This window comes from Hippopotamus amphibius, chromosome 14, assembly GCF_030028045.1.
Source record: "Hippopotamus amphibius kiboko isolate mHipAmp2 chromosome 14, mHipAmp2.hap2, whole genome shotgun sequence".
In the NCBI taxonomy this organism is placed as follows: domain Eukaryota; kingdom Metazoa; phylum Chordata; class Mammalia; order Artiodactyla; family Hippopotamidae; genus Hippopotamus; species Hippopotamus amphibius.
Genome location: NC_080199.1, coordinates 56,903,525 through 58,056,957, shown reverse-complemented (window position 1 = coordinate 58,056,957; position 1,153,433 = coordinate 56,903,525). Strand labels below are relative to the sequence as shown.

The window sequence follows — 1,153,433 nt, the reverse complement described above, 5'->3', positions numbered from 1 at the left end:
TGCTTGTTGAAACCCTGCTCATTTTTCAAGACAGTCCAGTTATCCCTTCTCCTTGAAGCCTCCACCTGCTCTGGAAACACCAGAGCAGGTAGAGGCTTCATCTGTCTTTGACAGCATTAATCAGACAACTTATTTCATGATCTCATTCAATTTCATTTTCACCACAGCCTTTAGAAGGGAGATTTGGCCAAATAGATGCTAAGAAAACCTTATGATGTGGAAATGATACAGCTGCATGTCCTCTGACTTTGTTGAGCACACAGCCCTGCCCAGGATGTATACATCTTGCTACTGAACAAGTGCTAGAAAATGGTGCCTCATAGGCTCTGGGGGCATAGTTAGAACATGATCAGGCCAAAGTCTTTTCCTCTCTTAATTTTTCTCTGGAGGAGAAGTGAGCTGGGCTGCAGAGCCTCAGGCTTCCCAGCCTGTGTTCCCACAGTGATGGGTTACGGGTATATGGAGAGAGATTCCTTTCACTCCTCAGGGTGGCTGGGCCAGGCTCTGAACCACCCAAACCCCTGGGCTAGTGGTCTGGCTGTTTGCCCAGTGTGCCTCACAGACATGAAAGATGGTCCTGTTATAAACAAAGTTGGGGGGCACTGATCTTAGTCAGGTTAGGGCAAAACCACAAACATGTGGGCGCACGCACACTGCAGTGGGAAAGGGCTCTGTTTGGATTTGGCATCCTATCTGTGGGCACAACAGGAAAAGCAGGAACGTGGAGTCGGAAGCTACATCCCAAACCCATCCCTTACATCTGTGTGACTTTGAACAAATCATCTGAACTTGCTGGACTTCTGTTTCCTCCCGGATTTTTTCCTTCAGGGATTTTTTTTTTTTAAACTTGGCTTCATTTGGGGTTAGGGGAAGCCTCGATTTGAGGTTTCTAGCACCTTGCCGCACTTCAGTCAGGGCAGCTCCCTTTGGTCTGCTTTCTATGCTGGGGGAGCAGAGAGACCTCCCTGGGAGAAAGAATTACGCCACTATAAGCATCTGAGCGTCATTGGACTAGGTGTTGTCCACATGCCCTTTCAATACTCACATCCTTGAAGTCTATGGAAACCTGTTTCCATCCCTCTATTGAAAGTAAGTAAATTAACACACTTTAGGCTACAAGTTTTTCATTCTTAAAATAGATTGTTTTACTGGTTAGTCACTTTTTATCATTTGGTTTTCTGAGAAAATAGAGCCTCTGGGTGAGGTAAAACCTTTAATGACTTGGGTGTTAAACCCACCAAGTTGAAGGCAAAACTATGACTCCTTTTGGAAGAGGAATGTGAACATCTTTTCAGGGCATCAAATGCCATAGATTTCATCTTCAGGTGGCTTTATTCTCCCTCTCTCAATTCGATATTGTAGGATTGTGAGCTCATTTTAGAAAAACACAACCTGCTGGTCTTATGCAGTTCATTTATTAATTCAACAAAGAATTGCTTATGGTAACCCATACCACTGTTTGCCCCCAAACAGTCCAGGTTAGACTTTTTGTGCATTAGGTGACCTCTAATAATTATTTTAAACGCTCCCTTTCATTTTGCATATTGAGTGCCTTCTCTGTGCCAGCAATCTGCCCCTTCTGGGCTGGGTTGGTATAGATTCACAAATGACTCTCCTCATTCAAAAAAGAGAACTGAGTCCAAACAACCTTCTGAAATCTCTGTTTCTGAACCTGGTGAGTTGTCAATAAAGGATGGTGGAGCCTGAATGAATTACAGGATTCAGAATCAAGCCCTCTAGCTAAGCTCTGATTCCTTCTCAGATACGATTTTAATTTAATTTTTAGACAATTTTAAATTCACACTTTCTCCTCTATGATTTTGTGGCTTATAACGGTTTGGTTTTCCACATCAGAATTTTTGTCATTGGCGTGGACATTCACCCAGATCTTGACCACAACTTGCCTGCTGAGTCAGAAACCAGTCCTTGAGGTGAGAATTCACTTGCTGAATGAAAATACCTTTTAGGTGCAAGGCATCTCCTTCGCCATTCACAAGCATGATTTACTCACTTGTTTCCACACACTGGATTCTGTCTCCATCCACAGAGCCGGAAAAAGGGGTCTTGATTATATAAAGGCATTATAAGCTAAATCTGTCCCTACAAGGCCTCCTCCCTTGCCATGGGAAGATCTCCCAGATACTCTCTGTGCTGTATAAATACACATTTTCATCACCTGGCACACCTCCTCCATTTATAGCCTGCGAATTCCCTTCTCTTATTCTGACCTAGTAACGCCTCTTGCTTCGCTTAAAAGCATGATTGGGTTTCTGGGATCTTCTCTCTATTAATGCTACCTCATGCCATAGCATGGTAAGGTCCTATTGAAACATAAGCTTGTCCAAAGCCTTCATTGACCCCCACTGTGGAAGTAAGCTCTCCTTCCTCTTAGCTCCTGACGTTTCTTCATAACCTTTCTTCTTGCATGTATCACTTTTTTAAGTGATGAGGTTTCTTCAAATCCCCAGCAGGCTTGGGACTATGTGAGATGATTGAGGCATTTGCCTCAGATGCAAAATTTAAGGGGACCCCCCACCAAAACCCAGTCACAATAAATAACATCATAACGTGACAATTTAAAAAATAAAAATTAGTGCAAAAATTTGACCAAAGTATCAGATTTTTCAATGAAGACTGAATCAGTATTTTTCCTTTTATTTTCTCTTTTTTTTCTTTCAGATTTTGCCTTTTGCCTCAGGCTTCTGCATGGCCCAGCACTGTTAATGATTCTGTCTTTTGGGGAAATTTTAATATGTCATTCATCATAGATTTTTGCATTAGTTTAGATTTTTTTAAAAATCAAATCTTTTTATGTTATTTATCTTGATTCTCGAGTTTTTTGGCATCACTAAATATTGTGCTTCAAGCCAGTGCCTCACTTGCCTTTCCCTGGGTCCTGGCTCTGATCACCATAACAACTAGCACAGACCTTTGCCCATTGATAGGTACTCAGTATTTCATGAATGAATGAATGAATGAATACTAGCATAGGTATTTTAGGTGCTTTTTTCTTTTTCTTTTTTTCTAAAGGTAAAAATGACACTCTACCCATAATCCAGCATCTACCATGACATTTAGACAGACAGTGACACAGGTATGTTGTCGTGGTCTCAAGTGGCTGTGTGTTGTGCCAGTCAGCATTGCTCCTACCAATTAATATAATTGATCCTGGGCCTCTTTCACTGTCACAGAGCATCCCCTTCCAGTCTTGCTTTATTTCACAAACAAACAATTCTCAAGAAGCTAAATAGCTTCAGAGGTACAGAATCATCCTTCACCTTCTTCTAGTAAATTGTTAACCACTAACAACAAAATAACCTCTTTGGAGGTCCAGAATACTGGGGGCAAGGGTTCTGTTGATGGGTTTCTGCAGGAGCCTCAGTGATTCCATGGAGAGGAAGAAGGCAAAGGGCTGGAAGACCAAACACGATGGAATGGGGTCTGCCCCTCAAAGTACTACACAACTTGAAGGAAAGTAAAATGTTGTTTCATTACAACAGCACAGACACGTAGGAGAGGTTCCCATTTCTCAGGAGAAAAAGACACAGATCATGTAGGTGTTGAGTGTGAGTCTCACACATGCTCTGAAGTTGATTCCTCAGTGTATTCATCAACATCTCTCTCCTCTCACAGAATCATCTCTAGAAAGTTGAGCCTGTGATAACAAAATTATTTCTCTGCCCTGGTAGATGGCCCATGATAATAATGTTTTTGACTTAGTTACAGGAATTCTGTTCAGCAAACAGTGCTGTTAAAGTGTTTTTTCTGGGTTCTGTCCACGTAGTAGTCACTGTCCTGAAGTGGGGAAAATAGATTTTATTCTGTAATAGTTATTATGATTTACACTTTTTGTCATGTCATCAAATGATCATTAGCCTCTATCTATCCTCACTCCTTCTGACCTTAAGTATTCCAACTGTAAAAAAGTTAACTAAATGAACCCTAAAAAAGTGTTTCTTAGCAACTACCTCTTTGTTTTGCTGACAGTCTTCAAATCACTTATTTTTCCATTTTGTTCTTTGTAAAGTGACTGAAACTTTACTTCTAGTATACCTCTGGAAATATGGGGATCTAAGACCCAGGAATGTGCTCATTTTAACAAATTATCTGACAGGGAGAATGTTTAGACACTTCCTGAAATATTAAAGAGCCTCACTAACACGTTAGCTTAAGATTCCATTTTTCATGAGGGCCTACTGTGTGCTAGTCACCACGCTAGGTGGCTTTCCCATGTTAGTTCATTGCACCCTTTGAAGAGTCTGGCAGGAGAACAAGTATTGTCAGGCTTATGTCAAAGCAATAAAAAACAAGACTCCAAGAGGTTGTAATGTGCTCAGGGTCACAAGACTAGTAAGGAGCAAGGCTGAGGCTTGGTCAGGTCTCTTGCTTGTCATAGTGCCTGCAACTGCCTGGTTTATCATCACAGGAGGACATTTGCACTTCTTCTGCTTCAAGAGATGCCGAGGATATGTTTATCCAACCCAGTTTGTCATGTGGTTAGTTTCCAAGGTGAAATGAAATCAATCCTAAGAGGTTTCAGACATTACTTTAACCTATATGAAGAGACAAGCACTGTCTAACCATGTCTCTAGACCCTGTATATGCTTTTCCTGGAATTTCATATTTTTTTCAGGGAAACTTCCCCCTTTTCAAAAAGGTCACCCTAACTTCCAAAAAGGTTTACAAGAAATAGGTTTTAGATCACCTTGGAAGAATTGGTAAGGTGATTGTGTATAAGAAAGAGAACAATTTGATTCTATGAAATGGAAAATGCGTCAGAGTTTATATGCCTTATATTTGGAGGGCATAGCTGTGTGTGTGCTGGGGGTGGGGAGAGAGGTTGTGTAACAGAAATTGAATGATGCTGAAAAAAACATCGCTCAGGACCATATTTTTGATGAACAAATAATCAAGTGTTCATAGCTACAACTCTAATGGATAAAATGACTCAAAAACAGTACAGGGAAGTAAGAAGAGCACAGCACAGTGGTTAAGCCTATATAGACTCTTAAAGTCAGTTGCGTGAGTTTATATCCCAGTTTGCTACTTACTGATTGTGTAAAATTTGATAGATCACTTAAAAACAAACAAGCAAGCCCTGTGTGTTCAGCATTATCATCTATACAATGGACATAGTAAGTACACATAAGGATGTTGTAAAAATGAAATGAGAAAGTGCCTATAATGTACCTAACCCTTCATAAAAATGTGCTATTATCAAAAGGAGGATATATCTAGCATTTTTTGACCTCCTTGTAGTGGAATAATCTATTTCTCAGGTTGACAAAATTGGAAAGAGTTAATCACAACAGATATTGTCACCAGGCTTAGTTGTAGAGCAAGTGATTTTATTAGTGGATGTAAATATGACTCCAATAACAAGGCCTGCAAAGCTTGGGGAAGAGGACACCTAACCAATAAATAGAAATAATCACAAGGTTGTTGGCAGCTGAGCCCCCGGAGCATCTACATTCCTTTAATAATTAGTAGGCAAATAACCCTGCTCAGTGGCAGTGGATCTGCACTAACCATACAAGTGGCGCCAGCAAAACTAGAAAAAACTAGCAGATGCCTCTTGCAGGAAATTTAATTAAAGTGGAAAGGCCTGTAATAATGTTCCCATTGTGCTCTTGACTTAAATTGGAGAGGCAAAGCATTGTGCAGATTCTCCAGACCAGGAAGCTGGCACTGTGGGCCTCCTTGGATCCTGCCAAGAGGACTCGAGGCTATGTCGATTGATAGTCACTTCCCCGAAGTCCCACAGCACCTTCAGATCATCACAATTCTGGGTCACAAAATGGGTGGGAAGCCACAGAGTTCCAGGTCCTTTAGATAAAGTTAGAGCTTACAACATCTGTAATGATACACCTTTATATCTCCTCATGGCCTCAGTTCCTTAGTCATTGAGAATACAATAAACTCCTCAGAAATAATTCATGGAGGTGAGAAATGAAGCCACATCCTCTTATGTGCTGAGCTGTTAGCAATTGCTCCATCTCTTAAAAGAAGGATGAAACATCTATTGCATATGCTCAGCCTGTGATATTTTCTAGCCAACATGGGAGACTCTAAGTTCTGAAAGGTAGTGGGCAGGCAGTTCCACAGGGAGACAGTATAACAGGTGCCTGCCCTGGGATAGCAGTGTCTGGTTTCAAATATGGTCTCAGTGTACTAGCTCTATGGCACTGGGCGAATGACTTAATTCCCTGTGCTTCTCAGTTTCCTCATCCACAAAAATGGGAGCAATGATAGCGCCTAACCTCATAGCATTGTTGTGCCTGGCACACTGTAGGTACTAAAGGATTGTCAGCTATTATGCCCAGTCTTCTCAGTAATTAACAATGGTCTCACCTCCTGATAGTCTAGCGAAGAATTCTTTGAAGACAATTACAATGACCAATTAAGTGCATATTTCATAAATGTAAAATATCTAGCATCATTTTGGATCTATACCCAGAAGTGGAATTGCTGGATCTATGCACACTTTTTGAGGAACCTACACACTGTTTTCCATAGTGGCGGCACCATTTTACATTCCCACCTAAAGTGCACAAGGGTCCCAGTTTCTCCGCATCCTTGACAACACTTGTCTTTTTTTTTTTTTTAAAAAAATAGCTATTCTAACTGGTATGAGGTGAGAGATAGATAGATCATTGTAATTGGATTTGAGGGGTTTTTTTTTTTTTTTTTGTATATCAATTACATTTCAACAAAGTTGTTGAAAAAAAAAATCTAACATTGTACCTTACATGTTGTAGGGATCTCACACTATCTAGGTAACTATTGGCTCTCTGATTGTTATGTAGAATGATAACGTGTTGCTTCTTCTCTGAATGATATTCTGCTCCTTTGGCATTTCCACTGCTTTGACCTTTCCCAGGGGACCTGTTGAGGGGATAACAAAGGTCTGCCTTTGGCAAGTCTTTACAGGATTCATTAGAAATGCATACATCCACTAGATGCTAAGAACAGAGAGGGAGGAGGCGCAGACAAGAGTGTGGATGGGGTCCCTCCTTCATGGAACTTAAATTCTGGTTAGACAGGTGGTAACAACAAAGCCTGAGAAGTATTAGGGTTGGAGACTCAGAGTGTGAGAGAGTTATGGGTCAGGAACTCATAGGAGAAAGGAAAGGTTTCCCTAAGGAAATGAAATTTAAGCTGAAAAGTGAAGGATTCTAGGTATTATCTGCACTTGAGAACGTGCTCCAGGCAGGTGAAAGACTGTAGTTCCAAGATCTGGAAGGAAAAGAGCTGGAAGCGAGAAGAGATGGAAAGGTGGGATGGTGGCCAGATTGAGGTAGGCCTGGAGGCCATGTCAAAGGATGAGGCTTGATCCTGAGAACGATGGGGAAATCGCTGGAGGGTTTCAAGTAGGGAAGGGAAATGATCCTATCTGAGATTAGGAAGCATCATTCTGACTGCTCTGTGAGGCGAGAGGGAATGTGGGATCCTGGTAAGAGGCATTAATGCACCATCTCTTGATGATTCTGGCCCACGCTTTGGTGGTTTGGAGGTAAAGAAATGGGTAGATTTGAGAGATATTTAAATAGTAGGCTTAAAACCAAAGCTAGCCCTGCACTGCCACCCAGATAGGGATAGGACAGGTAGAAACCTTAACCTCCAGCCTGTCCTTCTGCTAAGAACACCCAGAACATATTTAGTCTGGAGAAAGATGGAAAACTTGTATCCAGAGTGGAGCTTGGGGGTTGTCTACCCGTATCAACTGTCTGTGCTAATCTACTTGACCCATTGCTTCAGCTAATGCAGGGCTGCTTGCCTGCCTTTCACCCTAATTGTGCTTATTATCCAGGGCCCATAGACGCCAGGAATAACTCAACACCAGTCCCTCTAGCTAAACAATCAGCAAACAAAGATAAGTTTAAAGAGTATCAAGCCCAACTTTATGACTCCCACATAGGCACCAAGGGCATTGTCTCAACAGCCTAAGCCACCAGACAGGATGGCCCAGAGCTGCTTGTTAGTTGACCTGCTGGGACCAACTGTGACTCATCTGTTTACTGAAGAGCAAAGGTAACTTGGGATTTAAAAGTAGACAGCTGCCTGCTATCCACACCTGGAAATGAGGGCACTGGGCCCTTCAAATGGAAGTGTTTGCATTGGCACAGACCCAGGCTGGATGAAGCGTGCTGGGTGAGAAGTCAGCCATGAGGGAACGCATGCACATATTCTAAAGAACGGGGTCTTCACAGCCGACTGGCTGTTTCAAGTCACTTTCATTGTCTCACTGAGCAGCTTAGAGGCTAGTGATAATCACTTGTAAGTGTTCTGTTATTTACAATTTCAATATAACCAGACTTCTTTTCTTGGCAGAAGTAAGATTAAGGGCAGGAATAATAAAAGAGTAATAATAGTGCTGTTGGTATCATTTATTAATTATTATTATATTCGGAAGGTGCTATGTCATTCAGGTTACATGCATCACCTCTGCTCCAATGATCACAACCTGGGTGCCCATGTCAGTCACCTGGGGAGCTTTAAAATACTGATGCCTGGGCCCACCCTCCAAAGATTCTGATTTCATTGATTTGTGGGAAGCCCAGGCGTTGGCATTTTAAGGCTTCACAGAGAATTCTAATGTGCAGCCAGGATTGAGAACCACAGCTTTAATGATCATGACAGCGTGCAATGTGGGGATATTTAGCTTCATTTGATAGATGAGGGGAAAAAAAAAGAGAGCCAGAGAGAAAAAGTAACTTGCCTAAGTGCAAGGTCAGGCACCTCAACCTTGAGTCTGTCTGGCCACCTGCCCTCCCTTGCAATTTCTTCCCATACTGTTTAGTGACTCCTTAGGACACAAGGAGAGCACACAGAACGAGAAGGAAGCCCAGGGTGACAGCACTGCACAGGAACTCTGCATAGGAGGCTCTGCCTTGCCCTGATCCAGCTGTGCAGCCCATAGGTGAAGATCCATAAAGGAGAGAGCCAAATGGGCACATAAGCCGCCTTCATGGTGGCAGCAGCTCCTGGCCTCTGTCCAAGCCCTGGGGATGGCACACAGGAGACACTTGGCAGAAAGTTGAGCAGGGCACAGCCGGCAGGCAGCCCCGCACACACGCATTTACCCTTTGCCTCATCCTATTGCTGCAGGGAGAGGAGCTTCCTTCCCCGGCTTTGCCTTCTCACCCTGTGCTGCGTTAGTCGGGCTGGCAGGTTCCCTCTACCTCCTACCTGGGCTTCTGAAACATGGACACTAAGTCAAGGAGGTCACACTGATTGAGACCCTACAGAGTGAAAAGGGGGCATCCTCTCTTCTTGTTTCCCATCCATGAGCACCCTTTTCCATAACTGCCTGAAATAAATATAATCAAGTAGGATTCCGAAGCCGCACTCTTATTCTTCCCTGCTGGGAAGACAAGGACTAAATATTTGAAGAATAAGAGAAGGTAGAAGAGGCTGTATCTGGTGCTAATTGAACATATCTCAAACATGGACCATCATGTTTCTAAAAAAAAAAAAGCATGAAGCATGGACACATTCAGATCCTTTGTGTCCTCCCACTTGGGAGTGGCTGGGAAAGAATCACACTCTGAGGGATGAAGAAATGAGAAGAGAATTTTCTGGAATCTGGGGTGGGAGGTGTTCGACCTTGTCTGTAATTCACGTCTGACTCCTACTCTTATACTCCATACAAGGCCTCAGACTAGCCACCTTCATTCATGTATTTACTCACGTAAACAGTCATTAAGGGTTTAAAGCTCTGGGGATTCTTAGGGGAATAAGACCTGACCTTAAGTAACTCACAGTTCAATTGGGAAGAAGTCACATAAAGAGCAAGCGTGATGACAGGGGAAGCACCGGTGTGATGGGAACACAGGGAGAGGCCCTGGGCCCAGCTGGGAGTGGGGAGGGTGGGGGCCTGGAGGGGCAAGCCCTTACTTGGGACTTCCTGAGTGCCTAGCAGGATGAGCCTGTGGAGAGCGGGGAGATGGTGTTCTTAGTGAAGCGGACAGCTTCAACAGAGGGGCAAAGATTCCATCCTCTGCCTCAGTAAAGGATGTTCTTCGTTGAATAGCTGCACTGACTTAGCAGAAACTTCCCTCTCTAGGTTTCAGAGATTTGAACTTCCTTCTCTCTGTTCAAGCCAAAGAGCTGAGTCCAAGGTGAAGCTGAATTCCTCACTCAGATTTTTTTTTAATAACAGAAACACACAGTTCTGAAGGCCTGCCAGCCACACTAAAGAGCTTTTCCCAAGAACGCATGGACCAGGTAGAGGCAGCTTTGCAGAGGAAGGAGTGTTCGGTTTTGGACCAAAAAACATGACTCAGGTGAGGTTAACAATACACAAAACACAGGCACTGCATGAAGGAGTCATTTTTCCCCTCTGTAAGCATTCTGTTTCTTAATATAAAATGTCATATCAGGGCATAACAAGGGCAGACAGATAGATCCTTGGAGGGAAGAGTTCCTGCATTTCAGTCCTGGCTCTACCAAGTAGGATCATGGATGACCTCCTGCAGGTCTCTGAGCTTCACTGTTTTTATGTACAAAATAGGGCTGAGAGTGTCCCCAATCCACTCTGGTGGGGAGAATTAGGTAACATGGCAGCAGAAGAGGACTCGGGCTTGGCACAGAAGGGGTCCCAGATCAATGGTAGCAGTGCTTCCTGCACTCCTGATGTGACCCTCCTATTTTCCAGTCCCCTAATCATACAGCCCCCTTTCAAGTCTCTAAGCTCAGTCACCCAAACCTTTGCTCTCAGAAATTTCTGCCTTTTTCCAAAGGTGGATGATTCACTTTGTGATCCCTTTCTGTCCCTTGAAACATGGCAGTGTATTCCTCCTTAAGCTCTTCGGCTGGATATTCATGGACGCACCTCTGTTCAATCAGTTCACCAAGGGCAGGGCGGCAAGGGCTGGGCTGTGGTTCCAGGATGAAGGGTGAAGCGTGAAGGTCTCCCAGCTCCATTTCTATCTTCCCCTCCTCTGAGAGAGTCACACCAGGTCGCTTTATTTCTCCATTGTCATGACTTTCATTTTACCCATTTTGGAACACTCACTAAATTAAGAAGCCTTGCTTCTGCCTGCGCTGAGTCTGTCTACTTTATAAGACAATTCACAGTGGTTGTAAGAGTTATGCTCTTTGCTTCCTCAGTGAAATAGCATCAGGTTTGATTATATTTTATTATTTATAATTAATTATATTATACTTTATTATATTATGGATCACTCTTTGATGTGGGTGGCAGAAGAGGTTTGCTAATTCATTCCCTTACAATATTTTAAAAATGAGCTCTCAAGTCCATGTTATTACCTTCTTCTACTTTTAAATAGATTTTAAATGCTCATCAAGTGAAAAAACTATAGTTAAACACCTATAATCTGTCATATAATGGTGAAAGGGGAAAAATCCAAAACAAGAGGCCATAAGAATATTTTAGAAAACAGTGCTTGAACACACATCATTCCTTTCTCCTCCCACTGTTGCCACTGGATGTAAGGCCTTGTCAGCTCATACCAGGATTGTTGCAAGAACTTCATATTTGTAACGCAGCCTCGAGCCTCTTTCCCCTGCAGTCTGTGCTGCCCAAGCACCTCAGTCATTATGTTACAGGCCAGCTAGTTTCCTAATAGCTCCCAGTGATTGCAGGATAAATTCCATCCTCCTCAACTGGACGTTCAAGGTGCTTTACTCTCAGGCTCCTCCTGACTTTCCAGGGACCCCACTGCTGCCAAATGGGTCTGCACATTGTCCTATGGTAGTCCTGGAGTAGCTTTACTTCCTGTCTAGAGTTATGGAACCCTCTGCATCCCCCTCTCAGAAATCCTTCCCCTCCTCCTTGATGTGTGTATGGATCTTACCCGTGTCCTCTCAGCTGGAAGTACAGGCTCCACTGAGATATGCATGTGGTCCTCTATTTTGGTGAGCAATCACTCTGTGCTCCGTTTCCCTTTGCCCTTTGGAGGTTAATACAATATCCCTGGGCAAAATGGTGTCCCTGGGCCCCACTTTCCCTTTGATTTTTCCCTGGTCACTCCACTATCCTTTAGCGTCTCTGCTCTGGCTATTTCACAGTCCTCCTTCTTCACAAACCCAGAAAGAATGTAATATCCCTGAGACATTACTCTTTGCTACAATCTATGTCCAAGCACATTTTTATATAGTTTTATACTTTTGTCTCTCCCCATGTGCACCTGTCCTCCAAACATACCCTGAGCAGGTAAGGAGAGAGAGGGAGAGGGATTACTGATGTTTACTGCATGTCGGGCATGAATACATTTGGATACATTTAAATTTACTTACAAACTTATATGTAGGTATTTTGATTCACACTTTCCAAAAAGGGAACTGAAGCTCAGGAGGGGTTAATGACTTTCTCAAGGATAGTTTGATGCCAGATACAGTGCCAAAGAGAAAAAAAGTACTTGTGGGATGGAGCTTGTGAAGACAGGCTTCCCAAACGTGGTGGAGCAGAGCCAGACCTTGGTGGGGTGGACAGCATCTCAAAGATTCCAGACTCACCCTGACTGTGTGATCATTTACGGCTTTTAGAGATTATACCTGATTTCCTTTAAGAGGGCAATATTAAAGTTAATTGCCTGGTTTTGAGCACGCAAACACTGAAATGCACTGGAAGGGCCAAAGTTCAGGGGTAAGTGAACTTTACTGCAGCATGTTGAGAACAGAATAAATGCTGACAAAGGCAGAGTTTTTTTATTTTAACTGCAGGTAAAAAGAGGACTTTTAACACAAGATGGCTGAAATTGGGCAAACACCCAATCCCAGATAGTTTCTATACAGCAGGGTAAAAATAAATGAGTTGATGTGGGTTCATGGATAACAAACGTACTGCTGTGTGTGTGTGTGTGTGTGTGTGTGTGTGTGTGTGTGTGTGTGTGTAGGCAGTGGTAGGTAGGAACTCTGTACTTTCTGCTCTGTAATTTTGCTTGGAACCTAAAACGACTCTAAAAAGTAAAGCCTATTTAATAAAATAAAATTACTTTCAAATTTTTTAAATGAATGAGCCCAGATCCCAAAGCTGTCCTCTGAGGTATGAAGGGAGGGGAGGATGTGCCCTCGTTTTGATGTGCTGAAGCACAGACACGTGCTCAGGCTCGTGTGAGTTTCATGGTCTTTTATTTTAGCAGTTTACTCCCTAGTGAAATGCTTATGAGCATTGAAGGCCTCAGAATTAAGACATGGAATATGAAAAAGGAGAAAGGGAACAGTGAAGAGAAGGAAGTAAAGTGATGCTTTAATAGCCTGCATATTGAAAAGTAAAAACCTGGCTGCATATATAGGTTTCAAAAGCATAATGATTAAGTGTCCAAGAAGAGGAGTTTCACAGAACATTTAATATATGGTAACCTTGGGAAGCTGCTCACTTCTTTAATTTTCTTTTATCTCTTCTCTGAATCAGGCAAAACAATACCTGCTTTATATGGTTATGGTGAGGATGGCATAGTGTACTTAAAATTCTTAGCCCAAAAACCTGCATTCATTCATTGAAAATAGTTGTTGAGTGCCTAATATAAGCTAGATACCAAGGTGATCAAAACAGATGTGATTTCTCCTGGCTCATTTGTTTACAATCTAGTGGGGGAGACAGATGTCAAACAAGGAAACAAAAATAATTAATTACAAATTGTGGAGAATTAACTCAGAGTGATGTGAGAAAATAATAGGGTCTCTGAGTAAATGATCAATAAGTAGTAAAGATAGACATTACTTTGTAATTAGGACAGATTAATTTTTTAATAAATTCATTTATTTATTTTTATTGGCTGTGTTGGGTCTTTGTTGCTGTGTGTGGGCGGAAAGCAGGGGCTACTCTTTGTTGCAGTGCACAGCCTTCTCATTGCGGTGGCTTCTCTTGTTGCAGAGCATAGGCTCTAGGTGCGTGGGCTTCAGTAGTTGCGGAGCATGATCTCATTAGTTGTGGCTCTCAGGCTTTAGAGTGCAGGCTCAGTAGTTGTGGCTCGCAGGCTTAGTTGCTCCCCAGCATGTGGGATCTTCCCTGACCAGGGATGGAACCTGTGTCCCCTGCGTTGGCAGGCAGATTCTTAACCACTGTGCTACCAGGGAAGCCCCCAAATTTACTAATTTTAAATTTATTTCTATTTTGTTATTTATAAAATATATTTTAATAATAAAATAAAATATAGATACAGAGACTACATAAAACAAAGGTATAGTTTTTTGGTTTTGATTTTTATAAATTTTTTAAATTTATGGCTGTGTTGGGTCTTTGTTGCTGAATGCAGGGTTTCTCTAGTTGTGGTGAGCGAGGGGCTACTCCTCCTTGCGGTGCGTGGGCTTCTCATTGTGGTGGCTTCTCTTGTTGTGGAGCACAGGCTCCAGGCACGTGGGGTTCAGTAGTTGTGGCACTTGGGCTCAGTAGTTGTGGCTCTCAGGCTCTAGAGCACAGGCTCAGTAGTTGTGGTGCACAGGCTTAGTTGCTCCTCGGCATATGGGATCTTCCCAGAGCAGTGCTTGAACCCATGTCCCCTGCATTGGCAGGCAGATTCTCAACCACTGTGCCACCAGGGAAGTCCCAACAAAGGTATAGTTTTATAAATTATTTTAAGGCTAATACCTTTGCAACCACCTTAAAGAAATGAAACTTTGCTAGCCACTCAAAAACCTCCCCTTTTGTGCTGTCCCAAACACAATGTACTGCCTTCCCTGAGAGCAACCCTAATCCTTTTATCATGCTTTTATTGTCATCTCTTTCTTGTGTTTATAATTTTATTATCCAAATATGCCTCTCTAGACATTCAAATCTATTCTGGCCCACTAAGAAAAATGTTTAATGTGGCACATGTCTCTTTTTATCTAATGGAGCTCCTCCATTCCTTTCTTCTATGGGGACTTTGTCTGTTGAAGATCCTGGGCTTTTTGACCTATAGAATTTCCCAAAGCCTGGATTTTATTAGTCTCATAATTATGGTACCGTTCAATAAGTCCCTCTCTTCTCTATTTTTCTTAAAAATTTTTAGCTGGATCCAGAAACTTGAACATTATATTTCCTGGAAGAATTTGTCACCTATACCTGCGGGGAAGGAAATATGCAAGGGATGTCTTTAGGCAGAGAAAGAGTGATGCTAAGTGAGAGTTAAAAAATTACAGGATAGAGTAAATAGTAAGGAAAATATATGTGTATATACATATGTATATATGTAAACCTAAGTAATATTGAATTTATAAGACTATGAATAGTGTCATATGGGGTTTTAAATATATAGAGAATTAAAATACATGACAATGATAGCATGAAAGTCAGAAAGAAGATACCAGATAAAGTCAAAGTGTTCAAAGTTCTTTCCATTGCACAGAAACTGACTTTAAAAATACTACTTTATATTATAGTTTAATAAATCCAGGATTCATGTTGAATCTCTAATAGCCTCTGAAAGAATGCCAAAAGATTACATAATTGCCAATATGTGAAAACATGGAGTATTAAAACCTACTTGACTGACCCAAAAGAAGCTAAGGAGAAAAGAATAAGGAAGATAGAATAAATGGGATAAACTGGAAAAAAAATAGTAAGACGGTAAACTAAACCCGAGTGTTTAAGCAGTTATGTTAAATGTAAACAATTGTTAAAATTAAATTGTCAGACTGTATTGAAAATATGAAGACCCATTAGTACAATGCTTGTAAGAGAAGCAGCTTAAATACAAGGATGCAGAAAGAATAAAACTAAAAGAATGAAGAAAGATACACCACACAAATCATAACCACAAGGAAGCTGGCATAGTTATGTTAGTATCAAAGTAAATTCTAAGACAAAAAGGGACCCTGTAAAAATGATAAAGGTCAATCAACTATGATTTAGATTTGTGGTATTTAATAATGTAGCTTCAGAATATGTGAAGAAAAGTGATAGAATTGAAGGAGAAATAGGCAAATCCACAGTCACAGTAGAAGCTTTTAAACATATTTCTTACGGAAACTGATAGAACAAAAAATGCAATAGTGAGGAAAATCAGACATGGTCTCTGCCTATATTGAACTTGCATTAGAGTAAAGGAGATGGATAATAATCAAATAAGCACATGAATGAATATAAAATTGCTAATTAGCTTAGTACTCTGAAGGGAAGGAAGACAGTTTTATGACGATGAAGATGACTTGGGCTGAGGGAATCAAGAAAGGCTTTTCTGAGAAAGTGAAACTTGATCTCAGATCTGAAAGACCTCAGATCTGAAAGACAATAAGTTTAATTAAAATAGTGGGAGTGGAAACATAGAGCAAAGAGCATTAGACCTTGGGCTTCATGGCATCTGCAAAGATCCTGCAGTAGGAGGAAACATATGAGTTTGAGGAACTGGAAGGAGGTCAGAGTGACCAAAGCACAGTGTATGAAGGAAAATAGCTCAGACCCAGCTGGAGAGGAGGGCAAAGCCAGAACATTGATCCTTAACACAACCCACAACTTTGTGGGTTGTGTTAAGGATCTTGGGATTTACCCAGAGAGCAACAGGAAGGCAATCAAGAGTGTTAAAACAGGGTGTGGAGAAAAGGGAACCCTCCTGTACTGTTGGTGGGAATGGAAACTAGTGCAGCCACTATGAAAAACAGTATGGAGGTTCCTTAAAAAACTAAAAATAGAGCTACTGTATCATCCAGCATTCCACTCCTGGGCATATATCTGGAAAAGGTGAAAACTAATTCACAGAGATACATGCACCCCAATGTTCAAAGCAGCACTATTTACAATAGCCAAGACATGGATGCAACCTAAGTATCCATCAACAGATGAATGAATAAAGAAGATGTGGTATGTATATAATGGAATATTAGTCATAAAAAAGAATGAAATAATGCCATTTGCAGCAACATGGATGGACCTAGAGATTATTATACTAAGTGAAATAAGTCAGATAGAGAAAGACAAATATCATAGATATCATTTGTATATGGAATATAAAAAATCATACAAATGAACTTATTTAAAAAACAGAAATGGACTCACAGACATAGGAATAAAACTTATGGTTACCAAAGGGGAAAGGCAGGGGGAGGGATAAATTAGGAGTTTGAGATCAAAGATACACACTATTATATATAAAATAGATAAACAACAAGGACCTACTGTATAGCACAGGGAATTCAATATCTTGTAATAACCTATAATGGAAAAGAATCTGAAAAAGCATATATTATGTATATATATATATATATATATATATATAAACAATCACTTTTTTGTGCACCTGAAATATCATAAATCAACTATACTTCAATAAAAAACAAAGAGTGTTAAAGCAGGTTTATATTGTTATGGGATTTATGTGTAGAAAAAATTATTGTAGCTGTGGCATGAGAATGGATTGTAGAAAGTAGAGTCAGAGGAGACTAAACAATCCAGCAGTTTTTACCAGAAGAAGGATCGTGGTAGAGACAGTGGAGACAGAGAGGAGTCAGATTCAAGGGATGTTGAAGATCATGTTAAAATCAGCAGGACTTGGGGAAGGATTTTACATGGTGACTGAGGGCAAGAGAGACATCAAGGATGTCTTTTCAGGTTCTTGCTTGTGCAAATGGGTCTGACAGTGATGTCATTCTCTGAGACAAGAAACACGGAAAGAAGGCCAGGTTTTGGAGGGGAGATTATAAATTCAGTTTTGGACATATTGAGACAGGATTTTTTCTGTAAGAGATTGTTCTATAGAATGTCTTTTCAAGATCCTTATTTGATTATCCTTTGTGATGTTTGGTTTGTCTATTTTTCTTACCTCCTCCAGTCTAATACTTCAAAAGTACAATCATAAGCTCAGACTGTGGCCATTTATCATGGCAGTGCATCTAAATATTGATGCTTGCCTAATTTGAACCTTTCCAGGGAGTAAAGCAAACAAGAGAGAAGATGGAAAATTTGTGGAGATTCCCCAGGATTGTTTGCAGGGTGTCAGACACTGACCCCAGTTAGAGTCCAAATGTGTCAGGGAACTTTCCTGGCTCTGGCTATCAAAGGCCACCTAATGTGGCAGGATTGCTTTTCTTGAAGATGCTGTACAAGGATGAGCAAGCCAAGTTTAGAAGAACTGGCTCTCAATACACAGGGCCATCTCAGAGAAATACTAATGAGCTTTCCCTTCATTGAAAATTAAATCTGTCAAGGATATGAATCAGGTGTCATGTGAAAGAGACGCCAATCAGCTCTTTCAAAGCAATTTCAGGTTAGAGCTCTGGGATGGGAGATGCCATTTCCCTTGCTCCAGGGTGGTTGAGATCCTAATGGCAAGTTGTCTTGAAATCCTTTCCATGAGAAAGCACACAGTGAATATGACAGCCTGTGCAAAGTCAGTTCACATCCAGAGAACGGGAATATGTAGTCATGACTCTCTGTCTCTCTCTCTCTCTCCCTCTCTCTCATTGACCAGTAACCTTATGAGGATGTATTGGGCCTTTTTTCAACACATTTTTTTTCTTTCTTCTGCCTGCATATATCCTTTAGTTCTGTTGGGACTTAACTTAAAAGAAGAAATTGGATTTCTGTCTATTGATATCTGATAACAAATTTGGTTATGGTATCTGATTGGAGTGAGGTTTGTAGACTTTATGAAGATTAAATGATGTGTTGTTCTTTAAGACGGCTTAAATTTTAAGATTTTGCCCCAAATCATTATTATAGCGTTTGCCTACAGTTTCAAACTTACTTGGAATAGAATCTTGAGTTTTGTAACTATATGAAGAAGGAGGAGACAGATGATTTATAGCTGTTTCACAAGCTATGAACATAATTCAATTGTCAAAGGAGGAAATGTGGCAGATGTTCAGGAACTTGTTCTTTTATGTGATTTTCTGTATTTCTGATTTGTTTGAAGATTATCATCTTAGGAATTTATAAAATAAAAGGCAGTATATATGTAGCCTAGAACTGGGTCAGAGAGCCATGACTTTGCTTAATACCAGTGCTGCGTAACAAAGAACACCACAGAATTTTGAAGTGGGGAGGATCAGGTCATCCAGAGCTCTCTGGAGGGCTGTGATTCGGGATCCTGGTTTTAATCCTCCCCACCTCTCATTACCCATAGGGAAACAAAGTCCCAGAGGGGAAGTGACCTGGTAAAAGTCACATGATTTATATCTCAGAATTCATCCTCTTATGAATTTTATTCAAAGAAAGGAACCAACAGCTTGAGTTAGTCTTTATTCTAATGGAATGATTTGAAATATTACGAAGAGGCAGTCTCAAGTGATTACACTGGGAAGATCTAACCGACATGTAGTCCCTTTCCATGGGTTCTGAGCTTTGGATGTGCTTAGGCCATTTTATTTCCATTTTGGATTCCTTCAGACCCTGTAATTAGGAGGAAGCCACCAGGTTCTTGTGGCTGAGCAAATTGAGGGAAGTGAGAGGAGGGAAGCATCTCAGCTTATGTCTGAATTTGCCTGTTGCTTTGGACCCCGTCTGCATACAGAATATGAAGCTCTTGAGCTGATAAGCAAGGATCTTGAACTAGAATGTTTTGCTTTCACATTCTCAAGCTTTGTGTTTGTTTCCTGTCCTCTAAGAGAGCACTTGCTTACTCCCCATGTGGCCCCTATCACATATTGAGAAATCTGGGCCAGGTCTACCTTTTAATAATTTATCATGTTGCTCGTTCTTGAATTTGATGGATGAAACAAATGACCCATAGTTTGTGATTAATGGAACCCCATCTCCACTCCAACCCTGACTCATTAACCAATGATTTCTACTTGTGCCTGTCATATTAACAAATATGCCAGAGGCCTTAATTAAATCTGGAGCTAAGCTGGTGATCTTAGTTGAAATACTCTAATTCATCCTGAACAATCATTTGATAGCAAAGCCTCGGTTTTCCTATCTGTAAGATGAATTTAATGTTGGTGACACTGGTGTTAAAGTAAAATAATTTTAAGAAAATTGTTGAAGGTTGTGACATATTGACCTAGTGTATTATCATTTTATAATGGAGAGTTTTACCTACCAAAGAGAAGAGCTATCAGTTGCTCATGGCATTGCTGGTAATTTATTATTAATGATTTCTAAATATTCCAGCACCGCAGGAAGCTTCAAGCATCATTACTGCATTACGTTTTGCTTTCATGTTAATGGACAGCTATTTTTCACTGTCACTTTCATAAGTAGCAAGAGAACACAGATGAACAAATTTTACAAATAGGGACAGTTGAAGATATATCTCAGGCTTTGTCACTTGTTAATAATTGAATGATCAAATTCACCTTTACCAGAACCAAGAATTTCCTGGGCACAGACAATAACCTATATACCTCCTTACCAGTGCCCTTATTACCTCACATCCACTCAGAAGCAAAGGTCAGTAAAAGACTGCATTTTGTTAGTGCTTTCATGCTTAAAGAGTTAAGAAATCCACATCATCAATTTTTTGCTTTTTCATAATTGAGAAAAGTCATGACATAATTTCAGGCAGTGGAAAAGCTTCTATTCAATTTTTCTTTATGGATTAGAAGAAGGAAGCCCTTTTTGATGTCACCAAAGAGATCTTCTCCTTCTAGAAGGCTTTTTAAAATATTATGTCCCACGGAGGGTTCTCTGGTTTGCAGACATCTTGTAGAGGTAAGGACTCTCTGCTTGCCACAATCTGCAATAATCTAAGTCAAACCCAGTTAGCACACTGTAGGAGCAAAACCATGCTAACCCCTGATATTACAAATGGAAGCAGTTCCTTTCTGTCTAAATTACAAGTCACTACTCTACATGTCGAGCTTGTAATCTGTCTCTTTTCAAAATGTTTGTGCCCTGGGGATGGCTATATCTGAAGGTGCTAACAGTCAGTAGGGACAAGGACATCAGGGCTCTGTTCTGTCTCCTTTTCCATGCCTGCCCTTTGATTAGTTGGTGCTGTGAGAACAAATTTACAAGTTGAAGGGCACATTTTCAAAGGGATGAAGAATGCCAAGACAATAGCTGTCTGCAAATGTGGTGCAACTGACAGATGTAAAAGGTGGAGAAAGGAGATATTTAGCATGTTTACACTCATTATTAATAGCTTACAGCTAAGCAATTACATATTTTGTTTTGATATCTACTGACCTCATTCAGTTTTCCTTTATGCGGTCCAAGCATGTGCAATAAATACTTTCTCATCCAGTTACAGATGGCAGTGTATTTTTCCCCAGTCAGCAGGGTCCTTGGTTGTGTGGTAACAGTCAGCAGAAACAAGGACATCAGGGGTCTTGTTCTTCTCTCCTCTTGTTTTCCATGCCTGCTCTTTGTTGTTTGGCTTTAGGTAATTTGATGCCAAGTAAGGGCTCTAGATGCATCATATTTTCCATCCACTAACCAATGCTAATCCAAAGAAGAATGGGGCATAGACAAGGAAAGTCTCTTTCCTTCCCTTACAAAACAAGTTAGTGTTTATTCTTGGAATCTGTTTTAGACAAATTAAAGGGCAAAGAGACTGTACTATCCATTAAACATCATGACAAACTGGCTGTAAAACCTCACAAATTGTTCAGAGCCAGTAAATGGATATTGTGATATGTCTTATCTGTATTATGGGCTAGTGAAGTATTTCCTAAAAGGCATTTCACAGAAGAGAAGCCCTTGGAGGTGCTTCAGAGAAGGGATTCTGGAGTTCAGTAAGATTGGGAAGTGTTTCATACAGGAATTCCCTCTTTGACATTGACAATGCACAATAGGATTTTACAGTTCTGACAACTCATTCTGTTAAAAAACAAAACAAACAAAACTATTATACTCTGTATAAACCAGAACTTTTAAAATTCATTTGATCAATCACAGAGCACATTTTAAAACTCAGTTTTTGGAATATCTGAAAACTGTAAGTGAAGCAAGTCATCTATAAATTATAGTTTGAGAGCAGATCAGTACTTTTATTTAAAAGATATAGTTTCCAGCTCAAGGTCTGCAACTGATTTGTAATAAATCACAAATCACCATCATATCCTGCTATACCCCGTCAATAATTTTTAAGTGAAAATTTATTAAGTTCTTGTGATGTCAGGCACTGTACTAAGTGCTTTATATGTCTTATTTAATTTATCCCTTTAAACTTGTATTTATTTTCAAATAAACCCAAGTAGTGCAAGACTACATTCTCACTACAAAAAGTCCAAAAAATACAAAGAAAATTCTTTAATTTTAGTATGTAGATATCTAAATGTTTTCTGTGCATTTACATTAAAAATGGGTCCTTGCAAAGCATGTGCATTTCTTATTATTTAAGTAAAACAAAATTATATTATGCATACTGTTGAGCAACTAGCTTTTTTCATTTAGAAGTATATGTTAGAGATATTTCTATGTCAACATATATGTATCTACCACATTACTTTTAATGGCTTCATGACAGTTATAGTGTATATGTACCACCAATTTTTTAGTGGTAGATATTCAGCTTATTTTAGAATTTTTCATCAATGTAAACAATTATTTTTATTTCTGTTTCTAGTAGTATGGCAGATAGATAACTTTGAAACAACTAGAATGCTGGAGCAAACGTAGAGTGTATCAACTGGTACATGAAGAAAGAATCCTCAGAGAGCAAAAGCAAGGAAAAGGAGAGACCCTGTGGAACAAGAGATTGATAAGGTAGTTTTTCCTTCTGAGGTTTTCTCTTGAACCCAGGAAAATGTGAGCTACTGCTTGGTGAGATGCAGGAGCTACTGCTTGATGAGATGCAGGAGCCAGGAAGTAAAACATAACATCCATACAGCAAGCTGAAGTCAATAGAAAACACCCAGCATAAAGCTGGCATCCAAAGGACTATACCTTCAGTGTAACAGTAAACAAGAAGTAAAACCACTATCCGGATTGGAAAATAAATAAATTTACCTGGCTCAGTCTGGGTGCTGGGTAGAGGATGAGAGTGATCTCTCCTGAGAATTCAAAACAATAAGCCTGACTTCATGTGGGTTTGCAATCTATTTCATGTGATGTCTTTGTGTTTCAGAAAACATCAAATAATGAATATAAAATGGACCCAGGTTGGTGGTGCCTTTAGGAATATTATGTAAGTAAAACAAATCTAAATCTTTTTAGAGGGATTTCAACTCAGGCCTCAAAGAATTCCCACTGATAATGTGATAAGAAAAATGTCACCCTACAGTCAAAATTCACAAAACACATAGGGAACCAAGACATCATGAATGAAAACCATCAAAAAAAAAAAAAAAAACAGGAGAGTCAGACTTAGAAAGGCTTCATGTATTGAAATTATCAGACACTAAAGATAAACTATATTTAATGTTTTGAGAAATAAAGGAAAAGCTTGAGGATATAAACAAGAATAATAAATTTAAAAAGAAGAACCAAATATATTTGTAAAAGAATCACTAGAGAATTTCTAGAATTCTAGAAGTAACAGATATACAAACTGAAAGTAATAGGGCAATGTAAACAGCAAATAAGACAGACACAGCTAAAGAGAGGATTAGTCAATTAGAAGATATAGCTAAAGAAGTTATACAGAATACAGTCCAGAGAGATCAAAAGATAGAAAATATGAAAGAGATGTTAAAGACATGATAATGGGAACAAGGCAATATTTAAAGAGATAATGGTTGAGAATTTTCCCTAATTGTTGAAAGACTAATGCTCCTTTTCAAGAATGTCAATGAGTCCACAAGTATGATAAGCAAGAGAAATTTATACCTAAACATATCACAGTAAAACAAAACAAAACACACACAAAAGAGATTTTTAAGAAACAGTCAGCAGGACTTCCTAGGTGGTGCAGTGGTTAAGAATCTGCCTGCCAATGCAGGGGACATGGGTTCGATCCCTACTCCAGGAAGGTCCCACATGCCTTGAAGCAACTAAGCCTGTGCACCACTACTATTGAGCCTGTGCTCTAGAGCCCATGAGCCACAACTATTGAGCCCATGTGCTGCAACTACTGAAGCCCACATGCCTAGAGCCCGTGCTGCACAACAAGAGAAGCCACTGCAATGAGGAACCCATGCACCACAATGAAGAGTAGCCGCCACTTGCCACAACTAGAGAAAGCCCACACACAGCAACGAAGACCCAAAGCAGCCAATAAATAAATAAATAAAATTTTAAAAAGTCAGCAAGAATACACTACAGAGAAAAAGTAATTATCATCGTGGCTAACTTCTCAAAATGACAATGACAACAATAATTTCATGCTGAGGGACTATAAATGACAATTTAGAATGTTATACTAAGAAAACTTTTCAAGATTGAGGTAAAGATATTTTTTGTCCTTTTGATTAGCCATCCTTACAATGTGCTATTTGCCTTGTCATAGAATGGTTGCTTCACCTCTGAGGATTGCCTCTGCATTCTGGGTAGGAGAAAGGGAAATAACAAGGGCAAAAGTCCATGCCAGCTGAGTCTATTCCTCTTTTCCTGGAAGTCCCATGCATACATTCACCTACATCTCATTGGCCAAAACTCTATCACATTGTTCATGTATCTGCAAGGTAGCCTGATTTTTTTTTTATTTTTTTTTGGCTGCGTTGGGTCTTTGTTGCTGCTCCAGGCTTTCTCTAGTTGTGGCAAGCAGGGGCTACTCTTTGTTGTGATGCAGGGGCTTCTCAGTGTATTGGCTTCTCTTGTGGAGCACAGGCTCTAGGCATGCAGGCTTCAGTAGTTTCAGCACACGGACTCAGTAGTTGTGGCACATGGGCTTAGTTGCTCCACAGCATGCAGGCTTTTCCTGGAACAGGGATTGAACCCATGTCACCTGCATTGGCAGGTGGATTCTAAATCACTGCGTCACCAGGGAAGTACTGGTGGCGTGGATAGTAAAGAAGCCACTAATTAATAACGTCTATCACAATCAAGAATGAAACATGGTTTCTGTCCTCAAAGAATTCATAGTCTGGTGAGAAAGATGGACCTATAAAAAAGGTAAATGTGGAATTCCAGACACTGATTTCTCTGGTTCTTTCTATAAATTAAATGGAGAGGCTTTACTACTATCATTTTGGGCCTTTATTTATTCATCATTGCATCAGCAAACCAACCAACTGACTTTAATAAACATCCTCTTGTGCTAGGAAGTGTACTAAGTCAAGGGTACAGAGAAATATCAAATGTGGTTCCCACTCTGTAAAGGCTTATGAACTAATGGAAGATGTCAGGCAAAAAAAAATGCACTAGTGCAAGAAATTATTACAATATAAATAGGGGCAAAGGAATAAAAGAGGGTATTATAGGTTGAATTGTGTACCCCAAAAATGAATTTTGGTGAAGTCTTAACCCCAAGCACTTCAAAATGTGACCTGATTTGGAGATAGGGTCCTTACAGAGGTGTCAAATTAAAGTGAGGTCATTAGGGTGGTCCCTAATCCAATATGACTGTTATCTTTATATACAGAAGAAATCTGGACACAGGCATGCACAGAGGGAGGCAGTGTGAAGAGAAGAGAGAAAGATAACCATTCGCAAACCAAGGAAGGAGGTCTAGGACAGATCCATCCTTTATAACTATCAGAGGGAGCCAACACTGCAAACACCTTGATGTTGGACTTTTAGCCTACAGAACTGTGAGACCAACAATTTATGTTTAAACTACCCCCTCTGTGGTACTTTGTCATGGCAGCCCTAGCAAACTGATACAGAGGGAGTGGTAAATTCTCTTTGAGTCATGGGGAGCAAAGATGTTTTATAAAAGCCTTCATGGATTATATGAAAGGTTGAGTTGTAGGCTGAGTTGACATTCACTAGGCAGAGTTAGAGAAGGAGAAGCAATAGGAATTCCTATCCAAAAGGCTGTTATGAGTAGAGATGCAGATGTTTGGTGAAGCGTGGCATAACTGAGAAAGCATTATAAGCAGGAACATAGGTTTTGAGGCAAGACAGTATGAGAGAGAAGATCGGAGTAGCAGGATGCTCAGATTAAGAAGGACCTTTGATTTCACAAAAAAAGCACATCTCTTTGAAAAATAAATGTGAAGTAGAGAAATCTTTTGTAGCTAGTTTTCTATTGGATTGAGTCTGTTTCTGATTTCTTTGGTGTCATTTAAATGAGCCTTCTTCATCAGATAAAACTGATGCTCAGATGAAATTGGCCCCTTCTACTCTCCAGTGCATTCTGTACAGTACCCAGTACACGTGCAGGCATATTGTGTTGAACAAATAGTTACTGATGGGAATAGGGAGCTGTATACTCAGTATGCAGTGAAGCAATATGGCTTGACACACTTTTACGAAGTCAAGATCTTAGTTCTTCTAATACAAATGTAATCTTTTGATTCCTTTAAGACTGTTTAAGAGCATTGGCTCAAAGATATGAAATCACTTAATGTAGAAGATTATATTGTCTGAGGATATGTTGATATATAACTGCTACAATTATGTCTCTTCAAATAATTGTGATAGTCTTGTACCTTTCTAATTTGAAATTTCTGTTCTGATTACATGTTTCATTACTCAGCATAATTAAGTCAAGTACATGCAGGAAATATTGGAGGAGCAGCAAATATAGGTCTTTTATGTTCAGAACCAGAGAATAGAAAACGCTAGTGGATTTTAAAATAGAAACTTTTTCAATTAAACCCACTCCCTCCTACCCAAGAAAATCCATCTAAATCAAATTTGATGACAGTACTTCCTAACTGTAATAAATGACTGTAAATAAGCAATCTAATTTTCAGTGCTTGCAACATGAAATGTAATTAACCTAGCACAACTTTCATTATAATATTTCTCACATCTTTAATCAAGGTTATCAAAATGGCCATTGTTTATAGAGACAGCAGCTGTTCATTGCTGACTTTTGTTACTCCTGAATTCTAAACCAATAGTCCATCTTCTATAGAGAAGTTGAATTTAAAAAGCAACTAAATAAAACAATATATTACAAATACTAATTGCTAAAATACAGAATGTAGAAAATATTATACACGAGAGAAGCCTAAATAGCATAGCAACTGGATTCCATTTGAGAACTCTGTTATCATTCATTGTGAGGCTTGGATACATTCTTCATTACCAGAGTACTTCTGTTTTTCCATAAAGAGATGAAAAATAGATGTCCACTCATCCAAATGAAGCGCTTTAGAATTAAAGAAATAACATTCCAGTAGTCCTTGCTTAATTGCACACTAAAAAATCACAGCAAAATGATCATTTTTGCTTGAAAAGACTGGAGCAATTTACAAGTAGTGTTAGAAGATGATGCTCAGAGCTTAAGAGAAAGATAGAATTAACACCAACTTTGTATATGCAGAGATATATTTTTTTAAATTTATTTCTGGAAAAGGAGAGACAGCCAAGTAAATAAAAGTTCTTTAGAAGAATGCGGATGTTAATTGAATATAAAAATTGCTATCACTGAATATGAGCACTCTTGCTGCTTTGGGGACTGAGTTGAAAGAATTGTTCATACCAAGAACTTCATGCTAATTCTCACATCAGAGTAGAAGCAGTAACAGATTTACAAATAGAAAGACAATGACAGCTACAGCTTTTTTAATGCAAATGTAAGGAGACATTTACAGATTTGATTTTCATTTATTAATTGAAGTTCTGTTTGGCATAAAATAACTGTAGGCCACCCTGCATTATACACACCTTTCTTATTATCTCATTTAAGAAATGACCTGGACAATCTGGATGATCAGAAGGGAGGAGGGACAGTCTTAGGATCCGACTAGCAGCAATGATTCCCTGGGTCTCCAGAGCAGTACTGGGTGTTCCTCCAAATGTTTGCATTGCCCTTCCCTGATATCAGTCCATTTTTCCTACAAATCGGAAGGTACTGCACTTTTTTTTTTTTTTTTTTAATATGCTCAAAAATCCACCAACACTCTTAGTCTGAAAGATTTTTAGCAAATTAGTCTCCAATTTTTATACTGGTGCAGATAAAATTTTATTTATCTGTGTTCTTCAGTTTACTAAATTCCATCTAAATCACTGACTGTGAATCATATTTCAAACTCACAGCTTACCCAGCCTGGTAATTTCAGCAACATTTACCAATACAACATATGTGTATTTCACATTCCACCCATATCAATATAGGTGCAAATAAGACAAATTGCCTAAAAATGCTGCTAGTAATATCCACTTAAGTAAGGGAATATGGATAAATGATTGACAAGATGAATTCATATTAAGCAGTTTTTTTCCTTATTGATTAAATAGGAGGAGTGTGCTTTCTGTGGCAAAAACCATTGTTTAAGAGAGATTAAATCAACCGCTCTAGGGAAGGAGAACTGAATTATCATTTATTGAGTTTCTATCCATGATAGATAATTAATATTTGTTATCTCACTTAAGTCTGGAAGTGTTAGTAAATACCTGACCCAAGGAAAACAAAGATTGCCAAATAGCAGTCTGAAATAAAGCCGAATCTTTTGCTTAGTTCCAGTTTAGTGGGTCTCCTTGGGTTAAAATGAAAAGGGCTAGATCAGTGTCATCTAATAGAAAAACAATGCAAGCCACATAGATAATGTTAAATTTCTAGTAGCTACATTAAAAAAGTGAAAATGAAATGAGTAAAATTAATGTAATACATTTTATTTAACTCAGTATATCTAAAATATCACTATTTCAATGTGTAATCAATATAAAAATCATTAATGAGATATTTGCCCCTTTTTTGGTACAAAGTCTTCAAGTTCAACTATTCATCTTATACTTAGAACCATCTCAGTCTGAACTAGCCCATTTCAAGTGCTCAGGAGTCATCTATGTCCAGTGGCCACCACATCAAACAGCACAGAGCTCTAGAACAAACTAAATAAGAGAAAGAAGTTCAGTTCTCTGGATGGCTTATGAGGCAAATTGTAAATACTTCTCTGGAATTAGTTGTCTTCAGTTTTTGAGACACCAAAGCTGGGAAGCCTGGATTCAAACAGTCTGAAATGAGTTGTCCAAGATTCCAGCCAGCCAAAGTCAATCAGTGGATGCGCTTGGTTGAACACTGTTGAAACTTGGCAGAATTTCTTTTTGCCATCCAAACAAGTTTGCAGTCTGCCACAGATGTGACCAGGACTTTTTTTTTTATTGCTTCATCAGCCACATTGATCTTTAGTTAGGATGACAGTAGGTAGAACTGATTATTCAAACAGGGATACTTTTTAAAAACATTTTATTGAAATATAGTTGATTTACAATGTTGTGCTAATTTCTGCTGAAAAGCAAAGTAACTCCGTTATATATACAATAAAACCTTGGATTGTGAGGAACTCATTCTGCGAGTGTTCTGCAAGACGAGCAAACATTTCTAATAAATTTTAACTTGATAAATGAGCGACGTCTTGCAATACAAGTAGTACCTGACTCCGAACATCACATGATCACAACTTAGCCAATGGAGCTGACCACTGACTAACTGATGGATCTCTATCGCGAGCGATAGCAAGAGGTTATGGAGGAGATCTCGTTTGCAGAGGAGGAGGAGAAAAAGGCAGAGGAATCCCTCCCTTCAAATGAGATTAGGGAGATGTGTAAAATGTGGGAAACAGTGCAAAATTTTGTAGAAAAGCACCACCTGAGTAAGGCTGTAGTAGTGCGAGCCATGAATCTGTTTAATGACAATGTAATGTCACATTTCCATGAAATCCTCAAAAGGAGGCAAAAGCAAGTGTCATTGGATAGGTTCCATATTAAAGTTGCATGAAAAGAAAAAGATTCTATTGAACCAATAGATAGCAGTGATTCCGTTAGTGATAGTGAAAGTTGTCCTACACAGTAACCCTCCTCTCTGTGTCCCTCACACCAGCCACGAAGGTTTTAAAAGGTAAGTGCAGGTCAATTTGTTTATTTTTTTATATTTTGTATTTTCTTTATTATTTTGTATTATATTACTGTATTGTAATCATTTTTATATGAATATTTTTGGGTTGTGGAATGAATCATCTGAGTTTCCATTATTTCTTATGGGGAAATTCGCTTTGATATACAAGTGCTTTGGATTACAAGCATGTTTCCAAAAGGAATTATGCTTGCAAACCAAGGTTTTACTGTATACACTCTTTTTCATATTCTTTTCCATTATGGTTTATCGCAGGATATTGAATGCAGTTCTCTGTGCTATACAGTAGGGCCTTGTTGTTTATCCATCCTATATATAATAGTTTGCATCTACTAATTCCAAACTCCCAGTACTTCCCTCTCCTACTCTCCCTCTCCCTTGGCAACCACAAGTCTGTTCTTTATGTCTGTGAGACTGTTTCTGACAAGCAGGGGTACTTTTGGGAGAGAAAGGAAGTACTCCTAATAATTACCCTGGGACAACAGGCATACTATGAAACTATCCCTGCTGGCATATCAGGATACGTGGGTACTCTACCTTTAGTCAGAGTTCCCAAAAGAATGGGAGTTACTGCCTGTAGGCACATGTATCTCCAGAATATATGTAACTCAGTGAAGAGGAACCAGTTCCACAGGAGCCCTGCACACAAAGCCCTAAACTCCTCCTATAGAATTTAGGTCTCATCCCAAGAGCCAGCATCATAAAGAGTCTTTTACTATGATGTCTAATAACATTACTTTGATGCAATTTGCAAGCTTCCTGTTTTGCAATTTTCCATTCTGGGTCACGCTTAAATTGGGGGTTTAATGAGAAATGGCTGTTGTCAGCTAAATGGAGTTTCTTGTTGGTAAAGTCTCCCAAGAAAACTAGAGGACCAGTAAACAAAGCTGTGCATATGGGTGGCCAGGAGATGTCTTTTTTGGGGGGAGGGGGGAGGGCCATTCTCTTTTAAAATTTCTTTTTCCCTATATAAAAAAAAAGTAGAACAATCAGCAGTGACAGCTGTGGGAAATGTTTCATAGGAAGTAACAGATGGCTCAAAGCCACCTTCATTTCTGAGTGAGAGGGAGAGTGCCTGTAGGCCTGGAAAATTGAAGGTTTGGAAACTAATTTTGTTTGACTCTTTAATCCATTTCAAACACAGGCTCCAAAATGGGAGATTAAAGGATTTCACTTTTGCTGCTTAGGACATTCACTTTAGAAAGGTGACAGACTCAAAAGTAGAATGACTTCAGAAGGAACAATAGGAGATTGAACAGGGGGAACTTAGCTTTATTAGCCCCAGGGTAATTGAATATAATTCTCAAATTAGGATTTTGCTGTTATTGTTTTTGTTGTTTATGTTAAGACTGGAGTATTTTACCAAACTGGAAGACATTGGGTCACCACACAAGCTTATATTTTATGTAGAAACGATAGGTCAGGTTATTCAGAGAAAAAAGTCATAAAGTAAGATTTGAAGGTTGGCTAATACGAGCATTCTAGCAAAGGTAATGCAAAGCAGAAAGGACTCAAACCCATTCATTCATTCATCCAGTATTTATTGAGCGAGCACCTACTATGTGGCATACAGTGTTCTGTCTCAGGTTCTGGGATCAGCTATGAACAAGGTGTACAGTGTAATGTATATTACAACAGCAAGAAGTTGACAACAAAGAAATAAACAAATAGATAATTTCAGAGAAATATGAGCACATGAAGAAATTTTAAAAGGGGGAAAGAACAAGTCGGATGGAGTGGGGCTGCTTTAAATAATGTGGTCAGGGAAGACTTCTCTGAGGAGGTGGTATTTAACCTAAAACATTGAGTGATAAGAAGGAGCCTTCCAGGTGGCAGGAATAGTGTGTACAATGATAGCTTAGCCCTATTATGTGCCAGGCCTTATTCCAGGAAAATGGTGTGAGCAAATTAGGCAAAATTCTTGCCCTCATAGAGCTTATATTTTAGTTGGGGTGGAAAAATAAATATGAGCTAAATAGAAAAACTTAGCTGGGAGGTGCTCGGTAGAAAAATAATCAGGGAAGATCATGGCTCAGGGAAGGTTCCACTTGCCACCTTCTCAGGGAAGGTCACGTTTGAACAGGGACATGTAGGAGGCAGTGGAGTGAGCCATGCAAATTTACAAGAGAAGACAAGTTTTCTAGACAGAGGGACCAGCCAGTGCAAAGACCTCAAGCAGAAAAAATGTATAGCTTATTTGAGTAACAACAAGGAAGCCAATGTGGCTACAGTTTACCCAAGAAAAGAATAAGAGTAATTTATACATAATACTTAATATTAGAAGATGATGGGTGCCTGACCAATACTGTAAGACTTCACGATTTCATCTATTAGTGTGTTGTTTAATCTTCAGTTCTTTAGGGGAACTTCCAGGTATCTTTCTGTTATTGGTTTCTGCTTTACTTCATTGTGGGCAGCGAACAGACTTTGTATGACAAACTATTTTACAAATAATGAGATTTGTTTTATGGCACTCAGTGTGGTCTTAGTGATTGTCCTGTGTACACTCGAAAAGAATATGTTTTCTGTTGTTGGGTGAAAGTTCTACAGATGTCAGTTATATCACTTGGATGATAGTGTTGCTCAATCTTGTATATTTTTAAAGATTTTCTGTCTAGTTTTTTTCTACCAATTAGGGAGAGAAATGAGTCAAAATCTCCAGCTCATATAATTGTGGGTATGTTTATTTCTCTTTTGACTTCTATCAGCTATTTCTTCTTCCTGAAAAATTATTTTAAATATTTATTATTGTGTAGTTCTGTTGATACTTAATGCTCTAAGACTTTGTATGAAAACATACAAGAGGAAATAAAGATTTCCCCTTCATTTTTGAAGAATATTTTCACTCAATATAGAATTTTAGGTTGAGAGTTATTTTATGTTATTTCAGCTTTTTATAGATGTGACCCCATTGTCTTTTGACTTCTGTTATTTCTGTTGAGAAGCAATCAATTTATAATTGTTACTTTGAAAGTGATGAGTCTTTTTCTTCCAGTTGCTTTTAAATTGCTTTTGTTTTTGTTTTTATTTTATAGCAGTTTGACTACATTGTGTCTAGAGTTGGGTTTTGGGGTTTTTGTTGTTGTTGTTGTATTTAATCTTTTTTTTTTTTTGGTTCTCAGAGCTTCTTGAATATGGATTGACATGTTCTATCAGGTTTTGGAAATGATCAGTCATTATCTTTTCTAATATTGTTCCTGTCCTATTTCTCTCTCCTCTATTTCTGTACATCCAATCACAAATATTAGGTCTTTTTTTTTTCTATTTCATATACTCTACAGTCTTTCTGTATTTTTTTATCCTCATTTCTCTCTATGGTTCAATCTGAATTTTTATTCACTTACTCATCTTCTAGTTTCTCTCTTCTGCTCTATCTCATTTTATGTTAAACTCATTTATTGAGTTATTAATCTAAAATACTGTATTTTTCAATTCAACACTTTCTATTGGATTCTTTATTCAAAAGATCCCAGTGTCCTTTTTCCAGCTCTTCATCAATTTTCTCAGAAATACTGACTACAGTTAATTTTAATTTTTTTCCGATGACTCCAATAACGGGGTTGCCTGTGGATCCATTTCTATTATTTTCTTTCTATCTCTTGATTTTCAGTCATTTGGTCCTGTCTTCAGGCACGCCAGTAATTTTCAATTGAGTAATGGGTATTGTCTATGAAAAATTGTAGAGACTTTGGTGACATTATCTACTTTCATAAAAGATTTGTTTTTCTTTTGGCAGGCAGTTAGAGTAGGACCATGTAACCTTGATTCAATGGGGAGCTGAGAGAAATCAGGTTGAATTTCTATTTTTGTAAGGGCTTGTCTATTTCCAGTTTGCCTTTACTCTTAGCATGTAGTTAGTTATTTATGGGTCTCAACTCAAAGAATAGAATGTTGACCATTGCCTCTCATCCTTGCTTGAGACTTAAACTCCAGTTTGTGTCTTCCCAGTACCATGATATCAACAAAAGTTTGTTAGAGATTTTAACTTCTTATGTGTGTCATTGTGTTTGTATTCTAATCTTTTCACCCTGCACAGCTTATCAGTGGTAAAGTGTCTCAAAGGGAAAAGCAAGAGTGTCAGCCTGTCTCACTGTATCTTCTTTCTTCCCAGAATATTTGTCCCCTCACTCCTTTCCCCCTTGATTATTCTCTAATGACTTCAAATTGCTACATTTCAGTATTTGTCCAACTTTCATTGATGTTATCAGAGAGGGAGTGGATTTTATACATAAGGTACTCTGTGATTCTTAAAAATGTAGATGAATTGAACTTTTAAATTTCTTTTACATCTAAACCTCATTTTGATGAAAAAATTATTGAAATATCAAAGAAGTGTTATATTTCTTCTGCCAAGTAAAATAACAGCCTGAAGTTAGGACACCGATTACTTGACAACCACATTTTTAATAGATGACTACACTGTAGTCATGCTGGAAACCAAGTGATAGGAGGAAAGAAATAAACCATGAGATCATACTACCAGCAAGATGTTAATTGAAACCAAAGGGAAAGGTACTGGAAAACAAGTTCTGCAATGTCACTGTGGGTGTGTGTAAGAGGAAGAGAACCATTAATAGCTCACTTATTTTTAGAAAGTAAGTGGGCTATTATTTCATTCTAAAAATATGATCATTTATCTAATAGCACTATGATCTTTCAGAGTAACTTGGTAAAAGGATATGTGATTGAGAGGCAGGTGATATTAATAATTTTCTGCTGAAATTTTGAAAATAAGGTGGCAAAATTGAGTAGCCCCTTTTCCTCAGCTATTGAAAAGTCATGGGTGCAACAGTTATACAAGAGACAGCACAATATGGTAGTGTTGGTGGAAAAGTGCTATTCTGTGCATAAGCTGTAATGAGTGGTTATGTGAAATGGGTGAATAAGGGAAAAAAAGAGCAAACACAATCGCTAGACTCTTTTTTTTTTCTTTTTTCTTTTTTTTAAATTTATTTATTTATTTATTGGCTGCGTTGGGTCTTCGTTGCTGCGCACAGGCTTTTCTCTAGTTGCGGTGAGCGGGGACTACTCTTTGTTTCTGTGCGTGGGCTTCTCATTGTGGAGGCTTCCCTTGTTGTGGAGCACAGGCTCTAGGCTCTTGGGCTTCAGTAGTTGTGGTGCATGGGCTGAGTTGCTCTGTGGCATGTGGGATCTTCCTGGAGCAGGGATTGAACCCGTGTCCCCTGCATTGGCAGGTGGATTCTTAACCACTGTGCCACCAGGGAAGTCCCCAAACTTATTCTTTTTTTTTTTTAACTTTTTATTTGTTTATTTTTTACAATAAACTGCATATATTTAGAGTGTACAATTTGGTATCCCAGTCTCCCAATTCGTTCCCCCCCAACCCTCCCCACTTTCCCCTTTGGTGTCCATATGTTTGTTCTCTACATCTGTGTCTCTATTTCTGCCTTGCAGACCGGTTGATTTGTACCATTTTTCTATAGTCCACATATATGTGTTAATATACAATATTTTTTTTCTCTTTCTGACTCACTTCACTCTGTATGACAGTCTCTAGGTCCATCCATGTCTCTACAAATGTCCCAGTTTCATTGCTTTTTACAGCTGAGTAATATTCCCTTGTATGTGTGTACCACATCTTTTTTATCCATTCATCTGTTAATGGACATTTAGTTTGCTTCCATGTCCTGGCTGTTGTAAATAGTGCTGCAGTGAACATTGGAGTGCATGTGTCTTTTTGAATTATGGTTTTCTCTGGGTATATGCCCGGTAGTGGGATTGCTGGGTCATATGGTAACTCTATTTTTAGTTTTGCAAGGAACCTCCATACTGTTTTCCATAGTGGCTGTATCAATTTACATTCCCACCAGCAATGCAAGAGCATTCCTTTTTCTCCACACCCTCTCCAGCATTTACTCTTTGTAGATTTTCTGATGATGCCCATTCTGACTGGTGTGAGGTGATACCTCATTGTCATTTTGATTGCATTTCTCTAATAATTAGTGATGTTGAGCAGCTTTCCATGTGCCTCTTGGCCATCCGTATGTCTTCTTTGGAGAAATGCCTATTTAGGTCTTCTGCCCATTTTTGATTGGGTTGTTTATTTTTTTGATATTGAGCTGGATAAACTGTTTATATATTTTGGAGATTAATCCTTTGTCTCTTGATTCATTTGCAAATATTTTTTCCCATTCTGAGGGTTGTCTTTTCATCTTGCTTATAGTTTGCTTTGCTGTGCAGAAGCTTTGAAGTTTCATTAGGTCCCCTTATTTATTTTTGTTTTTATTTCCATTATTCTAGGGGGTGGATTAAAAAAGATCTTGCTGTTACTTACGTCGAAGAGTGTTCTTCCTATGTTTTCCTCCAGGAGTTTTATAGTGTCTGGCCTTCCATTTAGGTCTTTTATCCATTTTGAGTTTATTTTTGTGTATGGTGTTAGGAAGTGTTCTAATTTCATTCTTTTCCATGTAGCTGTCCAGTTTTCCCAGCACCACTTATTGAAGAGGCTGCCTTTTCTCCATTGTATATCCTTGGCTCCTTTATCATAGATCAGTTGACCATAGTTTATCTCTGGGCTTTCTATCCTGTTCCATTGATCTATATTTCTGTTTTTGTGCCAGTACCATACTGTCTTGATCACTGTAGCCTTGTAGTATAGCCTGAAGTCAGGAAGCCTGATTCCCCCAACTCCATCTTTCCTTCTCAAGTTTGCTTTGGCTATTCGGGGTCTTTTGCGTTTCCATACAAATCGTAAAATTTCTTGTTCTAGTTCTGTGAAAAATGCCATTGGTAATTTGATGGGGATTGCATTGAATCTGTAAATTGCTTTCAGTAGTATAGTCATTTTCACAGTGTTGATTCTTCCAATCCAGGAACATGGTATGTCCCTCCATCTGTTTGTGTCTTCTTTGATTTCTTTCATTAGTGTCTTATAGTTTTCTGAGTACAGGTCTTTTACCTCCTTAGTTAGGTTTATTCCTAGGTATTTGATTCTTTTTGTTGCAATGGTGAATGGGATTGTTTCCTTAATTTCTCTTTCTGAACTTTCATTGTTGGTGTATAGAAATGCAAGAGATTTCTGTGTGTTAATTTTGTATCCTGCAACTTTACCAAATTCATTGATTCGCTCAAGTAGTTTTCTGGTGGCATCTTTAGGATTTTCTATGTATAGTATCTTGTCATCTGCAAATAGTGACAGTTTTACTTCTTCTTTTCCAATTTGGATTCCTTTCATTTCTTTTTCTTCTCTGATTGCTGTGGCAAGGACTTCCAAAACTATGTTGAATAGTAGTGGCGAGAGTGGACATCCTTGTCTTGTTCCTGATCTTAGAGGGAATGCTTCCAGTTTTTCACCATTGAGAATGATGTTTGCTGTGGGTTTGTCATATATGGCCTTTATTGTTTGAGGTAGGTTCCCTCTATGCCCACCTTCTGGAGAGTTATCATAAATGGGTTTTGAATTGTGTCAAAAGCTTTTCCTGCATCTATTGAGATGATCATATGGTTTTTATCCTTCAATTTGTTAATATGGTGTATCACATTGATTGATTTGCGTATATTGAAGAATCCTTGCATTCCAGGGATAAACTCCACTTGATCATGGTGTATGATCCTTTTAATGTGTTGTTGGATTCTGTTGGCTAGTATTTTGTTGAGGATTTTTACATCTAAATTCATCAGTGATATTGGTGTGTAATTTTCTTTTTTTGTAGTATCTTTGTCTGATTTTGGTATCAGGGTGATGGTGGCCTCATAAAATGAGTTTGGGAGTGTTCCTTCCTCTGCAATGTTTTGGAAGAGTTTGAGAAGGATGGGTGTTAGCTCTTCTCTAAACGTTTGATAAAATTCACCTGTGAAGCCATCTGGTCCTGGACTTTTGTTTGTTGGGAGATTTTTAATCACAGTTTCAATTTCATTATTCGTGATTGGTCTGTTCATATTTTCTATTTCTTCCTGATTCAGTCTTGGAAGGTTATACTTTTCTAAGAATCTGTCCATTTCATCCAGGTTGTCCATTTTATTGTCATATAGTTGCTTGTAGTAATCTCTTATGGTGCTTTTTATTTCTGTGGTGTCCATTGTAACTTCTCCTGTTTCATTGCTAATTTTATTGATTTGAGTCCTCTCCCTCTTTTTCTTGATGAGTCTTGCTAGAGCTTTATCAATTTTATTTATCTTCTCAAAAAACCAGCTTTTAGTTTTATTGATTTTTGCTATTGTTTTCTTTGTCTCTATTTCATTTATTTCTGCTCTGAACTTTATGATTTCTCTCTATCTACTAACTTGGGGTTTTGTTTGCTCTTCTTTCTCTAGTTTCTTTAGGTGTAAGGTTAGATTATTTATTTGGGATTTTTCTTGTTTCTTGAGGTAGGATTGTATCACTATAAACTTCCCTCTTAGATCTTCCTTTGCTGCATCCCATAGATTTTGGATCATTGTGTTTTCATTGCCATTTGTCTCTAGGTATTTTTTGATTTCCTCTTTAATTTCTTCAGTGATCTGTTGGTTATTTAGTAGCGTATTGTTTAGCCTCCATGTGTTTGTGTTTTTTAGTTTTTTTCCTGTAATTGATTTCTAGTCTCATAGCATTGTGTTCAGAAAAGATGCTTGATACAATTTCAATTTTCTTGAATTTATCAAGGCTTGATTTATGACCCAGAATGTGATCTATCCTGGAGAATGTCCCATGTGCACTTGAGAAGGATGTGTAATCTGCTGTTTTTGGATGTAATGTCCTATAGATATCTATTAAATCAAGCTGGTTTATTGCGTCATTTAAAGCTTGTGTTTCCTTATTAATTTTCTGTCTGGATGATCTGTCCATTGGTGTAAGTGGGGTGTTAAAGTCCCCCACTATGATTGTGTTACTGTCGATTTCCTCTTTCATAGTTGTTAGCATTTGCCTTATGTATCAAGGTGCTCCTATATTGGGTGCATATATATTTATAATTGTTATCTCTTCTTCTTGGATTGATCCCTCAATCTTTATGTAGTGTCCTTTCTTGTCTCTTGTAACATTTTTTATTTTAAAGTCTATTTTATCTGAAATGAGTATTGCTACTCCAGCTTTCTTTTGATTTCCATTTGCATGGAATATCTTTTTCCATCCCCTCACTTTCACTCTGTATGTGTCCCTAGGTCTGAAGTGGGTCTCTTCAAGACAGCATATATATGGGTCTTGTTTTTGTATCCATTCAGCCAGTCTATGTCTTTTGGTTGGTGCTTTTAGTCCATTTACATTCAAGGTGATTATCGATATGTATGTTCCTATTACCATTTTCTTAATTGTTTTGGGTTTGTTTTTGTAGGTCCTTTTCTTCTCCTATGTTTCCTGCCTAGAGAAGTTCCTTTAGCATTTGTTGTAGGGCTGGTTTGGTGGTGCTGAATTCTCTTAGCTGTTGCTTGTCTGTAAAGCTTTTGATTTCTCCGTCGAATCTGAATGAGATCCTTGCCGGGTAGAGTATTCTTGGTTGTAGGTTCTTCTCGGTCATCACTTTAAATATATCGTGCCACTCCCTCTGGCTTGCAGAGTTTCTGCTGAGAAATCAGCTGTTAACCTGATGGGAGTTCCCTTGTATGTTATTTGTCATTTTTCCCTTGTTGCTTTTAATAACTTTTCTCTGTCTTTTTTGTCAATTTGACTACTGTATGTCTTGGCATGTTTCTCCTTGGATTTATCCTGCCTGGGACTCTCTGCGCTTCCTGGACTTGGGTAGCTATTTCCTTTCCCATGTTAGGGAAGTTTTCAACTATAATCTCTTCCAGTATTTTCTCAGGTCCTTTCTCTCTCTCTTCTCCTTCTGGGACCCCTATAATGCAAATGTTGGTGCGTTTAACATTGCCCCAGAGGTCTCTTAGGCTGTCTTCAGTTCTTTTCATTCTTTTTTCTTTATTCTTTTCCGCGTCAGTGATTATCACCATTCTGTCTTCCAGGTCACTTATTCATCCTTCTGCCTCAGTTAATCTGCTATTGGTTCCTTCCAGTGTATTTTTTATTTCAGTTATTATGTTGCATATCTCTGTTTGTTTGTTCTATAATTCTTCTAGGTCTTTGGTAAACTTTTCTTGCAACTTTTCAGTCTTTGCATCCAGTCTTTTTTCAAAGTCCTGGATCATCTTCACCATCATTATTCTGAATTCTTTTTCCGGAAGAGTGCCTATCTCCTCTTCATTTAGTTCTTTTTCTGGTGATTTATCTTGTCCCTTCATCTGGTACAAAGTCTTTTGCCTTTTCATTTTCTCTGTCTTTCTGTGCCTGTGATTTTCAGTTCCACAAGATGAAATAGTGCTGATACTGCTTGATTCTGCTGTCTGCCCTATTGTGGAGGAAGCTGTCTAGGAGGCTCGTGGGCGCTTCCTGATGGGAGGGACTGATGGTGGGTTGGGCTGGGTGGGTGGAGCTCAGTAAAACTTTAATCTGATTTGGTGGGTGGAGCTCAGTGACACTTTAATCTGCTTGTCTGCCAATGGGTGGGGCTGTGTTCCCACCCTGGTGGTCGTTTGGCCTGAGGCGACCCAGCCCTGGAGCTTACAGGCTCTTTGGTGGATCTAATGGTGGACTCTGGAAGGGCTCACGCCAATGAGCACTTCTCAGAACCCCTGCTGCCAGTGCCCCTGTCTCCTCAGTATGCCACAGCTGCCCCCCACCTCTGCAGGCAACCCTCCAACACCAGCAGGTAGGTGTGGTTCAGTCTCCTGTGGGGTCACTGCTCCTTCCCCCTGGGTCCTGGTGAGCACTTTTTTGTGTGCCCTGCAAGAGTGGAGTTTCCGTTTCCCCCAGTCCTGTGGAGGTCCTGCAATCAAATCCCACTGGCTTTCAAAGTCTGATTCTCTGGGGATTCCTTCTCCCGTTGCTGGACCGCCAGGTTAGGAAGCCTGATGTGGGGCTCAGAACCCTCAGGACTTCTGCAGTATAACTGTTCTCCAGCTTGTGAGTCACCCACCCAGCATTTATGGGATTTGATTTTAATGTGATTGCGCCCCTCCTACCATCTCATTGCAGCTTCTCCTTTGTCTCTGGATGTTGGGTGGGTTTTTTTGGTGAGTTCCAGTGTCTTTCTGTTGATGGTTGTTCAGCAGTTAGTTGTAATTTCGGTGCTCTTGCAAGAGGGAGTGAGCGCATGTCCTCCTACTCTGCCATCTTCAATCACTAGACTCTTTACTTGGGTTATCGACCTACAGCAAAGCACTAACTTGCCCTCCCACAACAAAGATACTAAACCACTAGAGAGTGATGCTATAATTCACCAAGCAGATGATACCAGAGTGTCTGGAAGAAACGAAGGAAGAGTGGAGGAGTGAGAAGGAGTCTTGGAGTCATTGTAACTAGGGTTCAAATTTCCAGGTTCTGTCACTTCTTAACCATGTGGTCTTAGTCATGCTGCCTGAGTCTCTGCTTCTTCATTTGTAAAATGAGGATAATAATGCCTAGCTTGCAATGCTGTTGCACAGATTAGAAATTTCCTAGCAAAATTATAGACATAAATAGGGTCTCAATAAATAATTGATATTCTTGTTATCTCTTTCTCAAACCTCCAGGATAATAATGTGTATGTAGTTACTTATTGTCATGTAATCATTTACGTGGAAGACAATTTGCTTAGAGATTCTTTCAGAATGAACTTTTAATTTTTATATTAGAAGAGTCGTGTGAAATCAGCAAAGGGGGAGAAAATGTTTTCATTATAAGAATTCATAATAATCATCCCAAAAGCTATTAGTAATTTCTTATGGGGAAATGAAACAAACATTATAAGGCTGAGAAGAAAGGAAATCAAATGGAATGTTGCCTTTGTAATTATGATTTGTATTCCATTTATCATTTGAATGCAATGAGACTTCAGCGTAGGCTTAGTTCTTTGTCATCATGATTAGAAACACAAAATTAATTTGTGGCACAATGACCTGGACACAGACCAGCCTACTCTTTCTGGTATCACAACTTTAACAATTATTCATAAACAAGAACCTCTACTGTATTGACCTTACCACTACTGTCCATCACCTCATATCCTCAACGTACCTTACTGTGTTTAGAATCCACAATCCGTAATTAGAATCTCCCTGTCTCCCACTTGATGTTTTTGTCCCTTCCATTTTGAAGGCCTGGCAAAATACCAGCCTTCTCACCCTCACCCCATTTCTCTTTATAGAAAAACCCAAGTTTTCTATGCTGATTCTCCCCACTCCCTCTCCACCCATTCTCTCTCTCTCTCTTTTTTTTTTAAGAACTTTTATTGAGATACAGTTGACATACAATAAACTGCATATATTTAAAGTGTACAATTTGATATTTTTTTCTTATTAGTAATGTATATACGGCAATCCCAATCTCCCAATTCATTCCCACCCAACCCCCTCCGCCCCCACTTTCCCCATTTGGTGTCCATATGTTTGTTCTCTACATCTGTGTCTCTATTTCTGCCTTGCAAACCGGTTGATTTGTACCATTTTTCTATAGTCCACATGTATGTGTTAATATACAATATTTGCTTTTCTCTTTCTGACTCACTTCACTCTGTATGACAGTCTCTAGGTCCACCCATGTCTCTACAAATGTCCCAGTTGTGTTCCTTTTTACAGCTGAGTAATATTCCATTGTATATATGTACCACATCTTTTTTATCCATTCATCTGTTGATGGACATTTAGTTTGCTTCCATGTCCTGGCTGTTGTAAATAGTGCTGCAGTGAACATTGGGGTGCATGTATCTTTTTGAATTATGGTTTTCTCTGGGTATATGCCCAGGATTGGGATTGCTGGGTCATATGGTAACTCTATTTTTAGTTTTGCAAGGAACCTCCATACTGATCTCCATAGTGCCTGTATCAATTTACATCCCCACCAACAGTGCAAGAGGGTTCCCTTTTCTCCACACCGTCTCCAGCATTTACTATTTGTAAGTTTTCTGATGATGCCCATTCTAACCAGTGTGAGGTGATACCTCATTGTCGTTTTGATTGCATTTCTCTAATAATTAGTGATGTTGAGCAGCTTTTCATGTGACCCATTCTCTCTTAAACCCACCCAATCAGGCTACTGTACTCACCACTCCTCTTAAATTGTTTTTATCAAGGAACCAAATCTAGTACGTACTCAATTCCACATCATCTTCTTACTCAGCAGAATTTGATGCAAGTGATATTCTCCTGCTTTTGGGGAAAAAAATCCAAAAACCTTCTTTAATTGGCTACAGAGACACATAATTGCTTAGTTTGTCTCAGAAACATCACTCCTCAGTCTCCTCTGATAGGGCCTTTCCTTTTCTTGACTTATGAATATTGGAATGCACAGGGGCAAGTCATCAGACTCCTCTTTATTCATAGTCCGTCCCTATGATCTCATCCAGACTCTGGCTTTACGTGACATCTATATATTTCATCAAGTCTAAAATATCCAGGTTCTAATCCCTAGAGTCTATAAATGTTACCTTATATGGCAAAAAAGTCTTTGCAAATGTGGTTAAGTTTAGAATTCAGATGGGCCCTAAATGTAATCACAAATGTCCCTATAAGATGGAGGCAAGGGAGATCTAACTGTAGACATGGAAGGTAATGTGATGACTGAAGCAAGATGCTATGCAGCCAAAGATGGAGGAAGGGGCTACAAGCCAAGAATTGCAGCTCCAAGAATGGAAAAGGCAAGGAAATGAGTTCTCCTGGAGTCTCTGAAGGAATGTGGCTTTGATTTCAACCCTGTGAGACCATTTGGACTTCTGGCCTCCACAACTGTAAGAGTATAAATTTGTGATGTTTTAAGCCAGAATGTTTGTGGCAGCTTATTACAGTAGTCATAGGAAACGGATACAGATAACACTTTTTTCTTTACATTTTAACATCTTTGATATCAGATGCATTTAACAATCATGGCATCTTAGAATTGCTGTCAGCCACATGGAAGTTGTGACCTAGTTGAAATAGTTCAGTAGTGTAAGTACATTCACATTGTTGTGCAGCTAATCTCCAGAATCCTTGTCATCCTGCAAAACTGAAACTGTATGTCTATTAAATAACCACTCCCCATTGCCACCACCTCCCGGCCTTGGGCAACCACCCTTCTGCTTTGTGTCTATGAATCTGACTAATCTGGGTACCTCATATAAGTGGAATCATAGTTTTCATCTTTTTGTGATTGGCTTATTTCACCTAGCCAATGATGATGATTATATCATCAGGTTTTATCCATGTCGTAGCATGTACTAGAATTTCCTTCCTTTTAAAAACTGAATAATGTTCCATTGTATATACACCACACTTTGTATATAATGTATATACCACTTTTTGTTTATCCATTCGTCTGTCTATGGACACTTGGGTTGCTTCTCCCATGGCTTTTCGTCATGCATGGAGTAAAATCTGGAGTCCTTATATGGCTTGCAAGGTCCTGTATGATCTGACCTGTAGCCATCACTTTGGCCTCTTTGCCTATGAAGCTCCTACTCACCACTCCCCAGCCACACAGGCTTCCACCACAGTGGTGGGGCTATCTCCTCTCTCTCCGGGACTCCTCTCTAAGTGGTCCCCATGGCTCCTCCCTCACTTCCTCAAGCAGGGCTGCCCTCACATGTCGCTTCTGAGAGACTACTTCCCTGACCACCACATCTAACACAGCAGTGCTTCCAGCTCCCCTGCCTGTGCATTATGCTGATTCATTTTCCTCTATAGCATTTACTGCCTGACATTATTTGTGTTTTTATCAGTTTATTACCTGTCTCCCAACCAGAATAAAACTCCAAGAAGACAGGGATTTTATCTCACTGAATGTTGAGTCCTGAGTGCTTAAAATAGGAAATAGCATGTAATAGAAATTCAATAAATATCCTGGAATATTGAATAAAGTAAAAGAGATCATACTCAGCAATTAACTTTTGGAGTATCTTAACTTTTTTTTAATTAAAAGACCATTTCTTAGAGGAGTTTTAGATTTACAGAAAAATTGCATGGAAAGTATAGAGTTCCCATATATTCCCTTTCCTCCCTCCAGTTTCCCCTGTTATTTACCCTTTGCATTGATGTGGTACATTTGTTACAATTGACGAACCAATATTAACACATTATTATTAACTGAAGTCTGTACATTAAGGTTCAATTTTTGCATTGTACATTTTTATGAATTTTGCAAATATGCAGTGTCATGTGTCTACTGTTAGAATATCATACCTAATAGTTTCACTGCCCTAAAAATTCCCTGTGCTGCACCTATTCATCCTTCTCTCCTTCTTCCCAACCCCTGGCAACCACTGGAGTGTTTTAATTTAACTTGACTAGGTGACTAGACTCTTCCTAGGATAGACATAAGAAAGCCCACACTTGAGTTTTCCAATGCTCCTGACACACTGCCTTCATGTTTAATGTTCTTGCTTTTCAAAGCTATTAAGGAACTGGAGCACATTTTTGGGTTAAAAAAAGAAAAAAAAAACAACAACACGTCACCTAATAATGTTCCTTCTTGTACTCCTTTCAGAGTGATTGCTTGGTTCCTAATTATCACCCAGCTGTGATCTCTGAGGCTGCTACCTGAAAGTTGTGATTAACATGGGGGCTCGTTGGGAAATAGTTTCTCACATAGATTCATTTCCTCTTTCTAGGATTCTCCCCACTCCCACTTTTTTCCCTCTTCTTGTCTTCATTTTCTAACAGGTCCGAGTTATTGAAATTCCTGAATCTGTTTTTATGTAATGCCACTTTAATTAAGATATGGCCACAAGCACATTGATTTTTCTCATCAGTCATGGGGGATAGGCTGTGCTTGAAAGTTCCCAGATGGCAGATGCTCTAATATTGGGGGGGGGGTAGGGAATACAGAGTGCTACTAAAGGGCTGGGGGTCTTTCTGTGGGAATGGGGACAGAGCGACTGCTAGATGAATGACTTCTTTCCTGGTAAGGAGACAATCTGTATCCCGTATGCTCCCTGACTGCCTGTGCAGGTGGCTGAAATGGGTCAAGGGGAAGTAAAGCTGTGGTCTCAGCTTGGCTCCTGGGGAATTCCTCCCTCCTTTACTCCTATGACCACTGGCATTGGATCATTTATTTCCTTAGCCTTCAATTCTGTACCCTTAGAGAAACTCACCAAAGTCACAGCTCTTGCTAAATGCAGAGAAGTCTTAGCACTAGGGAAGAAAATATATTCGAGAGGAAATTATTTATGTTTGTTGTATAAATCAAGTTCTTAAGAATGGTTTGTTTACCAATTTCTTGTCATTTCCCAAGCACACAATTCTTTCCTTCACAGATGTTTTCCAAGGGCTCATCCTGATGTCAGTGTTACCTTTTCTTTCTTTCTCTCTCCCTCCTTTCCCTCTGTGATGTCTTCTCTGTGGCCCCTGGGGTGTCAGTCACTCCTTATTCAATCTTCCCATAGTTTTTCATACATAATTTTAATATAACACTTTTTTACTCCTTTACTAAGTGACAAGTTCTTTCTTAAAGGCAAGAAGTTCATGCAGAGTACCATAATTCACGGTTAGGTGCTCAAGAAACTATGGATTGAAAGCCTGAACTTAGATCTTTTAAATGCATTGTAGCAGGAGTCCTGGGTGGAATGTGAGCCGTTGACCCCACTGCCAACATGTCTGGAGGATGGGTGGAACCAGCCCACTACAAGCTGTGTTTGTGAAGACTGAGACTCTCTGGGGAAAGAATTAGTACTACAGGACTCATTCCTGGAAAGACTAATTTCTCCTGCTTCCAGGCCTCTACACATGTTCTGCACATGTTTTGCCTAAAACTCTTTCTCCACCTATTTCATTTATATTTCAGAGCTGAGTTTATACATCACTTCTCTAGGAAACTTTCCCTCAAGCCACCCAGATTGTCAGCTCCTCTTGTTCTTCCCTCCCTAAGTCCCCTGATTTCACATTAGTACCTACATCATATTGGTTACTTGTTCAATGTCTGTCCTACTTGCTTGTAAATTTCATAAGGCCAAGACCACCTCTGTTTTGTTTATGGCTTTACCCCTAGAATCCAGCGCAATTCCAATGTACAGTAGAGATTCAAAAATATTGTTAAATAAACAGATGAGTGTATGTAAATGCCTCAGTGCCCCTCTTCAGTAACTCATAAGCACATCAACCTGAATATGTTGCAACCTTTTGGTGCCCCTCAAAGCCTGTTTTTTGTCTTTCTCATCTTAGCAAATGTATCAGCATCCATCCAGTTGCTCAAGCCAGAACCTTGGTAGTTGATCTTGATTCTTCTCCTTACCATACCTCTGTGTTGACTCTATCCACTAATTTTTCCTATTCCAAAATACATCTTTCATTTACATGTAACCATCTCCAGTGTCACTGTCCTTCAAGCCACCATCATCTCTTACTCAGTTGACTGCAATTCGCCTCCTGACTACTCTCCTTTACTAGCACCCTTGTTCCCCTCTAATTGCTAATTAGACTCTGACTGCTAATTTCCCACATAGAGTCAAGATGCTCTCTGCAAAATCTAAAGAAACTTATCCCATTGTTCTGTTCTTTAGTGACTGCCCCAGTACAACCCACAAACCCAGACATAGCTTGGCTGCTCCTTACTGCTCCAGTCCCACCTCCTGCCACTCTGCCTCTCTGTCACTGTCTCTGTCTCTCTTCTAGCCACACTCACTCCAGATTTATCTTAGGACTTCAAATATATGATGCTCCTTTACTCCTTATGGCCTTTGCTGTTCCCTTTGCCTGGAAAAATCTTCACCCAGATCCTTAAAGGGTTGTTCTCTTCTCCCCCTTTGGCTCTCAATCTAAATGTCATTTCCTGACTGAGGCCACCTCCTGACAATTCCATGAACTCTCATCCCTTATTACAACACCTTGACTGTTTCCTTCTCAGCACTTCATGTAGATAATTGTCCATCTGTTAACTTGTTCACTTATTCAGTCTATACATGGGAATCTAAGCTCCATGATGCTTTTTTTGTACATAACTGTGCACCATGAGCCTGCTTTAGTGCTCAGTAAATAATAGATGTTCAATAAACATTTGTGGACTGAAAGAGTAGACAATGACTGAACAAAGCTCAAGGACAATAGGGTGGAGGCGGAGTGGCTTTGAGGACAGTACAGGGTCTGTCACAACTAACTGCAGTGGCCCAGATATTGGTTCCCTTTACCTTGGTCCCCACCACCCTCAGTGTGGACATTTGGAGCAATCGGCCTCTGGTGGGCGTTGAAGCCAAGCTCTCCCCTCAGGCACAGCAGAGGCAGATGCAGCACCATGGAAGTCTGGACATACTGGGGTCCCATGAGGGCCGAGAAGGGTAATTGTTTGAACCCTTGGGTGGTGCCCTATGGGAAGAATTGGGGCCTTACTAAGACCCTCATGGGAAGAATTTGAGGGGGCTGAAGTTTCTACAGAGTGTGGGAGGGTGGAGTTAGGAAAATGCCATTTTGTGAGAGTTGTAGCCACGGATACGTGGGTTTGGATTGCCTAAGCCTATTAAGCCTTGTCTCTCAATTGGTAACTTATGTGGGATTTGATTTTTATCTTCAAGACATTTAGAGTAGGCAGTATTTTTTTTTTTTTTTGCTCTTTATTGGAATATAATTGCTTTACACTGTTGTGCCAGTTTCTGCTGTACAACAAAGTGAATCAGCTGTATTTATACATATATCCCCATATCCCCTCCCTCCCTAGAGTAGGCAATATTAATAATCACTTAACATCAATAGTGATGGAAGATGGACTCAGAGAATTAAAGAAAACCTCAGTCCCACTGGTGGTAGTGGTTATAATTTTATGAAGTCACTTTGGAAGTACATTAAAAAGCAGACACAAAAGATCTTTGAGCCATGTTCCAGCTGTTGTAGAAACCCTTCAGGTATTTATGTCAATGAGTACATTAACAGTCTTAATAGGTCACAGGTGGCTGCATTTTATTTTTTTTAAGCATCCTTAAAAGGCGATCCAGTTTAAGTATGCATTTGGGCCAAATTCTCATCCTTTATGGCTCTATGGGGACATGAATTCATTATAGTGAAAAGGCATAAAGTTCTTTAAAAGGAAAAATTGTCTACCAGTTACTGAGCTGGCCTAAAATGTTAGAAACTCCATATCCTCTTTCTACTCAGTTCATTCTCAAATTATTTCCTTCAGTGGGGGCTCTGGTTTTCCTCAGGGCTAATGTATCTTCTCGTCATCCCCAACATGAGTTCTGGGTGAGGAAAATGAGATCGCAGGAAACCAACATGGATTAGTCTTGCCCAGTATCTAGCCTCTTCAGGCTTCTCCTCCCTCCATAGCTGAGGCTGCTTAAGCTCAGTTTCAGGCTCAACCCTCCAAGGCTTAAACAGCAGCGAGAAGTTCCAGAACACACCCTGAGTCTCTGCACAAAGTCATATGTGTCCCCAGTCCAGCTCTGCCCTTGTACACAGGCCTTTCTGTCTTAGCCCCAAGAGCTAGTCTCCACCTCAGGTGCCAGTTCTGAGAATCTGGCTTCTCTCTTGTCCCTGGTGTCTGAGTCCCTGCATTGGAAACCTGATGCTCTCTATTTTTAAGTTTTTTCTTCTTTTAAAATTTTTTTATTATGGTAAAATATATGTAACATATAATCTACCATTTTAGCCATTTTTAAATGCACAGTATTTTCACATTGTACATTCAACAGTATTTTCACATTGTACATGGTACATTGTCATGCAACCATCACCACAATCTATCTCCAGAACTTCTTCATCATCCCAAACTGAAACTCTGTCCCCATGAAACACTAACTCCCCATCCCCCCTCTCCACAACCCCGGGCAACCCATGTTCTGCTTGCTGGCCATTGTCTCCTGTACGAGCCTTGCCTTGCTCTTGCCTGCCCACCTCTTTGTTCCCAAGCCACAAGGACAGGTCAGGTACTAGAATCTTGTTTTTGAAACTTGACATAAGAGGTGAAGCCCTGCTACTTGCCAGCACATTTCTTATATTCTCTGCCTGCCTGGACTTCTGAGTATCCCTTCCTACCTCAGTCTTCATGGCCTTCCTCTGCCTGTTTCTCATAATTTTCCTGCTCCTTTAATTTGAGCTCTTACTTCACAAGACAGTCTTCCTACTTCCAATGCTTCTCCCCCATACCTGTGGCTTATTTTCATATCCTCTGAGACAGCGTTCTCTCCACTAGACTATACTTCTTCTCAGCACCTGTAACTGGACCCTTCTCCCTGCTCCCTCATTATAAGTCTTTGTCCCTCCAAGGTTGCTCTTCCCTCAGCCTCTGGAGGCAAGAGAACATTGCCATTCAGTGCCTGGTCACATGGAGACAAAGCCACTGGCTCTGCAACCTTTGGAAATATAAAGCTTTTAATCTCCCTATGTAGACTCAAATTCAGAATTATAAGCCAAACGCAATGAGAATTGACAAAGCACTGCACGGGTAAAATATCACTCTGGCAACACAAATGAGATGAGTTTTAAGGGTCTGGAGTGAACCAATATGAAATCTGATTTGATATATAGATTTAAAAGACTGATTTCAAAAGCCATCAATTCTGTTTCCCGAGGCCCTCCACACCATCATGTGATATGTGAATCTCTTCGATAGTAACCCCAATAAGGATAGGAACTGAACACATCTCATGGTGTCCTGTACCTGAGCAGGTGAGATTGTTAAAACCCAAGGTCCCTTCCTAAGGAAAAGCTTGCTCTTCTAATGTACAGTATTATTTTTCTCTTCTATTAAAGACTGATTCGGCTAAAGAATTCATTTCTATACCATCTTAATAGAAAGTATTTTTAGAGGTCAGTGAAATATTACTGTGAAATTGAAGATAATGACCCAATTCCTCATCTCCTTCAATAGAGGTGACACCTATTAAGATTTATCTCCCTGAGAAGAGAGATGAGGTAGAATTAGATATTCATAATAACTCTGTGAATTCTCAAGTACTTCATTTTTCAGTGCGCTTTTAAAAATAGTACAGAGAACCTATTTAAAGTAGCATTGGGGTCGTCTCTAGCAGTCTAATGTTCTTTGTCATGTGTCAGTCTTGGTCAGGACCAAGGAAAAACAAGGACAGGGACCAGGGTCTCAGCATCAGGCAAGTGAGTGAGGAATTTAAAGCTGAATTTTCCGCTGTAAGATGAATAAGGTCTAAGGATCTAATGCAAAAGATGGTGAAATACTTGATAACACTATCCTGTGTAGTTGACATTTGCTAAAAGAGTACAACTTAAATGTTATCACCAAAAAAGAAGAGAGATAAAAATTTAAAAAGAAAGCTGAATTATGGTGTGGAAGCAGGCTCAGGTAATATACAAGAGTGACAGCTTACCAGCTAAGCAGGAATGAGAGACCTAAAGGTCTGATCAGATTCATACAAGAGGCAGAGACAGTGAAAGCATTTGGGAGACAGGTTGAAAGAAGAAATTAAATGACTGGAATTGAGACTTAGTGCTGGACAGAAGAATTTTGAGGTTTGTTTGTACGCGTGCCCACTTAGAAGGCCAAAGTCCACCTGTGGTGTTCTCATTCAACAGATGACACCTTGTTCTAGATGCCTTGTATTTTCTAACATGTGCCAAAGAACAGGACAAAGGCTTTCTCAAAACAAATTTAGTTGTAGAAAGAGTATTAGGTGTTAATTTGCAAGACCTGGGTTTAAATTCCAGTTCTGCTATTTTTTAGGTGTAAATTTGGTGCAAATTACTTACCCTCCCTGAACCTGTTTCTTTTCTAAGTAATAACAAAACCCACTTCACAGAGTCCTTTCGGGCATCAGATGAGTTAAGGGGGCTTTGAGAATTGGACAGCATTCTACAGTTATTAAAGCTAGAGTTTCCTAAAAGAAATATCTTACAGGCTCTACAAAGAAAAATCCAGCCATTTGTTCCATAGGAGATGTCAGCTGCATACAGAAAACAAAGCTGAGAGAGTTTGTCTTTCCCTGTTCAGTTCTGTTCAAGGGTTCCATGTCATGTTTTTTCAGCTGTTAGTAATGGAAATTTCTGCCAAATATGCAATAATGATAATTTTAACTCTGAACCTCTCCTGGCTGCCACTTTAGCACTAAGCCAGCGCAGAGCCAAATGGAACACATTTTTCTGGAACTTATCTGTGTGATATCAGTTCATTTTATCTCCGACTTTTTTGTATAGGTCTTACTCGATCTGTCTTGTAATATCACAGAAAAAAGAATAATTTTCTTTTTTGGAAAGTAAACTTTATTTTTTAGAACAATTTTAGATTTCCCAAAATTTGTGAAGATGCTTCAGAGTTCCCATATACCCCACACCTCCTTCCCTCTGTTAACATCTTATATTAGTATGATATGTTTGCTGCAATTAATGAGCCAATGTTGAAACATTATTATTAACTAAAGTCCGTAATTTAATTAGTTTTCTTAGTTTTTACCTAATTTCCTTTTTCTGTTACAGAATCTCATCTGGGACACCACATTACATTTAGTCGTCATGTCTCCTTAAGGTTCTTCTTAGCTGTGACAGTTTTTTAGACCTTGCTTGTTTTAGGTGACTTGACAGTTTTGCGGAGTATTTGTCAGGTATTCTGTAGAATGACGCTTAGTTGTTATTGGTCTGATTTTTCTCCAGTGGTTAAACTAGGATTGTGTGTTTTGAAGAGGAAGACCACAGAGGTAAAGTACCGTTTTTCATCACATTGTATTAAGGGTGCATACTATAAACATGACATCACTGTTGTCGTTAACTTTGTTCCCCTGGCTGCGGTCATATTTATCAGGTTTCTGCAGTGCAGAGTTATTTTTTATTCTCTCTTTTCATACCGTACTCTTCTGAAGGAAGGCATTGTTTGAGGGTAGAGTATCTACATAAATTATTTGAAATTCTTCTGCATGGGAGGTATTTACCTTCTACCCCATTCATTTATCTGTTCAATTCTTTATATCAATATGTACTCATGGACATTTATTTCACACTCAGAATTATACTCCAATAGTACTTTATTTGATTTTTTTCCCAAATTGTTCCAGCTTTGGACGTTGGGAGCTCTTTTGGTTGGCTCCTGTATCCCTTGGTAATATCTTCCTTATTATGGGGATTTGTTTGTTTTGCTTTCACTTTTGTTTTTTGGACACTTCCTTACTTTCTGTACTGTAAGGTGCTCCAGCATCATCTTGTCTATTTCCTGACCCACCCTTAGAATCAGCCATTTTTCCAAGGAGTCTTAGTTCCTTTTACTGGGAATGGTATTAGAAACCAAGATCTGGATGCAAGGTGTGCCTATTGCTACTGGGGTGTTGGTGCTTCTGGGTCCCCTCAGCTGACAGAGCAAAGAAATCTATGTGTGTATACTAACTTATGTATTTTGTAATATAACTATCTGTATCTACATTAAACTAAACATAAGTTCATACTGATGTCTCCAAACCTAACCCATTATCACATGGTTCTTTTTTTTTTTTTTTTTTGGCGCACGGGCTTAGTTGTTCCGTGGCATGTGGGATCTTCCTGGAGCAGGGATCGAACCCATGTCCTCTGCATTGGCAGGCAGATTCTCAACCACTGCCCCACCTAGGAAGCCCCTACACATGGTTCATTTTGACCTCCTTCCCTTGCTTATCTGTAAACTTCCACTCTAACAGTGAGAAATCTGGCTCATTTGACATCCATTTAACTGATTGTTCAATCCCAATACACATGTATAGTAGTTTTAGAATCATTAATCCATATCCCTATTGGAAGCAACTTTACCAATCAGAGTACAGGGCTTACGTGCAAGTTCCTTTTCCTTTAAGTCTTACAGACTCCACTCATTTCCTAAATTACTTAGGTCAGCACCTTTTCTCCCTACCTCCCTTAGTGAGATTGTTTCCTACACTGTAATACAGTTAGAGTCTCCTGTCATAGTTTACGTTCCTCCTCGGTATCCCCTGACATCTTCAATGATTTCTTAAAAGTTTACATAAACTAAGTTTCACTCTTTGTGCTTTAAAGTTCAGTGGGTTTGGACAAAATGCATAGTGCTGTGTATCCATACTTTCAGTATCATACAGAATATTTTCACCACTTTAAAATAACCTTTGTGCTTCACATATTCAATACTCCCCCCACCACACCCTTGAACCCTTGGTGACCACTTATCTTACTATCATTATAATATTGACTCTATGTTACTGTCTGACTCTATATCTTACTATCATTATAAAATTGACTCTTCCAGAATGTTATATACATAATTGGAATCATACAGTACATAGCTCTTTCAGACTGGCTCCCTTTACATAGCAGTATGCAGTTAAGATGCATCCATTTCTTTTTGTGTCTTGATAACACATCTCTTATTCTGGCTGAATAATATTTCATCATATGACTGTACTGTAGTTTGTTTATCAATTTACCTCTTAAAGAATATCTTGGTTGTTTCCAGTTTTAGTGATTATGAAAAAAAGATGCTGTAAACATTCAGAAACAATCCAGTATTAGCACACTTCCATCAATGGAAAAATTCCCTTGAACTATTTTCAGTTAATTCCTGCTCTCTCCCTAGCCCCAGGCAATTTTGCCTTTTTTAGAAATTATTTAAAAGATAACCATTAGAGTCTAATGCATTTGGCTTCTTTCATTTAGCATTACGTCTGAGGTTCATTGTGTTGCTGCACATATCAGTAATCCATTCCTTTTAGTTGCTGTGTAATATTTCATTATAAGGATTTACTACATTTTATTTATACATCCATCATTTGATGGACATTGCCATTTTGGGGCTATTATGAGTAATTCTACTGTGACCATTCACATACAAGTTTTTGTATAGATATATGTTCTCATTTTTCTTGGGTGGATATCTAGGAGTAGACTTGCTGGTCTGTTTGATAAGTTTATGTTTAACTTTGAAAAAAAAGTATTTCCCAATGTGGTTGTATCATTTTACTCCTGCCAGCAGTGTATGAGGGTTCCACTTCTTCCACATCCTCACCAACACTTAGAATTTTCAGTCTTTTTTAATTAAGCTACTCTAGTGAGTGTGTAGTGATTTCTTGTAGTTTTAATTTGCATTCCTTGATGACTAGTGGCATTGAGCATATTTTCATGTGTTTATTAGTCATTTGTATATCTTCTTTGGAGAAATGTCTATTCAAGTCATTTCTCGTTTTTAATTTGGTTGTTTGTCTTATTATTGAATTGTAAAAGTTATTTATGTATATAAAATTATTTTATCAGATGTTTTCCAAATATTTTCTCCCAGCCTGTCTTATCTTTTCATTTTCTTAGTAGTATCTTGTAAAGACCAAAATCTATGCTTTTGATGAAGTCCAATTTATCAAGTTTTTAATAGATGTGCTTCTGATACCATATCTAACCTAAAATCACAAAAATTTTTCTCCTGTGTTCTGTTCGAGATATCCTAGAGTTTCAGCTTTTACATTCAAGTCTGTGATCAATTTAAAGTTAATTTCTTTTTTTTTCCCCAGTAGATATCCAATTTTTTCAGCTCCATTTGTTGAAAAGACTGTTTTTCCCCACTGAATTACCCTGGCACATTTGTTGAAAATAAATTGACCATATATATGTGGGCTTATTTCTGGACTATTCTGCACCATTGATCTTTATGTCTATCATTATGCCAACATCACACTGTCCTGCTTACTATTACTTTATGTTGAGCTTTGAAATCAGGTAGTTTAAGTCCTTCAACTTGGTAGCTCTTTTTAAAAATTGTTTTGACTATTCTATGTCCTTTGCACTTACATATACTTCCTAGGATCGACTAATTCAATCTAATAAAAAAGAGCCAGCTGGAATTCAGTAGGGATCATTTTGAATCTCTAGATCAATTTGTAGAAAATAGACATCTTAATATCAAGTTTTACAATCCATGAACATGATATATTTCTTAGGTATTTAGTTCTTCTTTAATTTCTTTCAGCAACATATTGTAATTTTCAACGTAGAGGTCTTACCTTTTTAAAGAAATATAAATTATTCCTAAGTATTTTGTTCTTTTTGATATTATTGTGAATGGAATTCTTTTATTAATTACATTTTTACGTTGTTTGTTGCTAGTATATAGGAATACATTGCTGTCTGTGTATTCATCTTCCTGTCACCTTGCTAAACTCTTATTAGTTCTAACAGTCTTTTTCTTAGATTCCTTAGGATATTTTACACACAAGATCATTTCATCTGTGAATAAAACATTTTACATCTTCCTTTCTAATCTATATGCCTTTAGGTTTTTTTCCTTGCTTTGCTTCACTGGATAGAGCATTCAATGTACAATGAATTTCCCCAGTCTAAGGGAGAGAAAATTTAGTCTTTCACCACTAAGAATGGTATCAACTGTAGGTTTTTGTTTTGTTTAGCTTTTTTTTTTAAATGTGGAACGTTTTTAAAGTATTTATTGAATTTGTTACAATGTTGCTTCTGTTTTTTGTTTTGGTTATTTGACTGCAAGGCATGTGGGATCTTAGCTCCCCGACCAGGAATTGAACCTGCACCTGCTGCATTGGAAGGCAAACTCTTAACCACTGGACCTCCAGGGAAGTCCCAACTGTAGGTTTTTTTATAGATACTCTTTATTAAATTAAGGAAGTTCTCTTTTCCTCCTTGTTTGTTGGGAGCTTTTAACACAAATGGGTGTTGTATTTTTTTCCAATTCCTTTTCTACATTTATTGAGGTGTTTATATGGTTTTTGCCCTTTATCCTCTTAATATTGTGTATTACATTGATTGATTTTTGAACTTCAAACTACTCTTGCACATCCCAGCTTTTCATCATTTATAATCCTTTTTTTACATTGATGAATTTGATCTGCTGATGTTTTGTTAATTTTTGTTATTATTCCATAGTTATTATTGGTGAGTGTTATTATTTCATAATTTTCTTTATTCTCTTTTCTTATGATAACTGTCTTTCTTTGACATCAAGGTAATACTGGCCTCATTAAATAAGTGGAAAAGTATTCCCTCCTCTATTTTCTGAGTGTGTGTAAAATTGGTATTATTTCTTCCTTAAAAGAAATGACTTCACAGATTTTACCAGTAAAGTCATTTGGGCTTCAGCTTTTCTATGTGGAAAGAATTTTAATTCTAATTCAGTTTCTTTACTTGATGTAGATCTATTCAGATTTATTGTTTCTCTTATAGTCAGTTTAAGTAATTTGTGTCTTTCCAGGAATTTGTCCATTTCATTTAAATTGCCTTATTTGTTAGAACAAAGTTATTAATAATATTTCCTTATAACTATTTTAAGTTCTTCATGGTTTGTGTTAATGTCTCTCTTTTGTTCCTGATTTTGGTAACTTATATCTATTTCCATCTTTCCTTAATCAGACTAAGTAAAGGTTTATCAATTTTGTTGATGCTTTCAAAGAACCAAAATTTAGTGTAGTTGAAATTCTGTATTGTTTTTCTGCTTTCTAATTTACTGATTTCCATTCAGATCTTTATTAGTTCCTTTTACTCCCTTTGGGTTTGGTTTGCTTTGCTTTTCCAGCTTCTTATGATAGAAACTTAGATTAGTGACTTCAGATCTTTCTTTTTAATACTGTATAAGTATTTATCACTATAATTTCCTCTAAGCACTATTTTAGCTGTCTCAAATTTTGATATGATTTGTTCTCATTTTTAATTAGTTCACAATATTTTCTAATTTCTTCTGTGATTTCTTTTTTGATCCATGAGTTGTGCTCTTCAGAATTGTGCTCTTTAATTTCCAAACATTTGTGTTCCCAGATTTCTTTTTGTGATTGGTTTTTAATTGTTTCATTGTAGTCAGAGAATCACCTTGTATAATTTTAATGCTGTTAAATTTATTACTATTTATTTTATGAAATTGTCATAATATCTATGCTAGGAAGTTTTCTGTATGTACTTGAAAAGAATGTGCATTCTGCTGTTGGTGGTGGAGTGCATTATACATGTCAACTAGGCCAATTTGGTTCATATTGTTTAAATCTTCCATACTGATCTTTCTAGTTGTGTCAATTACTGAGGGAGGAGTATTTAAATTACCAACAAAAACTGTTGACTTGTGTATTGCTGCTATCATTTTGTCAGTTTTTGCTCCATGAATTTTGGAGCAAGCTCTATTGTGAGGAGCATATACATTTATAATTGTTATATCTTCCTGTTATATGTTCCTGCTTTCCTTTTATCATTACTAAATGCCTCTCTTTTTCCCTAAGAATATCCTTGGTCTTAAAGTCTGTTTTGTCTGATATTAGTGCAGCCACTCCAGCTTTCTTTTGGTTACTCTTTGCATAGTATTATCTCTCTAAAGGGTGTCCCTTGTAGCATAAACCTACTATAATTCACTTTTTATTTTCTCCATTGTTAGGTATTGGTGTTAAGCCTTGTTTTATTCCAAGCACTTAACTATTTCCTTAGAATAAGAAATTCATTTAGTTACCATTCCTCAAAAAAGAAATGTTTCAAGTTTTTTTCCATAGTCATATGGACATTGTTTTTATGCTTGGGAAATTACAAATTAACGAAAATAACAATTATTTTTAATGGAATTATACTATATGCTTTATACTTATCTTATAATTTAACATAATTCTCAAAACAATTTAGTGATGTAGGTATTTTTATTATTTTTCAGCCAAATAACCTAAGGATCATAGAGATTAAATAACTGGTTCAAGCATACGAAACAAGCATTAAATGAAGGACCCAGAATTTGGATCCAGTCCAGTTAGACTCCATATGATACTATAGAATTTTCTTCAATCCCTTCTCTCTCTTTTCTTCCCTCCATGCTCTCCTCACTCACATAATTCTTCCTCCTCCTAACATTCCCCATGCCCTTTTCAGATACTTAGTGGTTCATAGCAAGCTATCTGTCTTTTGTCAGAGCCCAGAGACTATGATAAACTCATTCACAATTATCAGTAATAATTGTGAGCTGCCTTATATAAAGATATGGCCAAGAGAACTTTATCTTTAATTTTATTGGTGGGTGATCCATAGAGAAACACATGTGAGGACTGAGGAGAGGGGAGTCATTTTTGTTATTGCTGTTAACCTTGTGTGTGTGTGTGTGCGCGCGCGTGTGTGTGTGTGCGTGTGTGTCTGTGTAGTGGCCTATGTATTCTCAACTAGGGCTTTTTTGTTGTTGTTTTTAAATTTATATTGGCTGTGTTGGGGCTTCATTGTGGTGTGCCAGCTTCTCATTGCGGTGGCTTCTCTTGTTGTGGAGCATGGGCTCTAGGCGCACGGACTTCAGTATTTGGAGCACATGGGCTCATTAGTTGCAGCACACGGGGTCTAGAGCACAGGCTCGGTATTTCTGGCTCACGTGCTTTGTTGCTCCGTGGCATGTGGGATCCTCCTGGACCAGGGATTGAACCCATGTCCCCTGCATTGGCAGGTGAATTCTTAACCACTGCACCACCAAGGAAGTCCCTCAACTAGGTCTTTTGAAAGTATCCAATCCCGTGTGTCTAGCTGAGGAGCAATATCCCTTTGGAATATAAATTAACATATCACTTCACAAAACTTTCTAGGAGGATAATCAAAACCGATGTTGAAATTACAGAAAGAACTGGCAAATAGATTGATGATTGTAAAAATCTTTGTTGTGACTAACTGTAGAATAATATGGGGAAGGCAAAGAGAAATTTAGTCTGAATGAGAATTATTGTGGAGCTATAGATATAGCCTTTCTATTCTATGCCAAAACAGCCATTACCTCTTCTGCATAAAATATATCACTCAGCAATGATCCACATCAATGAATACAGATTTTATGGTATCACTAAAGAGTTCAAAAGATATTTACCTTTTTGTATTCTGTGCTAATAAAAAGAAACACAAGGAAAAGACTGAACTTTAAATTTAGCAGATTAGAAGTGCTTGAGAAATTTTATAAATGTTATAAATAGTTTTAGATGTATACAGTGTTATTCCATTTTAATACGTTCCCAGGGCCACCATCTTTTTTTTTTTTTTTTTACCCTTCAAATGATTTAATGATGATCTTGTAGAAATTTTCTTTACTCCTGAAAAGAAGATAGTCTGTCACGGAAACAGTAGCAAATGTAGAAATTGTGGGCAATTACAATTTCCCAAACTAGTTAGAATTCTCAAGTTCTGTCCTCATATTTTGTAGTAGTGGGAGCGCTAGGGCAAAGGGCAGGATGAAGGGAGTGTTCATACCAAGAAGAACATCTAGAAAAGAGTTCTATACATTTCAAATCTCTGTATTTCACTGGGTTTGTGCTTTATGGCGAAAGACAAAGAGTAAGATATAGAATCAGAGAGGAGACCACTAGTGGGAAGGTGAGAACTTTCCTGGGATTCTTATGTAGGATATAATATGTACCTTTATATATCTGTGCACATGTTTTTTAACTGAAAAAGTCTCAGAGTGTTGAAAGTCTTGAAAGTTGGACTTAGGTAACCAACAGTAATGCCTATTCTTCTCCACGCAATACCAAAGAAATCCTATTTACCTTGGGACCAGGAAAGGGTTTTTTTCTCTTTTCCCACCTGCCCCCACCCCCACACCCTGTATGCACATGGCTCTTTGGTTGCTGGACATTCCAAGGGGTTCACCTGGACAGAAGTATGGCCAGGGCAGGTTGGGGCAGAGACAGGGCTGGTGTTGACCGTATAACAGTTGCCTTTCTCTCTTTCCCACCCTAGGACCATGTTTCTAGCATATAAAGATGTGTTGGCTTTTACTCTGATTTCCCAAACCCAACTGGGAAAATTTGAATATAAATGTCTCCCCCCTTTTTCCAGGTGTCTAGAGAATTATCTGAGGGAGTCAGAGGTAAAATTGACCTTCCCAGGGATACTAGGCTCGCAATTCCTTACTTAATTCTCTCTAGAATAATAAAATATTCGATAGAAGATCTTATAGACCAGCATCTTATTTTTGCCAATGAGGAAACTGGATGTCAGATCACACAGGGGGTCCCCACTCATCTGGGACTTAAATTTGCTTCTCTGGCCTCTCAGGCTAACGTTCTGCTCAGTCTGCTATGCCACCTTCCTGATGGATGCTAGCAGAAGAACATTCTGATGAAAAGGACCTAAAGTTTTTACAATAGCTGCTTAAATTATTTTCTTTAGCATCACACAGTAGTATGAGTTAGATTTTGTACATAAATTTATTACTTATTATCAGTGGACAGGTATCTCATTTTAGACATAAGAAAACTGAGAAACTGGGTTGCAGCAACTCCCACAGAGTCTGAAAAATACACCCAAGACGGCTCTTCATAGGGCAAGTGCTGAACACAGGCTTCCAACAACGGAGGAGTGTGACTCAAGCAAGAGGAATGGCTGCCCATTCATAAGAAGCCCAAGGGCACGGCATCCCTTCGACAGGCCAACGGCCCCAAATGAACCGGGATCTGGACTGCCAGAGGCATCCATAGGCGATGGTACTAAGACTGCCTGACACTAACACCACACTTAGATCACTCAGTCATATCCAAAAGCACTTATTAAACATCCGTGTGAGGCTCCCTGCAGGGACTTCTCTTTGTGTCTCTGGGGTTCACACTTCCCTGCTTCTCTTCTGTGGCTCTTCACCCCTGTCCAAAAAACTCCCCAACGCACATGCATCTCACAGCTGGTGTTATCCTTGTTACAGCCAGAGCAGGATCTCTTTTTGGTTCCTTCTAAGATGTTATTCAAAGTCCAGGGCAGAACTTTGGGCGTGGATCTAGCCTTTATTCCATTGTAGAATCTACGCATTCCCCCTGCTTTCACAGGATTCTGTCTGAGAAGTACCCTAGCCAGTAGTCAGAGCTTATAGGGATGAAATTTCAGCATCTGTTTTCTTCTTTCAGAATGCAGAGTGAACATTTAGAAGGGTTTTTAGGAAAGCAATTTACAGCCAGTAATTGGAAGTGCTGAAGTGTTTTTGCAAGACCAGTGTCTCAGATTACAGGTTTATGATTTGCCTAAAAATAAATCATTTATTTTAGGCTTAGACTTGAGAAAGAAGAAAAATAAAATCTTAGAATGATTTTCTTCAAGTTTCCCATGGCATTCTTTACGTCAGGAAGGGAGAAGGGAGAAGGCAAGATGGAATTTCTAGAAAGAAGGGGAATCCAACACTATTTTCCCTCAGATCCTTTATGAGATTACATTTTCCTAGCCATATACACTATTTCCATCTTATGACTCACTCAGACAATTTACTCTGCTTAAAATTACATTAATTTCTTCTTGTAATGCTTAGGTCAACTATATATATTATGTGTGTCGTTGGAAATTCCACCTCACACATTCAGCCCATAGTATGGATATTGTATTTGTGTCCCCGTTGCCATGGTGACTAGAAAAGGTTAAAGCCAAAGTCTCAGAAAACAGAGTGGTGGTGCAATGAAATATCATAAATATGTGTGTGCTTCTTAAAATATTCTTCTCAAATATAGATAAAAAATCTTTGATCCACTCTCTTAAAAATTAATTTTCCATTTCTAGCATGCAGGTTATTATCTGAAAAGAATATTCTTAAAACAGTCTCTTACAATTCACTCCCTTTCTCTCTCAGCTATAATCTAATGGCCTTTTATCTCAAAAGACAGACGATGTAAATCACGAGAAATGCTCTGGGTTTTTGGTGTGGATGAGAAATGGCAATGAGAATGAAGGGGAATGGAGTTGTTTTCTGACTGAAACACACTGTCTTTTTCAAATCTCCCCCTTTAAATCCATTTATACAGGAATAATAAAATACTTTCCCAGTTTGTTTAAGAACTTGGTAAATAAACTTGGGCAACACTTGACAGTGCCAAGATGTTAAACATTTACTGGCTGTAAGAATGCAGTCTTCTTTTTGTTGGCTGATGGCCCTTGGGTCCCTGACTGACCTTTTTATTTCCTCATACATTTTAACTATCCAGTGAGATGGATTTTAAGGGTTTAGCCTCAAAAGTAACACTAAATAGAGTAGAAGATGTAATTCCTGAAAGGCCTGGAGCCATTGCAGCACTGGGTAAAAGAGCATTTCTCATAGCCACGTGTCTTTTCTCTTATATTTCCAAATGCAAAGGGACAATGAGTGAAAAACACCCATTAAGCCATTTCCCCATCCCCATTGCCCGTTTCATCAGGATACCAGAAGGAGGGTTAATATATCCCTCGGTCTGTAATCCCTGGCTTAATTTGTAATCTCCAGCCTAAACTCTAAGATTTACCTAAGTTCTCCACAACTCTTTCTTTATTTCAAGGTATTTCCATGTAGGACATATAATAAAAATAAAATCATAGCGACATATTTCACAGTCTATTTCCTACCTTTGATACCACCTCATATTTAATATCTAAGAATCAAAATTATCTCAAACTCAATAACCTGGCCCTTCTTCTGCCATCTGGTGGAGAAATAGGGAAGCTATGAAATTAAGTAATATACAGTGAGTTTCTTCACTGAATCCGTAAGTTCATCAGTCAGCAAGTGTTTATGGGGCCATTATTATTATGCATTATTCTTATTCAAATAGTACTCATCAAGGGGGGTACTTGGTACCGTTAAGCTCAGTCCTTGGCCCAGGAAGGGCTATGAAATATTACACAATTAAAATCTTCCCCACAGCTTAGTATTTTCCAGCAATCAATTCAACACATAGGACAAGGCAGAGACTCTTTAAGATGCTGAGGTTACCACTGAGCTCATTTTAATAGTAATTTACTTTGTAATGATATTCTGATCCTAAGGTGCTCATGCTTTTCTGAGCATTTTCTGAAGAGGAAAAAAAAAGAGAGAGAGAGAGGGAGAAAGGGGAGAAGGCAGGGAGTAGTGCAGGTGGAGAAAACCTCTTATGCCTTATGAAGCAAAAAATAAAGTTTGGCAACATTTTTCAGTAAGCCATTTAAGAGTGCCTGAAAGAGAAAAAAAATGAGAAAAAATAACATCTCTGTGAACTGTCTGCATTTTTATCCATTCCTAATTTACAGGCTGTGGAGAGTAGAGATGTGCTACTAGAGATGCGATAGTAATCATACTAACTGACACAGATTTGTAGGAAATGACAGCCTCCTCAAATTAGCCTGAACAAAATGATGCTACAAGCCTGTTGAATTGGCCCATGTATAGCCAAGTCTGAATTCTTTTCCTCCTGCCAGAACCTGCAGAGAAGAGGCAGCCATAGATCATGTAGGAGATATCGTGGTTGTTATTAAATGTCCTGTACATTTCAAGGAAATGTGGCTCTTTATGCCATGGGTTCTGGAGGAAGCCAGTCAAGACAGAAGGATCATTTAGCTTTATGTTGAAGGGGCTATTGGCTTAGTCTGTTACTATATGCTCTTTGGTTTTAAAGGACATTGAAATCTAAGCGAGGTCCTTCATAGTGTTCCAAGTCATTACTATAGCATTGAGGAAAAACTAGTGCTGATGTAACCTATGTTGGTTGCATCAGCACTACTCAACTCAAATGGCCCTAGTAGGGGATGTGAAGCACAGTAATCTCCGACTCCTGCTTCCTGCCTCCTCCATTCAGCATCCTCTTGGACCAAACCTAGGATAAGCAATCTGCCAGAAATTATCCTCATGCTTAAACAGAGGATAGAGCCACCACCTTGAACATCCCTAAGTATAACCATCAGTGGATATATTTTGATTATATATGGATATGTGATGCTTTTCTAAACAAAATGAGAAGTTATCTAGCCCAAAAACAGACTTTAAAAATATACCCTCTGGGGTTTTGGTAGCTGCTTCTCTCCTCTAACTTCCCCCCATGCACCCCGATCTGCTGCAGCAACCTGAAAGGTTGATGTACGAGTAGTTTCACAATTGACTCCTAGACATTCTGTCTCCCACCACAGTGTCTACAACAGGGCTCATGGGACATTCTGCCCACAAAGGGAGCCTCTGAAACCTGTAGAAGAGGAACTGGCAATCACCAGGAGCCAGTATAGGTTTCTTAATATCAAGTTAAATCAGTCTAAACTCCTCTTTCATTGGAATTGTTTTATAGTGTAAGTGCAGTGTGTCTTGATGACAGCAAAATATCCTGAAATCTTCCTTATGACAAAGATGGAGGAGAAAAATGAGCTGAATCCAAATACATTTGGATTAATACACATTGAGAGCTAGATACCAAAAGAAGGATGTTTCTGGAAGAAAGCTAAAATATTCTGTCCATTTTTACATTTTAATGAAAACTTGAAAAATATAGAAAGTATGTCTTTCAAGTGTGTCCAATAAACATTTAACTGAATATGTTCTAGATACCAGGCCATGTACCAGGATTTGGGGAGACGGGTGATGCAGAAAGCCTGACCTCCGGGAGACTAAAGTCAGACTCATTGATTATGCTGTTGATAGAAAGCTGGGAGAACTAAAGATTGGATGACATACATCATCACAAGCAAAACCTGTGCAGACATTCATAGGGCTAAATTTATCAGGGTTATATGTGAAATTCTGAACTAAGGATCAAAAAATATAATAACCTAGCAATGCCATTACAGAATGGGAAGACAGGGCTTAGCAACTGCTTCATGAAAAAGACTTAATGGTTTGAGATGATGGATATAAGGTGACAATGTGATGTAGCTCCCCCAAACGCCAATACAATGTTGGGACATATCATATAGATATAAAGATCCAGAAAAAACTGGCAACTACCCCCTTCCATTCTGTGATGGTTCTACTGATATTAGAGTATCCTGCACTGGCTACTGCATGTTAGTTGGACCATAGACCAACGAGAGATCCACTGAGATGGTGATGGGCTAGAAACTAGAAACTACTTACCAGCAAATGTTTACTGAGTGCCTACTTTGTTTCAGTCACTGATTTTGGTGCTAGGGACAAATGGTGGAGAAAACACCCTGTTCACACAGAGGTGACTGTTTTAATGACAACAGAAGATAAACAAATAGTTGATAATAACTTTACATATTGATAAGTACTACTTTGAAAAGCACCCAAATCATGTCCCATGAAGCACATTGGAAGGGAACTAGAGACACGACGTTTAGATTGGAAAGGGGAAAATGAAAGATATATGCAAATACCTTCTTAAAATGTAGAAGGGATTTTCTGTAAGAGAGAGACTAAATATATTCTGTAGGAATCTGATGAATGAACCAGGGCCAGTGAGACATGAAGACAGAATCAATTCAATGTAAAATTAAACTACTATAAATCTGGTCACTCCAAAGGAGATAGAGCCTCCATCAGAAGAAGAAATGCTCTTCACCAATCCACTTGCCAAAGCAGACACTTCACAGCCCCTGGTTGTGCAGGAGTTGGAGGCTCATGGCTGGTGGATCCAACCTTTGTGTTTCCCCAGTACTTTGTAGGTGCCTCTGTTAGCACTTTTCACTCAGCCCACATTTCCAGTCCCCGAGTAGCTTCATTAATGTCACTGAAACCATTCTCTCTAGTCTCAACTCAAGGTCTCACCATTTTTACCTGGTATCTTATTCAGGAGACGTTCAGTTGCAAGTGACAAAAGGCTAGCTCAAGCTTGCTCAAGCCAAAAGAAATCTTTTGGTATATGTAAATGGAAAGTCCGTTGGTATACAGGTTTCAACACAGCCAGATCTAGGTCCTAGATTCTAGGGGACTCAAACAATATCAGTAAAGCTCTGTTTCCCTATCTTTCAGTGTATTTTCCTCTAATTGGCTTAATGATCAAAGGGTCCTCTCTATATAGCAGGAGAGGTGGCTTCTGGAAACCAAAGGCTATATCCTTTCATCTGGAAGGAAGGAAGGGAGGAAGAAAGGAAGGAATTGGAGAAGGAAGAAAGAAAAGAAGGGAGGGAGGAAAAGACAGAAAGACAGAAAAAGAAAGAAAGAAAAAGAGAGAAAGAAAAGAAAGAAAGAGGAAGGAGGGAAGGAAGGAAGGAAGGAAAGAAGGAAGGAAGGAAGGAAGGAAGAATCCTACTTCCAGGAGTCCACATGTGAAGTTTCATGAGAGAAGTCTGATTGGTGCTGCTTGGATTATGTGCGCACCCCTGGACCAATCACAGTGAATCAGGGCTAGGGTACTCTAATGGCTGGATTTGGGCCTTATGTCTACTCCTTTGAGGTGGGGCCAGGGGTTGATAACAGGACAATTCTTTTTCAAAAAGAAGTTGCTAGACAGACGAAAACAAAACAAAACAAAATTGTTAAATGTCTTCTATAGTCATGCTATTTCAATAACTTCCTAATTGCCCCATGTTTTCTCCAGTTCATGCTTTTCTTTGTTAGAAGAACAATCTTCCTAAATAGCAATTATAAATCTCTGCCTTTCCTCCTTGAAACCGTTAAGTAGCTCCTATTTGCCTGCAAAATAAAGCCAAAACTCATTAAAATCTGGTCCCTACCTACCTATGTTTTATTTCTCCCCCAGACTGCTCTCAAGGCCATAGCTCTAGCCATTCTGAATTGCTTGCAATTCCCCAAATATTCAAGCTCATTCCATGCCTTCACTCTTTACTCACATTGTCCCTCTATCACCCTCCCCTAATCCCACTGATTTCTCTTTGAGAGGTAGGCCAAGTGTCACCTCCTCTCCAAGCCTGTCCTGCTCTCCCCCAGGGAGGATTTATCCACGTGGGCCTTGCGTATGCCTCTGTCTCTTTAGCTTGCACATTTGCTTGCATGACACATCCCACTTGAAAACCTGTGGGCTCCTTAGAGCAAACGTGTTGAACCTTATTCATTCTCGAGTTCCTGGTAATTGCCTGGCAGATAATGGTACCTAATAAACACTTTTAAGACAGAACAAAAGAGGGGAAGGAAAAAGGGAATTTAAAAAGAGAAGGAGAAGAACAGATTCCTCAGGGCCTGCTTTTTTCCTCCCAGATAATAAATTAATTTTGAAAATTGTACTCTGGGTAAAACATCCTGACTTTTTTGTCTAAATTGAGTAAAGAATCACAGTGAGAATTTCAGGCTCAGTCATGGCAGAAGGTAGTTGCAGGGAACATGGGAGGAGGGGACAAAAGGTCTTCTTGTCCTTTTTGGATGTGGACAAGGGTGGACCAGCCACTCATCCCACCCGTGCAAAGGGTGAGCCCAGCACAGGTGGAGAAGCATCATCTTCAGTGATGCACAGGGGCTGCCCCGTTTCTGGCTTACTTCTGATTGGGCAGTCATGTGGAGAAATGAAAGTGAATGGAGAATTAAAAGATGACCTAATTCTCTGCTGAAAGCATTTCCAATCCTAAGTCTGAGTGTATTTTAATTATACCTGGACACAGGAGCCCTCATCCAAATGTAACTGAAGTCCCAAGTGGACTGTCACTGTGGCTGTAAAGATTTGTCTAAGCTTGTGGTCATCTCAAGGGCCTGACATCACATTGATCATTAAGCAACAGTGCAGTGGCGCAGCTGCACGTTACCATGGCAACCTACACTGGGCTCGCCTGCAGAGCTTGGTAACAAGAGCATTTTATTATGGGTCATTAAGGGCAAAAGGCTTCATTTACATTATTTCCTGTAAAATCCTGTTATTTCAGGTGTTATACTCCATCTTCATCTATGTGGCTCTTATAGAAGAAATCATAAATGTGGGTTACTAGGTAGAGAAACAGTAACAAGCTTCAGGTAAACTGTAAACCACAATGTTTTGTAGATGAGAAAAGCATTTTGCTGTAAGGATGTGGGGTAAAGAGGCATCCAGTGTTCTCTGAAAGCAGAGGATTCTTATTTTGAAAAGAGAAAGGTTTTTCTTTTTAATGTCTGTTCCCTCTGACCTGAGTCATGCTTTAGACTGTCATTGATACCGATTCTTGGATCCTGTAATCTACTAAACAAGTACCGACAAATCTGGCTCTGCTGTTTTTTTCTTTAAGTTTTATCGCATTGTGGTAAGAACACTTAATGGAGATCTACCCTCTTAACAAATGTTTAAGCGTATAATACAGCATGTTGACTACAGGTACAGGTTCTTTAGAACTTATTCCTCTTATGTAACTGAAACTTTAAGCCCAGTGTTGAATAACTCCCCATTTCCTCCTCCCTCCACCCCTGGTAACCACCATTCATTCCTCTCTTTGATTCTATGAATTTGACTACTTTAGATACATTTTATAAGTGGAATCATGCAGTATTTGTCTTTCTGTGATTTGGCCTCTTTCTTATCTTCATCAGCTGCTGAGTCTCAGTGTCTTATAGCCCAGACTAACCTTTCTCTCCCAGCTGCACCAAATCTAGGAAATGGTAACTCCTATCAGCACTTAAGAACTTAAAGCTCTAGAAATCAATAAGCCCCTCTTTTGTGTATCTGTGTTTGGGAGTAGGTAATTATGTGTTCAACCCTAGCCAGAGTCATTCCAATAGGCCAGGCCCCTGGCCCCATCACAGGCTGACCTGGAGCTGATGGACAGTGATTGCCTCTGGGCTGTGACAGCACTAAGTCTACTTGGGGAATGGAGTTTAGAAGGTCATTCATTCACTCACAGCTCCATCTGTTGCCTATAATTAAGGATATCAATTCTACAAGGCAGAACCACAAATGCCACAGAATATGCTTACTTCCAAATCCCTGTGACCTAATGAGAGTCCATTTAGGCTTTTCTGAATGCTCATAAGTCCTCTCATGACCAAGGAGACTCTGGGGTCTTGCACCCCAGGATGACAGCTGACAACTAGAGATAAACAGCAAAGGGTCTAATCCTTACAATTTCCAAGTTAATTTAGTACAGCCAGGAACATGTGAAATGCTTCCCTGTTCAGAAAACCACTTGCTTAAATAAGTGGAACAATGGGCATGTCATTGAATTAGTGCACGATTTCACTGGCATTTTCCACTATCCTCCAAGGACGGCAGTAATTGACTTCAGATGACCCAGGCAGAGCAGGGGCCAGCGAGTGGGTGATTGTCAATGCTTTGCTTTCTAAAGAAGATGGTACAGAATTGCTGGATCATATTAAAAACAAAAAGTTAAAGAACTGTTCACCAGAACTCTTAGAGCTAGAAAAGGTAGGGTTTTTTTTTTTTTTTTGTGGCAAATTCCAATCTTTTAATTCTAGAATTAAAGTATCTCTATTATAAACAGTGCAGTTTCTTCTATTAGAGTTGAGTGACAAAAGGCAGAAGCCTGGTGAATTAAGACAATCTGTTGAACGTTCTGGGGTGTATTTCCTGATGTGACAGAGGGACCAGAGAGGCGAGTTGGGTGCAGACTTCCTGTTGAGGTGTGAACCAACACACAGAAACTCCAGCATGCTTTCAAGCCCAGAAAATACTACTTGAGGGTCATGACAAAGAGATTATATTACAAGTTGCTTTTCTTGCCCCAGAAAAGGGGTTCAATCTAGATTAAATTTGGAAAATTAGGCTATACTGCAGATATACAATACCAGGTATGTAAACACATTCTACATGTGGAACAGAGGTGAATATGAGTTTTAACTGGTATTTTTATACCAGCGGTTACTTACTTTTAAAAGGGTCACATCTATTTTGACACATCAAACACCCCTTTAAAAACATTTCAATTCAGAAAATGCCCTATTTGAGGAGGTGAATTTTCCCATTCCCTAAATCAATAAGCATGCAACTAATTAGAGTTAAAAGGGGCAAAGCTCTGAGGACAGGGGTTTCACAGGAAACTCCCAACAGCCAGATTAAAAGGTTGGATTTAATCACAAATTATTGTCCCAAATCTGCTTCTTCAGCTCTGGTATATTTACAGTAAACTCTCCTAAAAGTTTTACAAATGAAGAGCTGTTTCTCTTAAAGGTAATGGTGTTTATACATAAAATTAATCCTTTGTAACCTACATTTTCAATGTTCTTTATCTAGAATACATGGGATAATTACTGTATAGACTACCGACATAAAATATCTGTTCAAATATTATAAATAGAATATATGCAAATCAGATTTGATGCAAATATATTAGACAAATATTTACAAAGATAAAAGAGAGCAAGAATTTTAAATAAAACTCAATTTCATAAAATGGAAAGGTTTTTAAAATGTGGTGGTGATGTTTACCTCTAAATGTCCTTTTCCATTATGTATTCCTGGCTTGTCAATAGTAATAGAATTATAGCGACATGCTTTACCAAAAATAACAATGGATTAATATTTTAATAGTTTGAGCAAAATCAATTAATTTGATTAACTTGTCCATTATATCCTAAACTATTAAAAAGTAAAATAATCCTGCTCTGAATTAAAGGACTAAACTGTCCGTGGACATTTCTCAAAGAAGATTCCTAACTTTTACGTTCATTCCCTTATGACTACTTCTGAAGAAAATCATTATGACTCTTTTTTAGGTCTGTCTCTCCTTAGTTCTTGAAGAAGTAATCACCTTATCCGGCTTTGAAAAGCTGTCATTCTTGTTGTTTGGCACTAGACCTACAAAAAAGCAAAAAATGCTGTTGAAAAGGAAAGGTTTAGTTATTTTAGTGTTTTGGCATAGACAAAACAGTTTGCATGATCTTTTATTTTTTTTTAAGGACATAACCATTTATGAATATAAATTTAACACTCGAACCCTGTTTGACATTTCTTTTTGCACTAACTGCTTACTTCAGAACTCCTGATTCTACACCTCCTCCTAATATATATGTCTATATTATATGTGACTTGAGGATGAGACCTTGCATTCTTTGATTGGGTGAAATGGTCAAAGTGTCCACTTATGACATCCTTATAGGCGAATTGGGAGTCAGCAATAGTCGGCTTAAAGAAACCATTTAAGTCATGGCTATCTCCAGTGTTGATTAACAAAGAGATCTATAATTAGAATTTCAAGAGCTGTCTTTTCAGAGTAACACTTTATTTATTTATTTATTTATTTATTTATTTATTTATTTATTGGCTGTGTTGGGTCTTTGTTGCTGTGCGCGGGCTTTCTTTAGTTGCGGTAAGCGGGGGCTACTCTTCGTTGTGGTGCGCAGGCTCCTCATTGCCGTGGCTTCTCTTGTTGCAGAGCATGGGCTCTAGGTGTGTGGGCTTCAGGAGTTGCAGCACACAGCCTCAATAGTTGTGGCTCGTGGGTTCTAAAGCACAGGCTCAATAGTTGTGGTGCACGGGCTTAGCTGCTCTGCAGCATGTGGGCTCTTCCTGGAGCAGGGATCGAACCGGGTCCCCTGCATTGGCAGGCAGATTCTCAACCACTGCTCCACCTAGGAAGCCCCAGAGTAACATTTTGTATCATTTATACAGAACCTAAGTCTCAAGAGTTTTAAGGACCTCACAGACATCATGTTATGATTTTCTGCAGCATCTTGATAGCATAATGGGAGGTTGACATCCTGGCTCTGGAGCACAGGTGGCGATGCTAAGCCATTGTAGTAAGTGTTGTATTTATATTTTTAATGCACTGTCATATTCTTTTTTATTTCAGTTTTAAGGACTTCAGCTGCATAAGCCTCAGGTGGTCATACTCATTATCATTAGTCCACACGATTAGTATCCATCTGTGGAAAGTCCTTGATTTGTTTTATTACTTTCCCCTTCTTCTCTCATCTCCAATCCCATTCCCCTCCTTGCTCTACTGGAAAAGTATGTAAAAGTATGAGCTGTCCTTCAAGGTCCATTATATGGAAGCCCATGTATTTATGACCCAACATTTTGCCCCTGGAAGTATACCCCAGAGAAAATCTTGTACCTTCACAAGGAACAGTGCACCTGTCTGTTGATCACAGAGTTGTTTGGGAGAAGCAAAGAGATGCAAGCCACCTGTGTTCATTACTAAATGAGCAGATAAATAAAATATATCTTATAGACATAGCAGTACATTATGTAACAGTCAGAACCAATGAAGTAGATTCTCACATAGAACATGAAAAATGAATGAAACAGAGTGAGATTAGAGCACAAATGTCACTTATGTAAACTTTTAAAACCATACAGTTAAATAATGCTAATTATTTCTCAGATACATGTTTATCTCATTTTTCAATGGAAAAATTGATGTAGTTTTTTAAGAATGAGAGGAAGAAGGAAAAGGAAATCATACAGGGGTAAGAGGGGGAAAGAAATTCAACAAAGGGTCTATGGATCTAATTTATTAACTGTGTACGGACACAATGCTAAGCTCATTAGACTAATTATCTTAGTCAAAATTGGAAAGAAGATACCGTTATTTCTGTGAGGCTCAGAAAGGCTAATTGTCTCAACCAATGGTTCACTGCAAGAGAGTGGTAGATTCAATTTACAAATGAAGGAAACCGAGCCCAAAAGTCACCAGACAGTTATAAAATCACTCATATCTGAGAGCTGTGCTTTTGGTGAAATCAACATTGTTTATTAGGAATTTTCCCATAGTCAGTGTTCTCTGTTACAATTCTACACTCAGCTTTCAACTGTTGTTTTTGTTTCCCAGATTTCAAGAAGTGGATATCCAAAGTAAAATAAACAGTTATACAGACACTGATAGATACATTCTGCTTCCCACAGATAATACACTTGCCTCTGATTTATGCTTTGGTGTTTCATTGATTTCGTTAGCATGACTTGATATGTAAGAAACTAATAAGCCTAGATGCACTGTTAAAATTTATTTTCTTTGTATGAAAGGTTAGGAAAGTGATTCCATAATGTGGTGGTTCATCTGCTATCATCACTTTACCTGGAGGCCTGACTTGACCTACATATATTTTCTCTTTCAATTCCATAGGCTGTTTTCAGTAGATTATTAAGCTTTTGAGAGTATTTGTTCTGTTTCTTCATGATTTAAACTATTCTATAGTTGATCTTTAAAATATTGAATAAAAATGTTTCTTTAAAAAATGTTTCTTACCAGAATAATTAATTAAATGTCCTTCCTGGAAGTTTTATATGATGCTTCCAGGTTGCTAGAGATTAAATTTAACAATGATGAAATCTCTTCAAAAGTTTCAGAAATTCAGGCCACACACTTATCATTGAGTTGACCCTTTATTTTCTCTATAATTCTTAGTGAAAATGGTCTTTGAGAGCTCTAGCAAAGGTGACACAAAAACTGCTTCTGATCAATGAAAGAACAAGGGAAAAGATTAGCAGGGTTACGCCACTGGCATCACTGTATAATATAATGCTTTAGATTTTCACTTTTCTATTAGGTATGTTCAGTATACTATGCAAAGAAAGAAGTAGAAAATTCAACTTGGAAGCCACAATGAAAAGTACTGTCTATTGATAATCTCATATGAACCCTCAAAAGTTAGAAAAAAAAAAGGAAATTTAGGGGATGAGATAGAAGGGGAAATGAAATTTGTCTTAGATGAACTTTGAGATTCATGGCTCCAAAAATGAAAAAAGAATTGAATAGTCATGATAGAGGACATATTTAATACTTTCTATCCCTTGGAAATTTACTAGTACCCATTGTAATAATCCTTATGTTTCCAGTAAGAAGAATCTAATTAAAGAATTCCACATGGACTTCGTTTCTTTATGTAGCGCAATGATTCTTTATGTTTTGGGGGTTATGAACCTCTTTTTTCATCTACTTTGATGAAAGTTATGGACTATCTTTTTTCAAAATGCATGTGCATGCACCATTTTGCATAAAATTCCAAGCATTCATAAGTCTAAAACCCAAGAACTTAGACTAAAAAGGTCAAATTGATAGGATATGTAGCAAATCAATCTAAATTCCCCATATAATTCTTTTTATAAAGTTTTCTTGACACCATTTGTGCAGGTATTCACACATTATATAGAATGAAAACCAATCATCCTACTTCAAAGTCCAATCTTGACATAATTAGATTTTGTTTATTTTACTGGAGCTGCCATTGAATTCTGCAAATTAAAGACATCATAATGACACTTCTAGGAACTAGTGCCAAAGATTGCAAAAAAGTGTTTGGTTACTAAGGAGAAGGCTGGCGATGCCTTGTGCTTGTGGAAGGGAGGCGATATTAATCAGGGGCTATCTCAAACTAATAGATGAGGACTGAGAGTTATCATTTCTCAAAGCTTATAGCTTTCTGAAAAATAAATCTAGAAGAGTGCATCAGTGGTATAGTTGGCACTCAACTTAAATATTCTCGTCTAACCCCCATGTCAGGTATATCATTAAGGTTTAATGCAATCATGTCCTTAGAGCAAACAGAAATGTTATTTCCCAGCTGCACTTAATCAAATTGAGAAAGTCTGTTAAGCAGTGAGATTAGTTTCTTGTGTCTCGGGGTGCTCTAGAGAGAAGCATTTATCCACTGGAAAAGCTGTAGACCCCAAAGCCGTACCTACTGTTCACCTGAATGCTCATCTCTGTTCCAAACCAGAGGTGCAACAGCGACATTCGATTCTGTTCAATTAGCTCAGACATGACTAATGAAGAATGTCATTTTGTATATTCAGATTTTTTTAGTCGCTACTGTGTGATATTATTTATAGCAACATGACAAATTTAAGGTAAAAGATAATGAGAGGCAGGAAGGTGTTGTAAGGAAGCCTGAAATATGAAATCAGGAAGACTGGGTTTGATCCCTGGCTCTGCCCCTTAGTAGCTATGTCAACTTGTACAGTCTCTCTGGGCTTCAGTTTCTTCCCATGTAAAGTGAGCATATGATGCTTATCTGTTAGGGATTTGCTGGGTTTTCACATTAGTCATCATAGTGAGGTACGTTTTTCTCTACGTTCTGAATACACTTTAAATATAATTTTTATAATCATTAAAGTAATTGTATACAGTTTAAAAAATCAAATATTACTACAGGACTCAAAACAACACTAATGAAAAAAAGCAGCAGTTTCTTTCCAGATTCCCACTTCCCAAGGGCAACTACTATTAACTCTTTTTAATTGTTTATGTCCTTTTTTATAATATGCTTATATCTCTTTCTGGATGTTTTCTCACACTTAGATATCATATATTGAATTCTTAAATTGAAAGATTAGAATTTACTTCTCCTGTCCCACCCGCCAGACACACACTTTCCCCTCATTCATCCTCCCAATGTAGTTTACCACAATTTGTGATTTCATAAGGATTCAGTGTTTATATTATTATGGCAATAAACTTCTTCAGAGCTGAGCCATGTAGTTTACTATGATTGAATTCCTTTCTTAGGTAATTCCCCCATACCACCGCTTGTTATTTTATGTTTCATATTTGTTCTATTTTCTTTTCATTAATTCCTTTGCCAAGTCTCCACCTGAACTACAAAGAGTCTCTCAACATGATCAAATGCATCAGGTAATATCAGTTTCAATTTATTCTTCCCACAACTTTCTTGCAGTCCCTTGCCTTCCTATTCCAATCTTTACTGTTTCTAGGACTCTTAAGGATTTACCCTTAGCAGCAGACTGGGAATTCCCTTTGCTTCTCTTCTGCAATAGAGCCTGTGTTTCCTGAATCCCTCTTCCTTCCTTCTTTCTCCCCTCCCTCCTTTCCTTCCTTCCTTCCTTCCTCCCTTCCTTCCTCCCTTCCTTCCTTCCTTCTTTTTCTTAATTGACACAGACACATTATTTTGTTGCTTCCTAAGAAACTGTGTGTGGCAAGTCAATTTTTGAGACTGACTACATCTGAAAATAATTATCTGGTTGGGTACAGATATCTAGGTCAGAAATTAGTTTCTTGGAGAACAGAATGCATTGTTCTATTGTCTTCTAGCTTTTAGTGTTTTCCTTGAGAAGACTGATGCCACTTTAATTCCTAATCTATATTTTGTGACCTGTTTTTTCCTCTTGGAAACTTATAATACGTTTTATTGTTCATGGATGTTGTAAAATTTCAGGATTATCATGAGCTTTGTTGTATCTTTCATTTTGTTATGCTGCTGTGCACTTGAAGGGCCCTTTTGTCCAAATTCTTATGTCCTGCAGGGAAATTTTCTAGCAGTATTTCTTTTTTTATAAATTTATTTATTTATTTATTTTATTGGCTGTGTTAGGTCTTTGTTGCTGCACACGGGCTTTCTCCAGTTGTGGCGAGCGGGGGCTACTCTTCGTTGTGGTGCGTAGGCTTCTCACTGCAGTGGCCTTTCTTGTTGCAGAGCACAGGCTCTAGGTGCGTGGGCTTCAGTAGTTGCGGCACATGGGCTTGGTAGTTGTGGCTCATGGGCTCTAGAGCACAGGCTCAATAGTTGTGGCGCACGGGCTTAGTTGCTCCACGGCATGTGGTATCTTCCTGGGGCAGGGCTTGAACCTGTGTCCCCTGCATTGGCAGGCGGATTCTTACCCACTGCCCCACCTAGGAAGTCCTCTAGCAGTATTTCTATAATAACTTCCTCCCCTCTATTTTCCATGCCCTTTTCTGAGAACATTTTGAACAGTCCTCCTATTTTCTGTCTGATCCTGCACTTACCCCTTGGAGAAATTTGGTGTCACCAAGTCATAATTCCTGGAAAGGAAAGGCACAGCCGTGCTCACTTCACAAGGTTTCCTCATAGTTGGCAGTCGGACACTGTCAGCCATAGCCCTGAGCTCTCAGCCAGGTTATAAGAATCCAGCTACTGCTCATCTCTTACATAAACAAGTAGAACAGGGATTCCCAGTCAACACTCTTTTCTTCTTTCTTTCTACTCTCCTTCTTCCTTCTCTGTCTCTTTTCCTCATTTGTCCTCCTCATTCCTTTCCTCTGTGACCACTTGATTCTCCTCTTCTTTCATCTCCTTCCCTTTTCCCCTTAAACTTCATCATCTATCTGTATCTGTACCCTACTGACCACAGCTCCCATTCAGTTCTATGTCCTCTCACCAGTTCTCTCCATAGGCTCACTTGTCATATCAGGTACAGATACAGAGCTAGCATTCTGAAACTGGATGGGTTCCATTTGCAGATAAACATCAGGCCCAGAGAGGTTGGGCTGATTTCTGAGTGGCAGCACCAGCACCCCAATCCAGATCTGCTAACTCTGATTCATCATACCTCCCATTACACAAGAGAGGCCTCAAGGCCAAGAACACAAACCCTTGGGCATCATGCCTAAAAAGTTTGCAGTGGAAATTCCCTTGAAAAAGTAGTTAAACATTGTGTTTAAGTTATTAGAAAGTAGTCTCTGGGCATTCCAAAGACAAAACAAAATGAATGAGAAAAGGGTTGCTAGTAATTGCCAACATTCACTGAACACTATGTGCCATTCATTTTGCGTGTGTTACCTTATCTAAACCATATACTAACTTTATGTAATAGATACTTTCACAAGCCTTGATTTTGAGATGATGAAATGTATGGAAATTAATTTCTTTACTCATAGAGACTTAGGAGGGACTCTTTCACAAGTCTGACTGGTTTTCAAGGCCATGCTGTTAACTAATCGCCTGTGATGCTTCCTGACAAATATTAAGGCATTAACGTAGCCTGCTAGACAAGCTCTGTAGTTCAGGAGCCTGCATACTTTTAAAACAGTCTTCAAGATGTTCATATGCTCTGCCTGTTTAGCAATACCTACTTCTCCCACCTCTTTGCAAATCTCTAGATTTAGAGAAGGATGGCGTCTCTCCAGTCCTCTGCACATCCTTGCCCTGAGCCCTCCCACTCTCACAGAAAAAGGTAAATATAGCAAAAGTAGAGTTTTCCAGATTGTTACCAGTCTGGCTCACTTCTTTTCAGATAAACACATTTGACGAAGTGATGTTTGAAGAGCTACTCTAACAATTATATCCAGCAAGCTTCTTAGGGTTTATTTAAATTGAGATGATTTCCATCAATCCAAGTTCCTGGTCTGTTCTCCAGGCTCTTGTGACTGCTGTTGTGAGCTGTAAATCTAGTTTGGCTAATGGAGGATAATAAGCAAAGTGTCCTTGCTTTCTCTCCAATATAATTCCCTTAGAGACCATAGTACAAAATCTTGATTCTGCCTATAGACACCATGTGACAAGTTTGTCAGAATTTTGGTTGACATTGTATATGAAGGTGGGTGGAACTTTAAATATAACTGAATTTTTTTTTTTATCTTTCTTTCAAGTGACTTCAACCCCCGATGCATTTTCAAGTTGGAAAAAAATTACCAGATATATGGCTATCTATGAGAGCTGTGTTTTGGCAAGCACGATTTAAAATTCATTAGCTTTTTCATTAGCTTTTTTTTTTTGGCTAGAAATTTTTTAAAATCTATTTCTATCATCTGTTAAACTGATGTACTTCTTCTTTGACTGCCATACAAGCTTTTTTGCCTTATTTTCAATATCTTCAGGGCATTTTTCTACTGCTTTAAAGTATAATGAACCATATCTCAGATGGTAAAATATGTTCTTCACAGCTATTTAAGTCTATTACCTGTTTCATAAGAAGCACAGAGAACGAATGTTCTGCTGTAATCTCCACAGTAAGGAATACAAGTTCATATTCATGTGGCTTCCAAGGTCTTTCTGAGCCAGTTTGGAATCCAGGACAAACAGTGGTTTGTTGCTCTCAGCACTGTCACTACCGGGAGACTCTGTATGGTGGATTTGGGCAGAGAATGAGGGTCAGTAGGTCCCTGATTCTACTATGTTGAATAGTGTCTCTCTCCAAAAAATCTCATGTTCAGCCTGGAAGCTCAGAATATGACCTTATCTGGAATCACGTCTTTGCAGATATAATTAGTTAAGACCAAGTCTTAGTGGGTAAGAGTGGGCACTAAATCCAATGACTTTTGTCCTTATGATAGGAAAGACAGAGACAAAGGGTAGATGCAGGGATTGGAGTGATGTACCTACAAGTTAAGGATTACCAGAAACCACCAGAAACTAGGAAGAGGTAAAGAAGGCTCTTCTTCAGCAACTTCAGAGGAAGCATGTCCCTGTCAATACCTTGATTTTGAACTTCTAGCCTGCAGAACTTTGAGATAATACATTTCTGTTATTTTAAGCCACCCAGATTTGGGTCATTTATTACAGCAGTCCTAGGAATGAATACACTGAAGAACTTGTGAATGACGTTACTGAAGAGGAGTGAACACAGTTAAGACTGTTCAGTTACTCAGGACTCCTGGGTGTAGGATTTTAAACAACTGCACTGTGGGCAGTGGGTAAGAAGAATGCCTGGGGAACTAGTGCACAGTGACCAGAGATGGAATGATCTCATGTCAACCAAGAAGCACATGCTAAGACAACTAGGGGATCCAAGCTCAATGTGAGCCTTGGAATGCAGGGCTAGAGCTGCAAATTGAAGATTAGACTTCAGGAGAAAACTGGGAAGGAAGAATCTCGAGAACCTGCTTAACTTCCCAGCTCTGCCAATGTTCACTGCTTTGGGAAATCCAAGCCCAGGACTGGAGCCCAGTCTTTGCTTTGGGGAACATCATTTCACACTGGGAAACACATGGGCTTGGGCATCAATAAGACACATGTTCATATCTTGGTCCCGTGACCTTCTGGTTGCTTGGCTATAGTATTTTAACAAAATGCAATGAGCCATGGTGTCCTCATTTAAAATAGGAAGAAAAAAAATACCTACTTTATAAAGTGATTATAAGGCTCAACTGAGATGTCATATGCATAGCAACTGGTATACAGTAGGTGCTCATCAAAAGGTAGTTAGTTTGGTCCATTCCATTCCTGGCATCCAGGGAGTTAAACAGTAATTGTTCTCTTCCTCTTTTTCTCACTTGTATCCCTGAGAAATTAGGCAGGATATTATTTCCAAAGAAATGAAGAGGCTGTGTTTGGTCATTTATGTTTATACAGTAGTGAAATTAATACACTATTTCCCTATTTGATGGTCAAGCACAAATTTTTTAAACCTACCACCTTTGATTAACACGTCCATTACATCACGTATTTAACATTCTTTTTATTTTGATGAGAACGTTAAAATTCTACTCTCTTATGAATTTCAATGATATAATAGTGTTATCAACTATAGTCACTGTTTTACATGAGATAAGTTATTAAAGGATAAATAATTTTTAATGATCATGTTTAATACTTATTTATAAGAGGCCTTCCAGAAGGCATGGATTTAACTCAGAAGCAGACTTCAAAGCCTGCTATGGTGAGAAGTTAAATTCCTTGGGCTGCTTTGAGCTCCTTTTCTAGAATTTAAGTGCTGGCCAGTGAGGCCAGAAATTATAAATGGCTGCTCTTACACACAGCTTGGATTGGTCCAAAACAGATATGGAACAAAGATGTTCTGCAGTAGGACAGAAAAGGTAACAGTTGAAACTTTTTTCTAGTTCTGCAAAATCATAAATTTTTTCTAAGCTAGTATCTTTTCACATAGACTTTTCTGGGCCCAAATTCTCAAGGCTTTTAGAAAGTAATGATTTTCATCTACGGCCATACCACTCTGAACGCGCCCAATCTCATCTGATCTCAGAAGCTAAGCAGGGTCAGGCCTGGTTAGTATTTGGATGGGAGAAAGTAATGATTTTCTAGTCTGGATTCAAACCCAGACTTAACGCCTTGAGTATCTGCCAGGCCCAACCACACAGTACCTCTCAGTGTCTCTACTGCATGAATCTCCTCCATTCCCTCTCTCAAAAACAATGAAACTAGCCTGAAACCTTGTTTCTGAATTTGTGTTTGTTTGTTTAGTGTTTTGTTTTTCCCAGAGAAAGTTATGTTTGTATCCTACAATAATTAAATCATGAAGGAACAATTGAGAATGTTTGCTTTGCTGAACTGGATAAAATGACAATATTAAATAACTTGTAATAACCTATAATGGAAAAGAGTATGAAAAAGAATATCTATCTATCTATCTATCTGTCCGTCTATCAGACAGAAAGACCTACACTAGCATAATAGAATAGTTACACGCTTTCAACTGAGACAGAAGGTAGTACACTCTAGCAGCCACTTTGGCTTTTGCCGATTCTTAGGTTTAGCAAGAAAAGAACTTGACCTTTAGGATTTTGCAGTGGGATGAAGGAGAAAAGTGTGCCAGAATTGAGGATGCCTTGGCTGATTTCATCCCTGGTCAAACAGGGCATGGTTAGGGAAAATTAGGATCTGTGGCAAATCTAATAAAGATATGTACTTATGTCATATTTGTATGCAAAAATCAAGGCAGTCGATGAAAAACGATCAAGTCATATCTCCTTCGTCGTTTGCTAACAGTCCCACAATTCCCACTGGAATAGTGATGACAACTAGAGTTTAAGTGACCTTCCGTTCATTCCTATCATCAGTTACACTCATCATTATGATGTTATGTGGCTGTTCTTTCATCCCTCCCCACCCTGTAGCAAAAGCTGTAGCCCTTTGCTGAGAAAACTCTGTTAGCAGCTGAGGGGTTTGTTGGAAAAATTTCAATACTGGATAAAATGGATTGTTGCCCAGTCCTGTGTCCTAGACATTCAAATATTTGAAGTCATATATAGTGACCAGGTATTATGAAAATTCCCCTGGTTTGCTTTGCAAAAGTAACCAGAGCCTTACCAGGAACTGACTTGTGTGGTTGTTGAAGGAACTAAAATGGCATTAATTTGGGAGCCTCCTGGGTGTTTCCCTCCAGAGATATTATCTGGCCCCACCCACATACTTCCTGCCCTAGACCCAGTCCTGGATACTGACTGTGTGATATTTTGCAAAGGAAAAGGAACTGTTCGACCAGAACCTGTGTTTTAGTTTGCATAACTCCACTCTCCTACCAACTTTTCCTCAAAGCTTTAACCGCATGCAGCTTCCTTACTGAGCTGAACTATTGGGCTGGTTATACTCTCTTGTCTTCTTTCTCATTCTTCATTCCTTGAGATCTGAGCTCAGTGATGAAATGACAGAGAGCTTGGGGAACATTAATAATGGGAACTGTCAGCTATGAAAATATTGACTCGTGTATCTTAACTTGAAATAGGCTTAATACATTGCTTCTCTCTATTCTTCTCTGGGAAATGTCTTAGTCTGGCATAGGTCACATGTTACAGACCAGACTTTCTCAAACATTAGCATGCTGCATGTCTCAAAATCGCCTGGAGAACTTATTTAAACCCAGACCGCTGGGCCCATCCCTAGAGTTTCTGACCCAATAGGTCTGGGTTGGGACGCAAGGATTTGATTTCTAACAGATTTCCAGGCATAGCTGCTGGTCCAAGGACCCCACTTTGAGGATTCCAGTTGTAGTTAAAGGGCCAAATACCTCTGAGGTGGAGCTAGAGTGACTAACTCATCCTGGTTTGCCTGGGACTTTCCCGGTTTCTATGCTAAAAATCCCACTTCCCGGGGACTCCTTCAATTCAGAGCAAACCAGACCAGTCGGTCACCCTAGATGAGGCCAAAAGTATTTCTAGTTTGAATTAAAATGTTGTAGTTCTTACTATTTCCAAAAACCATTTTTAAGAATGCTGAATTATGGCTTTGTATTTAGGAGATCAAAGGGATTTTAAAATCACTGGATCTAAGATACTCCACCTATAGTATCCATATTTCTAAAAATATGGATGGTCTCAGAGTCTTCTATAATAACAGTAATAAGCTCTCTCTGAGGGCCTAAAGCTCTGGGGGCACTGTGTTAGCACTTGGCATATATTATATCTAATTCCAATAGCAGTACAGCTTACTAGAAATTATAGCTGATACAGATGGGAAACTAAGATCTCAGAGGTTACAGGTGACACAGGTGGTTACTATGCAGCTGGGGGTTGAGTCCATATCTCTCTGGCTCTAAAGCTTGTATTTTTTTCCCATATGATGATCTGAGTGAGTGTTTGTTGTTCCTAGGGTTTAGCATTTGCCATCACTTAATAAGTATAGATGTTACGGGACCTGATTACTTGTGCACTAAATCTGAAGTTATTAAGCACCATGTAAACACTGGTGTCTCCTACAGGGACAGAAGGTCTGCAGAAAGCTTTTCTTAATTAGAAAAAACTAGCAGAAACAGGAGAACAGCTAATTAGGATTTTTTAAACTAAAAAAAGTTATCAAAAGCAATTTCATTTTCAGATTCAGCTATTTTATATATATATATATATATGTCACAATATATTACAGAATAAAACTTAAAGGAATACACTTAAATACGTGATCTCTTTATCAATCTGTTTGTCACATTTCAATGACTGTCAGCCACTGCAAAAAGGCCAAGTCTTTCTTTTCGCCTCCCGGGGCACCTTTGATTCATCACACGAACCCACAGATCATACTTGGGTCCCAGACCCTTATCCCGTCTGTGGGGTCTCCAGTAGCTGGGGATGCAATTCCCTCCACTGTTGCTCCTCCTGCCCCGCCTCCTAGAAACCTGCTGAGGTTTCATTTTTTCACCTGTTGAGGCTCAGGAATAACATTTCCTTTTTTGAAGAAGAGCTATTGATATTTACCATCTCTTGGGAAGCTTCAAACTGTTTTTCTTCCCATTCTGTGATCTGTCTTTTCAAGGCCAGACCATGTGGGCAGAAAAAAGAAACCTGGTCAAAATATGTCTCTTTTCTCTTGGTCTTCTCACCCTTGATAGCTTCCTTACAATCAGGAAAAAGTCCTCTTTGACTCACTAAACTCATTTGATGAACTCTCTCCCCGCTCCTCCTTTAACAACGCTGTACAGTTTAAGTGTAGAACCAGTTCTTTACTTAACCTGTCAAATTTGTGACTGAAAAAGAGCACTCTACATGTTTTCATTACTTTAAATATATTTGGGTTCATCAGAACGTTTCAGAGGACACCCTTACACAGAGTGTTCTCTGTTCTTAGCATCCTCTCTGGTTTATATGAATATTATGGCCCATGCGTGGTATGAAACACTTCCCAGTTATTGGTTTTTTTCCTTTTTTCTTTCCTGATTTCCATTAAAGAGAATTACTTAAGTTGTTTAGTTTCGTTTCTAACATGAGAAAATAAAAGTTAACGAAGGCAAAACCTCGCCAAGATTCCTAAAACTCGCACCTAGTACTTCCAATCAGTGTCAGAGAACACCTCCAGTCTCCCACACCCAGGAGGTTTGCTCACCTGAGGAGTGCCCAGAGACACCTGCTCATAGTAGAAAATCTAGACAAGGATGAAGGACCAGCCCTGACCCCAGAGCAGAGTCTGTGGGATGTTGCTGATCATTCACGTCATCACCTCTAGCGCATGGCCTCTCAGCTCTAAGCCTGGATCTTCACCTACCTTGCTTCTGTGTCTTGGTCTTAAATATGATCTGTGTCTCTGGGCTTGGCCTGGTCAGTCTTTGCTGATAGTTCAAGATGTGAACCAGTTACCACATAACTTTTATTTTACCCCAAATGTTGGATAAAAGAAGAAGATGAAACTGTGCATGCAGTCATGCCCAAACATGAGGTACATGTTGGTGAAACATTTAAAGAATGAGATAGTGGCTGGGTGGGACTTCCCTGTTGGCGCAGTGTTTAAGAATCCACCTGCCAATGTAGAGGACACAGGTTCAATCCCTGGTCCAGGAAGATCCCACATGTGGCGGAGCAACTAAGCCCATGTGCCACAACTACTGAGCCTGCACTCTAGAGCCCAAGTGCCACAACTACAGAGCCCATGTGCCACAACTACTGAAGCCCGCATGCCTAGAGCCTATGCTTCTCAACAAGAGAAGCCACTGCAATGAGAAGCCCCTGCACATCGAAAAGAAGGTTAGCCCCCACTCACCACAACTAGAGAAAGTCCATGCGCAGCAACGAAGACCCAGTGCAGCCAAAAATAAATAAATAAATACATAAATAAATTTATTAAATTTGATCCAGGCTCAGCAAATAGCAACCACATTCTCCTTCCCCAGGCCGACATTTGAAAGTCAAATATCAAGAACCAGACACCAAGCAAAGAGACAACATTTGTTTCATTTTTTTTCATAATCAAATGAGAAGGATTATTAACAGAAAACAGATTAAGCATAAACACCTGACATCATAAGAGATTTTTCTTTAACACATGTCAGGAACAAAGTAAAAATGTCCTAATAACATCTAGCATTTCAAATTAAGATAATTGTGGAAACTGTAAGAAACCAACAACAAAAAGATTTTTGATGGTTTTTTCTTTTCATGCAAAATGCCTTTTGCTCATAAGATCAAACTGCCCCTTTTGGGCAGTGGTAGGGGATAGTATTTTAAACTCCATACTGAACCAGATAAAAGTCACTGGAGGTTTCTTCCTCTTCAGGGAGTAGACCAGCAGAGCCCCTGCCAGGCCTTGGCCTGCCCTGGGTCATTTCCTGCCCACAGAGCAAGCCCCTTGGAGGAAGGGACCCGGGACTACTTTGACATCTTTGTTTCAGAGCAACCAGGGTGCAGTCTTGCATTTGAGTTTCTGGTTGGCAAGTTCCAAGGAATATGATGTTTTAGCCAATAATCCATTTCAATATTGTCCCAAAGGGTTGTAATAATAGACACAAGTCAGTCAATCAGGTTTGCACCAAGAACAAGTTCTCCTCCCTGTGCCCCCCCACCCCACCCCCCCACCAAAAAAAAAAAGTTCTCTCTCCTTTCTGAACCAGAGCTCTTTCCAGGAAGCAAGCGATTGCTACTGAGAAATCATTCATTCCTAACCTGTGAGCAGCATGCAGAAACAGGATTTCAATTAAGATGCCAGTCTGGCGATGTTTGTTCAATGATTAACATATTACATTTTCTGGATTGAATAGCTGAAGGTTACCCAGAAGGATATGAAAGGAGAGTTTGAACCAGAAACACCGATTAGAGAGTTAAATTAATTGATCATTTCATCTTCTAAACTATATTGGGAAAGCTAGGATTATTTAATCTGGCCTGTGGTAAAGTCTGTATTTTACTGTCTGAGAAGAAATGCTTTGCTAAACAAATTAACAGTGTAATAAAATTATCTAGTGCATTTTAACCTACCAAAAAGAATAGGGTATAACTATTTTCTTTTGTGTGCTTTATTTCTATAAAATTTGAATGAGTGAAGGAAAATACAGTATTTTGTTTAATAGTGAAGGCTTTATTTATTTACTTATTTTTTTTTTTGAATAGATTCATATAACTTTCTTGCTTGACAGCAAGAGGATGAAAGTGTTTAGAAAGACAAACAGTACATTTAGGAAGACTCAAAAGACTGCCAGAAGTTTTTTTTTTTTTTTTTTTTTTTTTTTTCTTGGCGCACGGGCTTAGTTACTCCGTGGCATGTGGGATCTTCCTGGAGCAGGGCTTGAACCCGTGTCTCCTGCATTGGGAGGCGGATTCTTAACCACTGCGCCACCTAGGAAGCCCTGCCAGTAGTTTTTGTTTCAACATTTTACTTCTCAGTCTAGCTTTTCTATTTCCATATTTGAACATTAATTTTTGTTATATTCAATCAGCATTGATAGAATTATATTATGATTGTAGGTAATTTGATGAAAAAAAACTCACATCTAATACGACTAGAAATGACTTCAAGTCATACTGTGTCCTTGAATCAGCAGTGCTATATCAGACTACGTCTTCTCTGTTTTAAAGACTTTCCTCTTTTTACAGTCCAAGTGATACAATTTTCTTATTGGGAATCAAAAGCCAAAACAGAATTTTTTCCTAGGTTAAGCAGCAGGGCACTTGATATAGATACCCAAGATATGAGACAAGAGCCAGGTTGTGTAGACCAGGAACCTAGCAGCAGGTAGGAGCCATGCAGCTCAATGACCTGACACCAGGAACCCACTGTATTTGGAAGAAGCCACGCAGTTGGTCTCCATTCCTAAGACAAGGGTAAGGGCTTTCTTGTATGTGATCTAGCCAAGAAAATACATGGAACAGATATTGGTTGAGCATAGCACAATCATATAATTTACTGTCCAAATTGGCACACTTTTGAGAGTGAAAGATGCTATTAATAATTATGCCAAGACAAAAGGTGTAAACTAAGTCTATTCCAGGCAAAATAGGACTTACAGCCACCCAGTTAGAAATCACATGGAACTATACAGTTTTCAGAGCCTAAAAACTTAGAGCAGAGGGAATCAGCCACCAATACTTTCATTTTGCAGGTAGAGCAGCAAAGGTGTAGAGCTGTGAAAAGGACTCTCTCAAAGCCTGACAGCAGTTACTGGCAGAATTAGGACTAGAATAGAACTTCCTGTTCCCAGCTCAGTGTTTTCCTAGTGAATCACTTATTTTTATAGTGTTTTATTCTCTTCAAGGCATGGTCACAACCTCTGGTAGACCCAAGTCTCCCCAGGCCATCCCCCTCAGGAATATAAACTAAGGTCATAGCAAAAACAACAAACAGTATTTTCCTGGTTCTTTCTACCTGTGATTTTAGAAATTCCAGTTCTACTTTAAATTCCCATTAAACAATATCTGGGAGTTTCCTCAGGCCAACTTATGTTTGTTCACAAATAAAATCCTCCCTGCATTGTGGAGAATCCACCATTTCCCTGTGTCCACCTTCACGCCAGAATAGCACCAGCATCACAAGCTGGAGGTCCAGAGTCAGAACTGGCTTCTACTTCCTTGCCGGTATTATAGCTTTAAACACAATATTTAACCTCTCTAGGCCTGAAATTCATTTAGGCCTAAATTTTTGTAAAATGTGACCTTTGTAGAATTACTTTCTGGAGCTATGACTACTAAGTGAGATAATGTACAGTCAATTCTCACTATTCATGGTAGTTATGGTCTGTAGAGTCACCACAAACACTGAATTAGCAAATACTGAACCATCGCTAGGCGAGGAAATACAGAGTTAGGTTCCTGAGAGCCTCTGGTCACATTTTTGTCAACTGATCAATACATAATCTTGTCTTATGTGTGTTTCTGTTTAAAGACAACTTATTTAACATATAGTGTTGATTCATTAATGTCAAACTCATGGCCAGTAGCATTGTAATTCATGCTGAAACAAGACTTATCTAATGTATACTTTTTTCTCTAAAACAGATCACAGCCTTCTTTCTTGTGCTTAGCAATACTAGAAGGTACTTTAGCATTACACTTGGGGACCATTTCAAACAGTGAAATCACCAGCAAAAAGCACAAAAATGCAAAAAACATGGCACTGCATAGACTACAAAAAGGACACTTGTTTACAGTATGAAAGTTGAAACAAGAAGAGCGTGTCACCCTGGCTGACCTCAGTGGGGACACACATGCGTGTCAGGGGGCTCAAATTTTTCTCTGTTCTGCCCTTGTCCCTGAATGACCACAAAAACTCTGTGAGTATTGATTTTGGAGTCATGAATACATTCTAGCAAGTAGGCAAATATGGAATTCACAAAGAGCTTAGCACAGCACATGACATGGACATCCCCCCCCCCCCCCCCCCCCCCGCCCCAGTAAATGTTAACCATTGTTGTTCTGGTGTGATCATGGTTAAGACAAGCCCCTGCCAAGGCCTAAGACACAGGGAGGTCACCCCCCAACAATTGCTGGAGACCCTAATGCTACCTACTGCTGATGTCAAACAAAGGAAATATTTTCTAGCTCATCTATCAAGCCTTATATCCCAGATTGAAAGTGCTGTGAATTTTTCCCAAGTGGCTCCAATATCCACCAGGTAATGGACTCCTAGTGAGCCCACCTTCCAGGTTCTCTAGGATCAAACACTAGTGAATCCTGAGGTGAACGTCACGTGGCTCTGGCTCAGACACGCTTTCCCCCTCCGGGGCCCCACTTGTCTGCACTGCATTTGACCCTCACAAGGTGCTGATGTGTTACGTATGCAGAAGCATGGCACAGCAGAATGAGTTAATGACCCAATATCAAACAAATTCCACGCACTCTTGAAAGCCTCCCAGTTTTTCGTACAAAAGTTACCCTCAGATTTTCCTTTCCCCTCTTCCGTTTATTTATTTTTTGTTTTGTTTCTCAAGTTCCACCTTCAGCTCTCTCTGTGGCCTTGCCTATTCTCCTATTCTTGGAGCCTGTTCTTGAAATGGATTTAGCTCCTCCTTTGGCTGCCCTCAGGGTTTTCTCTTTCTCTCTCCTCATTGACTCCTTGATTTCTGGCTTATTCACTGTCTCAAATTCCAAGTACTCCCTCCTCCAGCAGCTCCTCTTCCTGCGGATCTTTCTATAATTGAGCTTGTTGTTCTCCTCTGGCTGTCTTCACTTCTGAGAATGGCCTCCTCCCTGTGCCCTTTCCTCCCCGTGGCCCTTGGACGGGGCTGTTTTCTCTGGGGCAGGCCCAGACTGTCGCCTTTCCTCAGCAGGGGGTGTCTTTGCCCCTCTGCCTTTTCCTGTGCTTTTTGTGGAGCCCTAGCTCATTCTTAGTTTCCCACTTCCCCTTTCTCTCTTATCTCCGCCTGAAATCCATCACCCTTGACTCACGTGATTTGTAGGTTTGGATTTTGCAGAAAATTGGATTGTCTTAAAATAGGTGGTACTTAAACAGTCTGTGTACCTCCTTTGTAGAACAGCTCAGTGTCACATGGATTTGGAGACACTGTGGGTCACAGCCCACCCTCTAAATTGCAGTTCCACGCAGGCCAGCCCTTTGTGATTGCCAACCCAGTGTGTGCCTTTGATTTGTCTTCCAAAACCAGCAGCATGAAGAGCTGATCCAGTTACATACAGTTCTGGAGTTTTAAATATTACATCCAAACACTGATTTGCTCTACGAGTTAGCACTCTGACCTTGCTGCCTCCACTTCCTCTACCCTGTCCCCAATTCCACCTCCCCAGCCCCCAATTACTGTCCCCAGACAACTCTCACTAGACCTGCCAAAGACTTCCTAAACGTCAGTCCGTTGACCTTGCCCGTTCTCCTGTGCCTGCCTCCTTGTCTTCTCAGCTCTGTCCAACACTGCTCATTCTTTCCTTCAGCAAATAATCTTCCGGTGTTTCTCTATACCAAGCACTGTGGTAGGCACTCAGGAAAGGTGCCCTCGTGAAGTTTATATTTGATTAGACTGTGGGGGCAGAGATCAAACAACATAAATAACCAGTTATTATTACGTAGACAAATGAGTAAGTAAACAATCCAGTATATTAAATAGTCCTAGGGAAAACAGAAGAGAGAGAGCAGGCAGACATCACCGAGAAGGTGACGATCAAGCTGAGACTTGAAGGAGGTGAGAGGCAGCCATGCAGATATCTGAGGGAGGGTGCTGCCGGCAGAGACTGTGACCAGTGCTAAGACCCTAAGGCAGGGCCTGTCTGCATGTTCAAAGAGTAGCAAGAAAGCCAGTGCACAGGAGAGGAGAGAGTTAAGGGGAGGGTTGTAAAAGACAAGTCAAAGAGCTGTTAGACCGCAGCCCATCTTGGACCTTGTGAGCCCTGCTGTTCACATTCCCATTTGGCCTCCATAAATGCTTTGTGCTGGGACTCTCTTTAGTTTCTCCCTTTGCTTCCTCCATCAGGAACCTCATCCTCAGCTGATCCCCTCAGAGCTGGGTTCTCCCCATGCTCTTTGGTCTTCCTCCTCTGCTCCCTCACCATCTCTCCCTTTTCAATTACATCTACTTCCTTGGCTTCTGCAATATGACTAAATACCAAAACTTTCTCCAGGTTTATACCTGCTTCTAAGGTGCTGTTTCTAACTCAGTGTCTTACCCACGTCTCACACTTCGTGTGTAATATGTAATATACCAGCTTTCTCTCAAGGCAGGCATTTCTGGGTTCTTTACTATTTCCGTTGATGAAAACTCTATTTCCTTGGCCATTCGTGTCTGAAATTTCATAATTACCAACATCCTCCTTATCTAATCAGTGTCAAAGTGCTGTTAAATCAATCTCCAAAAATGAAAACCTCACATAAGGATCATACTTTTTTCTAAGACAAACATAATTTTAACTAGAGATTGCCAGGTCACTTTTAGACCTTTATAATACTGTTGTATTGATGACTAGAACTCTGAATACCATCAGTATTTTTGTAATGAGTCTAATAAATCAGGAATTGATTTTGTTTTATACTAGAGTCATTCAAAAGTTAATAATAAAGTGCAGTTCCAAGGGGTCAACTGGACAAGGTAGCCATGGTTTTGTAAAAACTGGCAGAATAATAGGAGCTAGGCTGCAGGCTCTTCTTTTGGTGCCAGAACACTCAGATCCTGCCCTTGCCGGGGTCTTCCCTCACGTGTGTTTATCATCCTTGGCTGCTTTGCAGCTTCTGCCTGGCACTCTAATTCAGTTGTTTATCACAGATCCACTTAGAAAAGAATTCAAAGAATGAGTGATATTCCTGGAAGTAACCTGTCCATCCTCCAACCTGTTGAAAGATTGCTCGGCTTACAAGCCTGCATAACTCAGCACTAGTTTCCACTGGCACCATTCAGATTTTACAAGAGAATCCCATTGTTCACCACAAGCCTTCCTTGAGTTACAGGGTACAGGCTGCCATGTTTCCTTTTCCTCAGGCATTGTTATTTTCCATGGCACTTCTTCTGCAATAACAAGATGAGGGGTTAGCCCCTGCCTGCCTGTCTCTCCCTTTCTCTCCCTCCTTCCGTTTCTCCCTTCCGTCTCTCTGCTGAGAAGCCATTACCCAGCCTGCCTTTAGAGAGATGCAGAAAGACCCAGTAGAAGCACAGCTGCTCTCTCTTGACCAGTGAGTGTCATTTCTGCCTCTTAGGAGACAGACCTTTCCAGAGCACATAACACATTCTCCATTCCTGTTTGCACAACTGCCCACTTTTCTTCCTTTGGGGAAGGAGCCATGTTTCCTGCATGTGGCACAAGCTCTGGCTCTGTTGGCAATGATCCAAAACCATCGCTGGAACAAGATGGCATCAGCGGCGGGGTCTTCACGTGGGTCCTGGTAAGGAAAGATGGGAGGGTGGCCCCAGCCCCATCAGACGACTTTCAGAGACTAGCCACACAGCAGACATGCCTGAGGGGTTTCTAGGTCTTAACATTGGGATTTAGGAATCTCATGACAGTTCTGATGGAGAAAGGAAAGGGGCGAGGGTGAGAGGAGAGAAGAGAGCAGGGTTTGGGCAGAAATAAGGCTGGAGGGGTTTTCCCTCTCCTCATGGGGCCACCGTATATATGGGCTTTCACAGCTCACAGGCCTGTCTAGCCTCAGTCTAACAATGAGACCGGGAACTGACGGTGTTACTGACGTTTCTAGCACGTTCTTAAAACACTTAGACCATGGTACTTTTTGCACGTCTGTGTGAAGAGTCCAGGGTATTTGAACTGGGGTCTATAGGTTGGAAACTCTTAGTGAGATTTTGTTAGGGACTCAGAATTTGAAGTTTACCGCCTCCCACTGGCTGTGTCTGCCTCACAGCCACTCTAAGTGCTCCTCCCGCACCCATGTCTGAGGACTAAGAAGCCGCTGTAAAGCTGCTTTGAATTCCTGGCTCGGGGAATTGTCTTGAAGCCTTGTGATCTAAACTCTGACCTCATCACCTGTGAGTTCCACTCATCTTCTACTCTAGCCTCTATCAAAGTGTGACAGCCCCTTCCTGTGCTGTCCTGTTTGGAACTGGTAATAGGGTTCTGAACGTATACTACTGGTCTACAATCCCTGTAGAAAACTGACTCACATAATTTTCTCTAGACTCCATTCTCTGTTCTCATGAGTAGGAGGTGGTCAAGACACCAATGACCAGGCAGGGAGTGTGGACACATTACATATTCCCTAAATATAATGGAATCTGGTAATTGGCTACATGGTGGGAAAATGTCCAAGGGGAGAAGCTTATACACAAAACAGAAATTCATCTGTATTCAAGAAGCATGCATTTCATAGTGGCCAAAACCTGGAGAATGGGCAGCTTAGACATCCTTCGTTGGCCTGACATATAGTGAGTGATACTGATTGAAATTTAGAAAGGCACATTGGCCAATCATTGGCCAATACTCACAAATTTGATGAAAAAATAATTCATGTCCAATGAACAACAAATGTATGTTTTATTGTAGACTTTAAAAACTATCTAGTCAGTTTGGTCAACACTTTTAAAGTCATTTTGTGTATGGCCATATTCTGGAAAGATAAATTTGGTTCTCCAGTTATCATCTCTGCCAAAGAGTATCTTGGGTTGTTTAGCTTGCATCATTCATCATTGACTAGTTAGCTTTTTAATTGTTCTCATCTTATGAAGAAGGAGAATGATGGGAAGAGCACAGAGGGAGAAGTTTCTGGAAATGGTGTAAAACTTTGACATCACTTCCTGAACCGTCCTCTTGTTCTTGGTGACCTGGTCTGGAGAGTCAAGTGCAGCCGTATGCTTAGGAGGCCAGCAGTGCCAAGTGCCCTCAGCCTTGGAGGTGGACATGTGGGTGCACCCAGCTCCCACAGAGCTGAGTCTGAGCTCACTGCCCAGGTGGTTGCAATAAAACCTTCCTTTCACGTAAAAAAGAAACATTTTAGAACAGCCCTCCTATGTACAGTACTATCCCGGGCAAAGGTAGGAAATCAAGTCTGAATCACCCATTTAAATCCAAAGTACTATTTTTAGTTGACAGTGCCAGCTGTTATTTGACACTCTGTCCTGAAGTCTGCACCTCTTGGCCAGAGTTCCAGTCATTTGCTGATCGTTAATGGAGTGGGTGAGACATGACTTATTAACGAGTTTCGGTTTGAGGCTGTGAATTGGAGGCATAATGGTCTTGCCTCTTCTCTGCTGAATGATCAAAGTTCAGCTTCTTAAGCTGTGACCAAGCACGGCTTCCACTCACATCTTTCTCATCTCCACCCTTCCTAAAATAGGCAGGGTTTTATCAAAGAGCCTTCTTGTTTGATGCCACTATATGATTATAATTTGGAGAAGGTAGCATTTTGAAATCCAAGACTTTTTTAAAAGGGCTTTTGTTAAAAAAAAATGTAAAGCTGGATTTCCCCTAGTGGTGTGTTTATATTCACGGATCACCCAGGCTTTCATGGCCCAGACTTCTGATGTATTCCCAGAAATGTGGCAAAATCTTCTGAGGGGAAGCCTCTGGAAAGCTCTCCTTTTTTTAGCATCTCAAGTGTCCTCAGGCTATTAAGCAAGATCCTAGAACCTGGGGACCAGGGAAGGACCAGAAAGGTGGCAAGGATGCGAAGTTCTCACAGCAGGGGTCAGGATTCAGGACCCCCTGGGGTGCAAGGCAGGAGGTGGGTCTTTCAGCCTCTCTCCCTGGGGGGAGTTTACTGTCCCAAGCTGGCGGCCCTTTATGAGTCCACCATGCCTGTTTGTTTACTTGGTGGATTAGCTTTCCTCCCGTTGGTTCTCATGTTTCTAGATCCCAGAATAATGAGCCTGCTGACTGCCAGGAAGTGTTTTTCACCCCAGCCTGACCAGTCAGGGCAGTAACCACAGTCTAGGAACCAGGAAGATCCAACTGCAAGTCTGAAGCCATTTATCTTAATAAATTTCACAATAAGTAGAAAATGTGGTGGCTAGTTCTCCATTATTTAGTCAATTCAAAATATGGACAAAAACAATCAAATCCAGCTTTTACCGAAATATGTCAGATGATTAGTTCAGCTTTTCCATTTTATCATGTTGTTCAAATGGGTCTCACCAAATGCAAATGCCTGTGATCTCTCAGTGCTCCATTATCATCAAACATGTGAGAGACCAGGAAAGTAATTTGGCAATATATATGTCAAAACCCATACAAACATGCATATCTTTGTGTAAGTGATTGCATTTCTTTAAATTTTTTTTTGAAATTGATCCTCAGGGAATAAGCAACTACTATACATAAAAATTTAGATAACTGAACAATAATCTTGAAACACAGCAAATGTTCAACAAGAGATTTATGCTAAGTAATGGCTAATCAATGTTACAGTATATTATGCAGCCATTTAAAAGTTATATCTATAAGAATAGTAATGGCATGGAAAATATGCCACATCAGAAGAGGAAAAGAAAGGGTGTGGAGAGAGATATAGGACAGAGGCAGAGGGTTGGGAGAAGGGGTGAGATGAGAGGATGAGAAACTGGAGGAGAAACAAATGTGAACTCAGTACTTTCAATATGTGGGACGGGAGGGCAGGGCTGAGCTGCGGGCAACCACCTGGATGTTGGGATGAGCACGTATAGACTCTTCTGAGGACGTGCACAGTCGCTCAGCTGATTGCTGTGGGTAAGCCATCCTAGAGAATTTTGGGGTCGTGAGAATCAGGTGGGCAGCATCACGAGCAGATGGAACCCACATGCCCTCTGCTCAGACCAGGGAAACTTCTCTCTTTACCAGCTGCCGTACAGGGCAGGCTTAACATGCTTGGCCACACTCCTCTTTGATTAAAAAACAGTACTAATGAAGGTTGCCTCATCCTGATGCTTTCTTATAACTACAGCACTCTGCCTCTTCTTCCCTTCCCAGGCACACTTCTTAGAGGAAGAGAATCAAAATGTCAACTTCCTTGTGGTCCATTCCCTCCTCGGCCCATTGAAGTCAGGCCTTGATGCCCACTTCATCACTGAGACCACGGTGGCAAAGGTCACCACATAGCTTCCTAATTGCCAAATCCAATAGACACCTTTGTGTTCTCATCTGCTTGGACTCAGCACAACACTTAACCATCCCTTATTGAAATTTGCTCTAAAACTCTCCAAAGGCACCACTCTGATCTGATTCTCCTTCTTTCACTCTTACCATTCCCTCTTTGTCTCTTTTACTGGCACCTCCCACGAGGCCTGGCCATTCCCACTGACCTGATAAACAATGTCTCCTTATCTTTCAGGACTTGGCCCCAAGTTCAATACCACTGTGACATCTTTGTTCACTCACTCAGGTTACCTACCTACCTCCCCACAGATGGATTTACATGGAGGTTAATGAAACTCAAGCATAGAAGCACTTCATTTGCAAAGGCCCTGGGCCTCATGCATTCATGAGGTCATAGATCTTTGTAAAATTTGCAGATATGATCTATTTTAACCATAATGAGTTAAGTCCACTGACTCTTTCCTGCTCTGACTGCCCCCACCCCACTTTACATATGTCTCCTCATGTTGGGTAGCTTGGAAAGGCTGAGGGCATTTGGGGGATCCAGTCTGGAGACAGTTGAGCTAGAGAGACATTTATTTAGATTTAATCAGGTGTATTTATGTGGTTCATAAACACTTCCATGTATAGTTAAGTGGCACTAGCTGTCCCGGCATAGGAATGGCTTCCAGGAATACTCTTCCTGCTCACAGGGCTGATTCACCCTGTAACGTGACACTCAGGAGCCAGGAGGCCAGAGGCTGCACCGTAAAAAGAACAGCCTGCCATGCTGGGCACAGACCATGAGGGCAGTTAAGTGAAATAAGATGTACCAAACCGTCTTCCAGTCTTTCAATATCTAAAATTGTTAAGTGAGTGGTTCAGTCTTTAATCACACCTAGTCAAAAAGATCAATAATAAAAAAGCAAATTTCACTGAACTAAGTTACAGGAAAGACTGAATTACATTTCGGTCTTTCTACGAAAAATAATCGTAAAAAAATCATTGTCATATGAAGAGGCGATCAAAGAGTATATGGTCAAAAAGTACAGGGAAAAAAGTAATAGAAGGACTTAGTTAATAAAAATACTGTATTTTTTTCCCACATGAATTTTATGATATTTGTGCTATTTGTCTGATTTTTAAAATTTAAATTTGTTGGAATTTTTTCCCACTCTAAATAAATGAAATTTCTCAAGTTGGTATTTTTTTTTTTTCTTAGAGAGAGCCCCTCAAATCACAAAAACTTTAGGCTTTACAAGCCTGGCTGCCCCCTGGCCTCCCCTGCAGACCTAGGTAGCAGCCCCAGGTCTTCATCTGGGAGCTCCATTGTTTACACCAGATACAAATACTTAGTGCAGACTTAATATATGTTTGTTGAAAAACATATCATCCAAAAATCTTAGGTTGCTACACTCAGGGGTTGAGAACTAAGGGTGTCAGAGCAATCCTAGAAAACCAACCCCAATTTAGGTGGGCCACTTTCAACTCTTAGGCTCCTCTGCTCATATAGTGCTTCTAAATACCATGTCTCATTTCATCTTTACAATGTCTCCACTCCTGACAAGTGGGAGGCAAAATAAAGGAGAAAGATGCAGGAATTCCTCTAGGTTACTTAGAGTATAGATGCAGCAAAATGAAGAAGAAATTAAAGAAGAATAATGAAAAGTATCTGCCTAGGACCCCTTGAAACACTGAGCTCCCCAAATTCCCTTTTCTGCAGAGACTACCCAGGTGTTAAGAACGTATAGTCAGGGTTCAAAACTCATCTTCAGACCTCAATCCCTGTACTTTGTTACTCTACTCTGTCTTGGAGGCCTTGCTGTTTCAGGTGATGAACTCTACCCGAGGCCTAAATTATAGGTATTCAGCCAGTTGCTAAGTCTGCAGGACACACGCCCAAGTTTGGCTTTTTCCATTTTCAAAATGCTTCTTGCCCCTGTTCTGGAGATACTGTTCTTTTTCTGTGGGACATCAGATACACTCTCCTTAGTTTGAGTCTAATGTTAATCCTTTTCTGTATCATTGGTACCAACTTGCTCCATCTTCTGGGTTTTATGATTGGAACCTTATGAACTAACCTCACTCCTGCCCTCCACCCCAGTTCAAGTTCTTTCTTTCTTTGATGACTAGTCTTTTCCCCTCTAGATTTTCATAACCATAGAGATACAGCCCTTTTCTTTCAGCTTTTATAGGTGTTCATCTGGCATCTTCATCATTGGGCCCTTAACCTCAGCATCCCCTCTCTCTACAGATGTTACAAGCAAATTTCCTGGAAATAATTGACATTTGTCTGATAAATAGCTCCTGTGGTTTAATCCAGTTTATCCCACATCTTCTAATCCTGTCAGTCAAAATTTTAATAGGTATAGAACTGCATCCCAATCCCACATCTACAGGTCACCCATCCAATCTACATCTCCTCGCTGAAAGAGAAAGTCGGGGGATTGGGGAGAGCACGGGGGTGGGGGAGAGAAAGAAAACAGTAGCTCAGGATTCATAGATAAAGGGGATGGCCTGGATAATCCAGTTTAGGAAGTCAGTAAAAAACTCAAGACAATCAGGAAAAAAAAAAAAAGAGAAGGATGTGGAGTGACTAGCCATGAAGAAGATGGAACTCTCACTCCATGTTCTAGACAAAATATAAAAGAAGACTTGGAAAACAAAGTTGTGAGTGTCTTCTAGAGAAAACATAAAAATAAATGTAAAACCTTAAAGCATAGGACAGATATTTGAAACAAGAAACAAAATAAGTAAAATGTGGCAGAGAAATGGCCTTCTCTGCTCAACTAAACTGAAGATGCAACTTCTGGGCCTTATGGGTCCACACTGAACACAGAGAAAAAGAAAACCCAGTCACCAAGACAGCAGGTGTTGTAGGCAGATTATATTCTTGGCTTGTAAAAAAAAAAAAAATAATGAACTGCGTAGCTCTTCTTTATGTGTTGCATTTTGAAATCTGATGTTTAAAAGAATAACAGCAGTTTAAAATAGGACTGCATTAGCATAAGAAATGTATAATGTTAAATAGAGACAATAAATTTATTTACATGAGAATTCTTTGGAGTTAGATTGAAAGCATTTTCAAGTTTGAAGATACAGAGACAATATATTTCAAAGGTAATAAGAATATTTGCTTCTTGTTTTGTTTTTGAATAAACTTGGTATGACTCCAAGAACCAGTTGCTCATAATTATAGGTTTTTCAGAATTATTAATTAAAAGCCAATTAACAATCATCTCAACCTGGATTTCCTTCCAGTTCCCTTGACAAATTGGCTGTGGGTGTTTCTTGAAAGGGAAATATAACAAAGTTGTGTCCTACCTGACATTATTGTACCATCACACAAGGAAGCAAACAGGTTTTTTCTGCTAATGTTGGCATAAATTTGTGCTCAAAGAATAGAACATCCCAGGGAGTGTCAACCCATGAGAAAAGGGCAAGTAGGAAATAAAAATCTGCATCACCTGATCTTGGCCAAATTTGGTAGAATGGCATTTTGCAAATACTGAGAGTGCTTCCCTGCGCTTACACATCAGAAAACTTTTCCTCCTCAATGTCCAGAATAATATGTACATCTTTGACAAAGGAAAAGTTCCTTTTAGGAAAAGGAGAGTCTCCAGGATTTTACCCCTCCCAAGTCATGTAAATCTTGGAGTGACAATATCAACATTGTTCTTCGTCCCCCTTTCTGCCTCCCACTAGGATCATGGTACTTCCAGGGACTGGATGCTATATACTAACCAAGCACATTGACTAGCACTACTTTCTGTCGTTTCATGAGGAAGCCCTTCAGCAGTCATCTTAGCTGTAGAGAAACGGCAAGAAGAGTAAAATTAACAGGTACATTTCTTTCTGTTATATCCTAGGTCATGCTGGGTGCCCAAAGAGTGTTTCCCGAATCCATTGTACGGCCTTGCATGGTAAATGAATATGCACATACCAGGGAGACATGTTAAACTTTTCTGGTTATTACAAAGAAATCTACCCCCTCCATCCCCCCGCCACCCCACCGTGTACTCCCTACTTGGCATATTTCCCTGACAGGGGAACATAGATTGTGTGATCTCTGAAGTCTTTTCTCAGGAGGAGATCCAATCTTTCAAAAAGGGTTGTGTTTCCTGGAGATGCACTGAATAGCGTCACTGTTTTCTCAGGAAGCTGTTTATGTGTTCACTTTGTGTTTAACCAGCCACACCCCCAAATAACTCAAGCAAAGAGGTGCTGTAAAGAGTTCACGTTTGAATTGTTTTGGACAATTTTCTGGCAAGAATTGAAATGTTCCAAGTTATGGGCTATTTCTCACACAAGAAGAGTAGTCATCACTTGGCTGACAAGTCTGTCAGCAAGCTCACCTCTCACTTCTCTAGCTGCAGGGAAGGGTAGTATAGCCAAGAGCCAAATTCCAGCTGAGTACAGTGACCAGGGCCACCTTGACATACGAGTGTTAGTTAGTACAGGTTCCGAGGGGAATTTGTGCATCTTAGCAATTGTTTCATTGAAGTATTGGAGCCAGCTTTCTTGAATCAAAGGGAGATGTCTAATATTCTAAGAAGTTGAATTAGTTTTGATAGTCTTAAAAAATTGATATTGTAACAATTCAGTGTATCAGTGAAACTTCAGTTATATGGGCAAAAGCTGAGATTGAGATCACTCTGATATTTATAAACATTGCCATAAATATGTCCCCTCCATGATTCTGGGCTTTAACTGCTTGACTGTAGAATTCAGAGGTAAAGACACTATGCTAGTTTTCATACACTGACCTTAAAAACACTGGTTTTTCATTTCCTCTCTCTTGGGATGTTCACATTTGAGAACCAACCACCATACTATTAGGAAGTTGAAGCAGCACACGTTCCCAGTCAAGCTACCCCAGCTGGCCCCCAATTGAGCAAACAAGTTGTCCCTGCTGAGCCCCGACAGACTGCAGATTCATGATCAAAACAAATTGTTGTTGTTTTAAGTGAGTGAATTTTAGAGTGGATTATTAAGCAGCAGTATATAACTGATACCATCAACTTGCCACAGGCTATAGGTGGCAATCCAAGGATTAAAAGTAATTTCTCCCTAATTCAATATCAATTTCAAAATCTAAGAAAGCAGATTTAGTTTAAGAGATTGGGTATTTTGTAGCAAACATAAATTTGATGTTGGTGTTTTACGACAAGCTGTGTTAAATCAATATTCTCCACGTTTAAAATTGAAAACAGTAACATTAACAACAAAAGCATAGCACTGTTGGCTGAGTCAAATGATGATATTATTCCTAACACGGGACTCTTATCATTGTTACCTTTGACATTTTTGCCTTCAATTTTGTGTCACTCTGTGATGGACTATTTTAATGTTTTGACTTTTCTAGAACATTAGATTACATGGAGAGGATTGTGATTATATAACCATAAAGATGTTCAACATGGGGCAGAATACATCAGCACAAAACCTTATGGAATTTAAAATAAATGAAACACTAGAGGACCAGATGAATTTACTACAACTCATCTCAAGTACTTACAATAAAGATATATTCACTTATTTATCCATTCACTAGACAAACACGTAATGAGCTTTAACCATGTAGCAAACATCTGCTAGTGGCTAGACATAAAGATGAATGAGAAGGCATAGTGAATAACAATGAACACCAGTGACTCTCTTCTGAAAACCTTGTTCCTTTTTCAACATATTTGGGTTCAAACACCTCCCACTCTCATCTGTAAAACTAGGGCTTATGGATCGCAAAACCAAATTAAGGTCTGTCAACTTAGTTAAAAGAGTTAAGCTCTTTGCTTTGAGTCATGCAGACAAATCAACAGCACGGGTGGCTGTGTTCCACACATCACTCTGGCCACTGGATTGGTTTAGGGGTGAGCATTGCCAGTTAGAGCAGAGCTAATAATGTGGGTTCTGCGGTGAAGCAACGGAAGCCCTTTCTTTTTTTTTTTTTTTTATTATTATTTTATTTTATTTTTTTTGGGGGGTACACCAGGTTCAATCAACTGTTTTTATACACATATCCCCATATTCCCTCCCTTCCTTGACGCCCCCCCCTCGATTCCCCCCCACCCTCCCTGCCCCAGTCCTCTAAGGCATCTTCCATCCTCGAGTTGGACTCCCTTTGTTATACAACAACTTCCCACTGACTATTTTACAGTTGGTAGTATATATACGTCTGTACTACTCTCCCGCTTCTTCTCAGTTTCCCCTTCACCCCCCACCCCCTCCCATACCTCGAGTTCTCCAGTCCATTCTCTGTATCTGCTTCCCTGTTCTTGTCACTGAGTTCATCAGTACCATTTTTAGATTCCGTATATGTGAGTTAGCATACAATATTTGTCTTTCTCTTTCTGACTTACTTCACTCTGTATGACAGATTGTAGTTCTATCCACCTCATTACATATAGCTCCATCTCATCCCTTTTTATAGCTGAGTAATATTCCATTGTATATATATGCCACATCTTCTGTATCCATTCATTTGTTGATGGGCATTTAGGTTGCTTCCATGTCCTGGCTATTGTAAAGAGTGCTGCAATAAACATTATGGTACACGTTTCTTTTGGGATTATGGTTTTCTTTGGGTATATGCCCAGGAGTGGGATTACTGGATCATATGGTAGTTCTATTTGTAGTTTTTTAAGGAACCTCCAAATTGTTTTCCATAGTGGCTGTACCAACTTACAGTCCCACCAACAGTGCAGAAGAGTTCCCTTTTCTCCACACCCTCTCCAACATTTGTTGTTTCCAGACTTTGTGATGATGGCCATTCTGATTGGTGTGAGGTGATACCTCATTGTGGCTTTGACTTGCATTTCTCTGATGATGAGTGATGTTGAGCATCTTTTCATGTGTTTGTTGGCCATCTGTATGTCTTCTTTGGTGAAATGTCTATTTAGGTCTTCTGCCCATTTGTGGATTGGGTTATTTGCTTTTTTGGTATGAAGCTGCATGAGCTGCTTGTATATTTTGGAGGTTAATCCTTTGTCCGTTGTTTCATAGGCAATTATTTTTTCCCATTCTGAGGGTTGCCTTTTAGTCTTGTTTATGGTTTCTTTTGCTGTGCAAAAGCTTTTAAGTTTCATGAGGTCCCATTCGTTTATTCTTGATTTTATTTCCATGATTCTAGGAGGTGGGTCAAAAAGGATGTTGCTTTGATGGATGTCAAAGAGTGTTCTGCCTATGTTTTCCTCTAGGAGTTTGATAGTGTCTGGCCTTACATGTAGGTCTTTAATCCATTTGGAGTTTATTTTTGTGTATGGTGTTAGGAAGTGTTCTAATTTCATTCTTTTACATGTTGCTGTCCAATTTTCCCAGCACCACTTATTGAAGAGGCTGTCTTTTTTCCATTGTATACTCGTGCCTCCTTTGTCAAAGATAAGGTGCCCATATGTGTTTGGGCTTACTTCTGAGTTCTCTATTCTGTTCCATTGATCTTCCTTTCTATTTTTGTGCCAGTACCATACTGTCTTGATCACTATGGCCTTGTAGTATAGTTTGAAGTCAGGAAGCCTGATTCCACCAACTCCATTTTTCCTTCTCAAGATTGCTTTGGCTATTCGGGGTCTTTTGCGTTTCCATACAAATCGTAAGATTTCTTGCTCTAGTTCTGTGAAAAATGCCATTGGTAATCTGATCGGGATTGCATTGAATCTGTAAATTGCTTTGGGTAGTACAGTCATTTTCACGATGTTGATTCTTCCAATCCAGGAACATGGTATATCCCTCCATCTGTTTATGTCATCTTTGATTTCTTTCATCAATGTCTTAAAGTTTTCTGCATACAGATCTTTTGCCTCCTTAGGCAGGTTTATTCCTAGGTATTTTATTCTTTTGGTTGCAATGGTGAATGGGAGAGTTTCCTTAATTTCTCTTTCTGCTCTTCCGTTGTTAGTGTATAGGAATGCAAGAGATTTCTGTGCATTAATTTTGTATCCTGCTACTTTACTAAACTCATCAATGAGTGCTAGCAGTTTTCTGGTAGAGTCTTTAGGGTTTTCTATATATAGTATCATGTCATCTGCAAAGAGTGATAATTTTACTTCTTCTTTTCCAATTTGGATTCCTTTAATTTCTTTTTCTTCTCTGATTGCTGTGGCTAACACTTCCAAAACTATGTTGAATAACAGTGGTGAGAGTGGACACCCTTGTCTTGTTCCTGTTCTTAGAGGGAATTCTTCCAGTTTTTCTCCATTGAGAACAATGTTGGCTTTTGGTTTGTCATATATGGCTTTTATGATGTTGAGGTAATTTCCTTCTATGCCCATTTTCTGGAGAGCTTTTATCATAAATGGATGTTGAACTTTGTCAAAAGCTTTTTCTGCATCTATTGAAATGATCATATGGTTTTTATCTTTCAATTTGTTGATATGATGTATCACGTTGATTGATTTGCGTATATTGAAGAATCCTTGCATCCCAGGGATAAACCCCACTTGATCGTGGTGTATGATTTTTTTAATGTGCTGTTGCAGTCTGTTAGCTAGTATTTTGTTGAGGATTTTTGCATCTATATTCATCAGTGATATTGGTCTGTAGTTTTCTTTTTTTGTGACATCTTTGCCTGGTTTTGGTATCAGGGTGATGGTAGCCTCATAGAATGAGTTTGGGAGTGCTCCGCCTTCTGCAATATTTTGGAAGAGTTTGAGAAGGATAGGTGTTAACTCTTCTCGGAATGTTTGATAGAATTCGCCTGTGAATCCATCTGGTCCTGGGCTTTTGTGTGTTGGGAGATTTTTAATCACTGCCTCAATTTCTGTACTTGTGATTGGTCTGTTCATGGTTTCTATTTCTTCCTGGTTCAGTCTTGGAAGATTGTATTTTTCTAAGAATGTATCCATTTCTTCCAGGTTATCCAATTGATTGGCATATAGTTGCTTGTAGTAGTCTCTCATGATCTTTTGTATTTCTGAGGTGTCCGTTGTGACTTCTCCTTTTTCATTTCTAATTCTGTTGATTTGCATCTTCTCTCTTTTTTTCTTGATGAGTCTGGCTAATGGTTTATCAATTTTGTTAATCTTCTCAAAGAACCAGCTTTTAGTTTTATTTATTTTTCTTATGGTTTCTTTCCTTTCTTTTTCATTTATTTCTGCTCTGATCTTTACGATTTCTTTCCTTCTGCTCACTTGGGGGTTTCTTTGTTCTTCTTTCTCTAGTTGTTTGAGGTGTAAGGTTAGGTTGTTTATTCGATCATTTTCTTGTTTCTTAAGGTAGGACTGTATTGCTATAAACGTCCCTCTTAGAACTGCTTTTGCTGCGTCCCATAGGTTTTGGGTTGTTGTGTTTTCGTTGTCATTTGTTTCTAGATACTTTTTGATTTCCTCTTTGATTTCTGTAGTGATTCCTTGGTTGTTTAATAGTGAATTGTTTAGCCTCCATGTGTTTGTATTTTTTGCAGTTTTTGTCCTGTAATTGATATCTAGTCTCATGGCGTTGTGGTCTGAGAAGATGCTTGATATGATTTCAATTTTCTTGAATTTGCTGAGGTTTGATTTGTGACCCAAGATGTGATCTATCCTGGAAAATGTTCCGTGTGCACTTGAGAAGAAAGTGTAGTCTGTCGTTTTTGGATGGAATGTCCTATAAATATCAATTAAGTCGAGATGGTCTAATGTGTCATTTAAAGCTTGTGTGTCTTTATTTATTTTCTGTTTGGATGATCTGTCCATTGATGTAAGTGGGGTGTTCAAGTCTCCCACTATAATTGTGTTACTGTCGATGTCCCCTTTTATAGCTGTTAGCATTTGCCTTATGTATTGAGGTGCTCCTATATTGGGGGCATAGATATTTACCATTGTGATATGTTCTTCTTGGATGGATCCCTTGATCATTATGTAGTGCCCTTCCTTGTCTCTTTTAATAGTCTTTACTTTCAAGTCTAATTTGTCTGATATGAGTATTGCTACTCCAGCTTTCTTTTGACTTCCATTTGCATGGAATATCTTTTTCCATCCCTTCACTTTCAGTCTATATGTATCCCTTGGTCTGAAGTGGGTTTCTTGTAGGCAGCGTATAGAAGGGTCTTGTTTTTGTATCCATTCAGCCAGTCTGTGTCTTTTGGTTGGAGCATTTAATCCATTTACATTTAAAGTGATTATTGACATGTGTGTTCCAATGACCATTTTCTGAATTGTTTTGGGTTTGTATTTGTAGGTGTTTTCCTTTTCTTGTGTTTCCTACTTAGAGAAGTTCCTTTAGCACTTGTTGTAAGGCTGGTTTGGTGGTGCTGAATTCTCTTAACTTTTGCTTGTCTGGAAAGCTTTTGATTTCTCCCTCAAATCTGAATGAGATTCTTGCTGGGTAAAGTATTCTTGGCTGTAGGTTTCTCTTTCAGGACTTTCAGTATATCCTGCCATTCCCTTCTGGCCTGCAGAGTTTCTGTAGAAAGGTCAGCTGTTATCCTGATGGGTTTTCCCTTATATGTTGTTTGTTGCTTTTCTCTTGCTGCTTTTAATATTTTTTCTTTGTGTTGAATTGTCGTTAGTTTGATTAATATGTGTCTTGGTGTATTTCTCCTTGGGTTTATTCTGTATGGGACTCTCTGTGCTTCTTGGACTTGGTTCATTATTTCCTTTCCCATGTTGGGGAAGTTTTCCACTAGAACCTCTTCAAATATTTTCACAGACCCTTTCTTGTTTTCTTCTTCTTCTGGGATGCCTATAATTCGAATGTTGGTACGTTTAAGGTTATCACTGAGGTCTCTGAGGCTGTCTTCTAGTCTTTTTATTTTTTTATCTTTTTCCTGCTCTGTGGCGTTTATTTCTTCCATTCTATCTTCCAACTCACTTATTCGTTCTTCTGCCTCAGTCATTCTGCTGGTTAGAGCATCTAGAGTATTTTTAATTTCAGTTATTTTGTTATCCATTGCTGTTTGTTTTTCTGAGTTCTTATGAACTGTTTCTTGTACTTTCTCTAATTTGTTATCGAGATTTTGTATCATTTTTACTATCATTACTCTAAATTCTTTTTCAGGCATTTTTCCTATTTCCTCCTCATTTATTTGGTCTTGTGGGTTTTTTTCCTGCTCCTTTGCCTGCATGGTGTTTCTTTGTTTCCTCATGGTTGTCCAAGCTTTTGGGGTTGCTTGTCCTGGTGATAGAGGTGTTTATAGAAGACTGTCCAAGCCTCAGACTAATGTCCAAGTATTGGATTAGACGAATATTCAGTCTAGGAAGCACATACATGTATAAGACACACAATTATTGAATCCGTTAGGACATAAGGCTCTAGAAAGACCTGACAGAACCCCAGTGTGCTATCAGATATTCAGAGAGAAACCCAGCAGAAATTGACAACTGAAACAGAACAAATCAGAGACAAAAGCAAAAGCAAACAAACAACAAATAACACCCTACACATACAAACATCAATCCAGGGAGATTTTGTAAGCTAGGATCAAATATAGAAATGAGCTGGAGTACCACCAGAGAGAATGGAGATTCTCAGAATGTAATTAGACAACTGTACTAAGAACTAAGATAAAGACAAAAGCCTAATATTAATACCAAGGCAGTGCATCATCTGGAGAATAGAGCAAGGAGTCTGAGCAGACCGATAGTGTTGCTTATAAGTATGTTAAGATAAAATACACTTAAAATAAGCCCTTTCTTGACCCTAGACGTAAATGGGAAAACATATGTTACAGTTTGCTGAGGTATTAATCACAATGTTGGGAGAATAAGCCAGAGGAATCTGCATTTTTGACAAGCTCACCCAGAAAGTTTACAAATGACAATACCAGACAGAGAGCAAGAACCTATACTCATGTCAGATACAGTCCAGATTCTGGAGAAAATACAGGTGTTTGGGTCAAGAAGCATGATAATTTTCAGTGAAGAAAGAAGATGGCAGCAGAAAGTGCATGGCTTGAAGACATTGAGGAATAACCTGGGGCTTATAAAGGAAAAATATTCTCTCTTCCAGGCACTGAGTTTCAGGTGGAGGCTCAGGAGAACTAGTAGGGGCTGCAGAGTCAAATGGAGACCACCATGGGCATAGCAGGACCTGCCCAACGTGGACTTGTTAAACGCTAATTGGAAAAGAAGGAAAGAAGGGTGGGTAAGACATGGTGCCTGTCCTCCATAATCGACCAACTTCTAACCCTGTGAGAGAAGCAGCCAGTGTCTGACCACAGTCTTAGGGGAGCACCAGGAAGATACCACCTGCCCTGCTGCAAGGAATCAGGAAGGGCTCTGAGAACACGGCGTCAGAACCCAATTCTAAAGAACGAATAGACTTTTGTTTTGGGGTTATTTGTGCTGTTTGTTTTATTTTGTCTTCATATTTTACCACGTTCCAAAAAGGATTTAAAGCAATTTTGAATTGGGATGTTCCCAGCTGAGAAGTGCTTTGAGGGCAGAGAAAACAGAAGGAAGTAAAGGCACAAAATAATGATAAATGAACACAACCAGAGCAGGGAAGAGAAAGGAGTGGAGTGGGGCGATCAGACCAGTGGGTTGCAATGGGACCAACAGAAGGTGATTCCACTCATCCGGGTGAACTGTGATGAGGCCCTGGACCAAGACAGGACCAGTGGACTTGGAGAAAGGGGACCTACGTGGAGATACTTTAAAAAGCAAAATCTGCAACACTGACCACAAATGGAATGTAGTGGGTTAAAGAAAAAGGGAATAGTTGAGAGTAACACTGAAGTTTCTGGTTTAGCGCAGGCTGAGACATAAGGGATGAGTGTCAGGCAAAGAGACGTCTGTGCAGGGATGAACTGGGCAGTTCAGACCCAGTCTGTTAGGAATTTTTAAAATATAGATTATGGGCAAAATAGGTGAAAGGGATCAAATGTACAAACTTCCAGTTACAAAATAAGTAAGTCAGGGGAATGCAACACATAGCATGGTGACTATAGTTAATAATACTGCATTGCGTGCGTATTTGAAAGTTACTGAGAGAGTAGGTCTTAAAAGTTTTCATCACAAGAAAAATATCATAACTATATATGGTGATGGATATTAACTAGGCTTGTGCAATGTATACAAATATCAAATCATTATATTGTATACCTATTATACATTATGGTGTACACTAATATAAATTATATGTCAGTTCTATTCAGTAAAATTTTTAAGGAAGAATTTCAGAAAAGCATTGTTTTAAATATATTAGGATAGGTCAAATTATTAAAGTGTTTTGATATCAAAAAATCAAGAAAAAATTTGCTTCAAAGAAATAGCAGCAACAAATAGGTGATCTACAAAAATCCACCATGATTCCCTCACTCAGGGAAAGTAATTTCGACAAAATGATGTGAAAGCAAGATATTCTGCTAGAGATATTTAATATATTGGGTGCTACTTTTAGCTGTAATGGCAAATAAAGGGGAAGAGATGATCCTACTATCATTAAAAATATTGGTTATTTATTTGTAATAAACACCAGTTATGTACAAACAGAGTAAGGCATAGTGCTAAGAGAACTGAGAGAATCCTGAAGATAAACCAAGGATAAAAATAGAGAAGATCAATGATAGATGATAGATAGATGATAGATAGATAGATGATAGATAGATGATTGATAGATAGATAGATAGATAGATAGATAGATAGATAGATAGATGATAGGTTATATAAGAGAAGCAGCTCTAGGGGAGCTACCCAGTCAGAGCTGGGAGCTTAAGTTCCAATCTCAGGGAGGGAGCAGAACAAGAAGAATACAGATTGGAGCATAAGGGCTTCAAAAACAAGTTGAAAATAGGATAGGAGCTCAATTTGTAACACCCTTAAGAGCTAAGGATTGATTACACAGATATATCATTTGCTCCTATGCTTCCTTGAGTTTTGATGTTGCAGTTGTTTTGTTGTATTGTATTTGTTGTTGCCTAGCAGAAAACGCTTTGGCAAAGGATAGGGTTACCAGTAGGCTACAGGACAGCAGTACCAGCCTTGCAGTCTCGTTCCAGAATCGGGCAAGGGAAGGGGAGAAGCCAGTGGGAGATAATGACCAGTGTAGCTGGTTACTAGAGGCCACAAGTCAGCCGAGGGGCCAGGAACTGATCCAACCTGCAAGACACCTAGAGCTTTACCCAGTGAAAGGACTGTTAATCTAGGCCTCTGCAGATCCCACAGGTTAAGCCCCTGTCCCAAAATGAGGCACAAAAACAAACTGTGAGCACGCCTTGGCTTTAACACGGAGCACAGAAACTGCTTTAGAGAAAAGCAGCAGCGTTTTGTACAAGAAACTTGGCAAGCCCGTAGCGTCGACAGTGCGCTGAGAGTCAGTTGATGTTTGACCTCCCGGAGACTCAGCCTCTGAGTTTCCAGCCTCTCTGAACCTTGATCATGAGCGTATCTCACTAAAGCCTCTAATAATGGAAACCTTTTCTCTGCTGTGTTCCCCAGCTGTCACTTGAACTTACTGGTAAAATTTCGGCAGACAATAGTGAGACTGTCCAGTCAAACAGTAACTCTTTTAGTGATTCCAGCGAGGTCTCTGGATTTACTTGGATGTCAAGAGTCCAGCGTTGGTGGAGAGGACACAGAGGAGGCACAGCAATGACTGGGGCAAGACATGTCATCAGAAAGAGATTCTCCTTTCTGGAAGGAAAGGGGCATCTATGGGCGAGTGCCTTCCTGCTAAAGACAAAATTAAGTCACACATTAAATCTGTAAGATTTTATTACTGCGCTACCTTTGTCGATCATACATCCAAAAATGTGAAACCTAGAACAGGGTCCTAAAGGCATAAGAAAGAAGAAGAAATGCAGAAATGTAGAAAATAGCAGAATAATGGGAAATTATGAGGATGAGAAACATTCCACAGGAAAAGGACACAAGACGGGTTTTCTGTGTTCACAGAGCACTGACCCCAGATGACAGCGGCAACCCTGGAAATTGCCAAATTGGGAAGAGTTGGGTGATGCCAAGGTCAAGTGGGTTTGATTCTTTCCCTCACCATCTCTGTCAATCCCAAGCTTTCACCTGTAGTTAGTGAGACAGGCAGTGGAGATACTTAAAATATTTAATAAATAAGACGGCAAGGTGTCACCAACCGGAATGGATGTGGGCCAGAGAGTTGGTGCAGATACTGGAGCCCTCCTGCCTGGCTGGATCCTGGGAAGATCCAAGAATTGGGCCCAGGGAGCCAGAGCATCATAACAGCTACTTAACAACCACGACAAAACTACTTCATTAGTTTACAAATCGGTACACACACTATATGAACCAGTTGAATATCTGCCCTTTTCGGAGCCCTGATCTTGTTTTTGTCCAAATCAAGATCAGATGTCCTGACATAGCACCCTAATCTCATAGAGCCCCGGATTTGGTTGTCTGTTTACTTATCTACCTCCTCACTGTTGTAAAACCTTGAAAAGGGGCTTTTTTCTCTGTGTTTTTGGTATACAGTACTTTACCTCTATTTCAGGTGGGAGTGCTGGAATCATGGAATAAGTAGAATCTGAGAGGGGCTTGTGCAGAATAAAATTCTGGCATGCAGAGAGGGGAGAACTGGTTTTGCAAGCTGTGGAAATGCAGTAAAAGAAGGCAGGGAGGTGAGAAGTAAAGGCTGTTGCAAGAAGAGGGAATACTGAAGCCTGACTGCATGAAGTAGCAGGGACCAAGTCTGAAAACGTATTCAGAGACCAGGCTGTCAAGTGACATCAATGATCAGCTAAGGGAACTGAAGTCTATCTTGTAGACAAGGGAGAAAAGTGGAAAATTTTTGAGCAGAGGCAAATGGTGACTGCAGGTGTATGACATATTAAGTGGGAAAGAGTCTAAGCATCAGGGCCAGTTACAGGGTTGTTTCAGCAGTCAAGGCAGGAGGCAGTGTCATAACTTGACCTTGGCAGGTAATGACAGTGGGAATGGAGAGGACAGTTTGGATGTGAAAGACATTACAGAGTATAATGAACAGCCCTTGATAAATGATCTGAAGCACAAATAATGGGGGATCAGGATTAAAGATGATGGCAAAGCTTGATTCCAGGGAGAATGCTGTTGCCCTTAACAGCATGAGTAACTCAGAGAAGCCCCAGGTTGAGATCCGATTGGGAGGAGAAAAGAAGGACTGCAATAAGGACATTGGAATCTGTTGGACTAGATGGAAAACCAAGGGGAGAGTTGCAAAAAACCGTCATAAACATGGAATCAGAGCTTAGGAGAGACCTCAGGGATGGAGTTAGGGAACTAGCCTAGGCAGGCTTAAATTTTACTGAGCATAAAAAGACAAAGCTTAGTAGCTGCTCCTGATATTTCCAGAGGTGGATTGGGGCTCTCACTTCCTCTTTTCCTGAGGCTCATTGGTCCTCCGTGTCTCTCAGAGGAAGGTGAAGGATGACTGTGGCTCCAGAGCCATCTAGCTGAGCTGCCATCGTGCAAAGCCGATGTCCAAGAGGCCAGGCAAGAGAGGAGGCAGCCTTTGACCAGAGCTTTTCTCAACCTCCAAAGAATTATATTTATAAAAGCCTTTTAACAGTATATTTAAAAATCAGTGGAAATGGAGAGAATATTGCATAGAACAAAAATTTATTCACAAATAAAATACATTAACCATGCTAGGAAATGCTAGATTGTTCAGAGAAGTTTTAGTCTGGCCCAAGATGCCCAATATCGCTAAGAAATTGGGTTTTTTTTCTCTCTCTCTTAGTATGCAAGACAATATGTATTCATCCCAAACTGACATTGTTATTATTATTGATAATAATAGCACAGATCTCAGCTCATCAGGTAGCACGTTCTTGTGTTCTGCTCTTATTGGGTTTACTTGTTAGGGAGTTTGTTTATCTTTGCTGAGTGTTGTTAATGTACTATTTTCTCTTTCCAAAAAGGATTTTTAATTTTTTAATTTTTTAAAACTAAACTATTGTAGGCTACTTCTGGACCAAATATTTTGAAAAACTTAGAGTTCCTGATGAGGAAACTCTGGAGTTCATACACAGCTAGAAAGTAGCTTTAGGCTCCCTCTGTTTCTGTAAAACCTGCTTGCTGCACTAGAGTGAGGACAAAATACTCTAACAATCAACTGGAACCTAAAAGATGATCAGATAAGTATGGAATGTTCTGTTCCTGCCCCTGCTCTCCTTTGTTTGAAAATCCTTTGCATGTAACCCCTAGCAACTGCCGAGCTCTGTAATCACCTGTAACCTGTGGAAACTGAGCAGCCAGTCAATTAATGCCAACTGTAGCCAATCAGTTAATGCCAGCTGTAGCTATGTGTCTTAACCTATATAAGGAGAGAATTCACCGGGAACAGGGTCCAGAATTTTGGAGCGTTAGCTCGCCTGGTTCTGCCGGCTCAATAAACCTGAGTTCTCCAACCCTCCGAGTGTGGTGCTTGGTTTCTCCTGGGATCAATTTCTGCAACATTCCAACAGCCTGATTCCCACATAACAGTGACCTTAATGTCTTAGCTTGTGTAAGAGCACACTCCCACAATTTAACCATTTCATTTTGCCAAAACAGTTATACCACATTCAGTTGACAATTTCCTTCTCTCCCAAATTTACTTATATTTCAAATAAAAAAGTAAATTAAGAGAAAGTAACCAAGTGTTTACATTCTGGAGTCGGACTTCCTCTGTTTGAATCCTGGGGCCTTATAGTGATTTCTTGCAGCTGCTGTAATACATTACCACAAACTGGGTGGCTTAAGACAACAGAAATATCCTTTCTCACAGTCCTGGACACTTCAGTTTCCTAAATCTAGCTGTCAGCAGGGCCATGCTCCCTCTGAAGGCTTTAGGGAAGAATCTTTCCTTGTCTCTTCCTAGTTTCTGGTGGCCCCAGACATTTCCAGCCTCGTGGCAGCATTTCTCCAATCCATGCCTCCGTCCTCGCATGGTCATTTTCCCTCTGTGTCTGTGTGTCCATCTGTTTCTTATAAGGACTCTCACATTACATGTAGGGCCCATCCTAACCCAGGATTACTTCATCTCAAGATTGTCCATTTAATTACATCTATGAAGACCCTTTTTCAAATAACATCACTTGCACAAGTACCAGGGGATAGGACTTGGATGTATCTTTTCGAGGGACAAAATTCAACCCACTATAGATCCCCATTACTTGCTGTGTGATCTTGAGCAACTTGCTTTACTTCTCTGTGCCTTTGTTTCCTCACCTGTGAAATGGAGAGGGTAATAGTACCCAATAATTATATAAACAAATAATATATGCAAACCACTTAGCACAATGCTTAAAACATACATATTGGCTATTATTATTTGTTTGGCATAATGCAAGAAACAAACAGAAAAAACAGAAGACAAGATCAAGTTATGACACTGCTCTTTACCATGCACTATACTATATTTCTGTAGTATGTATTTTATCTCACTTCAGCCTCACCTAGTCTTTGTAAAATAGAGAGAGATTTTAAGTATCATATTATTACAACTGAATAAGTGGAGGCACTGTGTGGTTATAACTACGTTGAACCCGTTGAATATCTGCCCTTTTTGGAGCCCTGATCTTGTTTTCATCCAAACATCAGCTGTCCTTACACAGTACCCTCATTTCATAGAGCCCCAGATTAACAGTTGCAGTAGGTAATAGCAATGCTGGAACTTTAACACTTGCAGTTGGAAGCCAGCAGTCTTTCCACCTCAGCAATGTAGATAGGCAAGTTATGTATATTTCTATAACAAATCATCCTTCCATACACAACATTTTATCTAGACATAAAAAAGGAATTGTGATAAAGATTTTAATTTGAAAAATACCTATGACATTCAATATGGGAGAAGGCAAAAAAGATGAATTAGAAAAGGAGAAGAAAATATATTTATAAAGTGATAAAAAAGGTGGTCTTTATTTAGAATGTCCTTTTCTTTCAAGTTTCGTATTTAATACATTGGTATGTTTGGTCTGAAATAGGTTATCAAGGAGGCAGCCTCTTCAGGCAAATCACATCAAATCTGCTCCTCTAGCCCCTGGGATCACAGGGTTGGAACCACTAGCAGATATCCACGAGGAAGCTGTCCCTTACTCCACCCACTTTTTAACCTCTCTCGGTGGCAGTTAGCAGAGGTTCTAGCCCCAACATCTAACACTTCAGGGAACATGGGGGCAGAAATAGGTGACACAGGCAATTAAAGAGCAGGAGGAAGAAACCATGTATTTAATCCTTCGCCAACCGTGGTGAGAACAAATCCACTCTATTTTGTTCAAAAGAGATTCCTTGATGGGGAAAAAAATTAGATATATTGAAAGGAACGCACATGAAGGAGGGATTCTGGTATTCTTGTCATCTGGATCCCTCAGCCTCTTGTGCTTAACCTCTCTGTGAGTTCTAGCTAGAAGGCAGAACGTTGCTTCATAGACTAGAAAGAACAGAAGTAAAAGAGTAAAGAGGGGGTGAGGTAATGAGGTGGGGACACATTCTTATCAATTTTATTCTTGAAATATGGAGTGTGAATAATTATATAAAGAGATGAAATATGAGTAAAGATGGGTATTATGACCTCCTTTGGAAAGTGGACTCATACTGTTTAAAGTCATTTTAATAATCTTGTGGTTTATTCTACAATGTATTTTCCAAATTGCTCTAAAGCCTCAAGGCACACATACAATGGGATCATTCAGCAAAGCTCTTTAAACAATTGATAATAGTAAGAAAATGGAAACTGCCTGCATCTAATCCTAACTCACATTAAGGTAATTTTTTGCCCTTTTATGGCATTTGCCTTGAAGTGACTGACCTCTGGGTAAAGGATTCATTAAATCCCACAACTGGAATGAGGGGCAAAATTCCAGACAAGTACAATTAAATCCTGTTATAAAGCAGCTTTTTTGTTCACAGATTGGGTTACACCTGGGTCAGATTATGCCCTTGGTGTACATGAGAATGTAAAATGCATCTTTCACGCTATAACCTGAACGCTTATAACACAAGGTTATCTTTTGTCCAGGAGGATGATTAAATGGCTGACTCAAGAACGTTTTGTTTTTGTTTTCTTCCTTTATCTTATGCTGCCTCTCAGCTCCTAGCCCCCAGATGATGTCCATCTAATCCTGCATTTAAAGCATTACCGCATTTGACACAAAGATACAATAATTAATTTCCCAAACTTAGCTGCTTCTCATTTTTCCAATCTGTCTTCAGTGAAGGAACTGAACAAAATGTATCCCATGTGCTGTAGAAAAAGCTATTGCAGCTAAGCATTAGGAGACGGCTGTTTCTTCCTACCTTCGGTACTGGGCTTTATTTAGTTATGTTATATTTCTGGAAACTATTTTTTTAAAGATGTAATTCCCCTCTAATTGGAACTTGCAGTCTGCAGGGCATATGTCTTCCAGGAGCTGGACTGAGTGCCCCAGGCAGGAAACAACCAAATATCCATCAGATGGTAAATGCTGGTGCATTGAGTTCTTGCTGTTCTCTATTATATTTGAACACGAACCTTTCAGTGGAACATAATCCATTGGGATAACTCTATTTTTCAGCCACCCTCAGGGCTTCGTGTCTCATTTCCTCTCTGCCAAGTTCAGTCTGACCCCCCATTTCGTTGATCATTTAGACCCCACTAACATCACCTGCTGTGTGCAGAACATGCGTCTCAGGATCAGAGGCAAAATCAAAGACCTTCCTTGTCCACCTGGGACAAAGTTTAACTTAAATGCAAAGACATAACTGTGCAAATAATAAACAGAAATCACAGATATAGCTTATCATGGCTTCAAACCAGCGCTGGCTGAGCAAACCAAAGTGAAGAATTTAGAGAGAGGTTTTCTGAACAGTCTTCCAGGAGGTCGGAAGCTTGAGGACATGTTAAAACATAAAGGCATGAAGAGACTGGCTCAGTGAAAAGTGGGTATGGTAGGAGCAGGGGAGAATCTTCAGAATGACAGAAGCCCAATGAGGTGAGCTGCTGTGGGCACACAAAACTTTGCTAGGCTGGAAAAGAGAAAAATCCAAAATAGATAGGCTCTTCCCACAGCCTCTCTTCAGAGTTGATAAGCAGATATCTCCTTAAAAGACTAACTGCTTTTGTGTTGTGCTGTCTTTAACGTAGTGTATTATGGATTCTAGATGCCTGTTTGGACTCAAATGATAAAAATGATAGATCATATTTCCACATTGCTAATCTCTAAAGAACAATGAGTTGCTAATCATCACTTGGCTTATCTATCTTTTACAGAAACCACAGAAGCAACTTGGTGTCCACGGAAGTTTGTAAGTAAGCAAGAAGCTACTACAGAGATGATTCTTGAAGGTCCCTACCTTCAACAAGAACATAGCAGGTCAGGAAAGAGCCACATCACAGTGTCCCAAGGTTAGGCATTAGAAGAATCCTGCTTGCAATTACAAAACTTGAATTCATGCTTCTGGGCATGAAACCTCCCTTCAGCCCTGGCACAGCTCACTCTACAGCCAGGGCACAAATCCACTTCTCAGACTGAGTCCGAAGAATTCTCCAGTCAAGGCACAGTGAAAACCCTTTTCTCTCATTTGCTATTTAAAGATGTCTCTTCCATAAACCACATCACCAAATCCTGAGTGGAACTGAGAATTTCTTCTCCTTTGACCACTGCCTTCTTCCCCTCTAATGCTCCTGTTAAGGATGTCCAGGCTAGCAGAGCAGAGAGCCCAGGATCCCAAGGAGCCTCCTTTCTCAGGGTTCTGGTCCACTGACCTTACCTCAAAACCACATCGTTATCAGGGGCCCTCGGAGCTCAGGGCTCCGCCTGAAGGCTTTGCCCCATTCTTGTTCTCTAGGGCATAAAACAAACGCCTGCTGGCTTTCATCTCTGTCAGAGAATGTTCTCTTGGCGCCTCTTCACTCAGACTAAAAGCAGGAGAGCAGAGGCACCACAAACAAGTGAACTTGCTTTTTCATCCACTTTCTCACTGACTCCACAGTTTAGTCCTTACTCTGCACAGGACAGGATGCTAGGTCTTACTGGGAGTGGGGAGTGAAGGCAGAGGTCTCCAGGAGGGCTGGGAGGCTGGTCGCAGATGTGGAGACCAGGCAACTCCTCTGCTGCTTGCCCTGATCTGGGAGTTCTTTGGTTCAAGCATGTGTAGAAAACCAGAGGGCCCAGCATTCTCAGGGGCCAAAACCAAAGGATTAAGGGACTGAGTTGGAGGGGGAGTTTAAAGAATTCAGTTATAAGCCACTTAGTATATCACGTTCCAAACAGTTGCCCTCCTCTCCTGACTTCAGACACAACTTACTTGTGATGATGGTCTCTGAGCAGACCACCGTAAGCCAGGTCCTCCCTAGGCAGGCCTGCTGCCCCCAAACACACCTGTGCAGATACATTTCTTACCCAGACATTACTGGAAACTGTTGAATCAATGGATAAATATTAAATAAGTGGATAAATAAATACTAAATAAATGTTAAATAAATGGATAAAATATCCCCATTGGTCCTTTTTTAGACACTGTGAAATAAGCAAAAAGGAGAAATCAGAAAGTAAAAAAGCAGAGAGAATTGTGTTCATTTGTTCTTGCTCTTTTTTTCTTTTTTCCGAAAAGAGGTAGGATGCACTGCTCTCTCTATTTTCTTAGAAAAGAAGTCAAAACTGAGTGGATGAGTGACTTGCCTTCTAAGAATGATGCCAAGCCAGGTGAGAACTCACATCACCTCTAAAATATTGATTTGTGAGAATTCCTCATCATCACCTTGAGAAAGACTCTCTTTCCTTCAAAGCCCCCAGAGTAAGATAAGCTTTAGTTCTGGTTTCTGCAGAGCATCTGGTCCCAAGTACAAATGGCCATCGGAGTTTGGAGACCAGAGGGCAAAAGAAATTTTAAGGGTTCCCTTAAGGGACACCAAACTTACCTGTGTGCAAAAGAAAAACCATCAAATACCCCCCCACACACACACACATACCCGCACACACCCACATACCCACACACACAGATGCTCAGTATTGGCAATGTTAGCACCTTTTTTGAGGAGACAGAAATGGCTGAATCTAACAATTCATCTTTAGGGGAAAACAGATGGTTATGTAATACGCTTTGTGTGTCAGAAGAATTCCTAGAAAGAAAAAATTAATACTCAATTGGCAGTGCAAATTAATTGTTGCCACTTACTGCCTTTTTTTCCCCTTTGCACAGAAGGTAATTAAGATGACACCAGGACAAACTGCCTTGACTGTTGAAAGCAGTCAGACCTAACAAGTCATCAGTTTCTTCCCATGTAAACCAGCGCTCTCTCACCCCTGCCATCTTCCTTCACTTCCTCCAGCTGCCTTTCCTTCTAGGTGATGCTGAGCTATTTGTTGAGTCAGCCTGGTGTGTCTTTCATTTGAAGGCAGGTTGGCAGGGTTGATAGACTTTTGAGATTCACTCCCATCCATCAGCCTGACAAGCTTCACCAGGCTAGACTTTGGTACCTGTAGCAGCACTTCCCCAGGGCCTTGGCACACCAGCCAGGCTACTATCAGAGAAAAGAACAGACAGCAATCTGCCAGCCATTGCCCTGCACCCTTACACCCACTTACCAGAGTCCTTAGGGAATGCTCCAGGCCTCCCCTTGTAATCTGGAGGGTGCTAACCTCAGCTTGGTTCACGTCTGCAGGTGTACATGCACACACATGAAGACACATGCATACGTGTGCTCACAAGGGAGGCTTAGAAAAAAAATCCATTTTACCTATCTCCCTTGCTTTTTTATTTCTTCAGCAGAAATAAAAGATGATTGGTCTCTTTAGATGGAAGTCCCTATGCCACTAGGCACACCTTTTCTCTTTCAATCAACAGCACAGAAGTGAAGTCTACTCTTTGGGCTCAGACTTTCTGCACAAGCTGAAAAGATGGCAATCACATAAAAGTGATCAGGAGAGATGTTTGGAGAAAAAATACTTTTTTCTAGCTAAATCTCAGTGAATAGGAAGAAACACTGCAAATGTGGGTTGGCATGACAACTCTCATCTGCTAGACCATGCAAAACTGCCTCCCGAGCCCACCCTCTACCCCTGGGTTTCAGATTTGCCTTCCCACAAAAATCTTCCAGTCCACCTCTTTGGAAGATGGAAGAATACTGTTAAGGTGCAATTTAAATCTCAGTGATTTGCTGAAAGGATTGATATTTGCTAAACTTGTTTTTGTGGAGGAGGACTTCAAACTTATTTTAACTCCAGATCCATCCAAGCTAGAAAGCAGACTACTCTCCAGCGTTAATTGCCAGGAGAAAAACATTTGCCATTTATTGAAGAGAACACTGCAAGAAAATGTCTTCTGTATGATCGGGATGTTAACCAATAGAAGCAAAGTCCACCACTAGACCCCCAGGTGCCTGGTTATTTTTAAGTGCAAAAATTCCTGGTGCTTTTCTTTATGAAGGTAAACACATCCACTACAGAATGTAGTTACTGAATTCAGTGGTCCCTTGATGGTAGCAATCACCAGGTGTTTCTTCTGTGTTCAGTGTTCCTCGATGCCATTTCTGATTCCAAAAGTGTGTGCCTGGAGCCCCAGACAGTTATATTTTTAACAAGCTTATATTTTCAGGAGTATTTTCAGCTACCATGAATAGAGCTGCTGTAAAGAACATTATTGTACAATCTTTTGGTGGACAAATGTTTTTATGTCTGTTAGGTATGTATGCATAGGAATAGAATTGCTTTGTCATGGATAGGTATACATAACACTACAGGAAACTGCCGAAGGGTCCTCCAAATTAGTTATCCTCCCACCAGCGGGGTATAAGAGTTCCAGTGGTTTTGCCTCCTTGCCAATATTTGATGTCATACTTTTAATTTTAGTCATTCTGGTGGGTATGAAATTTGCATCTCATTGTGGTTTTAATATGCGTTTCTCTGATGAAAATTGATGCTGAGCACAACCCAACCTTCCTTGCCACTGCCTTTTTGATTTTGTCAATATTTGAGCTACAGGAAGGTTTGCAGGTATTTTTGGTTCACCTTTTAGATTCAACTCAGTCAAGGTCCTGGAATTCAGTTACCATAAGAACATATGTTTTCTGTTATTTTTTCTCTACTTACCATCCTTCTTCTTCATTATTGCCTTCTCAGCAAAATTTGGTTTGGAGAAAGAGTTATTGAGCCAGTTCTGTTTATCAAGGCTTCCTTGTGTCCACTGCTCTTTATTTGCCCCATGGGAAAGTACAATTTAAATTTTGTATGGATTTTTCTTTTTGTTACCATGGGAGCACAGGGCTTTCACATACCTGTGGATCCTAGCTGGAAGCAAAAGTCTTTTTCTTTTACCTTTATCTAGTTTTTTAATTAATTAACAACAATTAAAAATTAGGAAAATCCAAAGACATATGCAGATTTCCAGCTTCTATTGAAAGTAGGTTCTTTTGAACCCACTAGACCTGAAGTCCCACATGCAGTGATTAGTCACAGCCAAGCAGAAACTTCTCCTTTACTCAAGGTGGGAACCCCCAACTTCCACCCAGTTCTCTCCACTCCTGTCATCCAGTCCAAGTCACGTAACCTGTGATTCCACTCTTTTGGATATTCATCACCAGATCTTTCCTTTGGGACTGAAGGAGGGTCCTGCAGCAGGGTTTTTAACCAAATTCTGATTCATTTGAAACCAAGGACTATAAATATTAGGTAAAAAACATCTTGAGTGACTGGTAATCTTTTCTGGTTCAAGTCTCTGATCAAATTTGGCAGATAATTTATCTCCCAGACAAAAAATCAGGAATTACATCAAGTAGGTATCTTTTGATTTAGGATAGAATGTCGCTGCTCTGGAAAGATATAGAATCTCAGAGACTAGAGAAACTACCTTAAACTTCCATGCTCTGAGCTGTTATCTCTGAAGTATTGTCTGATGATGGACAAGTGACAATTAAACTGGACGTTATCTTTGAACTTTCTTTCAACACAACATCAGTATGTCTCTCAGAACCTTCTCAAACTTAATTTACAAGTCATCATTATAGGAACTTCTTGCCATAAAATTCCCACTCCTAGGACTTTTAGTTAGTATCAATTTTGAGCAAGACGTCCCAGCTCAATTCTTATATGTATATTCTTTTCATCTTCTGAACTTGGGATACTCCCAAACTCTGCCCAGATTTAGACCATTTAAATGAAGTCAAGCAGGATGAATTCTCAAAAAAATTCCTTTTATCCAAAATAGAAGTTAGCTTTGTATTGGAAGGTCACCAGCAGAGTTATCAGGAAAACAGAATTTGAAAATTGTAGTTAGGACTTAAATGATATGCTTTAACTAGCACCAAAATTCATTCCTATAACTAAACTGTTATTTTGCATGACTGTTCTGCAGCCAATCAAGAGCTTCTTGGGGACCGTGATGACATCTTATTCATCATATGACCTCAGCACCAAGCCCACTGCCAGGCATATAGTAGAGTTTCAATAAATACATTATAAGAAGTAATCTTTTCTGCATTGTGCTGGATGCAAGTTCAGAAAAAAGCTAAGGAGCTTAAAAGCTCATACTATTGCTGGTTTCTGAAAATCATGGGTTAAAAGATTTCAAAACCATATGTGTGTTGTAATGAACCTAGAATGTCCTAGAATATATTAAGATTTCAATCCTAGTGAGGGTTGGTGAACTCTGCAAAGAGAACCTTCTTATCCTTTGTTAACTATGAATCCCCAGCTCTCCAGGAACTAGCCCACCTTTAGTAAAACTCAGGGTTCACTCAGTGGGCATTCACTGGTCCGCCGTACTCTCTGGACAAGAACAGCAGGAAAGGTAATGCTGAGCTGATGGGTCCATTAGGCCTTAGGAATCCCAAGCCCTGAGAGATGACTATCTAGGCAGCTCAGTGGTAGCAGAAGCTGTGGGAAATGAGCAAATGGACAAAATTAGTGTGGGTGTTCAAGCAGTATCCAGTTTAACTTTCTTGGTGACATTTTACAACATGCATTTTTTGCTTGATTTAGAGCCATGTCCAATTCACAATAGCCCATTGTTGAAGCAGCGTCTCTGCTTCCTATTCCTAAATTTTAAATCCCTTGGAAAAATCTGCACATTCTATACCCATGTTACCCACAGACCTTTTCACTGGAAAGCCTGATATTTCTTAAGTAATGCCTGAGATAACAAATTGGCTCAAAGTGATTCCTCTTACCTATTTTTATGTAATGTTGATCTTGATTTAACCATAAATTTTTTTAAATGGGAGAAAAGATAACTAGAGAAACCTAATTGTTAAAATTCTCACATGAAATCAGATTATAAGTGGATAGAAGACTGGGCTTTAAGGCTGCCTCAGTTGTAGCAACTTTCAAAGAGTAAGATTGAACTTAATAATACTGTCACTGTAGGATTGACACTAAAAAATGAGATTTCCTACCAGCCTTAAATTTTTTAAATAAATATTTTATTAAAGTTGAATGTCTGTAAAGAAAAGTCATAAATTATAGTTCTCTTGCTTAAGGAATTATCACAAAAAGAGCTCAACCATCTAAGAGCCACCTTGATAAAGAAATCAAATGTTATCAGCATCCAGAGCCCTCCTCATGGCTCGCTCAATCACGATCCTTTTGGTCTTCCCCAATCATAACCTCTGTCCTTACTTCTAACACCACAAGTTATTAGGTTGGCCAAAAAGTTCATTTTCCGTAACATCTTACGGAAAAACACAAAGGAACTTTTTTGCCAACCCAATACTTTGCCTTTGAACATTATAAAAATGAAATTATGCCTTATCTGTTTTTTTATGTCTATAAGCCATATATTGGTCTATAATTTGGTGATAATCAAAATTCTGTTTTATTAACATTGAAGACCAAAGTATTGGGCCTTTGTTTCTGTACCTTTGTGTCACTCAGGATTATTCAGGGTGGAAAAAAATGACTGCATTTTGAGTGGAGAGATATTTAATATAGAAAGTTACAAAGAATTGGAAGAGTTCAGAGACCAAAGGTCAAGAGTCCACCCTAGGAGACATGGAGATGCAGTGATGGCAGGGAAGCCACTGCCAATGACCTCAGCTACCTATCTAAAGGATCCGCCCCTCTCCCCTGCCCGCAGCCTAGGGAAACCATCAGTGATGATCTTAGCTCCCTACCCATGGCTGTCACAAGAGAAAAACACCTTCTCTTCTTCTCCTTCCTAATCTCACCTAAATTCCTATCATTGGCAGATTTAATCCAGAATTGTACTGGAAAGAAATTCAGGAAAGTGACATTGTAGATTTCCCTCCTGTGATGCAGGAGAGAATACAGAAAGGAGCAATGACGATGTTGAGCTAAAAGCATCATTTAGCAGAAGCTTAGTTCTAAATTAACTGATGGAAGAGGATCAGCCTGTCTACATTTCTCACCTGCTAGTGACTCCATCTGCAGATCCATTTCTAACACAAATCCTATAGCGCCCTCCTTAGGGATGTTTGAAAGTCTGCTTCTATTTTACTTTTATCAAGCCCTCTTCTCTTTAATTTGCAGATTGCACGGGCAACTTTTCTTCAAAAGTTGCCAGGCCAGTGTGTACTAATCTGAGGGTCTCCAGAATTAAAGCAGGTTGTAATTCATCATACTGAATGAGATCACTTCCCATTGACCATGTCTCTGGGATAGTGAGACCATCTCTTGGGGGCAGACATAGTTGAAAATAATTACTATTTATTATCCTCTGCTAACAGAAATGATTCTCTCCCCTTACCTAGGTTTCCAACGTTAGAGGTTGTCCTGTCCTCACAGAGGAATTATCAGCGAGGTAGGAGTTTTGTTTGCTTTTCTGGGCTTTTAAGTTTCCTGAAAAATCTAAGCTCCAGAAGGTGCCAGTAACTAGGCAACACAAGACATGCTCCAATTACAAGGTCCTCAATCCATTTGCTATTCTAGCTCAAAATAAAGATACCAAAGGCAGAACTGCAGAAACTAGATTTGAATCTTTATTACTACAAGCTGACAACAGAGCTGTGCCCCCGCCCCACACCCCACACCACTTCTTATTGCTGGTCAGAAATTCTGAGATAAGTGCTTTTAAACAGAACAACAAATCTCACCTACGAATAAGATCATATCTATTTCTTTGTTTTTCCTACAGAAAAAAGAACGTGGAAGGAGATAGCTTTTGTCTGCTGACTCTTTATTTTAACCCAGACACTTTCTCCATTTGTAATTTAGTCTCACTTGTGTTTTCAGAAGTATTGCCAATTCGGTTGGGTTTCTTGGGCAGCGCTAATAGACAAGGTTAAACACAGCTGCTCTGGTGACTGAAACCCTTAAGAGTTCAGGCAAGACCCGAGCTGGTAAAATAAACTCAGAGAGGGCTGTCTGGACCCACTTTTCTAGAGACAAAATGAACATAAATTAAGCATAGAATCAACAAGCCTTCTAGGCCAAGGTCAGAGGCAACCTGGGGACGAAAATTGACAGAGGAAGATACTGTCTACAGTACATTTGCTACAAGACAGCACAGAATCAAACGTTCTGGCTTTGAATCATCAGGATATCACAAGGAAACATGGTCCAGATTGGCAATGACCCTGTCAGCACTTTTTTGTAATAAATGTTTCTTTTACTGGGAGTTTGGCTATCAGGTTGAAGAAGATAAAAAGAACACTGAGATGCAAGGTCAAACCACAGTGTTTATAATTCTTCAATTTGCTAAACACACACAGTCCTAACTGTGTAGATGAAGGGGGCAATTGTTTTCCCAAGTGGTACCTCAATCTCTAGTGATATACAAAGTACTTTTATACACATCATCTCTTCACCGTGGTGTGCACCCTGGTTACACAGATGAGTTGAACTGAAAATAGTTTCATTCGCCACTTTTCAGTATCTCCCTTTACCTTCTGGGCAGCATTAATCTCCGTGTGTCCTAACAGACATCATTGTCATTTGGCTTTTCCAGGCACAGGACACCTCTAGAGAGTCCACCAGACTAGAACTACTCAGTTCTAACATCTTAGATGAGAGTCCCTCAGTCTTCCTGGGTTTCAGCTTCTTCAGATGTATGCTCTAGATATATTGTCCAAATTGTGGTAATCCTCACCAAAAAAAATAGGATGATAAGAATGAGTTTGGGTGGCTATGGGACTTTTATACTCGGTGATGATATAGATTAGTGTGACTTTTTGTTGGTGTTATGTAATAAAATTTAAAACGTAAAATGTTATATCTAATAAATAGTCTATTCCAGTGAGATGGTCACATAAGTATGTAAAGATGCACAAAGATGTTCATCACCATTAGAAACAACCTAAAAATCCACCAACATGGGCCCGCTTATAAAGATGTGGTGTATTCCCATCAGAGAATCCACTAAGGAGAATCATGGAGATTTATATTTGACTTGAGAAGAAGCGCCATGACATATTTTTGAGAGAAAAGGAATTACAAAGCAGCATAGTTGATACAATCCCATTTGTATGTAAATCAAATAAATCCCATATCCTGCTGAGATCCGGTCTCAGCACACCGTGACCTTCACAGAAACAGCCCAGCTACCAAAAGGCTTTACTAAGCAATTTCAGTCCTTGCTCTCAACTTTCCGAAAACATTAAAGAACATACAGCTGCTAACTCACAGCACCATATCTTAAAATATCTTCTGCAGCCCACCTTTTTCATCCTCTTCTCTTTCACACTGTAACATTATAGCTGCTTCCTGAGGCCTCTCTTTCCCCAACAGCTTTTCCAGGCTCATCCACAAACTTGCTCGCAAATTGATCAACCCCTTCTCTTCCTGTCCCTCTTCCCTCTTCCTTTGGTAGTAATTACCATCATCTGAATAATAAGGTAGGGAGAGATGAAAATGGGAAGTGAACAAAATTTCCGTCCCAGGGAGTAGGAAGAAAATATTTACTGACTGTGTAAATACTACAAAGTCTCAACCTGGTTGCAAATGCAAAATTATTATTTTTTTATACAAAATAGATTTTATTATACTTATGCAATTTTATATAATTTTATTAAGCTTTATATAACGTATAGGAGCATCGAGATAAGTACATATAATTTATAAGTACATAGGTACATTGGTGGTATGTGTTAAAATATTGGAGACTATTTCATTGGCTACTTTCTGTCTTTTGTCCTTTCTCTTTACTGCCTCCCCTACTCTGTTTTTATTGTGTTGTACATCACTTAAACCACTCGCCTGTCAATATATTCAGTTGCCCTGTCCCACTGCCTTCCATTGTATCTGGGTTCCTGAGTCAGATGCAAAATTATTACACGAGTAGCTACTGTATATATACTTAGAAATGTCTGCAAGGGTGTTGACAAAAGTCTTAACAATAGTGATCGCAGTTGGGATTTCCTATAAAGTTTGCTTTTAACTTTATACCTCTCCTTCTATCTCCTTGAATTATTCACGATAAACGTGTTTTGTTTATAATCAGAAATGAGGAATAAACTCATATCAACATGTAAAAAAGGGATTGTAATAATGCTCTCAGGGAATAATGGATGTGAAAAAATAGATACACCATTTAAGTACAAAGTATATGTACTTGAACTGTTTCTCCCTGTTTTTCAACATTAATGAACTTTATTATTTTGGAATTATTTTAATTACTCCTACATGTTAGGGTTGGTCAGTTTCTTAGCAGTTGAACATTTTCATATATTGCTTAATTTATTATTTTACTACCAACCAATCCTGCTTACTTTGTGAGTCCACTGCATTGTGACTTGTTTAGCATCTAATGACTTAAACACTTCAAGTTGACTGTGATCCTTTTTGTCCATTTGCCCTGGAAGCCATCATCCTTCAGGATCTGGTTGGTGAAGAGGAAGTTAGTATGTGCATGTTTGTATCCATTTCAATCTCCCCACACTTAGACAGCCTTGTGTCTTTCAAAATATATAGCATTTATTTATTTGTATGATTTGTAAGCCAGACATATTTCCCTGAAATTTCAAGATAGCTACCTGTGCAGTTCCCAAAATTCTGACTCATGAGCCTTCTCTTAGCTAGGGGAATTCTGAAAGGAAATCTGCAGCATATCACCGGTGGGGCCTGGTTTCACACCTGCTAATAACCAGGCGACTGGCACTCCTGGTTCCTGAGAAAGGAGCTTATTAGTCAGACTCTCCATCCAGAAATGCTAACTAGCCATAGCCCTTGCTTATGGCTGGAAATTCCATCCTGGGATTCCAGACAGCAGAATGCGTTGCCTGACACCTGTATTTACCTGTCAAAGTTCCTTCAGCGTGATTGTTAAATAACTCAATCCATTCCAGTCATAGACAGCTTAAAGCAGGTCTCTTTGCGAGAAGAGAAATAACTGCTCATTAGAATCCTGAAGGACCTTGAAAAACTGAAAAACTCATTGGAAGTGGGCTTTAGTAGGCTGGCAAGAGATGATTTCTAATGCCCTGTCCAGTTGTCCCTGCTTCATATCCAGTCTTACTGACCCTCAAAGTGTTCATTCCTGTAGCAGGGGCGAGGCAGGTAGACAGTTCTTATCGAGAGACGGTTATGGCCATTCTGACCAGTGTGAGATGTTGCCTGACTGTGGCTTTGACTTGCATTTCTCTAATGATTAGTGATGTTGAGCATCTTTTCATGTGTTTGTTAGCCATCTGCATGTCTTCTTTGGAGAAATGTCTATTTAGGTCTTCTTCCCATTTTTGGATTGGGTTATTTGCTTTTTTGATATTGAGCTGCATGAGCTGCTTGTATATTTTGGAGATTAATCCTTTGTCAGTTGCTTCATTGGGAAATATTTTCTCGAAGCTGCTGCACAGCACAGGGAGATCAATTCAATGACGGGTGATGATTTAGAGGGGTGGAATAGGGAGGATGGGAAGGAGATGCAGGAGGGAAGGGAGGTGGAGATATATGTATGAATACAGCTGATTCACTTTGTTGTACAGCAAAAACTGGCACAATAGCGTAAAGCAATTATACTCCAATAAAGAGCTTAAAAAAAAGAGAGAGAGAGACAGTTAGCATGAGATCCTAAGCTGGAGACCCTGAACGAAGTCATTAGCACGAGACCATTAGCACAAGACTCTGAACACAGTGTCTAGAGGTCCTGCTCCACCACTGGTCAGCTTCCAGTGGTCCTTGCAGCACAGAGTGTGGTGAGAGGTGAATCGTGGCCTTCTCTCCAGGGCCCTCCAGGCCGTCTGGTGGCTTCGGGTGGGCAGGTGAGCTAGGGAGCCCCAGGACAGACTGAGGGCTGTGTCCTGCAGGGCCCCCGAGCCCTTGCCACACAGCCGGGCCCAGGCCTTGAAGCAGCAGCAAACCTCCCCCCCATCCCCACCTCCGCAAACTTATGGTGGTAGTCTCAGCGGGTCGCAGTTCACGGAGGCCTCATGGAGTATATGGACGCTGCCATTAAGGTAACAGCTTCAACCAGCTGCTGTCTTTCTGTTCAAGTTTCAAATATTGGTACAGCTTAGATCAGTTGTCTATCCCTAGGAGGTGGCCAGAGGTCAGGGTTAAGTTGCAAGGGCATTGCACAGCATTCCTTCAGGTCCACCTCTGTGGTTGGGCTATTGTGAAAGAAGGGCAATTGTGGTGCACTGGAAATTAACCTGATTGGTATTTGCTGCAACATGTATTTCTATTGATCCTATACAAATCATTCTCTCCAGTTTAAATGAAAAGCCTAAGGGCAGGCTGGGTTCTGGGCAACTGGCTCCCTCAGTGATGTCGGCTGGGCAGGGCCTGGGAACCTGGCCCTGAGGGCGCCGTTGGCTGAGATCTGACTCCTTGCCTGTCCTGGGCACTGGCAAGAGGACCCAGACTGGGTGCTGGACGAATACTCCTGGGTAGGGTAACCAGCCTGCGAAGGGACCACCTCCTCTTGGCCAGGGCCTGGACCTCGGAGGGCGAGAGTTGAGCCTTGGGACCTTGCCCTTTCTTGTCAGAACAGAGAATAACATCTGTTTTGGTGGAGGCTTACAGGAACATCGTGACCTGACCATGACCTGACCTCAAGAACAAAGGATCTAACATCAAGAAGTTTGCAACAACTCATCACACCCCTCCTTCAGCTTTCAATAAACAGGCTTTGCTGAAAGCTTTTGGGAAGTTTAGGGTTTTTAAGGCATGAGCCACCCGTCTTCTTGCATGATCCTGCAATAAAACTTTCTCTGCTCCAAACTCTGACATTTTGGTATTGTTTGGCCTTACTGTGCGTGGAGCACAAGGACTTGCGTTCTATAACCTTCCCTCCTTGAAGGCCTCTTTTCCTCTTTACATTGCCTAAGCTGCTGAGTTCTTCCAACTCCGCTTTGTTGACTGAGCCAGAAATCTCTTAGAAAGATAAGAAAAACAAATGGACTTTGCAGATTATAAATAGGGCTTCCTGCTAACCAAGCTCACATCCCCTGAGGCTTCAATGTGTATTTAAATATCAAATTTACAGCAGGAATATAGGGCCTGGAGTTTGAGAGATGAGTCAGAGTGTATTTTAAGAGGTATTGGATACATGTTAAGATTATACTTTTCTTTGGAGCCAGGAAACAAAGTGTGTCAGCTGTGCCATGAGAAGTTATAATTTCAAGATCCTGTCTTGATGCCCAAGTGAGAATCTCATACAAGTTTCTAGAAGAGGGGCTTTTCAGGCATTAGTCAATCTTAGCCCAAAGTATTTTTAATATGATTCTTTGACTTTGGGCTTCACTCTTTGTCAGAAATCTTATTTTGTTGTTGTAGTTGTTTTTAATATTTATTTATTTATTTATTTGGCTGCATTTGGGTCTTCATCACTGCATGTGGGGCTTTCTCTGGTTGCAGTGAGTGGGGCTACTCTTCGTTGTGGTGCACAGGCTTCTTGTTGCAGTGGCTTCTCTTGTTGCGGAGCACGGGCTCTAGGCATGTGAGCTTCAGTAGTTGTGGTGCACAGGCTTAGCTGCCCTGTGGCATGTGGGACCTTCCCTGACCAGGGATTGAACCCTTGACCCCTGCATTGGCAGGTGGATTCTTAACCACTGCGCCACCAGAGAAGTCCTTTATCAGAAATCTTGAAGACAAAATAAAAACAGCCAACAAAAAAATCATATCCATCTCTTTGGGAGCTTGAAATATATTTTTCCAAGTAGAACTTCAATTTACCATATTCTCATTCATCTGATCCAGATTTGCAAACCAGTGTGATATTCTAATTTTCCACTTAAAATAAACCGTGAAAACTAGTATGCGGGAAGAGGTCCCTTGGAGAATTAAATAGTGCCATTGATAATCAAAATAAAGAAGGATGGGGAATCACAGAGACAAAATTTAACCCAACCGAGTTAAAATCAATGAAGATGTATTTGGGGGTTTTTTTGTTTATTTAAATTAAGAATATTGACACACTATCCTTGAAAATTAGCAGTACATTCATTCAACTTTTTCTATGGAAGATTTCAGACATGGGGAATCGGTAAAACTAATGACTAGCAAGAAAAAGAATGATGTGTTTTAAAACAAAGCACAAACCATCAAAAACCAAAGGCTGAAGCAGGAAAGAACTTGGCACAGGAAGAGGACCCAAGTAACAGATGATGACCAGGCTCCATAACCTTGACCATAACACTTCCAACCAAGGCCTGCTTCACGAGGATGCCACCAGGGCAGTCACAGAGCCCCATGCTCACAACGGTCTCATGCTTGGGTTTAACGCCATTATCTTGTAATTCTGAATTTTATCTTTGACTCATGTTTTTAAAATGAAGTCTAAAAAAAAAAAAAAAAAAAAAAAAAATGAAGTCTAGCGAGCCAGTGGAGCATGTACTGATGGCTTGGAGGCTTGGCCCACAGGAAGGCCCACCTCAACTCCCCTTCGTCAGACAGGCTCTCAACCCTCAAACAGGCTCTCAACCACCCATCCCCCCCATTCCCTGGTGCCTCAGGACATGCCCAGCCTCCCCTTCCTGCCCCTTCCCACCTGAAGAAGTGAAGTAGAGCTAATGTGCTCCACACCATCTTGGGACAGGACGTGCACTCCAGGGTGGCATCCTGGGCTGGCAGTACCACAGTGCATTAGGCAGGTGACTCTGTGGGGGGTGAGCCTCTAACCCGCCCCTGATCCAGGTATTATGTACATTGGGGTGCAGAGGTCACAATCCCATGGGGGTCACTTATAGGAAGGGGAGATTGACTTCCCTAGTTGGGCATACATGGTGGCTGGACATTGATATTAATTAGTGACTTTTATATGACTCTGTTTTACTTTTTCTTCACTTAATTATCTCTTTACAAGAGTTAATATTTTTAGTTGGTTAATCATTTGCCTTTGAGTAGTTCTCTGCCCAGGGTCTCATGTCTTGCTCTAGACCAAGAATCAGAAAGCGCCCAAGGAGAAAAGCTGACTCTGAAGTCAGTTCACCTCCCTGCTCTTCCCTTTTCTTAGGTCCTTAGGTCCTGACTGCTTTGGCAAGGCCACAACAAGACTTTTTTTTAAATGGGTCTTTGTTTTCCAGCAGGAACATCGGTATTCCGTCATAGCTGGAAATTGATGGCATAGTTTGGTGTCACAAACTAGATAGCTGTTCCTATAAACAGAAAGTACAAATGAACATCAGCCATTCCAGAATCCTATCATTTTGAGCTCAGAGATTCTAAATTTTAATTAGCTTGTATTAAATAGTATTTTACATTAGTTCTTTAAATTAGACTATGTCTTTGAGGTGTTTTGTTTTTTTTAATGGACACTTTAGGTGATGTGTATTACTTAATAGCAACATTTTCCAGTGAAAATTGTGTGGACATATATTAACCCATAATGCTTCTAGGTCTGAATTGTCTGTGTGTTCAAGTTAAACAACTAACTACTTTCTGGGGAAGATCTTGGCCCTGCCTAAGGGTACATCCTCTACCGAACCCCTGTGTAAATTGGGGCTGGCACCAGGGCAGTCACATGCCCTTATTTTTCATAAAATCTCTTAAGGAGATGTCAAACCTGCCCTTCTCTCAGTTTATTCTTAAAATATATGTAGGGCACTTCCCTTTGTCAGTAACCTGGAGATTAGGTAAATAGACAATATACTGTGAAGTTCTTTGTGGAAATTTTTTTAATAAAGTCTTAGTTTTAAGAAATGTCATTCATGGAAGATTACCATAAGTCTATAGGAATCCACTTCTTCCTCTTGAATCTAAAAGAGCTTAGGAAGAAAAAGATTACTTAAGATTTCATTGCTTTGGTCCTTTGTATGCTAGCTATGCTTTGGCCTTGTGCCTCTTTGACATGCATACAGGGAGGTAAGAAGAAGAAGTCATTCTACACTTGCCATTTTATTTACTGCAGAAATTATTGTTGAGGATGTTGATCTCCATGGGAAAGCACAGGAGGTGTTTCTCTCAGTTCTCAATATCAGGTAGAGGTGTGCATCACTGCAAACAGGGATTTGTTTTCATTTTTAGACACTCTAAAGATTGTAATCAATTATGTTTCATTTTGTTTGGCAGCTAGGAAGCTCAGAGCCCAATCTGGAAACTCTTCAGGCAATGTGTTTCAGGGATTAATCTTGTCTCCCGTTTTATTTTCCTTCGATTATCCTCTAGCATTATAGATATGTTTTCAGGTAGAATCTTAATTTCTGGAATGAAACAAAGGATAAAAAATCATGAATAAATGACTTTAAGATATGGATGGACTGTCCTTGTGTCTCCAATGTTTTTATCTTTTGGATCTACCCTCCGAGCCTGGGCAAAGGAGGCAGCTGCATCTCTCTACCCTCCTAGTCTCTAAAGCAGCAGTTCACTGGGAACTTCCCCACTGGCAGTGCCAGGAAAAAGAGGTGAGAGCAACGTTGAAGAAGCCCATCAACAAGATCAATCAGTAACTCATAATGATTGACTGGTTAGAGATCTGTTTTAAATGTTTGTGACAGTCCCTTCCAGCTCTAAAATTTTATTTTATTCTATAATTCTATGAGCAGTCATTAAACTTAGAGGTTAATTCTATTGATAGTTTTGTAAGATTTTGACACTCCGGTGACCATTCTCTGTGTTTCTTGAAGCCCTTATCTTAAGAGTTCCTGCAGCTCAGATTCGTCCAGAAGGTACTGTCCTGGAAGACAGAATCTGAATGAAGACTCCCTGTCCCTGTTCCCATGCCTCCACAGCACAAGAAAAATGAGGTTAGCAGCATGCTTGCATCAGGCATCCTGGCCCCTACAGAGGTGATTCTTAAAGTGGGTGGCAGAGGAGGAGGACATTAAACTTGAGAATCCTAAAGAATTACGATTATACTGAAAAAACTGTCATTAACTTCAGAATCATTTGCTTCCTCTAAAAGTTTTCTATGAATCTTTACTTGAGGCAAGGTATGAATAAGTGAAAATAACTGTCCCCTTTTATACACGTCTTACATTCCATATGATAAAATGTATATGGAGGTTGGTATGAGGACATACTAGCAATATCACAGAACAATCACGATGCTAAAGTACTGACGATAACTTCCAAAAGGAGCTTAGGGTCTGATAGAAGGAAAAGGAGAGGAAGAGAGAAGAGTAATGTCACCATGGTGCTGTAGTTGAAGAACAAAGAAGACACAGTAATGCCTCAAAGAGGATAGACTTAGAGGGCATTGTGCTAAGTGAAAAAAGCCAGAGACAGAGAAAGACAAATACTGTATGGCATCACTTATATGTGGAATCTAAAAAACTATGACAAACGAGTGAATATAACAAAAAGAAGTAGACTCACAGATATAGAGAACAAACTAGTGATTACCAGTGGGGAGAGGGGAGGGGGAGGGGCAGTATGGGGTAGGAGGCACAAACTATTGTGTGTAAAATAAACTACAAGGATGTATTGTGCAGCATGAGGGAATACAGCCAATATTTTATAATAATTATAAGTGGAGTATAACCTTTAAAAATTGTGAATCACTATATTGTATACCTGTAACTTATATAATATTGTACATCAACTATACCCCAATTAAGGAAAAAAAAACCTCAAAAGGAAGAAAAAAAGAAGACAGTGATCCACCTTGGGGGACTTAGAGAAAGGTCAGAGAATTCACCTTGGTGGTGAAGGATAAGTGGTAGTTTGCCAGGCAGAGAGGATGAGGGGGCAGTACGTGCAAATATGGAGCAGAAAAATCAGATTGGAGAACTTCCCAGTTCTTCGTTTTTCATAAAAACTAAAAAGAGACAAAGGAAAAAAGGAAGAAAGGGAGGAAGGAAGGGGGAGGGAGGGAGGACTCAAAAACAGCCCTATAACTTGCTACTGATCTGGAGTTTTAGTGTGGACTTGAACTCCAAAAGAAAACCAGAAGCTACATTTAAAAGATGGGAAACCATAATTTATAGATTTTGGGAGAAGCTGAGTGGTAAAACCTCACCTTTATAGAGTATAGTTACAAAATGCTTAGAACCCTCCAGAATCTCTCTGAGCTCCTCAGGATAAAATCTAAACTCCTTTGGTGAAATGCATATCTGTTCTTTTTCTGATGATCTAGCATCTTATCCCCCTTCCTACCTCCTTGGGAAATTGTCACTCCCCGTTGGTGGAGTAATGCCTAAGAATGGAATTGTTACTATAGTTTCTGCCTCTCATCTCTTGGTATTTCAGAGGTCACTTGATTTCTGACCAGGGCCAAGCCCTTGTTCTCAATCCTATGATCACATCTGTGAGAATGAACAATATTCTTTTAATATCCTGTTATGTCCAGATAAGCCCAGGCAATGGCTTTCAACCAAGAATACCATTTTGACCAAGTATACCCATTTCCAATTGCTGCTATAACAAATTATCCCAAACTTGGGGGCTTAAAGAATACAGATTTATTATCTTTACATTTCTGTATGTGAGAAGTCTGACAGGGGTCTCAGTAGGCTAAAATCAAGATGTCAGTTGGGCTATGTTGCTTTCTGGATTCTTCCTAGGAGATTTTATTTCTTTGCCTTTTCCATCATCTTGAGGCTGTCTGCATTCCTTGGTTCATGGTCCCTTACCTCTGTTTCCAAAGCCAGCAATGGTGGATTGCATCCTTCTCAAGACTACCACCTGTCTGGTTCTCTATAGTTTTAATAAAAGCTCTGCTCTTTGTAAAGGACTCATGTGATTAGATTGGATGCACCTGGAAAATCCAAGCAACTCAAAGTCTTTAACCCTAATACATCTGTAAAGTCTTTTCTGCCACCTAAGGTGACATAATACAGATTCCTAGGGTTAGAGCTAGGACATCTTTGAAGGCTAGTGGTTTGCCTGCTGCACAGGTGATCAAAGTTTACATCACCATGGTGGGATGGGTCAACATCATATTGTCTCCTATGTGGTGCTCTGAGAAGAGCATAGATAGCATCATTTCTGGGCGTATTGCTGTCAGGAATGCATGGGCATTCTTGTGTGAGAATTAGGAATCATTGCACAGACCCAGGTTGAAGGACATTATACGGAATGAATATAGAATTAAATACAGATACAGAATTTAAAATGTCAAGGCCATGGAAGAGAGGGGAAGAATAAGGAACTGCTTCAGATAAAAGAAAGTTAAAGAGATAAAACAACTAAATGCAACACATGATTCTGGATTGGGTCCTAAATGAGAAAGGGAAAGAGACATTTTGGGGACAGTTGAGGAAATGTGAGTGGCATCTGTGGATTGTGGATGGGAGAGTAGCATTATCAGTTGTATCAGCACTGATTGGAAAATTTGTATGGTGAAAGGTAGGAAAGTGTCCTTGTTTGGGGATAGGATGTGGAAAAATATACACTGAAGGATCCAGATATGATAGAGCATCATGTTTGCAACTTTCCCTCATATGATTCAGAAAAAAAAACTAATGATGATGGGTATATCTACATCTATATTTACATCTATATCTATATCTACATCTAATCTACACTTATATCTACATCTATATCTATACTTATATCTACATCTTTATCTATGTCTACATCTATATCTATGTCTACATCTGTATGTATATCTATATCTACATCTACATTTATATCTACATCTATATCTATACCTATATCTATGTCTACATCTACATCTATATCTACATCTACATTTATATCTATATCTATGCCTATATCTACATCTACATCTATATATCCACATCTATATCTATATCTACATCTACATCTATATCTATATATCTACATCTATATCTACATCTACATCTATATCTATATCTACATCTACATCTATGTCTACATCTATATCTATATATCTACATCTATATCTACATCTATATCTATATCTACATCTGTATCTACATCTACATCTATATCTACATCTATATCTATATATCTACATCTACATCTACATCTATATCTCTATATCTGCATCTACATCTATATCTACATCTATATCTATGTCTACATCTGTATCTATATCTATAAAGATAGAAAATGAAGGAGTAAATGTGGTAAAATGCTAATAATAAAGGTGAATCTGGATGGAGGGATATGGTGTTCTTTAAGTTTGAAATTATTTCAAGATAAGTTATTTTTTTTAACATAGTATTTATTTTTATTGAAATGCAAAACTGTCCATGATTTATTTATGTAGATTATCCACATATTTGTCTGTTAGGGGTAAATGTTTTCCCCCAGCAGATTGGAAAGATAGGGGAGAGGTTAAGAGGGACTTTGCTCTCTTATAAATTTTATAAATACTCTGTAAACAAGTATTTTACTCATTGTAGGAAAATCCAGCTTTTGGAGATTAAGATACCATTTAATTATAGAAGGCAAAGAGGTCAATCCTTCTCTGAAATGGCTTACCTAAAAAACAGTTAACAGAAAAATACAATGCCAATCTTTATGTTATTCATTTTATTTTCTTGATGTTTAGATATCTCTTTGGCTTGAGTGTTCTCCTGTTTTCTGAGAGTTTAGGTCAGTCACTAATTTAATTAAGAGAACTAGTTCCATCAACATTCACATACACAAACTGTCTCGTGCAGTAGATGCCTATGGGGCTTTTTACTTAGTACCTTTCTATCTACCATTGGAGACCTCTAAAGAAAATTGTGTTTCTTCAACTCTTCTCAAAGAGCTGTCCCCTCCTGTCCACCTCCATGGATTCTGTAGAGTGCTTTCTGTTAGCCCAGTGCTACCCTCCTCTGACACAGTTATTCACAGGGGTAAGACCCTAATTCTAGCAGAGCCAACAAGCTCTTTCTTCAGGAGTTTTTGACCTGGGACTGAGAGCATCCCATTCACTCTCAATCTCTGTCTAAGTGCCTGAAGTTCTGAGGGCTTTCAGCAGCTATCTTTTCTGTCAGGTAGATAAAACTCTTAAAAGAAAGAATGTGAGGAGTCAGGGTTTTCAAGATCCTAATCCATTTGTTTCAGAAGCCCAGCCATCTTTCTGACCTTGGTTTCCAGGAGACATGCTTCTGTGCTTACAATAAATACCCTTTTTCATTATGGTAATTCAAGTTGGATTTCTGTCACCTGCTATCAAAGGAGTTCTATGCAATATGTGTGGAGAAGCACAGCATCTGTGAAACCAGCACTCTGTTCTGATCTCATGGCAGTTTGAGTCACGTTTCTCAGACAAGGAGACACTTGCCTTGTGACACCAAGTGTGCCACCTTCAAGCCACTCCAAGAGTGCTTTGTGTGACAGAGAATGACTCTAGAGCTGGGTTCTTATCCACCATCAAGAAACGTATTTTTCTTCCACTTTTGAAGGAAAGAATATTTACATATGTAATTTCCTACAGAGATTCCCATCGTCTTAGACACCCGACTGATATGTAGGCTTTCAGAGTCAACACTGCTAAAGTTGCACAGAGATAAATATTTGGGGAGGGGGGCGGATTTTAGAAGGATAAGAAGGAAGAAAAAGTGAAATCTGAAATGCTCAAGTTCTGATTCTCCCTCCCTCTTCTTACCTTCTCTTCAAAATTCCTTTGGGGAGGAGGGAAGGAAGCCTCTAAACTTTTGTTTTTCTGACTTCCACTCTGCTCCTGCCCCATCAAGCCTAAAACCATCAGTTTTCTTTCTTTCTTGGTTTTTCCTTCACAAGGAACTTTTCCACACTTAAAATAGTCAGAGGGTAAAACAACCTCCTTACCCATCTTCTCACTTCGACTCTTGTTCCCTCTCATCCATTCTCCGCATAGCAACCAAAAGGCTATTTTTAAGACATAAAATCAGAGCACTAAATCCCCTGTGTGAAACACTCCATGTGTTTCTCACCATACTTAGACTAAAAACCAAATTTCTGACCATGACCTCCAAACTCTGTCTGATCTGTGCCCTGTATATCTTCTTAGCCCCAAGTCCCATCACTCTTTCCCTCACTGACTGTCTTGTAGCCACCCTGGTTTCCTCTAAGCCTCTTGAAAGTGGTCCAAAAAGTGCTCTTCTAAACCACGCAATCTGTGATTACAAGGAAACAGCCTACAAACTCCAAATCTTCTAGAAGCTCACAGAAGGGCTGATGTGCCAGTCAATAAGGAAGGTTCTACCCTGGGAGACACAGACCCTTATGATATCAAACCAACATCTGTTATTCTACTGTCACTATATGAGAAAACCAAGCAGGCAACTGCCTAATTTCCCCCCTGCTCTGAGTGCCATGAGACACTCCCATCACCACTCAAGTGAGACTGCAAATCTAGAACCAGGTTCCTGACAGTAAACAGAGTGTCATGACTAATAACAACTTTGATTTAGACAAAATGAGGTTTGAAACCTGGCTTTACCACTTAGAGGCTGAGTGCTTTGGACAAGTCACTTAATCTTACTGAACCTCAATTTTCTGCATTGTAATGGGATCATTGTTTGACTTTGTGAAAATTAAATTAGGAAAAGCATATAGAGCCCTTTTTCATAGTAAGCACTCAAACACTGCTAACTCCTGAATGGTAAGTAAACAGAACCTTAGTACTGGCTTTTATTTTATTTTTATTTTATTTGCGCTTTTACAAACTTCATAGGTGCAGGAATGAAAGATTGATTAATTAGGGAAAGAGCCAACAAAGCAGTCAACTTCTTGTTGATTGTGTTTTGTGTTAAACCTTGCCTGAAGCCTTTGCAGTACCTGGTACAGTCCTGGGTACACCGTGGAGCGATGCTTCTCAAACGAGGCCTGTAAGCCCCCCGTATCAGGAGCACTTGTCATGAGGCACATTCTTGAGATCCACGCAAAACCTCTCATCCAGAATCCTTGGGGTTAAACAAGTTTCCTAGATAATTATTCCAGTAAACATAAGTTGACAGCATGGAACTGGTGCTCAAACCAAAACAGACTGATTTATTGAGCAATAGAATCTATGACTGTAATCCCAGATGCAAACACTCTCCATTTAGCTTTGCATCTTTCAAAAAATCTTTCTCCAAACGTAAGCAAAATATTAGATTTTTTAAAAAAAGAAGTGCAGTGAACAATAGGTCAAGAGTTCCTGGGATATTTATTTCAAAGCCCTAGAGACCTCCTCTTTGACATTCCTAAGGCCCTTGACAGGCCTGTAAATCGAATGTTATATAACCACACGCTCATAGAAACCCATTCTCCCAGAGATCTGCCTCCCACAATGCAGGTTCTATCAGGAGGAGACTTGTAGCTCATATATAATATTGACAGAGCACCTTCATTTGGCACTTTATCACTCTTTGCACCCTATATGTGTGTTATAAAGAATTGGACTCAATTTTGATGTCTGCTGACAACTTTCTAGCCACATCATTCGCCGCCTTCTGCCTGACATCTGGACCAGCTGCTAAGAAGCCTGGGTGCTCCCTCCTTTGGTACCAGCATGAAATTCAGGTCACACAAGCCTCAGCACACGTGAGAGGATACTCACTCCATCCCTATACTCTAACCACTGTAAAAAGCCATGCCAGTCACCCCTTCCTGCTCTCCCAAGCCTTTGGACCTGCTTGGAGTTTGTCCTGCTCTCCCTTAAAACCTTCATTATGTGAGTAACAAAGCTTCTCAGGCTCTCTTAGCGTGTGTGTGGCATTATCAGTCTAGACCCCTGAACTAAATTTGGGGTGGTAGCAGGTCTGTCCCATTTCCACGGAGAGACCCAAACAATCTGGAAAATGGCAGTACCTGCTTAGCCATCTCGGGGTCTGAAGTTTCTCTGTCCAGTCTGCACACAGCTGAAAGAGTCACCTCTGCTACATGCTGCTCTGATTTTGTCACTTCTCCATTTAAGGTTAAAATTAACATCTTTCAGTAATTTCCCTACAAAATCAATGTCTAAAAACTTAGCCTGGCATCTAAGGCCCATAATTTTAACACATTTTCTTTCTAGGCCTGTCTCCTCTACCATTTTCAGAAACTCTGTTCTTTAGTCAAGTAGCTGAACTATTGATTCCCAAAGGAATTTTAAAGTCTGACTTGTATTCACGATTGGCCTTGTATGTGCTTTTCCATTGTTGTCTTGAAGTATTAGTTATATCTTACGATGTTATTTAAACTTTCAGTTCTTAATGATATTCTTCTATTAGATTTTAAGAAGACAGGAAGCTTCTTTGTTTCTCCTATAGGACTTAAGGCAAAGCTTGACCCATCGTATGTGCTTACTAAATATTTATTCTTCTGATTTGATTTTTTAGAGCAATAAACCTACTCTAGGATTTCTCAAAGGTGAACAATTAAAACAAAGGATAATTTTTGATGTAGAGTTTTCAGCCGTATTTTATGTTTTAATTTCACATGACTTTATGGATTGAGTTTGGGAATATATCCTTCAATCTAAAAATGAAATGGATATGCCTCTTAGTCTGTTGTGATAAACAAATTTGAACTTTTCTCACAATTGTAACTTTTCAAGGATAAAATTTCCTTAGACTGAACTACTAAATCAATTGGTTTGTTTCCGATTGTACTGATTTTTACAGAAATTTTTCTAATCATTCACTTTTAGTACAGATTTTAATCATTCAATTAGCACTAGTAGGTGCCTTATTGCTAAAAAGGGCAACGTGGTAATTTTTTCCCATTGGATTGGTGTTCACACAGGCATACACAACAGGGATTTGTGGCTCCTTCAAAAAAGCATCCTTCCTAGGCAGATAGTAACTCAAAGAGAAGGACCTGGGGCATCGTGGTTCTCTCAGTAACAATAGTCATTACTCCAGTAAAGCTTCTATCACAAATACACAGGCTATGCTGTGACAACTGATGCAAGTCTGACTATTTGTGGGAAGGCCAAGAAACATAGGTGTTTTTCCCCTTAAACTTGGTTAGATGCAAAGAAAACGATGGCCAGCACAAAGCTTCTGTAATCCAGAAGCTACCTGAACAATATTTATACCAACGCCTTTCTCAAAAACCTAATACTATCAGAAACCAGATTCTATTCTCATTTATCAGGCAGTTTGCTCAATAAAAACAGATGAGTCAGTAGCTCTGCACACATTAACCATCTGGGAATTGGGAGCTTCAGATTAGAAAAGACTTTAGTAAGTTATGCTTTGGGTCACATACTTGGGCTCCCTTGAATGTTTTTGAGAACCATATTAAAGCTTGGACTGCCTATTTCTACTGTGAGTTTGTAAAGTGATACGGCTTTGGGATTGGATCACATGTGTCCCAGCTTTCTAAGTATTACATCAGATCCAGACTCTAATTCCTACAGCACTTTGTCAGTTTTTCTGCTACAACATCAGGTGCCATTCACTAAAAAGCTCACAGTTCATGTATAACACGCAAGGTACTCTTGGTGTCTAGGCTCTTCTCCACCCAACTCAGCACACTTCCTGCGTCTCCTTCCTCTACTTCATCTTTTTTTCTTTTAAAAACAATTTTATTGAGATATAATTGACATACAATAAAATGTATGTATTTAAAGTGTGCAATTTGATTTTTTTTCTTTTTAGTCATCTATTTTATACATATTAATGTTTGAAATAATTCAGAAAGAAAAACAAATATCGTATATTAATACATATATGCAGAATATAGAAAAATGGTACAGATCAAACGGTTTGCAAGGCAGAAATAGAGACACCAATGTAGGGAACAAACATGTGGACACCCGGGGGGAAGTGGGGGAGGGTTGGGGTGGGATTGACTGAGAGATTGGGATTGCCATATATACGTTGCCTCTACTTATTCTTAATTCCCTTTGTTCCTTTTTTCTCACTATCAACTCCTGCATACAGCCTCACGTGTCTGAAATAATTTCCATTCAGCTACTCTCAACATTCCTCACCATTAAATGCTCCGTGTAATAAATAGTCTGAAAAATCTCAAAATTTCTGAAGTCTTTTAAGAAGAGTTTTATATCTATCCTATTACTTTGCTGAGCTCAAACATACTTTCCCACATTTTCCTCCTATCTTGTACTTTTTCTGGCTGTGTAATATTATAACAGCATCTAAATCTGGCAGTGGCAAACTATCAGCTATTCTTTTTATAAATTGATTGATTGATATTGGGTCTACCTTGCTGCATTCGGGCTTTCTCTAGTTGCAGCGAGCGGGGGCTACTCTTTGTTGCGGTGCGTGGGCTTCTCATTGTGGTGGCTTCTCCTGTTGTGGAGCACAGGCTGTAGGTGCACAGGCTTCAGTAGTTGTGGCACATCAGCTCAATAGTTGTGGCTCGCAGGCTCTAGAGCACAGGCTCAGTAATTGTGGTGCACGGGCTTAGTTGCTCCTTGGCATGTGGGATCTTCCCAAACCAGGGCTTAAACCTGTGTCCCCTACATTGGCAGGTGGATTCTTAACCACTGTGGAAGTCCAAATTATCAACTATTGATGCTAAATAAATCTTCATTCATAGTGATGGAGGCTAATAAAGTAGTTATCCAAGATCAGCTTTGGAAGTCACTATTATGGTATGTGAGGAACATCTCACTGAACTCCCTCAATTGCCAAGATATATTTCATTCTTTAAAAAAAAATGTAGCCTAGTTTTCCAGCTTCACAGAGCAAAATGGAAAAAAGGAAACGCTATCACAAATTAATGTCAGGTTTCTTAACAAACGTGTATTTTTTCGAATATCCAGAATCACCACCTATGAGTGGTTGTAACTCAGTGGACATTTACCTGTAAAATGTGGACGTAATTCCATGAAGACAAAAAAGCATAAGTAGAATGTATTTAAAATATGCTCACATACTTGAGGATTTCTGGCAAATAAAATCTGAATGTTCCATTGAAATCTCAAATTAAGTTTCTAGTCTTTGCATCAAATGAGTAAAATAGTCATTCCTAAAAAAACCCACATGTTGATAATTCTATTATTTCTTTTGTTCTTTTCCTATAATAATCAAGCCAACAAATCCAGAACAGCAGTTTTATATTATAATGTTGCAACCTTTTTGTGGGGGGTTTGCTCCTAAATATGACCAGAAAAGTCAGTCCCAAAATGTTTCCTTGGCAGTGACCCATTTCTTGGTGCCCATTTCATTCTATAATATTCCCCAAGAGACATACTGAGTATGGGGATGTTTACTTACTAATCTGCTATTAGAACAACAATGAAAAAAGTAGCAATTCTTAATTGTTTCAGAGACATTCAGAGCTGATTTTAAACTCTTACATATTGACTAACCAGCTTTCAATTAAAATGTAGATTGAACACAAATGTTTACTGTTTTCCCTCCAGCAGCCTCACTAGGGAGGCAGTAAAGGCAATAAAACATATAAATTCCACAAGTATAAAAAGAACAGAAAAAAAATGACAATAAAAGTTTGAAGACTGAAAGTCTTATGGATGAATAGTTAACTAATGTAGGAAACTAGCGAAAGCCTGGAAGTGGTTTGAGGTGGGGAAGCCTCAAGGTAACTCCAGAAATAAGCAGGTGCACGCGCCAAAACCACCAAAAGCCTCAGTAGTTGGGGTATCAATTAGCTCTGAAAGTGGGGTGTTCAGGTGAGGCTGAAAGCCAGAAGCTTAGTTGAAAATCTGTATGAGAAACAATTAACCTCATAGATAGCCCCTCCTCAGCCTGCTCAGCTAAATGACCACCTCTTCCCCAACATAAAAGGAAACAAAAAGTTTGCTCACTGGCTAGCTCTTCTTGCTAGAGAACTCTACTGAAAACAGGGGAAACAGACCAAATGTGAAATTTCTGAGAGGTGAGTCCTCCTCACCCCCACCTCAGCCCTTTCTCTCACTCAGTCCCAGAACACTGCAAGAACCCATAACCCTCAGACATGAAATTTGAAGATTCATCTCTAGGGAGACTGACCCAGCCAAAAGACCTGCAGATCTTGACATTTGGGGTTCCCCTAAGAAAACACTCAGCCATGTTATCTTACAGGGAAGCCCACTACTCAGCAAGGACCCTCTATTCATTCAGAACTTATAAGCAACCTTTTCATTACCTTAATAATAAACACACAGCCAGTAACAACACTAAATCTGAGAAAGACCTACAATACGAAAGACACAGACCAAAACAAAACAAACAAACAGAAAAAAAGAGACTCAGAGAAAAGAGAGGCATTGAATGAAATAGAGGAAAACTTCAAACAAAAAAAAGTAATCCTCACAAAAATAAAATAGGTAATAAGGGGAGTATCTTAAAAAGCAACATTTATTAAACAAAAACAAATTCTTGGGAATGTGGAAAAAACAGCAAAAATGAACATTTTAATAGAACGGATGGAAGATAAAGTTTAGTAAGTCAAATACACGGTGTGACATATCTGTTCAAGAGGTAGAAAATAAGAAGAAAGATAATAAAATTAGAGAACCAAGATGGAGGTCCAACATGCTTTTAATGGAATGTTCAGGAAAAGAGGAAAAAAACAAAACAGAGGGGGAGAAATTATTAAAGAAATAATTTGAAAATGTGTCAGAACTAAAAAAAATTAGCTTCCAAATGGAAAGAGCCACAAATGCCCACCCAGCACAATACTTGAGCAAAGACCCACATCAATTCCTGTAGTCAGGAAATTTTAGGAGCTGAAGGACAAATAGGAAATCCTAAAACCTTCCAGAGAGTGAAAAACATACAAAGATTAGGAATCAAACTAACACTGATTACATCATGTTGCTACAACTGCTGCAAAATAACATAAAGTGAAACATCAGAATCTAGAAGATAATGGGGCAATGCCTTCAAAATCCCAAGGGAAATGCTTTTCATTCCAACAACCTATCAAATGATTGATTAATTACCAAACAAGATTTATTCTTGATGTTTTGAGAACAGCAATTTCTCAAAAAATGTATCTCCTATGAACTCTTTCCTAGGAAGCATACAAGATGTGCTCCATCAAAACAATGAGGAAAGCAAGAGAGCAGAAGACACAGGATCTAGGAAACAATGGATCCAACATAGGAGAGAGGCAGAGGACATCCCCAAAGTGGTAATGATGGAAAACTCCTTGGCAACATTGGTGTGGCAGGCTTAGAGATCAGCCAGTCCAGGACAGAAAGGGGATAGAGGATTACAAGAGAGATGTCTTCAAAAAAAAAAAAAAAAAAGAAGTGATCGTTACCTGTTGTAATTGAATATGTTTAAAGAGATTTGTATTTCTGGTAGAGTTCAAGAATGAATTAATTGTAGTAAACCGGATATAGAACCAAACAAATAAAGAAATGGAGCTCATACAAAACTCAATATCAAAAAAACAACCCAATCAAAAAACGGGCCCAAGACCTAAACATTTCTCCGATGAAGACACACAGATGGCCAATGTGAAAAGATGCTTGACATCGCTAATCATTAGAGAAATGCAAATCAAAACTACAACGAGGTGTCATGTCACATCAGCCAGAATGGCTACTATCAAAAAGTCTACAAATAGTAAATTCTGGAGAAGGTATGGAGAAAAGGGAACCCTCCTACACTGTTGGTGGTAATGTAAATTCATGCAGCCTCTGTGGAGAATAGTATACAGTTTCCTTCAAAAACTAAAAATAGAGCTACCATATGACCCAGCAATTCCACTGGCAGGCATATATCCAGAAAAGATGAAAATTCTAATTTGAAAAGATACATGCACCCCAATGTTGATAGCAGCACTCTATCTTAATAAGAAAATCAGACTGATTATCTTCGAAAACAGAGGTATTGACTGGAAAGGAGCACAAAGCTCTTTTTATTTAAATATTTTATTTTATTTATTTTATTTTATTTTGGCTGCATTGGGTCTTTGTTGCTATGTGCAGGCTTTCTCTAATTTCTGCAAGTGGGAGCTAGTCTTCATTGTGGTGCAAGGGCTTCTCATTGTGCTGGCTTGTTTTGTTGCAGAGCTCAGGCTCTATGTGCATAGGCTCTAGGCACACGGACTCAGTAGTTGTGGCGCATGGGCTTAGTTGCTCCACGGCATGTGGGATCTTCCCAGAGCAAGGATAGAACACATGTCACCTGCGTTGGCAAGCAGATTTTTAACCACTATGCCACCAGGGAAGTCCAAAGAAGCTGTTTGAAATATTGGAACTATTCTGTGTCTTGATATGGCTTCTGGGTCATGGGTATGTTCACAGATTAAAATTCAACAAACTACATGCCTAAGATTCATGCACTTTAATATCTGTGTAATACCTATTTTATATACATATAATATAGGCCACTGTAGCAATATTACTCCTCAACAGAAAAGAAAAGTTTGTTTGGAAGAGATCCTCTCCCCTCCTCTAAGCTCCTTCGGCTCACTCACTTTGAGTCTCCATAGCACCACTACCACTGATTTCCAGCACCACCCCCGCCCCCATGTGCCCTGTTTACACTTGGAGTCCAAGCTGAAAGCTGGTTCCCAATGTTCGGCCCCATGATTCTTCCAGCCGCAGCACGTTATACATTCTCTTCCCCCAACCACCCAGAATTTAGAGTTTAACCATCTCAAGCTTAATCATCTCATAAATATATACTGTTCCAGACATCCTGGGCTTTCATCAGCCCTAAGTAAAATGCCTGCCTTGGGGAAAGTGCATAGACTATTTTTACGATTCCATGCTGTCATTTTATCCCACATTCTAAGCTTGCTGAAGTCCTTCTCCCCACCCCATGCCCCAAAAAAAGAACAAAGGAAGAAAAGAAGGAAAAAGATTAAGAAGAGATGGCTCTGTAAATTTCTAATCTCTTTTTTTGTCCCCTGCTGGAACAAATTTCATTTTAGCTTATTATAATTCTCATATTTTTTCTGCCCCTTTCTTTCTTTTACACTATTCTTATTCCTTCTTTTCTTTCTACCTATATCTGTTATAGTTTCATAAGACATATGAAGAACGGAATAGTTCTGCAATGATTTTTTTAATTGAATGTATTTGGCACATAAGATTGTATAAACTTAAGATGTACAGCATATTCTTTGATACACTTTTATAGTGTGGTATGATTGACACTGTAGTGATATTTATCACATTACATAATTATGATACAATATTATTGTCTAGATTTAGAATGATTTTTTAAATTAATGTACTTTTTAGAGCAATTTTAAAATTAGAAAGTACAGAGAGTTCCTATATACTCTCTTTTTAAGACACCCCACCTTCTGCTCACAGTTTCCCCATTATTAACATCTTGCATTTGTGTGGTACAATGGATGGACCAATATTGACTCATTGTCATTAACTAAAGTCCATAGTTTACATCAGGGTTCATTCTTTGTGTTGTACAGTTCTGTGGTTTTGAGAAATGCATAGTCATGTATCCACCATTATAGTATCATACAGAATAGTTTCCTTGCCCTGAAAATGCCCTATGTGCCAACAGTTCATTTCCCTCCCCACCCCACTAACTCCACTGAACCCCTGGCAACCTCTGATATTTCTATTCTGTCCGTAGTTGTTTTCCAGAATGTCCTATAGTGAGAATCATTATAATATGTAGCTTTTCCAACTGGCTTCTTTCATGTGCAGTATGCACTGTTTCTTCCATGTCTTTTTCACTAACTCATTTCTTTTTTTTTTTAATTATTTATTTATTTTATTGGCCATGTTGGGTCTTTTTTTGCTGTGCACGGGCTTTCTTTAGTTGTGGTGAGTGGGGGCTACTCTTCATTGTGGTGTGCGGGCTCCTCATTGTCGTAGCTTCTCTTGTGGAGCACAGGCTCTAGGCACATGGGCTTCAGTACTTGCAGCACATGGGCTCAGTAGTTGTGGCATATGGGCTTAGTTGCTCCACGGCATGTGGGATCTCCCTGGAGCAGGGAGCGAACCCATGTCCCCTGCATTGGCAGGCAGATTCTTAACCACTGCGCCACCTAGGAAGCCTGCTCATTTCTTTTTATCGCTAGGTAATTTTCAGTTGTCTGAGTGTACCACGATTTGTTTATCCATTCACCTATTGAATTACCTCTTGGTTTTTTTTGTTTTTTTTTCCAATTTTGGCAGTTTTGAATAAAGCAGCTATGAAAAATGCGTGTGCAGTGTTTTATGTAGACATAAGTTTGGGCTCATTTGGGAGCATGATTGCTGGATCATATGGTAAGATTATGTTTAGCTTTGTCACAGGATAGTTTTTTAAACATTCTAAAAATAAAGAAATGAGGCATTTCTTCAGAATAGGACATGGGAAATAGCCTTCTTTCCATCGCTACTCTAGTCCTGCTCAGTACTAGGTCTCATAATACTTAACACCTTAACCTTTCATCCTCTACATTTCTTCTCTTAAGGAGCCTCTGTATAACATATCAGAATCATATAGATCTGGGTGATGAGGGAGAGAACCAAAATGCCTCAGACCAAATTTCCTAGGTAGGATCCTTTTTTCTGGGGTTAATGAGCTTTGAAAGGAGATAGGTCAACTTTGTTCCAAGATCTGCTGCTTATCAGCTCCTCGTGGCAGCTACTTAACCTCCCATAGCCTCAATTTCTCATCCTTAAAACGGTGATAGTAATAGCCTAGTGGCATTGGAGAAAGGATCTGATGAGATGGCATATGCAAAGCTCATAGGACAGAGCCAGGGACATGGGAGACACACAGCAAAAGTTTATTTTTCCCCTTTGATTAAGACTATTTGAATGTCATACTACATTTTTTCCTCCCATTTCACTGAGGCAATACAAATGATTAGCTTACCTCCACTCATGAGACCAGGAAATCTCTGCTAAAACTTTCAAGTGAATTCTTAAAAAACTCTTGAAAAGCCTTCTAAGAATGAGTGACATTCTGTGGAAGTTATTAGCATGGAAATTGACCTTGGCAGCTCTCCTGATGGTGTTATTCCTTAATGCTCTTTAGTGTATTACCCTCCCTGGAGTATCTGCATTTTAAGTGAGGATTCCAGAAAATAATACGAAGGAATGAGGGCCCGACTAAATTGTAATCAATCCTGTGGTTCACTCCCTTTAACCTGCCCTAGGAAATACCAGTCTTTCTGCAACACAGCCTAAAGGGTCCACAGAATTCAACTTAGACTCTTCAAACAACCATGGGATGTGAGACCATCCATCCTACCAGGATTACAAGGTTCACATGAAGGGAACGCCACAGTCTTGAGACTGATCAGAGCCTTGTGAAAATGAGACTGCTGTATTTTTTTGGATGTGAGTATAAAAATTATTTTTTGTGGAAATATATTTATCTTTAGGCGTGTAGCTACCACAAGGAATATCCAGCCAAAGTTAAGTGATTTCACAACGATCAAAAGTGCTGAGATTTGATGATCATTTTTAGGATGTGTCAGACTTCGTAGAGTTGGCTCAGTGCTTTAGTATCAGAATAAATTATATCTCCCTTTTGTCTCTCTGGATAATTACCAGTGGATTAGCAGCTGTTTAAATGCACCTGTTATGAGCATCTGCCTGTCATATATCCCAATATTCTTTCCCCAAGACAATTTACCCTCCCAATTTTGGGGGTTATATTTGCATCAGGGAGCCAGTGTTTCCCTTCCTCAAAAGAGGGCAGGATCCATGTCTTATTTGTCCTTGTACTTTGTGTACATGGTGCTGAATACCTATTGACAAACACCATGGTCTTATTGTAAGAACATTAAATTAAAGGAAATTAAAGATGCCAATTCTCTCTTTTCAATGTGATTACCAACCCAATGGTTAATAATTTCCACCTTACAATTTACATATTCCCCAAATCACAGATAGCATTATAGCACAGAATTTCTTCCATAAAGTTTAGTCAAGTATCATTAAAAACTTTTAATTGACCCCTTAAGACCTTTATAATTCTATAAATAGAGGCGTAGACTCATTTATAAAGTGAATAGTATGAATTCTGTCTGGAAAATATATTGAAACAGTTTGCAAATTGCCTTTCCTTATTTCCTCATGGGGCACATGGGAAAAGCATTCACATCATGAATCCAAGCCACCACCAATGTGGCATTCCCACTCCATAATTTATCCCCAATTCCTATTTTTCTATATAAGCATCATCTATTTCTTAGATTTCTTAGCTTTCTCTTCACTTTCATGCCAAGACTCTTCAGTGGTTGGTTTGCATTGTTTGGTTTTTCTCTGTTTGTGCCTTTGTTTAACAGGGGCATTTTCCATAAAATGCAGAGATTTTCTTGCTTCACAAAAGGTGTCTGGATGGCACGATAAGCTAAGAATCATAAAGTCAGGCTGAGAGGAGGATGCTTGACCTTAGATAGACCTCACCCCAGGGACATAATTCACTCCTGCCAATGACTCTCTCCTCAGTGTATGGGACTCAACTGTGTAGTTCAGCAAAGTTCAAATGACTACATTCTGTGGACCACTGGAGTTACTTAGCTGTAGTCAAAACCACACATCTTAATTCTTTGAATGCCAATGGTCTTACAATGATTCTTTAAAATTCTAATATAATTTGTGAATAGACAGCCTTTTGGAGACAGAGTGGGAGGGAGACGAAATTAGTGAGCCCTGTTGTGAGTCAGGAGCTGGGTTGCTTGCTTTTTGCACTAAGACATGACATCATTTAATTCTCTCAGTAACTTTATGAAGTAGGTATATTGTTCCTCCTATTTTAAAAGAAATGAAAGCTCTGAGAAAATGTAAACTTCCCCAATATTAGACAGCTAATAATTGGCTAGGAAATAATTCAAAACTGGATCTGTCTGACTGGAACCTTAGTGCTCAAAATGTCCTCTGACCATAGCATCAGTATCACCTAGGAGGTAGCTGAAAATGCAAAATCTCTGAGAAACTTCAAAGAGTTTATAAAAAAATTATAGATTGAGATCTGCAAAATCTCATAACTGCCTAGGAAAGACGGGAAAACTAAGAAACAGAAGCACAGAAGGGTGTAAAAGATTGACAAAGTTGAATCCACTACTTAATTAGGTAATCTAAACTTCGAATCTGTTCTCTTCTCTGGGAACTTTGTACCCCATCCTCAGCTTGCCTTAGATTTGCTCTTTCAAACATTCTCCTCTGCTGGTCTTTCAAATCCCAGTTAGTGATGTGGCCCCAGCTGCTCAGGCCTAACCTGGGGTCATCTTTAATTATTCTTTTTTCATTGTCCTGCAGGTAACCCATCACAACTTTTTTTAGATACACTTCCAAAATAAATAGCAAAAATCAACCACACTCCACCATCACCACCCTCGTCCAAAACACCCCATTTCTTTCCTGGGTGGCCTTTTAACTCACCATTCTTCCTGATTCTACTTTCAATGTCTGCAAGTCATTCACTACACAGAAGTCAAAATAATATTTTAAATTGTTAATTATTCCTTATTGTATTTAGAATAAAGTTCAAACTCCAAGATTTGGCAGCTTTTTCTACCAGCCTGTTTTTCATTTGTCACACTTAACACTGGCTTTCCTTTTTTTTTTTTGGAACATATCCAACTCATTCTCCCCTCAGGGTCTTTGTACTTCCCTCTGTCTGGAAGGCTATTCCCCCAGATCTTTCTGTACCCCTTCTCATCATTCACATATTGGTTCAACTGTCATCTCCTTGAAGGAGTCCTACCTGACCATCTTAACTAGGACAGCTCCTCCTGATATCTGATATTTGTTCTATTACCCTGTTTCACTTTTTTCATAGCACTGCTGCAAGGGGGGTTCCCCAGAAACCAGAGACTGAGGAGTGGTTTGCATGTAGGAAGTTTATTAGAGGTTCTCTTGATCAACACCTGAGGAAGGGAAGGAAAATAAGAGGAGTGGACGAAGGGAGAGGTTAGGCTACAAGTACCGTCTCAACAAAAACCTCAGCAAACCCCACAGTTGAGTTCTGAAGCTGCAAGATATAGAGATATACCACTTCAGCAAGAGGTAACAAGTTTGCCATCCCCAGGTCAACCAGTTCCTGGATGCCAGTGGCTCTCTTCAGTTGAGACAATTCCCAAAGAAAGTTGACAGCTAAAGCTATCCATGTGCAGCACTCCCAGCAGCTCAGGGAGTAAGTTTTTTTGGTACTGAATGAGGATCTAGGTAGCACTTCCATGGAGTTCATGAGTCCACCTTTTGAATCCACTGCTCTGTATACATTCTGGAGGCAGCTTTGTTAAGATGGTGGTGTATTCTTCCTCAGGTAAAACTTCCTGAGGTTTAGTGGCATGAAATACAGCCTCAGCTGAGTAGCCAGTCCTGGGATCACAAGCGAAACATTGTCTCCTCCTCCACCATCCATTCTATATTCTCCTCAACCTCACCTAACACCTCCATGGGTCTGGGTGTCTTACCTGGTGACATGAACCCGGCCAGAGGAGTCTGAGCTGCTAGTCATCAAGTCCTTCTCTGACTAAGGTTTCTGAACGTGCTTATTACTGTCAAAATTGGGCAAAGTAGTACCAAGAGGCACCTAAAAAAATCACTTGGTTGCCAAATATATTCTTCCCTGCCTCCACTGTATGACAGTCTCCCAATCTCCTCCTGTTGGTTCCCAAGGCACAAGGAACTCAAAGTGCCAAGCTGTCAGTCATAGTTTAATAGAACTCTAGCTGTGTCCTCTGGTGGAAGGACCAGAGGGTACCAGGACCATTAAATCCACAGAACCCAGAGAGGCAAGGAGAGGAAGAGGAATTCTCCAGGAAGGTAACTGGAAGTGATGGTAAGCAGGTCCATTCCTGCCTCCAGCCCTAACTCCTGGCACTATGTATTCTACCTACTGAGGATGCCACACCGTATAATATTCATTGATATCAAATACACACTGCACCCCAGATGATGACCTCCACCTCCTTACAAGGTATAATCTCAAAGCTGCTGCTTCAGCTATGCCTTGGATGTACCATTCCAGTGCTCTGCCGAGCCACAGTCTCTGATGGCGCAGTATGTGATAGGACCAGTGCATCTCACAGTCACGTACCCACTCCCCCATTTGGGTGTGTCTGTGTGGCATACACCTGGGGGAGCTAGCGGCTCCCAGCATCCCTGCAGTGAAGACTAAGAGCACATCCCCTGTATCTGGAGCCATGATAGTTTTAACACCAAGAAGACTCACCTTTGTGAGGGGAGGGCTGCGACTATGTCGTTGTCAGAACACATTTTGCAGTCAGTTCTTCCTTCAGCCTGGGGCAAAGTTGTAAGAGTGAACCAGCAACCCTTTTAGGGCTACCACAAGCTCCAGACTATGATGGAGAAGCAAAAACAAAAACAAAAAAATTCAGATTTTGATGACTGGAATTTCTAGATCAGTGTAGACCTCTAGGTCTACAGTTCCAGCTACCACAGGCTTATCCTATTAAAGTTTGTGGAAGGTTTTTGGCCTCCATTGATATTTATTCTGTTTTACTCCAATCTCAAATTACATTTTAAAGAAAACAAAAGGAAAATTGTATCTTTAAACTCATTTATTAATTATGTGCATTTGCCAACTGGATGAAAAACTAGATGCCAACTTCTTGCCAAAAGGCAAGTGGAACTGAGGTTAAGTTTTGTATTTACTTACCTAAAGAAAAACCAAATATAGTTAATATTTTACATCTATCTATCTATATATCTGTGTACATTTATACATATTGATGCATAAAGACATATCAGCTGATTTCCAGATAGTGAACCCTGCACTTTCCATAACAAATATACCCTTCAAAAGCATAATTTTTTACTCAATGGCTAGGACCAGTCTATCCAAAAAACACTTTTAATAATGATACGAGATATGTGGAAAATACAAGGAAGAAAAATCTATAAAAACCACTAATGCCAAAATCAAACTGAAAATGCAAGCCATGCCAAGGTCATCCAAAGGGCATGCTACGTGTACACAAGCAGCCAATGTTGTCCAGTCAGGCTCTGCAAAGCGGCTCTCAGCTCAGTTGCAAGGGCCAGTATAGGATTTTCTCATCCACCCTGTTCTTTCTTCTTTGGTTTCTGCATGAACCTAAATAAATACATTCTTTATCTGGAGGGGTGTGTCTACCTTCTGGGGTGGGTCTGGTTATTGGCTTCAGAGAAGAACCGGAATATTGAAATTGGCCATGGAAATCGTGGTTTACAATGCTTTTGAGCCACAGTCTTGTTTGCACAGGGAGAGGAGCTGGCTGCAGGGAGGAGGTAGCTTCTTCCTCTGCTGCTGAATTTCAATGAGCAGAATCGATCAGCAAAGTCAGGACACGGAAAGCCCTGACAGGCTCTGGCCTCCTCTGGGATGAGGCCGGTCTGGGGACTTGAACCTGGTCTGGGGACCTGAGCCTGACACAGAACTTGTTACATCTAATATTAAAGACACACAAGCAACAGCACATCCCCAGGAGGCTCTTTGTCTGAAGAGTCAAAGTCATGGCTGTGTGGACTTCTCTTTCCTGCCCCGTTGTCTGAGACTACACAAATAAAAGGCATCTTCTTTTGAGGAGAGTTATGGAAACAATGCATAACAGTTGCTCCTTAAACATCTTACTAACATAATTAGCAAACAAATGCCATAGGTTATACATTGAGTGAGTGAACTTAGAATTTCATTTCATCCTTAGACTTCCCTTTCTTAAACCTTGAGAGCCAGAATAAATCAGCTCCACATTTTGGAGGATGAACAGGAGAGTCTTAACTTGAATACAGTCACCAGGCGAGCAGGATTTAAGGGTGCAAGGCAGACCCCAGTGTGTTTCTGGTTTTATCCAGTTGTGCTTTGATGCGAAAACAACAGCAGTAACTCCTTCATTATTACTCCTCGTAGGGTGTCTGTGATTCCTCTCAACTTATTTCACTGGCAAAAAGCATGTTTTTTATCTGATTTGCATCACTGAGCCAACTGAGGAAAGGGGGAACACAAAACGGGTCCCTGGGTCCCCATTCCTCGTGAATTATTGAAGCACGTTGTCAGCAGCTATAAACCCTGGGGATGGATGACAGCCTCAGAAGCAGAGAGAAGACAGCCCAATCTGTGGAGCCCAGTGATAAAAAAGAAAGAAGGAAAATCACTCTGAATGGAAAATTGAAGAAACTCCTATTTATAGTTAGAATACGGATTTGAGGGAGCTGTTCACAACCAACCCAAATAAAAATTAACCAATAAGTCTTTTTGGATAAAGGGTTACACTATTTCTCTGGTACTTGTTCTTCCCTTAACATCTTACTTGGTTGGGATCAGTCAACTAAAGTGATTTAAACGATAAGTTTCAGAGGAAAAGCTTGTGGGCATTTCATATAGATACCGCTTGAAAAAAATTAGTATATAAAATAAACCAAGCCTGTTCATCACCAGAAGGAACTAAAATGAAGAATACTGAATGTTTTCATGGGGTTCATGTGAGTCTTATTCTCCCTGTTGTCAGTTCTAATTCATTATCTATTCACTCAGCAAACATTTGCTGGGGTCTCTCAGTAAGTTTCTCTCTGTTCTTTTTGAAGCAAATACTCTTGGGAAAGTATTTAGAACTTCCTGGCCAGCAAAAGGATGAGAGAAAAATGTCTTTACTAACCAACATTTTTCTGTTACATTGATTTAGGAGTTTATTTTCATCCATCCTACATTATTAAATGCCAGGGAGAAGCTAAATATTAATCATATATTTTGTTTCAAGAAACACCATGGGGAGATAGCGAAAAAAGATGGCAGAGGAGTAGGATGTGGAGATCACTTTTCTCCCCACAAATACATCAAGAATACATCTACTTGTGGAAAAGCTCCTAGGAGATACCTTCCGAATGCTGACACGAGACCTCGGACTTCGGAAGGGCAAGAAAATTCCCATGTAACTGGGTAGCGCAAAAGAAAAAAGGGAAAAAAAGAGATAAAAGAATCCCAAGGGGAGGTGCCCCTCTGGGAGGGAGCTGTGAAGGGGTGGAAAGCTTCCACACACTGGGAAGCCCCTCGCTGGCGGGATGGACAGGGGGAGCTTTGGAGCCCCCAGCGGAGAAAACAACAACAGGTGTGTGGAGGGCAGAGAGGAAAGATTCCCGCACCTAGGATTCAGGCAGCACCCCCCAGCCAGAGATGCTGGTCTGCTCACGCACAGTGGCGGGTGGGGGCTGGGAGCCGAGGCTTGGGCTTTGGAGAAGAGACACCAGGGAGAGAATTGGCGCTGGCTGCCAGAAAACAGCCTGTGGGGAAAGTGTGCTACAGCTAGCTGGGAGGGAGTTTGGGGGAAAGCCTGGGCCTGGTGTAGAGGCAGGTGACCTTTGTTTTGGGATGCTCAAGAGGAGCTTCCTTCTCTGCCAACTCACAGACTGCAGAGCAGCACCTGTGCGAGCGCAACCCGTGGCTGCTAAATTAAAACACAGAGACTGTCACCACCACTGCACCGGCCGCTGCACCCACCACCATTGCTGCCAAGGGTTCTGTGTGTAGGGCAGGTCATTGGCTGCATCCTCCCAGCAGCAGGTGCAGCCCGCCAGTGTCGGGGGTCCTGTGTTCGGGACCAGCTTCCCTGGGAGAGCACACGGCACACCTCAGGCTCACGCCAACCTCTGCTGCTGCAAGCACACCCACAAATTTTCAATTAGAGTGCCATATCCCTCCCTCCCCCCAACCTGAATTTGCAAGTGAGCCCCAATCACCCTCTTTCGCCCCCTCTTGCCTGGACGGGGAATCAACTCCTGAGAGCAGCCCACAGGCAAAGAAGGGACCAAAACCAAAACTGATTCCTGAGGACTGCAGGACTAAAGAAGAGAATGGGAAACAGCCACAGGAGGAGCAGATTTAATACCCACAATAGGCTGGATAGACTCTGCATCTGTGGATCACCTGAATAGACAAGTGTTTCTACACTAGGGGCTGTAGACTTAGGAGGCAACTGTGGACTGTGGGGGCAAATACACGCAGGAATACTACCAGATTACACTCTGAGCTCTTCACAGTCCTCCCCACAGCAGGTGCAGAGACCTACCTAGAAGTATTGGAGGACTTCCTGTGCAAGCGTGCATGCCTCCTGTGTGATTTTGACTGTTTAGAGTTGCTTTTACCACCTGTCTTGGGGATTTGTCTGTCCTTTCCCTTTCTTCCTTCTTTTTTTTTTCTTTTCTCTCTTTCTACCTCCTTTTTCTCCATGCTGTGCAGCTTCAAGGGGGTTGGTGCCCCAGCGGGTGTCAGACCTGGACCTCTGAGGCAGCAGAGCTGAGTCCAGGATGTCGGACCACCAGAGAACTCCCAACCCCATGGAATATTAATCAGTAAGTGCTCTCCCAGAGGTCTCATTCTCAACACTAAGATCCAAATCCAGCCAAAGGCCAGCAAGCTCCAGTGCCAAAAAGGAACAAACCCCACCCATTAGCAGACAGACAGCCTACAGGCATACTAAGCCCACAGACACACCCAAACACACCAACAGATGTGGCCCTGCACATCAGAAGGATAAGATCCAGCTCCACACACAAGAACACAGGCACCAGTCCCCCCACCAAGAAGCCTACACAACCCACTGGAACAACCTCCCCACTGGGGACAGACAACAGAGTTAAGGAGAACTATGACCTGCAGCCTAAAGAAAGAAGACCCCAAACACAGTAAGGTAAACAAAATGAGAAAACAGAGAAAGATGCAGCTGATGAAGGAACAAGGTAAAACCCCACAAGACCAGGCAAATGAAGACGAGATAGCCAGTCTACCTGAAAAAAAGGATTCAGAATAATGATAGTGAAGATGATCCAAGATTTCAGAAATAGTATTGAGGCACAGATGGAGCAAATGAAAGAAATGTTTAACAAGGAGCTGGAAGAACTAAAGAGCAAACAAACAGTGATGAACAACATAATAAATGAACTCAAAAATACTCTAGAAGGAATGCAGAGCAGAATAACTGAGACAGAAGAATGGATAAGTTACCTGGAAGACAGAATGGTGGAAATAACTCACACAGAGCAGAATAAAGAAAAAAGAATGAAAAGAATTGAGGACAGTCTCAGAGACCTCTGGGACAACATTAAACATATCAACATTTGAATTACAGAGGTCCCAGAAGAAGAAGAGAAAAAGAAAGGGTCTGAGAAAATGTTTGAGGAGATTATAGTGGAAAACTTCCCGAAAATAGGAAAGGAAATAGTAAATCAAGTCCAAGAAGCATGGAGAGTCCCACACAGAATAAACTCAAGGAGAAACACACTGAGGCACATATTAATCAGACTAACGAAATTTAAATACAAAGAAAAGATATTAAAAGCAGTAAGAGAAAAGCAACAAATAACATATAAGGGAAAACCCATAAGGATAACAGCTGATCTTTCTGCAGAAACTCTGCATGCCAGAAGGGAGTGGCAGGATATAATTAAAATCTTGAAAGAGAAAAACCTACAGCCAAGAATACTCTACCTAGCAAGAATCCCATTCAGATTTGACAGAGAAATCAGAAACTTACAGACAAGCAAAATTTAAGAGAATTCAGCACCACCAAACCAGCCTTACAACAATTGCTAAAGGAACTTCTCTAGGCAGGAAACACAAGAGAAGGAAAAGACCTACAAAAACAAACACAAAACAAGTAAGAAAATGATAATAGGAACATACATGTCAATAATCACCTTAAATGTAAATGGATTAAATGCTCCAACCAAAAGACACAGACTGGCTGAATGGACACAAAAACAAGACCCTTATATATGCTGTCTACAAGAAACCCACTTCAGACCTAGGGACACATACAGACTGAATGTAAAGGGATGGAAAAAGATATTCCATGCAAATGGAAGTCAAAAGAAAGCCAGAGTAGCAATACTCATATCAGACAAATTAGACTTTAAAGTAAAGACTATTACAAGAGACAAGAAGGACACTACATAATGATCAAGGGATCAATCCAAGAAGAAGATGTAACAATTGTAAATATCTATGTACCCAACATAAGTGCACTTCAATACATAAGGCAAATGCTAACAGCCATAAAAGGGGAACTCGACAGTAACACAATAATAGTAGGAGACTTTAACACCCCATTTACACCAAGGGCCAGATCATCCAAACAGAAAATAAATAAGGAAACCCAAGCTTTAAATGACACATTAGACTATCTCAACTTAACTGATATTTATAGGACTTTCCATCCAAAAACTACACAATACACTTTATTCTCAAGTGCACATGGAACATTCTCCAGGATAGATCTCATCTTGGGGCACAAATCAAGCCTCAGTATGTTCAAGAAAGTTGAAATTGTATCAAGCATTTTCTCTGACCACAACACCATGAGACTAGATATCAATTACAGGAGAAAAACTGTAAAAAACACAAACACATGGAGGCTAAACAATATGCTATTAAACAACCAAGAAATCACTGAAGAACTCAAAGAGGAAATCAAAAAATACCTAGAAACAAATGACAATGAAAACACGACAACCCAAAACCTATGGGATACAGCAAAACCAGTTCTAAGAGGGAAGTTTATAGCAGAAAAATCTCAAATAAACAACCTAGCCTTACACATAAAATAACTAGAGGAAGAAGAACAAAAACCCAAAGTGAGTAGAAGGAAAGAAATCATAAAGATCAGATCAGAAATAAAAAGAAAGGAAGGAAACAATAGCAAAGATCAATGAAACTAAAAGCTGGTTCTTTGAGAAGATAAACAAAATTGATAAACCATTAGCCAGACTCATCAGGAAAAAAAGGGAGAAGATGCAAATCAACAGAATTAGAAATGAAAAAGGAGAAGTTACAACCGACACTGCAGAAATACAAAAGATCATGAGAGACTACTACAAGCAACTACATGCCAATAAGTTGGATAACCTGGAAGAAATGGATGAATTCTTAGAAAAGTACAGTCTTCCAAGACTGAACCAGGAAGAAATAGAAAATACGAACAGACCAATCATAAGTAAGGAAATTGAGACTGTGATTTAAAATCTCCCAACAAACAAAAGTCCAGGGCCAAATGGCTTCACAGGCAAATTCTATCAAACATTTAGAGAGGAGCTAACACCTATCTTTCTCAAACTCTTCCCAAATATAGCATAAGGAGAAACACTCCCAAACTCATTCTACGAGGCCACCATCACCCTGAAACCAAAACCAGACAAAGATGTCACAAAAAAAGAGCATTACAGGCCAATATCACTGATGAACATAGATGCAAAAATCCTCAATAAAACAGTAACAAACAGAATCCAACAGCACATTAAAAAGATCATACGCCATGATCAAGTGGGGTTTATCCCTGGGATGCAAGGATTCTTCAATATATGCAAATCAATTAATGTGATACATCATATTAACAAATTGAAGGATAAAAATCATATGATAATCTCAATAGATACAGAAAAAGCTTTTGACAAAAAGCAACATCCATTTATGATAAAAACTCTCCAGAAAGTGGGAATAGAAGGAAGTTACCTCAACATAATAAAAGCCATATATGACAAACCAAAAGCCAACATCATTCTAAATGGTGAAAAACTGAAAGAATTCCCTCTAAGAACAGCAACAAGACAAGGGTGCCCACTCTCACCACTATTATTCCACATAGTTTTGGAAGTTTTAGCCACAGCAATCAGAGAAGAAAATGAAATAAAAGGAATCCAAATTGGAAAAGAAATAAAATTGTTGCTCTTTGCAGTTGACATGATATTATACATAGAAAACCCTAAAGTAGCTACCAGAAAACTGCTAGCAGTAATCGATGAATTTAGTAAAGTAGCAGGATACAAAATTAATGCACAGAAATCTCTTGCATTCTTATACATTAACAACAAAAGAGCAGAAAGAGAAATTAAAGAAACACTCCCATTTACCATTGCAACAAAAGGAATAAAATACCTAGGAATAAACCTGCCTAAAGAGGCAAAAGACCTGAATGCAGAAAACTATAAGACACTGATGAAAGAAATCAAAGATGATACAAACAGGTGGAGGGACATACCATGTTCTTAGATTGGAAGAATCAACATTGTGAAAATGACTATCCTACCCAAAGCAATTTACAGACTCAATGCAATCCCTATCAAATTACCAATGGCATTTTTCACAGAAGTAGAAAAAGAAATTTTACAATTTGTATGGAAACGCAAAAGACCCCAAATAGCCAAAGCAGTCCTGAGAAGGAAAGACAGAGTTGGTGGAATCAGGCTCCCTGACTTCAAACTATACTACAAGGCCATAGTGATCAAGACAGTGTGGTACTGGCACAAAAACAGAAATATAGATCAATGGAACAGAATAGAGAGCCCAGAGATAAATCCATGCACATATGGGCACCTTATCTTTGACAAAGGAGGCACGAGTATACAATGGAAAAAAGACAGCCTCTTCAATAAGTGGTGCTGGGAAAATTGCACAGCAACATGTAAAAGAATGAAATTAGAACACTTCTAACACCATACACAAAAATAAACTCAAAGTGGATTAAAGACCTAAATGTGAGGCCAGACACTATAAAACTCTAGAGGAAAACATAGGTAGAACACTCTATAACATACATCAAAGCAAGATCCTTTATGATCCACCTCCTAGAGTAATGGAAATAATATCAAGAATAAACAAATGGGACCTAATGAAACTTTAAAGCTTTTACACAGCAAAAGAAACCATAAACAAGACAAGAAGACAACACACAGAATGGGAGAAAATATTTGCCAATGAAGCAACTAACAAAGGATCAATCTCCAAAATAAACAAGCAGCTCATGCAGCTCAATACCAAAAAAGCAAATAACCCAATCCAAAAATGGGTGGAAGACCTAAACAGACATTTCTCCAAAGAAGACATGCAGATGGCCAACAAACACATGAGAAGATGCTCAACATCACTAATCATTAGAGAAATGCAAGTCAAAGCCACAATGAGATATCACCTCACACTGGTCAGAATGGTCATCATCAAAAAATCTAGAAAATAAATGTTGGAGAGGGTGTGGAGAAAAGGGAACTCTCCTGCACTGTTGGTGGGAATGTAAATTGGTACAGCCACTATGGAAAACAGTATGAAGGTTCCTTAAAAAACTAAAAATAGAACTGCCATATGACCCAGCAATCCCACTCCTGGGCATACACCCTGGGAAAACCATAATCCAAAAAGAAACATGTACCACAATGTTCATTGCAGCACTATTTACAATAGTGAGGATATGGAAGCAACCTAAATTCCCATCAACAGAGGAATGGATAAAGAAGATGTGGCACATATATACAATGGAATATTACTCAGCCATAAAAAGAAATGAAATTGAAATATTTGTAGTGAGGTGGATGGACCTAGAGTCTGTCATACAGAGCAAAGTAAGCCATAAAGAGAAAAACAAATACCATATGCTAACTCATATATATGGAATCTAAAAAAGTGGTACTGATGAGCTCAGTGACAGGGCAAGAATAAAGATGCAGATGTAGAGAATGGACTTGAGGACATGAGGTGGGGGGGGGTGAAGGGGAAGCTGGGATGAAGTGAGTGAGTAGCACTGAGATATATACACTACCAAATGTAAAATAGATAGCTAGTGGGAAGCCTCTGCATAAAACAGAGAGATCAACTCGATGATGGGTGAGGACTTAGAGGGGTGGGATAGGGAGGGAGGGAGGGCATCACGGGAGGGAGGGGATATGGGGATATATGTATAAATACAGCTGATTCACTTTGGTGTACAGCAAAAACTAGCACAACAGTATAAAGCAATTACATTCCAATAAAGAGCTTTTTAAAAAAAAAAAGAAACACCATGGGCTCCCTAGACTCTGATTCAGAATGGCTCATGGCCCAATGTCAAAGGGAAACAGAGGCCATCAGGTGTCAGGGCCAGTGCTGCCCGGCCTTGGGTAGGGAAGTGCCTTCCCCTCTCTGAGCCTCAGCCACCTGCATTTGTATGACCCTAAGAGTGAATGCCTCCTTAAGTTTGGCACCCTAGGCGCCTTGCTCTCCCAGCCTAGTCCAAGCCCTGCCTCCATGATACCACTTCGGTGAACTTTATGACTCCAGAGCATCTTGGGTATAAAGATCTTGTCTCTACTCTGTCTCCTCATAGCAGAAGGCTAGTAAAAATTTAGACGGCTCACCCTGACTCCAAAGTTAATCACACCCCCAAGCTCAGCCATGGTGGCTGCTTTCCAAAGTTGCTGCCCACATCGGGAGTAAGGAAGCGCTGTTGTATCAAGGGAGCCCACAAGGGCATTTTCTGAATGCTGACACTGGACATTCCTGCTCAGTGTTGATTGCTTCTTTGGTTCCTGTTTTGTGCTTTGGCTCTGAGCTCTGCTAACTGTGACTTTTGGCTCTGGTTCCTTTTGGGCTTCTGCCCCCTGGCCTCCACGTTGTCTCAACAGCAGACCTTCCAGCTCTGACTATCAGCTGTTGTCCTTGATCTGGCCTGTTGCATTCGTTCCCTTTAGGTCTCCTGCTCTCTTTTCTCCACAGTCCTGGGCTGAGGTCCTAAGGCCATTTCAAAATCCCAGGTCTGGGCACTGACAGTGTGTCCTGGAAAGGCGAGAGGAGACCAGAAACATTTGTCTTCTGCTATTCTTTCCCTTCATTGAAATCAGACTAAAAAAATATATTCTGCTCTTGACTGCATAGGTATGTTATAAAGATTAACGTCCGTGAAGTCTTGTGGATTAATGTAAAAAGCAGTCGTGTAGAAGATTGCTAGGCTTTTGCCTTAACAACATCTTCTAGTTAGGAAGAAACCTATAACACAAGCTGTCATTATAAAGTTAGGAGGCTGTTTTCTTTTTACCAAATGCACCAAAGTCTATACTTCTAGGTACCTCTTATCCCCTTCAAATTAGCCATTGTGGGAAACTGTCAACTTATTTCACGTATTTCAGCAATTTATGCCCACTCAAAAAATTGTTTGGAATGAACTTTTGGTATCTCCTTTACGGATGGAGGAATATTTTTTCAAATCTCCTTAGTGGTAAAAACTCTTTATTCTATCCGGATTGTACTGAATTTACAACCACCAAATCTGGAGGGAAAATCAGCTATGATTCTGGGAAATATTGGAGAAAGGGAGAGAGAGACAGAGACAGAGAGAAGGTGGATGTGTGTCTGCATGCATGTGGGGGGTGCAGTGATTGTGTGTAGGAAAGTCAGAGAGAGAGAATATCCTCGGTATTTCAATTTGTTGATAGTGACTTTATCTCCCACTGAACAAAGAATGCAAATCTAACAGGCCATACATGCTACAACTTCCAGCCCTGTCAGGAAAATTTCTCAGCTTCAGTCTTGAATAGAAGCATCATTTTTTTTTGAACAGATGATGCTGTCAGCTGGAAGACAGAAAGTCCCACAGGGCCCATCACGGGAATGTCTCTATCCAGGATTCACATAGCTTTGTCATCATATCTGATCTCTGCTGCCGCAGATGACCAGCCAACAGGGCTGGATGTGCAGGCTTATGAGTGCTGTCATTTGAATTTTTGAGGAAAATGTTACTTTGCAAGCTGGTCAGCTCTCCTTTCCCCACTGCTGCTAACCTCTATGTCCAGTATTCCTTCCCTCAGGCCTCTCTCTGCCTTTATAAAGATCAGCAATTATTTTCAGCTTCAAGCAAGATGCTGCCCCACAGGGCCCTCCAGAGGCAATAAGTCTGGGAGAAGGTGGATGATACACAGATCAATGGCTACCTGGCAGATGCTGTGGGATACTTTGCTGTCAGCATGAAAGGACTGAGGAGCATAGGTTTGATAGCCATAGAAAAACCTGTAAGAAAAAAAGAGGAATCAAAACCTCTCCTCCTCCTCTTGAGAAATCTAGTTGTTTCTTTCTTTCTCTTTGGTAGCTAATTCCATTTCTAGATGCCTATGAAAAAGACAGAAACATTCTTGCTTTGTGAATTCTGGTATTTCCTAACTCATACTGTGTGTGATCGGGCCAGCATTAACAATGGACTGAACTCCCTGTGTTTGCAATATTTGCTAGATCCCCAGGGTGGTCCACCTGTCAGATTGTACTGAGGACCCCTTGAGGCTAAGTCAGGACATAGGTGCTCAGCCCATGTCACTGCTCTTGACTCTCAGCTGTACTGTTCATCTCCTCACCCTGTAATTGGCTTACCTCCCTTCTGAACTCTCCAGTACTGCCAACTTGCCACATTTCAGGAACTAAAATGCCAGAGTATCCTGAGGTTCTATGTTCATGGTTTTTTTGTTTTGTTTTGTTGTTTTGTTGTTTTTTTCCTATTTTTATCCCTCTGGTGGATTACAACAGCATTTTAAAATGGATTAGCTGAATCTGTTTCATCCTGTCGCCTAAATTCAATGCAGCTTAACCATCGTTTATGGAATCCTCACTAAGGACGGATATAAAAGCTACAGAGGGTACATAATAAGTTGACATCATTCACATATTGGGTTGATATTCAAGCACAAAAAGGAACGTAACACAAGGTGGAGTAAGATAGGTGTCTTAGGATACATTGAACTTTGTTCCTTGACCATTGTACTCTTAGGTGTTGGTGATTAGGAATGGGATACTGATGAGGAAAAAGGTGAAAGACAGAAATCGGGAAGCTGCTCTGTCACACACTTCTGCAAAGAGTAAGTTTAAACCTGAATTCTGAGAGGGGCCTGTGCTCCTTTGGCTACGCTGGAACCTTCTATGGTAGTATGGGTGCTTCCCTGGTGGCGCAGTGGTTAAGAATCCTCCTGCCAATGCAGGAGCTACGGCTTTGAGCCCTGGTCCAGGAAGAGCCCACATGCCACTGAGCAACTAAGCCCGTGTGCCACAACTACTGAGCCTGCGCTCTAGAGCCCGTGAGCCACAACTATTGAGCCCACGTGCTGCAACTACTGAAGCCCGCATGCCTAGACCCCGTGCTCTGCAACAAGAGAAGCCACCGCAATAAGAATCCCGCACACCACAATGAGGAGTAGACCCCGCTCTCTGCAACTACAGAAAGCCCACGCACAGCAACGAAGACCCAATGCAGCCAATATATAAAAAATAATAAATAAATAAATAAAATAGTACTATGTAGGTCCATCTGTTTTCAGGTTGTAAGTATGAAGAAGCTGTTATTTATTTTTTTTAAAGACTTTATCTTTTAGAGCAGCTTTAGGTTTACAACAAAACTGAAAGGAAGGTACAGAGATTTCCCCTATGTTCCCTGCCCCCACACATGCATAGCCTCCCTTAGTATCAGCATCACTCACCAGAATGGTACTTTTTTACCAAGAATGAACCTACATTGACACATCATAATCAGCCACAGTCCATAATTTACCTTAGGTTTCACTCTTGGTGTTATACCTTCTATGGATTTGGACAAATGTATAAGGACATATATCCATCACTATAATATTACACGGAGTATTTTCACTGCCTTAAAAAAATACTATGCTCTGTCTATTCATTCCTCCCAACTGCTTATCTTTTTATGGTCTACATAGTTTTACTGTTTCCATAATGTCATGTAGTTGGAATCATACAGTATGTTGCCTTTTCATATTGGCTTCTTTCACTTAGTAATATGCATTTAAGTTTCCTCCATATCTTTCATGGCTTAATAGCTCATTTCTTTGTAGAACTGGATAATATTCAATTGTCTGGATGTACCACAATTTATTTACCCATTCACCTACTAAAGGAACTCTTGGTTGCTTCCACGTTTTAGAAATTATACATAAAGCTACTATAAACATCTGTGTGGAGGTTTTTTTATCTGGACCTATGTTTTCAACTCACTTGGGTAAATACCAAAGAACTCAATTGCTGGACTGTATGTTTACTGGAGATGTATGTTTATTTTTGTAAGAAACTGCCAACTGTTTTCCAAAGTGGTTGTACCATTTCGTATTCCCACCAGCAACATATAAAAATTCCTGTTGCTTCAAATCCTTGCCAGCATGTCTTGTTGTCAGCGTTCCAGATTTTGGTCATTCGATTGGATGCATAGTGGTATCTCATTGTTCTTTCAAGAGAAGCTATTATTTTTATTTTTATTTGTTTTTAGAAAATAATGGTGTAATCTAAAAGTTCAAAGAGACCTCAGGCCATCTGATCAAACCCTCCAGAAAAGGCTGAATTCCTTCCTTCAACAGAAGCATTACTCAATCAGGAAAGACAGTTCAGCATTTCTCTAAACAGACCCAGAAGTGATTTGTTCACTACTTTCTGACCCAGTAGCCTGTTCTTTCTTCAGAAAACTTTGTTCATTTTTCTTACATCAAGAGAAAATCTGCTCTGCTGCAATCTCCCCCAGATGGACATATAAACCCTTCATTATGAAAGACCTCAGATGTGGAAACAGGTATCATGATCCACCACCCCTCTGTTGCCCACCTCACCTCTTCACATCATGCACTTCTGCAGCTCAACATCACCAGTTCCCTCAGTAGATATCCCTTCAATTGTTTTATTTTGTTAGAATGTAAAGGTAATCAATGACTATACTAGAAAATATATTAAAGCATAGAGTAACAACTCTAGAAGCATGTGGTCTAGTTACAAAGATGAATGTGTGATATAGACACTATAAGAGCACAAAAGAGGGACGTTGAACGAAACTGGATGACAATGACACTGAGCTGACTGATGATGAATGAGTTGAAGGATAAGAGGCAGATCCGGAGAAGATATTCTAAGATTCAGAGAAGATATTCTAGAAAAGATCTTATGACGTTCAGAGCTTGCACCACAGCCCAGAGGTAGGAAAGTGCATGATATTTAGATGACGGTAGTTCTATTTGGTAAATGCTTTGTATGAAGGACTGGTAAAAGATGAAAGTAGAGAGGTATGTGGAAATCAGATCGTGAAGGGCCTTACATGTAAGCAAAAAAAGAAAATGTTATTTTTGTCCTAAGTTATAGGAATGCATGCCATTAATGTGTTTAAGAAAGGGAGCATTTTTGTTGCTGAAAGTTCACTTTGCTGGCAGGTGCAAAAAGAATTGAAAGGAGCAAACTAGGATCAAGAAGAGATCAGTTAGGCTATTTCAGAGAGAGAAGTGATGAAAACCAGAGTGGCAGCAGTGTTGGAATGAAAGAGAGAAAAAGAAAATATATTTCAGGGATTGAATCACTATGATTGGTAATTGATTGAAATTTAGTGGTGAACTATTCAACATAGTACTGAAAGTCTTAGAGCAACTGGGCAACCAAAAAAAGCATCTAAATAAGAAAGGGAAAAGTAAAATGATCACTGTTCATAGATAACATATTCCTATACACAGCAAATCCTAAAGATTTCAGCAAAAAAATATCTTGGAAGTAATAATGAATTCAGTAAGGTTGCAGGATAGAAAATCAACATACAAAAACCAGTTGCATTTCTACATACTAGCAATGAACTATCCAAAAAGGAAATTAAGAAAACAATCCCATTTGCAGTAGCATGAAAAAACATAAAATACTTGAAATAAACTGAACCAAGTAGCTGGAAAAACTTGTACACTGAAAGCTGTAATGCACTGAAGAAAGAAATTAAAGAAGAAATTCAAAAAAGTAAATGGGAAACATCTCATGTTTAAGGATTGGAAGACTTAATATTAAGATATTCATACTACCCAAAGCAATCTACAGGGGTCAATACCACTCCCATCAAAATCCCAATGGCATTTTTTTATAGGAAAAAAAAATCCAAAAATTCACATGAAATCACAGAAGACCTTGAATAGCCAAAGTTATTTTGATCCTGAGATCCTGAGAAAGAGAATAAAGCTGGAGACATCCTAATTTCAAAATATATTATAAAGCTACAATAATTAAAATAGTATGATACTAGAAGAGAAAGACCATCTGAATAATGAGTAGAAAAAAGTACAGAAAGGGAAAGGCACAGAATAGGTGTTGGTCCAAAGGAACGAAAAATCTAACCATCATAAAATAATCAAATTATATCTAAAGATGTCCAAGTAAATTAGGAACCTTCACCATAAGAACAATAAGGCTTTCTTTATGAGGCTTCCCTCATGTGGAAAGAAAAGCACTAGCATATAACTCAATTCCCCAAAATAAAGGGAAGAAAGAGATTTTTAAAGAACAGGTCATAATAAAGGATGTAATAATGGAAAGAAATCAGATAGTCTGCCTTAAAACAAAAAGGGTAAACAAGTAATTCAATCTGTATGGAAGAGGAAAATGGCAGAATTTTTAAAGAAGAAAGGATCTCATTTCCAAAAGATGTGAGTGCAAGTTACATAAGTTTTCTGTAGGACTTAATGTTTTTACAACCATAATCTGCAAGTCATGGGAATAATTAAGAATATAATTATTTAACTGGACAATTGACTATTGAAGCAGTTTGGTTTTACCAAAAGGAAAGAAAAAAACAGAAATGATCTTGGAAACTTCTACCATTTCAACATTTTTTATAATGAGCCAAACAAATTACCTTCTAGACAGAAGAAACTGTGTGAAATACAGATGGAGAAAAATCAAGTTGGTGTCATGGAAATGCTTGAATTGATCAATTCCAGCCCTTACAAGCAGGCTGAGGAAAATTTCAAACATAGTAATGAGGAAATGTCCACTATTGGCAGAGAGAGAGCCTGGGTGTTCCCATCTCAAATTGTTCTAACTCTTTAATTTACCCTTTTCCAAATAATTTATTCCATGATGAGAGAATGTTTACCTTCTGATCCAAAGCAAGAGGGCCAATACATTTTATAATCCACTTTTCTTTTTAAAAATAAGACAAAAAAGAAAAATAATAAAAAGAAAATGTATCGATTTCTAATAGACCCTAATAGGTAGATAGTAATAATGAATAGGTCCTAAATAGATCTAATTCCTTATACTAGGGGCCTATTCACATAGGTTCATAGACAAAACATTCTAAAACCTCACCTTTCTGTCATGTAAACAAATGTCCTCTCCAGAGATAAAAACACCTGAGATCCTGTTTCTATATCAAATACACATATGGGAACAGCTCCTAAAACTCTCTAAGGATATTTGCCCACTGTAAATGAGATATTCTCTGAGTATCTAGACCCACAGTTGAGTGATTTTTTTTCTTGTCATTATTTTCCAGATTCCAACAGAGGCCTATTGAAAGTGTTTTCTAGCAGATTCAACAGTGAAGACTACCTGAAGATGAGGCCCGATTCAGCTCCAATGCTCCATCACCAAGGTGGGAAAGCAACATCTAGTGTTTTGCCAGGGCCTCTATTGGTATAACATACTCTCAATACTGAGACAGACTTTCAATACTGAGCTTCCATGGAAGGGCTTCTTCTAGTGCTGACAAGCTTAGGAATAGAGAAAGGAGGGAAAACTGAAGTAACAAAACATTGGCATTCAGTATTACACTAACTGGAACTGAAATAAACCAAAATCCAGAGCTCAAATAGCCAATATGAAACTCACTATAAGAAATGAGCAAAACACAAATATCCCCCAGTGTAAAATGATGGCACAGAAACATTGTTCTAATTCACCAGGCTTTCTAATCCTTTCTAGTTTTCACCATTATCCCAGTTCTTGCCTGAGCATTAGATGTGCTCATTAAATTTCTCTCTGATAGGCTACAGAAAATTAAGCCTTAGTGGTTAGGTTTATTTTTGTGTCTTTAACATTCCTCAGAAGTTTTGTTTCAAAAACTAAAACTCTATTAACACAGGCTAGTAGTCACTAGAATCCTGTCCTATCTTGGACTCTTCCAATAACTTATTACTTTATCCAAATGAAGTGCATATTTTTCATTTCCGGCTCGAGTTTAGTTTCTCTTTCTTTATATGGGAACGATAGTATAGTACCTATAATTTGCCTTAACAGAGGTATGGTAAATGTCCTGCAAACATTAGCTCACAGATATTTTTCTGAACAAATGTGAAGAGCCATTTCATACCGGAACTGTTATGATACACTTAATAAATATTGATATAGAGCATTATAGTAATAGCTTCATAGTGGCTAACAGAGCTGAAAGTTGTAATTATACACACACTCCAGCCCTCAGGATACCTTATTACTGTCCGCAATCCTTTTTACTTCTCAGGAATGGAGGACCTAATGGTCCATTCAGTTTTGCCTTTATCATTAAAATAGTTTGTATTAACAATTCAATCCACTAAAAGGCTATGGTCTGTGACTCAGATGTTTTAAAAACTGACCAAAGGATGCTCCAGTGGCCATCTCAGATTTCTACTAGCCCAGGATAGGTATGCAAACCTAACTTACTACTTAATATTATAAAGGTTAGTTTCATGGGCAATCTAAGTCAATAGGTAAAAAGAATAGAATTATAAAGCAGGACAAAGCATATGTAATCCATTTTACATCCATTATCTTGGGGCCCAATTTCCAAGATGTTGGCTTTTTGCTTCCTAAGGATACAAGGATTCTAGCATCCAGTGAGGTACTGGACTGCATCACCTCTGCACTCATTTTCTGAGGAAGGCTGTATGGAATGACATGAAGGATTTAGGTTTTAACTCCCTATCCCCATGTTGGATTTCAGTTTTGTCTGTTGTATAATACTGAACAAATTATGTAATCCTGAGTCTTGGTTTCCAATGTATGAAGTGGGAACAATAACACCAAGCTTGGAGAGTTGTAAATGCTTTCTTTTGTGGCATTCATTCCATGACATTTTGATTTGTTCACAGTTCTGTCCTGGAGCTTCTTGACGGCAGGGACTGTGTCTTATCCATCTCTAAATCTTGAACGCCCAACAAATACCCAACAAATGAAACACACTCAATAAATGAACTATGACCTCTCAGTAACATTTGTCACAATAATAATAATGACTTTCCATTCAGCAGCAATGCCTCTTTCTTTCTCTTTTTTTTTTAATTTTTTGAGAAAGCTCCACACTGTTTTCCACAGTGCCTGCACCAATTTACAATCTCACCAACAGGACACCAGAGTTCCCGTTTTTCCACATCCTCACCAACACCTGTTTTATCTTATCTTTTTGATAATAGCCATTTTGACAGTGTGAGGTGATAGCTCATTGAGGTTTTGGTTTGTAGTTCCCTGATGATTAGCGATGTTGATTAGTGATGTCATTTTCGATTCCCTTTCCCTGTTTCTTGTTGTTTTTTTTTTTTTTACAGCAGTTACTCTTTAGCAGTGACTTTATATTATACATCTATTAATTTACTTGTTTATTGGTGTCCCTCCTGACTCAAATTCCCTCCATGAGGACGTAAATTTGATCTTGTTCCCTGCTGCATCTCCAGGACCCAGGAAAGGGTCTGGTATGGTATATATTAGGCACTCAATAAATATTAGGTACTCAATAAATATTTGTTGACTGAATAATTAATGTCCAAATTCACTCTTTTGCATTATGCAACACCCATTTATTTTATGTAACAGTACCAGGCAAGCAACAGCTTTAGATCTCAGGGTGGGATTACACAGGCTGCCTGCATTACTTACCACCCAGCATGCCGGGATGGAGGAGGTTGAGCTGAGGGGCACCAAGAAAAGAGGACTGGAGAATGGCAGCAATTCTAAATTGTATCCAAAGCAGAGAATGTCAAACCCAGTGCAGTCCACCGCAGTTATTGGTGTTAGGGTGAAGGAAACAACAGGATGGGAGAGTCTTAGTGTAAGGGCACAGCTTCCTATTATCAGGAGAAGGGTAGAGACCACAGGACTCCAAATAGCAAACAAGGTTTTCTGGGGGAAACTGTCAGATGTACTGAAACAGAAGAAAATTTGCAAACCTCACAAGAGATCTATCACCTTAATGCCTATTTCTTTGATTTCAGTGCAGGATCATGGCTGCCTGCTGGTTTGATTGATGCTTAATCCAGTATCAGATATGGGAATGGGCTGGGACAGGTATTGCGGGGATCGTGCAAAGATAAATAAAATCTCTGCTTTCAAAGTGGCTGGAGGCTCCCGGGAGATGATAAGACACAGCTAATAGAAGTAAGAGTGTTACATAACATGTATGTGCTCATTGGAGCCATGGAGTCATAGCAAATTACATCTGTAAAGGAGGCTATTTCTGGTTTGTGTTTAAATATAGAACTAGTCTCTTGGGTACAAGAACAAGAACAATTTACTACCCACAAATCTCTTCATCTGTAATAATGTAGGCTTTAAATAGAATTCGTCTCTCTGTATCCCTGCAGCTCTAAATTGCTATCATTCTTAATTCACACGCATGTAACCCTATATACATACAGATAGATAGATAGATAGATAGATAATAAAACCTCATTAATTGGACTTTGCTAATTTGAGATTTATGATCAACCATCAGAGTGAGGCTAGTTGAATTTTAATTTTGCTCTATCAGTAATATTAGTAGCTTGTCCAACAGTGTAAACAAATTATAAAAGGAATGTTCACCAACTTTAAAGAACAGCCTGTTTTCAAAGTGTTCAGAACTTCTATTTGAACGTAAATAGCTGAAGTGGAGTCAGACACTTGGACTAATGTTTTGATACACTTCTTACAGATCCCTGAGCTAGGGCCCCTTGGAGGGAAGGGGGTTGACACACACGGTCCCTGACCTTCACCTCACCTCAGAGCAACAGAAGTCAGAGCTCAACATGACTAAAAGGAGAAGCCAGAGGAATCATCTCAGAATGGTAACCTCGCCGCTTATCCCTAAAGCTTCTACTGTGTTTCTTGCTCTGGTGGTAAAAAGTGCTTGAGAAAAGTGTGTAACAGAAAAGATGTATTTTTTTCTGTTAATAGGTTATTACGTAAAATTCATTCATTTACAAAGATTTATTAGATGCCTACATACAGAAGGCACAATTATATATCCTCCTTACATTATAGATTTTTTCAGTACTATATGTTTATCTATTCACAGCTCTTGAAAACATGCTAGAAGAATATCTCACTATTGTACAGTTAACTCTAATGGGAATTCCAATAACATTGCCTCAAAAGACTGCACGTATACCTCGCAGGAAAATGGGAATCTTACCCAAAATAGAAACTAAGGTGACTAGGGAATCCTAAAACTTAGCAAAAGCTTTTAGGACTAAGATCAGGAAAGCTAAAATTCAGAATGAGATGCAAATGGGAAAAAATCAGCAAGGGAATGAAAAAACAAACCCTGAAAACCACACAACTAGAAATTTTCATTACATCTCAGAAAAATGATCACAAAGTGAATCCTGAAGCGGTGAGGGATATAGGAAGGCAGCAGTAGGAGTCACACCACCTAGCAGCCTCTCTCTGTGGCTGAGTCAAAAGACTGATCGAGATGGGCCACGGGCCTCCATCTCCCTTGGACACGTCGAGGTCATTTCCTAAGGCTGCTCTCCTCACTCAACGTCTGACTTTCAGATACTGTTCATTCTTCAGAGGTTTACTGCAGTTCCAGTTTCTCCTCAATACAGCCCTCTCTGCCCAAAATGACAGCCACTTTCTGCATGCCCCAGGAACCCTTACAACACTTCCATTTACCACTAAACACTTCTTCACTAGGTGTTGAGTTCTTCTTCCGGATTAGGCTACAGAGTCCTACCTAGCAGGACTCAGACCTTACACCTTCTAATAATTTATGAACTTACTTATGAGAAAAGTCTTACAAGAGAAAAAAAATTAAATCATATTAAATTTATATATTTAATGACGCGTTTATTAGAAAGAATAATACTGTAGGAAGTGAAACTGTCTTGGAAAGTTTGGGACGTATGGTGCATAACACCCATTGCACTTAACTCCTAACATATTTTTGACTGATTGATATTGATTGATCGATGAATGGTAGCAGGAGATTTTTCTTTACAGAGACTTTTCTAACCTGTGTTTTAATAATATATGAAGTTGATTAGTGCAAATAATCAGATCATATGCCCCAAGGTAGACTCAAGACATTCATTACCACCACCCCCGAAAAACTGCTCAGTCTCCTGTATCCTCCATCCTACTTTCTGACATCACCACTCACCCAGTCACCTAAATCAGGAAACCGGTGGTTACCCAGCCCTCCCTTACTCTCATATGGTCATTTTCCCACTGGTTACCTTGTATCTGGTCTCACCTCTCTCCAATCCATGCGGATAATCTTTCTAAAATGTAAATCTGTTTGTATCATCCCCCTTTGTAAATATTATAATGACACCTAATGTCTAAAGCATAAAGTCCTAACTTCTTTGCATGTCATTCAAAGGTCCCCATCATCTGGTCCCTGCCTTTCTTTTTCATACCAGCTTTGAATATTTGCCTACATACACCATACCTTCTACCTATATTAAAATTGTTGCACTTTGAAATGCCATGCTATTTCATCTCACTATGTAAAATCATCTTTAACTCTTTATCCATTTACACTGTTTGAGTTAACTTCAGTCCTAACCCAGGGACTAATGTCTTTCTCGACCATCTCTACAAGGCTGATACTTTTGTCACCGCTGTGCCTGGTAAATGCTTTCAATATATTTGTTCATATACCCATTTTACCAAGTAGATATTCTCTACTCTCAGAAGGGTTGGGAGGGACATAGCAGTATGAGGAGAGAGCATATAGTTTGGGACTTCATACATTACCATCACCATAATGACTACTCAAATGTTTGCTGAACACGGGTGAGTCAGTGATGAAAGAGTTTAAAGGAGGAGTTTCAGTGAAAGAGAACAGCAGGAGCAAAGGCTCAGAAGCAGCAGTGAACTTACAGTAGGCTGAGACCAGACCAGGGTGTTTTTTCCCTGACACTGCTAAATTGGAGGTTTTTATGAAAGGGTTATAGGTGAGGGAAGGAGCCAGTTTGAATAAGCAGTGACTCAATAAACATGAAATGAAACAGAAAAATAACTCAAAGATTTCTGCCTGGGAGGCTGGAAGATGGGCAGCACCGTCACAGAACATGATAAACCTGGATTACACGTTCAGACCAGTTCTCACCATCTGAATTTGAAAAAATGTCCAAGAAGAAAAACTGAATGGTTGCCTACAAATTACTTTCAAATGTCCTTGCCAATCTGAGGGTTTACGCCACCTGGTGGCAGTTTACCCAATTTTGGATTCTATTCTTTAAAGTGGTATAAACGCTCCAAATTTCTAAGTACCTGCAAATCCTAGCAGAGTGCCAGGTATGAAGCAGTTACTCAGGTGTTTTTTGCTGAACAAATGAATGAGTTAAATGTATAAATAAATTATTAAATGAGGCAAAGCTCTGTGGTGAAAAGAACTCTGATCTGTAGGTCAAGAGAGTAGGAATCCAGTTCCATACTATTAACTGTGGGGTGACCTAACAAAGTCACCAGATCTCTGTGTCTCAGTGCCGGTGTATGTAGAATCTCTACGTAGGGCCAGAAGAGAAGCTACATATCAATACTGAAAATACAAAAAGATTCACTGGAGATGACTGAATTTTGTTTTGTTTTGTTTTTAATTGAAGTATAGTTGATTTACAATATATTAGTTTCAATTGTACAACACAGTGATTCAAAATTTTTCTAGATTATACTCCATTTAAAGTTACTATAAAATACTGACTACATTCCCTGTGTTGTACAATATATCCTGTAGCTTATTTATTTTATTTTATTTTATTTTTATTATTTTTTGGGGGGGTACACCAGGTTCAATCATCTGTTTTTATACACATATCCCCGTATTCCCTCCCTTCCTTGACTCCCCCCGCCTCGAGTCCCCCCCACCCTCCCTGCCCCAGTCCTCTAAGGCATCTTCCGTCCTCGAGTTGGACTCCCTTTGTTATACAACAACTTCCCACTGACTATTTTACAGTTGGTAGTATATATATATGTCTGTGCTACTCTCTCGCTTCGTCTCAGTTTCCCCTTCACCCCCCGCCCCCTCCCATACCTCGAGTTCTCCAGTCCATTCTCTGTATCTGCTTCCTTGTTCTTGTCACTGAGTTCATCAGTACCATTTTTAGATTCCGTATATGTGAGTTAGCATACAATATTTGTCCTTCTCTTTCTGACTTACTTCACTCTGTATGACAGATTGTAGTTCTATCCACCTCATTACATATAGCTCCATCTCATCCCTTTTTATAGCTGAGTAATAGTCCATTGTATATATATGCCACATCTTCTGTATCCATTCATTTGTTGATGGGCATTTCGGTTGCTTCCATGTCCTGGCTATTGTAAATAGTGCTGCAATAAACATTATAGTACAAGTTTCTTTTGGGATTATGGTTTTCTTTGGGTATATGCCCGCTTATTTATTTTATACGTAGTAGTTTGTACCTCTTAATCCTCACCCATATCTTGCCCCTCCCCTCTTACCTCTCCCCACCAGTAACCGCTAGTGTGTTCTCTTTACCTGAGTCTGTTTCTGTTTTGTTATAGTCATTTGTTCACTTCATTTTTTAGATTCCACATATCAGTGATATCATGTGATAGTTGTCTTTTGCTGTCTTAGTATGATAATCTCTAAGTCCACATATGTTGCTGCAAATGGCATTATTTCATTCTTTTTATGGCTGAATAATATTCCATTGTACATATGTACCACATCTCCTTTATCCATTCATCTGTTGATGGACACTTTGGTTGCTTCCATATCTTGGCTACTGTGAATAGTGCAGCTATGGACAGTGGGGTGCATGTATCTTTTCAAATTAGGGTTTTTGTTTCCTTTGGATATAAATTAATTATTGAATAAATAATAAAGGAAGGAGAGTAGGCAAATCTGTGCAGAAAGGTTTCAAGTAATTTATGTGGATACTCTGCCTCCACAGAGGTGCAACATAACTCCTTACTCAGTAAGTGTAGCTGTGCACGCACCACCAGAGTAAAGCACGGAAAGGAGGAATAAAGGAGTGACTTTATTATGGAGAAAGCTGACAAACACCACCTCAGCAAGGTGATCCACGGTGCTAAGTCATGTTGATAGTACTTACCCTTGATATGACGTCACCTCTGTGGTCTTCTTCCCCCAAATCCATAATCCAAGTGTGTTCAATAGAAAAACATTAGAGAAATCCCAGATGAGGGGCATTCTGCAAAATACCTGACCAGTACTCCTCAAAGCTGTCGCGGTCATGAAAAATAAGGAAAGCCTGAGAAACTATCACACCCAAGAGGAGCCTAAGGAGATGACAAATGTAATGTGCTGTCCTGGATGGGATCCTGGAACAGAAAAAGGACATGAAAACAAAGGAAATGTAAATAAGGTATGAACTTTAGTTAATAATAATGTATCAATATTGGTTCATTAACTGCAACAAATGTACCAAACTAATGTAAGATGTTAGTAACAGGTAAAAGTTGATGTGGGGTACAGGGGGTTTTCACAGTTCTCCGCAAATCTAAAAACTATGCTAAAATAAAGATTTAAGGGAAAAAAAGCAGGAGCCAAACCTCCCATCACACTCAGCACCCTGTGGAGATTCAAGGAAATGTCAAAATATTATTAAGTACCTTTTGGAAAATTAGATAGCAGAAGGATATGTGAAAGAAAAAGGAGGTTTTCAATCTAGGAAAGAGAAAGATAAAATATGGTTTAGGCACAGTTACAGTCAGATATAATTTTTTCTTTTGAAAAAAGTATGGTTCATTAAAATATATAGAAAAATACAGAAAAAATAGAAAATATATTAAAAAATACAGAAAAGCAGAAAAGGGAAACAAAAGCTTTGATGATCTCACCATTGAATGCAACTACTATTACTATTTTATTTTCAATTTTTAAAAATTTATATAAAGTTTTGTGGGTTTTCTCATGTCGTAATCACACTTGATATAAAATTTAATTTCTTGGAAGTTTTCCCCTCTCTTAAACTGAAGATGAATCTTATATAGAGCTAGTTAATTAGCCTCATTTTGCATTTTGGACAATTAAAAGTGAAAGGGAACTGCATGACTTCCCAAGACTAAATGAATCTCCTGAATCTGCCCTCCTTATCTAGGCTATAGTACAGAATCAGAGGGGATGTGTACTGTTAATATAAGAGCTTAATGATGTGTCTCTTGATTTCACTGTGAAGGAGATGTGATATTTGAGACAAAATGGAAAAGAGGAAAATTCATTGTCAGGCAAGAGCCACAGAAATGAGAGGTAGGGAACTAAGAGTGTTGGGGTTGGGAAATAGTTTAGGGGAATATAGAAAGGGCATGTGTGTGTTTAAGGAGTGAGGTATAATTATAAAATTGCATCAATTGAGAAGAGCATGAGGGATCATCTATTTTGCAAATGTGTGGCCTGTGAACATACTGGGAGAAGAATGTGGTTGAGAGTAAATGGTAGGAAGTATTAACATTACTAAAATCTCTGTAGGTAGGAACTTGAATTCAGGCAGTATTGTTTCTTAAGATATGATACAATGACAATTTTCCAAATAAAAGTCCGATGTCTTAAGTTAAATTGAGGGAAATAGAAACAGTACACATTCTTGAGTACATATTGCCACCCAGTGGGTGAATGTGTAGGATGCACAAATAGTATCCAAAGGAAAAGACAAAGAAATATGTGAGAGGCTATCACTATGATGTTAGTGTTAAAACTTTATGTTCAGTGATATCATATGTGATCCAAACGTGAATCACACCACTCATTCAGAAAACCAGATTAGATTTTAATACACATTTTTCAAAGTATTCTAAGTACTAAGAGAGGCTTTCGGCAATAAAAGAAGAATGAGTGTGCTTACCACCACATTAGATACACTAAAGTTTTGGTAATGCTAATAAAACTTATGTTCATGAATTTCCAATAAGACAAGTCAGAGATACTTGACTTATCATAGAGCAGAAAGAGGGCTGTCAAAGCAGAGATCTGAGATTCAAGTCTTGACTCCCCAGGGTGCTAAGAGCTTTGATGTGAAGTTAGGGATGAATTACATTTTTGGCATAATGATTTTGAGTTTCCCTTCATCTGAAAGCTAATAAAGATTTATGAGATTAGGGATATGCAGAGACAATGGGTGGAAGTTGGGTCATTTAAATATGTATTGAGGCTACGTTAATATAGGGATTTCCTAGTGGTTCAACTTGGAGGGCATAACAACATTCTCTTGGGGTAACTCAATAAGAAACTTCTGCCATTCTACAGACAAGTCTAAACTTATATACTGTGTTTCCTAAAAAGAAAAGTAAAATGTATGCAATTGCAATGACACTGAAAGTCTAAGGAAAACTAGTCTGGGGCTTCAGTTTTTGCTATGTTTATGCAGTACCCTAACATAGAGGTTTATCCATCCAGTTTTGAACACCACTCAATAGGGAACCCACTAACTAATGTGCTTCTCCTTTGTTGGGTCTGGGATTTACTGACCTAATCCTACTTATGAGCTAATAAATTAGGTCTATCACTGTTTCACCAACGTTGGAAGAAGATGTTAGATGCCTGAGTCAGAGACAAAAGATTTCATTATCCATTAGTTAACAGATGGGATAAACATCATATTTGAGTTAGTTTCCCTTACCCTCCAAGTCCCATGCGGAGACCAAAGAGGGACACAGGTATATTCTATGCACACGGTAGGTTTTTGTCCTAGGTTAAGAACACTGAGCTTGGGAAATTCACTACTTTTATAAGTGGTAAGCAAGTCTGCCTTTTCTCCAAGGTGGGATCTTAACTTATCCCTCAAGGTTGCTTGCTGCAAACACAACCCTGATAAATGGCCTGGAAATAAAAGAGCACACAGGGCCTCGCTTGGGGTACCAAAAGCCCACGGCAGATTGCCTTTCTCAACATTCTTACTAATCCAAAATCAGCCTTCCTGTAATTTCCACTAATTTGTTCTTGTTTTTGTTTTTTTTCTATCCCTTCAGCATTTTGTACTTCAAATATCTGTAGTGTGTTGTTTAAATTCCATTGAGACTTCTTTTCTCCAAGCAAATCATTTCTAGTCCCTTTGACCATTTCTCCCATGATCTGGCTTTGGGTCTCCTCACCAAAGTGTCTTCTTATTGTCTCCTGTTTTGTGAATTGTAGACCTCATCTACATACACTGTGTTGTTCTCTGTGTTAATATAATGGCATATGTCTCATACTCTTCATTTAAACAAGAATCCAAGAGTCAGAGATTTTGGCTTTCTCCTCTCCACTCCCCAAACCATGCATGTAGAAGAATGAGTTGGCAATGTTCATCTTCTGCTTTAATAAAGAAAGCTGAAATGTGTACACAGTTTTTCAAAACAGAAATGTTACTTTAAATATTACTAGCAGGGCAAGAAGTTTAAATTTTTTTAAAATTATGGCTAAATTTCAAACATTCAGGAAAGTAGAAAAATAGTACAAGGAACCCCCAGACAACCATCACTCAGGTTTAACAATTATCAAGATCCTGCCACATTTGCATCATATCCTTTATTAGTATCATTATTATTGAAACATTTGGCAGCGACTGGCATGTAACACATCAGTTTACTCCTACATGGTTCAATATGGATCCACATAGATATTTTTTACAGAACTGCAACAGCATTAACCTCTAGAAAAACTAACAATTCCTGGCATCATTTAATACTTAGAACATATTCAAATTTTTCCTAATTGTCTCAAAAATATGTTTTATAGTTTATTTCTACTCATTGGAATCCAAACTAGGTCCATTCAACTCATTGCATAGGATTCTTAGGTCTAATAAATCTATTTTAATCTAGAATAGTCACCCTCCTATCTTTCTTTGTTTGAAAATGGTATAGCCACTTTTTTATTTTTAAATTTATTGAAGTATAGTTGACATATTGGTTTCGGCTCTATCTCCCACCCTTTTTAAAATTCTTGACCAGTTTCAAAAAGTAGATCACTTTTTCAGCGCCCCAAATTTGTTATATCCTATATCTTCCCTCCCCCATATTTCTTATACATTGATAATTAACTCTAGAGCTTAATTAGACCCAGACTAAAACATGTGCTGAAGGAAAATGAAGGAATAGGGAAGCATTGATATGATGTAAACTATCATCAATGTGTGATACAAAAATAAGTCAAATTTATTTTGACTCAATTGTCACCAGGAACAAATCTATTCTACAAATATTTCTCACAAAATGAGAGTACCCTTTTTGTTGTTGTTGTTAGAAACAAATGTGGTATTTTGAGGTATTGAATCTGTTAGAAATTTTAATTGTTTAATAAGATCCAGTAACTGGACACCCCAGCCTTCTGAGAATTAAACAAGCTTGCTCCAGATACAGAAAGGACATAGTTCACCTCAGGCAGTTGGCACAGACACAGGGGGTGTGATGTAAGCATTTCTTTCTCTACAAAGAAAATGCATCTATGTAGAGTATGAAAAGTTTGTCTCCACACAAATGACATGTGATCATCGTTGAGTCCTAACCAAATGCATTTAATTCAGAAAAAAGCAGTACTGGCAGATTTCTTCTTCCTTCATTAAGCAATGACCTAGCATGGAACAATGCGTTACTTACAGCAACTACCTCATCTTTGAAATCACAAGTAAAGTTTAAAAACACTGCCTACAATGGAAATGGACATGCTCTAGACCTGAGTTCCCATAAACACATACAGTAAGCAAAGGGACCATGCTTCCATTCTTTACTGCACGATTCACAAAATTTTTCTAGAGAGCAATCTATGATTTCACTGCATCCAGTGTATTCTGTGTGAATTTACATTAGCTGGGGAAAGGCGGCTGTCATACATGGCACATACATATCTCTCGTTTACCATTTAGCACACACACACATCCGTGTCTACACATACAAATGCACGGATAACTGACTGGACTTCCACAGGTCGGTGGCGTTCTCTAAGAGCTCACATAAAAAGTAGGATGGATACATTGGAGGTATAACTTTAGGACAACTGAGTGAAAACAAATATCAAATCCCACGTTGAGATATAAAATAATGCAATTCACGTCACTGTCCTCTTATTTACACTTTCTGAATCCATGGGTATTATTTATGTTTTTGTCATGTGACACAGAATAAGCTTTTTTGAATTCCCACCCTCACCACCACCACCACCACCACCACCACCACCACCAAATCTACTTAGAGAAAAGCAGTTACTGGAGATTCTGTAGAAGTGAGATCCAGGTAGGTGAGGATTTCTAAATGTTTTTATCTACTTGAACTATAATAATTTGCATCTAAAGTAAGAGCCATACATGTATTTTGTACAAATAAATACAGAGATTAAGATTGGTTCAACTTTATACCAAGAAACACAGCAGAGCTACTTGTAGAAATACTACCTCCTAGTGGAAAGACCATTTTTTCCTTTGCTTTATAAAGCAATGGAATATAGCATATTTAGTCACTATGCTACTCTTCACAATTTAAAATTATAATTAAATTTTAGTTTGATAATTAGTACCTCTAAAAAATCATGTCATGAACTCTGATTTACAAACTTATCGTCTTGGTAAAATGACAACTTATATTTTCTATGTGTAGTTAGTAGTAGTGCTTAGATTGAAAACAGAACAAACTTTATTAAAAATTATCATTGTAGTTACATCCTGAAGGTCCCAGAAACCTATATACAAATGCTTAAAAGTGAGAGAGATCTTGTAGAGGCAATGTGACTATTTAACAACCAACGTTCTGTTTTTGAGTTATTGAATCAATACTTTTCACTCAGTAAAACAGCAAGGAGACAACTTTTCATTATATGCTTTGACATAATAGATAATCAAACAATTTTTACTTGGTTTTGGAGTATTTTGGTACATAAAGTAAAACATGGCTGCCTAATATTCTGCATTCAACAAAATAGTATACAGTGAAGAATTGGAAAATTATCCATCTTTCTCAATGGAATTTTTCCTTAATCTTATTGTTATCATGAAACAAAAGAGTATTCTGCATAAGATTGAAATTGCTGTCATATGATTTGTATTTAATGCCTTCCCTGAATTGGAAGAAATGAAGTATTTTATATAAATTTCACACTGAGCTATAAGTTGCATAAAAGAAACAAACAAGGTATCAAGTTGTGACCAATTTACAACATATATCACAGTATTGAAACTGTTGGTTTATTGACTGTCATCTGTCACTGGATATTAAACATCCTGAGTGCTACAACTGTATTTTTTAACCTACACTAGCACCTCAACAAAATTTTGACTGAGTATATGAATAGGTGCTATTAACAAAAAGTTGTAAAAAATTAATTTAGATAGCTTTGATTAACTGTAAAATCTGAAATGAGATTTGGAGTCACAAGATAAAGTCAAATCTTACTTTATAACAAATTAGGTAATTTTAGCCCCTACCTCAATGAGGTTCAGTTTTCTCATCTGTATAAAAGGAATAGCACTTAACCTATGTATTTGAGAGTACCTGTAAAGGTAAAATGAGGTAATGGATATGAAAGTCCTTTCTAAGTACCAAACAAATGTAATCTTCTGTGTATTCAGGTAAGAAATACATGTATGAAATAAGAAATCTTTTTAAGATACAATGTGACAATTCACATTAAAAATATGTACCATATATATCATTTTTCCCAAGTTAAAAACAGCTTAACTCCTCTCTTCAGCCTATATACTTAAAACTACTCATCCAAAAAAATATATATATCTGTACACACACACACACACACACACACACACACACACACACACACACACACGAGTCAAAAATTATCCGCACTCTGGCTGTAGAATAACTTTTAGAAAAGACAAATACATAATTTTTCAACATAATCTCTTTGTTTTTCAATACACTTTGTCCATCTGTCAACAAGCTTTCGTATTCCCTCATTAAAAAGTGTTTTAGACTGAGTTGCAGGCCACGAATGCAATGCTGTCTTCACTTCATCAGAAGTGAATCTTCGTCTTCATAGGGCTGCTTTCAGGGGACCAAGCAGGTGAAAGTCCAATGGAGCAAGATCAGGACTACAGGGAGGATGCTTTACACCTCAAAACAAAGTTTTTGCAGAGTGTCGACAGTGTGGGCAGAAGTGTGTGGACGTGCACACCCTCAGACCACAAAAAACGAATCACTGCACGCTGCTCTTCTTTTGTGCAAATCACAAGTGGGGCATCCATTTTTGCTCACACCACAGTTACAAATGAACTGATGTAATATGTTCACAACTGCAGAGCAGTGACTGGGGAGACAGCAGCCTTAAACGGAAAGCACTGATAAGACAATGTGGCCAGCAGAGGTTTTAATATAACCAGAGTGCAGATAATTTTTGACTCACCCTCGTATATACCCCTTCCTTCAAAACACAGCCCCTGGTGCTTTATTTTCTTTAATAATTACTAGCAAAGAAGGGTCGACACTGATACATCCTCTTCCTCAAAGCACTGAAATCCAACTCCACCACCATGGCCTGTGGAACAGCTTCAATATGGTTAATCTGTTGGTTTCTTCTCATTTTATTTTCTCTCTAAAGACTTCTTTTTGAGTACCTCTCATATCTATGCTGGCTTCTTTCTCCAAAACAACTATACTCTATTTTTTTATTCTTCTAGGATTAATCTTTTTTTACTGGTTCAGCTTCTGGCTTTTCAAGTCTAAGTGTTATGTGAGGTTTCATCCTTGGACCTCCTTTTTTCTCACTGTTTCTGCGAAGATGATCCAGCCTATTCAAGTAGACTCAGGTACCGTCTGGGCATAGCCAACTCCCAAATCTCTGTCTTTTTCACAGCTCCCTCCTAGGTTCCCAGCTTCTCTAGCTGTGGACCACTTATTTCCATCTGGATACACTTCAGTCTGTGTGTCAACTCATTACCCCTCCCCCTTGTCCCAAACCTCCTCCCCATATTTGCTGCCACTCTAGGTAGTCAGCCAAGCTGAGACCGGGGAGTCATCAGGGACTCCTCCACTCTTCCTCACCTCTCACCTGCATGATCTAGCAACAGGATCTGGAGAGTCCATCTCTGAAATGTCTCGCTAACTCATCTACTCTCTTCATTTTAATTTCCACTGCATTCAGATTTCATTCTTTTTTTTAAATTATTTATTTATTTATTATTTTATTGGCTGTGTTGGTTCTTTTTTGCTGTGCATGGGCTTTCTTTAGTTGTGGTGAGTGGGGGCTACTCTTCGTTGTGGTGTGCAGGCTCCTCACTGCCATGGCTGCTCTTGTTGCGAAGCTCGGGCTCTAGGCGCGTGGGCTTCAGTAATTGCAGCACATGGGCTCAATAGTTGTGGCTCACAGGCTCTAAAGCGCAGGCTCAATAGTTGTGGCACACGAGCTTAGTTGCTCCACAGCATGTGGGATCTTCCTGGAGCAGGGATCGAACCCGTGTGCCCTGCATCGGCAGGTGAATTCTCAACCACTGCGCCACCTAGGAAGCCCTCATTATTTCTTTTTAAAAGTATTTTGATTGCCTCTTAACTAATCTCTCTCCTTTAGTCTCTCACAGATTAAATCCATCCTTTTAAATATAATGCCAAGGACATAAAAACACTCCCTACTTTCTGTGCCTACTCTTTGCCTGGAAAATGAACTCCAAACTCTTTGACATGGCATTCAAGACCCTAACTAGTATGTTTCTAACCTGTTTTTTCCAGTAACTCCTGCCCATACCCTTCTCTTTCTAGAACATGTTATACACTTTCAGTTTCACGTCCTAGTTTACGATATTCCCTCTATCTGTTATGTTTGTTCTTTATTTGTCAAAAGACTAGACATCTTTCAGGCCCATGTGATAAGTCATTTTCTCTGTAATACCTTCTCTTTTCTGCCTTCCACATAGAATTAATCCTCCCTTCTCCTGTACTCTTCTGCTATTAAAATTAAATTTAAGTCGTAGAAGTGTTTATCTCTTCCACTGCCTTAGATTCAAAGGGAAAAAGTGTTACTCATCTTGATTTCACCTATGATACTCACAATGCCTGACAAATAGAGGCTACCCAGTAAATGCTAAACTGCATAGACCTATTCCTCATTTATGTAACAAATACAGAGGACAAACTTTAAGAATAATCCTTATCTGTATAACATATAAATTATATCATATGGATTTTGTGTCAGCTATTGTTAGAATCAATGAAGATCATCTGGCTTTGGATAATAATGAAAATATATACAAAAGATGAATTATGCATTATAGTCCTTTTGGTATTAAGTACATCAAACAGCTACATTTCTTTCTTAGAGTTGGTTTGGTAGGAAGCAGGAAATACTTAGGCAAAAATCCAGTCAAGTAGCTGTAAAAATACACAGAAATCAAATATGAAGAGGCCATTAGTAGTGCTATTAAAATATCAAAGTAAAACCACTAAATCTATCAAAGTCTTTTGTATATTACAGAGTTAAAGACATTGTCAAGACTGAAAACAATATTAATTCAGTTAAAAGTAACCTTAAGGAAAATCAGATATATGCTAAAGGGTCAGTGCCAAATCACTATCACAAAATATTTTTTGTACAACTAAAAAAAAAATCCATCCCTAAGAAATACTAATTTAATGAAATTACACTCAATCTTGCTCTATGATTGTAGCTCAAGTGTGAGCAAAATATACCCTGTGGACCAAATCTGGCCCCTCACCTGTTTTTTTGTAAATAAGGTTTAATTGAAGCACAGGTATTCTCATTCATTTCTGCTCCTATCTGCTTCTGCTCTACAAAAGCAGAGTTGAATAGCGGAGACAGACACTATATGTTGCACAAAGCCTAAAATATGTACTATTTGGCCCTTTAAAGAAAATAGACCAACTCCTGCTATAGATAATCAGTTGGAAATTTGGTTGTAAAACCAGGCTGGTCTATGTATGTATTATTATTATAGAACTTAGAATTTTTATGCAAATATTTCTTCTCAAAAGTCAAGAGAATTCTTAAAAAGATATAAAGATGATAGAAAATATACAGATATCAAGTACATAGGAGAGTAATGGCATACATACAGGATTTTTTAATGAAAAAATTATTCTATTTTTATACTTTTATATATACTTATACTCTTCATTGACTAGGAAAAGAAGTGGCTGCTCTTTATATTAGAGTATGTCACAAAATTAACTGTTCTACTACTATTGCTTCACTAAAAAGCAAAGAATTAATTCTCCCTACAGGAATAAAGGAGTAAAGTTAAATATAACTATATTTAAAAATGAAGGGAGGGAAAGGTAGAAAGAGGGACGAGAAGAGAGGGAGAGCAGGGAGAGAGAAGCTACTATACCTCATTCTCTAACTGATATGAAGCCAATCTGTGTACCAAAGTTAAGGCCATCTCGGACATGGGAGAAAAACTTGTCAGGATGACAGGATGTACAGAGGCTGAGATCTTGGTTCTGGTCCTGAATATTCTGTGGTAGAATTCCTCCCCGTTCTAGAAGAATCCTTAGGATAAAGATTTTTCAAAAGAAAGAGCTTATTTTACCAACAGCCAAAGCAATATGGAAAAAGTATGGATATTGGTGTAAAAGAATTCTGGGAAAGATCTGCTTAGAATAATGCAAATTGTTATTCAGTTACAGAACAAGGACAAATCAGGAAATGGTAGATTTCACCACCATTTACCATTTAATTTCATATGTGAACTGTATAACCTCCATAGTATCCTGCACATGATCTGGGTACAGGATATTATGAGCAAAATCAAGTACTTATTTAAGAAGAAACTTCTACGGTTACCAGGGTATTTGCAGACAAGATCCACTTGCTTCAGACAGAGCATGCTTTGTAGTCACCTGGCTCTCCCATCTCCTTTCCTTCTATTAACCAGATTGTTCACAGAAAACTTGCTTCCCCATAAACACTTTATGGTATGAAATATGACTATAAATTAATGACACATTTCATGGGTCACATTTAAGAATCAATTTCAATCCTTTCTACTTATGTACTAAATGAGGCAGAATCTGGGTAAAGTTTTGCTGACTGGAATAGAAACACGATTCAAATCAGACATCAATTTTCCTATGTAGAAATGGCAAATAATTTTTAATATCTATTAATAGCAAAACTTCATAAATTCAAAAATGCAAAGGACCATAAAAAACTTGAAAGTAACTATGTGCTTATATTATCTAGTATTTTTGCTGAAAAATATATTCCTCTAGTTAATTAGAGAATGAGAATAATTTTAAAATATCAGCTTCCTGATAGTTTATTATATTTAGGAGTATTTAGCTGAGGAATGGCTGTGAAGTGCCATTCTTTTCTATAAAAAGTACCAAGTTTTCTATATGAAGTTTAAGTAAATCTCTTAAAACTAAATGCCAACTGTTTCTTCTTTCACTCCTCAGTCAATAAGAGATACCAGATCAGAAGACTGCTGTTATTCAAATTTAAATAAGATTTCATGTTTAAAATGAGTTTTTGTGTAAGTGTGTATGTCAGCTACTTAACTATCTGCCACCTGAATTTTTCTTGGAGTTACTGTTTCCTAAAATTATCTTCATTTTAGAAGCAATAATCAAATTTGCAGTTCTGGACTGAAATCAAACATACCTGGTGGCTTTACGGATGTCAACACAGGGACTTGGTGAGTCAAATAGCCGTACACATCCAGGATCAAGATTATGAAATGCCTTTGCTGATTCCCTTGGAAGAGTAAAACAGCAAGGTCCTACTGAAGGCCCCAGTACAACAATAATGTCTTCCAAACTACAACCATATTCTGCTATCATTGCATTCACTGTAGCCATAGCAACACCTAACAAAGTACCTCTCCAACCTGGCAAATAGGAAGAAAAAGAGAGAAGCAAAGTTAAAACATAACAAATTTCATCTTAATTTATGTCTAAGTTAAAAATGAGCAGAGTCAGTTTATGTATTTTTCAAAGTCCAGAAATAGTAAATGAATCACAAAATTAAGCCAAATAATCAACTAATTAAAATACTGGTTTTTAAATGAGGTATATTATACAAAGCACCTAATACAGAAGAGACATTTAATGGAAGGTCCCTTCCACTTTCTTTTTAAAATGTTTTATACTTTCCACTGAGATTGTATCTTTCTAGTCTTTTCTCTCTCCTTCACTTTTTTTGCACGCTTTTAAAAATCGTGGGAAAAAACACACAACACAAAATTTACCATTTTAACTGCTTACAAGTGGACACTTTAGTAGTGTTAAGTCTATTCACATTATTGTGCCACCAATCTCCAGAATTTTTTTCATTTTGCAAACTAAAACTCTATACCACCCATTAAACAAGAACTTGCCCTCTCCACCTTCCCCAGTCTCTGGCAACCACCAGTCTTCTTTTTGTTCCTATAAATCTGACTACTCTAGGTACCTCCTACAAGTGGAATCATATAGTGTTTGTTTTTTCGGGACTGGCTTATTTCACTTAGCATAATATCCTCATGATGTATTCAATGTTGTAGCATGGGTCAGGGTTTCCTTGCTTTTTAAGGCTGAATAATATTCCATTGTATGAATTTTGCTTATCCATTCAATCACAGATGGACACTTGGGTTGCTTTCACCTCTTAGCTATTGTGAATAATTCTGCTATGAGCATAGGTGTGCAAATATCCTGTCAACAACCTGCTTTCAATTCTTTTGGATATATATATTCAGAAGTGTAATTGCTGAGTAATATGATAATTCTATTTAAACATTTTTGAGGAAGTATCACACTGGTTTCCATAGCAGCTGCACCATTTTATACTCCCACTGATAGTGCATCATGGTTTCCATTTCTCTTCACCAACACTTTTTTTTTTAATATTAGCCATCCTAATGGGTATGAGGTGATACCTTGTGGTTTTAATTTGCTTTTCCCAAATTATTAGCCATGTTGGGCATCTTTTCACATGCTTGTTGGCTATTTGCATATCGTCTTTTGAGAAAGATCTATTGACGTCCTTGACCCAGTTTTCAATCAAGTTGGTTTTTGTTGTTGTTGTTGAATTGTAGGTTTTCTTTATATATCCTGAATGTTAACTCCTTATTAGATATATGAATTGCAAATATTTATTCTCAATCTGTTGGGTTGACTTTTCACTTTGTTTACTGTGTCCTTTGATGTACAGAAGTTTTTACTTTTTGATAAAACCCAATTTATCTATTTTGACCTCTGCTGCTTGTGCTTTTGGTATCATATCTAAGAAACCATTGCTTAATCCAAGATCACAAAGATTTACACTTATACTTTCTTCTATGAGTTTTAGAGTTTTAGCTCTTACATTTAGATCTTTGATCCATTTTGAGTTAATTTTTATATATGACATAAGATAAGGATCCAACATTATTCTTTTGCATATGACTATCCAGTTTTCCCAGTACCATTTGTTAAAGAAACTATTTTCCCCATTGTATAGTCTAGGTACCTTGTGAAAAATCAATTGACCACATATGCAAGGGTTTATTTCTGGGATGTCTATTCTGTTCAATTGCTCTATATGTCTGTCTTTATGCCAGTACAATACATACTGTTTTCGTTACTACAACTTAATAACAAGTTTTGAAATCAAGAAGTGTGAGACATCTAACTTTGTTCCTTTCCAAGACTATTTCACTTATCTTTGATATTTCTAAATTTAATGTTTAAAAACCCAGGAAGTAACAAATAATATTCTGATTTTATATCCAGGAACTAACAGTCAAATTTTAAATAACTTTTGACAATGTCAAATAGTAAACCTGACTTCTAGTCATTCTTTTCCATTACTTTAGCTAGATCAAAAGAAAAATACACCACTTCCTTATTTATCTATAGCCTAAAATGCAAAGTTGTCATAGATTTACAAGCAGAAGAAAATCCAAAAGATCATTCCTCATTTTATATAGACTCATAACCACTAGATAGTCTAAACAGTATTTTTTTAAAAAAAACTTCAGAAAACAGAATTCCATAACCTTAACACAAAACAGCACCTAAAAATTCTTTGTTCTTATCTTTAGAGAATAAAGCCACTAGACTATAGCATATTAAACTAAATGCAGTTTTCCAAACAAATCTTGCTTTTTCTTACCTCCAGACCTTTACACATGCTGTTGCATTTTCATAAACACCTTCTGCAACACGTCTAACCTTCCAATTCCCTATTCCCTAGACTTCAAGGGTTCTCTACTGGAGGCAGTACAACTTCCTGGGAGTGTTTTGAAAAGCATGGAGGCTTTTTGTTTGTTTGTTTGTTATTATAACAACTCCAAGTGCTATTGGCATTAAGAATTTCAAAAGCCAAGCAAACTTAGTCTGCAATGTAAAACTATCTTGCCCCAAATGCTAACAGTACCCCTGCAGAGAAACACTGGCACCTAGCCAAACGCTACAAACTCCCCAGGAATCAGCCCAGGTACTGCTTTCTTTGGGAATTATACTCTGATTCATATAATTTGACTTAGGTACTCATTTTATCTGCTCCTTTCCCAAGAGTCTGCTAGCTCTCCCCTATCTTTACACTTATCACCATGGGTAGTAATTAACTATTTGTAATGTCCATCAGAAAGAAATTATAACTTTTCCTGTACCAAAAAATTGGTAAAATCCTAGATGCTTAATTAAGTACACTTACCAGAGTGAGCAACCCCACATGCTTTTTTGACAGGATCTGCAAAAACTATTGGTATACAGTCAGCACCAAGAGCTGCTATTGTGACTCCTCTTTGATTTGTGGTGATTCCATCATAAGATTCAGGCTCCTTCCTTCCCATAATCCAGACATCACTGGCATGATCAGTCTGATAACAGAGGTGTGAGATAAAAATGTTTTGAAAATAGAATTTCTCATACCATAAGCTTTTCTGAAGGTATGCACTTTGTACAAAATTATATAACCAGTTCAAGGTTACTAGCATTCATTAAATATATCAGGTCCATATGTATATGATACAATAAGTTTACTTATTCAACTTTATGATATAATAATGTCTGCATATGTTACTCAAAGGAAAGCAGACTTCAACATTTAAAAAAATTCAAAATAGTCTGTCCATCATAAACACCTCCCATTAGAGACGGGTAAATCTCTAATTGCAGTACTTTCCACAAAGTACTAATTTACTGAAAGAAATCAAATTTCCAAATCAATGATATTTTTACTTTTCCTGGAGTCAAGTAAAGCTAGAATTCTTTAAAAAACAAGTATCTCATCAGTTGTACCCTAGTTCCTCCTAGCGTTAAAAAAATAATGGCTTTTCTCTCCCACCATTCAGCAACCTTCCTTCTAAATCAAAAAGGGCAGTGGTACTATACTCTGAGAATTAACTGTACTTTTAGGTGTGAGGAGCTCCAGGTGATATATATATATATCATCACAGAATTGATCTTTAGGCTATGGTATACAGCTCTAAGAAAAATAATCACAAACATCATCCTACATTTTAGATAAAACACTAGATGCAAAAGTTAAATAGCTTATTTAAAGTCCATGTAGTGAGAAAGTAGCATTGACATATATATACTACCAAAAGTAAAACAGATAGCTAGTGGGAAGCTGCTGCATAACACAGGGATATCAACTCCATGACTGGTGATGACCTAGAGGGGTGGGATAGGGAGGGTGGGAGGGAGGCTCAAGAGGGAGAGGATATAGGGATATACGTGTAAATACAACTGATTCACATTGTTGTACAGCAGAAACTGGCACAACAGTGTAAAGCAATTATACTCCAATAAAGATCTGAAAAAAAAAAGGAAACTGTTCAAGAATGAATAAACAAACTATAGAGGCTGGAAGAATATTTGCAAATCAAATATCTGATAAAGGACTTCTGTTCAGGCTATATAAATAACACCCAAAACTCAATAACAAAATAAAAATAAATTTTTAAAATGGGCAAAAGATTTAAATGGAAACTTCGCCAAAGATATACAAACAAACAAAAAAAGCCACGTACACACACACACACACAAATACAACACACACGCACGAAGATATCCAAATATATGCAAGGAAAAACATGAAAAGATGCTCAACATGTTTAGTTGTTAGGAAAAGGCAAAATGAAAAAGCAATGACGGACTTCCTAGGTGCCGCAGTGGTTAAGAATCCACCTGCCAATGCAGGGGACAGGGGTTCAATCCCTACTCCAGGGAGATCCCACATGCCACAAAGCAACTAAGCCCCTGTGCCACAACTACTGAGCCAATGAGTCACAACTATTGAGCCCATGTGCTGCAACTACTGAAGCCCGCACGCCTAGAGCCCATGCTCTGCAACAAGAGAAGCCACCGCAATGAGGAGCCTGCGCATGGCAACAAAGGGTAGGCCCCGCTCGCCGCAACTAGAGAAAGCCCGTGTGCAGCAACGAAGACCCAACACAGCCAATAAATAAATAAATAAAGTAAATAAATTTATATATGAAAAAAGCAATGAGATGCCACTACAAACTGTTATAACGGCTAAAACTAAACATCTGGACTATACTAAGTGCTGGGGCTCGCTTACACTGGTATAACTGCTTTGGAAAACTAGTTTGACAGTTTCTTAAAAAGTTACACATACGCTTACCATAAGACCTAAGCATTCTACTTCTAAATATTTACCCAAGAGAAGTGAAAGCCTATGACCCTACAAAGACTTGTAACAAAATATTTATAGTGGCTTTATTAACAATAGCCCCAAACTGGAAATAACCCATATGTCCATCAATAGGTGAATGGATACATATTTGTGCTATAGCCATAAAGTGGGATACTACTCATCAATAAAAAGACAACAAACTATTGAAACATGCTATAACATGAATGAAATCAAAATAATTATGCTGAATGAAAGAAGCTAGACAAAGAGTATGTGCTATATGATTCCATTTATATAAAATCCTAGAAAATGTCACCAAACTACAGTGACATAAAGCAGATCACTGGTTGCTTGTGGAGGGGTGTGGAAGGGTATGGGGGTATGGAAGATTACAAAAGGCATGAGGAAAGTTTTGGGGTTGATGAATATATTCATTATATTGATTGTAGTAGTGGTTTTATTGGTGTAGAAATACACGTGTAAATTTGTCAAACTGGACAAATTAAATATGTTTATTCTACATCAGTTATGCATCAACAAAAGTGTTAAATTTTAAGAAAAGAAAAAAGAAAAAAAGTAAAGTCCATGTAGTCATTTAGTAGAGTCAAGAATATACTTCAGATCTTCCAGAATAGGAAACAGAATTGTACCTTTATTCGGTAAAATTTCTTCGCATTGAATCCTGCAGCATTCCCCAACCTACGCAGATTTTCTTGAACAACAACCTTGGGATCTCTCCTTTTGGAGCTACTGAAGAGATTGAATGAGCTAAGAGTTGGTATATAAGATATCCCACCTGTTCTTGTAGTAAATCCATGTATGAAATTATCTGTTGAAGATAAATAGTGAAGATTAAAAACATGCTAGGGAAAAGACTATAAAGCATTACAAACCCAGTCTCTCATTAAGACATTCCCTAATCACCTCACCCTGCATTAGTTTATCTGCCTTCTAATTTCTACAGCTCTTCATACCTCCATCTGTTCTTAGGACATAATGCTTTGAGTTTGTTTTACCGTCTCTGTGGGATTATTGCTCTTCAAAGGCTATCTTTTGTCCCACTAGTCTTTGTTATCCCAGTAGCATATAGCTCACAGTAAATATCCTTTTACTAAGAAGACTGACTATTTTAAATTTCACTCTTCTGTGAAGGCACCAATGAATTAAGGTTTCAGAATTTCTAAGTAGGAAATGCTTAGGGTCATAAATCTCATTTAAAAGGAAGGCTGGGGGATTTGTCTTAAAGCTGAATTTGCATAAAGCGAATTTATTTATTTAGAGTGGCTTTGAAGGGACTATCCCTTGACACCTCTGACACTACAAGGCCATGCATGACACTCCCGTGTTGTAACCCATGCTAATGCGCACATAAGCTCACAACAGTCTACAAAAGAAAGAAGGAAAAAGAGGTGAACAACCTGTAAAGAAAGACTGGTTTTTCACATCCAGTAAAAACAACATATAGTGTTTAACATACCTGGGATCAAAGGAGATGTGATAATGGTTAATTCTCCTTTCAGTCCTGGCAAACTTCTCAAATATGTTTCTATCTCATTCTGGACTGCTTCTAGTTCTTGAGCTGTGATTATGTTTATTTCAGTAGGCTGTTTCAAAACACCTCCCCTCAAAGTCATCTGTAAATCTTCAAATTCAAAATTGTAAACATCAGTGAAGAGTTGATCAATAAAAGCCTGTATCAATGTCTTCCGGTGCACAGGCACAATTACCTTAATGCTGCTTAAATTTTTTTCATCAATTTTTTGTTTAATGGTATACAATGAGGCAGCCATGCTGGGATTGCTGACAGTCTCAAATTCTCTCAAGAGAGCTGATAACCCATTGCTTGTTTCTAATTCACAATTATCATGGTCACAGCTGATGTTACTGCAACACATTATGCAAAGGAATTTGGCCTTGGCACCATGGTGGTATCGGACAGCATTCAATGTCTTTAGTAATGTCTGATGACAGTTTTTCTGAGAGTTCAATTTCAAACCAAAGAGATCAATCAACACTGCTTCTGCCATCCTTCAATATTGTACAAAGTTCTTCAAAGAAGGTTTTTGTGCTCCTCCAAATCACCTGTAAAGAAAACTTAGCATAAGTAAGAATGCAAAATTATATCAGTCTCTTTATAGTTACAACAGAAATTTGTGGATGGGTAAAAAGAATTGCATTGACTTAAAACTGTAACCAAAGTAGTGAATCTGGACTCCTCCCAGAAAAGCTAGTCCGCTATTTGTCATAAGAGACCCATGACAATGAAAGCAAAGCCATCTCTTAATTCATTTTGTGAAAGTACTTTACATCTTTCCAGCAGAACAACAGTTTTTGTTTTGTTTTTAGATATTAAGTTTTAAGCAGGGAATTAGTGGCTGACTTAGACAAAGTCCTGTTTTTTAATTACAGGGTGTCAACTTATTGATATATCACTAATCCTGATATGACTGGTTAATTTACATCCCTTCATATGAAATACCACAAGTTCAACAGGTTAAATGAAGCTGCGCTTAAAAAATTAAAAAATCTTAATTGCGTTTTTCCTTCAGAAAAATTGCATTTTGTTGTTGTTGTTTTTCAGAAACAGACTCACAGATATAGATAACAAGCTAGTGGTTACCAGTGGGGAGAGGGAAGAAGGAAGAGGCAAGATAGGGGTAGGGGATTAAGAGGTACAAACTACACTGTATAAAATAAATAAGCTACGAGGGTCTATTGTACAGCACAGAGGATATAGCCAATATTTGATAATAACTTTAAATGGCATATAATCTGTAAAAATATTGACTATATTGTACACCTGAAACGAATATTGTAAATCCACTATATTTCAATTTTTTAAAATGCGTTTTTAAGGAGATACAAGCAGAGGTGACTCCAGGATTCACACAGGACTCAGGTATGGCAATTATCACACAAGCAACTGCAATTTGGAACAGGTGTGCATCCCACCTGCTCTCCTCCTCACTCCCCCCACACAGATTTTCTCGCCCCAGCCCCTGCCCTCCCCCACCCCAGGCTGCCGGTCTCTCTTTGGTGACCCCTTCGGTGACCCCCTTTGCCCCAGATGGGTTTCTCCTGCCGCCACTCTTAACCGCCTCCCTCTGGGCCGCGAAACGCCAGACGACGCCTCTGCCACCGCCCGGTCGGCGCTCGGCTCCGTGGGGCACCGATCCTCACCCGCCTGACACCTGCCCGGGCTCCTCCCGCCCCTTCGGGATTTTCCGACGGTCGGACGCACCCCGAGGCCGTTCTCCGTCCTCGCCCGTCGCGCGTCGCCTTCGGCTGCACACTCGGTCGGCGGCGGCGAGCTCTGCGGCAGTCCTCAGCCCGAACGAGACCGGGAGGCCGCGAGCGTGTGCCCAGGAGTCCTAAGACGGGTCCCCGCCGCTGTGAGGGCGGCGCCCGCCCCGCCTCACCCGCCGGACCGCGGACGCGCGGAGCCCCCGCCCGGCACCCACCCGACGGCTGCAGAGGCCGAGCCGGGCCGGGCGGCGGAGTGCGGGGCGGCGGGAGCGAGCCGGGGAGCGACCCGAGGGTCGGACGCGCCCGAGCGCGGGGGACCGTCAGCAGTTCCGGGTCAGGCGGCCGCCAGCCCGCACCCGCCGCCCGGCGCCAGGAGGAGGAACGGGAACCGGAGCAGCGGACCGACCGAGTGGCCGAAGCCAGGCGGGTCCGCGGGCGGGGGGCGGGGCGGGGGGCGGGACGTAGGAGGCGGGGGCTGGCTTGCCGCTGGGGAGCCGGGCGGGCCTCCCGGCGGGGCGCGCGGCGAAGCGGCCTCTAGGTCGGTGGCCGCCTCGCCTCCAGGGGCGCGTGAAGCACTTTCCCAGTCGCGCCTCGACGAGTCGCCCGCCCAGCAGCGCCGTCGGGACTCTTGGTTTCATCCCCAGAGCCCAGGCCCGAGAACCTCACTACGTCAGCACTCGGCACCCTGACCCATCCACGTTCAAGTAATGTGCCTCCTGAGGCAGACTTTTTTTTTTTTTTAAACTGTTTTGCTTTGTTTGCTTCCTTCTAGAAGCAAGTTGGCTGAACCCTCTTTTGTCTTTTTGCTGATCCTGCCTGACTTGCTGACTACCCTTTACAGCTCCTTCACGTGGGTGGATAAACGGATGTCCCGTGTGCCCTTTTAAAAATATGGGCCACGAGTAGAAAATTAGAAGGCAGTGATCCTTAGGGTTGTGATAAAGATGTAAATGAGCATCTTTTTTCTGCCCTCAAAGAGCATAACATTCATTTATTTAAAAATAGTGAATAGCTCCTGCGTATATGGAAGGCAGATGCTAGGGCCAAGGGAAAATATCTCCATCCTTCAAGGAGGGGCAGAAAGGGTGCTTCCTGTGGAGCTGGTTGTCATGGAAGGAGGGGTCTCTTTTTTCTGACAGTTGCTCAGGTGATAAGTGCTGAAGAACCTGTCCCTGAAAGAAAGAATGTCAGCTATCTGAGAGTGTAAAAGAGCACTTGGAGGTGGGCGAGTGCTGCTATTCTGTGGGGTCACGAACCCAGAATAGGAATCCACTGTTCAGTATCTGGCAGATGTTTCTGTCAAAAATTGCATTTTCATCATTTTTGCTGGACATTTATTAAGAGCACTGAGTGGTATGTGGTGCACCTGATCCACTCTGCCCTCAGCTTGTTTTATGTTAAATATTACTGTAAGCAAAACAGAGGTCTTTAGTTACAAAGCTCGGTTAAAACAGTTATCTCGGTTTTTGTAGACAGTAGTGGGAATACATTTTCTGTCATGCAACAGTAACAGTAAAAAGTTTAAAAAGAAATATCTCAAAATAGGGAAGAGAAAGTTTGTCTTTATATTGTATTTACATACCATTTCCCTTTACCATCTGGGCTTGGACTAAGGCTTCATCTCCTAACACTCTTACCTCATCCCCATTCCCCCCACTCCAGTGGCGCTCAATCCTGGCTGCACATCAGAACTACAAACAGAACTTTAAAAAACATAAATCCAGGGACCTGCCCCCCACCGCCACCTCTAGATATACATCTGAATCAGACACTGAGGGAGTCAAGTCTCAGCCTGTTTGCTGTGCTTTTTGTTTTGTTTTCATCGCTACAGATGATTCAAATGCATAATTAGATTTGAAAAACAACTTCCCTATTCCCAAGCCACGCAAGCTAAAGACTGTTTCTTGGAACACCATATGATTTCATCCTTTACATAAGCTATTCCTTCTACTTAGAACACTCTTCTCTTTATGTGCTTTTTTTTTTTAACTGTTAAATGTTTAAGACCCTTGAAGCTCAAGCATAACCTTCCTTGAATCCCCATCCCCTCACCAAGCAGAATTAACTGTTTATTTTAGCATTTTGTTTGTACAGGATAAGCTCTCTTATAGATGCAATCTGGACCCATAACCAAGCAATACATTGAAAAAATTAATTAAACATTAAATTGTACACATAAAGACGAACATGATAGTATATGTTATATCTAATTAAAACTCTTTCAGAGGTCAGTTAAACCAGAAAGTCATGAAAAAGTATACCATAATACCTTAAACATTTTTTAAATCTGAAACAACTATATGTTTGTTTGCCAATCTGTTGAGAAAGTCCAAGGCCTTTTCTTTGCACATGGCCTGTCGATTAGAGCTCTGCATCATATCTCTTCCATAAAGTACACCTCTCAACCATCAGCTAAGCTTTCCTAAGATTTTGTTGCTTTAAGAGGAAAATAATCTAGAGGCAATTGTGAAGCTATCTGAGTGCAGATTTCTTCTTTATTATCTTTTATAGTTATCTTACACATTCAAACAACTCACCTTAGTTGGGTCTTTCCAAAATATTAAACATAGCTTTTAAAGAAACAACAAAATTTATTTCCACACTATTTCACTGGTTTGCATACTATTTACTTAAATTATGAAAGCACAGTGACAAGTCCAACTGACATAAACAGGTTTGAACATGAACACAAGTGACATTGTCAGGAGTACAATTCCACCAGTAGGAGTGGAAATGGGCAGACTCACTGGAGAGTAGCTTTCTAAGCCTTCAGCATTCAACATGCGCATTCAGTGTGATGTGGAAATTAGCAGCTTATAATTTAAAAGGAAACAGAATGAGTTGATTTGTTAGAGGTTAAGTGTAGGTAGACTAAGAGAATACCTACTGTACCTCTACATTTTCATTATTTGACTTTTCATCTATTTCCCCCATAGAGACTTAGAGCATTTGGTGGGCAGAGAGAATGCCTGCCAAATGGTTAAGAGGAACCATTGGGAAAATCCCCAGACATTCTTACATCACCATGTAAATCCCTGTCATGAGAACAATTAGAATTTTTAAAAACTGGCAAGAGCTGCCTTTAAGCCATTTATACCACGGTTTGTGAGTCCTTCCAGAAAAGGACATGTAACATGCAGATTTCCTTGTTAAAAGCTTAGTTTCATAAGGTTTCCATAACAAATGACCACAAACTGGATGGCCTAAAACAACAAAAATGTGTCCTTCTGCAGTTATGGAGGCAGAAGTCAAATCAAGGTGTGTCAGGACCATGCTCCCTTCAAAGCTTTTTTTGCCTCTTCCAGCTTCTGGTGGCTCTAGGTGTTCCTTGCTTGGAGGCTGCATGACTTGGGTTTCTACGCCTCCATCCTCACAGAGTCTACTTACCTGTGTGTCTGAGTCTCAGATCTCCCTCTACCTTTCTCATATATGGACACCTGAGTGCAAATAAAGAAAAGGCCAATCACATGAGAGTAAGCAAAGGTTATTTATTTAGAGCTTGCTAGAGCAAGGGAGTCAGCCACATTACTTGTGTTTTGGCAGAGACTCAAAGGCAGGCAGAGGGGTGGGAAAGCTTATAGTGGAAAAAAGGGAAATCTTCAGGTATAACCCTGATTGCAGGCTGTTGGTCTGGGGAAGCTATAGGTGGGCTCGCTAGTAGTAGGACATCCTGTGTGATTGGTTAGGGTTGCATATTTGGCTTTCTCTGGTTGGTCCCAAGTCAGAAGTAGAGACAAAAATTAGGGAAGCTGTCAGTTATTAATCAAGCACCAACCATTTGGGGGCCAGCTGTTACAGGGGTTAATGTTTGGTTCCTGAATTATTAGAAATAGTGGTCTGACTTCCTCACAAGTCTGACTTATAGATAGCAAGCTAGCTGGGTAGTGTAGACAATGGTGGTTTCCTGGGTGGGTTTCTGCAGGTTGTGAGTCAGAGTTGTTTTTATATGTGGTCTAGTCACTGTTTGTTTGCATGTCAGTCTCTCACCTGTCACTGAATTTAGGGCCCACCTTAAATCCAGGATGATCTCATCTTGAGGTCTTTAACTTTACATCTGCAAACATTATTTTTCCAAATAAGCTCATGTTCACAGGTTCTGGAGATGAGGACACAGGCATATATCTGGGGGACCACTTTTCAATCTGCTACAAGCTCCTCTTGGTTTAGAAATCATATTTACTTGTTTATAGAGGAAAAAAAGACTTTTCCCCTTACTGTCCTGAATGAGACAAGCAGGGAGGCTATGATTGGATTTCACCAAAGGCCTATAATTTCTTTTTCAAACAGTTGCCTGGGCATCCCTTAAAACTTAGATTTGAGCTGCAGAACAATCCTTCTATGTCTACACCCCAAAACGAGATATTTTCGTAGTCCAGTACTATCTGTACATTCAGAGAAGTTCCACCTTTGGCTTAAAGCTATCAATGGGTAATATACGAATGTTCTGTGAATTGTCTTTGAAAAGAAGTTAAGGAACAGTACCAATCCTCTGATTTCTTTCTGTTTACAGCATCCTGAAACTGTAATCTCATTGCCTAGCCAGAGAAGAGAAAAATCCCTAGTTTCAGCAGATTCTAAGACTCTGGTATATAATAGGTATGCAATACTTTTTTTTTTTTAAATGAAGTCTTGTGCTCTTTTTTTTTTTTTTTTTTTTTATTTTATTTATTGGCTGCGTTGGGTCTTCATTGCTACACACGGGCTTTCTCTAGTTGATGCAAGCGGGGGCTACTCTTCATTGTGGTGCACGGGCTCCACGTTATAGTGGCTTCTCTTGTTGCAGAGCACAGGCTCTAGGCGTGTGGGCTTCAATTCTTGTGGCACACGGGCTCAATAGTTGTGGCTCATGGGCTCTAGAGCACAGGCTCAATAGTTGTGGCACGTGGGCTTAGTTGCTCCGTGGTGTGTGGAATCTTCCCAGAGCAGGGCTCAAACCCGTGTCCCCTGCAATGGCAGGCAGATTCTTAACCACTGTGCCACCTAGGAAGTCCTGCAGTATATTTTTAATAATTCAATTAATTTATTCTTTTTGGATGACTCTGATGATGTAACTTCTCTTGAAAACATATGGTTGAAAAGACTTACATCTTTTTTACCTGAAGTATGTATTGTTGAGTCTTACTTATTTGTGCAGTTTGTTACATTTTTCCCATGATGCCTCTTTATTATTGGAATTGAACCATCCAGAACTGATTCCATTAGCCTTATGGCAAATATAGACCATAGTTTTAAATTCTCGATTCCAGGAAAATTTTTATCTCTTCTTTCCCCAGGTCAGTTTTGTAGCTTCCCCAGTTGAAATCAGCTTCAGATACTCCCCCTCCCACTTGGAAAACAAAAACAAAAGCAATTCCACACTTATGTGAAAGTTAACTACATAATTTTCCTTTCCTTGTTTTCTAATAAAATGTAGTTCTAAAGCTAGGTAGGAGGAACATTATAAATTTAACTACCTAAACTACTTGGCAGGTCCACATAGGTTTTTCCATTCAGAATGAAAAACGGTGCTTATGTGACATGGGTACACATGGACAGTTCCTTCCTCTTAATTCTTTTAAGTCAGAAGCTCTCAAAACCCTAGGGGAGTTTGACAGCCTTGCTTTATTTTGCTCATTAACTTGGAGGGAGGTACCAGATGATGAGTTGCCAAAAGCTCGAACCATGGCCTTTTAAAAATCTCCTCCCAAGGGCCACTTACAGGCACTTGCCTCTTGAATTCAAATGGGAAGGTACACAAAATCATGCTTATCACAGTACTTTAGTACATATTAAATACCTAATAAATGTTAATTTGGATCCTAATTGCTTCAAATTTCATCCTTCCTGCTTGGATGTATGACCTTTGACAACTTCCCTAATCTCTCCAAGTGTTAGTTTCCTCATTTACAAAATACAGGTAAAAATCATGTCTAGCGAAAGTACTTACAGGTAATTAATAAATGTTGGCTATAGTTAACACAGGACATGGTGGTTTGTAGTATTTCCTTTGCATTGTTTTCTGTAAAGCTACTTTCTTAATGGAAAGTGTTTTCCCTAAGTTTTTCTATATGTAATATTTGGATATTTACTATCAAATACTGTCGGTATTATGAGGTTTTTGTTTTTTTAATATGTCACTTAATTCATATTTATATTTCCCACAATGCTTTGTATATATGTACCCACATATGTGGTTTGAATGAAAGAATAATTGATACTGTCTAGTCTCTGAATTCTTTTTATTGATTTATGCAGTTTTAATGAATTATCAGTAGATGGCAGTAGTTTGTTTTCATTTTTATTTTTTACCCATTCTACAATAGAGAGCCAGAAAAGATGAAAACTTTCTCAATTTTAAATCAGATATCCTTTCATGAATAGCTGGTTTAAATAAATATCACCCAAAAGTTCTTCAATTTATGCTGCTTCAGGAATAGATACCAAGAAGTACCAGTTACTTTATATATTTTACTGTATAAAGAAGTAAAAAAGTACTTCTTACCAAGTAACAGTTACTTTATTTTTTACTGTATAAATCTAATTTTCTGAATTTTTTTTTTTGTTTTTTTTTTTCATCAAATAGTTTAGAAAATACAAAAATGAGTAAGACATTGTATTTGCCTTCCTGGCGCTTATAGTCTAATGGGAAATATAGTATAAAATAAAGTAAATAATAGGAATAGAAATTGTTGAGTGGCAGGAATTTGCTAAATGCTTTACACTCATTATTTTACTTCATCCTCTCAATAATCTAATGAGGAAGGTACTATTATTGATAAGGAATCTGAGGCTCAAGTTGGAAAGATAAGTGGCACAACCTAGATTCAAGGTTAGCCCTATCTTACCCTAGAACCTAGACTGTTATCTATCATGGTATAATAGAAATATAGAAACAATTGTACTAAAGAGAGAGAGAGAGAGATCACATCTACCCAGAAAGATCAAGAAAGACTTCTTAAAGAAGATGCAGCTAAGGTGGAGTTGAAAAATTGATTGCTATTTGATGTGATCAGAACAGTGTTTCATGAGCATTATTCTGTCAGTGGCACAGGGTGAATTGGAGTGGAGATAGAATACAGTTAGACATCTGTTATGTCAGGCACTGTCCCAGGTCTCTTCCCTCATGGAAGAGACCTGGAACATTAGTAAAAGGAAAATAAAAAAGAAACAAATGTATGTCAGTGGTGATGAATGCTGTTTAGAAAAATGAAAAAATGAGGCAGGGTAAGGAAATTGAGGATGAAAATCATGTTTTAGAGAGGTTATCAGAGACGGCTTCTCTGCTAAGATAGTATTTAGAAGAGGTAAGGAGAGGTTGGATTCCAGTATAATTTACATGTGGAACCAATGAGTTTTGCCAGAAGAATTGCATGCAACATGTAAAAGAAAGAAAAGCCAAGATTCTGATTTGTCTAGGGTAAATTGGGTAAAACAATTGGGGCAGCAGTCCTGGGCCACATACTTGGGGAGTATCTTAAATGATTTCCCAAAGGGTCTATGAAACATCAACAGTGAGCTCTCATTTATGATTATATTGGGCAAGGCTGATTATATTGGGCAAGGCTGATTAAATTGCCTTGGGCTCTACACCCTTCTAGATACCTCCCTGCTAATGTTCTAGAGTTTTGAATCTGAATAAGAAAAATGAACTTCTAATTTACTGGGATGGAGAAGACCACGAAGGAGCTGGTTTAGGGGTAGTGATGGAGTGGATAGAGACATAAGGAGTTCAGTTTGGAACATAGTGAGTTAAATGGCTGTAAGAAATTCAAGTGGCGATATCAGGTAGGAAATTGTGTATGAGTCTGGAGCTCAAGAGGGATGTCAGGTTAGAGATATAAATTTGGGAGTTGTGAGCCTATAAGGGGAGTTTAATGCCATGGAAGGGGATGGCATTACCTGAAGAGTGAGTATAGAGAAAAGAAGAGGTCTGAGGACTGAGTGCTAGGGCACTCTAACATAAATGAGAAAGGTGAGGAGGAGCCAGCAAAGGAAACCAAAAAGTATGATGTTTCAAAGAGGAGGGCATGATCAAATGTGTCCAATGACATGGATAGGTTAAGGAAGATGAGGCCCGAACTTGCCATTGAAGTGACAATGTGGATGTCATAGATACTTTGATAAGAACTTTAAAGATGGAGTTGTAAATGATTAATTCTGGTGAGTTCAAGAGGAATAAGAGGAGAGGAAGTGGACAGCAAGCATCTTGGCTATAAAGGAGAGCAAAGAAATAGATCAATAAGATTAGAGTGTCAAGCAAAGGTGGTTATAGTTGTTGATGATTATATGATAGACTGTCCAGGATAATATGTCTGACCAAGTAAAGGAGGAAACTCTATTGATGGGGTGTTTGAAGGAGTAATATCCTTGAGTAGGAGAAGAAGGGGTACAAAAGTAGAGGACTGGCCTTAGGTCAGAGTGAGCACACTGAATTCATTGCGAGAAAAGAATGAACTAGTATATGGGAATAGGTCCAGGAAGACTGGTAGATGGGGTGATTTACCACCCTCTCTGATATTTTCCTACTATCTCAGTTAAATAAGAAGATGGGTTATCAACTGAAAGAAGAGGGGGGAAGAGATGTGGGAGGTTTGAAGACAGAAAGGAGTGCAATAATCATCCATGAAACTCGATGAATCCTAAGAGCCCAGCATCAAGAGCCCACTTGACATAAGCGGTCTTGAATTTCAAGTGAGGCCATAGCACAGGTATAACATTTTTCTTGAGGCATATCAGCTACTACTGTGTAAGCAAAAGCAACCAGTTAGAATTTTTCCAGGCAAGTAGTACAGGGAGAGAGTTGTACAAAAAAAGTGAGTTTGAATGCAAAGGAATCTAAGCTGGGTAAGTGAAGTGAGTACATGAGAGGCTAAGGGATCATGAAAAGGTAAAAGAGTCAATGTGGCTTAATAGCTCTTACAGTCAAAATACTAGGAGGGATGAGCTGGAAAATAAGAGTCGGAATCTGAGATTATGGATGAGGTGTAGTGATATTCTGTGGGTGGTCGGGGAGGATGGATAAGAGAAAACATCAAAGAACTGAGAAGTCAGGGTATTAAAAGTACCACCTGTGTGGATGCTGAAATTCCAAAGAAATATTTTAAAAAGTAGTAATAGAGACACAGTAACCCAGATACTATAACCTAGGAATGAAGGGTAGGGATTTAGAAGTCAATTGGTAATAATAAGGAAGGGTAAAGCTTATATAGGCTGATGGCATGAACTTCAGAGAAACTAGGTGGTTTAAGGGAGAAGAGGGGATAATACTTTGGCAGTGCTAACAGGAAATAGGAAAAATGCTTCAGCTCCACACTTAGTGGCTTGAGGATGAGGAAGCAGTATCTTTGGAGGACTTCACTTAGAGCCAAAGGTTAAGGGAAAGTTTGCTGAAGAAGTTGAAGATAGAGACAATTTTACTGAAGATGGACCAAGAGTTACAGGGTTCACCGTGGAAAAATATAAAGGAATTGGGGAGTGGGTAACATCAAATTAGGGGACTTGCTCAGCCTAGGAAGTATGAGTCTTCATGATGAGGAATGACCTGGGAGTCTCAGGCTTCTCCAGTAAACTGAGGTTAGCAGGGACATAGGATACAATGGGAATAGTGCCCACAGTGGCTTAGGCAGACTGTGGCTCTGACATTGTGGTTTGGGAGAGAGAGAAACAGGGGGACTCACCAGGAAGGTAACTTACCTGGAAAGAACTTACCAGGAGCATGAAGAATTCAGAGTCTCCTCTTCAGTCAAGCCAACGGTGATGCTGAGGCCACTGGAGGGCTGTAGGGGCTGTAGGAGCTGCAGCAGCTCCATCAATGCACTTTATGGAAGTGGTTCCCAAAGAAGAAATGTGGGTATTGGTGGGAATGCAAAGGAGAGGGTTTAACAATGCAGGTATACAAAAGTAGTTGGATTCCAGAGTGCTGTGTAAAGATATAACTCTTTGAAAAATTATAATCTTGTTAGTCTAGCAAACAGGTTAAGAACATGAATCTTGGAGCCAAACTACCTGAATTCAAATCAAATCTTTGATACTAATAGCTATCTGACTTTGGCGTTGGGTAAATTTCTTGGTCTCTTTGTGTTCATTTCTCTGTAAAACAAAAATTATAATAATAGTGTTAACCTCATAGGGTTAAATGAGTTAATATTTATAAAGTGAATATTTGTAAAGTTCTTACACATGGCACAGAATCTGAACTATATAATGTTCATTTTGTTGGTTTTTTAAAATCTAAAGCACTTAAAACAGTGTCTGGGACAAAATAAGCACTATTCAGTTGTTTACCTTTATAATCAATTGAGAGAACTAACTGAAAGTATAAATGTGGAGGGCCGCAGACTAAACGTCAAGAAAATTTTCTGTATAAGGATACAGAGATACTTAGTACCCAAAAGGTACACTTAACGATCCCTGGCATTCAATTAGAACTATTAGATGTGCAAAGAAGCAAAGTAATAATAATAATAATAAAAAGACCCATAATAAATGTGGAGGGCATGCATTGTCAGGATAGATAGAATTAAGTCTGTAACTGTGAAACCCATACAAAAGAGCTAGAGAGAAAATCAGGTTTGGATTCATTAGCATTGATCTGGGGTAGAAAGGACATAGAGTAATGGCATGAACAGAGTGAATGGGCTGAGTGTCAGGGAAGGCATCATGAAGGAGGCAGGTTAGAAGTGAGATTTGAAGGAGGGAAATAACGCGAGTAAACAGGAAAGAATCATAGATTCTTAGAGGTGATTATGACACTCTGCTGAGTGTTTCTCTCAGGATTTCCTAGGCTTGATAAGATATTTCTGGAGAGATTTGAGTTTCCTGACTTAGGAAGCAATTTAACTTTGTTCTTTTTTGTTTGTTTATATATCAGATTGCAGTTTTTTTAAATTTTGTTTCTGGAAAATACTTGTAACTAGTATATAAGTGCTTTGTATTTAACAGTTCTTTAGGAAAGATACTTAGTGATTTTGCAGATTTCCTTGTGGAAGCTTCCTTATACATGCCTTACTGTTATGGTAATATTTTACTTTTCTTGGCTTGCAAAGTTTATCATGACTTTAATATGATTTGGAAGGATTCCCAAGTTCTATAAAAAATCAACTAAGATTTTTTCAAAAGGGTGTCATCTAAAAATAAAAATCCATATGTTCAAATGTTAAGCAGGAACATTGCATTCCTTTTATTAATAATGCAAAATTGTATGATTTCTTTTGTATAGGAATGACCCGGCAAAATCAGATATGCTTTTTCCAAAAACTGGTAATGCTTTTAACTCTGCCAATTCAACATTCATTTGTTGCATTGGTACAGGAAAGAATCCTTTCTCTCCATATTTCAGGGGAGAAAAATATCTACCCCTTCATCTCATCAGTTTCTTCTACATATAGAAGAGATTGAATGGTGATTTTAAACTTGCTTAAGGCTTACCCTGGCCAGAAGAGCACTGCACAGGAGTGCCATATGCCCTGCATCCTGTACCCATGATAGAAGTTGCTAATCCATCTTGCACTATTTTTCACAGATTCTGGTTATAGTTTTAGAATCCATTTCATAATAGTACTAGAGTTACTAGCTACTAAGCCAGAATAATTAGTTACTCACTATCTGTCAGTTACTGTGCTAAGCATGTTACATACATTAATTATCACAGCCGCCCCATGAGGTTTTACAGATGAGGACACTGATGATGAAAGGAATGAAGCAACTTCTCAGTGTTGTAACAGCTGAAAAGCAGGACAACCAAAGTCAGTTCTACTTTCTTCTCCAAATCTCTCAATTGTATTTTAATTCTTGGAACTGATGACAAATGTTATTGTCATCCTTGTGAGATGTTTGACAGTTAATTTATTATCAGGATCACTAATCCATGACCGGGGAGGGGGGGAGCGGGGGGGGGGGCGAGGAAAGTGAAAAATTATCAACACTGATTATTTTGTAGGATTAAAGAAGGTGAACTAAAAGGGGGAAAAGAGACTCAAGAATGTCAGGCAACAAAGAAAGGAAGAGTCAAGGAGTTCCTGAAGAAGGTAATGAAGATTGCTTCAGAAATATATAACTAAAAGATGAGCAGTAACAAAAAAGTATTATGATAGAATAATTGTGTTAGAATTAGTAGCAAATTAGAATAGAGGGAAGCAGTTAAATTTCACCAGGTGGAAACTTATAGCATGTTTAGAAAAGGTATAACACCCTGAAAATGCAGGCCTATAATGAAAATTCATCAGCTGTAATTGAGAAATAGTTGTTATGGTAGCACTGTAATTATAGTATATGTACAAAGAGTCTGGATAAAAAATTTTAGGACAATCAAAATATCTATACTGTTCCATAAAGGAACAGGTATAATATTGTAGTAGGTGACTTGAATTGTCTATTATTATGGACTTTGAAATTGGTTTTGTTTATAGTCAGAAAGGAAGAGTACCAACCCTAAATTTAGTTTATTTATGAGAAAACATCACAATGTTCATGACCTTGAGTGAAGAAATATGTTTCTTAGAATGTTTGCATTTAGATTTTTATTATGTACTTATTCTTTTGTCTAGCTCTGGCTAAACAAGACACATCTTCATTAACCGATGCTGTAGAGGAAGTTGCAAAGCAACAACAATCACAAACATCAGAAATAGAAAAAAACAAAAAAGTTCTGTTCCATTTGCAGGTAACCTATTTCACACAGTCTTTTAAATGAGTCTTTATGTTCTTCAAAACTATACTAAATTAGTAACAGGGAAGTTATTAAGATAACTTAACTCTGAGGAGGCAATTTAAAATTTCTATTTTTCTTGTTTACACCTTCTAAATTATTCTGGTATCCCTAAGTAAAGTCTACATGAGTATTCCAGTTTCATGGAACATTTTACACACCCAATGTACAAAGATTCAACAATGTCATTGTGACTGTAAATAAGCATATAAAACACAATATGAAACACAGAGAATTATTTTAAATTTACTCTATTTGATAGTTTTTCCTAAATACTGAATTGAAGGAAGGTTAAGTTTTTAACCAGTGTTCTTAAAGCCATGGCTTATGAATTACTGGTTGCCAGCGAACATTTCAAGTAGATAAGGAACATTTCTGTGTTCCTTAAATTTCAAAATACGTTCATAATTCCACCACAGGAATCTGGAAGCCATACTTGTTTATGTAGTTAGCATAATTAGGCATAACTATTCTCTGTTAATATAGCTGAAGAAGCAAAAATGAAAACAGTGTCTTTACTTTTTAAAGGCTTTTTAAATTAAATATATCATAGAAATGAAAAGAATATGCTCTAGAGCTGAACTGCCTAGTTTGAAAGATGAGATTTGCTATTTCCAGTCCCAGGGTTTAATCTCTCCATACTTCTGTTTTCTCATATGTAAAATGCAGATAATGATAGGGATAGGACCTGCCTATAAGGTTTTCATGATGATTAAATGAAATAATACTTGTAAACATTCTGTAAGATATCCTTGCTGGGGCCCTGGTGGGCAGTATAGGACCAGCTGTTGATAATGGCTTTAGGTATTAATGCATCAACAGAGATATGATGATAATAATTATACTTTTGTGGTAATATAGATTTCTTATAAATATTTGCATTGCATTAGTCACTTTTAGAAAAGAATACATGTTGGCAATAGGATATGATACAAAGGTAATAATGTCTTAGATTTCTATAAAGAAATGTCCTATAAAACTTGTCAATCTTCAAAGAGTCTTACAGATGTTATTTCACTTATATTGAGGGCCTGATTTCTATTAAGCATTTTACTGAACATTGTCCTCATTCTTAAGCTACTCATCATCTATTGAAGAGGGAGACAACTAAGTAAACAAATAATTACATGCAGGAAAGTGGTGTCAACAGTAGAGGCATAAACATAGATTTAACACTGAAAAAGAGGTGATCAGTTGAGTTTTAAAGAATATCTGGGAATAATTGGGTATCTGGGATAGGTTTGAGCGTTAGGGGGTGAGGAGGATGATATTCTAGACAAAAAGAACCTGAGAAAATTCACAGAAGCCTGAAATAGAATTGGTACATTCATAGATCTATAGGTAGTTTGGTAGTGGAATAACATAGAGTATATTTTGAGAAGCAACAAGAGATGTAAAGCATGATAAGAAACTTGAACTTTATTCCAGTGGTGATGGGAGGGTTTTGATGGACTTCAAGCAAAAGAGCGAATGATTAAATTTATGTTTTAGAAACAGAATTCCACTTGCATGAAAGATACTTGTTATAATCCAACATCAATTTAAGATAAAAACTTCCAGCAAATTTGGAATAGAAAAGAACTCCAGCCAACTAAAAAAAGGGCATCTGCATAATTCCTACAACCAACATCACACCTCATAGGGAAAGACTGAATATTTCTCTTCTAAGATCAGGCATAAGGCAAGCATGTGTCTTCTTATCACTTAACTTCATTCTATGGTACTGATCATTCGAGCCACTCTTTGCAAGGAGAAGAAATAAGAGGCATCCAGTTTGGAAAGGAAGGAGTAAAACTGTTTTTATTCACAGATATTCACTGTTTTTATTGATAGCATGTTGAAAAATCCTAAGGAATCTATTATTTTAAAAAGCTATTAGGAATAATAAGGGAGTTTAAAATGGTTGCACAATAAGATTAATTATAAAAATCTGTTTTATTTAAATGTATTGAAAGAAACAATCAGAAATTAAAATTTAAAAAGCATTATCACTGGACTTCCCTGGTGGTGCAGTAGTTAAGAGTCTGCCTGCTAATGCAGGGGACATGGGTTCGAGTCCTCGTCCAGGAAGATCCCACATGCTGCAGAGCAACTAAGCCTGTGTGCCACAACTCCTGAGCCTGCACTCTAGAGCCAACAAGCCACAACTACTGAAGCCCATGTGCCTAGAGCCCATGCTCCACAACAAAAGAAGCCACCGCAATGAGAAGCCCGTGCACCTCAACGAAGAGTATCCCCCGCTCTCTGCAACTAGAGGAAGCCCACACACAGCAAGGAAGACCCAATGCAGCCATAAATAAATAAATTTGTAGTCTAGTATACAATCCAATAAAGTTTAAAAATAAATAAATAGCATTATCACTTACAGTAACATCAAAACTATAAAATACTTAGGGGATGGATGGACCTAGAGTCTGTCATACAGAGTGAAGTAAGCCAGAAAGAGAAAAACAAATACCATATACTAATGCATATGTATGGAATCTAAAAAAAAAAAGGTACTGATGAACCCAGTGTCAGGGCAAGAATAAAGATGCAGATGCAGAAGAAAAAAAAGAAAAAAGAAAAGAAAAGAAAGAAAAAAATACTTAGGGGTCAATTTGACAGAAGTTTTGTATTACAATGTTTGTATTTCTCCAAAATTCATATATTGAAGCATTAATCAGCAATGTGATTGTATTTAGAGATGAGGTCTTTGGGAGGTAATTAGGCTTAGATGAGGTCATGAGGGTGGGATCCTGGTAGTAGGATTAGTACTCTTATAAGAAGACACACCAGAGAGCTTGCTCTCTGCCATGTGAGGACACAGTGAGAAGGTGGCCCTCTGCAAGCCAGGAAGAGTTCTCACCAGAACCTGACTATGCTGACACCCTTTCTAGCCTACAGAACTGTGAGAAATAAATTTTGTTGTTTTAGCCACTAAGTCTATGGTATTTTGTTTTGGCAGCACTAGCAGACTAACACAATATGTAAGACATGTATACTGAAAACTGTGAAACTGCTGAGAAAAATTAAAGCCAAAATAGAGAGGCCATTTTCATGAATCATAAGATTCAGTTTTGTTAACATGTCAGTTCTTTTTCTTTTAGCTATTGTTTAAAAGCAGCTCCAATCAAAATCCCAACAGGCATTTTTTAGAGAAATTGACAGGCTGATTCTAAAAGTCCTATGCAAAGAACCCATAGTAGCCAAAACAACTTTGAAGAACAATGTTGGAAGTTCTAGTATTACCTGTTTTGTTTGTTTGGTTTGGGGGTTTTTTTTGGCGGCACTGCACAGCTTGCAAGCCAGGTACTATTTTAACTACAGGGAAGATGGTGGTAAAGAAGTTAGACAAGGTTATTCTACCCACGGAGTTTACTCTCTAGTTAAGATAGGCAAGCAATAAAGACATAAAGTAATTCCATTTATTGAGGTGTTACAAAGGAAATACAATAGAATAATGTGTAGAGAATAACAGGTGGAGGAAGGTGGGTAGTTAATTTATATTTTGATTCAGGGAAGACTGTCCTGAGGAGTAATAGTAAAGCTGAATTGTGAAAGACAAAGACCCCAACAGGTAATAGCTAGGAGTAGAGAATTCTAAGGTGTGGGGAACAATTACAAATGACCTTAGGAGAGAAGGAACTAGGTGTATTTCATAAACAAGAGGAAGCTGGAAGCAGAGAGAGTAGTACATGAGAGGGATGGGAAAGTGGATAGGGACTAGAGCATGGATAGCCTTGAAAGCCATATTACAGAATTTGAATTTCATTATTAGTGCAATAGAAAACCACTGGAGGATCTTGAGCAGAATCTTAGCATGATATGATTTATGTTTTTAAAAGATTCTTCTGCCTAAAAAATGGAGTCTAGTTGGGGGAGAGGAGGAAGTATGGAAGCAGGGAGACCAGTTAGAAGCTGGACCATGCTACAAAGACTGGTCAAGTGAGTTGGGATTTTATTTTGAAGCCCCAACCATCAAGATTTGCTGGTAAATTGGTTGTGGGGGGTAAGGTAAAGGGGAGAATCAAGAATGACTTATAGGTTTTTAAGTATCCAAGTGGAAAGTGGTACAGTTTATTGAAATCACGAAGGCTGGAAGAGGAGCATGTTGGGTGTACAAATTAAAAGCTCTTTCCTGAACATATATAGTTGAGATGTCTATTAGATATCCAAATAAAAATGTCAATTGGGCATTTTAAATATCAGAGCTGGAGATAAAGATTAAAGTTCATCAGCATGTTGTATTTTTCAGTGTACTTCCCTCTCTTGTCTCTGCCAAGAAAAGGATAAGCTGGGTCTGCCTTTTTAGTGAAGTGCTTCCCTTCCAAAATTAGAAATTCATTTAAGGGGGATGACCATACTAAATAGAAGAAAAAGGAAAAAGGCCTACAGTTGTATTGGTGGGAGGATCTACAGAATTTGATGAATAGTTAAATATAAAGAGAAGGGAGGAATTAAATATGGCTCCCAAAGGAATACCATTAAGTAAGTTTGGGAATATAGGGGTGTGGTGATTTGTGTTTTTCATCCCAAATCTTCATCCTTGTGTATATCCACAAGGATATGTATGTACACGTATATCCATTTATCATTATAATACCCTCCTATAATGGGTGGACATACTTTCTACTCCTCCACTGAGAGTTTGATCATGTGACCATCTGGGATGTTAGCAGATGTTGTTTGAACAGAAGTTTGAAAAAATTGTTACATCATTTGGCTTCCATTCTTCTACATCTGCTATCATCATGGGACGTGCCCGGCCTGGCCCATGGGAGGATGAAATACATGGGAAACATAGCCAAGACATCCCAGTTGGCCCAGTTGAAGCCAACCAAAATCATCTTACAGCCAGCCAACCTCCAGCCATTTGAGCAAATCCAGAGTCAACAGAACCACCTAGCCAAGCCCAGTTGCTCCTCATCACATGGGCAATAACACTTATTGTATGTTACCGAGGTTTTGTGGTTCTGACAATAGGTGACTGATACAAGGGAGAACAGAACAGAATGGGATGGGAGAGGGGAGGATTAGTCTGATTTTTTTTTTTTTTTTTTGAGTTTTTTTTTTTTTTTTAAGCTGTATTCGAATGTAATTGCTTTACACTGTTGTGGCAGTTTTTGCTGTACAACAAAGTGAATCAGCTGTATTTATACATACATCTTCATATCCCCTCCCTCCCATGACTCCTTCCCACCTTCATGATGAATTTGAGAGGGCCAGTGGCAGCTGGGTGTAGGACTTAATAGCCACTTACACTCTGAATCATCAGCGTATGTGGATCTCAATATCTAAGTATGGATAAGATTACCTTAGGAGTATGTATAGAATGAGGGGAGGAAATTATGATGACTGTACCCTGAGGAAAACCTATATTTGAAGGAACCATCAGGGTTGAGAAGGAATGCCCAGAGATATCTGAGGAGAAGCAGGGAAGAGTGCTGGTAGGTTTTAAAAAGGATGTGCTAGTCAGAAATGCCAAATGCCCCAGAGAGGCAAAGCTGAATGTACCTTTATACTCCTCTTACAAGTGAGGACAGTGAGGCTTGAATAGGGTAATTAAGTTTGCTATGTATGACCACCCCAACTAGTAAACAGCAGTAAGGGCACTAGAACGTAGATCTTTTGTTTTTTTTAACTCTGGGTTTTATCACTTTTATCATATAGTTTTTCTTTAGTTTGTACTTCTGATGCCCACAAATATATTATTAAAATGATTATAAAATATCTTTTACATATAAAATGTTGACAAATGATAAAATTGTAATATTTAGAATTAGGCGAACATTAAAAAATAAGAAATATATAACCCTGGGCTCCCTCTGATTATGAAATAATTTTGTTACTTTATTACGTCTCCTTCTGTTATGCATCGATTTTTCTATATCTGATAAATATATATTTTTCGTGTTAAGTGATTTTGTTACCCACACTATAGATCCAAACAATGACTTTTCTTTCATTTTGAATATCATGAATTGATAGTAATAATGTTGACATATCTTACAGAATGAACTTCATGAGCTTGAAACACAAATAGCATCTATCTCTGCAGAAACTAAAGAAACAGAAAGGCAAATGTATCAGCAAGATGCTGCCATACAGAATACCAGGCTCCAGTGCGGAGTCCTGGAAAATCAAATCCGATCCTTACATACAGAAAATGTGAAGCTGAAATTTGACATAGAAGCAGCCCAGGAAGATTTTGAGGAACGGATGATAAGATATAATGAATACTATGCAAGAATACAAGCACATAAAGATAGTCTGAGAGAGGTGGAGAGCAAATGGTCATCCATGAGTGAGCTCAGTGAGAAGCGAGACCTTGTTAAAAAACTAAAGGCAGCCAAAGAGGAACTTATGCAGGATCTCCAAAATCCAGAAGGAAACCTGATGAGACAAGTACAGGTTTGAAATATCACTTATTAAAATGTTCTCTATTATTCCATTTTTTGAAGATATACTTATTAAGTGATAAATTTATCATTAACTTAGAAAAATACCTATGGGTTCTCTAACTGGATTCACAACTTTTAAAAACTTGTGTAAGTGCATGAGTTATGTAACAACTATGCCAAATGTACAAATGTATAAAGGAAACACCCCCAAATCCCTTGTGGATTAATAAAAATATATAGTCAATCACAGTGAGCAGTTAATCCAGTTGTTACAGAAAGTGTGACTCCCAAAGATGTTGAAACCCAAGCTTCCAGGCTAATTGGATCCAGACCAATTAAAATCAATTCATTGTGCTTAATGCTGTTACGCAAACAATATGAATTAATAATTGCACCCTAAGCATCTTTCTCTTAATATTCTTTGAAGATATTGGGAGATAAAAACTTAGAATATCTATTATTTCTTGCTAAAGAATTAAAATTATCCTTTATACTACTGCTGGGCAATTGCCCCTATAACTACCACTTTCTTTTAAGTCTTATTTTCATTTGGTTTTTACTTTTATATTTTCAAATCTAAGGTTTGCTTGTTTGAATAACCATTCTTTGTTCCTCGTACCTATGGAAGTCATATTCTAACCCTATATATCAAAATTAACATGATGGCTAGTTTTCTTAAATTACAGAAACGCTGAAAATCTTGCATTTATAGTGACCATTCATTGTTTGACGTGTATATTTTCAATTTTATAAACATACAGGAAGACATTACAGAGCTAAAGGATAAAATTCTAACTGTAAAAGAATCCATCATTGAAAAAGCTTGTTTTCTTGAGGAAGAAAAAAAGACACACGAAAAATTAAGAAAAGAAATAGAGGTAAGTCCTAATTATCAGAATTTCAATGTTTTATAGGATCATTTTTTAAACTTTTATTATTGTTATAATTTCTATAGTTTACTCTCATTCTCCAAACAGCTAGAGAACAAAAAAGATCTACAAAAAGCAGTTGATAAGTCCAAACCATTAATGGATAAGTGTAGGTAACTCCTTCATTCAAAAGTATTCAAATATATTAATATATTAAAAAAAAAAAGCAAGTACTCACTCCTATTTGCATCTGGCCTAGAATTCTTCCAGGTCTCATTCCACCAAATTTGTACCCAATTAATGGCTAGAAAGCAGAGGCTAATACTGTATGTGGCCTTTTTGGATTGACTTCTTTCACAATATGCATTTAAAATCCTTCCATGTGTTTTCATGTCTTGATGGTGAGCTGACAATTCCATTGTCTGGATGTACCACTGTTTACCCATTCACCTGCTAGAGGACATCTTGCTTGCTTCTGGGTTTAGGCCATTATGAATAAAGTTGCTATAAACCTAAAACTAAAAAAGAAACCAGGAGCTATCCAATCAAAAAGATGACCACTCCTAGGCAGAAATTAAAGATTCTTCAAAGTAGAGAAAAGAATATCATCTGACATTTAAAAAAAAAAGATAGAGAAAAGGCAGTGGAAGTTTTGGTATTTATTCTAAACCTGTCTGACTTCCTATTTTTAATTTTCAAAAGTCCAATTAAAAACAAACAAATTGAGGACTTCCTAGGTGGCTCAGTGGTTAAGCATCCATCTGCCAATGCAGGGGACATGGGTTCAAGCCCTGCTCTGGGAAGAGTCCACACGCCACAGAGCAACTAAGCCCACGTGCCACAACTATTGAGCCTGTGCTCTAGAGCCCATGAGCCACAACTATTGAGCCCGTGTGCCGCAACTATTGAAGCCCATGCGCCTAGAGCCCGTGCTCCACAACAAGAGAAGCCACTACAATGAGGAGCCCGTGCACCACAATGAAGAGTATCCCCCACTTACAGCAACTAGAGAAAGCCCGTGTGCAGCAACGAAGACCCAACACAGCCAATAAATAAATAAAATAAATTTATTTTTAAAAAAACCAAATTGATATGTAAAATTAAAAATGAGACTAAATTTGAGATGCCACTGGTAGACATCTATAGTCATTATTGTTTAGGTGAGTGGAGAACAAAAATGGAAAAGTGCATGTTGTTAAGGCCAAATAAATAATTTTCACCCTTAAAAATTACTTCAGAAAATAAAAAGATGCATATTTTCAACTTGCTTATGACTAATTTGACACAATAAAAAAATCTGAGGAATTTGAAGACAAAAACCCTCATCTTTACAAAACATTCTCTTTAAGAAACACCATGTTGTTTTAAAATATTTTACTAGCAATCTAAATAAATGGATTTTTTTACCCTTCTAAATATCAAGATTTATTATAAAATTATAATAGTAAGACAGTATATAAGTGACATAGGAATAGAAAAAATGATTAATGAAACAGAAATAAAGAATCCAGAACTAATCCATCATAAATGGTGCAAACAAAAGAAGTTAGCCACATGAAAAAATAAAGACAATTTGGAAATAAAATTAGATTCCTGCCTCTTAACACATACATGCAGATACTTCCACGAGGATTGAAGACAATATAGGAGACAAACTTAACCATTTGCATTACAGAGGTATTTATTTTAAAAGACACACAGACATATATGCAAACTGCATGATTAAATGTTAATTTTGACTATATCATAAATTTCTAGATTGTTGAGATGCAGCAAAGCAGTAAAGAAGACAAGACTCATTTTGGGAGAGGGTATTTGTAACATACATAAGTGACTAAAAGATGAGAAAATTTCAAACAAGCCATAGAACATTGGTAAAATGATATGAAAAGTCTTATCTTTTAAAACATGAATATCAAACAAACAAACAAACAATGGAAATGATGACCAACCTTGTTAACAATAAGGTATTAATAATTCAAACCACAGTAAGGCCCCAAATTTAGCCTGTCAGTTATCAATATTACAATTTGTAAGATGTGGACCACCTGAATTCTAAAATTCTATTGGTATGAATATAAGTTGGTAAAAACATTTTAGAAAGCAACTTAAGATTCTTAGTAATTTTTACTAAGGTATAATTGTCATAACAGTAAGTATACTATTTGTAAGGGTTTAGCTTGATTAATTTTGACAATTTATAAATACACCTGTGTTACCATGACCTCAATCAAGATATAAAACTTTTGCATCGTGCCCAGAAAGTTCTCTTGTCCCTTTTCCTCAGGCTACCACTATTTGATTTTAAAAATAGCTTTATTGGGATGTAATTCACATACCATACAATTCACCCATTTAAACTGCATAATTTGATGGTTTTTAGTATAAATACAGGTAATTTGTAACCATTATCATAGTCTATTTTAGAAATTTTCATCACCTCCAAAGAAACCCCATACCCTTTAGCTATGCCCTCTCCATTTGTCTGTTGTGCTTACCCATATTTTTGCTTCACCATATTCTTTCTTCCTGACGTTCTAAGATTTCCTCTTTTATTTCCTTTCTCTTTAGAAAACTTCTAAATTCATTCTTTTAGAAGAGGTGTGCTGGTGGCAATCTTTGTTTTTTGTTTTTTTGTTTTTTCATCTGAGAATGTCTTCCTTTCCCTTTCGCCTCTGAGAGATATTTTGCTGGATATAGAATTCTGGGTTGACAGTTCTTTTCAGTTGAAAAATGCTGTGCCTCTTCTTTCTGGTCTGTGATTTCTGATGGGAAATCCACTGTCATTTGAATTGTTTTTCCCTCTATAAATAAGGCATTTATTTCTTGCTGCTTTCAAGCTTTTCTATCTTTAGTTTTCAGAAGTTTTATTGTTATATATTTTGGAATTAGTTTCTTTGAATTTATCATATTTGGAAAATTCTCAGCTTTTTGATTCTGTAGGTTTATGTCTTTTGCCAAATTTGGGATATTTTCAGCTCTGATTTATTTGAATACTTTTGCAGCTCTGCCCTCTTTGTCCTATCCTTTCAGGACTCTGATGGCACAAAGATAGGTCTTTTTTTTTATATATATAGTCCCAGAAGCCCCTGAGGCTCTCTTCATTTTTTTTTTTTTTTTTTCAGTTGGTTGTTGCCCTGTTGTTCAGGTTGAGTAATCCTTAGTGTTCTATCTTCCATTTACTGGTTTTTTTCCTTTATCCCCTCCACTCTGCTATTGAACCACCCCATTAAATTTTTTATTTCAGTTACTGTGTCTTTTCCATTTGGTTCTTTGTATTTTTTATTCCTTTGTGAGACTTTATATTTTCATTTGTTTCAGGCACATTCATAATTACTCATTGAAGCGTTTTTATGATGATCAGCTTTAAAATGCCTGTCAGATAATTCTAACGTCTGCATTTTCTTGATGTTGACACATGTTGATTGTTACTTCTTACTCAGTCTGAGATCTTCCTGGTTCTTGCTTTGATGACTAATTTTCTCTTGAAATCTGGACATGTTGGGTATTATGTTTTAAGACTCTGGATCATTGTTACTTCCAGGTGGTAGTGGAAGTTCAGAGTCTCCATGGACACTCTTGGAAGGAAGAAGGGCTTCTTGTTATCGCTAGTCAGATGTGGGAGTTCTGGCTGCCCACTAGGCTTCTGTTGATTAGCCCCTGGCTGGGAGGGGCAGGAGCACCTCATTACTGCTCCCATGTAGTTGTGGCCTTGCCACTACTGAGTGGTGCTAAAAGTCTAAGACTCTCCACTAGGCCTCCTCTGACATACCCTCAGTGAGGAGGGGAGGGATGCTTTGCTATTACTAGATGAGAGTAGAAGTCCAGCCTCCCCAAATGGCTCCACTCACACCAGAGGATGTGGTTTGTTACTTTCCAGAGAGAATGAAAAGTCTGGCTCCCCAATCAACCTTCTCTGACACCACCCCAGCAGGAGGACTGGGACATCTTGTCATAGCCCAGCAATGGCAAAAGTTTAGGCTTTCCACTCAGTCTTTGCTGGTGTGGGTGGTGGTTGGGCCATAGTTTTTTCTGTGGTGTTTGACTTTAGTAGAGTAGTTACTACCTAAAAGTTTTCAGTCTTGCATAGGCTGACTTTTTCTTGGTCCTTTGGCTAGAGAGCAGGCTTTTCTTGGAGGTTTTGTTTTGTTTTGTTTTGTTTTGTTTTGTTTTGTTTTGTTTTGTTTGTCTGCACCTATTGGCATTTCCAGCTTGCTGTCTTCCGCATATCCAGTCTGGGATATATGAGGTAAATAAAAACCCTGGGAACTCATCACCAAGTCGTTCCTTGAATCCTAAGATCTCCAGCCAGTCTGCCTTCTTCTCTCCACCTTTCAGAAGTTTCTTATGTTAACATTATATACAGTGTCCAGGGTTTTTAGTTGTACTTAGCATGAGGAATAGGTATATGAAATGTATTTATTTTGACAGACGCCGGAATGCACATAGATATTTTTGGTGGTAAAGGCTGATGTAAAGTGGCTACTAATGTTAGATTTAGATGGAATGTCACTGAGCTTGAGACTTCAGTTTTTAATGTTTTCATCATTATACTTCTTATTCTGAAATTTAATAGACTCTTTTTAAGCTTTCATAATAGGGTTACTAAAGATTCTTTTAGGCTTTTTAATTTTAGTTTTATTAACTCTAATGCATTAAAAAGTAGTCTTCAATTCCATCATAATTTTATGGTTGAAAATATAAAAATCTAAGAAATTAGATATTATCTATAATAAACTATAAAACTGAAGGACAAATACCACAGCCACAGCATTGTCTTGATAACAATGCATTTTTTTCCGACAGTTTCTCTTATTGCTTGATGAGCATTTATTGACACAAGTAACTTCTTTCTCAAAACAACCAGTTTTTTTAAGAGGATAAATTCAAATACCGGAATTTTTATTACTTATTTCTTTTTTGAGTCTTTTTTTTTTTTCCTATTCCTTCTGGACGTCTTTAGCCATGGCCTTGGTGCAGTTCATGGTCATCTTTTGCCTGGATTATAGCATTCTTTTGTTCTAGTATTTTGCACTTTGGATGTTTAATCTAGATATAAAGTATTTTGCACTTTGCATGTTTAATCTAGATATTAATGTTGCTTTTTACATTTTTTGATTAAGAAAAAAATGAAAATGGTTTTTGAATTTCACATTTTTTTTAAATCAAATAAATGTTTTTGGTACTTTCAGGCCATGTCTGAATGAAAGAAGTATTTTCAAATACTTAACCCCAAATGCCTTTTTTCCCTGTCTATTGTCTGTATATATATTTTAGAAGAAAGGAAAGAAAGAGAGGAAAATAAAGATGTTATAAGCCATTGACAGAAAAAATTGGGGCAGCAAAATACAAAGCATACGAACACAAAGCTTCAAATACTAAGCATTAAGCAACAATAGGTAATTTTTAGTTCAACATTTAAAAACGTTATTTGCCAAATCCAAGAGCTTTCAAGGAAGGGAAACTAGAGCAGTTTAGAAGTTTTTAGCAAATGATGAGTGCTGCAAGTAGCATTTTGTGATAACGTGTATTGTGTAAAGTATTTTAAGATTTGACGGTTACTCTTGCCTAAATTTTGTTCAATTTGAGCTCCAAATTTAAAGGACAGGGAAAAACCTAGAGTGCTTTCAGAGCTACTAGGAATCAGGAGCAAAATACCTTTAACTTGTTACCATACAACATGCAGCTTACACAATTAACTACTCCATTCATTTATTGAGGTGAGCCACAGAAATGATTACACAACTAGAAAGCCAGTTCTACATGAAAAACCCAAAGAAGCAAACTAAAGCCAGGATAAGAATGATTCAGATAGCTGGATAACATGATAACAAATTATTCTATCTTACAAAAAGTACAAGAAGAAATGTTCAGTATTATTAAATCTATTGGTGTTTATTGAGTGCCTGATATTTTTCAAGCACCTTATATAAGCTATCCCATTTAAATTCTCATAGTAACATATTTTACAGAATTTCAGAAGATTTGAATAACTTGTACAATTTCATATAGCTAGTGATAAGGGACAGAATAGAATATGAGTCTATGTCTTTTGGACTCTACTCCCAATCATTTTTTTTTTTTGGGGGGGGGGTACACCAGGTTCAATCATCTGTTTTTATACACATATCCCCGTATTCCCTCCCTTCCTTGATTCCCCCCACCTCGAGTCCCCCCCACCCTCCCTGCCCCAGTCCTCTAAGGCATCTTCCATCCTCGAGTTGGGCTCCCTTTGTTATACAAGTTCCCACTGACTATTTTACAGTTGGTAGTATATATATGTCTGTGCTACTCTCTCGCTTCATCTCATTTTCCCCTTCACCCCCTGCCCCCTCCCATACCTCGAGTTCTCCAGTCCATTCTCTGTATCTGCATCCTTGTTCTTGTCACTGAGTTCATCAGTACCATTTTTAGATTCCGTATATGTGAGTTAGCATACAATATTTCTCCTTCTCTTTCTGACTTACTTCACTCTGTATGACAGATTGTAGTTCTATCCACCTCATTACATATAGCTCCATCTCATCCCTTTTTATAGCTGAGTAATATTCCATTGTATATATATGCCACATCTTCTTTATCCATTCATTTGTTGATGGGCATTTCGGTTGCTTCCATGTCCTGGCTATTGTAAAGAGTGCTGCAATAAACATTATGGTACAAGTTTCTTTTGGGATTATGGTTTTCTTTGGGTAGATGCCCAGGAGTGGGATGACTGGATCATATGGTAGTTCTATTTGTAGTTTTTAAGGAACCTCCAAATTGTTTTCCATAGTGGCTGTACCAACTTACAGTCCCACCAACAGTGCAGGAGAGTTCCCTTTTCTCCACACCCTCTCCAACATTTGTGGTTTCCAGATTTTGTGATGATGGCTATTCTGACTGGTGTGAGGTGATACCTCATTGTGGCTTTGACTTGCATTTCTCTGATGATGAGTGATGTTGAGCATCTTTTCATGTGTGTGTTGGCCATCTGTATGTCTTCTTTGGAGAAATGTCTATTTAGGTCTTCTGCCCATTTGTGGATTGGGTTATTTGCTTTTTTGGTATTAAGCTTCATGAGCTGCTTGTATATTTTGGAGGTTAATCCTTTGTCCGTTGTTTCATAGGCAATTGTTTTTGCCCATTCTGAGGGTTGCCTTTTAGTCTTGTTTATGGTTTCTTTCACTGTGCAAAAGCTTTTAAGTTTCATGAGGTCCCATTTGTTTATTCTTGATTTTATGTCCATGATTCTAGGAGGTGGGTCACAAAGGATCTTGCTTTGATGGATGTCATAGAGTGTTCTGCCTATGTTTTCCTCTAGGAGTTTTATAGTGTGTGGCCTTACCTTTAGGTCTTTAATCCATGTGGAGTTTCTTTTTGTGTATGGTGTTAGGAAGTGTTCTAATTTCATTCTTTTACATGTTGCTGTCCAATTGTACCAGCACCACTTATTAAAGAGGCTGTCTTTTTTCCATTGTATACTCGTGCCTCCTTTGTCAAAGATAAGGTGCCCATATGTGTTTGGGCTTACTTCTGAGTTCTCTATTCTATTCCATTGATCTTCCTTTCTGTTTTTGTGCCAGTACCATACTGTCTTGATCACTATGGCCTTGTAGTATAGTTTGAAGTCAGGGAGCCTGATTCCACCAACTCCATTTTTCCTTCTCAAGATTGCTTTGGCTATTCGGGGTCTTTTGTGTTTCCATACAAATCGTAAGATTTCTTGCTCTAGTTCTGTGAAAAATGCCATTGGTAATTTGATAGGGATTGCATTGAATCTGTAAATTGCTTTGGGTAGTACAAACATTTTCACGATGTTGATTCTTCCAATCCAGGAACATGGTATGTCCCTCCATCTGTTTGTGTCGTCTTTGATTTCTTTCATCAATGTCTTAAAGTTTTCTGCATACAGATCTTTTGCCTCCTTAGGCAGGTTTATTCCTAGGTATTTGATTCTTTTGGTTGCAATGGTGAATGGGAGAGTTTCCTTAATTTCTCTTTCTGCTCTTCCGTTGTTAGTGTATAGGAATGCAAGAGATTTCTGTGCATTAATTTTGGATCCTGCTATTTTACTAAACTCATCAATTAGTGCTAGCAGTTTTCTGGTAGAGTCTTTAGGGTTTTCTCTATATAATATCATGTCATCTGCAAAGAGTGACAATTTTACTTCTTCTTTTCCAATTTGGATTCCTTTGATTTCTTTTTCTTCTCTGATTGCTGTGGCTAAACCTTCCAAAACTATGTGGAATAATAGTGGTGAGAGTGGACACCCTTGTCTTGTTCCTGTTCTTAGAGGGAATTCTTCCAGTTTTTCCCCATTGAGAACGATGTTGGCTTTTGGTTTTTCGTATATGGCTTTTATTATGTTGAGGTAATTTCCTTCTATGCCCATTTTCTGGAGAGCTTTTATCATAAATGGATGTTGAACTTTGTCAAAAGCTTTTTCTGCATCTATTGAAATGATCATATGGTTTTTATCCTTCAGTTTGTTGATATGATGTATCACGTTGATTGATTTGTGTATATTGAAGAATCCTTGCATCCCAGGGATAAACCCCACTTGATCATGGTGTATGATATTTTTAATGTGCTGTTGCAGTCTGTTAGCTAGTATTTTGTTGAGGATTTTTGCATCTATATTCATCAGTGATATTGGTCTGTAGTTTTCTTTTTTTGTGACATCTTTGCCTGGTTCTGGTATCAGGGTGATGGTAGCCTCGTAGAATGAGTTTGGGGGTGTTCCGCCTTCTGCAATATTTTGGAAGAGTTTGAGAAGGATAGGTGTAAGCTCTTCTCGCAATGTTTGATAGAATTTGCCCGTGAACCCATCTGGTCCTGGGCTTTTGTGTGTTGGGAGATTTTTAATCACTGCCTCAATTTCCGTACTTGTGATTGGTCTGTTCATGGTTTCTATTTCTTCCTGGTTCAGTCTTGGAAGATTGTATTTTTCTAAGAATGTATCCATTTCTTCCAGGTTATCCAATTGATTGGCATATAGTTGCTTGTAGTGGTCTCTCATGATGTTTTGTATTCTGAGGTGTCCGTTGTTACTTCTCCTTTTTCATTTCTAATTCTGTTGATTTGCATCTTCTCCCTTTTTTTCTTGATGAGTGTGGCTAATGGTTTATCAATTTTGTTAATCTTCTCAAAGAACCAGCTTTTAGTTTTATTAATTTTTGCTATGGTTTCCTTCCTTTCTTTTTCATTTATTTCTGCTCTGATCTTTATGATTTCTTTCCTTCTGCTCCCTTTGGGGTTTCTTTGTTCTTCTTTCTCTAGTTGTTTGAGGTGTAAGGTTAGGTTGTTTATTCGATGATTTTCTTGTTTCTTAAGGTAGGACTGTATTGCTATAAACTTCCCTCTTAGAACTGCTTTTGCTGCGTCCCATAGGTTTTGGGTTGTTGTGTTTTCGTTGTCATTTGTTTCTAGATATTTTTGGATTTCCTCTTTGATTTCTTTATTGATTCCTTGGTTGTTTAGGAGTGAATTGTTTAGCCTCCATGTGTTTGTATTTTTTGCAGTTTTTTTCCTGTAATTGATATCTAGTCTCATGGCGTTGTGGTCTGAGAAGATGCTTGATATGATTTCAATTTTCTTGAATTTGCCAAGGTTTGATTTGTGACCCAAGATGTGATCTATCCTGGAAAATGTTCCGTGTGCACTTGAGAAGAAAGTGTAGTCTGTCGTTTTTGGATGGAATGTCCTATAAATATCAATTAAGTTGAGATGGTCTAATGTGTCATTTAAAGCTTGTGTGTCTTTATTTATTTTCTGTTTGGATGATCTGTCCATTGATGTAAGTGGGGTGTTCAAGTCTCCCACTATAATTGTGTTACTGTCGATGTCCCCTTTTATAGCTGTTAGCATTTGCCTTATGTATTGAGGTGCTCCTATATTGGGGGCATAGATATTTACCATTGTGATATGTTCTTCTTGAATGGATCCCTTGATCATTAGGTAGTGTTCTTCCTTGTCTCTTTTAATAGTCTTTACTTTCAAGTCTAATTTGTCTGATATGAGTATTGCTACTCCAGCTTTCTTTTGACTTCCATTTGCATGGAATATCTTTTTCCATCCCCTTACTTTCAGTCTATATGTATCCCTTGGTCTGAAGTGGGTTTCTTGTAGGCAGCATATAGAAAGGTCTTGTTTTTGTATCCATTCAGCCAGTCTGTGTCTTTTGGTTGGAGCATTTAATCCATTGACATTTAAAGTGATTATTGACATGTGTGTTCCAATGACCATTTTCTGAATTGTTTTGGGTTTGTATTTGTAGGTGTTTTCCTTTTGTTGTGTGTCCTACTTAGAGAAGTTCCTTTAGCACTTGTTGTAAGGCTGGTTTGGTGGTGCTGAATTCTCTTCACTTTTGCTTGTCTGGAAAGCTTTTGATTTCTCCCTCAAATCTGAATGAGATTCTTGCTGGGTAGAGTATTCTTGGCTGTAGGTTTCTCTCTTTCAGGACTTTCAGTATATCCTGCCATTCCCTTCTGGCCTGCAGAGTTTGTGTAGAAAGGTCAGCTGTTATCCTGATGGGTTTTCCCTTATATGTTGTTTGTTGCTTTTCTCTTGCTGCTTTTAATATTTTTTCTTTGTGTTGAATTGTCGTTAGTTTGATTAATATGTGCCTTGGTGTATTTCTCCTTGGGTTTATTCTGTATGGGACTCTCTGTGCTTCTTGGACTTGGTTAATTATTTCCTTTCCCATGTTGGGGAAGTTTTCCACTATAACCTCTTCAAATATTTTCTCAGACCCTTTCTTGTTTTCTTCTTCTTCTGGGATGCCTATAATTCGAATGTTGGTATGCTTAATGTTATCCCTGAGGTCTCTGAGACTGTCTTCTATTCTTTTTATTCTTTTTTCTTTTTCCTGCTCTGTGGCGTTTATTTCCCTGATTCTATCTTCCAACTCACTTATTCGTTCTTCTGCCTCAGTCATTCTGCTGGTTAGAGCATCTAGAGTATTTTTAATTTCAGTTATTTTGTTATCCATTGCTGTTTGTTTTTCTGAGTTCTTATGAACTGTTTCTTGTACTTTCTCTATTTTGTTATTGAGATTTTGTATCATTTTGACTATCATTACTCTAAATTCTTTTTCAGGCCTTTTTCCTATTTCCTCCTCATTTATTTGGTCTTGTGGGGTTTTTTCCTGCTCCTTTGCCTGCATGGTGTTTCTTTGTTTCCTCATGGTTGTCCAGACTTTTTGGGGTTGCTTGTCCTGGCAATAGAGGTGTTTATAGAAGACTGTCCAAGCCTCAGACTAATGTCCAAGTATTGGATTAAATGAATATTAAGTCTAGGAAACACATACATGTATAAGACACACAATTACTGAATCCGTTAGGACATAAGGCTCTAGAAAGACCTGACAGAAGCCCAGTGTGCTATCAGATATTCAAAGAGAAACTCAGCAGAAATTGACAACTGAAACAGAACAAATCAGAGACAAAAGCAAAAGCAAACAAACAAATAACACCTTACACATAAAAACATTAATCCAGGGAGATTTTGTAAGCTAGGATCAAATATAGAAAAGAGCCAGAGTACTACCAGAGAGAACGGAGATTCTCAGAATGTAATTAGACAACTGTACTAAGAACTAAGATAAAGACAAAAGCCTAATATTAAATACCAAGGCAGTGCATCATCTGGAGAATAGAGCAAAGAGTCTGAGCAGACCGATAGTGTTGCTTATAAGTATGTTAAGATAAAATAAACTTAAAATGTCTGGAAGAAAGGGGAACAGAAGAGCGTAATGTGGTTGGAAATATGCAAATAAAAAGAAAGGAATAGAAATGTATAAAAGATAGGGGTGAAAGGAAAGTATGAGAGATATTTTGTCCGTACTACCAAAAACTTAGCTAGATATAGAAGTATGTAAAAAGGCAGAAAAAAAAAAAGGAATAAAAAATATCATTAAAAAATTATGTTATAAAACTTGTAGATCCCTTAGGGCTAAGATCATATTTAATAAAGAAAAAAAAAAGAGAGAGAGAGCGAGAAAAAGAAAAAAAAAAATCCAGAACTGATCCCAGAATGGACCAGTTCAATATGTATTGATACTACTATTTCTGTTTCCTTAGCGTCTCAGCTGTAAGTGTCCTTCTCCTTGCCTTGGGTTTTTTTGCATTATTCTGTGACCAGCAGAGGTTCCTTTATTGTTCGTCTGTAAGCGTCGGTGTGTGGGGAGGGAGAGGGTACAATAGTGACTCCTTCTCCTGGGAGTGAGTGAGCAGTGGCGCACTGTTGTTTCAGTCGGGCTTGGAGGTGCCTGTTGCAGAGGGACGCTGGTGGCTCAGGCGTAAACAGAAAGTCTTAGAGTTGGGCCTCTCTCGGGTTTATTTTTTGTTGTTGCTGTTTTTTTTTTTTTTCTCTCGGCAGCCTCCCTGCCGCTGGCGTAGCAAGGGGTTTTAATCTAGCACCCCGAGTGCCTGAGGGTGCTTGTTATCCCTCAGCGCCTTAGGTGGCCCACGGGCGTCTCTCCACTGCCTGTTACAGAGGCGCCAAAAGAGAGAGAGAGGCTACGCACCTGGCTCCTCCCCCCGCCCGTGAGCCTGCAGCCTCCAGCCGCCATCATGGCCGGGCAGCTCTCAGGGACGGGCACTCCTCTCCGCGGACCTCCTCCCTCCTGTCCTCTCGGTCCGTCACCCTACCAGCAACAATGTTTCTCACCCTGAACCAGCTCTCCGGTTCCCACGCTCCCGCTCCTGGACCCTCCGTTCAGCCGCGGATCGATGTCTCAGTCCGGGAACGCTGAGCTGCGCTGCGGACCCTCCGTATGTTTCTCACTCCCTCCCGTCTGCCACAGCTCCGCCGCTTCACCCTCTTTGAGCCCTCGTAGATGCCTCCCTACCGGCTATGTCGGGCTCCCCGCAGCCCTTTCTGGTGTCCGAGGCCGTCTGCTGGTGTTCAGCTGGTTCTCTGTGGGAATGACTGCGTCCTTCCGTGCATTCCCAATGCATCTGTGGAGAGGGATGCACGCCACGTCTCTCTACTTCGCCGCCATCTTTTCTATTTTTGCTCCCAATCTTTTTAAACAATGATTTTCACTTCTAGGGAAATATATTCTCCTTGAAAAAGATTAAAGTTTTAGAGGGAAGTCCAAAGTTCCTTTGACCACTGCCTCTTATTACGTTGCTCTCTCTCTTATCACACTCACCTCTTCCTAATGGCAACCACTGTTTGGTATATTTCTTTCAAGTCTCACATATGTGTGTGCACTTGAGTAAGCATGAGTTTGTGTGTATATATGTAGATATACACATGCACACGCACACACACACGACACACGTCTATGCATAGGGGAAGATTACATAAATTACCATACATATAATTTTGCAACTACTTACTAAATAACATATCTCATAGTTTTGGGTTTTTTTTTTTTTCATATTAGTGCCTATGGGCCTACCTTAGTCTTCTTAACTGCTGCAAAATATCTCACAGTATGACTGTACCTTAATTTATATAAACATGCCACAACTGATAGACATTAAGTTATTTCCAGTCTTTCACCATTAAAGGTAATATTGTAGTGAAGATAGTATACACACCCTTAGTACCAAGAAGTAGAATTACTGGGTCATAAGATAAGTTCTGTGAACTGACTAATATTTAATATATTCTCTTAATAATTATCACCACTAATAATAATAATAATAATAACTTACATTTGAAATCATTTTATACTGTTTTAGGGATTCTTACCCCCTCATCATGAGGTCGATTGAGTAAATATTAAGTTTGGCCTTATTAGGAACCCCAAACTTCTATATTATCTCCCTTCAAATCCTTGGCTTTAACTTGAACTGCACTTCCTTTGGAAGGGGTAAAGTTTCAAGGTTCACAGTGGGGGAAAACAGCTACAGTGCTGAAGGACTGACCTGAGATTTTAGCATCTGCCCACTGCCTACTACTGCCACACTTTAGGAGTGAAGACCATACTCAGAACTAAGAACTAACACAAAACTAGACTAAAGACAAGGCCCAGATCTAAGAACAAAACTGAAATGGACACTCTCTAGCAAAAGTATAAAATAAGGTCTCACAAGTTCAAGGTGATCCATCAGTAACTTAACTGACTGTTAGAACAAAATTCAACACTTTTCGGAAGAAAAAATAACATAATCCAGAGTTTACAGTATATGTACAATGTTCAGTTAATAAAATGCATTCTTACACATGTAAAGAAATAGAGAAGTATTGCCAATAATTAAGAAAGCAATTAATCAAGAAAAAGTCACAGTTGACTCAGCAGTTGTTCAACAAGAAGTGAAAATTATGATTAAATATGTTAAATATTCTACAGAAAAAGACAGATACACAGTAATGGGTAAAGAGAGGGACTATTAATCATATAAAAGAATCAAATGGAAATGTTACAACTGAAAAAAAAGTTGAAAAAAATTTATTGGGTGTAATTAATAGCAGGTTAGACATACCAGAAGGCAAGATATTTCTTAAACTTGAAGACAAATCAGTAGAAGTGATCAAAGTAAGCACATAGATAAAAATAAAAAAATTGAAGAAAATGTACAGAGCCTCAGTGACCTGTGAGACCACGTTAAGCCGTGTGATATGTGAGTAATTAGCATTCCAAGAGGTAAGGAAAGAGAGAGAAAAGGGAACAGAAAAATATCAATAAATACTGGCCAACAATTTTCCAAACTTGACTTAAAAAATAACCCATAGATTCAAGAAATTTAGCAAACCCAAAGTAGGATAAATACAGAGAAAACCATATCTAAGGAAATTATAGTCAAGCTACTGAAAACCAAATACAAAGAAAAAAATCTTAAAAGCAGCCAGAAAAAAAAAAAGTCACATTAAATACACAAGAACAGTGATAAGAATGGTTATTGATTTTTTAATAGACTTTATTTTTTAAAGCAGTTTTAGGTTCACAGCAAAATTGAGCAGAAGTTACAGAGTGTTCCCACATACTCCCTGCCCCCTGGCAGCCTCCCACCCAGGCTGTACATTTGTAACAACTGATACACCTATGTTTATACATCATCACCCAGAGTTCATAGTTTATGTTAGGGTTTACTCTTGGTGTTGTACCTTCTATGAATTTTGAGAGATGTATAATGACATGCATCCAACATTATAATGTCACACAGAAGAGTTTCACTGTCCTGAAAATCCTCTGTGCTCTACGTATTCACCCCTCCCTCCCCCAGCCTCTGTCAACCACAGATCTTTTTACCCTCTCCATGGTTTTGCCTTTTCCAGAATATCATATAGTTAGAATCATACAGTTTGTGGCCTTTTCAGATTGGCTTCTTTCACTTAGTAATATGCATTTAAGTTTCCTTATGTCATTTCATGGCTTGATAGCAGATTTTTTGTTTTATTCATTTGCCTTTTTAGTGCTAAATAGTATCCTGTTGTCTGGATATACAGCAGTTTGTTCTTTTCACCTACTGAAAGACATCTTGGTTACTTCCATGTTTTGGCAATTATGAATAAAGCTGCTATAAGCATCAGTATATTTGTGTTGACATCAGTTTTTAACTCCTTTGAGTAAATACCAAAGAGTGTGATTGCTGGATCAGGTGGCAGAGTATGTTTAGTTTTGTAAGAAACCGCCAAACTGTCTTCCAAAGTGGCTGTACCATTTTACATTCCCACCAGCAATGAATGTGAGAGTTCCTGTTGCTCCACATCCTCACCAGCATTTGGTGTTGTCAGTGTTCCCGATTTTGGTCATTCTGATATGTGTGTAATAGTATCTTGTTTTAATTCTCATTTTCCTGATGACATTTCATGTGGAGCATCTTTTCAGATGCTTATTTGCCATCTATTGATCTTCTTTGGGGTGATATCTGTTCAGGTTTCTGGCCTATTTTTTAATCTGGTTATTTGTTTTCTTATTGTTGCATTTTAAGAGTTTGTTGTATTTTTGAAAAATAATTCTCTATCAGATGTATCTTTTGCAAATATTTCCCCACAGTCTGTGGCTTGTCTTATTTTCTTGATAGTGTGTTTTACAGAGAAGAAGGTTTAATTTTAATTAGGTCCAGCTTATCAGTTATTTCTTTCATGGATTATGCCTTCAGTGTTGTATGTAAAAAGACATCACCAAACCCAAGGTCACCTAGGCTTTCTCCTGTGTTATCTTCAGGAGTTCTGTAGTTTTGCATTCTATATTTAGGTCTGTGATCCACTCTGAGTGCAGACAGGAAAAAATAAATGAAAAGGGCAAAAGAGACTAATAGAACACAAACACTGAAATGTTAGACTTAAATCCAAACATATCAGTGGTTACATCAAATGTAAATGGACTAAACACTCCAATTAAAAGGTAAAAATTATCAGCTTGGATTGAAAAAGCAATTTGCAAGCATAACTTTTTCACAAGAGATGCACTTTGAATATAAAGACACAGACAGGTTAAAAGATGGGAAAAGATAAACTATGAAGACATCGATCTTAAGAAAGCTGGTCGTGGCTATATTAATATCAAGTAGGTTTTAAGATATGGACTACCATCAAAGTTGAAGAGGGCCAGTCAGCTCATCAGAAGTAAATAATAATACTAAATGTGTATTTACCTAATCATAAAGCTTCAAAATACATAAGCAAAAACTGTGACAAAATTAAAAAGAAAAAGATACAAATCTATGATCATATTGGAGAGCTTAACAACTTTTTTGAATAATTGATAGGACAATATGGAAAATGAGTAAGCAAGCATATAGAAAATTTGAACTTATCTACCAACTAAACCTAATTACCATTTATAAAATACTCCACCTAACAACTATTGATTATACTTTATTTTCTTTTTTTTTCATTTTATTTATTATTTTTTGGGGGGGCACACCAAGTTCAATCATCTGTTTTTATACACTATACTTTATTTTCAAATGCACATGGAACATTCACCAAGATAGACAGTATACTACATGATAAATTTCAAAGAATTTGATATTCTTTGATCACAGCAGAATTCAATTAGAAATCAGTAACAATAAGAAAGCTAGAAAATACATAAGCATTTTGAAATTGAGCATCACAATTATAAATAATCCATGAGTTAAAGAGGAAATCACAAGAATTATTAGAATATATTTGAAATTGAATGATAATGAAAACAGAGAATATAAAAATTGTGGGGTATAGCTAAAGCAGTATTTAGAGGAAATTTTACAGCTTTAAATGTGTATATTAGAAGAGAAAAAGGTTTAAAAGCAATTATCTAAGCTTCCATCTCAAGAGACTAGAAAAATAAGAATAAATTCAGCCAATAGCAAATAGGAAGAAATGACATAATAAATAGTAGAAATCAATGAAATAGAAAATGGAAAAACAGAAAAATCAACAAAGCCAAAAGTTGAAAAGACTAAAAAAATTGATAAACCATAACAATACTAATCGAAAAAAGAAGGATAGTGGGGACACTGCTTTAGGTCCTATAGACTTAAAAGGATGATAAAGGCCTATTATAAACAACTTTATGTCAATAAATTTGATAACATGGATGAAATGGACAAGTTCCTAGAAAAGTACACATACCATCAGTAACACAGGAAGAAATTACTTTTATGTTTAGGCCTATGATCCATTTAAATTAGACTATATGCATGGTATGAAGTAGGAATCAATGAAGTTGAACTCATAATTAAAACCCTCCCCATAAGGAAAGCTTCAGGCTGACATGGCTCCACTGGTAAATTCTATCACACGTTTAAGGAAGGGATAATACCCAGCCTATACAGATTCTTTCAGAGGAGGGAACTCTTCCCAGCTTATTTTAGGAGGCCAGCATAACCCTGACAAAAAAACAAACAAACAGGAACATTACCAGAAAAGTAATTACAGACCAATGTTCCTCATGAACTTAGATGCAAAATATTTTCAAATTGACTTTGGCTGTATATATAAAAAGGTTAATACCTCATGACCAAGCAAAGTTTATCTCAGGAAAGCAGAGTTGGTTTAACTTTCAAAACACAAACAATGTAAAGATGTGAAGGAGCTAGTCATGTAGATCTGAGGAATAGCTCTCCAGGCAAAGGAAAAAACAAGTGCAAAGGTCTTCTGACAAGAACATACTTGGACTCAGATTCTAGAAGTGAATTGTGTCTAGAGTGAGGGGAATGAAGAGGCCACTGTTTTTGCCACTGTTTTCTGGGCACCACCCCTGCTTCATTATTAGTCTTATTTCTGCCTTGAATGTAACAATAACTAAGACTAGTAACCCATCCATTTCCTAGAGGCAAAAAAAGTTATATTTCTCTCCAGAACCACTACATCCTTAGCTGTGTAATATTCAAGTTTGAGTATTGACACATACCAAAGTCAGAATTATACTGATAAAGGCTGAACAATTGGCCGGCCTTCAAGAAGGCTCACAATGTGACCTTCACCTTTACAAAATCACTTCCTGGCCAAAACCACCTTTTAGCCTTTGTGGGCTTAGAAACTTAATCTTGTAAGTATCCCAGGGTTGGGTAGACATAGAGAAGGGCTAGTAGAGTTCATAAGGAACCGATGTATAAAACTCAAATGGCAGTTTATTAATTTATAATAACAAACAAAAGGAAATAAGAAAACATATCAGTCATCAGTGTTTCTTCTCCTTGTAAAGAAACCACTTGAGCATGGAAATCAAGTCAGTCGTTTGAGTTTGAGTGTTCTTGACCTCTGGCTCTGAACACTCAATGAGTCAATCTCCCTAACAGTGTTATTCTTATCAGATAATCACTGTATAGAACTACCAGCACATGCCTCCTTCACTAGCCTATTTTTGTGCTACGTTCTTCACATAATTCCTACTGATGATATACTCTTTCTTTAGTCTTAATACCTCTTGTGATATCTAGCTGAGGCTGGTGATCTCGAGTCCCACTGAGGAGACTTTGCACATCTCTACTCTGATCCGTGGTGTATTAGTTTCACAGCTTCACAGCTGAAGAATAATTTTAGAAACAGGCTAATATGATTTATGGATTAGCCAAAATTTTGTTCTAGTTATTTTATTTCTATTAATATATTCTATGAACATGAATATAAGCATATTCAGTGACTATATTCTCCTTATGAATGTATTCTATTGGGTATATCAATGGATATATTTATTACGTATTAATATATATTATATACAGTGATTTATGTTACATATGTGCATATAAGTTTATATATATCCCTTTGAATATATTTGATATATTAAAAATCTTCCTTTGAATATAGTTTCATTTTCTAATATGATAATATTTCTGTTTACTAATTTACTTATAATTCTTTTAAAGTCACTTTCTGTTTTGCCAACATATTGGGAGCCCTAGTTCACCAATTTGAATGACCTATCTGAGTTTGCAGAATTAACAAAACTGAAAACTGAAAAAGATGTATAAAGTTTATAGCAATTTATGTGAAGTGTTAGTTGACAAGTTTTCACTTTGTTTTTATATCAGTATTTTGGAATGCTTAGAGTGTCTCTGTCCCGGTTCCCCTGATGCTCTGCAGAACTGTGTTTCCATATAATTGACTTCTTTGGTAATCCTGTATGTTTTATTTTATGCATTTAAAAACATTCTAAGTCCATAGTCCTCACTATACTATCAAAATGAGCCATGGCATAATAAAGGTAAAGAACCTCTGAGCTAAGGGAGAAGCTGGGAAAGAGAGAGGGGAAACTCTGCTGAGGGTCACCGTAAGAAGGGTCCCAGTAAAAAGGAAAGCAGAGTTATAGAGAGAAGGGGAGACAGGTCGGGAATAGAGTCTTAATGTCCCAGAAACCCAGAGTCTTGTCTCCCTACATCCATCTTAAGCTATAAACTTGTTTTGGCAAATTGGTTATTTTGATAAATTTGGTGAATTGGTGTCTTGACACATTGATTCTCCTTTGTACTGACCTAGAATCACTTTCCTGACTGCCTAGAGCTCTCTCTTAAATAGATATGAGGATGAAGAGGTAACTTTCCCAGCCTCACTATTCTGTTATTCAGTCAGTTCATTTTAAAGTGGGCGTTTTACTGCAATACCACTGTCACACTCACTGGAAATACCACTTCACACCCACTAAGAGTGCTATGATTATGATCAAAAAGGCAGATAATATCAAGTACTTTCAGTGTGTGAAGAATTGGAACCCTCCCACATGGTGGTGAGAATGTAAATTAGTGCAACCAGAGTAGAAAACAACACGCAGTTCCTCAAAAAATTAAAAATAGAATTACTATATGATCCAGCAGTTCTACTTCTGGATATATACCCCAAAGAATTGAAAGCAGAGTCTTAAAGATACACTTATATATCCATATTCATAGCAGTATTCGTCACAATAGCCAAAAATAGGAACAACTCAAGTGCCCATGGACGGATGAATGGATAAACAAACTGTGCTGTGTACATACAATGAAATATTATTCAGCCTTAACCCATGCACTTTCCGCTGTGCTTCATTGCCTTCCACTGTAGCCTTGTCTGGCTCAGCATAAATACTGACCTACTTAATGGCAGGAAGATGGCCTACTTGATCTCCTGGATCTTTTAGATCAATGGGTCTGTGTTTCAATGAACCACAGGATACAGAAAATGAAACCATTTCTCTTAACCAGAAACTGCTTTGATAAGTAGAAGACCCTCCATCGCAGATGCTTCCCTTGGGTTCAAATCCCCAAAACCATCACATGCTAACTGTGAAACCTTGAGTGCATTACTTAAACTCTTTGATCTTCAGTTTATACAAAATGGGGATAATGATATTTACATCATAAGGTGTTATGAGAATTTAATCACACGTAAAAAGCTCTCATCACAGTATCTAGCATGTAATAATGTTGAATAGTTATAATTGCTGTTTATTTTTATTATCATTATTATTTACAGTGAGTAATTTTTAATCAAGTACTTTCCTTTTTAGAGTAGTCATAACATCCTTTATGGCTGTGTACTATTTTTCTTTCTCAAGCCCCGTTGACATGTGCTCTTCTTTTAATAGGTACAACATAAGAGATACAGTGCAATTCTTAAGCGTTTGCACTGTCAGGTGAACAAGCTTCAGTCAAATAGAAGACAATGGCAGTGGAACATTCAACAGCTGGAAAAAACTGCAGCTGAACTGAGAAAATGCATTGGAACAAAAGTTTAATGTGGCCATAGGGTAATGTAGAACACAGGCTATGCCACAAAAATTATGGGACAGAAAGGTGAGAAAATCCTTTGGGTCCTAACAACTGGCATCCACTATTGGAGGGCTCTCTAATGACAGATATGTTTTCTTTTTTTTGAATCAGCCATCTGTTTGTTGAAGTGCCTTCCAACCCGATAATTGATAGCAATAGACAACAGGAAGGCTCACAGAAGAATAGTGAAAGACTCTTTATGAATATTTTGAGTATATAAGATATACTGTACTCATGAATGCCTGTTTATAAATATGTCGCCTCCACTATCATATGAAGCAAAACTTTAGAAGAAAAGAAGCACTTGAATTTACGACTTAAATTGTTAAGATACTTTAAATGGTTGTCTGTTTCAGACAACCTGATTTTTACACCGGGTTTCAAAGCAGTCCATAAATACTGACATTTATAATAATGTTGTTATGTGTTCAAGGCTTCATATATTTACTTGGTTTCCCCTTTTATACAGAGGTAACAATCATTTTTTTTGCTGTTGGATAACATATTTTTAGAGAGTTGCAGTGTACACGGTTTTTGTTCACTTTTCTGTCTGTACTTTCTTTCTTACTATTCTATAACTGTATTGAAGTTATAACATCATGTAAGGCAAACATACCAGCTCCTAAAAGAAAAATGTTAACCAATGTAGACTAATGTATTTTTTCTCATTGAAAGTTATATACTATGTCCACAGCAACAAATCAAAATTTAACTCCTTGCGGCTCCATTGAGTCAAATTTTTAGAAAATAAACAAAATATTAATTACTGAAGATATGGTTTTTGAATATTTGCTTTTAGGATGTAATGAATTCAAAGCAATAACATCAAAAAGGTATCTCAGGTCCATCTTCTCCTCACCTTTCTATGTGCCAAAGATTCAGTAAGAGTATAGCTGATATAAAACCTGATATTAATAATCTTGTTATGCCTAATATTAGTAGTCCTGTTAGGAATTTGCATGGCTTGTTATGGCTGACACTTCAAGTGGCTTATTCTGTAACACAATAAGCTTTGGTCCATGACTCAGAACTAGGCTGTTTTTATTCTTGCTACTTCTTTTTTAGAATTAGGGTTAGGGTTAGAGTTAATAGGTCACAGACATAAATGCAAAATGCAAAAATTATAAAACTGCTAGAAGATAACATAGGAGAAAGCCTAGATGACCATTTGTATGGTGATGTGTTTTTTAATTACAACACTGAAAGCACAATCCATGAAAGAAATAATTGATAAGCTAGACCTCATTAAAATTAAAAATGTCTACTCTGTAATAGACACTGTCAAGAGAATGATCAGACAAGCCACAGACTGAGAGAAAATATTTGCAGAAGGCAAACCTGATAAAGAACTGTTATTCACAATATAAAATAAACGTTAAAACTCAACTATAAGAAAACAAATAACCAGATTAAAAAATGGGCCAAAGATCTTAACAGACACCTCACCAAAGAAGATATATAGATGGCAAAAAAGCATATGAAACTATGCTCCACATGACATGTCATCAGGGAAATGAGAATTAAAACAGTGAGATACGACTACAAACCTATTAGAATGGCCAAAACCTAGAGCACTGACAACACCAAATGCTGATAACAATGTGGAGCAACAGAAACCCTCTCATTCAGTGCTGCTGGGAATGCAAAATGGTACAGCCATTTTAGAAGATAGTTTGATAGTTTCTTACAAAACTAAACGTACTCGTAACATATGGTCCTGCAGTCACACTCCTTGGTATTTACCCAAAGGAGTAGAAAACTGATGTCCACACGAAAACACAGATGATTATAACACTTTTTACATAATTGTCAGAACTTGGAAGCAACCAAGATGACCTTTGGCGAATGGGTAAACTGTGGTACATTCAGACAATGGAATATTATTTAGTGCTAAAAAAAGAAATGTTATCAAGCCATGAAAGGATATAAGGAAACTTCAATGTATATTACTAAGTGCAAGAAGCCAATCTGAAAAGGTTATGTAAGCCCAATTATATGACATTCTGGAAAAGGAAAAACTGTGGAGACAGTAAAAATATTAGTGGTTGCCAGGGTCGCTGGGGGCAGGGGGTTGGAGGAGAAATGAATAGGCAGAGCACAGAGGACTTTTTAAGGAAAATGTTTTGTATGATACCATGGTGATGGATATATGTCATTATATAATACATTTTTCCAAATGCATAGAATGTACAATACCAAGGGTGACTCCCAAGGTAAACTATATACTTTGGGTGATTATGATGTGTCAGTGTAGGTTCATCCTTGGTTTAAAAAAAAAGTACCATTCTTCTGAGATGTTAATAAACGGGGAGGCCACGCGTGTGTGGAGACAGGGAGTATGAGACAGAAAGTACCTCTGTAACTTTCTCTCAATTTCGTTATAAACCTACAATGGCTTTAAAAATATTTTTTTTTTAAAAAGCACTCAAATACATAGATAACAGTACATGAAAGTCAGTATTAGTAAAATATTTTGGCTAAGAAAAGTAAAATTCTGCTTATAAAAATTGCTTTGGAACCTTGTAAAGTTCACATAGGTGATTGTAATTAATACCCAAAGTTCCTATATCATCTTGCATTAAACATGGAATCCCTTGTTCTTCCATAAAAATCATTAAGGCCTATATTAATACTGTGGAAATTTAGGACTATTTTTTGGTGGGGGGGATCGGTAGATTAAGAGGAACTTGTGGTTTTTCAACTAAAAACTATTTGATTTATTAGTTGCTCATATTTTCAATATTATAAATATTTTATTTTTCACTAACTAAGCTAATGATTAGTAAAGCTAATGATTAGAAGCTAAAAGTTATGTGCCTGTCTTAAATAACCTATGCTGTATTTGTTTACTTGAATTTATAATGTATTTCTAAAGGAAGGGTTTACTGTTTGGTTCTCTCTTTTCACTTTTCTGATAAATTTGGCAGTGTAAGTAGTGGGTCTTCTATATCACATTAGCCACCATATAGCACTTTCTCCTGAATGTTACTGAACTATGACCGAAACCAGGAAAAATAAATTGAAACAGATACTAAATAGCAGAATAGATTTATTCAATACATATCTAAGAATGGCATGCTCCAAATTGCTTTTTTTCTTCTGTACTGTTCTATTTAAATGATGGTTGTGAGGTATAGATCTTTAGAAAAATAAAAATAGCATATGATTTAGTAATGACAGAGTTGCTATTTACATAACCCAGTAAACACAGACATGACGTAATGAAACTTCAGTCTCTTAATTAATGAGATGATGTATTCCAAAAGCAAAACCAGAGTTCATGTGATAAATAGTTTTAAAAGGCTTCTTACCCAAAAAGCTTTCTGGCATAACAATCATCTCAGAATTGGAATAAAACATTTAAATTACAGATATTTGCCAGGATTGCTCAGTCACATAGCACAAGGTAATTTAGAGGCAATGATAATACAATGCCAGTCTAAGATACATTTTCAAATTTCTTTTTGGTCCAAAACGTTTAAGACGTATCGTCCACCTCATCTACAATGTATTACTTATTACTCCCCATGACATTATTTTACATAGAATAGAAATCTGTAATCCCAAGCTTGTATTAGAGAAGCTTCTTCAAGGTAATTTCAAGACTATTTCTCCTTGATTCCATAGTGCTTCTTTCTGTATGTGATATGGGAAAAATGTAACAATCCTATAACCAGTTGTTTTGTTTTCAGGGACTAGCGTTAACTAATTCATGCGGTTAGCCATCCAGATGTCAGCACATATACTCGGCTGAAAATATATCACAGTTTTCTCCTCATCCGCCTCTTCCACAGAGACTGTGTACAGCCATTGTCAAGTGTCTGCCATTCCTTAGAGGAAGAGCACTTTGAGGACACCTCCACCCATTGGATGTAATATTGATTTGGCTGGGAAGTTAGATAATGTTGATATTGTTTTAATTTCTGGTTCATACAAATTTGTATGAAGCACTCAATTCTCAGAAGAATCCATTCTTTTTCTAATCTGACACTAATTTAGATTATTCATCTTCTAAGCCTTTCAATCTCAATTAATATGTCAATGTAATTTACTCAGGCACAGTTTCCTAATAATTAGTCTAATTCTCTCATTTTTCTTTCATTTCTTTCCATCAAAAAATACCACTTCCTCTTTCAGAGCTTTCCTTTTCTCAGTCCCTGCACAGCCCCAGTTGTATCATCTTCAGGCTCCAATTCTCATTTTTGTTGTAACTCCAAAGTTTAATTCCCTTGCCTAAATTTAGATCCCAAACATTGAAAACAATCTCTTCATTTATAACTGTCTTATGCAAGAGACTCCATCTTTACTTTGAAATGCATCACAGAGATGAACTTTCTCAGAAACACTGACACAGTGCTCTGCCTAGATCCTCTCAGACTTTTTTTTTAACACTTTTTGAGCACCCCTCTCCCAAATGAGCCATGCTTTTACCTCCACTAGCGTTCACCTAACACTGTCTGTGGGAGTTCTGCTACCCTCAGAAGGACTTTACCCAATATTACAGCCTTGTTTGGCTGCTTTCTTCTTTCCAGTCTTGCTTCCCTCACCAATTTCTCCTGGGAGAACTTCACTAATAAATCACTTGCTCAGGGTCTGCTTCTGAGAATCCCAAACTAAGTCACATTGCAAAAATAATTACATCTTGAAATCTCTATTTTCAAGAGATGACTATTACTCCACTCCTGTTTCTCATTCTAGATCAATTCTGCTTCCAGCAGCAGCAGCAACAGGAAAGAAAAAAGAAAAAAAAAAAAAAAAGAAATCTAACACCTTTGAAATCTAATCATTAACCCATTTAGTATAATTTTGATATTTTTATTTGCTCTAAGTTAAAGTGGCAAGCCAAAGGCACAAACTTTATTCCATGTATTTAGTACAACAATAAAAGTACAGTATGAGCCTTCAGGTATAATAAATCAATCCTACTTTGTATTAATCTTTTTTTTGATATTAGTGTTCTTAGGAACTACCATGTTACTACATACTATAAATTTATTAAATAAATCTTGATTCTGAATTTAACAATTTTTTATTGAAAATTTTTTCAACTGCATTGAGGTCATGTGATTTTAGACAGGTTTATTAAAAGACTTATGCAACCAGACAAAAGGGTGATGTTTAGGGAAAACATTTTGGTTGCTCTCATTCCAACTAAATGACAGAGGCATGGACAGGACTAAATCATATGTGCCCATCCCCAGATCCTGTAGCCTCATGTAATCATCTGGATCCTTTCAAACCATCCTTTCCCATCTTTTCCATTTTTAAAAATTAGCATTTCTCTCTTTTAATCATTCATTATTCCACCTACAGCTCAAAACACCAGAATAACAGTCTGTTGCAGATCAAGAGTAATTAGTGCAGAATATTACAAAGAAATGCGGATCTAGAAGACAGAACATTGTAAAAAATCAGTCATAGCATGTCATCATAGTTTCAGAAAAATTACAGTCACTTTAAAAGTATTGCTAAGGGTATTTTATAATATCTTTGTGATTTTTTTACTTTAACAACATGGAAAAATAGAAAATTAGTAATAATTATAAAAAACAATTATTAGTGCTGTGAAAATGGTTTTAACCCAGGCTAAAGTTATTGACTTCTTGCTCTTGATCTCTAAACACTTGTAAACATTAGTGTTACCTGTCCTCAAAACTTCAAACTGATGTATAAATAACTTAAAACCCTGCAAAACATCATACGCTTATGGAAGTATGGCCCAGCAATAGGAACAAAATTTGAATATCGGCTTTCGTTTTGTAACATAATCTAAAAAAGAAGCCAACTGGTATGCGTTAGAGCCCAACAACATGATGGCAGAGAAACAAGTTTCATGTTCTACCTTCTTGGTTAGGTAACTGCAAAAATAAATATGTCATGGTTCTTTCCATTCAGGAGATCAATTTAGTTGGCAAGAGAGACCTGTATATAATAGGTTCAAATACAGCATAAAACATCCTGTAATAGAAGCATAAACCAAGCCCTGTGGAAACACAAAATAAGGTGCAGGTAATTTCAGATGAGGGTGGGAGAGTTTACAAAAAGAGGTGACATTTGAGGTGGCCTGCGAACCAGTTATTAACTTCTCATGATGGTTTTCACTCATCAGACTCTGAAAGCTTCTATTTTATTCCCTTTTGCATTTCCATCAGCAAGCAAATACCTGGCATGCATAATAGATGCTGTGGTGTATGTTGAATGAATTAATGAATAAGATAATCAACCATTACTCTTGTTATCAATATCTCCCAACATCCCTAGCTTCAGTCTCCCCTACCTCTAATCTTATTATTAATACTATTGCTTGAGTTATCTTCTTTGAGTAAAAATTGAGCATGAAATGCCTCTTCTGGAAAAAAAGGAAAGAAAAAAGAAAAACTTACCAAAGACACAAAATCCATTTCAGGACTAAACAGTAAACACTTAAAAATCTGTCCCAACCTGCCTTTTCACCAACTTGTGCACTTTTTTCCTGTTCTATTTAACAATAAACCGTTTATGCCAGCCAGAATAAAATTCTGTCTTCTATAGGCATGTATGTTCATACATTATTCCTCTTGCCTCAAGTTCTCTCTGCTACATTCAGGAGTCAACTCTAACACAGCCTCAGAACCAAGTTCAATGGTTATAGCTACTATAAAGGTGAACTACATTTAAAATGCCTTCCTTTCTCTGCAATGCTGTAGCTTAGAAGTACTAAGAAATCTATATCATGATTTCTGAATCAAACTGAATATTGGCTTACAATTTAGAGAACTTATGTAGAGTTCCTTTTTTAAAATAGGTTAAAATAACTAAGCTTTTAAATATTGGGCTTAATTATGGATGGTCTGGCATGGGATCATTTGATTGACATAGGATGACACCAAATAACAGATAATTCGTTTATTATTTATAAAAGAACATGAAAATTACTTCCAAATTTTCCTTTTATGATTTAAACCAAAATATGTGAATATTTTTAAAGACCAAAACTTTTCTTTAAATGCTTTTCTAGAAAATGAAATGAAACTTTTAGGTAACTCTAGTGAAAGTAAACATGTTTAACAAGCCACACGAAATATGCTTTTGTGTTCTTCGATTATACGTAGTTTGAACCATGCTTTTAAAGAGTTTTATGTATTGAAAAATTATGTAAAATGTTCCACCTTTTAAAGAAGAAAGCTGTCAAAGCTTCATGAAGATACAACTAAACAGGGACGACTGTATGGAAATAGAAAGAAAATCTTTATTAAAAAGTGAAACCATAACATTTCTATGAATAGTATATTGTACATTAATCATAAATGTAATGCTTATTCAGGATAATTTGGGGCAATTTCACTTTGTTTTTATTGTTTCTATATGAGTTATGCATAATTATGGGGTTTAACTATAATTCTAATATAATTTTTCTCAATGACACACTTTATATCTTCCCTAATTACATCTGTAGCAAAATCATTTTCAGGAAACCAGCTTTCTATGTCTATTATATTTTTTACACCGCTAAAAATAGCCTCTCTTTTAATCATTTTCAAATATTCTTTACTTTTTTCCCCTAGAATGGCAATATTCCATTAGCTCATGGCACAGGGGTTTTGAGTGCTTTTTGGGGTTTTGAGTGCTTTTCCGAGTTTTGGCATCAGAAGTATTCTTAACCATGCTTATTAGGCCTTCGAGAGTGCTCATTTTCTTGTAGAAAGGGAGTTTTGAGCTTTCATTAGGATGTTTCCCAGATGCTTTAATTTCAGATATAGTTTAGTATAACTATGGCTGCTTTAACCAAGGCCATTTGAGAAAAAGCACTGAGTAGCTGATAAATAAATGACCATGCTAATATAGTTTAACATCCCATATGCCAAAGAGAAAATGTGTAGTCTATAATATTAACTATTGTAATTGCTAATACATCACAATCTAGGCAAATAAGTTCAAAGACTACCAAAGTCCTTGAAACTGTAAGCATTCTTTGAATCTGAATAAAAATTACAGCACTATTTAATACGATGGGCCCTAGAGTGGAGTGAATTAAAAAAATGAAAAGCCTTATTAAAAATAATGAGAAAAAAGAGCTTATTAATATGCATATTACCGAGAGTATAAATTTGTTGAATGAATTTAAGAGGAAAAGTAGATTGCAAAACATTAGGCACAATATATTCTAATTATATATATTTTAAAAAGACTATGAACTCTGTTTCAAAGAGCCGTAAATATATAGCCCATGTCCAGCCCAAGAACTGTTTTCTCTAAGCTAAATATTCCCAGTTCTACAACAACTCATGTGACTTTAGTTTGTATCCCTCCACGATCCTTGTCGCATCCCTCTGGATGTACTCTGCCGTGATGTTGTCCTGTGAAAGATGCAGAACAGAGAATGACACTTAAGGTATAGTCTGATCAGATGCTCATAGAAGAGGCCTATTTCATTCCATATTTGGGACTCAGTTTTTTATTAATGCAACCTAAGTTTACAAAGGTTTTTATGGTAGCCATATCATGTTGATCACTCACACTGAACTCACTCCCCAAACCTGAGAGATTATGTTGGCATACCAGCAAAGCACAAGCGTTCCAATTTCTCAACATCTTCACCAACATTTATTTTATTTTTATAGTAACCATCCTTACGGATATAAAGTGACATCTCACTTTGGTTTTGAGCCATGTTTCCCTAATGGTTAGTGATGTAGAGCATCACTTCATGTGCTTCATGGCCAATTGTATATCTTCGTTGGAGAAATGTCTACTCAGGTCCTTTGTCCATTTTTCAATTGGGTTGTTTTTATTTTTGTTGTTGTTGAGTTGTAGAAGTTCTTTATATTATAGCTATTAATCCTTTATCAGATATGTTATTTACAAATATTTTTCCCACTCCATGGGTTTCCTTTTCTCTCTGTTGAGTGTGTCCTTTGATATGCAGAATACTTTAATTTTGACTAGATCCAATTTATTTATTTTTTCTTTTTGACTGTGCTTTTGGTGTCATATCCAAAAAATTCCTGCCAAATCCAATGTCATGAAGCTTTTCCTCTATTTTTTTTTTGAAGAGTTTTATTGTTTAGGTTCTTAGATTTAGCTCTTTAGTCCATTTTGATTTAATTTTGTGTATAATATAAGGTAAGAGTCTAACTTCATTCCTTTCCACGTAGATATCCAGTTTTCTAGCACTATTTGTTGAAAAGACTGTCCTCTCCCTGTTGGATGGTCTCGGCACCCTTGTCAAAAATATTTGACCATATATGGGAGCGTTTATTTCTGGGCTCTGTATTCTATTTCGTTGGTCAATATGTCTATCTCAATGCCAGAATAATCTTTTGTTTGTGGTACAAGTAGCAAATATTGATTCCAGTTTGTCATTTATCTTTTTCCTTTGTTTATAGTACTTTTTTGCCATCAAAAGTTGTTTTCTTTTTATGTAGTTAAATTTATCAATGCTTTTCTTTATTGCTTCTGTATTTTGTATCACAGGAAAGTTTACCCTGTTACCTAACTTAGAAAGGCACATGCCCATATTTTCTTCTAGTACATAAATAACACTATAAGATATTCAGAGAAAAAGAAAGATTGACCCCTTTCAGCAAATACATGATAATAAACTAAATTGAGAAAAGACCATACAAAGACTGCTGGTCAAGTTAGAATGTAATCTTTTATTTAATAGTAATGATGACAATTATGATGATGGTGGTAGCAGCTATCTAATGACTTCATGTTCTGTGCAAGACACTGTAGGAGGTCTTTGCATGCAGTAAGTATAGGGAAAGAAGAAAAGCACAGTTAAGAGCTTTAACTTTAGAGTTACATAAACTTGAGTTCTAATACCTGTTTCACTCGATTCATTCCAAACTATCACTCATTGGTGGTGTGATTTTGGGCAAGTTTCTGACATTTATTAAGTGTCCATTTTAAAATCTGTACAATGGGAATAATCATATGGTTTATTATACTTCATGGAGTGGTAGATTAAATAAGATAATTCATATAAAGTCCTTAGTGATTAGAATTAAATATTCAGTACATACTAACCACTGTTAATACAAGTAGTATTAATTATTTCATAACATTCTCAATTTATGAATGATATTACTGAAGCAGTGGAAAGTTAAAGTCATATAGCTACTATGTGTCAGAATTTGGACTCAAACCTAATCTCTAATCTGATTTTACTCCAAAGCTCCTACTCCTGTACTACATCAGTAGGAAGTCATTTTAACATGAATGTTGATTTTACAAAAGCCTAGAGTAGAGAGACCCGGTTAGTAAGAGAACTCTCTTCTGACTGTAAACAATGGTAATCATATAAGAAATAGTGTACAGAACTGCAGTGCATGATTCCATGATCTTTGCCTCTTTTTCCACAGTCAAATGGGAAGTGATCAGAATTCTACAACTGAGAAGTGAGAGAAGATGAGGACCAGGAAGGTGTCACTGGATTGAGTAGTTTAGATCTTGTGGTTGATTTTTGAACCAGAAACCAGTGTGTAGGATTAAGGAGTGAGTGTATTCCAGCAGAGTGTGTTCCAGCTGGCATGGTAGCTAAGATTAGACAGGCTTTCTGGAGCAGAACAGGAGTTAGGAGGAACCCTAGCAAGGAAGCAGAGGGTGGATAGAGTAGAACATTTATTCCCCATGACTCATATTTCCATAAAGGGAAGGGAATGTCCAATCTACTCTCCAGGAATGGAAAATTATGGTAGGAATGTTTTCAGCTAATCTCTGAACTTCTACTTATCTCAGTAGATGAGTGACTTACCTTTTGTTGATTTGGAAGAAGGCTTAGCCCTGGACTCTTTTTCTTGTAAGCCAGACTGCAAATCAAGTGCAGAGAGGGCGCATTCTGGGCTGCTGTTATAGGAGAAAATTCAATTTAATAACACTATTTGGTCAAACATCTAAAGAGACATGTACCAATCAGCTTTATCAATAATCAGGTTAATGTTTTGATATCTATCTGTCCAAATGTGAAGGGAGAAGAAAGGAGTGCAATGGGAGTTAGCAATAGGCAGAAATTGAACCCAGTAGGTGGTTAGCTTCAGTAAGTTCTAGTAGCAGTGACATAGGCAGAATCTAGTTCCAGGTGGGAGCACTTGACCCAAAGATTCAAAACTGAATCTAAGGGGTGATAGTTGCTTCCTGGTAACTAGTTTTACCCTAAAACCTAAGCACAAGCTTACCCCTTAGGACTGGAATTTATGGCTTTAGGTATGAGGACTGGTGGGATGCAGTACATCCAACCAAAAAAATGGGTAAATTGAGATAACATATACTGATGGCACTTTTGAGAAATGAGATGGTAAATGAAAGTTAAAAATGCAGGGTAACTTGTAGGGTAGCTAGAAGGTTTAACAGAAGGGTTTCCTAGGGCCTGGGAAATCTGACCATGCTCTCAGGGCTCTTGAAAAGGGCAGCACTGAAGACACAAGAGAGTGGGAACTAATTCATGGAGTGCATCCTGGAAGCCCGGGAGGGGACAGACTTCAGTGCAGAGAGGAAGGGAGCAGCCTTGAGAAGAAAGAGCACTCCTGAGTCAGGATGGAAAAAATAGCGACTAAATAAAGGAAAAGGACAATTTAAAGAAAATGAGAAATCAAAGGAATTCTTGATTAGATAGAGGGTAAGAAAAACAGCTGAGGGTGACAGTGTGGTGTTAGTAGTGTAGTGTTAGTCATTGGAGGAAAATGAAAATGATGTGAACCGCCATAAAGCTATGAAAAAAAGAGATTGAAGAGGGAGGGGAGGGGATGTGGGGATATATGTATAAATACAGCTGATTCACTTTGTTGTACAGCAGAAACAGGCACAACAGTGTAAAGCAATTATACTCCAGTAAGGAGCTGAAAAAAAAAAAGAAAAGAAAAAAAAAAGGAATTGGTTTTAATGATCTAAATGACACCAATTAGAGTAAATGCACAGTTAGTATAAATCCATGGTGAACCTACTAAGTTCAGCTTTGCAGTGTTTATTCAGCACTGTTCTGTGGTCTAGGATTGGGAGGCACAGCAAAAGATGGGATGGAAATTGGATTAAATAAATTCAGTACATCAAACACTTTTAAACTTTTCTTTCTTAAAAAAAAAATTTTTTTTTACCATAGCATCATATTTTGTGTCTGTTCCCTCTATTTGGTGGTATAGTGGTAAATAGAGAAGTTGTAAAAATGAGTGTTGAACTCAAAACATACATGGGAAGTAGTTTGTGTGGCTTGTTGGTTTATTTTAAAACTAAATTCAGCATCTCAGGTTACAAGTGAAGTGCTAATATTTATGGAAACCTAAATGCCCATGCTAGACACTTGCTAGGGCACCACACAGATATGTAACTTGACTTAATTAAGTATTCCAAGGTTCTGGATTGTTTATTAACAGTTGTACATCTATTAACTTCATCTCTCTGCAACATAATATAAAGTGCAACATATAGTCCTTTTCTCTTTTATCTTATACCCAGTTGTGCCTCCGGTAAGACATAAAACAGATGAATCAGTTCAGCAACACTGAAAGAGTAATTATAATGAAGTACCAACATATTTGACAAATTTTCAGAGGAATGAACAATATGAGCTATCTTTGGGATGATGGACAAGATTTAGATGAAAAGGAAAGGAAAAAAATGGATATTTCAAACTATAGCTATTGTGAACTGGAATGCCCACAGCACGCAGGTCTAATTACCATGGGGAAAGAATAAAAGAGGACGTTTGAATCAGATATACTGAGATTGAGGCCAGGTGGGGTTGCGAGGGCTGTTTCATGAAGGGAGGGAAGGGAACCACATCTCTGAGTGTCTACGTCATTGGTTGATCTGCTGGATCTAACTCTTCTAGTTTGTTTTGTCTATGAAGTCATAACTATGGTATGCTTCTCCATATAGTGTTCTATGAATATTATTATTTATAATCATTCCATCATAATGATTTTCAAAGCATGAAGTCTACACATATCAGTGTTCTCTGTAATCATTAAGTCAGTCCCTCTTCCGCAAGCAATCCACAACTAACCAACCCATTAGTCTAAGATATACTGGAAACTAACAATTTTGGAGCATGCCACAAGGTCTTTAAGTAACCCATACTTTTTTCTTTTTAAAGGCTTAAAATATACTAAATAAACATGAAGAGGTAGCAATTTAAATTTTTAAATTTTTCTCTTGAAGCCAAAAACTAAGTCCAGATGTTTTTATTGGTTATAGCTCAAGAAGCAGCTAATGGGTTGATGCCATTTTATCCTGCCTCTGAAAAGTAAAATTTTTATATATCACTTTATATGTGGAACCTAAAAAAATAATACAAATGAACTTATTTACAAAACAGAAAAAGACTTACAGACAAAGAAAACAAACTTATGGTCACCAAAGGGGAAATAGGCAGGGAAGGGAAACATTTGGAGTATGGGATTAACAATTATACACTACTATATATAAAATAGAGAAACAGCAAGGACTTACTGTACAGCACAGGGAGCTATATTCAATATCTTGTAAGAACCTATAATGGAAAAGAATCAGAAAAAATACATATTTATGTATAACTGAATCCCTTTGCTGTATACCTGAATCTAACACGATATTGTAAGTCAAATACACTTTGATTAAAAAGAAGAAAGTAATTTTTAACAACTGCTTGAACAAAACCTTATAGAATGTATCCTATAACCCCCAAACTTACAGCAGATCAGCTATAATGCCAGGCTGACTCTTAATCAGAATGCCCCAGACACTTGCATGAATTATAAGGGATCTCAGGAGTCAACTTAGTTATAGAGTTAATAGCTGAGCAGGTAAGGCAGATGTTAAATTATTACGAGGTTATTTATTGAATTGTAGAGATGGTAAGTGCTCTGAAGAGGTAATACAAGGAACTCCTGAGCGAATGACCTAATCTGGGGCTGGGGATCTCAAGAAAGACTTTGTCTAGCTAAGGAATGCTACACATGTAGCAAATTTATCACTCCATGGAGATTCTAGAATGTAAGAGAACAAGCAAATTATCATCAGTAAGTACCTCTTTTGCACTTGCTATGTCTCTTATATTCTCATAAGCATTTTGTAAACATTAATTCTATCCTTATAACTTCCCTATGAGGTGGATGCTAATAGGACCGTCATTCCCATTTTGCATATGGAGAAATTGAGACACAGAGCGACGAAGTAAGTTGTACATGGTCCCATAGTGACATCATGGCTTAGCTGGGATTTGGACCCAGGTGGTCTCAATCACCACACTGTGCTGCTTCTCTTACGCAGCCCACATATAGAAGAGGGGAAGAAGCAAGCGCACCAAGCTATAAAATATACTGAGATTAGCTTAAGAACATTTGTCTTCTGCATCCAGTAGCAAGCCTACTACAGAACGGCTTCAAACACTGGCTGTGACTCTGGAGGAAGGAGGACATGGACGCATCAGAGGGCTGCCAGCCTGGAGGGACAAAGAATGTGGAAAGAGACAGTGAGCATGGATTCAGTGCAACACACTCAGGAAACGTGTATCCTTTCTACCACTTGGCAACATCTCTGAGAGATCCCATAGCATTTCTGGTCGTTTTCAAAGCATATCTACAGTCTCATCTTTAGGTAAGCATAAATGTAACTCTTAGTTTCCTGCTTACAGTAAGACTTCTCTTCTCTCAGTTGAGGTCTGACTCCTGCCTTTGAGGACCAGGATTAGGAAGTGCAGCCTGCTTCTACTGCTGTCTTCTTCTAAACTCCAACTCCCAATATCACGACCTCCTCTCCCCACCCCAAGGTGAAGGAGGAGGGCTGAGAGCGAAGAGCAAAGGCCTATTTACTTAGCTTTGCTGTTTGTTCGTATTCTGTCAAATGTACACTCTCTCTCTTTCTCTCCCAAGTTTTATGTGCAGATAATTTAAATCTCTCCTAATTAGGGAACTCTAGTCTGCATGGTTGTCTAGTAGGATACCTTTCAAATGACCTCTTACTGTCCCCTGCAGCACCCACCCTCCAATGGTGCACCCACCTTCTGCTGGGGCCCTTTCACTTCAACAGGTAGCCTCCTGAGCTGGCTCACACCTGTCTCCTCTTTGGTGTCCACTTGTTGTGATGTGCAAAATCCCTGAACAATGACACATCTAGGGGGTGGGGGTGGGGGTGGGGGGAGGAGGTTTCCAAAAGAATCAGAAGTTAAAATTTCCTCCAAGAGGAGTGGTGGGAAGTCCGGAGTCAGAAAATTGAGGTGAGGTTTTGAAAGTAAATGGATGTGTTTTTGCACCGTTATGTTTGTGGTTTGAGAGTCATATCTACTAAAACAGTAAGTCTCCTCTAGAATGTGGTCCCTGCAATTGTGTAACACATGGCCTTAATCATCTATTAATGTAGACCAGTTTTTTGCCCATTGCAATAAATTTTCTTGGACTTTCTTAGTATGGTTAAAGAGGAGGAGACGTCAACGGCCGTCATCTTATGGGGGCTGAAGGAATGATTTACTCTGTAATCAATTTGTAACCATGTAAATCAAGGTATCCAATGAGACATGACTTCTGGTTTCTCATTCAAGATTTAAAAACATTCTTCTTTAATAGAACAATGTAAAGAAAGAGATTCCTTTCTCTTCTCGCCTCCCCTTCACCCTCCCTCTTTCTTCTTTTGTCAGTTGATCAATAGGAGCTCAAAATCCACAAGTCACTGCTAATTGCTAATTGTCACAAAGTTGACTTCTGTTCACCATCTACTTTCTAGATTTTAGCTTGTCCTTGTTGTGGCAGCAGGGGGCCGTCATGTTTTGACAATTTGCTATTCTATTGATCTTCTCTGTTCATTTCCAAGATAGTTAGTGAAAATATCTATTACCTGGGCATTTATCCAATATCAATAACCATCCTAAAAGGACAAAATTTCATACTTAAAAATATGTGATGCTACTGTGTCACTGGATTCCACTTTATCTCTAAAGAGCTATTAGATGCTGCTGGGTCAACTTTGACATGCTTAGTTAATGCGACAAATAGAACAAAGAAAATAAACCTACTTAATGGGTCTACAGTTAAAAAAGGAGGCAGCATGGTTGGGGGTCTCTCAAGAATCACACACCTATGTATGCTGCTTGTCGCTCTGGCTTTCTGACTTGTCAAATCTTTTGATTTTTCAATTACACATCTCTGAATCCTTAAAAGGGTAACGAAAACTAAACCTAGAAAATCTGTTAAAATTCTTAAAAGAGAAAAAGCAAGGAAGGTGGAACAGAAACAAAAATGGCTGATTTCAGCTCACAGAACAGAATATTTTTGGAATGATGACATGGTTTCATAACAATTTCAAATCAATAGTTCATGTTACTCTTCTAAGGCTCATCCCTCAATTGGTGCTGAGTTCTTTTATAATTGTCCTCAGAGTTCCCTATACACCCATAAATGCCTATTCAGCAAAATTGGCAGATTAAAAACTCTCATTCTTTAAATGTGTTCAAAAACACATTTTATAAACTAATTATATATTTCAGATCAGCTAATTTTGGCTGATAAAATAAATGTTAGACATGCAGATTTTATGCCATCATCATCTCCATTGATTACTGACAGAATTAGCAGGAATCCAATAGTGTGGAATACAATTAAATAAAACAGTTTCAAATGGATGGAGGAGGGCATTTTGTCCTAATGTGAATCGTTTTATTTTAGTGAAACCTATTATATGCGTGTACTTATTAGCCATTCGCATGTCCCCTAGACACTGATGTGCCATGCAAAACTAGTGATGGGCTGAGAAGTATCCCATGCTGTTGTACCCAAAGGTAATTAACATCTAAATCCTGGAAACAGTGCATTGAGTGGGCAGGAAACCGGGTTAGATATGATAGCTGGCAACATCATCTACTGCGCAGCACATTTGAGTGGGAGTCGATTTTCTAAATCCATTCAAGGCCATCCTCTCCTGAAAGCAAATTACATCTCTCAACTCAGTTTCTCCAGCATTAAAGGTTGGGAGAAATGCTTGGGAAGAGTGAACACTGGTGAGGAATCCAAAGATCTTGTTTTACAACAACTTTCCATTTCATACCAATTTATAATTTGTATATTAACTCGGTGGTTCTTAAACACAGTCAGGGAATCCCTAGCCTTAAAACCTTTAAAATATCTGTGGGTTTTAGTTACCTCCATAAGGTGATGGAAGTAAGGTAGAGTATAACACTCCAAATACAAATATATTGTATTTATATAATTATAATTGGATTTATAAGTCCATATCACTGTCTGCCTACTTTTTGTAAATGTCAATATTTTCATATATTAATTTTTAATAGTTACATCTGAAGTCTGGAATGTTGACTTAAATTTGAGGAGAAAGGCAAAATACAAATGTCTTAACTGAGCACAAGAAAAGCCAAGTGTTCTCAATTCTCATGTTAAAATCACCTGAGAGATTCTTAAAAATACTGAATCCTTGGATCCACTCCAAACCGATTAAATCAGACTTGCTTAAGAGGCTTGGGCATCAGCATTTTACAAAGTTATTCAAATGTTTCTGATATATAGCTGAAGTTGAGACCTACCGGAAAAGGTCAACCAACAACCAGTAAGAAGAGGTGTCTTCTAGCTGTGGAGGAGTCTGGGGAGTAGGGCAAAAACTGTCCTTAGAGCATAATGAAATTGCCCCAGGAGCAGTTCTGCATGAAGAGAGAAGCTGGAGAGCCAATTAGAGCTTGATGGAATGAAGCAGGTAGGCTTCTAAGATAACCACGTGAAGAAGGACTTGATCTGGGAAGAGGCTGAATCGAAATTTCACGACAGTGATGTTCAGAGGGTCTTAATCTCAGACATAATCCTACTCTGTTGGCTGTAATCGCCAATCTGCAAAATATTCAACAAATCCTGCATTAAAGGAGATTTTTAGCACTCAGAAATTGCTATTCGTGTCTTAGCCCTGAGGACATGTCAAAAAGAAAAAGTTGCTTTAAATGAGCCACTATTTATTGGGCACTAGCTCTGTGTGAGATACTATGGAAGATATAAATAAATAAATGGTCTCTGCCTCTTATGAATATATTTCCAATGAGTTGGAAAGAACTGTAGCACCAATCTCATGTTCTATATTATTGCAAATGTTCACTTTCAAATCATCTTTCTTCACGCCTTGCTTCTTCAACACAACTTACGAACGAACTGTTTAAAAACAGTCAGTGACTGGTTGTCATGGAGTGGGTCAGATTGTAAGTGCTATAGTTTCAGACGAGAGGAGATCACTGTGGACAGGGTTGACCTAGGAGAAGGCTTCATGGGGGCTTAGACCCGAGCTGGGTTTGAGGCTGCATTGGCTGTAGTTACATGACAGGAGGGTGTTGTTGGTCTTGGGGATGCGTTTCCCTGGTGTCACTGTTGTCCTCTGGCGGAGTCAGAGACAGGTCTGGTTTGCTGATGGTCAGGCGGCCTCACTGCACCAGCATCTCTAGGAGAGGTGACACCGCACACGAGCCAACTTCCACGAAAGGCTGGGTAACCAAACTCCTGTCTACACTGCCACGCCATTCACATGCTCTGTGAACCACACACCTGCATCACCATCACACCTGGGAGACTTTACCAGGCCAAAGCAATTGGCATTGTATCTAAAGAAGGAGCACCAAATCTGAGAATATAGTTGGCAAAAGAATAAATGAATTATTTATTATGTTACAGTATATGACAAAATAATATTTTGTGTCTCTAGACTTTATAGGCCACCTGGTGGGCACTTCAGTTCATTAAAATCTAATGTTCTGGGAGAGGTTAGTTGCCATTAACAAGACTGATCCGGAATGGGATAAAAATGGAAGGAATTCCAGTGTGGGTAGTAAAGAGAGAGGAGTGGCCCATAGGGAGAGGCAGGGTGCCAAGAGGAAGGAGGGGCACTCAAAAGACAGTGGGAGACCGCCAACACATGGTCTGTTTGCTCCATAATTTTCCTGAAGACTGTCTTTGTCAGGATAGTCCTGGAGTTTCCCCAGAGCTGCAGCTGACCAAGCCTGGCTGTACGTTGACGTGGCCTGGGGACCTACCTAGTGAATCAGAATCACTGAGATGGGACCCAGGAATGTACAATTTTTAAAAATGTATTTAAAGTAAATCAGTGTTGTGGAAACCTTTATTCTTTTCTGGGGAGCGGGGGGCAGTATGCCTTCAGCATTCTTTTTTATTGAAGTATAGGTGATTTACAATATTTCAGGTGTACAGCCAAGTGATTCAGCTGTACATATATACATTTCAGATTCTTTTCCACTATGTTATTACAAGTTATTGGATATAGTTGCCTGTGCTCTACACTAGGTCTTTGCTGTTTATTTTATATAGAAAGTATGTTAATTCCCAAATCCCAATTTATCCCTCCCCCTTTTCCCCTTTAGTAACCATAAGTTTGTTTTCTCTGTATGCGCGTCTATTTCTGTTTTGTAAATAAGTTCATTTGTCTCTTTTTTTTAGACTCCACACATAAGTGATATCATATAATATTTGTCTTTTTCTGACTTACTTCACTTAGTATGATAATCTCTAGGTCCCTCCATGTTGCTGCAAATGGCATTATTTCATTCTCCTTTATGGCTGAGTAATGTACAACTTTTAAAAGGCCACAGGTAGTGCTGATGTACAGGCACACGGTGTCTAGAACAGACCTTGCAGGAAAGGCCTGGGATGGACCGATGGAGGCCTACCCACCTGCAGTGTGACCTTAGGCACCACAGAGGCTACAGAGTAAAGAATCCCAAGGTGCTGGAGAGTGGTTATCAAACCCCAGCATGCATAAGAATAGCCTGTCAAATGAAGATGTCTGGGTGCCAGACCAGAGGGTTATAATTACGCACTCTGCTTATGACTCAGGCCAGGGACCTGAGTCTTTTACAAGCTCCCCAGATGATTCTGATGCAGGGGGTTCGAGGGCCTCAATTTGAGAAACACTGTGCTGGGTGTTGCCAGACGTGTATCGAGAACCACCTGCACACTGACCGGTGGAGAAGCCAGGTGACCCAGGCACCCTGAGTCCTCCTCGGAAGAGTTGGGGGCAACACATCCACCCATTTCTTTTCCACCACGTGTGCGGCATATAATGAGCATTGCACACACCACGTAGGCCCTGGCCTCCTTCCTAGGAAAGTGTTTCCTTTTTCTTCCTCTTCTTTGTAGAGAAGGAAATATGTTAGCCTCTGAGGTGGATCAGACTGAGGCTGGAGAGGTGTCAGCTGAGCAGAGGAGAAGGGTTATTTCACAAAACTGTGGAGGTTTCTTTCAATTTTTACTTGAAGATATTTCCATGCAGGGTAGTTTAAAGTTCTTTCTAGAAAGATTTTTTTTTTTTTTTTTACTATCAAGATAGATTTCTATGAAGGCAATTATTTTGTTTTATTGAGTATTTCTTTTAATACCAATAGTAAAGTGACAGAATGTACTGATAAAGAAACAGACAACCACTTTAAAATACGAGCATCTTGAAATCTTCATGACAGGTAACAGATGTTTTTCTTATTTCATGTGCTTTCTTATTTATATTGTGTATCTGTATTAAATATATACAACTATTCTGATTGCAAAATGTTTAACAAAGAGAAAATGAAAGCCCAGTAGATGGCACTGTTCGCTACTCTTTACAAGTTAGTACAGCAAGGAAACATTCCCTTCACCCACAAATTTATTTGTTTTTACAATAATATAAATCCAACCTCCATTTTATGAAAGCGTTTCTTACAAGAAGCCCAATCATTATGTCCTCTTCTGGACCCACACTGAGTAACTCTTGTCACAATTTATTAAATAGAAAAGTACTTAAGGATTATTAATCTTGTTTGAGTGTAGAATGCATTTAACTTGCTCCTTTTCCTTCAGTGCTGCTGAGACAGCTGTATTTCTCCTCCTCCACCCACCCCCATACACTCTACAGATGCTCTCCCTTCAAAAAAGATGTAGGTTAAAAATCAATTTCAGGCCAGAACTGCACTTGCCTTTAAATGAAATTATGTTTGTATTGGGATTATACCTAGCTATTCTCTAACATCATTTTTTCCCCAAATGCTATAATATCAATACATTTATGAACAAACCCTTCATTGTGTCTTTTGACATGAGAAAGAACTAATGTGTGATCCACGTGGGTAGGTCACTGAGATCAGAAGGGGCACTGGTGTGAACTCTGGGTTTCCAGTCCCAGCTCTAATCATAGGACCCTGGGTCCAGTATTTAACTTGTCTGAGCATCATTTTTACCACGTGTATAATTGTGATAATAACGCCTCTGCCATAGGGATATTATGAAAATGAAACTAGATAGTATAAGCATCCAGTACAGTGCATGACCCATAACAGGTACTTGAGCAGTGGTATCTGTTGTTTATGGTGTTATTTCAAACAGTCTCCTACAATCAGTCATGCCTGATGCAAGACTTTCTAAAAACTTCAGAAAAATAAATTCCATGATCTCCATCAGCAATATATTTAGTCTTAACCCTCCCCCAACCTATGGGATGCTAATTTACTGTGTTTTCTTATCATTAGCATCAAACCTATATTTTTAAGCTTCTTGGGCTTTAGAGGCACATGGAGGCAATTCAGCAAGCATCATTTACTGTTGAAGGAAAGAGCAGTTGTACCCTGTAATCTCCTACTCAGCTGCCAATACTAATTTAATACAGAGAGGTGAACACATGGCTGAAACGTTTAGTACAGTATCTATTTTTCCCATCTCAGTTTAAGATTATGAAAATTATATATTGTCTACAAAAGCTAGTATTTCTAGTTAGTGATAGTTTCCCAACATCAGAGCACTAAATACATCAAAGTGCCAAGGTATTCTACTACGAATTAAAATTTGATGTCTTCTTGGCATTCAATTCGATAAAAATTCAGAAGCCAAGCAGAGAAAGATTAACAAAATGATCTGCAATATTCAGAAGGAAGAAAAATACCAACTAGTAAAGAGAAGAGGTGGGGGGAATCACCCTAAAACGACTTGAATTTTCTAGATTTATCCATGTGTATTTGCTCCACTTGGTTGTCAGTTTTAATTGGTCTGCAACATGCTGGGGTTCTAATGTATTCAGAATTTCAACTGTTATTTCTGCCATCTATTATAGTCTCCCCAAGTGCAGTCTATTCTTGGTGAGTAATAACAGTTCTTTCTTTATAGAAATAAATAGCTTATTAAATCTACTGTTATTTAGTTTTTATATCTGGTGACACAACTGTTTAGAAGTGCAGAAAATGGGAAACTGTCTCCTTTACAAGTCATATTTACTAAGAGCAAGGTTGATTCCTTAAGGTTGATCCAATGCTAATTAAGATTTTTTAAAGGTTAAAGCCAAGGCAGGTATATACCAAAATGTCAGAATTTCACTACTGATACCCATGTCTTTCCAATGCAATTGTTTTTTGGATACCAAGACTATTTTAAAAAGGAAAGAATTCTACTCTGCTTGTGTGCATGTTTGCGTGCTGTATCTGCATAAAACGTGATCGTTCTAAAATTTGAGAGGCCACATGATATACTGAAAAGAGCATAGGCCCTGGAGAAAAACAGATCTGGATTCCTAGATAGATACTAGCATTTATTTGTTTTCTTACCTTGGGAACTTATTTAACCTTTCTGAAACAGAGCTTTGTCATCTATAAAAAATGAAGATAATAATATATGCCCTATAGGAAGTGATTGGTGTATTTTATCACAGCGCCTGATATATAGGAAAAGCTCAATACTTGCTTAAAAAATAATTCAGAACAAAGGTGGGCCCTTAAACAACTTTATATATGAAAATCTGGATTTATATCTACAAAAAATTAGTTGATAATTATTTTTAAACATAATTTTAAGAGAAATAAAAATAGAATCACTTTTTTTTTTTTTTTTTCCTTTTGGCACACGGGCTTAGTTGCTCCGCGGCATGTGGGATCTTCCTGGAGCTGGGATCGAACCCGTGACCTCTGCGTTGGCAGGCGGATTCTTAACCACTGCGCCACCTAGGAAGCCCTAGAATCACTTTTAAAAGCATCTATTAGTACATTTAAAGTTTAACAAGAATAACACTGTACAAAACTTTAAGTACAGTGAAATAAACTGTAGAATTAACAGAACACAAAAAGGAAGACATTATGTTGTTTCTAAGCCATTCATCTGTTGACTCCTATTAATGAAAGTTAACTTCCCTACTGGAGTAACACCTAACAAGTATTTGTCTATGTTTTACTTTAAATAAGACTGGTTGGTATTTAGATGTTTAGGTTTGTTAATTTAGCTAGCATCATTATGTATGTGTGTAGATATAATTTTGTGGTGTTCATAGATGTTAGTTAACATATACCTGATCAGGATATGGAAATTAAAGCTTGAGCAAAATAAACATAAAGAAGATGTAAGGGTCATGGGGTAGGGAGTTGGGACCCACTTTCTTCTGCCCTTTGCTCTGCATGTCTCTCAGATCTCTCCTTTAATATGAAAAGTTGGAAAAGTACTGAAAATCTCAGATGGTTTTATTGAAGGGATAATAAAATTGAATTACATGTTGATATTGAATGCACTCATGAATCCAGGGTTGTATATTTTACAGTTTCTCAAAATGTTATTAGATCTTTTTATCATACATCTTCATTTTAAATAAGATTTTCTTCCAAGAGAAATAGTTTGATGGATGTTTTGTTTATCAGTTTATTAGAAGCTGAAAAACTGAACTGAGGACACAAAGTTAGCTGAATTTACCAGCATGCTGTGTGGCTGAGAAAGGGTAGGTGGTCTCTTGGTTCATAATCAGAATTGATTATGATTCGGAGAAATAGGAGAGTAAGCTCAACCACGGACTTCCTTGACGAACCATTTTGAAAAGATAATTAGCCACAATGCTTCTAAAAGACTAAAATGCATCTGCAAAATGAAAGGCTGTGGAGGATGTCGATTTTGTCCCTAAACTACTGCACATTCAAACGTGCATGGCCATTTGATTCCGGCGCCATCAAGGATTGAAGATCAGTCTAGCAACTAACATGTGAGCAAGCAGCACCTTCAGCTCAACCTAGTCTAGGTGAGAGGATTACTCACTGTTTCTGGCCACATCTAAGAAAAGCAGCCACTGAGAAATGCACAGCCATTCTCATAGCCTCCCCTTCCATACTCTCTACAGTTCCCAACTCCCTTATTGCACAATCCAGCTTGCGTGCCCAACCCTTTTCAAAGTTCAGCATAAGCACACCAAGGTCTCAGAACTCTCATATGTCATCAGCACAGAGGACCTTGATAGCAGACTTTCGATCCCATGTCACGTGTGTCCTGGTGTGAGCGCCTGACTTCTGGACAACACAGAAGATTCTGGCAGTAAACACATCACGCTTTCTTAATGAAATGTAAAGTTAAACTTTGAAGGGCTCTTCTATTGTAGTTTGCAGGTTATAGTTGATTCTATTAGAGAAATGGCTATGTGCCTGAGCTACTGAACAGGGATAGCAACTTGTTGGGAAAATGACATGATTGGAAAGTAGGATTGAAAGTTGGTATCACAAGTTTCACTACATGAAACAGAAATTTAGCAATATATAATGGTTTTTCGTGGCTTGAGCAGCAGCCTACCTGGCGGGGTGTCAGGCCTTGCCATGAATTCAATAATTATTTCTTCAGTCCTGCTCATAGGATATCCATAATACTAATTAATTCATTAAACAACTATTTACTAAACACGTGCTGTGGGCCCCAGTCAGAGTTAAGTGCCCAGATTCATAGGAAAGAAGGTAGATGTGCTTCCTGAGGTGTTCACAGACCAGTTCCGGTTATGACTATGAAGTTCCTGCGGCATCAGTTAAGAAGAGCATTCATGGGCAGGGATTCTGAAGGCGTGGGTTCCTCTCTACCTGTGTGGCTGACTTGCCCAAGGGATCCTAGAGAGGGCATTTAAGCTTTTAGTCTCACCGTCTGCTTTCGTACAAGGAGGCCAACGGTGAAACTGCCCTATAGAGCTTCCTCGTAGTGTTGGTATGATGGACAAACCAGATAATCGATGTGAGAGTGCTTTGAAAATTGTAAAGTACCCATTTTATTTTCACCTTGCAATAGACAGAAATAATAATTTCTACCTATTCACCTCACATGCATGCTGTTGCTTCTTGGCATTTATTGAACAACAATGCTCGCTCCCTGATTTACAAAACAGAATTAGACAGAGTTCCTGCCCTGTGATTTTAAACTAGGCAGACATGCATGATAAAACGATGAGAAAATATTCAACATGGACAATATCGTGTGATGATCACTAATGTGTTTATAGAAGGCTTATGAATTTCTTAGATGGAAAGTGTTATGGGCATTTTTATAGTCCTCAGGATAGTTGCTTCTTGTGAAATAATGTAAAATAAAACAATGTAAAATAAAAAGAAAGCTACAGGAGGATTGAAAAGAAAAGAAGTTGAGTAAAAAGAAGGGAATAAGTCAGACAGAGAAAGACAAATGTATGATATCACTTATATGTGGAATCTAAAAATATGATACAAATGAACTTCTTTACAAAACAGAAGTAGACTCACAGAGATTAAAAAGACAAATTTATGGTTACCAACTGGGAAAGAGGAGGAGGAGGGATAAATTAAGAGTTTGGGATTAGCAGATAACACACTATAATATATAACATAGATAAACCAGAAGGACCTACTGTATAGCACAGGGAACTATTTTCAATATTTTGTAATAACCTAAATTGGAAAAGAATTTGAAAAAGAATGTATATATATGAGTATGAGTCAAAAATTATCCACACTCTGGCTGTAGAATTTACAGGAGTTTTAATATAACCAGAGTGCAAATAATTTTTGACTCACCCTCATGTATGTATGTATGTGTAACTGAATCACTTTGATGTATACCTGAAACTTTGTAAATCAACTATGCTTCAATACAAAAAGAAGGGAATAAATAGCATGGGGCAATTGAGTCCAACAAGATGTCCTGAACACTTACTATATGCTTTATACTCCACTGAGTCCTTGAAGGGGGAAACATTGATGTTGGCATTAGATGAACAGTAAGCAGGTTCTATTGTGCTCTAGAAACTATGCCAAGTAAGTAATTCAACTCATGGTTGACTGTGCTCCTATAGTTAGCTTTGAAATTATTAATATTTTTAAGTAGTAACAATTGTAGTAATACCCCCAGATATTTTAGCATCTATACGATGCCTTAGATTTTACAAAAGTTTTATGTGAACAATCTAATCTAATCTTCACAATAATTTTGTGAGATGGACATCACCATTATCTCTAATTTACAGATGAAAAAGTTGGGCAGGAGTTGGTAAAATAACTTACTGAAAGTAAGACAGTAAGTGGGAGACCCGTGTCTTGAACCCAGGTTTTCTGACTCTAAGATGTGTCTTCCATGTTCACGTCACATAAATAAGTCAACAGTCTAAAATAAAGCACTGTGAAGCCTGAATTTGGAAACATTGTGCCCTCACTCTCATCTTATTCCATGTGTAGAATTTACAAGTCAATTCCATTGGTTTCCAGAGTTATTGGTAGAATTTCATGAAATGGTTGTTCAGGGCAAACACTGCCTTCTTAAGGAATGTCACCGTGAAGATTTAATTGTGGATTGTGCTTCTGTGTAGGTGCAGGATATATTCCTTTCATAACATTGTTAGAATGCTCAAAAAGAAGAAAGAAAAAAAAAAGAGCCCTGATGTGAAATTCACTAACAAGTTTAAAACATTTATTTTATTTTCATTAGTTACAGGTAATCATGTGTAACATGAAATCTAAAAAGAGAGTTAAAATAGCTTTAAAGAACTATAAGCCAAAGCCAAATACAAAGTCATAATTGACATTTCTTTTTTAAGAATGAAAGAAGATTCTAGTTAGCTGTCTAATTAATGAGAAGGCTGTATGAGTAAAACACATACACAATCACATAGTTATGCATGATTGTTAGCAAAACTTTAATGATTTCCTGGAAGTTCTAATAGTCTTCTAGTCCAAGAACAGATTACTACATGGCCTCTTTGCCAAAGTTGGGGTAAAAGATGACAACTCTACAATAACTCTTGGGGTAGTGCCTTAGTTGAGGCTCATATGACAGAATACCACAGATTGGGTAGCTTAAACATTTATGTCTCACAGTTCGGAAGGCTGGGAAGTCCAAGATCAAGGTGTTGGCAGATCTAGGGTCTGGTGAAGACTCTCTTCCTGGCTTGCAGATTGCCATCTTCTTGTCTTATCCTCACATGGCAGAGAGCAAGCTCTCATGTCTCTTCTTGTAAGGCCTGTAGGGGCGCTAATCCCACTCATGAGGGCTCCACCCTCTTGACCTAATTACCTGCCAAAGACCCCACTGCCTAATACCAATACCATCACACTGGGGATTAGTCTTCCACATATGAATTTTGGGTGGGGCACAAACATCCAGCCCATAACAGGTAGCTTTGATCTCTCTTTTCTCTCTCTCCCTCTCTCTCTCACACACACACACAGACACACGCACAGACACACACAAACACAATAAGAACAAGATCTTTAACAAAAGATCTTTTACCACAATAAGAACAAAATCTTGTTTCTTCTCTCCTAGACTATTGTCTCCATTCCAGAAATCTGAAATGAAGATTGACTCACTAAAACAGCTGCTAAAGGCCAATTTCCATATCTTTTCATTTTTCCTTCTTCAATTGTCAAGGAATAAAACTATCAAAATATAGCCTCCTCCTCTGAATTTTCTATTCAGCGAAGAGTAAATTATAGTATCAGAGAATCACCTGACTAGAAGGGTACTTGATTGATTACCAATGTCTGCCATTAGGAAATACTATGTATAAATACTTTTATTTAGACCTATTTATAAAGAGCTTCAGAAAGGACAAACCCATCATCTTTCTTAACTCAGTTTGGATGCAATCACTTTCTTTGTCTGGAAACTCTTGTTTATACTTTGATTAAATCCCTTATACATCACAGATTAGGAAATATAAAATATACAGACTGGATCTTTGCATTTGAAAACTTGACCTTGGACTGTCTTAAATATGGAAAAGTGCTTGAGTTCACTTACTTCCAAAAACTTGTGATTGTTATGATATGAAAATTACTGAATGTTTCAGGCTGGGTCACACAGGATGTAACCTTTAATGAAGTCTTCATGGTCTGAGGCTTGGTCGCCAGTTTTGCAGTTTCAAAACATTGGTGAGTGGTCTGGTCCTGAGCAAATGATTTGTGGTAGCTTAAATCACAAGAAACTGGTTTACAAGGGTGAATATGTGGATGACATGGAGGGGTGGGGAGTTAACATGAAGGAGGGAAGGCAGATGTGTGCTTTTTCTGCTGGGCACATTTTTTTTTTAAGATATTAATACTTTATGTATTCAGAACATAGCCTAGACATGGGAAATAAGTAAAAAGAGACTACTTGTAATGAAAAATAGGTGTCCCCAAGTCTATGCAATGGAGTTCTGTTTTAAGCAGAGAAGAATCTACAATCAGTCACACTGAAGAAACAAGAAGAGATGGCTGACACCTTGAAGAAATACAGAGAAAGTATTTGCTCTCTATCTTACTATTAAATATTATATTTAATCTAGTGATTTTAATTTGTGAAGATTAAAGGATATACAACATACTATATTTTAGCAGAACTGCCACAAAATAATTAAATTTAAAAATATTTTGGTACTTATTTTAATATTTCTTAATTATTCTGGTCAAATGTGGCCAAATATTTAAATATTCTGGTCAAATATTTGGCCAAATATAGTCAAATATGGCCAAATATGGTCAAATATGAATTGAAATAAAGGCTGACATTTGAGAGTGGGATCAAAAGAAGTAAAAATGGAGCACATCCATCTCATTGAGCTTCAACCAAACCAAGAACCACATATGAGGGGCATTCCGTGGCGGCTCAACTCTCATGGACTTGGTTCTGGAGCAGTGGCATCGTCCTGTCTTCCAGTTTCAGACTTTCTCTTTCTTCTCTCACCTCGCCTTTCAGATTCAACGCTATAAACTCGGTACCTCTTCCTTCCCAAGGCTATTTCTTAGTCCAAGGTGGACCTCTAGACATAAACTTGCAGCATCTATGACCTAAAGAATCAAGATAAATGATCCTGTACAACAAAAGCACACCTTTCTAGTTGCTGAAATTCTCTGATTGGCTAAACATGTTGGGTCTCGTCTTTGAAGAATGCTAGAGACATGCTATCAATTCTCTAAAACTTTTTAATGCATATTTCTATGCCATGTATACAATTTCCAAGATTATAGCTTATTTCATATGTTGCATTTTATTATCTCATTATTTTCTTATATGAGTTGCACATACAAGGTGGTATCTTATTTACTTAAAACTTTCATAATTCACAATGTAGGGTGTCACAATGTATCTTCAGAGAACTCCTGTAGATAATCAATTTCACTTTGTTTTTTTTTCCCTTCCTTCCTACTGTCAGTTCTTTAGCTTTCATTTTAAGAGTGATGCCAGAGGTTCTCGTCTCTTGGATTTGCAGAATGGGATAGGCTGGGTTGGGATTGTTTTACTTTGGAAACTTGTGCTCTATACAACTAACAAATCGACAAAATTACAAACATTGTTATGTTTCATTATTAATGATAGTTTCCTGGGTAAGCATGCTCAGGTGCAAAAGTAGGAGATTCTTTTGGAATTATAGTCAGCATTCGCGTCTTGGAGGACAGTTTATAGACTCTTAAAACAGAATAAAACATACTTCCCAAATTTTGCCTGCAGCAATTGACACAAAAAATGTGAACTCAAATAATTCACCTCCAGGCCAATCTTTTGTATTAACAGTAGATGGTCACTCCAGTGAACTTACTTATTGAAATCAAGAATCTTTCCTGCTCCATCAGGGAATTCAGTACCAGATCCAAGGTCAGAGCTAGACCTCATCTTAGGGGTGGAGGTTAAGTAATGCAAAGCACCCACAGAATGGCTAGAGGCCAAGGAACAGGGCTTGTGACTCCAGAACACGTCAGCTCAAGGTGAGATTAAGTTTTTAAAGGGTCATTAAAAGTACTCATGTTAGAAGTGGTGAAAGTGGGGAAATGAAAAGGGAAGGTTTCAAGGATGACTTGGTAAAATCCTGTTTAAAGGACTTGCTAAGCAAAGAATCTATCCTGAAAAGAAAGAGTATGAAAGGAAAAAAAACAAGACAAAGCATTCTGAAACTTTTTGTGAAAGAGTTTAACTGTTTTTGCTAAAATGCTAGTATGTGTTTAAGTGGCTGATGTGTTGACTTGGATGACATTTTAAATTTACTTATTTATTGGCTGAGTTGGGTCTTTGTTGCTGCACACGGGCTTTCTCTAGTTGTGAGTGGGGGCTACTCTTTTTTTTTAATTTTTTTAATTTTTTTTGGGGTACACCAAGTTCAATCAACTGTTTTTATACACATATCCCCGTATTCTCTCCCTTCCTTGACTCCCCCCCCAAGTCCCCCCCACCCTTCCCACCCCAGTCCTCTAAGGCATCTTCCATCCTTGAGTTGGACTCCCTTTGTTATACAACAACTTTGAGTGGGGGCTACTCTTCATCGCAGTGTGCTGGCTTCTCATTGTGCTGGCTTCTCGTGTTGTGGAGCACAGGCTCTAGGCGTGCAGGCTTCAGCAGTTGTGGCACATGGGCTCAATAGTTGTGGCTCACGGGCTCTAGAGCACAGGCTCAGAAGTTGTGGCACATGGGCTTAGTTGCTCCGCGGCATGTGGGATCTTCCTGGAGCAGGGCTCAAACCCGTGTCCCTTGCATCGGCAGGCAGATTCTTAACCACTGAGCCACCAGAGAAGTCCTTGAATGACATTTTAAAAGAATAAACTGATGTAAAGAAAATGTCTGGAAGGGTATACACCAAAGTAGGGATGTTGGTTGGCCCCTGAGAGGTGATGTTACAGTGTTTTTTATTTCTTTATACATTTTCTTCTTTATACCTTTGTGTATTGCCTGTTTTCCCCCAGTGAGTACACACACTGCTTTCACAATTAAGGGGAGTAAGCAGTGAATTATTTTTGTTTTATAAAATAAATCTAAAGAATCTAAAAAAATGGTACTGATGAACCCAGTGACAGGGCAAGAATAAAGATGCAGATGAGGGGGGGTGGGGCGGCGGGCGAAGGAGAAGCCGGACTAAGCGAGAGAGGACTAAGCGAGAGAGTAGCATTGACATATATACACTAACAAATGTAAAATAGCTAGTGGGAAGCTGTTGCATAACACAGGGAAATCAACTCGATGACCAGTGAGTGATGACTTAGAGGGCTGGGATAGGGAAGGTGGAAGGGAGGGGATATAGGGATATATGTATAAATACAGCTGATTCACTTTGTTGTACAGCAGAAACTGGCACAACAGTGTAAAGCAACTATATTCCAATAAAGAGCTTAAAAAATAAATTTTACAGTTGGTCTTAATCTGTAAAATATATATTCCTGTACCTACATTAGCAGCTCAGAGCACCATTGGGTAAGCAGGATCTGTGTGACAGGAAAAACAGAGACTAATTAAAAACAAATGAACACAAAAGCTTGGGTTTTGCAACAGCAGCAGAATTTACAGAATTACAGCACCTCTAGAATTATGGAACCCACAATTTCCTGCTTGTGTCTGCTTCTGCCAACTTCTGGTTGTCTGTGGTTTTCTTAAAATATCCTTGGAAGGGACTCCAAGAAATCATCAAATCAGTTCAATGTTCTTTAAGTCATAGTCTAACAGAGGCTCCAGCATTTCTACAGGAGCTGCCCATTCGTGTACGTGTTCCAATTTTCTGCCACACACTTGATTTAGATCCAAGATTGTGCAGAGTTACTTAGCTGCTACAACGTGAGGAACCCTTTCTCACATTGTAATGTTTTTAACCAATGAGGTAGTTATTACTGCCCACATTACACAGGAGGGTCAACTGAAGCTCAGAAAGTGAGTTGCCCAAGGTCTCACAGCAACTTGTTAGCCAGGCTGGGACTGAACTCAGATCTTACAATTTGGTGCCCAGTGCCATTTTTATATGACACTAAGACTGCCTCTGGAGAAGAAAAAGATGTGACTGGTAGTCCTGGTATCCCCACATGAAGCCTCTGGGGCCCTTGGAGAGACAGGTTATGTAAGTGGTCAGTACGTGGATGGTTGAGCTTCCCACAGTTCTAATTATGTGACTGGCTTTACCCTGTAAGTGGGAAGGGAGTTCATGGTAACACTGCCTTTAACTGAAAACTTCTTGTTTCCTTGGATTATTGCTTTTCCTCTTTATAAGTCTGTCATGAATTGAGTGAAGGAACTGTAGTTTCCAAAGTTCTATTAACCAAAAATAAATAATGTCAATAAGTGAAAAGAACAGAGGGCAAAAATTAAGAAATTTTAAGGAGGGTAATAATAAAATATGATACTAAAATTATCCAAGAATAGACTGAAGGGTCTTTGTAGATACAGAAATTTCAAAATACATGGGTGGCCCTGCTAATGTGTGAATCAGTTGAAATATAAACTCTATAAAACTGATCAGCATCTTCTAATCAACTCCACCCTGCCCAGGGATTTCCAGTGATATGCAGTCCACAGCTGCCATTGCCAATACAGTTGAGTTTTTTCCTTGTCAGTAGTTTTCTTTTTATCCCCAGTCTAAAATTCAGAATTCAGCAACAGACTAACTTTTTACCTTATACATTATGTGATAATTTATTAGTACTAGGGAATATGAATATGAAAATATGCATATATACCTTGGCCACTAACCAGTTTTCAATGGAATGGTTTATTTACTTAACAAATGGTTCATTAAGTCACATTGGTAATTCAAGTTGAGGTGTGTTGTACCTGGTCAAGTGATAAGTTATGCTTATGTTCACTTTTTTGTTCCCAAGAATAATGATAGCTGGACTGTAGGCTCCTTAAAGGCAGAGATAGACTGCATTTTATACTTTATTAGTAACAATCATGGCATCAGGAATAGTACTAATTATGAGGTAGGTACTCAATAAATGCTTATGGGGTTTACTGACTTGCTTATGCATCTTCTTGGTATTGGCAATCAAATAATTTATGAGATCAAAAACAGAAGTAAGGATAGTAGTGTATCTACCTATTCATTTCTCTTTAGCCATAAATGTCAATGTGCAAAGGATCTATGTTAGATGGGTTCTTAACCTGAGCTTCAGAAGTTGTTCCCTTAACTCCCTGAAATTTTATTCTTTTTTTTTTTAATGTTCATATGTTCACTATCCTGAGGAGAAGATCTAGAGCTTTCTTCAGCTTCTGGGAACTCCATCACTCCATAAACTATTAAGAACCAGTGGTGTTTAATATTTTCACCTGCATCCCGAACATCAGCACTGATAACTCTGGAAGCCCGTCTACATTGGCTTGGAATACACTATAATGTTTATTCTCTGATTTTTGACTTTCCTAATCATGACTGATCTCCAGCTAGAATTAAACTGCCCTAAGTAATATCTGGAATAAAACCATGTATAAGAGCATGAAGACAAACAGGATAACTTGAAACTTCTTGTTCCCATGCTATACTCTGTACTGAGCTGGCATTTGGTTCCAGGTGCAGGTCAAGGTGTTTTTTATCATTTAAAACTCAAATGCACTAAGTGATCGGCGACCTAATTATGGGGAAATTACCTGTCTCCTTATGCGTGCTCACAACCACTAAACTCAAGAGCATTTCGGCTAACGGTCCTGCCTTCTCACTTGAAAGAATTTGGGGCAATCTGCTCCCAGAATGAGGAGTGGATTTTGGAATTCATGGTACATCTCACAGCCTAAATTTACCAGTCTTCAGAGGTAGAAAGCTTTTGTTATTTCTTTAGATGGATCGAATAGATTAGTTAGTTGTGGTCAAATCAGTTTAAAGTGTTTCTCTACACACCCCACCCTTTCCCAGTCCTGTATTTTTAAGGAAGTTAATGTTTGACTAGTTTATGGCAGTGCTGCAAATTGAAAAAAAGCACTTGTGTTAAGGAGCATTCCCTTTTTAGGAAGAAAAACTGAACCTTTATAATTATGCTATTAATTCTCAGTTCAACTAATAATACATGAAAATGGATTTCTCAGTAGAACATTTTACTGTTATTTAGTGTTTAGCTAGTATGAAAAGCTACGGCTTATAGCATTTTAATCCTAGCTGTTCCTCTAAACTTTTAAGTGGGTCAGAAACACTTTATCTCTTGTGTTGTTAGTCTTTCTATTGTTTATCTTTTAAATTAACATACATTAAGATTGCTCCAAGCCTGCATTCTTATTTTTAAATGTTGGCTTCTTGTAAATGTATTTGTTTTTACAAAGACAAGTCTGCCCCCTTTGGTGCTCATGCAGAAGTTATGGCTTTGTTCCATTCTTCCATCCTACCAAGAAAGCAAGCACTTGGGAAGCTGCTGAATGGAAACCCTAAAGGCAACTTTTTAAGCAAAACAAAACTTTAAAATTATTTTGGAAGACTTTGACTCATAGCCATTTTACAGGTTGGCTGTCAAGAGTTCATTTTGGCTATGAGAGTTTTTCTGCTCCTCCTGCAAGTTCTAGAGCTTCCTTTCAAGTGAAAATTTCAAATATCTAAGCTTTCAACTTAACAAAAAAGCACATGAATTCCATATCACAACAAATGGCTTTTAAGAAGATTGTAAATTGAGTGACAGAAGAGAAGTCACTTAAAGGGACTCCCACTAGAGAACACACGGCAGCACCCAAATAAATCCATTTTAATTTTCACTTTATTTCAGTTCTGTTTCAAAGCTGTGGTATCATGAGTGGAGAGAGAAGCAGCTCATAGAAGAGCCTGAGTTCAAAGGAACTGAAATTTAGCATGGAATGTAAAATTGAGGACTTTTGCTTCTAAAAGAATGGTTGTAGAAATACCCAGGTTGACAGATGTGGGCTGGGTGCTACAGCAGAATTAGTAGTCTGGGGTGACCCTGCATGTACTGATTGGCAAGTAGCCACGAAGTAATGCTCTTTACAAGAGAAAAGCTTGTACCTGACAAGCTATTAGAAACGTGCATTTCTCTTAAAACTCTTTTCCTGTCCTTCTGCTCTAGAAGAGACATTATAAACTGCTAATGAAATCTGACTTTTCTGTTGAGAGACTGGATTCCCCCAGGACTGAAATGAAGCACCCTTTAGCCCTCTCACATCCAGGGGCCCCACTGGGTTCCCTGCAGAGGGATCTCTGGCAGCACCTTGATGAGACTGCACAATGGGTCAGTATTCTCTGCTGTCATTCTTCGCACTGGGGCTCTGGCTGCTAGAGGGGAAAACAGTCACACGCAGGGAAATGGCATAAGTTAAAATTAAGCAAGCCTGGTGGGGTGGTAATGACTTTCCCAGAATCCAAGTCTTTGCCTTCAGGATATGTGAAGCTAGAAAACAATGTCATTCATTCAACATTTATAGAGAACACACAAAGTACAGGGTACTGGGCTCAGTACTGGAGGGCGTGCAAAAGTATGCAAAACACAACCCAGCCCGGAGGAGTCTTGCCAGGAAGGGTATTTCAAGTATCAACCAGACCTTATGACCCTTTAAGACATTCTTGAGTGAATAAAAATACATTCATAATTTAAAATAAGCACGGAAAAGAATACCGCTAGGACGGTAAGTCTTAGGAGAAAGGGCATGTAAATGTGCTGGAAAATTTTATTTCTATGGTATACAACGTAGCTTGAATGAATGAGAGAGCAGAGGTTTAAAGGGCCAAGAGTGGCGCCAGGCTGGCCCGTTCTTAGAGAAGCCAGACCTCAAAGAACCACTACGCCGACGCCTGCACAGTTAGCTGAATCCGAACAAAGAGGAAGCCGGCACTTCTACCTGGGAAGTGGACGACTGGAGGAAAAGTGGCCTCCGAGGAGGAAAAAAGGCAACATTCCGCCCGGAGTGGAAGCCCCCACAACCCTCGACCGTGCCTGCGGACCGTGCCTGCGGACCGCACCCTTGACCGAGCTCCCCCTCGCTCCCCCGCCCGGCTTCCTCTACCCAGTGGAGGCGGCGGGCCGCCCTCGGCCGGGTTCCGCCGCCTGCTCCACGCCTGCAGCCCTTGCACGCGCCGGCCCCAGCCGGTCAGCGGCCACGTGCGCCCGGGTTCCCCGCTCGGCCCCTCAGCCGGCCCGGCGCCTCCAAGGTTTTAGTGGCAACGCTGGGGGCTGGATCCCTGTCCCCCGCGCCCGGCCGGGAAGTCCGGACAGCGGCGGCGGTGGCCGGAGCGAGCGGCTCGGCCCCTCCCTGGGGGGGGCGGGTAGCGCGACCGTGGGCTGCGGGCGCCGCCTCTGCTGCATCGCTGGCTGCGCGTTCCGCCCGGCTCAGCCCCGCTCGGATCCGGAGCCCGCGCGCGCCGCGCTGCCTTCCCCTCCTCCCCCGCCGCCGCCCCGCGGGCAGCTCCCGCGGGCGAGACGCGCGTTCGATCCTCCTTTCCCCCCGTTTACGGATTTCCGAGGGCGAAGAATTTTGCCTCGGTCCCTACGAGCATCTCTCGGCCTCTCTCCCTCCCCCTCCCCTCGCGACTCCGCTCCCCGTGGGCGCGCGCGCGCACACGCTCACACACACACTCACACTCGCCGGCGCGCGTGCGCACGGCCGCGCGCCTCGAGCCGCGGAGTCTCCAGCGCCGCTCAGCAGACCCCGCTCTCTCCGGCGCCGCTACTCACACAGGCTTCCAGCCGCCACCGAGCGTCCTCTGTCTGCGGCAGCGGCGGCCGAGGCGGCGGTGGGAAAGGCAGCTGCAGCCCGGCCCGGTCTCAGAGCCCCGTGCCCTGGACGGAGTCCGGGGAGAAGCGGGGAAGGAGGACGCGGAGGCGAGGAGGAGCCGCGCCGCGCCCGGCTCCGCGCGGCGGGCTGCCTCCGCGAGCGGTACCGCGGCCCCAGGTGAGCAGCTCCGGGGCCCGCAGCATCCCTGGGGCGTCCCGGCTCGGAGCGGGGCTTCCGCGGGCCCGCCCCCACCGCGGCACCAGGACAGAGGCTCGGAGGGGAGTGGGTTCGGGGGGAGGGGAACGGAGCTAGAGGTGAGGCCGGTAGGGAGGGGTGCAGGGGAGCGTGGGGGCTTCGGCGCACGCCCCGCGCCCTTACCTTCCCCACGCCAGCTCCAGCTGGGTCACTTTTACGAGCCCGTGGGTGCCTGGCGCCCCAGACAGCTGTTTTCAGCTCTTCTGGCAGCCGCCGGCCAGTGCTGGCTCCGAGCTCCGCGCCCGCCGCCCACCTCCCGTGCACCTTGGACAGCGCACCCCGCTGCCCGCCGCCCCCTGCACCGCACCCGGGTCCAGGTCCTGCTCCCGCAGCAGCCCCCCCCCCCACCCCCCGCGCTGCTCTCCTCTTTCCAGGTTGTCACCCTGCAGCCCTGCATCCCTTCTCCTCCCAGCCTCGGCGGACTCCGCTGGGTGCGCGCTGGAAACTTTCCTCCGCGCCTTATCTGCGCGAGGTACTATTGTTGTTATTTGTGACTGTCCCCTTACTGGGGGAACTCAGACGCCGTGGACGAGTCTTCCTCGGCGGGATCACGTCTTGCCCGGCCCAGCCCGAGCCAGAGGCGCTGGGCAGCTGGATTTGGCGCCGAGCCCACGCCTCGGGAGCTGGCCGCTTGCCGCCTCCCCGCCTCTCCGGACTCCACACGTGCGCGCCTCCCACGGACGCCGCCCCTCCCCGACCACCCCATGTCCTCCCCCTGCACGGCCACGGCCACCCCATAGGTTGGACACCCGGGGCTTGCGGGTCCTGATTGGCTGAAGGCGTAACCCCGCCTCCTTTCCGGAGGGGGTGGTTCTGGAGTGTGGTCGCTGTCCTCCCGCGGCGCGCACATGGGGAAAGTGGGGTCGACGGGTCGGGAAACCCGCCGTGTTGGATCCCCGCGTCCCATTGTCTGTCGCTACACGCCCACCGGCCTTCCTCCAGATACACTGCTGCTTTGCTCCTTTTCTGTCTTTTTCTCAACATTTCGATGCTATGACACTTAAAAAAAGCTAGCTTGTAACCTTACTTTTATTAATATTGTATTTGTTCAGAGATTTTTAAGGCAGATGTAGAAGTCAGAGGGAAACAAGTGCTTACGGGGAGGGTCGTGGCCAGCTGGGCTGCAGATTTGAGGCCGTAGTTTGGAGACAGTAATGGGCGCCTAAGGGATACGAAGAAGGTGGGAAGGAAATTGTTTCTTGGTGAGGGCCAGACACAGGTGAGCAAGCTTGGGCAGCTGAGGGAGTAAGTGGGTCGTGTGTGGGGTGAGATGTGAAGGAGGAACCCGGCTGGGCGCTCCCGGGAGCGTTCTGCTGAAGGTGGCTCTGTCGGGAAAAGTGGTGATTTTTGACTAGTATTCAGTTCATTAGTTAACACACTTTGTTTCTGCTTTGCTAACGTTGCCCTTTTGATAGGAGATTTTATAGTAATAATGTCAGTCCACGTAATGGGTTTTGCTTCTTTCAGTTTCTTGCAATGTATAGATTTACAAGTGGTAATGAATTTGAAAAAGTGAATTTCATGGTGCTCTTTGAGAGGGATGCACTAAATAGTTAAAGTGCTTTGGAAATATTGTGAAGGAAGACGGATGAGCATTGCATAAAATCCAAAGACTGTTCTGGCGTTATTTAGGGTCTTTGCAGAAATATATGTGTGTGCATCAGTGATACTGATTTCTCTTCATTTCAAAGCATGATTGCCTGTGGCACTTTCAAGCTTTAATTCCTTCAGGCTGTTTTGATGTTGTGTCTGTACATCTAAGAATATTGTAATTCTTATCTTTAGACGCCTTGTCAATGGAAAACAAACAGCAACTGATGCAAGCTAATGTTGACAGCTTTATATTGAGTACACTGTGCCTTATTTTATTTGTAAGCTAGTGAAATATGCAAGAGTAACATAGCATGACTGTTATTCCCTAGGGACCAATATCAAAACAAAGTGGGGAATCACATGAGGCTATTCCAGGGAGAACAATTCAATTATTTTTAAAAATGAAGGTATGTTAAGAGTCTTGGGTGTAAAGAAAAACAGAATTTTTCCATTTGAATTGTATCTTTGTACACAGTGGTAGCAGATGATACGAAGTAAAACAACATATTAAATATGTTCTGTGATTCCAAAGTAGATAGTAAAGGCTTTCCATTTATTATTTTTATACAAGTAGAATTGCTTTTCTGACTGGAGAACTTTGTGTTCAAGGGACAGAATTTGATACATCTGGCAAATTGGAAATGATTGCTATTGTTGAGAAAATAATTCTATGTTTTCATGTCACTAGGTTATGCTTTGATTTGCTCTCAAGGATTTAGTTTCTAGTTATTGGCCTATCAAATTTAGGTGGGTTTGGAGGTAGGTAGGACAAGCATGTATATAGTCACACACATGTATATGCAAAATATATGTATGTATGTCAGCACACAGCTATATATTTATACACATAATTATGGGGTACATTCAGTGTGTTTATTTATATATACATGTTATTGTCACCCTTAGAATTTTTTCTCATTTCTTCTTGTCCAAAAGGTGGCCCTGTTTTAAACCATAGAAAGCATTATCACCAGTAGAATTGGCCAATAGATCACGGAAACAGACAATAGTATTTTGTTGCTTGGCAACCACCTACTGTGAATGAAAAACAAAGCAGTGACAGCTGCTTCCACATCCTGATACTCATACTGTAGCTCGAGCATTGCAACCCTACAAATGACACAGATCTCCCAAGTTTCATTTGAGGAAGGTGAAGCTGTTTCTGTTGGGGGATGTTTTTAAAAAGAACACTTGAAAATTTTATTATAATAAGAATTATATTGTTATTGTGGGATGAAATGAAGCATCTAATTTCAATTGCCCTCTTAAGCCTGGTATAAACTGAAAAGTGCAAGACTGAGAGGATTGTTTAGACCCTTCTCATTTTCCCCTTAATAACCCTTAAACACCGCAAGCACATTTTCTGCTGTTGTCAGATGCTCTTAGGATTTTACAAAAACTTGAGTTCTCTATGATACCTAAATAGGTGACTGGATTTTACTGCCAGGAGGCAGTCAGACACTGATGCTCTGGCCTAGCTCTTTAGTTTTAGGGGACACTGAGGCACAGTGAGATGTTGTGACTTGAGCCTGGTGACAGAGCCCTCTCTAGGATGTCTTGCTTTGGGAGACACTTGAAAAATTTTCCCTCTTTTCCTCCCCCAAATCACTCTTTCTTTGTTCTTTATTTACATAGAATTTGTAACCATGATTTTTATCCTGATAAAGATACTTAGAAAATATAGTAGTATTTGGGAGCCAAAATTCAGTGTTGACACCAGGCTGCTTTATGGTTTTAGGTGCATTGTGTACTGTATGTTCAGCCTTCAATCTCGGAAAGTCCTATGACTCCTACCTCTTTCCTCAAACTGGGGAAGCCCAGTCCCTTGCTTTGGCAATTGTTTACATCTTTGGACAATATTTAATGCTCTGTTATTCTCTATATGAGTTTTAAATGGGGGTGAGATTGAGGATTGTGTTAGTCAGCTTGTATACCTGCAAGAGTTTAACCATTACAGCTAATTAATCACTTGTGGTCTGTCTGCAATGTGATACACCGTACTGTTGGCTTAGTGATCTGGGCTCAAAAAAAAAAAAAAAAGACACCAAGCAAACAAACAAAAAAAACCATACAAATAAACTTATTTACAAAACAGAAACAGATTCATAGACTTAGAAAATGAATTTATGGTTACCAGGGGTGAGGGGTCGGTGGAGGTGGGGATAGATTGGGAGCTTGGGGTTAACATGTACACACTACTATATTTGAAACAGATAACCAAGAAGGACCTGCTGTATTGCACAGGGAACACTGCTCAATATTTTGTAACAACCTAAATGGGAAAAGAATTTGAAAAAGAATAGACATATGTATATGTATAACTGAATCACTTTGCTGTACACCTGAAACTAACACAACATTGTTAATCAGCTATGCTCCAATATAAAATAAAAATTAAAAAAAAATAGAATACATGGGACAGACTGTGTAGCAGCATAATCTTCATTTCAGTCTTTTATCAAAGCGGTCTTCCCAGAGGTATTACCTGAAGCCTGCTCCTGGAGGACAAGTCGTCTGAGAGATGCAATAGCGCAGATTTTCTGAACTTTGAAATGATAGTGAATGAGCATTGGATGATGAACTTGGATCACATGTGCATAATTAAAGCTTTTTTGTAAACTTAGGCAGCGTATTGCATGTGTGATACACTCTGAGGTTTCTCATGCTATTTTAAAGAATCTGTATTCTGTTATTTATTATTTATGACAGGCAGGCATTTAACTTTAATACAGCTTAACTGGTAGAAAAACTTGGATTGGACTGAGTTGGTGAAGCAATGTAGTGACAGTGTTAAGTGCCTCTGAAGAGCCATTTTCACCAGAAAAGCAGGCGCTTTAGCAGATTTGGTTGGGGGGGGGGTGTAAATTGATTTACAGCATGTTTAACCTAGCATTAGAAGTCTGCTATGAACTTGCTTTAGCTAGGAGGATTTCCAAGCAGAATCATAATTTGGCAGATTTCAAGTGAACTTCACTGATTTGTAAAAATCATTTCTCACAGTCTGGTTGTAGTTTGTTCAGGACAAGTACTTGCTTTGGATCCTCTAGGATTAATCTGAATTTTAAGGTTATTATCATTAAAAAAAAAATTCAGAACCGTTTCTCTTTGCGGGACGTGGTGTTAAATAGTCTGTAGTTCATACATTTAATTTATTCCACAGGAATCTTGAAATTTAATTAACTTCCCTCTCCTATCTTCATGTTCAAGAGAATGTGTGCATGTGCATGTGTTTGCATTATTTTCCTCTTTGTGGGTTTCATCCCAGTAATAGAACACCAAAGGGTCTGATGTGTATTTTTTTTTCATACAGTAAAAAGAAGCTTTAAACAAGAGATATTTACGTTTTCCATTCTCTGTGTCAGCTGCTGCTATTATAACCTGTAAACTCTCACCTACACAAATACGATGATTGCTAAAAACAAGCAAATAAATATTTATCTAGGCAGCATCCCATTTGCTGCGCTCCAGGCTGGCCAAGAAAGTGTATTTTCTCATTCTTGGACACACACATACTTCCACACACACCCACATACGCATTGAGTTTAAGGTCCTGTAGATTCTCTTTTTAAATTTTTTTTTTATTTTATTTTAAGAGTGGACAGAAATTTGGAGACCTGTGTATAACAGATTTTAAGTAAAGCTGATATATTCAGATTTTCAGAAAGGTAGCAGCAGAGGAAGAATTAAATGAATTATTCCCTCTCGAAAAATTTCAGATATAAGCTGAGAACATAACCCGTGACCCTTACAACAGTGCCGGGTACCCACAACAGAGCCTGGCACGTGGTAGACACTCCGTGGCTGTTTTGCGGGGTCTGCCCCTGCCACCTCCTTTATGTGATGTTGCAAATATCTCAGTCTGTATCTGCATGAATAGCAAAAGTTGGGGAAATGGAGGAGAAATGACTGTACTTTTCTAAGTGTTTCTGGCCCTGATTAAAAAAAAATGTCAAAACAACTAACTTAGTGATATTTTGGAACATACTTCTTGTCGGTATAGAAAGTTATACCAGGGGTATTGATTTTTCACAAACACAGCCACCCTAAGTACAGAAGAGCTCTTTAATAACCCACAGCAGCAAAACAAAGGCTATGGCATCTGGTCCGAAGGAATACTTTATTTAGTCTGCTTGCCCCAGTGTAATTATCCAGACTGGAGTGTGGCCAGGACATTGTGGTTGACATCCCAGGCAGGGGGAGGAAAGTCACCAATGAGGTCTTTAGTGACTCCGAGCATCCAGGTCTGTGCTGTGGTCTTGTTTGCAAGAGAGCACCTTCAGTAGCTTGAAAACCGCAGAAACTGCTGTGCATTTAAGGGATGGAGCCCAGAGTTACCATCAAGTTCCCAGGTACCAGATTTGTGGTCATTGGAAGAAGTCATGATCCCGAGAGGTCAGTGCCATTGAAATAAGACTTTCTTGTTCATCCTGCTCCATCTTTGTGAAGTAGGTGGGGGATGATGGTGTCTCTGGGGACAACCCTGGCAGAATCACCAGGTAGGGTAAAGCCGGACAGGCTTCCAGTTCCTCATAAAGCATCCTTCACCTTTCCACCATGACCTCCGTTGTCTGTCTCCTTCATAGGGTTTAATTCACAGTTTTGTAGCAGCAAGTCTCTGTTAAGGTATATGATGATCAAAGGTTATAGAGCTTTTCAGGAGGGATTCCTGGGCGCCTTGCATATATTAAGTGCTCAATAGATATTTCGTTTTACTGCTATTTTGAGAGCTAGGGAAGACAGTTTTGTCTAGGGAACCTATGTAAGTAATACCATACTATTTCCTTTTAGGATGATTCTTTAACAAATATTTATTGAGCACTTACCGTATGATGGGTATAGTATTTGGGGGATCACAGAGATTCTTAAGGCACAGTTCCTCTCGTGGGAGAGAACATGCTGCCTGCAGGGGAGACATGCAGGAAGTGCACAAATTCAGTGGGATGTGTAAGTGACTTGCAGGGGGCACTGGCAGGAGGCAGACAATGGAGGAACTAGTAGGACCCACCGAAGATTTTGACCTTTATGATAGGGGGCAGTGTTTCACAATCTGCCTGTTCAAAGGCATCCCACGAAGTGCTTGCCACAGTACTGATTCCTGGGTCCCAGCCCCCCTGATTCAGAATCTTCAGGGACACTGCCAGGTCGGGTAGACACATTCACATGCCTGGATGCTCGCCGCTCCCATGCACGTCAGCAGAATTCTTCTGCAAGCACCTTCTCCACCTGAGTGCTCTCTCTCTCACATGTGGGGCAGCTGAAGGGCAGGGAAGTTACATGGCCCCAGGAGTGGACCTCAACCGGTGATTGAAGAGAGCTGGGTGGCAATACCCTAGCATCCTGGCCCATTGGGTGCAGAGACTGATGCGTGTCCTGCACTGTGACCCGAGATCCCCTAGTGAGACTGATGATGTTGTCCAGGGTGGCCGTCTGCTGGATAATCTGGGCTTTGTTGGCTGCCTTCCTTTCCTATACTCGTCATTCCTAGGATCCAGATGAATAGCTTGCATTTAAATTCTGTCTTGGACTTCTCTGACAGTCCAGTGGTTAAGACTCGGCGCTCCCACTGTGGGGGCGGATGGGGGGTGGTAGGAACGGGTTCCATCCCTAGTCAGGAAAGTTCCGCATGCCACGAGGTGCGGCCAAAAAAAAAAAAAAAAAAAAGGAAATAAATTCTGTCTCACGGTCTGTTTCTGGAGAAACCCAACAAACATAAGATACTGAAGAATCTGCTTCGTTTATTTATTCTCAAAATAATGCCTTCAATGGTTTTCCTAATTAGGCAAATTTGGGCGCTCCAGCTTCAGATGATAGAGTGCTGCTGAAGAATTAAGATGAGGGCACTGTTACTCTTCCTTTGCAGCTAAGAAGGGTCATGCCGGCAGGCGTGTGGGAAATGGATCGATAGAGGAAGAGTTGGGCGCACGGAGACCAGCTAGGAGGTGGTGCTGCCCAGATGAACAACGGAGATAGTGGCTGTGGGGCTGGAGATGGGGAAAGGATGCAAGATGGAGTTGGATGGAAAGCTGGAGAAGTCAGCATGAAGTCAGAGAGATGTGTGCTCTCTTAACTCACCCCAAGATCGAGACATCAGTCCTCTACCTGAGCTCAGCCTGCTCTGTCTCTCCGGTTCGATACCCCCTAAAGGGCTGAGACGCCTCTGCCTTGCCTGTAATCTTGGTCAGGCTCTCTAGAGTTAAGTGGTACAATTCTGGGCATAAATAAAAGGAGACAGAAAGATAAATTGAAGCGTATAAATAATTCACCACCAGATCATTAAAGGAAGAAAGTTATATTTTACCGGCAGGATTTGTGGAGTGGTGGAGAAGGAGAGTTGGAGAGACGTCTGTGGCGCGGGTCCATTTTGTGATGAATAGTGATTTTTCTCCCTCATGCTCTTGGCTAAGAAGGGATTTTCATCCAGCATCAGTTTCTGGAAGACCTAGCATGCACTTTTATCTGTTGTTTTCCCTGCTTCTCCTGTAGCCTGTATTTTAGCTAAGTGGATGAGTGGTAGCTGGGGGTGGGCTGGCTCTTTCCTCTTGGTCTGTCAAAGTGCCAGGCTTTTTTTCTGCAGTTTCTCCCTCCGGATCTTAGGCCACCAGCTCCCAAAGGAGATCAAAGGGCTCCGAGGGTGGGAGAAGGGAAGCATACGTCCAGAAAGAGAGCGGTTTTGAAATGAATTCTTAATCATGAAATGAGCAGGTTAAGGCTTGTTAGCTGATCTGAAATAAGATCAGGCAGGCTTCTAATTGTCCCGTGCATGAATACTAATGTCCCGGCTCCATCTGCAGTCAGAAAGGCAAAGGCTGAATAATCAAACAAGAGCAACCTGACACCATCATATTTCTGCAAAAGTAGCACTGAGCCAGTGACAAAGAGAAGACGGAATTCTGAGAAGTTGTGGAGGAGGCCAGCACAGAGCTCAAGGGGCCTTGTTTCACAGGGAGATCAGAGTCCTGACAGCAGAGATACCGTGTGTGTGAGTGTAGAGCCATGAGATACTATGGGTGAGACACAGTGGAAAGGAAGAGGCCTTATTCATTTAGAAGAGGAGACACGTATTTGTGATATTTTGTAAGTAAATTTTTTATTTGGAGATTATTACAGATTCACGTGTGGTTGTCAGAAATAACACTGTCAGAGCCTGTGTACCCTTTCCCCATCCCGCCCCCCCCCCCCCCCCCCCCCCCAGTAACATCTTGCAAACCTATAGGGTAGCATCGCAACCAGCACAGGGATGGCTGCAGTCCGCTAGTCTCGGTCAGATTTCCCCAGTTTCACTTGTACTCATTTGTGGGTGTGTGCGCCCAGGCACGCGTGCATATATCTTCTCCTACTACTTGTATTTTTAAATTTTTTTCAAAGAGCCTTTTCTTCCCCCTAGGATTTTTGGGGGAAAAAAGTGCGCTTGTTAAGACTAGTCCTGGATTAATTGTAACTGAAGAAAGGGTATTACGATAGAATAAATCCCCCAGCCCTTGCAACTTGGGCACTGTGCAGAATAGATCAGGGCGACTTGCACGCAGCAGGAAGGTCAATAGGCCAGTCCGGCAGGTCTAGCTTCCACTTAATTTATTCCTGTGTGCATTATGGCAGTAAGCAAACCTTTAAAATTACGTCTGTTGGGAAAGAAGCTTGCTTCTTACAGCGCACTCTAACTCCTGGTCCTCACCCCAGCCTTCCTGGCCTCGCCCCTTCCCCTCCTTGTCTTGGGGGCTCACCCCTGCAGGCTGCTCTCCCAGGTTTCGGAGTCCGCTGGCTCGCTGTGTTCAGCCCATGGGAGGCAAATGGGAGACAGCAGGGAGAAGGGCAAAGCCAGGAAGGGTGTTTTTTTTTTCTTTCCTCCAGCTTCGTGCGGCATCCCTGGCAGAGGGAATCCCTCCCCGGTAGCAACGCTCATGCTTGGCAGACCTTCTCTGGTTGTAGCCGCTCACAAGTGACCCTGGCCCGTGGCCTCCAGCAGCACCACCTCCTCCTGTTGTCTATTGTCAGCCCAGGGGAGGCGGCAGCTTCCTGTCTCACTGATCTCTGGATTATCTCAGTCTCCTGTGTAGGCTCTGCTCCCCCATCACCTGAGTCACCAATTCGCTCTCGTAAATTTCCTCCATGAAAAATACTTGAAGAGATTCCTCTTTTCCTAGTTAGGCAGTCCTCAGGTCCTGAAAGCATGGGAATGGTATAAATCTGATGAGCTTTTCCTTGTTCTGACATTCTGGCTTCTTCCACCGCAAAAATCTGGCCAGCTCCCGTCCTGGCAGAAGGTACCTGCATTTATAATGTCACCCCTCCCACCAGGAGTCTCCATCCTTTTACTGACGATTCATCCCTTCCTAGGCTCTGGTTTCCCAAGCACTGATTTCCCTTTGTCAAATATATTTGGCATTTTGGCAACATCTCCTGTGTCCTTGTCAGTCTGTCCTTGAGCCCCTCTTTTACTAACCATCCCTACCTCATTTTCTGCCAGTGGTTCTTAACGGACCTCATCTCCGCGTGTAATATCCTTATGCCCGGATTAACCTGTTGGTCTCATGACTCACTCCTGAATGTACTTCGGTTTACAGGTTGTGCCTCTGCTACATAAAGGTTTGGTTTTGCTGGCAATTCACTTTCCTGCACAAGGATGCTTTCTAAGTGTACTGTCAGGCTCCTCCAGTTCATCTCCTATAGAAGTGTACGTGGTTCTGTAAGAAAACCATCGGTAAGAGTATTACTGAGGATGCTTTGGGAAGAAGGAACTAGGACTCAAGTAGCATCTTCAAGTATAAAACAGATTGAGAAGCCGTGCCAGAGGAAGACAAGCTGGCGGCCAGCTGGCATGGTGGCCTCAGGAACCACCTTAAGGATTCTGCTCAGGCTCCTCCCCCTGTTGGAGAGCAGCCTTGTTGGTTGCTTCCATATTGGTCCCATCGTTGGCTGCATTGGGCAGCTTTGTCCCTTATCTAGGGGGTCCTCAGACGAGCACAGAGAGCTGGGAGTCAGAGCAAGGAGAAAGCTTTCGAGCTATCTCCAAGAGGTCCAAGAGGTCACACAGACAACCCAGTTGTAGGTGCCCCATCCTCAGATGCCAGGAGCAGTACCTTTAGGCGTTGCAGCACACGTGGGGTTACTCTAAACTCACCACCAGGTCTAAAGACTGGGGCTTGGGACAGTCCAAAGCCTTGGCTTTAAGTATTGATAAATAGCCTCTGGCACAGGTAGTAGAGGTGCTCAGATCCTGACGTTTTCCTGGCCTTGCCGGGGGAGCAGGGCTGGAGAATGTTCTGTGGGCTGGTGCACAGTTTTGCACAGATGGATCTCCTTGGAGCTGGGCCACTTGCTGTCTTGTGCTCTGCACAGTGATCCCAGGTGGGGAGAGCTGGGCGGGAGGGCTGTGGATTAGGCGGCTCTGGGTGAACTGACAGTAGAAAAGAAACCAGCTTATTTTCAATGGGCGTACGTGTCGAAGGAAGTAATTAAAACACACTTCAGGCTCTTGGGCAAATCAGGGTTCTAGTTAATACAAATGCAAGATTGGGAAGAATAAATCACTTGCACACCTATAATCACTAAAGAACAGTTTGTTTAGTAACAAAATACCGATTATGCCGCCTCTTATGTGAGTTTCTCCTTTATTTCCCTTTAAAAAAATTCCCTCAGAACAGACTAGGTTGAAGGTCCTTTCTTCCTGGGTTGGACTCTATGCCCAAGACAGTGTTGCCCACCAAGGGCAGCCCATGGTTTCTCTTGACATCCATCTGAAGCCTGGGCTTTTACCCGTTTCAGTTGCATCTTTCTGCAAAGATGCAGCCTCTCTTTCTTTCCTTATTACTCAGAGAGTTGCAGTGGCACAAGGAGAGAGTTTTTAAATGGCATTTTCTTGAGCATCAGGGACTTGATTCTGTCCAGAAACACAAAGCAGGTGCTGTAGAAGGCAGCGAGTTTGCTCTCTGTGCCTGGTGGGTGTTATCTATTCTGTTTGTTTGTTTTTTTTAAATAAATATAAGAATTTATTTATTTATTTATTGGCCAAGTTGGGTTTTCATTGCTGTGCGTGGGTTTTCCCTAGTTGCAGAGAGCAGGGGCTACTTTTGTTGCGGTGCATGGGCTTCTCATTGCAGGGGCTTCTTTTGTTGCGGAGCACGGGCTCTAGGCATGGGAACTTCAGTAGTTGCAGCTCACAGGCTCAGTAGTTGTGGCTTGTGGGCTTTAGAGCGCAAACTCAGTAGTTGTGGTGCATGGGCTTAGTTGCTCCACGGCATGTGGGATCTTCCTGGACCAGGGCTTGAACCCGTGTCCCCTGCATCGGCAGGCAGATTCTTAACCACTGGGCCATCAGGGAAGTCCCTATACTGTGTTGAGTTGGCTCTAAGTAGTTGCTGACTTTTCTCATCTAGTTGTTAATCATGTTACCATATATGTTTTAAATCTCCCATCATATTGTGACCTAGCTCGATACTCATTTTGTGGTAGAGATTTAATGTTTTTGGAGGGAAGCATGCTACAAGAATCATTGTGCCAAACGAGTAGGTATTTATGGTTGCCAGTTTCCCACTAGGTGCTGGGAAGGCAGTAGTGAACAAAAATCGCTGGTCCTGTCCTCCCGGGAGTCCATAGTTTACTGGAAAGAATATCAAGTAAAACAAAAATCATTATGTAATTGGAGCTCATGATAAGTTCTTGGAAAAGACCCGGTTTCTCTGATAGGATACCAGGAGGGTGGTCAGGGAAGGCCTGTATAGGAGAGTAATTTATAAATTAAGACCTGAAGCTTGATGGGGGTTTCCCTGGGGTGGGGGGGTGGTCAGGGTCCCAGATGTGAGAAAGAGTCACTGAGAGATAGCTATTGTGGCTGGAGTGCAGAGAGTGAGGGTGACAGGGGCTGCTGAGATGTAGGTTAGGGCCTGAAGATGCCAGACCTACCAGGCCAGTCTGGGGACTTTGGATTTTAGCCTAAGTGCAGTGGGGCACCATTGAAAAGTTTTTGTTTTGTTTTTCTTTTTCCCTTTTCTTTAAATTGGGGTGAAATTTATATAACAAAGGATGAACCATTTAAAAGTGAATAATTCAGTGGCATTTAGTATATTCGCAGTGCCCTTGCCGCCTGTGTCTACTCTAAAACACTCTCATCACCTGGAATGCAAACCCCTACCCTCTAAGCAGTTACTGAAAGATTTTCGGGGGAGTCATGTGGTGTGATTTATAGTGTGTAAGATCTTTCTGGCAAGTTTCTGGAGAAAAGGATTGGAGAGGGCAAGAATGGAAGCAAGACAATCAACTTGGAAACTAGGGTCCACTCCAGGGAGAGGTGGTGGTGATGGCTTCCTAGACAAGGGGCAAGAGTAGTGACTGTAGATGTGGTGTAGAATGGAATGAACAATCCAAGGAGAGACATATAATCAGGTCTGATGGTCTGTAAGTGACTTGGTCAGCTTGTAATAACCTACATCACTGTTTCCCAAAGGCTGATCCATACCCTTTTCAGATCTATGTAGGATGCTTGTTAAAAGTGCAGCTTCTTAAGCCCACCTCTAGAGCCTATGCAGAAGGACTGAAGAGTGTCCCCAAGGGATTCTTATTGGAACTGAGGTTTGAGAACCACTCGCCGTGTTCTTTCTCATTCTGATGCCCTTTCAGATTGAAGTCTGCCAACAGTCCATCCAAGTGGGATGAATCAGAATGAGACACTGAACAGACAAACGGATAACCTAGGGCACGCTTGTGATTTTGAGTGGGAGGGATGCTTTCCGGAGGTGTATCTTTAACTTGATCCCAAAGGCAAATATAGACAATTTTGTGGGTGGTGTTTATTTTTGATTCTTTCCCTTTGTGAAGCATTGCGACTCTCCCAGAATTAAATGGTGACTGTGAATGATGGCATTATCATGAAATACAATGTGGGTACAGTATAGTAACTTATTGTAAAAGAAACAACTGCAGGAAATTAACTTGTAAAACAAATCATCCTAGTATTTTTGGAGTTACCTTATATCTACAAGATTGCTACTACTTCAGAGAGATGTTTACTCCAATTAACTGATTTTAGAGCCAGAGTTTTTGAGACTTTATAGTCAGAAAATCCTACAAGCTGTAGTAAAAATCACCAATAAACAGACCAAGATTTTTGTCTTTGACTTCTGTTTTCCATTTGCCTTTGGTACATTTTTTTCTAACCCAGTGCTTCATCTTAGAGATGTCACTTCCAGCCAAGTCTAAGCCACTCAGATGCTTCTATCCTAATGGTGTTTGGATCTTTCAAATAATCCTCTTCCTCCCAACAATTTATGTAATATGTTTGGTTAAATTATACTTTTAGAACTGAAAAAGCTCAGGGAGAACATCTACATTTCTAGTTTGCTTGAAGAGATGACCTTTGGAGAGCTTAAAGTGACTGTAATAGTCTTCCGCTGCTGAGGAGTGGGGTTAGGTTTGCGGGGGAGGGTGGTCATCCCCAGGAGAAGAGGGTGTGCATGTCCAGCAGCAGGCAAGGGTTAAACCCTCTGCATGTCACCGTGACAGCATCCCACACCAGCCACCCCATGTACTTTTTCTGCTCACTGGCACCTGCTTTTTCTGGAAGCAGCTGTGTGTATTACCCTCTCTCTGGATCTCCTGCCCTCCCCGCGCCGCCCCACCCACCCCCCCCGCCCCGCCTTTCCCTTTTTAGAAAATGAAATGCTCAGCTTCTTTAGGAAGATATTTCATGTTGATTCATATTATTCCCACTCTTCTAGAAAGACACTTCGGCACCTCTGGCTGTGTTTCTTTTTCAGCATGTGCAAATGCAGATCTTAAAGTGGTTTCATTGCTTCATCATGAAATTTTATAATGAAATAATATTTTGAGTGCCTGACTACCATCTTCGGGTTTTTTTCTTAGAACACTTCAGGTTGGAGAAGGATATAAGGCAAAGCTGTCCACTTATTTTACACTAAAGGTAACCAGAATCAGTAAATAGCCAGCTTTTTTTTAAAGCTTGATTTTTCTGTGCCCTCCAAAATATGTATTGTTATATACAAGAGCAAACACTATAGGAGAATACAAAAAGGGAAGTAAAATTCTTCGGGAATACTAGAGCTAACCATTGTTGACATGTTAGTAAAATTCTTCCGGGCCTCTCTGTCTCTCTCTATATATATTACGTATACATACACACGTACATACACACACAAGATACAGATACAATTCTTAATACGTGGGATTTTGCTGTACATGTTATTCTATCATCTGCTGTGTTCTAATGACATGTGCTGGGCATCTTTCCATGTCAACAAATACGTCTTATCTTTTTAATGACCGAATAGTTGTATTGGATGCTTTTCATTGTAAGTAATGCAAATCGCAGGGCAAACTAGCTTAAATGATAGGAACATACTGAGAAATCCAGTGGGTAGGGGCTTCGGGCATGATTTAATTGGGATTTAGGATTTCTTTCTTTATAGTTTTCTCTTCCTGCTCTTTTTCATGGTGGCAAAACAGCTGAGATTCCAGGGGCCCATTCATTATCCAGAGGAAGAGAGCTTCTCTTAATCATCACACAAACAAATGATCAAAAAACAATCCTGGCTTCCTTCTACTTGGACCATCTTAAGTAAAGTGGCCAGGGCAACGTTCCAGTTGCTTCAGATTTGGGTGGAAGTTCATGCTGATCCCATCCAAACTCCCTGCATAGGAAACTCAGAGTTCTGCTAGAAAAGAAGGGAAACAGTTGTGGAGGCGGCAGCTCATAGTGTCTGTTAGAATTTACTCTAGGCTCACGGATAGACATTTGAGTGGTTTCCAGCTTTTCAATCTAGAAATCATTGCTGGGCTAAGCATGCTCATATGTATAGCATTTTACACTTGTGCAATAATCTCATCTGGGTACATTCTTATTAGAAGAATTGCTGGATCAAAAGGTATGCCCATTTTACAGTTAATAGCCATAAGGCATCTAAGCTATAAAACCACCAAAACCACCCTTTTTCCAGTTATATGTTGAAAATCTCTCAATTGCCTGTTGGGAGCTTTTTTTTTTTTTCTTCTGAATCTTTAAGTGGAGACTTCAGACTTACAGCAGAATTTCAGATGTCACAATTTCTCTGAGCAAGACAAATTTGACGTGACAGAATCTAAGGTTAACTGAAGCTTCTGTGGTGTGAAATGTTTCACCAGGAAGGCAAAGAGAAAAGGATGGAGAGGAATGCACTCTACCAGCTGCAAGTCTAGTGCTTTGTGGGCGATAGCTCAGGGATAGGCTGTTTGGGTGCCCCTGCGTGGCTGCCTGCATCTTGCCATCGGCGTGTGCTGTGCATTCACTCTGTTCCTGTGTATCTCCCATCTCAGGGTGATACGAAGACAGGCCAGACATGATTGGAAGTGTTGGAAGAGGATGCCTATTGAAGCATTTACCGTGCACTTTCAACTGTAGTACGTACAGTTGAATTTCTTTTTTTTCCTTGCAGTTGAATTTAGTAGAAAAAAGCTAACTTGGAAATCAGTGATCTCTGGGATGCTCTGGGACCTTGTGTACCTTGGTCATCCTTAGGAGGAAGTAGTGGGAAAGCTCATGGGAAGACACACTTTCAGGGACCCAATGGCAGAGAGATGCTATTGGCTGGGATCACCTTTCTTAGTGTGAATGAGAATGGTGTGTGAATGGAAACCCAGCATCTTTTAAGTATTTTCAGGCACAGTTGCAGATGCCATCTTGTTTAATCCTCATGGGAACCTTCTCGTATGCCAATAACAAGAGGAAACCAAGGCTCAAAGAGATTGAGTAACTGGTCCACTGTCACAGCTGGTAAGTGGAAGAGGTAGGAATTTTGAACCCTGTCCTCCACTGCAGTGTGTTCTGGTCTCCCCCTTCTCTCCTCAGTAGAAATGATGAATAGCAACATGCTTTGTTTTTTCTGATGATGCGAAAGAAGGAATATAATGTCTAGTATTAAACTATGGCATCGAAGAGATTCCCCTGAGAACTGTAAAGGATAAAAGAGACCGAACGTGTGAATGGCTCACATGAGGTGTGTGACCCAGAAAACAAGGGAGTTGTGTCAACAATGACAAAGAGGACCGGCTTCCCTGTGGGAAATGACCGGGAGTTTCATGAGCGTGAGACACGTACAAAGGGGCCAGATGGGGAAAAGTAGAAAAGATAAAGTATGAAATATGTGAGCACGTTCCAAAGCTATGCATATGCTAAAGAAATGTAAATTATTATTGTTGAATTAGAAATATTTATCACAGAGGCATATTTCCATGACAGCATTTTATCGCCAAGTGGAGAAGTGGCAGGGTTTTGGAGATGTGTGAACTTGGCTGCTGCGTCATTGATTTGGGTTCAGAACGCTGGAAGGATATGGCTCGATGAAGTCAAACAATATCCTCATCAAGAAGAAGGAAAAGGGCAACTTATAAATGAAGCACAGCCGTATCAGGGTGCAAATACATTTATACGAGAAGAGAGAACGTTAGGGCATGTAGCATGCTTCGTGGAGGAAAGTCATGACTTAAACTCACAGGAATGGAATTACGTAAGACAGGATCGGTTCTTCTGAGGTTTAGAATAGGGAAGAGTTCTTTTGATTATGGGTCAAAAGGAGGGCTCCAGTCTCTGAGTCTCTGCCCACTGCCCCCCACCCACTGCGGAATGCCATGTGGAGCTGGGGGGGGGGCACCGGCAGGTTGAGTGGCCCCAGTGAGTCTCCTCTTGCATCTGGGAACCAGCGCATTGCTGCCCTGGGGCCCCTGCCCGCTGCCGAGCAGGGCCCGTGTCTGCGGTGTCTGCCAGCGGACAGCTGATTCAGAGCCATGAAGGGGTGGCACAGGGCTTTGGCAAGTGCCCAGCTGTACATAGCAGACCCCGCTCATCATTAGTGCTTTGGTGGGAGCTGAGTGCATCCTTTCCCACCGATGCTCTAATGAAGCCATTGTAGGATATCTGCTAGAGTAGCTCCTTCGTCACCTTTCCTGGGAATTGACTCCATTGCCCAGTTGCACTGATCATTAAAAACTTCCTCAAGCGTGCGGCTCAAACTTTTCTCTCCTTGGCTCCAGGCAGTTGTGGCCTGCCCTATTTGGCAGTCGCTGGGAATAGCTGTGAGCACGAGTGATGTTATTGGCCAAGGAGTTAAGCAGAAGCTGAATAAAGTTTGGCTCCCTGCATCCTTCAGGGCAGAGCTCCTCGTCCCAGGGTGAAAAACAGCAGAAACGGCCACTGAAAGTGTCATTGAGCTGCGCACCGTGAATGGCCTTCAACTCCCAACTGGGGCCTCTGTGCCTCAGTGTAGAAGATGCTGCTGTAGACTTCCAGTGCTCCAAATCTGTGCTCCTGTCTCTGTAGTCTCCAAATCTTAGCGTGAAATATTTAGTACCCTAGGAAAGCTAAATTAATGGTGAGTCAAAGTAATTAAGGCAAAGTAAATAATCTCCAAGGTTCTCATTCCCCGTGAAACTAATTTCATATCTTATCCTTCATGTGTTAAAAATAGTTCTCTGCTAATTCAAGATGCCCGTGCTCTGTGTTGGTGAAGTGCACTTCAGTTCTATTGAAAGGATGCAGATTAGAGAGTTATTTTCAATTGGGCAATTTTTTTTTTTTTTAAGAGAGACATTTATTTTGGCATCAGGAGAGCGTGAATCTCTTTGGGTGAGCAGAGCAGTGGATACAGCTGTAGCCGGGCAGCTGATGGGCCAACTCGCTTCTGATCACTTGCAGCTGGGACAGGCTTTTCATGCTTTTAGTGAGGACTCTCCGTTCCCAGCCTTCTCGCCAATGATGAGATTCGTTTAAGTCTTTTGCAGGATTTTGACTGGCCAGAGCATGACCTTGAATATATCTACATGTTTAGAAACTACATCTGTTTAGGTCTTCTGAGTGAGGGGAACACTGGGATGTGAACATCATTTTAGAGTTTTTGGTCACCTTAAAATAATCATGACATATAAATAAGGAAACAGTTGTGAGCATAGGGGTTTATAGGCATCAGTGTACCTAAGGGGTCCTTCTACAGCTGAGCTACAGCAGTGCCAGTGCCCCATTGTCCCAGGCCTGGAGGGGACATGGTGCTTTGGCTTGAGTGAGGAGAGAATACTATCCTTCCTCAAGCTAACGGAACCGCTTTAGGATTTCTTACTGTTACAGCAGTGGTTTTGATCAAGTTAGAGAATTCTTTCTGTTTCTGTGACAAGAGAGTATTTTGGTTAGGAAGAACAGAGGTATTTGGAGAGAAATGTTTAGCAGACAGTCTTCAGTTACCTGCAGCTGAAGTGTGAGAGCGCCATCCTGCTGTTGGTCCCTTTCAAGATCCCTCCGTTCCGTTTGGCTCTTCAAAGAGCTGCCTCAGCCCCTCCGTATATTGTGGACCTGTGCTTCCAGAGAGATGCGGTTTTGCGTTTGAGGTGACAGCATGGTGCGTGGAATCGGCAGTATTCAGACATCACGCATCCATGCAGAAACCTGTGGCCAATTAATGGAAGGAGAAGCACATGTAAAGTGACTGTAATGATTCTCTGACTTCTAGATATTCAGTTTTAGTGTCAGGAGAACATGATTTTGGACAGTGACGTGTCCCCTTTTGCTCAAATTTTAATTTCTCTCTCTGAGAAAAGAATACTGAAATTGAGTTTCGTGTGGGCACGCGGTGGGTATGGGGAATGATAACTTCTTTTACCTGTGTGTGAAGATACCATACTATATGCGTACATCGTGGTGTTTGTTTGAATATCACCCATCTTCATCATTACTACGTACGTTTGAACAGCAGCTGACAACGTGCAAAGCACCATCTCATCTTTTGATCATCATGACTTCTGAATGAACTGGGTAACGATTATTATCCTTGTTTTCAAGGTGATGAAACCTGAAATTTGGTGAAGTCAGTTCATTATACCTTCATTGATTAATTATTTCACAAACTTTTATTGAATGTTCCCTCATGTAATAACTGTTCTGAATGTACAGAGGGGAGAGGATCCCTGTCCCCGAGGAGTACAGAGGCTACGAGAGGGGATGGACAGGTAGAGATGACTAACCTGTGTCATAGTTATCTATGATGATGGAGATAATGTTGGAGTTGCCTACAGCAAGGTGCCATTCATTGTGGCAAGGGAATGGAGGTACCATTCACAGAGATGAGAACTGAGCTAGACTCCAAAGAGGTTCTCCAGGTGGAGAAGGTCATTCAAAGCTGAGATGAGGAGGCACAGAAGAACCTAGTATGTCCAGGGAGCATGGTGTGAAGTGGCCGCGGCATTGGGGACACGTGGCAAGTACAAGTACAGGAAGATGAGGCTTGGAGAGGTCGCAGATAGCTTGTCAGTGACAGAGGCAGGTAGGTGCAAGGCTTTCTGCTTCCTAGTCTGACATTTCTCCTTTACGCTAGGTTCTTTTTTGCCTATTTAGGTTTTCTTTTCTTTTTTTTTCCTTTTCTAAATGTATCATTAATACCCTCTACACAAGCCATGTTAAAGAAGATGACAAGTGGGGATTTCACCTGACAAGGTTATCTCGTGTAGCTAGAGATGCAGCTTGCCTTTTGGTCGATGTATGAACCTGTGTTTGTTCCTCTCTGTGAGCTGAGGTGGAGTGACTGGGGGCTGAGGCCCAGATGTTCTTGGTTAAATGTTCTGACAGGTGAAGCAAACGCCACTTCGTCAACCAAACAGGCACCCTTTTTCTGCCTGACCCCAGCCCTAGTTTAGAGGTTTCCCGGGTTACGTATATTTGGCACTTGGAAATCTAAAAGCTTTTAGTAATTATTCTGAAGGGGATTTTTTTCAAGCGGTCTCTCCCGTTGAAATGACTTTTTGTTCACAGAGCTGAGTGCTAGAAATAATTGAAACTGACTTGAAGAAGGGGAGGGTAAAGTGGAGGGAAGGCATATTAGCTACTGGCTGAGATTATTGCTTGAAAGCAGGCGGTTTTGTTAGATTCCGTACACTGTATGTGGTGTGAAGAACAAACCTTTCCATTTTTTTTTTCTGAGAACCATGATGCTATCTCAGTAATTGAAAATAATCTTCTAAAGTTGCTCTTTAACTAGATTTACACAATCCCCTTTCAGATCAGCTGTTATCTGCCCTTACATTTCACAGTTAATGTTGCTGTCTGCACAGCCCCTGCTAACAAGAAGATCAAGTGTAACTCTTTTCATGATTTGAAATAAAGTGTTTCTATTGTAATTATCCTGGTTCCTGGTTGTGTGGTTACAAGTGGGCTCATTTCTCAGCTGGGTTTGTGAGGATGTTTCCTTGTGGAATGTAAGGCCTCCTGTTCCAGCAGTGTTTTCTTTCACAAACATCTCAAGGATTTCTCTCTCTTTTTCACTTTTTTATTTTTAACGTTTAAAAACATTTTCATAGATATTTCAGTGGTGGGCCGGGATTAGGGAGAGGCAGGTTTGGGGCATTTTTTCCTTCTGTGACACTTAAGAGGCACTGTATCCACTGTTTATGTTTTCACTGACCTCATTTTGGCAAAATTAGCAAAAACTGTATGCCTCTTAAACCTCAGTAGGCAGGTTTTAAATTGGTGTTTCGTGATATTGGTGAGAGAGTAAACATTAACATGTGATGCCAGGGAAAGTTGTGAATGCTGTGGAGTCTCCTTTGAAATTCTTCAGGATACATTCTCATGTGTTGAGGACACAGATTCTCTACAGGTCTTCTGTATCCATGCTGATGCATGGAATACTGTCTTTCCAGACTGTGCTCACATTTTATTTGTAAGTTGCTATGTTATCCCGCTTGCATAATTGATCTACAAAAGCCTTTTGCTTATTCCAGACTAGCAAAAATGTCAATAACAGGTTCTTTTTTTTTTTAAGCTCTTTATTGAAGTATAATTGCTTTACACCGTTGTGCCAGTTTCTGCTGTACACCAGTGAATCAGCTGTATTTATACATATATCCCCATATCCCCTCCCTCCCACGACTCCTTTCAGCCTTCTCTACCTCACCCCTCTAAGTCATCACCAATCCAATAACATTCTTTAAATCCAAATTGCTAATCGCTTGCTTCCTCAAGAAGATGTCAATCAACAGCCATGGAAAGGTAAAAGGACGTTAGGTCCTGTGTACATTGGAGTATCAAATCCATCTGAGACTTGTACCGAGGAGATTCTCGGCAGTTAATATTTGTCATTAGTATTTTGGGAAGTGAATGAAGGATGGGGCTAGGGATGGAAGACACTAACTGAAGCAACTAGTTGCTTTTAAGAATTTTTTTAAAAAATAGATTTGTGATTTTTTAATAAATTATTTAATCATTTATTTATTTATTGGCTGCATTGGGTCTTCATTGCTGAGTGTAGGCTTTATCTAGTTGTGGTGAGCAGGGGCTACTCTTGGTTGCAGTACGCAGGCTTCTCATTGTGGTGGCTTCTGTTGCGGAGCATGGCCTCTAGGTGCTCGGGCTTCAGTAGTTGTGGCACACAGGCTCAACAGTTGTGGCTCACGGGCTTAGTTGCTCCGCGGCATGTGGGATCTTCCCAGAGCAGGGATCAAACCCATGTCCCCTGCATTGGCAGGCAGATTCTCAACCACTGCGCCACCAGGGAAGTCCCAAGACTTCTTTTAAATACCGTCCACAGGGCTCCACTTCACAGTGTCAGTTGCAATGGTTACATTGAGGCACCTACTCTTCCGTTTAACAACAGATGGTCCCTTCAACATTTTAGGCCAAATTTCCCTTCGGTGCAAAAGAAGAGGGTTGGATAGGACGACCCTCTAAGAGTCTCAACTGCTTTGAATGGATGAATTCTATTAAATCTGAAGAATATTCAGTGCACCCATATACCAGTAATAGAGTGGATTTACGAGCCATCGTTTAGCTACATGGGCTGCCATTTTAGGCTCTCCGCTGTATCGATTCCCTCCATTAGTAGGAATAATTGAGAATTGACTGAATCATTTAGACACCCTCTTAATTACATTAACTAAAATATAAATAGTCCATAAATATTTCAGGCTTCATATACTGTGACACTTTTTTTTTTTTTTGCTTAAAATAGCTTCTGACTTTAGGTAGAATAAGTATTGTTTTGCATCATGAATTATAAGAGTGTAAATATCGTGCCTAATCTCCACAGTTGGCTACCCACCGTGCCTTTTCTTTGGACTGTAGCATTCCAAGTGAATGCTTGTCCCGGTTTATTAATTTCCTTCTGGTGAAAATGGATACCACGGGCTTACTCTGAGGCAAGAGATCCAGCTTCTACCTCTCTTTCTGTATTGTGTTTTGTCTGGTTCAGTACTTAACTAGTAGCACTACCACTTAAAGGACATACAGGAACAACTGCAGGGAGTTAAATTCAGATTTTATCCCCTGGTTAACTAAGCAACTGAGGAATTGATAAATCTGAGAGTTACAAGAAAGCTAACTTCTCACCCCCAATTATCTCAGAGAACTGAGACGGCTTTCCTGAAGAATAAATAATCGCTCCCAACCTGTACACCTTTTCTTCTTTCTTCTCAATGGTGAACTGTCCGAGAGCCCCGGACTAAAGGGAAAATTGGAGGGAGGTATGCATGGAAGAAATGGAAATGGCTACATCTGTAGCTCACATTTATCTTAGAGCTCCAAACAGAGAGCGCACTGTGGAAGGAGAGACGTAATTGGTAACAAAGTTTAAATTGCCCCAGAGCTGCTTTAATTTATGAGCTTCTCCCTTAATGGAGATGTTGCCAGATGAATTCTGCATACGTTTGCCAGCACTGAGCTGTCCCACCAGACTGATCTCAGCAGTCCTGGCCACCTCACATACACCCAGGCACTTTAAACATTATTCTCCTACCTGTGCTAGTACGTCCAGTTTTATTTGACATCTGTTGTAGAAAAAGTAAAGAAGGAGGATGTGCAGTAATTAGATTTGCAGGAGGAGGCAGCATGACCTAAAGAAGGACCCAGACGCATGCTTTTATTTTTGTTTTCATTTCCCTTCCTGTTCTGCTGCTGACTGCTTGGAATGCTGTTTCAAACTCCTCTTCTGTAAAAGTGTGTAGTATTTTACTCATTGAGGCTGGGAAGTGACACAGATTTGGCTAAAGCAGTGAGAACATTCTGAACACTTAAAATATCATATAATAAGAATCCTGGGAGATTCAGCAGACACAAACGAGGAGAAAGAAAAGGCACCACAGTCCCTCTAGTTGAATAGCGAGTAGAGGCGGGTCCCAACAGTGAAGTTTATCCGAAAACAATCCAATCGAGTGCAGTAGAGTGAGAAGACATCCAAAGATAGTGGGCGGAGAATTGATATTTGTAACTTTCTAATGCAAAGTCTTTTCTGTGCAAGTGTGTAGGTAGTTCTATATGCTGTCAGAGAATGGGGTGACTTTCTTCACTCTATGAAAAGTACTTTGAGAGTTGTTGCATTCATCTCAGTGATTTCAAAGTGAGAAGTCCATCTGAATGTGTAGAAAGATGAGAGTATTTTCCTGTAAGTTTTAGGTACTTTCCATAAGGTTTTGTATGAAATAAGGGTGGTTTTCTTCACACTGAAAACATCTATTAAAAGATTTTTACGGATCTTAGTTCCGAGGAACTTACTTTTTCTTACCTCTGTTTCTCTGTATCCAAGAGGAAAATCTTGTGGGCAGTTCTGCTCTGGAAGGCTTGGGAAGCATTGTTTCCTGGAAAGAAAACGAGGACTGGGAGGCAGGAAGACCCCCAGGCCTCTTTCTGTGACTTTGGGCAACTCACTTAGAATCTTGGTGGTCACAGCTTCCCTCTCAAAGTATTAATAATTATACTTGCTGTTTTTCTGTATCTCAGGAATTTGGGGAAAATAAACCATAATACAAATGTTTGCACTTTCCATAGGGAGAAATGCTGTATAATGCCAATTGCATAATGTGCACTGGCAGGCTGGTGATGTTTCTTTCTTTCTTTTTTTCTGCTTGAATGCTCTGGAAGTAAAGTCACGAAAGCACAGTACCCTTCGGCCCCCTGAAAAAAATTTTCACAAATCCCATGCATTTAAATTTTGTTTTAGGCAAAAGGTCTTTTCACTGTATTTATTTTATTTACTTTTTAAAATCTTTGGCTGCACTGCATGGCATGTGGGATCTTAGTTCCCCGACCAGGGGTCGAACCCGAGCCCCCTTCAGTGGAAGCTAGGAGTCTTAACCACTGGACCACCAGGGAAGTCCCTTTTTATACTTTACATTTAAATAGGGTGCCTGCTGTTTGGGTTCCTTTGGAAAATTTAATTTTTGATCTAGCTTAGCAAATACAGGAGGAGAAAACATAACTGAAGAAAGCAGGTTAGGAGGGAGGAGATGGCGGGGGCAGGTAGTAGGGACCCGTGCCTGCGGAGTCAGTGGGCCCTGAAGCAGACAGACTGCATCCCTGAGCTCAGGTTGTATGATGTGGGGCAAACCAGCTGATGCCCTTTGGGTTACAGGGAAAGGCAGGGGAGGGCACCGACAGACAGCTGGCTACAGCAGGCTGCCAGAGTTCTGGTCCTCCTCCTGCCTGGGCAGAGTTCAAAGTGAATAAGTGGTACTGACATTCCCAGTGATCGCCAGGGGCTGTTGAAAGAGATTGAATCCCAATCACCTGTCCATTTTAGTGATGCAGAGCAGTGTGCAACTTGTTGCATTTTAGAAGGATTTAGTTTTTCGCAATTTTAAATAAAATTCTAGCACAGGGTGATACTTTCCGCTTTCTAGAAAATACACTTAGCCAAGCCGGAATACTCTTTGATCATGGCAGGTAAATGAAGTGTTTATTTTCATTATCTAAATGGCAAAAAAAAAAAAAAAAAATCAAGCTGTTTTCATATTGTATGGAGGAGATCAACTTACTTTTGGTGATAACCTTTCAGATGAGTAGATGCTTCTACATCCAGTGAGGTCTTCCCAAAGCCCCTCTGGAATCCCCGTAATTGTACATTTTGTGATCAATAAGCAACTGTGTTACTCTCCTGAAAGAATATAAGTCTCATGAAGGCAGAGATCACGTCACTCTTGCTCATAGTTGTAGCTGCAATATCTGCTGTGGTACCTAACACAGAAGAGATGCTCAGTAATTTTCTGTTGAATGAATGAACAGATGGATGGATGCACTTAAATATAGTGCAGCTTGATGAGCTTGTACCTTGGCTGGATTCAGATGCCATCAAAGAAGTAAGTATCTTAAAATGCCGCCTCTGTCTACACACTGAAGAGACATCACTCTTTGTCATTCCAAGGTGATATAAAATGGAGACCATTAATCCTTATTTTCAATGTGCTTATCCTGATGACTGTGATATGCAGCTTGAAATGTCTGTACTGAGCTCTGATTTAGAGTTTTACAATTACATTTAACTCAAAGATAGTGGCCTATCCATCATCTCCCTCTCCATTACTTTTTTTTTTTTTTTAAGTGAGGTATTTCCTTATTAGGTATTGTGGAGCATAGCATGAGGGGTTGCAAAATTAAATGGGGATAAGTTTAATTTAACTCTTGGGTTGTATGTTTAATTACATATCTTTAGGTGTATCATAGAGTGATCAGTTTCCAGCCCAGGTTTTCATTTGCTTATCTTTCTGACACATGTTTGCTTTGTCCTGTTCTACAGCTTTTTCTAAAATAGAGCCATCTTTCTTGGTTTCCTGGTCCTTAGGCAAATAAGGTCTCCTTTCCCTTGCTTTAGGTCTGTTTTCTGGTAAGCAACTTGGCCATGTGACTTGCTGCTGTCTACCATGCTGTCATGCCCTCCCCCTCTGAAATCTGGTTGGACTTTAAACAAACAAAAATGTTTATTTATATGTGACTATGTTTATTTGTTACCATTTACATTTATTGTTACTGTTGCTATTAATATTATCAATAATAACATTTATTGACTACTAACTGTCCTCTAAGAGCATCTAATTTAACCATCTAATTAAGCCCTGTTAGCTAGGTACTGTTCTATCCCTGTTTCACAGATAAGGAACCCAGGTCTTATAAGTCAACTCAGTAAACTTGCCCAAAGGCATTCAAGTAGTTAGTTTTATTTATGTATTTATTTTTATAAAAAAAATTTTTTTGGCTGCATTGGGTCTTCATTGCTGTGCTCGGGCTTTCTCTAGTTGTGGCAAACGGGCTACTCTTCATTGAGATGTGTTGGCTTCTCATTGCAATGGCTTCTCTTGTTGCAGAGCACAGGTGCTAGGTATGCACGGGCTCAGTAGTTGTGATACATGGGCTTAGTTGCTCCGTGGCACATGGGATCTTCCCGGATCAGGGATCAAACCTGTGTTTCCTGCACTGGCAGGCAGATTCTTAACCACTGCAGCACCAGGGAAGTCCCAAGTAGTTAGTTTTATTTTATTATTATTTTTTCTTTAAGACTGTTATTGAGATACAGTTGACATACAATAAACTGCATATATTTAAAGTGTACAATTTGAAATTTTTTTCTTATTAGTAATGTATATATGGCAATCCCAATCTCCCAATTCATTCCCCCCAACTCCCCCTCCCCCCGCTATCCCCCCTTGGCACTTGGTGTCCATACGTTTGTTCTCTACATCTGTGTCTCTATTTCTGCCTTGCAAACCAGTTGATTTGTGCCATTTTTCTATATTCCACATATATGTGTTAATATACATTTGTTTTTCTCTTTCTGACTTACTTCATTCTGTATGACAGTCTCTAGGTCCATCCTTGTCTCTACAAGTGTCCCAATTTTGTTCCTTTTTACAGCTGAGTAATATTCCATTGTATATATATGTACCACATCTTCTTTATCCATTCATCTGTTGATGGGCATTTAGGTTGCTTCCACGTCCTGGCTATTGTAAATAGTGCTGCAATGAACATTGGGGCGTGTGCGTCTTTTTGAATTATGGTGTTCTCTGGGTATATGCCCAGTAGTGGGATTGCTGGGTCACATGGTAACTCTATTTTTAGTTTTGCAAGGAACCTCCATACTGTTCTCCATAGTGGCTATATCAATTTACATTCCCACCAAGAGTGCAAGAGCATTCCCTTTTCTCCACACCCTCTCCAGCATTTACTGTTTGTAGGTTTTCTGATGATGCCCATTCTAACTGGTGTGAGATGATACCTCATTGTAGTTTTGATTTGCATTTCTCTAATAACCAAGTAGTTAGTTTTAAACTAAACATTTTATTTTGAGATAATTATAGATTTGTATTGTTATAAGAAATAATATACTTTGTATATTTTACTTAGTTGACTCAAATGATAACATCCTGCAAAACTATGATACAGTATCATAACCAGGGTACTGACAGTGATACAGTCAAGACATAGACTATGTCCACCACCACAAGGGTCCTCCAGGCTGCCCCTTTTTTATTCTTACACCCATCTCCTCCCTCCTTGCTCCTCCCCATAGTGTGCCCCCAGCAACCACTAATCTGTTTTCCAAATTCTGTAATTTTGTTGTTTCCCAAGCAAACATATAAATATAAATATAGTACGTCGGCTTTGCAGATTGGCTTTTTCTCACTCAGTGTAATTCCCCAGAGACTCATCTAAGCTGTGGTGTGCACCAGTAGTTTGTTCCCTTTTCTTGCTGAGGAGTCGTCCAGTTTTTTAACGATTTTTTTCTGTTGAAGAACTTCCCGATTGTTTCTAGTTTTTGACTACCGTGCATAAAGTTTCTGTGGACATTTGTGTATAGTCCTTCTGTTTGAACATATCTCAGTCTTCACTTCTCTGGGGCAGATGCAGTTGCAAGCGGGCAGTTGGTGGGCAGTTTGATGTTTAGTTGTATAAGAAACTGCCAAACCATTTTTCACAGTGGCTGGTCTCATTTTCACCAGCAGCGTACACGCGGGCCAGTTTCTCTGCATCCTCACCAGCACTTGGTGTTATTCTTATTTTTTATTTAGCCAGCGTGGTGGGTATTTAGTGGTGCCTCATGATGGTTTTAATTCGCATTCCCCTAATTCTTTGGCGAGATGTTCTGCACTTGGGCGCCCACGGCAGCAGGGCTCAGGGCTGGCCGGCCCCGAGTCTGGTGGTTGGCTGACTGTCAGCTGGAGCGATGAGGATGGTGCAGCCACGTGGCCTCTTGTCTCCCTTCATGCAACAGGCCAGCTTGGCCACCGGGCAGGGTTCTGAGAGAGTGGAATTTCACAAGGCCTTTTGAGACTTAATCTTGGAACTGGCACACCTTCACTTCCCCTGTACCCTGTTAACTCAAAGCAACTCACAAGGCCAGCCCTGATTCAAGGAGTGGGGACATAGACGATCTACCTCTTGAAAGGAGAAATTGCAAAGTCAGTGTCCAAGAGTATAGCTACAGGGAGAAACAGAGAACTGGGGCCTGTTAGCAATTAATATACCACACCAGGTATCTTGTGTGATTATCTTCCACCCGTTTTTCCCTTCATAATACATGTTAACCTTGGAAATAGTGTACTTAGTGAAAATATATTTGACTGGGAGTTGTAGAGTCAGTTTGTGTGTGTGTGCTGTGTGTGTATGTTAAGAAATTGGATTAAGGATGTCTAGAGGCTTAATGTTATCCAGCTTATTTACAAACATTTACCTTTAACACATGCAGCATTGGCTTCTGCCTAAATCGCAATGGGACACTTATAATTAGAGAAGATTATATTTTCATCTTTTTTTGCAGTGTGTTACATAGGCTAATTTCCACCCATCCAGTTTCAACTCAGCTGCTTCTGGGACGGTCCCTAAATTCATCCAGCAAATCCTTATTAAGTGCCATGCACTGGGGATAAAAAAGAGGAGTAAGATGCCTGCCCAGTGAGAGAAGTGGGTGTACAGAGTAATGCCAGGTGGTGGGTTGTACCTCCCACCTCATGCACATATCTTTCTCTGGACCTCTTGCACGTATTAAATTTTTTTCTTTCACACCAGGAATGACATGACCTTATCTTTCTCCCACTTTCTCACCCCCTGTGTGGTCATATGTAACCTATAGGCTGCTTAGAGCTCTGTGGACAGGGTGTCTCATGCCACCTGGCCGAGTGACAGCGTTCCAGGTATGGTTTTCTAATTAGTAAGGGATTTCTCCATTTGCTAGTTAATTCTGCTCATTTTAGTAATAAACCACAGGCGGCTGGAGGGAATGCAGGTCTCACACCATAATTATTTTATGGCTTTTGTCGAAGGTCTAACGCTTTCTGTAACATTTTACTTCTTTTGCTAAAATAGCACCAAAAAATAATCAGCGTATGTTCCTGACATTTTTACCTACTTGACAACTTAGAAAACCCCTGTGGGTAACTTTCTAATTTCATTTTTGTTGAAAATGTTATAACAGGGGAGAAAAGTCTGGGAGAATACGTACCAGATGTTAGGAGTAGTGATCTCTGGCTGGCAAGTTTAGTGATGATTTGTTTTCTTATCTTGGCTTTGCTGTGTTTTCTAATGTTTTACTGTAAAATGTATTGTGATTGTAAAAAATTTTTTTAATGTGGAAGAAATTTATGGCCCACAGGAAATGTTTTATAACCAGAGAGACAGAGTGAGAGGCATTCAACTTCCCAGGTATGCAAGGCCCTGATTAAGGCAGTGACAGAGGCCTCCTGAATGACTGTTATGTCAACATAGAGCAACAGGAAGCAGGTTTGGGGAGTTTGGACCAGATTGCATTGTTTGAATTCTGCATGTTTTTCCCCTGGCATCTCCATTTCACCCTGCCCTTCATACAGTGTGTCATTCATACTCAGAAATGATGCTTCTGACAGTGATGGTCATCTGGAGATGTGGATCTAGCTGAAAATGCTCGCATTCTACCCCAGATCCTTTCAATTAGGAGGACACTTTGAGGTTTTCCGTGCAGTGTGAAATAGAGAAGTGGTTTTGTGTTCTGGGGTTTGTAACAATGGTAGCCTTTCTTTTATGTCCCGAGCAGATAGAGTTCTGGGGCTGTGAAGGATGGAGGGACACGTGACCTCAGAGTTTTCTATGGTGGGGAATCAGTGCAGCAAACAGGATCGGCTGCGCTGAGAAGCACGCATCCTGTTTGTGGTGGTGGGGTAAACAAGAACGTTAAGATTGTTGACTCAGATTCAGTTATACAGGCAGTCAGCGTGACTTCCTATGTAAAATTCAGAGTCAGGAACCCAAGACTAATCATTCAGAGTACAAGTAGATACACAGAGGACACACTCCAGTTTAAGTCCCGGTTCTGAACTGTAAGGGCTAGATTCCTATTAAGGAAACCTGGTCATAAAAGGATGAGGAAGCAGAAACCATCCTAAAGGAATCAAGGCCAAAAGGAAGGTGAAGCATTACTGTTACAGGCTCCCTGGAGTTTCTCTTCTGTGCTGAGGGAGTATACTCTTTCCCATTGCAGAAACTGTTTTAGGAAGGACGATATGCATTAAATCTTAGAATTTTTCTCCAAACCACTTGGCTAATGAACTCAGGGACTCATTCGAACCATCTAGGCCAAAGATACAGAAACAGGAATGTTGAAGAAATATCTTTATTTCCTCTTTTTCCCCTAGCAAATGTATCCCCACAGCATACATTTTCCTATATGTCATCGTGATCAATTTCCTTTGTCTCCTGAGTCATTGAGATGGTAACTTAATTCCTAATTCCAGCGACCTCTGACAAGGTTCCAGGATACAATATCAATCTGTAAAAATAAGTTGTTTTGTGATGTACTAACAATGAACAATCAGAAATTGAAGTTAAAAATGCCATTTGTAATAGCATCAAAGATAGAAATACTTCAGATTAAATCTGGCAAAAGATGTGCAAAACGTCTACACTGCAAAACCATAAAATATTACTGAGAAAAACTAAAGAAGACCTAAATAAATGGAGAGAGATATTTTGTACATGGTCAGGAGTCTCAATATTGTTATGATGTCAGGTTTCCCCCAGCTGATCTATAGATTCAATGCAACCCCAATCAAAATGCTAGCAGCTTTTGAAATTGCAAAGATGAATCTAAGAAGTCACATAGATATGCAAAGATCCTAGACTAGCTAGCCAAAACAACTTTGGAAGAGAACTAAGTTGAAAGACTAAAACTACCTGATTTCATGACTTATAAAGCTCAGTAGTCAAGAGTGTGGTGCTAGTGTCACAGCAGACAGACAGATTTACTGGAACAGCAGAGAGAGTCAGAAATAGATCCACACATATATATACCCTTGGTTTTAGACAAAGGTGCAAAGGCAGTTCAATGGAGCTAGGATTGTTTCTTTAGCAAATGAGTCTGGAACAATTGGATATCCATAGCAAAAAAAATGAACATTGAACCATGCTAAGGCATGTATATGCTAAGGCATAGCGTATATGAAAACGAACACAAAATAAATTACAGAATATAAGGAGAACCTAAAACTTTAAATCCTGTAGAGGAAAAAAAAGGAAAAAAATCTTTGTGACATTGGGCTGGACAAAGATTTCTTAGACGATACAAAAACCACAGTCCATAAAAGAACAAATCGATAAATTAGACTTCATCTAAAACATTTAAAATTTCTGCTCTTGCAAAGATACCGTTAAGAAAATGTAAAGATAGACCGCAGATTGGGAGAAAATATTTCCAAATACATATGGTAATGGATTTGCATCCAGAATCTATGTTATTCTCAAAACTTAATAATAAGAAACCAGCAACCCACCAAAATAATGGGTGTATGATATGAGCAGATATTTCACCAAAAAAGAAATACGAACACATGAAAAGATGCTCAACATCATGAATCATTAAGGAAATGCAAATTAAAACTCCTATGAAATAACGCAATAGACATATTAGAATGGTTATAATTAAAACAACTAACCGTATCGAATGTCGATGAGGTTATGGAGGAAATGAACTTTCATACTTTGTTAGTGGCAATGTCCAATGGCACAGCCACTTTGGAAAATAGTTTGGCAGTTTCTTAAAAAAAAAATGAAACATCTTCTGCATGATTCATCCATTCCCACTTCTAAATATTTACCCAAGAGGAAAAAATAAAAACATGTGTCTGTTCATAGACTTACATGCGAATGCTCATAGTAGTAGACTTGTAATAGCCCAAAAGTTGAAACAATTCAAATGTTCATCAACGGGTGAAAGGGCAGACTCATCGTCCCGCAGCATAGCTCAATCCGTGCTGAGACTACTTAGGAATAAAAGGTAATGAACTATTGATTCTTGCAACAGCGTGGATGAATCTCCAAGTCATTACGCTGAGAGAAAGAAACAGGTCCCCATCCCACCCCCAGCAAAAGAATGCATACTGTATAGTTCCATATATTTAAAACGGTTAAAAATGCTAACGAATTTATAGTGTCTGAAAGCAAATCGTTGTTGCCTGGGGACAGGGAAAGGCAGGGAGGGAGGCGACAGGGAGAGATGGCAGAAGGGCATGAAAAGCTTTCGGAGCTAGTGGACTGTGTTCCTTGTCTTGATTGTGGTGACTGCTTCGCAGGTATAGCTGTATGTTAAAATGTATGAAACTGTACACTTAAAATGTGCATTGCATTGAATTTGAATTATTCCTCCATAAAGCCATTAAGAAACAGTGTAGTGAAGGGCTGCGGCAGGCAGGAGTGGTATAGGGTGTGTCGTGGGCACAGAGAAAGGAGTGGTTAGTCTTTCCTGGGAGGTGATCTTCCCTGAGCTGGAAAAGGTGAACACGCATTTGTCAGAACTGCTGCAAAGACAAAACACTCCAAGCCTCAAGGAGGCTCAGTGAGGGCTGAGAGGTGTGAAGGAGCATGGCAAAACGTTTGAGGACTCACAGAGAGGTTTGACATCCTGGCAGCCATGGAAGGAAAGGCACCTCAAGAAGTAGGAAGGGGCCAGACCATAGGGTCCTTGAGGATCATACTGAAGTGTTAGGATTTTTGCTCATACGCACAAGGGAGCCGCTGAAGGTGTTTAATCTGGGCAGTAACAGGCTGTATTTGTTTTAAGGAAGATTATTTTCACCCTAGAATGAATGCTTAACTCTGATAATTAAGGATATGTAGGACTTTAGTTAAATAAGAAGAGAATTTTCCACTGATAAAGGTTTTATATGATCACTTCCTGTGAAAGTATATTATTTTGAATGCCACACCCACTCTCGCCCCCCCCAAATGTGATCACATGGAAAATTTGGCACCAAATGTCAACTGTGCAGACGCGTACACGCGGATGTCCATTCCTGGCTTTCTCTCCTGTCTTCCCTTTACCCCACCTGTTGACAGAGAGGGCACTTTTGCCAATCTCGTTCCAAGGCTCTTTTGTCAAAAGGTTCCAGATCAATGATCTTGCCTTAATCTAAGTTGTGAAACTGCTCCACTGCAGAATCACATCAGCCTGGAGTTGAGAACCAAGCTCAGCAGGCTGGAGATTTGGAAGGCATCTCAGTGTGGTGGAGCTCCAGTGGTCCAAGCACTAAAGCCAGGTCTACCTCTCCCTGGGTGCTTTGCAAAGCCCCCGCGGTGTTGAAAGTCAGCATCACAAGGACACCGTGAATCCCCCAGCTGGAATGTTTTGCTTTGGCCACCATTAAGGGATGCTAGAAATAATAATACTGGCACGAGTCAAGCGCCCAAGGGAAAAGCCCTCTACTTACCAGCCTGCCTTGATTCCACTGCAAAGATTTCTACTACCTGATAATCTTCAGCCACTAAGCCCAGAGTCCGCCAAACTTTGCATTCCTAGCACAAAAAGCTTCTTGTTTTCCTTCCTCCTAGGAAGGGACCTTTAGCTGTATGTGTTGGAAAACTAAATCTCCATGGAATACCTCTGTGTGCGTCCGGGGAAAACCTAAAGATTTATTGCTTCTGACTTTTAAAACTAGTGACTTAGCAATCTTTTTTTTTTTTTTTTTTTGACTTAGCTATGTCTTAATTGTTATTTTTAGAAAAGCAGATCTGGCACTTGCATTTTTGTTGAGTGCTGGCAATAGTGATGAGCATTGATTCTATAGTATATTAGAATTATTGGGGTTTGTATCATCATTTGATTTTAGTATTCATTGTCTTGCTGGGAGGGTTAATATTATATTCAGGAAAGAACCCTGTATCCTTAAAGCTCAGAGGTAAAAAATCAATGAAATGAAGTGACGGTGAGAATAATTTCACTTGTTTCATAATTTTGCTGTGGTGATTGATTGTTGAGTTACTGGTTACTCAGCTGCCTTGCAAGATGGGAAGAAGTGAATGGGTTTGTTATTATTCATGATTATTGTTTTTACTGTTACTCTTAGCTCAGAAAATAACATCACTCACATTCTCGGAGATCAGTGGTTTGTGTAGGTTTTAAATTAAGCCAAACCCTACTAATTGCCGGGTGAGGAGCAAGGCCAGTCCCCTGCCGGGAAACAGGTGTGTCTTTGCTCCCGTGATGCTGACGTGGCCCTTGCTGTTGTCACCGAGCCCAGAATTTCCACGGCTCCTTTCTCCAAGGTGAGCTCCAGCCTGGGCCACAGAGGCCCTTCTCTGCACCTGTTTAAAGGTACAAAACCAAAGCTGTGTTTGTCCCTCTCTGACACACATCTCTGGCCATGAAAGGAGCATTTCTTCCAAAATTGAAAGAATCTTTCTTGTGTAAGCCTTGACTTGGTTACAAAGCCACGGGATGTGGGGTCTTTCTCATCCCTCCTAGGGAATCATTGTAGCTGAATTTCCTCCCTCCCTGGTTCTTACTAGCATTCGAATAGATTCATGTAAAGAGTTTCGTTTGAATGGGACTGACTCCGCTTCATTTGTGAGAAATCGTCACTGAAATTCAGATGAGAGGAAGAAGAGCGCTGTGTGACCCAGTGAGGAACTATTGTATAATAACTATTGATGATGGTGTTGATGATAACAGCTGACGATTACCTAGTGTTTACTGTTTGCCTGGCACTTCCTAGTGTGCTTCACAGAAGGCTATGACTTGAGCCTTCTAACAATCCCATGAGGTAGATATGATTGTTTTCCCTGTGTTACAGATCTAGAAACTCAATCTCAGAAAAACTGAGGAACTTACTCAGACTTACACAGCTTGTAAGTGGTGGAGGAAAATTCAGTCCCAGGCAGTCTGTCTTTAGAGGGTGGGTGCTGAGGCAGTGTATTTTATTGCTTCTTGATTGTATAATCTTTTAAAGAAACCGAGTTAAAGACTCAATATAAGTTATGATTCAAATGCCATTAATGACTAAAACAAAGCAGGGACAGTGCTACCATGTATTGGGTACTTACTATGTCAGGTACTGTGCTGAGTCCTTTGCATGTATTATTTAGTGTTTTGCATGCATTATTTAATCCTCTTAATAATGCTTTGAGGCAGGTATTATCATTCACATTTTATAGATGAGAAAAAAATGAGGCTTAGAGAGGTTTACTGGCTTGCCCAAGGCCAGACAGTAAATTTGAGATAGGATTCAAAGCCAAGTTCTTGATTCAGATGCTTGTGTTTTTAACCCAATGGGAAAAAGGTTATAAAAAGAACTCAAATTGGACTGTCTCATGCTTGGGCTGCTCTATTATGTAAGTCATGTTATTAATTTTGAACTTTTTGGTCAATATAAGCAACTCGCACATCTCAAAATAATTGCAAATTCTTAGATGTTTTCAGCCTTCATATTTAAAAGTGTTTCAAGCCTGCATAATGCTTTCAATTGTTGAACAGTATAATCTAGAGCAGGGTTTCTTAACCTTTTTTAGTGTCAGGGACATCTTTGGTAGTCTGGCAGAGTTTACGTGCTGCTTCTCAGAGCAAAGTATGTGAATGCATGAGATAAAATACGTAGGACGATAAGGAACCAATTATATTAATTACAGTTATGAAAGTATTAAATCAAATTTGCTTTGTAGTAATACATGTGCTCCTTCATTAACACATCATATTAGATCTGGCAGTGGGTATAGTAACCACTGTAGTTTCAAACTGGTTATAAACATACATGATAGTTTGAAATACCTCTGTCAATTACAATGAGATATGAAAATATCGATGGCTTCCGCTGGTGACAAATGTACAAGTACTGCTAATGCTACCATGATTTGTTGCCTAAATTCATAATTGGAGCAAATGCTACATTTCAGTTAGATATCGGTAAAACTAAAGACGTAACTTTTTTTCCCATCTGAGTGTAAGTACCTCCACGAATTCCATCCATGGGTCCCTTTGATATCCAAGGACCTAGGTTAACAAACTCTAGCCCAGAGGGCTTACTCTTAATGCCCTTCAAGTAAAAGGTATCCCATTTGACGTGCTATGCACGTCTGGATGCTCAGAACCGTTTTACCTCCATGTTGCCAAGGGATCTGGGATCCCCTTCACCACCACTACATAGAGGTTGGCACCAGAAGGTTCTCCCCGGGCCTGAGGAAGGCTTGGAAATGCTTTCTTCTCTGCAGGGCTTTATAGTGTTAGTTGGTTATTTGCCTGCTCATGAAGCCTGAAGTCTCATCCCTCACTGTCTTAGATCTTATAGTTCTAAGGAGACAAGGCAGAAAGCGCAGAAATACACTTCCAACGTTGAGGACGTGTCACAGATGCCCAGGAAGAACAGTAACAGCAGTAGAAGACTTTGATGGTAAAAGGAAGTTACTTGACCTTACTTACCGCAGTAGGATGGAATTCACTAGAATTTTACCCTTTCCCACACCTTTGTTTTGTGCACAGTAATAGTACGTATAGCACCGAACCACACTGGTTCACTTGTTTATTCGGAAACATTTGAGTGTTGTCCTATGTCCAAGGCCCTGAGTTATCATTTGCCTGTCATTTGAATCTCACAATTCTTCGAGGTTGTACCCATTTTTCAGACTAGGGACCCGGGGCACATAGTGGTTTAGATGTGCCTGTGAGTGGTAGAGCCAATCATTTTGCTCTGTATACTGAGGGCTACCGTTCACGCTTGTCAGCAGTCCTAGCCTGCAGAACTGGACGGAAGGGCTCAGTAACTCAACAAATTAGCTGTTCCAAATCCCAGGAACATCTGGGACACGGTGACACAGACTAAGGGGATATATAGGAGCAGTGATTTTCAACTGAAATTTGCTGAGCTTGTTAAGGGCAGACAAGCAGCATTTTGAAGTTCTGATTGCTTTTTGGAAGCAAGAAAGTAGATTTCAGGTTAATGGGTTTTGGAGCCAGCTTACTTTGTGCCTGACTGGCTTTTGGTAAATTGGCCATATGTTATGAGTCCCCTCATAAATTCTGCTTACTTGCCTCTTGTTTTTCATTTGTTCTGTTTTAGTCACTGTTACTCATCCATTCTCGACCTTGTTTTCCCATGTTTCTGCCCCTCCCCCGCTTCTGCCCTTCAGAAATTCCCTGTCACTTTTCCTCAGGACTCTGTGGATGGACAGTGGTCCTTTGTACCCTGTGAAACACCTTCTCCTTTGGTTCAGATGGTTTTCTCATTCCTCCTACCCTTCAACTCAGGGTGATTGGTTAGTTACTGCCCAGGCTAGAGCTCAGCGTGACCACTGCTTTTCATTCCTTTGGTTGCACTGCCTGTCTACACTCTGCGCCGCCCTAGTCCCATCCAGCCTCTGCTCTACAAAGCTCATCTTAGATTTTACCACTTATGACCCTAGGATACACTTCTAAAGTTTGTTCACATATGCTCGTTGCTTTACAAACTGTGGATTCAGTTTTCACTCTTTTAAAAAGTTTTTCCAGTCACACATGTAATATAGATTTGTATTATACAAAATTCAAGCATTACAGAAATACATTAATGTAGGAAATGAAAACATCCAATTCCATAATTTCACCTCCAAACTCTTTCTTTCCTGTGTATATAGCAGCATATACTAATGTAGTTGTTTGTTTTCATAAAACTATTATTATACCATGTGTGTTTTTCTGCATCTCCCTTTTAAAAATTTTACTTGGCCATATCTCATAGACATAGCTTCATGTTAGTACAAAGAGACATACTTCACTTTTTAAAGTGGTAGAGGAAGTCATTTTCTGTATATACCAGAATTTATTTGATCTGTCTCTTGTAGATGGATATTTGAATTGTTTCCCATTTTTTAAACTATCACGGAGCTGCAGTGCATATTTACATATCCTCTAATTGCCTATAAAAATATGGTGTCCGTGTACACGTCTTTACCGTAAGATTAAAGGAAATTTTAAAAGAAAACTGATATGTGCTTAATCCTAACCACTCTCATCCGGTGGTTTTGAGTTTCCTACATTCCCTTCCAGAGTTCAGCCTTTTGTATACCTGATTTTAACCATCATCGTTCTATGGCTTGCTTTTTTCATTTAACATTATTTTGTAAACACTCTTCCCATGTTGATACATTTTCTTGGTGGCTCTAATGGAAAGGCCATTTTCCCTGATATTGACATTCTGATTGATGTGTTTGTCTTCTCCTCCTCTCACTTTTCTGTTACTTGTCTCACAGTGCTCTGCCACTCTGAGCTTTCTATTGCAGTTATCTCTCCTCTTGCGTGTCCTTCGGGAAGCAGCTGCTTCTTCCTCCACCCTTGCAAAACCTTCTGACCAGAGGCCGCTGCAGCCTTGCCACCTCCTTTGTGGGACTCAAGCCCCAGCAAACTCTTAGTGCTCAAGAAATACATGGTCATCTCCTCCGCCAGGGAATGCCTTCCCAGTTATCTCCCTAAGAATTTCGTCTACATGGAAGTGCCTCTGCAAACACTGCCCTCTGGAGAAACGTGTTCCCTGTTGGTAATCCGTGAATGCTAAGATGCACCGTAGATGTAATTTGTATTCATAGCCATTTATGCAGTGCATTATTTAGGCAGTTCAGCACCAAGGAGAGTGACTGTTTGCTTTAGCTTGGGTTCAAGGTCAGTGGAGGATTTACTGTGTTTAGGCCTCTGTAGTGTTGTTGGCAAGATGTAACTTTTCCATAATAGATGAAAAGCCAAACCCTGTATAAACACACTTTAATAATGGTGAAAGCGCTGGCAGAGCTGTACACCGAGGAAATATTAAAGTTCACACTCCTGTAGCTTAGACTTAATTGAAGCAAATAGTCTTCATGTTTACATTTGGGTTGTTTGTTTTAATGTCAGTCTTGGAGTGGTTCATCAGATGCCTTCCATTCCTCTCCGCATAACTGCTTAACAGCCTACTCTAGGATTCCATTTGGTCTTTGTCTTGTCTCCAGGCCTGCGGACAGATTTACATTTTCCTTTCTGTGCCTTGGAAATCCTTGACATGGTACCCTGGCCTCCTTTCCTCTGAATATCTCTAGTGCCGAGAGGCACTGCTTCCTCATTAGCTGTTGCTTCACTGACAAAAAAATGACTTGAGGGGCTTATTAGGGTCTTAGACTGAGACTCTTTTTGTCTGTTTGTATAGCAGGTTCTCAGAACTAGTTCAGGGTTGCCCAGAGCTGGTTTTCAGAGAAGCCTCCAAGCCTCCTGCTTTCTCTTGAAAGGAACACTAGCTCTTCCTTGTGCCCTGTGGACTCAGTAGATTTTCACTGAAACGGAAATCTGGTCTAGGCTAGAAGAAAGTGGAAAGCTGCTAAATCCAGAAGAAAAATCACCTTTTTTTTTTTTTTAAATGAAGAAGGAGACAGCTTAAATGTTTCTGTTCCCTCCCTGCATGTTATAGTCCTTATCCTGCTTGCCCTGCCTCTCTTGAGGCCAGGGGAGGAAGATTAAGTCTCTTTAAGGAACACTAGAGGTGCAATACTTTTTTCCAGTGCAGCGATATGAGCTATTTGAGTTGTGCCTTGACCATCTTCTCAAGGGTTTTCATGGAACTTGAAGATTTATGCCTGAGAACCCCCTGGGCTGGACCTATTAGAAAGTCTGCTACAAGGGCTGCTTGAACGAGCTTCTGAGTTAATAGGTAATGAGGCTCTCTTGTTTTCCAATGAATCCCTTCTGGAGGAGTATGATTTGAAGGATGCCTAAAATTCCATCCAGCCCGTGATATCTTCTCCAGTGACCTGTGGAGAGAGTTGTGGTTCTCACAGTTAATTTCTTAGAGGTTAGTCATCGTGTTTCTAAGAAGGACTAATGTTCAGATAAATCCCCAAAGAGGGATTATGGCGGTAGCCTTCTGAATCGTCCCTCTGCTCTCATCCCCATCCCCCTACCATCTACTTATCTATTTTTTTTTCCCTGGCTGTGTCGGGTCTTAGTTGCGGCCGTGGGATCTTCACTGTGGCATGCAGGATCTTTTGTTATAGTGTGTGGGCTCTTCCTTGTGGCGCTCGGGCTGCTCTCTAGTTGTGGTGCATGGGCTCCGGAGTGCGTGGGCTCAGTAGTAGCGATGCACGTCTCTTTAATTGTGGCTTGCAGGCTCAGTAGTTGCGGCGTGAGTGGTTAGTTGCCGCGTGGCATGTGGGATCTTAGTTCCCCAACCAGGGATTGAACCGACGTCACCTGCATTGGAAGGCGGATTCTTAACCACCGGACCACCAGGGAAGTCCCCCCTACCATCTGTTTTTAATACAGTATCCCAGGTGATCATGTCACTCTTCTTCAAATCAAAATTGCAGTCTGTGTGACATCACAACCAAAAATACTGGAATTAATTACTCTCTTCCTCTCACACCCACATCCAGTCTCTAAGCAGGTCTCATCAGTTCAATTTTCAAGGCATGTCCAGAATTTGACCACTTCTCAACATTTCCATTGTCACCCTCCTGGTTGAGCCACCATCATCTCTCACCTGGTTTATGAAACCAGCCTCTTAACTCATCTCTGTGCTTCTACCCTTACCCATTTAAGGGCAGTAGACAAATCCTGTTAGACAAGTCATTAAAATGTAATTTAGCTTGACAAGGGAGCCAGTAACTCAGTGGAGAAAGAATAGTCTTTTCAAAAGAAATGCTGAAACAACTTGATTTCTACGTGCAAAAGGAGAAAGTTAGACCCCCTTCTCTCACAACATATACAAAAATTAATTCAAAATGGATTAAAGACCTAAATATAAGAGCTAAAATGATAAAACTCTGAGAAGGAAACAGTTATAAAACTTCATGATCTTGCATTAAGCAACAGTTTCTGATATATGACACCAAAACTACAAGAGAACAAAAGAAGAAAATAATTTTGACTTCATCAAAATTAAAAACTTTCATGTTTTACAGCAAGTCATAAAAAAGTGAAACGACAGCCCACAAAACAGTAGAAAATATTTGCAAACCATATATCTGATAAGGGACTTGTATCTAGGATATATAGTGAACTTTTACAACACAGTAATAAAAACACATACCCTATTAAAAAATGACCAGAGGATTTGAATAGACATTTCTCCAAAGAAGATGTACACACGATCAGTAAGAACAAAAAGATGCTCAATATTATTAGCCATCTGTGAAATGCATCTGATATCCACCAATACATCTGCAGTACCTAGAAGAGTGCTGATGTCTAGTTGGTGCTCAGTGGATATTTGTTGAATGAATGAATAAGTATAAGATTGTGAACAGTTGATATCACTCTGATTAGATGCTTGGAACCTATGAAACAGTAGCAGACAGAAGAAAGGGGAGAAAGGATAGATTTTAAAAAATGTGCCTTTCCAGATTGGTCAGAGTTGGGGAGACTGTCCATAAAGAGACAACCCCATTAAGCCATAATGGTAGAGGGTGAGGGTGTTGCGTGCTAGTTAGAAGGTTCAGAGAGGAGATGGCATGGAAGAACTCCCAGAGCAGGAAATGGCAGGGTTAAAGGCAGTGCCTCTTCTTTTGCAGCTTTAATTAGGGTGGAATATTGGGCCTTCTTAAGAATTAAGTTACTGATTTAGCAAATCTATTGATAGTATGAATAAATGAGATGGTTTCTGAGTTTTTGAGGCAAAAATAATTCATCTGTGCTTAGGATGCTAGTTATGGTCAGGTATCATGCAAAGGAACTGAGCAAACATAACCCAAGAGGAATCAGTTGCCATCTTGGTATGCCGCTTAGACGTTCTCTCTTTATTATTTTTTTAAACATCTCTAATGATATGCAATTAGAGGATTATTATTTGGAAGGCACTTCCCTTGGAAAAGTAGCGAGTGAAAGCATTGTTTCTATTTAAATGTGGATGAGAGATGAGCCATTTAAATAGAGCAGGCTGATATTATCTTTACCAAGTAATCTTTTTAATTGATAACTTAAGAACTAATTCCATTGTAATTCTATATATGGCAGTAGAGAAAGGCAGTTAACCATAGATTAAGTGTTTTTGGTGTAAGATGTTTTTTCTGTTTCACTTAGTGTCACAGAGCTTTTCCTTAAATTACTGGATTGTTTGACTATATACTTGTCTGTATAACTACATTTTCTTATGTTGAAAAACTGATTAAAGACCCTTATATTTAAAAAACTGTGGCCTAGTTTATAAAAGTATTTTCCTCTAGGTTGTATCATACACTGTGTGCTCTTTGAGCCTGGGTAAAAGGGCTTTTGAAAGTATTCATATTGTAAAATAAATAATATGGCAGTTCCAATGCTTTATAATAATATTTGGAAAACACCATCTTGTTAATAATATTTTCCTACACATTTTCATTTAAAATACTGAAGATTTTCAAGGAAACTAATTACAGTTATGAATTTAGACTTAATTTAAGAATTCTCCAAAAAAACATAGACAGAAAAATGGCTTAAAATCATAACCCCTGTTCTCCTATCAGATTTGGTGCAAGGGAGGCTGGTCCCCTGTGTAGGATGTGGAATAGCATCAGAATTAGATGTCACATTGTTAGTTCTGTTTGCCGTGTAAGGGCTCATTGTGTGTTCAGTGTGATTGGCAAATTAGCTATACAGGAATTTTAAATAATAAAAGTCAAGGTATACTCATGATATTCACAAACTGTGACTTGCTTGATGACATTTATATTTGTGGATACAAGACCTTAAATCAGGTGGTCCTTTCTGGAAGGTCAAGCCTCGTCCCCTTCCTTGTTGAATATGTTATCCTGCTTTGCCCTCATGGTATGTAAATACATTAACTATGCATTCGGGTGATGTATATAACTTGTGCAATTGGGTGGTGTCCTTGCCAGTGAGATCAGTGCTGGGGAAGAGCGCCCATCTATCCGGAATAGCTCAGTAAAGGTGTAAACCAGATGAAAGCATTCCATGCTCAGGAACAGGGAGGCACAGAAGAAAGTAGAACCTGTCAGCCTATCCAGGCCTTCACCGCCATTGCTGAGAAATGCAGAGATTTCCCAGAGATCCAGACCAATGTTTGCTTGAGGAAATCGGCAGCAGTCACTAGACCAGTGCCCAGGCTGTCTGGTAGTTACTGTAAACACGCCAAGATATGTAGGCCCTCTGTTAATCTTAATGACCACTCAGGCCAGAAAGTGGAAGATCTACCCACTGTCATCTAGGACTGGGAAAACCTAAAGGTCAATGGTATGTAGCAGTACAGATTTAAACTACTTTTTCAAATTTGACCCATGATTCTGGGGATGTCTTTTAGAGGTTATACTTGATTTTTTCCCTCTTATTTCTGTTTTTTTATATATTTGATTTTATTATACACATCATTGCCTTGATAGTGGAAAGTACAAGATGCAATGGGAAAAATATTTGATAGTCAATATCACATTAAAAAAAAAAAAGGATGTCTAACTCTGCCTTCCACTAGAATTCTTCTACGGCAGAGTGACATTAGACCTGACTTACATTAAGACTGGAACTTCTGGTTCACTTGATTCATTCAAGTTTAAGTTGGCTGTATGTAAGGCTACATAAAGTGGGACTGGGGAGGAGAAATGAAGGAGGAGTTTGGGTGGGCAAGGCTGACAAGCCAGTGTTTCATCTCTTTCCCGCCATGAACCTACTGTCTTTGCTGCCACTCATGTCTTCAATAAGGGCTGAGCTCCACTTCCTCCACTTCTGCCCAAGGCCCTGGAACCTGCCTTTCCTTATAGCCTCATGGCTGGTTCTGTAGAGTGTCCCACCCAGACAGTCCCTTTCACTTTTATTTTTAACCAGTACAAAGTATCTGGGTGAGGATGAGTCTTTCTCTAGGGAAAGAGGGTCATGCTGTAGATTAGAGACAAAATACTCAGAACTAACTTAAATGTGATAAAGTAATTCACCAGGCAAGACATATCACTTCACAGTTTGTTCACAACTATTAGCACAGGCTCTTAACCTTGTGGCAATTTTACCAGAAAGTTTGCTCACCCAACAGGCTCTGTGTAATTTGAATACAACCACACTGAAAGGGAACACTTGCTTGCCGTTCCCAGGGCCAAATGAAGGGCACATCAGGAATATTTCTACAAATTGGAAAAAAAAAAAAAGAGAAAGAGACATTTTCATCCAAATGAGTTGTTCTGTCTTATGTAATTCTGACTTTGGAAAAAACAAATTCTTACTGACACCACCTCTGAAACATAACCCGTTGACTAGTGGGAATAAACAAAGCACAGTGCTTCATTTGCTGAACATTTTTGATAATTTTCTTGCCATAACTGGAGAAAAAAAAAATATTTACAATAAAGCTCTTCAGGTTTTCTGGCCTCCATTAATAATTAAAAGATCAATAAACGCACTGTAGCAGAAGTTTCTACACAAGTATAAATGTGTACGATGGAATCAATAAGGTACATTAAACGATGTTCCCTGCAACCAAGCTGCCTGAGAGCGTGCAAAGTGGGTTTAAAAAAAAATCAATAAAAGGAGGAAAATGGAAGGAGTTAGTCCTGAAAATGGGTTTTGATCATTCTTCTCTATCGTTCACTTTACTTTCTGTGATGCTGCAGTTTTACGGGAAGTCTGAGGAAGCAAGGATTCTTCCCATCATTGCCTGTGCTGTGGTCAGTATAAATGGAAAAAAGACCTGTGTTGTTTTAAGCCTTAACCTTGAATGACCTTCCGGTATGATGAGATCTATGTGTGTTAACTGTCCTTAGGTTGTGCATTATTTTTCTCTGTGGCCTTTTATCATTCACATTTCATTTTTCTCCACATTTGCCTTTTTCTTTCCTACTTCCTGATTCTACAAGTTCTTTGTGTGTTTGAAAACGAGTGGTAATAAATTTTATTGCTTGTTTCAGTTTGGTAAATACTGTAATGTGTTTTCTTGATTACATTATTGTTTTGTTTTTATATGTAGCAGAGAGGAATTTTTTTTATGTCTATTCAGAAAAGCCAAGTTGTAATTGTGATCTTTAAAGGCCCAATTACTAGATTGTTACCTTAAATGTCATGCTTTCTGATATGTTTAAACACTGAGGGTTTGATTAATGTTTTATAGCGTAGGAATTATGTCCCCCATTTTCCCAAACCCATTTTCCACTTTAAAATATTCGGACTTTTTGTTTGGTTGTTTTTGTGCTGGCCTAAAATCGGCTTTAGCTGGGGTGTCTAAAAACACGTTATAAACAGACACCATCACCCCCCTCTTTGGAGGTTGAGAAGCAGACAGACAGCAGTCTTGTAGAAAGCCTGCCTAGGTCAGGGTTGGCAGTGGTGTCCTAAAGATGTATTTCGAGCACGGTTTTTCTCATCTGTAAAATTATGGTATGCGACCTCTAAAAATATAACTGGCTTTAACAGTAAGTTCTCTGCTTCTGTGTCTCCAGAGCTGTCCCCTGTCCTGGGAAATATATCCCACATAGCTTTGTTCCAAACAGAGCCAACTGGAGACTTGTTTACATTTATTACTGTCTCTTCAGCAGGGATGCTCCGTTTTCCCAGTTGCTCGTGGTACATGCTGTGGTCTCCTCAGATAATCCAGAGGTGTCATCCTCTCTGCACCCACACCCATGGATGTTACAACGTCAAGTTACTGAAGCTTCTTTAGATCCAGGTGTTCTGCAAAGCAGATGACAGGTCAGACGTTGATTGCTGGTACTTCTGGATCTGCCTCATTGCCTTCTCCAGGCTAAGTCCCTTAGGGAAAGGAAGGCAGGGTGACCTCAGCAGTTTCCAAAGTTACTTTCAGGTTTGAAGGTGGCAGATTGCAGCAACACTTTATTTCTCTTTTGGTTACAGATAAGAATTTCTGATGTCGGGGCTCTTATCCATTGGCATAAGTTACGGAGGGGGCGTTCTCTGGGCTCGACCTAGCCCCCCCCCCCCACCCGATCAGGGTTAATTTTCATGAAGTCCTGCTGGAAGGTAAAAGAGTGGAAGAGATGCCTCTTGTATTCGTTTCCAAGGGCTGTCATAATAAAGCACCACAAACAGGGTAGCTTAAATCAACACCAATTCATTGTCTCACAGTTCTGGAGGCTAGAGGTCTGAAAGTAAGGTATTGGCAAGGCCGTGTTCCGCCTGACACCTCTAAGGGGGCGTCCTTCCTTGCCTCTTCCTGATTTCTGGTGTTTTGCTGGCAATGGTAGAAGGCAGCAAATATTTTCACCCCAAAATAACCCTAAAGCTTTTTGCCACATCTAAGATGCAGAGAGCCTCTTGGTGAGGGGTTGAGCCTGCAGATCAGCAATTTGAACAATGTATTTGGAAAACAAGTCTCTGGTACAAAGAAAGATGAAAAAAGCTTTTAAAGGACAGTGCTTTTGGTGTATTGAAAAACTAGGTCTCTGTTTTACTTGGGAGCATTCAGACAAAGTCCAAGGATAAACCGCCACGTTGGATGTGGCTTACGGTAATGCCTTTTGATGCTCCTGACATGTTTGTAAAGCCTAAGATTCGTTTGTGCGTAGAGGTTATTATCTTCCAGTTCTTTGTGTGGGAAATAACTGAGTGGATGGTGTTCTTCAAAAACAGTTACTGGACTTTTCACATAGCAGTTACTATCTGGTCTTTTCTCTTGCTACAGAAGGTATTTTATGTGCCATTTATATAAAATACAATGTTATAATACATACACACACATATATTTGTTACTGTTCCCCTATAAGAATAGCATAAGATTGCTTAGGGTATATGAAATCCCTACATTTTTGTTCTCCATCCTCCCATGAGACATACACTTCTTGTGGGGAATGGGGTCTCATCCTCTCGGTCTGGAGATGTATTCTGGAGAGAGGTTTACCCTCCACTACCAGGTATGGAGGGAAGGTTGCAGGAAGGGACTGGTTAACAGTGAGGTGTATCTTGTGACTGCCCTGTCTCTCAGGTGTGGGCTGTCTTTTTTTTTTTTTTAATTTTTATTTTTTATTTTTTTGGGGGTACACCAGGTTCAATCATCTGTTTTTATACACATATCCCCGTATTCCCTCCCTTCCTTGACTCCCCCCCCTCGAGTCCCCCCCACCCTCCCTGCCCCTGTCCTCTAAGGCATCTTCCATCCTCGAGTTGGACTCCCTTTGTTATACAACAACTTCCCACTGACTATTTTACAGTTGGTAGTATATATATGTCTGTGCTACTCTCTCGCTTCGTCTCAGTTTCCCCTTCACCCCCCGCCCCCTCCCATACCTCGAGTTCTCCAGTCCATTCTCTGTATCTGCATCCTTGTTCTTGAGTTCATCAGTACCATTTTTAGATTCCGTATATTTGAGTTAGCATACAATATTTGTCCTTCTCTTTCTGACTTACTTCACTCTGTATGACAGATTGTAGTTCTATCCACCTCATTACATATAGCTCCATCTCATCCCTTTTTATAGCTGAGTAATATTCCATTGTGTATATATGCCACATCTTCTGTATCCATTCATTTGTTGATGGGCATTTAGGTTGCTTCCATGTCCTGGCTATTGTAAAGAGTGCTGCAATAAACATTATGGTACATGTTTCTTTTGGGATTATGGTTTTCTTTGGGTATATGCCCAGTAGTGGGATTACTGGATCATATGGTAGTTCTATTTGTAGTTTTTTAAGGAACCTCCTAATTGTTTTCCATAGTGGCTGTACCAACTTACAGTCCCACCAACAGTGCAGGAGAGTTCCCTTTTCTCCACACCCTCTCCAACATTTGTGGTTTCCAGACTTTGTGATGATGGCCATTCTGACTGGTGTGAGGTGATACCTCATTGTGGCTTTGACTTGCATTTCTCTGATGATGAGTGATGTTGAGCATCTTTTCATGTGTGTGTTGGCCATCTGTATGTCTTCTCTGGAGAAATGTCTATTTAGGTCTTCTGCCCATTTGTGGATTGGGTTATTTGCTTTTTGTGGTCTGTCTTTTATGCTGTGCATGCACCCCTGTGCAATTAGCTGTAATTTGTGTCAGTGATGTGAGCTGTCACCCTGTGCGGGCTGGCCTCTGCCACATCCGGAGCAGTCTGATGGGCAGGTGGGAGAACTCGCTTTGTCTTGCTTTCCTGGGGTGGACCTAAAGGCCAGAGAGAACCTGGTGAATGCTGAGGGCCAGTAAACCAAAAACATTAACAGACGGTGCCTCCTGAACCGTGCTCCACCCTCTGAACTTTTGGAATCTGCCAACTTAATTCTTGTGGGGATTTTCACTTAAGAAAATCATGGAGCAAGATTTAAGAGGAATATATCTTATTCTTTCACCTAATGGCACACTGTCTTTTTTTTTTCAAGGGTACTGTTTTTGGTATTGGTTTTTCAGTACTGAGCAGTCGGAAGCTAATTCACGTAAGAATTTTTTTTTTTTTGAATAGTAGGGAGCTGATTGGGCCTTGATGCTTATTTGACATGTGTGTTTCCATGACTTGGTGGAAGGTAGAATTAATTTTATGAGAATGGAAGTGTAGTCTAGAAGCTTCGATTGGTTATACATCAATTTCAAATCGTCTTTGGTTAAAAGGATTTGAGGGTGTATCCTTCAAAATAACAACTTTGGTGTATCTCTTAATCCCATATCCCTCTCTTGCCCCTCCCTGCTTCCCTCTCCCCATGGGTAACCACTAGTTTGTTTTCTATGTCTATGTGCCTGTTTGTTCTATTTTGTCATACACATTTGTTTTATATTTTAGATTCTGTATACAAGTGATGACGGAGTATTTGTCTTTCTCTGACTTACTTCCCTAAGCATAATACTCTCTAGGTCCATCCATATTGTTGCAAATGGCAAAATTTCACTCTTCTGTATGGCTGAGTAATATCCCATGTGCATATATTCCACATCTTCTTCATCCATTCATCTGTTCGTGGACACTTAGGTTGCTTCCATCTCTTGGCTGTTGTAAATAGCACTGCTGTGGACATTGGGGTGCATGTATGGACTAGATAAGCAACAAGCGTATACTTTGTAGCACAAGGAACTATAGACCTTATTTTGTGTTAACTTAAATAGAATATAATCGATCTATGAAAATATTGAATCGCTATGTTGTACACCTGAAGCTCATATATTATAAATCAACTATACTTCAATTACAAGAAAGAATAAGTGTGGTCGGAGATAAATCTCGGTTCAGTGTATTTTCTGTCACTGGATGCTGAGCCATAAGGAGTGGGGGACGACAAAGAGAGAACACTGAGTCATTCGGTGGGAGTGGGTCCCTGGAATTCAGCTCATTTGTCCTGTATCTCTCGGCAGGTCTGCCACTGGGTGTGTGAGGCTGGACAAGAATCAGCCGTGCAAACATGCTGTTTTTAAGGGTTAGCTGAGTAGGGGCAGGAACAAGGGATGTCAGACTGGGCTTGGTGACGTTGTAAGTCTCTGAAATTATATTCGCATTACCGATGACTCCTTTAAGGTTAGGAGTGAGTTCTGATGCCGTTAATATTGATTTTAATTTTCTGTCCCTTTTCCTCCTCTGCTTGGGATAAACTGTTAATTAACTCTAACCTGTGAAACTTGCGTGACTCGTATTGCTTGTATAATTTAGATTACAAGCCCATGGGGCAAGCTCCTTTCTTTTCTCTGCAATACCAGAGACCCTGATGGCAGAAATGTTTATTATTTTTATGTGTTATAATAATCATGATGTTCTGCTAAAATACTATACTGATTGCATTTGCTCCGAAGTGATAGCTTTAGTCCTTTTTAACTTGAAAATATTTTATTTTGCTTTAAGCTGGTTAGACAGTGATTTCATCAGGAAGACTAAGCTAGGCACTAAGTTGAAATGTAGTTTGAATGCATTTTGGAATTTTGTTGGTTATTCTGAGCCAGAAGCAGTTACACCTTCAATATAAAGTGTGTTTTAATCATTTTAAATCTCCTCTTACTCCAAAATGGCTAAGTGGATTTTTTTTTCCTCAAATTATTCCCAAAGAAAGAAAAAAATAGGACTGAGACCAAGCTTAAATAAATTTGGCTGAGGAAGGGAGTTACGATTGAGTGAAAACAGGTGGCACTAATATTCTGCTTAGAAATATCTTCAACAGGAACTTTAAAAAAATTATAAGCTCTGTCATTGGCTGTCGAAGGCTCCATCCATAGAGAGTGACAGAGAACTGAGGTGCACATCAGAGTACTTCCGTCCAGGAAACACTCGGTGTGAAATATCTCAACAGAGAGAACCTCGTTAATTAAAACTGGCCTGGACAGGCCAGCCAAGTTAGTGAAGTTTAAATTGGAGTAATCGCCAGTGTATGGCACATTGATGTGATTACCCATGGCCATTACCTAGAACTTGGCAGGGGTTCTGGGAAGTGGGGAGGAACTCAGAGACAAGGTGGGATTAGTGGGTCTGTGCTTGTCAGAGCTGCTTACTCATTTTTTTCACTCGGTAGACATTTATTGGGTACCACTTATGCAGTTGGCACTGTGCTAGGAACTGGGCATCCAGAGGTGAGTAAGACATTGCTTCTGCCCTCAGCATTGAGACGCACCATCAAGGAAGAGTGAGGAAGCTGTGTGAGAGAGCAGTGGCAGGTTACAGGGTATCACAGAAGTACTGAAAATGGATAGCTAGACAAGCTCAAACCAGGGAAAGCTTCCTGGAGGAGAGGGCGCCTGACCTGAATCCTGTAGAATAAAGGTGAGGATGTGGGAACAGCATGAACAAAAGCAACGGAGGTCAGAAATAACCCAGGCACAGCAGGAAGCCATGAGCAGTTCAGGACCAGTCGGAGTACAGGGCTGTGATGGTGAGGCTGGGCGCTGGACAGAGGCTACGTGGGAGCCTATGTTAGGGACTTAGGGCTGTAGGTGATACAGTGCTGCTGCAGGTTTTTTTTTTTTTTTTCAATTTTTTTATTTGGACCACTTTTAAAGTCTTTATTGAATTTATCACATTGTTGCCTTTGTTTTTTTTGGCCCCGAGGCACGTGGGATCCCAGCTCCCCAACCGGGGATCGAACACACACCCCTCTGCACTGGAAGTCTCAACCACTGGACCACCAGGGAAGTCCCTGCTGAAGACTTTTGAGCATAGATGTAATGGAGTCAGTTTTGTGTTTTACAAGGATCTCTGGGGAATGGTTTCTTGACTAGAGGATGGGTTTGAGGGTGGAACAAGACCAGGGGCATGCAGACCAGTTGAGGGGAGACTTTTTGAGTTATCCAGGCTAAAAGGGAGAATTGGTATCTCGTTGGTAAAAGCAGCCAACCTTGGAGTTTAATTGGGTGTAAGTTCTGAGGGCAATGGAGGAATATAGAATGAATCCCAGATTTCTTGTTTGGGCAGCTAGAGGACTGCTGGTGCTAACAGCTGAAACTGGGGGCAAAAGTGAAGGATCAGGTTTATGGATCAATATGAGGACTTGCCTAATTTGATGCACCGTGGGATAGAAAACAGTTTCTCTGCTGCAAGGCCAGCCCTGGAAAGTCCACCTTCCCTCTTTTTCTCTCCTTCCTTTCTTCTCTTCGCTGCTTTACTGCAGAAGTGTTTAAGGCAGCTAACTACAGTTATGAGTTTGGGAGTCATTAGCCCATAGGTGGTGGGTAAAATTGTGAGAGTAGAAGAGATTCCTCACCCCCATGGTAGCGAGGTAGAGGGGACCCCAAATTTAGGGTAGGGGAGCTCTTCCAGAGATCTCCCAGGAGAGGGGATCCTACCCAGAAATGAGGGGGGTCTCTCAGAGTAGAAGCAGAGGGGATTCCATTGTTTCCAGTGTGAATCATATCTACATGAGACAGCTGTCTTCTCCGTAAATAATGCAAGGGAGGATGTTTACCTAGGCCTAGCTGAGTTATCCCCAAAGTCACATTTTACTATAATCAAAAGTGGTGTTTTAATCTGAGTTAAATACTGATTTAGAGTTTCTACTCTATCTTAGCCTATATAATTAGATCTGGAGTATTGAGTAAATACAATTTTAGGGAGTGTTGGATATTTGAAATATGGGATTTTCTGTTCTATCTTCTGCCATGTTTTCACTCAGTGAGTTCAGGCAAAGTAGATACCTATTTGGGGGCCCCAGTTTTCTCATGTATAGGACAAGAGGACTGGACTAAGTGGTTATTATGATTATTACTCTTGATGGAATGAATAAAGCTGAGAGAGAGGCTTAGGTTTGAGTTGGAAAGTAACTGGGCTCGCAGGAGCTAGTTAGAAGCTTAACTGGCCAAAGAAAGGGCAGCAACTTTCTCTCCACCCTCCTCTCCCGGGCACTCATGTTCTTATTGATGCTCCACATGCCTCCATCTGCTGTTTAAAAATAACTTAAATAAAATATTTTATAAATATACGTGATTGGATTGTAAATACGTGGTCCATTTTTTCCCCCCTCCAACTTGAGTTTTACAAAACAGTGATTAGTGACATGTAACCCCAAGGAGTTAGTGGTCAGCTAGGTCTTGGGAAATACGACTCACCATAACTCTCTCTTAGGAATTCCCACTGCACCTCACATTCTGCAAGAAGTTCTGCTGTGAACAAATGTGTTTTTTTTTTTAAACCCAGCATTCATTTTCTCAAATGAATGCATTAAATTCTTATTTTACTCAGACTCCGTTGCCATCCCAGAGAGCCCTTGATCTCAGTGCATTTTATGAGAAATGATGATGTATTTGCCCAAGCTGTCCAGATGTTCGCTGAAGGGATGGAGTATGAAATGCCAGAGACATGAGCTCTGTGCTAGACTCAGATGGAGGTCACCACCCTGTGAATTCTTGCAATCTAAGGAGGCCTGGAAAATAGACATGGAAAGAAATGAACAAAATGATTTTACCCCTTTAAACTGACAAGGGATGCTATTTTGTTCAGACTGTCTTTAATTCCACATTAAGCAATACCATTGAACTAAAACTTAGGAATTTGAGGTTTCCACTCTTTTCTTTTATTCTGAGGACCATCCTAGGAAAAGAATGTGCTCTGACTTGTGAAAATCCAGCCTGCCTTGATTCATAGGTCGCTTGCCCTATCCCCACTTTGTTTTTGTCTCTTCATCCCTCTTCAGGGAATAAGAAAAAGAAAGATGAAAAGAAAAGAAAAAAAAAAAAACAAAGGAAAATAAAAGGAGGGGAAATTGGATTTATAAAAGCCCGAGGGGTATGAAATTCCCGCAGCTGGTGCCACTGCCTTGAGTACTTTAGACTGTTGGACATTTCCCATAATAGAAAGTAGGCTAAGTGGGGGCTTTTGTTTTATTTATTTTTTATTTTTTTATTTTTTTCTTCAGATCTTTATTGGAGTATAATTGCTTTGCACTGCTGTGCCAGTTTCTGCTGTACAACAAAGTGAATCGTCTGTATTTATACATATATCCCCATATCCCCTCCCGCCCGCGACTCCCTCCCAGCCTCCCTATCCCACCCCTCTAGGTCATCACTAAGCATCGAGTTGATCTCCCTGTGCTAGGCAGCAGCTTCCCATTAAATTTAGAATGATTTTTTGGTGTGGTTTGGTATTGACTGATATTAGTGTTTATACCAGATGTGCTATTAATAATATGGTTATTTTGGATCTACAACTAACCTTGAAATTTGATTTCTTTAAAATGCAAGGATTAATAAGCAAATGCCTCATAATAAGGGTAAAGATTTTAGCGTAAAAAACCCCCTCAAAGTTGAGAATAGTTTTCAGATGGCTTCATGCATTTGATTAAATGTGGGGCCGGCGGGGAGGGTGGGGTGGGAAGGAGAGTAGAGGGGGGCTGTCTAATCCTGGCTTTCCCTTGGCCGTCCAACGGAAGGTTTAATTCAGAGCACGTGCTTCTCCATGCTTGCACGTGGCCTCTGCTCCTTCCCTTCTTCCTTCACAGCAGCCACCTGCGGACTCTACCACCATCTTTTGCCATCCCCGTTCTCCTCGTGGTGAGCCCCTGGCCTCAGGGAACCCCATGCCTAAAACAGACTTTCCAGAACCACTTTGTAATGATGGCCTCCTTAGGTTGTCTGCCAGGCAAGCGGAAAAGAAAGTGGATTGAATTCATTTTACTCCATGTGTACATTGTCTACCGAGAGTGAGGGACAGCACAATTCTGGTTATCCTCGCAAAGCGGAACCTCAACTGAGGGTGTGTGTGTGTTGTGGGGAACGATTGCTGGATCTGCAGGTGGGTGTTGCTCTTTTATTTCCATCCAGTTGAACACGTGTAGTGAGGAGCTAGCCACAGAATGATCATGAAAAAGGATGTAACTTGAGTTCATTAAAATGATTTGGGGGACATCGGCTTTTACTCTGGAGTCTGAGATGGCAAGAAGGGTTCCAGGAAAAAGCTGGGGTCTCAGTGCCAACACTTGCATGGGGGCAAGAAGAGATGGAGACAGACATTCAGGGTGTTCCTTGGTGCAAGACTGTGACCTTGAGGCCAAGGTTCAAATGCTTTTGTCTAAAAGAAGCAATATGTTTTCTTTAGTCTCTTTAGGGCTCAATTCTGATCAAAGGAGAATTTCTACTTCCTCCTTTAAGCCTGTGATTGGTTAAAGCATGTGTATATTTTGGGAGTGATTCAGGTGTTCCCTAGTAGTTCATTTTTTAAATCTCATGCAGATGATAGGATGGTCACTGAATGACTAAAGTTGAAACATGAAATTGCATAACAAAAGTCAGAGTTTAAAAGCTTAAAATTTTCTGTCCTCTCATGTGTGCTCTTCTGTGGGTTTGCATTTTTTCAATTGCGTGACCATCCTTTGTTTCATTCCTTTGTTGTGTAAATATGTGGTTTGCTTTGAGAAATAATATTGTCCTCATGCCCTCCGTGGATCATGTCTGGTTACCAAAAAAGTTAGAAGCATCAAAACTATCTTTAAGTGGCTCCTAGCTGGTCAGAAGAAGAAGGTAACTATAGAAATAACAACAATGACCAGCAGTGACTGCTCCTGCAGAAATTTCTTCCGGGTGGAGGATAAACTTGACCCAGGAGACAAAAAATATGCTCTTGTTTGTAAAATTATTGCTGTCCGATTCCTGGCCTCGTCTCAGGGAGAGGAGCATGACTGAGGCTGATAACGTGTTAGCTATTTTGACGCTTCTGATTGGGACACCTCATGGCAAGAGAATAACATCACTAGTTGGGGATCCTGCACGTTCTTTATTATTTATTATATGTTTCCGATATACAGTATTATAATTTGACACCTGTATATACTACAAAGTGATCACCTTCACAGGTATAGTTACCATCCATCACCATACAGTTGACCCCCTTCACCCATTTGTCCATGTCCCAACCTCTTCCCCTCTGGTAACCAATAATCTGATCTCTGTACCTATGAGTTTGTTTTTGTTTTCTTTTGTTTCTTAATTTTTTTAGATTCCACACATGCGGGAAATCATGTGTCCTTGTCTGTCTGACATTTCACATAGCATAATACCTTCGTCCGTGTTGGCGCAAATGGCAGGGTTTCACTCTTTCTGTGGCTAATATTCCATTGCATACTTATCTGTCTCAATATTCTTTATCCATTTACCTACTGATGGATGCTTAGATTGTTTGCATTTCTTGGCTATTGTAAATAATGCCGCAGTGAACATAGGGGTGCAGGTATCTTCCTGAATTAGTGATTTCATATTCTTTGGGTAAATAACTTGGTCACGTGGTAGTTCTCGTCTTAATTTTTTTGATGACCCTCCATACTGTTTTCCATAGTGGCTGTACCAATATACAGTCCCACCAGCAGTGTATGATGGGTCCTTTTTCTCCACATCGTCTTTAACATCTGTTATTTCTTGTCTTCTTGATAATAGCCACTTTAACAGGTATGCTCTCAATGTGGTTTTGATTTGCAGTTCCCTAATAATTAGTGATGTGGAACATCTTTTCAGGTGCGCGTTGGCCATATATATGTCATTTCTTTGGAAAAATGTTTATTCAGATCCCCTGCCCATTTTTAATGGAGTTTTTATTTTTTAATTGTTGAGTTGTATGAGTTCTTGATATATTTTGGATATTAATCCCATATTGGATATATGATTTGAAAATATCGTCTCCCATTTCACCGTTGCCTTTTCATTTTGATGATGTTTTCCTTCACTGTGCAGAAGCTTTTCCAGTTTGATATAGTACCATTTGTTTATTTTTGTTTTTGTTTCCCTCGCCTTCAGAGTTAGATCCACAAAAACATCACTAAGACTGATGTCAGTGAGGTTACCACCTGTGTTTTCTTCTGAAACCACAGGGTTTCAGGCCTTACACTGAAGTCTTTAATCCATTTTGAGTTAATTTTTGTGCATGCCATATGAGCGTGGTCTGGATTCACTTTTTTGCATGTGGCTGTCCAGTTTTCCCAGCACCATTTATTGAAGAAACTATTCATTCACCATTATATGTTCTTTGCTCCTTTATCATAAATTATTTGTCCATATATGTGTGGGTTTATTTCTGGGCTCTCAATTCTGTTCCATTGATCTGTGTGTCTGTTTTTTGTGCTAGTACTATAGTATTTTCATTACCATAGTTTTGTACTATAGTTTGAAATCAGGGAATGTGATTTCAAATGAGCTTTGTTCTTCTTTCTCAACGTTGTTTTGGCTATTTGGGGCCTTTTGCATTTCCATACAAATTTTAGAATTATATATTTTAGTTTTGTGAAATATGCCGTTGAGCTTTTGATCGGGATTGCACTGAATCTGTAGATTGCTTTGGGTAGTAGGGACATTTTAACAATATTAATTCTTTCACTCCATGAACATGGAATATCTTTCCATTTATTTGTGTCTTCTTCAGTTTCTGTCATCAGTGTCTTACGGTTTTCAGTGCACAGGTCTTTCACTTCCTTGGTTAAATTTATTCCTAGGTATTTTACTCTTTTTGATTTTACTGTAAACGGGATTGTTTTCTTAATTTCTCTTTCTGCTAGTTTGTTACTGGTGTACAGAAACATCACAGATTACTGTATATTGATTTTGTATCCTGTTACTTTACTGAATTTATTTATTAGTTCTAACAGTTTTTGGTGGAAACTTTAGGATTTTATGTATATAGTATCAGGTCAACTGCAAATAGTGACAGTTTTACTTCTTCCTTTTCAATTTGGATGCCTTTTATTTATTTTTTCTTGTCTAATTGTTGTGGCTAGGAATTCCAGTACTCTGTTGAATAAAAGTGGTGAGAATGGGCATCCTTGTCTTCTTCCTAATTTTAGAGGAAAAGCTTTCAGGATAATGATGGTTCATAAAATGTTTGAAAGGTTTCCTCCCTCTTCAATTTGTTGAAGAGTTTGAAAATGATCGGTATTAAATCTTCCTTGAATGTTTTATAGAACTCACCAGTGAATCCATCTGATCCTGGGCATTTGTTTGTTAGGAGATTTTTAATTACTGTCTTAATCTCCTTGCTTTATTTGGTCTATTCAGATTTCCTATTTCTTCCTGATTCGTTCTTGGAAGATTGTATGTTTCTAGAATTTTAAACATTTCTTATAGGTTGTCTAATTTGTTGTTGTATAATTGTTTGTAGTAGTCTCTTATGATCCTTTGTATTTCTGTGTTATTTGTTAAAAATTTTTTCTTTCATTTTTGATTTGAGTCCTTTCATTTTTTTTTTTCTTGGTTAGTCTAGCTAAAGTTTTGTTAATTTAGTTTCTTTTCAAAGAAACAGCTCTTAGTTTCATTGATCTTTTCTGTTGTTTTTTAGTCTCTATTTTATTTACTTCCTCTCTGATATTTATTATTTCCTTTCTTTTTACTAATTTTGTGCTGCATTTGTTCTTCTGTTTCTAGATTTTTTTTTTTTTTTAGGTATGAAGTTAGATTGTTTTGGGGAGATTTTTTTGTTTGCTTGTTTGTTTCTTGAGGTAGGCCTGTATTGCTATGAACTTCTCTCTTAGAAATGCTTTTGCTGCATTCTATAATTTTTGGTATGTTGTATTTCTGTTTTCATTTCTCGTTCGGTATTTTTAAAATTTCTCTTTGATTTCTTAAATGACTCACTGGTTGTTCAGCAGCATGTTGTTTTTGTGCTGTTTCCTTTTATTTCTTGTGGATGATTTTTAGTTTCATACCTTTGTAGTTGGAGAAGATGATATTGTTTCAATTTTCTTGAATTTATTGAGACTCATTTTGTGACCCAGCTCGTGACCTATTGAGGAGAATGTTTCAAGTGCACTTGAAAAGAATGTCTGTTCTATTGCTTTTCGATGGAATGTTCTCTATATATCTATTAAGTCTATCCAATCTAGTGTGTCATTTAAGGCCACTGTTTCCTTATTGATTTTCCGTCTGCATGATCTATTCATTGATGTAAGTGGGATGTTGAAGTCCCTTACTATTATTGTATTGCTTTCAATTTCTCCCTTTAAGTTCATTAATATTTGGTTTATATGTCTTGGTGCTACTATATTGGGTGCATATACATTTATAAATGTTATATCTTCTTGCTGGATCGATCTCTTTATCATTATGTAATACTGTTCTTTGTCTTCTATACAGTCTTTGCTTTAAAGTTTATTTTCTCTGTTCTGAATATAGCTACTGGAGCTGTCTTTTCATTTCCATTTGCATGCAATGTCTTTTTTTAAATGCCTTCACTTTCAGTCTGTGTATGACCTTTCTTCCAAAGTGAATCTCTTTTAAGCAGATATATAAGGGTCTTCATTATTTTTTTTTGTATACATTCAGCCACTGCATGTCTTTTGATTGGTGAACTTAGTCCATTTACATTTAAATTAATTATTGATAGGTGTGTACTTATTGCCAGTGTGTTGTTTTCTGGGCATTTTTGTAGCTCTTTTTTTCTTTTCTTTCTCTCCTCCCTTGTTTTCTGGTGGTTTTATTCAGTGTCATTTTAGATTCCTTTCTCATTTTCTTTTGTGATTTACTATAAGTTTTCTCCTTGTGGTTAGTGTGAGGTTCAAATATCATCTTATGTAAATAGTAGGCTGTGTTAAGTTGGTAGCAACTTAAATTTGAACACATTAAAAAGCTTTATCTTTACCACTGCTATCAGCAGAAACTTTATGGGCCAGAAGGCAGTGGCATGACACATTCAAAGGGCTAAAAGAAAAAAAAAAAACACCAAAAACTTCCAACTAAGAACTCTCCACCCAGCAAAGAGTATTACTCAGAATAGAGAAGAGATAAAGAGTTTCTCAAGTAAGCAAAAGGTAGAGGAGTTCATCACCACTAAACTTTCCCTACAAGAAATGTTAAAGGGACTTCTTTAAGCTGAAAAATGGCACTAATTAATAATAATAAAGCATACAAAAGTAAAAATCTCTCTGGAAAAGGAAAATATATAACAAAGGTAGTGGATCAATCACTTATAAAGCAATCCTGAAGATTAAAAGACAAAAGTAGCAAAAGTAACTAAAATTACAACAGTTAGTTAAAGTATGCGTGTATCATCAAAAGTATAAAACTGGGGGGGGGGGAGGGAATAAAAAGGTACCTTTATGATCCCTCCTGACTGTGGATCACCATGGCTGGTGTGTGATTTTTTTTCCCTTGGTGAGACCGTATCTCTTCCTCTACTCCCCATCTCAATGCTGTCTTTTTACCCTTGAGTATGTTTTCATCCAGTTTTCAGGTCCTTTTTCATGGGAATTATTCCATATGTAGTTGTAGATTTGTTGTGTCCATTGGAGGAGGTAAGTTCAGGATCTTCCTATACCACCATTTTCTCTATTGTCTTTAGACTAGTGATGATTATAAATGCCCAGTTAACCAGATCCTCATCCCTAACATTCAAGCATTTTAAGGAGTCAAGGTGCCTTATAGTCATCCTGTCAGGCTCAGAGTGATTGGCTGATGGTAGCTTATTCAGTGGGAAAGGAGCTCCTATTTGGCTTCCTCATAAAAGCAAAATTAAAGAAGAAAATGTGTTCATCACTCCTCCTAAATACCAGTCAGGAAAATCATAGTTTATCCTTTCCTGCCAAGGTCAAATGCTTTAGAATTATAACTTAATAATCAAGGAAGTTGGGACATACATGCATGTAATAATGTTTGAATTCCTGATATGCAAGAAAATGTTACTTTAGCTTTGTCTTGCCAAACAGCAGAGCATTCAGTGCTTGCAGTCATGTTTTGTTTTTCCCCTTCTCTCAGTGGGCCTGTGTTCCCATGATGAGAATAATAGAGTTAGATAATTTTTCCTTTGTTGTTATCTCATATATGCAGCATTCATGCAAGATGAAGCAGGGTAACTGAATAATATAATAGTGTATTTCTTGCATAGATTTAAATAGAAGCTGGGTGTGTGAGAGAGATGGGGAGGGGGAAGGAAAGGAACATTGGGATGAAGAGAAAGAGAAAGTGTATTCTTTTGAGGAAGGATAAATTAGATAAATATGAACTGGAAACAATCCAGAATCTTTAAGTTCATTTTAGTTTTTAGTTGAATTTCCTCCAAAGTCTACTACCAGGGTTATAGTACAAAGGCAAACATGACTGGTTTTTGTTTAAACTTTACATATGCATTTGGTGTTTATTGAGTTTCTACTATTGTGCTAGTCAGAGAGACACAAAAGTGAATAAAATTGTCCTTGTGCCCAGGTTCAGACAAGTAAATTATTTCATCCATGTGGTGCACTCGTGCTGCCAAGGAGAGAGGGAAGCATGGGTGCTATGGGAATTCCCCCTCCTGTCCTTTCTACCCATGGGTTGGAGGTTTTGATAAAACAGAGCTGTCAAAAGGAGGACAGAAGGAGAAACAAGGTATCAGACATATCAGAGGAGTACACAGAAGATAGACCAGGCATGTTGGAACTCAGCATTCTAGGTCCTGAGGAGGATAGATATGGCATTCCTATTTGTACAGAAGCATTTGGTACCTTTCATGCATGAAAAGTCCTTTGTACACATTTGATTTATTTAATTGAAAGGAACTGGTAGAGAGGCAAAGTAAGCACATCCATTTGGACAGTAGCAAAAAGAACATGAAAAATGGACCCCTAGAATCTTTTCCTGGTGTTCACAGCATTGTTTAAAAGACCTAATGTGATGTCATGTATGATTTATGCTGTGTAGGTATTTTTCTATTGTGTTTGAAGCAGATAGGTATTAAAGTGTAATATATTATGTAGTTTCACATATAAAAACAGTCTAGTGATGTGAAGAGATAAGGCGTTGTACTGCTGATTAGATAGCACAGAAGAACCATTTTCAGTGGCAAAGCTTATATTTGGACATTTTTATCCTAATGAAACATTCAGGAATCTAATTTCCTTTTTTCCTACTTGTAGCTTGAGGGTTTGATCCAATTCTTCTTTCTTTCATTTATATATTTTTCTTTTTTTTCTTTTTTGTCTTTTTATCTTTTCTTCCAGGCATTTGTGTAGATTCTAAAAGTGCTACCACCAATTTGATGGAGAGCAACACCCGGACAGAAAGAGTCTTGGATCCCATTTCTAGCTAAGATATCAACTCACTTCTGAATCTGAGTGTTTTCAGTGACTCTCCTGTTGTGGGCTTTCCCTTTTGCAAAAATGTGCTAAAAATGCATTTGTGCTCACGAGTGCATTGTTGCCTACTTGAAATGAATATAAGAAGATTAAGAGTTTGAAGTGCTTTTAGGAATAGCAGATAGAGTTGGCTGTTTTCGAATTCTGAATTTTCAGTTGAAATTTGTGGTGACATCATTTCAAAAGAATCCTAACAGGTAGAATACAGTACACTTACATGGCTCCTGAGTAACTCTTCGAAAATGGAAGCATTTAAGTGAGGATCCCAGCTTTGCTTTCACAGATGTTGGTTTCAATCAAGTCCTGGGCTTACGTGGTAGCAAATGCACAAGGGAGAGTGAATTGTGTCCCATGAAGAGGTGATTTCATACCTGCTAGACTTCCATGTACCCAAATATCCAAATACAGCTTTCCTAGGGTAATTTTCAAGATGTGTACCTATTAAAAGCTGCAACACCTGTATTAAAATGGGAAAAAACTGCCATCTGGAAGGCCTAGGCTCTCACTCGTTCTACAAGGTGGAGCCTGAGGGCAATGTTTTGGGATTTTCTGCACAGTGATGTAGCTCCAGAACCTCAACTCTTTCTTTGGATGGAGGAACAATTTTGGGCAGGCTGGAAAGTCAGTAACCATGTGGGTGCTCTAGGAAAGATGTCTTTTGACTCCTTGATTTTTTTTTTAAGCTCTTTATAGGAGTATAATTGCTTTACACTGTTGTGCCAGTTTCTGCTGTACACCACAGTGAGTCAGCTGTATTTATACATATATCCCCATATCCCCTCCCTCCCACCTTCCCTATCCCACCCCTCTAAGTCATCACCTGTCATCGAGTTGATCTCCCTATGTTATGCAGCAGCTTCCCACTAGCTATCCATTTTTCATTTGGTGATGTATATATGTCAAGGCTAGTCTCTCGCTTTGTCCCAGCTTCCCCTTTGCCCCCCACCCCCCACCCTGTGTCCTCCAGTCTGTTCTCTACATGGCTCCTTGATTTTTTAAAGCTCTGCTTGATAGTGATGTAATTCTCCTTGATGGTTTACTGCATCTTTTAGGTTCTCTCATGTTGATTCAGAATGATATTGTCATGTTTGTGTGAAATGGAGGGTACTATCTTGGGAGTCTTTCACATTCAGACCTGGGATTTGTAATTATTCTTATTTCATTTAGCATTTGGGCACATGTTGTCCAATATTTCTGAATCTCAGAGTTTGAAGAGAGTTCAGTGGAAGGTGCTGTCTTCATAACATACTAGCTTTGTGGCCATGAGTAAATCAAACTTCCTTCTTCATGCTCAGAGCAAGAGTAAGAGTAACAAGACATTGCCCACCCCATGGATTTGTTGTGATTTCATAAGATAATATAAGTAAAGTGGCTCTCATAGTGTCTGGCATTTAGGATGCACCAGGAAACCATATCTACCACAATCGTTGTTATTTTATGCCCTAATCTTTATCTGATGATAGATGTTTCTTTAAACTTTGTCAAGTTCTCCTCTGCTCTCTCAAGAGACAGAGAATCTCCTGTATCCCAGGCAAGCCCATGTTTGCCTCTTCAGAAATTCTTCTTCATGTTGCTTTTCTGCCTTGTTAGAAGTTTCTTCCCATTGGTTTCTACATGTCACTCTCAACCCTTCCGTTTTCTCTGAGACAGACATTCAGTGGTTAGAAGTCAGTGGTTGTGGTCCTCCGAGGTTTTTTTTTTTTTTTTTAGCACTGTATCACCCTTATTTTGCAAAAGAGAAAACTGACACTCAGCAAAGGTTAATTAACTTCCCTTTGGTTATGCAGGGAATACGTTGCCAAAATAATTTGAACCCAGTACTTTTTGGTGGGTTCTTCTCCACATCCCTTTTCAAATGTGGCCCCTGGAACTGAGCTTATTACCCCAGGTGTGGTCTGTTGAGCACGGAGTAGGGAGACAGATTACTGTTTTCCCAGCTTGGGACCCTATGATCTTTTGTTCTTTATTGTAGCCACCACATTCTAGATCTAACAGGTGTTTACCGAATGAACTCAGAGTAAGGGCTGAGATGCTGCAACACGTAGCCACGGATAAAGCAGGGTCCCTGCCTTCTGGGAACTTAAGTCTTAGGGGCAAGGGTGGCTGTGGGGTCCAGTGCAGTTGAAAATGTGGGGCCCCTTGTTTAAAAACAGGGGAAAGGAGGCCATTAAAGATGTAAAATGTAAAGTTTTTTCCTCTCTTTTGTGGTTTCCTATGTTTTTTTTTTTAACTTGCTATTTAATGTCATTCTAAGTAAGGAATGATGGCAAATTTAAATTATTAGCATGAACTTTACTGTTCATTTTTGATATTATGCAATGCAGGTTTTAAATGTTAATATGAAAGCACTAAATTTGTATGTGGAATCACTGAAATTACACAATTCGTATGTGTCCCGTTCTTACCCAAACAATGGAAACACTGCACAAAACTACCTCAGTTGCTATGTCACTTCTTATGTGCATATTCTAGTGAACACTCTCTACTTTGCTTTCTGATAAATAATGAAGAACTGAAAGGAAAACCGTGGGTTACCCTCTCTTTCCTTTCCTTTCTATGCCATTATTTTCAGCATAAACGGTTGGCGAACATTTAGAACCAGTGCCTTCTTTCTGCAGTCAAATCAAGTTCTGGTTCAAATAAAAAGCACAGCCTTTTGGGGTGTTCAGTGCCTCCACTTACTACTCAGTGAAACATGTAACACACTTACCTTGTGCCTTGAGTCTTGCCACACTCCCACACAGTGTGGGTTCCCCGGAATTCTGTCCTCATGGGGCATCAGGAAAGCTCTCTGCAATGAGGTGGAGAAGCACTGTGGACATACGTGCTGTGTGTATTCCTCCGCTCACACTCCATTCACTTACAAAACACAGGTTCAAAGACAAAATGATGAAGTTTTTCAAGATGTTGACAGAGGGCATCAAACCAAGTGAGGGCGTGAGAGTGGGGCTCCGTGTGCCTTCCCAGGTCACACACCCATGATGCCAGCCGTGCCTGCTGGAGAAACAGGTAAGGCGAATGCAAGGCAGATGGGAGCTGATCTATAATTGGGACGGCCCTATGGGCTTGGACACGTGGCAAGAAAGTTTCAAGGAGGAGGTAGTATGGAGTAGCCATGGAGGGAGGGGGTTGATAAAGAGAGGCATTGACTGCAGTTTGAGATGCTGTGGTGCATATTTGAAAGTTGCTAAGAGAGTAGGTCTTTGCTTTTTTTCCTTCATGTCTTTATTGGAGTATAATTTCTTTACAATGTTGTGCCAGTTTTCTCTGTGCAACAAAGTGAACCAGCTGTATTTATACAGGTCTCCCCCTATCCCCTCCCTCTTGAGCCTCCCTCCCACCTTCCCTGTCCCACCCCTCTAGGTCATCACCAAGCATAGCACAGGGAGTTGATCTCCCCACGAGCCATCTGTGTTACATTTGGTAGTGTATTATGTACTCTCTCACTTTATCCCAGCTTCCCCCTCCCCCCCCATGTCCTCAAGTTCATTCTCTATATCTGTGTCTTTATTTTTGCCCTGCCACTGGGTTCAGCAGTACTGTTTTGTTTTGTTTTAGATTCCATATATATGCGTTAGCATACGGTATTTGTTTTTCCCTTTCTGATTTACTTCACTCTGTATGACAGACTCTAGGTCCATCCACCTCACTACAAACAACTCAGTTTCATTCTTTTTTAGCATAGAGCTTAAACATTCTCATCACAAAGAAAAAAGTGTAGCTATGTGTGATGATATGTTAACTAAACTTACTGTAATCATTCACCATAGATACATGTATTGTACACCTGAAACCAATATAATGTTACATGTCAATTATGTCTCAGTTTTAAAAAGAGAGAGGCACTGAAAGGGTTTCTACGTGAGGGAAAACGAGTGCCAGAGCCTGGAGGATGGGAGTACAGAACTCATCAGGTGCAGGAGCAGCGGTGGCCCAGGGTGGCCTGAGCAGAGACAACGTGGTGGGATTATAGAACGTTTACTCTGTGTGGCACGAGAGTGAATGAATAAGATCCTTGCTTCCTTATTCCCATTTATATTGCATAGGGTCTATAAATCTGCAAACATCGTCCTGAGAGAAACATCAGATTTATATATGTGATTTTTCAATAATAATGTAAGTAATTTATATTAACTGTAGACAATTTCCCCCCAAAATGAAACACTATTAATTCTCTGTCTTGCTTTTAAAATGATTACAGTTAGAGATATAAATCTTGCCTTTTTTTCCCAAATATATCTGCTTGAAGAAAGGATTAGATGATCAGGCTATAACTTCTTTTCTTTATATGTGAAAATTGCAGTGAATTTAAAATTGTCACCCTTATCATGTCCCAGAGATAGCATATGAGTTCTGGTATCTTCTCCGGCAGTCTGTGGCAGGAGGTCAGAACTGGGCAAGAGACTCATTCATCTGGACAGGGCTAGGGGTGAGGAGGTGACGTGGTCCATTAAATCCATGGTCAAAGGGAATAGCAAACCCTTTTAGGATTCTGGCTAGTCTCTCGGAGTTCTGGCTGTCCCATTGCATGCTCTGAGGTTGTCCATACTTGGTGAGCTGCATTTGGGTCCCCTGGTGGTTGCTGCTTTGGATTCCTTATGTTGAGATGAGGTCTTAAATCAGGTGTCTTGCCTATGAATGCCTTAGGACTGGGTGCATTTCTAGTTTCCGCTCCTTTCACCTGTGATCTTCTCCTTACCTCACAGCTTCCCAGCCACTGGTTGTTTCCATGGATGTGGGGAGGATTCAGGTGGAGCCTGAATGCTTAGTCACCGCACGAACGGCTCCAGCTCCCAACAGAGAGGCAGCCTAGAGCAGACAGAGCCATAGAAACCGATGCTCACACCTAACCCTGAACATGTGACTGCAGGTGCATGTGTGTGCGTGTGTACGTGAATGAGTGTATGCGCCCATGTGCACCTGAGGGCAGGTGTGGTGTGCTGCGACTCAGTGGGCAAGTATAAGAACACAGTTCTCACTGCTGAGAGGCAGTGTAAGAGGCTTAGGAATCTTGGTGAAAGCTGGTATCTGGATGGGTGCTGCAGACCTTCATGGAGGGTGGCCAGCAGGAACTTAAATGCTACTTCTACACAAGCTTGGAATTAGACTCCAAGACTTCAGAGAGAGGTGGAGAAGGGTTGCGGTGGGAAACAGAAATCAGGGGCTAACAACAGTTTTTTCTTATGCATGAAATATTTCTCCAGTAGTCCATTGTATTCATTACAGCTGGTCCTAACATAGTTTTAAGGTTTCTCCAAAAAGGACTTGTGCATTCTGAAAACAATTCAGAGATAATTTGTTTTATTGTGGATGTTATTTTATATTTTTTACTTGGTTATTACTTTTGTAGAGCTATGTTGTGGAATTTTGTGAGCTGATTTTCAATGTAACCACCTTGCTCACATTTCTTACTCTATTTTTAATTTATTTATGTATTGATTCTTACCTTGGTTTGGCTTATTTTACTTTTTTATGTTGATGGCCATATTTTCTATTTATCTACTGATTGTGTTAAATTTTTTCTAAGTTGATTGTCACACTTTCTGCTAAACAGTTTTTTCTCTCCTCCATCAATCTTTATGCCTCTGATTTCTTTTTCTTGTCTCACCGTGTTGGCCTGAAGTATTGATTGCAGGTACCGTTATGTGTCTAAAGTTTTTCAGATATGGTGGTAGCTGTAGATTTTGGTATATAATCATTCTCTGGTTGAGAAGTTACCCTTATTCTTAATAGTCTGAGAATTTTTAGCATGAATCATTGTTAAACTTTTTCAAATGTTGTTTCTGCATTTATTGAGATAGTCATGTGATTTTTATCATTTCATCCGTTAATGTGGTTGATGACTTTAATAGATTTTCTCATGTCAAACGATTCCTGAATTATCAAGATATTTATTTTCCAGACAGAAGATATGTCTGGATATCAGGGTGAACTTTATCTGATCTTCCTCCTCCTCCTCCATTGTTATTTTAATACTTTGTTGGATTTGATTGGCTAATATTTGCTTTAGGATATTTGCATCTATGTTGATTAGTGGAATTTTCTTGCATTGCCCTTATTAGGTTTGATAATTAAGATATCTGTGTTCTCATCCAATATATTAGACAGCTTTTCCTCTTTTCCTATATACTTTAACAACTTAGTGTATGACATAGGGATTTTCTATTCTTTGAAAGTAGAGCTCACTGGCAAAATGATCTGAGCCTGATCTTTTTTGTTGTGGAAGAGATTTTTAAAATTATTGTTATTACAAGATCTGTTTTTTAACGCTTATTGTTGAATGAAGGTTTTCTACTTCATCTCAATTTTGTTATTTAATATTTTCAAGAATGTTTAATGGTTATTCTTTTCACGTTTAAAATTTTCTGTTTATAGTTGTATCTGTGTTTTTATTCTTTTTAACTAATTAATGTTTATTTATTGAGGTATACTTGACATATAACATTATATTAGTTTCAGGTATACAACATAATGATTTGATATTTGTACATAATGTGAAATGATCACCACAATTAGTCTGACATTTGTCACCACACATAGTTACAAAATATTTTCCTTGTAATGAGAATTTTAAGATCTACTCTCATAGCAAATTTCAACATAATAAAAGTATATTATATAATATTACTATAGATAATAGTATTATTATTTATAGTAACCATGCTGTATGTTACGTCCCTATGGCTTATTTATTTTATAACTTTCCAGTTCCAAGTTTGTACCTTTTGACTCCCTTCACACACTTGGCCCATGCCCACCCCTGGTTTTTTTTCTTGTGGTGTATTATTTATTTGCCAGACATAGGTCCTTTTTGTTGTTTTTTAGCTTCCCTTTTGTTATCAATTTCTGATTTTATTATGTATTATGCTCATAGGACACTTTCTATATGATGTTGATCCTTTGGCATTTATTGTTTCTTGTGGCCTATTACATCATCAGTTTGTTGTTTTTTTTTAACCAAGAAGTTTATTTAAACAACAAGACACTTGACTTGAAGGGAAAACTATCTAGGATTCTTTTCTTTTAGAGTAATTTATCCCTACTTAAAGACAGATTGCCCTACATGTAACAGCTACGTACAAAAAAGTTATAAAATTGTCCTTGGTTTTACAATGATAAATGAAAAACATTAAAATTCTCCATTCGAACAAGGTATGCAAGAATTTTTATGTTGTTCTTTTTTTGTTAAAGGAGAGCAAAATAACTTACTGGAATATAAAGATAAGAGCTGATGAGCATGCCACTAATGGAGAAAAGGTGGTATTTTCACAGAACCATTATTTTTCCCCATTCCATCTCCATTTGATGTTGATCAAAATACCATTGGCCATTTAGTTTTAAAAAAAATGCAATATGCTTGTGCACATACACCAGTTACTTTATGTACAATAAAGGAATGGGGAAGGGGAAAATGAAAGAATAGAGAAATTATACTGCAGTAGTCAGGATGTGATGGAACCAAATTGCGGTTTTCTAATTGAGAATGTCTTCTTGGTCTGGAGGAACAGAATTCTGGAGTAAAGTAGCACGTTCCCTTTTTAGTAGACACCTCCTGTCTGCTGCTGGAACACATCAATTGTATCTTCATCCTCCATTTCCAACTGTGCAGGTGTGTCTGTTTCATTGATTGGCTGGCCGTCAAATCGGAGTCTAATCTGCCTCATTGACAAACCCTGTTGTTCACAATAGGCTTTTGTTAGTTTACTAAGTGGTGTATGCCTCTTAATCTTAAACTGCACCACAGAACCGTCCTGCGCCGCCACCTTCAAATTAATATGATCGTTGTTCTCAGTCTTGACTCCTTCCTTGGGCTTTTCGTTGGCCATGGCGAGCGCCGGAGTCTCCTCAGCTGCCGCTTCACAAAAGAGGTACCAGATCTGCACAGAACGAGCACACAAGCAGCACCAGGAGCGACAGAAGAAGGAGGTGGCAGTGGTGAAGGAGGGAGAGAGCACATCATCAGTTTTTAGGAGTGCTCTAACACACATTTCTCTGCTTCTCTGTAGAGTCTTATCTAAAGCTACTTGTCTCAGTTTTTTCACTGTTATTATATTCTATTGTTTTGCTTCCTTATTGTCTGTGTCATCCATCAGTTTCCAAGAGTGTGAGTTAATATCGTAATTACAATTTTAGATATATCCACTTTTCTCCATATTTTATATATTTTGAGGCAAAATTGGAGGGTGCATTTATGTACATGATGGATTCATATTCTCCACCTACTCTTCCATTTACTAACATGTAATTTTTTTGTCCCTTATGATTTTTCCTTGAATTCTACTTTTTGTCAGATATTAAGAATGCTATGCTAGCTTTCTTTGGGTTCATTTATATTTGATATAAATATATTTTTTTATCCTTTTGTTTCTATAATTTTACATCCCCTTTAAAAATGTGATTTTAGAAACAAGATATTGCTTGCATTTTAGAATCATTTAGGGAGTATTTGTCTTTTGGGTGGAGAGAGTATAACTGACACATATAAATTGCAGTGATTGTAAGTGTATGGTTTGATGAAGCTACTAAATGCATATACCTATATAACTACAACTCCAATCAAAGTATGGAAATTTTGATCACCCAGATTGAGCCCTCTTGCCTTTTTCTAGTCACTTTCCACACCCTGCTCTGAAGCACAGATACAATCACTTTTCTGATGTTTATCAATATATCTTGGTTTGACCTGTTGTAGAAATTTATATACATGAAATTGTGCATTATGTACTCATGTCTGGCGTCTTTAGCATAGCATGATATTTTAAAGATTTATGCAGATTGCTGCCAGTGTCAGCAGTTTGTTTCTTTTATTGCTGTGCCTAATTTTGTCGTATGAATATACCACACTTTGTTTATCCATAAAGCGATTGATGGAGTTTTTAGTTGTTTTGATTAATTGGCTACTATAAATACAGCCGCTATAAACACTTATGTACAATGAGTGTGTAAATACCTGGGAATGGAATTGTTGAATCATGGGATAGGTATATGAAAAACCTACAAATGGTTTTCTAAAGCAGTCATATCATTTTATATTCCCATCAGTGATGTGAATAGGTGCTCCATATTCTCATCTTCTTTAGTTACCATTGTGGTAGGTAGGTATCATTGTGGTTTTAATTTGCATTTCCTAGATAACTAATGACGTCTAATTGATCATCTTTACATGTGCTAATTGACCATTTGTATCTTCCTGTGTGAAGGTTCTATTTAATTCTTTGGTGTATTTTTTATTTTGTTGTCTTTTTCTTTATTATGAAATTATAGAATAAACAATATTTTGGATACAAGTCCTTTGTCAGGTATGTGTATTCTGAATATTTTCTTCCTATTTATGGCTTGTCTTTTCATTTTCTAAACAATGTCTTTTGAAGAGCAGAAGTTTTCATTTTGGTGAGTAATACCAGTTTTTTTTTTGTTTGTTTGCTTGTTTTTGCCTAACCCTTAGTGGGTTTGTTTGCAGAAAGATCTTTGCCATCCTAAAGACGTAAAGGTATTTTGCTATGTTTTCGTCTAGCTGCCTTGCAGTCTTAGTTTTTATGTTTAGGACTATGAACCATCTTTGATTACTTTCTCTGTATATTTTGAGGCTCATTTTTCCCTTACAGATTTATCACTGTTTCAGCATCATTTGTTTAAAAGATTATACTTTCTCCACTAAATTACTTTTCTGCCTTTTTTGTAAATTAGTTGGTTACGTATGTCCACACAAATTTCTCAGTTCTTTGTTCTCTTCCCTTGATTTACTTATCTGTCTTATATCAATGCTTCATTTTCTTGATTGCTGTAACATTTTTGTAAAATTTAAAATCAGGTTTTGTAAATCCTTCAACTTTGTTCTTCTTTTTAAAGATTGTTTTGGTGATATGTCATTGTGGTTTTGATTTACATTTCCCTGATGATTACTGATGTTGAGCAACTTTTGATGTACTATGTAAATTTTATGACTTTAAAGAAACATTTCTGCCGTTGGAATTTTGAAAGGAGTTGCACTGAATCTATAGAATATTTTGTATAGTGTGGATATTTTAATATTATTTCTTCCATTTCATGGACATGGAAATATCTTTCCATTTATTTGTGCCTTCTTCAATTTCTTGAATCAATGTCTTGTACTTTTCAGTGTACATATCTTTCATCTCCTTGGTAAAATTTATTCCTGAGTATTTTATTTGTTTTGTAAATGAGGTTGTTTTCTTAATTCGTCTTTCTGGTATTTTGTTGTTAGTGTATAGAAATGCGATTGATTTTTATATATTGATTTTGTATCCTGCAAATTTGCTGAATTTGTTTTTTAGTTTTGTGGTAGAGTCTTTAGTTTTTTAATATCTAGTATCATATCAGCTGCAAATAGAGACATTTTTACTTCTTCCTTTCCAATTTGAATGCCTTTTATTTCTTTTTCTCTCCTAATTGCTCTCTCTAGGACTTTCAGTAACATTTTGAATAGAAGTGGTGAGAGTGGGCATGCTTTTCTTGCACTGGATCTCAGAGGAAAAGCATGACACTTTTCACTGTTGACTGCTATTAGCTTTGGGTTCATTGTATATGGCCTTTATACTGAGATATGTGCCCTTTATACCCAGTTTGTTGAAAGTTTTTATCATGAGAGGATGTTGAATTTTGTTAAATATTTTTTCTGCATCTACTGAGATGATCATATGATTTTTATCCTTCATTTTGTTAATGTGGTGTATCACATTGATTGTTTTGCAGATATTGAACCATCATAGCATCCCTGATCAAGTGGAATGAATCCCATTTGATCATTCTGTATATAACCTCTTTAATGTACTGTTGAGTTTGCTAATATATTGTTGAGGATTTTTGCATCTGTGTTCTTCAAGAATTATCGGCCTTTAATTTTCTTTTCTTGTAGTGTCCTCCTCTGGTTTTGGTATCAGGGTAATTCTGGCCTTGTAAGATCAGTTTGGAAGCGTTTCTTCCTCTTCTATTTTTTGGAAGGGTTTGAGGATTGATATTAATTCTTCTTTAAATGTTTGGTAGAATTCTTGGTGAAGTTATTTGGTCCTGGACTTTTGTTTTTTGGAAGGTTCTGATTACTGTTTCAGTCTCCTTGCTGGTAGGCCATCTATTTTGATTTTCTGTTTCTTCATGATTCAGTCTTGGTAGGTTGTATGTTTTTAGGAATTAATCCATTTTTTTCTAGGTTGTCCAATTTGTTGGCATATAATTTTACATAGTGGTCTCTTATAATCGTTTGTGTGGTATTGGTTGTAACATCTCTTTCATTTCTGATTTCATGTATTTGAGTCATTTCTCTCTCTCTCTCTCTTTTTTTTTTTTTTAGTGAGTCTAGCTAAAGCTTTGTTCATTTTGTTTATTTTTTCCAAAAACCAGCTTTTAGTTTCATTGATCTTTTCTATTGATTTTTTTAGCCTCTATTTCATTTATTTCCTCTCTGATCTTTGTTATGTCCTTTCTTTTATTAACTGTGGGCTTTGTTTGTTCTTTTTCTCGTTTCTTGAGGTGGAAAATTACATTGTTTATTTGAGATTTCTCTTTCTCTTGATAAAGGTATTTATTGTTATAAACTTCCTGCATAGACCTACTTTTGCTACATCCCATAAATTTTGGTATATTGTTTCCATTTTTATTTGTCTGAAGATATTTTTTCATTTCCCTTTTGATTTTATCTTTGACTCATTGATTGTTCAGTAGCATTTTGTTTAATCTTCACATATTTGTGAATGTTCTGTTCTTCTCTTATAACTGATTTCTAGTGTTATACCATAGTGGTTGGAAAAGATGCTTGATATATATGAACCTTATTAAATTTACTAGAACTCATTTTTTATTAATGTTAAATGCCATTTTTTAAATTGAAGTATAGTTGATTTACAAAGTTAGTTTCAGGTCTACAGCATAGCAATTCAGTTATACACATATAACTGAATATATATATGTGTGTGTGTGTGTGTGTGTGTGTGTGTGTCCATCTGATCTAAAGTGTTGAGGTGCCAGACTTGTGCACCAGCTCCTTCCAAGGAGATGCAAGTGACTTAGAGCTGGCTAGAGGAGAAGGCAAAGGAGGTATCTGCCAGATTCCCTGGTTTCCAGGGAGGGTAGGCAGTCCCTTTGTTATTTTTTAAAAGTGATTCTTTCTCTAGCTTCTTAACTTGGCAGCATAGGTCATTGGTTTTAAATCATTATTTTTTAATACAAGTTTTTTAAAGTGACCAATTTCCCTTTAAGCACTCTTTAGTTTATTTCATAAACTTTTATATGATGTGTTCTGATTGTTATTTATTTCTAAATATTTTCCATTTTCTCTTATGATGTATTCATTGGACTCAAATATTTTAAGGGGATATCTAGACCTTAATTATTGATTTTTAATTTAAATGATGCCTTATGGACAGATAACGTTCTGTATGATATTCAATATATAAAAAATTACTGAGAATTGTTTTATGTTATAATATATGCTGTCCTATTGAATATTCTTCAAAGTATTTGACAAGAATGTGTATTATGTGAATTGTACATTGTTGAGTTTTATATTTTATGTATACTTTATTTGGTTGATAGTGTTGTTCAAATCTCATATATACAGGTTATTTTTTCTCTTTTTAGTGCTTCCAGAGAGATATTATAAATCATGAACAATGTGTGAATTTTTCCATTTCCCACCTTATTTCTGCCATTTTTTTGCTTCATGTTTATTAAAATTCTTAGGTGTATACATGTTTGGATTGTTATTTTTTATTAATGAAGTGGCCCTCTAAGTAATACCCCTTTTTTGTGAAATAATTTATTTTCTCTAGTAATATCCACTGGCTTGAAGTATACTTTGTTTGATATTTACATAGCCACACCAGCTTTCTTATGTGTCATATCATTTGAATTATAGTTTTCCCATTTTTTCAACCTGTGTCTTTACTTCTAAAGTGCATCATTTTTATAGAACATGTAATTGTTTACTTCCTTCTCTAGTTTAACAATCTATGCTTTGTAGTCTGATGACTTTATATATATTTAATGTAATTATTGATATTTGTGCAATCTTACTATTTGGTTTCTATTTTTCCCCTCTATTTTGGGGGGATTTTTGGCTACTCCTTTGTCTTTTTTGTTAATTGAGTATTTTGAGTATCCCATTTTATATCCTCTATTATAGTCTTTTATCTGTATCTATTATATTCTTTTTAATGGTTATTCTAGAGAGTAAAATATTCAGCTTTATCTCATTGCAGGCTACCTTCAAGTCATGTTATAAAACTGCATGTAAAATGGAAGAACCTTACAACAGTACACTTTTATTTTCATTCCTCCCTGCCTTCATGCTATTGATAGCTCATATTTTTTCTAACATATGTTAGAAAATCCATAATACATTAATATTGCTTTTGCATTAGTGAACTGACTTTTAAAAAATCGAAGAAAATATGTAGTATTTTATATTTACCCATATATTACTTGTCTTCTTTTCATTCTTTCCTATAGATCTTAATATTCGATATCCAGTATCTCAAATGATCTCAGTATTATTCCTGTTCACCCAAAAAAGCCTTCTTTGGTCTTTTTTATTAGGCAGATCTTTTGCTATAATGACTTTTGCTTATCTGACAATATCTTTATTTTGCCTTAATTTTCCAAATGGAAGATATTGAAAGCTGGGTTTTTTTTTTTTTTTTTTTGACCACATAAAGAATTTTAGTTTTGTTTTTGTTTTTTTCCAGTACTTTGAAGACATCATTCCATTGTCTCCTGGCCTTCATTATTTCTAACAATAACTCTGTTGTCATTCTTATTCTCTCTCTCTCTCTCTCTCTCTCTCTCTCTCTCTCTCTCCAGTCTGATCCCACCATTTTTAATTTCATTTGCTTTTTGGCAGTGTGACTATGATTTTCCAAGGTGTAGTTTTCTTTTTATTTATCCTGGGTTTGTCATTGTTGTTTTTGATAAAATTTGTAAAATCTTCAGTCAATATTTTTTCAGATAGTTTTCCTGTTCCTATCTATTTCTTCTCTCCTCTTAGATTTCCAATTGTATTAGACTACCTTGTAACATCCTTCAGTTTATTAACTCTGTAATGATAGTAAATTTGTTTGTTTATTTCTGATTTTTATGCTTTAGTTTGAATGATTTCTGTTGACCTCGCTTCAAGTTTACTGATTCTTTCGTGTGGCCAATATGCTGTTTATTGCATTTGCTAAAATTTTCAATTTCAGATACTGCATTTTTCAGTTTAGGATTTCCATGTGTTCTATTTTTACAGTTTCTGTATGTTTCCTGAAACTCCCTAGCTAGTCATCCTTTAGACTGAAATTCTCATATAGATTTGGTAACATCTTTACCATAATTATTTTAAAGTTTTTGTTTGCTAATTCCATCATCAGAGTTGTTTCTGTTGCCTGAATTTTCTCTTGATTATGTGTCACATTTCCTTATTTTCATATCTAGTGAATTTTTATTGCATACTGATATTGTGGATGATAATTTTCAGGCACTCTGGATTGTGTTATTTTCTTCTGAATATATTGGTGTTGTGTTGTAGCAGCTGGTTGTGTTATGTGGCAATCACATTAAACTTATGGAAGCTTGGTAAAAGACTTTGTTAGTGCAGGCATATTTTGGTTTTGCCTTTAGTCCTAGGACAAATAGTCTTTCAACACAGTCTTTCTTCTGTTATAGCCCATGTGTAGCATCACTGGAAAGTTGTTTCCAGTGATGATCAAATGGTTTCCCAAGTCCCTCCTAAGTTGGCAGGACTCAAATTGCAAATTTTATTTCCTCTGAGATAAACAGCTGATGAAATATCTCTTAGTTCTTTCAGCCTTCCATTGGTTGGTTTCCCTTGTGCTCTTTGGAGTCTTGCTCCATGCATGCACAATTATGTAATCAGCCAAGGATTTATATGAAGACTGTAGGTTTTGAGTTTCCCTACCTCCACCCCAACAATGGCCAGTTTTTACAGTGCTCTGGCAGCCTCAGAGACTGTCCTCTGATTCCTCAAATCAACAAGACTGTGGATTTCTGCTTGAATTCCAGCTACACTGTCCCAGGGGAAAAGATGTATAAAAGTAGATCTTAGTGTGGTTTCTTTCTTTCAAAGGTTGGCTCTCCTTTTTGTTTGGTTTAGGCTCAGTGCCTTCAAAGAGTTGGTTTTATATTTTGTGTAGAGTTTGTGCTTATTTTCAGCAGGAAGGTTAGTCTGATGAAAGCTACTCAACCATTGTTAGAAGTCAGAATTCTTCTGCAGGTCTTCATTGGTGAGTTTAAGCCATTTATAATGACTTTATGTACTGTTACCTGAGGACCCATTTCTGCCGTCTTATTCACATTTTATATTTATGTTTTTTTCTTTTTGTTTTTGCCTTTTTTTTTCTAATTTTCTTTGAATATATCAAATTTTCTTTTTTTTGTTTAAAAGCTATTCATTCAGTTTTTATTCTTTAGGTGATTCTCCCTAACTTATTGAGATACTTCCTTCTTTTTGTTTTTCTCTATCAACATCTTAATTTTTTTTAAATCACTGTATTATTTTTTTTATAAATTTATTTATTTATCGATTGGGTGCTTTGAGTCTTCGTTGCTTCATACAGGCTTTCTCTAGTTGTGGCGAGCAGGGGCTACTCTTCATTGTGGTGCGCGGGCTCCTCACTGCAGTGGCCTCTCCTGTTGCAGAGCATGGGCTCCAGGCACATGGGCTTTAGTATTTGTGGCTCATGGGCCCAATAGTTGTGGCTCATGGGCTCTAGAGCATAGGCTCAATAGTTGTGGCGCATGGGCTTAGTTGCTCTGTGGCATGTGGGATCCTCCCAGAGCAGGGATAGAACCCATGTCCCCTGCATTGGCAGGCAGACTCTTAACCACTGTACCACCTAGGAAGTCCCTATCAACATCTTAATTTAATTGTTACCCATAATCTTTCCTACTAAGAAAAGTACAAGAGTGTATCTATCTTTGGTATCATTCCTTATCCCTGACATTTTGGTATTTTAGACTTTTAGCTCTTTGTTATCAAGGATATTTTCTTCAAAGAATATATAAAAACTGAATCACTTTGCTGTACCCCCAGAAACCAACACAACATTGTAAATCAACTATACTTCAATGAAAAAAACAAAGTATATCTTATTCAGATTTTTTTTCCTGTATAAGAGATACAACACACTGTTCTAGTTTACCATTTTGCCATCAATTGCATGTGATTTTTCTTAAATAAAATATACTCTGTTAGATACAGGGTTGTTTTTTAAAATGCAAAACTGAGAAGCTAATAAAGAGACAGCTTCTTAAAGAAGACTGATATAGAATTGATAAATACGGCATATATATATATATATTTAGGCTCTTTATTGGAATATAATTGCTTTACACTTTTGTACCAGCTTTTGAGGTACACCAAAGTGAATCAGCTGTATTTATACATATATCCCCATATCCCCTCCCTCCCACAACTCCCTCCCAACCTCCCTGTCCTGGCCCTCTAAGACATCACCCATCATCGAGTTCATCTCCCTGTGTTATACAGCAACTTCCCACTAGCTCTCTATTTTACAGTTGGTAGTGTATATAAGTCTGTGCTACTCTGTCACTTCGTCCCAGCTTCCCCTTCGCCCCTCCGACCCCCCAGCCCCGTGTCCTCCAGTCCATTCTCTGCATCTGCATCCTTATTCTTGCCCTGTCACTGGGTTAATCAGTACCATTAGCGTATTTTTTATAGTTAGCAATTTCTTTTTGAACAAATATTAAGGGAAAAGAAAACAGACATTGTTTTCATTGAAAGTTTACATTAAGTCCTAGGAACTCCTAGCGTATTGTCTGTTGGTTATACATTTTGCTTTGAATGTCTCAGCTCCTGAGTAAAAGTCCACTATCAAGAAACAGTGTTGAGGTAGTCTATGGAATTAAGTTAGGAATAGGCTCATCACTGGGCCTTTTGACAGTAGAAGGAGGACGGATGTGTAACATTCCCAGAGAAGCCTAAAAGAGGGAGCTGAGAACACCATCTGAAGCTGCCCAGATTCATAGTCTTGACAAGTGGCCTCTGTTCAGGGAGACAGCCACATTTCTGGTTACCCATAAATGAAGGGGGTGGGCAAAAAGACAGTGAATGGGACAAGAGAAGAAAGCTAAATTGTTGGGTGGAATAGTTATTCCATATTCTTTGTGCTTCTATGAAGGAGAGGAAATTTGTATACGGTGCCTGAGGAAGGAAGCATATAGAAAGAACACTTCCCATTTCACTATGTTTCCTCCCTCCGGCATCTTGAGTGTTTGAACTTTCTCGAGAGGTGAGTTGAGGAGTAGGAACTTAGCATGCCCCGGACTCTGCGATCTGTCTACCGGTAGTTTTCTAGCTCATGCCAGTGGGTAAGTTTAATCCTGCGGTAGAATGTTAGCCAATGCTTTTGGCAACAGATGTAAAGCCATGTTCTCCAATCCACCTGAACAGTAAACCACTGATATCTCTGTCCCTATACGACTGCTTCATTTGCTTTCCTACTTTGTTTGGAACATGAGAGGAGTATTTTTTATCAATCCAGTAAAATCCACCATTACGTTTTTGAACTCAGCCAATTTGTATGATGGTTAAAATGAGAGCAATATTTCAGAGCACTAAAACAGGTGCAAGCAAGCTATTAATACACACAACAACTTGGGTGGATCTAAAGGGCATTATTCTGAGTTTAAAGAAGAAGCCAATCTCAAGAGGTTTCATAATATGTGATTCCATATATATATATATATATATATATATATATATATATATATAAAATACTCTTGAAATGACAGAATTATAGAGATGAAATATATTTTAGTGGTAACCAAGGACAGGGGTGGGATGGGATGGGGGGAAAAGCCTAAGAGAGTTCCTTGGTGAGGGAGGATAGAATTCTGTTTCTTGTTTGGAATGGTGGTTACTTAAATCTATATAGGGGATAAAAGTTGTGTAGAAGTATGTGTACATGCACACACACAAATGAGTGCATGTAAAAGCTGGTAAAATCTGAATAAAGCCTGTAGTCTTTGTAGGTGTATCATACCAGTGTAGTTTCCTGGTTTTGTTGTGATGTTATAGATACGTAAGGTATTACAATTTGGTGGAAGCTGGGCTAAAGGTACACAGAACTCTATAATATTTTCGTAATTTTCTGTGAGTCGATAACTATTTCTATGTTTTAATGTATTTTTTAATTAATTAATTTTATTTATTATTTTTTAAATTTATTGGCTGCATTGGGTCTTTGTTGCTGCACACAGACTTTCTGTAGTTGTGGAGAGCGGGGGCTACTTTTCATTGCAGTGCCCGGGCTTCTCATTGCGGCTTCTCTTTTTGTGGAGCATGGGCTCCAGCTTGTGGGCTTCAGTAGTTGTGGCACATGGGCTCAGTAGTTGTGACTCGAGGGCTCTAGAGTGCAGGCTCAGTAATTGTGGCGCACGGGCTTAGTTGCTCTGCAGCATATGGGATCTTCCCAGACCAGGGCTCGAACCCGTGTCCCCTGCATTGGCAGGCAGATTCTTAACCACTGCACCACCAGGGAAGCTCCCAATAACTATCTCAAAGTAAAAAGTTAAAAAAAAGTTGTGTAAACATTGTTATTTAATCTTAGCAACTTCTTCCCTAAAAGATAACAAGCTACAGGCTAGAGCTTATAAAGCTGGGGATGCTATTAGAAGCTTTGCAGTCATACATTTTGTCCCAGTTAAAGTCATGGCACAAAAATTTTTGAAAACCCCCCAAAATATCGTAGTAAATAATGAAATTTTAAAGGTCATTTATCTCTTCCTGAAAATTTTTTTTTTTTTTTAAGTTGAAAGGAGATTTTATTTCTGCCCTTACTGGATGAGAGTGTTGACTGCCTTGCTTCCTGATTTAAAATCCAAGACGTATGAAACTCAAACTCATTTGTGAATGTACAAATACATTTTCATTTACCATTGGCTCTAATAAAACTCAAGATGCTTTTAAAAAACAAATGATTGTTTTGGGGGAGAGAAATGCAGACTTGGGAACAATGAATGCTTCTGGTAATCATTATTCACTGCACAGGTATTAACCAGTGTTCACTCTTTAGCAGTAATATATACTTCAAGCCCCTAAATATTCAACACATGAACTAATTTTTCTTCATTATTGAAATCTCTGTATGCAAACCTAGTCGTATTTGAAAGCTAATCTCCCTATGTGCTAGAGTAATGACAGCAAAGTAAATAATCTCCAGTGTTCTTATTCCCTATAGAAATGGTTTAATATCTTTCAAAACTGGTTTCCAGCTCATTCAAAAAGCCTGAGAAAAGGTCTTTAGTATTCAGAAAAGGAGGAACTTTAAGACAGCTCTGGAGCATATCTCCTTTCTAGCAATTGCTGTTGGGCCAGAGCACTCTATCCATCCAACAATGAAAACAAACCTCTTCGCTGCTTTTCGCTAACCGTGGGTTCCTCTGTTGAGCCCCAGGTCAGAACCCCGAACCAGAAGCCCCTGTGTGTGTACACGTGAAGTGGCCTGTTTGGCTCGTCGATCATTTCATAGGTGACATCAAGTCATTCTAAACGGCGGGCCCGGCACGACAGTAGGGGCCACCGAGCTTTTCCATGGAAAGCCTGAGCCGCCATGCTGGTTTCATATCCACTGGGTTTTTGTTTATCCTTTACAAGCTCTGTGGTGTTGGTCCCAGTGACTGTAGAGCTTTCGGAATGAGTCGTGCAATTGCTTCCCAAGCTGTAAGGCAGTAATGAAATGGGATGAGTTCTTTGCTTCTAGATCTGCAGTGTTGGATATCAGGCCTCAAAGTGCCAAAGCGATTCTGGCTTTTTAAAACTGTGAAATTGTTCTTCACAGGCCTCTCTACTAGTGGATGGGCTTGGAAGCTCTGAATTTTTTTTTTTTTCCCTAAAAGGTTAAAACTGTGAGGAGAGCTTCTCAGCATATATGACTCATGTTCCTTCTACAGCAGGATCACTGGGAGACATTTTGTTTTGAATAAATATATCTTTCGTGAAGTGTGCAAAAGACGTGACATGTGCTGCTTGCAGTTTTCAGCCTGTTATAATTTTATGAAAAGTGCAGCGGTGTTGATTGAAATTTTCTATTTTTGATCTCGGTGTTAAGATGATTTTTGTTTTACTTTTTGCCTCAATAAAAGACCGGGGAAAAAAATAGCGATTCATTTTTGTGAGTTTTTACTTGTATTAAAATTGTCATCTTTTAAATTTCCAAAAGATCTCCTTTATAATTTAATTGTTTAAATCTTAATTCATAATCCATCTATTTTATAACCACTGAATTTTACATTTTATTATTTAGGCCGTGACTTGGCATTCTGTAGCATTTCTGCTATTTTTCTGGCTACTCGAGGAATGAAAGCTTTTGGAGGTCCATATTTCCGATTTATATTATTGATCTTTTCTTTCGCTTTTAAGACAGTTTCTAGATCAAGATCGGATGTGTTCACCGAAAGGTATTTATCCAGGAGTAGCCACTCTTACATATTGGCTGCCAAAAACCAAAAAGAGAGCTTTAAAAAATGGGCAGACATAGCATTATTTGTGGGAGTGCATCACTGTTGGATACAGTGAAGTGAACATCTTGGCGAAGATCAGGGGGGGTCCAAAGGGTTCCCTGGTGACCCGCTTATTTCTTCTGCGTCCTCTCCTCCTCCAGTTACCCTGACCTGCTTCTCACTTGCGTCACCGTGACTCTCACTGATGTGCACGGTGTCGTTTGAATGTTTTCTCTGCCTTATGTTTTTTCTCCCTCTTCCTTCTTTGTCCCAGCAAATGTGGATGTTTGATACAGCTCTATTCCTTCCTTCCTCAACCCTGATTCTGGAGTAACTGTGAGCATCTAAAGGTTCAGCTTCACTGGGTGTCTGGGCTTTTCCTGAGCAAGGCAGAAAGCGCGATAGAAGCTTCATTTACAGGAGCACGTGGGGCCCCGATCCGTCTTGCCCCTCCCCGCACCAGGCTGGGTGATGAGAGCCAGGAGATAGGGAGAGTCTGGGTACCTGCATCCGCACCAGGCGGCCTCCCTCCGCACAGCCCGCTGTGTCTCTGCAGTCTGCGTGAAGCACAGCCCTTGTGGAGCCCATCCCTAGGAGTGGAATGTGGCTGTTTTGCTCAGCTCTGGCTTGTCCTGGGAGGCTGGACTCTGCCCTTCAGCTCCTCAGTCAGTGCAGGAGATCCGCTTGGAAATGGCGGACCTCTCTGAGGGGGAATTCCTGCTGCTGTGCCTGACCTACCGGATTAAACCTCCCCAAAGTCCGCACGGGCCTGGTTCAGCCTGAGTTTTGCCGTGTCCTCCGGAACATCGTGGTTGAAGAGCTGGCCGCCTTCCTCAAGGCTCGGTCCTAAAGTTGGGTCTGTGTCCCACATCCTGGCCCTGCCTAGTCCTGGTCTCCTTGGCTTCCCCAGGGGACTGACTTTCCTGTTTGGGTATAAGTGGAAACAGGCCATTTTTCCTCTCCCTCTCACTCACTCTCAGGGCTTCAGCAGTGACCTCCATGAGGAAATGTTGCCTAAGCTCCAGTTCTGTATTTTCACCTGCCCGGTGGACCCCACCTGCGTCTGTTCCCCTGGGCTTTAAACTCTGTATGTTGATGTGTCTGGAAGGGAGCTCACTCATTGCTTCCCTCTCATGCCAGGTCTTCTTCTAACCTTTGCCGTTACTTCTGCTAGTGGTGTTCGTGCCCAAAACCTGGCGGTCATCCTCTATTCCACCTTATACCTCGCTTCGCACATTCCGTCAGTTGCCAGAATGTCAGTTCTTCCTTGTTTCTTTCCTGTTTTCCTAATCCCTCATTCTCATTCCTTCGCTTGGTACCTTTGCTTATATGATTCCTTCTGTCTGATATGCAGTTCCTCCTCATAAATTCAGTTATCCTTTAAGAGCTAGTAAAGATGCTTTCTGCTCCAAAATAATCTTCCCTGACGTGCCCAGCAGGAATTATTCTCTCATATGTTAGTTTCTTTAAAACCGTGTTTTGTCATAATTTACGTGTCTGTTGTCCCGGTTATATTATAAGCCCTGGAAGTAAAGATGTGAGAGTGCTTATATTTGTGTGGTGTATTGTTATAAATCTAGAGCCTAGAAATTTAAACCCTATCAGAACCCACTCAGAACTTCCAAAATTGGTTCTTGCACTCCAGGCGCCATCGCCGCCCGGCCACAGATGCCCTGTCTGTGTGCTCCACACCGCACCACTTTATGTGGCCCCCACACACATGTCAACCACCTTGTTGTGTTTTCTCTACCTATAGTGGCTAAAAATTACCCATTCTGTAGAAAATACCTTTACAATCACTCCAGTTATTTCCCAGCTGAGCAGAGAAAGCAGACACAGAAGGAGCCCAAAGTGGTCAAAAGCAAAGAGGATGGTATAACCACTTTGGAGAACAGTTTGGCATCTCCTCAAAAGGTTAGACGTAGAGGGGCCATATGACCCAGGAAGTCTTCTCGTAGGTGTATACCCAGGAAAACTGGCTGTGCATTAGGTCCACAGGAATACCTGTACGCGAATGTTCGTGACTGCCTTCTTCACGTTAGCTAAACGTGTCCGTCATCTGATGAGTGGATAGGTGAAATGCCGTATATCCAGGTAGTGAAATTTGGTTCAGCTATAAAAGGAATGAAACACTGACACATGCTGCAACACGGATGAACCTTGAAGACATACGGGCAAATCCATGGAAACGGAAAGTAGATCAGCGGTTGCCTAGGGCTGTGATGGGGGATGGGGGGTGACTGCTAACGGGTGTGGGGTTTCCTTTTGGGGATGATGCACATGTTCTGGGATTACATAGTGGTAATGTTGTCCCACTCTGAATATACTCAAAACCACTGAATTATACACTTTAAAATGGTGAATTTTACGATAGCTGATGCACTTCATTGTACAGCAGAAACTAACACAACATTGTAAAGCAGCTATACTCCAAGTAGAAAAAAGATTAGAGAATTTAACGGTGAAAGGAGAAAGGATTGGAATGTTTCATTGAACCAAGGTGGGCCTTCTGACTGTGGGGAGGCTGGTTAAAGCACTTTTACGAATGAGGAAATCAAGGCTCAGAGAGGTTACGTAACCCTGTGTAGGTTCCTGCCGTATGTAGTTGGGATGGAGTAAGGGACCATTCTTCAAAACACGTGCTTATTCCACTAATTATGTTTCCTTCTCAGAAGAGCTTACACCTCCTATCAGGTGTATCTTGTGAACACATCCCTCTGTGAGGCCTGATGACTGAGTTTGAAGTCAGGACGCCCTCAGGATAAAGCCCCACTGACTGTGTGCCTTCCCACGCCTGGACTGATGGGGGCTGTGGACTGTGTTATCAGTGCCCTTGCTTCTCTCACTCTGTTCCTCAGGTATTCCATCCTCACCAGAAACAGAGAGGTTGTTGGCCATCCCCCTAAGAGGAGAATGATTGAGGCTTACGCTTAGCGGTGGCGTTTTTTTCATGACTGAAATGTACCATATGGGAGACAAAATGCACCAAACAATTAAGGAGAGGGTTTTACTCCTATTGTTACAAGGGAGAGAATGTTCATTAATGAGGACTGTCTCAAAGAAGAGGGAGAAAAACTGGGTTTCATAAAACAAGGGAGTCATTGAATTAGGGTGGTAGTGGGTCTTATCTCAGAATTAGAGAAGGAAGGGTGGTCCTTGCAGTTGGCCACTGCTTCAACCCCATCTCCTGGAACATCACTGATTGAAATGATGGATGCTTCCACTGGGGTTATAAAGATGGGAGCAGTCTTGAAGTGTCACTCAAGAGAATATATTTTACCCTTTGGACACAATCGAAATGAGACCTACTTACCTTCTGGTGGTCAGTTTTAAAGAAAACTAAAAAGACTTAAGGAGGGTCAAAGAAAGGGAAGGACTGACTTGTGTGAACCAAGTTCAGTAGGTAGATGAGTGTCCTGGGAAACTGACCACTGAGCCAGAGCCATTGCCAGCTGGGGAAGCATAAACACAGCAGGAGAGGAACTCAGAGTAGTAAAGTGATGGGATGGTTTTTCATAAGGGCTGATGGAGTTATTTTTGAACAAAGAAGTGGTTAAAAAATATCCCAAGTTTGAGGTTGTTAAGACTGATTTTGTTCCAGCCCAGACTAGCTCAATAACAAATTAGTCTTTCTTAGTGGTTTTTTTTTTTTTCCCTAAGCCTAATTTCCATGATTTTACCATATGGAAACTCTGACATTTATAAAGAACTTGCTCCATTGAGCAAGCTTGATGCATTTTTCAAATGTTTCTTGACATGAACAGCTCTATTTCTCAATTAGCAAAGGGAATAAAGTTGATTATGCATATCCATGAGGTGACACTTTATATCTGATTAGCCAGCTCGAAGGTAAACATTCAAAGGTCACCATAAATAACTTTTATTTCTTTTGTCTTCAGAAAGACCCCTCACGAAGTCCTAGCTTTCCCCTACTCTCTGCGGTTGAAACGCCCTATTTTAAAATGATAGACTTAAAATTATATTGGGTAATAAAATATGTAAAATTCAAAGCTTAGTTAGTTGACATTTTGTTTGGTGTTCTTCTAATGATATTCTGATACCCATCTGTTTTTGTGATAACTATTAGCTAATTGTAGAAAAAGAAAAAGAAAAAAAAAAAAAAGGAACATATGTGTAGACTTATAACATGTCCTGGTATCCTATTCATGGAATTAATCCTACAGCTGAAACGTCTTCCAACTTTTCTTTTTTCTGACTAAAACTAGGCAAACTGTCAGAGCAAGGGAGGGAGGAAGTTAGCTCTACTTCCTCTGTTATGAAAATGAATAGTTCAACCTTGTTTTATGCTCACTGGAATCAGAATATCTGCTGACGGCCTTGTGTATGAGAGAGATTCAGAGAAGTAAATTTCTGGTGTGAATTATTCAGGCAGTAGTTCAGGTGGTCCTGTGGTATTGTGTCCATTGGGTTTGGCAAACCTGTAGAAGATGAACTTTATGAGTGACCCCTGTTCATGGCTGGTATAATTTAGTTAAAACGGCAGCTCTTTTAGACTTAATAACCCTACTCTCTCAATCTATTCACATGAACACTGTTTTTGTCTTCGTTCTCCATTTTATTCATTCTTTTTAAACAGTGGAAATAGTTATATTGTTGGTAATTTTTTTTAATGATAAAAGTATACATGCCCTTGGTAAAAAAAAATCAGATAATATGAAAAGGTATGAAGAAGAAGGAAAGAAGGTATGAAGAAGGAATTCATATTCCCACCGCTCAGAGATAATGGTTATTTACATTTTGGTAAATATCCTTCCAAGTGTTTTTTTTTTTTTTTTTTTTTTCTGTGTGTATGAACAAACATATTTTAAATAGGTGGATGTTATACATTATTTTTAACTCAATTTAAAAAAATTGCAACATATCAAGCATAGCTTTCTGTGTAAGTAAATATGCTTAATCTTGGATTTTGATGTGTATTTTGGGTGTATGATGGGACAGTATAAAGAGCTACTCTGTTTTATTAAGTGATTCCCTGTTGATGGATGTGTAAGTTCTTCTGTAGGATAAATTCTGGGGAAAATTCTGGGTCAGAATTTTTGAGACTCACTGTTAAACTACTTTCCAGAACTCTCTTATCAGCAGTTTTTAACTGTGCCACTTTCCCACACCCTCAATAACCCAGAGTATTTTTTTCATCTTTGCCTTCCTGGTGTGCAAAATATCAATGAAAGCTTGGATTTCTTTGACGTAGGAATTTGACAACTTTACGTAAATTTAGAAGCAATTCATGTACTTGTTTATGTCATTTGTTTTGCTTTTTCTAATAGGAGGATTGTCTTTTTGTATTGGTTCACAAGAGTTCTTTATATACTAGGGAGATTAACTCTCTGCTATATGTCAATTTACTCAAAATAAATTAGGTACCAGGCAATATACCAACTGGGCATTTTTTTAAAATTTGTTGGTTGTCTTTTCACTTGGATTTATAGTACTTTTCTCCAATTAAAAAGCTACTTATTTATTTACTTAGTTAAATGTATCGATCTTTATAGTTTCTGATTTTTAACATCATGCTTGGAAAAACCTTTCCTTTGGACTATAGAAATCATCTTGTAAATTTTCTTCTAGTTCTTCTTTGATCTTTTTTTAGACATTTAAATATTTAATCTATCTGGAATTAATTTGGGGGGAAGATACTTGCTGAGTATCCAAAATTACCATTTATACATTATCCGAGCACCATTATTTGAGAGTCCGTAGCTTTCACACTTTCATCATACACAAAATTCCTGTGGGTTTGGATCTAATTCTGTTTCCTCTGTTCTATTCCATATATCACCATGCTGCTAACTCAGAGATATAAAAATGTATCATTGAATAGCAGTATTAGCTTTCACTTGCAGAGTTGGATAGAGAGTATTTGGAGAGCAATGAGAAGGCGTCCTAAGGCTGCCAAAATGTGGTCCCTGGGTGAACCATAAACACATACTAGAAGGAGCCAAGTGAGGGTCAGGATGGGGAATGAAGAATGCATTCTAGGCAGAAACTTTAGTGTGAGTAGTCCCAGAGGTCGGGATTGGAGGGAAGGGGTGTGTGTGTGTGTGTGTGTGTGTGTGAGAGAGAGAGAGAGAGAGAGAGAAATAGGAGGTGGATGTCATGAGAAATGAGGTTGTAGCCATGGTCTGGTGTCTAATGTTTGGTGTTCTCACTGCAATGGAAGAAATTTAGGTTTATTTTCAGATGGTGTGTATCATTAAAGTGTTTTAAGTGGAGGCCAGATACTGCCTGATTTGTGTGTTAGATTTTGTCTGCTTTTCATGGGTAGGATGCATTCTCGAGAAATTAGCCCGTAGGCAAGGAGATCACTAGATATTTCGGTAGTGACAACGACCTGAACTAAGGCGGGTGGTGCAGGGATCGAAGGGGGGCTGATGGGAGGCGGTCTGGTGATGACTCACGCGGGATGATGGATGATGCAGGTGGGAGAGTGGAGGGTGGTCCAGGGTTCCCAGCATGGATGAATGGCCTCCAGTTTCTAAACTTGGCAGAGGCAAAACCATCTTGTGAAGAGGAAGAAATGGCAGAGTTGACTTAGCGGCTTTAGGAGAATGACAGAGATGAGGGGAGAATCTGACCAAAGAAAATCGATGGGCTTTCCATCCCAGCTGCTGTTCGAAGCATCAGATGGAGTGTTCAGGTTTTGAATTTCACATCCACATAATCTTTTTGAACAAATGGCTGTGACATTTGTATACATCATGTTGGTGAACTCCTGCCCTTCTCCACAACTTCCTCCCTGCAGCAGCTGCAAGAGTCTAGAATTTAAAAACAAACAAACAAAAAAAACCCCTACGTATTTAACCTAGCCAGTGGGAAACACGTTGCAGTTTCTCAGTTTCATACATTATCTGCGTCAGCAACTACATTTCTAGATGTGCTTTGCAGATGATATTGGAAGCTAGCTGACTTTGAATAATGATGACCCTATAAAAGTGGCAATAAGAAAAGACTTGTTGGAGCTGACAGAACATCTCATTACAGAAGCCAGGGCAGAAGGACTGCTTGCAAAGTTTTTCTTGACTTGTGCACACCGGCTGGTCTCTCTCACATCAAAGGAAGAATTAATTTTGCTAATTGGGAGGCTATTTCCAGTAGTTAGATTCACCCCTGATATGAGTTACAGTGTGAAGAGCAGTGAAGGAAGAATAAAATGCATATGATTTGTGCCTCTGAACTGCCACCTGCGTGTCATTAAGTAAGGAAATATGGGTAACATTGTCACCATCCGCAATTTATATTTATTGAACCCCACGGTGTTCGAGGTCAGGCTTATAAATAGTCACTTGGTCGGGTTGAGTACACTAATAATTTATGCTGGGCAAGTAGAAGAGGTTACTAATTTTGCTTTCTTTACCATCTGTGTACCTCCTGGGCAGATCATTGTTTTAAAAATCTGCTTGTCTTTTTTTTTTAAACTTATCTATAAGCAAGGCTGGCGGTTTTTCTGCCGAAAAGAGTGTTCCAGATACAAAACCCTCAGAAGCCCCTTTCGTACCCCAAAGACTTTACATTCTAAAGAGAGTGAAGAGGGAAGGTTGGTGGACACAGCTCTGCAAGATCTCAGATCCTTCTTTTCCCAGCTAAGGTCTCCTGGGCGCAGAAGGGCTGAGGGTGGGGCATAGGTGTTCTGGCCTGGATTTTCGTGTTTAAGCTACAGGCTCTGTTCTCTTTGGTAATAATAAAACAGTGCTTTAAATGTCATCAGGGTGGAATCCAACTTATTTTCCTTGGTCTTTTCGTTGGGAGCCGGGAACAGACATGGGTCAGGTGGGAGGCGGAAGGGCCTTGAACAAAGCAGAGAGTATGGAAAATTGCTAAAAAATGGAAGTGAGAAAGAAATGCATTGTGGTAGTGAACCCTGGGAGTGCTGAGTGGGTGTGTGTACATATTATATTAATATGTTCACATGCGTATAAGACCACAAAAAATGTTTAATGCAGAAAAACACATTTTACCTGTATAGCTTGATTTATGGACACAAAAGTGAATGGAAAAAAAAATATTGCACTATGTAGCCCTAAAGCAGTCCATCTGAATGGTAATGAAAACATTGATGGATTTTTTTTTTGGAGGAGCCGAGTTTGCCATTTTTGGGGCTCCTTTTTCATCTAAATATCAGAGCTACCAAATACATGTCCGCCTGTCAGAGGTGGGCTTGATGCTTGAAGACTCAGTTTGTGCGTGTTCTACATATGTTGATTAAATATCTCACACACTCTCCCGGTTTTATTTTCCTCATGTCTTTCCTCCTCTTTGCTGGGTCTGCCTCCTCCTCCAGTGGTCTCCTCGTGTTGGATCTCACTCTTCACAGTTGCCCGAGTCTCTTTTATTCACCCTCATGCCTTCTGGCCTCTGTAGGTATTTTGACTCTGGTGGTCCATCCTGGTGGCTTTCCCCCAAAATCCACGCTACCCTCGATCCTACCGTTGATCCTAGACACACAACTCCACTCGCTGTTCCTCAGCCTTTCCCCATGGCAGTCACGTGGCCATGAGGGTGACATTTCTTCAGTGGGATGTGGACAAACCTGCTGCCTTTTTCTGACCTAGCCCACAAAAGCCTCCTGCAAGTGCCCCTCTCTCAGCTGTCCTCCTTGTGGCCCTCATGGGTGCTGCTGTTGGACAGGCTCCTGGAATGGTTATTCCCCCAGCCCCATCGGAGTTTCTGGCATCACCATCTGAGAAACTTCATATTACTAAAGCCACAGAATTTTGGTGGTCTGTTTATAACATTTAGTCTCCCCTATCCCAGACAACTCCCAAATCTCTGTATCTCTACCTAGAACTTGGGCAGTGTCTTTCAGGTCTATCTTGAACTCACGTTGTCTAAAAACTGACCACACCGCCCTCTCTCTGACTCTGCTCCTTCTCTAGGGACTTTTTCTCTGTAAATAGTAGGCCGGCCACCCAGGAGCCCACACCCCAAACTTGGAAGCCATTTTTGATGCTCTTAGCGCTGTATACCTCACTTAGTCTGGAGGTCTGCAGACGTCAGCCCTGGGCTAAGTTTGGCCCGCTGGCTTGCTTTTTGTAAAGAAGATTTTACTGAAACACTCATCTCCTTTGGTGTTGTCTATGTCTACATTCTCACCCAAACAGCAGGGCTGAGTAGCTATGACAGAAATTGTATGGTTGGAAAAAAAAAAAGAAGAAATTGTATGGTGGGTAAAGCCTAAATTTTTCGTGTCTGGTACTTTAAGGAACCTCATGCAGTCCCCTGACCTAGGGTTGTCGCACTCTGTTAATTCTGTCTTCTTAGTATTCTCTTGAACTCATCCACTTCTTTCCATCTCCATCATGGCCATTACCACCTTCATCTGGACTACTGAAACAGCATCCTAAGCGGTTTCTGTGTATCTGGTCTCACAGCTTTATAATCCATTCTCCATATGGCAGCCAAAGTAATCATGCTAAGAGGAAAATGTTGAAGATCTATTTATTGCTACACTTAGCCTACTCTAATGATACAACTCCCAAATCTATATGTCTTTCTCTACAACCCCAGTCTCCCTCCTGAAACTCAGATCCAAATGTCACCACCTTGGTTAAAATCCTTCAGTGGCCTCTGTTGCCCTGAGAATATATAACTGAGGCCCGAGCTCGCCTCCTGACATAAACCCAAGCCATTCTTTTTTTCTTTTTTCTTTTTTGCTGCACCATGCGGCATTCAGGATCTTAGTTCCCTGACCAGGGATTGAACCCGCGCCCCCTACAGTGGAAGCGTGGAGTCTTAATCACTGGACTGCCAGGGAAGCCTCCCCTCCCCCGCAGCCAGCCTTTAAGAGCTTTGCGTACATCACGTTCTCCATTGTCTCTGAGTCTTCCCCTCCTCTTTCCCACGTTCTTCTTTCACCTGGATAAGTCTTACTTATCTCTCAGGTCAAAACTTGAGAGGACTTTGTCTAGGAAGCCCTTCCTGATCTCCAGATTAAGCTTGATCTCCTTCCCCTGTGTTCATATAACACACTGTGTTTCCTCTGTCATAGGTACTACACTTTACTCACCTTGTCGTTCCTCTCTCGTTCTACCACTGACTGTAAATTCTACAAGAGGAGGGGCCATGTCTTCATTGAGTCTTGTTGAAACTCCAGCACGCATCATACTTGGAACGCGGCTGGCAGGTTACGGGCAGCGCTGTGAGGTGATACCAAGTCACGTTTCCTGCCCTTTTCTCCCTCCAGGCATTTATAGTCAGATGGAGAATGTGCCTTTTTTTAGAGTAAGGATTCTAACTGAGTTAAGTCCAAAGAAAATAAATAATTATGGGAGCAACTTATGAGATAGGTGGGCTCGGTGGGTATAAAGTGGGAGAGGTGAATTCTACAGAGACAGGAGTAGAGGAAAATGCAAGGTCCATGCACATATAAGCACACATGAAACATTCATTAAGTGCCCAAACATCCTAGCCATCTAACACTGCAGATGGACATGACCTATCCCTCCCCAGCCCCGCTAAGTGTGACCGTGTCAGCCATCTTCAGTCATAAACAATAGAGGAAAGAGAACATTTCTTGTTGCCCTAGTGAGCCCGAGCCCTGGAGCAAGTTGTTATTGACTAGTCATTACCTTCAATCTGACATTGGTTTGTTTAATAATATTTGTTAAGCATGATACCAGCTGCATGGGATGCAAATATTCAGGGGATAAAAGAGCTATTGCCTAAATGGGAAGGCAGACACCTAAAATACTGGGTTGGCCACAAAGTTCATTCAGGTCTCGAACGAACTTTGTGGCCAGCCCAATATATGGCCGGACCATGCAGTAAGCACGGCGATTTAGCAATTGGTCCGAAGTGGTAAGGGAGCCCAGAGGAGGAAGCAAGCTGTCTTCTCCCTGTTTCTGGCAAGAGGAAGATGGAGCTGTGCGGACACGTTTTTATGGTGGGAGTGAAGGAGGCAGCTAAAGTTCCCCTCTCTTGTGGTTTGGTTTCGCCTGAGTAGCTTCTCACTGCTGCCCTGCCCACTTTTCCGTGGGACTCGGAGAGACAGCCTGCTGTTTTCCACGTGAATTTGCCTGGCAGATCGAATAATTCATGCATCCTGCAGGACCGGCAGGAGTAGCATTTCTTTGACATTTTTGGTTGAGTCATAGGAGACAAGACAGACACTGTTCCCATGATGTCACCACCCCTCCCCAGAGTCCCCGGGGAGGAGAGACAGTAGGAAAACTCAGTTCCTGGGCGTCGACCTCTTGAAATAGCCGCATGGGGACAGATGACACTTGAATAAGAGCGACACCATGGGAGTGAGGTTTGTGTCTACACGGGAAACTATGTTTAACAGACAACTCACTTGGCTAAGAACGACCCCTAGTCTTTGTGGGCAAACATTCACACGGTCTGACTTGAGAATCTCCTCTTGCCTCATTAAGCCAGAAAACAAATGAACTGACAACATGGGGGAGAAATTCTATGTTTTCCTCGGGCTGTTTCTTTTCATTCTTCTCAGCTTTTTTTTTTTTTTCTTTCTAATAATTCTTGTTTTTCTTGCTCACCCCTTTCCTTCATCCTCCAAAATTTCTTGGAAATAAGCTAATTCTCATTTAAAAAATCTCCTTGGCCACTGACAGTGTAAGTCATTGATAGCATGAATTCAAATCCCATCAAACTGGGGAGACTTGGATGATTTGCTTAATGAAGCTTGCTAAGCCTCAGTTTCTTCATCTTAAAAATGAGGATATTAATGCTACCATCTACCTCAAAAGATGTATATGAGGATTCAGCGAGGTAACATAAATAAAATCCTGGCATATCCTAAGAGCTCCTTAAGGTTATCTTTTGTTATGCGGTCCTAAACTCTAAGCCTTGCCTATCGTTTCTTCTCTGTTTAGAATGTCAAGACTCTTTCCTTTGGTATTTTAACCATGACAGTGGCAAGAGCCTGCTGAAGGGTTATCTATCCTAAGATCTCATCCATGACATTTGACTCCTTGGTTGGTTTACATTGGCCAAGACTGCCGTTATTTTAGGAGATTTCTCATTGTTTAAAACCGTGTGGTTGTTTATCCGTTATATATATACCAGTTTGCATCTGCTAACCCCAAACTCCCAATCCATCCCTTCCTACCCTCCTCCCCCTTGGCAGCCACCCGTCTATTCTCTGTGTTCCTGATTCTATTTCTGTTTCATAGATAGGTTCATCTGTGTCATATTTTAGGTTCCTCATGTGACTGATATCATATGGTATTTGTCTCTCTGACTTACTTCACTTCGTATGATAACCTCTGGTTGCATCCATGTTGCTGCAAATGGCATTATCTTGTTCAAGGTCCTGCTGGATCGCACAGGGAACTATAATCAATATCCTGTGATAACCTGTAATGGAAAAGAATATGAAAAAGTATGTACATATATATATAACTGAGTCACTTTGCTGTATAGCAGCTATTAATACAACATTGTAATTCAACTATACTCAAATAAAAACTAAATTAAAAAAGAAGTGTGGTTGTTTTTGCCCTGGGTCTTCTCAAAGCCCATGGCAAGCTTCTTCAGTTCCTGAGGCGGGCACATCTGCTAAGTCATGGGTCTGGGCTCAGCGGGCCAAGGTGCTCTCATTTCCTAGGATGACCGGAGACAACACTAGCTGGACTCAGCCTGAAGCTCACAGTCATCTAAAAGTCCAGAAAGATGCAAATAGCAGGAGAATACAGAATTCTATCCTTTACTAGCCTTTTTCCTCCACCACCAGCACCTTAAAGAAAAGAAAAAATATGTTACCATTTAATACTTGTCTTTTGGAATTTCCTTTGAATTGAGGCCTGACATAGTTCAAGTCTGAGTTGGCAAGTGCACTGACTCATGTCTTCATTATGGAGGCCCTTAGCAGGTCACCGCTCGGGGGTCGGAGTACCTGCTTTAGGCTACCAGCAAGGTGCCCCCGTGACTCTCCGCGGAGCCCTCGCAGTTGTGCTTACTGTGCTCCCCAGAGAACGGCGAGCTCAGCGCCTCTCCATTAGCTGTGAGTCCTGCAGAGAAGCTTCATTAGATCAGAAAGCTCCTCCTCTCTGCTGCCTTCCGGGCAGCCACCCACCCAGGGGAATGGAAGAAGACTATGCAAGAGGCAGATTGCAATTCCTGGGAAGTGAAACTTTTTGCAGAAAATGCTGATTGACTGGATATGGATGTATGGAAATAGGAAGAGACCCAGTGTGGGCAAGTGTCATCCAAGTGAACTTGAAGCTTGAGACGGGATCTTTGGCACGAAGTTGTATGTAAAGCAAACACCATAGAGAGTGACCTTGGGGATCTTGGGAAAGTGACGATCTGGGGAAAGAGCAGCGTGATTTGCAAAATGCGGCCGGAAAGAAAGTGAATGCTGAAGGAACAATGGTTTCTGAAAAGGATCATCACTAAAGAGACATTCTAAACACTATTTCTTTGAAAGCCATCACAAAGCTCAAATATTTATATCAATACTATTTAGCTATGACCATGGAACTTTTTGGTTTGGCTGACAGAATATACGTACTCCCATATTGTAACTATCTAGAGAAGATGTTGTTCCACAAAGTCCACGAAAAGACATGTCACTGACTGTGATTGGCAGGAGCTACTGTGCATAGCGGAGCGTTGGCTTGATTAAGCTCTTAATCCTTTTGTGTTACCAGAGAGGTCATATCATTCAGCGTGGTGAATGCAGACATGGGAATTCAGTTGTTTCTGAGGATGCTCTGCAGGCCGATGGTCCTCAGAGGCGTTCCAGGGCCTCAAAAACAGAGATATTGGTATCCTCCAGGGATTACCGTCGCTGGTGTAGGTTAGGAGTGTTATCAGGGGATTCATGTTCTCATCTTAAAAGGACCTTTGATGGCCCTTCGTGGCCTCTCAGAGGGTCATTAGAACATATGAGACTTTAAGTAAATGTGTTAGGAGACATCCCGGGACCTCAGACGTCTGCTCGTTTTCTTCCTTGATTTTATTTATTTATTTTTATTGGAGTACAGTTGCTTTACAATGTTGTGTTAGTTTCTGCTCTACAACGAAGTGAATCAGCTGTATGTGTATATTTATCCCGTCCCTCTTGGACCTCCCTCCCATCCCAGCACCCCCATCCCGCTCATCTAGGTCATCACAGAGCACTGAGCTGAGTTCCCTTTGCTATACAGCAGGTTCCCACTACCTATCTAGTTTACACATGGTAGTGTGTTTATGTCAAACCTCATCTCCCAGTTCATCTCCCCCTCCTCCTCACCCCCTGCCCCGTGTCCATGCATCTATTCTCTATGTCTTCCTTAATTTTAGATACGCTCTTCCTTCCTTTGACAGTTTAACTCCGGTGTCCTATCAAGTATAGCTGGGTAAAGTCCTCCCTGACCACTTGGGAACTCAACAGCTGACATACTTGTCTCTGCCACATAGTCAAGAATCTGACATTCGTTATATTTCATTCTTTCCACTCAGTAAAATATCATTGTTCAAAGAGCTTTAAGGGGCAATAAGACAATTACATACATGGCTGAAATACAAAATAGAAAAGGACGTGGGAACTGAAGTAAAGGAGATGTTATTTCCGGTTAGGACATCAGAACAACCTCATGGAATAGGCTGTATTTAAGGTAGAACTTGATAAAGATCAGGTACTGACAGGTGAGTTGCTTCTTGCATAGACATCTACATCTTCATCTTCACATGTTTCACATTCAAGCACATAGTATAACCAAAGCATGTCCTTTCCCAGGAGCCCTGGAATATTTTTCAAGAGGGCATGTTTCCTTTTACCTCTTTGTTCACTCCTTGGACCCAGTTACTTTGAGGCCATATTAAAGGTAGGGTGAAGGAGTAAGTGAGGGTCTGAGGGGTAGAGTCTGGTGTCTTTTACAAAATCATCTTTGGAGACGAACCTGTGCCCACTTCATCGTGGAGTGAAGAGAAACCATCTCAGAAACCCAACTGAAGTTGTTTATGTATGAGCTTTACCGTCTCTTTGCCTGGTTCTGTTGCCTTTGACATGTCTGCTGTGCATCTAATTAAGAAAGATCATACCTGACTCACAGGTAGCCATCGAAGTACTGGGGCGAGCTCTGGAGAGGTGCAGAAGGCAGTGGACACCAGGTCCCCGATGCCCACCACCAGCCAAGACCCAGACCTGCTTCTGCACCTGAGGAGACACTGGCTGTTCTTCCTGAAGCTGCTCCTCTTCCCCATCCCAGCTTCTCCTGTCATCACTTATCAGAGGGCTGCCGGGGAGCTTGTATGGGGGTGGGGGGCGGATCTAAAAATTCCTCTTGCCTTATAGGACTGTGCCCACCGTGGCTTTGCTAGACAGTTGCAGGAAGCTCATAGTATTACCCAGCCAGGCACTGGGGAAGAACTTCTCTGCAATTATCTGCCACTGACCTTGGCCTAATTTATCATATTTTGGCTGATCTTCCAAAGATGAGGGACGAGGTACCTATTAGGTTTGATGTGCTGCATTCTTCCTCTGAAGCAGTTTGTTTTCCTTGCCTAGTGGTTCTGTTCTGTTATATTAAAAACTGGAGGTTTATTTTATAAATGTGACAGCTAGTCATTATATGGGTATTATTTCACTGGCCCCAAGAAGAGCATGTAAAATGTCATTCCAAGTCCCAGTTGTTTTTTTTTGTTTTTTTTTTCTGACTTCATTTTTTTTTTTTTCTTTTCACAGAATTTTGAAACTGCCTTAAATCTAATTGGATCCCCCAGGATCTCAGCTCCTGTTACATTTGGGGTGCTTTTTTTTCTGAGAGGCCTCTGTAGAGGCTGCACTGCAGCTGCAAGTTGGCAGGCAGGGTAGGACACAGCGACTTTTTTTTCTCTTCCTCAGAAACTTTCCTTTTTTGGCCCAACTCTTTCCGAACTTCAGTGTTTGATTTCTGCAGTTGTTTTTGCAATGTCGAGTTCTGCTTTTCCTATTACTGAATTTCGTATGAATGAGAAAGGCAGCTACTCCTACCACCCCCATGGATGGCCAGCCTGTATCTCCTGTGACAGAAAAATAAAGAGAATAAGAAAAACAAAACACAGAGGAGAAGGAGTAGAGTATAACCCATGGAAATAACCCTTACCAAGCACAGTTCTAATAAATAGGCTTTATGCAGGTCTGGTCTACTAAAAGTAGACACCTCTTTAGGCAACAGAGCAGAGTTATTTTTAGTGGCCCAGATTCAGATGTTCCTACAGTCTAAGCAATGTGAGAAGACGGCCGAAGTCTCTCCCTTACTCACAGGGAGGGCACGGCTTTGAAACTCCACAGAGTGAAGCAAATGAGAGAGAAGAAGCCACCGTCATAGCAGGGGAAGCGGAAGAGTCTCAGCAAACCAGGGGCTTCTTCTTGCTTCCAAACGTTTATTTTAGCCAGACACTTACACTTAAGGATCTGAGCTAGAACCACAATAGGAAAACATCACGTTTATTTGTAAAGATACTATTAAATGGTTCTAAAGGACTCTGGTTTGGGAGCAGCAAGTCTTCCACTGTGGAACTGAAAGCTAGAAGTAAGGAAAGTGAAGCCTTTAGGAGACTATTGACCTGGTTTGGGCAAAGCATAGTGAAGGCACTTAGAGAAGCTGGATGCTAAACCCCTTGAGTGCAGCAGTTAGGCTGCCTTTTGCTGTGGAATTAGAAATAGCATAGGAGACAATAGCGAAAATCTCGTTCTTACTTCAGAAGATACGTGACTTGAAGTCTTAGCTTGTAATATTTGACATCTCCTTCTCTTAAACACAGGCCAGAAGAGTGACAACAGAATGGTCTCAAACTGCATTTTGATTAAGTGCCTCTTTGGGGGTTGTGTGTGTGTGTGTGTGTGTATGGCCCAACTAAATATCTGTTTAATTGAAATCTGATTGTTCTGTTATTGGTGAGGCAGGACCTGCCCAAGCATAGAAAAACCTAATTACAGGCTTAGCAGGCAATGAAGTTAATAATAAGACATGTTTACTGAATTAAAAACAGTAAGCTTCTTGTTAATTCATTTAAGAATATTTCTCAAGATTTTCTTCCCAAGATAAAGACTTATATATCTGCCAAATGGGAGAAGAGCCAGCCAGACACCATGTGGGTAAATGTCCTCGTTTTATTGTCCTGAGGGAGACAGCACAGACCAGGGGCACCGGGAGTCCAGTGTCAGTGTTGCCTGTGCCATTCCCAGCTGTCCAGCCCTGGGTAAACGGCTTGTTCTCGTTGGCCCTCAGTGTTTCTCATGTATGAAATAAGGGGACTGGATTAGGTGACTTCTAATATTCGATAAAACAAAGGTATAAACAGTGGAAAGAAAAGCACAGAGTGGTGAGGAAAAGGTAAATGTGGCAGCTCAGGGCTTGAGGAAGAATTTTCTGGGCAGAGAAGGAAACAAGCTAGGGCAGGGCTGCAACAAAGATTCTCTCCATCTTAGTTCAACTCCTGTCTACCTGACGATTTTAGGTAACTCAGGAATGCTCCTCCTGCCTTCCCTGTCTTACTTTCTCTCCTTTTCTCTTTGTCCCATATTTCTTTCCTGTTTTCTTTCTTTCTTTTTTTAATAAATTTATTTATTTATTATTTATTTTTGGCTGTGTTGGGTCTTTGTTGCTGTGCATGGGCTTTCTCCAATTGTGGAGAGCGGGGGCTACTCTTGATTATGATGTGTGGGCTTCTCATTGCAGTGGCTTCTCTTGTTGTGGAGCACGGGCTCTAGGCACATGGGCTTCAGTAGTTGTGGCATGAGGGCTCACTAGTTGTGGCACGAGGGCTCACTAGTTGTGGCACACGGGCTGAGTTTCTCCGCGGCATGAGGGATCTTTCCGAACCAGGGCTTGAACCCGAGTCCCCTGCATTGGCAGGCGGATTCTTAACCACGGCTCCATCAGGGAAGCTCCATGTCCTATATTCCTTTATGTCTTTCTCTACACCCCTGTCTTCCACCATCTTTACATCTCCCTGAGGAATAGATGTGGTTAGGATTTGTCAGGAAGACACAAGCAAAATGAAAAACAGTCTTCCAGTTTGTTTGTTTGTTCCTTTTATTTCCTAGGATCTATTGTAGCTTTAATTTTGCTACATAAAAACAATGAAAAATTTAAACTCACAGGTTGTATGTTCATAAAAAGTACAATCACAGTACAGGTGCCAGGAACCGCTGTGAATGCGGTGGGAGTAATAACTTCGTTAATCCCTGCAAGAGCACAAATGAGGTAGGTCCTGGTTTTAGCACCGCTATGCAGATGAAGACGCTGGATCAGAGAGGTTGAGTAACTTGCCCACGGTTTCCAGCTAATTATGGCAAAGTTGGCTTCTGCTCCCAGGCGGTTGTTTTCCAGTGCTGCTGCTTTTATCCCCTTGGCCTTGTTACCTCTCCTCCGCGGCAGAGATGATATGTTTTATTCATTTTTTTCGCATCCCCTCGAGAGTTTGGTATAGCGCTTGAGGAAAGTACACTTTGAATTCGCGTAGGATGGAATTAAAGGCACACCATCCTACCTGGGAGAGGAAGCTGTCCAAGGCGGCCACTGCCTCCAGGGCAGAAGCTGTGCCCATAACTGCCCTCCCAGCTGTGCAGAGATTTGTGTTGACAGATCTTTGACTTGCTGTTTGAAAGTAGCTACTTCCTGTCCCTGTGAACTCTTTTAATTTACAAGTTTCAGTGTTAAGAAAGTTAGACTAGTTTAAAGGAGTCGAATTATATTTCTTTGCAAACAGTGAAACTGTAGTATCATTTAAACAAATGCAGCTGATAAGTTAATATGTGAACCAAAAATAGCTTGGGAACAGAGAGTCAATGAAAGCACTAGATTTAGTTGTCAGAAAAAAAAATTTCCTTTAAGGTTTTATTTGCCTCAATGCAGTGGACTTCTTTGGAGATATACTAGTTTTTCACTTATGAACATTTGACACAGGGAAAAAAATGGATCAATATGTTTACATTCCAAGGTCAGCCTTTCTACCATTATGTATGATGTTAGGGGTGAGAGAAAGAAATAAGAGAGCTCATTCTTTTTATATTTGTTGCCATGGTACAAGGATAATATCTTCTCGTGAGGACATCTGTATTAGAGGGTGAAGGATAAGTTGTTTATTCATCATGTCCTCTAAGATGTCTTACCTGGTGGTCAGATTTCCAGCAGTTATATCATCTGGAACATACATAGGTGCCCAGAAGTATAGGATCATGGAAGATTAATGTTGGAAGGGATCAGAGATGCTTTAACCCAACTGCCTTATTTTGCAGGTGAAAAAGTACAGCCTCAAACAAGTAAAGGGCCTAGTCATGGATTAGAATAAAGTCTTCAGATAGGAAATGGTAATTACAAAGGTTGCATACTATTTACTCTATTAATTCACTTTATGAGTATTCGTTGAGTACCTTCTAGGTGGAAGACATTAAGGGTGGAGCAGTCCTCCTTGGGCCAGGAAAGATACGGGGCCTCCTTGAAGCTCTTAGCAAACACATGTCACGAAGCCACAGATGAGAAATATCTGAGAATGAGTCCTGGTAAACTCTTTGAAGATGATGAGGACTTTGTCTTGTTAATTCCCCAGCATTTCATGCCTTCCAGGGGATGAAGCCCCTACCACAGGGAGAAATGAAAACTACGCCCCCAGTGTCAAAATCTGGGAATATTTAGTGTGAGCAAATCTACTGACTTAAAAAGCCTACAAGAAATTATAACTTCTTATTCCAGTGCTAAAACTTACATTCATCTTGACAACCCCAAGTCAAGAAGAAGTTAAAATTCTCTCAACCTGTTCTTTTGGCAAAGTGGTGAGATGTACGTCACATTTTAGAAAGCTTTCAAATATAAAGAGTATCGATGGGCTTCACGTCTCTGGGACATTGACTCATTCAGTCCTCAAAACATTTAGTCATCGAAATCTGTTGAACACCTGCTATGCATAACAGCTTATCTCTAGACCAAGAGTAAATGTTTGATGTTAGTGGAGGGGAGATTGACCATCATTGTAAATAAATTTGATGTTTGGCCATTAACTTTACAGCAGGGTTTTGTGTACTGAAGCACCATTGTAAAGGTTGGGATAAAAGAGGTCACACTAAATGCAGGAGAGAGGGGGGAAGTCAATAAGCTACAGCAGCTCCTGCAACCCAGGCAATGTGCCAAGTCCTTGACTCCATTTGATCCCCATACCAGTCCTGTGTGGCACTCGGTGGTCCGCATTTGCCGATGAGGAAGCTCAGAATCAAGCAGTGAGTTAATTTGCTGGTGATGACATCGTTGTCAGCAGGATTTGGGTCTGTGTCTGTGTGGGTTGGTCCATTGTCCTTGAAGCCAGTGGCATTTCCCTCTAAAGTTGGCATGGAGTGTAGCTTGATGGACACATGCATTCGTTCATTTATGTATCCATCCATCCATTCAGCAAATATTTGGAGACCAGCTTTGTGCAGGACTGCTTAAGGAGATGCAGACATGAATTAATAGTAATTTGAGCTACAGGATAGTATAATAAGTAATAAAAGTACTTGACAAAACTATACGACTGAGATGGGTTTCTATTTTAGCCTATAGACCCAGTACTATTACTTTAAAATTATACCCCTTTATTTGGGGGAATTATTGTTTTGAACTTTATTTTATTTATTTATTTATTTGGCTGTGATGGGTCTTCATTGCTGAGCATGGGCTTTCTCTAGTTGTGGCTAGCAGGGGCTACTCTTCCTTGCGGTGTGTGGGCTTCTCAGTGCAGTGGCTTCTCTTGTTGCAGAGCACAGGTTCTAGGCGCGCGAGCGTGGGCTTCAGTAGTTGCAGCACACGGGCTCAGTAGTTGTGGCTCGTGGGCCCTAGAGCGTAGGCTCAGTAGTTGTGACACACAGGCTTAGTTGCTCTGCAGCATGTGGGATCTTCCCAGGCCAGAGATAGAACCCGTGTCCCCTGCACTGGCAGGTGGATTCTTAACCACTACACCACCAGGGAAGCGCAATTGTTTTGAATTTTAGAAAACATTGATTAGCCATGAGCACAGAATTAAGTCATTTGTAGTTAGCAAATTAATTTTTTACTTGCACATTGGGGCCACGTTGGTGATGTAGGCCTCATGACTAAACAAAGGCAAGCTTTCTTTTTTTCCGCCTTTATGTTAGTAGCTTCCTCATCCGGTACCCTGTGTGATACTGGAAGCACATTTATCGTAGCGCCTCCCAGATTCCAAGTAAGTGGGGTATCACGTGATGAAGGTTTATTGCCTCATCAGCTCTGAATTAGTGAAGCCTAGATTGGCGAAATTTACAGCACATGGAGTTAGAGAACAAGAAATATACTAACAGCATGTTCTAGAAAGCACAGAATCTCAAGTCACAAGATCTGGGTTTGAGTGAAAGCTCTTTTACTTGGGTGGCATTGTGCAGAATTTTTAAATCTCTTTGAGGATTTATTGATTTAATAGTGCTTATGTCACATAGCGTTGTGGGAGTTAAATGACACAGTAGATGTGAAAAATGCTTCGCAGAGGAAGCCGTAGTGTGTCATTGTGTAAAGGTAGGATCATCTCTCTAATAATCGGCAGGCCAGGGTCTCAGGTATCTCGTGGGGATAAAAGAGCATTTGACATTGCGCCCGAGCTGTGAAGGAAAGACAAGAAGTAGAGCTGTGCAGAGGGATTGTTCTGACTATAAAGGGAGAAGAGTGCAAGCATTCGCTTCGTTTTTGCCTACTCTGTTCCTAGCCGTTTCTAGTGACAGGTACCGCTGGCACCCTGCAGCCTCCCGCTTCCAGCCTCTGGAATTGCCTCTAAGGTGTCTCATAGTGGTGTTGAGAGCCCACTGCTTCGAATGCCCCCCTGGTTTCTTTTAACCCACTGCTGGCTCTTGGTCCTGTGTCCTTCTGTGCCCGCCTGCTCTCCAGGCCTCCCACCATCAGCCCATCTTGCTCGCTGACTTGGGCGCTTCCTAGGAGCGGACTCTCTGAATCGAGTCCCCCGTGAAGTGTCCCCAGTTTGCCTTCATTCTTGTCATCTGTCTCTCCTGACTCTCTTTGCAAATCTCAACCATTACACTACCTGAAAAGCAAGAACACTTTACTGATACAAAAGACAGAGTTAGGAAAATGATGTGTCCAAGCAGGACAAAGGGCTCCAGAGGGCAGGATGGACAGGGGGATAGGCCTGGCAGAGAATCTTGATGTGAATGGAACCGTGGTGGGAGCCAGCGGGCAGTTTCAGAGAGTGAGCTGCCTGAGCATCTCTCTAACAGCAGGGCAGGTGTCCACCCTCCTTTGTGTGTACAGAGAGCAGATCAGTCCCATGTCCCTGTGTGAAAGCATTTGGTAAGAAAGTCAACGTTGTGGGAGGAGTGATTCCCATCTTTATGTGTGGTTTTAACCCTGACAAGTGATTTTCTGAATCTCCAACTTGGAGGACAGAGTGCCACGGACCAAGCATCTCAAACTCCTTTCTCCCAAACCTCCTCCTTTGAGTGCTCTCAGTCCAGTTACGGTGGGTACCACTCATCGTGGCCTTGTTGTCCATTAGCGGGGCTGTGCCTGCCGTGTAGGGGTCCTTTGGAAACACATTATTAGACAGAAGCATCAGAGAGGAAGTCTGCAAATCAACAAGAAAACAAACAACCCACATTCAGTAGAAGCAGGGAGTGTATGACACAGCGAGAAACACAGAGGCAGACACCCCCTCACTGTTTCCCTTTCAGACTTCAAAACGTCGAGGTGGGAGACCTCGCAGCTTCTGAGGGAGAGCCTGGTAGGTGGAAAAGCAGAGACAGTTTTCTTTGCTGTGTGGCATTCGGAATTTTAGTTCCCCAACCAGGGATTGAACCCATGCCCCCTGCAGTGGAAGTGCAGAGTCTTAACCACTGGACCACCAGGGAAGTCCCCAAGGACAGGCTACTTTGAAGCCACGTAGAGGTGACATGCAGACGAGACGGTGCACCCAGCCCTCCCGGGCCTGCCCCCCACCCCGCCCCCATCTTCTATAAATATGACCGGAACGATTTTAGTGGTGATTTCATCTCGTTGGATTTTCTTCCTTTACGTAATATTGCAGAAACCCGTCAGCTCTTTGGTTTTCCCTTCTCCTAAAATGTGTTCAGTGCTTTGGGTGTTCTTCGGGAAACCCAAGGCACAGCGGAGGAGGTCCTGGGGAGGCGTAGGAAGAGGCGGTGTTAGGCCAGCGTCTTCCCTTTCTGAGGAAGCTCCATCTGTGTAGCCCTGTGGAGGTTTCGGAAGGGCTTGTGCCTGAGAGGCCGTGTTGTTCATAATTAAAACGTCTGTTTAAAAATCGGTGTCACATTGCACTTGAATATTTGATTTGCTCGCTGTGAGGTTTGCTTTCATGGTATTGATTTTTTAGATTTGTCAGCCACATTTTATGAGTTATTTCAGTAGCATCCAGACAGGATGAGGTAAAGGAAAGGAGGCCGCGGCTCCCCCTCCCTTCCCTCCTCCGGGGTGTGTGTCCCCACACGGAGAGCGGGGCGCCCGGCTGCCCTGCACACTCCAGGTGATTTACAGAGGGTGTGATGTGTGGTGTGAACTCCTGCAAGGAAGCCTGGTTCCTCGTGTCAGCCCTGCTGTGTGACCTCTGGCAAGACTCTTCACCTCATTTGCCCTCAGCTTCCTTGCACGTTAATGGAAACAACAACAGTAACACAACTCTTTCCCTTTGTTCCTTGAAAGATTATTGAAATGATTTCAGATTTGCTTTGAATTGCAAAACCCACCTATTAAACATGACACCTATTTGCATATATCCATATATGTGCGTGTGTATATCACACACACAGACACACACACACACACACCTGCTCTTCACATTAAGGCAGAGGTGAAGCAAGTCGACCTTCCCTGGGTGGACCTGGACCCCCTACTGCTTCCTTAGGGCTCCACGTGGTGCCTTGTGTGGTCTTCATAGGTAGTTTCCCAAGGGTCTTCCCCATCTCAGTGAATGGTCTCTCCTCCCATTCAGAAATTATCTTTGATTTCCCTTTCTGTCTCACCTCCCATTTCTGATCTATCCATCACTAGTCCTGCCAGCTCTTTGTTCAAAGCATATTTCAAATCCACCCACTTCTGTTGTTACCGCCTTCGACCACCATCATCAGCCTCTGTTGATTCGTCTCTGTAATCCATCTCCCACATGGTAGCCAGAGTGACTTTTCAGAAATGTAAAGTGCATTATGACAAACCCTGCTTCAGACTAGCCAGTGGCTCCTGGTGCCTCTAGAATGAAATTCAAACTTCTAACCATGGTCTCTTTGGCTTCCTTCGTGTCCTTCCCCTCCCTGCCTGGTTCCCTGTGCTCTAGTGAACCTTGACTCCTTTCCATTCTTCAACACCTCACACTTTCTTACCTTTAGGATTTTAAAAAATAGGCTTTATTTTTTTAGAGCAGTTTTAGCGTCATAAAAATTGAGGCGAAAGTACAGAGAGTTCTCCTAGATCTCCTGCTCCCATGCACAGTCTCTCCCACGGATGGACGCTCCTCACCAGAGGATGTATTTGTTACCCCTAATGGTCCTCCGGTGATGCACCACTATCACCCAAGGTCCATAGTTAACCTTAGGGTTCGCTCTTGGTGTTGTACATTCTATGGCTTTTGACAAATGGATGATGATACGTTATATAGTATCATACAGAAACTTCACTGCCCTAATAATCCTCTGAGCTCTTATTCTCCTCTCCCTCTTCTCATCCCTGGCAACCACTGATCTTTTTAACTGTCTCCATAGTTTTGCCTTTCCTAGAACAACATACCCTTGGAATCATACAGTGCGTAGCCTTTTCAGAAGAGCTTCTTTCACTTAGTGATATGCCATTGAGATTCTGCCATGTCTTTCTATGAGCTTAAGGATGTTGCTGTAGCTTTCTGCTCTGTGCTTGCTTTTCCTGTCCACCCTATATAACTAGCCCCTCTTATCACATTATCTTTTTATAGGTTCTTTCTAGCACTTGTTACCCTCTGACATTTTCTCGTATTGTTTTCTACCTGTCTTCCCCACTAGACCTCAAGCTCTGTGGGAGTGGAGGTCTTGTCTGCCTCACTCCTGGCTGCACTGCAGTGTCTAGAACAATTCTTAGTGCATAGTAGGTGCTCAGTAAATGTTGGGAGAGTTGAGTGCATCAGTGGCCTTGAATATATGAATCCCCTCTAGCTTTACTCTTCTCTCCTAGTTGGTCTTCAAGGTGACAAACTCTTTCATTCACGCTGCTCCGGGTTTTGTTTGGAGGAAGAGGCAGACCTTCACGTTAAGTCACTGAGTCTGAGCATTATTTCTTGTTCACCTTTGGCTTCTGAAGCTCTCTTGACTGTCTGCTGAATTTAATGGGCCTCCAGGCAAACAGTGGTTGGGAGCCTTGGAGGGAATCAGTCACATTGCAAGAGAGAACAGAGGCAGTAGAAAGTGATTAAGGGAAAGCAGCAGAAAAGTATGATTTACCATTTATGGAGTCACACATTGTACTCCGAGTTGTGTATAACATGAAAAGCGAATTAGGAGACAAGTCAGGTATAAAATGAGTGAGCACACACAAGCCCACAAATACTGCAGAAAGGAAGGTATTTCTCCAGATGCCTCCTCTCATTTACGAGACTGTAGCCTTATCAAAATGTATGGGCTCGTTCGGGAGAGACGTCACGCAGCAAGTGTTTGTGGCCCAGTCAGGCCCCAGGGGGCACAGAGAGACCCGCAATTTCATGACTGCTTCTTAAAGAAACTTTCTCCAAGGCTAACAGACTTACTAGGGAGGCCAAACCAAGTGCAGCTGAGTTTAATGTTCTCATTAAAATGTTAGAGGCTTTATTCATGAGTGACTGAAGCTGTAATTGCTTTATCCTCGTAAACGATGGAAATACGTGGCCATCTCTTACAGCAGTGTTCACCCAGACCCCTCTCTCAGGAAGGTCTGTTTAATGGAGGGCTTGGCTGGATCTAGGGGCTGAGAAGGGGATTATTTGGATTATATCTTTCAGGGATGCAGTAGAAGTGATGGGAGGGGATCCCCTTTCCTTGATCTGTTTTCATGCTGTAGCTCTTGTTATGTATGCACTATTTGTCTGCTTCACTGTGGGTTTTAACTTGGAAATCATATTGAATCAGGAGGGAAAGGGGCAGGACACAACCTTTAAAAGAATCCCATAGCCATAGTACATGACAAAGACTTGGTTAGAACCAACTGGGTCCAAGATGGCGGAAGATTCAACTTCCAGTAGACCTTGAGCCTCATTATGTGCTCATTGTAATACATTAGCATATGCTAAACAACACATCCACCAGCACCATGACAGTTCTGAGGGCAACCATAAACGGTCAAAAAGTGGGCGGTGGCCTAGTTCATGGAAATCCCTGCCCCTTCCCCAAAATAGTTGGAATAATCCTCCCACTCATTAGCCTATGAAATTACCCAGCCCATAAAAACGAACCATGGCATATTTCGGGCCTTTCGCCTTCTGAGATGGTCCACACTCTGTCCATGGAGTGTGTTTCTCTCTAAATAAATCCACTTCTTATCTATCACTTCATCTCCAAATTCTTTCACAGTGAAGCAAGAACCTCAAATTCACTGGGAACAATATGAGAGAGGAACACTGAAATTCACATGTACACAAATGTTGTACAAGGAAGTGGGTTTTTCTCCTCCCACAAGCAGTAGCTTATTGAGGTAAGATTAGAAGAAATCCAGAAGTGTTGAGGTGCTGGTAAACTGAACAAGGGGTTGATCTGGAAAAGGAATCCTGTGACTCACAGCGGGAGATGGCGCTAAGAATTGGCTTTGGGGGGGGATGTGTCACAAATTGCCACCCCTCCCCCCCCCGCACCCCCCAGCTTGCCATCCTTAAACACAGCTGTAGAGCTTTAGGGAGTGAATGCAGATGCAAATGCAACTATTTTTTCTTCCTCAAAATACTTATAATGTAGTGTAAGTAAGACTGAAATCGCAGAGCTGTCTGTGCTTCATATATAGCTAGGAAACTATATTGCCAGAAACATCAAAATGAAATTTAGGGGAGAAGGGGTCAAGTCATGCTGTCTTTTCCTCATTTCCTATTCTTTTTCCATTGATGGGTCATTGAGGTACTTTACTCTGGGTCAGATTTAAGTTAAAATACTTATGTCCTAGAGTTGTCAAAGTTTTTCTCCTCAAGAGGTCAAATCCTTCATTTCAGATGTGAATCCAGGGCCTCTGTTAAAACTGTTTCAAGTCGGAGAGGGCAATGGAATTGAAAGTTAACATAGGAGGCTCTTTCCACATGATAACTGGATGGGTGTCTGAAGAGGGCTTTTCTGGAGGGGTGACCATCTCAGCCCAGGGATTTTAATGGTATTAATGTTAAAAAGAACCACTCATGGTTTTCAAACCTGGAGAAATTACATGTCGATTTGAGGAACACTGCTGATTATAGGTAATGAAATACGTTTTTAAGAGATTCAGAGATAACAAATGACACTGCCGGCTAGGCCAGCTCTGCTCTACCTCTTAGTTAGCTGATGCGGAGTGACTTGCATCCCTGCTTTGGGGAACTGCTAACCTGGTCCCTGAATGCTGACATGAATGCAGAGAGGCGGGACCTCTGGGGGTTCTATTTAGGTCTAGCTCCACCCATCGTGTCTCCTCTTCCCCTTTTCCAAGATGGGATTACAATCCCTTTCCTGGTCTGCAGGGCGAATCCATTCTGGAGGCTTCTCGGCCTGCTTAGGAAACCTTGGTGAGCTATGATCAGGTCCTTATTTCCTAGTATGACTCAGAAACTGTTGAAGAAGTATAACGGTATGACGAGAGCATCAGTAATTATAGGGTACGGACAGAGTATCGTGGAACACACGGAGGGACTGACTAGTTTATCCCAGGCTACCGTGGTTTTTTTGTTTTTTGTTTTTTTGGGGGGGGAGAGCTTTTGTCTATTCTCTAGAGTTTTTCTGTTTGCTCATTTGCTGTTACAATACTGGTTGTCACATCCCGTATCCCTGCCCAATCAGCCCCGTATCCCTGCCCAATCAGCCCCTCTTCCCTTTCTGCTTCTTGGAGGCAAGTTACATCCACAACCCTATGTCGACCTTATGATTAGATGTCAATGCCATAAGCCGAGGGGAAATTCTCAAAGTGATCCGTATGCCATAGTGTTTCCCCCCAGCTGCTTAATTCTGTCGTGTCTTCGGCTAATAGTGATTGTTCAGTTGATTCGTTGATTAATTAACTCATTCACTCGTCAGATATTTGGGGAGCATATACTATATGCCGGGGGCACATACTACATCTAGATGCTGGGAGAAGAGGGTAAGCAAAGCAGATTTGTCTGCAGAGTTTTGCTGATTGCTCACAGGGGTGAAAATAAGAGTGAAATACCTAAAGAAAACCAAATTGCTCTTCTGTGATTCAAAGAAAATGGGTGAGATTGCCATATCACAGCCTACTCTATAGAGTACTCCGTAAGTACATTTCATGCAGGAAGCGGTGGTACCAGACATTTTCTGTGTTACAATAATCTTCGTATATTTATTAAGCTGTAACTTGTAAGGCTTCCTGATGGGGCGTTAAATGAGCCTTTTTGTGTGCTGCACCCTGTCTTTGTCAGGAAGCACTCTGGTAACTCCCACTGGTAACGAGGCACATTTCAGTCATTCCAGGAGGTTTTGGTGGATCAGCACAGACAGGGGTAAGAACATGGAGGAAAGGGATGGCTTCATGGTGGGTTGAAAGGTGTGTCCTTAGGAAAAACTGGAGATGGAATGAAACCCTTTTGCCTAGTATATTTTCCATTTCTGCACCCTTTGAGCACAGCAGCTGAATAGTCTAGCATTATTCTACATTATAAAAACTGGTAAGAAAATGCTAGCTTTTTACATTTTTAAAGTTTTTTTTTTCTTTTTTCCCTTCTCAACTGTTGACCTGGCAGCAGGTTGGGAGAAATCTGTGAACGCCAAGTGTGACGACCGGATGGCAGAGGAGCCCAGCAATTTTCCTATCATTTCCAAGCTCTGGGCCTGGGAGGTCTGGCTACACCCTGGTAACAGAGATTTGACTCTGGGAAAGGAGAGAGTGTAGAAGAGGGGAAAGTGGTACGGGGATGTGAGTAAAGGAAAGGGGGGAAAGTAGAAAGATGCTCTGTTATCTTCACTTCTCTCCCTCGTCTCCTCCTTCTCATAACAGGAGGGAGTGAAAAGCCGGTGGATTGAAAAGGAGAAGAGAGTTGAATTAGAGATGGGAGGGCACTTGGAGGTGGTAAAGGAGAAGGAGAATGAGTCAGAGGAAGTCAGGGGGAAGGAGACAGGAGAAGGACTATTTAAATGCGGGGAGAGGAGACAGACACAGAGAGGGACGTGCACGCTGTGGTCTCACCAAGAGCTTTCCATTGCTCCCAGCAGTGCATCAGCCAGATAGCCAGTGTCCCTCCCCAAAGACAGTTTCCTGACTTTTGTATTAACTTTAATGCCATTCTCTTTATGGTGCCTGTATCTCTGGTTGCAGTCGCATTGACACTCTGTGTGATCAGAGAGCAGATGCGGAGACCTAGTTCTGTTGTCCCTGCCCCCTTGCAGTGTTCAGCAGACTTCTGAGTCAGTGCCGTTTGCATTTGATGTCTGCCATTCCTCCTTGTGTACAGGTAGGAGAATTGAAAGGGAAAAACTGTTCCTAAGGGCTGCCGCATTTAGAGCTCATGCATACAAATATTCAAAGCAGTTGGGAAAAACAACTCTATACAGTCACAATCCAATATTTTTGCTAAGCAAAGGTAGTTGACTCCTTCATTGCTGGTCTGGGTACTTGCCCTAATCCAGCACCACAATCACTGCACTTATAGGTGGGTTGCTTCATTTTATTTATATATATATATGTGTGTGTGTGTGTGTGTGTGTGTGTGTGTGTGTATTTTTTTTTCTTTTCTAATTTATTGACTGCGTTGGGTTTTCATTGCTGTGCACAGGCTTTCTCTAGTTGAGGTGAGCAGGGGCTACTCTTTGCTGCGGTGCATGGGCTTCTCATTGTGGTGGCTTCTCTTGTTGCAGCACGCAGGCTTCAGTAATTGTGGTTTGTGGGCTCTAGAGCACAGTCTTAGTAGTTGTGGCGCACGGGCTTACTTGCTCCGTGGCATGTGGGATCTTCCCAGACCAGGGACTGAACCCCTGTCCCCTGCATTGGCAGGAGCATTCTCAATCATTGAGCCACCGGGGAAGTCCCAAGGTGGGCTGCTTCTTGAAACATCTTTCCTCTTTTTTTTTCAGAGCTCCGCCTAGGAAGGCTTCACAGTGTTCCCGGGTCAGGTGGTTTCTGAGTGTGCCCCAGTGCCCTCCTCTGCACCCTGGCTTCTGGTGCCAACAGTTCCCTGCTAGAGCTCCCATTCCTGTTGTAATTTCTGTCCTTTTGCTGCACTTTGGGCTCTTTACCCAATGTTGGTTATTACGGAGCATCTAAATAGATGTTCACTAACTGCTTATGGAATGAATGAATGGCTATGGTGCTGGTCTTGTGAGTGTAAAACAGAAGTCTTCTAGAATCAACTCTGCTTTTAGGTATCAGTGTACAATTAGCCCACGTGTTCTGCAAGAGAAAAGTCGGTTTAGCCAGCAGTAAGGGACTTCTGGGGACTTTGTTCAGCTGTGGTAAAGGGATTGTGATTCCATTAACTTCCGGACACCAGAGGACGGTCTTGAAGTTTCAGGCAACCTATTTCTTGTGATTCTAGTTATTGCAGGTCAGATGCATAAGGTGCTTCAAAGCCACGTTTCTCAGACAGTTATGTGCACAGGAATCACCTGAGGATCCTGTGAAAATGCAGATTCTGTTTCAGGAGATTTTAGCATTTCAGGCTCCCTGGTAATGCTGATCTTGCGGGTCCATAGACCTGACTCAAGTAACGAGATTTTAAACTTTCTAGTAGGTAAGGTTGGGATTTATTCTATGAAAATATCTAGATGCATTTTTGTAGTCTGAGGAACAACAGACTTCCCAAGGGAAGACAGAAGTATCTCACTCTTATTTCAACTCGGAAATTTGCAGGAAGTCTTTCCCGCATGTAAAAAGAGTAACCCTATACTGATCAGCTCCCAAAATGGCTTTCAAGTGATACTCTAGGTTGTACTGCCCTTAATGAATATACAGCTTTATTTATGTAGGTTTTTCAAGATTTGGGAGGCCCTGGCCCTGGCCCTGGTGTAGCTACTTTAGCAACAGGGACAACTTTTTTTTTTTAAGCTCTTTATTGGACTATAATTGCCTTACACAGTTGTGCCAGTTTTTGCTGTACAACAAAGTGAATCAGCTGTATTTATACATATATCCCCATATCCCCTCCCTCCCGTGACTCCTTCCCACCTTCCCTATCCCAGCCAAGTCATCACCCATCATGGAGTTGATCTCCCTGTGTTATGCAGCAGCTTCCCACTAGCCATCTATTTTACATTTGGTAGTGAACAGGGACGACTTTTAAAGCAGAAATATTCTTTGGCAGATCGGCAGTTCAGGGGCTGTGTTTATGATGAGACCTTCACGTTTATTGATCGTGACCGTGCAGAGACCTTCTCCAAGGACAGTCAATTAAAATGGCTGGAAATAGGAAAGGGCAACATTCAGCTCGAACTTTGCAAGTGAAACCTCGCATCTGCTTACATGTGTTCCAACAGCTCTCTGAGTTCGCTGTTGGAAGTTTTCTCTAACAAGGTGGCCTTTATTTTACAGGTCCTTTGCACCCAGCATGACAGCATCTTTATAACCCGTGGAGGAGAGAGCGCTCACCATGCTCAGGTAAAGGGATGGTGGGTACCGCAAGTGATGAGCATGGCCGCTGGCAGGTTGCTTGACACTGTATGAGAAGTGGTGCAGCTTAATTATACAGGTGACATCGTTCTTTTGTGTGTGTTTTACTCACTTGTAATTGGTTGCAGGGGGCCGGTCATGGGTGGTCTGAGTGAATTAACGTGCATTTGGGAAGCATCTGTAAAGTACCTACAACAGGGCCTCTGTAGACAACCAGTAAGGAAACAGGGCTGGTCACCTGAAATCTGTGTCTAACTTGTGCAGAGTTAACATAGAGTTATTGCTGTTGTTCATCTTTGTTACCTTATCAGAAGGCTTTTATCTTTTCAACATTGATGTAAATAGGTGAATACCAAAGACTCTTCTAATTAAAGTCTTATCTCTGTCCCCTTATCTGAAGTTGCCCTTCTAAAGATTCTCTGCATTTTCCTTTTAAATAAATGTATGTCCCACAACTTTGATTTGCCCAAATAGGTCACCAAGATTAATTTTCCATTAACCTTTATGGCTTCTTTCTTTCTAATCATCTTTTCAGAGGATTAAACAGTCGCCATCCGGTCAGCCTCTGTATAGGATATAAACCATCTTTTTCTTTGATTGTCTTTATGGAATGGACGTAGATGGTGGTGATCTCTGGTCCCTTGACTGAACCTGCCCCATTAACTGAGTCAAACCATCTGTAGATAGATGCCCTCCTCCACAGGAGTCCTGTTGACCACAGGAGTTTTGCAAGGCAGTATTGCCATTGGCCTCGCTTCTTTCGTGACCCAGTCTGTATTAGTTTTCTCTGGCAGCTGTAACAAAGTAACACAAACTGGGTGGCTCAGACAACGACGCTTATCATCTCACAGTTCTGGAGGCTAGAAATCCAAAATCAAGATGTCAGCAGGCTTGAGAGCCGTGAGGGAGAAAGTGGTCCATGCCTTTCTCCTAGCTTCTGGTAGCCTCAGGTGTTCCTTGGCCTATGAATGGCCATCTTCTTCCTGTGTCTTCACATTGTCTATCTCTATGTTCATATCTCCCCCCTTTTAAAGACACCTATCACATTGGATTAGAGACTCCTTTAATGACTTTATCGTAATTTGACCATCTGCATAGATTCTAAATGAGGCCACATTTAATGAAGACTTCCACATCTTTTTGGAGCCCATAATTCAACCCATAACACTATCTAAAGGAAGGGGACTTCGTTCCTCTTGGTTTGCCCTAAAGAAACTAGTGCAAAGCTTGTTGCTTAATGTTAGTTGAATGGGTGAATGGCAAAGACCATAATGACCATGGTCAAATTCATTTGGCAAAAGCAAAGTGCAGCGACCAGAAGTGGGCAGGTCTTCTGCTCCCTTATCCTCAGCAAACTCTAACTTTCAGGATAGTCCAAGTTCAACAACATCATAAAAGGGATTCGAGCTTTCCTTTAAAAGTAAGAGCAAGTAGACGTTTTATAAAATGTAGCCCTCCATGTGAGGCAGGCCCGCTTTGTCTATCGCAGGCTGAACCGCCAATTTACATACTGCCTCTATCAGGACATCAAGATATCTTTCCAGCTAATTCAATACCATTTAAATCATACTTAGCTGGGCTATTCTTTCTTTCCAGCTGTATCACTTTGCACTTATTAAATTTAACGTTCTGTTCCAGAGCTCTCATCTCTAAATGCTATCCTGAAACAGATCTGCTCCCGTTGTGTCTTCTCTCTTCTCTGTGCTTCCTCGGCTTGAAATTATTAGCAATGGTGTTTTGCGTGCTTAGATTTGAGTATTGATAACATATGAGGGTGCCAGTCTCAAGATAGCACTTAAATGATCCATTCCTCAGAGATGTTTATTTAGAAAAGCTCTTATTACACGTAAGGGTAGAGCTTTCTGGACATGTCTACTGTGACTTCCAGGAAAGGATTACCTTTCTGTCCCAAAAGCAAGCCCCCTGATGAGAGAGGTCCAAGGCCAGTGGGGACTTGGTCCTGGGAATGAAGCAGGCATTTTTAGGGACCCTCTGAATTGATTTCAGCCCCTGAGTTATGCTGCAGGTGGTCGGGCCAACATCTAGATACAGACTGCGTGGCTTCCGCCCCAGCCTCCCCAAGGCTGCACAGTGGGCGGACTCGGCTAATTGACTTCCAGGCTTCCCAACCCCACAGAAGCTTTCCTGTTCCTGGGGGTGGGGCTGTAGGCTGTCCCATGGAGAAGCGGTAGTGTTGGCCTAGACAGCACTGGATTTATAAAATGATGACGGGCAGTAGAAAATGAAAATAAAAATTCATTTTAACATTTTTTTCATGGCGACATTAGTCCTGAGGAAATTGGTAAATCACAGGACAGATGTTTATGGGGTATGTGATGCCTGCAGGCACGGTTCCAGCAAAGGCCATCGTATACGGTTGTATAACTTCATCCTGGTGCCTTCACTGCTTACTTGTGTTTTCCATTTTATTGAAATGCTGAATACCCTCTATTACAAGCGCTTACCACCCTTCTATAACTTACCATATGAACCCCCTCATTTGGTGTGTGAGAATGTCTGCAGGCCTAAATTAAAAGCAAGACGGTTTGTTTGGGTCACACAATGACCATATCAGAGTGATGGTGGAATAGCTCTTTGACGATGATGTATTGAGTTCAGTGATCAATTGCATCTTGGTTATTAAACTGTCCTTAAAGAGCTTGATTAGTATCCTGAGGTATGCACTGCTACAGTGATAACATTCTAATAAATCTTATTTTAATAACTAGGTTATTTTGTGTGTACCTAACACTTCTCTACCGTTAAAGAGAAATAAACCAGAAATAAAACCTCAGGTGCCTTGAAAACTAAAAACTAATTTATTCTTGCTAAGTCTTTTCCCCTCTTCCATTCTGCACTTTCCAATTTCACTCATCTGAGGTTTCTGAAAATTCAGATATACGTGTTTCGTGGAATTGATAATAATATGCGTATTCATTGTGAAACTCTGATTTTTAAAAAAAGGGAAAATGAGTTTTATGTGTTTTTAGTTAGTAATTAACACGGTAGTTGTTTTTTAAGACCTCTGAAATTTTAGAGTGCATTTATGATACGTGGGAAATATTTTAATTAGAGAAATTATACTTCGAGTCAAGATTCTATCAGACTGTCTCAGAAAATGTTTGCACGTGGGTAAGTTAAGATATGAATCTTCGTGTTTGTTCTCTTTGAGTTCTTTTTCTGCCTCTGTCTCCTGATGGTTCCTTTTTTGCTTCTTTTAAATCTATAAGTTTATACTCAGCGCTTTTAAGCTGGTAATATAAAAGTCGTGACGCAGGGCAGAGGGCTCTTGGCAGAGACGTCAGCTTGGCGTGCGCCTCCATGTCTTGCCGCACCGACGTGTAGCTCTCACTAAGCTCTGTCCAGTTTTCTGGAATTCTTTCATGTTTCTACTTTCCTTTTCCCTTTTCATCTGTGACCATCCGTTTCCATCCCCCTTTTCTTCTGTTGGTTCATATGACCATTCAGTTTGTTCATTCGTTCATCCATCCATTCATTCATCCATTCGAGTGTTGTCCTTCTCACGTGTGCCAAAAATGGGGATAACGGCAAGGACATTACACGTGAAGTGGGAGGTGACCCTGTGGAAACTGGTGCGATGCTGGCGTTCTGTGCCATGTGCTCCTCACACACAGGGAAAAGAGCAACGGAGCTGGCTTGAGGGAGTCAGGAAATGCTGTACGGAGAAGGCGGCATTTGAGTGGAGGTTGGAAGGAGGAAGAACATTGCCAGGTGGACCAGTGTGGTGGAAAGAACATTCTAAAGGAGACAGGGCGGGCCGCTTAGCGGGGAGGTGTGGGGGGACAGGGTGTGTCGTGTCCTGCTTGCTCCTTGCGTGATGCTGCGGGAGCACGAGGCGGGCGGGAAGGTGGGGACGGCTGGGGCTCTGTGGGAGGCAGGCTCGGATCGCAAAAGTCCCCTCACATACTGCTGAGCCTCCCTTCCATCTCAGGTCTGCACACGGCAGTTGCCTCTGGTTCATCCTGCACGTTGCGAGGAGGCTGCCTGTGTTAACTGGCTCATTCCCTGCTAGACTCCTCCCCGCCTCCCTGTTTCTAAAAGGAAGTCAGGCCTTCCTAAGCCAGCTCTTGAAGAGCTCAGCCCTCTCGCTCTCTTTTATGTACTCTGTAGGTCATCCGTCCCGGCCACCTTCGCTTGCTTTGCTTCTCACACACAGTTTCTTCCTTTCCCCCTCCAGCCTCCATCTTCAGAACCCACCCTCCCCATCCTTCAGGACCTCACTCAAATGCATCCCTTTCATGAAACTCTTCTCCACTCTTGAGTAATTTACCCCTTCTTCACTGCAAGGGAACCTTCAACGGACTCTTCACATCACAGTTGTCACGTGCCTCTCTTAGCTCACCAGTGAGTTCTGCCACACTTTGCAGAGGGGCTGGCAGGTGCTGAGGGGAAGGGCTACATTCCTATTACATGTCCTGTTTGTGCTCAAAGTGCACCTTCTTGCATACAGTAGATGCTGCATTGACATTTGTGAAGAGAATGGAGGGAAAACAGAGTTCCTTTAATTTGTGAGGCTGCTACAGAGGTGGAACGAAGGGATTGATTACCTGTCATATGGAAGAGGCAGTAGTTAATGGAAGGTCCACATGACACGCTTGCAGGACAGAATGATTGTTGGCGAAGGGAGAAGAATTACAGTAAACAAAACGCCGAGATGTGGACAGGAAAGAGGTGCACTTGAAAACTAGTTAAACCGCCCCAAGGCTGAGACGTGGGAAAAAGAAACTTAGAAAACCATTAAACCATATGTGCCTGGTCTTGACAGTGAGTGACAAATGACGTAACAGGTAAAAGCACCTATATTGCATTAAGAAGCTCTGCATCTTTCTAGGAGATGGCCTCTGGAAGACTTGATTCAATTTAAGACTTCTCCGTTGCAGATCTGGAGACAATCACAAAATGCAGAAATATATTTATGAAAGTCTGTTGCCACTGAGCTCAAAAGACCGTAATCCTATTACGTGTGATTTTGAAAAGGGTAAACATGAATAACTGAAAGGGGAGATCGATTAAAGGAGTAATATGAACAGGAATAATGGAATTAAAGTAATTGAGGCAATATTGGGCCTAATGGACCTTGTTCTCTTAATGCCTCTCTTCTGCTCTTCGTATTGAGTTGGCCCAAAAGTCAATTGGACTCTGTGCACCTAGAGAGAAGAACATAATGGAAGAATTAGTATTGCTGTCTATAAAAAAATCAATCTGTTGGTCTTCCAGAAGAACATCAATCAGTCTGTGAAATCAATTAGCTGGAATTTTTTACATTTGGCTTCTAAGGTAAAGAGACAAAGTGATGAGCCTGTTTACCTATCACATAGTAGATATTCAGGAAGCGTTTCTTGAATTAAAAGCCAAAGGGGACCATGGATTTAGTTGAAACAGAACTTCAGAGTGAGTCCTTTCATGGGTACTAATTCAGTTCCATGTCTTTTCCTTGACGGACGGTGTCTGTCGTACTGTAAGTAGGTGACTCAATTTCATTGATCTCTGCAATGAGTTCTCTCCCACATCTACTGCTGGACAGCCCAGGCCAGCCTCGCCATGACCTTGGATTTCTGCATCACTTAGGGTCTGACCTGTGGCTTGTGACTAGGTTTTTGGCCCCGTAAAGCACTGGCAGATGACCATTACAATTATTATTATTTTTTGAGAAATATCCCTTTGATGGCATGACTGCCTCTTCAGAAAACTTCAGTGTCTTCCCTTTGTCTCCCAAGTTACAGGCTGATAGTGCTTTAGAGCCCCTCCCCACCCTGTGGTTCTGAAGAGCGTCTGCACTTAGACGTCTCCCACGGCCGCGTCCACACTCAGCTCCCACCGGCCCCTACCTGGGCCTGTTGGGGGAGGCAGATGGACCTCTTCACGGCGTCATCCTGTTTTCAAACAGACACGATACTCTCCTTGGGATTCTTCTTCTCCTATCTGTAACCATCCAATTAGAGTCCGTCTGCCCAAGGCATGCGTGAAAGTCCTTAAAACCCTGCGTTATCAAGAACCATGTTGTGAAGACATTTATTTCAGTGAGATAAATGGTGTTAGGAACTGGAGGGTTGCAGGCACACAGTAACAAAGTTGTTCTACCAGCAGTGATCTCAGTGATAATGGTGCTTTCAATGGCTATACTAGTGTAACTTCAAAACCTGAACATCACTGAAAAGTATAACATTCACTGTAACTCTTTTCACAAGTTTGTAGGGAATGAAACTGGTATTTTTTAAAGTGATTTCAACATCTTACTGGCCTGCTCTGGTGAAAAACTGAGAGTAAAGGCTTAGAGCAGCTGTATTGTAAGTAGAAGAGTTTTTTTTTTCCCTTCTGCCAGCAGCCTTTGTCTGTATTAAATAAATCTTACTTCTTAATGAGTTGATCACTTTGTGTCTAATACAAATTATGCAGACGGTGCAGAAGAAATGTCTGTAATGTTTATTCTTTAAAACCGAGTTTAAGTCCATTTTTCTCCATTGAGTTCATCTCTTACCATCCACTCTTCTGTCTTGGGGTTTCTTCCCCTCCAGATACCCTTTTTTAGGTTAATATCCATTCAAGGACCTCTCTAATGTTTGACCTTTTTGACAATTTTTAGAGGCTGTTCTGAAATAAGGATATGTTTTTATTTCCCACAGTGCCCAATGCACTGTTAGACAGTGTGACATACTGGTTTACAAAAAACATACAACTATTAAATTCAGTTTCACCAAAATCCTCAAGTTGCTGTTTTTCCTGCTTTCTATTCCACGTGCACATTGGGCCTTGTCTGAATGTTAATTTTTTTTTTAATTAAATAATCCCCATTTCAATGTCAGTGTGAAAGGATGAAGGGTGACTAATAGGTTTCAGGTTAAAGATGATACATGTTTTAGTTCCTGGCACTTCCTGAAACACCATTTAAGGGATTTTTAAAAAAACAATTTATACATCTATAAGGACAAATAAATGGGGCAACAGCCATAGATAGCATTTTGGAATCTGGAAAACAGGTGGATGAGTGGTAGCTTACTGAGCAGAGGACAAAGGAATAAGTAGCCTAATTTATACTGACGAACTCTGCAAAAGCTCAGGAATTTGCGGCAACAAGAATCCCTTGGAAATGAGAGTGAAGATAGGACTAAACTTGAGAGTATTGGTTGAAAGTTCAGATCTGCGCCCCAAACTTTACATAAGCAGGTAACTGCCCCCTTCCACTCCAACATAGGAATGGACTTTTTTTTTTTTTCTTTTTTCTGTACAGATGATAAAATAGAGATTTCTGGATTGGAATCTATCAGGAAAAGTTAAAAGGGGTATTACATAGTCTTGAAATCAGGGAGATAGCATTGATTTACCAAATCCTTGAGGACCATAGCTACCTTCTTCTCTCTGCCCTGCTAGCCTGAGGGCAGCCAGGATGATACCCTATCTGCCAGAGAGACTCCAGGAGATTTCCCTGGGATTCTGACCTAAAAATAAAACTCGAGGATGCTAACATCAGGGATTCCCCAAAGAAGGGGCCTAACTAGAACAATTCTAAAATAAATCCCAAATCAACTCCCTCCCACCCCCACACAACCTTCCTATTGAATTTCTAGGGCCTCACCCTTAATTATCTGCAGAGAGCCAAGGATCATCAGATATTTAAGAAAAGTTTCTGTTATGAGAGACAGACACTAAAACATGCAAACAGAAAAAAAGCAACTTGGAGGAACCAGAACCTTTGCAGGAAGAAGGACTCTTAAGAAAAGAAATCATTTGTATCTTCAGATAAGGTATGATATTTCAGCTGTGAAACAGAAGAGAATTTATAAGGGTTGGGAGATAAAGTTAAGGAAATTTCCCAGAATGTGAAGGAAAAAGAGAAAGAATAGAAAATAACATAGAAAAAATAAGAAATTTATAGGATTGGTCCATGAGGTCCAACGTCCAAAGATAGTAGCATCAACTTGAGAGAATATAGAAAACAGAGGGCAGAAAACCATCAAAGGAATAATTCAACAAAATTTCCCTCAACCAAAGATAGGAGTTTTCTGATTAAAAGAGCATACCAATACATCGTCATGAAACTTGACAACCCTATGATGTGCTGCAATAAATGACAGGGAAACCAGTGAGACCCTAGATCCCAGAGACGGGACCAACATAAGAGCCAGCTGTGCAGAGGGACAAGTGATCTACTGATCTCAACAGGAGTAGATAGAGGGCTTCAGGAGAGACCTCTTGAAGATGAGGAGAGTGATAAAACACCTGATCTATTTGTTCTTTTAAAATGAATTTATTTTTTTTATTTATTGGCTGCATTGGGTCTTTGTTGCTGTGTGCAGGCTTTCTGCAGAGAAGTGGGGGCTACTCTTCATTGCATTGCACGGGCTTCTCATTGAGGTGGCTTCTCTTGTTGCAGAGCATGGGCTCCAGGCGTGCGGGCTTCAGTAGTTGCAGCGCATCGGCTCAATAGTTGTGGCTCACGGGCTCTAGAGCCCAGGCTCGGTGGCTGTGGCACACGGGCTTAGTTGTTCTGTGGCATGTGGGATCTTCCCAGATAAGGGCTCGAACCCACGTCCCCTGCATTGGCAGGCGAATTCTTAACCACTGTGCCACCAGGAAAGCCCACCTGATCTACTTGTGCTGAGAGGAGATTTACAAATCTGGGGGAGCTTTTGGGGATAACCTCATGATAATTGTATAAGGAAACCAATCAAAGTGAAATGTAGCAATGATTTGTTACATTGAAATGAAACATTTCAATGAAATGTAACATGAAAGAGAGAAAGGAATTCAGGAAAGGAAATGTCATCATAGAATATCACATGACTCAGATACTAATTGTGTCACTATAGCTGTAATGATATAAAATGGGTATTTAATATAACCAAAATTGTGCTAGAATTCTGAAGATAGGAACATGGGACAGATACATGTGGATGAAAACTAGCTAACTAACCAACTCTCATCTTCCTCATTGGAAGGCCAATAGAAAACACCTAAAATTGAAAAACCAAGAAATAGTAATACAAGCATGTTATTAAAATCAGTTCTCAATTTCGCCTCCCTGTGGCACACATAGGAGCCGATACTTAACAACACAGTAAGCTGGGGACATCCATTTGGGGACTGTTGTATGGATAAGAAACTTCCAAATAAAATCTTGTCAAATTTTCTAACAAGAAACCTGAATTTGCTTTCATGAACATAACTTCTTTTCATATTGGTAGGTGCCTGAAATAGCTAAATAGAATTCTTGATCAAGATGTCAGTGATTCTCCTCTCGGAATTCATAGTAGTCACTGTCAGATACTGTACAAGCAGCGATTAAGAAATATTCAAGCTGTTTCACCACTATTCCAAATTTTACAACCGTTAAAATTATATCTAAAAAAACTCAACAGCTTCAGTCATTTTCTTTGTTCTATAAATGCACTACTCTGATACTGTGCATTGAATTTCTTTTTCTATGAAGTAATTAAAAATGATGACAGGGCCCTGATTTGTAAAATGCATGTTCATTGCCAGAGCAGTCACCCCATAGGTAGCTTGCATGCCAATGAAAGGGCACAGTAGCCCCCAACAGAAAGAAGTTTCTGAAACCCATAAAGAGAGCATTTAGGGAGCTGATACCAGGAGCTTTGCCCACCAGGTCCCCCTCCCTGACTTACTAGAGCCCCACTTGCAGCCAGCTGTACCTTGCACATCTGGAACGCAAATGCCTTCCGCAGCTCCATGGGCCACTTCTCCAGAAGGGCAGTGTGCCTTCTGCAGCAGCCTGTTAACATGGTTGTCTGTGGACATGCTTCATGCTTCTCTGCAGAGCAGTGAGGGCTGTGCCTTTGGACTCTGGGGAAGCTGATGGCCAGCTGTGACCTGGCCAGCTGCATCTGGCCCCACCTGATTCTCTGAGGCTGAGGGGTGTCAGGAGCTCACAGCAAACCTGGAGCCAAGTCACAGCGCAGCAGTGTGCCGAGACCTACCGTTTGGGAGGCACTGATGTCTCGATGTGGAAGCAGAGTCCTGAATAATGACTGAGAGAGTTGCAAGCAGTTAGTTAACCTGTGGGCCTAGTGCTACTTAACAGTGAGACTGTGTTATGATCAAATTGGTAGAAATACAAACTGATTCTTAAGGAATCTCTCTCACGTGGTCATATTAGGTCTTCCAAAGCTTTTACCTCATCCAGGGATTGGAAAGAGCTGCTTCGAACTCCGTTTCCATGAGACGAGACAATAAAATATACATAATTGTGGAATATGGCCTACTTCTTAAATTCATAGGCACTTCAGTCTGTGAATATCCACATGCTGTATTTTACCATTTTGTCTCAAGTATTAAGGGAAAGAACAATACATCTGAAGATAGTGAACTTCATTTACTAAAAGGAAGAGGAGAAGCTGAAATTAACGGGGAATAGAGCTTGTGTTTTGAACCTCCAGCTGTTTATTTTCTTGCGGTCCCTTTAACATGGTCCTAGGGAAGTTGGTAATAATGTTTTAGGAGAAGAGTTAGGAAATGGATAGTCCCTCTTTCACTAAATTAGCTGGAAAAGAAGAAAGGCACTTAAGAGTACAGAGCGGTGACCGCTCGCTCTCCTTCTGCAGAGGGGAAGGAGAGAGCGGTCCATTTGGCGCCCTCCATGTTCAAGGCTGAAATTGGAAACAATGGTGCTTTAATTCACCGCTGAGTTAATGGGCCTGCTGATTTGTTCTCATTTTTCAGGCCTCTAAAATGTCCTTAAAACCCTCTCAAGGGTTTTAAACTTTTAGCCTGAGGTCTCTGTGCTTCATTTTTCCTTTTGTTCCTCAGACACTCTCATTGCCTCTCCCTGTTTCATCTTCTGAGGGGTTCAGAATAATGAACAGTATGTATTGAATAGGTTGGATGGAGCTTGTGACATGTCTTGATGACGTTAAGCCACTCAAAATCCTAGGAAGTAGTCCCAGCTTGCATTAGCAGTAGATGAATGCAGGTGAACTTCAGAGTCTTAATTTTAAAGAATATACATTTTTACCAGTGATGATTGAGAACCATTGGCATTCTTTCTGCCCGCGTTACTGATTACAATCGCAAATACTTGTAAAAAGTGCTAGAATGACTTCTCACTGTTCCATAAGGAGCAGAGTATTGTTTTACCCATTTAATGGCTATTAAATATTTAAAAAACAATTTTCCAAAAATACATCCATAACTGTATGTAACATGGCATAAATCACAATGGGAACTGTATTCTGATATGCATGCCTAGTAATACGTGTGTAGATCAGCTTCTGTGTCTAAGAAAATTTGCCGAGAGGAAAGGTTACATTTGGGAGAGGTTTCTCATTTGCGACTTTGTTAGGAGCATGGAACAAATAAGGGTGCTTTCAGATGAAATCAAGCGAGTTATTACTCAGGTCGTTACTGACTTTTTGCCCCAGGATTTCCTGGATGTGAGCCGTACGTGAGTGCCAACCTCAGGATCTGAATCAGGAATGGTGGAAAACCATAGTGAGTTAGTTACTTGGGATGTGGGATCCAGGAATCCCATCAGCTCTTGAATTTTCCCAGTGAGAAAATGAGCAGGGGGTTATTTTTTAATGTTAAGTGAATTCTGTTCCCAGTAGAGATTCAAAGGAGAGCCGGCACATATTAGGGGAGGAGTCATGAGAGAGATGGGTTAGCCCCACCATCTGGAGAGCAGAGAAAGAGCGGGGGACAGGGGTGGGGCCTGGGAGCAGGGCGTGGCTAGGAAGGAGGCGCGTGGGGGTGGGTGGGGGGAAAGCCGAGGATCAGCTGGTGGACCTGAGACCGGGCGCAGAAATTTAATTTCAGAAGAAACATTTGAAAACTTGGCAACAAGTGACGTGATCAAAATGACATGGGGGAGGTGATTTTTGCGGTGGATTATACAATAACTCAGAAGAAGAGGAAGAAGGCAGGTACGTGGTGAGAAGAACTGCAGTCAGGAAGGGGGAAAGAGAAGAGACTGGTCTTGATGACAGGACTGGTCGAGAAGACAGAAGATGAGGAGAGTTTACGGAGAGAACTATCCCTACCGGTCCGGGAAAAAAAAAAAAAAAGGAAAAAAAAAGAAAGGGTATCCCAAAGATAATAGAGCAGATGTCCAAATCCCTTGGGAATAGGTCCGTTTTGTTTGTTTGTTTGTTTTGTTTTGTTTTGTTCCCTCCCATCCTACAAGTCATGGAACTGTGGAAATGGAGCAGTTTGCAAAAGATAGAAACTTGTTGTGGCTCGGTTCTCCTCTGGACGTGCGACGACGCTTTCCCTCATTCCTCCCGCTCCCAGGGGGTCCCCCAGCCTGCAGTGAGAAGCGTTAGCGGTTGCAGAAGGAAGCACAGGCCCGGGCTGGGCTGTGCACACACAGTAACTGGATCCAGGTGTGGGGCTGAGCATTCCCTGTCACAGAGAGGAGAGGGGAAGAGCCTAGGCCGGAGATCCGCACAGTAAGCCGCTTTGTGAGGCCAAGGGCGGAGAGGAGAGGAGGAGCGGTCCGAGTGGCATTCAACCCGTGAAATTGTTTGATCTGAACTTGACACGGGTATTTGCTTCATTAGAGCTGACGGTATCAGTTGCGCTTTTAGGCCATAAGTGAGGGGACGGTTCTGTCCCCCAAGACTTAGTATCCACAGAGAATTCACCATATAAATGCCGCAAGGGGAGCCCCCAAACCAGCAATACTGAGCAGATGTTCAACCACCAAAAATATATATTTTTTGACGTGGACCATTTTTTTTAGTCTTTATTGAATTTGTTACAATATTGCTTCTGTTTTAGAGTTTTGGCCTGGAGGTGTATGAGATCTTAGCTCCTTGACCAGGGATGCAACCTGCAACCCCTGCATTAGAAGGGAAAGTCTTCACCACTGGACCACCAGGGAAGTCCCTACCAAAAAGACTTTCATGAGCCTCTTTTACAAATATAGCTCGCCATTATTCTTCTTAGAGTCAGCTTCTTAGAGTGAAAAGTTTTTTTTTTAAGAACTTTTATTGAGATACAGTTAACAGACAATAAACTGCATATATTTAGAGTGTACAATTTGGTATCCCACTCTCTCAGTTCATTTCCCTCCAACCCTCCCTGCTTTCCCCACTTGGTGTCCATATGTTTGTTCTCTACATCTGTATCTCTATTTCTGCCTTGCAAACGGGTTGATTTGTACCATTTTTCTATAGTCCGCATATATGTGTTAATATACGATATTTGTTTTTCTCTTTCTGACTGAAAAGTCTTTAAGTATCAGGAAGGAAATGTTCAAGGAAGTCCTGCCCTCCGTAGTGGTGGAGCTATTTGGACAAAATGAGTGAAAGTGGTCAAAAGGTACAGACTTCCAGTTATAAAATAAATAAGTCGTGGAGCTGTAATGTAGAGCATGGTAACTCTAGTTAATCACAGTGTATTGTACATTTGAAAATTGCTGAGAGTAGATCTTAAAAGTTGTCATCCCAAGGAAAAAAGTTTATAGCTATCTGTAATGCTGGATGTCAACCACACTTTTATGGTGATCATTATGCAATATATACATATACTGAATCATTATTTGTACACCTGAAACTAATATAATGTTATAGGTCTCCTAATATAAAAATTTTAAGAAGAGAATACATTAATTTTTACATTGTAATCAAAACCAAGCAGCACTTACCCAACCATCAGGATGGATAGCAATAATACTGGACACTTTGTTCTAAATGGGAAATCCTTTTGAATCTTGTATCAGTTATAGTTTTCCAGAGAAACAGAATCAATATATATGCACACATATATGCTGGTGTGTATGTATATATAATATATTTATTTTGTGTGTGTATGTATATATAGTATATATATTTTAAGTAATTGGTTCACACACTGTGGGTGCTGGCAAGTCTGAAACTCATAGGGGTGGCCAAGCAGGCAGGAGTCAATGTCACAGCCTTGAATCTGGAATCTATAGGGCCAGTTAACAGGCTGGAAACTTAGGCAGGATTTGTGTTGCAGTTTTCAGGCAGAATTGTTTTTTCTCCTGGAAATTCAGTTTTTGCTCTTAAAGGCTTCAACTGGTTATATGAAGCCCATTCAGAATATCCAGGGTAATCTCCTTCACTGAAAGTTAACTGAGGGATACTGTGAGTTACATCTACAGCAACATCTAGACTAGTGTGGGACCAAGTATCTGGGCACCAAAGCCTACCAAGTTGACATGGAAAATTTTACCATCACATATCTCTGATGTTTACTTTAGTGGAAGAGCAGAGTTAGCTGTGTTTTGTCCCGTTTCCTCAATGTTGAAATCTTTACAGTGACGAAAGATTCTCTTAGTGATACAGAAGTGGCAGTTTTAGTGGTACCTTTTTTTCTGTCAAATTATTTAAAAAAAAAAACAAACAAAACAGCTTTGAAAAGCTGGGCAGCATCAGCACCTTCCTTCTGTCACACATGATGCCAGTCTTGTCTGCTCTGCCTGGTGAGTGTGTGGCGTGGCAGGGGTGATACAAGTTACAGGCTTCCTAAACTCTGCACCCCTCCCCTGACTGTGCAGCCGTCACATGGGATGTGGGGAGTTAATATTTTCCTGGAAGGATTTTAACGTTAGAATTTACTGTCTTTTGCACATATAAATTTGAAGCTTGAACGTTATGCTCTTCTGGTTATTTGCATTTAATATGCATGCAAATTCACAGTGTATACTATGTACCGAGCACTTAATTTATAAATCGGTACTTTCCCTGGTTGTTAGCAGTTTTGGCCGCTTTAAAAATTAATGCTTTGAGGAAATATATGATTTCAGATTTATATGTAGTATCTTTAGTTCCCAGAGGGAAATATGGAGTACATCCTCTGCTGGAAAGGTAGATCTCTGCTGTAACGCTCTCCGTGTTTAGAGAAGTTACACATGATGCTAAAGGTGAGAATGCTTTTATTTATCTTCCCTGTGAATGGGTTCAGATTAGTTGTCACAGATGTTTGTTTCCATTAACAATGCTGAAAAATATCTGTTTCTGAAGCATGATTGCAACCTACAGCATCCTGATACAATCGGGGGCGAGTCATTTCAGGTGATAAACACACCTCAGGCAACAAGAACAGCATATTATAGGCTTAAGTGGAAGAAGATCAGGTCTGCGTGGCCTAACCCAGAGCAGGACTCTGAGGCCTCTCCGGCTGCCATTTAGGCTGGTTGTCTTGGCAACCAAAACACAGCCATCAGTCCTTTCCTGGGCTGGGAACTCCACTCCGCCCTGACTCCACCACGACCTTTCCTCCTCCCCCTTCCAATCTGTCTCTGGTTCTGCCCCGGCAGCTTCCAGGCAGCTTCAGATTTCCCTCCTCACACGTCTCCAGGGCCCCACCTGTGTCTGTTCTTTCCTCTCTGGGTGATTGAAACGTCATCTTGGCCTCCTGGCTTCTCAGCTGTGTACCTCTTCCATCAGCCCAAACAAGGCCTCCAAACCTTCCTTCCCACTGTTGAAGAAAGTCCTCTTTCAGTTTAGACCTCCGGCATTCAGCATCCTCTGCGGGGAACAGGCCTCCATGCACAGCTTCAGCAGTCGATGCTGGTGTACTAGTTAGAAGAAATTTTTTTACCCTTCTTCTTTCTGCTCATCTTCATGGCTATTAGTCGTCCTCCTCCTACAACTTACCAACACTGTGGACGGCTTTACCCTCTCCATCTCTAAGTTTTCTCCATCCCTCTCAAAATCAGCCCTGCTTAAGTGATAACCAACAAAGGCTCTCCACCACCACCACCACCAGCATCATCAACACCATAAGTATTATCACCAGCTTCTGTGTCAGCTTAGTGTTAGTAGCTGCAGAAAATGGACTAAATGCACGTGGCCTGTGGGCACTGATGCACAGCTCAAGTGAGGGCCTCTGTGTGTTGCTGTGCAGCCTGGCAAGGACAGGAGCCGGGGCAAGAACCCGTTTTGGCTCCGCTCACCCACACGGTGTCCTTGGGCACAGCTGGATCTGCTGGGGTAGGAGGTGACTTCCACCCCCCATTCATCCCCCGACAAAGGCACTTTCAGCAACCAAACTGTTGAGACACAGAGCTGAAGGGGCCCCACTTTCTAGCTCCTTTGTGGGTGGAGGCAGCATCACTTCCTGATTTGCAGCTGGGCGCCCTCTACACTTGGGGAGGCCTTGACTTATGGCATTTAAGTGAAAATCAAGAAGAATAGAAGCAAAGTGTTCTATTAAGAGAGGAAGACATCCAAAGGAAGATCAAATCTACCCCCTCTCCTTTAGAAACCGTGACTGGTGGGAAATCTTACTTTTGCTTTTGGGGTATGCAACAGTGTTTGATAAATGTGATGTAAGTACCAGGTGAAAATGATTTTGTGGTAATAATGACATCCGAGTGAAATATTCTGCAGTGGTTTCTCTTCCCCTTCCTTCCTCTCCCCCTCTTTGTTCCCTGTTTCTTCTTCCCCTCTTTCTCCTCCCCTCCCCCCTCCCCCTCCTCTTCTGTTTTGATAGTAAGCATAACAGCTTATCCATGTCTAAACTATTTGGGGTGGCTCCGTGATGCACTTTTTACCAGGCTGGATTGTATCATAGGTAACTCCAGCCACCCAGGTCCCACCCGTGTGCTGTGGGCAGAGCAGCCTTCTAACTGTCATAGAATGTTCAGGGGCATGGGAGCCGCATGCTTGATTTACATAGCGCTCAGGAGCCCTGCGTGTGAGAACGTGAGCCTGGCTCACTCCTGGAGCTCAGACTCGGACGGATCTCATCCCAGGGCTTAGGATTCCCCAAAAGAGGCTGGATTGAGAGAACGCCACGTGGGAAGAAATCTGCCGGTGGGACCAGACTGAGCGACAGCAAGGCAACAGAGCTTCTAGGTACCTCTCCTGACTTAACTAGCTTCCCCTCAACTCCCCGTACCAATAACAGACACCTCCTCGCACAGACACACACAAACAAGTATGGTCTGGCATGCACGAGACTGTGGCATAAGGCATGGGTTGGCAAACTCCGGCCCTGGGGACAGATCCAGCCTGTGACCTGTTTTTGTAAGGACGAAAGGCTAAGAATTGTTTTTATGGTTTTAAAGCGTTGTAAAAACCAAGAATTGGGAGATTGGGATTGCCATATATACATTACTACTAAGAAAAAGAATATCAAATTGTACACTTTAAATATATGCAGTTTATTGTATGTCAATTTTATCTCAATAAAAGTCTTTAAAAAAAAAAAAGCAAAGAAGAACGTGTTACAGAGACACATTACTTAAGCCTTTGAAGCCTAAAATATTATCTGGCGCTTAACAGGTAAAGTTTGCCAATCCCTGCAAAGAACTGGTCTCAATGCCTAACGACTTCTTCCTTGTGGTCCTTTTTTGAAAGAGCAAAGCCTGAGAGTGGAAGTGGTTTCCCCAGTGGCTGGGCCTGGATGTTGGTGTTCCAGAGGAAGTTATTTGTCCAGAGAATGTAGTTGGTGGTGTTGATCGTGACTTGTGGATGGATGGCAGAGGGATGAAAGTCACTGGAGCTGAGGAAAAGCAGTGGAGGGGAACGCTCTCAGGTGTGGGAATGGCCACACCCACCAGCACCAGGGCATCCCAGAGGGAGTCCTGGAGGAGACCCAGGCTTTTGCCTTAAACACAACCTATTTGTAGCACCATCAGCGAGGAGACTGGGGGACTTTGGGCTTACACTTACATGTAGTTCACGAAGTACATCCCATTTTGTAATTATGAGACCCTCTGAAACAGGTGAAAGGGCGCTTCTTTCGATTTCAATCTATAGAGAAGAAAGGACTGATGCTTGGTCAGAGGTGTGTCCTGTTCAAGGTCTTATAGTTGTTATATGGTGGGGTTGGAGATCAGACTCAGATATTCTGGCTCTAAAACCTGAGTCCCATCCCCAGAGTCAGTGAATTATCACTATGAAGTGTTAACTCCGTACCCCAGCTCCCCAGCACAAAAGCCTTCCCACTCAACATTAAGTCTGTATGTAAGTTTATTAACATATAAGACAACAGAAATGGGTCCAATAGCTCTAGAACTGGAATCACTTTGTGTATTTCAGCTTTGTCACCTTCTCCCGTGGGAAGGTATACATGGGAGAAACTCTTAGCGGGTACACAAGGAGGTTTACCATGTATACATTGTTTATGTATGTCTTCATACATTACGTATGATTTCATTGTTTATGTCTGGGAATGCTGGGCTGAGAGACAATACTTGGACATTCTAGCTTGACCTTCATAAAGAACCTATGAAAGGAGCAACTGTGAGAAATACTAATGACACTGTGATAACACTAATCACAGCTGGAGCTGTTTTCACTATTTTACCGTAGATGTCAGAGCAAGATGCTATTTAACAGGTGAATCGAGTGGCTTGTTCTGCGTATGTATGTTTTGGATGGGCAAAGACCATCATTCCTACGTGATGAGACAGGAGAGAGAATGTTACACATTTACTCACCATCTACAGACATTGATATTTTCCTCCTAATTAAGTGTGCAGGGGAGCCAGCTGGGTCTGCGTCGGCTCTGGCCCGCCATCTGGGTCTGAACCTGAGCAATGGATTTGGTCCTGGGGCCCGTGTCACTGATACAGGCAGCAGCCAGCCACAGAGAAATCCATCACAGTGAAAGCAATCTAGCCATCCCGGGAATCTAACAGCATCCATATTCAGATAAGGAGAGTTCGGAGTGATCTCCCAGAGAGTGATATCAGGGACTCTGGGGGTAATGCTGCCTTACACTGCTCATAAAGAATGTTTAAAAGTAAAGCCTTAAAAGTCATGCTTGTGAAGAGTGAGGACAGGAAAATGAGCGAAGCAATTCACATGGTGCACTTTTGTTGGGAGCAGGAAGTTGTGTCAATTTCTCAGAGTGGCTATTTCATCTTTTACCCTCTCGGTGAGGGTGCCTCCGTCAGCCATGGGTTAGCCAGCTCGGGAGCTGACTTGCATCTTTGCCTTGCTGACTCCCTGTACCTTTCTGATTTCAGCTCAAATGTCATTTCTTAGAGAGCCTTCCTCCCACCCAGTCTGGGGTTTCCTTCCCCCCACCGTTGCCCCGGTGTTCTCTATCTCATCATTTCGTTTTATTTTCTTCACAGCACCTATTACTGTTTGAAATTGTTTCATTTCTTTATTGGCCTGTTTACTGTCTCTCTGACTTCTGGGACATAAACTCCATGGAACAGAAGCCAGTCATGCCTCTTTGGTTTACTGGTGTTTTCCATACCACATAGAACAGTGCCTGGCTTATGGCAGGTGCTTGATAAATTTATTGTGTGCCTCTATGAATGAATAAATGGGTGAGGAAGTATGTGCTTTTCTGCTGCTTAATCCCACAGTATATAGTGCCCGGATACTGGCTTGTGGTCTTTCCCTAGTAGGAGAATCCAGAGGGACTCTGTTAGTTTTCTGTTGTTGCAGTAACAAGTTACCACCAACTTAGTGACTTAATACAGATCTCTTATCTTGAAGTTCTAGAGATTAGAAGTCCAGCACAGGTCTCACTGTGTTAACATCAGAGTGTTAGCAGGGCTGCGTTCCTCTCTGGAGGCTCCAGGGGAAATCCATTTTCTTGCCTTTTTCAGCTTCTAGAGGCAACTCATTCCTTGGTTTGTAGCTGCTTTCAGTCTTTAAAGCTAGCAGGGAGGAGCTGAATCTTTCTCAGGTGGCCATCTCTCTGATTCACGACACCTGGGGAAGCGTCTCTGCTTTTAAGGACTCATGTGATTAGATTGAGTTTACTTGGATAATCTAAGAAAAGCTCTTGATGTCCTTGTTACTCATGTCTGTAAAGTCCTTTTTGCCAGGTAAGGTAACATAGTCACAGGTTCCGGGAAAAGGACATGGACATCTTGGATGTGTGTGTGGGGGGAGGGGGTCATTATTCTGCCTCCCATGTGAATTTACATGGGCCAGGCTAGATTGCTCTTTTGTAGGGTTGGGTGTGGAGACCCTGGAGAAATTCACCTGAATTCGGGCCCAGGACTGATGGTGAGAAACTGGGGTGCTAACCAAAACGGGATCAGTATGTCCAGCGGGAACTCAGAACAGCTGCACTAGTGATGGCAGTGGTGACAGATAACATTTATTGAGTATAGGCCTGTTTGGAGTAATGTATGTAATTCATGCAATCTTTACAGCAGTCCTGTAATAGAGGTACTGTTATTATCCCCATTCTACAGATAATGAAACTAAGGCACAGAGAGGTTAAATAAGTCACCTAAGATCATACAACTCATAAGTAATTGAGCCAGGGTTAAAAACCCCATGTCATCTGGCTCTAGACGCCCCCGCTCCCTAACCACGGTACTTCCCTGCCTCTCATGGGGCCACTTTTTTAAGGAGCGAAGGAGCGGGGCGGAGTGGGGGCTGGGGGGGAAGAGCCCGTTTCTGTGCAGGTGTGTGTGGGGGATGGTTAATTGGACCTCCGGGTTTCCGCCTCAGGAACGTGGGCCAGAGCCCACTGTGCGCAGGCGCAGCCTCTGCCCCGGGAGGCGTGGAAGATGCTGTTGCGGCGAGGAGGATGCAGAACCACGCGGCCCACCCGCCTTCCCTGTGAGGGACTGGTGGGAGAGCCGCGGGCCAAGCACCTGGTGGAACCATCTGCTGGCCTGCTGGGTTTCGTGGCGTACGGAGGGTGGAACGGTTGCAGAAGAAAGAGTCGGAAGCCCCGCGCTGACGTGTCCGCTTCATCAGTTACCAGTTCTGGGTTTGGGTGAAGCCACTTGGATTCGCCGAGCCTCTGCGAAGAGAGCCGACAAATTGTCTGCATCTCCAGGTGGGAGAAGGATCAAATGGTTATTGAGACGGGCTCTGTAAATGGTTATTATTGTCCACGCGGCTGAGCGATAGGGTGGAGGAAAGGAAGCAAGTTGGGGGCACCTCAGCGCCTCAGAAACTGGTCTGGCTTGTGTCATCCTGGGGGTAGCCTGGACAGCGGGAGCAAGACGGGAGATTTTCTTCCCATGAGACTGATTGATGGCAGGGATTTACAGGTCAGCCTGGGAAAGCATGTAATCAATCAGGGCGTAAGAAGGATATCTTGTTTGGGGCGTCCAGATGCAGGGTCACGACGGCGTTAATAACCCGACGGTGGACAAGCCTCCTCCACTTGCTCCCCTCCCCCCTCATTTTAGTAGCTATAAGGTGGCCACGTCTTGTAGGAAGGTGGTTTTCTTCAGTGGATTTGTTGTAATTGTGTGAGCTCTAGTGATGGCTGTGCGTTTCAGGCTTCAGAGGGAGGTGCAAAAACTTACCTTGGAGTTAGTGCGCCTCCGCAGATACTGCATCAATCACACATAACTGTCGAGAGCAGTGAAGCCGCTGAGCGTTTACCCTGCCAGTGAGCTAATAAGTGAGCCTGCCCCAGCTCCACACGTGTTGGAAAAAGACACGAAACTCCTGGGTCAGGCACAAAGGATTCCATTCCTCCTGGCACAGCCTGCAGTGCGAGCTTCCTGTTTGTGTCAGTTTCCCTTGACCCCCCCCCAACTGCCAGGGGGGCAACACCGAGGAACCCCAGGTGGGTGGTTCACACCCGGTGGGCCTGTGTCACAGCTGAGGAAGGCGGAGTTCAGGAAGCCACCAGTCTTAGAAGGGTCTGCTGACAAATGTACCCAGGCTTTATTATCCTGGTCAGGTAACCAATCTGTTCTCTGTCCTGGGGGGAGACACTGTCTTCATCCTTCCAGGCTGTTTGCTTTACAGACGTCTTTGTAAAGATAGTCTGGGATAAAAGCCGTCACAAGACATGTAGTAAAGCTTCCCAGTGGAAACTAATGCATGATTAGCTAAATTCCTAATAATGACCTTTCAAAGGTGTTTGTCTTTAAATATACGCAACTGTGCCAGTGAGTTGATGTAAGCTGAATTCTCTTTACGAAAAAATCCATTTCTAATGCTCTTCATTTAGTGAGTTCTACTCAATATTTTTGAATGGTGATTCAGCCAAACTTGTTGCTTAAATACTCAATTACCATGGAGTTCAGAACTTATAATAAATTGGTAATTGAAGGATATTTTAATTAAAAGTGGTTTACTGGGAGTGTGCAGGGGGCGTGTGGTTGATTGATCAGCTTTGGTTACAGGAGAAACAAAAGAAAGAATTTAACACTCTGACAGTGGATGACACTGATAGAAACTTACCTAAAGATTTTTGCTCAGAACAATACATACTTGTCTTTGATTTCCACGATAAACTTGCTAGGCAAATTCTATTGGGAAAATTATTGTTTGAGGTACAAGTTTCTTTACATTTGATTTTTCACATCATTCCCCAAATATGCTAAATCTTTACTGAAGTGATCGTGGTTTAAAATTGTAGACCTATCATTTCCTGCTCAGTATGTAGCCAGTGATAAATTGAACCCCAAAGTCTTGGATAATCCATGAGATAAATGAACTTGGAATATTTTTTTAGGTTTAAATTTGATATAGGGACACACACGGTGCTGTAAATGTCAGGAAGTTCAAGGACTCACATTCTCCCTGGGGGTTGGCAAGGGCTGTGAACGTTGCTCAATCTAGATTGAATGCAGCTGGATCTGGGTTGAACTTCAGATCTGCTAGCTCCTAATTCTGTAATTTGCCTAAAATATCTGAGCCACAATCTCCTCATATAACAATTGTAGATAATGACTGCTGCATTATAGGGTAGTTGTGGAGCCTAAATGGAGTAAGTTTTTCAAAGCTGATACATTCTTTTAATAATGTCAAGGGAATATTGAAGTCGGTTCAGGACCATTATAAAGTTTTTTTGATTACTTTCAGCTTGGGTGAAGCTTTAAATTCTTAGTTAAATTCCTTCCCTAAAGCACTCGTTTATTGTCTATTATTTTTCTAGTTATCTAGATGCATTGGGGAATTAAAATCATCCTTTAAAAATCATCTCATGGATATCAAAAGCTCATAAATTGTGAGATGCTAATAGGGAAGTCAAGATCTGCTCCAACTTATTATTGCAGGAGTGCACAGAGCTGTCTCGGGAAAAGCAAGGGTTGGCTTAACTTCCCAGCATAAGATGCCCTGCAGATTTCAAAATATGTCACTCACTATCAAATTAATTATTTACCAGCCACACACATACTAATCAGAGTTGAAAGTATAAAGACCACAGGGAAGAATGGACAGTTCCCTTTCTATTACCAATGCTGGTATTAAGAAATAACAGCAGCTCACATATGTGGTGCCCTCAGTTTTATGGGAAATCAGGAACTGAATATTTTAAAAGTAATTATAATTAATTAAGATGACTAAAAGAGCAATGACAGTTCGGAATTCTATTTTTAACAATTTAATCAATCTCTCCAATGAAAAGTGGGAAAGAGATTTTCAGATTTGACAAACAACATGAAAGCTTTGCAATGGGAATGGAATGAGAAATCACAGTGCACAGCTGTGAAGTTCTAGACTTTTTAAAATAAGCAGCTACCGCATTCTGCATATGAAGGCATCCATGACTGAAGAGGTGGAGGGGGAGAGGGAAGCTGTGTTTCAGCAGATGGGCTGATGGAAGATAAATGGCAAGGTGCGTGCCTTCTCCTGATGAATAGGTCTCTATTTGCCGCTACCACATAGAAAACAGCACTGTATGATGAGACCAGCTTTTATTCCAAATGTGTGTGCATATGTATGTGTATATTTTTATATGTGTCTTCAGATGGTATATAAAATGTTAAGGACTTTACTTAGTAGAGATTGGGTTAAATATTTACTTCCAGCTAAGTATTACCATATGCCAACTTTTTAAATAGTAACAATTTCAAAGGGAGAAAACAGAGGAACAATTTGGAAAATATCAAAGCTCATCTATATTTGTTGTTAATGGAGGTAACTGGATAATGCTGACATTATTTCTCATTTAATCCAACTTGTATTACATGGGCACCTCCTGTGGGCAGGGTGCTGCCCTGGGTCTGTAGTGACTAACCTGGCCATGGTCGTCAGCAAATCTCAGCTCGTTCACAACCAGAGAGCACACAGTGGGGAATGCAGACACTACGGCCCAGGCCATGGCATCATGCGATGTAAGAGATGAAGTTTCTTGAATCTAACCCTTGCCCTTAAGAACCTTATAATACAGTAGGGAAACTTGCATATTGGTGAGACAGAACACACATTTGAATCAGTTTGCTTGTGTCAGCAATTTTCCTTTATAAGTAAGAAAATGATTTGAGTTAATTTTTACAAGTATTTTTTTCCCTACCTAATTGTAATTGTTTTCCTTTGAAAGCGTGAAATGAGTCTCTTCCTTTTCATTTTCTACTTGTACTTTTCTTTACCTTGGACTGTATATGATCATGGAGATCTGTATCTCACACCCAGTACAAACATAGTTGTAGCATAAATGATGCAGTAGAAAATCAGCTCAAGTGGAGGAAGTTCAAACTCTGCTCTGTTAAACAGAAGAGTGGATATTCCAATAAATAGAGTTGTTGAGGCTGCAGCAAGTCAGCTGCACAAAGCTGCAGGGTCAGCATTTTTCAGATAGTATCATGGATGAGCAGTTAATTAAGTAAAGACATCCAATCCCAGCAGACTTAGGGGAAATGAGGTCTATACTTTCTTCTCCTTGGACATTGGAGCAAATCAGTGTTGATGCTATTGTAGTCATCTCTTGGGTGCTTCTGCCCTAAGTTCTGCTTCTGTTACTATGAAAATCATTTTGTTGAAATGACTTTAGTGTCAGTGACACCCATGGGATAAATTTAAATGCTTTTCTAAAAATATCATTTTTCCCCAGTAATTCCTTCAATTCATGATTAATTAAAGTATGAAGTGATAGAAACTTTCTTGTTAAACTCTTCCTATTCTTCACCTTATTGATTTACTTTTTTTTCACCACAAATGGCCCATTCCATATGGGTAATATTTCTCTCAGCTTCTAGCTCCCAGCTTCCTTTCCTGATATTGATTAAATCTTGGGATAGTCAAAGCAAACACACCTATAGAGACAGATAAAATTCTGTGTGTGTGTGTATGTGTCTGTGTGTGTATGGGTGTTGTTATCCCTTTTTAAAGAACTGTGGAATAGTGGCAGGAGCTTTTGAAATTGGAGGTTGAATTGTGTGGTGATTATTAGCATATGTAAATTTGGACAAGTTATTAAGTAATTCTCTAAGCTTTTTTGTTAATTCATTTGTAAAATTAGGATAATAGTATCTAATGCTCTTGTGTATTAGAAGTTGGAAGGCACTTGGAATAGTGCCTAGTATGTAGTAAGTGCTCAATAGTAAATGTTATCATTGTGGCCATGATCACCCTGGTCATCTTTATCTTGATTAGAATATATTTTAGGATTTTGTCAAGTGGAAAGCTTCATTTTAATTTGAGATATCTTAAGAGGCCCAGGAGACTTCTTTTAAACTTTTTTCTATTACTAATAATGTCTCTGGTTTCAATTGAATTGATTTAAATCACACAGTGGTCACAGGGACTCGAGGGTCTTGAGGGCAAGAGCATATTTTATTCTGATGTATATCCCCTTCTGGGTAGAGCTTTATTCAGAGCAGGTGCTCTGCAAATTTGAACAGAGCTCTGGGGTCTGGATTTAGTTTCTCACTTGCGTGGGGTTACTAGGTTCAGTTTTTGGGCCCAGGATTTCTATGGTCCTAAAACTAGCATTGGAGGCAAAGAGACCGGAGATTTGAGTTCTGGCTCTGCTGAGTTCTGCTCCAGGGTGTGTGGGGGTCCCTGGTCAGACATCCCTCCAAATCTATAGTCTTTAAATATTTGTTCAGCATTTATTGAATGGAGGCATGGGGAGAATGATTTTCTGTAATGAAAATATAATGTATTAATAGCTTCACTGATTTTATTTACTTTGGTCAAGGCAGGATCAATGGTCTGGGGGTAAACTTAGTGAAAGTTTTTCTATTTCAGTTTGTCTTGATTTTACTGTGGACTGTGTGTATGTGTGTGTGTGTGTGTGTGCGCGCGCACTCTAAATCGAACAATTGGAATGCATATTAAGAGATTTACATGTTAGGTGATAAATCTCTCAGTTGCTTCAGTCAAAGAGCACCAGCCATGCTTATTTGATTTAAGAATTTTAGTGGGCAGTAACTGTGGGTTACTCCAACAAGATAGATGAATGATTCTGGGCAGGCTTTCTTTGTGTGGGTGGGTGAGTGGGCCAGGAATGGGACAGGCTTTTTCCTACCTGAGAGTGCCGTTTTTATGTTTTGCTAGTTACATAAAGGATTGCATGATGAAATTGGATTTGACTGGTGCATTTTACCCCATTAATGTTTTAGCACCCTAAAGAAATTGGCTCCTAAGGAATTGGCCTATTGCCCTGAGGCTGATTTGCTTCTGGTTTTGCCATTTACCAGCTGCATGGTTTGAGGCAAGTTATTTTAACCTCTCTGAGCCTTGATACCATTATCCTTAGAGTAAGACAGGAAGAAGGGAAGAAAAGGGGTCACACCACCCAGGTTTTTTCTCTTTGTTGGTTGGATGTATGTTTCCTAGAACTGCCACTTGTCTGCTTTCTTCCTGTTGGCCAGAAGTGAACCACATGACCACTGCTTGCTGAAAAGGGTGCTAGAGAAGTATGGATTTCACTGTTCTGTTCTTTTTGGTGGCTCCTGGTGCCACCTTTTCCCTCTCTTTCAAGCAAAAAGGTGATTGCTTGTGGGTATTAGGCTGCTTCCAGGGATTTCTGTATGTGAGAAGTACTGTTATATTAAGCATGTAGCAGAACCTATAGTAAGTCCTAGGTGTGTGGAAAATAATGTATTTTCTCACCTCTGTTACACTGTGGATTGCTAGATGCATTAATAGTGTTTTAGGAGAAAATAAAGAGTAAGCCCAAATTTAATATGGCTATTATTATAGGTTGTATCTCATTTTCAAAAATGTTAAAATGCAAAAAAAATGCATATCCTGAAATTGAGGAGCTATGAGAGTAGCTATGATGGACCTGAAAATTTAATTTTTTTCCTTAGAGAGATATTTTAAAGTAGGGCATAAACATATTACATGATTTCACCTACTCAGAGGTAAAACAGATGTTCCTTTTAGAGGATATATGCTTGGAATGTAATAATTGTGGGGCAATATTTTAAGATTAATTTTGCAAAGCTGCCAAAATATATATTTTTATGTAATAAAACCAAGACTAACAGTAGAGAAAGGCTTTCATTTATTTAATACAAGCAGCATTGAAAATTTCTAAATAAATCACTTATAGATGCAAAGGGTATTTTTAAAGGCATAAAAATAAAACAAAAAACATAAAAACCATGCTGGGTCAGACTCCTGATCTACCAGAGGATGTGTTATGGAAGGGTACTGTTGTCAACTCCAAAGGTTAAATGCTTGCCCCTAACTCAGACTGTCCTAATCAATGCTGTTTGTTTTTATCAGTTCAATTAATGAGTCTAATCGGGTACTGGTGATCTAAGACTGATGTCAGGTATCTTCAGTGCAAATCTCCTTAAGAAAATATTGGGTTCTTAACATTTTTATATAATAGCAAGTTTTTTTTTTTCTCATTAACTAATTTTACTTAATTTCTCAAACTTTTTCTCTTAATGCAAGAGTTTGTGTCACATTTTTTTGTGGTGTATGTGTTAATGTTCATGCCAACCCCATGCTGTCTTCTTAAAGAGGTGTTAATACTCCTAAAACAAAAGAAAACTGAAACTAAAAATCCAGATTTGTGGAGGGTTGTGTTCTGAGCTGGAAACTTCAGTGAATTAATTACATACTGTGTAATGTAATTTTAATAAAACAGCACAGTGCTGTCAGCAGTGGTTGTAAAATCCAATATTCAGTTATATTATATGTGAAATACACAGCATCCTTTATTAGTTTGTTTCTTCACAGTCTAAATTTGTGCCAGTCTGTACACACATACTCGCACTCATATATACACCCACACATACACACATATAAACACACTCGTACAGACGTGTAAACACACACGTAAGCACATGTAGTTTCCACATATATAAAATATGTAAAATACATATTTTTATATAAAAGTATATTTTAGCAGATTACGAAACAACCTTAGAGAAGAAAATATGTAGCCATAAATAAATAAAGACACAGCTAAGTAATCCTGCTGGGAGATGTATGATTCAAAAAAAATAGCCATTTGGTTCTATTATCACTTCCTATGCACTGCACAGATATAAACTCTGGTCTCGTTGGCAAAGAAGTCTATTAGGTTAGAAACCAGTTCCTTAAATTACAATCTTTGCCAAAGTGCAGTGCATTTAAAGAAAGTTTCTCTGAATTAGAGGGTCAAATATTACAGTTTTCTGAAAAAGACCCTGGACGCTTATGATGATAGGGTGAGTTAATTCTGTTTCCCTGGGTGAGGTCTCACTGTGAGGACACAATGCACCACTTTGGCTGAGATGCAATTTCCAATAAATATGGAAATTATGGCTTCCAGTGCTGGGGCCCAGTATGAAGTCTCACAGGAAATAACTTGAAACTATGTGATAGGTTTGAAATTAATTCCCGCTCCCCTCCCTGAAGTAACCAACCTCTGTTTACACGTTTTACATTATTTCCTGGCCATGGAAGAAAGTTGAGGAAATGCAGTCCTATTTTGTAGAATGAGACCGCAGTGATAAAATTCTCCTTGTCCGTACATGGTCGTCGGGGGATGAGCTGGATAAAGCAGGCTCTGATTTTGTGAGTTGGACAAAGTGGCCTGGGCTTTCGTAAGTTAAAGAGTTGAGCTTTGACCCCTTTTCCTGCTCCTGCTCTTTCTTTGGCTTTTTCTATTGATGCTCAGCAGAGAATGTGATTGGGATGTTTCCCTCTGCCAGATGAGGAGAGTTTTGTAATGATGGGTTTCAAACTGAACCCGCCTTCTCAACCTTGTGAAATCCTGGTAGGATAAAGGCGGAACGTGCCTGCCATTTTCAGACTTATTTGTTGAGGAACAGTTAGAGACCCATCATGCTACTTGCGTCCCCTTGCCAATCTACCGACATGGGATTGTGGTGAAGGAAAGCGCAGCGTTTATTGTAAGGCAGCAGATGAGGAGTGCAGGGGAGTTAGTGATCAAAATGCCCCCAAGCTCCTTGGTGGGTTTCAGGAAAGCATTTTTAAAGGCAGAGTGAGAGAGGAGAGTCACACGGCAGGGTGTGTGATGAGCTCGTGCACAGTTCTCTGATTGGTTGTTGGTGAGATAACAGGACAGTATCACAGGGATTAATATTATCACTTCTCAAGCTGCAGTAGGTCTGGGGGCTGTGTGCTCCTGGCCCTCAAGTAGTTAAAGTCTTCTATTTGGTGGGGCTTTTAGCATCTGTAAAACAACTCAGGAAATGTGCATCAGATGCAGTTGTCTAGGTACTTCAGAGATTCGGGGGGTGTGGGGGTGTCCCCAAAAGGCCCCACAGGGTCCTGCTCCTTTACAGTTATTCAGTAAATGTTGGGGGACGCTGTTATTAAGAGTGGGGAGAGACAGGGAGGTGAGTGTTTTGAAAATGTGTTGATACCACAGAGATGCTTAGCATTTGTGAGTGGATTCTTAAAGGACTTGAATTCACATGTGGCAACTGCCCACTGAGATCAGAAAAACCTCATCTGTACATGCTCTGAACTTGCCTCCTGCTGCATGAGTATCTGAGAGTAGGGAGGGTTCAGGGTAGGCCTGGCCTCGGCTGGCTGTCCCTGGGCTGTGGTGCTCCAAGGGTCAAGGGCCTGTGCTCATAACCTTTTCCTCCTTCCGGGACCGGTTTTTCTGAGGAGCCTCCTTTACTTTCTGTATTACCTGTGGTAGGTTGTCTGTTCTCTTTCAAATGTGCTTCAGCGGTTGAAAAAGACATGAGATTAACCCTGCTTTGTTCATTTCTAACCAAAGAAAAAGGAATTGTGTAAAGATTTAGTAGAATAATGGAAACAAATACTTGTGTGCAATATTTTGAGCTCTTGGAAAGTTGGTTTCAAATAAATGTAATCCTCATACAAGGATTGTGGGAGGATGGGAATTCTGTGAAAGATGAGGCGCTGTGAGCTGAGTCCCCTGGGCTTTACGTCGCTGTGCTTCCAAGTGGCACCATTTGAAAGCTAATGCTGTTCTCCATAAAGGTAAAGGTTTTTCCCCTCCACCCCCTTTCTTTCCCATTTTCCCCCTCTGGTGCCAAGACCACAGTGAGATGCTGGCTGAGTCAGGCCTGGGAGGTCCCCATATAGCTGTCCAGGCCCCTATGGGCCTGGGAGAGACTCTGGATAAGATTCAGGTCTTCCCTTGTGTTTGGAGTAGGACTGATCTGGGGGTGGCCTTCCCTGGAGAACTGGGGGTATTACCAAACTCAGGTCTGGCTGCTCGCCATTCAGAAATCAGTACTCGAGCGAGAGGTAAATGTTGGTAGAAAGGGAAGTTGCTTTCAATCAGAATGCCAGCCATCTGGGGAGATGGTGGACTCAGTGTCTCCCCAAAACCACCTCCAAAGATTCTGCTCAACCATGAAAGTTTTTAAAGGGAAAAAGGGAATCTCAGGTAATCTCAGTTAATCATTGAGATCAGGGGGTCAGAGTCATTGCCATCCCCCACTGTGTGCAGGCTTGCGTGTAGGCTTGTGGACTTCTTGGGATCTTTCTTTAGATGCCACCTTGTTCACACAGTTTGTTAGCGAGATTACTGAAGGGAAAGCTAGGGAACAGATCTGGTCATCTGTTAATTACTTAGTCTTCATTTCTACTTCTTTGATCTATGGAAAGAACCAACAGATTAGGCAAGATATTGTGTGATCAAAAGATTTGGAAGGTGTGCTAGGGCCAGAAATGAGTAGAGCATGGTGGTGCCTGGTTCAAGGTTAGTGACAAGACAAAAGGGGCTTCCTGCAGAGAGCTCTTTCCTGCCAAAAGCTGCTTATAGGGGCCACCTGTATGAGGAACCTTGGGTCTTGCTGGGAAATCTTCCTGATTGGATTGGGCTGGGCACACCCATATCCCTTATGCCCCCACTTCCTGTGTGTGTCTAAGGCCAGCCCTTCTCCTTCCTGCCTCCTCATGAAACCCGACTCTGTTCAGCCGCCCAGCCTCGTTGCAGCTCCGCCCAGCCCGCAGAGGGCATCCAGAACTGATGGCCCCCAGCTGCTGAGGGGCAAAGCCAGTCCTGATAACCAGCCCTTGATCCAGGGAAGACGGAGCTGGGCACATAGGGGTGAGGGAGACAGAGCTCAGCTGGGCTGAACATCATTTATTTCATTATCCGTCTTACAAGGTGTTGGTTGGCTCGTTACCATGTCTGCTTTTGAGAGGATTTGGGTGAAGGAAGCTGGACTGTTCTGAACGTCTACTTTGGTGTGTGATTGCCCCCTTTAGATTTGTTGAATAAGTAGGGATGCCACAATATAGGATCCTTTTTACTAAGATTATATTTGTAATAAGAGCCTCATAACAAAAATTCATGGCCTTCAAGAGTTTCCGGACGTGGCCATAGAGACTGTCGGGATGAGAAAACCAAGGCCCTGGAAGCTTAGGTGATGATGCTGAAAGCTAAGCAGCAAGTTACACTGGAGCCTGGGCAGCCTGAGTGATGGTCTTCCTGCTTTTCCAGAGTCAACACCCCATGAAACAGTTGCTGACTACTGACTTCAACTGCAGAATTTCACCTTTGAGGAGGTTCCATCATTTGAAGTTGGATGTGATGTTATGCTACTCCTCCTAATAGGAGACCCTTTTGTTGTGTTTTCTGTGTGTCACGATCACTTGCACGGCCCTGGGCTTGGTTCTCAGTGCTCCTGACGCCTGGTCAGCCCATTTGATGTTAACCTTTCTTGATGCTTCTTGGTAACAGCAAACCTTCTGTGCCTTAACTTCCCAAACCTCGGGTGGCTTGAATGTGGTCCAGGTCAGAACTCTCTTCTTCAGTCATTTGGTCTGTCAGGTAGGATTGAGGCCCAACTGACTCCACTGACTGCAGCAGTGGCTGTGCTGGGGAGAAGTTCAGCCCAGTGGCGGGGCTCTGCTGCTTCCCCGTTGACAGATAAATGTCTGTGGACCATTGCAGGATGGCTTCTAAGGACCTCTGGGCCTCTTTCTGCATTTGTCCCTGGGTCCTGGGACACCCTAGTTTTCTTTGGCCTTGAAGAGAGGTCAGAGTGAGCTTTGTCCACTCTGTACACACGCACTTGCTCCAACAGCAAGTCTAGGACAATGTCTGGCCCCTCCCCTGCTGCCTTATCTCACTATGAGTAGCTGAGAAGATCCAATAGCATCTTGATATACATCATATTTTTCTGATATTGGATAATTTTAAACATATTCTCACCTCTCACATGTGAAAGTTATAGAAGGTATAAGGATTGAACACATGGGGGTAGCCAAAAAGTTTGTTCGGGTTTTTCCATAGATTTTACAGGAAAACCCAAGCAAACTTTTTGGCCAATCCAAGATTTCCATGTTTAAAGTAAAGAGTGGCAGACGTCCTTCTAGCACATGTACCTCTGTCAAAAGACCGAAAAATATCGTATATTTACTCTTTTTATATTATATTTTTTGAAAGGATCCCCCCCCCCCGCCACTGTCACACACACAGAATATCACTGGAAGCTGAGTTGTTAATTCGATTGCGACTAGGTTTTTAAGAGTGGGCATTTGTTCAAACAAACAAATCCTTATCAGTGGAGACGATCACTGTGATAAATTGCCTTAGCTTTCCTGCTTACCTGCTATTTCCTGGTGGCACAAAATCCCAGTTTTAAGTCTGAAAAAAATTAGGCTGAAGATCTTTTCCAGCAGAGCTTCCATTTCCCACTGATAATTTACAGAGTTTTTTCTGGTACCCCTTCTGGGGCTCTATCCTCTTTCATCACTTCACAGGTATTAATCTCCTGTTTATCCGCCACTGTCTGTCTGTATTTCCACTCAGATTTTGGTCTCTCTCTATTATAATGCTGCTTTTCATTCCTTTCTCCCCTTGGTCCTGCTCTTCAGAGCAGCTGTCGTAGAAACATTCCCTGTTCTCTGCACACATGCACAATACATGGGTATTTGGTCCTTGGGAGAATTAGCGCCCTGGAGAGCCGCCATGCTTGATTAGTACGTGGCAGGTACACTACTGCGGTGTAGAAAAGTGCTAAAGGTTGTGTTTGTTCACGTACACCTTTTGTGTTTATGGCCTCTTTTGTCCTTTAGCAGTGTAGTAGTATGTTTTGGACTTGACTCTTAATTTTATAGTGTCATCTGGCTGATAGGCCCTAACACAGCCTCTCCCAACTTTCCACTTGAGTATCAGTGGTGGCAAAGAAAAAGATAACGACGTAACACCAGTGGAAAATAAGACTGATGGCCTTTTGCAGGATTCCTGGAGGAATTTCTCCTGATTACGAGGCTGACAGAGTTGTTGGCCAGCATTAGATTTCTGTACCGGAAGAAAGCCTGAGCAGCTCTCTCCTGTGGATCAGGTGCTTTTTGACATATTCAAAATACTGTAGCAGATGAGAGTTCCCTGGTGGCATAGTGATTAGGATTCTGGGCTTTCACTGCTGGGGCCCGGATTCAGTCCCTGGTTGGGGAACTTAGATGCCACAAGCCATGTGGCGCAGGCCAAAAAAAAAACTGTATCAGAGCTTCTCCTGTGCACCAGATTTTTAGGTATCTTCATAGACTAAAATTCCCAGTAGTTTACTGAATAGTGGGTGGTGCAGAGGGGGAAGAACAAAATCCATCCCAAGTGGTAAAGTCCTTTCCCCGTGTAACACACTATCAGACTGTGTAAGTGGAGGCAGAAAAAGCTCATTGCTTGCATGGATTGTAGCTTTTCTGTTACTCTTTGTTTGCTGGGGTTTGGGGGTAGAGAAATATGCAATGAGGAAAAAAGAAATCTCACCCCTCCCCAGTCACTTAGGATTGTCTGGATTGAATGCTAACTAAACTCCAAAAATACCCAGGCTAACTTACATCATAGGGTAGAACCCAGAAGGGGATTCAGAAACTATCACCCAAGAGTCATTGCCAGCCAGGTGCTCACACGTATTATCTATTGGCCAACTCCAAGTATGAATAACTCTCTCCCAGTTAGAGAGTAAATAAACACATAGAAACCCAAAATGATAGTCCAGGGAAAGATAATGTTAATAGTGACTAGGGGTCTCTTTTAAATTTTTAAATGTAAAACATATAAGTTGTATATGAACACAATATTACAGTAGATAAATAAGACAATGTACAAATACTTAGATTAATGGTTATAGTTTTTCTTTTTGCCCTCTAATTTCACTTACCTCCCCAGAATTAAATGTAATTACCCTTTTAGTATCTGCCCTTCTATTTTTTTACACATACACATACTACCTCCCCATACATACATGAAGAGAGATATTTTAATGCTATATAAATGGCATTATGTTGGACATACTGTTCTCAAAGTTATTTTTTAATAATACATTATTGTCCTTTTTATCTGTGGGGGAGACCCTAACCCAAGGCCCTCACTGGATGTCTGAAACCTCAGATAGTACTGAACCCTATATATACGGTTTTCTCCTATACTTACGTATCTATGATAAAGTTTACTTTATGAATTAGGCACAGTAAGAGACTAAAAATAATAATCAAAAAGAACATTTATAACAATATACTGTAATAAAAGTTGTGTGAATATTTGTCTATCTCAAATATCTTTTTTTTTAAATATTCTTTTCCATTATGGTTTATCACAGGATATTGAATATAGTTCTCTGTGCTCTTGTTTTTTATCCATTCTAAAAGCTTACATCTGCTAACTCCAGCCTCCCACTCCATCCCTCCCCAACCTCCTCCCCCTTGGCAGCCACCAGTCTGTTCTTTGTCTGTGATTCTGTTTGTTTCATAGATAGGTTCATTTGTGTTGTGTTTTAGATTCCACATATAAGTGATATCATATGGTATTTGTCTTTCTCTTTCTGACTTACTTCGCTTAGCATGATAATCTCTAGTTGCATCTGTGTTGCTGCCAAATGGCATTATTTTGTTCTTTTTTATGGCTGAGTAGTGTTCCATTGTATATATGTAGCACATCTTCTCTATCCATTCATCTGTCAATGGACATTTAGGTTGTTTCCATGTTTTGGCTATTGTGTTAGTGCTGCTGTGAATGTAGGGGTGCATGTATCTTTTTGAATTATGGTTTTGTCTGGATATGTGCTCAGGAGTAGGATTCCTGGATCATATGGTAGTTCTATTTTTAGTTTTCTGAGGACCCTCTGTAGTGTTTTCCACAGGGGCTGTACCAACCACATTCCCACCTACAGTGTGGGAGGGTTCCCTTTTTTCCTCACTCTATTCAGATTTTGTTATTTATAGGCTTTTTAATGATGGCCATTCTGACCAGTATGAGGTGGTACCTCACTGCAGTTTTGATTTCTCAAAATATCTTATTGTACACATTTAATGCCTTTTCCATCTTAACTAAGCACTTATCATGCACTGTGGCTGTGGCTTTTGCAGTTGAGGTGCAACAGCAAAACTAGCATGAATTTCTTTTTTCCTCCTTCACAATTTCACAGAAGATTTGTTCTTTACATAGATCTTAGAAACCTTGGCACATGATTTTTGTTTTCTTTCCTTATTTCTTTCCTTTTCACTTAAAGAAAGCACTTTATGGCTTCTTCTTGGCACATGCAAATTGCCAGAATCACTGCTCTTGTGCTTTGGGGCCGTAAGGAAAATAAGGATGGTGACTTGAACATGAGCACTGTGGCACTGCAAAAGTAGATCTGATAACTGAGATGGCTACTAAGTGACTAACTGGTGGGATATTCTGGGCAAAGGGATGATTCACATACTGGGTGGGACTGATCAGGATGGTGTGAGATTTCCTCATGCTGCTTAGAATGGTGTGCAATTTAAATCTTAGGAATTGCTTATTTCTGGAATTTCCCATTTAATATTTTCAGACTGTATTGACTGTGGGTAGCTGAAATTTCAGAATGCAAAACCGCAGATAAAGGGGGACTACTGTATCTTAGAGATTTTGTTCCATATTATTACATACAGATCTACTTCATTCTACTTAATAGCTGTACAATATTCCACTGTATGGACACTGTATAGTTTATCATTCCCCTGAGGTGGATTTTTATGTGGTATCCAATATGGGTTTATTACAAACAGTGATATAACAACCCACCTTGTATCTTTATGTACATGTGTAAAAATGTCTGTGGGACAGAGTCCTGGAAAGGGAATTGTTGGATCGAATGGTACACACATTTTACATTTTGAAAGATATGACAAACTTCCTCTAAAATAACTACGGATTTTCTTTGTCATCAGTGGTCTGTGAAAGTGCTAATTTCCCACATACTTATACCAACACCAAACATTATCAAACTTAAAAATTTTTGTCTACTTTTAGATGGCAGATGACTTACAGTGCTATGATTAGTAGTGAAATTAAATGCCTTTTCACATGTTTACCAGTGCAAACATCTTTAATAATCATAAAATTTAAATCGTATGTTTAAAATCTAAGAGAATTTTTATTTTGAAACTTGAGTTATTGACTGTGAAGTTCATTTGGAAGAATAAATGGGTGAGCTACTTAAAATTTTGAGGAAAGTAAAAGGTAAATGGTAGTGGAGGAAAGAATACTTGCCTTAAAGATATTCAATATGCCCCCAGTAAATAGTCTAAGAATCATCAGATAACAATGGTACAATTACAAGGGCTTTAAAAGATCTAGTAGATGAAATAATTTAGCGTATGATAAAGATGGTATCAAAATCAATGAATAATCAAATGATTTCTCAAAAATGATATTAAAATCATAATAAAACTAAATTAAAATCATGAAATAGTAAAATCATAATAAAACTAGAAGAAAATATAGCTTAATATATATGTGATTTTGGACTTGGGAAGGTATACTACGGATACAAAAGAAAAAATGCTCAAGTAAAAGTCATATTTTAATGTATTAAATTTAAACATTTCTGAATTGTAAAAAATAAACACCATGTACAGAATCAAATGGCTCTGAAAACTGGGGAAAATATTTGCAACAAATATGACAGACATAAGGTTAATATCATCAATGCTTAAAGGAATTTCCCAAATTCATAAGAAAAACCCTAACACCTCAATAGAAGAATGAGCAAAGAGCATGAATAAATAAAAGGTAAATTCCCCCCTGCTTACGCTGCTTAGGAAGAGCAAACAGCTGATGGAAATTGGGTGTTTCAGAGTAAGTTGACAAATGAGTTCTTTTGTGTAAAGATACTGCTGTTTGTCTTGACGGCAATGGAAAACATTCTTGTTTTAAAGAATGTAATATTAGGAAGTATTGTACATTTTTACAATTAAATAACTTACAAGATCTATTAAGGAAAAGAAAATAGCTTAAAAGTACTTTATTGAGAGTAATGTGTAGTCAGAGATACAATACAATCACATAGTGTTATGGAACTAGTTACCTAAATGTTGGCAATAGATAGATAGACAGACTTACATATAGATATTGTGTTCCAGATTTTGTTTTAAAGATACTATTTCCTTACAGCATGGCATCTCTTTTATTTGTCCTGAAATAAATTAGCAGGTAAGGCTTCCTGCGAAAAGTATCTCACACTGTTCTGCTGACTCACACTCTCATCTTGGCCCTTACTACTCTACGGGTGAAAAGAGGCAGGATACAGAGCAGAGGACGCACACATGTGACTTAGTTTCCCTGGTTCCCAGCAGCTCTTCTAAGGAGCAGAGGAAACAACTAGATCTTGGTGCAAGCTGGGGGAGCCTCATACTTGCCTGGCCACACTACTGCACAGGAAATAAGTACTTTAAAGAGAACCCCAACAGTGTGTTGCTAGAAGGATGCAGAATTTGCGAACTCTTTTCAGTGCCATGGCCAAGAGTGAACAGGGCCCTGACCCACAGCAGTGTTTCCTACTCTAGGAGGGAGCCTTGTGCTACTAGTAGCTGCAGTCCAGTAATCCAAATTCTAGTAGTCTGCGCTAAGAAAAAAAAAATAAATCAAAGATTTATGTTAAAGGATATGCATGGCGGTATTATTAAAAACAGCAAAAATGTAAAAATGTGTCCTCAAATAGAAGAATGTTTAAATAAATTATGGCACCGTCATAAGGTAGAATATTATTATAGCCATTAAAGACTCATGTTTTTAAAGATCATTTAACCAAATGGGAAAACACATTATTAAGTTAAGTGAATAAAGTAGGGTTTCAAATGGTATTTATAGTATAAGCCCATTTTATAAAAAGAAGAAAAAAATAAGTGCATAGGAAGAAACTAGAGTGGACTCTTCCAAAGAAAATGTAAAAGTAGTTTATAGCTAGATGGTATTATGTAGAGTTATATTTTCATACATTTATTTTTCCCCAAAGTATTCTGCTGTGAGCAGATGATATCAGAAGTTTGTACACACACCCCCACACCCCTTTATATACTACATTGAGGTCCAGAAGGAGTTAATCCTTTTCTGTGTATGTGTTTCTTGTAGAGAAAAGGAGCTTCAGCTTTTGAATTAAACAAAATAAGCAAAACCTGTTTTAGGGACTATGTATTAATGGCAGTAAGCTTTAACTGAGGGAGGGTGTTTTAATAATACTCCTGTTGTAAATGATATTTTATTGCTGCCCCATTCTTCAAATATTCTGTTCCTAGTATTACTGAAATAGCACTTAAGTACTATGAGGCAAAAAAGTCTGGAAAATACAGGTGCAATATAATCAAGTGCAAGGGCTAAACAAGTGAAAATGGATACTCATCCAACAAAATCCCACACTTATGTGTCAGTGGTGCCCAGTAGGGAAGCTGGACTTCTACTTGCACTTGGCAATAATGAGGTGGTATCATTCCTATCCCTGTCAGTTCAGTATCAGGAAAAGCCTATTAAAATAGAAGGTTTAAATAAGATCCAGTGTCTCAGAATATAATACAAAAATGTTCAGGTTTTAATTGAAAATCACTCTTCAGACCAAGAACCGGGAATATCTCAGGTTGTGTGAAAAAGGGTAATCAATTCATACCAACATTGAGATGACAATCAGAATTATGTAACAAGGATTTTAAAGCAGTCATGATAAAAATGTTTCAGTAAGCAACTACAAACACTGTTGAAATAAATTAAAACACTAGAAAGGCTCAGCAAAGAAGTAGAAAGTCTCGGCAAGGAAATGTAAAATATAAAGAAGAACCAAGTAGAAATTTTAGAACTGAAAATATACAAACCAAAATAAAAATCTCAGTGGATGTACTGAGCAGCAGAATGGAGGGGATAGAGGAAAGAAGCAGTGAACTGAAAGACAGAATGAGAAAAATTAACCCAATGTGAACAACAGAGGGGAAATAGAATGGGAAAAAAGTCTCAATGAATAGAGCATCAGGGTCCTGTGAGATTATAGTAAAAAATCTGATATTCATGGCATTGAAGTACCTAAAAGGAAAGGTAAAAAAGATATAGTGGCTGAAAGCTTCCTAAATTTGGCAAGAGACATAAACCTACAGATTCAAGAAGCTGAACAGATCCCCAAAAGAATAAACACAGACCCACACCATGACACCTTATAGTTAAATTTCAAAACTATTTGCACGGATACTTCTTGAAAGCAGCAAGAGAAAATAACCCCTTACCTACAGGAGCAAAATAATTAAAAGGGCAGATTTCTCATTAGAAACAATGGAAGCCAGAAGGAAGTGGCACAATATTTTTCAGATGCTGACAGAAAAGAACTGTCAACTCATAGTCCTAAACCCAGTGAAAATACCCTTCAGGAATGAAGGGGAAATCAAGACATTCTCAGAATAAGAAAAACTAAGAGAATTAGACCCCAGCCGACCTGTTCTGAATAAGTGGCTTGAGGAATTTCTCCACATGGAAAGGAAACAATAAAAAAAAAAGGGGGGATTCAGGGCACTCAGAAAAGAAGAAATAACATGGTAAGCAAAAATATAGGCAAATATATTAGATTTTCTTCTCTTGGCATTTTTTAAATTATATTCGGTAGTTGAAGTGAAAATTATAACACTGTCTTATATAGCTTCTAAATTAATGTAGAGGAAATATTACAGTTATATTTTAAATAGGGAAGGTAAAGAGAATAAAAGTAGGTAAGTTTTCTGTATTGCACTAGAACTGGTAAAATGATGTGACCAATAGACTGTGGTAAGTTAGGTATATATGTAGTACCTAGAGAAACCATTGAAAAATTATACAGAGAGATACATTCAAAAACTCTACAGATAAATCAGAATGGAATTCTACAATGTTCATCTCACTTACTTGAAGCACAAGAACAAAATAGAGAAAGAAAAACCCAGAACAAACAGAAAATTAAAAATAAGATGGCAGACTTAAGCCCTAACATATCAATAACTACATTAATGCAGATAATCTAAAAATATCAAGTAAAAGACAAATTGTCAGGATGGATTAAAAAACAAAAGCCAACTATATGCCGTCTACAGGGAACTCACTTCAAATGTAGCAGTAGAGGCACATAGAAAGTTAAAGGACAGAAAAATACATATCATGTCAACATTAATCAAAGGCATGCAAGGTTGTAGTAACATCAGATGAAAGTAGACAAAATCACCAGAGAAAGGAGCTTAACTGTATATAATGATGAAAGGCTCAATCTACCATGAAGATATAGCTATCCTAAATGTGAATGCAGCAAACAACAGATCTACAAAGTATGTGGGAAAAAAAATTAGAATGTGGCAAGAAATATGCAAATCCAATTAGAGGTGGAGATTTCAACATCCCTTTCTCAAAAATTGACAGGATAACTACACGGAAAATCGGCAAGGCTATAGAAGAACTCATAACATCATTAACCAATAAATCAACAGGATCTAACTGACTATTTTTATTTATTGGCTGCATTGGGTCTTCGTTGCTGCATGCGGGCTTTCTGTAGTTGCAGAGAGCAGGGGCTACTCTTGGTGGCAGTGCACAGGCTTCTCATTGCAGTTGCTTCTCTTGTTCTGGAGCATGGATTCTAGGTGTGTGGGCTTCAAGAGTTGTGGTATGTAGGCTCAGTAGTTGTGGCTCACAGGCTCAGTAGTTGTGGCTCATGGGCTTAGTTGCTCTGTGGGATATGGGATCTTCCTGGACCAGGGCTTGAACCTGCATCCTCTACATTGGCAGGTGGATTCTTAACCACTGTGCCACTAGGGAAGCACTAATTGACATTTAGAAACTACCCCACGCAACAGCAAAATACACATTCTTTTCAAGTGCCCATGTTACGGATACCAGAAAGACCTGGGTCATAAACTTAACAAATTTAAAGCAACTGAAACCATAAAGAGTGTGTTCTTTGATACCAATAAAATTAAACTAGAAATAAATAACAGAAAGATAACAGGATCATCTCTTAACACTTTGAAACTAAGCAGCATGCTTCTAAATAACCTTCAAAGAGGAAGTATCAAAGGAAGATAAAAAATACATTGAACTAAATGAAAGTGAAGATACAACATAAAATTTGTGGGCAGGCAGCTAAAGGAGTTTTGAGAGGGAAATTAATAGGACTAAATTCATATAAAAATAAGGCAAGTCTTAAATTAATAATCTAAGTTCCCACCTCAAGAGGCTGGGAAAAGAACAGCAAACTAAACCCAAGGCAAGTAAAAGAAAAGAAATCATAAAGATAAAAGTAAAAATCAGTGAAATTGAGAACAGAAAAACAGTAGATGTACAACAGAAACTAACAATACTGTAAAGCAATTATACTCCAATAAAGATGAGAAAAAAGAAAAAAAAAAACAGTAGAGAAAAATCAATAGAACAAGGAACTGGTTCTTTGAAAAAATTGACAAGTCCTTAGCAAGACTGACACAAAAAAGAGAAGATACAAATAACTGGTATCAGGAATGAAACAACAGATATCACTACAGACCCTGCAGGAAATAAAGGTGATACTATGAACAGTTTTACCTACATGAAGTTGGCAACTTAGATGGAATAGACCAATTCCTTGAAAAACACAAACTACTACAACTCACCCAGTATAGTGTAATTTGAATAGCCCTGTAACTATTAACAAAGTGGTATTCATAGTTTTAAAACTCCCCCAGAAGAAATCTCTATGCCCAGTTGATTTTTTTCTGGAGAGTTCTGTTGCACATTTAAAGAATAATTAATATCAAATCTGCAGTCTATTCCAGAAAATAGAAGAGAACTCTTCTCAATTCATTGTGGGATGCTAGCATTGCCCTGATACCAAAGCCAGGCAAAAATAATACAAAATAGAAAACTATATTACAACATTTCTCATATAGAGATGCAAAAATCCTTAACAAAATAGTAATAGAATTCAGCAATATATGAAACAATTATAAGCCATGACCTAGTAGGATTTATTCCATGGAAAAACACCTGGTTCAATATTTGAAAATTATTCCATGTAATCCACTATGTTAATAAGTTAGAGAAAACACATGACCATTTCAATTGATGCAGAAAAGCATTTGACAAAAGTCAACACCTATTCAAAAAAAATCTCATTAAAAAAATAGGGGTGGAGAGATTTCTCCAACTTGATATGTGACAATCTACAAAAAAACATACACGAAACTAGTTAAAGATGAAAGGCTGAATGCTTTTGCCTTAAGATTGGGAGCAAGGCAAGGATATCTACCCTTACCATTCTTATTCAACAGAGTAAAGCAAGGAACAAAAAGCACATGAATTGGGAAGGAAGAAATAAAACTGCCATTATTTGTAGGCAATGTGATCATATATATAGAAAATCTTGAAAAATCTATGTTAAAACAAAACAAAACAAAACATGAGAACTAATAAGTGAGTTCAGGAAGATCACAGGATACAACTAAACATACAGTCAATTGTATTTCTGTATACTAACAATGAAATTCAAAAATATTGACATTGACACAGAAATTCAAAAATACAATACTGCTTACAGTTGCTCGAAAAAAGAGAAGTATTTAGGTGTAAACCTAACAAAACATGTACAAGACTTGTATATTAAAAGCTACACAATACTGATGAAAGAAATAAAAGATTTAAACAAATGGAAAGGCATACCATGTTCATGGAGTGAAAGATGTCAGTTCTCCTCAAGCTGATATATATATAGGTTTGTTAGCAATTCCTATCAAAATCACAGGAAGATTTTTGTGGATATTGACAAGATTATTCTAAATTTTGTATAGAAAGGCAAAAGAACTAGAATAGTCTAAACAATTTTGAAAGAATCAGCCTGGGAGGATTCAATCTACCCAATTCCATGGCTTATTATATAGACACTATAATCAAGACTGTGGTTTTGTGGAGGGATAGATGCATAGATCAATGGAGGAGAATAGAGACCCCAGTCAAAGACCCATACAGATGTGCGCAGTTGACTTTTGACAGAGGTGCAAATGCAATTCAGTGGAGATAGGATACCTTTTTTGACACACAGTGCTGGAGCAGTAAGACATAGGTGAAAAATGAACCTCAATCTTAGTTTCACACCTTATACAAAAATTAACTCAAAATAGATCATGGAGTTAAGTACAAAACTGTTACCAAAAATAGGATGAAATCTTTGGATCTAGGCGTAGACAAAGAGTTCTTAAACTTGATGCCAAAAGTATGATCTGCAAAAGAAAGAAGAAATAAATCAGAATTCATTAATATTAAATTGTTTTGCTATGCCAAAGACTCTGCTGGGAAGATAAAAATATGAGCTACAGACTGGGAGAAGGTATTTGCAAACCACTAATTTGAGAAAGAACTAGTACCCTTGAATATATAAAGAACTCTCAAAAATCAACTCTAAAAAGCAATCTAAGTAGAAAATGGGGAAAAGACTGGAAGAATTTCACCAAAGGGTATTTGTAGGTAGCCAGTAAGCATGTGAAAACTTGTTGGATATCATTAGTCATCATGGAAATGCATATTAAAATCACAATGCCAAATCACTATATACCTATCACAGTGGCTAAATTAAAACTAGTGACAGCATCAAATGCTGGCAAGGATGCAGAGAAACTAGAACACTGATAGATTGCTGGTAGGAATGTAAAATTGTACAGCCGCCTTGGAAAACAGTTTGGCAATTTCTTAAACTAAGTAGGCAACTAGTGTAAACTTTTATCATTGCTCAGAAATATTTAAGTATTTAAAATTTTAAAAAATTTACAAAAATTTAAAAATTAAATATTTTTTCACCAAGAAACATTTATTATAAAATGTAAGGCTTAATATTTCTTTGTGAAGATAGTGATAGATGATGGGAAATGACATTGTATTGCATTTATGGAACAAAGTGCTGGACTGTAGTGAAAGGCACAGATCATAATGTTGCTGATTTATTTTGAGAGTCGAAAAAGTATTGGTGGGACTTCCCCAGTGGTGCAGTAGTCACTCCTGCCAATGCAGGGGACTCAGGTTCAAGCCCTGGTCCAGGAAGATCCCACGTGCCAGTGTGCCACAACTGCTGAGCCCATGTGCCACAACTACTAAAGGCTGTGCACCTAGAGCCCATGCTCCGCAAAGAGAAGCCACTGCGATGAGAAGCCTGCACACCACAATGAAGAGTAGCCCCCACTTGCCACAACTAGAGAAAGCCTGCATGCAGCAACAGACCCCAAGCAGCCAATAAATAAATAAAATAAATGAATAAATTAAAAAAAAAAAGAAAAAGGTTTAAAAAGAAAAGTCTTGATGAGAAAAATATTGAGGAGAATTTATAATAATTAAATGCTTATCAGGTTAATTTTTTATACAAATTTCCTTGGAGGAAAAAGTATTAATTTTCAGATCACCTTACAGGAATTCTTGGGTAAAAACTTTCTGGGAGTCATAAAGTCTGCTTTCTTTTTACTCTTTTGGGAAGAACCCATAATTCTATCCCTATTCCTTTAGAAAAAAAAAAAAATCTGCCCTTTTATAACTGATGACAGATGGGGCATCAACAAAGATGTTATTTTTATTCATTTAGAACTATTTGTCAATGATAATTCAGTTCTCTTCCAGATTTTTCTCAATCATCAAATATAATGCTCTCAAACTAGTGACATACAAGAATATGAGTGTAATCTAGACAGGATATATCTGTGTCTTATTTCCAGGATGTTGTGCTACTGTTAACTGGGCCGGTCACTGTGAGATCTACTTGGTCTGCCCTTCCCTAGCTGTAATACACACCATCTTATTCACAGTGAGCCTGCCTGGGATATTAATGTGCTCTCTCTATGACTGCTTCATGGAGGTTGGCTTCCAGAGTAGTTGGAATGATTTTTCTTTGGCTTCCTTGCTTACTGTCACCCCCTTTCCTTGCTTACGGTCTCCCCACAAAACAAATTACCAAGAATTCTCCAGTAATATAGTATTAACGTTCAAATGTGAAGATTACTGTTAACAGTGATTGATTGGATATGAATGACTGAAAAAAAATGTGGCGTTTGCAAAAAAGGAAAAGAAAGTGTCTTCCCTGGAGGTGATTACTGGCGTCTTGGGGAGCATTTAGGGAATCTGAGTTTGTGAGGCCAGTGCATTAGCAGGCTGGAAACAATGTGGCATCGCTACCACTGATGAAGAAGAACAAGGTACCATGCCAGGGGCAAGCCCAGGCTCCTGGGCAAGGCTCCCAACTGCTGAGAGGCTGACTTTATTTTGTAAACTCTACAAGTAATTTGTTAAGTCACATCCTATGATTGCTGGCGCTATTGTGCAGAGCGGCTTCACAAAAGAAGCATTGCTAGAATGCATTAGAAATGATGATTTAAGATGAACTGGCTCTGTTGAAATAACCTAAATTACATGCTACAGCACTGTTTTTCCCAAGTGGCTAAAATCACCGACTTAAGATATTTAAAATGTCAGAAACGTATATCCTTAATAAGATCGGAGAGGCAGCCATACTTCAGGGAGCATCATAGGTCTTCAACATCATCTAACTAGACCTTTGAGACTACATGGGTCGTGCCTTGATTTCTCTTATTATGAATTAATCCAAAATGACTGATGCATTCTGACGTCTGAACGGGGCTGCGCCAGATGTGTGGCTGAGTCATGTTTGCAAGTTCCTTGCTTTAGATCCTGCAACGTCATTTAGGATTAAACATTTAGACTGGAGGATTCGTCTTCCAAGTATTGTAATCCTAATGCCTAACACATGGATCCAGGGATACATGTGTGTGTCTGAGTGCACAGATCTGAATTAAGGAAAGGCAGCTTCTTCTGGCACCAGCGTATACTAATAGAGTATCATTGGTGTAAACGGGAAACGTTGCATGTATTAACTCAGGTTTCCACACGTAACACTTAGGCAATTGGCAAGACAAAATTTATTCTAGTCCCCTCATAGGGGTGGGAGCAAGATAACAATAAGAATTGTTGGCATTGCTGAATTGTCTCTTGAATATTTTCATAACAATAATTCTTGACATTGCTGAACTATATTGAATATTTTGGGCAATGTTACAGCAAGCCTCACCACCATTGCAATCACCTGAATTTGGCAATTAACAGACAGCTGAAATTCTTATACTGAGTAGTATTTTATATAGGTCTGTTTATTGGAAATGAGTGATTTATTTATTTTTAAAATTTATTTTCTTTTATTGAGATATAATTGACATATAACATTATATTAATTTCAGGTGTACAACATAATGATTTGATATATGTATATATTGTGAAATGGTCACCACAATAAGTCTAGTTAACATCCGTCACCACACACAGTTAGAAATTTTCTTTCTTGTGATGAAAACTTTTAAGATGTATTTTCTTAGCAGCTTTCAAATCTATATTACAGTGTTATTAACTGATGTCACCATGCTGTACATTTATTTTTAATATCTAAATTTAAAAGTTGTTAGTGAGCTTTCCAAGATTTTGCTTGGTTTGGTAGATCATAAAAGAAGACTGAACTGAAAAAAGGACCAGGGAAAAGTGGAAAATGTTTTGACAACATGAACAAAAACAAAATAACTTTGCAATCCACTTTGTAACTCTATATGTGTAGGTTACTGCTGCCCTCAAGAGTGTGAATAACTAATTTTAGCCAATAATGAGACCAAAAAATTGTGAAAAAAGATGTTAAAGCAAGAGAAAGTGATATGTTCATTCAGTGCATGAAGTATCTCTGTTAACTAACCATGAAGAGATGTACACTTTTCTTAATAGGAAATAAGTTTTCCCCAATTCCACTTAATAAATGTTTATTAACTTTAGAAATAGCAGTTTGAATGGGTATCAAGTCTTTAGCCTTTCTGGGGCACCTGCATGATTTGCTCTCAGTCTGGCAGACTGTGTGTGTGTGTGTGTGTGTGTTTGTGTGTGTGTGAGTGACAGAGAGGGAGGAGAGGAGAGGCAGGTGAGCAAGTACAGACATACACAGTTGAGTACACAGCACAAGAAAAGTACTCACGTGCATGGAATAAGATGGGTCTGAGTTTGGAAAAGCTAGAGTCCATTTATCACCTGCAAAATATCACAAAAAATGTTGCATAAATGCCAAGAGTGCTTTTATGTCTGGACTGTGTGTTGATGACAGGGGCAGATGGTTGATACAGGCTAAGAATGGACACTTCGCAACTCCCAGCGTTTGGAACCCTGCCATGTGAATTTGAAACGGGTCAAAGTGAAACGCTGGGCTTTTCATATACTCATGAGAGGTGCAAAATTCCAAAACTGGGGGCATCATGAGAAGTCAGGCTCTGAGAAAACAACCCTATTAGTAAAGCTAAGTTTACAACAGATACTGTCATTTATCTGGCTGTTGTCTGGATGAAGAGAAAGGAGATGGGAAAAATTCTTACGTAAATGAAGCCCCAAAGAGTGTAGTGGAGTCATGTTCTTCTTACGTTTGTAACAATGTTAATATTTGTGTTGATGTACCTCACCTTAATTCTTATGCCATAATAATGTAATAGTTATCACTTTTCAATGCAGTTATAATATGTGTGCTCCCTTTACTGAGAGCCTGCAAGGAGATTAAAATAAAAGGATTCCATGACATGCTTTATGTTACAAATAAGACAAGAACTTTTTTTTTTCAGTGAAGTTATATGGAGAGAAATAATCAGATGCTGCATGCACCACACTTCATAATTGCTTTGCCTTTTAGCTGCCAACCTTAGACTTTCATCTCAGCTGTAGGTTTGTCATCATTAGGTGGGAGGAAGTAGCGTCAGAATGGCGGGGATGCTGCTTCTAGAAAGCTCGAGTTGTGTATCCACCGTGACACAACTCAGACCCAGAAGTATTCGTTACAGCCAAAACATAAACTATTTATAAAAATATAAATGAAGCCAAAGTGACGATTGTATTAAAATAGAACCGCTGGGTGGAGAAAATTTATGAAAATCATAAGGAGCTTTTAAGCTATCAAGCTATACCGTTACGAACGAGTTACGGCAAGCATTATGAGCGTCTTGTGCCGGGGTGAGAGGAACGAAGAAAACTTTATTCACAGATACACACAAATAAAAAGGCGTGGATGGTGATGTGTGGGTTTGCCGACCACAAAGAGGAGCGGTATCTGTGTCCACCTGATCCTGGGAGAGACGCAGAGACTGGGAAAAGCGTGACATCGAAGACTGGCCTTTCTCCGGCGCCTGCCCTGTGACTGCCCTCTGCTAGGCATCTTAGGCGCAGTGTGATTCCAGGCCAGCAAAGAGAGTGCAGAGTCGCAGAGGATGGAAGAGGCGGTGCCCGCGGCGTGGAAATTCAAGCGACAAGAGGTGCGTGGGTGACACTGACGTCAAAGGCCCAGCGGTAAGAAGTGACCTTCAGGGCAGCTCTGGGGACGCGACAGGGTGCTCAGCAGAAGGCTCAGCCCTCCCTTTGCCTCAGGGGAGACTGAAGGTAGTTCTGTGCGCGTTCAAAGCACATTTGTCACGCGGCAAGTCTTTAGTTCATATATGGGATGAGAAGAATGAGAAGAAGACCAGAAAGCAAAGGGACATTTGTATCTGTCTTTCTGTCCATCCATTCATCCATCTAGCCAGTTCAAGCAGGCAGATGGCAAGTCCCTGGTTAACTTAAATACAGCTGTGTCCGTTGTTGTTACCAGGACAGCAACGAATATTCAAAATGATGCCCTAAGTCACCGAGGAAAAGAGGTATAATATTATTCTTAAGAAGGTAGGCACATGTAAAAATCTATTCTAGAAAGATTTCCATCTTTTCATTAGATCGATGATTCCTCGAGGGAAGAAATCATATCTTATTCATCTTTATATCTCTTGATGCCTAGCACAATGTTCTTTGCATAGGAGATAAAAATATTTGTGACACTGAACAGAATAGAAATAATTTAAGTTGTTGGGAAAAAAATTATGTTTAAAAGCCAGTACTTTTATTATCAGGAGACTCAACCTGAAATGATACATTGCCCTCCCCATACTCCTACTGATTCGCAGCCCTCAAAATAAGATGATGTTTTCATGTATTGAGTTAAGGATTCAGTTACTGAAGTGTCTTTAGTAACACAGAGGATGTGTTTCTAAGACATTTTTCAGGAACATTGTAAACAGAGGAAGATATTGTACAAGTGGTGTCACATGAAGGGATTATTTCCTGCCATCCTGCATCGTGGCACCAGGCAGAGGTACCCTACTCTTGCCTTTTCCTGGATGATTCTGAGCTCAGTGACTTGAGTGCCACTGGCCATAAGCCTTAAGAAGTATCCTAAGCTCAAGGTGGGATTTAGCCAGATAAGACTCAGGGATCAAGACTGTAGAGCTTCCAAAGATGTCTCTACCTGAGGCTCGGCTAGGGCATCCTCCCGTCTACCCAGGCCCGGCACATCCCCGAAGAGACTAAATTCTGTTCCAGTAGAATCTGCATCGTGTGGTAGAGAGAGCGGTAGGTCCTTGAGTCTGTGGTCTGGGATTTTAGTGACCATATTTGCCCTAACTGGTAAGCTGTAACCTCCTTGGGGTTCGGTTTTGATAATGATAACGTGGGGACTGTCCTATCTGCCCTGCAGAATTACTGGTAGATCATGTGAAATAATGTGTCTGATGCACTGGGGGGATCGAGAGCACTGGACACACATCAGGTCAGTGTTCCTTTGTGGCCAGACCAACCTTTTTGTTAACTTTGCTGCCAAGGATGTCTTAACTTACCGGCACTGATAATAGTTGAAAATAAGGAATATTATAAATGAGTTATTCGAGGTATATCGGTAAGGAAACATAGAAAGTGTTATTTATGAAGAATGAACCTCTTTGCACACTAAGTACAGACTATGTACTCTTGGCCCAATTAATCCAATACTTTGAGTCTGTTATCTTCATCAGAGACTCTCTCAGCTTCCCAACAGTTCTGGCCGCCTCCACGGATTTCAGCAAGCTCACTAACACTCAACGATTTTCACTAAAATCTAGTTAAGATCCTATTAACGCTTTTCAGTGGGTCAGCACTGTTCTCTCTCTGATGGAAACATGCCACTTACCACAGAGCCTTCCTTAGAGTAAGTGGAGTGATACTATTTCACTCTACAGGTCTTGTCAGCTTGGCGTTGCCCTCAGAACTTGTCTTAAACTACTCTGAATTAAAAAAAAAAAAAAGTGTTTCTACATTCTAAATAGTATATTCTAAAGGAGCCCAAACCTTTTCCTGCAGTTTTTTACATAGCACACCATGTCACCTGTAGTTGAATATCTGTTTTTGCAAGTTACAATAAAAGTGAAAACCAGCTGTGTCATGCCTTTTGCAATTTACTGTTTCAGTTATACATATATATACATTTTTTATATTCTTTTCCATTATGGTTTATCATAGGATATTGAATATAGTTCTCTGTGCTCTACAGTAGGACCTTGTTGTTTCTCCATTATATATATAGCAGCTTACATCCCACTCCATTCCTTCCCCCAGCCCCCTCAGCAACCACACGTCTATTCTCTATGTCCGTGATTCTGTTTCTGTGTCATAGGTAGGTTCACTTGTGTCATGTTTCAGATTCCACATATAAGTGATATCATATATTTCTCTCTCTCTGTCTGACTTACTTCACTTAGTATGATAATCTCTAAGTCCATCCATGTTGCTTCAGATGGCATTATTTCATTCTTTTTTATGGCTGAATAATATCCCATTGTATATATATATACCACATCTTCTTTATTCATTCATCCATTGTTGGACGTTTAGGTTGTTTCCATGTCTTGGCTGTTATGAATAGTGCTGGTATGAACATGGAGGTGCATGTATCTTTTTGAATTATGGTTTTGTCTGGATAGATGCCCAGGATCATGAGGTAATTCTATTTTTAGTTTTTCGAGGAACCTCCGTGCTGTTTTCCATAGAGCCTGCACCAACTTACGTTCCCATCAACAGTGTAGGAAGGTTCCCTTTTTGAGGAAACCCCTTTATGAGCAGGTGAAAGGAGCTCGGGAAAGGGCCAGGCTTTCTGAACCATGGAATGTGTTTATATCAGTTCTGAAAATGGAGTTTTGGAGTTTGGGTGTTCTCTCAATCTACTTGAGTATAGGAGATATGACAAAATATTAATTCATTCAACAAATATATACCTCCTGCAATGTGCCAAGCACTATAGGTCTTGTGGAGAAAGCATTGATCAAAGCAGACAAAACTCTACCTTCATGAAGCATATTTTCTTGTGGGGGAGGTTGATATATTTTTAGGAGAGTGCTATGCTAGTAATTTGGCTCTCAGGGAGAAAAGAGGCCTAATTTTTAGCATTTGCCAACCATGGCTAATTTCAGGCTACTGGCATGAAGGGGAGTTGGGGAGAGATGTGTATAACCAGCAATCTGGATTTTTTGAGGAAACTCCATAGTGTTTTCCACAGTGGCCGCACCAATTTACATTCCCACCAACGATGCACAAGGGTTCCCTTTTCTCCACATCCTCACCAAGAGGCATTATTTGTTGTCTTTTTGCAGTACCCATTTTTATAGGTATGGGGTGATACCTCTTTGTGGTTTTTTTGTTTTTTTTTTTAAATAAATTTATTTTATTTTTATTTATTAGCTGTGTTAGGTCTTTGTTACTGTGCATGGGCTTTCTCTAGTCGCGGCGAGAGGGGGCTGCTCTTCATTGTGGTGTGCAGGCTTCTCAGTGCAGTGGCTTCTCTTATCGCAGGGCACCGGCTCTAGGCATGGGGGCTCAGTAGTTGTTGCTCATGGGCTCGAGAGCACAGGCTCAGTAGTTGTGGTGCATGGCCTTAGTGGCTCCACGGCATGTGGGATCTTCCCGGACCAGGGATTGAACCCGTGTCCCCTGCATTGGCAGGCGGATTCTCAACCACTGCGCCACCAGGGAAGTCCCTCATTGTGGTTTTGATGAGCACTTCCCTGATGTTTAGTGATGCGCAGCATCCTTTCACTTTGTTGGCCATCTGTGGGTCTTTGGAAAAATGTCTGTTCAGGTCCTCTGTTCATTTTTTAATCCAGTTGCTTGTGGTTGTTATTGTTTTTTTTTCATGCTGAACTGAGTGAGTTCTTTGCACATTTTGGATAGTAATCCCTTGTTAGATGTATGATTTGCAAACATCTTCTCCCATTCAGTAGGCTACTTTTCCATTTTGTTCACTGTGCAAAAGCTTTTTGTTTGATGTAGTCCCATTTGATTATTTTTGCTTTTGTTTCCTTGCCTAAGAAGATATACCACCAAAAATATTGCTAAGACCAATGTGAAAAAAGCATACTGCGTATGCTTCCTTCTAGAAGTTTTATGGTTTCAGGTCTTACATTTAAGTCTTCAATCCATTTTTAGTCTCTTTTTGTGCATAGAGAGAGAGAAGTGGCCTTATGTAGGAGCCGTCCTTTGGGCCCAGCAGCACGCTCCCCTCTGGTCACCAGAGCTGTATGCTCTAGGGGTGCTTTCTTTATGGGCTCTGTGGGCCATTCTCTTGTGGCAGGGCCGGCTGCTTTGGATGTGCTGGCATGCCTGGGGAACTCCTGGTGCGGTTGAGTACCAGGCCCTGCCTCACGCGGGGGCTGCCGGCCTGCTGGTGGACGGGGCCAGGTCCCAGCTTGGCTGGCTGTGTAGCCCTGAGTGTGCCTGGTGCCAGCCCACTGGTGGGCAGGTAAGTCCCTGGCACTGATAGGCTAGAGGGAGGACTCCAGCATGGTGCTCACCATTGCCAGTGTCCTCGTGGTTAAACGAGCTCCTAAAAGTGACCGCTGCCAGCGTCTTTATTCCCAGTGGAGTCCCAGTGGCGTCCTGCTTCTCCAGGAGGCTCTCCAAGGTGAGCAGGTGGGTCCCAACCAGCCTCTTTTCAAATCACTGCCTCTGTGCTGGACTCGGAGTGTGTGAGATTTGTGTGTCCCCTTAGGAGTGGAGTCTCTGTTTCCTGTAGCCCTCCGCCTCTCTCAAACGCAAACCCTGCTGGCCTTCAGAGCCCGATATTCTGGGGGCTTGTGCTTCTAGTGTAGGACCACCAGGCTGGTGAGCCCAGTGTGGGGCTTGGACCACTCGATCCTTGGGGAGAACCTTTGCAGTGGTGATTATCTACCCATCTGTAGTTTACCTACCTGGAGGTGTGGATTCTGACTACACCAATACTCCACCCCTCTTACCTGTCTCCTTGTAGTTCCTTCTTTACATCTTCAGTTGTGGAAAATACTTTCTGCTAGTCTTCGGGTCTTCCTCATAGATAGTTTCTCCGTAAATAGTTATGATGTTGATGTGTCCATGGGAGGAGGTGAGTGTGGGGCTTCCTACTCCGCCATCCTGGACGCGTAAACCGGACTTCTGCTTCTGTTTCTGCCTCCGTCCCTCACTAGCTCTTTGCTTCCCTTTGCCCGTGCACAGGTAGCTCCATGGAAGTAGAGACATGCGGTAATGCTTCCTACCATTATATTCTTGGTGTCTAGCACACAGTAGGCACTCAGTACATGTTTGTGGCGTGAATGTTGTTATACCTTTTGCCATAGTTTATGTAGCTGTGAGATCTAAATAACAATACCAACTTTTCAGGTGGTTTTGAAGAAAAAATATAAAATGATGTGTACAAAGTGCATTGCACATCCAATATACAGAAAACATGAATACATGGAAGCTGTAATTATATTTTTTCATATTCTGTGTCATTTTGAATCTTGGTAAAATTTCGCACATCCAGAAGGGAGGCTTCTTCATGGGAAAAATAATGGTGGCTAATAGTCACCATTTTCATTAAGACTTTGTTACTAAGTGCCATCTCCTGAGTAACTCAGAAATAGAGGACTCTCGTGTCTAAAAGCCATAAAGTCCAAAAAGTTAAAGTAACTGAGTCACTGCAACTAGAAAGAATCTGTCCTTCCCATCGTAATAAACTATTACTATGTTTCCCTTGCTTAGGACTTCCTACACGTAAATATTATTCACTGTGATGATTGTTTTAAAATGGTACGTGCTCTGGGCCTTTGGAATAAAAATAAAAGGCCTGCAGTGGTGTTAAAAGTAGATGAGCAGAGACCGAACTGTTTGAGAGATGTACACTCAGTTGTCATGGTAGCCAAAAGCTCCCAAATAGATCCTTTCCTCCTGCCCAGATGTTTAATGTCTGTAATAACATGCCCTAGATGGTGACAGAGCCAGATGTGAATGTATAATACCATTTTTTTTTTTGTCCTTGACAGTTTAGAAAATCTTTTTAAAGCTCCGTGATGAATTTAGCTGGGAGTAAGCAAGTGAGAATTTGGTAGAACATCTGTGTTTCTGAAGTTTGTATTTTTAAGCTGTATATGAATTCTCAGTTGCCTTTTTTGATGAATGTATTAATTGCACACATTTTGAAGAGAAATTCATAAAACCAACTAATAAGAGCATATCTGGGAATTGAGGCTACAGAATGTAAAACTGTTGATATGAATCTTTTATTTTCTCATGTTATGACCTAAGTACCAATTCAGGCTAATGACTATTAAAGAAAAGAACACATTAATTTGTAAGTCGCTCCTAAAGTTGATTGTATGAAGAAAAGACCTTTACCTTGATTTAGCTTTTCAGTAGGTGAAATTGTATATACATGTAAGTGTATTTGATTTTCACAAGAGTTTTTATTTTTATTCTATACAAGAAAGCTATTGCTAACCAATATTTTCCTGTGAAAATACCTCTGATGTAGGTTAAAAGTGTAACCTTAACTTGTCACTGACTCTATGACCAATGAAAGAATGTTAACTGAGGGTCATAATACATGTTCAATGAACAGTTAACTCTTCTTGAGAAAAAAATTTTAATGTTCAGTTAATTTATATGAAGACTAATGGACATAAAAGTCTAACATAAAAGAAAGCATTTATTGCAGGTATGTGTTTTCTGGTGACTGAAGGGTGGAGGAAAACAAGGGAAAGTACGATTTTTTTGTAAGGAGATCAGAGTCAGATAATCAAGGATAAAGAAGAGCATGGGAGAAACTGACAAAGAAAAAAATGTACCTAACTCCTTCAACTTGGCATTACTCCTAGGCCTTTACCTCATTTGGGTCCTCATCCCCCATCTCTCTCAGTAGCCACATAAAATCCTGCCCACTCTGCCCCATGCTGACCCAGGTATGCCACGCTCCCCTTTCTGAGACACCCTTTCTTTCCGCAGCTGTGCGACCAGCTCTAGACAGGCAGGGTGTCTCTGAGTCACCGGAGCGCCGTGCCCGCTGCCTTCCTGCTGTCCGCCCACCTCTCTTCACCTCTGACCGTCTTCCTACGGCTCTTCTGGGGCGACTGTCTCCAAGGGAAGTGCGTCTCAGGTAAGTCTTTTTCATCTCCCCTGTGGATCTGTGCAGATTTCAACCTGATGATCTCTTTAAGCAGAAGATGTCCTTTTAGGGCAATGCAGTTTAATAGAGCTTTCTGTAGTGGCAGAAATGTCCTACATCTGTGCTATCCAGTATGGTAGCCGGTAGCCACTCGGGGGCCACTTCGATTTAAATTAATTAAAATGAAGTGCAATTAAATATTCATCTCCTTAGTCACCCTACCCACATTTGAGGTGCTCCATTGTCACGTGCTGTTAGTGGCGACTGAATTGGATGGTGCAGCTTTAGAGGAATCCCAGGGCTGGTGGGAATGGGCCAGTTCTGGTACCTCATCATGCTCAGATGGGTGGAGAGAAGCCCCAGGGAATCGTGGTCTCAGAGGAAAGCCACGGTGGATGCAAAGGTCCAGCAACTGTCTGTTAGCCAGGCTCCCTGCAGCAGGCTTTCTTGAATGGACACTGGAGCGGGGCACCTCCATGGCGTCCATGTGCGCCAGCTCCCAGTGCACAGGGGCGTAGCCTCAGGTGTGGAATTTGGAGTTAGGCCTGGGTTTGCTGGAATGGTTAGCTAAGGGAACATAGGAAGTTATGTAAATTCACTCAAGCTTTGTTTCTTCATTTGTAAAATCGAGATAATAATACCTGCTTGCCAGGGTTGTGGTGAAAATTCAGTGAGTTAGTGAACAGAAGGCAGCACAGTGCCTGGGTAATCCTAATCACCTACTGTATCAGCCAGAAATTAGATACTGCGGGTCCCGTGTCTGCCTCAGCGTCCTCATCCTACAACTTAAACAAAATAGTCATTAGCCTTTTGAACTGAAGTACTAAACAAACAAGGGGATAATTCAGGAATTGTTTCTACCTTGCCTGTAATTTTCAAGCATATTGTTTTATACAGATGTAAGTCTCCTCGTATGAAGATGCTGTTCTGAGGAATAGTGTGGGTGTGTGGGTGTATGTGTGTGTACAGACTAATCTTTATTCACACTGTTACATCAGGCAGGCACTAGTAACAGTGCGTGTGGAAAGATGTCCTTGACCTCTGTTTGTAGACCCAAGTCAGACGCTGTTTTCATCGCAGACATTCACACTTGCTCACGATTGAAATCATCTATGCCAAGGGTTGTACTAGCTTCCTGGATACTGCATTCCAGGTTGCAAAGGGAGGAGAAATATTTTAAGGGGCAGACTATCTGCACATCTTGGGAATTTCTTCTGCCTTCTTTCCTTGGAATTCCACATACTTTCACCTACCCGAGAGCAAATGGGGTTGGTGTTGATGGGGCTCCGTAAGAGGGAATCTACTGGCTGACCTTGTAGAGATCCCACTAGAACTTGAAGATATGAGGATCAGATTGTGGTCCAAAAATCCAGATGGATTCAACTGCCTGAACTTCTAGTTTCAGTGCGCCTCAACTTTTGTGCAAAACAGATCATATATTTTGACAAGAGGAGAAGGAGGAAGAGTTCAGATAACTAATATTTACTGAGCATCCTCACTCTAAATTGAGTTTTAAGTAGTCAGCATCTTCCCCTGGAGGAAGGCTGCTGAATTGTTTGAAAAGGTGTGGCTGTGTGTGCTGGGGTGGGGGGTGGGGGGGCAGGAATAGAATTAAGAATCCACATGGGTCCCCGAGGGTGGGGCTGCCCCCACCCTCCCTCTCTGATTCCTGCTAAGCAGGGAGCACTCTCGGTAGCACCTTCCAATTTACTTCACCTTCCAGATGAGCTTTGAAGGTTTTGAAGGGCTGTTTTGTTGTTTTGTTTTTCGTTTTTTTTTTTTTTTTTTTTTTTATTTTAGGGACTCTATCCCCTCCCTTGAAATCTTGGCTGTCTTGTGATTGCTTCAACTAATAGAGTACATCTGCTAAAAGGAAAGACCTTTTCTTTTTTAATTTATTTTAAGGGTTTCATTTTAAGGGTTTCACTACGGGCAGAGTAACCAAGAGAAGGAAACTGGTGAATTTGCAGCTGCCTCAGAGACCTGGAGGGGCCCTCCTATAGCAGTCTCCCAGACTCTTTCTCGGCTCGCCCGATCCCCAAACAGTTTTATTTCTGATCTGTCAGTAGGTAAAGCTACAGAATTGTTTCTTTATTTTGGTCCCTTTCCCTGGAAGGGACCTGAAGATGCATTCTGGGCAGAAGAGTAGAGTCCCTTTGTTGTCTGAAAAACAGTCCATCCACACAACCAGCAGGAAGGTATATAGATGAGGAAGTCACAACAGGAAGCAATCTTTCCCAGCCCCTAGCCTGCTGCTCTCCTCTAAAACAATTTTTAGAGAAAATTTTAAACCGAATATACTGGCAGTTCATGGATTTATTTGGCATTTATTCTGTTAACATATGAAACAGTAGTCAGATATTGTTACTGAGTAGTTATTATGAGAGGTACTAATAGTTTTGAGAACTTCAGTGATGTAGAGTATCAGGTAGAACTTTAAGAATTTCTGACATTGTTTTTGTATAGGTACCCGGCAAAGGAATAATGATTAGCAGCTTGTACTTGAGATTGATTTTCAGAGGGCTGAAGAATTGTTGACTTTATCAGGTCCAAATTGCACTGTAGGAGAGTTTATGATAAACGTTAGCAGTTTTAGGACCTTTGCTCTGCAGACAAGGATAGTAATCTGGCAAATATCAGTGTACCTTAAGTTGCTTAGTTGAATCATGTAGGCCGTCTTTAGCAAAAGTGTACTTCTTTTCCTTTTCCTTCCTTTTTCTCCCTCACTCCCTTCCTTTCTTCCATAATATATTTCATAAAGATTGCATTTTCAGCATAGAAAAATATATACTAATAACTTTTGCATACTGGTGTAAAAAGTTAAAAATCCAACCAAACTAATTTCAAGGAATTAACTTAAATCACATACTAATAGATATATTGATGTTCTGTTATTTGCAAGAGTACGTCAAGAGTAAATCTCGTAGCCTAGCCCGTAATGTTTTTTTTCCCTAGGATTTTGTTTTTCATTCTATGTGTGTGTTTTAATTAAACAGCAATAGTATTTTTAATCACCTATGAATAAAACCACACGAATGGTCCTAGAAGTTACTTAATCACACATTTTTACCTGTCTCAGACACTCAAGATTTTAAATTACTGCAGATATCCTAAGTTATGTTTATAAGGACTGAATGTTTCAGGGAACATTGATCCGCTGACATACAGCCACAGAAGTCTTAAATGTAGAAGTCACTTACATTTAAATAGGTATCTAATGACAAGACGTTGTACTGGTACATTTCCTTGGATTCCTTGCACATTTCATATCTAGTCCAAAAGATGTTCAAATGATTTTTTTCCTCCACTAAGATGAATGATTAAAAACTTGCCGGCCATGTACTGTGAAAAATACGTACAGAACATTGTGATAAGTAGGAGTAATAAGTGTAGAAGAGGCTCCAGGAAGCTTTTTGAAGTGGTCTTCAGGTTGCCCCCGTCACCTCCAGTGAGGAACTCTGTGGTGGTGGTGCGGGGACTGGTGGGTGTTACCGGGAGAAGGTGACACCTAGCAGATGTGGGGGTTATTGGGAGGACTTCAAAGCCAAAGCTGGTTGTTTAACTTCAGAATTTCCTTGGGAAGTGTCACCTCAAGTTAGCCCAAACCTTGATTATCCTTTGGCAGGATTTGTGGGTGGAACCTATAAGATGTGCCTTTAAGTCTGAGAAAAGACGCAGGTGGGAGGGAATCAAAGACATACCTGGCCGAGTCCCCAGTTTTGCCTGGGGTTTGCCACTCACTCCCTTCCGCAGTGCTTTTTTTAGAATTTTAATGAAATATTTTATGCATATAATGAAAAATACGTAACGTGTTTACATTATAAGGACTAGTAAAACAGCAGCTGTGTGTGTCACAGCTGAAGAAACAGAACCTTAGAAATAAATCAGATGTCTCCTGACTCCCCCGCTCCAGTTTTATCCTTTCCCCTATCTCCCAGCAAACCACTTCCTCCTGTTATTGTGCTCTGTCTTATGGTTTTGCTAGACATGTATGCATCTATAGACTATATATTGTTTTATATGTTTTTGAAGTTTATATAGATACTCTATTTTGCTTTTTTCTTAACTCAGCATTATTTTCCTGAGATTTATTGTGTAGGTTAGTGTAGCTACATGTCATTAATTTTCATTGCTGTGAAATATTCTATCATATGACTATTCCAAAAGTTTTTTTTTAATGATTGTTTTTTTGATGTGGACCATTTTTTTTTTTTAACCTTTATTGGATTTGTTACAATATTGCTTCTGGTTGTTGTTGTTGTTGTTGTTTTTAATGTTTTGGTTTTATGGCCGCAAGGCATGTGGGATCTTAGCTCCCTGACCAGGGATTGAACCTGCACCCCCTGCATTGGAAGGTGAAGTCTTAACCACTGGACCACCAGGGAAGTCCCCCAAAAGTTTTTTGGTTTTTTTTTTTCCCCAAAATGTTTTTAGTGACCTGTTGATGGACATGATTTGAGTTGTTTATGGTCAGATTGATTTTTTGGTTTACTTGTTTTTCTTTGTTTGGGTTTTTTTTTTTGCTATTACAAACAATGCTATCAAGACCTTTGACCTTTCTCAGGTTTCTGATGCATAGGTGCGTGTATTTTTCTGGAGAATGTATTTAATAATCATTGAAATGATTAGTCAATGGATGTGTGCATCTTTAAATATGATGCTAAATTATTTTCTAAAGTGGTTAGACATTTAATTTTCTACCAGTTCTCAATGCTCTGAGTTCTTGTCAACATTTGGAAACTACAGGTTTTTAAATTTATCCCAAGTCTTGAGTGTCAAATGGTATCTCATAGTTTAAATTTCTCTGGATATTTGAGTATCCATTCATAACTTTATTGGGCATTCATGCTTCCTTTCCTTTAAAATATCTGTTTCTGAGATTTGCCCATTTCTGTTAGGCTGTCTTTATCTTTTTATTTATAAGCCTTCTCATATAGTCTGTATAGCATCCTTTGGGGGTGTCACTTTCACCCCATTTGTGGATTAGCTCTTCAGTTTCTTTATGGTGTCTTTTGATAAAGAAAACTGTAATTGCAATACACTTCTCATTTTCTGTTGTCTGTGTCTCACATCTCCTCTTTCACATTTTCCATTTTCTTTGTCACTGTATGCTATAATATAAATGACTTTATATTCCTTAAAGTCTGTCTTCTGGTTCACTGAGTTTTTCCACCCCAGATGTGTTCTAATTTGTGGTGTAACCTAGCATTGAGTTTTAATTTCAAATATTTTCTTTTTTATTTTCCCAAATATCTATTTTATTATCTTTTGAGTCCAAGTGAATGTTTTTGATAGTCTTATTTTTTTTTTGCTTATTGTTTTTTATTTCTTTAGCTATTTGGAACATAACTGTTTTATATTCTGCATCAGATAATGCTAATATTTGAGGTCATGGAGGTTTTAAATCTTTGGCTTGCTCATGCTTTCTATCTATGGTGACTTGGTTCCTCACCTTCACTTTGTAACATTTGATTATGAACTCATCTTTGATTGAATTTAATCTGTGGGAATTGCGAGGAGCCTATGGTAAGAGACATAGACTTAATTATGTCCTCCCCCCAATTGATATGTTGAAACCTTAACTCCCAATGTGACCATGTCTGGAGATAGGATCTTTAGGAGGTAATTAAGGTTAAGTTAGGTTATAAGGGTGGGGCCCTAATCTGATAGAACTGTGACCTTATAAAAAGAGGAAGAAGGAGAACTCTCTCTCTCTTCCCATCATGTGAGGTTACAATGAGAAGGTTACCCTCTGCAAGCTAGAAAGGGAGTTCTCACCAGAACCTAACCCTGCTGACACCTTGTTCTCAGGTTTCCAGCTTCTAGATCTATGAGAATGTAAATTTCTGTTGTTGAAGCCACCTAGTCTGGTATTTTGATATGGAGGCTTGAGATGACTAGGACATTAAGGATGCTGTTTTTTTTTTTTTCTAGAGCAGATTTACCTATGCTTCAGCTGGGCATCAGGGAGTACTGCCAACTTTTATTTAATTATTTGGCCTGGGGTTTTCTGACAGCCCAAGTGTAAATTTGAAGAGTACACTCAAGTGAGATCTAGTCTCCTGTTGTAGATTCTAAGGGGGAGATATGTTATTATCTTCATTATTGACAATTTTTTTAAATCCTGGGAGTGGCAGGGACAGATAGGCTTCTATCTATTTCCTCCGTAGAGGCAGTAGTGTTCACTTTCACTGAGGGTGAGGTTCCTTCCAGTACAAGTTGAATTTATGAACCTCAGGGTTAACAGCCCTCTCTCTCTATCCCATTGATATCCAAGGCTGTGGCTACCTGGTTTCAAGTCCTTTTTCCTCAGGAAAGCCTCAGTTTCAGGCTTTTCTTACCATTGTGATTTTAGTTTGTGGATTCTATCTTTTGTTTGTTTCCTTCGTTTTCTGGAGAGCTCAGCAATGTGTTGATATGTAAGTTAGTTATAATTTATCCAACATTCAGGTGTTTTGTGACCAGAGAGCTTTCTATTCATAACTTTATTGGGCATTCATGCTTCTTCTTTATCTGTTTCTGACATTTGCCCCTTTCTCTGTTGGGCTCTCTTTATCTTTTTATTTATGAGCCTTCTCATATATTCTGTATAACATCCTTTGGGGGTTTCACTTTCACCCCATTTGTGGATTAGCTCCTCAGTTTCTTTATGGCATCTTCTGATAAAGAAAACTGTAATTGTAATACCCTTCTCGTCATTTTCTATTGTCTGTGTCTCACATCTACTCTTTCATATTTTCCATTCTCATTGTCACTTTATGCTGTACTTTGGCTTATATTCCTTAAAGTCTGTCTGGTGGACGATTTAGTCCACCAGTGGTTGAACATACAAGTCTGGCCCAGTGCTTGTTGTCTTTGAAATACCACTTCTCCATCATCCGATGTCAGACAAGTGCATTGTAGTTGAGACATCAAGACTTTAGTATTGGAAACACCCATATTTAAATATCATCAGAGGAAAATATAGGCAGAACACTCTATGACATACATCAAAGCAAGATCCTTTTTGACCCACCTCCTTGAATAATGGAAATAAAATCAAGAATAAACAAATGGGACCTAATGAAACTTAAAAGCTTTTTGCACAGCGAAAGAAACCATAAACAAGACAAGAAGGCAACCCTCAGAATGGAAGAAAATACTTGCCCACGAAGCAACAGACAAAGCATTAATCTCCAAAATATACAAGCAACTCATGCAGCTTAATACCAAAAAAGCAAATAACCCAGTCCACAAATGGGCGGAAGACCTAAATAGACATTTCTCCAAAGAAGACATACAGATGGCCAACAAACACGTGAAAAGATGCTCAGTGTCACTCATCATCAGAGAAATGCAAGTCAAAACCACAATGAGGTATAACCTCACACTGGTCAGAATGGCCATCATCACAAAATCTAGAGACAACAAATGTTGGAGAGGGTGTGGAGAAAAGGGAACTCTCCTGCACTGTTGGTGGGAATGTAAGTTGGTACAGCCACTATGGAAAACAGTTTGGAGGTTCCTTAAAAAACTAAAAATAGAACTACCTTATGATCCAGTAATCCCAGTACTGGGCATATACCCAGAGAAAACCATAAACCCGAAAGAGACCTGTACCATAATGTTTATTGCAGCACTCTTTACAATAGCCAGGACATGGAAGCAACCTAAATGTGCATCAACAAATGAACGGATAAAGAAGATGTGGCATATATATACAATGGAATATTACTCAGCTATAAAAAGGGATGAGATGGAGCTATATGTAATGAGGTGGATAGACCTAGAGTCTGTCATACAGAGTGAAGTAAGTCAGAAAGAGAAAGACAAATATTGTATGCTAACTCATATATACGGAATCTCAAAAAAAAAAAATGGTACTGATGAACTCAGTGACAAGACAAGAATAAGGATGCAGATACAGAGAATGGACTGGAGGACACAAGGTTGGGGGGTGGGTGAAAGGGAAGCTGGGATGAAGTGAGAGAGTAGCATAGACATATATATATACACCACTAACTGTAAAATAGCCCGTGGGAAGTTGCTGTATAACAAAGGGAGATCAACTGGATGATGGATGATGCCTTAGAGGGACAGGATGGGGAGGGTGAGGGGGAGTCGAGGGAGGGAGGGAATATGGGGATATGTGTATAAATACAGCTGATTGACCTTGGTGTACCTCAAAAACTGGTACAAGAGGGTAAAGCAATTATATTCCAATGAAAAATAAATAAATAAATCTCCTCAGTTCTTTTTAAAATTTGTGGTAGGATCTGGGACTGGGATGGAATGGAGGGTTAGAGTGAGCAAGACCCTGCATCCTCACCTCTGTATCACTGGAGGAGCCTGGCTTTTATCATTTTTTTATTGAGATTCTGAGTAGAATTTTCGGTGTAAGAACGAAATCTGGAAACCTATGCCGTCAGTCTCACACACTGATAAGGAAATTGGAGCTCGGAAGCCACGTCTCTAGAGAGTATGGGAAGTGGAGCTCAAAGAAGACTTTCAGCTTTACGTTTCAGCCTCACTTTCCTTACATCAGAGTACCAGACCCTATTCCCAGATCGTACTGGTTCGTATTGCAGCTTTATATTTTGATCTAATTCTTCATACTTCTAATGGTTGCGTGGATTTCTCAACCTTATTCACAGCAGAGGAAGGAAGACAAGCTATAAGCATTAGTTTGATGACCGATTATTATAACTGAATAAGAGAACTAGAGATCTAGAGGGGTAGTGTGACTTTTTTGATCTGTTAGTGGGCAAATGAGCTAAGACTGTGGTCCAGATTGTCCCACTCCAAATCTACTCACTCGCCCATCTTGTTTTAATGACATAATATGAAATTTATCTCTATAGTATGTCAAGATATTTTTCTAATATGTATGTTTCAGTTCTATCAGGTCAGTGTGATAATGTGAAATTAATTTAATTTAGTTGGATTTATAGAAACATACTTCATCTGGATTGAGTCCCCCCCCCCCCCCAGGAGCAAATGAGAAATGAATTTGTTTATCTTATTCCATTTCACTTCAGAAAAATAATTTAGACCTTAGTTTCCATTGCTTTATCAGAAAGGAAGATTAACTAGAAAAGAGTCCTCTGCTGTCAACTCTTTCTCATTGTAGACTTAAACAGAAAAAATGCACAGAGGTTAACGAAATCAGAGGATAGCTCCTAAGACTATTTCCACCTGGTCTGTCTAAATCATTACTTCTGGTGTTTATGGCTTCTAAAATGAAGTCATATCAACTGATAGTTAAAGAATAAGTGTATTTATTTTTACTTGGAGTTGCATTGTTACCCTCACAAATTATATAGTGTGTATTTAAAAGTGAAGAAAACTGCTGGAGAACTTTGTGAGGCTCTGATTTGAGTCTAATGGTTGCAGTCATTTAGCGGAACATCAAATCAAGATGAATTGTACCGTCAGTGCATCAGACAATTCCTTGCAAAAGTGTGTGTGTGTGTTTTTTATCAAAGAAAAAAATACTGGTAAATTATCCTAGCCATCATGCAGAATGGAATCGACATAGAAGCATTCTGCAGGTAAAAAAGTCACTCTCACCCTGTCGTTCAGGGATATGAGTCAGCAATATAGGACTGTTATCAAAAAGGCAAGCATGATCTGAGTTGTATTAACCAGAATATAACACGCAAGCATCATGAAATAATTCACTCACTGTGTTAAACATTGATAAAGCCCATATTAGAGTCTAATTTTCATTTCCATATTTTAAACACAATATTAGGAAATTGGATATGGGCCAGAGAAAAGGAATGGAAATTATTCAAAAGTACAGAAACTTATCTATGCTGCAAACTGAAAGAAAGTGGAATTCTTTATAACCAAGAAAGGAAAGTGAAGAGCTGGTGTAAGAATAGCTTTGAGTGGGTCTCATCTGGAGCAGAACTGAGACTGACAGAGGTCTCTCAAGTCTCACCTTAAATCTGTCTTTTAAGGTGAAGTTCTTAGCACTAGAAAAAGTGGCCCTGATGCCCGGGTTGGTTGTTCTTGTACCGCTTCTCAAATCTAGCACCCGCTCACTGAGATTACAGGGGTATGAGGGCAAGGTGTATCACGGGGTTAATTCTCAGAGTAATTCCAAAGTCAAATATGAGCCCAAACTAGCAGAAAGGTAGGACAGGCCAGAGGTCGTGAGAAGGGAAGGCTTGTGCCTCCTATTTGGTCGGAGTGAGGGCTAAGCTAGGCACTGAGAAAGAGATGGAGAGAGGTCCCAGCCTTCAAGGAGGTCACTGTCAAAAGCTTGCCAGCACAGTTGGTTCAGTATTGAAAGATATGTAGGAGTTTGCCACTTAGAAAAGTAGTGAGGGAACGTCAGACAGAGAGTGATGAAGTATCAGGTATGAATGGAATGCTGTGTGGAGCACCAAGTTTAGACAGAGGGCAGATATTCGAATTGGATGGTTAAGTGGGTGGGTGTCTATGTAAAGACTCCATTTTCAGGTAAAGAAATGTATTGTCATTTTGTTGCCTGTAGTGAGGCATTTGGCTTGAGACTTGATCAGATTTGTGCCTTGCAGAGATCCTCTGGGGACAGTTTGAAGACTGACCTTGCCTAGGTTGGGGAGGGAGTGACTTAAGTAGATTCAGGGAGACTGGTAAAGACTCCTAGGATGCAGATGTGTCTCAGGGAGTACCCGTGAAGATAAGAACAGATGGTTGGGAGGAAACATGGAGAATTTACGAGGCGGAGTCAGCAGTTCTTGGCAAGTCATGTGGCAGGGTGGTAATCAAGAGTGACTGGTGGGGGCTTCCTAGGTGGTGCAGTGGTTGAGAATCCGCCTGCTCATGCAGGGGACATGGGTTCGATCCCTGCTCCAGGAAGATCCCACATGCCGTGGGGCAGCTAAGCCAGTGCGCCACAACCATTGAGCCTGTGCTTTAGAGCTCGTGAGCCACAACTATTGAGTCCATGTGCTGCAACTACTGAAGCCCATGCGCCTAGAGCCTGTGCTCCACAGCAAGAGAAGCCACGGCAATGAGGCGCCCGCGCACCACAACGAAGAGTAGCCCCCACTCACCGCAACTAAAAAGAAAGCCCGTGTGCAGCAAAAAAGACCCAACACAGCCAATAAAATAAATAAATTAATTAATTATAAAAAAGATACTTTAAGAGTGACTGATGAATCTAAGGATGCTTCAAGGTGGTACCATAGACTAAGAAGAGAATTGGTGATCTCAGTAGCCTATGGCCACTGTAACAAATTACCACGAAGTTAGTGGTTTGGAACAGCACAGAATTGTTATCTTACAGTTTTGGAGATCAGAAGGCTGAAAGGGGTTTCACTGGGCCAAAATCAAGGTGTCAGCGTGGCTGCATTCCCTCTAGACACTTAAGGCAGGAATCCTTCCTTGCTTCTTCCAGCTCCTAGAGGCTGTTTGCATTCTTCACTTCATGGCCCCCTTCTGTCTTCAAAAACAGCCGTGGCTAGTCAGGTATTTCCCACATTGAATCAAACACTGACTCTTCTGCCTCGCTTTTATCAGCAACTTTGGGACTATATTGAGCCCAACCAGATAATCTCAAGGTTTTTCATCAAATCACGTCTACAAAATTCCTTTTGCCATTAAGGTAACATAATCAGATATCCTGGGGATTAGGACATGGACATCTTTGGGGGGACCATCATTTAGTCTCGGTTGGGATGGAGGAAGTGAGTTCAGTTGACGCATGTGCAGTTGGTAACAGACCAGGGATAGTTGGGTACGGGATTCTTATCTGGAGATAGAGATTCTGATGATATAAGACTTTGATTTTAGTTTTGGGTAGAAACCGTGAATAGTATAATTGTAAGCTCTGAAATGGCAGAGTATGTGGTAGGAGATGAGAGGAGGGCTGAGTACGGAAGCCTGGGGACCACTGAAGTATAAAGGCAGGTGGAGAAGGAGAGGTCTGCAAACATGAAGGAGCGAGAGAAGCGGGATGAAAACCAAGAGAGGGCATCTCACATGTCTCAGAAGGGCACATTCTAAAGGAGGGATGGATCAGTGTGAGGGGCGGGGGGGAAAGGTTAGTACTCCATTTCCCTACTAGGAAAGTGCTAGGCATGTCAACTTTTTTTGTTATATGTGGTTTTAAAAGAACCTGTAACTCCTGTATTCAGAATGAACCAGAAATTTATCATTTCATTAGATTTCATTGCTTTTGAAATAGCACCTGATAACAAGTTAACAGGCTCATGTTGAAAGTCCAGTTCTCAAAAAGTGTATCGGTAATGGTTGGAATATGGCCTTTTGGTACCGCTCTAACCTAGTGACAGTTTCTCACATTATACCCCGTTGTCTCTGCTCTGTTTAATATTCTGTCCTTGGCAAACCTTCCAGTGCAGTTGTGATAGGACTGTTGACCCCGCTGCGCATAACAAATTACACATACATTTTGAAACTTGACATTATGACTGTCTCGCAAGCTTACACATTTCCAGCGAAATTTTAGAACACAGGTTAATATCTGGGCTTTGTGAAAATGAAAATGTGAAGAAGATGCCTATGTGTAGCGGGGTGTGCGTGTGTGAAGTACCTGCTTCCCAACCAACAAGCTAATGAAACCAACAGTTCCATCCTGACTCCTTTACTCATCCCCACGGCGCACCCCCCACCCCCACCCTGCGCGCCTTGAATTGATGGTTCTAGCAGCTTTCTGGCTTCTGCAATAGCTGTTGCTGTCAGCTTACTGGCTGGCTGAAGGTAATTAGAGTTCCTCCGTCAGGAGTTTGAGCCCATTTCATGCTGCCCTGATTCGGGCTGTGGAATGAGAGTGGGGCTGGCGTGGCTAATGCCCTGCTGACTTTCAGATTCTAACTTTGTTCTGTGCACACACAATAGCATTTTAAGGAAAACAATTTCTCACAAGTCTTCAGCTTGCTCTCCACATTTATATTCTGGATTTTTATGTGTCTGTGCACCAAAACATGCAAGTAGGGAAGGATTGGTGCTTGGGGTGATTGGCGTACAAAGGCACCTAAGACATGGCCCTTACCCTTGAAAAAGTTTCAAGTCTAATAGGAGAAGTAGTGCCTTACAGGTACAAGTACTTGTAATTCAGGTGCTATGAGAGAGAGGGAGGGAGGGAGGGAGGAAAAAGGGTGGGGGGAGAGAGAGAGCGCACGTTTCAGTGATTCAGCAAGAAAGAGGTTTCTGATTGTGGGGAGTATCAAGAAGCTTTTCTTATGAGTTAATATTTAAATGTGGTTTTGCTGGGTGGATAGAATATTTTGAACTGGGAGCTAGTTGGGACCCATGATATTTGATACAGAATTAGCTGAGGTCAGGAGATAGGAAATAGCATTAAGTACGTGGAAGGCTGAATGACACAGCGTGGCTGTCAGTGGAGTGGTGGGATTAACGTGGAAAGGAAAACTCATTCTCTAAAAGACATTGAGTGTCCTGGTGAGGAATTTGATGTTGACAGATTTCTTCCTAAGTTTTTGATTCTTTACATTCTAGAAATAAGTTCCATCTGGCCATGCATATTATTTTATTTGCTACCGGATTCTGTTTGTCAATATTTAGTTTTGGATTTCAGCATGGCTATTCCTAAGTGAGTTTGCACTATAATTTTCTATTTCGTATGGTCTGTCAGATTTTGGTATCAGTGTTACTATTGCTTCGTAAAAAGAACTTGGAAATCACCCTGGTCTTTTTTCCTTTACTCTCTGGAAGAGTTTAAATGATATTAGAATTATCTGTTATTTTAAAGTTCTGGCAAATTGTACTGTGAAACCATCTAGGCCTTGTGAGTGTGTGCGCGCACGCATGCGTGCAGCTTTGGGGGTAACCATTGCCTTCCTTTATTTGCATGGTAATTGGTCTGAATATATCTTTTTTTCACTGGAGGCAGTTTGGCATACCATATGTTCTATAAAATTCTCTTTCATCCAGGTTTTGAAATTTATTTGTATAGAGTTGAGCAAAGAAATGTGTAGTGATTTTTTTTAGAAGTATCTTCCATATTGGTGTTATTTACCTCTTACTGTTTCTTATTTTGTATAATTGTATCATCCTCCTTCCTCATCCCCCTTCCTCATCCGCCTTGATCTGGTTAGCTAAAAATTTAAGCACTAACTTCTTGGTTTACTTATTAATCCTCTACTCTTTTTTCTTCTAATTAATTTATACTTATGTGTAGTCCTTTTTCTGCTTGCTATAGTTTTTGTTTCTTTTAACATCCTAATTTGAATGCTTAATTTATTTTTTATTTGTTCTTGTTTATTAATAAACTGTTCAAGTCTGTGGGTTTTCCTTTGAGCACTACTTTAACTAACCCAAGGGTTTTTTTTTTTTTTTTTTCATATAGTTGTTTTCTAGATGTTATTTTTTTGACCCCGAAATTATGAGAGGGTTAAAATTTTTGGAAGATACGGTATACTTTTTCTAGTTTCGTTAGTAAATCACAGATTTATTGCGTCATGATAAAAGAATGTTTTCTACATGTTCCTATTTGGTGAAATTTATTGATGTTTTATTTGTGGCATAATACATTGTCAAATTTTGTGCCTATTTGACAGGTACTGGAAAAGAAGACACTTTCTTTGTTTTCAGAGTGTGGATATGATCTGTACTATTTAGCTTTGCTATTTAAATCATGATTTTCTGATATTCTAAATTATTACCTATTTTATTTGTACACTTGATGTATCACAAATGGAAAGAGATAAATAATTTTCTACTCCTAATCTGTTTCTATATTTTCTCCTTGTGTCCTGGTTGACATTTTGGGTAGGGACGATTCTTCATTGTGAATGTCTGCCCCACATGTTGCAGGATGTTTACGTTCTATACAGTTTAGGCTGGTAGACTCCTCTGATTTATTTTGACAACCAAAAATACCCCCTAGGTTAGTAGAGACAGTATCATTTGTATCTTAGAAGCACTTGTGGTTGGAAAATATGTTTTTAAATCTTTCTTTCCTCTCGTTCATAAGATAGTTCTATGTCTTCTAAGAAAATTTAAGATTTTTTTAAGAAATTATTTTAAATTATGTTTGAAACAGATTTTTTTCCTCCCTGGGAATCTGATGAAATCAACTAAATAAAGATGACAGGAGGAGCCAGTAGGAATCAGAGATTGCTAAATTGCTTGAATCAGACCCTGTCCATTCCAATATTTTGCTCTTGTTATGGTGCAAGAGACTATAAGAAAGGTCTACCAAATAAACTAACTCTTCCAATAGCCTTAAAATAAATCTATATATCATATTTCAGCAGAGTCCTAACTTTTATTACCATCTGCTGCAATTAATCTCCCAAAGGGCAAGCTGTATAAAATTGACAAGTTCTTGAATGTAAATATGTCACGCTAAATAACATACATACATGAAATTTTAAAACTTCTTTAGTTCTAAAATAAATTCCTAAAGACTCAAGCAAATTTCAGGATATATAGCACAAAAAACATCAGGATTCCACTGAAAGAGGGCAGAACCTTATCTATAAAAGTAAACGCTGAAGTTCTTGGGACGAAAGATGAGCTTACTAAAAATTGTATGCAAACAGTGTGGAAAGAATATAACAATTTCAAAGTAGCTTTTGGTTAGCTCATCAGAATTTGAAAGAATCCCCCCAAATGTGTGGATAGGATTTGAAACAGCTTAGCTGAAGCTAACACACATTGACATCAAAGTCTTTTGTAGGGTGGTTGAAAATGACTTTCACTGCTATAGAAAGGAGAATAAGTGGGTATTTTTAGATATTCACCTGAGCATACGGAACTGTTCTTAGTGCAGCTATTCTGGTCAACGCTCGAAAATACCTCACAGAGAAGCTGGTCCAAATCTACCACTGGCGAGAATTAAGTTACAGTATGTCTGCAAGTGCACATAACATTACTTGCTGGTACTAAAAGAGTTTATTATTCACAGAAACAAAAACAAAGCTGAAGGTCAGCTGACTCAGCACACACAGATTGCTGATTGGTAGTGAACATCATATGATAAAAATCCACTTAATGTAAAAATGAAGGCAGAATGCCATTTAATGGTCTTTGCTGGTGTTGCAGGTGATGTTGGATTTTCTGTTTCTCAAGGAAGTGAGTGTCCCAGGTTATGTCTTGATACCACAGATTTAGAAGAAGCCCACTGACTCATTCTTTCACTCTGAACCTAGATTTAGATCTTTCAGGTCTCACCTTCTTTGAAAAAGATCCACTACCAGCTGCTTGCACCTAGGTGGGTCCCCTGTACACACAGCCCTTACTGCCCAGTCCTGCCCTGTCTGGTGGTGGTCTTGGTGGCCGTCTCAAAGAACTCCTTGAAACTACTTTTCCCTACTCTATCTAGGGCCTCTTTGGGAGGGGTTAGCTTGTTCCCAGTTTCCTGTCCCTCTCTCTGCAGTAAGATATGGCCTTCTTTAAATATGAATATATTTAAATTCTTCATTTCCCATTAAGAATTAATGTTTTCTTGTGGTCTTTTTGTTTGTTTGGTTTTTTTTTGGGGGGGGGGGTCTTTTGTTTGTTTTTTGGGGTCATTTGCAGATCTCAGTGTCTTTTCAATTTCTTCCCTTGAAACACGATTTAGTTTGCTTTATCGTGAGCCTTCTAAGCAAATCTACCTTTCTGTGTCTCCAAGAACATCTGTGCCCCAGTCCCCATGTTCATCCACCCCTCATTCCTTGTCGTCTCATGAGGAGGTCAGGAATATAGACACCAATGGTCAGAAGTCAACAGGAAGTTCTCCATGCACAGAAAAGACATCGACTTCCTTGTGGAAATAGTGCAGATGCACCTGCTGGGTACTGTAGGCTAAATGCTGCTTGTGCATTTGGGAACTGTGCTGTACCCTTCTTAGCTTCAGTTTACTGTGTTAGTCATGACCATAGGATCTTAAGGTTGCAGGATAGGAAGGGGGATGTTAAAAGTTATCTTATGTAAATGGCTTCCTGCTGTATAAATCCTCTCTCCAATATCTCCCTCAAATGGATAATTAAATCTCTGTTTGAACACCTCTGGGTACAGAAAACTCACTCCTAAAACCATCTAAGGATTAAGAATTCCACGTTTTGTTAAGCCACCATTCTTATTTCTGTGACTTCAGCCCGTTATGGAGTCCTACTTATTGAGTGCTTAATGGGTCCCAGGCACCATTCTAGACACTTTTAGTTGTCAAGCAACCCTATGACATACCTTGATTTTACTGATGAGGAAACCCAAGCCATAGAAAGGTTAAGTAGCTTACCCAAGGTCACACACTAGAAGAAAAAAAATAAGGAACTAGAATTCCTCTCTAGGCAATCAGGTTTCTGGTCCCATGCTCTTAATTAATCATACAATATTCAATAAATGGAACATGACCTGTAGACTAGATATAAAATGAATGTCTTCCCGTTATAAAGTTTGATAAATCCTTGGGGGGAGGAGATGGCATGTGGAATTAAGTTAGGTAATAATATTTGAATTTCTTGTTCATGCATTCATTCATTAAGCAAAGGTACCTTCTAAGAATTGGCACTCTTATAGATGCTACGGATGAAGCAGTGAATGAGAAGTACCAGCCATGCTCAAATCAAGCTGGCATCCTAGAAAGAGGAAGGCAGAAGCAGACAGATAGTGAACAGGAAAGTATCAGATAATGATGTGAGGGAAATAAATCAAGGTAACTTTGTTATAACTATCGAGTCATTCTACTTTTGATAGGAAGGCCGTTCTGAGGAAGTAACATTTGAATTGAGAACACATATTTGATTTGTCGTTCATTATTATTAAGAATTAGAAATACAGGTTTTCATTATGTGTCAAAATGTTTGGAAACAAAATAAAATCCTCCTTGATCAAAATATATTTTCCCCAGACTTACCTCTTCCCCTTTATTTAGAATACAGTTGAGTTTGAGTCAGCTCTTAGTTAACTTTTATTGATATTCCCAGGTTGTATTTAAATCTTTAGCAACCAAAAGAGAAGCCAAATGGTCTCATCTGTCTTGCTATCTGTCATGTGATTTTGATGACCTCTTGGTGTTCTTCCCAAGTTGTGTTTAGGTCTGTACATCTTGCTTGTATCAGAAGCCAGATGGCTTCAAATGGCTGTCCTATGTATGCCAGATAAACTCTGCACAAAACTAGTTTTGTTTTGCTTTTTCCTCCTTTCTCTCTACTTATAGATTACATGCACATTTTATTGGATTGCCCATAGACTCAATCAAGCCTCTGGTTCCTATTTCCCTTTCTCTATAGTTTCCCATTTTACACAGCTCTTTACTCCAAGGGTTCTGTGATTGTGGGTAATTACAGTAGCTGTGACTTTAAGGATTAAGGCTTTCGTATATAAGGACTGTGAATTAGGATAGAGACATGGAAGCAGACAGAGATTGATAGAGAATGCCAAGAGCTTGAAAAGCCACTTAGGGTTGCTATAAATGTTTGAGTTTTCTGCCTGGAATACTCCTTCTTCCACAGTTTGCATGGTTTAAAAAGAAAAAATACTCATCTTAGAAGATTTAGCAAAAACAGCCGCCATTATCTTTTCAAGCTTTTCCTGACACTCATTTATTTTCCCCAGGCCCATCCTCCACCTGGCCATGGCTCCCTCCTAAGCAGCGGTGTACTGGTTACGGCTATCTGGCATAAGGCCTCTACTGCTTTCTGACATGTACATACTTATGTATGTACAACTCTGAGCTACACTGAGATCCTTGAAGTCAGGGACCAGGGACCATGTCATGTTCCTGTTTTATTTTATTTTTTTTATTGAAATGAAATTCACATAACAACAACAACAAAAATTTTAACGTGAACAATTCCATGGCATTTAGTACATTCACAAAGTTATGCAACCACCATTGTTCTCTAGTTCCAAAACATTTTCATCATCCCAAAAGGAAACCCCATACCCGTCAAGCAGTTGCTGGCCATCCCTCTCCCCCCCCTCAGCCCCTGGCAACCACTTCTTGTTTCTGTTTGTATCCTTAAGCAGTACCTGGCTCAGAGTGAGTGCTTAATCACTGTTTATCACAGTAATGAATGGGTTACAAATTTCTGAAAGGAGAGGAACTGTCTCTTATCTAAATTGCCTCATTCATTCCCTGCTATTTTGGACTAACCAGCATGAGCCAGGCAGTCTGCTGGGGACAGGGTAGGGAGCTGTGAATGAAACAGACAGTCCCTGCCCTCGTGGAGCTTATAATGGAACCCGATGCTGCCCAGCAGAAATATTTTGTGACCCATACGTGTAAACCTTCTAGCAGCCACGTGTTAGTTTTCTGTTACTGCTATAACAATGACCACCAACCGAGTGGCTTGAAACAACCCACATTTATTCTCTTACAGTACTGAAGGTCAGAAGACTGAGTTCTCACTGCAGTAAAATCAAGGTGTCAGCTGGGCTGCCTTCCTTCTGGAGGAATTCATGTAAAGCCTTCCAAAAACTATCGATAAGTGTTTCACATGAAAGCGCATCTCAGTTTGAGCTAGCCACCTTTCAGGTCTCAATAGCCACATGTGACTAGTGTCTACCATATTTGACAGCCCGGATCTAGGGGGGATAGAGAGACACGGAAAAATAAGTACAAGTGTGATTTGTATGGAGAAAAAGCACAGAGTCCTGTGGGGTCGCACTGCAGGAACCCGAACCCCACGGGTGTGGGAAGATTTCCTGGAGAAAGCAGAAATCTGAATGACAGATTGGGTCTTAAAAGCAGAAGGAAAGATGAGATACTCCCCTTCTCTCCCAGTTTAAAACCCTCAGATAGCTTCTGTTGTCCTGTGGCAAGAGTTCCGGTTAAGGATTTGGGGCCAATCTAAGTGGGGAGATGGTGGGACTAGATATGCGTTTCTAAGACAGGCAGTTGCTCTGACTGCTTTTTAAAATCCCGTTTTCTTCATTCTCAACATTTCTCCCTGAGTTGTCTTTTTCATTGAAGAAAATATTTTTTGGTCTATTATCTACTATCCCAAGTTTCTCATTAGACTACAAGGTCAATACATTTCAACAGAATATAGGTTACTTCATATTTTTTCTTTTTAGTCTTTGGGAACTTACATATTACAGCATGTTTCTAGGATGTGCTTCCCAGGAATTAGCCCTCAGATACAGTCAAGGTGTACATCCTCATCCCTTGTAACTAGTGGAAGGTCATGCCCCCTGTGTTGGTTGATCTTACAAAGGAGAACCTGGTGTAAAATTCCAGATGTGCAGGCAGACACTTTATTGGGTGAAGAGAACTTCAGCTGACACTTTGCTAAATGACTGAGGGATCTGTGTGTTACTCTTCTGGTGACAGTCCTAGTCTTGCTGTTTTGAGCCAGTGGGATAAATGGTCAGTTGTTAATAACCACAGTATAAAAGCATCCTATGACACGAGCTTCTCGAGAAGAGTTAAGGATTGATGGGTGAGCAGGAAGGCAGAGGCACTTCTTAGGAGCAGTTTAATAAAACTGATTTTAGCTGCCTGGAGGATGTGGCCTTAAGGCTGCCTACTGGAATCTTCTGTGTCACTTGCCTCTGTCCAGAGAGTAGCTGATGTATTTTCCAGTCATCAGAGGCAGGGCATGGAGGGCAATGAAAGCAGCAGTGGTGGAGTTTTCCTGAGATTGACCTGGTTTGTTTTATGAAAACAGTCTAAGCCTGGCAGACTTCCCTCTAACTCTCACCGGATAAGCAGGTAGTGCTTTCTTCTTTGCCCAAGGAAGCCTCAGAGATTGAAAGTGTCAGACGGAATCAAACTTCCTCATAGTTCTCATTAAAACACCAAATGAGAAGACCATACGCAGTCCTCTGCCCCCTTTCAGGAGGTCTTTATACTGATGCATTTTCAGTAAAGTATTAAAGGGCCTAGTGATTCTCACCATACTTGACGCTTACACCTTTCTTTCAGAATGGAAAATACTCTTTAGCTGCAGGTGCTTAAAACAAAATTTAAAAATCAGTTTTAGGTGAACTTTAGCCTAAACTTTGCAAGGCAGTGAACTCCTGTGAAGAATCTGGGTCTTCCCTGTGCCCACCCTCCAAGAATCCTGTTTTCCCTGTTGCTACTCCTCCTTGCCCGCTTTGCCAGCCTCTCGACTGGTTAAAAGAGCTTCTCTTGAGCCTTCCTGGTGCTGTTTGTCTTCTGTATCGCATAACCCTATGTACTTTCTTAGTCTTGTCTCTGTTTTCAGACCCCACTTGGCAGAAGCTTCCACAAGGGAAGGAAAAAGAACATCCGGCTTTCATTAGCCCATTTCCCTCTCTATCCCATCTCAGTCTGATGCACAGTTCCTAGAGCACCAAGCAGGTGCAGGCCCAGTGCAGTTCGGTGTCTCTCGTCCTTGATGTCAGTCATCGTGGAGGAATCTCGAGTGTCCAGGTGTTCCATACCCTGTGTCTCTGCAGCAAATCAGTGTAAATATCCATGTAGTGATTCTGGAGCGGGGAGTCCCCTACGATGATAAAGTATGTTTGTCGGAAGCCTGTAGTTCCTCCTGACTGAGAATTCAAGCATGACAGGCGTCGAGACAGCACAGATGCCCTGGCTGGGATTAAAGTGGAAAACGAAAGTGTTTTGATCAGCAGTGGAAGAGCCAGCATGCTGCATGTCCTCCCATGTCTGAGAGTGAATTACAAAGACGGGAAACTTGGGGAGCAGTCGGCACGGCACACGCATCAAACCATTTCCATTCATGTCTTCCAAGCATGGATTTTAACCCGCAACATTAATTTTAGTAGGAATTAATGGATTATACATTGGAGGTCAAGGTAACAGAGTGGGTACATGCCGCCAAGGGCTGAAGCTGAAAGGACTTTTTCCTTTGCAGAATCTGCTGACCACACTGCACTTTTACTAATTGCCTGGGAGTGGCTGTTCTGTGATGCACTTTCCTGATTGGCATCTTTATAACCTTCTAAGACCCCTACCTATCTGGAAAGTCCTTCCCAGGCCCTTGTTTTCTCCTATCAGATGGACACACATATCATATTACATTTCAAATAGCACTTAGTCTACCGTATGCTGTATGCAGCACTAGTCTCCAAGATTTGCAGTCCATGTTGTAATTTTGAGGGAGAAAATTGGTTAAATGACAGGAGAAATATGGCAGTTCACGCACAAAATTCTTTCTCAGTTTCATTCTCTGTTCTAGTCATCTGTATCCCTGTCACTAACCTCATTAGGTCAAGGGCTTCAAGGCATTTTGTACAGAATTGGCATATGTTTTTGGTGACAGTGGTGCACCTTTTAGCATCTGGACAGTGATTTTCTCTCCTGTTTGGGGAGAACAATAGTTTCTGGATATCTCTAATTTTTAAATTGAAAAGTTAACATGGCACGGTTGCACTTTGCCCGAGGGAAGCCTTTCAAGCAGGATACTGAAGTTTGTCTCAGTTTTCCCATCAGTCACGGAACCCCTCAAACTATCACCAGCAGCTGTTAAAGACCAGGCAATTGAGTTAACCTCTGTGGCAAGACTGATTTTGGGGGATGCTGTTTGTTCATTTGTCTTCAGGTTATTTCAGGCATCTGAGGCAAATAATATACCACAGGTCTGATCCTCTACGGAAGGTTCTCTTATTAGAAAAATAATGGAAAAAAATGAGTCCGGTTCATGTTGAATACGGACCGTGGCTGAAACATCTGTAGCCCTCCGTGGATGTCTGGGTAACATACTTGCTGGGCTGTGCTGCTAGCTCACATCTGGAGTAGCTCATCAGCACCGCACAGATGCTGGTGTGAAATAGGTCATTGTAGCAGGAGAGCATGAGAACACACACATTTCTCTATCCTTGCAGTGACAGCCATTGCATTTGACTCATGCTAATTAGGAAGATGTCACGCCCTCTCTGAACTATGAATCCATGCATGATAGCGGACCTCGGCAGCACCTAGGGATAAAAATCAGACTAGCTCCAGAGGATTCCTACACCACCATCTCCACAGTGCAGACAAATAACTCTCTCCATATTAAGGAGTGGCGTTGGAGGAAGGGCAGGCATAAGAGCGCGCTGGGTTCAAATGCAGACATTTCTGAGTGCCTTCGTGGGTGCAGACACCCAGACGGATGCCAATTCATGGGGGTACATCGGTCTTGTGAAAGGAGAAGTCCCTGAGATAAGAAAAATGAGCAGCACGAGGACATGAAGCAGTGACATTCAATGAGTCCTTGTCACCGGCCGGCATTAGCATGCAAGCCTGCTGTTAGTTTTCCATGCTTTATGCGATTTCCTTGACCAGGCAGGGAGCCTTTGGAGCACGAGAAGCAGTTAATATCACACAAGTTATTGTTTTCTTTCTGGTATGCCTTATATATATATATTTTTAGGGCCAATGAGATCCTTCTCTGTCCCCCCGTGCCTCTAAAATTTTAAAGAGAATCAAAGAATGCAAAATTTGTATCTGTCCCGGAGGTAATGGAGTGACTCAGTGATATCCATGAAGGGATGATTTTAAATTTCATGTCTTATGCAAGAGGTGATTTTTATGTGAAAACTGTAAGAACTGGCCTCGGGGATAACCAGATAATTATCCCTCGAACAGCAGGGATAGATTCCAGGGGGATTACAGCCGAAAGCCAGGGTGGATCAGCTTTGCCCTCGTGAATTGTGGTTGCCACGATGGAGCACATAGCAACTGATTTCACTGCATGGAACACATTCGCTTCTACCTCTGGAGGGTGCCCGCTGGAGACCTGCATCTCAAAAGGCAGGTGAGCAGAGATTTCCTGTGTAAGAATTCAGGACAAGGCTGAGTGAGATTTCTGTTTATAGCGGCGGCAAAAAAAAATTGCTTTCTTCCCTCTGTTCCCAGAGGTGCTCACTGGTGAATCAGATGAAACCCATTAGTCCTTAAGCCACGAGTGCCATGAACCCCCAGAATCATCATTGTTCCCACTGCGCTCACAGCCTGGAAACCCTCCTCACCTAAGCCCCTGGCATGTGGAATCTTGGAACTGAAAAGGTCTCAGAGCTTCCAAGGGACGAGAGAGCAAAATAATATTCTGCTGTCTTCAGCTCAGTTAAAAGTCTCTGTTTTGTTCTTTGAGCCAAACAGTTCTTCACAATTTCTTTTAAGCATTTTGTGGGTGTTTGTGTTTTCCCTGGGAAAATTTAGATACAAAGGCACAAAGTTTTGTAATCTAGTGGGGGAAGAGTCTTATATCAGCATAGAATTCTAGCCGATGGAATTGTGAGGAATTTTTTTCCAGGTTGATTGTTTTGTTTCTTTTGTTTGTGTCTTTTTCTCTATGTCTACAGGCATGTATATACATTTTTGTTTATATACAGCAATCTTCATTCTTTTGATCCCTTCCTCTCTTGGAGAATGCTCTTGATAAGGTACCTCTGATCTTTTAATCTGTCTTCATCCTAGGAGACTTTTCTATTGTACTACAAGGCTGACTGCCTGCTTCTACTTGAAATCCTCACTTCGTTTTGCTCCCGAGATGTCTCTGACTCCTGGTTCCTCCTACTTCTCTCTTATGCACTTGTACACAATAACAAACAAATGTTTAGAGATGGATGAAAAGAACTTTAGATATTATCCCCTTCCACCCCTTCAAATCTCAGATGAGGAATTGGAGGCCTTATATTTCTGTCTCTCTTATAATCTTGAACGGTAGTTTTAAAGTGGTAAATATTAAGCTTGGATTCTCACCTTGAATTCCGATCGAGTTGAGATGCAAACACAGGAGTCAGGCAAATAGACCACATACCATAAGCTTTGTTTGTCACTGTGACTGAATTGGAGAATGTGGTTTATATCTGTGACCACACGGGCTTCTTAATACAGCCCCTTCCATGTAAACTGGCCCTTCAGTTACAGGCAGAGCTAGACAGGCCCAGTCTTCCCCAGCTGTGGCAGGCTGTTGAAAACAAAACAAATAGGAAGTCCTGTTCCTCCTGTGATTTTAAAGGAGGAAGGTGGTGAGCTGGACTTTTCCCAAACGTAAACATCAGGTACATTACTCCTTTTCAAGAAGTAAATGGGAAGGCAGGGACTGTATCTTCTTGTGAAGTTGATGTTCCCTTCACCTCTATGGAAACGTGAGGAGTAGAGGGTGGGGATAAACATTCATCACCAATAGGAATCGTGGAACCATTTCCCCAGGGACATCTTGCCCCAAATATAAAGTGAAACCTTGCAGTGGGAAGAGGAGAATCCTTCCTGCTTTGTGCATTTGCTAATTTCTTCTCACCTTGCCTCTCTCTGGTTTAGTGAGTGGATGCAAAAGTAAAGGCATATCTAAGGGCGTACAGCTGTTTACTGTCTGTGACCTATTTTTTTTAAAGCTTTTCTGACAAGGTGACCTCAGCCATATTGCACGAAATGATTATTTTAATAAATATGTATTGATGACCTGACATGTGCTGTAAGCCCTGGAGATTTGACAGACCCGCACCCGTAATGCACAGCGTGAAATCAGTAGGTTGCCCTTTTCTACCGTCCCCAGCCTCACGTTGCTTCCCAGTGCAGACCTCTGGGCCGCCACGATGGGCAGATCAACATTGGCTTCTGAAATGAAGTCTGCTTGGTTTCCTCAGTCTAATGTCATCAATAGAATGAGCTTTATCAGTTTAATGATTGTGGTGATGAAAATAATAATTATGGACCCAAAGCAACAAACTTGTGTAGGAGCTTGAATTTTGCAGACCCAGAAAAACCCAGTTCTGGAGTGTTCAGGCCTGCTCCGGGTGAAGGAGTGGCCAAGGCTGGAACTGATGGCCACGTCCGGATGCGCTGTCTTCAGAGCCTGGTTCTTTCTTATTTGTGCTGCCCTCTCTTCTCTCAACTTGTGATCTGACTCGATCTTGACCCCATCTCCGAACCTCAGGTGGAGTGGGCTGACCTGACAATGTGCATCTGTCCGGCAGGAGGCTGTCACGTTGACGTGGGTGTGGTGAAAGTGTGATTTTCCTCTTTCTTAGGGAAAGAGTCTCTGGCCAGAGGAGTCTCTGACTTCCTTGCAAAGGCACCATGACATGTTTGTTGAGGATAGCTCTTCTTTGTCAAAAGCTGACATTTTAGTTCCGATTTTGGGTCTTCTTAACGTACGTCATTCTGCATGGACAGCTGGCTATTCTAGAAGGTTTCGTGCATATCAGGGAAGGGGAAATGGTTTCTGGATTATTCTTTTGAGGCAAAGCATTTTTCTGACACCTTTGATCAAAATAGTGTGGCTATAGGTATATACTATCCGATTTGACTCGTTTGTGAATATTAGTGCCAGTTGTCAAAGAATGGAAAAAAAGGGTGTTATTCCATCACAAAGCAAAATCCATCCGCTAGGGATTTTTCATATTTTGTTTTGAAAGTACAGCTGATCATCATTTTTATAGCAGGGGAGCATTTTCTGTGGTGTTGAGAGACCCAAAGTAAACCTTTTCAAACATCAGAAAACTTTAACACCCAAATAGGCTATAGTCTCATTAGAGAGCAGACTGGCGAGAATTCACAAAATGAAGTATCCTGTAAATGTTTATTGTGAATTTATTATAAACAAGACAGCAAGGAAAGGCATGTATGTAATTCAATACATATCAAGCTCTGGGTTTCTAGCTTGTTAAATTCAAAGATTTTGAAGTTGCATAACCATAGCCTGACTCACATTATCATGATTTATGAATCTACTTCATAAATTCTGTTTCTCTTCCTTGCGGCTCTGATTGTGGCAAGGAAGCACAGGAGACGTGTAGATGAAGTACTGATCCTTTCTGTACAAGGTACTTATCTCTCTGAGCCTCAGTTTCTCTCCTCTAAATTAAGGGTATTTTGATCCTCATTCTACTTTTTATAAATATATGAAGATTAATTAATTATTTATTGGGCCATATCTAGATGGGTTAAAATTAACTTTGTGAATTATATTTATCACTTCAGGCAATTTTAACCTTTTCTTGTTAAAACTAAGTACCTCTTGGCAAGCAGTTTATTTACTGGATACAATTTTGTGCCTTTTAAAGCATATTAGACATTTAAAACTATTATAGAATGGTTAGATGTAAGTGATAGAACTTAGTGATTGGACTGAAGATCACATGATTTTTAAAACAATAATAGAGGTTACAATATTATAAATTAATACTGATGTGGAGAAAAAGCCCTTGATGCTGATTTTATATTAAAATGTGTTACTTTGCTGACTCTTCAGAGTTAGTGTAAGTAGGGAATGTGCCCTGATATTGACTTCCTGTTAAGGATCTGGTTATTACATGGTTTTTGTTCCAAGTTTCCAGGCCACTGATTACACTATCTTTTTAAGATAGTTTTTTAGGTATATCTTTTTTGTTTCATCTTTTCTGGTCCATTTTAAAAAGTTCTTGGAAAAACCAATCAGGAGTTGACATGGAGGTACTTTGCTCAGATTATGAATAAACACATTCATTTCGTGGATGCAATAACTTTTTCCATTAGCTGTTTCTCCCTCTAGGAGATCAGATGGTTCTTATTTTAAATGACCTGGGCCTGGTTCCTGAAAAAATAATTATGGACAGGAATTTAGTGATGATTGGCACAATAAAACAACTCCAGTAATAATGGCATGCCCTTACACTGTACAGTATTTCATAATTTGTAAAACATTTTCACACACATAAATATTTAAACTCATTTAGAATGTAAGTATAGTTTAGTACATTATTAAATTTTCAAAGATCTATACCTTGTCTCCTGAGAGTGGAAACAATGTCTTTTAATTATTCTCCTATCAGATGATACCAGTCCAAACAATACTAAGTTCTTCGAGTTCTTAGCTTCTAGTTGTAGCTCTTTGTTTTTCAGAAATAATACTGTATTCCCCATATAACCAAAGTTCCTTCTGTATTGCTGCACATAAAAAGACTTGAACAAAAAAATCACATTCGAACGGAAGATAGATATGCTATTGCCATTGAGAATAACAATTTGTATATTCCAAATCCAGGAATAAAATACATTTATTCACTTTGGGTGTTCATCTTCTTTAGAAATACTGGTAGAATAGAATTCATATGATACAATAAGTATGCAATTCTCTGACCCATGCATTGATGGTTTGCCCTAAAATGACTATACCTGAAATGTTCAAAATGCCTAACTTTGTGGACAAGTTAATTGAGCTTTACTCCTTGTGACTGTGGAATAAGCATCCTTTTTAAGAAAGCAGTATGACCTCTGAGAGAAATTTGGTCTTATTATTTTAAGAATAAAGAAATCTAGTGTCAAGTATAAACTGGCCTATTAATCAATGCTAATAAATGACAAAGGGGAAAAAAATGTAAACCTTAACATCTCCAGAACATTCCACATTTGTATAAGAAAGTTTGGTTTCATTAGTAAACACATTTAGTTGAAACTCGGCTTAGAAAAACAGGCACTTCTTAAATTTCCTATTCTTAATTATCATCAGTCACAAGTTATTTTGATACTATAATATGCACGGTGATTATAAAGATTAAGCATTTAAAAAAGAGGCCAACAAATAAAGTAGAAAAATCTCTTTAAAAATTATCATACTAGGTGAGATTCATTTCCATCCATCAGCAGTTTTGTTTTGCTTTTCAGAGTCATCCTGAGGGACATCTACTCGGATGGCATTTTGGGGGTTATGTTGTTTTTACATAAGTCTTAGTGATATGTCAGCAATTGCCTTCATTCTCCTGGTCTTGGTTTGCACTTAGGGCATCCTTGGAATTTCTGCTGTTCCCAATTGATTTTGTCCCAAGTGCTAATTTGGAAACTCACAGGCAAAATAAGGGGGAAAAGGCATCTATCTTGCCCTCAACTAAGTCAGACTGAAATTCTGCCGTGCCCCCCCCCCCCCCCGCCCAAGAGTATGTCTTTGTGGGTACCGGAGTTGTGAGCACCTAGTTACCCTTCACTCACCCAAGCCTTTCCCTTTCCTCCCATCAGGCTTTTGGGATCCCAAGATCCTCTCCTGGATCCCTGAGGGAGACCCGCAGGCTGTGGGCACTTCTGAGGTCCTGACCTCACGCGTTCTGTGTCGGCAGCTAAGGAGCTGCTAAAGCCCTGGCAGGCGCTGCCAACAAAAACCGCAGCAGAAGAGGAGAGACACGTGGGCTTGATGTCCAAAGCTGAAACTCGAAGTCACTTTTTGTTTAGGAAGCATCGTCTCTGGCACTTTCCCCTTCACTGGGCTTCAGCCTCCTTGGCCTGTTTGTGCCGGCAACACACCAAGCCTTTCCCAGCCTCTGCGGCTTTGCTCTGATCATTCTCTGTGCCGGGTACTTCCTGCTGCTGACCTTCCGTTTCCTCGTTCAGATGTCATCTTGTGTCACTTCCTCAGAATGGCCTTCCACCCCATGACAGCACTCGCTTTTACCTTCTCCATGGCGCTTTTTGTTGTCTGATGGAGCCTCCTTCATCCATTGGTTTATTTTTATGCTCTGTGCCCCTCGCTCCTCCCTGCCCCCATTCTGAACAACCAGCCCTGTGGGCGTGGACACCTCGTATCTCTCTGTCCATTCTGTCTCTTAGAGCTGCACACTGGTGGTAGGCGGTCATCAAATGTCGAGTGAACGCATGTATGAATCAATGAATGAGCCAGATGGTGGTCTTCCAACTCTGCCTTAGCAGCATTTATCAGCAGCAGCTGCAGGGACCAGCCAGGGAAGTTTCCATCCCATAGGGCAGGGTTTCTCTTTTCAAACATTTGCCCTAGAGATAAACTTTGGGAATGCAGCTTCCCTTTCTTCTGTTAGGGATTAACTCTCCTTCTGAGATAACAGCTGATCCAGTTTATTTCTTGAGAGCAAAGAGTAAGTAAACATTTTCTTATTTAAACAAACAGAGTTGAGCTGTCTGAGAGGTTAACTCCTTGACAATCTACATTTTTAAAGTTGTCTCCTCCTTCTAGCTCAATGCCCCTTTTGTTGCGCTCACACTAGCTGACTCATGGTCCCTGAGGTGGTGGTTTTTTTAAGGCTCTTCCCCACCTTTGGAATGCACACACTTGTTACTGCGCGTCTTAGGCCTTCTTCTCAAGTCCTGTTTGTTCCTTTATTTAAAAAAAGACTATTTATTTATTTATTTTTGGGAGCTACTCCTCCTTGCGATGTGCAGGCTTCTCAATGCCGTGGCTTCTCTTGTGGAGCATGGGCTCTAGGCACGTGGGCTTCAGTAGTTGTGGCATGTGGGCTCAGTAGCTGTGTTGCTTGGACTTAATTGTTCCGCGGCTTGTGGGATCTTCCCGGGCCAGGGATCAAACCTGTGTCCCCTGCATTGGCAGCCGGATTCCTAACCCCTGCGCCACCAGGGCAGTCCCCTGCTTGTTCCTTGCTGCACTTCCTAACTGATCATTTGGGGCTCCCCTTTCTGTGGTCACATAGTACTTGAGTAAGGCTTGTTGGATTTTATCACAGCCTAATTTATATTGCTCTCTGGTCTCATTATTATTAACGGACCATGTTTATTTAAAACTTGCCACGTGCCAGGCTCTGCTGTATGTAATAACTCCTTTTACTGTATAGGAGTCCTGTGATGTAACCGCTCTTATTATTCTGACACAGCGTACTTGTCTGTGTCTTATAGATAAAGATTCTGAGCCTTGGAGGTTAACTGGCTCTCGGTAATACAACGAACAAGTCGGGGGTCAGGAGTTGTCCCTTGTGACCAGCTCGCCACCGGCACAAGTACAGGCGAGCTCGTTGTCAGCTGGACTCCTGCCCTGTCATTCTGTGCATACCAGTGGCAAGTCCAGTCAGTGCCCTACAACAGAGCACACCCTCAGTAATACATGTCAGTGATGAGGGTGCAAAGCCCCAGAATATAAGATCTGGGCTGATCACTGTGAAAATGGAAAAGGAATCCTAGGAAGTTGCTGAATTTACTTTATCAAATGAATTCTTTTCTTTTCTCCCCAACTCTTCCCAAAATTGTTGGTAAGGAAGGAGGGGAAGAAATAAAAGAGTAAAGAAATGCTGTTTACTGCCTTTTTGAGTCACCTCTAGATAAGAGGAGCGGGTACTTTTGGATCAGAATCCCATCTGAGGATAAGGCAAGAGGCTGCCAGGTGAAGGTGACCCCACTGTAGGGTCCTCTGTGACTCTGTGAAACTCAGGGGGGTTTCCATCAATTAGTTCTGGTGACCTTGCTACCTCAGATAAGCTTAACACTAGAATAAAGCAGGTCGCACCATGCAGTTCACACCATGCATACAGTATAGCTGCCAACATATTGTTTAAAACATCTAATTTTCTAGAAGATTGCCTCCTACTCAAAAAAAAAAAAGGCAAAACAAAACAAACAAAAAAAACCTAATGTCAACAGACAAATGAAAAATTAAGAAAAGTATTTGTAATACATATGACAGATGATGGGCCAATTTCCTTGCTAAACAAAGGGCTCGTATGTTTGCATCAATAAACAGTAACAACCCAGTAAAAGAGATAAGTAAAGAATATGAATGACTAGTTCAAAGAAAAATACAGTAATCAAGAAACATTGCCTCATTAATGATGAAAGAAAAAAGTTAAATTAAGAGGGTATTTTTTACTTGTCAATTAAAAACAGTTTAAACGGATAATATTATCTAGTGATGGTGAAAAGTTTTCACAGTGTTGGAAGGAGTACAGGTTGGGAAGGTGTTATTTGGAGAAGTTTTGGTCCAGCTGTGCAAGATATGCAGCTGTAACTGCAGGAAAGCATATCACATCTTCTTTTGTAACAGTTGAAACTTGAAAGTAACCTGAAAGTATATGAATAGGAATATAGGAGTTCATAATGACCTGTTCGATAAGATACAAAGTAGCTGTTAAAAAGAGCATGTCAGTCTGACAATGACAGGGACCACTGCTGCAGGAATTTTGTATATAGTTGAGCACATCTGAATTAAATAGCAAAGGTTTCTATATAGTTTAAGTAGGTACCCGCAAATATGCTCATGTATAAATGTGCAGATATATATGCTTTTATATGCATGGGCTGCACACGAAACCGTTCACGGTTATCATCTCTACAAAATGGGACTCTGGTCATAGGGAAGCCTTTATTTCTTGATTAGTCTTTTGAACTAGTTGAAACTTGTATTTTAAGCATATGTTAGCTTTGAAGAAAAACCCTAGAGTATATTTAAAACACTTTATTAAAGGAGAATATATGTCAGCATTTTAAAAAAGTTAACCTACCCCAAAGAACTAGATATTTTTCCTTGTGGTCCCCGCCCCTGTTAGAAATTAAGGTTTTCTTTGTTATACACTGTAAAAGCCATACATTTTGCTAACCTTCCTGGCTCTCACCCCACCACTGTTCTGGATGGTTCTTTTCCTGCTGTGTTACCTTTGGCTACTGACTTGAAGGAGGAAATTCCACATACTCTCTGCAGTTATGATTCTTATTCTCCTGTTCACATTTTTGGATGTTTATGATTTGTGATAATTTATTATGCCTCAAGAACCATAGAGGAAGGGCTTCCCTGGTGGCACAGTGCTTAAGAATCCGCCTGCCAATGCAAGGGACACAGGTTGGATCCCTGGTCCAGGAAGATCCCACATGCTGTGGAGCAACTAAACCTGTGCCCCACAACTACAAAGCCTGTGCTCTGGAGCCTGCAAGCCAGAACTATTGAGCCCATGTCCTGCAACTACTGAAGCCCGAGTGCCTAGAGCCTGAGTTCCGCAAGAAGAGAAGCCACAGCAGTGAGAAGCCCGTGTACCGCAACGCTCACCACAACGGGAGAAAGCCCAGTGCAGCAACAAAGACCCAACGCAACCCAAAATAAGTAAATAAATAAATAAATTAATTAATTAATTTTAAAAAAGAACTGTAGAGGAAGCATATTTAAATAAGTATTCCTTTTCAGAAGCTGTTCGAGCTGCCTGAGAGACCGTGAGATCTGGAATCCGCAGTGGGTTTGGGGTCCACAGATTTAAAATCCCCCTGAATCTGTATTTTCTCCCATGTTGTACACAAAGTAAGCCTGTGCACAGAATACTGCATTCCGGTGCAGTTTATAAACAGCCAAAGGACAAAACTGGTTTTTATTAAAGGAGAGAATCGAGCACTGAAAAGGAGGGGAAAAAAACCCCTAAACTATAAAAATACCAAGTAAAGGTGCATGTGTTTGGAGGAGGTGTTTTTGTGGCCTGTGACCCTTGCACATTTGAAGAATCAGCAGACCAGAGGGTGGGTCTCACTGTAAGCGCCGCCCCCCTGCTCCTCTTGACAGGCACTGAATTCCACTGAGTCTCGCCAGTTCACCAGATGTGCGTGAGTTTGCCAGATCTAGCTGAGCGAGTGGTGCAGTGAACTGAGGATGTGTCCCTAGTAACATTTCTGCTCTCTTTGTGGCACCTTTTTTTGTAATGGAAGCCAAATGGCTCAGAGAAGAGGGGCACAGTCTGGGAGGCTGACAACAAGAGAGGTTTCCTCAGGTTGCTTTTGCCCTCTTTAAGGGAACAAAGTGTGATTAGAGGATAGCAGTAGATGATGAAGTGGCAGAAAGTAAATGCTCTTTAATCAGAAATGCCCTTTAATCTCTCGGTCCCGCAGACTGTATTGGCCAGCTGGTAAAGGGAAGTTCTGCTTTGTGAGAAAAGACAGATCCAACAGTTTTCTTATAAAAATCTACTTCTCTTTGATCTGTGTGTCTGTTGTTGATTTCCCACCTATAATTCACCAGAGTGATCAGTTTTACCCTTCAGCTGAAAGAGTGAAAAACGAAAAAAAGGGAATGAAAAATAATGAAATGAATTGTCCAATCTGTTTCACGTTGGAACGTGGAAGTGTCTCCTTGTCACAGAAGCCAAAATAAGTAAATGAAAGCCTGTCGGAGCAACGAAGGCAAATCAGTGACTAACTCACTGGGATCAGCGGTAGAAACGCTGGACTTGCCCTGATGCCAGCGCAAACCCAGACCCATCCTGGAAACATCCTGGCTCCCTCAGTGTGGTACTGGAACCTTAGTCTGGCCAGATCACCCATCCAGCCTTGCTCAGCCTCAAGGAAGTGAACAGCAGGCTAACTGTTCTCAAGTCCACTGCCACTTGAGCAAGGACACCCAGAGGAACAGTTCACACTGGAGATGGGGCAGAATTCTCCCAACCAGTCAAGCCCTGGCATTGACACAACAGCTGATGGACTTTCTGCTGAAAAAGTGAAGTCAGGAAGTTGCTTATGCAGAGCAGAAAGGGTAGCTTCCAGCTCAGAGCCTGTTCTTCCCGGAGGGACCCAAAGCAGCAGATGCTGCCTTATTGACAACCCAACAAGGTGTTGGTTTCCCAGTCCTCAGGATGGACCACGGATGCTACCTTCCTAGTAGCATTGGCCCCCGGGTACAGCAGTCGCAGGCAGGACCCCTGCAGGTCTTCTCTTTGTTGTGATTGCCCGCAGTGGGATACGGGGTCTAGATTTGCTGGAACTTTATAAGGTGGGGGTGTGGGTGATGGTGGAAGAATATCAGTTCTAGCAAGTCATCTAGGCCCCATCAAGTGTGACCTCCTAACCAACAGTCTCCCTCTATCTTATTTCTCACCATTTCTGGGTTTTTGTTTTGTTTTGTTATTTTACTTACAGCCACAAAGTGAATCTTTTGCTTTCAGCCCAACTCCTTAATAACTGATCCTTGCCAGTGACAGGTGAGATTGGAGGAGGGTGCTGTTTCTAGCAATGAGTGAAGCTCGGGAACCTGTATGACACCAGCTTACGTTCAGGACCAGATCAGTCAAAGCCACTGTGCTTCTCATCTCTGCCACCCTCATCCCTCCTGGCATGGAAGCCGTCCAGACAGGGGTCCTCTCTCATACACTCATTTCTGTTCCCATCAGCGAGTTTCCTCTGTAAGAACCATCTACCAAGTGCCCCTTCCCTGCAGTTGTGGCTCGCTCCCAGGTCTTCTGAAACTTCAGACTTCTTTATACAACTCTGGCCGTATATGAAACGTGCCTCTTCTGTAGAAAGGATATCCTTCCTTTTCAATTCCTGTAGCCCAAATGCTCCTGGACTTGGAGACGGTAGGGGTATCTCCCGACTCTTCATTTCTTCTCCCGTCTTAGGTTAAAAATGTTCTCACCTTGAGTTCCAGGCAATGCTGCCACTGCCCTTCCTGGTCATTTGGGTGGGCTTTGCTACCCTTACTCGCTCTAATCTGCCCTTATAAACCTTCTCCTGCTTCACCATGGATTGTGTGCTCTCCCTGTCTTGTCCTTGCTTTTCCTGCAGGTTGGAATATGTGTTTTCTTTTTCACCTACTCAGATCCTGTCTCAGTCAGCTCTGTTGCCTTTTCCCCTGGTCCTTTCCTTGAAAACTCCCACCAGAAGAGATTTCTGCTTTAAATTTAACTGTAGCCTCTCTTTGGCACATAAGGAGACACAGTGATTGTGACCGTTGACTGTCATTTTGTGTTATAATTTAAATCTTCTAATGCTGTGTAACTTCTCGATGTTGTGTGCCTTCCGTATCTATTTAGAGTGTGAAACTCTTTGAGGATAGAACCTTCTGGGAACTTTCTTTGATATAATTCTCATCAAACCTATGTCTGATATTTAAGTGTCTGATAAATGTTGGTGGAATGAAAGAAAGGATTGATCAATCATGAATAATGTCTTAGGACATTAGGGAGCCTGGCCTTCTTTTGTTGCTGGTTTGCCAGCTGTGGCTTTTTCTAAACAAATTTCCTGATGTGAACTCTTAGTTCTCCTTTTTAACTTGCTATGAGATTTGAGAGAGCTACAGTAAAGTCATTTGAGCTTGTAAGAAAAAAAGATGTTTTTAATTAAACATTATAAGTACAGAGTAAAAGTTGTAGTGCAATCAAAGCAGTGTCTGTGTTCACCATCATCTCCATAAATAAGGAGATATAGTGTCCTTAAGGGAAAGCCTAATGTTTCCCGTATTGATCACTATAAATGTTTCTTTTGTCTTTTTTTTTTTGTCTTTATTGGAGTATAATTGCTTCACAGTATTGTGCTAGTTTCTGCTGTACAGCAAAGTGAGCCAGCCACATGTACACACATATTCCCATATCTCCTCCCTCCCGAGCCCCTCTCCCAACTGCCCCATCCCACTCCTCCAGGTCCTCACAAAGCATCAAGCTGACCTCCCCATGCTCTGCAGCAGCTTCCCACCAGCCATCCACTTCACACCCGGCAGTGTGTATATGTCAGCGCTACTCTCTCACTACGTCCCAGCTCCCCCCCCCCAGCCCCCGCCGGTGTCCTCAAGTCCGTTCTCTATGTGTCTGCATCTCTATTCCTGTCCTGCCACTAGGTTCAAGAAAAATAATTCGTTCTGTGGTTAAAACAGTTGGACAGCTAAGCGGAGTAAGTATTTTTTAATTGCCTGCTTGTTTTCTTGGAAGCATCAAAGGGAATGGGGAAGGTTAAAAGTTAAGAAAAAAGATGCCATTATTTATGCTTCGTGATATAGTTAGAGCTGACCATGGGACACTTTTTGCTATGCTTTGAATGTCGATTGGCATCAAAATACTTTTCATTTTAAGAAACCATTTCCAAATGAGAGTACTTTAAGTAAGGGGAGATTTGGGAAGATTGAAAACTCGCAAGTGTGGGAGGAGGTGGGTTTTAACTGCTGAGCCTTCCTCCACTTTGATTCCTCTGCTCTGTGCTGTCTCTATCAAGCAGTGTGTCACCCCAAGCTGCAGTGGAGCAGATTCATACGTATTCACCCGTTGCGAATTATAAATGTGCAGCCTGGAGAGTAGCAGCGTTCTTTGTCTTTCTGCTTTTCTTCCTGCACTAATGATTTAAAAACTCCTAACACACTCAGAATCCAGAGGCTGGTTTTGTAACTTGTCATTTCCTCTGTACACCAATTAAGCCTTTGTAATATACATGGAATTTTATTTTCCAGTTTGGAAGCTTCCATGTAGGTAGACTGAGGTTTTCTCCATCCTGTGTCGGCACGTTCATACAATGATTTATTAAGGTACTGGGAGAAATATTGATCCTGCTAATAGCTTCTGCCTTGCCACATAATGTTTTACATTTTCCTCAGTTGAAAGACCATATTCCGTTTCTCATCACCTGATTGACCATAAAGGCTTTGGTCTTTCCTCTGCAATTATCTCACTTACCAAAGCAGTGGGTAAAAGTCAAGTATTTATAGACTAATTAGTGAAGTCAACATGTCTAAATACAGTGCTTCAAATAATACGAAGAAGTACTGTCCAGTACTGTGAAAGTAGTGAAGTAGGCACAAAGCAAAGAAGCAAGGGGTGAGAACACCAGTGGTTGAGGACACATATATTGCTGATGGCAGTTGTCCTTTGTATGATTATCAAGATGCAGCTAAGGTGATGTGATAACAGCACTTTTCCCTCCTAGCTTCTCTCCTTGATCCTAACTTCTTTTTACTTTTGAAAGATTTGGGATATTAATGGGTTCCAAGTTTAACGTAGATTTATTTTTTAGAGTTTAGTATCTCAAGATTCCCATGGACAGCAATATATCATTCAACACTTGAGCTCTTGGGTATAAAAGCATGTTAAAAATACAAGTATTGTTTTGTTATAGATAAAGCTGCTTTGTACTTTCAAAATGTCTTCGAAGTCTTAATTATTGCCAAGGTATGATTGGCCCAATTTTGAAAATTAAAAAAAATTGCTAGAAGGTAAACAAATGGGACTTTAGCACACTTAAAAAGCTTCTGCGTGGTGAAGGAAACCGTCATCACAATGAAAAGGCAACCTGCTGAATGGGTGAAGATATTTGAAAATCATATATCCAGTAAGAGGTTTATATCCAAAATATATAAAGAACCCATACAACTCAACAACAGCAAAATAAAAACCTGATTTTTAAAAATAGGCAGAGGACCTGAATAGACATTTTTCTGAAGAAGACACACAGATGGCCAACAGGTGCTTGAAAAGATGTTGAACATCACTAAATACTAAGGAAATGCAAATTACAACCACCATGAGATACCGTTTCACACCTGTTAGAATGGCTGTTATGAAAAAGACAAGAAATAACAAATGTTGGAGAAGATGTGGAGAATAAGGAACACTTATACCCTGTTGGTGGGACTGTAAATTGGTGCAGCCACTATGGAAAAAGGTATGGAGATTCTCCCCAAAATTAAAAATTATGGGTCCTCCATAGGTCCAGTTATTCCACTTCTGTGTATTGATACGAAGAACACAAAAACACTAATTCAAAAACATGTGTGCACCTCTGTGTTCATTGCAACATTGCTCCCAATAGCCAAGATGTAGAAACAACCTAAGTTTTGCATTGATGGATGAATGGATGAAGAAGATGTGCTGTGTGCATATATATATATATATATGCGATGTGTGCATATATATATATATATATATATATATATATATATATGCGATGGAGTACTACTTAGCCATAAAAAGAATGAAATCCTGCCTTGAGACAACATGGGTGGATTCTGAAGGTGTCATACTATGTGAAGTGTCAGGTGGCAAAAAACAAATACCGTAAGATTTCACCCATATGTGTAATCTAAAAAACCAACACAAATTAACAAAATAAAACAAAAACAAACTCATGGATACAGAGAACAGATTAGTGGTTACCAGAGGGGAAGGCAGTTGGGCAGTGAGTGAAATGGGTAAAGAAGGGGGTGGTCAGCTGTATAGTAATGGACGGTAACTAGACTTGTGGTGGTGATCACTTTGCAGCACATACAGATGTTGAATTATAATGCTGTACTCTGCAAACTTAGAAAAGAAAAATTTTGCTGGTGTAACAAAGTGTATTGAGCTGGAAGACCAGGTTTGGTTTTTGGTTTTATAACCAGTCACTGTGTGCCCTTTTAGTGGTCACATTAGTCCTTTGGGTACCAATTTCAACATTTTGGAATGAGAGATTTTTAAAAAAACCTATAAAAATCAAAGGAGATAATGAATGTTCAATTACTTTATAAATTATGATAGCGCTATAAATATGTAACTTCCCCCTTTGCCCCCCAACTTTATTGAGATATTATTGACATATATGTAAGTTTCAGGTATACAATGTGATGATTTGATACACATACATATGGTGAAATGATTACCACAATATGATTAGTTGACATCTCTGTCCCCTCACATAATTACCATTTATTTTGGTGGTGATAATATTTAAGATTGACTCTCTTAACAACTTTCATTTTATATATATGTATAAAATACAGTAGTGCTAACCATGCTGTACATTAACTCCCCAGAACTTATTTGTCTTATAGCTAGAAGTGTGTACCCTTTGACCTGGCATTGCCTCATTTTCCCCACACCTCAGCTCCTGGTAACCACCATTCTGCTTTCTATTTCTGTGATTTTGACTTTTTTAGATTCCACATATAAGTGAGAACATACAGTATTTATTTTTTTCTGTCTGACTTATTTCCCTTACCATTCCCTTAAGGTCCTTCCATGTTGTCACAAAAGTTAGGATTTCCTTCTTTTTATGTGGCTGAGTAATATTCCACTATGTATATATACCAAATTACTTTGTTCATTCACTCAGTGATGGGACACTTAGGTTGTTTCCACCTCTTGGTTATTGTGAATAAAGCTGCAATGAACATGGAGATGCAGATATCTCTTTGAGACAGAGATTTAATTTCCCTTGGATATATACCCAGAAATGGGATTGATGGGTCCTATGGTGGTTCTATTTTTAACTTTTTGAGGGACTTCCATACTGTTTTGCACAGTGGCTGTACCAATTTACATTCCCGTCAAGAGTGCACCAGGATTCCTTTTCCTCTGTATCGTTGTCAACACTTGTTGTTTCTTGTTGTCTTGTTAATTGCAGATCTAACAAGTGTGAGGTGATAGCTCGTGGTTTTGGTTTGCATTGCCCTAATGGTTAGTGATGTTGAGCATCTTCTCATGTCCTATTGGCCATTTAGTTGCCTTCTTTGGAAAAATATCTATTCAAGTCATTTTTTATTTTAATCAGATTGTTTGGGTCTTTTGCTGTTGAGTTATATGAGTTAGTTACATATTTTGGATATTAACCCCTTATCAGATATTTGGTTTGTAAATACTTTCTCCCATTCTGTAGATTGCCTTTTTATTTTGCTGATTTTCTTTTGCTGTGCAGAAGCTTTTTAGTTTGATGTAATCCCATTTGTTTATTTTCATTTTTATTGCTTGTGCTTTTGGTATCATAGCCAAAAATCATTGCCAAGACCAGTGTCAAGGAGTTTTTTCTCTGTATTTTTCATCTAGCAGTTTTATAGTTTTGGGTATTACATTTAAGTCTTTAATTCATGAGAATTAATTTTTGTGAGTGTTGTAAGACAGGGGTCCAATTTTATTCTTTTACATGTGAATATCCACGTTTCCCAGCACCATTTGTTGAAGAGACTGTCCTTTCTTCATTGTATGGTCTAAATATGTTGTTGAAAATTATTTAACTGTGTATACAAGGGTTTATTTTGGGGGCTCTCTATGCTGTTCCATTGGTCTGTATGTCTCTTTGTGCCAGTACCATACTGCTTTGATTTCTGTAGCTTTGTAACAAGTTTTGAATTCAGAAAGTATGAGATTTTTTACTTTGTGCTTTTTCAAGATTGTTTAGACTATTCAGAGTTCCCTATAAATTTTACAATGGATTTTAAAATTTGTTTTGGTAGGGATTGCATTAAATCTGTGATTCACTTTTGGTTGTGTTGGCATCTTTATAATATTAAGTCTTCCAATCCATGAATTTGGGATTTCTTCCCATTTATTTGTATCTTCTTCAATTTCTTTCATCAATATCTTGTAATGTATATGCAGTTTATTGTCTGTTAACTCTATTTCAATAAAAGTTCTTGAAAAAAAAATCTTGTAATGTTCAATATGCAGATCTTTCACCCCCTTTGTTAAATGTATTCCTAAGTATTTTATTATTTTGGATTCTATCGTAATATCTATGGCATTCTTTATTTCTTTTTCAGATATAATGTTTTTCAGGTATTTCTTTTTTTAGTATATAGAAACACAACTGAATTTTATATGTTGATTTTGTAGCTTTAATTTTACTTAATTAATTTATTAATTATAACACTCTTTTGGCATGTCATTTAATTATATACGGGCCAGTGAAGGGTTCCTTTTGAGATAAATGTAGGCAAAAATAGGATTGCAATCCAAACTACTATTAAGTCAGTAATGTTGCTTCCTATTTTGTCTGTCGTTCCTTCTGATGTGTAGATACATCTTTGTGTACACCTGCCTTTTTGTATCTTGTATACATTTTGAAAGGGATGGAAAATTGCTTTAGAATCTCCAAAGGAGATTGTGGAATCTCTTTGGAAATAACAAGGAATGTCTCCTGTATTTGTTATATTATTACAAGGACCCACCTGTAGTTATTTATATTTTTTTCAAGTAACATTAGTGTACTTGGAAAGATAACTTTGTGCTTTCTCACAGTATTCTAGGCTTAGAATGGAAACAGTAGCAGCAACAAACCAATACTTCACTGCATCTACCTTAAGTAACCATCCGCCATGTGCCTGATTTATGTTGTGCTTTTTGTTTCTTCATCAGTCTGCACTTCCTTTAATCCCTCTACTTGTCATTATCCAGGGGAACTAACAATTTGTAAAACCAGAAACCAAAGCAAAATTGAATCATACAAATGATATCAAAAAGGAAGGAAGCAGATATATTTTAGTTAGCCAGTTCTGAGGAATGGTATTTGACCCCAATGAAGTATGAGCTTTCTCTGCAGACTCTTGTCATCAGAGCAGCCAAGGGTCAAGCCCAGTCTGTTGTACAGGGCAGTTTTTTGTTGTTGTTGTTTTTGGTTTTCCTTTTCTTGTTTGTTTGTTTTGTTTTGGAACATTAAAATACTTCTGGCATGGCGGTAGTCTTACTTTTACCACTGACTTTTGTCATGACTTCTTCAGAGACCACTCAGTGTAGGTTCTCCAGTTCAGTACATAGGTACTGTAACTGCAGCTTTGTAACTAAGCCAAACAGTAATACTCATGTTCTATGCTGCTACCATCTTTCCTTTTTATCTTTTGGTGTCCCCTCTTACCTTTAGGTGCCCACTGTGTCCTTGGGATGCCTCTGACTGCCGAAAGTTCCAATTGTGTTTCAGGACCTCTCAACTCCCACCCCCAACCTTCCACCTGTCCCCCTACAAAATAGCCCAGGCTCCAAAATAACTTTTTCCTCTCAGCTTCATTACAAACTTCCATTTTTTTCCCTTTAACTCTGGCTGACTGAATTAGGAAAAAGTAATATGATTAAACTAATTCATAATAATGTCTCTGTAACCAGTGAAAACCCCTCCCTTAATTCTATGGGTGTGTTTCCATTTTAAAGGCAATACTTTGTTCATTCATTAGTTCAATAGATAACTGAGTGCCTAGTCTGATTGTCATGTGTGAAGACAGATAAAGGACCATGAAGTCAGGTAGGTCCTTCCGGGTGGGTTGCTCCTGGACCTTAAATTATGACATAGCTTAAACCCTTATGTCACGCTTGTCTCGGTTCTACTGTTCATCCCAGGAGTGCACAGTCCTGCCTCTGCCTACCCTGTAAGCAGCAGTGATCTCAGAGCAAGTGGGAGGAGGAAGAATGGGAGGAGGAAGTCCAGTTTCAGAGATGAGAGGAAGCAAGCTGGGACGTGGAGATGCAGCGGAAACAAAGGGAGGAGGAAGTATAGCCAAGGGAGTTGAATTATTTAACCATCAAAGTCTGTTCTAACCCTAAAATTCTATGTAAATGAGAAAGAGAAAGGGAGGAAATAAGAATGAAAAGGGAAGGAGGAAGGTTCTGGGAGTACAGTAAAAGCTGCTGTTTTTAACTAAGAGCCTCAGGTTAATAAATATATTATGATGCGCTGTTTGCCTCCTAGAGCAGAGGTGAGCCCTCTTCTGTGGCTTCTAGGAATTTCAAAAATCAATTGGCACGTGGCCTCCCTGCCATGAGCCTTCTGTGACATCAGAGAACATCTCCCACAGGGAGGCGGAGCCTGTCCATAAATACTTCAGCATTTTCTTTTTAAGCATATTCTTCCCTAAGCCAGAATCCTCAAAGGGGGTTGGTAAAAGATCAAAAATCTCTCAGAGGATGAGGGTTAAAGGTCCCTCCTCCTTCCTGGTAGAGGTCAGAGAGATGACTCAGGCACAGAGGAATCAGGCAGAGATCAGGGCTGGCTAAGAACAAAGTCCAAACTCCTCATAAAGTGAATGTTTGCTAAACTGAAGCAGCGAGGTGGAGGGGAGTTAAGGGTTTGTGAAGAGAATTTAAACACACTAAGCTCACTGTATACGTGTTAAGTCAAAACAGTCTCATCTTGTCTGGGTTGGTGCCCACGTGCAGTTGCACTGGGGCCCATCCTCTCCTGCCTTGGCCGGGTGTAGCCAGGAAAGGAAGCCCCCAGGAGACTAGAACAGCTCTGCAGGCAGTTGTGCTGTTGTGATGTTAGATGCGATTTCAGTGGTGTTAGGATAGCAAATGTTCTTTTGCTTTGCACTCGGACATAATCGGTGATGGTTGCCGCGTGTTAAACCAATGACTATTAAATTTGGCCAAATTATAAGGTACCTTTTAAGATAAAAACATGTTTTTGGTATATGGAAATGCTTTGTTGCTTTAAAAGGTCAACAGCTTCCTGGAGCAGAAATGTGCCAGGTAATTTTTTTTTAGAAGATAAGCAATCCCCCAAACCTGATTTAATTGCCCCATTTTGAGGCCTCGTCTCAAATGTCAGCGCATTCTGTGTTAGGTGTGTCATGCTTGGAGGAAGAGCTGAGAAAGAACGTCTGGAGGGGATAGCATCTGCAGTTTTGATTTTATTTTTAAAAAACCAAGTGAATGTACCCACTAAGTGCATATGCCAGTTTGATATTAATATTCATTATTCTAGATGCAGCTGCTTGCCCCAAGAGGTTTGGGTGTGGGAGTGATCAGAGTGTTTCCACCTGTTTGCCCCAATATCAGAGTCTCTGCCTTTGCTTAAGATAGTGTAATGCAGGGCTAGAATCTAGTAACAGGAATATTAAGCAAATCCTAAAGTGGGACCAAATGTAAAATAGCTAGTGGGAAGCTGCTGCATAACACAGGGAGATAAACTCGATGATGGGTGATGACTTAGAGGGCTGGGATAGGGAGAGTGCGAGGGAGTCTTGGGAGGGAGGGGATATGGGGATATATGTATAAATACAGCTGATTCACCTTGGTGTACAGCAAAAACTGTCGCAACGGTGTAAAGCAATTATATTCCAATAAAGAGCTTTAAAAAAAAATAAAGCAAATTAAAAAAGGAAAAAAGAAACCCCCCCCCAAAAAAAAACCAAGTGAAATTAAATTTAGGATTGTGTGTCTTTTTTGAGAGTTACCAGAAGTTCCTCGCCAAAAAAGTCTCTCGGGTGATTAGAGTATTTGAACGACGTTGCTGGGATAAGACACGAATACGCTAGGGATTTACTCTCCAAATATACGCTGTTTATGGTCTCAACTTTTCAACAATTAAGAGACACATTTTGTGATATGAAACCCTTGCTTTAATAGCATAAAAAAGTGATTTAAATTTCTGTTGTAGTATCTCAAAGGATTCATCAGAGATTAACTCTCTTTTTAACATAATACAAATTGCCACTCTTGCTGTGTACAAATATCCTGAAGATAGTTCTTAGAATCTTTGGAAGGAGGAGGGGAATTGGGGGTTTTGAGCACATTATAGTGGAAAAATAACTTAACCTCTCTAAGGCTTCATCTCATGTATAAACCAAGCCAGTAATATTTATCTGTCTTTCAGAGTTTCGGTGGTGGTTGATTCTCTGAGTAGTGGAATTGCATCTTATATCAAGAAAGGATAGATGTACCTTATCTGCAGTCAGGTACAAAAGAGAAAGATGTGTAGGTAAAACTACGCTTGAAATGTCCCTAAATTTCCCATAAAGAACAGCAAACGTGGTTCTCTGCCTGCTTGCACCATCTCTTGGGACGTCCTGCACAGCCCATTTTTCCCTCCAGCATGAGACCGGGTAGTTGATGGTGAGATCTGAAGGAAGACCCCATGTTGCGTGAAAACTTGCACATGGTGGGACACCCGCCACATGTGTGTAGGATACCCAAGCCCAGATCTTCCCCAGCTGGTATTGGTTTCTCTTCCCCTTGCTCCGAGGACCTTGGTATCAGTCTTTCCTGAACCAGCAGGACCTGAACGTGCGATTCAGTACAGCTTTAAGGCCTTGATTGTAAGAGCCCCACTGGAAGTAGACAGTCCTGAACTGAGAACCGGGTTACTGTGAGATGGTCCTCATTTTCATCTGACGCTGAGGAAGAGACAGATGGGAGTGAGGCTCGGAGCATATGCACATTTGCAAGATGCAGAGCAGTATCTTCTAGAACCCACTTAGGCTGTTAGTATTTTAAGTATAGTAAATTTAAGCAGTGTTTAAAATGACGTTATCTGAAAAGGCATATATTGCGGTTCCACAGGCTATTTTTACATGAAACATCTTTGATCGTAGTGAAACACAAAACTTCTATTTTTGTGATGTCAACAATATAAACCGAAAATATAAACGGAGCTAGAGATGAATTAAAGGTATTTTACTAGGTTGTGGGTTGAATAGAGGGCCTAGCACTTGCTAATGAATTATCTTAAGATACTTATCGGTTAATGTTTTGCTATGCTTGTCTGAGTTGGGCTTTAGAGACTAGGTAAAAATGCATTTCTCAGTGACCAAATGTTCAAATTTCCATTTACAAGATAGAGGCATTAAAGATGAAGGGTTTTCTGGAGACTGTTTCATTGCTATTTCTGAATGAATTCAGTGTGACTAGTTTTACGGTGGACACATTGATACACCATGAGACAGAAGAACTCTCTTTGTCAACAGCAGTCTAATTCCGTAAATATTTCGTATTTTGTGCCCAGGAAGGTCCTAGGTGGTGACGATGGAAAGCCTTTGGGGAGTTTGTTATATTTAAGATGAACACATAAGCAGAGAGTTTCAGAAAGTGTAGTCAATTTGGCAGCAGAGGGAGTCACACGAGTCAGGGGGAGAACCGGAAAGAGGCCCAAAGCCAGTGGGTGAGAGTCTGGGGAGAGCCTTTCTTTCTTTTTTTTTTTTTTTAATTAATCACTTTAAACTGAACACTTGAGTGGAATTTGGGAGGGTTTTTGCTGGAGGGAGTATATGGAGTCAGTTTGGATAGGATTTTGATGAAAGAGGAGGAAACAGATGAATGGAGGCGTAGATGTAGTAAATACCTGTTGGTCTTGCACGGCAACGTGCATTCCTTTCCTGGTAACAACACCTCAAGTTTTCCTTTGGGAACCAGGTCTCTTCTTAACCTATGGAATTCAAGTGGTGCTGACATCATCCCACTCAGAGTATTACTCCCTCACCCTGCTTGCAAACCACAGAGATGGCAAGTGAAACGAACCAGGTTAATGAGACCAATCTTAAAATATTTCTTGAACTCATGGAAGAAACTTGTTTTGTTTTAAGCTTAGGTTGTTATATGATACAGGACTTATGGTAATTATTTGGTCTCTATTAATGATAACTTGCTTAAAAACAAAGCCATTGTAGAGGGTAGCAGAATTAGGGAGAAAGCTTCTGATAATATAATTTAAGCACCTAGATCTAGCCATACCTGAATCTGTTATCCCTTGGACTTTTCCGTTAAGTGTGCCAACAAATTCTCCTTTTTACTTCAGCTACTTTGAATTGGGTTTCTGTCATTTGAAACTCCAACAGTTCTAATAAATTATTTTGGGCTTTTGTGTGTGTGTGTGTGTGTGTGTGTGTGTGTGTGTTTCTTTAAGAAATTTCGTTACTTTTGACTTGAAACTGTGGTAGTTTCCGAATATTTCCTCTGAAAGTGAAGCTTATTTCCTCTTTTCACATGTACCGATCATTTATCAGAAATTTAAGCTTAGTTCTAAACATCTTATTTCAGAACAGCATTTTATATCAGTTATACACAAAAGAAAAGACTTTCACCAAATTTTAGACATAGAAAGGCATTAATTTTATTTAAATTTTTATTTTGTTTTGTTTTTCCATATTCTCTAGCCACCCTCTCAGTGGGGAGGACTTTGGTTTCTAGACATGGATGCCCCTGGCAGTGGGGAAGTTCAACCTGACCCATTTTCGGGTCTACACCTGCCTTACTTGACAGCATTTGGGGTCTCAGACCCCTCTGTCTTCTGGAGTTTGCAGTGGTATCACAGCACCAGAGATTCCCACTTTACCGAAGTGCTTCTGAAGAGGTGTCCCTTATTTAGTCTCACTGCAGTTTTTCAAGCCCTCTGAAGATATGCAGATTATTTAGGCAAAACATGTTTTTTTTGGTCATATCTGATCATCCGTTGTTAACTCAATCCAGTCATTCCAAATGGTAACTTTTCCTGCACTGTTTGCTCACCAATATTTCAAAATGAAAGCATTCCCTTGGGACCTACAAGACTAAAATAAACCCAGATAGCACCTCTGTCTGTCTCATCTAGTGATTATTTAGCAAGTGCGCTTTCAGAGCTTTCTCTTTGATGTCTTTATCAGTTACCTTTCAATCAGAGATAACTTTCATCTTCACACATCATCAATGAATTTTTTAAAAGTTTGTTCCCCTTATACACATATCTTGTCATTCATCTGGGGGTACAAATTAAGTTAATGTGTTCTTCTCTAGGTTCTCTGGCTCTTTGAAACCACTGCTTTTCCATACTTTTGTCTCTGGTTTGTTTTCATTTAAGGAAACCAAAGCAGGTACAGACTTAAGAACATTAACATGACAAAAGTAGTTGATAATATTAGGAAACTCTTTCCTCACGCAAATAAAATTCACACTTTGCTAAGGAGCCTCGGTCCCTAGTTGGTCTTTGGACCTAGGGTGGGGTCTTGGAGAATTTAACTGTGATCCAGTTCAGAGGCAAGAGGACGGGCCAGGTCTGTCTCTCCTATGATTTAATGGTTGGCTGAGCCAGCTTAAAAAACAATGAGCCGGCATGCCTTCTTGAAACAATAATCCTCAGTTGGTCCAAAGGGAGATGCTGACATCTCATTTGGGAAGAAAAGCCGTTTAGTCCAGCCTGCACTGTCTGTGTCCGAGATACTTCACAGAAGGCACTCACTTCCAAGGAATTCAGTCTGACATCGAGACTTGGCAAGTGAAACCCAGGGATGTTGTGAGAAGGATAATTAGATTAATTTGTACTCTTCTATTTTCTGGTTCCTGTTTCTTGCTGTTCAAGCCATCCTGAAGTACTTAGGAATGGTGAGACTGTGGCAAAAGATCTTTTTTCAATGATAGGTTTATTTAGATGTAAACAATTTGTCATCAAAATTCAGTCTTGATTGAATATTTTTCACAAATAATGAAAAAGCAGAAATTGGGGGCACAGGGCACATATCTCTGTGCTGTTGAAATGTGCAGTCTTGGGAGTCATGGATCCTTAGAAGGCAGTGAGCTGGAGGAGACGTGCAGTGAGGAGGCAAAGGGTATTTGTTTATTTTTGCCATGTTTAATAGATTTTATTTTTTAGAGCAGGTTTAGGTGCACAGGAAAACTGAGCAGATGATACAGTTTTCCCATGTACTCTCTGACCTCATGCATATACAGCCTCCTCCACTAACAACATCCCCATGAGAGTGGTACATTTATTACAGTTGATGAACCTGCATTGACACATCATTATAATCCACATTCTGCGGGTTACGTTAGGGTTCACTCTTGGTGTTGTGCATTCGGTGGTTTTCAGCAAGTATATAATGACATACGTCTATTATATATGTATAAGCATCATGGTATCATACACTGTAGTTTCGCTGTCCTAAAACTCCTCTGTGCTCCACCTGTTCATCCCTCCCTCCCCCAGAACCCATGGCAACCTTTGATCTCTCTATTGTTTCTTTGGTTCCTTGCTTTTGCCTTTTCCAGATTGTCATAGAGTTGGCTTCTTTCACTTAGTATTATGCATTTAAGTTTTCTCCGTGTCTTTTCATGGCTTGATAGCTTATTTCTTTTTATCACTGAATAATAGTCCACTGTCTGGATAATCCACAGTTTATTTATCCGTTTACTAATTGAAGGATACCTTGGTTGTTTCCAAGTTTTGGCAGTCAAGAATGCAGCAGCTCTAAACATCCATGAGCAGATTTTTGTGCCGACATAGGTTTCAACTCCTTTGAGTAAATACCAAAGAGCACAACATCTGGATTGTATGATAAAAGTATGTTTAGTTTTATAGGAAGCTGCCAAACTGCCTTCTAAGTGGCTGTACCATTTTCCATTCTCACCAGCAACGGATGAGTTCCTGTTACTCTACATCCTGGCCAGCACATTCTAATAGTAGTATCTCACCCTTGTTTTAATTTGCATTTCCTGATGACAAATGATGTGGAGTATTTTTTCATATGCTTATTTGCCATCTATATATTATTCAGCATAGTTTTGGAAGTTTTAGCTGCAGCAGAGAAGAAAAAGAAATAAAAGGAATCCAAATTGGAAAAGAAGAAGTAAAACTGTCACTGTTTGCAGATGACATGATACTATATATAGAAAGCCCTAAAGCTGCTACCAGAAAACTGCTAGAGTTAATCAAAGGGTATTTATTTTGATTTAGGTCCCTTGCAGTGGTTTCCCTTTGCTGTGAGAGTGACATGGGAATTCCTTCCCACCGTCCACAAGCCCCTGTGGGGTGGCCCTCCCGCCTCTCTGACCTCTCCTTATACCACTTGCCCGTTGGTTAGCAGACTCCGGGTGTACAGGTCAAGCTTCCTCTCTACTCTTGCCACAAGGCATCTGCATCTGCTACTTTTGCTGTTCTTGACCAGAACCAGAGCTTGGTGGCTTCTTTTGATGCTTCAGCCTTCAGTTTGAATGTCAGCCCCTCCGAGAGGACCTTCTCTAAACCCGCCTAAAAATACCTCCGCTCCATAGCCAGTCACTCTATCCAGCGACCACGTTTTACCTCCTTCATAGCCCTTATCACTGTGTGAAACTGTTTTTTTAGCCCATCTATTTCCTGTTACCACCAGAATTCATGGACTAGCATGATTATTTATGCTTTTTGTGTACAGTAACTCTCATGAACTTTCTTTTGTGTTTCCTTTTTAAAATACTTTAGCGAAGTACCATACTGTGGTCACATTTTCTTTCTTAAAGTTTTGATTGTTTGTTGTGCCTGGAGCACATTTTTTGGCCACATTTTTCCATTTACTTACTTTTTCTTGACTTGCAGGCTAAGTTCCAACCCCTCAGTAAAATGCCACTTAATAAAATTGTGTGCACAGTTGAAAAAAAAAAAAAAAAGACTCCATGTTCCCTGAGGATGGGGACCTTATTCACCACTGTCTTACCAGCACTTAAATATCATCTGGCACAATGTAGGGGCTCGATTTACTATGAACATCTCACTTTTCTAGACCCAGGGAAATGCTGATCCACTCTTATATATGAATCAAACTTAAGCAAATAATTCAGTTACCCCTTGCCATTACCAGGAAGGCTTCAACCAGTTGACATAGCACCCCTCCCTCCTCCCACCCCACACCTGTCAGAGGTCCCTGTGGCTCAGACCAGGTGGCCTGTTTGATTGGATGAAAGAGGAGAGAGAACAGTGGATGCAGACAGTCGGACATGTCGTCATTTGCTTGGAGGAGACACCTTCCTCTGAAACATCCTCTGACACAAACAGCAGCCACCTCTCTGCCCCCAGGGAACATGCACACTGTTACACAGCATGGATGTCAACTTTTGAAAATCTACAAGTCCCCGAAAGTTTCTTGCCCTTTTTCCTCGCGTGTCCATTACATTTGCTCTATGAAATGTGTAACCCTGGTGCCTGGCAGAAAAGCAGGGAGAGAAGCAGGAAAGCTCAGCATTCCCCATCGACCTTTTGTAGAGACCTGGGGCCAGGCCTCTGGCTGACACCGTTCATCGGGTTCTGGTCTGTCCTTCCCCACCCTCACGTTTCCTCCTCCCCTGGGGCCTCTTATTTGTGTGTGTAAGAGAGGACACAGAAAGAGACCCGACAAAAAGATTATTTTTGTGAAGCAATTTAAAGGCAGAATAGAAAGCAAATGCCACCCTTGGGCCAGTCAGCTTGAAAGGCTAGATGTGTAAGAATTGTATTTATATTGTCACTTTGAAGATGGCAGGATGAGAAAGCTCAGTGCCTTCATACACCTAGGGGTCCTTTAGAGGTGACTGTCTGTTTACTGAGACACAGGTGGCCTGTTTTATTTAGAGGTGCAGACTTTTTGCGTTAGTGATACCGGGAATTCTTCTGAGATGGCAGAGAAACATCATCAAACCTCAGGCTCCCCTCCACCTTCAGGCACAGCTCTGTGGTCACAAGAGTGTGGAGCTGCCAGAAAGGTGGTATGGACAGGTGCTCAGAGATGCCCTGTCACCTCAAGCATCTCGGGGTTGGGAGGATAGAGCAGCAGATGCAGATTTAGGGGTGTGAGGTGTTTGTGCAGAGATGGGAGCAGAAGGAAGTTTGCAAAAGAAAATAAGGACTGGCCTCTATTCAGTACGGTTTGTCATAGGCTTGTTTCCGAGCAAAACAACTGTTCTCTTTTTATCAGCCTGTTCTTTGCTTTTGAAGATAAGCAAAAATACCACTCTCTCCTCAGTCCAAGTGGGCGGCTCCTCCTGACCCCCAGGTGCTTTCAATTATTGGCTTCTTCCCAGAGCAGAGAGACGAGCTGACTTCCTGTCAGGGAAGATGTGGATTACCTGTTGGACTTGACTTTGGTTCCCTTTGTAGTTGGACCATTTGAGAGATGGGTGTTTCCTGTTGAGATTATACTCCTAGTCCAAAAACAAAAAACAAAAAACAAAAAAAACCAGTGAGCTACTATGGGCATGAAGATTGGCCCTTGTAATTGTTTTGGCAATGGGAATACTCTCTTATCAGGAAAACACAACAGCACCTTTTTAAAATTCAATTCTGTCAGCTTATATCAAGCATCTACTGGGTGTCAGGCCCTGTGTAGCACTCGGGATGAAAAGAGATGAAAAGTGCTCATCGTGAGGGGAGAAAACAAGATGCCTGCTTATACAGGAGAAGGATGAAAAGCAGTTGTGTGCTTGGGTTCTTGTGTTATTATAATTCAAAATAGTCGTTTATCAAATGCCTAATTTGTCAGGCACTTTGCTCGAGTCATCTCCACTCCTTGCAACAATCTGGCTAAGAAGATAGTATTAACTTTAATTTTACAGCCAAAGAAACTAAGGCTCAGAGAGGATGAATAACTTCCCAAGTTTATACAGCACGGAAGTGATTCTGATTCACTGTGTACTTTTTTTTTTTTTCAGTTGGACAATAATTTAGATAGGAATGTATTTTCAAATAAAGCCAGCTCATATGCCAGTTTTAAGACCCTCTAACAAAAGAGATACCCAAAGGAGAGAGAGAGGATCTTCCTAATCTTTAAAAGCCCAGTGATCTGGTGTGGCTAAAGGATTTGAGGACTACTTAAAGAGAACCAACATGTGACACAGAAATGAGACAACGAAGGGATAATTTCTGAAACGTCGGAAGCAAGATTTTCTTCTCTGTTCCATGACTGGAAACAGGGATAAAGCGAAGCTCAGTGTTTTATTTTGAAGGTAAAGCCCAAGTAAAAAACGAGCAACAAATCTTTAGCATACGGTCCTCTCCTGTTAGAAGCAGGGGGCAGGGAACCTTAACTGCTGTAGCTCAGTGACTCACTTTGTATGACAAACCACAGAGTTAAGAGCATTCTATGTGACAAACCAATAGTACACATGTACATATTCTCACAACACACTTTCACGTATGTATGTGAAACAAACACTTCATGAAACATTACCTCTGTTACATATGATATACTCTGATACCTTCTATTCTAGCTTATAAAACAAACTCCGGTCCCGAGCCACACACTGATGGCTCCCAACACGATATTTGAAAAACAAGGCTCTATCTAATCCATCAGTTTTTTCCCCTCCTCTCTTTATTCCTTAACCCCAGGGGAAACATCTCTACTGCAAACAGTAGAGGCACTAACACCCTTCGTCTTCCTTCACCCCCTTCCTCGTTCCACAGTCCCATGTACAACACATGTGCCTCCTGCCCCCCGACCTTCCACACATACCTGTGCTTTAAATTCCAGGGACCTGTGGCGTCTGTACCACTTCGTGCTTGCAGGTGAGGGATGTGAATTGTGTGTTATTGGTGCTCTGCAGATTATGATTGTTGAGGGTCCCCCCTGGCTGTAAATGAAGTTTCCCTAACGTTCAGAAAATATTCTTTCTTTTGGATGATTTTTGACCTAACTTTTATAAGTGGAGAGAAAAAAAGGAAAGAAAATCTTGGTACTCGACAGTCTTATAATTCCACTAGGAACTTTTCCTTTTATTTTTGAGAGAGAGGTCAAAACTTGAAAACCTGAATGAAAGGCAGGCCGAAGTAAATGTTTTGAGGGTGATCATTTCAATTACAGACATGATGGTTTTTATAATAGAAATGCTTCTTTTGAAAGCAGCGGTAGTGAAGTTTTGTGTTAGGGAAAAACAAATTGTCATTCCGTGGAATTGTCTACTTCAATTTTGTTTTCTTGTGAAAAGTGCAATAGAACAAAAGTTTTGGGTTTTAATTTTTTTTAGAGTCAGCATTAACCTGGTCTGAACCACTGAGGGTTTCTGACCAAACCTTATAATGTCTTTTGTGAGAAGAAGAATGTTGGATAGTGTGTGGTGCACTGTTCAGTTTTCTTTGAAATCATTTTTAGCACAAAAACTGCAAAGGAAAAACATTAAAGAGAGATTGGAGTTTGGTTGTAGAACCATGAGAGGTTTTCATAAGCTTGCAATTTGGAAAAATTATTAAATAATGAAAATGAGAGAATGATAATATAATAATCAGTAGGTTTGATAAATGGTCTATAATTATTAGACTTCATTGTAGGTAAAAGTTCATTATATACACTTCCCATCGGTGTGTTGCTTGAGCCAGAATCATGACACCTTCGTTAACACCACCCTGTCCCTCACTTCCCACGTGAGCCATTATTTACAATGTTGTGTTAGTTTCAGGAGTTTAGCAAAGTTATATGTATAACATCAGGATGTAGAAAGGTTGAAAGTGAAAAGATAGGAAAAAATATAAAATGCAAATACCAATGTTGTCTCTCCATCCCCTCAAAAAAAGGCAAAGGTAGCTATATTAATACTAAGATGATTTTTAAAGCAGAAAGCATTACCAGAGGTACAGAGGATATTTTACAATGGTGAAAGTTTTAATCCACCTGGAAGTTATAATAACCCTCAAATTTTAGCCACTTAATAATGAGCTAATTAAAGCAAAAAGTGATGGAATTAAGAGAAGAAAATTTTAAAGAAATAACAGATAGTAAGAGATTGTGATATATCTCTATCAGTAATAGAACAGACAAAACGTAAGCATTTAGAAGTTTTGAACACAAACTTTACTTATGGACACATAAAGAACACCGAACACACAACAAATCCAGAAAACCATTTTTGTCTGACATACACAGAACATACACAAAACTTGACCAGATCAAAAGTCATCTCAAAAGATGGCGGTGAAGTAGAGGGACGTGGAATGCATCCCTCTCCACAGATGCATTGGGAATGCACCAAAAGACGCAATAATTCCCACAGAGAACCAACTGAACACCAGCAGACGGCCTCGGACACCAGAAAGGACCGCAAGGATCCTGACATAGCCGGTAGGGAGGCATCTACCGCGGCTCAAAGAGGGTGAAGCGGCGGAGCTGTGGCAGACGGGAGGGAGTGAGAAACACACGGAGGGTCTGCACCGCAGCTCAGCGTTCCGGACCGAGTCGTCAATTCACAGCTGAACAGAGGGTCCGGGAGCGGGAGCGTGGGAACCAGAGAGCTGGTTCAGGGTGAGAAACATTGTTGCCAGTAAGGTGACGGTCGGAGAGGACAGGAGGGAAGAGGTCCGCAGCGAGGAGTGCCCGCCCCTGAGAGCTGCCCGGCCATGATGGCGGCTGGAGGCTGCAGGCTCATGGGCGGGTGGGAGGAGCCGCGGGCATAGCCTCTCTCTCTCTTTCGGCGCCTCTGCAACAAGCAGTGGAGAGACGCCCTGTGGGCCATCTAAGGTGCTCAGGGATAACAAGCACCCTCAGGTGCTCGGGCGGGGCTAGATTAAAACCCCTTGGAATGCTGGCAGCAGGGAGGCTGCCGAGAAAAAAAAACAAACAAAAAACCCCGAGAGAGGCCCAACTCTGAGACATTCTGTTTACACCTGAGCCACTGGCATCCCTCTGCAACAGGCACCTCCAAGCCCAACTGAAACAACAGTGCACCACTGCTCACTCACTCCCAGGAGAAGGAGCCACTATTGTACCCTCTCCCTCCCCACACACCGACACTTACAGAACAACAATAAAGGAAGCTCTGCTTGTCACAGAATAATACAAAAGCCCAAGGCGAGTAGAAGGACACTTACAGCTGAGACTCTAAGGAAACAGAAATATTAGTATCAATCCAATTGAACTGGTCCATTCTGGGATCAGTTCTGGATCTTTTTTTTTTTCCTTTATTAATTATGATCTTAGTCCTAAGAGATCTACAAGTTTTATAACATAATTTTTTTAATGCTATTTTTTATTCTATTTTTATTTTTTTACCTTTTTATATACTTCTATTTGTAGCTAAGTTTTTGGTAGTACGGACAATATATCTCTCATACTTTCCTTTCATCCCTATCTTTTATACATTTCTATTCCTTTTTATTGGCATATTTCCAATCACACTATGCTCTTTTGTTCCCCTTTCTTCCATCCATTTTTAGTTTATTTTATCTTAACATACTTATAAGCAACACTATCGATCTGCTCAGACTCCTTGCTCTATCCTCCAGATGATGCACCGCCTTGGTATTTAATACTAGGTTTTTATCTTTATCTTAGTTCTTAGTACAGTTGTCTAATTTCATTCTGAGAATCTCCATTCTGTCTAGTGGTACTCCAGCTCTTTTCTATATTTGATTCTAGCTTACAAAATCTCCCTGGATTAGTGTTTGTATGTGTAAGGTGTTATTTGTTTGCTTTTGCTTTTGTCTCTGATTTGTTCTGTTTCAGTTGTCAATTTCTGTTGGGTTTCTCTTTGAATATCTGATAGCACACTGGGGTGCTGTCAGGTCTTTCTAGAGCCTTATGTCCTAATGGATTCAGTAATTGTGTGTCTTATACATGTATGTGTTTCCTAGACTTAATATTCGTTTAATCCAATACTTGGACGTTAGTCTGAGGCCTGGACAGTCTTCTATAAACACCTCTATCACCAGGACAAGCAACCCCAAAAGTTTGGACAACCAAAGAAACACCATGCACGCAAAGGAGCAGGAAAAAAACCCACAAGACCAAATAAATGAGGAGGAAAGGAAAAATGTCTGAAAAAGAATTCAGAGTAATGATAGTAAAAATGATACAAAATCTCGATAACAAAATAGAGAAAGTACAAGAAACAGTTCATAAGAACTCAGAAAAACAAACAGCAATGGATAACAAAATAACTGAAATCAAAAATACTGTAGATGCTATAACCAGCAGAATGACTGAGGCAGAAGAATGAATAAGTGAGTTGGAAGATAGAATGGGGGAAATAAATGCCACAGAGCAGGAAAAAGAAAAAAGAATAAAAAGAATAGAAGACAGTCTCAGAGACCTCAGTGATAACATTAAATGTACCAACATTTGAATTATAGGCATCCCAGAAGAAGAAGAAAACAAGAAAGGGTCTGAGAAAATATTTGAAGAGGTTCTAGTGGAAAACTTCCCCAACATGGGAAAGGAAATAATGAACCAAGTCCAGGAAGCACAGAGAGTCCCATACAGAATAAACCCAAGGAGAAATACACCAAGGCACATATTAATCAAACTAACGACAATTCAACACAAAGAAAAAATATTAAAAGCAGCAAGAGAAAAGCAACAAATAACATATAAGAGAAAACCCATAAGGATAACAGCTGACCTTTCCACAGAAACTCTGCAGGCCAGAAGGGAATGGCAGGATATCCTGAAAGTCCTGAAAGAGAGAAACCTACAGCCAAGAATACTCTACCCAGCAAGAATCTCATTCAGATTTGAGGGAGAAATCAAAAGCTTTCCAGACAAGCAAAAGTGAAGAGAATTCAGCACCACCAAACCAGCCTTACAACAAGTGCTAAAGGAACTTCTCTAAGTAGGAAACACAAGAAAAGGAAAACACCTACAAATACAAACCCAAAACAATTAAGGAAATGGTAATTGGAACACACATGTCAATAATCACTTTAAATGTCAATGGATTAAATGCTCCAACCAAAAGACACAGACTGGCTGAATGGATACAAAAACAAGACCCTTCTATATGCTGCCTACAAGAAACCCACTTCAGACCAAGGGATACATATAGACTGAAAGTCAAGGGATGGAAAAAGATATTCCATGCAAATGGAAGTCAAAAGAAAGCTGGAGTAGCAATACTCGTATCAGACAAATTAGACTTGAAAGTAAAGACTATTAAAAGAGACAAGGAAGGACACTACATAATGATCAAGGGATCCATTCAAGAAGAACATATCACAATGGTAAATATCTATGCCCCCAACATAGGAGCACCTCAATACATAAGGCAAATGCTAACAGCTATAAAAGGGGACATCGACAGTAACACAATAATAGTGGGAGACTTGAACACCCCACTTACATCAATGGACAGATCATCCAAACAGAAAATAAATAAAGACACACAAGCTTTAAATGACACATTAGACCATCTCGACTTAATTGATATTTATAGGACATTCCATCCAAAAACAACAGATTACACTTTCTTCTCAAGTGCACATGGAACATTTTCCAGGATAGATCACATCTTGGCTCACAAATCAAACCTCAGCAAATTCAAGAAAATTGAAATCATATCAAGCATCTTCTCAGACCACAATGCCATGAGACTAGATATCAATTACAGGAAAAAAACTGCAAAAAATTCAAACACATGGAGGCTAAACAATTCACTGTTAAAAGTCATCTCTAAGTATTTGCAAGGATAAAAATCTTATGAAATATTAAAAATTGATCACTATTCATTTAAGCTACATCAGTGACAATAATCTTGAAAGCAACACTAAGATTGAGTGTTTTCATATTTAGAAATTAAGAATTATCCTTCTACATAAATAATGAAATGGGTCAAAGAGGAAATAACAATGGAAATTAGAAAATATTTTTACCTGAATGATAATGAAATTTATAAATTTATAAAATGCAACTAAAGCCATCTTTGAGGGAAATTTATAGCCTTAAATGCATGTGTTAGAATAAAGACTGAAAATTAATTAACTGATTATCCATCTGAAAAAGAAAGGAAACATAAACTGAAAGAAAGTAGCAGGAAGAAAGAAAATAAAGAGAAGAGCAGAAAATAATGAATATTTTAAAACAAATATATAGCAGAGACCATCATCAAAGCCATTTTGTCCTTTGAAAAGTCTGTTAGAAATGGCAAGGTCAAACAAGGAAAAAGAGAATATAATAGGAATGAAAAAAAAGAGGATATCAGTATAGTTCCTTGCAGACATTGAAGAATATTCTTAGCAACTTTAATAAGTGTAAAATTTCTAAAGAAAATATTAGTTAACTCATTTAACATATACAAAAGTTACCTCATGAGCAAATTAAGTTTAACATGTAGCACAAGATTGATTTAATATAACTTTCCACACTAATTTTATGAAAGAGAAAAATTATGTGATTATTTCATTATATGTCAAGAAAATATTGATTGAGATTCAACATGAGTTCATGATAGTAACTTTTAGTATACCAGGAAGAAAAGGAAGTTTTCTTAATCTGAAAAGGGTATCCACCCCAAAATCTACAGTATAGTTTACATATATGCCCCTCAAATCTGTAATTAGAGCCTGTGTCCCGTCAGAGGTCATTCTGACTGCATTCAGACCTTTGCTGTGCCATTCAACATCTAATTGCTCTTCTTCTCTATGATTTCATCAAAATTGATGAAATAAAAGAAAAACAAAGGGAATACGTTTTGTTTATGTTTTGTACCATATAGAATCTCTGTAAAGATGTTGAGATTAGATTAAATATCATGATTTTAACTTAGACATTGCCTGAGAGAATACCCATATTGAGAGGAATGCAGAATTGGAAGGCAGGGCCAGGTCCCGAACACAGGTCAAGGGCAAGACCTAGGACAAGCTAGTGAGAGAAAACAGCTAGTGCTGAGAAGATGCGCAGCTGTCCTAGGTCCATGGAGGCTGTGTCCAGAGACCAAGAAATTTAAGTTCACTGAGAGGCAGGGCGGTTGTGTGCTTGGAGGACAGGGGTTAATTAAATAGTACCCTGTAGAATGACTTCTGCTTCCAGGTAGCCGTGAGAACTTGACCTGGTAGGTGTCTACTGTGGCCAGAAGGACCCTGCCCTGGGGCAAGAGATTTGGCACGTGCTGGGGTGCCCCCAGATAATCCTTAGGCTCCAGGTGCATGAGACAGTAGTTCTTCTACTCCTTGGTTTCAATCAGTAATAAGCCAGAAAAATTTTTATGTCTGTGGTTTGTCATCATGAGAAGATAGAAGAAATGTTGATTTTCAGCAGTTTCCTCCCCCTGGTTCAATACTTTTGGATATTGTGTCTCACTTCACGGGGTCTTTTATAATTTAACTTGAGAGCTTATTAATTTCCAGTGAAATATTTTGATACAGTTGTCCTAATTCACAGAAACAATGCTGAGAACGACACAGAAAATAAAGTAGCTATTATCGCAGTCATCATTATTACTTCTGCACATTTCCTGTATTTCCCAAGCCTCTTCATCCTGGCAATAGAAACAAATCACAGTAACAGTTTCAAAACAGCAGTTCTTTGGCTCCAGCTAGCTCTCAAAGATTCCTCCCAAGTAGCTCGGAAGTCTCCGGAGAATGTCTCACGTGTATTCTGCGGGCACATCCTCTTGATTACTGCTAATTACCAGCAAGTTTATTCCCCACCCGCCCTGGGGAGGGTTTCCAGTGGCTCTGACTCCACATGTGATCCCTATGTCATTGGTGACTGGGAGTTCTTGTGATTTCTACCGATGCCCATTTGAGGGTGACGGAGCCTCGCATCCAGGGTACTTAGCTGCAGTCCAGGAGTGAGTGTCATCTCCCATCATTTCATAAATGCTGCTGGGTAAATGCTGCTAGTATCTTGCATTTCTGGTGCCCCAGTGAGATTTCAGATAAACTGCTCTTCTTTGTTGGCACTACATGTATTGTAATTTCTCTAGCGAGGACTCCTGTGTACCTGCCAGAAGAGTCCCTCCATATTTGGAGAGGAGACACTTTGTTGTTCTCAGCATCAGTTCTTTTTACTTGTATCTTTGTCCCTTGTCTTAGGAGAAAGTTGTTTCTTTGTCAGTCCTTTTCCTTCTATTCCTATCCCAGGAAGCTCCTTGGTTCCTCCTGTGTCTACATGGACTGGTCCAAAGAGCATCCACCTCTCAGTTGTCCACACATCAGGTACACCTGACTCTGGGGGCACATAGCGCTTCAGCTCAGATTTGGGACATAAATAAGTACATGCCTAGGACTCGCCCAACAAAAGGGGGAACGGCTTAGTGCTCTTCACAATTAAATCTTAAAAATACTACTTCCTGAACATATAAGATTGTGAGCAACCAGAATAATAGACAAATGTTATGGAAGGTGATGATATACTTTGAAGGAGGAAGCCTGTCATGAAGGCATTTCTCTGCCTACTTTATCATTCTGGTCTGGAATGTGTATTTTTCTTGAAGAGGGTTTATAGAGTTGAGAACCCATGGATTTTTTTTTTTAAGTGAAACTCTTTGTTTTTTAATAGTCCAGAAACTAATTATCTTGTATCCTCTTATGGTTTGAAGCCTTTCAGCAAAATAGGGGATTTCTGTATTAATATGCAAGTAAATCAGCAATAAATTTCTCCAAAGCAAATACTATAAATTCTCCTATGCTAGAGGACCAAATTTCTGAAATGCAAGGCTAGTTACCTGCCTCATTAAGAAACATAAGTGCAAACAAATTTTATGAAAAAATCATGGAAAGTAATTGGCTAGAGAGTGATTACAGAGGTTAATCTGAGTACTAATTGGCTTGTTTAGGACTTACCACCAAACCAGTTTCACCAATCATTTCTAGTGTAAGTAAACGATGCAGAATTATGGCAATTAAAACACGATTCATTTTTCCACCGTGTTTCTACATTAACCAAAAAATAATCATTTGGACATAATCCAAATCCACAAAAAATATGCACCATCTAAATGGAGCTTTTACCTTTCAAGCAATTTTTCCTGCTGCTGAATGTGTAGAATGATGCAAGACAGAACTTCATTTCTGAACTGTAGGGCTTAAGGGATATTCTCATAAGGCATATGTCTTCCTTCCAGTGCCTATTTATTTATGCTACAGGTCATTATTCTAGTGAATGTGACACTGAAGTCATTCATACAGTTACAAATTATAACGTGCGTGTGCAAATTATAACTTTCTTCCACAGAGCATGGAGCAGAGCTGTATCAGAAGGTATAGGAAGGATAAGTAAAAGTCACTTGGTACAATAAAGAAAATAAATTCTGAAGAATTTTGAACTGGGGGAATGTTTTCCTTGAAAGATGCTTATTTCTGCTAAATTAAGAGTTTCTAGCTGATACATGCCAAAAAGGCCAAGGGGAGGGGGTAAACGGATGGTACATGACGACCACTACAAGCTCCTCCTGGGCTGGACCTTTGACCCCTGAATTTTGAACATGGTGACGTGGTCAGCCCTCCTCCTTTTTGAGACCCACGGGAAGTCATGCCACTTGCATGTTGTTTTCTCTTTGTTGTGAGAGTAAATCCTCACCACAAAATGCCTGAGGTTGCAAACCAAAGAAAGCAGGACTGTGATGGGAGGGAGAGGTCGCAGGGAAGCAGAGCATGGGAAAACTCGGTTAGGACAAGCATAGCACCCTGTGATGCTGAAGAAGGAAGAGACGTGTCTCACTGAGTGGTCGAGGGGTGCATGAGTGTGCACCTTGCTTTGGGGCAATTCTCTAGGATTTCAGAACTTTAGGATATGTCTTCTGATTGCATTTTTGCTCACTGGGTATGTCTGTGAGCTTCTTGCTGAGAAGTTGCAAGTCTTTCTTCATTAGTGTATTTTCAGGTCCAAACACGAAGCCAGGCCCTTGGCAGTTATTAAGTATTTGGTGGTGATTCTGCTGATGGGGGTGATGATGGTGCTAGCAGCAGCGGCTAACGTTTACTCACTGAGCATTTTATATGTGTTATTTAATGTAGTCTTCATGACAGCTGTCTTGAAGGTGTTATTGTTTTGGTTTTTCGTTTGTTTTCATGGCTGAGGCACAGATTTTCAGCCTGTTGCCCAAGGTCCCACAGCTAGTAAGTGTTAGAGCTGGGAATCAGAGCTCTCTGATAATGAAAATGGTACAGAAATGCAAATAGTTGAAGGAACTGTTGAGTGATGCCAGCCGTGTTTCCATTTAGATCCACGGACCTAGAAACCGTGTATCTTGCATTAGACTGGGGCAGGGTTTCTTAACCATTGGCATTTTTTACCAGGAGATACTTTGCCGTGGGTGCTGTGCTGTGCATTGTAGGATGTTTAACAGCATTTCTACCTTCTACCCACTAGATGACAGTGGCACACGTTCCCCTACTCCCGCTCTCCCAGTTGTGACAACCGGAAGTGTCTCTAGAGGGCAAAATTGTTGCCAGTTGAGAAGTACCGGAGTAAGAAGGCCACCTGAGGCCTCTAATTCAGAAGCACGGATTCCTACTGTGGTCACCTGGGAATTGCTGTATCTTCCAGAAGCCAACAGCATCACTCTCCACAACCCCTAAAAGAGCACGCTTAGGTGCATTTCCTTTCCTCTGTGACGGCGGTACTGTCTTCACCCTCTAGGAGTTAGGGGATGCGATAGGAAACAGTATTTAGTTTTTTGGTTTTTTCCCATGTTTTCTCCTTCTGTTGTAGGAGAGAAAGAGGGCAAAAACATCGTCCCTGGAAAATGACAAGAAGCTGCCCAAAAAAATCGCTTTCTTATCCTAGGAGAGGAAAAGGGTAGACATTTAGGAGTAGGGCCGTGGGTGAAGGGTATGTAGAGGCAGGAAGAGTTTAATTCGTTGGTTGCAGCAGCAGTGGGCCTAGTCTTGAGAACACAAGACCAGGCCAAATGCAAGTATCCCAGGCCCAGAGGAAGTTGGGCAGAGGACCCAAATGGATTGTTTCGTACCCCACTCTTAGGTTTCTTGAGAATCTCTGTTCATTGAGGACCCGAAGTCTATATGTAGTTGACTCGTAAGATGGAAAGGGTGAGTTGGACGGAAGGGTGTGGTTAGATTTTAAAAAGGAACAGCCAGTATACATTTTGGAGAGAAAATTCAGCTTTGACATTTGAAAATCATTGATAAAGAGTCCTGTACTCATTCTGCACTACATTCTGCACTACAGTAAGGATCTGTTCACAGTTTTCGAACCTCACGTGGCTGTACCGTCCTTTAGTTCTACTCTCCTTAGCCTTCTGGTACGGATACCAAGACTACTTTAAATAGGTACTCAACTGCCTCTATAACAGTGAAAATTCCTAAGTACTGTGGAATACATTTTAGGGAGTATAGTCATGTTTAAAATTACTTAGGTAAGCCCCCCAGAGACCATTTGAGATTAATGGGGCTAACTCTGTATGTATTTAACTCATTAAAAGTAATATTAACGTATGAGAGAATGGCATTTTATGGAATTTTTATGTTTTAGGACTCTGAGCAGCCATTTTTAAAATTCTAGGTTAATAAAAAAAATCAATTAGCGTGGGTAATCCTGATTTAAGAAAATCCAGATTTGTAAAATAGATAAACTGGGCCATGAGTTCTTAGTACTATAAATATATTCTTAACCTTGTTAAAAAAATGATTTAAATCATCCTTCTAATTCATTAAGGGCTATTCAGGTCTCCAGTATTCGACCGAGAGGCCGTGAAGGTGGGAAGGGAGTGAGTGACAAAACTAGTGGGTTCAGGGCTCAATCTGATTGAGTATGGATCAGAAATTTAAAAAAAGCTATCAGAAATGTAAAGATCGCAGTGTAAGGTGAGTTCAAAGAAGATATCGTTTGGCTTACTGAAGTAAATTTGTATTTCACCTTCTTTGGACATAATTTCTGTGGAAATCCTAGAGAAATTAGAAAAACAAAATTGAGAAGAGTGAAAAGCTAAGCAGGAGAGCGCATGTGGTTGTGTCTAAACAGCGCAGGGAAGTGTAGCCTTTGGGTTTTGTCTTCAATCCGCCCCATCCCTGAGGGAAGGACAAGATTGCCAGGAGCTGTAGCTCCCTCTCCAGGCACTTTAGGATTAAATAGTAGTTCCTTCAAGAGCTGTATGTTCTGGTGTTAAATACTTTAAGGCCCTCCCATTAAAAAGACCACTATGCTTTTGATAGAAGTCCTTTACCAAGCAGTTTGGTCCTAAGGCTTCTTTACATCCTTAAAAATGACTGAGGATGCCAAAGAACTTCTGTTCCTGAGATTTATATCTATCAATATTTACTGTATTTGAAATTAAACAGAAAAAAAAAATATCTGTATTGATACATTTAAAAATAACATTAACTATATTACCTGTTAACATAGATCACACATTTTTTGGAAAATGTATTTTTCAAAACCAACAATAGTGGTGAAAACAGTAGGTGTTCTTTTCAATTTTCGCAAATCTCTTTGTAGCTTACTGACTGGCTCAATAGACGACCTCTGGATTCTTGTACCTACTTCACTGTTCAATCTGTTAATGATTTGTTTCAGTTGAAGAGTATAAAGAAAATCCGGTCCCACAGGTATATGGGAGGAGTATTTCAATAGCATTTTCAAATAATTCTGGATATTGTTCTTTGATACTGTACCACACTCAAAAACTGCTTTGACTTTCTTTTAAGGCTACGGCAGTTTTACCGCCCCCCCACCCCCACCCCCATGGCCTTTGCCCCGTCAGTGCAAAGGTCAACATGGTGAAAAAGGCAAGTAACATTTTAGTATTATTATGAAAATAGATTGACTTCCCAGATCCAAAGAAAGAATGTCAGGGAACACTTAGGAGTCTGCAGTCTGTACTTTGAGAACTGCTGTTATGAAAAAACATTTTTAAACTTGGGAAAAAGACCATAGCGTGTTAGTGATAAAGGGACACAAAAATTGTCCTGTTTCTTTTTTTCTTTTTTAATATTAATTTATTTATTTTTGGATGTGTTGGGTCCTAGTTGCAATATGCAGGATCTTCGTTGAGATACGCGGGATCTTTTGTTGCAGCGTGTCGACTTCTCTCTAGTTGTGGCTCTTGGGCTCCAGAGTGCGTGAACTCTGTAGTTTCCGGCACGCTGCCTCTCTTGTTGAGGTGTGCGGGCTCAGTAGTTGTGACGGTTGGTTCCCCGACCAGGGATCGAACCTGCGTCCCCTGCATTGCAAGGCAGGTTCTTCACCACTGGACCACCAGGGAAGTCCTCTATCCCATCTCTTAAATAAAAATATTTCTAGTAAGGAGAAAAACTGGAAAGTGTTGAACAATGGTAATAGCTCAGGATAGAAGAATTAGGGGTCATTTTATTTTTTTGTTTTTTTATAGAATTTCCTACAGAAAATATTTTGTAAGAACAGTTATTGATTCAGTCTTTAACATGATAGAAATTAAATATTTTGAAATTTTAAGCAAAATACAAAACCTCTTATAGTCCCATTACCCAATAAGGTTGTTTTAACTTCTTTTAAAAATTTTTTATTGTGGTGTGAGAACACGTAGCATGAGATCTACCCTCTTAACTTTTTAAGTGTACAATACAGTGTTGTTACCTGTAGGCAATATTGTACAACAGATCACTAGAACTTGTTTTTACTTCCTGTTCATTTTAGTTATTAATTCATTTGTATATGTATTTTGAATAGAGTAGTAGAAAATTCATTTTTCTACTTATTACTATATATGACCAAGAGCTTTCATCCTAATTATATATAAAATATTAGCATTCTTATTACTGATACAAATTTTGGTTCCTATGGAGATGAACTGGCTAATCTAAATGTTACCCAATGATATTAGTTAATGCACTTTCTTCCTAACAGGAAGTACAGTGATTTTTCATTAACCGAGTTTAAAGAAATGCAGTCGTTGCATTAACACTCTAATAATTTTAGATCCTAAATTATGCTAATTTGATTTTAATGATTTAGCAAATTCCTGTTTGTTCTTAAAGATTTAAAAATAGCCAGTGGTGCTTTAGTTTAGGCAGTTTTGTTTAATGTTATTGTCGCCGTAACTACACTCTTTTAACTTTTAATCACTCTCAACCTGGTTGAGTCCACACACCACTTAGGGCTAATGAGGAAAGATAACGAGTTTCAAATGCTGATGATGTATTATGTCTGCATAGGAGAGATTTCTGCTGGTTGGGACTGAGCTGCAGCCATTTCCCAAGCCATGTAATTTTCATTTCTTAGCCTCGCTTGTATGATGAGCTTTAGCTGAGGGCATTTCCACACAGGTAGGCTCTGCAGGGTCACTCCCAGGTGGCTTCCTATCAGAAGTGGTAAGTAAGAAATAATTGAATGGTGGCACCTTTCCTTTGTGCAGCTTTGATTCTTTTGGAGAAATTGTACTCTTTCTGCCTATCACAAAGTAAATCCCCCAAACATCTTGTCTACTCTGATTATATACTTCAGTTCTTAACAATATCTGTGTCAAGTTTGTTACCTCCATTGAAGCAGATGATTTATGAAAACTGATAGGTATTGTTTGAAATACGATGAACATAGGATGCTTTGTTTAGTTATTTCCTGTCTGCTCCAAGATAGCCTTCACTCACATGCCACATGAAACGTTAGATGGATATTAAAATGTAACATATACCCAGGAGAGTTGTGGTAGCTTCAGTGGTTGATTCAGAGGGATCTTGAGTCAGAGGCATTCTTGGCATCTAAACTCAGACCAGTCCAGGTTGGACAGCTTAGTGTGACAGCTGCGTTAATTGTTTGTTTGTTGTTTTAATAGCTGTGCAAACAACTGTTAGACTGTTGACTTTTTAAATTGAGTGGGTGCCGGAGATACTCTGCCTGGGATCAAGCCTGGCTCTACTTCTAGTGGTAGTATTGGGTATTACTAGTAATTACTAGTGATAATAATTACTAGTAGTAATTAGCCACTTTCTGCCGATGTCTTTTTCTGTAAAATGAGAATAACAGGGTTTCTATGAGGATTAAATGAGCTAATACATGTAAAATACTTAAAACCAAGAAGTTTTCAACATACATTAACTAATATTATTGTTGGTAGCACTATAATTCTCTGTTTAGGTAAGCACATAGTAGTGTTATGGATTTCCCCCCAATTTCTGCATTAAGCAACCTAATGCAGTTTGGGAATCAAGTTTTGCATACTCTAACCTCATTAAAGACTATTTCAAGTGTAGGAGAACATGATATTGCTTAAACTTAAAAATTAAAAATGGAAATAGTAGAGTCAGAGAACCAGAAAGAGATACTGGCAAACATGTAAGTTCCCATATTTAAAAAAAAAAAAATTCAATGGAGTGGTTGAATAATAGAATGAAAATGCTGAATGCCAGAATGGTGACTTGGGAAGTTAAGGCACTCCTCTGCAAGTACAAAGCAATGAGACAGAAAATGAAAGCGTGAGAGAAATGTTGAGGGCATGGAAAATCAATCCAGGAGGTCAAACATTTATTGACTAGGAGTTCTAGAAGGGAGCAGAGAAAATAGATAAGAAAATAATCAAAGAAATCATCAGAGAAACAGCAGAAGATAATTTCTCTAAGTTGAAGATAGATTTGTGTCTTGAGATTAAATGGTTTGGCCAATTTCCAGCAAAATGAAAGGAAAACAGCCTATACCTAGGTTCATCATGATGAAATTTCAGAACTCCTAGGATAGGGTAAAGAAAAAATTCTGTTCACGTGGATGAAAAAGAAAACTACCTTAAAAACAAAGAAAACAAGCATTATATGAGCAGACTTCTTTTGGCCACCCTGGATTCTGCAATATAGTGAAGTTTAAAATTTTTAAATTGTCATGGAAAATTATTTTAAACCCAGACATCTCAAACATGAAGTTACAATAAAGATATTTTTAGAGATGCAATACCTATGAAAAATAACATCTAGATCTACCACGACAAAATGAAAAGCAAATGAGTGACAGAATTAAAAAATGAACAATAAAACATCCAAACTCATAACAGTGATAGAATTTTATGTTGAAATAACAAGAACATTTTATCCAATAGATTGATAATATTCAATGGTGGTGAATATAGGGAATAGGTAGTCTCTTATATGTCCTTTAGGTGAAATTATAATAATTTAGTGCAGTCATTTTGGAAGATAGTATAGCAGCATATATTACTATTTAAAATCTGCGTTCCATTTGATCCAGCAATTCTAGGTGTCTATAGTAAGTCTATACATAGTCCTGTGTATAGAGAGAGTATATATTAGGGGGTATGATGTGCGAGGGGGAGATCTGGAGGGTTAAGCAAAGAACATCATCTCACTGGTCTCCTGTGCCAGTTACGTGACTGAAGTAATTAAGTGCCCAAGAATTCAGAAGGATGGCGGGGGGGGGGGGGGGGGTCTGGCAGAGGCTACGTCAGCCCAAAGGAGATCTACTTTCATAGGAAACAAACTCATACGATCAGCCGAGAAAAGGTAGAGCTGAATCTTCTCCAAATTCATGTGAATCAAAACATTCCGTTTTGAGCTGAAACCAAGCTTAGAAAGTTCCAACCCCAAAGGAAACCCTTTGGGAAAATTATGACAGAGTGAAAATTGGATTATAATGGAAGCCTATCTACTCTATAATTTTATGGTTTTCCAAACAGTATATCATCTCACTTTACATTGTGTTTACTTAATTAGATGTTTGAAATATGGAAAACAATATTTAGAAGAAAGAAGAAACATGGACTTAATGAGACTCAAACAGCGTAAACAGAAAAGATATATTCAGGTGTCTTGATATTTTAATCATATGGGTAATAATTCTGGTGTAAAAAGGTAGCTGCCTCGCTTACTACTCTCCGTCACTCAGATTCTCTATCACATACATCAAATCCATTTTTATCTTCTTGCAGGATGCATCAGGCTAAATTCAGTGAGAAAGGATGAAACCCCCCAAAATATATTGTTTCTGGTTTTCTTCGCACCTTCGGCTGAAACTAGCTTAATAAACTCTACTTGTATAAAAGGATTGAGAAATTGGGGTCCCAAAATCAATATAAAGAAATACCAAGTCAGTTCTCCTTTCCTTAAGTTGCACACAGCAGAATTTTTAGGGGAGAGAAAGTCCATAAGTGGCGTTTATGGGGAGAAATATAGAATTGAGTGTAGTATAGTGTAGTGGTTGTGAAGTGACAACTGTCCCTGGGGTTGTGACATCATGGCTGTGGAGCACACGGCACATAGCCTGGCACATAATACCCCACAAATCCTCACTAATATATTTGAATTATTAATTTACTTAACTTTTATTGACTGTCTGGTCTGTGTCAGGTACTGTGCAAGGGACTCGTGGGTGGGTCTTTGGGAATGGAAGAGACCCAAGGTTGAGGGAGGTTATGTCTTGCCCTGCTATTTACATCAAAGCAAGTTCCAAGTTAAGAAGAATATAAAGTAAACTATGCTGTAACTGAATGATTTTCTGCTTCAGGACTTTGAACTGGTACCCCTGAACTATATAGTGCCTTTCAGTTAGTGAGTACAAGGTCAGGAGAAATTGTTTATGAACATACATTTATGTTAGGCTTTAAAAGAATTTTAAATACAAACCGTTCTCCTAACCACTGCTTTTCTTTTCTTCTCCTTGGGCTTCTAGTTCAAAGAACATTAAAATCTTAATTTTTTTTTTTTTACCAATATTTTAGAAAACTACGCCTTTCCGTTATTACAGAGCATGAAAAGCTCGTTTAGAAACTTTTGTGCTCTTTAAATTTTTTCATCCTGTTTTTTCAAGGCCAGAATAAAGAATGAAAATAATGGGTAAGAAAGAAAGGCTTTTAAGTGCAAGATGTAGAGGTTTTAATTAAAGGATGATGAAAAAGTGACTAGTCCTCCAAATCTTTAATAAAGCTAGTTAATTCTCCACTAATGCTGTGGGAATTCTGCTCTAGTGGGTGTTGCTCCTCACCAGGCAACATTATATGCTTTTAATTAACAGTTGTACTTCCATTTGTTGGCCTCTATTGAAAGAAAAGTGATACCAAATAGTATCCTACATTGTTTCATTATCATCTTCAAAAAACTTGAGGCATCAAGCGCACGTAGAGCATTGTTTGCTAAGAACTGCACTGGTCAGACTAACAGACCTCTCTCTCTTCTCTAGTACCCCATCCAAAATAAATTACAGACAAGTTTAGAGGACACCAGTCAATCCAAGGAATTCAAAATATTTATTATTCAGCAACCCACTGAATGAGAGAAGATATTTGCAAATCATATATCTGATAAGGGACTGATATCCAGAATATATAAAGAACTCCTACAACTCAACAATAACAACAACAGAAAACAACCAACCTAATTTAAAAAATGGGGAAAGGACTTGAATAGACTTTTCTCCAAAGAAGACGTACAAATGGCCAACACGTTTAAAAGCTGCTCAACATTACTTATCATTAGAGAAATGCAAATCAAAACCACAATGAGGTATCTCCTCGCACTCTTTAGAACGGCGACTATTGAAAAAAACAGAACAAAACAGAAAATACCAAGTGTTGGTACGGATGTAGAGAAGTGGAATACTTGTACACTGCTGATCGGAAGAAGAGGAATGAGTTAAAAAAAAAGAAAACAGCTTTAGGGTGGATCTTCTCATTGATTGTGTTTGTGGTGTGTCACAGCAGCCATGTGAACCCCTTGTTCAGAAGGAGAATCTGGTGATTGACTGGCTACATTTTTCTGTGCTAATTATAGTCGAGCCAATGGCATTGGTTGATGATTGATGCTTAATGGTTAGATTTACCGTCTCTAGGGCCAGCATGACCCCTCAGAGTTTGGGTAGTTCTGTCATCTTCCAGCATAGGGGACCTCGGAGACTGCCTGGAGGGTGGAGGGTGTCTGAGAGAGGGGGCTCAAGGGGACAGGGTCCCCAGTCGCTTCTACCAGAGCAGCTTTTCCTCTGTCGAAAGTTTTTTTTTTTTTTCCTTGAAAGATTCTGCTTGAAAACAGCTTAACTGCGAAGAGGGGGTTAAAAAAGTCACCGATCCTGTTCACAGTCTCTGTCAGATGAGAAAATAGCAACTGTGAGAATAAGTGATGTCCTCTTTGTTCTGGTCCTTCTTGCTCTTGTCCTCCTTTTCATGTTCTCCTTTTTAGTTGTCTCCTGGTTAGTGCAGATTTTCAGAGGAATTCCATCCTTTTCAGCTGACCACTGGCCTCTGCAGGGATTGTGCATATATGGTACACCACCATTGACAAAATAAGAACCCAGGTTTCCCGCCTTCTAACCCACATCTCTTAGAACTAGACCTCATTTTCTGAGGGCCTCATCCAGGGTGGGGCTAAGGAACATGGGTGTTTAACATGCACCTCATTTGGTGCTTTTGCGAAGGAAGAACCCCTGCAGTTTGTGGATCAGAAATTATTATTTATTGAACTTTATGGATAAAATGCAGAGAACAAAACGATTCACTCAAGGATTCCCTGCTACTGCGATGTGGTCGAGACCCCAAATTCTGTGTTTTTCCCACAACACCGTTGCTTCCCAAATGCAGGTCTACAGAACAGTGCCTATCCATGTTTGGTCTTTTTTTTGTTTTTGTTTTTTTCCTGTGATCCATAGTGAAATGAGAAAAATGTAGGACAGTATTGTGTTTTATCAAGAATCTCCATTTATTCTGAGATTCTTTAATACTAAATGTAATAAAATATCCCTTCTTTGCTTAATGGCATGATGGTAATTGTATATAGTAGTTTTTCTTAATGGCATGAAATCCACGAATCTGGATACGAAAGCAATAAAAGCCCAGTGGCTCCACCTGAAAAGAAAGCACGAGGCAGAGAGTGGAACTCTGCCCTCCAGGCCTCCCCGTGCCCCACTCCTGGGTGCCTGGTGGGTTCCACAGAGCGCCATTTGAGAACCCCTGAGGTGGTGGAAAGTGCAGCAGACGAGGAGTTGGGAGACCTTGATTCTAGTCTTATCTCCATCATTAATTACCTCTGTGACTTCAGCAAATCAATTCATTTCTCTACCTCTGTATCATCGTCGAGGATTCTGTGTGCTTAGGGATAAATTTCTATATTTTGAAATAAGGGAATTATTAAAATGGATTAGGGGTTATTTTCCTTCATTATGAGTAATTCATCAACTCTACCACATTTGTATGAAACAACTAATACAATCTTTTATTAAGCCCAGTACACAGAAAGCTCATTAAGGTAACACTGGCTTATGCAGAGTGGTATTTAATTCAAAGCAATTGCTATTCCCTGGTAATCTAGATCTCTGTGGTTTAGTAGTAAAATATTGAATTATCTGAATCTCGTTAATACAAGACTCATTTTTTTCAATTGCCCTATTTTTAAATAGAGTTCTTCCTCCTAATTCAAGAACTTTGATGTATATGCCAGTGAGCATCAGCCTCTGACTTCTCAGAAGGTGGCCCCACCTTGATGACCACAATCCCTCACAAATGCTCTGGTCCACCAATCAATCATCACATACTTAGGTTTGGATTCTATTCCTGACTCTGTACTAATCAGTCTCCATGGTATCTTATAAATACTTAAATGCCACATCCGCGTTAAAATTCATATTTCATTTGGGGCAACTCTCTTGCCTTGTAGCACTAATTTTTTCGAGTTTTCGACAAGCACGTAATGAGCTTGCTGTATCTGCCAAACTCAGCTAGGCCTTGAGGACAGAGTCCCAGACCTCAGGGAGATCCTAGTCCAGTAGAGGAGCTAGTCTTACAAAGAAACTATTAAAATACAGTAGAAATACAGTATTGGACAGTTTATATTTTCAGGCTTCACACTCAAACTTCTTTTCATGTTTGTCCAAAGCAATGGCCTTTTAGGGCAGAGTGTCTTTGGGGGTGGGCTGGGACTTTAGGGCAGAGAGGTCCTAGATGCACTGACCCCCCTTGATAAAGTGCAAGAGGGTGTCGAGGGCTTCTCTCCTCTTCTGTCCTTCCTTTTTAGGAGGAAGGACGTGAGAGTGGCCTTGTAGGGCTCAGGGACAAAGAACTACTTTGGTACCAAAGGACTTGACTTATTTGCAAGATATAGAGGGTATAGGGGAGACTGTGCAGTATTCCTCGTGGAGGTGAGGGTCGTCACTGGTCTCATGGGAAAGAGAACTTGGACACAGTCCCTCCTGCCTGGGCGAGAGTACCAGACCAGGATTGGTTGTTAAGCAAACTGGGCTGAGCCTCTGGCATCAGTCTTTGGGTGAGCCTACCTGCTTCTTTCAACAAGGTGTATAGTATCCTGTACAATATGCGTCCTCACATCGGGTTCTATGCAAACATGTCTTCTAAGGGTGGCCATCTCATTGTTCTAAAATTGATGCTAAGTGTTTCATTATTCAGTTGGTCATGTCAGTAAAACACTGGAGTTTATCATGTAAACCATGATGAAAGGATTTGTGCCTTTCATCACACGCCTATAAAATACAGAATTTAATTGTTCTCTTATAGAGAAAAAAAACTATTTCTAGACACAAGAGGTCAGTGTACCTCATGCAAAGGGTCTGGACACAAGTCAGATTCTGTTGACTTTTTTACACAGCTCCAAATGTGAGGCTGGGCCAGAACACACTCTTCTTTTGTTTGGAAAATAGAGATAAGCTCTCAGGCATCCCCGTGTTTAGGGAAAACTGTTTCTGGTAAAGTATATACACAAAGTTTGTATCATACAGAGTTCTGGCAAATTCCTAGAAGTTAGTGCATAAGAGTTTTCCCCATTCTGTCTTTTTTTAAATGTAAATTTATTTTATTTTTTATTTATTATTGGGTTTTCGTTGCTGTGTGCAGGCTTTCTCTAGTTGTGGCGAGCGGGGGCTGCTCTTCATTGTGTGGGCTTCTCATTGCAGTGGCTTCTCTTGTTGCGGAGCATGGGCTCTAGGCGCATGAGCTTCAGTAGTTGTGGCACGTGGACTTAATAGTTGCGGCTCACGGACTCTAGAGCACAGGCTCAGTGGTTGTGGTGCACGGACTTAATTGCTCCGCAGCGTGTGGGATCTTCCCGGCCCAGGGATTGAACCCGTGCCCCTGCATTGGCAGGCGGATTCTTAACCTCTGTTTTTTCCTTGGTTCATTCTTCTCCCCTCCCTCCTTCCCTTTAGCTAAGTTAGAGGGAATCATATTGTTTGCATATAGATTAAAACATGGCCCTGCTAGTTCATTCCTTTCTGTTTTTACCTGAAGTGGGGGTAATAGGAGTGAGGGGCTGGGAGGGCCCTTGGGCTCCTGGGAAACCACGTTCCTCCTTTCTCTGTACTCTTAGGGTAATTGTTATAGATTGTGTACATGTTGCATTTGAGTGTATGTTGCAATGTTTGTTGTTTATCAGTCTTCCCCTGCAGTACTGTGGTTCCTTAAGGACAGGAGTCATATATAAGTCCATCTCCCACACTGACCCGTGAACTAGTGTTTGTGTAATTGGGGATGAGTGAGTGGTGAGACAGAGGGAATGAGTGGGGTCTTCTGATGGAGACCCACCTTCTCTCATTTGCCAGCCCAGGGTGATTTCAGATAGCCACATCATCTAGATAGTTAGTTATGTCTTCTTACAGTGAGATATTTGACATCAAATTCTTTTTTAAAAAACACAGCATCTGATAGGCATGATTATAGCCTATGGCTAATTACTCCTTTTTGATTCACTGGACTCCGCGTGTCTGTGCAAACATCTCTTCTGCTCCACCCCATTCAGTTTAGCCCCATTTGGCCTCTCCTGTCCCTACCCAGTTGTCACAGGTGTTCGCATCACCGTTCACCCTGCTCAGTGGTAGGACCAAAGAATGAAGCAGCCTCTTGACCCACTGCACCCCTTTCTTGTGTGTGCTTCTATGTCAGTCACTACACGTAGCATGTTCTCTTGTGCGTGAGCACGCAAGAGTTTTTGGACTTAAGTCAGGGTTCAAGTCCCATCTCTACCCCTTATTAGCTTCATGACCTTGGACACATTACTCCTGTAAACTCACTTCCATCATCTATTAAAATGAAGATAATTAAACCTATCTCACAGGGTTGTGGACGTTAAATAAGGTAACCAGTAAGTGTTGGTTTTCCCTCCCTTTCTCTCCCCTGGTTTGATTATATGTGAAAGAAAGAGAATGACTGTGCATTTTTCTGCGGTGCAATTAGCAAGCACAGGCTTGATATTTCAACTCTGAAGTAATACCGTACTTTTCGGAAAGTATGGACGACTTCCTGTTGAGCTTATAGAGTTGATGCTAGATCCTCTGCAGATAATGAAGAGGAGAAAAAGTGTAGTTTTCGACGTTGGAGAAAAAGTCACTTTAGCCTCGTTTTGATTAAAGTTTATGGCACTCTGCTAGTATCTTACAATGTGCCTATGAAAAGGCGGATAGTAGTCTAGAATTCTCATGCGAGATCTTTAAAACTGAACTTGTAAAGAATGGGGCTCTTGGCTTTATGGAGTTAAACGCAGTTAGAGGTAAACTTTGCAGATGCACGAAGCCCAACCACCTTTTACCGATGTGCCCTTCACCTCTTAATGTGGCCCATTTTCATTGCACATCTTCTGAGGTGTTTGCTAAAGCCGTTGGCCATTAGGTGCTCCTCTGTGGTGATTTTAGCAACCCTGCTTTTGCCAGGTCACTTTTTTCTTTTTCCTTTTTTTTTTTAATCCAGTACAAATATGCAACACTGAAATGTTTTCAGCAGCTTAAATTATTTATTAGCTGTCTTAGTTTAGTAAATTTTTTTTTTTTTTAAATCCTGATGTCTAACGAGGAAGAGAGAGTTCATGCAAGGATTGCTTTTAAAGAGTGACAGTCACTGCAGGTGGTGGTTGGGGCCCGGGGAGCCTGCTGCCATGATTATGTGGTTCTCGACCCAGAGCTCGCCTCCTTCTTGGTTTTCCATTGAGGTCTCTTCCTGCCCACTGCCAGGGTTGTTGCAGAGCATCCTGGGACCTGGGCCTCATTACTTCCTTGACCCTTAAGTGCTTACACTTTGCTTCTATCACTGTGCTACCTGCTCTTCAAACACTCTCTACTCCATCTGGCTGATGGCTGTTGCAGCAAAGTCCTCCAGTCCCACATCTGTGTAGCTCTTTTGATGGTGGTTTTCTTAGTGGATATATACCTTGTCTCCCCATCTAGATAAAAAGCCTTGTGAGAAAAGAAGATGATGTCTTATCATTTTTCGGACCCCACCCAGCTAGCCTACTTTCTTGCATGTAGCAGGAGATGTCAGTATTTATTAGTAATTATCTTAGTCTCATTGGGCTGCCGTAACAAAAATACCATACACTGAGTGGCTTATAAATAATAGAAATTTATTTCCTAAGGTTCTGAAGGCTGTGAAGGTCAAGATCAAAGTGCCAGCGGATTCTGTTCCCAGTGAGGGCCCATTTCCTGATGTTTTTGCACTGTAACCTCACAGGGCAGAAGACGCAATGGCTCTTTCTCAAGCCTCTATTATGAGGACACTAATCTTACCCATGAGGGCTTTACCTTCAAGACCTAATCACTCCCCAAAGGCCCTTACCTTTTAATACCATTGCGTTGGACATTCGGTTTCAATGTATGAATTTGGAGGAAGACGAACGTTCAGACCATGGCAGTGACATTAGAGAGCTTTTAAGAATTTAAATATAGTTCTGAAATTAAAAGAAAAAAAAAAACTTGCCTTTTACTTTAGAGAACTTATTAGTAAGATAATGAGAACATCAAGATACCTATGTCTGTAGGGTGACTATGATCCTTAAGGGAATGTAAGGAACGACAGGGGCAATACCACGGGAGTACGTCCCAGCAAAGGTTGCTGGGGAAGGTGCTCTAGGACTTGCTTCTGAGCTCCTATGGGAGAGTTAGCAAAAGGATGGACATTGCTCAGGGTCATTGTGATGAAACCTGATCACCAAGCCAGCCGAGCAGTTCATCAGTAGGCACTGTCACATTTCTAAGCTGGAGTTCGTTTAATTATTCAATTACTTAATGAACATTTTAAAAAGCATTTACTGTGGGCTAAGTGCTCTGCTGGGTTCTGGGAATACTAAAATGAATGAAGCCCAGGCTCATTCAGGAAGCTCCTGGCCCAGTGGGGAGGCAGAGACATTCGTGGACACTTAAAAAGTGGTGTAAACGTTCACGGATGGAGATGTTATATGTAGCAGTGGGGGGTTAGCAGGGACACGGAACCCACTGCAAGTCTGGATCCATTTCCAAGTCAAGAATGGGGAGCAGAGACAAGGGCACTGGGTGTGAATGTGGGACTGCCAAGAGGGTGGGTTATGGCACAAGTCAGAGAAGAACACACGGGGTAAAGAGTTCCGAGCAGTTTGTGTTTGGTTTTGTCTCCTCTTGCTGACCAACTCCCTTGCCTCCCACGGCCTGCTCCTGGGATCTCTTCTGTGGTCTAGGGTGTCCTGATCTTCACTCTCCCAGGCCCAGTTTGGCTGCCAGCCAAGTGCTCAGTATAGGCTTTCTGCTGGGTGCCCTGGGCAAGCTGAGATGAACTCATCACAGTCTCAGAACTAGTTAGAGGGAGATCCTGGAGGGCGTGGGGAAAGGCATTTCAGGTGCTGGGAACAGTTTGAGCTGAAACACAGAGACGGGACATGGGAAGAAATGGTCAAAGTGGTGGCCAAGTAGGCCTTAGAGGTAGGTTGATGTTTTGTTCTTAGGCCAGAGAATCTGTTCCTTACTAGTAGGCAGATAAGTTTTTTGTTTGTTTGTTTGTTTTTGTTTTTATTTTGCTTTGCTTTCCCAAACCAGCGTGTGCTTAATGCAGTGCTGCAGGCTATGGGTCAGAGGTGGTGCATGCGGGGTGGTGAGATGAAGGGAAACACACACGTGTTCCCTCAATGTAATGTACTTGAACTGAACCTGTTCCAATTTGATATGAATTCATATGCATCTCAGTTGCTCTGACAATACCTCTCGAGGAACCTTTTGCACAAAGATTCCTAACCAAAAGGCACGACGTGGTTATTTGCATACTTGGTACTAGCACCCAGGCTTTTCTTGTTCTCCACCCATGCTCTCTTTAGGCCCCCAAGTCTTTCATATACTATGAAAAGGAAGTAAGATTTGGCAAGAATTTCTGACTTGTATAGGAGAGAGTTTTGTCATGGGTTGTCTAGGATTACTGATTTCAATCTTGAATTTAATGAAAGAATGTTAAAATGAACGGATATTCTACTTGGTTATGTTTTCTATAATTTACTTTTAAATTCTTCCATGTAGACACAGGGGCAGGGTGTGTGTGTGTGTGTGTGTGTGTGTGTTGTATGTGAGTTAATCTACATCTCAGTGACGGAAAACTGATCTCTGAAGTTCCTAATTGAGAATATTCAGTTCAGGGTGTTTTGGCTAGTATTTGAAAGATTCATGAGATGGTTATGATAAATATATCAGTGATCTTTGTATCTGATCAACAAGGAGGGTTTAGAATTTCTCCCCCAGCAGTGAAATGAAAGGGGTTCAAGATTTGTGGATGAACAAGATGTCAGAATCTAGTGAACCAAATAAGGGAAAGCCAGTCACCTTTTGAACATGACCATAGGTTTATAGTTCAGCGCTTTCTTATAATGAAGACTTTCCTTAACAAACTAAAAGAGTTAGCTGTATGTTAACATGCTAGTCAATGTATTTAAATATCATGATATCCACCTGCACTGAACTTTTGATTCAAAATGATGTTGGAACACCAAAAAGAAGAGAGAGAGGGATTTCTCCTGGAACTGACTACCTGCTTCCTTGTTAGTAGAAGTTGGCATACGTGGCAGAGTTTGGTAGCCAGGTTGTGGGAGAGGAGATATATAATCTCACCTGTCAAAGGAAACCTGATGTCCATGAATGATCAAACTGGCTCGGATCAGTTCTCACAACTTACCTCCTGAGAGTTAACTGAAAGCAGGAGGCGGGGCATTTAAAGGGGAGGAAACCTTATTGATATGCTTGATGAGGAATGCACTCTTTAGACTGGTTGTGTTTGGGGGCTGCTCTCTTTGATCAGCCATCAGGGTTCCCTGACTTGTCTCATAGGCTCCGTTTCAAAGGAAAATACTAGTGCATTCTTCGACCATGGGGCAGAGCAGAGATAATTGGCCCACACTTGAGCCCATCAAGCCTACAACCAAAGCAGAGGGCACTAACTCCTGAACTTTTGTTCAAAGATGTGCACTGGGCTTTATTTCATACAGTAATGGGATTCACAGAACTATATGTTTCATATGAAACTTGTAAGGACTTGATGACTTCAGGGCATTTCCCTTAAATTACCAGGCCAAAAGCTTCATAAATATGGTTTCCACCATAAAATATAATTGCAGGGTACAGTGTATAGCCTGTTTTATCTGAAACACATTGTTTATTCGTGTGGCAATCTGAGCTCTCCATCACTGGATTAGCATAATGGCTTTAGCCTGTTTTCATCTTAAGGTATTGTTTAGAAGGAAGAATTAATACGGTCTGTTTCTACTAATCACAAATTGCATTTTGTATTTCTTTGATATAGTTTCTTTGATGTGAGGGAAAAGACTAAATCTCTAAAAGGAAGAAAAATGTCAGTGAGTCTGTTTAGCATGTGTGCAATCTCAAGAATATAGTAAGCCGTGCAAGATGGAGAAGCTAATATTCTGTATCTGGGGCTGCTTTGCTTGTTTGAGGAATTTAATTACAACTCGGGTGGCTTTCTAGGCATGTAAGCTATTCTTACCCCAAGACCGTAGGATGTTTTGCAGCTATCCTGTTTGATATACTAGGCTGCCGAGAGACAAGTTAGATAAAACACCAGCTAGACTCTTCTAGAAGCAGGAGCCAAGGAACCAGTCCCTCCCCATTATTCTCTATGTTCTTCTTGTGCGAAAGAATTTTGTTTTCCCCAAGATGGCTTCAGTGGTCATTGCCCAGCAGGGAAACTTGATCCTTCGGTAGCCAGCAGAGCAGAGATCTCTCAAAATTTCTTGCTTCTGCCAGCTGGAGAGGAATGGACCGAATTCACAAGCCAAGCTTCACTTCCCCCATCTGCTTACACAGTTATAGCACCGAAGCCAGCGTGCGCTAATGTGTACAGGCACGTCCCTGAAAACCGGCATTTAATGCACATTTTCATAGGTCCATAGAAGATTTCCCGCTGACTTAAATGATAATTTCAGAGATATTTTATCGGAAACTTGGATCGATCTCCACTTGGCAGTGGCTTTAACTTTCTGTTCTCCAGGCTTGTGGTCCAGAAATTAATGATATGTAAGTGAGCACAGGGGGTTAGAAACCTTTGGTAAATTCTATCATTGGATATAAAGTGAATAACCATTCCTTACTTTGCATACAGCCGCTCATCTATGCCACAAGCAGCTCTGGAGCAGTCAGCTGGGGCAGAAAATAAATAAGGCTTGATGTCCGCCCCAAGGGGGTTCAGAGTGTTGGGTGGAAGATGGGAGTAGATCTGTGGGTGTAGCTCAGTGCAGTCAGCGCTGTGAGGCCAATGTGCGTCGGGCCCTGGAAGGGAAACAGAGGGGACTCTCATTTGTCCTGGACATCCAGGGATGGTGTCCAGGTTTTGTCGGATGAGAAGGCATTAGCCATGTGAAGAGGGGGTGGGGGCGTACCAGTCATGCTGGCGGAGGGAACCGAACACATGGAAGCACAGGGGCATGGAGCAGGGCGACATCCTAGAGCGACCCTAAGCTGATTCATCAAGCTCCAATCAAGGTGGCTGTGAGCAGTGCTCCCCCAGCGCTGTCAGGGCAATTGCAAATCTTGGTTTGAAACTACAGGTCTAGCCTAGTGCAATGGTTGACAGATGGACTTGAGCCAGACAGCCTGGGCTTATGTCTTGAGTGTAATTTGAGGCCAGTGCCTTTAGCTTCTCTGTGCATACGTTTCCTCATCTATAACATGGGTATTATAATAATATTACCTACCACATGAGGTTGTGGTGAGAATTTAATCACATAACAAGCATCTAGCATGTAGTAAGTACTATATAAGTATTTGTTAAATAGAATATGTGAGACTGGGAGGGTCAGGCAGTGACTTGTTCATAAAAGACACTCAAACAATGGAGAGAAAAAAATCCCAGAAATGTTCCTAATGACAAGCTGAGGAACCCTCCAAAGTTTAGAGATGGAAGAAAAGACTTAGAGCAACAGTACGCTCACTGTGAGTAAGAATTACCCAGGGAGCTTCTTAAAATGCAGACTCTTGGCCCCACCCTCCAGAGAATCTAATTCCTAGCTCTTGGCTGGGATCCAGAAATACATATTTAAAAAAATCACCCACAGTGATCAGTGATTTTCATGCAGACGGTCCCAGAATCTTACTGAGACATTGTCTAAGCTTTTGCCCTTTTGGAGCAAGTGACTTGTAGGGACTCAGAAGACCTGTGTTCTGGTCCCAGGTTTGCTACTTCCTGGTTGTGTGACCTTGGACACATCAGTTAATGCTGTGAACATCCGTGCATTTGTCTGTGAAAACTGCCATGGCTCTGCTGTGAAGATGAAACGAGACATGAAAGGCACCAATGAACTGACCATTGTGAAGTGGTCTCCTTACTGGAAGTGAGGGGGCCTCAGCCCACAGTTGGGCAGGCAGGAAGCCTCAGCCCTGATGACAAGGTTCTTGTAGGATTGGGGAGGGGGAGGGTGGTGGAGGTTGGACCTCTGGCCGTGTTTTTCCATGAAATCCACCTGTCTTTCCTGTGGTATCTCAATTGGTTATCTGGCTAATATTCCAGTGCTCAGCAGGCATAGATAAACGGAGTTATTACTTTGTTTTTTTTCACTTTCTTTTTTTCTTAAATTTTTCTTAATATTATTGGAGTATAGTTAATGTATGATGTTGCGTTAGTTTCAGGTGCACAGCACAGTGATTCAGTTGTACATATACATACATTCATTCTTTTTCAGAATCTTTTCTCATATAGATTATCACAGAATATTGAGGAGAGTTCCCTGTGCTATACAGTAGGTCCTTGTTGGTTGTCTGTCTTACATATAGTAGCATGTGTATGTTAATCCCAAGTCAAACAGTCCCATTATTAGACAGCTCTGGTTATAAGAAAGTTCTGCAGGTTAAGCCAAAGTAGGCCTACCATTTGATATGCTAGATTTCAGCATATCATTTTAGAGAACTGACTGTGTAAGGGTTAATTACAACAGGCTGCTTGAGTTGCATGGGGCCAGAACCCAGAACTTGGGTGGGGAGAGTACAGAGGAGGGCTGGCTGACAGATACAGTTCACTGTTCCCTCCCAGCTGTTGAAGTTAACACGCCCTCTCAACCGACGTGTTTGGCTAAAGCCACAAGTTCACATGCCAAAGTGAAGAGAGAAGAGAGAATTTAGAAAAAACTGAAGGATAAGAGATATTTTTTAATTTACTAAGATAAAAACATATTTTGGTATTAGATATAAACGTGTTCTTGAAATGTTGCTTCTGGTTTAGAAATTTAGCAGCTACCCATAGGGACTTACAGTGATGCAACAAACTATTTAGAACTAAAAAAACAAACAAAAAAACAAAACAACAACAACAAAAAACTCAATTGGAAATTTAAGACATATAAAACTGGTCTGAATTTTATTTTATTCCACTTTAATTTTAATAGAATGCGAGAAGAAAAAGAGCTGAAATCCAAAATTACCTCTTTGTCTCTAGAGGTGAATATGAAAATTGCTCTACTTAACGCAAAGAATAAAAGCTAATTATTACTGCTCCTCTCCCTGCCTGCTGAGAGAAATAGATGCACATACAAATGTGTACATAAATGTGTCTGTATGTAAACAAGCATTGCATTAATATATGCATGTCATGGTTGATGTATTCTAGGAAAACAATTATTTATATAAGAAATTAATGCAAACTGTAGTGTTGAGATCTTTTTTTTCCTTGAAAACTATTGTTTTGCAAACTGTGTGATCAACAGCTAAGGGAGAACTTGGAGTTGAACTTGTTGAAGTTTACTTTGAAGGAGTGCTAGTGATTTTTCTCCTTTTTTAGTAATTGATTTTAAATGTATTCATTACTTTTGTGTTATTTTTTCTCATTATAATAAGTCTCATAAAGGAAATGTAAATCACAGTTGGAGATGTGGTCATCTTGACCTGTCATTTAAAAGCTCCCCCAAATTTTCTGGGGGAGTAGATGGATAGTTGCTTGTGTTTAGTTATAGACAGTCATTGGATTGCAAGGTGAGGTTTGTGTTAAGAATAATGGAATAATACTTATAGTGTTTACTGTTACTTGAGGTTGTATCTTTAGAGTTACCCTGTCCAGTGTTGATTAAAACAATAAAAAATCAGAGAAGGGCAAAGATGAATCTTAGAAAAATAGGAATAGTCCCAACCTGTGTCCATCTCTCTAGTCTTATTTCTTGCCACTTCTCTCCTTATTCTCTACACACCAGCCCTTCCTTCTTTGAGGGTTTGTTGTTTTTTTTTTAATGCTTCACACCTTCCATTGTATTGTTCCCTCTGGCCCTTAAGTCCCTTCGTTTTTTCCTGACCTAATGCTACTTATGAATTCTTTTTTCTTTTTTTAATTTTATTTATTTATTTATTTATTTTTGGCTGTGTTGGGTCTTTGTTGCTGTGCACGGGCTTTCTCTAGTTGCGGTGAGTGGGGCTACTCTTCACTGTGGTGCGCGGGCTTCTCATTGCAGCAGCTTCTCTTGTTGTGGAGCACAGGCTATAGGTGCGTGGGCTTCAGTAGTTGTGGCACATGGTGACGCATGCACTCAATAGTTGTGGCTTGCGGGCTCTAGAGCACAGGCTCAGTGGCTGTGGTGCACGGGCTTAGTTGCTCCGCAGCATGTGGGATCTTCCTGGACCAGGGCTGGAACCCGTGTCCCCTGCATTGGCAGGCGGATTCATAACCACTGCGCCACCTGGGAAGTCCCATGACCTAGTACTACTTATTCTTAAGGCCTCAGAATAAATGCTATTTCTTTAGGAATCCTTTATGACCTTTCTCTGTATGTCCTACCTAGCATGCTCTTCTTTCTTTATCCTAGGACTTAGCACAAATTGTAATTATTATTCCTTTCACTGTGGGTCTTCCCAGCTATAGTGTAAATTCCATAATGGCAGGAACTCTGTCTTATTCATCGTTGCATCTCTGGCAACCAGCAAAATGCTTGACACATCTTAGATACTTGACTAATATTGTTAGAGAAAATGGACCGTTGGGTGGATGACTAGATGGATGGATGGATGAGTGGATAGATGAATAGAAGAATGCAGTGCTCACAAAAAGGGTAGATTCTGACCTCATGAGTCAGGATCTTACTAATAGCAGTTTGAGCCAGGAAATTTGTATTTCTTAGATTCGTAGGTGCTTGGGTTGATTGATTGATTGGACCACCATGCAGAAATGCAAGTGAGAGGCAGCGAGGAAACTATGAACATCAAAATATGAAAGCCGATAACATCACAGTATTTCCTTGGCCAAAACTGGGAGGGGAAGCACATTAGTTTTGAAAGCTCTCTAAAAACTTAACATTTAACTTTTTCTTGTAAATGGTTTTCCTTATTATATAGTATGTTAGACATCTCTAGAACAGTGCTGGCAAGTCTTTCAGTCAATTTATATGATCATTGGCAAAGTCTTTCAAAATATTTCGGTAAACTTTCGAGCTGCATGCCATTCAGCTCTTTGCATGACATTTCCATGTCAGTATGTTGCTTTTTCTGTTGCATTTTGTTCACTCATCACTTGCGTGCTTCTTGCCAGCTTTTGTTCTCAGGATGGAATAGGTTTGAATTTGGGAGTGCAAATGTGCAAAATGGTACAAGTGCCTCAAAGAGTGTAATTGCAAGTGTATAATACCATCAGAAGGAAAGCAAATTAGAATTAGCTTTCTTGGCTATTTCATTCTGGAAGGATTTTTGTGTAACTGTTTGCAGTGGTTTAAATCTGAATAGCCATCTTTGGACCTCCTAGTAATAGAAAAGTTCAATCTGATCTTATAAAAATATAAATAAATAAATAATCTCTCTCTTATTCACTCACTCACACACACACACACACACAGATAGACACACAGACACACACACTTCTGAGCTTTACACTAGGATATTGGCATGGGCACCCTTGGGAGGGAAATTTCTGGGGATCTCTTAGAATGAACCAGCAAGATTATTATACTTTGAAGCAGTAGCTGCTGGTGACAGCTTTTTTCCCCTACAAGGGGATGAAATGATGCAGACTAGTGGTCTGACATTTCCCAAAGCACTATAAATGAATAAATAAGAATCAGTGAAATGGCATCTTGCTTTATGCTTTATTTTGGAAATTTTAGAATTTATTTGGCAAACTACTTTTTTTTCCCCCCAGGAGAACCCCTTGACCTAATTTTAGTACATTCTAACTGAAAGGTCTTGCTCACAGCACAGACTGTGGTTCAGAAGTGGTGTGTTGTTTTGTTTGGGATTTTTCCTTTTAGGTCACTGGAAAAATTCAGGTCAATCTGATATGTTTGTGTTGAAGTAAACTGACATCTGGATATTTCAATACTAATGGAGCGAAGTGTCAATATAAATATAACTGCACAAACTCCATCCTGTGTGCAATAATCATAAACTAAGCTCTTCTGAATGAAATTGCTGTCAAAAAATGTGTCAGCTTACCAACACTGAGAACATTCCTAAAGTAAATCTCAATAAAAATTAAAATAGTTTTGTGTTTGGAGAAGCTTGTCACATCCACATCATTTGAAAAGGGCTCCATGAAAGAGAAGACGCATTCGGCAGCATGCTTAGACAACCATGCACAGGGTAGACAGAGACCCTGAAGCTGCCTCCGTGATTAAATGCCTCAGCTAATGCCCATGTCTCATCCAAAACATATAAGTTACGAAGCTGTAGTTCCATTGCGCTCTTCAAGGAGCTAAATATGTAGAGAAATAGGGCATCAGGCTGAATATTCAGAATTCAAGAATATAAACTCTATCCTTAAACTTGTCTGGCACTGGTAAAAAATTAAAAAAAAAAATCACAGTATAGACATGACTGAATTTCCTTAAATTTTTTCTGCTTCCCTGTAGTATTGGGATGGCCAAAAAGTTCGTTCGGATTTTCGTACGCTGTCATGGAAAAAGCTGAAGAAGCTTTTTGGCCAACCCAATAAGAATAGTAGCATCAGTACTACCAACACTTCATGCATTTTGTGTGCTATGCCCTTTTTCAGTGAGTTGCGTATAGAATTTAATTCTCACAACAGAGAGTTAGGCGCTGTTATCTCCCAATTGACAGATGAGCCAACAAAGTATAAAGAGGTGAAACAACTTGCTCAAGGTCATCCAGCCAGTAAGTCAGTCGCAGAGGTGGAATTTGAACCCAGGCAGCCTGGTTCCAGAGTTGATACTCCAAACAACTGCATGGTTCTGTCTTTCACCTCTGTAGGTGCATCTGTTTACATGGCCGGGTGTTAGAATTCAAAGTGCAGGGAACGGCTTTGTCAGGAGCCCCTTCGGAGCTCTCCCCAGCCCCAGGGGATTCAATCATGCAGAAGAGCAACAGCCCTCACTGGCATCTTAGAGCGTCTGAGAATTCCCAGAGCACTTTCACCTCAACTTGCTCCTTTGCTCTGTAAATACAATAAAGTTAGAAGGTTGTTACTCATGTACAAAGTTTACAACATACCTATTATATGTGAGACTCTCTTCCAGAAGATGGGATTCAGTAGTGAGACCTGGAACTCGCTCTCACAGAGCTTATCTACTTAAAAGGAGTGCGTAGTAATTATAATGTTAGGAACAACCTTTGCTTCATGTGAATGCTTCAGAAAGGCAGTGCAGGCAGGTGGGACAGCGGCACCTTGTTCTTTGCTGATTCTAGAAGGCTTGTGAAATTCACACGCCATGATCTCAAGGCTCTTTAAGCTCTGATTTCATTCATAGGAAGGGGATTTTATAACAGTTATAGATTATTTACTTTTTTGGTTGCTATTCCATTGCAAAAACATTTTGGTGACTTCCCTCTTCTAGATGTGTGTGTGTATGTGTCCGTATACACACACACACACACACACACACACACACACACACACACACAGATCAACTCTTCCCATAAAGACTTCCAAACACACACACACAACACACACACACACACACACACACAGATCAGCTCTTCCCATAAAGACTTCCAAAAGAGATCTGAAGTTGCTACTCGTCAACCTTTCCGAGCCCTAATTTTTGCTAAAAAGGAATATACATGTAGTAGGCTTCTCCAACTCTGAGAACATATGTCTGGAAACTTAGCAGCAGCTGGAAAATTCTCATTCAGAAAGGGGGGAAAAAGCCTGCAGATTTTTTTTTCTTTAGGAAAAGCAAGCCAGCATTCATTTTTAAAGCTCCTACAAGATGGGAAGTATTTAAAGTCTGCTGTTGAATTTCAGATGTTTGCCTCTATCAAATGACATTGGAAAAACTCTTTATTTGAAATGTTTAAACATGGAGCAAAGGAAATTTGAAGATGAATGAGAATACCATCCACAGACTCTACAATTTTTCTTATTTTGACATTTGTCTCCTTTTAAGGTTTTCCACTTTATTTTTACTTTCTCCAAATCCATATCACAGAGTAGTTTATTATATCCAGAAAATTCAAATTCATGCCACATCAGGTACATCCCAAATTTCAAGTGACATAAATTCTGTAGTGTCCTACTATGCCTAAAGTCTTTTGAGCTTTATCATGTTTGATAGTGGAGGTATCGTCACCTAGAAATGAAAGTTGGGGATGTAGTTCACAGACCCTGATTCTGATGGACAGTTTGTCATCTCACTAATTGGAAATCACAGAGGGAATAAATGATGGACTCAGGGTATTTCAGGATGGCTTCAGTTTAAGGAGTCTTTCATAGGTGTATTAGAGACCAAGGCGCCCCTTTTTTTCTGATATGTGTCGGGTACCATCATGGAGAGTCATGAAAGATAGGCATTTACCCACCTCATATGTTTTTCGTAAATATTTTAACCAGTTTTTAATTTCATCAACACCTAATGTCCCTAAAGTAGGCCTTTTTTGTCACGTGTTCTAAAATATTTGTGTAGTATGGCCTGCCATAGGATAGGAGTTATAAGACATTTCTATTTGAGACTTTAAAATGTACTGTTTTAATTTCTAAAATACCAACAAGACCTTATTTAAATGCTAAGGGCTACACTATGAAGCATAGTCTAGTGGGATGATTTCCAGATAGACTTTTTAAAATGTTAATAAATATTTAACATTGAAAATGTTTAATGTTTCAAAAATATTTATTTTTATCAATAAAATACACACACACACACCCCTTTAAAAATTGAAAAATATAATAGGCTTATAATGAAAACCTATAGCCCTGGACCTCACCCCCAGCACAGAGAAAAGCTTGTAATTCTTTTGCATGTTTCTGTGTTTATACTTTTGCTGTTACAGCTCTAAATATATTTGTAACAGTGGCTGTATCAAGTGTGTATTTGTGTATGTGTATAATCACCATTTGTTGATTTGTCAAATTTAGATATTGATATATTCACTTACTATTATGATAGATAAGGATCTAGCTTATTTGTACTACTACTGTTAATATATTTATCCCTGTATTTCTATCTTATTAACTATAGGCAGTGTCTGATTTCTTACTTTATAAGATGAGATTATTACCCTTTCTGTAATTTCTCCCTTTAATGTTTTTTAGTTTCTCACTTGTGCTTTTAATTTTACACTATTAAGGTTGATATCATTTATATTCTATTTTTAATCATATTAAGACTTTAGTGTTTTGTCAATAGATTGACTCTAAAGGTTAAAAATCTCAACAAAAAGTTATTATGAGTATGTAAGCATTATTATTCACTGCTGATTGAAGTAGTATACTGGGATTACATTGTCTTATTTTTTTGTAGCCTTTTGTTTTTCCTAGAGTTTCTAATTGTTTTTATTTTTCCTTCCATTATCTATCTTTACGGCATCCTTAAGTACTTTCGGCTTCTTTGCAGTACCCCCTTTTCCTAGGTACTTCCGGCTGTCCCCAAGCTGGAGCAACTGTTACCTAAGCATCATGTCTTGCATTAATCTTCCTTGGATCCACGTCTTCATCTTTCTCACTTTAATCTCATGCAGTGCTAAAGCATACCTACCTCAGGGATCTTCCTTAAAAGAGTATGTAAGAGGTAAATATTCTGAATTTCTGCTTGTCTGAAAATGATTGTCTTGGCTAGATGGAGTATTATAGGTTAATAATAATTTTCCTTAGGCACTTGGAAGACATTGCCCTATTTTTTTTTAGCATCTAGTAATGCTAATAAGAAATCTGATTCTTGCCTCTTTGTAAGTTACTTTTTTTGCACCCTCAATTTTTAGAAACTGATTTTTAGGATCTCTTACTAAAACATTTCTGATTGTGGTTCTTTTCTTGATGGGCCCTTTTGGTGGGCTTCTTGATGGGCCCTTTCTTTTTTTTTTTTTTTTTTTTTTATAAATTTATTTGTTTATTATTGGCTGTGTTGATTCTTCATTGCTGCACAACGGTGAGTGGGGGCTCCTCGTTGTGGTGGCTTCTCCCATTGCAGAGCATGGGCTCTAGACATGTGGGCTTCAGTAGTTGTGGCACACGGGCTCAGTAGTTGTTGCTCACAGGCCTTAGAGTGCAGAGTGCAGGCTCAATAGTTGTGGAGCATGGGCTCAGTTGCTCCGAGGCATATGGTGTCTTCCTGGGGGAGGGATTGAACCCATGTCCTCTGCATTAGCAGGCAGACTCCCAACCACTGTGCCACCTAGGAAGTCCCGGCCCTTTCATTTTGAAGACTTGTGACCTTTAGTTGTGGGAATTTCTTTTCAATTATTTCTTTGGTTATTCCCTTTCCTCTGTTTTTCTTCTTTAGAATTCTTTTTAGATTTCATAGTAGTTGGGCCTTCTGGTTGGCTTCTATACATTTTTTTTTTTCTCTTGGGCTCTTTATTTCTCTCTCAGTTTTTTTGCCTAACTTTTGGGGAGACTTATTCAAAACCATTTTCTTATATTGATTTTTTTTTAAAATTTTAACTAGTATACTTCAACTTTTCTAATACCCCTTCTTATTCTGAGTGTTCCTTTTTACAACAGAATCCTGTTCTTATTTTTTAGTATTTTTAAAGTTCTGTTCCTCAAATTATTGAAGTTTTCCCAAGGATCATTTTTGTTTGGTTGGTTTTTGCTTACTGTAGACATATTTCTTTATCTTTCCAACTTTCTACAGATGTCTGTCAGTAGTTGTTGTCCGCGTATATTTAAGAATGAAAATTTGACTGGAAATTCTGTACCATCAGAGATTATATCCCATTTTCCTGCTTTTTCTAGGGTGTTTGTTGGAAATTTGGTTGTTTCCCTGCAGGATTCTCCAAGTTTCTGTACTGCCTTGATCATCTTCCCTTCTTACATGCATTCAGGTTATAACTTTATCAGCTTTCTGCTCACCTCCATCATCTAGAATTTTGCTGGAATGTTTCATTCATTCCGATTTTCTTTGGTTTTGTAGATTTGTGACTGCTTGGCTTCTTGATTTTAATATTAATGGGGACGAGGGAAAGCATGGGATAAACTGATGTGATCAGTTTGCCATCTTGAGCTGGAAATATGTAGAAGCAGTATAGATCTCTTATTTTTTTTTACAGTTGATTGAGAAGTTAAAATGCGAAATAATTGGTACTGACTCACTAAAGGATAGCTATAAGTTTCTTTTGTTTCCTAAGAGAATATTATTTCTGTGACTTTCAAAGAGGGAGTGGTTATAGAATTGACCTTTATTATTTCCTCCTCTTATGGTACCCTGTGTCTTCTGGGAAATAGTTGTTATAGCTATTACTAATAGCCATAATGTTAGTAATAAATTACGTTTCCAATAAATTGCTGTTGTTTACCCCATTTCATAAAATTTGTATATGTGTAATTATAAATACAAACTACTCTAGACTAGTTTCAGAAAAAGTAGTATAAGTTCAATTTTTTTTTTTTTTTTTTTTGGGCACACAGGCTTAGTTGCTCCGCGGCATGTGGGATCTTCCTAGAGCAGGGATCGAACCCGTGACCTCTGCATTGGCAGGCGGATTCTTAACCACTGTGCCACCTAGGAAGCCCCTTCAATTATTAATATAAACACAAGGAGCTCAGACTTCCAGTGAATCTAAACATAAATGTGTGGAATGACATAATGGACTTTTTAAAATTAAAAAAGCCTTTCCTTTTGAAATAATTTTAAATTTACCAAAGAGTTACAAAAACAATACAAAGTGTCCCCTCTGTACACTTCAACCAGCTTCCCCTAAAGGTACCTAACTATAGTACATCTATCAAAACTAATAAATTAACATTGGCAAAGTACAGTTAACTATACTCCATAGTTTATCCAGACTTTACTAGATTTTCAAATCTGTCCATTTTCTGTTCTGTGATCCAATCTAGGTTTCCATAGGGTTCCTATCCCCTTAGTTTCCTCCAATCCATGGCAGTTTCAGTTTTTCCTTGTCTTTCATGACCTTGACAGTTTTGAAGAGTACTAGTCAGATATTTTGTAGAATATTCCTCAGTTTTTTTTCTCATGTTTTGTTATGGTTAAATGAAGATTTTGGATTTTAGGGTAGAATACCACAGAGGTGAAGTACGCTTCTCATCATGTAATAGGTATATGATATTAACAGGATGTTTACTGGTAATGTGAACCTTGATCACTTGATTAAGGTGGTATCTACTAGGTTTCTTTACAGTTACCATTTTCTCTTTCCATATTATATCCATTTCAAGCAAATCACTAAGTCTAGCACACAGTCAAGGGGAGAGAATTGTTACCTCTCCCGGATAGGAGAGTATCAAAGCATTTTGGATATATGGTAAAACTACCACAGTGATTAATAAGTATTTTAGGGGGACTACCTTGAGGTTATTTAACTGTTCCTCCTTAAAGCTTTGCCAGCTAATTTTAGTATTCATCACTAGATCTTACCTGTAGCAGTTCCTACTGGGTGTTCTAATTATTTTCTGTTTCATTTATTCCCTCTACATTTTCTACCTAGAATTCTGTAAGGATTCTCTTCTCTCCTATTTATTTACTTATTCAGTCATTTATTTATATGATTATGAACTCATGCTATTTATTTTTTTCTTTGGGTTATATGGTCTGATACTATAATTATTTGTTTTTTTTTCTCAAATTGTTCCAGTTTGGGCCATTGGAAGCTCTATCTGGTGGGCTCCTATGCCTTTTGACATGCCCAATATTAGTTTCTTATTACTATCATTATTTTTAATACTCCATGCTTCCTGGCACTATATAAAGTGCTGCAAACTCATCCACAGTAGATGCTTAAACTAACCCACAGAGTGGACAAATCAATAATGTCATAAATATTTATTTAATGTTAAATGAATATGCTAGTTGCTATGGGGAACAATGAAGTTTAAGGTATAATTTCTGCCCTCAAGAATTCTATAATCTATTTTCAGAGGTAAAATAAACTAATGAATGATAATGGAAAATACAATGCAGGACAAGATTAAATTAGTAAGGACTGGAGAAGCTCACAGAAGAAGGAAAAAAATAACATTAATCTGAATATATCAAGAAAGGAAACCCAGAGAGATGGTTCTAGTTTAATCAAGTGAAGTGGAAAGGAAAAAAATAAGTATAGGAATTGTTATTATAGGTTGTGAGTGTAGTAAGAGACAAAATCATCCTAGATGAATTTGACAAAATTTCTTGTTTAGTAAGACAAAGATCAACTAAAACTGAAACAAGAAGAAACAAAAAATAATAATAGCTCTATATTTGTTAAATTAATTGAATTTAGCACTCCCACAACAACCAAAAAAAAAAAAAACCCTCCAGATCCAGATGGTATTACTAGTGAATTCCTTCAAATATTTGAGAAACAATATTAATCTTAAGTAAATACAGACAGTAGAGTAGAACACTTCCTAAGTCATTTTTGAGGTCTGTATTACTTTAATACCAAGTTCTGATAAGGACACTATTAAAAATATACACATTGATATCTGTCATGACCACGAACACAAAAATATTTAACCCATAATTAGGAATAGAATGCAGTGATATATGAAAAGAATGGTAGTTGCAGGATACAAAATTAATAATGCAGAAATCTGTTACTTTTCTGTATACCAATGATGAAGTATTAGAAAGTAAAAAGTCAACCCTGTTTAAATTTGTACCAAAAAGAATAAAATACCTAGAAATAAACTTAACCAAGGAGGTAAAAGACCTATACTGTATACACTGTAAAAATATGATGAAGGAAATTGAAGATGCTACAAAGAAATGGAAAACATATTCCATCCTCTTGGATTGGAAGAATTAATATTGTTAAAATGGCCATACTACCCAAAGCAATCTACAGATTTACTGCAATACCTATCAAATTACCCATGACAATTTTCACAGAACTACAACAAATAATTCTAAAATATATGTAGAACCACAAAAGACCCTGAATTGCCAAAGCAATCTTGAGATAAAAAAAAAGAACAAAACTGGAGGTAACACCCTCCCAGACTTCAGACTATACTACAGAGCTACAGCAATCAGAAAAGCATGACACTGGCACAAAAACAGACACATAGATCAATGAAACAGAATAGAGAGCCCAGAAATAAACCCATGCACCTATGGACAATTAACCTACAATGAAGGAGGCAAGAATATACAATGGAGAAAAGACAGTCTCTTCAATAAGTGGTGCTGAGAAAGCTGGACAGCTACATGTGAAAGAATGAGATATTTCCTCATACCCTATACAAAAATAAACTCTAAATGGATTAAAGACTAAATGTATTAAAAACCTAAATATAAGACCTGAAACCGTAAGTCTCCTAGAAGAGAGCATAGGCAGAACACTCTTTGACATAAATTGTAGCAATATGCTTTTGAATCTGTCTCCTAAGGCAAAAGAAATAAAAGCAAAAATAAATGAATGGCACCTAATTAAACTTAGAAGTTTTTTCACAGCAAAGGAAACCATCAACAAAACAAAAAGACAACCTATGGAATGGGAGAAAATATTTGCAAATGATTTGACAGGAGGCTAATATCCAAAACATATAAATAGCACAGATAACTCAATATCTAAAAAAACCAGCCTTTTTGAAAATTGAGCAGAAGACCTGAATAGACATTTTTCCAGAGAAGGCATACAGTTGGCTAATAGGCACATGACACGATGCTCAGCATCACTAGTTATTAGAGAAATGCAAGTCAAAACAACGAGATGTTACCTCACACCTGTCAGACTAGCTATCATCAAAAAGTCTACAAATAACAAATGTTGGTGAGGATGTGGAGAAAAGGGAATCCTCATACACTGCTGGTGGGAATGTAAATTGGTGCAGCCACTATGAAAAACAGTATGGAGCTTCCTTTAAAAAACTGAGAATAGAGCTACCATATTGATCCAACTGTTCCACTCCTGAGTATATATCTGAAAATTATGAAAACTACAATTTGAAAAGATGCGTGTGCCACAGTGTTCATAGCAGTACTATCTACAATAGCCAAGACATGGACGCAGCCCAAGTGCCCATCAGCAGACAGCTGGATTAAGGGGTGTGTGTGTGTGTGTGTGCACGCACGCGTGTGTGTGTATAATGGAATATTATTCAGCCATAAAAAAGAATGAAATTTTGCCATTTGCAGCAATGTGGATGGCCCTAGATAATATTATACTTAGTGAAATAAGTCAGACAGAGAAAGACAAATACCATATGATATCACTTATGAATGGAATTCAAAAAATTAAACTGACAAATGTGTATAGCAGAACAGAAACAGATTCACAGATACAGAAAACAAATTAGTGGTTACCATGGGGGAGAGGGAATGAGGGAGGGACAAGATAGAGGTATGGGATTAAGAGATACAAACCACTGTGTATAAAATAGATAAGCATCACAGATGTACAACACAGGGAATTATAGCTATCATCTTGTAATAACTTTTAATATAGTATAATTTGTAAAAATAGTGAATCGCTATGCTGTGCACCTGCAACTAATATAATATTGTAAATCAACTATACTTGAATAAGAAAAGTTGAAGCAATAGCTTTCCTCCTAACTCAGGAAGAAGGCATACATGTCTGCTCTCACTAATTCTATTTAACATTGAACTCGAGGTACTAGCCAATGAAATAGGATTAGCTACTAAAAGAAGTTTTAGAGTTAACAGATTGGAAAGGAAGAAGTAATTAAACTGTCTGTGTTTGCAAATGGCATGATTGCATATCTAGAAGATTCTAAGGAATCTACAGAGATCTATTTGAACTTAGCAAAAATCTGTTGAATTCATCAAGGCCTCAGGATACAAGGTCAATATAAAATATCAATTCTATCTCTATACACGAAGAAACAATTGAAAAAATGTAGGAGAATGTCTTAGATGCAAGCTATTTCTTAGAATACCAAAAGCACTAACCCTTTAGAGAAAAAAATTAATAAATTGAACTTTACCAAAATGAAGAGCTCCTGTTCATGAACAGACATTGTTAATACAGAAATTACAGACTGGGAAAATAATTCACAATACATATATATGACAAAAGAATGGCATCCAGAATATATAAAGAACCTTTCCAATATATAAAGAAGACAGAAGACACCCCTCCCCCAGTGGGCAAATTGCTTGAACAGAACCTTCACAAAAGAAGATATCAGAATGTCCAATAAATATTTGAAGATGTAATAATGACATCATTGGTCACGAGGGAAATGCAGGTTTAAGTACCACTTCACAGGAGATTGGCTGCAAATAAAAGCAGTGATGACACTGCGTATTGGTAAGCGCTTGGCAATATGGGAACTCTCATGCAGTGCTGGTGGGGGTGTAAAATAGTACAGCCATTTTTGGAAAACTGATGGTTCCTTAGAACTTAAACATGTACCCACCCTATGCCCCAGCAATCTCACACCTAGTTATTTACTTGAGAGAACTAAAAGCATATCTTTACAACAAGGCTTATATCAGAATGTTTGTAATAACTTTATTTATAATGGCTGAAAACTGGATCATCCCAAATGTCTGTCAACAGGAGGATGGACACTAAGTTATGCTGTTTTCATACAATGGAATTATACTCGTTTACACAACTATTATTTATACAATAATGCTCATAAATTAACTAAATAGCTTTAACGAGAATAAATCATAATCCCTGTGTTGTGCAAAGGAAGCCAGACAAGAAGGAACATGTAATGTATGATTCTGTATATAGGAAGTTCAAGTATAGGCAAAGCCACCAATGGTGATAGAAACCAGAACTCCCCTTTTGGAAGGGCTTGACTGGAAAGGAACTTTCTGGAGTGATGAAAGTGCTCTTTGACTAGTGTGTTGGTTACATTTGACAAAGCTCACTGAAATGTACGCTTAAAATCTGTGGATTTTACTCTATGTCAATAACATCCCAGTTGAAAAAAAATTGAAGACATAGTCTTTGATATTCTGTACTGATCTTTGGGGAAAGATTTATCAAACCTTGAGTTTGCAATATTCGTAATCATAGGAAGGAGTGTGACTTTTCTAAATCTTAAAGCAGCATTGATTATCACTTTCCACTTCCCTGGGCATACAGACACACACCACCTTCCCCCCTTGAATTTCCACATTCTGTCAGTGTACTTGTAAATTTCACCAAACCCAGGCTTAAAATATGCTTATAATCTTTGACTGTTTCTTCTCTTTTATTATGAATTCCAACTAATTGATGGAATTTCCTCTATTCTCTGCTTTTTTCTTCCATCTAGGCCTTCCTTTATAGTTTCATGACTCTCTCTTTAATTCATTCTGTTAGCAATAGTTCTCTCCTTTTTTTCCCTTATTCTGAGTACTAAGGCCACATTTATCTTCAAAAACACACAGTCAAAACCCATCTGATACAGAAACTCTTCCAGTAGCTCTAAGCTGGTCAACAAAATTCCCAGTTTGTTATTCTGGAATTCACACTCTAGTCTGATTCTCCAGCTCCATGAAATCTCCACTTCTGTCTCCCAGTGTGTGTCAGTGTGCCTCATCTCTACTTCTTTGCTGCCTAGTAAGGTGATATATGTGTCATCTTAAAATTTTCACATTGGTTTGTACCTCTTTTGAAGGTACCTGTACTTGTGGACAGTAAGAATGTTAGTTGGGGAACTATTCCATTGTTTTTCGTTTTGTTTAGTATTTGTTTTTGTTTTTGTTTATTTTTTGGTTATAGGAAGACACTGCTGCTAAAACTTTATCACTTACTTGTTTATTTAACAAATGTGTATTGGGCACCTGCCATATACCAGGCACACTATTGGGAGCTGTAGGTTTGGTTGCAAGCGCGGTGGACATGGTGCCTGCCCTGACAGTGCTTGAAGGCCCTAATTAGAGGGGATTTTTAAAAGTAATTATAATTCAGTATGGTTAGTGCTGTGGAGGGGAGGTGTCTCATGTTAGTTACGTATTGTTGCTTCAGAAATTACCCTGAAACTTAGCAGATTCTGCAGAGAAACAACCAACAGGGTGTTTGTGTGTGTAGTGTGTGTATATATATACACACTACACACATAAATATATATATAAACACACACACACAAATATATAGAGATATACAGATATATATCTCTTTTTAAGATTTTTTTTTTATGTGGACCATTTTTAAAGTCTTTATTGAATCTGTTACAATTTTGCTTCTGTTTTATGTTTTTTGGTCGCAAAGCATGTGGGATCTTAGCTCCCTGACCAGGGATCGAACTCTCACCTCCTGCACTGGAAGGCAAAGTCCTATCCATTGGACCACCAGGGAAGGTCCCAGATACATATCTTTACCTATCTATTTACAGAGAGCTTTATTTCAAGGAATTAGCTCATGTGATTATGGAGGCTGGGAAGTCCCAAAATCTGCAGGGCAGACTGGAGGTCCAGGGAAGAGTTATGTTTCAGCTCAAGTCCAAAGGCAGTCTGCAGGCATAATACCTCTTTCTTGGGAGACCTCAGCTTGTTTTCTTTTAAGGCCCTCATCTAATTGGTTGAGACCCGCCAGTATTATACAAGATAACCTGGTTCACTCAGTGTCTGCTGATTTAAATGTTAATTTCATCTAAAAATACTTTCAGAGCAACATCCAAACTGGTGTGTGACCAAATATCTGGGTACCATGGCCTAGCCAAATTGACACATAATATTAACCATGACAGTCAGGAGTCTGGCCATGGCTTGTGGCAGGGGGTGGGGGTCCTCCAGCTCATGGTCTCTCACAGGGCCTCAATCAGGGTGTCGGCCAGACTCACAGTTGTCCCAACTGGGTCAGGATCTGCAATTCCCACTGCTCAACTGGAGCAGGATCCATTTCCAAGTTCACTCAGTGATCGTTGGCAGGGTTCAGTTCCCGACAAGTGGATGGATGGAGGGCCTCCATCCCTTGCCAAATGGGCCTCTCCACAGAGCACTTCACAACATGGCAGCTGGTGTCATTAGGTCAGAGGGCAAGAGAGAGGTCACTTCCCATCCCTTTTGCCATACTCTGGTCATCAGAAGACACGAGGTCTAGCTCACACTCAAGGTGGGAAAGGAGAGGGGGTTACACAAGGGTATGAATACTAGGACAGTCAATCAAGGGTATCAATGGAAGATCCTTTCTAGTTTGAAATGTTTTAACTCTATGGCGAGAAACTAGAGAAGGGATGGAATCTTATTGTGGCCTAGGAATAATTAAAAGGTGAGGCTTCCATGTGCTATACTAGGTGGGTTCATACACCTAGAGGAGGAGGAGACACAGCAATAGTTCTTAACAAATGACGTGCATCTGGATCACCTGCGGAGCATTTAAAACAATGCATATGGTGAGGACTTTACTTTGGTGATTCCAGTTCATTGACCTGGGTAATTATGTTGCATCTCTAGTTGAGATTCACTATAAAATATTGAGCAGACTGTTTTTAATTGATCCAAGGGTTTGTGTGAGAAATAGTCTGTTTTAATGGTAGAGAGGATGGTGGAAACAGTTATTCCTAATGAGGATGTAGACCTGATCCTTAAGAAAATAGGGAGCCACTGTAAGTTCTTGAGTAGTAGATGAATATAATTACATTTTAAAAAATATTTATGCATTCATTCTTTCATTTTTATTCACATATTTATTTATCACCACCGTAGACCAGTCAAAGAAGATGCCAGATATTTTGACTGTTTGTAGGATGAGCTACAAGAAGGAACACCAGCAAAAAGCATATGATAGCACATGAAATGTGATGTCATAAGTTGGATAAATGGGAAGAGAAGTGGATAGAATTTCATAGTTCAGTGGGAGGGGTGAAGAAGGGCTAGAAGGGAATGATGACACCACATCTTTTGCAAGTTCACTGTCTTTAAGCAGACCTCCCAGGGCTGGGAAGCAGAGAGGGTGTGGGAAAATTCAAGTCATCCTGTGCTTTTAGCTCTGCTCTTCAGTACAATATCTTATGGGTCTGACAAGGACATAGTAGCATGGCTCAGTAAGCCCTTGAAAAAGGGATTTATTCAGAGGCACTATGTTTTAAATCCATAAATGATGAGATTCCTGCCAAGCTTCTTTTGAATTAAAGTCCAGAATATGGGGGAAATAGAAGTGCTCATTAATGCGATAAGACAGCATTTCTACACGAATGATACAAAATCAAATACAGTCTTTGTTTTCATTGCTTCTAGAGAATCAAAGCCAGAATCCTTTTGTGGCTCTGTGTTTATAACAATATAGTGCATCTTTTTATCATACTTTCCAGAATAAAAGGGTGTATAGTGTCTCTGCACAGTGACAGGCATGTTTCCTTGAACAATACTCTGTAAAGGTCAGGGTAGAGATTTGTGTCACAAGCCCTGTGACTTAAAATTGAGGCTGAGTTTTAAAATGGTGTGTCCAGAGGTTGCCAAGGTCCATTAAAAGCCCTGGTGTCGTTTCGGATTACAATTTGAATAGAACAGGACCCAGTGGGATATTGTATCCTTCTTGGTAGCAATACATAGATTTTCTTCTTTGTATTGTCCCCTGGCTGTATTGTTATGGTAGATATCTACTTTCACACCAAATCCTGGAAAATAATGTCTAATTTCATGGACTTTTTTTTTTCCCTAAAGTAGCTCATTTTCTAGCTTTTCAATTATCATTAGAGGATTTCTGTGAAAGCATAATTATTTGTGTGTGTTTAGTTGTGGTTGGTCTTGAACACTACCTTGCTCACTGAAGACTTCTTGATTCCCCTCATCCCCAAGAAAGAGAATCTGCAGCCCTTTCAAAGTTTCGGAGCACTTTTTCCCTCACTGACATCATCCTGCTCTGTTATGTAACGGCACTACTACCCCTTCCTGGCAATTGATGAGTTCTTACTATGTACCTCTTGTTGTGCCAAGCACTTTATATAGATTATCTTAATGATCACAGAGACCTATGTGGGAAGTATATCATTTCTGCATTTTGAAGATGAGGAAGCCAAGGTTAAAGAGTTTAAAAACCTTGCCCAAGATCATACAGCTCGTAAGTGATGAAGCAAGAACACCCCCAGGCAGTCTGGTCCAGATCCCATTCTTTCAAACACGTATTAGTGCCACCTTCTTATAATTTTTGATGTCCAAGTTGCATCCTCTTCCAAGGCACTAAGATGCTTGAGGGAAAGACTATCTTGCTTTGTTTAGTATTCCTGGAATTTTCTGATATATTGACTGACTCAGAAGTATGCACTGTGATATTTGTCTTTCTCTGTCTGGCTTAGGGAAAGATAACTATCATATGATATCTCTTATGTGGAATCTAAAAAAAGGATACAAATGAACTTGTTTACAAAACAGAAATAGACTCACAGACATGGAAAACAAATTTATGGTTACCAAAGAGGAAAAGGGAGAGGGGTAAATTAGGAGTTCGGGATTAAAATATATACACTACTACATATAAAATAGATAACCAACAAGGACCTACTGTGTAGCACAGGGAACTATACTCAGTGTCTTGTAATAACCAATAATGGAAGAGAATCTAAAAAAAAGAATATATATATTTATATACATATGTATGTATAATTGAATCATGTCGCTGTACATCTGAAACGAACACAACATTGTAAATCAACTGTATTTCAATAAAAATTAAAAAAATAAAAGTAGTATGCAATAAATAGTGGTTGAGTGAATGTTTGGAAATTGCCATCAAGATTTTATGGGAAATGGGATCTACACATTTAGGCATACCACCTGAAACTTTGTTTTTAAGTGGTGTGAGGAAATCAGAATGCTAGTATGTGAGATTTTAAGAAGAGTTTCTATTTATTTTGTATTCCCATCAGTTAGGTTAGATTCTATGGTGCAGATACTTTCATTCCCTGTTCTTTGTCAAGCTCTTCTTCCTTCTTTTATGCAAAGATAAACTGACTCTGTTTGGCTCTGTTCTCTTTTCTTTTTTTCCCCATGTAATAATCCTAGGCTCCCGTTCTGCAGAGCCCTGAAAACGCTATCAATCATTCTTCCTTGTTTCTTTATTCATGCCTTAAGCTTTTGTTGCCTAAAATAAAATAAAAAATTTAAAAAGTTACATGTGACCTTCCCATTTCATCCTTCTCTAGCCTTTCCGAGGAGCTTCCCCAATGCAGTGTGGATATGAGCTAGAAGTTCCAAGGCTCATAGAGAAGGCTGTGGCGTTAAAAGCTGGCACTTTGAGGGGAATTTTGAAGTGATTGATTGGTGGACAGCGACCCCGAAACACACCATAAGAGTGGGCACTGGGACAGCTGGTGGAGGGTAAGCTGTTGGCATGGGAATGACCCAAAACGTGTAGATATTTAACTAAAAAGAAGAACAGAAATCTAAATGGAGCCCTGCCGAGACTGGTCGGTCACCCCTTTAGCTGTTAAGATAGACATAGCTACGAGGAAATGCAGTCCTTTCACTCAGAGATACCCACAGAAGATGCAGCCTTCATTCCTGATTGTATCAGGGATGCAGTTCCCCTTAGGGAAAGGCAATGTTCTCGTTCACAGGGACGATGAAGGAACTGTGGGTCACGTGGAGGGACCAGAGGAAGATATGATGTTTGCGTTGCTGTCTCTTTGATGTCACACAGCAAACCTGTCTCACAACACAAGGGGACCCCCTGGGTTCCCGAAGAGCTTTCTTTGCACAAGGAAGAAGAAGGGAGACGAAGTGCACTGCTTAAAGTTGATGTCTGTATTTCTATGGGGCCTGACTCAATAAGATAATGTCTGATATAAAACTAAAGCGAATTAGGAGAGGAATTTTCTTGATCAGTTTAGTAGTATATGAGTTAATTTGGTATATTGCAACATTGCCTGTTCTCTTGTCAATAATATTTCTGTTTGTGAAGTATTTTTATTTTATTGGAGCATAGTTGATTTACAATGATCTGTTAGTTTCTGGCATACAGCAAAGCAATTCAGTTATATATATATTTTCTCAGATTCTTTTCCATTATAGGTTATTACAAGATGTTGAATATAGTTCCCTGTGCTATATAGTAGGTCTTTGTTGTTTACCTATTTTATATATAGTAGTGTGTATCTGTTGATCCCATACTCCTAATTTATCCCTCCCACCTTTCCCCTTTGGTAACCATAAGTTTGTTTTCTATGTCTCTGAGTCTGTTTCTGTTTTGTAAATAAGTTCTTTTGTATTATTTTGTTTTACATTCCATGTATAAGTGATATCACATGATATTAGTCTCTCTGACTTACTTCACTTAGTGTGATCATCTCTGGGTCAACCCTTGTTGCTGCAAATGGCATTATTTCTTCTTCTGTATGACTAATATCCCGAAGTATATATGTGTCCCATCTTTTTATCCATTCATCCGTACATGGACATTTAGGTTGCTTCCATATCCTGGCTGTTGTAACTAGTGCTGCTGTGAACGTTGGGGTGCATGTATCTTTTTGAATTAGAGTTCCCTTATTTTCTGGATATATGCCCAGGAATGGAATTTCTGGGTCATATGGTAACTCTATTTGTAGTTTTTTAAGGAAGCTCCTTACTATTCTCCACAGTGGCCACACCAAATGAAATATTTTTCCAAATCACACAGGCCACAGAGTATTTAAGGGGAAGAGTCAGTCCTGAGGCCTTTTGGGCTTTGATGCCCTGGCTTGTAAACCTGACCTCAGGAATCTGTACCTTAATTTTCTTGTCTGGAAAATGGTGCCAGTGCCCTCCAATTGCAGGGCCGTCATTCAGATTAAAGAGCCTGTGCCCAGGGCCTCGCAGCTGGTGGGTTCCCAGTGGGCGGTAGTGTTCCTGCCTTCATGTTCATACCCTCAGCACTGCCCTTCAACCCTTATCTGGTTAAATAAGGGGAAAAGCAGAATTCGCTTAGTTATAAAATACTGCTGGCCTTTAGAAGTTTCTAAACACAGTGCTGAAAGGTTACCATCCACTCTGCCATTTATGAGTAAGAAGATCTGGGGGTACAAAATTAATAGCAGTTAAAACTGTTATCTTAATAATAGCAGTAGGTGCTACTGCAGCACTCTGACCACAGCGGCTGGTACTAGCAGTCATGGTACTTTGGACATGTCCTAATGATATGCTTTTTTCTCCTTCCAGAAGCATCTGGCATGTCAAAGCTACACTGTCTTCCACGGGACTTCCTTTGTGAACAGCTTCCGTTTAAAAGAGTTTTGTGAATACCTTGTTTCAATCAAGTCCCCAAAGAACACGTTTGTCTTCTGATCTGCTGGAGGTCTTAAGGTTTGTGTTGATTTTTCCGTTTATCTCACTGAAGTTATTATTAATTTTGAGGGATATTTTTAAAATGGGTAATAGTCAACTCTGTTGCAGTAAGAACCGTGGGAGTAGATGACGCACAGATTGTAATCCTTTGATTTCACTGGGAGATATATATAAATGGAAAGAAATTTCATATGCTACTTCTCATACTTATGATTATATACTCTGTGGGATGTTACAAGGGTATTAGAAATAAAATATCCCCTATGTTGGCTTAAAACAGATTTTATTTCTGTGTTCATATATCCTAACTGAATAGATTCCATAAATTTAAATTGAGTGTTTACATATATCAGATCTGCTAAGTACTTTCAATTAGCTAAGACCTTGTGGATAAATTATATTTTGAAACGTTGAAAATCAAAACTGCTTTTGTCAGTATCAACTAGTGTTATCATTATGATATTTTTCAAATTATAAAAAATCTCAGGAGCCAGAATGCTTTCATTTATCTCTACTAAGGGATACTCACCTTATGATTTATTAAGATGGAACAGGCTGGTGGTGGTGGTGGTTGTTTAATGTGTGTGCGTTAACAGCTCGAAAAATCACTAACAATATTGTTGCTTTACTTAAGGACAAAGCTTGCTAGCAAAGCAAGCATTTTATTTTGGAAATGCGTGTTCTGCTTTTGGAATGGTACCAAGTAAACCACTTTTATTCCAAAGGTACTTTCTGACAAAGACCTACCTAAAGGCTGAAATTAACCCACACATCTTTCATAGATGGGGAAATGAACAAGAGGGCAGATAAAGTTTAGTACATTGAGTGGACAAAAACTAAATGAAGAGCAAGGGAGAAGGAACAGGGTACTTTCCATAGAATGATACGTCTTTTTCCACAGGCGTTTATTTCATTTGGTTGGACTTTTATTCTGTCCACAGTGACAAATGTTTTCTCTCCTAATAGCCCTCTACTGTGTGTTTTTTTTTTTTTATTTCTTTTATTTCTACTGAGAAATCAGAGTAGATTTCACTGCAGTGCTGGGCTAGATTCCAGTTTTCCCACTGCACCCTTCATCGCTGGGCCTCATGGTCGATTCACTTTGAAGAGTGAGGTGTGCAGTACATATTGGGGGAGAGGACACATGGGAAGTGGTGTCTCCATCTTTAACTCTCCAGTCTGTCAGCTTGGTAGGATGTTATGATGTGCAAAGACGTAACAAGTGTATCCATAGAAAAAAGCAGTGCTGGAGAGGACTTGAGAAGTTACCTAAATGTTCTTCCCTAGTCTGCAAGCATGATCCCACTTGAACTGTCTGAAACCAGTGAGAAGCTGTTTGTTTTCAGACCTTCATACCTAGGTATCTGCTTTCCTTTTGAATCCTATTATAGACTCTCCTTTCTTAGAAACCTTATTGTCTAGAAAGCCGAAGTAATTCCTGACCTCCTCGCATGGCAGTTTATTTCTTCTGTTATGGAGACAGAGAATGTATTCGTCAGAGTCCCCCTGTATCGTCATAGACTTAAGTCCCAAGTCGTCATTTTCAGGAGAGAGAGACCCATTTTCTGAACCTGTCCTATGAAATTGTATGATCCACAAATTTATTGATCCCCACAGTTTTGTTGAGTCTCTTAAATTCTCTACATTCCACTTAGGTTTGAGGATACAGACTGGTTGCAGGAGCATTAAAAATCATCTAAAGATGTTTCTCAGTGGCGCCACTATTGATATTTTGAGGGGGTTACTTCTTTATGATGCAAGATCAGCCCATGGATTTTTTTAAAATTAATTAATTAATTTTATTTTATTTTTTTGGCTGTGCTGGGTCTTCGTTGCTGCGCATGGCTTTTCTCTAGTTGTGGAGAGTGGGGGCTGCTCTTCATTGCCGTGCACCAGTTTCTCATTGCAGTGGCTTCTCTTGTTGCAGAGCCCGGGCTCTAGGCGTGTGGGCTTCAGTAGCTGCAGTGTGTGGGCTCAGTAGCTGTGGCGCATGGGCTTAGTTGCTCCGTGGCATGTGGGATCTTCCCGGCCCAGGGATGGAACCCACGTCCCCTGCATTGGCAGGCAGATTATTAACCACTGCGCCACCAGGGAAGCCCCAGCCCATGGATTGTATCAATAGAAAGGTTAGTAGCCCTGCCTTCAAGGAACTAAAGACCAGCAGCAAACACCCCCCAATCCCCAGCTGATGTGATAACCAGATTCAAACCTCCTTTGCACATGCCTGCAAAGGAGGACCAGGACTGCCCAGATCACAGAGTCCCCAGTGAGAGCCGAGTGTGCTGAAATGGGCAGAGTTGAGCAAATGGTGGGGCTGGGCCTGGACCCCAGTTTGTAACTCTGAGTGCCATTCTCTTCCCACCCTATCATCCTTCTATCGCGGGCTTACATGGGCTTTTCAGCTGTCTAGAAACACACCAGTGTGCACATATGGATGCTCTTTTGAGAACCAGAATTTCTGGTTTGGTGTTTAGGGGAGATCACTGTTGTTTGATGTGGGAATACGGATATGAGGAAGATAACATCAGAACTCAGCGCAGGAAAATAGGAGAGCGTGGACAGCTCTGGGGACTTACAGAAAAGACAGGGCTCAGACCCCAGAGGAAATAGTGGGGCTGCTGTCGCAAAAGTATCATCAGCTCGGTCACTGAGAGAGGAAGGGGTAGAGCATCTGAAATCCGAGGGAAGACTGAAGAAGGTAAGTAGCAAAGGAGTATTTTTTCACTTGCTTTGCACCATGCACCCCTGTTTCAGCTCTGCTCCGTGTCACAGGCTTCCTCAGTAACTCAGGGATCAGTTTGTGGGGAGCTCAAAGGGCCCTTCACTGCAGCTGCAGCTCTCTCCCCCATCAGCCCTGATATCCCTTGCCTCACCCACCCTCCATCCACATTTCTGTCTTGTCCCTCACTTATCTTTTGGCAGCTTCCCACCACCCTTCATTCTTCATGGATCCAGAGAACGAGGAAATGATGCCTTTTATTTCTCTGGCTTCTTCCAAAATCTCAAGTAAGGCTATACATTAAGAGGAAAGAACATAGAAACAATGAGCTTCAGAAAATTTCCCCCACAAATGCTTTGTTGAAGAGTCTGATCTCTTGAGACATTTATTGTAATAAAGGCACAACCTTTCCATAGAAAAATAAATCCTCATTCACTACTATTTTCTTTGGATTTAACCTAAGGAATCATTGAATTCTCTAGTACAAAGGTTACTTAATAACAAAATGCGGAGAATTCATGACTTAAAGATACAATTAGAAGTAGGAGTACCTTGGTGGTTACAGTAGGTTAGATTTACTCTCTGCCTTAGCTTGCATGAAATACACACAGCAAGTACAGAGTTGCACATGGGAACTGGACTAAAGGACTCTTTTTCTTTGCTTTCTACTAAAATGAAGAATCCTACATGATAAGATTTATCATGTATAAAAAGACCATGTTTATGGAGACAGAAATAACAACATCAAAAGGCTTCCCTTACCTTGTGTTGTTTAATTATTTAAAGCTTTATAACTGAGTTCCTGAGCCCGATTTTTCAAACATGGTGATTTTCCTGTCCTCTCTTCTTTGGTGCACAGGACACCAAGTTATATTTGACTTCTCAGAGTTTCTCATTTCCTGAAGTGCCCTACTAGCTTTATAAACATGGAAGAATAAATATTAGCTTTATGAGACCGTGTTCCTCTACTAGTTGAAAAATAGCATATAATAAAAAACACAAGGATGTAATATTGAAAATTATAGGTCAATATGCTCTCTTATTGTGGGTATATATCTAATCTTCATGCACGGAGACTACATTTTCAGAAAAATGTGTGCTGTATAATAACACTTGTGTCTCTCATATGTTTTCATGCCTCATGTTTAACAATATATCTCAAGTCATTCTTGCCTCACTAGTGAAATGTTTCAGACTTATTTACCAATATGATTAAAAACAAACAAATGAAACCCTCTCACTCTTGCTATTAATTCTAAAAATTACATATGATCCAAAGTTAAAGTGTTGTGGCTTCCTTTGTTGCTAGAGTTCCCCACCACCCAGTGAGCTCCTTAGAATTACATTGGAGAATGTCTGATGGCAATTTTGAATCAAAAGGAAGTTTCATGAGGGGTTTAAAAATAAAAAGTCACTTGTGGTCTTGCAGTTAATCAATACTTTAAGTGTCAATTGTTATTTCAAAATCCAGACTCTAATTACATATTTTTAGCAGCAATGAAAATATAGCAGCCGTTGACTGTGCCCCTAAAACTTCACAGTCACACGCCATAAGGAAGAGAAAGAGTAACCTACATGGATAGTGTATGAGTTGAAACGCTCTTTTCAAGGTAGAGGATTCAATATAAATAATTATGTTCAGATACTTCATTTCCTTCTAGAAATGACCATCCATTTGCCAAAAGTGCCAGTGATTTACCATATCAAGGACAGTTTCTTCTTCAACATTAACTCTCCATTGTTCTTCTTGGTAAAGATGGAAAATAATCAGCCTGTATATTCTGGGCTCAAAAGTAAGAAAATTGGACTTATTGGAATAGCTCCTTCTAATTGCCTAAATTTCTACAGCATTCTTCTTTTAAACAATAAAATTTTTAAATATATTAAATTTTATTATGAAGTAGTTTAAACCTACAGAAAATAATAAAGCCTGCGTATCTACTGCCTTATTTTATTATTTTCATTTTTAATGACATTTATTGTTTTCTTCCTAATTTTACAAGCAATACATGTTCATTACAGACTCATAGAAATACATAAAAACATAAAGGAAAAATTAGAAATCAGCCATAATACCCCTCTGCCAGATAACTTTCATTACATTAACATTTTTATGCATTTCCTCCCAGTGTTTACAAATTCTTAAAAACTGAGGTATGACTGACCTACATCACTATGTTAGTTCCAGGTACACAATATAATGATTCAATATTTCTATACATTAGAGAATGATCGCTATGATATGTCTAGTTATCATCTGTCACCATACAGAGGTATCACAATATAACTAATTATATACCCCATGCTTTACATGTCATCCCTGTGATTCTTTTTTTTTTTTTTTTTTTTTTTTCGGAACTGGAAGTTTGTGCCTTTTAATCTCCCCCAACTATTGCACTCATCCCCCAGCCCCCCTCCTCTCTGGTAACCACCTCTTTGTTCTCTGTATCTATGAGTCTGTTCTTTTATGTTCGTTCATTTGTTTTGGTTTTTTAGGTTTCACACATAGGTGAAACCATACAGCATTTGTCTTTCTCTGACTTATTTCACTTAGTATAATGCCCTGTAGGTCCATCCATGTTGTCACAAATGGCAGGACTTCATCCTTTTTTATGACTGAGTTATATACCACATGTTTGTCCATTTACCTATTGATGGACACGTAGGTTGCTTCCATATCTTGCCTGTTGCAAATAGTGCTGCATTGAACATAGGAGTACATATACCTTCAAATCACTGTTTTTGTTTTTGTCAGAATAATACTCAGAGGTGGAATTGCTGGTTAGTATGGTAGTTCTATTTTTTAATTTTTTGATGAACCTCCATACTATTTTCCATAGTGGCTGTAGCAATTTACATTCTCACCAGTAGTTGACTAGGGTTCCTTTTTCTCCATGTCCTCACCAACACTTGTTATTTGTTGTCTTTTTACTAATAACCATTCTAACAGGTGTGACGTGATATCTGATTGTGATTTTAATTTGCCTTTCCCTGATGACTAGTAACGTTCAGCATTTTTTCATGTGTCCATTGCCACCTGTATGTCTTCCTTGAAAAAAATGTTCAGGTCCTCTGCCTATTTTTCAGTCAGTTGTTTCATTTTTTGATGTTGAGTTGTATGAGTTTTATATATTTGGGATATTAACCCCTTACCAGATATGTCATTTGCAAATATCTTCTCCCATTCAGTAGCTAGCCTTTTTGTTTTGTTGGTAATTTCCTTCACTGTGCAAAAGCTTTCTGGCTCGATGCAGCCCCATTTTTTAACTTTTGCTTTTGTTTCTCTTGCCTAAGGAGACATATCCAGAAAGTTATTGCCAAGGCCAATTTCAAAGAGTATACTGCCTGTGTTTTCTTCCAGGAGTTTTATGGTGTCAGGTCATTTAAGTTTTTAATACATTTTGAGTTTATTTTCATATGTGGTGTGAGAAGGTAGTCCAGTTTGATTCTTTTGCCTGTAGGTGTCCAATTTTCTCAACACCGTTTATTGAAGAGGCTGTCTTATCCCCGCTGTGTATTGTTGCCCCCTTTTTCATTGACTAATTGTCCATATAAGTGTATATCCATTCCTGGGCTCTCTATTCTGTTCCATTTATCTATGTGTATGTTTTTTGTGCCAGTACCATACTGTTTTGATGACTGTACCTTTGTAATATAGCTTAAAATCAGGGAGCCTGATACCTCCAGCTTTATTGTATGTTTGCTTTTACCAATGAGATTTTTGCTTTTACAGTTTTCCTATTTCTAATTGTACTCTTTTCTTTTTTTCTTAAAAAAATGCCCTTTATCTTCTCTTGTAAAGCTGGTTTAGTGGTCCTGGACTCCTTTAGCTTTTGCCTGTCTGTAAAACTCTTTATCTCTCTGTTAAATCTGAATTATAGCCTTGTTGAGTAAAGTATTATTAATTGTGGGTTTTTCCCTTCATCACTTTGAATATATTGTGCCACTCTCTTCTGACCTGAAGAATTTCTGCTGAAATGTCAGCTGATAGCCTTTGCAAATTCCCTTATATGTAACTAGTTGCTTTTATCTTACTGCTTTTAATAGTCTCTCTTTATCTTTAATTTTTGCCATTTTAATTCTAATATATCTTGGTGTGGGCCTCTTTGGGTTTATCTTGTTTGGTATTCTCTGAGCCTCCTGGACTTAACTATCTGTTTCCTTTCCCAGGTTAGGGAAGTTTTCAGATATTATGTCTTCAAATAACTTCTCTATCCCTTTCTTTCTCTCTTCTCTTTTTGGGACCCCTACAATGAGAATGTTACTACATTTGATGTTGTCCCAGAGGTCTCTTAACATATCTTCATTTTTTAAAAATCCTTTTCTCTTTTTCTGTTCAACTTAAGTGATCTCCACTACTCTGTCTTCCAGTTCACAGATCTTTTCCTCTGTGTCATGTAATCTACTGTCTGTTCCTTCTTTATTTCAGTCATTGAATTCTTCAGCTCTGTTTGTCTCTTCTTTATATTTTCTAAGTCTTTGTTAAACTTTTCACTATGTTCATCCATTCTTCTCCCAAGTTCATCAGCATCTTGAACTCTTTATTAGATAGATTGCTTATCTCCACTTCACTTAGCCCTTCTGAGACTTTACCGTATCCCTTCATTTTGAAAATATTCCTCTGTTGCTTTATTTTGCCTGATTATTTGCTTTTATTTCTATATATTAGGTAGGTCAGTTACATTTCCCAATCTTGGAAATTTGGCCTTATGTAGGAGACATCCAAGGGTCCAAGCTGCACATTCCCTTCTGTTTACCGTAGCTATATGTATTCCTCCCCCTTTGTGGGCTGCACGGGCCCTTCTTGTGGGGTGGGGCTGATTGCTGTGGGTGCACTGATATATCTGGTCCCCAGCCTGGTTAGTTGCCAGGCCCTGCCTAGTACAGAGGCTGCTAGTCACTGGTGGGGAGTAAGGGGCTGTGTCCCAGTTAGCTGCCTGTATGACCCAGGAAGGTCCTGGACCTGGTGCTACCCTGGTTGTGGGTGGGGCTGCGTCCCTGCAAGGCTGGCTGCTTGGCCTGGGGCATCCCAGGAATAATGCTGAAAAGTTGGCGAGTAGGGCCAGGTCCAGGCACTAATAAACTAAAGGGAGGACTCCAAAATGGTGCCTGCCAGCACTAGTGTTCTCATGGTAGAATAAGCTCCTAAAAATGGCTACCACCAGTGTCTTTGTCACCGGGGTAAGTCACAGTTGCCTCTTGCCTCTCTGGGAGGCTCTCCAAGATCAGCAAGTGTGTCTGACTCAGACTCCTTTCAGATTATTGCTTCTGGGCTGGGTCTCTGTGTCTGTGAGATTTTGCCTGTGCCCTTTAAGGGCAGAATCTCTGTTTCCTATAACCTTCTGGTTTTCCTGAACTCAAGCTCTGCTGGCCTTCAAAGCCAGAAATACTGTGGGCTCATCTTCCTGATGCAGGACCCCCAGGTTTCAGAGCCCAATTTGGAGCTCAGACTCCTTGCTCCTTGGGGGAAATCTTTGCAATTGTGATTATTCTCCTATTTATGGGCCACCTACCTGGAGATGTGGGTCTGGCCAAACAGCATCTCTGCCCCTCCTACTGATTTTGTTGAGGTTCCTTCTTTATATCCTCAGTTGTAGAAGATCTTTTCTGCTCATCTTCAGATCATTCTCATTGAGAGTTGCTCTGTAAATAGTTGTAATTTTAGTTTTCTCTGGGAGGAGGTGAGCTAACCATCTTGGCCACCATCTTCACTGCCATATTTTAAAACGTTAATACTACCAAAGTTGCTTTGGATATCTAGCTTTTAAAGTGAAAAAAAAAAATACCATTCTTTCTATTTACCCATTGCCATAGATAATATAACATATAATAAGATTTAGTATTTCATTCCTATTATATTTCCATATCTAACTATGTCTGTGTCTATATATATGGAATATTATTTTTAAGTCTACATAGATGAGATCTGACTTTATACCTTTCAACTTGTTTTCCTCAACAATTTTTTTAGCATTATCTGTTAATATGTGGACATTTGACTCATTTGTAGTAGTTAATTGTTGTATGTATCTACCGTCTCATGATGGACCATTCACCAGATTTGGGTTTTTTTTTTTTTTTTTTTTTTTCTGAACGACCACCTTCCTACACCCATCTCATCATTCACAGTAGACATGCAGACATGTAGATATGGGTTTCATGTTTGGTAGTGCAGCACCCTCCCTGCCATTGAATAGGCACTTGAGAAATAGTTATTTTTTAACTATGGTAGAAAACCTTTTATTTCCTTCTTGTCAACAAAGTTTTCTATTTTGTTTTGTTGTTACTGCTCGATATCTCTGTCCTTTTCTACTGATTTTTCTATGAGCAGTTTCTAATGTGGCTTTATTAATTCCATCTAAATCAAGTATAATTATGTCTAAACAGTGAGAAAAGACAAAAGGAATAGAGCAAAGACAAACAACAGAATGAAGAAGGAAGAAGGGATTACTTCTGATCTCTAGCCTCTGAGATTCAATTGGTGTTACTGAGAGATACTTTTTAAAGTACTTTTGCACTGTTTCTTTTTTTCCATCATCTCAGAGGTCAGCTAGTTTTGGAAACCTTTCTCTTTCACTTAACCAATCAAATATTTCCTTTTGTCTCTTAGTTTCATAATAACATTAGAAAAATGTGCGTTATTTTTTAAACATTAGGTATAATCTTTCAAGATGTCTCAAGTTAAGTGTTTTTTTTAGATTCTGGTGCTGCAAAAAATGGGAGCTGTCAAAAATCCTCAAATAGATATATATATATTTGAACTTTTTAGTAGATTTTATGGTTGTTTTGTGTTTTGCCTAGCATATGCTAAATAAATATTTGGTGAATGGTTAAATAAATAAAGTAATAAATATTTTCAGAGGTTACATGGTCATTTGACTTAGAGGTATTTTAGTGTTATTAGTAATCATCTTTCATGTACTAAAACACTTAACCTCAACATTTAGAAATTCTGTGATTGAAAACTAAAGGTATAAAAACAAATGAAGGATCAGAGTTAACTGAGAACACCGATTCCCAAAAGTTATTAAAATTAAAGTCTCTATTTAAGGTTACCAGATTATTTAGGGGTCTAAAATAATTGTCTACTTCCTTAAAATTTTAAGAGCTATATATCTTAGTGTTTAGACTATTCTCAAATTCTCTTGTTTCGTTATTCTAAGTTAAAGATTTTTTAGTCCGTTATATTTTTTTAAGCTCTTTATTGGAATATAATTGCTTTACATTCTTGTACCAGCTTTTGAGGTATGCCAAAGTGAATCAGCTGTATTTATACATATATCCCCATATCCCCTCCCTCCCGCGACTCCCTCCCGCTTTCCCTGCTCTGGCCCTCTAAGGCATCACCCATCATCGAGCTGATCTCCCTTTGTTATACAGCAACTTCCCACTAGCTCTCTTATTTACAGTTGGTAGTGTATATATGCCTATGCTACTCTCTCACTTCGTCCCAGATTCCCCTTCGCCCCCTGCCCTCCCAACCTCGTGTCCTCCAGTCCATTCTCTGCATCTGCATCCTTATTCTTGCCCTGTCACTGGGTTCATCAGTATCTTTTTTTTTTTTTTTAAGATTCCGTATATATGAGTTAGCATACAGTATTTGTTTTTCTCTTTCTGGCTTACTTCACTCTGTGTGACAGACTCTGGGTCTATCCACCTCATTACATATAGCTCCATTTCATTCCTTTTTATGTCTGAGTAATATTCCATTGTATATATATGCCACATCTTCTTTATCCATTCATCTGTGGATGGGCATTTAGGTTGCTTCCATGTCCTGGCTATTGTAAATAGTGCTGCAGTGAACATTATGATACATGTTTCTCTTTGGATTATGGTTTTCTCTGGGTATATGCCCAGTACTGGGATTACTGGATTACGTGGTAGTTCTGTTTTTAGTTTTTTAAGGAACCTCCAAACTGTTTTCCATAGTGGCTGTACTAACTTACATTCCCACCAACAGTGCAGGAGAGTTCCCTTTTCTCCACACCCTCTCCAACATTTATTGTTTCTAGATTTGTTGATGATGGCCATTTTGACCTGAGTGAGGTGATACCTCATTGTGGCTTTGACTTGCATTTCTATGATAATTAGTGATGTTGAGCATCTTTTCATGTGTTTGTTGGCCTTCTGTATGTCTTCTTTGGAGAAATGTCTATTTAGGTCTTCTGCCCATTTGTGGATTGGGTTATGTGCTTTTTTGGTATTAAGCTGCATGAGCTGCTTGTATATTTTGGAGATTAATTCTTTGTCCATTGCTTCGAAGGCAAGTATTTTCTCCCATTCTGGGGGTTGTCTTCTAGTCTTGTTTATGGTTTCTTTCACTGTGCAAAAGCTTTTCAGTTCCATTAGGTCCTATTTGTTTATTCTTGATTTTATTTCCATTATTCAAGGAGATGGGTCAAAAGGATCTTGCTTTGATGTATGTCATAAAGTGTTCTGCCTATATTTTCCTCTAGGATTTTTATCGTGTCTGGCCTTCCATGTAGGTCTTTAATCCATTTTGAGTTTATTTTTGTGTATGGTGTTAGGAAGTGTTCTAATTTCATTCTTTTACATGTTGCTGTCCAATTTTCCCAGCACCACTTATTGAAGAGGCTTTTTTCCACTGTATATTCATGCCTCCTTTGTCAAAGATAAGGTGCCCATATGTGCTTGGGTTTACCTCTGAGTTCTCTATTCTGTTCCATTGGTCTATATTTCTCTTTTTGTGCCAGTACTGTAGTGTCTTGATCACTGTGGCCTTGTAGTATAGCCTGAAGTCAGGAAGCCTGATTCCACCAACTCCATCTTTCCTTCTCAAGATTGCTTTGGCTATTCAGGGTCTTTTGCATTTCCATACAGATCATAAGATTTCTTGTTCTAGTTCTGTGAAAAATGCCATTGGTAATTTGATGGGGATTGCATTGAATCTGTAAATTGCTTTGGGTGGCACAGTCATTTTCACAATGTTGATTCTTCCAGTCCAAGAGCACGGTATGTCTCTCCATCTGTTTGTGTCATCTTTGATTTCTTTCATTAGTGTCTTATAGTTTTCTGCATACAGGTCTTTTGCCTCCTTAGGCAGGTCTATTCCTAGGTATTGTGTTATTTCTGTTGCAGTGGTGAATGGGAGAGTTTCCTTAATTTCTCTTTCTGATTTTTCATTGTTAGTATATAGGTGTGCAAGAGATTTCTGCACATTAATTTGTATCCTGCTACTTTACTAAATTCATCAATTAGTGCTAGCAGTTTTCTGGTAGTCTTTAGGGTTTTCTATGTATAATATCATGTCTTCTGCAAAGAGTGACAGTTTTACTTCTTCTTTTCCAATTTGGATTCCTTTGATTTCTTTTTCTTCTCTGATTGCTGTGGCTAAAACTTCCAAAACTATGTGGAATAATATGGTGAAAGTGGACACCCTTGTCTTGTTCCTGTTCTTAGAGGGAATTCTTTCAGTTGTTCACCATTTAGAGCAATGTTGGCTTTTGGTTTCTCATATATGGCTTTTATTATGTTGAGGTAATTTCCTTCTCTGCCCATTTTCTGGAAAGTTTTTATCATAAATGGATGTTGAATTTTGTCAAAAGCTTTTCTGCATCTATTGAGATCATCGTATGGTTTTTAATCCTTCAATTTGTTAATATGATGTATCACATTGATTGATTTGTGTATATTGAAGAATCCATAAACCCCACTTGATCATGGTGTATGATCTTTTTAATGTGCTGTTGGATTCTGTTAGCTAGTATTTTGTTGAGGATTTTTGCATCTATATTCATCAGGGATACTGGCCTGTAATTTTCTTTTTGTGTGACATCTTTGCCTGGTTTTGGTATCAGGGTGATGGTGGCCTTGTAGAATGAGATTGGGAGTGTTCCTCCTTCTGCTATATTTTGAAAGAGTTTGAGAAGGATAGGTGTTAGCTCTTCTCTAAATGTTTGATAGAATTCGCCTGTGAAGCCATTTGGCCCTGGGCTTTGTTTTATGGGAGGTTTTTAACCACAGTCTCAATTTCCATACTTGTGATTGGGCTGTTCATATTTTTTGTTTCTTCCTGGTTCAGTCTTGGAAGATTGTATTTTTCTAAGAATTCATCCATTTCTTCCAGGTTATCCAATTTACTGGCGTATAGTTGCTTGTAGTAGTCTCTCATGATCTTTTGTATTTCTGTGGTGTCAGTTGTTACTTCTCCTTTTTCATTTCTAATTCTGTTGATTTGCATCTTCTCCCTTTTTTTCCTGATGACTCTGGCTAGTGGCTTATCAATTTTGTTTATCTTCTCAAAGAACCAGCTTTTAGTTTCATTTGCTATTGTTTCCTTCCTTTCTTTGTCACTTATTTCTGATCTGATCTTTATGATTTCTTTCCTTCTGCTCATTTGGGGTTTTTTTGTTCTTTTTCTCTAATTGTTTTAGGCGTAAGGTTAGGTTGTTTATTTGATACTTTTCTTGTTTCTTAAAGTAGGACTGTATTGCTATAAACTTCCCTCTTAGAACTGCTTTTGTTGCGTCCCATAGGTTTTGGGTTGTTGTGTTTTCATTGTCATTTGTTTCTAGATATTTTTTGATATCCTCTTTGATTTCTTCAGTGATTTCTTGGTTGTTTAATAGCGTGTTGTTTAGCCTCCATGTGTTTGTGTTTTTTGCAGTTTTTTTCCTGTAATTGATATCTAGTCTCATGGCGTTGTGGTCTGAGAAGATGCTTGATATGATTTCAGTTTTCTTGAATTTACCAAGGCTTGATTTGTGACACAAGGTGAGATCTATCCTGGAAAATGTTCCTTGTGCACTTGAGAAGAAAGTATATTCTGTCGTTTTTGGATGGCATGTCCTATAAATATCAATTAAATCGAGATGGTCTAATGTGTCATTTAAAGCTTGTGTGTCCTTATTTATTTTCTGTTTGGATGATCTGCCCATTGATGTAAGTTGGGTCTCCTACTATTATTGTGTTACTGTTGATTTCCCCTTTTATGGCTGTTAGCATTTGCCTTATGTATTGAGGTGCTCCTATGTTGGGTGCATAAACATTTACAATTGTTATATGTTCTTCTTGGATTGATCCCTTGATCATTATGGAGTGTCCTTCCTTGTCTCTTGTAATAGTCTTTACTTTAAAGTCTAATTTGTCTGATATGATCATTGCTCCTCCAGCTTTCTTTTGACTTCCATCTGCATGGAATATCTTTTTCCATTCCCATACTTTCAGTCTATATGTGTCTCTTGGTCTGAAGTGGGTTTCTTGTAGGCAGCGTATAGAAGGGTCTTGTTTTTGTACCCATTCAACCAGTCTGTGTCTTTTGGTTGGAGCATTTAATGCATTTACATTTAAGGTGATTATTGACATGTGTGTTCCTATTAACCATTTTCTTAATTGTTTTGGGTTTGTTTTTGTAGCTCTTTCCCTTCTCTTGTGTTTCTTACTTAGAAAAGTTCCTTTAGCACTTGTTGTAAGGCTGGTTTGGTGGTGCTGAATTCTCTTAACTTTTGCTTGTCTGGAAAGCATTTGATTTCTCTGTCCAATCTGAATGAGATTCTTGCTGGGTAGAGTATTCTTGGTTGTAGGTTTTTCTCTTTCAGGAATTTCAATATATCCTGCCACTCCCTTCTGGCCTGCAGAGTTTCTGCAGAAGATCAGTTGTTGTCCTTATGGGTTTTCCCTTATATGTTATATTTTGCTTTTCTCTTGCTGCTTTGAATATTTTTTCTTTGTGTTTAATTGTCATTAGTTTGATTAAAATGTGCCTTGGTGTATTTCTCCTTGGGTTTATTCTGTATGGGACTCTCTGTGCTTCTTGGACTTGATTATTTCCTTTCCCATGTTGGGGAAGTTTTCCACTATAACCTCTTGAAATATTTTCTCAGACCCTTTCTTTTTTTCTTCTTCTTCTGGGATGGCTGTGATTCAAATGTTGGTGCACTTAATGTTGCCACCAAGTTCTCTGAGACTGTCTTACATTTTTTTTTATTCTTTTTTTCTCTTTCCTGCTCTGTGGCAGTTATTTCCCCCATTCTGTCTTCCAACTCACTTATTCGTTCTTCTGCCTCAGTTATTCTGCTGTTTTTACCATCTAGAGTATTTTTAATTTCAGTTATTTTGTTGTCCATTACTGTTTGTTTGCTCTTTAGTTCTTCTGAGTCCTTATTTAATTGTTTCTTGTATTTTCTGCTTTTTGTTATCAAGATTTTGGATCATCTTTACTATCATTACTCTGAATTCTTTTTCAGGCAGTTTTCCTATTTCCTCTTCATTTATTTGGTCTTGTGGGTTTTTTTCCTGCTCCTTTGCCTGCATGGTGTTTCTTTTTTTCTCATTTTGTCTAATTTATAGGATTTGTTGTCTCCTTTCTCTATGCTGCCTAGTAGTAACTCCTCTTGTTTCTGCCCTCTGCCATCTGTGGTGGGGTTTGTCCAGTGTCTTGATTAGGCTTCTTGGTGGGGGGTTCTGGTGTCTGCTTTCCGGTGTGTGGCTCTGTGTCTTCTCTCTCTGATGAGCAGGGCCTTGTCAGGTGGTGTGTTTTAGGGTATCTGTGAGGTTAATATGGCTTTAGGTAGCCTGTGTGCCCATGGGTGGGTTTGTGTTCCTGTCTTGTTTGTAGTTTGGTGTGAGGTGTCCAGCACTGGCAGTTGCAGACAATCGGACGAAGCCGAGTCTTAGACTCTGATACAGGGCTCTGTGAGAGTTCTCTGTAGTTAATCTTCCCTGTGTCTGAGGACTCCCTAGTAGTCTAGCATCCTGGATTCAGTGCTCCCTCCCCAGAGCCTCCTACTTGACTTCTGATGGAGTAGTCCAGACTTCAGAGGTTGCTTGTCCTAGCAATAAAGAGGTTTAAATAAGACTGTCCAAACCCCAGACTAATGGCAGAGTGTTGAGTCAAACAAATACTAAGTCAGGGAAACACATGCATGTATAAGACACACAAATATTGAATCCAATAGAACATAAGGCACTAGAAAGACCCGAGTGAAGAACCCCAGTATGCCATCAGACAATCAAAGAGAAAACCAGCAGAAATTCAAAACCAAACAAAAAACAAAAAACAAACAAAAACCACACAAACACAAATCTGGGGATATTTTGAAAGCTAGGATGAAATATAATAAAGAGCAAGAGTACCACCAGACAGACTGAAGATTCTCAGAATGAAATCAGACAATTATACTTAGAACTAAGATAAAGACAACACCTAATAATAAAAACCAAAGCAGTGTGTCATCTGGAGAATAAAGCAAGGAAACAGAGCAGATCGATAATATTGCTTATAAGTATATTAAGATAAACTAAAAAAGGATAGAATACAGGGCAACAGAAGAGCGTAGTGTGACTGGAAATATGAAAAAAAAAAGAAAAGAGAGAAAAAAGTAGAAATATATAAAAGAGAAGGAAAGAGGGTAGAAGAGATAAAGTTAGCACTACAAAAAAGTTAGAAATAGAAATATGTAAAAAGTGTAAAAATGAAAATAGAGGAAAAAATAGAAGAAAAGAATAAAACAATATGTTATAATACGTGTAGGTCCCTTAGGACTAATATCATAATTAATTAAACACACACACACCCCCCCCCACACACACACACAGAAACACATATCCAGGGAAATTTCAAAACCGAGGATCAAATATAATAAAGAGCAAGAGTACAGACAGACTGAAGATCCCCCCCCCCAAAAATTAAACAATTATAATCAGAACTAAGATAAAAACCAAACCTAATAATAAAAGCCAAAGCAGTGTGTCATCTGGAGAATAAAGCAAGGAAACAGAGCCGAGTGATAATGTTGATTATAAGTATATTAAGATAAAAGAAACTGAAAAATGTTAGAAGACAGGGCAACAGATGAGCATAATATGACTGGAAATATGAAATGAAAAAGAAAGAAATAGAAATGTATGAAAGCTAGAGATGAAAAGAAGGTAGCAGAGATATAGTCAGCACTACAAAAAACTTAGCTACAAAAAGAAATATATAAAAAGGCTAAAAATAAAAATAGAATATAAAATAGAATAAAAAATATCTTATAAAACATGTAGATCCCTTAGGACTAAGATTGTAATTAATTAAAAAATTTAAAAAAACTAGAACTGACCCCCGAATGGACCAGATCAGTATAATTAATAATATTTCTGTTTCCTTGGGGTCTCAGTTGTAAGTGTCCTTCTACCCGCCTTGGGTTTTTTGTATTACTCTGTGACCAGCAGAGCTTCCTTTATTGTTCATTAGTAAGCAGCCATGTGTGGGGAGAGAGAGGGTACAACAGTGGCCCCTTCCCCTGGGGGTGAGTGAGCAGTGGTGCCCTGCCTGGGTCCTAGTGGCTTGGGTGACTCAGGCCGAGAGAGTGACTACTACTGTGGCTCCTCCCCCCTGCTACGACTCCACCTGGTGGCCCTGCCTGGGTCTCAGCAGCTCAGTCAGCTGTGGTGGTGCCTGTTGCAGAGGGACGCTGTTGGCTCAGTTGTAAACAGAGTGTCTCCAGAGCTGGGCCACTCTGTGGACTTTTGGCTCTTGGCTTCAGGCATTCTAGGCCTTTGTTATCCCTGAGTGCATTAGCCAGGCCAACAGGGGTCCTTCCTTTGTCCGTCACAGGCGCGGAGAGAGAAGCTACACCCGTGGCTCCTCCCCCTGCTTGTGAGTCAGCAGCATCGAGCCACCACCACGGCTGTCCAGCTTTCCGCGGTAGGCACTCTCTGCTGCAGATTTCTTCCCTCCTGTCCCCTCAGTCTGTCTCCCCACTGAACCAGTCTCACCCTGAACCAGTTCTCCGGTTCCCATGTTCCAGCTCCCAGACCCCCTGTTCATCTGTGAACCGATGTCTCTTTCCGGACATGCTGAGCCGTGGTGCGGACCCTCTGTGTGTTTCTCCCTCTTTCCCGTCTGCCACAGCTCAGCTGCTTCACCCTCTTTGAACAGTCCCAAATGCCTCCCTTCTGATGCAGGGAAACTCCCCATTGGAGAAGGGGTTTCCCCGTCAGATAAGTGGTTTCCCCAAATTTGGCAATCTCCCCTCTGTTTCAGATTCCCCTGTCCCAGGGTGTGGAACCTGTCCCTTTCCTTTCTTCTCCTCCTCTTTGTCATTTTCTTTTTTTTTCCCTCTGTCCTACCCAGTTATGTCGGGATCTTTGCAGTCCTTTCTGGTGTCCGAGGTCGTTTGCTGGTGTTCAAATGGTTTTCTGTGGGAATTATTGTATCTTTTTGGTGTATTCCTGATGCATCTGTGGAGAGGGATGCATTCCACATCCTTCTACTTCGGCACCATCTTTCGTTAATCCAGTCCATTATATTTTGTATGTGACTGTGGGCTGAGTCAGTTGACACTACTGAAAAAAATGAAACTTTGAAAAATTGAAGAGTAAAAGCAATTATTTCTAGAACTGACAGAGCCTTTCCTGGGTTCAATTCTTGTTGTTTTTAATTATTTATTCCTTTCAAGATACTGGAAATTATTAGACTGTAAATGATCTTAGCACTTGCCAAATGTAATTTTCTGTATTAAAAGATTAGTAAGTATTGAGAATTTCTTTTGGTTTCCCTTGCAAGCAATACTCTGGTCTTTTCTGAAAGTCAAGTTTCTAGGGTTTTTCCCCACCCTTAATCTTTATTTTTGTTATATTTGATGGAGTCCTAAGCTAAGATTTGCACCAAGTTTAGTTTTCAGCAGACTTTTGTAACTGAGGGTAAATCTTCAGAAAATAGGATTTTAGCCAGAAATTCTTGCACACGTTGCCTATAGCTACTCTGCTGAGCATTGCCATCCTACTTGCACCTTCCTATATGTCTGAAATCAGCAGGGAGATGCTTTTCAATCTTAGCTCACACATGTTTTTAAGTAGACTTTGTTCTGGTAGTACTCATATCCCCAATATGAGATTACAGTGCTATTTTCTAATGGTAAGCGTATGGTATTTATCAGTATCCGTCATAATGATAGATCTGCAGATGGCCTTGGGATCTCATTTGGCATATTTGTTAGTAAGTGTGCTGGAATTCCCACAAATTGCACACTCTTCATTTCTGGTGGATTTCACTTTAGAAAATCAAATCACTGCTCTGTCCATCTGTCTATCTCTAAGTTGTGGCTTCGGGACTCAGCTCAGACAATCACCAGGTCTGTAGCCTTCCTTGCCTTCCTCTCCTTTCCTTTGCATTTGGGGTGGAGCCCCTGGGTTCTGATACCATCCAAGAAGGTGAAGCTGCAGCAGAGAATGAGGACATGTGTCCAATCATAGGCCTACTATCATCCTTCTGCATTTTTTTCCCTTTTCTTTGATATCAGGATCCACAGAACTTAAAAAAATAGAAAGAAAAAAATAACTAGGCCACCAATGCTTGGTCAAAATAATATTGGTCATGATTTTGGATTATAAGCTTTTCAAATGTAATTTGAAAGTATCTGTTAAAATTTGAAACATAATGGAAAAGAATAGAAAAAAAAAGTGTAGTTTTTAATTCATATTAGAGGATCAGCAAATTCATACTGAGTAAATTGAAACTTAAATTTGGATTCCTTAATATAGAAACAGCTATTCAAAATTTAAAGATAAGCAATGCATTATTCCCAAAAGCATTGAAGACAAAGTTAGGTTAACAGGTCTAGGCAGAAAACAAAGCTAATAAGTGTTAGGAACTTAGGGAAATTGTAAATTTCAAGTGTGCTCTTAATACCTGAAGCATAGACATAAGTAATTAAGGACAAAGAATCTCAAGGATGCTTGCGAAAGAGACAAAATTAATATAGGGAAGCTTCGCTAATTTGGGTGAACTAGAGAGAGCTCACTTGTTAGAATTATGTGATGTTTCAAGGCAGTTATACACTCTCAGGTAACTACAGTAGCATCAGCTTGTGGCTAATAAAAATCCCAATAACAAAAATGACAAAAACCCTCTCTGTCTTGCTTTATGAATCCCTAATTTCTCCCTCATAATTTTCCTCTAAGGTGATCAACACTGGGAGGGATTCCAAAAGTTTGACCTTTGATTATCCTAAGCAACTTCTATTGATTTAGAAAACAGTGGATTCACCTGAAGTTAGTAGGGAACTTTATTTGAATATAGGTCTCCTAATATACTTCTGTAACAAATTCATTACTATTTAAATTGAAAGGATGTTTTAAGATCACAGGTGTATTGATGCTGAAACCCAGAAAGATGATTTCCAAGCGACTGAGTATTTTCATTGACATAGAACATTTTATTTCCTCTTAACAGTATGGTTTCACTCAAGGGGAAGAAGAATAAGACATTAAAGTGCAGGGCAGCTGACTCACAGCTTGTGTCTCCACTGAAGAAAGAGGTCATAGAGTCCAGACATCCCCAGCCCAGGAGAGATAAGTGGGAGGAGAAAATAAGGGCCAGGAGAGGTGATTGCCAACTGGCTTTCTCTACCCTATTATCTCAGAATTTGGCATGCAGTCAGGGTTTCTTTAATTTTATCTTTTGCTTCTATTGATAGCACGGGGTTGGTGTGTTGTGCACTGGAGGGAGGAGAGAGAGTTCCTTTTAAAATAGACACAAGGGAATGATGTCTTTTTATGAGAAAGACATTTTTCTGAATTCTTTCCTGAAAATATGGACAGCATTTGAATAAATATTATAAGCAAAAGTTTTCCAGATAAAATGTCTAAGACCATTCCCATTCATTTGAAAATTTTCACACACACAAAGGACTTCTATTTATTGAACAATGCCATCACTGTTAGAAATCCCATGCTAAATTTTAACAGAGAATGTATAATCCCAAAATAAAGACAAGTCAAGGGAACGGAATGTATTTTTCCTTTAATTTAAAAGAATTTGTTGTTGTTATTTTAAAATTCTGGGGTAAAATCCATCAGTCACAGTTGCTTAGAATTATCTCCAAGTATGTATATTTGAAAACCCAAAGGACAGCAGTCGCAATAGAATAAGACAATTTTCAAGATTCTAGAGCTCAGTTTTCTTCTCAGAAACATCACTAAATTGAAAATAAAAGATATCACATTAAGAAATTCCACTTGCATTTGAAATATCTCTAAAAATGATAATACTTACAAGCACTACAGGAAATATAATTTATAAAAATGTGTTTCTACTTATGTATTTCTCGGCAAAGTAAGACATAGCCCACATAACACATTCTGCTACCTCTTTTCCTGTCTGTGAATTCCTGTCATTTGCGAAAGTATGTGGCTGCTTAATCTATCGATTGAAAATGCTAATTGTATTTTTAAAACGAATATTGAAAGAGGAGGTGGCAGGTGTAAATAGTGCTAACCTGTCATTATACTGCACTTAGAACTTTTTTTTTTTCCCCTAAAATTACCTCACCCAGCTTCATTTTGCTTCGGTCCTGAAGGGCATGCATAGAACTCTGCCCGTAGTAGGCTGTGATTTAAATGTTTGCTAAAGAAATAAATAAGAAAATTAATGAAAGGTGGCCTACAAAGGTGAATTTCCAAAAACCCCATAATTTCAGTGGGCTGAATACCAGATGGTAAGGGTATTGGAGGCATAGCGTTACATGTTCTCATTTTACATTTCCTCTCCAAAGCCCCACTCTATTTATTGCTGTGGCATCTGGCAGGCTTTCTTTTCTGGGCCCAGCATGCTCCACACCGTGTGTTAGCATTTTCCTGGAATGAAAGTCAAGGAAATACCATTTCTAAAAATATGCTTTTTGGGTTTTCAAAAATACAATATTTCCTTTTTACTAGCTCATTTGCTTAGGGGTCCTGATAAATGACAATCACCCACCAAAGAAAAAAACACAGCACTGTGAATCTGATTTTATCTATGCAACAAACATAACAATTGCCTTAACAAAGTGTGCAAACAGTATTTTCTGTTCCTGAGACATTTTGTTTTTGTGGGTTTAGGTCCACAGGCACTCCATGCTCACTAAAAATAGTAGCTCAAATATTTACTTGGCGCTTATTTGTATCAAGAACTGTTCTTTACGTATATTAGCAAGTACAGTCCTTTAAGGATCCTGTATAGAAGGTGGTATTTATTAATTTCGTTTTACAAATAAGGAAATTTAGATGTAGGCTATTTTAAAAAGATGCCAAGTTCAAATGGCTGGTAACTTATGAGATAGGATTGCTTTCTTTTTTTTTTTTTCTTTTAATGTTTTCCTTACTTTATTATGTATTGTGAAAGACTCAGTGTTTAAAGACTTTTTTTTCTTTTGCAAGATTTTATTATGGAAATGTTTAACCATACAGAAAAGTTAAAAGAAATTTACACTGAACCCTCATACGCTTACCTCTACACATCCCTCTGTTCACCCATGAATGCATCGTATTTTGGGGAACATTTCTAAGTAAGTAGTAGACATCTCTACAGTTCTGCCAAATACTTTGGTATACATGCCATTACTAGAATTCAAAGTTTATGATTTTTTATATGATTCTTATTTTATAAGTAAAATTGTTAGGTAAAATTTACATATTTACATGAAATGCGCAAATCTTAAGTGTACATTTCTGTGAGTTCCAGCAAATATGTACACCTGTGCTACCCAAGTGTGTATCACCCCCAGAAGTTCCCTCATACACCTTCCCAGCACATCCCCACCCCCCCACTCCCACATCCAGAGTAAATCAATTCTAGTTCTAGAGCTCCGTATAAATAGACTCATATATTGCATACTCTTTTGTGTCGGGTTTCTTTTACATGACATATTTTTGAGATTAATCTATTCTTGAGTCCATCAGTAATTCATTTCTGTCTCTCGCTGAGTGACTTTAGATTGCATGAATATACAACAGTTTGTTAATCCGTTCTTCTATGAATGGACACCTGCGTTCTTTTCAGGCTCCGACTATTTTGAATGAAGTTGCCGTGAACATTCTTGAACAAGTCTTTTGTGAACATATGGTTTCATTTCTGTTAGGTCAGTATCTAAGAGTGGAATTTTAGTCATACATAGGTGTATATTCAGTTTTAGAAGAAATTACCAGATCTTTGTCCAAAGTAGTTGCACCATTTTATTTCCGCATCAACAATATATGATAGTTTTAGTTGCTACACATCCTCAGCAGCATTTGGTCTTGTCAGTCTCTTTAATTTCAGCCATTCTGGTAAGCTAGAGATGGGTTTGTAGTGATATTTCATTGTGATCTAATATGTGTTTTTCTTGATGCCTTATATGTTGACATCTTCTTCACGTGTTTACTGGCCATTCATATATCTTCCTTTGTAAAGTGTCCATTAATTATTCACCCATCGTTATATTGAGTTGTTTGTATGTATTTTTATTTTTGAGGTATGAGATATAGATAAGTCTCCAGTATTTATTTTATTAGATGTATACATTGCAACTATTTCCTTCCGATTCCAATCTATGGCTTGCCTATTCATTCTCTTAATGATGTTTTTTGTTGAGCAGAAGTTTTAATTTAGGGGGTGTAATTTATTGGGGCTTCTTTCTTTCATAGATACTGGTTTTTGTATCCTAAGATAACTTTATGTTCAAGTCAAAAAAATTCAGTATTTTCTTTGAAAAGTTTTATAGTTTTAGCTTTTATGTTTGATTTATGAGCCTTACTGAATTAACTTTTGTATATTATGTGAGGTCAGGGTAGAGTTTATTCTTTTCCATATAGAATATTTAATTCTTCCAACACTTTTATTTTTGAAAAGCTTTTCCTTTCCTTATCGGAGTACCTTGGTGCTAGTCTCAAAAATTAAATGACCACGTGAGTGTGCACCTGTTTCTGAGCTCTCTATTCTGTTCCATTGATTTTGTTGCTCCCTGTGCTGGCACTACATTGTATTGATTACCGTAGCTTTATGGTAAGTCTTCAGGTCGGATGTGTAAGTCCTCCATCTTTGTTCTTTTATAAAATTGGCTTAGATATTCTATTTCTTCTGAATATTTATGTAGAGTTCAGAATTAGCTTGACAGTTTCTAAAAAATAATCAGTTGACTCAGATTACAGTTGAGGATATGTTAAATCTAAGGCTCAGTTTGGAGAATTGACGTCAATATTGAACCTTTCAAGCCATAAATGTACATTGTCTCTTCATTAATATTTCTCAGCAGTATTTTATAGTTTTTAGTGTATAATTCATGCATGCCTCTTGGTTCATTTATTATGAAGAATTTTATGTATTTTTAATAATTTAGGTGTAATTTAAATGTTTAATCTTCCAATTCTTTCCTGCTAATATATAAAACTACAATTGTACCATTATCCTGATACTAAAATCAAACAAATGTACAGACCAATATTCATTATGAATGTAGACTCAAAAATCTTCCAAAAATTCTAGCAAATCAAATACTACAACATGCAGAGAGGATTATATACCATGACCAAGGGAGATTTACCTCAGGAATGCAAGGTTATTTCAAAAATTAATCAATGTAAGACTTCATCTTCATGGAATAAAAGACAAAAACCATATGGTCATCTCAATAGATGCAGGAAGAGCATGTGAAAAAATACCTTTTGTTAAAAACGCTCAACAAACTAGGAATATAAAGAAACTTTCTCAACCTGATAAAGTGCTGTCTATGAAAAAACCCCCAGCTAACATCATACTTATTGGTGAAAGACTGAAATTTTCCCACCTGAGATTGAAAAAAAACAAGGATGTCTGCTCTTGCCACTTTTATTCAGTAATTTACTGAAGATTCTAACCAAGGCAGGCAAGAAAAATAAATAAAGGGCATCTGGATTGAAAAGGGACGAATAAAACAAACTCCATTTACAGATGACACAGTCTTATATATAGAAAATTCTAAGGAATTCACAAAAAAACTGTAGAGCTAATAAATGAATTCAGCAAGTTTGCAGGATAGAAGATCAATCTATAAAAACCAGTTATATATCTATATGCCAGCAATGAGCAATCTAAAAATGAAATTAAGGAAACAATTTCACTTAAAATAGCATCCAAAATAATAAAATACTTAGGAATACATTTAATAAAAGAAGTGCAAGACACATACACTACCAGGGTGAGTCAAAAATTATCCACACTCTGGTTATATTAAAACTTCTGTAAATTCTACAGCCAAAGTGTGGATAATTTTTGACTCACCCTCGTACAAAGCATGTTGAAAGAAATTAAAGATGACCTAAATAAATGGAGAGATACCACATGTTCATGTATTCAGCATGTTATTTCTCAGTATTATTGTTGTATAGGCTGTTGTCCCTGATCTTCTGTTTCTTATTTGTCCCATATTCCTGCCCTTTCTTTTTGGTCCCAAGATTTTCCATCTTCCTTTTTGGGCTTAAGACCCTGAAATTCACTTTTGCAGCTCAGACAACTCTCTTGAAATCCAGAACCACATTTCAGGAGGTCTTGGAAGCATGTCCACATGGATATTCCATTTTAAGTGCCCAGACTCAATTATTTTCTTCCCAAATCCTCTCTTCCCAGTGCATTTTCTAACAGATGAAAAGACTGTTTATTCCATTACTTAATCCACATTTATCTTCAGCTTCTCTCTCTCACTTTGCGCATCCAATCACTTAAGTTCTATGCATGAATCTTCTAAAATATCTCTCAAATTGATTCTTCTATATTTCCTTAGCTGCTGTTTCATCTCAGGCCCTTAGTATCCTCTGTGGAGTACACAGCATCCTTTCTAACATTTTAACCTTCCCCTCAAGTCTCAGCCCCCTTCAACCCATTCCTCACCCAGTCTCAGAATAGTGTTTCTAAAAATACAAATATAATTATGTCACTTTTCTGCGTTAAATAATTTAATGGTCTTCTCTTACAACGTTTGTTTTCAAGCTTTTTATTATTTTAAAGTAATAGAATTTTGTTTTCAAAAGAAGGTTCAAGTACTGGAGTCAAACAGATAAGTAAATGGATAGTGAGAGCCAGGTTTCTCTGTCAGAGTATTTGCACATAAGCAAGGAGGGAAAGCCAGAATGAACCATTTAGTACTGGGTTATAGTTGGACATGTTAGTATGCCCTCATGTTTTATGTAATATATATACAGATGGACGGATACAGAAACAATTATAGCCATGTATATATACATCTATGTACCTGGGCTTGAATATACACATACATTCCTAATTCACTCCTAACATCTCCTAACTCTGGGAGCAGTGATACCCCAGTAGCGTGTAGCACACCCATGCCCAGATACTAGTTTCTAAATATCATCCTCCATTAAAAGGAACTAGGGACCTTTGGAGAAATGGTTCTAGGGCCGGGGCAATAAAAAAATACAACGTAAGACTGAATTCTCTTACTTGCCCTAAAACAACAAAGTGCTCAAAGAACAAAAAGATGGGGGCATGTCAAAGAAATATAGGCACCAACCTAAAACAGTTGCCAATAGCAAAAGCTGGAACAGTTTGAGCAGCAAAATAGATAATATGGTGTTTATTGTCTTATAATCTAAGATGCAAAATAAATATACATGAGTTCATCCAATAAATGATTAAACAAATGAATAATTAGAGTAGAAGGGACAAATCTTCCTCGTAGAAGAATTCCAAATAATGTGTGTAGATATAGCCCCCTCTGGGAAGTGAAGCTGACTCTTATCCTTCATTGTGGGCTGGAGTGACTGGCTTCCAAATAAGAGAGCGTGTGAAGAGGGAAAATAGTAACTTTACAGTGGGGAGACCCAGTATACATGACCTTTACCAAGTGATGAGGGTTAACATTGCAAGTGCCAAGTCTTGTTGATGATAAATGCCCCCTGATGTCATGTGATGGAAAGTGTACCGCACCTCTGTGGTATTCTTCCCAAAACCCGTAACCCTAGTCCAGTCATGAGGAAAACATCAGACAAACCCAGAGTGAGTGTAAAATACCTGGCTACTGTTTCTCAAGCCTGTCAAGGTCATGAGTAACAAGGAAAAACTGAGAAACTGTCACACATCAAAAGAGACTAAAGAGACATGGTGACGCAATGCAGTGTGGTGTCTTGGATTGGATTCTGGAACAGAGAAAGTACCCAAGTGGAAATACTGGTGAAATACAAACGTAGTCTGGAGTTTAGTTGATAGCAAGGTAGCAATGTTGGTTTCTCGGTTGTGACATGTGTGCTGTGGTAACATAAAGAGGTTAATATTAGGGGAAACTGGGTGAGGTGTTTGTGGGAACTCTCTGTATCATCTTTGCAACTTTCATAAATCTAAAATTTTCCAAGTTCAAAAGTTATTTAAAAAATTTAGAAGGCCCAATAGAAGACAGACGTTGGCAAAGCTACTGTGGTTAGAGCAGAGTTTCCGGGCCCGGAGTCCTGACTGGGTCTACCGCCCTCCCTTTCCAGACCTGAGGGTTCCCCAGCATGTGTTTTGCAAACTACTGCCCCATGGAATGAAATCCCAGGTCCTGGACATGTCTCCTGGAGCCCTGCACACTCTCACCCTTGTCTAGAGTCACCTTCATCATCTGTTGGCTTTCTTGCCTCCTGTATTCCTTTCCTTTGTGTACTCTGAAGGCGATTTCTTTTCCTCACCCAGACCATGACCTTCTCGCTGATTTTGTACATGCTCCTCTCTCAGCTCGGAAGACTTTTCTCAAGCTTGTTTAGCCACAAAAACTTCATTTTGTGCCCTCTTGATATGGTCCTAGAATGCAGCTCAAGAGTCTTCTCCTCTGAAGACTAAGGGAAAGGGAGGTGCTTTGAAAAGATTTCAACAGTAACATGTAGAAATTGGATGTGTGCATGCAGTTTTCCTCCAGTAGTTGACAAACTCCTTAAGGAGATGTCATTCATCTCTCTCTCTGCCAGATATCAAGATGTGCCTAGCACATAGTAGGTATTTAGTAAGTGTCAAATAGATGAATGGATGAATGAATGAATGTTTATTAAAACAAAGTTATTTCTGAAGTGTTTGTATTTATTCGAATCTAGTTGTTATAAAGCTACACATTCAGCATTTTCATAAGCAAGTTGATCCAAGTTTGCCAGCTTAAAGAAAAATGTTGGGTTTTCAAGAGTGAATAACAGTCTTTTTTAAAAAACTTTTATTGTATAGTTGCTTTACAATGTTGTGTTAGTTTCTACTGTATGGCAAAGTGAATCTACTATATGTATACATATATCTCCTCTTTTTTGGATTTCCTTCCCATTTAGGTCACCAGAGAGCCATTTAGGTGGCCCATTTAGGTCACTACATTGAGTAGAGTTCCCTGTGCTGTACAGTAGGCTCTCATTAGTTATCTATTTTATATATAGTATCAATAGTGTATATATGTCAATCGCAATCTCCCAATTCATCCCTTCCCCTCCTTTACCCCTCCATATCCATACATTTGTTCTCTACGTCTGTCTCTATTTCTGCTTTGTAAATAAGATCATCTACAAAATATTGAGGGTGATTAGGTTTTATGGCTTTAAATAACAACAACAAAAATCGACATGGTGCTTGCTTTGCAGTAAACGAAGCAGGTGCTGTAATGTGCCTTTTCAGGCTGCGGGTGTTGGAAGGAGTTGTCCGTAAAGCTGGCTGCATACATTTGTCTTCATTAGTCATTCCAAGGTGATGCTTTCTGATGCAGGTGGCCCAGCTCTTCTCAGGCACTTTAATTTGCCAATTACTACACCCATGGCTAAGAACAGTTAGTGATTAGTTTCACATTTTGCTCACTGGGCAGCTTAATGTTCTTGTCACCTTACATTGAGTTTTAAATGTGCAAAGCGCAAAGAGTGTCAAATGTTTTTCTCAGACTTGGGGGTTGGGTGGTGGCGGGGGGGGAGTCATACCTGGTAACTTGAATTTCTTCTGGATACAGAAATCGAAGGGCCTGATTGCTTAGTAAAAGAACAAGATAAGATGGCAAAAGTACATCCAGGAAGGTAACATGTGTGTATGTGTGTACCTTACTTTTCTTGATACATCTTTTCATTCCTTAGATGTCTCCTTTTCTTTCCTTTTATAGAAGCATCACTTGCTAGTTTATGGAATCTGAGTGCTAGGGTGATGGCTTCGATTACTACCATTTAAGGAAACAGAGCATGGTAGGATGTTATTTACAAAATAGCACTCAACCTTAATAATTTCCTTCTTTGAATATTCTCAGGCAGCACAGGTTACCCAAAACACAGGATGAGGTACGTCGTTTTTGACATAATGAATATTCCGTACCTTATATTTTGGACAATTTTGCTGCAGCTTGACTCACTAATATCTTCTTTTAAAAATTGCAGTAGAAATGTAGAAGAGTCCCCTTTGGAAAGAAACAAACCACACTGGCAGTTTCATTTGCTGTTCTTTTGCTTAATTGCCTGGGAGTGAAGTTGACTCATTTATGGAGACTTAACCCAGTAGCATTATTAGCAGAAAAGATTATTTAACATTATAAGAAGGCATGGGAAAATGTCAGGCACACTGCATCCCAAACATAAACTTTATTTGCTATCCTCTCAAAGAATTTGTTTGCGTATAATGTTGTTCACACCACTGATAACAGAAAATGTATTTAATAACTACTCAGAATTAATACGCTGTAGTATGCATGGCTGCCTAATTTAATTTATCTCTGATTAAGCCTATTATGTTTGAGATCACTTTACAGAAGAGATTTTTTTTTTTTGCCAGCTGTAAGCTGATTTGAATTGTAATATAAGTTAATAATGTGTGAAATAACCAGTGGTGCCTACTTCTAAATGTTCTTTTTGCCAACTGACTTCCTGAGATGATGCGTACCCAGATCGTTGGTTGGCATTTAGTTACTGTCTTGCATGAAGACCAGATTTTGGAATTAATGTGAAAATTAGCTCTTTCAGGGGGCAAGGACAAATGGCAAGGTGGTGCTCGCATTCTGAAATCCGGAGAGAAGGCCACTGCATTGTAAAAGTAATTGAAAATCAGTGATTGATAATCACATAACATGACATAAAAGACAGCACGTCGCTTTTGCACGATTTTTTGTCCTAAACATATTCCTTCAACATTAAATAATCATTCGATGGGATAGAGTAGGAACCTCAAGTGTTTGGAAAAGATCTAGGCAGCTTTTGCCTTGCTGCCTGGGTAATTAGTTCTCCTAGATGGGCCCAGCATGCATGAGGGAAGGGACTATCGCTGCTGTTCTGTGGCTCGTTCTCCTGAGTTATACACCAAGCTTGGCTTTATGCCTTAGCGGAACCAGCTGTTTCATCTGCCAGGTTAGTTCTTGTCAACGTCAGGAGTGGTTATCACTAAAAGAAAAGCAGTTGGGCTCATTATATCCCCGTGCTCAGCAGTTGGCCTCCTGTGGTTTGATTGTTTGTATATATATTTAAATTTGGTAATCCAATTGCTTCTTAGCCACTGTCTGCTTGGAAGTCCTTTTCTGGCCTTCTGATTAGAATCCTACCCAATCCTCAGAGGCCTTTACGTCCTACCTGCCCTGTGCAGATTTCCCAACCATCTCAGGCGGTGACTGTTTCCTTTTTGAGCTCCTCTTGAGGTCATTTGCTTGATCATTTAGTCACCTTTCCTGTGTTCTACAGTGAGCAGAGACCTTGAGTTTGAAATCTCTGTGGCCCCCCAGTGCCCACCTAACACAGTTTCTTGTGCAAAAAATTATGGCAACAGATGGTGGTGATTGATAATTGTGACAAGGGAGAAACATACCATGACCCCTAGGTGGATACATTTAAAGTCCGTTTGTGGGTTCTCATTTGTTTTAAATGTGAAATGGAAACTTGCATGCAATATTTTGCAAGTCAGAGATAATAAAGCAGATGTCTCCTTGCTTTGAATGACTCTTGCTAGGCCTATAGTTTGAACCTCAGAATGGATGCAAAGCAGTGTTTCTTAGACCTAAGTAACATTAGAATAAGCACGGGAATTTTAGACATACATGCCGATGACTGGGACTTACCTTCAGATCAGTTAAATCAGGGAATAGTATCATTTAAAAAAAAAAAAAAAAAAGCTAACCAGATGATTTTAGTAAGAAGCCAGAATTGAGAAGCACTGGTGTAAGGGAAAGTTTAAGGTTATTAAATGCGTTCATCCATCTGGCGTTCGGTGGCTTTCTATAGCTGGTTAGCAGTGAAAGAAGAGTGCTTGGCAACTTTCTGATGCAGACGTCCATTGCTGCTTCCAGTCCTTCTCTCAAGCTACCAGCCAAAGTGACCCGCAGTCTCTGTCTGTCAGGGGCTGTGCTAGTTTTAGCACAGAAAGGCCTACACGGTGGGCAACCCCTCAGTTGGTCACCCACTACTGACACACTCATCCTTTGGATTCTGCAGAACTGTTTTCTGATAAACTTCCTCTTGAGAAGAAGGAGAAGTATTTGGGGGGTGGGAGTAGAGCATTTAATGAAAATATAGAAATAATTAAAAACACTTTCAAACCTTCGCAGCCTTGAGGGTCAGGAGACATATCAAGAGAGAAAGGAAACACAGTGCAACAGGTTCTTGTAGAATTCCTGCCATTAAGGTGAAATGGGGGCTTCATTGCATGTAATTAATTAAAGAACATCAAAATATTCATTCACTTTTATCTCCACTATGTAGATAAATTAAGAATGGTTTTGTTATATAAGAAGGCATTAAGTGGAAATCCCAAATTTGTAAATATAATGAACTAAATATTAAGTTACTTGAGGCTAGTTATTATTTTTTTTTATAAATTTATTTATTTACTTATTTAATTGGCTGTGTTGGGTCTTCGTTGTTGCACACGGGCTTTCTCTAGTTGTGGTGAGCAGGGGCTACTCTTCGTTGTGGTGCGCAGGCTTCTCATTGCGGTGGCCCTTCTTGTTGCAGAGCACGGGCTCTAGGCACGTGGGCTTCAGTAGTTGTGGCACATGGGCTCAATAGTTGTGACTCATGGGCTCTAGAGCACAGGCTCAATAGTTGTGGCGCATGGGCTTAGTTGCTTTGCGGCATGTGGTGTCTTCCTGGGGCAGGGCTCGAACCCATGTCTGCTGCATTGGCAGGCGGATTCTTACCCACTGCGCCACCTCGGGAGTCCAAAGCTAGTTATTTTTAAAAGTAAGAAAACAAAGACTTTGGGAGTTTGGGATTGCCATGTACACATTACTAATAAGAAAAAAAAATCAAATTGTACACTTTATGCAGTTCATTGTATATCAATGATATCTCAATAGAAGTTCTTAGAGAGAGAGAGAGGAAGAAAGAAAAGAAAACAAAGACTTATTGAAGGCTACATGGAAAGTTACTGACAGAGATTCTGGCTGCTAGATCTTTCTCTGGTAGGTGGTTGGCCTCTTTCCTACTACATCCTTTCATTCCCAGCAAACACTTTGCACAGTCTTTTCCTTTCAGATAAAAGTAAATGTTCGTAGATGGAAAGAAAAAGTGAACACATTTTATTATTAGAAATAATTTAACTGTTGAATTTCTAACTGTAGCATGAAAACATATTCATCTTGAATACCCATTTGAGTTTTATTCTGGTATCCCGGGACAGTCCTGCAGCCTAAGGATTAATTTATCCCACAGTTATTTTCCATTCCAGTCACGTTGATTACCCAGCAGCCAGTCTGATCACTACATGGTTGATTCATTTCATTCACTGATTGCCAAAATTGCCAGATGTGTCCCAGTAATATGTCTATCCTTGTAACCAAATCAGATCCACTGAACTTGGCAGCAGTTCAGTGGATGCTCTGGTGATGAGCGGCTCAAGACCCTGACGGTACCTTATAGATGAAATGTTAAACTATACTTAGAAATATCTTTTTTCACTGGAATTGCGATAGCTTTTTCTCCCACTCTAAAAGTTATATGCTGCTATCGGAGAAAGCATCAATAAATGAAACTTCCCACACATCACATTTACCCTTTTCTCCTTAACCAAACATTTAGGTGAAGTAGTAGAACTCAGAGAAACATACTGTGGAATGAGAAACTGCAGATCAGCTCATCCTTCTTTTCCAAAATATGCTAATATGTTGTACCTGAAAAGAAAAGTAGGGAAGATGTGTAGGCAGCTAAGTTAGTAATATGCCAGGAAAAACAAAATCAAACTGCTGCCTTAAATAGAGAAGGGGGCAAGCATAAAGAGTCATATTCCAAAATTATCCAACCACAGAACTCTTTATTCTGAACATCTGGAGGGACTTCATCCAACCTCCTAATTTTATAGTTAAATAAACGGCAAAAAGGTTAGGGAACTGATCCAAAGTCAAATATTTTGTTTAATTTTTTTTCCAGGCCTCCTCCCCACACGCTCACTTTCACATTGCTTCTCCTAATTGCCTGTAAGAACTTTCCCCTTGCTTTTCTGTGGCTGACAAGTTGCTTCTCGTTAACCAGCATACCAGTGATCTGATGCCTGAAAACAGAAGTGAAAACTCTTCACTTAGGAAAGATGTATTTGTAGAGTTTAGGTGTCAGTATCTTCTCATGAACTGAATTTAATAGCTTTTATTTGTTGGGTGCCTACAATATGTCAGGTTCTTTATATACATTTTAGGATTTCATCCGTATTCCATCCAACCTGCAGAATAGATAACAGTGTGTCCATTTTCCTCATGGGGAGAACAGCTCCCTGAGGGTCATACATTCAGTAAGTGGAAGTGTTGGCGCTCAAAACAAGGTCAGTCTGACTACAAAGTGTTTCATCTCATCAAGCTCAAAGGTGTGATTACAGCTACGCTAGAAGCATTCTTCTTGACAACATGGGTAACTTTTTTTTTTTCCTCAAGAACTTTTATTGAGAAACAATTGACATACAATAAACTGCATATATCCAAAGCGTACAATTTGATATTTTTTTCTTATTAGTAATGTATGTATGGCAATCCCAATCTCCCAAATCATCCCACCCCAACTCCCCCCTCCCCACTTTCCCCACTTGGTGTCCATATGTTTGTTCTCTACATCTGTGTCTCTATTTCTGCCTTGCAAACTGTTTGATTTGTACTATTTTTCTATATTCTGCATATATGTGTTAATATACAATATTTGTTTTCTCTTTCTGACTCACTTCACTCTGTATGACAGTCTCTAGGTCCATCCAACAGCATGGGTAACTTTAAAAAAATTTATTGGCTCAGAATTGAGTATGTCCCAGAATAGAGAGAATCACATAATTTTAGGCAGACAAATTTGTAGGAAAGGTACTTAGGAAAATAAAAATATATTCAAGTAATATATTAAAAGGGTAACCAGCAAGCTGACTTAACTTTCCTTTGGGGATGAGGTGAGGAATACATACATATATACATTTATATATACGTGTGTGAGTGTGTGTGTCTTTAGGCAATAAAAGTGTGAGTACATAATTGTATAGTGATCTGTGTATGTAATTGTGAGAATTTCTTATGTGGATAGATTCTTGCTGGATAATGGTGATTTTTTTTATATGAATTTTGGGTGCAAGTTGTTGGATAAATAACTGGAGTTTCACAGCTAACATTCAATGGTAGAAATTATACAACTCTACTGTATAGCACAGGGAACCCTAGTCAGTGCTTTGTGGTGACCTAAATGGGAAGGAAATCAAAAAAAAGAGAGGATATATGTATATGTAAAGCTGATTCACTTTGCTGTACAGCAGAAACTAACACAATGTTGTAAAGCAATTAGATGCCAATAAAAAAAGTTTAAAAATTAAAAAAAAAAAGAAATTATGCAACTGGCTTCCAAATGAATGATCATTGTTTGTTATCTTAAAGTCAGATTATTTACTGCAGTCTCTTTTCTTGTTTAATAAACTTACATAGCTTTTATTAAAATAGTTATTTGAGCCAATCCTCTTATTATTCTGTTTTTTAAATCGTTTTCTTGATGTCTGTTTCTTTTCTTTTTTTCCTACCTCCCTCCCTTCCCTCCCTCCCTGTGTATTTAAAAATTGAAGTGGCATCTACCTCAAACTGACTATTGGTCCAAATTTCTAGAGCCAAGATAATAATGAGATACTATAAAGATGAATTTATAGAGGAGTTCAACTCGCTTTGCCTGGTACTCCCTAGAAAAATCGCAGAGCATTAAAATGGTTTTGGCAATATCCTAACTGAAAGTAGTTGTTAGGTAGTTAGTAGTTGATTTAGGGTAACACCTAAAGTTCTCTGGATAAACTAACTAGATTAGAGTGAAGTACATAATTAGTACATAAGTACAAAGTAAAATTTATAAGACTGGGAACTTGTGGTTCTGTCAGATTGAAGGCATGCATTTATGTCTTCTTATTCCAAAAATCTCCTTAAAATTTCAGCAAAGAATCAAAACAAACCCCTCCCCCCAAAAAAAAAAACAAACAAAACGATTGAGAGTGAGAGAGAGCAGAGGAGGAAGTGGTACTAAACAAGAGATGTCAGCAGACTTTGGGAAGACGGCCCAGTGATGGAGGGGGAGTGGCTGAGGGGTTACTGAGAGAAGCCTGCAGATTCATTCTGTGGGACCCTGGGGAGACTTAGGAAGGGTGGGAGAGTGAGCCCGGAAAAGGGGGGACTAGTTCACAGTAATTACAGAGTAATTAGTAGTACTTAGTGGACAGAGTGCATAGGATATTCCTGTCCCACCCTCACACTGCCACTGCCAAGTCTCCATCCCTGCTGGAGGCTTGAGGCACAGTCTTGGGCTACACTGAATCAGAGATGCTCTAGACTCAGGGAAATGAGGCCCAGGATAGAGAGGTGAAACCAAGGGAATTAAGTGAAACTCCATAGGGTGAACAGGTAAGACCCTCCTGGACTGTTCTACAACATAGCTCCCAGAGCACCTGTAGCCAGGACAGGCTCTTTATTTTTTTTAATTTAATTTTTATTTTATATTGGAGTATAGTTGTTTAACAATGTTGTGTTAGTTTCAGGTGTACAGCAAAGCGATTCAGTTATACATGTACACATATCTATTCTTTTTCTGATTCTTTTGGGACAGGTTCTTTAGACAGGAGTTTAAAGGATTCTTATCTAAAGAAACTGAATGACTCAAAGAAATAACCTGACTGGCATTTGGAGTCCCTATGGAATGGCTAGATTCCTACCCAGTGACCTCATGGGACGCCTGCCAGGTGAGAAGCACTGCCTGACAGGGTTTCTAATCAGCTGTGTAGGAACTCACTGTACCTAAGTATACATAAATTCTATACTTTCTTTATATATAAGTATCAAATATGTATGTGACTGTCTTAAATATAAATGAATAGTGAGAGATTCACCAGATAGTAATGTTTGAGTGTGGCTCCCCACAGAAAATAGAGGATAAAATATTGAGATCAAAACAGAGAGAGAAATGGGTTGAGGGGCTTGGAAAAAATATAGATCATTCTAGAAGGAAAAGAAGAGCTTTTGGGGGAAAGCAGGGGTGGGGGTAGGGTGGGATGAATTGGGAGATTGGGAATGCCATATATATATATATTACTAATAAGAAAAAAAATCAAATTGTATACTTTAAATATATGCAGTTTATTGTATGTCAATTATATCTCAATAAAAGTTCATAAAAAATAAAAGAAGAGCTTTGAAAACCCTTAATATCTTCAGAAAGATAGGAAACAATATTATATCCATGAAGTAAAAGGTAAATTCTATAAAAAAGGAACTATCAGAATATAAAAAAGAGATTTTAGAAATTAAACTCATAGTTAAAAAGAATTATTCAGAGGTGTAGAAGGTAAAGTCAAGCAAGCTTTCTAGAAAGTAGGTTAACAGGCAAAGATGGATAGTGGGTGGGAGAGGAAGGTAAGAAATGTATTGGCTCAGTCCACGAGGCTCAGCGTTTTACTACAGATGTTCCAAAAAGAGAAAATAGAAAAAAATGGTGGGGGGACACGTATCAAAGAATACAAGAAAAATTTCCAAACCAGAACAACAGGAATTTCCAATTTTAAAGGGAAGAGAAAGTGCCCAGAACAATGGATAAGAAAAGATCTTCATTAAGTTTCTTTACTGTGAGATTTCAGAACACCAGGGACTAAAAAGAAGCTTCCTAAACCTTCCAGAGAAATAAAATAGGTCACAGATAAAAGATCAGGAGAACCAGTGGCCTCCGACTTCTCAACTACAACACTGCGTGCTAGAAGACAGTGAAACTCAGCGTTCAAAATTGTGAGGGGAACGAATCTGTACTTAGAATTAAATGGCAAGCTTAATTAGCAAGCCAGCGTGAGAGTAGAATTAAGACGTTTTTCAGACACCCAAGGAAGGTCTCAACAAATTTACCTCCCATGTACCTTTTCTTAGGAAGCTACTAGAGAATGAGCTCCACAAAGATGAGGATGTAAAGCAAGAAAGAGGAAACCATGGGATCCAGGAAGCGGGGGACCCAACACAGGCGAGAGGCACAGGGATTTCGCAAGATGGTGTTAAAAAGAAGCCCCAGGACAACAGGTGGGCAGCTGGCCTGGGAAACCGCTAGACCGGATGGACTCAACGGGAGGCTTGTGGAGGGAAAAACACATCTGAGAGATTCGTTGGTTGAGTCGCTCACACCAAAAATTGCTTTAATAGGGCTTTTATAGTTCCTTTGAAAAGTTCAGGAGTGATGAGTAGTAAATACACACGAGAAGGAAGAAAAAGACAACACCAGGAAAAAATGCTGAACGAGCTAGGAAGTGTGTTCTTATACTGCATGGCTCGGTGGTAAGCAGTATTACATGGTCATAACAAGGTAAACGTAGGATATTGATGTAACCCCAAATTGCAGTTACAGTTGGAAAGATGGGAGGAGGAACACTTGTTGGGAGGTGGTGATGGTGTAAGAGTGTCAAGTTTTCCTCATTTTGCAGAGTAGTAAGACATTAGGTAATCTCTAAAAATGATCATTTAAGAAATATCAGTGTACATCTGTCACATATCAGAATTGAAAGGTAAAAGGGGTGTCCTTTCCCATGACGGCATTCAGCCCCCTTGAGGGGGAGATACACTGTTTAGTCTTCCTGCCCTGGGCCAGCCCGTAGATTAACCAAACCGAGAGCAAGTGCTTAGGGCAGAAGTCCTCCCTGCATAGGAGGCTGCTCGCTCTGGCAAATCATTATCTTTCATAATAAAAGCAAACCACACAAAGAAGTGGTTTCTGAGGAGGGGGCAGGGGTGGTGGAGGAAGGTGGGATGGGGGGTGGCTGGTTTTGATTATAGGCCTCTTAGGGAGTTCTTGCCTTTTTAAGCGATAGGCATATATTACTTTGATAAGTGTTAAATTGGTTTTTAAAATTACTGGAATCAGAAATAGAAGTTATAAAACCAAACTGCACAGTACCCTTCCCTCCCCACAAAGCAAAACACAGAAAAAGAGGAAGAGGTTGAGAGGTTGATGGTGCTTTGCTTGGTATCTTCGACGGCTCATTTGTTTATTTCACATCTAATTGCAAGGAGGGGTCCCCAGAAGCCGCTGCCAGTCTCGCTCCAACCAACATCTCATGTCATCTGCAGCCACCTCCCACATTCTGTGCGTGAACTCCACTGGGCCACTTCGTGTTCCCTTTATAATACCTTTATTTTCCCCTACCCGGGCCTTTGCTTATAGTGTAGTTATATTCACCTTCCATTCATACATGTTCCACACACACACACACACACACACATCCCTTCCCAAAGTCCCCTGGTTCCACCTGCATCCCTACCTGTTTACGTCTCAGCCAAGATCCCTCTCTGGATCCTAGCATCCTCCCCTTTCCTTTAATTCCTGCTACATTGTCCTTGGCACCACTGACTGACCACACGCCACTTTTAACCACTGTCGTTTTTTCCCTTGTCCAGTCTTAAGAGCTAGCAGGTGACAAGGACAGGAACCATATTGCACAGATACTTACTCCTCCTACAGAGCCTGGCAGAGTGCTGACATAATCCAGGTACTGCCTCAGATGGTAATTAAATGAATAAATGAATCTTTCATTAAATGTGAAATCTGTTCAGTCATATGGCCCAATGCAAAACATCTGCATCCGTGTACATAAATATTATTGGAAGGTAAGGAGTGTTTGTTCCTTATTGTTTTAAGGAAGCTTATGTGCCTCCTCCTAAAAGAGGAAGATTGTACTCAGAGCCCAGAGGGTTAACCGCTCCCTAAAATTTTGGCGTGTGCTTCCTTTGTGGGGAATGTGGAAAACTTGTCACCTGGAGGGTTTGTATTTGACTTTGCAGGGGTTACAGGGTAGCCTGACGTTAAGGAAAATATTGCAAGTAGGATGTCACCTTGGCCTCAGGGTAGAGAAGCTCCTAGACACCCCCCTGCACCTGGTGGACGTAGCCCACCCTGAGATATGGCAGAAAAACGGAAGCCGCTAATGTGAAGCAGGCATTCAGTAAATACTGATAGCGTGGTCACCTGGCCGCGTGGCACGCTAGGGCTCCCAGCCACAGCTTCACACCGCATTGCTCTGTCTACTTAGGCTTTATACAACACTCCCCAAATCTGCTTATAACCACTCAGATGATCACCTAACAAATTAAATAACAAGGTTACTCTAAAACATTCCGTTTGTGGCGATAACAGAATTCCCATCACTAGTGTGGCATATGCACACAGTGGAGTACCATGGAGCCATTAACAAGAAGGGGGTCGATCTTTAAGTTCTGATATGGCAAGGACTTTAACATATATTGCTGCCGGAAAAACTAAATGTGGAACAGGATGACCTCCTTCACATCTCTATTCAAACCCCGTCTTTTCCATGAGACCTTCCTTAACCACTGCGTTTATAATTGCAGACATCCCCCGCCGGCGTTTTCTTCATTCCTGTTTATCCTTATTTGGCATAATGTTTAGTTCCCTCGTTTGTTTATGATTTAGCACCCCTACTGGAATGTGAGGTGCGTGAGGGATATTACATGTTTTATTTACCGCTTTTCCCCCGGAACAATGAATGGTTGGATGAATGAACTTGTATGAAAAAGTCTATTATCTGCACAGAAGGTTACTATTTGCCTGGAATTTCTAGAAGGCTACCCAGACCTAACAGTAGTTCTCTCTGCGCAATAGCAATGGAGGCACAGGGGAGGAAGGCAGACCTTTATTGTTTATATCCTCCCATGGATGTGCGTCACTTTTTTAAAACAGAGAGACTAGTGTAAGAGGGAATCCCACTGAAAGCGTTTCTCGAATAGCCGGAATAAAATGTAACTCAGCACCATTTCGTTAGTTATGTATTTATTTAGTCAGTACCATTTGTTTCTGGTCCTGAGATAATGAGCATCGTTCAGAATTTCTCCTCTGTTTAGAATTCAAGTTGTAAGTGGTCCATGATTCAAGTTCACACTTTATATTTTATGAAGCCTTTACCAGCAGAAACATTTGCTTTTCCATCAGAGTGGAACCATCTGTACATAAGTTGTGGTGGGGGAAAAAATGGGTTTCTAGGTCAGATACGTTTTTATCTTCTGCCTTTCAACTAAGTGACCCGGGCAGGTCACTTAACTACCTTGACTCTCAGTTCCCTTCCCTATAGCACTGGGATAATTTTTCCTAAGAGTAAAGCACATCGTCCAAGCAAAACAAGATGAAGTTTGTGTATTCAGGGCCTAAGAGTATCTGGTTCAAAGTAGGGTTCAGTAAGTGTCAGGTTCTTCCCTCTTCCCTGCAGAAGGTGACCAAGAGATATTCTTGTCCTTAACTACTCAAAGCATTGTCCCAACATCAGCAAGGACTTTATTAGAAATGCAAAATCTCAGGACTTCCCTGGTGATCCAGTGGTTAAGGCTCCGTGCTTCTGCTGCAGAGGCTGTGGGTTTGGTCCCTGGTCGGGGAAATTACCCATGCTGCGGGGTGTGGCCAAAAAAAAAAAAAAATGTAAAATCTCAAGCCTACCTGATCTAATGAATCAGAATCTGTAGTTTAACAAAATACCCAGGTGATTCCTATGCACATTAAAGTTTGAGAAGCTCTGTTTTTATGCTTCTTACAGCAGTGTTTCAGACAGGCTTGTATTAATCTTGTTTTTTATCTTCTGTATTTTATGAGATGTATTTTGACATCTTAGAGTTTTGAAGATGCCAGGGAGGCACTGCCTTTCCAAGGGTTAGCTAATTTCTAGAGAGAGCAGACAGCGTGCCTGGGAGTACACCTTTGATTTGCAAGCGAACCAATCCCGAGGCCATGCCATACGTGCCGCTTTTTATCAGGCCTCTGCAGTCCACATCTCTATCCCTCTGCCCTCAATCACACCAGGGCCAGATACTGGACAATTAGGAATCATGCCTATGCCTCAGAACCTCCGGAAATTATGTAAACTATCGAATCCTAAACCTTCTTACCCGGCAGAAACCACAAGAAAGCCTTTTGCCCATATGTTTTCCTTGTTTCCTCTGCTCCTGAGCAACCCTGGTACCCCCCCATGTGGCCCTGCGTGGCCTGATGTGGCATTGCGTGCCTCTTCCTCTTGGGAACTATATGTAACAAACTATCTTTTCAATGGCAAGCATCTCCTCATCTATTGGCCATACCATAGCTGAATTAAACCACAACCCTGGATGCATTTCAAAACAAGGCTGCCCTTTTCAACGTTTTTTCCCGGGTTAAATGCCACCTGCCAGTCCCTCCCATTCACCTTGCCGACTTTCACTTGGAGAAGTGTGAGGGTACTCAGCAAAGCCAGATGTTCTGGTGGGGCATGACTAACAGGCTGAAACATAGGAGGATGCTTAAGCCACCTCATCAGACTGAACTTACTTTTATTTATTAATTTATTTTTTAAATTTCTAAAAAATGTTTCAATTTTTTTAATTTTTTAAAATTAAAAAAATTAATTTTAATTTTTTAATTTTGTGTATTTATTTTAATTAATTATTTAATTTATTTATTGGCTGCATTGGGTCTTTGTTGCTGCACATGGGCTTTCTTTAGTTGCAGTAAGCGGGAGCTTCTCTTTGTTGTGGTGTATGGGCCTCTCATAATTGTAGCACGTGGGCTCAATAGTTGTGGCTCATGGGCTCTAGAGCACAAGCTCAGAAGTTGTGGCACATGGGCTCAGTTGCTCCACGGCACGTGGGATCTTCCCAGCCCAGTGGTTGAACCTGTGTCCCCTGTATTGGCAGGCGGATTCTATTTTTATTTTTTAAGAACTTTTATTGAGATGCAGTTAACAGACAATAAACTGCATATATTTAGAGTGTACAATATGGTATTTTTTTTTCTTATTAGTAATGTATATATGGCAATCTCAATCTCCCAGTTCATTCCCCCTCAACCCTCCCCGCTTACGCCATTTGGTGTTCATGTTTGTTCTCTACATCTGTGTCTCTATTTCTGCCTTGCAAACCGGTTGATTTGTGCCATTTTTCTGTATTCTGCATTTATATGTTAGTATATGATATTTGTTTTTCTCTTTGACTCACTTCACTCTGTATGACAGTCTCTAGGTCTATCCATGTCTCTACAAATGTCCCAGTTTCATTGCTTTTTACACCTGAGTAATATTCCATTTTTTTTATCCATTCATCTGTTGATGGACATTTAGGTCATTTCCATGTCCTGACTATTGTAAATAGTGCTGCAATGAACATTGGGGTGCATGTGTCTTTTTGAATTATGATGTTCTCTGGGTATATGCCTAGTAGTGGGATTGTTGGGTCATATGGTAACTCTATTTTTAGTTTTGCAAGGAACCTCCATACTGTTCTCCATAGTGGCTGTATTAATTTACATTCCCACCAAGAGTGCAAGAGCGTTCCCTTTTCTCCACACCCTCTCCAGCATTTACTGTTTGTAGATTTTCTGATGATGCCCATTCTAACCGGTGTGAGGTGTTACCTCATTGCAGTTTTGGTTTGCATTTCTCTAATAATTAGTGATGTTGAGCAGCTTTTCATGTGCCTCTTGGCCATCCATGTGTCTTCTTTGGAGAAATGCCTGTTTAGGTCTTCTGGCAGGCAGATTCTTAACCACTGCACCACCAGGGAAGCCCCATCCTGAACTTACTTTCAAATAAAGATGATCAAGGATAGCCAGGAACAAGGTTGTAAATCTTCGTAATGTAGTCTGACTGCACTGAATGCCAATAATGCTCCTTAAGCACAAGCTTTGTACACTCCAGAAACTATTACAAATGATTAAGACCTCCAAGATAATGGAACCATTTGAATTGAAACACACAAACTTACTTACTGTATTCTGAGATGTCAAGGAAACGAATGAAAACCTGCCATCCACATCCATTCATTTCTTCCCTGTGGCTTCTTAATATGGTGTATATGTTTTAGGTAGAAATAACTCCTACCAGGGAGCAGCTATCATGTCATCAGGCAGCTTCCTTTCCCAATTTGCGTTTACCTCTCGTCTCTTCTGTTTTGAAAAGAATCTTGATATATGGAAATCAGCTAACTGAAGCTGAAGCTAATAAAAGCAAATATTAAAAGAAGATAAAAGGGACTTTTCTCCTTATGACTCAAAGAAAAAAAAATACGATGAGTATTTCAGAAATATTCCACATGTGTTAGATAAGATAATGGGAACAGAAGATAATTTCATAGTAACTTTTCCTTTGTAAAAATTTTTACTACAGTTTTATTAAGGAATTAGGATTTGATTAGCAACTTTTAATTAAAATCATTAGACAAGGCAATTTTCTATTATTTTATGACTGTCAGTTTTGCTTCCATAAAAAAATACCCCCCCACACACAATGATGACTTATGTGAGGTGATGGCTATGCTATTAACTTTATTGTGGTAATCATTTCACAGTATATGTGTGTTGATGAAAAAATTGTCAATCCAAGAAAAAAGTGTAAATTTTATTCAAGCCAACCTGAGGATCATAACCCAAGAGACAGTCTCTCAGAGAGCTCTGAGAACTGTTCTGAAGAGGTAAAGGGGGACGTTGAGTACATGTGTGATTTTGGAGAAGGGGGTGACATGCAGTTAAGCACACATCTTGGTAGAGAGTTACTGCTATTTATAAGGAACAGATATAGCTGATGGTTTTAGTGCTTTTCTAAGTATGGGAAGATGCAGGAAACTGAGCTCATACAGTTGTCTCCTGAAAATATCTAGCTGGCTAAGGGTCAGTCCTGCCAGTTTTCCTAGAGCACAAAGTCTGCATGCTGATCTTTGCCCCGAATTCCTTTCAGAGTGTATTGAAGGTCAGCAACTCCGGTGGTTAATGACGTGAATCTTGGAGAACTGGGTGGTGAACAGCATTCTTTATTTTACAGCCCCTTCCTTTTCAGTCTTAATTTCAACCAAGGTTTTGGAGGCATACCATGACCAATTTGTCCCACTGTGCTAGGAACGCTCGTTCCCAGATCAGGCAAGGATTTCATTGATAGGCCACTCAGTGTGCTATTACTGGACTAGGCCCTGTTAACAGTAGCCCAGAGCCCAATTTTACAGCTAGGGGAACCGAAACTCTGACACGGTCTAGGAGATGGTTCCCTCTCATTGTTTCTTCCCACATCTAGAGTTGCACTGTTACCATCATGGATCTTACAGAACTCTGTCTTTGCTCAATTGTTTCAAATCACGTAGTCATCATTATTTTTTATCGGAGGCTCCATCACGCATTTGGTAATGCAAGAAACAATAATCTCATAAAATAGGCAGAATACAAGTAACAGAATGCAAGTAATACAAGAATACAAGTAATATAGCTGGAGACATTAATACGGTCATCAGTATTTAAGCCAAGAACTTCCATTAGGTGGGGCCAGTGTTTCCTGTGTCTTTTGACCATTCTGTTCTGCACCAGTCGCTGTCTTTAAGGGAAATGATATATTGACTTTGTATGTGAAGTTCACCAGAGACATCTGTACGTACAAGGCAAATGGTGGGTCATCGTGACCACTTACAGGATTGAGAAAGGAAAGTTATCTTCCAGGGAGTTACATGGCTGGCGCCAGACGAAGAGAAATTGATCTTTATGGTTGAGCCGGCCTTTCTGCCATTGGGGAGGTCTGGTTAATGCATGAAGCGGATGCACACTGCACACTAGAGGGGAGGGAAGAGGCCCAAACGGGCAGAGAGAAAATTTCTTTTTAAATTTTTCTTGGTTTGCCTTCAAATATGAATTTTTATTTCATCATATGCATATGCAAATCATGTTTAGACGCATGTTGTACAGTTTTATTTGTCAATTATACTTTGATAAAGCTGGGCTGGGACAGAACTCAGTTGTCTTGACCATAAAAAGAAACTTTGGCTGCAGATGGCAGGATTTTTCTTTCCATACCTGGCCCTATTGAATTCAACATCACTGCCCTAGCAGTGTCTAAAACTTGACTTCTGGTGTGCCCTGCACGAATGACAGCATCCCCTGAAACCACAGGCTCGTTGCTCAGTAGGTATTTTGTTTGATTACTCCTTGACCCTTTTCCAAGAAACCTAATTTGCCCAAGGGAGTCTCACACAGGAAAAGAGTGTTTGCATCTGCTTAGGGAAATGTGCCCGAAATAATGACTTATTTAGAACAAGTAACAGAACGGAATGGAGTAGATTGATAAGCCAGTTTGAGCAGGCAGAGAGCAACCCAGGCCTCATAACTCTTATAAAAGGAGCCCTGCAGCAAAGCACTTTGCCCAGACCGTCTGCCAAGACCCATCTCCATTCAAGGAACGTTGTATCTGTAAACTCCGGGCAAAATTCTTACTCCTACAAACGCCTCGAGGCACACGATCTCATCTTAAGTTTCACTCATACTGCGGAGATGGTGCGGATTTCTCGGTTCAGCCCTGCAGACCCCAGGGTAGACATTGCTCTCCAAGGTACGTTACCCATTTTCAACTTCCTTGAACCCTCCAGATGCCTGCAGAGCGCTGGGCGGTGGTAGTGCTGTGCCTGGAAGTGAAGGCACTTTCTTGGTGGCCAGGAGAGGTGGCGGGTGTGCGGGTGCCTGGCTTCCCTGAGGGGAGAGCTGGTCTCAGCTTCTCTCACTTACTGAACTTAAAATGAACCAGGCAGTCGGAAGTAGGGAGCTGACATCTCATCTAGTGGAGTGAGGGATGAATTGAGGCAAAGGAAAAAGAAGAAAAGAAAACTTTGCCCCTGCATGGCTCTCTTGTGCGGCTCCATTTCCCACTTCTGTTGCTTCGTCTTTTTCTCTCTTCACTTGTCTGCCAAGAAAATATAGTTGATTTGTTTATAACCACAGCCTCAAGTTGGCAGCTCTGAAATGTCAGAGGTGACAACAAAAAGCTTCTTAAAATAAATTTTGAAGACCTGCAGCTAGATTAATTTCTTTCCATCTTAATCTTTCTCTGCTATTAAATACAAAAAAAATAAAAAAAATTAAAAAATACCCAAAAAACAGCTCAACCATTGACCATATTTCAGTCAACAAGTTTAAGCTTAAATCAAGTTCTGTATGCAGAGTGGTAATGAGCGTTTCCCTTTTTTAAAAAATGTAGATCTTTCTTTGCGCAATTAGCAACTTATTAAATGACCTTTCCTTCAAAGTCTGCAAGCACTTGCTTGTTTCCACTAATAAGAGAACATGTTTTACAAGGTTCACGTTGATTAATTGACAAATGCTGATAAAATCAAAGCAGGGCTAAAATGCAGTGCACCAGCTGCAGTATAAATTACTTTTGTTCAATAATGTTTCAAGTGCCTGTGCATTTATGGTTCACCTTTCAATAAATATTGTCCACATGTATCTCTGAAGATGACTGTCAGGAACCCCAGCTAGGACTAAACATTTCCATATCTGTATATGCCTTTCTGCTCCATTAAAAGCATTGATTGCTGTCAGCATTTTAAAGATGGATGCTTTATGTTTTATGTGAAATGAGCAATAACACATTTTAATATATTTTTAAAATCGTGTACCCTTGACTGACCTAAGTATAGTGTTCCGTACATTTATGGAGAGCTTAAACCATAAAGATAAATAAATAAGTGCTCTGAACTACTAGCCTTGTTCCATTTACTGAAAGCATGGCATTCTTAGCTCATTGCCATCCAGCTGTTTTGGCATCTCCGTGGGACTCCATTGGAGCCCCTATAGCTTATAGCTGGCTGTTCCACACTCAGATGTGTCTCAGACATCGAAGGTGCTTGGCCAAACCCAGATTCCCGTTTTTGCTAATGAGTAAGTAGCTGTCCAGAAGAATCTCCTGCGTTCTGGGGCAAACCTGAAGGCGCCAAGGATCCCAGCAGGAGGGGAATGTACGTGCGGTCACAGACTGTCTGCAGAGTTTCCACTCCCATCCTATTGTAGTCCATACTCATCGGATAGACTCAGAGATTCTGATGCCTCACGAAGACCCTAGCATGCCGATTCAGGGTTCCGACCAATCTGATAGTTCTGTTTGAGTCATCTTCAGAAGTCCTACCTCATCCAAAGTCCTGGGAAATTAGATATCCTCCAAAAGTGCCTTTGACATATTTTTCTCAACAAAGGCATTTTAACTCAGCAAATACTTGTCAGTTCTCCTAGATGCCAGGTGCTGCAGCGGGCCCTGGAGATTCAGATACAAACCCAGACTCTCCATCCTGCGGGAGCTTACAGTATCCAACCAGAACTCTCAACATTTGCAATGTGTTATTCGAAAGTTGTCTTTACATAGTTTGCCAAAAATTGTTGGGTCCCTAAAGTGTGCCCGGCACTGTTCTAGGTATTCCAGATGTTTTCTTTCTCTAGTAATTATCAGAGACCACCATGTTCTGGTGGCCCCCTAAGGCAGAGTTTTCTGTGGGAGCTACTTCAGTTGCTGTTTCCCGGGTAAACAGTAGAGTGCCACAGCTGCCAGGCGTGGATTGAGGTCAGTGGAACTGAGCCGAGACCATCACTCTGAAATCAAAGGATGCGCCACGCTCAGGACGGGGGTGAAGATCCTGGAGCAGGAATGTGGGGCTGAGGGATGAGGGAGTGAAAAACAATTTGGACCACTTAGAATCAAGCTGATTTTGCAGTGTAGAGGCACATTAAACTGGCAAGCCAGGGCTGAGGGCTGGGCAGAAGTCACATCGGGCATGTAAATGGTACAAGTCCAAGTAACTGACCAGAGGTAAGGACAGAAGGCAGACTAGCGGAGGCAGCCACTTAGCAGAGATCAGAGCCGGTGAGTTGTTGGAGCCGGCAGCCCGGCCAGCATGTGAGCATTCCAGAAGCTCAGCCGCTGCTGCGGGGATGGGTCCAGGCATCACGAGGATGAGGCTTAAGGATATAAACAGGGAGAAAACCTCTTCCACTGAACGTGGTCACAGGAAGTAAAATGTGCTCCTAGTCACCTGGGTCACAGGCTGAGAGCTGGCCGGTCATCGTGACAGAAAATTTCTGAGTTTGGGCTCATTACGTTCTCTCAGCCCAGACATCATTAAGACAGTGTCTGGGACGCAGCAGACACTGTTCTGCCAAACTGACCTGCGTCCTGAGAGGGAGGCAGGTTTAAAATGAAGCAGTCTGTACGTGGCAACATAAAAATTAAATTAAATTACCCTGGCACTTAATGGAAACAAACAAACAAACAAAAAAAACCACAGGAGAGTCAAACACATGAGTAGGAAGACCATTTGTCTAAACGATACAGGCCTTGCCCCTATATTGATGTTCTTTCCTCCCTTGGTTTCTTTCCTGTGGGGTGCAGGACAGAGCCACACGGAACCTGGGAAGTTGGAAGGGTGTGTGATGAGCTGTGAGCTGGTTAGAGATGTTTTCCTTGTGGGAGCATCTAGAAAGAAAGAAATGAAGAGGAAAGGGCGTAGGATTGAAGCCCTGCAGAACTCCCAGGTTTAAGCCCGCGAGATGCCAAGACTGGGTGACTTGTTCACAACTCACCCAGAATCTCGTTTGATCTTCCCTCTGGGAGGTACTGCCTGCCCGTCTCCATCCCCCAGAGGCTCTTTTATGTTGATGGTGATAGCTGCCAGTTAGAAGAGTAGAGAATATTGTCCTGTGCGACCTTAATAAAAAGTCCTGTCATGCTAGTGTTGTACATCACACATGGAAGCTGTAAAACACAGTCTTTTAAAAAATGTCCCACGTCAGCAACTTGGGCAGGTGGGATGTGACAAAGACCCCCCCCCCCCCCCCCGGGCAGCAGTTATGCCCACTGCCATTCTAACCTCTGAAGCCACGAAGGACCACAGAGCCATTCCTCACTCTGCATCCCCAAACCAATATTCCCTGTTTTGACACTAGATGGGGCATTGCTATTATTACAGTGGCTCTAAAATGTGAACATATAAAACCCAGAAGGATGAAAACATTTCTTTGGAACATCATATTGTGCTACCGAATCAGAGAACACTGGGAGAGGACAGCTAATGTAAAGTGTGTAATTCAAACCTTGGCTTTTCCTTTCCACCTGAGAAAACCGTGGCCAGCCCAAGTTCACACAGTGGGTCAGCAGTAGACCCAGAGGCGGAAGCCAGAACCCAAGCCTAGCGAGCCCCAGGCAGCCTGCACCCCCCCTCCAGGGGAGGACAGGTGACACGTGGCTCTAGGGAGCCACGCACACTCAGCTCTCTGAAGCTGCCTTCCTTTACATGGGGAATAATAAGAGAGTTAAGTCTCCAAGACACATCTTCCTGAATACACTCTTCTTACAACTTGGCTCTGCTTGTTGGTGGCTCAGAGAAAAGTAAACAGTGAACACAATCCAGACACTTGGTTTATATTTTTAACCTCTCTCGCACACCTACGCTTCCACACACATGCACACCCCTTTGAAAAAAATACCAATATGAATGAATTAGGTTTGTTTATTTATTTATGGCTGTGTTGGCTCTTAGTTATGGCACTCAAGATCTTCCTTGAGGCATGTGGGATCTCTGGTTGTGGCTCTCAGGCTTCTCTCTAGTTGTGGTGTGCGGATTTTCTCTTCTCTAGTTGTGGCTCACAGGCTCTCTAATTGAGGTGTGCGAGCTCAGTAGTTGCAGTGTGCAGGCTTAGTTGCACTGCTGCATGCGGGATCTTAGTTCCCTGACTAGGGATCGAACTCACGTCCCCTGCATTGCAAGGCAGGTTCTTTACCGCTGGACCACCAGGGAAGTCCCTCCGTTAGGTTTTTAACTCCAGTTTCATTGGCTTCTAAGCACCGAGAAAACCCATCAAAGTCGTGTCCTCTTCTTGGTCTCAGCCTCTCAGCGTTAGAGCCTAATGCTTCCTCCGTCCAGGTCTATGCAGGGGACCTTGCTTCCCCCACTTCCTTGTCTGTAGCAGAATAGGGACACAGTACAAAACATAAAGTCTGCAGCCCAGCCTTCATCTCCATTCAAGAGACCAATGTGATTAAATGACTGGGAGAAAATGATGGGTTTCTCCTCGCTCTCTCCCCTTCTGACTAATTGGACCCAGCACAAAGCAACATTCTTACACACCCTGCAGTTGACAGTTCTTGGCAGACTTTTTTCTTAGCAGACCGTCTTAAAGAGATCAATTTAACTTGTATTTTAAACAGGCTGAAAAGGCATGATTATTGCAGTATGCTTTTCCTAATCTCAGTGGTAGCACTTTTCACTTGCAAACCTACAGTGCTAATTCCAACTATTATTTCAGTTACGGAGTCATCCTCACTTTCTGTGTGTCTACCAAGGCACTTTAAGTCCTTTCCTTCTTGTTACATGGACTTCCTAAAGGTCTAGGGTGCTTGTGAGAAGGGCAGGCCAGTAAGAAAGAAACCATTTAGTTTGTGATTTTTATTTCATGTTAGACTTTGCAAACTTGAATCTTTCTGAAGGAAAACACTTTTAAAAGTCTGATTATAAACACTTGGTATGGATGGGCTGATCTGTTTTTCCCTGGCTTGGAATGCTCTCCCCTGCCTGGCCTAATCTTCATCCTTTAAGACCCAGCTCAAATGTCATCTCCTCTGCTGCACATCTACCCTCTCTACTCACATGTTCCCTTCCAGAATCCTTGCTCTTTGTTCTGTGCTGCCTGCCGTAGCATTTGATTCATACCATGAGAATATAATCCCAGCACATTACAACCAGTTATGTATGTGTCTGTCCTGCCAGCCCAGTCACAGGCTCCTTGGAGGCAGGAGCAGCAGACGGAGCCTGACTCGTCTTGCATCACCTGCTCAGAGCACAGCAGATGAGGTACACTGGGAGTTCTATGCATATTTATGGGGTCGACTCAAATTATGTTAGCACCAGCTCTTTTAATATAAGGGTTCTGAGGTTTTGGAAAGTGTGTCAAGTAAAGGTATAATTTTAAAACCATGGTCTTCTGAAATTTTCTGAAGAAAGTGTTTTATATTCTTATTTTTAAGGGGAAGGTGTTACATAAAACTCAGCATATATTGCCATGTGTCTGGGGATACTGGTCATGTGTTTGCTCCCCGCATCTTAACAGGATAGAAGTTTTTGTCACAAATTCACTTTGCCGTATGCAAAAGACATATACTAGAAAAGCTGTGTGTAAATCTGATGCCCATAAATCAAATTAGGTATTAAAATGCACTAAGGGAGCAGTTTAAAGAAAAATACTTTTCCATGTGAAAGAGGATATCTTCCAAGTAAAATGGATCGTTTCTGAACTTATCAGAGAATGTGCCTGTTGTAGAGAAGTATTTTTTCCTAGAGTGATAAAGGCTCTCCTATATTCAAAATTCACCTGGCATAAATTTCATGATTTTCCATAGTCTATTTAAAACACTTGGCTTTTCCTAAGATTTTTAATTTATACAACAGATATTCTTGGCTTACTAAAAGTGAATGACTCTTCTCACTGTCATAAAATTGGTACATATTATGTATTATTTCTGGTTCAGTTAATAAAAAAATTACTTGCGTGGGCATTTTAATGATTTTAACACAAATCTTACTGGAAGGAGTCAGTATATTATACTCTTGGTTTGATGTGAAGGCTTATGCAGCCCCGGAGTGTGGAAAAGGGCACCAGGCACTGCTCTCCGTGAAATACTTACCATCCAAAGAACCAGACATGCTGTGCTTGGAACCAAAGTTTTATATATGAGTTTTATTTCATTGTTTCCATTTTCCTTTTTTCTAGATTTGCCAAAAGGGAATTGAAGAGAGGGGCGGAGGAGTGTGAGTTCAGGGTTATTACTGTTAGAGTTTATGGCGAATGACTTAGTCATTGTCCCTTCGCCCTCAGAATGTAGGACCACCGCCAGCTCGTCTCCCATCCCCCAGTGGTGGGCACAGCGGAAGTGTTTTAATAATGCATTCACCGAGTTCGAAAAACAATATTCTTGGCTCTGGAACTATGCGTTTAACACATACTCAGCAAATGCCACGTGGCAAACCTAGTTCCTTTAGTCTGAGGTTCGGCCACACATCAATAAAACATGCGCGTGTTGGCCTTTTTCAGTAAACAAGAGGAGAAGTGTTGAATACCTTTAAAATTAAAACGCCCCAGCTTTTAAAACGTGCTCTCATTTTCATGGACAGCTGAGGCCTGCCTATGCTAATACCCAGCTGATCTTAGGTCTGTGGAGAGCTCGGGAATCAGTCACACTCAGTTCATCTTTGCTTGTTTTAGCTCCACGTGTGGAAGTGCTGGACCTGCTCTGTTCAATTCTCCCTACATTTAGGCGTTTAATTTCCCAGGAGATCACTCTCTTGTCTGGGCATTTGTCTCATAAGCATCACATTTGGACCAACGTATATGCCTCCACCCAATTTTAATTAAGTAGTAAAACTGATCTTTATTTATTAGAATTTCATTTCAAACATAGCTATCCCCTTTCCTACTGCCATTTAAAAAAAGAAATATTTTTATTGGCTGTGTCTTTTCTCCTAAGAAATATCTAAGGAGAAACCCCCACCTCATTGGGAGAGCTCATCCAACTTTTATTGCTGATCCTTAAGATGAGAACACGCAGAGCCACGTGGCCGCCTGGAGGTTGCATTTACCCAAAGGTGACCATCACTAGCAGACTCGCAGTACTGCCTTGGGGCAGGCAGATTCTGGGTCGGACGGGCCTCCAGGTGCAAGAGCGGCATCTGACATATTCCACTGGATTAAAAATTAAAATCTGTTGAGAAGCAAGCTGCTGACTTCTAGCCTGGAGCTCCTAGCAGTAATCCCAGGTTAATGGATGTGCTTCCTTCCTCCTCGCTTCAATTTCCCCCCTCTCTCTTTTTGTTTTATTTTTCTCGTCTGCCTGCTTTCCTGTTTGGACAGTGGAAACAACCATCCTAATTTTAATAATCTGAGCTGAGATGCTGATTTAGAAAGATGTACAGCCTTTGTAAGCAATGGCATAGATTTAGCTTAGCATAAAGTAATTTTCAATCAGTTAACTGAAGTCTAGTTAATAGAGAATCCTTTTTTGATTATAGCTGTTTGGAGAAAATTGCAAATAATATAAAAACAGGCTTGCGTCATGGAATTGAGCTAATATCCAGAATGTGATATGGAATTATTCCAATTTCTTAAAACTACATTTATGCATCCAGTACTGTGTATTGACTACTGATCTTCAGAATGATGATCTGAATACGTCAGAGAGATAAAAAATGAATAAGGCAGTTCTGTATTCTTTCTTTGTCTTTCATGATGGTGATGTTTTTGAAGAGTACTGGTTAGATGTCTTTGATTTGGGTTTGTCTGAAGTTCTCCCACCAGTAAATTGAGGTTATACCGTTTTGGCAAGGATACCGCAGAGGTGATACACCCTTCTCAGTGTATCATATCAAAGCGCACATGATGTCAATATATCTTATCACTGGTCTTAACGACTTTTTTTTTTATAAATTTATTTATTTTATTTATTTATTGGCTGCGTTGGGTCTTTGTTGCTGCACACGGGCTTTCTCTAGTTGCTGCAAGTGGGGGCTACTCTTCATTGTGGTGCGCAGTCTCCTCATTGTAGTGGTTTCTCTTGTTGTGGAGCACAGGCTCTAGGCACATGGGCTTCAATAGTTGTGGCACATGGGCTCAGTAGTTGCGGCTCATGGGCTCTAGAGCACAGGCTCAATAGTTGTGGCACATGGGCTTAGTTGCTCCATGGCATGTGGAATCTTCCCAGGGCAGGGCTCAAACCCGTGTCCCCTGCATTGGCAGGCGGATTCCTCACCACTGCGCCACCTAGGAAGTCCGTTAACAACTTTTTGATAACAGCAGTTGAAACAATATTATTTTCTACCTGCCAAACCAAATTATATCAATTAGAACATAGTATTCTTCTATCATTCCAATGATTGAAGTTTACATTTAGCATTTTAATAAAAATATAGTTTTATAAACATAATATATACTTTCACCCGAGTTAACATGATACGTCAACGAATTTTTTATTGTAATTAACATTTATGACAGTATTCCAGTTTCAGGCATACATCTAAGGTTACTCTGATTTTCTGTTTCCTGATCTGTAAAGTTGTTGTGAAAATCAGGTGAGATTTTAAATGGACAGTAGGTGCCTGGCAAATTTTAGGAAAAGTCGAATTCTGGTTTTGATTGTGTGTAAAAAAAAAAAAACTACCTCTCAGGGTAGTAAAATGTTTAAAAACGTCATGAGTTAGTTAAATATCGTAGTAACTGCTGTCAGCAGATGTTTACCTGTTCAAACACGTAGAAGCACAGTGGTCACAAATGGTACATAGACTTTTAACATTTTTGGCTCTGGAAGTTAGCCTGTTTCTACTTCTTTAATTGCTCTGCTAATGTGAACTTCAGGTTTTTTTTCCCATTGTTTCGTACCTAGTTGTTAGACTTGATAATTAACACATAAATGATATGAAGGCCCCAGGTTCATCAGACTTTGAGAGTACGACTTTTGAGATCTAGACAAGGATCAGGACCAGGGCTTAAATCATATTTCTCAGGTTAAACACCTGTCCCTATTTCACCCTTTTATTTAGTCCCTATTTTAAAATTTGACTTACTTGACATAAGGTGCTATCGTATAGAACATCAAAGTTTTTGGAACCAAAGTGTTTTCTCGAGGAAGAAAAGCTAAAAATATCTTGTCTGCAGCTGTATGTGATTTTAATACTTCTGAAACCATTTCCTGGGTCTATAGCACCCTCCTGGACAGATCTGTAGGCATATTGAAAGTGATGCAATGTGGCCTAAACATTTTCATGAGAAAAATCTGGCTCGTTGCTCATTTATTCACTGAGCACCTGTGTTTTGCTAGGTAGGTGCTGAATACACAGTGGTGAGCAAAAGAAACAGAATGCCTGCCTGTATGGAACTTTAGTCTAGTAGAAGAGACAGGCATCGAGAGAAAAGCAAATGGAGAAAAATATGTATTCACAAATATACAAACTGTTATGAAGTTAAAGAACAGGTTGCCATTGGGTTGGGGTGGGATGAATTGGGAGATTGGGATTGCCATATATACATTACTAATAAGAAAAAAAATATCAAATTGTGCACTTTAAAATATATGCAGTTTATTTTAAGAAAAAAAAAAAAGAGGATGGTCATTAATCATGGAAAAGATATAAGGAAAGATTTTGCAAGTCAGGCCAACAATCACTTAGCCGGTGTGCTGTCTTCAAGGGTCGAAGTCAAGGATCCTGTAACAGCACGTCCATGAACCCTTGAAATTGGAAAATTTGAAAGGGCATCTTGTAGACTTGCCAGCCAACACTGTACTGCTGCGTATGGAAGGTCAACCAGCTGCTACTTCAAAAACTGCAGGAAGCCTTCTCTCCCTTCCTTTCTCCTTTTAAATAATCTCTTATTTATCGACTGTATGCTCCAGGGACTGTCAAATTATGATGTGCATCAGAATCTCTTTTGGAGCTGTTTTTTAAAAAATGCCCAGACCTCACATCAGATCCACTGAGGGTTTAAAAATCTGAGGGTGGAAACCAGCAGACGCATTTGTAAAAACCTCCTCAAGTGACCCTGGTGTCCGTCAAAATCAGAACCATGGTACGTGAGGCACAGAGGCCAGTTCTGTGGCTGCTGAGAGAAGCACAGACGTGCCTTTGTATGTTATATAAGTTCAGTAATGGAAGCATTCGACTGTTCTATAGAAAGCTCACATTTTCCTCCTTCCAAACTAAAAACTTAACACTTCACCTGTTCCTGTGCCTTGGAAATCCACTACTTTTATCCACCAATCCCCGGAGCCAGAAACCTAGGAATAGTTTTTGAAGATGACCTTCTTACACCATCACTTATATATTCCAACTGCTCCTCAAGTCCTATCATTCTATCTCCAGAAGTATCTCAAATCTATTTCCTCTCTCCATCTCCACTGCCACCGCCCCATCTTGCCTGTTCTTTAGGAATTACTTCGGAATTACCCTCTCTAAGCTTCTCTCCCTGTGAGCTGACCCTTACTGCACTCTGAGAGGATTTGATCTTGTTACTCCCAATTTAAAACACTCTGTTTGGTCCCTATTGCCTGTGAAGATCAAAAACCCTAGCTTGGCCCCAAGCTATATTTTCAGTGTCATTCTCTAGCATTTCACCCATAAGCTCCAGGCAAACAAAAACACTCGTTTCCATACCATGCCATGCACTTTTCAGCTAAGTGTCTTTGCTCATAGTAGTGTCAATGTCTGAAACACTTTTTATTCCAATTTTGACCTTCACTCATCCTTCAAGAAACTCTAAAATCACTTCCACTGGCGGAGTTGATTGGTTCTTCCTCTCTGTTCTTTATATTAACTTGTGTTTCAATTACTGTACCCCTTTGTCTACGTCATAGCTATATACTGACATATCTATCTGGGCCAGCCCTCTTTGGAGTGAGTTTTTGTTTGCCTAGAATGCAAAATGGTGCTACATACAGTAGGAGTTAACTAAATCTTCACTGAGTGGGAAGAAGAACAAATGCACCTGAAGCTGGTCTGCTGTATCCCCTCGCATTGGTCCTTATTCCATTTTTTTTTTTTTGGTTGATTATTTAGCTAATCTAGCCCATCTTATATGTCTGTTTTCCTTCTAATATATGAAGATTACTCTCATCCTTTGTCTTTTTCCCCTAGTCACAGAGCTAGTAAGTTCTCATTTTAAAGCTGGCACCAACTCCTTGGGATTCCAGTAGTCATTATGGGCAGTTTCAAAGTTGCACTAAGTTCTCAAAGTCAAATGACCCAATCCCAAATAAACTTGCTACAAACTCAGATTTGCAAGAAAGTAAAGTTGGTAGCATTTAACCTAGTATCATATTACATTGGTTTCAGGATTGAGCTACTGATCTCATAAATTCAAATGCGTTTTAGCAGTCCTGCGTTTTTACTCCCCTCCGTTACAGCCCATTACAAGCTACTGTTTTCTGTACAGTGTTGATCTCTCCATCAAATCTGAATGACAGCCTTGCCAGGCACAGTGTTTTTGGTTGTAGGTTTTCCCCTTTCATTGCTTGAAGTACATGGTGCCCCTCCCTTCTGGCCTGTAGCATTTCTGCTGAAAAGTCGGGTGGCAGCCTTATGGGTGTTCCCTTGTATGTAACTTGTTGCTTTTCTTTTGATGCTTTTAATAGTATCTCTTTATCTTTAATTTTTGCCATTTGAATTACAACATGTCTTGGTGTGGTCCTCTTTGGGTTGATCCTGTTTGAGCCTCTGAGCTTCCTGGACCGGGATGTCTGTTTCCTTTCCCTGGTCAGATATTATGTCTCCAGATACATTCTCTGCTCCTTTCTCTCTCTCATCTCCTTCTGGAACCCCTATAATATGAATATTAGTTTACTGAATGTTATCCCAAAGGCCTCTTAAACTGTCCTCGTTTATTGTTATTCCTTTTTTCTGTTGAGAGTCGGCGATCTCTACTCCTCTCTCTCCCGGCGCACTGACCCATCCCTCTGTCTCTCCTGATCTGCTGCTGATTCCTGCTCGTGTGTTCTTTGTTTCAGTTACTGCACTCTTCACCTCTGTTTGGTTCTTCTTAATCTTTTCTAACTCTGTTGAAAGCGTCTCACTTCTCACTCTGTCCGTGCCATCTGCCCCTGGGTTCTTTGAACATCTTTGCCATCCTTACCTTGAACTCTTTGTGGGATAGTTTGCTTGTCTCCACTTCTTAGTTCTTCTGGGGTTTTCTCTTGTTCCTTTGTTTGGAACATAGTCCTCTGTCACCCCGTTTTGCCTCATTTACTGGTTTTATCTCTGTGTGTCTGATAGGGTTGGTAATACTTCCCAGCCTTGGAGAAGTGGCCTCTTGTAGGAGAGGTCCGACGTGTCCTGCCAGTGCAGTTCCCACTGGTCACCAGAGCTATCTGTATCTCTAGGGGTGCCCCTTATGTGAGCTTCATGGGCCCTTGGACTGCCGTGGGCCATCTGGCAGGCTGGCTGCCAGTCCTGTTGGTTGCCAGGCCCTGCCTTGTGTGGAGGCTGCTAGCCTGCTGGCGGGCAGAGCCAGGTTTTGGGCTGGGTAGTTCTGGGACCAAGGGTCGCAGATCTAGTATCCGCCTGCTGGTGGGTGGGCTCAGTTTCTGACACCGCTGGAGTCTGGGGTGTCCCAACGTTGGTGTCGGCCTGCTGGTGAGTGGGGCTGGATCCCGGGATGCCTGGATGAGGGGTCCAAGGTGTCTCAGAAGTGGTGTCCGCCTGCTGGTGGGCGGGGCTGGGGCCCAGGGGTCTTGGGGCTGGTGCCTGATCCCTGGGGGTCGAGGCTGGTCCCTGGGCTATGGCTGGCCCGCTGGTAGGTGGAGCTGGGTCTTGGGGTCTTTGGCTGCAGGGCCCTGGTGTTTCTGGAGCTAATGTCCTGGTGGGTAGTGCCAGGTCCTGAGCGCTCTGGCGGATAGAGCCAGGTTCTGGGGGGAGCTGAGGGCTCAGGGGCTCTGTAGGGAGCCTGCTGCTGGTGGGTGGAGCGGTGTCCCTTCCCAGTTGCTACTTGGCCTGAGACATCTGCATATTGGTGCCTACGGGCTGTTGGGTGGGGGCAGGGCCGGACCCTGAGGCTAATAAGCTAGAAGGAGGGTTTCACAATGGTACTTGCCAGAACCAGTGTCCTCCTGGTGTATCGCGCTCCCCAAAACGGCTACCACCCGTGTCTGTATCCCCAGGATGAGTTCCAGTTGCTTTCTGCCTCTCCGGGAGGCTTTCCAAGATCAGCAGGTGGGTCTGATGCAGGCTCCTATCAAATTGCCTCTTCTGCCCTGGGACCTGCAGCTTGGGAGATTTTGTGTGCACTTCTCTACTAAGCATGGAGTGTCTGTTTCCCACAGTCCTTTGGCTCTCCCAAAAGTTAAGCCCTGCGAGCCTTCAAAGCCAGACATTCTGGGCTCTTGTCTTCCCAGTGCAGGACCCCTGGGCTAGGGAACCCAGTGTAGGGCTCAGACCCCCTGCTCCTTGGGGAGAACCTCTGCAGTTTGTGGGTCACCCACTGGGGGATATGGATCTTGCCCGAGCTGCATCCCTGCTCCCCATGTCTGTCTTGTGGTTCCTTCCTCATACCCTTAGTTGTAGAAGATCTTTTCTGCTAGTCGTCTGGCCTTTCTCAGCAGTAATTGCTCTGTAAATAGTTGTAATTTTGGTGTTCTCGTGAGCGGAGGTGAGCGCAGGGTCTTCCTACTCTGCCGTCTTGGCCCCTCTCCTCCCAGGACTGAGTCTCACCCTTGCTTCTTGTTTTGAGAACATCCGATGCTCGCCCAGTGCCTCCCTCTCCCCACTCCCACCACCACCGCAGGCTGGCATTCCATGCTTGCATTGTTTCTTACACCTTCCCAATGTATAGATTATTTTGCTTGCGGGGGAAACGCGCAAAAGGGGACTTGAACAATTCTGTAGTCTTTGTTGCTTATTGCTAATGACCTTCCCCAGAATAGTTCACGTCTTCCTTGGCCCTCCTCTTCAGATACTTTAAAACATATTCTGTGTACTGCCTGTGGTAGTTTTTCAAAATGGTCAGTCCCGGTCCGTCTGGGTTTAGGCCTCTCCAGTGTCCTCCTAAGGATTCTTCTGACACTTTTGTGATTGTCTGTACTTTGTGTCGTTGTTTCCATTTACTTCTCATGGTTGTAGAATCAGCATTCATCAGAGTTCTTGTAAAGACAGGGTGAATTTTATAGCAGCATCCCCTTTTCTTTCACTAGGATTATGACTGTATAGTTATGTGATCAAAACCTTATTTTTCAGAATCTCTTTTAAATTAGAGCTGATATCTCTGCATTCATATTATACGTATCTTTTTGCTGGTGTTTTAAAATGTTTTTCCTAAGTAAATGGTGTGGATCTGATTAGATTTCATGTTCTCTATCCTCACTATTATGCACTCCAGGCTCGTATGGTAACTTTCTTGTAAGAGTCCAGTCATCTTCATGTTGTTATTGACTTTTTTTTTTTTTTTTTCCTGCAGCTAGTCAATACTGAGGCTATTATATAGTTCTTCCCTGTCCTCAAAGTTTGGGAACAGACTCCTGCCACTCCCAACCTAGTTTAATTAAACCGTTATAGATCTTCTCTCCATGACTTTATTTAAAACTCTCTCAAAATCCATAATATTATGTGTATTTTTTCTGGTCTCTTGGTTAACGAATTCTGAGATTACTTTCTATGCTGTAAAAAATGTGTGCATTATTTTCTTTCTACTAAAATGATTTCTTTTACGCTTTTGAGCAGTAAAACCCTAGTTTTAGTATTGTATGAGTTGGTGAGTAAATGCATGTTTATATTGTCAAGACTTCCCTAATCTTTTCAGTCTTTTATTAAAAAAAAAAAATCTCACTTTAGGTTTCTAGTTGGTGAACTAGCATCGTTATATAGGAAAATGTTTCCCTTAGGAAGCATGCATTTAAATCCCTTGACATTTTCCTCAAAGCAACATTTTAGAGAATAAAAACTAGCCTGTCATTGTATAGATACGGAGACCAGTGTAATCTCAATGACTTCACTTCAGTGGAGAGTAGTGAAGAGAGCGGCAGCTCTGTCCTTTCAGTGGCCTCTTCCACTCTGATTTCACACATCAGGGTTTATCATTCCTTTCCTGAGCCGCCTGTCCACTTTCCCTCTCTCTCTTCCTATTGAGGTATTTTTTAATCCTTCAGGACTCAGCCCATATTTTTCTTCTCTGTGGTGCTTCCCTGACACCCCAGAAGAAAATAACATCTCTTCGGTCTCCTCACAACTCATTTCTACAATAAGTTTTTTTTTCTTTAATATTACCAGTTGCAACATCTAGTAACTGACCTCCTAGGTACTATAGAGATACATCATTCTGTGCTATGCATGGCTGTAAAGACTGGTTAGTAGGCAGAAATTTTTTTTTCTTAAACATTGGATTTAATATAAAAGCTAAGTTGCAAGAGCTTTCAAAATGCCAATTGCACATAATATTTTATACACATTTAAAAGAGCAATGAAATATATAAATATACATGTTTAAAAGAGAAATGAAATATGTGTTTAAAAGAGAAATGAAATGAATAATGTGCAAGTGACATTAGTTCATGTTTTAAAGCATGTGAGTCATAACGAGTCCCACACATTTCAAAAGACCCAGGCATCATTTTTTTAAAATTTTTTATTGGCGTAGAGTCAATTTACAATGTTTTGTTAGTTTCAGGTGTAGAGCATAGTGAATCAGTTATGCATGTACATATATCCACTCTTTTTTAGATTCTTTTCCCATATAGGTCATTACAGAGTATTGAGTAGAGCTCCCTGTGCTATACAGCAGGTCCTTGTTAGTTATCTGTTTTATATAGAGTACTGTGTATATGGCCATCGCAATATCCAAATTTATCCCTTCCCTGCTTTCCCCCCTGATAACCGTAAGTTTGTTCTCTACATCTGTGACTCTATTTCTGTTTTGTAAGTAGGTTGGTTCATTTGTACCCATTTTTTACATTCCACATATAAGCGATCTCGCGTGATATTTGTCTTTGTCTGACTCACCTCACTCAGTATGACAGTCTCTGGGTCCATTCATGTTGCTGCACATGCAGGCATCATTTTTTAAAGGACAGTATGTAAACCCTGATGCTGGTTGCAGTGCTTAGTAGCTGGGCAGAGACGTCAGGTGCCAGGAGGATGTCATAGGAGGAGCTGGCTTCCCTCAGTCTCTCTTCTCCCACCTGCTCGTGGCCCTGTCTGTTGGGACTGGGAAGCAGAGGGGATTGTGCGTATCGTGCCGCTAAATAGAGTGAGTCCAGATGGTCAACCCACGTTCTGTCCAACAGACCACACTGCCTCTTAACGCTTCTTGGCAGTTTCTAACAAGCAATGCTACTAAGAGTCCTGAGTTGCAAATTGCTCCAGGTCCCAGGCTTCCTGGCCAGCGCAGCATGGCCCGTCAGTTTCTAGCTTTAGAATAATGAGAGGGAAAACAAATGACGTTTCCTGGTGAAATATCATCATCATGAGCGATCAGAGAAATCCTGCTTATAGGTCTGTTTACTTCACACAAGGTACCGTGCTAAGAGACTGATCATTCAAATTGCCCTCTGCCTTTACACGCCTGGGAAACTAGTTGGAGAGAAAACAGAGACAGACACAAAGAAAATAACCACATACACACAAAAAAACAGGCATGTTAAACAGCCAGAGGGGCGTATGGAATGCTGGTTGTCAAAATGTATTTGTTCCGCAGTTTGATGGTGGATACCAGCTGAACAGTTTTTGCCGTGTCTGTGTCATCAGAACATTTATTTATTTATTTGTTTATACACGACTCAAAAAAGTATCTTTTTAAGCCTCTTCCTAAGTAAAAATAGCTGCAAAGTCATATGGTTGTCTTCTAATAAATTTTTTTCCTGATACGTGTTAGGTCGAACTATATGAAGCTGCCAATGTTTGGCCATTTTTCATTTTTATTTTTTATTTTTACTTCTTAGGCCACACTGGGCAGCGTGTGGCATCTTCGTCCCCTGATCAGGGATCAAACCCACTCCTCCTGCATTGGGAGTGTGGGGTCTTAACCAGTGGACCAGCAGAGAAGTCCGTATTTGGCCATCTTTTAAATCCACAAAAACATCCATTTCACGTAGCTCGAAGTAAACATAACTATTAAAAATTAAAATGATGGTTTCGTGACTCACATTAAATCCCCGGATATAATACCGGAGGGACACAACACCCCGGAGGAACTCCGGAGCTGGAGGGAACAAGCAGTCGTAAAGAGTCAATCTTGTAAGGTTTCTCAGAGGAGGGGGGCCAGGATGTGAAGCTGGAAGGAAGGATGCACAGACGAGAGAGGGAAGAGCAGGTCTCGCGGGGGAGCAGCTGTCCGTGAGGATGGGTAGGGGGCTGCGTGCGCCACCCGTGGGACGGGAGAGCCGATGGACCAGAGAGAGCTCTGGACTCCTCTGATGTAAATTCTTAATCCTTGCATTTATTTGGAAAGCATGTTTTCACATCACATGAGCACAGTTTTATGACCCTTCTGAAGTTTCCTGAAGATTACTGTGCTATGATGACTAATACCTTAAGCAGGGTCAGGTCGTGTTTCTGTTAGGGAGCATGCAGTTGTCTGCAGGGTGACCACCGTTGGAAAGAGCCGTGTAACGCAAGTACAGGAGGCGTGAATTTGCACGCAGACAGCTGCCTGGGGTGGGAGGCTCCGTGGCTGTCTCCCCCTTAGAGAGTCAAGCTTCCCAGCCCGTCAAATCCCAGAAAGGGCTCTCCTGCCAAAGACAGCAGGTGATGGGGTTGAGATTCCCTCCAGTTCATTCCAGAAGCTTCCCCCGGACATTCCTGTGGACGTCTTTCTATCTTTCTGGCCCTTCCCTACTGTGCTGAAAACTCCAGCCTCAGGCTCTCCTCCTAACCAGGTGCAAGTAGTGGGTGACACCCAGCACATTCCCTGGCGCTTACTGTGCGGGTGAATCAGAGGTCAGTTTCCCAGCAGCAGTTTCCACGGCTTCCGTGCCTGCAGGCCCAGGCTTAGCCCTGCCCGAGGTGTGTTCCAGCAGAGACCATCGAGGCATCCGAGCAGTGGGCTGTGGAACAACATGAACTACATTTTCTTGGAATGAAAAGAGAACAACTGTGTTCTCATGTGTTGGAAAAACTCACTGAGTGCTTCAGCTCTAGAAATGTGTCCTCATTACTTTTCGAGCTCGCTGTAATTTAAGGAAGTATGAGTAGGACTGATTATTTCCTTATATTTAGAGAGAATAAATTTGTATATGTTTTATTGACAGTTTATTGGCATTTGGTGTCCAGTGGTAATTATTTGTGTCTGTGACAGAAAGCACCAGGCAGGGCTGCTCCTTTGCGTTGATGGTCTCTAGATCAAAAAAAAAAAAAAAACCAAAAAACTTGAAGGTCAAATGATGCTAACAATAATAACCACAAAAACAATCAACCCATAAATTAATCTCAGCGCCAAGATGAGGGTCACATAACCCACAAATCTTTAAAACGGTGCAGTTATTTATTGTGAGTCCAAGGACACCATGACTCCTGGTGATGGTTATATATCACATTCCTTGAAGATACAGTGAACTTCACTTGTCTGAGCCATTCAACAAATTTGTCGGTGTGCATTTTAAAATGTAGATTTTAGTGTTATTCAGGCATGGTGACGCCAAGAGATCAGGAGAAGAATGCCACGGAAAAGATAGTGTGTCACTCACGGTTCCTAAGAGGAGAGAGCGTGCTGGGGGGTGGAGAGGGCCACGGGGGGAGGCACCAGGGTCGGTCAGGATACAGCAGGAGCAAGGGAGGGAAGCGGGCAAGAGGCTTCATGATCGTTTCTGAGAGAAAGAACGGGTGACGCAGGGTAAGCACGTTTAGGACTGGCTAGTTTGAATCATTTCAGCAGGCTCTGAGGTACAGGGTGCCTGGCCCTTGGGTGATTAGGGCAGGGGGATAGTGGAATCCATTGAAGGTATGAGCTCTGGATTGGTTAGCTTGCATTTGAAGATTATGCTCCTGTTGTTTGCTGTCTTTAGAAACTGACCAGCCCTGGGAAGGGCAGTCCCTCCAGTGTCAGGAAGGACCCAGATGCTAAAGCATCTGATGGAAATAGAAAAAATTAAAAAAACAAACATAGTTAATGCAGTATGTATATATATGTACATACACATGCACACCCACACACATACAGAGACATGCACACTCATTCTGTTTATTCAGTGCATTGCTGTGGGGGGAAGGGAGGATGCGTGTCTACCGTGTACCAGAAGCTGTTGTGGTTGATGGCGATTTAGCAGGAAAAATATAAACAATTTTTAAAAGTCAGCCTGCCCTTATGGAATACCAGCTTATCAAAGATATAGTTATGTAATATAACCTCAAATACTGAGAAATCCTATGGAGAAAAATACGGCTGGTGGAAGGACAGAAGGGAACTGAAGTTGCTATTTTTGGCAGGTCAGGGACGGCCTCTCTGCAGAGGGTGATATTTCAGCAGAGAAGGGACTAAGGAGACGAGAACAGGGTGGGTGTCCAGGCATCTGGAGGAACCACAGGTGCTGAATCACTGAGGGGATCCTCCTTGGCAGACACAGGGAACAGTAACAAGGCCCATGTCCTGGGAGAAGAGGGGAGCTCTACGAAATGAGGTGACAGAGGTGACCAGAAGCAGAATCTGAAGGACCTTGGAGGCCATCCATGGGCCATGGGAAGCTGTGTATGCCTCTGTGATTCTAGAAACTCAAGCCATAGAAGACAAGGGTTAAGCTTTGGTCTCAAAATGCAAATTAAATCCCTGTGGCCTCACTATTTTTTATCTTTTATTTTCCTAAATTTTTTCAATATTTATTTGGGATGGCTTCATTTGCAAATGGGAGAGCTTAATGTCTTTCTCCCCAAAGTTCTGCCTTTGGAAATTTTTTTTAACAGTTAAAAACAAACAAAAACAAACTTCCCCTTATAATGCAGAAGGACAGCTTTACGTCAGGAGTGTTGGAAAATGACTGTACTGCTGAGCTCCTTGGCATGTATGTGGCATTTAAATAAAATGAAACACAATTTGAAAACTGCCACACTTCTGAAAATCTAGAAGAAGAAAAACTGGGAACAATGAACAATTTGCTTTTATTTCCTGTTAAATCTTGATTTTTTTTTTTTGCACTTGGTATCGTTTATCGTATATAAAGTAAAGTCCACTCACACTCCACTTACCATAAGCGCACCCACAAAGAAAACCTCATTTCAAATCTAATTGTGGGTATTGTTCCTTTGCTAAAAATTCACAGGGTTTATAAACGTCTCACGTAAGTACTGGAGTCTCCGTTATTTCTCTAGCTCTTTTCCCACTGCCAATTCTGATCAGAATTTTAAAACACCCCTATCTATGAACGTGTTCTCCAAAGAGCAAAACGGGTGGGAGGTAAAAATTATAAGCATAGCTCGAAAGACCTTCTGACCAAACATGCTGCAGTTTCCTGATGTAGTTTCAGTAAAATGTAGGTAAATGGACAGGGGCAGACCATTGTCTGTTAACCTCGACATCCTGTTACTCATATTAAGTTCTTTCTCTCAGTAATCTTTAAAGGTGGTATTAACTCACAGCTGGTCAGTTGTTTGCTTGTTTTGTTTTCGGTAAGTGGAGGAGACGGAAGAGGAGGCTGTTGGCTTAGCTTCTTCTCTAAAGCCCGTCCACCCACATTAGTGAGACCTAAGTCATGTACCACTTCTTAGTTTATTATTAATGTGCATGTCGTTTGTTGCAGTGGACAAGACAAGCGATGCTGTACAGTTCAGTTTACTTGTTAGTCTCCATGTGTGATCCCTACTGCTTATACTTTATATGCTTTCATTGATTTGGGTCGAGAATATGCACATACAAGAAAACTGGTGGCTGGGAACTCCCTGGAGTCCAGTGGTTAGGGCTTGACTCTTTCAGTGCCATGGGCCTGGGTTCGATCCATAGTCTGAGAGCTAAGATCCCACAAGCCCCTCGGTGCAGCCAAAAAAAAAAAAAAGAAAGAAAGAAAGACAACCAGCGGAGAGTATAAAATAAGACTGTGTAACTGCACCTAGCAGTACTGTAATCACATGGCATGGAGGAAAAACACTTTTCTGGATTTCATGTATAAATTTACAACCATTGTATTACACTTAATAATTTCGGAAGTCAGGTCACCTTTTCTCCTCATATAAGCTTATTTTTGCAGTTTAACTCTGCAAGAAGCTTGCAAACTCAGAAACAATTTGAGCTCAATACAACTCTGATTGGAAGGATCCAACTATAACCTCTATTTTATTTTGCATCACATGCCAGGATTAACTCACATCTTCTCTTTAATTTGCTGCCCTGCCCAAAATGGCCTTCTCATCTCCCTGGTTCCCGAGTGTGTGATCCAATGGCAGGTAACATAGCCAAAGATCCCTGCCGCTGTTGGCCATCCTTCTGCATTTCGTTTGATGGATTACGTCGTCAAGGTGAGACTACGAGCCTTTCCCGTGTTTGATCTCCTGGACCACAGGAGTTTACAGGCCAAAACAGTGATGCTACTGCCAAACCCTGCCACTCACAGCCTCAAACCACCTAGCTTATTATTCTGGTGTCGTGTGAACCAACAGTGAATCAAGCCAAAATACTGATAGGAAAAAAAACAGAACGGAAAGCAAACAAGCAAACGAAACCTAGAGAGGCCAGAATATGTACTTTTCAGGGGGGAATAGTTGATGTAAAGATGCACTCATGAAATTGTCCTGGATGCAGGTTTAGCTGTTTTATAATCAAAAGAATTCCTCTGCGAGAACCTGTCTAAAGGGATCTGGATTTTAACTCTCAAGATGCCTCACAGTGTGGTCAGTAATGCTTCATTTCTTTCAGTTCCTCCAAAAGGCATCATGCCTTAGCCCCTCAGATAACTGGTGAGATGAGGAGTGAAGGCAGAAAGTGGAGAAGCTCAGGGAACTGGCCCAGAGGGACTCGTGATGGGAGCTCTCCTGTGACGTACAGATTGTGCTGCCAAACTGCTATGTACATTTTTACAGGAGAGACGGAAAGGGAGTCCCCAGATCAGCTCTCAGGGTTTAAGGTTATCTTCACTGGAAACAAAAGTAACTGCCACGATGGTAATGATCCTGACAAGCACGCAGTGGGACTTGGGTTCAAGTGTACATCACACGGTGACACCGACCCTCGTGCTTCCAGCACCTCCAGTTGCCCATCCCTTGGAATAGAAGTTGGGATTTCTGGTTCCCTCAGCTCCCGGCTCTATCCAGCTCTGCTGTATCGCCACTTCATGGTAGAAGGCAGAGAGGAGACTTGAATTCCAGGCCGGTGGAATGAGATAGCTTGTAAATTAAGAGAAGTAGGAGGGGAAGGAGTGCTGGCACAAGAGGGTGAGAAAAAGGAAAAGAGGAGTAGTAACTGGATTCTACCTCCCAGCCATCCCACTCAAACAGCCCTGACCAGCCTTTGCATCGCGCCAGCCTTCTCTCTCACTATCGTGTTTCATGAGCTGGTGCAAGTGTGGTGGGGGTGTTGGTGAACTGGAGATTACAATAGAAGCTGTTTACACAGGGATAACAGTTCTGGGCAAGCCGCGATGATACTTACGCCAAGCTCTCGCTCAAACCACAGATTTATCCTTGCTCTATGTGTTTGGACAAGGTTCAGCCCAGTGTGGGGCTAAGGCATCTCTGAGGCTTTCTGATAAAACCTAACCCATTCAAAACCTCAGACTGCAGGTCAACCCTAAGTAGACATCTTATGCATTTGTTCCCCACCTCTGTTTCTCTAGATGCACAGTGAATATTCTCATTGAGAAAAATGTGCTTCTCCATAAAGCGTGGGTCTTGAGATGTTTTCCAGCAGTGATTTCTGCGGATTTGCTCAGATTCTTGCCCTTGCCTACTTTTATAACTGATGTAGAGGTGTCGAGATGGCTGACAGGGGCCTGGGGTGAGGGCTGCAAAGACACAGCAAGGCTTCCAGGTCCTGACGACTGTGGGAACCTCGGATCCTGGCTGTGCCTCACCGCAGCAGGCTGTCTCCTGGCACGATGAGATGCTGGCATTTTCCTTCCCAGCAGCTCTGGCTTCACATTTGCTTACTGCTCCAGAAGCTCCTGGTTTCAGCCTCCTTGTCTTTGTCTTTTCCCGGGAGAGGGTAGAAGGATGGGAGGAAAGGGGAGAATCTTAGTGATTTCCTTTCTTTCCCTCAAGACTAACAATGCATTAACAGTAGTTACATCCAGAATCTAGTTGTTGCTGCTGTTTTCCTATGATCGGCAGACTCTGAAGAGTATTTAGTTTGCCACACTGCAGCAAGCTCAAGTTTGCTCGTGCTTTTTTTTTTTTTTTCCAATTGAACTATAGTGGACTTACAATATTATGTTATTTTCAGGTATGTAACTTAGTGACTCAATATTTTTGTACAGTATACTCCGTGTAAAGTTATTATAAACCATTAGCTCTATTCCCTGTGCTGTACATCACATCCTTGTATCTTATTTATTTTATACCTAGTAGTTTATACCTCTTAATCCCCTTCCCTCTCCCCACTGGTAACCACTAGTTTGTTCTCTGCCTCTGTGAGCCTGTTTCTGTTTTGTTGTATTCGTTCATCTGCTAGTGCTTGTTAATTTGCAAGCTCCTTGAAGATGGAGTCTGTCTTGCTCACTGTATTCCTGCTCTCAGTGACCTGCATACAGTAAGCATTTAATAAAGATCTACTGAGTGAATGCATCCCTGGGGGATGAAACTTCACCCCAGATGCCTCTGTCTTCAGAGACGGTCACACCAAGAGGGACCATCTAGTCTGGCTCTTTGTTGGAGGAAAGTTCCCCAAATCTGTAACAGCAGAGGTCCAGGCTGAGACAAACCGAACAAACCCTGGGCTCTGCCGGTCACTTGCTTTGTGACCCCAGGTAAATGAGCCGGTCTTAATTTTCTGAAATGTAGCTTTTCTTTTTTTTTACAAAAAAGTGCTAATAACATCTGTCTCATAGGCTGTTGTGAGTTTTCATGAAATCAAAGATGTGGGACTGTTACATAGTAAGCGGTTTTCCCACCGGGTGCCTGGGAGGGAGGGCTGAGGGAGTGACATTCTCCTTTCACTTCATAGACTTCAGCTTTTTTTATTTTTTTAACTCATTGCAAGCATTAGTGTTAGTAAAAATGCCTTTAAAATAAACATGACCTTATAAGAATATTAGTTTCCATCTTCCTGACCTAGAGTGATGTTTATTCTCAGATTGAAAGGAACTATGTCACTGCATTTCCATGCAAATTTCACTACTCAAAGAAAAGGCAGTTGAATTAGCTGGTAGATAGGAAGGGTAGCAAGAGTTCAGGGAGTGTGTCTGAATGAAGATGGTGTCTCCGATTAAAGTAAGGGTTTAGAATTCAGAGATTTTACTGCGGGAAGTCTGGAAATAGTGCCGCATTTCGTTTTCATGTTGATTGTGTCTCACGATTATGTCTTCCTTACTTTTTAGCTCATTAATAATTAATAAAACTCTTTGCATTGTAGAGATTGTGTCAGGTTGATATGCCGGATGGGTACATGAACGCATCTGCCGCATCGTGCAAGTAATAAGATCATTTTCCTGGTTGCATGAATGGGCCGAGGCAGGGTGAATATTTGGAGCTGAGAGCCACGCGGTTCTCACGCACCGTCCCCTCATCCCCTGCAAGGCTTACCCACCACTAGCTGCTGCTTATTCTCTTAGTCATCATTTTCCAATAAACATTATCTCACAATGAACCGTAAAACTTAGACATGCACAAGAATAAGAGCATCAGAGTTCTTGAAGAGCAGACGATCTTTTTTCATTAAGACTGGAAAGGGGAAAACGTGATAATGCTAGTGGGAATTCTTTGAAAATATTTGTTTAGGTTGGGTTGCAGCCATCTAGCTGTGAAAATAATAAACCGTGGTAGCAACAGTAATATACTGTAATTCCCACAAAGCACATTCAGCATAATTTCTTTTTTTATAAATAATAAAACCATAAATAAATATGATTACTCTCAGCTAACATGAAATTACATTCAGCACGGGAGCCAGATGTTTTTCGCTCATATCTGTCTTCTTTAGGGTCCGTTTTTGCTTGCTCCCCTCCCTCACCCTGGGTAATATATAAGTAATCTGTGGATAAATAACTGGGGGTGGCATTTGATCTTGAACTAACTTTGGTGAATTTGAGGGGAGACGGAGCTTTATCTCACACACAGTAGGCAGGAAGGGGCCAGATGATGCCTCAAAACGGCCACTTAAAACTTCGTCGGCTTCAGGCACCCACAGCTTTCTTTTGGAGTCCTCAGCACACACCCCATGTCATATCAAACATACGAAATGCACTCATGTGACATTCAATATGATTTTGTCTATATGACTTTTGGACATGGTTTTTTTTTTTTTTTTTTTTTTTCCGGCCGTGCTGCGCAGCTTGTGAGATCATAGTTCCCCAACCAGGGATCGAACCTGCACCCCCTGCCGCGGAAGAGTGGATTCTTAACCACTGGACCGCCAGCGAAATCTCGGACAGGGTTTTTATAATTCTGCTTTTGAATTTATTTGCCTACAAGTTACTCATTTCATTTACAACCAGCTCTGATTTCTCCATAACCGTGCAGGCTCAGGGATTTTTTGGCGATGTGAGACAGCCCCACTTTCAAATGATTTTTTAAACTATAATGATGTCTATATGAATATTAAATTGCTAATTAGAGAAGTTGTCATAATACACAATGCATAGGTATTTCATTAAAGAACAATTTGCTTTTGATTTGCACATTTCACTGCAGGTTGACACACACCATTTTCAGCTCTCCGACCTTATCGTAGACCCCGGTGCCTTTAGTGCCTCATTGATAACAGAGCCGTCGTTTAAAAAATAGGGTACTTTCCCAGAGCCGGATGGGTTCTTCGTCTGGAAGTTAGGAGTAGAGAAAGAGGTTCCATTTGAGGAGCTTAGTCCTCCAAAGGTACGGAAGGAAGGATTTCTATAAGACATGCTTAAGAGGCAAATAGCATCTCCTGTGGACACTGCGTGTCAGGGAGTATGCGTGTTCATGGGAGAAGGTGGGGTGGAGGGCTGCACATTTACACCTTTGTATGGAAATTTACAACAGAGACAGAGACGAGGAGAGAGCTGGGGGGGTGGCTAGAAAAGGGAGGGAAGGGAAGGAAAGGTGTTATGGTCATAGCAACAACGTTTTACACTGACCTTCGACTTTGTCTTCCGTGCTAGAACCTTCCCCTCACCCTTTATCCCACCCCCTCTTTTCGATGCTTGCCAGACACAGCCCATAGCAAGGAGGGTTTGAGCCACTGCCCCAGGACGCTCTCTGCCAGCCTAGAGCTGCCCGGTTGGATATCTCGCTGCACAGGCGTGTGCATTGTGCCCCAGCAGCCCTGCCCGCAGCGAGCCCAACCCCACGTCACCATCTCTGACTCCGTCTCAGGGAACCCGAGGCCCCCACACTGCTGCCCGCTGGTTGCAGCGCGTCAGCAAGGGCTGTGCGTGCTCATTTAGGGAAGAGAAAGCAAGGTCTCCAGGCCCCGGCTCACACAGTGGAGGTGAGGTGTCCTGCTCCGCGGGCCACCACTGCTGCAGGGCTCATGCTTTATTCATCGTGTTGCAATAGCATCATTAAGAGCACATTAGCTTAAAGAGTAACGAACATGGTCTTGGTGCCCCTCCGGGGGGAAATATTAAACAGGATGAGCAACCCGCTCAGGCCGGTCACGGTCTGATCCAGGTTTTATTGCAGGTAGATTTCCATAGATTAAAGGGCTCTAATCGGGGCCTTTTGGAAAACAGAGAACTCACTTACTAGAGTCTGCAGGGTCGGTTTTTCACCCACCACAATTAAAATGTTCCACTTTGTAACTTAATGTGTTTTCCATAGTCAGGTCAAGGTGTAAAGGGAGTGTGTAATGAAAAAAACAATGAGTACAAAACAGCACAAATTATGGAGTTATATATCCTCTGCTTTCCCTCACATGAGAAGATAGCAGTGTTTACAGAAATCACTTTCTGTGCACATGTGTGGCTGGTGTGGCTGAAAAGACCAGCATGTGACCGATATGCGTTCTACACTACGCAGTAATTAGAAAATCTTCTTTGTCTTGCTGTCCATGGTGTATAGAGGTTACCTCTCTTGGTGGCTGTGTCTTTGAAGCCAGAAATCCACCTGAAGTCTGTTTTGGAGGCGTTACCCGCCCTTTCTCAAAAGGACTGTTCCTCGGGTGTCTCTGTCAGCAGCCCATACTTTTACCATTTCAACTGAAGCTTTTATGTAGTTCCAGCCTTCTGCTAATGTTGTCTGTTCTGTAGAACTTTTTCAATGGGAAGGGAAGAGAACAGAGAAGGTGCCAATAGAAAAAGCTTGTCAGTTGAGGGGAAGCAAAAACTGATAAGTCCTAGGGTTGGGGGGGAATGAATTGGGAGATTGGGATACCAAATTGTACATTCTAAATATATGCAGTTTATTGTATGTTAACTATATGTCAATAAAAGTTCTAAAAAATACCTGATATGTCCTTATTTATTTTTATAAACTTGTCTGTGACTTACTTATATGGCAGTTACACCTCAACATCCCCATTCAGGGACTCAAAGAGTTACTTTCCCAAGGCCGCACATCACTGTAGAAGTAGGATTGAAGGAGGGAGCTCAGATATCTTATTTTCCAGATAAGAGCTCCACTGAAGGGAGATTTTTTTTTTTTAACTGTTAAGGCTATTTTGAAACAGTTGCCTGTCAGAAACGTTTTGGAGACTTTTGTATCTGGGAGAAGTTAGAAGTGATGAACTCTTGGGTTGGAATCTTGATGTTCTGTGGACTTGGGTGTGTTTGTCCTGATTGATAGATATCCATTAATGAGAGGAATTAGTTGACCCACGTCATGTTTCATACACAGTCTTCCAGTATAACATTGCCCTTCTCAGCAAACCTGAAATATTCTAAGTACGGAAGCTTTTGAAATTACATATTTTTATCTTAGTAGCTTCCAGTCCTGTTTTTTTCTCTTTTCTGTTTTGAATGGAAAGAGAAGTACTTTATCCCTATGGTCTCAAGCTTTCTCTTTTATTATTTTGTTCAATTTAGAAATATTAAGTGTAATTTCTTTAAGAGCAAAGAATTCCTGAAAACAAAGTAATTTTTACCTCTGTCATTTCTCTACACGTATATATGTAATGCCGAATAGTATTTTTCTTTGTGTCAAAAGATAATTGGCTTCATTTGCTATCCTGCCACGCTGGTTGAGTTATCTCCTTGGCAAAGTTGGTTATTTTGTTTGATTGCATCATTACAGAGGGAGACCTTCTGTTTCTCTCATACTCATTCTCTCTCTTTCTTTCTCTCAACACTGAGTTCTTCGAAGATAGATATGTCATGGGTGAAACTTTATCATCCATTCAGTAACCATCTCCTCCCTAAGCTGGAAGGACAATGATTTGTAGTTTAAAATTGGCTACTAGACAAAGTAGAAAAATGGAGGATGTAATCACAGACCCTTAATGGCATTTTGTGTTTGAGAAATGGCCAGACCTGCTTTTTATCCTTTGCGGTGCATACCAAATTGAAATTTTTCCTTTCTTGCCCTGATTTCACTTCTTTAGCACAGTACATATATGCCTTTGTTACACTCACACACTGCTTAATGGATCTAGAGATGCCATTATTTATAGATTTCAGCTCCTCCGAAGAGCAGCTGGGAAGAAGTCTCACAAAAGGAGAGCGTCACTGTAACCCGCTTATGACCCTACACTGGTTACCAGGGAGGTGTGGGGTCTTAGATCTCGGAGAATGACTTGTTAAGCACACCAAGCGCTTACCTGGAAAAATCTAACATTTTTAAAACCTGTCTTTCTTTGATACTTTAAATTTTGTCTGTGTTCTAGTTTCCAACAGTAATTTTCCCTTTTGTGTTCTTTAGCTTTCGAGCCTCCAACCTTTGAGATTAGACCCTGGAGCTGAGTTTTGTCTTTTTGTTCTCTTATTACTTCCTTCTTTCCCTTTCTTATTTTCCTTTTTACTTTCTTTCTTTTCTTCTATGCCTGAATTTATTTGAAAAACGTGTGTGTATAAAATTTTACATGTGTAATTTATGTGGTGATTTAACTATATTTTATAAATTTATAAATATATTATAATTTTATGTGTACTGAGCACCTGCCGTATTCTATGCTTGCTCCCTGCAGGGATTCAGAAATGGCCAGTTTCCGTGATCATTCTAAATGTGTTGTTTATTAGGGACATAGACATAAACAACTAATTAGAATATGAAGCTACAAGTGCTGGTGTAGAGAAAGGTGCAGAGCACTGTGGGAACCCAGAAGAGGGAATGCACACCTCCTTTGTCTCCTTGCCTTAAAGGACAAACTAAAAGCTACTCAGAACAGGAATAGCATTTTTCTCCTCAGGTGCACTGTGCTGTGAGGTGTGTCACATCATGACCCCTTTGAAGAGAGTTCAGTGATTTTATAAACATATGAGTAAGATAGTAAAGAAGGTCATCAGTCAATTATTAAAGAAGACCTTTCGATTTCATGGCTTTGATAGAAAGTACTATAGGATCCACCCCTGCCTGAATCGGTCTTAGCCCAGTTCCATCCTTTATCCAGTTCCATCCTTTGCCCGTACTGTTTCTGAGAGGTGACTTTTCTCTCCATTACCGGGTAGGATCTTTCTAGCATCATTTGATATAACATTCCTACCTTACAATTCTCTCATCAGAAATTCCCCCACAAAATCTAATTCCTCATAAACTCTAATATAGTTTAAATCTCTTCTTCAAACCTTAATCCTTTCATTTCACATCAGTCAGGAGACATTGATCATTAATAAACAATATACTGTGTATTTAGCAGATGTGAAAACTTCATCATGCGTTATCCTGTAGTACCTTAGGTAGTCTCTGTGATCAGCTGCCTCCTTATCATCCTCTTCAAGTTCTCTCCTCTAAAGGCTACCCACCATCCAAAAATTACTCCCATCTAAGAAGTGAGAAGCAACATATAGACTTTACTGACATTTTTGTAGGCTGGGAAGGGGAAAGGTTTACATTGTATATTTCCCAGTGGACCACCTCAAATTCTGCTTTAGTCATGTCTCTTCTGTGAAGTCCCCCTTTCTCATGAGTGGCCACCAAAGATCCCTTCTTTCTTTCCCCTCAGAGCAGTTAGGCTTGGTATCCTTTTTTGCCACATTTGCAGAGCAATTGTGCTCTGCCTCAAAACTTGCAGATTCTACCCATCTCCTAGATCTGTGTAAGAGGACCCATTCTCCTCAGAAGCCTGTTTAGTAATCCTCTACCATAATTTAAGCAAGTCTTTGTGATCCTTTTGTGTTTGAAGAGATAATAATGAGAATTTTATAAAACTGATGAAAGACATTAGGTTCTTCTGGTTGTTCCTCAGTGGGAGAATTAGTCTGAGTTACTTAGTTTACCATTATAGGAGGCAGAAATGTCTCCCTTATTCCTAAACAGTTGCTTAAAAAGCATGGACTTAAAACATAAGTAATGTCTATTTAACATTATTCTGTATTGTTTTAAACTATGAGCATTTCTGAGAAAAACAAATACCGTATGCTAACGCATATATATCGAATCTGAAAGAATAGTGCTGATGAACCCACTGGCAGGGCGGGAATGAGAATGTGGATGCAGAGAACAGACTTGAGGACACCGGAGGGGGAGTGAAGGAGAAGCTGGGACGAAGTTAGAGAGTAGCATTGACATATATACACCAAATGTAAAATAGCTAGTGGGCTATACCTATAAATACAGCTGATTCACTTTGTTGTATGGTAGAAACTGGCACAACTGTGTAAAGCAATTATACTCTAATAAAGAGCTTTAAAATAAAGAAATGATTCACAAACCTTAAAATATATATATATATATATATATATATATATATATACACAAAAAGCTATGAGCATTTCTGTAACCTCAAGAGAGCATCCTACTGATTACATGGAGATCAAAGTGAGATATTTTTTTAGTGATAGAAGCAGAAAGCAGAACTTTGGATGGGAATGTGTCTTTCTTTTTACTAGACTATAAACTATGATAATGCTAGTGAATACTTCCTATAAAGTAAGAAAGTTTCATATGTCATATGAAATAAGTTTCCTTTGGAATCAACTCTCAACCAGACATGAATAAATCTGATTTTCTCACTATAATTATTCTTCTGTTGAAGTAGGCATGAACCTAAGGACTTAAGTCAAACAAAATCTTTCTTTTAAATTAACAAAAGAAAAACTTTCAGGACTTAACTCACCTCCACCCCCTTTTAATAGGAATCTGTGTTTTGTGGAGAGTTACAGGTGGACTTTGTTACCCAGGGTGTGTGTGTCCGTGTGTCCTTGGGACCTTGGACAGGTAGAAAGAGTTGTGTTATTTAGAGCAGGAAAAGCCTGTGTCATTTTTTAGGTCAAAGAGTGTTTTCTTAGGCTTGGTGAGTTTTAAAAACTATTTGCCGCGTTGATACAGCTCAGTGAAATTCTACGCATAAATAGATGTCATTGAACAGTTATGAAGTTGGATCTGAGGTTTTGTACTTGAATGTGCCTTAACAAAGAACAGGTTAGAGTTCAGTTGAATCCTGGGCAAAACGACTATTATCCTTGGCGTTTTGTACATCTGAGTGTTTGGGGATGATCTTACTTCACTAAAAGCTGTAAATAGAAACTGCCAATTTCACAATTGATCATGAATCTCTTGCCAACTTTTGTGGTTGCATAGTGGGAAAAAAAACCCAGAGAGAAACATTTATACATCTTTTAAATTACCTTATATTATTTTATAAAGGAACGGTGGAAAAGGAAGAAATATTCTGGTACAATTTAAATGTGACATAGAAAACTAGGGCAATACTTACTTTTAGAAATATCAAGTGTTACTCACTGTTTTAAAATTAATTACATAATTATCCAGTGGAACACAAAGATCCCAGGGTACCTTAATGAAAACACCACACTTCCAAATAAAATAATAATAATTAGCACCTACTATATTCCAAGTGCTTTATTACCTACAATTTTTAACTCCTCACATCTCTGTGTGTAAATCAACATCATTAAGAATATTAATCTTTTCTATAGTTTAGAAATCAGAAAACTAAGGCGGGGATGTTGATTGGAATGATAAATTAGGCATTATGGCCTTGAATCATTTGAAGAGGCAGGTACTCAATAGGAACAATAGATGTTAGTGGAGTATAGAAATCACTCTTGCAGCTATTCATAAATTACCAGGTAGTAATTAATTTAAAATATCACCTTGCTCCCAAGCCAAGTGATCGAATCAATTTAAAATTTTTAAAGAATTGCAAGGCATCCTTGAGACTACTGGAAATGCCCAAAACATGATGGAACTTCCCTTAGAGTCACAGTTCTAGGTACATAGCAGCCACATGAAGTTGTATGTGATTCAAATCATTGGATTGGGAGATGGAAGAGATGTCATACATAGAATGTCACAATCTCTTTAGGGGATAAATTCACGTTTACAAGCCACCGCTTGCCAAGGAAGCAATACTTTTTTTTGATGAAACAGTAGCAGTTTTGTTACTGTTCTCAATGAAACAGTATCAGTTTGTTAAGATGGGGATGAAAAGTGTGGGTAGAAGCTGTGGGCCACCAGGACACTTGATGCCCCTTTGTAAGACCTCAATCATAAAGTGAAAACTAACAGGAGACCAGACAGTTATAAAGCCAAGGAAAGCTAACACCACCCCTAAAACACTGGAGCAAAAAAGGCAAAATGAAACATGGCTGGTCGAGCACAAGTCATAAAGCCTACAAAGTAAAGGGATGTTCTGTGATATAGTATTCCAGAACTGCAGACTCACCGGACAGAAAGAAGTTGTGATTAATGCCCATTTGGGGAGAACTTGAGCTGGAAAAAAAGTCAGCCAACTAAACTTCACTGGGGAGATAAGTAAGACAAATAGTGACCTTGCAGTGATCTGAACCGCCTCTACTACGGGGCCATTTGAGCAAAAGAATGAACACATTCTAGCCTGGCTTTGCTTTGGTGTTCTGAAATGGCTAGAGGTGGAGAGAGGAAAATGCTTGGAGATTTCACCATAGAAATGTTGCTGGTGTGTGGATAGCTAAAGAGCAGGCATTCTGGTTAGCTATGTATTGATCATATTGAGCTTATTTTGTATGGTGAGAATCTCTTTGTCTGATGGCATCGTTGCCTAAGATAAGTGATGCATAGAATATATAAACACATTCTGAGTTCATTCGGGTGGTAGAGTCTGACTGCGAGGTATAAAACATTTGTCCTGAGTACAATTTGCTCCCAAAGTTGGAATCATTCACTACTTCTTGATGGTGTTTCATCTTCCTGATAGACTGTTGGGAATAATTTTTCACCATCTCTCATGCCCCTATGGCTGAGGGCTAGGGATTTGTGGAGACCACAGGAACAATTTGCTCAATATCCACCTATTCTTGAGATATTGAAACCTGAGCTTCCATTTGAATTAAACTTATACCAGCCTGGCAGTAAGGTTTTGTTTTTTTGGTTTTTTGTTTGTTTGTTTTTCCCGAGAGTACAGTGTTCGAAAGGATCACTGATTCTTGCACCTAAGAATCAAAGAAATAAAAGAGCATACCACAAAAGGGCCAAACTTCAGGCTGGATACACTGACAAACAGACTGTAACACTAATTCTAAAATATATATTAACAGAAACACAGTTTAGAAAAATTTCTAAATTTGTACCTAAACAATAATAAATACTTTGAATTCAGCTATTCTGGCAATCTACTTAAAATTCAAACTTCTCAGATCACCCACCAGGTGATATGTTTCATCTTCTAGTCTTGAACTGATGAAAGTGCATTTAAAATATGTATGTAGGAATGCTTTGTTTTTGCTTTTTTAAGGATGGAGAGAAAGCATAGCATTTTATAAATAGTACAATATAGAGGGGCCCTTTGTTACTTTAAGTAATGTTTTGTTGTCTTTTTAGAAAGGTAGTTTGAAAAGTGTTATAAAAATACATTTATACATAAGCTGTGCAGTTCTCAGGACAATTCAGACCAAACAAATTGCAGCCAGTTAAATTTATCTTGTCATAGAACTGAAAAACACAAATGCTTTTCCTCTGCTGCCCCAGCCCCCTCTGCATCTTCTCTGACGGCGGGCAGCACGCTGTTCTTTCCTTTTGCCTTTCCTGACGATTGTAATTTGGGCACACTCTTTACCCATCTCACGGTGAGTAGCTTCTTGCTTTTTTTCTCTCTCCCTCTTCCCACTTTTTTCTCCCTCTCTGAATACATTTCACAGCTGATCGTCTTCAAAAATAACATCAATTAATTTTTTAACTTTAAAAAAATCACATTTTGCCCCAAGCCTGCCCTCTCCATTGATGTGTCGTGTGTGGAGGAGGCTGTGCAGTGTCTGATAAGCCCCATTTGTGAAGGCTCTTCAGTAGGAGGCCAGGCACTAACTGCTCCGCAGAGGGGCTGTTTATTCAGCCCGCCCCGCTCCAGGTGGCTGACAGTTGACCCACGCATCTCCCGGGCTCCGAAACTGAGACCCAAGAAGGATGCAGCTTTGTTTCCATGCCTGCCACTGACAAGTTGTTTCTTTGTTGTTTGTTTTGAATGGACAACAGTTTTTCCCCTGAAGGCTCTCCCCAGTTAACAATTACACTTTCTCACCACACCGCTCTTCCTTTTTTGCAGAATCCGATGATCCCCGTGGCGACCTGACACTCAGCCATCAAAGTGCTCCTGCCCCTCAGGATGCTCGTGATTCAGTAGTAGATGCAGGTGGCATTGAAAGCATCACCCAGTGTCCCCAGCAGCTTCCTCAGATGATGGCTGCAGGTAAACGTCAGTGGCCAGCGGAGGACACAAACGAGGCATTTTGCATCTTAGTGGAAAGCCTCCCCAGCCATGAAAATATGCGTTGAACCAGAAGCATGGTCTCCTCCAAGAAGCCAGGCTGTGGAACTGTTGACCATCAAAGAGCATTAAGTCAAATTTGACATGTTTTGCTGACTTCTTTTTTTTAGCTTTGTGCTATTTGTTTTCAATATTATTTATTTGTTTATTTTGGTTTGATGAAAGCTCGTGCTTGTAAGAAATATTTTGGAAGTCACTTTCGGCAGACACCTACATTTCCTTAATGTAAGGATGTAAATTGTAAAGGACAGAATATGTTACAAGGTAACCCTTAATAAATTCAGTCAGGACCAGTTTGACTGCGTGACAACTCATTTTAGAGATTTTATTGGATGGTTAGAGGGTTGTGCAATTACACTCGGAAACAGATGAATTTATTTATTCTAAGCCAATTGACTTGTCTTACTCAGAGAGTCCTCTGGCTTTGCCTCTCCACCGGGGAACTTAACTAATGTTTCACCTGGAGAAGGAGGCGATTCTTCAATTTTTTCCAGGGGTACTTCCCTTAATGGCATTAAGTGTCCTCCCAGAATGTATTCGGAAACTCTTTTATGTTTACGTCTGGAGAAAGCATGGCTGTAGATTACAGTGCTATATTTTTTGTGGTTTGGGAATGTGCTTAAATGAAGCCTCACGTCTCTAGAAATACGATTTCTTTTCAAACAGACACCCTTGCCTGTGGACTCTTAAGTCAGAGTTTGTTTTTCCTCCCCCCACAGCAGCCGATGGTTTGGGAAGTATCACGATAGACACGACTCAGCTGAACATGTCGGTGACGGACCCCACCGCCTGGGCCACCGCCATGAATAACTTGGGCATGGTTCCCGTGGGGTTGCCTGGTCAGCAGCTCGTGTCAGGTAAGCTTTCTCTGGGGTTGGAAGATGCCTGCAGCCATGCCAGTGCGTGTGGGTGACAGGTACCTCGTCATCTCTCCACGTGCGTGTGTTGATCCTGGTCTGGGATTTATGACTGGGGCATCTGGCAGGCTGTGTGCTTGGGATTCTTGTCCTCGTCAACCTCGCTCTGCTGCCTAATAGCCGTTCTCAGAAAAAGCCACACTCAATATCTCTCACCGGTGGCATTGCAACGTCAATTTTGTATTCTAAACAGGTAAATAGGAGAGCTAATATTTGCTTTCCAGTTTGCACAACTCTCCCATAGACATTATGCCGTTCGATTCCACAGTCTTTTCTTTGAGACAGCTGTACACTTACGGTGGTTGTGGCTCTTGTTCATCTTCCCATGTTAAGAGCAGGGAAAGAGGGGAGCAGAGTTTGGGTGACTTTTCCAGCACTGAAGTGGCAGAACTTAGAAACCCAACTCAAATGACACTGCCTTCCCCGTTTTCTTTCTGTCACGCTTGGGAATCGTAATAACAGTAGTGCATTCGATAGAGAAAATGTTCGGAGATGTCACAAAGTAGACGGTCATTTGAAGGAGTTCATCATTTAACACATGTTTATTGCAGATTTTCCATGTGCCCTGAAACAAGTGCTTTGGGAAATGGAACAAATACATACATATATAAGTGTCCTTGAGGGTTCAGGGAGCAGGTCTGGAAAACACAGTGACAAAAAGCAGCAAAAAAAAAAAAAATATGTTGAATCAGGTGTTAAGTGGTGGTTCAGTAATTTCCAGAGGGATTGATGCCTGGGTTCTTGAGGGAAGATGTTATTAGAGAGGTGGGGTTTGAGCTCTCTGGAAAGATACATAGGACTTCAGTATTCACTTTACCTAACTCATTTGTTCATTCATCACAAATTTTTTGAGACAGCAGTCAACAAAATAGGTGTGGTTCCTGCCCTCCCAGAATTTGCAGTGGAGAAGCAACAGTTATTATACTGTGGTCATTGTTACATGTCAAAAGAACAATTCACTTTTGCCCATCAGGTTAGATGAGGGTGGATGGTATGCATTAAGTAGAAACCAACTGCCTTTGGAGAGTTACCAAGTTTCACCCTACAGACCTGTGTACTTTGAGCAAGCTGACCAAACATTTGGTTTTTTGTTGTTGTTGTTTGTTTTTGTTTTTTTGTCATTAAGGGCCATACATGTAAAAGTCTAAACTAGCTGTAATAAATTATATATAATGTGTGTGCACGTGTATGCAAACATATATGTACACACACATAGACATACATACATGTATAAATATATATGTGGTTTCTTGTTTAATGCAACAAAAAACACAAGAAGGGAGGACAGGAGACAGGAAAGAGAGAGACAGAAAAAGGAAAGTCAAATATTGAGTGAAAAGCGTTATACTTAGGATATTTATAAAATTCTCCAAAATGTTATAAAATTCATACAGTTGAAGATTAGTTGGCTATGATATGTGTGTGTATGTACATAAAATGACATTTTCTGTGGTTTGAACATGTGTTTATCCGGATCCCTTTTCCCTAAGGCTCATCTAGATAGATACTTCCTTCTAATAAATTGAGAGCAAAGATATATATGTTTCTGCCCAAGTTTTCTCAGCTGCCTAATTGAAATATTCATAGAGCAGAAATTACTTTACTCTTGCCTCCACCTCCCACTCCTCTCAGAAGATGTTGTGTGACTTCCAGAGGAAGCCACAACTTCAATAATTCATTATTTTTTCTTATGATTTTGAGTCTTCTGACATTTTAACCATGACCAATTTATGATTTTCCCAGCAACTTACCATGAAAAGAATTACAGCCCTACTTGTTATAGAAGATTTACCGTATCTGTCCTGAATTACATTCTCTATCTCCTGTATTAGCCAAACTGCTTAAACTGTGTCTGAGCCTTTTGGGGTCTTCCTGAGCGTCCTCTATCACTCCCCTCGACCGCCAGCTCAACTGCACTCTGCTTTGTTCTCAGGGCTGTCAGCGGACTGACCTCTCTTTACTGACACTCTCTCAGGGTTGAGTTCTGTTTTCTTTGGTTAGTGCTTATGTATTTTCTTCCAGTCTTTTTTCTGTGCAAATATTTGAATCCTATTAAATATAAAATTTTCTATTGTGTATTTTTATTAGCACCTTGTCCTACATTATTTTTCCTTTCTATAGTTTTATATTAAAGTTTTAGAATAATCCATTGAATAAATCTTCCCCAGTTTTCCTGTATTTACATTTAAGCTGTTTCCATTTTTTTACTCTTACTAGCCAGGTTTCTTTGGAGCACTTCCTCTCTTCAAGTATGTAAAAGCATTTTACTTTGTCTGTAAAATAATGATTGTATCCTTTTCACGGGACAGTTGTGAGATTGTAATACAGTAACTTACATACAATAACTGCATAGTAGCTACACATAGTCAGCTTCATTAAACATTAACTGTTATTCCTTCCTTTCTTCCTTTTGATGTTTTTCAACAAATAATACTACAGTGAACCCTTTTTATGCATGGAGCTTTGCAGCAATTAGAATTATTTCCCTTGGATGGACTACTACATATAGAATTAGTCGGTCAAAAGGAAGATTTTAAACTTTTTTGTTAAATACTGGGTAATTAATTTCCATAATATAAACACATATTTAAACATTTACTGACTTGATATGCAAAGATGGCATCCTGTTATTTTACTTTAAATTATTTTATAACTACTCTGTTTAAATTGTGTCATTTTCCTCCATTTATTTTCTACTCATATTTCCTCTTTTGTAAATATATTACTTTCATACTGTATCCATTTATCACATAGGGTTCTGGGTGATTTTTTTTATTGGTTTGTATTTGGTCATGACTTTTAAGCATTTTAATCTTGGAGTTCACGTTTTCTAAAAATATTTATCCAGTTCATCTTTTTGCCTCTTTAGTATTGTTCCTTTAAAAAAAAAAAAAAAAAAAAAGTTTAACCTTTCCTTTGTGAGTCCTTCATGGGTGTTCCATTTCTCACTACAGAAAGCTTTTGCCCACTCCCTGTTGTTGATATATAGTCCTAATTTTCCACGCCTCCATGGATGTACTTCCTTCTTTTATCAGAAATTCAGTTCTTATGTATCTTTCAATCTATTGCTGAAGTATCTGTTCTGTGCTCCTGATCTCTTTTTATCCTGGCACCACAGTTGCAATTCTCATGGCTTTAGAATATATTTATATAAAGTATTTTTTGACTCTACCCGGTGTGTGCTACTATTTGCTTCTTTTTCCCATAGTCATAGAGCCAGGGACTATTGATCCTCGCCCAGTTTTCATGCTGGCCTCTGTTTAAGGCAACCTTTAATGTCTCAGAAGGGACTTAAAGATAATTTAGTGTATCCTTCCTTCCAAGAAATCTCCTCTAAAATGTCTCTGACAGGATTACGGAGAGGCTGGATTTTATGAGCACTTGGCTTTCTCCCAAAGGTTCTGATATTTCTAAATGACCAACTCCTCTTCCCATGTTTGTTAAAATTAAATTGTTGATGCCAAATCCCTTTCCTTCCTGCTTTTTTCCTATTTATTGAGAGATTAAAATTATCAGCAAAGCATGGCATACATTTTTCACATGCTGGATGTTATCGACAGGGCTCCCCAGAGAATGAGATACAGTTATTGCTGCCACATCACACCATTCTGATGGGTCATTACAGCCTCCACGATTACACCTCTTTCATCTTCCTCCCCTTTTGTCATCCCCCACATGTTCCCCACCACAATCCCACTCCCACTTTCCTGAACTCCCGCCTTTACCGTGAAGTGCTACTTGAGATCATCACATTGAATTTGCTTCTTTTACCCAAGATACACCATTCTACTTGTATACTCCAGCCCTAAATCCCATACTCAAAGTCTTCCTTTATCTATGAGAGAATATTTCCCTCCATGTGGTATTGTATGTTTATGTTATTCCTCGTACTTTTAGATGTATGGAATTGAAAATGTGTTGTTGTTGTTGTTGATTTGTTTTTATTATCAGTGCTTTGCTCATTGGTATAAATCCAGGTTTTCTAAACTGGCCTGTTGGGATATCAGTGTCCCATGGTCGTCAGGTAGGGTGGGTGTCATGTAAGTATTTACGTGGCCTAACAACCGTGGCAGATGCTGGGTTTGACATAAGTAGGTTGCTTTCTTTGTGAGTTTCTTCAGAATTTTTACTCTGCTAGTGTGCAATGTGCAGTGTAAAAGAGTGGTGTCTCGTGTATAGGATTCCCCAAACATAATTTAGCGTTTTAAAAAATATCCATTAGTATCTCATGAGACGTTAGAATATAGCCACCCAAACCAGATTTTTCCCGTCTGCTGTGGAGATCCCTTTCCAGGACCATCCATCTTTCTTTGCTGTGTATGATATCTTCCTTGTGATCTAGTTTACAAATTTTTTTGTTTGTGTTTTCACTGAACAGTGTCACTCCCCACTCTCAAGTTTCAAAATAATCCTCACGGGTTTGGTGTTGCCTGAAAGCTTCTTCCCAGTTTCCTACGATACACGTTGTCTCCTTCCAGGAGCACTCCCCTACCCCCACCTCTTGTGTCATCAGCTGAAACCGAGAATATCAAATCTCGAGCTTTGACACCATCTGTGTGACCAGCTGCTCCCTTCCTATATACTCTGGCTCCTTCTCCAAAGTCATCATGAACTGGAAGGCTTGGAAAGCAGCAGCTGAGTTCCCAGGTGCTCAGTTGCAGGCCCAGGCCTGCCTGGGAATGGGTAATATTTCCTGGATGTTCTCTGGCCATGAGATTATAGCTTGCTTTGTTCTAAACTTTTTGAAATTTTCTCTCCTAATGTCAGCAATCTCTCCTTAGCTGTTATTGACTTTAAGTGGACCTGTATCTTTTACCCTAAGTTTCTTAGTGTGCCATTTGTTGTATTTGAAATACTTGTTTGGAAAACGCATCACAGCAACCTGTTAGCTGTGGAAGTGCTGTTTATAAGATAGCGTCACATGCCTTATCACGGCTTAACCTGGAGCCAATAAAAGACCTCTTCCCTCTCACAAGTATCTGAGTTGCTCCTTGGTTCCTACCTCGTGGTTTCTTCTAAAGCTGTGAGTTTGCTCTCTGCGCCTCTGTTCCCTGCCACTCAGGAAAGAGCTGAGCTTTACAACTCATGGGGACAGGCCTCTCTCTGTCCTCTTCCTCTCTCCCACTCACGGATGCCCCCACTCATTTTAATTCTGCTGTGCTTCCTTAGAATATTTTTTCTCTGGTTTCCTTGTTGGGTTGTTTAATCCTCCCAGGAACACCTTTATCCTCTTCAGTATGCCCAGATATGAAGAGGCATTTGTTAAATCCTTTCATCTCCTGAAGCATCACTCTTTTAACTGGGATTTATCGAGTCAGACGTGGTGAATACTGGGAATACAAGACATAGACCTCACTCTCCTATATCAGAGCCTAGTGGGAGAATAGAAAAGGGGGAATAAGCAAGTACAAATCAACACGATAAGTGGTTCTGCCACTAGCAGATAAAGGGTGCTATAGGATGTCACTGAAGAGCGGGAAGCAGGAGAGTCATACGATTAGAGCTGTAGTTTTGACCTGTTTGTTTGGTTTGGGTTTTTTGTTTTTGTTTTGTTTTGTTGTTTATGTGTTTATAATTTTAGTGGAGTATAGTGGATTTACAATATTGTTAGTTTCAGGTATACAGGGAAGTGCATCAGTTATACACATATCTACTCCTTTTTAGATTCTTTTCCCATATAGGTCATCACAGAGCATTGAGTAGACTTCCCTGTGCTATACACTAGGTCTGTATTAGTTGCCTGTTTTATATATGGTAGTGTGTACATGTCAATCCTAATCTCCCAGTGTATGCCTCCCTTAGAGATTGTCACACTGAGTGAAGTACGTCAGACAGAGAAAGACAAATATCATATGGTATCACTTACATGTGGAATCTAGAGCTGTAGTTTCATAGAGCACGTTTGTTAGGTCCTGCAGGGAATTGATGGGTTATGGGGAAAGGTTGGTGGTAAACAGATCAGATGCGAGGCTGTAGCAGTTGCTCAGATAAGAGAAAATAATGGCAATAATAATCATGGTGGTGGAGATAGAAATGAAGTGACCCATGAGACATTTAATTATAGAAAAAAAAAACCAGGAATTGGTGACTGAGTCCGTGTGGAATGTTGGGGGAGTGAAGTATCAACCGTGGTTCCTAGGTTTCTAGCTTTAGAAATTGTGTAAATGGTGGGGTCATTGACCAAGTTGGGGAAGGCTGGAAGGGGAAAAGGGCGAGGGAAGATGGCGAGTTTCTCTTTGGATGTGTTGACTATGAAGAAGCTGTTGGAGGAAACACGTGGTGATGAGTCACATGTAAGGGTCTAGAGCTCATGAAAGGAGCGGGTTTGGAGATGGAGCTTTGGCAGTCACAGCACATGGACAGCCACGGACGCCTGTCTCCCCTAGTCACGCTTTTGCTGTGAAACTAGAAATAGGGCCTCAGCTGCTCACACAAGTCTCAGCCTAACCTCTAATGGCATCTCCAAATAGCTGCTTCATCTGTGCCCTCTCTTTTGACCTACTAGGTTTCTGTCCGTTGGTGGACTCCGAGGTTTGAAATAAGAGAAGTAGAAAGTCAGAGACTTTAAAATGTAACCTAGGGATCTATACCTGAGGCCATCTCATCAGTTCACAGAGACATTCAGGTGGACTGTCTGATAGTAAACCATCCCCCATACTTGTTTTTTGTTTTTTAAATATATAAATTTATTTATTTATTTAGCTGCGTTGGGTCTTCGTTGCTGAACTTGGGTTTTCTCTAGTTGAGGCGAGTGGGGGCTGCTTTTCGTCGCGGTGCATGGGCTTCTCAGTGCAGTAGCTTCTCTTGCTGCAGAGCACAGTCTCTAGACATGTGAACTTCAGTACTTGCAGCACACAGACTCAATAGTTGTGGCTCGTGGGCTTAGTCGCTCCGCGGCATGTGGGATCTTCCCAGACCATGGATCGAACCCGTGTCCCCTGCACTGGCAGGCAGATTCTTAACCAGTGCGCCACCAGGGAGGCACCCCCATACTTGTTTTTAAGAGGAAAATTATACTCAAACGAGCAAACTTCCATTCTTTAGCCTCTTCAGATGTTGATGGTGACACTGTGTCTCAGGCCCGATTAAGGGATACAGATAGCCTGGCGCTTAGTATTTGGACTCTCGAAAAGATGATGCTCATCCTCTTTTGTTTTCATTTTCCATCTAGTTGAAAGATTTCTCATTATCAAGTGTCAGAAAAAAAATAGGCCCTCGACTTATGTTTCACAATTTATGTACCTGATTTCAGGTCTCCTTGACAGTTCTGTTACACTTTCCACGGTTATTTACCCTTTTCTCCCTAGGACAGCAGGACAGTACATTGGTGTATTCATTCATTCACCACAACATCACTGCAGGTTCATAATGTACAGCATATTTTACAAGACACTAGAGAAACCGCAGTTTACACGGCAGACAGGTGATGCTCCTACAGAGATACACGTTTCTAAAGAAGCAGATGTTTTCCAAATAGCTGTGCAGGTGATTATATAATTACAATTGTGGGCTGTTACAAATGAGGGTTGGGAGCCTGACTTAGCTCGGAGAGATTGAAGGGTGTTCAGAAAAGGTTCCCCTGAAGACGTAATATTCGGCCTAAGACCCCAAGGAGAAATTAACATTATCCTGGTAGCAAGAGGGAAGAACAGGAAGAAAGGGCAAATTTGGGAAGACGAGAAAATTCTAAAAGCAGAGAATGCCCTGTGGAAAGGCCTGAGGTGATTAAGAACTTGGCTCCTTCAGGGAAATGAAAGGTAGGTGTGTGTATGGGCAACAGGCAGCACTTGGCATGGGGTGGGTTGGCAGGTTGGTACTTAACATGTGTCTGGAGAGGTTGGCAGGCCAGATCCGGCCTCCCAAAGCAAGGAGTACAGATTTTATTTGAAGTGCAAGCTATGGAAGGATTTTAAGCAGGGAAGCAACCTCTGACTCATGTTTAAAAGAGAGAAAAAAAAAATCACACATAGGGAATTGATTGAAGAGTGGCAAGAGGCATCTGGCCCCACATTTAGAGGCTTCTGGAAATCCCGAAAGAGATTAATGCTAGACTAGAGTACCGAGCACCTACTGTGTGTCAGGCGTTGCCGTAAGTGCTGGGAGTGCACATGCCCTCCTGGAGCTTTCATCCTAGTGCTTTGTTCACGATGTGTGTGTCTACAATGTTTCTAGAGGTAAGAGAATTTGTAGAAAATTGTTTCCAAAAACTGTTCGCTTCTGCCTGTATTGTGTGCTGTATAAGGTAGTTGAAGTCACTTCAAACAAATCAAGGCTTGTCCTCCAATAACTCTCCAAAAGTAACAACAGCCCCTATCCTTGTTGGCTAGAGCTGTTATAAAATGAAAGTCCTTTTCAAATGCTTGCATAACGTCATATAGCTATTTGAAATATAGTCATTTTTCTTCTCTTCCTTGGAATGAAATGCATAAATACTACCTGCTTTGTAAACTTACTTCTTTGTAGATTGGCTTCTTTTGAATTATCAACATGTGATTTTTTTCTTCCTGTGGATGGCATAACAATTTTGTTTTTATTTGGTCTTTATTTGGCCTGTCTTTATTTGGTCTGTCGTACCCTGGTATATGTACTCTTCAACTAGCCTTTTGAACTATGCAAGTCACTTTCTTACCCTCTAGGCTAAAACTAGAGAAAATACACTCAAAGAATTGCAGGTATATTTACATATGTATAGATATAGTAAATATGCACATATTGCATGGAAATGTACAATGTGTACACATGCATATACATCACGAACACACTCATTCCCTAGTTTTCTTGGTTTCCTTTTCTTCCACTGGGATAGGGAAGCTTTGATATCTTTGAGGGCAACATGAGCCGAAGGGAGATATTTGCATTTCATAATGGAAAATTGTATCCTGGCCCCATAGTAGACATTCTGATGCAGCTGGGAACAGAAAGAAAAAGCAAACAGTTATATTCCAGTATTAAAATCAATATGTGTGTTTTCTGTCCTCTGTGCACACATGCATATTACTGTACATTGGCGTTTTGTTTTGAATGAATGTCAAAGCCTTTTATTTGTAAATATGGAATAATTGCAGTGACTTCTGTATCTCGTTTCCTTTTATATCCTTTTATTTTGCAGCCTTATTTTCTGTGTTACATATTGTGTTTTTGAGTTGTAGATATATATCACATTATGCCTTTATATAATTAGGTCATCGTTTGTCTAGCAGACTGTGCTGGACTGTACACTTATACAAGCAAGAACCATATCGAATTCATCTTTGTGTTTCCTCTGTCATCAAACAGAGCTGGGTGCTCAATATATAGTTGATTGAATATGTGATTTGATTTCTTTATATAATTAATTATATAAAATATATTAATTTTGGAAAAGTCACTTTTATACTGGATCCTTGGACTATTCTAATGTATAGCTTTTATGTCATTAATCATGGTTAGATATGAAGAGTAGCCACTACCATCAGCCTCCTAATTTGATGTCTGTGAGATTGCTTCCTTTTTCTTCCTTTTATCTTCCCATCTCTTCTTACTTTCATTTACCTTCTTATACAGGTGGAATACATTTATAACAGCTATTTTAGTGTACTTATCTACTAATTCTGTTATCTGCAATGTTTCTAAGTGTCTTTCTATGGATTTTTCTCCTTGTGATGGGTCATATTTTTCTATTTCTTTGCATGGCTACTAATTCTTTGTTAGATGCCAAACATTGTGAATTTTACATTGTTACGTACTGGATTTTTTTTCTTCTTTGTATTCCTTCAAATATTTTTGAGGTTTGTTCTGAGATGCAGTTAAGTTCCTTAAAATAGTTTAATTCATTCAAAGGCTTGCTTTCAAGTTTGGGTAATTGGGTCTGGAACAGCCTTTGGCCTGGAGATAATTTTATCCCACTGCTGAGGGCAGACCATGCTTGGAACTCTACCCCAGTACATTGCAGGGTTTCCCCTCTCTGGCTGTTGGAAATTTCATCTGCTCCCAGAGCAGCTTTTCACCTGCTCCTTTCCCATGATCTTTGCCTTGGTCCTTCCCTCACACGCCTGATCGATACTCAGCCAAAGGCTTGAGGGGAGTCCGCCGAAGACCTCGAGAGCGCTCTCTGTCTCTGATCAGCCCCTTCCTCTCCTGTGCCTGGCCTGATAATCTCCAGCTGCCTCGGCCTCCTCGGACGCTGAACTCAGGTACACCTCCGGCTCTGTTTGCGTTTCTCTTCCCTGAGTTAAATCCTTAAAACTTTCTAGACAGCAGACTGGGACAATCATAGGTTTCACGTCATCTGTCTCCCTTCTCTCAGTAATCACCGTCCTGTACTGCCCATCGTCCAGTGCCTGAACACGGTCATTTCATGTATTTTGTCTCACTTTTTAGTTGCTTGAGGAGGGGGGTTTAGTTCTATCCCAGTTGCCTCCTCATGGCAGGAAGCAGAAGTTTTCAAAGTCTTTTGAAAACAAAATCTGTGCGTACGTGCATGCACGTGTGTTCCCTAGGGCCATAGTCAGTAGAAAGCTGAGGCTATGACGTGAATGGCTTCGCTAGGAATACTGAAAATAATAGCAATAAATCTACCAGTTATTGAGCACCTCATATATACCAGATACTCTAAACACCTTGCTTCATTTAATCCTCCGCCAGCCGAATATTATTAACCCCATTCTATAGATAGGGGAACTGAGCTTGGGTGATGTTAATTGACTTACGTAAGGTGACCCAGGTAGAAGGAGGCGGTGCTGGAATTGAAATCCAGGTCTGGCTGCCTAAACCGTTTCCACTCTGTTAGGAATTGGGGGGAAATGATTAAAACCTCTTACATTTTTGTCTCAGGCCAGCCCTATCTTTACACTTTTACTTTTAAAAATAAACACCTTGGTAGAACTGTATCTTGGGGGTGGGGAGGGAGTGATGGTTGTAGAGATTTTTTGTATTGCGTTGAAATTTACAAGATTTCAATTATTTAATTTTTATGCATATCATTTATTATGCTTGAAATCGGGAGATTTCCGTTAAACCTTACAAGTTTACGACTTGGGTCCAGTGATCTAAAATCTGTACTACAGTCTAACCAGGATTAACTTAGTAACATAAAGTTGACGGCCGTGAATAAGACCGCAGTGGTCATGCCCTCTGGTTAATGTCACTGATCAAAAATGATGATGAATACAAGGAGAGTATATACATTTCAGTCTACAAATAAGAAAGCTCTCCCAAAGGAAAAAAAGAACTGAAGTTTTCAGTGATGAACACAGATGAGATGGACTTGGGTCCGCTTAAATATTCACCCTTTGGAAGGCACCGAATCCAGAGCAGGTGGGCTTGTGGACTTGGTAACACGGGTAGAGGGAGTTCTTGGCTGAAGGATTCTGTTAATACTTTCTTGGAAGAGTAGGAGGCAGGGTCATCTGGTGAGGTCAAGTGGGGTGATGAGGACACGTTTGAGAAGGGAGAGCCCTTGAAGGCAGTCGCTGGAGAAGCGAGAGGCAGCTGGCTGTGGAAACTTAGGAAGGTTGATGAACACTCACTGTGCATCCAGTGTGATGTCCCCCGGCAGTGCTGCATGCTCCCAGTGGGCAGGCACAGAGAAGGAGGGTGGGCTTTATCCAGGGTGGGTTTCCGCAGGTGGCTGGAATAAAAGGACATGAGCACAAAGTGGATATGATGAGCATTGCAAGAGAGTCGTTATGGGGCCAGACCACGCAGCCTACAAGACTGGGGGCAGAGCAGTAAAAAGGGGAGGACTGGTGTCGGGAGAACATGGAGGGGTCGCTGGGCGGAAAAAGCTGATGAGGGCAAGCAGGAGGTTGGCAGGGTTGGAAGATGTGAAGGAGGAAGGGGAGTTAGCCGATAACAGCAATAAATGGGGACCCTTCCTGTGGTCTTCGCAAAGAAATATCGTTTTTGTTAGAAATTGACAAACTCTGCAAAAGGCAGATGGTGGCTTTAGAGCCCACGGTCCTGGGTTTGAATCCAGGCCCTTTTCCTTAGCTGTATAACCTTGGGCAACATATTTCACTTCTCTGAGTCCATCTTTCTGCAGAGGGGACATAATAATATCCACATGACAGAACTGTTGCAGTGCCCACCCGTAAAGTGGGTGCATAGTGTAGGGATCCAGAGTGTTAGTTTCCTTTACCCTCATTGGAGGGCAGTTCGGGACGGGGAGGGGGTGGGGGGAGAGCCGTCTGGGACCACTCCCTACTTTAAGGGAATGAGAAAAGGAAGACGTGGCCCCTCTGAACAGGGATTCCCTTGTTCTGACTTTTCCCCGTTCTAGGAGCAGAGACAGCCCTTCTCCACAAGCCACGTGGAGGCACCCACGTGCACCAGAGCACACCCAGCACTTGTAACTCCATGACAATATGACTCAAAGTAATTTCCACAAGTCACTGTGTCAACACTCCCTGGACTGTAGATTCCAGGGCCTGTTTCACACCTTCTGGGAGACGAGGCCCTGGAAATGACAACTGAAAACTTGAGAACACAACACCTTGAAGTACGTCAGGGCCTGGGCTGGTGGGGAAACGAAAAAATACGCCGTCAGGCCTGGGAATGGGTAGGGACACTTGTCTGATGCTACATTTCTGTGGTCTTAACTGTAACATAATTTTACAACTGACGTTTTGGGTAAACGTACCTGAGCCATAAAGTACCTGAAAAGGGGCTGCCAGTGCAAATCTGAAAATCATGTTTTGCGTATCTGCTGTGCTCAAGCCCTGTGTATGAGCTCACCTACCCAGGTTTTATCTTGGAAAAGATAAAGGTCTTGGGCATCAAGATACACGTCCTTGAACTGTAATAAACAACATTTTCCTCCTCATCAGGGACATGTACTTGCTCTCATAGAAGGCATAGCTCTGACCTTGAAGCTTTACTTCTGCAAGTTTATGCCTGTGCACAAAGAGACACTTTATCCCTAAGAGGAAGGAGAAATACTATAGTTTTCAAGTTCACTAAGGCTTTACGACCACAAGCGCATCTTTAAAGAAATATTCCTCACTTCACTGGCTGGAACTCTTGTGACCTCCATCCGTTAATGCTTCCTAGCCATTTATTCCATCTCAGCAGGAAAAATAGGCCTCCCACCCTCATGCGAGGCAACTCGTCTCCGCGGGGGACCCTCGCTCAGCGTGAATCACTGCTGACGAGGTTCTAACCAGAGACATTTTCCTGAGCTGGGCAATCACTCAAAAATGCTCATTTTCTGTTTTCAAAACTTCGTGGCCTCTCTCTTGGAAACCTTGTTATTTGAGAACATCTTTTCGAATGTGTTCATCCCCAGCTGTGAGGAAATACTGCCTCGTCATGGGCAGGAAAAAAGCAATTTAAGGAAATAATAGAGGAAGACGATGATGTCATACGTGTCTGGGTTTCTGTGTCATCCTCTCTGGGGCTTGGCCGGGAAAGGGGCAGGCCCGAGGCTCTGCAGCGGCCAGAGGAGGCCCTGACTGACCAGGGAAGACTGGGAAGGCAGAAAGGTGCCGTAAAATCCAGGCAGCATCATGTAGAGAAGCAGAGCACCCAGGGCCCCAGAGGCTGGGTGTGAGCCCCGCTGTGCGCTGTCACACGGGAGCTAACGGACCACAGGCCAGTTGCACAGATTCCGAGGGCCCCGTGATGCCCACCTGTCCAAGGAGGGTGTCCAGGTTCCCTTAAAGCTCTGAAATTCTAGATTTAGGAAAATCCTCAAAATCCAGAACATAAGCCCTTACTACTCAATGACTAGCATCCAAGGAATATCTGGAGGAAATGAAGCAGGGTGGTAACTTTTAACAAGAACCACAGGAAGGGTATCTCTATAATTAAGGTAATCTTTCTGGCGGCGATGGTGGGTTTTGTTTGTTTGTTTGTTTGTGTATTTGTTCTCCAATGGAGCCAGAGAGCCCCTGCAGAGTTCATCGCACACACAGCCTCGGAAGCGATGTGGGAGAATCATTGTAAGGAGCTTTAATCTTTCTAGGCTTTGAAGAAACAACTTGCAAGAGAGGGAAGGCACGTCCTTTGGCTGAGCCGTGGCACCTACTGAAAAACCAGTAACCCAGAGCAGAGGTGACAGAGTCATGTAGATCAGGGGTCCCCAACCCCCGGGCTGTGGACTGGTACCATTCCGTGTCCTGTTACCAACTGGGTTGCACAGCAGAGGTGAGCGGCAGGCGAGCAAGTAAAGCTTCATCTGCCGCTCCCCACCGCTCACATTACTGCCTGAACCATCACCCCGCCAACCACGGTCCGTGGGAAAATTGTCTTCCACGAAACCCGTCCCTGGTGCCAAAGAGGTTGGGGCCCACTGGTGTAGACGCTAGAAATCAGAGGGTATCGGTTCAGGCGATGTCAGCAAGAGCATGAGCAGGGCCTTCTGTAGCTCAGCTTTTCCTGTCAACGGAGGGTAGTAGGGTACAGGCCATCTAAAATCCTAAGTAAGCGACCTTGCTTGTTCATATTTGTAATTGCTTTTCGTCATGGCTATATCGGGTTTATGAATTGTCAGTTCTTTTTTTCTTTTTTAATAAATTTATTTATTTATTTATTATTTTATTGGCTGTGTTGGGTCTTTTCTGCTGTGCACGGGCTTTCTTTTTAGTTGCGGTGAGTGGGGGCTACTCTTCATTGTGGTGCGCGGGCTCCCCGTTGCCGTGGCTTCTCTTGTTGCGGAGCTCGGGCTCTAGGCGCGTGGGCTTCAGTAGTTGCAGCACGTGGGCTCAATAGTTGTGGCTCATGGGCTCTAAAGCACAGGCTCAATAGTTGTGGTGCATGGGCTTAGTTGCTCTGTGGCATGTGGGATCTTCCTGGAGCAGGGATTGAACCCGTGTCCCCTGCATCAACAGGCGGATTCTCAACCACTGCGCCACCTAGGAAGCTCTATGAGCTGTCAGTTCTTTAAAGAAAATCAGGAACTTTGTAAACACATGAGTAGGAAGGAACCCAAAGTATCTGTTTTCGTTTTCCCACCCACCTCCCTTTGCAAAGCCCTTGCTATTCCCGAGCCCAGGCGCAAACTGAGGAAAAGAGCCAACGCATCGTTCGTGCAGCCCTTTGCACGGTCCACGTGTGACAGGCTCCTTCTGTGAGTGAATAAACCAGAGGTTCTGTTTTCAATGGCCCCCTGCTGGGCCCCGTGCTTAGGAAGGAAAAGGAAATAAGGCCAGGCCTGTTCCAGTCATGTTCTCGAGAACCTGAAAACGAGACTTGAGGCAAACAATAACTGAAATGAGTCTTTATTAAGAATTACCAAGAATCATTCATAGAGATCATTAAGAACTTACTGTAACAAAGTATTCATTGTACGGGAAGAGGCGAGCGCCAGCCCACTAGAAATAATAAGATTGGGGCGTTAGAAAGGACTTTAGATAGTAATATTTTATATTGGTGTTTGGGGTTTAATTTCTCAGACAGATTTCAGATATATTTCATTTAAACCTTAGCGATCCACTCCACAGTGGCAGATGTGTCTTATACTGTTCCCGTGCAGACGTTACTAACCCATCAGGATCCTCTTTCCTACTGAAGTAGGTTGTCCTTTTATATCTCAACACGGCACTCCAGGCAGCCAGCACCTGTACAAATGTGAAGAAAACTTCCTGCTGACCCTGATCTGGTCCAGCCCTTGCATTTCATGGATGAGGAGATAAGGTCTGGATAGGGTCTACCTAAGTTGTACAGGATAATGTATCTTGACTGTTTTCTCCATCTTTGTTCGGGGAGGTAGGACCACCCAGGCACTCTTGCCTGTTCCCTTGCACGCCTGGTGAGGAGCATGGCAGGCCTGGGAGCGCCATTGTACTTCCCACTGAATGAAACTGACCGGTTATAAAGCCACAGCTAAACTCTAACCCTGGCTGCTTAAGCACAAGACTTTATCAAACGGGAGACTACGGTTTTCATTCATTCACTCTAAGAGTTTTGTGTACGCTGAAATAAAGGGAAAGCCTGTTGATATTTCCCAAGGCAACTGAGATAGGGCTAAAATTAATGAACCATGTCCACTTCTCCACATTTATAGTCAGTCTCCTTAACTCTTCCTTGTTCAATGTTGCATTCTGGTTACTTTCTTTTCCCCGGGAGACCATGCTTACTCATTCATCCTTTCCTCATGCTGCTATCTCTGTATATATCCATCTGTCCACCCACCCACCCACCCCTCCTTCCTTCCATCCAGTCTGTATCTTCTGCTTAATGCTAAACCTTTTAAGGGGAAGAACTATGTTTTAGTCATCGTTGTGCCCCCACACCTTCCAGCACGTTCAGTGAATGTTTGTAAAAGGAAGCTTTTGCCTTTGATTTCTTGCCCCTTTACTCACTCTGTTTTTATTAGAATGGCACAAACCATTCGCCTCCGCCCTGCTTTTTCTCCTATTTGAAAAGAAGAAATTACAATGTACCTTCCTGAAAGGCCTGTGATTATCTTTCATCAGGTGGTAGGCCTGAGTACTCACAGCAGACAGCTCTGAGACGGTGCAGGTTTCTCCTCGCTGCTTACTTGTACTGCCAGCCAACTGCCTGTCCAAGGGGTGAAGCGCCCTTGTGTTTTGGCTCACAAAGAATTTCCTCCCAGCGGCGATTCAGAAACATACAGGGCTTCCTACTTTTCCCCTTATTATTTGCGATTCACCTTTTTTATAGGAATTATTTATAATTAAAGCAAATATGAGACACATCCGCAGAGCTGTGCCTGCTTTTGCCTCAGACTCCTTGGTACCAGCTGACAGTGGTCCAGAGAGGGGATCCCCGCCCCCGCCAGCAGCAGCCTCACCCCTCACACCTTTCATTGGCTGTTTCCGCTGAGAACAGAGAGGAGCACTCAGAGAAGGGATTTCTTTAAAAGGCTTCTTGGGAGAGTCGTGCCTTTTCATGCTTTGACTGAAAAAAATTTTTGTAAAGAAACTAGTAGCCTTTAAGGAAAAACAGATTATAATTTTTAATGTGTATGTAAAAAGAAAGCCAAAATATGCAGACAGTGTTGAAACTAAAATGTTATTCTGAAGGCAATGGATTTCTGAATTAATATTGCCCCCTCCCAGTTTTAGGGATTTTGTACTATTTCTGATGTTTTAGCTTGACAATATCCTTCCATCTACTCTCCCTCCTTGCCTCCCTTCTTTCCTTCCTTCTATCCCTCCTTCCCTCCTTTCCTTCTTTACTTGTTGTCCGCCTTTCGCTGTGAAGAATTAAAGCTGTTTCTGCCCTCATGGAGCTATTGTCTGATAGTGGAGACAGATAGCAGGTAAACAAATTAATAAATACATCGTTACAAATCATAATAATCACTAGGAAGGAGGTCATAGGATGCTGCGATGGTAGAGCACAAAGGAGGGAGTGTACAGAGATCTTCCTGGAATCAGATCAAAATTTAGGCTGAGATCCTGGAGGATAAGGGGTCTGCTCTGGAAAGTGTGGAATGAAGCGTGTATGAGGGACCCTCAGGGCAGAAGGAGCTCGACTTGCTTGAAGAACTACCCTAGGGCCAGTTTAGGGCCTGCGACGGAGACTGCTTCGAGAAGAGTTATAGAGGTGGTTAGAGGCCCAGGGCATCCTGAGAAAGGGTCTCGACTTAATTGTAGGGTTAACCGAAGGTTATTTACTAATACATTCATTCATTCATTCAATCATTCATTCACTTACTCAACCGAGAAGAGACTCCATGATTGAATTTAAATGTTAAAGAAGAATGGGTTTCGGTGCTCAGGTCGGGATGGAAGCGAGAGGATCAGTAAACAGAACTCGTGAGCCCCGATAAGAGGATAAGCGTGAGTGTGGCTTCCCCTGGGGGATGGGAGTGAAGTCGGAGAGATGAGGACAGACCTGCGACACAGTTTTGAGGTAGGGGCCTCAGGACTTTGTGCTTAGATGAGAGGGGAGTGAGAGAAAACGGGAAGCAAGATGGATCCCAAGTTTCTAGCTTGAGAAACGGGGGAAGTGGTGGTGGCGTTTCACGAGACAAGAAGTACAAGAGGAACAAATATAGGGGATTATTGTGCATTCAGATCTGTACCTCTTAGGCTCGAGCTCTCGTGAGAAAATCTAAGGGATGTGAAGTAGGCAAAGGGAGATATGGGTCTGGAGTAGGGGGTGTGGGGCAGATACATACACACAGAGATGGCTGTGCCCATCAGCACGTAGAACATACATGGCACCGCGGATGTCCGGGAAACGCTGCGAAGAGAATAGAAGGAGGGGAGCGGGGAGAAGCAGGCTTGGGAAACCTCCAGCATTTAAAGTTTAGAAGGAAGGGACAAGTCAGTCAAGGGGGTTGAGAAGGAACAGTCACAAGATTAGTAGGAAACAGACATGTATGACCTTCTGGGGACCGAGCCCGAAGCAGCCATAGAGCAGCTGCAGGATTCACTTCTTCTGAGAGGTCAAGCAGAGAGACTGCCGTGGAGAGGTCATCGGTAACTTTAACAAGGGGCATTTCCACTTGTAGGAATAGAAGCCGGGTTGGTGGGTTAAAGATTGAAGAGAAGAATCAAGGGAGATGGACCCAGTGAAAAGCCAAGAAGAGCTACACAAAGAAAAGAGATTTTTAATAGTAATAGTACCCTGATGATATTGATGGAGTCACTGCTTTTCATTTTTTGCTTCATATTTAAATTTGGACCAACTCTTAAATCCCCTTCCAAAAAGAACCAAAACCAAACAAACAAAAACAAAACAAAACAGAAAAAAAAAGGGGAGGGAGGAAAGAAGAGGGAGAATAATGACAAATGAAAAGCAGAAACACTGTCTGGTCAGCTCCTGGAAGATGTTTGTCGAGAAAGAGGGCAGTTAAATTTAAAGGTAACTTGAGGGAGATGTGGGATCAAGAGAAAATTAAGACGACCTCAGATGTAATAGTACACTTTTGGAAATGGTCACTTAGATAGAAAGAAGTAATATTTTGATGATGGCCATTCTGACCAGTGTGAGGTGATATCTCATTGTAGTTTTGATTTACATTTCTCTAATAATTAGTGACATCAAGCATCTTTTCATGTGTCTGTTGGCCATCTGTATGTCTTCTTTGGAGAAATGTCTATTTAGTCTTCCACGCATTTTTTTTTATTGGAATGTTTGTTTTTTGGTATTGAGCTGTCTGAGCTGTTCGTATATTTTGAAGATTAATCCTTTGGCAGTTGCTTCCTTTGCAAATATTTTCTCCCATTGTGAGGATTGTCTTTTCGTCTTGTTTATGGTTTCCTTTGCTGTGCAAAAGCTTTTAAGTTTAATTAGGTCCCATTTGTTTATTTTTGTTTTTATTTTCATTACTCTAGGAGATGGGCAAAAAAGATATTGCTGCGATTTATGTCAAAGAGTGATCTGTCTATGTTTTCCTCTAAGAGTTTTATAGTGTCTGATCTTACATTTAGGTCTTTAATACATTTTGAGCTTATTTTTGTGTATGGTGTTAGGGTGTGTTCTAATTTCATTCTTTTACATGTAGCTGTCCAGTTTTCCCAACACCACTTATTCGAGAGACTGTCTTTTCTCCGTTGTATATTCTTGCCTCCTTTGTCATAGATTAGGTGACCATAGGTGTGTGGGTTTATTTCTGGGTTTTTTATCCTGTTGCACTGATCTATATTTCTGTTTTTGTGCCTATACCGACTGAAGTTTTGCAGACATTTTCCTTGATAAATAACAGAGCAATGATGACGTGTGTCCACTGAAGTTACTACCAGACATGGCCAGGCCATCTGGTGCGACACCATTGCTCTCTTTCAAGTAATCTCTTCTTCTAAAGAGTGAGTGTACATGTCTAAAGCTCATTTATATGCTTTGGTTTCATATCTTTGTGCTGTAACTCATTCTAAATATTTACTTTGGTTAATTAATTGATTATTGTGAAAGCCATTGTAGTGCACATGGCTTTTAGAAATGAGAATTATTACTTCTCATGCTGTGAAATATTAAGGCCTCACCTCCCTGTTGGAATGCATTCTCCAAGTATCTGCAACACTTGGAATAATAAATCTCTCACAATCCTCACCTCCATTTAAGCATTCACACTGCATCTTATATTTGCATATAAGTTTTTTTGTCTGTTCTTTCACACATGCTAGGTCAGAGGACCAACAAATCATTTCCCTTTCTCTCCCCACCCCACCATCTCTCCCTCTCCCCCCACCTCTTTCCTCCCTGCCAACAAGACACCCCCACCCATATAGTGGGAGCAGTATTATCCATTATTCCACAGAAAATATGGATTTACCCCCCAGACCCTAGTGGTTTGCTGCCGTGAAATGGAGTTTGTGCCTAAAGAAAGAGATATTTTACATAAACAAGACGACTGTATTTAGCCTTATGAAATTCCCACTATTTGCATTACGGAACACTAGGAACACTAGTAAAGGATTTGACTTTTACTTGCTAGGCATATGAATTTAGGGCTAGTAAGGGTAAATCTCTGTGACCTTCATGTTCCTTGTTAGAAAATGGGCCTATCAGTATCTATCATGACATCTTTCAGGGACCAGATGTAGTGTGTATCCTATAATTTTGAAAAGGAAATTAGGAGATTCCTTGGAATCAGTAAAGTCCTTTACACACTTTAAGTATTTTAACTATCCAAGTTCTAGAAACTTAGATAGTTGAAATACTAAGTTTCTAGAACTGACTCAGAGGAATGAATATTTTAAATTGTGATTTTGCCAGATTATCCCCTACAAAAGTTTCACCCATTTTTACACTGACACCAATAGTGGATATTTAAAAGCATTTTAACCTTTACTTTCTCCCTGGGTGAAAAAGATGTCACACATCGATTTGCATTACTTTGTCTACTCTGTTGGTAGTCTTTGAGCTGTATCCAGCTTTCAAATAGTGTAAGTAACTCTGCAGTTAGTATCTTGGACTTTTTATTTCCCATTTGGAATATTTCTTTAAGGCCAGTTTCCAGGTCAGCAGATGATATGGTCATTTCAGTTACTCTGGAGACATCACAAAATTACTTTGGAAAGGGCTTTACAATTTATACCCTTATCAGAGTTGCCCGAATGTTTTCTTTTTAGCATCCTTGCTCACTCCAGGTGTTATTGAAATGATTTCCACTAATTTAGTAAGCAAAAATTCTGCCACCTTTGTATTGCCCAAGAGCCATAATTTAAAGGGCTTCCTAATGGTCCCACAGCCAGATGGAAGCCTTCAGTGACACCAGAGGTTTGTTTTCTGTTCTTTCACCTGCTAGTTAATAATTAGGCAATATTTCCAGGCTTGCAGTTGGATCAGATTGAACTGCTCTTGCTGAGCTGTTAATGATTCAGAAACACCTTCCCCTACCTCTCCACCCACCTAAATTGTACCAGCTTCTCTGAGGGCACCTCCAGTCCCACTCCATTCAAATAGCCTCCCCTGGTAGCTCTGGCCAACTTCGGTGATGCCCTTCTGTGACCACACCAAGGCCATGATTGCTCTTACCGTGTGGTTTGACCCTGGGCTGTGGTCAGTTTGTTGTCCTTATTTGCTCTGCTGATGGGATTTTGTAAAATGGATACCCTCCACCTGCCAGGGGATGCTCACACCAGGGCTTTTCTCTTTAGTAGGTTTTCCTCTCTGCGAACAGAGGCACTGCCTAGCACAGTGCTAGACACACATGGGTGCGTAATATACCTGGGTCGGTGGTACTGAACTGAATCCCTTGTCAGACAGATTTTACTCCCAAGAGTGATGGAGTGCAAGAAATGCAGCCCTCTCCACGCTCAGGTCATTTCCAAAATTCTGGACAAGCAAAGCATTTTTATTACTATACTTCATTTTCCAACATTATTATTTTCATACCGTTCTTGTTTTCATGTTCTGATTTGCCTGTTAGGTACCTTCCGCTCATGATCTTTTCTCACTTAGTCTTCTGGCTTTCTCCAGTAAACAAGATTAGGTTCTCCTCAAACAAAATAACTGAAGCATTCTCACACGTGGGTTGAATTTCTTCTCTATTTAGATCATGTCTCTTAAGTGACACGTATCCACTTAATCCTGGCAGCCTTCAGTGTTATTATTGACTTCATCTCTAATGTTAGCGCTTTCCAACTCTGCTGTTTTCAGAATATACCTGTTTGTGTCATTTGTGTGTCTTTTACTAGTCATCTCAGGTTTCACTGACATACTGAGCTTTTCCTGCTAGGGAGTTAGCCACCCACCTGTGGCTAACTCTGCTTCCCCAGCTTCAAGCACTTCTAAACCATCATCATTCAATTTTACCTCCTCTGCCATGATTTCTAAGCCACTGATTCTCTAGAGTGAATCTTTGGCAAATGCCCCAAAGCACCTGTATGTAGGTGTGTGTGTCAGTGTGTATGCATGTTTATACATATGTATATATGTTTATAAACGTGTGTGTTTATACAGTCACATATACATACCTGTGTATATGTACATGTATGTGTGTGTATATATCCTCTAGCAATTAGAATAGAATTAAAACTATAGAAGTTTTCAAATCTTTTTTTTTTTTAATGTTCCTAGGCTATCCCTTTGCTAGCGGTTCATTTGCTTATAGAAATGAGTGGAGCTACTTTTGTAATTGAGGATATAATACACAATGGACTTCTGGTTTAAAAAAAAAAGCAATAAACACCAAAAAAAAACAGTGCCCACATATGTGTCTAGATTTCTTTGGAAATTACTCAAAAATGTAAGGTATGTCAGATCTTTCTTTTCAACGTTAAAACACTTTTAAATGATCACTGAAGTAGAAAATCATAAACGATAGTGATTATCCAATTGAATAGTAGGGATGAGGAGGCTCGTGGGAGCACTTTTCAAAGACCATGATCTGTCCCCCCGGCTGCTGACCTCACATCTCTTCACTGTACCCACTGCCCACCAGGCTCCATTGTAGTTCTGGAACGTGCTCAGCTTGTTCTTGCCCTCAGGCCTTTGCTCCATCCATTCCCTCTGTCTAGAGTCTCCTCCCCTACAACTTCCTACTTCCCACAGCCTGCCTCCTTGTTATTAGGAGCACAAGTCCAAAGTCACGTTTCCAGAGAGACCTTCCTTCACCAGCCAGGTGGCTTCCTCCCTCCCCTCCACCTCCAGGTAACTGTTACGTCCCTACGCCCAGCACTTATCACTCCCTGAAAGTAGCTTCTTTCTTTCTTTTTTTAAAATTAATTTATTTATTTATGTATTTATTGGCTGCGTTGGGTCTTCGTTGCTGCACACAGGCTTTCTCTAGTTGTGGCAAGCAGGGGCTACTCTTCATTGTGGTGCATGGGCTTCTCATTTTGGTGGCTTCTCTTGTTGTGGAGCACAGACTCTAGGTACATGGGCTTCAGTAGTTGGGGCACACAGGCTCTAGAGCGCAGGCTCAGTAGTTGTGGTGCACAGGGATCTTCCTGGACCAGGGATCGAACCCATGTCCACTGAATTGGCAGGCGGATTCTTAACCACTGTGCCACCTAGGAAGTCCCAGTAGTTTCTTTCTTTACAGTTTATGTTCTGTCAGTTCCTTACCAGGAGGTAGGGTTCAGGAGAGGAGGGGCAAGTCTGTCCTTCAAAGGCACTTATTAGTATTTGCTGGGAGAAAAAAATTAGCTTTAGAGGACTCAAAAACTTCCATACGATTTTCTTCTCTCATTTCTAAATCCATTATGGTTTATTTTTTAACCTTCCAATTTTTAAAAATGTGTTTCACAAGCTTTTTCTATAGTTAATGTTGTAAGGTCAGGTTTTGATATTTGAAGTCTGATTGCTGGTAGGAATTTGAAAGCCCACAGTCAAAGGCTACTACAAAGAATAAGCTAAAATGTGTTAAAATCAGTTCTAAACGTTTTAAAAGAGCACCCTGAAGTTTTACTTACTAAAGTATTAATTAGAATTTCAAAGTTCATTTCCCAAAAGGAATCACCGTGTTCTTGTACCACTTAAATTATAATGCCAAAAAGTAACTTTATTTCTAATTTTTTAATTAGGAAAAATTTTTATCACTTTCAGTCACAGAAAGCTAAAAATTTTATATCCAAGTAAACAATGGGTGGTAAAAATGGTTTATTAGTATTACTGTTTGGTGAACATTAGTTTTACTACTTTTCTGCCAGTTGTAGATATACTGAATGGGAAGCAGCTATTAAGTGCATCATTTATTTGGAAAAAAATGATATATTAATATAGCATTGTAATTTATGTTCTCTTCATTCCTTTATCATAGAAGAGTCTGTCCATGTTGAACTGGACCCCTAGTTCTAAACATTATTTTATGTGAAGTTAAATTTTCCTATAGGCCTACTCATCCGATCTTAAATAATCCTCTTGGGAAAACAACACCAACACAGTTATAAAGAAACTGTGTAGGTTATCAGCGCGTCTCAGCAATGACATGCTCAATGGCATGAAGGGATGTATGACATGAATCCTGTCTCGTCCACTTCCCATCAAAGATAGAGATGTTTTTTGAAAGGAACTTAGAACATACAGAGAAAAATTTTATAGCATAGTTTTATTATAAAATTTTGTTTATGCTTTTTCTACAAAAGCATAAACAAATGTATTTGATACTAAAAATATGGTGTCATTTCAAATATATAATAGTTTATCACTGTTTCTTACCAGGGAGGAAAAAGACATAATTTTCTCCTGTTGGTAAATATTCTTTGGATGCATAGTAATTGACTTAGCCACATGTAATGTTGGCCTGTTCCTCAAATCCTTGCTAAAACTGCCACTGTTGTCATTTAAATCTTTGCTAATGAGTGAAAGGAATCTTGCTTTTATTTGAACCTTTTCAAATCTTTTTCTCCCAGTTTTATTAAGATACAACTGACAGTCAGCATTATATAAGTTTAAGGTGTACAGCACAATGATTAAACTTATATATATATATCATGAAATGATTACCACAATAAGTATAGTTAATATCCATCATCTCATATAGAAGAAAAAAAAGAGAATTTTTTTTTCTTATCTTGAGAACTCTTAGGATTTACTCTCTTAGCAGTTTTCCTGTATAACACACAGCAGTGTTAACTATAATTAGCATGTTGTTCATTACTTACTCATCTTATAACTGGAAATTTGTACCTTTGACCACTTTCATCCAATTCCACCTCTCCCCACCCCTCACCTGTGGCATCCACAAATCTAATCTCTTTTTTTTGAGTTTGACCTTTTCAAAATCTTGACTATATGTGTCTATTTCTTCTCTTGTGAATTCCCTGTTTGTTTTCTATTGAAACCTTTTCCTCTGTTTCTTTCTATAAAAGGGGTTTTGCCCTTTATATTTATACATATATAATTTATATATATGTGGCAAATATTTTTAGTAGTTACAACTTGAATTTAATGTAGGCTACTAGGTTTTAATAGAACTGTTAACTTTATATAAAAGTTAATCATTGTTAGTTTTCTTGAGACTCTAGAGTATTCTGATAGCTGCGAGCTTATTGAATAGTATAAGATCAAATTTTCTCCTGCTTATAATTAATTACTTTTTAATTTTAATTTTTTAATTTAATGTATATTTGGAAATACTCCAAATATACATTAAAATGCACTCATTGAAGCATCAGTCAGAGAATCCTTCCCTCCCATTGGGCAACAGAAAGCCTTACTCTAGATCTTGATGCATCGGGTCCTTCCAACCCCTGTGATACCTTGACGCTACCGGGCCACGCATTTCTTTGCTCTGTGCTTTCTCCGTAATATCCTTCCATGAGGAAGTAAACACTGAATAGCCTGATGTGAATTATGGTACCAGGTAGAGAGCTAGGAAAAAGCAGAAAAAAAATTAATTACCATTTCAAGTATGTTCTCCTGCCATGCAGAGATGGTTCGGCAATAATGATATTATCTCCATGTTCAAGTGTGACAAGGAAAGTACATTTCACCCAGCAGTACTTGAGAGTGTTCTTCTTTTAACGATTTCAAAACTGTACACTGTTTGAAACTCTGCCTCCTGAAAGATTTGTTTTCCTCTTGAACAGCTTTGCTCAGAACACAGCACCACTTTGCAGGTTGAAAAACCACTTGGCATAGTGGCAAAACCATGGGCTAAGAGCCAGACTGTGCCAGGCTCTGTGCAGAAATGCTCTTACCAGCTATGCAAGCTGAAGCAAAGTATTTAGCTTCTCTAGACCTGAGTTTCCTTGTCTGGAAAATGGGAGTTCTCTCATCTGCTTCTTGGAGTTGTGGTGGGAATTAAAAATATAGTGTATGTGATGCTTTTGTAGTATATGCAAAGGTACTCAGTAATTGGTGGTATTGGTATAATTATCGTTCGATAGACTGGTTTTGTATGATTCTCTTTCCTGGAAGATTTTGCCGCATCATTAGAGGAAATACTTCCATGTCTTATACCTACTGTGCTTGTCAGAGGAGGCAGCTTAGAGATGCGTCCGTCATCCATTCTCCACAGCTGCGGTTGTGTCAGCAAAGCTGTGTTAATAGGAATAATTACTTACATTTACTGTGTATGCGCTAGGCATTTTGCCAAGCACCTTATAGCTATTATCTCATCTAATCCTCATCGAATGAAATAGGTGCTAATAGTACCTCATTTTTACAATTAAGTCCCCCCAAGGCACAGAGGGGCTAAGAGCCTGTTCTGAGTCACGCTGCCAGTGTGTGGCACAGCCAGAAAATGAACAGGAGCGATCCGCCCCTCCCCACCCCCGACCCCTCTGTGCCCATCAGTCTCCTGCATTTTGCCGTGCTGCCTCCCTGGAGTGGCAGCGTTCCTGTTCTGAGGCATTTAACTCAGAAAGGTGCTGAAGGGAGAGAAGGAGGATGCTCAGAGTTGAGTGTCATTAACCTGCAGGGTGGTGTCCAGAAAGGGCAAAGCCACTGCCAAACAAACTCCATGCGTTCTGCTAACAACAAACTGGCTTTGTATTTCTTTCAGTGAAGAGTCTCCACGGTGCCGGGAGGATTCCTGTCGATGGTAATGGTGTCATTTCTCCTTTTCCCCAGAACCCTTTTCTGTAATTGCAGCCCTATAAACAGCAGCAGCAGGAGACCACAAGGGAGGCCTTTGTTGATAGTACCGTAGGGTCTGTTGCCTCTGAGTAAATAAATAGACCTTATTTATTAAGCATGTAGAATTTATTTAAAATACTAATTCTGAGGGAAGCCGTGGAAGGATGTATGGATTTCCCATGGATTATAAACTGAAAAGAACCATATTGCAGTATTAGCAAGGTCTAAACTAGCTTTGCCTTAATATTCGTTTTAGCACCCAGGATAATGATGTCACCCTCCTCAGTTCTATTTTAAATTCTGAAATACAAACAGCTGAAGCTTTGCTTGCCTTGAATCATTATTACAGTGAGGTTGAGCCATCTGTGTGTTTCTCATTCTGCTCGTGGCTCCAAGGAGAAGTCTTGAAATGTAACAAGTTGGGAGAAGAATTCCCGTGGAGGAAATTCAGATAACAGTGACATCTAAACACCCTGCAAGTGGTTATGTTACTTGGGAGACTTTTCTACCCTTGGATGGAGTAGAGAGAGAGAAGTAATCTCACCCTACCAAATCATCTATAATTTTCAAAACCGCTTGAGGTCTGAAACCATGTTTCATGCCAAATTTTGCTGAGTTCATCTATAATCCCCAGTATGTATCTGGTTGACTTCTGAGATTGTAGAATTGGCATAATAGTGGGCTTTTTGTTTAAATTTTACTTCATATAGCTGTGAAGTATTGATATAGTCAACATACAATAAACTATACATGTTTAAATTGTATAACTTAGTAAGCTTTGGCAACGTGAACACATTTGTGAAATCAACAATCAAAATAAGGGACGTTTGTCACACCAAGAAGCTTCCTTGTTCCTTTTGTAAAGGCTCCCTCCTACCTATTCAAACTGCCTCCCCCCATACCCCCATATCCAGGCAACCATGGATCTTCTATTTGTCTCTGTACATTATTTTGCATTTTCCAGAATTTTATATAAATGGTATCATGCAGAATGTACTCAATTTTTGGCTTCTTTCTCTCAGTATAATCATCCTGAAAATCACCTGTGTTGTCATATACATTGATGGATGAATAGAAGTAGGAAGAGTGAATATCCTTGCCTTGTTCCTGATCTTATAAAGAAAATACAATTAAGTATGAGGATGCCTGTAGGTTTTAAGTATATCACCTTGATTTGGTCGAGGAAATTTTCTTCAAATTTCAGTTCGCTAGGAGAATGGATGTTGGATTTTTTCAGATGTTTCTTCTGCATCTGTAGAGATGATCATGATTTGGGGTTTTGTTGTGGTTTTATTTTTTTCAGTCTGTGACTTTGGTAAATGACATTGATTTTTTTTTAATGTGAAACCGATCTTGCATTCCTAGAATAAACCCTACTTGGTCATGATGTATTATCCTTTGTATCAGCAGTCCCCAACCTTTTTGGCACCAGGGACCAGTTTCGTGGAGGAGAGTTTTTCCACAGACTGAGCCGGGAGGGTAGGGTGGGTGGGAAGATGGTTCATGCTGTAATGCGAGCAATGGAGAGCAGCAGATGAAGCTTTGCTCACTCGCTGGCCACTCACCTCTTGCTGGGTAGCCAGGTTCCTAACAGCATGTGGACCGCACCAGCCAGCAGCCCGGGGGTTGGGGACCCCTGCTTTCTATGGATCAAATTAGATTCAATTTCCTAAAATTTTTTATCAAAGTTCACAACAGATATTATTGGTAACTTTCTTCTAATGCCTTTCTCTGGTTTTGGTATCAGTGCAATGTTGGCATCATAAAATGAAGTGGGAGGTGTTGCCTCCTCTTCAATTTTCTGCAAGAATTACTGTTACGTTTTCTTTGATATTTAATTTATACTTGGGTAGAATTCTCTAGTGAAGTCATCTGGAATTGAAATTTCCTTGTAAGAATGATTTTAACTATGAATTCAATTCCTTTAATAGATACAGGGCTATATATTTTTCCTTTAGTGAGCTTCAGTAATGTATGTCTTTCAAGGAATTTCTTCCAGCCAAGCTGACAAATTTATTGACATAAATTTGCTTACAGTATTAATTTATACTTATTAGGATCTGTAGTTATGTTACCTTTCTCATGTCTAATATTAGTAATTTGTATCTTCTGTCTATTTCTTCCCAATCCTGGCTGGAAGTTTATCAATTTCATTGATCTTCACAAAGAATTAGCATTTGGTTTCATTGATTTTCTTGATAGTTTTAATGTTTTATATTTTATTCTTGTTTTTATCTTTATTATTTCCTTTTCCTGTTTATATTAGGCTTAATTTGCTCATCTTTTTTTCTAGATTTTTAAAGTGGAAGCCAGGTTCATTGATTTGAGACTCCTTTTAAATTAGGCATTTAGTACCATAAATTTCCCTCCAAGACTGCTTTAGCTGCATCCCATGAATTTTGGTTTGTTGTATTTATTTTCATTTAGTTTAAAATACTTTTTTAATTTCTCTTTTGATTTCTTCTTTGACCCTACAGGTTTCAGAGATGCATTAATTTGTTTCCAAATATTTGATGATTGGCCATGTGTCTTTCTGTCATTAATTTCTAATGTAATTCCATTGTGGTCTGAGAATATACTTTGTATGATTTGTACCTTTGTGATTTTATTAAGATTTACTTTATGCCCCAAATATGGTCTGTTTTGGTAAATGCACCATGTACACTTGTGTTTTCAGCTATTGTTAAGAGAAGTGTTCCATAAATGTTAATTAGGTCAGTTTAATCCATAGTGTTATTTTAGCTTTCTGTATTCTTATGGATTTGTTGCCTACTTGTTCTAGCAGTTATTAAGAGAGACTTTTTGAATTTTCTGACTGATGTTATGGATTTTTCTACCTCGTCTTTCCATTCTATCAATTTTTTTAAATTAATTAATTAATTTATTTATTTATTTTATTGGCTGTGTTGGGTCTTTTTTGCTTTGTGCGGGCTCTCTTTTTAGTTGCGGTGAGTGGGGGCTACTCTTCGTTGTGGTGTGCAGGCTTCTCATTGCCGTGGCTTCTCTTGTTGCGGAGCATGGGCTCTAGGTGCGTGGGCTTCAGTAGTTGCAGCAGATGGGCTCAATAATTGTGGCTCACAGGCTCTAAAGCGCAGGCTCAATAGTTGTGGCGCATGGGCTTAGTTGCTCCACGGCGTGGGGGATCTTCCTGGACCAGGGATCGAACCTGTGTCCCCTGCATCGGCAGGCGGATTCTTAACCGCTGCGCCACCTAGGGAGCCCCATTCTATCAATTTTTATTTACTTCACGTGTTTTGAGTCCTCTTATTTGGTGCAAAAATGTTTGGGATTATTATGTTCTCTTTATTATTTGTCTCCTTTATTATTACGAAATGATCTTTTTATCTCTGGTAATATTTTTTTGTTCTGATATCTGCTTTGTCTGATATAGTCCCCCTCTCCAACTTTCTTTTTACTAGTATTAGCATGATATATAATTTAAATACTTTTAACCTATTTATGACTTCAAATTTAACGTGAGTTTCTTGTAGGCAGCATATAGTTGGGTCTTGCTTTTTTAATCCAATCTAACAATTTCCGCCTTTTAATTAGGGTATTTAGACTGCTTACCTTTAATGTGATTATTGGTACAGTTGGGTTAAAATAAATCTTGCTAATTGGTTTTGTCTATTCTGTTCTTTATTCCATCCTTTCTATTTTTTTGTCTTTTCAGCTGAGTACCTTTTATGATTCCAGTTTTCTCTCTCATTGGCTTACCACTGCATATATAGTATAAGAACCATAAATAGTATAATTTTATTTCCCTCTCTTGTTTTATGTGCTATTTGCTGTTATACATTTTACTTCTGCATTTATTATGAACCCAAATACATTGCTAGTATTTTTGGTTTTCCATTCAATTATCTTTTAAAGAAATACAAAAGTCTCTTTTACAGTGAAACACATATTTACCATTTCCCGTGTTCTTCATTCCTTTGTGTAGAATAAGACTAAGATTTACATTTCATATCATTTTTGCTGCCCAAAGGACTTTATTTAATATTCTTATAGTGTAGATCTGCTGTGTTGGATTCTTTCAGTTTATTATGTTTAAAAATGTCAATATGTTGCTTTCATTTGTGAAAGACACTTTTATTGGGTACGGAGTTCTAGACTGACAAAATTTTTTTCCCAGTTCTTTAAAGGTATCTTTAAAGGCTTTTGGCTTGCATTGTTTTCAACAAGAAATCTGCTGTCATTGTCATCTTTGTTCCTCTGTACATAATGTACCTATTTTTCTCTGGATGCTTTTAATAATTTGTCTTTATCTGTGGTTTCATTTTAAATAACTTAATTATGATATGTCTTGGTATATGTTTCTTCATGTTTTTTTGTGCCATATTTTTTTTTAAGAACTTTTATTGAGATACAGTTAACAGACAATAAACAGCATATATTTAGAGTGTGCAATTTGGTATCCTAATTTGCCAATTCATTCCCCCCCAACCCTCCCCTCTTTCCCCACTTGGTGTCCATATGTTTGTTCTTTACATCTGTGTCTCTATTTCTGCCTTGCATTTCCTCTTTCATAGTTGTTAGCATTTGCCTTATGTATTGGGGTGCTCCTGTATTGGGTGCATATATATTTATAGTTGTTATCTCTTCTTCTTGGACTGATCCCTCAATCTTTATGTAGTGTCCTTTCTTGTCTCTTGTAATGTTTTTTATTTTAAAGTCTGTTTTATCTGATATGAGTATCGCTACTCCAGCTTTCTTTTGATTTTCATTTGCATGGAATATCTTTTTCCATCCCCTCACTTTCCGTCTGTATGTGTCCCTAGGTCTGAAGTGGGTCTCTTGTAGACAGCATATATATGGGTCTTGTTTTTGTACCCATTCAGCCAGTCTGTGTCTTTTGGTTGGTGCATTTAGTCCATTTACCTTCAAGGTAATTATCAATATGTGTATTCCTATTACCATTTTCTTAATTGTTTTGTTTATGTTTTTTGTACATCCTTTTCTTCCCGTATGTTTCCTGCTTAGAGAAGTTCCTTTAGCATTTGCTGTAGGGCTGGTTTGGCGGTGCTGAATTCTCTTAGCTGTTGCTTGTCTGTAAAGCTTTGGTATCTCCATCGAATATGAATGAGATCCTTGCTGGGTAGAGTATTCTTGGTTGTAGGTTCTTTCCTTTCATCACTTGAAATATGTCACCCTTCTGGCTTGCAGAGTTTCTGCTGAGAAATCAGCTGTTAACCTTATGGGAGTTCCCTTGTATGTTATTTGTCGTTTTTCCCTTGTTGCTTTTAATAACATTTCTCTGTCTTTCATTTTTGTCAATTTGACTTCTATATGTCTTGGCGTATTTCTCCTTGGGTTTATCCTGCCTGGGACTCTGCACTTCCTGGACTTGGGTAGCTATTTCCTTTCCCATGTTAGGGAAGTTTTCAACTATAATCTCTTCCAATGTTTTCTTGGGTCCTTTCTCTCTCTCTTCTTCTGGGACCCCTATGATGCGAATGTTGATGCGTTTAACGTTGTCCCAGAGGTCTCTTAGGCTGTCTTCAGTTCTTCTCATTCTTTTTTCTTTATTCTTTTCCATATCAGTGTTTATCACCATTCTGTCATCCAGGTGACTTATTCGCCCTTCTGCCTCAGTTAATCTGCTATTGGTTCCTTCTAGTGTATTTTTCATTTCAGTCATTGTGTTGCATATCTCTGTTTGTTTGCTCTTTAATTCTTCTAGGTCTTTGGTAAACTTTTCGATCTTTGCATCCAGTCTTTTTTCAAAGTCCTGGATCATCTTCACCATCATTATTCTGAATTCTTTTTCTGGAAAGGTGCCTATCTCCTCTTCATTTAGTTGTTTTTCTGGGGTTTTATCCTGTGCCTTCATCTGGTACAAAGTCCTCTGCTTTTTCATTTTCTGTATCTTTCTGTGACTGTGGTTTTCAGTTCCACAAGACGAAATACTGCGGATACTGCTTGATACTGCTGTCTGCCCTCTTGTGGAGGAAGCTCTGTGCCATATATTCTTGAGCTTCTTGGATCTGTGAGTTTATAATTTTTATCAAATTTCAGTAGTCTTCAGCCATTATTTCCTCAAATATTCTTCTGGCTGCACCTCTTTCCTTCAGAGAATGTAATTACTAGTATATTGGGCTACTTGTATTTGTCCCACAGCCTTTTTAATGTTCTGTTTATTTTTTCTTATTTTCCCCCATGTTTCATTTTTGGACAGTTCCTATTGCTGTTTATATTGTCTGCAAATTCACTGTTTTTTAATTTAATGTTTAATCTGTTGTTAACTTTATGCACTGTTTTCATCTCCTACACTGTAGTTCTCATCTGTAGAAGTTCAATTGGATTTATTTTTAAGTTCAATTTGTATTTTTAAATAATTTTATTTATTTATTTATTTATTTATTTATTTATTTATTTTTATTGGCTGCATTGGGTCTTCGTTACTGAGCATAGGCCTTCTGTAGTTGAGGAGAGCAGGGGCTACTCTTCATTGCTATGCTTGGGCTTCTTATTACAGTGGCTTCTCTTGTTGCGGAGCACTGGCTATAGGTACGTGGCCTTCAGTAGTTGTGGTGCGTGGGCTCAGTACTTGTGGCCTGGGGGCTCTAGAGTGCAGGCTCAGTAGTTGTGGGACACGAGCTTCTTTGCTTCACATCATGTGCAGTCTTCCTGGACCAGGGCTCGAAGCCATATCCCCTGCATTGGCAGGCAGATTCTTAACCACTGCACCACCAGGGAAGCCCTCAACTTGTATTTTTTAACCTTCTGTGCCAGTTTAACATGTTCAACCTTTGTTCCACCTTCTTAAACATATGGAGCAGTTATAACTATTTTAACATCCTCATTTGTCATCTGTCATTTATGTTATTGTTTCTATTGATTTATTTTTCTCTTTCTTATAGGTCACATTTTCTTGCTTTGAATGCCTGTGTATTTTTTTTTCCATTGCTGTAACTACTTACCACAAACTTAGTGGCTTAAAATAACAAAATTTGTTATCTTACAGTTCTGTAGGTCAGAAGGTCTCATTAGGCTAAATCAGGATGTCATCAAATCTGTATTCCTCTCTGAAGGCTCCAGGGGAGAATCTGTTTCCCTGACTCTTCCAACTTCTCAATGTTGCCTGCATACCTTGGCTCGTGGCCCCCTTCCGTCTTCAAAGCCTGCAGTGGTGGGTTGGGTCCTTCTCACATTAAATCATTCTTTCTCCTCTGCCTCCCTCTTCCCTTTTGAAAGGGCCCTTATGATTATACTGGGTCCCCTGGAATAATCCAGGGTAATCTCTCTATCTTAAGGTCAGCTGATTTGCAACCTTAATGTCACCTGCAGCCTTAATTCCCCTTTGCCATGTAAAATAACATATTCACAGGTTTGGGTTCGCCTATCACATGTTGTAATTTTCCACTGGTTGCCAAGCATGGTGAATTTCACCTTGTTAGGTACTGGATATTTTTGTGTTCCTCTAAATATCCTTGAGGTTTTTCTCTAGGAGACATTTAAGTTAATTGGAAATAGTTTGAACCTTTCAAGTCTTGCTTTGAAGCTTTGTCAATCCAGGGCTGATTTTGCCCTACCGCTGAGCCTGTATCATTCAGCCTATTTTACCCAATACCGCATGAGTGGTGAGGCTTTACTCCAGCTGACGCGGGCACAAACTTTCCCCAGCCTTTGCAATCTCTATGGATTGTTTCTACCAATCCTTTTCAGTGGTCTCTTCTCAGCCTTGAGTAGTTTCCTCACTTGCATTTATCATCAGTTCTCAGCTGAAGGCTCGAGGAGGGTCCTCTTTAAGTCTCCAAGCTGTGTGTGTGTGTGTGTGTGTGTGTGTGTGTGTGTGTGTGTGTGTGTGTGTGTGTGTGTGTGTGTGTGTGTGTGTGTGTGTGTGTGTGTGTGTAGATTCTCTTTAAATCTCTGAGCACTGTGTGTATGTGAGTATACAGGTGTGTGGGGGTCCTCTTTTAATCTCTGAGCTGTGTGTGTGTGTGTGTGTGTGTGTGTGTGTGTGTGTGTGTGTGTGTACATGCACATGTGTGTGCGCTTCTCTTCTCTCCAGTACTCTGCCCTGCAAGCTCATATCGGTTTGGCCTCCCCAAACTACCAACTATATCTTCATCTAGCAGGAAACTGCTAGGCTCCTCCAGGGCTCCTCTTCCCTGTGCTAAATCTCCTGGAAGTACGCTGGAGGGGTCATATGGCTCACCTTATTTGTTTCCCTTCCCTTAGGAATCATTGTCTTATACTACATGGTGTCCATTATCTGAAAACCATGTTTCATATATTTTATCTGGCTTTTTTTTTTTTTAATCTGGCTTTTTGGTTGTATCAGGTGGGAGAGCATTTCCAGTCTCTGTGACTCTCTTCTTGCCAGCAGCAGAAGTTAAACATTTGCCACATATTTCATTTTGATAAGGGTAACAATGATACCCAAATATTTAACAACTGATAGGGCTTGGGCACTGACCAAACAGAACAGATGCTGGCCTGAAACGGTGATATGGCCACCCTGGTGTTTACCAGCTAAAGGTCAGTCCTGTGTAGTGATGCAACCCCATAATCCATCCAGTTCAGGGGCTTGTCATTGACAGTCCCAGGGAGACAGAAGGAGCTTTGCAATAAGACTGACCTGGGTTTGCATTCCGACTTGGCCATTGCTAAGGGACCACTTGACTTAAATTTTTTTCCATTCCTTAATTTTCCTTTGTACTGCTGTCATGAAGATGAAGTGGAATAAAGTTTCTGAAGGTGCCTAGCCTCTTGCCTGGCCCCTAGAATACTCAGTTAAAAAAGAGTACCCTTCCAGACTAGGAAAAAATAATTGCCTATGAAACAATGGACAAAGGATTAACCTCCAAAATATATAAGCAGCTCTTGCAGCTTAATACCAAAAAAGCAAATAACCCAATCCACAAATGGGCAGAAGACCTAAATAGACATTTCTCCAAAGAAGACATACAGATGGCCAACACACACATGAAAAGATGCTCAACATCACTAATCATCAGAGAAATGCAAGTCAAAGCCACAATGAGGTATCACCTCACACCAATCAGAATGGCCATCATCACAAAGTCTGGAAACCACAAATGTTGGAGAGGGTGTGGAGAAAAGGGAACTCTCCTGCACTGTTGGTGGGACTGTAAGTTGGTACAGCCACTATGGAAAACAATTTGGAGGTTCCTTCAAAAACTACAAATAGAACTACCATATGATCCAGTCATCCCACTCCTGGGCATCTACCCAAAGAAAACCATAATCCCAAAAGAAACTTGTACCATAATGTTTATTGCAGCACTCTTTACAATAGCCAGGACATGGAAGCAACGTAAATGCCCATCAACAAATGAATGGATACAGAAGATGTGGCATATATATATACAATGGAATATTACTCAGCTATACAAAGGGATGAGATGGAGCTATATGTCATGAGGTGGATAGAACTACAATCTGTCATACAGAGTGAAGTTAGTCAGAAAGAGAAGGACAAATATTGTATGCTAACTCACATATACGGAATCTAAAAATGGTACTGATGAACTCAGTGACAAGAACAAGGATGCAGATACAGAGAATGGACTGGAGAACTCGAGGTATGGGAGGGGGCGGGGGGTGAAGGGGAAACTGAGATGAAGCGAGAGAGTAGCACAGACATATATATACTACCAACTGTAAAATAGTCAGTGGGAAGTTGTTGTATAACAAAGGGAGCCCAACTCGAGGATGGAAGATGCCTTAGAGGACTGGGGCGGGGAGGGTGGGGGGGACTCGAGGGGGGGTGAGTCAAGGAAGGGAGGGAATATGGGGATATGTGTATAAAAACAGATGATTGAACCTGGTGTACCCCCCAAAAATAAAAAATAAAAAAAAGATAATAATTATAAAAAAAAAAAAGAGTACCCTTCCAGACTCTAACTAAGCCTTCCTCTGTGCTCCACATGGGTTCCTCAAGGCCACCCACATCTAAGAGGGCAATTCACCCAAGAGGAAGAAGGCGCTATATCCAGGAGCTGTTTAGGGGGAGAAGGATCCAAAAGAATCAGAACTGTGAGATGTCGCGAGGGAGGGGATAGCTGGGTAGTGATCTTCCTAGCTCAGAAAACCTTCCGATCAGGCTGGTGTAAAATCAGTCCAAGGGGGAGCGGATGTCCACGGCCCCAGGAGAGGCCAGCGCCGGGAGGGCCAGCCCCAGCCAGGCGCAGGAGGGTAGCGCAAGGGGAGAGGTACCCGAGTTCCGTTCGAAGAACATGGGGGAGTCCGACCTGCATCCTCCCGACACACCCCTCAATGCTTCTTGAAGTCATAACAGTGCACGGCCATGCTGGCACAGTCCCTTGACAAGTGGTGGCAAAGGGGGGCGGTGTAAGGGACACGTTGTGGGACTAGGTCTCTCTGACACGATCCTCAGGGATTAGGATTTCCCTCTCACGCATGTGGCTTCTCTTCCTCGTCCACGGTGAATGTGTCATTCGTGTAATGCCGCATGTACCGTCAGCCCTCTCGTTTCAGTTTGAGATGCTTTTCAACAAATTAAGGCACGTGGCATTTGTCGCTTTTATTTTCCCTGAAAGTTTCTGCCCCTCTGGAACTGTGAAGCCCAAACGCTGTCTTCAGCCATTCTGTGTCCCCAGCACCCAACACAAGCTTTGAGCAAAGTGCTTGGTGATGATGATATTTAATGAGCGTGTCACAGAGTTCTCTCTGTTCAAGACATCAAGTAAGGGGACCGAGCATAAAAGGCCCCAGGGTCAACCCTCATGATATACATTTGATACATCCTCCCAGTTTACTCTCTTTGATTTTAGCTGAACTTGGCTCTGTTTGTGCAACAAACTATGCTGAAATTATTCACTTCCCTCACATCTCTGTCCCATCACTCTGTGACGGAAGGAAGAAAAATACTTAGGATAAAGGTTTCAAATCCTTTTGACTGACTTGCCAAGTGTAGTAGGAAAAAAAAAAAAAAAAGTGATGATCTGTTTTGGTTACAGTCAAAAGAAAAAAACCACAATTGAATAAGAGTATGAATGCCCAAGCTAGCATTTATACTCTGGCTTTTTTGGCAAATGGAAATTCCCCATCCAGGTTCAACCAGCAGCTGTAGATTAGCTGGGCCTTGGACTCAGTCCCTGACAGATCTGTTCTTTGTAACCTCAGTCCTCCACGCTGTGGATGCTTCTGATGTAAACGCAGCCTGAAGGAGACCTGCTGATCCAGAATACCCCCAGCACTAAGAAGAGGAGAAAGATATATAATAATATAGATAAAGGAAGGTAAACAAAACACCTGACAGTTCTCTGCCTGCAAAAAGTCATTTGATGCATGCAGTAAAAATGACCACTGTTGAAAGCGTGGCTCCAGCCCCAAGGGCGGCCGCCATCTCTGACTCGGGAACGTATTTACAGAGCTCTGTGCTTGGGCTTGGGGACACAGTGGCTCGACGAGTCAGATACTTTCGGTGAGGAAGACTACTTGTCACTCAGCGCGTGGACGGGCTCTTTTCCGGAGGATGGCGCAGGTGCTGTGCAGCCCTCCCGAATTTTGCTGCCACTTCCTCATGCAGCTGTGCCCACGTGTCTGCGTCACAGTGTACTGAACACCTCAGGGCTTGGGGTCCCTGCTTACCTCTGTGTCCCCAGCCAGCAGCACGTTGCTTAGCAACCTTGTGGACACTGAGTGAGCACGTATCTCAGCGGGACCTACAGCAGTAGGCCACTCAGCTCCTCAGTGTCTCCAGCTATAAAACTTAGTGGAGGGACTTCCGTGGCGGTCCAGTGGTTAAGACTTTGCCTTCCAATGCAGGGAGCGCCGGTTCGATCCCTGGTTGGGGAGCTAAGATGCCTCGGGGCCAAAACACCTAAATAAATAAATAAGAGAAGCAACATTGTAACAGACTCAATAAAGACTTTTAAAATAGTCCCTATCAAAAAATCTTTAAAAAAAAGAAAACAACTTAGTGGATGACCCTCACGTGGAGAATGGCATGGCTGTGCTGTGACCATGGGTTATGGTGAGAAGAAAGAGGATACACACCCCACACACACACACACATACACATGCACACACACACACATCCATGCTTCCTCCCTCTCCTTCCCCTCCTCCCTCCTGTCACGCTCCTGTGCGCTCTTGAAAGCACAGTGATATATGGAATAATGTACTGAATTCTCTTTCTGCACAAGATAAGCACTTAACACCATTGTGGAGCCCCAGAGGCCTTTGAAATGGAAAACCCTAACTATAATTTACATTTGTACATTGATTTCTGGTTTGTAAATTGCTGGCACATACACGCCCCTCATAACCGCTGGCATCCAGAGTAACAGTGGGAAGTAGGCCGGGCCGGTCGTAGCCTCACATCTCCGGTGAGGAACCTGAGGTGGACGTGGGTCTGACCCCTAAATGTGGGCACCCCAGATCTTGCCCTGGGCCCTGGGCCTCCCTGGAGACCACAGGCAAGTAGACCCTCGCTGATAGACCACAGTCTGCCTCTTTTCCAGTGCCACTGCTGCTGTGGACCAATGACTTCAGTCTCCCGAACCTCAGCTTCCTCTTTCATGTTTACAGGGGGAAGGATCTTGGAGAGATGTAATGAGGACTAGCTTATTAAATGATGGAAAAGGGACTTTGAAGATATAGGGCTGCTCAAAGGCTTAGTAACAATTCAAAACAAGATACCTCTGGGAATGAGCATGAGAGGTGGACCCCCAAATGAATAACAAAAACATTCTTTGGATTTACAGCTGGACAGAAAACAATTTCAAATGAAAACCTGGCAGCTAATCTCTGCTTTTAACCTTGACCTCTCCAGGAAAAAAATATTTGGGGTGTACTTTTCACACGGGAAATGAGTTCTCTGAGTTTTTCATACTGAGGGATTGACACCCTGGAGGGAGACTCAACCAAAACAAATGGTTAAGAAATGTTCCTCAGGGGCTTCCTAGGTGGCGCAGTGGTTGAGAATCCGCCTGCCAATGCAGGGAACACGGGTTCAATCCCTGCTCCAGGAAGATCCCACATGCCGCGGAGCAACTAAGCCCGTGAGCCACAATTAAAAAAAAAAAAAAAGAAATGTTCCTCAAAGTATACCACGCTCAGCCCAAAAGGCCGAATTAGTTTTAAATGGCAATTTCTTAGTGAAATTATTCCACCTTAGTTTACGTCTCTGAAAAAAAATCAGCCGCTAGGATTACTCAGGATATCACCCGCAGGCTGTCGGAGAGTATGGTTTGGTATTGGTGTTTTCTAAATGAAAATGCACATCAACATGTAAGTAATTAAATCTGGCCAGAGCATCAGATATAACAAAGTATTTTTAAAGCCTGGTGCTGCTCATTTTTAATTTATTTAAAAGATGTGTGTGTGCGTGCATGTGTGTGTGTAAAGAAGCTTAATAACATAGACATGTTCATTTAAGTTAATAAAATAGGATTACAAAAGGAAAGTCTAAGTTTAGGGGGAAAGCAGATATGCCAGATATATGAATAGCACAATGGTGTATTTGGATATAACACCTAATATTCCTGGCAGAAAAAGCAGAGCAGAAACAGCACTGAACTCTGTAATTCTCCTTTCCAGACACAGAAAAACATCTTGGGTCCTTGGGGGTAGAGAGGAGTTTTGTTCTTGTTACTAAACTCTCAGAGAAATTTCTCCTATGGGGAAATTATACAGCACTGCCTCCTCAGTAGTTTACCTAGAAGACCCTCCTGATTTCCAGCTAAAGAATTACTTCTTGAAATTAGAACAGATAATAAAACATTAACTTAGAAAGCAGTGGAGGACTGAGATATGCCTTTTTTTTTTTTTTAAAGGAAGGACGCTCAGGTAATATTGTATCATGTATACAGTGTAACACACATACACACATACACACACGCATAGTCTACACACTCAAATATACAAAATACTCATCATTAAAGTGATTAGCTAATATGCGTCTAACACTTCCTGTGTACCTGGCACTCTTTTAAGCCCTCTATGTATTTTAATTTATTTAAGCCTCACAACCACCCTATCAAGGTAAGTATTATTTTTACTCCTCTTTCTGCAAATTAAGAATGGAGGTAAAGGGACGTCCCTGGTGGCCCAGTGGTTAAGACTTTGCCTTCCCATGCAGGGGGTGTGGGTTCCATCCTTGGTCGGGGAGCTAAGATCCCACATGCCTCGTGGCCAAGAAAACCAAAACATAAAAACAGAAGCAATATTGTAACAAATTCAATACAGACTTTAAAAACAGTCCACGTCAAAAATAATAATAATAAAATTTAAATTAAAAAAAAAAAGGAATGGAGGTAGAGAGGCTAGTTAGCCTGACAGGAGGACAAGCCCACCCTTGAATTTAGGACTCAGACCATCCCTCCATCTGTCTGCTGCTGCCTTTCCCTCTGATTTCTCTTTTCTTTCCGTCTTCAACTCTATTTTCCCGCTTATTTCCTCATTCCTCCCCAGAATCTACATTTCCTTTATTTTCTCCATCTTTATTTTTCCCTTAATTGATCATAATATGAAATCAAAGATAGTGTCCGTTGAACATGGCTTATGCTTCCTATGTAAATTTTTAGTAGTAGATGAGGTAAAATTTTATTTCTGCCTCTTTTGTAAGCTTGCTTTGGTTAAGTAGCTCTTTACTTATGCCACCATTAAATTGTAGCATTCCCCTGAGGCAAGAAAGTAAGTTGTAATAAAAAAAAGTGCCCATTCCTGTCCTGAATTTTCCAAATGCTCCCAAGCCAATTGACTTTGTATGGATTTAAATGATAGCGTATTACCCTCCTGCCTCTCCATCCCATACCTCTAGGATCAGGTCTGTGTTTTGCAGCCGTGAGCTGGCAGGAGGGTGAGTTCGATGCTACACTGACAGGCACTGAGATCAGTCATGTCAGTGTTTTCTGTGGCCTTGAGCACCCCCTCTCTCCTCTGCCTCTCAGAGACATTAGCAGTCACATGTAACAAGCACATCATTTTCCAGTGATATTAAGAGGAATGGCTAGCAGAAAACCCTCATCGCTCTCATTGTTCAGTTAATAAGTTAAATAGAAAGAACGCCAGATGTCATTTGCTCTGGAATCTTACATGAATTTATGCAGTGACACTGCAGGCTGAACAACCAAGCATTGCATCATCTTATCCCTTTAGTATGAACTCTGTCAATTCTGCAAACTTTGCAATTTCTTTCATTCATTTAACAAATATTTCTTCAGGGTGACACCAGGTGCCAGGGACTGTGTTGGATCTGGAAGTTAAGGTGATGCTCACACAGTAGAGACATTAAATTAATATTAGATTAGTCTATGATTTAAATACAACACACGATTTGAAGTTCCCTTTAAGAACATGAAGTGTTTACTTTTAAAATCAGCTCTATTTTCTCTCCAAGTCCACAGCTCTGTGCTGATCTTATTTAAAGAGACCAACTCTGTGTTCCTTCAACCCCTTCAAACAGTAAGTTTAAATTGAAACCTATATAAATTGTTTAAAATAATATGATGTGAATGTTTTCTTTGAAGCTAAACATTGAATACATTTTCCTTTGTTCTTGTCTAAATATATGAGATGTTACCTATCCCCCAGCTGCCTTTGTAAACTGAAACCAAGATTGATAAATAAAATCAAAAGGTTAGGCCCTATATATTGCTTTGGAAAGAGGCAGGTTTCAAAGGAAAGATCCCTATAAAGACGTTCACAGGCTGTGAAATACCACTTCTGCTGTCATGACCACTGACTACACCAGGCTTTATATCAATATGACGCCAGGCTATTACCCTGACTTCAGAGAAGAGGAACAGCTCTACAGAACGAAGAGGCACTGAATGCCAGAAAGAAATGTGTTGACATAAATTCTCTAGTCTTTCAGCATATACTTGGAGTGTCCCCACTCCTTGGAAAGATAGGCAGATAAATGGATAAATAGATGGGTAAAAATTAAAGAGTGCTTCTTACATGCTCGACTGAATATTCAAAAATATTTCTCAAGATTCAATAGTGTTTTGCCTCTGCTTTCTGCTTCTGTGCCACGAGCCTGTCAGTGAGGACAAAGCAGAGAACACCAAGAGCCTATTCGGTCCTTTTTTTCCCTATCATTATGTAACAGCCCTGCTGTACGAAGTCACATAACATCGTACAGGGAGAAAATTAATCATCGGCTAATGAGATAGGGATGTGAATAGAAGTTTGAAAGAAGTAATTTAGAGGCCCCAATTAGGGCCTGTTCTCGTGGGTCTCCCGTGAACATCGCTGGCTGGTCCCAGGTCCAGGGGTATGAGAAGGGGATGGGGGGAGAGTGGGGGGTGGGGGTGGAGGGAAGAGTAGGAGAAGAGGGAAGAAGATACAGGAGCTTCTGGGCACACCAAGAGGCTTTTCCATGCAGTACTCCAGATGAGAACTGGTGAGACTCTAAATAGCAATGGGGAGGAAAAAGATGGTGTAGAAAATCTTTCAAGGGTAGGTCTGTCTGAAAGGCCCACCCTAGATGTGTGTTCCTACGGACGTTTCAAACTAGGAACTGAGAGGAAGGGCAAGTACCATTAAAAGAAACAGGGGGGACTTCCCTGGTGGTCCAGTGGTAAAGAATCCATCCTGCAGTGCAGAGGGTGCGGGCTGGATCCTTGGTCAGGGAACTAAGATGCCACAAGCCGCAGGGCAACTAAGCCCACATACTGCAACTACTGAGCCCACATGCCTCAACTAGAGAGCCCACATGCCATAAACTACAGAGCCCACGTGCCCTGGAGCCCATGCGCCACAACTAGAGAAGAGAAAACGTGCACACCACAACTAGAGAGATGCCCACATGCCACAACGAAGACCCCACGTGCCACAACAAAGACCTGATGCAGCCAAAAATTTTAAAAATAAATTAATGAAATATTTTTTTAAAAGTCAGAGAAACAAAGAAAGAAATAGGGAAACCCTGAAGTTAATTCATCTGCTTAAGAGTGTCTAATGAGACTGGAGCAGGAGGGATGCCATGGACACCATAAACAGTTTGCCACGGAGAACGTTCAGAAAAGACATAGAAACAAGTGAGAGGGTGCGGGAGACCACAGGGCAGGGAAAAGAACCCAGCACGCGCTTCCAACACAAGGAAATAGGGGTAACCCCACCTGCTATGAGACTCGGCAGTGGCCCTCAAAGCTGGAAATCAATAACAAAGCATCCAGAAGAAATAAATATTGGGGGAAGGCGTTTAAATGGATTTTTCTAAGGGGATCCTCTCCCCTTCTGTGGCTGAGTGTGACCTGCAAGGAAAAATTTGCTGAGGGATTGGAACGGGCAGGAACTTACAGAGAGACTTGTCCTGTCGTCATACAAGACATCAAAGGCCGCGGGAGGGAACATTCGAGATAGGAGGAGAACCGAAAAAGATTGGGAAGAATTCGGTGCAGGATGCAAAATCTTCTATTTCATTTCACAGTGCTAGCTGCAGAGCTGCACAACGGCATCCTGCAGAGACAAGACATGTGCGTTCTAGTTGAATGAGGTCGTTCAATGCATGTCAACGCCATGATGGGACTGGAGCAAGGCCCGCGTCATGAGAGGATGTGAAGCTGTCGGCACAGGGCTGACCCCGAGCAAGTGTTTGAAAGTGACCACCGTCTCTCAGTCACGATGTACCAAGTCAGCAAAAAATAGAGTTCAGAATTCAGAAGGGGAGCGAGCACTGTTGATCAGAGCAGTTGGCGTCTGTGTGGCCTGTTTCTGGGGGTAACCCCAGATCTCAGAAAAGGAGGGTTTTGAGGACCATCGCATGTGGATGGACTATGGGAAGCAGGGTGGCTGAGAGAAGACACAGGTATTCTCATGAGCTTCTTTCATGGATTTGACCAGTAAAGGTGGGAGAGAGAATTAGGGCTGGTGCAGCCCAGGAGTGTGGACTGAGGACCACAGATTTAACTACAGGATGTCAGGTCCTGAGTCAACATAGGAGGGGCCCGTGTCTCATTGTGAAAACCTTAGAAAACGGAATGGGCCACCCTGGGAGGTAGCGAATGTGCTGTCACTAGATGCGTCCCAAGGAAGGCAGGACGGAGAGGCGTTGAACACTGCAAATGCTTGGTGAGGAAGCAGTAGGACCCTTGAATGCAATTCCAGCTTTACTCCTAACCAGCTGTGTTGCTTTGGGCAAGTCACTTAACCTCTCTGGGCCGCGGTTTTCTCAATTCCAAATCAGGAAGGTATTACTAGGAAATGCCCACATCTCCTTCAGCTTTGAAATGTCACGATCTTTGGTAACACCCAGTGTCTTTTGCTTCCTTGTCTAAGTCAACCCCTCCCCACCTGGCTGGCATCACCACGGTTTTGACGCCTCGGTTATGAAACCCATTGTGTCCGAAGATTGTGTTTCAGCAGCCCCAGGGGACACAGAGCAGCTTCCTTTGAGTGTGACAGCTCAGGCCTCTGTACAGACACTGCTCCAGCAGTGAATTCAAATCACCCGGCCCCCAGCGTAAACGAATTTCCCAGAACTTTTTATGGGATTTTACCTCCCGCTCCCTCAAAAACATATCTGGTTCCCACGTGCAGGTTGCTAAAAAGACCTGACAGACCCCTCTCTAGCCATCCGTTCTTCTCTGCACCCGTTTTGGTCAGAAATTTTAAAAGCCCTCTTCACTTGGTGTCATGTCACGTTTTCAGACATGGGCGGACGTCTCCTCACTCAAGTCAACCGTACTTGAAATAGCTGCTGATGGCTGCATTCCTCCAACTGCCAGCGTCACGTCCCCGTGGAAGGAGACAGAGGGCTTTATTGGTGGAATGAGGTCTTTGTTTATAAGGTGTGCCCAGCAGGGCTCCAGGAGCTCGCTTTGGATATACATCTTGGGTTTAAATGGAAAACATAACTCTGGGATCTCTTTGGAAAGATTACAAGAACATTTTCAATTCTGCTTTCTTAAAAGATTCTGCTTGTAGGCATTCACTTACCATATAAAGCACATTATTATGGTAACTTATAATCTGTGTGGTTGATTTGTTCTTGACAAACATGTGGCAGTCTTCAAGGTTTGCTTTCTCACAGAGGGAAAACCTAAGAGCAGTTTTGCCTCCAGGGGGCTGGTTTTGAACATTTCTTCTAAGAGAATATTTAGAACTGTCTTTGTGTTTATGATCCCAATAAGGATATTGTGGAAACACCTTCTTTATGCGCCCATTGTATACCTAGAAGCCATCCTTTTTAAGAGCCTGGTCAGCTGTCACACCCTCCGGGGTTCCTTCTGTGAAAATACCTCCCCATATTAGTTTCCTAGGGCTGTCATAACAAAGTACCAGTGGAAAGGCTTAAAGCAGAAACATCTCCTCTCACAGTTCTGGAGGCGAGAAGTCCGGAATCAAGGTGTTGGCAGGGCTGTCCTCTCCCTGAAGGATCTAGGGGAGAATCTGTTTCACACCTCTCTCCTAGCTGCTGGTTTTTGTCAGCAGTCCTGGGTGTTCCTTGGCTTGCAGCCATATCACCCCAGGCACTACCTCTGTCCTCTCTGTGTGTCTGCGCCTGTTCTCTTCTTATAAGGACACCAGTCCTTATGAGATAGGGCCCACTCTGAGTATGACCTTATCTTAACTTGATTACATCTTTGAAGACCCTGTTTCTAAATAAAGTCACATTCCCAGGCACCAGGGGAGTTAGGACTTCAACATATCTGTTCAGGGGACATAATTTAAACCATGACACCCCCTGTCCCCAGACTTATTTCCTTCTCTGTGTTTCCATAGCACATCTTATTTAAATGTTCCACAACTGTCGTCACACTGTATTGTCATTTTCTGTTGCGTTGTTTCTGCCACTAGGCTGCTGCTTTCAGCAAGTACCTAGCAAGACATCCAGCCCTAGTAGGCCCTCAACTGTTTGTCAAATGAAATACATCATCATGATGATCTTTTCTGTGTATACAATGTTGATAACAAACTTATATAAGGTTACATTAAATAGATGTAAAAATACATATTAATGTTGTATGTAACTGTTACCATTTGTTGCATACTTACCATGTGTTGGACAGTTAGGTTAAACACTTTGGGTTTTTATTTAATCCACCCAAGAATATTACAATTTAAATATGATTATCCCCATTTTACAGATATTATAAATGAGGCTTAACAAGGTTAATTAACTTTCCTAAGGTCATACAGCCAGCGTGGGAGACCCAGAGTCCTGACCACAGGATGTCTGCTTGCAGATCTGGGCCCTTGCCCATCAGTATGTGGCTTTCTTGCAGAGTGTCCTCTCCGATGCTCCCATTACATGGACGTAGCGTGTCAAGTGTTCATGTTCACCTTTACCTGATGAAGACACTGAAGCCCAGAGAGGTTAAGAAACCGTCCAGCCTATGGTCACCCGCCTATGCCCACGTCCTTTTACTTCAAGATCAGCGTTTTAGAAACTACTTTTCTTTGTTGATCATGAAATGATTTTTAAGAATATTAAAGAAAAGGAGGACACGGAATGGAAAAAGCATTACCTTAATAGGGCATGAACTTTACTGATTTTATAGAAGAGCAGGGCTTGTCAATTGCAATGGGAAACCATTGTGAAAAAGTCTCTCCATCCTAAACTTCCAGGAAACGAATGTCCTCGAGTATCACATGGTTTCTCTGTTGAGTGACGACAAATCACATTTTGAGTCACTAATTCTGGAGAAGGGAGAGGAGCTACTGCAAGTCTGTCGGAACCCCACCATCCTGTGTCTGCCTATGCAAGTCCTGGGTCCTGGACCCCGACATGCCTGGCATTCTCTGGACTTGAGGTCCTATCTGGACCTCAGGTAGGAGGAAGGGGACCCCAGAGCCCTGCTCCTGGGACTCAGCACCCAGCTGGGTTGACCTGGTCATGCTCTTCCCTGCGCTCCAGGACGGATAACCAGGCTGTCTGCCTCCTCCTACAAACCCCAGGCCTTGCTTCTGGTGTCTGGAGCCTGTCTTACTTTCTGGCCTGATTCCCAATTTAGGTAATCTGCTAGATTGCCTAGTTTTTCTTGACCTGTGACCCCATAATGTTGTTTCCAAACCCCAGTTCCCCCTGGACTGAGTCAGAACCATGGACCAGGGTGGCTCAGGCCCTGTAACCTGCGAACAGAGTCTCCTGGCAAAACTGGCTGGCCCAGCCTCATGTTTTGTCTGCTGCGAATGATCTCTACCCATCACCAGACCTAGAATGCTACCAGTTGGCCTGATTCCCGCCTCTTTCCTCTTATTATTCTCTTGGAACACTGTGTCCTGCCTTCCAGGCCACATTTATTCTTGGCACTGACAGCTTACCTCTGTGCCCTCAGCTGCAGTCCAGCCCACGCCTAAGCTGGTTCTATCCAGCCTTGACCAGAGACAGGCCTCTATTGCCTTTCTTTCAAATGGGACCTATTTCTTAACTGTGAGACTCCCTACAGAGGCATTGCCTGGAAAGGGCAGAAAGGGGTCAAGCCACTGCTAGGGGCAGCAGACGAGATGGAGCAGGAGGGATGGAGGGGGCACAGCACAGGGGCTCTGGCCTGGTGGGGGGGACACCTGACCTTCAGTGGCTTCCATCCAGTGATGACACACTAGCTTGAATGGCGAGATCCCTTCCGATCTGACTCCCACAACCCCTCAGTACATCCTGGCCACACGGTCATGGGCTCACCGTGCTGTCGCCTTGAATGATTATTCGGAATTCTCCTGGCCTATCAGGCTGCCCTCTGGCTGATCCCTTCCTGGCCGACTCTTTTAGTCCTTTGAGCCTCCGTCCACATTTCTCAGCCCTTCTGCTGAGTTTGGCCCTCATCCTTTATGCGCTCTTCAAACCCTGTGATTTCCCCAAGTGATGAAGGTGTTACTCTTTCCTCTGTAACTCGAGATCCTGGCAATAGCAGGTGCCCAGCAAATGTCAAGTGAATGAATGGATGAATGAATGAATTCAACTGCCATCCCTCTAAAGCCCTGGACACAAAGTCCCAGGCTGCCCTCTGAAAAACGCTCATCTAATTGATAAAACACTGGACTGCGAATCAGTCCACAGGATTTCTGCTTCTATTTTTGTCTTGTCCAGTTGGGAAAAGACAACTGAAACATTTGCTGAGCTTCAGCCTCGCTGCCCTGTGCATGCAGCCGGCCACACAGAGAGGAACTGGACAGGGCCGCAGTCTCGGCAATAAGTAACGCTTCCTCTTGTTTAAGTACAGTTTCTAGAAGAACGTTCTACTGTATGCTTAATTGGACTCTTTCTAGCTGCATTGTCTGCCTCCTCCCTCTTTTCCCTGAGTGGAATTGGAGCCCACCGTCTCTCAAGTTCACGGGGGCAGCTTTTCTAAGCAGGACAAGGAATGGACTCAGAATGTACATTCTCTCCTCACCTTTGTCTTGCTGTGCACTCGTTTCAGACTTTCAGAAATTGTGCATTTGCTTTAACGCGTTAGCCCATAATAGGCTCCTGTGCTGTTTGGGAAAACAATTTTCATCTGTTCATATATTGTTAAAAAGTAATGGGTTCATACTTTTTCTTAAAAAGTCTAATCCTTCCCACTTCTTCCTCTCAAATACTGAATCTCAGATCTTTTGAGGTCCAACATAATTTATGTGTTAATTCCTTGCTAAGCTCTTTTCAAGCTACTGCACTCACCATGCAGATTTCATTAAACCCACAGTCTCTCTGTAGTAATGTCTCAGAAAAAGCAAAATAACTCTTGCTGTGTATTCAAATATTTGCTCAAGAGTAATATCTTTTGTCCCCATTTCTGAAGATTTATTTATTTATTTGGCCTTTGGAAATAAAACAGAAGTCTGCTACAACTAAAAGAGAACACAAGAGCCGAGCCTCTCGTCTCATTTTGGGAAACATCTGGTTATTATAATATAATTCACGGAGCTCTCATTTCAGGGTTCGCAGTCCTGAGTGATTTCAGCCTTAAATCACCCTGTGTTGGCAAACAATAGTAAAGGCCTGGCCAGGAAAGAAACAGGCAGATCTCATGTATGGAATGAAATTAAGTAAAGACATCAGCATGGCAATATCCCCATTGTCAATATTTCTGTTTCTGATATATTCCCCTTAGAAGCCAATGTGGTATTTCAGTGATGACACTGGAAGCCATTCTATTCTGGAACTTCTCCGTTAGAATTGGCATCCAGATCAGAAGGCTACATCTTGATGTGTTTTGAAGAGTGGAGTACATTTGTGGTAGTGATATGTATTAGGTGAATGATCAAATTGGGTCATTCTAGGTGCAAAACTTTGAAGAGATTAAAAAAGACATGTTTGAATCCGGAGCCAGAGTCCAGGTCCCAAGTTCTGACTCTGCCATGTGTTTGCTTTGTGATGTTGGAAATTTCACTTTACTGCTTTAAGCCTCGATTACTTTAGCTGTGAAATGGGAATAAGACCTGTGAAACTCAAGGAAGATTTTGAACAAATAAGCAAAGTATCAGTCCTGCCTCTGTCACTTCCAAACTTTTATGTCATTGGTACCTCACTTTGCTCTGATCAATTATCAGTGCAGAATCCTGGTGTCTAGGAGGCTGGTGCTCCAGGAAATGATCCACTCAAAAGCCCCATGTGAGAGACGAAGAAACTGAGAACCATAATTATAGAAGAAGCACCTCGAATGTCAGGGTGACTGCTTTGAAAGAGAATGCTTATTTGGCATTTACATTGAGGGTTTCTTTAAAAAGCCAAAAAACAAGCCCCAAACCCCACCTCATTTTCCTGAAGTAAGGCTGGTGTGAGGTCGAATTAAATGGATTTCCTCCTAAATGGGACAGCAGTCCTCTTGGGGTTTTAAATCAGGATCACCCTGCCTATTCTGTTCAACCCAGAAGAGTGGAAATCCCCACAGTAGCTGAGGAAAGCTATAATAAACTTCCTCCTAGAAAGGAAAAGTCAATGCTGATCCTTCTGCGTCCCCTGGAGTGTCTTAGTAAACAAAGCATGTAGTTGTCATTTCACCTGCCTCTGGGCTTATCTGACCTTTCAGCACAGGTAAGCAAAGAGTGAGGTCACGCAGGGGCCTAAGGCAGGGCTGGACGTGAGAACCACAAAGGAGCGGGGGCGGGAGGGCAGAATGGGAATGATCTAGAATAATGGGGAGAAAAGGAAAATAAGAGAAGGAAACTTCACCCTTGAGGACTATAGTGGAGGGTCACCATGGCTACTGCTACGGGCATCACTGCTGCTGTTTGTTTACCTAGGAAGAGTACCACACCACCAGCGAGAGTATCTGTTATTCTGAAAACAGAAAAATTCTCAACAGAGGGATCTGCAACTACTCTAAAAACTCAGTACTTCTTAACAGTCCCTACTCTTAGAAAGAGTAATTAAAAAAAAAATTAAACTAATTAAAAAAAACCCTATATATCACCTTTGAAATGACTTACTTTACTATCACACACACACAAAAGAAAAATTTAGTGTTTATATCGGAAAACCCATCCTTTTTGTGCCCTTCTATTTTTTATGCAGAGCATAAAGCTGTATTTTTTATGCAACAAATAAAGATTTCAGAAGGGCAGTCAATTATTTGCTGACTAAATTATAGGCAGAAAGTGTGATTATCTAATAGAACTCAAAAATGTGTATAGCTAATTTTATGCCCTCATGTATCTAACCCAGCCTTAGTAATTATTATCACTCTCTGTTTTTTATTTCCTGGGGGGAATAGGTTAGATTGGACCTGAATGCATCATTACACAGCATGCACGTATAAATTGAACTTTCTTAAATCTAGGTCACTTGGGTCAGAAGGCTCTTCTGAGAAACCCAGGTTGACAGTTGGATTCCCTGGGCACTTCAGTGTTAAATGATATTCTTCCCACATCCTGGGTCCTAAGGCAGTCACATCTACATCAAAGTTAAGAAACAGAAAATTGCATTCACAGTAACAGCAAAACTTCATGGTGCATGGTTTTCCACGTTACTATGCTGTGTTCTGTTCTGCCATGCTAATATTTTAAATGATGAAACTCCCTTTCCATGTAGCATTAAGTTCATCTTTTATCTTCTCTTTACCTTTCTGGAATAGCTTTCTATATTGCTATGTTGATACCAGGAGAAATTCCTGAAAAATAGGAAGCATAAAGTCCAATCATCTTTTTGCGGGAAGACAGCAAAAGTAACAAGAACCGATTTAAGATCCTTCAGCTGAAATGATGTCTTGTGTACTTTACAGACTCAATCTGTGTACCAGGCTTTGATCCGGGTCTCAACATGATGACTGGCATCACCCCTATTAACCCAATGATACCAGGCCTGGGGCTGGTACCACCCCCACCGCCAACGGAAGTGGCTGTCGTCAAAGAAATAATCCACTGCAAAAGTTGTACTCTTTTCCCTCAGAATCCAAGTAAGTGATATCTGTGAGATGATTTTGATTATCAATTTAATTTCTTTCCTTTTTAATGTATTATTGCATTCATTTTCGGATGCGACTCAAAGTTCTCCCACATAGGTACACAGAAGGGGGATCATTCTACAGGAGTCCTTTGTCTCTAGAAGAGAACAAATATATGGGTCCCTGTGACTCTCTGGGAGCTACACTGCCATCACCAGGGGAGCGTGTGTGATTGGGGATGTATAGCCAGCATTAAGAATCTTTTTGCGCGCAATGAAGTCTAGCATTTGCTGCAGATCAGAGTGTGAAATATGTGAACACGTCCATCCATCTTCCCAAATGTGGGAGAGAAACTCCGAAATGCGTTTCGCGAGATGGAAAATGGAATTAATTTGGCAGTTAGCAGTTTGGTGGTGGAGAGGGTGGGGGCCGGGGGGGGGGGAAGGTTGCCTCTCAGAGTTCCTGGACCAGATTGCATTCGCTTGAAGGAAACATACATTTGATGAAATAAATAGCTCAGTCTTTTTTTTTTTAATTTAGCCTCTGATACTAAGTTTATGGGCTTAAATAGCTGGGATTTTTTTTTAATTCCTATTCATCAGTGTTGCCTTTTTAAAGTGGACTTTTCAGAAGATTGCTTTAGTAATCTACATATAAACTAGGTAAAATGTTATGACAGTGTACATTTTATCTTTTTATACAGCCTCCCTCAGATTTAGTCTTTTGCTCATTTAAATGTGAATAATAAAAAAAAAAAAAGGGGGGGGGTGTTTCAGGCCCGGTGTTTCCCAGCCAAGTAAGTACGGTGCCGGCTTTCAGGCTCCGCCCATGTTGTGCCTCGCCGCTCCATTATTCTGCAACAAGACAAAGCAGATAACGAGCCTGGGTTTTTCATCATGTTGTCATTTCATCATGCTTTGTACTTAGTGAAGTCTTTTTTTTTTTTTTCCGGTTTTCTGGGCCTCTGTATTATGAAGGAGAAATGAAATTATGCTAACATTTGCTTTATCTCTGTCCACGGATGAGCCTGGCCACTCTCTGTAGAAATGAACACAGAACGTAAAGAAAGGTGGGGAGGAGGAGGAGACAGGCACTGAAAACCAGCACAGCCCGCCATCTGTGTCAGTCACTCTAAAAATTCATCATTACTCAGAGTGGAGAAAGTTAGTCTGCGAGTTTGACTTTCTCCAGGTGAACCAGAAAGGGGAAAAAAAAAAGAGCGAAAATAAATACAAGGCAAAACCCTGTGTTTTGTTGTGATTCTCAGATCTTCCACCTCCCTCCACAAGAGAACGACCTCCTGGGTGTAAGACCGTGTTTGTTGGAGGGTTACCAGAAAACGCCACTGAGGAAGTCATCCAAGAAGTCTTTGAGCAGTGCGGTGACATCACAGCGATTCGGAAAAGCAAGAAGAATTTTTGTCACATTCGCTTTGCCGAGGAGTTCATGGTTGATAAAGCCATTTACCTTTCTGGTACTTTGCATTACATGAGGGGTTTTCTCAGCGCTTTGTGATGTTAATATGAGCATATTCCCTTTTTCCTTAACGCACAATAAAAGTCCTCACAGCTTGGGGCTGGAAAGGGAAGAATTCTGCCCTTTCCTTCAGCTGCCAGAAGCTCCCTGTTAAGTCTGTGAACGCACCTCCCTGCGGTAGACGTGGCGTCCCACCATCCAGACTTTAGGAATTCCATTGAGGTTCTAATTAATGTTCTCAAGTGCTTATTAGATGAGAAGCAATATTATGAATACTGAGGGCCATTGTTATTATTGGATGTAATTCTCGGGGGGAATAAAGGCCTCTCTCAGCATAATTTCAGTTTTTCAGAAGTGGTTCGCTTTCTAGACACCAGGGCACCAGATCAAGGTGAGTGCCTTGCAGAAAGTGGTCCTCGGGCCTGCAGGGGAGGCCCAGTCTCACTGCCCACTTGTTAGTGCATTTAGCCTGGCTAAGCCCGCCCCACCCTCCCTGCTTCTCTGGTGCCATTTACGAGGGAGATTTCTTACAGATGTTGAAATTAGGCCTAACGCCGCCTTTCACCCTGTGGGTGTTGGAGCACGTGTATGGAGTGTGTCAGCAAGGCCTTTGCCAAATCTAAGAATCGCGGAGCTGGTATTGATACATGGCTTTAGAAGGACGTCTTTTTAGATTTAACCCACTGCCATTCCCTCTCTGTCTCCATCTGCATATTTCAGTCTGTCACTCTGTACGTCACTTCCCTCTTCTGGAGGCAAAGCTAGTGGGACAAAGTGAGAAAAGTATAGGGGAAAAAAAAATCTGAACATTACTACCAGGTTTGGTTAACTCTGCAGTCAGCCCCTATTGCCGTGAAATTGTCTTGCAAACCCTAGAAGCCTTGGAGTTATTCCAGTACTGCAGAGACTTTCCTGAGCTAGATAGTGACCTGGAGAACATTAAAACCCTTATTCCAATAAAACCTGACAAAGTAGAAAAGAAAACCTGAAAGTATTCCAAAATGGAGATGGAAGACAAAACGCAGAATAAAAATATTTTACAACACACATATTTCTCACCACCTCTTGAGCTACAGCATCAGAGTAATCTGTTAGACAACTGGGGATTCTGTTAAGTGCATGACATTGGGGTTCACATGCCTCGGGCAAGACAACCTCTCTCTCAGCCTCTGTTTTCTCATCTGCAAAATCGAGACAGGAACAGTGCTCCCTCATCGGATCGTTAGGAGGAATAAGTCAGAATAATGGATATTAAGCACCTGGCAGGGCACCTGCAACATGGGAACCATTCAGTAAGTGGCTGTTTCTAACACAGATAGCCTGATGATGATAAAGAGGAACTGATTCTTGTTTCTCAGGAGCCCTGCTTTGGGAGTCTGGGTTCTAATCACAGCTCTACCAATACAACTATGACTTCACCTCCCCCTGATGAAATGCAAGGGCTAGAGTAAATCAAAGGTGCTTTTCCACACCGACATAACACAGTGTTTAGCGCCAGTCAGAAACCTCATAGTACATTGCCAAAGATGAACAGTTCCAAATTTAGGCACATGAACGTTTCACATGTATGCCTTGATGCTGTATATTTTCAAGCCCTGACCCAGGCCCCTGCCTGACCGCCCCTTGGCATCAGAAGGAACCCACAGCAAAGGCCTCACCTCCGGCCTCCCTGACAGGGTGCACAGGGGTCTCCCAGCTCTGCCTGGGCTCCCCTGGCTAGGTTGCAGCATGGTCCTGGGGAGATCTGAAAGGCTGATTGGGAGGGGCAGGAAGGAAGGTAGGCTGCCCCTCCTACGCGAGAGTTCCTGCAGGCTGGAGCCCAGCTGGATGGCCTGTCTAATTTTAGGACCACAGTCGCATTTGAAGGCCAAGCTAATTTTAGACTCAGCCTCATCACGGGCTCTTTTAAGGGCTTAATGATGGCGTTTTGGTGAAAGAGAGAGGGTGCTTTTTGGAGCCAGAAATGTCTGAAAAGTGATGTTCTCAACACGAGCAGGGGAGAGTTGCTTGGCCAGTTTGGACAGCTGGCCAGTCTTAGGCCATTCTGCCTGCTCAGCTGTTACATATATATCACCATGGCCTGCTGATTTGCGAAGTTTCCACAGCCCACAAGCAAGATATGTACTCTGCTTTAGCATTAATTCTGCTCTTCTGTGATCAGATGTTTGCATCTTTGATAGATATTGTTATGTCTTCCCATTTTTAGCTAATACTATTTAAATCTGGGAGTGAGAGGGTCATAACAGGAGTCAGATGTGAGATCTATTTCACATTTGTAATTTTTCAAAGGTGTGAAGTACCCTACTGGGGAGAAGCCAGCCTCTGCTGGGATTTTCAGCTGAGTTTCAACCCCAAGTGCTAAAATAATCCACTGAAATCTACCACAAGATCTTGAGCATCAGTGCAGCACAGCCTAGCATTTCACAGTGGTGTCTCATTTGCAAAGTCCCTGCACAGCAAAAGTGCTTATTTTGCTCTGTCTTCTGGCAGCCCCTGACAGCTGGGATCCTGCTGGGACCTGAATTTATGTTTTTAAAAATCTTGAATACCCCAAACTGAAGAGCAACCTCAAAGCCAAGCCTGCTTCATTTGAAGTTGGTCTAGTTTCAGTTCTGTTTGTGTTGATTTCTCAGATCAAGTTTCTGCTTATAATCTTTATAAGTTGTGTAGCTCACAGCAAATTCCCTGAAGACTTCGAGGCCCATTTTTTGGTCTAGCTCTGGGCTCTCGCACAGGCTCCTGTGGCCTTCAAAGATTGCCTGGACAATTTGTGCAGCGCTGCATGCCAGATGAGGTACTGGAAGGCTGTAAGGAAGGCCGTGGTGAGGCCTCTTGATTGAAGGTAAAATATTCTCCTGCGTGCCCCAGAGGATAAGTGGAAATAAAACAGCATTGCAAAATTGCCTGGGTAATTGTGGCTTTTGCAGCTGCCGAGAGAGAGAGAGAGAGAGAGAGAGAGAGAGAGAGAGAGAGAATAGAGCAGCAGCATTTTCTAGGGGAATGAAGCAATAGCTTGTGAGAGGGGTCACGGAATTTACTTTGTAGATCTTTTTAAATATCATAGCTATACCCTCTATTTACTCACTCTCCACCTCTTTCTAAAAAGAAAGTAAGAGAGCTTATGCAACACAGTTACAGTAAATTGGAAAATATCGAATTGAGGCCATAAAAAGTGGAGGGGGAAGAAAGCTACATGCCCAATTGGTTCTTGAGCTTCCTGGAAGCCAGAGGGAAGAAAGAGTGAGGATAAGTGCCCTGGTTCTTGAGATCATCCTCTTGGAACTGGCTTGGAGACACCTCTGAGCGGTGCATTTATCCCCGAATCTGTAATAGGCGTACCTTGGCCAGGCTTCTGAATTGCTGGGAAGAAGGATAACAGCTTCCCACCTCTTATGGGAAGGACGTCCTTTGTAAGGGAAAAAGAAATCAGTGAGAGCTCCCCTGGCGCCTTGAGAGCCGAGACCCAACTGTGACAGTCAGGCATGACAGTGTTGTGACAGTGCGATGTGACCAGACTTCCCACTGGTTTCAGGTTACCGGATGCGCTTAGGGTCTAGCACGGACAAGAAGGATTCAGGCCGCCTGCATGTGGACTTCGCCCAGGCCCGGGACGACTTCTACGAGTGGGAGTGCAAGCAGAGGATGCGCGCCCGCGAGGAACGGCACCGGCGCAAGCTGGAGGAGGACCGGCTGCGGCCGCCCTCGCCGCCGCCCATCATGCACTACTCCGAACACGAGGCCGCGCTGCTGGCCGAGAAGCTGAAAGGTAGGCGCCGCGTGCGTTCGCTTCCTCTACCTTCCCGCCAGCCATCGCCCACCACCAGGGAAACACGGTGGTCACAGGCCCCGAGGCCCCGGGTGTCTCTCTCCCTTCGCATGCTGATTGCATGCGACCGCAGTCCCCTGGGCTTCCGCAGGCTGCCTGTACAGAGCCCTGTCCTCACTGAGCGCTCTCCCCTACGTTCTCCCGGAACGTGTGTGTACATCATTCAACAAAACTCCTGCGAAGGGGGGTGGAAGAGCCCTCCGCCCTAACCCCGAAGCAAGCTGCCATCTTCCCACCCCCGCGGAGCGAACCAGTGTCTCCTCCTGTGGGCTGGCAGGTCCCAGGGCTCCCCCAGGTCTGCAGTTTGCACCTCCGCTGGGCTCTTAACAAAGTCTGCCCAAAGGCCCATCAGAAACCGTGCTGGGGCCCGTGCAGGACAAAAGAGAAATGTAGAATAGGGTCCCTATCTTTAGAGATGGAGTGGAAGGGACCCTCCTAACATCTGTGGGAGAATTAGGACTAGACGTAAGCATGTTTCATTTCTTTAAATGTTTTCTGTGCTCCTCTCCCGGAGTTTGAGGCCATGGGAGATAAAGACAGACAGATGGAAGCCTTAGTACCTGCCACAGGGAACGAAAGATGATTGGGGAGAGGCCAGATTTTGAAGTTAGGATGACATGTGAGTTCTGTTCCATTATTGATCAAAGTTGTTTGACCTCAGCAACATGGGTGCACTTTACACGCAGGTGATGGTCAGACCCTCCTCCGCCTATTGGGCGTGTCAGGTTTTGATGAGAAAACATAGGTCGTGGTCGCTGGCCACACGCAGGTGTCTACAAGTAAGTGATGAACTGTAACACAAAGCCAACGCTTGATTGTCAAGCAACATAGGAGCAACATGCTTTGGGAATTCAGACGAGTGTGAGTGGTGTGGATGAAAGTGCCAAGACAGTCTTCACAGAAGAGGCAGAACTTGAACCTTGCAGGATAAACAAGACCCTCTTCCCCAGGAGAAGAAAGGGCCTAAAGACATTCTTGTCAGAAGCCGGAGCTCAAGGAGCAAAGACACAGGGAAGCGGAGAGGAGCTGGGCACAGGAGGAGAAAGGCAAGCCGCCTACTCTGGGGAGCGTGAGAGTCACTTGGAAGTTTACAAGAGCAAAGGTGAAGATGGGAAAGCCGTCTGAGGCCAGGTGGTGAAGCCCCAAGGGCTGCCGCTGGATTAGGGTTTTATTCCATAAACAGTGGAGAAGTCATTAAAGGTTCTTAGGAGAGGAGAGATGTGATTGATCCTTAGAGTGTTTTAGAACATAGCTGGCAGTGTTTAAAGTGGATTGGATATTTTCACTAAAGGAAACATGAAAAGCTGTCCAAAACCTGTTTTAGGAAAATAGGAGGTTGACATTTTATTTCTTTAAAAAAGCATTAAAAAAAAAAAAAAAAGAACTTCTGTTTCTAGCCTTCCTCTCCTGCTCCAGCCTTGGGAACCCGTAATCAGATGGCACTGCCACTGAAACTACTGACTTAAAAAAAAAAACACAAAACAAAAAACCAACAACGCACATTGTAAGAGATGTGAGTTGAGTTCGTTTGGTGTCTTACTGAGGGCTATAGCTCAGGAGACAGCCCCTTAGAGGGCTCTGGGGAGGTTTTCTGAAGAGGTAGGGGTGGAAGTCAGTATATGTGATCTTGGTGAAAGGGGGTACCTGCAGTCAAGCACCCATCTCAGCAGAAGGTGGTTGCTGGTCACGAGGAACAGGTATCTTAGTTAATGGTTTTAGTAATTTTCTAACTATGGGGAGATGTAGGAGTTTGGCTTCATAAAATTTCCTCCTGAAAATATATACCTGTGTGGAAGCCTGTTCTGCCAGTTTTTCCAGAGCACAGAGCGCCACATTCCTGGTCTCTGCCATGAATTCCTTTCAGGGTGTGTTGATGGTCAGCGACTGCAGTGGCTGATGACCTAATCCTTGTAGAACCTTCTTTAGTTGACGTAGTCACGGAGCACCTTTTACTGATGCCCTTGGTTCCTGCTCTGCTGCTCCAAGAAGGCGTGTCTTATCAGCATAGGCTGTGGCTGTCCCTTTAATAAAAGGCATATAAAATGCAAATGCAGACATTGTCTCACTTTTCCATTCAGACTAGAATCCATAAGGAGTGGGCAGAATGAGACAGAACAACATTCTCAAGCAGGAATGTTGATTTTGGAGCAAATAATTTTTTTCTTTAACATCCAGTACCTCGTTGTAGTATCAGCTAATTAGCCACACGGGGTAAACTGTGTTCGATCGTGTCGACACTTGGAAGTGAAAAACTAGCACCTTGGCGCTGTGACCCGGTGGAGGAGTTTCAGGAAAGTTTGGCATCTCCCTTATGTTCTTTTTAAGAAACCGGCATGGAAGTGTCTGTGTGTGCAAGAAGTCCACAGCATTGCCTTTTCTGTCAGAGGATAGCAGATCGGGATGTCAATTTGGTAAAGTCATTTGCAAACCTTGCCATTTCAAAACTATATGTTTATATAGTTGAGTGTAATTTGCAGAATTTAGAAGCTGCACCTTTGCCAAGTACTGTGTGATCCCTTGAGGAGAGAACAGATTGGAAATTTTAATAGATGGCAGTTACAGTAGAATGAACTAGCTGGGGCGACATCTTAGGCAACAGTCAGGTAATACCAAGCTTGACAATTTCAACCCAAGCACAGAGTTCGGGATATAAACAGCATTTAATTGCTTACGAAATTGTCTGCCTCCGAGAGGAAACCCACTCCATGCTCCTTATAACGCTGCAAAGCCAGGCAGGAGGAGCCAAGGAAACGATTTCCCTGAAGATGATTTCCTTGATGTGGGGATATAAAACGCCGTCAAGACCTCAGGTAAAAAAGCCTGGATCAGAAAGGAAATGGAAATGCAATCTGAAAACACCTAATTGGATTTGATTTTTTTTTCCTCCCCTGAGAAATCTTGCTATCTCAGGTTTATTACACACATTTTTTCCCCCATTTTACATCATACTTGTTTATCCTTACAATTTTCTTATGGAAAATCAGCTTTATCCAGCAAAATCTGTACTAGCCAAGTCGTTATCGTGACCCACAAGGCTCTACATAGTCTGCCCAGTGTTAAAACTATGCATGTAGTAGATGTTCAGTAAGTTAATTCCTGTTCCTCTTCCTTAGCTGTTGGGAGCTATGAGTGTGCTGCATTGCTGGCCAGCCGTGGTACCAGGCGTGATGGGAAGCGTAGGGAAGTGTGATGTGACCTCAGCCATCATTCCATTCACTCCGCGAGTATTCGCTGAGATCTTTGCCCTGTCCCTGACCCTGTGATGCCAGGGAAACAGCACACAAAGCCCCTGCCTCACAGAGCGTAGGTTTAGTTTCGGTTTCTTGAATGATAGAAGTAATTACAAAGCAGTTCCCACTGTTATGGGATGAGAAAGGGGCCACCTTCTGGGACCAGGTAGCCCTGGCCCAGGGCCCCCCACCCCGGCCTTCCGAAGTCAGAGGAAACACTGAGTTGTAACGGTGTAGTGTCTAAGGCACTGAGCACCCAGCGTCTGTTATGGTTAATACAAAATCTAAAAAAGAAAATTAGCGGGCACCCTGCTGATTAAATAGACATTGTTCTGAGACAATTCAACTTAATGAAGACTGACTGGGAAGTAACTGCTCACAGATCCAAAGTTTATAGCACTGGCTTTGAGAAAGTGAGGAGCTCAGTACCACCATAATTACACTTTATTGGAAACAGTAGCACCAGGCCGATGAGATAATGAATTTCTGTGTGTCTAACACAGACCATCCACCCCTGGAGGAACCCCATGTTTGGACTGTGGAAGGAAGAGATTCATTAGACAGTGGGGAAAGATGATCTCCGGACTCACTGGGGATTCCTCCTGGCAAGAGCATTTAGAAGTTTTTGTGTACTTTTTCCCCCTTTGGAAAGCTTCACGTTATCTGTCGTTATGTGATGGGAGGAAAGGTTTCTGTCTGTATCAGGTGAAGTTTTGACAAAGCTTTGTGAGCAGTGTCCTTGGGATTCCCTGATGTATCATCCAGGATACAGTCTTCCTGGGACCAGCATTCGTAATTTCCAAGGACTCGTCTCTGATGTGCATACAGAATGGCCCCGAGTCAGCCTGCCAGGGCGAACGAGCGTAGAAGGGGTTGCCAGCATCTTGCTGAGATGGTTGTCAATATTTATGGTTCTAAGAAAGTAAAAAATCAATAATTCTGTGAGCCAAGTGGAAGTTCCATTAGCTAAAAGCCAGGCTTCCTTCTCAGGGCAAAGGAAATACGAAGCCCAGGAGCCTGTCTGAGAACCACTTCCTTGGGCGTTACTGACCTTCACAGAGGCAAGGCAGGCCATTTCATCTGGAAACATTTTGCCTGATCCAAAAGCAGGAATAATCAGTGCATGTTCATGTTGTCCCCGCTGAATTTTCTCACTTTCACAGGTATTAAATTGTTGGAGAGATTGTGTGCCTGTGTCTGTGAGTGAGCTCGTAGGTATGTCGAGGGTGGAGGGGGAAGTATTAACCATTTGTGTAGCCTTTCATGCTATCTGTGAGTCGAAGGATAGGTAAGGTACCACCCCTTTGGGTGGTTAATTGAGCAGCCAGAGAATGGAGATTTGTTTAGGGATGTCTAAGTTTTAGGGATACATAGTGAAATTCTGGGAATGTTGTAATAGCAATCCCGGAATTTCCATTCTGCAGGGAATATGTCAATATGTGACTGTACGCTGTAAGTTATTTCCACCTATCATAGAAGGCAGAAATCAGGGACAACTGTATAGATACATCACTCATTTTGTGTGTGTGTGTGTGTGTGTGTGTGTATGTCCATCCCCATTTCTTTGGAAAGAAAAATATTGTAGAATGTCTTCCTTTTTTCCTCATTCTCGAGACATTCTGTTCAAACAGGTGATCTGCCTTCCTGTCTTTCCTTTCTAGACCCACCAGAAATCAGGCTGCTCCAGCCTACCTCAGTTTCCATATTCGGGGCTCGTGGCCTGGATCTTGTCCCAAGTATTGTTTTGAAATTCAGGGCCAGATCTCCCTCTGCACACAAAGGGGGAGAAGAAACTACTTACCAATCTGATTCCTTTTTCCCTTCATCATCTGCACATCAGTTTGATGGAAGTTCACCAAGTGCCTGCCTGCCGGGTCCTGGGCCCTGGGGTTTCAGATATGACCATGGCATGCGCCCTGCCTTTGAGGAGCTTGCAATTCGGTGGTTGCTAAGGGTACTCTGACAGCGGAATCATACTTTCTTACGAAGATACAAGTATGTGCCAGTGATTTTATTCAACTCATTAATTCATGAGAGAATGAGTAAGATGTTAAAACCGGTTCAAAAGAGAATGTGCTTTGTAAAGACTTAAATTTTCTTCTGGACAGAAATTCATCTACATTGTTATGGAGAGGAATTATTTTCACTGTTATCAGTTTTCTACAATTTATGTTCTATCCCTAAAGGGTTGTAAAATAGTTTAGTCAAAGACTCACACCCCTATAAAATCACATAATCCCAGAGGGAAGATGGAGAGGGTCCTCTAGCCCAGCATTCCAGCGAAAGGATCTGCAGTCACTTCTGTGCCCATTTCCAAGACTTTGACTTTTTTTTCACCTTTTTTTCTGGGATGAGGATGACTGATGTTTAAGCAGCTGTTCCTTAACGGAGGGTAGCGGTCTGGGGACAGGGATGCACAGTGCTTGTGAGAATCGCATCAAAGCCTTTCAATATTCTCCACTCTTTCAGGTGCTGCTTTGCATTTCAGGCTTTCATTATCTTTTTTTTTTTAATTTATTTATTTTATTTATTTATTGACTGTGTTGGGTCTTCATTGCTGCACACGGGCTTTCTCTAGTTGCTGCAAGCAGGGGCTACTCTTCGTTGGCAGGGGCTACTCTTCGTTGTGGTGCACGGGCTCCTCATTGTAGTGGCTTCTCTCATTGTGGAGCATGGGCCCTAGGCGCGTGAGCTTCAATAGTTGCAGCACATGGGCTCAATAGTTGTGGCTCACGGGCTCTAGAGCACAGGCTCAATAGTTGTGGTGCACGGGCTTAGTTGCTCTATGGCATGTGGAATCTTCCCAGGGCAGGGCTCGAACCCGTGTCCTCTGCATTGGCAGACGGATTCTTTACCACTGCGCCACCTAGGAAGTCCAGGCTTTCATTATCTTTTAACTTAGATGAGTTCTAAGCAGTTTCCCAGTTTTACTGAGTGACTTCTTCTAGTGCTTCTCCAATGTCAGTGTGCACATTGAAACACCTGGACAAGCAGGCAGATTCTGAGTCAGGAGGCCTGAGTAAGGGTGAGGCTGCATTTTCAAAAAGCCCCCAAGGGAGGCTCACGCTTGTGGTCTTTGAATAGCAAAGGTGTATCCTATATGCAATTTTGAAGATGCGTACTGTGTGTCCGTGCTCAGTAAACATGGAAAAGGGTAGGGAGGGAGGTTGACACATTCTGAAATAACCACAAATGAAATGAGACGCGTGTGGTTTCAGGTAGTGACACCTAAGTGTGATCATTATATTATTCAGTCCTCACAAAGCTAAATACAAAGATTATTACCTCCCCAAAATTAAAAAAAAAAAAGAAAAAAAAACTTTCAAAAAGATTTTTAAGTGATTGGATAAGCTGGTGAGCTAACTGTGGAAGGCTCTGCTTCTGTGTAATTATCTGGCATCTCTCTTAACTTTCACTGCTAATGGTAATAACCTCGGAGGCCTAAAGGATAAAAAGAGCAGCCAGTTTAAGTGCTATAAGAACATTTATCTCTGGTAGACAATGTGAAAATACTCTTCAACGTGAAATTAGAGTGTTTATTATCAGGTGGTATTTCCCAGCGTTTGACCATTGGATTTGCGGTAACTTTGCAGGACTGACGCATTGCAAATCTATTAGAAATAGAGTGTCCTGAGAGAAATTACAAAGGGAAAAACTCAGAGGAGGCATAAGATTGAAATATGTTTTGGAACTTTTTCTCACGTCGGCCCCTCAGAACTGGAGACAGATACATGAACCAATAATTACCGTATGGAGTGACTAATGTTTTAATAGCAGGATATGTAGGGAATTGTGGAAGCATAGCAAAGGGATACCTAATTCGTGTTAGGGTTAGAGAAAAGCTTCCTTCAAGAAAGGCACTTACAATGAATTTTTTTTTTTTTTGGTGCATTATATCCTTGTAACTTATTTATTTTATATTTTTTAACATACAGTAAACTGCATATATTTAAAGTGTACAATTTGATATTTTTTTTATTAGTAATGCGTATGTGACGATCCCAATCTCCCAATTCATCCTCCCCCAGCCCCCCTCCGCCCGCCCTTCCCCTCCTGGTGTCCATGTGTTTGTTCTCTACATCTGTGTCTCTGTTTCTGCCTTGCAAACTGCTTGATCTGTACCATTTTTCTGTATTCCGCATATATGCATTAATATACAATATTTGTTTTACTCTTTCTGACTTACTTCACCCTGTATGACAGTCTCTGGGTCCATCCACGTCTCTACAAATGTCCCAATTTCGTTCCTTTTTACGGCTAATATTCCATTGTACATATGTACCACATCTTCTTTATCCATTCATCTGTTGATGGACATTTAGGTTGCTTCCATGACCTGGCTGTTGTAAATAGTGCTGCAGTGAACATTGGGGTGCATGTGTCTTTCTGAATTATGGTTTTCTCTGGGTATGTGCCCAATAGTGGGATTGCTGGGTCATATGGTAGCTCTATTTTTAGTGTTTCTGTAAACGGTTCTCCATAGTGGCTGTATCAGTTTACATTCCCACCAACAGTGCAAGAGGGAAGCATGACAGTTAGCTGCGTGGACCAGGAGCTCCGGGGCCCCTAGGGTTGAGCACACACCACATGCAAAGGTAGGGAGGCAAGGCCACGGTGCTTAACAAAGAGGAGATGAGAAAGGAATGACAAATGGATTGAAGGGGAAAATGCAAATCAAGGGAGGCCATGGAGCAAACAACTGCAGTGACCCAGGTGTGACATTGTGAGGACCCTGATTGGAAAACACTGGGCAGTTTTTAATGAGCAAACGTTCCGTAGTCACTCCCTAATATGCCAGTTTTCCCAGTTCTTAGTGTGGAGAAGACACGTCTGCGCACTCTAGTTTCTAAAGGGCACCCATGTTCAGAGGTAAACCCAAGCATGTTCACAGAAAGTCTTTGGAATGTTTATAAGTGCGTCTTTGATATGATTTTTATGAGCAGTGTTAGTTTCTTTCCACGTGAATAGCTTTAATAGTGCTGCAGTCTAAATCCTGTTTAAATTGGTTTATATTGTTTTCTTTTTTCTCAGTGATCTTTCCCCGAATACAGAATTGAATTTTCATTTGGATATTGAAAACGACCACTTCCAACACCCTCCTGTAGCCATTCCGAGGGAGCTGCTGACTTAGTTTGAATTAAGATAAAGTCTTGTCTTAACATGGCAACGCATATCGACTAGACTTAACCAATCGCATGTTAACTAATATTTTCAGTTAATTTGAGTGTCAGTTTATCAGTCATCCATTAGCCTGCCTCAGAAGGTTCAGAAATGAGGATGACATCAGGAGTTTTCAAAACTATATACTAAGCCATATATATGTATATATAATATATGTACATATAATGGGTATTTGTTTTTGTTTTATTTTATTCATATATATTGAGAAAATGGAATTCCGCCTACTACTACTTGTTACAATATTAGAACGTCTCTTGCCTACTTACTTTTTCAGTTGTGTATTTTCAATTGCTTAATCCTAACATGGCTGTCTCTTTCTGAAAACTGTCAATTAACTCTAATCTGCTGGTGAACTTATGCTTTAGGTCTAGGAGTGAAGAACAGTAAAATTTGGCTTTTAAATCATTTAAGCAGACATCCATTTTTAAAATTCAAGTGTATTCTTCCTGACAGTAAATTAGGGTATTTATGAACTGTGTAATCACAAGCAAGAGAAGAAAACACTGTGCCCGTACGCGGGTGAAAGAAAGATGGGAACCCATTGCTCCCTCCCTCTCTCTCTCTCCTTGGGAGCCCCATAACAAAAACGTCCAGGATTTTTCTTTGCGTTATATAGAGATGAAAGTAACAGCAAAGGGGAAAGATGGTCCATGAAGTCAGAGTTCTCTTTTCTGTTGTTGGTATTTTTTAAGAGGAAAACAAAAAGGTTTCTTATGAGCGTTAGGTTGATTTCTGCTGTCTTTTCGGAGGCCCATTCTCCTAACATATATCTGCAGGGAGAGAGGCAGAGAGTGGGAGGGTGGCGGAATTTATTCTGACTGTAAGGGTCGCCATGGGGCTCCCACAAGCATAATGGTAAAGTATGGGCCTCTCCACAGGCTGAACGCAGTGTTAAGTTGTGTGATGGATTCTATCTTATACAAGCCGCTCCGGTCCATGAAATGAGATGAGAACCCCGTGCAGCTGGAGTTCACTGAGGGTTGAACTCAGACTGAAATTCCAGAGTTAACAAAACGGCGCAAGCCAGCTGTGACACCGAGCAAGTGCGCGCGCGCTCGCCGCCGGGCTGAAATCGGCAAGGAAACTTGAGTCCGTGCAGGCTGCCCTGTGGGCCTTCCCCAGGCCCCTTATCTCCTCGGATCGAAGCGTGAGGGCAGAGGGGGCAGGTCTGCACAAGAATGCAGCTTTCATCCCCAAGCCCAGACTGGCACTGCCCGGGCAGGAGAGGGCCCGGCATGGCGGCGCATCAACAGCGGGATTTCCACCCTGGAGAAGGCAGAGCCCGCCCCACGGGCGCTGGGTCAGGCGATGCCGCCTTCACTTAGTGCTCCTACCTCCTGGGCAAGCAGCAGCCCCGTCAGGGAAGGTGTGCCCTCACCTGGGAGGGGGCGCCTGGGAGAAAAGGTCGTGATGGTGTTTCCGCAGCACTCTGCAGAATGCACCAAGCGTTCCACACACGCAGGCCCTGTATGGTGTGTAAAATACTCCCAACGGTGGTTGATTATAAAACAGCTGGTGAGTAAAATAAAATAAAATAAAATTCCTTTACTAAATACGAATCCCCCTCTATCCGGTCGTCTGGAGTACGTACATATACATGTATGTGTGAGTGTGGATGTATGTGTACATGTATAATATATAGTATGTGTATTATATATACACACATACATATGTAAACAATATATAATAATATATAAACAATAGAATAAAGAGAATATATACATACACACAGTGCATAAGGATGTCTCTCATGTTCCTCTAATGGAGAGAGCGTGGTAGTCATTCAGTATTTGTCAGATAAAAGAGTAAGCATCTGAATCTTTTAGTCTAATTTTGCTCTTGTGTTTTTAAGAACTTTTATTGAGATATAATTGACATACAATGAACTCTATATATTTAAAGTGTACAATTTGATATTTCTTTTGCTATTAGTAATGTATATGTGGCAATCCTAGTCTCCGAATTCATTCCACCCCATTCCCCCTGCTTTTGCTCCTTATTTTTAGAACTCAGACTCTACTCAGTTTACTTGGAAAATGTAGGATATTTTTGGTTTTTTATTTTTAAAAAAATTTTTATTGAAGTATAGTTAATTTACAATGTTTTAGTTTCTAGGATATTTTTCTTAAATCATATTTTTTCAGGGGTAAAAAAATACTCATGAAAGGCTTTTTCCTCAAGTTTGTCTGGAAAATATGCAATAAGCCTTCAGCAGTAGAATCAATGAAAGTTGTAATAACTGACATAGAACTTCCACTCCCAGTTAGCTTAATCACCTTCAAACTTGCTTTTTCTCCACCTCCAAGCTGTACAACACAGATCTGTCCCAATAACTATTTGCAAACGGGCGAGTATATTTGTTCTCTTTGAAATAAACTTTATCACTTATTTACAGGTGGAACCTCACGTCCCCCACCCCACCTACACCCACACACCCCTCACACCTAGTTCAAATGGGTTTCCAGTAGCCTTCCAAGGCAAACACAGACCACCCCGGGAACAGGTCCTCTTTTGCTGAAGACAAGGAAATATTCTAGTTTTCAGCCTGATCAAATATGTTATTTTAAACCTAAAGTGAAATTAGTTTTGAACTGCAGTAGAGCAAGAATTGACCTATTCCTGCTACCACCTTGGGAACAATATCTTACATCACAACCACTTTTAAAAGTAATTTAATCTGTCATCCACATCTTGACAATGTCAGCAGATTCTAAGTCAGAAAACTAGTATCACTGTATGCTATTTCTGATGAAAGAATAAAGAAATGAACTGGAGGCCGAATAGGTGAATAACAGTTTTTCAAGCCAGTCTTGAGAGAGAGAAATCTGGGTTTGGTAGAAGAATGTGGCTGTACCGTACTTCAAAGGATGCCCAGAACAGATCTTTTAAAGTGAGCTCATTGAGCTGGTGGTGAGAGGGTGAACCACCCTTTGTTTCTTGGGTGGCTCTGCAGTGCCGTGGAGTTAGATGAGGGAAGAGAAGCTAAGTGATGGTGGAGCCGTTAGTTGCAGGCAAGCTCATGGGTCAAGTTCTGAAAACATAGTCCTTAGAATGGACCCTGCTGTGCCTTTGGAGAGGAACCAAAGTGGAAACCAAAGTCTTGCCTTGGCGTGATTTGGACGTGGTGGTTTTCCATTTCCAGATGATAGCAAGTTTTCAGAGGCCATCACAGTGCTCTTGTCCTGGATTGAGCGAGGGGAAGTGAACCGGCGGTCCGCAAACCAGTTCTATTCCATGGTGCAGTCAGCCAACAGCCACGTCCGCCGGCTGATGAACGAGAAAGCCACCCACGAGCAGGAGATGGAGGAGGCCAAGGAGAATTTCAAAAATGCCTTAACCGGGATCCTCACTCAATGTAAGTAAGATTTTGGGGGCCACCTCTTTTGTCGTGATGTTGCCTTGTGTACTCATTTTTTTTTTCATTTGGGGGTAAGTAGTCCCATGATTTCCCATCTTACTCCATATCAAGTGGCAAAACCTCATAACCGATTTCATGTTCTGTGGCAACTTGGAGGAACACGGACCCCGCCCTGAGAGCTTACTTCTCAAGGTGAGCAACGTTTCTGTAGCTTTTCCGCAGAATACCCAGCCCGACCCCCAAGGTGGGCAGACAGATGCTTCCGTGCCTGCTGGATGCACCACAGTTCACAGCACCCCTGCAGGGCGGTCACCCTCACCCAGGCGCTGTGCACACACACCCGCTCATCCTCCCCGTGCCGACAATAGAAGCAACCCCTAAACACGTTGTCGCACGTTGTCCTTGGGCTCTGTTTAGGAAGAAGGTCAGAAAAACTCCTCCTCAGGATCCTTTATTTGAGGTGAGCCTTGACTTTCAACACGGACAACTCAGGAGTGGAGATTTTCCTGCAGTTTTATTTTTTTTCCTTTTCTCATTTGGAAAGCAAATTGCCTTAACCACTTAATACCAGTGATTTTTCACGTCTAGATCCTAAATTGATGAAAGGGTGTAAACAGGGCTTTCTCATAGAACAATAGTCAGGGTAATTACCCAGGGCTCTATTCAAAAAAAGGACATATATTTTTTTATGGGCACTCTGTGTCTGTAGTTAATGTCACAGTGGCATCGTGTATCACAGCTGCTGATGTGCCCTTGCTTGGGAAAAGCCACGGAATGGCACTGTAACAGTGCCTTGCTGCGTCCCACACCAGGTGCGGGACCCCACATGGGACGGCGACACGTGCAATTTACATACTCATTCTGAGAATAAGTATTATTTCCAATGACATAATGTGCCAAAACACCCATCACCTCTTCCATCAGTGTAAACCCCAGCCATGATGTATCCATTAAGATGGGAAGTGAGAAGGGCATGAAAAACCAGAATCTGAACTGTAAATGTGTTTTATATGAGTCTGTTGTCAAAAGACCGTTTTTGCCACAGCGTAAAATGTCACATGGGAAACTCCCAAACATAAACTCTGATAAGTGACCAAATATCCAGTAAGAGACCAACCTAGGACCCCTGTCTTTGTAGGGGGAAAAAAAAGGGAAAAACAGAACTGCTATATCTCACAGAGACCATTGTCAGACCACCTTACCTAGATTCTCCGGTGGTGAGCAAAGACCTTCTACCTGACTGTGTATGCCCAGCAGTTCTGAAGTTGGGGTTACTAGGGCTAGGTTCAAGTACACTAACACCCGGACCACCTTTTACAGGAGAGAAGCAGAGAATGGATTGGGGAGGTGGGGAGGGTGGATTAATAGCAGAGAGAATGGAGAGAGGGAAAGGTCACACCATCCTAATAATACACGTCCTGCAAAGAAGCCAACTGCCTGATCAGTGATTACCTTCTGCTCACCCGCATCAATTTTAAATAAATCCTCATTCCTATGCAGTTTACAGCCCCACCAGGCAGGGAAGACTCAATCTTTGACTCTCACAAGGAAGCTAGGAAGGCAGCCACATGTTAGAATATGGGAAGGATTTCATTTTTTTTCTGGCAATACCTATTGAAAGAAGCACCTGTTAAAAACAAGCCCCCAATCATGTGGCTGAAAGAAGGGGGCGTGTCTAACATTATACAGGTAGAAGCTGGCCTTGGTGTGAAACCACGGAGAGACAGACAAAGAAGTCTAGCATGTGCAGATACAGACATCAGCGTTTTACTCTTGAATTGGATAATGGGGTTGAGATCTGCAGCATTGATGGGATTCCTGATGCTGGATCTGGGGGCTGAGCATCTGGCCACAGGCAGCTGTGAGGACCACAGGCTTCTTCCTGTGGAGCCTGTATCCATATGTACCACGTCACATGTGAAGAAGCAGACAGGAATGAGTATAGGTGACCCTTGAACAATGCATGGGGATTAGGGGCTTGGATCCTCTGCAGAATGAAAAATCCACATATAACTTTGCAGTCAGCCCTCCCTGTCCGCAGCTCCCTATCCACAGATTCAACCAAGCACAGATGATGCAGTATTGTATTCTATATAAGTGGACCTGGGCAGCTCAAACCTGCACTGTTCAAGGGCCCACTGTACTCTGTGCAGGCAGACTGGTTCACTTGCTCCCTGAAAAAGAAGAGAATGAAGGGCCGGTGCAGGGCCAGGAAATTTGGAGGAAGATTCCCATCTCGTGGAAACCACAAGAATGGCTATCGCTGTCGTAGATAACACTTAGGCACCTCACCCATAAAATAATTTTTGCTTTTAATCTTCAAACCTTTTCCTCTTTGGGTTTTTCCTTCCCATTTTAATAAATTCTCAGACCAAAATCCTGTAAGTAATTTTCACACCCACCATTCCCCACCACCAAAGCCCACATCTAAGCCAGCAGGAAATCCCATTGTTTCAACATTCAAATGGACCCATTTTTATTCATTTTTCAATGCCACCATTCAAGTGGAAGCTACCTGAATGACGATAAGAGCCTGGTACGTCAGTTAAATATGGTGTCCACCTGTGAGTAATAGAAAACCCCACCAAACTCTGTCTTAACAATTGCAGCATTTCCTTTTTATACACAGTGAAATCCAGATTTGTTGGCACTGGTTTCTAGGTTTAAGGCTGTCAGGACTGGGGTTTCTGTGATACTCTCAATATTAGCCTTCTTAGAGAGTTGTCTAAGAGGGCTGCTGTTGCTCCTGCCATCACATCTTTTTTTACAGGCTGGAATCACATAAGAAAAAAGAGAGGAAGAAAGAAAAAGGAAGGAGTTGCACCTTTAGATCAGGAAAGCAAACCTTGCCCAAAGACCCCCAACAGACTTCTATTTATGTCTTGTTGTACAGAATTATTACCTGTGGCCATGCCAAGCTACAAGGAAAATGGGGAATATATTTTTTTGACTGGGCCCATTGCTCTCCAGAATAAAACCGGAGTTCTCTGAGTAAGGAAGGAGGGGAGAACGGCTACAGAGAGACATTTTGCAGTTTCTGCCACGCGTAATTCCTCCCTTTCCACCTTTACTCCAGCCCAATCTGTTTTTCACACTTTGTTTGACACAATTCAGAACACAGCTTCCCCACTTAAATCCCTTGAGTAGATTCCCATCGCACTTAAAATAACATTTGTCCTCCAGAGCCGCAAGCTCTCCGGGCTCGCCTCTTCAAGGTCAGCTCTCCCTCAGCTCACGAGGCATCATCTCCATTGGCCTTTCTCCTGCCAAGCCCATCAAAGCTACCTCCCATCTCTGAGCCTTTGCACATCTGTTCCCTCTGTCTGATGTGCTCTTCCCTGCACCCTGCGTGCTTGCATCCTTCTCATCCTCTAGGTCTTGGCTGTAAGGCCACCCTTTCAGAGGGGCCTTCCGGATCCACCCTCTCCTAGCAGGCTCACCATTCCTGCATCTCATCAGGTCCTCAGGGCACTTATCCAAATGGGTATGATTTAATGAATTCTCTTATTTTGATTATCATAATAAGCATCACAAAGGAAAGGACATGTCTCTCTTAGTCATCAATAGGTATCAAGTGCCTGGAATGTGGAAATATGCAACAAGTATTTGGTGGATGAGTGAGTGAATGAATGAGTACATTGGAAGGAAGGCAGGAAGTGAGGCTGAAACAGTGAGCTCAGAAGTTTCCAGGAATCTCATAGAACAGTGTGGCATTGGTGTTAGCGCTGTCTGTGGATAACAGAGTTTCGTCTTGAACGTGTAATCAAGCAAATTGGAGAAAGAGCTCACCAGCTATGCTTCTGTTGGAAAATGCTGTATTTTACCAGACGCTTGGTAGCAGGCTAGAGGATGTTAGGAGAGTTGGAGTGGAAGAATAAACACAACAGTTCATGCTGACATCTTCCCCGTTGTCTCTGTCTGACCTGCACCTGCCCCATCTCCCTATTAGTATTTGAGAATTTCCCCCTTAACCCTGTAATTTGATTCTGGAAAGTATTTCAGCAGCCAGCAGATATCAACAGGGATTGTGAAAACCCCAGCTGAACTTGACAGAGCTGTCCAAGGGGTACACGCCCCAGCCACGGACGGCCTGAGGGACCTTCGTGTGAATCCTCAATAGCCAGGATCAATAGCCAGGGCCCTTCAGGATGACTTAATACTTTAAATGTGAGCCTTAGCTGGAATTAAGCCTATGAGGTGAAACAGGAACATTGCATAGCTCACTGAGCAATCTCAGACTCTCCCATTCGTTTCTATGTGCTTTTACAAAGATGACAAGTCCCCAGATGCAAAGGGGAACCAAATTCTAACATGAAATTCATCGTGAAAATATTAGCAGTAACCTGACTAGCCTGGTAGGTGTGTGTACATTTCCTCATCCTTTGAATTTTGAAATAGATCTCATTTCATGTCTGGTGGAGTTATGTTTGTCTCCACATTTTCTGCTCCCCCAGCTGGCTTCAGGGTGAGTTTGGTGTCTGTATGTGGAGCTGCCTCTAAAATAATAGCTGCTGAAGTCCACAGCGATCAACATACTTGCCATATTTTCTAAAAGCAGAACCAGTAATACCCCTATTTATCGGCTTTAATATTCCTGGCAAACACCGCAGGAATCACATTTGGCTTTCTCCTGTAGAATTAGGATTGTAATTGAGCATCTGCTTTAGATTAGGATTGTAAAGCACGAAGATTCGGGAGTGGCATCTCAGCTTTCTTCCTCCAAAGGGGCTGGAAATCTCCTGGTGGTTTGGCAGTTGCTGCCTCCCACCTAAAATCTCCCCTCAATGTCCCTGCCATTCTCCCAGCGTTCCATGGCGGCCTCTCCATTAGAAAGCCGAGTTTCAGGGAGTTGTTCATAGGTAGTTTGGAAGCAGGTCTATTGTTGAACTAGTTTATTACAGCAAGTGGGGCTGGCCTGGTGTCCTGAAGGGAGGGCCCACTGGACAACTTCCAGGAAAATTCAGGTACATTGCAAAGCTCCAAGCGCAGGAAACGTGTGGGTCCCTATATAGATTTTGTTGGAAATAGCCAACTGGTTGAATGGGAGAAGGAAGATTCTGTTGAAGGTTAGTCCATTAAGCTGGATTGAATGCACATATCTCCTTGTCTTGCCTGTCACATTTGTCCTTGCTTTCATACTTGAACAAATAGCATTTGCTCAAATGGAAAAAAATCAAGATATAATAATATAAAGGTGGTGATTTATTTCAAGGTCTACATCAAAGGCCAGCAGTCACCTTCCCGCTTTGTTGGTGTTCAGTTCTGCCAGCATTTGCTTAGGTTCTAACCTTCTTCATATCTCTGGCCTTCACCCCAGGATGGGCTATAGAAATATAATCAAATAGGCATTGCTTCCATCTGAGCCTTGGCTTAAGGTGTCAGAGGGCAGCAGCTAAACCCAACCAAGAGTTTGGGGAGTACAGCATCCATCCACTTCTACTTTGAATCATTTTTCACCTCTGACCACAGAGGTGCAGTTTTCAAAGATGTTAGACCAGGGCATCCTTTATCCTGGCGGGGCACCTGGGGCTTTCCCTTCCTTTCCAGCCCAGCTGGATAGATCTCATTCACTAGATATAATAAAAGGGGAAAAAACGTTAAATACGGGTCAATCATCTCATTCTTATGTCATTTCATTCTCACATCATCTGTATCTCATCGGTATGTCATCTCTCAACCTATCCATGGGGAAGAAACTCCCCCCAAGTTTCCCAACGGAGAGACTTCCAGGTTTTGATCTTCTTTGCTTTTTAAACATTTATACCTCAGAGGAACTCCCCACAGGCCTGCCCACATTCAGGTTTTCAGTTATGAGCAAAGCTTGTCATTTCAAAGCTCAGAGAGGAGCTGTTTATAAAGTTGAGGAAGCATATTCCATGGCACTCGATTATTAATATGCATGCCAAGATGATCAATTGTGCATGCCTTGTTACAACACACACACGTCTGATGAAAATTTAAATACTCCGCGATCGTCCCACTCCAGTACTTTCCTAGCACGCTTCCTGGTGAGAGACGAGGGAGGGAAGGGAGCAAAGCGGCAAAACGGGAAGCAGACGGTGATAGGGAGGGCTTAGCAATATTAATTTAAGATTATGTGCCAAAAATATTAATGATCAGGATGGACGAGTTGAAATTGTCGCATGTCAGAGCTGGAGGGGACCTCAGACATTCATTGGCCCAAACCCCCTCATTTCATAGGGAAGGAAACTGAGGTTCTGAGAGCAGACCTGATAGGTCTCGGCCATGTAGCAGTTTACGGGCAGATTAGAACCCAAGACTCTTGGCTCCCTGGACAGTTCGCTTTCTTTGTGTGCATGTGTGTTTATGAAAAATGAAAATGGTCAGAGGAGGAGACGTGTAAAGTTGTAGCTTACAGGTGTAGGTGAAGAAGTGGGCTGGCATCACCCTGAATAGAAAAGCCGCTACCTGGTCAGAAAATTAATAACGCTTTACCTCTAGCATGACCCTCTTTCCCACCTCCTTACTCATACTTCCTCCCTACCCCTCGTCTGAAGTATTTCTCCTGCTCCCCAGGCCAGAACTAAAGCACCTATCACACCTCCTCCATGAACCTTTACTGTTTATGTATGACCCCCTCCCCTTCTCCTGCCTTCTGTGACACTTGTTAATACTCTCTGCTCGAGCATTTGATTATTTTCTAAGCATCGGGTTTTGGGGGTTTGGTTTTTTCCCTGTAGCAAGATTTTAGGCTAAATGGAGACAGAGACCATTTGCTGTTTTCTTTTCCCACCTCACTGCACCACTTTCAGGCATGATTCTTGTAAGCCCCTCAGTACAAATATTGGTTGTTGATCAGATATCATAGGTGAAAATAAAGATTGGAAATTGGGCTGCAGCCTAATAACTGCATAACACATGTTAAATGTTGGGTTTGGTGGTAAACCGTGATCTCAGCTGACTTTACTATACCATTATCCTTAAAAGTAAAATACATAGAATATACTTTGGTTGAGAATTTCGCAGAAGTGTTATTACAGCACTATTATTAATGTTATTTTGACCTGGAGATTGGGAAGGTTAGAACTACCAGGCAGATTTGCTTTGTACATTTATGGTAGGAAATGCATCCACCTCATCTTAGATCTCAAAAAGAGCCAACAGTGGAGAGACGTTTGACCAGGCACCAAGAGATCCTGTCTTGATCCCAGCTTGACCATACATTAGCCAGGTGACTTTAGGAAATGCCTTCAAGCTCCTTAGGTCTTAGCTTGCTCACCTCTACAGTGAAAGAGTTTGACCGGACAATCCCCTAGGGTCTCTTTCCACTCTGCAAATTGATCTGTCCTTATCGTATCAACAATTTCAACCCTTGAACATCTCTGAATGTCTGCAAACAAGCACCTGCCAGGACCCAGCCAGGATGTCAGTGGCTCCAGAACTGATCATAGAACAGAGGGTCAGATGGCCCTCCCCGTGCCCATCCCGACTCTACCTGGCTGTGGAGGTTGCCTCTCAAGGCAGCACTGTGAGTTTTAAGCCACTTCTGCCCCCTGAGAATGTGTGTGGCCCCCTGCTGTGCTGCAGATGGGCCTAAGTTCATGTCAAAAAGGCTGCATCTTGCATCTCCTCTGCCATGTGCTCATCTGTTTTCTTGACTCAAATCATAAAAGCCTCAGGCGTTTGAATGAATGATGAAACTCATCCACAGTATTTATTGGGTCCCCGTTAAGTGCCAGGTAGAGCATCGAGTGCTGGTGTGAAATGTGAGGGGTGTCTGATCTCCTTGTGAACCTCGACCTCCCTTTCAGACAGATTGGCGTCCTTGTCCACATTTCTCCTGCCTAAAAAGCTCTTTCTGAAATCATTTCCTTCTTAGGAACTTCTCAGTTAAATGCTTTGCTTTTTAATTTCCGCCAGGGGAAATTTGGCTCCCGTGTCCCTGCTGTCGAAAAAGAATTTTATGAAGTGTTAAAATGTTTTCCCATGGCTGTGGTCGTCAGCACTATCGTGCATCCATGGGGGAAAAAATTCCCCGTAACTGCCTTAGCGACACGGCAGCTTTTCTGTTTCTCCTCAAAATTATACAGGTGTCTGTATTTGCCAGTGTTTTAAGTCCTGCAAACATAATTTTCATTTTAAAAAAAAAAACCTTTTTGCTCTCAGGGAAAAAATGTCCAGAGAAAATGTCCTTTATAAAAACTTCCACATCAAGGATGTGCACAGAATTTTCTCTTTCACAGAACAGCAAAGCTGATAGCAGAAGATGCTGGAAGCCTGCCAGACAGAGTTGAGCCTTTTCTGGTATCACCTATACATATATATATGTGTGTGTGTGAAGACTGAGCCAAGTAGTACATTATGATATTAACATTTAAAAAAAAAATTAACAATAGCAAAATAGAGAGAAGGTACATCTTACACTCTAGAACAGTAAGCAGTTGTGGAAGGCTAGGTTTCAAGAATTAATGTATAAATGTTGAGTGAAACAGAAGTTCAGGAAATATGTCACTCTTGGGAGCTAAAGATAAAAACCTTGCTACCTTGATCTGAGCTCAGTTGTCGGGACTGGGAAGGAAGCCACTGCCCAGTGTGAGGGGGAGGGGAAGGAGGCTCCTATGAAGAAACAGTCTTGGAATGAATCACATGTAAAAAAAAAATTTTTTTTTTTTTTTCACAAAAACCTTTTAAAACCAGGATACTTTCAAATTAGATCTAAGGAAAAGTGAAGTGTCAGGAAATTTCCTTGTAGGCAGAGATGATGTGCTCTTGACTCTTTGTGCAACTGAAAAAGAAGCACAGATTAGCATTTATGCTCAAACAAAAGAACACTGTCCAGGGAGACTCATGACAAGAGTAGCCACAGACAACATGAGAGGATGTTTAGTTAAGGAGACAAACGGCTTAAGTGTGCAGACCTCTGATCTAGCAGGTAGTTGTGTGACCCGCAAAGCCAAAAATATGTAGTGTCTGTTCCTTCGCACAAAGTTCACAGACCCCTGTGCAGCAGGATGGCAGAGGTAGGAAGAATATTCAGGATTGACTGGTCCACCCCTATTGATGTTGGGATTCAAACAGGTGGAGGTTTCACAGGCCACGCAGCTGCTCCGTGGTGGAGCCGCGGCCTCGGCAACACAGGCTGCCTGCCCCTCGCTGTGCACCCACGTGCACCCCAACTCTGTGCGACTCCTAGACCCCTAAAAGCTCCCCCTGGGCCCCACCTCAAGATTCCCCTGCTGAAGCTTTTATTCAACAACAGCGATGAGCAAAAGTAGGACAGAATGGATTTTAGATTAAAGCGTGTGCGGAGGGCACTGAGGGCGAGAGGAGTCAGTTGCAGTCTGTAGACGGGTGAGCAGTCAGACCCTAGGATTCTTCCTCGCTGTCTTTCAGTACACTTTTGGAGACGGTTCATTGCAGCTTCTTGCCCCGTCACAGCTGCAAGTATTTGGCTCCTTTGCAATAGAAAATTCTGCTCACCTTAAAGTTTTGGGCCAGCAGTTGTTAAAGCCTTTCCTGCCTCCCTTGGCGCTCTCTGCAGCCTCCCTTCAGGCAGTTCTCATACTGGGATTCACGGGGGCTGCGAGGACCACAGCATCTCTGGATCTCTTTGTCCTCAGTGCCTAGTATCCGTACAAGGTCTAGCACGTTATATTCCCCAGTGTTCATAAGACTTTGGCCCGTAGTACAAATCCACATACAAGTGGGTATAAATGTGTGATTTGAAGTTACACATATGCTATTTCCATTCCTAACTTCACCACTTGCTAAGTAGATGACTGGTAATGATACCTCTCTGTGAATCTCAGATTCTCAGTGAAATGGGCATAATAATAGCACCTGCCTCAGAGGATTGTTGGGAAATTTAAATGAGATAATGTTTTAAATCAGAGGTTCTCAGACTCAGACTTCATTTTGTGTTGGAATGACCTGGAGGCCTGGGAAAAACAGAGTCTGCTGGATTGGTGGTTGCCAGAGGCAGAGAGTGGGGGTGCAGGAAAGGGGTGAAAGTGGTCAAAAGGCACAGACTTCTAATTACAAAATAAATAATTCCTGGGGATGAAATGTATAGCACGACGGCTGTAGTTAGCAATACTGTATTGTCTATTTGAAAGTTGCTAAGACAGTAAATTTTTAAAATTTTCATCACAGGAAAAAAAAATTGTAAGCATGTGAAGTGATAGATGTTAACTAACCTTGTAATCATTTAACAATATATACATATAGCAAATTGTTACATTGTATACTTTAAATTTACACAGTGGCGTATGTCAATTATATCTCAATAAAACTGGGGAAAATGTTTTTAGAAAAAGAATCTGCTGGACCCCACCCCTAGAGTTTCTATTCAGTAAGTCTAGGGGCTTCTTGCATTTTAATAAGTTCCCAAGTGATGCCCAAGGTGGTGGTTGGTCCATGATCCACATTTTGAAAACCGTTTTAAATCATCAAGCATAGTGCCTGGCCCAGTAAGTCTAAGTAATTAGAAATAGCTGACTACTGTTACCTGATTTTTCCAGCACCACTCATGGAGTTGATAGTGACCTGGAGGAAAGCAGGGTCACCATTTCGAGGGTCACAAAGGAGAAGAGATACTGGAAAACCACGTCTCTTCCCTTCCTGTTGGATGATCGCTCTTCATGACAAGCCAGTTACTGATAAGAGGGCTGTTCTGATGAGTCTGTGGACTTCTTTCTGTGATTCAGAATGGGAACTGCAAATGTAGATTGCTGGTTCAGAAAATTGGTCATCATGTAATTCAGGCCTTTTCTCGATTAGGAATGGCAAAAGTTAGACATTTGATTACCACCTGTTGACAGGGCATGGGAAAACAATCTGAAAAACACTTTGTGGGCATAAAATTGGAGTGCAACTTGGCAATAGCTCTCAAAAATAAAAAATTCAACTACTCTTTTATCTATTTCTTCCTGCTAAGAATTTCTTATATAGATATTTAGATAAGAATGTGTCAGAAGATATGTCTAAGGATGTTCCCGGCAGCCTTATTGATAATACACGTAAGACTAGATTTCTAAGATACACTAAGTAAAAAAGAGCAAGATACAGTGCAGTGTATATATCAATAACATTAGCACTTTATGTAAGTAAAAATAGGTTACACGTAGTGTACGGTATACATAACTTTTTCTTTGGATGGATATGCACTGTTAACAGTGGTTACCTTTAAAGAGAAACACTGGTTGGGAGGTAGTCAGGATGGGAAAATAGACTTCTACTTATCATTTTATTCACTTTTTCTTACATACATATATTACTTTTATTTAGTCAGTAGGAATAACCTAGGCAGGGTGATTTATTAGATTTTTAAAAGCCTAATAAATGCTATATGTTTTGTAAGGAGCCATTAAAATTATAATAGCCTCCTGGATTTTTGTTCCGTTACCTTCCAGAATATTTGAATAGATGCGTTAATAAGGGTATCTACAGTTCCCTGAAGTGTATGGGGATTTATACAATACAAAGCTTAAAAAGGCATTGTCTGCCTAGTATCTTAAAAAGTCATCGTCTGCCTAATATCTTACATTTATTTTAATAATGTCACCGTTTTCTGCTTGCTTCAACTTTGCCAAAAGCACCCTGTTTCTTTTTATTATTATTATTTGATCAGCATGTTTTTCTTTCTATCCGCACCCCATTCCCCAAAAGAACCAGATTTCTGGCTTCATCCAGCCAGGAAGTTCAGAACCAACCACGGTGCCTGCCAGCGGTGTTTCGGCCTCAGGTTTAACAGGGCTGTAATGGAGTCACAGGGTTCCACAGCATGGCTCTTTTCACTCATCTCAAGACAAAAACCCCAGAACGCCCTTTTTCCTCCTTGACTTGAAATTCCAGCCCATGCCTCCTTAATGTATGGGTTTGACCAAGTTAATTCTATTTTCTGGGCTTCCCGCCAGACTGACTGACTCCTGAGCTTAGGACCCAGAACCCGAGTGAGGGCTCAGACATCACTCTAGCAGCTTGCCCTGTCGTGTTCAGCAGTAACTGCTCCTCCCTCTGGCTTTGTCTCACCCCTCTGGGCATCCTGAGAGCCCAAATCCCTTAGTCCGTTCTCTGCTGTAATTCTTCAGTCCAGCGCCAAGGCTCACCAATCCCACCCTAGCTTTTGGTATTTAAAAACAACGCTAACAAGCTCGGGTGGGGAAACTCAGCTCTTTCATTCATTACATGCCTTTGAAAATCTCTTAGGAGCTATTCACAGAGGAATTGGGAAAATGTTATCCCTTAAAGGAAAATAAAATTTCCCCTGAACCCCGCAGAGTTGAGGCTCCATCAGGAGCCTAGATAACATTAAAAAACAAACCTTCAGCTTGGAAGATTTGTTTGAGGTGCTCTACTTAGGCAGGCCTGCTGCCTAGAAGGACTTAATCTGTTTCTCCAGATATTTGGGAGCTCTTTCATGGCTGCTTAGCTGAAACAAAAGATGCAGGAGGTGTGGGGACCTGGAGGAAGAGGTCTGTGTGTGTGCTTTGGAGAAACCTGACCTTTCTCTTTCCCTGCTTCCACTGCAGCCCAGAAGTCTGAGCTTTTGTGCTCGGGGTCCGGCTCCTTCCCAGGGTGCTTGTTTGAGTGTGGTCTGTTTCTGGGTATTTACCCAGAACGTCCTGTTCTGAGCTTGTCTTTTCTGAAAAGACTGAAGACAAGTGCTTCTCAAGATAATTTATAAAGTTCTCTCTCATGGAAGAAGTCTGTTCTGAAGTCAGCAGATGTCCAAACATTTTGAAGTGGGAGGGGGGAGAAAAAGATTGTTAAATTACTTAGCTTTAGGTTTTGTTTTTGTGTTTTTTTTTTTTTTTTGAAATTCTGAAGTATTTATACACACGTGTGCATGTTATGTGTGAATGAATAATCACTCATAGGGTGTTCAGTTAATTTAACACAGAGGCCTTTAGAGGAGGCCCTAAGGCTGCGATGCCCTAAGTAAGCAAACCAAAACCTAAGCCTGTAAATGCCTCAAGGTTAAGAAATGGAAACCTAAGGACAATGAATCACAAATCACCACATAGGCTCTGAGCAGCAGCCAACCAATAACCTCCTTGCTTTGCTCCTGCCTTTTCCCTATAAGTTTCTCCCCAACCCCTGTCCGTGGGGCACTCCTAACCACTTCCAGTTTGGTGTTACGGGATCCATTTTGGCTGAAATAAACTTCCAAAAATTTTTTTTAAATTATTTATTGGCTGCATTGGATCTTCGTTGATGCACATGGGCTTTCTCTAGTTGTGGCGAGCGGGGCCTACTCTTCATTGTGGTGCACGGGCTCCTCATTGTGGTGGCTTTTCGGTGGCTTCTCTTGTGGAGCACAGGCTCTAGGTGTGAGGGCTTCAGTTGTTGCAGCACACGGGCTCAATAGTTGTGGCGCACGGGCTGAGTTTCTCCGCGGCATGTGGGATCTTCCTGGAGCAGGGATCGAACCCGTGTCACCTGCATTGGCAGGTGGATTCTTAAACACTGCACCACCTAGGAGGTCCCCCAAATTTTTAATATATACAGTTTCTCTTTTAACAAGAGGTTTGTCTCTGCAAAGAGTGATTAGCAATTTCCTCAAAGCTCTATGTATCCTCCCCTAATGTTCATTTATACCTACTGAATATATACTAGGGACTCTACTGTGACACCTAAGAAAGACATTCAAGCATACTTTTGAAAAATCAGTCACTTTACATTTTTTCATTTTTCTCAAATAACCTAATTTGGGCAAACTTAAAACATAGAATGGGGGCGGGGGAATTTGCAAGGTGTGAAGGGTAAATATTAATTCTCTTTTTTTTTAAGCTCTTTATTGGAATATAATTGCTTTACGCTGTTGTGCCAGTTTCTGCTGTACAACAGAGTGAATCAGCTGTATTTATACATATATCCCCATATCCCCTCAATCTTGTAACTCCTCACCCTCCCTCTCTTACCGAGCACTTTTTCCTTTGAAAATACTTCCAAAATGCTGACGTATTCTAATTCCTATGGGCTCTTGTGGGGCCCTGAAGCCACCACTCTATAGACCCCTGGGTGGTAAAGGGCCCAGTGGGAGTTGATATGAACTTGTCGAGCTCACAGCTCAAGTTCTGCACGCTACCTTTCTGAACAAAAGCAAGTGCCATCTTGTTTACTACTTCTGTCTTCTCTGAGCATTTAAGTCGAATGTTACAGACTCCGCTTAGTAAATACTTTTAGTTTTACTGTGTATAGAATAAGCAGGATGAGTTATACTGGAGAAATAGCAAGTGGTAGTCGAATTCATGGATTTGCTCTGTGATGTTTCCTGCAACAAAGACAACGAAGAGTGTGGTCTTTCCCTGAGACCTCAATCCTAGCGATCATCCTGATTTATGGTTTTAAAAATATGCTGTCTTTGAATCAGTCATTAGGGCATACTCTTTGAGGTAGTTTTCTCCTAATGATGATGAATTCCTGCGGATCCTAGCACTCTTCTGAGCCCTTTTGTGTGCCCAAGAACTTTCATTTGCAAGACAGATGGCTGCTTCAGGGGCCGTCCGTCTGCACAGAAATGAGAGAAGGCAACTGGACCACAGAAATCCTGTGCAAGTATTTTTTAAACCGAAGCTGAGCCACATGGTTTTTTGTGTTGCTGTTGTTGTTTTCCACTTTATGTTTTTATTTTTATTTTTTAAGAACTTATATTGAGATATAATTGACATACAATGAACTGCATATATTCAGTGTACAATTTGATTTTTTTTTCTTATTAGGAATGTATCTATGGCAATCCCAATCTCCCAATTCATCCCACACTGTTCCCCCCACCACCACCCCTTAGTTACACGGTTTTTGTTTTTTGGTTTTGAGGTTTTTTTGGCTTGTTAATATGTTGGGGGAAAGTACAAAACATAATAAGGAAAGAAGTATAAAAATAATCATATTTAGTTTTGCTTTTAATTAACTATGCTATTGAAAAGAGGACAGATACATGAAATTGAGAATGGCCCAGAAAATTCAAGATAAATCTCTGAATTCTGCCTTCTTTCTGAACCTCCAGTATGTATGTTGGCTTCATCTGGATTACCTTGAAGCATCTCAAACTCAGCCTGTCCAGAAGGAAACTCCTGATCTTCTTTCTCAGACCTCTGCCTGTGCTCTTGGTCTCTGATGTACTTCTCAAGTTGGAGTCATCCTGGCCTCTCTTCTCTTCAGCCTCACAGCACGTCAGCCACCGTGTCCTATCCACTCCTTGCCCCTCCCTCCATTCCAGGGCTCTGCCTTAATTCAAGCCTTCATCATCTCTCCCAAACAGATCCTACCCGGATGTGCCTCCTCTAACCTCCAATACAAAGTCACAGTCTGGCTTGGCATACAGGGTCCTTCCTGATTCATGCCCACCCAGCTTTAGCCCTAGCCTCCCCAGCTACTTTCACAATTCCATGCCTGGCTTTGAACCGGCCGCCGCTGCCTGCTCTACTGGGCAAGCACTGATTCATCATTTAAGACTTAGCAAATGTTGCCTTTGAGGGTGTTCCCTGTACCTGCTGAGTTAGTTATTGGGTTGCATAGCTGTCATCCACACCCTTTGTGTAGGATAGTTACCTGTCTTTCTTACTCCCTAGAGACTGTGATCTCATCAAGGGCATGGCCTTTGTCTTAATCACGTATTTCTAGCAATCCGTCAAATGCCTGGTGACTAGGAGGATCTCAGGTGTTCGCTCTGTGAGTGAATGAACGAATGGAACTTATACCCTGGGATATGGTAATAACATGTTCTAAATAACGGAGGCACTTAGCCTCAAACAGGGAATATCTGCAAGCGTACCTGGCTTGAGTAGATGTTAGGGGATCTGTTTTTTACCCTTGAACCTGTGCAGAGTCTTTCTTCTACGTACCTTCCCTTCTGTACTCCTCCGTGTGCATTACAGGTCTCTCTTACCTTCCTCCCACTCCACACACACGTGCATTACCACGTAATTTTCTCTTTCGTGTATGCCCTTTATTAACAGCTTTCCCTGACTGATGGCAGAATTTTGACTTTCGCCACCCAAAAACTCAGCCTCGACCCTTCCCATCCTTTCTCCGCAGGACACCACCGTTCTTACTCTCCTAAATGATGCTGATCCGAGAGCTCTGCTGTTAAAAGCAGTGGGACCCATCGCTCTTTAACAATCGCAGGATCACCACCCCTGCCAGATAATCTCATCACCGTGGCATTTTGGGCCGACTACTCTGTGTTGCTATGCAGCAGGCAGCTTGAAGCCCCCGATGAGCCCAGCCTTCCTGCAGACAAAGCAACAGGAAGCCCGGGCAGTGGGGCTGAACCAGTTCTCCTCCACCAGCCACACAGCACCTGAGCAGAGCCCGGGGGGCTGGTGGTCAGGGGGAGAGTCGGCACCAGGAGCAGCCTCCGCAGGACTAGTCAGGCAGTGTTCCTTCCTCCAGGTGAGGCAGAAGAGGGGAACTGCGTGCACTCAAGGGTAGTGCCAGCTTAGCTGATGGTAAAGCATCCTGTGAAAAGTGAGTGCCGTGAGTTCATCAGGTGACACGATGATCCGGTTTGGTAACGAAGGAGGTGTGGACTTGGGATTCTCTTAGAAAAGAGTCAACATAAAAGCCCCTGTGAAAGTCGCCCGCAGATTGAGACCTATTTGCTTATTAGCATTAGAAGGTATGTACCCCGCAGTAAGGGAAGGGAATCTGCTTTCTTCCTCTCCTCTGTCACACGCTTGTTTGTTTTGTGGACTGATTTTTGAAATTGGAGCACCAGGTGTTGCTCTTCTGTGGGGATTATTCTATTACTCTTTGACCGTCTTTGGACACCTGGAAGATTTGGAAGAGCTTTGATGTCCTTTTTTATAATAGAGCCTTGGGAAATCACTTAAGAAAGATTTATGTTAAGTAGAATGTTAGCATCCCTAAGAAGCTCATTTTAACTGTGCCTTCCTCCCTAAACATTTAGAAGTTCAGCTTTAATCATGTGGTGCATTCAGTGCTGTAATTTCCCTAATCCTGTGCTTACCAGGTCAATAACTGCTTAAGCAAGACTGAGTCTGCAGTCTGTTGGCCCCACCTCTCACATCCACTGCTAAGAGCCCAGCCCTTCCCCCCACCCCGTAGAGCTTTGTTCACCACCCTTCAGCATTGATCATGGACATAACACCTGCCCTGGAAGCCACAGAAATGCTACGTTAAGTCAAAGTGATCCAGTTAGAACTCCAAGGGGGGCGGGAAGCCAGAGGGAGGGGAGCCTCCTGAAAGTGAAAATGGAGTAACAGAGAATGGCATGTGGCCCCGATGAACTGCAGAGGGCGCCACATGGTGTTGAAATGATATCTGCATGCCTTGATGCTGGTTGGGTGCGCCTTGGTCTGTCTTGAAGTGGCGGCAGTGGCTCCTGTTTTCTGCCAGAGGGCTGGAGGGCCGGCTGCAGTGGGTGCAACAGGGGGGAGAAAGGGGGACCACAGAGTAAAAATGGCCTTGAGAGTGAGGGGAGATATGACACAGCTACTCATTGCCCCAGCCTGGAACTTGGACACGGTAATGTCTTCAGAGGGTCCTGCAGTGGGGTCCTTGAGATGGAGACCAAAAGAGAACGAGATATATGTTTGGCTCTTCCTCATTCAGCCACTCCACTCTGGCTTCACTTCTAAGGCCCCAACCCAGGCGTTGCTTGATCTATATATCTATATCTGTGTGCCAACACCAGTGCCTGTATATCTATAGATCTAGGTATATAGATATACCAAGTCATGTTTTTAGACGAGAGCTAAAGAATGCTTGGAAGCAGATGTCCGTGAGCTTTTCCCAGTCATATTTAGAATTTGTTTTAACCTAAAGTTATGAAGACAGACTTGAAGGGAGACCTCCCCAACCTTGCTAAAATGTAAGTACAAAAAGGCACAAATTGGATGGATATTGATGATGTTGTTTCCACTATGACATCATCCATAGACTCCTAGTGTCTTTGCTTTGCTTCCCTATAGTGATCACAACATAAATTACTTGTCTTGTTTGACTTCCTTGTTCACCAAAGTTGAGCAGATTGTGGCCGTTTTCAACGCTTCTACCAGACAAAAAGCTTGGGACCATTTCTCGAAAGCTCAGCGCAAGAACATAGACATTTGGCGAAAGCACTCTGAGGTTGGTGATTTTATTATTACTTTTTAACCACCATCACACAGCTGGATTGGCAGGGAATCGTGTGGCCGCAGCCATGATGGTTTTTGTTACAGTGGGCAGTCATCTTGCGCTTGTCCTAATTGTCAGCTCCAGATCCAGCTCAGATTTGTTCCTTGTCCAGAAAAGCAACTGACTCAATGCTTAGAGGACAGAGTGCTTTTCTCCCCTGCAGAGGGAGAAAAGCACCTCTCCCTTTCATAGTAAAGAGCTCAGAAATAAACCAAGACACTTTGCCGAATCATTTTGTAAAAACAAAGTGTAACATAAAATAGAAAACTGGTTTTTTAAATTAAATACTGAGTTTTTTTCAGTGTTCTGCAACACAATGGTGACAGTTTGCTCTTTGACTAGAAATGGCAAGTATGCCTTTCATCCACGTCTTCTCATCCTAAGTAACATCTTCGTCCCCTGTGCTAGCCAGTAGGTCCTATCAGACCTCTCCCCAGAGCCAGTTTCCTCAGAGAAGTGAATGTCCGGGCTAGGCCATCCATCCTTCTGCATCAGTGCATGTGGGAAGTGTGAGTATCCACCCCAAGGCAAGAGTTCAGAACTTGACCTTCCCTGACACCTAGAAGGACCAGAATGTGTCATTAGTCATTGGTCGTCCAGCTGTTATTTTTAACTCCACAGTGTAGTGTACGCTTTGAACCTGTAATTTAAAAGTAAGTATACTGTCTTTGTTTGCTTCTTTTTTTTTTTTTAATGAGAGAATGTTTTCATTTGGCTGACTCTCTGTCTCTAGCATGTTAATATTAAAGTTCTCTAAAACTCCCCTCTTTCCAAATCCCAAACTTATAGAAGGTAAGGTTTACTTATTTAATGATTTTGGCTCACACTTGTAAAATAAGTGTTTTATGTAGAGTTTAAGGAACCACGAAGCACTGCGGTATCAATCATCTGGGTAGCATTTTAAGTGCCCATTAACGAATGCTAAATTACAGTTGAATACCAGTGGCACTAGATGTAGCATTCGCATGCATACCAAATGAATCCTTTATCATCACTGTTATTATGGTGAATACTGAATGACTACCCAATAACGGGACACTTAAAACGCTAGTGCAATCTATTATTAAGAAACATTTTTTATTTTGTTCACAAATATGGAGAAGGTGGTTGGTGACTGATGCAGTTCTGTTCCTCTGCCCAGGATGGTGAATAAGGAGGAGGTGGGATTTCTCTTTAATTTTTCGTGGGCCAGAAAACCGAAGGGTGCTTACCTGATGCTCTCCCAAACACTGACTCATGCCCCACATCAAGGTTGCTTTTCATGAGAAAAGGGTCCAGAAAAATCAGTGATGAAATATACGAATCGAGGGTTCGGAGACACGGATTGGACTCCATAAAGTATGATTCACATTTGGGAGTGATCCGCCTATGAATGGTTTATTTTTTTGGCTTCACGTAAAACCAGACGTGATTAAAAGAAATGTTAAGAGCAAGGCAGGTAGCGTGATGCTGAATAAACCCAGGCATGAAAAGGCTGTCGTGAGTCTGGGAGTGCCAGCAACTGTCTGTTATTGATCTAAATCACACTTCCTGCCACGTCTGATCCCATTCCCCCAGCCTCGCCTCCCCCTCCCCTGGTGCAGGGCAGTCCTCTCCCTTGCTGAGCAGGACACGTGAAGGCTTCCAGCTTTGTCACAAGGAAGCCTGCTTGTTTTGCTCCCTATTGGGAGTCTGTAGAAACGGATGCAGTCCAGAAAGATGCTCCTGTAAAGGGTCTCTGTGTCTCCCTGCCACTCCCACCACCACCTCTTTTGATATAGTAGGAAATAGAATTCTAAATTACCTTTGATTTTCTCTCCTACATGTCGCCTAATTGATTAAATACCAGTTGGCAATTTAACATTGTGGATGATTTCTCAGTTGCATATAAGCTTGATAATTAGCTTGATTTTTCCACGTTCCCGTGAATAGCATCTATTAATTATCTGCAACACCTTTACAGTTTTATTAGAGTGTACTAGTGATGTACTGCTGAACCAGAGGCACCCTGTGGAAACACCCTCAGCTTTTTTTTTTCCTTCCAATTTTTTTCTTCCCGCCACCCTTCCCCACGAGAACAGCTACTGTATGACAGTTCGTCATTAGTTGTAGGAACTAAACAACAGGGCTTTTCAGCCTCATTTATTCTTTCCACTTGAAGTTCCTTTGTTTCAAATATTTTCAGGCCACCTCCTCGGGAATTGGGCTCTTTGTCAGTAGAAAGATTAGTTGTCCACAACTTAGAAACTTCCCCACTAATCACATGTGACATCCACCTCCAAGACTCGATAGTGTTATTTAAGGTGGAAGTGGCACCTGTTTCTACTGGGTGGTGTGTTCAATGAAGGGGACACTGCCTGTCATCCTGGTGCCTCTCAGGACTGCCCTGTGATGGGTGGCCCTGTCCCAGGGACCTTGCCTTCTGCCTCCCCTTTTCCCTGTCTTTGGTGACCTCCCTGTCTTTGTCTCCACAGTTGTGGTTCTCAGGGTTCAGAGCTGACCATGCAAATGTGGTTAGCAATACAGAATCCCCTTCCCATCGTGCTACAGTTAAAATCTGTGTGCTAAGGAGAGAAAAAAATGGAGAGAACCTATAACAGAATGATACAGACACATCCATCCATCAAAGGAGCACTTTAAATTGTCCTTTAGTCATGCCATTAATACATTAGGTGTTGTGAATTAGTTTTATTGTTATTCATAGATTTATTTATTATAAAATGAAATTATTTTAACTGTTTGACTTTGTTTAGACTTTAATTTAAACGGGAAGAAAAACAGCAATGCAGCCCTTCCTTTGTTTTTTGTTTGTTTGGTTGGTATTTTTTGCTCGTTTTTTTTTTTAAGGACAGAACATATAGGAGGACAGAATGGATAAGGATTTGCAAATATATAATTTACAGCTTAACCCAAAATAATAATATAATTATTTAACGTAAGCAATTACAGTGTCCTGATTTTCAAGCACAGTAGTAAACAATTTATAGTGTAATTCTTTTTTTTTTATGGTGCGTTTCCACATATAGTCTTGCATTCAAACAGCCTTGTATTACTACTACCCCATTTATGTGTGAGTAGACAAAGGCTCAAGAAATTAAATGCCTTGATTGCAGTCACTTTTCTAGGAAATGGAGAAAGATATGACCCTTAGATCTTAAAGGGATGCTAAAACAACCACTACAACATGAACAATAAACCCCACATGATAATGTAAAACACCAATAAAGAAGGCATCTGTTTTTAGTTTGAATTTCACCAGCATCATTTGAATTTCACCATTTGGATATCTGAAGTGTGTGTGCGTGTGTGTGTGTGCGTGTGTGCGTGTAACACCACCCATGGGCACATACACATGTGCAGGAAGACTGTTTTGCATGAATAGTAATAATGGTCAACATTTTCGACTTAGTGGACCAAGTCTCTCACATGATGCTAAGTATGTCACACGCGTGAACTTTTCTTATCCTCAAAACTGTTCTTGTCACGCTATCTCAGTGAGTGAATTGATGAAGAAGCATCCCTAAAGTGACACAGTGGGTCAGTGGTCGACCAGGCCTTTCAAAGAATTCTCTTGCTCACGTTCCTAATCATTAGCTGTGAGTGCCTCCTACGTTCCCATCCTGGCAATTGGCATTTCCGCGGGAGCCTCACAAAGCCCTACCAGGTGGATGTTATGGTCCCCCTTTTTACAAACAAGGAAATTAAGAGATTACATAACTTGCTGAAGAGCCCTTGACTCATCATTGGGGAGCAGGAACTTCTCCCAGGTCTGATTCCCAATCCCTTGATCTGTCCATACCCTGGACCCCGCAGAACTTCACTCTAGATTAGGTGGGGCAGTGTTTGGGAGGTGAAGACTTTCCTATGTCAGTCATAATACATGGAGAGACCGTGGGGAAAGGTGTGTCCTGTGTCCCTGACTCTGATGCCCACGGGTCCTCTGCTTCCAGGAGCTCCGGAACGCTCAGAGTGAGCAGCTTATGGGCATCCGCCGGGAAGAAGAGATGGAAATGTCGGATGATGAGAACTGTGACAGCCCTACTAAAAAAATGAGAGTCGATGAATCAGGTAACGTGGGTAACTGTCGCATCCCTGTGAGGTACCATAATGATCTTCCTCATCTTAGATGGGGCAGACAGATGGAGAAATGGCCACATAATTCACTTTTATTGGAGTCAAACTAAACTTTCATCTTTGAGTGACTCTGCCTTTTTTTAATAGAACTTGACATTCCTTCTTGGGAACGTAATGATTGAAATTGTTCCAGTTGTTTCTCTGTACGTGGGTCTGGGGCTGTTTCACTTATTTTCGGGGATATTTGCCTGTTCCCATAAAAATCTTTTTCCAGAGTGTGGCAGCCACCGCTGATACTGAAATACAGATAAAGTTTGGTTTCAGTCAGTGTACTTCATACATGCGAAATGTTCAATCCCTAAAGAAGCTTTCTGCCTCTGAAGCAATGTGCTGGAGAATTAGACTTTTTTTTCCAATAAATTTTAGTTCCTAACCTGTAATCAAAGGGATGGCCCCATTTGGTACCAAGAAAGGAGCATCAATCCTTGAGTTATAAAAAGGAGGGAAGCTTAGAGAGAACCTTCCTTTATATGCTCTGCCTAATCTGAGATGCTGATTTAAAACTCTCTTCCCAAATTGCATGTAATTCCCTTGATGTCGTAAAAGCAAGCAAGTGAAAATGCTCACTCAAACGTTGGAGGCACCCAAGGGAGACTCCTTGTCTGAGGGGAAGAGTGTTTCCTAAAGGGCCTGGGAACAACCACAGTCGCCACCTTTGCCAAACAGGGAATAAAACACTCACCTCTAGACCTTTTAACAGAAAGATTCAAGGGACCAGGAATGCAGGATCTTTGCTAATTTGTTAGTAGAAGCGAAAATCAAGATTCCAAAATGGCCAGGTCATCAAGATTGCAACGCTGTCAGGTTGATTCCGTGTCTTGGCTATTGTGAATAGTGCTGCTGTGAACATAGAAATGCATGTATCTTTTCGAATTAGTTTTGTCCAGATACATGCCTAGGAGTGGGATTGCTGGATCATATGGTAATTCCATTTTTAGTTTTCTAAGGAACCTGCATACTATTTTCCATAGTGGCTGCACCAACTTACATTCCCACCAACAGTGTAGGAGGGTTCCCTTTTCTCCACATCCTCTTCTTACAAATACTACGTTTGTATTTGTAACAAATACAAATAGCATTTGTTATTTGTAGAGTCTTTAATGATGGCCATTCTGACTGGTGTGAGGTGGTACCTCATTGTAGTTTTGATTTGCATTTCTCTAAATAATTAGTGATATTGAGCATCTTTTCATGTGTCTGTTGGCCATCTGTATTTTTTCTTTGGAGAAATGTCTATTAAGGTCTTCTGCCCATTTTTTGATAGGGTTTTTGTTTTTTCATTGTTGAGTTGTATAAGCTGTTTGTATATTTTGGAGATTAAGCCCTTGTCAGTCACATTGTTTGCAAATATTTTCTCCCATTCCATAGGTTGTCTTTTTGCTTTTTTTTATGGTTTCCTTTGCTATGCAAATGCTTGTTAGTTTGATTAGGTCCCACTTGTTTATTTTTGTTTTTATTTCTGTTGCTTTAGGAGACTGAGCTAAGAAAACATTGCTACGATTTATGTCAGAGAATGTTTTGCCAGTGATCTCTTCCAGGAGTTTTATGGTGTCATGTCTTATGTTTAAGTCTTTAAGCCATTTTGAGTTTATATTTGTATATGGTATGAGGGTGTGTTCTAACTTCCCTGATTTACATGCAGCTGTCCAACTTTCCAAGCACCACTTGCTGAAGAGACTTTTTCTCATTTTATATTCTTGCCTCCTTTGTCAAAGATTAATTGACAGTAGGTGTGTGGGTTTATTTCTGGACTCTGTATTCTGTTCCATTGATCCATACATCTGTTTCTATACTGATATCACACTATTTTAATTACTGTAGTTTTGTAGTATTGTCTGAAGTTTGGGAGAGTTATGACTCCTGGAAACAAATGTTCATTGGCAGATGAATGGATAAAGAAGATGTGGTATATGTGTACAGTGGAATACTACTCAGCCATAAAAAAGAACAAAATAATACCACTTGCAGCAACGTGGTTGTAACTAAAGATTATTGTATTAGGTGAAGTAAGTCAGAAAGAGATATCATATGGTATTTGTCTTTCAAATTTGTCTTTCAAATACCATATGATATCACTTATATGTGGAATCTAAAATATGGCACAAATGAACCTATCTACAAAACAGAAATAGACTCACAGAGGTAGAGATCAGATCTGTGGTTGCCAAGGAGGAGGAGGGGAGGGAGAGAGATGGGCTGGGAGGTTGGGGTTGGTGGAAGCAAACTATTACATTTAGAATGGCTAAACAACAAGATCCTACTGTAGAGTATGGGAACCATATCCTATCTCCTAGGATAAACCATAATGGAAAAGAATATATGTATAAAATAATGTTTGTATATGTATAACTGAGTCACTTTGCTGTACAGCAGAGATTGGCACAGCATTGTAAATCAACTGTACTTCAATTTAAAAAAATTAAAAAAAAAAAAAAAAACCGGTTGGAAGGCTGTGTTTCTCCAGGGCTTTACAAGAGAATGCCAGAAGCATAAGATGATCGCAAGAAAAAGCTCCTGCATCCAGACATATAAACAGAGGCGAGTTTCCTTTCCATAGAACAGTGGTTCTTAAAAGCATGGTCCCCAGTCCAGCAACATTAGCATCACCTAGGAACTTATTTGAAATGTAAATTCTCAGGTCCTACTCAAGACCTACTGAATCAGAGACTGTAGAGGATGGGGGGGGCGGGATGTAAGGTCCAGAATCTGCGATTTAAAGCCCTCCGGGGAATCCTGACACAGGCTGAAGTTTGAGAACCACTGCCTTAGAAAATTTCCCTTTCATCCTCCAATTCCATTCATTTAAATCTTTTAGAAGCTTAGCATAAAAGCTGGCACTACGCCACTATCTTTGGAAGCCATATATCCTTTGTCTGAAAAATGAACTGAGCATTTATGTATCAGTGTATGTCTCTTAGTAAACTGATATCAGATTTCTCAGGACTGCTCAATTATTGGGTTCGAATTTGTTTATTTGAGGAAACCGCCTTCCAGGCAGCATTTCTATTCCACAAACCTTCATATATCAAGAGAAGAGAGTGTGTTTGGGTGTGATTTTTCTGAAATTCAGTGAGCTCTTCAAATAAATAAATAAATAATTTATTTTCTCAAAAAAAAAAGCTTTCATCATTTTCGAAGTTTCTAGATGAGGGGCAAGTTTACACAAAACCTGGATCCTTAACATCCTTATAAGGTAGGTGTAGAAGAAAAGAATAGAATTCTGATTTGAAACTGTGGATTTTTTCCCCTTATTTTGGAGGGGGGAGTGACATTTCTTTTTAAACAACCTGTCAATTTCTCAAGCAAGAAATATGTATAATTTCATAGCCTGCTTGGGATAGGACTCGAGAAAATAATAGGCCACAGAAGAGATCTTACAGACTGTGGCAGCAAGCGTGTGCCTGCGGGGTTGGCCCTGATCTCTGCTCTGGAAGAATCCACAGAGATACCGAGGACCTCTCATCTCAGTGGGGACCACAAGGTCCTCCCTGGAACTTTGACCGAAGAGCCCTCTTCCCAGACCTCTGTGGTTTTTTGCCCCCTAGGCATCCGATAAGAGCTTGAAGTAGGCCCTGAACTTGCTGAACTTTCTCCAGGCTCTGTTCCGTGGTCAGCAGAATTCATGAACACAACATGGTGCGTGTTCCACACTAAGCACCGAGGGCAGAGATGAAAGAGCCAGAGTTCAAATGCCAGGCCCCAAGGAGTTCAAAGTCTTTTTTTGTGCTTTTCAAAATGAGATGGACCAGAGAAGATGGCGTGTGGCTTATGAGGAAAGCGCAAGACTGATGAGAGGGAAGGGAAAGCAACTGACCTTTCTTGTTCCACAGAGCCCTCAGGATCCCGCCCAAAGGCAGGTGGTGGTGGTTCTTTCAGCCGTGTGTATTCGGGGGGCACAGCCTGACAGCAAGTATCCCATCTGGTCTTTTGACCAAACCTCAGACAAGATCGCGTGACCTGCTGAAAGGGGTGACGGAGGCCCCGCAGCCTGAGGGAAACAGGCCTTTCAGCAGCCTCTCCTTAGGTGATAGGCCACTCGTTTTTTTAGGTACAAATTTGCACGTGTTAGCCTGGTCACCTCTGAACAGGCCTCTGAAAACAGCTCTACTGCACTGACAGAGGAATTGCCGGACCCAAAATAGAAGTAAACTTCTCCATCCTTTAAGGAATCCCTGCCGCTTCCTTTTCTGCCAAAACAGTAAGATTTTGCCTCGGACCTTTAGGGCAGCAGTTGAGCCAGGAACTCTTGGAAATCCCAGGGGATGATACCCTCCCTCATGGGAGTCTCCTGCCTGCCCTGCCCTCCATCTCCCTCCTAGAACAAAAACAAACCTGCGCGGGTTTTATTGTATTTCTGAGGGGCAGATGGAGAGAATTGACTTTGGTTTTCAGAAAAGGCACAGTTTATTGTGTGAGGACTTGTATGATACCTTGGGTTCAGTTTTTGTTTTTTAATCACAGATTTTCAGGGCATCTCTACTTTTCTGATTATGAAGAGTACCTCATTTTGCTTGTGCTGTTTACCACGTATAGTAATTTACAGTGTGTCTTTGGGGTAGAGTTCCCCCAGACCAGCTGTCACTTCCATGTCACTCTAGGTGGGCCGGTCACTGCTGCTCAGCAGGTGACTCTTAAAGGGGAAAAGGAGTTTGCCGGAGCCAAACGAAGATGCCAAGAAACATGAAAGTGAGTTTTGTTAATACATTTGAAAGTCAAGACAGATTTATCAAAGCGTTCATTCAAGAAAATTGGCGTCCTGCTCCAAAGCCTGTAAAGATAATTTTTGATAAAAGTTCAAATGCGTTGTTGTGTAGTCTGCCTCCTGCTGAAATCAAGCCAGACTTTAAAAGCTAAACCTATTCTTCCTTCATCTCTCTCTCTCTCTGTTTCTCTCTCATTCTTTCTCTCTCTCCCCCACTTCTCATCTCCCTCTCTCCTTCCTCCCTCCCTCCCTCCCTCCCTGCAGGTTGGCAGTGGGGGAGGGGCAGGAGTGCGCAGAAAGGAAGGGAGGAAAGAGGAAGTCTGTCCTAGAGTGTCAGGCTTCCCTTGGCCAAACCCGATTAGTGTCAGTATTGTGAAAGTTCAGTGAGTCCATGCGTGTAAAGCCCTTCCAACCGTACTTACGGTGTTGAGCCTATAACAGGTAACTCACTGACTGTTAACTCTGCTTCTCATCTAACTCATCCTCCAACACCTGGTCCTGGGCCCTTCGCCAAGTAAGTGCTCAGTGAAAGTTTGTTGACTTCAGCTGCATCATCTCCTTCTCCTGGTCTCTGTTTTTGATGGCTCTGTCCCGTAAGTTGATTGGAAGATGGTAGCCCTAAGAACACTTGCTCTGGTTAAATTGAAATGGCAGGCTTTGAGAAGCATGTTCAAACAAGGATGGTTCATTTGTCCACGATGTTCAGAACGTTTGCACACCCAGAATTGAGTTCCATCTACTGAAGAGACTATGGACCAGAGAATTGAAACTCAGTATTCAAGACGCTGTGGGCCCAGCAGGTATGGAGAGAGTTTAGACACAGCCTACCTTGTCCTCCAGGGTGTGAGATGCTTTTCGAAGAGAAAAACATTTTAAGTTGGTAGAGAGGCAGTGCTCGATGCCAAATACGTTTTAAGCCATTAATTTAAATTCAGTATAAAGCAAAATGAACATCACTATCCAGTATATGTACCTCACCCAGTACTTGGTGAGTATACATTTTACATCGAACATAGATTTTAGGAAAGTGAAACTAAAACAGCCCTTGCCTACTAGACAACCCTTAAACCATCCCATACACACAAATGCTCTTGGGTCGTAAATACACCTTATATAAACTCCAATCTCTTTATAGGAACAGATACTCTTTTAATATGAAAAAATGTTTTCTGGGTCGTCCGTTTTCCGTGGAAATTCACCACAAAATAGGTACAGACATTTTTTAAATTCCAGTAAGAAGTCAAAGCTTTTCCAGCTCTTTCAGCCAACTGAGTCAAATTAGGGACTCATAATTAAGTTCACTTGAAATCCGCAGTGAACTATTGAGCCTGTCTAAACAGTTTCATATATACCTGGAAGTCTTAGGTTAAAACAATTAATAATAATAACAAAGCTCCCTCTGGCTAACCCCTAATCTCTGTGAACACCAGGAGTGCCTTCATTTCTCTGATTCAGTTTATTGCCTGTACAGGAGTGCTTTTGAAAGACGGAAGGATGCCCGACAGACATTACAGTTAGGCACACGTCCACAGAGATGGTCGCTGCAGCCTCCAGCACCAGCCTGGGCACAGAAGGGAAGGGCTATTGGGTTCCAGACCAGGGTCCTGCAGCCGACTGACGGGGGCATATCCCTCACAGCTGGTAGAGGCATCCTTTTAGGAAACAGTGTGATCTCCGCAGGCTTACTCTGCAGTCGCTCGGAAGCAGGCAGAGGGACAAGGGCCTTCAGACATGGAAAGTGAGATGGCTCCGTCTCACGTGCCTGGCAGACCCCGAAAGGCAGGAGCACCAGTGTTGAGAAGGATAGGCTGTTTGGAGAGCTCCTGGTTTCACACGTGACGACAGCCTGAAGGAGAAGTAGAACAGTGATGTGTGTCCATCCGTCACCACCGAGTTAAAGACAGGCGTTTTATTTCCAACCGCAGCAGAGTGTCTCCTGGGAACCCAGGGACCCGACAAGGAGATGTGATTAGTTAAAACGTATACGGCTGAAAGATGGTGGGATCAGTCTTCCGAGGTGGGCTGAGTCGCCTGCTTCATTCCTAATCTCTTGAAGTAGAGCTTCATTTGCAAGGAGACAAGGCTTATTTCTCTGTTTCTTCCCTTTATTTATGTATTTTTTTAAATCTTGCTAATCTTGCCAAAGGAAATCAGTGTTTGTTTGGGGTAGATTTTTCAGTTCCCTGATTTCATGTGCAGTTACAGTTCCCATTTCATGATGGATATATTTCTGAACGGTGTAGAAATCATTTCTTTACCTTTTAAATGTGAGAGGCAGATGCCCTTAAGCCGACCCCGTGGAGTAGGATTCCTTTGTCAAGGCAGCACTCCTGTCCAACCAGACCGTGCTTGTCTGTTGTGTACATTCACATTTGGAGCTTAAACTGTCTTTAAGCCAAGCCCCCTTATAATCTTATTTTTCTGTAGCCCGCCACAATGCTGTATTCCCGACATCGCTCTCATATATGCACAAATTTTCCATAATCGTGTGTTTCGTGTCAAATCGATTTGTGTTGCTGAAATTGTGTTGTGTCTCGGGGACCACAGATTTTTCCCTAATGCTCCAGCCACTCAGCTGTGTGGCGCCTCCAGAAAACCCAGGCGAGCCCTGGCTGAGGGTCTCCATCAGTCCATGCCTGGTCAGTACTAGCTTGCAGCCAGCTGGGTTCTCTGAACAGTTTCCCATGTGATAGCCCAGCACATGCTCTCAGCTGCCTTGCAGAGTGGACTCTGGCTCTATCAAGCCCTGGCTTCTTGCCTGGTGACAGGAGCCCCCGGAGCGTGGTGAAGGGCTCTTGGGCTAATGGACAGAAAAGTGAGGCACGTACCAAGCAATGTTCAGAAAGTGAGAAGTGCAGGGACCTTGACCCGGGAGGAGTGCAGGCAGATGGCCAGTGGGCAGCACAGGTCACGGCACAGCCATGCTTGCACAGCCCGTGGCACCCTGAAGCCTTTCAACCACCAAGAGCACCGTGATCTAGATTACAGTTTATTATGTTTTCTGGGCCTTTCATTCTGATAAGGTTTGATGCAGGATCATTATGTAGGGGAGTAGGTTTAATCCTGTTTTCTTAGCAGACTCTAAGGACACTGAGAGAATATTTATGTAATAAGATGCAAAGTTGCTATGGAAAATACTATAGCAACCTAACATCTTCCCAGAGCCAGGCAGCCACTTGTAACAGCAATCTAAATTTACATTTATTTTAGTGTCATTTTATCGACACTCTTAGTATCTCATTCTGACAGGATGTTAAAATATGTTTTCAGCTTGCATTTGAGCAAAATTAACAGAGTGTTGTTGGAATTTAAGTGGGGTTTGCACAACTTCTGGAAAAAAGCAGAATATTTTCGAGGGAGTTTAGATGACAGAATCTGGGTAAGTTTGTAACTTTTTTTCTTTTTATTTCCTTAATATACAAAAGAATTCCTTAGTGGCATTTATTCCTGATTTTTCCCTCTTAGTTTATAAGTAATGAGTCAGAATTTCTGATTATGAAATGAGGATTATCCTTTTCAACACTGATGTAATTTTTTAAGTGCTCACCTATGATTCTAGTTGGTGCTTATAGAAAACACTTTATTTAGTAGATCAGCTCATTGCCTTTCAGCAGCATGTAACATTTTAAAAATGAAATCTATTTTTCATATAAAAAAGTACCTATTCATTTTGGAAAATCTACTAATTAAGAATAATACAAGATAAAACTGTGTTACTTATAACACTACAAAAGACTCTTTAGTTCCTAATTCTCTTTCTCCTTCACAGCCTATGTAAGCATTTTCGTATATATTTTTCAAAAATATATACATGATCTTTCAGTCAGACTTTTTTGCGTAACAAGTGAGGTTTTTTAAGGCGTTTTTTATATGTTAATGAAATAGAGCAAATGCATGTGTGTCCTTTCTGGATCATGGGCTCCTTCCCGTGAGCCTTTAGGACTTGAAGCTGTAATCTTTGAGGTGGTCAGAGTGGATACCTGAGGTTATTAAAGCCTTAAAATTGGGCCAGCTCTCCCCAAAGCATCTTTTAGGTCCCTTAAACGTGAGCATAGCAGAGAACTATAGATATGTAGCTGGTTGGTAGTGGAAAGATAGTATCTATTGATTTTCTTCTCAACCTCTCCATCTGAAATCTTAAAGTGTGACTGTAACACTGTTAAAGTGGGACATTGGCCGAAAGAATCGCTACCCGAGCATATTAAAACATATGCTGCTACCAGCTTCTTAGCCCTGATGTAATGTCTATAAGCACCATTGTCCTAATTCTCCACGTTGTTCATCAAGACACAGCGGGTGACATAAAGTTATTATACCTTGATTTCTAACACTGTTGTCCATAAGCTTCATTAATCAAAGACCTCAAGGTCTACTGTAGGAATACAGAAAGTGAGGACAGACATCTGATAGAATTCCAGTGAGCCACACACAGTTAAATGCCACATCACTGATAGAAAAAGTAATTGACGGAAGTAGCAGTAATTATTTCTCCCGTCTTAGAAATTCCACCTGTAGTTTATGGTACTTAGAAGCCCTAGACATTGATGTTTATAGCAATTTAAAAATTATAGCGAGTGCTCCCGTGTCTAAATGGCTTAGAGACTCTTCTCTTTTACTGGGATGCATGTCCTTGATACCAAATACAGACTAAGTGCTCAGCAGTCCTTCTCCCCAGTTCCAGGACACAGTGTGGGAAACCTTCTGGGAAGGGGCTAGAGAGGCGAGGTTTTATTTGAGACTCCCCATTACTAGCAGAGAAGTGGGGAGAAACAGTTTCTGGAGGAGAAGCTGCAAAACAAAGCTGATTCATAGTACTGTTTCAGGCAGGGTGTCACAGGTTCTGTAATGAGCCCACCGTAACTTCTAGAGCTGCTGTGTCTCGGAGACCCCGGTGTTCCACTTGGGGCATGTGGGTCATTGCTGCTTGATGTAGTTACCCAAATTTTCAGTTATCAGAATTTCTCTAGAAACACTTAAGTATCTAACGCTAGGGTATTGGTTCATTACTCATATATCCGTAAGCAGCCTTGAAAAAAAACCATGTTTTAGTAGACTATATGATGTCATGAGAGAAGTTTCTCTATTTATTGCTAAGTGATTAAAAAAAGCAGTTACAAGTCAATGTACACATCATTCCAGTTGCGTGTTGTGTATGTGTTGTATTCGCAGTTCATGTGTCAGGGGGAAATCTGCAAGGAGGTAGGTCAAAATACTTAGAGTGATTATTTCTAGACGGTGCGATTACGGATGATCTTTTTTGTTCTTGGTGCATCTCAAAAATTTCTACAACACGTACATGTATTATTTAAATAATAAAACTACAGTAAATGTTAATGTAAAAATTACCCAGGAGAATCTGTGGTAAAATTCATACTGATTGAGGAATTCTACCTGGACGTTTCCAATCACTTGGGAAAGTCAAAAGTAGTAACAAAGTGCCAGCATCAGATGACAGAAGTTCCTTGACTTGCCCCCTTTTGTGCTTCAAATTAGGGAATTATCACATCTAATTTTCCATAATATTTTACCTTCCTAGACTGTATCATCTTGCAGTTTCTTATTCCAAATACGATCATATTTGCACAACTATTAAATTAAAGATCCAAGAAATAATTCCAGTTCAATTCCAGGCAGGCATGTTGATTGAGTTCTTACCCACGTGGAGGTTGGAACCATGAATCTCTTCAGATGTAAAAGAGACCCTTAGAAATCATCTCTCGTATAACTGCCTCCTCTCTTCACAAGTAGAAATACACAGTCGCACATTGAGAAGTTGTGTTACTTGCCCGAGATAATAAGTGGAAGGTCTAGAACTCAGTCCTAGTTTCCTCCCTTCCAGGCTAATGGTCTTTCTATGGCACCACTAAATGTTATGGGGAGGAAAGTTCTAGAATATCCCTCAAATGCCTTAAGTGGCATCATAAGAGTCAGTAAAGTCAACCAAGGATTTGGAATGCCTGCTGTGTGCAAGGCACCGTGATGCCACTTGGAGGCAAAGGTAGACGGGAGACGTTTATTACCGTAAAATGTTAATCCAGACCAGGCTGATGGGTTTTTGATTAGTCTTCCCATTATTTTCTGGGACCTGACTAGAAAGAGATTGGCTTCAGCACAGGCAGTGCATCCAGCAAACTTTTTTCCAACCCGTTCCAGCAGAAATGCCAATATTCAGGAAATTGGCACAGTCCCTTTTCTAGTTGAATGATATTTGTTTCCTTAAAAACAACCTGTTCTGTGGCTTTGGGCAAGAAGAAGAAATGCTTTGAAGAGGTGAAGAACATCAGGAAGGAATTGTACCATGTCATGCATTTCTTTGGTAAACGGGACACATGGTCACAGCCCAAGTCTTCCGTTCCCTGACTCTCCACAGACGTAAAGAGAAAAATAAAACTGCTTCTCCAAACACAAGCACAGATGTGATGATTGATCCAGAATGATCTGAGGTACAATATTAGTTCTTTGATTTCCCATCTCATCCCATGTTTCCTCTGCATCCCCAGGGCCTGAGAGAGCCTGCCTGAAAATCATTCATTGACTCTCCATCTAATTTCAAGACTTATTGAAGTGCTCTCCCTCCTTCCTTGTTCCTGAGGCTTTTCTTTATGAGATCTATCCCTCAATCAATCTTAAAAATAAAAGTCTGAGGGAGCACATTTACAATATTATCAATCTAATTCAGATGCACAGACTTGGGGAAGTTTTGATCAGGAAGAGATATTAGAAGTAATATATCCTCTCCTTTCTTACCCCATGTTCAAAATTAATGACAAAAATGTGGTTTTTATTCCCAACAATAAGGAGCTGGAATGCCAAATAAATTCGGCAAGTTTGTATTGGGCATTTTTTGTAATTACAAATTTTCAGGCAAAACTTAAGTGATAAAACTTACTTGGCCAATCTCTTGGCAGTAGGATAAGAGATTTAATTCCTCTTCTAGTGATTTACCAGTCAGTTGTTTAAGAAATGTCTCCACCTACATACTAGACTTTTCTTACATAATTTGTATAATCTGAACACCATCTAATGGAGGTTAACTAAATTGTCTGAAGTCTCATAACTGGTATATGGCTTTAAAGCCCCTTCTCTCTCACACCCACCCCTCTGCCTCCCTCCTGTGCATAATCTGTGTATACGCAACTCTCTGAGGTTGCAAGAGCAGATGCACGGGATGCAGGACAGCCTAACCAGCATCCTCCCAGGACCACTGCTCCTCAGACACCCCAGATAGTCCCCAAACCACCATGTGTGTCCTGTCCTTCCTCCTCTTGTTACCCTTTAGAGCAGGGAGAAGGACACGTTCTATCAGGTCATTGAAAGATGGGGGACTTGCCAAGGTGAAGGATGGAGGTAAAAGGGGAAACAACAAAGAAATAAGGAAGGTAACATTTGAAACCTTGTTTCCCTGGAACTAAGTTGAAATGATTGCAGATGGAAAATATAGCTTTTTTTTTTCTTTTTTTTTTTTTTCTGTAATGGAAGGTTGTAGGTCCTTGGGCTTTTGAAATAGAAATCATTTCTAGACTCCGTATATGTGAGTTAGCATACAATATTTGTCCTTCTCTTTCTGACTTACTTCACTATGTATGACAGATTGTAGTTCTATCCACCTCATTACATACAGCTCCATCTCATCCCTTTTTACAGCTGAGTAATATTCCATTGTATATATATGCCACATCTTCTGTATCCATTCATTTGTTAATGGGCATTTAGGCTGCTTCCATGTCCTGGCTATTGTAAAGAGTGCTGCAATAAACATGATGGTACAAGTTTCTTTTGGGATTATGGTTTTCTTTGGGTATATGCCCAGGAGTGGGATGACTGGATCATATGGTAGTTCTATTTGTAGTTTTTTAAGGAACCTCCAAATTGTTTTCCATAGAGGCTGTACCAACTTACAGTCCCACCAACAGTGCAGGAGAGTTCCCTTTTCTCCACACCCTCTCCAACATTTGTTGTTTCCAGACTTTGTGATGAACTTAAATTGGACCTTTTTTGCCCCTTCTATATAACATTTAGTCTCCTAAGAAATATTGTAATGTATGCCAGGTCATCAGCACCATGTTAACAAAGCACTTGATGTAAAACCATCCATGACGCCTTCTCTCCCACGTTCAATAGAAAGCTAGTAGCAAGAGAGCTGCTTTCTCAGAGCAGTTCTTTTCACCTTTCAGAAACAAAATATTTCATGTTAATTCCCGCTTAATTGGAGGGAAGTCATTCCTTTAAAATCATGGAATAGGAGTTCCATCCTGGACCTCTTTAATTCAACCAAGGTCACCTCCTAAACTTGCCCAAATAGCACTATTTCTCAATTAGAAAAAAAGAGTAGAGCCATTTTAAAGCATTTAGCATCTGATTAATAGCACGGAACTGGGGCTTCAGCACTTGCAGGGGGATTCCAAGGAGTCACCAGGAAGGATAAACCATTGCCACCTGAGAAATCAGATTCATCAGAAACCAAAAGCAAATCATTTTAATGAGCAAAACAAAAACTGCCTTTTGTGGGGATGTGAGAAAGATGACCGACCGTACTCAATAGGTGGCGGGTTTTAATATCCGAACAACTCTCTCCCAGGGAAAAGTTGTTATCATTTAGCCACCCAGACAGTTTACAAGATGCATGCACTTTTCCCTGCCCAAGGACTCCAAGACGATGAATGCTGAGTTTGTCGAAGCAGGCTTTGGTCGCAGTCAGGCTCTAGGGTGGAGACCAAGTAACGAGATGAGGTGTCCAGTTGACGAATGTGAGCTGGAGGCACCTGAATGGAGGAGACATCAAGAGTTCTGAGAGTAAGTTTTTGAGAGACTTTCTTCCACGTTTCCTTCCCATTTTCTGGGCCTGACTGAGGAATACCAAGCTCACCGTGAGGCTCTTTTGAAGAAAGGGTCACCTGGGTAGTCAAACCATTAGAAAAGCTCTGAGAACGTGCCCTGCACCGGTGAACATTGGTGTCCCTAGAAGAGAGATTCTAGAGTCACCAAATAAAATGCAGAAATAACTTTGAACCAGACGCGGTCAGAGGCCCCTTGAGGGATCTTCGTTTTGTTTCCGGCGTGGCTTGGCAACTGATGTGCCTTCTCTAAGCCTCAGCTTTCTTAGCAGTAACATAAGGCTCATCCTAAGAGGGTTTCCTCGAGGTCGTAAGAAATAACCAGTTAAGGGTTTCTGTGGCATTTCGCAAATGGTACCACATTTTGCAATGTGGAGAACAGATACCGCTGAACAGTAACGAAGGTAAAATGAGCTGTTCCCAGCCCTGGCTGCACGCGGGAAAGACCTGGGAAGCTTTACACAAACACCAGTGCCTGGGGATTAACGTCCAGGCATCTGTGTTATTAAAATGCCCCTCAGGTGAGTCTGATCCACAAAGGATTGGAAACCACTGGCATGTGACATGAGGACTGATGGCTGTCAATTCTAGGTGAGAAGAAGATGAAAAAAAAAACAGGTAGAGGTAAGGTAACAACATATGAGAACAGGAAGAAAATTACAATGAAGTAGAAGATAAAAACATTTAGTGGAGAGGAAGTGACTGACATGCATAATGATAAAGGACCAAAGAAAGAAGAAATGAAAGGGAAGTCGCTGACTCTTTTCAATATGGCATGCATGACACAGGTAGAGAATTCCCCCTCATCATATCTCTGCAGGGGGCATCCAAGTATCCTTTGGTGAATCGGAAAAAAGACTCCTTAGGAGAAAAGGAAAAATGAAAGTAGCCCAGTGCAGAAAGATGTGATCAGAGCCACGGGCAGAGTCCCTGCTTCTCTCTGATGCTGGGAGAATAGCCAGGGACTGTTTTCTCATCCATCAGTGGTGAGAGAGGGAAGCCGTGGGTGTTCGCCAAAGAGAAAAGCCTCGGAGGGCCTAGCAACTGGTCTGCGGAGAGTGTGCATACAGGAAGGGGCTCCTCTTCTCCACTGAGAGGCTGGTCCGAGGGCCCTCGGTCAAGGGCGATTCCCCCAGAGCACGGAGGTGCAGCCCGACCACTCCTGGGTGCAGGCCACACACCTGCCGCAGCCGAGCTTTCTCCAGAAATATGGCTTCAAAGAAAAGTAATACGCAGCCACATCTAGTAGATCAGAAAAATGTGTTCTGGAGACACTGCCTGGAGGATTTATGAAAGCATTCAGTCACAGTATCATCACAGCAGAGGCAGTAAGCAGCATTCCAAGAAGAGCGGGGAGATAGATGGATGAAGTGTGAGAAGGCAAGGCAGATGAGAGAGAACCCTGGAAGGGCTTGTTGGACGGTAAAAGCTGGAGAGGAGAAGGTCCTTTCAATAACAGAGAAGCCGTTAGAGAAGGCTGAGAGAAAGCAGGTGTCAAAAAATAGTGAAAGAAATACAAGCCTGGAAGAAAGTTATGAAGAAACAGGCATCTGGTCGCTAAAGGCTAGTGAAGTAGTTCTAAAACTTCGACATTAGAGTCACCCTAGAAACTCGCCAGAGTGCACAACCTCTGGCCCCATTTCCGAAACTCAGACTCAGAGGGTCTGGGATGGGTCCAGGAATTCTCATGTATGAGATACCAAGGTGGGACAGATCCGCTGTGTGTGGACCAAACCTGGAGGACTGCTGGCCAGGAGATACCAGTTAGTCTTTTGTACTGGTATCATCCTACCTTGGTTATGTGTCTGGAGCGGATGGGACACTTCCATCCCAATGCCCCGCATACACACACGGGCTTAACTAAACTGCTCTCAGCATCCGTGACGGTGACGAGGCTGGTGGGGAGGGGAATTCACCGCCCACCACTTCCCACCGGACTTGGTTCCCACTCCATCGACTGCAGAGTTAGAGTCTATACCCGGCACGAAACCCGAGGGAAGAGAAACGCTTTCTGTTCAACTCATCTGTATTATCCCAAGTGTTTGGTATTTTAAAATAAAAGCTTTGTGGGAAAGGTCGCCCTTCCTTGTGATGGGCATGCCTAGGACTGAGAACACACTTCAGGTGCAGGCGGACCTCCACTGCACATTTCAGAGAGCGATGTGTTTTATGTGGTCGAAACCAGCCGTGAGAGAGAGAGAGAGAGAGAGACAGAGAGACAGAGAGTGAGTGAGTGTGTGTGTGTGTGTGTGTGTGTGTGTGTGTGTGTGTGTGTTTGTAGGGGGTTAGAAGGAGTAGAAAAACATCGCTCCTTGAGGGGAAGGTTTCTTGAAGAAAATTGGAAGTGACCGTTTGTTAAAAGGAAAAGAAATCTGCTTGTTGGGAGGAGAGAGAGGTGTCAGCCCTGGCGTTAGGGCTAGAGGAGGAAGCTAAAGGAGTGATGCCTTCAGGGGAAGGGCTGCTTCTTAAAGCTGGTCTCTCTGGATGAGACCAACCACCCGGGACGGTGGAGCATGGTGCCCTGGGGAAGTGTGCTGTCTGTGGGGGGAGCATGGCCAGGGAGGGGGCACTGTTCCTAAAGACCTGTGTCATTCTGTGGTGATCTTGGGCTAAGTCTGATGGCCCTAAAAAAGAAACCTTAAAGCCTTCAGAGAGTTGGAAAAAAGGCAGCCCTGTGTCTTGGAAATTGAAATAGGGATTGAAAGTGGAAAAGAAAACTGAAGTCTAAACAAACAAACCAAAAAAAGAGTTGGGGGGAAGTGCCCTTCTCGATGTGCCCACTGCCGGGACCTGAGACCTGGGGCCCTTAGCAACACAGCCTCCTCTCCTCCCTGCACCCATCTTGCCCTGTCACCAGGGCACTCCTTCTGGAGTCAGCAGGGTCCTTTGTGAAAGTGGTCCTCACAGTGGGACAGCCCCACTCCCACTTCTTGCAGCTTTTCACAGTGTGAGCCTGACTTCAAGGCCAAGTACCACCCCACCTTCTTCAGAAAGGAGCTCCCCGCAACCCCAGCCTTCCTTTCCCAGCCTCTCCCTTGGTCCGACCGCCACAGCACATGGAGGGGAGAGCAGGTCCCATACCTGTATCATTTCCCCCATCGCTGGATGTGGAGCCCCCTGAGGTCAGGTGGCTGTGCTCGCCTAGAGCAGGCTCTGGGCTGAGGTTTGCAGGACTCACTGCAGCTGTGCTTCCCTGAGGACTCTCAGGGCATCCCTCACCCATCAGAGCATCCTTCAGCATTTTAAATGGCAGATTCACCCTGCTGATAGAAGAAGCGAGCATGCCTCTTTCCTTCATTTACTTCCCTCCCAGGACAATGGGAGAGTTGGGGGAGGTATCAGATATAATAACATCAATGGAAAGTGATAAGGCGTGAGGTGAATTCTCAGCAGCACCAGTGGCCCAGGGGCACTGCACAGTCATGGTCACCAGCACAGACCGCTTCCTTAGAAGGAGCTCTGCGGACGGGGCAACAGGGGATTTTCCCTTCGAGTCATCTGCTGCCAGTTGTGCCTGCAGACTCGCACTTAAGCCATTATAATAACAGGATCCAGCTTACCTGCACTCTCCAAATTACCCTTATTCCACTGGCCTCACACAAAGATGGAAATAGACACTGCTTTGTGCTTCTGGTGAGCACTCCCTAATCATAGCTAATGCGCAGATGTAATACACGCTGCAAATAGAAAATGTTATGTCAATGCTAGTTCGTAATAATAATCATCTTGCAAAACTGTAGCAGAAGGAATTTCCGCTGGCAATTGGAGGAAGATTGCTGCTTCAGTGGCAATACTGAGAAACAGATCGATTGTAGTTTGTCGGGACCATGAGAGGCTGTCTAGCAGGAGGCTTGCCACACGGCAGACGTCTCTGATGCTCTTCAGTTCTGTGCCTGGACGCTGGGAGGTGTGATGCAGCCCTAGGGTCATCTGATCCTTGTCCTGAGCCTTCCTGAGCCCGTTCAGACCCTGAGGAACCTGTGAGAAGAAGGGTTTTCACTGCCTTTACTCCAACTGAAGACACAGGACACTTAGAAAAGCAGAACGTTGGTGAGTTCAGATGGGTGGGGTGGGCACTGGAACCCTGGTCCTTTGGGAGTCCCAGGACCAGGCTGAGTCCTTGGACACAGCTCTCTTCATGGAGCCTTGTTTAAAGAAATTTTATTGAAATATAGTTGATTTACAATGTTGTGTTAGTTTCAGGTGTACAGTAAAGTAATTCAGCTATACAGATATATTATCTTTTTTAGATTCTTTTCCATTATAGGTTATTAGAAGATATTGAGTATAGTTCCCTGTGCTATATAGTAGGTCCTTGTTGGGTATCTATTTTATATATAGTACTGTGTATATGTTAATCCAAAACTCCAAATGTATCCCTCCCCCTTCACCCTTTGGTAGTCATAAGTTTTCTATGTCTGTGAGCCTATTTCTGTTTTGTAAATAAGTTCACTTGTATCATATATTTGTCTTTGTTTGACTTACTTCACTTAGTACAATAATCTCTAGGTCCATCCATGTTGCTGCAAATGGCAATATTTCATTCTTTTTTATGGCTTATTAACATTCCATTGTGTATATATACCACATCTTCTTTATCCATTCATCTGTTGATGGACACTTATGTTGCTTCCATGTCTTGGCTATTGTGAGTAGTGCTGCTGTAAACATTGGGGTGCATGTGTCTTTTCGAATTAGAGTTTTCTCCAAAAGAAGAACAGAGCTGAAGGAATCAGGCTTCCTCACTTCAGACTATACTACAAAGCTACAGTCATCAAAACAGTATGGACGGCACAAAAACAGACATATAGATCAATGGAACAGGATAGAAGGCCAAAAATAAACCCACATGTTTGTGGTCAATTCATGGAGCCTTATTAACAGTCTGAGGCCCAGGAGCTCAGAGGCTGGTGGCCTTGGTCAACCATTTCAGAGGAGAGGGACACAGCACAGAAGGCAGGAGCCCTGAGTGGATCAAGTCAGGTCTCAAGACTGCAGAAGCTGGAAGCAATCTAAATGTCCATCAACAGACAAATGGATAAAGAAGATGTGGTACATACATACGATGGAATATTACTCAGCCATAAAAAGGAACAAAATTGGGTCATTTGTAGAGATGTGGATGGACCTAGAAACTGTCATACAGAGTGAAGTAAGTCAGAAAGAGAAAAACAGAATATCATATGTTAATACATATATGTGGAATCTAAAAAAATGGTACAGATGAACCAGTTTGCAAGGCAGACACAGACACAGATGTAGAGAACAAACGTATGGACGCCAAGGGGGTGAAGCGGGAGCGTGGGATGAACTGGGAGATTGGGATTGACATATATACATTAATATGTATAAAAAAAAAAAGGAAAAAAGAAAAGACTTCAGAAGCCTGAGTTCAACTTCCGCATGGCTCATTTCCCAAACTCCTCCTGCAGAAGTTCTGTGTGTGTTCCTTTTAAGATGGGCTTATCCCCTCTGCCTCCATAGTGGAACCCCTCTCCTGCAGAACAGTCCCCAAATGGAGCCAGCAAGGGAATGTTTGCCTCTGTTAGGAACAGATCAGGCCCCACGGCAGGGTCCCTGGTTTCCTTCTCTCTCAAGTTGCAGCACTTACCCACTTGGGGCCATCCCGGGGGCATTACGTCGGGGAGTGTAGGTTCTGGAGCCCCCCTTGCTGAGGGTAAACCCTGCACCTCCATCCACCTGCGCAACCTCCACATCTCTCAAACTCAGTCCCATCACCTGGAAAATAAAAATACTAGTCATATTTACTGTATCATGTTTTTGTGAGGGCGAAAGCAGATTGTGCAGATAACAGACTTAGCACATTGCCTGGCACAGGAAGTCTTTAGCTGTAACTATCACTATTACTGTTAATATTACTACTGCTATTCCTGCTGCTATTGCTACTGTTTAGGGAGAACTTAGTAGTGACTGTACCTTTTGCCCAGATCTCCCCTTCCCTCCATGAGGAGGTGGCCGGGCCGTGGGGACAGGGCTGGAGCAGGACTGCCTTCACAGGTGCAGAGCAAGGGGCTGGGGTTCATTTGGAAGGTCCAGGAATGAAACCAGAATGCCAAGCTGAGCCTGTGGTGCCCTCAGAAGTACGTGGCCCAACAACCCAACTGTAGCCCCAGTTCAGAAGCCAAGGGATAGAAGGAGCCTTGTTCTGAGCCGCTGCTCTCCCAGTGTGGTCTTGGCCCCAGCAGCGTCAGCACCACCTGGAATTTGGAGGAATGCAGATTCTCAGGCTGCATCCCACACATACCACATTAGAAACTCTGGGGAGAGGGCCCAGAAATATGTGTTTAACACACCCACCAGGAGTTTCTGATTCAAGCCAACAGTTGGGAAACTCTGGGTTAGAGTAATGCCACCTGTTTTACAGATAAGTCGCAAGTCTTCAAGTGGCTTTACCAAAAGAAAAAAAATTTATTTCTTGGACACAGTAGAGTCCAAAGCAGATATTCTTGGTCTGTGGGCACCTTTCCTCCACGTGGTGATTCAGAGACCCAGGCCCATTCCGGCAGCAGGAAGAGAATGAAGGATTGAGCAGAAGGCACACCTCACACCCGCTCCTGCTCCATCGCTGAGAACTAGTCAGATGGCAGCCCCTGGGCCAGTCACCTCTCAGGAAGAAGCTTCACTAAGCAGAGAAAAGCATGACATGGTGTGCCGTCTGTGCCACAGCAGAGCAGCTGGACGCCCCAGGCACCCTGCAGGAGGAGGAGCAGAATGCAGGGAGGCAGATGGAACCTGGGGACGGTCCCTAAGTGTCCGGGCCATGGGGGCTGGAAGACCAACTGATGTGGTGGCCATACCTTCCAGGCCTCAGACCCATCCAGTCATCGTGGGTTCTGAACCTATAAGCACAGGTACCTATCTGGGCAGCAGCAGATGAAAACCTTGAGAAAGACATTCTTTGCACACAGGGAGGAAATGCACAACTCGGTGACATCCTCCCAGCATTCCAGGAGGACATCTGGCAAAGTGGAGAGGGGGACATGCAACACAGAGCCCCCCAATGACACAAAGACAATTCTCGAGAAATCCAGATATTGTTAGAAGCAATATGTTAAAGTGTTTGATTATTTAGTTACATCTTGCCTGAGCATGAAAAAGGTATTAACATACTGTCAGCTTACTGGGACATAACCCAAAAGAACTTACATATTTTCATATAGTGCTAATTATTTTTCGGAGGCTGGCTCAAGCTGCTAAGAGAGAGATTTCAAGGCTTTCACCAGATTATTTACTTAAAGAAGTTAAGCATGCCATTATCTGTTCCCATGGAAACACAGTAAGTAATAGAGGAGACAGAGGAGAAGGTCATTCTGACCATAATTAACATGAAGACTAATGGTTTATATAGGATCTAGTCAAGGGTGCAGCGAGGTGCTGTAACGTCTTTAAGCCTCTTCTTTAGCAGTGCAACTTAATCTTTGGATCAACTTTCATACACGTTGATAATTTCAGTAGCCTAGTGCTAATTTTTGCAACAGAATTTAATCTTGTTGAGCAGAGTTCGTCTAGCGTCGTTATTTCGGTTTTGATCCAATCAGAACATCCCTGTAACAGAATTTTCCTAAGGTCCTGAGCAAGTATAAATCGATGCCTACACTGGCCTTGTCCTTATGCAGGCCACCGTTCTCCCCACGTGGCTTCACTCTAAACAGCTGGTGGGTCAGTGAACGAACGATAATCCAGAGGCAGCCCTGGCTTCGACAGTGCCTGTAAAATCACCAAAGGAAAATTCAGTTCTGTTCAGAATGGTTTACATTTAAAGTGTCTCACTGTATTCTTTTTTTAAATTTTATTGAAGATTGGTAATCCACGTTAGTTGAGCATTGTTTTTGTTGTGACACAGTGCACTCTGCAGGGATTCCTACAAAAAGGTGCATACTGTCGTTTATTGTTTATTCATTCATTCGTTCGTCCATTCATTCGTTCATTGGCTGGGTTGGGTCTTTGTTGCTGCACGCAGGCTTTCTCTAGTTGTGGTGAGCAGGGGCTACTCTTCACTGAGGCGCGTGGGCTTCTCATTGCAGTGGCTTCTCTTGTTGCAGCACATGGGCTCAATAGTTGTGGTGCTCAGGCTCAATAGTTGTGGCTCTCGGGCCCTACAACGCAGACTCAGTAGTTGTGGCGCATGGGCTTAGTTGCTCCGTGACATGTGGGATCTTTCCGGACCAGGGCTCGAACCCTTGTCCCCTGCATTGGCAGGTGGATTCTTAACCACTGAGCCACCAGGGAAGTCCTGTCGTTTATTTTTTAATCCTTCTCCTTATTTGAATAGCGGATTGGTTGTTCAGTCTCTCAGGGCTACATTTTATCATGGAAGCTTAATTGTACATTTTTCAAAACTGCGTAATTTAATACCATGTCCTAGAAAGAACAAAAGAGAGAAAGAGAAATGAAAGCATGGGCCTTTCCAGTTTCTGAATTTCTAATACACTGAGAAATGATGTTAAGCTAGAAATTATTAGAATTTTGTTGCCTTGAGAGCTCTGGTCCAAGAAACATAATCTAGCCTCTTCCAGAAGCCTCATCTGAGGGGCGGATCCATGCAGCATGGTACTGAATGATGTTTACAGACAGGTGGCCAGAAGTTAAGTGGAGTCAATATATAATTTCTCACCCTTTAGAAGATAACCACTTTGCTGCCACATGAGTAACCAACATTTTTTTTTTTGCAAATATCAAGCTTGAAATCATTTAATAAGGAATCTAAATCAGTTATATGCCCCAATTATAAAAACGTTGATGGGATTGGTTATGGTATTGATTTTAGGGGGATGGGAGTGGATAGAGTTACAGCTGCTGGGCTTTTTTTTTTAATCTTTTTTGTATGATGAGATCACATTCCTATTCCAGAAATGCAAACAACATTGTATCCTACTTGGCAAGAACAGTGGTCAACTGTCAGTAGTGCCATTCCACAAGCTTATAAGAGAAGCCCTAAAATAATGGATGGTGTACTTCCCTATATGTATTTATGTGCAAGCAATTTATTTAAATAATGTTGCTGGCACATGCTTTATAGCTGCTTGCATTTTGCTACCCAGATTTCAGCATATCTTGCAGACTATGCAATTCATTTGGAAAATGTAATTTCCATCCCTGCATACTAATCGATTTCTTCACAAACACCTGCTATCAGTTATGATAATAAAAATGCCACTCTGAATTGAGAAAGGGCCAAATAGAGCTTCCTAAGGAAATGACTTAAGTGTCTTTGAATGCTACTAAATGTAGTAATGTACCTCTGTAGTGCCAACAGTTTTCCCACCATTTGCATTTTCTGTAATTTTGCCCTATGACAACATCCCTCTCTTAAATGATGCCTCATAACCGTTTCCTTAGGGGTTGGTAAACTGAGTGGTCAGGAGTCAGCAATTCAGGGTGTGGACGAGATCTGAAGCTGGGCTGCACGATGTTTAAAAAGCACTAGCTCGTACTCCCCTAGGTCATTTCCAGTTTTATGAGTCAGTCCCTGAGAACTGTAAAATTGGCAGTTCCTGGGTTTTGCACACACATATACACCAAATAAAACTGCCTTTGTTCATCCTCTTCAGCCTCCAGTTCATTCCACGCACCATTGCCAAACCAATCTGCCTAAATCACCAATTTCGTCACGTCCTTCCTCTGCCCGGGCACCTTCAGTGGTTCTCAATTGGCTGCCCCATTGACCCCAACTCTCCAGCCTGACTTCTGAGCCTCCATCCTCTCTCATCACCCGGCATGGCTCACCTTCTTCTCAATGCTTCCAGACAGACTCTTGCCTTTTGGTCAAGCTTCTCTGCTTCCTGCCTCAAATAGTCTATCTTCAGTTCTCATCTCTGGGCTTTGCTTCTACTCTTGCTCCTGACTGAGATGTCCTTCCCCAGTTCTGAGTGCTCTTTTATTATTCCAGTCTGCCTTTTCCTTTCTCTTCTCTGAATTCCTGTAGGACGGATTCCCTTGCCATAAATCTTGACACTAGGTTAGGTGCTCATTTATTTATCCAGCCGTTTATTGAGTGCCTACTATATGCCAGGCATCAGGCTCGTCTCTCTTCCTTGGAGTGTGTTCCTTTCAAAAGTGTCGATTTCTATTATATCTCAAGCTCCTTGAGAGAAGAGAAATATTCTCTCTCCTTGTTTTGCCGTCCAAGATACCCAGACAGGCTCAGGCACAGAGTACATATGCAGTAAATGCTCATCGACTAATTGATCCCTGATGGTTTGAGGTAGGGAATTTTCTGGTTAATTGCATGTTCTATTTGATTAGTATTTCAGTGTGTACTATACCTAATCATTTTGCAAAGTAGAATACCATAAAACACTCAACTGTAAAACTACTGTTAACGTAATTTGATGGTTGATATTTGAGACAAGAACTCACTGGGGTTTCAGAGCACCTCCGTACAGATCTGTCACCACTGCATGGTAATGTGCAGGTGGAACACCTGAGAGGCTGACCTTGATCTGGCTCTGGGCTTGGGATTGGGGCTGGGATGGGGTGTGGAAATGATCCTTGACTGAGAACCTGCTGGGCAGAGGCTCCACACCACACCCTTACAAACCGGAAGTTACTTCTTTAAAGAAGGTTCTGATAACAGGCTTTTAAAATATCTTCACTTTTCTCTTGCTTACACAGTAAAGAATGGATTTTCTGAAGCAGGGTAGAAAGTATGGGAAACTGGTGAGCAAGCAGAGGGGGAGACTTGGGGGTTCTTTTCTAGCAGCCTGGTAAGAACTAAACCTATGTGGCTGGCAGAATAGCCCAGAGACCAGGGGCAGAGATTCTGGAGCCCAGTCCGGGTTTGAAGGCTGTTGATGCTACTCTCTTTGTAGGATCGGACAAGTTCTCTAACTCCCCTGAGCCTCATTCCCCTCGTCTGTATTGAGAGGTGGGTAAGAGGCTTGGTGGGGGAGATGAAGTGAGTTAGTTCATGGTCCAGCGTCTGATATGTGGTGAGCGCTTAGAAAGCTACTGTGATCATTGGGGAGACCACCAAGCAGTAAGCTGGAGACTAGGGAAGGGATTCCCCATCCTCAATTTTGTTTTGAATCGTTCACTCTTTTTTTTTTTATTCCATTTCCGTTGTTTTGGGAGCCTTGAGATGTATAATACCCTGAATTAACTGTCTAGGTTTCTCAGTCAGATGCGAATGAGCTCTGAATCTGCACATAGAGAATTTCAGGTTTCTGGAAGGAGTATTAAGGTGGAATCTGTTGGTGAAATGGATGGAATCAGGTTACCATTCTGATAGGAGTTAGGGAGAACCACTCGTGCGGTCTATCCCAGCCGTAGAGCAGGAAGAAACGGTGTGTGAATCGATCCCTGCATCCGCTGGGCTCCTGGGGGACTGTTGATGTTTTGAAAGAAAGTGACCCTTCAGGGAGCTAAGCCATTCTGCTGAAAGGGAAAGGGACAGCCATGAGGTAGCTACAACGGTTGCCTGGAATTCTGCTTGCTCTCCTTAACCTGCAAACACAGGCCAGTTTCTGAGAGGGAGCCTAGGATCAGGGAAGAGGTCAAGAGACAAGAACTCGGAAGGAATTAATCCTGCGCCCACATTCATACATAAGACAGGACAAATAGAATAGCTCAGAATTCCCAAGGAAGTGACGCTCACCAGCTGCAGAACAAAGTGCCCCAGGGTAGAACTGGCGTTTGGTACACACGTTAAGAATCTGGTTTAGAGACTCCCTTTTGCACTGAAGGCCCTCCATCGAAGCGAGACGGTCTCTCACTTGAACTCGTTCTGTTTGCTCCGCAGCCCTGGCCGCCCAGGCCTACGCACTTAAAGAAGAGAATGACAGCCTCCGGTGGCAGCTGGATGCCTACAGGAACGAAGTGGAGCTGCTGAAGCAAGAGAAAGAGCAGCTGTTTCGAACAGAAGAAAACCTGACCAAGGACCAGCAGGTGCAGTTCCTGCAGCAGACCATGCAAGGCATGCAACAGGTACCTGCGCCTGCATCGCTGTCTCTGTTCTCAAGAAAAAGGGATGGCCATATTCAGTGGAAGTGGGATGGTGGCCATTTGCTGGGAAGGGTGGAAGGAGGAAAAAAGGGTGGCAGAAATGCTGAGTGGCCAGGTCAGGAAAGTGCCGATGACTGTGTGTGGAAGCGGAGCGTCTGGGGAGAAGCCACGGTAAAGAAATAGGTTGAAGGACTACACCCTCGAGGTGGAAGATAAAGGGAGAGAATCTGGGAGATTGAAAGCTCCATAATGTGAAATCTAGCCTCATGGCAAATGGTCAGAAAATCCTTGCCGATGGTGACACCAGTGTTCTGTAGTCTTAGAACTTCTCAACTTAAAAGCAGGCAGGCTGATTTTTACAAAAGTGTGGCGTTTGTTTTCAAGATTGATGAATATGTAAACTGTATTATTTCTGTTTCTCCTGGATGATACTTAGGATGTAGACCGGTTCTATGAACACTCTGTATATTTCAGATGTGTTAGTTGATGGGATGAATGAAGCACTGGAATCTGGGACAATGGGCAACTTCAGAAACAGGCCAGCGTCTCTGCGTTTGTTAAAGACCAGCGGGCTTCACCCTGGTACACTCAAGTGGACGCTGAGTCTTTCCAGCTGGTGTAAGGGAGAGATGGAAGCTGGGGACTCTGGAGGAAGGGGCGGGAACACGGATGTGGAAAGTGAGGGCATGAGGGGCGGGGAAAAACCGGGCACTGGCCACAGAGGGTGGAATCAAAGAGTCATAGCTGGATTTATATCTGAAAACATCAATTGATACGTGATACACTTAAGGCGTTTGAGCCTTTGAGTTATCTTTGAATAACATAGCCTAAATTATCATCACACATGGGTATCTGTATTACTCCTCTGAATATATAAATCTAACCATTATTCTCTGGAAAAAAAAAGGTTATTTTCTTTAAACAAGGTAAGTATAAGCAGAATGATGGGAAATTATATAGTGAGTAGGATATTTTTTCAAGTTCACCCATCCATATTGACTGCTCTCTAAGACCAGGAGCCTGAATTGCCTACAAAAGTGTCTTAATGATTAGAGGTAACTGCTGCCGAAACCTCTGCCAAGCAGGGAAAAAGTAATTGAGAGGAAGGGATGTACAAAAGCGCGATCGGGATATAAACAAGTTAATGACCAAGTCACAGAAATTCTGTCTTAAACGTCTCCTGCCATTTAAAAGCAATTTTGGCGTCTTGGCTTTGAGTCCTGACTCGCTGATGTTCACAGTGTGTGTTAGACAAATCAGCGAGATTCAGAGGTCAAAGCAAGCCAGGAAAATGTCATTACAGGCAGGGCTCAGGCCCCCCGCACTTGGAAATCAGTGTAACAGCTGCTGCATGGAGCTCCCGGGGTCGTCCATCTGTCCCCACACTGGGAGCGAGTGGCACCCTTGCCAGGAGGAGCGTCTGGCCATTTCTTGAGGACCGTGATGCCAGACCTAGCCCAGCCCGCAAACTACTATCTCGCACCTCATGCAATGGGCCCTCTTTTCCTCCAGGAGCGATGATCCTGGATGCTTGAAAAGTTGATAAAAACCTTTAAGGTGGTTGAAGATTCAAATCTGAAAAAAATCAGGAGGCGAAGCTGAGCTAGCCCATCAGGAAGAAGCATGCAGGGGTGCCAGCACCCCACCCTGGTCCACACTGGAGAATCCCCGTTGAGCTCCAGCCCCTTAAAGGAGCAGTTCCATTCTTTCAGCTTCTCAGACATTTGCAGAATCTCCTTGTCCGTAGGAAATGGACTTTACTGTGTTTGTTTTGTTTGGGGTGAAATTTTGTTTGGGGGTTTCTTTAGGTTTGTTCTGGTTTGATTTAAACCGCAGAAAGTTATTATCTCACAGTTCTGGACCTAGAAGTACAAGATCAGGGTACAGACAGGGTTGGTTCCTCTGTGGGCTGCGAGGGCAGGTCTGCTCCGGTCTCTCCCCTGGCTTCCACTGGTTTGCTGGCAAGCTTTGTCCTTCCTCGGCTTCTAGACGCATCACCCTGCTTTCTGCCTTCATCTTCACACCGCCTTCTCCCTGCACATGTGCCTGTGTCCCAATTTCCCCTTTATGTAAAGTCACAATTTGTATAGGATTAAGGGGCCCACACTATTCCAATACGACCTCCTCTTAACTAATGACATCTGTCGTGACTCTGTTTCCAGAGAAGCTCACATTCTGAAGTACAGACTTAAGAACATCACCATATCAATTTGGGGGGGGCGGACACAATTCAATCAACAACAGATGCAGCAGAGATAATCAGAATATATTTGTTGAATGGAGGAATGAATGGACAGAGGCACAGAGGCAAGAACTAGCCTGGTGCCTCCGGGGAGCTCTGGGTTGTTTGGTATTCTTGGATCAGAAAGAGCAGGGCAGGGTGTGGGGAGAGCTGCTGCCCCAGGGATCCGTGTAGCACCTCCTCAGCACGTGGAAAGCACTAGGTGAACGGCAGCAGTTATGATTTTCATTTTCACTACTCATTTGGTGGGTGCGTGGCGATCACTGTGGCAACACACCTTTAATATAGTTTTTAAATATACATGCTTTTTAGAGTCATCCTTCTACCTTACCCGCTTCAGATGAGTTCCCACAACTTGCCAATGTGCGCCCCACTGCAAAGAATTCTCCTGGCTTTACATCTGCCCGCTGTCCACTTTATAAATCAGAAAATCATCCTCTCCTGCAGAAGTCGACAGAGGAGGGAGTTGGTCTCCCACGTGGCATTGTTTTAGCAGTCCATCCAGGGGAAATCATTTCTGTAACCAACAAAAGAATATAAAGTCTTAACAGGCGTAGGACCAGCGTACAATTTTTAGAGTTGCCTCCAAGTTTAGCCAAAAAAGTTTCTGACCTTTCTTCTTTTCATCCCTGACGGATATCTTCACTGATTTCGCATGGTTTCTCATGAGTTCGTGGAGGAAACGTTATGGGCAGAGTCCCAAAAAATGAAAAAGCCTTGGGTGACTTTGGTTGTTTCTTAGTCTCCCCCTGCCTTGCATGTGAGTCACAGTTTAATATTAGAGGTTTCAGGCGAAAGGAAATAATAGCTCGTATCCATGGTAACACGGTAGCCTTTACCTGATCTGAAGCTGGTGACGAAGTTAGCCTGTCTCTGCCACGGGGAGAGTGAGGCCGTGGACTTCCGTTTGTATCTTTAGGTGTCCGAGGAAAGCATACCCATATTTGAAATTCTTATTTATCTTCAGATTACCACACTGAAGTGTTTTCTTAGGTTTATCGAGGTAAAATTTACACACGGTAAAAATACTCTTTTGAGGGTTCTGTGAGTTTTGACAAATTCATACGTGGATGTAATCATCACTACCACAATCAATATATAAAACAATCCCATCAGCCTCCCCCCCAAATTTTCTTGCACCCCTTTTTAGTCTACCCCACTCCCAGCAACCACTGATGTGTTTTCTACCCTCACGGTTCTGCCTTTTCAGGAAGGTCCTATAGGTGGAGTTGTACTTTATACAGCCTCTTGAGTCAAGCTTCTGTCTCTTAGCATCACTTGGGATTATGCTGAGAATTTGGGATTCACCCAAATTGCTGCATGTGCCTGTTGTTCATTCTGTTTATGCTGAATGGTATTCCATTGTAAAGCAGAGCCATACTTTGTTTATCTCGTCACCAGTTAATGGACATTTAGGTGGTTTCCTGTTTGAGGCCAATATGAGTAAATCTGCTATAAACATTCACTTACAGGCTTTTTGGACATAATTTTTCATCTCACTTGGGTAAATACCCAGGAGTAGGATTGCTGGGTCCTATGGTAAGTGTGCTTGACTTTTTAAGAAACTGCGAAACTATTTTCCAAAGTGTCTGTCCCGTTGTGCATTCCTGAGGGTTTACATGAAAATCCCAGTTTTTCTGTGTCCTTATCAACCAGCACTCGGAATGGCCAGTTGCTTTTGCTGTATTGTCTTTTTTTAGCCACTATAATAAGCGTATAGTAGTGTCTCATTATGGTTTTAACCACACCAAAATTTAAACAGGATTTGTGTTTTTGTTCACGAGGATAAGTCAGTATGTCATATTTCTAAATAACCAACTGAAAAATCAGAATTTTTTTGAAGCCGTGTGTAAATCATGCTGATAGGACTGGTAAACATTTAGATAACAACAGGAGACCATGATGAGCTGCTGGTCATAAAACCGTGAGTGACTAATGAGGAGTATGTCAGAAGGCTCCCTCTTACACACTTTCAGCTGATGCTCTTTCATGCTGTTAGCAAGTGTCATCTGAAGACCAGCTGTCTTAGGCCAGTAAACCATTGACCCACGGAGCACTGTCTAGCACTCTTGGCTCGACTAGTAAAGACCCGAGCTAGTCAGCTGTCTTGGCAGCTTTCAGCATGGGAGACCAGGGAAGATAATTGGGGGGGAAGAGGACTATTATGATCAACACCATTTTATAAATCAACAGACAGGTGTTTTTTCCCCTCACACTCAAAGAGGAGCAGACGTGGGATTCTCTGCGTATATGTATTACAAAACGTGATCTAGACTAATTTTATAGAAGAGGACAGCGAAATACAATCCTGTTACTTTCCTAAAGTACAAAGTAAACCCAGCTAGTTTTGCCAGACATTGGTCAAGGATTGGTCTTTGGGATATACGTTAAGAAATAAATGAAGGTGTGTTGAAATGAGAACATCAGTGAGTGCATCTGATCACTTAAGGAAAGTTAAGCATGGCTTCTGAAATCTTCTTTAAACTATTCAGTTGCTTAGTAAGTACTTTTTTAGAGGTAGTGAAAAGTTTGTGTTCAATTCCCCTCCTGAATTCATGTGTAATTAAGTCTGATGTGTACGTGTCAAAGTCAGGATCTTCATTATGGCAGCAGGAGTCACATCGAGCGTTGCGATAATGAGGGCTGTGGTGGGGATGCTGGCTGCAGTGCGGATGCTGGCTGCGGTGGGGATGCTGGCTGCGGTGGGGATGCTGGCTGCGGTGGGGATGCTGGCTGCGGTGCGGATGCTGGCTGCGGTGCGGATGCTGGCTGCGGTGGGGATGCTGGCTGCGGTGGGGATGCTGGCTGCGGTGGGGATGCTGGCTGCGGTGCGGATGGTGGCTGCGGGAGGAGTGCTGGCTGCGGGGGGGATGCTGGCTGCGGTGGGGTTGGTGTCTCTGGTGGGGATGGTGACTGTCGAGGTGATGCTGGCTGTGGTGGGGATGCTGACTGTGGCAGGGATGGTGGCTGTGGTCTGGATGGTGACTGTCATGGGGATGCTGGCTGTGGCAGGGATGGTGGTGGTTTTGATCATTAGAAAATTTTAGGGAAATACAAGTAAAGTGAACTTACCCAAGTCAAGGTTTAGATAATTTTTTTTTAATTTCTGAAAAAAAGCACATCCCTTAAAAATTGTGAAAAACCTAGAAAGGCCAGCAGCCCCATGGTTCCCAGTGGCCTTCACGGGCGGTGCTACAAAGAACTTGGACAAGGTTCTGCAGGCAGAGAACACAGACAGATGCAACAGGGGTCTCTTGATAACGGTTCACTTTTGATTTCTGTTTTTATTTTCTTTCTGAAATGCCCAGCAGTCAGGTAAGGGACCCACGAGGCTGAGGCTCGGTGCCCGTTATCCTTTTTCTCATATTATCTGTTTAAACGTTTTCTTTTACTCTTTCCATTGAAGTTTTTATTTGATAACCAGGTTATTTTATTTCCAAATGTTATTTCTGTTCTTTGTTTATTATCTTTTCACGCAGTCTTATTTTTTTGGTTGCAGTATCGTCTCAAATCTTTTTGAGAATACTAATTAGAATTTTTGTAATTCTTTTTGTCCCTGAATCATTTCTGTTTGTTCCAGGACTGGTTGTTTGGTTTCTGTGTCTCCATCTGTCTCTTTCATGCTCAGGCTCCTTCTTGTGTGAGGCGATGCTTGGTAGCCTGTTTGTATCTGGGATGAAGGGCTGGGGTCACTTTTCGAGGCCTCCGTGCGGCTTGCTGATGGCTGAGTCCGGGTCTCCTCCACGACTGAGTCTTTCTCCTTCCCAGGGCTTCACTGACGGGCAGGCTTCACTTTGAGGCGATTTGGAAATTCCACAAACGCCAGAATCTGTCCTACACTAAGAACTCCGTGGAATTTCCTTCCCATTTGCTTTGCTCTTTCAGGTTTATCCACTGGCAGACATTTTAATTGTCTGTGGAGGAAGGAAAAAGCAAAAGCAAACACACATGGACTGGGTCTGACATTTTGAACAAGAACCTGCTTCAGGGGCTTTTAGCTCAGTGCAGCCGTCGAAGGACTCCTTGGTTAGCATGGTGCCTGGCGAGGGGGTGGGGGAAGAATATTACATGTTATTCCGGCTTTCCAGGAACAAGGGAAGGGAAGAACAGTGAGCACATTTTCTGAATGTCTAAGAGGCAGGAACATAGGAACTTAAGGCAGCATATTTTGAAATAAACTATAGATGCTTCAGGTTGAGGAGGCGGATTCGCAAATTAGAGGAGTGCAGGGGAGGAGAAAAGATAGACACATCGTCTGAAAAAGGTGACGGGAAGAGGATGCAGTGCGTAATAACAGTAGAGAAGTTGGATTTTTAAGTTGGTTCTTTAAAAATATGACACGCTAGGGGCTTCCTAGGTGGCGCAGTGGTTGAGAATCTGCCTGCCAATGCAGGGGACACGGGTTCCATCCCTGCTCCAGGAAGATCCCACATGCCGCGGAGCAACTAAGCCTGTGTGCCACAACTGTTGAGCCTGCGCTTTAGAGCCCGTGAGCCACAACTATGGAGCCCATGTGCCGCAACTACTGAAGCCCATGCGCCTGGAGCCCGTGCTCCGCAACAAGAGAAGCCACGGCAATGAGGAGCCTGCGCACCACAACAGAGCAGCCCCCACTCACCGCAACTAAAGAAAGCCCGCGCACAGCAATAAAAGACCCAACACGGCCAATAAAATCAATAAATTAATCAATTAAAAAATAATAATATGACACACTAAATGAAAATACAAGTACTGCTTAACTGGGTGACTTTTTCCCCAGCCTGTATCGGTTTTTGCCCTTAAAGAGAGGGGAGGCAGGAAACTGAGGAAAACGGATAGTGTGGAGGAGGGCAAGCGTAGGCTTCAGTGGACCTGCAGAGAGTAGAAGATTAGAAGCTGTTGGAGATGGAGGGAGGAGAAGGACGTGCGGGGACAATGGAAGAGGCAGTGGAAGGACGGCTCTTCCTCTAGGGCTAAACGCGTAGTGACACAAACATGAACGTTTAAGAAGAAGAAGAGGAGAAATTCCTCTAAAAGAAAGAACTCCACATCTTTATAGTAACTTTTAAGAGCTTTTGTGAAATATTTAGATCAGTGAACCCGATGCAGGATGTGGAAAACTAAAGATTGATTAGCGTGGAATGTACGTTGTAGTGTATTGTGAGTATCTCCCTCCTAAGTAGGGTTCATGAACCTCAAAATTGCTCAGTTGAAAAGCAGAAGTAGCACATTCATGATGATCTAGTTGTTTACTCATTCAGGGAAAAGTACGTAAGAGCCTTAACATAATATCTTTACTGTAAGCAAATATTATACATCAGTGCAGAAAATAATTCAGCATCACTGGACAGGGCAAGAAAATCTCATTATTACCGTGTAGAGAAAGGATCACTCTTTTAGACTTTGATGTGCAAGTAGTAAAACCTTTAGGCTTAAAAAGTTCAAAAAATATATGTATGTGTAAAGACATACTCACACACACGTCTGAAATTTTTAGAAGCCGTGGCTGCAGAAACATAATACAGGTTTATTTTATTCTATTTCAGCTACCCAGATGTTTCTTTCTTTCTGAATAGAAAACAACTCACATTTCCCACATGTCGCTAGAATCGGAACAATCATGAAGACATGTGCATCTCTCCGATGTGGCTTTACATAGGTTCCTGGGCAGGACATCTAGGTTCACAACAGCTGCTGGATTCAGGGTCTACCATGGTTGTCCTTCATTTTCACCTGAGTACCCCAGAGTTTGTTATTTCACCTTCCAGCGTGTTCCTTAACGGGTACCTTGGGATGGTGCATTGTCATGGCAGCCCATGCGATGGTCATGATAATGCTTATTTATAGTTCAGTGCCCCTTCCCTGCAGCTGCTAAACATCAGTTGTCCTGCTGGCAGCGTGTGCATTTTCTAACATTCGCGCATCACACTCCCTGACATTTCTCAAGAATGTCTGTACCCACTGCAGTGTGAGACTCTTGAAGGGATGGTTGGGGACACTTGGAACCAGAAATAGCAACGAGTGCTTCAGTTCTTGGCTCAGGGCTTCACATCACAAAGCCCGACCTGTTTGAAATGATCGCACCTGACGTTTGTTTAAGGGGTTGGGAGTTACTAAGGCACATTCCCATTTGACTCCAGACGAGACCCAAAGGACTAAAGGTGAAACTCGTGGAGAGGAAACTGCCCTGAGTCCTTAGCGGTTTCAGACAAGGGGGGACCTTGGGGCATCGTGCCGTTTTCACGGGACAGAGAACTTCAGATAAGGGAGGAGACACGCTGCTTTCGTGGACGTGAGGGTGCCGAGCTTCTGCACAAGAAGATGAAAACACCGAACCAGTAGGAGGAAGAGGGCTTCCAGCTTGGCTGTTTTCTGCACAACTTTGCACACATCAGCCTATCTGAACCTGGTTCTTCATCTGGAGAATGGGCCCTGCCAGCCTCAGTGAGGATTTGTGGCCATAAAATGAGGTCATGTATGTGAACGCATTTGGAAAAGCTGTTCTACAAATGCAAATTCTGATCACTGCCTTCCTGGGGCAAACATGCGGACAGGTAGAGGTTTAAGAGAAGACTCAGGACTCGCAGAGTGAGTCTGGGCAAATCCAGATCTGAGGTTCCTGATCCTGGCGTGGCCTGCACTGTGGCTCCCACGTCCCTTACAGCCAGAGGACCCTCTCCCCACAGTTGACTCAGAAACTTCATCACTCCACTCCACACTCACATCTCAGGAGCATGTACGCATCATGGTTTCTCAGGGGAGAACTTGAGACCCGGAGATGGCTAGTGACTTACCCAGGGTCAAGTGGCAGAGTCAGAATTCCAGCCCAGGCCTGCCTGCCCACGGTCCCTGCGTTCTCCCTGTCACCCCGTGACTCCCCACAGTGGACCCTGGAGAGAAGTGGGGCTGCAGAGCCACCGTGACCAGGGGCGCAGGACACGGGGACGCTCTACCCTCCCGGTGCTCCTTCCTTGCTAGAAAAATTTTTGGCAGAAACCCATTGCCTGTTTCCTGACTCTGTGTCACAGCCGTTAATTTGGTTTTTACATCAGCAGAGTGAGAGCGCACAAGAGGAAAAGAACACACATGCGGATTTTATTTATTAAATTTGAACTGTGAAAATAAATCTCTTCACGTCCGGGAAGAGAAAGAGAAGCCCTAATAAAGTTTAACTTGGGGAGGCTCCATCTCCCCATTAGTTCTCCTGCTCTGCCAGTAATTAATTTGATCATCAAATGCATCCTCATTAGTAATCATCTCTTCTAAAAACAGTGAGACTAGCAGACGAATTGATGTGGGAGCCAGGGGTAGAAGTAATGGCATTGCCTTGCAGACCATTAAAATCCATTGGCTTCTACCTTTTGCCGCTTTCCCCGATATCTGCAGTGGGAAATATGGACTCTTGGTAGAGTTGCAGCCATTCCCAGGATAAAGGAATTTGGCTTTTCACCACACTGTCAGCCATAGTGGGTGGATGACCTTTGAATGACCCTCCCTGCCACCACCTCTTTTAGAAATTGCCTCCTGACTTATAGGCCATATACCAGGCCAAGAGTACCGGATTTATAGTGAAATGGATCTTTTCTTAAATGCAGTAAATCGAAATGGGCTTTGGCCGCAGACACACACTATGTGACCACAGTCGTGTCTCCCTCCAGGCATGGAAGCTAAAATGAATCCTCGTGTTCTGGCCTTGACTCCGTTTCTTTATAGGCTCCCAATGCAAAGAAGCAGCCTCATCCACGCCAAAGCCCTGAGCCCGGACGCACACACGGCTGCCTGTGTATAGCAGGTGTCACACTCCCAGCCAGACTGATGTAATTATCCATCTCTCCAATTGGGCTGCGTTGGGAGGGAATCGTGCTCCGGGGCTTTCTCCATGCAGCTGGTTAGGAGAGAACACAGGAGGCTCAGGAAGAGCAGCCAATTTCCTTCTCATCAGAAAGGAAGGCTGTGAAGAGAAAACAGGGAGAAGTGTGGTGGGGGTGAAAGACTACAACATGGAAACAAAGAAGAAAGGAGAAGAATGACTCAGAGGGAAAAAAAAAAAAGTCCTCTGTTTGAATAAGAGAGGAAGAGAGACATAGGTGGGAGCTGCCGTTTTTCTGGGTCTAGGTTTGTCATTTTAATTTTTGTTTTATTTTCCTTCTTACAAAAGAGTATATACTCAATGCAGAAAGCCTGGAAACCCAAAAGAAGCGAATGAAAGGAAACACATCATTCAGAATGTGTTTCCTTTTATACGTTATATCTGAGTATACCCAGATATAACTGTGGTTAACATTTACACATATTCTTTCAGTCTCCTTCTCTCTGTGCACATAAACATGTGGTGTGATCATTTTTAAATATCAACCAATGGGCTAGCCAGACATAGTCAGTTAACGTTTCTGGACTTGTAACCAGAGAGTGGAATTGGGAATTCAGTACCAAGATGTTAGATGGTTAGTTAAGGACTATGTTTTCTCCTCTGTTTCACAAAGCACCCTGAATAGTCATCAAGGGAAACTTAAACAAATTCAGTGCGCAATCTGGTCCTCACTTTATAGACCACCCACTTCACTCAGTTGATCACTGAAAAGACCCTGCCTCATGAAGTTCTTAACTTGATGTGACTTCCTCAGTTGGGTAATTACCTCTCCAGTTTTAGTGTTTTCTGTTTCATCTCTGTATGTCTCTGGATCTGTCTCTCTCTCTGTCTCTCTCACACACACACACACACACACACACACACACACACACACACACACACACACACACAGAGACACAAAGTAAATGGCCCCAACAGCTTTGTTTTCTGGAATCACTGGGCAAGATAGAAAAGGAGAAAATATATTTGAACTCTGGTTTCAGGTTTCCAAGGAAGGGGCATTACAGATGGTGCTTATAAATGAAAGATTCGCAAAACGACACTTCACACCTTTATTATCGCTTTTTTCTTCTTTCGTTTGTTTTGTAATTTATTGTGATTACATTTGTAGTTTATTCTGCTGTCCCCCCATGCACTCACATTCCATTTTTTATGTCCTCTACCACCCACCACTTTATTTGAAGGCGAGTATCACTCAGGTATTCTGCTCAGAAGGCTTTCCTTGGCAAGCACCAGGACTCTCATTCACGGTATTAGAGATATATGTTTTCACCCACGATTTACATTTTATCCTAAGTCATTTCCTGAACCAGTGCATTACACATTTTTCAGTCCTTTAAATACAGAGCGGTACTCTGCAATTCTGTCCTTCACTGATTCTCTATGCATCTTGACTTCTTTTCACCTGGGTTTATATTTCTTCCCTAGAGGTTTGTATTTCTTATCTTCAGTGCTACTCACAATTTATTTTAGGGAGATCTTGGTAATGACCTAACTGTAAAGTCCATAAAAAAGCTGTTGTGCTGAGTGTCTCTTTATAATTTTTCCCAGGTAATCCTCCTATTTATCATTTAGGGAGAAGAAGAAAAGGGGCGTTTGTGATGTAGTTTCACCAGTCTATATCCCATAACATGAGCTCAGATAGATTTCCGAGAGTCGCCAGATAACTTACGGAGCGCTCCGAGGTCTGACCGTTCCCTCATAGGTCCTTGGGTCTTAGTTGATTAGTCTGTTCTTTTCAGTCTGCTTTTCTGCCTAGCTGGAGATTGATGTGCTTGATTTTAAGTCCACGATTTGCTTGTCATTTCTGCTGGTCCACCCACAGTATAAAAAGCAAGGTAAAATGTGATGATAATGGGAATTATGCTTTACATATAAAATTTGGACTGGAGATGGGTTCAGTTTCACCACTATTTTTACCTCAAGAGGAACAGCAAAACACAGACTGCTGAAGCTAGGAGGGGATTTGATGAGACCCTAATCCAGCCCACTTATTTCCTAATTTTTTTAAATTAATTTATTTATTTATTGGCTGCATTGGATCTTCATTGCTGCACCTGGGCTTTCTCTGGTTGCAGTGAGTGGGGGCTGCTCTTCATTGCAGTGTGCAGGCTTCTCAGTGCAGTGGCTTCTCTTGTTGCAGAACACGGGCTCTAGGTGTGCAGGCTGCAGTTGTTGCAGCGCGTGGGCTCAGGAGCTGTGGCGCACAGGCTTAGTTGCTCCGAGGCATGTGGGATCTTCCCGGACCAAGGGTTAAACCGTGTCCCCTGCATTGGCAGGTGGATTCTTAACCACTGCGCCACCAGGGAAGTCCCTTATTTCCTAATTTTAATCAAAGAGAGTTTAAGTCACTAAGCTAAGTAAGTCCCATCGCCCCCAACCCCCAGTCTCACCTCCTGCTGCTCATGGCTCCTGATTCCTGGTCCTTTGCTCCCTACTTGGCCTCCTCGTGCTTGCATTCTGAGACTCTTTTCCTTTTACATTCATTTATATCGACCTCCTAACCCCCTGAAAAATGAGGTGAGACACAGGGGTTATGATTTCCCCCCCCAGCATGTTAAGTAACTGTTAGTTTCTTTTGTCTTCTGATATTGGAGTAGAGACTAATTCTGGCACCTAAGGCCAATCTTTTATGGCTAATTTAGTCATTTATAGCCAACAACTCTCTGAATAAATGGACAAAGAAAAGAACAAATTGTTGAGTCGCCACATGTTTTATTCTCAGCTGTTGAAAACTGTAAACCAGCTTCTCTCATTCTCCATCTCTTCTGCTTTCCTTGCTCATGCCCAGATACATAATAATCTCATCTCATTGACTGAATAGAACCAACTTTCTGACAAGTCTTTGTTGAAGTGTAAGGATTGATCAGCCCTTCTGTCTTTAGGGGTCATGAATGCTCTCTGCTGGTATTACATGCTAAGGAGCTTATTAGTCACTGATGTCATCTGGTGTGGCCCCGGGGCTCTGAAAGAATGACTACAACTTTGGGAAATAAGCTGTCCTGTTTTCACTTATTCTGAGCGTGCGTATGTGTGGTCACAGATGTTTCTGTTCAGAAAAATATTTTCTACTATCCAGATGTTTTAAGAGCCTTGCATCCTAGGAGCTGACATCTGTATCATGCTTATCAAGGAACCATGGCTTAAAAAGAGTAGTAAGAAGATTCCAAAGCAGGCAGTATAGTGCTTAGAATTTCTTCCTAATTGTTTTTCCTAATCTCTTGAAAGTGAGTTTACGCCACATGTTGAGACTTAAAAGACATTGGCAACATGCCAAGCCCACTCTTTAGTGAGAGACCTTAGAAGATGTCAGGGAGTGAGGACATTTTTCTAAGCAGCTCTGCCGTTCCCTTCCTCTTACTGTTCCTGCCGATGTTGGCAGTTGATGAAGCATTTCCATAGCACTCAGCTCCTGTACTCTTCATCGGCAGGTCCTATACAGAAAAGTGTACTTTTCAAATATTTCTCAAACATTTACAAAAATTAATCCAATACTAGACCTTAAGGCAAATCTCAACAAATTTCAAAGGGGTGCTATCATATTTTCTGACCACAATAAAATTGTTAGGAATCAGTGTCACAGACGATAACTAAAACAACTTCTATATACTTAGAAATTTTAAAACACACATCTGAATCCACAGGTCTAAAAAGAAATCAGAATTGTAATTTTAAAACACTTAGAAGTAACTGATAATTAAAATACAACCTATCAAAACTTGTGGGATGCAGCTAAAACAGAACCTCGAGGAAAACTTTTAAACTTTTAAATGTCTATTTTAGGAAAAAAGAAAACTGGAAACAGGAGTAAGCATCCAATTCTATTTAAAAAAGAATAAACACAAAGAAAGATAAATAAAGATAAGGATAAAAATTACTAAAATAGCAAAGACTCATACACTAGAAATGAGCAACAAAGCCAAATGTTACTTATTTGAAAAGACTAATAGAATGGAAATATTTGGCAACACCAATCATAAAGAGAATAACCTAATAAACAATATTTTAAAAGAAAATGAGTTATAACTATAGATGTGACAGATTAAAGAGCTATGGAAAAATCAGGAATAGTTCTATGATAAATTTTTAAACTCGGGTGATATAAACAAATTCCTAAAGGGAAAAAAAAAACCTTATCAAAATTAAATCAGGAAAAAATTGAAAGCCTTGATGATCTCATTAAAAAAAAAAAAAAACAGAGTAGCTTAAAATCAATCTTGCATCAAAGCAACAGATCCAAAATGGATTTACTGGAAAGTTCTACCAAACATTCAAGGAAGATTATGCCAATCTTTTACAAAATTATTCAGAGAATAGAAAAGGAGGAAACACCTCCTAACTAACTCATAAGGCTAGTATATCTTGTACACTTGATACCAAAACAGGACAAAGGCAGTAAAAAAGGGGGATGGGGATTACAGGTCATTCTCATTTATGAACATCCCTTTTAAAAAGCTAATTTAATCTGGTATTTTATAAACGACCATATTGGATTTATTCCAGGAATGCAAGGTTGGTTCAACATTATGAAAGTCTATTAATATAATATAAACCCATTAACAAGTTAAACCAGAATAATGCAATCTTTTTAATAGCTACTGAATATCCATTCATAATACAAAACTACAGGAAAAAAATGAAGATTGTAACAACTTGGAATAAAAGAAAACTTTCATATCTTGTTAAAGATTATCCACAGTGAACTCAGTGGCAAAACAAGTGATTTTTTTTTTAACCTTCCCAAGTAATCCTCACATAATCCTTCTTAATCCTGATATAATCATTTGGACTAGAAAGTAACTGCTTTATGTCACTTGGCTTGTATCATGATTTACATTTTCAAATTGTCTTCTGGAAGCAAAAATCACTGCTATGCAAAGTCTATTGGCAGACCCTAAAAATGTAGTTTCTCTATTCTTTCCTTTTGAAAAAATTAAAAGTCATCAACACTAATCTTGGTGTTGATTTCCCTGTTTCTAGAATGCACACCTAACTAGCTATATATCATACACAATGACCTTTTCTGTGCCATCATTGTTAGAAGCTGACCTGTCAGCTGACTTCAGCAAAACCTGTGATTGAAATTTTCACTAAAAGGACATGGGTAGACTTCCCACACGTAATGTTAAATTGCATGCAGTCACTGATCTCAAGTTGAGGGATTGCTAAGGCTAGAGGAACGTATCATCACAGGGTAGATTGATACTGATATTAAGTGTGGAGCTATGGCTTTAATTTCTCTTAATTTTTATACCTTGGGAGGCTTTTTTGCTGTTATCATTCATGGCCATGCTGGCACCATTTATTGGAAAGGGTCTGAGTGATTCAGCTCACTTCTTTAATGCTTCCTATGTTTAATGTTTCGGAAGCAGAGAAGATTGGTTTAAAAGGGTAATTCTCTGTCTGCATCCTTGAGATCTGTGCAGAATGGGTGGTGCTGTATTTTATTTTACCCGATAGATCTCAGCCCCAGATATTGAGAACGTGTGGCACATTTCACAGTGGCAGTCTCTGTTGAGATTTTCTGTTGCAGCTGCTGCTACTGTTGTTGGAGTTTTGCTTGTTTCTTTTCCTTCAAGACAGTGTAGTTCAAAGACTGGGCAAAACTGAGACAGTCCAGAGGCTAAGTAACTGCCACCGAGACCCCCTGCAAGTAATTAAAGCCCCTCAGGGAGACTGTTCTCATCTGGTGAAGCCTTCACCTGTCTCCCTAGGGCCTGGCCCTGGAGCAGAGAACAGATGAAACCTGGAGACCTCCAGGAGGTTCTGGTTACTCTGAGACACCTAATGTGGGGTTCCAGAACAGCCCCTGTGTATTAAAATTACGTGGAAACTTCGAGAACGCACAGACATCTCTGCCTCACACTTTTTCTGTGACAGATGAATGTGCCCATTGTTTGCAAACCTTGTTGCAAAGCCACCTAAAGATTCAAAGTGCTCAGTTCAGGGACAGTTCTCCTCTCCTCACCCTGATGTCTGAATCTCCCAACCATAACAATGTTAACTTGTGTTAACAAAGGAAAATTGGAATATTGTTATCATTGGATTAGCTTCGCTAAAGTTCTACCATTAATGGAGAGTTGACTAACACAGGTGATGACCCACGTCCATCCTTAGTCAGTCTTCTGTGGCTGTTGTGCAGATAGAACTTTCAGCTGTATTTTCTCTCTTCATTTATGTGCAGCAAATCTTAGATCATTACAACTTTCTCATCAATTAAGATTCGACTAAAAGCTCTCAAAACCACAACTCACATTCTTACTCCGTAACCATTAAGTCAAAAGCTGCTTTCCTAAAACTGTAGCCAAGGTGGTCAGTGACGGTGGTAGTGTCTGTTGTTGATGCTAGAACGAGCACAGTTTGCTCTCCATGGGCTGAACTGAACGAGGCCCAGATCACTTTGCATAAGCCACCTCCGAAGGTGGCCACAAGATTTTGGTCACAAGTCACCCATAAAGGGTTTTCTAGCTCTAAGCTCTGATCATGACGGGGTTATAAACCCTGTGGAGAAAGAACAAATCTCTGTTGGCCTTTGGGGCACAATGCAAGACCCAGCTGTGCAATTAGGTTCCTATTTGAAGTAAATGGGCCAACCTGGCTGGAAAGCATGTTAATATTTTAAATTTCTACATGAACAGCTGTACATGTGCCCAGAGGCTGGGGTGATGACCACCTTATGTAATTGCCCAAAAAAAGTGATAAGAATAAATAAACCCCAGCAAATTGGATTACCATTTGCAGTGGAATTGCCAGCAGAGGCAACAGAGAGAATATCACTGATATATATTCCTAGGCTGGCAAGGCATTTGACACCTTCTCTAGGGAATTGCATGAATGGTGTTAATTCAACTTGGCTGGCCCTGCGTTTTGAAAATTGGCTGAAGGAGGGCAACCAGCATGGCTAGCGTGGGGCTGAACAACAGAGCTTCCTCTCTGAATATTAATCCCCAGGAGTGCCCACTCATGTAAGTTAAAGGTACTTGATCTTAGTCTCTCCACTTTTGCAAAGAGGACAGTGACAGCGCTTTCATTTAACTTGGTACCCTTTGCCGTGTAAGGAGCCTCCCATATTAATGGATGTTGTTTTGTCTCGTAATATCCCACTCATGAGTCTTGTCTCTTTGTTTAACATGCGAGGAAAGGGAAAAACAGGGAGTTGAAACCACCCTGCAAATTACACTATTAAAAAAAAATCATCTGAAGACGAGAAAATAGGTTTTCGAGTCTTCTAAACCACTTTTGCATCTTCTTTTCCTGCGTTCAGGAAGCAAGACATTAATTGAGGTGTTGCTTTGCAAATGATAAATCATCCCTCATGAGACAGTTGTGAGGGAAAGAGGAGACCAGAGCAGTAAAGTGGCTTGTTCAAGGTCACACAGCAAGTCAGCAATAGAGCTAACCAAGTTAACTGGAGGTTTTTTGTTTTTCTGTTTTTTTGCCTTTTCTCCAACCCTCGGCTGTATTTCTTTTCATTACAATGTTGCCTTATCGGGGTATAGTGTATCATGATAAGTGACTCCAGTGGATTATACAGATGCCAAAAGGTATCTTGTCTTTCACACAAGCCCTCCCAGGAGGATATCCAAATGAAGGAAATGGTCTCTAAAACCATGTCTGGTGACACAGATCCCCCTCCCAAGGTCGCGATCCCCTCTCCTGCCCAGACACTGGGCTGCCTGACAGGGGTGTGCCTAGTGTAACCTGACACTCAGAGAGGATCCTTTTCTAAACATCCTCCTCCTCTCGGTGACAGAATTATTTTCAGTAATAATCATAAAATGAAACAAGTAATAATAATGGCCAAGAAAGAAATGCAGACAGTGAAATTTTTCTTACATTGAATTGTACATAGAATTATACCTGTAAAAAATTTTTTTAAATAAAATAGTACAATGTAAGGGAGAAAAATCACAACTATCTATTAAATCGTTTTTTTAACCCACCTAACAGTTTGAACTTTGATCTTTTGATTACAGTTAATATATTACAGTATGTAAATCATTGTCCAGGAAATACATGAATCTTAACAAATCCAAATGCAAAAGGTACAATTTAGGCAACTATTAATAGTACCACTGATGTAACATTTTCTTGGTTTGTCCTTTAGTTGTAAGGCAAACAGTTAACAATTTTGAAAGAATTTCATTATTATGAAAAGAAATACAGCTGAGGATTGGAGAAAAGGCAAAAAAAAAATACGCCCCAGTTAACATGGTTAGCTCTTATAAAATATTAAAATTCGGTAAAACTTTTTAACATAAGAACTACAGTTTGCACTCAACAAAAAAATAATACAACTCATAATACTCACCATTTCACTGTTTCAAATTTTAGACATAAAAATTCTTTAAGAGGTCCTGTGGAATGAAGTAGTTCCGTTCTAGTCCTCAGTCTTCGCAGTAACTGTGCTATCACTGTTTATTTCGAATCTACTGTAGAAATGTAGGAATTCATGTAGGGCTGCAGGGGTTGGAGACACTGTGTCTGAGATGAGCTCAAAATCCAAAAACTGGGCATAGCTGAGTCCTGTGTGAGCAAATGGGAATGGGGGAGGGGTTGGCTGCGAGCAGACCGTGATACTGACATTTTCCAAATTCGTTTATACATAGCGTGTGTTTATTAAAGGGTAAGAAATGAAACCATGCTCATTTGAAGCTTACACACGTATCCTGACTCTAAACAGTAACGGCAGCAATTGGTTAGGCTTTGCATCAACAAAGGATTTTTATGTCAGGGCGGAGTATTTTATCACTGATTTGTTAGAATTGCTGATGCGCACTGATAATCAATGGATGGACCTTTGGTTAGTTTGATTATTGTTGTGTGCAGTTGCACCTGTTCATCTCCTGCACTGAGGATAACAGCTCCCAGAGCCCCACCCTTGGGACCCTCCCACTGCCTGCAGATTTCGGACCCCAAATCCGCATCTCAGTCGTCACCTGTGTTTCCCAATTCTCGGTCACTTTTGAAGTCTTCCGTTTATTGCTTCCGCTTCCCTTTGGAAATTTTGCACGACGGCTCACAGAATTCAGCGATTTTCCCCTTTCCCTGCAACACGGGAGATCCCAGTGTTAGGGGCCAGGTTCCTCAGGGAACCTGGAAATATTCCAGCTCCAAAGCCTTGCTCTCTGGGGTTGTAGGCTTCCCCTCTGGAGAATCCATGGCCCTCGCCCTCCCTTCACCCACGCCCCGCGAGATCTTACTCCAGCGTATGCCTGCTGTGTGTGTCCTTGGTCAGGCCCTTGCTCATCTGTTCAGAGAAGGGAAGCTCTAATCAGAGCACACCATCCTTGGTGGGGGGCAGGGTGCCTCCTGTCTCAGGGACCCCCGTGAGGATCCACACCCTTGAAAACACTTCTGCCTTCTCCCCAGCCTCCCAGACCTGTCCCAGGCTCCCAGGGTATAAACCCACGGTTCCTGGTCTTGACCTCTCGGAGGACCAGCCCAGTCAGACCTGCACGTGGGCTGTTTAGCTCTGACCGAAAGCAGGATCTCAACAGCAGGGTCAGGGAACAGGGCCAGGCTCTAGGCATCTCTCGGTTGTAAATGAAAGCTGATCCCATCACGAGCAAGAGATTGCCTCTCTGCCTAGCAATGAGAATGGCATTTAAAATTCAATATCAGAAAAGATATTGACGAGATTAAGGGCCTGAAGGAATTGATTTATGAGGAAAGACCCAAGGAATTAAATATGTATAGCCTGGTGTAATAGGATATTAGGCTCTGAGCACAATTTCATTTCTATGATCCGGTGTTCCTGTTATCAGTCATCCGAATGGTAGGGTTCTCTCCGAGAGATGTTTCTCCCCCAGGGGTCACCGAGCAGGAGGCAGAGAGGGAGGCACCAGAATGCATAAAGCCAGCCACAGGCTTGGTCACCCTCGGACCTTGATGTAAATTGAGGTGCAGTTTCATCTACAGGTAGAAGCAGGTGACATTTTAAACTAGAATAAATTTTGAGTATCTCACCATCTCATGTAATGAAAAAATTCAAACTAGTTCAATTCCATCTTTTTTTGCCCCCAAGGAGAAAAGTGAATGTTGTAGGTACCAGGTGGTAAATGACTGTCGGTCCCAAGCCGAGTTTCTCTCCTTTGTTAGGAATACTGTTAAGATGTGGTTGCCTTCAGGCAAAGCATTGCTTTTAGGTTGTGATAATATGCACGTGATTTTTTACATCTCAAACTTTTCCCAACAATTGGGGATTGGCTCAAGATTCAGTGTTAGATGTGAGGTAGGCACAGGTAGACTCCAGCAGCAGGACCTAGGGCTGCCCTTCCTAAGTGGTTCTGAAGTCAGTGAGAAGCAAAGCGGGGCTGAGGGGTAGAAGGTCTGGAGAGCCCTGGCGAGAAAAGCCGCAGAAGCAGCGAGCTGTGTTTGGGTAGCAGAATCTCACCAAGGGGGAAGGGATGAATAGGTGTATCCCCTCACCTTGTTGCAGGACAAAGTAACAAGGATCCGGCAGAGCTGGCCACAGGTGGGGTTCAGATCGCAGGCTGAAATACAAGGAGAAATCAGGTTGGAGACAGGGTGTGCAGATGTGGTGACACAAGGCCTGCAGATGTGCTGATGTTGGATGCTCCCAGATGTTGCCACACAGACTAGATGTGAAAACAACTGGATTGGTCTGTCCAAACACAGTCACACCCACCCTGGCCTTGGGTGGAAGACTCTCTTTGGAAGTTAGTGGACCTCGTTTCCTTAGGCGATATCTTACTGGCCTTTAGAGGGTTATCCCACTTAAGTAGGGCATCGAATTTATAGCAAAGTTATGGAGATGGAATGACATTTATTAAAACGGAATCAAAAGAGCAAAAACACATTAAATTGGTGACAGTCTATGGGCTCAAATATGTCCAGACTTTAAGCATTAGTATTCAGTGGCTCATTTCTTTTTTTTTTTTTAAAGCTCTTTATTGGAATATAATTGCTTTACACTCTTGTACCAGTTTTTGAGGTACACCAAAGTCAATCAGCTGTATTTATACACATATCCCCATATCCCCTCCCTCCCGCGACTCCCCCCCACCCTCCCCATCCTGGCCCTCTAAGGCATCATCCATCATCGAGTTGATCTCCCTTTGTTATACAGCAACTTCCCACTGGCTATCTATTTTACAGTTGGTAGTGTATATATATGTCTATGCTACTCTCTCAGTGGCTCATTTCTAATAAGTAGAAGTTCTGATTCAGAATGGATCCCCTGATCCCATGTTCTCCTAACACCTAAACTGATCTCCCAAAATCTCCTAGGGAAACTACACTGGTTGTAGCCATTATTATAATATTTTGCGCCACCCTAAATTCATTTTCATGCATAGACTAGCATCCACGTGACCCAGCATCTTGAGGACAGGCTACTTAGCATCTGTCCTCCATACTGTCTAGCCCAGCACTGTGTACTTAGGAGATAAGTGACGACTGAAAGAATGGATGAATGAATGATTGCTTGATTGATTGATGATTGAATATTACTGGATTGTTTTAAAAGAACTGAACATAGAGCCAGTCACTGGGGAAATCCCAAAATGAGGGGAAGAGGGAAAGAGAAAAAATGTGTGTGTGTGTGTAGATGTCTGTCACTGTCAGTATATATTATATCTACCTAGTGGCACGAGTTCAAGTGACCTGCAACCACCGTAAATTTAGACAGAGTACTCCTCCACCACCATGGAAGACACAAAATCAGTGTTCTGTTTAGGGATCCTCTCAATTTCACACCAACTACCACCTCCATCCCCCACCACCATCCCCCAGCAGCTCACCCTTCCTGCCAGAGATCCCTGAGGCATCACAACTCTGAGTGTCAGCTTGTCACGAGCCGTTGCTGGTGTACTTCATACAGAGAATTTGTACCACAGTCTGTGACTTTCATGGAATCTAACCTTATCTGATCTGCTAGCTATATAAAGACTTCACCTTAGTGACAAAATTATAAAATTTAAGGGAAAAGGACAACGAAAGGGTTACAGTTTTTAAAGGAAGGTGAAATCCACCACAGCGCTCACAGAAGGATACACAAAGGCATGTCTCCAACAGCCTCACTCGTACGTGGAAGTGGTGAACACCTAGGTAGAAGTCTTTGCTAGGAGGGTTTTAAGTCTGGCACGTCCTGATTTCCATTTTAAATTGATGGTTCAGTGTGGTTGCCAGAGTAGAAACCACAGTTTGAAGCAGGAAAAATGAGTTGTGGAAGTGGTAGGTCCCTCCCCGACACTGTGGCCTCAGGTACGTGACTTAACCTCTGGGGGCCCATGATTCGCCCATCTGTAAAAATAGAAATGTGACCTCACTTATTCTGGGGCTCCAAATAACATTGGTAATGCTCTTTGATTCTGTCAGAGAGAAAGACCCATTACGCACTGAAGTCTACATCCCCAAAGAGCATTACAAATGATCCTATTAAATCAGTGGCCTGGAAATATCAAGATGTGTCAGGTACAGCATTTATTTACCTGTTATTGTCCGCCAGAGTGTTTGCACTTGATTGGCATATGGATAATTGTCTAATTGGAACACAGTCAGTTGTAACCACCAAAAATGTAATAGTGCATCTGTTTAATGCCACACTCTCCAGTGTTAAATTAAAATTATGCTGCAGTCAGCCAGTCTGATCGAGAGGCTCTTCTGATTAAGTCCTAGCTGCCTGTGAACTTCTGTAATTGAGGCACTTTGGTACTTAAAAATCCAAACTGGAAAGAATATTATACAGTCTCATAAATTTCAAGTGAAAAAAGACCAGAAAGTCTGCCTTAAATTATCTAGTTGCAGACTGTCTCGTTGTTTTTATAGGACATCTATTCAAATGAAGAATCGTGGTTTTGAATCGCCACTGTTTTGAATACACAGATATTAGATTCGTGAGTTTATCTTTTGTAAACAAAAGAAACAACTCATTTGAAAGAATGAAGAAAATAGTCTAGGGCCGTTGATTTTGTTTTTCCTCTAGTGGTGGTTTTGGTTTATGTGTTTGCTTTTTGGTGGAACATGGGGAAGAAATTACATAATTATAAATTCACTGATTGGATTTCCTTAGACTTTTAAGAAATATTCCCCTATAGATTAAGGACAGTATCTGGAACTTCCAGAGTAATGAATCAAAATGTCTTAAGTGGAACTGCTATTTTCCTCTGAAGGTTTCATATACTCAAATGTCTAGAACAATAAATTGCCCAGTTTTTTCTTTTTTCTCTTTTTTGCTAGATCATGGCTTAATCTCATAGAATTGAAGAAACCAGAGCAAGCGTTCATTCACCTCTTTACTCATTCATTCATTCAGCACCTACTGTGTGTTAGAGGTAACCCATCTATTGCCCCTAGCATCAGTGGGTGTGGTCTAGTTGGGGAGATATCTGTGAAATGTAATATATCACATAAAAGTGCTTGTGGAAGTGAGAACAACTAACTTTGCTTGGGTGACCGGAGGGGGTCTTTACTGAGGAAGAACCCAAGATCACTGTTTATAGTTGTGCAGGTTTTGCCCCGGACAAGGGCACCAGGCCAAATGGGTGAATGGGAATGAAACCAAGCCCCCACCCCACTGCCCACCCATGTGCCTTAGTGAGGAGTCCTGTCTGCGTAGAGGATGGGGCTCTTTTCTATTGGATACAGTCATCATATGGGTTGATGGTAGCCTGAAAACATTCTTTAAGTTGGCTTAAAAAATGAATAGGAATCTGCCAGGAAGAATTCTGGGTAGTGAGCTTTTCACAGAGTCAGGAAAGGACCTGGCATGTCGGGGTAAGGATGACACAGCCAGTGTTTTGGCTTTTATCCAGTAGAGGTTAGGGATCAGTGGTATCTTTTAAGCATAAGAGCACTTTGATGCTTAGGTGGCCAATTTTCTCAGGATTGTAGGGTGAATGACAGGAGGAAAAAGCAGATCCAGAGGCGAGAGATGCTCGTCCTTAACCGTGACAGTGAAGATGGACGGAGAGAAGGCAGAGGAATGGGCAGAGAGGTCCTGAGGGTGATGCAAGGGCGGGGGTGGGCCTCCAGGTTTGAACTCTGAGGAATACAGTTAGGTGTGTGGGGGAGGGGCGATGACAAGCACGGTTTGAAACACTAGGTGAGGGTCAGGTGGGGCAGTAGGAGGGACAGAGGCTGTGAGGTCAGCTCTGAAAAGCAGGAGCACAGGAGCCATGCAGTTGAAGCTGTGGGTGTGAACAGAGTTGCCTGAAGAGAGAGGATGTGCTGAGGAAAACAGAACCTGGCATCCTAGTTGGCAATTAGACGAGTGTCAGTGACTTTAGTAAGAACAATCTGAGTAGGGTACTCTGGATGGAAGTTTACATTGTAGCAGGATTAAATAAGCATTTAAAGAGACGGTGGTTTTCATCCCCAGTTGCACATTAAAATTATCTGTGGAAGCTTTTTTTTTTTTTAATATTGTTGCCTGGGTCTGTCCCCTAGATATTCTGAGTTAATTGGTCTTCTGTGGGGCCCAGGAATAAGCATTTTTGAAAGGTTCTCCACATTTAAGACACACTACTCTTGATTATTCCTTTAAGAAGTGTCAGTAGGCATATATACACCAATATATATAAAATAGATAACAGATGAGCTCCTGCTGTATAGCACAGGGAGCTCTACTTTGCTGTACAGCAGAAACGAACACAACATCGTAAAACAACTCTACCCCAATAAAAAATAAAGATATTACAAAATAAAATGTTAATTTTTATCTTCAAACATCTGTGTTCCAAACTTATGGTTACCAAGGCGGGAGGAAGAGGATGGGATGAATTGGGAGATTGGGACTGACATATCTATACTACTTTGTATAAAATAGATAACTCATGAGAACCTACTATATATAGCACAGGGAACTCTACTCAATGCCCTCTGGTGACCTAAATGGGAAGGAAATCTAAAAAGAAGTGGATATGTGTATACATATGACTGATTCGCTTTGCTGTACAGCAGGAAATTAACACAACATTGTAATGCAACTATACTCCAATAAAAATTAATTAAAAAAAAAAAGTGTCAATAAGGACTTCCAACAGCTAAGACTCCACGCTCCCAGTGCAGGCAGCCCAGGTTTGATCCCTGGTGAGGGAACTAGATCCCGCAAGCCACAACTAAGATCACGCACACGGCAACAAAGATCCAGCATGCCACGACTAAGACCCGGCACAGCCAAATAAATATTTTTTTAAAAAGGAGTGTCAATAAACCTCAATAGCTGGCAAACACACGGGATGCATAAAGTCACAGGGGGTCAGAGAAGTATGAGGTTTTTAAAAGATGAAGGATCTGGATATTATTAGACGGACAAATGTTAGAAAGTTGGATAACGCAACGTGTTGGTGTGGGTGTGGGGACAGTAACTCCTACAGCAGTGGTGGGCGGGCGGGTGGCCTGGTGCAGCCATCCTGTGGAGCAGCTTGGGCAGTGAACTCCTCGGGCAGGCCCTGTGACCGGCAGCTCCACTGCTGGGTACGCACCAGGGCGAGTCTGCCACAGGTCCGTAGGGACACGCAGCACCATCTCCCACTGCAGCCTTGTACAGAGGGAGGAGAATTGGAGATAATCTGAGTGGCCTTCACTGGGAGAGTGGAGTAGGTATTAACCGGGTGGACATACCCCATAAAATAGTGTGCAGCCACCAGAAGCAATAGTTAGAGATATGTACAGTACTGATGAACCCAGTGACAGGGCAAGAATAAAGATGCAGATGTCGAGAATGGACTTGAGGACACGGGGTGGGGCAGGGGGTGGTGCTCGGGGGAAGCTAGGACGAAGTGAGAGAGTAGCATTGACATAGATACACTACCACATGTAAAATAGATAGTTAGTGGGAAGTTGCTGCATAACACAGGGAGATCAACTCGATGATGGGTGATGACTTAGAAGGCTGAGATAGGGAGGGTGGGAGGGAGTCGGGAGGGAGGGGATATGGGGATATGTGTATAAATACAGCTGATTCACTTTGGTGTACCTCAAAAACTGGCACAACAGTATAAAGCAATTATATTCCAATAAAGAGCTTAAAAAAGGGCTATATACATATCAGCATGGGTGGATCTTAAAATCATAGTGCTTCGTGAAAACATAGTAAACAAGAAGTATGACACTATCACATACAAATGCGTACTCACAAAACAACAGTATATATTTTGGGAAAACACATTCAAACAAAAAAGAAACCATTGAAAGTGGTTGTCTACATATGAGAAGAGAAGGAAGTGAAGATGATTCCTTGGCGTCACACTTTTTTTTTAAATTTAAAAGTGTGATTCCAAGGAAGAACGAGATCAGATGGAAGCTTAAATGGAAAGTGAGGTCAGGGGAAGGGGTGTGTGTGTGTGTGTGTGTGTGTGTGTGTGTGTGTGTGTGTGTACACGTGCATGCATATTTTAATAGAATGAAGCAGTGTTGTAAATGTGTAGATGAAATGGCAGACTCAATGGAGTTCTCACCTTCCCTCTGATTTATTCAGTGTTGGTAATAACAGCTGAGAGTTGTATCCAAGGAGTTTTCCTTTCTTTGTCTTTTCCCCAACCTTAATTAAGTTCATGTGTTTTTTTTCTTGTTACTAAAGCAGTGTCCACTCCTTACAGACATACCAGAAAATTACAAACAAAACTAACATCCATAAGCCCACTTACCCAGAGACAGTATCCAGATTCTTTCCTATGAATATTTTGCAAAATTCAGTGAAACCTTTTCATAACCTGAACTTTCCATGTGGAGAACGACGTATTATGAGTTTATTCTATGTCCGGAAACACTTGTACAACTTCATTTTAATGGCAGCATGGTGTTCCATTGTACAGATGCACCATCGCTACGGTAGCCAGTCCCCCGCTGCTGGTCATCAGTTGTTTCTAAATTTTACTGCTTTGAGTGCTGCAGTCCGTGAAGATAAGCTACCTACATTTGAAGGCAATTTCCTGTCCTTCATTCCGCTCATTTTTAAAGGAGGTTTAAGGATTGGCTTTGAAATTGTCTAATGACATAAAAATCCACTCAGCATCATGGAAGTCAGAGCACCAGATCCCCTTGGAACTGTTCTGGGGCTCGTCGTGAATGAGAATAAAGAAACAGGGTCATTCCCCCGTTTGGAAATGGTCATTTTTGTTACTTGTCACAGTGCCAAAGTACAGCATGGCCCCCTGGTTTCTGCACTGTAATCAGTGGGTGTACAATGAAATCACATAGAGTGTGAAGGGAGACCATGTGGCATGTGGGTATTGCCTCGTATGTGAGTATGATACAGGCAGGTGGTGAAATAATGGGCACTGAGTGTTTTGAAAACTGCAAGGAAATCATTGTTTATATTGGTGGACCAAAGCAGGTTCTTAAATCTGTATCCAGCGCCAGGCGAGGGAACAGGACAAGCAAGCCCAAGGGTCAAGGCACAGTGTGTTTATCTGAGTACTTCCTCCACCACAACATCCCTCAAAACTAGCGGTTTTGCAGGTTAATCCTTCCAGGTGGCAGCTTTAAGCACAGCCAGCCAGTGCCAGTGTTTATTCCGGCCTTGATAGTTCAGAACTGGCCAGGCAGCTCTGCAGCCAGCTTGTCAAGCCCTGGAAGCCACAGCCTTGGTGTGGAGACAGCAACCCACAGCTGTCTGACATTTTCATATCGTTAGTGCAGCCCTTGTTATGTGCGGGAGCAGAAGAAAGGCACTTCTGTCTTTGCAAACTAGCCCTGTGTTGTCAAGAAGCTCTGAATAGACATAGCTGATTCCAGGGCCTGTTTTGAAGCTCTTGAATGTGTTCTCCAGTCTGTGTATAGATGAGCAGATAACCATGTTCCAAATAATCAGTTCTGGGCAGTCCCATCCTCCTGGCAGGCCAGGTAAGCCTCCACATGAGTTCCAGTTGATAGGGCAAGGAATGTTCAAGGCTTACAGCAGTCCCTTCAGGGGCCCTGCTTCAAAATAGCAGTGCAGGGCGTAGCTGAGTGTTTTGACAGCTTATATCAGCAGTTTTCTCGGCTGATATATTGATTGCCGTTTGGACTTCAGTCCTGCTGATCTAATAAAACATCACCGTCATAACAGAGAAAGTAAAAGGCTCTTTTGTGGTCCCAGCCACCTGCTGAAGCAGCTTCACAGAGCTGCTGAAAGCTAGCTTTAGGGTCCTATGTAAAATGATGTAACCTCGGACAAGTTGACTAATTATTTTAAGTGGTTTTATGATTTAATTTCTTCAGCTATCCGTGTCTTGGTTTTTTACCACTATGCTACATAGTTTTACAAATATGCATCTGTTCAAAGGACTAGAAAGGTGCCTTCACAAACACTGAGACAAGCATTGTGCATCAGTATCACAAACAGATACTGCAGCATTAACTGCACACACGTTGCACTAAATGGGGGGTGAAAGGCGCACGTGAAAAAGTCAGCTAAAGTCTGGTTAAGCTTTAAGACAGGTACAGATCTTTTCCTCGTGTTTTGGAATGGACGTTTTGAATATCTTACAATATTCCATTGGCCTTCAATCCTACTTATCCTAAATATCCTTTAATTTCACAGCAATTGCTGACCATCCAGGAGGAGCTAAACAACAAAAAGTCAGAATTGGAGCAAGCAAAGGAAGAGCAGTCACACACACAGGCCCTACTCAAAGTCCTCCAGGAACAAGTAAGTGGATGCAACAGGTCTAACTCGTGAATCAGTTCAAACACTGACATGCGCCTCCCTGGTGTTTGACACACATGCAAACACTGCCGAAGTTAATCTGTTGTGTGATCAGGCTGGACCCTCCCAACCTCCTAGCAGCTTTGCTTCATGAAATTTATAATCTCTTTTCCGGCATCTCTGTTCTCACTCTGGTACCTCTTTAGGCCACCCAAGCCTTCCGGCAATGTGTGAAAGTTTCTTCCAGAAAACAAATGAATTTTGAAAACATTTTAAAAACATTGGCAATGCAGATAAATTTCCAAAGCAAGCAGCTAGTTTCCTCTTAAGTCTAATTGTGAGGAAAATGAGTTTAGCGTAGCCCACAGTCCTCCTGCAGACATCTGAATAAGAAGGACTGATTCATAGCGTCATTAAAACAAAACAAAACAAAACAAAACAACTCTCTCCCCTGTGCATCAGGGCACTTATCTAACCAGGGTGAGCAACAAACCTTTCATATGAAGTTTGTAAATCTGATCGTTTCATCCTGGCTTTCTTTGATACTAAAGTGTGGCCTGACATTGATAAGTGGATTTGAAAGTATTGTCTTACAGCAGGGTAAGATGGATCGCTCGGCAGCTGAGTGAAATCTACGCCCAGTATCTACATGAGGGAAGCCGGGAAAGCTCTTGAAATGCTTTCCTGTTTCTGGCCTTCGCACACTGCCCACGACATAATGAATGGCAAATGGAAGGGTGAAGAAATCACATAGAGTAACCCCAACCCTTTGGGGGTAATCAAATTTCGGTTGCTTTAAAATTTTCACTCACAGTGGTACATGAGGAGGTCCTTAATACAACAGAAATAATTTCAAAAGTGATAGTTTCAAAAACTATGAAATTGGGAAAGTGCAACCCTAGTGAGCGGTGACTCAGTCACTGTGCAAGTGATTTTTACTTTTTAGTGGTTTGGAGTCAAGAAAATACACTTTCGGTTGCTTTCCCCTAAAAGTGTACGTGATTTGTGAGGGAAGAGTGAAGAATGTTGGATAGTTTATAAGCTTTTAGAGCTTTGGAGGAAAAAGCTTTCTCAAACTAATTATCTTCATATGATTAAGATAGATTCAGTACCTTAGACTGAGGCTGACTGTATGATTTCGGACAAGTTATATTGAACTAAAAAATACCGATGTCCAAATTCACAGCGACCTACAGTCTAAGAGACCTGCAGTCACTGTTCTTTTTTCCTTTACATTATTAAAAGGCTTTCAACAAACCGGAGCTGATTTGGTCCAGATTTGCTCCTGACCAAACAGACATTGCTCTGAGCTTTGTTGTTTTATGCTTTCTCTCTGCCTCCTTGATTTCTGGGATGAGGAGGGGTGAGTTCCTCTTTCTCGACATGACTCAGATCCTTTATTTTGATTTGAAGTCCAAACTCCAGTCATAAAAATAGATGCTAAGTTTTGCAGAATGCATTGCTGTGTCCTTGCCATGGCGTGCTTTTCTAAAGAGTAACACGCACACACAGGCTTTGTGAAGCATCGCACTTCACTCTCCAAAAAAAAAAAAAGTGGCGGGGGTGGGGGGTAACGTGAAGAAGATTCAGAACAATTAAAAGACATACGGCTGGAGAGGAAACATTTTAAAATCTGCTGTACTACTGGGATGGCGCTCTTTCAAGCAGAGGCACTGAGAATACAGATGTCTAAGAGGACCCACAGCAGCCAAGTGCATGTGGATGCTATTGTCACCACCAGGCTGTTTTCCCAAGAGCCCCTCGCCTGGTGTCCCTGTCATCCTTGTAGATGAAAGCAGGCAGTGTACACGTTCCTTCCATCTCCCTGCAGCCCCCGCCCCTCGCCCTGCACGCACATACGTTTAAAGACATACCTCTGCCTCTGTGAGCAGTGCCTTACAAGGCTTTCTTTGGACTTGTGTAGAGTAGCTATACGTGTAAACACCTTTTCAGTGCCGCACAGGGAGAGCTAAACAAAGGACCTCACCCCCTGGAGATTTGATTGGGCCTAGAGTCTTCCTGTTATATAGACACACAGACACACAAGAAAAGATGTACCCTTCTCTGAAGATGGAGTTTTGCACTTTACAGTGACTGCTACTTGATGGAAATCCTGAAAAGAAGGAACAGGTCATGAGGGCTGACCCTTATCGTCCACAGCCCCCAGCCCAGGGAAGGCAGGCGTATTCCCTAAGCCCTCTGCGTGCTAAGCTGCAGCTTCACCAGGTCCTGCCAGGCCCCACTGGCTCCTGCCTTTCATTTCCTTCTCAATGATGGCTTCCAATACCTGGAGCCTGTTCCCAAGCCCAGGTATCCTCAGACAAGATGTTCAGCCCCTCCATCTGGAGGCGAGCAGCAGCCCCGGCGAGAACAGGGAGCAAGCCAGTGAGGGCAGAGCAGTGGCCGGCCTGTAGCTTCAGCTGGCAGGAGAGGGGGGGCCCATGTGGATCCCACGGAAGAAGAGAACAGGCAGAGCAGGGGTGAGATCTCACACACACACACACACACACACACACACACACACACACACACACACAAATAAATGGGAGAAGGAGGGCGACAGGCGTGTTTGTGCCGGGAAACATGTGAAGGTAGGACAGGCTTCAACCACAGAGTCCATTACTTCCACTGAAAAATAACAAAGCCTTCTTCTGAACCAACCCCGCTCTTAACTCCCGGAAGCACGAGTTACAGTGTGGGATGAGCCCAGGGTTGATGAAGAAAAGACGAGGAAGACCTACAATAAGAAAACCTTAAGACAGGAAAACAGAGAGGGATTTTTAAGTCCCTTTGTGCCCTCTGATAAGAGATGGTACTCCCATCACTGAGGTGCACTTCTTCTTCTCCTGTATATCACACGTTTCCCACGCTCCCTTGTCTTTGTTGTGTGTAGAAACATCAGTGGTGTATCCTCAGAGAACACTGGACAGAATGTGTCTTTCTCAAGCAGGATGATGCGGAAGTGAGCCTTAATCTGGTCCACAATCAGCTGCCCCACACTCAGCTCCTTCATGTCGCCATTGCTTTGACAGAGCCCCTCGCTTGGCATGGAGAGCCTGTGGCTTTACTTGCTGAGAGTTTGAGATTGCCTGACAAAAACCAAAACAGCTTTCATTTTAACACGTACAAGGAGCCCGAAAGAACCAACATTTGAATCAAACACGTTGGCTGTGCATTTATTTTCTTTCAAACTTGAAGCTTTTATATCGTACCATGAATACTTTATTTTAGGCATTAAAAAAAAGAGGATGCAGAAGATGCTGCTTCCTGAGCATAATAAGCCGGGAAGAAACACCAGCAAACAGCTGCACGTCCTGCTCCCCTTTGCCCTTGTTCTCTGTCTTCATGCGTCTGCTTCGAGTCAGGCTCGGGTAAAATGCCAATTAAAGGTTTCCGGAAATCTCCCGATAACTGATTACTCCTAAGACTTCTGAGAGAGAGGAGAGAGGCGTTTTCAGATGTTCACTGTTAAAAATCTAATTTGTGAAATAGCTTTTCTTCTAATGCCTCGGTGACCAAGGAGATGAGTTCCCAATTCTTCCTTCCCAAAAAAGAATCAGATCATCTTCTTTTAGGCCCCCAGAAACCATGTCAGTCATTCAAATAGGTTCTCAAGGAGGACATGTACAGCAGCACTACGGTGTGTTAAAACAAGCGGGAATACATCATTCTCGAATAATCGTTAGTGTAACATCATTTAGCTGGTGGCAACTTGCAAACCCTGCAGGCTTTAAATTAATAGCAATACAACGAGGAAATGAAATCATTTATTATTCTTAAGAACCAATTTTATACATTTTATGCCCATGGAACTGCTTTCTAATCTTATTATTTAAAAATAATGACCAAGGCCCATTTATTTCTTGCCAGCCATCAAGTTTCATAAAATATTGGTCTCAAACTGGTCTCAGTAAGAGTTGTTAGAATTAGGTGCTCCTTCTGTTTTTTTCTTGTTGGAAGTTTTATAAAGTGCACCCTCAGATAAATCAGGGTTAGCAGGATGATATACACTTAATATGCTTGCTTATTCATTTGGGATTTTTGTGTTGTTTTTTTCCTTAAAATCTGCAGTTGAAGGGTACCAAGGAGTTGGTCGAGACCAATGGCCACAGCCACGAGGACACAAATGTAGGTACCACAGACCTGGTGTTTGCTCTTCTTGCTTGGTGTTGGCTGAACATGCCCACGAGAATGTGGCACATTTTAGCACAAAGGAAGCCAGAAGCCCTGCCTCTCAGTGGCTTATTAAAATTACTAATGTGTGGTTTGGCAATAAAATATGGTAGGTACTGTTGGCTTTGTTTACCAAATGTCAACATAGAAGTACTTGAGCTAATCTCTATCATAAAAATTCTCATCTCAATGAATCTATTTGAGCCCTTTTTATTTTCAAAGCTGTAAACCAATGAGATGTTGAGAGGGCAAATGGAATGCGACCCAGCAGGGTAGTAAGTTATATATTGCAGGTGAATTTAGTTAAGTTTGCCTGGCAGTGAAGATGATAGTGAAACGGCTGCTGGGCTGAAGAGGTTTCAAAGCAAACCCCTTCTCCCAGAAAAGCCCTTGAACGTGCACCCCTCTCTGTTTCTCACCCAGATCAGTAGCGTGGTGCGTCCATCCTCTTGAGACAGTCTAGCTGTACAAGATCCCACTTGGCAGTCGGCGTCCTCTCCCGGTGTTCCTTAACTGCCCAGTATTAGTCAAGTAGTCTCTTTGCCTTGGAAGTTCCCTAGTCTCAGGTGAAACAGTGCGCCATGTAGATCATTGTCTCTCCATATGTTTCATGGTTTTGTTCTTGCCTTTTTTAAAATCTCTTTGATATCAGTGAGTCTCTGACTAGCCTCATCACAGAAAGTGCTTACTAAGCAGTTCTTTTCACGTAACACAGAATCAGACATGGTAATGAATGCCTGATTAAGCTAGAGCTAGGAGAAATTATACATTTCATGTTCACGCTTGTTTTAATTACATGCAGCAGAGAGCCTGACATTCAGAGTACCAAAAAATCCCTCTTAATAACTACTGTGCCTACCAGATACTTAACATATGATGCTTATTGAGAACCTACTGTGTACATGGGGCCCTGCTGAGTGCGGGAGGAGGGTGGTTACAAAGCAATGTAAGGCTTGCTGTCTGCCCTCAAAGAACTTATAACAAAAGGTTGATGTACTAAAGGGACACATGGGCAATATACAAGGCAATATACAAGATGTGGTACGTGTACAGGAGGGTGAGGCAGGTATGATGTGATGTATTTTGAAATCCAGACTTTGCTGCATATTAGCTGTGTCAGCTTGACAGGTTACTGAACCCTTCTGGGCTCCATCTCCCTCATTTGCGCAACGGACTGTGAAACCTTCCTCAAAAGCTTATCATGATGTAATGAGCTAAGGCACGTGGAAACCTTAAGGTGTGGTTTTGGCTTCTCCGTGCTGGATACTCAAGAACGGCTTCTGGATGTGTGGGATTTGGGTTTGGCTTTGAGGAACGGATAGGACTGAGAAAGCAGAAAGTTAGGGAAGGAAGCCATTCACCCAGAGCTCCCCATAGGCAACAGTGTGACCTAAGGAGTGTTTGTCTTCCTGCTCCAGTGTTTCATTATCCCATCCTTACCCGAAAACCCCTTTTCAGGGTCCTGTCTTCCAGGGACATGCTGCTGCCACGTTTTGCAACTTTCATATGCACCCCGCTCCGAGTCAGTCCCTCTGCGCCTTCCAAGGAAGCTGCTGTCTAATCCAATAAGCCAGGGGAAGTGGCAGTGTGCCTCAATTTCCTGATCCGTAAAATGGGGGTGAAATTACCTCCCTTTCCTTTCTTAAGGTTTACTGTGGGAAGCAAGGGAGATCACTGATGTGGAAGCACTTTGTAATTGTGAGGTTCGAACTGTGTAGGCTGTTAGGATTACAAACTCATCTGCTGCTTGAATTAAATTAGATGCTGCGTGGAAAGATAGGCCTGACACAATATCTAGTCTGTAGGCTCTTTCTTGAGAAATGTCAAAAGGTGTATATTATTAAGTGGAAGAAGTGAAAAGAGGTCAGTTTTAAGGTCTATTGTCTTCTCTAGAGGAACATTTTTAACGTTTAAAAATACCTCTCTAGAATCCATGATGTGTGCTTTGTAATTAACCCCCAAAAAGGGCCATTGAGAGGTGGGGTTCAGTCAGGCCAAGTAGGAGGAGCAGCACCTTGCCAGGAGGAGGGGTGGGGGAGAGGTTTGTGGACGGATGGAGCCTGGTAGCACTTGCCTGTCTTCCTCCCTCACTGAGCACAGGACTAGGCGAGCTTTTGTAACCCTAAAAATTGCCTGTTTTTTCAAGGGTTTCCCAGTGAGTGGATTGTTCACTTGTCCCCCTCATGTCTGTCTGTCATGCTGTCTCCTTTGGGCAGTTTCCCAGCACGTCCACGAGGCTGCATCAAAGAAAACAAACAAAAATCAGTTAAAATTGGCCACACATTCAGAGCACTAGTGACATATTTTCAGTTATTTTTAAATGTCTGAAATGAAGTCTACATGTCATCTGAAGCTTTCCCCAGCCCTGTGGTGGTAAAAGGAGAGGAGGCTTTCAAGCCAGACGGAGAGGGTTTGAATCTGTTTTGATCATTGAGTACCCACGTGACCAGAGCCGGTGATGTGACCTTTTTGAACTTCACCTTCCTCATCCGGAAGTGTACTAAGCGAAACCCCACATGTAAACACCTGGCCCAGAGCAGGTCCTCAGTAAGTTTCAATTCCCTCTTCATCCATCAGTATCAGCAGTGTTTAATACACTAGGCAGTACTTCGGCAGGATGAATTTCAACGCAGATCATGAAGTTTAAAGCTTCTGGTCTGAGGTTATTGACTGAGACATATAGTTTTTTTTTTCCATGACTATTCACAGGCAGGGACAGGAATTTTGTACATTATCATTTATTAATAATAATTATAGAGTGGACTGGCGCTGGCTTAGCTGGGTATTCTTGTGAGAATTAACAGTTGCTTTCTCGAAACAGTATATTATATTAATACAATGAAAAGGAAAAGATTTGTATGAAACTGGAAAATTACGGAAAAGAATACAGAGGTAGAGAAAAATAAGTTAATATCTCATGACGCAGAGATAGTCACACTATCCGTATTTTATTTTAGTTCTTCCCAGTCATGTGCATGTTTATGACCAGAGGAGAAAAACATTATAAATAAACAAATAAATATGATCATGGTGTCTTCCATTTTGTACCTTTTTGATTTCTCATTATACCATGAGTATTTTTCTTGTCAGCAAATGCTCCTCAAAGACATGGTTCTTAATGGCTGGATAATGTAGATATGAACTAATTGAACCGCATGCCTATGTGTTAGGCATTTAACTTCCCATTTTTTAATATTATAAATAATGCCGTAATTAAACCGTCCATAAATCTTCATCTGTATCGCTCAAGTCTGTCTCTGGGGGATTCTGTATATTAATCGCTGTGTCACGAAGTCGGGCAGGGAGGTTCAGCGTTGACAGAAGTGTTGGGCATTCAGAACATCAGTGTGGTGGATGCACACGGATGGTATCCATTAGTCGTCCTGAAGGGATCCACTCTTGTAATTTAATAACTCTTTTCTTAAAAAGTGAATTTATTTATTTGTTTATTTTTATTTATTTATTGGCTGCGTTGGGTCTTCGTTGCTCCACACGGGCTTTCTGTAGTTGCGGCGAGCAGGGGCTACTCTTTATTGTGGTGCACGGGCTTCTCATTGTGGTGGCTTCTCTTGTTGCGGAGCACAGGCTGTAGGTGCGTGGGCTTCAGTGGTTGCGGCACATGGGCTCATTAGTTGTGGCTCACGGGCTCTAGAGCACAGGCTCCATAGTTGTGGCACACAGGCTTAACTGCTCCACAGCCTGTGGGATCTTCCTGGAGCAGGGCTCGAACCCGTGTCCCCTGCATTGGCAGGTGGATTCTTAACCACTGCGCCACCTAGGAAGCCCCTAATAACTCTTTTGTCTGTTTTTCTCAAGAGCCAAGCTTATGGGACACTAGCTGCACCTAGATTCAGTCTGTCACTAATACTTTTCTATTGTTTTTACATTCTATTGAGCAGCGACAGTATCTGACTAACACCTTGTTCGATATTTTTGAGGTCCCCAAACAGAGGCATCCTTACAGAGCCCACCCTTGTCCCCACACACAAGACCTTCTGTGAGCTCATGCCCATGAGAAGAGGTTTCTGAAGGCTAATCTAAAAGGGTTAGAGCCAGAAACTGAGATCAATTGCAAAGGCCTTTCCTCCAAGAGGACTGCACTTACGACCTGAAATAGGTTTTTCCTTATATTTGGAACTGGATGTATTTAAGTATATACCCTAGTTTAAAACTAGCCTTTAGCACAGATCCTTTAGAGATTTCGGTTATTCCAGAACCAATTTTCTTCCCTAAAAAGCAAAGCTCTGATTTTTTTCTTTTGGTCTCTGTCACCGAGCTCTCTTTTAATTCCTAGGATTGCTGAATAACTAACCTGGGCCCTGGGCCCTTATGTATAATAGATATCAAAATCTTAAATTAAAAAAAAAACAACTTAAAATTGAATTTAAAATTAAATTATTATTATTAATTTAATTAATTTATTGAATGTAATTAATTTAATATCTGTCCTCATCTTGCATCTCTTTTGATGACCTTCCTCCAAGATACCTCCCAGAGGTACCCACCTACGATCGATCCTTACGTGTGTATATTTGGTGAGAAAGTGGACGGGAAGGGAGGATGCGAGAAATGTGGGAAGGAGTAGGAGGAATCGAAGTGGCTACTTAAGCCGGCAACATATAGAACAATTTGCTCTAAAAGTTTTCCATGAATTTTTTCTCCTCCCCATTTCTGCTACAGGAAAGCGGCTACCCATCCCCCACCCCATCCTCTATTTGCATAATTCAGGCTCATACACTGGGCTTAGAGAAATCCTTTGCCATCTGTAAAGAGGCTGAATTTGTGGGGCCAAAGGTTACCACTGTCAAGTGGAACACCTCTCCCACCCAACAATAAAACAAAAACACGAAAGAGAAAAGGTTTTTCAGTTTTTCACATTGCCTCTGTAAGAAAGTAGATCCTCGAGTTGTCTTTACATTTGTCAGAGTAAAGACGTTAGGAGCCTATGGAAGAGATACTGGGGGAGGAACAGTCTTGAAGTTTAGTACGCCACAGCAGAAAGCTAGCGTTAACCAAGTGTTCTAATGATGTAGCACATGACGGAAGCCCTGCTGCCACCGAGTCCTTGGCCCAGTTTCAGGATGTGCTTACATCCTTCAGTTACAGAAACACGAGAGAGAATATATGAGTGGCCAAAAAGTTCGCTCGGGGTTTTCCATAAGATGATACAGAAAACCCTGAACGAACTTTCTGGCCAGCCCAATACACACTAATGTATTCAACAAGACGAGAGAAAAAGAAAAACCCCACAGGAAATTGGCACCATAGACTCAGAGGGCAAAGACAACTCAGGCTCTATCGTTTCCTCCCGTAACAACTTCTTGCCTGCTCTCGGAGGCCTGGATCTTGAGCTGGAGAGGAGTAGACGAGACAGTAAGGAACACCTCAGCGTAAGGGTTTGCCCCTCCGGCACTCCATCCCACAGACTCTATGGGAGGGAACTGGAGTGCCGGCCCAGGGAGCAGGTGCCTGGCGGATACCTGGGTGAGACTGCAGGCAGCACGGTCCTTCCAGCCTCTCAGTGGCTTTCTTCTCACCATCCCGCTGCCTGGGGCTGTACAAAGCCCCCCAGTTTGTGTTCCAACACAGCCTTCCATGCCTTTTTTTTTTTATTTTATTTCATTGGAGTATGGTTGATTTACAATGCTGCGTTAGTTTCAGGCGAACAGCAAAGTGATTCAGTTATACATACACATATGTTCATTCCTTTTTAGATTCTTTTCTCACATAGGTTATCAGAGAATATTGGGTTGAGTTCCCTGTACTATGCAGTAGGTCCTTGTTGGTTATCTGTCTTTCTTTTTTAATAAATATATTTATTTATTTGTTCATTGGCCACGTTGGATCTTCATTGCTGTGCTCGGGCTTTCTCTAGTTGCGGAGAGTGGGGGCTACTCTTCGTTGCAGTGCTCAGGCTTCTCACTGAGGTGGCTTCTCTTGCTGTGGAGCGTGGGCTCTAGCTGTGCGGGCTTCATTAGTTGTGGCTCGCAGGCTCTTGAGCGCAGGCTCAGTAGTTGTGGCGCATGTTCCGCGGCATGTGGGATCTTCCCGGCCCAGGGATCGAACCCATGTCCCCTGCATTGGCAGGCAGATTCTTAACCACTGTGCCACCAGGGAAGCCCCTTTGTTATATATCTTATATATAGTAGTGTGTGTATGTTCGTCCCAAGCTCCTGATTTACCCCTCCCTGCCACGTTTCCCCTTTGGTAACCATACATTTGTTTTCAACATCTGTAAGTCTGTTTCCATTTTGTAAATAAGTTCATTTGTATCATTTTAAAAAAATTAGATTCTACATATGAATGATATCAGATTATATTTGTCTTTCTCTGTCTGACTGGCTTCACCTTCCATCCCTTTCTGACTCAGTAAATCAACAAATATTCATTGAAGGAGGCAGCAGCGTGTAGAGGTTAAGAACAGATCTGGGCTCCAAGTAGCCTGGCGTTCGTCCTGGTTCCACCATTTACCGTCTGGGGGACCCTGGGCCATTCATTGCGCCCCCCCGCACCACCACGTGGTTCACTTCTAAAACGAAGGTAGTGATCGCAGCTACCTCCTAGGGCTATTGTGAGCGTTGCTTAGCCGTGCTGACGTGGCCGGGAAGTGCTGGCTGTTACCATTGCCCCATCCTTCCACATGCCAGGTGCTGCGCTGGGTCCTAGGGGTCCACTGGTGACGAACATAGATGAGCTTCCAGCCCCGCGTGGAGCTGACCCAGTCGTGGTGCCCCGCTCTCACCAAAACACGGTCGTCCTCTGTCTCATTCCATCAGGGCTCGCTCTCCACCTCCGCGTCCATATCACAGTGTGAATAAGGAATGGGCTTGAGGTAGCTGGTCTGCGTGTTTCCATAAACTCTCTGGAGACGAGCTTTATTGGAAGGATTGGGTCCTGGGGGAGGAGAATCTGGTGGGCGTGGGGTACCACGCATAGGTACATAGGGGGCTTTGAAACCCCTGAGCACCTCAACCGGAAAACCAGTAGTCACTTTGTCTTCCTTTAGGGAGAGATGGATCCACGTCTGTAGCTGCCTGAGATCACCCTTGCTCTGTAGGTGTCTTAAATCAAGAAGCTGGACTTTTCATGGAGTCCTGTTTCCTTTATCCTGTAACATATGGCCCCATTCACGTATTAAATGCTCACACCCAGAATCTGGCCTTGCGTTCCAGTCGCAGCCTCTGTAACATTGCTTTTCTCCTGCTGGTGCTTCCTCTCCCACCTGTACCCCCTCTCCACCCCCGCCACCCTCCTGCCCCCACACAGCTGCCTTCTTCCAGACAGTGTATCACTGTTGTTCTTTTGCTGTGAATTAGCTATATGCTCCGCCATTTGCTGTGAAATCCAGAATTCCATCTGAAAAAACCCACACACATCCCAACCCAGCGCCCTTAGAAAGGATGGATGGTTGGAGGAGACCATGTTCGTACACTCTCTTCCCAGCACGCGCTCCAAGGAAGGATTAGAGTGGGAACTGCTGTCAAAATAGGACAAGGCTGGCTTCAGAGTCAGTGTTTTTGTTTCCAGTAAACACTCGAGAAGTTTCCTTACCACGAGCCTCACTGACAATGGACCATGGGTTTCCATAGCTGGAGCTGGGCCTATAGTTGGTTGTTTTGTCGGGACAGAATCTGGTAGGACCTGCTTGGCCATTAGAGGATTTGGAGCATGTAACAGGATTAGCATGTGTTTAATAAAGCTGACACGTTGGTTCTGGAGAAGTGAAACGAGCTTCTTCCCCCAGGTCAGGTTAGGCAAAAAGAGCCAAAGGAGACATAACTTTCAGCACTGAACGAAATGGCCTGACACAGACATGGATACCTATGTAGCTAAACCCAAGATCTGAAGCCAAAGTCTTCTATTTTGGAGACGAATATACTTCCCCCAAAAGGTTAATGATAATCCTGTATGATGCAGAAGCAAATGCAACTGTTTAGAATGGAAGACTGGTAACTTTTATAGATCCAATATGCATATACACACAAATGTTCTCATCTTAAAAGAACCATTTTCTTTCTGTGGAAAATTTGAAAAATATAAAGAAAACAAACATCTGCAATCTTACCACTAAGAAATTAGTGTTTACACGTCTTTGTATGTCCTCCAGCTTTGTCTGTGTGTACCTATATACATTTTTACCAAGTTTACAGCATATCATATGGGCAGTTTTACAGCCTGCATTTTTTTTCATTATAAATCATGAACATTTCCCCATGTTATTAGATGTTTTCTTATTATATGACTTTTAATGACTACCTCATACGTCATGCCACAGATGTGCTGTAATTTATGTAATCTGTCCCTGCTGTGGGACTTTAAACTATTATTTGTCTTTGTTGTCCTGGATAGTGTGCAGTGAATACTCTTTAACAGTGTATTAGTTAATCCATCTGCCCTTTAAGCACTTTTGAAATGGGGAAGCTTTTCCACTTGATTGGGATTTAGGGCTAGAGGGAGATCCACTGATTCTTTACAAAGATTAAAGCTCAGCCCCTACATGGTAAGTGATGAGATAAACAACCAATAATAATGTCTGGATGTTACCACACAGAGAGGATGCTGAGTTCTTCAACAGGGGAGGAAAACAGCTCCCAAGAATGTCTGTATTCTGAAGAGAAAGGCAAATTGTATGGCCTTCATGAAGGATTTAGAAGAACGATACTGAGACGTGTTATTGGGGGTTTTGTGCTGTGAACTAGAGGTCCGTCTCCCAGGTGGTCTAGAGATGGCAGAACCTGTTCCCTGTGTGGATCCCCGAGCAAGGCCACCCCTACCCAAATGAGGCTCGTCCTCGCTCTCAAGAGAATACATGCGACCGAGGGGAATGTTCAAGTAAAAGGACGAAATGAGTTCTAAGCCCAAACAGAAAATTAACTCTTTATTTCTAATATGGCCAAGAAGATACCTGGAAACTCCAAACCGTCAACAGGAGATGCACACGGAAATATACAGACATGACTTGAGTGCAGACAATATCATTTTAAAGTGTACTAAACCTAGAGAGCTCAGTGACAGGATCCCGGCCTCCCAGGAGATACATCTTAGCACTGCCTGATGTGCTGCTCCAAACGGAACGGAAAGAAAGTTAAGGAGCATTTGTAAAAAAGAGCCAGGAACCCAAAAGGTGGACAGAAACACTTCATTCTGATGCCTCTGGAAGACAGTAGGGGAGAGTGGGGCACCTCCTTCTCTCACGCAGCTTCAGTTCCTGTTGACATATCACCAGGATTAGTGACCTGAGAACAGCAGGGAACAGGGATTCACCAGGAGATGAGCTTTCTCTCTTGTTAGTTCTGTATGTTTCTCAGGGGCCAAAGGCCTCCTAGACATTTGTTGTTGTTTTTAGAATACTAAATGTTCTGCAGTGATTTCCACACTCCTAATTTCTGCTATCCACAGAGACCAGGGAAGGGACAAGTGTGAAATGTGCCGGCCAGGGCTGGGGCCAGCGTTGCTTGGAGCCCACCGTCTGTGACACTGCTCTTGTTCAAGGATTCCCTGCTCAGCGCTCAGCACTCCCCAGGTCTCGGGAGGGTTCCTTAACCCTGTGCAGGCGGTCATTCTCTCTCCACACACACACCACTCATCTCCAGACCTCACCCATCACAGCGCCACCACATAAGTCACTAGACTGTGGCATTTCTTTGAGGAAATGTGTAGGAAGATGACAAAGAGGAAACGGAGGGGGAAAGGGAAAAAGAAGAGAAAAGGGGGAGGGGCGGAAAAGACTGCGATGGGAAGAGTTTTTCTGTTTCATCACTTTCTGCTGCCCGCCAGCACCCGTAAGTCCACCCTGGCAGGCGGAAGAGCAATGGCAGTCGCCATCACACCCGTCCCTGCCAACTCCAGCAGCGAAACCGGCTTCACCAAAGGTGTGTTTGTAGTTGCACAAATAATATATGCCCACGTAATGAAAACCACCACCCAAAGCCCCCAACTAAGTTTATCCTGGAATTCAGAGCAAAAAACTCAGATATTAATCTGCAGATGCAACACTGGTACCACTTTCTGGGAGTAACTACAAAGCTCAGACTTGGAAATACTGCTTGGAAATTTCAGACTACCCACGAGCAAGTGCAGGGTGTTCCCCTCCTTCAGCCTCACAAGTCTTTCTTGCTCTGACGGAGGCGCCCCTCTCCATTCCCCCCTCCTTGCCTGAAGCCTGATAGGTGGGAATCGGCCCCAGCTGTGAGTTCACTGCCAAGCACAACGTCCCCCTGCCTCCCTCCCTCCTTGCCTGCCGACCCCGCCCGGGGGGCGCCCAGCCACGCTGCTCCGCTAGGCACTGGACATCCTGTTTGCAGTGCCTGAAACTGGTCATCGTAACCCCACCTCCAAGAAGGTTGCAGACCTCCCACTTGTGGCTTTAAACCTAACTTAGGATCTCACAAAATTTCAGAACTTCCTCAAGCCACACGTCAGCATGAACCCCCTCCACGTCTTCCTAATTCAGGCAGGATAAACATTGAGTTGGGGAGGAAAGCTCCTGCCGGATGGAAGAAGCCTTCACATTTTACGTTCTTTCTACAAAGACTCACCAGCCTTGGAACACTTAATAGGTTTTGTGGTGGTGGTGGTTTTAAGATTTCTGTTCTTCCCCGCTGCCAAGAAAATCCTCTAAGCCTCAGCCTTCCCAGCCCTGAAACTGCCCTTGTAGGAGAGATTTGCGGCCGTGATGGTCAGCGTCACTGTCATTTTTACTGTGATGTCAGCTTCCCCGTGAGATTTCAGGGTGCCTTTCTTTGTCTGGACAGTTTCCAGACTGTTTGTTGTGTGCTGATGAGCTACTTATGTTTATGAGACTTTCAGAATCTAATTTGCACAATTTCTTTCCATGCCAGCTCTGAGAAAGATGACTTGAAACTAGGAGAAAGGTCTACAAGAGCGACCTATGGAAACGCCCCAAACCTGTGTGGGTGTAGTTCCCTGCTCCCCTCACCACACGTACACACACACTGATACACACGTACACAAATATAACATCTCACCGCTGTAAGCTTAGGTATCATTCCTGGGCATTTTACACAACAATACTCGAGTTGGTCCCCTTGGTAAGAACAGAATACCTGTTGGGCTGCTATTGGGAAGAACTGTTGACCTGGTATCCTGAATAAATGACTTGAGTCAACAGGTCGGATCTGGCTCGGTGCACCAATCATGAAAAACTCTAAATAACTGGTTGTGTTTTTAAATTGATAATTCAGTTCTCCATCTATCATGTCATGCTTTTTGCCTGCAATGCAAATTCTACTGTGTTTAAGCCCAGCTCAATTCCCACTTCTTGGGGCCTTATCCTAAGATCAGTCCAAACCATTCACCATCTTCTTTATATTCCCCCAGTGTTTACTGTTATCCCAGACACTCTGAACAACCCAGTTATGACAGGCCTGACGCCTCAACTCAGGTGCAGGTGCCTTCAAGGCAGGTAATATGTAGGTATGCGCTGCAGAACCTAACAGAGGGATGAGCCTATGTAGGTAGGCACATTTGTAATACATTTGTAACACTTATTGCCTGATGATTCAGTGGATGCAGAAATCCAGCCACCTCAGACAGCTCTGTGAATCTCTTTGGCCTGATTAGGTGAGAAATACAAACACTTCCTTCTCTATATTATCTGCAGGTGATCTTGAAGATTAAGCACATTTCACTGCAGTTCAGGTTGTGTACAGAAGTCTTGCCAACTGTGAAAGTTAGAACTGAGATAGTAGGGATCACTTGCCCAACTTTCTTATTTTACAGATTTAATTTGGTGCAAGTTCTCTTGCCTAATGGTTATGCATCTGTGAGTCTTACATTCTCCAAGGCAAGAATTCTCAATCTTGTAGTAAGCAACAGAATCAAAAGGAGAGCTTCTTAAAGCACAGATTGCTAAATTCCCCCTTAGAGTTTGAGACTGGGAAAGTTTGAGCTGGGGCCTGAGAATGTGCACTTCTAATAAACTCCCAGTGCCATCAGTCTGTGGACCACACTACTGCCTACCACCTACCATCCACTCCAGTCCGGATTAGGTGCTGCTAGTGGCTTCCTCAGCCCCCAAGGCCAACCCTTGTCATAGTTATAGCACACTGTATCTTAATATATTTTACACGCCTATCCATCCTCTGGACTCTTAGGTCCTTTGAAAGCAGAAACCATTATTATTCATCTTTGAGTTTTGTTATCTAGACCAAAACCCACCATATAGTAGATGCTCAGTACATATTTGGTGGATGAGAGATTAGTGGAGGTTTGATAAGTTCTAATCGAATTATACTGAACTGAGATGTCCAGAGACTTTAGTCTAAATGTTGAACTTTGCTGCAATTCAACCCCAAAAGGAAAATATACAGTTAGTAATTGCCAGACTCTGGTTTATAAGATATCATAGCCATTTGGAGACTACACAAAAGATAGGTGGACTCACAACCAGCCACTCCTGTGTCTGCCCAAGTCCACATGGTGGGCAGTGCAGTGCCATAGACAGAGTGCTGTGTGTTGGGAGCACACATGATCACAGCCTGGTCACCGTCCTCAAGGAGCACATGGCCTGTTGTGGAGACAGCAGATACTAAAAAGGGAAATCTCTGAACACTGGCTTCAGTGTTGTCAGCAAGGAAAGGACTTGGGCTGGGATTAGGGGCTTGCACAAAGTCCAGAAGTTGTGACTCCCTGAGAAGTAATTTGGACAGAGGCAGTATAGAGTCTGGCTAGCTGGGGCCCAGTGTTACAGCCACTACTTTCTAGGTATGTGAGCTTAGGAGACTACTTAGCTTGTTTGTACCTCGATTTTATCATCTGTAAGGTGGGGATAATAGCAGGACCACCATCTGGCATCTTCCAAGCACTCAGCAAGGGCTATTAGTATTATCATCATTGCCGTCATTCATATTTTAATTCAGAAGACCCCAAATTCCTCATCCATCATGCACGATGCATCAGCAGTCCAGACCACTTAGTTCCTGGACTATTTCTCATAGATGGCATAGGCAAGAAGGCAGTGAGAAGAGAGAATTGGATTTTGGTGCATTGGGAAGGGGACGCTATTTAATGTTTACCAAGATCTCACAGTATGGCCGGCAAACCTTGGGAAGTTTGATTTTACTTTAATAATAATTAAATGTCTCTCTTTCCCATTTATCAGATTGCATCCCATCTATTCTCATGACCTAATTTACCTCTATAAAGGGCCAAAAAAACCCTCTGAATTTTAATATTATCATTAGTAACATAAACTCAGCAGGTGAAAATTATGATAGTGCATTCTTTGTAGCGGAGAAAAATAAGAAATGTCATACTGAGAAATGGACTGGGAAAATAACATGCCAAGAGCACCATAATACAATTAATCTTTACCAGCAATAGAGTCCGTATCATACAAGATGAATCAAACTGACGGATTCTGGATGCACATACATATATTTAAAAGTATTTCGCTTTAGTTTCTTCTGTTTGCTGCTCCATTTTTACTGGTTAAGGAGATTTTTCATGTCAGTATGGTTTCAGGCTATGAAGGGTATGGACTTGCATAGATATAGTAGCATGGGTTACAATTTTTAATGTGTTGAAGAGAAACACACAACTGTTTTCGAGAACAAGTATATTCTTTTTCATTTGGCAACGTCTATAGCGGCATACAGTAAAACTAAAATAAAATACCTGCGCTTTAAATAACTAATGGAGTTAAAGGAACGCAAAAGAATTGTTTTCTCATTTTTACATCGGTTTTATTTAACATGGCTGTCACAAAACTCCGCCAAAAGAAAGTCATCTAATCACCCACTTGAGACCACAGTTGAAGCCTGGTGTGAACTATGATAGCCATAATTAAGTTATGATCCAAGAAGCAGTATGCTCTTAGTATTTAATGGAAAACACTACAAAATTGAAGTTACTCTGTCCTATCAGGGTTCTCTTATTAAAAGTACAATGGGATAATCCTATTTTTTTCAAATAAGAGTTAAACAGCTATATACACATACACACACAACTACATATATACACATTTGTGTGTATATATGTATTATATATTATAATATTATATATATGTGTATGTATGTGGGAGGAGGGTTATATATAAAATATGAAAGGTAACTATCTGAAGGTTAATAGTGTTCATAGCTGAGTAGTAGAAGTCCAGTTAATTTTTATATTTTAATCTATGTTTTGTAAATTTTCTACATTATAAATATATCTATATTTATAAATATAGATATTTGTAATGAGAAAACCAAGAAACATTATTAAGGATTAAAGTGAACTAGAGCATTGTCTTAAATTTTAAAAAGGAAAAGAAAGGAAAGGGAAAAGGTTATAGTTTATATTATGGTCTCCAAGAAAAAGTTAATATTTAAATTAAAAATATGTTGAAAGCACTCATAAGAGATACACACTCAAAATTAACTTTTTACTGCATCTAAGTCTAGAATAGTAAAGAAATTATTTTCCTTTAAAATGATGCTAGAGCAAACACATTCAGGGACCAAAAGGACGTAAAATACACAGAGTAACTGCATTGTTTCTTTCCCTCTCCATTATATGTCATCCTGCTAGACTTCTGGTGACTCACTCCCAGCCAAGGGTACTGACCAGATCCTATGACTGCCAGTCAATTTCACCTACGCAGTTTATCCTCCCTATGTAATAACAGATTCATTTGATTTAATTCAACATATATTGCCAGGAGTCTACTATTTATTCTTTCAAAAAATATTGGTTGCAGATTTACTGTGTGCAGGGGACTATGCGAGCGACTGAGGACACTGTCCCTGTATAGAGAAATGACTATGGGTAGAATAGTCACATGAAGTCAAAGCAGAGACACTCTGAGGGTGGCAGGGACAACAGGTGTACAGTGTCACCTGCGGGAGATGGGAGAGAGGGCAGATGGGCTGGAGAGCCCCTCCCAGCCCAGATGCTGTCCTGAGCTCATGACCCATATTTCCAGCTCACATCCAGTATTTCTGAAATACTGGGGCCAATACTTGCCATTCTTTGTAACCTCCGATTCTAATACCATTATTCTGCAAGTGGTCCAGACGTTGCTTAAACGTTTTTAACTCTCCTCTTTCCTCTGCTTCACACAGAATCTGTCCATTCTTCCTTTAGGATGGCTTCTGTATCCCCTGCTTTCCTCTCTTTTCCCGTCACCTCAGTGGTCCTGCTTTATTATCACATACTTGGGGTGTAGCTAGGGCTCCCCCATAGTCCCCCTGCCTGAATCTCGTCACCTGCTCGCGGCCCCCACTTGGTCTTTGGAGCACACCCTGCCCTCGGCTTCCCCCTGCACACATCTTCCAGACCAGGAGAGCATACGCACAGCATCTTCTCCTTCACTGGCCCCAGCGTTCTGCCTTTGAAACCCATCCCTGTTGCACGGACCACGGTTACAAGTCACACTTGTCCAAAGGACAAGGTGTCACCACCGAACAGCAGCAGAGAGAGCCAGGCCCATCCCTGCTAACACTGCTCCTGGGCCAGGCGCCTGCTGCCTTTCTGCCCCTCTCTCCTTTGCATTCACGACTGCACCCGAGCCACCGTTCACCAGCCGGCCTGGAGCCCCTGCTGGCTCCCCAACGGGCCGGGACTGCTGGCAGCCCTCAGAAGGGGATGGGGTTCCAGTGCTCAACAGGCATTTTTGAGTTGACAGGGACTGTGATAGGTGCCAGGAGGACAGTCAAGAGAGGCAGCCCAGCACGGTGGATAAAAGCCTGGAGTGAGACAGCATCAGTTCAAATCCCGAGTCGGCTTCTTGCAGTTGTGTGACCTCAGGCGAGTCCTTCGCCTCTCCATTCCTTCTTTTCCTCATCTGTAAAATGAGATTGTAGTAGTACTGACCTCCTAGGCCTGTTAGGAGGATTGAATGAGTTCATATTTGTAATGTTCTTCTAATGCTACCTGCACGGAGTAAGCACTGTGTGTGTTTATTAAATAAATATAACTAAGGATGATTTCGAAAGAAAGCCACTGCGAGAAATGCTTTCTCTCTGATAACTAAACCACACTGAGTTTTCACGTTCTTAAAGCATCCCTTTTATGACCTATAACCAGGTCTCACCAACTTTAATCTTTGCGGTTGGAAATCTTAGAAAACCTTGGAGCTGTTTTAGGGCACAATGCGTGCCCCCTGGTTCTGAGTCCAGCAACTGAAGCCCAGTGAGGTGGCATACCCCAGCATGTAAAAGGTGCCAGTGTTGTGATGAATCTCTGCATCTTGGCTGAGGGCAGGAGCCCCGCATGTCTGCTCTCAAATGGTCTCTCTGAGGCTGAAGCCTGTTGGGCCTCTGAGGCTCCCGTCTGCAGACCCTGGACATCAAAGGCTTCTGAGCAAAGGGGCAGGTGGGTGGGGGCCCGTGACCCTCAGGACTGGAGGTACCAAGCTTCAGCAGCTAGTAAGATTCATGAGGCCTCGGGACTTCTAAGCCACAGAAAATTCCTGAGATCCTGTTCACTCTTGGGGATCGATGCATTCGTACATTCCCTTGAACCGTAAGAAATTTTGAAGTTTACTCAGTTACTCATTCTCTTCAATCCTTTTCTCATCCATTTGCTTTTCAACTGTTTTTTTTTTTCCTCCCTCCTCTTCTTCTTTCCTTTCTAATTCTTACTGGCATTGAAATCCAGGATAAGTGTATATTGCCGGTACCAAGTTGGCTGCCTTACTCTGAAGGGAAGCTCCAAGTCAAGAAAAAGGGCACAGAGCAGAGATGAACTATTGGAGCAAGAAGACACTATAGAGCTCACCTGCTTCAAATCCCTCTTTTTACAAAGAGAAATAATGAAACAAGGGTACACAGTGAGCGTGTGGCAATTAGAACCAGTCTTCTGTGTCCAAATCCATCACCTTTTTCACTATTCCAGGCGGCTGTTTATGGGTCATCCCTTCATTTATCAGCCACTTGGCACCTGCTGCGTGACAGTCACTGGCTCATAAAGGAAAGTGTGAGACGCATCCCCATTCCCCTTCCTCCCCTCTCCACGGTTCTAATCTTATGAGGAATAACTGAAGGTTAGTGGAGACTGGCCCATCACCTGATGGGTTGCCTTGGGTACTCTGAAAAAAATTTAGTAAAGGATACTAAAGTAGGTGATTGGCATCTTGACAGGAGTCTGTGGGGCCCCTGATTTCATGGAGTGTGATGCTTAAGATTGAGGCCCAGGAGCAAAGATGGAACAAGGGAGGCAGAGAAGGAGCGAGAGCCTGATGGCGTGGTACTGGCGGTGTGGGAGGTGACGTGGTGAATCCTCACCATGCAGGTCTTGGCAACTGTCCCACTCACCTGGCACTAGTAGCTATAGGAGGGCCACAGGGTAGTGGTCTCCTTATTTCATATGTATGTGGAGGGAGGGGATGTCTTTAGGTATGGTATTCAGTGAAGTAGTCAGCTACTGGCTCTGTTTACATATAGCTATTCAAAATGGCATCTACATGTCATAGGCTTCTTTTTATTTCTTTTTTATCTTTATTTATGTATTTATTTATTGGTTGCATTGGGTCTTCATTGCTGCACACAGGCTTTCTCTAGTTGCAGCGAGCGGGGGCTACTCTTCATTGTGGTGCACGGGCTCCTCATCGAGGTGGCTTCTCTTGTTGCAGAGCACCAGCTCTAGGCACGCAGGCTTCAGCAGTTGTGGCACCTGGGCTCAATAGTTGTGGGTCACAGGCTCTAGAGCACAGGCTGAGTAGTTGTGGCACACGGGCTTATTTGCTCCACAGCATGTGGGATCTTCCCGGCGCAGGGATTGAACGCATGTCCCCTGCATTGGCAGGTGGATTCTTAGCCACTGCGCCACCGAGGAAGTCCCTTTTTTTTTTTTTAATTATAAGCAGTATAAGAACAGTGCCACGCAACATTTAGAAAACAGAAAATATGTACAATTTGAATCCCACCACAGTTTATCACTTCTGCGTACATGTTTTTGTGTAATTGTAGTCAAGGTCTCATACAGAATTCTCACCTAGATTCAGTGCCCCCAGTATGTCGTGTGCACCTCTTCTGTGCCTACTCAGGCCTGAGAATAATAAACATAAACAATGATCATAATTATAGTGATGCCACGATATTCCTAGAAGGTTGTAGTTTTCAAAAGCACCATGTCTCATATGACTTTGGTCTTCACAGCACCGTGGGGGGATAGGCGTAGGTCATTATCCATGGTTTATGTAAAAGCAAGTTCAGAGATACCGTGCCTAAAGTTATCCAGTTCATAGATAGTGGTGACAGCATTAGAACACAGGTCCCACTCAGCCACACTGCCCCCTTGCTCAGATATGGTGACTGCCCTAAAGGAGTTGGCAGTTTTGTTGAAGAAACAAACACAGGTGACTCACTTTATTCCAAATGTATACATGGCCAACTGCCACCTAAGTGACATAGGAAATGTGCTGAGATAAGAAAAGTTACAAATAGCCTGGAATAAATGCCACTAAGACCTGTGCTGTGGCTAAAACTATATATAAGAGGTGGTGAAGAAAAGGAGGAGAGGGTTTCTAAGAACGTATCTGGACAGAACATCTAAAGGATACAGGCAAAAAATAAACAAACAAACAAACAAATAAAGGACATAGGCTGTATTGGTAAGGTTGAACCTGAAATGCCAGGTTGAATCTGGGTTATCAGAAAGCACCTGTGTTTTGAATCAGAGCGTGGCAAGATGAAAGTGGCATTTTAGAAACCTGGGCTGCTAATATCATGTAAAGTCGACTGCAAGAGGAGGAAGCCAGAGGCAGAGACAAGGAGGAGGTTCTTGCCGTGGTGTAAGTCAGAAACAAGAGAACGGATAGTAGAGCCCTGGTAGTGGAAATGGGGAAAGCACGTGAGAGACATTTCACAGATACTTGATAGAATTCAAATCTAGAGAGGTCTTAGGCGATAGGAGAGAACGAATCAAAGGCCTGCAAGTGGAAGAATGATGGTGCTACTAACAGAAACAGAAAAGTCAGAAGAAAATGCAGTCTGAGGTGAACTAGACTTTAGACACAGAATTAGAGAATTTTAGAAGAACCACCACATCAGGAAGGACTTGGATGTACACATTTTTAAAAATAAGGACATTCCTTGAAATGAAGCTTCAAATAGATGGTCCTGTATTATAAAACAGAAGCAAGTGGTAACGGACTGGGAATTCTAGACATCTGCTCCTTGACCCTTCCATGTCACCTCTGCACAACTGATGGGATTCCATGGAGCATTATTCAGAGATGATGGACCCTACCCAGCACCCTCATTTGTAGACAACTGATCTGAGGCTTGAAGATGTTGCATAACTTGCCCAAGGTCAACTACTTGTTAGTGGAAGAGCCAAAGCTAAAACTCGAGCATGGAGTATGTCTCCTACCACCTCCTGACCACCTTTCATTTTGAATTTGAAATGGGAAGTGATAAATTCAAGCAAGCAAGCCCCTCGGTCAGTTCATGATAAGGAACAGAAGTTACAAAGTTTAGTGTGATGATAGTTGAACCTGTGAGAATGAAAGAAGTCTGATCAAAGGAAACAGAGAAGAAAAAAGTGGCTGAGCTTTGGCAAAAGTACCACAGTTAGCGTATAAGAGGCGAAAGTAACCTTCTTATTCATGTGTACCGGGCCAGCAGAGGGAATCAAAAATCAATACAGATGAAATGAAAATTAGGAGGAAAAAAACCAGGACTTCTTATGTAACAGAAGCAAATGAGGCAGATGGTTTAAGAAGGGCAGAGTCAGTGATGTCAAATATCACATGGTACGAAGACTGAGAAAACAGTCACTGAAAACCTTTCAAAGGATAGCTTCATGGCATGATTAATGAGAACGCTGAGATTTCAGGTGCTGAGGCAGTAGATACAGTGGGTACACACCACGTATGCAAGAAGCTTTGCAGTAGGAAGAAAACAGCACTAAAGTTAAGGAGGTCTCAGGCATAATGAAGTGAAAGGAATAACAAGTGGATTTTATAAGGCTGAAGAAACCGTATTCTTGGTTCTTAGAGGCTTGGGAAGGCGGAGGGGAACAAAAACGAAACAACAGCAGGAAAGCACAATTCTAGCTCAGTAAATTATTTAAAAGAGCTTCTGTAAATGGATAAATGACTGACCATTTCGTAAAGTAATTGACAAGGGCTCTTGGTGGGGGGGGGATTTCTGCCATAAGTAGCTAACCTTTAAGAAGTCTAAAAAAAAGCTCTATGATATCTTGTTTCAGTTATTGAAAACCTCTTCTTCCAGCCCTTTAATGATTCCTTCTAAGTGTCACAGAAATTAGAGTTAAAAGGTAGAGGGAGAAAAGATTTATTAGATAATCTTGTTCTTTCCCCTGCCAAGTGCAGAATTGTTACTTAGTGTGCACTTTCTAGTCTGGAGTGCTTTTTACTCTGTCAAGTGAATGGTGTTCTTGCCACTTCCCTTGGAATACTGTCATAATCCTATTGATCTCACTGTGAGGAAACTCTTGATCCCCATCCTCATGTCGCCTTCCTAGTGTATACTTTGCACACCGTTAACAATTTGTCCTTAATAACCTCCTTCACTTCCTAACCCCATCTGCAATGATTCACATCCAGTTTGCAATCTCTAAGCGTCTGCAACATCTTCACCAGTAGGCACGTAATTCTTCAGGGCATATTACATCTGTCAGGGTAAAGGATTTGTATGTGATAAAAGATAGAGTCTACTAATTTTATGTTTCTAATGATGAAAGGTTTCTTCTGTATTCCAGAGATCTGGGGTAGGAATGAGTCATAAGAACAGTGACGTTTTTAAGAAAGGGGCAACGTCTTTCTAACTTAAGGATCCGCCATCCCAGCAAAAGGTATCCCCCAATTACTAAACAGATAAGTTGGAACGTTCTGGGTAGAGAATATGAAACTCTTAAGGTAGGACCAAGACTTGAAGCATGGGCTTTATAAAATTAGGGATGGAGCACAAACTAGTCACATCCTCTGACATCCTTGAAAGCATGCTCCCTCGTGGTCAGTTTGTCCCTTTTGTGATGCATTGTTCTCAGAGGAGGTTTTGGCAGATCCATTCGCAGTTCTGTCCTGTGCCACCAGAAAGTGGTCCTGGCTTCACAGATTTATCTTCATGGATCTTACAGCCTGATCATCCCCGCACAGAGGGGCCCAGGTGGAAGCCTGAACATGCAGTGGATTATGTCACAGGAGAGGAAGAGTGAGCTTGGGGGAACCGTCTCTTTTATATCAAGCAGTAAGCAAGCCTTTTCTTCATCCCAGAAGGTTGCTTGCTGCAGACACTAACCTGAGAAATGGGCCACAAAAGAGCTGCCAGGACCTTGCTTCTAAGTTCAAACACCTGTGGATCCTACTTCCTCTCACATATCTTGACAATATGTCATAGAAACCCTAAGTTCGACATTTCCAAAATTGGACAAATTATCTTCGCCCACACTTGTTTCTTTCTCTGTTTTCCTTTTCACTGGGGCACTTAGTCATTCTCAACATTTTCCTCATGCACCAGGTCATCAGATTTTTTTTAGTTCTACCTCTCAAATATCTCTCATGTTTTGCCCTCTGCACACCACTGACTAGGTTTTTACCCTCATCATGAAAAGGTCAAAAACAAATAGATGGTTGCAGCAGGCTCCAACCTGGCATCCCTGCCTCCACTTCCATTTGCCTCCAAACCAATATCCTAAAATGCAGAATTGTTCATGTAACTTCTCTGCTGAACACTCTTCATTCATTAAGCCTTCCAGGTAAAATGCAAGTTCCTTACCGCCATCCAGCTACTTCTCCAGCTTCATCTACCAACATTTCCTATAAGTTTCGTACAGACCTTTTATAAGAATTGCTTGCCAGCTCCTGGGTATGCATGCGCTTCTTGCCACTTTTGGACTCCGTATCCTTAGCGTTTCTTGGCATGTGGTAGGCATGTAATATATGTATGCAGCATAAATATTTATTGAGTGGCTGAAAGTAAAAATAGGTTAACTTAAATGCAGCAAGGGTTTGACTTGGGGAATTATTTAGTTCCACCTTCTCTCTGTGTACTCCCTTTAACCAGTTATAATGATGGAGCTCTTCTGACAAACATTGGATGATAATTTAGCTAAATGAAAACACGAAAAGAGGGTGCAGATATTGCTTATAGCTACTTTGTACTTTGAAGGCAACCCCAAACTCGCCACCTACTAATAATTCTCCTGTTAAACAACTCTACTACAAATACAGACAAATCAAATTAACTTTACTTTTCTAAGGAACCAGTGAGTCATAAGTCATTACAGTACTCCCCCCACCGCCGCCCCGTCTTTTTTGTTATAGTGGAGAAGGGTAAAAGCACAGCACATTAAGTGGCTATCTCAAACTACCGTCCTGTCTCCTGACACTTAAAACACAGCCATATTAACTTTAAGCCATGTCTCTGGCAAAATGTATAACAAAAGCCTTCACCCATCTCATTAATTCTGTGACTTTGTCAGCAAGAGTCTGAACTTTTTTTAAAAAATTGTTTTATTAAAATATAGTTGATTTATAACACTGTGTTAATTTTTGCCATACACCAAAGTGCTTCAGTTGTATTTGTGTCTATATATATACGTGCATGTGTGTGTGTGTGTGTATAGACACACACACATTCTTTTTCATATTCTTTCCCATTATGGTTTATCACAGGACATTGAGTATAGTTCCCTGTGCTCTACAGTAGGACCTGGTTGTCTACGTCTCCTATATATAATAGTTTGCATCTGCTAATCCCAAACTCCCAGTCCATCCCTCCCCCCCATACCCCTTGGCAACCACAAGTCGGTCGTCTATGTCTGTGAGTCAGTTTCGTAGATAAGTTCATTTGTGTCATATTTTAGATTCCATATATAAGTGATTTCATATGGTACTCGTTGTTTTCTTTCTGAAGAGTCTGAGCTTTTATATCATGCCCAAGGCAGGCTTAGGCTCTAGGACTCTTAGTCAGTAGTAACTCTTCCACGTGGTCACAAGTTGGTCTACTTCACTAAATGATGTTCAAGACCCAAGTCTCTCGTTGACACGCTTGGGCACACCTTTGACTATAATGGAAATGAGAGCTCCCCCTCTGCAGGTTCTTGAGGCCAACTTATTACAATATGCAACTGGAACTGGAACCTGCCTGAGCACCTTAAGTCCTGTACCATTTCCCAAAGAGTTCTTCTTCTCCCTCCTGGGGGAGTCAGAAAAGCAGCAACATCTCCACCCTGGACAGAACTCACAGTGGTACCCAAAGGCTGAAGCATCTGCCAAGCCTTGGGTCTCTGTTCAGCCAGGCCTGCTGGACTACTGTCGGAACCTGTATCCACTGCACGGTCACTGATGGGGACCACACAGGAACACACCATCTGTGATTGGCAGAGCACAGGCTGCAGTATTCAGTGTCAAGAAATATTTCCACAGACTCGTAGTTTTCCATCCTCACTTATCGAACCCTAACACATCACCAAAGCAGCAGTCAATGGTGAGGCATATCTGCCTCCTTGTAGACCTGTTGATTCAGTGCCTCTGTTGGAACCTGCTCAGCGTCCCCTTTCTTTGTGACTCCAGCTTTGGACACGGGGACAGGTGCCTTACAGCACTCTTGACTGGGCTTAGTCTGGTCTGCGCTTGCCACTTCTTGCTGGCTCCTGAGGTGCTGCCTGCCCTCTGTGGTCCATTTTCCTGAGTAAACCTGGATCCTCAACTGTGTGATGGCCTCAGGACACCACTCAGTGTTGGCAGTTAACGTGCCCCTGTTGTCTGCTAAACTCTCCTCAGGACGTTCATTTGGCCCCTGTTATCATCCAGGCTGCTAACAGATCACCTCTTCTTGCAGAGACTCTTTCCACTCAGCCCTGAGCTTCATTATTTATGTTTTTCTTAAATAATATAATGATCATCCTAGTTAATGTTTTTCCATCCTATTTCCTCTTATACCTCTTCTGGCCCCTAAAACACACCCATGTGTTATCTCCAAACAGAAGGAATTCCCTGTGACTTCTCTTTATAAAATGTTCTCATCCCATCTACATAAACCTTTGGGTTTGTTGTTTTCAAGTTCTGGATTGTGTTTCTACTGGGACTGGTTCCCAAGATCCCTTTTTGGAAGTGTAAGAGCATCGTTCATCTCTAATGACCTTTTATGTCTGTCTGGCTCGACTTGCCTTGGACCATTCTTAATTTGAATGCCTTCAGGTAAATTTTTACATGCTCAACATGCCCCCAATAACTTCCTATAGTCTTTCATCTGGCCAACTTTATATTAATTTACATAGACTAGCTAAATATCTATCCTGTAACCAGTTCCAGTCCTGGGAACACCTGCCGAACCATCTAAGCTGTCCTTCATCCCTCCGTACCTATCCTTTGTCCTTCTGACAGAGTCCTTATCGTCTAATGGAAACAGTATCCTTAACTCGTTGTCCAGTGTGCTAGTCCTTCTTTGAGACCTGTCTTAAGTGAGAAATTTCCCTCCAATGAGACTCCACTTCCCTAATGAGTTTACCATCCCATATGTGCAGTTCTCTGATCATTCAATTTGATTTCCCATTAAATCATTCTCCACTTTGAGTCCTAATATCAAGTCTGGGAGAATATGAGTTAAATCTTTTTCTCTGTTTTTAAATTAAAAATACCATAGAAAGAACTAAAAATAGTCCAGCCTCAATGTTTTCACATACTGGCTTGTTGTACAATTCTTCATTTTTAGTTTCCAAAGAAAAGAATTTCCCAACCTTTGCTTTATCTACCTTTTGCAGTTGTGTAGAAGAACATATACTTACTCAACGTAAAAACTCCTAACAACAATTCTATCTCACCTTCCCAATAGGCCCTGTTTCCCCACACACTCACACAAATTATTTGCATAGTATTATAAATTAGTCTGTGTATACTTTTCAGGAAAATTTTTCATATTTGAAATAAAAACTTGTTAAAGTAGCTATGCTCAAACAGTTTTTGCTAACAGAGTTTTATCAAAACGTGGACAGAAGTGTAAGATAATTTGCACAAAATATGCTGCTTTTGCAAAGAGTGACTTAGTTTGCTGGGAATGGTAGCTAGGAGTTTAAATTTTAGAATTACTTTTCTACTCTTGGGCAAATAGATCAATTACTTATAAAAGTTGATCTTCAGTTATAAATGGAAATGATGACCTCTTTTATAGTGTTTAAAAGACCTGGTGGCTTTTGTTGGAATGCACAGCATCTACATAAACACCTATATGTTTTTGTTTTTTAACTTCATAGGAAATTAATGTGTTGACAGTCGCATTGGTCAACCAAGACCGAGAGAACAATATTGAGAAAAGAAGCCAAGGCTTAAAATCAGAGAAAGAAGCTCTGCTAATCGGTAAGGAAATTCTGTTTTCCTCATGTGTTCCCTCATAGGTAATAATTCATTTAAATGATATTTAAGTAATTCACCTCCAGCTTGTTAATGATTTAAAAGCTTTGCCTTCTGGTCAGAGGTAGGATTAACTTCATCAAGATTATATTACACACATTTCAAACTAGGGGCATACAAGCCCATGGGGACTTTGCTCTTCTATAACTACGTATATTATTTGGTTATCCAATATAAAAATGAGTACAAGGAAAACAGATTAACTTTCATCTCACGTTACAAATCTGAATTTCAAAATGTGCACACAACTGGAGGCCAGGTTGCGTTCAGTCCAAAAGTTCCACACCAAGCCAGACCCCAGGCTCAGGAGCGGCCACGTCTTGAGGTCGGTCCCAAAGGCAAACCTTCAGTGCTGATGATACAGGGGCATCTAGATTACAGTGCTAGGCTAGTCTAGGACAGTCTAACCAGGTTTCCCTGCCCAAGTTTGGATCCATTTATCCAAGATAAATAAAACGAGCTGGCCACTAGGGAAGGGGAAAGAAGAAGAAAGAAAGCTGCTGTTCACCTAAAACATGTTCAGTCATAAATTACATCTGGATTGGCTTTTTCTTTGTCGGGACCAGAGAAAGCTCTAAATATCCTTTTTTGAATTTATTTTTTAATTGAAATACAGTTGATTTACAATGTTGTGTTAATTTCTGCTACACAGCAGTGACTCAATTATACATATACATACTTTCTTTTTCATCTTCTTTTCCATCATGGTGGTTTATCACAGGATACTGAATATAGTTCCCTGTGCTCTGCAGTAGGACCCTGTTGTTCATCCATTCTGTATATACCAGTTTGCATCTGCTAATCCCAAACTCCCAATCCATCCCTCCCCGACTTGACAGTCATCAGCAGGATCCAGTTGTAGTACTTAGTCTCACAAGGAAGTGTTCTTGATGGGGCTGTGGTGGTACCATGCCTGGGACCCCACCTTAGAAGCCTGTGTATTTCAGGCTGCTCCAGAGCCCTCAAATCCAGAGAAGGAGAAGCCACCAGTTTCACTCCCTGATGCACAGCATTGATTCAAGCTGCACCTTGGCACTGACCCCAGCGTGAGGTTCCAAGTTTAGCCTGGCTCCTGCATGGCATGGTTAAGAGTGAGGAACAAGGCTGTGGTACCTGTGAGATAGATTGTTCCTCTGTAGTTTGTTCTCTGGCAGAAGCACCGCCTGGTTGCATTTTCTAAATACGGCAAACACTCCCCTCAAAATGACAGGTGCATCAGGTCCTGTAGAAGCTGGCACAGGAGGAATTAAATTCAAAAGACAGTCCAGACTTCATCCATCTTATATAGATTTTTCAACTTCAGGGTTATTGAATATGACATCAACTTAGAGATACTCCAAGGAAAACCAATTATTTTTTTTCTCTGTGATGATATACAGCTGTAATAACAGGCCGTGCACAAGTTTCATGAGATGCTGATGTGCTAGCAGTTCCAGGAACCCAAAATGAACCCACATGTAGTTCGCAACTGGATTTTTCTTCTATTAGAAAATGTGTCGAACTCTGACAACTGTTTCTCTTTCACTTAGTGTGACAAAGTTGTGATTTCCCCCATGATGCTTTTAGGGTATGAACAGAGCACGTAATTAGTGATCAGCAGTAAAGTCTCCCTCTTTAAGTCTGAATAATACAGTCCACTTGTCAGTAAAAAAAAAAGAAAGATGGGAATGGGTCTCCATTTTCTTTATTTCCTTCCTCTCACTATAGATTGCGTCTTCTTTTATGTTCTACTTGGAGAACACAGTTCATTTACAATATCTGGTAAATAGTTACTGTATATATAGATAGATGAATAGATAGATAACATATATATACACACACAGCATGTTATATATATAAATTTCTATATATAAATTTATTTTACAGTATGTATATATAAATTACTATAGTGTGTATATATATGCACACATATACACACACACGTATACATACATACACACACACACACAGGTCTTCCTCAATTTATGAGAGGGTTACATGCCAATAAACTCATTATAAGTTGAAAATATCTAAGTCGAAAATGCATTTAACACACCTAACCCACCAAACATCATAGCTTAGCCCAGCCTATCTTAAACATGCTCAGAATACTTACATTTAGCTAATAGGCAACATGGAACACAAAGTCGATTTTATAATCAGGTGTTGACTATCTCATGTAATTTATTGACTACTGAACTGAGAGTGACACACAGACGGTGCCGTGGGTCCAGAATGGCTGTGAGCGTGTCGCCTGTTCGCCCTGCTGGCCGCGTGGCCGGCTGGGAGCTGTGGCTCGGTGCCACTGGCCAGCCTCACGAGAGGGTGTCATACTGCATTTCACTAGCCGGGGCAAAGAGCAAAAGCCAAAATTAGGATTATGGTTTCTACCAAATGCGTCTCTCTCGTGCACCATCGTGAAGTCAAAAAATCATTAAGTTGAACATGGTAAGTTGGGGACCATCTGTATACACACACACCACACACATATTTTTTTCAGTCAGCCGCCTGAGAAGTCTTGAAGCTTTACACACTGTAGGGTCATGGGAGTAAGTATGAGTTACATTTATAACATGTCAGCTCTGCTGAGGCCTCTAACGTTAGAAACATAACTTAACAATCGGTAAAATCAAGTGTGTTTGGAAGAAGGAAAATAAGTCTGGATCTTCATTAAAAATTAGGTACAACCAACTCGACATTTTTCAGGCCTTTTCCCTCACGTTTGGTCTTCTAAACTGGTCTCTCATATTCGCATGTGAAGTTCAGGGGTGAACAAAAGAAAAACAGCATGTGACACTCAGTTAAAATCAATACATGAGACTGTTTAGGTAGAAGGGAGGCTGGAGGTTTAAGGTGTGATCAAATTGAGGATTTTCCCTTCATGTCTCCGTTACCTCTCCACCTCAATGTTTTATTTTCCTCTGTTTAATGGAAATGTGGTTACAGATGTGACTTCCTGCCCAAACCCTACCCCAAAATTCCTAGGTACTTATACCGTTTTGTAGTCAGAGAGAAAGTAATCACCCAAGAGAATGCCAGGGTGGAGCAGCGTTTCCGGGACTGGCAGAATGGATCTGGCGAGAGGGTGCAGCTACTCCCGCCATTCAATGTGCCTCTCTGCTGACTGAGTTTGGCCATTCGTATTTTGTAGAAACCTGAATGTTGGGACCATAAAGACCTCTCCGGCAGCTTCTGCAATCCAGATAAAGACTGTGATGGAGACAGAATGACAGAATATGGGTCTAAAACTGCTCTGGACCAGGCTAGAGAGAGAGAGGAGTTTCTGGTGCTGGGGCTACTCTTTTCTGAAGGAGACTTGCGGGCAGAAGGATTCTGGGAGTCCCCTGGACTTCTGATACATCTGGAGGGGTCAGGAATACTTTGTAATTTCCCTGAAATCTTCCCTTGGAATACTTAAACCTGTATATAGCATACAGTAGGTCTGCTCTAAGTCACTCTAAAAGGCTAGGAGCATGGCAGAAATCTTCCTTGTGTTGGAAATGCTTATTGGCACATCTAGGTGTCTACGGTATATATGCTATATGTGAGTATATTCAGGTAACACCCACTTGGGACACACAAATGTTATATAAAAAATGCACAGTGGCACAAATCTGGATTGCCTAGAAGAGAAGAGGGGAGTGAGAGAGAAGCTATTCAAATGGATTTCATCTACAGAAAACATGAACCTGAGGCTAGAACTTCCTAAATAAAGAGAAGTCCTAGTTATGTGTGACATTAATTTATCTGGGTGAAAGAGTGTATTCCTTCCAGACATTCTCATGACCATTTCATAAAATTGGTGTCTTTAAGGCATATAAATTATGTATATATTACAGAAGATCAGTGGGATTTCATCAGTAACACTTCTTGGAGATTTGCAGATTGCGCTCCTGAGTCTCTTGGGAGTTCCACCGTTCTGCCAAACTTTCTGCTTGACAATTAATGGGCATCAAGTGCTATGCTCCAACTCAACTAAAGAAGCCAGGCCCTTAGGAAGCACTTTATTATTTTGATTGCTGCATTATTTATTTTGCAATCAATCCTTGTGAAGACAAGTTGGCATATAATTGAACCTAGAAGAATTACATTTTTATGGGAGTTCTGGAGGGAACATTTTATATCTCAAAACTATATGGTAACCACACATTAGGTCAGCTTAACATTGCACAGTGTCTATGCCAGAACTCCTAGTTCATTTCACATGTGCCCTACATATTGGATTTGGCACGCACTGAACTTGTGTAGGAGACAATGGGTCAGTACTTTTGGGTTTAGGGCCAAAGCTTTGGAGCTGTGTTTGGCTGGAAACCACTGGCTAGAGTCATGAAGGAGAATGTATTGAAATTTTTTTTGTTGATAGGCAGATAGCTCTGAGGAGATGTGAACAGTAACTCTGGGTCTGTATCACTCCATATTCTGTTGCTTTTTATTTTTTTTTTATAAATTTATTTATTTATTGGCTGCATCGGGTCTTCATTGCTGTATGCAGGCTTTCTCTAGTTGTGGCGAGCAGGGGCTACTCTTTGTTGCGGTGCACAGGTTTCTCATTGTGGTGGCTTCTCTTGTTGTGGAGCACAGGCTCTAGGCCAGCAGGCTTCAGTAGTTGTGGCATGCAGGCTCAATAATTGTGGCCCATGGGCTTAGTTGCTCCTCGGCAGGTGGGATCTTCCTGGACCAGGAATTGAACCTGTGTCCTCTGCATTGGCAGGTGGATTCTTAACCACTGTGCCACCAGGGAAGTGCCTGCTTTTTAATTAATTCCAACAGATTTCCAATCCCTGAAGCCCTGATTGGCACCCTGTCAATGCTGGTCAGCATTGTAAATCTCATCCAAATACAGTCAAAACCTTCTCAAACAACTCTGTTTATACAGTTGCTGTCCAAAGCTTCCCCAGATCCCTGAGACCCATCCTCACATTCTTAATGATCGGGCAAGCTTCTTTACGTATCACTGTGACTCCTCTGCAGATCAGGACATACATATTATGGGTAACCAGGAGGACTGTTCACATCAAGCCCCGCCCCTCCTGCCACCACCACCACCACCATGTCCATCACTGTCACCATTTCACCCATTGGCTCACAGCCAGTCTCTATCTGAACTGGAATGTTCCCCCTTATACATGGGTATTAGGAAGCAGATGAAGGAAATGTAGAGAAAAATGCTTAAAGAAGGTTGAGTGGTGACTTTTTGGTGTTTTCGGTGAATAGAGTTGAGGTATATTTAGGCTGCACCTGAGAAAAGTAATCTGGGGAGTGTGTTCTTGTCTGAAAGCTACTGACCATAAAGAATGAGTCATTGACCTAAATCTTGTTTCCAAGACACAAACGTCCATGTCAATAAATCAACAAACATTTGTCAAGAGCCTACTCTAAAATTTAGCAGCCTGCATTGTGGAAAAGAATCATCTGGGCAGCCTGTTTAAAAGGCAGAATCCTCGTCCTCACACAGAGAGATTCTGTTTATTGTAAAACTAACATCCGAGGTGGTACTGAAGCAGGCACCTCTGGGACTATGTTTGGGGAACTACTGGCCTGACATGTACCAAGATGTGTCTTAGCTGATAGTGGTGATAAGGTGATCTCTTCCCTCAAGAAGTTTATAGACTAGTGAAAAAGAAAGTAGTTAATGATAATGAAACTAAAATCAGAAACACAGAGAAGGAGCTACTTCTGCTGCAGATGCCTTGTGGGAAGAGAGGACAGCTGAGGGAGTCCTAAAGGATGGATAGAGTTTCCTCTGGATGGGTGGGGAGTTGTTTAGGCCATTTCAGATACAAGAAATAATTTACTGAAAGGCCCAAATACAGTCTCGGAGTTTAGTTAAAATAAGACAGAAAGAGAGATTTAAAAAAAAAAAAAAAAAACTAACTGTACAAGATAAAGTATTGTAATCACCAAATGAGTAGAAAAAAACTGCTTTTGGAAAATTAAAGGTTTTTAGAATCCCAAGGCACTGAGAAACATCAGACCAAACCACAAGTGTTCCATCAGTCTTCTGCCACCCACTCCCCGCCTTGCCTCTCTCCACTTCTCACAGATGCTTTGTCACTCTGCAGCCGCCCACAGACAGCTGTCCCCTGGTGGCTTAGTGGGAGACCCAGATTTCACATAAGCCCTCCCTGCTGGCTCTCCAGACTTCTGGTCAGGCCTCTGGTGGTTTCCAGCAAGATATGACTGTGTCTAGAGAGACAGCTATTCCTCTGCAGAGCTAAGGTTCCTGGAGACAGATCCAAAAGAATACTGCTACAATTTATGTCAAAGAGTGTTCTGCAAATGTTTTCACCTAGGAGTTTTATAGTATCCAGTCTTACATTTAGTCCTGAATCCACTTTGAGTTTACTTTTGTGTATAGTGTTGGAGAATGTTCTAATTTCATTCTTTTACATGTAGGTGTCCAGTTTTCCCAGCATCACTTGTTAAGAGAGACTGTCTTTTCTCCATTGTATATTCTTGCCTGTTTTGTCATAGATTAATTGGCCATAAGCGTGTGGGTTTATTTCTGGGCTTTCTGTCCTATTCCATTGATGATATATGTCTTTTTTTGTGCCAGTATCAATACAATTTAAAAAGTAAGAGTCCATAAGAGAAAAAGAAATCTGTATATTATGTTGAGGTATGTTCCCTCTGCGCCCACTTTCTGGAGAGTTTTTACCATAAATGGATGTTGAATTTTTTTATATCTGCATCTATTGAGCTGATCATATGGTTTTTATCCTTCAATTTTTTGATGTGGCGTATCACATTGATTTGCGGATATTGAAAAATCCTTGCATCCCTGGGATAAATCCCACCTGATCATAGTGTATGATCCTTTTAATGTGTTGCTGGAGTCAGTTTGCTAGTATTTTGTTGAGGATTTTTGCATCTGTGTTCATCAGTGATATTGGCCTGTATTTTTCTTTTTTTGTTATATCTTCGTCTGGCTTTGGTATCAGGGTGATAGTGACTTCATAAAATGAGTTTGGAAGTGTTCCTTTCTCTGCAGTTTTTTGGAATAGTTTCAGAAGGATAGGTGTTAACTCTTCTCTAAATGTTTTGTAGAATTCGCCTGCGAAGCCTTCTGGTCCTGGACTTTTGTTTGTTGGGAGTTTTTAATGACTGATTCAGTTTTAGTACTGGTAGTTGGTCTGTTTGTATCTCCTGTTTTTTCCTGGTTCAGTCTGGGGAAGTTATACCTTTCTAAGAATGTCTGTTTCTTCTAGGTTGTCCATTTTATTGGTGTATAGATGCTCGTAGTAGTCACTTATGATCCTTCATATCTCTGTGGTGTGGGTTGTAACTTCTTTTTCATTTCTGATTTTACTGACTTGCATCCTCTCTTTTTTTCTTGGCGAGTCTGGCTAAAGGTTTATCAATTTTATTTATCTTTGCAAAGAACCAGCTTTTAGTTTCATTGATATTTTCTATTTTTTTTTAGTCTCTATTTCATTTATTTCTGCTTTGATCTTTATGATTTCTTTCCTTCTCCTGTGGGTTTTGTTTGTTCTTCTTGCTCTAGTTGCTTTAGGTGTAAGTTTAGGTTGTTTATTTGTGATTTTTCCTATTTCCTGAAGTAAGCTTGTCTCACTGTAAACTTCCCTCTTAGAACTGCTTTTGCTGCATCCCATAGGTTTTGGATCATCATGTTTTGATTTTCATTTGTCTCTAGGTATTTTACGATTTCCTCTTTGATTTCTTCAGTGATCCATCGGTTGTTGCAAACAATTCTAATTGGTTTCCCAGTTTCCTTTTTATCTATTCACCATACAGCAGCTTGAATGAAAATTTGAAAACATTATTCAGTTCATAACACGCCCCTGCTTAGAAACCTTCTGTTGGTTTCCTGCTATATTTAGAGCTTAATCCAACCCCCTTAAACTGGGGCCCTACATGATCTGGCTCCCCACCCAGTGCTAAATTCATGCTGTCCCACTGTCCAGCCAAGTTTGTTCCTGCCACCTCATTTCCACCTCAGGTCCTTTGCACTCACTGGTGCTTGTACCTGAGTCATCTTCCCCCAGGCACTATGTGGTTGACTCCTCCTCATCTGACACCCAGGCAAATTCACCTTCACTTGACCTCCTATGTAAAGCAGCCCTCCACCAAGCTTGAGGTTACTCCCCATTCTATCCTATTACTTGTTTTGTTTGCTGCAATATGCCCACCACTCTCTGAAAATATCTCCTTTATTTTTAATCTTTGTGTTTATCCTCTGTGTTGCTTACCTAGAATATAAGTTCTCCAAAAGCAGGAACCTTGTCTGTCTGTGCAATGCTCTGTCCCTAGGACCTTGGCACCTAATTGCTGCTAAGGAAATGAATCGGTAAAAACCTAGCACTATTTGGTTAATTTAAATGTTGCTCCCTTGGTCTTGGTGAGGTGTAAAAATCAGAATAAACTAGATGATTTTGATGGGAAAAGCTCAAAATGCCTTTATGTGCTTGTTTAAATGGGCCTTCTTAAAGAGGGATTTGCCCCAGGTTGTCTAGAGCTGGTTTGTATATCTTTCTAAAGTAATTTTTCAGGCCCTGAGCAGTGCAGAAAACTCAAGAGTACTGATAGCCTCCTCTATTCCTTCTTTATTTTCTTCAATTAGCTACTTACAGTTGTATTTTCCACTGTTGGGAAACCCATTCTTAAATATGGTAACCTCGCCTCTCCATGGAACAAGCCAAGACCAATTGTTGAGTCCATCCCTTTGGAGAGCCACCAGTTGAGCAGTGGCTAAGTTCTCCACCCCCAGTTCCTAGTGTTCCTTTTACCAAGCCGTTATGGTCTTGCAGAGAAGACAGAATTTCCATTTCTGAGTTTGTAGCATTTTTCACTGGATTTTGAGTTACAGCTATCTTTTTTTTCCCCATTCTCAGGAAATATCCTTTAAAGGAGCTATAAGAGGCTTTAGTTGATTATTTAGGAAACTTCCGCAAAATGAATCTGATCCAGAACAAGGGCCTAGAAATGACATTTTCTCAGATGGCATGACTGATGCTTCTATGACGGGCAGAAGCAAGGGGAGGAGGAGGAAGGAGGGGGGTGAAGTACTTGGGAGATGATGACTAATGTTTCCCATTTCTACTGTGTCTCCGGAGATACTGAAGAACTTGGTTGCCATCCATAGGAAAAGTCTGGAAAACCTTCATTTAACTACCTACTTTGCCCCACATGTATCTACTGGCAACTGCTAAACTCTTTATAAAGAAAAGCTAATGGCTTGTTAATATCAGCTACCACTGAGATGGTTCTAAATACTCTTCAGGGGAAAACACTCATGTCTGGATTAGGGTTTCTAATCTGATTTTAGAAAGATATATAGAAATCACGTGAACATTCTCCCCTTCGTTTTATGAGCAAAATAGTTTCAATAAAAAGTTTCCACACCCAGAATATCCAAGTTACTCTGTCCTGAATCCATAACAGGATGAATTAAGGGCAGAAATCACTGATGAATAATTCCTCAAAGTTAGCTGGTTTTTGAAAGAGTATGACATCATTGGTTAGTACTGGTAGCAATTTTGAAGGTTGTTATTTATCCTCATTTATCAATAATAGAACAGTAGAAATTTTAAGGAAGTATACTGGCTATTCTCAGTTCTAGAGGACAAATTCATTCAACATACATTTATTGTAAATGTATACTATATGCCTGCCACTGAACCAGAACACACACGTGCTGTCTAAGGGCAGAGTCCCTTGGGGGTGCAGACCCAAGATCAGGGCTGAAGGACAGTAGACAGGGATGCTATCATCACAGAGGCAAGAAAAGTAGCCACTCCAGGTCCTCCCATTCCTGGTGTCCCTAAATTCCCTGCTTCAGAACTTCATCTCCTTAGGCCGGGAGCTGTCAGCCACTCCCCCCCAGCCCCCAGCCCCATCCTCCTCTGAACCATTCTGTTCATTCTACTGGAGGCACTTAACTGCATGTCACACTCCCAAGGGCATTTATGGGAGAGGCCACCCGTTACCCAGATGTGGATGATTCTTTGTTCTGTAGGGATATTGACATGAAAACTGTTGTTTTTCTCTATTTGCTGGGGCTCTTGGGATACTTGTAAGACTGCTCAAGCCCATCTACCTTCTGAGATGCCCCCTTGTCCCATGGGAAACTCACGCACTCCTGTCACCTGAAGACTGCAGCGCCATACCACTCCCCACCTCAGCCCCACCACCTCCCCTGTGCCCGGCTCAGCGCAAAGCCACATCAGTCAGTCTGTTGCCTAAGCGGATGTCCAACCAAGGAAAGGACTGTGCTTCCCCGCCTTGCAGGGCCGCTCCAGTCTCTACAAGCTGCTCCCTTTCGATGCCTTCTCCCCTCCCTGGGAGCATCCCATGTGAGAAGAAAAAAGCTTCGTACTAGGAACACCCTCGCCTTCTCACAAGGCCAGCACAGACTACTCCTTCTCCCTTCCCTGTCCTCCTCCTTTCTTCCTTATAGGGGGCAGGGGTCTGCCTACTGCTTCTTTGAGGCTCTCTGTGGACAGCAGTGGACATAGTACTACTTGTCCTCAGCCTGGGACAGCAGGGAAAACCCCAGTCACCATCCTGAAATAGAAGCAATTCCCCCTGGGAATTCCCGGCGATCCAGTGGTTAGGACTCAGTGATTTCAATCCCGAGGGCCTGGGTTCAATTCCTCGTCGGGGAACTAAGATCCCACAAGCCACGTGGTGTGGTGCGGCCAAAAAAAAGAGGAAGAAGAAGAATCAACTACCCGCAAGAATTCTGCCCCCCCCCCCACTTAACGAATGCAAATGAAAGCGTTATTTTTTTAAATACTTCTAATTTATTTTCTAAGTAAATCATTCATGAACTTCTGTACTGTAACTCTTATTGGTAACAGAATTACTTACAGTGCCACCTCACCGGATTTGAGAATTTCAGACACGGGGAAGTAGTCTCCAGGTCTATACAGTTAAAACATAAATTAACAAAGTGGTAGGAGGGGGATAAAACAATCCCACTTAAGTATATTAAAAATGGCTATTTGCCACTTAAGGAGATTAAAACTACCATTGTCACCTCCTATCATCGCCATTATTTCATAAGAGAAGGACATTTTAACAAAAAAGAACCATCTCAGAATAAAACAATATATTTCAAGGAAAAGGTCAGTCTCTGAAAACTGAGGTTTTAGCTTTATGGAGAAATGTTTCTACGTTCCTCATTTCACTGTCCACCAAGAAAACCCACATAAAAGCAGTGTTCTGAGGACAGGTGTTGAGAGTACTTGCGTAGACACTTTGGTTCTCTGTTCTTAACCTAAGGATGAATTGGGAAATTTCTTTAAAAACTGACACTCATCCAGAGCATCCCAAGTGCCACATGGGGGATCGGGGGCCGTGAGACCCTGTCCCAGGTCAATCCAAGGCCACCCTGCAATTCGTAGGATGACATAGTGCGGAACGACGTGCTCAGCCGGTGCTTGCCCTGACTGCATCTCGTGCAAGCGTGGGTCTTCCCTTTGACCTTTGGCTTTGAAGCCCCAAAGCATCACAATAAGCAGAACTTGAGGCTTATCCTCAAAGATGATTTATCTCAAAGCCTTTTTCAAAGAGAAGCCAAAACTGTCAGTCTGAACACAGTTTCTTAACAAATAGGAGCATACAGCCTGTGGAGTCGACGTCCTCATTTTCACCATTTTGATTTTGGGTATAAGAGCAGGGAGAGTAGGAGGGTAATGCTTTTACTTCAGCCCCAACACCAACATTCAGCCTTTCATTTGTCAGTACCATGTTGACAGTTGAATTTCACGATGAAAAAGCCCTCTGATTTATAATCAGAGTCCAGCCAAACCATCCATTCCCGGGCCTTTTAAAACCATCTTGTAAATTACGAGCAGCAAGAAAGAGAGAGCGGGCTGGCTCCCTTTAAACAACAGCAACAGCCAGGGGGGAGAGAGCAGAGGATTTGTGCTGCCTTCAGTGGCAGTGAGGGGAAATAGGCACTAAATACTGTCCGTAACTAGCAGCTGTAATTATCGGGGGAATCCGAGGCAGTGTGATCTCCGACACAGCGGTAGGAGCCATTTTCATATTGCAAAGTCCACCGAGGGAAAGAAAAGGGGTCGTTTTATCCTTCCAATAACTGCAATTTTATATTGGTAAATCAAGCATAAAATTGGTGGTTGAAATGCTTCCAGGAGTCTTTGTTTAGAAATACCTTTATTCATATATGTGTTTTTTCAGAGTCTCACTTTTCTAACTACCATCATTCCAGGAGACAGTGTTCTGTTGGCCATGTTACCATCACTGTCTTCAAAACGTGCCGTCATGGAACGCTTGCCGAGCGCTGTTAGAAATGGCAAGACCACGACTCAGCCTCACACAGCTGTCTTTGGGGTCAGACGACATTATTCGCCTGAGACTTTTATTTGCCTCTCAGTAATGTCCAATGTTTGTCTTTTTAATTCAGGCATCATATCAACGTTCCTTCACGTCCACCCTTTCGGAGCCAACATAGAATATCTCTGGTCGTACATGCAGCAGCTGGACTCCAAGGTAAATGCTTTTTCTCCACTTGCATTGCTAAATTGTAGCACGTTGGTTGCTGGCTGCAGGTCGAAGCTGCACGACCTGTGTTGGGATCTAATAGCATATGGAGGTATAGCCGAACTTCTCCTTCACAAGAACTCAGTTTCTGGCCGAGAGTTGTCTTCTTTTCACTTGCTTGTGTCTTTGTAGAAAGGAAAGCGATTATCGAAAATGACAGTGACTTTCAGCAGATGCCAAATTACTCTGAAAAGCATATGAGGGATTTAAAAGTGCAGGTTGGCCTGAAAATTCCCACAGCAAGGGAGAAATCAGGGCAGGGTGGCTGATGGGGCATTAGCTCAGACCATAGTCTCACAGGATTCTGTGTTAAGGGCTCCACACATTAGAGGAAAAATCACCTCAAATAACATAAAGATCTGATATGACTCTCAAGAAAACTGTACTAGTGGTGGGTTTTCAGCATCACGTGGTTTTTTTCTCTAGTTGTGGCAAGCAGGGGCTACTCTTCACTGCGCTGCGCAGACTTCTCAGTGCAGTGGCTTCTCCTGTTGTGGAGCATAGGCTCTAGGCTCATGGGCTTCAGTAGTTGCAGCCTGTGGGCTTAGTAGTTGTGGCACACAGGCTTAGTGGCTCCGTGGCATGTGGGATCTTCCTGGCCCAGGGATTGAACCTGTATCCCCCTGCATTGGCAGAAGGATTCTTAACTGCTGAGCCACCAGGGAAGTCCCACTTCTCATTTCTCTGAGGCTAGTTTCTCTCCTCTGCAGATCAGCTACCCTCCTATCCCATCGGGGTGTTTGTGCGCCAAAAGAGAAGGGACAAAAAGAGCTCCATTTATGTATCAAATTCCAGTGAACAGTGAGAGGGGCCTCTGTGGAAATAAAGTGATGACATTAACCAGTACTGCCTTGGGGCGCCCTGGAAGGGGACAGATGCTAGGCCTGTCACTGGGCAGTTTGCTAAGTGTCCCGCTGAGAAGGAAAATGGGAATAAGAAGCTCTTCCAGAGAGCACAGCAAAGCGCATGGGATGTGCAGGACCAGGCCCGCAGCCCGCAGCTCTCTGACCTGAACACACACACACGAGTCATTCCACATCTCCAGTGGCCAGTATCAATTACACCGCTACACTGTCATCTACTTTTGATTCAGATGATCTTACCAATTCATGATCCTTCAACTTGACCTTTCTAATGGGTCTCATACGTCACCTTTGAGAGAAATCATCTGGAACAAAAAGTATTTTTCAGTCATAGAGATCCATGCCCTCTTACTCTCCCGCAGCTGCTGACAGGGTGGTGCGTACAGAGTGGGATGGAAGGAGGAGACCGGAAGAGTCTTGATGTGCAGAATCGCGTCATGGCCTCCCCTCACTTGGATGGGGGGCTGGGGGGGGGGGTAATAGAAAACACTCATGTGAACTCAGATGAAATGAGGAGGAGGAGCAATACGATGTTATTTTGTTGAAAGAAAGCTCTGAAGGGCTTCTCTGGTTTTTTTTTTTTTTTCCTTCTCCAATATCATTCTGCGTAGTATCACCACTACCTTTGCCTGGAGGATTAAATGAAATACCACTTGCACCAATGTACTTGGCACGGAATAAGCCCTCAAGAAATGATTCCTGTTCTTGCTGTTATCCTTCCCTTGTATTGCTGACATTTCTTTCCTTCCCTTTCTGGAAATCCCCAGTGGGAAGCCTTTGTGGAGAAGCAGTGGTTGTTTCAGGACGAGCTGAAGTGGCCAAGGAATCCACTTGTCATTCATCTAAGAATTGCAGGGCTCCTATCTCCTCTGGCCCCATCAGTGCAGGTTATCTGTGCATCTGTGAAATGTACATGCACGTGTGTGTTGCATACATGTGTGAGCATGTACATCTAGGTGTAATTATTTGATGGGTAGGAGCCCTTGTTCTATTCTTACCCTCAGGACAGTGTCCATCATTCACTTGCTCAGGTGAGGTCTGTGTGGTCTGTCTCACTAAGGGGAGAATTCACACACTTGGTCTCTGCCTTTTTGGAAGGGATTCGGTCAAGGGGAATTCCATTTCATCTCAGACTGATACCTTTACTTTAGAAGATAGTAAAGAAGGTATTTCCCTCACGGAGGAAATACACAGGGTTTCCCCCAGACAGCCCTCCATCTCCTAGACAAAATGCTCAGTGGAGCTGTCAAATTCTTTCCTCACGCCTGAGATTTTAAAAAAAAAAAGTATCAAAAAGTGTTCCAGCTAAAACTCCTGGGTGCCAGGGATTGGACCTGATATTCTTTCTATCCCAGTAAGGCTAAGAGCATATTTAGACTTTTTAATCCAGAGAGCAAATTATTGCGATATACTGGAATTCCGTATCCTCAGGACGTTAAGCAGAAAACAAAATAATGAGAGGTTTGCTCTGTAAGTATTCACCAGGGCCTTGTCCCCGCATTGGCTGCCCGAAGGCCTGTGATCCTGGCGCTGCCGCCGGCCCCCAGTGCTGAGGGTCTCCTGCACGGCAGCCCGGGGCACCCGCTCCGGGTAATCAGAACGCACCCAGTGTCACAGCCGCTCCCCCCCCGCCCCCCGAGTTTCTGTTAACGTTACATTAAGGGAGGGGATTCAGCCTGGCCTTCGCAACACAGGAGGTTTGCTGACCCTGGTGAGAGGGCTTTTTGAAAATTCCACTTCGCACAACACAGTTTCCTTGAGATCAGACGGCATCACCATTACCACGATTCCTGTACGATGATGTTCAGATGCTGCTTTCCCCTGTACTGATGGGAACAAAAAAGAAGCAGGCTCAGTCCAGCCTGTAACAGCTGTTTCTCTTAGGATCTCCCCAAAGGCCACAGATGCGTATATGAATAATCAGAAATGGAAGGAAAGACAGGAATTAATTTAAATTAGGCTGGGCATGTAAACGGCACATGGGTCCCTAAGCTGTGTATCCCCAAATAGGCCATTTTCTAGTTAAATACGATTACTGCTTTTGATAATGATGTTTGCATATTTCCTTGTCTTCTCTGCCTCTTCTAAACCACCCACTCTCATTCACTCAGCTCTTTGTAGCGGAAATATATGACCAAGTCACAAAGATGCATTCAGAGCAAGACAGGGCCAGGGTGGTGGGGGAAGTTGGCTTCCCGAAGCTTTGCTGAGTCAAAACTCATGCCCTGGGCACGGGCAGGGAAGCTCTTCCAAGCAGGCAACACTGTCTTGAAGATGGTTTCTGATCAACACCTAGAATCTCTCACATCGGCCCAGAGCCCTTTCAAGCTCACTCGCTGATCCTGAGCAGCAAGGAAGTCACATTTGAGCATCAGTGGATGAATATTTCCTGTCCTATAGTCAAAAGGAGGGAGTCCTCTGCTCTTCCCCCAATTTATATATTGTCTAACAGATTAAGACCCAGTTTTCCAAGTGTGTCTGACCCCTCCCCCCCACCCACATACCGACAGCCTCTTCCCAACACCCTCGAAGTGGAAGATTTGATTCTGAAACCATCCTCGACGTAAGGTGGCCACAGATGCTGGAGTTTTTTAGAAAGAGCTGCCATTTTTGGCATGACACCATGTTTGGTACCAGGCTTGGGTGCTCGTGACGTGTGTAGCTTTCCCACCAGAGGGGCAAACCATTTGCGTTTGTGTACTAGAAGCATACCTCTGAAACGAAATATCTTGTCAGTTCCAGGGAGATTCAAATTGGCCTTGACTGGAGAGCAGTCTTTCCCAGATGATAGCTGGGCAGTAGGGCTGGAGGAATTGTTCCAACGAGTGTTTGTAAGACAGCCCACCTGAATAATCTTTAATAGTCTGTATATTCTGGTGTTCTCCTAAATGGCCACCTGTCACAGTTATGTTAATGAGTGCATGAGATTTCTGTTGCGTAGACAGGCTATCATGAATGTGTTTTCTAGACATCACAGCACCTCTGGGAAGCATTGGCATAGGAAGCTTTGGAGGTAATGAGACTTCCATTTGGCTGCATGAAAATTAGAAAGGAAGTGGCTCGTTCGCAGCAAGAGAAATTGACAAGGTGACCAGGGACCCGATGACTGCCCAGCTAAGTTGCTGCTTTTCACAAACCCAGTGCTGTCTAGGGACTAGGCAGAATGGGGCGTGGCCAGGGCACAAAAGAAATCTAAGAAAGGACCCTGCTCTCAAAAAGCTTGTAGTCTAAATGACGGAATGGTATATTTACGAACTAACTTGAGAATCACCCTGTGAACTAACACAGTGCTAAACCTGGCAGGCAGATATTGAGTGAAATAGGAGCTGGCGAAGGGCGAAGTACGTGAGGGTCAGGACTGCCAGGGGGTGCCCTTGAGTCCGTGCTCATTCTCCTGGTTTCCCTGGGGCACTTCAGCTGTCCTTGCCGCGTTTCTCCTCTTTCTCCCCTTCCTTTCTTCTGTCATCTTCCACCCAGATCCTTCCTTTTCTCCTTCTAAGTCTTTCCTTCTATTTATCGTCTTCTTTCCTGTTCTTGTCCTCGTACCTCCTTGCCTTCCTCCCTGCTCCTCTTCCTTGCAGTCCTTTCCTTCTCTTTTCCCAGGTCCTCACTTCTGTTTACCTTCTTTCCTTTTTCCTCTTGTACTTCCTCCTCTGTGTCCTTCCCCGTCCGCACCCACATTCTGTCTCTCTCTGCAGATGTTTATTGCAAGGTGTCTGTGTGCTGGTGCCGTGCTCTGCCTGGGGCTGTGAAGGGCGAACAAGATCTAAATGTGCGCAAAGGCTAACCGTCACTTTACCCCGTGGAAGGATATCTGGTTTTGCAGTTGGCGTCTCTGACTCTCCAAGCTTGACAAAACCTATGTCAGTCTTTTCAGTCCCCCAGACAGGAACCCCTGTCCACTGGCCTCCCTTGCCTGACTGACATGGGACATAGAGCCAACCATCGCCACAATAAAATTGACTTATGCCTGCCTGTGTCAATGTATACACATGCTTAGTGGCCTGGCAAGGAGGCGATGGGCTTGAGCGAGAGTCAGCAAATCAGAAAATAAATCAAGTTACAAATTACCTCTGTGGTATTACCACCACACAAGCCCCTTGGTTACACGGAGCCTTTGTTCCTTCTCATCTTTTCTTTTTAATTAGAGCAAATCAATCCTTTCCAAAAAAATAAACGGTAGGAAAAATTTTTTTTATTTATTTTTATTTTTTATTCTTTGGCTGCTTTGGGTCTTCATTGCTGCACACTGGCGTTCTCTAGTTGCTGCAAGCGAGAGCTACTCTTCATTGCAGTGTGCGGCTTTCTCATTGTGGTGGCTTCTCCTATTGTGGAGCATGGGCTCTAGGTGCACAGGCTTCAGTAGTTGTGGCTCGTGGGCTCAGTAGTTGTGGCTCCCAGGCTCTAGAGCACAGGCTCAGCTAGTTGCAGCACACAGGCTCAGCTGCTCCGCGGCATGTGGGATCTTCCCAGCCCAGGGATCGAACCTGTGTCCCGTGCATTGGCAGGCGGATTCTTAACCACTGTGCCACCAGGGAAGCCAAGCAAATTTTAAACCAAATAGGAGTGGAGGGATCCACTGACAACATCAAAGACCAAAAAGACACAGAGCACTGGTTTCTTAGAATAAAGGTCAGCTGGGTAAGAGGGTAATAAAAGCATCATGTTTATGACAGTCCTTCCTAGTTTCTAGAGCACCAACACATGGTATGTGGGAAAATGAGATTTCATAGTCACGGCACGTTTCTGACCTGTATCGTAATGCCGCATGGGATTCTCTTAACCACGTGTATCTGATTCGCCTCATAGTATTCTTGTGACAGAGTGAATGCAGTGCTGCAAAAGCAGGGCTGGATTCAGCATCGGAAACCCTGTACCGAGTTCTGGCCCCTCCACTCAACAGCTGGGCCAGCAACAGCTCTTCCCTGGACCCCGGTGTTCCATATAGGACAAACAGGAGCTTAGAGAGAATCCCTGACCTTAGAAGGGACCTAGGGAAGGGAATCTTGCACACCTGCACACCTGGTGGGGAAATGGGTACCTCTCACTCTGCACTCAGCCAGTGAGCGCCAAGTGCTTTGTTTATGTGATGACTCCATGACACTTTCAGTTCCCAAGACCAAGAAATGATTGGGAGGAAGGGAAAGGATATTGTGAAGGCAGAATCCACAAGAGCCGACACATTTTTATACGGAAGAGAAGAAAACAGAATTAAACAGACATTTGTAAAGTAAAAATCCTTTGGCCATAGGGTAAAACAGAAGGACAAATTGAATTTTCTTTTGAATTTGTCTTGAAGAGCCCAAAATGTCATATGTCATACAGGTTATTTTGTCAGGGTAGGGAAAAGGTTTAGAAACCATCAAACTAACATGAAAGTAGTTTCTCCTTGATTTTTCTTCTCGCGTGAGATATAAACATCTTGAAGGAAATGCTCTAGAATTTAGCTGAGCGCCTTATTAAATGCATTTTTTTTTTGCATCAGACTCCTTTCATTGGTTCCCCAGTAGAGTTGTCCCTTGGGATTGGTTCTAGGAACCCGTAATTACCAAAATCCACAGATGCTCAATCAAGTCCTTTATATAAAATGACTTGGTATTTGCATATAGCCTATACATCCTCCCTATACTGTAAACCATCTCTAGATTATTTACAGTAATATCTCATTGTGGTTTTGTTGGCATTTCCCTGATGATTATGATATTAAGCACCTTTTCATGCACCTATTGGCATCTGTATGTCTACTGTGGAAAATGTCTATTCAGTTCCTCTGCCCATTTTGGGGTTGGCTTATTTGGATTTCTGCTACTGAGTTTATGTGTTCTTTATATACTATGAATATTAACCCTCTATCAGACATATGATTTGCAAATATTTTCTCACATTTGGTAGGTTGCCTTTTCATTTTGTGGATGGTTTGCTGTGCAGAAGCTTTTTACTTTTATTTTTTTTAAATGGATATTGTAGATAGGATTTCATTTGAGGTGCCTGTTCCGTACGTGTGACACAACCCTGTCCACATTATTTATATCTTCATGGCAGAATCAGGCTGTTGCCTTGCACTACCAATGGCAACTGAGAGTTGACTACTTCTGAGGACACCAATTTTCATTATTCTAATTTCTGGCTAATTGGTCATTCAAACTAAGTAATCATGAGAATTTCAAATCCTAGTTTCACTACTTCTTAGCTGTGGGACCTTGGACCACTTACTTAACATCTCTGTACCTTATTTTCACTGTCTCTAAAATGGGATTTTTTTATGGGCTATAATGTGTGTTAAATGACATAATATAGGAAAAGCATTCACAGCACCACCTGGCACATAGTAAGTACTACTAAGTGTTGGCTGCCATTTGTGCTTAAAAATGCACAAAAGACCTATCACATTCTCTCAGTTGGAGATCTTTGCCACAACCTAGTGGACAGATGACTTTTAAATGGCTTGCCCAAAGATCGGTGCTAATATATAGTAGGGCCAGCACTCAAATCCACGTCTGTAGAGCATCTGATGAGCTTCTTTCCAATTCCCTTGTCTTGCAAATGAGAAAATGCCCAAAGTGACTTAGGCAAGATAGTGAAGCTGGTTAATGTTCATTTCATGACTGGAATCTGATCTTCTGCCTCTACATTTCTTTCTTCCAGCAAGTGAAAGGTTTATTTGCTTATTTAATGAACTTTCTGATGAGATAATACACTTAAAGCAGGTACTCTGTGCCTGGCCCACAGTGGGGACTCAGGGAGGTGGCGGCTACCTATTTCCTACTGTTTGCCTTTTTCTGCTTCCTTTGTGGTTGACGTCTAGGCTCAGGTCAAAAGGCACTGTGGAAAACAAGATGTTGCTACTTTGCAGTACAGGCGAGCCAAGATTCCTCGAGATGTGCTTGCTGTTTTGGTGAACAGTTGGGGGAGGGCATGCCCAAACATTAGCATGTGAATGTGTACGGGCTGGTTGAGTTGGGAACTTTTAGTCTTTTTGCTGTTGATGTTGATGTCACTCTAAAATAGTGTTCATCACAGAGGAGCTCTGCCCTCCCGCTCAGGGACATCCCCCACATGGTCCCCACCCATGAGCAGAGAGGCATTGACCAAGTGGATTATTTGTAATTCCCACTCCACAATCCCCACCCCGTTTGGGTGCTGGTATCAGTGTCTAAGAACAAGGCCAGGGATCTGCACCCCAGCTCCACACTCACTGCCTGGGTTACCTAATCACTCTGGACCTCCGTTTCCTCATTTGTAAAATATTCCCTCTCTTATAAGAGCGTGGTGAGAATTAAAGAAAGTGTGTTCAGAAGAGTTTGGCAAGGAAAAGTCTCTCAGTGATTGTGAGTTGTTACACTTTTTAAATCAGCTGCAGGGCCGCTGGGTGGGACGGCCTGACCTAACTCCAGCTGGCCTCCTACAAAGCCATTATCTTTATATCAGATCTTTATTTTCCTCTCAAGAATTCAGTTTTTTCCCCCTTCCTAATGAACCGTAAGAGGCTTCTTCCCTACTTTAAAAAAAAAAAAAAGGTGATAGTTGTGCTGGAAACAAGTGTGTGGTGAGATGGCTGTTCTTTCCATCTGTCAGCTTCTCTATGGCCTCTGCATGATTGGAAAAGGACTGCTCATCCCAGGGGTATCACCTGAATTTGAGTGGGGACTGGAACGTACCTACAAAGTAGAGGACTTGTACTGTCCGCCAAAAGAAAAAAGGGAACTTGTTAAGAGGATACCTTGACCTCACAAAACTTAAGGAAAACTGCCCTTTGGACCAACTGAAAACTGGGTTTGACCCCACAGTTCTCCATACTTGTTTTCTTTGGCTTATGAGCACAAAACGGTTTGATGTTAGCATGTAGTATTCGATCAGCATCGCTTAAGACAAATATATAGAGAAATTGTACTTGTGCCAGACCCTGTGTTAAATTTTACATACAATCCTCACAATTGCACTGAGAGAGATGTTTTTATTTCTGTTATACATGTGAAGAAACTGAGAATTACAGCTATTAAATGACCTGCCCAAGGTCATACAGCTTGCTAGAGGCCTAGCCCAGATGCAGATTCATGCATGGCTGATTTAAGTCCTAATTCTAAACCCAAATATTAACAATAATCTGGGCTACACCCCACACTGGCTGAATGAGAGACTCCAGAGAAGAGGCTAGGGAATGTGTTTTTAACAAGTGCCCCAGGTGACTCATGCTTAGAAAGAACACACGACACCCCTGGTTCTTCACCCGCAGCTTCTGACAATGATGGGGAACACTTAGAGCAAACCAATGCTGTAGCCAGCCCACCTGCAGTGAACTCTGCCCCAGTTCTCTCTCCGATATAACACTTGACCCTCTGTAGCTCACTCAGTTTTCTCAGCTGTAACATGGAGATAGATCATAATATCTGCCTCAAATATCTTCCAGGAGTGGTGTGAGAAGGAACTTAGGATGCTGGTGAAGGTGCTTTGGACAGTGCTCACTGAAGGAAAACATAATGAATTCTTCAAATTCATTATGAATCTTTTGTGGGTTGACATGGGAATCAAATAATACTGTTAACATGACTTTACAGAAAAATACATTCAGATTTCAAAATAATTCACCTAAAAATTTTAAAATACAATTAATTTTAACTTTCAGGACTGCCTCTATTTAACCAAAGTTTTGTTTCATAGGCCTAGGAATATTGACTATATTATGTAAAATCTTTTCAACGTGAATATTAAATGAACAGTTAATTTGACGTCCTGGTTTATTTAATCTCCCTTAATTGTTTTTTTTTAATTGAACTATAGTTGATTTACAATGTTGTATTAGTTTCTGGTATCCAGCAAAGTGATTCAGTTATACACACACACACATATATATATATATATTCTTTTTCATATTCTTTTCCACCATGGTTTATTACAGGATATTGAATACCGTTCCCTGTGCAATACAGTAGGACCATGTTGTTTATTTTGTTTTTGTTTTTTTTTAAGCTCTTTATTGGAGTATAATTGCTTTACACTGTTGTGCCAGTTTCTGCTGTACAACAAAGTGAATCAGCTGTATTTATACATATATCCCCATATCCCCTCACTCCCACAACTCCTTCCAACCCTCCCTATCCCACCCAAGTCATCACAAATCATCGAGTTGATTTCCCTGTGCTATGCAGCAACTTCCCCCTAGCTATCTATTTTACATTTGGTAGTGTATATATGTCAATGGTACTCTCTCACTTCGTCCCAGCTTCCCCTTCGCCCCCCACCCTGTGTCCTCAAGTCTGTTCCTTACATCTGCATCTTTATTCTTGCCCTGTCACTGGGTTCACCTGTACCATTTTTTTATATTCCACATATATGAGTTAGCATACAGTATTTGTTTTTCTCTTTCTGGCTTACTTCACTCTTGTATGACAGACTCTAGGTCCATCCACCTCACTACAAATAACTCAATTTCATTCCTTTTTAGGGCTGAGTAATATTCCATTGTATACATGTGCCACATCTTCTTTATCCATTCAACTGTTGATGGGCATTTAGGTTGCTTCCATGTCCTGGCTATTGTAAATAGTGCTGCAGTGAACATTGTGGTACATGTTTCTTTTGGGATTATGGTTTTCTCAGGGTATATGCCCAGTAGTGGGATTGCTGGGTCATGTGGTAGTTCTATTTTTAGTTTTTTAAGGAACCTCCATACTGTTTTCCATAGTGGCTATACCAATTTACATTCCCACCAACAGTACAGGAGGGTTCCCTTTTCTCCACACCCTCTCCAGCATTTATTGTTTCTAGATGTTTTGATGATGGCCATTCTGACTGCTGTGAGGTGATACCTCATTGTGGCTTTGACTTACATTTCTCTAATGATTAGTGATGTTGGGCATCTTCTCATGTGTTTGTTGGCCATCTGTATGTCTTCTTTGGAGAAATGTCTATTTAGGTCTTCTGCCCATTTTTGGATTGGGTTATTTGCTATCTACTTTATATATAGTAGTTTCTATCTGCTAATCCCAAACTCCTAATTTATCCCTCCCCCAGCCCCTTTCCCCTTTGCTTTCCATGTCTGTGAGTCTGTTTCTGTTTTGTAAATAGGTTCATTTTTGTCACATTTTATATTTGACACATAAATTATAAATAGTAGCCATCTCTCTCTGGCTGTGATGATCTCTAGGTCCATCTATGTTGCTGTAAATGGCATTATTTCATTCTTTTTAATGGCTGAATAGTATTTTGTTGTATACTACATTTTCTTTATTCATTCATCTGTCAATAGACAGTTAGGTTGCATCCATGTCTTGGCTATTGTAAATGGTGCTGCTCTGAATTATGTTTCTACGCATATATGCCCAGGAGTGGGATTACAGGATCATGTAGTAGCTCTATTTTTAGTTTTTTAAAGAACCTCTATATTGTTCTCCATAGTGGCTGTACCAATTTACATTCCCACCAACAGTGTAGGAGGGTTCCCTTTTCTCTACACCCTCTCCAGCATTTGTTATTTGTAGAGTTTTTAATGATGGCCATTCTGACTGGTGTGAAGTAGTACCTCATGTAGCTTTGATTTGCATTTCTCTAATAATTAGCAGTGTTGAGCATCTTTCCATGTGCCTATTGGCCACCTGTATATCTTCTCTGGAGAAATGTCTATTTAGATCTTCTGCCTATTTTTTGATTGGGTGGTTTGGTTTTTTTTCTTATTGAGTTGAATGAGCTGTTTGTATATTTTGCAAATTAAGCCCTTGGCCATCACATCATTTGCAAATATTTTCTCCCATGCCATAGGTTGTCTTTTCATTATGTTTATGGTTTCCTTTACTATGCAAAAGCTTTCAAGTTTAATTAGGTCCCATTTGTTTATTTTTACTTTTATTTCTATTGCCTTGGGAGACTGACCTAAACATCAGTACAATTTATGTCAGAGAATGTTTTGCCTATGTTCTCTCCTAGGAGTTTTATGGTATCATGTCTAATATTTAAGTCTTTAAGCCATTTTCAGTTTATTTTTGTGTATGGTGTGAGGGAGTGTTCTAACTTCATTGATTTACACAAGGTTGTCCAGCTTTCCCAACACCACTTGCTGAAGAGACCTTCTTTCCTCCATTGTATATTCTTGCCTCCTTTGTCGAAGATTAATTGACCGTGGGTGTGTGGGTTTATTTCTGGGCTCTCTATTCTGTTCTATTGATCCATACATCTATTTTATCTCTGGGCTTTCTATCCTGTACCATTGATCTGTTTTTGTGCCGGTACCATACTGTTTTGATGACTGTAGCATCATAGTATAGTCTGAAGTCAGGGAGTTTAATTCCTCCAATTCCACTTTCTTTCTCAGGATTGCTTTGGCTTTTTGGGGTCTTTTGTGTTTCCATACAAATTTTTAATGTCTGTTCCAATTCTGTGAAAAATGCCATTGGTAATTTGATAGGGATTGCATTGAATCTATACATTGTCTTAGGTAGTATAGTCATTCTGACAATATTGATCCTTCCAATCCAAGAACACAGTATATCTTTCCATCTGTTTGTGTCATCTTCAATTTCTTTCATCAACATCTTAGTTTTCAGTATATAGGTTTTTTACCTCCTTAGGTTTATCCCAGAGTATTTTATTCTTTTTGATGTGACGGTAAATAGGATTGTTTCTTTAACTTCTCTTTCTGATATTTGTTAGTGTATAGAAATGCAACAGATTTCTGTGCATTAATTTTGTATCCGGAGCCTTTACTGAATTCATTGATGAGGGCTAGTAAATAGTTTTATGGTAGCATCTGTAAGATTTTCTATGTATAGTATCATGTTGTCGGCAAATAGTAACAGTATTACTTCTTTTCCAGTTTGGATTCTTTTATTTCTTTTGCTTCTCTGATTTCTGTGGATAGGACTTCCAAAACTATGTTGAATAAAAGTGGCAAGAGTGGACATCCTTGTCTTGTTCCTGATCTTAGAGGAAAAGCTTTCAGCTTTTCACCACTGAGTATAATGTTAGCTGTGGGTTTGTCATATATGGCGTTTATGATTTTGAGGTATGTTCCCTCTGTGCCCACTTTCTGGACAGTTTTTATAAATAGGTACTGAATTTTCATCAAAAGCTTTTTCTGCATCTGTTGAGATGACTGTATGATTTGTTTTCAATTTGTTAATATGGTGTATCACACTGATTGATTTGTGGATACTGAAACCCCTTGCATCCCTGAAATAAATCCTACTTGATTATTGTGTATGATCCTTTCAATGTACTGCTGGAGCCAGTCTGCCAGTATTTTGTTGAGGATTTTGCATCAATGTTCATCAGTGATACAGGCCTGTAATTTTCTTTTTGTGGTATCTTAGTCTGATTTTGGTATCAGGGTGATGGTAGCCTCATAAAATGAGTTTGGGAGTGTTCCTTCCTCTACAGTTCTTTGGAATAGTTTCAGAAGGATAGGTGTTAACTCCTATTTGGTAGAATTTGCCTGTGAAACCATCTGGTCCTGGACTTCTGTTTGTTGGGAGTCTTTGAATTACTGATTCAATTTCAGTACTGGTAATTGGTCTGTTCATATTTTCTATTTCTTCCTGCTTCAATCTTGGGAGATTGTACCTTTCTAAGAATTTGTCCATTTCTTCTAGGTTGCCCATTTTTTTTTTAATTATTTTTTTTGGGGGTACACCAGGTTCAATCAACTGTTTTTATACACATATCCCCATATTCCCTCCCTTCCTTGACGCCCCCCCCTCGAGTCCCCCCCCACCCTCCCTGCCCCAGTCCTCTAAGGCATCTTCCATCCTCGAGTTGGACTCCCTTTGTTATACATAGGTTGCCCATTTTATTAGTGTATAGTTGCTCTTAGTAGTCTCTCATGATCCTTTGTATTTCTGTGGTGAAGGCTATAACTTCTCCCTTTTCATTTTTAATTTTATTGATTTGGGCCCTCTCTTTTGTTCTCAGTGAGTCTGGCTAAAGGTTTATCAATTTTGTTTACCTTTTGAAAGAACCAGCTTTTAGTTTCATTGATCTTTTCTATTGTTTTCTTAGTCTCTATTTCTGTTCTGTCCTTTATGATTTCTTTCCATCTACTAACTTTGGGTTTTGTTTGTTTCTCCTTCTCTAGTTGCTTTAGGTGTAAGGTTAGGTCATTTGATATTTTTCTTATTTAAGAAAATAAGTAAGCTTGTCTCACTATAAACGTCCCTCTTAGAGCAGCTTTTGCTGCATTCCATAGGTTTTGGATCATTGTGCTTTTGTTTTCATTTGTCTCTAGGTTTTTTTTGATTTCCTCTTTGATTTCTTCAGTGATCCATTGGTTGTTTACTATTAGCATATTGTTTAGCCTCCATGTGTTTGTGTTTTTTTGCAGTTTTTTTCTTGTAGTGGATTTCTAATATCATAGCATTGTGGTTGGAAAAGATGCTAGATATAATTTCATTTTTCTTAAATTTACCGAGGCTTGCTTTGTGGCCCACCATGTGATCAGTCCTGGAGAATGTTCCATATGCACTTGAAAAGAATATGTATTCTGCTACTTTGGGATGGAATGGTCTATAAATATCAATTAAGTCCATCTGATCTAATGTTTCATTTAAGGTCTGTTTTTCCTTATTGACTTTCTGTCTGGATGATCTGTGCAATGATGAAAGTGGGGTGTTAATGTCCCCCAGTATTATTATGTTACTGTTAATTTCTCCTTTTATGTCTGTTAACATTTGCCTTATATATTTTTATAAGGTGTTGAGGTTTCCTAAGTTGGATGCATATATATTTACAATTGTTTTATCTTCTTCTTGGATTGGTCACTTGATTATTATGTAGTGTCCTTCTTTGTCTCTTGTAACAGTCTTTATTTTAAACTCTATTTTGTCTTCTGTGAATATTGCTCCTCCAGCTTTCTTCTGATTTCCATTTGCATGGAATACCTTTTTCCATTCCCCTCACTTTCAGTCTGCATGTGTCTCTAGGGCTGAAGTGGGTCTCTTGCAGACAGCTTATATACAGGTCTTGTTTTTGTATTCATTCAGCCAGTCTGTGTCTTTTGGTTGGAGCACTTAATCCATTTACATTTAAGGTAATTACCAATATGTATGTTCTTAACTGCCATTTTGTTAATTTCTTTGGATTTGTTTTTGTAGGTTTTTTTCTACCTTTCCTCTGTTGTTCTCTTTTGTGACTTGATCACTATCTTTAGTGTTCTTTGGATTCCTTTTTCTTTTTTGTGTGTATATCTATTAGATTTTTTGTTTGCAGTTACCATGAAGTTTTGATAAAGCAGTCTATACACACACACACACACACACACACACACACACGATTGTTTTAAGTTGCTGATCTCCTAATTTCAAATGTGTTCCATATATCCTGCATTTGTACTCTCCTATCATGATTACTGGTTTAGATATCTGATTTTCTACCTTTAATGTATGTTTGTCTTTACTGGTGAGATTTCCCATTTTGTCATTTTTTTTTTTCTAGTTGTGGCCTTTTCCTTTCCACCTAGAGAAGTTCATTTAGCATTTCTTATAAAGCTGGTTTGGTGGTGCTGAATTCTTTTAGTGTTTGCTTGTGTGTAAAGCTTTCAATTCTTCTGTCAAATCTGAATGAGAGCCTTGCTGGGTAGAGTATTCTTGGTTGTAGGTTTTTCCCTTTCATCAATTTAATTATATCATGCCACTCCCTTCTGGCCTATAGAGTTTCTGCTGAAAAAGCAGCTGATGACCTTATGGGGATTCTCTTATATGTTATTTGTTGCTTTTCTCTTTTTGATTTAATATTTTTGTTTTGTCTTTAATTTTTGTCAGTCTGATTACCATGTGTCTTGGCATGTTCCTCCTTGGGTTTATCCTGCCTGGAACTCTCTGCCTGGACTTGGGTGAATGTTTCCTTTCCCATGTTAGGGAAATTTTCATCTATTATCTCTTCAAATATCTTTCAGGCCCTTTCTCTCTCTCTTCTCCTTCTGGGACCCCTATAATGCGAATGTTGGTGCATTTTGATGTTGTCTCAGAGGTCTCTTAAACTGTCCTCATTTCTTTTCATTATTTTTTCTTTTTTCTGTTCCATGGCAGTGATTTCCACTAGTCTGTCTTCCAGATCACTTATCTGTTCTTCTGCTTCATTTATTCTGCAATTGATTCCTTCTAGTGTTTTTCATATCAGTTATTATACTCTTCAACTCTGTTGGTTGTTCTTTATATTATCTAACTTATTAAAAACTTGTAACTTCTTGCTCTGTATACCCATTCCTTTCCTGAATTCTTGGATCATCCTTATGATCATTATTCTGAATTCTTTCTTGGGTAGACTGCCTATCTAGCTCCATGTCACTTATTTGTTCTTCTGGGGTTTTATCTTGTTCCTTCATCAGAAACATATTCCTCTGCCATCTCATTTTGTCTAAATTTCTATTTGTATGTTTATGTATGTGAAAGGTTTGTTATGTTTCTCTACCTTGGAGAAGTGGCCCTCTGTAGGGGATGTCCTGTGTTTCCCAGCAGTACACTCTCCTCTTATCACCCAAGGGCCAGGGACTAACCGGTCCCAGGGTAGATTCTGATCTGCATTTGCTGACTTGGTGCTGCACACTGCTGGATCATAGTTCTCGTGCTTCTGGTGTCTGCCCCTTAGTGGGTGAGCTGGTCTAGAGGCTTGTGCAGGCTTCCTGGAGGGAAAGGCTGATGCTTGCCCACTGGTGGGTGGGGCTGGGTTTTGGCCCTCTGCTGGGCAGGGCCATGTCAAGGGATGTGTCTATAAGTGGCTTTGGGCTGAGGAAGTCTTTTGGAAGTCTGTCTGCTGATGGGTGGGACTGTGTTACAGCCATGTTTGTCATTTGGCCTGAGGCATTCCAGCACTGGAGCCTACAGGCTGTTGGGTGGGGCTAGGTTTTGGTGCCAAAATGGAGTGCTCATGCTGATGAATATTCCCCAGTGCCTCTGCCAACAGTCTCCTTGTCCCCACAGTGAGCCACAGCTGCCCCCTGCCTCCCCAGGAGACCCTCCAAGACCAGCAGGTAGGTCTGGCCCAGGCTCCTATGGAGTCACTGCGTTTGCCCTGGGTCATGGTGCACACAAGACATTGCGTGCACCCTACAAGACTGGATTCTCTGTTTCCCTCAATCCTGTGGAGCTACTGCACTCAAGCCCCACTGGCCTTCAAAGCCAAATGCTCTGGGCACTCCCCCTCCCAATGCCAGACCCCCAGGTGGGGAAGTCTGACATGGGGCTCAGAACTCTCACTCCTGTGGGAGAACTCCTGCAATATAACTGTTCTTCAGTTTGTGGGTCGCCCACCCAGGGGGTATGGGATTTGATTATATGTTGCGTGCACCCCCTCCTACCATCTTGTTGTGGTTTCTTCTTTGTCTTTGGATTAGCATATCTTTTTTGGTAGGTTCCAGTCTTTTTTATCAATCGTTGTTCAGCAGTTGTGATTTTAGTGTGTTCATGCGAGGAGGTGAGCTCAAGATTTTTCTATTCTGCCATCATCATGATGTACATACTCTTAATTACAGACTGAAGTTTTACAAACCAATGCTACATCAACAGGCCCAACAGCACCCCTTCAAAACAGTAGTAATGAAGTCTAATTGTGCATCCTTCAGCACCAACTGGGCAACCTCTGGGATCCTGAGTGATGCAGGAAGGCTCAGCAACACTGGCAGGGGTCCTTGTCCAGCTTCTAGAAGCTGCCTGTGTTCCATGAATCATGACTCCCTGCCACTGTCTTCAAATCCAGCCACAGCAAGATGAGTCCTTCTCACCTTGTCACCCACCTAGTCTTTTGACCCAGTTTGCTAATATTTTGTTGAGAATTTTTACATCTATATTCATCAAAGATATCAGCCTGTAATTTTCTTTTTTTGGTATTGTTTTTGTCTAGTTTGGGTATCAGGTTGATGATGGCTTCACAGAATGACTTTTGGAGTATTCCTTCTTCAGTCTTTTGGAAGAGTTTGAGATGGATCAGTACTAGTTCTTCTTTGTATGTTTGATAGAATTCTCCAGTGAAGCCATGTGGTCCTGAACTTTTGTTTAGGGAGGTTTTGTTTGGTTTAGTTTGATTTTATAGATTCTATTCCACTTCTAGTGATCAGTCTGTTCAAAATATCTATTTCTTCTTGATTCAGTTTTGGTGGGTTGTATGTTTCTAGAAACTTGTCCATTCTAGATTATCCAATTTGTTGGCATAAAATTGTTCATAGTAGTCTCATGGTTTTTTTGTATTTCTGTGGTATCAGTTGTTTGATCTCCTAATTGTTAAATGGAAAGTATAGACTCTAAAATGATATCCATATAGTGATTGTACCATGAAAAATAATGTCTTATTCACTGAACATTTCTAAATGTTGTTATCCCCACTTCCTGAGACTTAGAGAAACTATCTTGGTAGGGTCATTTAGATCATAACAATAGTATGATAGGAAATTTAACAGAAATTTCAGACTCCCAATTCCAGGATCGCAGTCAACTTGCTGAGATCCCCATATATACACACGGATTAGGATGCAAACCCAGGAAGCGAGCAATGGCTGTATTAGAGTAAAAGGATTGTTGTTTTGTTCTTTATTTAAGATAAAATGAATTACTGGTATAAAAATATATGCAATAAAAGTTGGGAAAAGAAAAAAATTACATTAAAAAAACTTAGCTGGGTGTTATGACTGGACATTGAGACCTTTATTGCTGTGGGTGTTGGGTTTCATTTTTATTCCTAAACCTTTATAGTCTCCAGTCCCTGTGAAAGTTAAAGGAAGAGAAGGAAGTTAGGGTGGCAAGAAATCCACCTCTGTGCCCTCTGGCCCTCACCAAGTTAGATAAAATTGATGCCTTTTGTATCAGAGGAGAGGTAGCTTTCCAGAAGTGGTGATCGATTTGCTCTGAGCTGCCTTAAATCCCACCCCATCTCCTTTTATATCTAGGGAGGGTGTTCAGGCATGGTGCTGCCCATAAGGTAGCCATCCATATGAAGGGTGAACCTGGCACTTGTCTCACGCCCCCTCCCACCAGCTGCCCAGGAGCTGATGAAGCTAGTCACGTTCAGCCCTTTAACTTATGCTCCTTTTATAAGGACATTACTTAACAGCCAGGTAGAAAACTACAGGTCTGTCTCATTGGGAAATCACATCCTTACTAAACCCCCTGCCTCCTTTAAGATGAGTTCCTTTCCCCAAAGTGACTTTTCTTCCTTTCTAACAGATATCTGCAAATGAAATCGAAACGCTTTTGATGAGGTTGCCACGCATGTTTAAACAGGAATTCACAGGTGTGGGAGCAACACTGGAAAAAAGGTGGAAGTTGTGTGCCTTTGAAGGAATTAAAACTACCTAACTGTGAACAGCAACAAAATCTCTGGACAAGAAACCGCCTGAACCCAGCCAGGGCTGTGCCGTGTGAGCCCAGGAGGTTTGGGGTTGGTCCAGCGAGGGAACTTCATGGAGCCATCAGACCCTGACTTTAGTTACATCTGTGGCGTTCTCTTGTGAGTGGAAATGTAATTGTGTACCAGTTCCCTAAAACAAACAAAGCTTCATACTGTGACAGATCTGTTTGCTATGAAAACCAAACAATGATTCCACAGTCATAATGATGGCAAAACCTTAAAATATGCTACATTTGAGAATAGCTCACAAGCAAAATATTTAAAGCTAATGATGGTGTGGCAATGGTTGTTGCTAGGCTACAGAGTTGTATATGTAATGTATAGCTGAAATCATTCAATGACATTTTCCTGAAAGTCTTTCTGTTTTAGTAAAAAAAAAGAAAAAAAGAAAAGAAAAGCAAAGAAAAAAAAGTAATTTTACAGTGAGGGAAAAAAAAAAACCATACCAAAAGAAAACTTGAATATGTGTCTGAACAGTTATTGTATTTTGTAAATTAAGTTATATGCTGTTTTAGGGACTTTTGCCTTATTGAAGAGGCAGAAATGTGATTGGACTCCTTGAGAATGCTTTATCAAGAATATTATTTTTCTAATGTAACATTTCTCCATCATAAGTTCTTTTAACATGGACTGCATAACAATTTTCATAAAATGTAAATAAAAGAAAAACTAGTGCTACTGTCTTGTACTTGGTATGTAATATCTAGGTTTATGCATTCAAAATAAACATTCAGTAAATATTCCTGTTACAAATTTTATAGCAAAGATATTAATTTTTTTCAATAAATATGACTTCTACCATATTGGTTTTGCACATTATTCTTTGATATATTTTAATTCTTCCTTAAGAAACATTTTTCACATTATTCCGTCCCATCATCTCATAGCCCATCATTTTTAAATGATTAAATAAATGCGTGAGTGACATTAAGAGACAAAACATTATTTCAGACAGGAATATATAAAAATCATAAAGTGGAAAGTACTGAGGAAAGGAGATTATACAGCATTAGAATAGAGATTATTTGAAATGCCAAGATATAACATCCAAATGTAATCAACATAAATTTTACCTTTGTGTCCTCATGCATAGGAACAAAGCAGCCAATCAGTTAATATTATTAATTCCTGGGTTTATTTGTATATTTTTCTAGAAAACATACAAGTTAAAAAAGGAATTAAAGAATTCACACTTGGACCAACAATTTAGAGAAAATTTGGGCTTCCCTTTAATTACAAGTAGAATAGGGCTTTAAACTGTATCTCCTTCCAGCTTCCTTATATAAGAATCACAAAAAGCCAAGTATTCACGATATTAATTTTAAATGAAATATTTCTTAGGAAGACAGCTGAATGGTGAATATTCTTTGAAATTCTGAAAAGACATTCATAATTTCCTATTGGCCATTACTGTCCCCAGGCTCTTTTTATTGAGCCCTGATAAATTAAGGTTCTTATTCACGCCTCCCATAAATATCTATACGTTATGTTCAGACTCAGTGCTAACACTGTGAATATGGAGCTGAATAAGAAAGGACCCCCCCCACCCCCCCTCCTAATGAGCTCAGAGTTCAATGGGGAAAAGACATTTTCCCAAAAGCGTCTATATGATGTGAGCCACGTGACAGGGAAGATGTGACAACGGAGCTATGGGATTCAAACAAAATATCAACGTCATGTTAAACGTTGAAATACTAGAGGCCTTTCCATTACCACCTGTCAGTGCCCACTACCACCATCATCCTGACACATTCATCTCTAGGTCAGGAGACACAAGTAAGAATACAACAGTCGGAAAGGAGATGACCTCACTGTAAAATAGAAGACCACCTCATTGTAAAATAGAAGACCTAAGAGGTTTATTTGAAAAAGAATTAGAAAAAAAGAATTCTGTCAAGTGGTAGTTATAAAGACATAAATTCTAGTAGGGACACAAGGGAAGGTACCACAGTCTAGACAATTTGCAAATTGAAAGTCTGGTAAATATTCTCAAATATGCATACTTTCAAGTACTGCTGTAGTCACTTTAGCCAAAGGATACACTGCACAAGGTAAACCCTAACTTAGAACTCTGATTAGGAAAAGGAGTTGGTGCAACCTTCTGTTAGATCTGACAAAAGACACCACTTTCTAACTTCAATTATGTGAATAACTTATTTTTGCAGGGAGAAAAAAAAAACTTCTACATTATTTCATACACATCCTGGTTTCAGCTGGGACTTTAGAGCTCACCCGGGGAAGGAACTAACATTGCTACCTTTGAGGGCCGTCTACAAATGTCTGTCACCCCATCCTCTTTAACCCTCGGGATAACCCTATACATAGACAGTATCATTATCCTCATTTGTCACCTAAGAATGAGGCTCAAAGTTCTAACAATTTGGCCAAATGTGCACAGTTAGAAAATTTTGAATATGGGATTGGAAACCAGGACCCAATGACTCCAAAACATGTTCTTCTGTTCTCTATATCATGCTTCTAGCTCAGTCTATCCCCACTGCTCCCGTGAGCCCAATGCCCATCCAGCACCTTTGGATCACCGCTTTTACTGTCCTTTATTCTCCACCAGCCCCTGCACACATGTACAGGTGGTAAGACTCTGGGCTTTCTCTCCTAAATCTACCCAGTAACAAATCATTGTCCTTGGATTCTGAGAATAAGCAGAGCACTGAAAGTCTGGAGATCCTTGTAACCTGGTCCCAACGGGGCTTTCTGACATGCTTTTTCACTGCTCCCCTGAATAGGACTAATATTTTTTGCCTTTCTGCTTTTGCTCATATCTTTCTATCCAAAGGAAAAGACCTTACTCACATCTAGTTGTCACAATACTACACAGCCTTGAGAGGAAAACACAAAGAACCTCCTCAGCCATGAAGCTTTCCTCCATTCCCCAGAAGTCATTTCTCCTGCCTCTGCACGGCCATCCCACATTGACTATTTCTTAAGGTATTTACTGCCCAGCTGTCTTTGCCCCATCTCCCTATTAGATCATAAGCTCTTTGAGGGATCCAAGCATGTCTCATTTACTTTGAATTATTTCTCAAAGTGGTTTTACTTATAATTGAGAAAGCAGGACAGAGAATGAACCAAGATGTTTTTCTGCCTCCAGAAACCAGTTTGCTGAGACACAAAAGGAAAAAATTACAACATATTTGAAAAGGCTGAAAATATTTTAGATCCAAGATTACAAGACAGAAAATGTGAGTGATAACGTACTGCATACTATTGAAATACAAAAAGCAAACCAATTCCTTCTTAAAGTTCAACCCAGATCAATTATTAACTCTTCTATGAAGCCCTGATCCCCTCAGGAACCTCCTCTTCTGTGTTCCCACTACTACTTCAGTATATTTCTACTGCAGCCTTAACTCTGTATTTTAACCATATATGAATGTAGCTGTCTCTCCCATGTCCTGCAGGCTGGAGACCTCCCTTACTCATCCCTCTAGTCCCTCAGACTGACATGACTTACCATGACTTTTAAGCATTTACTGACTGAATGAACCCAATGAATGAAAGAAAAGCCCACACAGGAACTTTCTAAATTTGTTGAATCAGAACATATTGAGGTATTAGGTCCAGTAATAGAGGCTAGAACTTTCTTTCCCTCAGTTGTAAAATCTTGGCAGAATCCTTACCTTCTTTTTTAAACAGAATTTTTTTATTGTGGTAAAATATGCATAACATACTATTTATCCTTTTAATCATTCTCAACTATATAATTCAGTGGCATTAAATACATTCACGGTGGTACATAACCAGTCACCACTACATTTATAATTTTTTCATCATCACCCCCAACAAAAATTGTAATGTACCCATTAAACAATAACTCCCTCTCCCCTCTCCTTCCAGCCCCTGGTAACCTCTCTTCTACTTTAGGTCTCTTTGAATTTGCCCGTTCTAGGTCTCTCATGTATGGGGACCATACAGTATTTGTCCTTCTGTCTCACTTACTTCACTTAGCTAAACGTCTTCAAGGTTCATCCATGTTGTAGCATGTGTCAGAATGTCATTCCTTTTTGAGGCTGAATAATATTCCATTGTGTGAGAACTCTTCCTGCTGGCGTAAGTATCCTTTATCTATTGCAGCAAGGAAGAGTCAGTTCTCTGTGTTTGAAAGTACTCAGATACTTTTAGTAAATACTACAATCAAAAACAACATTTGAAAGTGTAGAGAAGTTTGCTTCCATCTAGATAAGCCTCTCGTTTTCATTGAGGGTAATAAAAATGAAATGACAAAAGTAGAAAATGTTGGTAGTAACTGTGTAGAAAACGAGACTGTTTAAACAAATATCCATGCAACGAATATGATATGTGACAAGTTGTTTTTCTCTTGGTGAGGGTTGGGGATGTTTTCCTTTGAGGGTTTTTTTTTTTTTAAACCCTTTTCTAAAAATGGGTGCTGTGTTTATTTGTTACACTCAATAAAAGATGTTTTATCCCAAAAACGTGAGCTATTTTACCATAATACTCATAGTTTCTCCTCATAAACTGAGAAAATAAAGAGATGTTGGACTCCTAAAATCTTATAGCTTGGCTCACTTTATATCAAAATGGTAAAAGGTTCACATGTATATTCCATCAGTCTGTCATAAGTATCTGAATAAACTATACTTTTATGTGTAGCACACCAAGCATGAACATTTCAGCGTTAAACAGTTTATAATGAATGTGTTTATATGTCAGATCATTAAAAATATTATGTTTCTAGCTCCACCAACTCCAATTTCCCTCTTCTGCTTTCAAGTAGATCCTTTTTTTTTTTTTAATTTCTGTGCTTCAAACATTTAGCAATTTCTCATACTACGTAGGAGAGTGTTCAGTCTGTGTCAGAGTCAAGTCCCAGCCCCAACATTCACTGGCCTTATGACTAAAACTCATTACTTAACCCCAGGGAGGTGCTAGGCCCAGATTCGTGATACAGTAATGTTAATACCTATGTCAGAGGAGCGCTGTGGTGATTAAATAGGAGAGCATGCAGAAAGCACACAAATCAGAGCCAGGGAGACTGGAGGCATCGGTTTCTACAAAAATGGTATTTTAGATACATCATCTTAAGCAAAGTAGGCTAAGACCTTTCCCTACTATTAGTCTATTCCTGTCCTTAGGGATAACCAGTCAATAATATGTTTCTAAATATAAGAATAAAATCAGTATAAGACAAGTATAAGCATCATCCCCACAAACAGTCCATTAAATATGTACAAATGTAAGATCAACATAAGCAAAATAATTATAACTCTCTAACCTGCAAAGACGTTCACAACTCTTATAGGCAAGAGGGCAGTCACTGTTACAGTGACCCTCAGCAAGGAGGAAATCTAGAGCCAGAATTCTTTGTTCCAACTCCCTTCTTACTTATATGGTATATTTTCAACAAACGGTAATCAGGGTCATATACATTCAACTGGGAAGAAACTATACAGCTCTGGGCAACTGCCATTTTGAATGATGGTCAACTAGGTTTACAGTATGCAAGAATAAATAAAGTATTAATTATGTTTTCTTTAACCCAGCAGAAACATTATCAGGAAAAATTATAGTTGTAGCTGGAACATGCAATAGTATTATTTTAGAGAACATACATGTCTATTATAGTTGCTGAGAGTATCAAAGTAAAAGACTCCAGTAAATCTAGTAATTACAGACTGGTTGTGTTAATAAAATTAGCTGTTCGGGTCCAAAATTTTAACTCTGTTTGCCTGCTCTCAGAACTGTACAGATACCCACACAATAAAGCTCAGACGTTTTTAATGTACATTTCACCTCTTATATAATGTACATTTATCGTACAGGGCTATGTAATGGAATGTTCCTACTTCATGGGAAAAACAGACTTGTAAAAATAAATTGCAAACATTTTACAATAGAAAGTGGTACTTTTCTATACAAAGCAAAAAAAGTGGTTACTGTACAATAGAAAGTGTATTGCATGTAATGAAATGCATTTTTTTGTCTAACAAATATATTTATTGTGCTTTGAAAATTGTAATATCTTCCCCTTGTACAAAGAAATTTCTATATAAAGCTCATTTGCGATTGTAGGGAGTAAAACTCTTTTTCTTGTTTACTAAAGCAGTCTATCTTAATATCAAGCCCAGCACTGTCAAGTTCAGTTAAGAAGAGCTATGTGTAGATAATAGGACTAAATCAGAAACCAGAACATTCCACTTCATCTGCTTTTCATCTGAGCAAGTGCTATGTAACCCATGACATCTGGCAGCAATCTCTTTTTTGGAAGGCATTCTTCCTTTCAGAAGAAAAAGCTAAATATTGGTCAATTTGAAGTGCTCATTAATAAATAAATCTTTTGCCTTTGAATATGTTTATGCATAAGTGAGGGTTTGTTTCTCCAGTATTTTTTTTCTCCAGTATTTTTTTGATACAGAATGTGAAATATGGTCTGGTAAGTCAAACACTGTCTTCAGGTAGAGATAATGTATGAACACCATTGTGGGTCGTTTATTAAACAGACATTGTTACATCAAATCAACATTTCATGTGTCATTTTTATGACTTACAATCATAGTAAATCAAATTTCAAATAGAAAGTGCTATGAATTCTTAGTGAAGATAACTGTCACTTCCTAAGGCTGGGCAGCAACTGGGAAGGATTTTACACCTCAGTACCTGTTCCTTGAGCAGATAAAGGTAGCTTTGGTTCAATGCATGTCAAAGAAAAGGCTTTGTGGTGCTGGGCCTGCTATGCAATCAAACTGTGGGTGGCAGAGACTATGCCACCCAACAGTCAAGTATTTTACATCACTGCTACTTCCACGGGCTGATAAACAGAGCTTCCAGCCCTTTGGTCATGGAAGGGGTGGATCGCCTGGTCATAGAGACAGCACAGTGAGGCATTCAAGAGCATTTTTCTGGAATCATTCCACGTGAGTGATCATAGGAATGTGACAATCTCTGAAATGGGGATAATAGTAACCACCTACCTCATAGGGTCTTTCTGTAATTTTATCCATCATCTGGGTCTTACTAAGTCATCTAAGTTCTGAGAACTTAGCAAATGTTTTCTATCTCATGGCCTCACAGTCCACTGACAGTTGGAAAGTATTTCCCCTCAGAGGTCACCACTAACATATCAAGTGGATTCAGCTTCCTGATTCCTCCCTGGAATAACAAATGCTTTAACACAACATAACAGGAAATTTCCCACAGTCCCAAGAGCCTGGTGGGCTGTGGAACTACAACTAGGCCTTCTGAAGAACTGCAGATTCCTGTGGCCTCACTGGGAGGTTTTAGGGATGCAGGAAATCGATGAGTAACCAGTAAAGTTCCTAACTCAAACCAGACCTCTTGGAAGACAGTCTTGGCAGAGACAGACTTGGTGTGTTTTTTTCAAATATAAAATATTTCAAAGGAAACAGAAAAACATCCCAATCTTGGGACTGAGAAAGAACTAGGTATCTTATCCCTGGTCCTCCATCTCCAATAAGGAGGGGACATTTTGGTGGGAGAGTCAAAGGGATAAAATCTATCTTGTGCTTCTCTGCTTCATATTACTTTATGGAAAGGCAACATGGATGTTTTACCTCATATTTCTCCAGCATCCAGGTTTAAGAAAAAACATGGTGGGAGAAGGGGTTAGGAAATTCTCATTACTGCTGCTGGAAATTCTCAAACCTGGAAGCACCCAACTCCTGCTTTGTTCTTATAACCCTTTGGACTCCTGTTCCTTCTCTTCCCATAAGGCTTTGCCCTATAAGTACTCATCTCACTGTCTCATTGATTTATCAGGTCAAGCACAGTGGTATGTCTTCATCAACTGGGAAGGAAGACCCACCACTATGCATACATACAGGCACAAATGCACATGTGCACAGATATGTACATGTTCACACACTCATAAAACTATGTACACACACATATGCATATATCATACACAATGCAAATGTACACACATGTAGCCGCATTTACACACATACAACTACACTGGCAAACATCTCTGCTTTAGGTAATCATTTTTGCCCCTTTAGGTTCTTCCCTCTTCTTCTATTTCTACCAGCTATTCACTCTTCCCAAGAGGATGATTAACTTAGGACAAACAAGAGAAGGTGCCACTAACCCTTGCAGATAATAAATATATGGAATGTACTTTGAAAAGATGACACTGGCAAAAAAAATGCAGATGGGTTTGAAAATTTTCCGAAAAATTTATGAAAGAGCCAGAAAAGGCAAGGAAACTGAGCTAGCCAACCCACGGGGACATCAATGAGCCCTGTTCCAGGGAGGCCCTGGAGTAAGGCTCTAGCTCAGGAAATCTTATATTTACAGCAACAATTCCTATAGCAGATGGAGATGATTAACAGCCCTATTTAATGGCTTATCTGTATCTACTCCTCTTTCCCCGTAATTTTGTAATTTCCTCCCACTCCAGCTCTGGACTTCGTTATTTTGCCCTGCTTTTGGCCAAAGAGATGTTAGCAGAAGCTTGACAAGCACCTGCAAATTTCTGCTTGCCCTCTTACATGACTGGTTTTGTGCATTCTGGCACTCTGACATGGCTGTGAGAACACATCAGGATAGCATGGGAGGATGAATAATACAAGTAATTGAGGCAAGAGGCCTGTGCCAAGGCCACCCTAGATCAGCTGACAGCCAGCTGATGTCGTGTCAGAGACAAGAAGTACAATTCAGCCTCAACTGTTGATGGGCAGACTTGTGAGCTAAGTAAATGGTTGTTTTAAGCCACTGAATTTTGAGGTGACTTGTTACACAGCATTATTTGTGGCAATAGATAACTAACACAGATATTGTGATTTAGAATTAGGGTGCTGTTATAACAAAAAAAGTAAAAAATGTGGCATTGGCTTTGAGACCAAGAAGTGGGCAGAGGCTGGGAAATTAATGAGAAAACTGCTATAGAAGGATGGTAAAATAGCAACATTAGTTATGTAGCAGAAAAAAAAATTGGTAAAACTGCCCTTTGGTAATTCAGAAGACAGGAAGTGTACCTATTGAACTTTGGGATCTGAGTAATAACACTTCCAGGCAGAGCACTGAAAGTCTCAGTGGCTCTCACTACCCGCATGTTGATAAGGTCTCTACAAGAAAAGAGAAGGGTTCAAGAAATGACCGAGCAGTGTGTAAGCAAGTTTAGAGGGACTATAGAAGGACCGTGACTTCTTGGTTGGAAAATAACATTGTTTCTTGTCTCTAGTCTCTTCAGTCAGCAAAAGATTCTCAAAGTAAAATAATGCCTGGTGCAAGGATCCAAACAAACATTTAAGAGCTTTTAACATGACCTCTGAAAGAAACAAAGCAGAACCTAGCAGAACCTCAAAGCAAGACAAAAGGGCTGCTAGGACTCAAGAGCACTGCCCCACAGCAACCTGACTTGACCAAATAACAGTAATTATATCTAGACAGAGATCTAGCTCTAAAACAATTGTAGGTATTGCTTTTGGCTCATCAGATTTGTAAGAAACTCACAAAAACTTTGCTGTCTTGCTGCTTCTCGTAATCATGACCTTAGTTGTACTCTTCTCTTGCTCCTTCGTCACCATCATGGGTATATGGTAGGGCTGGTCTGCTGGAAGGATGCGAGAGATTTATGGAGGAGAGTGGATTTGTCATAGCCGAGGCCACTGAGACATGCTTGGCTCAAGCCAACTAAATTGGCAAGTTTTATCAATTTCTACTAAAAGAAACTGAGACTGTTAAAAAAGTAAGAAAATCTCTGGGTCACCCACTTCCGCAAACAGAAAGCAGGGTGAGAAAACTGCTCAAAGCAAACAGAGGTAACCAAGGAGAGAGGACAAGTAAAGGCATCCCAGACGGTAGAGCAGAGAGCCGTGGAAAACAATGGACTGTAGAGTCACTCTCAAGGGCAGAACTGAGGCCCAATGAAGCAACACTTCTCAGCTGGGATAGGAGGTCCTGGCAGCATTCACAGGACTAGATTTCAGAACTGCTATGAACTACTGCTTCATGTAATTTCCATTCTTCATCCTTCTGAATGGGATTGTCTGCTACGATTAACCTGTCCTTTCTTACCTTAGTGTATTAGGTTTGGGGTAAAATAGCTTATCTTTTTCATTCATAGGCCTTTGTCGCAAAGAATTTCCATCTAGGAGCCACATTCAAACATGTTACACATCTTGAGATCCTGGACCTTCAGCCTGATGCTGTGACTACATGAGATCATCAGGGATCCGGAGGAGGCAGTAAGTGTATTTTGCATGTGTGAATAAAATGAATAGCTGGGATCAGAGTGTAGACATTCCACTTCCGCACCAGTTTCCATTCCAATTTCTCTATCAGTTTTCTATTGCCGCACATTAATAGTGCATAACAGACCATCCAAAAATGAGTAACTTTAAACAATCCTTTATTCAGCTCACAGATCTGCAGCTTTGTGATTTAAGTTGGGAATTTCTCCTGACACTGGTTGGGTTCACTTGCATGTTTTTTAAATCAACTAGCTGCTGGCTGGGATCATGTTTCTGGTGGTAGTTGGCTGGTAGTTGGCTTGAGGCAAGCATGTTTCAATGACCTCAGCTATGGCAAATCCACTCTCCTCCATAAATCTCTCTCATCCTTCCAGCAGACCAGCCCTAGCACATACCCATGATGGTGATGAAGGAGCAAGAGAAGAGTACGACTAAGGTCATGATTATAAGGGCAGCAAGACAGCAAGCTTCAATGCACGAGGACTTTCCAAGCCTCTGTTTTCATCACACTTGCTAACCACCAATTGGCCAAAATAAGTCACATAGCTGAGCCCAGAAACAAGGGGCCATCAATGCAATCCACCTACCATAATTCCAAAACTGTCTTCCACAGAAATTAGTGGTCCAGAAGATGTTATGAGCTATTCCACCAAAAAAGAGCTCTGCAGTCACACAAATGTGTGAAGTGCTGTTTATTACATCCTTTTGGTGAGTCACAGTACCCATTAACCTATTAAAGGCTCTGAGAGTTCCCATTCCTGTTTACCTTGGTTTAACTGGTATCTCACACACTTATGTAGCCATGAAACACATTAATCAGAGACAACTGCTGAAGACATCTTGCAGAACACAAGTGTTTCCCGAATCACATTCTGAGAAGCACTAGTCTAAGTTATGAAAACTTGTAACAACTGCATTACAATAAAGAGCTTTAGGAGACCTAGAAGCTTTTGTGCCACAGATGAATAAACTGCTTGTGGTAATCACTTTCTCTACTCCCAGATGAGAAACCAAGAGTCAGGAAAGCTAAGCAAGCCCCACAGAAAGGGAGCAGCAAAGCTGGGACGCATGCCCACACCTGCCTGACCAAACACCTACCATCTTTTCATCTCCCTACCTGTCAGAGGTGGAACGTCAGGCACCATGAGAAAGGGCAGGTGAAGCAGCACAGGGTGACAGTCTAGTAGTTGAGAAATTGGTTTTAGTCCTGGCTTTGCCACTAAGTTATCTTGAACAGGTCACAACCTCTTAAGCAGAGCAGATTGGAAACACCGTTCTTTATGTTCCCTTGCAACTTGAAGAATCAGGAAAATACTTCGATGAACAGCTCCTTGGGACACAAGAATCCTCTGATGATTCCAATCTGCCACCCTAAAAATGACCTAAAACTTACTGCCTTATCATTAATCTGGTCCTGAATATAACAAGTTCATTTTTTTTAATTTGCTTATTTGAATCACTTAAGATATTCAAAATATCCTTCCAACCTGAAACTCTTCTCCTGCCCTTCCTAATTTTCCAGTGAAATCTCAATGATGTACTACAGGGAGGGCATATTAACATTCTGAGGAAATACAATACCTGTACTGCAGACTCTAATTTTAGAACATTCATCACTGAGGATGGTTTTCTTCTTCCTGTCCTAATTTTTTTTTTTCAGGTTGTCAGCCTGTTGGACTACATTAAGCTAGGTGGTGACTTTCCTTTATTACACATTTCTTTCCTGAGGGCTTGCCCTTTGTTAGGAATGGCAGGAGGCCCAGAAAGGGGGAGAATCCATAGCCCTTGGCCGCTCTGAGTTTGTCCTCTAACGGGAGAGATAAAACCTGGAGCAATAGGAGACCACACAGAAATCACCAAATGAATGGCAGAAACAAGGTCACTTTGTCAGGGAAGCTATTATAGTGTCATGAAATCCATCTTGGCTTTACCTCACCATCACACTGAGGCAATGAGGTGAACTGGTCTCAAATCCTTTGATCTAATATCTGGTTTTGATGTGGCAGCACCCGTAACACCCAACTCAGCATTAAATGCAATGCTTTGTCTTAGAGGAAAAATCCAAAATACATCTACGTCTCCTGTTCTCCTACAGGCAGCAATGTGACTCCTATGCTTTTCCTGCCAGCAGTCTGACAGCACATGCCAGGACAGCCCCCCTTCCCGCAGGGCAGGGAGGGCCTCTAGAGCAGGGTTTCTCCACCTCCGCACTATTCACGTGTGAGTCGCATATTTTGTTGTGAGGCGGTCCTGGGCACTGCAGGGCGCTTAGCAGATCTAGATGCCTCTGGATGACATCAGCACCCCCTACCCCAGGTGTGACAATCAAATATGACTCCGGATGTTGTCCAATGTCCCCTGGGGGGTAGCCTCTATTGGCTAAGAACTACTGCTCTAGAGTATGAGAAAAAAAAATCCCAATTTTATTCTTGTTGTTGAAAATGGATACCACAGAGAAAACCATAATTCAAAAAGACACATGCACCCTAATGTTCACTGCAGCACTATTTACAATAGCCAGGACATGAAAGTAACCTAAATGTCCATCAACAGATGAATGGATAAAGAAGATGTGGTACACATACACAATGGAATATTACTCAGCCATAAAAAGGAATGGAATTAGGACATTTGTAGAGACGTGGATAGACCTAGAGACTGTCATACAGAGTAAAGTAAGTCAGAAAGAGAAAAACAAATATCGTATATTAATGCATATATGCAGAATCTAGAAAAATGGCACAGATCAACTGGTTTGCAAGGCAGAAACAGAGACACAGATGTAGAGGACAAACATATGGACACCAAGTGGGGAAAGCAGGCAAGGGGGGGGGGTGGGGGGTGTTAGGGTGGGACGAATTGGGAGATTGGGATTGCCATGTATACATTACTAATAAGAAAAAATTGTACACTTCAAATATATGCAATTTACTGTATTCAATTACATCTCAAAAAAAGTTCTTAAAAATTAAAAAAAAAAGATGGGAAAAAAAATGGATACCACCCCACCATCACCAAGTAATGTCCCCAGGGTGCTGAGCTTCCTTCCAAGCCCCCAGCCTTGCATGTAGTCAGGACTTCTCACGGCTGTTCACGTGAAAGACCTTCATTTGGCAGCTAGTCTGTTCTCTTGCCTACTTGTTCACTACCCCCAATATCTTTTGCTGCTCTATTCATGAGGTTTTACAGCTCTTTATAAGGCTTCCAATATGTCTATAACCATCATTCTTGAGCAGTTTGGGACAAGTTTTGTGGCAAAATTGGGGAAGATTCCAGTGGAATGACATGGTGTCACATTCAGAAGGCTTGCTTCTCAGTGGTGGTCAGCTAGGGTGATTTACCAAAGCATGCATCCTCTCACAGTGAATTCTCTGTGGACCCATCTAAGCATACTTCCCAAGACCTCCACCCCTATCATGCTAGGGTCAGATTGAGAGTCTTAAAAACTCTGGAATCCAGTCTCTTCAGCAAGTAATGCTGGGAAACTTGGACACCCACATGTGAATTGATGAAGTTAGAACACACCCTCTCACAATACACAAAAATAAACTCAAAATGGCTTAAAGACTTAAACATAAGACATGACACCATAAACCTCCTAGAAGAGATCACAGGCAAAACATTCTCTGACAAAAATTGTACCAATAATTTCTCAAGTCAGTCTCCCAAGGCAATAGAAATAAAAACAAAAAAAGACAAATGGGACCTAATCAAACTTACAAGCTTTTGCACAGCAAAGGAAACCATGGAAAACAATGAAAAGACAACCTACAGAATGGGAGAAAGTATTTGCAAACAATGTGACTGACAAGGGCTTAATTTCCAAAATATACAAACAGCTCATCCAACTCAATAGCAACAACAATAAAATCAAAAAACCCAGTCAAAAAATGGGCATAAGACCTAAATAGACATTACTCCAAAGAAGAAATACAGATGGCTAACAAACACATGAAAAGATGCTCAACATTGCTAACTATTAGAGAAATGCAAATCAAAACTACAACGAGGTACCACCTCACACTGGTCAGAATGGCCATCATTAAAAACTCTAAAAATAACAAATGCTGGAGAGGGTGTGGAGAAGAAGGAACCCTCCTATACTGTTGGTGGGAATATAAGTTGGAACAGCCACTAAGGAAAACAGTATGGAGGGTCCTCAGAAAACTAAAAATAGAATTACCATATGATCCAGCAATCCCATTCCTGAGCATATATCCAGACAAAACTCTAATCCAAAAAGATACATGCACCCCTGTGTTCACTGCAGCACTATTCACAAGAGCCAAGACATGGAAACAACCTACATGTCCATTGACACATGAATGGATAAAGAGTGGACTACTACTATATACAATGGAATACTACTCAGCCATAAAAAAGAACAAAATAATGCCATTTGCAGCAACATGGATGGACCTAGAGATTATCATACTAAGTGAACTCAGCCAGAGAAAGACAAATGCCATATGATATCACTTATATGTGGGATCTAAAATATAACACAAATGAATTGTTCTATGAAACAGAAAGAGACTCGCAGACATAGAGAACAGCCTTGTGGTTGCCAAGCAGGAGGGCAGTAGGGGATGGATGGACTAGTAGTTTTGGGTTAGCAAATGCTAACTATTACATATAGAATGGATAAACAACAAGGTCGTGCTGTATAGCACAGGGAACTATGTTCAGTATCCTATGATAAACCATAATGGAAAAGAATATTTAACAAAGAATGAATATATATATATATATGTATATATACACACATATATGTAACTGAATCACTTTGTTGTACAGCAAAAATTAACACAGCGTTGAAAATTAACTATACTTCCCTTTAAAAAAAAGAAAAAGTCTGGAGTCTCAAAAAGATAAGACCATTTGCTCTAAATCATAAAGCTCACAGATGGGGGAACAAGGATTTGAAGGTGGCTTTGTCTACCTCCAGATGTTCATGTTCTTTCCTTCACCACCACACCAACCATCTGCCTTCCGAAAAACTAGAAACAATGATTTGGGAACACTATGACGGGCATTCTACAGTTTCCTCTGTCCCTCCTCACACAATAGTACATACATGGACATCTTTTTTTTTTTTTTTTTTTTTTCTGTTGTTTCTTTTTTTTTTTTTTTTTTTTTTATTATTTTTTTATTTTATTATTTTATTTTATTTTTTTTGGGGGTACACCAGGTTCAATCAACTGTTTTTATACACATATCCCCATATTCCCTCCCTTCCTTGACGCCCCCCCCTCGAGTCCCCCCCACCCTCCCTGCCCCAGTCCTCTAAGGCATCTTCCATCCTCAAGTTGGACTCCCTTTGTTATACAACAACTTCCCACTGACTATTTTACAGTTGGTAGTATATATATGTCTGTGCTACTCTCTCGCTTCTTCTCAGTTTCCCCTTCACCCCCCGCCCCCTCCCATACCTCGAGTTCTCCAGTCCATTCTCTGTATCTGCTTCCTTGTTCTTGTCACTGAGTTCATCAGTACCATTTTTAGATTCCGTATATGTGAGTTAGCATACAGTATTTGTCCTTCTCTTTCTGACTTACTTCACTGTTTATGACAGATTGTAGTTCTATCCACCTCATTACATATAGCTCCATCTCATCCCTTTTTAGAGCTGAGTAATATTCCATTGTATATATATGCCACATCTTCTGTATCCATTCATTTGTTGATGGGCATTTAGGTTGCTTCCATGTCCTGGCTATTGTAAAGAGTGCTGCAATAAACATTATGGTACAAGTTTCTTTTGGGATTATGGTTTTCTTTGGGTATATGCCCAGGAGTGGGATTACTGGATCATATGGTAGTTCTATTTGTAGTTTTTTAAGGAACCTCCAAATTGTTTTCCATAGTGGCTGTACCAACTTACAGTCCCACCAACAGTGCAGGAGAGTTCCCTTTTCTCCACACCCTCTCCAACATTTGTTGTTTCCCGACTTTGTGATGATGGCCATTCTGATTGGTGTGAGGTGATACCTCATTGTGGCTTTGACTTGCATTTCTCTGATGATGAGTGATGTTGAGCATCTTTTCATGTGTTTGTTGGCCATCTGTATGTCTTCTTTGGAGAAATGTCTATTTAGGTCTTCTGCCCATTTGTGGATTGGGTTATTTGCTTTTTTGGTGTGAAGCTGCATGAGCTGCTTGTATATTTTGGAGGTTAATCCTTTGTCCGTTGTTTCATAGGCAATTATTTTTTCCCACTCTGAGGGTTGCCTTTTAGTCTTGTTTATGGTTTCTTTTGCTGTGCAAAAGCTTTTAAGTTTCATGAGGTCCCATTCATTTATTCTTGATTTTATTTCCATGATTCTAGGAGGTGGGTCAAAAAGGATGTTGCTTTGATGTATGTCAAATAGTGTTCTGCCTATGTTTTCCTCTAGGAGTTTGATAGTGTCTGGCCTTCCATGTAGGTCTTTAATCCATTTGGAGTTTATTTTTGTGTATGGTGTTAGGAAGTGTTCTAATTTCATTCTTTTACATGTTGCTGTCCAATTTTCCCAGCACCACTTATTGAAGAGGCTGTCTTTTTTCCATTGTATACTCGTGCCTCCTTTGTCAAAGATAAGGTGCCCATATGTGTGTGGGCTTACTTCTGAGTTCTCTATTCTATTCCATTGATCTTCCTTTCTATTTTTGTGCCAGTACCATACTGTCTTGATCACTATGGCCTTGTAGTATAGTTTGAAGTCAGGAAGCCTGATTCCACCAACTCCATTTTTCCTTCTCCATGGACATCTTTTTATGCCTACAACATCAAATCAATAGACCATGACATGAGATTAATGTAATAAACATATAGCATTCACTGTGTGGCAGGTACATACCCTCATTTAATCCTCATAATAATTCAGAGCAAATACTCTCTTAATTCATTTTTTTGTCAACCTTATTCGCATTTTCTGTTGAGAAGTCTGTGGAAGAACACGTCAGATCACTCAGTGGCGGTCCCCACCCAATCAGTGGCCTGAGCAGTGGGAGCACAGCCCAGTGCTCAGCAGGGAACTGCTGGGCAGACCTGGGGGACACCTGCACCCACAGACCAGTCTGTGACCTCGGACTGAGTAGCAGTAAGCTTGGGACCTGGAACGGTCCACTCGCTCTGACACTCCTCCTTGGGCATAGCTTTTCCAGCAGTGACCTTATCTTCCTCTTCAACAGACCAGATGAGGCCCACCTACATTATGGAGAGTAATCTGCTTTACTTGAAGTTCACTGATTTAAATCTAAAAAATACCTTCACAGCAATATCTAGGCTAGACAACCGGGAGCCATGCCTACCCAAACTGATAAAGTTAACCATCGCCCCAAGGAACAAGGCAGAAGTGTTTTTCTTAACATCCACTGACTATTCAAATGCAAGTTGGGGGACTTCCTAGGTGGCGCAGTGGTTAAGAATCCACCTGCCAATGCAGGGGACATGGGTTTCAGCCCTGCTCCAGGAAGATCCCACATGCCGTGGAGCAACTAAGTCTGTGTGCCACAACTATTGAGCCTGTGTGCCGCAACTACTGAAGCCCATGCACCTAGAACCCGTGCTCTGCAACAAGAGAAGCTGGAGCAATAAGGAGCCCGTGCGCCACAACAAAGAGTAGCCCCTGCTCACTGCAACCTGAGAAAGCCCGTGTGGAGCAATGAAGACCTAATGCAGCCAATAAATAAATAAATAAAAATTTTCAAAAATTAAAAAAAAAAGGCAAGTTGGCCATTTCAGTTCCAGCAGGAAGGAAGTACTGTGCTCAGTGTATCAAAAAAACACACACACACACAAAAGGAAGCAGTGGGAAAGCCACAAAGAGGATTAACACAGAGCCTGGAGGGAATGTGTCCATGCCAAGCACTTCCCTCAAAGAAAGATGGAGGGAAGCAAAGCTAGGGACAGCCCAGGATGCTGCAGGGATGAGCACAGCAGGAGGGCTGCCTTCCTTGAAATCCACGCTTGCAGATTAGATCTGACTTGCTTTAGATAAGTCTCCAAGTTAACAGATACGGTATGCCACAGTCATGGAAATAAGGAAATTTCCAAGAGCTCTGAAAACCTGTTCCCCACCTAGACTCTTCCTCTATCATCCAAAATGGCTTTTCAGGGTGTTCACTGATGGTGAGCACAGAAGAATACACTCCGAGCTCCTGCAAATGATTCCATCTAGAGACAAGCACGTAGGGACTGAGCATAAATTAACGACTTCCTTTGCAGGAGGAGTTCCCACTGCCTACAATCCCTTCTGGTGCCGTCTGTATCCTTGGCTTGGTTTCAGAGATTTTTATGTTGTTGAGGTTTTTTGGTTTTGTTTAATATGTTTTTCCCCCTAATAAAAAAATGATTAGTGGAGAGAGGTCTTGAGTGCTGCAAGGAGAAACACTGTAGGATGTTATGTATTAAATACTGGCTTGGGATCCAGGTGTCAGCTTCTTACAGCTCAGCCCAGAGCTGCTTCCAATTCTCTTCGCTATATTCAGACTGGTCTCTGGAGAGAAAAATGTCCACGTGTAGCAGTTTTGTGAAATGCTTAAATAGTACCAAAAAAAAAAAAAAAAAAAAAAAAAACCCAGATAAAGGGAGATGACTCGGTTGTTCAAGAGGGAGGTCATTACTCCAAGACACATTCTGGTTTTTCCTCCTTTGCTATCTGACCTTGGAAACTTAACTACTCTATGCCTCAGTTTACCCACCAGCAATGCTCAAGTGGTAACATTTGTCTGCCTTCTTCTTACCTAATAAGTTATAAATCAGGATGTTGGAGCACTCTGTAATCTTAAAGTATATAAATCAAGCACAGCAAAATATAGAAACCATCAATATCATCACCTTGGGTCAAAACCAAGATTTAAATTCCAGGCTCCAGTGATGAAAGGCTAGTGGGTGGAAATGTTGTCAGCTGGCCCATCACTCTTGTCTCCGTGCTTAACACGTTCGCCTTCAGATCAAGGAGCTTCCGTGAAAGACGGCCTCACACTACAGTAGCATTGTTGTAATAGCAGATTGACAAAAATGGAGACAGATGGCTGCTCAGCGGCAGGTTTTTAAAATGAATTTACTGTTTATGAAATGTGCTGGAGGGATGGCGTCAGTGACTGAGTCTGCCGCTGAAAGGGAGAGATCAAAGGGGACAAGAACGATGACCCGGGCGGAGTCTCCTCAGTTCCCCCCACCCCAATCCTGGGCAGGAGGCTTGGGCTGGCTGCCAAGTCCCCAAAAGGAAAACTGTATCTGGACTCATGGCGACACTCACTGCGGAACGAGAGGGCAGATTCAGCCCCATTTATTCCTCACATTGGCAGAGAAAATCCTAGTGAACACCTGCTGTGTGTGCATGGGGGAAAGATCGGGGCTCTTCTCCTGGTTATCGTCTTGAGTTCATTTCTTGGGAAATAGCACAGGGGTGGGGGGATGAAGATAACGCAGTCCCCAGAACGAGAGCACCAACTGAATCATGACAGTGTAATCCTTCAAGAAGTGGCGACTGTTCTCATCAAACCCCCTGAAGTCTGGCAAGCTCCAACCATCATTTCTTCCAATTCCATATCATCTTTAGTCAGTCCTCCCAGGCTGCAGGGAGTTTTATGATGTCCTTTTTTCATAATGTCAAAGGATTTCTGCCAATCCCTAATGGCCTAATTCTGTTTTCTGCACCATTTTCTTGAAGGGGACGCAAACTTCGGTAGAACACTCCAGCGTGGTACTCATCCTTGGCACTTCTGAGGCACCTGTAGTACCTTCTGTCAGTCATTTGAGTCACTGACATAGAGAGAAATCACAGCCAAGTAAAAGTGACTGTGAATCAAGCGAAGCGAGGTCTCTATGACTTGCTCCCTCTACTGGGTGACTTGCTCCACTGTCCTTTTACTGACTGTTTCAGTACCATACTGGATGTGTGCATGTACCGGAAAGTATTCCTGGGACAAGCTGCACTAAACGGGTCAGTGCTGAATGGGATAGGACTGTGACCTTAAAAACATTCTGGTTTGACACTCCAGGGACAGCAGCAGTCCTCACGAGGTATGAAGGCCGTGCACTCTGACCACTTCTAGGAAGCCCTGAATACCTGCTCCCCCCCACCGTCCTTGTCTGAGCGGCTCACCATACACAAGGCACGGACCCTGCCGCAGCCTGGTACAAGGGCTCTGCACAGCGCAGTGAGGCCTCTGCTGGACATGGCCCAGCAACCCACTAGGTCCCTCCTGAAAAGCTGGATGACGGGACCTACAGAGAGAGGCCGCCGGAAAAGAGGGACTCCAGAAGCTGAGGGAGACTCTAAGACCAAGCAGCAAGCAGGAGCTGGGAGGCCGGAGGACAGAAGGAGTCAGTCAATAGGAACAAAAAAAAAGGCAGACCAAAACTGCTGTCACCACAACGGCGGAACTGCAGATCACGGAACAACCTCTCCCGCTCTCCTACCCTGAGGGACGTGGCATGAGGCTTTGCTCTATGGAAACTGGCTTTCCCCCATGTACTTTATGTTTTGTAACTGGCTTAACCTAACATGCTCCTGTTTCTTGCATTTCTCAAGAGCCTAACACGGGTATCATCTCACTCTACCCCAGGTGAGCTTAATGTGAGGGTCAGGGCACTGCCTTGATGTGGACTTATAATGGCTACTTTTTAGCACCAGGATGAGTCTTCCAGGCAGCCTGCACTGAGAGGAGGCTTTCTTTATGCCCTTCTTTGGGGCATTCAGCAGTCTTGATGAATGCCTATCTTGTGCCAGCCAAGCAACATGCCAGGCTCTACAGACACAAAGGAAAATTAGAAGTGACCTTAATCTCAAGGACATTCCAAGAACTTCCAAGTCCACAGTCCTCTGACTGTCCAGCAGCTTGCAAAGACATCCCATCCTAAGATTTCCTGTCAGAGATTATGGAACCAACACCACTGTTAAATAAAAGCCACCACTGCCAATGGATCAACAAGAGCTTAGGAGGGTTTAGTTATATAGACAACTGAGAAGAGAAAATTAGAGTTAAACATCTAAGGCACATGATTGAACGGTTAGCGCTTCTACTCAAAAGAGCCCCAACAAAAATAAAGGAGCAGCAGAAAAAAGACAAAAGCACTAGAAATTTTTTTAATGGTATGTTTCTGATATAAGTGCAATTCTAACCTACCCAGGTTTGGTCAGCAGGTGAGAGAAGGAGGGCAAAGGAGGTTCCTATTGAGATTCAGAGGAAGCCTGGGTCAAGAGGAAAATACAAAATGACTGCTTCCCCTGGGAGTATTCTAAGGAAGGAAAGAGCTGCTGTTAGCCTCAAAAATGTGTTTTTGTAAATCAGAAAAAGATGCTTCCTCTGGGCAGAAAAAACCCCATGCCAGTGCTTATGCCTCAGCAAGCAGAGTGTAGGCTGGATTTCCGCCCTCATTTCTCTTCTTGGCAAGGTATCCTTGTGCAGTTAACCGCCTACAAACCCTTACATGGCACAGGGAAGGGGGAAGAGAAGAGAGAAACAAAGAAAGAAGAATAAAAAGAATCACACAGAGAGAGACGGAAACAGAGACAATAGAGACAGAATGAGACTGAGAGGGAAGGTCGAAGAAAGAAGGGACGAGAAGACAGAAGGGAAGGAAGGGGAGAAGACAGAAGGGAAACTCACGAAAACAAAAGAAAGAAAAAGGAAGGGAGCGACATGCTTTGGACTTGTTTCCCCACGGCCAGTCCATGGTTGGTGGTGAGGGAGAGGACAGGTGACTGCTCTAACACATTCAGTTCAATTTAGCCCAACACACCTGTCCTGGGGACAAACTTCTGATACACTGAAATTGAGGCTCTGAACAAAGACCTGAGTGACGGGCTTCCTATCCTAAGCGGCCTGCTGCCTGCTGGGGTGCGCTCAGAGTGAAATAAAATGTCTACCAGCCTCTCTGGGAGCTCCAAGGCTCATGTGATTAATTCTGACCAGAAAGACCCATTTCAGGCAAGTTAATGGAGTCTCATGACTTTGTAAGTCAATTAGAAAGCCAAGCCTTGACCATAAGAAAACAATTAACCAACCAGCCAACCAACCAACCATCCCCCCACCCACCCGCCCACAGTCAACCAACAAGCACAGCCCTTGCCTGGAAGGCACATATTACTGAGGTGTATAGTTTCTAGAGGCTTCGTAAAAATGCCAGATGTCTTGCAGACATTTTTGCCTATCACAGCTTCTGTTCAAAAACAAAACCAGTTGTTTGATTCCCCTCCCTCCAAACCAGTACCACAAAACAATTCCCTCCCACCTATCCCCATCTGCCATGTGGCCTGATTTTTGAAATTCCTTTGGCAGTCTGAGGAGAACCTCCTCATAGCACATTTCCTAGATCAACACCTTGGTTACCACCTTAGAATCTTCCCAGCACCTGGAACCTAGAAATACCTTGTTAAGATTCTCCAACAATAGCTTAAAATAGCCCTGGTCATTGTCAGCTCAGCTCCTTAACTGGGAAAATACCTAACAACCAACCGAGAGCTAAGTAAGGCCTATGCATATGAACTCAGAATTGGTGTCTGTCTGCAGGAAGAGATGCTACAGGAGGGAGAAAGCATACTAAAAACCAGACCCGCCTGCAGCATGCTTTCATCATAGCCAGTGCCCCAAAGGCCAAGTCCTAGTGTTGTGGTTCCTTTCATTCCTTCAACACGTTTACTGGGCCCCTGCCTGAGTGTTAAATACTCAGCCAAGCTTTGCAGATAGAGAAGTGAAGAAGAAAGAGCTAAGCCCTGCCCTCAAGGAGCTAACAACCTTATTAAACAAAGAACTCTGCAATTAATTACTTAGTAAGGATTACTATAAAGTAACCACAGTGTAACTGAGACCAAGTACAGGGTTCTAGGCAGGCGAGTGACTGGGGCATCTGATCAGGTCGGCGGGACATGACACTTAAACTGAGATCTCAGGACTGAACCGTAGCTAACCAGACAAAGAGGGAGAAAAGAGCAGACCAGGAAGAGAGAACAGAAAGCCCTGAGACCAGGGTGACTCCACCTAGATCATAAGTGATGGGTTAAACAGAAAGTAGCTTCAAAACCAACAAGTTTTTCCTCTTTTAGTACATAACCAATTTTTTACTGCAAAATAAACATATTTGGTAGAAGCAAAAGAGTATAACGAAACAGTGTGATCAGCACGGGAGAGATATAGAAGGAATGAGTGATGACTTACCTCAGCAGCATTTTCATCAAAATATCTGTTTTTCAAATCAGGATCCCAAGCCAAAGCAAGAAAAGATCTTTCTAAGGTGGAAAACGTGTTTTTTCTTTAAGATTTAATATGCCTTAATGTTAAAAACTAATATATTTTAATGTTAAGATATATACCAGAATAAACAAATAGCAGTCTCTTCTACTTGCACTAGATGATCAGGGTAAATCACTGTTTCCAAGCCATTAAAGCATTTTAGAGATTTTTAAAAAAACATACAAAACTTAAGCATAAGTCCAACCTTCACTTAATAAACACTGACATGTGCTTTAGTATACTTTGAAGTGAAGGCTTGTCATTAAAAAAGATAGATAAGTAAATGTTATTTTTCATGACAGTGTTGAATTTCACGGTTTCACCTAAAAAGAGTAAAATGCTTTGCTCAAGTTGTGTTTAAGCCATTTTCCACAAATACTCACCATCTAGCCTAAGCTGCCTATCACCAAATCTTATATGCCTGGTATCATCTTTGATGTAGTTGATATCAGTATTGCCTAAGTTGTTGAACTGGAATGTAAACAATCGTTTTTTTGTGTCCTGTGAGTTGACCTTTGCAAGTTTCCTCTGTACATAATCCATTTTTAGAATCATTATCTCCTCCAACTGAATCTTCAGACTGACTGTTTTCATTCTCAGAGGGAAGTTCTTGATCCTGGCTGGATTCATCATCTGGATCATCTGTTTCCATTTCACCTAATATTTGATATCAGAAATCTTTAAATACATCCAATGCTACATTTAAAACTTATTAATACTTACATTATTTTTCCCAGGCTTGCAGATATTGTTTAGTTCCTTAATCCTCTTCCTCTTAATTTTTTCTGCAGCAATAAGCCAAGTGAAAAGTTCTTACCATTTAATAGGGAAGTCTTACTTGGTGAGCCTTCTTCATGTATGCCATCTGGGCCGTTCCCATTAATATTTTGGTCCTTACAGCAGTGTAGGGATCCTTCAGTTTCTTCGGTGTCAGTAGATATTCTGACATACCGGCTTAAATAAAATCATAAATCAAACAAGTTCAGTTCTATAAAGGTAAAAATTTAAGTTTTTCATTCTTTCAATAAAACAAAACTTTTAAGTGCCAAAAAAAAAAAAAAAGAAGTGATGGGGAATAGGTCAGAGTTATATCACTGGGCTCTGGAAGACCAAGTTACAGGTAACCTCTGTTTACTGTCTTTTACACTGAGTCATGATTTTTCTCTTGGACTGAACTGTCTAATTTAGAAATACCTGCTCTCTGGTGTGTGAGCTGGCTTCAATGTGTAGAACCATTCTTGAGACATGAATATAAAGAAGTTAAAGAAACAGACTCACAGACAAAGAGAATAGACTTGTGGTTGCCAAGGAGGGCAGGGGTGGGAGAGGGATGGATTGGGAGTTTGGGATTAGCAGGTGCAAACCATATGTAGAATGGATAAACAAGGTCCTACTGTATAGCACAGGGAACTATATTCAGTATCTTCTAACAGACCATAATGGAAATGAATATGAAAAATATGTATTTTATATATATATATGTACACACACATGTATGTATGTATACTGAATCACTGTGCTGTACACCAGAAACTAACACAACATTGTAAATCAACTATACTTCAATAAAAAATAAATTAAAAAAAAAGTTAACCTTCAAGGTTCAAACCTCAGGACTACACAAGGCTCCAGCAGCCCCTTCTCTACCTTTCTACCTCCAAACAGAGCTTATGCACCACCCAAGGGACCCCTCTGCCTCTCTTGGCAACAGATCACATAGCTTTCAGTAACTTCCATTCGCTTGAGCTTCCTGACTGCTCTCTTAAGCCTACTCTGCTTCTCCGTGGGAACTGGGCACAACCACTTAATGTTAACGTCGTGAGTTCTAAGAAGGTTAAATAGCACAAATGACTTTACTACACCCTTTATGGGTCTGTATTCCTGCCATCTAACCATTTTAATTCCTTTTCCATTCATTAGAAAAGGGAAATGCTAGGACAAGAGAATCCCAGAATTCATATAAGTTTGAGTAATAGCCCTTAAAAAACTGTATAAAAGATTTCAATTCTCTTCACTTCCCTCTCTCTAGTCAGATTCAACTACTGGTACAGAATAGAGGGAGTCAAGGTATTCCTCTAACATTTACAATGTGCAATTTTGCAGCTAGGATAAGAAAGAAGTAGGAATTTCCTGTTTCTGGGGTGGCTGGAATCTGAGGTATAATGTAGTCCAAGGATGATGGATGAGTTCCGCCCTGGATTTCGACTCTGTTTCATTGGCCGTGGTGGTCAGGCGCAGAGTCCTGAGGGTTCTGAGGCCCAGCAGGTAGGTCTGTGCGGCCAGCTGATGCTGAGGCATGGGGAGAGATAAATCACAGCAAGTGTGCCACTCACGTCCCATCCCTGGCAGAGCGTCTAGGAGAATTCATGGGCTTTTTAGCTTGTCAGCCTACAGCTGAATTCTGGCTTAGCTACTTACCAGATTATGATCTTGAAACTGAAAGGCGATAGGTCATGTATCAGATCTTTAAGACCTCATCAGATTAGGTTACTAACACTGCTCTAACGGGGGGACATTTCCCCAGTCCTCACTACCTTATACATACAAACATGTCACCGGAACAGTAATAATAATTCACATTTGATTCGTTTGTGGCCACTATCTGCTGCTACAGGATCACCTATCCTTGGGAAATTCTTTATTTCTCAAGTCTTTCTGTAGTTCTTTACCAGGCAGCTCTCATGGACCCATAATCAAGTTCCTGCCAGTGCTACTGGTCTACCAAGCTAAAAGGGTACTGCCACTCCCAGAAGTATCTCATTTAACTCCAGAATTCCCCAGGGCTGACCCGTCCTCAGGAGTCCCACTATTTGCCTCACAAATATAATGGGTACCACTGCCTCTCTATCAGGTATCATTTCTGATGCCCGAATCCCTCTCAGGACCAAAGTGTGCTGTGATGTGCAGTGAAATGTGTGTGTTAGGTAGAATTCTAAGAGTGAACTACTGTGCCCCTTTCCTTTTAAATGTGGGGTGGAATCTGTGAACACCACGAGACATCGCTCCTGTGATTATGTTACTTTATACGGCAAAGGAAAGATTATCCAGCTGGGCCTAACTTAAATTGAATGAACCCTTTAAGAGCAGAGTTTTCTCCAGCTCATGGCAGAGATGGAAGTCAGAGACAGATGAAGCACAAGGATTTGATGTACCATTGCTTCTTTGAAGATAGAGGGGCAACACAGAAAGAAATGCATGAGCCCTCCAGAAGCTGAAATTGGCCCCTGGCTGAGGGCCAGAAAGAAAACAAGGACCTCAGTCCTTTGGCCACAAGGAACTGAATCCTGTCAACAACCTGAATGACCCTGGAAGCAGGTTCTTCCCCAAAGTCTCCAGGGAAAAGCCCAGCCTGACCGACACCAAGACTTTGGCCTTGTGAGACTAAGCAGAGAACCCAGCCAAGACTTCCGACCTAACTATGAGATAATGAATCAGTATTGTTCCAAGCTGCTAAGTTTTGATGATGTGTTACACAGAAATAGGAAATTTATACATGGAGAAAGGAGAGGAAACTTCTCTCACAGTCCAGGGAAATGGATCTTTCTGGTTTTATGTACAATCTTACTGTTTTCCAAAGGTGTGTCCAATGGGTACAGGGCCCAAGCATCGTCATCACTCAGTCTTCAGAATACCCTTCTCAGCTCTTGGCTAAAACTCTTGCATGCCTCATTTCACTATGACAAGTTCTTATGGGAGGCTTCCCGGTTCCACCTTGAAGAGGCGTATGAGATCATCTATATTCACTCACTCGTCCACTTATTTATTAAATGGTGAACACCCATCACGTGTCAAGCTCTGTTCTAGGTTCTGGTGATACAGAAGAAATGCATCAGAGCTTACATTTTCCTAAGCGGTAAAGAGACAAATACATATCTGTGTCAAGTGATGCCAAGTGCTATGAAGAAACAAAGAGCAGAGTAAGGGGATTAAGAGCAACCCTGGAGAGGAGAAAGTGTTTTATATACCACGGTTAGCAAGGACCTGTTGACCAGGGGGCCATTTGAACCGTCAAAGAGTCAGCCATGTGGATATGTGGGGAGGAACACTACAGGCAGAAGGGATTCTAAGTGCAAGACTGCTGAAGTGGGAGGGAGTTTGGCAGGTTTGAGGGCTGCCATTGCTGGAGAGGAATGAACCTGCTGGAGAGGAATGAACCAGCGGGAGAGAAGGAGGAAATGAGGTCAGTGAAGTATCATGTGGGGCCCTATGGGCCACTAAAGAACTTTGAATTTTACCCTGAATGAGGTGGAAAATATTGGAGGGATTTAAATGGGGTAGTTTCATCATCTGACCTGCAGTTTGGTGGCAGAGGAGCTAGAGGGGAGGGGAGTTCAGCTGGTGAGCCAGTGCACTGAGCGTTGATGGTGGTTTGTGGGGAGGTAGCCATGGAGACAATGAGAAGATGTTGGATTCTGGACATATTAGAAGGTGGTGTTGACAAGCTCTGTGGAGAGGTTAGATATGGAATGTGAAGGAAAGAGGACAGTCAAGAAAAATACACGCCTGTGTCTGAACTCCAGCAGTGGACGGGGCTTCCGTTCTTTTCTAGGAGCTGCCTCAGGCTATCAGTTCTGTTCTATGAGTTCTCCACATGCCACCAGACAATCCTGAAGTCCAGTGGTTGTGATGTCCAGGCTTAACTTGAGGTCTCTGCCTTGGTAAATAAACTTCTAGACACAGCCAAGTTTCTGCTGGGAGGCAAGAAAGTGAGGTGAGGCAAAATCTTCGGAGCAATAAAGATCTCCACTCAGCAGGCAGTCTGTTTCCTTACTTAACATGAAAGGGCTGAAAGTAGATGGCATTGGTTCCCCATCCTCTAATTCCAACAGACAAACATTTTTGCCCAGTTCATGAGTATGATGTTGAAATCTGAATATGAGTGTGAAGTCTGGAACCCAGGCCTAAGACATCCTGAGTCCCAGCTGGAGAATTGGTCCAAGCAGTATTTCATGGGTTCTACAGCATTTCAATCCAATCACTGCTTTTCATATATGAGCAGAGAATAAGTCCTGGAGTCCTTCTGGCATGAAAATCACATATGGTCCCTGAATGTAGGGCACCATTTTATAAATAAGAAAAGAGGTGTGAATAAAATAAAATAATTTATACAGCTAAAAACAGCCAGTTCAGACAAGATGGGTGTAGACCCATTTTACTGACTCCTCTCCACTAAGCACAAGCATAAAACCTGCGAATGGCACAAGAGGCTCCAAAGGAAAGCAAAATGTGCTAAGAAGAAAGCCAGCTGGTTCGGGACCTCAGGACCTGAGGATCACCACAGTGGCAGGGCAGCCCCCCCACCCAAAAGAGGAAGGCCAACCAGACACGGAATCCCCAACCTCCAACCTAGCAACAGAAGGCATCCCAGGTTATTCCTCCCTGGATAAGACAAGAGACCCTCTTACATCTAAGGAGGATCATCAGAGCTCCTTACCATAAATGGCCAGGGGAGGTACTCTCCTTCCCCACAGGCCTCACTCTTTTTCCATCAGGAAATACCAAGGCATTAGGCCAAGAGGCCAGCAGGAGAGGGACAGTCCTACAGCAGGTGGACAGTCCTAAAGCCTCTTTGTCCCCAAAGTTCAAGATTCTCCTCCCCCAAGCTGATGGAAATAACATGGAAAAGGGCCAGAAAACCAAAAAGCTAAAACAAACTTCAGCCCGTAAATGATTCTGTTATTCTTGTAGCTAAGGATTAATAGGATAAACTGGCATCTATAGTAGAGCTGAGCTGTGGGGCTAATAAAACGGTCTCTCTAAAAGATTTTATCCAGAAACTGAGATGTCCAGGTGGGGTTGCTAGCAGTGAAATCCTTAACCTTAGCTTTATATTTTAAACACAGGCAGATTGAGGTTAAAATGAAATACACAATTTTACTGGTATACAGGAAGCAAGAAAGAGACATTGGTCTGTATAAAGCTCTAGACTAAAATTTGATTTTCAGCTAAGGTGATCTGGGGGAGTACATATAAAAAAAGCTTTCAAATAAAATTGAAATATGCTTTTGAGCAACAGTTCAGGATAGCAGACCCTCTAGCTGATGTAAGATGTAAGAGTAAGGATGGCCTTACTCTTGCAGGCCAAAGTTTAAATATAAAAACAGACCATTTCATTTAATTAAGGAAGAATTCAGGGTCTGGGAATATCAGGAAAATGCCAAAATGAGAAATAAAAACCTTTGGAAAGTTTCCAAACTGTCTGTATCTGAATCAATAGACAAACTAAGTTCACCAGTTTTCTGAAACTTAGCTAGGGAAGAAAGAGGGGTGATGGAGTGGAGGGAAAAAAATCAGTTAATCAACATTTGAAAGAAAACAAATGTTGATTAACTGTCAGATGTTATAGAATGAATGTCTGTGTTCCCCCAAGATTGATATGTTGAAATCTTTAACCCTCAATGTGATAGTATTAGGAGGCGGGGCCTTTGGGAGGTGGTTAGGTCATGAGGGTGGAGCCCTCATGAATGAGATTGCTGCCATTATAAAAGAAACCCTGAAGAGTCCCCTTGCCCCTTCCACCAGGCTAGCTTAGAGCAAGAAGACAGCTGTCTATGAACCAGGAAGTGAGTTCTCACCAAACACCAAATCTGCCAGCATCCTGATCTTGGACTTTCTAGCCTCCAGAACAGTGAGAAATAAATATTTGTTGTTTAAAACACCCAGTATATGTTTTTGTTATAGCATCCCAAGTGGAATAAAACATCAGATATGAGAAATCAGTTAAAGACTAATTCAAGAATGTGAAATATCAATAAAACATCCCATACGGAAAAGCCATGTAATCCATCAAGTAACCAAACTGTCCCTCTTCAGCCTTCCTTTGAAGATAAGATCCCTCCACAAATGACCTGCTCTATAAAGAACAGGGGGAAGAATTGGTTCTTATGAAAGCTAATTAGAAATTTCAAGAAGAGAATTCCCCTAATACTACTTAGATGCTTTTAAAACAAAATTTTCAGTTAATAGAATCTGGTTGGATACATTCCAGTCATGAAAAAGACTTAAAAAATCCATTCTACTTTTGTAGATAAAGAAGTATTAATTCAACCAATAAAACTGAAGACTACCAAGGCTGCAAGGGCTGAAACTGTTATCAACTACTGAAAACACAACCAGAGCCCTGGAGCAGACTGCTCCCTGGAACAGCACGAAGAGGCTCAGTGTCACCTCAGCAGCAACCTCCCAATCTCCCATATGGCTTCCTCCAAGTGTTTCTGTCTTAATTTCTTAGTGAGAAATATAGGAATTAAATATTAAAAAATGTAAAGAATCTCTAGCTTGCTAAAAACTGTGTTATCAGCCATAAGAAAGAATGAACTTTTGCCATTCGCAATAACATGGATGGACCGAAGGTATTATACTTAGTGAAGTAAGTCAAGCAAAGACAAATACAGTATGTTATCACTTATATGTGGGATCTAAAATATAAAACAAATGAATATAGCAAAACAGAAACAGACTCACAGATACAGAGAACAAACTAGTGGTACCAGTGGGGAGAGGGAAGAAGGGAGGGGCAAGATAAGGGTAGGAGATTAAGAGGTATAAACTACTATGTATAAAATAAGATACAAGAACATACCATACAGCACAGGGAATATAGCCAGTATTTTATAATAACTTTAGAGTGTAATCTATAAAAATACTGAATCTCTAAATTGTACATCTGAAACTAATATAATATTGTAAATCAACTATACTTTAATTGGAAAAAAGGCTGTTAAAGGAACAGTTCACACAATCCACTGGATTAAAAGTGAGCTATAGGCTAACTTTTTTTTTTTAAAGTGTACAATTTGATATATTTTTTTCTTATTAGTAATGTTATATATGGCAATCCCAATCTCCCAATTGGGCTTACTTTTTTATGACTCTTTTTCTAGATTATAAAGTAGTACATACTCAATATAAAAACCTTTTATACAAAAACATATAAAGAAAATAAAATAAAAACAGCCCTTGGCCAGACACTATAAAACTCTTAGAGGAAAACATAGGCAGAACACTCTATGACATAAATGACAGCAAGATCCTTTTTGATCCACCTCCTAGAGTAATGTGAATAAAAACAAAAATAAACAAATGGGACCTAATGTAACTTAAAAGTTTTTGCACAACAAAGGAAACCATAAATAAGACGAAAAGACAACCCTCAGAATGGGAGAAAATATTTGCAAATGAAGCAACTGACAAAGGATTAATCTCCAAAATATACAAGCAGCTCATGCAGCTCAATATCAAAAACAAAAACAAAAAAACCCATCCAAAAATGGGTGGAAGACCTAAATAGACAGTGCTCCAAAGAAGACATACAGATGGCCAACAAACACACGAAAAGATGCTCAACATCACTAATCATTAGAGAAATGCAAGTCAAAGCCACAATGAAGTATCACCTCACACCAGTCAGAATGGCCATCATCAAAAAATCTAGGAACAATAGAATGAACACCTCCCAGAACCCCTGCCACTAGCGTCCCCATCCCTGCAGTGAGCCACAGCCACCCCCCACCTCTGCAGGCGACCCTCCAACACCAGCAGGGTATCATCTCCAAGCTGGTCCCTCAGCCATGTCTTCAAAAGGCCATTTTATCACTCTCGGGCCATCAACTTCTCAGTATAAGGCCACTTTCTTCTCACACAATGTGGGTGACTATATGTGTCGCCTAAAGCTCTGACCACTGGATACTCCTGAGTGAGACAGCAGTATAGCTGCAGTCCATTTTCAGCTCGTACCTCCACACTGAGTTATCCAGCCCATGAACAAAGTTTGGCCTTTTCTCCTCTGTTGGCCAGTCACAAGGGACCTCCCTGCAGTGTGGTCATACATGTGGTAGGGACTTCCCTGGTGGCACAGTGGTTGAGAATCCACCTGCCAAGGCAGGGGACATGGGTTCGAGCCCTGGTCTGGGAAGATCTCACATGCCATGGAGCAACTAAGCCCGTGCACCACAACTTCTGAGCCTGCACCCAAGAGCTCCTGAGCCACAACTACTGAGCCCATGGGCCACAACTCCTGAAGCCCACACACTCTAGTGCCTGCATCCCACAACTACTGAAGCCTGCACACCTAGAGCCTGTGCTCCTCAACAAGAGAAGCCGCCACAATGAGAAGCCCACACACCACAATGAAGAGTAGCCCCCACTCGCTGCAACTAGGGAAAGCCTGTGTGCAGCAACAAAGACCCAATGCAACCAAAATAAATAAATAAATAAATAAAAAACAAAAAAACAGGTGGCAGTCTGGATTTGTCTTGGCTTGCTGACCTTTGCTTCAAGGGATGCCATTGTTGACTACCCATCAATCTTGCTGCTAGGGATGCTGTGTTACTTTTTGAAAAATTGAGACATGATTGACATAAAATTGTATTAATTTCAGATGCACAACATAATAACTTGATATTTGTGTATATTGTGAAATGATCATTGTAATAAGTCTAGTTAACATATCATCATATACCATTAAAATTTTTTCTTGTGATGAAAATTTTAATATTTATTTTCTTAGCAGTTTTCAAATATACAATATAGTATTATATGTAATGTGAATGCTGTATATTACATCTCCATTACTTATTCATTTTATAACTGGAAGTTTGTGCCTTTTAACCGCTTTACCCATTCCACCCTCCTGCTAACCACCAATCTATTCTCTGTATCTATTAGCTCTTTTAAATTAAAAAAATTTTTTTTCAGATTCTAAAAAACTATATGTATATATATACATATATACACATACATACACACACCTACCTAGGAACAATAAACGCTGGAGAGGGTGTGGAGAAAAGGGAACCCTCCTGCACTGTTGGTGGAAATGTAAATTGATACAGCCACTATGGAAAACAGTATGGAGATTCCATAAAAAACTAAAAATAGAACTACCATATGACCCAGCAATCCCACTACTGGGCATATACCCTAAGAAAACCATAATTCAAAAAGACACATGTACCACAATGTTCATTGCAGCACTATTTACAATAGCCAGGACATGGAAGCAACCTAAATGCCCATCAACAGATGAAGGGATAAACAAGATGTGGCACATATATACAATGGAATATTACTCAGCCCTAAAAAGGAATGAAATTGAGTTATTTGTAGTGAGATGATGGATCTACAGTCTGTCATACAGAGTGAAGTAAGTCAGAAAGAGAAAAACAAACACCATATGCTAACGCATATATATGGAATCTAAAAAAATGGTACTGATGAACCCAGTGGCAGGGCAAGAAGAAAAATGCAGATGTAGACTTGAGGACAGAGGTGAGGGCGGGGTGAAAGGGAAGCTGGGATGAAGTGAGAGAGTAGCATTGACATATATACACTATCTAATGTAAAACAGATGGCTAGTGAGAAGCCTGCTGCATAACACAGATCAACTGAATGATCAGTGATGATGTAGAGGGCAGGATAGGGAGGGTGGGAGGGAGGCTCAAGAGGGAGGGAATATGGGGATATATGTATAAATATAGCTGATTCACTTTGTTGTACAGTGGAAACTGGCACAACAATGTAAAGCAATTATACTCCAATAAAGATCTGGGGGAAAAAAAAAAAAAACAGCCCTTGGGATGTAATGTACAACATGATGACTATTGTTAACACTGCTGTATGGTATATTTGAAAATTGTTAAGAGAGTAGATCCTAAGATTTATCATCACAAGGAAAAGGACATTTTCTTCTTTTCTTTTCTTTTTTTTTTTGTATCTATATGAGATGATGGATGTTAACTAAACTTAGTGTGGTAATCATTTCACAATACATGAAGGTCAAGTCATTATGCTGCATACCTTAAACCTACACAGTACTATGTAGCAATTATATTTGAATAAAACTGGGAAAAATCTGTTACAAAAAAAGAAAACTTGATCTCACTATTCAGAGTTAAATACATTTAAAATTGTTTTATATCTTTCTATCATTTTATCTCTGAAAATATACCTTTTTTAAAAGTTGGAATAATGCTATATGAGTATATTCTGTTTTCTTCTTTATTTATATCTTTTATTTTCCTGTACCAGTAAATCCTTTTCAAAATATGATTTTCAATCACCACACATTATTCTATCTTATAGATGTACCATAATTTAATTATTGTCCTTATCATTTAATATTTAGTTTATACCCAATTTCTTCTATTAAATGTTGTTCTGAATACCCTTATATATAAATCTTTCTTTTTTTGCATCTCTAATAATTTTTTTCTAATCTGGTCACAGAATTGGAATTGCTGGGTCAAAAGGAATTAGGAAATTTAATTTTAAATAATCCAAGGATAAAATAAGAAATTACAATAGAAATTAAAATATATTTTGAATCATACTAAAAACATATCAGTTTGTGGGTTGCAGTTAAACCCTTGTTTAGTGGGAAATTTATTGCTTCATAAATAAGTTAGTAAAGAAGAAAGACTGAAAATCAATTTATCTGAGAAAACATCTGCTGAAGTTAAAAAAATAGCAAATAAATAAGAAGGAAGAAAATAACAAATGCAAGAAAATAAATTATTGAAATAAACTTATAAACAGAGGATAAACAAGACAAAAGTTGGTTCTTTCAGTAGACTAATAGCATAGATCAGGAGTAAGAAAATTTTTTCTGTAAATGACCAGGTAAATTATTTTTTAGTCTTGGCAGGCCTGTGGTCTCTGTGCAACTCTTTATCTGGCATTGTAGTGTGAAAGCAGCACAGACAATAAATGTATAGGTGTGACTGTGTCCCAAAAAAAATGTTATTGACAAAAACAGATCCAAGGCTAGATTTGGCCCAAGCCTATAATTGACTAGACTGAAAAAGACGAGCCCAAATAAGATATGTGAGGGACAGAGAGACAGAGAGGACACAAACAACTAAAATTATGAATGAAAAAGGTGACATCATTACAGGTCCTATATTGGAAAAATCATATAAGCTTATTATGAGCAACTTTAAGCCAATTAATTTAAAACTTTAGATGAAATGTACCCTAAGGAGAGCTCAACCTACCAAAACCAAACAGAAATTCCAAATAGTTCTATATCTATGAAAGGAGTAAACCCATAATTTAAAGCCTTCCCTCAATGAAAAAAAACATCCCATATGGGAGAGAAGGGGACAAGATGGCAGAGTAGAAGGACATGCGCTCACCTCTTCTTACGAAAACACTAAAATCACAACTCCTGAACAACCATTGACACACACACAAAAAAAACAACACTGGAACCTACCAAAAAAGATATCCTACATCCAAAGACAAAGAAGAAGCCACAACAAGACAGTAGGAGGAGCACAACTGCAATAAAATCAAATCCCACACTCACTGGGTGGGCAACCCACAAACTGGAAAATAACTATAAAACAGAAGTTCTCCCACAGGGGTGAAAGTTCTGAACTCCACATCAGTCTCCCCAGCCTGGGGGTCTGGTAACAGGAGGAGGAGCCCACAGAGAATCAGGCTTGGAAGGCCAGCAGTGTTTGATTGCAGGAATCCACAGGACTAGGGGAAACAGAAACTCCACTGTTGGAGGGCACACACAAGGTCTTGTGTGTATCAGGACCGAGAGGAGAAAAGCAGTGACCTCATAAGAGCCTAGGCCAGACCCACCTCTCCTGTGGAGGTGGGTGGGTGGCTTTCGCTCATTGCATGGACAAAGACACTAGCAGCAGTAGTTCTGGGGAGTAGTCACTGCCATGAGCCCTCCTGGAGGCCACTATTTTTTCACCAAGACCCGGCTCTACAGGATCCAGTGCTGGGACGCCTCAGGCCCAACAACCAACTGGGCAGGAACACAGCCCCACTCATCAGCAGACAGGCTGCATAAACTCTTCTAGAGCACACAGCTCCTGCTAAACACACCCCCTGACACAGTCCTGCTCACCAGAGGGAAAAGACCCAGCTCCACCCACCAGTGGAAAGGAACCAATCCCTCCCACCAGAAAGTCTGCAAAAGCCTCTTACACAGCCCCATACATAAGGGGGCAGACAGCAGAAGAACTACAACCCTGTAGCTTGCAGAATGGAAATGGCAATCACAGAAAGTTGGACAAATGAGATGGCAGAGACTGGCTGAATGAATACAGAAACAAGACCTGCATATAAGCTGTCTACAAGAGACCCACTTCAGCCCTAGAGACACATGCAGACTGAAAGTGAGAGGATGGAAAAAGGTATTCCATGCAAAGGGAAATCAAAAGAAAGCAATACTCATAGAATACAAAATAGAGTTTAAAATACTGTTACAAGGACAAAGAAGGACACTACATAATGATCAAGGGACCAACCCAAACGAAAAAGATATAACAATTGTAAATATATATGCACCCAACATAGGAATACCTCAATATATAAAGCAAATGTTAACACACATAAAAGGAGAAATTAACAGTAACATAATAATACTGGGGGACATTAACATCCCACTTTCATCATTGCACAGATCATCCAGACAGAAAGTCAATAAGGAAAAACAGGTCTTAAATGACACATTAGACCACATGGCCTTAATTGATATTTATAGACCAGTCAATCCAAAAGCAGCAGGATACACATACTTTTCAAGTGCACATGGAACGTTCCCAAGATTGATCATATGCTGGGCCACAAAGCAAGCCTCAGTAAATTTAAGAAAATTGAAATCATATCTAGCATCTGTTCTGACCACAATGTTATGATATTAGAAATCAACTATAAGAAAAAAACTACAAAAAACACAAACACATGGAGGCTAAACAATATGCTAATAGTAAACAACCAATGGATCGCTGAAGAAATCAAAGAGGAAATAGAAAAATACCTAGACACAAATGAAAACAAAAGCATGATGATCCAAAACCTATGGGATGCCACAAAAGCAGTTCTAAGAGAGAAGTTTATACTGATAGAATCGTACCTCAGGAAACAAGAAAAATATCAAATAAATGACCTACACTTATACCTAAGGCAACTAGAGAAGGAGAAACAAACAAAAACTAAAGTTAGTAGAAGGAAAGAAATCATAAAGCTCAGAACAGAAATAAATGAAATAGAGACTACGAAAACAATAGAAAAGATCAATGAAACTAAAAGCTATTTCTTTGAAATGATAAAGTTGATAAACCTTTAGCCAGACTCATCAAGAAAAAGAGAGAGGGTGCAAGTTGATAAAATCAGAAATGAAAAAACAACCTTCACCACAGAGATACAAAGGATCATGAGACTACTACGAGCAACTATACACCAATAAAATTCACAAGCTAGAAGAAAATAGACAAATTCTTAGAAAGGTACAATCTCCCAAGATTGAATCAGGAAGAAATAGAAAATATGAACAGACCAATTACCCGTACTGAAATTGAATCCGTAATTTAAAACTCCCAACAAACAAAAGTCCAAGACCAGATGACTTCACAGCTGAATTCTATCAAACATTTAGAGAAGAGTTAATACCTATCCTTCTGAAATTATTCCAAAAAATTTCAGAGGAAAGAACACTCCCAAACTCATTCTATGAGGCCATCATCACCCTGATACTGAAACCAAAGATACCACAGAAAAAGAAAAGTGCAGGCCAATATCAATGATGAACATAGACACAAAAATCCTCAACAAAATACTAGCAAATAAAATCCAACAATGCATTAAAAGAATCATACACCATGATCAAGTGGGATTTATCCCAGGGATGCAAGGATTTTTCAATATCCACAAATCAATCAGTGCAATACACCACATCAACAAATTGAAGAATAAAAACCATATGATTATCTTAATACATGCAGAAAAAGCTCTTGACAAAATTCAACACCCATTTATGATAAAAACTTTCCAGAAAGAGGGAATAGAGGGAACATAACTCCATGTAATAAACACCATATATGACAAACCCACAGTTAACACCATACTCAACGGTGAAAAGCTGAAAGTATTTCCTCTAAGATCAGGAACAAGACAAGGATGTCCATTCTCACCACTTTTATTCAAAAGAGTTTTGGAAGTCCTAGCCATGGCAATAAGAGAAGAAAAAAGAAATAAAAGGAATCCAAATTAGAAAAGAAGAAATAAAACTGTCACTGTTTGCAGATGACATAATACTATACGTAGAAAAGCCTAAAGATGCCACCAGAAAACTACTAGAGCTGATCAATGAATTTGGTAAAATCTCAGGATACAAAATTCTCACACAGAAATCTGTTGCATTTCTATACACTAACAACAAAAGATCAGAAAGAGAAATTAAAGAAGCAATCTCACTTACCACTGCATCACAAAGAATAAAATACCTCAAAATAAACCTAACTAAAGAGGCAAAAGACCTGTAGCCTGAAAACTATAAGACACTGATGAAAGAAATCAAAGATGATACAAGCAAATGGAAAGATATACTGTGTTCTTAGATTGGAAGAATCAATATTGTTGGAGTGACTATACTACTCAAAGCAATCTACAGGTTCAATGCAATCCCTATCAAATTACCAATGACGTTTTTCACAGAACTAGAACAAAACAGTTTTAAATTTGTATGGAGACACAAAAGACCCCAAAGAGCCAAAACAATCTTGAGAAAGAAAACTGGAGCTGAAGGAATCAGACTCCCTGACTTCAGACTGTACTACAAAGCTACAGTCATCAAAACAGTATGGTACTGACACAAAACTAGAAATATAGATCAATGGAACAAGATAGAAAGCCCAGAAATAAACCTACACACCTATGGTCAATTAATCTATCACAAAGGAAGCAAGACTACACAATGGAGAAAAGACAGTCTCTTCAATAAATAGTGTTGGGAAAACTGGACAGCTACATGTAAAAGAATGAAACTAGAACATTCTCCAACACCACACACAAAAATAAACTCAAAATGGATTGAAGACCTAAAAGTAGGACCTGATACCATGAAACTCTTAGAGGAAAACATAGGCAGAACACTCTTTGACAAAAATTGCAGCAATATCTTTTTTGATCCATCTCCTAAAGTAATGGAAATAAAAACAAAAATAAGTAAATGGGACCTAATTAAACTCAAAAGTTTTTGCACAGCAGAGGAAACCATAAACAAAACAAAACAAACAAAAAAACAAACCACAGAATAGGCAAAAATATTTGCAAGTAATGGGACCAAAAAGGGATTAATCTCTAAAATCTACAAACAGCTCATGCAGCTCAATATCAAAAAAACAAACAACCCAATCAAAAAATGGGCAGAAGACCTAAACAGGCATTTCTCCAAAGAAGACATACAGATGGCCAAGTAGCACATGAAAAGATGCTCAACATCACTACTTATTAGAGAAATGCAAATCAAAACTACAATGAGATATCACCTCTCACCAGTGATAATGGATATCATCAAAACATCCACAAACAGTAAATGCCAGAGAGGGTGTGGAGAGAAGGGAACCCTCCTACACTGTTGGTGGAAATGTAAATTGGTACAGCCAGTATAGAAAACAGTATGGAGGTTCCTTAAAAAACCAAACACAGAGCTACCATATGATCCTACAATCCCACTCCTGGGCATATATCTGGAGAAAAACATTGTCCAAAAGGATACATGCACCCCAATGTTCATTACAGCACTGTTTACAATAGCCATGGCATGGAAACAACCTAAATGTCCACTGCCAGAGGAGAGGATAAAGAAGATGTGGTACATATATACAATAGAATATTACTCAGCCATTAAAAAGAATGAGGTAATGCCATTTATAGCAACATGGATGGACCTAGAAATTGTCATACTGAGGTAAGCCAGTCAGAGAAAGACAAATATCATATGATATCACTTACATGCGGAATCTAAAAAAAATAATATAAATGAATTTATTTACAGAACAGAAACAGACTCACAGACTTAGAGAACGAACTTTTGGTTACTGGGGGGAATGGTGAGGGGAAGGGATAGTTAAGGACTTTGGGATTGACATGTAAACACTGCTATTTTTAAAATGGATACCCAACAAGGACCTACTATATAGCAGAGGGAACTCTGCTCAATAACAACCTGAATGGGAAAAGAATTTGAAAAAGAATAGATACATGTATATACATAACTGAATCACTTTGCTGTACAACTGAAACTAACACAACTTTGTTAACTACCTATACTCCAATACAAAATAAAAAGTTGGGAAAAAAAACTATAATAACATATCACTTCACATGTCAGAGTGGCCATCATCAAAAAATCTACAAACAGGGACTTCCTTGGTGGCACAGTGGTTAAGAATCTGCCTGCCATGTGTGTCACCCACTACTGAGATTGTTCAATCCCTGATATATTTGTATTGATTTGTTTCTGGTGGTAGCTTGTCCTGAAATGTGTGTAGCAAGCAGGTATTTTATGATAAAATTGTTGTGTAGTGCATGCTCTGTGTGAAATTCAGAGGAAAACCCAGATTCAGTGATTAACAATGCCAAAAAATGCAAGTAACTAGCCATTGTTCAAATAACAGTGGTGCTATTTCTCTTGTGGCCTTTTAGACTTTTGTTGCCCTAAAATTCCATTTTATTGGGAACCCATTTTCTGCCTGGTCTTTCTTGACAGGGTTTTTTTCTACTTTAAACAGTTTCTAAATAAAATTCTGTATTTCAAAAAAAAAAAAAAAAAAAAAAAGAATCTGCCTGCCAGTGCAGGGGACATGGATTCGATCACTGGTCCAGGAAGATTCCCACATGCCACAGAGCAACTAAGCCCGTGCACCACAACCACTGAGCCTGTGCTCTACAGCCTGAGAGCCACAACTACTGAAGCTAGCATGCCTAGAGCTCATGCTCCACAACAAGAGAAGCCACCGCAATGAGAAGCCTGAGCACCACAACAAAGAGTAGCCCCTGCTCACTGCAACTAGAGAAAGCCCACACACAGCTATGAAGACTCAATGCAGCCATAAACAAATAACTTTTTTAAAGAAATCTGCAAACAATAAATGCTGAAGGGTGCAGAGAAAAAGGAACCCTCCCACACTGTTGGCGGGAATGTAAATTGGTACAGCCATTATGGAAAACAGTATGGAGGTTCCTTAAAAAACTAAAAACAGAGCTACCATATGATCCTGCAATCCCACTCCTGGGCATATATCCAGAGAAAACCATGGTTCAAAAGGGTACATGCACCCCAATGTTCATTACAGCACTGTTTACAGTACCCAAGACATGGAAGCAGCGAAGATATCCATCAACAGATGAATGAATAAAGAAGATGTGGTACATATATACAATGAAATATTACTCAAACATTAAAAAAAATGAAATAATGCCATTTTCAGCAACATGGATGGACCTGAAGAGTCACTAACTACATCAGAGAAAGACAAATATCATATGATATTGCTTCTATGAGGAATCTTAAAAACAAACAAACAAAAAACCCAAGCTTAATAACTAAGATCCTCTTATTTGCTTTTTGCTGTGATCTAACAGAATCCCAGTCTTGTTTGTGGCAGTAATGCGCCCAGGTGAAAATGATCATTTCCCAAACACTCTTGTATCTAAGAGTCAACACAGTTCTAGCCAATGAGATATAAGAAGTCTACTGAATGGGACTTCTGAGAGAAATATCTTGTGTAAGTTTGTGATAAAAAGTTTAAAAACTTGAAAAAATTAAAAACTTGAAAAAACAATCCCATATGGAAAAGTTGTTTTTTATAGTGAACTTATTTTATGATCCCAATTTCTTGCATCTTCTTATACCTAGAAAAACACTAAAAACCTTAGGGAGACATCTGCTTCTCAAGATTAGCAGCAACCTTCTGCCAAAGTGTGTGCTTAATTGCACTTATCCCCTAAAATCACACATATACTGACCTCTCCCAGCCCCTACCTCTTCAGAGCAGGTCCTCAAAACTATCTGAGAGGCTGTCTCCAGGCTACAGTCCTCATTTTGCCCCAAATAAAACTTAACACACAACTTTCACGTGATGCACTTCTTTCCAGTCAACATTTTTAAGGAATAAAATTACATCAGACTGACAAATTCTGTAGAGTATTAGAAGAGGGACTATCTCTCAGCTCATTCAGTGAGGAAAGCGTAACACAAACCAAAACTTGCCAAGGATATAACAATAAAGGAAAATGAGAGGTCCATCTCTCACATTACATGCAAAAATTGTGCGAAAAATTTTAGCAAACCAACTACAATATACAGAAAGGATAACACACCATGACCGACTTGGGTCTAAGAAAGATTGAAAAAGCAAGTGTGATTAAACACTCAAAAATTAATGTACTGTCAACTTCCAGAACATGCAGTCATGGCTGCCAGGGAGGAGGTACTCACCCTGCAGGCCGAAGCGTGAGGAGGGGCCGAATTTCCTAAAGCAGAGGCTGGTGGAGGATCTTCAGGCTTTGCAGGAGCTGGAGCCGCAGCCAGAGCAACGGCCAGGCCGAGCGGGAGCGGGAGCCCCAGCCAGGGTGAGAATATCTGCTTTCAGGACTGCGGCTGCCCCGGAAGTTCTCCGAACTGAGAACTGGGCCAGCAGCTCGTGCCGCCTGCTCTGAGCATGCGCAAACGGCTGGGTCTGGGAGCATGTCTTGCATCCTGAGCTGTGATGGGCTGAGCTGCCCGCTGTACCCGGCAGCTGCTGACATAGACTGCCTTGGCTTGAAGGACTGCCGCTTGTTTGGAGATAAGCAACCTGGCCGGCCCAGGGTGGCACTGTGAGCACTTTTCTGCAGCTGCCTTGCCTCAGCCTGGAGTGCGTGCCCTACGCCCAGGCCCTTACTCCCAACCGCTGGGAAAACATGCTTACTCGCCACCTGGTTAATGACACATCCTGCTGGCTGGCCTCTCGTGTTGGCCAGTGCCTTTGCTTACAGGCCCAAATCCCAGGCTTCTACTATGACAGAGGACCTTGCTATCCATGCATCTTCCTTCAACCGCCTCCAATGGAGACAGTGACCAATGCGTATAGGCGGGATGCTCAGTGTCTGGTGCCCGTAACCATAAACCGAGTGCTGGGATGCCTGCAGACGCTGGAAGTGCTGAGGATCACCTCAGGCTGGGCCCTCTCACAGTGGCAGCCTGCTGCTCTGGGGTGCCTTCAGAAGCGTTTCCGTTTCCGCAGAATTCAGAGCCCGCAGGGCCAACTGTGCAGCTGGTGAGGAGTGGCCCACTGTGACTAATATGCAAAACTACGAATCAAGTTTTCTGTGGCTCTGAAACCACCAGGAAGTATCGCTCCTTGCAGTTGCTGAGCCCAGAGGAGCAGGCTTCTGTCACCGACTTTATAGGACTTCTGGATTCTGGAGCACTGCACCTGTTGCTGAACTTCACACCTTGAAGTATCTCTTGTTTGCCTCTTGCTCTACACATCCCTTTGAACCATTTGGAATTGAAGGATGCAGAAAAGCTGGAAAATCCTAGAAGTAATCCAGGAAGGGATTCGCATGGGAGTGGCCCCTCTCCATGTATGTGATTTGAAAACTGCTCATGACTCCCAGAAATCTATAAAATAATCTCACAATCCTTATGAGCTACCCAAGAGTTAAGACTCTGACAGTTTTGATAGCATGCAAACTCAAAAAAAAAAGACAATTTGATACCAAGCAGGGCCTTGTGGGGCTCCTGGGCACAGGCTTTCTGTGTCCCCTATTTCCTTAATGATAGGAAACAGCCTTCATTCAGCCTCCATGACCTTCCTTGAGTTCTAATGGGCAGATTCAAGCAGTTAATTAGCGAAGGGAGGAGTTGAGTGAGACCTGGGAGAAACAGTCAAGAGCAGCCTTGGGGCCGGTCCTGTTTCCCCAGCAACAATACACACAACCATATCTTTGAGCTAGTTTGCAGTAGTTGAAACCCCCTCCAGGTGCGAGAAGTTAATGATTAATGATGCTATGCTGCCCACAAGCATACAGACCCAGACCAGCTGGACTTGAAGGTTGATGATGCTGACTCCTACTGGCCTCACCACCGACCCATCAGAAGAATTCAAGACTGCTACTGCCTTGATCCTTATTGCGTACGCCGACCACGAGCCCCAACTATGAGACCTCTCCCTGTTCCCCAGAGAAGGGGACGCGGTTCTTGAGGCACTAGCCCCTGTGTTCCCCCTTTGCCTGGCAAAGTAATAAAACTATTCCTTTTTACTCCAAAGCTCTGTCTCCGTATTTCTATTCGGCATCGGTGAAGAGAGGCCAGGTTTTTCTCGGCAACAAATTTAAGATATTGTGAGAGGCCTCATGGGCTGGGCTGCCGAAATTGATTAAACATCGCACAGTACTGAGGGGGCTGGTATCGTCTAACCTGAGAAAGATGTGAATTGACATATCACCTAGATTTATTTGCATTTTTTCGGTAATGTAGAGAAGACCCTGGGATTCTAAAGTATCTGCAAATGAACTCCTTTCCTAAGGGGCTTTTGGGTTAGAATTTATTGGATTACTTTTCCTTTTAACCAGTTGTACTGTTTCTGAGTACCCTCTTGTTTTCAGAACGTGGTGTCAAGCTTGTGACTTGTAAATGAAAAGATATTTTTGTTTTAAACTGCAGTTCATATATTCACCCTGCTTTTTTCTCACCTCCTCCAATTAAACAACAATAACACCAACAACTGTAAAGTCTCCATTTTGTGCCTGGAATTGAAGTGTAGTAAATTTAGTTATATCAAATTGATCATAGATGATGTACTTAAGGGGAATTCATTGTATAGTAATACATTCTTTTGTTCTGATTTCAAATTATAGAAGATGTTCTGCAGAACATATTCTTTAATATGTAAATAGTTTTAATGATCTGGGAAGTGGTCATTCCATTAAACATTTTGAATTTATGTCAAAGTGAAATCTTTACAATTTAAGAAGATAAAGGAAACCACATTTGTAGTCTGACAAATTGCTGACAAATTCCCTTACAGATTTTCTTAAGGTTAGCTTCAGGGTCTGTTGTACACATACAACATTTTCTAAGCTGTATACTACGGTTTGGCTTGCCTTGGAATCTTAAAGTCCAAAGTTTCAACCTCCCACTCACCCTTTTTTTTTGATAAATTTACTGTTATTTATTGGCTGTGTTGGGTCTTTGTTGCTGTGCATGGGCTTTCTGTAGTTGTGGAGAGCGGGGGCTACTCTTCACTGCATTATGCAGGCTTCTCATTGTGGTGGCTTCTCTTGTTGCAGACCACGGGTGTGGACACTGGCTCAGTAGTTGTGGCACATGGGCTTAACTGCTCTGCAGCATGTGGGATCTTCCCGGACCAGGGATCAAACCTGTGTCCCCTGCATTGGTAGGAGGATTCTTAACCACTGTGCTACCAGGAGGCCCACTCCTACCCGCCCTTTAATTTACATTTTCCATTTTGGTTTAATCTGTTTTATTCCAGCATTTACAGCAGTGTAAATTTTAGATGTTTTTATGTTTGTTTACTTGCTAAACAACATTTTCATGAAAGGGCAGGTAGTCTGCCAAAATTACAAAACGTACAACAAAATTAGAGGTAGAAATTTGGTATGAAAGTATACACTGGTGGCAAATTACAGAGCAAATGCTTTGCCTTTTCAAAAGGGGGTCTGTACTCTTCAGCTGATTGTTGCATTCAGGTCCATTATTGTCAGATTTAAAGCAGAAATCATAGATGTAAATGTAAAATCTTTGTAACTCTAGAAACAAATTGGGGGGAGGGAGTTTAAAACCACTGTGGGCTAAAAAAACCCACTGCAGGCCATATTTGCCCTGCTGGTCACCAGTTTGCAACCTCTGGTATAGCCACTTGTTTTATTATAAAAAGTTGATAGTTTAATGATCAGCTTCAAAATTGGGAGCTCATCATTTCTTCATTGTGGGATATACTGTAACTCTTTGACAAGTATACTGGAAGTACAGTATGCCTGATACCCAGCAGGACCCTGTGGGGCTCCTGGGCACAAAAGCTTTCTACGTCCCCCATCTCTTGATTATAAGAAATAGGCTTCATTCAGCCTGCATGAGCTTCCCCAGTTCCAAAGAGCAGGTTCAAACAGTTACTAATTAGGGAAGGGAGGGGATGCGGAGACAAGGGTGAATCAGTGAAGTACAGCCTTGGGGCAGGATCCTAGTCCCCCCTCAGGTGATACACATCATGATATCTTTGAGCTGTTTTGCAGATCCTAAAACCCCCACCAGGTGGGAGAAAATAACCGCATGCTGCCCACAAGCATACAGGCCCCAAACTGGTTAGAACCGGAAGGTGGATGCTGACTCCCACTTACCCCACCACCAACCCATCAGAAGACTGTCCACGAGCTGATCACACCTTTGAACCATGATTAAAAAACTTCTCACTACCCGCTCCAGGTTGGGACACACAGTTCTGAGGGTATTAGCCTCTTGCCTGGCAAAGCAATAAAGCTATTTTTTCCTGCTTCATCCAAAACTCTGTCTCCAAGATTTAATTTGCTGTCGGGGTACAGAGGCCAGATTTGGCTTCATGCCTTCCTGTTTTGAAGATTTAACAGACTTCTTATTACTGCTTTTCCCAAGGAGTTATGCAAATAAATGACAGAGCTACAGAGGAGAATAAAAAAAAAAAAAAAAACTATGTATTTTACCACGTTAACAGAATAAAAAGACAAAATATGATCATCTAAACAGATGCAGAAATGTAACATCCTTTCATAAAAAATAAACCTCTTTGTTAAAGAATAGAAGGGAATTTTTTTTATCTATTAAAGACTATCCAAACCTACGGCAATCATCACAGTTAATGGTAAACTGTTGCAAGATTTTGCTCTGAGATTTGAAATGAATCAGAGATGCTTGCTATCACCACTTATATTCACATTTTAATAAAGTTCTAGCCAGCACAATGGAGCCAGAAAAAGAAATAAATATAGAGTGCTGGAGAGGAAGAAATAATAAAGCAACATTTTCCACTTTTCTTCCTTTTTTTTCCTTTTTTTCTTTTTGCAGAAACAAGATTGTATATTTAGAAAGTTCAAAGTACAATTACAAGCTATTAAAATTTAAAATCATATTTATAAGGTTACCGGTATCATGGGGTAAATATACCAATTGTGATGGTTAATTTTCTGTGCCAACTTGACTGGGCTAAGGGATGCCAAGAGAGCTGGTAAAGCATTATTTCAGGATATGTCTGTGAGGATGTTTCCGAAATAGATAAGCATTTGAATCAGTAGACTACTTAAAGATCTCCTTTACTAACAGGGTTGAGCATCATCCATTCCTCTGAGAGCCTGAAGAGAACAAAAGGCAGAAAAGGGGCAAATTTGCTCTCTGAGCTGAGACCTCCATCTTCTGCCCTTCGGTGCTCCTGGCTCTCAGGCTTCCGAGTTCACACCAGATGTTATGCCATCAGACCCCAATTCTCAGGCCTTCAGACTCAGAGTGAATTATGCCACTAGCTTTTCTGGTTCTCCAGCTCAGAAACAGCAGATCAAGGGACTTCTTGGCCTCCATACACCATGAGCTAATCTCTAAAATATATCTCCTCATATATACTTATATATATCCTATTGGTTCTGTTTATCTGAACAACCCTATTATACCAATCAATCACACTTCTTTATAGCAGAAAAAATGGAAAATAAAGTTTTCAAAGAGATTGCAATTGCAATAACATCCAAATGCATAAAATATCCGCGAAAAAAAAAAATCAAACAAAAGGCATGCAAGATTTCTATGTAGCAAACTATAAAATATTCCTGAGGAAATTAAAGAATACCTAAGTAAATGTATATACATACATTGAGAAACTCAATATTGTCAAGATATCAATTTCCCTAAACTAATTTATTAATCCAATGCACTCCAAAACAAAATCCCAACAGGTTTTTGCTGTTTTTATTGTGGAAATCAACAAGGTGATTCTTGTCAATGATGTGGAAATACAAAAGATCAAAAATCAGTATAATATCAAAGAGGAAAAATATTAGAGTGCCTACACTACCAGACATCAAATTTTGAAAATTAAGAGAGTATGATATTGGAGCTGGGAGAGACAAATAAAACAATAAAGTAGAATGGAGAGTCTAAAGGTAGACCTACACATACAAAGATACCTATCTATGATGACTACTCATTCCTATTCTTAGTTAGCAAATGGTGTTCTGTTTTGTTTTTTGTTTGTTTTTTCATGAGAGGATGTTGAATTTCTGCATCTGTGGAGATAATCATATTTTCTTTTACTCTTGAATGTGGGAAAATAAATCGACATTATTTTTGTAGGTTAGTACCTTTCTTTACTGTTCTAGGAATATTTTTATACTCCAAAATCATGTAAAACTCATCCGAAGATAACTTTATCATATCATCCTTAAGATACAGATTTATAATCCACGGGGAGTCATTTTTTGTATGGGGGGTGACTTGAAGTCAAGTTTTATTTTCTACATGTATAGCCTACTTCTCCAGAACCATTTAGCTCACTGAGCAGAGATTTAAGTGGCCACACATACCAAAAAATATAGACTTCACAAAATTAGTTCAGAAAAGTCATGAAACAAGTGCACAAACAATAACAAATAGCAACAAGAACAGACTAAACTAGTCTACTGGCAATAAATTCTCTCAATTTTTAATAGTCTATGAAAGTCCTTTATGGCTTTTTCACTTTTGAAGAATAATTGCCAGCGTATAAAATACTAGGTTGTTAGTTTTTTTCTCTCAATACTTTATTTCACTCCACTTGCTACTTGCTCACATAGTTTCTGAGAAGTCAGACATAATTTTTACCTTTGTTCCTCTATAGGTAAGGTATTTTTTTCCTCTGGTTTCCTTCATGAATTTTTTTCTTTATCTTTGATTTTCTATAATTTGAAAATGATATGCCTTGTAAGTCACTGTTTAGTATAAAAGTTAAAAGGTAAAATTATTTAAAATAACTGTGTCTAGAATAATTTAATAAATACACAACTTTTAAACTATGTAAATTAACATCAATAACATAAAATGTAGGGCAAGAAGTAAAATTAAGCTTTTTGTATGTAACTGAAGTTATCAGCTTAAAATAGGCTTTTATAACATTTTAAATATAAGCTATTTTGTATAAACTTCATGGTAACCACAAAGAAAACACCTTTAGTAGACACCCAAAGATGAAGAGAAAGGAATCAATGCACACCACTACAATATATATATATGAAATATATACATATCTATTACATTTGTATATACACTATATATATACATATATCATATATGTGTATACATAATACATACATATAGTATATTATATGAATGTATATTAATATAATATAAAAATTATATAAAATTATATAAAATATATATATTTCATATATATGAAATATACACATATATACATATATACATATATGTATATTATGCATATATATGTATAATATATAATACATATTATATACATTATATTATGCTAATATAATATAAATAAATATAGAAATATAAATTATATATTATAGTATATATAAATTATATAAAATTATGTTAAATATACATATATACACATATATGAAATATATACATATATGTATATTATACATATATGTATAATATACATAATATATATTATATATTATATTAATATGTTAATATAATATAAATATAGGAATATATTAATATAATATAATATATTTAAAATATATAATTATATAAATATTTTATATATTTTACATATAAAATTTTATATATATTTATATAATATTTTATATATAATTATATATAATATATAAATATAATATATAAATTATAAAGATATATAAATTATATATTATATATAAAATATGATATTTATATAAAATATACTATAATATATTAATAATAAAATATATATTATATAATATATATCATATTATATGATAATATATAATATATACATATATATTAACAAAAATGGCAATCATAAATCCTTATCTATCAATAATTACTTTAAGTGTAATATTTTAAATCACCAACCTAAAGACACAGAGTGGCTCAAGGGATAAAAAATCTCCCAACAAAGAAAGAAGAACCTACAACCAGATGACTTGACCAATGAATTCCACCAAACATTTAAAGAAGAATTAACACCAAAACTTCTCAAACTCTTCCAAAAAATTGAAGAAAACACTTCTAAACCCATTTTACAAGGTCAGCATTACCCTCATACCAAAACCAGACAAGGACACTACAAGAAAAGAAATATACAGGTCAATATACCTGATGAATATAGATTCAAAAATCCTTAGCAAAATACTAGTAAATCTTTCAATAATACAGTAACAGAATTATAAACCATGATCAAGTGGAGTTATCCCTGGGATGCTAGGAGTTTCAACATATACACATCAATAAATGTGATACACCACATTAACAGAATGAAGGGTAAAACTCTTATGATCATCCCAATAGATGTAGAAAGAGCATTTGAAAAAATTCAACACACTTTCACAATAAAATCTCTCAGTAAGTTAGGTATAGAAGAAACATACCACAATGTAATAAAGGCCATATATGAAAAGCCCATAGTTAACAAAACACAATGTAAAAAGCTAAAAGCTTTTCCCTTAAAATTAGGAAAAAGACAAGTGTGTCCACTCTCATCACTTTTATTCAACATAGTATTGGAAGTACTAGCCGAAGTAATTAGGCAAGAAAAAGAAATAAAAGCAACCCAAATCAGAAAGGAAGATGTAAAATTCTCTCTCTTTGACAATGACATGATCTCATATATATGTGAACCCTAAAGACTCCACCAAAACACTGTTAGAACTAATAAACAAATTTAGTAAAGTTGGTACATGCATAATCAACACAGAATTTTGTTGCATTTCTATATACTAACAACAGACTATTTGAAAAAGAAATAAAGTAATTCCACTCCTAATAACATCAAAAAGAATAAAATACTTAGGAATAAATCTGAAAACTATGAAACATTGATGAAATTAATTGAAGAAGACACAAATAAATGGAAAGAAATTCCCTGTTCGTGGATTGGAAGAATTAATATTGTTAAAATATCCATACTACTCAAAATGATCTACAGATTCAATGCAATATATATCTAATTTCCAGTAGCATTTTCACAAAAATAGAAAAATAATCCTATAGTGGGTAGAGAACTACAAAAGACTCCACATTGCCAAAGCAATCTTGAGGCAAAGTGACTAAAGCTGGAGGCATCACTTTTCCTGATTTCAAAATACATTAAAAAGTATATAAAAGCCACAGTAATCAAAACAGTATGGTACTTACATAGCAGCAGACATACAGACCAATGGTACTAAACAGAGATTCCAGAAATAAATCCACTTCTTTATGGTCATCCGATCTTTAGCAAGGGTGCCAAGAACACACAATGGGGAAAGGATAGTCTCTTCAATGAATATTGTTGGGAACACTGGATATCCACATGCAGAAGAATGAAATTGGACCCTTATCTCACACTATATAAAAAAATCAATTTGAAGCAGATTAAAACTTAAATATAAGACCTGAAACTATAAAAGTACTAGAAGAAAATACAGGGAGACTTACCTTGTGGTCCAGTGATTGGCAACCTCTCTTGCAATGCAGGGGTTGTAGGTTCCATTCCTGGTCATGGAACTAAGATCCCACATGCTGTGGGACAACTAAGTCCTTGTGCTGCAACTAGAGAGGAGTCCGTGTGCATGAGGGATAGATCCCTCATGCCACAACTAAGACCTGACACAACTAAAAAAAATAAAATAAATAAATAAACAAAAGATAAGTAAACTTTTTTTTGAAGAAAATCAAAGAAAAAAGAAAATATAGGAAAAAATCTTTATATTGGTCTGTTCAATGATTTTTTTGGATATTACTCTAAAGCACAAGCAACGAAAGCTAAAATAGGCAAGTAGGATTGTATCAATCCTAAAAGCTTCTGCACAACAAAGGAAACAATCAACAAAGTGAAGAGATGATATATGGAATGGGAAGAAATATTTGCAAATCATATAATCTTTACATGGGTAAGGACATGAATAGACATTTCTCAAAAGAAGATATACAAATGGCCATCAGGTACATGAAAAGATGCTCTACATCACTAATCATTAGGGAAATGTGGGTCAAGACCACAATGTGATGTCATCTCACACCTATTAGAATGGCTTTATTATCAAGAAAAAAAAAGAGAACAAGTGTTGGTGAGGATGTGGAGGAATGGGAATGTGCTGGTAATGTAAATTGTTGCATCCATTATGGAAAACAGTTTGGTGTTCCTCAAGAAAATTAAAAATAGAACCACCTTATGATCCAGCAGTCCCATTTCTCGATATACATCATTTGGATTAAAAAGCAAGAAGTAAACTATATTTTTGGATGGCATAAGCTTGTATGTAGAAAATTCTAAAGAATTCACACACACACACACACACACACACACACACACACACACACAAAACCTTTAGAGCTAATAAACCGTTTCAGCACAGTAGGAGGATACAAAATAAATATACAAAAGTTAGTTGTATTTCTATACACTAGCAATGAACAATCTGAAAACAAAATTAAGAAAATAATTTCACTTACAATAGTATTGAGAAAATGAAATACTTAGGTTTAACTTTAACAAAACAAATACAAGCCTTATACACTGAAAACTACAAAATATCATTGAAAGAAATTAAAGGAGACCTAAATAAACAGAAAGACACCCCATGTGAACAGATTGGAAGATTTAATATTGTTCAGGTGGCAGTACTCGCCAAATTAATGTACAGATTCATGCCATCCCTATCACAAATCCAGATGGCTTTTTTTTTCAGAAATTGACAAACTGATCCTAAAGTTCATATGGAAATTCAAGGAACTCAGAATAGCCAAAACAATCTTGAAAAAGTTGGAGGGCTCACACTTCCAAATCTCAACACTTACTACAAAGTCAAAACACTACAGTAGTGGTATAAAGATAGATGTATAAATCAATGGAATAGAATTGAAAGTCTAGAAATATACCCACACATTTGTGCTCAATTGATTTTTGACAACGGTGCCATGACCATTCCTAAAAAATAGTTTTTAGGAAATGGAGCTGGTTCCCACTAGCTATCAGTTTTACACATGGTAATATACATATGTCAATCCTAATCTCTCAGTTCATCCTCCCCCCACTCCCCCCCACCCCCAGTGTCCACATGTCCATTCTCTATGTCTGCATTTCTATTCCTGCCCTGGAAATAGGTTCATCTGTACTATTTTTCAAGATTCCACATATATGCGTTAATATATGATATGGACCTGCTATATAAAGCACAGCAAGCTCAGCTCAGTGCTCTGTGATGACCTTGGGATGGGGAGAGGGTGAGAGGGAGGTCCAAGAGGGAGGGGATGTATGTAAACATATAGCTGATTCAGTTCACTATACAGCAGAAACTAACACAACATTATAAAGCAATTGTACTTCAATAAAAAGTAAAAATTTTTAAAAAAGGAAAAAATGGTGCTGGGACAACTGAATATACACATACAAACAATTGGGGCTGGACTTCTACCACACACCATATTTTTATTCAAAACAAATTTACCCCAAATAGATCAAAGACTTAAATGTAAGAAAAAAACTTAGGTTAAATCTTCATGGCCTTGGATTAGGCAATAATTTCCTAGATATGACACCTATAGCCCAAGCAAGCAATAAAAAATACATTAGATTTTAACAAAATTAAAAACTTTTGTGCATCAAAAGATAGTATCAAGAAATTATAAAGGTGGAGTCATAATGGTATCTGTATGACCTTCAGAGACTGGTGCACTGGACCTCAGCCACCTATAAAAGATGACAGCAGCAGTTAGGCCAACTTTTGAACCTGCAACAGGTGGGAGAGGAAAAGGAGAAAGCTGATTTGAGCCAACTCTCAAAGCAATATTCAAGTAGAGATCTACCCTCTCATCCAGATAAAATATAGACAAACCACTCAGGATGTCCCTGAAGAGGTTAGGAACCATGACTTCAGGAGAGATTTGGAAGAGAGAGAAAAAAACCAAGAGATCGTCCGACCTGAGAACATACAAGCTCCTCTTCAGTGTCAAAGAAGCTTCGGTTAAAACAGATTCCCTCTGCTAACCTTGAAGCAGCTGATCCTCTAACGTATACGACGAAGAAGAAGACTTTGAAGAAAAGAGTAATGATGATATTGATACTGTAACTCTTGCAGAACTGGAAAAGATTAACAAAGAAAGAGCTGAAGAGCAGGCCAGGAAAGAACAAGAAAAAAGCTGAAGAAGAAAGGATTCGTATGAAAAACATTCTGAGTGGAAATCCTCTACTTAATCTCAGTGGCCCATCCCAGCCCTAGGCCAACGTTAAAGTTAAAAGAAGGTGGGATGGAACTTCCCTGGTGGGAAGTGCAGCCCCCGCTCACCACAACTAGAGAAAGCCCCTGCACAGCAATGAAGACCCAATGCAGCTGCAATGCAGCCAGTAAATAAATAAATAATAAAATAAATGTTTAAAAAAAAAGACGGTGGGATGATGATGTTGTTTTCAGGGGCTGTGCAAAAGGTGTGGATGATCAGAAGAAGAAAGAAAAGATTTGTGACTGACGCTGCGATCTGAATTTCACAAAAGGTTCATGGAAATAAACACATGAAAAGATGCTCAACATCACTAGTCATTAGAGAAATGCAAATCAAAACTACAATGAGGCATCACCTCACACCTGTCAGATTGACCATCATCAAAAAATCCATCATCAAGAAATGCTGGAGAGGCTGTGGAGAAAAGGGAACCCTCCTGCACTGCTGGTGGGAATGTAAATTGATACAGCCACTATGGAAAACAGTATGGATGTTCCTTAAAAAACTAAAAATAGAACTACCATATGACCCAGAAATCCTGTTGCCAAAATTGATCCCATGAGAAACCAAGCACCACACTCGGAGGGTTGGAGAACTCAGGTTTATTGAGCCAGCAGACCCAGATGAGCTAACGCTCCAAAATTCTGGGCCCCATTCCAGGTGAATTCTCTCCTTATATAGGTTAAAATACATAGCTACAATTGGCATTAATTGATTGGCTACAGTTGGCATTAATTGATTGGATTATTTGACTGGCTACTCAATTTCCATAGGTTACAGGTGATTACAGAGTGCGGGAGTTGCTAGGGGTTACATGCAAAGGGTTTTGAAACAGGCGAGCAGGCATAAAGCTATGAACTCCAGGTTTTCCACATCAATCCCACTGCTGGGCATATACCCAGAGAAAACCGTAATTCAAACAACACATGTACCACAATGTTCACTGCAGCACTATTTATGGTAGCCAGGACATGGAAGCAATCTAAATGTCCATCAGCAGATGAATGGATAAAGAAGATGTGGCACATATATACAATGGAATATTACTCAGCCATAAAAAGGAATGAAACTGAGTTATTTGTAGTGAGGTGGATGGACATAGAGTCTGTCATACAGAGTGAAGTAAGCTAGAAAGAGAAGAACAAATACCATATGCTAACACACATATATGAAATCTAAAGAAATGGTATTGATGAACTCAGTGGTAGAGAGAGAATAAAGAGGCAGAGGTAGAGAACAGACTTGAGGACATGGGGAGGTGGGGAAGGAGAAACTGGAACAAAGTGAAAGAGTAGTATTGACATTTATACACTACCAAATGTAAATTAGATAGCTGGGGGGAAGCAACTGCCTAACTCAGGGAGATCAACTTGATGATTGCTGATGACCTAGAGGGGTGGAATAGGGAGGGTGGGAAGGAGGCTCAAGAGGGAAGCTCAAGAGGGAGGGGACATGGGGATATATGTATAAATTCAGCTGATTTGCTTTGTCATACAGCGGAAACTGGCACAACGGTGTAAAGCTATTACACTGCAACAAACTCAAAAAAAAAAAGTTCATGGAGAAATATATTAAATAGTACATTTTTTGTGCTTTAAGATTGTAAAATGTAACTATCTGACTTTATTTTTGCTAGTTTTTTTTTCCTTTTTCCTCCATCTACATTGTGTATATGGTTTCCCTAATTTTAAGTTTCAAAATATCTTTTCCTTTATTGATACCTTATTTGATAAAGACTTGGGAATTGGTTTAACCCAGTTTCCATCTCTGAATATTTCCAGTCATATACTTTCTTTTTAATATGGGAAAGGGAGTCTGCTTGTAATAAATGTTTCTAATAATCTAAAAAAAAGAAAAAAAAAACAGAAATTACAAAGACAAATCACAAAATGGGATGGAATATTTGCAAATCATGTGTCTGTTCAGAAACTAGTACCCAGAATATAAAGAACCATTACCACTGAACAATAAAAAGACAAACAACCCAATTTAAAAATGAGAAAGGATCTCAACAGACATTTCTCTAAAGAAGATATACAAATGGCCATGACCGAGTGTGTAAGAGTTTCTATTTAGCCCTATAGAAGTTTATTTTGACCTATTATTCTAATTTTTTTAACTTACTTTTAGATTCCTATGATACCATCAGGTACACAGGTATCCCTTCCAGGCTCCCAACAGTTTCCAATTTGATCAACAAACTACCAGCATCCTCATCTAGATCATTAATAGGCAGAAAGCAGAGCCATGTCCCAGAACACTGTAACACTTTCTCTAGGTAATCAGCAACAGTTCATTGATCAGTGCTCTTTCAATGTTTTTGTATGTAAACTAGGTTATGATGCTGTAGCAAATTAACCTTCAAATCTCAGTGACTCAATACAACAGAAATGTACCCCTTATTCATGTCTCAGTCCAGTGTAGGGTGAATGACTTTCCTGGGTAATTTGCCTCTACGCAGTACCCAGGGAGCTAGGCTGCCTCCATAGCGTGACTGTAATGTGCACATGGACAAGGAACAAAGAGTGTCAGCTGAGAACCTCACAGGAGATTTTAGGGGCCAGGTCACTGGTATCATGTCTGCTCCCATCCCGTGGGTCTCACCAGCCTCAAACTAACTGCTGGGAAAGGTCATCTTCCCAAGTGCCCAGGGAGAAGCAACAGTGTTGATGAGCATCTACACACAACTTCCTCAATACAATAAAACCTCAATCTTCCAAAGTCGGCAATGGCAGGAGACTTTCTAAGCAGGAAGGGGTGAGTGGACCTTGCAGCCTTACTCTTTTCCCCTCGGGATGTGCCCTCCTTTGGAGCGCTTCCATTTCCATCACCACCGCTACCATCCAGACATCAGAGGATGCTGCAGCTATTGAACTGCACTTTCCACCAAGCTAACAATGTGGAAAAGAGGCTATTCACCAGTGGAGCTAGAGGAAACAGACCAGCTTGCTCCTTCCACAGCCCAAAGAAACTTGGTGCTAACTCTACCAGTTCACACGTTCTCTCTGCTGGGAACTGCTGCCTCCTCTAAGAATTGTTGCAACAAAACCTAATATGATCCTATGTTAACTCTCTCTTGCGGGTGGTCCTACATCTGTTCCAAGCAGAAACACTCTTAGATGTCTTGCCCCCAAAGAATTATGAGATTTTTTTCCCCTGATAAATGACCTCCTTTACAAAAAAAAACTGATACCTGGAAGCCTTTCTTTTTCAGGGGAGACCCCCGTCCCAGCCCCAGAAGCAGTGTAGTCTCAACTCTATAGTTTAAACAGGACAATCACAACAGAGTACCTACCATGTATTGCACCTAGGGGTAGATGCGATAATTTTAATATAATTCTTTGTTGTGTGGAACTGGCCTTACTACCGTGACATGCACCAAACGACCCATAGCCCTGTGTCTAACAAAAATGACCCACAATTTTCCATTTGTCCTCTGGAATCCACAAATTAAAATCACTGGGATTTATATGTAAACGCATCCAAACCCAATCCTTCAAAGGTGTTGAGAATTTAGCATTCAATGCCATGTACTTACAAAGAGAGAGAGGCTGTTTATTGGGTCTCATGTGCAAAGAAGGAAACAGTACCACCAATCTTCTTCTCCTATATCTTCTTCTCTGCTTTCAAGGCAGGATAGATTTGCCGGGAGATGGATGTGGCCCATGGTCCATGATAAACCGTGACTTGATGCTTCTAGACTCTTATTTTCAGTTGCTTGTTCTATAGGAGAAATAATAGGAGTCAATTCATGCCATTATCTGAACAAAGAGCCCCCACCCCAGATGAGTCTTCTGGGTAAGGAGCCCCCCACACACTGAGCCTTCTTGCAGAGCCCCCCTTCCTGTTTATCCCTCCCAGGCCAGCACCCCACGGGCCCATATCCCCAAGACCCTTACTTCAGATACAGACCTTTCCTCATGAGGCCTTTTCAGAGAACAGGGATTTATCAGTATGGAATCAACTGATTTAGTAATTAGTAACATTTAGTGGTTAATTTAGTAACGTTGAGGAATTAAAATATTCTCGTCAGGGTATGGCAACCTGTACAAATGTATCTCTGACTCATATACGTATCAAAATGTTTCTGAACCCAAAGCACGTTCAATATTTTAAGTTTTCTTCTTTTTCCGAAGTGAGATAACTGTGATGATCATAGCAATATGCTGAGATATTAGGGCATAAAGTACTATGAGGACTTTATCTTGCTTCAATCATTTGCTAATCCATGTGACTGTACCAACGTGCATTATTCCTTGAGGCTATCATGAGCGACTTTGCCAAATGTCAGGCTAATATCCGTAAGCACTTGTGTGGTATTCCCCTAAGCGAGCTAATATATTAACTTTTTCCAAGAACAAATCAAAACAAAAGCCATATCACATACGCTTAAAAGAGGAAGAAAAAAAAACCTGACGTGTCTTTTATATGATCTTGGAAAAATTTTTATATGACTTTTTCATTGCTGTTATCTTTATGGGAAGCAGCGCAAAGCACTGGATAAAGGCCTGTGTTTGGAGTCAGGAGACAGACCTGGGCTCTGCCCCGTGTTGCTTGTTGACCCTGGGAAAGTCCTTTAATTCTTCTCTCTCTTTATCTCTAAATGTTCAGAATAATGCTTTCCTTCTAATTAGGATCTAATTAGGAAAATGTAATCCCCTTCAAATATTTACAACAGAGGGAATTTAATGCAGGGAGTTGCTTAGTCAGGGGATGGTGGCTGTGAGATCCAGGAAGGGATGCCAAGGGAAACCAGAGATCTGCAATAGTAGGAAGAGGAAGGGGGAAGGAGGCAGCATTCTGGAGTCCAGGCACTGAGGCCTGTCCATGGGAGGTGGGGCTCCAGAAAAGAAACAGCCACTCCCTGCTAAGTGGGGAAGCTCCCACCTCCCACCAGTGGTCCCACTAACCAAACCCTGTTGGAATCAGGTTCTTAAGGGACGAAGGGCATAGCCTGCAGGTTCAGGGCCCTGGAGATGCAGAGTAGAACAGAACTGGTGAGGGATAAATCAGAGGGCAAACAAAGTACATTTATAGGGTTATTGTGAGGATGAATATGGACCAGAAATTCTATAGGAGAGGACTTTGTAAACTGTTAAAGCTCTATAAACATCATGGGGTATTGATTTATAAGATGCATTTATTTTGTTTAAAACACCAAGCACATCTCTCCCTCTGATCTCCTGTAATACCTTACCTTTACTTGCCTTCCACTTATTATTTTCTCTCAGTTCTCTTGTTTTTTAAGCACATATCCTATCTTTCCTTGCATGACTGCTTCCTGAGGTCAAGTCCATGGCTGATTCATCTTCATAACCCTCACCATACATTTACTGTAGTAGATGTTTAGTAAGTGTTGGAAGAAGAAAGGGAAGGCAGGAAGAAAAGAAAGGAAGGAAGGAAAAGAGAAGAAGAAAGCAAAGGGTGGAGGAAGGAAAGAAACGTCATATTCTGAAATTAAACTAACTTACAATAGAAAAGATGACTGATTCCCCATTATGGCATTAATGGCATTGGGATAGAAAATTATTCATTATAGGGACCAACCCAAATGTTATAGGATGTTTAGTATCCTTGAGCCTCACTCACTAAGGACTGCTAGTTCTCTCTTATCATGACAAACACATTTCAAACTGCCCCAGGAGGTGACTGAGACTCAGTCTCAGCTGAAGGCACTCATACATCCCCATCAGGCCTGGCCTTGGGACCAGCTTAGGCATCTCTTCTCCCATGGTCCCAACCCATCATACCTCCCTTTGACCTTGTATTTGATTTTATGATAAAATGATTCACTGTCATGTCTGTTGAGGGTAACAGTGAAGAAATAAAGTGTAAATGTTCTCAATCAATATTCATTACCTGCATGTAACTCTCAACTGAAAAAAAAAAAAAAGAAAAAAAGAAAAGCACAACCTGAGAGTTGTGAGTGAAGTTTTACTTGGGGCCAAATGAGGACTACAGCCCGGGAGATGGCCTCTAAGAGAGCTCTGAGGACATGCTCTAAGGAGGTAAGAGGGGAGGTCAGTATATGTGTGACTTTAGAGGAGAGGTACATGCAATCCAGCACACCTGTTGGCAGAAGGTTGCAGCTGGTCATGAGAAGCAGACATCGCCTTAATGATTTCAGTGCTTTTCTAGATGGGAGAGCACGCAAGAAATTGGGCTCATGAAATCTTCTCTTGAAAATAAGCATCAGAAGGCCTGTTCTGCCAGTTTTTTCCAGCGCATATGGCGCCTCCTTCCTGATCTCCACCCCTGAACTCCTTTTGGGGTGTGTTGAAGGTCAGCGACTACACTGGGTAGTGACCTAATCCTTGTAGAAGAATCAGATGGTGAGTGACAATTTTTAGTTGGCACAACACAAGAGACTTAAAGGGATCCCAAGGAAATTAGGAGAGGGGAGCATTGTCATAGGGGAATCATTCAGTTCAGAGAAAACTAATTCCTTTGTCTCTTTGGGACAGGGCCATTCATTTATTCAATTGACAAATCTGTTAATTCATACCAAGCATTATGTTAGATGCTGGAAAAATAGAGATAAATGGGATACAATCCCTGCCTGGAGTTTTCTTCGTTTTTTGTTTTTAATTTATTTATTTTTGGCTGTGTTGGGTCTTCATTGCTGCACACGGGCTTTCTCTAGTTGCGGCGAGCAGGGTCTACTCTTTGTTGCGGTGCTCGGGCTTCTCATTGCGGTGGCTTCTCTTGTTGTGGAGCCTGGGCTCTAGGCGCATGGGCTTCAGTAGTTGCAATGCGTGGGCTCAGTAGTTGTGTCTCTCGGGCTCTAGAACGTAGGCTCAGTAGTTGTAGTGCACGGGCTTAGTTGCTCCGTGGCATGTGGGATCTTCCTGGCCCAGGGATTGAACCCGTGTCCCCTGCATTGGCAGGAGGATGCTTAACCACTGCACCACCAGGAAAGTCCCTGCCTGGAGTTTTTGATCAATGATAGAGACTGAAAAGTGATCAGCCAATTACAATGTTAAATGGTGGCAAAGAGCCTCAAGGACACTCCTGACAAGTCATTTTGCTCCATTTCCGCAACTATTCAGGGACACTTTGAAGAGGCCTGGGCGATGACTAATCCGAGCTGTAGGCTTCCAGCAACTTCCCATCTCAGTCATGGCAGGGACCCCAGAGGACAGAGAGAAGCTGGTAAGTTGCCTGGGGTTCTGGTGATATCTTAAGTTACAACCACAGGTTAAATTCAAGTCCTGGAACTGTGGAACCCAGAAATAAGCAGGCAGCTCGTTCCAGAGCACCACTTTATGACTTGACAAGATGGTCCTTGTTTGTCTTCTCTATGAGGCCAGCTGAAACATTAGCCTCTCTGGCGCTTCATGACGCAGTTGTTGTTGCTTTCCAAATGAAGCATCACACGGATATACAGACACGTGTGTGGAAAGTGTTTACAGCCTCTGCCAATGAAATACGTGTCAAAGCAAGCTCTTCCACTGAATGAATTCACTTATAAGTGTCACTCCACCCACCAATTGTTTAAGAAATAAGGGTCCAGGAATGGCAGCATGAGCCTACAAAGATGTATAAAATGCACACTGTGAATTAGTCCTTGAAGATGAAAGGCTGTGTGCTCGGAAGTACTTCAATCTTTGTTCAAATTTCAGATTTCTCCTGCTTGAACTGTAGACACTGAGCGTGATTCATCAGGGCCTCGCTCTTGTTCAGGCTTCAGACATGCTGAGAAATGACCCAATAATCCCAGAGGAAGATGAGCCCATCCGTTCTCTGAATGTTCAGAAACTTAATACGCGTATCCACTAGGAGAACAAGGTTGTAATAGCTCCTCATGGTGGCCCATGGTGTCAGGAGTGTCCAGCCCAGGACTTGGGATCAATAGACACTGCATCAATGACTTTGTCTGCAGATTGACCTGGGGCCTCGTCCCTTGTGGAGCTTTATGTGAGCATCGCGGAACCCACGCAAGACAGGGAGCTATGCACATGTGTGCACGTGTGTGTTCGTGGGTACTTGTGTGTATCCCTCCTCTGCTATGAAGCCCTTAATTGTAAACCCTTCAGGCATAAACAGAAAAGGAAATTCATCCAAATGAGACAATAAGGAATTTGAACATCCTCTGTAAACTGTAAAACACATGTTAATGATAGTTGTTAGTTACCATTTTATTATTAGTGCCTATTTAAAATCTCTGCTTGTCACAATGAGTTATCATGATCAACATACAAAGAGGAGAATTTATTTTTATTTAAAGGGCTGCAATTTGAGTTCTTCTGAGGACAAAAGAGCTATCTGTTCAGGAAAATGCCTTCCTGGGAATATTTGGTGCAAGAGGTAAAGCCTCAAGGACTTTGTCATAAGCAGACAGAGGAATAAAGGTAAGGAAAAGGCAGTCAGAAAAGAGAGATGGGGAGAGAGCTAGAGGCTAGGGACTGTGGAGTTCAAAGGCCTTTTAAGAGCTGGATGTCTTACGTTTCAATCTAAGTTGTTCAGCACTGTATCATAATCCCCACTCCTTGCCATACAACTTCAAAAAGCTATCTGCATCCCCAACCTTAGAGATCAGAGGTATTTGGGGGAGTAAAGAAAGTAGGGTGGTGGGACTTCCCTGGTAGAGCAGTGGTTAAGAATCCACCTGCCAGTGCAGGGGACACAGGTTCAAGCCCTGGTCCAGGAAGATCCCACATGCCAAGGAGCAACTAAGCCCATGGGCCACAACTACTGAGCCTGCGCTCTAGAGTCCATGAGCTACAACTAATGAGCCCACGTGCCACAACTACTGAAGCCCACGCACCTAGAGTCCATGCTCCTCAACAAGAGAAGCCACTACAATGAGAAGCTGCACACTGCAATGAAGAGTAGCCCCTGCTCACCACAACAAGGGAAAGTCCACACGCAGCAACGAAGACCCAATGTAGCCAATTAAAAAAAAAAAGAAAGAAAGTAGGGTGCCATTGAGCATGGCATGGCGGTGTAGAAAACAACAGGAGAGCAAGAGGTGGCAAGACAGTCCCTGGAACTAGCCCCTGAGCTACAGCAGAAGTTCAGAGCCACAGTGGCTAGAAGAAATGGGGCAGAGCAAATGGTAACTTGCTTTACTTGCAATGAATCATCATGCCAAATTTGTAAAAATATTATTATGCCTATTTTACAGACAAAGAAACAGAGAGGTTGTCACCTGCACAAGCTCACACAGTGAGTCAAAGAGTAGCCAGATGTGAAATCTGGGTAGATGGACTCTTGGGCCCATATTTTTCTTCACTGTGCTCTGAAGCCAATGTCATTTGAGTCTCAAAAGTCACAAGGATCCCAGCTGACATCTGGGCTGCAAATTTCTTGTAACTAACAGTTTTCAAACTCACGGAGTCAGGGGCCGGGCCACATTTTGATGGTGTTGTGAGTCTGTTGGCACTCTTGGAAACCAGATGTCAAGTCAGGCCGTGCAAACAAGCCCCAGCAGCCCGTGGAGGTGACAGCGCACTGGGATGGCCTTTACATGAAGGCCATGCATCATTCCCATTTCTGGGAGCCAGACCAGCGCTAGCCGGAGTATGAGGGGGAAGCAGAGGAACTGATCGTGGTCCAGGACAGGTGCAGACCAGATCCAGAAAACTCCTGAGGAAGCCTGTTCAAATTTAGATTAACCTCCACGATCTAGGCAGTGTTCACATTGAGGATCCCTTTTCTTGGCTTGGAACGATGGACTTGGGCAACCTGAGCAGGATGTGTCCCTAGGAGACTGGAGTGGTTGGTGGGGCCTCTGCATGTGCCCCCAAACACCAGGGAGCAGGAAACAAATTGTGTCAGAGATATATAGCAGAGTCAGGTCCAGAGAGATATAGCAGAGTCAGGTCAGCAAGGCAGTGAGGATCTAGGAGGGAAGAGGAAGACAAGAGTGTGGGTGAGATACGGGAGAGAGACGTGCAGGGGATGCAGAGGTCAGGGTGTTGTCTGTGTTTGTGTTTCTAGCCCTTTGGCATAGGAAGGCTCAGGTCAGGAGTGACAACGGTGATTACACGGCTACACTTGATTCTTCAGGAACCCTGCCTTGCTCGGCCTCTTGGATGTTCAAGCGTTCCGCTTTAGACCTGTGAGTCCAAAATCGGCCATCAGCCAACCCTGTTTCCAGAGGAAATATCTTCTGGAAATGAAAGGAAACTTTCTGAAAACCCTTTTGAGAATCCTGAGATTGAGAGAACTGGGAAGATGCAATTACAGTGAGATGAGAGTAGCGTTGGGGGTGAGGAGGTGGAGCAGTGGCTTGACACAGGAGTCATTTCAGACACTTAGGAAAGCCCAGTGCAACCCAATGCTTCCAGCTTCCTCACCCATGTCTAAAGGTGCTCTGTCAGCAAGGTATCCTCTTTCCAGTGGCCTTCTCCAGGGCTGTAGCACAGAGGTTTCTGGAACATACCAATCCCCCTGCCCTGAACCTCTAGCCTTAGCTAGCTCCCAGAGATGGCTGAAATACCTGGGGTCTTATGATTATTCAGCACTGGGGAAAGGGGGTGGAAGAGTAGATGTGAGGGACTGTTCTCCCCTTCTCCTCTGCTGCCAACACTTCCCATCCTAGGGAACAATCAGAGGCCGTCAAATGAGCAATAGAAACGAATATGGGTTTAATGAAATGAGGGCCTTGGATGGATAGTACTTTGCTTTAAGGACTCTCTGGGCTCTGGGAGCATAATTTATTCATAACTTGCTACTCCCCAGGAAGGGAAAACAGATGGTTTATCTGTCTCCAAGTTGGAGGTTGAAGGACTAAGATCAATAAGCATGATCCCATGGCAAACACGGCTGTCTGGCTACACTCCAAATCCCTCTTCCCTTTTGCCCACCTCCCAGTATAGAGTGAAAATGCTAGAGACTCATATTCCAAGCCTCCTTTGCGACTGAAGGTGGTGCTAACAGAACTATGCTGGAAGGTCTCTGGGAAGCATTTTCCCTCCCTGATCAAAGGAGGGAGGCACACAAGGAGAATACTCTTATATGACCCTCCTTTCTGCCTTTTGGACGTGGTCAGGTGAGGATATAGCGCCTGATGCTGTGGCAGCCATCTTGTGACCATGAGGAGAAGGCCCAAAACAGATGAGATGACAATCTGGTGTCTTGATGTCATAGAAATGCTAAACTTACCCAGGAACCACCTACCTCCGGATTTTTTTGGTGAGTAAATAAAAACGTATTTATTGCTTAAGCCCCTGCTATTTAGGTTTTCTGTTACTTGCAGCAAAACATATTCTTTTTAAATTTAGTTGCAATAAATAGAGCAGCACAAATAATATAAAGTATTAGAAAGATGGATGTCTATATCTAACAAATAATTGTGTTACGAAAACCATATAGAGACATGATAGATAGACAGACAGACAGAGACATGAATTCCTAGGAGAGAGAGAAGGTGTGTTCCTGAGAGAGAAAGTTCATGGACTTGGCATCAAGCTTTCGATGGTGAGCATCAAGTTCAGTGGATCCTCATTTGTCCACCCCTGAGATTCTGGTGGTACTTGCTATGCTCACATATCCAGCCTATCTTGACTTGGTAGAGAGTCTGTGAAAGCAAATAAAGGACCCTCATTTAGCCTAGGGACGGGGGAGAGTAGGTGGGAAGGACACGGGGTGGATCAGGAAATGCTTCCCTGAGAAAGTGATAATTGAGGTAACAAGAGAAGGATAAGTAGGAGACACCCAAGTGAAGGAAGAATGAACACCATTCATCTCAGAGGATGCAGAAGAGGGGACAGTATCACCTCTGAAGAATTAAAAGACAGGCAGCAGGACTGAGAGCAGAAGGGAGGAACTGTCTGGGGTGGGCAAAGCTGGTGAGGCAGGCAGGGTCCTCGGAAGCCTTGTTAACAATATCGATCTTCATCGGAAGAGTGGAAAGCCACTGAAGAATTTAAATTAATTGGTGCTTTAATGTTTAATGTGTATTTTTAAATGCTTATTATTGGGCTGTCCCTGGTGGTCCAGCGGTTAAGACTCCATGCTTCCAGTGCAGGGGGTGGTGGTGTGATCCCTGGTCAGGGAATTAAGATCCCACATGCTGTGGGGCATGGCCAAAATAAAGAAACAAATAATTTTTTTAATGCTTATTATTGAGTTAAGGCTGAGATTATTTAACTACCTTGGCAAGCGAGCAACAGAACTGGGAGGCTGGTGATAGACTTCGAGACTTGTTCTCAGAAGAGATTCCCTTTCCAGATCTGATGGTTGCGGAAAATCCCCCAGGTCCCCTGGCTGTTCATCATCAGTGAACAGTTGTGGAGCTCTGACAGTGATGGGAGGGCTGATCTGGGCTGGATACACTTCTAGGGCTGTGTTTGTAAAATAATAGGTTTAATATATGCCGGCTCATGGCATCCGCGCTTTGTCAGAGGAATAAATGGAAAGTTATTCTGGGCTGAGAGGGTGAAGAGATCAGTTTATGGAAAAGAGAGGCTCCTTATGCACATATCCTGTAAACTACAGATCAAAAGCCAGCAGAGGAGTGCCAACCATGAATAATGAAATCACACATCCAAAGGTCTGGACAGAATCAGACATCCTGACAATTTCTTTTTCAGGAAAAATCAAGGCTTTTGCCTAGTGCTGAATGCTTTGAAGATAAGTGCTCTGAAGGCAGAGCAAGGTAGCTATCACATTCAGTGGAGAGAGGTGACCTTTTAAAATTGGGTTCATTTAAATAGCGTGCCCTAGACTGTCCCACTAGCCACAGAGGGTCAGAGTGGCTTTCAAGGCATTTGATGGACACTTTGATCTGCAATAATTTGGTTGCTCTATGATGTCAGGTGGTGAGAGACTGAGCGGACCTTACCTGAGGACTTTACTTTGGACTAAAAGTCCCAGTCCACATCCTAACCAAGAAGATGCCCAGTGTGGCAAAATTTTCAGAAAAACACAACTCAGCCACCATCAGAGCCACAACCACGCCTCAGGGAAGTACGTTTCTGAACTTTCACTTACTCACTCCCCAGCCCATTATGCTGCATCCCTACTTTCTTTCCACCCTCAGCTTTAAATAACGACAGATGTTGAGGGAGGGAACCCATCGTCCGTGTGGACCTGGCACCATCCTGGTTTTAGCACTGAAGGTCCTGCCTCCAAGGCAGCCCCACCAGTCATGGACAAACTGGGATGGCTGGTCACCCCACTGAGGTTCCCAGTACTCTCCAGCGGACACGTGCCCTCTCAGCCGCTCTAGATGTGGGTTCGCCCCTGTGCTTTGAGGACACTTTTTGCCCCCTGGGCTTCCTTGCCTCCTCCCTCTCTCATCTCTCCTCCCTTCTCATTTCTCTGCTAACACTTCCCTTCCAACCTCTACACTGTCAGTGCTTCCCATGATTCTATCCTTAGCTTGTCTTCTTTTTCTCTTCACTTCATGCTGGGCTGATAGCGTCCCCCCAAATTTACATCCTCCTAGAACCTCAGAATGTGACCTTGTTTGGAACTAGAGTCTTGGCAGATGTAATTAGTTAAGATGAGGTTGTGGACAAAGGATGTTACCCTCCATCAAGCCATTAGCCACTGCTACCACCTGGGACGGTGTGCCCTGAGGGGAATTCAGGTTGGAGGAAAACAGGATACTGGCCCTAGATAGTTAAGGTGCAGATCAAAGGAATAATTTCAGTGAGCCCAGACTCTTGCATCTTCCCACACACAGAAAAGCGCTAAAATCATTAACTTGAGATATCCAGGTTCTGTGATTAGCATTAATCTTTTAATGTCTGACGACATTTTTTTTTTTTCAGGAAACACTCCTCTATATCCTGGCCGCTCCTCCTGCTTCTCCTAGGGGCAGTTTCTCAGAGTTATCTGAGAGGCTGTCTTCCAGGCTGAAGTCCTCAGTATGGTCCCGGATATAACTCACAACTTTTAGGTTGTGTTTATTTTGGTTTTCTGTTTGTTTGTTTGTTGTTTGTTTTTTCAGTTGACAAGATCATACTGGATTAGAAATGGTCTTAAATCCAGTATGACTAATTTTTTTTTTTTTTTGGCTGCACCACGCCACTTCTGAGATCTTAGTTCCCTGACAAGGGATTGAACCCGGGCACCAGCAGTGAAAGGGCCAAGTCCTAACCACTGGACAGCGAGGGAATTCCCACTTATATCCTTATAAGGAAAGGAGAGGACACACAAAGATAGATGGACACAGAGGGAAGAAGGCCACATGATAGCAGAGGCAGCTGTTGGAGTGATGCCATTACAAGCCAAGGAACACCAACGGTTGCCAGCATTAAAAACAAGACAACAGGCTCCAAATGGAGTCACTTATGCTAAACCCCACGTCACTAAAAAGAGATTTAATACTTAATTACAACTTCAGCCTCTTCCAAAAATGGAATCTTAAACTAGCCAATCAGGAATTGCTTGTTCAGCTCTGCTGAGGCCATCTGCTATGTAGACCCCTGCCTTCCCCTAAGGGAAAGTAACCTTGCAATAACCGATTGCTTTTTTGTCTAATATAACTTCCTTGTCCCCACTCCCTTCTGCCTATAAAAGTCTCTCATTTTGATCAGCTCCTCAGAGCTCATTTCTGTCTGCTAGATGGGGTACTGCTCGATTCATGAATCATTGAATACAGTCAAAAAAGGTCTTTAAAATTTAGTCAGTTGAATTTTGTCTTTTAACACCAGTAGCTATCAGAAGGTAGGAAGAGGCAAGGAAGAATTTTCAGGAGACTTCAGAGGGCGCATGGCCCTGGAGACACCTTGATTTCAGACTTCTAGCCTCCTGAACTGTGAGAGAATAAATTTCCAGTTTTATGCCACCCAGTTTGTGATCATTTGTTACAGTAAACCTAGGAAACTAACACAATCATCTTCCTAAATAATTTAATCTTTGTGGTTTCAATTCCGTCTATATGCTTGTGACATCTAGTTCTTAACTAGATGAGAGGGAGCCAGGAGCTCTCTCTCCTGAGTTCAAGATCTGATTTGCAAGCACTGGCTTAAACAGCAGACACAGTGAACCTCAGCGGCCTGCACACACTGTCCACATAATGTGTCCAACTCTGAACTGATCTCTGCCACGTACCTAGTTTCCCGGAGTAATTTTTTTATCGAGGTCAGTGGCATCGCCAAATACCTGCCTCCCCAACCTTACACCTTGATGTTTCCCTTGATTATTCCTCCTGTTCTTCCTCTCTCTACATTGATCTTATTATTAAAGCCTCACAATTCTCTATCAGAAGCTTCTCTCCAAAGACTGTTGGGGGATGTTCTCACCAAGTGATCCCCACAGCTACAGTTCAGACTTGTGTCTGATCTTGTCTGAGACACTGGGGTACCAGGCAGGTAGGGCAGATTCAGCCAGAGCCAGTTTGGCTAAGAGGTTTGCGTGACTTTGTGAGGATATAACCTACATATTCCTGGCTTCATTAGGCTGTGATTACAAAACAAGGTCATACTTCCCTTTTATAATCCAAATTATTATGGCAGGAGACCTCATCCTGCTTGCCTGCAGGAAACAGTTCTTTCTCAAAGTGTCCTCGTGCTATTTCCAGAAGTCCCTAGAGGGATGTCTCATCTATGTTCACAAATCAAACTGGCACCTGCTGGCATCAGAAAGTGCATTAGTTATGGCCATTTTGGCCATATGTGTCAGAGACCATTACAAACTAGCTTATGGAAGAGAAGAGAATAATTGGCTCCCATTGTTAAGAAGGGTGCTGAGGATTTTCCTGTAACTGCAGTAGCAGCAGAGGGTCCAGGACCTCAAAGACCAGAAACCTTACTCAGTGTCTCCATGACACGTCTCCTCTTTGCTGTTTTCTCTCATTTCTGCTGTCTTTGGTCTCTATGTACTGGCTTCATTTTCTTTCCTCATGCACATGGCACAGAACATGGCTGCATGAATCAACTCCAGGGACAGACTCTGATTAACTCTGTGTGGGTCTCAAGCCCAAGCCTGCACTGATCGCTGTGTCCAGGGAAAGGGGGCCCTGTGATTAGCTAGGCCTGGGTCTTGTGGCCATTTCTGCAGCTAGGAGGCAAAGTCTGTACTGGGAGAAAGAGAGTGACAGCCCAAATGAGTAGCTACCACAGGCCACTACACATGCATCTTCCTTTGTCATCCTCTCTTGTATGTCTGTGTCCACTGCCTCCAAAGCCACATGGTAAAGCCTCGTCACTGCCAATGTCACTATAAGACCCACAGCACAAGCTCAAGGCCCAGGTGAAAAAGTACATCCCCAAGACGAGGAGGGCATTTTTTTACGTGAAAATGCATAGTCTGACACCCAAGGACCCCAGTGGAGTCAGCAGTTACATGTAGCACAAGATGTGGGAGGAGGTAGGATGAAGATGGTGCTGGTGTGCAGGGTGTAGATCTATGTGAGGAGGAGGTGAAAGTTATTAGAACAAGGTCAAGGACCATATACTAAGGCTGCCCTTAAGGAAAGCTATGCAGGCAGCAACAAACGAGACAGAGAGCTGGAAACTCAGAGATCAAACCAGCAGACGGAGTCTTATTGGCTCAGGATTTCTTTTAAAGAGTTGGGTGTGTGTGTGTGTGTGTGTGCGTGTGCGCGTGCGCTTACAGGACTGAATAATCCAAGCGAATAAGCCAGTCCGCTCTAGACAGATTCAAGATTCTGTAACTTTAGACTCTCTGACTCTGGATGTCCTTCTCAAGCATCAGGTCATGGACATTTCCCAGGAATCCCAGTACAAGTGTTGGCCTTCGGCTTCCAGGCCTGTGGCCACGTCTCATCAGCTGCCACAGTGCAGCACGATGCCTCACTTGGGTTACAGACAGCGGGGAGCCAAATGGGGTGGGACTCGAGCATGCAAGCAGTGCTGTCCGGTCCTGGAGTGGGAGCCCTGGTCCCACCCCCTGGCCTGAGTTGATTGTTGTAGAATATGAGGCTAGGGGTTCTTTTTTGTGTGTTTCTTTGTTTGTTTACAAGTTAAGTTTTATTTGGGGCAAAATGAGGACTGCAGCCCAGGAGACAGAATCCCAGATAGCTCCAAGAAACTGTTTCAAAGAGGCGGGGGGACAATTAGTATATATGTAATCTTGGTGAAGGAGGAGTCCATGCAATCAAACACATATTTTTGTAGGGGGTTTCTGCTAGTCAAGAGGAGCAGACGTCACCAGGTAGGGATTCCGCACTTTTCTAGATATGAGGAGATGCAAGGGTTGGGCTCATAAAATCAGCTTCTGAAAACATCTAACTATCTGAAGACCTGTCCCACCCGAGGCCAGTGGTTCTGCTGCAGCCCATCCTGGTCTAATACACGCCTGCTCCAGTGGCCCTCCCATTGCCTAAGCCTTGACTGTAGCAAGTCCATGGAGCTGAAGTTAGCAGCCGAGGCTGATTTCAAAGGCCTATTTAGAATTATCCTCACTTGCAGCATGAAACACAAGTGACTGTGCTCACCGAGAGAGGCTTGGGGAAATAGAAGTCTGGGGCTTGACAGAGTGTAATTAACACCTCATCCACACAAAGCCCAGAGATGGAGTCCATGGCAGCACCGTGATGACTCCCAGGAAACACACTGTAATTGTATCTTCCCATCCAAGTGCACTGGGACGAGCATTTATGTATCTGGATGAAAGTCAAGGCAGGTTAAGAAGGGCTTATGCCAGAGGCAGCTTCCCTGACCAGCACGGGGAGGCAAGACGCGAGGGGAACTAGGAGGGGCTGGTCAAGTAAATAATTCCACAGCCATACAATAGAACCCAATGCATAATTAGGAGTTATACTGCAGAAGAACAAATAATAATACGAAAAAATGTCCACAATGTAACGTGAAAAGAGCAGAATATGAAAACTGAAGAAAAAGCACAATCTTGGGATGCTCAAATGTTTATTATCTTTTGAGTGTGTTTTCTGTATTTCTAAAATTTTTCTTTGGGGAATTCCCTGGCCATCCAGTGGTTAGGACTGAGCACTTTCACTGCCAAGAGTGAGGGTTCAATCCCTGGTCGGGGACCTAAGATCCTGCAAGCCACATGGCATGGCCAAAGAATAAAACAAAATAAAAATTAAAAAATAATTCTTCGAAACTGGGTTACTCGTAAAAGAAGGAAATCTCGATTGGCACTATTTGAAAAAAGAAAAAAACACTAAAGGTGTTTTTAATTATTCCTGCCCTTACCTATCCATTCCCTGGCACTGAATCCTACCCAGGAGTCTTGCCTGAAAAGTCAAGTCCTTTTCTCTTTCGTGCCCCTATTAATAGTTGGAGCCACCAGGGGGCAGAAAGTCCCAGGGAGGACTCTGATATGGGAAAGACACATACACACACACACACACACACACACACACAGTAAAGAGAGAGGAATTTCAATGGGGACTTGAAAAATAAACTCCTTAACTTAATGGTGTTCTGTAAAAAACGATTACTGAAGAAAATAAATTATAACAAAGCAACATGACAAAGGATGGCCATCTGTTGTGAATGTCATAAAGGAGATTTCTGCACAGGGAAGGAGGTTGAGCCAAATTATCTCTAAGGACTCCTCCGAAACTCAAATTCTGTGAAATAGTGAGCCCATAAAAAAAACGAAGTACAGGCGAAAAAAATGAAGAAAAACACTCTACTCTGCTTTGATATATATTCTGTGACTTCTGACACCACTGCCTGCTCAGCCTCAGATTGGCAAGCTGGCCCTTTTTCATAAGTTCAAAAAAACGTCCCCAGTATGTAGCCTGTTTCTCCTTGAAGGAAACCTGGCCATCACCATGCTTCAGTCCTCTTCTCTCTCCCTCTGTCCCTTGGCCAGTTCTGATAGTAAATCCCCCCAGCCTGATTTGCGGTATGAAGCTTCTGTTAACCACCAGACGCCTAGAGGAGAGTATCCTCTTTGAAAAGGGCTCAGCTTCACTCCTTCTCATTCCTGGACCCTGATCCCTCTGGGGGAGGCATCAGATCTCATAGAACAGCTGGGGGCAGTGTCTCAGCACACAATGCAATGGGAAAGCAAAGCAGCACCGCTTATGCTGGGAGAGTCAGTGCTTCGTGCTATGCCGCCTATATATTTTAAGCCAGTATGTTTACATATACTGGTGTGGGTCTGAGGAGTTATTTATCAGATCTAAAATAGACTTTTTTTCCCCTGACATGTTTGTGGGAAAGGAAGGAGGAAGGGGGAGCTGGTACTGGCTGACTGCCCAGAGGCACATATGAGGTGCTTATCTTAACTCATCTCACGCCTCTCAAGAATCGCATTTTATAGAGTGGGGCCTGAGCATCTTAGCTGCTCAAATATGTTGCCCAGGGTTATGCAGCCTATAAGTGGCAAAGCAAGCGCTAGAACTGGAGTTGTCCACTTCTTAAGGTTTATTTAAGCAATTGAAAAGCTGAGACTTTGTTAAATATTTCTGAGTGTCACATCATTGGAAAAAAACCAGTAATGAGTGAATGTGAAGGTCATGCTTGTACCTCAACAATGTTTCAGTTTAAATTTCAAGTTACATGTAATTAAATTGTATAATTCAGAATATAATGATGCTGCTGTATTAGCAAGATAGACACACTTAGTGATGCTTACTACTGAACACAAAAGAGCCATTTAATTTAAACAAGATAATTCAAACGTTTGCTTGCCTAAAGCTCATAAAATGCCATTTCATTAAATCACGTTTTCATTTATGTAAGATGACTGTTATATCAAAGCTATTTTATTGTTATAGAAGTTAGAATAGTATGGTGCATTATTATTAAATGATGAATACATAATGAAAAATACTTTTTAGAATAAAATACACTTGGTTATATTAATTTATTTAATCATTTAATAAATAACGGTTGAGCACCCACTATGTTCTAGGCATGGTTCTAGGTGCCTGAGATGCAGCAGATTTCTTCCACTGAGCAAGCGGAAGGAAACAGAAATTATAGGAGGCTGGATAATGGCACCAAATGATATCAGTTCCTAATCCCTGGACCAGAATGTATGTCAAAGCAGTGTGGAGTGTTTTTCTCATTTTTCCCCTTGTACTTCCTTTTTTTTATGGGTTCACTATTTCATAGAATATGAGTTTCAGAGGAGCCCTTAGAGATAATTTGGCTCAACCTCCTTCCCTGTGCAGAAATCTCCATGTAAATATCACCTTACATGGAAAGAGGGTCTTTGTAGACGTGATTAAGTTAAGGGTGTTGACATGGGGAGATTATCTTGGATTATCAGAGTGGATCCCAAATGCAATCACCTGTATTCTTCTCAGATGGAAGCAGAGGGAGATTTTGACACTGTCACACAAAGGAGGAGGTGATGTGAAGATGGCTCAGAGAGAAGATGTTGGCCTTGGAGATTGGAGTGATGCAGCCACAAGCCAGAGGCCGTCAAAAGGTGGAAGAGGGAAGAACAGATTCTCCTAGAATGAAACAATGCCATCTGCAGCAACATGGATGGACCTAGAGATTATCATACTAAGTGAAGTAAGTCAGACAGAGAAAGACAAATACCATATGAAATCACTTATATGTGGAATCTAAAATATGACACAAATAAATTTATCTATGAAACAGAAACAGACTCACAGACATAGAGAACAGACTTGTGGTTGGTTGCCAAGGGCAAAGGGGGAGGTGGGGTAGGGATGGACCCAGAGTTTGGGATTAGCAGATGCAAACTATTATACGTAGAATGGACAAACAACAAGGTCTTACTGTGTAACACAGGAAACTATATTCAATATCCTTTGATAAATCTAATGGAAAAAGAATATATATATATATATATATATATACATATACAACTGAATTACTTAGTTGTATAGCAGAAAGTAATACAACATTGTAAATCAACTATACTTCAATAAAATAAAATTTTTAAATAATAATAAAGCAAAAGAAAACAAATGTGAAAGGGATAATAATACCTCCTTAAAAAGCTTCCCAAATAACAAAAACAATGCATTCACTTAAAAAAAAAAAAGAATAGATTCTCCTCTAGAGCCTCCAGAAGGAGTGTGGCTCTGTCGACTGACACCTTAATTTTGGCCCAGTGATGCTGATTTTGGACTTCTGACCTGCATAACTGTGAAAGAATACATTTCTGTGTCACCAAGAATGTTGTTTCAGCAGCACTAGGAAACTAATACATACATGGGCAAGGAAGCATGATTTCATCAGTGGCGATCGATGAGACTGGCAGATGTGATAAACGGTGGCTGGGGGAATCACTTCAGAGGACACGGCCCAAGCAGGAGGCTCTGCAGCGAGCATTTCAGCAAGGGCCTGTGAGCCTGGAGCAGTGCAGAGACAGGGTGGCGGCCACATGGTGGCTCACAGGTCGGCAGGGCTCCAGGGGCATGGGGAGCAAATGGAAAGCCAGGGAGATGGAAGCAAATGGAAAGCCAGGGAACAGGGCTGTGAGATGCTATCCAGAGACACCGGCTGCGGCCACTTTGCATAGAGTTGTCAGACAGAATAAGGAAGCTGGAGTTTAGATTGGTGAGCTGTGAAGACTGGAGGATTTTAGCAGAGAAACCTGATCTGCTTCCCACCAGGTAGAGATCACCTTGCAAAGAATGGATGGTGAGGGACAGGAGAAAGGAGGGAAAGCAGTGGAAGGCGACTGCAGGACTGACGGGGCTGGGCGCAAAGACACTGGTGGCTGCATCAGTGCCCCATCTGGTTCCGGAAACCGGCTCCTCCTCTGGCCGCCCCATTTCAGTGATATTACCACTGTTTCCGGAAACCCATGGCAATAAGATCCTTTCCGCTTTTCCTTCTCCCAGTCTCCTGCTGTCACTCTGATCAGGTGGCTTCCAGTTCTGTGACAGCCCAACCATCTCTGCCTTTCCAGTGCCAGCAGCCCACTCTTGCTCAGGACCTCTTTGTGGTTTGCCTGGGTGAATAGATGAGAGCCCCTGGCTGAACCTAGGTCTCTCCCTTATTAGCTGAGTGGACCCTGGATAAGTTACCGAACTTCTCTGTTCCTTATTATCTGTAAAATGGTGAAAATAGTCATCTCCTTTCAAAGGAATATTGTGGGGATTACAGGAGATAACAGATGTAAAGTGCTTAAAACCGTGACTGTCTTGATAAATCTTACCACCATCATCTTCCCCACCACTGTCATCATTCTAACCTGTCCCTCTTCATCCTGTCCCTGTCCGTCTCTCCTCCACCCCCTTGTGGGGTCAATCTTCCTAAAGTTCTGCTTTGATCAGCACACTCTCTTCAGTTACCTTCCATCACTTATGGACACCTTCCATGTGAAGTAGGAGCTCCATAGTCTGGCTTTCAGCCCTGGTATCAATACTTTTCCAGTCTTCCCACCTCCTACTTACTTCACCACAGCCACTAGTGTGGGTAGGCTCATTTTCCCCAAACACGGACTAGATTTTCTTTTTTCACCTCCAGGCCTCTGCTTCTGTGGCTTCCTTTGCCCATACTTCCCTCCCCCAGGGCTGCCTCCAGGGCATATCCTCTGGTCCCTGCCTACATTTAAGCTGTTCAATCTTTGAAACCTTCAAAACTCTCAATATTCCCCATACAGTTTTGACCCTTCTCTCCCCTGAATAAACTCATTTATTTACATCTCTATGGAGACCCTCATTCCCGCTGGCTTTTATCAGGAGAAAACCTGATCAAAACAATTTAATCTGAGGCAGTGCACCAGGCCTTGTGCCACATCTCCTTCTGTGATAGGGAGCATCCCCTGATGGCCTCTTGAAGGCCGCAGGGCCTGGGAGGGATGGAGCAGCGAGTGTCCACTCTTCCAAAGAGTCAGCGCCCAAAGCTGGCAAATGGGAAACACGCCCCTCTCTCCATGTAGGAGTCTAAGATGAGGCTGTGTGCTCTCTGAGGAAAATCTGTGCTTGTCAGGCTAGGTAAACTTCATGGATGACTTAGTAAGGTGGTCAGCCTACCTGTAACTCCCCTGGGGCCACAGGCAGGAGTCCTGGGCCCACCCCATGCAACAGCTATGATGACAGAGAAGGGAACATCTAGGCTAAGATCTGGGTTACAAGATTCTCAAAGAAACCTTCAGAAAGGCATGGCATTTTCCCAGCACAGGTGTGGGGTCCCTGTACTGAGAGAACTGAGGAGGTCACTGCAGGGATGACCTGGGGGCAGGGGAGGGGGAGGAGAAATTCAAGACCAGAGCTGACGGAGGGATGGTGATACTGAGCAGGGCCCTGTGGGGCTCCTGGGCACAAAGCCTTTCTGTGTCCCCCCCCATTTCTTTGATTAGAGGAAACAGCCTTCATTCAGCCTCCATGACCATCCCTGAGTTCCAATGGGCAGATTCAAGCAGTTGTTAATTAGGGAAGGGAGGGGATATGAGACCAGGGAGAAACAGTCAAGAGAAACAGTAGTGCAGCCTTGGGGCAAGGTCCCGGTTCCCCACCAACTGGATACACACAACAATATCCCTGAGCTGTTTTACAGATAGGAAACCCCCTCTGGGTGGGAGAAGTTAATGATTATCGACAGTATGCTGTGCACAAGCATGTAGACCTCAGACCAGTTGGAACCTGAAGGTTGATGATGCTCACTCCTACTTACCTCACCACTGACCCATCAGAAGACTGTCCAGGAGCTGATCACGCCCTCTTTGAACCATTACTATAAAACTCCTCACTATCCTCTCCAAGTTGGGACACATAGTTTTTCGAAGCTGGAGTCTACTGTGTTTCCCTTTGCCTGGCAAAAGCAATAAAGCTATCCTTTTCTACTTCACCCAGAACTCTGTCATTGAGATTGGATTCTGCACCAGTGTACAGAGAAGCTGAGCTTTTGGCTCAAGGGGGAGGAGGTGTGAAGGGACAACTCCCTTGTACAGGCCAGGTCTGGAAGGTGTGGGAGAAAGCAATGTCTACCTGGAATTTCAACTCTAATCTTCTCTACATACTTAGCACACCCTGGAGAGAGTTTGTCTGGCATTTGTTTCTCTTGCCTCATTGCCAGGAAGGTTCTTAGCTGCCTTCTGCACCCTAAGCACATGTGCATTTTCATGGAGGAAAGGGAATTTCCACTTCAAGATCAGAAGGAAGTATAAGAATGCATATTTCAGTTCCCTTTCTCACCCTCTCTGCTCTCTGGCCAAAGGAGGAGGAATTGGCCTGATTGATGAGTGGAGAGAGGAAGAAATTCCTGGTACTACATCCCACATGCCAGTGGGTGCAGGTTCTTGGCCTTAAAGGTGGGGAATAGGCTCAGCCCCTCTCTTGCTCTCAGGCCAAAGAGTTCTTTGTGTTCCCAGACTCCATGGGGGTGGGGATGGTGGTCACAGATGAGACAGGCCTGCTTTGGGATGTCCAGGTGGGTACCTGCCCTCTTAGTTCCTTCTCTTTCATCTGTGACTCACTGGGGAGGCCAGACTGGCCCTCAATGGGAGACATAACTTCAGTTCCAGGGGAGGGAGCAAGAGGGCACGTTTTGGCCCTGGGTGCTGATAAATGGAATATTTATAAATGGAATATTTCCTGCCATATCAAACAAAAGATGTCACAGTCGTCAATGATTGCAGCCCTCCAACTTGAGCTGGTGAGCCCTGAGGAAACTCAGGGCTAAAGAGAATATCTGCCACCTAGCAGCCATCAGACTGCAGCCACCAGACTGCAGCCACTTCCTGCAGTGAGCCCTGAGGAAACTCAGGATGGGAAGCACAGGATACTGGCCCAGATAGCTGAGATGCATATCAATGGAATGATTTCAGTGAGCCCAGACTCTTGCATCTTCACATACATAGAAAAGTGCTAAATTCCTTAACTCAAGATACCTGTTTTTCTCTATTTAACAATAATCTTTTGACATTCCCAATTACCTGCTCTTTGTTGCAAAACTCCTATATATCCTGGCTCCTCCCCTTACCTGCTAGGAGTAGTTTCTCACAGTTATCTAAAACGCTGTCTCCCAGGCTGTAGTCCTCATTTTGCCCCAAATGAAACTTAACTCACAACTCTCATGTTGTGTATATATATATATATTTTAAGTCAAAAGTGCCCACAATTCTGCAGTCCTGAGTGGCCAGAAGTCTTACACTTGTCATTGAGACTTTGCTGGGCCCACAGTCAAGGAGATCCCACCTGTACCATCTCTGGATTGATTAGAATCTAATGAGACCTCCAAATCTCTAACCATTCAGTAAAAACTCCATGCATCTACATTATCATCTGAGTTATTGGATTTCATGGATGCTGAAGCATAAGGTGGTCCAGGGAGAGATGGACCTGGTCCAGCCCTCTAAGTGGTTTACTTCTGAGATTATCTGTTGATTCAGGGGCAGAGAAGAGACTCCTGACCAGGAGATGCTAGGGCAGACTTCAGGCTTGGGAGACAATGTGACTTAACTTCTTGATTGCCTTCCATGTATTTGCCAAGATCACCCTTAAGAATAGAAAAATGAAGGGACCCTTCCATACCTACATAATGCATCTAGTCCCTTCTCTAGATTTTAAACTCCTCATAATCTGGAGCTATGATTTACTTATCTTTGTATTCAACTGTCAAGCATTGAGCCTGGCGTAAGGTAGAAAATCACTATGTTTAATGGACTGAATCAAAGCCCAGATTGAATAAGATGTGCCTCTGGATGATGAACTTAAGGATGAGATTGATAGCACGGGCTCTGTCAGGGCCTAAAAAAGAAATCTCCCCAAATGTCACTGCTGATCTCCTTTGAATAAGAAGTGAATGATGATAGCTTCCTCCACAAGAGGGAAGACAGCAGTATCAAGCAGTATCAGCAGTATTTTGTCTTGTGGAACTGAAAACCACAGCCACAGAAACATACAGAAAATGAAAAAGCAGAGGACTTTGTACCAGATGAAGGGACAGGATAAAGCCCCAGAAAAACAACTAAATGAAGAGGAGATAGGCACTCTTACAGAAAAAGAATTCAGAATAATGATAGTGAAGATGATCCAGGACTTTGAAAAAAGATTGGATGCAAAGATCAAAAAGTTTACCAAAGACCTAGAAGAATTAAAGAACAAACAAACAGAGATATGCAACACAATAACTGAAATGAAAAATACACTAGAAGGAACCAATAGCAGATTAACTGAGGCACAAGGGTGAATAAGTGACCTGGAAGACAGAATGGTGATAATCACTGATGTGGAAAAGAATAAAGAAAAAAGAATGAAAAGAACTGAAGAAAGCCTAAGAGACCGCTGGGACAATGTTAAATGCACCAACATTCACATTATAGGGGTCCCAGAAGGAGACAAGAGAGAGAAAGGACCTGAGAAAACATTGGAAGAGATTATAGTTGAAAACTTCTCTAACATGGGAAAGAAAATAGCTACGCAAGTCCAGGAAGCACAGAGAGTCCCAGGCAGGATAAATCCAAGGAGAAACATGCCAAGACATATAGTAGTCAAGCTAACAAAAATTAAAGACAGAGAAATATTATTAAAAGTAATAAGGGAAAAATGACAAATAACATGCAAGGGAACTCCCATCAGGTTAACAGCTGATTTCTCAGCAGAAACTCTGCAAGCCAGAAGGGAGTGGCATGAAATATTTAAAGTGATGAAATGCAAATCAACAGAATTAGAAATGAAAAAGGAGAAGTAACAATGGACACCTCAGAAATACAAAACATCATGAGAGACTACTACAAGCAACTATATGCCAATCAATTGGATAACCTGGAAGAAATGGATACATTCTTAGAAAAATACAATCTTCCAAGACTGAACCAGGAAGAAATAGAAACCATGAACAGACCAATCACAAGTACAGAAATTGAGGCAGTGATTAAAAATCTCCCAACACACAAAAGCCCAGGACCAGATGGGTTCACGGGCGAATTCTATCAAACATTTCGAGAAGAGCTAACACCTATCCTTCTCAAACTCTTCCAAAATATTGCAGAAGGTGGAACACTCCCAAACTCATTCTATGAGGCTACCATCACCCTGATCCCAAAACCAGGCAAAGATGTCACAAAAAAAGAAAACTACAGACCAACATCACTGATGAATATAGATGCAAAAATCCTCAACAAAATACTAGCTAACAGACTGCAACAGCACATTAAAAAAATCATACACCATGATCAAGTGGGGTTTATCCCTGGGATGCAAGGATTCTTCAATATACGCAAATCAATCAATGTGATACATCATATCAACAACTTGAAGGATAAAAACCATATGATCATTTCAATAGATGCAGAAAAAGCTTTTGACAAAGTTCAACATCCATTTATGATAAAAGCTCTCCAGAAAATGGGCATGGAAGGAAATTACCTCAACATAATAAAAGCCATATATGACAAACCAAAAGCCAACATCGTTCTCAATGGGGAAAAACTGGAAGAATTCCCTCTAAGAACAGGAACAAGACAAGGGTGTCCACTCTCACCATTATTATTCCACATAGTTTTGGAAGTTTTAGCCACAGCAATCAGAGAAGAAAAAGAAATCAAAGGAATCCAAATTGGAAAAGAAGAAGTAAAATTGTCACTCTTTGCAGATGACATGATATTATATATAGAAAACCCTAAAGACTCTCCTAGAAAACTGCTAGCACTGATTGATGAGTTTAGTACAGTAGCAGGATACAAAATTAATGCACAGAAATCTCTTGCATTCCTATACACTAACAATGGAAGAGCAGAAAGAGAAATTAAGGAAACTCTCTCATTCACCATTGCAACCAAAAGAATCAAATACCTAGGAATAAACCTGCCTAAGGAGGCAAAAGATCTGTATGCAGAAAACTTTAAGACATTGATGAAAGAAATCAAAGACGACACAAACAGATGGAGAGACATACCATATTCCTGGATTGGAAGAATCAACATTGTGAAAATGACTGTACTACCCAAAGCAATTTACAGATTCCATGCAATCCCGATCAAATTACCAAAGGCATTTTTCACAGAACTAGAGCAAGAAATTTTATGATTTGTATGGAAACGCAAAAGACCCCGAATAGCCAAAGCAATCTTGAGAAGGAAAAATGGAGTTGGTGGAATCAGGCTTCCTGACTTCAAACTATACTACAAGGCCATAGTGATCAAGACAGTATGGTACTGGCACAAAAATAGAAAGGAAGATCAATGGAATAGAATAGAGAACTCAGAAGTAAGCCCAAACACATATGGGCAACTTATCTTTGACAAAGGAGGCACGAGTATACAATGGAAAAAAGACAGCCTCTTCAATAAGTGGTGCTGGGACAATTGGACAGCAACATGTCAAAGAATGAAATTAGAACACTTCCTAACACCATACACAAAAATAAACTCCAAATGGATTAAAGACCTACATGGAAGGCCAGACACTATCAAACTCCTAGAGGAAAACATAGGCAGAACACTCTATGACATCCATCAAAGCAAGATCCTTTTGGACCCACCTCCTAGAATCATGGAAATCAAACCAAGAATAAACAAATGGGACCTCATGAAACTTAAAAGCTTTTGCACAGCAAAAGAAACCATAAACAAGACTAAAAGGCAACCCTCAGAGTGGGAAAAAATAATTGCCTATGAAACAATGGACAAAGGATTAACCTCCAAAATATACAAGCAGCTCATGCAGCTTAATACCAAAAAAGCAAATAACCCAATCCACAAATGGGCGGAAGACCTAAATAGACATTTCTCCAAAGAAGACATACAGATGGCCAACAAACACATGAAAAGATGCTCAACATCACTTATCATCAGAGAAATGCAAGTCAAAGCCACAATGAGGTATCACCTCACACCAATCAGAATGGCCATCATCACAAAGTCTGGAAACAACAAATGTTGGAGAGGGTGTGGAGAAAAGGGAACTCTCCTGCACTGTTGGTGGGAATGGAAGTTGGTACAGCCACTATGGAAAACAATTTGGAGGTTCCTTAAAAAACTACAAATAGAACTACCATATGATCCAGTAATCCCACTCCTGGGCATATACCCAAAGAAAACCATAATCCCAAAAGAAACTTGTACCATAATGTTTATTGCAGCACTATTTACAATAGCCAGGACATGGAAGCAACCTAAATGCCCATCAACAAATGAATGGATAAAGAGAATGTGGCATATATACACAATGGAATATTACTCAGCTATAAAAAGGGATGAGATGGAGCTGTATGTAATGAGGTGGATAGAACTACAATCTGTCATACATAGTGAAGTAACTCAGAAAGAGAAGGACAAATATTGTATGCTAACTCACATATATGGAATCTAAAAATGGTACTGATGAACTCAGTGACAAGAACAAGGATGCAGATACAGAGAATGGACTGGAGAACTCGAGGTATGGGAGGGGGCGAGGGGTGAAGGGGAAACTGAGACGAAGCGAGAGAGTAGCACAGACATATATATACTACCAACTGTAAAATAGTCAGTGGGAAGTTGTTGTATAACAAAGGGAGCCCAACTCGAGGATGGAAGATGCCTTAGAGGACTGGGGTGGGGAGGACTCGAGGGGGGGGAGTCAAGGAAGGGAGGGAATACGAGGATATGTGTATAAAAACAGATGATTGAACCTAGTGTAGAAAAAAAAATAAATAAGTAAAAAAAAAATAAAAATAAAAATAAAGCGATGAAAGGGAAGAACCTACAACCAAGAGCACTCTACCTAGCAAGGATCTCATTCAGATTCAACAGAGAAATCAAAAGCTTTACAGACAAGCAACAGCTAAGAGAATTCAGCACCACCAAACCAGCCCTACAACAAATGCTAAAGGAACTTCTCTAAGTGGAAGACATAAGAGAAGAAAAGGACCTACAAAAACAACAACAAAACAATTAAAAAATGGTAATAGGAACATACATATCGAAAATTACCTTGAATGTAAGTGGACTAAATGCACCAACCAGAAGACACAGACTGGCTGAATGGATACAAAAACAAGACCCATATATATGCTGTCTCCAAGATACCCACTTCAGACCTAGGGACACATACAGACTGAAAGTGAGGGGATGGAAAAAGATATTCCATGCAAATGGAAATCAAAAGAAAGCTGGAGTAGCAATACTCCTATCAGATAAAATAGACTTTAAAATAAAAAATGTTACAAGAGACAAGAAAGGACATTACATAAAAATCAAGGGATCCATCCAAGAAGAGGAGATAACAATTATAAAAATATATGCACCCAATATAGGAGCACCTGAATACATAAGGCAAATGCTAACAACTATGAAAGAGGAAATGCAAGGCAGAAATAGAGACACAGGTGTAGAGAACAAACACATGGACACCAAGTGGGGAAAGCGGCGAGGGTTGGGGGGGAATGAATTGGGAGATTGGGATACCAAATTGTACACTCTAAATATATGCTGTTTATTGCCTGTTAAAAAAAAAAAAAAAAAAAAAAAAAAAAAAAAAAAAAGAAGTGAATGACCACCCAATGGAACCAGAATCTTTAAGTACAAAGAAGAGACAAATTGTGAAAAGAGACAACGTCATTAAAGGAATTGGAACCCTCTCTAATTAGTTTGTTTTTTCTTCCTCTTATCTCCCATATATTTTCTTGCACATCCTTGATAAGTGATTGCAACATGGATCCTTCTTAATACTTTGCTTCTGCTGGGTCTGGTTTATGCAGGGACGCACAGGCAAACACATACGTGCAATTGTCCCTCTCAATTGAGTATCTGCTAAATTGCTATTCAGAAATAAAGACCCAATGAGATTAATATCACAAATCTCTTCCAAGGCACTGGGTCCCTCCTGTCGTGGCCTCTTAGGTACACAGCAGTTATCTCGATGCCAGCTATCTCCCAGCCATCAAGAACAAGGTAAGCTAAATTGATGATCTAAGATTCTGCCTCAGGGCATTAACTTCAGTCAATTATTGAAGTTACTGCTAGTTTTGAAATAGTGTTTGCTTTAAATCTCCAATAATGTAAATCTCACAGGCAGGAAGGATCCCTCAGCAGCCATTCAACTCCAGTGAGAAACCAGAAGAGATGCTAAGAAGTTAAGAGGTGGTAAACACCAGGGTCTACTGTTTGACTTACACAACAGTCATCTTTAATCTACAGAGACAAGATGTAGACTTTTGTTTTACTCATGTTGCAGAGGAAAGCCACTGTTTGGGGTTTCAAATTCTGGCATAATAGTTCATTTATGCAACTCATAAATGAGATTATATGTTATAAATAAAACACACACATCATTCTAGGCAGTCATTTCTCCCTCGTTGATTCTTATATTTTGTTTGTCTTTAATACACCATTGAGATCTAAACTCCTAAAATGGGTTCATTCAACCCATATTTATTAGCATGCACTGTAGTCTGTGTTAGGCAGTGGGCTCTAGAGATGCTTAGGAGCTCCCAGACTCCTGAGCAAGATCAAATTTGCTCACAAGCAAATGCAGTTATGATTCTGCTATAAGGGCCATAAGAGGGTGCGTTAGTTTGCTAAGGCTGCTGTAACAAGTACCATAAACTGGGATGGTTACAGTAACAGATATATTCTCTTAGAATTCTGGAGGCTAGGGCTTTTCTGGTAACACAGTGGTTGAGGGTCTGCCTGCCAATGCAGGGGACATGAGTTTGAGCCCTGGTCTGGGAAGATCCCACATGCCACAGAGCAACTAAGCGCATGCACCACAACTACTGAGCCTGTGCACTAGAGCCTGTGCTCTGCAACAAGAGAAGCCACCACAATGAGAAGCCTGTGCACTGCAACGAAGAGTAGTCCCTGCTCTTCACAACTAGAGAAATCCTGCATGCAGCAATGAAGACACAACACAGCCAATTAATTAATTAATTAATTAAAAAAAGAATTCTGGAGGCTAGAAGTCTAAAATCAAGGTATCAGCAGGGCCATGCTCTCTCTGAAGACCCTAGGGGAGGGTCCATTTCTTTCTCTCCCTAATTTCTGTTTGTTGTCAGCAATCCTCAGCACCCTTAGCTTGTAGGTGCATCACTCCAGGCTCTGCCTTGGTCATCACATGGTGTTCTTTCTCCCTGTGTGTTTCTATCCACACATGGCCTTCTTATAAGAACACCAGTCATATCAGACTAGGGGCACACTCTACTCCAATATGACTTCATCTTAACCAATTACATCTGCAATGGCTCTATTTCCAAATAAGGTCACATCTGAGGTATGGGGGTTAGGACTTCAGCATCCCTTTTGTGGGAGACACAACTCAACCCATAACAGATGGATCTTTAAAACGTGATGCACTCTTGTGAATGAGAGAAAATCATTAAGGTTTAACCCTACTCTGTGTGTAGGACTCCAGGCACGAATGCAACCTGTCTCATCTCAACCACGGGTCAGCATTGCACACTGGTTCTGGTCAGGCCTTTGTCCTCTGCATGTCAGGGCAGCCTTGCCAGAAACCACTGAGGTCTAACTGCTGCAGACTGTGGTCCCCTTGTTTCTCTCTTCCTTCTCTCTTTCCCCAGTGGTATCTTATTCTGATCCCTAAAATGTACTTTTTCAACATTAACCAACCAATTCTTACCAGGGGGACTTGAAATTTTTCAATTCCAGTAAACTGCCAATTTGAGCAAAACTGTGTGGGGAAGCCTTTTGTGAGCAGACTTTCTGGGCAGGTGACTGCAGGACAGAGATTTCCTATGTGAACTAAAGGGCTATCTGGAAGGACCTTGAGCTCACCTCCTCTCACAAGCACACCAAAATCACAACTACCTGCCGAACCATTGATAGGAAAGATTGGAACCTACCAAAAAAAGATACTCTACATCCAAAAACATTAAGAAGAAACCACAATAAGATGGGAGGAGGGGTGCACATGAGATATAATCAATTTCCATACCCCCGGGGTGGGCGACCCACAACCTGGAGAGCAACTACATCATAGAAGTTCTCCCACAGGAGTGAGAGCTCTGAGCTCTTCACCAGGCTCTCCAGCCTAGGGGTCTGGCATTGGAAGGAGGAGTCCCCAGGGCATTTGGTTTTGAAGGCCACTGGTGTTTGGGTGCAGGAGCTCCACAGGACCGGGGGAAACAGAAACTCCACTCTTAGAGGGCGCACACAAGGTCTCACATATACCAGGACCCAGGCAAAAGCAGTGACTTCATAGGAGCCTGGGCCAGACCTACCTGCTGGTCTTGGAGGGTCTCCTGGGGAGGTAGGGGTAGCTGTGGCTCTCTCTGGGGATATGGACACTGGTGGCAGAGATATCACAGAGTGTTCATCTACATAAACTCTTGCAGGCAGACATTTTGCTTGGGTCATTAGCACCAAGACCTGGCTCCACCCAAGAGCCTGTAGGCTCCAGTGCTGGGACACCCCGAGCCAAACAACCAACATGGCAGGAACACAGCCCCACTCATTAGCAGACAGCTGCCTAAAGACGTCCTGAGCCCACAGCTACCTCTGGACATGGCCCTAGACACAGCCCTGCCCACAAGAGGGCCAAGATCCAGCTCTACCCACCAGAGGACAGGCACTGGCCCCTCCCACCAGGAAGCCTGCACAAGCCTCCCTACCAGCCTCACCCACTGGGGGCAGACACTAGAAGCAAGAAAACTACGATCTGGCAGTCCGCAGAACTGAGTCACAAATGCAGATCAGAATTTACCCTGGGGGACTTCCCTGGTGGCTCAGTGGTTAAGAATCCACCTGCCAACTCAGGGGACACGGGTTCGATCCCTGGTCCGGGAAGATCCCACATGCCACAGAGTAGCTAAGCCCATGCACCACAACTACTGAGCCTGTGCTCTAGAGCCCTCAAAGTCACAACTACTGAAGCCCTTATGCCAAAACTACTGAAGCCTGCGTGCCTAGAACCCATGCTCTGCAACAAGAGAAGTCACCGCAATGAGAAGCAGCAACAAAGACCCAATGCAGCCAAAACAGATAAATTAATTAATTAATTTAAAAAAAAAGAACTTACCCTGGGACCAGCTGGTCCCTGGCCCTTGGGTAACAAGAGGCAAGTGTACTGCTGGGACACACGACATCCCCTACAGACGGCCACCTCGCCAAGGTCAAGAAACATAAATAATCGACTACATACATAAAAATACAAATAGAAATTTAAAGAAACTGAGATGGCAAAGGAATATATGCCAGATGAAGGAACAAGATAAAATCCCAGAACGACTGAGTGGAGTCGAGACCAGCAGCCTACCTGAGAAAGAGCGCAGAGTAATGACCACAAAGATGGTTCAAGAACTCGGGAGAAGAATGAATGCACAGTGTGAGAAGTCACAAAAAGTTTTCAGTAAAGAGGACTGTCTGGACCCGGTCGCCCCTGGTCACGTCAGGCCTGCGTACCAGTCTTCCAGCAGAGGCCCTCTTTTAGGCTCAGAACTAGAGCTTTCCTTGAGGGAAAAGAGTTTATGAGATCAAGAAAGAGAAAAGCATTTTGCAAACTCTGATAAGTATCCGTGGGTTATCTTGAGGATCTTCATTTTCTGTAGCACCTAGAACAGTGCTGGCCTTGCTGACTAAATGCTCCTGTTGAAATTCCCCGCAAGGAACCAGCAGGCAGCCAACTTAGGACTCACGCCACAGAGAGGGCCCTAACCACAGAGACCAACAGCTCCGGCGGAAAAGGTCTTCCAGCCCCTTCTCTGCTCCTGTCTCCACTCTCATTCCCACCTAACCCAGAGCAGATGGAACTGTTTCCATTTTCTTTCCCTGCAGGTTTCTGAACCTGAGTCTGGCTTGAGCTAAAAGGAGGGTGGGGCGCTTTAAACAAGATGATTACAGTTTTAATATCAGATTATTGTTTTGGGGTTTTTAATATCTGTTAATTAGAATGTACATTATTACCTGGAAATAACCAGAAAAATTATGCACTTTGCCCTACATATTGTGGAGATTCATGAACACATTAGCATTTGAGAAGCAAAAACCAGAAAGGTGTTAAAATCTGGGTTTAGTACATACCCTGGATGATGACGTCCATGACTTTCAAAGAGGAGCGCCAGGGCAGACACCGCCTTTCCTACAACCCTTAGGCTGAGTGTGAGCTGCTGAGTTCAAGATTGTCTTACCCCTCTCGGTCATTCTCTGTATAGCAGCTTCTCAAAAATCTATGTGACGAGTATATGTATAAATAACCACAGATAATATATAGATATAGATAATGTATGTATTTATAAATTTATAATAAACATATTATATTTGTATATTAATATAATATAATTTAACATAACCTTATTATGACAAACTTTCAATTTAATATTATATAGAGAGAATATATTTATAAATTTATAAATCCATATACAAATTTATAATTTATATATTAAGTTGGCCAAAAAGTTCCTTCGGGTTTTTCCATAAGATTTTACAGGAAGGGACTTCTCTGGTGGTGCAGTGGTTAAGAATCCACCTGCCAATGCAGGGGACACAGGTTCAATCCCTGGTCCAAGAAGATCCCACATGCCATGGAGCAACGAAGCCTGTGTACCACAACTGCTGAGCCTGTGCCCTAGGGCCCTTGTGCCACAACTACTGAGCCCATGTGCCACAACTACTGAAGTCCATGTGCCCAGAGCCTGTGCTCTGAAACAAGAGAAGCCACTGCAGTGAGAAGCCCATGCATTGCAAGGAAGAGTAGGCCCCGCTCACCACAACTAGAGACAGCCCGTGTGTAGCAGTGAAGACCCAATGCAGCCAAAAATAAATACATGAAAAATAAATACATAAATCTTTTAAAAAAAAGATGTTACAGGAAAACCCAAACAAACTTTTTGGCTATATATATATATATATATATATATAAAATTCAATTTCTAAAATTTCTGTAGTCAGGTGTCTAATCCATCATCTTTGGCCAAGCACATGGCTGCAGCAGATGTGTAACCAAGTCCCAGCCAGGGCTAGCAGCCCACACTGCCATGCAGCAGGGCTGTCCAGATCCTTTCTCTAGTCAGGTACTCAAATGGCAGTCAGCCGCCTTCCAAGCTCAGGCCTTTAGAAATGGCAGGTTGTGAGATAGAAAGTTTGGGGCACGATTAGTGCCCTCAAAGCAGTAGACACTAAAATTCTTGATTGAAAATTTTCTCCACATTCCTTAAAGTACATATTTCACAGAACCTGGCTAGATTAAAAAACAAAACAAAACCCCTGGAGGAAGATGTAACATTCTCCCAAATGTAAAATGTGTACAAAATATAAATCTCTGACTTTAATTTTTGAAGGTTCTTTTCCCCCAGTAGCTATCCATAATGCTCTCAAGATTGGAATTGAGAACTGTTCTCCATTTCCTCCCAGCAGATTACAACGTTTTATTTTAAAATTCTGGGACTTCCCTGGTGGCGCAGTGGTTAAGAATCTGCCTGCCAATGCAGGGGACGTGGGTTCGATCTCTGCTCCAGGAAGATCCCACATGCCAAGGAGCAACTAAGCCCGTGTGCCACAACTACCGCACTCTAGAGTCTGCGAGCCACAACTACTGAGCCCACATGCTGCAACTACTGAAGCCCACACACCTAGAGCCTGTGCTCCGCAACAAGAGAAGCCACTGCAATGAGAAGCCCATGCACCACAACGAAGAGTAGCCCCGACTCACCACAGCTAGAGAAAGCCTGCGCGCAATAACAAACACCCAACACAGCCAATAAATACATAAATAAATAATTTAAAAATAAAATAAAATAAAATTCTGAACTTCGTTGGGCCTCCTCTCTAACAACATATAGCATTAAACCAACAGCAGCAGCAGTTCAATCTTCAAACCCCTCACGTGGGATGTGGAGCCAAATAGTACATCCAAAATCTACTGCATGGTAGATGCCACACAAGAACCCCAGCATCATCCACGCTACCGTTCTCAAGATGGCCTGTAACAAAATGTATGCCCAGGCATAACGAGCTCATATTTTCTCATCCAAATTGCAATGTAAGTCCAAGGAGTGTATTCACGTGCATGAAATATTCTTTCCAAGAAGTCCCTCCAAGGTGAGGAATTTTAAGTGTGCTTCTCTCAACAGGGAAGGCAGACAAATGGCTTTGGCCAGTCACGGTTGTATTTCTCACAGCCAGGATATTCCAAATGGTTTCTTATTCCACGGGATTAATAAACAGCTGGGCCCGTATGCATAAACCAGTCTTAGTCTCACCAATGCTAACACAGACCATTTCTTGAGCTTCTCCCAACGTAGTGCCTTAAAATATCCTGACATCACTGAAATATGCACCGCAACAAAAACAATAAAAGGATGAAGATGAGAGAGACAAACTCAGCTCTTGGATGTGCCCTCCAGACAGTTGTTCTGTGCAGTTCAGGCTTTTCTTCTTGTGCAGAAGCAACACAGACCAAATTTAACTCTGTCAGCAAGAACAAGCCCAGATTTTTAACGCAGTCATCTTTGCCCCAGATAAGACCTGAAAGAAAAATAGCGTATGGGAGATGAATTGATGTGACAGGGCAATCATTAGTAGTCATAAAACCCTTTGAAGGACCTCGGACCTGCAGGGGATCACAAAGATCAGGAGTGTTTAAATGCTGCAATCTCCACTTACAGATGTCCTTCGTGCTTGGGCTCTCAGTGGCTAGGCTGGAAATACATCCAGCCTTTTCGCCAATGCCTGTCCAGGAGCAATGACTACCGTTCATCATCCCTGAAGGGCCAGAGTACACATGGGACCCCACATTTCCCTTTATGTCCACATTTCCTTCTGGAAGCAGAATCATGGGAAAATGTACCTATCTACTTCCTGAAAGAGGTTTTGTGGAAATACGTACTGTTTTCAAAAACAGGGTGACTTTTCTAAAAAGCTTGTGTGAGAAGGTAGGATCAGAACCAATCTGTCATCCTCTTTTAATGGCATATTTTTTTATCCTTCTCTTGGTACTCCATCCCTGTATTTCTGTGACTGAAAAGACAACAGCCTTAAGACCCTAAGTCTGGGAAGTCAGGCCTTCCATTGGGCTCACTTGGCCTTTGACTTTCCACCAAATCACAGGGAAGAACAATTGCAGAGACCAGCTTGGACTTCTGCAAATACACCCATCTTGGGATCCATACTGGTCCAATCTCTTGACCACAGAAGAACCCTCTATCAGTATTGGTGTTGACCAGTTAGCTGAGTCCCCAGTGAAGACAGGAAAATAGAAAACTCAGTGTAAGAAAATAAATAAGAATACAGAAGACCAGCAGTGACAATGCCACACACCAACATGACAGCATCCCTGGGCTCCCTAAACAAATGAGGAAAGAGAATTAGAAATAATAGTATCCAAGAGCATATATTTATTGAGAGTCTATTGTGTGCCAAACAATATTCTTGCCCCTGGAGGTAGAGAGGGACACACTTGATAGGAAAAAGACTTTGACCTTGAGGACCTCAGAGATAAGTGGGGATGTAGCAAGGTCAGTGTTTTTACAGCACAATGGCAGAGGTTCTACTATATAGGTGGAATGGAAATCATCCGAGAGCAGAGAGAAGTCTCTGAGGTTTTCAGAGCAGCCAGGGACAGTTTCTCAGAGGATATTGATCACTTAGGAATTTTTCTTTTTCTTTCTTTCTTTCTTTTTTTTTTTTTTTGCTGTACCGGGAGACTTGCACGATCTTAGTTCCCCAACCACGGATCAAACCCGAGCCCACGGCACAGCGCCGAGGCCTAACCACTGGACCGCCAGGGAATTCCCACTTTGGAATTTTCTAGGACAAACCAGCAGCATATGTGGCTCGTCTGGCTCCTGAGCCAGCAGTAGTGTCACAAGTCAAACTGACTTGGGTTTGAACCAAGTCCCTGACCCACTGGCAGGGCGTGTGGCCCTGAATTAATCATGAAGCCTCAGGGAATCTCTAGTTCTGAATCTGTGAAATGGGGAGACTGATATCTCTCTCATAGAATTCTCATAAGGATAAAACCCCCCAATACACACAAAATGCTCACTACAGAGCCCAACACATTCTAGGCTTTCAGTGCAACTTCTGTTAGTTTTTATATTTTGTGCTTTGGTTCATGAACTGAATGATGGACCACATTTAAGAGGGAAAGAGTCCCAAAGGAGAGAAGACTGCCATGGGTTTTTTGTTTGTTTGTTTTCCTTCTCAACTTTGCATTAAAAAAAAAGAAAAAACAAAGAATACAATACAGCTCCCTAAGGCACTGCATTGGTGAAAGGAAAGAACTTGTTGCTCCTCCCTGGAGCCTGTCAGACTTTAAGGGATATCTGAAGAGTTCCCCATGCAAGGCTAGGCTGCCCCAACATCCCGGTTCAGCACGCCTGCTTGGTTGAGGACAGCCTGCTTGCACAATCAATACTGACCTAGGGTAGCAGGCTATGTCCCCTGCATCCCGCACATCACGGTGGATATTAATTCTCAGTGCTGTCCCTGCTCTGTTGGCCAAGTCAGGCTTTCTATTCCATGTCTGGAGAGGCAGGTTTAGAGAGTTGCAGCTGGTCCCTGGGGAGGCAGCTAGGGGTCCAGCAGTTTTCATGAGTAGCTCATAAGCTGGGGACATCAGAGAGCTAAGCTGGCACCCAGGGTGGCCAACAAATCAGCTCCCTGGTGGCAGAGCTGTCCAGGCCAATTAGTGTGACAGGAGGGGGTTCTGGCCTGGAGTCCACAGCATTGGAAAGCAGCGTTGATTCAGCTCCACATACTAGGGTTGACAGACTTAGCAAATAAAAATACCCGATGTCCAGGTAGATTTGAACTTCATGTAAACAATGAATTTTTTAACGTTTAAGTACATCCCCAATACTGCATGGGACACGTATTGCATTATACTAAAAATAATTGTCTACTGTTTATCTGAAATTCAAATTTACCTCGGTGCCCTGCATTTACGTCCCAAATATTTCATGAGACATACTTATACTGAAACTTATTCATTGTTTATCTGAAATCCAAATTTAACTGGGTCTCCTGTATTTTATATCTGGCAAGACTACCACTTACACATATATAGGTATAAAGGAAACAGACATGGTTCTGTCTGCTACAACCTTGGCATCTAAAGCAGGGAATCGCCCTCAGGAAAAGTCCAAACATCTCTGGCTGGCATGCCAGGAGTTTCACAATGTGGCCCACGCTTTGCCAGCCCTTTTCTCACTCTTTCCCAAAACAGCCTCTCCATTCTAGCCTAGATCATCCTATTCCTGACCCCTGAATGTGTCCAAAATGTCCTCTCATCCCTCACTCAGGGACATAGGCTTGCAATGCCCTCCCTCCTCCTGTTCACAGACCCACATGGTCCCCAAGCTTCAGGACCTGCTCAGATCTCACCCCTCCTCTAAGCATTCTGTCATTACCCCTTCCCAAGGCACCCCCATATCCTCAAGGCACCACCTTCCTTCTTGGAACTTGGGATGCCTCTGCTTTCTCCTTCATTCGGTGGCCTTGGGTCAGGTGCTAGGTAATTTTCCTGTGTCTTGGCAGCCGTGAATGGATGACTGTAACTCTGCAAGGTAAGAAAGGACTCAACCCTTTATTCTCCCGCGTCTGTTCTGAGTCCCCACCTGCCTGGCTAGTGGGTAAAGCAATCCCAGGCTCTGTGTGGGCTCCCAACATGCCACCACATGTGACTCCCAGGCTTGCAGCACGTGGGGCACAGGGCGGAGCGAGTGTGGGGCAAGGGGCGGATGCTAACTCGGCTCAGCCTCCAAGTCTGAAAACGCAGCCCTGCACCTGCACAATCATCTCCCAAATCGCGCGCGAGGTCCGGCAGCGCCCGCTCCACGGGAGTGCAGACGAACACATTAACATCCATCAGCTTCTACGACCCAGGTCCAAAGTAGCGCCTTTGATGAGGCATTTCTGATTTCTTCCGAAAGAAGTCAAAGCCCATCCGAGCGCGCGTGGACCCTGCCTGGTCCACCTCCCGCCCCGCTTTCTTGGTGCATCTCCCATTGCCACCTGCATTCACTCTGCCCCAGCCACTTGGATCCCCTTGCTGTTCCCCAGACTCGCCATGCACGCTCCCTCCTCGTGGTCTCCACCTCTGCCGTTCCCTCTGTCTGGGCGGTTCTCCCCCATCACCCACACAGCTCAGGAGCTCTCCCCAGGTTGCAGCTGGTGCTACTAAGGTCAACGACTGGATTCAGTCCCCACAGGGGCCAGTTAACTTCACTCTGCTCTATGGCCAGAGGCTGCACCCGACACTGGAACTTGTGTGCACTTCTGGCCAAGGGCATGTGGCAAAGGGGCCTCTAGTAATGTCACTTCAGCGACGTCTGCACTGACCGCTGCACGTATAATACAATCGCAGTATCCTTCCCAGCAGTCTCCATCCCTGCTCGCATTTTATTTTCCTCCTTGGCACTTATCAGAGAACATACATATTTTTTACTAGCTTTTCTTATTTACTAGCTATCACTCGCCACACTGGATCATAAACTCCATGAGAACAGGAATTGTTTAATCTGTTTTTTTCCATTGTTCTATCCCTAGGTGTCCAAGACAAGACATAATAGTCAACATTTATTGCATGAATAAATTTTTCTAGTATATTACATTATACACAAACATACAAAAATCTGTAACTCCACCTAGTTTATTTCCTGATGTCCACAGATTGCCCTCCCCCCAGGAGACTGTATTCTAGGGTATGAAGAATAAATGACCAAGGGACTCAAAGAAGTGTGCTTTTAATGCATAACAGGTGCTTGGTAAAGACCCGCTGATTGAATGAAAAAGGAAACTTCTAGAAACACATACCCATTTAGAAGAGGTAATCCTGGAGAAAACCACGCTGACCTGTGCAGGGGTGAAGGCACCGCAGGGAGCCACTGCCCCCACCCCCCTTTTCCCAGGATGCCCTTGGCCGGAAGTGCACACAAGCTCCAGTGTTGGGTGCAGCCTCTGGCCCGTGGAGCCGAGTGAAGTTAACAGGCCCCCGTGGGGACTGAACTCAGACGTTGGCCTCATTAGCACCAGCTGCAACCAACCAGCCCCACACAGACACTGCAACATAGAGAGAGATCACAGGATGCTGGGCGAGCGCGTGAATAAACCAGCACACCTGTAAATAATGAAATGTTTACAGGAGCTGCAGGGTTTAGCAAGACTTGGTGAGGAGGGCACTGAGTAAGGAGTAGAGCACCGGCTTTCCTTCCTCTGGGCCCGGAGGGCACCGCCACCTCTGTAGTGGGCATGAGGTCTCCTCCGTCTGATGACCAGCCATTTGTGGGGTTTCACTGCTGTTGTATTGTTCTTTTGATTATTAAAAGAAAGTTCTCTTCTGTTTTAGGAGAAACTGATTGCAAACACCTTGGATGCAAGGAGGCTTAATTTTCTCCCAGTTCAACCCTTTGCTGATGAGAAAAAAAGGCTCATTATCCTATTTCCGAAAAGCGAGTAACCAACCCTTCTTCAAACCTCAGCCTTTGGGAAGCAGCTTCTCCGGGTGGCTGTAAAGTCAGGGATCATTTAACAAATGAAGGAGTCTTTGGATTGCCTCAAAGAGAAGGGCCATGCTTTTTATCACCCACTCCTTTGCCTGTAAACTGTCTAGAAAATCTTGCCCCAGCCCTGAGACTGACTCATCCAGCTGGTTGCCTCGGCCCCCACCCTCCATACAGAGCCTGAGGCAAGGATTACAGGGCAGCTAATTTATTTGGGAAGTGAAACCCTGGAGAGGTGAGAGTGAGAGGAAAAAAGGGGGGAAACAAGAAGGGAAGACAAGAAGCAACGTGATACAATAGTGCTGCCCTGTGTACCATATCTCAGTGAGCAGCCAACGACTCTGGCTGCATCTCTGGAAACAAGGTGGCCACGAAGGGGAACCTAGAAGGCCTGCAGTGTGTGTGTCCAACTTAGTGGGTATCTTAAAGAGTTCTTCCTACTTCCAAACATAGGATAAAATTGCTATACAGAACATCTTTTGGAATCCATTTGTCATGCTTTCTGGCTAGTTTCTTTGCTTAAATACAAATCAGGTCAGAGAATCACCTGGAGTGATTCTGTTGGATGGCTACCTTCCCCCTCTTAGGCCCCACACTATTTGGCTCTTTTTAGAAACCATGCTCCCAGATGCCTCTTGTTTTGGCCCTAGTGGCACCTTTTCCCTTCCTGCCTACCCTCTCCTCAGCAGAGGACTGAAAGTCTCCGGGATTACAGGGAGGCCCTAGGTTTCAAGATTGTGGCTCAGAATGATATACAAGCCCAGAGAAGGATCACTCAACCTTTCAAGGGAGCAATTGCAATCAAGTTGGCTCTAATGGGAAATGGATCCAAGCTGGTACAAGAGATGGGGGGAATTTGGCAGTGGTCCATCCAGGGTTATGGTCTGTCTCTTCTCATCACGGCCTCCATGTTCCTCGAGGCTTGAGTGCCATGTTTTTCACTTGCAGAGACGAAAGTCTCTGACTAGAAGTCCGGTCCAGAATGTTATCACAGCATCCCTGTGAGATGCTGGTGAGACACTTCAGTGACATCGCAAGACACTGATGTCTATGGCTTCCCTAGAACATCTGATATAAGACAGAGGAGGTGGTTTGAGATCCATTAGCAATTTCTTTCAAAAAGATGATGGAATATGCATATTTTTCCAGAGAGAATATACATTTTTCTACCATTTTCTACAGACCATTTATTACTTTGCACTGGGTCATACCTAAGGGGTGGGTGGGTGTGTGTGTGTGTGTGTGTGTGTGTGTGTGTGTGTGTGTGTGTATTAGGGATTATGAGGTCAAATAATGAGGCAGGAATAAAATCTGAAAAAAATTCTTTACTGTGGTCCCATGACAACACAAAGTAAATCAATACAGTAGGGCTATTTCAGAGGCAGCGGATGAATAGAAATCTCTCCGGCATCGCCCTGTGCTCAGAAGACACAGGAACCCTTCCTGCCCTTTAAATGTTCTGCCTACAAGACCATTGTAATGCTTTTTTCAGGAAGAATGCGAAATTAATTTGGTTTCCCTGCATCTTGTTCTATTTTTATCTAAGTGCTAACTGTTCATTCAAAAATAAAAATAAAGGATCACACAATATGCATGCAACTGCCTTTTAAACTTAAGGATGAAAAACTGGCTATGAAAGAGGTTAATGTTGTTATTCCAGAGAGATAATCCTGGTTGCTATGGCGAGGAATCTTCTGTCAATCACCCGGATGAAGTTGGCTCCTCTTGCAAGAACAGCCTCTATTAGAGCTGCAGTTTGAATATATTTGCCACTGAGCTTTGACTCAAATGTTTAACTTAGTGGACAGGTCTGTGTTTTATCAATCAGAATATTGCAGACATTAAATGTAGGGCTTATAGAATGCAGCCGAGTGAAACTGCATGCTCTCAGAATGGGTCAATTTAACTACCAGGCTAGGTATTCTTTTTGGGGGATGGGGGATGAGGTGGGAACAGGTTTGATCCCTGGTCAGGGAATGAAGATCCTGCAAGCCATGCAGTGTGGCAAAAAAAAAAAAAAAAGAAAAAGAAAAAAAGAAAAGAAAAGTTATCCTTTAATTCTGGAAAAGTATGGAAAGGATTTGGGCAAGAATAGAGCCATGACCAGCAGAGGAAAAGTTCCAAAGAATACATTACAATGTGTGGTGTGATTTGGTTTGTAAAATGGGAGTTCCTGATGGATTCCTTGATTGATTGATTTAAAAAAAAAATGTCAATGGTTTTGATCTGTGGCGTTTACAGCTTAATGATCTGCCACTCCTGCTGAAATTTATTCAGGCAATAATCCACAAGAAATTGGTTGTTTTCAGCCGTTTATGACTTGTTATTTAACATTTAACAGAATGGCTATTTATTTTGGAAGCAACCAATTGTGAGAGGTTTATTGCTATTGTAAACCATAATCAACTGCTTGTATCATTACTAGTTTTGCGAGCGATAAAATGGGCAGCTGCAAGCAGAAAACTGTTGAGTCGCTTTAAACATTTGCATTTGTGATTGTACAGGGGAGCTCCTTCACCTTGAAGTTCGCCTGCGGTTACAGCAACACTACTCTCGCCTTCAGTATGAAATGTTCGGCATTCTGGTAAAAATCGGATCCAAATAAGAAAACGCTCCTGAAGTCTCTGTAATTCTTTTTCAATTACTTACATGAAAAAGGAAGACACGATTTGGATGAGCTAGGACAATGCTGTAGATTACATTTTGTTTATCCCAGTATCATAGCAGGAATTCAGTTTCACTGCTTTTAGAGAAATCCAACTGTTTGAGTAATTTATTCCACCGAACCCTCAGAGAGCTCCTTCTGTCACCGGGGTTTCTGCTTTAGCACTGGCTGCTCTGCTGTAAGATTCACCACGGTGGGCTAAGACCCAGAACGTGATTAGAGCTCTGAGCGGCTGTTCAGCCTGGAGTCCCCTGGAGCATCTGCGGCCGTGACCGTGATTTATAGAGGACACGGAGTGCATCAAAGCCGCACAGATTCTCCTGGGCAAGTCTGGTCTGAGTGGTCTGGAATTTCTGGTGGGAATCATAGAGAACTAGAGCTGACAGGGGCATGACGGGGAACAACAGGGGCTGAAGGTCCCTAGTGGACGAGTATTTTGGGCCCTGGAGCAGTGAAACTTAGTCTGCGACAGTGTGCAAATCATGACGTCTCTCTGAGCCTCAGTTCCCACTTTTAAAAATGGAGATGATAATAATAATACGACCTCCCCTACAATAAAAAGATTATCCTGAGAAACAAAGAGGGGGAGAATATATCTAAAAAAAAAAGGTTATGCATGGGTTCAGTTAAAGTATAATGCTTTAATTATAAACATTTATTCTTAGTTATTTTGCATGTTTAAAAGCAGACTAAATCAGCTAAACAGCTGCTGAGATTTTATTTCAATACCGTGGCTGTCTGGAAGTTTGTTCTGCAAGACTTGCCACGTGACTTCCTCACCAGAAGTTTTTCCAGGCAGGACCCAAAATACAGTATTTTGTTCATAGAAAAAGGGTCTGTAAGAAGGGAGATGCAGTTTTATCTTAGGCGCAGGAAAGAAGAATCCACTTACTGGTGGGCAGCCCTCTCCCTGAGCCACCAACCAACGTCTGGTGAGGCTGTGGTGGAGGCTGAGGGAGGCTGAGGGGGGCACGGTCCTTATTAGTAATAGATGCATTCCAGACCACAGCCCCTGGAGGGGTGTTGAAGATTCTAGGGACCCAAAGAGCCCAAGAGTGACAGACAAGGGAGAAGAGAGGGACAGGAACACATGCAGAGAAAAAGACCTACAGAGAGAGCGAGCAAGAAAGAGAGAAAGGCTGCTCTTTGGGTTCTCCAAGGAAGCTGACTGAGGCCCTCCTTATTAGCTGCAGGACTCAATAGAAGGGAGGAGAGAGAGCCACAGAAAGAGAACTGGAGAGTGTTTTTGCTTTGGGTAAAATTGCTACAAAGGGCCAAATCATTTGCCAAGATGACAGACCTGGAATTTTATTTGTTTTAAGTCCCTCCAACCCCCCCTGGCTTAAGCCAAGAAGCCTAAGAAGGTCTGAGAAGGTTGGCAGATCCTTAGACAGGGAGTGCGCAGTGGAGACTCAGCACAGCTCCCTGTGGGCGGGGGCGGGGGCTGTCAGGTTCCATAAGCCCATCCCCAGGTCCAGAGACTTCCCTTCCCTGCCCCACAGGCAGGGGGACCAAAGCCACAACATGACAAGCACGCCAAGGGTCCTCAGTCTCTTCTTATCCCGCACCATTATGCCAAGCACCACACTAGGTCCTGGGTGAGCACACAGCCCCCATCACTAACACACATCCTGCATCCCTCAGGCAGCCTCTATGCTGGCCTGGGTTGCAGAGCCCAGTCCAGGTCCTGGGGAGATGAGAATGATGATGAGGACTAGGTTCAAGGTTGCCTTTACTTTTGTTTCCCCCGAGGCAGCCAACAAAAAGCAGTATAAAGCCAACAAAAAGCCAACAAAAAACACAGGAGGGTAAATGGTGCTCCCCGTGCCTCTGCTGTTTCTCACAGGGCCCACCTAGGGCTTTCTGGTCCTGCCAGCTGATGTGGATTTGAGGTCCACCAGGATGCAGATGCATAGAACTGCTGCCTTTGCACTCCTAGCCTCATCAGACACCAGAAATGACAGATGTGACCAAATAAGGCAGTCATCCTGCCACTTGGCCTGGAATTTCAGGGTTCTAGGCCACTGTGGCCCAATGGAAATTTCTCCAATGATGGAAATGTTCTATATCTTTGCTGTACAAAATGGCAGACACCAGGTCAATGTGCTATTGAACATTTGATATGAGGGTAGTGCACCTGAGAAAATAAATTTTTAATTGTATTTAATTTTAACTAATTTAAGTTTCTATTTAAACAGCCACATGTAGCTGCTGGCTACCATACTGGAGAGAATAATTCCAGGCTTTGAGATTCCAGAGGGCCAGCACTGGAACAGTCTCTTTTGGTTCAATTTTCCTATCCATGCCTAGTGACTCTCAGTGGGCAGCCCTGGACTGTGTCTTTATGTCCTTATGCAGCCCTGATTTCCACAGCAGTTTGACTTTCCTTGCCTCTGGGTATAGGTGGCGGGAGGCAGAGTAGAAGAGCTCTGTATGTTAGGTAGGTTCTTTCTTGCAACAATTGGAACCAACTCAGGCTGATTTAAGTAGATAATGGGACTTCCCTGGTGGCAAAGTGGTTGAGAGTCTGCCTGCCAATTCGGGGGACACGGATTTGATCCCTGGTCCAGGAAGATGCCACATGCCACAGAGCAACTAAGCCTGTGCCCTGCAACTACTGAGCCTGCACTCTAGAGCCTGCGAGCCACAACTATTGAGCCCATGTGCCACAACTACTGAAGCCCACATGCCTAGAGCCTGTGCTCCGCAACAAGAGGAGCCACCACAACGAGAAGCCCATGAACCGCAACAAAGAATAGCCCCCGCTCGCCACAACTAGAGAAAGCCTGCACACAGCAACAAAGACCCAACACGGACAATAAAAATAAATAAATAAATAAATAGCAGAAAACGAACTCATTGCAGGGATATTGACAGGTGCATAGAATCAACGAGAAGGCAGAAGAACCAGGTTCAGCATCCTGCAGCCAGGACAGTGGCATGGATGGAATGGCTCACGTGGGGGCAGGGGGTGGGGGACCAGAGGAGATCACAGTCACTGGATGCCACAGGTCAGGGTGCCAGTGCCACCCTCGAAAGGTTATCTATCCTTCTGCAGCCACTGCCAGTGCCCTCATCATAATTTTGGGGCAGGCTGGTGGTGCCTGGGTCATCTGCCTGCAAGGGAGGCTGGCAAAGCAAGCAGCTGCCACTTTCAGCTTCTACAATGGGAGGCAGAGTCTGCCTATCAGTGAATTCCACAAAGCTAGGAAGGGGTTCAGATGCTCGGTGATGGAAAGAATGAATATTCCCTCATGAGCACCACACAACACCACAACACATATCCAAGTTTGCACTGAAGTCAGCAAGATCTGCAGTTCCCGAGTCACTAAAGCCTATCTGTGAATCTAACCAGGCCAACACCTTATTGGCTGCTTTCCCTGAAGGGAACTTAGGCGTGATGCCAGGGTGGACAGGAAGAGGTGTTATATGACACAGCCCCATGAGATGTATTATGTCCCTTCTAAGGACATTGTTGAGGCATTGTTCACGACCCTTCACAGAGCTGGGCTGGCTGCCGGAAAGCTTAGAGCAGAAGCCATGGCCCACCTGAAACTTGGGTAGAAGACCCCAGAGTATGTAATGTATGCACAGACTTCATTCTTTGTTTTTTCTTACCTTTCTTACCCTTATTTCCCTTTGCCCTGATTTTGTCACCTAAAGCAAATGGTTTATTTTACATTTTAATTACATATTTGCAATCCACCTTACCTCTCTTTTGGAGCATGTCAAAATAAAAATACATAATAATATGTACCCACAACTGCGCCAAAAGGTCACCTCACTGTGCTAAGGATGCACAAAGAAGGGCCAGTGGACTCTGCCAGGGGGACTGGGCCGGGGGAGGCAGTTCTGGGAAAGCTCCCAAAAGCAGGTGCCCTTTGAAGGATGGAGAGGTAGACATCAATTCACAAAAAGGACAAGGCAAGGGACAGCCTTCCAGGCAACATGAGCAAAACCAGTGTTTAATTTTGGTTCTCAGCTCTTTTCTAAACAGTCACTGTTGCAGCCTGGAGATGAGTTTTTAACATGCACGCTCCTGGATGGTTTTCTCTGACTCATGTTCTTATCTTTCACGGCTTTCCTATTTCCAGGGGGCCCAGAGCAGAGTGAGAAAGGACTCTGAGGCTAAATTAAGAGGCTCTCCACTCGCCCTGCTTGGATCCCATCTGCCCCATTTGGCCTCCATCCTCTTGACAGGTGGGCCTGGCACAGCAGTTCAGGCCTTTCAGCTAATTGTGGGTAGCTCTGAAAAGGCCTGTTCACTCACTCCAAAAAGAAATTCCCAAATAAATTCACCCTCTTTGGTAGGTTGAGCAACCAGAGGAGCTTCTGGAGAGCCAATGGTGCCAGACCAAGTAAATTTCCTTGTCTGATGGATGAAAGGGCACACAGACAAGGAAACAAATGATAGATGTCATCTTCTGGGGCTGCAGATGTGATGTTCCCAACAGCAGAGCAAAATGGCAGGATCCTGGTGGAGCGAAATATGGAAGGAGGTCAAGAGGCCCTTGATGATCAACATGCCTGAGCCTTGGAGAGTCCTGGATGAAACCCAAGCTCTGGGGCCAGTGTCAAAGTGGGATCTTTCATAGACTCTACTGAGACCGAAGGGCTCCTTTATTTGGCGATCTGGTGATCTCCTGCGTGGGCTTCAAGCAGGGCACAGAGTAATCTCTCACGGGAGTGGCTGGCAGGGCTGCAGTGGCCCACTGGGGCAGGAAGCTTTCCCAGGCCAGGGAGCCACGTCCCCGAAGAGCTGGAGGTCTTCTTCCTCGGGCCTAACACTTTCTGTGGAAGGTGGCTCCCTGTGTCTTGAAGAGCCAGGCCTTGGTTGTCTTTGGTGTCAGGCAGACAGACTCAGGCTTGGATGCCAGCTCTGATTCTTTTTGCTAGCTGGGTGATTGCAGGAGAGTCACTTACTCTCTCCAGACTTCAGTTTCCTTATCTGTGAAATGCGCGCAATTCCATTTACCTTTTCGTATACTAATAATTAGAGGTTAAAATGAATGTAAAATTCACAGTGCTCAGCGCTCAGCAGGCACTCAATAAATGATATTTCCTTTCCTGCCTAACCCCAGGCTTCCCAGCACTGCTTATATTAGCCTAGATACACCACTGCCCCAAAGGGTCTGTAATGAAACAAAAATCTCTTGGGGGATCAGAACCCCAGACCAGGAGCCTTGTAATATAAGACATAATCAGACAAAAAGTAAAGCAGGCAGAAGCATAATCACAAGTGGATAGAGCCAGCTGAACTTTGCATTTCTATTTATTTTTTAATTTTATTTTTGTTTCACCTTTTTTGCAATATAATTGACAGATAACTTTCTATAAGTTTAAGGTGTACAATGTGATAATTTGATAACACTGATATATAATCATAGCAAAGTAATTGTCACAATAAGGTTAGTTAACACTTTCATCACCTCATATAATTAGTAGTTTTAATTTTTGTGGTGAGAACATTTAAGATTTACTCTCATCAATGTTCAAATGTACAATACAGTTTTGTTAACTATAGTCACCATGCTATGCATTATATCCCCAGAACTTATTCATCTTATGCAAGTCTGCACCCTTTAATCAGCATCACCCAATTTCTTCCATGCCAACATCAACTGCAAGTCTGTACCCTTTAATCAGCATCACCCAATTTCTTCCATGCCAATATCAAATGCAAGTCTGTACTCTTTAATCAACATCACCCAATTTCTTCCATGCCCCAGACCCTGGCAGCCACCATTCCACTCTCTGTTTCTGAGTTTGGCTTTTTCAGATTGCATATGTAAGTAATATCATGTAGTATTTGTCTTTCTCTGTCTGGCTTATTTCACTCAGCATGATGCCCTCAAGGTCCATCCATGTTGTTACAAATGGCAGGAGTTTCTTCTTTCTCATGGCTGAAAAATATTCCATCTGTCTGTAACACACAGACACACATACACATCACATCTTTACCCATTCACCCATTGATGGGCTCTTAGGTTGTTTGTATATCTTGGCTACTGTGAATGATGCTGCATTGAACATGGCAGTGAAGATATCTCTGGTATCCTGATTTCATTCCCTTTGGATATGTACCCAGAAATGGGCTTGCTGGATCATATGGTAGTCCTATGTTTAATTTTTTGAGGAACCTGCATATCATTTTCCTTATTTGCTGCATTGATTTATATTTCTACCAACAGTGCACAAGGATTTCCTTTTCTCCACATTGTCGCCAACATTTATCTTTTTGAAGATATCTAAGAGATGTGAGGTATCTCACTGCTGTTTTGATTTGTATTTCCCTCATGAAACTGTTGGCTATCTGTATGCCTTCTTTGGAAAAATATCTGTTCAGATCCTCTGCCCACTTTTTAATAAGTTTCTTAAAAAATTCTTTTGGCCACGCTGCACAGCATAAGGGATTTTAGTTCCCCATCCAGGGATCAAACCCCGCACCCCCTGCAGTAGAAGCGTGGAGTCTTAACCACTGGACTGCCAGGGAAGTCTCTTTTTTCAAAAAAACTTTTAAAAATATTTATTTTAAAATTCTGTATTACTTATTTATTTTTTGCTATTGAGTTGTTTGAGTTCTTTCCATATTTTAGACATTAACCCCTTATCAGATATATGATTTGTAAATAGTTTCAACCTTTTGGTAGGTTGACTCTTCATTTTGTTGATGCTTTCCTTTGCTGTGCAGAAGCTTTTTAGTTTGATGTAATCACAATTGTTTATTTCTGCTTTTGTTGCTTTTGCTTTCTGTGTCAAATCTAAAACATCATTGCCAGGAACAATGCCAAAAAGCTTTCTCTCTCTGTTTTCTTCTAGGAGTTTTATGGGTTCTTTAGGTTTTATGTTTGAGTCTTTAACCCATTTCAAGTTAATTTTTGTGAGTGGTGTAAGATAGGAGTATAATTTCATTCTTCTGCATGTGATTATCCAGTTTTCCCAGCACCATTTTCCGAAGAGAATATTCTTTCTCCGTTTGGTATTCTTGGCTCCCATGTTAAATATTAGTTGATCATGTATGGAAGGGTTATTGTCTGGATGATCTATTTATTATTAAATTGTGGTACTGAAACCCCCTAGAGTAACTGTATTGTTATCTATTTCTCCTCTCAGATTTGTTAGTATTTGCTTAATAATATATTTAGGAATTCCAATGTTGACTGCATATATTATTCTATTCTCTCGATACAGTGTTGCCTTTATCATTATATAATGACCCCATTTTTCTCTTGTTACAGCTTTTGAGGTAAAGTCTACTTTTTCTGATACAAGCATAGTTATTACTGCTCTCTTGTAGCCTGCATATAGTTGGGTCATTTTTTTTTTTATCCATTCAACTACTTTTTGCCTTTTGATTGGATACTTTAATCCATTTACGTTTAGAGCAATTAACAATCGGTGAGAAGTTACTAATACCATCTTATTAATTGTATTCTGGCAGTTTTGTAGTTCCCTTGTTCCTTTCTTCCTCTTACTGTTGTCCTTTGTGAACTGCTGATTTCTGTCGTGGTACATTTTGATTCCTTTCTCTTTATTTTTTAAAACATTTATTTATTTATTTAGGCTGCATTGGGTCCTCGTTGCATGAGGGCTTTCTGTAGTTGTGGCGAGTGGGGGCTACTTTCTGTTGCAGTGCGCGGGCTTCTCACTGTGGTGGCTTCTTTTGTTGCAGAGTACGGGCTCTAGGCGCATTGACTCAGTAGTTGTGGTGCACAGGTTTAGTTGCTCCATGGCATGTGGGATCTTCCCGGACCAGGGATTGAACCCGTGTCCCTTGCATTGTCAGGCAGATTCTTAACCACTGTGCCACCAGAGAAGTCCCCTTTTATGTTTTTGATGTCACAAATTGCCTCTTTTTATGTTGTATATTCATTAGCAAATAATTGTAGCTATAGTTTTTTTTTTGACACTTTTGTTCTTCAACCTTTTTACTAGAGTTAAGTGGTTAACACAGTACCATATATTACAGTATTAAAATATTCTGGATTTGATTATATACTTTTACCAGTGTGTTGTATATTGTCACGTTTTCAAGTTACTAATTAGCATCCTTTCATTTCAGCTTGAAGAACTCCTTTTTGCATTTCTTGTAAGGTAGGTCTACTGGTGATGAACTCCTCTCAGCTTTTGCTTGTCTGGGAATGTTTTATCTCTCTTTCATTTCTGAAGGACAACTTTGCTAGATAAAGTATTCTTGGTTGGCAAGTTCTTTTGTTTTTTTTTTTAAGCACTTTACATATATCATTCTACTATTTTCTAGACTACGAGGTTTCTGCTGTAAAATTCACTGATGCTTTCTGGGGTTTCCCTTGAAAGCAATGAGCTTTTCTCTTGCTGCTTTTAAGTTTCTGTCTTTGATTTTTTTACAGTTTGTCTTCAAGAAAAGATTTTTTAGTTGAATTTGTTTGGAGACCTATGAGCTTTCTGTTGTCCCCCCAGCTGCTCACAGCCTCCTAGTTTTGCAGCTCACAACTCAGTACTCTGGAAGGGGTGAGAGAACTGGGCCTCTGTGGCAGCATCCTGCACAGCTGAGGAAGCCGGATGCCCATTCACATGCTCTCACTTTCCCCTGTGGCGGGAAATCACAGGCTGAGAAGGGGTCTCTTGGCCCTAAGCGGTGTCCACCCAGGGTGGGAGTGGCGGTTGATGAGATAAAGTCAGCTTGGTCCTCTTACCCCTTCTGATGCATTCAATATGACTTCTTGCTCCAATGATGTCCTGGACCTTCTCCACTGGACTTCCACTAAGGCTCTCTTGTCCATGGGTGATTGTCTAAATCAGGGGCTCCTGAACTGTGGCTGAGAGGAGCTCTAGTCAGTTCATGAATCACTTCAGGGTCTAGAGGTGGGACCTAGAACTCTGATGCATAGGTGGGCCAGATTCTTTCTGGGTGTGATGTTGAATCCCACCACTGCCACAAAGCAATTTTGTCTGTAGATGGATGCTAAATTGTTGTTGAAGCGGAGATAAAATTGAGAGATGTCTTATTCTGCCAACCTGCTCAGGCTAGACTTTGTATTAGTCAGGGTTCTCCAGACAAACAGAACCAATAGAAGATGTGTGTGTATATGGAAATATTTATTTTAAATAATTGACTCACATGATTACAGAGGCTGGCAAGTCCAAAATCTGATGGGGGGTCCGGAAGCTGGAGACACAGGGAGGAGTCAATGTTGCAGTTCAAGTCTGAAGGTCATCTGCTGGCAGAATTCCTTCTTGCTTAGGAGATGTCAGTCTTTACTGATTTCTGTAACTGATTAGATGAAGCCCACTCACATCATGGAGGGCAATCTGCTTTATTCAGAGTCCACCAATTTAAATGCTAGACTTGGGTAAAGAAAACACCCCCAAAGAAACATTCAGAATAACGTTTTACCAAATATTTGCATACCGTAGCCCAGCCAAGTTGACACATAAAATTAATGATTTTAAACTTCACACTGTACCCAAGTGACTGGGAGACCCTCCCCTCATTTCTACCTCAACCTTTTGCCCCCACTGGGTTAGGGGTTTTCTTTCTGTGCTTCTAGAGCACATAGTGTCTTCTTAGAGGCAGGGCTCATGACTTACTCAGCTGGGTATCACAGCAACTGGCACAGGGCCAGGCACAAAGTAAGCGCTCAATAAATGTTTTTTCAATGTACAAGAACTAAGAGATTAAACGTGCTTAGTGAGCCAGATGATAATGCTCTGTTGCCTTCTTGAACCAGGAGGATGAAGGAGACTTTCATTTGTGCCCCTACACTTGGATGTAGGTGTATGTATGGCGGTGTGGAGACTGAATGCCACCTTTGCCACTACCAGCTGTGTGATTCCAGACAGCTTACTTCATCTCTCTGGCACAGAGCAGCCATTCAATAAACACTAACTCTCACTCAATGAAACCGGAATTAGCTAGAAAAATACCTGCAGGGGAAGCTGACTAGACACTGTGCATTCTGACGGGCCACCAGAAAAGGCTGAAGGATGCTTTGGTCCAAGTTGAGGACAAACATTATGATGCTGAGGAAGGCAATCAGGGTGCTGTTATGTGTGTCTCTGCCAAGTGTGAGACACATCTGATTCCACTGTTTAATCATCACAACAGCTTGCAAGGCAAGAGAGGTTTCTCAAACTTTTTTTGTGCCTTGAAACTCTGCACCTCTTTTCAGAATAAAGTTTTCAAATGCAGGCAATAAAAGATAAAATTACAAAGGAAACCAATTAGTTTAAAATACAGTTTTTATAAAACTAAAACACATTTATGATAATGTATGTGCCTCATTATTAATACATTAAATCGTGAGATCTAGCAAGTCTAAAAACTATAATTTTGAAGTAGATGAACACAAATGATATGTAGAGTATTGCAAATATCTATAATTGCAGATAACTGTAATGGGATATGAAAATATCTGTGATTTCTACTGCTGACAGCTATGGGCTACTAAAACTACTGTGATTTCTTGCCTACGTTCATAATTGAAGAGCATGCTAGATTTCAGTTAGAGATTAGTGAAAATAAAAATGACTTTTTTTCCTATCCAAGTCCATGGACCTGCTGTATCCCATCCACAATTCCCTTGGCAGTCTATGATTAAGGTAAATGCTCTCATCCCCAATTTGCAGATGAGGAAATAGGACTTCAGAGACGTTAAGTTCCTCTTTTCAAAGATCACAGAGTAAGTGAAAGAGCTAGAACTCTTTCAGAAGCACTATTTGCCTCTAAAGCTTGTTCTGTTTTCACTATAGCAGTGCTTCTCAGTCTTTAAGGAGCATGTAATCACATTGGAACCTTGTTAAAGTGCATAGTCCTAGGCCCCACCCCTAGAGATTCTGATTCAGGAGGTTTGGGGGTGGGGGGGGTGTCTGAGATTCTGTTTCTAAACTAGCTCCCCAGTGACACTGTTGCTACTGGTTCTGGGACTGACCACACTGTACTTCCTTCCACTACTGATTTGACTCCTGGATGAGAAAGATGATAACTCTGGCTATCTTGTCCTGAAGGTCAGAGTGCCTTCTCGGTCAGGACCTGTGGGTGTAGGCTTGCTCCCACCATCTCCTTTTGCTATCTCTTCCCCCTTCTGCTTACCGTCTCTTTTTAAGCTGCCTGCTCTGCACATAATTCCTCTCCAGGCTGCCTCTGAATTCCATTTAAGGCTGGCTTCACTTAGATAAAAAAAGCTGTGGGAAAAGGAGAGGTCCCAGGGCGATTAACCTCAGTCAGGCCCTGGGGACAGCCCTGCCAGCAGCTCCCAGAGTCCCTCCCACACTGCCCTTTGGACCTCAGTCCAGCTGCCTTCCTGCAGAGCCCATGCAGACAGGTTGAGGCACACAGCCTGCATCTAGGGCAGGGATGCTCAACCTTGGCTGGACATGGAAATACCAGAAGGGCTTAAAAAAATAGTGTTGCCTGGCTCCCACTCCAGAAAGTCTGATGGTCTGGGGTGCTGCCAAGACATTAGGAGTTACAAAAGCTACAGAGGTGATTCCAAGAAACAGTTTAGGGAAGAAAATTCAGTTATGTGCGCAGTTGTGGAGCTATGCACCAGGCACCATGCTCAATGTTTTATACGTATCACTTTATTCCATTCTCACAGCAATTGTGTGAAGTGAGTGAAATGATCCCATTTTACAGATAAGGAAACTGAGGACTCATAGAGGCTATATAACTTGTCCATAGCCACACAGTAAATAAGTATATGAGCCAGAATTTACATCCACATTAGCCTGTCTCCTGATTTCTTAGAATCCTGCTCTTTCCCAAGGAGGGGCCATAAAATGGTAATATTCTCTCTCGCCCCCAGACTTGATGCTGTCCCTTCTAACTCACGTTTATCCTCTTTGCTGTGATAAGTGCTTCTTAAAAAATACCACGGATCTGGAAATCCATCAGATGCGCCTAAAGGATGCCTGAAGATCTACAAAGTCTTTTCTGGTCCCAGCGCCAGCTTTTTAAGTCTATTTGTCACAAAGTGCCTCTTGTTCGTTTTGCTGGATGCATCTTCTGGCGTCCTAAATGCAACATGACAAGTGACAAATGTCCTGAGAGGTAGGCAGGTCCTTGGACTGCGATCATGTTGGAATGAATGACCACCCCGAGGAGACTCAATAAAATTTCCAGCATCCACTCTAAGCCAGGAGCGAAGTTTTCAGGAACTTGGGCTAAGAATTTTAAGGGCAAGTTTTGTGCTTGGCTGGGGATGCGCCCCGGGAGGCAGCAGGATAAGGGGAAAGAGGACCGATTTCAAGGTTAGACGGCTTGGGAGCAGATCCAACTGCAACTTTACCCTTCCTAATGGTGATTCTGAGAAAGGGGCTGAAGTTCTTGAGTGCCCTCTTCCTGGATGAAACGGGGATAAAAATACCTAGCTAACTGGGTTGTTGCAAGGATTAAAGAGATAACGTATATAAAAGAATGTATGGCACAAATATCAGGCCAATAACTGACAGCTCTTAGTATCACACCTTGCTTTGCCATAACCCTGGCCAAAGGACTATTTTGTTGTTGTTATTGTTTGTTTTTCTCTAAATTCTCTCGGATTGATTTTTTTCAGCTATTTTTCAGTACTGATAATCATTTATTTTAGTAAAGCAATTCTAATTTCATTACACTCTCATTACAAAATATTATAATTTTTCTAATTTCCAACCAAGAGAGCTGCATATTTATCTGTAGGCATTTCCTGTAAAACAAATTCCTAGGGCTCTATATTAAGAGGTACTGGAAGGGGCTCCAGAAAAAAGAAAACAGTTGATGTTAGGATGTTGGAATTACAGATGACCTTTGACAATGAGTTTGAACTGCATGGATTGACTACACATGGAGCTTTTTCAATAGCAAGTACAGTGCTATGTAATCCACGGCTGACTGAATCTGAAAATGTGGAATCTCCGATACAGAGCGCTGACTATGAAGTTTTACGAGGATTTTCCACTGGGGGGTGGGGTGCTGGATGGGAGTTGGTGCCTCTGACCCCCACTGTTCAGGAGTCAGCTGTCCTGGTAATTTGTTATTCATTCTTTTAAAAAATCCATTTGTTATTGTTGTCATATTTGTACGGTACTTGGAAATAATAAAACCAGAAAAGCCAAAAAGATAGGCAAGTAGAAATGAACATTTTTGGAAAAGCTACCGCATACAGGTACTAAGCTGGTATATCTAGATCTATGAAATCATGAAATTTCCCAAACAACCCTCTGAAATACATATTATTATACCCATTTTATGGGTCAGGAGACCAAAAGAGAGGCTACAAAACTTTCACCAGGTCACTCTGCTAACAGAAAGTGGACCAGGGATTTAGACTTAGGTCAATATGCTGCTTCTATAGGTTCCATGCTCCTTAGAGAAGAGCGAATCCAAGTGGCTCAGAAAAGGCTGTGTCCTGCCCAGGCATATAGCTCATTAACTGCAGAGCTACAGGACCAGAGCCCATGTCTTCAGTCCCCAAATTAAAGGAACTCAGATGTGTTCTTTCTTTGAGGAAAACTGCCATCTTTAAGCAAATAAAAGCACAAAATTCTCAAACAAATCTTTATGGGATAATTTAGGGTAGGCACACAGCATTATCAGAAAATGCCCCGATAATAACGAAGATTTGCTGTCCTCTCCCCCACCGAAAGCACTTTGGACGGGTGAATACAGTTTCCCAAAAGGCATCAGCATAAATATTAGCAGCAGGAAGAGAAAGAGTAGGTACTGTCCTCCTCTGAAAGCGGATCAAATTGTTAACACGTGTGGGTGTGTCTGCTTAATGGAGTGGGTGGAGAACAAGACCAGAGATGACTCCGTGTCAAGTGAAACATCTTCATATAGAGCCGGACATGAGCACATCCCATTAGAGCAATGCAGATGCTACCTGGCAGCTCTGCACCTGGCTCTGTGAAACACACTAATTGGCTTCAAGGTTTAGTTGGACGCCTGACTGGCTGGGCTGCGAAGGAAAATCTTAAACCCTTCAGCGTGGTAGGTTTGCAGCCTGGAGCCCATGCAGAGCATTCTATGCATAATGGAGTATGTGCTTGACACTGGAGAACTCATACACTGAGCCCCAGAGCGAAAGCTTAAAATAATGCGCTATTACCCAAGACAGATTCCAGTGAATAGAAGATCTCCCAGCCACCTGCAAAATGGAGCAAAGATTCATGCCTGGAGCTGGAAATAAAAAATACCACCTTCAAAGTCCATGCTATTAGGCCGTGGGTGAGGTGCTTTGCCCATTTACCAAAGAGAAAGGTTCCACGCTCTGGTGACTCCGTGCAAAGGCAGAATGGTTCTCGGATGAAAAAATCAATGTTGCTGTTCCCCACAAAAATATTAATAATGCCCTGAACAAACACCTCTCTCCAAGGAGTCCAGAACATTCAGTGCATTTCTCCCCATTGGTTCCCACTCCTTTCTCATTAGTTTCACCGTCTCCCTCTGTGGGCAGGCAGGTGGGTGGTATTCCAGAAGGAGAAAGCAAGGTGAGGTAGGCTGCGGTGCTGGGCTTGGACCCACAGCTCATGGATGGTCTGGGAGGAATCTTACCCAGGCGCCCGGAGGCTGGAAGGGTTCCGAGGAGTAATGGGTGCAAGAGTGAAAAAAGGCCAAGAATAGGAAAGGACAAAGCCAACGGGCTCATTAGCAGAAAAGGAAACGTTCACTGCCATTGTGGATTTATAGCTCCCAGGCAGCAAAGACCAAAGGCTGTTTTAGGCTAAGGCAGCCTTGGGAACAAGAAATGGTGGTGTTGGGAGTTGGATGGGGGAGGCATAGCCTAAAATTAAGCAGAGTCGACTGCCATGCACCCCCTCATTGAATCCAGAAAGTCAGAACCCTTATTGTAACCGGACACAAAAAATCCTTAAACCTCTTTTGGTTGATTGATTTGTCCCCTAAAGCCAATTTACATTATGGTAATTCCACGGCCACCTGTGAATGAGGCTCTGAGCAATTACCGCCTGATCTGCTGACCTCCACTAACGAGGTGTTCATGGCTCCAGATATTTCCAGTCGGGTTAGCCTGACTGTTCTTCTTTCCCCAGGAGTGACTGTCAGCCAGGCTTTGGGGGAAAACACCCTACTCTCTTGATATTAAGAAATACAAGAGGCCCTCAGATCTACCCACACCAGGTACCACTCAGAGCCCTAAGGGAAGAAGCTGTAACCAACAGAGCACTCCTGAACCATACACCAGACCCTGGGAACCGCCCTTTACGCATTATTGCTCTGTTAAAAAAATCAATCCAAAAAGGAAGATGGTAACACATTCAAATCACCTATTTGTTATTGTATTCCCACAGGGTATAAGGAGGGCATAGCTGCTTCACATATATCTTGAGCAAAAATTTCAAATCAATAATTTTGTTATTTGCGTATTTTCAGGTCTTCTCTGATTTTCCTCTTCATTACGTTTCTTAAAATTTAACATGCCACACACCCTACACATGCTTGCAGTTTTCATATCATGGTAATATGTTCTCAACTATGTCTGTATGGAAAATGTGTTCCATAAGTAAATCCCATTAACAGAGTCAAATATAACAGACTCACCACGTGATTCTGTATATTGTTCTCAATTCACTAGACTGCTGTGAAAAACATATTTCTCCCCTGACAAAACAAGCTCCAAGCTCGCATTTGATGGCAGACAGACACTTCACATTATGTTGGCCCAACACTGTCAGCCCGCCTTTCTCTACTGACTTGAAAACACTTGATCACAGGATGGAGTCTCATGACAACATGAGACTCTCCCAGGGGTTCATGTTAAGTGATGACAACACGCACTGTACCCTCTGAAGGTCTAACTGGCCTTGGAAGAAAAGATAATTAAGATGTGCCCATTCCCCAGGGCATGGCGTGTTGGGGGAGAGGAGGAAAGGGTGGGAGAGGAGAAACACAGTGAGCATTCGTCCATACTCTCTGCTGTTAGATACTGGAAACTGAACAGTGGCCTTATTCTTCACTGACCCCAAGTACGGGATCCCGGCGTGTGTGCAGACACATTCAGTAACATATTCCAGGGGTGATAGCTGGGTTGCGTCAGCATTTCTATTACCAATGCTTATGTTTAGAGTTCTTTATGCAGTCAAAAGTGCTGCGGGTCAAAAATTGACATGAAGATACCTCAGGTAAAAAACAACTAAACAAACCCAGGAAGCAGGCCCTTTCTCTGGTATCTGCATTGCAAGATAAATACAAAAATCAATTTTAAAGTATTGTTGGGCTATTTTTTCCCTTGCTTATTTTGGTATGAGAGGTGAAAACCCAAATTCCATTAATGGCTTCTGAGAAAAATCCACATGTCTATGATTTTGGTTTCTGACAGTTGCCTTTAGAAGTGAACCCATCAGCACTGCGTCCTGAGGGACAACGGGGCTGAGCATCTCCTGCAGCAGGGAGGTCTAAAAGAAATTAGAGCAGGGCCTGTGCGAGGACTCACAGGGCAGATGAAGTTACATAACACATAAGGTTAGTGCCTTTTCTTCAAGGGTTAAACAATGGAAAAATTGAGTGTAAATTCAATTTTAGCAAGTCAGACAATTTCAATTGTATTCGGAAAACTAAATAGATAAAAGTATCTTGTAGTTTATCCTTTACAATTTTAAAGCAAAACAAACATGGCAGTATTTATTATTAATTTATTTTCATACATCAGATTTTTTAAAAATGTTTACAAGGGGGAAAAAAGCCCAACAAAAATACAGTATATAAGTGAGTACTAAATGCAACGGAATAGAACGCAAACTGAATACGCAAGTACCAAGAAGCTGAGGAACAAAGCATAAATCAGATCCGAGAGGGGTCAATTAAGGAAGGCGGCATTTCTGTGTGTACTTGCTGCTCTTTCTGCAACACTGCGACCCAACATTCCAAGCCAGCCTGGGAGATGTGGACTGTGCAAACACAGTCTGACATCTCACCATCGGAGGAAACAAATTATATCTTCATCTTACTCCAGAGGCATGGAAGCCAAAATGTAAACAGTTTCTAAAGCCAAAGCTTGGTTATCCACCTTAGGTAAGAGTAGATAAATGGAAAGACTGATGAGCTGGCTTTGGACGCACTCATTTTTTGAATATAGGTTTATCTATGTTCATGGAACTCACAAGTCTGCTACGAATATTATAGTCATGAGGAGGTAGAAATCTTCTCTAGCAGTTAAACCTTTTCACCATTTGATTAGAGCAGGTGAAAGCATAGGTGACAACCTTAAAGACGCAGTCTTAGATTGGTGACTAAAGTTCTATGGGTTCTACTAAACAACCCTTTGTGCAAAATGTAATTCTGGAATCCGGCATAAAAGCATGGCATGAACCAATAACCCAGTCCACACTTGGGAATACTGGAAAGCAATTTTCAAAAATTCTACTGAGCACTGAATTCCCTTTCAAATGCTGTAAGTTATCTCTTTATTTCAGCTCTCTCTCTTTTTAACCTTAACTTTTTCCATTGCCTCTCTACTTCTTTCAATAAATGCAGGCTTCTTATTCTCATCTGTATTATATCGATTATAGCAATCTCTCCATTTCTCTCCCCAAGTTCTGCTGCTTCAGTTTTATGAGCTGTTTTCTGAACCTTGCTCTAGATGTTCTCCTTGAAAGCTCTTACCCATGAATGTTTCAAATAAAATTTCAACAGTTTCCTCCAGCCCCATTCTAAGTCAGAGAAGCCCACACTGCTAAACTCTACAACTAAACTTTTGCTATTAGTGGTTGGATGGACACCACAAGCTTCCAGGGTAGAATGAGGGACATTAGGTACTCTTTGCTCATGCCAAGTGACACTGGATCCTTCCATAAACCTATTTCCCAAACTATAACCCAAGGTCACAACCACCAAAGAATGAGCCAAGGGCCGTGCAAGCCCCTTTATTCTACCATGATTCCTGCATTATCGACAATCAGAGCAATAAAGGTAAAGCTCATGTGCTTTGGAGTCAAGCCAAACTGGATTTGGATCCCAGTCCCACCATGTGCTAGTTATGTATTCTTGGCAAAGTTCCTAGACTCCTCTGAGGCTTTGTTTCTTCATCTCTAAAATGGGGACAATAATAGTAACTCTTAGGGGTGTTATGAAAATTAAGAGAGAGAATGTAGGCAGGCTGCTTGGCACAACAGTTTCTGACTGTTGATTTAATTTTCCAGGGGCATTTTCCTCCTCTAAGTTGAGGTACTAATTTGAAATTTATGGCCAACATCTAGCCTGAGTGATCATATTCTTCCCATGTGAGATTAAACTTCCACTTGATGCTGGAGATTGCATATCTCTATTTATATAATAGTCTGTTCAGACTTAGAATGTTGACCAGTGCTGCCAGGCACTGCTGAATAGAGCAGAGGGGGACAGGGTTATTATGACAGGAAGAGAAATGAACAGTACTTAATGAACTTCCATTTCAATTGAGCACGGTTTTTAATGAAAAAAAAAAAGAAAGAAAAAGCTTTTTATAAATTCTTTGCTCAGCAACAATAAAAAAGGAAAAGAGCACTCAGCTGGGAACAATAGCTACTCAGCTCATAAAAATCATTAGAAGGAACATTTTCTTTGTCTACCATGCCCAGCAATTTCACTGGTGGGCAGTGATCCAGATCACTTAGATTCCACGTAAAAAAATGAATCCAGGGAACCTTCTAATAAAGGATCTAATCTCCTAATGTGTCTAACTCCACCATAAATAAAATCTTGGCTCATAATTCATGGCGTATTTTTGACAAGTAGATGATACTGGCCTAGTGTGAACACGATGTGCTCTTTGGGTTGCCCTTCCGTTAGGAGGGAGGCTCGGGGCTGACACACTTACTCGCTGCCATCAAATCCTCTTTGCAGCCAGAAGCCTTTGTCCAGGAGGTGCTCGACGAGGTGCAGGGTGTCTGTGGATGGCGTGGTTCCCACTGTGCCAAGTGAGCTGGCCTCCTCAGACATTTCACTTCTTGCGGCAGTCTCTGTAGCTCGTTCTAAGTGGGTTAGGTCATAGAAACTTCATATTTTTTGACATTAAGGGCCTGGCTGATTCATCTGTCCCCACAAATGTCATTAAACTACCTTAAGTTAATTGCCAAATGTGTTGCAGATTCGTCACGAGAAGCTCTTTCAAGGACCCCCGTGACAACCAGAGGATTTCTATACTTGGACAAAGTATGTTATTTCTTATGACCCTGCTGGGTAATCACAAGTATACCCAATTATACAACTCAGTGTTTCTTAATTCAAAAGTCTCAGGGAAAAAAAGTTTTAGATTTAAGAATCTGTTTTTTCTTCTATTTAATTGGAGCATACAACACATTTTAAGAATGAACCAAAAAAAAAAAACCAAACAAACAAAAAAAAACAATGAACCTATTCCATATTTTTACTTCCTGATATAGTACATATTCAATATTTGCTGAATAACCAAAATGTACTTCAAACCAAATAAAGGAAATGATTTGAAGATTAAATAAAACAATGTCTCCCATAGTGAACATACTTTTTTCCTTACTAAACTTCTTTCCACTGTTGACTTCATGCTGGAGACTGGCACCATCAGCTATACTGTAAATGGCATTCTGTGCTCCCCTTTAATTAACTGTCCACTTGACTTACACTTTCTCTGGAATGTGGGAAGTAATTGCTTTGTTCTTAAAAGGTCTTTCCTGCTCCCTCAGATTGCATCTAGGATGTAAGAATAAACAAAAACTGCAACATCAACAAAGAACTTAAGAATATGCAATGACAGCAAATATATAAAAGCAATCTTTACTGAAGATAAGTAACCATTCAAATAAGCATTTTACAGATAATAATGAGTTGAAGGTGGGTAGCTGTTTGTCCAATTTTATAAGCCATTTAGAGACTGACTACTGAATTAATATCTACATAAAATAATAATTATATCATCTGAAACTACACCGGCTCTTTGAACTTAAATTCTACATTCCTGAAGAATTTTAAAGGCAATGCCGGGACTTCCCTGGTGGTCCAGTGGTTAAGACTCTGAGCTTCCAATGCAGGGGGCATGGGTTTGATCTCTGGTTGGGGAGCTAAGATCCCACATGCTGCACTGCGAGGCAAAAAATTAAAAATAAATAAAGGCAATGCCTTAACTGATTTGATTGGGGGGCGGGGTTAAAAAATCCAGACCCTGACCTGCTACCTATTAAAGATGGCCACTAATTCTTTCACAATCCTCTGTATCCTCTCCCTTTGAATCTAGGGGGTACTTCATGAAAGAGTTTTCCATTCAAATTGCCAGCTTTCGGACTCGGGTTGAGTGTGCAGCTTCCACTTCCTGTCTCTTAGACTGCAGCTGCTGTGGTGTGATGACACCCGAGTAGCTCTGGGCAGAAACCTCTGTACAGAGGAACTGAGGCTGCAGGCCCACACCCCGTTAACCTCCAGGTTAACCGCCAAGCCAACAGCCCCAGCTGATGCTGCATGGAATGGAGATGAGCTGTCTCCCCCATGTGCTACCCAAACAGCAGATTCAAGAGAAAAATAAATGACTGCTGGAACACACACCAACCCTTAATTCAAGATATTCTACCAGATGGGACACTGAAAGAAGGAATAATTATATTTTTTGATCATTTGCTATATGCCTAAATGCTTTACACAACTTTATTCCCTATAACAACCTTTTTTTTAGATAGGATTATTATTTGCTCTATTTTATAGATGAGAATTATAGACTTGCAGATTAATTGCCCAAGATCATGTGACAGGAGGATAATATTCACAATCGGATCTAACTCTTAGGCACATGCTCAGCAGATGAATGAGAACAGAACAAAGGAAATTCCAAACTAATGCTGGGGACTCAAATTTTCACGAATACAGTATGGATTAGAAAATGACATTGATTAACAGGTATGTCCTGGGGGAACCCCAATATTGCTTAGCATAACTTTCAAAATCAGTGATAATATTTTTGTGAAGCATAGTATTCAGAAAACAACATTTATTTAGTACTTAGAACTTTGATATCTACTAAGCGCCAAGTGCTTCATACTAAAGAGGTTACAAGACAAACGACAAGATTCTTGCTCTGAAGGTCCTTGTACTTCTGTAGAAGAAATAAGTCATGTTACACAAAGACTTGTTTCATAAGGTACCATAAGTGAGGAATAAAGTGCTACGGGAACTTATTCATTCACTCAGCAAATATTTATTGGATGCCAGTGCAGCAGTGACCAAGACAGATATGGTCCCCGATCTTAGACAGCTGACAATGCATGGTATTGCTTTTGCTGGAAGCACCAGAAAAGAAAGGATAGAGATTTTAGCTTGGCCTTGAACTATACCTAGGCTTTGGACATGTGGAGATCTGGGAATTAGGAGGGCATTCGAGGTACAGGGGTAACAGTGAGCAGAAAAACAAACAAATACTAAAGCACAAGGAAATCAGGACACAGGGGGATTTTAAGACCCATATTTTAGTGACTCTAAGAATCAATCAATCAAGTCAGGCCATCCATTATTTTCCTTACCAAAAGAAAACACTGTTAACGTTTACAGCAGTGGCTCTCCACCCGGGGCCATTTTGCCCTCCAAGGAACGTCTGGCAACATCTACAAACATTTTTTGATTGTCACAACTGAGGGGGTGCTACTGGCCTTTCACAGGTACAGGCAGGGATGTTGCTAATCATCATACCATGTGCAGCAGAGTTCCCCATAAAGAGGAATTAGTCAGCTCAATAAGTCAATATTGCCAGTGTTGAGAAGTCCCCAGCTACAGGATGTCATAAATTGAAAGATGCGTTTAGAATATTAAAAAGGCATCTTAAGATAGATGAAATGCAGTAGTTCAGTTTAATTGGGATGAACTCAGGGTTGTAAAGGAGTACCAGAAAATAATGCTGGTATTCTGCCTCTGAGTCTCTTTTCTCTCTTTTGGATGATGAACAGGAGCTGTTTTGAGAAAATAATGCACTGTAAATTACAGGGCCAGCCCTTCCAGACCATGTGTTCATCCCTTGCTTCAGAGAAACCCTGCACTCTAATCAAACTAACTAATATATCCTATTTCTTTTAATTCTGACTGATCTCAGGCGAAACAACAGACTCACCAATCACATGGTCTATCTCTTACTGTTTTTTAAAGCCCAGCTCTATGTTACTGATTCTATGAAGCTCCCTCTGATGCTCAGTTTAAAATAGTCTTTTCTTTCCTGAACTGCTTTAGCATTGCCTCTCTAATAGCATTTGTGTGGTTTTTCTTTCCTCTAAATGTAAGTCCCTTTGGGTCAGGATCCACGACTGGTTCACATCTGTAACTCTCGAGGAACCCTACAGTACCTCACACATTACAGGTGGTTAATAAATATTTGCAGACTGAATAATTGAATAAATATACAGTACCAGAAGACTATAATTAAATACGAATCCCTCAGACTTCTCCCAGCTCTTTTCAGGCTTTCCTCACAGGGCTCATTTTGTAAACCTTTAATCATTTTAGTAGCTCTCCAAGTTCTCATGCTTCAGCTAAAGGGTCTCAGGGAGAGCAGAGTTCTTTCCTAACCACTACTTTACAAAACACCATTTAGTAAATTCCATCAAGTTTCAAATCACTTCCCCAGGATGGCAGTCAGTGTTTGGTCTCAAAAAAACATTTCAAGCACCTTACCTAGGCAGAGTACCAAACTCCTCTGAGGAAACGAGGGTCAATGTGAGCATAAATACAAGCAGCAAGAAACTTTCTGCCCGTTGCTCACAAATTCCAATTATATTACGGATGATTATACTTGTGTGTGGGGGGGTGAGGCGGGTGGTGAGAGGAACTTAGGACTAACAGAAGTCTTAAAATATGACTATCAGAGAGAGGAAAAAAATAAGGGGGAAAGATCAGTGATAGAATTTTAACGTGTTCCTTTGAAAGATAATACAAAGATGAACTGTTCATCTTTTATTACTGTATAGCTTAGTAATGGAAGAAATGACTGTGGTCAGTACATATATGAAAATTATGAAGGCCATGGTTTAGATTAACTTGCAGGACATTTTTTTATAAGGTCCTCCTTTTTGTCCTTCAGAGTGGTCCCTGAGCATCGATCAGTGTTTGGTGGTTGCTTCTAGCAAGTCTTTTGCTTCATTAATTTTGGTTGCTAAGTAAGGAGATCCACCTGAGAGGACAAAGAAAAATAAACGGATTAAAACACACTTCATTACAGACATTTTTTAAAGTCTCAAAGAAAAACACTCTTAATTAGACTTCTCTGATATTTTCCCACACATTCAACCTCTGACAAATTATTTTATAAGCTCACTAGAAATCACAACAGCATAAATTAAACTTGTTCAGTGAAGCACTACAGATACCCAACAATCAACGATAACCTCGGAGAAAAATAAAGAAACTTATGATCAGGAATAATTTTAAAAAACACTCAAACATTTCACTGGTCACACATTACAGACATTACCATTCAACTATTTGACCAGAGAATTTTCTGAAATTAAGTGGGTGGTTAGGTAAATAAAATAATGGCCCTTCTCCAACACTGTTCCCTTCCTTCCTTCCTTCCTTCCTTCCTTCCTTCCTTCCTCCCTCCCTCCCTCCCCCTTTTTTTTTAACGGGAAGAATATTCTATGAAGGAAGTTATCTTTCCGAAAGAGGTGAAGCAATTCAAGGGTTCTTTCTGAGTCTTATCAAAGCTTACACTCTCACAAAAATAAAATAACATGTTAGAAAAGGCAACTACAAAAGTGAGTCAAAAATTATCCACAATCCGGTTATATTAAAACTTCCATAAATTCTACAGCCAGAGTGCAGATAATTTTTGACTCACCCTCGTATGTACTACCCAGTACTAAAAGTTGTATTTACTAATACTGATGAATTAACTAATAAATTAGTGATGATAACAATAATATTAAATGAAATGCCTCCTGTTTTCTGAAATAGTCCTATTATAATACTTATGGAGTACAGACTTAGAGTCACTGTGCCCTAAAATAAAATTAACTCAGTACTTTTTTAGAGTTCTTCACAATGAATTATTTCTAATGCAAAAAGCAAGAGGAAAATTGAGGTGAATTTCAAATTCAGAATCATTATAAATCACACAGAGAAGCTATTTGACATACAAAAATACTGGCCCCAAACTGTCACATTAAAGCTGTTTAAGCATCATACGCCTTCTAACTTCTAGTCCTGAATACTTTCATTGCTTAATGCTAGAACTAACAATCATATTACAGTTCACCAGTCTCTTTGTGTTTGTTTTTATTTTTTATTCTCCCCTCAAGTACAAACGATCTATAGCTGTTGAAAACATCATACGACCTCAGGAGCTTACAACAAACCAAAAAACATCTAGACAGCACTGGTGTGTATATCGTCCTGACTTTATCCAGGTCTTTTACTGATACCATACCACACGCTTTAAAAAGGAAAAAGAAAGCAGGGAAACAGATCAACAACATAAGGGCAATGCTGAAGGAGCTATATTTAGCTTTTTACCCTTGAGGATATCACTGACATTTTCACATCAAGATCTGAATCGCTATAAACACTTATGGAATACGTCACAGAGTGTCCTTGAATATACAATAAGAATTACAAATGAAATTGATGCAAGTTTCCATGTGCACTTGGTTATGAAACAAAATGACTTCAGGATTATCTCTGAAAATGATCTCAGCATTAAGTAATGTCAATCCTGGTAATAAGGTGTTTAAATTTTTAGAGTTACCAAGGTAATGCCAGGCATCTTGTATATTCTCAACAAATATTAAAATAGTAATTAAACTCAAACATAACCTTTAATTGATTGATATGCATTATGGATATTTAAATCACTGGCCATACTATGCTCATTTAGCAGAAAGAAAAAAAATTAAAGGCATAGAAGATCAAAAGTCTCATTAAACATCATATTTATTGATGGCAAGTTAGAGAAAAAAATTGACAGTTTATTCAGAATAACATTGAATTACCCTTCACCCTCTTTTAGTTAGAGGGACACTGGACTTTTCATTTATGTGCATGGCAGTAACTTTGGGTTCGGCTGTCATTCTACGCTCATTCTTTCTTCCTAAAACTTGGAAAGCTCCTAAGCCAAAAACTACAATTCCTATATTCGCTTCAAGTAGCGTTCGATTCAAATTAGGACCTATCAATGAGGGACAATCCTGCGAGATCTGGAAGGCTGAAGAGGGAGAAAGGTTTTCTTGCTGGGCCTCTTTATTACTGCTGTTAGCAAGTGAGATCGTGGTGTAGTGGTGGTGGCAACTGTGCTTTTTGCACAGTCCTAGTGGTGGTCTCTGAGGCAGTCAATGAGTAGCTCCCCTGACACAGTGGCTCTATAATTACTAGGGGAGCCATTCTTGTAGGCCAAGTCTAAAATTCACTCCTTTAGACCTTCCAAAGATTTGTAACCATTCATTCCCTGCGCTAAACATTCTCCTGCTTAAAACATCTAGTTTCTGGCACTGAATCTTGACTGATACATAGGATACATATCCTTTACTTAATGGAAACCATACACTTTTGAATCTTTTGATCCTGCTCAGATTTCTTGGGGGAATCATCTGGATTCCATGTAATTAGAATACTTACCCTCATATTTGATCTCTGAACCTTTGTACTTTCACTAAATACTACTAGAGTTCTTCTGCTTTGGGCTATCATGACCTATTGGGTTGGCCAAAACTTCAGGTTTTTCTGTAACATCTTACGGAAAAACCCAAACGAACTTTTTGGCCAACCCAATATCAGGTTTTAGACCAACCCTCCCATTGACACCAACTAGAAGACTTTCATAAAATTCAAATACATCAATCAGCATGAAAGCACTAGAGGTCTATCAAGTCAGCCAGGTCTTGAGGGCCAAGATTCTGGAGATGAGGAAATGCACTGTAATGAGCCCAACATTCTGCACTGTTTTTTCTCTTCAAAGAGACCAGATGCAAAATAGTACATACTATACAATTCCACTTACATGAAACACTAGAAAAGACACATCCTATCTATAGTGGAAGAAAGGAGAACGGTGATCGCCCAAGTTGGGGTAGGGATTGGCAATGAGAAGGGACACCAAGGAACCTTTTGAGTTTTGAAATGTTCTCTGTTTTCACTATGTTAGTGGTTACATGTGTGTATACATTTGTCAAGTCTCATCAAACTGTGTGTTTAAATATACAGTTTATCGTATGCAAATTATATCTCAATATAGTTGATGAATACATTAACCAGCAAACTATATGTTGGTTACAAGAGACTATCCTTTTAAAAGAGTATAAAAAGGCATACACTAATGAAAATAAAGCTGGCATTGGTATGCTAACTATCAGATAAAGCACACTTTAAGGCAAAATGGAATACTAAGTGGGAAATTTCATAGTGTTATAAGGGTCAATCTTAAATTTGAATATACCTAATAACATAGCTGCAAGATATATAAGGAAAACGTGGACAAAACGAAGGGGGAAAATACACAAATCCATAATCAGTGGGAGATTTAATATACCACTCTTTGTAATCCACAGAAGAAGAATTAAGACAAAAAGAAATACTAATAAGAATATCAGGGACTTCCCTGGTGGTCCAATGGTAAAGAACCTGTCCTGCAATGGAGGACAGGAGATGTGGGTTCGATTCCTGGTCAGGGAACTAAGATCTCACATACTGTGGGACAACTAAGCCCACCTGCCACAACTACTGAACTCGTGCACCTCAACTAGAGAGCCCACGTGCTGCAAACTACAGAGCCCACGCACTCTGGAGTCTGCGGGCCACGACTAGAGAGCCCACAATGAAGAGCTCGTGTCCACCACAATGAAAAGATCCCACATGCCTCAATGAAGATGCTGTGTGCTGCAACTAAGACCCCCATGTGGCCAAAAATAAATAAATAATAAATAAAATAAAATAAAGTAAAAAATAACAAGAATCGTTAAAAAAAAGAATATCAAAAAGTTGAATGCCATGATGAACAAACTTGATCTAAATGACATACATAAAAGACTATCCTACAATGGCAGAATATACCTTCTTTTAAACGGCACATGGAACATTTACTGAAGTTGACCATGTGCTAGAGCCTATAAAGCAAGTCTCAACAAACTTCAGAGACACAAATCACAATAAGCAGTGCTACTTGAATTGTGTTCCATGGATTAGTGCTGGTGTGCAAGTGTTGCTGAGCCACAACTAAACAGGTTTAGAAACTGAGAATAAGTGTTCAGAAAATATTATAGCCATTTTACATAGAATCTAACAATAAAAAACTGGGGCTTAGATCTTACATATATTTATTTCAATTTTATAATAAATTCATTTTTATTATAGTTTACAAAAGTTGCCAGTCTAACAGAGATTGGGAAAAAAACAAGTCCTCCATTACAGACAGTTTGAGAAGTACTGATATGTTAATTGACTATAGTGGAATTAAGCTGAAAATCAATAACAAACACATCTAGGGAATCACAATGTTTGGAAATTAATCAATATGCTTGTATGTAACCTATGCATCAAGGAAAATATCACAACAGAAATTAGTATTCAAGATAATTAACCAAGCCAAAGGTTAGTTTTCTGAAAAAAAACTAATCAACTTCATAACAAAATCATTTAAAATTTAAATGAAATAAATCCAAGGAAAAACATAATGTATCAAGAAATGGAAAAATCAAAAGAATCATTACTGAGAAATTGAATCTGTAATTAAAAACCTTCCCACAAATAAAAACTCTAGTCAGAACAGCTATATCAGTAAATTTTTCCAAAAAAAAAAAAAAAAAAAAAAAAGAAGAAAACACATTTTATCTCTTTTTATGAGTAGCATATCTATGACACAAACCCTGATAAAAATATCACAAGATGAACAGAGATGAGAAAACAAATATCAGCTTATTAAATCAGACTAAATTCACAACCAAGTTAGGTTTGTATCAGAAATCCAAGACTGGCTTTAACATTAGAACATTAATCAATGTTTGCAAACAAATCAACAGACAAAGGATTAATCTCCAAAATACATAAACAGGTCATCCAGCTCAATATCAAAAAAACCAAACAACCCAATCAAAAAACCTAAATAGGCATTTCTCCAAAGAAGACATATGGATGGCCAAGAGGCACATGAAAAGCTGCTCAACATCACTAATTATTGGAGACATGCAAATCAAAACTACAATGAGGTAGGTACCACCTCACACCGGTTAGAATGGGCATCATCAGAAAATCTACAAACAGTAAATACTGGAGAAGGTGTGGAGAAAAGGGAACCCTCTTAAAAAACTAAAAATAGAGTTACCATATGACCCAGCAATCCCACTACTGGGCATATACCCAGAGAACACCATAATGCAAAAAGACACATGCACTCCAATGTTCATTGCAGCACTATTTACAATAGCCAGGACATGGAAGCAACCTAAATGGCCATCAACAGATGAATGGATAAAAAAGATGTGGTACATATATGCAATGGAATATTACTCAGCTGTAAAAAGCAAGGAAACTGGGACATCTGTAGAGACATGGATGGACCTAGAGACTGTCATACAGAGTGAAGTGAGTCAGAAAGAGAAAAACAAATATCCTATATTAACACATATATGCAGAATATAGAAAAACGGTACAAATCAACCCATTTGCAATGCAGAAACAGAGACATAGATGTAGAGAACAAACATATGGACACCAAGTGGGGAAAGCGGGGAGGGTTGGGGGGGGATGAATTGGGAGATTGGGATTGCCATATATACATTCTAATAAGAAAAAAAATACCAAATCGTACACTCTAAGTATATGCAGTTTACTGTATATTAACTATCTCAATAAAAGTTCTTAAAAAATAAAATAATATGGGAATATGTGTATAAAAATAGATGATTGAACTTGGTGTACCCCCCCCAAAAATAATAAATTAATAAATAAATAAATAAAAATAAAATAAAATAAAGTCCCGAAAGGCAGGGTCAAAAAAAAAAAAAGAAAGAAAATTAATCAACGTAATTCATCACATTAACAGAATGAAGAATACATGTATAATCATTTCAACAAATGCAGAAAATGTACATTCACAATAAAACCTTTCAGTAAGCTAAGACTTAGAGGGAAACTTACGTGAGAGGAGTTATCAAAAAATATAGCAAATGTCATACTTAGTAGTAAAATGTTGAAACCTTTGGCTCTGAGATCAGCAACAAGAAAAAGATACCTACTACCATTGCTATTTAACAAGTTATTGGAGGTTCTAGCCATTATAATAAATACCCCCCCACCCCAAAAGGATTGGAATGAAATTGTCATATACCATAAATGACACGACTGAGTATGCAAAAAAAACAAAAGGATCTAGAGACAAAAATCATAGAATTAATAACTGAATTTAACAAAATGGTGGATATGACAGCAATATACACAAAAACTAACTTTTTATGTCCCAGAAATAAATAACTATATAATATAAACTTTTAAAACAACACAATTTATAATGGCATTTGAAAAATCAACACCTAGGAGTAAATTTAACAAATTATGCATATGACTACAAACTGAAAAATCTCACTGAAATAAATTATAGCTGACCTAAATAAATGAAAGGATGTCTTGTTCATGGATTGGAAGATTCACTATTGTAAAAATGTTAATTCGCCCCAAACAGATCTACAGATTGATAGCAATCCCAATCATAACCTCGGAGGTTTGTGTGTGAATTGTGCATGTGCAACATGCAAATTGATGAGACAGTTCCTAACTTATAATAAAATGTAAAGGGCCAAATATAGTCAAAAAGTCTTCAATAACAAAAAATGTAAAGAATTTACATTACCAGAAATGTAGATTTGTTATAAGGCTACACAATTAAAAATAATGATACTGGCACAAGCATAAAGAAATTAACCAAAGAAGAAGAAGGAAAACAGAGAAATATTTCCATAAATATCAGGTTACTTGATCTATAACAAGGCAACACTGCAGATCACTGTGGGTGGAAATGCCCTTTTCAATAAATAATGCAGGACCACTTGGATATCTATATAAAAATAATTGAAACTTTACCCTTATCTCACAGCATACACAAAAATCCATTCTAGTTTATTACAGATATAATTAGGTAAGATAATAAAGGTTCCAGAAATTAATTTCATGACTTTGAGACAGGCAAAAATTTCCTAAACAAAACAAACCACTAATTATAAAGGTAAAGTTTGAACTATAACTGAACTATAATAAGTATTAAGAATTTCTATTCATGAATGAACATCATTAAAGGTAGGCAAAAGCAAGCCAGAAAAGATACATGCAATACAAAGGACTCATATCTAGAACACCAGATGTTCCCAAAAGTCAGGTTTAAAAAAAGAGAGAGAGAGAAAACCTAAAAGAAAAAATGGATAACTAGAAAGACATTCATACAGTGAAATACTGTATGGCAACAAGAATGAATGAATTACCACAGCATTCACTGCTACATGAATGAATCTCACAAGGATAATAAAATGAGAAAAGACAAATACAGAAGACTACACACTTAGATGACACATAAAGTTCAAAAACAGGCAAAGCTAATCTAAGGCAACAGAAATCAGGACAGTGCTCATCTTCAGGGAGTGGGGAGCGACTGGAAATGTACATGAGGAGAAAGTTATGTAGGATTTTATTTCTTAATCTGGGTACTGCTACATAGATGGGTTTACTTCATGACAATTCACTGAGTTGTATACTTATGGTCTGTGTACTTTTATGAATGTGTATTTCCATTTTTTAAATTTTATCGAAAAACCAACACTGGAGATATGCTGACCTCCACGAAGTTTGATGGCACTACCAATTCATACTGTCCAAAAATCACTGGGGCTCAGCAAACCTGTGATAAAGACCATGGTGATAAGCATAGTAACTAGGCATTATTCTAATAGATTATTTCATCTGGTTTATCCAACTATCGTTTGTAGTTGCTCAATTCTGATTTTCATCACTTAAAGAGACTGAATCACAAACAAGTTTGGTTACTTGCCCAACACTAGCCACAGAATTGAAATGTGGTGGAGTCAGGATTCCCAGGAAGGTTACCACACCACACTGTCTCTCATTCTGTTTACAAAATTCTTTGTTTATTAAATTCCTACCATGTTAAACATTTGGTTGTTGTAAACCTTTTCTGTTTTCCTTAAGCCTATAACCCTATCCCAGGTCCTCTTCCTTCTTGGGAAGACTGAAATCAAGCCTTGTGGTTTACTTTTAAAGTATATTCTATTCACTCATTAGATAATAAATAACTTGAAGAGCAATCATGCCTTAGATCTCTCTGTATTATCAGCACAGCTCTGAGTACACAGAAGGGACTCGAGACATGTGTCCTTGATGTGGAAAAGGAAGTGATGAATCACTATTCCCTTATTTTCTTGCATCAAATACCAGTTTTGCAAAAGTAAAATCACTCCAGAGAGACAGAAAACGGGATAAACAAGTGTGTTAGGAGTGGGTGCTTTAAAAATAAATACCTGCAAAACATCTGGGTAAAAAAATCCTAACCAGCGTGAGAGAAAATAAGCAAATATTCTACAACTAACAGTTGTTGCAAGGTTAGGTACAGGCAAACCTTGTTTTCTCATGCTTTGCTTTACTGCACTTTGGAGATACTGAGTCTTTTACAAATTGAAGGTTTGCCGCAACCCTGTGTCAAGTAAGTCTATCAGTGCCATTTTTACAACAGCTCAGCAAGGCAGACTCCAGGCTAGACTGCTGCAGCAAGAACACAGGGCTCCCTCTCTCCCCAGCTCCTAGACAGAGGGCTTTCTTTCTGGGAGGAGCAGGACGGACCTTTGTATATCTCTTCCTCTCACGGATGCCTGGTGCTGAGGCTCAGTCATAGGAAAGTGGAACAGAGGCTCTTCTGTTGGCCTGGCTACTGAGACCTTAACAGCTCTTTTCCCAGTCCACAAGGCATGGTGGTTCCACACCAGGAGCAGCAAGCTGAGAAGACCTCTAGCTACTTCACTAAAATAATCCAGCCAGTTAATACACAAATAAATAACAATAAGAAGTCATCCTAGGGGGCAGGGGGTGGCAGACCAATACCCAGAGTTGCTATAATACATAATCTAAAATATTCAGTTTCCAACAAAATATTTCAAGGTACATAAAGAAACAGGCAAGTATGACAGTATGACCCATACACACATAATGAAAAAAGCAGCAACAGAAACTACCTGTGAGAGTGACCAAATGCTGGATTTATGGATAAAGATTCCAAAGTAGCCATTATACATTCACAGAACTAAAATTAAAAAAAAAAATTATTAGAGGGATTCAAGAGTAGATGTGAACTGGCATAAGACAGAATTAGTGAACTTGAAGATACAGTTATTGCGATTATGCAAACCAAAGATCAGAGAGAAAAAAGAATGAAGGAGAAAAAACCAGAGCCTCAGAGAAATGTGGGAAATGTGGGATATCATAAAATCCATAAATATACATGCAATGGGAGTACCAGGAGAGGAAAGGAGAAAAAAAATCTTTAAAGACATACTGGCTCAAACTTCCCAAGTTTATTGAAAAACAATAACCTACACATCCAAGAAGCTCAACAAACTCCAAGTAGGGTAAATTTAATAACACCTAAAATGCACATCATTAAAAAATGCTAAAAGTCAAAGACAAGGAGAAAATATGGAAGGTAGCATTAAATTAATTAATGAGTCCATTAGACTGAGGTGGCTTTAATGCCTTAGTAGACTACATAATCAAACTAAAACCTAAGCCTATAAATCTCTCAACATTAAGAAATTAAAACCTGAGGGCAACTAATCATAAACAGCCAATTAGGCTTTTCCAAGTATAGCAAATGCTGACGCTATAGCCAATCAAATAATTTTCCTGGTTTGATTCTGCCTCTTCTCTATAAAAACCTCTCCCCTAGAGGGCTCCTAAACACTTTAGGTTTGGTGCTGCCCAATTCAAATCAATGTTTGCTCAAACTCTTAAAATTTTTAATATGCCTCAATTTATCTTTTAACAGTAGCAAGAGAAAGACAATGTGAGAGTTATAAAGGAACCCAATAAGATAAAAAGCTAAGTTAGCAGAAACAATGGAGGCCAGGAAGGCAGTGGGATAACAAAAAGTCCTCAAAGAAAAAGGTGTTATTCATAAATCAAGGCGAAATAAACACTATCCTAGATAAACAAAAACTGAAAGAATTTATTGTTAACAGATCCACTTTAGAAGAAATGCTAAAGGAAATTCTTTAGGCTGAAAGAAAGTGATCTCAGATGGTGATATGAATTTATATATACAAAGAGCACTAGTAAATATAACTGTGTAATTATAAAAGACAATATAAATGTCTATTTTGCTTTCCTCTCAACTGATTGAACAGGTAACTGGTTAAATAATATGCAATAAAATGTATTGTTGGGCCTATAACATATAGAAATATAATACATGCATAATACACATGCTAGTAATAGCACAAAGGAAGTGTATAGGAGCAAAGCTGTTATAGATTCAGAAAATAACATCAGATAGTAATGATTCTAACAATGTACTGTTCAGCTTGTAACATAAGTAGATGTTATATGCATAATAATAATACCACAAAAGGGGGAAAATGGGAATAGAGCTATATAAAAGTAATATTTCTATATATATAAGAATTAAGCTAAAAAAAGGTTACTCTAAATTTAAAAAAAAGAATTAAGCTAGTGTAAATTTGAAGCTGATTCTGAGAAATTAAAATGTATATGGTAAATCCTAGAGCAGTCACTTTTAAAAACCCTCAAAAATAATGAAATAATTAATAAAATCAAAATGCTACATTAGAAAATACTCAATGCAAAAGAAAGCAAAAAAGGAAGAATACCACGGGACAAAAAGACATGAGACATAGAAAACAAAAGGCAAATGCAGAAATAAATCCAACTATATCAATAATAACATTATACATGAATGGAATAAACAATCCTATCAATCATTAGGTTGTTGGGTTGGATTAAAAAAAACATGATCCAACTATATGCTGCTTACAGGAGACGGCTTTAGATTCAAAAACACAAACTGACTGAAAGTAAAAGGATGGAAAAAAGATGTATCATGAAACACCAACCACAGAAGCTAGAATGCCTATATTCATGAGACAAAATAGACTTTAAAACAACAAAATGTTACTATAAATATGTATGCTCCCAACAACAGAGCACCAAAATATATGAAACAAAAACAAAAATGAACAGAGAAACAGACAATTCAACAATAAGAATTAATGCCCCACTTTCAATAATGGATGGAACAACTAGATAGAAGATCAAGGAAGTAGAAGACTTAGACAACAATTAAAACCAACGAGACCTAACAGACATCTACAAAGCATTCAACCAACAACAGAATATACGTTCTTCTCAGGTGCACATGTTTTAGGAGAAACCATATGATAGGCTATAAAACAAACCTCAATAAATTAAAAGGACAGAAATAATACATTATGTTCTTCAACCACAAAGGAATGAAATTAGAAATCAATAACAAGGACAAATTTGGGAAATAAATACTTGCGGACCATAGCTTAAGTAGTGCTTAGAGGGCAATCATATTTGTAAGTGACTGTGTTAAAAAAGAAAAAAGATCTCAAATCAATAACCTAAACTTCAACCTTAAGACATTGGAAAGAGAAGAGTAAACTAATCCTACAGCAGGAAGAGGAAAGGAAATAGTAAAAATTAAAACAAAAATTCATGAAAGAGAATAGAAAAACAATAGGGAAAATCAACCAGCCCAAAAGATGGTACTTTGAAAAGAAGTCCTTAGCTTGTTGATCAGCAAAACAAACCTTTAGCTTGTCTGACCAAGAAAAAAAGAAAACAGATTCAAATTACTAGAATCAGAAATCAAAGAAAGGACATTACTATCATACCTTGCAGAAATAAAAAGAATTATAAAGGAGTACTATAAATAACTATTTCAACAAATTAAACTATAGATCAATATTTGTTATGAATGTGAATGCAAAAAACTCAACAAAATACTAGCAAATGGAATCCAGCAACATATTAAAAAATTTTGTACACCATGACCAAGTGGGATTTATCCCAGGGATGACAGGCTGGTTTAACAGCCAAAATTCAATTAATGTAATCCATTACATCAACAGAATTTTTTAAAAAATCACTTAATAACCTGAAAAGATGAAGCAAAAGCATTTGACAAAATCCAACATCATTTCATGATAAAAACATTCAACAAACTAAAGGTACTTCCTAACCTGATAAAGGGCATCTATGGAAAAACCCATGATTAATAATACCACACTTAATGGGGGAAAAGATAGGATGCTTTTCCACAGTATCAGAAACAAGACAAGAATGTCCCCTCTTACAACTTCTTTCTAATACTGTACTGGAGATTCTAGTCAGGGAAATTAGGTAAGAAAAAGATATAAATTGCATCCAGATTGGAAAGGAAGAAGTAAAATTAACTCTATTCACAAACAACACAGTCTTATATATAGAAAATCCTAATGAACCTACAAAAAAACTACTGGAATAAATAAGTTCAGCAAGGTTGAAGGATACCAGACCAATATATAAAAATCAATGAAATTCCTATACACTCACAATGAACACTCCAAAAATGAAATTAATAAAATAACTCTATTCACAACAGCATCAAAAAGAATAAAACACTTTAAAACTATAAAATATTGCTGAAAGAAGTTAAAGAAGATCTAAATAAATGGAAAAATATCCCTTGTCCATGGATCAGTAGACTTAACTTTAAGATGGCAATGGTCCCTAAACGTACTTATAGATTCAACACAATCTCTATCAGAATTCCAGTTGACTCCTTTGTAAAAACTGACAAGCTGATTCTAAAATTCACATGGAATTGCAAGGGACCCAGAATAGCCAAAACAATCCTACAAAAGAAGAATAAAGTAAGAGGACTTGCACTTCAAAAAATTAAAACTTATTAAAGGCAAAGGTTATCAAGACAGTGTGGTATTGGTGCGAGAAGAAACATACAGATCAATGGAACAGAACTGCAGATTGAGAGATGAGGTGAGGGTGGAGCTAAAGGATGATAGGGTTTCCTTCTGAGGTGATGAAAATGTTCTAAAATTGACTGTGGTGATGATTGCACACATCTGTAAATATACCAAAAACTACTGAATTGTATACTTTAAATGGATGAGTCTTATATCTCACTCTAGATGTTAAAAAAACAAAAACAAAAACAGAGACAGGAGGCTCTGGACAATAATTTGAGTCTGATTCAGTTTATCAGATCATTAGAGAATCACAGAAACCTAGAGTTGGAAGAGTCTTCAAGGGTCTTACCTACTACGCAATACACGAATACCTCCTATTACATCCTTAACAAACTGTCCTCCGACAGTTTCTGATCTCAGATTACCTTTACTGCTTTGCCTGAACATCACTTTTTCCACTGCTGTAGCTCCAGTGCCTAGAACAGTGCCTAGCTCCCACTAGGTACTCAATAATTAACTCAGTAATAGTTGACTGATATCTTGTGAAGCAGAACTAAGATAGTTCCAACTACAAGCACAGTCTTCCTTATAGAGGTCCAATCTTCACTGCTCACAGTTTCTTCTAAGTGAAAATAATTGTGCCTCCATGAAGGCATAGAAGAGAGACTTCATATACACATGCAACATTTTAAGTATTAGATATTGCATAGAAGCCCTCTAAGTTTCTAAGTTTTTCACTGTAGCAAGGTTTCTTGTTCATTATTGCCTCAGCCAAAAACTTAGGAGTCACCTTTTTTACTTTTTCTTACCCCCAATCCATAAGCTTTGTTGGCTTTACCTTCAAAATATATCCTCAATTGGACAATTCTTTACCTCCTTCGTTACAAAACCCCTAGTCTAAATTAATATCATTCTTTCTTTGGTAATAATTTTTCTTTCCTAACTTCCCTGCTTCCACACTTGACATCCTATTTTCTCCACAGCTGCCAAAGCAGACTTTCTAATACTGTAAATCAGATCATATCATTCCCATTACACTGAAAAGTAAAAGCCAATGTTCTCAGCATAGCTTTCAAGCTACGCCATCATTTGGCCCTGGATGTCCTCTCCAATCATATTTCCTACCACTCTTCCCCTTCTCACTGTGCTCTAGCCGATCCCCTCACAACTCCAGAAACACATAGTATGTTCCCATTCTAAGACCTCTGCACTCGACGTTCCTTTTGCCTAAAATACTCTTCTTAAGATTTCTGTGTCCATGACTTACTCCCTCAGGTCTTTGCTCAAATATTCTCTCCTTACAAAGAATTTTTAAGATGACTCTAAGTAATACTGCAACTGCCTCCTCTCTAGCTGCTGATCTCTACCCCTCCCCCAACTCTGCTTTATTTTTCTTAAAAGCTCTTATCATCATGCGACATTTTTCATACTAGCCTTTTCTGCATAACTACCCCCAAAACTTAGTGGCTAATAACAACAAGAGTTTTTTCTCACTATTCCATGGATTAGCTGGGCAGTTCTTCTGAGCTGGGTCAGGTCAGCTAGGGCTGGATGGTACAGGATGGCCTCACTGGGGCTTCAGTCAGCAAATCCTTACTCTCAACTTAGGTCTTTTATCCTTCAGGAAGCATAGACCAATCTGGTCTTCTTCACAAGGTAGTTTCCAGGTTCCAAGAGAGTAACAGCTAAAGCTGCAATGCTTCTTGTGGCCTAGGCTCAGAATTCATACAATGTCACTTCTGCTATATTCTTCTGGTCAAAACAAGTGAGGAGGCCAGCCTGGACATAAATGGTTAGGAAACAGACCACCTCTTGATGAGAGGTGCTGTGAATTTGTGAGTACTTTAAATCTACCAATTATCTATGTCCTATCTGTCTCCCCCAGTGGAATATATAAGATCCATGAAGGCAAGATCTTCGACTATCTTGTTCAGTGTCTAGTACATGGTCTGGTTTGCATTAGGCACTTAATCAGTATTTGTTGAATGAATGAATGAATGACCCACTCATATGACACTGCTTCCAGCTCTTCAACATCCTGTTTGGTTTCCTCTGAATACTATTTAGTTTGTCAATGTTTTCCAAAATCTGGCATCCAGAAATGGACACAAAATTCTGGACAAGATCTGTCAGCTCAGTATAGCTGGGTAATAAATATTAGTTGAATAAATGAGTGACAAGCACAGAAGACTGTGGTAATATTTGGTCTTATAATACAGATACTGTGTGTCTTTTAATGCAGCCCGAGAATGCACCGACTTATTTTTAGTGGCTTTTACACCATTGAATCTTATAGCCTTTGAGATCAAATATACCCTCGTGACTCTCTTTCATGTGAAACACTGCCAAGTCTCTAGCCTATATTTACACAATTGATTTTGGGGACCTAAAAGAAAATTATGTTTATTCCTGTTGAATTTAAATTTAATCTCTTCTTATTCACTGATCTCTCTAGTTGATCATTTCCACTGACACACTTTTTGGTCTGAGACCAAAAAGTTGGAAAACTGTTGCTTTCATACAAAATAATTACTTTGTATACCCAAAGACAGTCTGAAATCAAAAGGGGGAAAATAAGTTCCTAAAGGAGTATCAGCAACCCCCGGGGGTCAACAAAGCACACCTTGCTAAGGCTGCTATACATCAACGAGAATGAACAAACGGCTGTCCTACATTACAGCGTGGATGGATCACACAAAGATAATGTTGACTGAAAGCAGCCCGATGCAAATGCCTAGATATTCAAGAGGGAAAGCTAATCTATGATATTATAGATCAAGACGGTGGTTCCTTTTAAGGTTTAGGTAGATTGAAAGGGGTCTAGAGGGGCTTTCAGGGGTGTGGTGATGTTTTAGCCCTTGATCTGGGGGCTGTATACATGAGTGTGTTTGTAAAAATCTATTTAGATATATATTTATGATTTGTGAGCTTTTCTGCCTGTATATTCTACTTCAGTACAAAGAGAACCTAAAAATAAAAATAGAGATTGAGGAGAAAAGTGATGTCTTAAAAAGAAGTAAACTGAATTACATCACTCTACCGCTTAAAACCTGACAGGAACTTCCCACTGTATTTAGACTAATGCTCAAATATTACACAGAACTTCTAGTGTTTTACTATCATAAAGCACAATGACTGTTTTCAAAATCTGGGCACCACCTCATCTCGTGCACTGCTCCCCTTGCTTATTCCTACACCCCACCACACTGGTTTTCTCCCTTAAGCACACCAAGTCCTTAAGCACACGAAGTTCTTTCCTCCTAGGAACATGCTAGTTCCTTAAGTTTCCAACCACTCTTCACACTCTTCTTTCATCCCTTAGGTCTCCTCAGAGAGGCCTCCCCAGTCACCCCATGTAAAGCTGCCTCGTTTCCATATTCTACAATCTCAGTCCACTGTGCCCTTTATTGCACTTGCTGCAATTTGAAATAGGTTTACTTGCTTTTGTCTGTCCCTCCTCTAGAATGTATGCTCCCTGAGGACAAGGATCTAGTCCTGTTCTATAGTTTAAATCCCAAAATTTACTAGCACAACATTCCGGCACCTTGTAGAAACTGAATAAATAATTTCTGCATAAATAATAATTTCAGGTCATTTTATATCAGTCTAATGAGTCTTTTAAAAGTGTGATATGATCATTATACATTTTTCACAACACTATTTTACCTGCAAATTATATTTGCAATGCCTTCTTTTTATTGATTTCCTTATTCACTCATGAAAAAAACAGAATTTATTAAATTTCAAACATATAGTTTCTAAAGATAAATAAACCATGTTCCTTACTTTTAAATATCTCACCACTTATCAAGGAAAATTAATATGTGAGAAAACAAAATTATACAAAGTCTTAAATCTAATTAAGATGTTGAAGGGACAAGAAAGACGAGCCCTCTGAAACAAATAATACATTTATCAAAAAAAGAAACTGAGCTAATTAGGCATCACGTTTTCTTAGGGATTCCATGTTGACTCCTAGTGATCATATAGTTCTTTTTCTAAATGTCTGAAATACATCTTTTAAATGCAATATATTGTAATAAATTGTAATATATTATTACCAGGGCTTCATGTCAAATTTAGCTTCTTTTACAGTAAGGGAAATTAGGGAAAATCCATTCGACAGTATAATTACTTTGACTTGTTTTTAAACCCCAATATTTATTTAATTTTGATCTAAATACTATTAAAGAAGAGAGAGCATTATACGTTTATTGAAAAGGGACATACATGGAAAAAAATACTGAGAATCTGCTGTGGAAGACAGATTTCCCAGAAGTGTAAGGAAGAACTTTCTAGTAGTTACCACTGCCTACCAGTGCACTGCCCTGCAAAAGCAGGAAGCTCTCCATCACTAAAAATCTTTAAGGAAAGCTAACAGGGCATCTTCCCGGGATCGAGCAGAAAGATTTAGGAGGCAGCACTGATTAGATCAGTATCCTGAAACTACAGTAAATCATTAAAAAAAAAATTTCTACTCTGTGGTGGACCAATACTTTCACAAAACACCAAAGTATCCCATACTTAGATGCCACAGCAATGTCAAATGGCTATAAAGATGTCTGAATGCTTACTTTTTATTTCAGGTTTTGATTTGTTGCACACAAGTAACAAACTGGCCTGGTACGAACAGGAAAACTACACTTTGAGAAGCGTTGGATTAGATAGTCTATGAGAGATCTCTGAGGTTCCACAGTTTTTCAAACTTACCTAGTCTGTCTTCTTTTCTATTTTCGTTAGGCATTAATATCAAACTACTGACTTCATAACAACTAATCTTTTTCTCCAGTAATTTTAAAAAAGTATAATCTAAAAGATATTCTAAAAGCATTAGATCAAAGAGCTGAGACATTGTCACTGCATTAACCTTTTATCTCACTAAAAGAAAAGGCAAAATTTACTTTTTACCAAAGCACATATGAATGCTCATTTAAAACTGGTTACAAAAAGTTTATTTCCAGTCATTTCCCACACCTAATTTTCTGGTGTCATTTTCTTTGCACAAGCTGATAATGAAATACGTAACAAATTATCATTGATCACACATTTGAAGTTCTAGCTGTTTTACCAGCTGGTAGCAAAACCAAGAGAAAAGTACTTGGTGGTGGGGTGGAAGGGGAAATAATATTCATGAATTTCAGAAGCCCTGGGCAGAGGAGTCAAGTTTTTGCAACCACCTATAAATAACACTCAATGGTGACCTGGCCAAAGCAAATATGATGAAGAATTACAAAAAGAGGAAGCAAAATTGAGAGCTGACCATCCTCATACCTCCCCAAATTTTTCTAGCTTTTTCTCCCCAAGGACAATCAGACATTTTTGTTTAAAATCTATTACCTTCTTGTAGAGACAGATTGTGGTGGTGAGGAATATCCTTATCTAAATATAACTACTGTAGCGTTAGAAATCAGAAAATATAAACCATTTTGAAAATAAACAACAACAACAAAATCTATTATCTTCTTCTCATTAAAAATGAAGCAGGGACTTCCCTGGTGGCACAGTGGTTAAGCATCTGCCTGCCAATGCAGGGGACATGGGTTCGATCCCTGGGCCAGGAAGATCCCACATGCCATGGAGCAACCAAGCCCATGCACCACAACTACTGAGCCTGTGCTCTAGAGCCTGGGAACCACAACTACTGAGTCCACATGCCACAACTACTGAAACTCGCATCCCTAGAGCCCGTGCTGTGCAACCAAGAGTAGCCCTCACTTCCAGCAGCTAGAGAAAGCCCACGCACAGCAACGAAGGCCCAATGAAGCCCCAAAAAATAATTAATTAATTAAGTTTTTAAAAAATGAAACAAAACAACCTTCCTTCTCAAGAGATAATTTCTAGGTTTATGAGCAATCATCTCCCAAATCCATCATCCATGAATTTTTTTCCCTCAAGTAGTTGCAATATTCTTTAAACCATCATACTTCTACTAGAGTAGGAATTCTGAACTATGAGTGTATGGATGGGTTTCAAGAAGTCTATGAACTCTCTGAAACTCCAAATGTTATAAAATTCTGGGTAGATGAGCAATTATATGGACAAGATGTCTAGAGTTGTCACATTTGTTGACAACTGTTGATTAAAAGCATCTTTCTTAAGTTAATAATGTGACCCAAATAGAGATATAGGGTACAGGTTCTTCATTAATTGAATAGGTATATAAAAATATTACATTATATCATATATCCAAAAAAAGCTTTAGAAAGAAATCCTTTCATTTCATAGATGATAACATTGACATTTGGAGTGGTTAAGGGAGTGTTCAAGGTCATGCTGTTAGCTAGAAGGCAAAAGATGAAGAAGAAGAATGTTGGCTCCTAGTTCCAGATCCATTCCCTCCCACCAATGCAAGGACAACTGGAGGATCCTAGTAAGCACACTATGGGCAGCCAACAACCACTTCGATAAATATACAATCTCAGAATAAATCAAGTAATTCTTTAAATAATGCAGGCTCATAACATATATAAACATTTTCTTTTTTTTACTAAAGGTATCATCTAAAAATACATATTCTTTTAGACACATTTTAGAGCTTCCTTCCTTGCCAGTAGACACAGTCAACAACTTGTCAATCATCTGAAAGACATGAGTGCTTGATCCCACTGCAGTCAATCAGAGAGGGGCATACACTTGACCTAGAAGGGACGAAAGATGTTTAGGAGACAGAGAGCTTTGAGGAGGCACTTAAACACATTTCTTTATGAGTCAATTACTCTGAAAGCCCATAATGTAAATTAGTTGAATGGATCTTTTAGTAACTGTTGAAGCTGTTTAGAAATTTTAAGCAAAACCTCTTTTCAAAGTTTATTCTCTTGTTTATTCACACTAAAGAACAGCAAGTGCAAAATCCAAAGGAGATGATATTTAGTGAAAAGAATTTTTATAGTAAGTAATTAAGTGAGAAAGCTGAAAAAGAATGCCTTATGTTGGAGTCAGGATGGGTAGGAATCCAAAATTTGTTTTTAATTTTTTTCAAAATAATTAGAAAACCAAAAGCCTGTAAGAATCCAAGAAACCATTCCCTCTCTGCCCCCCACTCCCCCACTTTCGACTTCTGAAATACAGTGTAACTTTCTACCATCTGTTATTTTAGAGCAGAAACAGTAATGAACATATGGGCTTTCCTCTCTCAAGCAGCTGTAGTGTAGTTAAAGTTATAATAATTGTCTTTCTATAAGATAAATTTACATTAAAAACCTGGCCAGTTGAAAACAAATGGCTTAGCCTCAGAGCCTTCCAGAATAAAATAAAGAAATTCAGAATCATCTGTGACATACTACATTAAGAGATTTAGAGAATATCCTCTAAATGTTGTGCTTTTAGGTGTAAGGTTAAACAAATGTAATTCATGATGCCCAAATCACTTTATACAATTAAAGAGTCCACAATTCATGTTTTTTCTTTCTCCATCAAAATGCTAGGAGCCTCAAACAGGGATTAGATACTCATATATAGAAATCAGTAACTAAGTTTTCCAAAGCTAATGAACTATAAATCCATCATTTCTGTAGGTCACTGAACTCCACTCTAAAGGCTCGTTTATTTATAAGAAAAATCTCAACACATATGGTACATAAATTCCATTTCAACTATATATCATTTATAATGAGTTTAAGTAAACTGACAGGAATTCAGAGCATATTCTGATTCACATATTATGAAAAACAAGAATCTTGCCTACCTTTATCTGGGTGATTCAAAATCATGATTCTCCTGTGAGCTGCTCTAATCTTGGCCTTGCCAGCAGATGGGCTATAAAAAGAAATTAAAGTGTTTATAACAAATAGTGTCAAACGCAGATTATAAATTAATGGTTTATATGAGCTTTGAGAAATTAAAAACTAATGAGAATTTCACCATCTTGTGGATAAAAATGAAATTACAGCTTGTCACTTCATTCCACCAATCACCAAAATAAATTAGATTCAAGGCTGCATGTACTTTTCTTCAGCGCTTACTCTCAATTAAAAAAACATACACACAATATACAGGATAGGGGAATCATAGTCTGGAGACTATTATTGTGAGTTTGAAAATTTATGCTTCAAGCTCTTTGGGGGAAGGCAGTACATATAACGTAACAAATAGGTATTTGAACTATAGAGCTACGAGACTGCAGGATTTTACTCCCAGCACTGCCATGAAGGATGGGGTAGCCTTGGTCAAACTTTTCACCCTCTCTGAGCTTGTTTCTTCATTGTAAAACAGGGCTAGGAACAACATAGTCCTCATAGAGTAATTACAAGGATTAAATTAGTCAAGGCCAACAAAGCACTACAACAGTGCCTGATGTGTAGCAAATATTTCATAATAGTTAGCTTTTACTATCATTATCTTTCAACATCTCAAAACCCTTCATAGCTCATAATTTATTTAGCTTTGTGAGAAAGAAACCTATAGGAAAAGCTTGGCTGTTAGAGCCTACACTCTAAACAAAAATTAATGGAGAAAGTTAAATAAACATAAAATTATTCCTGTAAAACCTAATTTATCCAGTATTGGAAATCCTTCTCTCTAGTACATTTTCCAGGTAAGGGGGAAAACAAACAAACAAACAAAAAACACTGATAATAACAAAATCCTGGTGTTGCTATTTAATATTTATACCAGCTTATCTAAGCTACTTTTCTATGCCTCAAATGGAAATACTAGTAGCTGATTCAAAATACATGGTGGTTGCTGTGAAACTCAAAATAATCTGTATGGATGAATCACATTGGAGGGGCTAAAAGCACGTAGTTTCAGAGATTTTCAGACACAGGTTTAAATCCATCACTCATAATCTATAAAACTTTGTCTTGGGACTTTCCTGGCAGTCCAGTGGTTAAGACTCTGTGCTTCCACTTCAGGGAGCATGGGTTCGATCCCTGGTCGGGGAACTAATATCCCACATGCTGCGTAGTGCAGAAAAAAGAGAAAAACAAACAAACAAACACTTTGTCTTGCTTACTTGAACTCTCTGAGTTATAATTTTCTCATAAGCAAAACGGACATTAAAAAAAAAAAGCATACCTCCTAGGATTATTTAAAGGACAAATTAGATAATACAAGCAAAAGGATACGCATGACCTGGCATGACGTTCAAAGAATAGTAGTCATTACCATGAACATAATGAATGCTTATGTGACGGCCTCGGACACCAGAAAGGACCGTGGGGAGCCTGACATAGCCGGTAGGGAGGCATCTACGACGGCTCAAAGAGGGTGAAGCGGCAGAGCTGTGGCAGACGGGAGGGAGTGAGAAACACGGAGGGTCCGCAGCGCAGCTCAGCGTTCCCGGACCGAGACGTCGATCCGCGGCTGAACGGAGGGTCCAGAAGTGGGAGCGTGGGAACCGGAGAGCTGGTTCAGGGTGAGAAACATTGTTGCCGGACGGACCGAGAGGACAGGAGGGAGGAGGTCCGCGGAGAGGAGTGCCCGTCCCTGAGAGCTGCCCGGCCATGATGGCGGCTGGAGGCTGCAGGCTCACGGGCGGGGGGGAGGAGCCACGCACATAGCCTCTCCCTCTCTTTTGGCGCCTCTGCAACAGGCAGTGGAGAGACGCCCTGCGGGCGCTCAGGGATAACAAGCACCCTCAGGCGCTCGGGCGGGGCTCGATTAAAACCCCTTGCAATGCCAGCAGCAGGGAGGCTGCCGAGAGAAGAAAAAAAAAAAAAAAGAAAAAAACAGCAACAACAAAAAAAAAACAACAGCAACAAAAAAAAAAACCCTGAGAGAGGCCCAACTCTAAGACTTTCTGTTTACACCTGAGCCACCAGCGTCCCTCTGCAACAGACACCTCCAAGCCCAACTGAAACAACAGTGCGCCACTGCTCACTCACTCCCAGGGGAAGAAGCCACTATTGTACCCTCTCCCTCCCAACACACCAACGCTTACAGACGAACAATAAAGGAACCTCTGCTGGTCACAGAATAATGCAAAAACACCCAAGGCAAGGAGAAGGACACTTACAGCTGAGACGCTAAGGAAACAGAAATATTAGTATCAATTCCTATTGAACTGGTCCATTCTGGGATCAGTTCTGGATTTTTTTTTTTCTTTATTAAATACAATCTTAGCCCTAAGGGATCTACAAGTTTTATAACATAATTTTTTAATATTTTTTATTCTTTTTTTTTTTTTTGCCTTTTTATATACTTCTGTATCTAGCTAAGTTTTTGGTAGTACAGACAATATATCTCTCATACTTTCCTTTCATCCCTATCTTTTATACATTTCTATTCCTTTCTTTTTATTTGCAGATTTCCAACCACATTACGCTCTTCTGTTCCCCTTTCTTCCAGCCATTTTAAGTTTATTTTATCTTAACATACTTATAAGCAACACTAGCAGTCTGCTCAGACTCCTTGCTCTATTCTCCAGATGACGCACTGCCTTGGTATTTAATATTAGGCTTTTGTCTTTATCTTAGTTCTTAGTATAGTTCTCTACATTCTGAGAATCTCCATTCTCTCTGGTGGTACTCTGGCTCTTTTCTATATTTGATCCTAGCTTACAAAATCTCCCTGGATTAATGTTTGTATGTGTAAGGTATTATTTGTTTGTTTGTTTGCTTTTGCTTTTGTCTCTGATTTGGTCTGTTTCAGTTGTCAATTTCTGCTGGGCTTCTCTTTGAATATCTGATAGCACACTGGGGTTCTGTCAGGTCTTTCTAGAGCCTTATGTCCTAATGGATGCAGTAATTGTGTGTCTTATACATGTATGTGTTTCCTAGACTTAATATTTGTTTAATCCAATACTTGGACGTTAGTCTGAGGCTTGGACAGTCTTCTAGAAACACCTCTATCACCAGGACAGGCAATCCCAAAAGTTTGGACAACCATGAGGAAACAAAGAAACACCATACAGGCAAAGGAGCAGGAAAAAAACCCACAAGACCAAATAAATGAGGAGGAAATAGGAAAAATGCCTGAAAAAGAATTTAGAGTAATGATAGTAAAAATGATACAAAATCTCGATAACAAAATAGAGAAAGTACAAGAAACAGTTCATAAGAACTCAGAAAAACAAACAGCAATGGATAACAAAATAACTGAAATTAAAAATAATCTAGATGCTATAACCAGCAGAATGACTGAGGCAAAAGAACGAATAAGTGAGTTGGAAGATAGAATGGGGGAAATAAACGCCACAGAGCAGGAAAAAGAAAAAAGAATAAAAAGAATAGAAGACAGTCTCAGAGACCTCAGTGATAACATTAAGCGTACCAACATTTGAATTATAGGCATCCCAGAAGAAGAAGAAAACAAGAAAGGGTCTGAGAAAATATCTGAAGAGGTTATGGTGGAAAACTTCCCCCACATGGGAAAGGAAATAATTAAGCAAGTCCAAGAAGCACAGAGAGTCCCATACAGAATAAACCCAAGGAGAAATACACCAAGACACATAGTAATCAAACTAACGACAATTAAACACAAAGAAAAAATATTAAAAGCAGCAAGAGAAAAGCAACAAACAACATATAAGGGAAAACCCATCAGGATAACAGCTGACCTTTCTACAGAAACTCTGCAGGCCAGAAGGGAATGGCAGGATATACTGAAAGTCCTGAAAGAGAGAAACCTACAGCCAAGAATACTCTACCCAGCAAGAATCTCATTCAGATTTGAGGGAGAAATCAAAAGCTTTCCAGACAAGCAAAAGTGAAGAGAATTCAGCACCACCAAACCAGCCTTACAACAAGTGCTAAAGGAACTTCTCTAAGTAGGACACACAAGAAAAGGAAAACACCTACAAATACAAACCCAAAACAATTCAGAAAATGGTCATTGGAACACACATGTCAATAATCACTTTAAATGTAAATGGATGAAATGCTCCAACCAAAAGACACAGACTGGCTCAATGGATACAAAAACAAGACCCTTCTATATGCTGCCTACAAGAAACCCACTTCGGACCAAGGGATACATATAGACTGAAAGTAAAGGGATGGAAAAAGATATTCCATGCAAATGGAAGTCAAAAGAAAGCTGGAGTAGCAATACTCATATCAGACAAATTAGACTTGAAAGTAAAGACTATTACAAGAGACAAGGAAGCATACTACATAATGATCAAGGGATCCATTCAAGAAGAACATATCACAATGGTAAATATCTATGCCCCCAATATAGGAGCACCTCAATACATAAGGCAAATGCTAACAGCTATAAAAGGGGACATCGACAGGAACACAATAATAGTGGGAGACTTGAACACCCCACTTACATCAATGGACAGATCATCCAAACAGAAAATAAATAAAGACACACAAGCTTTAAATGACACATTAGACCATCTCGACTTCATTGATATTTATAGGACATTCCATCCAAAAACGACAGACTACACTTTCTTCTCAAGTGCACACGGAACATTTTCCAGGATAGATCACATCTTGGATCACAAATCAAACCTCGGCAAATTCAAGAAAATTGAAATCATATCAAGCATCTTCTCAGACCACAACGCCATGAGACTAGATATCAATTACAGGAAAAAAACTGCAAAAAATACAAACACATGGAGGCTAAACAATTCACTCTTAAACAACCAAGGAATCACTAAAGAAGTCAAAGAGGAAATCAAAAAATATCTAGAAACAAATGACAAGGAAAACACAACAACCCAAAACCTATGGGACGCAGCAAAAGCAGTTCTAAGAGGGAAGTTTATAGCAATACAGTCCTACCTTAAGAAACAAGAAAATGATCGAATAAACAATCTAACCTTACACCTAAAACAACTAGAGAAAAAAGAACAAAGAAACCCCAAAGTGAGCAGAAGGAAAGAAATCATAAAGATCAGAGCAGAAATAAATGAAAAAGAAAGGAAGGAAACCATAGCAAAAATAAATAAAACTAAAAGCTGGTTCTTTGAGAAGATTAACAAAATTGATAAACCATTAGCCAGACTCATCAAGAAAAAAAGGGAGAAGATGCAAATCAACAGAATTAGAAATGAAAAAGGAGAAGTCACAACGGACACCTCAGAAATACAAAACATCATGAGAGACTACTACAAGCAACTATATGCCAATCAATTGGATAACCTGGAAGAAATGGATACATTCTTAGAAAAATACAATCTTCCAAGACTGAACCAGGAAGAAATAGAAACCATGAACAGACCAATCACAAGTACAGAAATTGAGGCAGTGATTAAAAATCTCCCAACACACAAAAGCCCAGGACCAGATGGGTTCACAGGCAAATTCTATCAAACATTTGGAGAAGAGCTAACACCTATCCTTCTCAAACTCTTCCAAAATATTGCAGAAGGCGGAACACTCCCAAACTCATTCTATGAGGCTACCATCACCGTGATACCAAAACCAGGCAAAGATGTCACAAAAAAAGAAAACTACAGACCAATATCACTGATGAATATAGATGCAAAAATCCTCAACAAAATACTAGCTAACAGAATCCAACAGCACATTAAAAAAATCATACACCATGGTCAAGTGGTGTTTATCCCTGGGATGCAAGGATTCTTCAATATATGCAAATCAATCAACATGATACATCATATCAACAAATTGAAGGATAAAAACCATATGATCATTTCAATAGATGCAGAAAAAGCTTTTGACAAAGTTCAACATCCATTTATGATAAAAGCTCTCCAGAAAATGGGCATAGAAGGAAATTACCTCAACATAATAAAAGCCATATATGACAAACCAAAAGCCAACATCGTTCTCAATGGGGAAAAACTGGAAGAATTCCCTCTAAGAACAGGAACAAGACAAGGGTGTCCACTCTCACCACTATTATTCCACATAGTTTTGGAAGTTTTAGCCACAGCCATCAGAGAAGAAAAAGAAATCAAAGGAATCCAAATTGGAAAAGAAGAAGTAACATTGTCACTCTTTGCAGATGACATGATATTATATAGAGAAAACCCTAAGGACTCTACCAGAAAACTGCTAGCACTCATTGATGAGTTTAGTAAAGTAGCAGGATACAAAATTAATGCACAGAAATCTCTTGCATTCCTATACACTAACAATGGAAGAGCAGAAAGAGAAATTAAGGAAACTCTCCCAGTCACCATTGCAACCAAAAGAATCAAATACCTAGGAATAAACCTGCCTAAGGAGGCAAAAGATCTGTATGCAGAAAACTTTAAGACACTGATGAAAGAAATCAAAGACTACACAAACAGATGGAGGGACATACCATGTTCCTGGATTGGAAGAATCAACATCGTGAAAATGACTGTACTACCCAAAGCAATTTACAGATTCAATGCAATCCCTATCAAATTACCAATGGCATTTTTCACAGAACTAGAGCAAGAAATCTTACGATTTGTATGGAAACGCAAAAGACCCCAAATAGCCAAAGCAATCTTGAGAAAGAAAAATGGAGTTGGTGGAATCAGGCTTCCTGACTTCAAACTATACTACAAGGCCATAGTGATCAAGACAGTATGGTACTGGCATAAAAATAGAAAGGAAGATCAATGGAATAGAATAGAGAACTCAGAAGTAAGCCCAAACACATATGGGCACCTTATCTTTGACAAAGGAGGCAGGAATATACAATGGAAAAAAGACAGCCTCTTCAATAAGTGGTGCTGGGAAAATTGGACAGCTACATGGAAAAGAATGAAATTAGAACACTTCCTAACACCATACACAAAAATAAATTCAAAACGGATTAAAGACCTACATGGAAGGCCAGACACTACAAAAATCCTAGAGGAAAACATAGGCAGAACACTCTATGACATCCATCAAAGCAAGATCCTTTTGGACCCACCTCCTAGAATCATGGAAATAAAATCAAGAATAAACAAATGGGACCTCATGAAACTTAGAAGCTTTTGCACAGCAAAAGAAACCATAAACAAGACTAAAAGGCAACCCTCAGAATGGGAAAAAATAATTGCCTATGAAACAACAGACAAAGGATTAACCTCCAAAATATACAAGCAGCTCATGAAGCTTAATACCAAAAAAGCAATAACCCAGTCCACAAATGGGCAGAAGACCTAAATAGACATTTCTCCAAAGAAGACATACAGATGGCCAACACACACATGAAAAGATGCTCAACATGACTCATCATCAGAGAAATGCAAGTCAAAGCCACAATGAGGTATCACCTCACACCGATCAGAATGGCCATCATCACAAAATCTGGAAACAACAAATGTTGGAGAGGGTGTGGAGAAAAGGGAACTCTCCTGCACTGTTGGTGGGAATGGAAGTTGGTACAGCCACTACGGAAAACAATTTGGAGGTTCCTTAAAAAACTACAAATAGAACTACCATATGATTCAGTAATCCCACTCCTGGGCATCTACCCAAAGAAAACCATAATCCCAAAAGAAACTTGTACCATAATGTTTATTGCAGCACTACTTACAATAGCCCGGACATGGAAGCAATCTAAATGCCCATCAGCAAATGAATGGATAAAGAGGATGTGGCATATATACACAATGGAATATTACTCAGCTATAAAAAGGGATGAGATGGAGCTAAATGTAATGGGGTGGATAGAACTACAATCTGTCATACAGAGTGAAGTAAGTCAGAAAGAGAAGGAGAAATATTGTATGCTAACTCACATATACGGAATCTAAAAATGGTACTGATGAACTCAGTTACTAGAGCAAGGACGCAGATACAGAGAATGGACTGGAGAACTCGAGGTATGGGAGGGGGTGGGGGGTGAAGGGGAAACTGAGACGAAGCAAGAGAGTAGCACAGACATATATATACTACCAACTGTAAAATAGATAGTCAGTGGGAAGTTGTTGTATAACAAAGGGAGTCCAACTCGAGGATGGAAGATGCCTTAGAGGACTGGGGTGGGGAGGGTGGGGGGGACTCGAGGGGGGGGAAGTCAAGAAAGGGAGGGAATACGGGGATATGTGTATAAAAACAGATGATTGAACTTGGTGTACCCCCAAAAAAATAATAAATTAAAAAAAATGCTTATGAAAATGTATTACATTTTCTACTTTTAAAAAAATGGAGCACTAATAATCTAATTATCATTTCTTGAATGACTCAAAAAGCATTATCATGAGTATCAATTAAGTGCAATGAAACTAATAAGTTCTTCTGTCTGTTTTAAACACTGCCTTCCTTGCTGTCAGTTGTCAGTCCTGAATTCTGCCAGTGTTCTACTCTCTAGTTGTTATTTGCCACTTAGTTACTACTTTAACCTCCTCGAGTTAAATAACAGATCATTAAACATGTTAAAATATATTATCAACTGCTACATAAGCATATAAAAAATTCTTCTATAAATAAGTAAATAAGTCAAAGAGGAAGTCAAAATAGAAATAAAAAAAATATCTTGAGACAAATGAACAACCTACCAAACTTATGGGATGCAGCCAAAGCAGTTCTAAGAGGAAAGTTGATAACAAAAAAGCCTATATTGGGGGGGGGGGGGGGGGAGAACTCAAATAAACTACCTAACTTTACACCTCAGGGAAGTATAAAATGAAGAACAAAGTAACCCCAAAATTAGTAGAAGGAAAATAAAGTTCACAGTGAAAAGAAATGAAATAGAGAGTAAAAAGACAAAAAAAAGAAAAGAAAAAGAAAAAAGAAAAGAAAGAAAGAAAAATTCAATGAAACTAAGAGCTGGTTTTTTGAGAATATATACAAAAGAGACAAACCACTAGCCAGACTCACCAAGAAAACAGAGGACTCAAGTAAAATCAGAAATGGAAAAGGAGAGATTAGGACTAATACCACAGAAATATAAAGGACAAGAGACTACTGTGAACTGTACTATACAATAACAAATTGGACACCGTAGGAGAAATAAACAGATAAATTCCTAGAAACAAAACATCTACCAAGACTGATTCATGAAGAAATAGAAAATCTGAACAGACCGATTACTACCGATGAGACTGAATCAACAATCAAAACACTCCCAACACAGAAAAGTCCAGGCAGGACCAGACGCCTTCACTAAATTCTATCAAACATTTAAAGAATAATTAACACCAATCCTCAAACTCTTCCAAAAAATGGAAGAGGAGGAAACACTTCCAAACTCATTTATGAGGCTAGCATTACTCTGATACCAGAACCAGACAAGGACACTACAAGAAAAGAAAATACAGCCCAATACCCCTGATGATCACAAATGCAAAAATTCTCAACAAATATTACCAAACAGAATTCAACAATACATTAAAAGGATCATATACCATGATCAAGTGGGAGTTATTCCAGGAATGCAAGGATGGTTCAGCATCTGAAAGTGATATACCACAGTAACAAAAGGATGAAATTCACAGTCATTTCAATAGATGTAAAGAAGCATTTGACAAAATTCAATATCCATTAATGATAAGAACTCTTGACAAAGTTGGTATAGAGGGAACGAACCTCAACATAATAAAGACCATATATGAAAAGCCCACAACTAACATACTCAATGATGAAAAGCTGAAAGCTTTTCCTCTAAGGTCAGAAACAATACGAAGTTGCCACTGTTACTACCCTTATTCAACATAGCATTGGAAGTCCTAGCCAGAGCAATTAGTCAAGAAAATGAAAAAGAAATAAAAGGCACCCAAATAAGAAAGGAGGAAGTAAAACTGACATTATTTGCAGATAGCATAATACTATACATAAAAACCCCTAAAGACTCAACCAAAAAACTGTTAGAACTAATCAACAAATTCAGTAAAGTTGCAGGCTATAAAATCAATGTACAAAAATTTCTATATACTAATAACAAACTACCAAAAAATCAAGAAAACAATCCCATTTAAAATTGCATCAAAAAGAATAAAATACCCAGGAATAAATTCAACCAAGGAGGTGAAAGATCTGTATACTGAAAACCAGAAGACACTGGTGAAAGAAACTGAAGACACAAATAAATGGAAAGATATTCTGTGCTCATGGATTGGAAGAAGCAATTTTTAAAAAATGTCCATACTACCCAAAGCAACATACAGATTCAATGCAACTTATATCAAAATTCCAACAGCAGGACTTCCCTGGTAGCACAGTACTTAAGAATCCGCCTGTCAATACAGGGGACATGGGTTCACGCCCTGGCCCAGGAAGATCCCACATGCCGCAGAGCAACTAAGCCCATGTGCCACAACTACTGAGCCTGCAATCTAGGGCCTTCAAGCGACAACTACTGAAGCCCATGTGCCTAGAGGCGATGCTCCACAAGAAGAGAAGCCACCACAATGAGAAGCTCACAATGAAGAGTAGCTCACTGCAACTAGAGAAAGCCCGCATGCAGAAACGAAGACCCAATGCAGCTAAATAAATAAATAAAATTTCAATGGCCTTTTTCACAGAAATAGAACAAAAAATCCTAAAATTTGTATGGAACCACAAATGAACGTGAATAATGAAAGCAATCTTGAGAAAGAACAAAGCTGGAGCCATCAAGCTTCCTGATTTCAATCTATCAATATACCACACTCTAGTATGGTAATGCTCTAGTAATCAAACAGTACAGTATTGGCATAAAAAGACACAGATTAATGGTACAGAACAGAGCCTAGAAATAAACCTATGTATATATGGTCAATTAATTTACGACAAAGGAGTAAAGAATATACAATGAGGGATCGTCTCTTCAATAAATGGTGTTTACTGGGAACAGAACATCTGAACAATCATATGCAAAGGAATAACACTGGACCTCTATCTTACACCACTCAAAATGGATTAAAGACTTAGATGTGACACCTTAAGACTCCTAGAATAAAATATAGGAGATAAGCTCCTTAACACTGGTCTTGTAAAGGTTAAGCAAGATGAGAGAATCCTAGTTCTTAAACAAAACATTAAAAATTAAATGTAAAAATAAAGAAAAAAAAATTAAATGTAGCTCTGATATATCTCCACTACAGGCAATTTCACCATGAACTGAAAATGTAACTTTAAATACCATTTTGCCTATATCAGGGATTTCAAACTGCTCCGTGGAATGCACCTGACTGGGGGTAGGGGAGTGGGGTGTGTAGAACCTCTAGAGTAATGTTCCCTGATCCTGTAGCAAATGGAGCAGTTTTGGTTTCATCTTTTTCTACTACTAGTCTATTGAATAACATTTAAACAGAGTTCCACAGAAGTTTTTAGAAAGTCTGAAAATCACAAATGTGTGCATAATTTCAGAATATACCAGGTATAATAAGTTTTTCTGGGTAGCTCAGGAAAATATTTTAGGCTTATGCAATATGTAAAAATAGACAGTCAACTAGTAACACAGGATTTCTTTGTTTTTAAATAGAGTATCAACAGAGTCAGCTCCATTTTGTCTTTACCTACTTGCTATGTAGTCTAAATCATTTGGATTCACTGACCACAGAAAATGGAACCACAGCAATGTATTCACATCTCAAAGAATCTCCTCAAAATCAACACTGCCTGACTGAAAGAAAGGACTAGAGGAAGGCAAATAAGTTCTACCTTTCTATTTAATGTGTTAAGCGCAAATATTTAGCTTCTGCATTCAAGATAGAGATGGGAAGAGAGGGGAGCCAACATTTATTCAGCACCTGTTATCTGGGAGACACTTCGATAAAAAGGTATCACTTACGTCATTATAAATTCCAACAAGGCAAATATTATTAATTCCAAATCAAAAATGAAGAAGCTGAAGTGGAAAAGCTAAAAATAAGTACCTCAGAGACAGAATCAGGATGAGGATCTGTTTGCTTAGCTGATATTTACTGAGTACTTACTAAGTGCTGTGTTTATGCTAAAAATTTCTTATGTGTTAATCTTCACAGCAAGCCTATGCAGTAGAAACTCATATTATCTCATTTTACAAATGATGAGACTGAGGTCACGCAGCTAATGGGTGGTAAAATTGGTATTTGTACCCAGATTCACTTGTTATCAGAGTCTGCTGTTAGCCACTCAATTTTCCCTGTGAAATTCTGTACAGCTTCCAGTTCAATGGGATAAAACTTTAAACCCATGTATCTTAAGTAAACTCCTAATTATCTGTCCTAAAAACAGGAGTACCTTGGATGGTATTAAATGATATCCTCAAAAACTTTTGTGTTTGGTTTAATAATGCGCTTCATATTCACATTTCAAGACTCTAAATAGAATGATATGGGTGCCCAAGAAAAATAACAATGCCACTCTGAATAATATTAAAGCAAAGAATAATTAGCAATATAGTTAATTTCCTAATTTGGTTCCCCTGCTTAAAATCATTTCTTTTTTTGTATTCTCAGTGACAGCGCCCATCTCTTCTTATATTTAAATGAAGCACCAAGCTAAATTGCACTGTTCCTCCCCTACCCAACTTCTTGTTTTTCTTGATTGGTTGTAAGAAATAACAAAATGTTTTGGCCTTAAATATCTGCTAATTTACAAGAGGTTAAAAAATTCTGTCAACATAGCACTTTAAGATCTATTCTGCTTGATTATGTTGACTAAGTCACCACAAGATTTGCTGTGGATAACATATTATAACCAACCCCCATAAAACTCTGAGTGAGCTCTAGGGAACATAAGGTAAACAACTGGAAAATCTACGGCAGAGGAGGTATTCTTAACTTTAAGTGTTAAATGATATATAGCAATCCCATAATGTCATTAACTTTCTCCTATACTGTCCAAAGTTAGACAATAAATGGATACTAAGGTGAAACAAGTACAGTACAATAAAATATGCTAGATGTCAAATTGTGGAACTAGAAAAGAATAGTCAAACAGATCCCATTTATAATTGAAAATATGATCCATATCAAATTGGAAAACTGAATTCAGAAATAACTCATCGTCACAATAGGGGATATTTTGATAACTGCATTGAAACTTTAGTATTCAAATACAACAGTTCCTTTTTAAGGAATAAAGGCATATCACAAATACGCCTGGTTTTTTATTTTGTTTTGTTTTAGGGGTAGTAGGATAATCTCTTACATCTGAGGTTTTAAAATGTAAAAATTTGGTATTTTCTCCTCTGCCTCCTATTCATAATTTAAAATATACGGATAACTTTACTGTCACATTTTCTCCTTTTTCAAGGCAAATTTAGCCACAAAACAAAATAACACTTATGCAGCACACCTACCTTACACCCAAAATAAGACTCGCTTCTCGCCTACTCATTTTCTGTTCAAATCCTCCTTTATAGTAGGATGAAAAGCTCTGTACAGGAAAGAAAGAGCAAGAAATAATTAGTTCCACGTATGAGGTGGCATGACCTCAACCCCATCACATAGCTGCAATAAGAGTAATGCCTTTTCTAGAAGTCAACTTGGAATTGTGGGAGGCGGGGAGGGAGAGCACTAAACAATAATCCTCTGCAAGAAATTATGAGCAAGATGAACACTTACAAAAAGTTAACAATGTTTTTCACTTTCAAATACATTAATGTCTCTGCACTGAAGGAATAAAAGAGATCAGTAGAAGCAAAAGGCTTAAACTTTTACTAAGCTCTACAGTAATTTTCTCATTGGATAACCTTGAGCAAGTCACTTATTGTTGAGATGACAGACATCTTTTTAACATACTAGACTGGCTGACTGAGAAAGAAGAGGAGAAACTGACAAGGTGGGAAGCACATCAGGATAGCAGGCAGGGAGGCTAAGAGACCGGAAGACCAGACTGAAAGGTCAGTGTGGCCGGAGAGCCTGAGCAAGGAGGAGAGGAACAGTAGAGAGATAACTGGGGCCAGATTGTGGAGGGCCGTGGAAGCCATGGAAATGATTTAGGATTTTATTCTCAGTAGCAGGAGAGCCAGAGCACTGGGGTAACAGATTTGACTTGGTTTTCAAAGGATTACTCTAACTGCTATGTGGAGAATAAAAAAAAAACAGGTACAGAGCGGAGGCAGGAGACCAGTTAAGAGGACATAACAGCAATCTAGGCAAGAGACCATGGTGGTACGGACCGATGTGGTAGTAGAGGAGGAGGTGAGAACCATCAGATTCTGGATGTATTTTGAAAGCAGAAATAACATTTGCTTCGATTGAATATGGGATATGAGAAAAAGCGGGGAACTAAAGATGATGCAGTAAATGCTACTAAACACTGCACAAATCCTCCTTCAGAGGTGAGGCACTTACTCCCCAGACACCAGGGCAGCTGCCAGCAGACAGCACTCAGCTGTCAAACTCTAGCAATTGCCTTGGCTGAAGAATGTCAAGCTCACACCCCCTTTGCAGGGCAGTCTAGCTGATGACTGGCTGATGTCAGGGTATAAACACTCTAGTTCTCCAGGGCTCAGTCCTTGGACTTCTTATCTATATTTACTTCCCAGGTGATGTCATTCAGTTTCTTGCCCCAATTTGAGACAATGAGGATGAGTCCCCTGAGCGTCAGAGCTCCCTGGGGGCTGCCTCAGACCTTTGTTAAGACTGTACTGCAGCCTAAATTATCCCTCCATCCTTCTTCCGTCTCTTTCCTTCTGGAGCTGTTGATCCTAAGAGCATTCTCTAATAAACCAACAGCTTGCTAATCCTTGTCTCATTCTGCTTTCCGGAGAACTTAAACTGCAAATGACTGCAAGGTTTCTGGCCTAAATTGCCCATTAATGACTTAGAGAAGGAGTGGTTATTTGTTTTTTGTGGGTAACAGATATCAGGAGATTGGTTTTGGTTATATTAAGTTTCAAATGTCTATGTAAGTAGAGGCAAAGTCTGACCTGGAGACAACATTTGGGAGTCATGAGTACACAGACGGTATTTAAAGGCATGAGACTAAACGAGATCACCTAGAGGCGGAGTATAGATAAGAAGTCCAAAGACTGAGCCCTAGAGACTGCGACATTTAGTGGCACAGAAATGGAGAGGAATCAGTAAAGGAAAATGCGAAGGCCCAGTGATGAGGTAGGAGAAAAAGGAGATGCCAAAAGTGTGGAAGTGAAAAATAGTTTCAAATGCTTCCGACAGGTCAAGTAAGATGAGAGCTGAGGACTGACTGCTGGATTTAGCCTTTGCTAAATCTAAATCTAGCTGAAGGTACTGGGAGTGAAGGTTTGATTAGACTGAGTTTAAAAGAAAACAGGAGGAAAGGAATGCGAGACAGCAAAGAGAGACAACTCTTTTCAGGAGCTCTTAGAGAAAACAGGATGCATGAACTCAACTTTTAGAAGGAAAAAAGTTCACACATGATTGAACGCGTGTATGATTCTAAAATGTGAACACACGTTTTTCTAAGGAAAAACAAGTGTATGCTTGCATAAAACAAAATCTGAAAGTATACACACCAAAGTGTTATTTTGGAGTGGTAGAATTATGAATAATTATTTTCTTCTTGTTTATTTTTACTTCTAAATTTTCGACAATGAACATAGTTACTTATCCAATTTTTTTTAAAGGACTAAACAAAGGAAACCAAGGAAATTATTAGAGCTTAAAAAATGAGTCCCAGGGAACCCACCTGGCCATTTGTATAAGCTGTTTCTCTTTGAAGAGCTTGTCATAAATTTCCATTGGTGATAATTCATTCAACAAATATGTTAGCACCTACTATGTGCCAGGCACTTTTCAAATGAGACAAGTGAAGTTCTGCCCTTCATCACACAGATGCTAATTTATCAATGTACCAGTACTGTGAGGAATATGATGTACTATTCCAAATTTCAAGTAGTTAACAATCTAGTAAGAAAACAAAAAACAATCCCCTCCTCCTCCAAGTTGTGGGGGGGGGAGGGAATCAAATTGTTAAAGTACATACTAATGTGGACAAATTATGTATACATACAAAAGACAGACACACACAGGGGACTATAAAAAGGAATAAGAGGTATATAGGGGAATATATATAAAGGAATAGGGATTTAATAGAGGAAGAATAGCTGGTTTTAAGGTTTCTCTCAGGTGACCAAAATTTTTACTAGACGCATACTTTACTCCCTAATATTTCTAAGAGTATCCACCTCTGGGAGCTCCAAATTTTCAAATTCCCAGCATAATAAACATAAATTGATGATGTTTCATGAACTTTCAGAAAGCTCATTACCCCTAAAAGCAGCTATTATACCCAAGCAAATTTTTTACTTTCTTTTTCCCAGGTAGAAAAAGAGACTAAGAAAAGGTTCCTTTTCTATAGTCCAGCATCTGGATGAGGCTTATACCCTAAAATCCTGACCTGCTTATAAGTAAGTCAATCTGTAAATATACAATCATCACAATCCTTCTAAAGGAACTAGATCATTTTTGAGGACAGACATTTAATATCTGGAGGCTATATATATAGAAAAGCAGACAGAAAAAAACAAAAAAATTGTTCATGTTACTTCAGAAAAAATCATGCCTTCTAAACTCATATGGAATTTAGGTTTTATATTACACAATTTTAAATAGAAATTGTAAGCCCTTTGAAGCTTATAAATTATATACCAATACTGCATTATATTAGGATATATAGACATAGGCAACGCAGGACTATTTTCTGACAATACTGGCGGGTCAAGGAAATGTTTAGATTCACAAAAGTGTGATTACAATAATGATATCAAACAGATGGAGTAGATGGTTATATTTTTCTAATAGAATTTCCAAGAACAGAAACAGTGGGATTTATTTCTGCTGTCTATCTGAAATACACCCAGAACCTTACAAATCATTAGTTTGTGTTATTTTACTTATAAAGTGTATATACAAAGATGTATATAAACAAAAATCAAAATAATTTTCCTTCTAAAATTAACATTGAATGCTGTAGTGTGATATATTATCAGAAAAGATGTGAAATGAACCAAGTTAAACGAAAGTCTTCATTAGCTAATTTAGTCAATCACATGAAACATAAAAGCCCTCCAAACAACCAGAAAAATATATCACTCTATAGTCTTAAGAGAAGAAATACATTTACCATAAACTATAAACTTTAATTATGTATAATAATGTATTTGATTTACAGAGCCACAGAAGGATGATTTCAATTAGTGTTATTTCCATGAATTTCACTTAACCAGAAAACAATATAAATCCAATTTTAAAAATTTGTATTCAAGTAAAAAAAACAAATTCACAAATAGAAAAACAAAAGCCTCAAAAGAAGATGAATGACTTGGGTTTTTTCCCCGGGAAAAAATTAGGGATAATTAGACAACAGCTGAGTCAATAATACACGTTAATACTTCAAAAAATCAAATAAAAGGTACTGGTTCAAAACAGCAGATTGAATAATAAAAGTCTTTTGCTTTCCAAAGTGCCTTTGAAGTGAGAAAAGAGACATTTTAAACAAGAAAAATCCATAATAGGCCTAGAAAATAAGAAATGGGACAAGTGGCAAACCAGAAAGTTTGAAAGAAACCCTGGAAGACTGAAAACAGGCAAGATTGCATATATAGAAAAATCACAGCAGCTCCAATCACGAAAGGTAAGAAAGTAGAAAACACTAAATTCAGAATTAACGAATGCAAAAAACAACATCAGGGTAATTAATTAAACCAAAACGGCAAAGAGAGACCAGTCCTAACTCCATTAGTATAGGGCATAAGGGCCTGCCACCTGCCACTTCAGCCCTCAGACCAAGAAAGAGAATCACATGCCTGGGATGCATCTTACTGTGGGTGGTAGATCCCAAGAGAAGCAAAGGGGAGTACCCACAGATCGCATTTCAGAACCCAGAGGGCTGAAGAGGGAGACAGTTAAGCCAAGGAGTAAAATACACATGGTACTCAACCACTCATGGGTTCTGGAGGTTCCAAGACTGCCTCTGGGCTCCTTGTCTTGGAAAAGACATGACTGCTGATATAACCCATCTACATACTCACAGCACACTGCCAATCCTCTCATTCAATTACACTGTTGAAGCAAATCTACCAAAGTGCTGAGAAAGGCCACTTACATGAGTTCCAGGAGCAGAGACACATTGGAAGGAAAAAAAAATTAAAGAAAAAACATAAGAGGATCTTAGAGAACAAAAGATAAATTTTCACCTAGGTCAAGGCTAAAAATTCCTGTGAAATTTCAGAACATTGATAATAGAGAGAAAATCCTCAACATTCCCAGCACTAAACAACACACACACACAAACAAAAATTACCCCAAACTAAAAACCTAAAGCACAAACAAAAGAAAATCAAAATCAAAACAGGCAGTGTACAGACGAAAAAGAACACCAGAAAATCTGGCTAAGTCTGAGAGTACCAAAAACCGTGGCTGAGAGTATGCAGAAAAGTATAAAGGCAGGCACAGAGAGTCAGTCTGAGCAGAGATTTCTGCAGTACCCCTCTGATACTGGCTCCACCAGATTCCAAGGAGCCAGCAGCTACATGATTAAAAGTGAGAGGGAAAGAAACAAATTCTCCATGCGTACCATATGAAAAAAATTATTTTAGGCAATATTCCATAAAAGGGGTGAAAAAAGCATGAGAAAAAGAAAGATGAGATTTAAGAACAAGATGATGTTAAAGCATAGAAGAAGCAAATGAAGTTTAAGAAAAAATGAAAAGAGAGCCCACAAGAACTTGAGCCTTGATCGTTCTCCTTTGAGTGACAGGGATTTACTGACACACGACTACCGTCCCTATTTGCTAGTAACTCTATTTGGTTCAATGAGGAACACAGTTACAAAATCAAAACACTGTAAATGCTGTGCTTATGAATTTGGTTTTTTGGAGTAAGTGCCAAGAGAAAGTATGCATATATTTCATTCCTCAATTTCCCTGAAACAATTAATATTTAAAGAATTATTTTAAAAACATATCTTCACTGAGGTATAATTATGATGATGATAAAGATATTTCAAAATGTTTCACTGCAAACTGCAAGATCAGTACTTTGTGGAAAGGGGGCCAGATTTATCAAAAGTCACTTGTCTTAACTTGAAGCCCACAAAGGTGAGGAAAAGGAGGCGTGCATCACTTTTCTCTCCTTGAGAGATGCAGGGACCACGTTCAGGATACCCATGACAATCTCTTAAACTACTCTACCTTATCTGTGAGACTCCACAGAACAGTGAAATGCTTCTCATTTGCTTGCTCTCTCTTCCTTTACAATGTTAAATACTATACGTTCTACAAAACGTGAGTCTTCTATTTATGGTATAAGTATAACTATTGAAGATCACCATAACAGGAGAGAAATGATTTCTGAAAGTCTCTCAATTTACTATACATAGATTATATACATGTGGAAAGACATTTAAACAACTATGTCATTATTTCCATGCTTATTACTCTATTTCAACCACCATCACCTAAGTCCCTGGACTATCTCAATACCCTCTTAATAGGTTTCACAGCTTCTGCTCTGGCTCATTCTAGTCTATACTCTGTGCAGCAGGCAGAGTGATCATCTAAAATGAAAATCATGTTGCCCCCATGCTCAAAACCATCAAGCTATTTGGCCCTAAGTGATCTGGGCCCAAGCTACCACTACTCCTTCTACATACTCCACTGGAGTTACTCTTGCTGCTAAACTCATTTCCAGCTTGGGAACTTTGCAGTGTTCCCACTGCCTAGAAAGCTCTTTCTTCAGATGTTCACATGGCCTGCTCCCTCGTCTTTTCAGAGAGGCCTTCCCGGACCTACCTAATATAGATTCCTCTCTGCTGTTGAAGAATCAATCTCTTACCTTGATTTAGTTTTCTAAAGAAAACTAAACTTCTACCTTTAACACCTCTACATATTATATATCTTATTTGTTAATTGTCTCCACTAAAAAGTAAATTCCTAGAGGGCAGTGTCTTTGTCTGGTTCATGACTACCTTCCACTCCCCACAATAATGTCTGGTATACAGTAGGTGCTTAATGAACATTTATTGAATGAATGCTAAACACCTATTAATACTTTAGCCAAATAAAATATAAATAGGAAAACAGAAAATCAACACATGCTCCCTCTAACCATAGACATGCATTTATAAGTCTGCCAAATCACTTGCAGTTCTTTTGACCCTGAGTTTATTTATCTGCCAGTATGTCATCCTTTGAAAGTGTGGTTATTGTTCATGACTAACTAAGCCTCACAAGCCTATAATGCCTTTGCTAAAACAAGCCATTCATTCTCAAATTGCTGCAAGCCAAGCTGATCTATCCCAGATCTTCTGTTTCTCAGAAATCAATGTTTATGTTGCACTGCTTCAGTGAGTTTTCTTTGCACAGTCTCCAGTGGTCACAAACCATAGCTCACCACACTATAGCTTCTTAGATACCAACTATCATTCATTCTTCACTTATATTCAGCTCATGAGAGTAGCTGTAATGCTGGGAGATAAATGTATAAGCCCTATAGGATGTCAAGGTTGGAATCGTATAATTTTATGTTTGAGATAGCCAGGTATGGTGGTACAAGGAAACTGGTTTCAAATTTCAAGATGAAATAAACTTTTGGGTAAGCTCCATGAGGGCAGGGACCATGTCTGTTTTGTTCACCAGCTATGCCTAGCCCCTGGTACAGGACAATCACTAAATGAATACTAATTAAACAAGGAAAATAAATTGCCTCAAAGTTGATGTAATACTACTACAGGGAATATAATAATTAGAAGTCAAAGTTAGGAATAAGCTTAGATATAAAATAACCTGACCAGGAAACTTATAAGAAACTAAATTAATACAGTAGATAAAGTCGCCAATGATACAAAAAACCAAAATATTTTTCTGAATTACTATCAGTAATGGCATAGAAACAAAAATCAAAGCAAGCTTAGATTTCCAACCAAAGCCATTTTAACTTACAGGAGTTGAAATCTTCTTTGCAGTTTCTGTGATTATTTGTCCTAGAGGTTTCCAGATTTGAAATGCGTAGCGACCTAAATAGTAACAGGAATAAAAGCAAATATATTTTCTATAATGAAAGCCAACACCCACAAGGTGCTCACCACAGTATTTATAACTATGTCAAAATCTACCAGAAAGACAGTCATACTTTTTCAAATTTCTCATTTATTAAATGGAGGACAATTTCATTTTAATATAATTTTCATAGCTGTTAAATTTATTAAGCTTTAGTTCCTAATTATAAAACTAGAAAATCTCAACATTTATTTATAAAATCCTACGTTTATATGGTGCTACAGGTCACAAAAACAACAACATCCTGATACTCAATCTCTCACTGGGGATGACTGCGCTCCTAAAAGCTTCTTTTATTTTGGTGCTTTCCCTTCTCAGGCATCCTAATAATCAAAACTTCTCTGAGTCTGGACAGCTAAATATCAATAGCAAAACAGGTCCTAAATTGTTTTGAGGGTATAGAACAAGAATAAAGTATTATCTGCCTTATTTACCTTATGTACCTTAATCATAATATGTGTCTATTGATACTAATGTCTCTTTACCCAAAGCTTTGCTAGAAAACTAGTTATGACTCTCTGAACTTAAATTCAATTTCTAACCATAACGCCATTTGCAAATCAAGATTTCTACAAGGGAAGTTCAACTACATAGATCTTTTATAAGAAGTTATCTGTCTAAATATACTGTTAGTCCTGTGCAAACAAAATATTATAGTGAAAAACACAGGATGCTAGACATAGAAAGATGTGAAGTAGCCAATCTAAGCAGGCGATAAAAAGCTCTTGAGATCAAGGAGAATATTAAATAAAGTAAAATTAAATGAAGCTGAAACCCTAACTCATCTAAATCTTTTATCATATAAATATCAACTTCCATTTGATTCTACAATAGTATAAAATATGACTTTTAAAGTGCCTCAAAATTCCTTCAAAATCACAATCATGCAATCTCAATGTAAAAAAGCAATTAAAGGCTTCAAGAAGTGACATCTGGACATTTACTTTAACCATAAAGGAGAAGACCTAGTTCCAACAGTCTAAGGGTACTTTCCTAAATTCTACTCTTCAGTCGTACTTGACTCTGAAAGAGATCTGTCGATTTTTTTTTTGAGATCTGCCTGCTATTAATATTCTAGTTAGTAAAATAAGTTTGGCAACAGTGTAGTATACACAGAATATATACATCAATTATTCTCATTTTAGAAAGACCTTGGCAAAAGTATGTTTCTCTAACTTCAAATAAAAAATCTTACATTTGAATTTGAAATAAGTATGCCTATTCTGCTATAGTAATTAATACTAAAATTGTTTTATGTTTATGTAAGTTTGTCAGAATTCCTTTTTCAGACATGATACTCTTTTCATGAAGCCTCAGTAAGTAATTAACTATAGTTATATAATGAGACATAAGATTTTGATGGTGTAAGAACCAAGAGAATCTGAACCACTGATCTTCCTGATTTTAAAGTTCTTACTGGTAAGATGCTTTAAATAGAGTTGTGTGGAATTAAATATTACACAAAACAAAATCTTTTGCGTCTCTTTTTCTATTGGCTCTCACTGCATATAACCACAATGCAATGTAACTTCACCTAAAAAGAAGATCCAATTAACAAGATCAAATCCATGGAACCTAAGAGACACTAATGCTAAATGAAAAATGTAAATCTTTATCAACAAGGAAATGCTCTCAGATTAACAGTTAATTATCCATTCAGCCAGTCTGCATCCTTTGGTTGGGGCAAATCAAAGTAACAATGAGGTATCACTTCACACCAGTTAGAATGGGCATCATCAAAAAATCTACAAACAATAAATGCTGGAGAGTGTGTGGAGAAAAGGGAACCCTCTTGCACTGCTGGTGGGAACGAAAATTGATTGATTCAGCCACTATGGAGAACAGTATGGAGGTTCCTTAAAAAACTAAAAATAGAATTACCATATGACCCAGCAATCCCACTTCTGGGCATATACCCAGAGAAAACCAAAATCCAAAAAGATGCATGCACCCCAATGTTCAATACAGCACTATTTACAATAGCCAGGACATGCAAACAACCTAAATGTCCATCAACAGATGAATAGATAAAGAAGATGTGGTACATATATACAATGGAATGTTACTTGGCCATAAAAAGGAATGAAATTGGGTCATCTGTAGAGACATGGATGGACCTAGAGACTGTCATACAGAGTGAAGTAAGTCAGAAAGAGAAAAACAAATATCGTATATTAACACATACATGTGGAATCTAGAAAAACGGTACAGATGAACTGGTTTGCAAGGCATAAACAGACACACAGATGTAGAGAACAAATGAATGGACACCAAGGGGGGAAAGTGGTGGCTGGGGGAGGGGGTGTGGGATAAACTGGGAGATTGGAGTTGACATATATATGCTAATATGTATAAGATAGATAACTAATAAAAAAATTTTAAAAAGAAGCTAAATAAGTAAATTATGGAAAAATCACTCAAGGTTAGATTAGAAAGAATAAATAATTTTTACTCACTATAGTCTACTCAGAATACACCACATATTCACAATATAGGTGGTAATAAGCAGAAACTTAGTAAATTTAGTAACTATTCTGTAGTGTATAAATAAAGATACAAGAAAAAGAGATTTACTTTAACCTAGTGTGTTAGCACACAAAAGCTATACTTGTCTTTCATGGAATTTATTAAAAACTTAATTTAGTGATTAAAAAAAATACTATGTGCTAAGTGCAATGATAAAAACACGCATAGGATATTATGGGAACACTTAACGCTATTTGGTGGGTGGGATCCTCCTGGGGAAAGTGGTCCCGGTGCTCTCAAAGCCTTACTTTCCTTATTTAGAAAATGAGAAAAATAACAAAACCTACCACATAAAAAACAAACAAAAAAGACATTTAATTAGAGAACAGCTATGCAATTTAAAACTATAAATTAATGGCTAGAAGAGATAGCAATTTTACTTTAAATTGTAACTATTCTTTCTAAAAGATTTTGGCAGTAAAAAAAATTCTGGGTTTGTCAAAGACAATTTCACCAATGTATTAAAATGAGTAATAAATACACTACAGAGAATGGCTATGCTCTTCAGAAAGAACTGACAGGCTCAGAAAATGTGTGCTCTTATCTGCGAGAAAAAAATGTGGGAGAATAAAAGAGTGCCGTATCACTTACACTGCTTCATATTAAAGATTTTATTTTTTAATAGTACACTATAGCTCAAACTAAAAAAATGTCAGGAAGATCAATTATTATTGGGGTTAGTTTCCCTAGCGTTTGTATCGTTAATTTCCTTCTCTACAATGTTTATCTAGATTTTGCTACGCTGACAAATGTTCAGTGACTATAAATGTTGTAAAAGAGTGGGAATGTATGTCTTAAAACAAAAACCTCAGAATACTAAGTCTTCTCATGAATCACTATAGAAGCTATTTGGAAATATTTCTCCTGCAACATGTATTGACATGTATCCTTCATTTATCTTACCTGCAAATCCAAGAGCTGCAATACCCAGCCCCACAGCTATCAAACTTCTTGCCTATGGAGGAAAAAATGATTATCACTTAGAGTGTTACATACTGGGTTTTTAAATAAATCATTTTAAATAATGAGAATAATTATGTTAAATACCACATTTTTGTCAAGCTCTGCTGTGTGGAATTTTTAAAAATCTGCAGTGTCTATAGGATTATGTCTGCTGCACACTATATCAGCTCATTTTCAGGGAACTAAATTCTAGATTTCATTTAATTTTCAGGTATTTGAATTCATTCTAACCAAGAGCTTTTATGTACCTAGTGCTATAATGTTTTCTATAGACTATTCTTAATAGTGGGTTTAATGTATTTTCTTCTATGAAGATAAAAGGCAAATATTTCCTCCTTTACATATGCAATGCTCAATGGAATCTGCTATATTTAAAAATTTGATAAAACATTATATCCATGTTTAGAAAAGAAGCCAAGCTGCAAAAAATTAGTAAAAGTGATGAGTAACTTAAGAGCTAGCTTATTTCTACCTTTCTAGACCAATGTAAAAACTTTAAAATAAGAGCCAAGAATTCAGAATCTGAAGTTATGAGCTCATCCTGATAAATTCTAAATTAGTTATATACTCTATATTAGTCAGTGCTTTTCTCCTTAACCACCTTGGGAAAATATTTAAGTCACAACAGAAAAAGGTTTTATGTAGCAAAGATCAATGATTGCCCCCAAGATCCATTTCCCCTTTCTTCTACAGGATCAAAATTCCTATTTTTAGCCAGACATGTATTTCCAAGCCCCCCCTTACACTTAGGTACGGCTATGTTTCCTAAGGGTTGGCTTATAGGATATAAGCAGAGTGGTGGGTGCAGTGTCGCAGGGAGAAGTCCTTCCAGGGACAGTGGAATGTTTTTCTTTTCTATTTCCTCCTTCCTGACAGCTGCAATGCAGACATTATACCAGGAGCCGCCAGGTCGGATAAGGAAGGAAAAACAATGAGATGAAAAGAGACTGTATCCTGGATGGTCACAGAGCTGCCACAGCACTCCTGGGCTGCCTCTATTTACATGAGATACAAACAAAATTCTATCTTCCTAAAATACTACTACTATTTTCAGTTTTCAGATTACTTGCAGCCAAATCAAATGTTGATGGGATCAGAATTAAGCAGAGACGCTATACAAATGTTTGTCCGATTAGTGGCGAGAGAGGCAAATCCATAAGGTCCAGAAAAAACTAAAAAAACGCTACAATAATCTCACTAGGGAATAAAATGGATTCATTTCACAACAGTGAAGCAAAAGCCGTAAGATGGAGCCTGAGACTGGATGGATAGCAAAACCAAAAAGCCCTACCGCAATCAGGTTTCAAGTTCTGTAAGGGTATGCAAGTCTTAGAAAATCAAAGCCCTAGATCTTCAAGAGAAGACTCTATAACAATAAACGTCAGGACACAAAGGTCACTTGCATGAAGGTGCTCTAACTGTAACACCCAGTAACTCTCTCTCAGAAATCTAGAGCTCTTCATAGCCAAGATGAAGAAAGTTCATCTAGGCTTCTCCTCCTCAGTTGCAGCTCTCAGATACACCTTTGTCACCAGGCAGAGCACTAGGGCAACCTCAGTAAAGGAAGATTCTTTCCCTGGCAGAGGAGGACAAGCCCAGAGCTAGCTAGCCAGACAGGAGAGGCCAAACAGTCTTTGAGGTTCCCTTCAGGTCATCTAGACTTAATTATTCCTGAACTGAAGGGAAACGAGTGTTGATTTAAAGAATCAATACTTTGAGGTGTATTTTTATATATGTTGAGGTATATTTTTGCCATTTTCTAGAGCTTCCCAGGGGCTACATGTTTTGAGTTTTCTAGTCTTGTCTTCCATTGGTTCACTTTAAGGATCCTCAGTCCAACCAAAGTACTCAAGTGTTTCATGTTTGAATTTATTTTCCTTCCTCATAAACCTTGTTTATTCTTTCATCTGACTAGAAATATTTATCTTTGCCCATCAAGATCCGACGTATTCTTAATATTTCAGCTTGAACCAGCCACAGAATGAGAGAAGTCATTTGCAACACATAACAGACAATGAGCACATACCCAAGAATATAGAGAATTCCTCCGCATTAATAAGACAGACAATCCAGCTGAAAATGGACAAGAGTAGGTCAGGAACTTCATAGAAAAAAAATCTAAATGGCTAATAAACATATGAATACTAACAATAACCACCATAAAACCAAAATGGTATAGAAATACTAATACCGGAATATAAAGATCTCTGGCCTTTGTGGAATTTGTTCTGTCTGCTGATGCACCAAGCAATAGTATCTACACTTCTAGGGCTATCCTGAGGGTGATATTATTGATAGTGTGTGCAAAAGACTTAGCACAGTGGCTTGGCACATAGTAAACAGGCAGTAAAGGTGAACCACTTTAATGTTGTCAACAAGAATAAGTAGCTATTACACAATGTCAGTGGTAACAGAAATATGAACAATGTTTCATAAGCTCTTGAATTTGTCCAAGTAAAAGAAGATTCACAGAAGTGGTTTTTGAGGTAGGCCCTAGAAAATGAATTGGTCTTCTCTAGATTAGATAACCCAAATTTTCATATTTTGAGAAATGCATATTTGAAAAATATAAAGTCTTGAAAAGTTGAGGTATTTTAATTTCACATTTGTATAGATAATTATTGTATTATTTTTATTATTTCAGCTATTCAAATATATATAAACGAGGCAAATAGCTGCCTCATTATTCTAAAGGGATTTTTATGTCAAGGTATTTATATCAGAAACATTAAACCATCAGGCATTTGGTCATTTTTCACTTTAACCTAACAATATATAAGGCTCAACTGGGTTTAACAATTAAAAACTCAATTTAATTCAACAAATAAGTATTGAGTACTCTGATGATTATTCTCCATTTGTCCCTCCAGATTCATTGTCCACCATTTTCTGCCTTGCTCTGTACCTGTCTCTCCTTATCTCAAAAGACTACATTATCCAGTCCTCACTTGCCCTCTCACTTCTGGTTGGGTTTTGCCAACGGAGGAAGTTCTGAACAGAACACCATGCACTGGTTACCAACCTCGGAAAAGGACTCTAAATATTTCTGCGCATTATATCTTGGTATCAAAGTTGTGAAGGAAAACACAACAATCAAGCACTGGATAGAACAATGATTTACTCACATAGAGAAGAGACAGAGTAAGATCAGCTCCCGTTATGTGCATTAGTTTCATACAGCTAGTGGATGCCAGCCAGCTGACAAAGGGAAGCTGGCCCACGAGCACCCTCCCTGTCTTTACCCCACACTACCCCTGGAGTCTGAAATACTGAAAGCTGGGGCAAGCCTGAAACAGGGAAAGATAATCCCACAAAGCACAGGTTGTGTGAGCTCCTCATCTCTTGGTAAGGAAGTGTTCCAAGTCCAACACCCATTCTTTTGAGGCCAAGTGGGGTTGAAAGGCTATGCACCTGAGACTGTTTTTCCCAACAGGAAGCATCGGCAGAAAAACAAACAGTGGAAGGAGACAGAAATAATAGTACAGCTTCTTCCCTGTTATATTTCCTCTTTGGCCACAGCTCTTGTTGAGTGGCTCCTCTTCCATATCTGTAACCCCATGTACGGGTTCTGGAGCATAATTCCCATACCTTTGCCTCTTTGCCCGAGTGGATAACTGTTTCCAACTGGTGCTAGGTAACTTTAAACTATGCCCACAACTCTGCAAATAGTCCCTTCATTAAACTATGTTCCAAAAAACCATCTATTACTACCAGAACCCTCAGTGATTCAAGCATGACTATACATCAGTCACTATACTATGCATAAGAGATGCAGCATGTAACAAAGCAAAGGCTCATATCAAATAGATCCTCTACAGGACACCGAACATGGTGAGCCTCCAATGTTTATGCTAATCTCCCAAAGATCTTTATTTTTAACATTATCGCATTTATTTCATTCATGTATGCTTAGATGTGTTCTGTCCCCTTAAGCTTTTCTAGATACCAAGAGCCTTTAAAAAATCTGACGAACTCTATGGATCATCACCCTAGAAAAGCACAAATAAATACATGCACCCTAGAAAAGCACAAATTTTTCTGTATATAATTTGATGGAATCCATGGGTTTCCCTGAAGCCCTTCCCTGAAGTTCACAAACCCCAACATGAGAACCTCTGTAAATAAACAAATGCTCACTGAAATCAGGAAGGGTGTTTCATTTACTTTGAGTTTCTAGAGTATATTAGAAGACCTGCAATTTATATTTCATTCTTCATTCATTCAATAATAGTACAATAAGAAAAATAATGCTAATGTCAGAATTAATCTCTATTTCTGAAGACTAACTTTATAGAAAGGTAAACACTAAAGGCCGTACAACCTTTAAAAACAACCAAAACAGATCCAAATCATTGGAGCAAATAAGAATGTTCAATAAATGACCCCAAATTGTGCAATCAAGTCTCACTTATTCACACTGAAAATGGACAAAGTATTGGCACTGCTAATCAACAACTCATTTCTTATTGGGGATTGTATCTGATTTACCTCTTTAATTGTATTTTCAATTAATTTGATATTAAATAGTTTACACTTTTTGAGCATAAACAATTGATAAAAAATGTATTATTTGGAAGTTGAACTCAGCTTGAAATTTTAAGAAACTATTATGCATCCTACACTACCCGATTTCTGTACTCTGAAATAATTAAGCTACTCCTCACAAAGTCGTCTATGGTAACACTATGACTGTTAGAGAGATAAGCAAGTAAGTTAAAACTTTAACTTCAAATGGTCCAGAATAAGAACATTATTTGTTTCCTAGGGAAAAATATTTATCTACTACTTAACAGTTTTTCATTCACTAGAAAGTCATTTGTATTTTTTTTTCCAGACACAAATTTAGAGAGTTTCTAAAACAAGTTGCCCCAACCCTCCACATATGTGAATGACCAAACAGAAAAAAGAAATCATCTAATTGCAAATACAGAAAATAGGAAGCACAGGAAAGTCCATCTGAAATCTGAGCAAGTAGTTCACGCAGAACTCTCAACCATACCTTTATCTGACCTTAAATTTTTAAAGTAAAATAACACCTAAAGCATACTGGGGCTTAAAAAAAAATTGCCTATGGTTCATTTGGCATAACTGTGTAAATAGCAGAGAATTCCATCAACATCTTCTCTTATTTCACTACTGTTGAAAAAAATTTCACAAATGCTTTATCACTATCCTATTTTACATTTATTTAAACTTCAGTATTGTACCCTCAGGCTAACAGGATCTATTTTATTTCTTTTATATACGCAACACCGTATCTGATCTATGTCAAGCACAATGATGTGCTTCAATTTTTATTCTGAATGTTTTTTAAACAATGATGCTTTAAAAGTAAATTGCCAGTAACACAACAAAAAACGACATTGAAAAGACAATTTAAAAGCAAAATGGAGAATGAGGCATAGTGTTAGTACCACAAGTATTGTCATTTTCTACCAACTAGGCAATAACCAGGTTAAATGTCTATAACTGCTCATGCAACTAGACTGACATCATGTTACATGTGCTTTTACAGAAACTAGAGAAATGTTCCCCTTTCTTTGACGTAGGAAAATTAGAACATATGCTGAAACACATATTCTAAAAGAAATCAGGCAGTGTGATTTAAAAAGAAAGATATGTATATATCTGTATTCTGGCCTAAGCTAAAACTGCCATGGGTGTCATACATATATAGGAAACAGCAGATGGTAAATGTGGATGCCATACAAGGTGGTTTTTTGCTGTTGTTGTTTTAAATATCCACAAGGCTGCCTTCAGCAAGTTTTAGTTTTGAAATGTTTTCTTTGAGGATTCAGATAGTTAGAAAAGTAGCTAACATTTTCTGGGCCTGCAGAAGATCTAAATTAATTCTTAGATACACTTTTTCTATATAAAATTATACTAGCACATATTTAGAACAAGTTGATCTTTCTATAAAAATGGTATGTATGTACACATATAGACCTAAAAACTAAATCAGTTACAATCGGTTAAAAATTCTACCAACTAATTCTCTTTTTTAATATTTTTATTTATTTTATTATTATTATTAATTATTTTTGGCTGCATTAGGTCTTCGTTGCTGTGAGCAGACTTTAGTTGCGGCGAGTGGGGGCTACTCTTAGTTGTGCTGTGTGGGCTTCTCAGTGTGGTAGCTTCTCTTGTTGCAGAGCACAGGTTCTAGGTGTACAGGCTTCATTAGTTGCAGCATGTGGGCGCAGTAGTTGTGGCTCACAGGCTCTAGAGTGCAGGCTCAATAGTTGTGGCACACGGGCTTAGCTGCTCCACAGCATGTGGGATCTTCCCAGACCAGGGCTCGAACCTGCGTCCCCTTCACTGGCAGGCTGATTCTTGACCACTGCGCCACCAGGGAAGTTCCTCTATCAACTAATTCTTTTACAACTGGTCTAGACCAGTGTTTGAAGAAAGTGGTCTATATAAGGAAAATAGAAAAATTCTATTTAACCAAACCTGGAAATTCAGTTTTTAACAATCTCACTATGGTTACCACAGAAAACAAAAATGGTATGTATACACATAACAAATCTATGTGTTATTGGTCAATGGTATTCAACTAAGTTTTAAAAATTCATGACAACTTTAGCTTCCTCAAAAATGCCAAAAAGCATAGTTTTCACTGCATCCCTTTTGACCATACACAATACATGAAGATTTTAGGTTTCAAAATGTCCAAGCATATGTATAATAGCACTGTAGAAATTAACAAACAGTAAATTCCCAAAGAAATCACTGAATTGATTTACAATGGTTGGAGAGTTACCATAAAGACTCCTCTGCCTAGACTGCTAAAGCTGGCTGGAGAAAAGTCTTATATCCACACTAAATAGCACCATTACAAAATTATGGTTTCCAATGTCAGCTGGGCTTTCAAATTCACTCACTATCATCTCCCTCAACCTTGACTCAAACCATTCCCCATTCCTTTTTGCCCTTACATTCTAAATTTTACTTTTTTCATTAGCCTTCATGTTTTTCATCCGTGAAGCAAGCATGAACTTCCTCAATCTTCTATCCCTTCACCCCTGAATGTATAATCCATGGGCTTCAAAGTTAATCAGGCCTGGGCTCCAATTTCAACTTAGCATTTACCAAATCTGCAACCCTAAGCTGATCTCTCTAGGCCCATTTCCTTATCTATAAAATGGGAATGTGAATACCTACATCACAGGATGCTCAAAATAATTTATGAGAAAAGATTATGAAAAATGATCAAGGCACTGCTGTAAACATGGCAGATGTCTATTCGTCTCTTCTTCACTCCCACATTTTTACTCTTAATCCTTTCTGTTCTTCTCTGCTCAGTCCTCCTGGAAAATCCCTGCTTATTCTTCAACAAATAGCTTTAAGGTCACCTTCAGGTGAAACTTTTGCCACCCATCTCCTCACTCAAGTAAAGCTTTTTAGTGACTCCATGGTACTTAGCAGTTCTCTCTGTTATAGTACATAGCACATTATTTAATAATGGCTTACCTATTTTAAACCCCTTCTAAGATGTGAGCTTTTGGAGGTAGGGAATCTCTTTGGACTTCCAAAATCTAACAAAGTACCTAATACATAGTTAGGTTTCCAAAAGTTAAATACAATGGGATGAAAATGATCTTAGGAAGCATCCCCACTATCCAGATGCCTTTTGGAACTTGTATTATTTGTGTACTGTATTGGTGACTGCTAGTGAGTGGAATTATGAATGAAATGGGAATATAGAATGGAAAATGATAGTTAAATTAATTAAGAAATTAACACATAATCATGTCTTGAAATATCATAGACCAGGTATATATATCCAAAAGTCTCACAGAAGACAAAGAAAATGAAGTTAAGGGCCTGTGCCAGGTAAATCTCATTACAAAAATGAAATGAATATAATTCACAGATCCATGTAGAAAAACATGAAGGAGTAATGGAATTGTTAAAAAAGAAAAATAATAAAACTCCCAATAAAAAAAGCCAGGCATTTTTTCAAGTACCTATTTGGAGGCGCTCTCCCATTTCTGAGTATTTCAAAGGGAGAGACAATAAACAATAGAAATCAGGAAAATATACAACAGAAAGTGACTGTGCTATGGAGAAAATTAAGCAGCCAAAGAATTACCTGTAGTTAATTATTATGGTGAAAGCAACAAATTTAGAGTGAGAAGGGGAAGCTTCACTGAAAAGGTAACTTTTGGGCGGGGTGGGGCAGGGGGGAAGTAAGTGAAGAAGCCACCTCAGTATCTAAGGAAAAACCACTGTAGGCAGAAGGAACAAGTTTGAAGGCCCTAAGGCAGGGGTGTATTTGCCTGTGTACCTGAGGAACACCCAGGAGGCCAGGGTACACAGAGCAGAAAGTGACAGAAGAGAAGAAGGAATAGAAAATGAGGGAGAAAAGTAACATGGAGAGCAGATCACGTCAGGCCTCAGGGGTCAACATAAGGACTTTAGCTTTTTTCTGAGTGCTATGAGCTATGCCTGTTTTGAGAGCCTAAGACTGTCTTATTTGCAATTCAAAAATGATCATTAGTTGTCATGTTGAGAATAGACATGTCAAGGCCAGAGGCGCAGAGATGAGTTAGGAGTCAGTTAAAATAATCCAAGAAGAAGATAACAGTAGCGTGGACCAAAGTGACTGGTGATAGAGTTGGGGGAAAGTGGTCAGATTCTGGATATGTTCTGAAGATGAAGCCAACAAGATTTGTTGAGAGACCGGATGTGAGGTATAAAAGAAAGAGAAAATGAATGGATAAAGAAAATGTGGTGCATATGCACAACAGAATACTATTTACTCATAAAGAGAAGGAAATTGTAGCATTTGTGACAACATGGTTGAACCTGGAGGACATTACACAAAGTGAAACAAAGCCAGACACAGAAAGACAAATATCGACTGATCTCACATATATGTGGAATCTAAAAAAGTCAAACTCATGGAAGCAGAGAGAAGAACAGTGGTTAACAGAAGCTGGGGTGGGAGAAATGACATGATGCAGGTCAAAGTTTTTGTCAGATGAATAAATTTCATACTTGAAATTTGCTAAGAGTAGACCCAAGTGTTCTCAACACATGCGGACACACACACACACCCCATACACACAAGTAACAATGTGAGGTGACCAGTGTGTTAATTAGCTTGAGTTATGGTAATCATTCCACAATGTATATGTCTATTAAATCATCATGTTGTACACCTTACATACATACAATTTTTGTCAATTATACCTCAATAAAGCTGGGGGAAAAGGATGTCAAGGTTATTTCCTTAAACAACTGGAAGAAAAGAGTTGCCTTTTGCTGGGAGGAAAGTCTGTGAAAGGAACTGGGGCAGAGGGAAGTGCTGTCATAAGCTCTCCTTTGATCTTGCTTTTCTAAAAACATGTCACCCTAAGTATGATAAATAAAACCCCAGCAAAGCTGTATGTGAATTCCTAACACATGGGGAAGAAAGGGTCTCATCTACTAATGGAAAAGAAGAATGAGCAGGTTGTCTCAAAATACATTCTTTCTTTGTTATCTTGCAGTGGTTCAATTCTCAAGGGTTAATCACCAGCAAATCACTTTCTGCTGAACTCAGTGTTTTATGCTGCCTTATTATTTGGTTCCATTTCTACAAAGAAAGCGCTTTGAATTTAAGCAACAGCAAGTGGAAAGGAGTAAAAAAAGGGAAGAAACAAGAAAGACTGCTGGCAAATCAGCAGAGTTTGAGAAAGAGAGGTACTGCACATGCAGATCAAAAGAAGGAGGGGGAGGGAATTTATATTCCAGAAAAAGTGTCAGACATGATAAAATGACATTAGGAAGAGAATTTTTACAATTATCCTTTCCTAAAATTTTCAAGCTGGCATGAATTTCACAGATTTTCATATCTAAGTTGGACCAATCTACATTAACCTACCTGGCCCTTACTGTTCCATTGCCAAAAACAAATACACTTGAACTTCTCTCAAAACACCAATTCTTTAATTAAAGTGAAAAATTTTAATTAAGTAAAAAGAAAAAGCAACATTAAGCTCAACTTTAAAGTCACTTAATTTATTTTAAACCATAGGCAAGCATTAACTTCCACAGCATGACTAGAGAGTAATAAAAAGGCAAAACAAAAACAAACCAAAACAATAACACAAAACCCAAAGCAAACATAATAAGAAACAAAACTCTTAGGCTCAGGCCAGATGAGTACTTCTCCACTCTCTAATATAATTAACAAAAAATTTTCCAAACTTAAATCCCTGCTATAACTGATGATCTTAAGAATAATCTTTTAAGTTCTGTTTTGCATTTATTCAGTGACCCACTGATATAAACCTTGTCTCTAATAACACAAGCAGCTTTCTTTGTTCACATTAAATGTGACTAGTCAGAAAGTCCTATCCCAATATCCACCTAGTCCTGGTCGCCTTGGAGAGCACCAGGAGTCCCTGGGCTCATCATAGGTTTGCCACACCAGGCTGCACATTTGGCTTCAAGTTCTTAAACCCAAGGATATTGTTATGGTTCAGTTTAAATGTGTCAGTTTGGCTAGGTCACTCAATTAAACCCCAATCTAGGTGTTGCTGTGTAGGTATTTTGTACATGTGGCTAACATCTATAATCAGCTGACTTTATCAAGTAGAGGAGTTTATCTTTGATAATGTAGGTAGGTCTCATCCAATCAATTGAAAGGCCTTAAGACTAAAACTGAGATTTCCCTGAGGAAATAGAAATTCTGCCTCAAGAATTAGCTGCTGTCTGAAAGTTGCCAGCCTGCAGGCCTGCCCTACAAATTTTAGACTTGCTAGCCCACACAACTGTGTAAGCCAATTCCTAGAAACAGATAAATAATACATACTACTTAGCTCTGTTTCTTTGGAGAACCCTGGCTGATACATTTTCTGCTGTGTTTCAGGACCAGAAAATAATGCTTTTAAGCACATTGCCTTGACTCATTCACTCTTCACTAATTCAACATTTATTTACACATTTAATCTGGGTGCCTACTACAAACCAGGCACTGTACTAGGGGTAGAGATATAGATCAATAAGATCACCTCACAAAGGTTACACACTGATTCACAATCTCAAACAAAACCTGTGAGTTCTCTAAAACTTACTAGTTTGCTTTTATGCTTTATTTTTCCATAAATTTTTCTAATTTCATTTAGAACCTACTAGATTTTTAGCCAGAAATATTTCTTGGGATAATAAAGGGATGATTATTCTATTTGTCAATGACTCTCAAAAGGTGACACATGACACACGCTCTCTTAGGCCCAGATTTTAAATCAGATTATGGACCATAGATAAGATTCCTTTCAGGCTATTTGCAAAGACAAATGTTGTGATTCCATCCCTTTGTCATGTTACCTCATGACACCTCATCAATGTGTAGAAACATTGGAGTTAAGATCCACTGCTTTAGACAATTACACTTAGATAATCAATGTGCTGAGAACAATCTAGTGCACAGATTTTACTAATTAGTGTTAACACATTGTCAGTCAAATTTGAAACAAGGATGCACTAACTAAAAACTCTCTTTAAGGTGTATAAAATTATAATACAGTAATTGAAAATTTTTTTTAGTTTTAAAAACTTTCACTTTAACACTAGGTTTAACCTGAGGCGATGATTCCATTTTTCTATCTTTATTATAATTTAGTAAGTCAGTGGTAGTAGGGAGTACTGGAAGTAAGAGGCTGAAAGATGGTTTCAGCAGATATTTGATCAGAGGGCGCCAAAAAGAAAATTGCACCTACCCTTACATATTTTCCCTGTGAGCCGGTCCCTACCTATGTCTGGACCAGGTCACTTCTCAAAATAAGCTCTCCGTCCTCTGAAGCTGCTGACTCTGAGTAAGGGAGCTGGAGTACCTGAGTCATATCCCTACTACCCTCATTCAGTTGCGCCTAATTCGTCCCTGCCCTTTTGTTTCACAACTGTTCATATAAAGGTAGTATTATTGACCTCAGTCCCCAATACAAAAGGATATATGGCTTCTCAGTTACTAAACAGCAAAGAAAAATGGAACTACTCTAGATAGGCAATAGGCTCAAGTAAACTTCCAAACATGAAAGAAATCAATGCCAGCGGTACCCTATCCCCTATTCAAATACTCCCACCTCTCCACATTCCAGTTTATTTCTCTATTGTGATCACAGACCACAACTTCATAACTTGTCTCCTTTACTGAACTGTGAGCCTCTACACAGCAAGAAGCAGGTATTATTCATCTTTGTATTCATGGAATATAGTATGGGTTAAATAAAAGTTAGTGTTAATTGACTGGATGGATAAATGTGTGAGTAGATGGTTAGGTGGACAGATGGCCAGTTGCTAAGTACTCTGCTTCTGGGTCACAGATGGTTTCTGAGAAGAGTGCAGATAAAACTGAAGGACAGGATCAAGGCTAGACCAAGAGCAAAAATGGAGGATACAGGAGAGAACAAAGGTTAGAAGCTGGGAAACCTGAATTCTGACTCAGATTCTGCCCTTAACTCACGGTGACCTTAGGTCACTGCAATTGAATATATGTGTATGTTGGAGGCCAGGGATCATCTACAGAATATGTTAAATATCTACAGAGTATGTTAAATACAGATTAGACCAGTAACCTGTGAAATATTTCAAACACAGATTAGAGCAGTCAACTTGTAAAATATGAGGTCAACTTCCATCTATTTAACAATATGGAATCATCTCAAGATAATAACGCTAAGCAGCCAGCCCGAAAAGGAGCAAGATTTTCAAAGCCAAATTCTAACTAGAAAATTAAACCAGAGTGATACCAAAAGATGACTTCAGTGTTTGGAATATACCTGTTAGGAAGTAAGAAGTATGGCGGGCTTTACATCCATGCTCTGTGGCTCCTGATGCTAGATGTGTCAAGTCCACCCGTGAAGCTTCAGAGATCTGGTCTTTGGCCTGAAGCTTCAGATATATCTACCCTCGAAAGCTTGGTCTTCTGGGCAATTCAAAGTTCATTTAGTTCATTAACGCGTAAACTAACTAGGCGTTAGTTTAACTTGTTCATCACTGCTATTTTATTCTCTGGCCCTAAATTTCTCTCTTTCAAGTTTAAGGATTTTCCTTAGTTCTACTTTCTAAAATTTGGAGAAAAGGGACTTTTTTTACCCAACAGATATCCTTTATCATTTTGTTATTGGACTGACTTTTATTCAATTATTTTTGTCCAATAGCTCCCTGAATTAAGAGTTCGACACTATTCCTGAATTAAGTTCTAAACTATCAATATTTGAACCTACCTTCAAATGAGCCTTCCCTGCCTCTCTCCCCCGGCCCCCACAATCACACGCTTCTCCCACCAATTCACTTATATGTTGCCTCTTTCTGGAAATGTTTCATTTCTATTTCACTTTTGAAAGGTGCAAACAGAAGTACACACAGTACTCTAGCAACAGAGACATTATACTTTTATACAAAAAAGATATGTTTTGGGAATTCCCTGGTGGTCTAGTGGTTAGGATTCTGTGCTTCCACTGCAGGGGGCTCCGGTTTAATCCCTGGTCAAGGAACTAAGATTCTGCAAGCCATATGGCACAGTCAAAAAAAAAAGTTTCTGTTTTATTTTCAATAGTTTCCATAAGATGTCCAATGTTTTGTTAGCACTTCTAGTGCTGAAATAAATGATAGAAAACATCTAGCTCCACTTTCTCCATTTTGCAGAGGAAGACACTGAGGTCCTGAATAGTCACATGTCTTGCCCGAGTTGTAGCAACTGCTGTCTGTGTCTGCTCTGGGACTGGAACACAGTCCTAATTCCAGACCTAGCCTTCAAGTAACAATTTAAAATTACTCCTATAGTCTTTTAATAGATTATAAAAATCATTCAATTATCTTTCCAGGGTGAGCTCATAGACTCAATGAAACTTCCCTATCTGACTTTAGTGCCCACTCACAAAAACCTTATAAAGTCTTGTACAATTTCTTACTAGGTAGTTTTCTAAATTACCTAGAGAAAACAGTGTCATTTAATCATCTGATGTCCAACTAGATCCTAGCACTGGTGCTTGATGTCCTCAACCCTTATAATTCCCTATTTCTTTTTTTTTCCACAAAATTTTACCTTCCCTCATTCTCCAACAAGAAGTTGTATGTTCAAATCTCCTACATTTATTATAAAACCAACAAGTTTGTTAAGTATGAAAGTAGGATTACTAGTATCTCCTTCAACTTCTGGATGGGGGATAAAGGCCATTAATAATCAGAGGCATCCATTTGGCCAACAACTCAAAGCCTTACGAGTTGTCAAGGGAGTGGTTCAATGAAATTCTCAAACTGATGCTACGAATTCAAAATGGGACAATCTGTCTTGAGTGTAATTTCATCATAGGAATCAACAGCCTTAAACATATTCATGTCATTAGGCTCAGAAAAAAATCAGAGAGGTACATAAAAACTTTTATATGAGAATATGCACCACTTCATTATTTATAATATATAAAACTGGAAACACTTTGAATACCCAACAATAGGGGAATAATTAAATAAATTAAGGTATATCCAAAATATGCATCCACCATTAAGCAATGTATTGAGGAAAGTTTACAGACCATGTTAGAGAATAAAAGCAAGTTACAAAACAGAATGTTCATCATAAACAGAAAAAAAAGTGCAATGCTATAAACCAAAACATTAACAACAATTATACATTCTTATTACCTATCTTTTATCAATAAAACAAAATCTTTGGATGACAGACCTTGTAATTTAAAGGAATATTGTTTGAATTGCTCTCTACATGTCAGCAACATAATCTTGGCCAAGTTACTTAACCTCTATACTAGTGTTTCCTAATCTGTAAAATGAGGTTAATAATACCCACCTGCTCAGGTTGCTATGAATTTTTATAAATTTGGACATACATATACATCCCCTAGTATTTCACATGTGGTAAACATTCAGTAAATGGTATCTATTCCAATTACTATATGATATTATTATCAATTTTTCTTTTAAAATCAGGAGAATAAACGTTATTAAAAAAGAGAAGTCTTGGGAAGATCCCACCAGTCAGAAGGGTTTAATAACTAACTTCTTAAGTCAGAAAACTCTATGATGTGTCTAGTTTAAAATAAACTTTAAAAACAAATTCTTCAGTAAAAACAAATACACCTGATCTTTGGTATCTCCCTTTTAATCCTTGCGCTCAATTTTGTACCCTGATCATAAAAGTGATCTTGCTGTGTCTCTACCTAGCCTCCTCCCTATTACATACTTTTACAAGCTTTTATTATACTGACTTCGATGTCCCTGGCAAGCACCCTTTAAACTCTCTCTTTTGGCTTACCTACAACACCTTGTAATTTGCTTATTCTTCTTGCATGAGAAATCATCACATTTTCTGAAAGCTACTTTTACTCTCTTATATTAGAGTTTTTTACTTTAAGGCTGTAATTTCTTAGACTAGCAATGCTTACAGCTTAAATTTCACTACACAGTATTCTTTTTTTCCTTTTTGAGTTAAGGTGAAATAAAATTAACTCTGCTTTGAAGTTTAAGCATTTTTAAACTTATCTTGAAGTTTCTGAAGACTCTGAAAATTACCTTAAAAACCAAGACTGTATATCATTTCTTGGAGTTGAATTTCATCAATTTCTGATATCTAAATGATGGAGCAGTAATATGTCAAGGACTTTTAGAGTCAAAATTGGTTTCATGGGACTTCCTAGGTGTCGCAATGGTTAAGAATCCGCCTGCTAATGCAGGGAACACGGGTTCGAGCCCTGCTCTGGGAAGATTCCACATGCCACGGAGCAACTAAGCCCATGTGCCACAACTATTGAGCCTGTGCTCTAGAGCCTGTGAGCCACAACTATTGAGCCCATGTGCCACAACTATTGAAGCCCATGCACCTAGGGCCCGTGCGCTACAACAAGAGAAGCCACTACAGTGAGGAGCCTGCACACCACAATGAAGAGTAGCCCCCACTTGCAACAACTAGAGAAAGCAATGAAGACCCAAAGCAAGCAATAAATAAATTAAATAAATAAATTTACTTTAAAAAAAATTGGTTTCATATCCTAGTCCTACCACATACTAGCTGTATGACCCTGAGAGAGTCAATTAACGTCTTTGATCCTCAGTTTTCTCATATGTAAAATGGTGAAAAGTAACATCTAACTTCATGGGTTATTATGAGAAGTGGGAAAATATAATACAGTGCCTGGTAAACAGCATTCACTAAATGTTAGTTCATTTCCTCCCTATTTGCCTGCATATCATGAACTCAATACATTCATGCGTATCATTAATTTCTACCTTTTTTTTTTAATATATTCAATGATTAAAAATAAAAAATATTACTAATATGGGGGCAGGAGACAGGTATAACACTTGTTACCTTACAAAAGGTTGAAAAGATTGAGAAGCACTGTTTGAGGACAAACTCAGGAAAAAATAAAGGTTATTTAAAAAGAAAAATCTTCAGAAGATCCCAAATGGTCAGTTTTTGTACTGGCCAAAAGTGACTTTATACTACAAGCACCTGAAACAATCCTCTACAAAATTTCACAGTTAAAACACTTTATCATATTAATCAAATATAGACAATAAACTTAGTGCTAGAAATAGATTCGTTGACACTTAAAAAAGAGAGTAAATGAGTCAACAATTCTAAACTGCTTCTAAATAGTAGAATATCATAAGTTTTCTAGAATGGAAGGAAAGAATGAAATGGGTTACCCCAAATGGGAATATACAAATTAGCTGTCAATTCATGGCACCTACTAAAACTTCTACTTAAAATTCTTTACCAAAACCACATAATACATTTGGAAATACTGTAGGCACTATACAGTAATAAAGCTCTTGGTGAATAAAACTTGTAACATCATTGCAGCTAGGCTGTATGTCTATGGCTGCTCCGGCTTTACCACGGCAGAGTTTGGTAGTGTGACAGAGGCTGTAAGGTCTGCAAACCTAAAACACTATTCAGTCCTTTACAAAAGAAGTTTGCTGCCCTCTGTACTTGAGGGTGGCATCCTGGCTCACTTATCTCTTCCCCACACACACCTCATATATGGTTTCTATGTATTTGGTGTTAAAAAAAGCACATCAGGAGAAGTCAGGGTATTCTGTGTACTTTGACTACATCTAATATTTAATATATGCTTATATTTTATGCCTCCCTTTATAGTTAAAAAAAAAATCAGAGAGAGAATCTCATTTATCTTAGTCTTTTTTATTCCTTAAGGCCATCAGTTCATCATATTATAAAACATGTCCTCTAATCCTCTATTTTTCTTCCATCTAGTTATTTCTTTCCTTTGTTAATTATTCAGTGGATTTATAGAGCAGTAACCATGCCTGGTACCATGTTGAAAACTGAGAGAACACTGAGAGAACAGGGATCCTTAAAACTCGGTCCTTGCTTGTAAAGAATATCTAATTTTAGTTTAAAAGACACGTTTCAAAAAAGAGAAGGTGCACTATTTAAATAATGATAGCAAGTCAACAAGTGGGCCAAGTCAGGTACCTGTTACCATCACTTAGTTTCAAATATCCACCAGAAAACACACACACACTCACACACACACACAGAAAAATTACTTTAAATGTTCCACTATCATGAACCAAAGAATTTCTGAGAACTGGGAAAACAGCCCACTCCATCATAGCTGCTACTGCTGGAGGAAAAAAAAAGCATCAAAATTGTTTACAAATTCCCTAAGGCATTTTATTCTTCCAAACAGCATAAGCAGTAAATAACCTTCTAGATAAATATGAACTGCCTGAAAGTGTTATAAAATGCTAAAACTTCTATCTTGAGACTGCAACATTTAAGTTCAAGATAGACAATAGTTGTACCAGAGGGAAATTAAAAGAAAAAAAAAATTCTGCCTCAAAACGGTAGTTGTGATGGAGAAAGGAAAGATGGAGACTAGTCACTCACTCAACAAACATTTATTTAGTATTTATCTATAAATATACAAACACTTATTTAGTATCTATGCCAGGCCTGGTGCTAAATTCTGGGCAAAGAGTAGTGAGCAAGACAGACTCAGACTCTTTTTCTCCCCTCAGACACTAACATAACAGAGAAATCCAACAGAAAAGAACACATGCATCAATATGTTGAACCAAACATCCATGTTTATTTATGACGCTACTCAGTAGTAATAAAAGTTAATAGCTCTTCACTTAATAAACAGTTAAGTGACTACCATGTATCGATTGCAATGCCAATCACAGAATCAAGCACATAAGTTCTTGCCCTTAAGACTTCACAACTTAGGTGCTTATACATAAATAATTTTGATATATTATAAGAAATAATTTAATAAAACACTGAACGACTTTCCAAGGAAGTACTTAGGATAAAACAACTTTATTCTACTAGGGAAAGGGAACTCAAGTCAAGCAAGACGTCACATCAGGAACCTGAGTCTTAAAAATGAACAGGAGTTTGTCAGGGAAAGAATTTCAGACAGAGAAGAAAACTGTAGTAAGTAAAGTCATAGCACAGGGTACAGTACAGTGATTAAAGAGATGAAAAACGAGGCTGTGTAAGTCAGTCATTTAAGGGTTAGTTCACGAAGAGTCCTGTATACCACAATGGTATATTTATACAATTTATACAATTACCATGGGAAGTTTGGACCTTGGTAAATTTATAAAAAAGGAACCTGGTAAATTAATTTAAAAAATTATAGTACCATAATTAGGTCTGTAGTTTAGAAAAATAACTGATGGCATATGACCCAGCAATCCCAGTACTAGGCATATACCCTAAGAAAACCATAATTCAAAAACACACATGCACCCCAATGTCCACTGCAGCACCATTTACAATAGCCAGGTCATGGAAGCAACCTAAATGTCCATCAACAGATGAATGGATAAAGAAGATATGGTACATGTACACAATGGAATATCACTCAGCCATAAGAAGGAACGAAATTGGGACATTTGTAGAGACATGAATGGACCTACAGACTGTCATACAGAGTGAAGTAAGTCAGAAAGAGAAAAACAAATATCATATATTAACGTATACATGCAGAATCTAGAAAAATGGTACAGATCAACCAGTTTGCAAGGCAAAAATAGAGACACAGATGTAGAGAACAAACATATGGACATCAAGGGGGGGAAAAGCGGGGTGGGGGGTGAATTGGGAGATTGGAATTGCCATATATACATTACTAATAAGAAAAAAAATATCAAATTGTATACTTTAAATATATGTAGTTTATTGTATGTCAATTATATCTCAATAAAAGTTCTTAAAAAAAAAAGAAATGAGATGAAGTGAGAGAGTAGCATAGACATATATGTACTACCAACTGTAAAATACATAGCCAGTGGGAAGTTGCTGCATAACAAAGGGAGTTCATGGGAGGGGGCGGGGGGTGAAGGGGAAGCTGAGACAAAGCGAGAGAGTAGCACAGACATATATATACTACCAACTGTAAAATAGATAGTCAGTGGGAAGTTGTATAACAAAGGGAGTCCAACTTGAGGATGGAAGATGCCTTAGAGGACTGGGGGCGGGGAGGGTGGGGGGGACTCGAGGCGGGGGGGAGTCAAGGAAGGGAGGGAATACGGGGATATGTGTATAAAAACAGATGATTGAACTTGGTGTACCCCCAAAAAAATAATAAATTAATTAAAAAAAACAAAAAAAACAAAGGGTGTTCAACTGGAGGATGGATGATGCCTTAGAGGACTGGGACGGGGAGGGCTGGGGGGAGTCGAGGGAGGGAGGGAATACGGGGATATGTGTATAAAAACAGATGATTGAACTTGGTGTACCCCCAAAAAAATAATAAATTAATTAAAAAAAACAAAAAAAACAAAGGGTGTTCAACTGGAGGATGGATGATGCCTTAGAGGACTGGGACGGGGAGGGCTGGGGGGAGTCGAGGGAGGGAGGGAATACGGGGATATGTGTATAAAAACAGATGATTGAACTGGGTGTACCCCCCCAAAAAATAATAAATAAATAAATTTTAAAAAAAAGAAAGAAAAAGAAAAAGAACTGATGGCTGTGTGAAGTTTAAAAAGGGTAAAGGAGCAGAAGCAAAGAGACCTGTTTTTAAAGGCTATTCTCAATACAATAGGCCAGAGTAGAAGTGCTAAAGGCCAACAGAATAACAGTGAGAAGGAAGAAAGTGCAGTGATGATGGCACTATTCAAGGTAGGGGATGGGCAAGAATCATCACCTATGGGGAGGGGATATAATGAGCTACACTTTAGATAAGCTGAATTTTTTGTATTTTTATTTGTAGGACTCATTGGCAGACAGCTGATAATTCGTATTAACTCCATTCTTCTCATTCCTTCCCATTCCAGAATAACATTTACTCATTCAACAATTTCTTTTTGAAGTGCTTACCACATATCAGACACCTTTATAAAGGCTGGAAATACACAGACAGCAAAGTCCCTGTCACAGAGCTTACATTTTAGCCTCCTCTTATGATACAGTAGATACAAACACTGTTTTACAGTGAAAGGAACAGTGAGAAAACAACAGGGCAAGGTTAAAAATATGGATATACAATACATAACCCATGTGATTTCTTCAAAGGGAAGCTTCAAGGTAAATATTTTAAATTCAAATTGCAACTGAAAAATAAAGGTGGTCTCTTTTTTTAGTAATTAATAAGCACTTGGTAACTTACATGTTTGATAGGTTTTGATTTTCATGTATCAGGTTTGCTTATACTGAAACATATATGTGGCTAATTTTCTTATATGTTACACTACCCTAATAATACTAGGAGTTACACTCTTCAGGAGAGTATTGAAAATTAAAAGGCTACCAAGTCATACAGAGTTTGGTTCAAACTGCTTTAAAAATTGTTAATATTCTCCTCAACTTTAAAGTTTCTTTTCTGCTTTTCCATGAGAAGCAGCTTTGCTAAAGCAAAGTTTGACCACAACTTCTGATTATTAAACGATTAACTGTAAGACAGAATTTTACTCAAAGTACTACACAGGTATTTCCTCCTACATTTTTATCTTTTTAATCTCCCAAACAGGCTAATGAACATGAATTCTCTTAATCCCTACAAGAAAACTTACCTGAAGCAGTTATTTAACATCTACAACTGCAGATATATATTTCAAAAACTTTAAAATAAATAGCATCTTTTTAAAAAATGGTATGAAAAATGTCTTCTTCAATCCTTGACAAACATTTTATTTTCTACTATTTTCGATAAGATTAGGGAATACATCCCACACCTAGGTCATTTGTTCTTTGTTATACTAGCCTCTGTCAACTTCCCATCACTTTCAATACTTGTAAGCTCCCCCAAAGTTACTATTATCAACTCTCTTATCTTCTACCTCATCACTGGTCACTGGACCAATGATTACTGGACCAATGATTCCCTACAGAAGCAGAACAGACCCTTAGGGACCTTTTAAAAATTTGCAAGGACATTTTTGGTTGTCATGATAAGTTGGATAGGAAGGAGGGTATTTGGTGGATGAAGACTACTGATCCTAGAAGTCCTAAAATGCATGAGACAACACTGGACAACAAAGAACTGTCTGCATCCTTCAAGATTTTAAAAGACTCTATTGGACAGTGAGTAGGTGAAAAGCCTGTGTATAATCATCTTAATCTAGGACTTTATCATACATAAGATATATCATTTTTGCACCATTTTAGTGAAGACTGAACTTTCCAGATGTTATCATGCAGTACTATCATGTAAAATGAGATGAGATTCCTCTTTGTCTTATTCAAAATTTTACCAAAAGTTATTCACAATTTGGGAAAAATTCGTTTGTCGATGACAATGGCCTTTATGGTATTTGCACTGCCAATGTAATACATCTGAAATCAACCTGCATTTATAGACATCACACTCACAGTGATTTCTCTGCACTGGTGCAATCTGCTGGCAACTGATTGTAGTGGCAACTGATTACTTCACTGTGTCTTCTAATGTAATCGTTCCTGAGCACATATTTAAATAGTAGACGTTATTTTCTAATACAATACTTATTTCACCTTTATGCTTCAATTAGAGCAGTACACTGATATTTTTAAATTGTGTTTATGGGTATTTTTTATTGCCTATAAATCTTTAGGATATTACAGAAGACTAATATTTGTTATAAAAAGGGGACACTGGGCTGGACAGGTTTAGAATCACTGACCTACACTGTAGCCTTCACGTGCCTGGACTACTAAAGATGTCTCCTAACTGATAGCTTGGATTCTATACACTCCCACTTCCAAAAGAAAAGTACCTACAAATGCAAAAAAAAAAAAAAAAAAAAAAAATCACCAATATTATTTCTACCTTCAAATTACCACAGGGCTCCAATTGCCTTGCAAATCAGTCCAGTACTGAAATTTTTACAACTCTCCATAAAGAGATGAGTTCTACCTAACCTAATAACTTATCCGGTTTACATCACTGACTCCATTTACAACACTCCATTCACAAAGCCTTATTTCTGGAAACTACACTCAACACTTTTTAATAACCTAAAAGGGAAAAGAATATGAAAAAGAATATATATATGTGTGTGTGTGTGTGTGTGTGTGTACAAGTGAATCACTGCTGTACACCTGAAACTAACACAACATTGTAAATCAACTATACTTCAATTTTTTAAAGAATTTTATGCAGATATAATAAACTGCATATGTTTACAGTGTACAATTTGATTTTTTTTCTTAGTATACTTCAATTTTTTTAAATGTTAAATAATTGAAAAAAAAAAAAGCCTTATTTCTAAGGAGTCAGCAAGTCATAGTGGAAAGTGTTACGATTTGGAACCTTAGGTTTGCCACTTATTAGGAGAATGATCCTGGGTGAGTTACCATTTTGAGTCTTCATCTCCTCATTTAACAACTGAAAAGGACTTCCTCACAGGGTTGTGGTACGGAATGAATCAGACACAGCAGGAGCTCAAAGAGTTTGCTACTTCAAATCTTTATCTGTTTTGTTCATTTACTTATTCCGAGGATGATACCTGGTTGGTACCCAACAGTGCTCAAGAAATGTTTGTTGAAAGAAAGCATATTGCTTTCTGAAAGCTTTCCGGCCTGACTCTGTTTCAGAAATTTTCAGTTAATCAAGTAACAATCACTGAGTGCTTACAAATTGAGTGCTTACTAGAAGTAAATACCCAGTCCCTGCTCTTACGAAACAAAAAAAACACTGGAAAATGACAGGTCAACATAAAAGATGTCACAAGACTATATATGACTAGTCAACGAACAGTATGGACAATAAGTGCTGTGCAACTAAGGGCAAGACTTATCACTGTGGGCTGGATCTGCAAGGAAAGTGGCTTGGAAAAGGGATAAAATAGCTATGTTTCCCGACTTTCCCCAACTAATCCATTCCTCACTTCTCACACACAGCCTGAGAGAACTTTACAATAGCCCAACCCAGTCACTCCTCTGCTTAAAGCTCATCAAAATGGTGCCAACGCCCTCAGGATATCCCAACCTGTTCCCGTGGTTTACCAGAAGCTTCCAATGTTCTGGCTCCTATTCATCTCCCGAACAGCACAGATCTAAAAGGCAGCCACTAACTACATGTGCTAATTGAGTACATGAAATGTGTCTAGTCCAAACCGAGGTGTGCTGTTAGTGTAAAATACACACTGGATTTCAAAGACTTAGTACCAAAAAAAAAAAAAAAGTAAAATATCTCATTAATAATGTTTATTTTGATTTCATGTCAAAATATTACCGTGGACATATTGGATTAAATAAAAACGCACTGTTAAAATTAAGTCCACCTTTTTCTCCCCCACTTTTTAAATATGGCTACACAAAACCTAAAAACACATTATGTGGCTCGCATTATGTTTCCACTGGACAGTTTTCTTTTCCCAGCTCTACATTTCAGCCTGAATAGACTCCTTCCTATGTTTATCTGGCTTACAGCTTTGTAGATAAGACTGCGGGCCCCTGAAACACTTTTTCTTCTTCACTGAGTTTACTGTCACTCATTCTTCAGATCCTAGTTTTACATCGCTTTCTCCAAGAAGCTTCCCCTGGCCTCACCCCCAGCCCGGAAAGACTGGACTGGAGTCTCCTACGTGATGAGAACATCCATCCTACAGCGCTTATCGCACTGCGTCTGCAACTGCCTGTTCCCGGGTCTGTACCCACGAGGAGAGTGGAAGCTCCTTGAGGGACCAGAGATTCTCCGAACACGCCTACTCTTCAATGCCGGGCACAGAGGGGCATCCACGCTGAATAAATGGGGGGTGGGACAAAGGTGGTGAATGAACACCGGGACGACCTCGGTTCGCGTGTAAGGGGGTGCAGAGGGGTGAGGCAAGGACCAAGGGGGTTTCGGGGGGCGCTAGCGGGTAGGCTCGGGGAGCCTGGAGCGGGAGAACGGCGGGATTGCCAGCAGACTCACCAGTCCCGGGTCAATGTCGGCGTCCGACCGCTTGGTGGGGGGCGGCAAGTACTCCGCGTAGCGCAGGCCCTCGCCCGCGGGGGCGACGCCGCCACCAGCAGCCATGGCAATGCGGCGCGGGGCACTGGGAGCGCCGCGCTGCCTACGGGGCGGCCGCGGGGACAAACTAGTTAGGGCGGGCCCGTTCGCGGGTGTTACCTCCGCCGCACCCGCGGCTCTGGGGCGGGGCGGGGCGGGGCGGGGCGGGGCGGGGGCGGGGCCCCCAGGGGATCTTGTTCTCACTCACCCTCAGGCCAACTTGTCCCATCCAAGCCAAAGGTCAGAACCTAGCTGAGGCCCCTGGGATGTGGAGAATTTTTTTGTTTGTTTCAGATCTGCAGGCCTAAAGCCAACGTTGGGACTCCTGGGGCAAAGCATAGTGGGGCCTAGCTTCCTTTAACCATCCCGACCCGAGACCCAGGCTTTAAGCCCTACACTCTGGTGTTAGATCTGATGTTGGTCTCATCAGATGCTGGACCAGGAGAGACCCAGAGAATCTAAGTGCAGTGCCTGAAGTTCCCTGAGACCCATACCAGACTTTTCTAAACCCGGCCCCCACCCCCAGCCCCCACACACAGCGGGCCAACTACTGATCATATTTCCGTTTAATACCACAATTCTCCCATCCTTGAGGGCAGTAGAAGTGGCACTGTGCTTACTCCACCCCTTCCCACCATATGATTGGCTATACTTAAGATGAAATTACAAAGAAGAAACTTGTAAACCTTCCACCCCACAAATGGTTTTGTGCTAACTTGGATATAGAAAGGCCTACTTCATTATTACTTTTTTCTTGTTTATTTTTCTGACTTATTATTAATTTTTTAAGTATAGCCTTTTGGAGCAAAAATTAACCAACAAATGAAGCCAGTGTAGTGCTTTCCAACTCCGGTACCAGCTTGGCAGCTCTTTTCACTTTTATACCCATTGCAAAAGCAGCTTACAAGAAGAGAGAAAAAAAAATTTTTTTTAAGTTTTGAGGTTCTACTAATTTATTGATTCAGTTAATATTATTAGCAAGCCTAAGAAGTTAGGGCCTGAAGGAATTTACAATCCAGTAGGGAAGATAACACTAACGTGAAGTGAGTATAATGTATTCCAGAATGTGAGACCATGCATCATACAGCAGTATAAAGAGGAAGAGACTGGAAGGATAGCAGAGATCTGAGTTCTGGCATATGTTCCTTCATTTTCTAGGCTTATGTTCCTGAATATGCCCATTAACCACTCCAAATCTCTCCTTCTCTGTGGAAGGGGAGTAACATTTGTCCAACATTGTGACTCAGGGAAATTGTAAGGATAAAATGAAAAAAGGAAGAAAAAGGACATGGAAGTAATTTGTACAATACACTTAAGAAGAGAGTTACCACCACAATTTGATTGGCATTTCTGGGAGGGAATGGCCATTTTTAACCGAGGTCATCAGAGAAGGGTTGGTGGAGACGGAACCACTGAGGTGGTCAGTAGAGAATGGGTAAGACTTTTTTTCATGAAAAGTGGAGGAGGACTGGAAATTTTAGCTGGGAACAAACACAAAGAAATGAAAAAGGTGGCATGTAGAACTGGATTTAAAAAAAAAAATGCCAAGACTTCAGGAAAATGACATTATTAAAGAAGTTAATTTTAATTAGACTGATCCACAAGTATCCAGGTTATACTAAGTGAATAAATTGGGTTGGAACCCACAGGTCATTCATTCATTCATTCATTCATCCATTCATATATTCAATAAATACGTATTAAGCATCTGTTAGGTATCAGACACTCTACTAGGTGCTGGATCTACAATGTCAAGTAAACAAGTAAGATACGGTAAGTCGTCTATATATGAACCTTCAAGTTGCAAACTTTCAAAGATGCAAACGTGTTCGCATGTCCAATCACATAAGTTAGTTCATGTGTCTGGTGTACACTGTCATGTGCGTAAATCCTCTACAAATGGCTGTGCTTTTGTGTACTTTACTGTACAGTACTGTATAGAGTACAGTGGTACAGTATCTTTATTTCAAGCCCAGGATATCTGGAAGCAAGTGTACAGGCAGCGGTGATGTAGCTGATACTGCGAAGAAGTGCCAAGGAATAACAATGGAAACAAAAGTGAAAATAATTAAAAGAGTGGAGCAAGGCAAAAAGATGGTAGACGTTGCTCATTCTTATAACGTGACTCATTCAACCACTGGCGCGCTTCTAAAGAACAAGGACAAGATAATGAACACGTGAAGTCTGCTGTGCCCACGGTGTCGACAATAATATCAAAGAAGCATGGAAAAGCAGTGGAGGAGATGGAGAAACTTCTCAGTGTGTGGATGCGGGATCAGCAACAGCAATGAGTCCCGCTCAGCTTAATGCTGATTCAAGAGAAAGCTAAAAGCTTTTCTGAAGACTTGAAGAAGAAGCATGGTGAAGAATCAGAGGGCACATCTTTTAATGCCAGCCATGCTTGGTTTCATTGGTACAAGGCTAGAGCCAACCTTCACAACGTAAAAGTAAGTGGCGAGGCAGCTTGTGCAGATATGGTAGCTGCCAGGGAATTTCCTGAAATGCTTTGAGAAATTATTGATAGAGGCACATATTTACCCAAGCAGGCTTTTAATGTGGATGAGACAGGATTGTACTGGAAGAGGATGCCAGACTAAAGTTACATCAGTAAGGAGGAAAAGTTGATGCCAGGCTATAAATAAAGCAGCAAAGGATAGGCTAACTCTGTTGTTTGGTGGCAATGCTTCCGCTGATATGAAGCTGAAGCCTCTCTTAGTTTCTCATTCAGAGAACCCAACAGCCCTTAAAACATAGCCAAGGGCTCTCTTCCTGTGTGTGGAAGAGTAACCCCAAAGCCTGGGTTACACAGGCCATTTTCCAGGACTGTTTTTTTCCACCACTTTATCCCAGAGGTAGAGAAATACTGCTTGGAGAAGGATGTCGCATTCAACATTCCTTTGCTGCTCCACAATGCTCTGGGCCACCCCCCCATTCATGGATGACTTTCATCCCAACGTGAAAGTAGTGCATCTGCCACCAAATACTATGTTGCTCAGCCAACCTATGGACTAGGGAATTACAGCGACTTTCAAAAAAAATTTTTTACGTTGTACTTTTCATCAGGCAATAAAGGCAAGTGGCGAATCAGGAACAAACTTGTGACAATTTTGGAAGGACTATAACATCTACAAGGCCATAAAAAACATTGACTTCACTTGGCGTGAGGTTATGGTCATCACCATGAAGGGGGTTTGGAAGAACTTTGCCAGTGGTTTGTTTATGATTTTTGTGGATTTGAGGAGGTATGTGAGGAGTCCAAAGAGGCTTTCAACAACGTAGTGACCCTCAGTGAGAAGCTACAGCTAGATCTGCAGGAGGACAGATTCATTGAACTCCTTGCTGTGTAACACGAGGGGCTTACTGATGAAGACCTGATGGAATTGGAGGCCCAGAGAGAGGATGAAAAAAAGAGACAAGAGGAAGAAGTAACTGAAGAACCAAAGAGATTCATGATACAGGAAATGGCAAGGGGATTTTCTTTATTTGAGGAGGCACTGTTAGGTTTTGAGGCACAGCACCTGAACATAGAACGGTACAGGAAGGTTGCAGCATCCATTCAGAATGCACTCCAGTGTTGCTGTGTCCTCTATGATGAGAGAAAAAGAGCTACTACCCAGACACCACTGGGTCATTTTTTCAAGAGGGTAGATAGACTTGAATCGAGCAAGGAACCAGAACCTGTGCCATCAATGTCAGGCATGAGTGAAACTGCAGCTTGCCCTCCATTGCTGACGATCCTTCAGCTCTACCATCTCCCACCTCCTCTCCCTCCTCCAGTCAGTAACTCTTCTTGCCTGTTCACCTGATGCCAGTCCCTGTGTGCCAGCTGTCGTACTGCACTACTGTACTTCTCAAGGTACTGTACTGTAAGATTAAACATGTTTTCTTTATTTTTTGTGTTTTTTTAAATGTATTATTTGTGTCAAAAGTATTATAAACCTATTGCAGTACAGTACTATGTAGCCGATTGTGTTAGTTGGGTACCTAGGCTAACTTGGTTGGACTTACAAATGTGCTCTGGGAATGGAATTTGTTCTCATGTAGGGGACTTACTGTATCTGATTCCTTGGAGTTCACAAACTGTACTTCACAGGAGGGCTATGGTGTCCCCTAGCGGCTGGGTACTTGCAGTCACAGTTTTCCAGCAAAGATGCAATTAAAGCCAGACCCAGGTCAAACGCAGCTGCTCTTAGCCCCTGCTCAAGAACTGGAGGGAAGTATCCAGAACAGAAGTCGGGAAAAGAGGAGAAAAGAGAAGTGGGCAGGGGAGAGAATAACAAGGTGGAAGGGAGTCGGGCTCAGCAGGGTTGCAGCTTGGCTATGACCCCAACCTACGGAGAGCAGATTGCTGGTTGCTTGCAGACTTGCCCCAGTTCCACTGCTGCCTCGGGCATCTCCTCCTACAGCAGGGGTGGCCAATACCCGGGCCACGGACCGGTACTGGTCCACGGCCTGTTAGGAACCAGGCGACACAGCAGGAGGTGAGCAGAGGGTGAGCAGGCAAAGCTCCATCTGCCGCCTCCCCATCACTCCCCATCGCTTGCATTACCACCTGAACCATAACACCAGCCCCCTCTGCTCCTGCCCCAAACACCTGTGGAATTTTCTTCCACAAAACTGGTCCCTAGTGCCAAAAAGTTTTGGGACTGCTGTCCTACAGCAATAGCCACTTTCAAAGAAAAATCTTCCACAAAGACTACTCAGTTCTCAGACTCAGTTCTTTGCTAAGGTTACCTTCATCAGAAAAAAAAAAAAGGAGGGGGGGGAAGGAAAACAAGAACAATTAAGTCCTCTCTCTCACCAGAAGGATCTCTTCCTGATTTAGCTAAATTTACTTCTCTGGCTTCCCTGAGAATGAAGAAGAATCCTTCTTGTGAAACGCAGAAGGGAATCCACATTAAATTTTCATCGGCCTATTTTTATTAGTTAAATCACTTCAGACACAGTTAACACTACATTCAATAGACTTTCTAAAAGAAAAGCAGATATTGGTAATACATTTTAGATATATCTCAGTAAAAAAAGGTTTTAATATTTGTTGTTTGAAAAGACTTTTGGCAAAAAATAAACAAATTGACCTTTGTGCCTCAGTTTCTCATCAGTAAAGTGGGGAATAATAATAGCACCTCCCAGGGCTTCTCTGGTGGCACACTGGTTGGGAGTCTCCCTGCAGGAGACAAGAGTTCGATCCCTAGTCCGGGAAGATACCACATGCCTCTGAGCGGCTGGGCCCATGTGCCACAACTGCTGAGGCTGTGCTCTGGGGCCTGAGTGCCACCACTGCTGAAGCTTGTGTGCCTATAGCCCGTGCTCTGCAACAAGAGAAGCCACCGCAATGAGAAGCCCATGCACCACAGCAAGGGGTGGCCCCCACTCGCTGCAGCTAGAGAGGGCTCACGTGCAGCAATGAAGACCCTACGTAGCCAATAAATAAATAAATAAATAAATAAATACAAATAGCACCTCCTGTGTGAGGATTAAATGAATTGACTTTTGTAAAGCTCTCAGAACAGTGCTGTATACTGAGTAAGTTCTATAAGTGTTAGTTACTATTTTCCTTATATTACCTCTTTCACCTCTTTCCTTGTATATTTTCTTCTTGCTTCCCAGCCCCAACAGTAGTGTTTGATCCCCAAGTGGTTGTCTTGTCTTTGAAATTATAAAATCTGATTAGACATTACATAGTGATAAAATATAACCTGTTGGGGGTGGGGGGAAGGAGTTGTTTTTACAGGATGAAATTAAATACTTTGGAAAGACTTGACAAAAGCAAGTTAGAAAAAAAAAGCCATCAAATGGCAGGTGTAAGAGAATCATAAAAATCGAGTGTGATTCTACACTCAGTTTACTTTTAAAATGTCTTTTTATCCCTTTATTTTAACGTTAATTAGTAGTCACTGAGGATAAATTACCAATGTAGAAGAAATTGGAGGCAGAACTGAATCAGAGGACCCACATCCAAATAAAAGACTTTGGCCCTGCAGATAAACATCGAGTACATGAATAGATACAGTGGATATAGTGTATGTCTGTTCCTTTATTTAAATAATATCACCTCCTGTGTGAGGATTACATGAATTGACTTTTGTAAAGCTCTTAGAACAATGCCAGATACCTAGTAAGTTCTAGAAAAGAGCCAGGGAGGAGTCAGAGAAGCTCGCGCTCAAGCTGGCCACGGAAGGGTGAATACAAGTTTGCTGGATTGATAAGAATGAGGCAGGCTCCTGTGGTGAGGCGTGGGGCTGGTAAGAGGTAAAGAAAGCTCTGTATGTGAACAGTACTGCAAGTCATTCGGTTTGGCTAAACTTAAAGTACAAAGAAGACAATGAAGATGGATAAGGGTGGACAGATAAGCAGACAAAGGCCAGATATGGATCAGATTTATTTAATAAGAAAAGGCATTTAGATTTTATCTTACAGGTGAAGGCAAAACATCAAAAAATGTCAAATGCAGTAGTGCCATGATCAAATCTACATGCTAGGAAGATCATTCCGGTAGTGATGTGGGATAGATGGGTCAAAACTAGAAGAGGGAGGTCAAAAGAGAGTTATTGCAATAGCCTGAGTAGGAGATGTTGAGGCCTAAACTAGGGTGGTGGCAGGGACATGGCAAGGAGTTGTGTAGTGACCTTTACTGCTTTCCTCCCCATGTTCAATCCCTCTTGGCCCCACCCAACAAGGACCCAAGGACTGACTCTGTTCCCTACTCTCAGGGTGGGCCCACCACTCTGGCCATGGTGTCTGTTTCATGGATGGGCACATAGCCCTTCCGGGACATTGGGATTATAGGAGAGGTTTGCCATGTGCTTCAGGGAAAGCAGCGTCTTTCTGTTCAGGTGGACGTGAACAGAGAAGCGTGACGTCCTAATTGTGGTTGACAATCATTTGACAGCCATGAACTAAGGTGACCATATAATTTATCACCCCAAACTAGGTCGTATTTGAATGAAAGATAGTGCTACAAATAGCTGTGTTAGGACAATAGATGTACCTGGGAGTGTCCTGGCCAACCAGGACATATGGTGCCCTGACCATTAGAGGATGCAGCAGATACCATCCAAAGCTACAAGGAGATTAAAAAGAAACTGAGTCCTTAATCAAACTTCATTTGAAGTTTACCCCATCTCTGACATTTTTAGTTATGAAGTAAAAATTCCCTTTATTTTAATTTTTCTTTAATTTTGTATTTTAAAATGTAAGCATTTAAAGAGTAGAAAGAATAGTATAATGAGACCTCACATCCCCTAAGTCCCGATTAAACAATTATCAAGATTCTGCCACAATAATCTATTTTCCTTTTTTGGATGAAGTATTTTAAAGCAAATGAAGATACCATTTCATTTCACCCTGAATATTTCGATATATTTCCTGTTAATATGGACATTTTCTAACACATCACACCATTGTGACATCTAATAAAAATTGATAACCTTTTTTTTGTCATCTGATATCCAGTTCATATCCAAATTCCTCTCACTGTTACATAAATGTTTAAACAGCTGGTCTGTTCATGTCAGGATCCAAACAAAGTCCACACATGGTAGGTGATTTTTATGTCAAGTCAGTCTCATTTAATCACAAAAATTCGCTTTCCCACATTTTTTCATGCCACCTGCTGTCAAACCCAGCTTTGTGGGCCTGATACACAGTGAGGCCAAACAGAGAAAGGGTTATGACAAGGGCCTGAGTAAGAGATGTTACGGCCTAAACTAGCGTGGTGGCAGAGACATGGCAAGGAGTTGTGTAGTGACAGTTTGGAACAGAGAAAGGGTTATTACAATGGCCAAGCAGGGAGAATGGGTGGCTTGTACTCGAAAAATCTGAACTCCCCGACAGTTTTGGAGGAAGAGTTTTTATAGGCAAAACGGGGTGAGGGGTGGCCTGCAGCGTGTAACTTTCTTCTGATTGGTTTGTGGTGAGATAACAGGGTGGTATTCCAGGAATCATCCTCCACCTGGGTGGAGGCCTTTGTTCCTGTAGAAGAACTCAAATGTATTGTTATGTATATACCTTGAGGAGGAACTAGGACTCTGCCTTATCACAGCACTATTGTTTGACTGCTTTCCCTTTGTTTCTGTATTCCCTAGTTACTGAACAAATTTAGATCTGGCCAATGCCTGGCCAAAATACTGACACTGGGTTATGGTGAAGGAAAGTGCTGGTGTTTATTGTGTCAACTATAAATTGGCACTTGCCATAGGCACTTGCCTTCTACATCTACTACAAGGATTAATTCACTTGTGCTGCTGCAGCTGCTGACCTTCCACATCCCCTGAAGGGAATTCAGGGTGGAGACCAGGAATAAGGCATTCTGTGCTTTGGAAAATGAGTGGAACAGGTCTTCAGATAATTAGATGTTTCCAGGAGCCAATTTTATGAGCCCAACCCTTGCATCTCCTCCTATCTAGAAAAGCACTAAATCCCTACATGGTGATGTCTGCTCCTTGTGACTAGCAGAAGCCCCCTATGAAAAATGTATTTGATTGCATGTACTCCTCCTTTACCAAGAATACATATATGCTAATCTTCCCCCACCTCTTTGGAACAGTTTCTCAGAGCTATCTGGGATGCTGTCTCCTGGGTTGCAGTCCTAATTTTGCCCCAAATAAACTCAACTCGCAACTCTCACGTTGTGCATTTTTTTTAAGTCAACAATTGTAAGGCAGCAGACAAGGAGCACAGGGCAGCTAATGCTCAAATAACCTGAACTCCCCAATGGGAGGTAGAATAGATGGAAGTCAAGACAGAATGGGGTTATGGAAATCAAGAAAATTTCAAAAGGGATGAAATAGTGAGAAATGCCAGGTACCTACAGAAAAGGAAAAAATGTGCCCATTGAATGTAGAAAGTAGGTGGTTGCTGGTGGAATCCTATCCGTACTGGAGAAAGAGTCATCACCAACCACATCACATTCTAGAATATTCTAGAGAATATCCTTTTCAAAAATGTATAAAGACAGCAGTGTATAATCCTATTGTAACAGGGAAGAGCTAAATTGGGCTCCATGTTCAATCTGTTTCTTGACTTTAACCTTTCCTTTTTGCTGCTTTTGTTATTATAGTAATACATGATTGTCTGCCTCAGGGAACCCTGCCCCTCTGCCTGAATGTTAAACTAAAGTGCTTCTGTTCCACTCACAGGCAGACAATCTACCCTGCCCAGCCTTGAATGGCTGTAAGAAAGAAGAAATTAACACATCCCCTTACCAAGGCTGGTCATTCCTATAGATGATCCACAAGACTGACAGCCCTTTTACTTTACTTCCCTGTGCCTCTTCCTCTCTATTCTACCTTTTTACTTTACTTCCTCACAGCCTCTCCCTCTCTGATTCTATAAAAGAAACTGGCATCCAGACCCCAATGAGATGGTTTTTCAGAGACACTAGTCTGCCATCTTCTCGGTCTTCAGGCTTTCTGAATAAAGTCGTATTCCTTGCCTCAACACCTTGTCTCCGATTCATTGGCCTATCGTGCAGCGAGCAGAGTGAGCTTGGACTCTGGAACACTATTTCTCTGTGTATTGATATCAGACAGTTTATGTAGCAGGAAGAGAAGGGAAAACTAACTAATTTGGATTTTATCATCAATCAGATGATTAGGTTTTTAAAATGACTGTTCATTAGTCTGAGACCACTTGGATGTTTGCTAAAATGTTCATCCTTTGGAACTTAAGTAGGGTGATAATGAAATTCTCTGCCTCCTTAATTATATTCACTGAGCAACCTATAACAAGAAAATACAGTTGAAGAGTGATTTTAGGACTACATTTCTAATCTTACAGGAGATTTTATTTATTTATTTTTTTAATTTTTTTTTTGGGGGGTACACCAGGTTCAATCAACTGTTTTTATACACATATCCCCATATTCCCTCCCTTCCTTGACGCCCCCCCCTCGAATCCCCCCCACCCTCCCTGCCCCAGTCCTCTAAGGCATCTTCCATCCTCGAGTTGGACTCCCTTTGTTATACAACAACTTCCCACTGACTATTTTACAGTTGGTAGTATATATATGTCTGTGCTACTCTCTCGCTTCTTCTCAGTTTCCCCTTCACCCCCCGCCCCCTCCCATACCTCGAGTTCTCCAGTCCATTCTCTGTATCTGCTTCCTTGTTCTTGTCACTGAGTTCATCAGTACCATTTTTAGATTCCGTATATGTGTTAGCATACAATATTTGTCTCTCTCTTTCTGACTTACTTCACTATGTATGACAGATTGTAGTTCTATCCACCTCATTACATATAGCTCCATCTCATCTCTTTTTATAGCTGAGTAATATTCCATTGTATATATATGCCACATCTTCTGTATCCATTCATTTGTTGATGGGCATTTAGGTTGCTTCCATGTCCTGGCTATTGTAAAGAGTGCTGCAATAAACATTATGGTACAAGTTTCTTTTGGGATTATGGTTTTCTTTGGGTATATGCCCAGGAGTGGGATGACTGGATCATATGGTAGTTCTATTTGTAGTTTTTTAAGGAACCTCCAAATTGTTTTCCATAGTGGCTGTACCAACTTCCATTCCCACCAACAGTGCAGGAGAGTTCCCTTTTCTCCACACCCTCTCCAACATTTGTTGTTTCCAGATTTTGTGATGATGGCCATTCTGATTGGTGTGAGGTGATACCTCATTGTGGCGTTGACTTGCATTTCTCTGATGATTAGTGATGTTGAGCATCTTTTCATGTGTTTGTTGGCCATGTGTATGTCTTCTTTGGAGAAATGTCTATTTAGGTCTTCTGCCCATTTGTGGATTGGGTTATTTGCTTTTTTGGTATGAAGCTGCATGAGCTGCTTACAGGAGATTTTAAAAACAAAGAAATGAATCCAAAGGAAATCATTAGGGGATAAGCCAAACAAAAGCATGTTTTCATTTTTTAACTTCAACATATATTTTCAGTTGACTGAAAGTTCAGTTGACTGCCAGTGGCTGGAAAGCTGGGTTTGGCCTATGTCAAAGGCAATAAGGTAAGTGTCCTTCATGAAGGTGTCCACTGTCTAACCATGGAAAATGGGGATCAACATCATGTAGATTTGTCTAATGGTCGTCCAGAGCAGCATCTGCAGCTCAGGTGCCAGCTAGAGATAATCCCATGAAAGAAAGCCTGGCACCAGTCCCCATATGTTATTTTCTGGATCCAATTTACATTTTGTGCTTTTGTCTAGCTGAGCCAAAACAGCATAAACAATTCCAAACCCAGTTTTCTGATTATTTTCAGGCTGATTGAATCTGGCACATGACATGGTTTTATCTAATTAACCCACATGTGGTACAAAACAAAACAAATTTGAAATGGAAAGCTCTTTCTGCCTTTATTGAAAGATGGAGGTGAATATATAATTATTTTGTTCTTGTCTTTCAGCCAAATTTGTAGTTGAGAGAGGAGGCCTTTTTCTACTAGATAGCAAAACAAGTTCTGTGTATTACCTATCCATTATAATGAAAATTTATTGTGTTTTACATTTTCCCAAATCCAGCCCTTCCTTTGTCTCTCTCTGTCCCCAAAGGAGGAGAAATATGTGGTAGATATGTTTCTAATTGTGATATGATAAGAAATATATTTGGTCTTTGTCCCTGGTTCCTGGCACAAAGCTCCTAAAACCTTTGGAATTTCCAGCAAGGAGGGCCTTTTGTTATTCCTAAGGAGCTCCTTCAGAGCACCTCTGAGTTTAAGCTAATGATGCAATTTAGGGTGGGGTCCCTGGATAGCCTGAGGATGAGGATAGTCAAAGAGATTAGGAGTTTGAAATTTTCAGCCCCACTCACCAAACTCTGGGAAGAAGAGGGAAACCTGCAGATTAAGCTCTATAAAAACTCCTTAAAGAGGAGATTTGAGTTTCCAGATTGGTGAATTCATCCATATGCCTGAAGGGTGGTGTGCCCCCCCACCTGCATCCCCACCCCCAACTCCGAAGGGACGATGCTCCTACACTGGAGACTCTTCCAGACCTCACCCCATTGAAACTGAGCAGTACCCTGTGGATTTCCTGGGCACAAAAGCCTTTCTGTATCCCCAGTTTCTTGATTACAGGAAATAATAACGGAGGCTTCATTCAGCATCCATGAACTTCCTTGAGTTCCAAGACAGATTCAAACAGTTGCTAACTAAGAAAGGGAAGGGATGTAGAGACCTGGGAGGAACAGTCAAGAAACAATAGTCCAGCCTTAGGGCAGGGTCCTGGTTCCCTCTCTAGGGATACACACAACAGTGTCTTTGAGCTATTTTGAAGATACTGAAACCCTCACCAGGTGGGAGAAGTTAATTGTATGCTGCCCACAAGCACTTAAGACCCCAGACCTGTTGGAACCAGATGGTTGACGTGCTGACTCTTACTTACCTCACCACCAACCATCAAAAGACTGTCCATGATCTGATCACACCCTCTCTGAACCATTACTATAAACGGCAAAGCAATAAAGCTATTCTTTTCTACTTCACCCAAAACTCTGTCTCCAATATTTCTGTGAGTCTCTCTAGCAAATTAATCAAACCCATAGGGAGTGTTATGGGAACCCCCAATTTATAGCCAGTCGGTCAGAATCACAGGTCACTTGGACTTGCATTTGGCATCTGGGCGGTGGGGGTACAGTCTTGTGGGATCTTAACCCTTAACCTGTGAGATCTTACACTACCTCCAAGTACTGTCAGAATTGAGTTTAGTTGTAGGATATGTAGCTGGTGTTGGAGAATTGTTTGGTGTGGGGAAACCCTTCTCCCTCACTTTCTCTCTCTCTCTCTCTCTCTCTCTCACACACACATTTGGTGGCCAGAAGTGTCAGAAGTGATGTATTCTGTGTGAACAAAGATGAACAAACTGAGTTGCTCACCACCTAGTTCTACAAGGATTAAGTAGAAGGACAGTGCTCTCAGAGAGGAAATTAAGACAACAAGATAAGGTACTCTGTGCTTTGGAAAAGCAGGCACCTTAGATAGTTAGATGCATATCACAAAAGAATTTTAATGACCTCAGACTTGCATTTTCACATATAAAAATCGTTAACTTGATTTAACTGTTCTTTGTGATTAGCAGTAATCTTTTACCAAGATGCATGCTTGATTGCATGTATTTCCTAGCCAAAAAAATCATACATAAACTGGCTTTGAAAAGGAGCAGGATCCTATGGTCCTTCCCCCCAGTGTCCTCTGCCTGACTTTTGTCTGTGGAAAAACTTTAGCCAAAGAATAAGTTTAATGAGAGAAATGAGAAACCATAGAACAAAGGAAAATAGTCCAACAAGATTAATAATAGGTTAGTCATTAAACATAGTCAAAGACCTTTAGTTCCTCTTCATGGGCTATAGATAACATTCTGAGCCCTATCCTTTGAGCTGTCTTACAGACGCTGAAAGTCTCACCAGGTGGAAGAATTTAACTACATAATGACCAGACTGTAGCCATGACATAAACTGCCACAATCTCAAGAATTGGCCTCAAGGAAATGGGCACAAACTGACCCTAGAAGATTAACTGTACTTAAAAAATCAAGATGATGTTGGTCAGACCTCTGTACAACCAATTTCAAGCTGACTGTCAAAGCTGACTATGCTATTTCTATATGTAGCTCCCTACAAAAGCTCTTGTCCGCTGATTATCGGGGTTTGGCGGGGGGAGGGGGGAGTTGACCTTTGGACAGGAGTCCACCCCCCTCCCCATTGATGGCATCCAAAATAAAGCAAACTTTCCTTTCCACCAACCTTGCCTCTTTATTGGCTTTTTTTTAAAATATATTTATTTATTTGTTTTATTTGTTGTGTTGGGTCTTTTTTGCTGTGCGTGGGCTTTCTTTTAGTTGTGGTGAGTGGGGGCTGCTCTTCGTTGTGGTGCGCAGGCTCCTCATTGCCGTGGCCTCTCTTCCTGTGGAGCACAGGCTCTAGGTGCATGGACTTCAGTAGTTGCAGCACATAGGCTCAATAGTTGTGGCTCATGGGCTCTAAAGCGCAGGCTCAATAGTTGTGGCACACAGGCTTAGTTACTCTGCGGCATGTGGGATCTTCCTGGAGCAGGGATTGAACCTGTGTTCCCTGCATTGGCAGGCCAATTCTCAACCACTGCCCCACCTAGGAAGCCCTCTTTATTGGCTTTTGAGTGGTGAGCAGCTGGACCCCACTTTCGGTTACAGCTTCTCTACCTCTTTGGAGAAGTTTCCTCAGCACTAACAGTGGCTGTCTCCTAGCTATAGTCTTCAGCAGGACCCTGAATAAAACGATGAAATAAAATTCATATTTTATGGCAAGACAAGAAAATTTTAAACATAAAATGTGGGCCTCTTCCCTACCCTTTCATGTGTATTGTGCATCTGCATTAACCAAACCTCCTCAGGAGATAATATTCCTTCTTAACCTCAACAAGGGTCATAACTCTTTAGGAGCCAACCTTCCTTCTTAATCTTGTAAAGGGCCACAATGACCCTATGACCCACTGCTGGCTTTGTGCTGTAAATCTGGATTGTGTAAACTGTTAATAACACCTCATTTTACCCTTTGTCTCAAAAACTTATATAACCATGTTTTGAGCTCTAATGGAGGGTGGGGGAGAGTCCTCAGAGCTTTCTGAAAGACATGGTCCCCTGGGTTATAATCCTCAGGTTGTCTCAAACAAACTTTTCCATTTTCTTCCTTAGATCAACTATTAATAAATTTTTTGTTGACAAACTCACAACTCCTCTATCGTGTGTCTTTAAGTCAAATCCACATGAGTAGCAAAGGAGAAACACATAGGACTGTTCTTTTTCCTTTATACTAATAAACACACGAGCTTGTAGGGGAGCAGAATTTGTCACCTCAAAATATGTCTCTTTGGCATATTAAATATTTTAAGCTGGTTATTTTTTAAGAGTAGACATGGAAAAAAACTCCGAAAACCAAGTAGGTGGTACCATTTTGTGAGAGATGTTTACATTTGTAAGAGAACTCTCCATTTGAAAGGGTGTCTTGGGCTTCCCTGGTGGCACAGTGGTTAAGAATCCTCCTGCCAATGCAGGGGATATGGGTTCGAGCCCTGCTCTGGGAAGATCCGACATGCTGCGGAGCAACTAAGCCTGTGTGCCACAACTACTGAGCCTGCGCTCTAGAGCCTGCAAGCCAAAACTACTGAGCCCATGCACTGCAACTACTGAAGCCCTCATGCCTAGAGCCTGTGCTCCACAACAAGAGAAGCCACTGCAATAAGAAGCCAGTAAAATGAAGAGTAGGCCCTGCTCTCTGCAACAACAGAAAGCCTGTGCGCAACAACAAAGACCCAACACAGCCAATAGAAAGAAAGAAAGAGAGAAAGAAAGAAAGAATGAAAGAAAGAACGAAAGGAAGGAAGGAAGGAAGGAAGGAAGGAAGAAAGAGAGAAAGAAAGGGAGAAAGAAAGAAAAAATACGTCTCCCTCCATACCAGGAAGAGGAAGTGATCAAATCTCTAGGAGGTCTTATCAGTGGGGAAGGAAATGACTTAAATCTGCGTCATAATCACCCTTGTTTACTGTGCTAACCTCCCACAACTGACTCTCCCCACTGTCTACATTTTCTTTTGTCATTAGCTGAGGATGACATTTAAGGTGAAGACATCAGTCATTTTGACAAATTACTCAGTTTTCCTCAGTCTTTCCCATGTTATATGTTATTAAACTTTGATTTTCTCCTGTTAATCTGTTTCATGTCACCTTAATTCTTAGACCAGCCAGAAGAACCTAGAAGGGTAGAGGAAAATTTCTTCCTCCTTAACAGGCTGTTTGTTAAAAAAAAAAAAAAAAAAAAAAAAACCCTCAAAACTGGATAAGAGAGTCTATCATAGTTTGAAGAAGAATGTTAAGCAAAGTGAAAGTTCAGCTATCAATTTAGGGCTGTAATTCTTTCATTCTTACTGTATCATAAAATGATGGTTGGAAAGTGTAAGCAGATAGGGTAAGTGGTCCCTAGAGAAAGAGAACCAAGCATGGCTTTCTTGACAAAAGAGAAGTCATTTTGGCCTAAGCCATTTTGTGATCTAAGCCTGGCCACAATGCTTGCCTTTGAGTGGGTCTCAGTAACTAATGATCTTAATGGATGTGAGGAAATGCAGGACAAAGGAAAAGCTGTCAAGAAACAATGGTTGAGTGATATAACAAAGCCCTAGGATATACACAACAATCTGATGCAGGACTTTCAGTTCTGCAGGAACTAAGCCCACCCAGGTGGAGGATGGAATGATGATGATGCTCGTGATTCCAATCAACTAAAGCTTGGATTCTGTCGACCTTTGCCCCAATTCTATGCTGAATTCTCCACCACCCAATGTTACAGGGAAGAACAAAATCTGACTACATGTTGGATCTGTTTCTTTTATTTTAACCTCTGCTTCCTGTTGCTTTTGTTCACTAAAAGGATACTGTCTATACATAATAGCCGCCTCAGGGACCCCTAACCCTCTGCCTGAATGTTAAACCAAAGTGTCTTTGTTCAGGGAAACATCCTGACCCTGTCCACCTGTGGATGGCTGCAAGAAAGAAGAAATTAACACATCCCCTCCCCAAGGCTGGTCATTCCAGGAGCTTTTTGCAAGACTTATGGCCTTTTTACTTTACTTCCTCATCCCCTCCCTGTCTCCGTTCTATAAAAGGAACTGGCATCCAAACCCTGATAAGATGGTCATTTTTTAAAAATTAATTAATTAATTTATTGGCTGTTTTGGGTCTTCGTTGCTGCACACTTGCTGCACACGGGCTTTCTCTAGTTGAGATGAAAGGGGGCTACTCTTTGTTGTGGTGCATGGGCTCCTCCTCATTGCCATGGCTTCTCTTGTTGCGGAGCACAGGCTCTAGGCACATGGGCTTCAGTAGTTGTGGCATGTGGGCTCAATAGTGGCTCACGGGCTCTAAAGCACAGGCTCAATAGTTGTGGTGCACAGGCTTAGTTGCTCCGCAGAATGTGGAATCTTCCTGGAGCAGGGCTCGAACCCGTGTCCCCTGAATTGGCAGGCAGATTCTCAACCACTGTGCCACCTAGGAAGCCCCAAGATGGTCATTTTGAGACACTAGTCTGCCATTTTCTCAGTCTGCCAGCTTTCCAAATAAAGTTGCTATTTCTTGCCTCAACACCTCATCTCTTGATTTATTGGTCTGTAGTGCAGTGAGCAGAGCGCACTTGGATTCGGTAACACCAAGTCCCTTCATGAATACATGTGCCCTTTGCTGTTTGAGGAGGCACTCCTTTGGGAAAGAGCCCCAGTGTTCTCTTTACTTGCTGCAAGTAATAATAAATCCTTCCTTCTCCTGCTCTTTGCCTTGGTTGTGTCTTTTGGCTCAACATCCATCCAGAGGTGAACTAAGTTTTTTGAGTAAGACAGGCATCGTATTCTTCATCTAGAAATGCTTCAGAATGCTTCACACAATGGTGAATACAGTGGAACTCAGTAAAGTGTTGCTTCTTGTTGACGGCAGCAATAACACTATTAGAACAGGAAGTGGTATGTAGCCACAATTTTTTAAGAAAGAGGAACTAGTCTCTAAAATGATGTTAAAAAATGAAATGTATTTAAACAAATTTTCTAGATGGGGGGGCATACTCTAGGGGTAACTTGGTTGGCATGGCCACTATGGATGGTGGTGTCAGGGTTTAGTGTGTGTGACAGGATCAGGGGTGATGGGAACTCAATCAATGAAACTCCTGTGTGCTGTGAGGCTGAGGAGATGACTCACATGGTGAAGAGTTTGGTTACATATGAGGAGATTGAGCAAATAAGTAAATGTCTCCAAGATAAGGGAAATCCAGTTATAATTTTTGAAGGTACAGATCTGAAAAGGGGAAGATTTCAAAAATCTTGTAGTATTTGATTGGAAGAAGTATAAACGCATAGTTTTATATTTATATCAATGTCTAACTGTGTTAGTTTCTTATTGCTGTTGTAACAAATTACCACAAACTTAGTGTCCTAAAACAACACCAATTTATTAGCTCACAGTTCTGTAGGTTAAAAATCCAAGAGGGCTTGGCTGTGTTCTATACTCAGGGTATCACAAGACGAAAATCAAGGTGTCATCAGGCTGGGCTCTTATCTTGTCTCTGGGGAAAAAAACTCTGCTTCATTCGGGTTGTTGGCAGAATTTAGTTCCTTGCAGCTGTAGGACTGAAGTCCCTGTTTTCTTGCTGGCTGTCAACCAGGACCATCCTCAGCTAATTGAGGCCACCTGCATTCTTCAATATGTTTTTCCCACAATCTTCAAGCCAGCAACAGCATGTTTAACCCTCTTGCACTTCACATCTCTGACTTCCCTTCTTCCATCTGGAGAAAACTCTCCTCTTTTAAAGGACTCACCTGAATAGGTCAGGCTTACCTGAATAATCATAAGGTCAAGTATATAAGACTATAATTATATCTGTAAAATCTCCTCACAGCAGTACCTACATTAATGTTTAATTGAATAAATGAGAGACAAGAATCTTAGGGAAGATACCCCAGAATTCTGTCTACTATACTATTAAAAAAATGATTAAAGAAGGCAATTTAGGTCATATGAACAAACTTTATTCAACACTTCGTGAAGTGGAAAGTCTCCATTTGGAGAACTACAAAATGGGGTGGAAGCCAGGAAGCTCTTGTAGACTAAAGAACAAGGAAGAGAAAAATAGAAAATACCTAATTGGCTGAGGCCACAGAATCAATCTTGCTTGCGGAGAAAAGGAACAAGGAAATAAGTACAGAGCCCAGAGTTGGCTTGGCATTTGGGAACCGGCAACTGGATATTCTGCATTTCTGGTCAAGCAGAGCATTTACAGAGACAAGAAAGTTATCTAAGCTTTCATTTGTTGACATGGCACCCCAGGCAGGAGCAGCTCCATCTTGGGTCTAGAAACTTATTTCAACAATACTATTTATCAATGGGTCAATAAATATTTATATCAATAGATATAAAAATAGAGATATGTATATGTGTATTTCCTATTTATGTCTTCTGAAAGAGCCTAGAGGCAATGATACCCCAGTAAAAATGAGCCACAGCTGGCACCCAATGTTGGTTTCTAAATACCATTCCCCACTAAAAGGAAACAGATCTCTTTGGAGAAATGGATAATTTCTCAGAAGGGAAAGTATGAGATAAGCCTGAAACATCTTGTGCCAGAAAGTAAGGAAGTGCTCAAAGAATGATGGGGACATGTCAAAAGGAGAGAGGGGCTAGCATGAAGGGGCTCTCACTGGCCAAATGTGACCAAATAAATGAAAGTAATGGATAATAACCCATTGAACAAATAAATACCCATAAGTCCATATCTGTATAAATGAATACATAACAGGAAATAGAAAGCTCTTCCTTAAGGTGGAATGTCATCTAATAAATGTTGAAGGAATGATGGAGTCAGAAATAACTATGTTGTAATCATAAATGACTCAGGCAAAAAACATCAATGGATGCTAAGACCACTGGTAAAAGCTTCATGAGGAATAGGATATTTATATAGCCTCAAAGTATTTCCCTGCAAATTGCATATCAGTTACTTATTAATTATTCATTAACTATACAGCAGAGAAACCCAGCATGTACCATCTTAACCAAATAATAATAATCAGCATTGCCAATAATGGGGCAAACTGCCATCATATGTTTCCTAATATGATATACTGAGAAAAACAGAGTATCTCTGCTGTGGTATTCCTGCCAAAATGCATAGTTTTATTTAATTCTTGAGGAGACGTCAGACAAACCTTTGCAAAGAACACTGCAAAGTTACTGGCCTGTACTCTTCAAAAATGTCAAGGTCATTAGAGACAAGGAAAAACTGGGAACATTTCCAGCTTGAGAGAGATCAGAGACAGGACAACTAAAAGGTCCTAGGTTAGATCCTGGATAATGAAGATAAAAAGGGAAAAGGGAAGAAGACTGCTTTTTGTTTGTCTGTTTGTTTTGTTATGAAGGACTCTTGGGGACAACTAGCAAAATCTGAATGGAATCTTGTGGCTTAGAAGGTAGTATGTATCAATGCTAATTTCTTGATTTTTATGAGTATACAATGGTTATATAGAAGAGTGTCTTTGTTTTTAGGAAATGCACACTGAGGTATTTAGGTGTAATGGAGCTATATGTCTACAACCTACCCTCAATTAACAACAACAACAAAAAAATTAAAAACCCTGTTGTGAGTTAAATTGTGTCCCCCAAAGACATATGTTGAAGACCTAAATCTGTACCTGTGAATATGACATTATTTGGAAATGGGGCCTTCGAAGATGTAATCACGTTAAGGTGAGGTCATATTGGATTAAGATGGGCCTTAAACATAATGACCAGTGTCCTTATAGGGGTACAGAGATTTGGAGACATAAGGACTCACAAGAATGAAGGCCAAGTGATGGCAGAAGCAGAGATTGAAGTTTGGCAGCTATAAGCCAAGGGATGTTAAGGATTTCTAACAAACACCAGAAGCTAGATGACAAGCATGGAATCAATTCTCCCTCAGAACCCCCAGAAGGAACCAACATGGGCATTTTGTTACAGCAGCCCTGGGAAACTAATACAAACCTTTTGTTTGCTTGCTATTAACATCAGCATCTTATATATTTGATTTTCTGGATGTAAATATTCTAAAAGAGCCACTGAAAGAGATATATGAGAATGTGTTGCAATGTACATGTAAGAAAAATGTATCATTTTTCTATGTATATATCTTTCATCCACTTACCTATGGGAAACTTGGAAGTGATGTCACTGTATTTGCTTTGGTCTGAATGTTTGTGTCCCTCCTCCCCCATTCATATGTTTAAACCTTAACTCCCAAAGGTGATGGCTATTAGCAGCTGGGACCTTTCGGAGGTGATTAGGTAACAAGGGTGGAGCCCTCATGAGTGGGATTAGTGCCTTTATAATAGAGATTCCTCAGTATACCTTAGCCCAGTCTGCCCTGTGAGGATAAAACAAAAAGTCTGTGACCCAGAAGAGGGCCCTCACCCAACCCTGCTGTTGTCCTGATCTCAGACTTCCATCCTCCAGAACTGTAAGTGATAAATTTCTGATGTTTATAAGCCACCCAGTCTGTGGTATGTTGTTATAGCAGCCTGAATGGACTAAGGCAATATCTTTAACCCTCATTTCCTTGCTGGGTAGTATCTCCTTTAAAATACTCAATATGGGGACTTCCCTGGTGGTCCAGGGTCCATGCTCCCTATGCATGGGACCCTGCTTTGATCCCTGGTCAGGGAACTAGATCCCACATACCACAACTAAAAGGTCTTGCATGCTGCAACTAAAGATCCCACATGCCGCAACTAAGACCTGGCACAGCCTAAATAAATAAGTAAATAAATAAATAAATACTAAAATATCCAATATGATCAAACAGAGCTAGAGAGCAGTAGAGTTAGAGGGATTCGATTTGAAGCCTGGTTTTGAAACTAACACAACACAGGAATGAACACAGTACCTAACAACGTTTGACACGCAGCAGTAGCCCAGTGTGTGTGTGTGTGTGTGTGTCTGTGTGTGTCTGTGTGTGTCTGTGTGTGTGTATCTGTATGTGTATCTGTGTGTGTGTGTTCATTCTGAGTTCCTTGCTTCATCTTTAAAACTAAGAAACATTCTTCACAGGTTATGTCAGGATAAATAATGAGATAATAAATGGAAAATTTCTTTTTAGATTCTCAACCCTCCTGCAGAGCACATTTACATTATCTGTGAAAATGTTACCGTCTCACTATTACAGTACTATTTGCAGATCCAGATTATCCAGTATGCCATTGTTAACTTGTTAAATAATAATTATAAAAAAACACTTCATGATTTCCAGCGGAATAATGACATCTGGCTCTGAAATCATGTAAAAGCAAATGGGTAGGAGAGGTTTTACAGAAAATGAAACAGGTTCAGAGGAGTCTAGTAATTCACTCAAGGTCACATACTCTAAGAAGAAGAGACAACACCAGTAACTTTCTTGTTTAAAATTCCTCAAATAACCTGTGTCAGTCATCTCTTTAGAACACAGCTTAGCATTCTGGCCAGAATTAAACATCTGGTCTGAAGCACAGATTGTTGACGGTAACTCAGAAGTAATCTGCCTATTACTATTTATAACAAGATACATTGATTGCTTCATTTATTATCCCAGGGATTTAAAACTCAATCATAGCATTTCATAAACCAGAAGCACGTGTTTCTTGGATTAAATACATCCAGAAGGGGAATAACAGCATGATGACCCAAAGTCTTTTGCCTTAGAAAAAGCATTGCTGGACAAACACAGCCAGGAAATGGAAAATATCATGTTTTGTTTGGGTCCTAACTTTGTTTTTGTGTCCAGATTCTGCGTGAGTATGTGAGGTTTTGAGACAAGTCTGGTGGATTGTTTTAACCTAAGTTGAGTCCCCAAACCTCTGCTGAATACTGACATTGTAAAAACTGTGCTATTTTTCTAACATTTTACGTATCCTTCCTATATTACAGCCATGATAATTTATTGAAAGCAAAAGGGACTTAGGGTGATGTGGGTTTGCTCTACGAAATACTTTTATTTTTCACAACATGGTATCACAAAACCCATCCCATTGATGTGATGTCCCTGTACTCCAGCCAAAAGAACAATGTGACCTTTTTGAGGTCAACTGCAGGGGATCCAAAGAAACAATACCCTGACAAACAGACACAACAGATACACGTTTGGAAGGAGTTCCCAAAGCACTGTCTAAACAGTTAGACATTTCTTACATCAATAAACAATTTTTATATCCTTACTCTTCCCACATCCTCCTGGAAAGTGTCAGGTATTAAATTCACTACCATAGCTTCTGTTTTAGTACATTCTGTGTACATATTTCATCATCCTTCCCTCATAGACCAGCTGATGATTCTTCTCCTATACTCTACAGCACCTGCTCTATCACAAGCTACAAAAAAGCCCAAATTGTCATTCTGCTTGCACACAGCCCTGTGGTCTTAGCCGAATGTTCTGAGAAGTGACTTACTAGAAGCAATTTAAAATAAATGTTCAAGACTTCTCCCTATGCGTTGTCTATTTTTCAGCCTTCTAAGCCATCATTCTGTTACAGTTTAGTAACTTCTCTCTGACCTTTCTGGACAAAAAGCAAACCAAGAGCTGCTCCTAAAGGTGCTGAGAATGATGACTTATTAGCTGGAGGGTTCTTCCTCTACACTGCTGATTCCCAACCTTGGATATACATTGGAATCCTTGGCCAACCTTGGCTGTACACTGAACTCCCAGTGTCCAGGCTGTACCCCTGACCAGTTAAATCTGACTTCTGGGGTGGCCCCAAACCTCAGTGATTCCAAAGCATAGTCAACACTGACAACCACTGAGCTAGACGTTAAAGAGTTGGTTTACCAGCTGCCAGTCAACAGCTTTTCTAGTTCGTCTATTACCATGTTCCTGGTTGGACTTGAGATTTGGAGGTTCAAATGTGTCTATTTATTCCTACATTGCAGTGTTGACCCCACACCAGCGGAACATTGGCCTGGTTCACTGTTCATTCCTGGATCCCCATGCATTTATACTAACTGACCAGCCTGAACCTGGAGTGAGCAGGGAGAGAATTCTAGTTCTCCTTTAGATACCTTTTCTCCTCTTCTTCTATAGTTTAAAAAATTTATAAAATTTATAAAATTGCTTTTATAATTTAAAGCGAGGAGGGGGACACCCAAATTCTCTTTTCTATCTAAATTCACTCTCTAGCTAATCTCATCCACTCATTCGACTTTAAATACACTCTATATGCTGATGAGTTCCAAATTTATCTCTTCATGGAATTCCCTAGTGATCCAGTAGTTAGGACTGCGCTTTCACTGCTGAGGGTGTGGATTCAATCCCTGGTCAGGGAACTAAGATCCTATAAGCTGCGTGGTGCAGCCAAAAAACAAAAAACAAAAACAAAAACAAAAAACCAAACCAAAAAAACCCCAACAAATTTATATCTTCAGTCTGGACATCTCCCTTGAGCCCACACTTGGACCTCAACAACTTACTCTTGGATATCTAGTAGGCTTTCAAATTTTAACATGTCCAAAAGTGAGCTCATGTCCCTCTCACAGCTTTCTCCAAATTATCTGATGGCAACTCCACCCTTCCAGCCACCAACACCAAAAAACTTGATATCATTTTTAATTCTTTCTGTACAACTCACATCCAGTCTCTTCTTGTTAATCCTACTTTCAAAATCCTGTTCATTATACTTTTAAAACATACCCCAGAATCTAGCCATTTCTCATTACCTCTGTGGCCCTCATGCTGGCCCAAGCCACCATCATTTGTCATCTGGATTATTGCAATAGCTTCTCAACTTGCCTCCTTGCTTCCGTCTTCTAGTTCCTTCATTCTCTCCTAAATAGTCATTGGAGGCCACCTTGGAGGCTAGCTACCCCAGCACGCCCATTGGTCCCCAAATTTTCACATCTCTCCCACATGCAAAATATATTCACCTCCTCGCAAGCCCCCACAAGTCTTATCCCATTGGAGCACCAGCTTGAATCTAGAATCTTGTCATCTAAATCAGGTCTGGTGCAAGTGAGGATCCTTATATGTACTTACTTAGGTATAGCTCCTCCAATAAAGTTCCCTTGGCCTGAAGACCTATGAAGTAAAGGAACAAGATATCTTTCCCCAATGTATCCAACGTAAAATGGTGGTATATGCATAGGATAACCAGATACTCTGTTCAAAGGGGAAAAATGGAAGGCATGTAGGTATCACTGGGCTATAGCAATTCTGAAATCCAGGGAGGTACAGATTGGTACTTCCTTGATAAGGCTCAAGGCATGAGGATAACTCTTTATGGCATTTGGTTACACCCTTGGGGCTTTAAGTTCTGTCCTTTGAGTCACCTTTTCTCTTCCATGAAAGGTAGCCAAGGTGTACAGTTGTATAGTTTTCTCAGCTGTCAGTACAAGACTTTTTTTTTTAGAATTATTTTATTTTTTATTTATTTTATTAATTTTTTTGGCTGTGTTGGGTCTTCGTTGCTGTGCATGGGCTCTCTCTAGTTGTGGAGCGGGGTCTACTCTTTGTTGTGGTGCACAGGCTTCTCACTGCAGTGACTTCTCTTGTTGTGGAGCATGGGCTCTAGGCACAGGGGCTTCAGTAGTTTAGGTGCAAGGGCTCAGTAGCTGTGGCTCGCAGGCTCTAGAGCGCAGGCTCAGCAATTGTGGCACATGGGCTTAGTTGCTCCACAGCATGTGGGATCTTTCCAGACCAGGGCTCGAACCCGTGTGCCATGCATTGGAAGGCAGATTCTTAACCACTGCACCACCAAGGAAATCCCATTCTGATGTCTTAATAAAGGAATTGACAGGCACTCTCTCAGCTTCCTCTTTAGATCAGGGTTTTGTGGTGGTGCTCTGATTTGATCCCTTTAATAACTCATTTCTTAAATTTAGCCTAGAATGCCATTTGAGAGGGCACTTTGAAAAGCAGCAAGTCCCGGCTCCTTTTTGTTTAATAATCCTTCATTTAGGTAATCTCTCTAGTCTTGTATTTAACTATAAGCAGCAAGAATAAATTAGGCAGAGTCTTCTACTTTCTGCCTGGAAATCTCCTTAGTTAACTCACTCAGTTTATTAGGTACACCTTCTATTGTCCACATTACCATACTTAACAATGTTGCTAAGCTACCTACCACTGCCTAACAAAGATCCCAGTTCCTGATAACATTTTCCCTCATCTTTCACCCGCAGCCTCCTCATAGGCTATCAGGCCTCCACTAACAGTCTCTTTAATGGTCCTAAACTTCATTATCTTTTCCCTCAAAGTCCTTCTAGCTCCAGCTCTCTGTTCCAAAGCCAAGCCCATATTTTCGGTTTTTGTTAAACTGCACCACACTTCCAGGTACTAAAATCTATATTAATTGCCTACTGCTACATTACACTTAATCCCAATTTGGGGGTAGGATGCAAGAATTACTGCAGGCCATCGTGAAGTCCCACTACCACAGTACTTAACAATATTTAACACACTACTTATCTCATTTTTGTTAGTCCATCTAGAAAGAAAGTTTCGTTCTGGCAGGGCTTTTCAATGGATTGATTCACTGCTGTATCCCCAGTGCCTGGTATATACTTGGTACTTGACAAATAAGTTTTGAATGACCCAAGACTACATTTCTTGCCTTCTCTTATAACTGAGGTTGACCATGTAACTACATTTTGACCAGTGAAATGTGAGCAAAAGTGATGCGTGCAATCTCTAGGTTGTACACTTAAAAGAAATGGACTTGTCCTCTGGTTTCCTTTTCTCCCTCATCACTGGCTGGATTATTTATGCATTACATGTAGATAAGAGAAACACCCTAGAGAAGGCAGAGCAACACAATAGAACCCTGGACTCTTGACATCACAGAGTCACTATACTAGCCCTGGCCTGCATATACTGGTACCTAAGAGCAAATTTCTAAGCTGTTTAAACCACAGTTAATTTGAGTCTCTACTATTGCAGCTGAACCTAAAGTTAATCAACCTAAATTACATGAGTAAGGGGAACTAGATAGAAATACAATGACGCCTGCAAGTAGCCTGAGGAAGTAAGGGAATGGCTAACTAGTATTTAGACAAAGACAAATACTATATGGCAGGACACGGTAAGAATTTACCACATTTTATTAATCTATTGTTGACAGACTTGTGAGCAGTTTCTAGTTTTCCATTCCCATGAAAGCTGCTTGTAGGAACATTCTTGCACATGACTTGGTGAACACATGTACAATGAAATGGCTGGGTATGAACATATTCAGCCTTAGAAGATTCTGCCAAACAGTTTTCCAAACAGGTTTTACTAATTTACAAGCCCATTAGCGGAGCATGAGAATTTTAGTTGTTTCACATCTTTGCTCACAATAGTTTTTTCTTTTTAATTTTAGCCCGTCTGTTGAGTGCATGGAGGTATCTCATTGTAATTTTAATTTGCATTTTCCCCAATACAAATGAAGTGGAGCTCCTTTTCATATATTTATTAGCTATTTGGGTATCTTTTTTTTTTTTTTTTTGCATGTAAAGTGCTTATTCAGGTATATTGCCCAGTTTGCTTTAGTTTTTGAGTTTAAATAATAATGATCACTGCATTTAAAATTACTTACTTAACATATACAGCAATGCTATTCAGTTGGTCTTATGATTCTTATTCCCATTTTACAGTTGAAGAAACTAAGGCCCTCGATGTTCAGTAATTCGCCCAAAGCCTCTCAGTTGTAAGTGATGGATCCAAGATCTAAACACAGATCCATCTGACAGCCTAAAGTTTGAACAGCAAATCCTTGGTAGGTAACATAGGAATCACTCCTTTTCCTGGGGCTGCATGTAATTTCAATATCTTAACCATTTTACTTGTACCTCAAGGAAAGGAGCCACATCATTGGTGAGCTGCTGATGACCACTCAGAAGAGTCTGGAACTTCAACCTCTGTGGTGTGCCTATGGGGATCCCAACCCCAAGTCACGCTCCTGAAAGTACTGAAAGGCCATGGGAATTTCTAACATGACTCCTTCTCCAAGTCAAGTCAAACAGGAGAACCCTAGGTTCTAACCATAGAAATGGAACTTTTGTCAGATTCCAAAAGGTATCAGAGATGGAACGCTGTCACAAAATGTCTATGAAGTGCTCAGTGCCTTCCAGTTATGCCAATAGAGTTCCAGCTTCTGCGCCAGGCATTTATATGTGGTAGGGAAAACTATATAATGCTTTATTTCTATTCTGAAAGAGATTTCAAGATAAAACACACTAAGGATATAGCTCTGTAATGTTTTAGCAATTGAAAGCCCGGAGCTGCTGGAACTGAAGTTAAGAACTCTTTGAGGACAAATTTAAGTATTATTAGAAAACATATATAAAGCTCTTATATTGACAGCTCAAAAAAATAACTTCCATTTATATGGCATCAAGGTTCAATTTACGAACCACTTTCACATATGTTATCTCATTTGGCCCTCACAAACCCCTAAAGGTAGATTGGACAGGTGGTATTATTATGATTAATATTTCCATCTTACAAATGGGGCAACCAAAGTTCAGAGAGTTTTAGTGGTTGCCTGAGGTCAAAACTATTAAATGGCACTGCCAGGTCTCAAGGTCAGATCTTTTGTGCCACACCTCCCCCCCACCCTTGCCCCCCAGCACCACACATTCTTTTAATGACCTGGTGATATTTACAAAGGACTGTGAATGTTCCCAATAGGGTGGGCTTACAGTTAAAACATCAGAACAATTAGGAATTCCCTAAGAGGGGGGCGCTTTTGGAAAAGGCACAGTGGTTGGTTAAAAAAATGGACAGTGCTCTAGAGAGTTTCTGTTTGACTCATTTATCATAGCTAAATAGCCAGTTCAGGGGACTCTCTCTCCCAAGCCCCTGACTGAGTCTTCAGAAGTTTTTCCAAAGTTAAGGGAGATTCCTTTCTCCCTGCAGCCAGTAGAGGTCTTGTGATAGCTACTACAGTGTTAGAACCAAGAGATGGAACCAACTGCCTATTCCTCAAATTTGAATTTATAAACAAAGAAATTCAGCCACCTTCCAGAAGAAACATCTTTGAAAGCACATTTCTATATTCCTTATTTTCCCAAGTGACAGGACACACTGTCATCAGAAAAAATAGAGGTAACAAATGTACACCTTTCCATTCTTAAGTAAAATTCTTTGTGATGCACTATAAAGCTAACTATTTTAACACTGTTAAAGAAAAGGAATTTCTAAAATTAGCATGTTTGCTATTCATGAAAATTTGACATGTATAAAGTACTGTCATTGTATAGATCATTTGATCATGCAATCATAGGATTGCATATTGGAGTGTTAAGGCTTTTATTAATGTCGATTCTGATAGGTTTAGAAACTTTGACACAACTGTTTTGGAAAATAATATACAGCTGCTCTTTGGGAAAATTATAATAATTGAGAAAAGTTCCAAATTCTGGAGTTTGTCAAAAAACATGTATTTTGTCACAACCATCTTTCAGAAAGTAAAAAGCTAGAACTGAACTCAGAAAACCTAAATTCAAGTTCTGGTTCTGCCATGGATTTGTTACATAATGCTGACAAGTCACTTTACCTCTAAGTTTCTGTTTCCCAAAATAAGATGGTAGTTAGAAAATCTCAAACATGGAGCTAGAATAACAAGCTTCTGTCTGTTCCCTGCTGTAGCACCTGGGTCTGACAGAGGAGACAGTATATGCTTATAATTCAGTAAATATTTCTTACATGAATTTAAGGTGACTTATTACTGCAGCATTCCATGATTTTATGTTACAAATTTGCAGAATTTCTAAAGACTATAAAGCTGTCATGATGCAAATACACATGCACACGTACACACACAGGCACACTTAAAATGAGATGCCAAGTATTAGGTGTTTCACATAGCTCCTTTGTTAGAAGAGAAAAAAAAAAAAAGCTTTAAAATAACTGCTGTCCTAAATCTATTGGAATACTCTAACTTTCCACTGCAGAATCAAATCTGAGGCAGCATGACGTTTTAGAATTTTCAGAGACTACTTTCCTAGGACACTTAATGACAAGAAAAGTCTATGTATCTCTTTTACACATATTTATTCATACTAATGAAGGCATAATCTAAGGCAACAGATTTAAGAATCAGATATACATTCCCATTTATTTCCTCAGAAAACAGAGACATAGTTGGATACGCTAGCATTAGACCGAACCAGTGAAGATTCGCTGTGATGTAATCCTCGCTCATCAGGCTAGCTACAGCTGCTCACTGAGCCTTGAGCTGCCATTTCCCAACCATGTCTCATTTTACAGCATTTTCCTTTGTACAGCTTTTGAAATCCTCCTCTTTTCACCCAGCGTCCCTCTTCCCCCACCAAAATGTCTTTTGCTCAGGTTAAATCCCTTTACCTAAAGGAAAGAATAAATGATTATTTCCTGGAGGCAGTTCTACTTTAAAAGAAAACCATTTCCGAAACAAATCTCTAATTGGCCAAACTTCAGGCAATTTAACAATCTCACTAGACTTCAGGTGTTCCCCAGGCCCCTTAAAACATACATGCAAACGTCTAGCATAGTGGTTTTACAAACTTTTAAAGCCATGGAACTCTTGCTTCAAACAAAAATCAGGCAGCAGTCCACTGTACCGAAGAGATAAGGGCTAAAGTACTCTGGTGGGAGCAGGGATGGGGATGGAGGACCTTCCCCACTTGCCCTGCTTCTCTCCACCGGCATTGCTACAAAGGCACACACCACGGGAGAACCCATGTAAAATGCCAGCCCATCTTCGCATACAAAGGCACACACATTAGGTGAGAGAATGGGTGATAAGCCAGTAGATGACTCACTCTTGAGCACTCTGAAGAAGCTTGTAGATGTCTATTGCAATTCACATTTTAGAAAACACATTCAGGTTTTTAAAAGACCCTTTGAAAATGTAGCAAAACGAGAAGTGAACAGAAGAAGCAATTTAGATTTTGCCCATCACCTCCTATTTCTATCTCATGTTTGCAACGTGGGTGTGTTACATGGTTGTGTTGTAAAATAAACATGGTCAACTAACTGCATTCCTGAAGTCAGTATTACTATTACCGGTTCCTCTAATAGAACTGGTTTTCCCCTAATGGGCTTTCCCTTACTTAAAATTTGAATTTAATCCAACCACCAAAACAACCGCTTTCTCTTCTGAAAACAAAAGTTCCTGTGGTGTTTTCCCAGCAGAAGAGATTTTGAAGATCACCTCCAGAAAGACCACCCAGATCCACTGCGTGCTTTCTCACCCTGCAGGCACCTCCAACCCAATCCATGCTCAAATCAAACTCTTTCACCTTCCTCCTGATTCATGATGAATGGTTGCCACCTACCCATTTACAAAGCTAAAACCTTAAAGTCACCATAAAAACAGCAACCCTTAAGTTACTAGGGCTCTCAACTAGGCATATTATGTAGCTCAGGATTTTTTTAACCCGATCAATTGACGTTTGGGGCAGGATGGTTCTCTGTGTGGGGCTGTCCTGTGCATTGTAGGGTCTTTAGCAGCATCCCTGGCCCCCACTAGAAGCCAGTAGCCCCACCTCCACCCCCAACCAGGCTTCACGATAAAAATGATCTCCAAGCATTGCCAAACATCTGCTGGAGGCAAAGTCAACTCCATTTGAGAACCACTGATGGGGATTATGTCTTTATTCCTCACAGTATCCCACGAGGTCCCACCCCAGACCTACTGAATCAGAAACACAAGGGTTAGGGTCCAGACGTCTGTTTCAACACACCCTCCAGGTGGTTCTGATGCGCTCTGAAGTTGGAGAACCCATGCTCTACTTGACAGACCTCTAACGCTGCAGGGCGGCATAGAAATCCTGACTTCCTTCCCTAACAAGTCCCTTGCGTCTGTCTTTTCCTCTCCTAACCTACTCCACGCACCACCTGCTCTTCATGTCATTTTTTTCATTAGTTATCAAACATGTATTTGTCTTTCTTTTCTAAGCACCAGTAATATAAGTAAAACAATCGAGCTCCTAGGTGGCTCGCTGACTACAGGCTGAGATGCTCCAGCCATCCGGCCCCACCTGGAGTTACGTACACACCTTGCCAGTGTAAGCCACAAGCCTAGGCCATCATGCCTCCTCCTTCCTGGTGAACTCCTTGACTTCTGTGCTTATTGGCAAATGTCCCTTTTCTCTGAATTATTCGGAGGGCTAATCCCTAGTTTTCCTGAACATCCACTAGCCTTACACATCCTCTTATTATTTCACTTATCCCATGGTGGCATTAATGTTTGTTTACATGTCTCCTAGAATACAGGTTGGGTGAGGGAAGAGCCTTCTTTCATCGTTGTACAGCCGGCATTAGCACAAAGGTGATCAAACCAGCAGACACCAGAATCATCTGGGAGCTTTTTAAAAATATGGACATGGTGACTCATCCCCAGACCTCCAGAATCCTGCAAATCCATATTTTAAACTATTCCCACACCATAGTTGAATTACTGCCCAATGTCTTGCACAGAGCAGGTGTTTAATCAAAATTTCTTGAAGTCTGATCAATCACTTAACCAGGCTGCAGTGAAGAATCATCTCCGCATCTCTGCCTTCCCCTCAGCTTGCTTCTCCAGGCTGGCTTTTTTTTTTTTTCCCCTGCTTTTGATTTCACTTTCCATTTCCTTTAACTTGAAAGTACTTGGTGGGGAGAGGGCTGGGGAGAGAAGGAAGTCGTTGGCAAAAACCAAACAGCAGTCAAAACTGATAAAAGGCCAAATTTTGTTTAGATGATTTTAATTATTGATGTAATCTCTGGCAGCTGAAGGTTAATACATTGTTCACAGTCTCAAATATCCTGCAGGAACCTCAAATTAGGATGACCTGTTAAACAGTCCCTAAAGTGTCTTTTAGGATTTTAGTTACCTGGTGGCTACTCCCTGCTTACACGACTGTCCGTGGCTGATGGTAGATAACTTCATCACCCTTTAAGGTGGTTGTGAGACCTCACACCGACTCCCCTGTGGCCACCCAGGCGAGCTCCACTCAGCATCCCGGGTGGGGCGGCGCGGCCGGCGCTGTCACCCGCGGTCAGGTCAGAGGGCGCCAGAGAGGAGCAAGGTCGGGGAAGTCCTGGGGGGCGGTGCAGTCCGCAGCTGGTAGCGAAAAATCGAGAAATCGAAACTCAGCTGCTAAAACCGCTGCCCCCACTCTTCGGAATCGCATCTCGAGACCCGCGAGGGTTGCCGACCCGGCCCTCATCCTTCCTGCTGCGGCGGCGACTGCGGCCCGGTCCCCGCGGGCTCTGAACCATGTACACCCGCAATAGGGTGCAGGACTCCGGGCTCGGAGCCCCCGCCGCCTCCCGCGCGGCCCGGAGCCCCTCTCTGTGGCACAGCGAGCTGGACCCGTCGCAGGACCCCAGGCGGGGTTTGGAGGCGGCTCCGCAGAGCCCTTCGCGGGAGCGCCCAGAGCACCCCGGCCCGAGGTTGTAAGTATTTAACCACCTGTCCTGTGGGCGGCGGGAGCCCAGCCCCCAAACAGACCCACAAGTTTTTCTCTGATCATTGGCGTTTGAACCACAGGGTTTCTGAGAAAACGAAAGCTAATTTGTCTAAACAATAACATCCGTCAGTTACCTTATACATTGAGTGTGCCCGTGCGGAATCCTTTACTGAACATTCGAGCCCCTGTTCCTTTCCAGAACACTGCTTTCCTGACCCTTGTGAGTGGCTACAGGACCGAAAGACATGGGTGTGTAGTAACTGCCTAGGCTTGTTACTAATTTTCCGTGTATCTCCAAAACTCATCCTCTTAAATAGTATGAAAATATTTTTTTTCTTCCTATCTTAAAAAAATTGATGCCCTAAATAGTATCTTCACATCAGCTGCCAGGGTAAGGGTGAAAAGGGAATGTGTTATGGGGGAGAAGATGCAAACACTGCCTCTAGGAGCCTGCATCCCAACAGCAACAAAAAAGGTAGCCTCTTAGGACCAGAGGACTGAGTCAGAGAGGATGTGAGTGGCCGCAGTGTTTCTTGTAGCTGGTGTTGATAAGTGCTCTACACAGGAACAGGTAGGTGGCATTTATTCTTGGTCTTTGGTTCAGGGACTATAGGTACTATCCTGGAAACGTTTCTTAGGTAAAGGGTCAGTGATCCCTCCTTTCCCACCAATGGAATGAGCTTCTTTAACTCAACAGTTTGTTTGGAAAGACATTACTGCTTTTGAAGTGCTGCCTCAGTGAACTGGAGCTTTCCAAATGGTTTCATTTTCCTTTCCTCCTTTTCATCAACTTCTAGTTACAGGAAAGACAAATGCGGGTTGCTAAGAAACAATATATAACCTTGTGACCAATAAACATGTTTTCTTTCATCCCTTAACTTTTGAAAGAATTCATAAGTACCAAGCTTTTAATATTATTCAGCTTAGGGTTGTCCTGAGATGGAGTGGATGATCTGGGTGATTTCAACCAGAGATTGCTGCATTTCTCTTCTCCTCAGAATGGGGGGATGGGGGGAGAGGGGAAATTCCCTGATGGTCCAGGACTCAGCACTCTCACTGCAGCGACTGGGTTTGAGTTTGATCTCTGATGAGGAACTAAGATCCCACAAGCTGAGCGGTGGGGCCAAAAAAAAGGTGGGGGAGTATCTGGTCATAATGGAAGTCTGTTAATTTTGAGTAACCTACATCTCTATAAGCTATAGCATCTGATGTAACAGAGGTCATGGATGCATGGTTTCATGTTGATGATAAATACCTTCTGTGTGCCTTTTTTCTATTATAAAGCATCTACTTAGACATAATCATTTAATTGCAAGCTCATAACATCTCATAAACATTAGCAGTTGCATCTATCTGTTTTCTTATTTGTAAATTAATTGCAAATCACCCCAGAATCTTGCTGGGCTAAATTACTTAGAAAGGGGCAGTTTTCTAATTAACTTTCCAGGCCTCAGTATCTGAAGACCTCACTATACACTATTCTGTGATTTCTAATTTGCCAAGAGACCATTAGAGAGTATGGGAGAGTTCTGTTGTGTTTCACAGAACTCTATTATTTTCATGTGAACCAGTTGCAATAAACAGAACACTATAAGATACATTTCCTTTTAGGTGTAGAACATGTAAGGTCCTGTTTGGACGGCTCTGAATTCTTCTTACATCTCCATTAGACACATATCTACTGCTTATTCTTGCTTGTCTCCTTTCATGGAAGTGGAAAACCAAGGAACATGCTTGAATGGAAAATAACATCTCACTAATTAACCAAAAAACCCCATTAAGATTTGATTTGTTTTCTTGGAGAGAAATAAGAAGCATTTTCTGATGGTAAATTAATAAAAGGGAAGGATAGAGTTAAGAGCTTAATAGGGAAACTTCACTTGTCCACTTTCAATATGATAAAGGGTTGAACTTTGACCTTGTTTTGTGTGTATCCTCCCCCTTATTCATTAGGGAAGCCCCATTGGGGCAAAGGAGCAGGAGCTTTGATGCCAGGCAGACTTGGGTTCAAGTTCTGATTCTGCCATTACTTACTCTCTGAACTTCAACACGGTGCTAGGCTACTTTTACGTCTCAGTGTCCTCATTATGTGAGGCGAGATAATACCTTTCAGGGGTGTGTGTGTGTGTGTGTGTGTGTGTGTACGTGCGTGCATAAAACAGCTTCATGCCTGGCAGAAAGCAAATATCCAGTAAATGTTGGGGGCTGCTAGCCTTGAGTTCATCTAACAAACGTTTCTTGACCAAGTACTGTGCTGTCACCCTGGAGTGTTTATGCCTTATGAAAACACGATGATTTAAAACACGGACCTACGTATAAATGTAAAGAGACTTTAAGGCACGTTAGAATGATATCTCAGGACCTCCAGTAGCCTCTAAGGCAAGGCTGAGCCCTTAACTATATTTGGATGTAAGTAATTACAAGTGTTTACTCATAAATATTGGCTTTCCCTATTATTTTCAGTTGGTGATTTTTAGCTTGTCCTTAAATATTGTAAGCTATTTATACAGATTTAAAGAGAAAAAACATTCACACAACCTTCTAGTCCCAAGTACTATTTTATCCTTTTCCCAAACTGTAAATAAATATAAGACTAAGGCATGGGTTTTTCTGGAAGGGAATTTTACCTCATTTTACCCAATTTTGAGCAAAAGGCTGTTGCCTGTGGTAGTAATACACACAAGGGTCACTTTGTTCAGGTACTTGTCTATAACCATCCCTAGAGGTGGTCCTTTAGCTTGATGCTGTTTGAAGGAAATAAAAAAAGTCCTGAAAATGAACCCATAAGGTGGAATTTTACTATACAGCTAACTTTAGTATCATTTATATACAAACAGTAGTTTACCTTAACATATTTGTGGCAAACTTTAGAGCGAAAACTGTAGAGATTTAAAGATTAGCAATAATAATGGCAAACACTTATGTATTTAACTTATGTATGTTAAACTGCATCTCACATAGTAACTCTTTGAAGCTTCACAACAACCCTAGAATAAGAGAGGGTCTCTAGCTCTGGATATTTAATTAGAAATATAGGAAAAAAATAACTACTCAACAAAAGACAAACCTTTATGAAACTTACAGTCTAATTGATGGGGCAGACAGTTATCAGATAATTACATGAGTAACTCTTTATATGCACTGTGAAGGAAAGCCAGGGCCTGAACTAGTCTTGGGAGCAGGAAAAGTGTTCCTAAGAGGTGATGGTGGAACTGTGATCTACGGGATAATTAGGAACTGTATTTTTATGTTTTGTTTTGTTTTGATCTGACAAATGTGTTGTTCCAACACCAATTATCTATAATTCAATTCAATTCTGACACTACTCAGTGTTGATGCAGACCCCAAAAGTTAAGGGCTCAGTCCCACAAGTCTTACTCCACTTTAGGAGTAAACCACAGGGGGTCCCCAGGCTACCCACATTTCTGACTACAAATTTGGGGGTTCCCATGACCTACCCCCCATGTCCAAGTTTGACAGATCACTAGAATGACTCCCAGAACTCATGGATACCACTGTGCTAATGATTTATTATAAAGGATAAAGCTCTGGAACAGCCAAATGGAAGACATAGGAAGGGGGGTTGCACAGAGCTTCCAAACCCTTTCTGGGAGGGTCACCCTCCTAGCACTTGGATGTCTTCACTAATTTGGAAGCTCTCCAAACCTCACTGTTTGAGGACTTTTATCTAGGCTTCCTTGCATGGGCAGAATTGATTACATTGTTGGCCATTGGTAATTGAACTCAGTCTCCAGCCCCTCTCCCCTTCTCAGAGCTGGGGGACAGGTAGACCTAGAAGTGCTAACCCTCTAATCACATGGTTTTTATGGCAAACAGCTCCCATCCTGAAGCTATCTAGGGCCCCCACTAGGAATCATCTTTTTAGTATATAACTGACATTCTTATAACTTAGAATTCCAAGGATTGCATGGAGCTCTGAGCCATGAACTAGGGACAATGATTGAATACTTAAACTTTATTATACCACCATAGTTTCAATAGCATCTGTGGCAGCCAGGGAAGCTTGCTGTTCAGATCTTCAAAAGAACTTACTGTGGGGAGCATAGTCAGCTGACAGCTCCAGCAGCCATCCTTCTGAATCCATTGCATGCTTTGCTCTGAGAGCACACTTATTCTGCACTCTTCCCACCAGTGTCTGAGCATCCCAGTGTGGGACTCTTTATCGGGCGACTTTTGCCAGAAGACTCCCCATTGACCTATCCAAGATTTTCTCAGAACCATATACCAGTCTGAGGCTCTTCCTACTCAATCCTCTTTCCCTGTTCTCACAGGTGTCAGACCCTCTCATGTTCTCAAGGCTTTCCCTGCCTACTCCTGCTTGCTCGCCTTTTATCCTTTACAAGCCTTCCTCCCGGTAAATCTCTTGCTTGTCTAATCTCTTCTTGATGTCTGCTCCTTGGAGGACTCAAACTGACACAGCCTTTAAGATACACCATATTTCCGATCACAGCAGCTTAGACACCATGGCTGTTGGAGTGCTCTACATCCTGGGGAAACCCACTCCTTTTCCTTATTTCCACCCTCGGGGCTCTGGGGACATTCCCTAGTTTCTTTACTCTAACTTCAATACTTTTCCCAACTTGTTATGCTCTGGGGAAGAAATCAACCCTGGTAACTGATACGTTTTTTATCCCCTTCATCCTCAAACTCTCAAGGGAGAATGAAGGGAGAATAAAGAATGGCTTGGTAAGCCCACTTATTAGTGGTCAATTCTTGATTTTTCTCTCTTAAAGAACACTGTGTTACATTAGTATTAAACATTTTATAAATGTAAGATGAGGTATAAGATGGGATAGATGATAATAGTCATTAAGTTATAGCATTACTTCCATTTTTATAAACATCACTATTTAATCATTGTTGAGTATACTCTTAATCCTGATGTATAATTTATGCCCAAGACAGACCATCAAAAACTTCTTAAGTCATTCTTGACTCAGCTCATTTGAACCTGAACTAGCCACATAAAATAGTCTGAAATGAAGTGCAAGTTTTTACAAACTTATGAGAACCTACAGGAACTGCTTTCACTATTTTTTCTTCACTGCAAATGCCCCAGATTTCTCTTCTGTTTCCTCTTATGACTGTGAGAAAATAAGCTTTTGCCTGTAGATGTTAAATGGCATGAAAGCATCAGGCTATTACTCCTCCCTGGCGATGGAGAACTGAATAATGCCAGAGTTCCTTTTAGTGCTCTGCAATAATGGTAGATAGGAAGAGAAAGATCTATGATTGATTCTAATGAGTAATCTTCTCAGTGGCTCAAGCTATTCATTAGGGAACTATTTAACTCAGTCTCCAGGCAAGGCTCGTAAGCATTCAGAAAGTTTGTAAAGCAACAGATAGTATTTAACTCAATGATAATTACATGACTCAATGAGTTGGGTAGGTGTCTCAATAATGATCGGATTCTACTACCAAACTAATCAATAGCGCTCTGCCTATTTGATTTTAGAATTGAGAAATGTGACAACGCATTGCAATACTGTGGTAGCAGAAAGGAAATTAGTTGTGACCTAGAATGGTTAAACTGGGTACTCCGAGGGACCAAAACCAAAATAATAATCAATAGCTTGAGCTTTTATGTCTCCAACTTGTAACCATGTGCTAGACCCCGTGCTACACGCATCACATAATTCATTTTTCTCTTCACAATAAACACTTAACCCCTTTATAGTTGAAGAAACTGAGTCTTGAGAGCGTATATGGTTTCCTAGGGTCTCATGGCTTTTTTTAGTCACAGAACCAGCACTCAAACCTGAGTCTATCTACCAGAGTCTGGATCCTGAATATGATGGAGCTGGAGGAGGGAGTGACAGTGCAGCACACGAGTTTCCTATCAATGGTCCTATTTTCACATCAAGAAAATAGAATTTCTATAGGCTAAAGAGAGTAGTACTATAGAATCAGTATGTGACATTTATTTACAGCGTTAAAAGGATTTGGATGGAGAAGTATTTTGTAGGAGCAAAGTTTCCGTGGGGAATCTCTTTTCTCTGCTGCTTTTCTTCCTGACGGCTTGGTTGGCTTGCATTAGAACAATTTTCTCACTGTCACAGTTTCTGAGAAACCTAAACCACATACTGCCTCCCAGTGAGCTTTCAGACTTCTAACCACAGCCTAAAGTTAGCAATGCATTTGACATTCAGGACCTAGTACATGTATGGGTGTATGTGAGTTTACATACAATTGAAAAAAATGTCAGAAAACAATTCTCATCCTTACTATATGTGATGGACTTTGACATTTTCTATACTTACTCATTAAAAATAAGCCCACTAAATTGATTTCATGACCCATTAGTGGGTTACCACCTACAGTGTGAAAAGCAAAGCATTGTTCTGTGCGTGGCAGAAGAGATTGTTGGAATGGATGGAAAGAAAAGACATTTGGGTTTGATTAGGTCAAATTTACCTTCCTGTTTACAGGAGGGGAGAAATTATGGTCCTGTTTAGAATGAATTTCCAACTTTTCTGCATTAGATTCCACTCCTCAATATGGTATGCATTTGCATTCTGCCAAGTCTTGGGGAGCAATCATTATTGTTCAAATACAATATCAAAAATGAGTGGGCATTTCTCAAAAAGTCTTTGACAGCTGAAACAGTGAAACAATAAATCAACAGGATGATGAAAGCTTGCAAACACATAATACCTATAATAATCAGTAGAAGCATAGCAGAAATGAGAAAAAAAGAAACAGTTCAATTATACAGTAAGGTTACTTACTTCAAAGTCAGTAGAGTGCTGTAAGGTTATACATATCATTAAGGTTAATTGCATCTATTCAGGATGTATTTGAATCTGAAACAAAAGCTTAATAGGAAAAAAATCATCAAAGGGAGAAGACTTCATTTGAAGGGTCTACTCTATATCAGAGAATCAGCCAATGATGGTTCCTTTGTTCTGTAGTGTTTGTAATCCGCTGCCCCCCACCCTATGAGCACTTAAAAGGCAATTTATTAAAGTCCTGTACAAAAGCTGAAGACATTTCCCTTCATTAAAACTCAAGGGCTGGTATTGCCCAGTGTTTGTTTTACTAGGGAACCAGAGAGAGCAGAAATCCTATGCTACCTAGTCTTGTAAGAAAATCTGAACCCCTGCTTTAAGAAATCTTTATTTTAAATATTTTCTCATTTAATAATCCTTGGAATATTTTTTCATGATTGTGAAAGTAAAGTCATATCTGCTTGTTATAAAAATCTAAACATTACGTTGGGAATTCCCTGGCAGTCCAGTGATTAAGGACTGAGCACTTTCACTGCCATAGCCCAGGTTCAGTTCCTGGTGGGGAAACCAAGATCCCACAAGCCACACAGCACAGCCAAAAAAACGAAAAACGAAAAACAAAAAGCAAAAACACCCAAAACAAAAACTAAACATTACAAAACTAATATAGCAATGTCCGCTACAATTCAGATCCTTAGAAATAAACAATTCAAGCTCTTTGATATAAGGACCTCTGTATCTTTAAAGTATAGGTTGTGCTTTTTGACTTTTTATGCCAAGTAGAAAGTCTTAGAGCCATTATACTCTTTGATTTCTACTGCCAATAGAAGGTGACAATAATGTGTCATATATAATATATTATATATAATTATTATAATTACTTAAAATAGATATCTCTGAATAGGTGTCTTAAGCATAAATGGCTTTGTTTCTCTCCTATAAAATAAGTCTTAAGGTAGGTAGTCTAGGGCTGATTTAGTACAAATAATAGGCAATTGTAATAGAACATTTGTTATTTCCAAGCCTTGTTCTAAGCACTTTATACTCTAAGAAATAGATATTTGTTTTCCTAATTTTACAAGTGAAAGAATAGAAAAATGAATTTGCTCAAAGTTGTAGCTAGGAAGTAATAGAATTAGGGTTCAAAGCCAGGCAGTTTGGCAATAGATTACCACTAGTGTGGTGGTTTTGCAGTCGCGGGGCACCAGATTCCTTCTTTCTGCTCTGCCATTTCTGATGCATGTCTTCCATATTCAAGTTGCCTCACTGACCAAGATGGTTGCTTGAGCACCAGCTACCACTTCAGCCTTCCAGGAAGGGGGGAAGGCAACAAAAAAGCTTTTCCTGTCTGTCTGTCTTTATTTAATGGGGCTTTCCTAGAAATCCTTCTCAATGGCTTCCACTTATAGCTCAATTTGCCAAATTTAATCACACGATCGTATTTGGCTATAAAGAAGTTTGGGGACTATAGTCTTAAGTGGGCAAACTGTTAACCTGAGCAATATCGGAGTGCTTTTAGTAAGGAGATGGTGAGAATGGATGGTTAAGTAGGCCAGAATCTCTTCTGGTTTAGGAATTGAAGAGAGTCAAGCATAAGAGCAGAAATTAATTACATGATCAGACTGTCACTGGAACTTTGGAAATGCAAATGGGATATCTAAGGAAGAAAAATTTAAAGGTAGTCATATTCCTGTTCGGAATATTGATTCTGCAGGACTATTAAGGGTTTTCTTCTGGATAATGTTCTGTGCAATCTTTGTTTTGTGGTTTGTACATCCTGCAGGGTTGTTTATAATAGTGAACAATTGAAACAACTGAAATGATTGAGTGGTTATAGTAAGGGTGCGTCGCTACTGTGTAATATTATGTAGCCATTTAATATTAAACTTGTTAGGTGCATAATTGGGAAAACGACTTATAAGTGAAAGCATATAAAATTGGACTTAAGATATGATTACAACTGTGTAATATGTACGGAATATAGATTGAACTGAATTTCACCCAAATAAAACTGTAATTGAGATCTCTGAGAAGAGGGGTTATGAGTGACTTAAATGTTTTAAAGATAATTTTCTGCATTTTCTTATATGAGCATATGTTTATTTCAAAATCAGGATGAATTTCATTTTTAAATATTCTATGCAGGTATTTAGATATAAATACCTTGTGTCTTACATTTCTAACTTTCTCCTTTAAGTTATAGATGACCTTGAGGAGCAATGCCTAAGACATGTGGACATAATCAGAGCTTAGCCTAATGATAAAAATAATAATAGTAATAATAGTAGTAGTAATAATAATACTAATAGAAAATGTATAACAATTTGATAAGTGTTTTTATGCAAATGCCAATTTTCTTATCACTAACCCATTCTTTTTTTTAAATTAATTAATTTATTGGCTGTGTTGGGTGTTCGTTGCTGCACACCGGCTTTCTCTAGCTGCAGAGAGCGGGCGCTACTCTTTATTGCGGGTGTGCAGGCTTCTCATTGTGGTGGCTTCTCTTGTTGCAGAGCATGGGCTCTGGGCACACGGGCTTCAGTAGTTGTGGCACATGGGCTCAGTAGTTGTGGCTTGTGGGCTCTAAAGCACAGGCTCAGTAGTCGTGGTGCACGGGCTTAGTTGCTCCGTGGCATGTGGGATCTTCCCGGACCAGGGCTCGTACCTGTGTCCTCTGCATTGGCAGGTGGATTCCCAACCACTGCACCACCACGGAAGCCCACTAAGCCATTCTTAAATATTCTGGGAGCCTTGAGAGATGAGGTACATTCTCTCAAAGACCAGGTTTGCTTACTATCTGCTATAAAAATGGTGGGTTCCACACTTCAGTGTTCCTCTGCTGTGATGCAAACACACTGTGTGCTACATCCATCATGGTGACTTGGATCCGGAGAGAACAGGCATAAGATGCTGGTGCTGATGCTGTGCCACGAGTAATAAAGTCCAGAGCTTCTACCAGCATCCAGGAACCTGTAACAGCCTGTTAGGCTAAGTTTAGCTTGCAAGTAGGCTCACATCACATCCCAGACCTGACATCTCTGTGTTCTGAAAATATGAATTCCTTGTAGTTACTTTCGCTGAGGAAGCAATTTAATACATTTTGCAAGTATTCTTACCAGTTGGTCCCCATCTCTACTTCCATCACTGGTTTTTGGCCTCTTAAAGATGGGGACTCTCTCCATTATTGTATTTCCTATATATTCTTTGTATCTTTAGAGTGAATCTTTCTTGCTTTTTTTTTTCCATAGCTTTTAGGTAAGTATGTATGTGTTTTAAGTGAAGAAGCACATCTTTCAGGTCTACCCTGTATGATTGTGCTGGTTGGTAACTATACAAACTTGCCTGGCTAAGGTAGTAGTTTGAGGCTGAAATACATAACAAATCATGTGCCCTAAGGGTTACCTCCACCTGACAGAAGGGGCACTTTTTTCTAATTTGTATAAATTTACCACCTCTCACTAAGCCTACGTGAGGATCCTGGGATGTGTGTGTGTGTTTGTGTGTGTGTGTACCTCTTTCTACTTTCCATAATGGTATCCTATGAACAAAGGCCCTGACGACCTGATGGTCTGTTGTTTATCTTTTCCCTCTGGTATCTGTTTAACTCTCTGGGCATCTATTCAGCCCTCCAACAGAAGCTGTGAGTTGTAGAACTAACCAGCTTCACACCAGCCTCTTGGGTGTGCAGACAATGTCTTGGGCTCTGCAGGCTCTGGCACCAAAGAGAATTCATTAGTTCTTCCACACCAGAGGTGTGGAATGCAGGATCAGGGCTGATGTGATAGGCTTAGGGGTCAAGGATGCTTTACTCAGTCTGATCTTGTCTTTTTTTTTTCCCCCTTGGGAAAAAAGAAATTTTGAAAACCTGAATGCCTTGTCAGTTTTGACTCATGTTTTGAAGACCATATTAAAAAAACCAATATGGAAAAACATATCTAGAAACTAACTCTCTATCCAGTGCCTTTGATTAACCAAAACTTTTCCTTCGTTTCAGTTTCACCCAAGGATAAGATTTTCTTGAACTATGAAAACCTCAAACCAATTTTTTTGTAGGACAGTAGACTTTATGTGTCTACTTTCTGCTTGAAATTATCTGTTTGTAACAATCTGTTTCTGAATTTTTGCTCTTGACTACATTTCTTTTTCAGTCAAACCAGTGTTGTTCTTAATTAGAAATTTAAATTACATCTGCTGCAGTTTGTACACACCAGGGGATATATTTATGTGATAATTTTAGCCAGCCAAGATATTGTTCATCACTTCAACATAACATTTTTTCATAGAGTGCTTATTGATGAGACCTTATAAAAATTGCACAAGAATGTGCACGAGAGGCAGTTGTGTAGCTCAGGAGAGACTGGGCAAGGCAAAGATTTCTCAAATAAGCATATTTTAATGGTACAGGAAAACACTTTTCCCTTTGTCTTATGCTATTCTTTCTATGTTCTCCCTTAGTATATCTCACAAATGTGTGCTGTTGGAAAGTGAAAATAATCTTACAAATGGAGATATTTCATTAAATTTCAATGAGGTAATTAAGGAAACTTATTTTTAAAGATATACATTTATTTCAGTGGCTTGAATGTTGACCAGAACACTAAACATAGGTAGGTTGGGCTTGTCTCCATCAGTAGCTTTGAGAGTCAGGCTGCTGAAAGGGATGACATGGAGGTTAAAACAGCAGAGGCCCTTGCTGTGGGTGGAAACTAATTGGCTGAAAACATGAATAAGTTATACTTGTTATTCATGTCAAGGAAAAGCTAAGAGAGAAGGGATGAATATTTGTATCTGCCCAGGCATTATGCTTTGCCACAGGATATTAATAAATAAAAAGCCAATCCTTAGACTTAAGCTCTTCTTCCTGTAGGAAGGAAGAGGAATAGAGGCTCTAGTACTTGGCAGTGCTTTCTTCTGAATATTATGTTTCACACTTGACATCTTCAGCCAATAAAGTATTGCTAAGAAGGTTGCTAAGGAATTCTCTAACATAAAACACTTATTACTGGGACCACTGTCCTTGAGCCTGAGGTTATGTTTAAATGTTTTCAATTAAAAGCCTCTGATTTCAAGGCTAGATAATTCTTCCCCTTTTTTCATGGCCCCATACTGTCTGGGTACTTGCTGGCTACACACGTTGGCCATAGATTGACCACAGTCCTATTCCTGAGACTAAAGATTCTAGTGTGATGTTGTCACACTTAAACTTAATCAGATTAGATATTGTAGAGTAAAATCTTTTACAAACTGTTTTTTCTTTTCAAACCTTTCCCGAAATTTTCGTAAGAGAGATTCACGAAACTTGGAAATTCTCTCAGCAAAGTGCTAACACAGAAACCCTTTTTGCCACTTGAGAGCCTATCCTTTAAGCCTCAACTTGCTATTCTTCTCTGAAATTTTCTACCCCTCTGGGGGTCTCACTGACTCACCTCCACCTTGGACCTCTGACTTACTTCCATCATCCCATTTTGAGACTTGTTTCAACATCCTTGTGGTCTGCTCTGGTGGTTTCATGAATTGTTCCTAATTAAAGTGTAGGCTCTGTTAAAAGGGTTGGTGTCTGTTTTTTTGGTATCTTCCCTCATTCCTCATAAGCTCCTAACATAACAAGTCCATAATGGGTGCTTGGCTAACTAGATTAACTTTGTTTAGGACAGCGGTTCCCAATCCCCGGGCCTCAGACCAATACCGGTCCATGGCCTGTAGGTACCGGGCCGCACACCAGGAGGTGAGCAGCGGGCCAGTGAACAAAGCTTCATCTGCTGCTCCCCGTTGCTGGCATTACTGCCTGAACCATCGCCTCCCTCCAACTGTCTGTGGAAAAATTGTCTTCAATGAAACTGGTCCCTGGTGACAAAAAAGGTTGGGGACTGCTGGTTTAGAAGTCTGTCAAGAGACTGAAGTTAAGGACAGTCATATTTTATGTTTTCTTTGCTGAGCTGAATACTTATCTCCAGACACCCACCTGGTCTAAGTCAGAAGTGCTGGGTTTGAGTATCAGCACTATTGCTTGTCAGCCCATGATCTTTGGCATTTGATTTAACCTTTGTGTCTTTATCAGTGATTTATTAATCCCTCAATTCCCTTTTAGTCCACATGTTTGAAGACAGCTTGCGTGATCTATCGCACTGTGGTCCCCAGATCAAGCCCATCATCATCACCCGGGGATTGTTAAAAATGCAAGTTACAGACGCACCCCACCCCCATACCTCCTGAATCAGAAACTCAACATTTTACAAACCCTCCAGGTGATCCTGATGCCTGCTAAAGTTTAAGAACTACTGATCTGGGGCTTCCCTGGTGGTCCAGGGGGTAAGACTCCACGGTCCTAATGCAGGGGGCCCACGTTCGATCCCTGGTCAGGGAACTAGATCCCACATGCATGCAGCAACTGAGTCCACAGGCGGCAAGTAAAGATCCTGTGTGCCACAACTAAGACCTGGCACTGCCTAAATAAATAAATAAATAAATATTAAAAAAAAAAAAAAAAACTACTGATTTGCAGTGTAGTCAAATCCCTGGTATAGTGAGAAGCTCCAAACCACAATGTTAGGGGACATTGATGCTTCTGCAGCCATTTCATGGTTGGCATTGAAATCTAGTATCTCATGTTTCATCTTTAAGGCTCTGAAGAATGGCTCACTATTCCATCATATTCAAGTTCGCAGGTGCTACCTACAGAATTGCAGCTCTCAAGCTTCTATAATGTGTGGGCAGCTGAGGAGTGAAGAATCTTTCTGAGGGTGAACAAAACATATGCAATGGACAAGGGGTTAATTTCCAGCGGCAGGCTCTTAATTTTGTATTCATCACGTACGTTGTACGCGTGCTCGGCTACACATGCAACGTCTGCTGATATACATTAGGTAATTGGGCATCCAGCAGCCCTATTTGCATGCAAGGGTGGTTGCAAACCTCCCATGTACAAGTCTAAAATTAAAGCCCAGTTTGAAGCTGGCTGAAGGCTCACTGCTAAGAAAATAATGAGATAAGGAAGAAATGGCTTCTGTTAATCAGCGCTTTTGGCCTCCACTGTTCGATCTTTGCTAATTTGTCCTTTGAAGTTATACGTCCCGTGTTGGACAGAGACTTCTAAGAGTATCTGGGATTTTGTTTTTTCTTGAAAGATCTACATTTAGAAGCTGATTGTATTTATCCATGACATTTCCCCTCACCCTGTACCCACATGTATGCTGCTGTCTGTTGCCGTGCTGTATTTTTGCTCTGTGAAGTACTCATACTTTTGTGGGACTGCATGCACCATCACAAAGAAGAGCCACCCCAGCACACACTCACTGACTGGGTCTGTGGCATCATATTCCAGTCCGGCCCACATTCATCAAGCAGCGACTCTGGGCCAGGGGCTGGGAATATACGGATCAAGCAAGCACAGGTTCTGGCCTTGAAAGCTCACAATATTTAAACAACTTCTTGTGTCTTAGTGTTGAATATTTTGCTTAAATGAAGTCTTTCCTGATCCCTACACTGCCCCACCCACCCCCTGGTGAACTGAAGTGACTCCTTGCCTCTGAACTCAATCCGGATTATGCTCAACCTGTGTCCCCAGGAGAATGAGGGACCCAGCGGACCCCTGCCTGGAAGTCAAAGCCCCCAAAAACAAGACTGTGGCCATCCAGCCGCTCTGATGGGTCATCAAGAGGAGGTGGCTGCATTGCAAATGGCCCCTACACGCAGTTTGCGGGAACAGAAGATGTGTGTTTTCTTTACTCCCATTGTGGGTCACGTGGAAGAGAGTGCCAGTCATCTCAAAGGGATGTGCCCGTGGGCGCCACCTGCAGGAACAGTGGATCCCTACAAAGACAGTTTACCAAAAGCTAACTGTGAAGCAGTAACTTGTCACTCTTAATCAACTGCTTTATATTTCCATATTTGGCTGTGTGCATTTGTTTTGCTTTGACAACTAGACTGTAAGCTCCTGGAGAACAGACCTGGGTCTTAAGAGGAATATTATCTCTCCTAGTACCTATTTGATGGTGATGATTGTCAGAAAGAATGTCTGGTGGTTTATATACATTAATAATTTCTCATGATAATCGATTTTTTTCTCTTCTCTCTAGCACAGGTGCATATACCGTGATATCACCAAATGAAAAACGAAGAAATGAGATGCAACGGAGTACGTATATTATTTAACATTCAAAATACTTCTCATTTTCTTATAGAGTAGAATTGGTTTGCTTTGGTCTGAAGTATTTTTATTTTCTGATTTGTATAGACTCACCAGATCTCATGTTTTTTTCTTTTTAATCTTTGGCAGTTTTAATTATGCCTTTTAAAATTATCCTATTGTTAATGCTTCTAAATTTGTTTCTCTGTGCTAATAGCAGAACTCATTGCATCTGTTGGGCTTAAACAATTTCACATCTATTGTCAACAGACCTATCAAGTTCCTGTAAATTGGGCTCACTACAGATACCTTTACAGGACTAGGAACACTTTTGAAAGAGACAAGTGATATATGAAATAGATTATAAGATAATCTCTTTCTGGATCTGTCCCATTCCTTTTTTTTTTTAAGATTTATTTATTTATTTATATATTTATTGGCTGCATTGGGTCTGTTGCTGCACCTGGGCTTTCTCTAGTTGCAGCGAGCGGGGGCTGCTCTTTGTTGCAGTGCAAGGGCTTCTCATTGCAGTCACTTCTCTTGTTGCAGACCATGGGCTCTAGGCTCACGGGCTTCAGTGGTTGCAGCGCACAGGCTCAGTATTTGTGGCACAGGCTTAGTTGCTCCGCGGCATGTGGGAGCTTTCCGGACCAGGGCTCAAACCCGTGTCCCCTGCATTGGCAGGTGGATTTTTTTTTATTTTATTTATTTACTTATTTTATTGGCTGTGTTGGGTCTTTTTTGCTGTGCGCGGGCTTTCTTTTTAGTTGTGGTGAGTGGGGGCTACTCTTCGTTGTGGTGTGCGGACTCCTCATTGCCATGGCTTCTCTTGTTGTGGAGCACGGGCTCCAGGCACATGGGCTTCAGTAGTTGCAGCACATGGGCTCAATAGTTGTGGCTCATGGACTCTAAAGTGCAGGCTCAATCGTTGTGGCGTGCGGGCTTAGTTGCTCTGCGGCTTGTGGGATCTTCCTGGAGCAGGGATCGAACCCGTGTCCCCTGCATTGGCAGGCAGATTCTTAACCACTGCGCCACCAGGTAAGTCCTTGTCCCATTACTTCTTTTTTTTTTTTTATCCCATTACTTCTTAATGGGTTTTTTTTTTTTTTAGTCTCTGTGCTCCCATAATTTTGTAACTATCAGAGTCTACCCTCAGTTGTTTTTATTCATGACTTCACTTTCCTTCTTTAGATTATAAGCTCTTTGGGGGCGGGAGCTACATCTTACTTGCTTTTGTGCTCCTTGTACTTGGTGGACATATGCTTAATTGAAGTTGTACAGTAAAATAAATGCTGCCGTTTAAAGTTACAGCATTATACTGTAGGACTGGAAGGAGAACTAAAGTTCATTTAATTCGCAAAGAAGTTCTGAGGCTTGTTCAAGTCAACTGTGGGGCTAGCACTGAGATTCTATGCTTTCCTTTCTTGATCTTAATAGGAAATTTAATTTTGTTAATGACCGGTGGACATAAGGGCACAGCAGGAAAGCAGCTGTATAAAGGTCTCCATTGGACAAGTAGCCCCCTGGGTGGTACATCTGGGTCTGTGCAGAGTGTGACAATCACAGCTGTGCAGACAGTGACTGTGGGCACTGACTGCAGGTGACCAATGGGATCCCAAAGATTCTGGCATTTTGCAAGCTTTTGATTTAAATAGTTAACAGGAATTTAAGTCTCAGTGCGGTCTGGGTTTTTGAGATGTTTCAGGTTTTTTTTTTTTCCTCTAATAATCAAAAAATATTGTAAATGGATGTTTGAAATAATCACAGCTAATGAGATACAGGCATACATTGGAAGAACAGAACTGGTATCTCTGGCGCCCCCTGCTGCCAGTCAGGGTGTATTTGGGGAATGAGCACGTCCACACAGGGAGTAAGTAGGCTCAGCCTAGTGGTCCCAAGTGCCAGGAATCTGAGAGCCCTCATTCCTCATGGTTACATTAAGCTTGGGGATTATTTAAAGTGTGGTGAATACGGGCATCAGAATTCTACAGAGATTTATGTTTACTGTGTGTGAAACGTTCTTCGTGACACATAAATGTTTTGCCCACACTCTCTGTAGGAAACTTTTAACCTTAAATAATATAGGGTTTGAAAAATGCCAGAATGGGGGGAAAGACTAAACTTCTTTATTTAGAAGGAGTTCAAGTTGTTTTCAAATTTGAACCTTCTGTTCAGACTCTTGGAGGGAAAGTGCCTTAGGGTGACCCCAAGGGCTTAGGACGGGGTGGTGTCTTCCTTTCCTGGATGTCTTGTCCACTCATGCTCCCATGTAGTTAATTGTCCATCTGATGATGGTTTGTTATACTTTCAAGGAAGCAGTGAAAAGCAGTTTCCTTTACACACTCTAATAATTGCTGATTTGATATTTCTCACCTGGCTTAGTCGCTGCAAAAGAGCTGGAGGACCTGGAGAGGTGGAAGGAGCAACAAAGGGCGAAGGCCATCAAGCTGGCGCCCATGCAGCTAGGTAAGCCAGCAAGCCAGTTGCTTGCACGCGGGACGACAGGGCCACCCAAGGATCCCGTTAGCACCTTGCCCACCTCTGTCTTTCAATGTACGTTATAGGTCGTTGGGTCATTGTGCTGCTTGAAATGGCATGCATTTAAAAAGTCAAAACACTTAAGTATGTAGGTGTACCGTTGTTTGTTATTTCTGATTTTCTGTAAGTAGCAGATGGATGATGGAACAGTTACGTGGGAATAAAAGGATGGCTTAATTGCCAAATAATTTAGAGCCTCTTAGTTGATCAGCTCTGAAGAAGTCTTACCTGGGGCGCTGCATGTGCTCTGTCATAGCTTTTCATGCTGGCTAGTGCTATCACAGGCATATTAATCATGGCAGTTAACTGGTAATGGGGGGAAAATAAATGGAGAGTCAGTTCCAGCACTAAGATGCGAGTGGGCTGGGGACACAGGGTGCATATAAAGAGAACGTCACCTGTGTTTTCATTTCACAGATAGAGATGCTGGGCCTCTGGAGCATGTGGCAGGCAGTGTGATGAATTGCCTGGGCTGCCTTTGCCTGGTGTTTGAATCATTCAACAGGGAAGCTGCCTAATGGGAATCGTGCACACCTTCTCTTTTCTCTCCCAGCAGCAGCTGAGAGCTTAAAGGGCTGGACACATAGTTCCCACAGATTTAGGTCACACAAATGTGTTGTCAGAAGCCACTTACTGTCACAGTAGTTTTTGTGTGTGTGTGTGTGTGTGTGTGTTGAAAACTTTATTTTATGTATTTGATTTTATTAAATATTATACAATATATTTTGACAAAATAGATATAGTGTAAATCTATAAATATTTGAATCCAAATCAAATGTAATTTTTTAACTTACATTCACAAACACCTGGGCAAAAAAGTCTTCTATTTTTTCTGAATATTGGTAATGAGTGTTTAAAGCACACATTATCTCCAGAACACTTCCAACAATGAGAAACTAGAAGGAAGTCTGAAAAACAGAATCAAGTTAAGACGGCATAATTGAGTTACTGAACTTGTAATTAGAGTTGACCTTGAACAACACAGGGTTTGGGGGTGCTGACACCCCATGCAGTCAGAAACCTGCATACAACTTTACAGTGAGCCCTTCATATCCGTGGTTTCACATCTGTGGATTCAGTCAACCACAGACTGTCACAGTAGTTTTAAAGAAGTATTTTTTCCAAGATGTAGGTAAAAATAAGCTACTTTGGTAATCATTTAATCAGTGCAAGTAATAGTATTATCATCATCCTGTATTTCATGAAAGCGGTTAATCACGTGTCACCTTTATGCTGCATAGGCTGCATTTGAGGGGTACAACCTGGAGACAGCTTTGTCCTTCCTAACTGGCCCTCTCACTTCAGCCACATGGGTCTATTTTTTCCTATGTTCTTTGGATGAAATTAGATCTTTGGGTTTTTTTTTTTTTATTAATTTTATTTATTTATTTATTATTTTTTTTTGGGTACACCAAGATCAATCACCTGTTTTTATACACATATCCCTGTATTCCCTCCCTCCTTCCACTCCCCCCCCACACTCCCCGTCCCAGTCCTCTAAGGCATCTTCCATCCTCGAGTTGAACTCCCTTTGTTATACAGCAACTTCCCACTAGCTATCTATTTTACAGTTGGTAGTATATATATGTCTGTGCTACTCTTTCGCTTTGTCTCAGCTTCCCCTTCACCACCCGCCCCCCCCAAACCTCAAGTTCTCCAGTCCTTTCTCTGCATCTGCATCCTTGTTCTTGTCACTGAGTTCATCAGTACCATTTTTAGATTCCGTATATGTGAATTAGCATACAATATTTGTCTTTCTCTTTCTGACTTACTTCATTCTGTATGACAGACTACAGGTCTATCCACCTCATGACATGTAGCTCCATCTCATCCCTTTTTATAGCTGAGTAATATTCCATTGTGTATATGCCACATCTTCTTTATCCATTCATTTATTGATGGGCATTTAGGTTGCTTCCATGTCCTGGCTATTGTAAATAATGCTGCAATCTTTTTGCTTTTTCTCAAATAATAAAGTTGTCCAGCTAATTCTAGGCATAAAAACAGTGTCATTTCAGTAATTAAGTTCAGTCCTAATACTGGTCAAAACTCTGTTACTGATAAAGTTTAAAGCTTCTTCCCTGCTCCTGCCCAGGCCTATTTTGGATAGAAAGTTGGCAGAGGAAATGGGGTGTAGCTGTGTTTTTCTCTATTGACTCCTCTGTTCCCAGATTCTGACCCCTCATGGGTCAAAGGGAGAAGGAAAGTTAGGGTCTAAAGTGCACTGATCCCAGTTGCTTCAAGTTTTGGTGTGTGTTTACTGTGCATCTCACCCCTAGGGTTCTTGGAGTTCTTCAGAGTCACTCCTTGCCCACCAGCCACCTCTCACCTGGATTTCCTTGATAGAGATGATACTTTTTCCTGCTGGCAGTGCTTGGCTTCACTGTTGGCTCTTGGTAGCTGGACTATCTTTGTAGAGCTCCATTGTACCTCTAGGTAGCCCACATGGGCAAGTCCCTTTAACATGGCTTTAGATTGGCATCCTCTTTCATGACAACCAGATTGGGAGTGCAGGAAACCCTTGTGTATTCTTCTCACAAACTCTGGGAGTACAGGCCACTTGCCCTGCGGCCTCCTCTTCTTCATGACCAGTCCAAGTAGTCACCTGAGAACGCCATGTGCCTTCTGGCTCTGACTTTCCTAAGCATGGGTCCACCAGGTCCCTCAGTCTCTTGGGAACACAGATTGAGCTCGTCAAGTGATTTTCACTAAACCTCTCTTACTCGCATTGATGTGAAGATTCCTCCTTCCCCAAACACATACACAGAGAAGATGAAATTCACAAAGACGTCTTTTCTCTGATTTCTACCTCCGTTTGATCTAGCTAACCTCTTTTATAGGCTGAAGGTAGTTGCCAGTTAAGGTTCCCCAAACTGATTTTCAGCAGTTACCCCTTTGCAGATCCTGCCTAAGGAGCCAAGCACTTGCCTTGGCAATTTGGAGATGTTGGTACCTATGGTCTTGGGGCCTTAACCAAAAATGAGCAGGAGTTCTGCTATATGGTGTATCTAGGAATGGTCAAGGGGGAAGAGGGTAGTGAGTAGAAAAATATTCTAGAATGTTTTAAACTTCGAGATGAGTTTTAAAGAAAACCTGCAAATGCTTAGACATCTGACTTTCTCCATTTTTATTTTTAATTTAATTTAATTTTTTAACTTTTTGGCTGTGCTGCATGGCATGTGGGATCTTAGTTCCCTGACCAGGGATCAAACCCACACCCTCTGCATTGGAAGCGTGGAGTCTTAACCACTGGACTACCGGGAAAGTCCAACTTCCTCTATTTTTAAATTCTCAACTCCTCCTCTATTCCTCTACCCTTTAAAATACTGGAGTGGTTCTAGGATATACTGAAAGTGGCTGTAACATTAGATAAAGCTTCAGTCGCCCTCACCGTTTCTTTCCTAAGGGCCAAGACCAAACAGGTATTATAGATCTTTTGGGACTCAGAAGTCTCTATGGTGTCTTCATCTGTTCAATTATAAAAACTATGATGAATGCAAATTGTTTGAATGCATCTTCTGTGCAAGTGAATCTTTCAGAGAACTGACACTTTCAGTGACCAAAGCACCAGAGAATTATTTCAAAGGGATCTTTAAAATATGCACGCCAAGCTTGCATAAACACTGAGAAATCCCTAAACAGTAATTCTTAGATGATTGTCAAGCTGCAAGGATTTCTGGCCCTCAGTTATTATAGGTTTAAGAGAGAGGAGATGAATAATCTAACAGCCATCTTCTTCTCTTGAATACCTAAAGAAAGAACAATAAATAGTATGGATTGACAATCAATTTTAACTAGAATATTCCTATCGTACTTTTAAAAACTGGGTTATAAAGACTGTATACTTGCAAGACCTCTGAGGATTTCCTGAGCTTTGCTACTTGAATACAGGGCAATAGAGTCAGAAGAAGAAAAACATTGGAAGCATCACTGATCATCATCTTTATTAGGTTAAGGAACGGTCATACTCTAGCAGGAAGAGTGTCCTAGAATTTCCAAAGCACTATTTTTTATTATTTAGCATGGACCTTCAGGTGTGATTTCAGTCTAAGTAAAAACTTGAATACCTACGTGATTGAAAAACCTCAGTAGCATTGTCCTCTTCTTGGGGAATATGGCCTTATCTTTTTGTCCAGCTCGTTCTCTTTTATGCAGTTACTATTGTTCAATGTCTTATTTTAAAAACTGGTTATGTTACCAAACCAAATTTGGGTCTGCTCGCCCATGCACAATAAGCGAATCTGCTAACACCGGATTGTGGTGAAGGAAAGTGCAGCGTTTATTGTACAGCATCAGCCATGGAGTTGGGGACAGCTTGTGCTCAGAACACCTGAACTCCTCGATGGGTTTTAGGAAAGCACGTCTAAAGGCCAGGTGAGGGAGGGGAGTCAAAGGGCGTGTGATCAGCTCGTGCCCAGTTCTGATTGGTTGGTGGTGAGGTTATTGGTTAGCGCTGAGTGTGTCATGGCAGTTAACATTATCTATCCTTAGGCTCTGGCAGGCTTGGGGGCTGTGTGCTCTTGGGCATCACGTAGTTATCATCTTACATTTGGTGGGGGTTTTAGCATCTATAAAACAACTCAGGAAAAGTGTATCAGATACTGCTATCTAGGTGCTTCAGAGAGGAGCTAAAGCAGAGGATAGAGGGGCGGGGTCTGTCCCGGGAAGACCCCATAGAGTCTTGCTCAGTTACAGTTCCCACTTTTCTTTGATACTCCTTGATCTTGAGGAGAACAGGTGTTATTTCCAAGAAAGGAAATAACGTTTTTGGATAGAGAAATTAATCATAAACTTGGCAGAGGAACTCGGTTTTAGGGGGACTTGGTTTCAGTTATGCCCTTATTTCTAGGGGTATGAAAATGTTAAAGAAACTCATGGTGTAGACATCATTTAATTAGTCTTTGATGGCTGACATTTCAGCTTAACACTCATGTTCCACCTTCGTGACTTTTTTTGTCTTAGGTGGAAGCCAATCAGAGGCTGAAGTCAGGCAGAGACAACAACTTCAACTGATACAATCTAAATACCAGAAAAAGGTCAGAATCCATCTCTTTTAGCTTAAATTTGGCAAGAAATTAGAGTACCAGCACTTTCAAAGTAACCATGAAATAACACAGTAACTCTACCAAAAGCATAAAACCTTGAAACAAATTGCAAAAGAAACCCTCAAAATCAAATAAATCAGGATGTGAGGCATGAAGGGATCAATATCACAAATTCTCACCCAGCTTGTATACCAGTCAGTGGGACCTTTGGTAATGGGATTTCTTCCTGCCTAGTTTAAGTCTCTACTATGTTTTGAATATTTAGGTTCCAAGAACATGGATTTATTGACTCCATTCCAGTCATGAAAGTAGTACAAAATTTTTAAGATTCCAGTGATTTTTTTTTTACAATGAACTCTGAGTTTTATAATCAGGAAAAATTATCTGCCCTTTCTTCAACCTGGGCTGGTGGTGGGGGTGGGTTGGGGGCAGGGGACACAGAGAGACAAGACCAAGGAAGAGGCACAAAGAAGTTTCATGGGCAGCAGATGTAGCCTGACCATTTTCTGTGATCTAAGTAGCTCGAAGAACCAACCTATAATCATGGCGTGCTATAGCACAGACAATATTGTAATTTGCCTTTCATCATAATTCTGTGTTCCAGGAGTTCAGACTGAAAAATAGTAACTGCTTTTTGTCCTCTGTAATCTCAATACAATTTAGCTAAAAAGAGAAGAATGTATAAGAATCAATAAGGAAGCTGAAGAAGCTGAAATCCAAAAAATGAAGGCGGTTCAGAGAGAGAAGGTAAGACATTAGAGGGTGGTGAACTAACGTTTACTGAGACTTCTGATGTACCAGGTTCTCTCCTAGACACTGTTCATATACAAAGTGTTTAATCCTCACAAGAGCCCGTGAAGTGTATAATATTCTTATTACCCAGGTTTACAAATGAAACTGACAGAGGATTAGATAACTTGCCCAAGGACTTGCAGCCAGTAAATAGAAAATGTAGGGTTCGCGTCCGGGCCAACTGGTCTCAGAGTTAGAGTTCTTTGTCACCCGCTGTCTCGCTTCCCAGGCACGTGATCAAAGGGGTAGCTGTATATTTGACCAGAAGGTACAGCAATCAGTAATAGCCACCAGTGGCCCACCATCATGTTGGTAGGCAAATACTGAATTTTCCAGGGTGAATGCTAAATAAGTGACCATAGCTCTCTCATTGATAAAAGACAAAGCACGCATTTATATTTCAGTATTAGAGATATGATCTATTTTAAACTTCAAAGTGATGTTTTTAGTTTTGATACTCTTTCTGGAGGTTGGGGGAAAGAGCCTCTTAAAAGTTCTCATCTGCTAGAGAAGGAAGAATGTGCTGTTCTTCTATTCCCATCCCCCTCCTCCTGCTCCCGTTCCCCACGAAGTCCTGAGCTGTAGTCAGTTTTAAGTGTTGGAGGTCTGAGGGGCAAGAGGTTGACCCATGATACCAATGACCAAGTATGACATCTGCCGCAGGTATAAGTCATGAAACCAGAATTCTTTTTCCTGTTGTCTGTATCTCTCTTCATTCTTCTTTTTTTTTCCTCTGAAAGACTGAGTGTTGGTCAATTCTTAAACCTGGTTGCCAAGCAATAGATATTTTTACTAGTTAGAGTTCATGAAGCCCAAAGCTGTGGGGAATGTGCAAGAGTGTGAGTCTTTTCTATCCCTGAGGAACTCTCTACCTGGCTGGGGAGCAGAGTAAGTCTCTCTTGGAAGGTGTCCTGTTGTGCTGTGTGACCTTGGACAGGCCCCTGCCCCTCTCTGAACTATTCCTATAAAATGAGTCTGTAAGCCTCACCTCCTCGTGTCTCAAGGCTGGGAACATCTGTCAATGTAGAGATGCTACATCTCTAAGGATGTAGGCTCTGGGGTAGAGATAAGACGAGACTTATACATGAGGGATTGAAATGAAATGCTGGAGGTATAGAAAAAAAAAGAGTATAGGCACTTTGTTTACTAAAGTTGATTCATCAGTTCACTTCCAGGTCATCAGCTATTACACCTTCATTGGAAAGATTCTCATAAAAACTTTTCAAAACCTTTCCCTCTCTTTCTACCTCTCTATTCCTCACTCTTTCCCATTCAACCCCATCCCCACCCCATTTTCTCCTTCAAAGGAAGGTTCACACTTCAGCCTTGTGATTGTAGAGGAGGTATTCCTTTTATATAGCATAGTCTTTCTGCATTTCAGGTGGAACTAAGAAAATCATCAAATCTAATGAAGAGGCTTGCAGATCCTGAAGAACTGTGTTGTAAACTCTTATCCTAAAAGTGATTTATTAGTTGTCAGTTAACACCCATAATTGGCTGGCATGTGGGTCATTTATAGCTCATTTCTTCGTGGGTCAAATAATGTATACTATTCAGAAATGTTAGTGGCTGAAACAGTTTTCTTTACCATTGAGTAAAAGCAGCATTCCCCGCCCTTTCCAAGTGGATGTACAGCAACCATTAACTACAGAAAGCTTAACTGGGTTGGCCTTTCTAACATGACAACCGTAATGATTATGGGTATAAATCTGTCCAAAAGTGAGAGATGGGGAGAGAGAATTGATATGTATAGAACCTTCCTGTTCAAAATGTGGTCCTTGAACCAGCAGCCTTGGCATCACTTATTAGACATGCAGAATCGCGACTCCTACCCCAGACCTTCTGAAACAGAACCTGCATGTTAACAAGCTCCCCAGGTGATTCTTGTGCACAGACCGGTTTGAGGAACATTAATCTAAACTGCCTCACAAGAGAAGGAGCAGCCCACTCTGGTCCTTCCACAGACCTGATTTCGCTGGCTAATTGGCCCGGACTGCTACCCTAACCTAGCTCTTCCTGTTGTATATAAATCTGTGGCTTTTCATACTAAATGTGAGCCCATTTAGTAGTTTGTGTCAGATAAAAGAAAAATAGACATTAGCCACCTAGAAATGGCATACTTCACATTGCCAGCGTGAAAACGGCCAAGGGAAGCGATAATGGCTGTGCTGATGGAGCATTTATTCTTTAAAATGCACAGCAAACACACACATGGACACCAGCTTACAAAATACCACCCTCCTCCCCAGGCAGATGGCTGCTGTCCAGGAACTGGGAGCCAAGTAGAAGCCAAGCAGCCTATTGCCACCCAAGAACCTCTAGTTTGGCCTCTTGGTCTTAATCCTCCTTGACCTTCAGTTGTCCTCTCCTGGGAGGGGTCACCAGGGAACACTGGGTCTCCTTCTAGCTGGTCACCACCTGTGTGTGAGTGAGGGGAGAGTAAACTGTACCCTTGCCAGCATGTATGGGTGTTCTTTGATCCTTAATGTGCACAAAGGTATGGAAGGCAGCCAGCTCTTTAGCATCTAGTCATGTCAATGGGGTCCAGAAAGAGTTAATCCTATGGGTTAAGGGGAACTTTGCAGAAGGCACTGGGATGCTTCAGTTAAACTTGTATTCCTTATACTAGAGTATGTTGATGCTGTGTATTCTTCCAGCGGTGTCCTGAGGCTCCTGAGAGTGGATTGTTAAATTTTGTGGGATAGTTGACTTCATGTTGATAGATTGAAATTGACCATGAGGGGGGTATTTTCACCACAGAAATCAGTATATGCTACAAATCGACCTCCCCTCCACCTCCCTGCTAGAGCTGGTTGTTAAGTTTATCAGCACACCACTGCTTTGCCCTAAAGGAACGAGGTCTTCCTTTCACCACCTCTCGCCCCCACATTCCAAAACCAAGCCTCAGAGGGCTTGGGCGGTGGGGTGGAGCAAAGATTTTGTGAATTATCTGGCATATTATGTGTCTGATACTTATTGATTTAAAAATAGATTACAACCTGTGCGGTAGGCAGAATAATGCCCCCTGCCCTGCTCCTCCACATTCTAATCCCTGGAAGCTAGGAAGATGTTCTTTACATGGCAAAATGTAACTAAGTTTGCAGGTGGAATTAAGGTAATTTACTTTTTTTTTAATAAATAAATTTATTGATTTATTGGCTGCATTGGGTCTTTTGTTGCTGCACGTGGGCTTCCTCCAGTTTTGGTGAGCGGGGGCTACTCTTCGTTGTGGTGAGCAGCCTTCTCATTGCAGTGGCTTCTCTTGTCACAGAGCATGGGCTCTAGGAGCACGGGCTTCAGCAGTTGCAGCACACGGGCTCAGTAGTTGTGGCTCATGGGCTCTAGAGCACAGGCCCAGTAGTTGTGGTGTACAGGCTTAGTTGTTCCATGGCATGTGGGATCTTCTGGGACCAGGGATTGAACCAGTGTCTCGTGCACTGGCAGGCGGATTCTTAACCACTGTGCCACCAGAGAAGTCCCTCGATTTACTTTCAAATAGGGAGAGTATCCTGCATTATTCAGGTAGGTCCAATGTAATCACATGGGTCCTTAAATGGGAAGAGGGAAGCAGAAGACTGAGAGCATGAAGAGATGGAGCAGGAGAAAGATTCAGCTTGCCATTGTTGGCTTGAAGTAGAGGAAGGCCATTGAATAAGAGAGACTAAACCTATAGGTAAGTTCCAAAAAATAAACTGGGGTGGGAAAGAAAAACAACCAGGAGGAGGTAAGAGCTGGCCCGTTCCTTCTCAGCCTGATTTAGGGGAGGGAGTTGGTGCCTCTGAACTAAACTATGGGTAAGCTCCAAAACCAGAACTATGGTACCCCTAACTTCTACACTGACCAAATAGATGACTGACATCTTAGGATAGCAGAGCATGCAAATAGAAGATGTGATCCTGGAAACAGAGTTCTTATTGTAGGGGCAGAGTGAACTAAAGATCCTCCTGTAGTGTTGGAGGGATTCATATTGGTAGCTTCCTAAAAGCCTCGTGGACGTGACAGCGCTCCTGGTACTGGAATTTGCCAGTTCCTCTCAATATCAATATATTATTTTATCCCTGTGAGACCTGTTTTGGACTTCTCATCTCCAGAACTGTAAGATTATTAACAAATTTATGTTGTTTTAAGCCATTAAGTTTGTGGTTGTTATAGCAGCAATAGAAAGCTAATGCAACTCATGTGGTTTTATAGTGTATTAATGTCTCTTCCTGGAAATCCATATGGCAGAGAAAATATCTCTAAAATATTAGTGCATCAGTGAAATAAAGTCCTTAAAAAAATAAAACAGCAGCATAACACATGCAAGTACTTTCTTTGCCACTGGATCTCACAGAGTAGTAGACAAGTTTTCATAAATCCTCACAGCAAGCCTTTCACCTGAATTTAGTGCTGTGGGAATAAACCTTCACCATGCTTTTCCCTCATAATCATATTGATGAATTAAGTAATAATTTGATTTTTTTTCAGACTTTCTTAATGCCCACGAACGTAAAAAATAAAAATCTGCAATTCCATGTCAACAACCCTCCCTACCTGCTGGATTCATCTTATTCTGCCTTTGATCTACATATATTTCAAATAATATTATCTAGTGCTATATAGTCTACAAGTACTTTTATTTGATTCTCGCAACCTCTTAGAGCATTGTAAGATCAGAGAGGGCAAGAAACCAGCTAGAGATCTGAGTGGCATACAAGGCCTTTCCTTGCTCTTTCCAGTAAACTATAAAGTCATAAAGCTGATAAAGCTATGTGGAGCCCTGGAGGTCACAGTGTCTCATGTAGACACTGAGAAGCATCATTAGTTCGTTTCGATGCTGTAAAATGAAGTAGGAACTACTTCGTACCTACTTCATTTTCTATGAGCGTAGAAAACAAGATATACATAATAGGTGCAGAGACACATCCATAAACATGTTTTTAAGGAATCACGCTTGTTGCTTATTTCTAGGAAACAAGTAGTAGGGAGAGCTAATGGTTTAAAAACAGCTTTAGGAATAAAACTCAACATTAAGGAAAGCATTTCAATACTGATTTTATAAACTGGGAAGAGTTTCCATTTCTGAAAACATTCAAGGAACAAAATAAAACTTTCAGGTATTTCCCAGAAATATGGCTCCTACATCATGCATTTCTTTGTGGATGAACAAGTGTGTGCATTAAGCCTCTGGTTGTTGAAATGCAGTAGGGTCCCCTTAACTGACCAAATGAATTAATCCCATAATGTTGGGATGTTAATGATATCTCTGAAACGCAGATGTAGAACTAAAAGGGTAAGCTGTTAGCTTCTTTATGCTTCACTTTCCTTATCTGTAAAATGGGTATAATAATATAATAATGGGACTGGTGGGATTCAAGGATACGTGCAAATCCCTCTGTCCAATGGGTAGTGCTAAGTAAGCAGTGAAGGAGAGTGCCCTGACCTAATTAACTATACGTTAAAGAAGTGCCCTATCTCATTTGACTGTATTATTATATCAATCTCTTGTGTGGAAGGCAGAGAGCATTTTTATTTTACACACGAATTGGATTGTTTAATTATTTCATTTCACTAAACCCACATGAACTGGGTTGCTGGAGAAAAAACACACTTGGCTCTTCTTGTCACACGAGATTGCTGGGCTCCCCTCTCAGCTGGGTCTTTGACCATCCCTGGTGCACAGCATCTTCTTTGCAGTCTAGGCTCATCTCTAAGTACCAACATCTTCCTCCCTTCACATTCTTCTTACCCTCATCTTTCATTTTCAATACATGACCTCGTTTCCCACCTTCTAGTAAATAAAGACCACGAGGCTGGAAGTACCTATATTTTCCCTTCTTTGCTGAATAAGAAAGTGCTTTTCCTCATTGCTATGATGGATTCTCCCACCTGTGCTTCCCATTCCATCTTTCCTCCATCTCCTCGGGAGCCTGGCTGCTCTATTGGTTAAACCCTCCTTTTCTCCTGTAGCTTTCTTGTTGTTTCTTTTTTTTCTCTTGGAGTGTAATCGTACTGAAATCTCTCATCTTAAAAACAGAATGTCTCTATTCTGGTTTGCTTTCAACTCCTCCATCCCAAGCTTCACAGCTCACCTTCTTGAAGGCCTTTTCTACCACACTGGGTTCACACATGCCAGTCTGTAGACTGACTCCTTATCAATCACCTGAACCAAAACAATAAAAAAATAAAAATCTCTATTTTAAACAATATTCCCCAGGTGACGCTGGGCTCAGCTGGCTTAGAAACTTGCATCCTTTGAGTCTTCACCTTCACTTGTTCCTTGGTGGGCTGAGTTTGTCTCTAGTAATTCACTGGTATTGCTCTAGCCAAGGTCACCAATGGAGCTGTTAGCTAAAAAACCCAATGGAGACTCTTCAGTTCCTAACTTATTTAAAATTTTTGTAATATTGTAACTATTTAGCACTCTGTCCTTCAAATGCTACCCCTCTGGATTTCCTCTGGATCCTTTTCCTCTGCTTGATTTTCTACTATTGATGTTCCCTCCAGGTCCCACCCATGCATCTTCTCTCATTTCCCCGTGCCTCTGCCACCATGTTCTTAGGTGAATGTCCCCACATTTCCAAGTCTATGGATTTTGCTTGTGTGGATTTCTGAAATCTGCATCTCCAGACCATACTCCTGAATCCCAGAACCATATATTTTACTGTATGCTTGATATTTTTTTCTAGATGTGCCACCGTATATCTCAAGTCCAGTAGGTTCAAAACTGCCCTCATATTCATTCTGATACTTTTATTTTTATTTTTTTTAAAATTTTTTTTTTATTTTTTTGGGGGTACACCAGGTTCAATCATCTGTTTTTATACACATATCCCCGTATCATTCTGATACTCTTAAATGATAGTCACGTGTAATCTTCCCCCACTTTTTTTTTACTCATTCTATATTAATATAGCCTCTCTCCTACTATTTCTCTTTACTCTCCTCTTATTTCTGTCCCCCCACATTTTTCTAGCATTTATCCTTTCTTTTCTGTCCCTTCGTCTTAATTTGGGGCTCATAATTTATGGCCTGGATGACTGTGAGAACCACGCCATTGGTTTTTAAATTTGTGGTCCTTTCTGCGGTTCATCCTTCATGTTGCTTTCAGGGTGAGCTGCTTATTATACTGCTTAAAATAACATAATGGCTCATCATTGCCTTTAATGAAGTCCAAACTCCTTTTCTTGGCGTATAAATTTCTTCATAATTGCCCCTTCCTACATTCTCAACCTTATCTTCCACTCATCTCACTACAAACCCCTTTGAATTTATCCATGAGCTTCTTGGGGATTCCTGAACCGGCGTATTCCCTTGTGCCTTTCTGTATTGAAAATATTATATCTTATAGGAATGCCCTTTTCCTGTTCAGGGCCACTACTAGCCCATCATTGCCTCTGTGTAAATTAGGAACAGATTCTTCATCCAGGCAGCCAGATGGTAGCACCCAATCTGTGGGTGCTCAGATTGATGACAAGTGGTACCTTTGTGAGAAATAGAAAAGGACACCTCTGCTGTGCTGAAGCACCCCATGCTGGGATGCAAGGCTTAGTAAACTGAAAGCTGCCTCTCTTTCAGCCTTTTTGACCTCTCTGCTAGTCCCCTGGGCAGTGAGAAACCCATACAACGGAGTGCAGTAGCCTTGCTCCCCTCACCTCCTCTTCCTCCTGCAAAGTTCTTGCTTGAGATTGGTCTCTAGCTAGAATTTCTACCTCTCACTAGACCCATGGTTCTTATCCTTTTATTTGGTCATCAGCCCCTAGTGAAATCTGAAGAAAGCTAAGGACTCACTCTCCATAAGAATGAGCATACTTGTAACAGACAGCTCATTCATGACCCTGAGGTTAGAAACCACATTACAAATGTTGTTCAGATTTTGGCTAACCCTAACCCTAAAACTCTAACCCTAACCCAGGATGGAGTCTGCCACATGGAAGGCACTGAATGAATGTTTATGGAACTGTTGAAAGCGTTTCCCAACTGCCCACTTCTGTGCTTTTTCTTTGTATTCATATTACATATTTGCAAACCTCTATTCCCTAATATGTCTTACACACTGCCGTCGTGGCTTTCTTGTCTGTGTTCCCAGCTAGCCTCTGAAATTTTCTGCAGGAGGCACTGCTCTGTTTATATCTGCATTCCCAGCATCTAACACAACATAGTACTGAGCATATAATAGGCATTTGATAAATGTTTGCTGAATACATGAGATTCAGTGATATTAAATGAGTTGCTTAATGTTACTCAGTGATGGTGGACATAGAACTGATTCCATAATCTTTTCTTCTGGACCTCATGTTCTTAGATCTTTTACATTATGCATTTGTATATGTCAACATAAGTATGGTTGGGTGACTCCTTAACTCACTGTTAAATGGAAATAAATAAACAGTCTCACTAAATCTAAGTATTTGGATTAGTGTACTAAAAAGCTACCACAGCAGTAGGTATTGACTACTCATATACTCTATTATTTTGCAAAATACTTCTCCATCAACTCTTCAGGGATAAACAGACCTTTGTTGGATAGAATTTAGCTACCGAGTAACTGTTCTTGTGAGTTGACTCCAATGATAATCTATTAGTGAAGAGATGAAAATTCATGTTCCAATTTCTGACCTTGTTAGAGGAACCCAGCCTTGGTGTCTAGATGCTTGTGTGATTTTCTCACTGTTCTCTAAGTAGCATTCCTAGTCCCGGTGTAATCAGTACCTACTGCTTGCTCGCTCGCTGTCTTTTACCTCCCGGCTCCCCTTTATTCCCCCAGAGATGCAGGAAGCTCACCTCAATTGACCACTTTTGGTCTCACGAGTCAGGATTTTTTTCTAGATTGAGATCGTGTTTATTTGGTTTTACAAGTCTCTATTAGTTTGCTTCCTAGAACTGTGTTTCATTAATAAAACAATTGCCGGGGCTTCCCTGGTGGCACAGTGGTTAAGAAGCCGCCTGTCAATGCAGGGGACACGGGTTCAAGCCCTGGTCCGGGAAGATCCCACATGCCACGAAGCAATTAAGCCTCTGGGCCATGACTACCGAGCCTGTGCTTTAGAGCCTCAGAGCCACAACTACTGAGCCCGAGTGCCTAGAGCCCATGCTCTGCAACAAGAGAAGCCACCACAATAAAATGAATAAATGAATAGTGTTGCCGTGAATATTCTTATCAAAAAAAAATCCAATTGCCTTGTATTATAATTGATACTCTCAGATTGTAGTAAATTTCTGTTATTTTTTTTCTGAAACTGAAACCATCCATTTTATTTTTCAAAATGGGACAAGTAAATAGTTCTGTGTGAATGAAGACTTTCATGGAAATGAACAATATAAACAATTTTTTCCCCTCTTTGGAAGATGGAGCTAAACTTATGTTAGAGTTTGGAAGTGATGATTTCCATTATTCCCTTTTCACAGGTCTTCCTGCTGGACAAATCCTTTTTTTTTTTTTTTTTTTAATTAAAGCAAATCCAGCTGCTTGATATCTCCCTGGGGTTCATTTAAAACTTCAAGTCTCTCTTGTGCTGTAGAACTTGTTTCAACTCCCCATTCAATTTGCTGTCTAGGAAGTCTACTTGTTTTTCATACAGGCAAATTTTAAAAAATGACAGGTGTGTCATAGTGAAGAAAAGCAAGTATTTCTGGGTTATTAAATTGGATTAAAATATGCCAGAGCCCTGATGACAGTAATTTCAAATGTGAAGTTCTTCATCTCTAGACTCTCCAAACAACTAATTAAAAAAAAGGAGAGGACTCTTGTATTCAAGCAAATGGCTTTTTTTTTGGACATTTGCTGTTCAGTCTCTCAAAAGCTTTAAGTATCTGATTCTAAGTTGGAAGGGAGTTGAACTGGCTTATTGAAAATCTTTTCCTGAAGGCTTTATTGGAGTGTGTGTGTGTGTATATAACACACACATATATATAAATTTTGTATCGACTATTTAACCATTTATTATAATTTTAATTTAACATGCTTGGTCTGTAAATTTCATGTTTTCCTTAGAACATTTTGAAAACACTGCTTAAGATATAAACGTTGCTATCATCTGAACTAAGAGTAAAAATATGAAATACTGATTCTGTGATTATACCAATGAAGTTGGGAGAGGGGAGCCATGGAAAGAACTTGGAGCCCTTGGCTTACAGTGTAGGGCCCATGGGTTGTGAGAAGGGTATCATCTTGAATGCCCTGGTAGGTACCATATTGGACTATTGAGGCCACTTGAGCCTCAATTTTGGACCTTGGGTAAATTTAACATCATGATTCTGCGTAAAGCGTCCCTAATAGATTACATTTTGATCCTTGAAATTTCAGAGCGAAAAACTAGAGGAGAAAAAAAGACTTCAAGAGAACCTCAGAAGAGAAGCTTTTAGAGAACATCAGCAGTGGTAAGTTTATATTTTCAGAACTTTGTACATTTTATAGACATATTGTTCATTGTGCTTTTAAATTCTAGGTGATGGTAACTGTTCAAAACACCTGGTACTGGATTCTTGACTATTAATTATGTAATTACTCTAGAAGTGAGATTCTAAGTTTGGAGACGTCTATACTCATCAAAGTATTCTTTAGTAGTCAACGGATTAGAAAGACTACTGCTAAATTTGAGAAATTAATCATTCTAAATAGCTTGGAGGGCTTGCCTTTTTGGTGATCCAGGTTACTTGTGGTTATGAAGACTTCCAAAATCACCAATATAAGGAAGATGTTGTTTGAAAAGAAGTACCCAGGCAGAATCTAAACTAACTAGGGATTTATCTAATGGACTGATGACTTACATTTTTGTAAATAAGAATTGAGAAATAATTTCACAATTATCAGCAAAGCTCCTAATTGGTGGTCGGTCATACATCAAGGTACTTTTTCCAGTATAATTTGTGAATTATAGCAGCTAACGTGCACAGCAACTACTACGTGCTTTATAATGTAGATGATCTACTCTCTTATACAAGCTTTAAAGATAAGTTTGTGTCCCGGCTCTAAGTAGCTAGGTTACTTGCACACTGCTTAAAAGGATAGACAAAACCAAAGAACCATATTTCTGTCCTGAGATCAATTCCAGATATGGTAGAATTAAAACCAAGCAGATCTGGGTTCAAAATCCTAGCTCCATTCTCCAGCTGTGACCTTGGACAAACTATTAAACCTCTTTAAATCTCAGTTTTTAAAAAAATAGGGTTATATTCTCCCATGGGCTATTTGTAAGGATTAAGTAAAATATCTTATATAAATGGTATAAAAGGGACTGAATTTTATGGGGACTTGATATGTAACTTCTTACAGAGGTTCTTGTTGAATGGGATCAGACAACTTATTTTGTAGAGACTGTATAGAAATTTCTGGTTCCACTGCAACTAGTCATTGGCCTTCCACTTTCCGATGGGTTGTACTGACTGCCTCCTCTTATCTATTCCCATCATTATACCTCATTTGCAGAATTTAAGTTCATTCTGATGTTGGGGTGAGCATATGTAACACCTTAAAATGTGTTCCTCCTCTAAGTACAGCATCCTTTGGTTATCTCATTCCACTGAAATTCTCCTGCCTCTACTGTAAGCAACAACTCCTTGCTTTAAGACTCAGAGGTTGGAATGGAAAAGAAGTTTCTTAGTGCTTCACTTTGCCCCCATTAGCAAGTTGGGTACTAGGCCTCTGCTACCCAGGCCAGAAAAAGATTCGGAGATGGAATGGGGTTGGGTGGAAATGCTAATGAATGATGTTATCTTTCTCCACTTTTGTTCTAAGGCAGGCATGGGGGTAAGGAAGCTGGTGAGAAGCTAAACACCAGGAGAAGTTGGCTGTCTTAGAGAGAGATAGAGGGAGGCAGGCAATAGATTAAGAGTTAACGTATTACTGCCTCCCCCTTCTTTGGTAGCGAATGGATGAGAATTGATTTCTCGGCCGATCAGAGGAGTTGAAGGAGATGAACATGTGTAGCCTGGAGACACAATAAGAACAAATGTATTTACCCTGTGGCATCCTTGTTTTACAGTGGAAAAGGGAAGACCTGCTTACCAATGAGGGGTCTTAGGTACAGGACTGGGAAGTTGAACAAGTCCATCCTCTGGAGAGTTTTAAACACGATAAGGTGAAGGATGAGAGATTCTTGGAGTTTTAAAGGATGTGGGAGATTGTGCCGTCAGACCTTTTTTTTCTAGTCCTCCAGCTTCTTGAGTTTGCGTTTTACTACATACTAGAGATCACCCTTTCTCTGTAAAGAAAAAAAGAGTTCTACCCCCAGCCACCTCACACACTATCAGTGGAGCTGAATTCAATTACACGCACATTTCACTCTTATGTTTTCTTCTGCTTATCGTAAAAGTCCCAGTTAACCAGGAAAAAGAGAAGTTGGCTAAAAATGAGAAGTATCTCAAATTGATTTTTAAAGCCTATTGAGAAACACAAGAAGAAGTATATGTGTGTGTTTTTAAAGTATATTTTGTTTTGAAGTACTTTTGAAATTAAAAGACCAATAGCTAATGAAATGAATGACCATTATATAGCTAGAAATATGAAAGAAACTTCTTGGAAAAGATGGATCCTTTGTATAACAAGCCTTTATCATAGTTTCTTAGAATCAATTTATGGTGGAAAATTGTATAGGAGAGCTGTTAGAATTTTAACACCACAAAGTTTTCACTAGACCAACCAGGCTGTTCCCTATTCCATCCCTTTCACCAAAAAATTAGATTGTCCTAAAGCTGTCAAACTAAGGATCACAAAATAGCAACACAAATAAGAAATTCTTTCAGTGCTGTGATATGTGTGGTTTAAATAGCGAGCTAGAAATGGCTTCGTTTTGTTTTGTTTTGCTTTGTTTTCTGTAGAGAAGGGCAACCATGGACTTGAGCAGACTGTAAATCCAAGTTAGTGGAGAAAAAGCTCATGATAGCATCCTGGGGCACCACCATGAGAATCTTAATGTGTTCTTTCTTACCACCTTGTTCCTGACTTCATTCATTTGCTTCTGATTATTTTTAGTGTTGTCAATTATTTAGCTAACAGGCAGAAAACTAGGCTTTTATTGGCATCCAAAGGGACTCTCCTGAGTGTAATAATGAAGGCAGCTTATTGAATGCCTGTGAGGTTGCTTTCTAATTGTACACATTAATCTGCCCATGCAAGCTGGCTGAAAATACACAGGCAGATTGCACGTGCAGATGGAGCACACGGGATGGTTTTTATGAAAAGACCTCTGGAATGTACTTCCGCTGTACTGTCTTTTCCTTAAAAATCGAATGACTGTGACTATTTCAGTTGGTGGCTGAGAACAGACCAGATTAATGGTGCATTAAGTCTGCTACTCTGACTGGAGATAGACTTAGATTTCACAGTGGAAAGTTAGTTCTAGGGTTCTTGAGCATGAACGTGAAGGGTAGAAATAGGCTTTTAACCTTGGCAGAGTTTTCACCATTATTTCACTCTGTCATTCTTTACTACTTATAAAAAGTCAAATGTGATTTTTCAGGATGGCCTTTTTTATTAGTCAATAGTACTGGTAGAATTGAAGATTTGAAGTAACAGTTAATAAACCATAGAGAATGGACTTGAGGACACAGGGTGGGGGGTGAAGGGGAAGCTGGGACGAAGTGAGAGAGTAGCATTGACATAGATACACTACCATATGTAAAACAGATAGCTCGTGGAAAGCTGCTGCGTAACACAGGGAAATCAACTTGATGATGCGTGATGACTTGGGCCAGGATAGAGAGGGTAAGAGGGAGTCACGGGAGGGAGGGGAGATGGGGATGTATGTATAAATACAGCTGATTCACTCTGTTGTACAGCAGAAACTGGCACAACAGTGTAAAGCAATTATACGCCAATAAGGGGCTTAAAAAAAAATAAACCTTTCTCTGTGTGTGTTTTGTTATAACCAAAGAAAGGATGCTGTGATTTAGGTTACTTAAAATTCAGAATTTTAAACTTAAATGGTAATTTATTTTGAGTCATAGTCATCTTTCTAACCATGTGGTTTTTGGATGGATGTCAAGACAGGTTTGAGTTTTGAGCCTATTTAATGAGTTATGGGGACTAGGGTAAGATAGGAATGGGACAATCAGATACATTTTTGGTGCAGGTGTTAGGAAAAACAATGGTCTCTTGAGACTCTGCTGGAGAGATGAGAATTTGGTATAGTTTAAGCATTTGCAATTTTAACTCATATCTAATAATCATTTAATATAATAGGTTATACATTTGTATAGTTTTAAAAATATACAAAGTGCTTGGCTCTTTTAAATGTTATTTCCAAGTAATAAGCTGCTGCATTATTGAGAACCTGTGGAGTGTCAGCAGTGTTAAGCATATTATATACATGTTTTTCATTTAGTTTTTAGATCCACCCTCTTAGAGATATGTCATCATTTTACAGGTGGAAGGTTGAGTAATTTACAGTCATAGACATAGTGAGCGATGCAGCAAATTAGGTCTTGAGATTTGGGGGACTAGAGAAAATGAGTCATTTGGAGGCGTGGTGTACTGTGAAGGTCGGGAATATCTGGCTAGGGTGGGGGTGATAAGCACTGTAGCTACATGGGGGACCTGCAGAGAAGACTATAGAACAGGTCAGTTCAGAGATGAAGACTTGGGCAAAATTGACTTCTGAGTCTTCCAAATACGATCTAAATTTTGCCTGCAGGAGGCAAAAGAAAAATTGAGGAAGTATGTCTGCTTTCTCTGATTTTCCTCATACCTGAATGACATCCTCTTCCAGGTCCACCACTGGATTAGTTCTACAATTAAGCTTATTGTAGGGTACCTGGGCTTTTGTGAGCTCTCCCAGCTGGACTCTATTCCTAGGTACCAATATTTCTAGGGGAGAAGGGGTTCAGTTCTTAAAACCTTGGTTGGAAAAGCCCTTGGAACCAAGCTCATTCCAAAATAGGACCTTTTTTTTTTTTAATTTTATTTACTTATCTATTTATTTATTTATTGGCTGCATTGGATGTTCGTTGCTGCGCACAGGTTTTCTCTAGTTGCAGCGAGTGGTGGCTACTGTTCATTGTGGTGCATAGGCTTCTTGTTGCATTGGCTTCTCTTGTTGCAGAGCATGGGGTCTAGGCACATGGGCTTCAGTAGTTGCGGTGCATGGGCTCAGTAGTTGTGGCTCATGGGCTCTAGAGCGCAGGCTAAGTAGTTGTGGTGCACGGGCTTAGCTGCTCCATGGCATGTGGGAACTTCCTGGACCAGGGCTCAAACCCGTAAAATAGGACCTTCTTATTTCTAAATTGCCAAGAACCACCATGAGCTCAGCCTGCCTATGGTAACATTGGGAAGTTTTCTTCATTTCCGCCATTGGACCCATGCATCTCTTTAATTTCCATTTGAATGATAGTGTGATTAGTTCCTAGGAGGCACATCTTCATCTATTTTAGTTTCCTAGAGCTGAGGATCCAGGCAGGTCTGCTGAATATGCACACTCAGGTTCCAAGTTTGTCTTCTAATATGCTCACAAAACTTCTAATGCCCTTCGTGGGAGCTTCCAAAAGACACTTAAGGGCTAAAGTGATCCCTTATCCATATGGTAGGCTTAAATCCAACCTCGCATTTTATAATCCAAAGGTGAACCAAAAGTCATCCTATGCATAACTTTCTATTGTATGCTAATGAAGTGAACTTATAGATACAAAAATCCTCTGTTTCGTTCAGAGTAAGACTAAACAGTTTATGAGAAATCTGAGAGAATCCCTGACTACTGAATGTTAAATCATGTTGATGGTTAAGACTGCACCAAAATTTCTACCCACTATCCATTCTTCCTGCATATGTCCTAGTGAACATTAACTCATTTTCATTCCCACTGCCACCACCTTCATATGGGTACTTACTACATGCCACCTGCCTTATGGCTTCTGTCTCCTTGTCACTGAGCTACTGGAATGGCTTTCTTATTCTCTTTGCCAACAGTCTCTTTTCTCATTGTCTTGCATGTTTTTCAGATTTCATTTTCTACAGCACAGCTTTGGTCATGCCACTATCCTATTCCAAAAGCCTCGATTATTTCCCATTGCTTATAAAATAAATTTCAAACTCTCTAGCCACATGGTAGGGGAATTGTGGGCCACCTTAGTAAGTAGATGTCAGAAAGGACTCATGGGGTTTAGGCCTGTGTTGGGTGATTTCAGCAGAGGGTTTGAGGAAGCAGGGCTTTGTTCTGGGTTGGCTGTTGTCAGGGAGCGCGTGTGATAGTGATTAGGTTTCAGGTATCTTTTTTTTTTTTAACTTTTTATTTTATATTGGAGTATAGTTGATTAACAAGCTTGTGTTAGTTTCAGGTGTACAACAAAGTAGGTATCAGGTACCTTAATCGTATTTAAAAGGAGGGATGATCGGAGTGAGACTAATACTGTAATTGATAAATAAGCAGCAGTCACTCCTGTTAGCCAAAATGTTGGGGTGTTTGGTCACTTTTGTGGTTTAGACAAGGTTCCTGCATCTTTTCTTTGTTCAGACATGTCATAGAGTGGTCTTATTTTTTCACGATCTATCACCATCATAAAGTGACCTCCTCTGATATTGATATTGTGTGAAATTACTTTCAGTAGGCGAATACCAAGGCTTAGCTGTGAGTGCCAGGCCGGCTCCTAACGGCTTGTCTTCCTCAGGATGTAATTAATAATTGGTAAAAGATAAAAGTTGACTGGTGCTTTATTTACAAAATAGTTTCACTTAAGTATCTCATCACTGGAAACTGGTACCATCAGTGCTCCCCTCTTGGGAAGATCTAGGATCAGACTGCCTGCCTGGTCTCAAACTTTAACCTCTTCTAACATTGTTTAACCTCTTTGAGCCTCGGTTTCCTCATATGTAGCAAGAAGTGGGGCTAATAGTTGCTAACTCAAAAGAAAGATTAATCAGTATAACCCATGTAAGAAATCTAGCACAGTGCTTGGAGGGAGAAGGTAGAGTACAAAGGAACTCTAAACAAGGATAGCTGAAGAAGAAGTAAGAGAAAGGGACCAGCTGACTCTGGCCTTTATCTCCAAGGGTAGAGCCTAAGAACTTTTGGACGTATGAAATGCATTAAGAAGACCCTGGGGCCCGGATGCTCCCAGTAAATGTACTATACCTGGAGGAATATGTGCACACGCACCTCCCCCGCCCTGCCCCCATCCTGGAGACTAGCTACCTGCACATCCGGGCAACTTTATCACTTTTGTGTGAGTTCTAAGATCTTTACTGAAATTGCCGCAATATGAACTCTGGTCACACAAATAAGGAATCCAGGAAAGAGGAAGCAATAAGAATATCAGAACAATTTAGAACAAAGAAGACAATGACATTTATAGTCAAATATATGATTAGCTTTTTCTTTTTTATTATTAATAATCAACATGATTAAATTAAAATCATGGAGGATTTCAGTGCTATAGAAGAGGTACAAGGAAGAGAGAAGGATAGGAAGTAAAACAATTATTATTTTTTTGCACAAGTGAATGCTAGTGAATTCCAGATATTGATAGGAAAAAAATAGGTAATTATATGTTTGTAATATGTTTAATTGTATTATATGTACAAATAGGATATATAACAAAAACATAAGAAGAAAAAAATAAACTGAAAAATTGATAATTACAGCAAAAGGCAGAAAAGAGGGTGGAAGTTTTATAAGCAATAAGACAATAAGCACAAAAAATGCATATAAGCTAAATTTCCTTATTAAAAAAAAGCTCTTGGATTGCAAAAAAAAAAAGCAAAAATCTAGCTGTATGCTACTATAAGAGATATTTATAAAACAAAAGAGTTGGAAAATAAAGGCATAGAACATATATCCATAAATGCTAATAAAAGAAGGCAGATGTAGCCATGGTAATATGAGACAAAATTGAATTCAAGATGAAAAGCATTCAACAGGATAAAGCATATTTTATGTACATAAAATATATAATCCAAAAGATAATGTGAACTGTAAATATCAATATAGATTTGAAATATATGAAACAAAAACTGCTAAACTCCGTAATATAGATTATGGATTTGTCAAATTTTCCTTTTATTCTCCATAGAAATTAATAAGTCCTCATGTGAACCAAAAAACTTCATAAGGAATAGAGGATATGAATAACAGTGACTTGGCATGATTATGTAGACATAGTTACAAACTGTTGTATCTAGTTTATTAAAACACCTATTCTTTACAAATATGACTTAACTACCATTGGCTATCACTAAGGCCTCAAAGACTCTCAGTAACTTCCAAAAATACCCGCAAATCCTATAAAGCCACCATTCCTAAGAAAAATGTAATAAAATTAGAAATTAAGCAATAAGAAATTTTAGAGTCTATGCACTTAAAATTTTTTTTCTAATTACCTTTTTAAATGACTGTTAGGTAACCATCTGTCACCATACTAGACTTATTGTAATGATCATTTCATACTGTATAAAAATATCGTCACTATGTTTTATACCTGAAACTAATATAATATTGTGTGTTAATTGTTATTCAATTAAAAAATAAAAAAATAAAAGATTTGGGTTCCCTAGGAGGATGGGGGAAGACTATTAGGATAAAAAATTTTGAAACCAAAACTGAAATTACAGATTACTTTAGGATAAGAGAATATAAATTTTAAAGTATTCCGTATTAAAATCTATGGGATGTGACTACAAAACTATTTAGAAAATGAGAGGTTTAAAAACTTTTAGGAAAAAATGGAAATAAAATAACTAAACATTTTACTAAGATAAGATTATAGCCATAAAATAAATGCAAATCAATAGAAGGGAGGAATAAATAAAGGGGGAAAAGTGATGAAGTTGAATAGAAAAATTTATCATCACTAAATTAAACCAAAAACTAGGTTTTTTGGAAAATTCTGATAAAATAGATAAACTTTTGACTTGTCTGAGTAAGAAATAAGGAAGAACTCCAAGGATAAGAAAGGAAGTATAACCAAATTTCTAGAAGAGAAGTACTGTATCCTACTTCTAACTGTAATTTTTTTTAACCCAGATTTCCTAATGTATTTCCTAGGAAAATATATGCTATTAGACGTGAAACCTGAATAGAATAAAAACTCTAAATGGAAGGGAAAATGTAGCTTAATCTCACCTAAAAAAGACACTAGGCCTAGTTGGTTTGAAAACAGAAAAAGAAGGCAACTTTCTCAGTAAAGTCTGGAACAGGATGATAAGAGCATTTGCTATTTATTACTGATACTGATTTTTAGATAGAAAATTAAAGTTTCTATTTCTAACAAAGAAAGAACTTAAATATTGGAAAGATAGAGATAAGTGCCTCTGATTGTTTATCTAAAACCTCTCAAGGCAATCAACTAAAAATTATTAGAACTAATACAAATAGTTTGACTATCATGAGTGAATCTAAAATCATGCAAACACTTCTGTCTTTGCACCATCATATACACCATCAAAAGCCCATTATATAATTGAAAGAAAAATTTCATTTACAATAAGCATTCACACTGTAAAACAGGTGAGTATGTCTAATAGACCTACATATAAAAGAAAATACCTAAAATAATATGAAAATATTAAATGTAGATCATCTATTTACTATAAAAAGAAAAAAATCAACATTGTAAAGATAATTCCACTCTTATTCATATATAAATTAAACAGGACCTTTTCTGAAATTTGATAAACCATTTTTAAAAAGAAAATATTAAAAAAATAGACAAACTTGAAAAACTGAAGGGACAAGGGAGAAGATTGTTGTACCAGGTATCATACACAACGTAGGTATGGTAGTAATAACAAAGTGTTATTGGCATTGTAACAAATAAATTTAGTGAATGTGAGGGAGTCTACAAATAGACCCATGGATATATGGGAATTTAGTATTTAGGACTTTAGCTATTGATTAAAGTATTTGTTCAAATCAGTGTCAAAAGGACAGATAATTTGACAAATTATCTTGTCAACACAATTAGAATGTAATGAAGAATGCTTTTAAAATTTTGTGGTAAAACTCTTTTCTATGCTGTATACACAACTTGGAAACCATAAGAAAAAAAATACAGATCTGACTACAGAAAAAGCTTCCTATGATAGATGACATAATGAATTACATTACAAGTAAGTGATGGTCTAGGAGAAACTCTTGGCCTCAGAAATAATGGGCAAAGGCTTAATTTCACAAAGAACTCTTAAAAATTAATTTTAAAAAAGGCAACTAGAAAAATTGGCAAAGGGCTTGAAACAAATAGTTAAATAAGAGAAGAAATATAAATGAAATATTCAGCTTCACTAATCAGAGAAACACAAATAAAACTTTTATTTATTACACTCAAAAATATAAGTGTATGGATAATATCTTGCATTAGGAAATGTGCTTTCATTTATTCAACAATTTGTACCTGGTATGTGTCAAGCACTATACTAGGTTAGTGTATTGTAGGTTAGTAAGTTCGCGGTATGTACTGTGAAATATCGAGTCACGCTCCTGTAGCCCTCCCTCTGTCTAGGCCCACTTCACTCATGTAGGTCACTGTATGCACCCTGAAGTCACTGGCGTTTGCGTATCAGCTGACAGGAGGTGAGAGGAGGAAAATTTGCTCCATTTACTCCCAGCAAGATAAAAAGTACCGGGGAGAGATTTGTCACTGGTAATTTTTCAGTGAGGGTACTATTTAGCTTTAAAATTGGTAGCTTAACATTTTTATTAGTATGTTCTTTTTTTTTTTTTTAATATGGACCATTTTTTTTAGTCTTTTATTAAGTTTGTTTCAATTTTGCTTCTGTTTTATGTGTTGGTTTTTTGGCCGCAAGGCACGTGGGATCTTAGCTCCCCAACCAGGCATCGAACCTGCACTCCCTACACTGGAACTTGAAGTCTCAACCACTAGATCACCAGGGAAGTCCCTCTTAGTATGTTCTTATGTGTCTTGTCATGGTGCAGAGTTGGCGGATGTGGGCTACCAGGTAGAGGAAGGTGCATAGCACCTTGGAGCCCTGGGGTGTGATGAGTGGAGGTGCCTGGCTCATAAGCTCCTACAGATCTAAGTGAATGTTTTTAAATGGATTCTTTTTTAAAATCCTTGTTGTTTGTCTTTTTTATATATGGTACTGTGCATCTGTTAACCCCATACTCCCAATTTATCCCTCTACCCCCTTCCCCTTTGGTAACCATAAGTTTGTATTTCACGTAAACTGATTCTTCCTTGAACATCAGAGACCCTGGTTGTCATTTCTAACTTTTTTTTTAAAGTCTTATAGGAATTATCTTTGCATTTCTGGCCTATTTAAAGGAGCCAACAGACACACATTTCACTCTCTGTGGCTTTTCCCATATATTTTAGCCTTTCAAAAAGGTCAAAAACTTTTTGATTAATGAATCTCCATTAACAGATTAATATTCCATCATATTGCAATATAACCAGCTATATCCCTTTCCTTCCCTGACTTCCTCACCCTGCAGTTTCTCCTTCCAAACCCCCACTTGTTCTCAAACTAGACAAGTCCTAGTGGTACTGGGATAAATGAGTATTCGTTTTTATACTCTGGGCCGAGGCAACTCCTAGACCTGACACCAAGACAGCTTAAAGATAGGTAGGTTCCTCCCCTTTCCCACCTTCTCCTCCCCTGACTAAGGTTCTGAAATAACTAAGATGCCCAGCTTAATCCTTGAGAGTTCTATTTTTCTACTCTTCCTCAGCTCTTCTTGGCCTCTTCTTATGTACTTGTGGAACTGATGACCTAAATTAAGAGATGATTCTCTTGTATATGTAAATTCATGTTATATTACTAGGCTAATTGCTATAATTAACAGACTTCAAAATAAATAATCGCTTGAGCATTATTTTTTTTCTCACGTAAGACCTGGGTGAACAGGTTTGAGAGGAGACCCCTTCCACTCAGATATTCAGGCACCAAAAGCTGTTAGTGGTTCTACCACCTTCAATACACAAAAGACCTCCAGGTTTGTGCTGGGGCTTGCCTCTATTCCAGATAGCCAGAAGGAGGAGGAAAATATAGGGCGGCCCATACATGGAAAGCGAATTATTACTTCATTCTGGAAGTGGTGTACATCACTTCCTTCCTCGTTCCACTGGTCAAAACTCAACCACGTGGCCAACCTTAGCTGTAAGGGAGGCTAGGAAATGTAGTCGGGTTGTGTGACGAGAAGAGGCGAACTTCCACATTGATGGCTATTCAGTGGTCTCTGCTACAATGGAATTATGTCCAGGTGATGCTACCCCGAAGAGAGTTTTTAGGATAAGCCATAGGCATCACCCTAAGAACAAGCAAGAAGGATACTTAAGCGTCATAAGTTGGAGATGAGTTAACTAAATCTTATTGGTGGTCCATCCTCAGTTGGAAAATAAAGGAAGGTATCCTGTATTTATGCCTGGGTCAAAGTGATAAAGTGGGAGAGGATCACCCCCCCTTAGTAGGTGGCAGAGTCAGAGTGGTGACAAAGAAGGAAGCTCAATGAAAAGGTGACTCAATGCTGTAGTCCAGGATTTTTAGTTTTGTTGGATTTCCCTTCCAGTAGATGTTCCTCCTTTTGCCCCTCAAGGAGGTTCTATATTTTATTTTTATTAAATACCACCATAATTACCCACAGGGATTCCAATCCAGTTCAGCCAATCTATGGAATTTACGGTACTGACAGAAGAAAAATGCCAGTTAGCCTGGTAACTTGGAACTTGTCTTGTTTGTACAGTTAATCACTCGGGAGTAATCCACATTCTTCACAGGCCCCTACCTGTATGCCTCTGACAGTCCTGTGGCCCTGTCATTATGATTTGATCTTGTGGCATGAGTGGGGCAGAGATCGTTGGCACAAAGGCCATGGCTGGTGGTTAGCTACCCAGCCAGCTTTGTGCTTGGCATTGGCAGGTAAGAGGAACTGTTAGAACACAATGCAGGGCTGCCAGGCTGCTTGGTCTGAAGCTTCTTACTTGCTTATCATGGTCCTTCTTTTTCACTGCTTTCTCCTATGGTTTGCTCTCAGCTAAGGATATTCAGAAATCTCAACCAAACTTCTGGCAACACTCTTGTTTTTACACTTTTGACGGATGGCTTCATAAAGCCCCAGACAATGGGGCAGCTTCCAGCCTCTGCAAGTTCATTAGTCTCCTTGTCTATTCTGGGCAAGATAAGCAGTCCTAGACAAATGGAAAGCCTGCTTGTCTCAGCTGCTGAAGCCCTGTGTTTCTCAGGGTTATGTTTGTCGCTTAACTTTCAGCTCTTCCTTTTCCAGCTCAAGCTTCTGACCCTGTTCAGATGCCATGTTCTACCTAACTAATTATTTGAAGTGATGTTGGCATCTCTGTTTAACTTCTAATTCCTTATTTTGACTCCCCCACCCCCTGCACTGGATACCATTTATTTTTACTAGACCACTTGTCTCCCCTTTGATGCCCATGACCTAAGTGCTTGATAAATTGGATCTTAGCATCAGGCCTAAAGTATTAGGTGGAAGCAGAGGGATGACAGATGGAAGGAAGCAGAAGGGGAGCAGGCTGCAAGATGCAGTATAAATCAGGCCTTGCTGAGATATTTGATTGTGAATATGGAGTAAGGGGATCAAAATCCCACAAATTACATGGGGAAAGGACAAAGGAACAGAAATTCATCAATGGTAGGAAGAATGGGGCAGTTGTTAAAGTAAAAACTGGGAAATAATTCCAGTATTCATGCTTGACACATGTCAGAGGAGAAATTGGGGTGATGGTTTGGATTTTTAAGAGAAAAGCAACTTATTAAAACTGAGGACATATCTAGGTCCATCTTTCACAATCTTTCAGAGCTAAAAAGAGATGTCAGAAATACAGACCAGAACTGGCAGCACTTCTTACCTTCCATGGAAGGTACAAAGCAAACACAAAGGGGTGTGTGTGTGTGTGTGTGTGTGTGTGTAGGGAGAGGTCCATTTCTGCTTTCAGAATTCCAAAGGGGTCCATGACCCATTAAATGGTTAAGAGTTATGGGATCAGCGGCTCTTTGTATCCTGAGAGTGGTCAAAGCCATGCGGGCAGTGAAAGGGGTAGGAGAGAGAGCCCTGGAGGGTGAAGGGCATATTATGACACCAGTGTGGAGTGAGGTGTTGTAGGGGAGGGATAGTCCACAGCTCTCCAGTGAAGTCTGAGAGTCAAACTTTAAATATTCAGATAGGAAACTAGGGCCCCATACTGTGGAATCTGAGAGGGCATTTATCTCCATGTCAAAGTACACGAAGCAGAAAAAAATGAAATCATAGGTTCATCTTCCACAAACCTAGTTTTACATTTTTCAAACTATGAAATGCAGTCTTGCAATAGCATTTTGTTTTGATTTTCTATTCTACCATGTCTGCAAACTCACCTTTTGTTCTACCTAGGACACTTTTTGTCATCCCCCAATAAAAGTCTAGGCTAGTATCCAGAGGCATCGTAAATAATGATAGTTCTGTTTTTCTGAAGGCACTAACACCTGTTTGTACTCTTGCTAGCAAAACTGCTGAGTTCTTGAGAAGATGTGATATAGAATTATCACACAGATGTACCCGTCCAGTTGCGGTTTGTGACCCACAATCTTCAGCTTGGGTAAGTGAAATGTCATGCAGGGTGCCGTGTGGCACTTTTTAAAGTGGATGAAGATTAAGGCCAGAGAGTGACCTGTACAGCATAGAATTTTGGAACTAAAGGCAGATGATCTGAGCTGAAACTTTGACCTCAGCTCTTGTCTCAGCTGAAAAACAATACCTGTACTTGTTGCCAACATTATGGACACTGGGACTGAGCATCAGCCTTTGATCTCACCCAGTCATCCGTCCATCTATCCATCCCTCAAATTTTTATGTTTATATAAGGTCTACCAAGTGCATATGGTTTCTGCCTGGAAGGACCTTAGTCAAGTGAAGGAGAGAACCAGGTATCAAGCAGAGTGGTGAGTGTAGAGCATATAGCAACGGGAAGGCTGAAGCTTAAAAGATGAGTCAGAAGACAGTCATTCCAGGTGTCAGAAATTAGAAGCAAGGATTAAGGTATAATAGGAAGAAAAAGCATGGCTGTGTTAGGGATGAGTTTTGTGTAGCTGCAGTCTAGAAGGGTGAGCTAGGAGGCTGGAGAAGTCAGGAGTCATGAAGAGAGTTTCTCAGTTGTGGCAGTCTGGTGGGATGGTCATCGTGTGGGCTGTCTTGGATAGTGCAGGATGTGTAGCATCCAGACCCCTGAGCACCAGATGCTAGTAGCATCCCCCAGACATTGAGACATGCAGAGATGCCCCACATAGGAAGCTCGTGGTGTTCCTGGTAGAACATCACTGCAGACATTTATATGCCACATTGAAGAACCTGAACCTTATTCTGTGAGTACTGAAGGTACTGAAAAGTTTTTTTGTATTTTTTTAAATTAATTAATTAATTTGTTTATTTATTGGCTGTGTTGGGTCTTCATTGCTGCACACGGGCTTTGTCTAGTTACGGCGAGCGGGGGCTACTCTTCGTTGCGGTGCGTGGACTCCTCATTGAGGTGGCTTCTCTAGTTGCAGAGCACGGGCTCTAGGCACGTGGGATTCAGTAGTTGTGGCTCATGGGCTCTAAAGCACAGGTTCAGTAGTTGTGGTGCATGGGCTTAGTTGCTCCACGGCATGTGGGATCTTCCTGGAGCAGGGATTGAACCCGTGTCCCCTGCATTGGCAGGCAGATTCTTGACCACTGTGCCACCTAGGAAGTCCCCTGAAAAGTTTTAAACAGGGTAAGTTCAAGGTCATATGTGCATTTTAGCTGGATCACGCTGGTAACCAGGTGAAGGATGGGTCTAAAGTAATAGGTCTCCAAGGCTTCTATATTAGCCTTGAAGACTTGAAGTAGGGTGGTGGGTGGGAGGATGGAGATGAGAGTGCAGATCAGAGAACTGCTTAGGACGTGAAATTGTCAGGGCTTGCTTACTGACTAACGAATTAGGGGCAAGAAAGTGTCATTAACAGTGATCAAGGGAAGGGGTTATAGTTGAAAGAAAAGACTGGTTTAAGTTTTAAAAGGATAGCTTTTCAGGGTTTGGGCAGGTAAATAAGAGGCTGTTAGAGACACCTAATCCTCCTCTTTCCCCAGCCCCCTTTCTCTTTAGTGACCATGTTTTAAAATGTGAGGAAGACATTATGACACTCCTTGGGAAAATGTCATTCTGCTCTTACCTACAAACCTCTAAGTGCTTCTTATTTTTTTCCCCTGCTTCTAAGGCAGTGTTCCAAACTCCAGATTTTCTAGTGTGGGCTCCGCAAGTCATAACAAATCCATCATCCCTCTCCCCTCATTGCAGGGCGCTGGAGGAAGGAGTTGAGATGCTGTAGGTAGTAGAGTTAAACCCTGTGTAGAGATGCTCCATGACATCTGTCTGGATATCCTTTTCATGATGGGGGAGGGGAGGGAAAACAGGATATGGCTAGCTTTACCACCTGGGTGTTTGGCTGGCAGGATGGTCTTGATTTCTGTTTGAGGGCTTCTTGAATCCTGTGGTTGAAACACCCGTGTGCTTGCTCTATTGATTTTGGCTCGTCTCTACAATTTAACAAGATCATCCTGGAATTTTAATATTGTCATCCAAGGCATTAGTAATCTCTCCCAGAGCTGCATTTTCATGGATTGATTAGTGCCTTAGTCATAAGATCCTCAGAGCTATTAATAGAAAATATGGAGCAGGACTGGACCCAGGATGGCCCCTTACCAACAGCATTCAACAGCTGCTCCCATTTTGACACCAAACTATTAATAATGTGTGGGTGCTCAATATATTTAACTGACTTTTTACCCATATTGTATTCTTCTCACACTTTCTAATCCATATGCATAGAAGTCCTCAGAGAAGGCACTGCAGACCATTTTTTTAATGCTTTAGGAAAATCAAATATGTACATTACACTTCTGTGAAGTTAAAAGGAGACACCTGCAGTTTGCCTTAACTGTGGTCAATGCCCAGAAGGTGAACACGGCATGATACCCATATATGTGGGGTGTGAGCAGCTGCAAGGTTTCAAGTTTTTTAACAATTTAAGTTTTACTACATAATACAACTTTCCTGAGAAAATTGTTCTTCTTACACTAATTTAAATATGGGGCTGCCATGGCAGATGGGAATTTAATAAATATTATATGATGATGTTAGTGAAAACGATAAGAAGAAAATTCCTGTAGGTGTCACACAAGAGAAACTCAGACAGGAATAACTTACAGTGTCGACTCACCATGCATGGATCTAGTTCTCCATACTGGGTGTGGGTGCGGGAGCAGAAGCACCAGCATATCATACCCTCCCCAGTCATCATCACTGAATGTTCCCAGTTGTACAATCAAGGTACAATCAGTCTCTGGTTTGCTTCCCTCTGCCTCTTCTTCTACAGGGACTAATGATTTTTAAAAAAAAACCTCATCCTGTTGTTCCACCACCTAGTGGCTCCCTGTATCTTCAAGGATCAAGTCAAAATGCCTTAGCTTAAGCACAAAGCCGTCTCTGCTCTCTGTGCTCCTGTGCTTTCATTCCGCCAGCTCCACCCTCACAACTCATCTCTTTGAGGTGCTGCAGTCTAGGTCTCTGCTGCTCCAAGTGTGGTCCATGGACCAGCAGTATAAGCATCACCTGGGAGCTCCAGAGCTGAATCAGAGTCTGCAGTCTAACACAGTCCACAGGTGATTTGTGTGCACGTTAATGATTGAGGAGCACTGCTCTCTAATTCATGCCTTTCTGGCCATATCCTCTCCCTTCCACTACTCTGAACATTTAGTGCAGTATGCTTTAATTTTTTACCAATGTGTCACATGTCCTTTAAAAAGCCAACACTGAGAGGCATATGTCCCTTGCATCCCTTCAATCTCACTTCCACTTGAGTTCTTTAAACGCCTTGTATTACTTTTCCATTGCTGCTGTAATGAGTTTTTGCCAATTTAGGAGCTTAAAACAACACAAATGTATTCTCTCATAGCTCTGGAGGTCAGAAGTCAAATGTGAGGGTGAAGGGACTGAAGTCAGGGTGTCAGTAGGGCTGGTTCTTTCCGGAGGCTCGAGGGGGACTTGGTTCCTTGCCTCCTCCAGTGTCTCTTGGCTGACGCCATTCTTTGGCTCCTTGGCATGTAGATCACATTAATCTCCACTTTTCATCCTCACATCACCTTCTCTCCACTCTCTGACCTTCCTGCCTTCCTCTTACAAGGACATATTGGTTCCACCTGGATCACACAGGCGCATCTCCCCATCTCCAGATCCTCAATTTCTGCAAAGTCCCTTTTGCCATATAATGTGGACAGCTTCCAGGGATTAGGGTGTGGACATCTTTGGGGGGCCATTATTCATCCCACCCCCACTCCCTTAGCTGTGTCTTTTGTTATCTGGCTCTGAAAATCTATTAATGTGTATGTTTCTATCTCTTGATTAATCAGTGTTAGATTTTATTAATTTCTTCCCCCCATTTTCCCAATATCATCATTCAGTATTTCAGGCTTTCCTTTATTATGACTCTGAAAATATTTTCTCACTGCCAAGCCAGTTAAACTCTACATTTTTTTCTTTTACAACTTTGAAAAAATTTCATTTTATTTTTGCATTTTTTTAGTTTCCTTTGAACATTTGACGGCCTTCCTTTAACTTTTGTGACTGTTCTACAAAGTGCCTCTTGATGAAAATTTCCATACAATTTTCCGCTTTGTACCTGCCTGATCACTTGTCAGTTCTGGGTTTCTTTCCCTTCTGGAAATGTCCCTCCTCCTCTCCTCCTCCCTCCTGACTTAACCTGGGCTGGTTGTTCCTTAAGCCTCCTACACAGCTGTTGCCCTGGGACTGTCCTTTCACGGAATGATTCCCAACCACGTCTGCACATTGGAATCACCTGGGGGGCTTTAAAGTTCCCTGATGCCTGGGTCGCACCCCCAGAGCTCCTGCTGTATTATGGCCTGGCCTTTAGGCTTTTAAAGCTCCCCAGGTAATTCTACTGTGCAGCCGAAGATGAGAATCACTGCTTTAACATCATCTGGGGAGTTGCTTTATTGCTTTCCTGTGTTGGCTTCCCTGATTTCTGGGTCTCATTTCTTCTATTTTTTTGCTTTATTTCTTTGTTTTGGTGGAGCGTATTATTTAGTGGCTTGCCAAGAGAAGATGTATATTCAAGTCCTTGCATGTCTGAAACTATATCCAGCCCTCCTACTTTGCTTGCAATTTTCTGGTAAGTATTCCAAATTGCAAATAATTTTCCTTCAGCATTTTGAAGGCATTGCTCTCCTAGCTTTGAGTTATTTGTTCCTGAGAAATCCAAAGCCATCTGAATTTCAGTTCTTCTATGAGGGCTTTTCTCTGCTCCCCCTAGAAATATTTGAATACCTCTTACTTTTTTCTGATATTCGGTAATTTTATAATTCTGTGCCTTAGGGTGAGGGTCATTTTCATTCATTTTTAGTCTGGAAACTTATCTCTAGTTTTAGATGATTTCCTTGTGTTATTTCTTTGATTTATTTCCCTTCATTTTCTCTTTACAGTTTTCTTATTATTCAAATCTTAGGCCTCCTTGATTTATCTTCTAACTTTTTTGTAAAAATTTTTTTCTCCTCCAGTTTATCTTTGTCTACTTTTTTCCCCCTTACTGCCTGGCATACTGAGTTAGAAAAAAACCCCAGTCCTTTCCCTCCTGAATGTCTCCCTTACTCTTACACCTCTACCACACACACACCACTTCTGACACCAGGTGTATATGGTGTTTTCCCCACCAAGCAGTTCTGCAACAGCTGGGTGTCCTACAATTCAACTCAACTCTGACACTCTCTGCCTGGAGGTAGCGTCAGATTCCACAGGTTAAGGACTCAGTCCCACAAGACTGCTCCCCACTTCAGACGCCAATCACAAGTGGTAGGTCCCCAGGGTACCCACAACTTCTGTCCGACTTTGCCACAAATCAAAAGTTCCCATGATCTGCACCTTGGGTTTAATTAATTTGCTAGAACCGCTCACAGTACTCATGCTACTATATACATAGTTATGTTTACGTTTATTAAAGGATATGATAAAAGATACAGATGAACAGCCAGACGAAGAGATACATAGGGTGATGTCAGGGAGGGTCCCGAGCGCAGCTTCTGTCCCCATGGAGTTGGGGTGTGGCCCCCCTCCTGGGATGTGGGTATATACACCTACCTGACAGTTCCCTGAACCCCTGTACCTCTGGGATTTTTATGGAGGCTTCCTCATGTAGGCTTGATCAATTATTAATTCTATTTCCAGCTCCTTTTTCCTCTCTGGAGGGTGGGAGTTTGAGACTGAAAATACTAATCATGGCTTGGTCTTTCTGGTGACCAGCCCCCATGCAGGAGTCATCCAGGAGCTCACATGGAGTTGCCTCAGTAGAACAAAAGATGCTCCCTGTGCGCTAATCACTTAGGAAATTACGAGGATTTTAAGGAGCCCTGAGTCAGGGATGGGGTCAAAGACCAAATACTAGAACAAGAGATGCTCCTAAAGCTCTTATCGTTTAGCAAATCACAAAGGTTTTAGGAGCTCTGTGCCGGGAACTTGGGGCAAGTGTATATATTTTACATAAGTGCATATATATAAAATATACATCATCTTTTTTCTGTTATCTCACACATTTTATTGACTTTATCTTCTAAACATTTTACTGGTTTGTCTTTTTGTGGGGAAGAGGAGATATTTTCAGTTCCTAAGAGATCCTTTTTTCTCTGTTGCTTCTAAAAATAATAACCTGTTCTTGTTTCATGGATAAAATATCACCCTCTACATCTCAGAGGAAACAGTGCAGGGAGCAGTAGGAAACTTCAAAGAAGGGGGTCCAGAGGCTCACCGCTTAGTATACAGGATTTCATACAAGCCTTTCATTCTCACCCTGGGGTTTGACCATGGCTGCTTTCTGCACTTGGCCTGCCTTGGTTTAGTTGATCCAGAGAATATGCTTTTGATTTCCTGTCAGGCCTGGGAGAATTAGCACCTGAATTTTCAGGATGGAAGCAGGCGTAGGCATCTTCCTTTCATCTGTCTTCCGCAGTAGCTGGTGTATCCCTTTCTGGGGCCCTCACATTGCTCTATGGAGGAAGCTGACTTCTTATGAGTCCTCTGTCCCTGCCCAGCAAGTCTTTAGGTTTGCTCTTTCCTCTCGTAGCCTCTTACCATTTCTTCATCTACTTTGTCTTCGTAGATTTTCGCCTGGGAATACAGACTTCTCTTGGGTTTTGAAGTGAGGGCTTGTGTTTGTTTCATTTCCTCCCCTGTTTAGGGTAATCTCAGAGAGAAGAATGGAGCAGAGACATATTCACTTCCTGAAATGGGAACTTAGTGTTTTTCACGGATTGAATTGTGTCCCCTCAAAATTTACATGCCGAAGTCCTAACTCTGGTACCTAAGAATGTGATCTTATTTGGAGATCAGGTCTTTACAGAGTTAAGTCATCAAGTTAAAATGAGATCTCATCCAATAGGAAAGGTATCCTTTTATTAAAAAAAAATATTTATTTATTTATTTTATTGGCTGTATTGGGTCTTTTTTTGCTGTGCGTGGGCTTTCTTTAGTTGCGGTGAGTGGGGGCTACTCTTCGTTGTGGTGCATGGGCTCCTTATTGCCGTGGCTTCTCTTGTTGTGGAGCACGGGCTCTAGGTGTGTAGGCTTCAGTAGTTGCAGCACATTGGCTCAACAGCTGTGGCTCACGGGCTCTAAAGCGCAGGCTCAATAGTTGTGATGCATGGGCTTAGTTGCTCTGCGGCATGTGGGATCTTCCTGGAGCAGGGATTGAACCCGTGTCCCCTGCATTGGCAGGCGGATCCTTAACCACTGCGCCACCTAGGAAGCCCAGGAAAGGTATCCTTTTAAAAACGGGAAATTTGGACACAGGAACAGACATGTATAGAGGGATGATGATGTGAAGAGACACGGGGAGAAGATAGTCATCTGCTAGCCAAGGAGAGAGGCCTAGATCCTTCCTTCACAGCCGTCAGAGGGAACCCACCTTGCAGACACCTTGATTTTGGACTTCTAGCTTCCATGTGAGACAATAAATTTCTGTCATTTAAGCCACCCGGTCTGTGGTACTTTGTTATGGCAGTCCAAGCCAACTAACATAATGCCATTTTTCATTTATCCACACAATGCCCCACCCCTGCTTAGTCTGATTCCTACTCTTTAAAACACAGCCTAGTGTCACCTACTTTGAGAAGGTGTCCTTGATCCAGTTTAATTAAATGTCCTTTTTAGCATCCTTTATCACAATACCTCTCATGCTGTACTATAATCATTAATCTCATTAATCTTTTTGTCTGACTTCCCACACTAGGCTATAAGCACTTGAGGTCTAGGGTCATGTCTGATCAAGTGCTTGTGCATAGGAGGCTGAAATATTACTTATTGAATGAATATATTATAAGCATAGCTTGTGGGGGAGGATGAGTAAAAGTGTATATTTTAGTTGAATCACAAAAAATTTATTATTATATGTGAAATCAATATTTTATGATAGAAAAATTATATGAATATAATGACATAGACATTTCTGGGACTTAGAACTAAGAAAAATAGTGATCAAAAGCTTCCCCCCCCCCATTTTTGAACAGAAACTTCCTGTCCTGCCTAGGGATCACAGCTGGGTTAGCAAGCATTAGGACTGCAATAACTTTGAACTCTTTGTAGGTGAGATGCCATGTGACTTCCCAGTTTCTGTGGCCTTGTCATTGACACTTTATGTGTCTAACCATTTTTTTTTCCTGACTCAAAAACTAGGACCCGTATTTTGATAAAAGGATAGCAAAGTGGTTAAGTTTAAAAGGAAGGTATACAAATAGGTTCCTCACTGAAGTCATCATATCTGCTATAACTCTCTTACTCCTCCTTGTAGACCCTTGAATATAAGATGTGCCCCCGGCCCCCTTCACACTTTTCAGACCTCGTACAGCATATTCATGATGAAAGCTAGCCTTCTCTAATATAAAAAGACGGGGTCACTGGAGAATGACTGCCCCCCCTTATCTCTTATCACAGTCCCCTGTGTTCAGGATATGGATAAAACAAAGTTCTAGGATATGTGTGCCTATCTAGTGTGGCAGGGTCTGGATATATGTGGGCTTCCTGAACACATCTGGAGCTCCACTTTTCTAATCAGTGGTGCTAGAGCTGATATAATTCCCAGAGCCTCTCTCCCTTTCTGGCAAGTGCTTATTATTTGATGGAATATGGGTTTTATAGTGGCAGAAATGGGAGAATGAGTTAAGAAGTGCTTGAGAAAAGTTATAGTGAGGGAAAGGGGGGCCGGGCTACACAAGCTTTATGGTTTATTAGTCCAAAGAACTAGGCCTGAAATATGTCGCCTGCTGCCATGATGCTGCTGGTAGTCTTATGAGAACAATGGATTTCCTACGCGGTAGCTTATCAGGCTGGCCTCTCTGCCTTACAGAGGGTGGGCTACAAATCAATGTGAGGGAGAGAAAGTGACAAATGAACAGATAGAATGCTTGAAATCTCATAAATTCCAGCGCACACGGTCTCTGCGCCCATGGGGGGAGCCCTGACGTGGAGGGTCATCGGGACTGAAGGACATCCTACTGCGTGTGTGTTGGCTCTTCTGAGGCACCCCCTCGAGGTTCTGATTCAGCCAGAAACGATGGCTCCTGTGCTCCTGAACAGGCTTTGCTTTCCCTCTCAGGAACAGAAATGAACTTCAGGTACAGGTTAGGGATGCAAAGCCCTAGAGAGAAAGGCATCTCTGGAATTACATGGTATCAATCACCAGCTGACATGCTGTTTAATAGGATAGCATTAATGAGCAGTAGACATGTCAGGGCTTCTAGAGCCAGTGTCACCATCGCTTGCCTCTGATATTCATTGGTTGGAATATTCTTGAAAAATATATTTAACGTTCCTCTGCTTCAAATCCTTCTCACTAGAAAGGATAAAGTATGTCGATTATCTCTGAGGGGATATTTTTAAAGCTTAATTAAACAAACATTGAGATCATCCTTTAAAAAGTGCTGGATGATTGCCCTTAGCCTCGCCTTCTCTTTGTATATCCCAAGGGGCGTCTGCAGACATACGCATGAATCACTCAGTAAGCAAGTGCACGTGGAGAGCTTGGTATATGCTTAGTATGAGGTTGATGTGTTAGAACCAGACCCGTGGTAGGCAGACCAGTACACTGTGATGATGCTTTTTGCCCCTGATTCCTTTCCTATACCATTACAGGCCAGAAGACGGGCTTATGTGGATTCTCTAAAGGAAGAAGAAAATCAAAAATTGCAAAAGATGAAGGACGAACACCGCCAGAAGGTATTCAAAGACCCTATTAGTCTCTGCTAATTATTTGCTTGTGGTACTAGATAATTTTGAAGGGTTTTGGAACAGAAATATTTACATACATGAAAATCCTGGGGAAAAAAAAAAAAACATGGGTATTAAAAATGGTGAGGTGGGAGTGGGTTTTAAGAGTATGGTGGTGTGGTGGCTCCTTCTGGTGAAAACTCTCGGTACTTAGCCTCATAGCGGCTACAGTGTCTGCTGTAGTTGGTGGCAGCATTTCAAGGAAAAGACGATAGAACACTTGGGAACTTCTGATCTACAAAATATAACCAATGCCACTGCCATTTTTTAAACCAAAGATAAATGATGTTGCAAATAGTGCCCAGAGACTACTATATTGCATAGCAAACAAAGCAGGCATACAAAATCATGAAACCAGCTTAAATGTTCATCTAAAAATACACATAGAATGAAACGTAAGGATACTCTACACATATACAAATTATGTGAGGCGTTCCAAATAAAACATAAAATTCCAAATAAAATGAGCAAAAGAAATCAGTGAAATGAATGCAGAGCCTCCTAAGAAAAGTACTTAAAGTGTGATCCTTATTAAAATGTGAAATTTCTGGCATGGTAACTGAAAACGGTGTTGTGACTTGATGGTCATACCCACCTTGGATGCGTAGGCTCAGTGGTGCCAGAGGCTCCTCAATGGGGGCTGGGAGTGATGAGGAAGATGGGAGTTAGCTCCCAGGGGCCACTTCATTCCAGGTCCTTTAAAAAAGCAAAATAAATTATTCAGCTAGTTAGAGACCATGATATTCCCCATCATTTTTATTTTCCAACTTTTTTCTTACTGTATTGGTGGTTGATATAGCCTGTCATTACTTCCAGAATATCTCTTAAATCTGTTTCTTCTATTTATACAATTAATTTGAATCCTAACTACCATTCTGATTCCTCAGTTTGGTTTAATTTGTTTTTTTTTCCCTTATGTCTTTGTTGCACGAGGTAACTTATTATAGCAATTGCATGTAGAAATCATATTATGAAATATGTACCAATTGTTGTTGCGATACAATAAGTCCCCTACACACGAACCTTCAAGTTGTGAACTTTCAAAGGTGTGAACGTGCATTCGCATGTCCAATCATGTAAGTTAGTTCACGTGTCTGGTGTACATTGTCACGTGCATGCATCCTCTACAAGTGGTTGTGCTTTTGTGTACTTTACTGTACAGTACTGTATAGAGTAGAGTAGTTCAGTATTTTAATTTCAAGCCCAGGATGTCTGGAAGCAAGCGTAAAAGCAGCGGCATATCGTTGATTGTGTTAGTTGGGTACCTAGGCTAACTTTGTTGCACTTAACAATTGGACTTCTGAACATACTCTTGGAACAGAACTCATTCGTATGTAATCATTACTGTAATTTGACACTTTTGAGGGCTACCCTCCTCCCAGTAGTGGTCAGCTTATTACTCTTTCATAATTTCATCCAGCATACAGTATAAATGACTATATCACTGAGCTGTTTTGTGCATGGTATGTAGTAATTAAATTGTTGAAAGAAATAATGTAAATTGCCAATTTAGTTATTAAGCTACTATCTAAGCAATAAAGAAACTGTGAAACATTTTTACCCCTTGGCGTTTAAAAAAAGTTCTTTTTCTTTTGACAAAGTCCTCATATTAAAGTCCACAATTAAATAAGAAGTGTTATAGTAAGAGTCTAGTAATTAGCAAGTAGAAACTAAATCTGGTATATACTCATGTTGTATTTTCAATAATGTCTGTTAAATCACATGAAGTGTTTCTGTGATCTTTTAGTTTATTACCAGGTCCTGAGGTATTGATACTTCAGATGTTGAGGGGAGTATTACAAAATCAGTGTAGATATGATTTATTTTAAAATAACTTCTAGTGAATTTTAAATAGTGTTTTATAAAGTTTGGTGTATATATTTAGAACCTGAAAACTATTAAAAGTACAACATTTTACAAAGAGAATGTTCAACAGATTAGAAAAATCAAATCTGGGAATTAATTTTCAGGTTGAGCAGTTATTTTAAACAGTGAAAATTAAGCTTTTTATTTCTTAATCTTGTTCTTCTCCTGGAGTTAGGCAAATATTGACACACACATATTTTCTGGTTATTGATTAAACACATTTTTCTTTTTACATAAATTATTCCCCTTACTTACTGAAGCTTTCAGTAAAATGATTAACAAGCGTATAGATAATTTCATCAGTAGAGACTTCAATAACGATAGAATACATAAGGATATTTACCTTATTTTTATTTCTCACCCTTTTTGTTCAGTCTGTTGTTGTTAGAAAATGTCCACTGGAGGCATTCCCTGGCTGGTAGAGTCTGTTACTCCTTATTACTTCAGTGGTTTAGCTTAAGAAAATGAAGAATCATGTTTATGGTAGGAAAATGCAGAAAATAACACATTTTTTCCTTTTTTTCTCCCAAACATATTTAGTAACATTTACTTTTTTTTAAATTGTGGTAAAAAAAACTACATAAAATTTATTATCTTAACCATTTCTAAGTGTACAATTCAGCAGCGTTATATTTTTATGCAACCTGACATCCTTTTTTTTGTACCAGCTCTATACACTAGAATGGAAGTGTATTTTCTTTTTTTTCCACTGGTCTTATTTATTTTTAAAAAATCATATAAATCATAGCAACAGATGTTCAATGAGGACAATCAGATACTGAGATATTTGTATCTCTGGAGAAATCGTATCATTGCCATAAAGTCACACCCCATTTCTTTTTTTTTCTTTTAAAAAGAGTTTTATGGAGATATAATTGACATGCAATAAACTGCATATATTTAAAATGTACAATTTGATTTTTTTTCTTATTAGTCATCTGTTTTATACATATCAGTGTATATATGTCAATCCCAATCTCCCAATCTCCCCTTCCCCTACTTTCCCCCCTTGGTGTCCATATATTTGTTCTCTACATCTGTGTCTCTATTTCTGCATTGCAAACTGGTTCATCTGTACCATTTTTCTACATTCCACATATATGTGTTAATATACGATATTTGTTTTTCTCTTTCTGACTTACTTCACTCTGACAGTCTCTAGGTCCATCCACATCTTTACAAATGACCCAATTTCATTCCTTTTTATGGCTGAGTAATATTCCATTGTATATATGTACCATATCTTCTTTATCTGTTTATCTGTTGGTGGACATTTAGGTTGCTTCCATGTCCTGGCTATTGTGAATTGTGCTGCAATGAACATTGAGGTGCATGTCTTTTTGAATTATGGTGTTCTCTGGGTATATGCCCAGTAGTGGGATTGCTGGGTCATATGGTAATTCTGTTTTTAGTTTTTTAAGGAGCCTCCATACTGTTCTCCACAGTGGCTGTATCAATTTACATTCCCACCAACAGTGCAAGAGGGTTCCCTTTTCTCTGTACCCTCTCCAGTGTTTATTGTTTGTAGATTTTCTGATGATGCCCATTCGAACGAAAATAACACATTTTTATCATTGAGTCTATTCACGTGTTTAATCATTCTATGTATTCAACAAGTACTTATTGAACACCTACTGTGGAGTAATTGGAGAGTAGATTCTCTAGGTTAAGTCGAGGTGACAGCACATTGGTCTTGCTCTGTATGTCCCTGACTTTCACATTCTTCCATTACTCTGGTCTTTGGGGACAGTAGGTTCTTAAGTTTAACTTCTCAGTATTTTACATTTAATTCAGTTTCCCCCTTCTAGAACTTTATTTTTAATTCCCTTTCTACCCTATACCTTTGTATATTCTTCTCCATTGACTACCACATTTTTTTGTCAACAAACATGCTGACTCTTACCATTCTAAAATAAAGAAGCCAACTCCTTCCTTGATTCTGCTATCCTCAGAGATATCACCTTTTCTGCTTCTACCAAAAAAAAAAAAAAGAAAAAAGTCAAAGGTAATCTTACTATACTCACATCTTTATTGCCCACTTTGTCCTTAATGCTTCACATTCTGTCTTTTTTTTCCTTCATATATTCATCTTACTTAGCATGGCCTGTGTTTTAGAGAAGTCAGAAGAAGTCAGTGCAGGGATCCACTTGCAAATGGTCTAACTGATCATGGGAATTCTATTCTCCTTGACTGTGACCGGTTCAGCCATTGACATGGGAAGTAGTTCCAACCAATGAGACTTACGGGAAGCCTGCCTTTCAGTACAGATTTTTATCAATATGAAATATACCGCTGTTCTCATTTAATGATTTTCAGCTTGATGGTTTTGGTCTTTTAATTTTGTCTGATTCTAATTTTTCTTTTTTCTTTTTTTTTGCCATCCTTCTTGTTAGGATTTATGTGGCAATTTCTTTTTTCATCACTTGATTTTAACCTCTCTGTGTCACTTGGCTTCAATTAGATTTCTAGTGAAAAATGGCTGATTTTTCTTTTACCCAATTTCACAGTCTCTTTTAATGTATTCTAATTTATTGTGATTACTAGTGTATTTGCACATATTGGGTTGGCCAAAAAATTTGTTAGGGTTTTTCCAAATGATGGTACAGAAAAACACAAACGAACATTTTGGCCAACCCAACATTATCACTACATAATTTACTTTTTAACTTTGTTTTTCTTTTTCTTTCTTTCTTTCTTTCTTTCTTTCTTTCTTTCTTTCTTTCTTTCTTTCTTTCTTTCTTTCTCTCTCTCTCTCTCTCTCTCTCTCTCTCTCTCTCTCTCTTTCTTTCTCTTTGAATTTCCTGTTCCATTTATTTACTTTCCTCTTTTCTCTCCTCTCCTTTCCTCCCCATCATAAGAAATTTCTTAGTGGCTTTGTTTTTAATTTTGTATGACCTTTGGTTGGCCTATTTAATCTCAAAATGTGAGTCTCACTCCAGTTCAGGGGAATTTCTATTTTCCTTTCATATTTCTTCCCTATATTGTCTCTGCTCTCCATTTCTGGGATATGTATCAAGTGGCTTTCAGAAATTCTAGATCTGTCCTCTATCTCTCTTAATTGTTTTTCTTATACTTCCTGTCTCTTCGGCCTTTTCCATTGCATTCTGGAAGAAACCTTTAGCCAGATCATCCTGCTTATGAAATTATTTCGTAAGTTTCCCTTCTGCTTCTTTGGCACATGCACTGAATTTGTTTATTTACCAAGGTTGCTGACTTACTTTTTCATAGCAACATTCTGCTTTATACGTAAAATATATTCTTTCTGATCTCTTCATTGATGGTAATTATACAACCATTAAAACTTACTATTTTACCAGCACATTTTTTCCTTTCCATTTTAAGTTTTATCTCATGTAGTTTTCTTTCTCAAATGTTTGGCGATTCTTGGTTATATCCCCATGTTCCTTTGGGCACACGGCCAAGTGAGATCTGTGGAAGCCTGTGTTCTGCATGTGGCAGCCTCTTGTTCTCCTAGAGCCAGCAGATAGTGGGACATTGTCCTGTTTCTCCGAGCTCAGAACCCCTCCTCCATTCATGGTACTTAGGGGGCCATGTCAGTGCTGGCTGCTGTGTACGCAAGTGTGGGAGGGGAAGAGCCCACTGTTAAGCTCCTCTCAATGCAGTTCTCCAACTGGTCATCTTCATGACCATCTCTCAGAGCCCCTTCAGAAACATAGCTAAGTCAGCCCCAGTTTACCCTGCACACATGTTTCTCCATATAATTTATTTTATCCCCTTTCTACCTTCTAGGAATTTAAATTTTTTTTCTGATAGGCTGAGTGCCCTTACTGATTTTGCATCGTTACTGATTTTATATAGTCATTTGGAAAGTAAAAACAAACCAAAAAATGAGAACATACTTAAATTATTCAACGACAGAGAAAATTATCATAGAATATATTAGAAATCATGGTGAGAGCACTTTATAGGGACTGCATGCAAAGCTGTACCCTGAGACGCTGTACTCAGAGAAGGAAAAATCATAACTTTAAACCCAATCGGTACTCAAAACAGAAACTAATTAAGTATCCAACCTAAGAATTTAAAACAAGAATAATAAACGATACTGAAGGAAGTAATTAAGATAAGAACAGAAATTAATAAGGAAATTTCAAGAAACAGCTGTTATAAAAATCCAACAACTTGTTCTTTGATAAGGTCAACAAAATGAACGAATCTCGGGTAAGTCTAATCAAGAAAAGATTAGTAAAAATGCAGATATACAACAGTAGAAATGAGGGGCTAGAACCGTAGTTTTAGAAAAGATTAAGTTTATATTACTATAGATAATACTACGCTAATGAATTGACTATGTGGATTAAGTGAATGGTTTTATGAGAAAATGTAAAACTCTAAAATGACTCAAAGAATTAAAAAAGGATAAATGAAAATGCAAGCGATTTCTAAAGTTTTCTGAGAATTACTTCCCCTTAACAGGCTAATCTTGGATAATTTTTCAGGCAAGTTCATTAGAATTTTCAAGGAACAGATTTTTTCCCCTATGTTCTACAAATTGTTTCAGAGCAAGGAAAAAGATGAAATAATTTAGAATTAATATTTAACTATCATCCCTATGATGTCACAACCTAGTAAAGGAACACATACACACAGAGATATTTATAGATATTAACATCTGAAAGAAAATTCTAGCTAATGGGATTTTTTTTTCTCTTTAATAATTTACCAAGACACAGTAAGGCTTACTCTAGGAATGCATAGATGACTAGCTACATATTATAACTTTTTATATCATATCACTGCAATATGACAGATCATGAGAGAAAAAGAATTTGATTACCTATGTAGTTGTAAAAAATGGGCATTGGTAAGTTAAAAATCTATCAATTAAAAAAAACTATAGTGAGCTAGAAATAATTTTTTTTTTCTTAACATACATATAGTCTTCCAAACCAATAACAAACATTAATCTCAGTGGTAAAACATTAGAACAGTAAACAACATAAGGATATCTGCAGTCCCTACCACCGACCAGTATTGTTCTGAAAATTCTAACCTAGTGCTTCTCAATGTTACTTGATGAAACTCTTTTTAGTGAAGGGGAAAAGAAAACCTTCAATTTTGCATGGAACAAGGTTGGGAACTGTTTTAGCCAACTTGATAAGACAAAAATAAAAAAAAAAGGAGCTTTTCTAATTATTGAAAAGAAGTAGTTATTTATCAATGAGAGCGATCTGCATGTACAACCCAAGAGAATCAACTGGAAAATGCTCAGGACAAATGGAGTTAGAGTTGGTTATAAAACATGTATATAAGAATCAACAACTTCCTTAAATACTAGCAAAAATGTAAAAATAGGGGATAAAAAAGATCTCATCAAAAAGCAACTATGCAAAATATTGCTCAATCCCTAAAAAAACCCCAGAAAAGAACTTTCCTGTGATCCATTAATGTCAATTTGAATAAAGTAGAGCAGGCCAATGCCCCCCAGTGGTAAAATTCAGTACTGTAATAACTACAGTTCTATCCAAATTAATGAGTGAATTCAGTGCACTTCCAATAAAAATTTCAATGGAATTTGAGGTAGTTTGAAAAACTATATCTACACGTCAACTGAAAGAATAACCACAAGATTAAACAAGAAGCTTTCTAAAAATACAGATAATAATTTGTGTGTTTGCTGCGGCGAGGAGGGCTTACACTATTAGCTATTAAAAAAATTACAGACTCCTCTGTATGGCTGCTGGTAAGAGGGGAACTGAAGGGCTCTCTGATGATATCAAATTCTAAAGAGCTTCCTAGATATAAAAGTATTAGATCTAAAAGGTATACATCTATTCTGAGGAAATAATCAGAGATGCACACAAGCTGTATGTATAAAGTTGTTTATTTGTAAAATCACCTTAATGGAAAGTTTGAAATGATTTGTTCAGTGGTAGAGGAACTGAAGAGTTCGAAGTTTGGAATACCGTGCATCAATTACTACTATGTTTTAATGACGTAGGAATATGCTCAAGTATGTGAAAATGAAAAAAGCAAGATTATAAAAGAGAGGACTTCCCTGGTGGCACAGTGGTTAAGAATCTGCCTGCCAATGCAGGGAACATGGGTTCAAGCCCGGGTTCGAGCTCTGGTCCGAGAAGATTCCACATGCCCCAGAGCAACTAAGCCCGTGCCACAACTACTAAGCCTGCGTTCTAGAGCCCTCAAGCCACAATTACTGAGCCTGCGTGCTGCAATTACTGAAGCCCAAGCCTAGAGCCCATGCTCCGCAACAAGAGAAGCCACTGCAATGAGAAGTCCTTGCACCGCAAGGAAGAGTAGCCCTTGCTCTCCACAATTAGAGAAAAGCCCACGCGCAGCAACGAAGACCCAATGCAGCCAATAAAAAATAAATGAATAAAATTTTTAAAAAAAGATTATAAAAGAGAGTCTGGGTGAGTTTTGAAACCTACCTCTTCTTATGGTACTTCGTGTGGATTGCTTCATCTCTCTAAACCTCATCTGTTATAGATAATACGTGAGAGAGAGCATGTGGAGAGTTTAGCCTAATGCCTGGCACATGGAAGCCTGTAATGCGACCCGAGGTGGTGATAAGCAGTTATAATCTCTGTATGTATGTAAATCAAGAAATGAAGGAAATATACTGACATGTTTAAGGAGCTTATCTCTGGGTGGAGGGTTTTTATGAGTCATTATTATGTTTTCCTTTATAGTTTCTGTACTTTCTACATTTTCCACAATGTGTAAGTAAAGTTGATAAGAAAAAAAATTTTTTTAAGTTAGATGAAATTTGATAGGAAGCATTTCTGGGTGGGAGATAGAAAGCTGTGTGATTTAATGACCATTGTAGCTGAAAGTCCATTTCTTTATATTAAAATGATAGAATTAACAATAACCAGTAGGAGAGGAGTACACATTATTAATGCTATTTTTTCACTCTCCTACTTTACCCATGAGTATTTATTTCCTTGGATTTGGGTGGTCTCCTCTCAATATTTTGAGGTCATTTCACTTTTTCTCATAGCCAAGGACATGTTTGTCCTCCTGGGCAAAGTTATGACTGTGGAGAGCCACAGAACCAAGACTCCTTCCAGCCCCAAATTCTTCTCCTGCAATAAAAAGCATTCAAACGTAGGGGTTCTTGAACTTCCTGGCATCAACTCTCCTGCTTCAACTCTCCTTTTCCTCTCATTGAATTGAGAGAACATTCTCTCTTGGGAGAAGTATGTCCTGCCCGGGTGATGGCACTTTAATGTTTACATAAAGCAGTCAAACTGAACCATGTCAGAACACGCCCCACTGGAATTCGAACATGATTTTAAAACAACACCATCCTAGTCTCCAATTACTACATCCTTGCTTTGGAACATGCCTTTAAACTCATCAGCTTTCTCAAGCATCCAGCCTTGCTCACACCTGTTAGTTGTACAGTGGAGCCTTTGGTAAATTGCAACACAGAAAAGTGATTTCTATAACCTCTAGCAGGAAATGGTGACCCCTTTCAGGCCCCCAGCAAAGATCGTTGGCAGCCCTTCCTCCAGCGAGAGCAGTCTTGGCAGGGCGGGCACAGACAAGTGGCAACATTTGCAGTGTTGTCCTCATTTACCAAACACCACTTGGCCAATGTTTACAGGAGGTTCTGCTCTTGGCAACTCCAAGATGATATTTTATTGTAGTACTTAAGTACCTTCTCTATATAGAGCTCTGTCTGAATGCAGGGAGATGAACAGAGGAGTGAGAAGACACATACTCTTTTCCCTGGGAGCCTTCATGAATGCACTTAAGACGTCGAACATTCAGGAACATTTGTTCCTTATCTCTCCTTTGCATCCCTTCCTTCATGTTCCCGTGTTGTGTTGCTTGAACTTGTGTTCCGCGATGCATTCCTTTCTGTTTTGTATCACAGTTGTTTCTGGGTCTGTCTCCCTCATTATACAGTGATTTCCTTCAGGTGGGAGCTGAGTCTTCTTTGCATCTGTACCTTCAGCCTAAATCCAGGTGTCTGGAAAATGGCCGGTGCTTCACAAAGTTGTGTTGAGTGAGATAAGATTTGACAATGTCTCAGATGCTGTGTGTCTTGTCCCTCTGGCTTAGAGCGTTTTGATTTTCTTAATGTCCAAAGCTCAGTCCTTGGAACAGGAACGACTTATTTTGTATCTGTCCAACGAGGTGTTGCAGTTCTGTGTGAGAACCGCGCCAGTGAACCAGGAATATGCTTATGAAGCATGGAGATGCATCTGCAGTGGCTGTCAGTTCAGCAGAACAAATTAATTAGTTGAAATTATCCTTCGCGGCACCAAAGGAAAACCAGCCTCTCCCTAGTAAATATGCTTTGCTGCTTATAGAATAATAATTCTGAGTGCAACAGAGCTAGAGCCCCCCCTCCCCCCGCCTTCTGCCAGCTGGAGCAGTGGTCTTGCATGGTGATGCCTCATCAGCTCCCATCCTACCTCCCTCCTGCTCTGTTTTCTCCTCTCTCCTGTCCTTGCCTCTGTAAAAGGATGCTGAGTGCTGTTCTCTTCCCATCCTTTTTTTCTCCCCTGACAGTTCTTGGCTTCATGATGTAGTGTTTTGCTCTTTTACATTTTTATGTATTAAAAACTATATATCCATTGGGATTTTTAAATAAAGGAAAGCAGGAAGACACAGAAATGGTTTCTCACACGGATAAACTTTTCTTGATGGTTTGAGGAAGTAATATATTCACATGGTTCAAAAATTTAAAAAAATAAACACTATTTATGACATTAAAGTTTCCTTCCTCTGCCTACCTACCCGCCATTCTTTTATCTCCAGTGATAGTTACAGTTAACATTTTAGTGCGTGTTTTACCATAAAAATGTCTAAAATATGATGTACACCGGCATGTAAAAGTTAAAATGGATGTATGTGTATCTTTTCTAGTTACATGGAACAGTCCCCAAAAAACTGCTCTGAACCTAACCTTTAACATTTAATATATCTTCGAGATCTCACCATAGGCACGCCACCCCCCATCTATCTAATTCTTTGTGACTATTGTATACTATTCTGTTGTGTGGATGGTCTGCCTTACCGGGCCTGGTCCTTGTTAATGTGCATTAAGACTTTCTCTTGAACTTTTACTGTTTCAGTAATGCAGGTGTGCCTCTCCTTTTACACATACCTTTGAACACTTCTGCAAAGGATGTGTACATTTTACATATTGATGGTTTTTGGTCTCAAAAAACAAAATTAGTTTTTACACAGACACTCCACCAAAGTGCTACAATGGACCTGATTCTCTATCAAACTTTTCTGTTTTTTGTAACTACGACAGAATAAAAATTTTATCTCATTGTTTTGACTTATATTCCTTTGACTGTGTGTGACAATGGTGACTATTTTTAATTTACAGACAGTCTGTAGTTTACCTGCCGACTTCCTCCTCCTGTTCTTGGCCCTTTGTCTGTTTGGTGGTTGTGTTTTCCTTATTGGTTTATATAAGGTCTTTAGCTACCTCCTCAGGCCTTCACTGAGCCTCCATCTAAAATAGGAACTGAGCCACTGAGCCTCACAATAGTGTGTTTAATCCTTTGCATAGGATTACGGCAGATATTTTTCTCACTTATTCGTGAGCTTCCTTTTTTCTAAGAAATAAACTCTTAAGGAACAAGGATCTCATCTGTCTTGTTCATTATCGTATCCCCATCACATAGATCCCAGCCTGACTCATAACAAGCACTCAGATATTGTTGAATGACTGAATAAGAAAATAATTGAATTAGCCTATGTGTGTCACAAATATTTTTTTAAGTTTTTTCCCCCCAGTTGAAGCTTTGAATTTTTATGCAGCCAAATTTATTAATCCTTTTCCTTTATGAGTTCTGGACCTTCCTTACTCCAAGTTTATAAGTCAACTTACCCATGCCTTCTTTGGAAACTTCTGTGGTTCCATCTTTTAGGTTCAAATCCTAGGGCTCTATAAAATTTATTTTGATATAAAAATAAAGGATCTTGTTTTGACTTTTCTCACAGTAGTTGGTTAGTCCATCATCTTCACTGATCTCTCCTGCAAGGGTTTAGCACAACTTACTAAGGTAAGCTGTGTTTCCATGTAGTAAGTCTTTTTCTGGACTCAAATTGTTTTAATTACTGTAGTTTTATGATATGTTTCAATATTTGGGGAAACTGGTTCTCCCTCATTTCTTTCCTTTGTTTCAGGGTTTTTTCTTTTAATGCTATGATTGTGAATTTATTTTTTTCTATATAAATTCTGGGATCATTTTTTCCAAAGCTGAAAAAATTATCTTAAAATTATTTTAAAGAAATACGTAGTAATATGCATGTATAAAATATGTGTTTTATAGGTTTTTTAAAAAATCATTTGTCTCATAACTAGAACTGATGAATTTAGTTTGTTCAGGGTTCATGTTATGAAACTTAAAATGGGCTGGGTATTAGAAATTGTTCCTTGGAGACATGGGTTAATACGGGTGGGAAGAATTAGCATCCTTTGACAAGAGGGATTTAGGTTTGAACTTAGGTTATATAGGTTCTACTAGAACTTTTGAGTGTAAAGGGGCTCTATAGTTCTAGCTATAGCTGTTTATACTTGAGTATGATTAACTACTGACAAGTTATCCTTAATCTTAACTGCCTATTTTGGATGTATTTTTATGGAAGATTAGATACAAAAAAGTCTAAGCTCTAGTCTTTATTTTGCTACTTAGGGACCATTTAGCACTTGACAAAATACTTAAACTGAGTCTCTGATCCTTTGTTTCTTCATCTATAAAATAGGTATAATAATACTCACCCATTTATTCATCAAATAACACTTTATTTACCTGCCTACCTGTGGGAATTGTGAGGGTCAAGTAACAGAATTCTGGTATACTTTTTGTTTGAAAATGTTAAGGTCTGCTGGTTAAACACCGCACTTTCAAAACATTTCATTTGCTTATCTCCAGTCCTTCTCTCCCTGGATCCCACTAAAAAGACAATAAAGGAAATGTTTTTTAAAAAGGCATAAATAAGCCAGTATGTAGAACAAAAGAACAGGCCAGGAGACTGGAGCAAAAAAAAGAAAAAAAAAAAAAAAAGAAAAATATCAGCACAATTTTGGAAACTGCAAAGTAGAGCAGGAAAAGGCAGAACTCATTTTCAAGAAGTGGTTATACTGAAGTTGAAGCAGTCCCCATACAACTGTGGAATTGGAGGCAGCTGGTACCTCTGAGGGCTAGGGTTGGAAAAAGGATGACTTGGAAATTTAACTAAGGAATGGTAAGACCCCTGGGACCCTTTCCCCACCACACTGAAAGTTCAAAAAAAAAAGTTGTAAGCATGAGGGATGAGGATGGTGGTTTACCGGGAAGGGAAGTTGGAATTGGGATGGAGGTAGTAATAGAGGTATAAATCTTCTCCATGGTAGGAAGCCAAAAGATAATACTATTTTTTTTAAATTAATAGAAGAATATTCATGTTTCAAAGGAGATAATTGACAGATGAAACCACACACAAAAACTGAACGTGATTGTGTGGGTGATGGGGAGGACTGCAGCTTCTTTTATTTTAATATAAGCCTAGTATAAGTAGTACTGTTGCTTGGTAGATTTTTGTTCATATAGCAATAAAAATTAAAATGAAAGGCTGTCCGCCATTGTGGAAACATTGAGTCTCTAGCACAAGGCTTGGCACCGAGGTATTTAATAAGTACTTGTGAAGTGGTTGAATGAATATTAGTCAATTATTTAGAAACTCTCTAATTTTTCCCTTGTCATCAGTGCTAGGTAGAAATTAGAATTAAATAGGGTGCTTTAGGAATTAATGAGTAGCATATTTGGATTCTGACAGTCTTTATTTTGGAGACTATAGAATGTTGGAAGGCTTTTAAATAAAGTTAAAAGACATCTGAACTTTGAATTTATTTTATATTTTTCATCATGGAAGTCTGAGGGTTAAAAAAATAAACGTGTTGGTATGTATTTATCAAGAGGTGACAGTATTTTCTCTCTCAGGAAACCTCTCTGACTCCAACACTAACCTATGACATGATAACTGATAGCTTCCCTCTGTCTTTTTCTGTCTTTGACATGAGGTTGTAACTTGGTCTGCCTCAAGATATAGGCAGCTGAGCATTGAGATTCTCCGGCACCTAGTTCTTTGGTTTAATACTGTAAACATATAAATGAGTGTGGAAGTTGTTGCCTCTTACAAGAAGATAATCGAAATGTCAGAAACTAGAGATTTAGCTGTAGTAACGTGATCCCCCGTTTGAAGCAAAGTATGCCCTCCAGGGAGTCCAAAGTTCTGCTAGTATTTGAATTAACTAGTCAATGATAGGTGAGTGATTATTCTCCAGGATGGAAAGTGTTTGTGGAATTGCTCTACAGAATAGAGTCCAATATATATTGTAAGTAGCTATGAATTTGTTGGGAAAAAGAAGCTAGAGAAATTACTAAGAAATAGTATTGTGTAACATTCCTTAAGGAACTAATTTGATTTGTTTTCCTTTGTAAGACACAGGTGAATTTGGCTCATGTTGTGTTTTCCTCTGTGTATGTTGTACCTAATGGTCTAATATCTTGAACGTACATATTGGATTTTTAATCTCACAATTTTACACTCACAGAATTATTATTTGACTAAGGGACAATTATTTTTGCTCCCTAGTTATATAAGAAAATAATCTCACATGGAAATGGTATTTAAGTAAAAGTTTCAAAAATGAAATATTGTACCAGCTAAGATTAAATATGTAATTGATTTAGGTGTCTTCTGTACAACCATGTTAATTGAAAACCATATTTTAAAATTTCATTGTTTTTAGAGTGAATTACTGGAATTTAAACGACAGCAACAGGAGGAAGAAAGAACCCAAATCCTCCAGGCTGAACACAGGAGGTATGAATGACTAAGAAAATAGGCATCCTTGGTTAAAACAACTACCTATAAAGTTTTTGCAATGTCTTAGGAAAACAATAAAATAATATTGAATATGGTTTTAGAATCTCTATTACCTTTTTAATCTTTATATTATCGGGGTGTGGTACGTGTGAGGATGCCAACTGCTACACACAAACGTGCACACACACATACACTTATAATACCAATTCTTCTGAACTGGTGGCATGAATTGACACTAGAAAGTGGAGTCAGCTCTCAAACTATATGTTTATTTAGCTTATACTTAATTTTCATCCCATAGGACAAAGCATATTAATCCTTTGATATGATACTTTACCATTTGTAGGCTACTTTAGAATAATTGAACTAGTATAGATGGTAAGATACTCATACTTGAATATAAAAGCTCAGACAAGAACTACCATTAAAATTGTTTTATGTCGACTGACTAACGTCTTAGGGAAAAAAATCTTAAAATAGAACCAGTAAGTAATTTTTAATAGTGGAAATAGTCTCTATCTTATTTCTAATGTCAGGCATTAAGAGTACCCAGAACATCATCTCCATGTCGGGCTGGTGCTGATAACTCCCATATCTACCATTATTCTAGATTGTCCTAGGGAGTAGTTGGGTGATTTGAGTTTACTGCAGTGTGATTGAGTGTCTCAGGAGAAGAATTTAATGTAAAGGCTTTCATGATTTAAAGGAGCAAATTCTTTCAAAATCGACTGGCTTCATTTATGTGTTTAACCTTCCCACCATCGCTAACATGCATTTTTAAGTTGCGGTGGTCTCACTTTGTAAAGGAGACTTTAAAAAGTGTTAATGGAAGCTCCCGATTCTGCTGCAGTGGCCAGCTGTGGATGTGTATTCATATTATTTTGACTGGATTATTCTGCTTCCATAGGCAAGTCAAAATAGTTTTAAAATGTCAAATGTGAATTTATGAATTCTTCTCTGGTTCTAAGGAAACATGAAAACTCTGATACACTGGTTAGACTATTTTGTTGGGTAAAGAGGAACCATTACTGCTTCCTGTTTTTTAATAAAATAGGCCATGAATTAGTCTTTTACTGTTTTTTTTTTTTCTTTGAAAGTCTTTCTATTTAAAAACCTGATATTGTATTCCTATAACACTGGCTAGTAGTAGCCAGTTATTTCTCTGGATTTCTGAGGATTAATTGGATTATAAAGCTTTAAGCATTTTAAAGATAGTGATATGTCACATTAATATGCCCCATTGCTAAGAAATTAATCTTCGACAGGCACCCAATAATAATGCATTATTTGATTAGGGGTGGAAAAGATTACTTTTTTTGTTACAGGAAACTTGACCCTTATTCTTTATTTCCTTATTGCTGAATACCTAAATATTGGTGGAACTGTTTATTTCCTACACCTTTTATTCTTCCTATTGGTTATAGTTAAATGTGTGTCCAAATTTAATCCAGTAGGAAATCTCTCTGGGTAATAAACTCAGTAAATCAGTTTTGAAACAACTGATCAAGTCTTTAAACATATTTATGCTATCAGTTTTTCATAAAAGCTTATATTTATATTGTCCTTTGGAGTTTATAGTGAACTTTTCCATCTTATATGAAAATACTTGTTCAGTTGTCTCTTTTTAAAAAAATCTATTATCTATCTATCTATCATCTATCATCTATCTATCTGTCTATCATCTATCTATCTATCTATCTATCTATCTATCTATCTATCTATCTATCTATCTATCTATCTATCTACCAGCTGTGTCAACTACAACCGGCGTTTGCCACTTACCTCTACAGAGATTAAATCATGTGCTGCTGCAGCTGCTGACTGTCAACACCCCCCTGAAAGGGGTTCAGGGTGGAGAGCTGCAATGAGGCACTGTGCTCTGTGAAAAACTGGCAGAACAGGTCTTTAGAGAGACATTTTCAGGAGCCGGCTTTATGAGCCCAATTCTTGTATCTCCTTATATCTAGAAAAACATTAAAATCCTTCATGATGACCTAGCAAAAACCTTCTGTAAACAATTTGTGCTTGATCGCATGTTTTCCCCTTTCACCAAAATCACATATATATGGATCTTCCCCGCTACCTGTTTGGAACAGTCTCTCAGAGCTATCTGGGATGCTGTCTCCTGGGCTGCAGTCCTATTTTGCCCCAAATAAAAATTAACTCGCAACTCTCACATTGTGCATTTTTTTATAAGTTGACAGCCGCGTTGGGTCTTCATTGCTGCATGTGGGCTTTCTCTAGCTGTGGAGAGTGGGGGCTCCTCTTCGTTGAGGTGTGCAGGCTTCTCATTGTGTTTGCTTCTTTTGTTGCAGAGCACAGGATCTCGGTGCGGGCTTCAGTAGTTGTGGCTTGCGGGCTCTAGAGTGCAGGCTCAGTAGTTGTGGTGCACAGGCCACAGTTGCTTCATGGCATGTGGGATCTTCCTGGGCCAGGGATCGAACCCATGTCCCCTGCATTGACAGGCAGATTTTTAACCACTGCACCACCAGGGAAGTCCCCAGTTGTCTCTTAACGAATAAAATAGCTGTGTCCATTCCTGCTGAAGTCAACAATACAAGCTATGTAGTTTGAGCATAGGGGACACAAGTTAGGTTTTCTCCAGGGACATAATTTTATTGGAGACAAAAAAGACAATGTGTTTCCTACTGTTTGGAAGTTCACATAGCAGAAAATGCAGCCCTGAGTTTTATAATAGAAAGTTTGTAGATTCCTAACAAGCTTTACAACCAATCCTATAAAGATTGAACCTGATTGCACCTGAACCTGCCCCAGTGTAACTTTTTGAGTAAGAGAAGAAAGTTGAAACTCCCGAGAGAAAAGACAGAGCATTGGGGGTCAAGGACTTGAGAGGATCTGGGCTACAGGCTGGAAACTGGAATGAACTGAATTGATTTATTGAAACTTGAACCATCCTTGAACAATAGTTTTTATCCAAGTTAATCCTTAGAAGGAAATTCAGAGCACTAGCTTGACAGTAATGAAATGTATGTATTTTCTAACACCAGCGAACAAAAATATAAACTGGTACCTTTTCCTCCATTTGAATTTGTTACTGAGTCCAAGCTTGTACGTCTCATCCCACGACAGGCCAATAAATGGAGAGACGAGTAGTTGGGGCAAGGAACAGTGAGTTTATTGTGAAAGCTGGCAAACCAAGAAGATGCAAGACTAGTGTCCCAAAGAACCATCTTGCCTTAGTTAGAATTCAGGCTTCTTTTATACTAAAAGGGGAGGTAGTAAAGTCAAACATTTCCTGGTTCCAGTCAGCCCCTGGAGGGGATGAGTTATTCTTCCTCCCTTCAGTCTTTCACAGGTGGGCCTGGTCAGGATGTTTCCTGTGAGCTAAACGAAGGTATTGTAGCTCATTATCTGAGAGGCAGGGTTCTCAGAGATGGGTCATTATGTATAATTTCAGTTTATAGGCAACATCCCTTTCGTGATTAACTTGTAGAATACAAAAGATTCTTCCCTATTACAAATTCTTGATAGAAATTCAAAAAGGTAATCTGTTCACCACCCATGATCTCTAGTTGACCCACTCTGCTGTCCTCTTAGTAATATGCTTAAAAGTGAATCACATCACCTTGTGTACGTGACCAGTCATCCGTCTTCCAAGTGTCTGAGTGAATTGAGGGCAGTGGACAGTGAACTACACTCACTACCATGGGTAATTTCACAGTGTAGTTGCAGTCACAGAAGCAGGCGGGGGTGGGGGGTGGGGACCATGCACCTGGACAATTCATTCATTCACCTCTTACATACCAGGGCACACTCTGTGAAGGCTTTGTTCTAGGCACTGGGAACAGGCGTAAACAAGGCAGAGAAGGTCTCTGACTGCATGGAATTTACAATCTGGAGGAAAGAAACAGAAGTCAACAATTTAACAGCAAGATTATTTCAGACAGTGATACACACCATGCAGACCACATCACAGAGTGATGTTAAGAGAGAGACTGGAGATGATAGTTCCTCAAGGAAGAGGTGACATCCAAGAACAAGAGCTGGTCACATAGAGATGGGGGGTGGGGAGCAAAGCATACAATGGGATGTCCCCGCTTATCAAGCATAGGAACAAAAGCAAAGGCCAAGTCAAGAATGAGCTTGGACTTTTTGAGTCCCAAATGATTTGATTATAGATGGTGAAGAAGAGAATAATACTCATACAAAATGAGGTAAGAAAGGTAGGCAGGAAATAGAAGATTTTATAAGCCAATGATCTTATTCTAAGACTAATAAGAAGTCAAGGGAGGGTTTTAAACAAAAGGAAAGCATGATCCCTTTTATAATTTAGTAAGGTGGTTGTGTGGAGAATGGATTGCAGAGGGCAGGATTGGAAGCAGAAGTAAGATGAGAGAGGATAGGGATTTGGACTAGAATGGTGGTCATGGAAAGAAATGTGTGATTCAGGATGTGTTTAGTGAGTGAAGCCTGCAAGAATTCTAGTGGATTGGATGTGGGGTGGGATGGGGGATATTGAGGGAAAGCCCATCTTTGTTACTGACAAAAAGATTGGGTAGAAACAGCCCCAGGCATATGGACCATCCAGAATACCACTGGTTGTGTAGTTTTAGAGGGATCAAGGTCAGTTCTCTCTTCCTTCATATTCAAGTCTCCAGCTCAAGTATCTTACTTCAGTCTGCATGCTGAGAGGTCTAGAAAAGACGACTTAAGCATTCAGTTCTGCAGTGAACCAGGCTGACCAGAATATGGTACCTGGGTAGATTTTATGGTGAGAGATAAAAACAAACAAACAAACAAAAAAACACCTTTCTCATAACTAAGATGTAACCACTGCCCATTGGGGCTTGAAGTTGAGGAGAAAACAGCAACCCCATAAGCCAGAGACTAACCTGGGTCAGCATGCAGTTGGCAGTTTAGCTGGCATACTGAGCAAGACCAATAGGCAAAACCCCCAGCCTCTAACCTTGCCACTCAGCAGTCATTATCCTCAAAGTTCCCAAATCTGCCACAGTCACTGACTTACAGCCACCCGCCATGACCACATTCGCTAAACTTAATGACTAAAAAGGAGGCCAGCTTGACTGCGTCCTGCCTATCCTCCCTTCCATAAGCATGGACTGGAGTGGTTGCTGTGCTCCAGGCACTGTGTCTCTGCCGAGAAGCTTATGGTCTTCATGACACCATTCCTCAATAATCCGTTTGCACCATAGGGTACCTATTACAGTGCTATTTCTCCAGCCCTCATTTCCCTGACTTTACTCAGCCATACATGGGCAACTTGGAACAGGGTGTGGCCTTTAATTTTCTTTTTTAAATTTAAAAATTGTAAGATGTAACACACAGAAAAGTCCATGAGACAAATATTTAGGATGATTTTTTAAAATAAATTTATTCATTTATTTATTTATTTTTGGCTACATTGGGTCTTTGTTGCTGCATGTGGGCTTCCCCTAATTGAGGCGAGCAGGGGCTACTCTTCCTTGTGGTGCACGGTCTTCTCATTGCAGTCGGTGGCTTCTCTTGTGCAGCACAGGCTCTAGGTGCACGGGCTTCAGTAGTTGCGGCACGTGGGCTCAGTAGCTGTGGCACACAGGCTTAGTTGCTGAGCCAAGACTGGCACCAGCTCCACCCAAGGACAGTTCACAGCATGTCATATGGTTAATGTGAAAAGAAGTGTCTATAGATTTCTTCTGAGCTGAATGGGGGCAACAGTCCCCACAGTCCGTTCAGACAGCACATTAGGGTCTCAGGAATCTCTCAGCCCTGCAGCAAGCTTTCCACTTACACACATTTTTCATTGTTTTAAAGGGTAAATAATGTTTTTCTGGACCGACTCCAAGGCGAAAGTCAACCAGGTGGCCTCCAGCACTTTGAAAACCTTTGGAATATGAATAGTCATAACAACTGGGTGAGTTTTATTTTTTTTTCTCAAAAAAATCTTTCAAAGTTGAAGAATAAAAACAATGAGAATTTTAAAAATATGTTGTGGCCTTCTCCCCAGATATTATTTTTTTGGTGTGCTCTTCAGCTGTGTGATGGGCAGTCAGCCAGGGTGATTACTGAAAATTCCACAGTAGCTTCTGAGAGATGGAGAAAGTCCTGATTTCAGCTCTAGCCAATGCCAATCAAAATAAAAAATGACACCTGCCCTTTGTTTGCTGTGTGATTGCCTGGACTGCAAGGCTTTTTTAAAAACCACCCTTTGCCCAGACCTACAACAAAAACAAGTGAACTTTTTTTTTTAGGAAGGTTTTCAGTGAAATAGGGTTATAAAAATAGTAAGCATTTTCTTGTAATATATTCTTTCAGTGAAACTAGCACATCAAAGAAACCAGTATTTAACTTTTCACTATAAAATGATTTTTAAAAAACCCTACGGCAAAAGGCACTTTTTGAAAATGAAATGTTCTTACAGATTTCTGTGAAGAAAACCTTGCAACTGTGTTGTAATATGTGTGTAATGTGTTTTGTATGCACAATATATTATTGAAAAAGCACCAAAGCTTTGGAATGTATGGGATTGTGGGGTTTGCAATGTGTACAGAATCAAAACTAACTACAATGGGTTTTATAATTTAACTGAAGCCCAAGTGTATATGTATTTACTTAAAAAATTGGAACAGATAGAAATCTTTAAAGTGGTAAAATACAATAAAGTAATCAAGTGCTTGCTGACCTGGGAACTCCAAAGGAAATCATCCCTTAATAAATACTTGATGGACAAAATATCATTTTTGAGACGACAACCTGTTAGAAATTTTATATGCATGTTTCCTTGGAATGCACTAGTAATTAAAATTTATGGATAGATTTGTAAAGATGCATAGTGGACATGTCTATTGATAATGTACACTCATGTATCGCTAGGGCTTCAGAATAGGGACAATGTGCAAGAGAGAAAAAAGAATCAAAACAGTATCTTTGCATCGTGTGTGAAATTGACAGATTATTGACTTATAAGAATATATGGGTAGGAGTCGTGGAAAATAGGGCATTGTGAATTTAAGACACTATCCACGTTTATAGAATTTATAAGTTGTGAAATGAGATTGAAACTCAGATTTTGGACAGGACTTGGAAACTTGCTGCACATTTTCCCCTATACTTAATAATCCCCACCCCACCCCCCATTTAGAAGGTACATATACATAGAAAAATATCTGGGATTGAAGGGAAGATGATAGGAGAGAGTAAATGAATACTGCGTGGGCTGCTGTTAGGAGGATGAGGATGTGAGAGTCTGGCTCACCACTGACTATTGGTAGGTCTTAGATAAATGAGTTGTGATTCTCCACTTAGGTTCCTCACAGATAGAAAGAGAGGAACATCTCTTTCTCATGATGTGAGTGAGAATGATTGAAGATTCCTTAGTAAGACAGGCATACCCCAGTCCAAAGTGGTTATTGGCTTTTCCCTTACGTGAAAGAAGCAGTGACACAGAGGCAAGAGCTAGCTCAGGCTCCCATCTCCACCTCACTTACCTACACACATCCCTTTCTCTGTCTGCTTTTCCTTATTGACCAGATTCTATCTCCTCCATCTACTGGGGACTTTGTTCTAACAATGCTCCTCCCTCTCTCCTGAATTGTCAGCTGTCATCTTGACTAGAAAATTCCCATCAGCAGAAAACTTAAATAAATATAAATCGTATTGATGCCGCTTTCCCGCTTGCTACTGTCCTGTTTGTTTCCCTTTAGAGAAGAACTGTGAGGTATCTGTCCTGTCTCCAATTTCTTTCCTCTCTTTTCTCTTAAAGCCACTCAGATCAGAATTTAGACCATATCTGTCCAACCATAATGTTCTTCTCATGGTCACTAACACTGTCTACATTGCAAAATCAAATGGTTATTTCTCAGTCTTTATCTTTTGACCAATCAGCATCATTTGTCACGGCGAATCACTGCCTCCTCTTTGAAACTCTTTCTTTACTTGGCTTCTGGGACACTGTGTTCTCCTGGGTTTCTGCCTATTTTGGTAGCCACTCCTTTCCATTCTCCTTTGCTGAATCCCCTGTATCTTTCTGTCCTCTCAACTTTGGAGTGCCTCAGAGATCCACCTTGGATCACCTTCTTTATGTTCACTTAATACCTTCATGGCCTCATTCATTCTCATGAAATTAAATACCAATATGCTTTTTACTCCCAGATTTCAATTTCCAGCCTAGACCACTTCCTCTAGACTCGCAGATCCATTTGTCTACCCAACATCACTACTTGCATGTCTAACAGACATTTCAAGCTTAACATGTCTAAAACTTCACCTTTGATCCCCTATACCCCAATGCTCTATCTGCCCTTTTTCCTGTTTGCATAACAGTAAAACCCATCTCTCACACCCTCACAGCTGATCCATCAGCAAATCTTCTTGACTCTTCCTTCAAAATATATCCAATCCAACAGCTTCCTCCCACCTTCACCACTATTATCCTGATCCCAACCTCTATCACTGCTCATCTAGATTCTTGAAATAGTCTCCTAGATGGTTTCCTTGCTTCCACGCTTACCCACCTAGAGTCTGTTCTCAACATGAGACTGAAAAATAAGTCAGACCTTGTCACTCCTCTGCTCAAAGCCCTCCAATGGCTCTGATAACTCTCCAGATCTTTGGAGTAAAAGCCAAAGTCCTTAGAGTAAAAGCCAAAGGATTTCTATTTACTAATCCTTACAGGTGTTTCATGATCTAGACCCCAGTCTACTCCTCTGGCACTCTCCTCCTACTGCCCTTCTTCCTTATTCCTCCCAGCCACGCAAGCTGTCTGGCTGTTCTTTGAAAACTTAAGAGCTGGCTGCTCCCTCTACACTCTTCTCCAAAATATCCATATGATTTGTTCTCTTTCCCAAGAATTCCTTGGTCATCCATTTAATGCTGCCACCTGTGCCCCTACCCTGGGCTCTTGCCATTCTCTTTCTAGGCTCCGTTTTTTTTTTTCAACAGCACTCTGCAACTTCGCATTTTCTAACATCATTTTCTTAGATGTTTTGTGGACTAATTACTCTTATTATTCTCTCCCCGTGGTAATTTATATTCCATATTCCATCAGAGCAGGGCCCTTTGACTGTTTTGTTCACTGATATATCCCAAGAAAACACAGTAACTGGAACTTACTACACACACAGGGAAATAGGTGGTTATGGCTAAGGGTCACCAAAATGACAGAGATTTAGAGCCAAGTGATTTGATATACTAAAATGATTAGGTACTGAATTTAAAATAACTATGTATAAAACATTTGATGGAATAAATACCGGATTTGGAACGATAAGCAAAAACAGAAGGATTTCAAAGAGAGCAAAATACGAGGGTGAGTCAAAAATTATCCACACTCCGGTTATATTAAAACTTCTGTTGGCCACACTATCTTATCAGCGCTTTCTGTTCAAGGCTACTGTCTCCCCTGTCACTGCTGTGCAGGTATGAACTTGTTACATCAGTTCATTTGTAACTGGGGTGCGAGCAAAAATGGATGCCCCACTTGTGATCTGCATGAAAGGAGAGCAGCGTGCAGTGATTCGTTTTTCGTGGTCGGAGGGTGTACATGGTGCCGCTATTTATTGAAGACTTTGTGAGCAGTATGGAGGAAATGTTTTGTCACGAAGAAGTGTGTATGAATGGATAGAGAAGTTCAAGGAAGGTCGCACAAGTGTTAGCCATCAAGAAGGAGCCGAATTCACTTTTTTTTTTTTTTATTGGAATACAATTGCTTTACACTCTAGTACCAGCTTTTGAGGTACATCAAGGTCAATCATCTGTATTTACACACATATCCCCGTATTCCCTCCCTCCCTCGTCTCCCCCCCACCCTCCCCGTCCCGGCCCTCTAAGGCATCATCCATCATCGAGGTGATCTCCCTTTGTTATACAGCAACTTCCACTGGCTATCTATTTTACTGTTGGTAGTATATACATGTCTATGCTACTCTCTCACTTCGTCTCAGCTTCCCCTTCCCCCCCATCCCCCCAAACTCGAGTCCTCCAGTCCATTCTCTGCATCTGCGTCCTTATCCTTGTCTTGTCACTGAGTTCATCAGTACCATTTTTTTTTTTTTAGATTCCGTATATATGAGTTAGCATACAATATTTGTCTTTCTCTTTCTGGCTTCCTTCACTCTTTATGACAGACTCTAGGTCTATCCACCTCATTACATATAGCTCCATCTCATTCCTTTTTATAGCTGAGTAATATTCCATTGTATATATATATATGCCACATCTTCTTTATCCATTCATCTGTTGATGGGCATTTAGGTTGCTTCCATGTCCTGGCTATTGTAAATAGTGCTGCAATAAACATTATGCTACATGTTCCTTTTGGGATTATGGTTTTCTCTGGGTATATGCCCAGAAGTGACATACTGGATCATATGGTAGTTCTATTTTTAGTTTTTTAAGGAACCTCCAAACTGTTTTCCATAGTGGCTGTACGAACTTACATTCCCACCAACAGTGCAGGAGAGTTCCCTTTCCTCCACACCCTCTCCAGCATTTGTTGTTTCTAGATTTTGTGATGATGGCCATTCTGACCGGTATAAGGTGATATCTTACTGTGTTGTTTTTTTTAATTTTATTTATTTATTTATTATTTTTGGGGGGGTACACCAAGTTCAATCATCTGTTTTTATACACATATTCCCGTATTCCCTCCCTCCCTCGACTCCCCCCCACCCTCGCCATCCCAATCCTCTAAGGCATCATCCATCCTCGAGTTGAACTCCCTTTGTTATACAGCAACTTCCCACTGGCTATCTATTTTACAGTTGGTAGTATATATATGTCTGTGCTACTCTCTCACTTCGTCACAGCTTCCCCTTCACCCCCCGCCCCCCCCCCCCAAACCTCGAGTTCTCCAGTGCATTCTCTGCATCTGCGTCCTTGTTCTTGTCTTGTCACTGAGTACATCAGTACAATTTTTAGATTCCATATATGTGAGTTAGCATATAATATTTGTCTTTCTCTTTCTGACTCACTTCTGTATGACAGACTCTAGGTCTGTATGACAGACTCTAGGTCTATCCACATCATTACATATAGCTCTATCTCATCCCTTTTTATAGCTGAGTAATATTCCATTGTATATATATGCCACATCTTCTTTACCCATTCATTTGTTGATGGGCATTTAGGTTGCTTCCATGTCCTGGCTATTGTAAATAGTGCTGCAGTAAACATTATGGTACATGTCCATTTTGGGATTATGGTTTTCTCTGGGTATATGCCCAGGAGTGGGATGACTGGATCATATGGTAGTTCTATTTGTAGTTTTTTAAGGAACCTCCAAATTGTTTTCCATAGTGGTTGTACCAACTTACATTCCCACCAACAGTGCAGGAGAGTTCCCTTTTCTCCACACCCTCTCCAACATTTGTTGTTTCCAGATTTTGTGATGATGGCCATTCTGATCAGTGTGAGGTGATACCTCATTGTGGCATTGACTTGCATTTCTCTGATGATTAGTGATGTTGAGAATCTTTTCCTGTGTTTGTTGGCCATCTGTATGTCTTCTTTGGAGAAATGTCTTTTTTTTAGGTCTTCCGCCCATTTGTGGATTGGGTTATTTGCTTTTTTGGTATTAAGCTGCATGAGCTGCTTGTATATTTTGGAGGTTAATCCTTTGTCCGTTGTTTTGTTGGCAACTATTTTTTCCCATTCTGAGGGTTGCCTTTTAGTCTTGTTTATGGTTTCTTTCACTGTGCAAAAGCTTTTAAGTTTCATTAGGTCCCATTAGTTTATTCTTCATTTTATTTCCATGATTCTAGGAGGTGGATCAAAAAGGATCTTGCTTTGATGTATGTCATAGAGTGTTCTGCCTATGTTTTCCTCTAGGAGTTTTATAGTGTCTGGCCTTCCATGTAGGTCTTTAATCCATTTTGAGTTTATTTTTGTGTATGGTGTTAGGAAGTGTTCTAATTTCATTCTTTTACATGTTGCTGTCCAATTTTCCCAGCACCACTTATTGAAGAGGCTGTCTTTTTTCCATTGTATATTCTTGCCTCCTTTGTCAAAGATAAGATGCTCATATGTGCGTAGGTTTACCTCTGGGCTCTCTATTCTGTTCCATTGATCTATATTTCTGCTTTTGTGCCAGTACCATACTGTCTTGATCACTGTAGCCTTGTAGTATAGCTTGAAGTCGGGGAGCCTGATTCCACCAACTCTGTCTTTCCTTCTCAAGATTGCTTTGGCTGTTCGGGGTTTTTTGCGTTTCCATACAAATGGTAAAATTTCTTGTTCTAGTTCTGTGAAAAATGCCATTGGTAATTTGATAGGGATTGTGTTGAATCTGTAAATTGCTTTGGGTAGTACAGTCATTTTCACAATGTTGATTCTTCCAATCCAAGAACATGGTATGTCCCTCCATCTGTTTGTATCATCTTTGATTTCTTTCATCAGTGTCTTAAAGTTTTCTGCATACAGATCTTTTGCCTCCTTAGGCAGGTTTATTCCTAGGTATTTGATTCTTTTGGTTGCAATGGTGAATGGGAGAGTTTCCTTAATTTCTCTTTCTGCTCTTTCGTTGTTAGTTTATAGGAATGCAAGACATATCTGTGCATTAATTTTGTATCCTGCTACTTTACTAAATTCATCCATTAGTGCTAGCAGTTTTCTGGTAGAGTCTTTAGGGTTTTCTATGTATAATATCATGTCATCTGTAAAGAGTGACAATTTTACTTCTTCTTTTCCAATTTGGATTCCTTTTATTTCATTTTCTTCTCTGATTGCTGTGGCTAAAACTTCCAAAACTATGTGGAATAATAATGGTGAGAGTGGACACCCTTGTCTTGTTCCTGTTCTTAGAGGGAATTCTTTCAGTTTTTCCCCATTTAGAACGATGTTGGCTTTTGGTTTCTCATATATGGCTTTTATTATGTTGAGGTAATTTCCTTCTGTGACCATTTTCTGGAGAGCTTTTATCATAAATGGATGTTGAATTTTGTGAAAAGCTTTTCTGCATCTGAGATGATCATATGGTTTTTATCCTTCAATTTGTTGATATGATGTATCACATTGATTGATTTGCATATATTGAAGAATCCTTGCATCCCAGGGATAAACCCCATTTGATCATGGTGTATGATTTTTTTAATGTGCTGTTGCAGTCTGTTAGCTAGTATTTTGTTGAGGATTTTTGCATCTATATTCATTAGTGATATTGGCCTGTAATTTTCTTTTTTGTGACATCATTGCCTGGTTTTGGTAGCAGGGTGATGGTGGCCTCGTAGAATGAGGTTGGGAGTGTTCCTCCTTCTGCTATATTTTTGAAGATTTTGAGAAGGATAGGTGTTAGCTCTTCTCTAAATGTTTGATAGAATTCGCCTGTGAATCCATCTGGCCCTGGGCTTTTGTGTGTTGGAAGATTTTTAATCACTGCCTCAATTTCCGTACTTGTGATTGGTCTGTTCATAGTTTCTATTTCTTCCTGGTTCAGTCTTGGAAGATTGTATTTTTCTAAGAATTTATCCATTTCTTCCAGGTTATCCATTTTATTGGCATATATTTGTTTGTAGTAGTCTCTCATGATCTTTTGTATTTCTGAGGTGTCCGTTGTTACTTCTCCTTTCTCATTTCTAATTCTGTTGCTTTGCATCTTCTCCCTTTTTTTCCTGAGTCTGGCTAATGGTTTATCAATTTTCTTTATCTTCTCAAAGAACCAGCTTTTAGTTTTATTAATTTTTGCTATTGCTTCCTTCCTTTGTTTTTCATTTATTTCTGATCTGATCTTTATGATTTCTTTCTTTCTGCTCGCTTTAGGGTTTCTTTGTTCTTCTTTTTCTAATTGTTTTAGGTGTAAGGTTAGGTTGCTTATTTGATACTTTTCTTGTTTCTTAAGGTAGGATTGTATTGCTATAAACTTCCCTCTTAGAACTGCTTTTGCTGCATCCCATAGGTTTTGGGTTGTTGTGTTTTCATTGTCATTTGTTTCTAGATATTTTTGATTTCCTCTTTGCTTTCTTTAATGATTTCTTGGTTGTTTAATAGTGTATTATTTAGCCTCCATGTGTTTGTATTTTTTGCACTTTTTTTCCTGTAATTGATATCTAGTCCCATGGCGTTGTGGTCTGAGAAGATGCTTGATACGATTTCAATTTTCTTGAATTTACGGAGGTTTGATTTTTGACCCAAGATGTGATCTATCCTGGAAAATGTTCCATGTGCACTTGAGAAGAAAGTGTATTCTGTTTTTTTGGGATGGAATGTCCTATAAATATCAATTAAGTTGAGGTGGTCTAATGTGTCATTTAAAGCTTGTGTGTCTTTATTTTCTGTTTGGATGATCTGTCCACTGATGTAAGTGGGGTGTTCAAGTCTCCCACTATTATTGTGTTACTGTCAATGTCCCCTTTTATAGCTGTCCCCCTTTATTTGCCTTATGTATTGAGGTGCTCCTATGTTGGGGGCATAGATATTTACCATTGTGATATGTTCTTCTTGAATGGATCCCTTCATCATTATGCAGTGTCCTTCCGTGTCTTTTTTAATATTCTTTACTTTAAAATCTAATTTGTCTGGTATGAGTACTGCTACTCCAGCTTTCTTTTGACTTCCATTTGCATGGAATATCTTTTTCCATCCCCTTACTTTCAGTCTATATGTGTCCCTTGGTCTGAAGGGGTTTCTTGTAGGCAGCAAATAGAAGGGTCTTGTTTTTGTATCCATTCAGCCAGTCTGTGTCTTTTGGTTGGAGCATTTAATCCATTGACATTTAAGGTGATTATTGACATGTGTGTTCCAATTACCATTTTCTTACTTGTTTGGGGTTTGTATTTGTAGGTGTTTTCTTTTTCTTATGTTTCCTACTTAGAGAAGTTCCTTTAGCAATTGTAGTAAGGCTGGTTTGGTGGTGCTGAATTCTCTTCACTTTTGCTTGTCTGGAAAGCTTTTGATTTCTCCCTCAAATCTGAATGAGATTCTTGCTGGGTAGAGTATTCTTGGCTGTAGGTTTTTCTCTTTCAGGACTTTCAGTATTTCCTGCCATTCCCTTCTGGCCTGCAGAGTTTCTGTAGAAAGGTCAGCTGTTACCCTGATGGGTTTTCCCTTATATGTTATTTGTTGCTTTTCTCTTGCTGCTTTTTTTTCTTTGTTTTTAATTGTTGTTAGTTTGATTAATATGTGTCTTGGTGTATTTCTCCTTGGGTTTATTCTGTATGGGACTCTCTGTGCTTCTTGGACTTGATTAATTATTTCCTTTCCCATGTTGGGGAAGTTTTCCACTATAACCTCTTCAAATATTTTCTCAGACACTTTCTTGTTTTCTTCTTCTTCTGGGATGCCTATGATTCGAATGTTGGTATGTTTAATGTTATCACTGAGGTCTCTGAGACTGTCTTCTATTCTTTTTATTCTTTTATCTTTTTCCTGCTCTGTGGCAGTTATTTCCCCCATTCTATCTTCCAACTCACTTATTCGTTCTTCTGCTTCAGTTATTCTGCTGGTTATACCACCTAGAGTATATTTAATTTCAGTTATTTTGTTGTCCATTGCTGTTTGTTTGTTCTTTAGTTCTTCTGAGTCCTTATTAACTGTTTCTTGTACTTTCTCTATTTTGTTTTCGAGATTTTGTATCATTTTTACTATCATTACTCTGAATTCTTTTTCAGGCGTTTTTCCTATTTCCTCTTCATTTATTTGGTCTAGTGGGTTTTTTTTCCCTGCTCCTTTGCCTGCATGGTGTTTCTTTGTTTCCTCATGGTAGCCCAAACTTCAGGGGTTGCTTGTCCCAGCAATAGAGGGCTTTAAAGAAGACTGTCCAAGCCCCAGACTAATGGCAGAGTGTTGGGCCAAACAAATATTAAGTCTAGGAAACACATACATGTATAAGACATACAATTACTGAATCCAATAGAACATAAGGCACTAGAAAAACCTGACAGAAGAACCCCAGTATGCTATCAGACATTCAAAGAAGAAACCAACAGAAATTCAAAACCAGCACAGACCAAAACAGAAACAAAAGCAATAACAAACAGACAAACAAATAACACCTTACACACATAAACACAAATCCAGGGATATGTTGAAAGCTAGGATCAAATATATAAAAGAGCTAGAATACCACCAGACAGAATGGAGGTTCTCAGAATGAAATTAGACAATTATACTAAGAACTAAGATAAAGACAAAAACCTAATATTAAATACCAAGGTGGTGTGTCATCTGGAGAATAGAGCAAGGTGTCTGAGCAGATCGATAGTGTTGCTTATAAGTATGTTAAGATAAACTAAAAAAGTATGGAAGACAGGGCAATAGAAGAGCATAGTATGACTGGAAATATGCAAATAAAAAGAAAGAGATAGAAATATATAAAAGATAGAGATGAAAAGAAGGTAGGCAAGATATATAGTCTGTACTACAAAAAACTTAGCTAGAAATAGAAGTATATAAAAAGGCTAAAAATAAAAATAGAATAAAAAATAGAATAAAAAAATGTTATAAAACTTGTAGATCCCTTAGGACTAAAATCGTAATTAATAAAGAAAAAAAAAACAAAAAAAAAAAAAACTAGAACTGACCCCAGAATGCACCAGTTCAATAGAATTGATACTAATATTTCTGTTTCCTTAGAGTCTCAGCTGTAAGTGTCCTTCTACTCGCCTTGGGTTTTTTGTATTATTCTGTGACCAGCAGAGCTTCCTTTATTGTTCCTCTGTAAGCACTGGTGTGTGGGGAGGGAGAGGGTACAATAGTGGCTCCTTCCCCTGGGAGTGAGTGAGCAGTGGTGTACTATCGTTTCAGTTGGGCATGGAGGTGCCTGTTGCAGAGGGACGCAGGTGGCTCAGGTGTAAACAGAATGTCTTGGAGTTGGGCCTCTCGCCAGGTTTTTTTATTCTCGGCTGCCTCCCCGCTGCTGGCTCTCTAAGCCTGCTCTCAGCTGCCTGCCGGTGCTTTAAGCCAGCCCTGCCTGAGGGCCTGAGGGCCCTTGTTATCCCTGAGTGCCCTAGCTTGACCCACACTTCCTCTGCCCATTGCAGGCACTGAAAGACAGAGAGAGAGGCTATGCCCGTGGCTCCTCCCTCCCGTCCGTAAGCCAGGAGCATCCAGCTGCCATCATGGCCGGGCAGCTCTCAGGGGCAGGCACTCCTCGCTGTGGACCTCTTCCCTCCTGTCCTCTTGGTCCGTCTCCTTACTGGCAACAATGTTTCTCACCCTGAACCAGTTTTCTGGTTCCCACGCTCCTACTTCCAGACCCTCTTTTCAGCTGTGAATCGATGTCTTAGTCCGGGAACGCTGAGCTGTGGTGCGGACCCTCCGTGTGTTTCTCACTCCCTCCCATCTGCCACAGCTCAGCCGCTTCACCCTCTTTGAGCCGTCTTAGATGCCTCCCTACCAGTTATGTCGGGATGCTTGCAGTCCTTTCTGGTGTCCGAGGTAGTCTGCTGGTGTTCAGCTGGTTCTCTGTGAGGATTATTGCGTCTTTTGGTGCATTCCCAATGCATCTGTGGAGAGGGATGCGTTCCATGTCCCTCTACTTCGCCGCCATCTTTTTGACTATCCGAATTCACTTCTGATGAAGAAGTGAAGACAGCGATGCATTCGTGGCTCACAGCTCAGCCTAAAACATTTTTTAACGAGGGAATATGAAAGCTTGTTGACAGATGGATGAAGTGTATTGAAAAGCAAGGAGATTATGCAAAAATGAGGTATTTGTCTTTTCTAAAAGTTAATTAAAATAAATTCTACAGCCAGAGGGCAGATAATTTTTGGCTCACCCTCAAAAGTTCATTTCTATCTTTTGAAAATTAGATTCTATATATGAGTGATATCATATGATATTTGTCTTTCTCTGTCTGACTTACTTCACTTAACTTGATAATCTCTAGGTCCATACGTTACTGCAAATGGCATTATTTCATTCTTTTTTTGTGGCTGAGTAATATTCCATTGTATACATCTACCACATCTTCTTTATCCACTCATCTGTCAGTGGACATTTAGGTTGCTTCCATATCTTAGCTATTGTAAATAGTGCTGCAGTGAACACTGGGATGCATGTATCTTTTCAAATTATGGTTTTCTCTGGATATGCCCAAGAGTGGGGTTGCGGGATCATATGGTAGTTCTGTTTTTAGTTTTTTAAAGAACCTCCATCCTGTTCTCCATAGTACCATATTCGTTGATAATTTAAAATTGCTTTTATATTAAACTTTTTTTTTTTGGTTTTCGAGTTCTTTATTACTTTTCATGATCCGTCTAGGGTAGGGTATTTAAAGAGTCACTTCAAACGATCATTTCTCTGATACCAGTACATGAGACCCTTTGAGATGCTGTAGAAATGCTGGATCCTGTGTCTTCAAGGGCAGTTAAGCATTTGCCATGACCCATGAGGCAACCTGAGAGTTTAGTTTCCCAGAATGTTAGAGCAGCAATAGTCTGTATCCCAGTGTACCTTGGCCCAGCAGTCTGAGAGCCCTGATGGAGATGTCATGACTGTTCACACATGGTGTGTGTGTGTGTGGGGGGGGGGACACTCATTTAAGACTATCTCCTTTCCTCAAGGTCTCCTTAGAAGTCACCCTCCTGCTGTATAATACAGTGCACCTACTCCATACATTTCCATTTAAATTGCTCTGGTCCACACTATATTTGACCTATCCTTGCTGTAACTATAGTAGTGGGTGACAATATGTGAACACTATTAGTTGTGACCCGTCAGCCCCTCTCTCGGAACACAGCTAATGAGCTGTCACTCAATAAGCCATTATGTTGACAGAGACCATTTTGTGAATCAAAATGGAACCTGAAAATTAAATCATTTCACTGGGACTTGAAATCATTAAAAAAAAATAGTCATGTAGTCAGAGTGGTTTTTGGAGGAACTTCATTTTGGATTTACAAAGGCTTTGAATTTTGTTTTGTTGCTGGTACTAATTTTTGTTTTCTTTTTCTTCCAGGATATATGAGAAATATTTGCTTACAGCTGGCCTTTTTCAACTGACCTTGAGAAACCACATGAGATGTTTTTCCTTCTTGCAGCTTTGTTCAGCCTCACTGTTTTTACCTTGACTTCAATGGCCCACCCACTCAGCTGAGCAGCTGGGGATGACTGGTTTCTCCCTATCATTATTTATGCATGTTTGTAGGAGCTGATTACTGAACTCATATTTAATCTCTACTGCCAGTGAAATGTTGCATTATTTTTCTAATTGGTTTCGCCTCTTATTGGAAGTATAATTACAACCATGTTAGTAAGATAGAAAAGGAGGGAATCATTTGATGCTTTCAGGTTAGTGAGAGAGCTGTGGGTACCATATGACTGTCCTTCTAAACAGCTAATTCTTATCTAATTCTCAGGTCAGGTTTGGGGAAGCTTTGGCACCTTTAGATTTGAATCCCTACTTTCTTAATTCAGGGCACAAATGTGAGCAAAAGAAAAAAATAAATCTTTTATACACTTTTAAACAAATTTATAAATAAATTGAACTACTTCTGTATAAATGGTTTGTGTTTGTTTTTAATGCAAAGCTCTTGAGTTTTTCTCTGTTGAGGGGTCTCATTTTTATATTCTCCTTTGTAGTCCATAGAGATCAAATGTAGTACTATAATCACTATTGGATTTGGCTTTGGTCTTGACTCACGTACTAATACTGTTCCTCTGGTTTTTCAGAGTGGGGTAGTTCACTTCCTAAAAGGCCATAAAAAATCAACTATGCACAAATGCAGATACCACATGTGGTTTGTAGGTATTTTGGAAACTTGTCTTTCTTTGCTCATACAACCTACTTCCTATTACTAATTCAGTAGGCTTTCCTGTTCTACTTTCATAACCTTGAACCAGTTTATAGACCCTAGTGTGAGAATATTGGTTTTCCACACTGTATGGTCTGGCCACCCACCTCCCCCCATGTTATATAGGAAAAGCACTGCAGCACCGCATTTA

The 1,153,433-nt window shown here is 40.4% G+C and overlaps 6 protein-coding genes and 2 pseudogenes across 22 annotated transcripts; 5 read left to right on the top strand and 3 right to left on the bottom strand.

Annotated features, from left to right (window-relative positions):
* Window positions 1-132,432: 132,432 nt before the first annotated feature.
* Window positions 132,433-198,114, bottom strand: LACC1 (laccase domain containing 1). Of its 7 annotated transcripts, XR_009048953.1 has the most exons (10): window positions 197,726-198,114; window positions 195,962-196,566; window positions 195,135-195,313; window positions 192,535-192,700; window positions 189,520-189,745; window positions 188,246-188,406; window positions 178,079-178,307; window positions 153,480-153,606; window positions 139,270-139,394; window positions 132,433-132,848 (listed from the first exon to the last, which is right to left on the bottom strand). XR_009048953.1 is itself a non-coding variant. In XM_057707031.1 (7 exons), the coding sequence occupies exons 2-6, from the start codon at window positions 196,509-196,511 to the stop codon at window positions 188,247-188,249; spliced, it is 1,281 nt and encodes a 426-aa protein (XP_057563014.1). In that variant the 5' UTR covers window positions 196,512-196,566; window positions 197,726-198,114; the 3' UTR covers window positions 177,970-178,307; window position 188,246. The 7 variants fall into 7 exon arrangements, 5 of the variants coding, with proteins under 5 accessions (XP_057563014.1, XP_057563013.1, XP_057563016.1 ...); XR_009048954.1 differs by lacking the exon at window positions 139,270-139,394 and having other exon boundaries at window positions 132,434-132,848; XM_057707031.1 differs by lacking the exons at window positions 132,433-132,848; window positions 139,270-139,394; window positions 153,480-153,606 and having other exon boundaries at window positions 177,970-178,307.
* An 18-nt stretch (window positions 198,115-198,132) lies between these two features.
* Window positions 198,133-243,542, top strand: CCDC122 (coiled-coil domain containing 122). 6 transcript variants are annotated; one of them, XM_057707035.1, is made up of 7 exons: window positions 198,297-198,434; window positions 202,241-202,326; window positions 209,648-209,735; window positions 210,255-210,370; window positions 216,410-216,808; window positions 217,560-217,676; window positions 238,597-243,542. In XM_057707035.1, exons 3-7 carry the CDS (start codon window positions 209,690-209,692, stop codon window positions 238,744-238,746), a joined length of 828 nt encoding a protein of 275 aa, XP_057563018.1. In that variant the 5' UTR covers window positions 198,297-198,434; window positions 202,241-202,326; window positions 209,648-209,689; the 3' UTR covers window positions 238,747-243,542. The 6 variants fall into 6 exon arrangements, with proteins under 6 accessions (XP_057563020.1, XP_057563018.1, XP_057563019.1 ...); XM_057707037.1 differs by lacking the exons at window positions 198,297-198,434; window positions 202,241-202,326 and adding an exon at window positions 198,133-198,153; XM_057707036.1 differs by lacking the exon at window positions 202,241-202,326.
* A 31,744-nt stretch (window positions 243,543-275,286) lies between these two features.
* Window positions 275,287-837,378, top strand: ENOX1 (ecto-NOX disulfide-thiol exchanger 1). Of its 4 annotated transcripts, XM_057707750.1 has the most exons (18): window positions 275,287-275,547; window positions 389,612-389,677; window positions 445,064-445,214; window positions 548,821-548,964; window positions 628,778-628,921; window positions 629,719-629,856; window positions 681,864-682,037; window positions 683,293-683,499; window positions 687,034-687,267; window positions 698,881-699,093; window positions 717,047-717,153; window positions 721,131-721,248; window positions 746,612-746,796; window positions 775,396-775,503; window positions 779,572-779,628; window positions 804,838-804,940; window positions 817,365-817,450; window positions 836,502-837,378. In XM_057707750.1, the coding sequence occupies exons 5-18, from the start codon at window positions 628,909-628,911 to the stop codon at window positions 836,631-836,633; spliced, it is 1,875 nt and encodes a 624-aa protein (XP_057563733.1). In that variant the 5' UTR covers window positions 275,287-275,547; window positions 389,612-389,677; window positions 445,064-445,214; window positions 548,821-548,964; window positions 628,778-628,908; the 3' UTR covers window positions 836,634-837,378. The 4 variants fall into 4 exon arrangements, with proteins under 4 accessions (XP_057563733.1, XP_057563734.1, XP_057563735.1 ...); XM_057707751.1 differs by lacking the exons at window positions 275,287-275,547; window positions 389,612-389,677; window positions 445,064-445,214 and adding an exon at window positions 546,927-547,005; XM_057707752.1 differs by lacking the exons at window positions 275,287-275,547; window positions 389,612-389,677; window positions 445,064-445,214 and adding an exon at window positions 547,291-547,427.
* LOC130835875 (small ubiquitin-related modifier 2-like) lies at window positions 344,883-345,433 on the bottom strand. Its single transcript, XM_057707753.1, has 2 exons — window positions 345,220-345,433; window positions 344,883-345,162 (listed from the first exon to the last, which is right to left on the bottom strand). Exons 1-2 carry the CDS (start codon window positions 345,371-345,373, stop codon window positions 345,086-345,088), a joined length of 231 nt encoding a protein of 76 aa, XP_057563736.1. The 5' UTR covers window positions 345,374-345,433; the 3' UTR covers window positions 344,883-345,085.
* Window positions 837,379-879,588: 42,210 nt separating the features above from the next.
* Window positions 879,589-880,517, top strand: LOC130835588 (adenylyltransferase and sulfurtransferase MOCS3-like; annotated as a pseudogene).
* A 10,232-nt stretch (window positions 880,518-890,749) lies between these two features.
* Window positions 890,750-891,563, top strand: LOC130835587 (spliceosome-associated protein CWC15 homolog; annotated as a pseudogene).
* Window positions 891,564-958,921: 67,358 nt separating this feature from the next.
* DNAJC15 (DnaJ heat shock protein family (Hsp40) member C15) lies at window positions 958,922-1,028,644 on the bottom strand. Of its 2 annotated transcripts, none has more exons than XM_057707760.1 (6): window positions 1,028,499-1,028,644; window positions 1,004,113-1,004,164; window positions 1,000,567-1,000,640; window positions 993,001-993,077; window positions 979,649-979,719; window positions 958,922-959,150 (listed from the first exon to the last, which is right to left on the bottom strand). In XM_057707760.1, exons 1-6 carry the CDS (start codon window positions 1,028,601-1,028,603, stop codon window positions 959,080-959,082), a joined length of 450 nt encoding a protein of 149 aa, XP_057563743.1. In that variant the 5' UTR covers window positions 1,028,604-1,028,644; the 3' UTR covers window positions 958,922-959,079. The 2 variants fall into 2 exon arrangements, with proteins under 2 accessions (XP_057563743.1, XP_057563744.1); XM_057707761.1 differs by lacking the exon at window positions 958,922-959,150 and adding an exon at window positions 978,448-978,602.
* A 32,314-nt stretch (window positions 1,028,645-1,060,958) lies between these two features.
* Window positions 1,060,959-1,152,913, top strand: EPSTI1 (epithelial stromal interaction 1). Of its 2 annotated transcripts, none has more exons than XM_057707556.1 (11): window positions 1,060,959-1,061,430; window positions 1,076,269-1,076,327; window positions 1,078,701-1,078,784; window positions 1,083,819-1,083,892; window positions 1,084,565-1,084,648; window positions 1,094,979-1,095,052; window positions 1,109,068-1,109,161; window positions 1,118,771-1,118,854; window positions 1,133,523-1,133,596; window positions 1,139,372-1,139,471; window positions 1,152,448-1,152,913. In XM_057707556.1, exons 1-11 carry the CDS (start codon window positions 1,061,252-1,061,254, stop codon window positions 1,152,454-1,152,456), a joined length of 915 nt encoding a protein of 304 aa, XP_057563539.1. In that variant the 5' UTR covers window positions 1,060,959-1,061,251; the 3' UTR covers window positions 1,152,457-1,152,913. The 2 variants fall into 2 exon arrangements, with proteins under 2 accessions (XP_057563539.1, XP_057563540.1); XM_057707557.1 differs by lacking the exon at window positions 1,060,959-1,061,430 and adding an exon at window positions 1,061,973-1,062,015.
* Window positions 1,152,914-1,153,433: the final 520 nt, after the last annotated feature.

What these genes read in the sequence shown, in the direction of transcription:
- LACC1 (XM_057707031.1), bottom strand. Translation starts at nt 196,511, where the DNA reads ATGGCAGAAGCAGTGTTGATTGATCTCTTTGGTTTGAAATTGAACTCT. An exon ending in AGAAATTTTACCGAATAAAG is followed by an intron (nt 192,701 to 195,134) that starts GTACAATTCTGT and finishes CTCTGTTATCAG; the next exon opens with ACTGATCATGCCAGTGATGT. An exon ending in GACATCCGTAAAGCCACCAG is followed by an intron (nt 188,407 to 189,519) that starts GTATGTTTGATT and finishes CTTTATCCTAAG; the next exon opens with GATTCTTCTAGAACGGGGAG.
- CCDC122 (XM_057707037.1), top strand. Translation starts at nt 209,690, where the DNA reads ATGTCAGGCAACAAAGAAAGGAAGAGTCAAGGAGTTCCTGAAGAAG. An exon ending in AAGTTCTGTTCCATTTGCAG is followed by an intron (nt 210,371 to 216,409) that starts GTAACCTATTTC and finishes CATATCTTACAG; the next exon opens with AATGAACTTCATGAGCTTGA. An exon ending in AATTAAGAAAAGAAATAGAG is followed by an intron (nt 217,677 to 238,596) that starts GTAAGTCCTAAT and finishes TTCTTTTAATAG; the next exon opens with GTACAACATAAGAGATACAG.
- LOC130835875 (XM_057707753.1), bottom strand. Translation starts at nt 345,373, where the DNA reads ATGGCCAACGAAAAGCCCAAGGAAGGAGTCAAGACTGAGAACAACGAT. An exon ending in AGCCTATTGTGAACAACAGG is followed by an intron (nt 345,163 to 345,219) that starts GTTTGTCAATGA and finishes TCAATGAAACAG; the next exon opens with ACACACCTGCACAGTTGGAA.
- ENOX1 (XM_057707749.1), top strand. Translation starts at nt 585,759, where the DNA reads ATGGGATCCAGGAAGCGGGGGACCCAACACAGGCGAGAGGCACAGGGA. An exon ending in TCTTTTCCCTCAGAATCCAA is followed by an intron (nt 682,038 to 683,292) that starts GTAAGTGATATC and finishes TGTGATTCTCAG; the next exon opens with ATCTTCCACCTCCCTCCACA. An exon ending in GCTGGCCGAGAAGCTGAAAG is followed by an intron (nt 687,268 to 698,880) that starts GTAGGCGCCGCG and finishes TTCCATTTCCAG; the next exon opens with ATGATAGCAAGTTTTCAGAG.
- DNAJC15 (XM_057707760.1), bottom strand. Translation starts at nt 1,028,603, where the DNA reads ATGGCTGCTGGTGGCGGCGTCGCCCCCGCGGGCGAGGGCCTGCGCTAC. An exon ending in AGTCTTATTTTGGGTGTAAG is followed by an intron (nt 979,720 to 993,000) that starts GTAGGTGTGCTG and finishes TTCTTTTTATAG; the next exon opens with CCCATCTGCTGGCAAGGCCA. An exon ending in TTTGAATCACCCAGATAAAG is followed by an intron (nt 959,151 to 979,648) that starts GTAGGCAAGATT and finishes TTGTCCTCTCAG; the next exon opens with GTGGATCTCCTTACTTAGCA.
- EPSTI1 (XM_057707556.1), top strand. Translation starts at nt 1,061,252, where the DNA reads ATGTACACCCGCAATAGGGTGCAGGACTCCGGGCTCGGAGCCCCCGCC. An exon ending in GCTGGCGCCCATGCAGCTAG is followed by an intron (nt 1,078,785 to 1,083,818) that starts GTAAGCCAGCAA and finishes TTTTTGTCTTAG; the next exon opens with GTGGAAGCCAATCAGAGGCT. An exon ending in AGGCGGTTCAGAGAGAGAAG is followed by an intron (nt 1,084,649 to 1,094,978) that starts GTAAGACATTAG and finishes TTGAAATTTCAG; the next exon opens with AGCGAAAAACTAGAGGAGAA.